The sequence below is a fragment of the Lepidochelys kempii genome, chromosome 1, assembly GCF_965140285.1.
Source record: "Lepidochelys kempii isolate rLepKem1 chromosome 1, rLepKem1.hap1, whole genome shotgun sequence".
Lineage (NCBI taxonomy): Eukaryota > Metazoa > Chordata > Testudines > Cheloniidae > Lepidochelys > Lepidochelys kempii.
This window is the reverse complement of record NC_136380.1, coordinates 178,399,093-179,552,525: the sequence shown is the minus strand read 5'-3', so window position 1 is coordinate 179,552,525 and position 1,153,433 is coordinate 178,399,093. Positions and strand designations below refer to the sequence as shown.

Here is a 1,153,433-nt window from a genome sequence, read left to right as displayed (position 1 = left end):
GAAACTCTGTCAGTGTGCCAGACCATCTAGGAGTCTCACTCTTTCTCAGGGTAAGCCACGTTGCTTCACCACCTCCTTAGACTGTAGCTCTGGGCCTTCAGCACTCCTGCTTTACACTGTGAGCTCCATTCAGGTCCAGCTGAGACAGATGCCCAAGGGAGACTTGTTTCAGAGGGATAGCCATGTTAGTCTGTATCAGTAAAAACAAGGAGGAGTCCTTGTGGTACCTTAGAGACTAACACATTTACTTGGGCAAAAGCTTTCGTGAGCTATAACCCATTTCATCAGATATTGTCCATGGAGTGGACAATACAGTAAGCAGGTATAAATATATAGCACATGAAAAAATGGGAGTTGCCTTACCAAGAAGGGGGTCAGTGCTAACGGGGCCAATTCAATTAGGGTGGATTTGGCCCATTCCCAACAGTTGACAAGAAGGGGTGAATATCAATGGAGGGAAAATTATTTTTTGTAGTGACCTAGCCACTCCCAGTCTTTATTCAGGCCTAATTTGATGTTGTCAAATTTGCAAATTAACTTGTATGCTCTTCAGGGATTAATGCACCTCACGAAGCATTTGCAGCAGCACTCTCACAGTGTTGTCAAAACAGAAGGGTTTATTCATTAACAGGAGCACAGCATAGGAAGTCCTTAGGGTAGTATAGAGAAGGCTGAAGGCTAAAGCATAGTCCATTCTGGTTATCCCACAACCCAGCCAAGTGTAGAGAACCTTGTGGTTCAAGCTCAGTCTCTCTCTATCTGATCACCTTTGCTAGACTCCAGGTGAGAGCCCTAACGCCTTCCAGCAGCCAACTCTTCTCCCCCCACCTCATAACTTCCTAGTCCTTTGTCTTCCATCTAGGGAATGTTGCTCAGCCTCCCTGCTGAGATTTAGGGACATCCAGATCCCTTTGGGTGTTGATTGCAAGATATCAATGTCTGGGCAATTAGATTTGCCATTGTCTTTTCAAATGGTCCATTGATATTGGGATGTAGCCTCGGACAGCTAGGTGAGATCCACAGGTATGTCTCTTAGCATGCTCTGAGAGCAAACAGGTTTCAGAGTAACAGCCGTGTTAGTCTCTATTCACAAAAAGGAAAGGAGTACTTGTGGCACCTTAGAGACTAACCAATTTATTTGAGCATAAGCTTTCGTGAGCTACAGCTCACGTCATCGGATGCATGCTGTGGAAAGTGTAGAAGATCTTTTTATACACACCAAGCATTTTTTCATGCAATCACCACTTATTCCCTGACACTTTCTTGCCTTCTGCAATTATGAGTAAGGAAATATTAAACAAGGAACCTGAAACTTACTATTACTCTGAAGAACCATGCCTAGCTGTTAACATCAGTTACGCCCTTACACAATCTTAGTTCACTCTGCTGTGCACAAGACTTTGTAGGATAAAGTCCTCTAGAAGTTCATCTCTTCTTTGGTCCCTTTAATGGATGCGTGAGACTGGAGAAGAGACAGTGGGCTTTACTGTAGATGATGCATTGGTGCCAGCTCTTGAGATTTGATTCAGTCTTGTAGTAGTTGCTGTTTTTCTTAAAGCCCCAGCTACTGGAATCATAGAATCATAGAATATCAGGGTTGGAAGGGACCTCAGGAGGTCATCTAGTCCAACCCCCTGCTCAAAGCAGGACCGACACCAACTAAATCATCCCAGCCAGGGCTTTCTCATGCAATCTCAGGCTTGACAATCTTTCAATAAAAGCTGATCAGCATTTTTTTTAAGAAAAGTAATCTTCTAGCATTTTTGTTTGTAGGTAAAAGCTTGAAAACACAAAGCAAGTGCATCCTAAAGGTTCAGAAACTAACAGGCAAATAAAAAGAACCAAGTGCAGTATTTTAAAACAAACAAACCCACAAGATTATTTTTCAGGCAACCTCATGATTTTTTGTAGCTTGACCCAAAAGTTTGAAAGCTTGAGGATGGCAATATTGGTGATGTTCAGTAGCATAATTTTTTTCTTACATTATTTGCACATATTTATAGAAATATGTTTGGTGGTGCAGGTCTATGAGCACTAGTACCCCAAAGACACTAGAGAAAACAGCAGGATTTTTGGTAGTAGCACATGCTTTAATATGTGAGTAAATTGCAAGAATCTTCAATTCCTGAGACAATGGTATCAATACGATTCTATTTTCTGATTTTACCTTTTTCATTCGGTAAGATATTCTTTTAGACTGAGCTTTGTTAGAGCAGTAGTAGCCCAAGGCAAGTTGGTTCAAGATGAGACATCATAAAATCTGGAACATATAAAGTGAAAAATGACTGAGGAATGATAAACGCTTGTTGTTAGTTTGTAGCTGAATTTGTTCATAGTAATATAGTTAGATGTAATATGTGAACAATGTGTCCAGACAGAACTTTCATACAAAAAGGCTGACTATTTTCTCTGTGCTTTGTGTTTAAACATAAATGAGTTCTCTGCTGTCAGGGTGGTTTGTGTTGTTGTGAAATTAAATCAGGGCTTGACATTCCCATCACGCATAGACACCATAGAATTTTCAAACAAACCGCTTCTATTTTGTCAGCATTTATTAGTTTACTAATCTGTAATGGTCTTAGTACAATTGAGAATATAGAATGAAAATAATTGGACATATGATCTGTAGCTCTCAAATGCTTTAATTTTTGAGCTGGTTTGAATGTCTTTAATATTAATCTGCCTTTTAAAGAACTACATATATATATATATATATATATATATACACATACATATACACTTTGGGATTTTCCAATGTTTTAACATTAATTTAAAATTCCCATGCTAATGCAATGCTGTGAAACAGATTCTAAACATCACAGAAATCAGGAACCACACAATAATGGAATGGTAACAGGTCCTGCAGTCCCTTCAATGGCACCTATAGGCCAAGCATGGACCTTGTCCTAGTCCTATTTCATCTTAGAATAAGGGAATTCTGGGAAGTGACATTTCCAGCGGAATCCTGGGAATTGTAGACTGTTGCAAGACACACTGGGAAGGATTGCCAGTGAGTAGAAGGAACAGCCTCTTGTCAGCACACAGAGAGATCAGATTAAGGTAAGAACTGGACGGGGCTCTACCATCAAGAGAGCTGGGGAAGTGACCTAAGTCAAGCTATGGATAAGGGGAAGGAATCCTAGGGATGGATTTTTTTAAGGCCTAATCCAAGAGATGGAATGCTGTAAAGCAGTATAGGAAGAGTGGACCTAAGGGAAGGCGGGATGACAACAAGAAGGGTTCTTCAAACATGTCAGACAAAAAATGAAAGATCAAAGACACTGTGGGTCGCTTTTTGATGCAAAAAAGTGAGCTGGTAAGAGAAGATGATAGGAAGGAGTTGCTGCTCAATGCCTACTTTGCTTCTGTTTTCTCACAAAAAATAACATGTGACTGGATGACTAGCAAAATTAACATAGACAATAAAGGGACAGGGATGCAGATTGGGATAAGTAAAGAACACACCAGAGATCTTCTGACCAATTTTGAATGAATTCAAACCAGCAAGGCCTAATGCTATTCACCCTGGGGTGCTAAAGGGATAAGCTGAAGAAATCTCAGAGCCACTGGCAATAATATTTGCAAACTCATGGATGATAAAAGAGGTCCTGGAGGAATGGAGAGGGGCTGGCATAGTACCCATCTTTTAAAGGGGGATCTGAGGAATTGTAGACCGGTCAGTCTTACTTTAGTGCTTGGGAAGCTACTGGAGCAATGCATATATTCAACATGTCAATACCTGGGGGATGAAGGGGTAATCACTTGCAGTCAGCATGGATTTGCTAGGAACAAATCATGCCAACCAGCTTGATTTCCATCTTTGATGATGTAACTGGTTTGGTGGATTGGGGGAATGTAGTGGACATAATAAACCTGGACTTCAGTACGCTTTTGACACAGTTGCACATGATATTCTGATAAGTAAGCTGAACAAATGTGGGCTCAGTGGAACTACCAGTAAGTGGATCTATAATTGAGTGGACAGCTGTGGACAAAGAGCAGCTGTTAAAGAAATGATGTCAGATTGGAGGGAGGCCTCAAGTGAGGTTCCACGTGGATCTGTTCTGGGTCTGGTATTGTTTGACATCTTTATTAATGACTTAGATGTAGGAATAGAGAGCATACTCATCAAATTTGCAGATAACACAAAACGGGGTGGGGGGCAAAGGGGTGTCATCATTTTGGATGATAGAGCTAAGATTCAGAGGAATCTCGATAAATAGGAGAACTGGGCTATAGACAACACAATGAAATTCCACAAAGACAAATACAAGGTGCTACACTTAGGGAGTAAAAACCAAATGCACAAATACAGAATAAGGTTAACTGGTTTGGCAGCAGCAATGCTGAGAAGGATCTGGGAAGTGTGGTTGATCAACCCCAATATGAGTCAGCAATGCAATGTTGTTGTGCCAAAAATAGCAATTTTAGGTTACATTTTAGGTTACATTAACAGAGGCACAGCATGCAAGCCATGGGAGGGGATAGTACCACTCTACTCAGCGCTGGTTAGGCCTCAGCTGGAGTACTGTGTCCAATTTTATAGAAAGGATGTGGAGAAACTGGAAATGATCCAAGTGACAAAGATGATGAAAGTGATGGAATGCAAGCCATACACGAAAAGGCTGAAGGAACTGGGTATGTTTAGTTTGGAAAAGAGTAGATTAAGGGGGTTATGGTAGCAGTCTTCAGATACTCGAAAGACTGCCATAAAAAAGATGGAGAAGAGTTGCTCTCTGTTGCCACAGAGGGCAGTATAAGAGGCAATGGGTTCAAACTACGGCATAGCAAATGTAGATTAAATGTCAGGAAAAGCTTCCTAACTGTGAGAACAATAGGATAATGGAACAGATTGTCTTGGGAGGTTGTGGAAGCTCCTTCACTAGAGGTTTTCAAAAGGAGGCTGGACAGCCATCTATCTTGGATCATTTAGACACAACAAATCCTGCATCTTGGCAGGGGGTTAGACTAGTTGACCTTTCTGGCCCCTTCTAAAACTATGATTCTATGATGTAGAAGGACTTTACCACTCAAGTTTGTTACCACTCAAAAAAGAGATCTTGGAGTTATTGTGTATAGTTCTCTGAAAACATCCATTCAATGTACAGTGGCAGTCAAAAAAAAAAAAAAAAAAAAAGCAAACAGAATATTGGGAATCATTAAGAAAGAGAGAGATAATAAAAATATCATATTGCTTCTATATAAATCCATGGTACACCCGCATCTTGAATACTCCATCCAGATGCAGTCCCCCCATCTCAAAAAAGATGTACTGGAATTGGAAAAGGTTCAGAAAAGGGCAACAAAAATTATTAGGGTTATGGAACAGCTTCCATATGAGGAGAAATTAATAAGACTGGGACTTTTCAGCTTGGAAAAGAGACAACCAAGGGTATATGATAGAGATCTATAAAATCATGACTCTGGAGAAAGTAAATGAAGTGTTATTTACTCCTCATAACACATGAACTAGGGGTCACCTAATAATAGGCAGCAGGTTTTTAAAAAAATAAAAGGAAGTATTTTTTCATGCAAGACACAGTCAACTTGTGGAACTCCTTGCTAGAGGATGTTGTGAAGACCAAGACTATAACAAGGTTCAAAAAAGAACTAGATAAATTCATGGAGGATAGGTCCATCAATGGAGCCAGGATGGGCAGGGATGGTGATCCTAGACTCTGTTTTCCAGAAGCTGGTAATGGGTGACAGGGGATGGATCACTTGATGATTACCTGTTCTGTTCATTCTCTCTGGGGTACCTGGCATTGGCCACTATTGGAAGACAGCAAATGGGCCAGATGGACCTTTGGTCTGACCCAGTATGGTTGTTCTTAAGATCTTATGTTCTTATGACTCTGGGGAGAAGCAAAGCAGGTAAAAGAAGAGGCCATGGGTAAAGATACCATCAAAGGCTTTGGATGGGGACTGAATACTAGCTTTCATTTTGGGGGTTCATGTCCAGGGGTTTCAGAGAGGGTGGGAGGAAGCACTCCATCAACAGCAGGAAGACCAAATCAGATCCTGCTGGGGAAAAGTTGACTGAACTCTGTGGCCTGGGGAAAAGCTGAAAGACTTCTAAGCAACCCTGCAACAGTACTGAAGGAATGTTACGTGTGGGGAAAGATGAAGAGTTGACTTGTGACATGAATATTTTGTACTTGTCCCAGAGAGGGAGGACGTTATGGTTTAGCTGGAAGGCTAAATCCTTCAATCAGAGGGTCACAAATTACCGTACAGCCAGAGTGAAACAGTCTGCAGGAGGTATCAGAGGAGAGAATAAAGCAGTGATGCTACAAAGGTAAAACCCAGTTACAGGTATCCAAAGTGTATCAGTTTAGCTTCCTTGAACATGGTGATAATATTGTATTGCGTGCTGGTTTTTTTGCCTTAATTGTTTATAGCATTTCAAATTTTTTTACAGTGTGTTCGTGAATTAAGGACCTGATCCTGCAAACAGAAATGTATGCATATGAGTAGTTTCACTGAAGCCATGTATTTAGGCCAGGCTACTAAATTCATACTAATCGTTAGGCTCCGTTTTTAAAAAAAAATCGTTGACCTGATTTCTGTTGGACTTAAGTAGCTAACCTATCTAGGTGCTTTTAAAAATCCCTGTAGGTGCCTATTTGCATCTTTAAATGCCTAAATACCTTTGAGAATCTAGCATATAGGGCCCAGTCCTACAACCTTTATTCAAGTGAGTGGGAGTAACTCATTAAAGTGTTCTCGTTGAAGCCAGTGGGACTACTCACGTTAGTAAAGGCATCTATATTGTGCTTGTAGTTCTGTATGTAATTTCATTGTCTGTCTGTTTTGGGCCATGTAAATGAGTGTGCAGGTTATTAGTATGTAAAGTGATTCATTTAAACATATACAGTGTTTTTTTAAACATATGTTTCACTGCAAGGAGCATGGCTAAACTGACTTCATTCTGCAGTTCTTGCACACTCTCTCCCTTGCATAAAAATATCCAGAGAATAAAGTATTTTGGCAAATGATATAAATCTCTACATATAAATATTTTTTCTGATGAATAATTTTTAAAAAGACAAGGCTATTATGCAAAAACATATTTTTTATTTCATCAGTGTAGTAAAATCAATTTGATAGGAAATTATTGCGGCAATTTTGTCAGTTATACATGTTGATGTTTTAAAAAAGTTGAAACTACTATTTTGTTACCTAACTTCAACGATGATCTTTCTAAGGTCAGAAACCAGAAATGCAAAGGCAAATGAAACTATTAATAATAGAATGTACCCAAATGTCTCAGAACAATAAGGAAGTTCCAGTTGTAATACTTGGTGATGACGTCTCAGAGGTGCAGTTCTGATATTTTCTGAACTTGACCTTTAACATATGCACAACTCTTCTGTAGCTTTCTGTTTTGGAATGCCCTTGAGAATTTAATGGTGAATTAGATCCATGGTACTGTATTCTGCTGGATGGTTTTAAAAAACCCAAATAAACTATAGAAAAGCTACCATATCATGTTGATTTTTTTCAGTATAATTTCTACAGGACACAGTTGGTTTCCCCTTTCTTAAATTCTATAGGACTTTTCCAAAATGGAAACCATATCTTCAGATAGATTGTATCTATTTCTGACAATTCTTTTCTTTTTAACACTGAACAACACTTGTATGACTTCATACAATAATGTAGATTTGTGGTCTTTGGAAAATAAAATGAAGTCATCCACTTTCATCATAGAAAAATACATATGAGCACACATTAAATCCCCACTTTATATTGATCACTTTATGCAGATTAGATCTGCTCCAGAAGTTCCTGGCAAGCTATGAATATGGCCATCAAGGGAGGAAAATGGCTGCCACTGCAGCTATATTGTGCTAGGAACTTGGGAGATATAAATCTGCATAGCTCCAGAGCAGTGAGGGCATTTTGACAAGCTGAACCTCTTGCCAATTATGAGAGGCCAAAATATCTAGTCCAATGTTCCATGAAGAGATTCATTGCCCTTTCTCGACGTGTTTTCTCATTTGGATGACTCTCCTCTGGTGGTTTGTGTTTTGTTTTGTTTTTTTTCTGAGAGGGCAGGAGGTGGTGATGTGATTTTTTTTTTTTTTTTTTTAGTGATTTTAAAAGCCCTCACCATCTTCATGGTAAAATCCCAATGGCTTGAAAAGAAGAAAGGAGTATAGTACCAAAATTATTGTAAAACAGAGAGGTCAGGGTAAAACCAGAAGGAAAATTAAGTTTTAAAACAGGAATGTTTTATCAAATCTGTGATGCCTAAGCATCGACTGCATTGCCATCTCCTCCCTTATTAAGGAGGGGAAAATATGTGATTTTGCTGTCAGGTTAGTGTCTGGTAAATGAAACTGGTAGCAGTATTCTCAGTGCTAGCATACACATTCTACGTCAGCACGCGGGCTCCATATTATTGGTCCACTTAACTCTCAGAGGTACTGCAGCTGTTCCCCAGCAGTGACATCTTGGCAAATCTGTGTTACAACATAAACGCTGAAGAATGTTCAAGCGAAAACAATTCATATACTTTTTTCTTATGTGCAGACTTTAAGATATATGACTGTGCTGTCACAGTAATGCAAAGTTGACATAATGAACAATGAAAAGTGTTGTCTGGTTTGCTTAAGTGCTCAGATACTTTAGTACTTTCAAGCAACCAAAACCCTTCAAACAAAACAGGTTTTCTGTTCTTTCTTTTTTACTATGCTAAAAAGAGTGACTTGACTTTCAGTGCTGTGTAATGAATGGGATGAAATCAGTGCCAGTGCCATTTTGATTAGAACCTTCAAAATATTTGAACAGAACAAAATCTTCTTCTACTAACCTCAATATAGAGGTATTTAAGGCCATAACCATACTGGAATCAGAACCATATTTGCTATGACCATTGTTAAACACGATGGTTAGTGGATGGGCTATAGCTTCTTTTCCTCTTGGACAAGCCTTTCAGAAATAAATGGGTGGGGTGGGAATCACACGATGTAAACAGTATTGTTGGTTTATTTTGAGAGTGATATGTTAAAGATGTGCACCAATGCTGTAGACTACTCAGGGAGGCAGGAAATGTATACCAAGGCTTGTCTGGAAGTCAACATGGGTCAGAGAAACCATGCTAGAATTACGTTAGAAACCACATATTTAAACATACTTGCATATAGTGTGGTTTGGACCCTTGTCTGAGTAGGGCACGCATGGTGCCAGGACCCTAATTTTCTTAATTTCCCTCACTATTAGTCTTGTCTACAGTGACTTGTTTCAGAAAATCTCTTGCTATTACTGTAGCACCCTACTAATGGGAGGGTTGCTGATGAAGACCATCTAATGTACTCACTTTTTTTAACCATCATGTTTATGGCTTCTTTGAGCAGGGTTACATGACGCAGTAGTGAAAACACCAGAGACCAGTTCTCTCTACACAGGAAACACCAGCAAATCCCCCCAGCCTTGCACCCCAGTAATGTACCATCATACACTGCTCAAGACCCTCTAGAACAATGCAAGATCATTAATTAGTTCACCACTTCGTCAAAAGAGTCTTTGTAATCTGAGCAGAGATTTAGACAAGCTCACTGGTAAAAATAAAACATTAAAATAAGTTTAACTACAGAAAGATAGATTTTTAAGTGATTTATAAGTGGTAGGCATAAAGGTCAGATACTGTTACCTAAGAAATAAAAAGTAAACACACATTCTAAATCCTATACTTTATCCTACTCATTAAGATTTGTCTCACCTCACTGGATGTCGCAGTAGGTTACAATTCTTAATACACAGACTGAATTCCCTACTCAGCTTTGGACCAATCTCCCCAGTTCAAACTCTTTGTCTTCTCAGCATTCTTGTTGCCTTCAGAGCAGGTGGAGGAGGAGAGAGGTAATCTCATGTCCCTTATTTTATGCTCTCAATTCATGTCCCTGGAAAAATACTGGCCCAGACATTTCTTGGGATTGATGGCAGCTGAGTGGGATTTTGATAATCTAAATTTTGGACTAAGTCCTGTAAATCCTACCACAAGTGCCTCATGTGATTAGTGTTGATTAAGAGTGCCTGGGAACATCCAAAAACTGAAATATTGTTGCAACTGAGGTTCTATTTTTCACCCACTTATGCTCAGTCTGGAGAATGACCTATGGGGAAAAGCAGCTTGAAAATGAGAAATGTGCTGGTTTCCAAACTGCTTAGCTGCTGTAATTTGAGAACTAGCTATTTCTTTCTGTTTGAGTAAACCAGTGGTTTATTGTATGCTCATATGCGTGTTTCTATAGTGTAGGGGTAGGCAAACTGCGGGCCACATTGTGCCCATCAGACCATTAAGTCGGGCCCTCAGCTCCCAACGAGAACCAGGGTTGGGGGTTTTCCCTGCTCCGGTGCTCAGCCAGGGAGTGGGGTCTGGGACTTGGAAACAGCCAGGATGACCCCCCTCCAGTTCCTATGTACTACATGGAGGCATGGCCAGGTGGCTCTGTGCTCTGCCCTGTCCCCAGGCACCACCCTCGCAGCTCCATTTGGCCATGGTTCCCGGCTAATGGAAGCTGCAGGGGTGGTGCACGCAGGCAGGGCAGCGCGCAGAGCCGCCTGGCCGTGCCTTGGAGCTGTAGGGGGGGGACATGCTTCCAGGATCTGCTTGCGGTAAGCGCCACCCAGAGCCGGCACCCCTGAACATGCCCTGCACCCCAATCTCTGCCACAGCCCAGATCCCCCTCCTGCCCTCCGAACCCCTCAATCCCAGCCCAGAGTCCCCTCTTGTACCCCAAGCCCTTCATCCCCAGCTCCACCCCAGAGGCTTCATCCCCCCCGGGCCCCAACAACCTGCCCCATCCCTGATCCTCCTCCTGCTCTCTGAACCCATTGATCCCAGCCCAGAACACCTCCCTGTACTCCAAACCCTTCATCCCCGGACCCACCCCAGAGCCCACACCCCCAGCCAGAGCCCTCATACCCCTTCCCTGTATCCCAGTCCCCTGCCCCAGCCCTGATCCCCCTCCTGCCCTCCGAACTCTTTGGTCCCAGCCTAGACACCCCTCCAGCAACCCAAACCCCTCATCCCCAGCCACACCCCAGAGGCGCCCCCCAACCACCACACACCAACCCGGAGCCCCCTCCTACACCCTGAACTTCTCATTTCTGGCCCTACCCCAGAGCCTGCACCCCCAGCCGGAGCCCTCACCCCCTGCCACACCACTACCCCCAATTTCGTGAGCATTCATGGCCCACCATACAATTTCCATACCCCAATGTGGCCCTCAGGCCAAAGAGTTTGCCCACCCCTGCTATAGTGAGACTGGTTTATTTAATGCTTTTTGCAGTTGATTATTGATATGCTACTCACTTTCCTATGAATTTGTACCATAATGACTGGTTAACTATGTGCTTTGAAGCAGTATGGACTTTTTCAGAGCTGATTTTGGTTTACAGGATGCTCTATATACATGATTTCAAAGCTGAAAATTTACAGAAGGCCCTTATATACAGTTTTCCATTGACAATGAGGGTGTTCACATGTTTTGTTTCAAATTTTATTTCCCTCAGTTATGGAAACTGGGCAACAACTATATTAGATCCAGTATGTTTCAAATGAATAACAAATATTTTAACTCACTATCTTTTCAGGAAACTTCATGTCTCGAAAAAAAGCTAAATCCAAATAAACTGTTAGCAATGAATAATCTGACCATTTCCAATTAGGATATATTGAAATCTATGGTAGGACAAAGTAACATCTCTAATCTGTACTGCACCTCTATTCTACTGCATATTATATACTTGTTCTGTGCATAGTAATTGCCATTCACATCAATGAGTGGGGAGTCTGCATGAAATATCTGCACTCTAGGTGAAAGATGTACGAGCACTCAACTAACTCATTACTCATGGAAGCACATTTTTCTTGAAACTGGGTAACTTAATCATCTTTGTTCCATTAAAAATAGGTTTATTTTGCCAACAGATGGCATCCATCGGGGATCCTGGTTTTATTTATTTATTTATGTTTGTTTGTTTGTTTTCCTCTAGCCAATGATCTCCATCAAGACATTGGATGAATATTTAATTTATTTGGATATATGGATATGTAGGTCTGAAATACACTTTATAGCAGGCTTCATTGAAACATCTTCAATAGTCAGCTCCCTGTCTTTAGTAACCAGTTGAAAGTGACCTCATGCGCTTTCCAGTACAACTTTGTTGGACATTTAATCAGACAGTCTTTTCTAGGCAACAGCTTTTTCCTTAGTTCCATGGGTAGTTGTTTAAAACTTTCACTGTACAACAGTGCATTGTCATTTGTAAGTGTACTTAAGATCTACAGTAGATTAAAAAGTGTCTCTCGTTTAGTAAGATTGTTTTAAAAATATTTTTGCTGATTTTGAGAGGAAATTTCTGAAGGAATGTTTCAAAACTTATTGTGTATTTCTATTGGTACCATGTTGTTTGAAGTAAGTTTGAAACATTGATACACAATTTAATGGAAAATCAACTCCAAATGTGATGTAAAAAATCAGATTGTTTACCAGAAACAGCTTTCCATACGTTTCCATGGTATGTATTCTGTGTGTGTGTGTGTGTGTGTGTGTGTCTACGTACGTGCAGGTGCCTATATGGTTAATACATAACTCTATCAACAGGGAAGGTCTTCTGAATAATATCTTTTTATCTTACCGCTTAAAGCTCTCTAAAATTGCATCCTGTCATGTTGACACTTGTACAGTATCATTTTTCTTCAGTGTTCTTGTACTGAATCATTTTCACATATTCAGCCGTCCTTGGTTTCGTATAAGTACAACATAAATCTATTGGAAATCTGTTTGTATAAGGAACAAATAAAAACACTCTTTCTCTGTCACGGAGACCATGTAAAACCCAGGAACAATACAAATCAACAATACTTGAGAGAACCTATTCTTTCAGCACACTTTATTAAGTTCAACGCATGGTAACAGTAGCATAGCATGACCTTTTCACCAGAATGTTGCAGATACAAAATCTCAAGCAGATACTAAAACATAACAAACAAATATCCGGTAGCTGCACATTTCAGTCATGAATTAGCTATTTCACTAGCCATGAAAAAGTGAATATAAATAGGGAAAATGTAGGTCAGGAACTTAAAATACCACAGAGACATGTCCACTTTTTAGCAGACTAGTGTATCAGTTTAAATAATGAGCCATAAATCTTTACCTCTATGTCCCTGTCACATGAGGGACATACTGCTTTGGGTCTTAGAATTCAGGGTAACTTCTTGAGCGCCCCTTCAAGTGATGTGGGTAATTCAGTGATCACTTCATGGGTGAGACTTCATGGATGAGAGTCCTTGCTGCTGCCACAGAACCCCCAGTCTGCCCTAGTGGGGGCAATAATGGCACTAAGGGTCATGCTATGCTACTGTTACCAAGAAGTTCTCCTTATACTAGGCTGTTTCATGCCTCCTGGTGCATATTTTAGATAATCCTAGGGCCTATATAAGGTGTAGTAGATTCCTGGGTTGCCTACTCCTGGCTCGGCCCCTATGCCAGGGCTTGTGAAGGGATCGAGGCTGTCTTCCTCAATTCCTGTCCCAGGAGAATCCTCTCCCAGCAGTAGCTGTGGCTTCTAGAGCTCTTTTATGCCATTCTCTCCCTTTTATGTGAGTAAAAAGGCTAGAATGGTGGAGTGGGGGTCAGAAGCTCTACCCCTAATTTAAATAAAATGTTGATTTAGTTCCTACACACACAGTATTTTTTTCCAGACTCACCATTTGTGCTCAGTGACAATACCCTCTAACTTGGGTTTAGACTAGAGAAAAGGATTGCTCTAAAGCAGTGGTTCACAAAGTGTGGCATGTGAGATGGAAGCAGGGGGTACCTAGGCTGGCTTCTCAGCACAAGAATCCATTATGACGACAATGATTATAATGGCAAAGGATGGCTGTACCAAGTACTTTAGTGTTGTAACTGGGGTGCATTAAGTATTATGAGAACCAGGGCTGTAGGCCCCGATTCAGCAAAATGCTTAGGTATGTGATTATCTCCAGTGGGACTTGACCACTTTGCTGAATAAGAACAGCTGTAAACATATGCTTAATATTTTGTTGAACTGGGATTCTAGAGAGCATTCTGTCAGCACATTAGTAATACATTTTATAAGTGTTTGTGAGACGTCTGTCACTGGTTGGCTCAGCGGTTTGTTGAAGGGTTGTAGGAGCTCTTATCTCCAAGTCACTGATTCTAATCCACCCCAGTTCATTAGTGACTAACAGGATTTACCATGTGACAGCTTTTCAAAGAAATAAATTGATAGTCTTAATCCAGTTGCTAATGGAGAAGAGTCCAGCGCACAATAACTACCACTACAATGACACTAAATACAATCTTTTTTTGACAGTCTCAGGAGAGACAGGTTATGGAATTAGAGCGTATTTGTAGTGAGGAATTGCTAGGAATGCAAACAAATTGGGAGGAATCCCTGGAGACGGAGGCTCTGCAAGGTATTCTAAGAATTATCTAGGGTCACCTGACAGGTAAAATCTGAGGGCCAGATTCTGATGTCCTTATTTACACTGAGGAACAACTTGTGCTAGAACTTCTTGTGGACTAAGGTGCTGTTCAATGTAAGGGTATCAGCATCTGGCCCTAAAGGTGTCATCAGACTTCACAAAATGACTCTTCCCCTCTGCTCCTCCCACCACTGCCAATCAAGAATGGGAGGTGGGAAACAACCTATCAGTAAAAAGAGGGTGAATATATTATTATCCACAGCTTCCATCTCATGTTGTCACTACAGCAAGGAGGCATTTGAATGTCACTGCAGCTATATAAACAATTCATCAAACTTCTGATGCATATATTCATATAAATATAATTATTTTCACTAGGCTGTTTTGGTAGTGCTTTCCCTGTTTTTTTGGGGTGTGAAAATTCAGAACATAAGCATATTTCCATCCATATGGAAAAAACTGATTGTGACTCAGATCAGATTAAATATCTCAAGTCTATGTTATGTCTCTTGGTCCATCAAAAAGCAGTGGCGCCGGAGAGGTCCTGCTGTGTGGATAGGTGAGACTGTAAGCGTCTTCAGACAGAGACTGTCTTTATTAAATATGTGTGTCTAGAACAGTAGGGCCCTGATCCCAGAGTATCACCTGCTGTGTTACACCAGTGGTTTTCAAACTTCTTAGGCTGCATATCCCTTTCCAAATAATATAGTCTACCTCGTACTCCCAACTGAGATAGGGCCATAATATACCTATGATTAGATTGCCAAGTCTTACTAAATAAAATGCATTGTCCACCATTACATGATTTTTCTTGCGTGCCCGTGGACAAGAGCTCATTTACCATAGGGGTATGTGTACTCCAGTTTGGAAACCACTGTGCTACAGTAATGTAATAATTAAGTCACAAACTGCAAAAGCTCTATGCATCAAGGGGGCTCTACGCATCAAGCCAGACTCTCTGTACAGCTCTACATTATATCAGCAGGGTGGGTGGGTGGGAGGAGTGGTCACTAGCATAAGGCCAGTGTGTCTGTAAATTATGTGGATCTGATTGCCAAAACCCAATATATACGGAGGTGTAATTGGACTCAGTTGCTACTATGAAGCAAAGTTGGATGGAAAGTAGCTGAATGACTGCTCTGCTCCTTGGCTCTGGGTTTGTGCAGTAGTATTCCCTCCCCATCCTATTGCACAGATTGTCTAAGTAAACTGTTGGCTTTGCTGTGGGTAAGGGGAGAGAATTAGGCCTTAAGTCTTGGATCAATTACTGTAGTGTTGAAGGAACTCAATGAGTGGATTTCAAAGCTAATAACTGTCTTTCCTGCCATGAATCATAGAATCATAGAATATCAGGGTTGGAAGGGACCCCTGAAGGTCATCTAGTCCAACCCCCTGGGAAGTTACTGTGTTTTGATTTCTTACAGCTGAAGAAGGGAGGCCCTGAGGGCAAAACTTTAGAATTCAGAAATATATAGCTTTTCACAGTTAGCACAGTATTTTTAATCTAGATCAGTCTGAACTAACTAAAAGCCTTTGGTTTCACAGAAAATAAATTATATGGTTCAACTAAATAATAGAGGCCCCATATTTTATTTAGTTCATACAGTCTGTTTACTTCATATATTTAAAAACTTATTCTAGCAAACCTTACCAAACACCAAAATTTTTGTAGATCTATTATTATGGGGCAATTTGTCCCTAAGCTCTGCAGAGAGGGCTAGAAGTCCAGGAGAATAGGGTTTGTTGAAATGTTTTTGACAGAAAATAGAGTTTCAGATTGAACAAAATGTTCTGTGGATAGTGTCTGCTTTCGTAGAAAATATAAATTTTCTTTAACACCCCACCACCACCACCACCACACACACACAGTTTTTGGCTGAAAATGCTTGGGATTTTTGTTTTTTCAATGAAAAGTTGACATTTTCCCTAGAAACATCAACATAACATTTGAATTTTGACTGTTGTGGGTAGGGAGGAGACAGTTTCAAATTGGCTTTACTTGTGAAGGTTTCTTGGAATTCTTCCATATAGGGTCACAGTAGTGGCTAGAAATCAGACCTGTAAAAACATAGATTGTGTGGGATCTGCATAGATGAGCTATCCATGTGGAAGTGCCTATGCTTCTGCATTGTCTCTTAATTCCTGATTGTTCCATCCTCAACACCAGCAGCCCTTATCTCCGCTGTGGTCCATATTGGGTAAATTAATGCTATCAATGCAAAATTTCCTCAGTGAACCCTTGTAGAACTCAGGTTAAGACAGCGCTGCAAAACCTGTTCCCCACTGGGATCCCAATACATTGGGAGAGTGAGAGAGATTACACATTCTGTGGCCTCTTAACCTGGTTTAGATTTGTGGAGTTTTGCCATTGTCTTCAATGGGAGTAGGCTCTGGTCCTAACTTTAGAGGTGATATGAAACTTTTTTTCTGACTGTATGAGCAATCTGCTGTCAAAGATGATCGTTTGTTACAATTCAGATTGTTTAAGCAGAAAACAGACTACGTTTTGTTTGGTCCTGGAAGTCAGACAACATGATAGTGAAGGAGTCATGTCATGTCAACCCTGTGAATAAAATATGTATCTTAATCAATTGAGTTTTAGTATACTACCCTTCTTAAAGGGTTACTGTAACTGAACTTGATACAGTATGTACTATGTATGTATGTACTCTTAATAATAAAAAAGATTAATCAGATAACTTTCCCTGCTTGAATTTATTCTTAACTGGTTGCTATGACAATATTTTTTCTGGCTTATCTCTTTTTTTATTCTATAGAAGGAGTTTGCCAACGTAAGAAGTTTCTTTTCTCTTATTTTTATTTCAAAGTTCTTTTTTTCTTCTTTTTTGAAAAAGATAAAACCAAAGAGTTAGATTTCCAGTGTCTCCATTCATATTTTTCCTTTTAAGTATTAACAATGAAATAAGAAGGATGCTGGTCTTTAGTAAAAATATATCACTTGTGTCTTTCATAAAGAAGAACTAAATGTTGTCATCCAAGAAATATATCATGAATATAAATAGGATTAATTTAATAACTTGCAGTAAGTGCACAAGGACTGTACCTGCAAAGCCTTCTCAGTCATATTATAAGGGTAGTCTAAAGTCGTCTGTTATTGGGGTGGGAGGGGGTTGTGCAGGTCTTCTCTCAGAGTTGGTTGGTGAAGTTTGTAGAGCAGATGTTGTCGTATCAATGACTTCAAGTTGCATTTCATATTGAGTTTTTCAAGCTGGACTTTTGGTTGAATTCAAAAGGAAACTCAGAGTTCTGCTCTCAACCTATGGGAATGCTTTGAAAATCAGTGAGCACAGCCAAAAAATCACTGTTCTTTGGTCCACCATCTAATTCCAGTTCCTTCAGAGCCACAAGGGAAGGACTTATGTGCATTGTCCTACATGCTCTTTTGCCCAGGGAAATGGTTACAATAGTCTTATCTAATCATGACTCACAGAGGGTGAGGATTGTAGTGCATGGAATGTGACTGAGCACAAAGATGATTTTCATTTAGAAATATATTAGATTTTTTTTAAAGTCAGCTGTGATAAGAACAGGCAGTTGTGCAAGCAAAATAACTCTATTTAAGAAAAGACATGTCAATGCTTTTCAGGGTAGCTATATTTTTTATCAGGAGAACCCCCAGAAGACATGATGATTATCTGGACAAAAAAGTTTTAACTGCCTTACTAGGATCTGCATGGTAGACTGACTGAATTATTAATTGATTATTTATATGTCCAGTCTCGGGAAGGGTAGCTCTCCTAGGCAGCAAGTGTTCCTAACAGTTTCTCATTCCTCATCATCATGTCCATTATGTTCACCTCAGAAATGTCTAAATTTATTCCATATATAATGGCAATGTTATGTAAAATGCAACATGACAGGAATATTTAGAATTGTGGAAAGCTGCACTGTAAAAACTAACTTGATTTGTCTTAGTCATCTAGCACAGGATTTGCATATTTTGGCTTTCCACATACATGTGGAAAAACTGCAAAGGGTTTAGACATTACAGATGAACTAATGTGGTCATATTTTAAACACATAACCAAACACAAAAAAGAAATAACCCATGAAGGAAGAACAATGACAAAGATTGTTTGGCATTGGCAAAGCATGGCAGTAGCTATCTATTTGTTAGAATGCCTACAGTAACTCTGGGATAATGCTCTCACAAGAGACAAATAATTAGCACAGGCGACTCTTAAATAAGAGAAATAAACTCTGAATGAAAGGTGTCAATTTAAGAGGTTTACACACTGTAAAGAAAAAATAAAACAATATTCTAAATCTGAATGGTACTTTACCTTTCTATTGTGGTAAATCGAAAAGAGCAGAAAAAGTTTTAGTTTGAAGATTAGAAAATTAGGGCTGTTCTGTGATACTGGCAGGAAACTAGGTGGAAGTATCATCCAAATCCCTTTCATAAAACAGTTAGATGTGATTGGCTTCTCTAAATAATGCAAAATTTACAAAAGGCTGGTAGCTTTAATATATTCCTATAATTTTTTTAAAAAATCATGGATAGAATTACATACATAGCTTAATGTTTCCTTCTTTGTGTCTAACAATGCTTCAAAATCAGAGTATGTATATGGGTGAGAGAGGAAGATATAGTACTCTTAGGTTTCTAATATGTACATAGTGGTGGATGTATGCCATACAATAAGTGAGCCCCCTGCAAATATTCAGGATAGTGCTTTCAAATAGTGGATACTACTCAGAGCTGGGTAGTTTTGTAATACAGATATTTAAGTGATTATACTCTACACTCTCCCACCGCCATAACTGCCTCTGGATACCCAGTAACATTCTCCTATCTGGTAAATTCACTGCACTGGAATTAATTCCTTTAGAAATATTTTGATAGCTATGGTATTATGTGCTACTATGTTGCTCTGTTTACAGATTCTGTCACTCCTACTCTTGCTGAAATATACCATATTGTTTGAGTAGTCCCTTTGGAAGGGGCAGCAAGTAGAGTAAAATACTATTCAAAATCTGTACAGGTTGCAAAATCTAGCCCATAGCGATTTTGGTGTCTCTTCATGATTATTCTCACCTAAAGGCAATGAGTTTACAACGTGGAAGGTCTGTTCATGACCTTTTAAATTTAGACATGTGTTGGTATAAAAATCTCATCTTGTAATACTTGTGGATGATTCTGAAATGTTTTTTACTGCAGGGAAAATCTGTTCTCTCTAAACATCTCTGCACATGGTTTGCATGTTTTGTGTATTATCTTGATATAGCTGAATGTAGTTTGATGTGGTGCCCTACATAAATCATGTCAACAATATTAAGATGCAGACCCTTGCAGCTGGTGGCAGCTGTCACTTTATAACAGCCATGTGACTAGCAGGTATTATACCTACATTTCCATTTTTCAGTAATGAGACAGAGTTACTATACACATTAGTTTTGCACCACAAGTGAGTAAATCATGCACATGCATATTAGGCCCGTTCAGAGCCAAACCAGGAAAACAAATCTGTAATTTAGCTCACAAGTGAAATTGCAGTGCTCAGTATAGTAGTGTTTGGTGCTAGATTAAAAAACAGGTTTTGATAGTTTGTTGCTAACATGTATCTTCTTTCCTCCCTATTAGGAACATAGCTTGGATACAGCAAAGCAATATATTCGCTAAAGACAAACCAATGGTACTTCTGTAGATCCCTGACTCCTCACATTGCTTTTGAGTATTTGTATCAGCTTTCTCCTGATGTAGATAAAATATAGTTAGGAGAATTCACAAACATTTGTGATAATCCCTAGGAAATAGAAAATAGTGTTTGTTTTTAAATTGAGTTTCTGTGGCAAGCACCTACTTATAACATACACGAATGCTGCATTTATCTTGATTTTTTTTAATGTCATTTGAAATAGTCTTACTTTATAATGCTTGAAGATGACCTGTATATTCAGGTTATTGGTATATATTACTAGCTACGCATCTTGGACATGGTTGTTACAGCTATCTCAGAGGGATCTGCCTACCGTATTTTGAATGGAAAGCTATTCATGTGCCTTTTACCAAAATCAATTATCTCCCTCCCCTTGGAGAAGGTAAGAAAGACATTCTCATCTACGTTTATGGATTGAATAACTCCTTAATTAGAGACACTGGAATATAGGCCATGAACCACCTATTACAACAGTTCTTAAATGTTCTGAACTCATATGAAGGATACGTTAAACTCCCAAACTGCAACATATTGAAGATGCTTTAAACATTTAATTTAAACAAACAATTAAAATCAAAACCAGTCTTAATGGCATACACAATTGTTTTACCATAACTATCTTACAATATTGTTATAGGCTTAAGCACTGCCATTCATTAAGATAACTGTAGGCTAGTTAAGCATAGGTTGCTGTCCAAAACAAAGGAAGTCAGCTTAGAAATTTAGGGTTTAGGTGAAGGGATTTTGCTTGATATTATTTTTGGCATATTGTGTGTGTGTGTGTGTGTATCTGTCTGTCTGTCTGAAGCAGCGCAGAGAGAGACAGACACAGCCTTGAAGTTTGTTGGGGCTCTGGGAGAAGCTTTGAGAGGGGTTTTGGGTAAGGTCTACTTTTTGAAGGAAGCTTGGACCTGTGAGCAAGAACAATGTCTCTGATTCTTTGACTCCTCTGATGTTCAGAGAAGCAGGACTTTGATACAATGTTGTTTACATACAAAGGAATACTTGGCTCCTTGTAGTGAAAACAACCCACAGAATCCCAAACTTAGACTAGCAACTCAAATCAAGAGAGATAATATTTTTACTTTTATATAGCATTTTATGATGTACAATGCTTTATTTAATGTATTTTACACTATGTAGTTTAGATTCCATCTTAAAGCATATATGTGATATTTCCCTTATATAGTTTAGAGTGTGTGCAGTGTTTTGACCATAAATCTCCTTGTGGATTCTAATCTGGTTGGATTTCTTTTCACTGTTGTTCTGAAGGATTTGAAGTGATAATTTAAAAAGGCTGATGGGATTTTTGGCATGTCCTATATGTTTAGTTAATAGAATTGCCATGAATCTGGCCAGGTGTAGCTAAACGACGTTTCAGGCAAAGAACTAATAGCGAAGCTTTTTACACAATAATTTCCTGGGTAAGGTTCAACAAAATGAAAACTCATCAGAAACCCTGCTGGGATTCCATCAGCAAGCACTTATTTGCAGTTGCTGGTACACCTGCTTACACAGTAATAATACACCAGTGAGTTAAGTCACAATGCCAATGCAAATTAGCTTTATTTTGAATCAAACACTGGATTTTAGCATATACAATAAGCTGAAAAATGTGCTGCGACTAGATGGATGCAGGCAACTGAAAAGCAACCCCCCCCCCTCCACATGCATATTGGCTATTTATTTCTATCACTGCTTTTTTTGTATGCAGATATATCCCGTAAGACTACCCAGTTCCTACTATTTATAGTATGTATCTGGGACATATGCTGTGCTCCAGGTATAAATGGATTTTCTTTAGCCTGAGCCTTACCATCTGCAATATGACTTTTTTTTAAAAAAATGATCCATATTTCAATCTGGGAAGCAATTTTTTTTTAAAGCTTCCCATACACCATATGGATTCTACTTTTTGTAGACTCAGTTCTCCTCCATGTACATGCTTTTGTTTTCTGTAAAGGAGCCTCATGCTGACTTTTAAAAGGAATCTAATGTGGCCTCTTCTGTGAATGTTTAAATCAGTGTGGTTCAAATGCAGAAGTCCTATCCTTATGCCAGATTTTCTGTGTTATTACGCAGACAAAACTTCCGTCGTAGGCTGGGATTTTCAAAGGGGCTGAAGGGTGTTAAGTGCCCAAATGCCTGTAGACTACAGTATTTTGAAAAACCCAGGTGTGGTCAGTCGGCACTCAGATATCATAGTGATGAGGTGTAGCATTTAGAATCTGAGTAGAATAGTAAGCATTTCTGTGTTTGGCACTCAATGTAATTTTTTATCCCTGTGCTTTGGTCCTTTGTATTGCATTGATATTTAAAACAGATTTCTCATAGGGTTTTCCTCTTTTGTTCCTAGAGAACCTTCTTATGCTCTTACTTTGTTCGCAATTAGTAAAGATTTTTTTTAAAACATTTGTAACCTATCAATGTGAATTTTCATGGCAATAGTTGTATTTCCATCAGCCCATGTACTCCCCTCCCATGCAAAAATATGTAGGTAGGCAAAAATAGTACACTTCACCGTTCTTTTGGAGCTACGCAGACTGTATATACTTTCCCTTAATCCACAGAACCTGTGGAGCTGGGGCATAGGCAGAAGATTGGATGTAAGGCATCAGAAGCAGGGGATTTGTGATGACAGCAGCTCTGTAGATCTGGGAAGGTGAATGCCTCTGCCCACAGCTGTTCATGTTCCTCTGTAGTACCCCTCTAGCTGTGACAATATGTCTTTATTCATTTTTTTTTAAAAGGAAAACAATTTAGGATGTCAAGAATATTTGTTTAGTTATATGCTGAACTTGCAGTTCTTTCACAAGGAAAGGACTTCAGTGTTCTTAGGCATATTTAAGAGTTGCTACATCAATAACTAAAAATTGCCTATGCTAAATAAATTAGAGTTTGCAGTTGGCAGTGAATATGTGTGTAGACTTAGGTGCTCCACTTGGCTGGCTGTTTCATCAGAAAATCAGCTTGACTTGTCACAATTGTGAGCAACATTGACAATATTATTTTAAACTAACTTCATTTTATGCAGCTCTGGGATTCAAAACATTGAAACTGGAGAACAACCCAAATAAATTAGCTCTTTAGTCTTGTCCCCACATGGATCTATATTATATATTCAGGGAATGACTTCTCTTCCTCTAGGGGCTCTTTGAGGAATTATTCAGCTTGCTTGTATTCTAGCTCGTGACTGGAAAATTGTCTTCAGGGCTGGGTTTGGCAAACAGAGTTCAAAATACCTAACCTCTTATTATAGAGAAGGTTTCAGTGTCAGTGATTTTTCTTCAGTATTTTGTCCCATTTGAGGTTCTTACTACTTTTTAATTGGTTCCTTATTTTAATAACATGCCTATTCAGTGAACTCAGCCTGGAAGAAACATATACCATATAGTGAAAATGCCTAAACAGCTGTGCATTTACAATAAAACTGATAGTGGTTCTCAAACCTTCACATGTTATGAACTACAGAGATCCTTCTAATGATCATCTTCCTTGCCAGTCTGACAATCCCATCTCATTAGTCCCATGTGACATCCTCATAAGCAAACTAGGGAATATGATCTAGATGAAATTACTATAAGGTGGGTTCATAATTGGTTGAAAGACCATACCCAAAGAGTAGTTATCAATGATTCACTGTCAGATTGGAAGGACGTATCTAGTGGAGTCCTGCAGAGGTCAGTCCTGGGTCTTGTACTAGTCAAGTAATTTATGAAAATATTGGTCAGTGGAGTGGAGTGTATGCTTTTAAAATTTGTGGATGACACCAAGCTGGGAAAGGTTGCAATTTGGAAGACATGATTAGAATTCAAAACAACCTTGACAAATTGGAGAAGTGGTCTGAAATCAACAAGAAAAAAAATCCATAAAAACAAGTGGAAAGTACTGCACTTAGAAAGGAAAATCAAATGCACAACTACAAAATGGGGAATAACTGGCTAGGTAGTAGTACTACTGATAGGGATCTAGGGATTGAAGTGGATCACAACTTGCATGTGAGCCAACAATGCATTGCTGTTGCAAAAAATACTAAAATCATTCTGGAGGTTAACAGCTGGAATGTCACATGTAATACATGGGAGGTAATTGTACCCCCTACTCTGCACTGGGGAGGCCTCAGCTGGAGTACTTCGTCCAGTTCTGGGCACCACACTTTAAGAAAGATGTGGACAAACTGGAGAGCATCCAGAAGAGAGCTACAAAAGTGATAAAAAGCTTAGAAAACCTGACCTATGAGGAAAGACTTAAAAGGTTTAATGTCTCCAGATATGTTAAGGGCTGTTATAAAGAGGACTCTGATCAATTCTCCATGACCACAGAAGGTAGGAGAAGGTAGTAGTTGGCTTAATCTGCAGCAAGGGATACTTAGGTTAGATATTAGGGAAAACTTTCTAACTATAAGGATAATTTATAGACCTAGAATAGGCTTCCAAGAAAGGCTGTGGAATCCCTATCACTGGAGGTTAGACAAACAGCTGTCAGGGATGGTCTATGTATATGTGGTCCTTCCTCAGCACAGGGAGCTGGACAAGATGACCTTTCCAGGTCCCTTCCAGCCCTACAATTCTATGATTTTTTTTTAATGTCTGCTCCATGGGGTGCTTGGGTACGTGACGGTGTCACCTGTTCCTCTGTAGTATATATTTGTCTGGGGTGACAACCGCATACGGTCAGGGGGCTGGCTACCTCTTGTGACATCTCTGTTGTCTGTGTCCAGGTTTCCCATTGTAGATATACACAGTGTCATTTTCATGAAGTGGTGGCAGCTCCTGGGACCCCAATATACATTCGAGTTCTCAGTGACTCTGAAATCCAGTTTCTTCCAGTGAAAACATTCTTGTTTTCAGTTTTCTGTTGAACAGAATGTCAGCAGGTGATGACACATGCTTCACTAGCGCATTGTATAACACAACAGTGGTAAATATGGATCAGAGTCTGAATCTGTAGCCCTTTTCAGTAGGTGCTTTGTTATTCTGACACCATTTTCCACCAATCCATTGGTTTGGAGATAATGGGGACTAGCAGTTTCACATATAAAACCATACTTCACTATAAACTCCTTAAACACACGCCCACTATACAGTAGCCCATTGTCAGACATTACTATGTAAGTTATAGTGATATCTAGCAAAAATAGATTTGAGATGCATAATCACCAGTTTAGCTGTAGTGTCCTCTAATAAGACTAACTCAGGAAAATGAGAAAAAATAGTCTAGAAAAAGTGCATTTTTTCCCCCAGGTAACATAAACAAATCTATGCTTACTTTGTTCCATAACCAGTATTTCCTGTACCGTGGGCTCTTTTGCTTGAGATCATTCACAAACTCTTCTATGGTTTCACCTTCTGCATTCTGTTTAAAAACATGTCTCTCATATTTAATTTTTATGTGAAGTGCAGTACTCCTTAAATCTCTTTAATACAGTTTCATAGCCTCCTCTGCCTGAATTAACTGAAAACTATCAAACCTATCAAGTGCGTCTGAACCAGTTATGGACAGAAATAAGGCTACCTGCTGACTGTCTTCCTTTTCGCTGGCAGACATAGAATGAAGCACTGTTTAAATCTTTCCCAGTTGTTTTCCAGAGATTTCCCAGTCTGGTGGGGCTCTTAACTGTCCCATTCTTCCACTTGGTATTTTCTTCATTCCTTTTTACTCCTAGTATTGTATGGTGTTCAGTGATTACTTAGTGATTAAGGTGCTTGTAAGAGCTCTGCTTTATTCTGTGTCTGGTTCCACTTGACTGTGGATGATGACAACAGTGTCACAGCACCCTGCCCAGGCTCTCTGTTTGAGAAATTCAGCCCTTAAAGGCATCACAACCCACTACCTTCAACAAGTACTTCTTGATTTGATTTGTGCTGGTAAATGTTCTGCTACTCGATGGTCTCTGAAGTAAACCCCAGTCTGAATCTAGCCTGCCTTCTATCCTTGTGTGTGAAGTGGAGGCTTTACTTTTCACATGGACAGGGACATCTTAAGGATTTACGGGGCCCTACACCGTATTATTAAACTGGTGCCTCTACACCCAACTTGCTCTTAGCAACACAAACATAAGCTTACAGTATTGGAAAACTTGCCTCATGCATTTTATTGAAACCAGTTTAAACAAATTAAGCACTCTATAATGCTGATGGATGATGTCCCCCCAGCCCATTGCTGACGTACCCCGAGCTTTGTATGGAGCTTTGTACTGTGGCAGCCTGGGCTCGCAGCCCGTGGCGGGGATGAGGCAGCAAAGGATACCGAGCTGCCCTGCTGCTGGGGGGGGGGATGGGGCAGGGGGAACTAGGTCTGCCCCAGCAGTGCTGGGTGGGGAGGGGATAATTCAGGGGGAACTGGGTCTCCAGTTGCTCTGTGGGGCCCAGGCCAAGGGGGCTTACCAGAAACAAGGAGCAACCACTGGTTGGGGTGTCCGTCCACTGGGTGCCGGTGCCGCCTCCTGCCCAGCATTGTCTGGGAACCCCATGCTCCCCGGCCTCCAAATTTGAATAATGGTGGGGCTGGGACGGGGAGCTGTATGCACAGCAGCCTCCCACCAGCGCTCTCCCAGGCCCACCAGTGGCCCGAGAGTGCAGGGAGGAGGTGGGGTCTGTGCCACGGGGGAGCCCAGCTGTCTGCGGCGCAGCAGCCAGAAACCCCCGGGCCTGCTCCCTGTTCCCTCTCCTCGCACCACCAAGTGGTGCGAGCCTCTGGGGGGGAGGTGGGGCTGGAGAGGAGCCACAGAGCCTGAGAGGAGCAAGTGGGCGGGGTGGGGGGGAGGCAGGGAGAAGGGAGCCCTGGACCCGCTGGCCGAGAGCAGCCGGTGGGAGGGGCTGGGCCGGAGAGGAACCAGCACCGTGGCCACTTGACTGCAGCACACATGGAGCATCAAGGCAGGCCAGCACATGGCGCTCTCTTTGGAGGGCCACTCTGGGCACTCATCCCAGCCGCCCACCCCATAAAGGCAGTCCCTGGTCCCTGTGGTGCCCCACGCGGCGGCATATGTTGTCTGCCTAAGAATGGCCCTATACATGGAACCTTCATAGTGCTCGGGGGAAATGTAACTCAGAGACTTCCAAAATAACCATGTACAATCATGAAGCAACAGAAGTTGGAGCCAAGAAGTTCCAAGGAGCCAGATTTTTTCAAATGATGCTTTAATATTTACAGTAAACCTGATCAAATCCAAAAACGATACGTGAAGTAATAGAACTAGAAGAAAACTTTTTTGGTGATTTAAATGCACACAAATGCTCCATGTACTGCACAGCTCTCTTATCACGGAGTGTGCAGAATTCACCTCAGCTTCAGAATCTTGCAACAGAATGTAAGCACCAGTTTCTTTTTAAACTTTCAGATATTAGCCAATTGGTTGCAAAGATAACCTTCCAAATGTGAACATAGTGTAAAACTGTGGGGGATATCTGCAGTAAGTAGCCTAGAAGTAGAGCTCTGAGAAAAACACACATCACTCCCATGCATTTCATTGGGGTGTAGACACTGAAATGCAACTACAGCTTAAATATCAGCATTGTTAACTCACTTCTTTCCGACTGTAATCAGATCTATTTCCTGGCAATTTCTCCCAATTAAATTATGTGCTGCCAATGCAAAATGTGAGGTAAAGAGTGAACTGCAAATTTGGGGGCAGCGTAAAAACAATGAATTAAATTTTGGACTGAACATTATACTGATTGCAACATTTACCCCCTCTTTCAGTAAAAAAAACCCTCTATCTGGAGCTGCTGCATAATTTCCCAGTTTTTGTAGAATTTAACAGCCAAGTGCTGTAGGAATCAAGGGATCTTGCTGAATTATTTATATCAAGCTTGTTACAGAGCTTGACTGTAATCTACTAAGCAGTGTGAATGAAACACCATTGTCTTCTGATTTTTAAAATTCACAATTTTCATAACAGAAAAAGGAGAATACATTTTTTATTGCTGAATCATTAGAGTGGTTGATTCCAATGAAGAGCTAATAATTTTGACATAGTTTGTGAGCAACACTTTTATATTTATTGATTTTTAATCCTTTAATATTTCTAATTTATCCTGGTTTTTAAGTCAACTGGATATTCATCACCATCACTTCCTTTTAATCACCTCTGTGTTGGAACACTTTAGCACAATCCATGTGGAGCGCTAATCATCCCTTATTTGACAGGATATGGTGTAAAGCTTTCCGTTGTACACAAAGTAAGAGCTCAATCTAGCTCCCATTGAAGTCAGACCAGGATCAGGCCCTAAATCTAGGTAAATTAACAGTTATACCTACAAAGCTATAAAGCCATTATTTGTAACTAGTGTGTCAAAAAGAAGCAGTTTACCTGGCTTCCACTTGGCCATTTTCCAAGTACATTACTCAGGCAATGGGGGTATGTTTAACCCCCAGAAGATATGTGGCACTTAAGAATTTTGGCAGGCAGGAGAAAGCTACTCTTCACAAATGTTCCTTGGCCATCTTGGTGGTCTCCCAATTAATCCTTTATAGGCTATTGTGTTACCCGTGGCATGGGTGAGAAACATATTTGTAGTGCACTCGGGTTTTTTTTTTTTTTTTTTGTATAAAGCTCTTCCCTGCTCCAGCAAAACACCTGTTCAGTAAAGCTGCTGAATAGTTTATTTTTTGTCCCTTTCCTCTCCTTAATGTACACATTTTGGATATTCACTAATACCCTTTCATCACGACTGATAAAGAGCTGTTCTTTCTGGACTGACTAAAATATTCATGTGCAAGTCAATTAAAAAACAAATTAGTTGTTTTTAAAAAGCTGTACATTCATATGCTTGTACTGTAGGTGGGACTTTGGGATTCAGGGCTTCCTATCCATTTATATGATGCCGTTCTATTAATAAATGTTCCCAAGGCTCAGAGGGCTTATGGGACAAGCAATTGGTTATGGGTCCTTTTGATCATAGTCATCAACAATTTTAAAACAGCCCAGGTTGGTAGTAAGCAAAAATTGGCATCTGATTGTTCAGTGGCCTGCTGTGAACTGAGCAACTCATCTCAGTATTATTCCTAAAGAATAGGTGTTCATATTACAAACATAACTCATTGTTGCAACTAGAGCTCTGGTTGGCAGTCTTGTCAGACAGGCCAAGGACTGAATGGACATGGAGTTTGAACAACTCTCCCCCCCGAGTCAAGGTGGAGGAAAATGGGCAGGTACGTGCGGAAAGCTTTCATCTCTGATTACTTTGTACCTGTGTTGTGGAGAAGTAGAGAACAGAGGGCCTAGTTCTCATTTACACTAAGGCCCCTTTACATATAAAAGGATTTTAATGTATGAGCAGATTACGTTTATGCTTGCTTTAAAGCCCCGTTCCATTGCCAGAGGCTATATCTCCACTGCAAAAAGAGTGAGAGAGACCTACCTCAATGTAAAATCCTGGTGGAGATAAGACAGTCTAGTTTTTACCTCACCTGTAGGTAGTCACGGTAAACCCAAAGGGAGGTTAATAAGGGTGACCTTGACTACCTATATTGAGGTGTAAAAGCTACCTGAACTTTGTCTATGCTAAGATTTTACATTGACATGGCTATCCCATGCATTTTTTTTCCAGTGAAGACGGAGCCAGGGCTGCATAAAGGGATCTTACTGTAGATGAGAATCAGGCCCTCTGTCCTATTTATAAGTCTTTGGGTGCCATTGAATTCAGTGGCACAACATCCATTGAGTTAAGTGATCTAAAATGAGGGCTCAGTTCTGTCAATCTAGCATTTATCATGAGAGCAAAATTCATGTTACAAACAAGAAAATAATTTATAGTCAGTGAACATGACTATAGTAGATGCTTTGCCTCAAATAGTCACCTTAATAAATAAACACAAGATGTATTGCGAATATTTGTATAAATTAATACATGACAAGTTCATCCTGTTAGGGGCTGAAGGCCCAGCCCTTCAACCTGTACCCATGTGGATAATCCCATTTGAATCAATGGGATTACTCTCATGAATAAGGATTACATGAGTGAATAAAGGTTGTAGGATCAGGCCCTAAGAGGCTCTACTTTGTAAGGCAGAGTGGAGATGTAACCAGAGGAGCACAAAATCAATTACCCTGATATTGCAGGCAACTGGAAGTGAGCTAATTGGGTCTAGAGACACACAGAGTCAGTATTTGCCTATTTATCAACTCTTTAAAGAGTGACTGTTTCTGTAGCCTTATTTTGCTATTAATATGTGATCAATGGTGTTAATCCTCTAGCCATCTCTAGCAAAATCATGTCTAATAAGAACAATAATTAATAACCATTAATGGTAGGTCTCAAACTGTAACAGCAGACCCAAACCTCCTAGAACTTTGGATCCAGATCCAAACTCGATAGTTTAGGTCCATAACTAAATATTAGTTAGCAGTTTCACAGTGCTTTTAATCTTCCAAGTTCTTCACAAACAATTGATCCAGCAACACCAATATCCGGTGGGTAAGCATTATCACAATTTAAAGGTGGAGAAAATGAGGCAAACAGGTTGTGATTTATCCAAAGCCATAGAAGGGGTCAGTGTCTAAGGCAACATTAGCATGGAAGCTGGTTGAAAAGGTAAATTATATTTCACTTCATTTTTTATGAAAGAAATGCACATTTTTTATTTTGTTCAAATAATTTTGTTCAATTTTTTATTTTGTTCCATGGAATTTGTCATTTTTCAATGACATTTTTCTTTCAGTGGAGAAAAGCATTTTATCTCACTTTTTAACTCCCCAGCTACTCCCTTGTTCCAGTAAAATTCAGTGGAAGTGTGTGTGTGTGTGTGTGGGGATTTTTCCAGCAAAATGATTTTATTTATTTAAAAAAAAAATCTTTTAGGTTTTTTTTTTTTTGGTTCAATTAACAAATTTTGAGTAACATTTTTTGGACCATCTCTAATTAGAATTCCAAGGCACTTTGGCTTGTGTTTGGACCACTAAAACACATTTAAATGAAACATTAGGCTTTGTCCTTACTCTTTCTATGTTGTATGTCCTATTCTAGTAATTGGATAGTGACCTCGTTAGAAGATGGCTTCATCTGGAATAATATTTAAAGTGTGATGTTAGTATGCAGTAGCTAACATTGCTAACATTTTAAAAATCTGAGGTAGACAAGCTTAACACATTTTAAAGGCAGTGTGCCTTGTCAACACTCAACTTTTAAAACATATTAGCTAGCACATGTTAGCTAAGGGTGGTGGTGGGGACTAACATCACACCTTTAAATCCTAGTGTAGAATCATAGAATATTAGGGTTGGAAGGGACTTCAGGAGGTCATCTAGTCCAATCCCCTGCTCAAAGCAGGACCAACACCAATGAAATCATCCCAGCCAAGGCTTTGTCAAGCCGGGCCTTAAAAATCTCTAAGGATGGAGATTCCACCACCTCCCTAGGTAACCACCTCCTAGTGAAATATGTTTCCTAATATCCAACCTAGACCTCCCCCACTGCAACTTGAGACCATTGCTTCTTGTTCTGTCATCTGCCACCATGGAGAACAGCCTAGCTCCATCCTCTTTGGAATCCCCCTTCAGGTAGTTGAAGGCTGCTATCAAATCCCCCCTTCAAGGGTAGGGATAGAGTCCAGAGTGACCTAGATAATTGGAGGATCCCCCCTTCACTCTTCTCTTCTGCAGACTAAATAACCCCAGTTCCCTCACCCTCTCCTCGTAAGTCATGTCCCCCAACCCCCCAATTCATCTAGGTCACTCTGGACTCTATCCCTACCTCTCCGCCCGGTTTAGTGTCATCTGAGAACTTGCTGAGGGTGCAATCCATCCCATCATCCAGATCATTAATGAAGATGTTGAACAAAACCGGCCCCAGGATTGACCCTTGGGGCACTCCGCTTGATACTGGCTGCCAAATAGACATCGAGCCATTGATCACCACCCATTGAGCCTGACAATCTAGCCAGCTTTCTATCCACCTTAGAGACCATTCATTCAATCCATACTTCTTTAACTTGCTGGCAAGAATACTGTGGGTTATCATATCAGAAGCTTTGCTAAAATCAAGATATATCACATCCACTACTTTCCCCATATCCACAGAGCCAGCTATCTCATTATAGAAGACAATCAGGTTGTTCAGGCATGACTTGCCATTGGTGAATCCATGTTGACTGTTCCTGATCACCTTCCTCTCCTTGAAGTGCTTCAGAATGGATTCCTTGAGGACTTGCTCCACGATTTTGCTGGGGACTGAAGTGAGGCATCATTGTGATCAGAAAAGAATATAAAAGTGAATGCCTTTGGACTGTACTGACAGGTTTCAGAGTAACAGCCGTGTTAGCCTGTATTCGCAAAAAGAAAAGGAGTACTTGTGGCACCTTAGAGACTAACCAATTTATTTGAGCATGAGCTTTCGTGAGCTACAGCTCCGATGAAGTGAGCTGTAGCTCACGAAAGCTCATGCTCAAATAAATTGGTTAGTCTCTAAGGTGCCACAAGTACTCCTTTTCTTTTTGGACTATACTGTACATATGCTGCTACTAAAATGCCTTTAGACTATACCACCATATTTATGTTGCTCTGTAAATGATTTAGCAGGAGTGTAGTTGCTTGTTACATTTAACCCTCTGAGAAAGTTTTCCATCTCCTCAAAAGATTTCTTTCCTTGCCTCATCTTAAAAGCCCTTTACTTAATTTTTATTTATAGAAATAAAAATAATTATATCTATAATATGTTGATATTGTATTGAGGTATTTTAACCAAGAAGGTAACCAAAAAGCAACAAAATGAACGAAAAATAAAGGTGATATAGAGTTTGGGGGAAAAGGAAAGTTAGATATTGCTGAGCTATACAAAACAGGAATATTGCAAGTATATTTTTAGAGACTACATTTAACAGTGCATTTAAAAGATGGATGATTTGGTTTTTATAAAAGACATAAATAGGTTTTGAGGATTAGCTGTAGAGCCAATACATCTTATTCCTCTGTTTCCCCTTATGGAATAACACTGTGGTCCTGAGGGATGACAAGAAAAAATAGTTTCATTTACTAGATCTTGAACTTTAGTGGCTTTAAATCTATAATTTTGTGACAGAGTAGCACAATACTATTTTTTCTCCAATTTATATCCAAGACCATGGGAAAATGTCTAACAGAATAGCTGATACTATAGAACTTTACATGACTCTGTTCTTTGTTCATTTATTTTTTCGTATTTCCTCTTTCAAGGGTTCGATTGTGCAACCTTCACAAATTGAGAGTCATGGCGATGTTTTCATGAGTAAAAGTTGCAGAATCAGGCTCCTATTTTTCAGTAATATTCTATGGGCCAGATTCTATATACTATTTGTATTGCGGTAGTTCTTAGAGGCGACAACCCTGTGGTGCAGGATGCTGTACAAATACACAACAAAAAGACAGACTCCGCCCCAAGGAGCTTATAATCTGTTTTATACTTAATGGTGTATATCTTTTTTCATGCAATCATGTCAATACTTTAGCAAATATAACCAGAGATGTTTATCTTTGTGCTCCTGTAAACATTCTACACTTCACTATATGCAGGCCACTATATTGTTTGCAGCTCTAATGCCATTAGTTTTTAGTGAAATATTATAACTAAAGAAAAAATACTTATCGTGCAGGAATCACTTGTTTTTGGTTTTATACATAAAGAATCCAACAGAACCTCAGAATAACCTCCACAAATAAAACAGTTATTGTTATGTTTCATCTCTGAGAAATGTTTATTGGTCCCAGAAGATTTCACTCAGATGTTTAAATAATTTGTGTAACCTTTTGGTCATGTAATTTATTTGATTTATCTGACAAGATTGTAGACAAGAAATTTCATCATCTCTTCCTGGCTTGCTAGCCATCCTTTGTCCTAGAAAGCATAGGAAATAAACTAGTTTAAGTTCAAGCCATGCTAGGCTTTTCAAAATTATTTGCACCTGCATGGCTACATGAACTGTGGGTTGTCTTCTACCCTTAGACATACTATGTGCATATCTTGGATATTTAATATGGCTTACTCAGAAAGGGCAGAATAAATAGTTGCCATCCTAGGCAAATGAGCCAACTCACCGAGCCATGGCACCTGAATGGATACACAAGGAGGCTGTGAAGATGCAAATCCATGAATTCCACAAATGTAGGCATAGATGAATTCTTTTGCTCTCCTGCATATGTGAACTGCTTCACCATCCTAAACATCTTGGTGTATAAAGCCTCGTGATCCCACTGCACTATTATTGTTTGTGCTACTGAATTTCCTGCAGGTTCAAACAAAGATCAGCATCCCATGGTGCTAAGCACTGTACAAAAACATGAATGTAGTCCTTGCTCCAAAGATTTTACAATCTAAATAGAAAAGACAAACAAATGGATGTTCACTACTTTACAGATGGAAAATTGAGGCATGGAGAAATTAAGCAACTTGCCTAAGATCACACAATATTTATTCTACAGCTGGGAACTGAACCCAGATCCCCTGCTTCCCAGCCCAATGTTTTAACACAAAACCATGCTTCCTCTTGCAGGAGCAAATGTCATCGGTCATGTATATTCTAGTGAATGACTTCATTGCTTTCTGAAAATATTCTCTATTTCCATAAATTCATTACTGAAGTATGAACGAATAATGATGAGTATTTGCAAACTCTACCTCTTAGTGTTATGTTTATCTAATAAGAGAACAGAAAAAGTCCCATCTGACTTACATTCATTCAAGACTAACAAATGTTTCTAAAATTTTGAGTACTGAATGCTTACAACTGGCTGTCTCAAACAATCTGTAGACTAAATATCTGAATAACTTTGGTGAATAATACAGAAGAGAAAATTAAATAACAAATAGTTAAAATTTATCTTCTTTTTTCCTAAGTTTCTTACTATCAGAATTGCCAGTTCTCATAGCTCTATTATGAGTCTTGCTATGTTGATATAGGGTTGGTTTGTTTGTGTTTTTCTCATGATCTGTTCTATCAGACTTGTTAATTTGCCCTTAGTCAGAATAGTGACCATCTCCCATTACTTGTGGAAGTCTAAATCTGTCCTCTGTCAAGATGGCCACTATTTTCTTGCTCCTTTGCCTGTGAAAGTGAGTCTGCCCCTTGCAAAGGTGATCACCGCCTCCTATTTTTTTCAACATGAGTGAAACCGACCACTCTCAGAAAAGAACTCTTGAACTCTGTTTGAGGAAACTGGACAGGAAACCTTGAGGAATTAGAAGGATGTGGGCAGGAACAGGGAGATTAAAGGGTGTACAGGGGAATATGAAGCACAGGGAGGAGATGTAGTGCTGGAGTAAGATTAAGGACAAGAAACATGAGAAGCAGCAGGGAGAATAAGGGGAGTTGCAGGGGACTGTTGGGAGATAAAGTAGGCTAAAGGGGGAACAAAGGAATGGTATGGTTTGCCAGAGGGAGACAGGACTATATGGGGATCAGGAGGAGGTATACTAGCGTAAAATGATGGCAAGGAAAGTTGGCATCAGAACATCAAATTCAGATTTGTTTATTTGCTTAACAACAAGAAGTTCATGGTTGTTTGCTCGTTACACTATGAAGCAAGATGGTTTTAGTGAATTTCTTTTTGAAAAGCAGGAGTTCTAATTTGTGATTTTTTTTCTTAGAAAAACCTGATATGCTAATTTTTTTGGAGGACACAGGCATGAAAGGGTTACTTCTGTCTATACTATTACTATATTAACATGTTAATATACCTGGACATAAGAAGTCAGTCTGGACTGTTTCAAAGATAGTGATAATTAACAAGGTGAAATACTCAAAGAAGCAATTCAGCTTAGTTATAGTAAATCATGGTATGGTTTATTTCCCTTTATTTCTTTTAAGATTATTCACTATGTGTGGGAGGAGAGCCTTAGACAGAATTGCTGTACATGGAATTTCCTTGTTTTGAGATAAACATTCCTCTTCTCTCCTCCCCCCATGACCCTAGTGTAGCCCAGCTGCTTTCTGCCACTCTCCCTGGCACCTCCAAAAAAGTCCAGCCCTAAATCAGGCTTAACTAGATCATTTCAGATTCCTCCTGCTTACAAGGTTTCATGGGTGACATAGAGCTGCTACAGTGATTGTAATATTGCTACTACCTCTATATTCTAATGCAGGGAAAGGAGGAAAAGGGTGCATAGCCATGGTATCCCTACATCCCAGTGATCCCAGTTGCCAAATGACCCCCTGGGGCCATAAGCAGCTGGCATAAAGGAGTGTCTTCAGGATACGCAAATTCAGATTGCTGACTGGCACACACAACAGCCCTAGGATATGAGGTTGCAAAGATAGCTTAGTCCTGTATCCTAAATTGCACTGAGCACAGCTCCCTGCAATGCAGGATCTGAGCCTCTTCCTGGTACCCTTCAATTAACCCTGGTGCACCATGACCGTTAGCTGGCTGTATGAATCTTTGAAGCTGTAATTTTTATATCTATAAGAGTCCATTCACGTGATATGGCTCCTGAGCTCCTTCATTGTTAGGCTAAACAGCCTCAGGACCTATTAACTGCAGTGGGAGCTGAAGATGCTTTATTGTCCTGAGGGATCAGTTCCTGTGTAAGCAGTCAGCTCTTAACAAGACATGCACCATCCTTCTAAACTTTGATTCTCACATGAAGTCTCTCCATTGGCACAATGAGTAAAAAGCCTAGGCAGTTCCTGAACACTTGACGCCCTGAAACTAGTGCAAAAGAGCTGACAATTTGTCATGATGCCAATGAATGACCACATTTTCTTTCATATGTGAAGAGTGCTTGAGACTGAAGTAATTACAGTTATCTCTTTGAAGCACCTGTCAAGGTTTGCAAAGTGTATTTATTCCCTGCCATGTCCTAGAAATGCTTGAAATTGCCATATTCCACCTGTTCTCCCAAGCACAACCCTCAACAATTTCTGTTGATGTGGTTCCAATCAAATGCCATCAGATTTGTAGCCTCCAGGAACAATCAAGGTGTCAAACAAAATTTGATTTTTACCTCTATATTCTTCTGAAGTATAGATGGCTCCTGCTCAGTAGTAGTATTAGTATTATTCCACAAGAAGCAAACCCTCATGTCTTCAAGTTACGATAAATGCTCCTCACTCAAGGGGGTAGGCAATACATCTAAACATAACACTAGTGAAGTAAGCCAGAAAAATAGCACTTTACAAGTATGATTTATATTTTTCCCCTTAGGTAAAATAACTAGTTCACCTATATAATAGGTACCAACTACATTCAGTATAAATAAATAAAATATAGGAAATTACTGAGCTCTCCTAATTGAGTTTATCCTTTTAAAGTTTGTATTGACATCTGTAAGTTTGCCTTTTTATTCCCCATATGAAGATCATTACCTCTTATAATATAAAGTCTGCTGAAAGCCTCGCCCCTCTGAAATCACTGGGAACTTTGCTCTTGACATCACTATGGCCAGGATTTCTCCCATAAAGTCAAATGAAGGAGGTTCTCATTGAAAACCAGGGAGAATTGCCTTTGTGAGGACATGAAACATGGCCTCCAACTCCTAATAATCAGGAGGGACTCCAAGGCAGAGTGCTAATTCATCATCCTCAAATGCTGCATAATTAGAGATGGTTGACATTTTTTGAATCTCAAGTTTCTGATTAATTGTTTAATCAAAGTCAATTTTTGATTATATAAAACTTTGTCAAAATATTTCAGATTTTTCGACCAGTTCCAGAGCTTGTCACAAAACTATGATAATCAAAAAATGCACTTTGGAATTTTGAAAAGCCAAAAAAATTTATTTGAGAAACTCCAGAAAGTGTTTTTTGTTCTTGGGGATGCCTTTTTAAGCCCCTTCTAACATGACGGTATATCCTCCAGTCTAACAATTGTCATTAATACCGCACATATGCCAAACCTCACTAATTATAACTTTTCCTTGACAGCAAATTCCTGGACGCTGAAATGTCATAGCTCAGTTTTATTTTCAGCATGCATTTAAAATAATCCTTTTGGTCTCTTTGTTTGGTGCTTATTACAGTGGTTCTGTGCCTCCTTTTGGTGAAATCAAAGGAGACTTAGTCTGAATAGTTTTCCTTCATGTCACTTTTATTTCTAATTTCCCGTTTTACTCACCTAGAAAGTTAGAAATGTCTTCAAATAAATCTGTTAAAACTAGCTTAATTAACAGTGTGAACATCAATCAACAGCCTCTGCCCCTTGTAATACCTGTGGCTGTGTATTATATTATGTCTTAAGTATTTTTCGGTCATATCAAGGAACTGAATCCCCTGCCCAGTTGCTCAATCTGGAGTGTTTAGAAGTTAATGAGGGAGCACTGTAGGGATCTTTCTTTCAGAAAACATGTCTGTAGAACAGTCTTGATCCATACAGTCTAATCTTTTTGGGTACAAATGGTCAGCAGGCCATCTATTTCAGCCCCCAGTGTTTCATTCTCTGAACATTTTAGTAGAGCTGGAAAAGGATAAACCCCCATGGAATCTTATCAAAATACTGCAGAGCACTCAAATGAATTATATTATTGGTATTAATAAAATGAAGAATTAGGCATTGCAAAGCACACTGTAAAATGTTTCATATCTCAGAGAGGCTTTCTTCAGGAGGTAACCAAAGGAAACTATGACAGCAGGGGAACAGATCTGAAGAGGTTTTTCAAGTTTGGAAATCAAAGCATTCTAGCTGAGTATGTAGAGTTTGGATTAAACCAAATTAGCAAATTTATTATAGATTGTACGTGTATACAAACCACACAAGGAAGGAAGTACTATTTTGACTCTAAATCACAGCTACCTTTAATCTAAAAGATGTTGTGGCAAAAAGCATGTTTTCATGTGAAAGTAGTCTGGTGAAGTGTGTTACAATAAATTAAAAGCCCAGAAATGTAGCAGGTAGTACAAAAGTATCCAGAGAGCAAGTGGATGGTTTTCTATTGTAAATGGAACTTTTTGCAAGTGTCAGATTGAAGCATCCTTCACTAGGAGGGGTCATAAAGCTGAAACATGCAAATTGTGAGGGGAAAATATATAGCTCTGGAACATCTTATTTGGGTTAGTATAGTGAGCTGAGGAAAAAGTGAAGTGTACTTAGTGATTTTTAAATTACTAATTTGCAGCTCTGGCATCAGCCATTCAGAAGGGGAAGAGGAGAGGGGAAAACCTTGACAAAAGTACCAAACTCAACTTCTCCTGGTTTATGGGTACATTATTAGTCTGCACCCTCAGCAGCACTCTGAAGTTTTCCCCATTTACACAGCCCATCTTCAGTCCCTGACGTTTACCTATCATGTTTTGTGTTGATGAGGACTAGATGGAATTACCTTGTGAATCCTTATCTGTACAGTGTTACAGTCACAACTGAAGGTTACAAGTAATTTCCTATCTTATCTGTACATGTGTCACAAATATAGCAATGCTGGTTTCTGCTCCTATGACTAACCTCGCTGTTTAGACAACCACCTCCATGAAAGGAATGTCAGGATATTTACGCAGTAACAAATGGAGGATTAATGATAATTTTACCTCATGGTCAGCAGCACATATATTGCTGTTATGATGCAATAATGGCATAAATAAAAGGTGCAGTCTGCACGTTACACAACAAGAAAAAAAGATAGCATGTTGCAACATGTGGCTTGCCCTGGCAAGGGTATGATCATGTATCACATCAGGGCTCTTAACCTGAGTCACTGTTTCTTAGCCCTGGTCTACACTAGGACTTTAGGTCGAATTTAGCAGCGTTAAATCGATGTAAACCTGCACCCGTCCACACAATGAAGCCTTTTATTTCGACTCAAAGGGCTCTTAAAATCGATTTCCGTACTCCACCCCTGACAAGTGGATTAGTGCTTAAATCGGCCTTGCCGGGTCGAATTTGGGGTACCGTGGACACAATTCGATGGTATTGGCCTCCGGGAGCTATCCCAGAGTGCTCCATTGTGACCGCTCTGGACAGCGCTCTCACCTCAGATGCACTGGCCAGGTAGACAGGAAAAGAACTGGGAACTTTTGAATCTCATTTCCTGTTTGGGCAAGCTGCAGGTGACCATGCAGAGCTCATCAGCAGAGGTGACCATGATGGAGTCCCAGAATCGCAAAAGAGCTCCAGCATGGACTGAACGGGAGGTACGGGATCTGATTGCTGTATGTTGGATCATATTAAAGAAGTTCTGTATTAAAATCACAAATGAGTTTGATTCCCCAGAGTTTAAATTCCAGGGTATTACTAATTAAGAGGTCTCTTGGTTTTTGGTACTGTTTCTCTCCCTCTATGTGTGAAACTTGCAAGCTGCTAATTGTGTTAGTACATTCTAAGACAGAGTCTGTTCTCAAAGCAATTCACAGAGAGAGAGACTCAAAGCAATACTCTAACAACAGAAACAGCACCCAGAGACTCCCCACCCTTTTGTTGTATTAACAATTGTGATTAAAATAGAGATAGAGGATGTATGTGGATGGATGCTTGGTGTAGATAATAACTGAATGATCAGGGAGGTGCCAGCCTAAGAATCCAGTGTCCATCGGCTGAAGAAGGCGTCAAGTGGAAATAACCAGACGACCCCCCCGGAGGGCAGACTGGAATCCACCCAACAGCCTCAAGAATGGGAGAACCAAAGAACAAGATAACATCTTGGAGCCGTCAGGAATGTGCTATCTGCTGATTGATTCAGCAACAGCATGATGAAGCAATTCCCATAGACTAGCATAGGAAGAAATTCCTATAAAAATAGACTCTAAAAAGTGAGAACTTTGGGGTCTGATTCTGCAAACCAACTTCCAGGAACATCAGATGAGCATCTGACAAGGCCCTGCTCCCTCCTCATGTCCAGGCCACCTGGCCAGTGGCTTGGCATGAGCAACTCTAAGGCTGGTAACTATGATAACAACCTTGCAGAACCTGTGTGTGTGGGTGTGTATGTGTGTGTGTGTGTGTGTGTTTGTATGAATGAATGTGTGAATAAATATGAGATTGAATGGAATGTTATAGCTATAACTAACTGCTTACTATGATTCTTTCTGTATTCACAATAAATGTGGTATTTTGCCTTTTTCCCTTTAATAAGATCCTGCTGGTTTTTATTTTATTGGTATAACATGTATGGGGAGAGGAATCCGTGCTATCAGAACTCCATTCCAGTTTTCGAAATGCCAAAACCTTCGTCAAAATCTCCCAGGGCATGAAGGACAGAGGCCATAACAGGGACCCGAAGCAGTGCCGCGTGAAACTTAAGGAGCTGACGAAGCCTACCAGAAAACCAGAGGGGCGAACGGCCGCTCTGGGTCAGAGCCCTAAACATGCCGCTTCTATGATGAGCTGCATGCCATTTTAGGGGGTTCAGCCACCACTACCCCAGCCGTGTTGTTTGACTCCTTCAATGGAGATGGAGGCAACACGGAAGCAGGTTTTGGGGACAAAGAAGATGATGATGATAGCTCACAGCAAGCAAGAGGAAAAACCGGTTTTCCTGACAGCCAGGAACTGTTTCTCGCCCTGGACCTGGAGCCAGTACCCCCCGAACCCACCCAAGGCTGCCTCCTGGACCCGGCAGGCAGAGAAGGGACCTCCGGTGAGTGTACATTTTAAAATACTATACATGGTTTAAAAGCAAGCATGTGAAAGGATTACTTTGCCCTGGCATTCGCGGCTCTCCTGGATGTACTCCCAAAGCCTTTGCAAAAGGTTTCTGGGGAGGGCAGCCTTATTGCATCCTTCGTGGTAGGACACTTTACCACTCCAGGCCAGTAACACGTACTCGGGAATGATTGTACAACAAATCATTGCAGTGTATGTTTGCTGGCGTTCAAACAACATCCATTCTTTCTCTCTCTGTGTTATCCTCAGGAGAGTGAGATATCATTCATGGTCTCCTGGTTGAAATAGGGTGCTTTTCTTCATGGGACATTCAGAGGAGCCCGTTCCTGCTGAGCTGTTTGCCTGCAGCTGAACAGAAATGTTTCCCGCTGTTAGTCATGGGGAGGGAGGAGGGTTGAGGGGGTAGCCACGCGGTGGGGGGAGGCAAAATGTGACCTTGTAATGAAAGCACATGTGCTATGTATGTAATGTTAACAGCAAGGTTTACCCTGAAAGAGTGTAGCCACTGTTTTATAAAATGTGTCTTTTTAAATACCGCTGTCCCTTTTTTTTTCTCCACCAGCTGCATGTGTTTCAATGATCACAGGATCTTCACCTTCCCAGAGGCTAGTGAAGATTAGAAAGAAAAAAAAACGCACTCATGATGGAATGTTCTCTGAGCTCATGCTGTCCTCCCACTCTGACAGAGCGCAGACGAATGCGTGGAGGCAAATAATGTCAGAGTGCAGGAAAGCACAAAATGACCGGGAGGAGAGGTGGAGGGCTGAAGAGGGTAAGTGGTGGGCTGAAGACAGGGCTGAACCTCAAATGTGGCAGCAGCGTGATGAGAGGAGGCAGGATTCAATGCAGAGGCTGCTGGAGGACCAAACCAGTATGCTCCAGTGTATGGTTGAGCTGCAGCAAAGGCAGCTGGAGCACAGACTGCCACTACAGCCCCTGTGTAACCAACTGCCCTCCTCCCCAAGTTCCATAGCCTCCACGCCCAGACGGCCAAGAACGCGGTGGGGGGGCCACCGGCCAACCAGCCACTCCGCCACAGAGGATTGCCCCAAAAAAAGAAGGCTGGCATTCAATAAATTTTAAAGTTGTAAACTTTTAAAATGCTGTGTGGCATTTTCCTTCCCTCCTCCACCACCCCTCCTGGGCTACCTTGGTAGTCGTTCCCCTATTTGTGTGATGAATGAATAAAGAATGCATGAATGTGAAGCAACAATGACTTTATTGCCTCTGCAAGCAATGATTAAACGGAGGAGGGGAGGGTCGTTAGCTTGCAGGGAAGTAGAGTGAACCAAGGGGCAGGGGGTTTCATCAAGGAGAAACAAAGAGAACTTTCACACTGTAGCCTGGCCAGTCATGAAACTGGTTTTCAAAGCTTCTCTGATGCGTACCGCACCCTCCTGTGCTCTTCTAACCACCCTGGTGTCTGGCTGCGCGTAACCAGCAGCCAGGCAATTTGCCTCAACCTCCCACCCCGCCATAAACATCTCCCCCTTACTCTCACAGATATTGTGGAGCATACAGCAAGCAGTAATAACAGTGGGAATATTGGTCTCGCTGAGGTCTAAGCGAGTCAGTAAACTGCGCCAGCGCGCCTTTAACATCCAAATGCACATTCTACCACCATTCTGCACTTGCTCAGCCTGTAGTTGAACAGCTCCTGACTACTGTCCAGGCTGCCTGTGTACGGCTTCATGAGCCATGGCATTAAGGGGTAGGCTGGGTCCCCAAGGATACATATAGGCATTTCAACGTCCCCAACAGTTATTTTCTGGTCTGGGAATAAAGTCCCTTCCTGCAGCTTTTGAAACAGACCAGAGTTCCTGAAGATGCGAGCGTCATGTACCTTTCCCGGCCATCCCATGTTGATGTTGGTAAAACGTCCCTTGTGATCCACCAGAGCTTGCAGCACTATTGAAAAGTACCCCTTGCAGTTTATGTACTTGCCGGATTGGTGCTCCGGTGCCAAGATAGAGATATGGGTTCCGTCTATGGCCCCACCACAGTTAGGGAATCCCATTGCAGCAAAGCCATCCACTATGACCTGCACATTTCCCAGGGTCACTACCCTTGATATCAGCAGATCTTTGATTGCGTGAGCTACTTGCATCACAGCAGCCCCAACAGTAGATTTGCCCACTCCAAATTGATTCCCAACTGACCGGTAGCTGTCTGGCGTTGGAAGCTTCCACAGGGCTATCGCCACTCGCTTCTCAACTGTGAGGGCTGCTCTCATCTTGGTATTCATGCGCTTCAGGGCAGGGGAAAGTAAGACACAAAGTTCCATGAAAGTGCCCTTACACATGCGAAAGTTTCGCAGCCACTGGGAATCGTCCCAGACCTGCAACACTATGCGGTCCCACCAGTCTGTGCTTGTTTCCCGAGCCCAGAATCGGCGTTCCACAGCATGAACCTGCCCCATTAGCACCATGATGCATGCATTGGCAGGGCCCATGCTTTCAGAGAAATCTGTGTCCATGTCCTGATCACTCACGTGACTGCGCTGACGTCGCCTCCTCGCCCGGTATCGCTCTGCCAGGTTCTGGTGCTGCATATACTGCTGGATAATGCGTGTGGTGTTTAATGTGCTCCTAATTGCCAAAGTGAGCTGAGCGGCCTCCATGCTTGCCTTGGTATGGTGTCTGCACAGAAAAAAGGCGCGGAATGATTGTCTGCCGTTGCTCTGACGGAGGGAGGGGCGACTGACGACATGGCTTACAGGGTTGGCTTCAGGGAGCTAAAATCAACAAAGGGGGTGGCTTTACATCAAGGAGTATTTCAGGCAGGATTTCACGGAGGGTTCCAATAAGAAATGGTGCACCTAAGTTATTGTTCTTATTGGAACAAGGAGGTTAGTCTGGCCTCTGATTGATACATGGCTAGATTTACCTCACTGCACCTTCTCTGTGAGTGACTGCAGTGTGACCTAGAGGAATGAGTCCCCTGGACGGGTGCGGGGGAAGCAAATGAGTACAAAACAAATCTGGTCTATTTCTTGTTTTGACCCACTCCATCTATGTTTTACATCTTTGGCTGGCAGCAGATGGTGCAGAAGGGCTACATGCCATCCACATCTCATGGCTGCTCGGCAGAAGATGGTGCAATACGACTGCTAGCCATCCTCATCTCTTGCCTGCCCGGCAGAAGATGGTACAGTACGACTGCTAGCAATCCATATCGCCTGCCTGCTCACCATAAGACAGTTCAATAGGACTGACTGCAGGACTAAAGAGAATGACCTGGTCAAGTCACTCCAAATTTAGTCTCTGCGCCCATGTCTGCCGAGGTGCTCCTGGCTGATGTGGCCAGGAGCACCTCGGACATGACGATGACGGCTACCAGTCGTATTGCACCATCTGCTGCCAGAAGGCAATGGGTTGCTGCTACTGTGTAGCAATGCAGTACCGCGTCTGCCAGCACCCAGGAGACATATGGTGATGGTTACCTGAGCGGGCTCCATGCTTGCCGTGGTATGGTGTCTGCACAGGTAACTCAGGAAAAAAGGCGCGAAACAATTGTCTGCCCTTGCTTTCACGGAGGAAGGGAGGGAGGGAACGGGGGCCTGACGATATGTACCCAGAACCACCCGCGACAATGTTTTAGCCCCATCAGGCATTGGGATCTCAACCCGGAATTCCAATGGGCAGCGGAGACTGCGGGAACTGTGGGATAGCTACCCACAGTGCAACACTCCGGAAGTCGATGCTTGCCTCGGTACTGTGGAAGCACTCCGCCGAGTTAATGCACTTAGGGCATTTTCTGTGGGGACACACACACTTGAATATATAAAACCAATTTCTAAAAAAAACACTTCTATAAATTCAACCTAATTCCGTAGTGTAGACATACCCTTAATGAGCAGGATGCTAAAGCAGAATGAATATTTTCTCACTGAGGAAATCTTCCCAGCAGCTGGACTTTACCCCATGTTTAGAATTTATCTCAGCAAGAAACCTTATATGTACATTAATAATGAGATATATGATATATCCTTCAGGATTTCTGCTGTATTTAATATCCATAACATACAAAAGTCACTCTGTAATGACTCTCAGTTTTGAAAAGCTGCTGCAAGGTCCACTAAAAATGAGCTCTCAATACCAATCTTTTATCAGGTCTATGTGTAGAAAGTTTTGCTGGTATAGTAATGTTAGGGGTATAATTTTTTTAATGACACTGTTATACTGGCAGAAACCCTATTGGACAGTTATAGTGGGGGAAAAGGATATTTATTAGTATAGCTTTTTTTGTTCAAGGAACTAGGATCAGCTATAATGTCAAAAGCTCATTTTTCTCCATAGAAGGTGTGACTATATCAGATGGTTTGTAGGTATAGCTATATCAGCATACCTTTTCTATGGCAGACTAGACTATAAACTAGGACACTTCACCAAAATGAACTCTTAATTTTTGCATCCTGTAAAATTTGAGGGAGATTTTCAAAATTACTTAAGAGATTAAGAGCACAAATCCCACTGATTTATTCTCCTAAATCCCTTGGGCACACTTGAAACTCTCCCCATCTTTCTATTTGTAAGGCGCTACCTTAAAAACTTGCTAACTTAAGTTGACAACAGTATTATCACTGGAGAATATCCAATCATCCTCACAACCGACATACAACAGAACAGTTTACTTTCCACACTGCGTTCTTTGATACAATGTGTGTCCTGCATTTTCCTTTATCGTCTTATATAATGAAGAATAAGAAAGCAGTGGAAATTATGCCAATGATGGGCCTTTTCAGAGCTGTAGAAGACTGATTGATCCAAAGGAAAAAAATGAAATAATTCTCTATTTCTTTCAATAGCAAACAAAACATATGAAGTTTATTTTTATTACTCAAGGTACTATTTTCTTGATGATTAAAAGACAATATAATTACAAGAAGGCACAATTATTGATATAAAAACAGTAGTAACAGCACTTAGTATTGGATGAAAATATTTGACAATTTAGAAATTGAGAAAATGAAGAAATTTGTGAACCTATAGATTCTTATACATTTTTCACTTCAGTGGTAGATCCCCAAAGCAAAGCTATGGAAAGGGATTGAAAAGTGCACTATTGCTCATTTTTGAGACTGTATGATGAGTAGACAGCCTCCCCAGAATAACTCTCTAATGAAGGCAACAGAATTACTACAGGTTTACATCAGTGTAATGGAGAACAGAATTTGGTTTCTCATTTGTGTCATTGATGAGTACTTTTACAACCTACTGGCAATTTTATGTACCACTTACTGGCCTGAGAGAGTAATTAGAGAACACTCTATAGAGTTAGGAAGTGTTTAATTTCTCTTTCTTCTTAGTGTCTTTATTTTTTTCTCCTATCTTCTATGAAGCGGTGACAAGATAATCCCAGCTATTCATATTTAGATAACTCATTTAATAAATACTTGCTGAATATTTTATGTTCAGATGGGAGAAAAGTGCTGTTTTGTTGAGATGGGTTACATCTGTAAAATTTAGTGACTATAAGTAGCAGATATTTTTACTCTAAACCATATGTAGTTAGCATGGCCAGCCAAGGTGAATACAAATTACTGGGGAAAAAAGGCTAAAGCAATATAATGAATGATTTCTATATGCACAAACATGATATTGTTATGCTGGATGGTGTTAATGGCTGTCATTAATCACAGATAAAGTTGGGGGTGTACCAAGCATCCTTCATTTCAGGCTAAGTGAAGAAGCAATTAAATGTCCCTTTATGTAGGGATAGCTGAAACAATAGAAGGCACCGGCCAGTATGGCAAATCCTGAGGAGACCCTAAGTCACGTGAGCCACAGGGGTTTCTGTGGGGACTGATTGCAAATATAGGGGCTGGGACACTGATTGGTTGCTGCTGTGTGTCAGTGTGTCAGAAGCAGAAAGCATCCAGAAACCTGAGAGAGAAACAGCAGACAATGAGAGACTAATTCATGGGGATGCTCCTGAAAGGGAGTAGAGATACAGCTCCTTGGACTCTCTGGAAAGGCAGACTTGGAAATTGTGAGCAGAGAAACTACCTACTGTTGTTTGTTTCTGCTAAGTTCAGGGAAAGAAGTTTTTTTTTTTTTAAATAAACATTGAAGCACCAAAGAAACACCTGACTTATATAATCAATTTTTCCCATCTACTGGAAACACCCTGGCAAGGCCCTGAATAATGGTTAACCACTGAGGCCAAGAGGCAACAATATTACCAGTGTGGGGTATCATTTTGTAACAGATATAACCAAACCTGAAAGATACAATCCAACATAAATTAGGTTGTATCAATAGGTATGAGGCTAAAGGGAATTTAAAGGATGGTTACGCTAATCTTTAGATCAGACCCTAAAGATATGTCTACATTGGAGCAAGAGGTGTAATTTCCAGTTTGAGAAGAAATACCCATTCTATGTTTGAACAAGCTAGTGAGCTAAAAATAGACGTGTAGCTGTGGGGCATGTACAGCAGGACAGTCCAGCTGCCCCAAGTACATGCCTTGGATTTTGGATGGGATTGTATTTGGGGCGGCTAACCCGTCTGGCTGTTTGCGCCACCACAGATACACTTCTATTTTATTTACTTTTTTTTTTAACCGCACAAGCTCAATCAGAAATTATACCTCCAGCTCCAATGTAGACATACCCTATATTATGCCTTCTCAAATGTTGTAATAGAACCCGGGGATAAAGAGGGTTGTGAGTGCTGATGTTATCTAAAAGTAATGCACCATGCACTTCATGTACAGTTGTATAGAACAAAATAATTTATTCAAGTCATAAGGCTGGGTAAAATAGCCTGTATTTTGATTTATTCACAGACATCTTCCAATCCTACCAGGAACAAGGAACCTATAGTATTAATAGAACACTACTCAGTGTTTTGTTTTGGGTTCTTTTAATATCCTGGAAAAGAATGTGAAAATATTTTGAGAAATGAACTTAAATGGTAAGTGTTTTTTCTGGCTCTGGACCAAGACAAACTGTGCATGGAGAGGGCAGTTACTCTAGGGCATTGAGAATGAGTGTCAGTCTATGGGAACTGAATATGCTTTGTTAGCTTCATAAATGAAAAGAAAGGAAATAGATTTCTTTCAGCTAGCTGTTGTGATAGAACATCAGGACCAAGGTGGGAAAACTGGGAAATGCAGAAAGTGATAGTCTTATTTTCCAGGGAATGTTTTCTCAAAGTAAATGTTAGGTTTACTCAATTTTTTTTTTTTGCAGTGTGTTGCAATGCAATTTGGTGTGATATGCAGTTGAGGTTCTGATTACCTCACCCTTACAAGGGATTGTGAAGAAGCTGTATGGACAAACATGAAGAAAATCTGGGGCTTGTGAGATGAAATAACTGGTGTTTTCAATACAAAACCACATTATTACAAATACTTATGTCTATTGTGTTGCTGAGCTAGGGTATTCATATTTTACAGCTGTTGGAATTCTGCAGATATAAATAGATTAGGAGGCTTTAAATCAAACTTGTATATACAAAGCTATATTTGGTGAATGTCTGATACCCCTAATTTGATGCTCCCAATTAGTTGGATGACTTTTCCATTTAATTGATAAACTCTCCACAATGAAATCTAGTGCCACAACTGTAATCGCTCTGTGTATTCTAATGCTGATATTATAGACCTAAGTCCTGATTCCAAGCTCATGCTGGTGTAAGTCAGGAGGAGTAACTGCATTGAATTCAGTGGACTGGAGTTACACCAGCATAAAAATGGGTAAAATCTGCACCCTAAGCTAATACATGGTTATTTCCTTTCAGTAAAATGTACATAACCACTCCTTCTTTTCATGTGTTATATTTTCACCTATGTAAAACATCCCTCTATTCTATACAGGGCCAGCTTTGAGGTGCTTTTGATCTAAATACCAGGAGGTGTATTCTCTTGATTTGCTGTAATGGAAGTGGCGCACTTGGATGAGAGGACAATAGATCATCCTGTGTCTGATTGAGATTACTTCTTTGGAGTTCTAGGAAGGTAATTTGTCTAAAAAAATGATGTTGCTTGAGGCTGCTTTGTTTGTTTCTTAACTGCAAAAAAACTAGAGCTGTCAACTGCCCAGAAATAACTGGAATCTTAGAAAAATACTTAGGTACATTGAAAGTTATTTCTCAGAAGCTTAGACAATGTGTTTTACAAGCGTCTGATATGTGGATAAGGAAGATCTTAACAACGGTAAAGTAAACCAGATACACACAGCTTCAGTCTTCTTTCAGTTGTTCATTTCCTATATCCTTTTAACATCTGGCAATGAAGTTAATTATCAGGATTGAAACACAAATATCCTGGCTTAATTCCTCAGAGTGAGTACAGTTTAAATGACATGGTATAAGTGCACTACAATGAATAGCAAACATAACGCAATAAACTGTTTTTTTTTTTCCCCAGGAAAAATCTGGTTACGAGGGGGTCTCATGATCTGCTGTAATAAAGTACCAAAGGAGAGAGCAATCTTTTTAACATGACAATTTATGTCCAGTTAGGAGAAATTCATGGTGCTTGAAAATGAGGCAGATATAGCCAAATAGTCACTTATGATTTATTAAATGTCCTGATTCACAGGACTTCATGTTATGGGTCAAATTGTGGCTGGCTGGAAGTGGGACTGTATATTTCAACAGGGCTGGGGAAAAGGGTCAAGCTATAAAAAAAGATGTCTTCTAATATTCTTTGAACAGTGTTTCCCAAACCCTTAGAAAAATGGTTCTCCAACCATAAGTTGTTACTGAGTACTGACTTGAAGAGAAAGAGAGTTTTGTTTATTACCAGCATTATGTAATAAGAGGAAGAGACATGCAACTGCCTCCCAAACAAATGGAGAGAGAGTGGAGTTATGCAGGTGCACCAAAGAACGGTCAGACAATTTGCCCAAACTCTGCTTTTACTATGGTAGAGAGCATAGAGTCTGAAGTGACTCTATGCTGATGGGTTTATTCCAGCTTTGCACCAATGTAAGCAAGATCAAAATTTGGCTATGGGGTGGCTTGACTTCTGCTGTGGTAAATAAGAGCAGAGACCAATCTGGAGTGTATAAAGATGTTCTGCAAAACAAAAAGGATGATCCATTTACTTCACCAGGATGTACTAAGTGCCTTAGAAGAAGTGTATTTAGCACACTAATTTATTAATACGTGTAAAGCACTTGGATATCCTTCAGAGGGAGGCACAAAGGATGTGGTGTATTATAAACAATTTTCTAATTGTTATCATTTGGTCCCACCCACCAGTTTTTCTGGGCTGTACAATTTTCAATATTTTTATTATTATTATTTTACAACCCACAGGGTACAGTTACCAGTATTCTCTGGATACTTCAATTCTAGCCCTTCCTCACCTGAATTACTCTATATAAACCCAACCAAACAAAAAACCGTGTTGGCCACTTCCTCTGAAATCCAGATATCAGGTTTATAAGAACAGCAGTGGGAGAACATGAGGTCTGCAGTTGTATAAATCATCTTGGTCGTGACAAGGGAAATATTTTTTCAAAGGGAAGTTCCTCAGAATGTGACTGTATCTTGAAAGGCTCAGTTCTTCCCATGATTCAGATGTTTCCAAATGAAGGAGAATTGCTCTGAGGACTACAAAATCTTCTAGTTCAATCCTATTTTTATATGCCAACATATATGTACCTCTGTGTGATCTGTAAGATTACCCATGGACTATGCATGTGTGTGTACCTAAGAACAGATCTCAGGTCTAAGATCATATTCTCAATATATAGGTAATCTGAAAAAATGTTTAGGCCTGCAGAATGGTAATGTTCAGTGTAGATGCCACTAGGAGTACATCCAAATCCTTTTTTAAAAGGTAGAATTGCTCAGTTAACTTGCTGGCTGGCTCTAAATCAAAGATTAAGTTATTCTATTTTGGACACCTGTTGCCATAGATTCAGATTTTAATTTTTGTTCCTTTCCATTTTATCTATTTACCAAAATGATATGTATAATTAGATATTTGATAAACTAAGCCAAAATACCTCCAAAGCAAGTAATTTTTTTGGCATGAAATGGTCACAGTTGTATTATAAACCTTCTTCCTTTCCCCACCCCTTCGTCCCCAATCCTCTGCTTATTGGTGAGCCTCCTTTGAGAGCAACAGTTAATTCTGATATTTCTGAGCTCTGGATTTAAACCCGTATCTCCAACATTACCATCCCAAATTTTCGACTTTCTCTCCAGCCTTAGTTATTTCCTGCTAAGCAGAGATAGCTCCGCTTACTTAAAAAAAATAGAAGTTACATTATGACATATTAAAATAAACTTTTCCTGTCAGAAGACTTTTTATTAATAACGTTTTACTTTGAATTGCATTTAAAACTAAGTGCTGCAGTAATTTTCTGTGCACTAACAAGAATTTACTACCTCTTTTTTTTTTTTTCATTCAGTAACATTTCATCATGTACTGTAAAAGTACAAATCTAGCCAATTAAAGTCTAGGCCATATTTTTTGCAACTTTATTATGGGTGCACTCTTTGCCTGGAGGAGACATAAAGGCTTTAGTTACTGTCATTGTTTACTAAAGAAACAGTAGCATGAGTCACTTAAAAAGAAAACCTCGTGTTATAGTTAAAGGACATAGGTCAGTGGATGGGCAAATGATGCTTCACATGCAAGTAGGGAACTTCAATGTAGCTATCAGTCTGTTTCGACAGCTGCTGAACTTTCACACCTGCCAAATGGCCCATGCTATCCTGGATTTTGTAACCAGGAAGAGATTCCTTCTCAAAAGAATCTATTCCTGATTTTACCCTGGCCCCAATGCATGCTGGAATGAGAGTTAGAAAGTGAGAGTACTTGTGCAGATGTACATGTGGTGGACGCTTTTTTCAATAAAACTTTGACACTGAGTCTTAGAATCAAATATAAGTCCCTGCTTCATGACGTTTGCAACAGAAAAGGACATAAAAGGAATCATAGAATCATAGAATATCAGGGTTGGAAGGGACCTCAGGAGGTCATCTAGTCCAACCCCTGCTCAAAGCAGGACCAATCCCCAACTAAATCATCCCAGCCAGGGCTTTGTCAAGCCTGATCTTAAAAGCTTCTAAGGAAGGAGATTCCACCACCTCCCTAGGTAACACATTCCAGTGCTTCACCACCCACCTAGTGAAAAAGTTTTTCTTAATATCCATCCTAAACCTCCCCCACTGCAACTTGAAACCATTACTCCTCGTTCTGAATCTGCTACCACTGAGAACAGTCTAGATCCATCCTTTTTCAGGTATTTGAAAGCAGCTATCAAATCCCCCCTCATTCTTCTTTTCCACAGACTAAACAATCCCAGTTCCCTCAGCCTCTCCTCATAAGTCATGTGTTCCAGTCCCCTAATCATTTTTGTTGCCCTCTGCTGGATGCTTTCCAATTTTTCCACATCCTTCTTGTAGTGTGGAGCCCAAAACTGGACACCGTACTCCAGATGAGGCCTCATCAATGTCGAATAGAGGGGAACAATCACATCCCTCGATCTTCTGGCAATGCCCCTACTTATACATCCCAAAATGCCATTGGCCTTCTTGGCAACAAGGGCACACTATTGACTCATATCTAGCTTCTCGTCCACTGTAACCCCTAAGTCCTTTTCTGCAGAACTGCTGCCTCACCATTCGGTCTCTAGTTTATAGTGGTGCATGGGATTCTTCCGTCCTAAGTGCAGGACTCTGCACTTGTCCTTGTTGAACCTCAGCAGATTTCTTTTGGCCCAATCCTCTAATTTGTCTAGGTCCCTCTGTATCCTTTCCCTACCCTCCAGCATATCTACCTCTCCTTCCAGTTTAGTGTCATCTGCAAACTTGCTGAGGGTGCAATCCACGCCATCCTCCAGATCATTAATAAAGATATTGTACAAAACCAGCCCCAGGACCGACCCTTGGGGCACTCCACTTGATACCGGCTGCCAACTAAACATGGAGCCATTGATCACTACCTGTTGAGCCCGACAATCTAGCCAGCTTTCTATCTATCCACCTTTATAGTCCATTCATCCAGCCCATACTATTTTAACTTGCTGGCAAAAATACTGTGGGAGACCATGTCAAAAGCTTTGCTAAAGTCAAGGAATAACATGTCCACTGCTTTCCCTTCATCCACAGAACCAGTTATCTCATCATAGAAGGCAATTAGATTAGTCAGCTATGACTTGCCCTTGGTGAATCCATGCTGACTGTTCCTGATCACTTTCCTCTCCTCTAAGTGCTTCAGAATTGATTCCTTGAGGACCTGCTCCATGATTTTTCCAGGGACTGAGGTGAGGCTGACTGGCCTGTAGTTCCCAGGATCCTCCTTCTTCCCTTTTTTAAAGATGGGCACTACATTAGCCTTTTTCCAGTCGCCTGGGACTTCCCCCGATCGCCATGAGTTTTCAAAGATAATGGCCAATGACTCTGCAATCACATCTGCCAACTCCTTTAGCACTCTCGGATGCAACTCATCCGGCCCCATGGACTTGTGCACGTCCAGCTTTTCTAAATAGTCCCAAACCACTTCTTTCTTCACAGAGGGCTGGTCACCTCCTCCCCATGCTGTGCTGCCCAGTGCAGTAGCCTGGGAGCTGACCTTGTTCGTGAAGACAGAGGCAAAAAAAGCATTGAGTACATTAGCTTTTTCCACATCCTCTGTCACTAGGTTGCCTCCCTCATTCAGTAAGGGGCCCACACTTTCCTTGACTTTCTTCTTGTTGCTAACATACCTGAAGAAACCCTTCTTGTTACTGTTAACATCTCTTGCTAGCTGCAACTCCAGGTGTGATTTGGCCTTCCTGATATCACTCCTGCATGCCCGAGCAATATTTTTATACTCATCCCTGGTCATTTGTCCAATCTTCCACTTCTTGTAAGCTTCTTTTTTGTATTTAAGATCAGCAAGGATTTCACTGTTAAACCGAGCTGGTTGCCTGCCATATTTACTATTCTTTCTACACATCGGGTTGGTTTGTCCCTGTAACCTCAATAAGGATTCTTTAAAATACAGCCAGCTCTCCTGGATTCCTTTCCCCCTCATGTTATTCTCCCAGGGGATCCTGCCCATCAGTTCCCTGAGGGAGTCAAAGTCTGCTTTTCTGAAGTCCAGGGTCCATATTCTGCTGCTCTCCTTTCTTCCTTGTGTCAGGATCCTGAACTCAACCATCTCGTGGTCACTGCCTCCTGGGTTCCCATCCACTTTTGCTTCCCCTACTAATTCTTCCCAGTTTGTGAGCAGCAGGTCAAGAAGAACTCTGCCCCTCGTTGGTTCCTCCAGCACTTGCACCAGGAAATTGTCCCCTACACTTTCCAAAAACTTCCTGGATTATCTGTGCACTGCTGTATTGCTCTCCCAGCAGATATCAGGGTGATTGAAGTCTCCCATGAGAACCAGGGCCTGTGATCTAGTAACTTCTGGTAGTTGCTGGAAGAAAGCCTTGTTCACCTCATCCCCCTGGTCCGATGGTCTATAGCAGACTCCCACCACGACATCACCCTTGTTGCTCACACTTCTTAACCTAATCCAGAGACTCTCAGGTGTTTCTGCAGTTTCATACCGGAGCTCTGAGCAGTCATACTGCTCTCTTACATACTGTGCAACTCCCCAACCTTTTCTGCCCTGTCTGTCCTTCCTGAACAGTTTGAAATGGAGAGGAAGAATAAAGTGTACGTGCTTCCTAGGAGGCATCATATGGGGGCAGACTAGGGAAAAGGCAGTTGGAAGGTATTCTGCAGAGAACAGCAGAACATATCCTGCACCCTTTGAGTGAATACTTAGGCATTGGCTTAAGTAACTTCTGCAGAATGGATCCACAGCTGCTCCACAAGTTGGGTGGGAAGATTCCTTTCTCCTCAGCTGTGCATCTACTCAGCACTCAGGCTGAACACTAGGAAAAGAATTTGGTTCTGAGTGCATTAATTCAAGTTGTGCCCCAGAAGCCTGGGACACTACTTTGTGCAGGATTTTGCTGTGCGAAAAGCAGATGAATCTGAGAGATGAGGAGGGTATTTTCTGTAAATTGTATCAAATAGTACATCTTCTGTTCATAAAAAAGCATAGCGCACATACTGGGCCCTTTTGCTCTAGCCTTAATTGAGAATCCAGAGCTATTTGGTATGGTCTAAGGATGGACCCAAACTGAAATGCTAGATCTGATCTTTCCATTTCTGAGACGTATCAATATATATCCAAACTTGTAGGCTTAGGTCTAACTCTGAGATAATCTAGCTATTACCACAGTGGGAAATAGCACACCAATTTGAAGGATTACATTATCAATGTGACCCTTCCAGAGGAATTAGGCACGCAGGTTCCACTAAAAATAAATGGAGTTGGGGATTTAATTTTCATACATTTATGATCAAAATGTTTCCTGAAGTCTCAATTTTCTCTAATAAAATTGAGACAAGTGAATGGTTTATGTAATTCAATTTTCATGTTATTCCTATTCAGATTTTTTTAAAAAATAGAATGAATTATGTTTTGAGGATTTCCATAAGAAAAAATAAAAGCCCCAAAATAGAGGGAAAGCTAATGATCATTTCCAGCAACCAAAGGATTGGTTTTGATTCCCTGTAACGTTCCCTCTTCACCATTAGACAGTTATTGCTGTAGTGATCATTTCTATGACATTCTAAGCTACTCAAATACTTCATGGGGAGGTGGCTCTACCCTTCGGCTGGTAGGATGGCAGGAAATACTGGAATAAAATTAAACCTTTGTTTTTTCTGTAATGCAAAATATTCACCTTCCATAAAATATGCTGTTTGAAACTTCCCATGGTGATGTGTCATGCCTCTTTATGGTAGCATGTTCTGTTTCTTAAAGATAATGAAATGTCTAGTGGAAGTTTTTCACATCTTCTCTGCATGTTTTATATAGAGTTCTTGATGAATGGTATAAGGCATTTTGTACCCTTGCAAAACTGTTTTAAATAGCAAGACTAAAAATGCTAACGTAATAGCCCACAAACATGTGAAAGGTGCTAAAACCGACAAACCAGATTCTCCAACCCATCATACTGGTATTGCACTGTTGTAATTCAGTTGACTTCAGTGCAGTTAATACTGATTTAGGACTAGATTGTTGCTAACTGTAATATACCTATGCATGGGGGGAGGGACAAAAGAATCCCCTTGTGCTGCCCATATAAGGGATAGCCAGAATTATGAATGTGCTCAGGGAATGATACAGATGAGCTTTCCTGCCAGGAGTAGCATCACACTAGAAAGGGATGGCAAGTTAGAAAAGCCATATCTCCAACTCCCCCATGGTCTGGCCAGTATTTGGCTGGCCATGTGGTGGGGTGGGGATGAGCCCAACCCTTTAAAGGAGTGTAGCAATTTATTTTCATGCACACAGTTAGGTTTCTCTGGGAGGCACAATGTCTTCTGGTACTGCGGAGGGATGGTATTCTAGGGGGAGGGGGACTCTACATATCTCCCTACTATGATCTGTACTTAAAATGCATATGCTAGCTCTTAATTTAAACTCAAATCAGACCTAAACATACTGCAAACATTTAACGGCTGTTTGTATAAGAAATAATGGTTCTTAAGATGGCTGACTGTTTCCTTTAACTTTTCATCCACGATGAGTAAAATCTAGCATCCCCTCCCCCAGTGTTTTCTCAGACTTCTTCCTCAAAAATATTTTAAGAAATACTTTTTTAAAATGTGGCCCGTTATCTGCAGAGGTGACAAAGTGGTGTCGTTCAGTGTCCGGATCCCCTCCTTTCTCTCCCTTCTGCGACTACCAGCAAAAGTGCCATTTGTCTTATTTGTGACGTGTACCTCTGAATACAGTGTGGGATAGCAAACACTGTCCATACAGGAAAAGGGGAAGAGTTAATGGAGACTACACCAAATATGAGCCCCAGGAGGATACAGGATGGGTTGTAGAGGATTACAAGAGAGAATAGGAACGGAAAGAACTTGCAGCCAGAGGGAACAGGGAATAGACTGGAGAATAGCACCGTCACCAGGAAAAGGCAGGTCGATGTGATCGGGGACTCTTTACTGAGAAGAATAGACAGGCCTGTAACCAGAGCTGATCCAGAGAACAGAATATGCTGTCTTGCAGGTGCTAAGATACGGGCTGTAGACCTGAGGTTGAAAAGGACAGGAAAGAATCCCCTAATTATCCTTCATGTGGGAACAAATGATACAGCTAGATTCTCGCTGGAAAGTATTAAGGGAGACTATGCTAGGCTGGGGAAGACGCTTAAGGAAATCGAGGCTCAGGTAATCTTTATTGGGATTCTGTCTGTTCCTAGAGAATGGCAACAAAGGTGTGACAAGATTATGACTATCAACAGATGGCTTAGGCAGTGGTGCTATAAGGAGGGCTTTGGGATGTATGGCCACTGGGAAGCATTCATGGACAGAGGACAGTTCTCTCGGGATGGACTTCATCTGAGTAGGGAAGGAAATAGACTTCTAGGATGGAGGCTGGCACAACTGATTAAGAGAGCTTTAAACTACGAATTTGGGGGAGATGGTTGGGAGATGTCCAGGTAACTTCCCACGCCTGATTTTAACATTGAGAGGCAAGAAAACAAAGTAAGAAAGGACACAGCCATGGGTAGGAGAATGTGTATAAAGAGGAAGGGCAGTGTGGATACCAGTCTAATAGGTTATACTGGCTGTAGAATGACCATGCCTAATAGGGTACAGAATGTGAGCGAGGTCAAAAGCAAAAATTAAGATGTTTGTACACCAATGTGAGGAGCCTAGGTAACAAAAAGGAGGAACTAGAGCTACTGGTGCAGGAAGTGAAATATTATAGGGACAACAGAAACATGGGGGAATAGTAGTCATGACTGGAGTACAGGTATTGAAGGGTATGTGCTGTTTAGGAAAGACCGAAATAAAGGTAAAGGTGGTGGAGTAGCATTGTACATCAATGAGGAGGTAGAATGTAAAGAAATAAGAAGCGATGGAATGGATAAGACAGAGTCTGTCTGGGAAAAATTACATTGGGGAAGAAAACTATTAGAGCCTCCCCTGGGATAGTGCTTGGGGTGTGCTATAGACTGCCGGGATCTAATTTGGATATGGATAGAGCCCTTTTTAATGTTTTTAATAAAGTAAATACTAATGGAAACTGAATGATCATGGGAGACTTTAACTTCCCAGATATAGACTGGAGGACAAGTGCTAGTAATAATAATAGGGCTCAGATTTTCCTAGATGCGATAGCTGATGGATTCCTTCATCAAGTAGTTGTTGAACCGACTAGAGGGGATGCCATTTTAGATTTGGTTTTGGTGAGTAGTGAGAACCTCATAGAAGAGTTGGTTGTAGGGGATAATCTTGATTCAAGTGATCATGAGCTAATTCAGTTCAAACTGAACGGAAGAATTAACAAAAATAAATCTGCAACTAGGGTTTTTGATTCAAAAGGGCTGACTTTCAAAAATTAAGGAAATGAGTTAGGGAAGTGGATTGGACTGAAAAACTTATGGATCTAAAGGTAGAGGAGGCCTGAGATTACTTTAAATCAAAGCTGCAGAAACTATTGGAAGCCTGCATCCCAAGAAAGGGGGGGAAAGTCATAGGCAGGAGTTGTAGACCAAGCTGGATGAGCAAGCATCTCAGAGAGGTGATTAAGAAAAAGCAGAAAGCATACATGGAGTGGAAGATGGGAGGAATCAGCAAGGAAAGCTACCTTATTGAGGTCAGAACATGTAGGGATAAAGGGAGACAGGCTAAAAGTCAAGTAGAGTTGGACCTTGCAAAGGGAATTAAAACCAATAGTAAAAGGTTCCATAGCCATATAAATAAGAAGAAAACAAAGAAAGAAGAAGTGGGACCGCTAAACACTGAGGATGGAGTGGAGGTCAAGGATAATCTAGGCATGGCCCAATATCTAAACAAATACTTTGCCTCAGTCTTTAATAAGGCTAAAGAGGTTCTTAGGGATAATGGTAGCATGACAAATGGAAATGAGGATATGGAGGTAGATATTACCATATCTGAGGTAGAAGCAAAACTCAAACAGCTTAATGGGACTAAATTGGGGGCCCCAGACAATCTTCATCCAAGAATATTAAAGGGATTGGCACATGAAATTGCAAGCCCATTAGCAAGAATTTTTAATGAATCTGTAAACTCAGGAGTTGTACCGTATGATTGGAGAATTGCTAACATAGTTCCTATTTTTAAGAAAGGGAAAAAAAGTGATCCGGGTAACTACAGGCCTGTTAGTTTGACATCTGTAGTATGCAAGGTCTTGGAAAACATTTTGAAGGAGAAAGTAGTTAAGGACATTGAAGTCAATGGTAAATGGGACAAAATACAACATGGTTTTACAAAAGGTAGATCTTGCCAAACCAACCTGATCTCCTTTTTTGAGAAAGTAACAGATTTTTTAGACAAAGGAAATACAGTGGATCTAATTTACCTAGATTTCAGTAAGGAGTTTGATACCATGCCACATGGAGAATTATTAGTTAAGTTGGAAAAGATGGGGATCAATATTAACATTGAAAGGTGGATAAGGAACTGGTTAAAGGGGAGACTACAACAGGTCCTACTGACGGTGAACTGTCAGACTGAAGGGAGTTTACCAGTGGAGTTCCTCAAGGATCGGTTTTGGGACCAATCTTATTTAATCTTTTTATTACTGACCTCGGCACAAAAAGTGGGAGTGTGCTAATAAAGTTTGCGGATGATACAAAGCTGGGAGGTATTGCCAATTTAGAGAAGGACCGGGATATCATACAGGAGGATCTGGATGACCTTGTAAACTGGAGTAATACTAACAGGGTGAAATTTAATTGGGAGAAGTGTAAGGTCATGGATTTAGGGATTAATAACAAGAATTTTAGTTATAAGCTGGGGACGCATCAATTAGAAGTAACAGAGGAGGAGAAGGACCTTGGAGTACTGCTTGACTACAGGATGAGTATGAGCCGCCAATGTGATATGGCTGTGAAAAAAGCTAATGCGGTCTTGGGATGCATCAGGAGAGATATTTCCAGTATAGATAAGAAGGTGTTAGTACCATTATACAAGGCACTGGTGAGACCTCACCTGGAATACTGTGTGCAGTTCTGGTCTCCCATGTTTAAGAAGGATGAATTCAAACTGGAACAGGTACAGAGAAGGTTCAATAAGGATAAGTGCAGGGTCCTGCACTTAGGACGGAAGAACCCAATGCACAGCTACAGACTAGGGACCGAATGGCTAGGCAGCATTTCTGCAGAAAAGGACCTAGGGGTGACAGTGGACGAGAAGCTGGATATGAGTCAGCAGTGTGCCCTTGTTGCCAAGAAGGCCAATGGCATTTTGGGATGTATAAGTAGGGGCATAGCGAGCAGATCGAGGGACGTGATCGTTCCCCTCTATTCGACATTGGTGAGGCCTCATCTGGAGTACTGTGTCCAGTTTTGGGCCCCACACTACAAGAAGGATGTGGATAAATTGGAGAGAGTCCAGCGAAGGGCAACAAAAATGATTAGGGGACTGGAACACATGAGTTATGAGGAGAGGCTGAGGGAGCTGGGATTGTTTAGCCTGCAGAAGAGAAGAATGAGAGGGGATTTGATAGCTGCTTTCAACTACCTGAAAGGGGGTTCCAAAGAGGATGGCTCTAGACTGTTCTCAATGGTAGCAGATGACAGAACGAGGAGTAATGGTCTCAAGTTGCAGTGGGGGAGGTTTAGATTGGATATTAGGAAAAACTTTTTCACTAAGAGGGTGGTGAAACACTGGAATGTGTTACCTAGGGAGGTGGTAGAATCTCCTTCCTTAGAGGTTTTTAAGGTCAGGCTTGACAAAGCCCTGGCTGGGATGATTTAACTGGGAATTGGTCCTGCTTTGAGCAGGGGGTTGGACTAGATGACCTTCTGGGGTCCCTTCCAACCCTGATATTCTATGATTCTATGATTCTATGAAGGGCTACTAGGATGATCCGAGGAATGGAAAACTTGTCTTATGAAAGGAGACTCAAGGAGCTTGGCTTGTTTAGCCTAACTAAAACAAGGTTGAGGGGAGATATGATTGCTCTCTATAAATATATCAGAGGCATAAATACCAGAGAGGGAGAGGACTTATTTAAGCTCAGTACCAATGTGGACACAAGAACAAATGGATATAAACTGGCCATCGGGAAGTTTAGACTTGAAATTAGACGAAGGTTTCTAACCATCTGAGGAGTGAAGTTTTGGAATAGCCTTCCAAGGGAAGCAGTGGGGGAAAAGATCTATCTGGCTTTAAGATTAAACTCGATAAGTTTATGGAGGAGATGGTATGAGGGGATAACATGATTTTGGCAATTAATTGATCTTTAAATATTCATGGTAAATAGGCCTAATGACCTGTGATGGGATGTTAGATGGGGTGGGATCTGAATTACCCAGGAAAGAATTTTCTGTAGTATCTGGCTGGTGAATCTTGCCCATATGCTCAGGGTTTAGCTGATCGCCATATTTGGGGTCGGGAAGGAATTTTCCTCCAGGGCAGATTGGAAGAGGCCCTGGAGGTTTTTCACCTTCCATTGTAGCGTGGGGCACGGGTCACTTGCTGGAGGATTCTCTGCTCCTTGAAGTCTTTAAACCACGATTTGAGGACTTCAATAGCTCCGACATAGGCAAGGTTCTTCGCAGGAGTGGGTGGGTGAGATTCTGTGGCCTGCATTGTGCAAGAGGTCAGACTAGATGATCATAATGGTCCCTTCTGACCTTAGTATCTATGAATCTATAAATCACCACTGGAGCCCCGCCGCCGCCGCTACCCCAAGGCTTCATCAGCAGGGCTGAGGCGGAGATTTAAAGGGCTTGGGGCTCCGGCAGCTGCAACCGCCTCGGCCCTTTAAATCCCTGCCAGAGCCCTGCTGCTGCTATCCCTGGGCTTTAAATTGCTGTCTGGGAAAGCCGGTCCCGGTACAGCGCACCGGCACGCCATACCGGGGCGTACTGGCTTACTTTCACCTCTGCCTGTAGGTTAGGTGCCCTTGTATGGACCTAGGGTCTTGAACAGAATTGTACTTGAGGTATCTAACCTGTTTTGCTGCCTATGCCCCATGGCTACACTGTTATTTTTAGCACACTAGCTCAACCAAAGCTAGTGTGTGTACGTCTTCCCAAGCTGGAAATTGCACCTCCAGCTGCAGCGTAGACATGTCCTTTGAAAATCTCATTCCCAGCAATTTAACACCTACACATGATAAAGTAAATTAACTTAACCAGTGACCCAAAGCAAGACCCAATTCCAATCCACTCTAAGACCCGTACCCTCAGCCCTGTCTCAAAGTTCTATATGTAGATAGTTGCTGCATTGTGTCCTGAAATTCAAAAGAAGCATGAAATTAGCTGATTTGTCCTTTTCTATTAGATACACATCATTTTGTCCTGGTTTTGAATGGAGATAAATTTAAATTAGCTATTTTTTGGTTTGGTTGTTTAACAACAATTTCAACTTTTATACAACAGGAGGTTTTAACACCCGAATTTTTGTTTATGATGCAGCGACACTGATTTGTCAATCAGCACAGCTTTGGGAATAATATTTTGGAGTCACATACTGCTTCAAAGCCAGCAGAGGGAGCACAAAACATTGTTTCTTTTTTGTCTTTTAATTTCTCAATGATGGTGTCTAAAATCAACAACCAACAAACAAACCTAGAGAATCCCAGACAAATTTAGAGTCCCAAAGAGTATCATCAAATTATAATTATTAATATAGTTGTCATTTCTGACCTATTTTGTGAATAGCACCACTAATCAAAAATACACACATAACTCTTTGATGCTGGTGGTTTTCTTCAGAAGCTCTCTCCAGTGAAATTCTGATCAGATTGAGTTTTGATTTCACTTCTCCATATCAGATTGCATATCTCTTGTTCATCGGCCACCTGTCTAGTTAAATTCTGCAATAATGAGGATTATATAAAATTGTTTAAATCAAAAAACAGGCTATGTGGGCTGCTGCAATTCTTGTGTAAATTAGCAACACAACCTTGTCAATTCAATTTTTATATGTGTGTGTGTGTATCACAGTGAAATTTCCTCTCCCAGCTTCACTGCCTTAGGCCATTAATCTGAAACACAGCTCAGACTCTTAAACTTGTCAAAGATAACATAAAGGTAAAATCACAAAAGAGCTCGTTTTTGAATGCCTTCCCATTTGATTCTGTTGCTGCTCCTTCTGCTTTCCTAAGATCTCCTAGGTTTCATTTCTGCTCCTGAGGGAAACTGTATGCAAAGCTTCCTATGAATGAATTGCTTTCACAAGGCTTCATAATAGTGAGACTAGCTGCACAAGTGAATGGAGCATGGCTGAGCTCCTGAACACTGTGGCACAGACTGACTCAAGCTTCCAAGGCTCTCTGTAAGAATTAACATTCTTGTCTCTCTATTATGTCCTCTATAGCTTTTCCCCCATCTCTCTGTAGCTGTTCTCCCAATATATTATAGAATTCACACAAAAAGCATTCTACAGTATAAGAATTAAACTGAGTCTTAACCTAACAAAGGGAAAGAACTTCACAGCCAAGGCTGCCACTTTAACCCTTGTACCTAGGTATTGTAGTTGAGTGAGAACAGTGAGTTATCTTACATACCAGACCAAAGCGGAAGCCTGCTTGCTTTACAAGTAACATCAGTGTGACTACTTGCATGACTAGGGTTTGGCTCTTGATGCATAGTATTCTGCTTTGCTAGTGAGGGCTGCAGAAAAGGATTACAGGTGTTTAGAATTCCACTTTGTTGAGCATCATTTTTGTACACTTTCAGGGCTAGTTGCCAGCACAGCATTTAAGGAGAAAGGTTCAAGTGTAAAACGTCTCAAGTGATGAATATGACAAAAGTGTGTCTAGCTGGAAGGGGGTCATCCAGTATGAGGAGGAAAGTAGCTGTGCCATGGTAAACAGGTAAATAGTAGCGAGGAAACCACAGGCCATATTCTGTGAAGTGCTGAGCACTCAGTTATCACCTGTAACTCCCATTGAAATCAAATGGAATTTCAGGTATTCAGTCAGGTGCTCAGCACCTCTCAGGGGAAATTTCTGCCTCTGCATTCCCTACCAAAGAAAAGTCTGCCTCTGTAACTGTCTCATTGTCTGCAGTGAGCATTTTAGGGGTTGCTGTTTTCCCCAAACCTTTTATGCCATTTGCTATAACCTGCCTTTTGTTACTGCAGCTTATGCAAAAGATTGTGGAGCATTTTGGGGAAAGTTCTCTTTCCAAAGAGGTGCAGCAGGGATGTTCAAGCAGACTTACTTTCCACTGGCTTCTATGATATTTCTATAGGATTGCCAGGGAACATGACCTGGGAAGCAGTTGTTCCATGGCTCCCTACACTGGTCTGACAAATATTTCCAAGACTGTTGTGCTACGAGCCAATGATATTGCTATAAAAATCACATGAAGGCTCTGCCTCTTCTTTGTGAGAGGTAGCATGGTCAGGTGGATGAATGGATGTTCTACTCACAGCTTTGCTATATGTGACCTTGTACAACCTCTGATATTTTCATTGCTCTATATGTAAAACTGGGAGAATTATACTTGTCTTCCACCTAGGATAGGGATATGGCCAGACTTAATTACAGATTTGAATTGCACAGAATTATTACACTAGTCAGAGGAAAAGATGAAACTAGGGTTTATGGCCTCCCGGCTTCCAGCTCAGGGCATCTTCATTTTGCCACAGAACGCTGTCATGGTGGGGAAAGGAGGAGCAAGGGGAGGATCAGTTCTGTCAGTGTCCTAGGTGGAGTTTTAACTATGTATGTGTTTAAGATGCAGAAGGCTGAATGGAGTCTAGAAGTTTGAGCCACCAGAGTTGGAACATTCAGAAAATGATCAAGTGTGTAACTGGTTCTACTACAGGTACACATTGTGATCATTTATATTTTATAACTCAGCCAAATCTGGATGAATTGTCAGTGGGATTGTGAAAGATATCTCTAATATTTTTTGGCCATCCTCTTGCCAAATTTTAACTTTCTACTCAAAACCAGGGAGGTGTTAGAGCAGAACAACAAAAACAGAAAGACTAGAAAAATGTTAACAGTGGCAAAAATACTTCTTTTTTTCCCACTCATTTTATTCATGGAAATACCTGTACCATTTTTGCTCAAAATTTCCAACAAAATCCATTCAGCTTGAGGCAGAGACCAAGCATGGAAAATGTAGGCCAGAATTGCTAAAATTTTTGAAAAGTATAAAGAATTAAAAACAATGGGTTATAATGGAAAGTGTTAGGTAACCTTCACTCTAAGCATCACTCCTGGTTCTGTGTATAACAAGTACATACAACCTTAGCATAGGAACTTTCAGGCCCTGATCTTCAGAGATATTTAGGCACCTGTGAGAGTGTGAGTAGCTTAAGGCTGACTCACCCCTCCTGCAATTTGTAAACATTCCCATGTAGGCCAAACTGAGGAGATACTTGATTAAGCAGCAGGTGACTAACCAATTACGAGGTGCTCCAGCTTGTCAGCTGAGGACAGTTAAAAGAGAGATGGGGAAGCTAGAGAGGCAAGCCAGCAAGTGAGTAAAGCTCAGGATCTCAAGGAGGAGACATCTCTCCTTCCTCTAATGGGTACCTGGGGAGAAAGTAAAGCTTTGTGCCTGGGGAACAAGCACTTGTATAGTATGCTGTAAATAAAGCACATGGTGTTCGACTTGCTATGGGAGTGTGTAATGATGGTTTGCTGCTAGGAGTGCAGGGTGAAGGAATCCCACCTTGTTACACTACCTAACTTTCATTGAGGTCAGTGGGAGTAAATAACTTTGCAAATATGACCTGAAAGTTACTAGACCAGTGATTCTGAACCCTTTTTCATTTGTGGACCCTTAAAAAAATTCAAATAGAGGTGTGGACCCCTTTGGAAATCTTAGGTTGAGAATCACTGGACTAGATGACAAGTCTTTAAAATGAAAGAAGGATTTCCCAAATTAAAAAGCCTTTTTTTTTTGTTTAAAGAAATTGTTTTCATAAATAAACCAAAAGAGAAACGAGAGATCAAAAACCACAATAAAGGTAACTTATAGAAATGGTAGCACTGACTATTTGAGGGTTACATATTGCTAGTGAACATTGATGCAGAAAATTCAAAGGATTAAGGGAGAGGAGAGACCTGAAACTGGTCAGAATATCCAAAAAATAGGTGAATGACTGAGGAATTGCCGAAGCAGAAGGCACTTCATCCCTCAGTTAATACTAAAAGATGAAATAAAAGAACTATTGGCAGATTTTTAACTCCCTGCTGGGAAGGTAATGGGAACAAGAGACCACGGAATGGAGAGAAGTTAAGGTGATAGTCATATTTAGCATGGGATCAAAGCTTAACTTCAGACCTCAGAGAGGTTCCAGACTAACCGAATAGGAACAAAATAGGAGAACACTTGAACAGCTACAGACTTAGGTAGCTCAAAGCTAGTTAAAGTAGAGGTCACGCTGAACAAATCTGATTAATTTCTTCAAGGAAATGACAATGACAGCTGACCAGAGTGAAGCAGTAGACATAATCTACTTGGATTTCAAGAAGCCGTTTGCTACAGCGCAGTATCAAAGACCAGTGTATAAGGTTAGTAAGGGTGATACTGCAAAATTTTCATTGGGATCAGCACTCGGGGTGGAGGCGGAATTGTTGGAGGCTAAAAGCAAATTCAGACTTGGTTCTGAACATCTTGGCAGTGACTCTTCTATTAATGGGTAAATAATATGCATTTAAAGCAGGCCTTACTCAGCTCTAAAAGCTTAAATACTGCAAGTGTTTATCCCAGCAAAGAAGGCTGACCTTGCAGTAAGAAAGATGATCTTGCCCTTAACTGATCTTTAGTAAAGAATAACAACATACATCAAGGCAAATAATGTGAAAGCTTAGTTAAATAGGTCAGGAATTTCATATTTAAGGCTCTGATCCTGTGAACACTAAAACATGTGGGTAACTTTACTCATATGTGTAGTGGTCAGGGCCTAAGGTTGTCCCAACATCAGTGTAACTAAGGCCTGGTTTACATTTAAAATTTTACCAGTTTAGCTATTTTGGGTAGTACGGTGATTTTGTTGTACTGATATAGTTGTACCAGTAAAAAGCTAGTGTGAGCACAGTTATTTTGTTATAAAAATGCTGTGCCAGTATAGTTATAGCTTTTTTTTCCCCTTAAAGGAAGAGGAATACCAGCATAAACTCATTTATACAACTGTAATTGTGTCCACACTGAATGGGGTTGTATTGCTTTAACTGTAATTATGTCGTTAAAGTGGTACAACTCTTATGTATAGACAAACTGTCACTCTACTATATTTTTTCCATTCAGGAATGAGTTAAGGATGGATTGTCAGCATTGACTAGCACTTCCTGGATTTTGTTGATTTCAACCAGTCTACCAATGTTATTTAAACTCTTTTTTTAATTGACTTTTACAGTGCTTTGTCTTGGGGTTGTCTGAGGCTGAAAACCAAGACCTTAGTGATAAAATACTGATACTCTTGTCAGAGTCAGTAAATAAATAGCATGAATCTGTCTTCATTACTGCCATGCATGGTGTAATACAAGAGTCCACCAGGTGGGAGGAGGTATAATATCTTTTGCCATTATCCAAGTGCTAAGTACCACGCTCCACCTTAAACTGACAAGTTGTCTTTGACCATCAAAGGAAGGTGACAGTCATTTTGGCTTAGAAATTACTTTCAGAGTTTGACATCTTTATATTTGGATGTAGGGAGCGTGGAGCTGGGTTGTCCTCACAAATTCTCAGTGCAAGTGAGGCACCTAACTGCCATTTGTGCCTTTGAAAACCTCCCCCTAGATGGTTTGCTAAAGAGGAATGTTTATCCCAATTGGAGTCACATCCTTTTCCAGCTCGGTGATGGTAAAAACACACTGTTGCAGTCAGTTCATAGTTCAGTTTTAGATTACTGAAATAATTGAGATTATATCACCTTCTTAAAGGCTATCTGCCTTTTTTTCTAAAAATGTGTTCTCCAAACAATCAGTGCTGAATATCTTGAACTCTGTTCTGTGTCACAAATACCAGAAGGCCCTGTTGGAGAATGCAGACCACATAGCCAGCATGTAGGATGAGGTAAGAGGCAGGTGTTTTATTTTAGCACAGTTTTGAAAAGTTTCTTTATGCCAACAGAACCCCTGTATAGACAGTGCTAAGTCAATGGAAGAATTCTCAGGGAGGTGGATTACCTCTACTGAAAGATGAATACCTGCCATCAGAGTAGGTAGTGTCTACATTGAAGCACTACAGTGGTGCAGTTGAGCTGCTGTAGTGTTTAAGTGTAGACATACCCCCAGTTTAGGAGGACACAGCTGTAGACCGCTCTAAGGATCTGTCAACACAGCAGTTGGGAGGGTGCTTCCCAGGGTAGGTGGACCAGACATGCACTATCTCTGCTTGATCTAGTGCACTAAAAATAGTAACTGGCCATGGCAGCACAGGCCAGCTATCGGAATACATACCCAGGAGATTGGGCAGGCTTGCACTCAGGTGCTTAGGTCAAGTGGCCCATCTGTGATACCACGGCCACACTGGTATTTTAACCATGCTAGTTTGAGCAGAGCCTGTGTGTCTGCCTGCCTGTGCTGGGGAGCACCGCCCAGTTGCTGTGTAGATGCACTATTTCTTGAGGTAGCAGAGATACCGACTGCAACCCTCTTTAGTGCTGCAGAAAGGAAGTCTGGTTAAAAAAGCGTTAATTGCCACAGCATGTTATCCACTGTTGCACGCTGTTAAAACTTGAAGACTCATTCCTTTTTCTAAACTTTTTGAGCATACTGCTGATTGGTTAGACAATTCAGGGGAATTTCAGAAAAATGGGTTAGATGGCAGAAGTTTTGTAACTGGGAAAGACATTTCAGATAGTCTTAACCTGTTTTTTCCAGGGTGACACCAAATAATTGGTTAATTCCAGATTCGATTCCTCAATATGGTTATCTCTGCAAATTCTTGTTTGTTTGTTTTCGCTACATTTACATTTAAAACATCCATTCACCTTCTGTGTCTAGGATTGGTAGACATGTGCCACGTGTCAATGCAACAAAAGTGAAATGCATTGATCCAAAAGTTTAGGTATTGTCATGAACCCCCCCAACCCTCTCAAACCTTCTGGTGGAGGTTGAGAATTCCAGGAGATGCTCATGTGTGCTGCAGTATTACACGGCTCATTGTACACCGGTTACAGAACCCAGCATCAACCCATTGGAAGTCTGAGTTTTTGAGGACCATTGAACACTGAACGTTCCCAGTATTTGCAATTACAGGAAGAATTCTGCTAAATAATTTTGCACTGATGACATGTGAACGTGCACATAGTATTCATCAGTTCTCAAAAGTCCCCATTGCTTGGTGTAGGGGAGTCTGACTACACATCGCGCTGCAGTGTGGAGTATTTTAGGGATGGGACATATTGCTTCAATAATGTCAAAAGAGACTGAGTTTGTCTACAACATACGGCTGTACTTTCATACCTTGTTGAATTGCTTCAGTTTTGCATTTGGCACTCTAAAAAGAAGGGCAGAATCTGGGACTGATTGGCTCAGTTCTCTGAAACCTTCAACCCCATAACACACAATATTATGGGCTGCTGTAATTCTGCTTTGCTAAACCAGTGTAAATCTGTAGGAAATACAGAGAACTGAATACACTTTATCTAGATACACACCAATGTAGATGAGAGCAGAATTTAGCATACTCTGCTCTTCCTTTTTTCAGAATGCTAAATATATGTATATTACAAATATGGAGCAATTCACAGCTCTAGCAGACTGTGTAGGCAATGTACATTTGTTTTATGAGATTAATGAAGCAGTGCTGTATGTCACTTCCTGAGCAACTAGAATGTGAATCCCTTACTCACACAGGTGACCAATTTATTTCCACCAGTGTTCCTACTTGAAATCCTGGAGTATCTGTTCACCATTGTGATTAAGGGGCTCAGTCTGCCTCTAAATGTCTTATACTGAAGCCCAGCGTCAGTCAGACTTCCCAGCTATGTGAAAAGAAAAACAGGAGAATAAAAGGAAATGGAGACTTTTACCCATAGGTGCTGCAGGTGCTGCCTCACCCCCTGGCTTGAAGTGGTTTCCATCATACACAGGTTTACAGTTTGGTTCTCAGCATCCCCACTGTACAAACTGTTCCAGCACCCTTGCTTTCACCTCTAGCACTGGCCCAAACTGGTCATTGCTTACAGTTAGTAGTATTTGATAACTATTATCTCACTAATCTGAGATGGATTGGTGGTGTCACTCTAGTTTCTAGATGGCACATGCATATATCCATCACAACCTGGCTATCATGGCTAGCATCTACAGTGAGGTAAAAAATGAGTAGGTATAGAAACTTGGTTATCACCCTTAAATATGACCCCTATAGGTTAGCGTTTGAAGTACTTTGATAAGATAGTGAAGGAAAGTTTCTGCTCCAAACGTTGTAGCTCTTCTGTGCACAGCCAGAGGATTTCTATATTCAGAACTGCAAATCTGTTATCTTTAGGGAACGCTAAACTACTTAACAACATTTAAAGAAGAGGGATGTGTTGTAGCTGACATTTAAATAATTGAGATCATCCAATAGCTGGAGAAAAGTACTTCTAAAATTCTATTTCAACACAAGTGAAAATGCAGAAAAGCTAGTGTAAACCACGCCTCCAAGGAAAAAATGAAACCGTATAAGATTTATTGTGATGAGGTAACAGAGTGAAAGGACAAATCTCTGTCTGCTTTACATGGGGTGTCTGGTACCTCAGATTTTGGAAGTCCATGAATGCTTGCAGGAATACTTACAACAGTTCTCTGTATAAACCATTCCACAGCCCCATCTCGACAACAAACTTGAGCCATTGTTATCCTAGGAGGATGGATTGGCAGAATGGGAAGCTTGACTAGTGAGGCAGAGGAAAAATGTAGTTCTTTATATGCCTGGGTTGAAGAGAAGCCATTTATATTCTGATCACAGAATAGAAATGAACATGATTAAAGTTAGAATGTCTAGAAATAAGGATTTGAAATTCCACTGGGAAAAGCCTGAGGAAATGTAAAATGGGAATCTGTCATTCTAATAAGAAATATTCCATTAGTAAAGAAATAAATATTACATTTTGATGTGTTCTATATTCTAATTATTAGAAGACCTGAAAATAGCATCTAATAAGGAAACATAGCATGTTGTTGTTGGGTACTTTTATTTTACTTTTCAACTCTGATGCCTCAGAAGCATCTGTCAATAAAATTGCTTTAAAACCTGCCAGGGATAGAAGAAGGGATCGAAAAGGAAGTTAAACATGACCATAATGTTGTCTGTTTTCACATGAATGTTAACATTCATTCATTCTTTCAGCTCTTAAGTGCATGCATCTGGAGGGAAAGTAAAGGAGTATTTTAAAATAATGGAAAATGTTTGTGAGGCTTCGGAGGTGAAGTAAGTGACAAACCTTAAATGATGATTTACTTGCCTTGGAAAGTTATTTCATATGATTGTTGTATGGATGTGAGAGGTTTATTATTAGATACACACTAAATTGAGAACAAATAAATTCAGGAGTGCCTGACACAGCTATATTGTACTTGTAATTTTGTACCATTTCAAAAAATTCAGGCAGGCTTCTGCTGGTCCTTTCTCTACAGTTCTCAGATATAACATAAGAGAGGTGGAGAGATGGATTCTCTTAGAAACATGAACATGTGAAAATTTTCTCTGGCAATAATGTATTCACCATATCTGTTTTGGTTCATCTGCAACTCATGCTGCTTTCAAATATTTTCTATTTAATTGTGTACATTGTGTAAACTTTATTTTGTCTTTCCAGAGTGCAAAGTGAAAAGTGGCCATGAGCCCCACCTTAGGGCAATCCTGAGCTTTCATTTGCCGTTGCTATTCATGGGGAGAAAATTTTGTCCCTTGTACAACTACAGTTGATTCTGCGTCCAGTTTTGTTGAAATAGTAAAATATTGCATTGGGCAATAGTGTCACTGCAGTTAAAGGTTTATCTTACTTACAATGTAAGTAGGCCACGTCTGAATGGTTTATAATGGTCTCCAGACTAACACTTGATATACATGGTCTGCTCTTAACTTGCCTGCTGGTGGGGAAGATGCTTACCTTTAGAAACACATGCATCACATGTTGAAATCCATGTCCACTTTTATGTTATTGGAAAAATAGCGATTGTATATTGAAAGCATAATGCTGTCAAACACATCCAGGATACTGAAATCAAAACCAAGGTATAATACTGGCTAAACACACACCCCTTATATATCAGCCTCACAGACAGTGGTGATCTAGAGGGATGAACTTAGAGACATGCATCAAAACACCATCACCAGCTCACAACGGGTACATCTACATTTTGAGCTGTGGATTTAATTCCCTGCTCAATAACGTGTACCTGTGCTAGCTCTGAGCAAGACCGCATGCCAAAACTTGAATGTATCCTCAGCAGTAGGAGGGGATAGCCACCCCGACTACCTAGTTGTCCAAGATGCTAGGCACATATCTGAGGTAACAAGCTCCTTCCACCGCTCTCGCTGCCGCAGCTACATTCTATTTTTAACATGCTAGCTCAATCAGTGCTAGCATGGGTATGGCTCCTTAACCTGGGAATCATACCCTGTGTGTCCAGTTAACCTGTCTGTGCCTCAGTTACCCTCTCTGTAAAATGGGGCTAATACCCATCTCTGTTAAGCACTTCGAAATCTGTAGACAAAGTGGCAAGTGTTTTTAATGTTTTAGTGTGAACACCGGATATTTTCACTTGTGTTCCTGGCATATCCAGATACCAAGGAGGACTTTTGGGATACATAGGCAATTTACCAATTTTAGATGCTCAGCTGAATTTGGATTTACAGATCAAGATGAGCAAAAGGAGGCCAAAGACACTCAGGGCTTGTCTACATGTGATATAAGTGCACTGCAAGCCAGGGTGTGACGTTGCATAGCAAGCCCACTGTAGTAACATCCCATGTAGATACTGCTACAAGCACAGTAAGTGCTGTGGAACTTCTAGTGCATGGTAGCAGAGTTCACAGAATTAGTTAATACACTATAGATTCACACCCCAACTTGCCATATATTAACTTGCCATGTAGAGCAGCCCTTAGAAAGTATGGACAAGTGTCTAGAGCACTGGACTGTGACTGAGCCCTGGGTTCAAATCTTCACACTAGCACAGACTGTGGGCAAGTCATTTTCCTCTGTGCACCAGTTTCCCCATCTTTTAAATGGGGATCATGATACTGACCTCCTTGTAAAAGCACTTTTGGCTAAAAAAAATGGTACATAAAAGCTAGGTATTTGTTATACAGAGTTCAGTCTGAAATTACACACTGTAAATCATTATTCCTACTTTGGAAATTGCGATAAAATTTAGACATAAATTACTACTTTAAAAAGTCCATCTTTCTGGAAGCACTGTACACAGTTCCCAAGAAAGCAGACACATTTGGTCTGATATTTAAATAGATACTGTACTCCATCTAGTACACCTAAATGTGGAGGTATAATTTTTAAGCTTAATGTATAAAATTCAGTGTATTGAGTAAAGTTGTGTGGTATAAAAATATTACAGAAAAAATGTTCTTTGCTGTGTACGGTATGCCTGACTCATATGAAAACAAATGTATAACTGCGGAGTTTTTTTAAGCTGCCACATTGGCAATGTAATTAGAAATCTTTATCAAAATTAGTGCCAAGGATTATATTGTGGCCAGAAATTAGCCCATTGCTGTGATTAACTGTGGCGCTTTCTAATTAAAAAAGTAAATTAGGCTGAAAATAGTAGTGCTATGAAGTGTATGCATGTGCTGTTTGATAACATTTTAATCTTAATAGAACTGAAAGAATAAAATGATGATCATTGACTGTTAAACACTGATCTTAGTATAAAAACTGTCAGAGGAAAAGAACTGTTGGCTGCCTGAGATAGGAACATAGATATCTAACTGAAAAGCAAGTTTTTAATATATTACAGAGCAAAATTACACCCAGGCTAAAATAAAGAGACATAAGCGTATAGCAACACAATGATAAACAAGTAAGCAAGCAAGCTAATATCCTTTTTGGACCAACTTCTATTACCTCACCCTTCTTGTTTCTCTAATATCCTGGGATCAACTCAGCCATAACACTGCATACAACATAAGCAAGTGGTAGTTCTACTCCTTTTTTTACGTACCACCAACCAGTGCATATACTAATAAGTAATATGTCTCTATTGTCTCCTATTTAAGCAGCCAAAAGCACTTAACAAATGTTAAGGAATGGGACTCAATCGAAACCCCATTAAAATGAATAGAAAGACCTTAATGATCATGCCCTTGATTAGCACAACATACCTGTGAGTTGTTAACTGTTTTTCCCATGTCCCCAAAGGCCACACAGCAAGTCAATGGTAGAGCAGTCTGGATTGTAGTGAGGTGGAGCTGCTGGTTTCCAGGATGGCACTTGTTTCTTTAGCTCACACTGTTCCATTTCTAAGGGCTTTTCTACATTTAAAATACTACAGTGGCACAGCTGTGTTGCTGTAGAGCTTCAGTGTAGATGCTACCCAGATGGGTTCTCCCGTCTGCATTGGTAATCTATCTCCCTGAGAGGCAGTAGCTAGGCTGATAGAAGAATTTGACCGAACTCCCTGTGTAGACAGCACTAGGTTATTGAAAGAATTCAATGATTTTTCACACCCCTGAGCTACCTAATTATGTCAAACTAACTTTCTAGCATAGACCAGGACTAAGGGTTCATGAGTAACTATCTTTCAACTTAATGGACACTGCATACCCATATAAGACAGCTTTCCTGTGGCCACACCCACTCCACACAAATCACATGCCAGATTGCAATCTTGGGGTGAAGCAATGGTGAAGATGTATGTAGAAAGTTGTGCTGGACATGGACTGTGCTGTCTCCTTGCTGTGTGTGCGCGCACCCTCTGTACCTGCTGCTCTGGGACTGGCTCCCAAGAATCTTTTATTAGCATGGTCAGAAAGAGATATCTAGGACTGCTTAACATTTTAATGGCTGATGTATTCCTCTTTCAGGAAGGTATGTACTCTCTAGGGAGAGGCGGTGGAAGGGAAAAGAAGAGAACAGCTCAGTTGAGGCTTCCTGGAAGCACAATGCCTTCATGGCTTCTGAATAAAATGGAGAGAAGCAATATTTGCTGCATCTGTAGCAAAGGTACAGAAAATGCCCCCATGTTGCTCTCATCCCAGCGCTGTCTGGTGCAAAGGGGAGTAGAACCGTGTTTATGACTCTTCCCTTTCTGGACGTGCCCTTTGGGCAGTCCTTAGCTGGCACCTATTCCCTTCGCTCTCCAGAGATACATACAGCCAAAATATCTTGTTGTGTGTGTGAAAGAGAGATGCTCCTTGCCCCTCTTCTTTTCCCCTGCCCCCATAATAGTGCAGAGGCATTCATAAGTTAGATCTGTATCGATAGTTCTATTTCATAGCTTTCTTCTGGCACAGAGACTGCAGCGTGTGGCACAGAGCTGGAAAGTGGAGTGAACAGAAAACTGAGTATTTGAAGATCTGGGTCTACTGTTGTTGTTAGTCACAGTTTTACCTTCATTCAATTTTTAGATATATGGAAATATATATATTTATATTTATTTATATATGGAGATGATTCCATAGAAAGAAATAGGGCCAGATCTTGTACTGGATGAAAGACGAGGGAGTGAGTATAGATGGTGTGGCAGTCCTTGTAATGGAATGCTAAACTTTATTATATTCACACACTAGGGGGTGCTGTGTGTAGCATGCCTTATTCAAACCAACCTCAGCCATACCTGGCAGAACATTAAAGTATCGTTTGATGACTACAGCTGGTGTGTACGTTGCTCAGAAGGAAGCTCTGTAGCCAGCTCATATCTCATAAAAAGGACATGACAATCCCTGGGTAGGTTGCCCCTGCTAAGATCCTTTTCCAGGACACCAACCCTAAGGATTCCAAGGAATCCTTTCAAGCCGCAGGCCCAAACCTCTACTCTTCTTTGGGGTAGGATCCCACAATTCAACCACTGTCTGACTGGATCTCTAGGTTACATTTCCCTGATTGCCAGTTGTATTTAACTGACCCAATAGGCGTGGCACCAGCACCTGGTACAACATATATGCACTGAGATAGAAACAGCCTCTTCAGAACAAAGCATGTTTTATTTTGTCAAAAAGCACACCGCATTTAAAGAAGTGGATTTAAAACAAGAAACCAGTTCACACTGTTACCTAAGCTCAACCTCTTTATCCACAGTTCAGACAGGCTTGGCTTTTTTCTCCATCTCTGAGTTGGGGCACACTGCTTGCAGCCTGAACCCTCTGTATCCCAGCAAGGCCTGATCTACATTTAAAATATAGGTTGACATAAAAAATCCACACCCCTGTGCATTGCAGCTATGATAATCTAAACCCTGGAACAGGTGCAGCTATGTCGACAGAAGAATGGTTTCATTTCCCTAGTGTGGGAAGGTGATGCTCCTATAATGATGAGAAAACCCCTTTTGCTACTGTAGGCTGAGTCTACTCCATGGGGTTATGTCATTGTAGCGTAGAGATGGCTCAGACCACCTTGTCTGTTGGCTTTTTTACTCACACCCCCAGGACCAGCTCTTCCACCTAACACAACCCTCTCCTGAAAAGTGTCTCTGAGATTTTGTCACCTTTGATCCCAGTCTTAGCCTTGAGAAGAGCAAAACGTCCTAGCCTGGAAGGAGACAGGTCATTTCTCCCTCGAACTGATAACCCAATGATTTATCTCCTTTGAAACTGGATACCTGAGATGCTTTCATTGAACCCTTTCCTGGATTCTTTAACAACCCCTTTACAGGCTCCTTTTGACTTAACACTATACATACAGGCAAACAACAATACAAAATTTGCCACAGATGGGACTCCATCTGATTTAGTGATGTGACCTCTGCTCTCTTGACACAGGCCACATAGGAAAAGAACTTGCTAGTTGGGTTCTGTATGAGTTAATAATTCGTATATTATATTTGCTTACTAGTGCTTTCTTTTTTTCCCTGCCCATCCTCTCCCCATTTCCTTTGCCCAGTGCCTGCCCTCAATAACCAGCCAGGTACAGTGCAGATGCTCACTGGGGTTGGGGAAGGACTATCCAGACCCTGCGTGCTGCCAGGTGGGAAGCTTGCACAGAGCTAACCTTCATGCCTTTCATGTGATATGCAAAACCAGATCCAGTTCTCACAGAGCAGGACTGAACTGATTCCACTCCCTGAGGAGCCTCCACAGCAATGGCGGAGAAGGCTGGATTTGCAACTCACTGTGGTGGGTTTAATTTTTGATAGTAGTTGTCTGTTAACCAAATATTTTAGTTACATATGGAGAGTTTGTTGTTTCTTCTCCTTGGAATGTTAGATGTATTTCAGGTCCATGAACTGGATCTAGATTTTGACTAATCAGATGCATCTGGGTCCAGGTTTTGGTATTGCCTGTTGTACTATAAAGAAATTCATTGTCCCCTTCTCCTTGAAGTTCTCTCATTAACCTACCTAGAGATCTCCCACATATGATTTAGAAAGGGCACTCCAATGTGAAAACAAACAGGAAAGAATACAGTGATTGGAATTCATTATGTAAGAATCATTTCAGTAAGTTTATAATTTACATATTCAGCTGACTTCCCAGTACAAAATAGCTTTCTGAGAACAGTTGTTTGTGAATCTGTTTGCTGCAGGAGAGTGGAAGTCAGACACACCATACCACGCAATGGGTTTTTGATAGCCAACGTACAAAAAGCTCTTATGGTTAAACCTTCCCTAATTAATGAAAATCCCCCTTCAGTGAACAAATACATATATGTATCTAATAGTTACTGCAACAGTTGAAAAATTGGGAAAATATGTTCACAGCTGGGATGATACCACCAGCTAGATTTGAACTAATTTGTAACATAGAATTTATTTAATTTTGCATCTTTTGTTTGTATGTAGTCCATGATCAGATCAAGATGCCTTTGTTATTCAAAGTAATCATTGGTCTGTAGACTATTTGTGATCAGAATATTCAACATACAAGCTGTATTGGTTAATTTTTGATTGATATACTATTTGTCTTCATATGTTTCTGTTCCTTTATTGGAGGAGTATATCTTAGGTCTAATCTAAACACATTTGTTATACCAGTGTAACTATGTTGGCTGGGGTTGTTATAATTTTTTTTAACACCAGTCTAGTGATACTGTTATAAGGCCTTAGGGTGTCTTGTACATGCATAACTTATTTTCCTTCATGTACAGGAATAACTATACTGGTATAACTGTGTCTGCTCTAGAGATTTGTACTGCTTAAACTATACTGGCATAGTCAAGGCGGTACAACTTTTCTGTGTAGACAAGGTCTTGGAATCAGGTCTCTGGTACGAATACTCAGGCTTGCTCTCTACTAGGAAAATAGGTCGGTATAACTACATCACTCAGGGGTGTGAAAAATCCACACCGATGAGCAACGCAGTTAAACTAACCTAGCCCTCGGTGTAGACGGTGCTAGGTTGACAGGAAAACATTTCCGTTGACTTAGCTATCTCCTTTCGGGAAGGTGGAGTACCTGCGCCTAAGGGAGAGGCCCTCCCATCGGTGTAGGTAGTGACTTTACAGTGGCACAGGTGGAGCTGTTGCACTGCAGCGTTTTAAGTGTAGACAAGCCCTCACATTTACAAATATAGGCCCTGATTCAAGAAAGATCACTATTCTGGATAGCAGGGAAGTATGCACTTTCCTGAACCGGGACCTGAAAAATCACTTTTCATAAATATTCACTTAAAATTTGCTGATGCTATGAATGGTCTTGCTGGCAAACTCATGCACTTGAATAATCACCAGAAGCAAGCACAAAGGGTATCAATAGAACCAGAAAAAATCTGTTTGCAAATTATATCCTGACTCTTTTTTTGCATTGTTTGCCCAGCTCTATTAAAGATGTCAAAATATTACTGAGGCTTTCAGAGAGGTGAAGGATTATTTTACTACTTTGTTCAGTAAATTGATGCATTTTACATCAAGCGAGGAATAAACAGTGACTTTACAGCATTATGCTAATAAATAATGAGAATAACCATTAACCAGGGAAACCAAATTAATCTATTTGTAAATGTAATTAAGGCTGTGACAGAGCCATTGAATGTGAGGTAAACCAATATTTTCTTTGGAAATTTCTTGGCTTTCTAAGACAGCTGTAATTTTCATGGAAGTGGAGAAATTAAAATTATTTGTCTTTATCCAAATGTCCATTGCTAAAGTACGTTTCCATTTTTTTAGACACATAGGGTAGAATTAGTCAGTATATAACTGACTTAAAAGATAGTTGATGTTGCTTATGGTAATTTGGACTCACCTGATTGTATATATAATTTAATTTTATATAATATAATATAATTGTATATATAATTTAAGAAGGCAATAGGGGAAATTATGTCATTGTCTGAAAAAAACAAATAACTAACAATGAGGACTTGTGTGTGTATGAGTTGCATGTGATTCCTGAAGGCCCATTAACCAATGTTGGCTGTGTAATATTTTAGGTAGTTATAAGAACTACAGCAGAAACCAAAAAAAGCCAAGTCAGTTCTTTGCTACAGTTCTACAATGGCTTTGCACTAAAAAGAAAGAGCCATATTATTCATATTGCGTAATCTAACTCTGCCGAAAGTTTATTGACTTCAGTATCATTAACCATGGATCAAGGTGCTACTCCGCCATAAGAGTGGCAGACTCTGTGTTCAAATTAAGCTTGCACATGCGCACACAAACTGTGGGCCAGATTTCTGTGCACAGCTCACAGTTGACTTCAGTGGAGAACTCTGCTTAAAAGCTGATGTTACCATATGGCCCTGTGCTATTTCTTATTGGCAGCACAATCTACAATATCTATAGAACCCTGTTTCTTTGTAAACATCAAGCCATCTGAAAAGATTAAAAGCCAATGTAGAAATATGTGCCTTATTCCTAATTTGTGCTAGTTTTTCATGAACTGCATATTAAAATGTAATGGATCCCTGAATTTATAAAATTACAAAGAAAGCCATTGGGTATCTAGCCTATCATAATTTAAAAACTAATTATATTACACACAGCAATGGAGGCTGAGCGAAATTTTGTAATGCACTGCATCATGAAATTCCCAACAGATATACAGCTAAGAATTACACCTACCTCCCACTAGACCTAGAAATTTAGAACCAGACCCTCAAAGGTATTTAGGCACCTAACTTCATTGAACTCAGGTGCCTAAATACCTTTGAGGATATGGACTATAGCATTCAGGAGAGAGGTGTATGGACCTGATTCAGAATCAAGTGAAGTCTTTGAGATTCTTTGTATTGACTTTAGTAGTCATTCCATCTGATCTCATACGGGAACTTAAATAGATCTGGTCAAAAATTTTCAAACAAACTGTTTTGTTTTTAAATAGAGCAAACAAAAAAAATTCAGGGAAAATGGATGATGTTTGTTAAAAAGTAATTTCTTGTGAAAATTTAATTAACAATTTGATTACAAGTGTTATCAAAATGGTCATCAAACTTTTTTACCAAAATCCAAGTTTTCAATAAATGAAAAGTTTCTATAATGATTTTGACAGAAAAATGTGAAGGGGGAGAAAGAAAAGAAAATGGGTCCATTTCCAATCCTACAAAATGGGGATAGATTTGCTATTTCAATTTTTTTCTTTTTCCAGCTGTAGACCCCAGCAAGCTCTTCAAGAAGTTTTGAGGTAAGTGCCATTAGGTAAGGGACTACAGCTGATCACAGATTGGACAAAGATAGTGGCTTGGAAAGTAATTATCAGTCATGTAACTTGTTAAATTGTGGAAAATGTGAATGTTTCAGAAAAATGCCTGAAATTTTTCAGCTGGAGAAAAACCAAAGCTCAACCAATCTTACTATGGGTAAGCAAAATGTTTAGTCCTATAGTTCTACAATGTGCACTGAGGGTCTACACAATGTAATCTGTTGTTTAGGGGTCCCCACTAGTTACTAGAATATTGTTAGGGGTCAAATGTGGAGGAGAGAAGTGGTGGTACTCATCCAAAACCTGCCCACAAAATAAGCTCCACCCAAAGGTATTGTCAACCTGAGATCCCATTCACTGTATGTTGTGAAAATGTTCAAAATATGATGGTGTATGCCACTTGGCTCCATTGGGATCCTTTATCTTGGAGGCTGAACATGCCCATAGACTCAGCTAGTCCCTTAGGGATGTATCTTTCTTGACTGGTGTGTGTTTCGCAGGGAGGGGGAAGTGCTGGTATCTCCCAAATAGCACCCACCTGTGGAACCAAAATGAGATGTAACTCACAGTAAAATTATACATGTTTATGGCCTTCCTTTTCTTTAACGTGAGACATGAGTGGTAATGTTGAGGTTTAAATGTTCATCACTGAGCATCAGAATTAACACTTCTGTGAGATGAATGGGGCTGTTCACACTTCTCTGCTCTATAGTTCCAGACTCTCTGCCGTTCATTTCTGGATCATGTATACCCTGCTCACATTTTTGAGGTTCTGTTCACAATTATCATTGTGAGAGAGACTTTAAAAACAAAAGAGAATGCTGAGATTCTGTAGAACAAGATGATAGCTTCAGAGAGTGCCAGAATGCTATAGGGTGCATACCAGTCATTTCAAAATCCTCAATACCATCCTAGCTCAACCCCAAAGCCTTTTGGAGAACACATTCAACATAGTCTGAAAAAATAAAAGTGGATCACCAATAATGTACACACCAAGAACCTGATTCTGCTACCCTTACTCATTTTGAATTTACCTTACAAAATGAGTAGTCTCATGGACTTCAATGGAATGTCATACATGAGGAATAAAGTGCTATTCAGTCTTAGTAAGGGCATGAGAATATACCTTCTAGTCTCTATGTTCTGACATTTCAGAATAGCGTCATAATATTTTTAGAAATTAGGACACCTTTGTCACTGCAAACACAATTTCCTCTTATGTAGGTAGGAAAGCCCCTCTCAGTTCTCTGACCTTAACATGTTTAAAATTTTTGTGAGGCTGAATCTTTCACACCTCAATGTATCAAGCATTTTGCCAAATTAACCCTTTTTATACAATTTCAAAATATAACTTGAAAAAAATAAGCTAAGTAAATGACATCATCTAGGATTCAGCCAATCTTTATCCTAATATCTCCACCAACAGAGTTGATATCTACATTTAAAATCCTTATCACTGCAAATCATCAAATTCACTGGATAAACACGATTTGAATTAACTGCTGCCTGCTTGCTCAAAAACAATTTGGATGTTCATTAATTACACAGGAAACAGTTTTAGTTCTCCACTTGAATTTACAAAACAAACAAACTCCTACGTCTTTAAAGATCCAAGAAAATCTCGTCTTGTGATGCTTATCATTTACTTTTTTTCAAGAAAGTGTAACTAAAAACAACAGCCCTCCTTCCCAAACTGTGAATTAGAGTTAACTATTACACTTTCAAACTAACAACACTGGTGCAGAGTTCACTGCCCCTTGGGTCAGAAGAACATTTTGTTCAGTCTGATTCCTTATGGATTGACACCATTGAGTTTCCAGGAAGTGAAAGTCAATTAGAACGATTGATTTTTTCCCCCCACCCTTTTCTGTGTTGAAAATATGCAAAAGCTAACAGTTTATGCATGATTTTATTCAAAACCATAAATCAACTCCTAGGTGAATTCAGACCTTGTTGATTGCTATTAGTAAATCCTTTGACCAATGTAGTCTGACTTTCAAGGTTGAAAAGAAACACAAAACCAACTAGTGGCATGCTTGTTTTAATTTGACATTAATTTGTATTTCATATAGAATAGAAAGACTGGTAAGAGCGTGTTAGAAAATGTATAAAAGAGATCTTTTCAAAACAGCCCCATTTCACTCTCCCTGATTGGAGCACCACTGACTTTATTCCTGTCCTGAGGTTTCAGTAAGTGTGGCAGGACCTGTTCTTAGAGAAAGGGGGACCAGACTCTATTGAGAGTAATTGAGGGTTGGAGGCATGTTTATTTCTATAGCATGCCTAGAAGAATTTACTGTAAACTAGGTTTTGCGGGATAAACCAGGAATAGCAAAGTAAAAGGCTAGAAGTAATTGTCAAGGTTCATTTCCTTAACACCCATACAGCTTTCCTATACTAGCAGAAAAGTTTTCTGATGGCTTTAATTGGGGAATTGGATCTAGAAGGAGTGAGGTACCAGCACTCCCAGATGAAGCAATTAAAAGCAGTGAACCAAACAAGGAGCTAGTTGTGGAAGATACTTAAACATTCTTGTGCACAGGTACAGGTGTGATCATTGTCACTGGTTACATCAGTCTGTGTATTTTAGTTGTTTCTTTCTACCACAACTGCAAAATATTACAGAGGCAGTGGAAGGTAAACAAAGAATCAGTAGCATCAGGGTCAGAGGACCAGTGTGTGCAACAGACCCGCCCCCTCCAAGCATCCCAAAAATAAATACATGTAAAGCATTTGTACACTGATAGAGCAATGCAATGCTTCTTTGTTTTGATTATAATAATAATGAAAAGCTACTTTGATGTGGTTGTAAAGATTCAAGAATTACACAATCTCCCATATATGCATCTCATTTTATTAACATCATCCAAGATGCATTGATTGCAATTTTCAGGACATGTTTCTGTTGATTTTTGTCACAGTTACTCTCAACGGTGGTTTCTTTTGGAATGTTCCTTGCACTCTGCCTGCATGTTAATGGAAGGTGTTAATTAGAAGAATGGTAATAGAACAGTTTATGCTTATAAACACATCTTGTGTAAGGAACTTGCAAAATGAGAAGAAACAGGCCAGATCATTGATATGAATAAGTTCTAATTGCTGTTTCTGAGGCTGCTAACATTGTTGCCAAGAACACAGCACAGAAATTTCAGAAAGTCAAATGAGTGACTTAAAGTAATCTATAAAATGAGCCAAATTCTGCCCTCAAATATGAGCTCCCAACTCCCACAAAAGTTAATGGAAGTTGTACATGTTTACCTGAAGGCAGAATTTAGCTGTACTTATATACTTATGCCTTTAAGCTTGTATAGGAATGTAGGCTCTGATTCGACATCCATTGAAGTCCATGGAAGTCTAGTTGTACTGAGCTCTTGCCTGTTTTCAAAGTGGGTGCAGAATATTAAGATCATAACTATAATGGTTTACAAGCCCTTTGCTCAAGTTTAATGACAACACAAGGTGCAATGGGAAAACCATACCCATAGTATAAAAATGCAGGGCCATATTCTATCTCAAAGTAATTTAATCGGAATTGATTGGGGATATATCAGGAAAATATCAGGGAGGAATTTAGTTTATGCTTAAGAAAGTTTATGTTGAAGTACCTTTGGTGCTGGGAGAATAGTTTATAAAACAAAAGATCAGAAGATAATGGAAGAAAACATTAGAACTCCCCCCTCTCCCAGGAAATAACCAGAATGATGGAAAAATGTAAAGAGGAAATGGTGGCAAGAGGAAATACTGCTAGCAAAGAATAAAGTGAGAAAGAAAACAAGAGGCACTTCTGTTTGTTGCATGTTGCTATTTATTTGTGCTTACAATGTGGTAGGATGAATGCACAGTTTATTGAAGAACGTACTTTGATTACTTCCCTCCTGGCTTCATTTATTATATTTGTGGAATACATTGTACTTCATGTATTACACACTGTTGGAGCAGAACAGTAAATATATATTTTTTGCTGTATAAGTACACATATTCATGACTTATAAGTAGTCATGGTAAACAGCAAACTGAATTTGTTATAGTTTGGGCTACCAAGAATGATACAGTGCAAATCTTTCTCCACAAGAGGGCTCAGCAGTTTATGCATCTGGAAGTACAATGAGTTCTGGGGGGCCAGGGATAAGTCAGGGGTTGGGGGGAGGGATAGCTCAGTTGTTCGAGGATTGGCCTGCTAAACCCAGGGTTGTGAGCTCAATCCCTGAGGGGGCCATTTAGGGATCTGGGATAAAAATTGGGGATTGGTCCTGCTTTGAGCAGGGGGTTGGACTAGATGGCCTCCTGAGGTCCCTTCCAACCCTAATATTCTATGATTCCTTTAGAATTATATTGTTAATGTGTATAATCATTGTAACTTTCTCTTATGGAGTTTGGCAGGGACAAATCTAGCTTTCTTTACTCATACATGTAGTCAGCCAGTGGGGCTACTCACATACATAACAGAAGTAGGGTTTGGCCTTTAAATTTTACTATGTCTTTATTTTAATTTTTAGTTGGTATAGTAGGCATCATTAAAGAGTCTGGATAAAACTGAAACACAAAACACTTGATGGTTAAAATGTGGATACAATGTATACATAACAGAGAACACAACACAATAGCACAAACTGGTATTTGTTGTTCTCATCCACAGCTATTCCCTGCTAAAACTTAAGAATGGGATTTTAAAAGTTCCCTGGCATTGGCCTAACTCTGTCAGCCCTGAAGTCAGTGATGAAATATCCATTGACTTCAGTGAGATCAGTGTTATGCCAACATTGAGTGCTCTTCAAAATCTTACCCGAAGGGCCCTGTTATCCCCTCCCACAAGGAAAATAGAGAAAGTAAAACTGGAAGGTTCTGTTTAGTTAATACTTTGGAGTTTCTGAAGTATCATTTCCTCCATGGGGATGAGCTGAAGCTGCATAGGGGCTAAAGTTGCCGTTTTTGTGCATACATCATATTGGGGATAGTAGTGTATAGCCTTTAGAATATCAGCATGCTGTCCCTAGCATGCTTTATCCTCCACAGTGGAATGCTACAGGGAGGACCCCAATGCCTGATGAGCATGAGATTAAGGAGATTGAGGGCAAGGGGTGGGGGTAAGAAGGAGGATCTGCAAAGTCAAGAGGAGTTGGCAAAGGCAGGGACATTTATGGCTCTGAAGCTGCATCTGATGGCATTCCCAGGTGCCAAGGGGGCATGATCTGCCAGTTGGGTACATAGTTAGCCTACAGATATCTCATCCATATCCTGCTATTGCCCACGGGTGCTCAAGGTTTTCAAACTGTGCTTTGTCATTGTCTTCAACCTTTCTGCTGTACCCACAGAATGATTCTGAAATTGTGGCTCAGTCATTGCTGCTCTTTGGCCCAGCCTAGCAAAGGGAGACAGAGTTTTGCCTTTTGTTTCTATCACACTACTATGGTAGCAAAAAGATTGGCAGCCAGACACTCAAATATAGCTGTTTCACCTGCATCACTTAAATAAGTCTCCTTGTTTTTCAAATGCTTCACTTTTAATCTTGCATTTCAGTCTCACCTTGCTATTTCCTATTATTGCTCTGAATTTTGCTGATTTGATATGCAAGTGTGAAATGCTGGGAACATTAAATAAGATACATTTCTGCCATAAACAAGTGTTCTTGTGAAATACAGAATAGAGAACATTTTGTTCTGGAGTGAGGTTTTTTTTTTTTTTTTTGAAGAGAGGATTTGGGGATAATTGCTATTATAGGCCTTTTGTTTGAGATCTCTCTCACTTGCCCTGTGTATAGAGAACATAATATAATTGTTTGTGTAAACACACACTTTCCCCCCTTCCTGCTTTAGATCATATTTTGGAGTGTGTGCTTCTATGTGTGATAAGTGGTAAATGTATACACTTCCCATTTGCTTTTAGGTAGGCTGTTTTTAATCTTCACAGCTATGTTGGTTGTTTCATTACATGGGTAATAGCGATGGTGGAGGCATACTAAGAATTCTATAAAAATACCTTGAAGTTCAAGCTATTACATCCTGGATAAACATCATAAGAAACAGAAGTAAGAGTCTTATTATTCATACAAAGTGGAGTAGAAGGAGTGGGGGCAAGGACAGAAGAAGGCATAAAACAGAGGTATCAGATGAGAGGAAAATGCATACAACAGGCTGTATTTGATTGTATTTCAAAAGCAACCAGAAACCACAAACCTTCCCCCCCGCCCCCGGCAATGTCCTCTATGTTCATCTAGGCTGGAGAATGGGAATGCATTCTAGAGAGCAGGTGAGAGAAGTAGCTGGATGGTATTAAATGCAACTTCTGGAAAATAACTATTAAATTGTGTGAATTGAAGGATGGAAGAGAAGAAGCTGGGAGGATAAAAAGAAGGGGTATGGAAAGAAAAGGTGGGAAAGAAGGGGAACATAGAGGAAATTCAATGCTGAAGGAAGTATCGGAAAATGGTGGCCTGTACCACATCCTAATATCTTTTTGCCCATCTGTCAACTCTGATTTCCATATTGAGTTATTTGGACTTTGTGTGAGGTTATTACTCCACTGCTGCACCATTACAACTATCTTCTATCTGCGTATTCAGGTAGCATCTTAGGGCAGGTCTACACTACAGACTTGCATAGGCGCAGCTGCGCCAGTGAAGACACTCTAAGCCCACGGAAGAGAGCTCTCCTGTAGACTTAATAACTCCACTTCTGTGAGAGATTGTAGCTTCTGTCGCTAACATAGCACTGTCTGCATGGGGGGTGAGAGTGATTGAGGTCAGTATAACTATGACGCTCAGCATGTGGGATTTTTCACAGCAACATACTTTGGTATAACTAAGTGTGTAGTGTAGCCCTGGCCTTAGTCTCATGTAGCTTTGTCAATAAAAGCGGGGGGAGATGGTCAGTTTAATATGCCTGTTTCCAAAGTCAGATCCTGTAATTTCTGTTTATATAAAACTCCCACTGACTTTGGGATGCTATAAGGAACTTCTAGATCAGCTTCCTCTGAAGTATAACCAAGTACCGTACTATAACTTTCCTATGCTATAGACTTCAACCAAGTAATCTGCTATCGAGTACATCCAAGTGCAAGGTCTATAGCAATGGTTCCCAGACTAGGGGCGCTGCTTGTTCAGGGAAAACCCCTGGCGGGCTGGGCCAGTTTGTTTACCTGCCGCGTCCGCAGGTTCGGCCGATCACGGCTTGCACTGGCCGAGGTTCACTGCTCCAGGCCAATTGGGGCTGCAGGAAGCAGTACGGACCAAGGGATGTGCTGGCCGCCCTTCCTGCAGCCCCTTTGACCTGAAGCGCTGAACTGCAGCCAGTGGGAGCTGCGATCGGCTGAACCTGTGGACGCGGCAGGTAAACAAACCGGCCCAACCCGCTAGGGGCTTTCCTTGAACAAGCGGCGCTCCAAGTTTGGGAACCACTGATCTATAGGCATGTTGGCTAGGTTTCTAGTTGTGACCGGTATTTCTTATAGCTACAGCCAGTTTGAATCAGAAGAAGAGAGAACTGTGAAGAAGAGGATGGAGTTTACAGTTTCTTCTCAGTGCTACAGTTTCTCTGAGTTGGCTTTGGGGTGGAGTTTTTGCCTCCTCACTCTACTCTATTGGATACTATTAAAATATAATTTGGGCATTTCTGGGGATATTAATTATTCAGCCCCCTAGTTAAAAAAGAGAGCAGCCTGTAAAGCCTCTTGACATAGGGAGAAAGTATCTATTAGCAGTGAACTCTGAGCACTGAGGCACTAGAAGAGAGCTGGGGCAGGCAATGATAGCCTGCCAGGAAATACAGATGCCACAGTGGTTCAATGAAAATCTCAGCATATAATTCGGCTACTCAGTGGGAAGGAACCCACACAATGCTAGATCGGGCAGAGCAAAACACTAGTGAAGTAATGTGAAGTAGCTGTGAGTGTCAGACCCACTTTGGTTGTTGATGTCCTGTGTGTTCCAAGCAATGCCTTGGATACCTGTTTCGAATAGCATTATTTCATATAAAACAAGAACGTTGCACTTTTTATTAGTGTTTGCTGGATGAACACCATAATGGTTCATCCCTTATGTTGAGACTCAAGTCTCTCCAGTTTTGCTGGCACTCTAGTGTGATTATCATAATGTATTTTTAGTGAACTCTGTCAGCAGAGCACAGTATGGCTAATCAAGCACTCATTGAGGATAAACGGTAGACTTAATATTCTTATCAGGCTGCTGGAGCTTAGAAGTTACTGACCCTTTTCCCACTTATATCAAAGCCACTCACAATGCTACCAGCTTGTAGAAAATTCATTTTCTTTTCATGTCTGGATGCACTTGATGATACGTAGAAACAGAAAAACCAGAAGTGGGAAGGACTGAGGGTCATTATTTTCTGAGGTACTAATGCACTTGCAGTATATTAATCAGGTTGGATACACCAACCTAATCCTCATAGTTTTATCTATATCTATAAAAAGAAGCTGTGTTTATAACAATCAATTATTTGAATCTCAATGATTCAAAAACACTCAGGTTCTCAAATAGGTTCTGATGTCTATTGATTAAAGTGAAGTCTATTAATCTCTATCTACCCTTGTACAATGTGTCAAATGATGTCTGGATAATATAAATTGTAGTGTAGATAATCCCTGCTAACCTGCTATCATCTACCCCCCCCCCAAAATTCTCCAGCAATGGTCTCCTGTTTCAGTTTAAATATCCATACCCCAGGAAAAAAGTGATACCCTTTTAGATTTTTATACATGGAAAGAAGATGCAAATGTGCATTTACTTTCTACGAAAAAGGAAAAGGAGTACTTGTGGCACCTTAGAGACTAACCAATTTATTTGAGCATAAGCTTTCGTGAGCTACAGCTCACTTCATCGGATGCATACTGTGGAAAGTACATTCTTACAAATACAGTACCCACCTGCGGAAGTGAAGAAACAGATTGATAGAGCCAGAAGAGTTCCCAGAAGTCACCTACTACAGGACAGGCCTAACAAAGAAAATAACAGAATGCCACTAGCCGTCACCTTCAGCCCCCAACTAAAACCCCTCCAACGCATCATTAAGGATCTACAACCTATCCTGAAGGATGACCCAACACTCTCACAAATCTTGGGAGACAGGCCAGGCCTTGCCTACAGACAGCCCCCCCAACCTGAAGGAAATACTCACCAGCAACCACATACCACACAACAGAACCACTAACCCAGGAACCTATCCTTGCAACAAAGCCCGTTGCCAACTGTGCCCACATATCTATTCAGGGGACACCATCACAGGGCCTAATAACATCAGCCACACTATCAGAGGCTCGTTCACCTGCACATCCACCAATGTGATATATGCCATCATGTGCCAGCAATGCCCCTCTGCCATGTACATTGGTCAAACTGGACAGTCTCTACGTAAAAGAATAAATGGACACAAATCAGATGTCAAGAACTATAACATTCATAAACCAGTCGGAGAACACTTCAATCTCTCTGGTCACGCAATTACAGACATGAAAGTTGCGATATTACAACAGAAAAACTTCAAAACCAGACTCCAGCGAGAAACTGCTGAATTGGAATTCATTTGCAAATTGGATACTATTAACTTAGGCTTGAATAGAGACTGGGAGTGGCTAAGTCATTATGCAAGGTAACCTATTTCCCCTTGTTTTTTCCTACCCTCCCACCACCCCAGACATTCTTGTTAAACCCTGGATTTGTGCTGGAGATGGCCCACCTTGATTATCAGACACATTGTAAGGAAAGTGATCACTTTAGATAAGTATTACCAGCAGGAGAGTGGGTGGGGGGAGAGAAAACCTTTTATAGTGGTAAACACCCATTTTTTCATGGTTTGTGTGCATAAAAAGATCTTCTGTACTTTCCATAGTATGTATCCGATGAAGTGAGCTGTAGCTCACGAAAGCTTATGCTCAAATAAATTGGTTAGTCTCTAAGGTGCCACAAGTACTCCTTTTCTTTTTGCGAATACAGACTAACACGGCTGTTACTCTGAAACCTGTCATTAGTTTCTACGAATCAACCACAAATCATTTGAAAATGTCCCACTGTGGGGATGTCTCTACTAGACTTTATCTTGAGTTAACTGAACACCAATTGACTTGGGGTAGTTAACTCATGTGTAATGGCTAGTGGACGCTTCATGCCTGTTTGATCCAGACTACAAATGTTTGTGCTTTACCCTTGGTAAAGCAGAGATAAAAAAGTGATACATTTTCAAATGGTATGGGATTTAGGCCTAATGTAGGTTTGAATATTTAGAGTCCAGTACAAATGTTTGTAGCCTGTTACACACCCGTGGGGAGTCCCCACACTAGCCTTTACAACTTGAGGTGTTAACCTCAAGCTAATTAGCAATCAGTTAACTTAAAATTAATATCTAGTGTAGTGTAGACAAAACCTTATTAGAGGAGACTTGAAGCTTGTTAGTTAAAAGACTCTTAGTCCTGGTCTACACTTAAAATTTAGATTGACCTAGTGACATCGCTCAGGACTGCCTGGCGTTAAGCTGACCAAACCCTGGTGTATAGGTGGCTCTGTTGAGGGAAGAATTCTTCTGTTTGCCTAGGTCTGGTCTACACTATAGACTTACACACCCGTGAGTGACACAGTCATATTAACCTAACCTCTGGTGTAGGAAGTGCTATGTCGATGGGAGAGCTTCTGACATCGACACAGCTACCGCCTCTTGTGGAGGTGGATTAACTCTTCTGGGAGAAGCAGCGTCTTCACTAAAGCACTACAGGGGCGCAGCCGTTGCACCTTTCTAAGTGTAGCCCTTCCCCCCCCCGCCCCCAGCTACTGCTGCTCATGGAGATTGATTATCTAGGACTTGTTTACACTTAACATGCTGTACACTTGTCTACACTTAAAAAGGACAGGTGTAGCACTTCCTGTTGGTGTAATTAATCCATCTCCCCATGAGGCAGTAGCTAGGTTCATCGACCTAGCATTGTCTATCCTGGGGGTTAGGTTAGCTTAACTACGCTGCTCCAGGGTGTGAATTTTTCACAGACCTGAGGGACGTAGTTAAGCTACTTTAATTTTCTAGTGTAGATTAGGCCTTACATAGACTGGAAAAAAATCCTTCTACAGGAAACATCTACATTGTGGTGCTGTACTGACATAGCTGCAGTGTTGCAGCTATGTTGCTGTTGTGCCCATAATGTAGACAGGCTCTTAAGGTGTGTCTTCACAGCACAGTTGGTTAGCTCAAGATATAACTTGAGTTTTAACCCTAACCTGACTCTTGTCCATGCACACCAATCTCTAGCTTGAACTATGTGGGGCTTTAAATTCTAACTAGATGGCCATTGGGGATATTTAGGTACCTAACTCCCAATGATTTCAATAGGAATTAGGTGCCTAAGTACCTTCGTGAATCTGGGCCTAACTGCTTTTCCTCAGACTTGCTCCCCGTTATAGTATTTATCTTACTGTAAGTCCTGGTCTACAACTAAAATTTAGGGTGACCTAGCTAAGTTGCTCAGTGATGTGAAAAATACACACGACTCAGAGATGTAGTTAAGTCGACCTAAGTCCTGGTGTACAAATTCTTCTGTTGACCTTGCTACTGCCTTTCAAGGAGGTAGATTTACGACAGTGATAGAAAACCCCCTCACGTTGCTGTTGCAAGTGTCTAAGCTACAGCAATGTAGTTGCAGCTGTGTAGATGTAGCTTCAGATAGGTATATCTCAGGTTGGTAGGTATATCCCAAATCATATTGTGCTTTGTAGGCTGAGGCCATGTCTATGCTACAAACTTTGACACAAGTTACATCAGCATAAAGCCACTGAAGTTGTTACATCACTTGTGCGTATGCATATTTTGCTGCTTGTGACTGCTCTGCTCATGATCACCAGGAGTTCTTGTGCTGATGCGAAGTGCGGTGCACCACAGGTTGGTATCCGACTGCACCACATGCCATTGTTTGGTGCAGTGATTTCTGGGAAGTTTTTTGCACTGTATTATGGGGTAGAAATGACATGCCCAGGGGCCTCTGCGAGCTAGGAGTCAAGTCCCTAGTATACAACTTTCTCCATTCCATGATGCAATCTATATCCCATCATTTTCACTTTTTTCTTTTAATCCCACAAATTGATGTGGGTTTCTTTGCGAACTGCCATCTCTGACAGAACCATGGAGCCTGCACAGCTCTGCAATATTATCATCAACGTTGCAAATATAGGATGAATGATCCTCTGGCATTAGCAGACCAGCTGAAACAACTGCAACAGTGGGTGACATGATAGATTCTTTGAGTACAGATTAAGAAGCATAGCACAAACAATTCAATGTGGTTGCTGGCATTCACGGAGCAGCTGCAGATGGTGGAGTGCCACTTCTGGGCCCCAAAAATGAGCACTGGCTGGTGGGATTACATCTGTGGGATGATGAGTGGTGACTGAAGAAATTTTCGATGAGAGGCCACATTCCTCGATCTGTGTCCCGAGCTCACTCTAGCTCAGTATTAGGGAACCAGAATAAGAGCAGCACTGACAGTTGAGAAGCAAGTGGCAATCATATGTTGGAAGCTTGCAATGCCAGTTTGCTACCGGTCAGTAGGAAAGTATATTGGAGTTGGAAAGACCACAATGGGAGCCATTGTCATGCAACTGTATGGGGACATTAATCACTGTGATGGAGTCCCAAGGTTGAAATCTGGACTGTTAGACCACTGAGCCCTCCAAACCCACCACCCGGGCTGCATTTCACAATATGATGCATATGTCAAGCTACAAGCCTCTGACAGTCACTGCACTTACACAGACATCCACAGGCAGGGACACACCCAACTGAGTTACAGGAATGATCACCCGGTTACTCCTGAACCATCAGTACAGAGGTTACAGCCAATTCCCCCATCTCCCCAGCACTGGTTCCCTCTAAGCTGTGCGTGTGTGCGCATGCACACAGATCCTAAACCCCACGCACATGGAGAAACACCGCACGCACAAAAATTTGCAAAGAAGCGCAAGCATTTGCACAGAAGAAATTTTTTGTGCATGTGGCCTGTCAAAAATTGGAGGGAACATTGCTCCCCAGTCTAGCATCCCAGAACTGTGCCATCTTGCACTGCTCAGAAGCGTGGCCAGTGTAAGCTCATTACTTAGTTTGCTGCTACTTCATAGGAAAGTAGACACTCACCAGCCTTTGTAATCTGAGTTGAGACTTCTCAAGCATTTCAGCCCAAAACACACTGTTTTGGGTAAAATATAAAACAGATTTATTAAGTACAGAAAGATAGACTTTTTAAAGTGATTATAAGTAGCAGACATAGACATCAAAGTTGGTTACTTAAGAAAAATATAAATATAAAAACTAAAAATAGGAACAGTCTAAATACTAACTTTAGCAGACTAAGCAAGATTTGAATCAAGCAGTGTGTCACCCTAACAGATGGTACAAGGAGGTATGGTTCCTCAATACACAAGCTGGGACTGCCTTCCAACCTGGGACCAAACTTTGTCTTTGTCTTCCAGACAAGTGATGATGTCACTGTCTCTCTTTTTATACCTTCTTCCGTCTGCTAGAAAGATCTTTGCTGTGATGTGGGGGTCAGTCGGTCCCCATGGGCCATGCAGACTCCATTTTGTACATGCCCTCTCTAAGAAGCCTCTGGGATAGTGGAGTTTTTTCTTGATGGGTCATCAATACCTGGGTGGCCAGTGATGGGTGCTCCTTTGTCCTCCCTGAAAACCTGGCTGTGAGCGTTTCCCAAACTCTCAACATATTTCAATAGCGCACATAGCAATATTTCACAACTTCACATACAATCCAACAGGATATTAATGTTCATCAAATGGAGACTTAAAATGATACCTCACAAGGTATACTTTGTACAAAACATAATTACATGACAGTAGCGAATATGGGGGTTCCATGGTGCTACTTAGAGGGACAGTGTCACAATCATGTTCTGCCATGCAGGACTGTAGCTCTTGGCAGCGTGCAGAACATAGTGGATAGGTTTTCAGCAGTGGGGTTTATGAACTTTGGTGGGGTGATAGATGGCTTGCACATCCCTATTTGGCACCAGCCCACCTTGCCAGAGTACATCAGCAGAAAGAGCTACTTTTCTATGGCTATGCAAGCAATGGCGGATCACCAATATGAGTGTTGGGTGGTGAAGGAATGTGCATGATGCCTACATTTTGATTAACACAAGACTGTTCAGAAAACTGCAAGCACGGACTTTCTTTCCCAACCAATGGATTGTCATTGATGATATTTAAATGACAATAGTGATCCCGAGGGCCTCAGAATACCCCGGCTTATGCTGCCATACACTGGCCACCTCAACAGCCCAAAGGAAAGTTTCAACTACCAGCTTAGCAGGTGCAGAATGACAACGGAATGTGCAGTTGGTAGATTGAAGGGTTTGGATCTCAGTGATATCCAGATGGTTATAGCTGCCTGTTGTGTGAGGCAAAGAGGGGAAAAGTTGCTGTCAGGTTAAAGGTGAAGGGACTGTTTGCTGACTTTCAACAGCCAAGCACAAGGGCCATTACAAGACCCAATGAGGATGGTGATAAGTTGTATGGTCAGTTGCTTGACCACATGTTGGTTTGTTACAAAACATTCAAGAGACAAAATAACCAATATCAGTCAGGTTTATTGTTAAAAGCTGATGATAATATAGCACAGAAGAAAGATTTCAATATATCACCAGTCTCCAGGAAGCCATCTTGTACAGCATTGCTACAGTCACCTAACATAGAAAGTATGCTCCCAAGTTACACATTTCAGCCAGGAGTATTTATGGGATGAATTCTAAGTTACAAAACTCTTTATATGTCACTAAAATCCAACCCATAAGGCCTTCCCAGTTGTTCTGTACCTTTCCTTACCTTTGTTTTGGATCCTAGCATTCCAGGTACTGATCTGTCAAGGTACTTCCGTAGCCTGTACTAAGACCCAGAACAAATGTTTTGATTTTGAAATGTTTCCTATCTGCTTATGCCAAAGGCTGAGTTGTACTATTACAGGGTATTTTGCGATGTCGCTTAGCACGAGTGAATGGAACTCAGTTATGAACCATGAACGGTTCAGTTATGAACGGCCAGGTCTGTTCTTGTGTCTGCCAGGCATTCATATAATGTGGTATATGCTTACCTAACATACATATGTGGTGGCTAACATGGAGCTATGCAGTTGCAGGCGGCTTTGAAAGAGTATTTTAATGGTCAGCCACATTAATGGACTGTGTATGACTGACTGCACTCTGGTCCTGAATATCATTGGCTGTTAGGAATTGTGTAGTGCCTGGTGTATATTTATGTATATTTATATATATATATATAATATTTATATATATATATATATATATATATATATATATATATATATATATATATATATATATATATATATATAACACTGCATGTTTTTTAATGAACCTATGAATTATGTTGTGCTTGCTATACATTTACACATGACTAGGTGTTTTCTTGAACCTATAGGTTCTGTGGTGCAGTACACTTACAAGTCCTGGGTGCTTTGAGTACTGCTATATATTCAGCAGCTGGAGGATTGTTACTGTTAATATAGGTAACAAAGTGTCTACACTTCCACTGCATCGATTTGTTCAGTCGACCATAACTCAATGTTTTCCGGGGGGTGGTTTTGCTGTATTCTTAATGGGGTGCTTACGTAGGTCAGAGACAAATGACAAATCTCCACTAGACACACACAAATAGGTCAATGCAAGGCAACATTTGTCAGCCTACCTTTGTAATATAGACCTGGCCTAAGACCAACATCTTGAATATCACCAAGAAACCCGGTAGGTAGCCAGTGAAGATCATGAGTCAACAGTTTACAGTACAGGCATTTCATTTTTATTTGTATGTTAATTGGTTTCCAATTTACTAAAGGTAGAATAAGTAGTGAGTTTTAATATGGGGAAAGAATTAACATTAAAAAGGGGGAATTATTCACCCTCTTATCTATTTTCCATCTCTTGAGTCTTGACTGGGATGTGTGAGAATTATAATATGTATTCACTGTATAGATTCAGAAAATGTTGCCTTGGAAAATTAAAAATATTGAATTCATCATGAGTAAATTTCCCCATATTCTCTTTTTAAAAGTGTTTGTTTATAGGTGTATGCTGGGTGTAGTTTTGCTTATCTACTTCATCAGTATTAAACTTTTGGCTGTCAGAATTTTTCACTCTAGCATTTTCTCCCACTAATTGTATGACATTAGGGGAAGAAAGATAATAATTTCTTACAATTGTATCATGCCTTTCATTCAAAAGATTCCCTAGTGTTTAAAAAACTATATGCTGTACAGTGGGACCAACATTTACAAAACTGGGTGCCTTAAGTTATGCACTAAAATTGATGTTTAGATACTCAAGCATCTTTAAAAATCTTACCCTTAAATATGTGGTTTAATTTTCACTTGTGCTGAACATCTGCCGCTCCAGTTGACCTAAAATGAAAACAATGGGTACTCAGCACCTTTGAAAGTCAGGGCATGCTTATTTACATGCTGAAATAGGCCTATAATCTCTTCACTCACCACTGAAATGTAGGGTAGAATATAGATGTAAAAGGGCTATATCTGAAGCTCATTGAAGTTAATTAAAAGACTCCCATTGGCTTCAGTGTGTTTTGTATAAGGTCCTAATAGCACACAGCACTGCTCCATGTGTGTCTGGGGCAGGACAACCTCAGATTCCACCTTGGGAGGAATGGAGAAAATGAGCATTTTTATCAGAAGTTACGATACCCAAAAAACTTTAACTGTACCCTGCAGTGACATCTGTCAATAACCATATGTTTGTTAATGCATTTTAGTGCATATGGCCCCAGATTAGATTAAACTGATTATTAAATACACATTATATTTCCCCTTGTTATTCTTCATAGCGGAAAGTCTTCAGCTCCTGCTGAAAAAGAAAAAATTCTATGGAGAATCCACTTTTAAAATCGTTGCCATCTCCCATTGTCCCTAATAGGACAGAAACTACAGGCTGACCTCAGTTGGTCATTTTGAGGGGACAAAAAAGGGCATCCATCTCTGCCATCTTCCCTGGCTTCGTTTTCATTGGGAATAATGGGAGGTGGTGGCCATTTTGAAAGAAGAAATTATTTGTTTCTCTGAAGGACAAGAGTTTGTACACCAACCTATGCTGAAGGATAACTTTAGTTATGACAAACAGTGGCTTAAATGGTCATTAATTCTAAATATTTTTTCCAAAGGTGACCTTTTGCACTACTCAACAGGAGGGAATGGGAAAATAGAGTGTGTGTCTGTGTGGATGTGCAGGCAGGAGAATGTAGAGGATGCAGGAAAGAGAGGGAATTTGGCATGGACCTGTTGCACACAGAAACAGAGATGGTGCAGGAGGAAGGCAAAACTGGGGTGTGTAGTGGAGGAGATGTGAGGAGAACTTGAGGGAGAGAGAATTTTGGGTGTAGATTCCAGTCACTTTATATTACTCTGGCAAAAAAGAACAACTGCTTTTTGTGGATCTTATTTAAAGGGCACCCTCCAAGAAATTCAGCGCCTTGTGTGAGACTTTTTTGGTTGAAATTTATCTCAGTAACAAAGATGCTTAGACTTCCTATATAACTTAAACCAGGGGCATGCAAACTTTTTGGCCTGAGGGCCGCATCAGGTTTCAGAAATTGTATGGAGGGCTGGTTAGGGGAAGGCTGTGCCTCCCCAAACAGCCAGGTATGGCCTGGCCCCCCTCCCATCTGACCCACCTGCTTCTCGCCCCCTGACAGCCCCCCCCCCCCCAGGACTCCTGCCCCATCCACCACCCCTTCTCCCTGCCCCCTGCTGCCCCATCGAACCCCTTTTATCCTTCCTGACTTCCCCCCGGGACCCCTGCCCCCATTCAACCCTGCTGTTCCCCCTCTCTGACCGCCTCAACCCCTATCCACACCCCTGGCTCCTGACCACCCGCCGAACTCCCCTGTTCTCCATCCAACCCCCCCACTCCCTGCTCCCCTTACCACGCTGCCTGGAGCACCCGTGGCTGCTGGTGCTACAGCTGCACCACCCGCCTGGAGCCAGCCGAGCACCGCACAGCACAGAACACCGGGTCAGGCCGGGCTCTGCAGCTGTGCTGCCCCAGGAGCTCGCAGCCTCGCCGCCCAGAGCATTGCGGTGAGGTAAAGCTGTGGGGGAGGAGGAACAGAGGCGGAGGGGCTGGGGACGAGCCTCCCAGGCCAGGGGCTCAGGGGCCGGCAGAACGGTCCCATGGGCCACATCCGGCCCGTGGGCCGTAGTTTGCTCACCTCTGACTTGAACTCACTGAAATCCTGTGTGCAGATTACACCCAAAACTTTTTTTGTAGGATTAATTCTTAAACTAATAAGAGATTTAGCTAAAAAATTAATTCTCTACTTAGTGAATAAGTGCTATAATTTTGGGGAGGAAACACTATATTTTTATGCATCATAAAAGGTTGATTACCAGTTTTAAGTGTAAAATTCAACCTAAATATGGAGCCAAAAACTGACATCTCCATAATGTTTCCCCAAAATTCTGTTTGACATACATAAGTGTAGCAATATTGTGTCTTTCAGATACCAACAACTAAGAAAAGTATTATTCATTGATACTTTTTAGAAATTTCTTAGCACTAGTTAAAATAAGTTTTTATTTTCTCTCTATCTGTGCTGGTACTCTTACATTTCAGCTATTTTAACACCCTGCTGTCTCCCTCACACTTATGCACTTCTTGGTTGGGAGAGTATTCAAAATGAAAATCTGCTTTGATAGCAAATGTTTGTTTTTTTGCAAATATTGTTATGGATATCCTGAAGATCTGTTAGCAGCAGATTTTATCCTTTTTTGTAGGAGGCCTAGGTATGGCTCATTCTTTGTATTCATAATATGTTAATTCTGGCTGCTGTTTGCCAGATTTTTCTGTTCTGCAAATGGAAAAATTTAAATTGTAACAAAGCGTCTTGGCAGAAAGTGAATAATAATAATGTATCCAACTGCAATTGAAAGAAAAATTAGGTTGAATGTAAGGGCACTGGGGTTAGCACCGGTACTCTTGCAAAAAGTGTCATGAGCTCTATGATGAATTACAGTGGTCTGGACCTCGGTTTTTATGCCTAATCAAGAAGACAAAACCTCTAGCAGTATAGTGCCCCCGCAGACACTAGGCTGAGGCATTTGTTCAGTATTGAGGCAATGGGAAGATTGCCACCTACTGAGTCACCACTGCCATTTCTTGCAGCACCTAAATATCTCCTGTCTAAGGGTAAGCTTGCTTCAGTGGTGAATCCTGATGAAAACACAGCCTGGTTTGGGAAAGCTGAAATATTAGCACTGCATTTGCAAAGATCTCGGACTACTTTTAGAGAGCACTGTTATGGACCTGTGTGTGTTTAATAAAATGGTTTAACTATCTGCATAAAGTAATCTATAATTTCATTTTAAAATAATGGTTCTGGGTGCACAATGTATGCATTGCATCCTGTGATCTGTCTTGCATACTCTGAGCATGCTGGCAGAATTAATATTTTTTTTACATGTCAAAGAATGTGTTTCTTGGTTCGTCAGACCCTCGGGCAAAAGCTACCTGGCAGACAGTAGAATTGTTCTTTTGAGAAGTGAAAGTTCAGCAGACACAGGGAAGGGCTTTCTCATGGTTTGAGCTGCTCACAATTCTTATTGTATGAATGCTTTTCCTTTTCATGTCACTAAAAAGAAAACATTCATAGATCATGTGTCTGTTAGGAGTGAAGTCAGGGGAGTGAGCTCTTCTCTAGCAATTGTACAATGGCAATGAAGTAATGTCCTGATACCATTGGTGTGTCAAAGTAACTTTAAATAAATTCACAATTCACTTCTGTTACTTCTGTTCATTTAACTAGGGTTAGTAAAGGAAGGATTTAGCTCAGGATGTATTTACATCTCTGAGAGGAAAACATGTCTGGTAATATTCATCATGCACAACCTGATTACACATACTTCCTCCTATGATGGGTAATTGGCTTTCCTGAAGTCACCAAGAATTAGCACATTTGATGATTAAATAAATATATTCCAGGAATTTCTTTTTAATAAATGTACTTCTTGTTACCTCATTATGATATCCAGACTACTCATAGTAACCTACAGATGAAGATAAATTGTGAAGATTACAAACTAGTATTAGGTTTATGAACACCTTAGCTCTGTGAAATTAATCAAGTCGCCACCACATCCACTGATTTGATGGAAGTTTATTTTAATCTTGTATTGTATTAATGTGAGCTTTTTTATGTAACTGAACAGCATAACTGTCAAAGAAAAGGCATGGGATAAGGCTTGGGAGACTGGGAGTGAAATTGGTCCATGAACGGACCTTTGTGTTCAGAGGTTAGTCACAACATAAAAAAGTTAAGAACCACTCTGTTAATTCAAATAAATGCCTCTTTTGCACCATGTAACTGAAGGAAATGACAATAAGTACAAAACTTGCAATGCAGCTAAAGTAGAATGCATCTCTAAAAATATAAAAAGCACAGGGCTGAAACTGGACAAAGGCTTCCATCAGTCTCACCTTTCAGTTTATTCCCAAGGAGATTGCTGTTTGAGGAACTGAAAGATGCTTTTCTATATTAAAAAGGACTTCTGTTACCAGTTCCTTAGTTTATTGTTGACTCATTCAAGTGGCACCCAATAGAGCAACAGCATTTTATTTGGAAAGACATTCTGGGGCTTAACTGTTTTGGCAGTATAACTTTCCTCTGGCTTTGGGAGTGCTCCCACCCTCCTCCCCATCTTTTTACCATGCAAATGTGCCCAGTGAGGGATTCAGTTGGAAATTACCATGAGAATGAATCCCTGAAAGCAAGAGCCTTAGGTATGCCCCAGCATACACATTCACACAGGCTGAAGTGAAAAGCTTTCTGGGAATTGCTAAGCATGCAAAGTGACTACTTTAATCTTACTTTTTGCATTAATGTTTTCAAGATGACCATGCATTCCGAAAAGTATCTACATATTTGAGATACTGCTTGTTGGAAGCCATCTCTGTGTTTTCCAGCTGATATAATCTTGTCTGATGCAAAGTTGGAACTTTCCCACACATGAATTTAATGAAATTTTACTCTAATATTCACTCCTTTTAGTTCCTAGTAGTTTTTATTTCTTGAATATGGGTACTATGAATGTAAAAAAAAAAAAAAAAGAGGCTCCCTCATGCAATATTTCTTCTCCCACTGTATTTCATTTTTTAGTCCAATTTTCTAAGGCTGTCTGACTAATCCAATCCCCTTTGAGCCAATGTAGTTTAATACTATTTGGTTTTGGTGTATTCAATTCTACCTGCTTTCTGGCATCCTGGTTATGTTTTCCTGCATATCATTAGTAAGGATAAGATTTTGTCATGGAGGTCATGTATTCTGTGACTTTCAGAGACCTCTGTGACATATTTTGCTTTGGTTTCAGATACGACATTTTCATTAGTCATGTGAGCAAGGGGTACCAAAATGAACAAAGACTTGATGGATCAGAACCATGGTGGCAGCAGTAAAGGAGCCCTGGAAAGAGGTCTGGTGAAAGTGCAGAATTGAATGATTGAGTTGTTTGGGTGGAGCAAAATTGATTAGAGGAGGCAAAACTAAACAACTTAGGGGCAGAATTGATTTTGTTTGGAAAGGAGTAGGGAAAATCATGGTTGATATGAGTGGCAGAATTGACTGGGGAGGGCAGATTGATATCATTGTGGAGACAGAATTGATGAATATATTTGGGGACCAGAATGGTTTGTTTGGGATAGTAGAATTTATTTTATTGTAGAGGAATATAATTGATGGATTTATTTAGTGGTACAGAATTGATAGGATGAGGGATGAAACTGACCGGGCAACCATTTATTTAAAAAAGTGGTGGAAACTATTTTCTGGAGAGGGAGAACTGATTCATTTGGTGGATAGGGAATGGAAGATGTTTCAACTGAAAGGAATGAATGTGAGCTTGGGAGCATAGCTTTATTGTGCCTGGCAGTGTAGGTTTTCTTCATGTGGACTAGTAAAGTTGAGTCTTTGGACAAGGAGTTGTCTGGTAAGTTTTTGAAGTCATGCCCTTCATCACACTTTATCCACACCATGTAGGTAGTAAAGGAGCAAGCTGTGTTTCATGACTAGTGAAGACACCTAAATTCTGCCTATCCACAGGCCCAAACTGTATATTTTGGAGGGAATATTGTGCATTACATCAAGTAGTCATAGCCTGTGTCCCAATGTTGGTGCATCGGCAGCGTCTCTCTCACATCATGGAAAGTGGATGAAGAAAACAGGGATGCATCTACACTGAGCATTTTAGGCAATTCTCTAATTGTTCTAGCACTCAGCTCCACTGGGAGAATGCTAATGCAAAAAACTCCTGTGGACGATCGACACTACACTGTTGCTAGAACAATGGTGAGAAAATGGGCTAAAATTCTTAGTGGATTACTTAACATTACAGGTATAACCTGTATCCCAAAGCATTCTGCAGTCGTATCCTGTGAAACAAGCTTGGAAATTTAGTCATCTCCTAAAGCAAGGACAAGAATTTAGAAAGGGTGATCCCTGCGGATAGTCATAAGCATGAGAATCAGATAGGTAGATAAAGCTGTGGTGGAGTGCGAATAGACCACCAGGTTACCAGATGAGAGAGAGAGTCTGAGGATTCTGATCGACTGTACAGTCAACCCTTCACTTACAGGATGATGCTCATTGCCTGTGTATTTATTATCTCTTTAATTTTCATTACTTTCTAGCTATCTCTATATTGCTCCTCGGACTTTTGTGACAGCTCAATGGATTTGATATTATAAACTGGGGGAGGCCAAAGAGTGTCCTGCCAGCTCCACTGGATCACTGTCCCTCCCTAGTGAGGCCAGCTACAATCTGCTTTTTATGTTAATTAGGTACAACCACAAGGTTGCCACTGAAGTTTTCAAAAGGCCAAAGTTTGGATGGTCTTGATCTAAGCCTTTCTTCTGCCTCTCTCATGTAAAATTCAGCACACTTTCAACCAGGCGTGTATATTTCCTTTGTTGCTGTTGCTAAAATCACTGGTGTAATGTTCAGTTTGAAACACTTTCCATTAAAAAGACTTAAGCAACTTGGTTCAACCTATTGGGACTGATTCTCAAAATTTGGATCCAGTTCTGGATTTCAGCCTTCTCCTATACTCCCAAAAGCATCCAGGCCTGATCCAAGGCTTTGGGTCAGTCTATTATAAAGAATGGGACCAGCCATAAAAGTCAGATCTGGATCTGGGTTCAGATTCTAAACGCTGCCAAAAATTTGGGCAAGTGTGGACCACGCTTCAGGCCCATCTTTAATTTTGATCATTACTGGATTAAATAGGGAACATTTAGTTGCTACTTGCCAGTGGCCATAAATTGTTTTGAGCACAGCCACAGATATATCACGCAGAATTTTTGTTTTAAAGTGGACCTATAAAACGTCATGCTTCAGGGCATAAGCCAACCACCAACTGAAAGGGATTAGGAAGTAACTTCCTCTAAAGCAGAATATTCACTTACAATGTTTCTTCCACTGTTCTCTGACATAGCTGGTGTGACAGGGAAATTTCCTGCAATATCTTGAAAGACCTTATTGTATTAAATTTATGTATTATTGTCAGCTGGGATTGCATGTAACCTCTCTAGGGGGGAGAAGCGACAGATGTAAGACCTGGGAGTTCAAAGACTATATTGAAAAGGTAGCAGACAACTATGGACTTTTGGGACAATAAGTGTTAAATGGATTTTCTGGGGAATCCCTAGGGAGAGGTTAATGCAAATTACCCACTTCATTATGCAAAAACCCAGCCTTTTGAAGCTATGCCCTGAGGAGAGGGTGATTGTCTGCTGATTACCTGATACAGAAGGCCAAGATCAAAGGCCTGAGCTGTATAAAGAAATGTTTGATCTGCCCAGTCTCTGTTCTGGTTCTGTATCTGAGTCAGTTATGAACTTGTAACCACAGGGAAAATCCAGCTGTGGGTTTTGAAGGATTGACATCTACCAGAGCCTGGGACTGGCATTGGCATTAGGTTGGTCTCTGGTAAGCTTATTAGCACATGTGCAGGCTCTTTAATTGTTTTTTAAATATGTTTTCTCTCTAATGCTTTCACCTTAAGAATAAATATGCTTGCTGAGAAAGAGCTGTGTGGCTACTTGTAATTGTAAACAATTCCACTGTTCATAGTCTTTGGAGAGAAAGCAAAGAGTAGGCACTGGCTTATTTAGGGAGTCTGGCTTGCTGGAAATATCACAGTGTAAATAAGGGTGCACTGCAACCGTAATACCCTGGGCAGAGATCAGCATTTCCCTCCTGACCAAGTGAGATAGCAACTGGGAGCTGGAAAGCTTTAAGTGGGGGCCCTTAATGGACCATACAGGGGGAATACAGGTGCAGTTACCCTGAACTAAGAAAAGGAGTACTTGTGGCACCTTAGAGACTAACCAATTTATCTGAGCATAAGCTTTCGTGAGCTACAGCTCACTTCATCGCATACTGTGGAAACTGCAGAAGAAATTATATACACAGAGACCATGAAACAATACCTCCTCCCACCCCACTCTCCTGCTGGTAATAGCTTATCTAAAGTGATCACTCTCCTTACAATGTGTATGATAATCAATTTGGGCCATTTCCAGCACAAATCCAGGTTTTCTCACCCTCCGCCCCCCTACACACAAACTCACTCTCCTGCTGGTATTAGCCCATCCAAAGTGACCACTCTCTTTACAATGTGTATGATAATCAAGGTGGGCCATTTCCAGCACAAATCCAGGTTTTCTCACCCCCCTCCCCCACCTTCCAAAAACCACACACACAAACTCACTCTCCTGCTGGTAATAGCTTATCCAAAGTGACCACTCTCCTTACAGTGTGTATGAAAATCAAGGTGGGCCATTTCCAGCACAAATCCAGGTTTTCTCACCCCGCCCCCCCCCCCCCCCCCAACACACACACTCACTCTCCATGATTTCAACAATTTCCATCCCACCATCAACCTCAGCCTGGTCCAGTCCACACAAGAGATCCACTTCCTGGACACTACAGTGCTAATAAACAATGGTCACATAAACACCACCCTATACCGGAAACCTACTGACTGCTATTCCTACCTACATGCCTCCAGCTTTCACCCTGACCACACCACACGATCCATCGTCTACAGCCAAGCTCTGCGATACAACCGCATTTGCTCCAACCCCTCAGACAGAGACAAACACCTACAAGATCTCTGTCAAGCATTCTTACAACTACAATACCCACCTGCGGAAGTGAAGAAACAGATTGATAGAGCCAGAAGAGTTCCCAAAAGTCACCTACTACAGGACAGGCCTAACAAAGAAAATAACAGAACACCACTAGCCGTCACCTTCAGCCCCCAACTAAAACCCCTCCAACACATTATTAAGGATCTACAACCTATCCTGAAGGATGACCCAACACTCTCACAAATCTTGGGAGACAGGCCAGGCCTTGCCTACAGACAGCCCTCCCAACCTGAAGCAAATACTCACCAGCAACCACATACCACACAATAGAACCACTAACCCAGGAACCTATCCTTGCAACAAAGCCTGTTGCCAACTGTGCCCACATATGTATTCAGGGGACACCATCACAGGGCCTAATAACATCAGCCACACTATCAGAGGCTCGTTCACCTGCACATCCACCAATGTGATATATGCCATCATGTGCCAGCAATGCCCCTCTGCCATGTACATTGGTCAAACTGGACAGTCTCTACGTAAAAGAATAAATGGACACAAATCAGATGTCAAGAACTATAACATTCATAAACCAGTCGGAGAACACTTCAATCTCTCTGGTCACGCAATTACGGATATGAAGGCCACTATCTTACAACAAAAAAACTTCAAATCCAGACTCCAGCAAGAAACTGTTGAATTGGAATTCATTTGCAAATTGGATACTATTAATTTAGGCTTGAATAGAGACTGGGAGTGGCTAAGTCATTATGCAAGGTAGCCTATTTCCCCTTGTTTTTTCCTCCCCCCCCCTCCCCCTGATGTTCTGGTTAAACTTGGATTTATGCTAGAAATGGCCCACCTTGATTATCATACACATTGTAAGGAGACCGGTCACTTTGGATGAGCTATTACCAGCAGGAGAGTGAGTTTGTGTGTGTGGTTTTTGGAGGGGGGGGGTGAGAAAACCTGGATTTGTGCTGGAAATGGCCCACATTGATTATCATACACATTGTAAAGAGAGTGGTCACTTTGGATGGGCTATTACCCGCAGGAGAGTGGGGTGGGAGTAGGTATTGTTTCATGGTCTCTGTGTATATAATGTCTTCTGCAGTTTCCACAGTATGCATCCGATGAAGTGAGCTGTAGCTCACAAAAGCTTATGCTCAAATAAATTGGTTAGTCTCTAAGGTGCCACAAGTACTCCTTTTCTTTTTGCGAATACAGACTAACACGGCTGTTACTCTGAAACCTGTCTTACCCTGAACTGTGACAGTTAGTCCTGGCCACTATCAGAGACAGGATTCTGGACTAGATGCACCACTGTATATCAGTTTTTGTTCTTTTGTGTATTAGCATTTTGGCTGCAGGGCATGGGGTGCCCTTATATTTTCTTATAATATTAAAAATGAAGAAATATGAGGTCTTTAATTGGAAAATTAACTTGTAATATTTGCTGTGAAGTCCCACAGCTAATAAATAAATACAAGAAACAAAACATCCTGATTAATGAAAAGCCATGCTGCAAAATGTCATTGGAATGATACTTCAGCAATGACATGTTCTGCAGTAATATATCTAAGGTCATATATTGTGTTCTCAGCACCCACATGTTATTAGGAAATGCTCATTTTCTCAGTGAAATCTGTCCTGTGGCTGCGGTCACTTCATTTTGATGTTTCTTAATAAAATATGTATCTTTAAAATGGGTCCTACTGCTGGTTTGCCCATTAGCAAAACGTCTGATTGACTTAAAGGGAAGCATTCATGGCTGAAAGGATATACAAGCAATGAATTATTTTTTGTTTGATAACAGCGCATGCTAGATTTTGCACATATACCCCAATATCACAAAATTATTTTACAAAATTGTATAGGGCCAAAGAAAATTCAACTGACAACAGATGTGAAAAAAGTACACTGGTGAATATTTGACGGTTGCTTTAAAGGACTTCCCATTTGTGTCACTGGAGTTTCTTTTAGGTAAATAGTTGTTTGAGGACAGGGGAAGCATGAGATTTGATTAACCTTATTATCTTAGCCTACGTACCCAAAAATGTTTATTAAAGGTCATCGAGCTGTGTTTTAAAAATCTAGCCCCGGTGCCTGTACTGGTGATCTCTTGTACCAATGAATCCCATAGGTTAATGATATGACCTGATTGCTGATCTTTCTTTGGGACACTAAGCTCCAAAACTGTAATGCCTTTACCCAGAAATGAGTAACCTGATGCTCTATAATGGCTGTCCAGCCTTCCCCTCCCAACAGCCCAACCCATGGGGATTAAAAAAAGTGGGACCTCTCTTTCCAGCTGTCAAATCATGCCCACAGCTGCACTTCCCTACCTCCATGCTCCCCAATCCTTAGAAGCTGAGTCAGACAATTCTGATACTTCTCTCCCAGATGCCTATCTCCTTTCCCTTCAGGAATGTTAGCTTGTCTGATTTCATCTTGCTCCATAGAGAGATGCTTTGTGTAATCACAATTTACTTTAAGCAGATCTTATTTTAGAAGAACAGCTCCAAAATGTTTCTCTCCACCACTGGGGAAAGATTAACTTTCATAACATTATGTGAATGCTCCAACAGAATAATGTGGTACTTTGGAAAAGATCATATTTTTGCTAATTAAAATTAAGCTTACAGTTCTTTTGTGCTCTGTAACAATAGGAAATAAGGCTAGAATCTAAGTAAATGCATAGTGATTTACTAGTTTATTAAACCATAAGGAGCAATGTAGTCCAGAGATAATTTTTTTAAATTATATTTTATATTGTAGTGTGAGTGGTTTTACTTGACACCACAGTTAAGGAAGCCTGAGTTAAGAACATGTTTAACTCTTAAAACACCAGCTAAAACACACAGTCCTAATGTGAAATCTGAATCTGAGAGTCTGACCACTTCCAGGCTATTATGGGATTGTCTATGTGGAAATGGGGTGAGAGGAGGGGAAAGAGGTCAGGCAGGCTGGGAGTGACAGACTATTTGTATATGTGAGGGTATTGGGTGGAAGGTGATTAGGGTTCACGTTCTAGAAAGGGGAGGGAGTTGGAAGAGGAAAGATGGTGGTATGGGAGAAGAAGAAAAAAAGAGATTTGGTTATGAATAACTTGCCTCAAATCCTTTTCCCCTTAAAATATAAAAGGAGAAATGTACCCTTTGTTAGTACATTAGGGGATGGGATAGAATGGCCAACATGTCTCAGTTACGGGTGACTCTGTTTTTCCCTTGACTTTTCTTTCCCATTATTATTATTATTTATTTATTTATCTATTATTGCATTACAGTAGCATCTAGAGGCTTCAAGGTTAGATTGGGCCCCCATTTTACTAATGGCCTTATAAACACTGTGACACAGTCAGGAAGAGCTTACAATTTAAAGCCTTCATCCTGCAATGTACAATGTTTGGGCAGATGGTGCAGGTGCAGTAGAGACCCATTGACTTTGATAGGGCTCTATGTGGGTGCAGCAGTTCTGTCATGCATTGTATTATTCCCCGGCTGAGGCTTAAATATCAAAGTGAACAAAGGGTGAGAGGGGAAATGGCAACACACAGGGGTGAAGCAACTTGTCTAAGGTCACACAGTAGGTCACTGGGAGAGCTGAGAATAGAACCCAGATCTCCTAAGATCTAATGAAATGCCCCACCCACCCTTTAAAAACATCTGGAAAACTAAATGTTAAAAGGTTGTTTTAATTCAACATTAAATGGTGAGAAACAAATACACAAGAATGGGAAATTCAAAACTTGAAGGATTTTGACTCAGCATCAACTCAACCACATGGTAATTTCCAGTGATATCTCTTAAAATAATAAGAAAAAGCCTTAATAATCTAGTGCTTTGTTACTGAATGTATACCACAAAATATAGAGCAGGTGCAAGGTTGCCAAGTTAGCATTGCTTTAGAAACCTTAAAGTTTAGGTCTGTGATGATAAATGACTACACAAATAGTATTTTAGGGTTCCATGTTTATTGTCTCAATGACCCCCAACTCAAATGTGTTCAGTTACCAACCCCCTTTCCTCCCCCGCCCCGGCAAAAAAAAAAAAAGAGAGAGAGAGAGAGAGTTTTTCTTATAGCTAATGCTGTAAATTAAACCTGGGTATGTGAGAGTCAATCTGGGTTCTCTCTGGTTCATGCATGTATCAGTAATAAAGAGTCTGCAGACAAATCTGCTTTACCCTCATGTTTACCTGTAACCCATTGTTGCCAGTAGAGTAGCATAAGTGTGAATAAAGGCAGACTTCTGAACATGGTGAACAATGGTGGTGTTGATGATGCATGACCAAGAAAAGATTCAAGCTTGACTTCCCAAACTGTTTTGACTATGTTTTGGTACCAGGAGTAAAGGAGTGGCTTTGGCTCCTTTTCCAGAATATTAAGCAGATATCATTATTAGTATGCACAGAAGGGGCATACCTAAAAAGTGAGAACAGGCTATTTTTACAGTCACTTTTCAGAGTACATCCACACTTCATCTGACAACTTTAAGAGTGTATTAATGTTATCTTTTGTGATTGTAAATAACTCTAGGGACATAATTTTGCATTGCATTGGAAGATGTCAGTTTTCTTAGTAAAATTTTTAGTAAAATGAAAATATGAAATAAATATAAATGTGAAGTGGCATTGTCTATTGCATAGGGCTCTACACTGGTAGTCAGGAGACATGAGTTCAGTTCTTAGCTTTGCCACTCCCTTACAGTGAGATCTTGAGCAAGTCTTTGTGCCTCTGTTCTCCATCCTACCTCATGTTTGTAAGACGGTAAGCTCTTCTGGGTGGGAACTCTCTCTCACTATGTTGCTGTATAAAACCTAGCACAATCTGATTGTGGTTGGAGCCTCTACAAGCTGCTGAAATACAAACAATTAATGATAATTCATGAGACAGACTTTCAGCAATTACGTGCTATCATCACATCTCTGAGTATAACTTTGTTTCATCTGACTGAAAATAGCCTTCAACAAAGGGTCAGATATCAAAACTGTACTGTGAGGTTGAACAGCATAAGGAAAATCGGACTGTAAACTAACACTACAGTGTTTGCTACATTGTGGCTTATTTCACCATGACACCTTTCTATATTTCTGTTGAAACTGAATGTCATTTAAAAAAGAAAAGGCAAAAAACCAGGAAGACACCTCAGATGAAAAATAAGTGGCACAATAAAAAAGTAGGTTGATGGGATAAAGCTTTCTTTAAATCAACAAAAAGCAAACGAGGTGGAGATGTGACGCACAGATTTTAAAGAAGGGACAAGGAGGTTATAAACAAACACTGTTTTAGGCCAGAACAAATTTGTCAGCAATCTGAACAGCTTTTTTTGGAATGCAGATTGTTTAAGTTGAGTACAATATGAGTGCATGACAAGTTATCTAACTCAGTGTTGTACATTGTCTTTAGGCAGTTATTTTCTCTGCTATTTGTCACAGGTAAGAAGTAAATTTTAGTCAGCTTTGAATGGTTATTTTGTTGTAATTATACTTCCCTTTTTAAAAGATATTGTGATTTATTATGAAAACTAGGTGCTTCAGGGGTTTTTGTGGCATTCATTATGTCAGAGGGAGAAATAATTAAAAACTAGGTACATTGGAGACAGGTAGATGCAAGATTGTGCAGTCCAGCCTAAAATAAATTTGAGCACTCAAAGATTTATATATGCACTTTAAGTACTTTATAATAACATTAAATCTATTTACTACCATCTGGGCACAACATACATCCATATGAAAATTTAATTTTGACCTGTGCTTACATGATAATGATAGCCCTGAAAATAAAGACAGCTGGCTGTATGTGTGGGAGGGGGGAAGGGTGCTTATTTAAACACTGTTAGGAAGCCTGATATCAAATTGGGCAATGTTAACTTTTTTTGACCCTATACTATGCTTCACACTACAACATGTGGTTCAAGGGGAACTATGATGTCAAAATTCTGCAATGTGAACAAATGTGGAGCAATAAGATATAGCTGAAAGACTGTAATCAGTTCTGGTTTTGGGGGGTAGGGGAGGATGTTTTCCATCCATTGTTTCATTGTATACGGTTTAGCTGCCCAACTTCCAGTAATGTCTCCCAGCTACAGTAAATCTCAGGGAAAACTTTGTAATTGTATGTGTCGTCAACACCCCACCAACTCTTATCTCCTACTTGGTCCTGTAGTTTCTCCTCTTGTGTTTGCTTGCTGCAGCTTGCTGGCAACAATCCGGACTGGGAGCAGACACCTGTGCCCTTTGACTGAGACTGAGGGAGTGTGTTTCAACAACTCTTTATCCTTCAGCACCTTGCCTTAAATGTTACAGGGTCCACTTCTCTTTGGAAACATCTGCATGAAATTACCCATACACAGTAATCTTAGCAAAACAAGATTTTAATTAAAAAAAACCCATAGAGAAAATGGAATTAACAGAAAATAAATGTTTTCTTAGCAAATCTACATTTACACTGCCCATAAGCTGGACAGGATAAGGAGTTTTAACTTCATTACAGATGTGTAAGCCCTGTGTCCTGAAGCCTTAGAGAATAAAGAGTTCTCTATTGTCCACCTGTTGGTGAAATGGGAGAAGAGAGGCCCAGAGCGGCTTAAGAACTGGTGAGGGAGCACTCTGACAGCATCTGTAGGAGAGCAACGAGAGCTGACTGAATGCATTTCAGTTTTATGTGCTGGCTTGAGGCATTTTGGTTAAGATATAGTTAAATTTGGCATTTGGGGACAATAAAATGCAACTGACTTTCTTAGGAAATACAAGGCAAAGATTTTCACATCACCTATGTCCCAGGTCACCCTGACCAAGACTGCTGGCAGACACAGTTGGGTTAAGGAGCCTCTCTGGAACTAAAGAACTAGACTGTTTTTTACTGGGAATGTCACTGTGGTGGTAAGGACTCGGTCAAGGGCCCTACGTACTACTGATCCTTCTGTAAGAGCTGAGTTGAGCCTGCTGAACAAGGGACAGTGCATGTGCGTGGATGGCAGCTTCAAGGGGACAGATGGTGCAAAGCAGCAGCAGAGCCAGGCATCTTAGGCTTAAGCCACAGAGAGAGATCAGCAGGCTACCTAAGGGACTCTGATTTGGATCTCCCTACCCAGCAAATACAGCTGAATCAAATAATGGAACCAGGAGCCCTGGTAGCACTGACCTAAAATCCTTGGACTTCTCTGCCTGAGGACAGTGAGCTGTGAGTGGCCAGCTGGGGAGGAGGGGAGTGGCCAAGAATACATCAGGAACTCTCAATGGCCAAAGGACGACTGAGATTGAGACTACCCTCCAACTAAGGTTATATCTACAACTAGCACTTTTGTTGGTAAAACTTTTGTCGGTCAGGGGTTTGAAGAAACATACCCCTAACTGACATAGGTTTCACCAGCAAAAGCACCAGTGGGGATGGCACTATGTAAGTGGCCAATGTCAGCTGACTTGCACTCGCTGGGTTCAGGCTGAGGGGCTGTAAAACTATCATGTTCCAGAGCCCATGGGGTCCCAGAGCCTGTATGTCTACGCCACAATTTTATAGTCCCAAAGCTCGAGCCTGAGTCAGCTGACAGGAGCCAGCCACCAGTTTTTAATTGCAGTGTGTTCAGCTTCAATTTTCTAGGAGTTCTTTCTAAAAAGACAAAACTAATGCCAGCTCAAGCCCCCACCCGGAAATCACTACGGCTGGATCAGGTAGTGGAACCCCTGAAGCAGCCCAGGCAGTAGTGACCCGCTAAATCGACATCTTCTGCATTGATTGCAAAAAGGAGCAGCAGCTGAAAGACTGGACTTTCAGAACTTGATCTGGCATCCATGAAAGGACTGCCCTTGACTTCAGTGGGCATTGGCTTGATCCCATAAAGATCAGTGCTTATTATTTTGTGGAAAAATCATACAAATTGTTATACAAGTAATTACCAGGGATTCCTTGTATGAGTAAGCGTTTGCACCTTCAGTTTTAACAGGTGGCTTTTGAAACCTTGATAAACCATGGAATTGAAGCTTGAATGATTTTCCAATGTAATTAGATTTTTAGCATAAAATTACAGGCATACAACTTGTGATGAGATATAAAATTACTGTCCACCAACTAAACTTCTATTGAAAAACTTAGCATCCAAATCTAACATTTTGCATGTGTGAATAAGGGTTTGTAAATGCCTGATCCAAAACCAACTTAAGTAAATGAAAAGACTCCCCCCTTGACCGACCTCTGTGGCTTTGGATCAGGCCCCAAGTCAGTACATTTTAAGGAAGTTGTAGAGTTGTGGAAAACGTAGTGTAGGCCTGGTTAGCCTGATGAAAATATTTGCACAGAAATTCACCAAAGACGGATTATTAAATAATTTAACCCTTTCATCTAATTGAAAACAAGCAAAACCCTCTCTGAGATTCTGGTTTCCTGGTCCAAAAAAAAGCCCCACACGCTTCACTAATGGCTGCTCTTCACTATTGGGGTGATTGACAGGTGTCGATTTCGCAGGTCTAGTGATGACCTGCCCAATTGACAGCAGAGCACTCTCCATTCAACTCCGGTACTCCAGCTCCCCGAGAAGATTAAGGTAAGTTGACCAGAGAGCATCTGCCGTCAATGCAGCACAGTGTAGACACCGCAGTAATTCGACCTAAGCTACATTGCCTCCAATTACATTATTCACAATGCTGGAGTGGCATAACTTAGGTTGACTTACCCCAGTAGTATAGACAAGGCCTAAGTGAGCTTCACAACATTCCCTGACTACTAAGGCCCAAAATCCTTAGTCACCTGGGGGAGTGTCATAGAATCATAGAATATCAGGGTTGGAAGGGACCTCAGGAGGTCATCTAGTCCAACCCCCTTTGTCATTTCAAAGGATGTTGTGCCCAGGTTGGAGCTGCATCCAGTGAACTTTGTTTCACTATGTATGTATTCTGCAAAACAACATTCCCTGACTTGAGGGATCATATCCACCATTTATAATACAGGTTCCAACACAGGGATCTTTTTGAACCGCAGGCTGCTGTTTGTGGGTAGGTGGCAGATACGGCCGAGAGCACTCTAATCTACTCACCTGGCAAGTTGAATGTGACCTTGGTACACTCATCTGTGCGTCTGCCTCCTCGAGGATAGGCAACTATTTTAATATGTTCTTCATAGTTCTACATCTTGAGACAGCTGGGAGCCGAAGTTGGTGCAGCTTGAAATTAATGAACTAATGTGATTTATTCAAAAAGCACGTGAAAACTTCAAATAAATGAGCTCCAGTCGTGTGTGTGGGAAACTTTAAGAAACATAGTACAGAATGATCCATAAAAATAAATCCAGTAACCTAATTTCCCTCATATTAGAAAAAATAACTAATCTGCTCTCTCTCGCTCTAGGAAAACAACCTCCGCTGCGAATTTCTTCACCAGCCGTCATTGTCCTTCTTGCCTCCTTCCTTAGTCTCGGAAAATAGATGGGCTGTGCCACACGTCCCAGAAGTCAACAGTTCCCAATTCCAGAGCTCCTCACCTATTTTTGAAACCAAGAGAACTTCAATTTCAGCAGCAGCGATGGTCACATTGCGGCAGTGTCACACGTGAGGGGGAGAGCCTGTCAAGCAGGAGGGTTCTGGCAGCCTCATGGTGGATATATAACACTAGTCATCCTTGAAATTCACAAGCCGCCTGCGAATTTCCAGATAGAATTCAGGGTTTTGTTTCTAACCTTTCCAAGTGATTTGGCACCTGGTTACCTGAGCGATCACCTCTCTCTCCATGTCCTACTGCCATGGTTGAGATCAGTGAAGAAAGTCTGCTGGTGTTAAATAAGGGGGACTGCTGACAGGACACACTCTGAAAGCTGCTAGGCTCTGGAACTCACATCCCCTCTTTTTACCCCAAAGCGAGGAGTATTAACTTTCCAGATGCATGTCTCGTTTCTTCCGTGTGTCTTTTGAGGAGGGTGTGGATTAAGAGTTGAAATGTCTCTTGTTGTGGTTTGTTGTTGTTTACAATGGACATTTTTATTATAATAGAATAGAGATTCCATTATGCCAATTTTAATATATGTTGTTGCAAACTTTAAATTATGCCAAAGTGCCCAGAACATGGGGTGAGTGCTTTGTGATTTTTTTTTAAAAAAGAAGTCTAAATAAATAAATAATACACAGTCAGTTAATTCTTCTATTTTCTTCAGAGAGAATCTATGACTGGTTAGAATATTGCACGCTGATGGGCAGTGGAAACTTTTGAAGTCACTGAAGTTAAGTAGATTGATTTAGTACTGGAATCTGGTGACCGGGCATGCTCCAAGGCTCAGCTGTTTACCCAAGATTTGAGGGAAAGTGGCCTTGATAAGGGCAAAAGTTGGAGGTTAGATGTGGTATTATGTTTTTTCCTCTCCGTTTATTTTGGCTCAGAGCCACAAAGGGACTTAGGCTTTGCAAAGCCTAACGTTTAGGCCCACAAAAATTCATAGGAATATCATTCTGATTCACAAAACCTGGGGAAAGTGCCTAGGCTCCTATTGGATGTATGTGGAGAGAGAATGCGATCCAGAAAGCCAGCACGCTAAAGTCCAGGCTGCAGGGAGGTGGCTACGTTGTGTGAAGGCCTGAAACAAAACAGGGAGGCGGACTAACTCCTTTATAATCTTTAGCCTAGTGTATGTGAGAGACCCTAGTTCAAGTTACCCCCTCCTCCACAGAGGGCAAAGGGATTTGAACAGGGATCTGCCACCTCTTAGGGGAGTATCCTAGCGACTGAGCTATGAGATATTCTGATGTGGGGTTCCCTCCATTTTTCCTAGTGAAGGTGTTCCGCTTTACTTGAATAATTAAGGTGGGCCAGTGAGTGATGGAATGACTCTGTAGTCTGGTGGTTAGGGTATTCACCAGATCAGGCCCCCACACATGACTTAGGGGGGAGAATGCCTATCTTCCCCTGGTTTTTGAATTGCTCAGGGGTGTAGGCAGGCTATAGGTGTGTGAACACTCAAAGGTAGGCCGCAGTGCACGTGCCCAGAGGCACAAACTTAAGCACCTTGGAAACTCTTACTTCAAAAATGTAGGCACCGAGCAAGTTACGGTGCCTAGAGGGTTAGGCACCAGCTGAGGAGGAAATCTGTGGATCTCAGTGAGGCCTAAAAATTGTACTGAGGCACCTAAGTACCTTTGTGGATTGCACCTTTTATGTTTTGGGACAGAGAAAATCTGCTGTTTTTAATTTGTTATGGGTGAAATTCACCTCTATGCAGAGGGCTAGCACAAGAGCTATTCATTAAGTTTAGGAAATTAAGGTCTATTTTGAGGGTTTACATAAGATGTATGTGGTTCACAGGCTTTGTGCAGCTGACTCCCTACCCAGTGGTGAATCGCACTTTTTATTTGTGTTCAGGGTGGCAAGAATCAGGGACAGGTGCTTTTTATTGGTATAACGTGAAAAGTTGTTCATATTCAAACTTTGGTTCATGGTCTGCAGAGACATTCCTGGCAATCTGCAGGAGAAACATATTAAGGACTGAGAAATGAGGTATTAGAGGCTCACTCTCTCTCACACACACACACACGCACACAAAATGTGGACCACAGAATGAAAAAATGAACAGTCTTCAGGTTAACATGTGGTAACACGAAATACTGTTCAGCATTTAAAAAATCATTCTTGATAAGCCTGTGGGAAAATGACCAAAGTATTGAGATAGTCACTTGCTGATGGTGTCTCATTCTGTCCTCTAGACTGTAGGTACAAAAAAAAAAAAAAAAAAGGTTTCCCTGTATATTGCCTCCCCAAGATATCACTGTACATTAGTCTTTTCTCTCATCTGCATGACCAGTGCTCTCATCTGCATATTTGGATAGGAGTCATTTTTCAAAGTGTTTGCCTCTAGTTTATCTCACTTTGCATAGTCTGTGTGGATGAATCTACACCAACAAACTTTTAACCCATAATTAATCACTGATGCAGCTCTACTTGTGATAGGAACAGTGGAAGCTGTATTATTAACAAACCTCAGGCATTTTTACCACCCTGTGTGTCCAAGAAATTGATTGATTTAAAAAAAAATATTTGTATTGTATTACAGAATTTAGTTTAAATTTTAATTTCAAGCCTTCCTGACTGCAAAGATGTCTTAAAGAAATATAACCTGATAACTAAGCTGGCAGGAAGATAGGACCAGGGGTTGGGAACAGCAGTATGAACAGAAACAACAGGAGAGAGGAGACCAAGGTGGGACAGAGAAAGGGGAAAAAATGGAAGCAAGAGGGAACAGAGTACAGCACTAAAACGGTCAATGTTGTGGACATACTGCAGAATATGGGCCTGATTCTTCATTGCCTTTTGCCTTCTGTAGACATTCAGGCATTAATCCTGCAACTGGCGCCACACAAAAGGATTACTAAAGCTGCAAATGCCCCATAAACCTTGAGGTGATTGAGGTAAATACAGATTTCTACCCACATGAAACTAGTTGCAGGATGGGGGTCTTTTACCAGTTCAAAGTGTGTATAAAATGCTGCCATGCTGAGTTGGTATCATTTCACACACACTTTGCTTACTCTTGTACAGGTGCAAGACTACAGAGAATTGGGCTCAATACTTTAGAAACTTTAGTTTCTGCTTTGGGTAGAGGGAAGGTTTTCAAATATACATTTTTTTTTAAATCAAAGAGCAATTAAACACAGAATAAGGGGTAATTGGTACTGATTTGTGATACCCTTGCATAGAAGAATTAAGGGTCAGGTTTTCAAATGTATTTAGCAACTAAAGATGTAGACAAGTGTCACGTGGGATTTTCAAATGTGTATTGGTACCTTTGAAAATTTCACATTTGCATCATTAGTTGCCAGAATATCTTTGAAAGTCTGGCCCTAAGAAACTATATCAGTCACCAGGAATGATCAGCAGTCACATAACAAATATTAAAGAGGAATAACATTTCCCCCATGCCCAGCTTTCACTTTTTGGTGAAGCTTATTAATGTTGCTGATCAGCTATTCTGGAGTTAATTGATGTCTATTGCTACAGGACAGAATATCTAATTTTTGGATTTTTCTTGCAATCTTGCTGACTCCAGAGTGGACTTTGTCAGTGTTACATGATTTAGGATAATTTTTCTTTCTCTTGAATGAACACCTTGTTTTCCTTTCTTGTGCATGTATATTGCATGGCTGCTTTGTTTGAGGGTCTCCCCATTTCCTGAGATCTTGCCCTGTGCAATGGATCGCATACATCAAACATCCATATGGGTATGAACACAAGCTCCTCACTTAGAAAACCTTTTTATGTGCTGCACATTCAATACCCTCAGCATGTATTTTAAGTAAACAAATGATAAAGAATTCCAGCAAGTGCACTCAGTGCCATTTTCTTTGGCAAGAGACTCTTCTCTTCTTTCATGTGCATAATTGAATTCTGAAATATATACCATTTTACAACATTAAACAAAGTTCACAGGAGAAGATTCCCTTGAGTTCCCTCTTACTAAAAATGCCTTTCAACAAAAGACTTATTAATCAAAGTTCACACAGTAGAAAAGTGTGGAAGCCGCTAGCAAGACAGAAGCTATTTTTAATTATTTCGAAAATAACTAACCTTTTATTTTGTTTGAGTAGAAGAGAATTCAGGCTAAAGATGATGAAAGCCTCATTGCAAAGGTGAGTGGATGCGCTCTCAAACTGTGTATGTGAGAGAGATTTTTATTGTATCTGACAAAAAATTAAAAGTCTGGAATATGTACCATTCACTGAAATAATACTTACTCTTTGTCAGTTTGACTCAACACCTTCACTTATTGTTTCAATCCTCCTACCAGCATTTGACCTCCATTTTCTCCCCTATCTGTACTGATTATGAGTTATTATTTAAGCTCTAAACACAAAAGTCTATTATGGTTTTTGACCTTGGTCATTCATGTATCATTTATACCAAGGTCTTGCACTCTTCTATCCTCTCATAAATTAAACTGGAGTTCATATTTATCAAATATTGATACATGTGATAATATAACTACAGTATATACAGCCAACTGGTTGTTGACTCATGGCGTGGCAGACATTAAATAATCTGTAATAGAATGGGTAGAATATTTGTGCAGGCACATGAAGGATGTTGTAAAATATTTTTGAAGTCCAAAAATCCTCCTTTCAATGTTACGTTGTGGATACTTTTATAAGAATTTACATTGTGAAGATGACATGGCCTGGTCAGTTACTTTACAAGTAACATTCTAATTGAAAATGTAAAATAACAGAACACACAAGTGTAATACTCATGATTCAGTTCAAGGGAAGTTTGGTATTACCAAAATTATTTCTGGGCACTGCAGCACATGACTAGGCAACAGCCATCCCAAACACTGGAATGATGTCCCTTGTGTTAAAATCTATAAATAGATCTATCGCTCTTAAAGTGGTACAAGCTCTTCTTGGACTTGTATGGGTATGCAAAGAGAGAAGATAGGGGAAGGAGTCTTTGCACATATGCCCTGTGAATGGACGTGCAAGGTGAATTGAGGTTCCTGAAGGGGTGGGGAAGCAGTGGAGCCACTGCCCTTCCCCCCTCACACCAACCCGTGAGTTCAGGCAACTTTTGCATTCTCCTACACTGAGTAGCAGTTGGTCCCAGAGCTCCTGCTGGTCTCCACACTGCCCCTACTCAGGGTTATAAATAATTACCATGATGTAGCCCCTTTTTTCAGTTATCATAGTTTAAAATAGCTGGAGGGCCAAATGTTGCTCTCTGCAATTCCAGTGTATAAAAATGGGAAACCTCTGGAGGATACCGGGCGGGATCGGTGTCCCAGCACGGTGTCAGAGCATCAGAGGCCATGACTATTTGTAGACCTGGACTGCTGTTCATAGATTACATTAAATCCTGAACTGGCCTTGACTTCCAGTTGGCTTAGATTTGTAGGTGAACTTCTTGCACAGCCCGAATCCAGATACCAGTTTTATGTCTTAATCAAATGATGGCACATCTGGCAGCAGTGAGGTCCCCCATCCTTGCACCCACCTAGCTTGGATCAGGTTAAGAGATCTGACAAGATCACAACACTTGAGGAAGTATAAGTTGCATAAACAATTTTAAACTGGCTTAAAATAAGACAGGTTTCTGGTAGTAAAAGAAAATATTGTAACCTAGCCCTGAGGCCAGGCTGCAGCTTTCTCCTTTTTCTCTGCAGGGTTATGGATCCTGGGTTCACCTAAAAGGGCACCTGATGCCTCCATCCAAGGGAAACCGCTACTAGAACAGAGAACACAGAAGGCTTGTTCCTTGGGAAAATATTTAACACACAATCTGTTACGGTGGAGTGTCAGTCAGACCACAAAAATAAAATAGCTATCCCAATTCCTGGAATAATACAATAATAACTGGGGCTTTATTGGATATGGGGAATTCAGGATAGGGAACAAGGGAAAAAAGAATCAGGATAATAAAGATGAAACAACAGTGCATTAACTCTACCCCTCCCAACTGTACAGTCAGTATAATCACTCTATGTTCCTGCCCAGCACCTGCCTAAGCACATAGTGAGTTTAGGCTCAGGCTTTGATGGATGGTGCTACACTGTCATCAGTGGGTGACTTAAAACAAAAAATTAAAATAAATTTACGGGGGTGTTCTTACAAAACATCCACAGGAAGAATGGTAAGATGGTTCTTGCAGCTGTCATGTCTAGATTCCAGTGTGCAGTTAGGCTGGCTCTTGGTAGCCTGACTGTGACTCTCTCTGCCTCTTGGGTTTCTTGCCTCTACTGCCTCAAAGTCCCAGGAATCCCCAAGGGACTCAGTCTTCCCTTGGGTAGGAATGTGGAGGGTAGAAAGGTCCCCTCTGGTTATGATACTTCTTTGCCTGCTACACTGCAACACAACCAAAACTGAAAGTAAAACCAAACCCTTTGTCTCTGAGTTCTGGCTTCTGACTAATTCTGGTAGTGTTGCTCACCAGTTCTAGCTCCACCCTAGACCCTAGGTAATCTAGGAAACAGAGATTTAACCCTTTGCCACCATTCTCGCTGTAATCCAGGGTGAGACCCTCTTAGGGCTGGCCTACACGGTAGGAGGTGTGTGTGTGTGGGGAATCTATCTAAGTTATGTAACTTCAGCTATGTGAATAACATAGCTGAAGTCGACATACTTAGATCTACTTACCAGGGTGTCTACAGCACAGTGTGTCGACGGGAGACGCTCTCCCATCGATTCCCCTTGCGCTTCTTATTGAGTTGGAGTACCAGAGTTGATGCTCGAGCGATTGGTGGTCGATTTATTGCTTCTATACTAACCACGATAAATCTACCCCCACTGAATCGATTGCTGCCTGTTGATCCAGCCAGCAGTGTAGACACTCAGTGTGGTATTTCAGGAGCACCATTTCCAGAGAGGTTACATATGATGCAGCAAAGGAACAAAATAAAGACAATAACTGCCCAAGAACATATTCTAAAAGTGTAATATTTCATCCCAGATTCTCTTGCCTGGCCTAATCAAATTAGTTTTGACCATTGAAATTTCTTTATTTTCAGTAAGTCTCAAAATATGTGGTTAAGATTGAGTGTAGCAGCCTGAGTGGTTTCGACATGTATGGCAACAGGTAGGGTTGCCAACTTTCTAATGGCATGAAACCGAACACTCCTGCCCTGCTCCCTTCCCTGCCGTTCCCTGAGGCTCCGTCCCTTCTCCCTGTTTCACTCACTCTCCCTGACCCTCACTCACTTTCACTGGCTGGGGCAGGGGTTGAAGTGCGGGGGGGGGAGGGATGGGCTCTGGACTGGGCGTGCGGGCTCCAGGTGGGGCCAGAAATGAGGGGTTCCGGGTGTGGGAGAAGGCTCCAGGCTGAGGCAGAGGGTTGCGGTTCGGGGGGGGGGGTGAAGACACTGTTGCGTATGCAGGCTCTGCCTCCGGGGCTGGGGCCAAGGGTTTTGGAGTGTGGGAGGGGGTGCGGACTCTGGCTGGGAGTGTGGGCTCTGGGGATGAGGCGTTTGCGGTGCAGGAGGGGGACTTCGGGCTGGGGCAAGCGGTTGTAGGAACAGGATTTTATAATTGTACTATAAGAATAGAGGTACTAATGTATGTCTTGATTTCATTTTACCAGCCACCCCATTTGAATAGCAGAAAGGAATGACCTTCTGGGACACTGGTAGAAATGCATCTGACAGACTCCCAGTGTCTGTACTTAATATCCCAGTGATATTAAGGCAGGGACAGACCAGAACAATCCTTATGACTGATTATGGTCACCCTTTTGTTTTAGGATAAGTTATAATGTCTACTGTGGTTTCCTATATGTAGTACAAATTAGGCACACTAGTTAAATATACATTTCTTTGTTTTAAGGTTTAGTAAGTAAAAGACAGGATCTTGAATTGTGTCTATGTTAAGGAGATTCAAAATAAACTGACTCTGTTTGTATTCTCAAAGGTCTCTGTAAAAAGAATGTTTGTGTGAAGGCCATTGTTAACCAGATGGTCAAGAAAAGAGGAGCGAAGACACTTATCGAGATTTGTTGATGCCGAAGAACCATCAACGCACATCCATGACTGAGGAAGGTCAGATTGACGACTCTGAGGTAGAAGCTGGCACCCCTAAAGACAATTGATTAAATCGAAAGCAGGACAGGATGACCCTCTCAGAGGTGTTTTTGGAATGTTAAGGACAAAAGATACACCACTTAAGCAGTAACCGGTCACAAACTGACACAGCAAAATCCATAGACTTCAACAGAGAAAAAAGTCTATAAGAACAGGGTGCTTGGCCATGGGACTTTGGGTTCATCTTGCCACATTCCAGGAGCATCAGACTGTGACCGACAGAGCCATGCTCCCCTCTGTGACCAATCTGGCTGGCCACTAGATTGATTCAGACTCTGGACTGGTAACTATAAACATCAACTGGCAGAACTCTGTGCATGGTGTGTGTGTGTGTGATTGAAAAGCATATGCTAACTGTTGTATTCTCAATAATTGTGGTGTGCTGCCTTCTTCCCTATAAAGATCCCGTGTGCTTTTTATAAATATAACATGGTTAGGATATAGGTCGGGGGGTGAGGGCTCCGGGATGGGGCCAGGGATGAGGAGTTTGGGATGCAGGAGGGGACTCCGGGCTGAGCAAGGGGTTGGAGTGCGGATTCTTGTCAGAGCTTACTGCGGCTCCCAGGAAGAGTCTGCCAGGTCCCTGCAGCCTGTAGGTGCATGGGTATCCAGGGAGGCTTGGCATGCTGCCGTCGCAGCTCCCATTGGTAACAGGTCACAGCCAATGGGAGTTGCGGAGTCTGCACTAGAGATGGGGGCAGCAAGCTACCCATACCCTGGCTAGGGGTCGCAAGAACCTGGCAGCTCCTTCCAGGAGCTGCGTGGAGCTAGGGCAGGCAGGGAGCCTGCCTAAGCCCCAGGCCCCTGCTGCGCCACTGACCAGACTTTTGACGGCCCATTGACAGTGGTGACTGGAGCCATTTTAAACCATTTACTGGGCATTCCAGTCGAAACCCAAATGTTTGGCAATCCTACAACAGAGTGAACATGTTGGCCTATGCAGACAAATTGGTCCTGATCACAGATAACCCTGAGAGTCTACAACAAATGGTCGATGTCACCAGCCAGGCTGCCAACTGAAAGGGACTCCACTTCAATGCTAGGAAGTGTGTATCCCTGCATACTGATGGCTGTAGAAGGGACTCTGTCCAGGTGACACCATTTCAGATCCAGCAGGAACCCATGATCTTTCTTGAAGATGGACAAGCGTACCAACATCTTGGCACACCATCAGGTTTTCATCTCCAGCAGACGCCCAAGGATACCATTGCTGAGATCCAATGGGATGCGGCCAAGATTGACTCCTTGCTGCTGGCCCCATGGCAGAAGATTGATTCCTTGAACACTTTCCTGTATTTCATTTGTCCTGAGGGGATCTGCCGTGGTGAAGTTACCTCTGAATAAGCGGACACCGTAAGGCTGGTGAAGAAGTGGCTGTTTCTTCCCCAGAGGGCCAATAATGAACTAGTGTACATTCCGCACAAGCAGGGTGGCACAAAGTGTCTTGAATAGGTGATCTGTGTGATATTGCAGCAATCACTTACGCATTTTGCCTTCTGATGTTCTTGGACACTACGGTGAGGAACATCACAGAGAGTGCTGTGCATGATGTTATCAGGCAGCAAATCACCATGACCCCTTCCAGAAATGATGTTGCCGTGTACTGGAGGGCAAATTTGGAAGAGACAGGGGAGACTTTGCTTCGCTTTGGACTCATGCCCACAGTGCTACCTGACTGCTGGAGAAGGGTATTGGCTGTCATTTGATGTGGTGTGAGGAAGTCCTGGTGCCACAGGTCAAGAACACGGAGCACACAATCATCACTCCTAGAGCTAGAATCATGTGGGAGAGGACCCTGAAGGATGCCATCCACTGGTAGTACATGGAAAGCCTGAGAGAGAAGATGGACCCATGCAAGGCCTTCGAGGCAATGTGAAAGTGGGAGAGCAGGAACCACTTTCTCTGTGGGGGCAGTTTAAACCAATTTGCCAACTGAATATTCATCCACAGGGCCTGGATCAATTGCATTACCCCATGTCATCCATAGCGGCAAGCCCCAATCCAGAGCCTGGCAGCTGCGCTACAATGCCATCCAAGATTGCCAGTCAAAGCCATCCTACCACCCATGGGGAAGGTTGCCGTCAACTCGTCTACCCCTGGAATGGACAGTCAACTGCCACCAGCCATCCTCATCGCTAATGAGGAGCAGAAGAGGATTCTCATGGTGGATGTCACAGTTCCTCTCAAGAATAGGACCCTGACATTCTGTGACGTCCGAGCTCAAAAGATGGAGAAATACACCCCTCTGGCTGATGCCTTGAGAGCTAGGGGTTATGAAGTTCAAACAAACATGCTGATTGTTGAAGACGTGGGATCTCAGTAACAAGCAAGTGTTGTGGAAATGCGGAACTGGTCACTGCTATGCACGACTGATGTGGCAACTCATGGTGTCAGACACCATCAGGTGGTCAAGGGACATCTACTTAGTACATATCACCAGACATCAGCAATACCAGGAGAAATGAGCTAGAGTGTCATTGAGAAGTGAAGTTGGGAAAGTAACTGAAATCTTCTCTGATGGCTTGTATTTACTGAGGGATAACCTATATTTGCTTTACACAAGCTACTTTTAGTATAACTTTTTAAGACTGTTGTGTCCAAATATTTGGATGCTAATATTTAAACTGTATTGTTAAATTTATTAGCCTTAATTTGTGATATTGCAAACTATATGTATTTTTATGACTTTTTTAAACCAAATTTTGTACTTTTGGGGTAATTTAAGCATAATACCCAGATGTACAGAAACTCTTTAACCTGTGTATTATATAATTTTAACATTAGCTTTAATGAAAAAAAATATATCTGTTTAACATCACATAGGGTAAGATTTTATAATCCTTACTTCAGCATTTGTTCAAGTGTCACTGATGTTAGTGGGACTCTTGTAAGTGTCATGGCTCACTGGCTTGAGTAAGAATTGCACAACCTAATCCATTTGCTTCCTAAATAGTATTTATGATTATTTACTATGGGCCAAATTCTGATATCTTTGTATCATATTGAATAGTATCTTCATCACAAAAGCTCCTATTGATGTCAGTGGCATTACTTGTAGGGTAACATGTTACTCAACATGAACAAAGGTTCAAAATCTGGCTCCTTCACCTGAACCTTATCCTTTCCTGGGCAGGAGATAACTGTTGATCAGAGAGGTCTCTTTCATATCTAACGTGTATGATTCTATTATCTACATACTGGATGTTCCAAGTTAGGTAGTGAATGAGGTACTGACTGGCCACAGAGTTCATTGACTTCAGTTAGAGTTGAGAATGCTCAGCATTTCTAAAAATCAAGGCCCTAAATCTATACTTTGGCACCTAAAGAGTACTGAACACTTCTGACTTTCATTTACTTCAGAGAGAGTTGCAGGTCCTGAGTATGCTGAAAATTGATGCTACCTGCTTAGGTGCCTAAATATGTATTTAAAGACTTAACTTAAGCACCTAAGTTCGGAAATTTTTGTCTATGGACTCCAGTTTTGTATTGAACTTGAATAAGTTCTCCCTTTTCTCTCTTTATATATATAAAAAACCTTTGTGTTGTCAACATTTTCTATCACTCCCTGCAGAAGACAGTAGGTAGATATTCTACAGTTACTTTCCACATGGAAAGGGAATCTATACAGAAAGGGTTATTGCTCACAAGTCAAACACTCTCCTGTTGATGTTCCCTAGAATAGGTTATCAGTGTTAGTAGAAATGATTGAAAACCATCCTCTGAGCATGCTATCCTGATTTCACATATTACATTATCTCTTCATAGCAATAAAATTATGTCTTCTGTCATCCTGGGTTTATGCATTTGCTTTAATAATCATGAGTGTGCTATTTTCCAGATAATTGCAAACATTGGCAATTCACATTAAAGTTTATGCGTAAGGATATTATAGGTACTGTAAATGTTAGGCTTTATAAAAATGCAGGATTAATTTGCTACACATCTTTTATGCACTTCCACTGACTGATGTACGAGGTACTAATAAATTTAGCCTGAAGAGTTTCATTACAATCTGATTGCCTTTCATTTGCATATCACCTCATTTTCTTGGTTTTGCTGTTGCTGTGACATTGACTTAATAGAGAGACAAAGAGACTGATATTGGGATTTGTGACAAAACAAAGGTGAGTGAGCACCCTTTACTAATGTATTCAAGGCTGAATCTTAGATGGAGTTGGTGTAGGGGACTCTATGAGCAATGTAGGGGACAAGCATACCCCCACATCCTCAGTACTAGACATAATGGGTGAGTAACCAAAGTATGACCAATAGGGAACCCATTACAGCCCTTACCCCACTCAGGGTGTGTCTACGCTGCAATTGGAGTGTGACTTCAGCATGCATAGGCACAGGTGAGCTTGCTTTAAGCTAACTAGCTTGGGTGCCAATAGCAAAGAAGTGTGGGGTTTGCCACCCAAATATGTACTCGTGCTCCATGGCAGACTTTTACTTGTGCAGTTAGCTTGACTACTATCAGTACCCCAGTTAGCTAGGTTCAAGTTAGCTGGGGTATGTCTGCATGAGCTGCAATCACGCTTCTGATGGCGGTGTAGACATACCTAGAGAGGCAAGCATGCTGCTTTGCAGCCATTACTGCTGCCCTCACTAGAGTATCTTACATTGTTCTTAAATCTCTATTTTGTGGAGAAGAAAAGCTGGTGTATCAACGTAGCAATGGCTTCACTAGTCTCAACTTTAATCCCACCTCCTGGCAATACTGCAAGCCCCTAAACCCTGTTGTGTATGGATGTACAGGAAGCCCCATTAGAGCTGGGCTCTGCAATATGTAGGGAAATTGGCTACTCAAACCTTGTCCTCATTGTTCAGTGCAACCACACCAGTTCTGCTTAGTCCTACACAGCTATGGATAAAGACAGCATTTTTCATAAATTAGCATTTCATATCTGGATATCTGAGCTAATCTGTGGGTCGGGTCATAAAGGAGAGTGGTTTGATGTTCTCAGCTGGTCCCTGATCACCAAAGAACATAAGGCTTGATCCAAAGTCTATTAAGTAAAAGGAAGAAAGCCCGTTGATTTTTAAATGGATTTGGAGCTGGTCCTTATCCTTTTTGAAGTCAATAGAATTTAAGGACATTCTTAACTTTTAAGCATGCGCTCACATGCTTTTCTGAATAGGATGCACTTAAGCACATGCTTAAACTTAAGCACAAAAATTTCCCACAAAAAATTAAGTGAAAATTTCCCAGGGATTTTTTTTTCAGTTAGCTCTCCTTATAATATAGGCATAGTAAAGCATAGTTACCTGTGGCAGCCATAGTGTAGCAGCTTTAAATGTAAGCAATATGAAATAAATATGCTATCATATTATAATGTTGCTGTTATATTGCAGGAATAACAAAATATCTGCACTTTGCCCCATCTTGGGCTCAGTTCAGCCTCAGTTTATACAACACAAGCACTAGTCAATTTATCTGAAGCACACAGGCACTGTTTAAGGAAGCACCATAGTTATATACAAGCAGTTTTGTTTTAAAAAAATGTATTTACAGCTTGGGAGATCAATATTAAAATCTGATAAATGATTATAGTCAGGAGGACATTTTGTAGTAGAATTGTCAGATATACAAAGATATGTATAGTTCATGGCCTAAGATGTCACCTTAATTAAGTTATAGTTATTTTACACGCTGTGAAAGAAATGAGAAGTATGGTTAACATCTCTTTTTATTACACCTCACAACTGGACTATGTTGTGAATACAAGCTCATAAAGAGAATGGATTGAACATTAAAGAGTGATTGTGGGCCACCTACCATATTCCATCCTAAGGGGCAAAAAAAGTCTGCTGCTAATAATTTCTGTAATGGAGACTTTACAATTAATAGGAAGAGAAATAAACAAGCTGCATTTTACTTTAGAATCATAGAAGATTAGGGTTGGAAGAGACCTCAGGAGGTCATCTAGTCCAATCCCCTGCTCAAAGCAGGATCAACACCAACTAAATTGTCCCAGCCAGGGCTTTGTCAAGCCTGGCCTTAAAAATCTTTGTGTGTATATACACACGCGCACACACACACACATTACTACATGCATGTCTTTGAGTATCTATGTGTCACAAATGTGGATGTGGTGGGATAGTCAGAATTGCCTTTGAGGACTGCTGGAAGTAAGCATATCTATCTCTGGTGATGCTCTGAGTTGTTTCTTGGGCCCAGATCACCACTTGACCATTACTGAATGATGGGGTTACAATTGCAGGCTAATTCCTGCTCTGCCAGGCTATAGTATACCTAGTATGGATGGAATCTTCAGGCAATTTAGATGCTAAAATCTAAGAAATCTCTACTGATTCATATATTGTAAATCCAGTGGGGATCGCTGAGATCATCTAGTCTGACTTTCTGTATGACACAGGCCATAGGATTTCCGTGAATTATTTCCTGTTTGAACTAGAGCATACTTGTTAGAAAAACATTGTGTTGATTTACAAATTTGCAGTGATGGAAAACCACCACAACCCTTTGTAAATTGTTCCAGTGCTTAATTACCATCACTGTTAAAAATGTATGGATGTCTTATTTCCAGTCTGAATTTGCTTAACTTCAACTTCTACACACTGGATCTTGTTATATGTAGAGTGAAGAGCCCTCTATTAGCAAATTTCTGTTCCCCATGTAGGTATTGATAGACTGATCAAATCACCCCTTAAACATCTTTGTTAAGCTAAACAGACTCATGGAGCTCAAAGGCATGTCCTCTAATCCTTTAATCAATCTCATGGCTCTTCTCTGAACCTTCTCTACCTTATCAGCAACCTTCTTGAATTGTGGACACCAGAACTGGACACAATATTCCCATAGCTGTTGGACTAGTAATAAAACCTCCCTTCTCCTACTTGCTATTTCTCTGTTTACACATCCAAAGGTCCCATTAAGTCTTTTGGCCACATTATTACACATGGAGCTCATGGTGAATTGTTTTTCCACAATGACTCCTAAATCCTTTTCATTGTCAATGCTTTCTAGGATAGAGCCCCCATCCTGTAAGTAACACCACCTAGCTCTGATATATGATTTTCTTCAGCTTAGCTCAAAACACTTTGTAAAGGAGGTCAGAGAGACACAGGGGTCAAGTAACTTTCACAAGGTCACCCATCAGGCTAGTGGCAGAATCTGGAATAGAATCCAAGTCTCCTGAGTCCCAGTCTAGTGCTCTGTCTACTAGACCACACTGTCTCCCTAGCTTTGGCTGTATTAAAATGTATACTCTTTGCTTGCATCCAGCTTACCAAGGAGTCCAGATCACTCAGTAACTTGTCCTTTTTGTTATTTACCACTCCTTCAATCTTGATATCCTCTGGAAACTTTATCCATAAATATTTTGTTTTCTTCCAGGTCATTGATGAAAATGTACTTGTAAACGGAATCATCATCAAGCAGGTGTGTGTCTAGTGAGGTCACATAGGGCTCTCTTCTTGTTCCTTTGCTATTTGAGACACATCAATTAAGCAGTAATGTTTGCCATGTTGACTTTGTAATCTAGTTTTTTTTAATTAAAATGTCATTCAATCCCAAACCAAATGTTTTACAGAAGTTGACATATATCAACCTAATTACCGTCATCAACTTTATTTTCAGAGCAGGAGTGAACTGCCATTATTGAAAGGCTTATCACTGAGCTAAATTTGGGTACTGTGCATGATGATGGCAAAAGGTACAACCCTGACACAAAGGCCAGTCCCAGGCAAATGTCAAGCCCCTGTTTCACAAAGGGGCATGCTAGAGCTTTTCAAAGAAAAATCACAGAATTTTTCACCTTGACTTCTTGGAAATTGTAGACCCATTTAGCTGTAATTTTCCAGAAACATTCAGCCTGAAACAAAGACCCCAAGACGGAAAATTTGAACCCAAACAATTGAAGTTTGACAGAGGGTATGTCTATGCTACAGACTATTGGCAGCAACATGTATTGCACATGTAGCTACACACTGCAATGAAAAACAGGGTGTGCTCCCCCTGTGGTATGTAGTTACACCTCAGTGAAAGACTCTGGCAGAGGGGAAGGGCTTTGGCAGCTCCCGGTTGCTAGAGCCTTTCCCTGTGATGAAGAAAAAATCTGGAAGGAGGGAGGCAAAGGGGGCAGCTGAAGCTCTTTAGCTCAGGTCTGCAGTGCATCTAGGAGAAGGAGAACTCCAAATACAAATCCTGCACCCATGTCAGCTGCTGTGCTTGTGGCCTCTGTTGCACAAGTGTGGCTTGGGCGAGGGTGTGTGAAAGGCTGTGCACAAACTGCTCTCCCTGAAATCCATTCAGAGTGCAGATTGTTCAGCCTCTCCTTTAACATTTAACCCAGAATCCTGTGGCGATGGGGAAGTGGTGACAGGGATAGGCAGAGCATGCTGCTGGCAGTCCTTAGTCACAACCTTGCACACAGGAGGCCTCAGGGTGATGATCTTTCTCCATAGGCCAGGGCAGATATGGAGCTTGTATCCTTTTGGGGTGACAGAGCAGGCCCTTTATGCATAGTGCTGCTCTCCCCAATCCAGGGAAACCTAAACAGAGTCTGACCTTTCCATATCTATCAGGCTATTGTTCCTGGCTGGTCGTCCAACTGAGCAGTTGAAATAAAACAAAAATTTGCAGACTGAAGTTTGGGTTATGGAATGTCAGAACTCTTCTTGACAATGACCAAAGACTGGAACAAAGAACAGCATTCATTGCCAAAACACTGAAGAGGTATAATGTCGACCTCTTTGGGTATGGTCTTTCACCCAGTTATGAACCCACCGTATACACCATATTTCTACACCACATCTACACCATATTTCCCTACTTTGCTTAGGAGAATTTCACATGGGACTAATGAGATGGGATTGTCAGACTGGCAATAGAAGGATCTCTGTGGTTCTTAATATGAAGGTTTGAGAACCACTGTCAGTTTTATTGTAAATGCACAGCTGTCTATGCATTTTCACTATATGTCATATATTTCTTCCAGGCTGAGTTCACTGAATGAGCATGTTATTAAAATAAGGACCCAATTAAAGAAGTAAGAACCTCAAATGGGACAAAACACTGAAGAAGACACAATGGAAACATGGACATTCCACCTTTTACTATGCAACTCACCCACCCCTCCCCATCATAGTCACCTCTACAAAACACTTCCTGGAACATATCTGTGTTGAGGATCAATATCATTAGACTCATCAGGATTATGTCCATTTATACTGCCAAGGCCATCGGCAGAGTCTGCTAGAGGAGGGAGAGCCATGGAGAAAATGTCATAGAACCCAGTGCTACACCTGCCATGGGATGGGTAAGGGGGTTCTATAGGGAGTCCTGTCCAGAAAAATTCATTGCAGGAAAATGCTAAGGGCATGGTTTGAAGAGCAAGCTCAAAATGAAGGAACTCAAATGTGAAATTGGAGAACTACTAACTGTGGTATGTAACCTATCAATTAAATTAGCTTCTGTATGAGATGACTGGAGGATGTAATGCAGATTTTTTTAAAAATAAAAGGTGATTCTGAAAATTACAGGCCAGTAAGGCTAACTTCAGTACCAGGCAAATTGGTGAAAGCTATAGTAAAAACAGATTTTCCAGACACATAGATGAACATATGTTGGGGAAGAGTCAACGCAGCTTTTGTGAAGAGAAATCATGCCTCACCAGTAAGCAGTCATGGGGGAAGAAGGAAGGTCCTCTCATGGATCAGTAACTGATTAAAAGACAGAAAACAACAGGTAGGACTAAATGGATAGCTTTCAGAATGGAGAAAGGTAAATAGCAGTGTTCCCCAGGGAGCTGTACTGGGATGAGTGTTGTTCAACAGGTTCATAAATGATCTAGAAAAAGGAATAAACAGTGAGGTGGCAAAGTTTGCAGATGGTACAAAATTACTCAAAGTCAGAGAATCAGAGAATTATCGGACTGGAAGGTACCTTGAGAGGTCATCTAGTATAGTCCCCTGCACTCATGGCAGGACTAAGTATTATCTAGACCATTCTTGACAGGTGTTCATCCAAAGCAGACTGTGAAGAGTTACAAAGAATTACTAAGAGTCACAAAACTGGGTGACTGGGCAACAAAATGGCAGATGAAATTCAATGTTGATATATGCAAAGTAATGCACATTGGAAAGCATAATCCCAACTATACATCCAAAATAATGGGGTCTAAATTAGTTGTTACCACTCAAGAAAAAGGTCTTGAAGTTACTGTGTACAGTTCTCTGATAACATCGGCTCAATGTGCAGCAGCAGTCAGAAAAGCTAACAATGTTAGGAACCACGCAAGCAAGGGAGCAGGTACCAGAAGCCACTCCTATTCCTTGGGATGCAGAGAAGGATGATGATCTACCTGGGTGTGGGTGATTGTGACGGCACCCCTGGGGTACATATCCTGGAACTGTGGGACTGCTGTGCCCCCTTAACACTCCAGCCTGGGCTGTTTCTCACAATGCTTTGCCAGTGACAAGCAGCAAACCACTCCAGGCTCTGCTATCACTCAGCCACCAACAGGCAGAAGCACACCCACCTAAGATGCATGAATACTCTGCAAGCCACTCATGAACTTTACACTGAGAAATACCAACAAATCTCTCAAGCCCTCCGCCTTGCACCCCAGAAATATACCATCGTACACTGCTCAAGACCTTCTGTTGAACAGTGCAAGCTTATTAATTAGTTTGCTACTTTGTCAAAAGAAAGTGGACATGCACCAGTCCTTGAGCAGATTTCCCAAGCACTTTCAATAAACTCACCCATAAGGATAAAACATTAAATAAGTTTACTAACTGCAGAAAGATAGATTTTAAGTGACAGGCATAAAGGTCAGAGATAGTTACCTTAAGAAAATAAAAAGTAAACACGCATTCTAAATCTTAAACTTTTAGACTAAGCAAGACTAAAAAAATGCTTTTCTCACTGGACATTGAGGTAGGTTACAGTTCTTAAGGCACAGGCTGAATTTCCTTCTCAACCTGGGATCAGACTCCTCAGTTCAAAGTCTTTGTCTTCCCAGCATTCTTGTTGTTTTCAGCATATTTGCCGGGAGGAGAGAAGTGCTCTCAGGATACCACCGTCCCTTATTTTATACTATCAATTCATGTCCATGGAAAGTCACATTGTTGAGCAATCCCTATTGTGTGGTGCTTGTGCAATTGTTGCCTTTGAATTGTAGATCTCTTGCTTATAATTCCCCTGGTAGTCAAGGTTTGTTTAATGCCCATCTGATGAGTTGCAGCAGACCGTGGCCGTTCATCTGGCATCTTACATGGCATTGTGTGTGCGAAATATCACTACTCTATATGAATGATGAATATGGGGGTACAAGGTGCTGCTTTGAGGTACAGTGTGTCACAGTGGTGTCCTTCCTTGTGCCCACGGTGAACAGGGCAGTCTGGAGGCAAGATTACAACTCTGGATCTAGGGCAGGCTTCAGTTTGCCAGCAAGAGATGGGGCATGAAATTTTAGGAAACAGACACACACCCTTGAGGGGCCTAGGAGTTTAGGTGCCTGGGAAGCAAAAGCAAAGAGTCAAAAAATGAAACACCTTTTATCCTCACTTTTGAGCTGGGGTATCTGAACGTGAGGTGGGAAAGTGCCCTGGCTAAGTTCACAGAGCCAGTTAGTAACAGCTGTGTCAAGGTTCCTTCCCCACTCTGAACTCTAGGGTACAGATGTGGGGGCCTGCATGAAAAACCCCCTAAGCTTATTTTTACCAGCTTAGGTTAAAACTTCCCCAAGGTACAAACTATTTTACCTTTGACCTTGGACTTTATTGCTGCCACCACCAAGCGTCTAACAAATATATAACAGGGAAAGAGCCTGCTTGGAAACATCTTTCCCCCCAAAATCCTCCCAAATCCTACACCCCCTTTCCTGGGGAAGGCTTGATAAAAATCCTCACCAATTTGCATAGGTGAACACAGACCCAAACCCTTGGATCTTAAGAACAAGGAAAAAGCAACCAGGGTCTTAAAAGAAGAATTTTAATGGAAGAAAAAGTAAAAGAATCATTTCTGTAAAATCAGGATGGTAAATACCTTACAGGGTAACCCGATTCAAAACATAGAGAATCCCTCTAGGCAAAACCTTAAGTTAGAAAAAGACACAAAAACAGGAATATACATTCCATTCAGCACAACTTATTTTATCAGCCATTTAAACAAAACAGAATCTAACGCCTATCTAACTCGATTGCTTATTAGCGCTTTACAGGAGTTCCGACCTGCATTCCTGCTCTGGTCCTGGCAAAAACAACACACAGACCTAGAGAACCTTTGTTTCTTCCCCGCTCCATCTTTGAAAGTGTCTTGTCTCCTCATTGGTCCTTTTGGTCAGGTGCCAGCGAGGTTATCCTGGCTTCTTAACCCTTTAGAGGTGAGAGGTTTTTTTTCCCCTGGCCAGGAGGGATTAAAAGGTGGGTAGCCTTCCCTTCATATTTATGACACGCTGTTATAGCGCATGTCCCCCTGCTCTCCCCACTGGATCTGCTGCTCATTCTGGATGACCCCCCCCCCTTTCCTTAAGCCATTTGTAACATTACCAGAGTAAAAACCGCCAGCCCAGGCTGCAGAGAGCGAATGTTCCTGCCCCCCTCCTCCACCAAGGGAAACAACCACATTTGGGAGGTAAGCAGGGAAAGGCAGGATCAGTGACTCCTAGGTCTGGGTCTGAGCAGTATCAAGGTTAGGAGAGTCATTTGGGAGATTTTTGGCACCTGGCATTGCTGAGAAGACACAACTGGGCACGATGTCCACGGGCAGCTGTTCAGTCAGCAGCTGAGACCCACAAGAAGCGTATGAGATTCAGGACCCTCTGTCCCACAGACACTTTCCTCAGAGTATGCTACACAGCACCCACCACGCTACCAGCAAAATCCTGCCCCGCACCCATCTGGACCCCCTTTCAAATTCTCTCCCAGTTCAGCCTCCCCTTCCCCACTGTGCCATCCTAACCCCCAGCTGCCTCTCCCATGCCCCCAGCTCTTCCATGGTTTTTCCACAATTCACAAAAGAATAGGGCTGCTTAGCTATTCCCTGCACTTATCATGTTTAGGTCCTTTCTCATTACTAGTTTCCAGAGGTGTTGAGTGCCTAAAGTGAAGTTTTGACTGCTGTGGCAGCTCTGAAATTCAGGAGCTTGATCATTTAGAGGCAGACTGGGGTTGTGTGGGAGGCTGTACAAACTCCAGTCATGATCCTGTGGTTCCTTGTCCTGCTGTGGGAAGCAGAGCAGAACAGCAGATAAGGGTAAAAAGACTGGGCTCTTTCCACCTCTCAAGGGGCTGGAGCCTCCTTCATGAAATGCTGTCAGGAGCCCAGGGCCTAGGATCTCTCAGGGGTTTCTCTTTCTGGAAATAAAACAAGGACAACATGCTTCAGTTAGATGATCTCAGTCCCAGAGCTGGTATCCAGGCATGGGGGAAGCTGCCAGCCAGCCTATGTGCCAGGGACTCAATCTCCATCTATAAAGCCTCAGATGATAAGGTGGTTGAATGACTGGTTTTTACCTCCAATTGGGGGGGAGGGCTGGGATGAGACACAACACTGCTTGGCTTGACAGGAGAAGATCACCTGTCCCCACTTTCTCCAGAGCAGGTCCGGCTGCTGATCATATGCACAGGAGAGGCTTAGACAGATCCCAGAAGCTGGAAGAAACAATGGGGAAGAAAGCTCCTGTCCATTTCATGAGCAGAGAACCCATAGAAGAAGGACCAAGATAGGAGGGGTGTGGAAGAGAGAATAAAGGGCAGGAGGTGAAGTTAGACCTTGTGGAGAGGGACCATGTTCAGCGCCCAACTCTCCCCCATGGAACCTGGGGCAGGGACGTCTCCATTTCTTACTCCCTAGCTGTCAAATGGGGTGGATCCATCCCTGCCCAAGATGCTGAGAGGGGAATTTCTTTCCAGTCTTGTGAGGGGCTCACATTTTATATAGATGGACTGAACCACAGGTTGGGGAACGGGACGGGTGTTGCAACTTCCCCACCTGCAAAGTTGAGACAGGGTGCCACATGTCTATGGGAGTGTCTGACAGACAAGCAAGCATGGAGGAGGGTTTCAAGGTAGGCTCGTTCTAACATGCTGTAACAGACTGTAGCCATTTTGAACAATAAACCATGTTCTGAAGGAAGTTCTCAGCTGTAATAAAACAAACCTGTTTGACTGGACTGGACCTACAGCTCCAACAGACTATTGTTTCCTAACCTGCCCTCTGGTTACTTGACAGTGCTGGTATCTTGTCTGGCGCTGGCCCTGGCTCCTCAGGGAAAGCAGGCAGTGAGAAAGGTGCATGGATGATGGAGCAAGGGTTCTTGCTCTGGCTCCTCAACCTTGGATGCCATCTTTGGCCCAAGGGAAGGTTTGAGGAGCGAGTTGGGGCCTTTGCTCTGGCTTCTGGGGAAAGAGAGTAATTGATTTTGTCTGTCAGACTGAAAAAGTGTTTGTGGAAGGGCCTGCCCTGCCTCCCTAGAAGCAGCCTAGCAGCAGAAAAGACTCAAGGGTCTTGGTGCAGTTCAGCTGCACACTATGTGCTGTGGAATATGACCCTTGGCTTTGCCCCCACACCTGGCCAGTGTTCTCCCTCTATGTGTGTTTATTAGGCTACCTATTAGAACAGCCTTGTTGTGCCCAGAATGTCTACCCTTTCAAGCAGGAAGAGTGTGACCACAGATGGGTTAGGAGGGAACCCTACCTTCTTCTGGAGCTGGTGCTTTATGATGCTGGTGGAGGGGGCCCTGGTCAGAAAGTGTCATAGATAGGGCTACTTAGTCATTTCTATCCGCTTCAGTGCAGCGCTTTACATGCTCCAGTGGGAGAGACAGGTTATGTTCTTGACATACAGGCCCTTTAGCACTAGAGAGCCCCACCAAGGAGCAGGGGGAAGGGGAGAGAAGATCAAACCAAGGAGAGGATGGAGGAGGCTCATGCCCCAACTGGAGGGGATTTCTGGGCAGAGAGAAAGCCCCCACCCCACAAAGAAGGCAGAGGGCTTCTGTCAGTGCCAGCAGCCTCCCCTCACTTTTACAGCAAAACACAGCAGGACCTGTAGCAAGGGGAGTGTGCTCCTGGACTTTGGGGCGGTAACCCTTTAAAAGCTTTATTTAAGGCAGAGTCACTGCAGTGCCTCAGGTACCTGGTTGAAGTAGTGGAGGGTGAAGAGCTTGCACATCACCTTGCTGTTCTCTGGCTCCAAGGGAACAAGCGTAAGAGCTTCTGTTGTCCCCAGTAATGTGAGGCACCTGGAACCAACACACTTTTCACCCAGCCCCATCCCAGGTTTCAAGGATGACGCTATTTCCTCTCTCATGAGCCCCTGCCCCCATTATAGGGTGTGCTCCCATTCTCCTTATTTTTCTAACAGCTAGTCTGCCTTCAAACCCCATTTGGGGAAGCAGTTCTCATCCACCCCGTCCCCCATCCTGCTCCGACCCAGAGAGGGCGCTCTAGCTGGGGCTGTTTTTGGCAACAGTGAAGTGAGATGAAAGGGGTTGGGACCTTTCCTGCTTGATCCACCACTGGTGATGCTGTGGCATGGCAGCCCTGCTAAATAGGGCAGATCAGCAGCCCTTTTTAGTACAGTCTGGGCAATAGGAGGGCAAGCCTCCCATGGGCCATGCGTCTCAGCACTGCTTGGTCAGACTTTACAGCCCAGTCATTCTTTGGCTTCTAATAGTGTTGGGGCAACTATAGCTGGTGGGGAGCTGGGCAGAGACCCTGGGGGCGGGGGTAAAAAAATGCCCACAGAGATGACTAGGCAAGTTCCCTGGCCTTAGCATGAGGAATGGTAGCTTGTACTGGTGCTGAAATGCTTATAATTAAATAGCCTTGCTCGAGACTGAACTGTTTTGCACTGCTCAGGAAACATGCTGGTTCCAATCTGTTCAAGTAGCGCAATTCACTGCCCTTCACAATGACACCTTCTCTGACTTGTATTCACCTCCAGGCGTATTGCTCCAGGTCATCGAATGGTAATGGGGGGTGTAGGCACTTTCCGTGGCCTAGAGATGACAGCCTCTGGGTCCCAACTCCAATCTACTGAGATTAGTTTAGCTGCTTATTTTGTCCAGCATCAACTGGTCAGCTTCCCCCATAATGAAATAATTTAAGAGCAGCCTAGCATAGCTGACCCACAGCAGCATCTCTTTTCTGCCTTTGCAAGGAGATCCTTCCAAAGACCTAAACCCAACAGAACATGAGCCTTTGGCAGATTGCCCAGAGCCAAGTGCCGAATCCTGGGCCTGGAACAGTATCGCCTTCTAGTGTCCCAAGAGAGCAAGAAGCCTACGTCACCAAGGCCACTAAGTCCCCTTGAGGGCCTTTTGAGTCCCCTTGCACAGGGAAGCCACCTTTTTATTAGGTCAAAGGCACTGAAGTGTCAAAAGCATGTAATGGCTCTTTCTCCGTCAGGACTCACTGCATTGCCCATGACGTGCTGGGAAACGTATGTGTGTGTGTATGCTCTGCAGTGTAGCACCCTGAGCCAATATGGGACCCTTCAGCAACCTCTCCTGGCACAGGCGCCATCCCAATCCACTCTGAGGTCCAAACCCCCAACTCTTCAGGCCCCGCCCACTCTGTCTCTTTTCACTCCCCACCCACCCCTCCTCCCTGGAGGCTCCACCCTTGCTTTGCCTTTTCCCTCCCCGGAGCACACCCTGCCTTTACTCCACCTCTTCCCACCTCTGCTCTGTCCCCCTCCGCCGAGTGCCTCCTGCTCACTGCGAACAGCTCATTGGCGGGTGGGTGCTCTAGCCCCAGCACACCCATGCAGTCAGTATGTCTAATGGAGTCTAATTGCTAGTGGCATGAGACTTTCGGAGCTGACAAAGCAAGGTTCTAGTCCTCTCCCTTTCGTGATTTCTCTAGTAACCTGGTCTGGAGTCTATAGCAGATGGATTTTTTCCACAGTGCAGCTAAACTACAGTAACAATGACAATGTGACTCAGGTCCCATTCCCCACCCCACTGACAGTCTCACAGCCTTTTGAGTGGTGCAGTAATGCAGCCCAGGATGGTGCGGGGGGGGGTGGAGTGGGGGGAAGGGGGTCTTCTTCCTGACTCATGACAGACCTGGGAATACCCCATATATTTTCTGTGCTTCTAGAGGCACAAGGAAATGATCAGGCAATTGCTGGGCAAGTCCTACCAGACTCACTGACCAGTGGCTTCCATTCCAGAGTCTCAGGTGTCAGTGAAGAAGAGTGACTAGAGCTGGATCCCTACATATACAATCCTTTATTAACTCACTAACCTGGTGGATTCACTTCATGCCATGTAGCAATGAATTCATTTAACACAAAGAAACTATGACCACGAGTGAAGCTCCAACCAAGGACCTTCAGTGCCAGCCTCTCCCATTGGACTGAAGGGGGAACCCTGAGCTGGAAATAATTAGCAGGCTCTTAGCTTGTATTCAAGATACAGCCACTGCAGGGAGATGCACACCCTGAGCAGGTGTAATGCACTAGCTGAGCGGCCTTACCTTCACCACTCCGGCTGCATTGCTCTATCCAAGGACCCTGCTGCCCATCCCAGCACCAGAGCTCTTTGGTGTTGAAGATGTTCAGGCTTGGGACAGAGACACATTTGTCTTTCTGGTTTTAGTGCCTGTTTCCTTCCATCCCCATTGGTGACTGCGCAGTATGTGGGGTACTCACTACATCCATGCCCCAACAGAATAACAGGTCTCCTGCCAGACAGTAGAGTATCTGGGAGGTGGGGGGTGGGCCCTTCGATCTAGCGCAGGAATCATGTGAGCCTTTTGGGCTCTGGGATGGGGGACCAAGAGGGACCATGGCCCCATCACTTTTTTACTGGCCACAAGAGTGAGCGACTGTGTCATAAATATAAAGGGAAGGGTAAACCCCTTTAAAATCCCTCCTGGCCAGAGAAAAAAATCCTCTCACCTGTAAAGGGTTAAGAAGCTAAAGGTAACCTCGCTGGCACCTGACCAAAATAACCAATGAGGAGACACGATACTTTCAAAAGCTGGGAGGAGGGAGAGAAACAAAGGGTCTTTGTGTCTGTCTATAGTCTGTCTTTACCGGGGATAGACCAGGAATGGAGTCTTAGAACTTTTAGTAAGTAATCTAGCTAGGTATGTGTTAGATTATGATTTCTTTAAATGGCTGAGAAAAGAACTCTGCTGAATAGAATAACTACTTCTGCCTGTGTATCTTTTTTGTAACTTAAGGTTTTGCCTAGAGGGGTTCTCTATGTTTTGAATCTAATTACCCTGTAAGTGTATCTACCTGTAAGGTATCTACCATCCTGATTTTACAGGGGGGATTTCTTTATTTCTATTTTTATTAAAAGTCTTCTTGTAAAAAACTGAATGCTTTTTCATTGTTCTCAGATCCAAGAGTTTGGGTCTGTGGTCACCTATGCAAATTTGTGAGGCTTTTTATCCAACATTTCCCAGGAAAGGGGGGGTGCAAGTATTGGGAGGATTGTTCGTTGCCCTTAAGATCCAAGGGTCTGGGTCTGTAGTCACCTAGGCAAATTGGTGAGGCTTTTTACCAAACCTTGTCCAGGAAGTGGGGTGCAAGGTTTTGGGAAGTATTTTGGGGGGAAAGACGCGTCCAAACAGCTCTTCCCCAGTAACCAGTATTAGTTTGGTGGTGGTAGCGGCCAATCCAAGGACAAAGGGTGGAATATTTTGTACCTTGGAGAAGCTTTGACCTAAGCTGGTAAAGATAAGCTTAGGAGGTTTTTCATGTACCCTAGAGTTCAGAGTGGGGGAGGAACCTTGACAGACAGGGAGAGGGATGAAGAGGAGTGAGGGGGGAGGCTTGGGGACAAGAGGTGGCAGAGGGGGTGGAGCCTCAGAGAATTGGTGTGGGGGTGGGGTCTCAGGGGAAGGAGCGGCGTGAAGGTGGGTCCTAGGGAGCTCCTGCTCTGGAATTAGTTTCCTGTTAATGATGGGCTCTAGTATGGAGTATCGTTCACTCCCACTGGGCACAGACTCTATGCCCACATAGACAACTGCTAGCTCTGGGCTGAGGTACCCAACACCTACAAGCAGCAAATACTTTATCTGTGGCCCACGCTACTGCCTCCTCCATGTTTCCCAGGAGCTCTTCTCCTTCCCTCATCAGCTGGCAGATTTGTGCATCCTCCTCCACCCCCATAGTGGGAGGACAGAGCTGGGTTCTGAAGTAAAAAAGTCAATGTAATTAGCACTTTCACACTCATCTGTTCCTAATTTGGAGGAGAGGGACTTTTCATCCATCTGGGTGGGGGGGCAATCTCAGAAGAAGAAGCTTGTTTTCACAAAAGTCTCATTGCCCAGCTGGGGTCAAGTGTCAGAGGAGAGGGTTTGTTTCTACAGGGGTCCCAATGCCTACCTGGGTTTCTTACCCCTCTGGTTCATCAGGAACTGGTAGATCCCTTCCCTGGCCTGATAGCTGATGTCCTCTGTGGGGTCAGTGATGTAGAGACACAGCTCTGCCATGACATTGCCATGCCATGACATTGTGTGGAAAGTCAGATGAGCGCTAGAAGAAACAAGAGGACAGGGAAATCCCCAGCATGCTACCTTCAGCCCCCAATTTCTTCTGGACCAGGAGGTTCCCTTTTCCCAGTCTCTCTGCAGGAGACAGTTGAGGAGAGGAGCTAGAGCTGGAGCCCTAATTCTCTCTGGCTGCATGGCAAAGGGAGCATCTCAGTGTCCACAGGAGAGAAGGGCTGATTCCCCCAGAAGCCTCCTGTATTTCAGGAGGGAATCAGTGTCTGTAGGAGGGAATCAGTGTCTCTTCTGAGGGCTAACTTCTGGGGCCTGAAGCTGTTGGCCTCCAACCTGTACCGGGGGTCAACAGAACCACACAGAGTGTTGGCTTAGAATGCCAGCACCTTCCCTCTGTCCCCTGAAGGAGGAAGGCCTCAACATTGCTTTCTACCAACTGCCCTGCACAAGTAGTCCAGAAGGGTCCAGCTAGGAGGATACAGTAGACATGTGGATCTTCCAGTCCCTTCTTCGCAGCCCTCCCCAACATGCTCCAAGATGCGCTGGAGTTTGTCTGTGGTGGGGGTTTCTGTAAGTAGGCTCTACTACATGATTTCCAGGTTCTCTTCCATGGCTTTCTGCAGAGTCTGAAAAGGGAGGGAGAGCTGTGGGTTTGTGTCATGGGACCTGAGGTTACACCTGTCACAGGATGGGTAGAAAGTTCTACAGGGAGCCTCGGTGAGACCACAAAACATACATTCCTCTCACTCCTATTCAAATCCCTCTGCTGAGAGCAAGAGTTCATGGCACTCTGATAGATGGCTCTTCAATCCATGTCTTTGGTGGTTCTCTGCAGAGGGCCTGGTAGACAGCAGGGTATAGAACAGCAAAGTTGCTACGGATGGTAGCTGGGCTCCTTGGTAGCATGTAGGCATCAAAACATGGAATGTGAGAGGAAAGCAAGAATTCCCCGTGGAGGCTTAATATAGTCTTTCTTGGAGTGAAGGGTCTCTCTCTGCCATTGTTTTAACAACTTGGCCTGTTCCCATCTGTGCCCATCCAACCCCTATCTTAGCAGCACCAGCTAACCAAGGGAGCAGGAAACAGAGATCACTCCTGCCGTGGGTGTGAGAAGGATAATGATCTACCAGGATACAGGTTTGCTGGGAATTTCCAACCCTGGATTCCAAACCCAAAGATGTATTATTGGCTTTGGATGATGGTCAGAAGGAAATCAGTATGGATTCTGGCCCCACACAGCAATCCTCCATTGTGCTTCTGAGCTCCTTGGGCTTTAACATCCCTTATCTGACCAATGCTGATTATTTGATGAAGTCTCATTCTTACCAGGAAGTAGAAAGTGTCTATTGTCATTGGACAGATGGGAGAACGGAAGCTCCAAGAAGGGAAGTGACCTACCCATGGTCACACAGCAAGGCAATGGCACAGCTAGGAAGAGAAGACAATAATCCTGACTCCTGATACAATGAATAAACAATTCTCCCTTAGAGGCAAGGATAGAACCCAGGAGTCCTGACTCTCAGCTTCCTGCTCTGATTCCCTTCACCAGTTGTGAAAAATCTTGTGTCTTCCCACCGGACCACCTTTTCTAGTCTGAGGAGAGTTCATTTTACTATAGCCTTTTCCACTTCTTAGAAGTAGGGCATGTTCCATTGGTTGCACAGACATCCTGGAATGGAGCCTAACAGCTCCCCGGGAGATAGGTAGTGGTGGATTGTTGTCCCCATTTTAAAGATGGAGAAACTAAGGCTGAGAAAGGTGAAGTGACTTGTTGAAGGTCACACAGCCAGTTAGTGGCAGAGTTGGGAATAGAAGATAGGCATCCTTATCTTCTGTTGACTACCCATAGACTCTTGGAGAAATTGAGTCAAAGAGACTAGCTGTAGGAGTCCTGACTTTTAAACTAACCAACACAGCTAATATTCCATACACTGAACGCTTGCAATGAAGTGCTCTGAAATAAGCTGTAGACCAAGAACTTGTCATAGAAATTAATCAGTAAGTATTCTGGAAGAATTAATACGTTCAAGGAAATCCTAAACTGCTCACACACAGTTAATGGAGCCAGATTAATCACATGATCTGTTATGGATGATTTGCTTCTTCTTAAAAGAGAATTACAAGGACCCAGATATCCTTCTTGTTAACTGAATAATAAGGCCATGCCTGGTCAATCAGTGTTGATAACCTCAGTGGCTAGAGGCCAAGCATTCCCATCTGATGGCTCAAAGGAGGCACTTATCACTGGAGGGGATCACTGTCAGAGCAGTAGATCCAGCTGCACCTCCTTGTGAGGGCCTCCCACAATGAGAGCTGAAGAGCAGCGTTGCCTAATGAAGGCAGAGAAGGAGGGAAAAGAAAAATGAAGAAGGGGAGGGAGAGAAAGGGAATCACAAAAGGACAAACTCCAAATGGCCCCAATAATTCCAAGGGGCGGAGTCCTAGACAATTTTTCTGTCATCTTAACCGAGTGTTTCCTATGCCTAAAGCTCAGCAGGCAATAGATGGATCAGACTGAACAGGTTCCAAACCTGAATAAGGCTCTTAACTGGTGTCCCTTGTGTATAAGCTATCAACCAAAATCAGCAGTAGGAAAGGAGAACACTCCAAAGAGGCCCCTTGCTCAGTCTCAGGTGCGTGAACACAAATGCTCCAAGGAGAGCCACAAGAGGGAGATTTGTTGCTGCAAAGCCACAGCTGTCTACAAGGTTACCCCTGCCTTATATGTCTGATGTAAGAGTCTCTTTGCCTCCCCACCATCTTTTCCCAGTAGGCTGACATCCTGCCAAATGGCCCTGTGAAGGGACTGCCAGATCCACCCCTCCCCTACAGGGCTCATGGCCGGCCCCAGCCAGCCCCTTTGGATTTTAAATTGCTCCCCTGTATCACCCCCCGACCCCACCCCTTGGCCACTGTTGATTCTTGGGATCAAACAGGCTACACAGTAAAATAGCAGAGTCTGTTCTCCATGCCACACTGAGTTTTTCTGAGATTCATAGAATGTAAGGCCAGAAGCACTATTAAATCATCTAGTCTGACTGCCTCTATATCATAGGTCATGTAATTTCACCCCGTTGCCCCTATTCTGAACCCTGTAACTTGTGTTTGCTTAAAGCATATCCTCCAGAAAGGCATCCAGTCTTGATCTGAAGACATCAAGATGTGGAAAATCCACCACTTCCCTTTGTAGTTTGTTCCAGTGTTTAATCATCCTCACTGTTAAAATCTGTGCCTTATTTCTAATTTGAATCTGTCTGGTTTCAGCTTCCAGCCATTGGCTTTTGTTATGGCTTTTCCCTCTAGATTAAAAAGAGCCCTAATATTTTCTCTCCACTTATATACCATAATCAAATAAACTTATAAAAAGATCACAAGGTGAACAGATTGAGTTTTTTAAATTTCTCACTGCATAGAATTTTTCTTCAGTTCCCAATTTATTTTTATGTGTCTTTTCTGCACCCTCTCTAATTTGTTCAATATGGGAACACCAGAACTGTAACAGTATTTCAGTATCGGTCTCACCAATGCAGTCTCACCTCCCACTCCTACACCCTGAAGACATGGCCTGCATTCTTTCTTCCTAGATGTATGACTTTATGTGGCTTTATTAAAATGCATGTTTGAATGAGCCCAGCTCTCCAAGTGATCAAAGTCACGGGGCATGACTGGTTTGTCCTCATTGTTATTTACCTCTCCACCAATCTGTGGGTCATCTGCAATCATCATCAGCAGGGATTTCATATTAGCTTCCAAACTGGTTAAAATGTTGAAAAAATGTTAGTTGTGGAGAGATTTTTTTCAGTCCCCAGGCACCACATACCTTCTTCCAAAATGGAACAGGAAAAGGCTTCCAGCCATGCTGTTGCATAGGGTCAAAATACAGGAAACACATTTTAAGAAGCTGTATCTGCCCTGTGGGGTGGAGAGGGCATGGAGGCACCTGCTTAGAAACTCAATACAAATCTGCAGTGTAGGCAGTAACAAAATCTGTGTCTCATTTTCCCCTGTAAAATGGAGATCTTCAAGGTTGGGCCTATTATCTCCATTTTACAGATGGGGAGACAAAGGCAAAGAGAGGTGAAGTGACTTGTTCATGGTCACAACATGGCTCAATGGCAAAACTAGGAATAGAAAAATGCAGGTGTTCTGATTGCCAGTCCTGTGCCGTATCTCTTGTATGCCTGGCCTCTCTGGTCCACTTGGGCTGTAACTGAAATTAAACTCCCCCCCCCCGCAACTTTTTCTCCTATTTCTCTGAACTCCACAACACCAGAGAGGAAGGGTTTCCTGTTAACCAGCTGGCTATAATGCATGTGGATGTCTTTCCAAAATGTGTGTTCCTGCTCACACAGAATTTATAGACTTGATGGAGGAACCACTTAGTGAAACCCTATAGCCTGTGTTATGCACTATGCAGGATGTCAGATGAAACTGTCATAGTTCTCCCTTCTGCCTTCAAAACGTGGTGTTTTTCCGCTGCTGTTGAGAGAAATCTGGACTTATTTTCCATCATTCACTTTCCTTTGGAATGACAAATACAGTAAAAAGAATTTACTTTTCCATTGTGTCCTGAGCATCTTTGATAGCAAACAATGAATGTTAGACCTAATGTTTCCAGTTTCAGACTGCCATGGGGTGAGCTGGCCCTTTTAGAAGTTGGGGGACATCTGCCCTTATGCCATGTTTTGCTGCCTTCCCAGGTGAAGGGAATGAGTGCAGAGTTCACATGACAAAGGGGAACATGTGACTAGGGGATATAAAGGCAGCCTGTAATTTGCTAGGAGATAATAGTCAATTAAAAGCCAAGAGCCAACATGGAAAAGGCTAGGCTGAGGACACAGGAAGAAGCCCTGGGAAGGAAAGAGAAGGCAGTATAGATTTTGGGGCAGGCAGTCCAAGCGGTTTAGGTACCAGGGCCAGAAACCAAGAGAAGAGGGTGGATGTGAGTGCTTATGTCTTCCTTCTCCACCAGAGGCTGCTCAAGCCAATCTGCCACCCTAGGCAAAACTTCAGTGTACCACCCCCTCTTATAACTTTGTGGCAGGGACCTGCTCCCTGTCTCCCCCCTGCCCCAGGGCAGAGAAGTAAGGGGAAATTGCTTGACTGCAAGGTCCCACAGTGAGTCCGTTTTGTAATGCATACTCATAGGGGGCTGAAGTAAAGCTGTACAGGCAACCTAATACTGCATTTCCTAACTTTTGAGAAGTTCACTTTTCAACCTTAAGAATGTTCTTTTAGACTGTGTGTGTATGTGTAATTTCCTAGGTTTTTAAAACTGAAAAATCAGTAATTCCATCATGTAACATATGGACACCCAGATGTTTGGTTCATCAGCAGGGTTGCAACATTTACATCCACGACATGGACCTCTGCCACTTGAGCTAACTGATTGCAGTAGTTAGTGGTCAGTCTCTATGTGGACCAGCACTAGAGGGAGATGAGACAGACATTTTGCCAGTGGATTTCACAGATAATTACCAACAGCAAAGGAATGGTGACACTTGGGAATCATGGGCTCCATTGCACAGACTCTAGAGGGGAGTGTGCTCCAGTAGGCACAGATTCTTCTGCCCATTTCCCTTAAGCTTGACACCTTCTGCTCCATCCCCTCTAACTCGTCCTGGTCCTGTCTCCTCCCAACCCCTGGCTCCTTGTCCCATCTCCATTCTCCTCGCCTACCTACTCTCCTTGCCTCAGGCTTCTCATTCCAATCTCCACCTCCCTTGCCCAGCCACTGTTAGTCTCCCCCTCCAGGCTTGCTGTCTGAGTCCCAATCTACCACCCCTGTCCATATTACAACTATTATAAATATACAGAAATAAAAGCATATATCATTTTATGTGACGGTATCCTCACCTCAGTGAAGCTGCTTTTGGGGTGGAAGGTGATAACTTTTAGACTCAGTTTTGCAGTGTTATTTCAAGATAGAGCGTGAATCCCATAACTAAGGCTTAGATTTTGTCACGGGTATTTTTAGTAAAAATCACAGACAGGTCATGGACAATAAACAAACGTTCACTGTGATCTGTTTATGATTTTTACTAAAAATATCACTGACAAAATGGGGAGGGTCCAGCACCTACAGCGGCTGGGCTGCTGCAGGGTCCAATCCCTGCCCTGGTGGCTGGGCAGCTGCGGGGGGCTCTGGCTGACCCCCTCAGCTAGACTACTTGGAGGGTTGGTACCCATCACCCACCATGGCTGGGCTGCTATGGGGAGGGTGTCCCCTTACCCTCCCCCACCGGCTGCAGTAGCTGAGCAGCTGCGGGGAGGCTCCTGCCACCCGTAGGGAGTGGGAGCGCTGGGGAACTCCAGGGAGCTCCTGGGTCCCCCTGCTGCCCAGCAGCTAAGAGCTGTTGGGGGCCTCCACCAGCAGCGGCTGAGAGCTGCGGGGCTGCCTTGTGACAGCAGTCCAGCTCCGGGACAGAAAATGTCATGGAGGTCTCTGGAAGTCACAGATTCCGTGGCTTGTGTGACCTCCGTGACATAATCATAGCCCTACCCATAGCCAATTTCAGACCAACTGTAAGTAGACTTGAATGTAATTACCTATTTTTAAATTGGCCATCGTAATAGAGTTAACCCACCTAAATTCTGAGAGAGAGAAAAAACCAAGTATTTTCAATACCCTCCTTGAAAGATGACATTGCAGCAGTACTGTCCCTAACTTTGATGCAGCATTGTTTCAGTACTAACTCAGAGCATCACTGAATCAAACTTCTTCCTGCAGCAGGTAGGGTCAGTTTTTCTGTTGTGGTGGTGGTTTTCTTGAGTTCTCCTATCCTAGTCATGTGTTGACAAGACCAAGCTCTGCTTTGTTTATGAAATATGATTTTAATTTCCAAATCCTTATCTATATCCTGTAGCACTTTTCCATTTAATAAGCACTATTTTGTTCTTCATCATTATTCTATAACTATATTTTAACTACATTTCTAATCTATTTAACCACATGCCATTTATATTGATCTGCAGTTCCATTTTTCTTCATTTGCTCTGTTTTCCAATACTGTAACGTGTGAAAACGTTCTCACATGTGATTAATCAGCACTATCTAAATAGTGTGTCTGTGTGTATATGTATTATTGGAAGACTTATCAAATCTGATTTTTCTTCTGCTGAATTAATAACTTTTCATTTGGTCTGCTTAAAATATTGTTGCTCCTTTTTGACCTGAATGCTAGTCAAATTTTGGGCCCCAAGGATATTCCAGTTGGAAGTAGAAATTGATGCAGTCTGGTATTTTCTTTGATGCAATCTTGTTTATTTACAAGGAATATACGTATTCCTGCTGCCTGAAAGCAGCAAGGTCCAAGAACAAAAGAAGAAGTTTCTTAGCTTATAGCCCCAAGCTTCTTTAGCCAACAGATCCAAAAACTCTCTCTCTAGCATATTCCAGGGGCTCATTAAGCCTATGCTTTCTTGCTTGGTTTTCTGGCTTTCTGCCTCTATCTCAGTTCTTGTCTGTCCCTGGTTTCTGTGCAAGAGAACACACCACAACTGGTGACAGTACTCCTCAGTGGAACTCCCTGTCCACAGGATGCTAGTTTCTGGGAAGATGCTATTATGTCTTGTTTAAGTGTAACTCCTTCGGGGTTTCTTTTAACTATTTTAAAAGAAGGGTGAATTCACACATCAACTTGAGCAGTTTTAATTCAACCCATAATAAAGTTTAACTTTTTTTCCCCAATCCAGTAGGAAAGGATTAACCACACTTTCTAAAGTTAAACTAAATAAAGGGGGAAAAACTTCCTGCAGCCCCCATTGGCCTGGAGCGATGAACCGCAGCCAGTGGGAGCCGCAATCGGCCAAACCTGCGGACATAGCAGGTAAACAAACCGGTGTGGCCCGCCAGGGGCTTTCCCTGAACAAGCGGCGGACCAGCTTTGAGAACCACTGATCTAAACCAATATCCTGTCTTCTGACAGTGACCAATGCCAGGTGCTTCAGAGGAAATTAATAGATCAGGTAATCATCAAGTGATCCATCCCCTGTTGCCCATTCCCTGCTTCTCGCAAACAGAAGCTAGGGATACCTTGTCAGCAAACAAGGGACCTTCCCAGCTAGCAGCATTCCAGTCCTTGGGTTAAGAGTTGACTAGTCTCCTTAGCTGCAGGTAAGAGAGGAAACCTCTAGCCTGTATTCAAATCAATACAGATATTGGAATCAGCATATAAAATATCAGGTCCCTGGATGTCTATAAGGCTCTCACTCTATACAGCACTATCTCTTCCCCAGAAGCCCAGCTAAGTGAGGTAAGATTTGAAGCCTTCATTTCACCAAGCTCCTGTTTATCTTTAATTGAGACAGAATTCCAGTTTTAAGCAGTTAATCAATAATTAAATGTTCCACAGGCTGCATAACCTCTATTGGTGACACAAATGTTTCCCTCCCAGCTCTTCTTCTAGATCAGGGCGGGCAAACTTTTTGGCCTGAGAGCTGCATCAAGTTTCAGAAATTGTATGGAGGGCTGTTTAGGGGAGGCTGTACCTCCCCAAACAGCCAGGCGTGGCCTGGCCCTCACCCCCTATCCCACCCCACTGCTTCTTTCCCCCTGACGGCCCCCTCCGGGACTCCTGCCCCATCCATCCCCCCCGCTCTCTGTCCCCTGACCACCCCCAGACCTCCCGTCCCTAACTGCTCCCTGCCACCCCATCCAACTCCTCCTCTCCTTCCTGACTTCCCCCCCGGAACCCCTGCCCCCATTCAACTCCCCTGTTCCCCACCCTCTGACTGCCCTGACCCCTATCCACACCCCTGGCCCCTGACCACCCCCTGAACTCCCCTGCCCTCTGTCCAATCTCCCTCCCTTGCTCCCTGCCCCTTTACTATGCTGCCTGGAGCACCAGTGGCTGGCAGTGCGGCTGCACCAGGACAGCCACACACCGCACAGCACAGAGCACCGGGTCAGGCTGGGCTCTGCAGCTGCGCTGCCTGGCAAGAGTTCGCAGCTCCGCCACCCAGAGCATTGTGTCGGCAGTGCAGTGACCTGAGGCTGCAGGGGAGGGGGAAAAGCAGGGTTGGGGCTGGGGCAAGCCCCCTGGGCCAGGAGCTCAGGGGCTGGGCAGAACAGTCCTGTGGGCCGCATGTGGCCCGTGGGCCTTAGTTTGCCACCTCTGTTCCAGATCCATAAAACATACCGCAGTGGACTAAACATTCTAGAAGAATCTCTAGCAAGTAAAGCTGGAATCGCACTCACCAGGGATAAGGACCCAGCCCTCACAGAAGACACATCCATTGATCTTACCTATATCAACTACTAAGTCCTAGGGCTTTTCTTTAACGACTATATTTATAACTCCCCCCAACACATACTCAGATTGGCTCAGCTCTCAGAGGATAAAGTCCTGCCAGGGTGCTTGGCCTTAATGAAAGTTTCCCATACAGCTTCAGAAACAGCTATTGAGCATCTCTAGCAACTGCCATAACCTTCTTCTGGATGCCCATCCAGCTGAGTTGTCCTGCTCTGCTCTCTGCACATGTGTGGAGACACAGTAATCAAGTGAAAATCCATGTGTCTTCCCCACTACTTTGCTCCCTTTCTTTGGGCTATAAAAATCTAATGCTGCAGTATAAAGCATGTGGGTTATATAAGCACAGAGAAAGTAAGTGACTCGCTAATGGTAAATTTGGGACTGGAACAAAGGCTTCAAAGGCTGAGCCTAGCAACCAAGATACTGAAACATTGCTGCTCCTATAAGTAAATTGCTAGTTTGAGTCCAGTTTCAAGTAAACAAGTGTCTCCCTCATCTTCACAGTTCATAATAATTAGTATTCTGGCTGGCAGCCTCAGAAGAATGGTCAAGGATGGAATGATCATGCAGACTGAACTATCCCCTCATCCCTAGAGTTGGCCCCTCTGATTCAGGGTTGAGGCATCAAAGGGGCAGCATAACGGGGAGAGTGCACTGTGGCAAAAGACCATCTGTGCTAAAGACTATCAGTCTGGCGTGTTACCCCCTCACTAAATTCACTTTGAAACAATTTGATTATGCAGTGGTCCTGTGGCTTGAATATTCTTCTATTAACCCTTTGATGGGCAGCTAAATAGATGCTGCGATGGTATGGATGCATTCATATTAATCCTGTCCTGGCCAGCACAGCGGCACTAGTGATCTATTAACCTAAGCATGTCTAGCTCCTACGGCACGGATGTTGCTCAATTAACCATCTTGCATCAACGTTAGTCAGTGACTGGATCCTATTGCAAGGAACACTGCCCTATTAACCACCTCATGTCTGCCCTGCCAGGGCTCCCTGCCCCCTTTCTCCTGGCAAGCTCCCCTGCACGGACACTCACCACAGATCCCCGTTCAGGGCTTGGATGATGGCAGCAAAGCTCCAGCTGGTCTGGTTCAGATACTTGTAGCAGGTCTTGAGGCTGTGACTGGAAAAGTCCTGTTAGCAGAAGGGACATGGGCTGCTGGAGGCTGAGCAGGCCCCCCAGGGGGGAACACTATTGCAGGAGCTGGCCCCAAGGCAGTAGCAAAGAGGAGAATTGCTAGCTGCCCCACTGCCCACTCAGGTTTTTCCTGGGTTTGAGGAGTGGCATTGTAACTGGGTGCATAGGGTATGTCTACACTATGAAATTAGGTCGAATTTATAGAAGGCGTTTTTTTAGAAATCGGTTTTATATATTCGAGTGTGTGTGTCCCCACAGAAAATGCTCTAAGTGCATTAAGTGCATTAACTCGGCGGAGTGCTTCCACAGTACCGAGGCTAGAGTCGACTTCCGGAGTGTTGCACTGTGGGTAGCTATCCCATAGTTCCCGCAGTCTCCACTGCCCATTCGAATTCTGGGTTGAGAGCCCAATGCCTGATGGGGCTAAAACATTGTTGTGGGTGGTTCTGGGTACATACCGTCAGGCCCCCATTCCCTCCCTCCCTCCGTGAAAGCAAGGGCAGCCCCCCGTCTAGGGGACTCATTCCTCTAGGTCACACTGCAGTCACACACAGAGAAGGTGCAGCGAGGTAAATCTAGCCATGTATCAATCAGAGGCCAGACCAACCTGCTTGTTCCAATAAGAACAATTACTTAGGTGCACCATTTCTTATTGGAACCCTCCGTGAAGTCCTGCCTGAAATACTCCTTGATGTAAAGCCACCCCCTTTGTTGATTTTAGCTCCCTGAAGCCAACCCTGTAAGCCGTGTCATCAGTCGCCCCTCCCTCCATCAGACCAACGGCAGACAATCGTTCCGCGCCTTTTTTCTGCGCGGATGCCATACCAAGGCAAGCATGGAGGCCGCTCAGCTCACTTTGGCAATTAGGAGCACATTAAACACCACACGCATTATCCAGCAGTATATGCAGCACCAGAACCTGGCAGAGCGATACCGGGCGAGGAGGCGACGTCAGCGCAGTCACGTGAGTGATCAGGACATGGACACAGATTTCTCTGAAAGCATGGGCCCTGCCAATGCATGCATCATGGTGCTAATGGGGCAGGTTCATGCTGTGGAATGCCGATTCTGGGCTCGGGAAACAAGCACAGACTGGTGGGACCGCATAGTGTTGCAGGTCTGGGACGATTCCCAGTGGCTGCGAAACTTTCGCATGAGTAAGGGCACTTTCATGGAATTTTGTGACTTGCTTTCCCCCGCCCAGAAGCGCATGAATATCAAGATGAGAGCAGCCCTCACAGTTGAGAAGCGAGTGGTGATAGCCCTGTGGAAGCTTCCAACGCCAGACAGATACCGGTCAGTTGGGAATCAATTTGGAGTGGGTAGATCTACTGTGGGGGCTGCTGTGATGCAAGTAGCCCACGCAATCAAAGATCTGCTGATATCAAGGGTAGTGACCCTGGGAAATGTGCAGGTCATAGTGGATGGCTTTGCTGCAATGGGATTTTCTAACTGTGGTGGGGCCATAGACGGAACCCATATCCCTATCTTGGCACCGGAGCACCAAGCCGCCGAGTACATAAACCGCAAGGGGTAATTTTCGATAGTGCTGCAAGCTCTGGTGGATCACAAGGGACATTTCACCAACATCAACGTGGGATGGCCGGGAAAGGTACATGATGCTCGCATCTTCAGGAACTCTGGTCTGTTTCAAAAGCTGCAGGAAGGGACTTTATTCCCAGACCAGAAAATAACTGTTGGGGACGCTGAAATGCCTGTATGTATCCTTGGGGACCCAGCCTACCCCTTAATGCCATGGCTCATGAAGCCGTACACAGGCAGCCTGGACAGTAGTCAGGAGCTGTTCAACTACAGGCTGAGCAAGTGCAGAATGGTGGTAGAATGTGCATTTGGATGTTTAAAGGTGCGCTGGTGCAGTTTACTGACTCGCTTAGACCTCAGCGAAACCAATATTCCCACTAACAGCCGTGTTAGTCTGTATTCGCAAAAAGAAAAGGAGTACTTGTGGCACCTTAGAGACTAACCAATTTATTTGAGCATAAGCTTTCGTGAGCTACGCTCACTTCATCAGATGCATACTGTGGAAAGTGTAGAAGATCTTTTTATATACACACAAAGCACGAAAAAATACCTCCTCCCACCCCACTCTCCTGCTGGTAATAGCTTATCTAAAGTGATCACTCTCCTTACAAAATGTAGCTCACGAAAGCTTATGCTCAAATAAATTGGTTAGTCTCTAAGGTGCCACAAGTACTCCTTTTCTTTTTGCGAATATTCCCACTGTTATTACTGCTTGCTGTGTGCTCCACAATATCTGTGAGAGTAAGGGGGAGACGTTTACGTAGGGGTGGGAGGTTGAGTCAAATCGCCTGGCTGCTGGTTACGCGCAGCCAGACACCAGGGCGGTTAGAAGAGCACAGGAGGGCGTGGTATGCATCAGAGAAGCTTTGAAAACCAGTTTCATGACTGGCCAGGCTACGGTGTGAAAGTTCTCTTTGTTTCTCCTTGATGAAACCCCCCGCCCCTTGGTTCACTCTCCTTCCCTGTAAGCTAACGACCCTCCCCTCCTCCCTTCGATCACCGCTTGCAGAGGCAATAAAGTCATTGTTGCTTTATATTCATGCATTCTTTATTCATTCATCACACAAATAGGGGGATGACTACCAAGGTAGCCCAGGAGGGGTGGTGGAGGAGGGAAGGAAAATGCCACACAGCACTTTAAAAGTTTACAACTTTAAAATTTATTGAATGACAGCCTTCTGTTTTTTGGGCAATCCTCTGTGGTGGAGTGGCTGGTTGGCCGGAGGCCCCCCCACCGTGTTCTTGAGTGTCTGGGTGTGGAGGCTATGGAAGTTGGGGAGGAGGGCAGTTGGTTACACAGGGGCTGTAGTGGCAGTCTGTACTCCAGCTGCCTTTGCTGCAGCTCAACCATACACTGGAGCATACTGGTTTGGTCCTCCAGCAGCCTCAGCATTGAATCCTGCCTCCTCTCATCACGCTGCCGCCACATTTGAGCTTCAGCCCTGTCTTCAGCCCGCCACTTACTCTCTTCAGCCCGCCACCTCTCCTCCTGGTCATTTTGTGCTTTCCTGCACTCTGACATTATTTGCCTCCACGCATTCGTCTGTGCTCTGTCAGTGTGGGAGGACTGCATGAGCTCACAGAACATTTCATCACAAGTGCGTTTTTTTTCTTTCTAATCTTCACTAGCCTCTGGGAAGGAGAAGATCCTGTGATCATTGAAACACAAGCAGCTGGTGGAGAAAAAAAAAGGGACAGCGGTATTTAAAAAGACACATTTTATAAAACAGTGGCTATACTCTTTCAGGGTAAACCTTGCTGTTAACATTACATACATAGCACATGTGCTTTTGTTACAAGGTCGCATTTTGCCTCCCCCCACCACATGGCTACCCCCTCAACCCTCCCCGTGGCTAACAGCGGGGAACATTTCTGTTCAGCCACAGGCAAACAGCCCAGCAGGAATGGGCACCTCTGAGTGTCCCCTGAAGAAAAGCCCTATTTCAACCAGGTGACCATGAATGATATCTCACTCGCCTGAGGATAACACAGAGAGATAAAGAACGGATGTTGTTTGAACGCCAGCAAACATACACTGCAATGCTTTGTTGTACAATGATTCCCGAGTACGTGTTACTGGCCTGGAGTGGTAAAGTGTCCTACCATGGAGGACGCAATAAGGCTGCCCTCCCCAGAAACCTTTTGCAAAGGCTTTGGGAGTACATCCAGGAGAGCCGCGAATGCCAGGGAAAATTAATCCTTTCACATGCTTGCTTTTAAACCATGTATAGTATTTTAAAAGGTACACTCACCGGGGGTCCCTTCTCTGCCTGCTGGGACCAGGAGGCAGCCTTGGGTGGGTTCGGGGGGTACTGGCTCCAGGTCCAGGGTGAGAAACAGTTCCTGGCTGTTGGGAAAACCAGTTTTTCCGCTTGCTTGCTGTGAGCTATCTACAACCTCCTCATCATCATCATCTTCTTCGTCCCAAAAACCTGCTTCCGTGTTGCCTCCATCTCCATTGAAGGAGTCAAACAACATGGCTGGAGTAGTGGTAGCTGAACCCCCTAAAATGGCATGCAGCTCATCATAGAAGCGACATGTTTGGGGCTCTGACCCGGAGCGGCCGTTCGCCTCTCTGGTTTTCTGGTAGGCTTGCCTCAGCTCCTTAAGTTTCACACTGCACTGCTTCGGGTCCCTGTTGTGGCCTCTGTCCTTCATGCCCTAGGAGATTTTCACAAAGGTTCTGGCATTTCGAAAACTGGAACGGAGTTCTGATAGCACGGATTCCTCTCCCCATACAGCGATCAGATCCTGTACCTCCCGTTCAGTCCATGCTGGAGCTCTTTTGCGATTCTGGGACTCCATCATGGTCACTCTGCTGATGAGCTCTGCATGGTCACCTGCAGCTTGCCATGCTGGCCAAACAGGAAATGAGATTCAAAAGTTCCAGCACCATTCAATGTTGCAATGCCTAACTTTTAGGTACTCTGTCACCCAGTGAAATCCACAGTCCCAACTTGGGTGATCAGGCTCCTTATACAGTGCATGGGGAGAGTTAGGTGCCTAAGAACATGTTTAACAAAAGCCAGCAAACTGAGCAGGGAGCTGGCTAAGTTAGCCAATAGTAAATGCTAAGGGGAGGAGTAGGACTGAAGCCCCACCCCTCAATTATATTTGGGTTCATAATTCCATGGGGGACTTACAGCTGTGAACCCTCTCCTAGGGTAAGGTGCCTAACCCAGATCAGCCCTTTCTCAGAAGGAAAACAGAGTGAGTACTTCCACCAGTAGCTAGAGCACACAGTTGGTATGTGGGAGACCTGTTTTCAAATCCTACTCTGCAGCAGGGACTTGAACTAAGGTTTCCAGTGTTTCAGTTGAATGCCTTGACCACCAGGCTGGTGGGTATTCCAGGATGAGGTGCTCTCAATTTCTCCTGATAAGGCAGTTCCACTTTATATAAATAATTATTCATCAACACAGGGACTTAAACTTAGGTCACCTACCTGCCAGGTGAGTGCCCTAACCACTGAACTACAGGGTCAATCTCTCTCTCTCTCTCTTTCTGGACCAATTAATTAAAAAATATATAGATTTATATAACCACTTCAACAGGAGAATTTGAGAGAAAGACCACCACAGACTGCTCAATAGCCTGGGGTTAGGGTAGTCAGCTGGAATATGGGAAACCTGAGTTTAGCCTTCAGCTCAAATTTGGGCAGCATGGGGTTGTGAACACATTCTAAATGAGTGCCCAATTCACTGGGCTATTGGATATTTTAATACATAGTCTCTCTCTGATTTCATCATGTTTCTCCCCCAGTCTGTCTCATGTGCCCATAGCATGCCTACCAGTTTTAGCTAGGTGACGGAACACCTAATTTGAGAAGTCCACCAGAACTGATGTATGACTGTATGAGCTAGGGTGCCAAGCAGCTTTGCAGAATCAGGCCTTAAGCAGTTTTGTGCATGTCCACCAACAGAAAGGTAGGTGCTTACAGGACTTTACTTGTGGAAATTTAGCAGCTAGGAAATTTAAGTCTCTTACATGTTTAGGCAGCAGACATAGTAGAGGTTTAGAGGATCTCAGTGGCATTTAAAGTGGCAGTTAGGATCTCTGTTCCTTTGTGGATCTAGCCGGGAGTGCCAAACCTTATTTAAAGGATAACAAATGTGCTTTTTCTTTCCATCTAACAAGAAGTAGACTTGGTTAGTTTTAAATGAATGAATCATTGTCACTGAAAGAAAGCCTGGGCATGGGGTTTTACAATTAGTTTCAAATGCAATATGGTGAGTGGTCGTTCTTGTCACAGATCTTTTCATATGATCTGGCATGTGATGCACAAATATTCAAAACTCTGCTTTCTCTCTGGAGATTATTTAATTGGAAAAAAAACATTTTAGCAATTCTTTTGTAAAGTGTGTTCCAAATCACCAAGAATCAGAAACACAGCAGTCCTGTAATATGATAAGAGCCTATATCCTATATCTTTAATAGTTGCTTTCAGGTGATTCTTTGAGCTTTCCCAGATATACTAAATACAACAGACTTGCCTGACATTTCTCATTACATTTTTAAAAAGTCTTTGCAAATGAGAGTTTACAGTGGTGGCACTGGCTTATTTCACACAGTGCCCATCACAACATGATTGTATTACCAAACTTTGGCAATGTTTTCAGCTGCAGTAACTCATGTTAATAAGGGGTTTCCAATTGCTAATGCTGAAAACCTGCTTCTAAACAGAAGCTAATTGAGTAATTTCACTCACTGACTTATTTTAGATGGGCCCAACAGTTGTCCAATTTGTATAGTTTATGAGAGGCTTAAATAGAGGATGGATAAACTGGTTTCGGTATTACAGAAACTAATCTGAATTTTTACCTCAAACTGCAACAAAACCCCAAACTAGAACTTTATTAAAGATTGAAAGTGAGTTAAATTAATTTTCATGCTCTACCATCTCTCTGAGCTCCTTACCTTACGATCTTTTATAATTTTTCAATCACATTTTCCTGCTTTTTTAAATGATCTTCTCTCCCCTTTTGTTATATAAAATGCTACACAAACATACTCCTGGGGGAATTCTGCGCGCGCACACACACACACACACAAATCTGTGCCAAAAATTAAAAATTCTACTCACAATATTTTAAAATTCTGCAAATTTTATTTGTCAAAATATCATATAATCACTCCAGTTTCAATTATTTTGGTAATTTAGTTCAAAATACCAGTAACAATACAGACACACACAAACATCCCCAGAAGGAGAGAGATAAAGAAAACCCTGTGACAAGCAACTCCCATTTCTCTGCACCGTCCCACCCAGAGCCCACCTGGGGGCCCTCCCTGGCCCACACACTCCAACCCCCTCCTCCCCAGAGCCCAGCCATGGCTTCCCCCAGCCCAGACACTCATACCTCCCCAGAGACCAGGTGCAGGTCCCCCTGGTCCCAGACACTCAAGCCACCTACCCTCCAACAGCCCAGAGATCCAGAGGAAGAAACTGCCTGATACTGGTTGAGGGCTTGCACAGAGTTTCTTGTACACCGCCACCGCCTCCTTCCTTCAGGGAGTGCTGGGAACTGCAGCTGCTGGGACACCTCCAGTTCCCTCCCCATCCCTGTGGACTTGTCTTCTATTTTCAAGTTGGGGTCTACCAGGTCCAGCGGCTCCTAGTGGTAGCCAACATTTCTGCAGCCCATTTTGGTGGGGAAAAAAAGGAAATTCTGCACTCCCAACATTAATTTATGCAAAATTCTGCATTGCGCAGTGGTGCAGAATTCCCCCAGGAGTAACATACAGCAAGGCAAAGTGACTAATTGATTATACAGGAGAAAAAAAGGGAAACAGTCTGTACTTGAAGTGCTATCATGAAGTAAAGCTGAAGGAATAGAACAAAATATCTTTCTCTAATCTTTTTTTTCTTTGCTGTAACCTTAAGTGTTACTTGTAATACTTGCAGCCATAGACATTTCACAGAAAACCCCAAACTTATGTTTTTACTTTCATGTGCCTTAGTACTTCCTGGATTTAACCAGAACATGATACATGAAAGAGAAACTACTCTTATGGTGTTTTTTACTGATCTGGAATGAGAAAGTACTAACTATCTGCATAAAAAGCTTGTTCTTGTAAGTTTCCAGGCTTCCAGAGAGGTTCATATAGGGTTGTGTAAACTTCTGAAGTTTTGGGCTAGATTGTTGGTGTTGGTCCTGCTTTGAGCAGGGGATTGTACTAGATGACCTCCTGAGGTCTCTTCCAACCCTAATATTCTATGATTCTATGAGATTCACAAAGAAACGAAAGGCTTCTCTACATTTAGAACACTATTGGCATAGGTAATCCACCTCCCTCAGAAGCAGTAGCTAGGTTGATGGAATAATGCTTTTGTAGATCTAATGCTGTCTACATGGGGACCTAGGTCAGCTTAACAATGATGCTCAGGAGTGTGGATTTTTCACACCCATGACCAATGTAGTTAATTGTCTACTGTAGACCAGGCCTTAGGTGCCTAGATAGTCACTGGAATTCACAAAGCCTGAGTTTGTCACCAAGGCTCCCTGTACAATGATTGGAGGGAGATAGGCACCTCAGAATGGGATTCACAAAAGCCAGCACACTGGGCAGCTCTCCATGTAAGCTAGAGAATGAGAGATAGCAAGTTGAGTCGTGTGTCTTAAGGCACACCCCCCCTCCCTCTGCCACTCCCAGGGAGTTTGGTGCTTGAGTCCAGGCTAGAGAGAGGTACCTCCCTCTGCTTGGGATTCTCAAAGCAAGCTCCTCTCTTGGGGTTAGGTGCCAATGTCTATGCCAGCAGCACTAGCACTGTCAGATAGTGACGGACTTCTTTAGCTTCTTGTGTCTTGGGGGGAGGGATAGCTCAGTGGTTTGAGCATTGGCCTGCTAAACCCAGGGTTGTGAGTTCAATCCTTGAGGGGGCCATTTAGGGATCTGGGGCAAAAATTGGGGATTGGTCCTGCTTTGAACAGGGAGTTGGACTAGATAACCTCCTAAGGTCCCTTCCAACCCTGATATTCTATGACAAAGGGAGGAGGCAATGTAGTCTAGTGGATAGGTCACTGGGCAGGGAGTCAGGAGACCTGGGACCTATATCCCGCTCTGCTATAGATCTGCTTTATGACCTTGGGGCAAGTCAATTCTACTCTGTCTCTGTTTCCCCACAAACCTTTTGTCTTTCTTGTCTACTCAGACTGCAAATTTTCAAGGCAGAAACTGTACTTTCCAATATGGATGTTCAGTACCTAGCACAATGAGGCTCTAAACTTGATGAAGGGCTGCAGGAGCACATGTATAAGGCTATGATTTGTCAAGGAGGTCATGGAAGTCATGGAATCTGTGACTTTCAAAGAACTCTGTGACTTCAGCCCAAGTCACTTCAGCTGCAGGGTCCTACCACCTCCCATAGTGGCAGGGAGTTGTGACGTATGCTGGCTGCCTGAGGCAGTGGGCCCCCAAGCTCCAAGCCACCATACGCAGCAAGTCAACCCTGGTGGGGCTCCTGGGGAAGCCAAAGGGCCCCGCACCCTAACTCCGCAGTCAGATGCCTTGGATTCCCCCTCTTCCAGTCCCAAAATGAAGACTGCCCAGCTTCCAGTGACCCAACCACCAACACACCCGTTGCTCCTCCTCCTGGCCTTTGTCTCATTTCTCGGGCAAAGAGTCACCTGACCGTATCCCCCTCCTGGGTCTCAGGTTATGAAGGGCATTAGCCATCGCCTACATGTAGAGGTAGGCAGCCTCACACGCCCAAGGGCCTCAGCGAAAGTCACACCCCCAATTTCCATCACCTAAGCATTGGTGCAATATGCAGGGAAACTGAGGTACATACACAAGACTCACATGCAACATAACAAGGTGAAGAAAACCACACTTCATCACATCTATAATTTTCATATTATGTAGGGCCTGATCCAAAGTCCTTTAAAGTTAGTGGAAAAACACCCATTAACTTCAATGGGCTTTGGCTCAGGCCTTTAGTCATTAAACTGCCCAAACTCCTATTGAACTGGACAGGAGTTTGACCAGAATATGGCCCTATAGGTGACATTCACCCAATGTAGGGACATAAACAGCACTTCATACATCACTCAGTTTCATACTGTGGCGCTTAACTGACGTGTAGAGTCTAGTGTGTTCTCCCAGCACAGGGGTGAATATTAGTTTATATCAATAAGGCTTTCTTCGGTTTTAATTTTTTTTACTCATTTTGTGCCTACAAGAGGGCCAAGGACCAGTGGATAGAGCATGGGACTGAGAGTAAGGGCTAATAATTTTCCTATCTATTGCATCTTGCATACCAGATTTTGAATTACTTTACAAAAAAGTAATTAATCAAATTTCACAATACCCTTCTAATAGTTAAGTATTGTTATCACCATTTTACAGATGGGGAAAATGGAACACAGAGAGGTTACGTGATTTTCCTGAGTGCATATTGGAAATCATTGACAAAGCAGGAGGGAGAACCAAGGATTATTAGACAAATGTGTCTATTGATTTAATATTAGAAATACAATGACAAAGTAGGGAAAAGGATGTATGGAGCAGAATGCATATTAATATTTATAAAAATAAAATGAAAGAAAGGTATATACTTACTTACAATAAATATACAATTAACTTGTAAATTGCAAAGTAAATTAATGTACACGTACATACTTTTGGGGCCTTATATTCAGAAAGTGAAATCTAAACTTTTGAGCTCAGTTCAGCATCCTTGACACTAAACCCCAAGAAAACCCCCAAATAGAAATGTTTAACACTACATAATGTTCTCAGGTGGAAAGTGTATTTTCAACTTTCAGCGCTATGCACAAAACACGTTTAAAATAAATGGTGTTAATAAAGTGTGAACATACAGAGGCCTGATTAACAGTACGGAAGTCTATTATTTATCCACTAAAGCATGGTACAAGTGAAGAGAATGCAGACTTCCTTACATTGCTATTAAAAATGTGCCTTAACTAGGAAGGACTATCATGGAGACAAAAGAGAGATTATTATGTCAAACCTTATGGTGGTTTGCATCATGCAGCATCTTGTCCACTAGGAACAGGAGTGACACTGCCAAACTCATTTCACTTTAGACCTCCAAACAGCCATAAATGGTAACATTGTTTGGTCACAACACTTTGAAGAATGTGATTTATACGTCTTTATGTTAAAGAGTCAAATATTCAGCCTTATTGCAAATAGGCTGCCATTTGTATGCTTGCAGTTTTGTGGGTGCAATTATTTTCAGCATATTTGAAGATATCTAAATAGCTATTTGTGTCTATAAATCAAGTACTTAGACAGCCAACTGACCATAATAGCTCCTTCAAACAACTGCAGGTGTAAAAACAGAGGCCAGGTATAAGATTATTGGCCCAAACACTAGAGTTGGTTGAAATTTTTTGTTTTGTTTTCAAAGGTTCATTGAAGTCAGTGGAAAGACTCCCATTGACTTTGAGCTTCTGGTAAGGGACTAAATATGCTTAAATATACAATTTAAAATATTTATTTTATAACTACCAGCTTTGCGAATTCAGCCTGTACTCTTGAGAGACAAACATCTGAAACTTTTCTTTCCGTTTTGCATGTCATCAGAAGAAATAAGATGCAATCCAAAGTAGGCCATCAGTGCCACCTGTGCAGCCCTATGCCTTCCGTGCATTGCACCATATCGTCTGAGATAATTAGGCCCTATTGTATTCTACAAATATGCACAGATATTTATTACTGCAAGCTTGGCAGAATACTTAATAAATGAAACGCAACACTTACAAACAGATCTAAAAATAACTGTCAAGGTGTTTGGGATTTGAACCCGCTCCCATTGAAGTCAATGTGAGTCTTTCAGCAGGCTTTGGATTGGACCCCTGGAGAAAAAGTGTTCAAAGCAAAACTAGTGACTCCTCCCTGATCTCTAGGACGTACACAGGCTAAAAGAGTTGGTATAAAAGTTAATACTTTTTTGAGACAAGAATCAATATAAACTTGGAATAGCATTGCAGTGAGAAAGTGATTTTAATTCAAAGGGGAATACAGAATGCATTCTTGATCATTCTAGATTTAGAAAAATGAATTAACAATGACATGAGTACAAGAGAGCCGACTCATTGCATGTGTTTCCTAAATCTGAGACATCAGACTAACAATCTTGCTTAGTATAATTGGAGAAAATTGAGAGATGCATTTGGAGATGTCATGATCACAATCAATATAATTGACCTGAATGGAGAAAACAGCTTTTTTACTCCATTATGGAGCCAGTTAAATGACACTATGTTAATGAGACAATACCAGAAGTTGAAACTAGAAATAGCAAAGAATGCAGTCAGTGGCCTACAGGAAATAAATTGGATCTCAGTCCTCATTGCAGTCCAGTGTTCCCATTGCAACTGGAACTCTTGTTGTGAGTTATAGCAGAAAGGACAAGTGATAAAAAAGGGAAACTTAACAGAGGGCTAGATATTAGGGGTGACATGAAAAATGGCAATAAGATCATCAGAGTAACAAGAGGGAAATCAGTGGGGAAATCTGCTAAACATCTTAGATGTCTATACACAAATGCAAGGAGTACGGGGAATATACAGGAAGAACTGGAAGTATTAGTCTATAAACTAAATTAGAACTTAACTGGCATTACAGAGACTTGATGGGCCAAGTCTCATGACTAGATTAATTTATAGAAGGGTGTAGCTTGTTCAGGAAGGAGGGCAGGATAAACAAGGAAGGTTACATTTTACATCAAGAATATATACACTTGTTCTGAGATCCAGCAGGAGGTCAGAAGCAGACTAGTTGAAAGCTCTGGGTAAAGATAAAGAGGGATGATGTCATGAAAGGGGTTTACTATAGACCACCAAATCAGGAAGAGGAGATGGATGAGGCATTTCTAGAACAAATAACAGAAATATCCAAAACACAAGGTCTGGTAGTAGTGGCAGGATTTAAACTACCCAGACATCTGTTGGAAAAGTAATACAGCAAAACACAACGTTTCCAGTTAGTTATTGGAATGTATTGGGGACAACATTTTGTTTCAGAAAATGAAGGAAGTAACCAGGGAGACAGCCATTTTAGACTTGGTTCTAACAGGGAGGAATTGGTAGTGAATCTGAAAGTATAAGGCAATTTGGGTAAAAGTGATGATGAAATTCTAGACTTCATGATTCTAAGGAAAGGAGTGCAAGCAGCAAAATAAGGACAATAGACTTCAAAAGCGGACTTTAACAAACTCAGATAATTGGTGGGTAAGGTCTCATGAGAAGAAAATCTAAGGGAAAAAGCAGTTCAGGGGGGCTGGCTGTTTCTCAAAGAGACAATATTAGAGGCACAATTGCAGACTATCCCAGTGCAAAGCAAAAATAGGAAGATTAAAGGGAGGCCATCAGGGCTCTATTAGGAGCTCTTTAATGATTTGAAAATCAAACAGGAATTTAGAAAAAGTGGAAAATGGATGAATTGTGAAGGAAGAGTACAAAAGAATGGCGCAAGCACAAAGGGACACAAAATGAGTTACACCTAGCAGGAGACATAAAGGGGAATAAGAAGATATTCTTTTCAATACATTAGACGCAAGATATTTGGAGAAGCTGGTCGAATAAAAGATATTATCTCACCTTCCTTGACTCTCTTATAAGCAAGAGAAAGACAAAGGAAAGTGTAGTTCCTCTACTTAGTGGGGAAGGAGACCTAATAACGGATGACATCAAGAAGTCTGAGTTGTTTAATACCTATTTTGCTTCAGTATTCACGTTAAGACAGTCTACACCCCATGCTGCTTTCAGCGGCATGTAGCATATGTACTGGGGTAGCTCCCCTAAAATGGATTTAAGTAGCAGTGTAGATGATGAGGCATAACTTAGGTGAGTAGAGTACAGATACACCTGAAAGGTGTGAGTGTGTACGCAAATACATAATCTACATGGCTCCCCACTCACTCAAGCTGTCTCTTTCCATCTACACTGTTATTTTTAGCTATGTAGTGTACTACTGCCTACTCTCTGGAGCCTTTCCCCAATCCCTGCCACAGGAAAAGACTCTGGCAGCAGGGGAGAGGCAGTGGGGAAAGGCTCCAGCAGCTCCCCACTCCTGGAGATCTTCACCCTCTGCAGACAACGACTCTGGCAGCAGAGAGAGTCTCTGGCAGGGAGGAGCTGCTGAAGCCTCTCTTCGCTGCCTCATCCTGCTAAGCCTTTTGCTGACATGTACAGCTATACATCACAGTGTGGACGCAGCTTGTTTTTCCACTGTGGATTGTAGCTACACCTATACTACATGTTTCCAGAAGTAGTGTGTAGTGTAGATGTAGGAACAAAAAGTTAATGGTGAATAGATAATCAAACAATTAATATTACTAACAAATGGGAAGGAATAGGAAAAGAATATTTAGCTAAGTTAAATATATTCATGTCAGCAGGGCCCAATGAAATTCATCATAGGGTATTTAATGAAGCTGTTGAAACAATCTCATAGCCATTAGCAAATAACTTTGAGAGCTCATTGAGGATGGATGAGGACTCAGAGGGTTGGAGAAGGGCAAACCTAGTAATTATCTTTAAAGAGCGAAACAAGGAGGACCTCAGGAGTTATAGGCCAGTCCACCCAACTTAGATATTTGGACAGATACTGGAACAAATTATTAAACAATCAGTTTGTAAGCACCTAGAAGATAATAGGTTTATAACGAATAGCTGGCATGGATTTGTCAAGAACAAATCATGCCAACCAACCTAATTTCCATCCTTATCAGGTTTACAGGCTTAGTGGATGGGGCTGAGGGGGAAGCAGTAGTAAGATTTTTGACATGACATTCTCATAAGCAAACTAGGGAAATGCAGTCTTGATGAATTTACTATAAAGGTTGAAAGACCGTACTAAAATAGCAGTTATCAATGGTTCATTGTCAAACTGGGAGGTGCCAGAACTTAGTAGGCTCACAAGGGTCATACCTAGGTCTGGTACTATTCAATATTTTCATTAATGACTTGGATAATGGAGTGGAGAGTATGCTTATTAAATTTGCAGATGACACTAAGCTGGGAGGGGTTGCAGGCTTTGGGAGAAAGGATTAGAATTCAAAATGACCTTGACAAATTGGAGAATTGGTTTGATATCAAAAATATGACATTCAATAAAGACAACTGCAAAGTACTTCACTTAGGGAGGAACAAATCAAATGCACAACTACAAAATAGGGAATAACTTGCTAGGTGGTAGTACTGCTGAAAAGGATATGGGGTTATAGTGGATCACAAACTGAGTTTGAGTCAACAATGTGATGGAGTTGCTAAATACACTAAAAGAAAAGGCGTAGTTGTGGCACCTTACAGACTAACAAATTTATTTGAGCATAAGCTTTCATGAGCTACAGCTCACTTCATAGGATGCATTCAGGAAAAGACTCTGGTAGCAGGGGAGAGGCAGTGGGGAAAGGTTCCAGCAGCTCCCCACTCCTGGAGATCAAGGACAAGGACTCCGGCAGCAGAGAGAGTCTCTGGCAGGGAGGAGCTGCTGAAGCCTTTCTTCACTGCCTCATCCTGCCAAGCCTTTTGCTGACATGTACAGCTATATATCACGGTGTGGATGCAGCTTGTTTGTCCACTGTGGCATGTAGCTACACCTACATTACATGTTTCCAGAAGAGAAAACTTATGCTCAAATACATTTATTAGTCTCTAAGGTGTCACAAGTACTTCTTTTCTTTTTGCAAATACAGACTAACACAGCTGTTACTCTAAACAGACTAAGATCATTCTGGGGTATGTTAACAGGAGTGTCATATGTAAGACTGTGAACCCTAGAACCATCATATTCACCACTGTCAGATAATTATATGTGTTGCATAAAGTATGCCCTGTGAGGTATCATTTTAAAAGTGTTAGTCTGCTGAATATTGATATCCTGTTGGATTGTATGTACTATTATTATTTGTGAGGTTATGAAGTATTGCTGTATACGTTACTAAAATATGTTGTAAGGTTGGGGACATCCACAACCAGCCTTTCAGGTACAGCAATGGAGTAGCTAGATGTGCTGATGGCTCATTAAAAGGAATCCACTTTCCCAATGGCCATCCCAGAAGATTTATCAGAGAGAGCACATATACAATGGAGGCTGCTTTACCAATGGGGGCAGACCTCAATGTCATAGATCTTTCCAGCAAGTGGGAAGAAACTATAAAAGAGGGGAAGTGACATTATCACCTGGCCTCACTCCCCCCACAACTCAACACCTGGAAGAAACGTCTGAAGGACAAAGACTTTGAACTAGGAGAGGGTGGTCCCAGGCTGGGAAAGAGTTCCAACCTGTGTATTGAGGATCTGTGACTTGCTTGTACCATCTGTCAGAGTGAGAAAGTGCTTGATTCAAATCCTGATTAGTTTGTAGAACTCAGACTGCAAATTTATTTTTATTTCTTAAGTAACCAACACTGATCTCTAGACTATGCCCACTACATATAATCACTTAAAATCTATCTTTACATAGTTAATAAATCTGTTTTATAGTTTACCTAAAACAGTGTGTTTTGGTTGAAGTGCTTGAGAAATCACAGCTCAGTTTACAAATGCTAGTGTGTGTCCTCTCCACATTGAGGGAGGGGCAGACTGGGTAATTAACTTATACTGGCCAGGCTTCTGACCGATGCAAGATGGTACAATTCTGGAGTGCGAGACTGAGGAGTGGGGAGAAATTAACTGGAGCCTCCCTATTTGTGGTTCATGAGTGTCTGGGAGAGATCATTCATGTAACTCATTTGGGTGTGTCCTTGACTGTGGATGTCTGTGTAAGTGTAGTGCCTGCCATAGTTTTATGGCTTGACACAGCACCACAGTGTGAGAGGGATACCCCAGGTTGTAGGGACAGAGAGCTCAGTGGTCCCACAGTCCAGGTTGTAGCCTGGGAACCCCATCAGAAAGGAGGCAATTTTCCCAGTCTACTTGGCAATGGTGAGGCCTCAGCTAGAGAACTGTGTCTCATTCTGGGCCACACTCTTTAGGAAAGATATGAGCAGACTGGAAAGCATCTATAGGAGAGCAACAAAAATGATAACAGTTTAGAAAACCTGACCTCTGAGGAAAGGTTAATAAAAATGGACATGTTAATTCCTGAGAAAAGAAAATGGAGCGGGGACCTGATAACAGTCTTTAAATATGTTAAAGGCTATTACAAAGAGGACAATGCCCAGTTGGTCTCCTTGTCCACTGAAGGCAGGACAAAATGTAAAGGGCTAAAACTGTAGCAAGGGAGATTTAGCTTAGATATTAGGAAAACTTTCTAACCACAAGGGTAGTTAATTTCTAGAATAGGCTTCCAAGAGAGGTTGTGGAATCCCCATCACTGGAGGTTTTAAAGAACAGGTTGGACAAACACATGTCAGGGAGGGTCTAGGTTTACTTGGTCCTGTCTCAGCACAGGAGGCTGGACTTGATGACTTCTTGAGGTCCCTTTCATCTCTACATTTCTATGATTCTGTAAGGACTCAGTCCTACGAGATGCTGACCAATCTCAACTTCCTTAAAGTTAATGGGGGTTGAGGGTGCCCAGACATAAGTTTCAAGTCCTAAATGGTGTTGACACACCACTATATTTTCATGGCATTTAGAAAACTGCTCACACAAGGTCTTATTCTGTTAAAGGAATGCACAGTTAGGAAACCCAGACAACCTTAACTCTGCCCACAATGCAATAACTTTTTAATTATAATTAAGGCATTTTAGTGTTTGTGGTCCCAAATTAGATAAAACTGCATTTGAAAGGCACATTTGATGCCCCCCCTCATTTTGTCACTATAGGGCAGAGCTAAGGGTGTTTGGGGTCCTTAATTGTGCTTTTCCTAACTTTCACATGTTTGGATTACTTTCAAGCTTAACCTTAACTCTGAATCTCCTGGATTTATAATTACAACAGCTCTATAATGTACTTGATTATAAAGTCTTGCAGGTTGTTTTCATTAGGAGGAGCAATTGATGATAAAGTCAGGTATTTCTTTGCTGCAATCCTGTTTTTTTTTTTACAAAGAATGTACATAGTCCTGTTCTGCTGAATATAGCAGAATCAAACACCAGGCAACAGTTTCCTTACTCAATATTCCAATCCACATTTTTTACAGCCAGTACTGTACTTAAAAATCTTTTACTGAGCTTTCTCTCAGGGTCGTACTACAAGTGCTTCTCTGGCTGTCCTTGCTTTCTGTTGCCTTCTTTGTCTACTTCTGTGGTATTTCTGCTCTCATACACAGAGCTCTAGCAAAACAATACTCAGCAAACTCCCTCTGCCCACTTAGCTCAGTTTCTGACTAGCCTTGCATGTGGACTGTGTTTTGGATGGCGGCTCCTACTGTTTCAGCTACCATATGCCAAAAAGAGTGTAAGTGCTTTTTACATTTAGCCTGATGAAGTGCAGCTGTCATACCCCTCAGCTCCAATGAGGTTTCACCCAATCCCCAACATAACGATATATACCAAAGGCAGGATATAAGAAAGTGAAATTCATGTTGGAAAAAATATGTCAGGGAAAAAACCACAAACATAGGTATTCAATGGGTAAGGAAGAAACTTGGAACACAGTCATGCTTTTCTAAGTAGTCTATCCCAAGGGAAGTAGTGGGAAATTCATCATTCAGGTCATTGATTTCAATGACTATTCTGTCTGTATGAGGAATATGAAATTGGGCATATACACCATCCTCCAAGGAAAACTATGTATTAATGAAAATAGGACAAAAATCACATGTCACAAAGCCTTTCAATAAACACACTAAACAGAAATGGGGACAGGATTGGACTTTTCTGTCTCCAGTTTCTGTGGACTAACTCTTGAATCTCCCTTGTCCAGGGAGAAGAACCTAAATGGCACCATTTACCTCTATTCCAGATCCTGTGCTGGGTACCCCACAGGTGCTGGGATCCATCTAGAAGCAAAGAATGGAGCTGGATGCAGAATAGGCAAGCTGAGTTGGAGAGCAGAGGATTGGGGGTATTCACACTGTCCCAGCAATCTGGCAAAGATCAGAATGGAAAGAGAATACATGCTTAGCCTCTATAATCGTTTGGCTCCAGTCCACCATGGTTGTGAACCCCACATTTGAGAGGAAGTTCCCAGGAGGCTCTAGAAAGCTGTGGAGCCTGTCAGTATAGCTGAATTGGAGATGGATATGAATTTGTTATCAGGCTGTAGATTCAAGAGCCAAAGTTCAGTGAACTCTGGCCACATGGCAAAGCTTATGTTTTCAATTTGTATGAGATTATTTTTTCACCAAAGCAAGCTGGCTTTATGCAGGTTAAGTATGTGTGTAGGGAGCGATGGGGTGGAAGCAACACTGTGTTGGGTCAGCCACGGTGTGGACTCAGTGGACGTTTGTTCTTTATAAGGCACCTTGATACTATAGTGATTGATGCTCTATAAATACTTTAGATAGATAGATACATGAATTAATATACAGGAGCTGCTTTAGTTGTGTTCCAAGACTGTGGTATACATTGGGTCCCATGCTTTTAAAGACCACAGTTCTCCATGCCCCTTCCCAGCTTATTGACAAGATCTCCACCAACCAGTAGGCTTCCATAACCTCTCTCCCACACTGAACGATTAACTGTGGGGATTCAATTTTGTTCCAAGTTGTTTAACCCTTTCCTGTGCTTTCTTCTGAATGATGGAAACCTTCTGATCTCCATGTCACTTAGAAATGAGGGGAAAGGGCTACCGTTTTTGTAAGACCCTTTTTACCGCGTTGAAGACAAATGCTCTTGATCTGTCCATCTGTCAAATCCTCCAACCCCAGGAACATGTGAGACTTTCTGGGGCCTTGCATAACTTACTTCACAACCCCCCCCCCTTAAAACCTAGGGATAACTTTAAATACGTAAATAAATAGGGCAAGATCCTACAGTAAATAAATGTTGTTTCACTAAAATTAGTGGAGCTTTCCTGTTTTACAATAGCTGAGGGTCTGGACCATGAAGCAAATTCAGACAGACTTGAAATGGTACAAGAGATTAATGTCTGAAATATGCTCAGCTGCTGAAACTTTTCAGAACATAATCTGGAGAGTAATTCAGCACATTCCCAATGTTCTTAACTATAGTGATGACATTTTAGTCTTTGGCAAAACTCAGGAAGTACAAAGTCAAACTCTTGTGGTTATATTTGACTGCCTGAGAGCTACTAATCTAACATTTAAGGAAGCCAAATGTGAATTAAATGAAGCAATGCTAGAATTCGATGGGCACATTTCCCCCCCAGAAACTGGAATACAGCCAGTCCTCAAAGAGTAAAAGCAAAGAAACACACAACCAAACCTAACATTTATATTGTAAGAGCTCATCAGAGATAGCCAGGCACATTGAGGCACAGGCTACTTTAACGTCACTCCTATCCTGAAGAGTTTAGGCACAACATCATCATTCTAGGCCAGTAAAAATCTGCAAGGGTGAGGTTTCCTTTCTTAAATCTACCTCCCTACTGATCTTACCCACAGCTGAACCTGCCAGGGGCTTTCATCTATGACCATTTATAAATTCTCTCAGATTTTCTTCACTGAATAAAGGACTATGAATCACTCTCTGACTTCTGAGTCTAAGTAAAATATCATGTATGAATAATGATGGTTAATGATGGCCAGATGTTTGGATTTGAAATTATGACATATTTCTTAAGTTAGTTTTAATTCTGCTGTTGATCCTGACTTCCTCTGTGGCCTTGGGCAAGTCAATTCTGACAGAAAGTGTGTGCTCATTTTGGGTGTCTCAATTTTTGGGTACTCATGAGACCTAGAATTTGATTTTCAAAGATGCTGAGCACCCACAGCTCCAAGAGAAGTCAAAGACATCACGTCCTCAACATGTCTGAAAAGCAGGCTCTAAATATTTTCAGTTGAGGATCCAAAATTGCAGGCTCCTAAAATAAGTGGGAAATTTTGGCCTAATTTTGTTGACCAAGAACACAAGGGGAATCCGTGTCAGAGTCTGTACTGAAGCACACAACTTCCTAGACATGCTCAAACCACTAGACCACATCTTCCAATATAAACTACACCATCCCATACTAATCACTATCCATAAGGGAAGAGAACTTGGCAGATGAATGTTTATAAGTGAGAGATTTCCTTACAATTCCCGTCGTATACTCTGCAAGGATGATGCAGCTGGATAGACACAGGACCCTATTTTCAGGCAGTGGGAACAAAACATTCCTGGGCTGTGGAGCTTCTGGCCAGAAGAGATCAGGCTGAGCCGAAGTTTGATGAATTTGAATCAAAGTTTAAAACGCTTCCCTTCAGAAGCATTGCCCAAGGAGGGGGAGAATGCTATACACATGCAAAATCACGGCCTTTTCCCAGGAAGAATGCAGGGGTTGGGCGGGAACACCTTTTCAGGGGGAGGGGTGCTTTTGTGCTCCATAGAAACCACGGTGCTGGCTCTATTCCAGTGATATAATCTGTTGGTGCTCACTATGCAAGTTTCAAGGTTACTTTGTGACATCAGTGCAGCATAAACAATCAGCATCCGAATCCAAGATCTCAGTCAAAGATTGTCATTTATATGATACAATTAAAAGGAATAAAATCTATCTATTTTTCACATTTTTGAATGGAGGGTTGATTTTAGAAACTGTAAACATAGCATAGAAAGTGGAATATATGACTGAAAACACAGAATCGTGCACTTCTTGCTTTGATTCCCAGAAAGAAATGGAGCTACCATGCACTCCATTTTGTTTAGTACAGAGTAACAAAATCTGTTCAAGTCACTGGAAATCACCTGGTGAGGACGTTAGTTGGAAATAGCAATTTGTCAGTTTTACAGAAATTTGCATACAAAAACTCTCTAATATTGCTTCCTTGTCTTGTTGCTTTTGTTTTTGTCATATAAAAGGGCTTTAGTGTCTTAAAAGCAGCAGTTCAACTTCATCTAATCATAGTGCCATAACATCTGCAATTCAGTTCCTATTTAATGGTTATATTGGATGCTATTTAATAACTGGTTTGAGGTTACTATTTTGGGGTAGAATTTTAAATTGATCCAGCTCAATGTGTGTTGTCAATATTATTTATAGTTACATTAAAAATCTTAATAGCAGAAACCCAGTGAGCATAGAAAAGCTTGTTGTTAATAGTTATACAGTCTTGCTAGAATGATAGCCTATTATGTAGGATCAGCATGCCATGGAAAAATACAATAATGTGGAAGCTTTATCACAGGGAATTAATTAACAAAGAAATATCAGACCTTTATCGAACACCTTTTTTAGAGTCATGTGTAACAGAGATGGGTCATTATTAATATAATTTAATTAAAAGTAAGTCACACACTGAAACTACCATTATATAATTTGAGACGACCCAGTAAATGTAACATTTTTTTCATGAAAATTAAAATTCTGCTAGGGATCGCTTGCATTTGGCCATTTCCCTAAAACTCTGACTTTCACCATGTGGGCATTATATATTTCTCTGAAACCAAGGTAAGCTACATTAAAAAGATGATAAATCAAAAAAGCAAGAACTTGAACTGTTGACAATGAAACAACCCAACTCCCAGTCACAGCAGCACTCAGAAGGCTAAGAAGGCAACCCATTGTATATCTGCAATGTGCTGACCACTCATATAAGGTGCTGAGCATCCTCTGCTGCCACTGAAGTCCGCAGAAGTTAAGGGCTCACAGTATCTTGCAGGCTTGCGCCTGTAGGTACTGCAGCTCTGATCCTTAGATGCCAATTTCCTTGCTTCCATTTCAGCCTCATCATTCCTTCAATGTAGTTTCTGCTGGATGAATTTCAGTGGGTTTAAAAAACCCCAATCTATTAACTTTTTGTTCAATCAAAAAAAAAAAAAGAGACAGAAACAAGGCTAATAAACATCACAAAAAAGGAAACAGACAGAGAGGTCACAATGTTTATAGAGACGCAACTGAAGGCAGATGTTCCCCTACAGCTCAAGGGGGTTTGAATACATGTTTTGGACCAAGTCAATGGGAATTTTTCCCTACTGCAAGCTATACCAGAGCTAAATGAAACGTTGATAATTTTGTTTAATTTCTTTTCTTGTGGGGGGAAGGGTGAAGAGAGGTAAACAATTGGTCAGAATCTTCTGGAGGATGTGAAGGTGAAACAAAGCCAGCTTTGTAGAAAAGGAGCAGACAACCCATAACCACTATTCACTAATTAACTGTTGCTGTTTAGGTTCTTACCCAGGAAAAACTCCCACTGGTGTTACTTTAGGTCAGTGAGAGTTTTGCCTGAGTAAAGGCTATACAATATAGATTGCTTTCATGGTTAGATTCCTGGCTTCTATCCTCTAGTTACCCACTGACTTGATTTGTGTCCTTGGGCTAGTCACTCATTAGTAAATAGAGGATAATACCCATCTCACAGAGGAATTAAGAGGCTATAATAAATTAATATTCTTTAAAGTGCTTTGAGATCCTGAGATGAAAAAATACCTTTACACATCAGGTGCATAGGCATCTTTGTTTGTTACTGTTTCTTGTGTAATGCTTGTTCACCATTCACCATGACAGAATGTGCAAATTAACATTACTGTACCAATAAAGTGGTGATTGCATATGAACTTAGAATAAAGATGTGATACATTTCTAAATGGTTACAAAGATGAGCATCAACAGATCAACAATCTCTGAATTGTAGGACTAAGATTTTTCATTATTTTGAAAGATCCTTCTTCTATCTCACACACTGTTGCTAGTTCCTGTCTTTTGAAAAATAATCAGTGTTGAACTATGAACATTGCACCCATGAAGGCAAGTAAAAGCTGCTATGTTGTTTATCCAGTGAAGATACTTGGTAAGCCACTACCCACTTTTAAGTCCCATCACGTTAGCTCTAGAGCTCTAAACTTGTCAAGTGAGTGCTCATTTTACTAGGACTTCTAAAAAAATCTTTCACAAAGCAGCAGTGACACGGGTGCCTGATCCACCTTTCAGTATGAAGTAATTCCCATTGAAACTTCTCATGCAGAAAACTTCTAGAAAGTGCTTCCTATCAATTATGCAACCATTGTCTGTTAATTACAAACAGACAGACTGATTTGTTGGTCTCTGGCGATTTAAACTGTGTTCTTTGAAATTATGTGCAAAGGCTGTGAATGACATATTCACCCCTTGGTAATTTGTCAGTGACAGATTATTCTTTAATTAAACTTTCAAGTTTCTAGATGGATTTTCTTGTACTCAACAGTACTTTTATCTGGTGCTTGAGGTAATGGTGCAGGTGTGTGTTAATAAATGCTTTCATTATGAATAGGGATCTACCAAATTCATCGCCGTGAAAAACACATCACGGACTGTAAAATTGGGTCTCTTGTGTACTTTTACCCTATATTATACCCAGAGGCGGATTAAGATTTTATGGGGTCCTGGGCCAGAGCAAGTGGGGGTCCCTCACCACCCCTTTCACCTGCAGTCCCCCCATCCCGCTTGCCCTGGCGCTCCTGCAGGGGAAATGGGGTCAGGGAATGGGGGGCATTGCCCTGCCCTGCACTGTTCTACCCACCCGGCGATCCTACTGGGCACCCTGAGCCCAGATCCTGCACCTTGTCAGGAGCATTGGTTTGGCAGGCAGATTGGGGTACAGTGGTGCACATTTTTCAGGAGCCCCCCAATTGGCCAGGGTATCGGGGCACAGGCCTCATTGGCCCAATGGCTACACAGATTTCACAGGGGAGACCAGTGTTTCTCAAACTGGGGGTCCTAACCCAAAAGGAGGTTGTGAGGGGGTCACAAGGTCATTGCATCTTTTTGAGTCAGGATCCCTACTGTTACAACACCATGATATTTGAGATTTAAATCTCTGAAATCATGGAATTTACAATATTTAAAATTCTATGACCCTGAAATTGACCAAAATGGACTGGGAATTTGGTAGAGCCCTAATTATGAACATGCATGTATAAAAATAAAGATGTGCAAAATGACTAGAAATAATGAGCATCTCTTCAGCTGCTATAAACCATCACAGATTTCAACAGACATGCTGATTTATACCAGCTGAGGATCTGGTCCTGCATATTCTAATATTATTTCCAAAGGCCCCAAGCCAATGGCACTCCTGTCAATAGCATGACTCCCATTGACTTCAGTGGACATTTGATCAGTCACAGAAACAACACAACATGTGGTCCAGATTCTGATATTCTTATTCATATGCAATAATAACTTAATGGCACTGATCACTCTTGTTGTTATGCAGCATAAACTGGAGTATCAGAATCTGACTCTCTGAATACATCACATCAGTACTCTGATATAACATTTTTATATAGGTTTCAGAGGAACAGCCGTGTTAGTCTGTATTCGCAAAAAGAAAAGGAGTACTTGTGGCACCTTAGAGACTAACCAATTTATTTGAGCATGAGCTTTCGTGAGCTACAGCTCACTTCATCAGATGAAGTGAGCTGTAGCTCGTCTCTAAGGTGCCACAAGTACTCCTTTTCATTTTTATATAATTACTCTGTAATGGATGGTTAACAAAACAGCAGAGATAACAGGCTGTCAAAAAATCTCTTTATTCCTACTCTGGTGTTAGGTTCAGTGATGAGCTGCCAAAATCTTAACAACTGGTTCCCTATAAAAAGTTCTGATTTAAGGGATGTGGCCCAGTATGTATTTTCTGTACCAACAGTGTTACCATACGTCCGTATTTTCCCAGGAGGAATTTTTAAAATTTAAAGTTTAAAAATTCCTCCCAGACGGCGATTTAAGAACCAAAAAGCCTGACCTGTCCAGGAAAAGATGGGCCTGAACTAGAAATGAGCTCCGTTTCATATGTGTGGGTCCCCGCCACTCCCTGGTGTACTTGGGTGACCAGATGTTCCAATTTTATATGGACAGTACTGATTTTGGAGTCTTTTTCTTATATAGTCTCCTATGACCCCCCACCCCCGCCCTGATTTTTCACACTTGCTGTCTGGTCACCCTACGGTGTGCACATGTGTGGGTCCCGGCTGCTCCCTGCCCCCTTCATTGAAACAGGTGTGCAGGGTTACTGCCCTGGGAATTGCAGGGCACCAGTGGACGTGGGGCCAGCTGCAGACAGGGTTGTGGGGCAGGGCTAGCTGGAGGCAGGGGGTGCAGGGCTGGCTGCGAGCAGGGCAGGGGGTGCGGAGCTGGCTGGAGACAGGAGGGTGCGGGATTGGCTGGAAGCAAGGGAGTGCGGGGCTGGCTGTGGGCAGGGCAGGGGGTGCGGCAGGGGCTGGTGCGGGCAGGGCAAGGGGTGCGGCAGGGGCTGGTGCGGGCAGGAGGTGCGGGGGTGGCTGGAGACAGGGGCTGGCTGTGGGCAGGGCAGGGGGTGCGTGGAGCAGGGGTTGGCTGTGGGCAGGGCAGGGGGTGCAGCAGAGGCTGGCTGCAGGTAGCGGGTGCAGGGCTGGCTGTGGGCAGGGGGTGTGGGGGTGGCTGGAGGCAGGGCAGGGGGTGTGGCAGGGGCTGGCTGCAGGCAGGGGGTGCGGGGGTGGCTGGAGATGGGCTGGCTGTAGGCAAGGAGTGCGGGGGTGGCTGGAGACAGGGGCTGGCTGCAGGCAGGGGGTTCGGTAGGGGCTGGATGCAGGCAGGGGGTGCGGGGGTGGCTGGAGGCAGGGCAGGGGGTGGCTGGAGGCAGGGGCTGGATGCGGGCAGGGCAGGGGGTGCGTGCAGCAGGAGTTGGCTAGATACAGGGCAGGGGGTGTGGCAGGGGCTGGCTGCAGGCAGGGGGTGCGGGGGTGGCTGGAGACAGGGCAGGGGCTGGCTGCGGGCAGGGTAGGGGGTGTGGCAGGGGCTGGCTGCAAGCAAGGGGTGCGGGGGTGGTTGGAGGCAGGGCGGGGGTGGCTGGAGGCAGGGGGCTGGCTGTGGGCAGGGCAGGGGGTGCAGCAGGGGCTGGCTGCAGGCAGGGTGGTGGGTGCTCACAGGGAGAACAGCAGGACGCAGCCCAGGCCCAGCAGAGCAGCTGGGGAGCCACCCGGCAGCAGCGGGAGCACCAGGGCCCGGGGAGCAGCAGCAGCAGCAGCAACAGGGCTCGTGGCCAGGGCCAGGCGGCAGCCCACATGGCTCCCGCAGCGCAGCGCCCCCGGCGGCCGGAGGAGGAATTACATCACATCCCGGCCGGAGCCCATCAAAGCCTCAGCGCCCCCTCCAGGGAAGCGGGTTAACAACCGGTTTTAAAACTGCTTCAAAATTTAACAACCGGTTCATGTGAACCGGTGCGAACCGGCTCCAGCTCACCACTGGTTAGGTTATGTGTAAAATGGAAGTGTTTACTTAAAGTTCTACAGCAGGTAGATTAAATTTGCCCCCCTCACCTGCTTAGTGTTCATGCCTATCCATTTTTGAATGATGTACTTATTTTTCCAGTGAATTAATTTCCGATCTGAAACAAGCATGTTTCCCCTTGGGCTCCTTATCTTGTCTGTTCTAAGGTGAAGAGTTGAAGTGAAATAGCTGATGTTTTTTCTTTGTGAATGTACATGATATAAGGGTGTTATTCATGTTTTCAGCATACAATGAATCACACACAAATTTGGAGTGCAAAGGCTGCACAAAATTTAAGGAGTTAAATCCTTAATAAATATTTACATTGCTTGCGTAAGACTTTAAATAAATAAGTCCAGAATACTGTAACTTTCCATAACAAAGGTAAATTAACCCCTACAAGACATGTCAGCTTTTAATACATCATGTAAATCCAACAAAAACATCCAGGAACAGCAGTACCCTTTTCAGAATTTATTAGAACTGCCTTCTCTTTCCTTCTCCTCTTCCTCCATTCTTCCTCCATAAATGTATTATGTGGCCAAATATTTTTCAGACTGTGTAGGTGTTTTAAAAAACTTTTCAAAATATATATAATGCTATGGTGATCCTACAAGAAAGAGCAGCAATTCACTGTAATTGCTGTAATTTTTGATAAATCTTAACAGTTTTGGTTGAGATTCTAATTCATGCCTTTTATATTTGCTGTCTACTAACACAATTCCCGGTCACATTAATAAGGATCCATTTATAAATGGCGTACAAGGGGATAATAAATGATACAAGCATGTTACAGATATCTAGCAATTAATACATAGTCATAAGCAACTTAAAGACATTTGGACTCTATGGGAATCTATAACTATTGATTATCAGTGTATTAAGATATACATTAAATATTCTTTAATCATTTATAAACTGTTTATAAATCAGGCCCTCATATAAATTGTGGTCAAACTTCCTCTTTTGAGGTCTTCTTAAATCTCTATTCTCTCTATATTTCGAGGGGATGGGGTGTCCCCATTCTATTTCAGACATGAGAACCACATCACTGCAATTCTCTATCATCTTTGCTTTGTGACTTCCTCCATCTCTAAATTACATTCAAAGTTGTACCTGTTTTACAAAAGTGCACCACCCTTTTCCCCCCCGACCTCATACCATGCATTTCTTCAATTGAAGGTTGTTGTTTAATTTGCAATGGCCATTTTACCTGGCATCATCTCTTCCTTCTGTCTGAGATGCAACTTCACCAATAAAGAAAAGGAGTACTTGTGGCACCTTAGAGACTAACCAATTTATTTGACCAATAAAATAACATATCTAAAAGTCTGTTTAAAAAAGTTGAAGGGTAGCTGCAGCAAAATCACCTTGTAACATGGTCTAGGGGGCAGATGACAAAGAAATAGCTTTTAAACATTATTTTCACACAGATTGTCCCATTGTCTTGCAATTATTATCTAGTTTTGCAGAAGCCATATATAAACCATGCTTAAAAGTTATCATTGGGCCAGTGAACAGCAGTGCTTGAGTTACTGCCTTTCGTCATGAAATATATTGTGGTGCTCTTGTAGAGCACACTTCTTTAGCAAACAGCATTACCATTATGACATAATTCAGAGAATTGTAAGTAGGAGAACAAAAAAAAATTCATGGATTGCGCAAAGCAACACCCTAGAACCTCCATATTCACCACGGTTATATAATTATGATATGTTTTGCACAAAGTATGCCTCGTGAGGTATCATTTTAAAAGGTCATGATCTGTTGAACATGAATATCTTATTGGATTGTATGTGCTATCATTGTATGTGAGTTCATGAAGTATTGCGGATGTAAGCAGAGTCAGGATGAGCTCTACCCTGATATCTGGTGGCGAGTCATGGTGGGTTGTGGAAAAGAACTTCAGGGGCTGATCTCATTTGCATAGGCACACCCACCCCACCTAGATGGTCACTTTGGCTGCTGTAGGAGCCCCAGTTTCTCTGTTATTGGGGCAGGAAGAATAAACTGTTATTATCCTGATTATGTGAATCAAAGACAGTAGAACTGTACTTGTCCTTTTGTTATGATGGGGGGACTCACCCTCACTTAAGCAGCACTTGCTAGGCAAGGTTCATTGGTTCCAACTCCTAGTGAATGGACAGAGGATAGAAACCTAGTGAATGGGGATAGATATTAATGTCTGATGGTATAGGCCCTTGGTGAGAGCCCTTCATGCTAATTGCATCTTTTCCTTTCTTCACTGTAGAATATCAGAGCTAGTTTTGATTCCACTAGGAGTCTAGTTACAGGCTGCTGAGCTGAATTCACTTTGGGCCCATGGTCCACCAGCCCTGAGGTTCCCCTACTATAAGTTGAAATCACTAAAGAGCTAAAATCACTGAGCGTTGTGTTAAGTAGGGGTGGGGGGGTGAAGATATATTGCAGAGCAGTTCGGGGAGTGGCTGGTGGAGTGGAGCAGTTTGTGGGACAGCTAGTGGAGTGGCTGGCAGAGCAGTGCGATTCGTGGGATGGCTGGTGGAGCAGAGCGGAGTGGAGCCCCCATGGAGAGGTGGGCCAGTTGGCTTTGAACCACATAAGGTGCCCCTTACCCTTCCCCCCCCCCATTTCCACCCAAGTTGGGAGGTAAAACTGTACAGATAAACTTTCAGACACTGGGGCTGCACTGACCAGGGACAGAGACTTTTGGGTTGTTGGACTTTTGGGTGACTTTGGGGTTGCTGGACTCAAGAGCCAAAGGGAAAGGACATGGCCCAATTTGTTTGGGGTGGGTTTTTGCTCATGGGTTGTGTTATGAATCCTGTTGGTGGTGTTTCCCCAACATAATGCCACATTGGTTATTAAAAGGCATTTGCTACACTCAGACTCTGTGCCTGCGAGAGGGGAAGTATTGCCTCTTAGAGGCACCCATTGGGGGTGGTATATATTTGTCCCAGGTCACTGGGTGGGGGCTCGAGCCAGTTTTGCATTGTGTTATTGGGATGGAACCCCTAGATACTGAACCCGGCCCTTGTTGCTGCCAACTCTGATGGACAGAAGGGTTACACGTATGTATTACTGAAATATGTTGGGCGTTTGGTAACACCAACAACCAGCCTTTCAGGTACAACAATAGAGGAGCCAGACACGCTGATGGACTATTAAAGGGAATCCACTCTCCCAGAAGCCATCCCAAAAGACTCCTCATAGCACGTAGACAATGGAGACTGCTTGTCCAGTGGGGGAAGACCCCATGTTACAAGCATAGATCTTTCCAGATCATAGATCTTTATTCATAGGAATAACCTATGAAAAAGAAGAAATGACATCATCACTTGACCTATCTCCTCACCCAACTCAGCATCTTGAAGAACTGTCTGTAGGACAAAGACTTTCAACTAGTGGGAGGGTGGTCCCAGACTGGGAAAGAGTTTCAGCCTGTGTATTGAGGATCTGTGACCTGTTTGTACCATCTATCAGGGTGAGACATTGCTGAATTCAATTCCTGCTTACTTTGTAGAACTCAGACTGCAAATTTATTTTTGTTTCTTAAATAATCAACTCTGATTTCTATGCCTGCTACTTAAAATCACTTAATATCTATCATTCTGTAGTTAATCTTTTTGATATTTTACCTAAAACAGTGTGTTTTGGTTGAAGTGCTTAGAAAGTTTCAGCTCAGTTTACAAAGGCTAGCATATGTCCTCTCCACATTGAGGGGGTGCAGACTGGGTAATAAACTTATACTGGCCAGGCTTCTGAGCAGTGCAAAATGGTGCAAGACTGGGGAGCTGGGGGAATTGGTTGAGCCTCCCTACTGATGGCTCATGAGTGTCTGGGAGAGATCATTTATATAACTCTAGTTGAATGTGTCCCTGCCTGTGGATGTCTGTGTAAGTGCCTGAACCTGCCAGAGGTTTATGGCTTGACATCAGCCTCACAGTCTGAGAAGGATACCCCAGATTAGAGGGTTGGGGGAGAGCTCAGCACTCCCACAGTCCAAGTTGCACCCTGGGAACCCCATTGCAGAGATATACAATGAGAAACAAAGGGTATGTCTAAATTTGAGCTGAGTATATGAGTCCCAGCTTGAAGAGAGAAACCTATGCTAGCTTTGATCAAGCCAGTGTGCTAAAAATAGAGTACAAACATTGGGGTGTGAGCAAAGAGAGGGGCTAGCAGTGCTAGTCCGTGATCCAGTCCAAGATGTGGCATGTACTCAGGGCACCTAGGCTGTTGCGTTGCTGCAGCTAAACCCTATTTTTAGCGTGCTAGCTTCACGAGGGCTAGCATGGGTACATTTGCTCAAACTGGAAATCACAGCTCCCTCCCCCCAGCTCAAAGGTTATACATATCCTTACATATCATGGCCTTGCCATTCCTCTCTATTAAATAAGCTGGGAGTTGGTCTGCAGAGATGATAGACTAGGGGTTGTTCTCACTTACACCACTGGCCTGTAGTCTCCCAAAGCCATTAACCAATGGAGGACTAGACTGAGAGCTTCTCCACATCTCCTCCCTTCTCCTGATGTGTCCCCATCCTTCCCTTGATGTGTATCCTATGGTAGTGGAGAGTTCCCCTCCACCAAGGGAATTCACTATTGCCCATCTGCAGCAAGAATCTGGCCCTTTCAAGCTGCCTGAGCAGTGCAAAGGAGCAAAATGCTAAGAGAGAATCTGGCCCATATATTTTAAGAAAAAACTGGTGAAAAGAAAATTAAGAAATTGATGATCAGGATGTAAAATGTTCATAAAACCAACTACATATGCACCTACTGTATTTTTCTCTAAAGTACATACACTCATATATGCACAAACGTATGTCTTCATGGTCTTTAAGAAGGCTTCACTCTGTGTATTATATATTCCCCTTAGGGCTTATGATAAACAAACCTAACCCCTCTCTTACATTTTGACTCCAAATCACAAAACTTGCATGTGCACAGGCTTCAGCCACCTCACTTTATAGTGTGTGTGAATGTTCTGCATTGTTCCAATGATTAACAATAATGACCTCCACAAAGTGCATTTCCAGAGGTATTACTGACTGGGGTTAATGGCCTGAAGCAAACCAGGCAGTCAGGAATCCCCAAGAAATGCCCTGTGCTTTGATCATTATTGCTTCATCATTACAACATAAAAGTAATCAGTAGCAATTAGTGTGTGTTTCGGCAGTTCATCTTTGAACATTAACCCCTTCTAGCTGAAAATTGCTGAAGTGTCTGGTGCTGGCACTGAGTTTTGCACAAGAATCCTTGCATCATGAAAATTAATGTAAATCTCCCTAAGTTGTTGGCAGTGGTGTAAGTGCAGAATTGAGCCTGAGAAAGTCAAGTAATCTAAACTGATTCTACGTTTCAGACCAACAAGGTCTCAGAGTGCTGTGGAGGCAGCATGATTGCTCCTAGGTGTAGCCAAGGCTAAAAAGATGTTAAGTATATTCAGGATATAGAGATGAAATATAAGTATAATTACTGTTGTAACACAGGGCCTATTGGCCTCAGGTGGTAAGATATTCAGTATAACCAAAGGAGGAATTGGGCCTGAAAAAGGTTGGCATGGCAAGTTAACCAAGAGGTACTCCTGTACCAGTAAAGAGTAAGATTAGAGTAAAAGACATCTTAAGTGCTGATGTTCTGGAAACTATGCAGCAACAAAGTAGAAAATATGTTACAATGTATCAGTTTATATAGTAGGATGAGCAGTAGTAACATCTTAGGAATTTTATCTTGACCACAAGTTACTATGGTAACTATGTGATGCAAATGTTAATGAAAATAAGGGGAACTCAGGGAATAGCCAATGAGAAATGGGATACCCCTAAATTAGTGGGGTGGAAGTAAGGATAAGGAAAAAGGGGTGTAGGCATAATTCAGGATAAAACGAGGTCCATGTGCTGGGGTGTGTGTGTGGTGGTGGGGGGAGGAATGCACAGGAGGATGCCAGGATGACAACCACAAGTGATTAGGATGAAAATGTGGATGAGGAAGATAATGACTGAGGCTCCAAAGTCCCCCAGCAGGAGACATGAGATGCGAGGGATGCCAGTCATAGGGCTAAACGCTTTGCACTCTCTATCTTGTCTGTTGTATTTCAGTGTGTGTGGGATTGTTAATAAAGGTCTTATGATAACTAGCATTTGTTTCTAGGGTGCTTTTCAGTTCTCTTATTCCAATGACACTAATAATATTGCTGATACTGTAGATCTCAGGAGACCAAACCTTTACTGACCACTGGTCTAATTGATTTATCAATAATCAATACTAATTAATAAATCAATCCATCAATAAGTCTACATGGGGAACAAAAAGCAGTTTCTGCTATTGACATATGCAACTGCCTGATTGAAAGGAGATAATGCCATTCATATGCCTGTATATTGCACCCTTACAAGCAGAGGGGTCCCTGTCTGCTTCAAGAGCTGCTGTGAGACAGATGCCTTTTGCTTTTTAGCTCCAGTGCATTAAGACACTGTGTTCTCTCTCTCTCTCATAGAGACTTCATAATTTGTTCTTTCCTTTCATTTGAAATAAAATAGATGGAGGAATGTGCTCTTGACGTGTGGGTATGCCATTCATTAATGGCCTCTCTCTGGCTAATGAAGGATGGTGTTAGTCTCTAGAGGATGGATGTAGCCAGCCCTTTTCCATCAAAGAAAAGCTATCCACAGTTTGAGTGACTGGAAGAATAAATGAGGGGAATGAGAGGGACAAGTCTGAGGCTTCAAGGGGGAAGTGAATTAACATTGTCTATTATCTAGTTAGGTTTGTTAAATATTCTGTTGATGATAAAAATAAATACATCAAAATATACTGGCCAAAATCGTCAACAGTGACTAGTGGTTTGGATGGCTCACTTGAGGCATTTCACTGGGGCCTGATTCTTTAGAAATGTTGAGCAGAAATCCCTTGAAAATCAAAGTCTTTTAAGGTGTCTCAAGCTCAGGCACCCAACATGACCAGGTCACATTTGAAAGTCTTGGCCACTGTATTGGGCAGATAAATGTCTTACTATGATAAACAGTAACATTGTAACACAAAGACACAATGTAACTAAGTAGTAAACCATGGTGAAAGAGAGCAACATCAGAAAATCCAAAGCACTAGACTCACAAATGGAGTTAGGTATCTAACCAAAGTCCAAAAGGTAGGCACCACTGGCATTCACAAACACCCTTGCTCAGCTGCTGGCTATCACTGGAGGCATCCGAAGTCCCTCAACACGTAGGTGGCTATGTTTCGGTCTCTGAACATGCACACTCCTGTCTCAGTCTAGGCACCTGGACAGATAAGCCTCAATGGGAACCTGAAACTAGGTGCAAGGCAATTCTTAAAGCACACTTAACTCCATACAAAAGGGCTGTGTGATAACCTGTCCCTTTAAATGTTCAGGGGACTCTATTCTCTCCCCATGCAAAGCCACTTTCCTGTTAATTTGTTTTTAAGTCATTGGAAGTATTGGGGAAAATATGTGGGACTCATTTGCACAGATGCGCAGCATCCTCACTTCCATTAACTTATTCTGGAGAGATGGTGCTCAACATCTGTGAAAATCAGCACCAAGGTTTATTGCTCTCATGTTCTCTGTCACCTAGATTCTCCCATGGCCCCACCCACTCTAACAGCGGTCTCAACTTGGGCAAGGGAAAATAGTGGCCCAAACTCAGTGACCATTTTTTAACATTGGTCTTCACTAGCAGTGCAGAACAAAGCAGTTTGAAGTCATGTCCAAAGTGTCTTATTCCACATTAGTTTCCAAGAAAGGACATACAAGCTATTTTCCCAGTGTTTAAAACCTTTCATTTAGAGGACCGTCCAGAATTTATATTTATAAATATGAAGGAGGTAGAATTTCAACTGCAAATTACTGTGGCTGTTAGAAAAATGAACAAAAATAAACCCACTTGACAATCTTTATTATATAGAGGATTAGCTAGGCTGATATGGAATGCCATTAAAATCATCATATACACAACAAAAATGCTTTATGCCTCTTGGAAAATCCTGTATTGGTGAGTTACTGGCATCCATACAATATTCTGTCATACTAATACATGGATACATACAGAGCACCAGAACAGTTTACTTGCTAGTCACTTGCATCCCATAGCTGAAGCTACAGAACACAGCTCTGGAGTAGGGCTACTGATCTGTGCTGTCTGCCATCAATCATTGCTGCCATTACTTACTTAGAGTTGAGTATCCAAAAAATGGCATAATTATTTGAAAAAAAAAATCACTGTTCCCTGTTAATTGAGGAAGTTGCTTACAAAGTTTTATTTTAGATTGGGTACCTAAAGGGATTTAGCAGAAGTTTGTTATTTCTGCTAATGCAAATATTAGTGCTACAGTGATCAGCAGTATTTAATCTTACACCCACAGGTTTTCTGAACTCTCAGACTACAGCAAACATTTGCAACCATCATCAGGAAAGCAGCAACTCCATTTAATCGCTCTACAAAATGCTGATGTGCCCATAGATGCCGTGTACAAACAACTCGCTTTGTGAAACAGCTGAAGCAAGCTGTGTCAAGACAGAATTTGAATTATTACATGCTACTGCGTCTATGAAAGCAGAAGAAGGGAGTACATGATTATGGCCTACAGCATGTAGTTAGGGAGGGAGTAATGGTAGCTTTTCAACGTTAGCTGTTGATGGAAAACATCTGCTTCCTTTCCTGTCCCCATGAAACAAGCAATTGGGAAATGTTCCCTAATGGTATCTTTCTGAACCAAGTCATTCCTATCTTTAGACTTCTTATGCAACGTTTTAATCTGAGAAATCATTTAAAAATTAGGCTTCATAATGGCTTTTGTGGAACACAGGAAATACCCAGATAAGTAGTTTGGAAAAACTTCATTTTTACATCTCTTCTGTAAAGCTGTAACTAGGACTAAGTTATAATAATTCCCAACTTGGTTCAAAGGGAAGAGTGCCACCTGTTGAATCAGCAACACCAATCCTAGATTTTTCTTTGGAGGTCACCTCTTCATGTATTTACCAGGTCAGACCCTGTTTTATCTTATCAGGTTCTAGCGCAAGTTGGTATTGTCAACCTTAAGTTATAGAACACTAAGGCATATCATTGATTCTGGGCATTCATTTTCTACTATTTAAAAAATGCACCTCTCTCTCTCTCACACACACACTTTAAAATAGAACCACCTTCATATATAATGTTTCCTGTGCTGCAGGCTCAAGTATATAAAGCATCACTGCATTCAACACTTTGGGGATGTAATGTGAATAAATCAGAGGATGGCCTGCTAAATCATCAAATATGTAAACTTCAGTATCAAACTATTTATACCATAACAGAGCAAGAGATCTAAATTTTAAAAATGATTTAAAAAGAATAGTGATATTAGAAGGGAGTTTATTTTTCATTTCAAACTCAACTTTAGCTTGTAGGATGTTTGAATGGATTTCAGATTGTCAAAAAGAATAGCTTGAGAGCAATGTAGGGCTTCCAATCCAGAATATCTGATTTCAGGAAGAATGAATACCAAGAAACTCCTGCAGACCATCTCTAAACTTTCAGAGTTCCCCCATTTTTTTTTCTTGAGTGGGGGGGAGGAGAATAGAATTGTTACAGATGAATGTGTAAAGATTCCAAATTTTCCTCTAGAAGGCATATGTTTTGTTGTATTACTTAATGATGTGCATATACAATCTTTCTAGTATATTATGTGATTCTGTTTGTAGCAGGTAAATGAAATTGAAATGACAAATTTATTTCAGAAATCTTATCTTTTTGTGTGTTGAATTTCTCTGTGATGACATACCAATATATAATTGAAATAGTCACACAATCACAGGAAGGTGGATACTTGCTTCCAAGTCTCACAGCAACATGGTTTAAACTTTACACTTTTGCAAACATGAGAAATCAGCAAAAAAAAAAAGAAGAAAAAAAAAAGTTAGGTCCTAAAGTTTTCTGGCAAACTGCTGGACAATGACACAATTTTTCCTCATGGGGGAATTCTGCTCAAAAAATTAAAAATTCACACAATATTTTAAAATTCTGCAAATTGTATTTGTCAAAATAGTTTTTTAATCTGTCATGGTGGTTTCAATTATTTTGATATTTTATTTCAAAATATCTGTCAACAAGTATTGTTACAGACAAACATTTCCTTAATTTTTTTTATTTGACAATTAGATTCCTTACTAGGAATGTTAATACGGAACTTTGAGTAATAGTTCATTTAAACTACAAAACAGACAGATATTTCCCACATCCCTCAGAAGCAGTGCACATGCTTGGGGAAGTCAGAAGTAATGGAGGAGCTGAGGAAGAGGGAAGTAATTGCTGGGAAGGGACCTGGGAGTGAACCTGGAGGGTTCCTGGGTGTGGGTGGGAGAAGTATAGAACATTTTGTGTGTGGGGTGGGGGGAGGAGAGGGAAGGATTTAAACCTGAAGCAAATACTCACCAGCAACTCTACCCCACACAACAAAAAACACTAACGCAGGAACTAAACCCTGCAGCAAAACCCTGTTGCCAACTCTGTCCACATATCTATTCAAGGGACACCATCATAGGAACTAACTACATCAGCCACACCATCAGGGGCTCGTTCAGCTGCACATCTACCAATGTGATATATGCCATCATGTGCCAGCAATGCCTCTCTGCCATATACATTGGCCAAAACGGACAGCAGTCTCTACGCAAAAGAGTAAATGGACACAAATCTGACATCAAGAATTATAACATTCAAAAACCAGTAGGAGAACACTTCAGTTTCCCTGGGCACTCAACAACAGACTTAAAAGTGGCAATTCCTCAACAAAAAAACTTCAAAAACAGACTCCAATGAGAAACTGCAGAAGTGGAATTAATTTGCAAACTGGACACCATCAAATTAGGCCTGAATAAAGACTGCGAGTGGATGGGTCACTACAAAAATTAACTTTTCCCCCTGCTGTTACTCACACCTTCTTGTCAACTGTTTGAAATGGACCACCTAGATTACACTGAACTCATTAACACTACAAAAGTGATTTTTCCTCCCTTCTCGTCAACTATTGAGAATAGCCTACTTCCACCTTAATTGAATTGGCTTGTTAGCACTGACCCCCAACCCCCACACACACTTGGTAAGGCAACTCCCATCTTTTCATATGCTGTGTATTTATACCTCTCTCCTGTATTTTCCACTCCATGCATCTGATGAAGTGGGTTTTAGCCCATGAAAGCTTATGCCCAAATAAATTTGTTAGTTTAAGGTGCCACAAGGACTCCTCGGTGTTTTTAAAAATGATTAGGGATATGGAACAGATTCCATATGAGGAGAAATTAAGAGTGGGGCTTTTCAGCTTGGAAAAGAGATGGCTAAGAGGGGATATGATAGATACCTATAAAATCTTGACTAGTGTGGAGAAAAAATGAATAAGTAAATGTTATTTACCCCTTCACTTAACACAAGAACCAGGGGTCACTCAATGAAATTAATAGGCAGCAAGTTTAAAACAAACAAAAGGAAGTACTTCTTCACACAATGCACAGTCACCTGTGGAACTTTTTGCCAGGGATGTTGTGAAGGCCAACATTATCACAGGGTTCAAAAAAGAACTAGATAAGTTCCTGGAGGATAGGTCCATCAATGGCTATTAGCCAGGATGGGCAGGGATGCATCACCATGCTTTAAGCGTCCCTAGTCTCTGTTCGCCAGAAGCTGAGAGTGGACGACTGGGGATGGATCACTCAATGATTCCCTGTTCTGTTCATTCCCTCTGAAGCACCTGGCATTGGCCGCTGTTGGAAGAGGTAGATGGACCATTGGTCTGACCCAATATGGCCAGTCTTACATAAAACAATTATAATAAAAAGTTTAGTATAGAAACTCCAAGATAATGACCTCTCAAGATAGCGTGTATGTGAGATAATGTTTGGAACATGTGCTAATAATACCATACAGAGGATTATTATAATTACACATACAGTGTTGCCACAAATTTTATCAGGACACTATTGACCAGAAAATGATGAGTTTGCAAACGATACCTTAGAAATCATATTTGTACAAAGATTACTACAATAGTGTGTAGGGTGTGGACATTCTGTCACAATTGCATATATGCTAGACTGAATTGCTCATGTTTATTTACAATATTTTTGGAGGAGCCTGGCATCTGACCAGAAGCAGTTCAAAAAACTAATGTCAGTGGAAAAAAATCCTTCATGTCATCCAGTGACAGAAGAAAGTTTATTATATGTCCAGTGATGAATTAAAATATTTCAATCAAGCATACACATAATACTTTAGAAGAGATTCTAGAATTTCAGTAAGACTATAGGGCAAGCTTATGGTTCTGTAAACAACATAATACAACAGAACTTGTTCTCCTAATTTATGTAGCCATTTCTGGAAATCCCATACTACACATTCAAATATATAGAGATAGATTTAAAAAATAGATGATTCCTTTGATTGATACTTAAGAAATTGGGAGTGTCAATATATAATTTCTCTCTACAGACAAGTGGGTGCATTTTGTAGATATAGAGGTAGACACATATACACCCATATACATATATACTCACAAGGAGGGCAATGGGGAAACAGATTCTGTCACAGTTTGATTCTTGGGCTGGTCTTGAGCCAGCACAACTGTTCTTTGCTCAAGGTTTGTGGTAAAGCCACAATTCAGCCCTAAGGGCCAGATTCTGATATTACTCATTATGAACTAGAGTAACACACCCAACAAGTAGCCCTACTGAAGTCAATGGGACTACTTGTGGATTAAGCTATTACTTAAGCATGGCAGAATCTAGTCCTAATGTTATATAGGACAAGTGGAAGGTATAAGCAGCTGGGATGAAATGGAATAAGGATGGACAAGAAATTACAAACAGTATATCATACCGTTAATCTCTTTAGACATATGTTTCTCATGATTATTCAATTAAACTTTAAAAAAATTATTGGCTCACTTTTTGCATACAAGCAGGAAGTTAATAAGGGATTTGAATGAGAAGAGGTAGCAGCTTGGCATCTCAGAACTGGGAGGTCATTTAATGCATAGAAGGTGGGGTGGTAAAAAAAGTCTGTGGGGAAAGATGTTGGGTCAAAAGCAGACAAATGGGGCATTGAGACTGGCATCATTAGTAAAGAGCAGTGGGAATGGGAAGATATAAGAAGAGTATGTTAGACCGAGCAGAGGTGGAGTTGTGCAGGGCCTTGAAACAATGGGAATTAAATTTGATGGTTTTATAGAGAGTTGGAGAAAGATCCCGAAACTTTGGTCCATGGCCACCACTCAGCTATAGAGCACATGGTAATGGCTCATCTTCTTGTATCCAGCTACTAAGTTACACTGAAGGAAAGCTAAAATAAATACTAAATAATACCTCTCTTTTTTTAATGTAAGCATTTTCTGTAACTGCCACAGAATGTTCTATGACTGCAAACGGAGGGGAGGAGTTTGTGCAATGGTGAATGGATAGGAGGTATCCACAAGATAACCTCTCTATTAAGATATGGTCCACACTGAAAAAAAAAAAGAAAAAAACTAAAACCCTCTGCTGTTGAAGAAATATCCCAAACTAGTCTATTTAACATTCTGAAAGTCCCGATGCTGACATTTCTGATATCCTAGACAATGCTGCTGATGCCACGACACACTACACAGCAAGGGCAATAGGACAACGGGCATTCACTGGCTTTTTGGACAGTAAGACAAGAAAAATCCATTTCTGTCCCCAGGAGACGCTACAGAGAGTCATTAAAAACCACCAGCTAGTTCAGTGCAGTGGAGTCCTGAAGGATAATCCAGATATGGTTTTGGAACAATATCCTGATGCTGGGGAAAAGAATCAAGCAAAATGGTGAAGAGGGGGGTTTTACCTTGTGAAATTATTTAGCTTCCCTACACATGAGAAAAAACAGCTTCCTGCCTAAAATACTCATGAATAAATCTTTAAATAATTTGGGTGTAAAAATATTCGATTTCTGCCATGTAAGTGCCAACAGGAGTTATCTTAATTTAAGCACCTAACATTTATCCCTGTTTTTCTTTTTGTTTATGCTCTACTCTCTTTCCGGATCACCCATTTATAGTACAGCATATTTGGGAATCTCTCTCATTTTACACTATTATGATACCAAGGGATAGGCGACTCCCTTTGACATGAAGAAAGCTCTTTGAGGTGGTGGCTGGAAATGAGGGGAGAAGGGTGCTAACCCCCAGCAGTTAAATCCCTCTCTCCTTTAAACAAACACAAAGTGTTTGTGGCAGTTGCCTTTCTTTGTCCCTTTCTCTCAAACAGTGCAAATGAAGAGAGCAGTGAGGGTTTCTGGCAGCATCTATCCCCTTCAGTGCAATATCAGAGTGCAGTCTGTAGACGGAAGGGCAAGTGGCCCCCAGCCCCTAAAATTGCTAATCTTTCCAGTGAAAGTAGAGAGCAGCACTGCAATCAAAAGCATTCTCAATAGTGAATTAGCACCATCATAGGCAACCTTTGTATTTATGCGAGTCCTGAAGAACTACTTTTTTCACCATATCCTCCCTACCCTGTCCACAAACTCCTGTTCACTATTGATCATAGGGCTATGCAACGTTCTAGTTTAAGGTTTTTTTAATGATACCCCCCCAAATAAAACTGTTACATACACTCACTTTTTGCATAAAATGAAAGTAAAATTTTGGGTGCCCTGTAGCCTCCAGTTGCAGAAGTGGAGCCCAGTTGATTGTCGCGTTTAACCCTAGTAGGAAGCTAACCACAGTTTATACTTTCAATCCTACCTTCACAAGGGGAAAGCACTTTTTCTGTGAAATGAAAATTGAGAATATTCTCTCGTTTCCTCATTGGCAGAATATTCAGCAGCAGACTTTGTGGTTCCCAAAGGCCCACTCTGTGTGCAGTGGCCATCTTCTGATGCTATTGTATAAATCAATGGTATGCCCTCACCTGGAATAATGTGTTCAGTAATGGCCACTATCTCATGGAGGATTTAGCAGAGACTGGGGGTGAGGTGTCCAGTGACAGGCAACATGAGTATAAAAAACTCCATATAAGGAGAGAGAATGGAAAGTTTCTGATTGTCTTCAATCTAAGATTAACAAAGAAGATGGGACATGATAAAAGTATATAATAATAAAAATAAATGGTATGTAGAAGGTAGACCAAGCTCCTCTATTCACCCTCTCAAAATACAAGAGTAAGGGACATTCAATAAAACTGAAAAGCAAAAAGTTTCAAACTAATGAAAGGAAATATTTTTCCACACATGGAATTAACTTGTGGAACTCACTGCCACAATATATCCATGACACCAAGAGCTTATCCAGATTTTAAAAAGAATTTGGCATTAAAGTGAGTAACAAGAATATCCACAATTATTATAGTAAGGATTTTTGTTAAGAACAGGTTTTTTTGAAGCTATATAAACCTTTGTGATTCAGGGCTTAAGTCAACCTCTAAATAATGGAGGCTAGGACTTTTCCTCTGGGCAGGCTATTGCACAACTTCCTGCAGACTCCTCTCAAACATCTGGTACTAGCCACTGTTTGACACAGGATGTAGGACTAACTGGACCACTGGTTTGATCACTATGGCAGTTCCTGTGCTCTGTTGAAACAAATACAAGCTTTGTGTTTATTATAGTACACTGAAAAGGTGACGTGCTCAGTTTTTGTGTGCAAGTTAATCAGACTTTTAAACTGTGCTGCTAGACACACCTCACCTTTGCCAGTCTATTCCTGAAAGCATATCCGAGTTCTATTACAATAACTCCGTCTCTAGGTTTGCCGAACATATTTAGTTCATTAAGAAGGTATTCTGCTAAAGTCACATTCAGCTCTTATCAAAGTTTCAATTCACGCTGTCAATGAATGCCTTCTTCTGTATATTGCCCAAAGGTTAATTGAAAAACAAAAAACAAAAATTCACTTCTGTGGGAACTGCAATTTATTTTACACATACAGGTACTACTAATATTATTTTACTTATTATTTTGATCACAAGGGGTTTTAAGCACAATAAAAAAGTTTTAAAAATATGGTGTCTTATGGTGTCTTACTTAAAAAATTAAACCCAGTGTAAAATAAGTCCTATGTAGGTAGGATGCTCCACTTAATAAACAGGTTGCTGGACTCTACAACAGCTTCAGTGTATGGATGATGCTAGGGCCCACAGCCCCATGCAGATCATATTGCAGTGGTTTAAAGTCCAAAGGCCCAGATCCACAAAGCACCTACTGGACTAGCCGGCAGCAGAGCATGGATTTTTGGATCACAGCAGTGCCTGATTCTGGGACTTAGGCACCTACATCTCTTTGTGGATCTGGGCCAGAGCGATATGAGATGGAGTGAAGTTTGTTTCTTAAAGAAAAGGTTGCAATCTCGTGGCAAAAAAAAAGAGACAGACTGAAACAAAATCATGTCCACCATTGCCATCTGATCACCTTAACAGCAGGTGAGCATCTAACTAGACACCCAGATTCTGAACTTGTTACAACTGGTGGGCATATACCTTCAATGAAAGCGTCCAATATAATCTCCTCCATCTCTTCCAGGTGCTTCCCTGCAACGTTCCTTCCATTTTATCTGTACTGAACCACAACCATTAGCTTTTGTCTATGCCCAATCATAGAACAACCAGTGTTTGCCTATTGTACCATTTGGTTTGGCAAAGATGGAATGAGAAACTTGGGTGTTGTCAGCATATTGAAGGCATCCTAATGTAGGTCTCCTAGCTAACTCTCCTAGCAGGTCCCTGTGTACATAGAACAAGAGCAGTGACAAGCATGTCAATGGACTCCAAAGCATGGCAATAAAAAAGAAGTACTAAACATCTAATCTGTGTCTAGACACCAGTGAGGGCTAGTTGTCTGAGTAACATAAAGAGGCATATGCAGCTTAATTAGTAATAAACTATTAAAGTGAATCTCAGTGAATTCATATGGTTTTCCCAACATATTTTCGCATAGATGGAGCCTAGCCAAGGCTCTTAGCTTATGAAACAGTGATTCATGGCTAATGAGGGCAAATGCCCTCGAGAGATGAATATATGCTACCCCGACATGCTGACCTTTTCTCAAAGACATAGCAGTTTAATTATCTACCATGAAAAGCACAATTATACTACAATTCAAACCCTGATTTTGATTCAGTTTCTGTATTTTCATGAAATAAATAAGTGGGGGGAGTGAAGAAATTGAGGGGAGACTTCCAATGAATGGATGAGACAGGTTTTCTAGCCTCCTCCACCAAATATTAAATAGATAACAAAATGCTTTTAGCACAGTCCTCCTATCTATACCGTAGTGTGACACTATTGTCTAGTTCTACCTTCCATCCACTAGACAACACTTGACGCTACGGTATATACAATTTTTGGAAAAGGCAATTTGTGTATCTGGCGGAGTGGATGTTATATGAGAGGGGAAGGATGTAAAGTAAGATGTAGAGGGTCAGGTAGCAAAGTATTATTTTGCCTTAACTGCAATCATATAAACAAATCTTACCTGGGTGAAATCTTTCATCCAAGACTTTCTTCTGGCAAATAATTCAGATTTGGCAACACTAGAATGCTCCATGAATTTGTGTCTGTTTCACCAAACTGTTCATGTTGAAAAAATTATGAAAAAAAGTATAAACATTTTGATATTAAGTATTTTATTTTAAAAATGTTGTGGTTTTGGGTTAAAAGGATTTTTAAATGTTATTAAAATACAAAAACCCCAACACTTTAAAAATGTTTAATTTGACCTAAAATCAATATTTTCCCTCCAGCTTTTTGATTTACCAATATTTTTTAAAAAAATCTTTCAGGTCAACAATTTTTTTTTAAAAAAAATACATTTTAGAACTGCTACTGAACCAAAAAATCTGTTATTCAAATAGCTTTACTTGTGACATCTCTGCTAGAACTAACAAAGTCCATTTTCTCTCGTCTCCCAGCCTCATCTTATGGTTAAGATCATGCCACTGTGTAAATGTGCTGATTAATTCAGTAGTTGTCCCTAGGTAATGCATCTACATACACATTTTTTAATTACAAAAGGAAAATATTTTGAATGCAGATTAGCTCAGACACTTTCATCATCTGTGACGCTTTAAAAGTGAGTTGAGCTCTGATCTGCCATATTCACTAGAGTTCTCTTGGGAATGCATTGCCTGTAAAGCATGTCTTAATTTGCTTGGGAGGTATGGCATTTCCAGCTATTTGATGTTTTCTCCCAAATATCATAAATCATATTGTGATCATTAAGTTAATTCCATTCATCCAGTCCCATTTGCTATACTTCTGCCTGCTACCACTTGTCCTATGGCTGTTGGTCAAGCACAGAGTCATCTCTTACTTTTGAAATTAAAAAAAAATTCTATGAATTTATATACATTGGTAAATATACATTTAATTTATTGCAACTACAGAACCTAAATTTTGGGGGCTTTAAAAATGCAGACTGCAAGGCCTAAATTTGTTCTTTTTAGGAGCAGAAGCGTCTTCTTTCCTTCATTAATGGCTTATGCCATTTATATTAACTCCCCCTCCCACCTCAGCTTTCATCCCTTGCCCTACACATGACAGAAAACTATGAGCCTCCCAAAGTATAAAAAAGTAATGTTGTTAAACTGCTTATTATACACCATTCTACGTTCCAGCAACATTTTCCATGGTAAGAGGTGATTTTATGGCCAGGCAAAAGATTTCAGCAGTACTCTGTTGGGAAGCTGGTTGCAATATTGTAACCAATTTACTGGCTCATTCTCACATCACAGTTCTCTGTCCAGTTAGCAGAGGGGTTCTTAATCTCTTCCAGTACAGGAAAAGGAAGTAATAATCTGAGGCCGGAGGGGATCAGGTTTAAGGGAGAGCCGAAGGCTGTCTGCATGCAGGAGGCACAGCCTGGAAGGGAGCTGCAAAGAAAAGGGTAGGCAGTAAGCAGCTTGACCTGGAAGGCTGAGAGTTGGGCTCATTTACCCTGTTGCCAGCAGGGGGACAGCAGTAGCCACAGGAAGATGCAAAACTGTTTTAATCTTTTGTTGCAACTTCAGTAGAACCTCAAAAGATACAAACACCAAAGTTACGGACTGAGCGGTCAACCGGACGCTATGAGGAACCGGAAGTAAGCTATCAGGCAGTAGTGGGTAGGGTGACCAGACAGCAAGGGTGAAAAAATCGGGACGGGGTAGGGGGTAATAGGCACCTATATAAGAAAAAGCCCCGAATATCGGGACTGTCCCTATAAAATTGGGACATCTGGTCACCCTAGCAGCGGAGACAAAAAAACCCCACCACAAACAAGCCAGCAAAGACAGTACTGTATTGCAACTTAAAGGTAGGCACATGTTGGCTGCCTGTCTGCACCCCCACCCTGTACTCACCACGGCCTGGGGAAGCCATTTTACAGGTAGGAGGTTGTGAACCCTGTTTTCCCCTCTCCCCCTGGCTGTGAGGAGGACAAGCTTGCAAGCTCAGAGGCTGGGAAAGAAATTTCCCAAGCTGCTACTGAAACCTGGTCTGGAGCATAAGTTGCTGGAGCCAGAGCCCGAGCTCCTGCCTGCACGCTAAACTCCGGAGGAGCAGCTCACGTTTAAAGGGCCACAGCCTGCACTGTGGTGCCCCAGGATGCCTCACCCATCACCCTTGCAGCCAGGGGCTAGAACCAGCTGCCTGTCCCCACCCCCACTCACCGGGCAGCCACTGCAGAGCTGTGCAGAGCAGAGCAGTCCGCCCTGAGGTGCATCCCATAATGGCTTGTTCAGAGTCACAAACATTTCAGAGTTATGGACAACGTCCATTCCCGAAGTGTCCATAACTCTGAGGTTCTACTCTACTAAACAAAACAGTGTCAGAGTGGTTGCCTCTTCTGTCAAGCCAAAGTAAAGTAGTTCTGTTATTTTCCTCACTGTGTCTCTGTGTTTATGGGAACCCAATAAGGACAAGAGCCTGTACAACTGAGCACTTTAAATACCTACTGCACCTGGCTTCTTGCTCATGGTGCGCACAGCATCAATAAGGAGTTAGTTGTGAGTGCTGTGGTACACAACACCCTGCTGTGGGATCAGCCACAATACTGAACAGAAAGGACTGATGCTATTAATAAGGGCTGATTGTTCTAGCCTTACAGTATTTAAAGAAATCAGCTTTACAATTCAGTCCTCAGGTTAAGGTTCCCCGATCAAGCACAGCACGTATACAAACCAGAGTAAAGATTGATGAAAATCAAGCATGTTTTAATAAAAGGTGGGTGTAAGGGCTGTTTGAACTATATTGTGAATGATACTGGATTTGTCACCAACTCTAAATCCTTTACGGCTTATAAACAAATTTTTGAAGGGATTTGGCAGATTTCTTCTTCTTGACCCTAAACCTTGTTAGCAGCCACAGGTAGACGAGGGTAAATTTTTCAAAGAAAAACTTTTTTTTTGGCAAAAAATGATGGTGATACTGAAAATGTCTTGCAAATTTGTGTTGCTTTCACCAAATAGATAGTTTTGGAAAAATCTGGAAAAAACTAAAAGCCTTTCATTTCAACATTTTCTAACAGAATATTTTGATTTTCAGTTCAAAATTACTTTTGAATTTTATAAAATTAAAGGAAAGTTCTAAAGTGTTAAAAATGCTAAAAATTGAACCACTATGTTTCTTTTCACATCAAACACAATATTTTGTTCAACCCAAAACAAAATTTTGACTTTTCGAAATTGCCAACAACCCAAAAATCCATTGTGCTCCCAGCTTTAGTCACCAGGGCCATATTTGTAAATTGGACCCCAATCCTTGAGGTACAACAACAGCTCATTTTAACTCGATAGTCAATTTCCATCGCCACTATTTTCAGAATGAAACTAGAGAAAATATTAAACTAAATTTCAGTAACAAATGAACATACGTCTTCAGTGTTTGGAGATTAGTAGTTACAAATAATCTGCTTTATAATTGCATGCAACAAAAGTCAGTCAGACCACACCTCAGCTAATTCTACCTAATTAATAATCTACAGTAGTCTACTTCAAATGAGACCTCTCTCACACACCCATATTAAACTTCCCCATTACACTCTCTTCTAAGTTTAAGGACAATTTTCTATTGCTATTTTCTCCTCTCTCTAAAGATGTCAAAGATAGTGTTTTCTTTATGAGATGCATATTTACAGAATATGAATCTTATACAATTGTTGTGTACACAACGCCAAAATTAGAAATAGGTAGCCATAAAACTGCTCTCAGAGCTTCCCTTTGTATTTGAAAATTGTTTAGAATTTCTCCCAAGATTAAAGCAGCACTGATGCTATTTATACTTTAGCCTCTGAATGTCACCAAGAAATTCCTCCCAATTTCACAATAGTTCCAGCATAGTCTGTACACTAAGTTATTATTGACTATGGGTGCTGCATATGGCATTCAGTGTAACTAGCAAATTAATAAAACAATTGCATCATATTGGTATACTGAGTTTCATACTCCAAATAAAATGGGTAAGAAGGTCTTTGGCATATTTCTAGTTTAAAGGCATCTCTTTCTTCCCCCAACCCCGCCAAGACCTGCTATTAATCACCAGCTTTTTGTTCATTGTGATCCCAATCCTTTAGGCAAATCTGTGGGGGTGGACCCTTCAGTCCACATGGAGTGCCATTGAACTTAATGTATCAAGGATCAGCTTACCAGATTGACTGATGCCAGGGCAGTTACCCGTAGATTTATGTGCATGTCAGAAGATCAAAATACCTGTGTTATAACTGGCTATGCAGATCTAAGAGAAGAATTCTGTTCCAAACATTTAAATAAATAACGCAAATACCAATGTTCTCCTTTCCTTGCTCTTAGGGCATATGGCGAAAAAGTAAAGTAAAATACATTTAACAAAATTTAATAGCCACATGCTCTCAATCCATTTCCTCACACATTTAACCTTATCCAAGCCCTGCATTCTTTTGAGAAAGTAAAGTCCAGGAAAAACAATGATTCATAAACCATGGCACTGTTAAACATTTCCATATGGTTGTAGACTAGCTTCTGTCTCAAGCTCAGTTTCATTGGTGACAATTCCTACAAGTTGCCTCTGTTACCCAATCCTTGTCTCTCAACATTTCCAAAAGCTTTTTTTTTTTTGACCAAAGAAAAATTTTAACCCCTCTTCATCTTGTATAGCTGATTCCTGCCTTTTTCCACTGGTTTTTCACCCCACTTTTTTGTGAGGGGAAGGGTTGGTATAAAAAGCAAATATACAGTAGATATCCCCAGCAGTTGTGAATACACAGGAAGACTGAATATAAGTGCAAAGTGATCAAAAGAAGAGACCCGTGGGAGCTGCAAGCAATGATGAGAGGTCTGGTACTAATCAAACCAGAAAGAGGAAATAAAAATAGAACCAATATAGAATGGGGGTAGGTAACCAAGCATCCGCAGCCATTCCAAATGCTGGTTTAATTAGGGAGTGGCTACACCATTTTTAAGATTGATGCTAGCTTCCCAACTTCTCCAGAAAGAAACCTCTCCCTCTGGAATTTCATAGGCCACGTGAACGTTATAAAAAATTAGAAATGAAGTTTTAAAAGTATGGGTCCAAATCCTTGACCCCCGTCAAGCTTCTCTGTCCCACTCCAGCTGCACAAGCCATCCTTACAGCTAGCATAAGCAGCCAGCTGGGGATTTCCTTGGCGTAGAGGTGTCCCTGGGTGGAGTAAAGGAAGCTTAGCTTGTTTTATGATGGTGTTTCTCAGTCTTTTCAGACTGACAATCCCTTATTCAAAGTGAATTTTTTTCACAACCCCCTAACATTTGTGATAAAGGAAAAACATATCAATGATAAGCCTCAAATACAACTACTAAATTTAACCTCAAACTTTGAAGATTTTTGTCACCCCAGAGTTATGCTGGAATTTCTTTTTCTTTGCTTTAGAAATGTAATAAATTTTTCAACAACTCCTTGTGAATCACAAAAAGGTAATTGGGGAGTTGAAGTCACAATCCACTAGTTGAAGGACACCTGTCTAGGGCTAGGCCATTCATGCCTAGCAAAGGCAGCTGTCGCTTTCACTGCTCTAACACACCTACGGTAAGTCTACACTGCAATTAAAAACGTGCAACTGGACCATTCCAGCTGTCTCAGGCTAGCAGAGCTGTTTAATTGTGGTATAGATGTTTGGGCTTGGGCTGGAGCCAAGGCTCTAGGACTCTGTGAGGAGGGAGGGCCCTAAAGCCCAGACTCCAGCCCGAGACCAAAGGTCCACACTGCAATTAAATATCCCTGCGAACTTGAGTCAGCTGGCCTGGGCATCTAATTGCAGTGGGTGTCTAACTGCAGTAGACATACCTCAAGTGCTCTCCTGGTAGCTGGTGAAAGGCTTCGCAGGGAGGCTTCTTAGCCACTGCACCTGTTTTAGCTTGGAGTGTGGGAGGGAGGTAGCAGAGAGCTCTACACACCACTTGGAAACTTCCCCTTATACATGTAATCATTTCAGCCAACTTTCTGGTTGTCTTGTGCTGCTCTGGTGGCATAAAGCCGCTCAGGCTATGGCTGCGGTCTGAGCCTCTAAGCTGGCTTTGAATTGTGTGTATTTAACCATCTCTTAAGTTTTGCTTAACAGTGCTGTGGGACATTGTTCTATATTTCAGTGTTCTATACTTTGCTTTAAACGGTAGTGGAGTCTCCATTGTAAGTTTTCTTTTAGCCTGTCCCAGGACTGTTTCACTATAGGGTCTAGTACTAATAAAGAGATGTAGGGACCAGAAGTAGCCTAGCTGTCTGTAATACTTTCATGATAATTCCGCCATCTCTCTTCTGTACATTTTTAAACTTTTTAAAAGCCCTTTTTCTTGCTCGCATGGGGGAAAAAAGAAAAACTGATGCAAAACCTCCACATCCATCCTGGGAATAAAGCACAATCAGTGAAAATTCCCTTCTTTAAATCTAGAAAGAGTGATGGGTTGTGCCAAACAAAACTTGTCTAACATCCGTTTAATTTATGAACTCACACACTCTATCCAATTTTTGCTTAAATATAATAGATTCTACTTGAGTGGAAAGATGTTTTAAATATTATAGTGACAAGCAGGGGAGAAAATGTAGATTGACACCATGACCTCTGTCCACATCCATTCCATATATTCACAACTCTCTTCTACTCATTATTATTATAAATTCCTCTTGCATATATTCCCTCTTAACTTCACCCTCATGGGTTACCTGATCAGATCTTTCTAACAACCTTGAATAGCTCAAGTTTAATTTTATATCTGCTGTTTTAATTAATCTTTAGGCAGTTGAAATGCTTCAGACATGTTCTCTCTTAACTGTTTTCTCCCAGGACTATCTAAGCCCAGTTTTCATAGCAGCAGCCGTGTTAGTCTGTATTCTCAAAAAGAAAAGGAGGACTTGTGGCACCTTAGAAACTAACAAATTTATTTGAGCATAAGCTTTCTTTCATGAGCTACAGCTCACTTCATCGGATGCATTCAGTGGAAAATACAGTGGGAAGATTTACATACATAGAGAACATGAAACAATGGGTGTTACCATACACACTGTAACCAGAGTGATCACTTAAGGTGAGCTATTACCAGCAGGAGAGTGGGGTGGAGGTGGACTTTTTGTAGTGATAATCAAGGTGGGCCATTTCCAGCAGTTGACAAGAACGTCTGAGGAACAGTGTGTGGGGGGGAATAAACATGGGGAAATAAATAGTTTTACTTTGTGTAATGACCCATCCGCTCCCAGTCTCTATTCAAGCCTAAGTTAATTGTGTCCAGTTTGCAAATTAATTCCAATTCAGCAGTCTCTTGTTGGAGTCTGTTTTTGAAGTTTTTTTGTTGAAGTATTGCAACTTTTAAGTCTGTAATCGAGAGACCAGAGAGATTGAAGTGTTCTCCAACTGGTTTTTGAATGTTATAATTCTTGACGTCTGATTTGTGTCCATTTATTCTTTTAAGTAGAGACTGTCCAGTTTGGCCAATGTACATGGCAGAGGGGCATTGCTGGCACATGATGGCATATATCACATTGGTGGACGTGCAGGTGAACAAGCCTCTGATAGTGTGGCTGATGTTATTAGGCCCTGTGATGGTGTCCCCTGAATAGATATGTGGGCACAGTTGGCAACGGGCTTTGTTGCAAGGATAGGTTCCTGGGTTAGTGGTTCTGTTGTGTGGTTGAAGCCCAGTTTTGTCAAGCTCTCTTCATAGATAACTCCCTGAGTTCCATTTACTAGGCCCGAGGCAACCCCACAGGTGCAAAAAGGTTCAGTCTGTATCACCATCCATCTGCTGGGGAAGCTGCAACAGAATGGAATTTCTCCCACTTACCCTTCCAGGAAAGGGCAAATTTTTCCATTTCGCTCATCAAATAGCCTCTTTATATTTCTTTCCATAAAAACCTATGCCACAGCTTCTGGCTTCTTTAATGAAGTGTAATTCATCCACAATAGTTTTAAAACTTATATATGTTTAGTTTTACATAACACTACACTGTCCCCCTGATCCAGTTCCAGCACCTCTTTGAACTGTATTCCCTTTTTGTATACACTAGCAATCCATTTTTCTTAATATGTTTCTGATTTATCAAACTGGGGCATTTACATTTTAATGTACCTGTATTTGTATCCAAAAACACCTCAATGATCACTGCACTTACCATATGAAACAAAATGCAGTCTAAAGTATTCTCAGTGAGCTGCCTTTAACATATATGGATACAAAAATGGATTCTTTACAAAATCCTAGTCCTTTTTATTACTGAATGATTAACTATCAGAGGCAAATTAAAAATCCCTAGATATCACTGCAGTCCCTAATTTAATGCTGTTAGCTAACTCAGAGTGCTCCACTACCATGAACTACATGGTGGTAAACAATTCAGTTCAGTCTGACTCCATGTTTCCACACACTTTTCTTTTTTAAAAATAATTCTTATCCACTGCTAAAAGTGTATTACTATCTTATTATTAACACCTATTCTGGCTCCCTTTCTAGCATTGAAAGTACCCTAACTTAATCACATCCATCACTACAGGTTCATTTAAGTCCAGTAAGAATTGATCCTTTGTTCAGCTGGAGTTCTGTAACATGGAAACAGTAACAAATCCTCAGTATTTAGTTTCTACTCATATGCCAATATATTTTTCATGAAGATTAGCAGAATCCTAAGAATCCCAGTCATGGAGCAGGACTCATTTGTGCCAGGTGCTGTACAAATCATATAGCGACCTTACTGTTTCAAACAGGACTATGTTAATGTGAACTAGGTACCTTTTAATTTGTTCTAGCAGCATCTGCAGGGGCAGTTACAGAGCAACACTTCATTGCACATTGCAACTCATAACTATGTAGTCCACACCATTTGTGGACAAGCCCTTTGTTACATAGCCATTGTGAAATAGTTAAGGGATAGAGAACAAGATTTACAACAGACACTTCCATTCCTTTACATGGTATAGGGAAGCCCTTTGGAACACATGAGTAGAGAAAAACTGCCCTCAATAATGCTCTCTCCATCTAAAATCAGGAGTTTGGGGAATGAATTTTGATCGTCTGTGGACATTTGTGCTACATCAGAGAAGAGATCTTCTACACAGTACTTGATGGTGTGTCAAGGACTAGCTGATACATGAAATTATTTGGACCTGCTTCTGGTTCCGCTGAACTGTTCATGAAGATCAGGATCTTCAAAGTACTCTGTTGCTTTCCTGAAGATCCTGCTCTGTCTAAAAGGAAATATTGCTATGTCAAAGATCCTGCTCTTCATTAAACTGTTCAGCTTGCTCAAGCTCATGAATCAGCTGAGAAGTGCTGGACAAAACTTTCTGAATTAGAACATTTCCCCCTCCCACATCCCCAAATGGCTCTTTTTTTAAAAAGAAAAAAAAAACACAACAACCACAATTTTGAAAAATATCTAACTGGGTTTGTGAAACTGTTCATTTTCAAAAAAAAAAAAAAAAAAGACTTTGGATGAAAAATACTTTTCAATCAAAAAATTTCCAGCAGCTTTACTGTTCAGCCAGTTCAGAAGCAGAACACTTGGGTCCTCTGGACAATTTAATGAAGAGCAGGATCTTTGACATAGTAATGGCTCCTTTCTCACAGGATATAGTCTTCATTAAAACACCATTCCCATGCCAATAGGGCTTTAACAAAGATCCTGTTCTTCATAAAGGAAATTTCTCCTCTCCCAAAGATCCTATCTAAAAAACACACAAACAAAACCAAACAATAAAGACAAAGAGAAAAACAAAACACGCACACACACACCCCTAGGAAAATTAATGCACAAAGCACTTTGTTGCATGTCAGTTAAGTTTGTTCTAGATCTACACAGAACCAAAAGAGCAAGGAAATGAAAAGTTGAGGCTACGAATAATACATACCTTCTACTTTCCCATCCAGAGGCCCACCACCAAACAGAGAGAATGCACCAGAACCTTAATGCTGCCCCAGTAGAGTTGCCAGCTTTCCAGCACTCCCTTCCCCTAGTTCTACCCAACCACCTCCATCACAAACAGACCAGACATCACTCCTGTATTTTGCTCTTCTGCCTGAGTTCTGTGAAACTTCATGCACTGTACCCTATGGGCAAAAATTGCTCCCTGCAAATACTAACCATCCCAAAGAGTCTCATATTTTGCACATACAGTAATTTCAGCAGATCAGGCTCAAGCCCTGACTAGCTATGAAACAGGAAGTCTATATTTGAAATTCATAGCTCCCCCACCAGTAGAATATTTCCCAGGCCCACTTGTGTGTCTGCCTATTACTGATATCTATTAATGGATAGATACCCACATGGATAGTCTGCAAACTGTTTATTTTATTCTGCCCAATTTCTTAAAAAGATCAACATGTGACCATCCCACACTCTGTGTGCTTATGCACAATTTGCTATATTAAAACATGTTGAAAATGCTGTAATAGTCCGTCTCCCTTTAATAACCAGCACACCAGCTAACATAAGACAAGTCTTCTTCCCTCAGCCCACCTTGTCCCCAAATACTAACAAAAAAGATGGCCTGAGGAAAAGGAATGAGGTTACCCTGCAAGGCTTACACAAGTCCCAAGCAATTCAAACTCATTTTTTCTCTTGTGTACAGAATGCAGTAATGCCAGAGATCAAGTTTAAAACTGATAAATGCACTCCCATTCTTGGCACCTCTTATTCTCTCCTCTTCCTCATTCGGTCTACCTCATTTCCTCTCCTTCCATCCTCCCCATTCAAGTCCTAATCTATCAAAACACTTAAGCACATACTTACCTTTAAGCATATGAGTAGTCTCATTAAAGTCCAACAAGTGGGACTGAGTGTTTTCCTGGATGGAGGGAGGAGCTGTCATGCAGTGGTCCCCTGTGATTTACTTCAGGCCTTAATCACAGACCACAACCACGCGACGTCTCCTCCTTCACCCTGTTTTATTGCATATGAATTTACAGTAAGTCACCAGCTTCCCCATTTGCTTCTGCGGAAGGGTGGTGGCATTTCTGAAGGAGAAGGACGAGCCAATTCTGCTTACTTCTGCCTTTCAACTCTTCTCCCTGATTGCTTAGATACACTTAACTGCTGGGGATACTTCCACTCAATTTGCCCCTCAGCTATATCCCCATTCAGTTAATTGGCTTTGCCAACTTCCTGTCTTTTAGTTACAGTTCAATTAGTATAAGTGGGCAGAGATTTGGAGGGACAGGATGCTGAGTTAGCTCGAGTCAGCATACCCTCTTACACAGCTTCATTTGGTACTCTGTGTTCATTACCATCTCTTCTCCACCATTCATTGTTTCCCTTTCACATACTCTTCCTTGCTATCCTTTTTAGTTTCCTTCTCTCACATGCTTCCTGCAGTACTGCCAGACCCAAGGGTTAAAAAACAAAAATGAATCTACCCCTCACCCCAAACAAAGCATAAGTGGCTTGACAGTCATTGTGACTAAAGAATCTCTTAATGCCAACTATCAAGGAGGTTACAGGAATCTCCGGAATCTGATATGTATGTTCTGGTTCTCAAATGAAAGCTGGTGCACTCTGGTCATCAATATAATTGTGAATCATAGCATATCAGGGTTGAAAGGGACCTCAGGAGGTCATCTAGTCCAACTCCCTGCTCAAAGCAGGACCAATCCCCAACTAAATCATCCCAGCCAGGGCTTTGTCAAGCCTGACCTTAAAAACTTCTAAGGAAGGAGATTCCACCACCTCCCTAGATAACCCATTCCAGGGCTTCACCACCCTCCTAGTGAAAAAGGTTTTCCTAATATCCAACCTAAACCTCCCCTACTGCAACTTGAGACCATTACTCCTTGTTCTGTCATCTGGTACCACTGAGAACAGCCTGGATCCATCCTCTTTGGAACCCCCTTTCAGGTAGTTGAAAGCAGCTATCAAATCTCCTCTCATTCTTCTCTTCTGCAGACTAAAACAATCCCAGTTCCCTCAGCCTCTCCTCATAAGTCATGTGCTCCAGCCCCCTAATCATTTTTGTTGCCCTCCGCTGGACGCTTTCCAATTTTTCCACATCCTTCTTGTAGTGTGGGGCCCAAAACTGGACACAGTACTCCAGATGAGTCCTCACCAATGCCAAATACAGGGGAATGATCACGTCCCTTGATCTGCTGGCAATGCTCCTACTTATACAGCCCAAAATGCTGTTAGCCTTCTTCTCAACAAGGGCACACTATTGACTCGTATCCAGCTTCTCATCCACTGTAACACCTATGTCCTTTTCTGCAGAACTTCAGCCTAGCCACTTGGTCTCTAGTCTGAAACACACGTATAGATACTATGTAAATATCTACTGAAAATATATTCTTAGTCTGTATCACCAGAAAAGGTGAAAAACAGGTTTTCTGTCAAACAAGAGATGTTTACATGTCCATCTGTCCATTTACAGGTAAATTAAATATTACCTCATTCACAGTTGGTCTATCACTAGTGTGATATTACCTCATTCACAGTTGGTCTATCACTAGTGTGAACTAAGTGCAAATGAGGAATTGTAAGGACATCAGAAAGAAAGAAAGAAACTAACAGGAAGAAAAAAGCAGCAGATGAAAATACCTTATCTGGAGGTGTACGACAAAGGTTTGCTTGAGGAGGACAGAGGAGTCTCCTGTGCCCTTCACTGAGGAAATAAAAGGAGAGTGCTTTTGCTTCATGAAAAAGGGGTCTCAACCAAGCTTGGTTAAAAAGGCTAGAGCAAATTTTGGTTAAGATAACTAATAAATTACCTTTTTGTCTAAAGGAGCTTACACTTCGTTTCTAACTGACCCCAGCCCTGCCCACTGGGGTGGGGACCAGGCTCATTGGCAGCTGTTCCTTCCACACCAAGGTCTGCCTCTCCTGTCCAGGGGCTTGTGAGCCATTTGTACACACTAGCGCAACCAGGGACAGTTGTCAGTGAGCCTGGTGCTCACCCCAGTGGGCAGGGCTGGGGGTGGTACAGCTACACCAGAGGAGCTGCCCATGTGGGGCGCTGGCCACTGGAAGCAGCAGCCTGACATGCTGCAGCTTTTGCCACTTGGGGCCCGGTAGAACCCTGCAGCTCCATGAATACCACGGATTTCTATGCATGGATATCTGCATTTGCGGATATAAATTTTGTGTCTGTGCAGGGCTCTAATTACTGTTGCCTTCTGCATCTCACACACTCTGAAGGAAAGAAGGGAAAAGAGGAAATTAGGTGCAAGAAGGAAATAGGACGACAGGCTAAGGGATAAAAGCTAGAAAGGGAAAAGAGGAGAGAGGAAAATGTAGGGCCTTGGGGGCCCCTCTCTCTTAGCTGGCTACACTGAAAGAAGACAGTGGATCCGCACAGAGAGGCTGCAGTATGTGCCAAGATTGTGGTCTTTAGTTTCTGCCCACTGCTGTTGGTTTGATTCTTTCCAAAGACAATGATAAACAGACATATTCATCTTATACTATATATCCAAATATAGATATATATGTACTCTTTATTCAGACATGGTATGTGTATATATGTATACACCATGTATAAATAAAGAGTACATACACACACATCCACCAGATATGTAATTCACTGCCCTGGCTGTCTAGCATGGAAAAATGCATCATCTGAAATTAATTAGGAAAAACTGTATTGATAAAATCATACAATTTAACATGTTTTCCCTTGCATCATTAAGCCATGCAAGGAACAGATGCTTTGTGCACATGTTGTAGGGATATTTTATTTCTGCTCTGCATTGTCCTGCCCCACCTGACTTAGGTCAACAACTCAGCAGATGAGGACTGAATTGTTTAGTAGTCTGCAGATGTGCTGAATTTAGCTTAGTTACAGCCAACACCCAGGCAGAGTATTCTGTTCCATTTTGCCACAGTCCAAGCCTTGTGTACAGGAGAGTTGCATGGATCAGAGATCATCAAACTGAAACATATTTTATTTCCAAATATGGCTTTTGGAAAAGTATCTCTTATCAGGAATTAAATAGGAGCTGCATAAAAGTGGGTTTGACCAAACAGTAGGATGCATTCAACATAGTGACATCAAAATTTTGAAAATACTGTAATCTGGCCATCGTAAACATTATCACAGAATACTATTTTAATTCAAGACCACATTGAAAATTTTCAAATAGCTTACTGCAAATGCAAACACCAATTCACTCTGATAGGCTATTTAAAAATCCTTCAAAGTAACCTTTATGGCAGATCTGATAGTACGATAACATTTTCAGAGTCTATAAATATTCCTAAAGGGTGTTCCTTAATATCAGGTCATGTACTAATATATGATGCCTTTAGGTTGGCCATCTTTAGCCCAGTTTCTTCAGCAGATGCATATATTTTTTATGCATGCTTTAATTTACTTATCAGAATAAGTGAGATTTTACTGGCTGGCACACACAGTGGCAGGTAGTTGATAAAGCACTCCATGGATCTCCATTCATCAATTTCTTGCGTGTGTACAGTTTTGTTTTTAAACAGTCTAATGTTGAGTCAGGTGGCCTGCATATAGGTGTAAAACTATCAATAAGCCACACTTTGTGCAGGTGATTCTTGATATTAGTATGGAGTTGAGGTGCTACTGCAATTTTCAGTTCAACATTGTTTTATTCTTTTCATCCCACTCATTTATAGGCGTATGGTTGCAACTGGAAAAAAGAGGGCTCTTTTCCTCACAATAATTATAAAGGGACAGAGCCTCTCCTATAATCTGGCTGCTTAGCACAGTGCTGGAAACCTACCTGACCTCTCTGCCTGGGAATTCACCTGGTGTGAGGGGACCCTAGTTGCCTTGCAACTCGTGTAGCACTGCCATATATATATATATATGACCTCCTACTGTAGTCACTGGTGTAGGGTACATATCAGGTATCAGAGGGCATGGCTACTGCACTCCAACTAATTTCAGCTCATTTTGTCAATGCTGGATCCATTACCAACCAGTAAAGCTTAGAGCAGCCCTGAAGATGTTCTGAAGTATGCTCAGGATAGTTTAGAACTACAACAGGGAAGATAGAAAAATAGATTCTCAGTAGAGATCCCTGCCCTCTTTCCTTTGTATGTATTTATCCTTCTGGAAAATTGATATTATACTTACACCAAAGAGGTGTTTTGAGGCTTAATGTTTGCAGGGAGATATGAAATGCTTTGCAGAAAGGTTCTATATAAATAATTATTGTTTTGGAAAAGAAGGAGCTCATGCAACCAATCAAAATCCATCCTGCTACTTGGGGAAATTATATTATGCACTTTACTATGTCTATTATCTCTGGTCTTCATGCTGTTTTCAGATACATAGCTGCAACTTCTCATGAAGTCCATGAGAATTGCATTATGGGATAGACTTGCAGAGCCTGATCTGCCACTGTTACTCCAGCACCATGCTGGTTTCTGTTTCATAGAAACTTAGGGACCTTGAGAGGTCAAGTCCAGCCCTCTGTGCTGAGGCAGGACCAAGTATGCCTCTAGACCATCCCTGACAGGTGTTTGTCCAGCCTTTTCTTAAAAGCCGCCAGTGATAGGGATTCCACAACCTCACATGGAAGCCTATTCCAGATCGTTACTGCTTTTACTGTAAGAAAGGGTTTCTTAATACCCAACCTCAATCTCCCTTCCTGCAGGTTAAGCCTATTTCTTCTTGTCCTACCTTCAGTGGACATGGAGAACAATTGACCACAGTACTCATTATAAAGAGCCCTTAATATATTTGAAGATTTTTGTCATATTGTCTTTACTTAATTTCATCTTGTTGATTTCAGACTAATTCTCTAATTTGTCAAGGTCTTTTTGACTTCTGATTCTTTTCTCTGAAGTGATTGCAACCCCTCCAGCTTGGTGTCTGTGCTCTTAAAATTTGCAGATCTTTCCACTCCATTATCCAAGTCATTAATGAAAATATCAGTTCGTACCACATATAGGACTGACCCACGTGGGACCCCACTCATAGAATATCAGGGTTGGAAGGGACCTCAGGAGGTCATCTAGTCCAACTCCCTGCTCGAAGCAGGACGAATCCCCAACTAAATCATCCTGGCCAGGGCTTTGTCAAGCCTGACCTTAAAAACTGTTAAGGAAGGAGATTCCACCACCTCCCTAGGTAACCCACTCCAGTGCTTCACCACCATCTTAGTGAAAAAGTTTTTTCCTAATATCCAACCTAAACCTCCCCCACTGCAACTTGAGACCATTACTCCTTGTTCTGTCATCTGGTACCACTGAGAAGAGCCTGGATCCATCTTCTTTGGAACCTCCCCCTTCAGGTAGTTGAAAGCAGCTATCAAATCCCCCCTCATTCTTCTCTCCTGCAGATTAGACAATCCCAGTTCCCTCACTAGATAGGTCCTCCTAGTTTGACAGCAAACTTTTGGTAACTACTTTGAGTATGGGCTTTCAACCAGTTGTGCACCCTCCTTATAGTAATTTTGTCTGGACCATATTTCCCTTGTTTGCTTATGAGAATGTCATGTGGGACTCTATAGAAAGCCTCTATTAACAAAAAACCCAAAACAACCACCACCACAACAGAAAAAAAAAAACCCACAGCCCCAAGATGTATCACATCTGCTGTTTCTTCCTCCATCCATTAAGCCAGTAACCTGTCAAAGAAGGAAATTCAGTTTGTTTGGCATGATTTGTTCTTGACAAATCCATGCTGGGTGTTCCCTACAACCCTCTTATCTAGGTGCTTAGAAATTGATTGTTTAATAATTTGTTCCAGTATCTCTCCAGGAATCAAATTTAGGCTGATTGGTCTATAATTTCCCAGGTCCTCTTTGTTCCCTTTTTTAATGGGAGATACTATGTTTGCCCTTCTCCACTCCTTTGGGACTTCATCTATCCTCCATGAGTTCTTGAAGGTAATTGCTAACAATGCCAAGATTGGTTTTGTTCATTCCTTAAGTACCCTAGGATGAATTTTATTAGGCCCTGCTGATTTGAATACATCTAACTTTAGTTAAATATTCTTTAACCTGTTCTTTCCCTAGTTCGACTTGAGATCCTTCACCATTGTTGTTAATAAGGTGTGGAGTGTCTAGTCACCATTAACCTTTTAAGTGAGTTCATTCAGAGTTTTAAATTTTGTGTCTACTGGAGAGCTGATTGTTTTCTGCATCGAAAAGAACAGAGCAGTCTGTGCATATTCTGATGCTGCAGAGACAATGAGCCGAGTTTACCTGGTTTTATACACCTCCATTGAATTTGGCCCAGAATATGTGCAGCTGTGGCTTGAATATAAAAATGTTTGATTAACAGATTAAGGTGTAGATAAGTGGACTCACTGCTGGCGCGTTCCCTTGTGATTGGGCTAGCATAGCAGGCTCTCCTTATCTTGTGCCCCCCACTGACAGCTGCTCTGGCTCTGTGGTGATCTGCCTCTTCTTGTGACTCTGCCCTATTGGCAGGTCACTTTCACGTCTCACCCTGTCTGGGGCAAGAGAGCGTGACAAACCAAAGACCAATAGCCTCACATGGAGTCTTTGATCCAAATTCAGACTCACTAGTCCTTCTGTGCTGGATCTCTGGCTCTTTGTACCATTTTCTCAGTGGGCCTGTAGGGAACCCAGGTCTTCCCTATCCTCTAGCTTCCAGCCCAGGGACCCTGCAGTGAGCTGGTAAGGTCTGTTTATCCAGCATATTGTCTGGCCCTGGGTTCTTCCTACCTCAGCCTGTCAGCAGGCCTTTCCCCCAGACCCTTCCTGGGCCCCCTGTGTATTTTTTTTTTTCCTTCCCAGGCTACATGACCTCTTGAACAGCCAAGGGCTCACAGCCTGTTTCTGTTCACCATTCTTTTCTGGCAGGGGGCTCACAGTCTTCCTTCTGAAGCCCCTCAACAAATCCCAAATGAAAATATAAACTCTAACCACTTCTGACATCCTTGGGCTTGATCTTTCATCCCTCTTTTGTTTCCCCTACACTCTGTTCCTCAGCTGAATGCCCAACCTTCCCCATGGAGCCTTGTCACTATTTTGAGGCAAACCACAGGAGCTAACTCCTGCCCTGTGGCTTTCCCCAGTTCTTCTTCTGGCTAACTTCTAGCACACACATAAGGAGGAACTCCCAAACTCCTAAGTCTCCTTCTTCCTAACTGAGCTCTCTTTTAGTAGACCTTCATGACCATTGTCCAGCTGTATCCAGTAATTGGAATTAAGCCACTCACTCAGGATCAGTTGTGAGGGATAAGTTGCTGCCATCACAGACAAAGCTGGGCCTGAATTCCCTTAAAGAGTCATCCAGCTTGTGACATAGGCCAGAAGGAATCATTATATCACCTAGTCTGACCTCCTAAAACACAGGCAATAGAGCTTCATGCAGTTACAGAGCTCAGTACAAAGTAACTTTGACTTGACTAATGCATACCTTCCAGAAACACACACATTCTTGAGCTGAAGAGGTTGAGAGAGAGAATCTAGCACCACACTTGGTAGTTTGTTCCAAGGGTTAATCACCCTCACAGCTAAAATGTGTGGCTTATTTTTAATTTGTCTGGCTTTCATTTCCAGCCATTAGCTCGTTATGCTTTTCTCCATTATAATTAAAGACCCTTTTAGTACCTAGTATTTTCTCCCAAGGCAGGTAACTTATACACCATAATTTAAACTAAGATTTTGTCATGGATATTTTCAGTAAAAATCATGGACAAGTCACAGGCCATGAATTTTTGTTTATAGCCTGTGACCTGTCCATGAACAAAAATTCATGGCCTGTGACCTGTCCATGACTTTTACTGAAAATACCCATTACTAAATCTCTGCTTCTGGGCCTTGCTGCTGTGGGGTCCCCTGCTCCAGCAGTTGGGGCTGACTGCTCCCAGCAGCCCACTGCTCTGAGGCCCCCAGGGACCATTTTCCCCAGTGGTCTCAGGGGCCACCCCCCAGGGTTGATACTCTGGCTGCCCTCAGGACCGATGTTGCTTGGACGGTCCCAGGACCACCCCTGGGACTGTTGCTGGGGCGCTCCCCAGGGCCGCTACTCCAGCTGCCCCTAGGACTGATGTTCGGGTGGTCCCTGGAGCCACTCCAGCAGTGACCGGTGTGGGTGCTCACTGGGATTAGCTGCTCAGGCAGTCCTGGGGTTAGCCACACTGGCTGCTGCAGCTGTGCAAGTCAGAGGTCATGGAATCTGTGACTTCCACAACCTCTGATAGAATTGCTGTCTTAACCATAATCAAATCACCTCTCAATTTCCTGTTTAGTTTATCTAACAGATGGAACCCTTTAAGTCTCTCACTGCAATGCATTTTTCCAACCCTCAAGTCATTTTTGTGGCTCTTCCCTCTTTGTAATTTCAACACCCTTTTTAAAAGGTGAACACCAGACCTGGGCATGATATTATAGAAGCAGTCACACCATTGTCATCCATTAGGAGAGGTAAAACCACCTCCCTGCTCATACACAGTTAAGGATCACAGTAGCCCTTTTTTGCCACAGCATGGCATGGGGAACTCAGATAGCATTCCTTGTGCACTCTTAAGACATATTTCTGCAAGTTTTGGATTTACAGCCATTGTATGAGTGTGACTGAGTGTCCAAGAAATTCCAGATGTAAATAAATGCTATTTAGTTTTGGGGTGATTGCTGGATTTCTTTATACAAATAGCCTAATTTACTACAATGCAGGCACTCAGTTAATACATTTAAATTGCTGTTGACCAAGCACAAGTGGTGAAAAATGTAAGAAAAATAGTGATTGGGAGCATTTTTAAAGGTTAACTGGGATTTATAGGTAGAGATAATGGTTGTGGATGCAAAGTAAAAGCTGAGTTAGCATTAAAAATGCTGTGAGATTTACAGCAAAATCTTGTGGTCACTCCATTTTAGTCAGTGGAAGTTTGGTCTAGTAACTGGTATTTGTTGTGTTTTTTACAATGATGGTAAAATTACAATACTGGTCTCCACCCTGCTATATCCAGTTTAGACCATAAATATGTAAATGATACTTTTGTTATGTTGATTTTTTCCACTGAAACAGCAGTTAAACCATAATAACATACTTTCTTAAAATTATGTAATTTGTGCTTTGAAAAAGCTGCATTTACTTTTCAGTGGAACACTGTACAATACTTCTATTGAATTCATTGCAGGATTGTGTATCTTATGTAAAATTTCTCACTGCAGACCCTACTGGAACCCTTTCAGAAATTGCTGCTGTCTTCAACAGAAGACAGCATACTGTGGTGTGACAAAGATTTTAGAGCCACATGTTATGGCTATGTAGTAGAGCCACAAGTGAGTTACAGGAGTCACTTCCTGAGGTGCCAGCAAAAGACAATGACTACAGCATTTGCCTGACATTTTTCCTCGGACATTTTGGAGACAGGAAACTATAGCCAGTGCATTTTTAAAGGCACTTATAATTTGTTTGAAAGTACACTGGGTCCTTAGCAGAAGATATTAGAAACTTGAAATGTGCACAAAGATAGATTTTTACTGGATTACTAAAAAAGTTATTTAAGTTAAAAAAATGCATGTGATCATGTAACTAGATTTCTAATGGCTTATGCAGAGCAGAGCAGACGTAAAGGCTCTGAGAACACATTACATTTGGAGTTTCTTTACTTCTGAGTACTTCATTTTGCAACTTTAATATTCTTAAACAGGTTTTCACTCAAATACTTTGTCTTCAATTATGTCTGCATAATTCAGAATGAAACAAAGTAAGGATCTCATTTTCTCCTGTACAATTTTCCTCCCAAATTAGAAATACGTGTGTCTTTTTTACACATGGATATATAAATACACATCCTGGCATACGCACCCTGGCATGTGATAATTTCAGACTTGTGATAACAGAGGATCCAGGTCATAAACTGCATTTATCTTGGACTTTTGGCACCTGGACTCAGCACCCTGACACATAGTGACATGGGGTAATATTTTCAAAACTGTATAAGTAACTTATGTTTGAAAATGGGACTTAGTAGCCGGACTTTGGAATTTAGTAGGTTAAACCCTTATTTCAGTAAGACTTTGCCTCCTAAGTGCTATGTTACTTTTGAAAATGGATCCTAAGAGCCTGTTACTTTCAGCACTTTTGAAAATTTTAACCACAAGAACTACTTTCATAATCTAGAGAGGACTTTCATGAACTGTGAAGGGATAAACAAGCTGTTTTCTTCTAGTATACTACAAAACCAGAAATGGGGTAAAAATGAATGAAAGGTGGCCCTATATGTTCATTCATGGATATAAAATATTTATCCAGTACAGCAAGATGCTTGCTTTATATGAATTAATTGTGTAATACAGGGATGTAACATTGCACACATTAAATATGTGAAATTCATTGTAATGATCCAGTAGGGAGAGCTAGAGGGCAATATTTCTGCCAGGCACTTATGGTAAAGGTTGCAGATATCATTAATTAAAGCAAGGCATTTCTACTATGATATACACTTCTGAAGCACCTCTCACCATAGTGCCAAAGCTTTCTTACCTAGATTTTGATTTGCATCAGTTACTTCAAGAGAAACTTTCTTCCCTTCAATTTTAATCTGCTTACTTGCATATTCAGTCTGTGTGGTTTCCTTCAGGGACATATCGCTGGGGACATTCTGCAGCTGTTAGCGGAATGCCTGCTGAAAAAAACCTAAATCTTGCATGATGGCCTGAAGGTTGCAAGGCTTGGATTCAGTATGATCTCCAGTGGTAGTGATTATCAATGGTAGGTAAAGTGGATGGGCAGCTCTGGGTGCTTAGTAACAGAACTATAAAATTCTGATTTTGGCACAACATCTGCATATCCATGGTTTGTATACAACTTAAATCACTCGAGACATCCCTGTGCTTTATAGTTCAGTCCAGTGTACTAGTTCCCTCCATTGATAACAGTTTAATCATAATTCTAAAAAACTTCCCCACACTATAAACAAATTTAATGTGTAAATTTTGTTTGGGAGTTCTCTTGTACAAATATCCTAATTCACTAAAAAACCCACTCTCTCCCATTTGGATGAAGTTTTCATCCTAGTTTTTAGGAAAGGTAAACAGCATAAGCAACTGATTCTTTGGGAGACATGACTGACTCAATCTGAAAATATACAGAAATGTACACTTAGAAATAAGGCTATATATTAGATAAAAATATGCTGAGAACTACGAAGTTAGGCAATATTGTCTACTGATTTAACATATTATGCAGAAGCTATGTTAAGACTTCATTCTTAACTCATTCAGCCCTCTTGTGCATATGCACAATGACAATCTTTAATTACATCCCTTTTTTCTACAGGACTCCTGCCTCATTCAGTGCACAGGATGGATGATGCTCCCTGAAGGAACAGCTATTCTATGTTTATTTTTATCCTCATAATTCAGTGTCCCAGGTCTTATTTACTGCTTACTGCCTCCTTCCCCCATGCTCTCATCTTCCCCATCACTAGTTCCTCCTCCTCTTTCCCTCTGCTCCTGCCCCTATACTCCATCCTGGCTCTTGTTTCTAGCCCTCCTTTAGGGTGACCAGACAGCAAGTGTAAAAAAAATTGGGACAGGGGATGGGAGGTAATAGGAGACTATATAAGAACAAGACCCAAAAAACAGGACTGTCCCTATAAAATCAGGACATCTGGTCATGCTACCCTTCTTCCACCCAGGCTCCTATCCTCCCTTATCCTCTCAGTTCCTGCCCCATCTCTTCTCCCTGCCCCCATTCTTCATCCCACTGTACTCCAATCAGGCAGCTTCCTCCTCATCCTCCTCCTGCTCCACACTGCCAGGGGGAGCATTCACAGCACAGGGCAGACTCTGCTCTCCATTCGAGCACTGGGTGCCACAGCTGTCCTCTGCAGCCAGGAAAAGAAACGGCAGGAATTCAGGCTTATCCCCTGCAGTCCCAAAAATGGAGCACGCTCAGTCACAATGTGGAGAATGGAGCATGCTCACTGCAGCCAATCTTCAGAGCCTACAGATTACAAATTCTAACAGGTCTCACACAAGCATGTACAAACATTTTGTTTCAGAGGCTCATAGTTTGGCAAGGAAAGGTTTATCCTTGACATCAGGCAGACCCCATGCCAAGTTTCAAGTCCCCATGCCAAAGCATCGAAGCACAAGAAATTCTCAGCTAAGGGTTGTAAGATTTAAAAAACAACAAAAACCATGGACAAAATATTTCCCCCCTAACCTTACTCTTAGAAGTGGGTGCACTCTTTTAACTGAAAAAAAAAAAAAAACAACCCCCACACTCCAGCCTGAGGCTGGCACCTAGCATAAATCCTTTGGACTCAAATCTTTTAAGTTTGGCAAAGTTATAAGCAACTGAAAACAGTATTATAATGGGAAGTGTTGGGCAACCTTAACAACAGGCAGTGACCTGTACTACCTATAGTAAATGTTCAGGAAAGGCTAATTCCTCATGACAGCTACCTTCTAAGTAGCTGGGCTCAGTCCGGGGGACCTTCCTGCCCAGGCCACAGAACAGCTCTGAAGCCACTTATCCCCTGTCATCCCCCCCCCCCCCCCCAACAATGGGACTATATGCAGTGACAGGTCATCTGGGCTCACCCCACATTTCCCTCCCTTTTCTCCTCCAGCTGCCTCTGCTAAACGTCTTTGACTTAGTGTAGCTTTGCATGGAGTGTGAACCCCTGCATGGCTCCCAAATCCTGTCCTCACTCCTCCATGTACAGTGGCACAACACACAAGTTCTCTTTCCACAGCCATAGATATGAGGACCAAATTTGCCCCATAATACATATGCCATCAGCTACATGGCATACTAGCATCTCTTACCTGCCACTTCCTCAACAGCTCCCTTCCTATTAGTAACATCCTGGGGTAAATGAAGGCAATAAACAGCTCTCTCTGAAGTTTGTATTAGCATCTTCCAGCCAAATTTTTTTTTTTTAAATTACCTTCCCTTGATGTTTTTTGAAATTATGCAGCTCCTAGAAATTACATAGGAAATCAGATTGACTTTAACCTGTAACGAGAACTGCTTAAATAATAAAAATGAGGAGCGGCATAAATTTTATTACAGACTCTGTATGAATATATTGATTTTGTGCCAACCTCTGTTCTTCTCAGAGTTTTTGGTCACACAAATGAGGTTCCGGAAATGCAATGCCTGTATTTTATGAAATAAAATGTCTTATGCCATTTCAAGATGACCTTTTCAATATTTGATATTTTGGTGGGTTATCTGTTTCATTGCTAGGGGCTCTATTTAGATCTTGGTTTTAGCTGTCAGAACACTTTAATTTACCCCAAAATGTGATACAAACAAAAGCTAGAGATATTATTGAATTACTCAATGGTCCTCGTAACTCTGGGAAGTTGGGTGTGTCCTGGGCTGCTCATCACATATGATGCATGCCTGCATAAAACCTCTATGTTGGCATAAAATTGTAATTGTAATTAAATTCAGCATTATAAGGTGTTCAGCAAATGCAGACCTCCAAGTGACCTTGGAGGGATTGGTTTGTTTCCATCAAACAAACAAATCAAAATGCTGTATTTGCACAGTTCTAGCAAACTTATCTACCCATCCAAACACATCTAAATTGTTGGTGCCTATCAGTTGGTGGTTGAATGAGCAACAGCAGCACCACTTAGCAGAGTCATTAGGTCATCATAATGTCACTAGAACATTTGCACTGGTTGAATATAGAGAGCCTGCCATATCTGGCAACTATCTTTGTTGAATCTGATCAACTGTTGACTAGTGCACCTGAGGGGATATTATTTCCCCCATTTTATAGATAGGAAATGGAGACACAGTGATTAAGGTAAAAAAAAACAACTAACTAACTTTGGGTACCCAATTTGAGATTACTAGAACCATATTTTGCAGAGTACTTGCATCAGAGCTGGCAAAAAAAAAAGAAAAAAAAAAAGAAAAGAAATAATTTGATTGCTGAAAAATGCAGTTTTGGTCAACTTGAAGCTATTCATGAATTTGACCCAATTAGTTTTGGCTGCAAAAAGGTTTTTCAAGGCAATCTTCACAAAAACGTGTGTGTCCATCCCCATTATAACCTTTAGGACAATGATTAGGGCACTTGCCCCTCTCCAGAGCAGTGACTTGAACTCAGATCTTTCCCCACCCCCAGCTATGTGAGTGTCATAGCCACCAGGCTAGTCCGGGGTGGGCACTCTCCATCTCTCCTGTTGAAGCCTTCCCACTTCATATAACTACTTAAATAGTAATTGGAACAGGGACTTGGACTCTGGTTTCCTTCCCACAAGGAGAGTACCCTAACTGCCTAACTCTTCTCAATTGCTCCTGTTGAAGCTGTTCCATTTTGTATTACTTAGTTATTCATTGGTCCAAAGAGAGAGAAAGTAAGCATGACTAACTTGGAAATTAAAGAGCTCACATAGGAGGTAGGAGATGTGGATTCAAATTCCTCCTCTGAATCAGGCAGTAACAAAACAAAATTCCATTATGTGACTTAATACTGATACCCACATGGCTCATCAGCAGGGTTGGAACCTTTAGATAACTCAGTCCTCTACTACTTGAGCTACTGGAATACCTATTGGGATCAGCTGAGAAGGGGGAAATGAGGTACAATTTACGGGCGGGGGGGGGTTCCCACAAATATTTACTGACCACAGAGGAGTGGGGAGAGACTGGAATCTTGGGTTCCCTTTCAGGTCTAGAGGGTAGTGTTCTAGTGAACAAACTCTTCTGTCTCCTTTCCCCCAACCTAGACCTCCTTCTGTCCCAACCCCTCCAATCTCTCTCTCTTTTCTGGTTCCTTGTCCTAGGATCATTTTCCTTGGGTACAGAGTCTCTAACTCCACACTTCAGAGTTCTCATCCCAGACTCAGTCTCATTACTCAGTTAGTCCCAAGTACCACCACCAAGCTCTCCATTTGAGAAGGCCATCATCCCCTGCCCTGAACACCCCTACTTATCTTCACCGATTTCCAGTCCCAGCTTCCCCACAGCTCCCAGTTCTAGTCTCCCCACAACTCCGACTCAGTTTATCTCACCAGATTCCTCTCCCCAAACTATCCCTTTCCCTCCATTCAGTCCAGTATATGTCCCCCTTTGCATTCAAATCAGGCAGCTTCCTCCTCCTTACTAGCTAGGCAGTCAGAGGGCACAGGGGAGACAGACTCCCTGCTCTCATTTACAGTGCCCTGACTTACCCTGGTTTGGAGCAGCAATTAAATCCAGATTTGCCTCTGTAGCCCCAGGCTACAGCATGCTCACTCTATGAGGGATACACAGGCACAGACTGGTCAGCGACAGGAGCTCTGAGGGTTGATGCATGCTCATTTGCTCTGTGGAGATGCAGCATGCGCAGTGTGTTCAGTACCAAGAGCTGAGTGGTACAAGTATTCTCACCAAGGACAGCATCTCACCGAGATTTTAGATGCTGAAATGCAACAAGACTCTACTGATCACATAGAAACTGGGATTTTTTTCCCCAAAAAAAGTTTATAACTTGCCCAAATGTAAGAAGATTTTTCACAGGGGTGGCAAAAGATGGATCACCGACACCAGTGCCAAATTTCTACTTCCTGCTCCAAAATATCAGGGCAGGGAAGGGAGAATTTTTTAAACATGGGCAAAACAACATAGTTTCCCCAAGGTTGGTTGCTGGAAATAGCAGAACCACTGTGGCTGAAATTTTCCAAAAACATTCAGCCAGAGGCAGAGACTTTGTATGAAAAATTTCACCCAAGTAGTTATAATTTGACATAGTTATAATTAACTAACACAGGGTCTTAAAATAGGATGTGTTGGGCAACTTTAACAAAAAGACAGAACTAGCAGCCACACCCTAACAGAAGCAACTACAGAAAAGGGAAAGGTTTGGTCCCAAAAATTTGGGGTTAGAATTTTTTTGACCAGCTTTTCTAAACATGGCATAAAATCTCCATGAGGGGGAAAAAAACAAAAAAACAAAAAAACACCAGAAAGGGTCTCTCTCTCTCTGTGAATCCTACATCTTAAATTCTATTAAATTACTGCCCCCTAGATAGGCTGACTTCTTACAAATAAAGGTGAAGTTTTTAGGAAACTGAACAACAGCTATTTATATCACATGCTTTTCCACGTACTAACAAGAGAAAATGTTACCTTTTTAATGCTTTCAGGATAATTCTCAAATCATAATGAGAAAGTAAAATAGTGAAACTACAGCTGTTCATAAGATAGTGTCAAGATAGTAATCATTTAGCCCTGATCAGATATAATCCTTTATTTGTATCCATACTGTACAATTATTTTCCATTGATTTATGAAATGAGAATTACCTTTCAAGTCTGTAATCAGACTTTCAACTTCAAAATGTCTCTTAATGCACAGAAAGCTAGAATGGGTGACTCCAGATGTTTTAGGGACACCATTCTAGTCAGAGATACCTAAAACAAAGAGGTCTCCACATAGTGTCTTTTAATAACTTTCATACTCACAAGTACACTAAGCTACTGGACCAGATCCTCAGCTAGTGTAAATCAGCATACCTTTGTAACAGAGTTACCACTCATTCCTAGTGCACCTTGCTATTAGTCAAGATGAGGTATTCAGCCCCAACCTCTGGGTGTCCCGAGCCTCTGAGGGCCAGAAGCTGGAAGTGAACAACAAGGGATGATTCCCTGTTCTGTTTATTCCCTCTGAAGCACCTGGAATTGGCCACTGTCAGATGACAGTCTAACTGGCTAGATGGAGCATTGATCTGAGTATGGCCATTCCTACCCCTCCTTTTGTCTAGATCTGGGAAAGCAATTCTCAGCATAGGATTCTCCTTCTGCTCTCTGCTAACTCTGCAATAGTCTCTCTTCTGGTAACATATCCCTCTGGCCAGGTCACCATTTAGTCATCTCTTCCAGGGGTATGAGATCCAACAAGACCCCTGTCCAAATACCATCTCTAAACAGTGAGTTTCAGGCTCTGTGCCACTATACCATGGCTAACAGGGGAGCCCAAGCCCACCTGCTATGCCAGGTTCCAGCCCAGGAACTCTACAACGTTCAGTCTAGGTGTTCTCAATCCCTGTTGCCATTTCCCTGGGTTCTCTCTCTTCTTGCCTGTTTCTGAGTTTATCACTGAAGCTTACTCTGCTGCCTCTGGCTAAAGTGAGCTGTAGCTCACAAGAGCTTATGCTCAAATAAATTGGTTAGTCTCTAAGGTGCCACTAGTACTCCTTTTCTTTTTGCAAATACAGACTAACATGGCTGCTACTCTGAAACCTGTCACCCCTCCTAGCCTCTTACCAGACTCCTTCAAGCAGGATCCCAGGTCTTACTCTCCCACTAGGCTTTCTCCCAGCAGCCTCTGTCTGCCTAGGAAGCAACCACACACTCCTTCCACTAATACTCCCTCTGCTTGGGGTCTCCTGGCTTCATATAGCTCTCCCAGCCCTTCCCCTGCTAGGCTTCACTTTCAATTAGCCCTGTCCCTCCTCTCTCACAGGTGATACCAGGTAACCCAATTGGCCTCTCAGGTTTTTGTTTACAGGGCTGGTATGGGATACACATCCCAAAACAAGCTCCCATTAGAGTTTTGGTCTCTCTCACACACAAAGATGTTGCATTCCTTAGTTATAGAATAGACCGATATCCCATTACCAGGAGTATTGCTTTTGAGAATGATTCTGTTGGGAAAGGAGACATTCACTACCATCAAAGTGAGTAGGGGTTTGGAGACCTGATTTATTCGCAGATCAAAAAGGTGCTAAGTCTAATGACAGCCATGTTACCTAAAAGTTCCCCTGCCTTGCATGGAATTTCTTGCTTTGCAGAATGAATTCTATTCATTACTATTGAGTCAGTGTGGAAAAAAAGGCACATTCTTCCTGCAGGCAGGCAGACTTTTATGTGACATGGACTTTAACCTCTGAGCATGTAGCTAGACTTCTGAGGAGCTAGTTACAACATTTCGAAAGTATCACCCTTAAAAAAAATTCAGAATACATGAACAAAAATGCAGGCATATAAGCAACTGTAAAACCCTTCCTGCAGGGAAACTACAGTGGAAGGAATCTAGATTAGCCTCTAGATCAAATGGTTTGAAAACATGTAATACCATTTTGGATTAATTTAGGGTTTACTTACAGGGGGTAAACAGACTCTTCTTTAAAAGCTGTTGCATGTCCTCAGCAATACCCTGGAGGGTTAGGAAAGGTCTAGACAAGTGATTTTCAACCATTTTTCATTTGCAGAGCCCTAAACAATTTTGAATGGAGTCACAGACCCCTTTGGAAACCTTAGATATAATCTGCAGACCCGCAGGGTCTGCAGACAAGAGTTTGAAAACCACTGTTCTATGGTAATGACAACCTTTCGTGGACTGCTTAGATATAGTCCATAGACTGAGAGAAGTTGAAAACCACGAGTCTAGACAGAGACAAAAAGGCAAAGACCTATTTAACAATGGAATGTTAAAGTGGAAGACAGCTTGGGTAAAAGTGATCATAAAATGATAGTTTGTGATTCTAAGGAATGGTGGGAGGGAAAACAGAACAATAAAGATAATGGATTTCAAGAAGGCAGACTTTAGCAAACTAAGGGATTTGGTAGGTAAGATCTGATTGGAAGCAAGTCTAAGAAGACAAACAGTTCAAGAGAGAGAGTTGGCAGTTTTTCAAAGAGACATTTTTAAGGGCACAAGAGCAAACGATCCCATAGTGTAGGAAAGATAGAAAGTATGGCAGGAGACCTCCCTGGCTTAACCAGTAGATCATCAATGATCTAAAACACAAAAATAGAGTCCTACAGAAAGTGGAAAGTAGGTCAAATTATGAAGGATGAATATCAAAAAACAACCCAAGCATGTAGGGACAATATTAGAAAGGCCAAAATGAGATTAAACTAGCTAAACACATAAAGAGTAACAAGAAAACATTCTACAGATGCATTAGAAGCAAAAGGAAGACCAAATAAAAGGTAGGTCCATTTCTCAGGGAGAGTGGAAAGACAATAACATAAAATGTGGAAATGGGAAATGTCTTTTTTGGTTCAGTTTTCTCTAAAAAGGTTAGTAGTGATCGGATGTTTAACATACTGACCGCCAGTGAAAATGAGGTAGGAACTGCGACTAAAATAAGGAAAGAAAAGTTAAAAATTACTAAGACCAGTTAGATATCTTCAGGTCAGCAGGGCCTGATGAAATACATCCTAGAATACTCAGAGAGCTGAATGAGGAAATATCTGAGTCAGTAGCAATTATTTTCAAAAATTCATGGAGGACAGGCGAGATTCCAGAGGACTGGAAGAGGGCAAACATAAAAAGGAAAATAAGGGCAACCAAGAGAACTACAGACCAGTCAACTTAATTTCAGTTCCTGGAAAGATAATAGAGCAAATAATCAAGCAATCAATTTGCAACCACCTAGAAGGTAATAAGGAGATAACAGTTAGCATGGATTTGCCAAGAACAAATCTTGTCAAACCAACCTAATAGCATTCTTTGACTCGGTAACAAGCCTCATGGATGGGGCGGGAAGGGAGTGATAGATGTGGTATATTTTGACTTTAGTAAGGATATTGATACTGTCTCACATGACCGCCTCATAAACAAACTAGGGAAATACAACCTAGGTTGAGTTTCTATAAGGTGGGTGAATAACTGTTTGGAGAACTGTTCCCAGAGAGTAGTTATCAGTGTTTCACAGTCAGACTGCAAGGGCACATCCAGTAGGGCCCAACAGGGATTGGTCCTGGGTCCAGTTCAGTTCAAAATTTTCATAAATGATTTAGCAAATGGCAGAGTGCACATATAAGATTTGCAGACAATATCAAGCTGGGAAGGGTTGCCACTGCTTTGGAGCATAGGATTAAAACTGATAATGGACAAACTGGAGAAATGGTCTGAAGTAGGCATGTTGAAATTCAATAAGGACTAATACAAAGTACTCCACTTAGGAAGGAACAATCTATTGAACACATACAACATGGGAAATGACCACATAGGAAGGAGTACTGTGGAAAGGGATGTGGGGGTTATAATGGATCACAAGCTAAATATGAATCAACAGTGTAACACTGCTGCAAAAAAAGTGAACATCATTCTGGGATATATCAGCAGCAGGGTTGTAAGCACAGGGCCATCCCTACCCATACGCAAAGTACACAGCTGCGTAGGGCACCAGGAAATTTGGTGCCCCAAATTTCCTGGTGCCCTATGCAGCCGTGTGCTGCTCCAGCCCCTGCTCTGCCTCTTCCCCCATGGCTCCAGCCTTGCCCTCACTCCCCTGAGGACTGCAGCAGGGTCAGGCATGCACTCACCGGTGGTGGGAAGTGCAGCAACCCAACCCAGCTGCACCACCGGGGAGTGCTGGGGGGCGGTTCCCCCCTGCCTCCCAACCTTTCCCCCCTCCCCCCGCGGGGGGACTGCGTAGGCCCCCAGAATGGCTAGGGACAGCCCTGTGTAAGTACAACATGAGAAGTAATTTTTCTACACTACTCTTTGCTGAAAAGGCCTCAACTGGAGTATTGTGTCATGTTCTAGGCACCACATTTAAGGAAGGATGTGGACAAATTGGAGAAAATCCAGAGAAGAGCAACAATGATTATTAAAGGTCTAGAAAACATGATCTGAAAGGAAATACTGAAAAAAAACCCTGTGTTTGTTTAGTCTGGAGACGAAAAGAATGGTAGTTTTCAAGTACATAAAAGGCTGTTACAAAGAGGGTGAAAAATTGTTCTCCTTAACCTCTGAGGATAGGACAAGAAGCAATTGGCCTAAATTGCAGCAAGGGAGATTTAGGTTGGAGTTTAGGACACACTTCCTGGCAGTGTGGTTAAGGTCTGCAACAAACTGGAATCGCCGTCATTTGAGATTTTTAAGAACAAGTTAAACAAACACATGTCAGGAATGATCTAGTTATTACATAGTCCTGCCTTGCATCCAGGGGACTGGACTAGTCCTACTACGGTCCCTTCCAGTCCTACTCTTCTACGAGTCTTTGTCACTTTTGTGAAATTCAGGGACACCTTAATGACTAGGAGGGGATGAATTTGCTGTATGACAACAGTGAAGAGTGACAACAAAGACTGCCAAATGGGTGGACAAGAAAGAAAGAAAGAAAGAAAGAAAGAAAGAAAGAAAGAAAGAAAGAAAGAAAGAAGGCTTTTAAGGAAGGGCAAGAGAGATACAGCTTGGCTCACAGAGTTTCACTTCCATCAGAGGTACCCTCATCTGGAGTAAATCATAGCTGGGGATTGTAGAGATGACGACAGCCACAAGTTCAGCTTATTGGACATCATACCAAAAAATAGATAGAAATTACCCAAAAATTATACAGAGTAATCTCACTGCATAAACTGATATGAATACTTATGCTGTCCCTTTAAGAAAAATATGGTAGGGGCTTGTAAGTAAAGAAATGAAAGATGTTAATGGAAAAAACAAAAGATATAAAATAGCCAAGATTCCTGAACCATGGTCTGTGGAGAATTGGCTGGTCACACTGTGCTGGATCTTCTCCTTGTGCCCAGCTGCCAAATCATATTAAAAGAAGCTAAGAATGCATTAAATACCTCCTAATGTGAATTTCCATGTAAGCAGTTACTGTTGAGGTTACACAAATACTACATGAATAGGGGGGTGGTTAATGTGATCCTGAAGTGCCCATGAAACAGTTTTGCTATTAAGTTGTAATACACACTCCAAAAAATATTTGAGAACCTTTCTATCATGTAATGGAAGGAGTGAAGGAAAAGCAATATCCCTGGGACATGTGATGACTGGCTTCTTTTTGCATTTAGGTAGCAACATGGAGGGGCTGGGAAGGGGAAGAATCCTTCCCCTCAGGTAGCTCCTGTAACCTGGATGGGTTAAATATGTTCAAATGCTTATATACACCACTTTCCTGCACCTCAACATAACTCTTTCTGAAAAATGGATGAACAACGCTAACTTTAGGTCATATGAACAGCTGCTAGTCACCTTCCAAGAGAGTATTCCACACTTTCTTAATGTGCAAACAATTACATTATTAGAAAGAAAGGGATAAAGGATGGCCCACTGGTTGGGTCACTCACCTGGGACTTTAGACACCCAAGTTCAGTTTCCTGCTCTGTCACACACACTTCCTGTTTGACTTTGGCAAGTCACTGAGGACATGTTTACAATGCTCCACAATTTACACTGTTTGGGGTGTGAACAACTGTCAACACCAAAGTGCTGCACTGTGACTCTCCCATGTGGATGCTGGGGGCATGAACCAAAAAGTGCCATGACTGTAGTCCTCTTTAAACAGGACTACATTAATGCGAAGTAGGAACCTTTTAGCTCATGCCTACAGTGTCGACACAGGGGGAGTCATAGCGCAGCACTTTTGGTGTTCACTGCTATTGACCCCCCTAGTAGTCCAAACTGCAGGGGAGCATGGTACTGTCCTCAGTCTCTCAGTGCCTCAGTTCCCCATCTGTCAGATAGGGATAAATAGCACTTCCCTACCTCACAAGAGTGGTGTGAGGAGACATACATCGATGTTTGTGAGGTGTCAAAAACTCCAGTAATGGGGGCCAGATGAGTATAATAGAAAGAAATAGAAACCCATGAAATATTCAGAACACTTTTTTTTAAGCGATGAGGTAGAAATTTTACCAAGGAATTCTCCCTCTGCAGACTTTCACAGCTGCAATTGCAATGAAACAGTTCAGCATAATATTCACACTACTTTACTTTAGCACACCCATATAATCACACTTTTCTCCTCTGATCTTCAGAGATTGTTTTTACACTTTTGGGTAACAACATTTTGGACTCTTCAGAACTGGCATGAAAACTGCAGAAACTCTGGTGAGTACAGCTCTATCTAGCAGATTTAGGCTTGATTTGGCCTCTTCAGTTCATGTGGTCAGATAGAAAATCTTGCCTGATGTAAAAATGTTACAGGTTTGAGACATCAGCATTCCTTGGACTCTCAGTAGCTCCATAACATATTGCTCTCCCAACCTGGGCTCTTATTGGCCAAGCCCTCAAGATAAGGATGTGTAAGACATGCAGAAGTGCTTGCCAATATTTATTTAGCTTTTGCATATTCGCCAAGCCAAGCAATAGCGTTGTCTGTGGTGAAGTGGAGCTCTCGGAGCCCACCGTTGAATTTGGTTAGCAAGCAGTCCTTGACAATGTGTCGTATTGTTTGATCTGCACCACAGCTGCAGGTTGCTTGCCAATAATGATGACATTCTATGCAGCTTCAAGAAAAAAACTACCACACCCTTCTTCTGGATTGAGTCTGGGCACTTCCAGCTGAGTCCACATACACTCACATTGCTCTTCTCCGTTTATTTGGGCTAATAAAACAAAATAAGATAAAATACTGCAGTAGAAAAGCTGTGAGTTACACTCTCTTGAGATTACGCCAGCCCAATGTCTGAGGTTGGATCTGGAGTCCTTAATATAAATCCTCCAGAGGCACAAGATGAGAGGAGTCTGCTCAGCAAATTGCCGGCCCCTTCCCCTAGCATGACCACGTCCTGTCCCTTGCTGACCTCTATACTCCTGTACACAGAGTCCCCCTATAGAACTGAGCTCAAATTTAAACAATCCACATCCTCGTTAAAAGTCTGCCTCCTCAAACCAACTCTAGTTAATCTAATTGTTGGTATTATCAAGAAACCAACTGTATGCCCTATCAATATTTGCTGTAACTGTCTGATGTGATGGGAGCAAAGTCAAAGAACTTTGCTGGAGATTTTCACAGACATAAATGGCAGTTATGTGCCCAACTGTCCTTGATGCACCCAACTTTCCCTCCTTTGTATTAATTGCAATTCTTTTAACTGTAAGTGGTATAGTACTCCAATGGATGATGGGGACAAATTCTAAGGTTCATGTCTTGGATATGGAATCTGATCTGGACCACAAATATCATGTTGAATGAAGCTAGGTAAAGACTAAAAAGAAAGACAAATTCTCAAATGCATGACATTGTTGAAAAGCTATCTAGACATACCTAGATGCAGACAAACTTTCATTGATCTTCGTGCTTTACCTATCAGTAGCCTACTAGTTTAAATTTTTGGACAAGTTTAGGTGCTTTTAATATCTATTGGTAGGGTGATCAGATACAAAGTGTGAAAGTCGGGACAGGGGGTGGGGGGTAATAGGTATCTATATGAGAAAAAAGCCCCAAATATCGGGACTGTCCCTATGAAGTCAGGACATCTGGTCACCCTATCTATTGGTATGAGCACAGAACTAGTAGCAAAGAATTCCTGAATTCTACTCCCAACTCTTGCTGACTGCCTTTCAGAAGGGGACTTACTTTTGTTCTTTCTATCAATTTTCCCATGTGTGGAATAGAGATAAGTCTACTTACTTATACTTGCCTACTTTACAGAGGACTCATGAAGACACCTTAGTCAAGCTTACTAAAACAATTAGCAGAAGTAAAGAATTAAGTAAAAGGAAAATACTTAACTGAAATTAGATTAATTTTACAGAAGCAGCATTAATGCCATTAAGCAGCATTAATAATATGGGTTTCTAATATGGATCTTATTATGACTGGATTCTATGTGCTATGCTAACATCAAAAAGTCATTTTTATTTTGTATTTTACATAGAATCAACATGAAAAAAAAAAGTAGTACTCCACCTCCAGTGCACCAGAAAGGAGACTGGCAGTATTATCAAACCCAAACATTCAAAAATCATGAATCAGACCCCCCAAAATTCTGACACAGTGATTTAAAAAATCACAAGTGTTGAGTTCTTTTTACTTGCCTTTTAGGTTTTGAGCTTAGACATTCTTGTTAAACCCTGGATTTCTGCTGGAAATGGCCCACCTTGATTATCGTACACATTTTAAGGAGGGTGATCACTTTACATAAGCTATTACCAGCAGGAGAGTGGGGTGGGGGGAGAGAAAACTTTTTGTAGTGATAAACACCCATTTTTTCATGATTTGTGTGTTTAAAAACAAACATCTTCTGTATTTTCCACAGTATGCATCCGATGAAGTGAGCTGTAGCTCACGAAAGCTTATGCTCAAATAAATTGGTTAGTCTCTAAGGTGCCACAAGTACTCCTATTCTTTTTGCGAATACGGACTAACACGGCTGTTACTCTGAAACCTTTAAGAGGTATGTTTACAAGTTTTTTTACCATAAGAATGAGGGCTAGAAAATTACTTTTTAAAACGTTGTTTTTTTTTTTCAGATAACAACATGACTCCAAGTGATAGGACTTCCAGAAAAAGACCAAATATCAGAAAATTCACAATAAAATTATGAGAGTTGGCAACACTGTGGTTCATGTACTCATGGAAGAAGAAAAACTAGTGGCATAGGACAATCCCTGAAGATGAAGCTGCAATTATTGGCTGTTATGCATGAAAATGGGGCCTGGAGAATGGTTAAAAAGATAACAATGGCATAAAACCAAAGCATCTCTTACTATGAAGTCTCCCAAAGCATAAATATTTCAAATGAAAATGACATAGTTTGAAACCGTTATCTATTTTGAGAGTAATTGTCCTGTAGGGATCAGTATTGCACTCTTCACTATAATAATAATTTAATTGGCTTTCATAAAAGTATATAAGTTGTAAAAGAAGTACATTGGATTTGTACACTCACATTGCTCTTCTCCGTTTATTTGGGCTAATAAAACAAAATAAGATAAAATACTGCAGTAGAAAAGCTGTGAGTTACACTCTCTTGAGATTACGCCAGCCCAATGTCTGAGGTTGGATCTGGAGTCCTTAATATAAATCCTCCAGAGGCACAAGATGAGAGGAGTCTGCTCAGCAAATTGCCGGCCCCTTCCCCTAGCATGACCACGTCCTGTCCCTTGCTGACCTCTATACTCCTGTACACAGAGTCCCCCTATAGAACTGAGCTCAAATTTAAACAATCCACATCCTCGTTAAAAGTCTGCCTCCTCAAACCAACTCTAGTTAATCTAATTGTTGGTATTATCAAGAAACCAACTGTATGCCCTATCAATATTTGCTGTAACTGTCTGATGTGATGGGAGCAAAGTCAAAGAACTTTGCTGGAGATTTTCACAGACATAAATGGCAGTTATGTGCCCAACTGTCCTTGATGCACCCAACTTTCCCTCCTTTGTATTAATTGCAATTCTTTTAACTGTAAGTGGTATAGTACTCCAATGGATGATGGGGACAAATTCTAAGGTTCATGTCTTGGATATGGAATCTGATCTGGACCACAAATATCATGTTGAATGAAGCTAGGTAAAGACTAAAAAGAAAGACAAATTCTCAAATGCATGACATTGTTGAAAAGCTATCTAGACATACCTAGATGCAGACAAACTTTCATTGATCTTCGTGCTTTACCTATCAGTAGCCTACTAGTTTAAATTTTTGGACAAGTTTAGGTGCTTTTAATATCTATTGGTAGGGTGATCAGATACAAAGTGTGAAAGTCGGGACAGGGGGTGGGGGGTAATAGGTATCTATATGAGAAAAAAGCCCCAAATATCGGGACTGTCCCTATGAAGTCAGGACATCTGGTCACCCTATCTATTGGTATGAGCACAGAACTAGTAGCAAAGAATTCCTGAATTCTACTCCCAACTCTTGCTGACTGCCTTTCAGAAGGGGACTTACTTTTGTTCTTTCTATCAATTTTCCCATGTGTGGAATAGAGATAAGTCTACTTACTTATACTTGCCTACTTTACAGAGGACTCATGAAGACACCTTAGTCAAGCTTACTAAAACAATTAGCAGAAGTAAAGAATTAAGTAAAAGGAAAATACTTAACTGAAATTAGATTAATTTTACAGAAGCAGCATTAATGCCATTAAGCAGCATTAATAATATGGGTTTCTAATATGGATCTTATTATGACTGGATTCTATGTGCTATGCTAACATCAAAAAGTCATTTTTATTTTGTATTTTACATAGAATCAACATGAAAAAAAAAAGTAGTACTCCACCTCCAGTGCACCAGAAAGGAGACTGGCAGTATTATCAAACCCAAACATTCAAAAATCATGAATCAGACCCCCCAAAATTCTGACACAGTGATTTAAAAAATCACAAGTGTTGAGTTCTTTTTACTTGCCTTTTAGGTTTTGAGCTTAGACGTTCTTGTTAAACCCTGGATTTCTGCTGGAAATGGCCCACCTTGATTATCGTACACATTTTAAGGAGGGTGATCACTTTACATAAGCTATTACCAGCAGGAGAGTGGGGTGGGGGGAGAGAAAACTTTTTGTAGTGATAAACACCCATTTTTTCATGATTTGTGTGTTTAAAAACAAACATCTTCTGTATTTTCCACAGTATGCATCCGATGAAGTGAGCTGTAGCTCACGAAAGCTTATGCTCAAATAAATTGGTTAGTCTCTAAGGTGCCACAAGTACTCCTATTCTTTTTGCGAATACGGACTAACACGGCTGTTACTCTGAAACCTTTAAGAGGTATGTTTACAAGTTTTTTTACCATAAGAATGAGGGCTAGAAAATTACTTTTTAAAACGTTGTTTTTTTTTTTCAGATAACAACATGACTCCAAGTGATAGGACTTCCAGAAAAAGACCAAATATCAGAAAATTCACAATAAAATTATGAGAGTTGGCAACACTGTGGTTCATGTACTCATGGAAGAAGAAAAACTAGTGGCATAGGACAATCCCTGAAGATGAAGCTGCAATTATTGGCTGTTATGCATGAAAATGGGGCCTGGAGAATGGTTAAAAAGATAACAATGGCATAAAACCAAAGCATCTCTTACTATGAAGTCTCCCAAAGCATAAATATTTCAAATGAAAATGACATAGTTTGAAACCGTTATCTATTTTGAGAGTAATTGTCCTGTAGGGATCAGTATTGCACTCTTCACTATAATAATAATTTAATTGGCTTTCATAAAAGTATATAAGTTGTAAAAGAAGTACATTGGATTTGTTAATAGTGCTCCTTTTCCAAAAGCATGCCAGATCAGTTCAGCAACAGAATGAGTTCAAGAACAACAGAAATGGAACAAAAAATAGACATAATTATTCAATTTTCAGTACAAATCTAAATTTGCAAGTTTCTGCAAAGAAATGAGTATTACAAACCAATACATTTAGAAGGAAAAAAATAAGGCAAGCTCCAACAAGCTGCCTAAATCTACAAATTCTCAATTATTGTGGAAAATAGAAAGGGACAAGACAGAGAAATTGAAATACTTATCTGTGACTTTGAAAGGAAGAACTATGATGGCAAGGGAGTTTCATAATAGTAACAGTGTCTTCCACCTTCAGGTATTTGTTTCAAATCCAGCCTAGAATGACAGTGACTTATAAGTTATAATGATCTGATGGCTATTCAATAGTGTATGTGAAATGGGTTTTGTAGACCGACATTCATGTCAACAGAAATGGTACTAATTAGCAGCCTTTGTAGTAGTCTGATATATTGGAGGACCATGTAGATGAAACTACCCTCTCACCCCCCAGGACAATGATGTGATGTACATGCAGGGTGATTTGAAGAAAAAACTTCCACTGCCCATGTACTTCCTTTTCTGTGGATGAATAGAGGACTACTGTGTTTGAGGAATAAGAGATTCTGAGTTGATAGTCTTGGAGACTGAATTCTTCAAGGGCCAGACTGTGAAAGCCTTACTCATGACGATGAGCACTTACTCATGTGAGTAGTCTCATTGGCTTCAGTGGCACTGCTCGCACGAGTTAGTGCTCAATGACATAAAAGGGCTGCATAATCTGAATGTTTTTTATTTCTGATTCATACAGACATTAAAACATTTCAGTTAAACAATCTGGTCACAGAAGAAGCATCTTACTGAGTCAAATTCTTCTGTGGTGCGAATGATCTGATGTCACTTAGGTTATATCTTTGCCCCATTATGTGTACAGGCATTTGAAATATGCCTTGAAGGCCAAACCCAGAGGTCCTTATTCAGTTTTTACAACAATTTTACCAGATCATATTTAAGCAATCTCTTCAGGAGGAGAATAATCAGTTGGCAGTCTCACCCTGCACCTAAGATAGTATACACACACACACACACACACACACACGTCAACCTAGCCCCCCCCCCATACCCCATTTTCTTGAGTTTTCTTTAGTCTTAACTTAAATAACAAACACAAATTTCATCCCAAGCTTGTTTGTTCATAGGTTTTCTGCCTGCCCCTTTGCTTCTCCCCTCATGTATATTACAGAGATAATCAAATCTATTCTATAAAATTGTCCTTTGATTCAGTGGTGCCACTAAAACTCTTGTTTGATAATTATCAAAGACATTATGCAAACATCTTTTCTTGTTTCACTAAATATTACAGTAAATCTTGTAAAAATGTGTTATTACACATGATTTCCATGACAAGTCTTTAACAAAACCAAGACATTTCCTCAGACTACAGGGTTTCGTTAGTCCTTTGTTTATTCATCTTAGACATGTCCAACTAATCAAGGAGAATTTTGAAACATAAATTGGGATATCCATTCTACTGTGGCTTTGTTAAAAGCAAAATATCTGCCATAAGAGCCAAACCTTTAAGTGCTTTTTGAAGGGCAAAGAATATTTTTCAAACTCCATTATTTGGAGAGACAGCATGGAGGATAAAAGGCTGGCCTGGGGTTATGAGGTACCGTTACTAAATTACGTCCTTATCCAGCAAGGTACTTAAGCAGGCACCTAACTTTAAGCATCCAAAGAGTCCTCACTGAAGTCAGGTTAGGTTTGATGTAAGGTTAGGCATACGTTCAATAAGTTTGATGAACAAGGAGCCTTAAGGATTTCTTAAGCTGCACTCAGTGGCAACTGGCATCAACATTAGTGTTGGGACTTGGAAGTAAAAGACTGCTCTCCACATGTCCCCACTATGGATTTTAAAATGAGAACCTGAGACATCAGTGAGGAGTATTATGAAGAAGTGATGCCCCATGCACAACAGTGGAAAGGGAATTTTGGCCTAGTTTCTTTCTTTCTTTTTTGGTGAAGTTAGTTGGACAGGATAAATTGTTGAGAAATTTGAGTTAGAATTAAGTTTATGATTTAGATTTAGGGTTATATTTCAGGTTTCACCATATAGCTAAGTTTGAGGTTTATGTTTCTGGCTTTAACGTATTCATGATACAAAGGCAAAAATCCTTTATGCTCTTAACCAGAACAGTGTGGATTTTATTAGATCTGAATAGGATCAAGAATTGGATTATAACAGCAAGTGAGAGTCAACACCTACAGAGCATTAGTTTATGCCTTCACCAGACATTCATATCAGTGGACTCTTCATTTGCATTACATTAAAGTCTAAAGGAAAGCGACATATGAAACTTGCATTCAGATCCAAGCAACAGTCAAGTCAGCCATAGATTTGTTAAATGCATATATATTGATTAAATGCATTTATAGTCTGAGAATAACAAACCTGCTTTTGCTACATTTACCTTATGATGAGCCCAAGCAAGAAAAGAATATTATGTAGAGATGAATAGTAACCTAAAATAGCTGTTTCTGAAAAAAAAAAAAAAGAACACTCTCTGTAACTCTGTCTCCCTCCATAGCTTCATAATTTACTCCCAGTCCATAAGGTCCTTATTTTCCGTGTTTGGGATGATGGATGGCTCTACTTCAGCTGCAGCCAGGGAAGATACAGTAATGTATCACTCCGCAGGAAATACAATAGAACAAATGAACCAGCGGGACAGGATGGTGGGCAAAGGAGCCTGGGGAATTCTCTTTTGGCGAAAAAAAAGAGACAACCATACCCTAGAGTTATGTAAAACACAACGTGGATCTATTGCTTTCACTGTGTGCATACATATGTGAAACCTGATAGTGAACGGGATCCAAACTACGGAAGAATGGTAAAAATCTTTTCCACTTGAATACTTGTATTTTCACAGGAACAGGGGGCACATTAGATGTGCCACAGCTTTATTTCTGATGAGGTGCCTGGTACATAACTATTAATATTTGAAAGAGAATAGGGTCACTTCATAGTTAATCTCTATGAGCTTTAGTTAACTCTGACGTTTGCTTGTGAACACTACACTAACCTTAAATCATTCTGTGACAATTACAACATTTCTGTTTTACAGTAAGTCAGTTTTCAATTTGAATCCAGTAAATCAACAATTGTACTGCCAAAAACTATCACAGCTCTTATAATAACACACAACAACAGATCTGGTAAAGAAAAAGCATGACAAACAACATATTACCTAGCACATTCAGTTCCATTTAAAATAAAGGCACAATTACTTGGTAAATAGTGGTGATTATACTAGGAACTCATACATTTATCTGAAGTTTTTGGCAACATGCCTGCCCATAACAAACAGGAGAGGGCCAACACATATTTATATATTAGAGTCTTTTTAAATTATTCCATTGCAATTTTGGTGGTCACTATAGTAAGCAAAATAAATATATCTATAATGAAATGCATTTATATACAGCTATACACCAAAGTTCAGGGGCATTTCATCCTTCCAGACCCATTTTTATACAAGTAGAAGCAAATTTTGAAGCTCTGCAGTTTTGACTTAAATGCTCTAATAGAAGTGGTTTTCTACTTTCATTGGGAAGTTGGGTAGACAGTCCGGGAGAATAATAACATGAAGCTTTATCTATTTATTATAGGCATGGCTGGTAATGTCATCTGTTATTAAAAATGCCCGCATTTCCCTTTCTAAGACCCTTTTCAATTGTTTCCAATTGCTTATAGCTGTGCCAGATTTTAACTGTTTGGGCTGATATTCTCCATGCCAGATGTCTGCATCAGGCTGGGTTTTTTTAGAAAAAATTCAGCCACGTTCCAGCCATTTCTGAGAATGAGTTTTGGGGAAAATGCATTGCTTTGCCCATGTTAAAAAATTCTAGCAAGTTTTTATTAGCTCAACTGCTCTGTACTTTGGAGCAGGAAGTTAAAATTTGGCCAGGGGATGGCCTTTGTGTCAGGTATGTACATTTTCCTGTCCCCATGAAAATCTGACTAAATTTGACCCAGTTATAAGCATTTGAAAAATCCCAGTTCATTCATGCTGATTAGAGACTTCAGAGATTTTAGATTCTTAAATCTAAGAAGATTCTGTTTTGACAGAACATGCTCCATCCCTTTATAAATGCTACCTGTAGCCAGACTGTATGCACTATCAACAGAGCAACTGAGCATACTCCAGTCTAGGACTACAGGGGTGAAGCCAGACTTCTGAGAACTGGGGGCAGATAAATCTGATAAGTAGTTGAAGTGCAACGGGAAAGCTGGGATTGTCCAGGCAAAGAGAATGGCATAAGGAGCCAAGGATGGTGGACAAAGAGGCAAGGAACCAGGAAGGGGTTATGGGAGGGAGACTGAAAATGGAGGAGGAAGGGAGACTAAACCTGTGATCAAGGGTCTTGAATGAGGCAGGGATCTCATGTAGAAAAAATAGTATGTGATCATGTAATTAAAGGCTATGTCATAATGCATATACATATGCACATGGGGGTCAAATTAAGGTTGCACAGGAAACCTTAATAACGGCATCTCTTAACTTTTGAATGGTTGACTTTGCAACCTTAATAATGTTCTGATAACATGGTTTTTCTCATGTGTAATCACAGATATAGTATATACCTAAGCATACATTAAATACATACTTACATACGTCCCAAACCTACAATTGGTTGCTTTTATACTCATGCAGAGTTCCAATGAATGCACAATTGGGGCCACGTTTATCACGCAAGTATTACTAATTCAAAGGAAAGAATGTAGATGTAGTATTGGGTTTTATAAAAAACCCTAGGGAAGTAAGGTTGACAGACAGACTGGCTGTTCTGTGTTGTGCTTTCATTGATCATTGGCAGAGGACCTAATATATAGGGAAGCTGGAGAAATGCCCTTACAAATACAAGTATAAGAACTTTATTTTTGTCCTTGTGTGTGTGTGTTTGTTTTTACAAATAATTGCTTAAATATCATGTTCAAAAGCTGGTGAGTGAGAAATCTGAGACTGGAATGTAACAGTTACATATACTGTTATATGATCCAAGGGCTACATTCATTTGAACAGTATAATCACCTACTAGAATATTCAAGACTGTATCTATTTTTGTTGCAATATCAATATTTGTTTCACTCATGGAACCATATGGGTTCCTTTAATTACATTTGCAAAAGGTTAGCTGCTAAATTCTTTGATCAGAGAATAGTCATTCTAAATGCAACATATCATGGAACTGGAAGGGGTAAAGTTGCCTCCAGTCTTTTGAGCATGTGTGTGTGTGTGAAATGTTTTTAATCAGATCAGTTATTTGGTATAATGTGATTCAAGATTCTTCTAAAGTATTTTCAAATGTAAGGTCCTATTTTCCTTCTCACATCTGTGGAAATCAGGAGGTGTTAAACTTGTGTAAATAAAGAACCAGATCCTAAAGCTCTAAATTACAGAAAGTGTGGTTCTTTTTTCTCCTCTCTCTAGTTTTCTACTTCTTCTAGGAATTTTAATTACACCAATATTAATTTAAGATATGAATTCCAATTGTTTTTTTTTCTAAGGGACTTCACATTAAAATCCATCTGACATTAACTTTAATTCCAAATTACTCTTAATGCATTCTAAGAGGAGGTTAAATGTTTTAAATTACCCTGGGAAAAAAAGTAAGAACTGAAAAAAAATCACAGTGAGATTTTCAGACTAACTAGAAGTAAAACATTTAGGACACTACAATAGTTTCCTACCTTCACTATCCCTATGAATGACATGGTAACAATAGAGATGTAAGCAAATTCCCAATTCAAATAGGAAAAGAGAATATATTTGTTATCTTGTTAAGAATAATGTTCCAAATACAACTGAGAGAAATTCAACAGCAGAAAAAAGAGGATTCATAGTTGCCTACATTAAATCTTTGAATTCTAAAATACCTCAGCAGCATCTCAGATCACCCCAGCCTCCATGCACACTCTAATAAATAAATATACATTCACAATTAACTACAGAACAGGATATACGTTTAATAATATGTGTCTTCATTTAACAGTCCTTTAGGAGAGGAAAATTCCTCGAGTATCTCCACCATCGATCTCCATAGACATGGAAAAAAAGGCAGAGATATTTTTTTTAAAGTATTATTCATGTTGAGCAAAGTGCAAGTCTTTCTCCATTTTAGAAGACTTATCGCCACACATATGGCAGAAACTCATCACAATACTGTCACGCTATGCATGACAGAAAGATAATGTACTGAAGGTCATGCTATTGTTTTTATATCATATGCCATTTTTAAAGCTGTGTAACAGCAATCCTCTGAATCTTCCTGCATGAGGAGATAGTTTCATAGACTAGGAGTTCTTGACAGGATAAGATGGTAGAAAACAGTGTACAATGAAGAGATCCATTCCAGAAACAGCAAAGAAAGTATGAGCATTACTGGTAGAAAGTAAATGGATAGTCCAGTCAAGAATCAAGAATTCAAGAAAACTGTGAAAGTCAAGGAGACAACAAAGCCAATCATCATGGTAGCTCAAAATGCACAATGTGGTGATGAAGGGAAAAGGAAATTATGAACATAGAAATATTTAGTTTGGAAAATGGAGCCAATTTCGATAATTATGGTGCTGACTGAATGGCCCTGTTTCATCAGTGAAGTTACTTTATTCCAAGAAAGCAATTTACGCTAAACCAATTAAGCCTAAGAGTCTTTTTCCCCAAAAGCAGAGGGTGAACTCCTAGTCTGATTAAAGTCAAGAGCAAATCTCCCACTGATTTCAATAGGGCCAAGATTTTCCCCTGAGTGTGCTCCTTTAACTATCCCTAGAAAATTCCCTCCCTGCTTCAAATTGCCAGTCGCTAGTTCAGGAAGAGATGAGATTTACATTTACACAAATGAACATTAACCTGAACCCACACTTATGGGGTAATGTTATACCCTATGAGCATATATGTTGCAATAACTCATGAACTAATCACCCTCCAACTATGCTGCTTTAGGACATAGTCATCTAGGCTCAGACAAAAATTCAGTGAATTTTTTTTTAATTTAGCATGAACAACATTTTTTCTTTATCAAAAAAGTAAGTGAGGTACAAATATACTTCAAGGAGGTTGGTCCTTTCAAATCCAGGCTTGTTAGGTATCCTCAGCACAGAATGGACTGATATTGGCTCTCTTTGTCTAACACTCTTCTATACTCTTTTCTATCTAGGCAGAGCTGTCTCCAGTGTTTTTGCTGCCCCAAACGGCAAAAAAAAACCCAAAACTAAAAACCTTGCTGCCGAACATGGAGGTGGAGTGATGGTGCAGCCATGGAATTGCCGCCGGTGACGGAAGAAGAGTCACCGAGCACGAAACACGCTGTTTTGGAGCGGCCCCTGAATTCCCGCCACCTCCGAGGATGTATTGCTGCCCCAGAGCCCGACATCCTGCCGTCACTTTACATTTGCTGCCTCAGCCACCTGCTTGGTTCTCTGGTGCCTGGAGCCGGCCCTGTATCTAGGTATTGTGCTCTGAACACTGCAGATTCAGGAGACTTGAGGGGGTCAAAATGGTGAACAGACAGGGATGGTATTTTTCTTCTGACCTTAAAATGATTTGCAACTCTGAAAGGTAGTGGTCGTGGGATGACAACTTATTAGATGATAGTGACTGTAACAGGTGGCTTGGAGGGCTGGGCAGCCTAGTGGTTAAAGCGTGTGGATCTCAGTCCCTTTTGGTTGAGGAGCCTCAGTCTTTAAGGCCAGGAGGGTAGGGGGACCTCTCCTCTGAGTCCCAGCCCAGCATCTGTGTACATCAACCCCTGAATGGATGGGGGCCTCCTTGCAAGGAATCAAAATCTGCTGCCCTGGGCTACCACTTGTCCAATTTGTTGGGCAGCTTGCTTCCCATATGGTCCACTCTTGGGTATTGGAGTGTGCCTTGCTATATATAAAGAGAAGAGAAGAATCCTTGATGCCTATCATCTCATCATGCCGATCAAAGCAACACTATCATCAAAAGCCAGCCACTCCAGGCTCATCTAGCAAACTCGGCAGCAGATGCTGCCAAATTTGCCCAGGGTCAGCTGACCAGAAGAATCACAAGCAATGTGGAAAATGCAGTGAATTTATATGCGCTGACCACTCCACATCAATGCTGATGTATAAAAATTTCATCTAGGCTCACACTGAATGAGACTCCTGCTAATTCTTTCATTTTGCTACTTAGGGTATGTCTACACTACGCACCAGATGGGTGGGCAAAAATTGATCCAGTGAGGGTCGATTTATTGCGTCTAGTCTAGATGCGATAAATCGACCCCCGAGCGCTCTCCCATTGACTCCTGTACTCCACCGCCACGAGAGGCACAGGCGGAGTCGACAGGGGAGAGGCAGCAGTCAACTCACCGTAGTGAAGACACCACGGTGAGTAGGTCTAAGTATGTCGACTTCAGCTGCGTTATTCACGTAGCTGAAGTTGTGTAACTTAGATCAATCCCCCCCACCCCGGTGTAGACCAGGCCTTAGATAAAGGGTTCTTGTTTTTTGCCTAAAACATTAAGGAATTGTTCTTGTTTTCTGAATACATTTGGGGTTCAAACTTCCTGCACGACACAGATACTGTAACTTTTTTCTCGACAAGGGATGAAGATTAATAGAGATTTAACTCACTAGAAAGGTAAATTGTTTTATACTATATTTCTTCCTTATGGATTGTATACATTTCTCAAGCACATGGCTAGGCAGGTAGCCAGCAGAGACTGTCAAGGTCATTTATGTCCCTTGTTTATTTATGTAATGAAAAACACACAAAAAAAACCCCACTTCATACCTGCAAATTTTGCACATCACCAGTTTGCATAACTACACTTTCTTGTTACTGTTACCATCATTCTCCCTCAAAAGAATTCCCAAGTCCAGGACAGATAGACATCTGCATCCCAACATTTACTAAGGTAAGTCCTGAGGCAATAGACAGCCTTGAAAGTCAACAAATTCATGCCACATTGCACCAACCATAGAAGAAAATTCTAGAGATACGAGCCTCTCCACTCAGAACTCCCAAGCCTCCAGCTTCCCCTAAGTGGTAATCATCAGAAATGCATACACATTTGTGTGCATGCATCCAAGTCTGGTGTGCAGACATTTTGGCACATATGCTTTTGAAAATCCAGGCCCTCGTTTTCAAATATTGGACTATTAGTAACAGTATCGTAGCTGATCACGACTGCACAGAAAGCCTGTCTTTGAGGTACCCAGGACCCAAACCCTATATGGCTTTTTATATTAAAATCAGAACCTTGAACTCCACCCAAGAACTAACTGGAACCCAGTGAAATTTATGGAATATGATTCCCACTTAAACTCCAATGCCCTAGTCCTGCAATGATCTTCTCATGAGTGTACTCCTCCACCCATACATGATCACTGCCTTCAGTAGACCTCCACCTGCAGGACTGGGAACTAACTGGGTCACTGCTGAGTTGTAAAACTTCAAATTATCAGACTTCATTGTGATCCTAGCAAAGGGGGATGGTGTTTACTCCTATGACCAATTTAATCTAAAAGCCTTATTTACTTTGGGCCAGATCTTGAGTGGTATAAGTCAGTGTAAGTGATTGCAGTGATGCTGTAGCAATATATACCAGTTGATGGTAGGGCTGCTTGTATTTTCACCATATTTTTGTTCTTTCCCCTGTCCAAATATTTTTTCTTCTATTCACTATACATGTTTTGGACGTTAGTTATTTGTGTGGATTTTTTGTGGATATCTGTTGTAAGTAAATACCTCTGTGCCTATTTGCACCCAAATGCCTTTAATCTGTATTTTCTTGACCACCATTGACTGAATGATCACAGGGATCACCCACCATGGAATAGTGCCATGTATTGGTGGTGGCTTTTTCTGGCTGTCTGATATTGTCATTCTCATATACTCTCATTTTTGAAAGAAAGAGAAATAAAAATGAAGGTTGTTTTCTTTTATTCATGTCTACAAAATAATTAAAATGCTCACCTCTTAAACCTACAAGACGGTGGTGAAGTCTGAGGCAGTATAAATTGCCTTCCTGATGAGCACATTAGCTGAAAGAGGTCTGTTCTCCTGCTATGCAGAATTAGTTTGTGCCTGTATGGTGGACTAAGCCATTGCAACATTAATCCTCGAGAGCAGTGGGTGGCATATTAATCGCAGTATTGTTGGTTTTGCTCTTGGTTGAGTAATGGCCAGGACTCAGAGTTGTCAGGTTGCAGGTTCCTTTAGTTAGAAATGAAGATTTTAGATTATCAGGATCCCAGGGTTCCTTCTGGCACTGTCGCCTCATTGTACATATTTTGCTATTAATTAAAAAAGATGCTTGGCAGGCAGTACATTAGTGGGATTCCTGTAATGTGCCAATTAACTCTCCTTCCTTCTCCCCCCCACCCCCAGTTTGGAATAAGAAAATAAGGGCCTTTCAGAAATGGGCTGGGATATATAAAATATTATTAAACATTCAATACCAAGTATCAGGATATTCAGACAGTGCTGTCCGCTGACTGAACCATATTATGACTGAATGTTTATCTCATCTCAAAAAGGAAAGTTTTGTAAGTACACATGTATTTCTTTGGGAAAAGTCCAAAGTAAAATAGGATGATAGATCTTATAAATATGATGTTAAAAATATGGAAAACATATGTGGCAGCTGAAAACACAGTAATTCTGTGCTATGTCTCATCACATTTGAGAAAAAGAAAATATTATTACCTGTTTTATTATAAATTGTGTAGTGAGACAGAAGACTTTTGTTTTATAGCCCTAGTAATCTTCTTCATTTCTACTTTCAGAAACACTGTTTTTAGTCTGATACATTTATGGAATTTAATTGCACATCTTCCAACACATCAATCTACTAACACAAAGATTTTTTCTTTTAGTGTCTTCCAACTTACTTGTTGGAAAACTTGGCACCATCTTTGTTGCATAAGTGCAAGTTACAGTGTAACAGTGTGCATTAAAAAAACCTTAAGTCTAACAAAATATACTTAAGTGTCTCAACTAAATTCTTCTTAGGGGAAAATACAACACAGATGGAAATTAAAAGTGAGAAGAACTCAGACTGGACAACAGGAATTCTATTTCTTTGTCTTTCAGCTGCTGACATTTTGTCTATTGCTCTGCAAAATATCCTTTTAAAATGCTATTCATGATTAACTGCTACAGTTATTACTTTAAACTAATTACAGACCAATTCATTCCTTTAATAGGTAATTAGTATCTGGTTATATCATGTGCATAAATATGGTGTATATAAATACGGTGATATCACATATAGACAAATGAATGTGTGTGTCTATTCACTATATATTCATTTCTATAAGAACAAATTGCCTCCAATTTCATTATGGATGTGCTTCAAAATGTGCAAGATAAATACAAAAACTCTGATTACACAAATAACTCAAACATTAACTTTTCATGTTGCCATTGTGTTATAACTGACTAAAAATAGTTCATCTCAAAGGCAAAGGGTTTTCCTATGACCAGGAGTGCCATTGTATATCCATTCAGGATGTTATTTATGATTTCACTTAATCAAGGCAACAATTATCAGGATTAGTGGCTAGAATAAGGGTCCTTGAAGATGATAGGTATTTAGCCATTGCACCAGCATTGCTTTAGGGCACACAGATGGACTCCCATGAGCCCTAAGAGACTGAGCCTTTTTCTACCTGCAGGCCCCAAAGCAGGTGTGTTCTGCTGATGATGCAGCTCCAAATGGAGCATACCACAGGTGTTGCTAATTAAGAAAGCTATGGGAATATAAAGGAGCTCACATTTTATTGCTGATGGTGGAGTGCCAAAGGTTAGTGAAAAGCTGGATTGTCTGCTGGCCCAGGGTAGATAAGCACACAAAAGGGGCACAGAAATGGATTTGAATGCAGCCACTTATCAGTATGCCTTTTAAACTTCATTATACTGCATATAATGGTGTGCTTTTAGCACTCAAATTGGGAGTCTTTTTATGAATCCACTAATTTATTAACATCAATTTGTGCCACCATTTTAGTGGTTCCTCTCATTTCTTTAGTCAAGAAGTAGAGCACCAAGTCTGCATTAGACCACTCCCAAGTGGCTCTGATTTTCTTGAAAAGGTTATTGTGGGCTGTTGGTATAAATCTGTATTTTGTCCTTATTAGCTATGATGGTTCTTCCCCACAATCAGAAGAAAGTTAACCTCATATAAAACAAAGATATGTATAGGTTGTAATAATTGTCATACAACCAGAACTAACTGCTATAAAAATAAGCTAATTATTCAGAGAAAATACATTTATATATAGTTAAATGTAGTTAAATAGTTGGTATTGATGGATATTATGATAAAATGGTGAATATGAACAAAAAGTAACACCAGATTTATTTGGGCATTGTTTATGATTGACTACTTTGTATCTTTTATACTGCTTAATGGAACATTAATAAGAATTGCTTGGATTTATGTTAAGTAATAAGACAAATTGACGAGAATAATAAATGTTTAAGGTGGTAAAAGTTTACTGTCATACGTATCTATGTATCTAACTAAGTGTACCTTCCAAAGCCTATGACTCCCTTCCTGTCCTGGCCATGAAGCTGAGAGAGATAAATATTTAGGAGATATAAAAGAAATGAAACATATGTTTATTGTAACCATGAAATCCTCAGTGGCATCTGATATAGGAAACTTTACAGGAAAGCATTGATAAGATTGAAGCTGTATTTACAGAGAAAGCAAGAGAATGCACCACAAAAATGTCAGCACGAAATCTAGAAACAAGTGATTTGGAATATACAAGTTCCAGTCAAGTAGCTGGAATAATAATAACTGTATTGAAAGAGAGACTAAGACCACCCAACATTCCATAGGACTGGCAGGTAGGGTTGCCCGTTTTGGCTGGATGTATTCCTAGAGGTTTCACCACATTACATAATCTTTCATTAAAGATTAATCTTTAATTCCTGGAGATTCCAGGACAATCCTGGAGGATTGGCAATGCTACTGGACAAATTGTGAAAGCTTGCAACTAGAGCTGGATGAAATTTTTCAATCAAAATTTATTTTGGTGGAAAATACAGAATCTGAGACACAAACATTTTGTGAATCAACGTGGCTTTTACTTAATTGTTTTGGTTGAAATAAAAGTTAAAAGAAATTCTGAAAAAGTTTCTTTTGACATTTTCTAGATGAAACAGTTTTGATTTTTCAATTCAAAATTACTTTTACTTTTAAATTGCCTTTAAAACCAAATAATTAAAACTTGTTTAAATGCTCAAAAATCAAAACAAAATGTTCCATTTAACCTGAAACAATTTTTTAATTGCCAACAAACAAAAAACTGTTTTTTTCCAGCTGTATTTATATTATAACCTTTGTACTGTCAAGTAGGTTCTGTTGAACCGCAAGGAAGGAGAACACGTTCTTGGAGAAATTGATCCAACATTTGTTTGCATATCACCATCTAGCAGAGCCTACGATTTTTGTGGACACTTCCAAACAGATGTATAGCTCTTCTGATGACACATGATGTCCTGCACCAGCAGAATATGATTTTAAAAGCAAGAAGATACAGAACTTCCAGAACAAGTCTATTCCTTTGGTTCCCAGTTATACGTTCCCCCTATTTATGAGAACACTCTTTTGAAATAAGGCTAAAGTTTGATTCTATTTTGTCCAGCAAGATGTGTCTAAATTTCAGGGTTTAAGGATTTATTTTTGTTTCTGTGAATAGGTATGAAATACTCAAATACAACATAAAGCAAGAAACTGATACTAACAAAAATGAAACTTAACACCAACAGATTTAATAAACTGATCAAAAAGCACACACCAGGACTCATATCCAAATACTGGCTTGCACTATTGAATAGTATTTTGGGATTATTTGATAATATCACCACACTCTACTGTCACATAAGAATAAAAGGGTAAGATGCACCAGCTTATTAAGACTGCTTTGTGCTACTCCTAAGGTACAAAGTAGCCTTAAAGCTGTCTTAATTGACTACCTGGGGATTTGATTCCTCCAGCGTTGAGGCTCCTCAGGTGGTATCAGGCCAGCATAGTCACTCTCTCCCTCCTTCAGCTCAAGGGGCATAGCTAGCAAAAGGGGTTGTGGACAGCAAGCTGTCATATCCATTTGGTCTCCTAAGGCTACTCTTGTACCATTGACCAGGGCTGGCACTTAGCAGACTCTGAATCATGTATCCACAAAACCTTAGGATAGGCACACAGTTCATACCATTTGATTAGCCAAAGGCTATGTCTTTTAAAGAATAATGTATTGCAATTTAAATATGGCAAAATACACTTTTTAAATAGATTTTGAAAATTCAGTTTACTTTTCATGTTTTCAGATTGCAGATGCATATCTGCAGACAATTTTGTATTCATAAATTTTGTGGGTGCAGTTTGTCATCTAAATATATTGCAAGTTTATAGGTGGGCACTGCGCACATTCAGATAGCTGGATATTTGGGTGATACCAGTTATACCACAAATTAGTGAGTATAAAAAACTTTTAAAATGTGTTTATCTTTTTGTGGAAGGTTGCTAAAAAGGTCTATTCCTGCAGAGTGATCTAGATTAGAATTATTTCCAAAAGTGATCTGCGCACATTTAAACAATGCCTAGTGTATACGTCACTCAGGCAATCACTTATCTGCACTACCATGTGCTGGCAGTGGTTAGTAAGCACACTCCCGCTTCCATTTTGCATTACTCACCAAATATGAATTACTCACAGGGGGTCAAATCCTACAGGCTTTATAGCTCTAGCACAGGCAGGAACTACCACTGAAGTCAGTGGACAAATCCTGGCTCAACCCATGCCCATGGCACTGAGGCCAAGATCCGGAAAGGTGTTTAGGCTACTAGCTCCCATTGACTTCAATGGAAGTTAGGAGCTTAAATACTTTTGGGGATATGGGTCTGAGTCCTCAACAGCTCTACACTATGGATAGGCTCTAATGCTATTTCCTTGAAGGATCATTAGCTCCCTCAGAGGTCACCATCTACCCTGGGGGCTTCACAGTTCCCCGAATCTGCACCTTATGCAGGGACGGAGTCCTTTACTTTTCTCTGCCAACCCTAATCAATGGTACTTGGGATACTGGAGGATGACATAAGAGTAGGAATATCTCCTTGCTTCCCAGACAGGCTGGGTGGCAGCGAGGGAGAATTTAGGAGCTTCACAGTTGACAAGAGTGAGTGCTTATTTTGAAGCCATTATTCAGGGAGGGGTCTGAGACCCTTCAGCTTGTTCCTCTCTCCTACCCATTAGATTAAAGGGTCAGAAATTCCCCTGCTTCTTTGGTTAAAGAATCTTTGAGACAAGCCTTTGATAAGTATAAAGTTTAAACTGTTTTGAAGCTCAAATAGTCAAATGCAGCCAGAAAGAATTCAAAATGGTGGCCACAAGCAAGCCTTTTTTAAAGTTCTAGTTTAGTTTAATCTGTCTCTCTTGAGGCATAAATCATGCACAAAGAGAAAATTTTAAAAATAGAGAAAAATATTTAATAGGACTGAAGGGGGCAGCAACAATGAGGATCTCCTGCAGATGATCCTATGGGAACAAGACACTGATGGCACTAGAGACTGTGGATGAGTGAAGGCAAATGAGAAATGCTTAAATTTCAAAACAAAGAGCAGGACAAGATTTTAAAATGTATATTTCTATTGGTAAATATTTGGTAGACGTGGGGGTGCTGAGTCTATGAACAAACAGCACATCATGGAGAATGCTGGTTGCAAAGCTCATTGGGCCAAGAAGGAATTGTTCATTTCACATCATTTGCTGTAGGAGTTCTCGAAAGTCAGCAGAGTTTTTTAAATCTAATGAGTATTGTTCCAGGATGAATTCCTGCTTTGATGACCACTACCCTTTATGTGTGTGTTCTGCATTTTTGTGAGCTGCACTTTATTCACTTGTGCCTCTGCAATCTTAGCTATTTTGATCAGGGCCTTTTATTTGTTCAGCACATTTTCACTTTTTATAATTATTTTATGCTATTTATACAGTCTTGTAAATACATGGTGCTTTACAGAGATTTAACAGAGCAGTCCAACCCCAAAGGACTTCCAGGCTAAATAAGACAAGTACCACCAGTGATAATGATAGACAGACAATGGAGCAAGAGTGTGGCGATGGTGAAGGGCTACAAAAATAATGATCATATGAGTTCTTTTTTAGAATTGTGTATATCTCTTGATCTGCATTGTATTTTAATTTGGTGCAATTCCTTTTTTTTAATTTGATATTTAAATATTTACAGCTCTAAAAGAACTATTAATGCATTTCTCTTTTATTATTCTATAACGACTTGGATGAGACAAAGTGTGTTTTAAAGAAGAAGACAGTTACTATGCCCAGATTATAATGGACAGTGATTTAGACTTCACAGTAAGGTATCTCAATGTGATGTATCGCCAAGCTAATGCTTCTTCAACAGTTACAGCGTCTTTGCTCTACTATATGCTATAGTGAAATCTCCTTTCATTTGGCTGCTGCCAAATGCTAATAGTTTGTAACAAATTTCAGAAAACCCAGGCGCGACATGTATTATATGTTTTGTCCATCTTTTATCTCTATAATAGTGCATTCATTAGGGGATAGAATGAGCAGCAAGCCCTTTTTCTTGCTCTGAAATAGCACTGTTTCTCAAACTGACAGTGAATGGGAAATTAGCAGTGAATGGCATAATGAATGCACTCATTGCAGTTGAGACTTAAGAGCTGACGCATCAACATAGACCCCAGGCTTGCCCCAGTCACTGTTTTATAGCAAAGACTGCAAATGTTCTTGGCTTCAACTGTCATATGAATGTGCAAAAGTCTGACAAATATTACTTAGCTCTTATTGTATTACTGAAAGCCATCTAATTACAAGTATTCTTATAAATTCTTTTCAGAAACTGCACAGGTTGATAGATCCAGGAGAAATGTCTTTTTCTTAGCTGTAGTGCAATTATTTTTTTTCCCAACTGAGTGTATCACCAGTAAAATCTATTTTATGTACCCAAATTCTCTGATGGAAATCATTCTTAGGTGCAGAGTAGAGTTGCCAGCTTTCTAATTGCGGAAAACTGAATACCCTTGCCCCAGCCCCTGCCCCATCTTTTCCCCCGAGGCCCTGCATCCTGCTCACTCCTCTCCCCCTCCCTCCATCACTTGCTATCCACTCCCCCCTTTCTCACTTCCCCGGAAATCACCTGCTGCCTGCAGAGCCAGTCTGGGAAGCATTCACATGGAGTCTGCCTGCCTGCCCAATCAGGGCCCAGAGAGACAGAGGGAGGGGTTGGTCCCCAGAACAAGAGGATGGGGGCTAAGTGCGAGAAGGGAGGGGCCGGTCCCTGGAGCAAGGGATCGGGGGGAAGGGGTCAGTCCCCATAGCAAGGGACCAGGGCTGGGGCAATGGGGGCTGGCAGGACAGAAGGGAGGGCGGACAGGAACCCCCCTTCCCCTGCCCCCAGGTAGCAGTACATACTTCTTGGAGCCTGGTCCGGAAGCCATCCACTGCTCTCTGTCAGGCATCAGCAGATAAGCAGAGAGCAGTTCCTCCGTATGGCTCCAGCCACAGCTGCTGCTCTTCCTGACCCGCAATGGTTACTGTGGCTGACCAGACGCTGCCAGATTCCCTTTTTGACTGGACATTCCACGAAAACCGGACAGCTGGCAACCCTAGTGCAGAGCTAATTCCTCCAGCTAATTCCTTCCATCCTACCACTGCAGGATGCCAAAATATTTTGCTTATATAGGGCATTAAATAATTTATCCTCACACTACTCATTAGAGATAACACTATTTCACAGACTGGAAAATAAAAACAGCAGTAAAGTGGAGTCACAAGGCCACACAGAATGTTAGTGTCAGCACGAGAACTCTTGAGCTCCTTGCTGCCAGCTTTGTCAGTACTTAACTTGACAATGCTGCTTCTCAAAAATCGATGCTGCTAATTAGCACTTTTGTAACCAAGAGCTCACTGCAAAGGCTCCATCACGTGCTCATCTTTATTTTAAAAATATTCCCTTTTAAGTTTAAAATAGCAAAACAAATTCCCCCATTAGATAGCGCAGCTAAGTATTCTGCTTCCTATTTTGCTATCAGATCTTCTTTTCAACAGATTCACACTGCAGAGATTCAAAGTCTTATGAACGATGTAGAGTTCATTTGGACTGCCACAACCGTTAAAGCTGGTATCACTGATGTCCAGGATACCCCAAAGAACTTCCCGTTTAAATAAAACAAGCACTGCCACTGATAACAATAGACAGACAATGGAGCAGGAGGGTAGTGACCTGAGACACAAGGTGGGTAATACCAATTTATTTGACCAACTTCGGACAATTTATGGGACACTATGAGAAACATTTAGGTAAAGTAATAAGCTCACTAACTATTTTGCATCTTACTTTATTGAAGGAATATCTATGGAAAGAGGTGTACTGTCAACATGCTCCAGAAGGCCTGATCCAAAGCCCACTGAAGCTAGTAGGGGCTAGGCCTAGATCTATAAAGGGAAGTGGGACTGGAATTCACAAAAGCCAGAAAGCCGAGCAGGAAGCCACCTAAGTGTCATAATGGCTAAATTTTAGGCACTTAGAAAATCATATGGAACTACACAGATTCAGAATTAGGCACCTAGGCATCCTAAACAGTGCCTGGGGAGAAGTACAATACAATCCACAAAAGCCAGCACTCTAGGTGGCTCCCTGCCTAAGCTAGCCAATGGAAGATACCATTGGGCGGGGTCTGTGCTAAGCCCCACCCCCTCACAGAGCTGGGCTCCTAAGGCCAGGTTTCAGGGAAGCACCTATTTCTGACAGCGATCCACAATTGGAAACTCCTCTCCTGGAGTAAGGTGGTTGAGGTACCTAAGGTAGTTTTGGTGAGAATGAGTTATGAAGGCACCTAACATCACAAAATGACCGGAGGAGGAAAGTGTTACCACCTTATAACTCTTAGCCTACTGTTTAGCATGCTTCTCCTGAGAGATAGGACTTGAATATAGGTCTCCCTTCTCCCACTCTGGCAGAAGTGGGAATTGAAGCTAGATCTCCCATATCCCACTGACTTATGGTATAATCTGATATGGGGGGTGGGGCTCCCCGAATCTCACCTTTTGAAGCTGTTCCACTGTAGCTAACTACAGAGGGTCACTGGGCCAGAGCTAGAGAGTCAGCAAGAGAGAGAATGACAAGAATCCAGTGGTTAGGGCACCAATCTGGGAGGCAGAATAGGTGGACTGGACCCCCTAATTATTTATGCAAAGTGGAACAGCTGCAACAGCAGAGACTGAGGGAACCCTAAATCAGAAATATGCCATATCTTGGTGGTTAAAGCACCCTCTGGAGTCCCCTGTTCAAATTAATTTTTCCTTCTCTAGCAAAGTAGGGGAATTGAACCTGGGTTTCCCACATCCCAGGTGAACGATTTAATCACTGAGCTAAAAGTTATAAGATGGGCACCTCCACCAGATAGATTTTGAATGGAGCACAATGCAGTAGGTGGCCTCTGAGGATGCCTAGTGGATCAGGTCCTGGGATAGTCAGGCAAAAGCCTATCTTTCCCGGATTTGTGAATTGCTTTGGGGGTGGGAGGGTAGGCAAGAAATAGGTATCCAGATGTCTAAAGAGAGGCAGCTGTGTACATACTCAGAAGAAGAAACGTAGGCTCCAAGGAAACTTTTACAGCAGAAATTTAGGTGCCAAGTGAGTTCAGACACCTACAATGTTTGGTGCACAGAGAAACAGACTCCCTGTATATACATTTATTCCTTTATCCTCAGCCTCTTCACCATGCTGTCTCGCAACACGATGCAATATCACTTCACCAAGTGACATCAGAAACCATGACAAACTACCACCAAAACTGGTAGGTCATCCTATTGTGACCTACTTTGTTCATTGTCCCCACAAACTCAGGTTCTCATTACATCCTAGTACTACTTCCTCTATAACACCTATAAGATCCATCCTTTTCTCTCCAGCCATATTGATCATATTCTTCTACATATTTGGGTGATCTCTCTGTGTGTAACTATTGTGATCTCCTCTTCTTTTCCAGCCTCTGTACATCTCTGTTCTCTCCTCTGTTCTCACAAAAATCCCATGTAATTCCCTGCTGACATTATTTCTCTCTCTAGGTGTTTCAACAATCTTAGCCCTTCTTCAAACCCCATCACTGATGGTCTCTCTCTTTTTTGTTTTTAACATTAAATTAATTATCTTTATCCTCAAATGTTGTGCTCAGCTCAACCCATGTCAATATCTGATTTTATTCCCTTTTATGCACCTCATAGCTCCCTACCAGTATCCACACTTCTTTTCTAACTGCTCCAGTAAGGGACTTAAATTGGATTGAAATCTTTCCAGTCAACTCAATAGACTCTGGATATATCCTCCTTCACCCTCTCTCCCTCCAAAACTTCTCATATTCTTTTAGGCTGTCTTATGTTTGAAACTGCTTCCCACATGCTATAACAAGTTCCCCCTTCTTTCCTTATTTAAATCTTTCCTCAACCTCCTACCGCCTACTTTTGTCAAGCCTCCCAAAAGGCTGTCTCCACAATGTTTTTCATTTGAAGTCTAATCCTGCATATAGTATTTGTGGTTCAACTGTAAAATCCTTATGATGCTGACACTGTTTTACACGTTTGCTAAGCTCCATGAGTCTCCAATTCATAAAAGGCCAAAATCACTGCTTTCAGTATCCATCATAAATTTGAGCCCATGCTTGTAAATATTCAGAAGCTTGTGTATTGTTTCAGTGGCCACTGAGTCCACAGAAGATGGTCTCCACATATTCTAATTTGATTAGGTACCAATCTTCTCTAATTACATTTACAAATAATCCCTATTTTCCAGCTGGAGAGAGAGATAAGATTTTTTCCCAAGATTGAGAAAGAAGGGTTAATTATTGCACATGGGATAAATTGGACAAAGAGAGGGAGTTACTTTTGAAGACTTTAAAGAGTTATTTGATCTAGCCAATAATCCCTATATGTTCATAAGGAATTATATTAATATACTGAAAAAAGAATCCAGAAGGACTAGAATGTACAAAAGGTATCTGTATGTGTCAGATTCAGTGAGAAACTTTACAATTTCAGGGATTGAGAAGATTTTAATTGATAAACCTGACAGGACAGCATTGGACAAGAAAGACAGTCAGATGAAAGTGCTGAATGTGAGACAAATTTGAAATAATGAAAAGACTAGGCTCTGAATTTACAGAAAATATATAGCAGGTACATGTTACAAAGGCATTCAGGACACAGCCCAGAATATTATGAAAATAGCAGTATGAAATCAATATGAAATTTTTACTATGTTTCCACATAATTTTGCAAACATATTACTTACACAAAGAAGTATTGAAATTATCATTGTATATGCTTAGATAATTACAGACTACATGGTTCCCAAAGCGGTAAATTAACTATGCATCAATAATAAAGTATCCATTCTAGAAGTGTGCTTAGAGTAACAAATACTAGTATATCATAAATTCTAACTGTAAACAAAAATAAGTCAAATAATGACTTTGCAGAGTCCTTAAGGAAGTTGAAGGAACATTGGCTATTAGGTCCTACAAAGAAAAGAAAAAAAATAAAAAGGCTAATGGCTAATAAGGAAGTCACCAACACATGTAATACAATATTGAATCTCAGACTCTTCCTTAGTCTATTAGGATTCCAATGAAATATTATTCTGGGAATTGAGAGGAAAAATTATAAATAAAGAAAATAAGTTTTTCTTCTGGCTTCACTGCACTTCGTGATGTAAACACGAATAGTTGCATGTTCACATACACACAGAAGTGAAACATGAAAAATGGATTGTGACCCACTAACTTTCTACCTTTGGTTAACAACCTTGTTGAAGCTCTCTTTTGGGGACCCTGGGCAAAAATTTGCCTATGAATCTATATGAACAACTATCCTTCCTCTCTCCCTCCACACCTTCCCTGATGGGAAAGACGCAGATGCACAGGATTTACCTGGGCGTTCAAAGATGAAGATGGTTCTCAGAAGGTGACAGCCCAGGACGAAAAGAAAATCATCTGGGGATCATGTACAAAAACAATGTTCTTGTTGCAAGGAGCTTACAATCTAGTTCCAATACAATATATAGCACAAAGAGAACAATCAGCCAGGATGAGGAGCACATGGCATCATAGATAATCAGGGGACATGCCATATGCTCCATGACCATCTCCAGATCTTCTATTCACATGGAATCATTCATTGTCCATGTATCTGCTTACTTCCTGGAGTAACTCCAAACAGGTTAGGCAACTGCAGGCAACAGGGCTATATTAAATGAGGGAGGATAAGATCCATACAAGCCAGGTTTATGGCAAAGGGGAAGTCATATGTATACCCGAGCAGCTCACAGATTTCAACCACAGAGTTGCAGTGGACTTGTCACATATTAATTTTCAGGATAAATCAGGTGGGCTCATGAGACCTTTGCTCCTGCAGAAGGGTTAGGATTTGGTTCCAAGTAAAAAATCACTAATTTTGGAATATTTAAGTTAAGTACAAAAGTTATTCATTCATATGCATGAAGATGCAAAAGTTAAAATTCATACAGCAAAAATATACACGTGTTTATACAGACACATTTTCCCTCCGGTCACAATTCCGCAATATATCCCTGTTCAGCAAAACACTTAAGGTCCAGCTTAACTTCAAGTGCATTCTTAAATCCTGTTGAAGTGACCAAGACTTAGGCTTGTGGCTAATGGTAAGTATGTATTTAAGTGCTTTGCTGAACTGGGTTGTTAATCAGTATGTAGTCACACACTGAACTGAATACCTATATAGACACTCTCTATTCAGGCTTCTGAACCTTGCAAGCTTTGGATTCAATCTATGTGCTAGATTCAGATAAATATTTCTGGGTTTTGCCAAGTTTGGCATATAATAAATATACTCTGTGTGAAATATAATATACAATGGGCCACATTCACTACTGGCATAAGGATCACAATCTGTTGACATCAGAAAAGTTATACCTAGTTACACCAGTAGCAAATTTGGCCAAATGTTTGGCTATATATTCTCCATATGGGTTAAAACTAGAAGCATTTATCTGAAACATCCCTGACTCATCCCTTAACTGCATTATGAGTACTCAGATAAATGGGTCTGGGATCCAAGCCAGCCCTGGGTTTTGTTTTACAACACCAAAACCCGGCATACTTTGGAAAACCAAAGTTACCATCCACGCAGACATATCCAAAATGTATTTATATATTATTCATATGCAGATATAGTTCTACATTTATCATATTTTATTTATCACATTTTGGTAGAATTAGGCATTTTGGAGATTCTGTTGCATTCGGTGGAGCAACCAAAAATCAATTAGTTCATCAGGACAGCCACTGAATAAAAATGGGAAATTATTCTTAACTTAAGAAAACTGTTTTTTTCCAAGCAGTTTGGGACACACTGGTTCAGCAAATACACTGTACCCAAAGCTTTTGATGATATTCTTAGGTCTTCTCATAGCATTGCAATATGACTTGAAATGGGCAGTTGGGCTAAGCAAAGGAGGAAATCAAAATCCATAATGTAGGAACTTTTGTAGCTTCCTCAATTTTAGAATTGCACATCCATAAAGAATCTTTTCAAATGAAACATTTTACTTCCAACAATCTAATGCAGAGAACCAGTGAACGTATCCATCCATCAGTCCATCCATCACAAAATTTTTGCCTTATTCCATAATACATTACATATTTTGGATAGGCACAGATGTGTGGGTATGTTTGTATGACATATTTCCCCCTCAGTACTAATGCCACAATCTTACAACTAAAGTAAAATCATCTTTCTAAATGGAATATTAATTTTAGCTAAGCTGCTTTTGAAGACTATGCTCTTTTAAAAACCAAAGCTCCATACAAAGGGTAAGGGGGAAGAAGAGGGAGACTGTAGTTGATGAAATGCAAATGAGGCTTTGCTCAGACAGCTGGCTGCTTCTGGATGACATGTGTGATGAATGGCCCTTAAAACATGAGCAGGCATCAGGCTCCAATTCAGTGTCAGACTGGCAAAAACAGCAGCCTTACTGGATGCTTCCTTTAATTAATGCACCACTTCTGCATTAGTCCAGACATTGCCGATAAATGGGAGAGAACTGATATCAGTGGTAATATCAGAAGTCTTTCAACCTTGAAGCTGGGATGCGTTAGCCAAAAGCCACAGTATCATAAAAGGTTTAATTGTATTTGTAATGTACCAGTGCACCATGACAAAAATGGGAGATAGTGTAAGCAGGACTGGGTAAGCCAGTGATAAATGATTGTGGGTGAGTGATTACAAAGCAAGAAGGAGTGTGAAAACAGACAATAGACAAGCAAAAGGAAGGGGGGTTATGATAGCAACAGCTACTCTAATGTGAAAAGTAGGTGCAGAGAGAAACCTGGTTATAGTTTCATATGGGAATATGAGCACAAAACAGCTTAACATAAATCTTTCCTCCTAAACAGATTTCATTGACAAAAGTGAGATTTACCACTGCAACACCTCACTGGTGAACTTCTTGGGGAAAGAGCTTTCCAGCCAGTCATCAGCTAGAAAGCATTACAACTAACTAGATCAAAATCACAGCTCATGGTTTTGTACTAATTACAGATCAAAACAACAGGCTCTTCAAATACACACATTATTAATCTATTTTGTGGTTTAAAAATAATTTTGATCAATTTAACACTAAACTATTGCATAATTTTGCATTTTCAATTTAAAACAGTCTCTTAAAGCCATTCAGCATCATTAGAAAACAGATGGTTGTTAGTCTATTTGAGATTTCTGGGTTTTTTTAAATCTCACATTCAAAGTATGAAAACATATTCAAGTTATTATATTTACAGATTACCAACTACTCTGGTTTCCTGTCTATCAACAAGCATTTCTAAAGTATCTGCCACCTTAGAATCTAGGCGGAGGCACATAATTAACTGCAAGTCCTGTTCAAAGTTCTTGATTATAGCTATACGTTACACTTCTGAGAAAGGTGAAAAATTCCCGTAATATTCTTAAAGAGATTTGCAATTATTTGATAATACCTTCATTCATGTGGTGACCTTCTGAATCCATTCAAATTATTCTCTCCCCTCTCTGACACACACACAATGTATAACTGCTTTTTTATAAACCTTGAAAGAATCAGCCACAATTTAAGGTGAATGCCACACATATATACCCCATCCATGTTAATACTCTCTCTTACTCTCTCTCAAAGTGATCCAAGAGTGAGTCCACACGCCAGACAGATGTGGGCGGGGCAGGGAGGGTTCTGATGGGGGGGTACAAGAGAGAAACCAACCTACTGCCCAACACCACAATCGCCTGCTCTAAATGTTCCACTCTGTGAACTACCGATGACTTCACTGAATATCAGGGTTAGAAGGGACCTCAGGAGGTCATCTAGTCCAACCCCTGCTCAAAGCAGGACCAATCCCCAACTAAATCATCCCAGCCACTTCGGGGACAACAGTGTGGGAATAACTGCCATAAATCATATTATTTAGGAATCACTTGTATTCTTTCCCCATTGGAGTTGTTCTATTTAATATAGTCTTGGAAATATGCATTACATAAAGCCCCACGATGCAGGAAAATATCCCTACTCAGGACGGCACTTAAACATGTGCTTACAGTTCAACACATGCTCAAGTGCTTTCCTAAACGGGGCCTAAAACAGTAAATCATTTTTTTTTATTTTTTAAACAGGGAAAATCTTTTTTAAAAGATATCCATATCACATACTGGGGATATACAAGACCTTCTTAATAAGAATATGTATTTTAGCCTTTTAGATACTACATTTCTACATATTTTCCTTCTAAATATTTATATATTTTTACACATCATATGGAAATAAACATCCCCCATACAAGTGGCAATGGCTGAATATAAGCTGTATAGTTGATCAGTGAAGTTTGAGGGCGTAATGGAGGGGGAGGGAGATTACTGGTGAGATTTTCTTCTTGTTTCATACACTGTTTTTGTTGTTAAACTGTTTACATCCTGTCCTAATGTTTCTACCCTTTCTTCTGTTTGTGTAAACCGTAAGTTTCATTGATGCAAAAAGCCTATATGTCTGAAAATGGTAAATTACAAAGCTTCATGTTGACTAGTAGAGCAAATTATAGGGGTCAAAGTGTTTGGGATCATAACCATTTATTACCATTGTAATAATATTCAGGCATGACCAAGTCTGACATACCAGATAAACATTACTGGCCAGGTTCTTAGGCAAAGCTAACTTGCACTTGGTGAAGAATCAAAGATGGTGGGGAAGGTTACTTAAGCTTGGTTTACCTATAGGCCCTTGGTTTACCTCTAGGTTCAGAGTAGTCAGGGACAGTCAGAACTCACATATGTTTTGGTAACATCCCGAACACTGAGGTTGTAGGAGTGGAGCTTGCTGTAAATCTTAATCCAAGGAGTCCCCTTATGAAAGGAGAATCCCCAGGTAAGCAGACCAGCTGGTATTCCAGCTGCCAGAAGAGGGGCTAGAATTGGTCTCTATGTGTTGGGGGAGAAAGGAAATCCATGAATACACAGAATGTCTTTTCAGAATGTAGACAATGGAGAGTGAGTGTGAAAAAATATGGATACAATCTTGGCCACTTTTTTTTTTTTAAAGAGTCAGCTGCATACTGTAGTTTTCCAGGTAGATAATACATTTCCGCTCCCTACTTCTTCCCCTTCCCCACCTGGAATTTCAGATACAAATCAATGCAGTCAATCCCACTGTATGAGAAGTGCCATCATAGCTGGAAGTTTCAAATCCAAATAGGGCCAGATAATGATTTGCTTTCTCAGGTAGAATAGCTCTTTACTCCATGAGTTGATTGCAACGGGACTGCTTGAGAAGTAAGGTGCTAATCATTATGAGTGATAATATCAGAATCTGGTCCAGAGTTTGGTCTGCTTCCAGTGTGAGTGATTATTCTGTACTGTTTATTAAAAATTCTCTCCATCTTTGAAAACCTCAGGAAACCAGAATGACAATGAAAAAGAAATATCAAATTCCTGCTTCCTAATTATGCTGGTATGGGCCCCGGGGGCAACCATAGTGTAATCACTTTCCACTATCTCAGCTCAGTCATGTCTGTAGTGTAGATGAGCCCTAAAGTTACCATATAGTGTTCCCCAATGGGATTTGACTCGGACAGTATTTTACGCTTCTGGATGCTAGCTATGAATAAATAGCTATAAATCACTTTGGCCAAGTTAACCCAAAGGCATGTGCCAAATTCCAGTGTCAGACTCTCCAGCACACATTCCATAATAAACAGAAAACTGTATTTAGCAGAAAACAACCAATCAACCACCAGGGTTAGCTTAAAATCATCCAACCACAAGGCTAGGAACAGATGGCTCAGACTTTCCTGTGGGAGTCCAGGATGCTGGTGCCCAGTCATGGTGGGCCAGCACTCAAGCACTGTCAACAGAAACACACCCCTGGCTATTCTGTTAAAAGGAAAACAAAAAGACCAAGATAGAGTACAAAACCGAACATTTATGAAGGAGAAAAAGGATGTTCTAAACATAGAATAAAAATCCACATATACAAAGTCTATGAAGAAAGCAAAAAATAATTAATCTCTTGTTAAAAATGCATTTTATATCATAATTGTTTTCTGAGGCAGTGTTTACTCATCCATAGTGCCCAGAGGCATCTTCAAAGATGTAATCATGACCTCTGTAACCCACTCAAGCATCTTGCAGGCTTCAGAACTGATCAGAGGCCAATTTACAGCCAAAGTTTCTAAACATTCTGAAATTGGTGTGTGTGCGTATGGAGGGAGGAAGAGTACTTTAAGAAAAGTCCAAGATTGTTGCAATAGAAGACTGAAAATATAGAATCTCTTATAAGTTTCAGAAGAATTGTTGACCAGAAACTTAGCTGGTGTAAAACACACCTTCCACTGAAGTCAGTGGAGCTACACCACTTTACATGAAATGATGCTCTGCTCCTTTAATTTTTACATAATTGACTCATAGTTTTTGAGCAGGGGGCTGGACTAGATGACCTCCTGAGGTCTCTTCCAACCCTAATCTTCTATGATTCATAGGTGTTGCGAGAAATGTGGAAGTTTTTAAATTCACAGTGGGATTCATAAAGTTTGTTTGTTTAAGATTGCAGGGGTTCAGACCACTGGAATTTTGGAAGCATACAAATGCAGCCTGAGTTCAGCTTTGTGATGGCACTTTAAGCCAGTCAAGCTTTGCTTGGTTGGGAGATTTATTATGAAAGTTTTTTACAGAATGATGAATATAGCAGAAACTTTTTCAGAAGGCGGAGGGGGTGGAGTTGAATATCTACAACAGCTCGAAGCATGAATCTAGTGATTGGTAGATCATTTTTGGCAGATGTTCTATCTGAATTCAGAGATATGGGTCCTGTGGGAGCAATTACTTCAGGAACATCAACCACCAAATCCCACTTGTTATGTGCTCCAAATTCAGCACTCTTTGGAATGCCCTAATTATTTTATTCTGGCTCTCTTCTTAAATGTAAATTTATTTTGTTTCAAAACTTTGTCTAAAAAGCATTGTACCAACCAACAGCTTAATTCTCCATGATCTATTGCTCATATCAGCCATTTTACATGTTCGAGTCGTATCATTAGATTGCATTTCCAAGAACAAGAGAAACGTGCAATGGGTCAAACAACACAGGCAACATCTTGATACTTTTCATCACTATCCAGCTGAAATCTACCAGTGCAGATTTCCAGTGAGATGTGCAGAGTGCGTTATGGAAAGCTGTGTGGTTTAGTTGATAGGGAACAGGGCATCAGGAGACCTGCTCTGTGACCTAGGTACGGAGAGGTGACTGGACTTGCACAATTTTGCTCCCTTGTCTATTTAGATGGTAAACTCTTTTGGGCAGGGACTGACTTATACTATGTGTTTGCATAGTGTAGCACAATGGGGACCCAATCTCAGCTGACATCTCTAAGTGATAATACAAATAAAATGTGTGTGAAACACATAACATTAGTGATGGTGTATCTATGAATCACCATCTTTACTATTCACCCATGGCATGAAAGGATACTGGATTAAGATTTAAACATGATTAGAAAGCCTCCCATATTCCTAGAGAACATCATCTACCAAAGAAACCAGAACCAACCAACCAACCAACAACCCACTCCTGAGCACAGGAACAAAAGAGAATTTCCTAAAAGAATTATGGAAATGGAGCTCCAAATATATGATTTATACATGTACCTTCGTCACTTCTGAACAAAAGATAGAGGTGAACTAGCAGGCAATGTAAAGGGGTAAAATATATTTTTATCCCTCCTCTTTTTCCTTTACTTTCTCTACCCCTTTTAATGAAAGGGGGTCTGATGAGCAGTTCTTACAAAAGAAACATTATAAATCATCTTTAACATGATGATTTCACACCTTGGTTGTCATAAAAAAAACCACTTTGTGCTATCATAATATTATACCATCCTTTTAAAGATTAATCCATCTGTATTGAACATCGCCACATTATATGCATCATCACACTGTAAGAATAAAGAGCAAAATGAAGGTATGAGGAGACCTAAACATCTTCATAACAATTTCAAGTTTGTAGACGTGTGAGAGGCAATTGTCAATTACAGCATATATTCAATTTTTAAAATGATGGACCACTGTGAGAAAGAGAACAAACATTGATTATGCCTGCTTTCCAATTCTTCTTTTGTGTTTGCCTCAGGCTCCGGATATCAACTTTAACTGGAAAATGGACTTTAAGGACAACTGTGAAAAAGTCAGCATTTCTATGCAAAATATTCTTCCTCCTTGATTTTGGTTCATATGGATTAGTACCCTGTGACTTTCATTCGGCACTTCAGGTTCAAGAGAATCCACATGAGAAAAAATCAGTTTCTAAAAAGGGAAGATCAACTAATCAATAATCAGTTCCGTTTCTTTGGATTTTTTAAATCAAAACCATGAAGACAACCAAGTTTCACATGATTACTAACCCAAAGCATAAGTCAGCCCAGAATATGTTGATATGAGGCCAAGGGTAGCTGAAAGATTTGCAAAGCTTTTAGCAAACGTGGGCTATATTTTGGGTCAATACTTAAAGTGTCAGTACAATAGGATTTGCATTTTAAGGGCTTTTTTACTGTTATGTTTTGATTTTTTAATGGGAAGAGTTCCATGCATTTTCAGTGTCAGAATGAAAATAACTTGGTCTGGTTTTACGCTAGTTAAATTGCTTCCCATCTACTCATGGGAAGGAAACGCTGAGACCTTACTGAAACAGGGACAATCACGGGAGGAGTATCAAAACTATTATTCTACTTTCTGTTATCGCTTTTGTGAATGAGAGGGAAGAACTCTATTAATGTTTTGGGAGAAACCTACCCTCTGGTTTTCTTTCTACAGACTAGATTCTGATGTAAGGCCCGACTTGAGCAAACGTGAGTACATAAGCAGCACAAACCCAGGAGGAGCCCTGGGTGGCATGGTTACTCAAAAAACATTTTCTCCTTGCTTTAGGGTGTGTATGCGTGTCCATTTTCTGCTGCCAAATACTCCCTGCAGCCCCAAGCACTGGTTTAGCTCTTCTGAGCAGAATGTGTGGAACCAAGACTCCATCAATTCACTGCCTGCCCCCACTCACCTGTTCCAGTGTGGGAGTAAGCAAATGAATAGTCTACATAGGTGTGTAAGGAGGTGGTCATATGTCTTTTTAGTACTCCTACGCATGGGTGAATAGTCTGAGTCAGACTCTAACTCTCTGGCTTCTTGGATAGTGAATCACCTAAACACAAGAACATAAATTCACATGAAGTGTTTAGGAAATATCAGAAAGGAGTATCAAATCTATTCATAGACTCTTTGAAGGACTAGATATCTATGAATATTATCAGAGACAGGAACTGCTTACGTCCACTAATAACACACAATCACATTAACTACTGTATGCTAAATATTAAGGTTCATGCTGCTAGATCAGATCCCAAACTAATTTTTATTCATGTTTTCGGCAGGACATCTGTTGGGCTGATTCTTTAAGGCTAAAAAATGGCTATTTAAAGAGTCATAACTAAAACTAACAACTTTAAGTGTTTTGCACACAGCAAGACAGTAATAAAATTATTCTGACAGCACATTAAAGCATGCAAAATTATATTGTTTTTAAAGTCTGAAATATCATGAGATCACTTTCTGCCAATCATATCCCAGAAATGTGGAAATTGTCCCCGCACTCTACACAAAAACATTAAAATACTCTGTCTTTCCATTCTTATGCACTCATTCACAAATTCTTTCAATATACTAGTGTCAGGTCCAAACAAGAACAGAGTAAGACTACATAGGATGGGATTGGCAGAGTGTTTCATTGTGGTATATAAGAAATAACATCTATAACACTGGGATATACCTGTAATAATAAATCAGATGACTTGTGGCTCCCATTTTTACAGTAATTAGGCCCTGAATCAGCAGTCCATTCCTGTTCAGCAAATACTTAAGTACATGCTTAACTTTACACATATGCTTAAATCATATTGGCTTCAATGGATTTAAGCAAGTGCTCAGGTTAAACATGTGCTAAGTGTTTTGCAGAATTGAGGCCTTAATTAGCAGGTATACGGCTTATTTTTCAAAGTGTGACAGGTCATTCAAAGAAAGGAGACAGATCAATCAACTCAATCTTTGGAAGTCTTCACTGAGTTCTTGTCAATTTCAGGCTCTAAGGCAAAATCTACTTCAAAGTTTTCAAAAAGAAAAGGAGTACATGTGACACCCTAGAGACTAACAAATTTATTAGAGCATAAGCTTTTGTGGGCTACAGCCCACTTCATCGGATGCATAGACTGGAACATATAGTAAGAAGATATATATATATATATATATATATATATACACACACACACACACACATACAGAGAAGGTGGAAGTTGCCATACAAACTGTGAGAGGCTAATTAGTTAAGATGAGCTATTATCAGCAGGAGAAAAAAAAACTTTGGTAGTGATAATCAAGATGGCCCATTTAGACAGTTGACAAGATGTGACGTTACTTAACTTAGTGAAATAGATTTAATATGTGTAAGGACCAGCCACTCCCAGTCTCTGTTCAAACCCAAGTTAATGGTATCTAGTTTGCATATTAATTCAAGCTCAGCAGTTTCTCCGTGGAGTCTGTTTTTGAAGCTTTTCTGCTGCAAAATTGCCACCCTTAAATCTTTTACTGAGTTGCCAGAGAGGCTGAAGAGTTCTCCTACCGGTTTTTTAATGTTGTGATTCCTGATGTCAGATTTGTGTCCATTTATTCTTTTGTATATTCTTGTGTCCGGCTTGGCCAATGTACATGGCAGAGGGGCATTGCTAGCACATGATGGCATATATCACATTAGTAGATGTGCAGGTGAACGAGCCCCTGATGGCGTGGCTAATGTGATTAGGTCCTATGATTAGGTCCTTGAATAAATATGTGGACAGAGTTGGCATCAGGCTTTGTTGCAAGGATAGGTTCCTGGGTAAATGTTTTTGTTGTGTGGTGTGTAGTTGCTGGAGAGTATTTGCTTCAGGTTGGGGGGCTGTCTATAAGCGAGGCCTGGCCTGTCTCCCAAGATCTGTGAGAGTGAGGGATCATTTTTCAGGATTGGTTGTAAATCTTTGATGATGCACTGGAGAGGTTTTAGTTGGGGGCTGAAGGTGACAGCTAGTAGCATTCTGTTATTTTCTTTGTTGGGCCTGTCCTGTAGTAGGTGACTTCTGGGTACTCTTCTTGCTCTGTCAATCTGTTTTTTCACTTCAGCAGGTGGGTATTGTAGTTGTAAGAATGCTTGAAAGAGATCTTGTAGGTGTTTGTCTCTGTCTGAGGGATTGGAGCAAATGCGGATGTATCTTAGAGCTTGGCTGTAGACAATGGATCATGTGGCGTGTCATGGATGGAAGCTGGAGGCATATAGGTTATAGTGGTCAGTAGGTTTCTGGTATAAGGTGGTGTTTATGTGACCATCACTTATTAGCACAGTAGTGTCCAGGAAATGGACCGCTTGTGTGTATTGAGGTTGATGGTGGGATGGAAATTGTTGAAATCATGTTGGAATTCCTCAAGGGCTTCTTTTCCATGGGTCCAGATGATGAAGATGTCATCAATGTAGCGCAAATAGAGTAGGGGCATTAGGGGATGAGAGCTGAGGAAGCGTTGTTCTAAATCAGCCATAAAAATGTTGGCATACTGTGGGGCCATGTGGGTACCCCTAGCAGTGCCACTGACTTGAAGGTAGATATTGTCCCTAAGTGTGAAATAGGTATGGGTGAGGACAAAGTCACAAAGGTCAGCCACTAGGTTTAAGGGTGGTGATTTTGCAACAGAAAAAGCTTCAGAAACTGACTCCAACAAGAAACTGCTGAGCGTGAATTAATATGCAAACTAGATACCATTAACTTGGGTTTGAATAGAGACTGGGAGTGGCTGGGTCATTACACATATTGAATCTATTTCCCTAACTTAAGTATTGTCACACCTTCTTGTCAACTGTCTAAATGGGCCATCTTGATTATCACTACCACAGTTTTTTTTCTCCTGCTGATAATAACTCGTCTTAACTAATTAGCCTCTCACAGTTTGTATGGCAACTTCCAACTTATCTGTGTGTGTGTGTATATATATATATATCTTCTTCCTATATGTTCCATTCTGTGCATCCGACGAAGTGGACTGTAGCCCATGGAAGCTTATGCTCTAATAAATTTGTTAGTCACAAATACTCCTGTTCTTTTTGTGGATACACACTAACAGGGCTGCTACTCTGAAACTGTTCAAAGTTTTCTGAGGATGATTGTTCCTTAACATGCACCTCCTGTTTGAGTTTTTGTATTCTTCATTATTATTAATTTATGATACAATTGTGCCCGGAGGTTATAATCAAGATCAAGGTCCCATTGTGCTAGATTCTGACAAATGCATAGGAAGACAGGGTGTCTGTACCCAGAAAGATCACAACCTATTTTAAAGAGGAGACATAACAGGTGGATTTAAGAAAGATAAGGCAGAGAGGAGGAAGGGAGGACAAGGATAATTGTGGTATGACCAGGCAATTGGCAATTAGCACACATCTTGATCAGTGTGATTCACTTGCACTGTTTTCCCCCTTCTTATTCAGCAGTTCATTCCCTTCACTCCTCACATACCAGAGGTATTTCTTCCTGACCCCTTCCTTGTCTCACAAGGGAAATAATAAGTAATGCCAGATACACTAATATGGCTAAATTGAAAGAGCTTAATGACTGCCTATTAGAGCTGGGAAAAATATTTCCCATTCAAACTTTTCGTATGACAAATGGCATTTTGACTCAATGGAAAAACTGAAAAAAGCTGGATTTATTTGGGTTTTCATCTGTCAGAAGATGAATTTTTTTCTCAGTTTTAAATTGAAGATCTTCACTTTGTTGACAAAAATCCCAGAATGAAAGAGTCAACTAAAATTAGGTTTCTTTGCTGAGGAATCCCCAAACAGCCCTACTGCCTAGTTCTTTTCTCATGGCATCTCTTCTCTCTGGCCCAAATGACTCCATACTTTCTTCATACAAATCAAGCAGCTTTGTTCAATTTGTGTATTCACACATTCTCCCCTAGACTGTGGCGTCTGCATTGCATTCCTCCATGTCCTACTGTATCAGAGTTTTCCTATATAATATAGTATAACCTTCCACTTTCAATGATAGTCCCTGATCCTGCATTTAGATCCACACACACAAGCTCCTGCACCTTTTGCAAAGCCCCACTGTGCACATCTTGTGAAACTGGGGCCACATAGGAAAAACTATAGTTCACATAACAATATCGTGGCAAAATTTCTTCACACTATTAAAATTCAAGGGACAAAAAATAAGTTAATATAGAATTAAAGTTGTTTGGTGGTGTGCCATGCCCTGGTAGAATGTTGAGTTGAGAAAGACTCAGACTTCTGAAAATCAGGAAATGAATATGTGCCCATTGCTCCAAGAGGGTTTACGAAGGTGGCATGGGCAACCTTTTTTCCCCTTTGTCCTGTAATAGTGTGCAATAGAATCCTGTGGGTGAGAATGAATGGGTTGTAAAAGGAGTTGAAGGGCTTGAATGTTTCAGCAACTGTGGAATTGGCAGAGTAAAGGTAGGTGTGCTAAAGGGGAGTATTGGGGCATTTCTGAAAAGAGCAGAGTTATGGTTACATGGACAACTCTAACTCTGCACTTCCGGGTTTTTAGAAGTTTGTTTTCCTCAACTCAACATTTTGCAAGAGGATGACGTACCTTTCACCTTAACTCTTACCATAGTGTTTTGCCATTGAATTTTAGTATTTTTTAACAGGAAAAGCTACATTGTTCCTAGAAGTTAGTCATTAAGGCAGTTGTACTTGTTATGTCCCACAATTAGCATACTGAGCCAGCCACCACCCTTTCAATACACACACCCTCTGCGCCCCACCAGCCCTGCTTTCACACATTTCCCCAACCATGCCCCTGACCCATTTAATGCATTCACCTGTCCAACCTGGTCTTTTCCCATGACTGTACCCAGCCCCCCCATTACCATGCAGGGAACATCTTCCTGAAGTCTTTACTCACTGGTATACAAGTGTTTCTATTGCTATTACTTGCCATCTTCTATAGACCAACTTTCACATGGTGTCTGGAGCACAGGACAACTACATTACAGTACAGTGTGTATCTGGTTGGGTTTCACAATGGTTGGAGGGTGGAGAGCACGGCAGAGCCAGCAACAGAAATCACAGACAGTTTCTGTTCCAAAATATTGAAATTTTATGTTTGAGAGAAAGTTCCTCTGACCCTTGTCCAATAGACATACCCCATCTCTAAAACACAGAGCTTGTAATGTTTCTCTGCCACACAGTATGCATTTGCCATGAACCCTCCAATTTCCCAATTAACGTTCTTCTTACACTTTATTAATAGCTTTCATGCAGTGTTGAGGTGCACAGGCAGAGCTGTGGGGTGCAGAAAGGCTTGGGTCCAATGGCAGAGCTGTGGGGTTGTGAACCAATGGCAGAGAAGGGGATGCCACGCCTCACTCACCTGAGCCCCCAGCATCTCTCACCTCTCCTACTATCTATGCCCTTCCCTACTCACTGCAGCCCCAACCCCCTTATTCTCACTCCTCAGCACCCTAAAAGCCCTCCCGTCCCAGGGAGCATTCACAGTTCTTTTTTTCCCCCAAAAAAAGCTTGGAATACTTCCTTCCAAAATAAAAATGCCATCTATGACTCTCAGATTGTAGCAGCCTCTCAGTCCAAACCTCTTTTTTTCTTAGATGGCAGCTTGTGATTAACTTCTCCTTAGATAATTCTATTGCTCCAATACAGGAAAAAAAGGCTAGAGAGTTTCTATTTGCATGTGCAGTGTAAAAATATACATTTTCTAAAATACCATTCTCAGTCTGGATCCCCAAAAGATTCAGTTACTGCCATACTCTACTGTGGGTAAAACTCAACCTATTGAAATCATTTTGACCTTCATTCTATCAATACTTTGATCTCTAGTACTGAAAAACAAAAACAGAAACAGACCTTTCCATAAACTTATTTTTTAAATATTTATTTTTCCACACTCCGTAAGCCCTGGGTCAAATGACTCCAAATTCGGGTCATTAAATGTACCACCCTGATGCATACCAGATTTCAAAGAACTTCAACTAAGCATGTTGATTTTAGAGGACTTAAAGTAATCCTTTAACTAGATGTCTTGATGCACCCTCAATTTTAATGATGCTGCTGTGCCACTATAATAAATATGTTTGTTGCCCAATGTACTGCACTGCTGTAGACTTGTGTAGGTATCACTTATTTCCAAAATAAGAAAGAAGTGATTCCTCTTCAGTATACATAGTCTAGCAAATTAATATTAAAAACAGAAAACATGATAACATTTGAAGAAGCTGAATTTGTATAAGGGCCAATGTAAGTAGTGTGTCATATGCAATACCTACCTGGTTCTGTCAATAGAACTGGACAAGGATTAAATACTTTCATATTGTTATTTTAAAGAATCAGTTAATAGCTGTAACAAGTAGTATTATGCCATTATTTTTTTTGCCAGCTGCATGGCAGACCAACAAACATCCAGTGTACGGCCATCATGCAGCTCTAGTGTTATATAATCTCCCTCTCCCAGGTGGTATTAATAATCATTAGTCCGTTGTATTGACTAACAAAAGAAAACCCATAAAGGATTAATCACAGGAATTAAGTTGGGAGTAGATTATCTAGTAAATTGTGGTCTATAGTGAATGTGTTTAATCCAAAGATAATTAGGCTGTTATTTCTTTAAAAAAAAAAAAGAGAGAGAGATGAAAAACTGAGTGGCCACATACAATAAGAATATTCTCTTTCCCCATCATCAAATGATTCTCTTTAGGTCTAGGATGAGGGGCTATATCATAGCAGCTCTCTGCAGCCTGTTTACATCTGCCTGCACAGTACATATAACACATAAAGGAGAGAGAAAACTCACCATATAACTACAGGCACATTGTAGCTTTACTGTGTGACAGTACTAAATGAGCAAGGTCTAGTACGGGAACCAAACTTATTGCTCTAGACAAACATATGTCCAAGCTTTTGAGCCCTAGGCAATTCATTTCCCCAGTTCATACAAAATGGGCATGCAGCTCGTTGTTTGCAGAGGCTACCACTGCAGTCAGAGACTCAGACCCATTGCAAGTAAAAGAATGAGATGTTTCCAAATTACTTTCAACTGGGTAAGCAGCACAGTCCTTCTGTCAGGTCAGCACATAAAAGAGAAATTGTTGGGAAATCTGTCATGACTTTTCACTACATCTGATCATAAATAATTTTTCCAAAGAATAAATAAAATGAGGAATACAGGCAGAGACATTAAGAAACATTTATTGAAACATTAAAAATTAAAGGTTTTGTCAATTTAAACTAGAGGCAAACAAAAAAAGATATTAAAAATCATTTTAAAAAATTAGGCTCTAATTCAGGAAAGGACTTAAATTCACTTAACTTTAAGGATCTTCTTAAGTCCATCCTTATTCAACAAGCACTTTAGTACATGATTAAATTTAAGGATGTTCTCAACTCTCATTAAAGTCAGTGGGAATGGTGAATATGGTTGGTCTTAAGCATCTGTTTAAATTCCTTTGCTGAATCAGGACCTATGTATTTTAATCCTGCAATTTGGACTGTGTGGGCAGACCTTTTTACCCACATGCAGTCTTGCTGCAGTGAATGGGGTTCTGCACAGGTACAGGGGCCCACATGAGTGGATAGCATCACAAGAGCAAGGCACAACTTGCTTAATAGACCACAGACTAATTTCATGCAATTTTAGAGCCGGGGGGGGGGGGGGGAATGGGGGAACAATAGTTGCATAAATAAAACTATATGCTTTATGCAATTAAATATTTTTTAAAAAAAGATTGTGGCATGTAAATGCAAACAATTTTACAACTGCTGCTAAAACTTTGGCTTTTAAGATGATCCACCAATAGAATTTAAGGAAAGTTAGGTGGTGAACTGCTAGCAGCTGCATCTTTACTGCACAGTCAGGATTTTATAATAAGCCTGTAGGTAATATATCTCTTCATACATATTTCTCTTCAATGTGAAGAAAGCCTTTGAGGGAAAACTTCAAAAATATGCACTAAACTTTCTTGGATTTTGTTCCCTCCAGCTAAAAAAAGAAAGTTAGAAATTGATTTTTACTCTGTACTCTGAAAAAGCTAATTCCAACTAAATGTTTCCAAGAAATCAAAATGCCACAATGTTTTAAAAGAATATAAGTTGTGAGTAGGCATACTAATGACATTGAAATTGTTATTCTGTATATGCAAGACCACTGTTTTAAATATCCCAACATCTGATAAAATGCCATGCATAGAGGAGACAGAATAGAAAACAATTGGACAAGTCTTTTCACTGAAAAATAATAATGACATTCATTATTCCAGATGCATTCTCAGCATCTCATATTGTGCAGTGTGAAAAGAAACATGGAGTACCTATTGGTAATTAAATTAGAAATTACATACATATTTTACAGTGCCATAAAATGTGGGGATTAGCTATGAAAACAGTTTTCCCTTAGAATAAATTACTACTGTGCAAGTAGGATGTAAAATAGAATCATAGAATCATAGAATATCAGGGTTGGAAGGGACCTCAGGAGGTCATCTAGTCCAACCCCCTGCTCAAAGCAGGACCAATCCCCAATTAAATCATCCCAGCCAGGGCTTTGTCAAGCCTGACCTTAAAAACTTCTAAGGAAGGAGATTCTACCACCTCCCTAGGTAACACATTCCAGTGTTTCACCACCCTCCTAGTGAAAAAAGTTTTTCCTAATATCCAACCTAAACCTCCCCCACTGCAACTTGAGACCATTACTCCTTGTCCTGTCCTCTTCTACCACTGAGAATAGTCTAGAACCATCCTCTCGGGAACCACCTCTCAGGTAGTTGAAAGCAGCTATCAAATCCCCCCTCATTCTTCTCTTCTGCAGACTAAACAATCCCAGTTCCCTCAGCCTCTCCTCATAAGTCATGTGTTCCAGACCCCTAATCATTTTTGTTGCCCTTCGCTGGACTCTCTCCAATTTATCCACATCCTTCTTGTAGTGTGGGGCCCAAAACTGGACACAGTACTCCAGATGAGGCCTCACCGATGTCGAATAGAGGGGGATGATCACGTCCCTCGATCTGCTTGCTATGCCCCTACTTATACATCCCAAAATGCCATTGGCCTTCTTGGCAACAAGGGTACACTGCTGACTCATATCCAGCTTCTCATCCACTGTCACCCCTAGGTCCTTTTCTGCAGAACTGCTGCCTAGCCATTCGGTCCCTAGTCTGTAGCTGTGCATTGGGTTCTTCCGTCCTAAGTGCAGGACCCTGCACTTATCCTTATTGAACCTCATCAGATTTCTTTTGGCCCAATCCTCCAATTTGTCTATGTCCCTCTGTATCCTATCCCTGCCCTCCAGCGTATCTACCACTCCTCCCAGTTTAGTATCATCCGCAAATTTGAATATGAAATAGAAGTGGAAGACGCCATTAAACTTCATGATGCATTTGGGGCATCAGAAAACAAATTAATCTAGAAAAGGTTGTCAGAGAAGAGTTGGGGGGCCATTGCACTCTAGGACACTCATGTTGTATGTTGTTGACAATGCTTACTTATCAATATTGAAATTTTTTTTTAAAACATCCAAAAAATCCTCTAGTTAGCAAATAAATTACCCCTTGCACAGATAATGAGGACTACTTCATTTTTAAGTTTGGTGTTAAATTCTTCAGAAGAGTAAAGTATTTAAAATAAGATAGCTAAACAAAAAAGTTCATTGCTAACGAGTAACAGGAACCCAGCATGATCCAAGATCCCACAACCAGAAAGTCCCAAAGAAAGCTACTGTGAAAGTGGACCCGAAAAGCAGCACTTCACCATTTTGACATATTTTTGATAAGGGTAGTGCCAATGTTCCCAACATCTCAGTAATCATAGAGTGTTAAATGTCCACTGGCCTGTTTGTGGTCTGTGTCCACCCCTCCAGCATTCTCCTGAACTGGACCCTGCAGTAGGACATTGAGAGCTCATGCCAGTCACATGTGAGTGGAATGTAAGGGCCACCTGTCTTGTCCCAGCTGTGGATAGAAGAGGCCCTAGCCTACTCAGTAACCTCCATCTAACAATACACACCTCCAGCACCCAGACCTCACCACTGACTTGAGCCACCACTGCTACTGACTCCTTTCTTCCTGATCCATTGGCTGAAGTCACCGAGCTTCTCACCTTGATGATATGGTGGTAAGAGCATGGAAACCCCAGGGGGCTTGGAGAGAGAAATTCCAAAGCACCCAGCCCTACTATTTTGTGAAGCCAACTAAGCCCTGCATGTGATCAGGAAGCGACCAGGAAGATGTTCAGAAATCTCTCCTTGGCTGGCTGGGGAAGGATTGTTACCGCTACACGCAAAATGAACTACAGTGAACTTGAGGAGGGAAGAACCCAGTTAGGATATGCTCAGATTTGAGTTTAAGTGGAAAAAATAGATCTGAAATATTTAATTTTTTTTCATTTTCCTCAAAAAATTTTATCAGTGCAGAAATAAAATGCCAAACTCCATCAGTTTTGTCTGGCTGTGTTTCATGACACCACATAACCTCAGTTAAACAAACGTAATTTACCTGATCCCCTCCAGGTAATCTAAACCATTGCATTGTCCTTCACAGTATTTCAATGCATTGTAACATTAATGATCACTCTCACTGGTCTTCACTAGGGATTGAATTTGTGACCTTATGCTAAAAGTATGACCCTCCATCCTAATGGAAGAAGCAATTTAAAGGATTGCTGTAGTGAGTATCTTTGGACCAGCCACTAGAAAGGGACACAATACACACTGAACAGTAGATAACAATAGCTGTCTTGATTTACCCAGTATCTGCCTATATATATATATATACACACACACACACACACTCCATATGTCCTTGGGAACATGTTTTCTTGCATTCTTCTATAGTTATATTTCTCAAACTGTTTAACGGCACGGTCCAGCTGCCATTCAGTCAGTGGAAGTTTTGCTATTGACTTCAATGAAAGCAGGATCAGATGTCAAATGCCTGAAAGAGTAAAACAAACATTTTATATTCTAGACTAGGATTATATTTGCATCTTTTCATTTGTCACTTCTGTGTCCTTGTCTCTGCAGTCAAATGTTACGTTGACAAAATATTTTCAGTCTGTGCCAATAAACCTGAGCTCCCCTCTCCTCCTTTTCCAGGTGGTTGCTTTGGTCCCGTGTGGAGTTATGTGATGCTGTTGTGTTTGCCTAACAGGGCAATTTCATATTCCTAATGCTTTCTGTATGGTATCCAGTTCCAGCATCCAGTTCTTTTTTTTGTTTTAAAAGAGAAAGACTGCCAGGAAAATGGAAATTTAAATAACTCACAGAAACTCTCAAATGTCGATGACACAAAAACCACTTACTAAAGTAAATCATATCCTGGCAACTTAATGTCTTGCAGTAATGAGAAAATTTGAAGTAATTCTAATGACAATAGATCACAACTCTACATCCTCACACAAAATACAAGATAAAATGGAAAAATGCAGTGCCTATTAATAGAGGAAACTGCTCTAAAAGCAAATATAGCAGAACATGCCTCAAATAAATTGCCTGGACCACCTAAGGAGATAATGCCAGGTCAGATTTGGCCCCCAGCTAAGGTTTCATTGACAACATTTAGTACTACCAGAAATGTTTCCATGAATAAAAAAATTCCAGTATAAACATAGTGGCTGTCTAAACAAGTAAGATGCCCAAATATGATTGACATTCTCTTATGCTGTTTGCAACCCTAATGTTACACCATTTTGCCAGTGTATGCCATGACAAAAGGGAAATTGAGGAAGCAATGACTAGATTCAAGACAAGGGAAATTTACTAGTTTACTGTATGTCTAACATGAGAGAAAAGTGTCAAAAGTAAAGAGGGTGAATTAAATTTTGAATACACTTTTCATTTGGAAAAACTCAGGTGTCATTAAGAACTCAAATAAGGACATTGCCTTAAATACAAGTGTGGGCGGTTCCACTGATTTCTTAATCTGCAAAATACAGTCAGTCAGCTTTCAATCAGCGGTGGTCCCTTCTTCTTAGCCCCACCTTTATGAGGACTTATAAACAGCCCCAAAAGAACAAAACGAGTAGTAGAAAAACAAAGACCACACCTACAACCAACAGCATCAACATAGACCTATATACAGAACTCAAACTCACCCCAGTCCCCCGCCCCCCAGGCAGGTCCTCTAATATTTCCTCTGCTCCCTCTAATAGGCAGGGATAATTCACAGCAGTTGTGTGCGTGTCCTCTCAGGTGTAATTCGTAACATTAGAGATGCTGAGAATCCGATTCTCCATTTTGGCTGAACTATACTCCTCATGGAAACATAGCTGGAGAGAAATGGTAAAGGTAATTTCAGGCCCAGGCCCATGCCAACCTGGTCCACAATGTCTGTTAAACCAGACTCAGGGCTGTTTTGACTTGCTTGCTGGCTCTTCCAGGGCTATTCCAGCAGCTAGGAATAGCTGGATGCAATACACTACGTTCACATCCCTTTTTCCTGGGTCAACTCTGCTCTAAAGCCCTTATGTTGCGACAGGGGTTATGCAGAGCTTTTATGCTGGTTTGATTCCACACAGGACTTGGAGGACTGAATCAGCTGGGTTTCTCAGCCCTTTGCTGTGCTGAAGTGTCACTATGAAAAACTGGGGCCAGATAATTCTGACACTTCTTAAAACCATGGAATTAGGTATATGACGAATGCATCATAGAATGGTCAGGCTGGCACTATGTCCATACCACATAATTTGATAATGTGTAACTTTTAGATCACTTTAAAAAAGAGCAAAGAGATACGAAAATAACCAGACAAAAAATTTTAAAATCCTGCAGTAAAAATTGTAACACCTTACAACTAAAAAAAGAACCATTTTGATGCAGCCAGAGAGTGTTGCACTAATTTCTGAATAAAAAGGTGAGAGAAACCTGTGTCCAACACAGGGTGATAAGTAGATCTGTATTTGGACCCTTGTCTTGCACTGGGTTATGCACAGCTGATTCGTGGGTTTCCTCAGGAGCATGCCTCTTACCACCACTCCAGTGAACAATCAGGCTACTGGAGCAGCACTGCTCACCAGGCTGTGCTGAGCTTACTCATGCTGGCCTCAGCCCCTACCTAATACATCTGTGCTGCAGGAACAAGGGACATGGAGTCCCAATCCAAAGCCTCTAAAGTCAACAGAAGACTTTCCATTCTCTTCCACGGGCTTTAAAGCAGGTCTGTGGTGCAAGGCACTGACATGCCTTGAGAAGAGATGCAAAGCCCTACCAAAGGCCATCTTCCCTTAGCCCCTAGGCTCTCACTCCTATGTCTACACTACAGACCTCACAGTGACACAGCTGTGCCACTGTAAGGTCTCCGATGTAGCAACTCTATGGCAAAGGGAGAGAGCTCTCTCCCGTTGGCGTAATTAAACCACCCCCAATGAACGATGGTAGCTCTGTCAGTGGGAGATCGTCCATATCGGCACTTTTGTCAGTGAAACTTATGTTGGTTAGGGTGGTGTTTCTTCACACCCCTGACCAACAAAAGTGCTAGTGTAGACATAGACCTTGGTTTCTCCAACCCCTCAAAATCTCCTTGACAAGCATTCACTCCCCACTCCCTGCGCTTGAGCTATCCTGCAATACCAGAAAGAAAGGATGCAACAGGAAATCCATCTGGCTCCAGGGTGGTGATGAGTTGAGCAACTATGACAATACCTCTAGGTGTAGGTACACAATTTATTAAAAACAAACAATTGATTGACTTCAATGGGACTTGTAGAAAGTCATTGTAAAATAAGGTATTATTCAATGTGAGTAGTGGTGTCAGAATCTGGCCCTAAATAACAAACAATAATTATTATTATCAACTTGTATTGTGGTAACATACAAAGGTCCCAGTCAAGATCAGGGACCAATGAGATACACCTTGTACAAACACATAGGAAAATTATAGTTAAGGGGTCTCTGTTGAAAATCAAGTTTTTTTAACTTACAGATCTGCTTCAATCCTATTTTGAGGCACCTAACTCAGGTATAACTCTGAAAATCTAGCACACTAAGTAAAGTTGAAAACAAAGTTTCCACAGCTAAACTGAACCCTTTTTTCATTGTGTGATATGAATGTCACTGTACAAGATTGCACTGCAGGAAGCTGCACATGTCAAATCCTTTCACAAGAAGACAAAATCCTTTCATGAAACAGGTTCTGTTAGCTGTCTATATAATCCATTATGATCTATTGTATTTACAGAGGAACTATTAACACAGCATCTCAGTGCCCTCCTTTAGTAAATCATTTATATAAATAGAAAGTTTATTTGATCAGTATTTTTCTGTATTTTCTTTACTTTTATGACATATTTGAGCTTTGTTCCTCAGAGTCTATTATCTCTCTTCTGCTGAGCTTACAGTACAATGAAGTTATAATCCTGTGTTTTGTGATACCGCACTGTTGCTATGAAAATGATTGTCCTGCTGGAAATGTGGCATCATTATGATTTCACTGAAGGAGATAACAGAAGCCTAAAATACATTAGGGGGAAGTCTTTCATCTAGAGATGGGCTCAAGCTACCTGATTCAGATCCGGATTTGTAACTGAAAGAGTTCTGAATATGGGGAAAGTGTTCTGATCCAATGTTCCACTTCGGGCCTGTTGCTATGTGAACCATAGGAAGCTTCAGGGTCAGATCAGATGGATGCAAAAGTGGGTGACCGACTGTTCTCGTACAGTAGCTATCAATGGCTCGCTGTCAGACGACGGGGTGCATCTAGTGGGGTCACGCAGGGGTCTGTCTTGGGTCCGGTACTATTCAATGTTTTCATTAATGACTTGGATAGTGGCATGGAGAGTATGTTTCTACAATTTGTGGAGGATACCAAGCTGGGAGGGATTGCTAGAAATTTGGAGGATGGGATACAAATTCCAAAAAACCTGAACAAATTTGAAAACTGGTCTGAAATCAACAAAATGAAATTCAGTAAAGACAAGTGCAAAATGCTTCATTTAGGAATGAAAAAACCCTAATGCACAACAAAATGGGGAATAACTGGATAGGCAGTAGCACAGCTGAAGAGGATCTTGGGGTTATAGTGGATCATAAATTAAATATGAGCCAACCATGTGATTCAGTTATGAAAAAGGCTAAAGTCATTCTAGGGTGTATTAAATAGGAATGTGATATGCAAGTGTAGTGGGGCAGGCTCTGGTTCTGCCTTCCAGCCCCAGGCTCAAAAAACAGGCTCAGACTCCACTGAGTGTGTATACACTGAGCCATTTATTTGAGTTTCCTCTACCAACACCGTCACAATCCCTTGCAACAATGCTATTTACAATATCCCCAGTGCATTTCACCCGCTCCTCGCAACCTTAGAGGAGCAGGGGGAGGGAGGGAGGTCTGGCTGTTTGGCTGTTACTGGGCTAGCCTTTTCCTCTTTCCCTAGCACTTCCTTCCTGTGCTTTTATATCAGCCTTGAGCTGAGAGGCCAGTTGGCTTGTTAACTCACCCAGCCTGCAGCCCTGATTAGCTAATTACCTTTAGTTACCTCAATTAGCTTTCTCCTGGGGAACGTAATGGGTGTCACAGTGATCAGAGTGCAGGATCACATCACACACCTCCCCCATATTGCCAACCAGCCAAGTTTCTCTTCTACCATGCCCTCCTTTCTGTGGGGGAGGCACTGGACTCCTTCTGCTTACCTTTGCCTCCAGGGTGGTTGCCCATTCTCCACTCGCAGAAGTCACAGTTCATAGGTAGTGATCACCTCCATAACTCCGTTCCTGTCCATAGGGCCTCACACCAAGGGCAGCCTGCATCTCCACTCTCCTTAATTAGTTTGGGGTGGGGCCTGTTGCTGTACCTCCTTTTCCTCCCTCTACTAGGGACTGTAGGTCCCCCATAAACTGGTCCTAAGATTCCTTCTCCCACTGTTCCAGCAGAGAGGTTCCTTGGGACTGCCTGACTTTCAAAAGCAAACTAGGGCTACTTTTTCCCCCTACATCTTATCGTGGGTTGCCTTTTTCCTTCCTGAGGGAGGTCCTATTTTCCTCTTGGCTTCTCTCCTTAGGTCTAGGATTTTCTGATTTTTCTATGTCAAACTCCTTTACCTGATTTCTTGTTAGCCCTGCTTCCTGCGTTAGGGGACTTCCGACTTCCATTTCTCTCTTATAAGGGAAGGGACTCTAGTCCGTTCTTATAATGACCGTATGAGGCAGTTCATCCATCACCCCTACCCACTTCCACTTAATCTCTGGGGGGGGAGGATCTCTCTGTCATTAGGCAGACTCTCCTTTCACTGTGGATGCACTCATGCTTTAAGTTCCTACCTAGCAGCATCCAACTGGGATTCACCAAATACCTTCAGACTGATGATCTTCCTGAAGCAGCATTCACTAGTCACCTCTAAAGCCTCTTCTCCCAACTTTTACAGGGATGATAGTCATGCTCCTTTTCCACCCATCTCTGGTAGTCACAGTCCACCCACAAAATTCTGTGAATCTACATTCCATAACTGGGCAGTCCTGCGTTATATGCCCTGGATGCCTACATTGTTAACAACCACACCCTGAAAGAATCCCCTTCATCTTTTCTCTCCCCCCCCCTTGGTGTGGCAAAATCACACCCCTTCTTCCCTGAGTCCAGGCCCTGAAATGTCTGGACTTCATTCTTGGGAAAGTCTGCATCCACAAATGCATCTGCAAACTTTACCACCTCCTCTGGGGTCGTTGCCTGGTGCCACCAAAATGAAACGTGTGCTTTCAGGGACGGTCTGGAGAAATTGCTCTTTTATTATCATATCTATTATTTCCTCCACACTTTGGGTGTTTGGCCTCAGCCAGCGAGTCAGTTAATACTTTTTGTGCAAACATCCTGAGCCATACCCCTCCAATACATCTGGCAGCCCAACATTTATGTTGGTATTTATTGACCAAGAGGTCTTCCCTGTCCAGAATGGCTGTCTTTACCCCATCATAGTCTCAGGCCTACTTTTCACTCAGGGCACTATAGGCCTGGGCTTTCCATGACAAGTAGGGTGCCACCTGGAGGGCCCACAATTCTTATCCCATTCAGTGCCCATTGCTATTTTCTATAAAGAGAATAAAGACAGATCAGGGTCACCCATTAGGCTCTCTGTGTCCTTCTGCTGTTCCCCATCACAGGATTCATAAGACCCTGGATCAGGTGCTGCTTCACCTGCACTTGCTCCTTCGTCAACTCTTATAGGCTCTTCTGCTGTTCAGCCTGCCACACAAGGAAGGACTGGCTTTCCATCTGGATTCCTGGAACAAAGGCATGGTTTTCCACATCTCTTTTTGCTGCTCCACTAACCACTGTAGAGTTGGATCCATTACCCTAATGCCAAATCCTCATACCATCTCTCCCCATCTGGTCCTCAGTCACCACAGATGGGGAAATCATGATCCCAGACAAGCCTCCGCATATAGCAGGGCAGGCTCTGCTCCTGCCTTCTAGACCCATGAAAAACCAGCTCAGACTCTACTGGCTGTGTATACTCTTTGCCATTTGAGTCCCCTCCACCAACATTTTCACAATCCTTTGCAACAGTACTATTTACAATATGTCTGTGCTTTCTCCTCTCCACGCAGGACTTGAGGGGAACAGAAGTCTCCCTCCCCTGAAGCCTCTGCGATACTAGCTCTGTTCCTCTCCCCCTCACCCTTCCTACTTGTGCCTCTTTAACTTGTGCCTCCTGGCCCTGGCTAAAGTGGCCATCTATAAAACCAAGGTGGGGAGGTTGGCCGATGGAGTCTCCTGCAACTGCGGGGCCTATTTCCGAGCCTCTGTCCATTCACGCCTCTGAGCAGAGTTCCTCTGGGCGGTGTCCACTGACTCCCTTGACGCCTTTGAGGAGTGGTGGGCACTGTCCGGGGTTCTCTGCTCGGTGTCCCCGTCCGGTTCCCTTCGTTTGACCCTTTGACCGCACTCCCATCCCTGTTCTTCATTGGTTTTCCCCTGTAATTATTTGGCTTCCCAGGTCCTGTGGATCCCCCCCCTTAGGCTGGAGGGGGATCCTTTAGAAGTGGGCGAGCTTCGCCCGCCCACTTCCTGGATCCCAATAAGACTACTTTGTTGTAAAGTGGAGGGACCTCCTGCCACCTCTAGAGGATGAGGAGCCCCGGTGGGCCAGCCTCTATTCCACCTTAGTCCCGAGGCCCGCTGGGGATATCAGTTGGTGGCTCCTTCACGGGGCCGTGAGCATGGGCGTGTACTTGGCGCGGTTCACTCCAATCCTGGACACCTGTCCCTTTTGTGGCGTGAGGGAAACCCTGGCGCACGTCTATCTGGAGTGCGCCAGGTTGCAGCCCCTATTCCGGCTCCTCACCAATGTTTTGTTAAGGTTTTGGTTGCACTTTTCTCCTCACCTCCTTATCTACGCACTCCCTGTCCATGGCCCCACTAAGTCCCGAGATCTCCTGGTCAACCTCCTCCTGGCCCTGGCTAAAGTGGCCATCTATAAAACCAGGGTGAGGAGGTTGGCCAATGGAGTCTCCTGCAACTGCGGGGGCCTATTTCCGGTCCTCTGTCCGTTCACGCCTCCAGGCAGAGTTCCTCTGGGCGGCGTCCACTGACTCCCTTGATGCCTTTGAGGAGCGGTCGGCAATGTCCGGGGTTCTCTGCTCGGTGTCCCCATCCGGTTCCCTTCATTTGACCCTTTGACCGCACTCCCGTCCCTGTTCTTCATTAGTTGTCCCCCGTAATTACTTGGTTTTCCAGGTCCCGTGGATCTCCCCCTTAGGCTGGGGGGGGGTCCTTTAGCAGTGGGCGAGCTTCGCCCGCCCACTTCCTGGATCCCAATAAGACTACTTTGTTGTACCCAACTGGCATGGGTCTATCACAGTACCTACCTATACTGACAGAAGAGCCCACCCCACTGGCATAGTAAATGTCTACACTGAAGCTCTACTGCAGGCTGCATATGTTACAGGCCGTGAGAAAGAGGAAGAGGATCAGTTATTTTCCCTGTCCACTGAAAGTAGGACAAGAAGTAGTGGGCTTAATCTGCAGCAAGGGAGATTTAGGTTAGATATTAGGAAAAATGTTCTAACCATAAAGCTAGTTACGCTCTGGAATCGGCTTGCAAAGGAGGCTGTGGATTTGCCATGACTGGAGGTTTTTAAGAACAGATTAAGCAAACATATGTTGGGATGGTCTAAGTGTATTTGATCCTTTCTCTGTGTAGGAGGTTTGACTAGATAGCCTCTCATGGTCCCTTCCAGCCCTGCATTTCTGTGTTTCTATAACATACAATATGTGCCCATGCAAGGTGTTCCCATATTGCCCTGCACAGGCTACCTCCATCATGGGTCACAGAGGAGGATGAAGAAGAACCTCTCCAATGTGCCAGCCAACGCAGATGAGCCAGTTTATAAGGGGAAGTCAGGTACCCCAGGTAAAGAGATAATGCAGTTTATTTACCCTCTGGAGCGGGGAGAGTCAGGGACAGAATTGCAGCACCCTGGTCTGCTACAGGGGCAGCGCATCCACAGACAGCCGCTTACACAGATCTTACAGTAACTTCACAATCCAGCCCTCAGTCTTCAGCAGAAATAGGGCCTAGTCTTGCAACTCTGATTCTTGCAAATAATGCTCACTCTCACAGTTAATCCCACTGAAATCAATGGATCTACTCACATGACTGAAGGTTTTAGGGTTGTGTTCACAGAAAGAAAATCTAAGAGAAAACATGCTAAGTGTACTTTGTGTGTCTGACCCTCCAGAAGGTCATGCAACCTTGCAAGATCAGGTGTTAAAACAATACTTATAAGGGAACCACCATCTGTGGCACATAGGACATAACCACTCTAAGAGTTATAAACCTTGAGGACATAAAAGAAAAATAAGTGTCTGCATGATTAGAAACATACAAAGACAATTGGTAGTACCTTGAACCTGTGTCCTTGCTAATCAAGTGCAGCCCAAATTATACAACTGGTTGGGCTTGAATGAGAAAAATGTAGATGGCTTCTGCCATGTTTTGTTGTTGTCAATCAGATTCTAAGAGAAACGTACTGCAGAAAGATTTAAGTGGTGCCAACCCTGCATATTGAGTATTGTCCTCTAGAAAAGATATTCTCTGAACACCCTATAGGATAAGAATGCATCTCACCATTATATAACCACATTGATTTCAGTGGTCCATTTATACTAGCTGAAAATCTGACATCTGTATGTAATATTGTTAATGCTGTATAAGCAGCACATAACTATTGAATCATATGAGAACACATTTTAGCTAACATGAACATAAACCCTTTCACATACTATAGTCTATGCACATGTAACATATATCACATGCAAAAAACTATGTTAAAAGAACATTAAGGTTACAAAGTCTAGCACTGAAATATCAAAAATGCCAGTGTTTTTGTTGTCTGTACAACCTTGATTTGGCCCCCTTGAGTGCACTCATTATGATACAGTGTTTAATTACATGATCACATGCTATTTTTTTGTCTGGAATGAGGACCCCTACCTCATTCACTACCCAGAATAGAGGGTGCTCACTTAATGAGCAGCTATTACATATTTTGTTATTTCTTCATTGTTCATTGTGTGGCCCCAGGTCTCATTTACTGCACACTATTCAAACTGTGATCAAACGATAGAAAAATCTGTGTGAAAATTAATAATTCAATGTGCTTATCTTTACAGTATCAAAGTTCTTCACAAACATAAAATAACTTTAACTTCACAACACCTCTGTGAGGTGAGGGGGAGTAGTATTATTCCCATTTTACAGATGAGGAACTAAGGAACAGAGAGAGTAAGGTAAAAAGTTTCCATTAATTTTGGTTGCCCAATTTGAAAGCTTGATTTGTCAGAGTACTGAGCCTTTTATACCACTTTATACGTTCAAAGCACAGCTGCCATTGACTTCAGTTGCAACTGTAATTGCTTAGTATTTCTGCAAATCAGATCTCGGTGTATTAAGGTGGGCACCCAGCAAATGAGGACTATATAATTAGAGACTGTCTATGAAGAGTGGTTTAAGTGACTTTCTTACATCACATCAGAACTCTGTGGTAGAGGTAGGGATAGAATCCGATTCTCCAAAGCAACTTTCAATTGGCTCAACCATGAGACTGTCTTTTCCCCTTCTGCAATTCCCTATCTTGTTCACTAAACACCTTTCAACTTCTGCCGTGAAGACAAAGTGGTCCTACAGTCAACAGTCTCCTTCAGTACACAACTCTGAATCATCGCCAGAGGAAGTCCTTCCTGTGTACCCAGTGAGTCAGGGTTCCAGTGGAAAAAATAGCATGTGATGGAGTAATTAAAGACTCTATCACAATGCATATACATAAGGAGCCAAAATTAAGGTAGCACAGCCAACCCCTTAATTCTAACATATTCTAACTTCTGAGTGCTTGATTTTGCAACCACGGTGATGCCTTTTTAATGCAGTTTTGTATGTATGTGATTTCTTTGGCTTTTAGAAGAGTAAGGTTGGGGAAAAAAATCCACCATGTGGCATCATATTGACATTCGTGTGTTTCATCCGAATGTTTGGAACTGTTAGATCCATTGCACCGATCTCAGCCACTGGAGCTAATTGAGTAATTGATAGCAATAGTAGATTGTTATCCTATATGTGAACCCCTAATAGAGGGGGATGAAATACATACTTTGCCAATGAGTTTTATAGGTTTTTGCTGACAGTTGAGGAATGGTGAGACTCAAGGATTATGGGCTCCATTCTGGGCTCCAGAAGGTGGTGTGCTACAGTGATCACATCTGCCTGCTACCATAAAGTCTGACCCCTTTTGCCCAACCCCTTGTGCCTGTCCCTGTCCTGTCTCTGCCCCATCACTAGCTCATTGTCCTAGTCCCATTCTCCTGGTCTATCCAGTCTCAGTCTCCACACCTAAGGCTTCTCATCCCAGTTTCAATCTCCTTGCCCAGTCAGCCCCAGTTCCCTCCTCCCAGCTCCTCATCTGATCTGTCCTTCCCTTCCCACTACTGGCTCCCAGTCCTAGTTTCCTTCCTTATATTCCTCATCCAATCTCCATCTCCCCTGTGCCCCCTCTCCTGCTCCTTTCCCCAGTTCCCCCTGCCCACACACCCCATTGGCTCCTTCTCCCATTCTCTTTGCCAAGTCACTCTCAGTTTTCCCCTCATTTCCCAACTCCCTGTAAGATCTGTCTTCCCCTTCCCCTACCTTGTGGCATCCCTACTCCTTTTCCTCCCACTTAATCTGGCTTTTGTCCTCTTGCATTTAAATCAGACCGCTTACTCCTCCAGTCTGCCTGGGTGCCAGCACAGGAGAAAAAGGCTCCCTGCTCTCACTTCTAGTGTCTGGCCCCATGCTACCCCAGAGCAGCCATTACAAGGAAAGCCTGGCTTGCCCCTTATAGCCCTGGACTACAGCATGCTCAGTCACTCTGTAGAGATGGCACGTGGACAGTCTGGTTAGCACTAGGAGCTATGAGAGGCTTGCACATACTCAGTAAGGATAGAATCTTCATAGATTTTATCTATTAAAACCTAAGGAAGTATCTACGGAGCACTGACAATTTTCAAATTCATATAATTTGGTTAAATGTGGTTGGATTTTCATAGGGGCAGCAACAGACGCATCACAGAACCATCAAAATGTAGGATTGGAAGGAACTGTAATAGGTCATCTATCTCTGTCCCTGCACTGAGGCAGGACTAAGTATTATCTAGACCATCACTGACAGGTGTTTTTAACTGGAGTTTTTTAAGGATAGTTAGAGATTTCACAACCTCCCTTGGCAATTTATTCCAGAGCTTAACCACCCTGACAGTTAGGAATTTTTTCTAAAGTCAAACCAAAATCTCTCGTTGCAATTTAAGCCCATTACTTGTCCTCTCCTCAGTGGATAAGGAGAACAATTTATCACGCACTTCTTTCTAACTTTTTATGAACTTTTAGACTATCATCATATTCCCTCCCCCCCCCAGTCTTCTCTTCTCCAGACCAAACAAACCCATTTTTTATTCAATCTTTCCTCGTAGGTCAAGTTTTCTAGAACTTTAATCATTTTTGTTGCTCCTCTCTGGACTTTCTACAATTTGTCCACATTTTTCCCCAAATTGTGGTGCCCAGAACTAGACACAATACTCCAACTGAGGTCTTATCAGTGCTGACTAGAGTGGAAGAAATACTTCTCATGTCTTGTTTACAAAACTCATGCTAATACATCCCATGATGATTGCTTTTTTTTTTTTTTGCAACAGTACTACATTGCTGACTCATATTCAGTTTGTGGTCCTCTATAACCCCAAATCCTTTTCAACAGTCATTTCCCATTTTATGTTTGTGCTGTTGACTATTCCTTCCTAAATGTAGTACTTTGCATTTGTCCTTACTGAACTTCATCCTATTCATTTCAGACCATTTCTCTACAGTATTTCATCAAGATCATTTTGAATTCTAATCCTGTCCTCCAGAGTGCTTGAAACCCCTCCTAGTGTGGCATTGTCCACAAATTTTATAAGTGTACTCTCTATACTATTATCCAAATAATTTAGGCAGCCGCTGAATTGAACCAGACTCAGGTCAGATCCCTGAGGGACCCCACACAATATGTGTTTCCAGCTTCACTGTGAATCATTGATAACTACTTTGAGTATGCTTTTCCAATCAGTTGTGCACCCACCTTATAGTAGGGTCATCTAGGCTATATTTTCCCTAGTTTGCTTCTGAGAAGATTTTGTGAGTCAGTATCAAAAGCCCTTCTAAAGTCAAGATATATCACATCTAATGCTTCCCCTCATCCATCAAGTTTGTTTCTCTGTTAAAGAAAGATATCCGATTGGTTTGACAAAATTTGTTCTTGACAAATCCATGTTGGCAGTTACTTATCACCTTTTTATCTTTTTGGTGCTTACAAATTGTTTGATTATTTGTTCCATTATCTTTCCAAGTACTAAAATTGAGATGACTGGTATGTAATTCCCTGGCTTGTCCTTATTATAGATAAGTACCATATTTGCCTGTTCGCAGTCCTCTGGTATCTCTCCTGTCCTCCATGAGTTTTCAAAGATAATCAGTAACGGCTAAGACAGCTCTTTAGCCAATTCTCAAGTATTCTAAAATGTATTTTTTTTCAGGCCCTTACCACCTGAAGACATCTAACTTATCTAAGTTACTCATATCTTACTGTAATTACATTGATGTTGACTATGTTAGTTGTCGATCACTGCTGTTCTTTTTGGTGAAAACTGGTCATTGCTGTGTTTTCTGATGTTGTCTTCCCCTCCTCATTGGTCCTTGGACTTCCTCTTCCTTCTAATGTATTTGAAGCATCCCTGAGACAAAGGCCACCCCTCTGCAAAATTTCAAGTTCTTCCCTTAAAGCATAGAATGCTAGCGCTATTCAAAGAAAAGGTCAGCAGAATTCTTTAACATGGGCAAAATCATATATTTTCCCCTAGCTCCCTTCTAGGAAAAGGCTGAATTGTTTTGGCTGAAATTTGCTACAGACATTTTAGCTGGGGCAGACACACACACCATGTGAGCCCAAACCATTAATTATAAGTAACTGAAAATAGATTCTTATAATGGGAAGTGTTGGATAGGTAGAGTTTCCAGCCCCACCTATAATGAATTTTACATTATTTTAATGTATTATTAATGTTTAGGTGTAAATGTTAGGGACATGTATGGTTGCTTGAACAACATTAATGGTTTGTGCCCCTGGTGCATCCATCCTCTGTGCTGAAAGAAGCAGGAGTCCATGGGGAAAAAAGCCCATATAGCCATGAAATTAATTACTATCATTATGCACAATAGGCAGAATTAAACGCTTGATTTTGCAACTTAAATCTTTTTTTTTTACTATAGTCTTTTGCATATAATTTCTTGGAGGTTTTTTTTATGGAAAAGGAGTAAAAACAAATTCTATTGTGTACAATTATCATATACCCTGATGCCCCCACATCTGCTACCAAGTATCATCACCATAGTTAGTACCTTGAATTTTCAACACCAGCTGTACCACTTGAGCTAAAATACTAACTAGATTAGCTGTAGAGGGCTATAACTGTATTAGCTGGTAGTAGGAAAGGAGGGGGCTATTAACCCATTGGGGAGGGGTGAGTCACTGAGGCCAGTTGCTGGGAACAGGTTTGGGGCAATGCGGAGGGTGGTATGGCTCTCTTTCTTCCCCACCTCAAGAAGGTGGGTGGTTTCTACACCATGTGTTGCCCCCAGGGTGGGTATGGGAAACTGCAGTCAGATGATCCCCTCCATCCCCACCTCCTACAGGTACTCTGGTAACTCCCAGGAGTTCCCAGGACACTCGGCGCTGGTGCTGCTTTGGTGGCAGTATAGGCCTGGCTCTTTAGACTGTTTGTGTTCAGTAATGTGGCAGGCTGCCAACATTTTCCAAACTATCACAAGCAAGAAGAAAAGAATTAAGATTTTTATCCATTGATATCTCAGCTAAATCTGAACAGAATTTCATCAGACAAAGACAAGGCACTTCTCTAGCCCAAGGACTTTCTTTCAGCTAAATGTTAAAGGCCTTCAATAGAAGTGTTAGAGCCTCTCTCTCTCTCTCTCTCTTTCAGAAAATCTTTTTTTTTAATAATGAGGTGTGGTAGTTAGCCAATATAGAGGGGTAACTACCCACTCCCTCAGTCATATAGAACATACTGTCTTTGTATGTTAAACGTGCATGTGCTTGCCAGAAAAGGAAAGGCATTTTTATTTTTTTTTTAATTTCTGCAGTAGACTCTATCAACTTAGAATAGCACAGCTATCACACTCTTTTGCCCAAAGAAATCAGCATCTATGACTGTTTGCAGCTGATAGCTACAGATCAGTGCTATTCAAGCATCATTTGATCGACTGAGATGGCACTAAGTGAATAGAGTTGGTGGTTACATGGAATTCTAGTTGTCGGCTCCAGTTGAATGCTAGCTGTTTCTTTGCTGGAGATAAGCTGAAACAACTAATCAAGAGTGAGATTTCATCTGAATAGTTAAACACTCTCTCTTCCTTTGAGCATGGCAAAATTCCAGTTTACCATCTATCACTTAAATGACAGCTTGTGCAATAGTAATTCAGCACTTTTCTTTTACCCTGTTTTGGACAGGAATCTAACATTTCTATCTGGAGTAGATATAAGTAGTGTGTTCACAGGGGCAGATATTGTAAAAATCACACACACGATGCCTACTTAACACCGCCAAAAGAATTAAATTCAAAATGTGACGTGTCATTCCATATTCGTTAGGAAAATATGCTTATGATATGAATGACATAACTGAGATATACTTTATGCAAGATGGCTCATGTGAGATATCATTGGAAAGGATATGATTTACTGAACTCAATTATCCCATTTGTATGCATGTATCATTTCTGTATCTGAAATTAGGAATATTGACTATGTATCACTAGTTCAACTATGTTAGTCTGCCCACTGCTAGCACTTCAGGTATAGAATCATAGAATATCAAGCTTGGAAGGGGATCATCTAGTCCAACCCCCTGCTCAAAGCAGGACCAATCTTTTGCCCCAGATCCCGAAGTGGCCCCCTAAAGGATTGAACTCATGACCCTGGGTTTAGCAGGCCAATGCTCAAACCACTGAACTATCCCTTCCCTAGGAAAGGCTGACACGCCGGATGGCGCATCAACAAGGACAATGGACTGTAAAAGAGCTTAGTCTTCCTGTGAACGTGTGGGTCAGCCTGTGAAGAATGGCTACAAGGGTCCTACAGAGGCACGTAAGCATGTCACCTGACACTGGAACCCATCTTGAATTCTGTACTTTTCCATGAGAAGGTGTGGGGGGGGGGTAAAATTAGGAAACAAAGGACTCCTGCCTTATGCAAATCCTATTTAAGGGTGGGGAATGAGGTAATCCTGGTCTTCAGTTCTCCCCTGCTACCCCACCCATGAAGACTGCTGTAAACAACTAAGACTGAATAAGGGGAAAGAACTGGGCCCAGGCTGGATGGGAATCTGGCCTGTGAAGAAGATTATTAGAACCACATTTAGGGTGAGAATTCACATGTAACCAGCTGCTTGTTCTGTCTGCTATCTCCTTAACTATTTAAAATACACCTCTTATCGTTAATAAATTTATTTCTGGTTTATATTTCTAACTGGGACAGCGGCAGAGGGGTGGGGGAGGGGAGAAATTGTGCATACCCTCTTCCACATTGAGGGAAGAGGTGAATATAATATATCTTTGGGTCTGTACTCCAAGGGAGGTGGACATCAGAGTGCTGGAGCAAGTCTGAGTCTTCCCAGAGCAGATCTGCAGCTGGGTGTGGCCCTGCCTGTGTGTGTGTGTGTTAGAGGAGGTTTTAAGAGTCTGGCTCAGCAAGACAGGTAAAAGGGGGCCCATGCTGGCAGAACAGGTAGACTCAGTGGTATCTCAGCACATCAGGTGACTTCCCAAGGGGTCCAACCCATCACACAAAATATAGAATAAAATGTCAAAAATAGAGTTGTGAATTTGTAATGGAGAAGAGTAATGTCTGTTTGAATCAAACATGGACAATAAGCAATACCTCATTATCTTCCCAAGGGTTCTCCTTTTAATTCAAATCACCAAAGGGATTTAACAACTCAACAAATTTTTTCCAGCATAACTGAAGGTGACCACAGAATTTTCCTTTAGAAAATTGCAAATGTCTGATAGTAAATGCAGCTTCACCATTTTGATGGGTTGCAGAAAGAGTTACAGCTGTTGTGTGTCCGAGTGCATAGAAGCACCCGTTGTAATACAAATGTTGTTTCTGTGGAAGACTAATTCACAGCAAATCCATAACCTATTTACATTCTGGCCCCTTTGTGTCACTCAGGCAGCCCAAAGGGCCCAGAAACTGGTTAGATCTCCTATGTGAGAACTACAGTTTGCGTGAGGGAGTTCTCAGTTTATCCAGAACCAGTGTAGCTAGCTCTGAACCCAACAGCCTAAAGGCACAGGTGTGGCCAGAGCACTCTTATACTCTGGCTATTCTCAGCTCATGGACAGTCACTTGGAGACTGCTAATGGCTGCCTTAGTTCAGAGCAGCCTCAAGTTTGTAATAAAAACTTAAGGGGAAGTCCAGAACTCTTAGTCCTTCCCAAATACCACTTACCTGAAACCCCACTCCCAGGTCCAACTATATTCAGTGGTAGTCAGGAGGTGTGAAGGGGCGGCTGCCGTCTGCTGGTCTGCTCAAATAGAGAGAGAAGAATTCCATCAGGTTCTGCTGTGATGTGCAAGTACCTGGCTCAGTGCTGTGATAACCTGCTCATCCTGAGCTGCTGGGTGTGGACACTGCAAAGTCAACTCACTTCTGCCACCACCTATGAAATGGGCCAGCCTCACTGTCAAGTCAACTTGCCATCACCGCCAGGCAGGTCCAATCCACTCCCACAAACTCATTTTACACAGGGCTGCAGAATTGCCAGCTGGGGAACACAAGGAGTGAAACCAGACTATTGCACCAAAACTTTGGTGCCAGGCAAGGACATTTAATGAAAGCCACTTGCTGAAGTGTTTAGGAACCTAATCCAAAGATCACTGAAGGCAGTGGAAGGACTCCATTCATTTCAATTGGATTTTGTGTGGAATGGGCTTGTCAACAGGGACATCCAGGGACCTTTATCTGAATTGAGTAAAGGCATGAGTGGATTAAACTGTATTAAACCCCTATGTGAATACCCTTATTCAGATTAAAGTGGCCTTAATTTTGTTTCTTTTAATTGCCTTCACAAATGAATTAAGTGGTGTAAATGGCCTTCAGGAGTATGCTGAACCCACTTGAAGGCCCTGTCCACTGCCAACACATGGGGGGGGGCTTAGTTTTGTAAATGATGATTTTTTTTTTTTTTGGTCAAAAATCAGAGGGACATCTGAGATTAAATTGAACTCCACTGGAATCTCTAGGATTCCTAGTGGTTGTAGCACATACATGTGATTCTTGTGTGCTCTAAATGTCATCATTTGCAATGTACCAACTTTGTTTTAACATGTGTGTCAAGGTTCCTTCCCCACTCTGAACTCTAGGGTAGAGATGTGGGGACCTGCATGAAAAACCCCCTAAGCTTATTTTACCAGCTTAGGTTAAAACTTCCCCAAGGTACAAACTATTTAACCTTTTGCCCCTGGACTTTATTGCTGCCACCAAGCGTCTAACAAATATATAACAGGGAAAGAGCCCACTTGGAAACGTCTTTCCCCCCAGAATCCTCCCAAACCCTACACCTCCTTTACTGGGGAAGGCTTGATAAAAATCCTCACCAATTTGCATAGGCGAACACAGACCCAAACCCTTGGATCTTAAGAACAAGGAAAAAGCAACCAGGTTCTTAAAAGAAGAATTTTAATTGAAGAAAAAGTAAAAGAATCACTTCTGTAAAATCAGGATGGTAAATACCTTACAGGGTAACCCGATTCAAAACATAGAGAATCCCTCTAGGCAAAACCTTAAGTTAGAAAAAGACACAAAAACTGGAATATACATTCCATTCAGCACAACTTATTTTATCGCTATTTAAACAAAACAGAATCTAACGCATATCTAACTAGATTGCTTATTAGCCCTTTACAGGAGTTCTGACCTGCATTCCTGCTCTGGTCGCGGCAAAAGCAACACAGACAGAGAGAACCCTTTGTTTCTCCCCCCCGCTTTGAGAGTATCTTGTCTCCTCATTGGTCGTTTTGGTCAGGTGCCAGTGAGGTTATCCTAGCTCCTTAACCCTTTACAGGTGAAAGGGTTTTTTCCTCTGGCCAGGAGGGTTTTAAAGGTGGTTAGCCTTCCCTTTATATTTATGACCACGTGTCATGCTGGGGGGGAGTAGGGGAGGGAGAGGGGTTGTTATGGTTTATATTATGTGAAAAAGTTTTCATAAAATTATCCTGAAAGTTTTCAAACTTTTGTCTTCTAATTCACTGTATGGCTGAAAACATCTTTCCAACCACCAAGCATTTGACCAGACTCAGGCTGAAATGCTCTAGGCTTCCCTCCAGTTGCTTATATAACAGCTCCATTGGTGGTCATCTTTTTTTCATCACCATCTGGAGGTCCATTCATTTACACTTTAGTTTCCTCTCATCCTGATTACAGTATCCCACTGATCCCATTCCACTGCCTGTGCTTTTTAACAGGATCTCCCTTCCTGGCTCTGACACTATAAAGCAGTTAATAATGCACAATTAGCTTTTGCATCAATACTTCAGCCTTTGAGGACTGAAATGGGTCTTCAGCTTCTTGGCCTGGGAAGACAAAGACTCATACTATGGAAGCAATGACTTGCCTTGAGTAATAACAGAACAGTGTAAGTAAGGAAACATTTGACCATCAGCATTAGATACTAAAGTAGAAGCATGAGAACCTTCTGTTACGTGTCTTCCATGACCTTATATAGTTTTGCTCTACTAGAACAAGAACAAGACAGTAGTGCTCATTTATGTACTTTATATGTTCTTGACTAGAAGGCTGAATTCCCTATTAAAACGTTTACACTTTCTAGTACAACTAGGCAGTTTGTATTGATGTATCAGAGTGCTTTATATACTTTATTGGTCATCTTTGTACATGCCACACACAGAAAAAAAATCAGTGGCCATATCCTAAAAAATCAAATAAATAATTTTTATGGAAACATTTTTTCCAAAAAGCGACCCATGATAAATCACAAGTTCCCTTGTATTTTCCCAGAATAAAATATGATATTAAGTTAAAAGCTCCTAGTGAACAGTATCCTGAATACTCCGATTTAAAAAAAAAATCTTTAACAAACATATTCCCACAGATGGATGATTATTCAGAATTGTCCAAACATCTGTTCCAAAGATACACCAGGAATTTTTGTTGCTTGTATCATAGAATATTTCTGGTTCCAGTGATTTGCAAAACTACAAAAACAAACCAAACACCACCACCAAAATCAAACAAAGCCACACATATGTAAGAAAAATAAACTTTTAAACTATGCTGTCACATTTCACTCCTCTCATTCCTGTAAGAAGCAGTTTTGTAAAGGAAATTTAGGAAAAAAAAAAGCTAGAGAGAAAGAGCAATTTCAGGCGTATGCATGCAGCAACCAAAACCCAGGCAAACCTTTGTACAATATCTGTATGTTTCTCTGTGAATCTAGTTGCTTAAATTGGTGTACTTCACAAAATACCATGTGCCCTGTTGAGATGTTCTTAATGCATCAGGAAGAAGCTCACACTCTCTGTGTTCTGATTGCTTACAAAGAGAAACTGCTGCCTCTTTGGTCTTTTCCCAGAGGAGATGGGCAGTTTGCCAGTGTTTCATTTTCTAGTGCCATTGTTCACCTAGGGCTTTAGCAAAAAGCTTTTGCTTATTTATTACTAATCCTAGCCTAAGTAATGATCATTTTTAATCCTTTCACATTTCATAACAAATTTTTCAGACAATGATACCAAACACACTGTCAGAAATAGCTCAGACGCTTATTTTTTCATTTAGTAGGTAATGCCGTATTTCACACATCCACTGAATTGCTTTATTAGGTCATGACGCCAGCCTTTATGAACGTTCTATGGACAAAACCTAAATCAGTTTTTGAGGATTCTTTTCAATATGGTTTCATTAGTTACAGTCTTGACAACACAGCAGTAGAACAGGTAGCAGTGTTGATTGCAGTACTTAATCCTTCTGAATGTGAATCTTTGCACCCCACTGAATATATTCATATATTCAGTATTTATATGCATTATAGGTTCAGAGTAAAATTGTTTTACTAAATAACACTTGACATTTTATTGAAATAGTAGCAACATAAGAGAAGCACAGCGTTTTTTAAACATGATTTCAGTGTGAGTTCATGCTCTGGTTTTAATGTAAATAAATTTTGGAGGCCCAGTTTAATCCCTGTTCTCTAAACCAAACAGCATAATTTGGTGTAATTGACTGTGTTCAGCTAGGAGAGGCTCAGAACTGAGCAAGCATGGATGCCAGATGTCATCTTACACATTATAAAAAATCTGATCCCTTCAGTTTGATGGCTAATGTGCTGTAATTGCTAAGGGATGCTGTGAATATCAGATGACTACTTCTCTAGCTAGGCTAGTTTAGCATATCGGCCTGCCAATCCCTAATCTACAGTACAAAATAATTCACCTAATTATTTAACTAGTTTAATGTCAACAAGAAAATGCCTGCCAAGCAATTTGCAATGAATTCATACCATGATTTTTTTTTTTGAGAATTGGCATAACATCTGATGTAAGCCATAAACCCATCCAACCTCAAATTTCACTCATGTAACTTAAAAACAATATTTCTATAGAAATATATACTTTAGCAGATTACTTGACTCCTTCATAGAACTCTCAAAGTTTTCCTTGTGACCCACCATTTGTGCTCCAGTGCCAGAAACACTCTAGAGATTGTTTGTGTGATTATGTAGTTTCCACCCCATGCAGAAACAGCAATCTTGCATGAGGAAATGGAAAATAGACATGTCATTTAAGCTGTGCACTGAGGTTACTATTGCATCTTTTGTACCAGGAATTATGTGTATCTGCCAACCTCCAGAAAACAAAATCCAGTAGGTGACATATTTGCATAAATTTACAAAGTTTACATGAATGTATATAAAGACAGATACTGAAGAAGGAGCGAGTGAAAGGGGGATTGAGCATATGAGATAAATAGAGAGAGCCCAGCATTTTGTTACTTTTTTCCTTCTCTAGCTGCTTTCTTTTTCAGCATTTCAGTATGTTTCTCCCTCTTCACCCTACAAGCTAAAATTTCATTCTCTTTTTCCACCCCTGACCCCCGACAGTTCATAGGATCCCTGCTCCAGTTATCTTTGAGAAGCCAGGGTTGTAGGAAAGGGAACAGGACTTTGAAGATCTTTTCCCCCTTCTAGGCCTGGAGACAGAGAAGGTGAGGAGTTGCAGAGCTGGCAGAAGCTGCTTCTCCTACAGCAGTGCTTCAACTTTTTAGCAGGGAGAGGGGAGAGAGTACTAGTTGCTGCATGTGCTGATGGATCAGACTGTCATGCAGCACAGGGAGAAGCCCTGATTGGCTGTCCTTCCCCAGGAAGATGGAATATAAGGAAGGGTATCCAATCCAATGAGAGACCCCTGCAGGTAGATCATTTGAGAGCCAGGTAAACCCATAAGATATGGAGTTTCTCCAACAACTTGACAGGTTGGGAGGTGGTAGGGCAGAGTACATTACATGTGTGAATAGCAGTTATAGTCCTGGCAGGGGCACAGCCTTGCTGACAGGCTGAACTGGGGAGGGGATGGGAAGTGGAGAAATTTTGGGGGTTAAAAATGGGGAGAAATCTTGGGGCAAGGGGAGAACAGTACGGGGAGATTGCTAGGGTAAGTTAGGGGCTGAAGGGCACAAGAAATCTCATGGCAGGAGAAGGTGTAAAGTTTAGCAAGAGTTTTGAATCTGGTTGTTTGGAAAGAAGGCGCAAACCTTATTAACTGCATCATCATTCAGATAGGTCTGAGTCTGCTCAGGCTTCTGCAATTATGTAGCTCACACTTGGCATGCTCAAAGGTTTGGTAAAGGAATTAGAATAGTCACAGCATCTCATTTGCATAGTCACCCATACTAGAAGCTCGGGTCCTTCAACTTCTATTGACTTAAACAGGCACCTTGCAGGATTCCACCACTATATCAGAAAACTATCTAAATATATATTTTTTAAAGCTCGATTTATTTCAAGATAGAATATTTGTGTTAGGCCAATTTTGACTTCATAAAGTTCAGTAGTCGGGATGTTGCCTTTGCTCTGTGCAAAACTTGCCTGTTTCTTTGTCTGCATGAATTACGGTCCCAAACATCACACATTTTAACTGCTACCCATTTTTGAGGGATAGGTAATCCCTCAAAAAATCTGTGCAATTGCTACTTGAGGTACATCAGGAGCAGAACTAATACCTAACAGCATTCACTTAAGCATTTTGGCATTGTATGTTATCATAAACTTGACTCATAATGTCACTGACAAAATCAGTACTATGTCCCTGTGATGGTCTTTGCTCATGGGGAGTGTTGCCTAGGGGTCAGAGGCTGAAGGCCCTTCAGCACGCAGGGGTAGGGGGGGAGAGAGTGGAGGAGAGAACAAGGATAAACTGGGGAGAAAAAGAGAAGGAAAATAGAGATAACGGAGGGAAAGATTGGAAGATGGGACAGGAACAGGGAATTTGAGGGAAAGTAAAAAGAAAAAGATTCAGAAAATGAAAAAGAGAGAGACAGGAATGTTATATGCTAGTAGAAGTAGTATAAGGTAAAATTAAGAAACAAGCATTTTATTGAGAGTAATTTAAATGTTTTATTATAGTCTGTAAATGAAATGATGCTTTCTGTTCAATGACTAAGTTTTATGTTTAGGTAGTTTTCCACCACATTTATTCATATGTTAGCAGATTAAGGTATTGGAAAATATGTTTAACACCAAATTCAGGCAATTTAAACCACAAATAGAATGTAGAGAAATACTATAATGTGCTCCAGTGGTTTTGTTGTTAGAGAGAGAGAGAGACAAAGAGATGCAGCCATTTGAAAAGAGAAGCAGGTGAGTCGGGAAAAAACAAAGGGAAATCTCAGACAAGGGGCCCACAGTGTTCAAGAGAAATCAGTCTTGAAATAAAAAGCTGACTAATTGTCAACCTATTGTCAGAATCAACAGTATATTTTCTGTTGATATTTACCATCTGTGAGAGCAACTCAGCCTTGGAATCCAAGGAGGACCAAATTCAGATACTAGTCATAATCACCACTGGAAGTCCACGTCATTCACAAGAAACTTTGAAGAACTGGCCATCCTATTATAAGGACACATCATATACTAAATTATGACGTCAGCTATTTTTCCTCATATCACTACTGACAGGTGAGTCTGATTTATACCACAGGCCCACCTTGCTCACACACATTTGAAGACCTAATACAGAAATTCAGTTGAAAGAAAACTCTGGTAAAAGTGATTGAAGTCAAATTTAAAATTTCAATAGATTTCTCTGGAAATTTTCCCACAAAGCATATTGCTTACATATCCACCTCCATCCAGTGGGTGGAAAATGTATCCCAATGCACCTGCTTTTAATATTATAAGCATGGTGTAGCCAAGATTCTCATAAAGCTCCTAAATGTTCTAGGCCAAGACAATTAATCAATGCCAGGTTGTATGATGATTTATGACTATAGCCGAACCAGAATGCTGGCTTGGTACTGTCTCTCCATAACTAGTTATTCTGAATTGAAACCATTCCAAATAGCTAGCTGGCAAAGCAGATGTAGCATTAGAGATAGAGAAGTTGTTTATTGAATTCCTGGGTAAAATCAGCAGCAATAACTTTCACAGTTGAAGGAAAATGTTGGAAAGGTAAATATTGGAGTAAACCTTTTAGCTATACAGCATGTAGCATGTCAGAGAAGGAAGCTAGACCTTTCTAGGAGATAAGGAATCCTCTAAAATGGAGGAAGAGTTATTGGGTCAGGATTTTTCATCAGACTCTGTCAGTGTACCAAAGCAATGAACAACTGAACAGATATCCAACACGTACTTGTGAAAAGAGTACAACCTAGCTTAGCAGACAGAAATGTGCATACATTTAGGCAGGCTATAAGTGAATCTGTTTGTATAATAGGGAACATGTTGGCTCTGAAGCTTCAAAATCCACTAGCTGCACAACTAAGAGACCATATATAATCTGGATCTTGGGACAAAAGAGCAAAATAATATCCTCCAACAAAGAAATGGAAGAAAAGAGCAATACATAAACAGTTAGCAAATGAGTTTTAGAGGAACTAAAGGCAAAAACACCTTTTTTCCAAAAAACATAAAAGGGGGAGGATCAAATTGGCCTGTACTGTATGAGTCTCTATGGCCCTGATGCTGCTCCACTTCCTTATACTGAGTAGCACCTTACTCCACAAGCAGACACTTTGAGTTCAATGGGGCTGTTGTGGAATATTGTGTTACTCATAATGAGTAAAGATATCAGAATCTGTCATTACACATCAGTGGGTGAATGTACCCCTCAGGGCTTGTGTACTCAGGAAGTTTACTGCACAGTGAGTTGATGTACACTCCCTGGTGTGCAGTATGTATGCTGGAGTAACAGAGTGCACACAGGACAGCTGTGCCCTGTTTCAATTTGCATAATTGCTTACACTTGACAGGGACTTGGTCCACAGTAAACATCTGGCATTCTGGGTGGGTATCCTCCCCGCCCCCCCATCTTTTGCTTTGCTGCAGAGTTGTGTGCATTCTGGGATTTTTCTTGCTGCACATTTTGGGATACAGTGGAATTCTGGGACTTGTGGGGAGAGGTGTCAAACCTCAGAAATCCCATGCTTCTCTCCCTCCAGCCCATGGTTCCTCTTCTTCAGGGCAGACTAGGACCATTTTGACAGAAAGTGTCATTTTCAAATTGCTCAAAGCCACAACAATGCTCCATGTCACAATACAGGTAACTTCAAATACAAAGCAGCTTTCGGGATCTTATTTGAGCTGTCGACACGGGGTATCTTCGGCACTGGCTTTGGACATTGATGATGTAGAGAATGCCCTGGTCGTTCTGGGACACAAGGTTTAGCTTACGCGTTCCTGACTAATGAAGCCATTTACAAGGTACTTGGTCAGAAGGAAGGAACTGTTTTAACTATGACCTTAGCAGTTGCAGAATGACAGTGGAGTGTGTGTTTGACAATTTGAAATAAGGTGGTGCGATCTTATGGCTAGTTTACAAACTGCAGAAGGATATTTACCTAGGATTATGGTTGCATGCTGTGTTTGACACAGTATTTGCGAGATTAAAGGAGAAAATCTTTAGGTGGGAGGCTGAGATGCAGAGACTGGCTTAATGGCATGAGCAGCCGGCAGAGTTTTCTCTTGCAAAGTGTAAACTGCCAGGACTCAGTGCTGTCAGGAATGCCTTTTGTTCTCATTTTAAGGCTGGCACCTGAAAATGTGCACTGAAGTTGATTTAGAAGTGGCATTTTATGGTGCATGAAAGCTTTTATACTTTGGTAAAAACCCATGACACAGCTGTTAAGTTTAAAATTGGTGTTTTTGTGGGATTTATTCGAAAAGGCATAGGACAGAGTAGCAAGATATTCCGTGATATTGGTCACCAAGATGGTCCTCCCCAAGAAGTGCTGAAGGGTGGGTAGGAAGTCGCTAGCTATGTTAGGGGCAATGATCATGCTGCCAGGCTTCTGAATGTCTATACTGAAACAGAGCAATTTCTTAGCCTTAGATTCTGCTTTATCTCTTCTGCAGACATGCAGAAAATACACTGAAAAATAGATCAGGTTGTCTGCTGATTGTTTAAAACCTTAAGGGCTCCCAGTCATTTTCTGTGAAATATGTAAGCCTGTGAAAAGCCATTATGCCACCTTTGTCTATTTGATTGCAATAATGATGCAAATGGTATTTGATATACCTCAGCGGAGAGACTTAAAAGCTGCATGGCTATGCAATCCCTAAGGTAATCTTCTATTCCTGTACAAAACCCTGTTTGCCATGCTGTACAGGTATATATTCCTCATCTGGGAACATTAACCTTAGTATCTGTACTTGCATGCAATGCCTTATGCTTATATATACCTCATGGAAACTGTGAAATCTAAAATAACCTTATTTTCTTTTGTAATGAATGTCTCAGTAAAAGTTTGAATCTGGCACAAAGGCAGGCTTCATTATTTGAATCCACCGTGTAAGGAGGAGGGCAGGGGAGGTTGTGGCTGTGCCATGCAGATGCCATTTTAAGCACACAGGTGGGTTTGTTATTGATGGGGATAGGCATCTGCTGGGCAGGACAGAGGGAGGAGTGGAAAGGAAATTACTAGGTGGGTATGTGCCCTTGATGACATAGGCTTCTCAACAGTCAATGGTCCATGCAGCAGCATGAATTACACTACCACTTCTGTCAGCAAAACTTCTGTCACTCAGGGATGTGAAAAGAACACTGGGTGACATAAGTTTCGCCTGCATAAGTGGTAGAATGCGCAGCGCTATGCTGGCAGGAGAGCATCTCCCGGTGACATAGCTACCACCGCTCACTGAGGTGGTTTTATGATGTCAATGGGAGTGCTCTCTCCCATCGGCACAGAGCAGCTACACTAGCGATCTTACAGCAGTACAGCTGCATCAGTACAGCTGTGCTGCTGTAAGCTTGCTAGTTTAGACATGGCCTTAGAAGCTGATTAACCATCCCAGCTGCCATTTTGAAAACATATTGCTGGAGGGTGGAAGGAAGGGGGACAACACTGGGTTAGGGAGGTGGGATCTGGTGACTTGGAAAGGTTCCTAGCTCACATCCACCCAAAATAACAGTGGCCCTCAGGCACCTGGGGCAGAAGTTACCAGAGCAGTATCATCTGGGAGAGGGATAGCTCAGTGGTTTGAGCATTGGCCTGCTAAACTTAGGGTTGTCAGTTCAATCCTTGAGGGGGCCACTTAGGGATCTGAGGCAAAAATTGGGGGTTGCTCCTGCTTTGAGAAGGGGGTTGGACTAGATGGCCCCCTGAGGTCCCTTCAAACCCTGATATTCTATTATCATCATAGATTGAAAATATGAATACTTATCTGCTGAGCTCGCCACAAGATGATCTTACTCTTGTGTCCCAGGCTGGGATGGGGGCTGGGAATAGGGATGGCTTCCTACACAGCCACTCTCAGGGTCCCAAGTTCTAAAGAGATCCTGGTGTGAGGAGAGCTCTTCATTGTCCTTTTGCGGTGACTCATGCTTGTTTTCAGGGGCTACAGTCTCCTCAGTGGTGTCATTGGGTCTGTATAGTGGTGGATTAGCCACTGGGTCAACTGGGCCCATGACCAGAGGCCCTGGCTAAGTGGGGGATCCAGAAAAATGGGCGCCATTGCACCCTAACACACTAGGGCTGCCTGCCGGAGAGCGGGCACAGGGGCTTCCCCCAATCCCCAGCAGGAGCGCCCGGCGGGCAGAGCGAGGCAAGCCCCCACACCCAGACCACACACCCTGGCAGGAGCACTGGACGGGCAGAGAAGAGGAAGCCCCTGAGCCCAAACCCCACTCCCTGGCAGGAGTTCCAGGCGGGGAAAGCCCCCATGCCCTGACTCTATTTCTACGGCAGGAGTGCAGGGGGCGAGTCGGGTGCGTGTGTGTACGGGGACTGCAGGTAAAAGGGGTGGGGAATGGTCCCTACTTGCTCTGGCCCAGGGCCTCACAAAAGTGTAATCCGCCTCTGTAATCTGCCAGTAGCATGCTGGCAAAAATCCTGTCCAGCTCCTCACAAAATGAACAGGTCCAATGAGCACCACCAAACTTGTTTCTAGTTTTCTTGTGAGTTTTCCTGAGCTTGTCACTCTTTACATTGCACTGGTCATGTCCTGGCTGTGACCCTTCTTGCCATCTGCTTAGTGATGTCCTTGAAACATTGCTTAATGCAGTGGTCGGTCACAAGAGTTTGGTATACCAGCGCTTCTCCCCATATGACAAGGAGATCAAGGATCTCTGCATGCTAGCGAGCAGGCTCATGAGGTGTGGTGTGATGGAGTATCTGTAAGGCTGACATATTTGATTCCAGGAGCAAATGGGATGACCTTGGCCCTGTGCCAGGATTTAAATGGGGGAAGGGACATCTGGGCAAAGCAGTGTAGGATAGCAGATGGAGGACTGCCCAAATAGTGTGCAGAAACATTATGTGGACACAAATAACAGTGTGTACTAACTCAATTTGCATTGACTCTACTCCTCTTTGAAAGTGTAGTACACTAAGCTGCAATCTGGGATTTTCATTGCACTGTAGCATGCCCACATGGGACATTACTGCTGGCAAGCTGATGTGCTGTAGATTCACATCCTGGCTTGCCACGTACTCACGCACCATGTAGACAAGCCATAAAAGAGCTACACAGACATTAGGGAAAATATACGGTTTCTGTTTTAAACAATATTTTCTAAGGGAACATCTTTTATACAGTGCTGTTATCCGAGCTTTATTAATAGTGCCATGCTGATAATGGACTGCCACCTTCTTTTTAATGTACCAGCTAGTGAGACGAAACTGAGCATAGACAGGAGAAAATAATAACACCCACAAGTGTTAGTGATTTTGATTCACTTTTACAGAATCCATGAGCAGGTCTAAGTCATATAATTTCACTTCAGTATTATAAAAGCAATTTTGAAGATTATAGTACTTTTATAGCAGGATAGCTTTATTATTCACTGCAGTATCTTTCAGCATGTCTTGACCATCTCTGACAAGTGTTTCTGAAGCTGCAAACTGTCAAACCCTCAAATTAAATCTGACAAACACAAAGCATTTTGTGTTAACTTGTCCTCCCTCAGCACTCACTTTTTACAGAATGACCTGCTCTGTTCAGTGTTCTACAAGACTATACATTCCTGTGGTGTGTGTTGACTGCAAGTTGATAGTTATCTTATCTGACATTCACCAGCTTTTATATGCTAGGAAATTAACATTAAAGGGAGCTGAGAAATAAAGACATTTACAGAATATGAGGGGCCCTTCCAGTGTCTGAAGGAAATGATATCTATGTGGTCCTAGCGGAAAATGAAGTCTGTAATCCCAAACTCTCTTAGCAACAACATATTCTCACTGTATGATCACTATTAGAAATGCAGGCAAAAGGCAGCAAGGATAATGTTGTCACATTCTGGGATGCAATCCAGACCAGCGAAGCGTTCTGTCACCTCTTACCCTGTAACTCCGAATGTCTTACAATGCCTTGCTACAGTAGCTCTCCTCCTGGGATGCCCACCATCAGCAGCAAACTTACACTCTATGTCTATGTAATGGATCTCAGAGCCTGCCAACAATACCACAGACTTCCACTGGTTTCAATCAACCTTGGGTAACAACTGATAAAATGATTCCACACTCTCCCCAACCTTTAATTTTCCCCAAAACCTGTGTTCTAACCCTGTCCTAGGGCAATCAGAAAAAAATTAAGGTTCGTTGCTCCTTTAAAGGAGTCAATATTCAACAGTTTGTTGTTTTAACTGGAGTTACAAAATAGTTCGGTTTAAACTCAGCACTGGATTGGTTTAGATTAAAAATAAAACAGGTTTGTTTAATTCCAAAGAGAAAGATTTTAAAGGAGTACAATTATAAGAATTAAAATCAGGAATGGTTACAAGATAAATAAAGATTTCTAGTAACTAAAATGTAACAAGGTAGACTTGATTCAAGACAAAATCCTCACATGTTTCCATCAAGATGGCTGAACAAATTCCTGGGTCACGATCTGTCACCCAAAGTTAAAGAGCTCATACCTTTGTCGCGCTAGGTGAAAGATAGATAACATGGGATTTCTTGGCCCTTCTCTTTTATAGTCCAATGAATCTTTGCAATTGATTCTTCAGAAAGATACCTCCAGATAAAAGTCTATTTCCAGCGATGAGGTAGTAAACATAGAGTCTGTCTTGAAGGAAGTTTCGTACCATGTGTTCCCCACTTTACTTGTTTCTGCTAAAATGATTTTTTTTTTTAGTTCCTGCCTCCTCCAGTATAACTGAATGAACATTAGCCATGGGATTGTCAATCTCCTCTCCTGCCATGATAGTGTGAGGCTTGACTCCACCCCTTGTTAGCTGGATGGGCCTGTTTATATGATATGTATATACATTCTAACTCTTTCAAAGTACTTTGGAAGTAACTCCCCAGGTGGTGAAACCACATTCCTTTCATAGGGTGGGGGTAATTCCTGTTTGGCTGACAACCACAGCATAATAATGATCATTTCAGTTGCTTGCACCTAGATTGCACATGAGCTTTTCATTGACACCTTTCATGACACTTATCAGCCACATTTCATGACATTAAAGACTTGGGGTACACTTGAACTGGTTAAGCCTGGTGCAATTCATTACCCGCTATCTAGGTGTCCCTTGCCCTCTGCCCTTTCCTTAACGTCACAGTCATTTACATTACATAAGGGTTTCAGTTTTCCCTAACGAAGACTTCATCATACAGTGAAAATTATTGGCTTGCTTCAGTCCTGTTGATAATTTCCTTCAAAAATCTTAAAAGGCGTCAATTTGGCAGCTGGGCTGATCTTATTAAGCACAGACATTTATGAAGTTTTGAAACTTTAACCACTGGCAGCCATGCTATAGTTGAAAAATCTTCCAGAATATCATTTCAGCAATAAACAATGGTCTGCCTAAAAAAAGATGTGCTGTCCTGACAGTCCTTTTTGAGCTATGTAGTAGGAATACAAAAGGAGAGGGGACACACTGTAGCATTATAACATTGCTTCCAAAAACAAATGCCCTGAAGCTATTAAAAGGTGCTTGAGAATAACCTAATGTCAGCATCCTTTTTAACAACATTCAACTTAATAAATAGATTTAGATTGTGAAGGGCACACGAAGCTTCAAAGCAGGCCTGAGACCATGATGACAACACTGACTGTTGTCAAGAGAAAAAGAACTATTCACCAGAACAAGATGGGAGCATTTTGTTTCTCATTGGTCTTGTTTCAGGGATTAATTTAGGGTCAATTTACACTGCAGCTGGGAGTGTGCTTCCCTGCACAGCAAATCAGACACGCCCTAGCTCTGCTTGAGCTAGCATGCTAAAAATAGCGGTGTAGCAGGGGGTAGCATGTTTTGGGCTAACTTCCTGCATCTATACTTAGGGAGCCTGGGAAGGGTTGTACTCAGGAAGCTAGTCTGAACTACCACCCGGGCTACCTCTGCTATTTTTAGCTCATGAGCTCGAGCACAGCTAGTGTGTGTTGGCCTACCAGAGCTGGGAAGTACACTCTCCACTACAGTGTAGACCATCGTTAGAGTGCTGTATTGTTGGTATTCTATGCGCTAGGAATATTCCACTATTTATCATCTGTTTACTAACAGAGGTGACAGGCAGAGTACTGAATTAAATGTAGCTATCCTCCTTTGCCAAATAACCTTGTTTTTTCTGTAATCTAATGTTCAAGATTGGCTTTACTAAGCCCACTACTCACTTTCACCCACGTCTAAAAGAAGTGTAAGAAGTGTTCTAAAATTGAAGAAATAATATTTTATTTGGTTTCTTTCCACCTGAACCTGAAAGGGGCCAATAAGCCTGATAGGAAAATGGAAATATTTTGTTTGTGTTTTTTGACATTTTTCTGATCAACTGCACTGCTGAGCACTTCCTGCCGGATGCTAGCTACCAAATGCCAATAAAATCAGTGGGAGTGCTCAGAACCTTACATCTCCTGCATTGAGTTTACAAGGTGAGTTACAGCAGAATTACAGAGGGAATGGGGAAATTGTCTTTTTTTTTCTATTAACAGTATTTTCTAAAAGAACAACATTTATACAGCACTGTCAGCCAGAAGTGTTTTATCAACCGACTACCTGACCAAGGTGGTATGCTGTCCTGGATGGGAGCATTGGACCAATCTTTTTCGAGGTCAAATTATTTTCATATGATGGGAGGTTTTAGAATCTGGATAATTTCACTCTAGATAATACAGAATGGCATAATACTTCATCATCATTCTGAAGTAATAGTTATCTGGTACTGATATTGAAAAAAATATTCCTAATAATATTAAAGTGATTGTCTCAGTACACAAAAAAGCTATCTATATGGCTCCATTACAGCAGTCTCTGAGCACTTCACAGTTTTTAACATATTTGTTCTCACAGCAGCCTTATGGGTAGGGAAGTGCTTTTATCCTTATTTTACAGATGGGGAACTGAATCAGCAAGAGACTAAGCACCTTGCTCTCGATCACACAGGAAATCTATGGCAGGGCATGGATTTGCAGCTAGGTCACCCAAATCCCAGACTACCTCTCTAAATTCTGGACCACCCTTCCTCTCTGAAATGAACCCTGCTGAAATCAACTGGCTAACGTATGGGTAACTAGAAACTGAGATAGCTACATGAAACTGAAATAGAAGCAATTTTGCCTCAATTTAATTTTTTACTGTAGCATTGTCCTCCATAGATTGTATAAAATAGACAGACAAGAGATATCAGAGAGATGTTTTTTGATTAAGAGAACACAGAACATTTATGGTTAGCAATGTCCAACTCCTCTATGGACTCTGACATCCCTCCAAGAAGATGCCCATATCCTAGATATATACACATATGGGCTATCCAGTTGACAGTTATGTTATTTGGTGATCTCCATGTGAATCCTCTTGTTCTTGAAGAGATGGACTCCTATCTTTAGGGTGCACGTGCTGCAGAGATTCAAGAACCGCCAGTCATTATCAGTTGGAATGCCTTCTCTTGCTGAACCCATGACTCCTTTTGAGCCAGTACAGTTGTTGCCAATTTGTGCATTGAAGTCATTTGTCATCAACTTGATGTCCTGGTTAGGCACGTCATCCAGTACTTGCTGCATCTGCTCATACCTGCTCACTGTTGCCTACTGCATTTGTTGGAGCATTTACTTGGATTATTGTACACTTGAAATGTCTTGTCTGCAGCCCAGCTGTTGTTATTCTGTCATTCACTGGCTCCCAAGACAGTTTGCTGTGGTGTTAAATTCCTACACTTCTTTTGTGCATTCCTCCTGCTGAGTATAAGATTGTAACACCATGAGAGCCCACCTTGCCATTCCCTGTCCATTTTGTTTTACTGATGCCAAGCATGTTCAGATGGCATTTTTTCATTTCTCATGTAACCTGTGCCAACTTTCCCATAATATACAAAGTACATACATTCCACATGCCTACTCTTGTTACAGATTTGTTCGTCAGAATTCAGTGTCTCAAGATCTCAGGTTTTTTTGCCTTTCACTGAGATCTGTCATACTTAGGTTTTGAGCTCCATCTGCACCCACTGTTCTCCATTTTTGGTTTAACTGAACAGTTTCTGTTCCAATAACATTTTACCTGAGTTGGTTGCAAACCCAACTGCAGACCCCTCATCTTTTATCTGGGCTTGGGCTTGGCACTGTTGCTGACTGATGGTGACTCTGATCATTTTCTGTTTGTAGCCACATTTTAACAAACTCAAAAGAGATCACAAACACTGTGTGTGTGTGGGGGGGAGAGTGTTAAACTAATAGACAAAGAAATGCAGTTCAGATTCCAGAGTGCACTTAGCCACCATTCCAGTACAAAGGGGAGACTTCAAGTAACTCTATAGACTAGTTAGCTGGGGGAGATATTACACATTTTATGGAAAGACAAAAAATAACACATGCAAGAGTAAGACTGTTGACAGAGCAGCACATGTTAGAAAATATCATCAAAGAAAGATGGCTCAAGTGGTTGGGCCATGTGCACCATAAGGAAGATGGGTGCCATGCTAAGCAAGCATTGAAGTGGGTACTCAAGGAAGAAAGGAGAAAGTGAGGAGGAACTTTCAGAAGACAGGTATAGTGCATATTGAATGTGCTGACATCACCTGGGAAAATGTACCATAACTAGTGAGTGACAATAATCACTGGAGGAAGTGGACTGCTATGTGTCAGCAGCAGCACAGGAAGAAATTAGGTCTAAGGTAATATAATGTCCAAATTTCTAGGAGAACACCTGGGACTTGGGCTAGTCCCTAAAGGTCAAAAGGTGCTACTGGACCAGTGAAGGAAGAGAATTCAAGAGTTCGGGGCTGTCTACTGAGAGTTCCCTGACACTTCCTTATGCATATACACAAATCTAGGGAATGGTAGAAAGAATGCCACAGCTAATGCCAGTGAGTTATGAGGGTACACAAAAGTACAGTGAGTTTTAAGGGTACACATGCCATCTAGTAGGCATGACATAAATCACATTTTATGCCTGCGGCTGTCATTTTTTAAAAAAAACACACACTTTTTCTGGATTTAAACAAGAGAATGGATCCTTCTTTACTACAAGCTGAGAAAAATAATGTCATCTCATACTAACTGGATGAGAGGCAGTACCTACAATTTCCTTTCTTCCCTCCATGAATATTGTTCATTACTTTGTGTGTTTCAACTTCCTTTACAGCCGGGGTGAAATCCTGGCCCCACTGAAATCAATGGGAGTTTTGTCAATTATTTGCCAGGCTGTCACCCCAGGTATTTTGCCATTGCTGGAGGCAGTGTACTGAACCAGATGTACCAAGTTCTATTCCTTTATGTAGCTCCTGAATTGCTATTGATTCACCCAGATTCATGATCAATGCTTCAAGGGCTCAAAGTATGGGTACAATAGACACTGCTACGCATGCCCTTAAATTTGTTTCTGTTGAAATTAAATTGAGCTCTTTCATTTTCTCCAATTTTCTCTCTAGAAGTGTGGTTGAAACACTCAACAACACTTACTTATGAAAAAAAATCCTGTAGCGGGGCTTGGAAACCTAAGAGAGAGACCATTCCCTAACTGGGTGATACTATTGATCTGTCCTTTAACTATGCTTATCATTGGACCCCCACTGTTTTTCAAAGACACCTGTTCCCCGCTTCTGCTCCTCCACCCTGCGGCCTCGCATAGCTAATCTTATTTTCCACACAGCACAAATGCACAACTGACATTTTGTAAATGGAAGCAAAACCTGAAATATCTTAGTAAAAAAGTTATACCGGTGTTGGGGGGCAAAACACGGAAAAATACCAATTCCTGCAGTATAGACCTAGTGGCAAAGAAGAAACGGTACAGGTGAATTGTTGGTGGGCTAATCTAGCAAAACTATTTTTAAGCCTCTGACACCAGATTTGTAGTACAGGATTTGTTTGACAGAACCCAGTATTTATGCTGGATGAGGCGAAAGCATTTGAGGGATTTATTTTCAATACAAAATTGAACAACTTGTCTTTTTAAGAGCAAAAATATCTCCATTCACTCAAGAATATAAGGTTTTCAAACGATTAATGACTAATTGTGCTTTTTCTAATTTGCATCTCTCTCTCTCTTTACTCTAAGATCTGTTTGGTAATTGTTTCTGTGTTTGTCAGCTTTGCCTTTGTGTCTTGAATGTAAGTAGGTAATTTCTATGCCAACAATAATTAAGGTCTGTTGGAAATAAAAGAAAACCCACTCTCTTTTTTGTTTTTGTTTTCTAGGGTTTTTTTTGTCACATTTTATGATGCAACCTTTTCTTTGTTTGGGTCCGTTTAATTCCTGGCATTCTCCCTCTTCAGGTTATAGCTTTATTTGTTTCTTTTCCTGTTGGCACTTGATCATTCTGTAAATTATTGTTGCATGCTTTAGTGCATATTGCTCTTAATTTCCCCCTAAAGAAATTCCTATTTGAAGGCTGGTAGTTGGTTGTGCTGTGCTTGAGTAGAAAGCAATTTTGACCTGTTTGTAAATTATTTTTCTTTTCTATTGCAGTTCATGTTTGTTTGTGCTGTACCCTCTCTTCTCCCCCTATTCCCACGCCCCTGCCCGGGGTGACTACCATCTTTACTGCTGTCATTAGCAAGGCCTAGCTAGTAAGTCAATTACACTTTGTTCCTGCTAAGAAAATCAGTAAAGTGCATTAACTGGCACTTGGACCAACTATTGTTTGATAATAAATGTGGCCCCCATGTGGGAATTGCTCATGCTCATTCCAGGGATGTGTAGTTAACAGCCCACCACTGACATACTTAGGCATGTATGGAATTTTACAATTCCCATCCTCATTTCCCTGTTTTCCACCATTATTTTGGCACCTCTGCATATTGGAGTCTTGTCCAACGTGTGGGAGAGGGGCTACCTATGTCACTAATTTACCTGTAGCAGGGAAGCTGCATTTTTTCTTCCTTGTTCACTCCTGGAAACTACAGCTTAGTACAACAATAAATTAATATCTAGGGATACTCATCAGCACTATGGACATTGATTTTTAAATCTCCCAGGGCAGAGCTCTCACTCACATTGTACTGCTGAAATACAGTGGAACTCAGTTATAAGGATAAATTGGGGCAAGCCTTTTTTTGGTTGTTAAATCCACATCATTACAGGCTGCTACATGAAACTATGCATCACACATATGCTTAGAGGCAATATCTCCACTCTGCAAGGACAGAGTGCATTTTACTGCCAAAGGAGGTCAATTAAGTTTAATTGGTTCTAATTAGCACTTGCTCAAGCTGTTATATTCTTTACCTGCATCCGAGTGGCTCTCAAATTGGTGAACATCGGTTTCCTGCTTTTCAACACAGCATAGAAATACTAATGGGATCCTTGAAGTCAAAAGCTGCATTGATCAGCATAAATGAGGGCGAACCCACATAAATGGCAACTGACTTTTTGGAAAAACTAAATGTAAGCCTTATTCTGCATTTCATCCGTAAAATAAATGCAAGTGTGCAATTTGTTGCTATTTTCAACATGGAAAGCAAAACCAAGCTAACCACTTGCTATAATTCTGCTGAACAGTGGTAATGTGTTTAGGCTCACAAGATACATCCTATGGGCTGATTAATTTTTACACATTAGAAAGAGATGAATAATATCAATGGAAGTTAGCAAAAAAGCATGTTAAACCATCATTTTTTAAGTGACAATTCTTTACCATGAGTCCAGTATCATGGATAGGAACATAATCAAGTAGGTTTAAGCTTTATTAAAAGAGGCTAAACAAAAGGAACTGGTAATGAGATGGAGTGGGAACTCTAGTGGGTGATTGCCACATTAGGCCTCATCTTAATATAGTCATGAATAGAAAAAAGTGTAGTTAGCATATGAATCAAACTCATAGAGGATACTAAACAGGGAGAAGCACTGATCACCACTGAACACAGCAAAGTTACACAAAGAAATATTGGAAACATAGGCAGAACGTTAGATCCATTCTGGAAAAAAATCAGATTAATAGAACTGGAGAAAGAATCAGAAAGAGACAGTTAATGGGAGGATGAAACCTGGAGAGCAGCGATGTTGCCATGTCCAGCTCCTCAAAAGTATGGAGGAACCTAATCCCCATTGATTTCAAAAGTCTAGTTTTGCACCTAAATGCAGCCATTAGCTGTGAATTTGTAATGAGAAATGGCAGCAAAAGCAACAAAACAAAAATGTCCCCGCCCAACACACACAGAGAAACCAAGGCATTTTTGTGCTGCAGCTGGCATACCATATGCCCCTCCATGGGTCTGATTGCTATTTCTGACCAAGATATGCTCAGCACAGGGACCAAGGCGTGGAGGATGAGGAGAGGACAAAGACCATGTTAATTCACATTTGTGTTTCCCAGTATTCTGGGTCAAGTGCTTGGCATAAATTAGAGCACACTTGCAGCCTCAAGGATGTGCTAATTTACACTAGTCTACAGTAGTCACCTACTACAGGACAGGCCCAACAAAGAAAATAACAGAACGCCACTAGCCGTCACCTTCAGCCCCCAACTAAAACCTCTCCAACGTATCATCAAGGATCTACAACCTATCCTGAAGGACGACCCATCACTCTCACAAATCTTGGGAAACAGGCCAGTCCCGGCTTACAGACAGCCCCCCAACCTGAAGCAAATACTCACCAACAACCACACACCACACAACAGAACCACTAACCCAGGAACCTATCCTTGCAACAAAGCCCGTTGCCAACTGTGTCCACATATCTATTCAGGGGACACAATCATAGGGCCTAATCACATCAGCCACACCATCAGAGGCTCGTTCACCTGCACATCTACCAATGTGATATATGCCATCATGTGCCAGCAATGCCCCTCTGCCATGTACATTGGCCAAACTGGACAGTCTTTATGTAAAAGAATAAATGGACACAAATCTGACGTCAAGAATTATAACATTCAAAAACCAGTCGAAAACACTTCAGTCTCTTTGGTCACTCGATTACAGACCTAAAAGTGGCAATTCTTCAACAAAAAAACTTCAGAAACAGACTCCAATGAGAGACTGCTGAATTGGAATTAATTTGTAAACTGGATACAATTAACTTAGGCTTGAATAGAGACTGGGAGTGGATGGGTCATTACACAAAGTAAAACTATTTCCCCATGTTTATTCCCCCTTCCTCAACCCCCCACTGTTCCTCAGACGTTCTTGTCAACTGCTGGAAATGGCCCACCTTGATTATCACTACAAAAGTCCCCCCCCCTCAGCGCTCCTGCTGGTAATAACTCACCTTAAGTGATCGCTCTGGTTACAGTGTGTATTGTAACACCCACTGTTTCATGTTATCTGTGTATATAAATCTCCCCACTGTGTTTTTCACTGACTGCATCCAATGAAGTGAGCTGTAGCTCACGAAAGCTTGTGCTCAAATAAATTTGTTTGTCTCTAAGGTGCCACAAGTATTCCTTTTCTTCTTGTGGATACAGACTAACATGGCTGCTACTCTGAAACCTGTCAAGGTATTCCCTGAGGGGCTCATTCAGCAGCCAAGAATAGACAAATCACAGATATGGTATTGCCTGGATTAGTTGGCTTTATGACCCCCTCCCCTCCTAAAACGGATGGAGCACTAGCCACAAAATAACTGAGATTTGGGTCCTCTGTGGCTTTGGATGATGCAGTACAACTGGCTGCCACCACTGGTCTTCCAGCAAGCAGACTATAGGCAGCAGTGGGAGGTGACCTAGAGCAGGGAGAATAGGCTATTGTGGGACTGTTGCACAGTAGCACCACAGAGGCAAAATATAGGTCATTGCAGTTGTTCCCTGCAGCCTCTATTAATGCTGCTCCAAGTCCAGCAATAAGTAGACTGAATGTAGGGTTAATCTGTACTAATATTATGAATATGTGACCTAGCTATTAAGATAGTCAATGCATAGCAATATTGGGATGTGTGAATGGATGGGTTCAGTTTGATAGAGAGCTGTTGGGAAGCAAGTAGGAACTGAAACAATGACTAGAGATTAGCTAGCTTGGTAGAAAATACTTAAAGGGTCCTTAAGAGATCAATGGGTAGGCTACTAATTGGGACATGCCTAGCTACCTGGTGCCGGCCAGGTAAACAGGCATATTTTGCCAAGGCTGGGAGCACTAAGCACAAAGGACACTAAACCATTAAAAACCCCTACCTGGAGATGTGGGGGGGGGGGGAGGTGTTGAGTGGATATCAACTGCTCAGGGAGAAACATTGTGGGCAAGACACAGAGAAATTGCAGCAGGGCAGTCTGTTCCCGCCAGCCCAGAAGTGTGATGTGCTTTGACTGAATGGCATATACCCAAATTTGCAAGGAAAAAGGAAGGTGTAAATCCCATGTGGATAGCCCTTTATTGTTTCAACCCTATTTGCTGCTTTTTATGTGCCTTTGGGTGAATAAGCTATTCATTTTCTTTTGGAGAAGCTATTTCAAGTTACTTTAATGAGCTGTAGGGCCCAAGTGCCCAGAAGGACGTGTCTTTCAGATGCCAAATATGTGTCATGTTAACATGATCAGAAACTGAGGAAGAGGTGAGGTGTCATTTCAGAAAAACTGAGGGGGCAGGAGGCAAAGTTGTTTCAGTATATAGGATGATATGTGCTTATATTATAGCCTGCAAAGTTAAGGGAAGGAAGAGGAAAAAGAAGTGGAAGCCATAGTGGAGCAAATCAATGTATAAAATGGCTGGGGGGAAGTTGTCCCCCTCCCCCCGCTTTGCCCCACAGCAAATGATACCCTTGAGCAGGTGCTCTGACCCAGAGAGTCAGGCGAAGAGTGGTTGATTCCTAGAGTTCCACCTCTGAGTGAAGGAAGTGAAGCCTGTTGCATGAAGGGTGCCCTTGAAAGGAACTGTAAATGTGGGTCTCAAACACAGCTCACTGTGCAACTTTGACAGGGGGGGTTCTGAGCAAAGCTGGGGTTCTGCCCAGAGGAGAAGTCTAAGACTGAGCATAGGTTTCTAAACCTGTATGGCTTTGAGTGTGTGTATGTGATGTGGAGAGAGAGTGTGCGTGTGAGGCAGCTTGCAGCTGCACTTGGTATTTTGGCACCAGCCTCACTGCACATCTGGAATATTGTCTGCAACTTCAGGCACCTCACTTCTATGAAGCTTTTGACAATAAAACAAAACAAAAACAAATCATAAAAAAGCAGCAAGAAAGCTTCAGGGCTAGAAGAACTGACATAGGAATAAAGAGCTAAAAACTATGACGTACATTGAACTATGTCCCAGTGTGAGTGCAGAAGGGGAGGGAAGGTCATGAGACACCTTGATCTGTATAGTCCACTGTCAAACATAAATAACTGTGCGAGGCTACAGATATGAGAAATGCTAAACACAGGTGGAGTCACAGCTCCTCAATACTCTCTGCACTAGACAACAGTGCCCTATGGGAAACATCATACTTTCCAGAGACCTTTCTGGGGCAGTGCGCTTCTTCCCTCACATCCATTGTTGAACATTGCCTTTTGGGGAGCAGCCCCTATAACAGCAAGGATAAAGGAAGGGTGTGGAGGTGTGATAGGAAAACACTTGAAAAGTCTTTGAAGGGTGTAAAAATCCAGGAAGGAGAGGAATTATTGATTGCAATGAAAGGATTTTCCTGATGAAACTATCTTTTCTGTTTTCATCACATTACTCAACATTTTAACTCTTTGTTGCACTCAGGAATCCCTCTCCTTCCTGGGATTTTTCAAGGATTTTTCCAGTGTTATCCTGTCATATCCCATTTTAGTGACTTTAGGATTAATTACCTGTATCAATAAATCTGATAGCTTTATATTTTTTATTTATTGCTTGCTACACTTTTTCCAATTTTTAATAGAAATCCTGAATGAATCCATGTCCACGTCCCATTTGGTTTTCAAAGATAACTTATTTTTAGCTAAAGGGTTCCAGGTGTGATGAATGAGTTAACAAAAAAAAAAAAATCAACTATTTTTTAAGACCATGAGAACTACCATGTCTAACTTTTGGACAACAGCATGCAAGTGAATTCAAAAGTCTATTACAGAACAGAATAGAGCTTAAAAAAACATTAAAGATGGAGTTCCCATCTTTTTTTGCCTTAGCTCCTCAGCTCAATCTCCACTAATTTGAAAAACAACAACAACAACAATGGACATGGCCTAAAATAAAGCAAAACTACTCTGTGAAGTTTTTAAAAAAGACTTTTTGTGCCCACCCCTTTTTGTGCCCACCCCTTTTCAACTGTCAGGACTCTTCCTCAACACTGCTGCTGAACTTTTCTATTGTCAGGCAACATACAGGTTGGAAGCAAACGCAAGCTAGAGTTATTTCGGACTGATTCATAATTTTCTGTCTAGCTCTCAGTATAATTTAAAAAATACATTAAAACAATCCATGCTTTTTAAAAGAATCCTCTTTTTTCCCCCTGGCATGTTTGTACCACAAAGAAGGTACAAAAAACTGTTTCTGTTATATTTAAGGATCGTAGAGAGATATTTGCAACCTGGGTCCTTCATTTCTTAAACACTTCAAAGCCCTATTGAAGTTAATGATGACTTGGGGGTGTATTAAAGATGTAGAGCAGGGCACTTTGGCCCTGGTTTAATAATTGATTCAATGGAAAGGCTCATTCAATAGAATGGGCTTTGGATCAGGATCTTAATGTTAACATTTAATAATATTCTATGTCAGGTTGCCATTTGTATTTCTGTATGTATCGTTGAAGTAGCTGCCCAAACAATATCTGAAGAACATGTACAGATTTTTTTTTATTATTTCAACCATTTTTTCCATATTATTTACGCTATGCAAACATCACGGGAAAGTGGTTTAGGGCCTATTTATACTGGGGATATTTGTACCAGTGCAAACCCCCAGGGAAGATGTGCTGCATCAATGTAAAACAGTTTCAACCCAGGGTAAGCCATACAGCTGCAAGCCTTGTATTACATTTATTCAGCACATCTACACTGCAGAGTGTGGCACCAACATTGCTAAATTGGTGAAGTTACATCTGTACAATTATCCTCAGTCTAGATGAGACCTTAGACGTATGTCCCCCATGATGAGCAATATTTACCATTAGCCGAAACAGGCACAGCAGAACTGATTTCAGTGATGTCATGCCATTGACACTGGTGTTAAATTTGTCCCAGAGTTCCTAAGAAAGTTAGAAGCTGTGTTCAGCAGTACTTGGTACCTATAAGTAGACAGTGAACATTATAGCTCAGTCTATGTTTATAATTCCTTGTTTGTTCCCAGTTTATAGATTTATAGATTCCAAGGCCAGAAGGACTGTTGTGATAATCTAATTTGACCTCTTGTATAACCCAGGGCATAGAACTTCCCCAAAATAATTCCTAGAACATATCTTTTAGAAAACCATCCAATTGTGATTTAAAATTGGTCAGAGATGGAGAATCCACCATAGCCCTTGGTAAATTATTCTCACCGTTAAAAATTTACATCTTATTTCCAGTCTGAATTTGTCTAGCTTCAACTTCTATCCATTGGATTGATTTATTTAGGGTTATTTTAGGTTATTTAAGTTTATTTGCCCTTTTCACATATTGACTCCTTACTCACATTATTTTCACATAAATTTGAAATGTGAATACATTTTATTTTTTTTCCCCAGTAAATCTACAATACACACTTCGACAGTACTATGAACCAACGTCTTATGCCAATTAAACTTTGCTGCACTAACAATACCAATGAAACACATGAAGAGGTCATACTTTTTCCTGAACAAGCTGTAGCCAGTAAACAAATTAAAAAAACAAATTGGAAAACTAAGTGCCACCACAACATCCCCTTTTTAAAAACACATTATTCACAATACATGGTTTTGGTTTAAAAAAAAACAAAAATAATACTTTTAAAAAAACAGTAAATTAAACTGCATTTTAAAAAAAAATATGTATTGTGGTTTGTTGGAAGTACACTGTATAGAAAAGAGGGAACAAAAGAAACATCACCTGTAAGATAATGGAGACACTTTGTGATACACACTGACGACTTGTTATGTAATTTTGTAAGCAAATTATTAATGAACAAAAACATACAGAAGCAGATGGACAAGTTAGTGAATGTCATGGTACTGCACAGCTTTAATACTGACACACATTTACTTTCCAGTGGAATAGATAAAACATATCTGAAAGTCAGTGGGATGGCTTTTGTCAACTTCTCATGATTCCAATTTTAACGTAATGAGAAAGGTGTTCCACCAAAGCTCAGCACAAGTGTTCAAATCAAATCCTCTGTAGTCATACTGAAATGTTTCCAGAGCAGCAAAATTTGAGAAGTGTGCTGAAGACTCTGTATCTTCACCTATCAGAGTCAGCAAAAATCTGATGCCCTTTTTACCTTTGTTGAATATTTCTCTACATTTATAAACAATGGCTTTAACTATATCCATTGAATCAGCAGGAAAATTACATATATTCACTGGTTACATATATAAATAAATTCATACATTTTGTTTGTTTTTGTCTTGTAATGGGCTAAGTAACAGATTTGACCTTAAAAGTTTAAATACCAGTTTTTGTTATTTGACAGTGCCGAATACAATTGAAAACTGTAGTGTTTTATTGTAGAATGGACCAGTTAAATAAAATGAAAAGAAACACATATATTTAGCAGTGTAATTTACTTGTCCTAGGACTTTGCCATCACTAGAAGTGTACTTCACTTAATACTGGTGAACTCCAAGGCGTTATACAAAACAACATAGACAGGATATACTTCAAGGGTGTTTAAATGCAAACTTGCATTCATGATTAGGTGATTAATAGAAAAAAAACTGTGGGATGTACTATTTAAATTAAGTATTGAATGAATGTGGTATACAATACACGTAGAGTATTCTAACAAATGTTTGAAAATTTACTCATTGGGATTTTGGAGGTGCAGAAAAACTAGAGAAAGTCATGAAAACTAATGATGAGACAGGATGCTGTTATTAATGTCCACTTACAGAGTTTGGTTTATTCAAAAAGTGTATAAACATGCGTTACTTTGTTATTATAGTAGGGTTTAAATTCACGCGTTAAAAGTAGATCAAAGTTTTTTTCTTTGTATCCAATTTCTGAGAACATATTGCATTGAAAGAAAAATATTTACTGCAAACCGAACATAATTTTACCATTGCTTTCTTTTTCAAACACTAAGAATTTTACTACAAATTCCGTGGATTCAACTTCAGTTATTGAGGACTTCAGTTAATAAAACACAAAAGTATCTAGACTGCATAAAAAACAAGTCATGTAATGAATTTCAGTGGTGCAGCTCTATCCTCTATTTTACTATACATGTATTGGAAAGATGAACTAAGATACTCCAACATATTTCATTTTTCAGAAGCATCTTAAATATGTCTCAATAATAAATTGCATCTTTAGCTAATTGCTAGGTAATCCCAGAGTTTATATTGTTTCTTTTTCCTGGGGGAATTTCTGCATTACATGCTGGCTTTGAGAGATTAATTATGGTAATTCTTTTTAAAATGTAACATAAAAACAGCTTTAGTGAAACACCTTAATTTCTTTTGTTTGTAGGAATTTTCCCCACTCCACACCTCCATTATTTAATTATATTGGGCAGGTAAAAACTGACCCTAAGAGTTGAGAAGCTTAGCGTTCTATTCAGAGGTCATAGTTCAACTCTGTAGACTCTTTTTTCATATTCACTCTTGAAACTCACAACTTTTGACAACCCCCCCTTTTTTTTTAAATAGTAAGAGCAACCATGTTGCTTGTTATTTAAAGATTTAATTCTGTCCCTGACATCTTTGCTAACATCAGTTTTGCCTGTCATCTTCCTATTGCGACACCCCAATGGAAAACCATTTACCATACTCCGTTACATCCAGCATTATCCAATATAGCTTACAGCACATAAAACGCTCTTCACACATTCAGTCTTCTTCTTCTTCTTCATGTCACGAGGAGTAGAGTTTTGTGCTTATCACCAAATAAAATTGCAGTGCAAACTTTAAACATAAAAGTTACACAATTAAAAGTTAATATATGGCACCACAGCCTATTAATTCACATATAGTACAACAGACCAATAAGAACAGACAATAATATGAACATAGCTAAAAAGAAAGTGAGCTTGCATAGCAATGCAACAAAAGAAATTATATACAGAGGGAAATCCTTTTCATCCTGGAGGGTGATTTTTTTTTCTTTCTTTTTTATATACTCCTGACAAGAAATAGTTTAAGGTGGATGGTGTATTAAAGAGACGAACACAAGTATCTGTGGGATATGTGTGGCTGTGTGTCTTTACATTGCATTTACAGTTCTTTTAATAGTACATAAATAAAGAAAATGTTCATTGCACTGTTTAGTGTCATCACTTCCATGAGTTCAGACCTGATGGTCCTTCAGAGCAGCTTGGGATGTCTCTTCTCAACTACTCTATAGAAAGAAAAAAGAGAAAAAAATGCACCAAATAAAACAAATCTTCTGGCCACATTACCACAGCACATCACATAAACTTATTGGATTTTTTAAAATTGCTTTTAAAATTGCAAGTGGCTGACTTTAAAAATTCTACACTGAAGACCAGTTGTAGTAAAGAGACCAAATACGTCTTCCTGTGTGCATGTAGGTTGTGAGACAACTGCAGTCTCTGCCTTAGCACTGTGTGGTAACTGCAAGTAAATACTGAGGGTCTGGTTCTCTGCTGTGCCTCATGGAGTGAAGTGCCTGTACTGAGAGTCCACTGGGATGTGTGTGTGTGTCTGTGGGGGGGGGGAGGGGGAATCCTTCCCTAACTGATTAATGGGACTAGTGTAAACGCTAACCCAGGGCTTGATCCAAAGCTCACTGAAGTCAGTGAAAGTCTATCAATTGACATACCAAGCTTTGGACCAGACACTAAGGACTTACTTCTTCAGGCAGATACACATAGGTAGACACAACGTCTGCAGAACTCCAATGACAAAGGGACTCCTTGTAGTGAACCTATGTACCTGCTCGGATATTACTGGACAAATCTAGTGTGGGTACAGTTAAACAGGATTAGGTATAGTTTTAGGGTTGATTGTATCTAAGAAACATTTGTTTGAATAGGTCCATAAAGAATATTCTGTTAGCACACTGCAAGTGCTGTCCAGGTAATATCTGTTATGCAATTACTGCAATAGTACCCTATTTATTGCTTTTACTAGAGAGAGAATCAGTGACCAGAAGTGAAAGAAATACAGAAGTGGGAAAGAGCAACAAACTTCATATTTTTAAATGACCTCTATATCTTTTTCAAATGGAAGATCTGTGCTGAAGTCAGACCTGGGTCTCAAATTGGATATCAAGTAAAACCTGGTTATTTTGTTACGTACTACAAGTGTTCTCCAGTTGTGTCACTTTTAAATTGCACTGCATGTGGAAATGATTAACATATTCTTTACCAGAGTGATATACCAATTTTATGGGCCAGATCCACAGCAGAAGTGTGTTTGGCAGAGCTCAGAAAGAGAGATGCAAAAGATGTCTTAAAGGCACCTTTGCACTCCTCTGATCCTGGGATTACTCTGTGATGGGTTGGACTCCTAGCTACCTATGGCATTGTCCTGGAAACTGGGGCCCATAGAATAGTAGCAAAGTCTAAGCCACATCCCTTTTCCTCTGGCCACATTCCCTGCATTGCTTGCATGATAGTTCACCCTAAGGCCTTGTCTACACTGGCAGCGGCATGTAGCATAGGTGTAACTACATGCCTCTGTGAAAAGCGGGCTGCATTCATACTACGGTGTGTAGCTACATACATCAGTGAAAGGCTCTGGCAAGGGGAAGGCCTTGGGGAAAGACTCCAGCAGCAGGGAGATTCCAGAGCCTTTCCCTACTGCCAAAGCTTTTCCCTGTGGTGGGGAAAGGCTCCTGCAGTGGGGAGGCAGAGGGACACTACACAGCTAAAAACAGGAATGTTGTTTGGGGGAAGCACTTCTTGGGCATGAATAAAGCCATATAGGATACATACCCTGAGGTTTGGGTGTGTCTTTATTCTACTCACCTAAGCAATGCCTTACTGTCTACGCTGTTATTTATACCTGTGCTGGAGGGGTACAATGTATGTACTCTACATGCCACCATACATGGAGGCCTAGCCTGAGATACCTTATGTATAGGAGAGCCTTCTGTACTGGAAAATCCAAAATCAGTTGCTTTGCACTGACAAACATCAGCAGGGGTCAGTTATCAGCCTTCTCTAAAGGAGCTGATGGTGTGGTGAGAAAGTTAGAGAACCTCCCCCAAGACTTCTGGCCCCAGGTGTGTACTCGCTGTGTTTCTCAGGCAGCCAGAACACCACAGTATTTGCTGTTCTTGTTACTAAAAGGTCAGCTTCTATGACCTAACAGTCTTTGAGGTCTCAGATGAATGTCATCTAGCTGATGTATACACAGAATGGTACCAGGTATGACACATACATAGTGGTAATAAATTTGGGAAGGAGTTCTGCTGGGCTGGGGAACTTGAGAAAAAGGGAGGCACACTTTCTTTGGGATGAGCAAAAGGGAGACTGAATCAGGGGGCAGAGAGGAGAGAGAAAGCTGAATGGGAAAGAGAGGGGGTAAAGAAGGGGAGTGATAAGTTTGCCTGCTGTAACCCGCCAAGAATAGAACAAAGGCCTCTTTTTAGCACACTTCGGTAACACCATCATCAATGCCACTTTCAGGTCAAGTAACTTGAATTTGACCAAAAAATTCTAAAGGATAGTGAGCTGTAGCTCACGAAAGCTTATGCTCAAATAAATTGGTTAGTCTCTAAGTTGCCACTAGTAATCCTTTTCTTAAAGGATAACGAGTAATTCTAACCAGCTGACCTGATGTGTTTCCCTTTACACTAGAATCACAGATTCAAGGATGTGTTAAATAGATGACCCTGGCATGAGTCACAGTACAAACACAGATTTCACCCTGCACCATGATTTTTAATCTAAAACAAATCTAAAGGCACAGAAAGATAAATTTCAATCATTCACCTTTTTCACAAGGAAGTGACCTCTCAGAGATGACAGAGATCTGGGTCAGAATCACATCTGACTGACAAACTGAGCTTCCCACTCTCTGGAGTTCAATCTTGCTTCATTGAAAATTATAATATAAATTTGTTCTTTCTTTTTTAACATTTGAATTGCCGCAAGAAAGACACTTACATAATTCACCAGTAAATTGTCCTGGATTATTTGATCCCATATATCCTACATCAAGAAGGTCACTGGCATTGCGTTGGTGACCTCCTCGCAAGGCTTCACCTTTTCTGGGTCCAGTCGATCCTTTAGAAGAAGCTGTTCCTGAAGAGCTGTGACCACCTGGGGATGGGAAACTGGGCTTACTATATGGCACCAGTGCCTCTTCTAGAAAACACAAAATCAAATCATGAACATATTATTAACAGCATTATCCAGATGTGGACATCAAACTCACCCAGTGCATATTACATTTAGAAAGGTTTTATTTTCTTTTATTTTGCCTTATGATATGGCAGTAAAACCAAAAAGCTCCCTGTGCATCCTAAACTGCTTCCACAGATAATGAAACCAATGTGTCTGCATGTAAACTTATAAACTAGTTTGAATTAATTATAAAATGATGTTCCTTGTGAACAAGTAGACGATAAATCACAGATTGCTTAATAGAAATAGCTGCACATACAATTTCCAGAATAATGTAATGATTAGATTTTTCTTTAAGCTTCTAGGAGTGTGTTTTTTCTCCTCTTCTTTAGTTTAACTTATGGCAACACTGCTTCAATCAATTTAGATAAAGAACTGTGGTATCAGCTAATTTAATTAGCTTCCTGCAGCTCAGTAATTTCCAACCATAGAAAGTACATTGGAAAAATCTTATTTTACAAATAATCCTATTACTTAAATATTTGTGGGGGAATAAATCTTTCTGTGACACTGTTTCAGGGTCACTACATGGTCGTCTTTGAACAAAGGTTTCCGTCCCACTCAGTTTATGCCTCCTCTTGCGCAGATGAAGGACTGTAAGAATAGGCGTCTTGGGACACAGAATGTCTTTGGGGAGATAGGGATTTATTCCCAGTGATCATAGGCTTGCACCTTTGTGTTTGTACAGCACTTAGCAAAACAGGGCCTCAAACCTGACTGGGTCCTCTGGGCATTTTGGTAATAACAGTAGCAGCAGCAAACAACAGAATTGGTTTGACTCCCAAATGAAGGAGTTTAGCTGTTCATTTTGTGGAACTATTTTTATTTTCTTGTTGTACACACAGCAATCTAGCTGTCTTGACTAAATCTTGAGGAAGAGACCGTGATAACTAGAGCACTGAATCAGCAATCAGCAATAAGCATATGCCTAATTTTAAATACAGGAGTAGCCCCCACTAAAGTCAATGGGACAACTCACATGCTTAAAGTTTGCACCTGCTTAAGAACTTTCCTGAATCAGGGTTAAGATTTTTTTCCCCTCTACCTATTGCTCAACCATTTAACTGGCTTTTTTAATAGCGGGCAGAGAAGGGAGGGAGAAGTAGAGAGGGAGTAGTGGAAAAGGAAGAGGGAGATAAGAGATTATATTTGACTCTCTTCCATAATCTTAGTGCCAATAGGTTTAGAATACTGGCACTGCAGGATATCTGCTTCATATGCTGTGATTGGGCTGTCCTTGTTGAAATGTAAGCAAACATTTAGAACACATAGCAAAATGGCATTTAGCTATCAAAGACTTTTAAATTTTATTAGCAGTTCTTTTCACAGCAAACCCTAACAATAAAATCAGAGGGAAACTCTTTCCAACAGCTGGGTGAAATATGCAGCAACCTGCAAAGGCAGCAACAAACACAAGTAGAGGAAATCAGTTTAGCAGAAAGCTGGATACATTTCTAGAGTATGGAATGAAAAGACACTAGTTTTGCAGAAGTTTAGGAGAATGAAATGTACTATGAACTGGTTTGTTTTCCCAGTTTTGGGATGAAGACTAAGGTTTTGATGAATAGTCCATTCTTTACCACTTTTAAGGGTGAAATGAAATATTTAGAAACAACCACCAGCAACCTCCCCATACCGTATCACATACTGTTACAATAATTTAATAGAATGCTTTTATGATGTGGCCTGAAAAATGTGTAATTCATAAAATAAACAATAACAATATAAAATAACAGTCAGATTTTTCAAACATTCTAGAACTTGGAAGACATTTGTCTAAATTCCACAGCTCTGAAGGACATTGCCCTACCCCCAAAACAGCATTTTAGGCTCTGATCCTGCAAAGAGTTCAGTGAGTATCTGCCCATGTGGTTTTCTTTGCAGAATCAAGGCCTTAATTTACATCTACAAAACTGGTGTTTGTTTGTCCACAGAGGTGTTTGTAGGACCCACCTGTGTTGGACAACTACAATGTTCTCCTTGTTCTCAGAACTACTCTAATTTGGTCTGCATAGTGTGCCTATTATTGGGGTAGCTGAGCATATCACATTTAGGTATGTTGCTGCTGTTGCTCCACTTAGTGATCCTGAGCATGCTCAAAAGTCATCCGTGAAAATATGGTTTCCAGTACTAGACTACTCATGCTCTTTTGAAAAATACATGTAATTAAGGGCTTAGTCCTGCACAATTGAAATCAATGGGGTCTATGCCCTTGATATCAATGACAGCTGTGTGTCTTAGGTGAGACCCTACAATAGAAAGAATAATAATCTCTTTGTACATAATTAGGGTTATTATTACAGCTAGTACAATACTTTAAAATATTTGTTAACAAATGTAACTATTATTCATTGAATAAATGATCTGACAAACACTGCAAAATTTTCATTGCATAGGTCAATTGATGTAAAAGTGAATAATGTATTCAGTACTCAGCCAAACTCCTTATTGTTTTATATATACAGCACCCAAAGTGGGCTTGGTGTTTCATAGGTAAAGTACATATGGCCTCTGCCCCAACGAATTTACAATTTCAAGCACTGATCCTGCAAACACTTCGGTGTGTTTACAACTTTACTCATGTGAGTACTCCCGCTTACTTCATTTCTGAACCAAATCAATGACACTACTCAGGAACACAGTTTGTCCCAGATGCAGGTGTGTGTAAGACCCAGGTCCAAGTGTAGACATGGTACACTGAGTGAAAGCAATGAAATGGGGAAGGTAGGATGAGGGAAGAATGGAAGGGAGGATGCAGTTACTGTGGTTTTTTATGCACATTTCTTGATTCTTCTGATCTATCTATCTAAAAGTCATGCTTTCAAAATATTAAGGCTGACAACCGATAACAGTAGACATTGTTTTGAATCATATCAAGGAAATTGAGCAAATAGTTTTTCAGAAAGACAACAATTAAAAATGCCTTCTTTTGGAAGTATTTGTTAAGTGTCTAACCCTGTTATCTGGTGAACGGATTCCCAGTGAACTTCATCATTAATTGGGGAAATAGTTCAGGACGGAGTTCAAGAAAAAAATACACTCATAATTAACGTTATAAAATGATGCATGAATATTCATCATTAAACCTAATAGAGAAGAGAATATGGAGACAGAAAGCTTCAATATAAGAAGTCGGAGTAGAAAAGAAACACACACAGTGAAAAATGCTGGCACGGCTTCAGTAAAGCAACTTGCATTCAACTACAGGCCATCACGGAAAGCATTTGAAGACAGGTTTCTGCATGTCTCGCACTGAAGGAGAGGGCACAGCAGGTCCCAATGCACCTTCTAAGGTATGCATGAGGGAAAACCAACTGCCTTGGATCTGGAAAGGTTCACAGGATAGGAACTCTGCAATCACTCTAAGCCTTGACGGACTTGATTCAACACTCACTAAAGCCAGTGGGAATCAGTCCTTTGTACTTAGTGGGTTTTGGCTCTGATTGAGCTGTGAGCCCTACAACTGTAGACTGCCTAAGTTACATAATAGTTAACATCCTCATCAGCCCTTCCTGCACACTTACTAGAAATGGAAATGGGGAGCCTTGTTACTGAGGAATTTAGAGTTTGGTAGCAGAGGAGCTCCCCTGAATATAGCTTCACATAACAGATATACATACAGTATATTAGCGGTGTATAGAAAAGGTTTGTATGTCTTGTGGGTCAGAGTTAAGGTTGTTATTGGACTATACCAGGTGAAATCTCACATATTAATATCATTTTTAAACAAACATCTGTACTGCAAAGGTGGTAGAACAGACATATAAATGACCTTTCACTTGTCCATTCTATTGAATTCTATTTTGGTTTGTTTTTTATGGCAATGTTCCTGTTATGTATTAAAATAGGGGTTATAATATTTACTGTAGCAATTGTAACTGGACAGTAACACTTTTTTTTGCTTTTGTCTAGAACTGAACAGACCAGTTATTTTTCTTCTGAGGCTGTCCGGAGAAGCAGATAAAGGAGGTAACATACAGGTATCAGAGAGGGACCATTCAGAAATCCTTGTTCCAGGATAGGTGCACCTACCTATGCCATTGTTTTTACAGATATGAGGTAAGCGTGTAGATTAGCTAGGCAAATTAGTATTTAAATACTTATTGCCAGTGTCATGGTGTAAGTTTAATACCTGCATAAGGGTCCAGCATGGCCCTAGAAAAAAGAACTGTATATGCCTTGTTTCTATGCTGTGTGTTCCTTGTGCAATTGTCCCCTTGCATCATTCTATTTTATCAGCACTGGGCTAAGATGTGAGAAGTAGGTTATGGAAAATAGTTAGGTGTCCCAAAACAGAAGCTGTTAGTGGCTGAACTGAAGGAATCTGTGAATACTGTAGAGTTGCATCTCCAGTCCAGTCTCACCTCCTGTACATGTCTTTACAGGTCTGAGATCCATTTAGAAGTCAAGCTCAGCACTCAGCAAAGACAAGTTCCCAGTTAAAGTCTATGCTCTCATCAATCGAAGCCGTACAGAGGAAGGTTATTTTGTCATATACTTGAGTAGAGAGGAAAGGATGCCATAAATATAGCTGTAAAAAACGTCTTAGGCTAAGGAGGGTCAGCCCTCTGTAGACATGCAAAACAGCTAGTGCCAGTTTAGTTGCTGGTTGAAGATACTGGTATATGAGGCCTTACCTGTACAATTAAATACATTTTATAAAGGGGAATAGTTAAACGGCTGTTCCTCTTTCCTTGCTCACCAAGAACAGATTTTGGGTTTTTTTGCTGCTACGTTTGACAGTATTATTAATTCCCTAAATAGTGTAATGAATGCACTAGCTTAGGGGGTGAATGTATTTATTCTTCTAATATAAGTCTTGGCAATCCTGGGGACGAGGATTCTAGTGTGTTATAAACCTCTAGTGGAAATGTTTCAAGAAGCTGTCTACACTTCTTTGACTTGTGCAGCACACACACCTGATCCAAATGCTTGTTTATGTTGGGCTTTCCTGAAATCTTCTTGACGTTCTGTGGAGCTTATCCATTCCTGGGTTTGTCGCTGCCACTCTAATGATGTTCTAGCTTGACGATCCAATGAGCTCTTTGTTTCATCTATGTTGGAAGTATGCTGCCTCTCAAGAGAGCTTCCTTTTCTCTCTGCCGAGCCTCTGCGTTGGCCGGGGCCTATTTGCTGCCTTAAACCCTGACCAGGGGGCGGATCTGGTGGTGGTGGAAGATCTAAAAAATGTGAATAAGATTTAGAACAAGCTAATATTTAATTGAAACACGTTTTGTTTGAAACTGCAGAGAAAAAAATGTCTCCTAATAAAAGGATCTGAGTCACTTATTATGATTTTTTTGAAAAAGGAAATTCATGTTAGTCAGAAATTCAGTGTATTTACTCTCACTACTAGCCTCTACCTCCAGCAATTGGGCTACTAACTTCTATGAAATCAACAGAATACAATTTGTGTTCCTCAACACATGATGTATACTACTGTACCTGCCTGATTCAGCAACAGTCAAGGAATTATGTCAAGCTGTGAAAAATTAATCCATTTTATTTGACTGGGTTTCTTCTGTTTCCGTCTGTTTGGGACATACCTCTCTGCCCCATCCTTGAGTTTCACTTTCAGTTTCGGTTCTGAATGAACTCAAAATCTCAAAGTAAAATTCAATCGAATCTCAAAAAATATCAAGTTATTTAAAAAAATATGTCATCACTGACAATATATTATTATAAATGTGCAAAATATATTTTAAAGAGAGCCATTTAATAAGATGAATATTTTTTGCAAAAAAACCTCACTTTTTCAGAAAAAAAGTTCAGTCAAAACTTGCTATTTTGAAAAAATTTCAGCCACTTCCTAAATTTAAAGAACATATCGTTTTACCCAAATCAAAACAAATTTTCAACTGAACGCTGAATGTCACATGATGTTCAGAAGAACTTGTACGCTATATTTCAAAGTTTATACCCTAAACCACTAAAGTGGTAGTACTGTTCAAAAACAGAGGTTTCAAAGCATGTCTGTGATGACAAAAGCATAAGAACATAAGAATGGCCATACTGGGTCAGACCAAAGGTCCATCTAGCCCAGTATCCTCCCTTCCAGCAGTGGCCAATGCCACGTGTCCCAGAGGGAATGAACAAAGCAGGTAATCACCAAGTGATCCATCCCTTGTCACCCATTCCCAGCTTCTGGCAAACAGAGGCTAGGGACACCATCCCTGCCCATCCTGGCGAATAGCCATTGATGGACCTATCTTCCATGGAGTTATCTAGCTCTTTTTTGAAGTAGATAAGCATACTTTTCTCACTATATAGAATCCTGAGACAGTGATCAAAATTGGAAAATTATAGCTCAAAAAAGTGAAATTTTGACTGAAGTTATACAATAGGAAAACAAGAGACCGTGGCTCTTTATGCCTCAAGATCAGATTGTGAGGAATTTTTTAAAATTTGAGGTGCCTCTCATTTTCCCCTGAGAAGCTGCCCCCATGCCGCCTATCTATAGTGTATGTAGAACAGCCTGTAGCTCATGATTATTATGTACTATATTATGGTTCTACTAATTGTATTGGGAAAATTTTACAGATATGTTGGGAGACATCCTTAGATGGTGTAGCTCAATTGACTCCAGTTGAGCTTTGCCAGTTTACACCAACTGAAGCTCTATCCTTTTGTTTTTTACCCTTCAGACATTACAGCATCTGAAAACATTTAATTGGAACTTGACCAGGAACAGTGGATGGTATGAAGGAGTATTCCTCTGTTTTTAGAACCTGCACTGGAGTCTCAGAGTTGTAGCTATGAAGGGACTGAAGCAATTTTTACATATTGATGAGGAGGTCTTGGTCAACAGATTTATTTTAAAAGGCTGGCAGTGTTTCAGTTTTATATGGGGTAAGATTCTTCATGTTCATATCCTTGATAGTAGAGGTGATACTTGCATTTCCTGTGTGTGGGGCAGCGTTGTCTCCAAAGTTGATGAGACAGCTTCCCAGTCAGCACTTTTGTTTTGCATAGTTAAATGAGAAAATGCTGGTTATTTGGGACAACAGGTCAATGTATGGGACAGGAGAGTTATATCTGGTAGCAGCACTGTACCTCTGCTCTTGAATGAGGTGCTAACCCCCAGATTGAGATCTCTCTCTTCTGGCTAGCACAATATTATAACAATCTGTCAGTGGGCTTGGTGTATACTTTATGTTCAGTGCTAATTTATTTGAGTTTTTTTAGTTATGAATATAAATGTGACCTTCCATGCCCCCGACTGCATTTGAGTTATTGTAGGTGGATGAGCGGAGGGGTATGGGAGCCTGCCAATGTAAAATTGCTTTATAGTGTTGGCTTCCAAAATGGCATTCCTTATAATTGATTTTACTGCAATCATAACCAGTTACCTTACAGAACCAAGACACTGGCATCTGCTTATGCAATTTGAAATTCAGATTATTGAAGTTGTAACTTACAACCTCTATTTGAACATCCATGCAATTCACTAAAGGCAGTCTGTAATATGGAAACTGATTCTCCAACATAGAACTATTACAATTTCACAATGAACAAAATAAAATAAAATAAAATAAAATAAAATAATAGGGAGCAACAAATGTGTAAGTTTTAAATCTGCAACAGATAGTAGCACAGAAACAGAACATCATTAAATTAAAAAATTGTTCCAGTATTAATACTTTACTGTATACAGTGCCTTTCATCTGACTATCCCAATGCACTTAGCAAACTTTCATCAATCAAACACTGGAGAGGAAGAAAGCCTTGTTGTTAAGGCACAGATTGGGAATCAGGAGATCTGGACACAACTCCTTGACCTGCAGCAGATTTCCTCTGTGACCTTGGGCAAATCACTCAACCTCTCCTTTCCTGCAATTCCATCTGCAAAATGGATATCATTGCCTGGGGCACAGCAGTGATGTGAATATTGATATTCGTAAAGGACTTTGAAATCCGTGGATGATATCAGCTATTTGAAGTTAAACAAGTTATTTTTGAAGGAAGTCTCACACATTTTTGGAAGTAGGGTACGTCTATCTTAGAGAATCCATCTAGGCTGGTCCCACCCTGAGCCCAGGGTTGTGGGGTCCATGTTGTACAAAGGCTGGCAGGGGAGGACTGTAAGGACTGATGGCCCTACTACCCAGTCATGGTCTGATTTAGTGTTGAGCTGTCTAATTGCTTGCTCTCTGTCTTAGGACTGGCTGGCAAAGCAACACCCTTTCCTCCCTTTTCTAAAAGAAGTTTTGCATTTAGTGGTAACTCTTTTGCCTCCCTTCTTTTCCTGTGTCTGTGGCATTAATTATCCCCTCACCCTACCTTTAGCCTTAGTTAAGCTCACCAGACACACTCTGCTGTTTCCCCTGAGCCTATATAAAGATCTCACTGCATCTGGAGCCATGATGAGCCCATTCCCATTTCACAGCAAGCTAATCTTTCCCACCCACACACTCTGCTCTGTGTGTAAATCAATGGTGGTTGCAGCACCCCACATCATATAAAATCACCTCATACTGATCAGTCAACAGGTTGGAATTTGGGCTACCAGCAAAGGATAAGAGAGACTAGATGGATTTACAATCTCACTTCCATATGGCCAGGCTGGTATGGTTAGATTCATCTCCGTAGTACACATGGAGGGGAGTCAACTTGTTTCCTATCGTCAATAGCTCCAAGAAAATTGTAAACCAAGAAATGAGGGGATTTCAGAGGAGAGACCCTAGTACATGATGGTATTGCCTAGTATCTTAATTGTTCCATCCCAACGGGATTCATCTTTCTGATGTCAGGTACTACATATTTAACTTGGATATCCAGCAATTGATTGGTTTGGTGGAATGCCAGCCAACCACCACTAGCAATATCTAATGGCTGGATCATAAATTTGCAAGCCAATTTATAATTGAAATTGGAGTTGGTGGGGTGAAGGCCTTGTCTTCTGATTGCCTAATTGAGGGACTGGGATTCAGATGCTTTAGCACAGCACAAACCCGAAGCAGAGATTAATGGAGGGTTGGCTTGGGCTTAGTCTATCCCTCCTTATGAGTGTAGAGTGATGGCTGCCTTGCATGGCGAAGTCAAACAGGCTCTTGGGCTGTCATCAACTGGACAAAGGCACAGCATATGGTTGGAAGGTAGGCTGCAGGCACCCCTTTCTGCAAGATCTAGCCATTCATTGTTTTCCCAGGAGTGATTATTATTGTTATAGTCAATAAAGCTGCACCCTATGAGCTGTTCTTTGCAATCAGAGTGTGAGTGTCCTCCTTACAGTAACATAGGCAAAGGTGAGCAGAAGCAAAGATTGGGCAAGTCAGTGGCAAAGATGAGGAAGGAACTGACGTGCTAACTCCAGGTCCACTGCTTTAGTCAATAGACATACTTCCTCTCTGATTCTTTTTCTATGGGTTTGTCAAGTATTATGTTCCACTAAAGTTGTAAATTTAAATTCAGTCAGGAGGGTATAGTTTGGTTAAAATATGCAGCTTGCAGCGCTCTGCAATTTATAAGTTTATTGAATAAATAAGTAATGGAAGAATGTACTAATGAATTTTGACTAGAGCTCTGAGAAATGGTCACAACAGAACCTGACACCACACACCACTTGACTTCTACATTTGCTGGAAGATTTGTCAAGGCTCACTAACCATTAGAAAGAACAAGAGACTAATTTCTGAGTGCAAATATGCAGACTCACAGGCATAAATCACACCCCAACATTGTTTGAGGGACCACAAAGTTCAGCTGATCCTATGGTACCAACTGAAGTAGGGAAAAATGCATCTCCAGGGGATGCCCTTCTTTCTATCTCTGATTTGCCTGTTTGGAAGAGAGGGCAACTGCAAAGCATCAGGGGGCACTGAAGCGTTGACCAGAACAATGAGGAGAGCACCTACATCCCCACCCTCATTACAGGAGTGGTGAAAATGGCTGATGGCTCTTTTAAAGCTGTTTGTTTGCCTGCAGCCCTCTCCAAATCCTTCAGCATTTACAGTAGCCAGCTATGAGAGCAGCACAAGTGGTAAGAGAGCCACACATAGGACTAGCAGATGGTGGTTGCTTCTTTTGCTAATCACAAGTGTTAGTGAGGTAGGAACAACAGGAGAGATGGTTGTTCAGGTGATTAGAAGGAACAGATCCATCAGGGATTTGTAGGTTGGAAGAGGGGATTAGAGAGAAACAGAGGTGTCAGAGAATTAAAGAGAAAGACAGAGCCACTAGGGAGTGGAGGTGAGTGGAATTCAGGAATGGAACAGCATTACCGAGCAGTGGGATAGGTGGGCAAGGACAGCAAGGCATGGGTTAATATGGACCTTTTGTATGGGTGGCACAAAGAGCATGAGCAAAGCGGAACACAGTATGGCACACTTTGAATTTGTTCTTGGGAAATCCATTTGAATATTGTTACCTCCATGCATTGGCTAAAGTCATGGTTTTGATGTGAAACCAGATGAAATTCAGTCATTTTAGATGTGACGTGCAATGAAATTTCTAGAAACCTGAGAGGAGTTAACCCATCCATAGACGAACCAAAGAAAGGTTTGCTTGAAGTCCTGCTCAGTGATGAATCAACCAAGTTTCACACAACTCTCATTTCAACATTATTCACTTGACGACTTAGAGATCTTACATCATGGAACAAATAGCTCACTGGAGCACACATGCTTTAAGGGAACGCTTTACATTTTTTCAGTCCTGCATGCATGCAACATATCAGTACTACTACGGAGCTCACTTCAAACCAAAGAACTTACCATCTGTCATTCCCTCCCTGCGGTGAGGCAATGGGAGTTGGTCCAATCTACCCCCCTTGTGTTTTTTAGTAGGCCTAGGCCTCTGGCTCTGATTCAGGGCTGCACTGGTGTTACTGTCAGTTGAAAATGGACTGCTTGGCCGAGGTCGCTGAGAGGAAGGGTATGCTTTGCCTAGCGGAAAAAAAAGGAAATAAAAATGGAAAACATTATTACAATGAAGTAGGCTGTGCTCTCATGTGTCTGATCTGAAGTATTGCGTATCTTCCCTTTCAGCACTCACGTGAAAACTGTCAGCCCTTTGGGGCAGGGACCATCTTTTTGTTCTGTATTTGTACAGCATCTAGCACAGTGGGGTCCTTATCTATGACTAGAGTTCCTAGGCTCTCTGGTAATACAAATAATATTAATGATGATGATGAAGATAAAGTAAGTGCCCTGCTGAAATATCCGCTGGTGACAATCATTTTAAAATACTCCACAATAAGCCAAGTGAGAAACTCAGCATTATATTTTCCTTTAAATTTTTAACTAAAACCATTCCAAAACCATTATGATAAAACTATTATATGTTGTGTAACTCATGCCTACTTTTTATACTAAACAGATGTGTTCAGAATAATTTCTTACACTTGCAGGGGGATAAAATAGTTTTGCAATTGTATAATGTTTATTCACCATATAACATCTTTCTCTGTGTATAGTATACATACACTGAGCCAGATTCTTATCTTCGTGACTCCAGTGTACTTTATATTTGGTGTAACTACAGTGACACTAATGTAGCTGATTTTACAAAATATATACTAACTTATGCCTGTAGATCTATGGACCCAAACAAACAAAGAGCAAGAACATTTATTTTTGTAAAGATTTCTCCATTATTTTATTTATTATTTTGTGAATATGCATGTGTATGTAAAAACTTATTCTGGACACGTTGGCTAACTGAACTGATTACTTAGAGTTCTCTTTATACTGAACCACCTTCTCTAAAAAACCCACTCCTTTTCTGCTTGACCCTATTCTAATGGGGGCATTCAAGAGTATCATAGCAGGGGTTGTTTGCTGACAATTCAGTTGCTTTATTCATTTCTTTTTTACATGTATGTATTAATTCAATCAAATTCTCCAAAGTCTTTTGAATACATTGGCTTATTGTCTATTAAGATTAGATGAGCCCTTTGGAATCTTTTCAGAATGTTTTATTCTTGTTTCACTTGTTTGACATCTGTAACAAGTACCTTAGGAATTTTAACATTGTACTTTGTTTTGAACTGGTGGTTATTCTGATTTTCTTTAATTTTATCCAGAATTCAATGTGTTAAGACAACCAAACTCCTTGTTTTTCTTGTAAACCGAGAAGGACCAAGTCTGGCCAAACTGCACAGGACTTGATAGGAGAGATAAGGTGGCTGTATGCCATCTTTGTGCTCCCCAGGCTCCTTGGGAGCGGTTTTGGTGTCTGGTGAAGAACTTAGAGAAGACGGTGGGCTGCTCTAACCTAAACTGGCTGTTAAAATCCCTCAAAGACCCAGTAGACTTGCAGGGGGTCACTGGAGTACGGAAGTGTTCTAAAAACACCCCCTTCTTTTAGCCGTGCCCTAGCACATACCCTACTCTGGTGGGGTCTCTTAGGGTTAGAGATAGCTATGTTGTCTTTCTGTCATCTGGGGTTTCCTCCGTGACAAGGGAATCTTTATCTGTCAATTGGTAGAGTATTACAGCCCTTTGCACTGCCAGAGTGGTGCAAAGCTGCTGTGAAAGGAATCAAGATCTGTCCCACAATCTCCCAAAGATTGATTTTTAGTAATTCGTACATGCAAGAATTGCTTTTTCAGCATTTGAGTTCTTATTTTCCTAGTCATAGATTCAACCAGAAACAAATACATGCCAAAATAGTGAGGATTTGATTTAAAAATTTTAAGGAAAAGAAATTCAGAGATGAGTCTGAAATCCCATCATTAACTCACTCCATATTGCAGCACAGATGTTTTGTAAAAATAAATCCTGACAGCACGTAGACACCATGGAGTGTAAAAACAACATCCTCCATGGCACTTTAATCTGCACCAAAGGAGATTAAAGTAAAAGTTTCCTCCTGTGCATTAATGTAGCACTGTTTGGAACGGGACTACATTAATGAGCACTTGGGAACTTTTAGTGCACACCAGTACAGTCCACACTGGTCAGTCAGTGCATGACATGCTAGTGAGGACTAAAATTTACACCCCTCTGGTGAAGACTAAAACACCTTGTAGACAAGCCCTGAATCTAGGATGAAATTTCTTCTGTACGTGAATTCTCTTGCTTTAATGGGTGTAAGTCTAACCCTTAAGTCAGCATGCAGGCTTTGGAAAAAAATATATGACATGTTTGTGATTGACTTAAGTACCTATGAAAGAGAGGAGCTAATGATAGTACTGACTTGAGTCATACATAGGGCAGGCAGGTGACATGCAAGTTTTCCCGCACAATTCTTTCAGTACACCTCATATCTGACCTGTAGCATCTCTGTTATTCTCGTCTCTTTAGTAAAATCTGCTCAGTCGTGCCAGATTGTCCGTATTGGTGATATAGTCGTCCCATTATAGGGTATTATAAAAATGAAAAAAAATATCCAAAATCATTGACCTATGTGACAATTAGCACAATGGCAACTGGAAACCTGAATGAGTGTGTCATGAAGGAGAAATACTTTGGTCCCAATTCGCCAGTGCCTTGTCCCCTGCATAGGCACCCATGAAAAGTGAGTGTAACATGCTATCAAACCAGAATGCTCCAATCACACCAGTGATGGTGTTTCACACCCACTTGGCTATAGGTGTTAATGACTACACAGGGTACTAGGTAGTGTAGAATAAGGCCTTGAGATACCATCCCTGAATGACAGTCAAAGAATATTGCCTCTTCTCAGCTAGAGAAATGTCCTGTGATGACTCATTATGGTGCATCAGGTAGGTAATATGCATTTTAAAAACCACATAAATATATTGTTTGATAGACCACGGCCCAGGAGGTATCACTGAAAGTATCATATTGTCATTAAACTACAACAAGTCCCAGGAAGTGTTTTTTGCTTGCTGCATTAGACCCATAGAGGAGAACAATAATCTTTTGCCATAATGGTCCTGTGATGACAACGGGATACTTTAGCATGTTCTAAACTGTAATGGTTCATCAAATAGATAATATGTTAGCATGCAATTTTAAAAATGCACATCAATCACTTGATAAACCATAACACCACCATCAAAACCTAACTGGGTGTTTTTCAAGCTGGAAACACCCAGTACTTGACCAGAAAGATGCACCTTTTGTGCACGGATATGCTACACAATAATATATTTTAAAGTTTGCGTGTGGGAGGGGGAAGAGGGCCTGTACCTCTTAATGGGCCTGATCCACACAACATTAAATCAACACTGACTTCAATGGACTTTGAATAAGCCCTAGTAAGAGTTCACAAAAACTAGAAAGGATGCAAAAGTTTTGATGCCCTCACACAAGGCTTTTCAAAGAGTCTCTTCAAGCAAAATAATCAGTGTTAAATGATATTTTGGCCAAATTCTCCCCAAATTCTGGCACGGCTAAAGGCAGACAGTCTATTTATTTCCCTATGAAAAGACAGACTGAACAAATCAATGTTTCACTACTGCAGGGAAGCAACTGGAGAGCTTTGTCTGTTTTTAAAAATGAAATAACTGTTTTAAAGATTGATTAATTTAACTAAAGAATCGGGGTGAAATCCCAGCTCCATTGAAGTCAATGGCAAAACTCCCATCAGTGCCAATGTAACCAGGATTTTTCACCCTCTGTCTTTGTGAGTGGCTTGGGTGAGTGCCAAAAACCTTTTCTCCATTTCTAAGGTATAGCATTTGCCATCTAGTTACTGAGGTAATTTTGCATGCATGAGGACTGCAGGATCAGCCTCTATGTTTATGGGCAACTTTCCTAAATGCAAATAATGTACTAAAGGGCAAACTTTATATGAGAATAGTACTAAAAGTTCCAAAGTTATGGGAACAGAGTGGTGCCTGCAGGCAGAAATGTGAAATGAGTGTGTAACAAATAAAAAAAAAAGTTCCCTAATTAATATTGTGCTATTAGTTTTTGTTGGTTTAATTAAACATCAAAGGTTGTTTTGCAGTTTTGATAAAACTCAGGATACACACATGAATTCTCACTGTGTCCAGAACATTTTTATTACATTTTACTTATCTCTTTTTTTGCTAGAAATGAACATGTGAAACATGACACATAAGAGGCTTGTGAATTATAAATTGCATAAAGTAAATTCTATTTACTCCTCCTTTGTTTCAGAAGGAAAAAGTGTGTTGTTTTCAAAAACAATAGTAATTTTGCCACTCTTACATTTAACTTGTAGATGCAGTTGATATATTTGAAATTAATGTCCTGAAATCCAAATATAAGAAGTTATTCCAATAAGTGCCATTAAAGCAATTGATTAATAAGGCTGTTAGTGATAAACTTACACCAGTTCATCCCATAGTTAGAGAGCCTTCCCAGAAAATACATTGTGCAAAAGAGATGCACTAGAACAGCAGTAATGGAGGTAATGACTACATGTGCTTTTCATTACTAGAAATATTATTGATTGTGAGACGATTTTGCAAAAAATAAATCATCAAAAATTGCATAGCAAAATTAGTAGTCTCTTTGCTGCAATATAAAAGGGAGCACATGTCAGTAAATCCATAGTGGAGTCAGAGTAAAGGGAAATAGCAGACTGAAGCTGGTGATTAAAAGCTTGTGCTATTCATTGTTCGGAGTACTAAAATTAAAACAGAGTGCAAGGTTTTGATTAAAGCTATGCAGAAAAAAACTGTCCAACCTCCTTATTCCATGCAGGTTAAATAAATTCTGAGTGAGACTTGAGTTGACTGAAAAGAAGAAGAGAAAGACAAGGAAGAGACCATGCAGAAAGCATCAACTTTGAGTCTACAAACCTGTTCTTGTCAGGCTGGTTCCATCCAGCCTAAACCCAGCTTTATCTGCTGCTGCAACCAGTGCTTGTGCAAAACTGCCGCTGGTAAAGATCGAGTCATCTGAGGAGCTACCTACACTAGATCTATGACTAGAAAAGTTACGGTCCTCATCAGACGCAGAACCCCATCCATTTACCATTGAACCTAAAAACAAATGTAGGGGTCTAGTGAGTTGTATACATTTAATATCTTATCTGTTTAGCTAAAGCTCAAAGGCCCATCAAGTTTATTCTCATCAAGAAAGCAAAAGTTTATCTGGGAGAGTCTGGCATCAAAGCAGTATCTGTGTACAAGGAATCTTTCAGAAGTAGATGGAATTACATTCATTGGTTGTCCCTTGCTCATTTGACCATGTGTACAAAATGGGCCAAATTCTGATGTCATCTATACTTATGAAAATTCTGTGTAAACTCCACCAAAGTCTATGCGTTTACTGCAAATTTACAGCAATGTAAAGGAAATCTATTGCCACATGATCTGACTCCATATGTTGTATAGTACATAGCCTGATATTTACAATGTAAGGCCTTAATTTAGGACACCATGAACATGCATAAGTCTCACTGAACCTCTTTAAATTGAACATTGAACGCATGCTTACATACTGTCCCGAACAGAGATGCAGTTAAGGAACTATGTAAATGCTTTCTTTAATTGAGACCTTAAAATCGTTATGCGATCTTTAAGTCAAAACTAGAGAACAACCAGTGCATACTGCAGTTCATTGTAATTCCTTGAGCAAATTCAAAGAGTTTTGGCCTTAAAGTTTGGTTGGGAATAAATTTGCAGGAATGTGACTACATTCTGAATTTAATATTGGGTCCCTTACACATTCAAATGCTGCCTTCCTGCCCTGCTCCTGGGTTACCACTATTGTAAGAAAAAAGTGTAACTAAAGTGACAAAAACGTATTCAGAAATACAACAGATCAAAACTTTTGAGAGAGAGAGGGAGGGAGAGAGAATGAACATAAGTAGAATACTTAATACTGATGGAAGAATACATTCTTTTGGCTCCCCAGTTATCTGTACTTTTTAGTATCTGAAGCATGGTTTTGAAACACAATGTACAGTATAGTATGTACTACATTTTCAAAAGTTATCACTGAGTTTGGGATTTTTAAAGTTGCTGAACACCCATAATACTCATTGACTTCAATTGGGGTTGTAGGTGATGTGTACTTTTGAAAATCAGTCCCAACGTGTCTCAAATTTCCAAAAACTGAGGTACTCAGAATTACACTGTGGCCTACATCACCACATACATTGCAAAATAAGCAAGTGAGCACATGTGCAGCAGTAGAAATACTGATTTTTCCAAGGTACGCAAGGATACATGTAGAGGGATAAATCATCCCTTAGATTTACTATACACACAGTGATGATGTTCAAATGTTGTAGTGTAATTTTAACACCTGACCTGCAAACCCTCTTTTTCATTACATGTACAAGGGAGTTATTTAAAGCCTAATGTCTAAAAGAAAACCTTTAAATTATGGATTGCTTATTACACCCAAGTTGATAGGATAGATATTTATGGTATTATAGATTATTAAAAGCTATCTGGCAAAAGTAAAGGAAAAATATAATTGAAATCAGGAATTCAATCAATAACATATACCAGTGCTTCTCAGTCAGGGGTATGCATACCCTTGGGGGTACACAGAGGTCTTCTGAGGGTACATCAACTCATTTAGATATTTGCCTAGTTTTATAATAGGCTACATAAAAAGCATTAGTGAAGTCAGTACAAACTAAAATTTCATACAGACAATGACTTGTTTATACTGCTCTCTATACTATACACTGAAATGTAAGTAAAATATTTATATTCCAATTGATTTATTTTACAACTATATGGTAAAAATGAGAAAGTCAGCAATTTCTCAGTAATAGCGTGCTGTGACACTTCTGTATTTTTAGGTCTGATTTTGTAAGCAAGTAGATTTTAACTAAGGTGTAACTTGGGGGTATGCAAGACAAATCAGATTCCTGAAAGGGGCACAGTAGTCTGGGAAGGTTAAGAGCCACAGACATACACTGTATTACAAAAAAAAGAGGAAGAGGGAGAAGTTTCTGTGCCACAAACTTTTTGAAAACAGTGGATTACTTTGCAGTGCTGCAGTGACCAAATCTTTTAACATCAGCAAAGTGGCAGGCTGTAATAACACAGGTTCATGCACTCCAAAGATACAAGAACAGAAACTGAAGAGGTCTATGGAGGTCTGACAGGCAGAAAGTGTGTTCAGCGCAACAGAAAGTGACAGAGTTTGATTCTGCTTGCCAAGAGCACACACAAAATTATTACTTTCCAAATAGACTCCACCTGACACAGACAGATGTAAGGAATCTAAGATAACAGCAAGGGAAGGCTGAAACCGAACCTCCTCCAAGAGGAAAATTTCTAAAACAGAACATCATACAGAAAGGAGAGCAGTAGCTTGGCAATAGGCATTGATATGAAATATGAAAAAAATGATATAAACAGATATAAAAACAACGAAAAGGACAAAAGAAAATGAGATGCTAGAGATGAAGACACTAAAAAAAAATGCTTCCTATGACCTTAAAGTTCAGCGTCTGCTTAGTTACCTTGCTGAATTGGGACCTATGATTTTAACAATGTAAATAAAACAAAAGGAATAAGTCTAAGTATGTGTTACGGAAGAAAATTAAAACATACTTTCCATTTACATGTAGCATTCCATCTACTTGCATACCAGTCACACAATTTTCTGAAGCAGTTGTTATACAATATATACTATACATGCATACACAAATTAAACATGCACACAGACCAGGTTTACTTAGCAATACCTAGACTTTTGTAATAATAATTTGACAATAATTAGAGTACCCATTTTTCACATGTATTCTTTTTTAAAGCGTTGGAAAGCCCTGGAGACTGAAGTCTCACTTTTAAGTACAGAACAAGTTGTGGCATGGTGAGCAGCAGTGTGCTCCTAAAAACACATGCGCTCACACACCTCTTTCCCTTAATCTGTCATACTTCAACTGTGTTGTGGAAGGACCATCTCTAGGAGTGAAAGGGAAGCTCAATCCTTTTTCTGATTTGATCTTTATTTGCTGAATCTGTCAACGTGGTTGCCAACTACTGATGATGTGTTTGGTATTATGGCTTCCTGTACTTTGATAGCTGAATTGAGATTCGCAGCTCACTTCACATAGATCAGCAAACTGCTATCAAATTGTAGTGAGTTTTTGGTTACCACTGACTTTGGATATAATTGAACTGGGAACTAGGGGTGAAAATTTCCAGACATTACTACCAATCTCCTGAGCTATTCTGGCCAACTGCTTAAACATTTTTTTTCACCACAATCTGTAAAAATAAAAATGTTCCTTTGTTTATCTTACAAACGTGTGGACATTCACAACTAAAGATTGAACCTTGCTTTGTTGTACAAACACCCCTAGGTCATAATTCAGCTGGGTTAATCTAACACACTTAAAGAAAAGGAGTACTTGTGGCACCTTAGAGACTAACCAATTTATTAGAGCATAAGCTTTCGTGAGCTACAGCTCACTTCATCAGATGCATATCGTGGAAACTGCAGCAGACTTTATATATACACAGAGAATATGAAACAATACCTCCTCCCACCCCACTGTCCTGCTGGTAATAGCTTATCTAAAGTGATCATCAGGTGGGCCATTTCCAGCACAAATCCAGGTTTTCCTGGGCGCCCCATCATCTCAGGCATTGGCACCCTGACAGCAGGATTGTCTGGCTATGTAGACTCCCTCCTCAGGCCCTACGCTACCAGCACTCCCAGCTACCTTCAAGACACCACTGACTTCCTGAGGAAACTTCAATCCATCGGTGATCTTCCTGATAACACCATCCTGGCCACTATGGATGTAGAAGCCCTCTACACCAACATTCCACACAAAGATGGACTACAAGCCGTCAAGAACACTATCCCCGATAATGTCACGGCTAACCTGGTGGCTGAACTTTGTGACTTTGTCCTTACCCATAACTATTTCACATTTGGGGACAATGTATACCTTCAGATCAGCGGCACTGCTATGGGTACCCGCATGGCCCCACAGTATGCCAACATTTTTATGGCTGATTTAGAACAACGCTTCCTCAGCTCTCGTCCCCTAAAGCCCCTACTCTACTTGCGCTATATTGATGACATCTTCATCATCTGGACCCATGGAAAAGAAGCCCTTGAGGAATTCCACCATGATTTCAACAATTTCCATCCCACCACCAACCTCAGCCTGGTCCAGTCCACACAAGAGATCCACTTCCTGGACACTACAGTGCTAATAAACAATGGTCACATAAACACCACCCTATACCGGAAACCTAGTGACCGCTATTCCTACCTGCATGCCTCCAGCTTTCACCCTGACCACACCACACGATCCATCGTCTACAGCCAAGCTCTGCGATACAACTGCATTTGCTCCAACCCCTCAGACAGAGACAAACACCTACAAGATCTCTGTCAAGATCTCCTAACAAACACCTACAAGACAAACACCTACAAGATCTCTGTCATTCCTACCTGCATGCCTCCAGCTTTCACCCTGACCACACCACACGATCCATCGTCTACAGCCAAGCTCTGCGATACAACCGCATTTGCTCCAACCCCTCAGACAGAGACAAACACCTACAAGATCTCTGTCAAGCTTTCTTACAACTACAATACCCACCTGCAGAAGTAAAGAAACAGATTGATAGAGCCAGAAGAGTTCCCAGAAGTTACCTACTACAGGACAGGCCTAACAAAGAAAATAACAGAACGCCACTAGCCGTCACCTTCAGCCCCCAACTAAAACCCCTCCAACGCATTATTAAGGATCTACAACCTATCCTAAAGGATGACCCAACACTCTCACAAATCTTGGGAGACAGGCCAGTCCTTGCCTACAGACAGCCCCGCAACCTGAAGCAAATACTCACCAACAACCACATACCACACAACAGAACCACTAACCCAGGAACTTATCCTTGCAACAAAGCCCGTTGCCAATTGTGCCCACATATCTATTCAGGGGACACCATCACAGGGCCTAATAACATCAGCCACACTATCAGAGGCTCGTTCACCTGCACATCCACCAATGTGCTATATGCCATCATGTGCCAGCAACGCCCCTCTGCCATGTACATTGGTCAAACTGGACAGTCTCTACGTAAAAGAATAAATGGACACAAATCAGATGTCAAGAATTATAACATTCATAAACCAGTTGGAGAACACTTCAATCTCTCTGGTCACGCAATCACAGACATGAAGGTCGCTATCTTAAAACAAAAAAACTTCAAATCCAGACTCCAGCGAGAAACTGCTGAATTGGAATTCATTTGCAAATTGGATACTATTAATTTAGGCTTAAATAGAGACTGGGAGTGGCTAAGTCATTATGCAAGGTAGCCTGTTTCCTCTTGTGTTTTCCTACCCCCCCCCCCCAGATGTTCTGGTTTAACTTGGATTTAAACTTGAAGAGTGGTCAGTTTGGATGAGCTATTACCAGCAGGAGAGTGAGTTTGTGTGTGTATGGGGGTGGGGGGGATGTGAGAAAACCTGGATTTGTGCAGGAAATAGCCCAACTTGATTGTCATGCACATTGTGTAAAGAGTTGTCACTTTGGATGGGCTATCACCAGCAGGAGAGTGAATTTGTGTGGGGGGGTGGAGGGTGAGAAAACCTGGATTTGTGCTGGAAATGGCCCACCTGATGATCACTTTAGATAAGCTATTACCAGCAGGACAGTGGGGTGGGAGGAGGTATTGTTTCATATTCTCTGTGTATATATAAAGTCTGCTGCAGTTTCCATGATATGCATCTGATGAAGTGAGCTGTAGCTCACGAAAGCTTATGCTCTAATAAATTGGTTAGTCTCTAAGGTGCCACAAGTACTCCTTTTCTTTTTGCGAATACAGACTAACACGGCTGTTACTCTGAAACCTAACACACTTAGTAAATGATGACTGCTTTTTAATGGTGCCCACTGGCACTGTTTTCCAAACCAGATAAACAATTGTTATCTGCATAAAGGTAGAATAAAAGGTACTGGTGTCCCTCTCAGATCAACTGTGTATTTTCCAAACAGGCTTTTAGTAGGTTTACCTCCTTTACATACAGCAACTTACTCTGTGTTGTCGAAGAGTACATTGGAGTTTTTACGTTTTCTGTCAACTGCAAATTTTACTCTTGCAGACACCAGCAGTAAATGCATTATGCAAAACAAAATCAACTATCTGAAAAGTTGAACTCTGTTTTCTTGCTCCATAAAACATATTTGGATGCTAAGGCACGCAGGAAGTTGTTTTGCTCCTACAGAAAGGTTAGGAGGATAGAATTGCTAGTAGATTGCTTGCTACTGATTTTATTATTTCCTGACATTTTACAGGCAATGAAAAAGCTACTTCTTTGTGCAAACTGAATCCTTCAGTACATCTCTTGTACTGTTTTTAAGTTTACCCTGCATGTGAAACACAACCAACCTCTCTTTTCAGAGAAAGCTGCCCGTTGGTCCAGATACCTTCGAAACAAGCTCTTAGCTATTGATTAGTACTAGTCCAGGTGTATTGATTTAAGGTTTGATCCTTCAAGGTGCTGAGTACTCTGGCCCCCACGTGGCAAAGCACTTAGATCTAGCTTTACAAAGGCATTTAGGTGTCTAAAGATGCAGATAGGTGCCTTTTGGGATTTTCCAAAGGGCCCAAGTGCCAAATTCCCAATGGCCCTTTTGAAAATTCGGCTAGGCACCTATTTACATATTTTAGTGCCTAAATACCTTTAAAAACTGGCCCTTATGCACTGATCTAGCAAAGAATCTCTATTCAGTAAAGCACTTATAAGCACACACTTAACGTTAAGAATTGAAGCCAACAAAACTTAAGTATGTGCTTAAGTGCTTCCCCAAATGAGCACCTTAAGCGCATGCTTATATTTAAACATGGGGATTAGCCCCATGATTCATGTTAAGCTCAGGCTTAAGTACTTTGCTTGATCAGGGCCAGAGCGACCAGTGCTTTTGCAGGATCCAATTCTCTGAGCCTGATTCTGCTTCCACTGAAGTGAATGGCAAAACTCTCATTGCCTACAGTGTGCAGGAACAGCCCTTTACACTCCTAGGAGCACATCCAGCCTTTTATATTTATTTATTAATACAAAACATGATCATCGACTTTAGTAGGGAATCATGTAACAGTGGGAGGCTATGGCTATGCTGGATAACAGAGAATCATGGGAAGTGCTGAATAGTGAATAAAAAAGTGCTACATCTATCTATAAATTTATCTATCTATAAACCCACTCTGAAAATAAGACCTTGACATATCCTGTATATTATACAACAGTGATCCCCCTCCCCCACCCAATATTGAAATTTATAAGTATGAAATGAAATCTGTAGGTTCTTAAAATTGTCTCTTCTGGCCAGGAATCTTTAACAAAAGAATAGAAGCCATTCATATAAGTTTGACATTTTATAGGTCCACACATAATCAAGGCGTCTATAAACATTTAATGAAAAATGAATTTATGCCACTTAGCCAAATTTATTTGTGTTTCTACTTTCAGTCTGTCTAGGTGTTTTGGTTTCCATATTGCTGAAAGGCCCAACATTTTTTCAAATTTATTGAAGCTGTTAGAGAAGAAATGCACATCGCACATTAAGTAGTTGCTCAAATGTTGCCCAGCAGTAAAATACTGTGATAAAGTGGCATCTTGCTGTGTCTCTACTACATCTTCAGCACTAAAATTAATTTATGATCAGTCATCAATTCATTTACATGTCATTTTATGCTAAATCCATCCTTGCTGATGAATGCCTATCCCCAGATCCATTAAGCTAGGATAAAGCCTGTGCTTTATAGTATGACCCTGCTAATTGTAGTATTACCATTTTTATGAGGTACAAAAACTAGCAGTTCCCTATTTTCTAAGCACATATTTAATCCATGAACCACATTCGTCCTATTAAATGCAATCTGCCTAACTGCCTGTAAAATAAAATCTTTTGCAATATGTATCCCTGAGTAAATCAATACCAATATTGACCTCTGCCTTGGTAAAATATTGGTTAAGTAACGGATGTTGTGTAATTTTCTAGAGTTATGACATTTGTGCTCAGACACATTGAATAAACAGCTTTTACCACATAGCTGACAAGCCGAGTAATTTTTTTTTAAAAAAAAAAGTAGGTTGAACATATGCAAAAGAAGATTGTTTTTTTTCTCCGTGCTTTGCTTCTTGTTGGCATATTTATTAGAATTTTAGATTATTTCATTTTTGTTACCCATGTGCAAGAATAACTGTGTACTGTTTTCAGTCATAAGAACATAAGAATGGCCCTACTGGGTCAGACCAATGGTCCATCTAGCCCAGTATCCTGTCTCTGACAGTGGCCAGTGCCAGATGCTTCAAAGGAAATGTAGAGAACAGGGCAGCCATCAAGCGATCCATTCCCCCGTCATCCAGTTCCAGATCTGGCAGTCAAAGGCTAAAGGACACCCAGAGCATGGGTCTTGGCTAATAGCCATTGATGGATGTATCCTGTTTCACTTGAGCAAACTATGGGTTTGATTAAACTCCTGTTGGACTTAACAGGGTTGCATCTACAGTAAACTCTCTTCTCCTCAGCTTCCACATAAGTACAGAGGCACTAGTGGGGGTAATGGCATGAACCATTATGTAGAAGGGTCACTGGAGCAGGTCTATCACAGATGACAAAGGCTGAAAGTTCTTAAAATGTCTGTACCTTATTTGTAACTAGAGTGCTCACTGTTTTTACACTGCTGGTGGCAAGGCTATGAAATTTTAAGGGGTGGGAGGGGAGGTGAAAGGGGGCTGGTCAAGGCCTAAGAGTTTTTCAGTTGACTTCAATGAAAAGTGGATCAAATCCCATACAGTAATATTCGACAATTAAGTCCCTATAACGAATAAAGCAGAACAAGAAGAATTCTGGTCAAAATTATGGCACAAAATTGCATCATGAATACAAACATTACATTTAATCTGTCCCCCAAATTTCCCATTACCAATATTTCAACAAACCTGTTAAAAGAAAAGGAGACATAAATGATCAATTAACTGAAAGATAAGAAAGCATGAGTTCTATATCAGCTCAATGTTTTTATGAGAACCAACAACTTAATTGTCTAATAAACTATGGATGATTTAGATGCTGGGAAAAACATCATAGTGTTAAAATAAGTCCTTCTTTCCATTTACTATTACTCAGAATTTTTCTGGAAACAAATTAATGCTTCAGCTTTTAGATTTATAAAATCATTACTCAAAAGTTTAAATAGAATTTTCCCAGCTTGAGTTTCCTTTATAGTACCTAGAGACCATTAGGATGTGTTTACTGTGAACTCCTCTTCCCCCCTCCCTTTTTTTTTAATACATGTCAACATTTGGCCTCTCACTCACAAACAGAAAAAGCTTAAAAGCATAGAGGAAAATCTCTGTCTGCATCCTCCATTAGCACTAACTAAATCAAGAGGGGCTGGGAAACAAAGACGTTTTGACAATGAGAGGACCCTACTATAATTTCTAAATCTAACATTTCCTAATTCAGTTGACATATGATCCTACTGACCCTAATAAAATAGCCTTTAGAAAAAAATCCTGATGGTGACTTTCCATTTGGGGCCCCAACCTCAAATTTTTGGAATTGTATTGGATTTTCCATCTATCAAATTTTATGGTTTGATCAAAGTAATTCATCCACTTTCAGATAAAAAGATCCACTTCCACTAATAGACCACTCAGAATGCACCAAAATCTGACAGCATCTCCATCAGCTCTGCTTAATCATGGTCTTAGATGTTATTCAGACTTTTCTAGCAACTTCTATTTTCTAACTGCCATAATGGGAGACTTCCTGGAGAAACACCGGCAATAAATTCCATCACTTAAACACGCCTTATGTCAGATGCATTTGGAAGTGTGAGTTCTGTTTCCACTGAACCAGTCTGCATAGCACCAAAATTTCCCCCTTAGTGGGTGCTGGATGTAAAACTTATTGGCAGCCTCAGCAGAAAGCACAAGGCTTGTCTCCGCTATGAAGACCAAACTATCCTCTCACTACTAGAGATGATATCTCCAGGTCAGTGCTGAGGAAGGCTGACCTCAGGGCACTGCTTCTATCTGCATTGTCTCTCTGTTCTGAGGCCTTCAGTATCTGGGGATGTGAGCCAATATTTTTCCATAAGTACTAACCTCACAGAAACACCTTTTTAAAAAAATAAATGTTGGCTTCTGAGTTCTTAGGGACCAGGTACTATATTTTTGCTCAATTTTCTAAAATATTCAATACCTTTAGAGAAATGAAACAACGTTATAAAAGCCTCAGGAAATTGCTGTTCTAACATATCTGAAGCCCTACACAAAGAATGAGCTTGTATTTTAATGTGGGAAGAGGGGTGAGACCACTCATTAGTTATTTTGTTTGCAGGATGTGGGGAGACCTCAGGAATGCCTAACATATCAAAGATAAGCAAATTAGGCAATTTGAGAAACCTTTGAAACAATGGGATCTACTTGTGTTTTACATACCCTGCTTATTGCTGAAATATCAAGCCTATGGGGTTAATAGGATCACAGAAATATCAAAATATTATCCTTTGAAACATTCCCCACAAATATAATATGCACTCCCTCATGTCAAAGTTATACTATTGCTAAGAAACTCAAATCCAAGAGAGAAAATGAAGGCTTTGATCGTACTTCCCCCATACAGTCATTGAAGAAGGCAGAAGACAATTTGTTATCTAGATGCCTGAGATTTTGTAGGTCATTTCTACTAAACATATGTATTATTTACAAGTTATGAGGTAAAGCACAACTTCTTCCTGCAACATACAGCTTCACAGACTGAGATTTTTAACACACTGATAATTAAGCAGTATTTCTATCTAGGAAAGCAGGTTTGATTTTTATTCATAAAAGCATCAATTGTAAGGAACCCAGAAGTATGTTAACTGCAGCAGAAATGCAGCTGTCTTTATTTCTTTCACATAAGGTAAAGTAGGATACTAATAACAGTTGAAAATGTACATGAGTGAAATGCTCATTTTCTGATATACAGATATACTAATATTGACATATTAATAAACACTGAAGGGACAATATATAGTAAGCTGATTTTTTTTATTTAGTCCTGTATTACCACTGTGAAACCTTTGCTGCATTCCTAATGGAAAGGCTTCAGAGCCATTAGTGAGATATGTAAAAATATGCAGAATTATAGCCTGAAGGAGATTATGCTAGAAATTCAGGCAAAGTAGCTTACCATATTCGTGCACTAATAAGTCAGCCTTCTGAATTAAAAGATTTAAACTATAACTCTACAGCTTTCAGTTGGATCTGGATTTCAAATCACAACACTAGAGCTACAGTTCTTAAATCGTAATTAGCTTGGCAAGCAGTCTGGCCCCAGGGAAAGGGAAAAACCAGAAAGTGGGATAGAAGAGTACACTGTTTAATTCAACAAGGGAAGAAGAGGAAAATGATAGGTACTGATGCTTCATCACTGTCACAGTACTGCCTCCATCACTGGGAACTGCAATGTGTTTTCAGAGCTGCAATGTTTAGATAAGGGAGTAAAATTCTTAGAACTTGTAAGGCACAGAGAGGTGAGATAAAATTAAGTGGTGCTACATTAATATGTCCCCAGTGAGCAAGTGTACTGTGCAGGTATAGCTAGAAATTAGTGTTTTCACATAAAGATCAATGACTGAAGAGACAAACAGTATTTTTTTTAACGAGCTATATAAGACCATGCACATTTGAGTCATCAATAGACTCAAATACATCAATGGATGTAGTACATTATGTACAGATCCAACTTCAGTTCAAAGGAGAGTTTATTGATGCCTCAGAAAGGGTTCATAATGTTCATGTTAAAACAGCTTCTTCTCAGAAAACTCCCTGTCTTTCTTTGACAGCAATTTTACTAATTCAGATTCGGTGGAATAGTTTAGCATGCATTTTCAGGCCCCTCTTTGTTGATTGCAGTTGTAACTTTTCTGCGCATCCAAGGAATAAGAAACAGTGAAGCAAAAGGTGACAGAATAATTAAATATCTTCACTGAAATGGAACACTTATTAAACACAGCAATATGAAGTGGGTATAAAATATATGTTTCACCTACATATACATTTTCTTCAGTCTACAAATAAATGTTGTGCTGATCTAGCCAAGCTTATTTTGAAAAGTCTTTTAACCTTCCTGTGTTCATCAGTGCATGCTTTTACACAGCCAAATATCTAGAAACATTTTAAGATAACATTAACTTTTTATGCTGCTCCCAATATACAAAATACAGTATATCGTTTCAAAGTTAAGGGCTTCCCCCCTCTTTTTATGTAACAGACTTGCTTCCCCAATGACTGAACTTTTCATGAAAGACAGGATATAATTGAGTTTTCTTTCATGTCTTTAAAGCTTTTTAAAATTCATGAATTTTCTTATCATTTTGCAGCAAAGCAAAAGTATTTTCAAATCCTTCTTTAACTTTAGTGTTTAATATTAACATATTTTAAATGTCACAGAAATAGAATGGAATAAATTTTTGCTTAAAAGGTATTTGATTTATGATGTATTTTAATATTACAAATAGGTTGGTTTCACTGTTAAATGTGTTCAGTTACCTGTCACAGAGCTGTCTAGATTGTCCATACTGGATCCTGGAGTATGCTCTAGACCTCTTAGTGGCCTAGTGATTTCTATAGCTTCCTCTTCAATGTCATCCTCATCATCATCTGGAATGTCTGTTTCCAAATCTGAAATAAGGGTTCCAGCTACATATCCAAGTGGTGGAACTGGGGCCAGAGGAGGTTGAGTATTGCTTTGGATGTGCCTATACAAACAGACAAACAGAAATGTTGTTGGGTTGAGTGGAAGACATTGGTGTGCTGGGCCAATGAGAAAAGAGACAAATCTTCCAGTATACCCTGAAGGTATTTGCAAAGCTGTTTGTAAGGGTATGTCTACACTACGGAATAAGTTCGAATTTATAGAAGTCGGTTTTTTAGAAATCGGTTTTATATATTCGAGTGTGTGTGTCCCCACAGAAAATGCTCTAAGTGCATTAAGTGCATTAACTCGGCGGAGCGCTTCCACAGTACCGAGGCTAGAGTCGACTTCTGGAGCGTTGCACTGTGGGTAGCTATCCCACAATTCCCGCAGTCTTCGCTGCCCATTGGAATTCTGGGTTGAGATCCCAATGCCTGATGGGGCTAAAACATTGTCGCGGGTGGTTCTGGGTACATATCGTCAGGCCCCCGTTCCCTCCCTCCCTCCGTGAAAGCAAGGGCAGACAATCGTTTCGCGTCTTTTTTCCTGAGTTACCTGTGCAGACGCCATACCACGGCAAGCATGGAGCCCGCTCAGATAACCGTCACCCTATGTCTCCTGGGTGCTGGCAGACGCGTTACGGCATTCCTACACAGTAGCAGCAACCCCTTGCTTTGTGGTAGCAGATGGTACAGTACGACTGGTAGCCGTCATCGTCATGTCCGAGGTGCTCCTGGCCACGTCGGCTGGGAGCGCCTGGGCAGACATGGGCGCAGGGACTAAATTTGGAGTGACTTGACCAGGTCATTCTCTTTAGTCCTGCAGTCAGTCCTATTGAACCGCCTTATGGTGAGAGGGCAGGCGATATGGACTGCTAGCAGTCGTACTGTACCATCTTCTGCAGAGCAGCCATGAGATGTGGATGGCATGCAGTCCTTCTGCACCGTCTGCTGCCAGCCAAAGATGTAAAAGATAGATGGATTGGATCAAAACAAGAAATAGACCAGATTTGTTTTGTACTCATTTGCTTCCCCCCATCCCCTGTCTAGGGGACTCATTCTTCTAGGTCACACTGCAGTCACTCACAGAGAAGGTGCAGCGAGGTAAATCTAGCCATGTATCAATCAGAGGCCAGGCTAACCTTCTTGTTCCAATAAGAACGATAACTTAGGTGCACCATTTCTTATTGGAACCCTCCGTGAAGTCCTGCCTGAAATACTCCTTGATGTAAAGACACCCCCTTTGTTGATTTTAGCTCCCTGAAGCCAACCCTGTAAGCCATGTCCTCAGTCGCCCCTCCCGGCATCAGAGCAACGGCAAACAATCGGGCATCTGAGAGTGCTGTCCAGAGCAGTCACAATGGAGCACTCTGACGGGGCTAAAACATTGTCACGGGTGGTTCTGGGTACGTATCGTCAGGCCCCCGTTCCCTCCCTCCCTCCGTGAAAGCAAGGGCAGACAATCATTTCGCGCCTTTTTTCCTGAGTTACCTGTGCAGACGCCATACCACGGCAAGCATGGAGCCCGCTCAGGTAACCATCACCCTATGTCTCCTGGGTGCTGGCAGATGTGGTACGGCTTTGCTGCACAGTAGCAGCAACCCATTGCCTTCTGGCAGCAGACAGTGCAATACGACTGGTAGTCCTCCTCGTCGTGTCCGAGGTGCTCCTGGCCACGTCGGCTGGGAGCGCCTGGGCAGACATGGGCGCAGGGACTAAATTTGGAGTGACTTGACCAGGTCATTCTCTTTAGTCCTGCAGTCAGTCCTATTGAACCGTCTTATGGTGAGCGGGCAGGCGATACGGACTGCTAGCAGTCGTACTGTACCATCTTCTGCCAGGCAGGCAAGAAATGAGGATTGCTAGTAGTCGTATTGTACCATCTTCTGCCAGGCAGGCAAGAGATGAGGATGGCTAGCAGTCGTACTGTACCATCTTCTGCCGAGCAGCCATGAGATGTGGATGGCATGCAGTCTTCTGCACCGTCTGCTGCCAGCCAAAGATGTAAAAGATAGATGGAGTGGGTCAAAACAAGAAATAGACCAGATTTGTTTTGTACTCATTTGCTTCCCCCCCTCCCCTGTCTAGGGGACTCATTCCTCTAGGTCACACTGCAGTCACTCACAGAGAAGGTGCAGCGAGGTAAATCTAGCCATGTATCAATCAGAGGCCAGGCTAACCTCCTTGTTCCAATAAGAACGATAACTTAGGTGCACCATTTCTTATTGGAACCCTCCGTGAAGTCCTGCCTGAAATACTCCTTGATGTAAAGACACCCCCTTTGTTGATTTTAGCTCCCTGAAGTCAACCCTGTAAGCCGTGTCGTCAGTTGCCCCTCCCTCCGTCAGAGCAACGGCAGACAATCGTTCCGCGACTTTTTTCTGTGCGGACGCCATACCAAGGCAAGCATGGAGGCCGCTCAGCTCACTTTGGCAATTAGGAGCACATTAAACACCACACGCATTATCCAGCAGTATATGCAGCACCAGAACCTGGCAAAGCGATACCGGGCGAGGAGGCGACGTCAGCGCGGTCACATGAGTGATCAGGATATGGACACAGATTTCTCTGAAAGCATGGGCCCTGCCAATGCATGCATCATGGTGCTAATGGGGCAGGTTCATGCTGTGGAACGCCGATTCTGGGCTCGGGAAACAAGCACAGACTGGTGGGACCGCATAGTGTTGCGGGTCTGGGACAATTCCCAGTGGCTGCGAAACTTTCGCATGCGTAAGGGCACTTCCATGGAACTTTGTGACTTGCTTTCCCCTACCCTGAGGCGCATGAATATCAAGATGAGAGCAGCCCTCACAGTTGAGAAGCGAGTGGCGATAGCCCTGTGGAAGCTTGCAATGCCAGACAGCTACCGGTCAGTTGGGAATCAATTTGGAGTGGGCAAATCTACTGTGGGGGCTGCTGTGATGCAAGTAGCCCACGCAATCAAAGATCTGCTGATATCAAAGGTAGTGACCCTGGGAAATGTGCAGGTCATAGTGGATGGCTTTGCTGCAATGGGATTCCCTAACTGTGGTGGGACTATAGACGGAACCCATATCCCTATCTTGGCACCGGAGCACCAAGCCGCCGAGTACATAAACCGCCAGGGGTACTTTTCGATAGTGCTGCAAGCTCTGGTGGATCACAAGGGACGTTTCACCAACATCAACGTGGGATGGCCAGGAAAGGTGCATGATGCTCGCATCTTCAGGAACTCTGGTCTGTTTCAAAAGCTGCAGGAAGGGACTTTATTCCCAGACCAGAAAATAACTGTTGGGGATGTTGAAATGCCTATATGTATCCTTGGGGACCCAGCCTACCCCTTAATGCCATGGCTCATGAAGCCGTACACAGGCAGCCTGGACAGTAGTCAGGAGCTGTTCAACTACAGGCTGAGCAAGTGCAGAATGGTGGTAGAATGTGCATTTGGACGTTTAAAGGTGCGCTGGCGCAGTTTACTGACTCGCTTAGACCTCAGCGAAACCAATATTCCCACTGTTATTACTGCTTGCTGTGTGCTCCACAATATCTGTGAGAGTAAGGGGGAGACGTTTATGGCGGGGTGGGAGGTTGAGGCAAATCGCCTGGCTGCTGGTTACGCGCAGCCAGACACCAGGGCGGTTAGAAGAGCACAGGAGGGCGCGGTACGCATCAGAGAAGCTTTGAAAACCAGTTTCATGACTTGCCAGGCTACGGTGTGAAAGTTCTGTTTGTTTCTCCTTGATGAAACCCCCCGCCCCTTGGTTCACTCTACTTCCCTGTAAGCTAACCACCCGCCCCTCCTCCCTTCAATCACCGATTGCAGAGGCAATAAAGTCATTGTTGCTTCACATTCACGCATTCTTTATTCATTCATCACACAAATAGGGGGATGACTACCAAGGTAGCCCAGGAGGGGTGGTGGAGGAGGGAAAGAAAATGCCACACAGCACTTTAAGCACAGCACTTTAAAAGTTTACAACTTTAAAATTTATTGAATGACAGCCTTCTTTTTTTTGGGCAATCCTCTGTGGTGGAGTGGCTGGTTGGTCGGAGGCCCCCCCACCGCGTTCTTGGGCGTCTGGGTGTGGAGGCTATGGAACTTGGGGAGGAGGGCGGTTGGTTACAGAGGGGCTGCAGTGGCAGTCTGTGCTCCAGCTGCCTTTGCTGCAGCTCAACCATACACTGGAGCATACTGGTTTGGTCCTGCAGCAGCCTCAGCATTGAATCCTGCCTCCTCTCATCACGCTGCCGCCACATTTGAGCTTCAGCCCTGTCTTCAGCCCGCCACTTACTCTCTTCAGCCCGCCACCTCTCCTCCCGGTCATTTTGTGCTTTCCTGCACTCTGACATTATTTGCCTCCACGCATTCGTCTGTGCTCTGTCAGTGTGGGAGGACAGCATGAGCTCGGAGAACATTGCATCGCGAGTGCGTTTTTTTTTCTTTCTAAGCTTCACTAGCCTCTGGGAAGGAGAAGATCCTGTGATCATTGAAACACATGCAGCTGGTGGAGAAAAAAAAAGGGACAGCGGTATTTAAAAAGACACATTTTATAAAACAGTGGCTACACTCTTTCAGGGTAAATCTTGCTGTTAACATTACATACATAGCACATGTGCTTTCGTTACAAGGTCGCATTTTGCCTCCTCCCACCGCGTGACTACCCCCTCAACCTTCCCCCCTCCCTGTGGCTAACAGCGGGGAACATTTCTGGTTAGCCACAGGCAAACAGCCCAGCAGGAATGGGCTCCTCTGAGTGTCCCCTGAAGAAAAGCACTCTATTTCAACCAGGTGACCATGAATTATATCTCACTCTCCTGAGGATAACACAGAGAGATAAAGAACGGATGTTGTTTGAATGCCAGCAAACATACACTGCAATGCTTTGTTCTACAATGGTTCCCGAGTACGTGTTACTGGCCTGGAGTGGTAAAGTGTCCTACCATGAAGGATGCAATAAGGCTGCCCTCCCCAGAAACCTTTTGCAAAGGCTTTAGGACTACATCTAGGAGAACCACAAATGCCAGGGCAAAGTAATCCTTTCACATGCTTGCTTTTAAACCATGTATAGTATTTTAAAAGGTACACTCACCAGAGGTCCCTTCTCCACCTGCTGGGTCCAGGAGGCAGCCTTGGGTGGGTTCGGGGGGTACTGGCTCCAGGTCTAGGGTGAGAAACAGTTCCTGGCTGTCGGGAAAACCGGTTTCTCCGCTTGCTTGCTGTGAGCTATCTACAACCTCCTCCTCATCATCATCTTCTTCGTCCCCAAAACCTGCTTCCGTATTGCCTCCATCTCCATTGAAGGAGTCAAACAACACGGCTGGGGTAGTGGTGGCTGAACCCCCTAAAATGGCATGCAGCTCATCATAGAAGCGGCATGTTTGGGGCTCTGACCCAGAGCGGCTGTTCGCCTCTCTGGTTTTCTGGTAGGCTTGCCTCAGCTCCTTCAGTTTCACGCGGCACTGCTTCGGGTCCCTGTTATGGCCTCTGTCCTTCATGCCCTGGGAGATTTTGACAAAGGTTTTGGCATTTCGAAAACTGGAACGGAGTTCTGATAGCACAGATTCCTCTCCCCAAATAGCGATCAGATCCCGTACCTCCCGTTCGGTCCGTGCTGGAGCTCTTTTGCGATTCTGGGACTCCATCATGGTCACCTCTGCTGATGAGCTCTGCATGGTCACCTGCAGCTTGCCACGCTGGCCAAACAGGAAATGAGATTCAAAAGTTCGTGGTTCTTTTCCTGTCTACCTGGCCAGTGCATGTGAGTTGAGAGTGCTGTCCAGAGCGGTCATAATGGAGCACTCTGGGATAGCTCCCGGAGGCCAATACCATCGAATTGTGTCCACAGTACCCCAAATTCAAGCCGGCAACCTCGATTAAAGCGCTAATCCACTTGTCAGGGGTGGAGTAAGGAAATCGATTTTAAGAGCCCTTTAAGTCGAAATAAAGGGCTTTATTGTGTAGATGGGTGCAGGTTTACATCGATTTAACGCTGCTAAATTCGACCTAAAGTCCTAGTGTAGACCAGGGCTAAGTTATTTACCCAAGAAGAATTGACTCAGATATCTATCTCAGGTACGTATATGGTACCTATTACCATAGTATCTGAGCGCTACCTTTTAATGTACTTCTCCTTACTACAACCTCAGTGATGTGGAGAATTGCTATTTGCCCCATATTACAGATGGGAAACTGAGGCACAGAGAGACTTAGTGAGTTGCCCAAAGTCACACAGGAAGTCTATGGCAGAGCAGGGTCTCCTGGGATCCGGGCTAGTGCCCAAACTTCTGAAATGTCCTTCCTCTCAATACAAGCCAAAAGTTTTTAAATTCAACTTGTACTGCAGGAAGAGGACATTTTCCCCACCCAAACTTGACTTTATTAAATGGAATTCAGCCTGAAGAGCAGGCAGTGTTCTCCAGGAGAAGAGTTTTCAGGTAACATGGATTGTACCTCATCTTCAGCAAGCATGTATTTAGTTTGCCCAACTAGAAGTAATTTAACTAGAACACAATGAGGTCATTACTGTGGCCCTTCACAACACTGATTTTGAAATCTGTGGATCCTAACTCTGCAGCAACTCTAATAAGGGGAACAGGACCCAGTCTCTTAGCTGTGAGCTGCTTTCTTGAGCAATCTGTTTGAGAGGGCACTGTGACAGGCCAGCATGGGGTACTCAAAAGTCAGTTATGACTTTGCTTGACAGTTTGCAATCTATAAAGTGGATCCTTATTCATGATTGGTCAGCATGGTAGAAAGCCCAGAATTGGTCTCCTTGTTGTCAAAGAAATAGAGTTCACAGTGAACTGGCTAGGGAGGCTTGGACTTGGAACATTTTACTTGCACCAGCAATAGGCCATGTTGGGTCATCTGACTGCAGTTGAACAGGCTATGTAAAGCAGGTGTGGTCACCGGGTAGCAACATTCCAAAATGGCCTCCCTGCCCCTTATTTGCAAGTTGTGAAGTACACTTACTGAGCAGGAAGGGAGATTTCAGCCTCACTGCTACAGTAAGCAATTTTGCCTGCCTGCTGGTATAAAAGGGCTTTAGGTGGCAAGAGAGAATTAACTTTTGGTTAGGGTATATGGATTATGGGCATTATGTCTATTTATACAGGAGTATTTTTATAAGCTAAAATCAGGTGGATAGCCCTCCCCAAAAAAGATGTCATAATGAGATTCACAGTGTCATCTGACACCAAAATGGCACCTACAGTTTGCAGGCCATTGAAAGCATAACACCTTCAAATTACAGCCTTCACAGGCAGGGCACACATTTGTATGCTGACTCAAATCAAGTACTGGAATGGGCCAGGATTAGCTGCTGCCTCTGATTTGCGCTAGTCCCCTGGGCAGGCTACGGCCTATATAGGCAATATGGTACTGCAGTGGGGCCTAATTACCCCATGGATTGAATACAGTTTGCAAATGAGCCTAGAGGCTTCCAAGAGAAAACAGCTGGCTTTGATTTGGCATGGTTTGTCTACGTGTCTGTTCTATTTATGATGGCAAACACTGTATGTGGTTGTGACCTTTGTTTGCCAATGAAGCATGTCCACTTCTTTGCTGGTGCAGTGCCATTCAGCAACTAGCTGTACTTTATCTTCTGAGATTCTCAGACTCTTTTTTTATTTTCTCTAGATGGAAAAGTTTTAGAAGGACAACTATTACTTAGGGGACATCCAGAAAGCAACTGGCCTTCAGTTCTTGTCCTATGCAGCTGCAAAGTTCTTTCTTAGTCCCTGAAGAGATCGCTTCTAATGTTTATTTTATAGTGAAAATGTTACAGTGATATTTGCTTGTTCTTCCTTTAAATAAGTGAAACACAGTCTAACAGACTAGATCCATTCTGTGTAATTTAACAACTTTCTTCCTGATGTTTCTATTATCTTCTTGTTGAAATTAGAGATGATATTTCAACATATTATCAAAACTCTTAGCTGTGTGGATACTTCATTCTCGTGTAAATGTGAATGAAGCTAATTCTCCAGAAAAATAATGGTACTGTAGATAATAGAGGTGACTGACCTGACGTTTGAACACTGATTTAGTGTCTTGTTATTTCCAAAGACCTGATAAATTCAATTTATTTGCTATCCTGAAATGTGTGGATAAAAGTTACCTGTTGATGGGGTTAATTAATCAGTATATACCAGCATTCCAGATGAATATAATCTTTACATGTATTTTTAACACAAATTTAATAAAATACCTATTTTTAGGCTCCATTTTTATACCATATACTCTTTTTAATATATTTTTTCAATTAACAGTTTCAGTTGTCATGTAGTGCTAAGGATTTTGGCACTGGATACTGTATTATTACAGTGTGTCTAACTCGAACATTTACCATGTTTGCTTTGCTATGTCAAACTGGTAGGCCCTGGTTAATTCATCAAGGTGGGCTTGAAGCATTGGCTGCATTTCCTCTCGTGGAGAAGGTGTGAGAGTGGCAGTGGACTGTTGCCCAAAGGAGATTGCTGGTGAGGAGGCCACCCCTCGGACAGGTGGTGTAGGAACTCTGTCATCATCTTCTTCAAGCTCATCCTCCAGGCCCTGGTGTAAGTACGTCTGAACCGGTAAAGGAGGACACCAACCATCACTGTCATACCTGAAATGAAGAACATGTAAATTTAGTATCAACCAAAAACTAGCCTCTTCTATATACTAGAGAGAAAGACAAGCATCTTTATTATTACTATTTAATATTCACATTACCATAGAGCCCTAGTTTTAGGCTAGATCCCATTGTGCTAGGTGCTGTACAAACTCAGAAAAGGCGCGTTTTGAGGAGGGATTTGAAGGTGGATAATGAGGTTGCTGTGTAGATGTTTATGGGACATGCCCACCCTGACATGCAGTTTGAGTCTGAATTATTATATTAAATATAAGTAAGGCAATAATTGCTGAAAATTGTCACATTGGTTTTGTTTCTGTGTTTAATTGGCTCATAATAGCTAAGCAATTTGAACAAAATTTGCTACAACAAACCACATGTTCATTATCATGTTTTTTAATATTAATTAAATGACTTTAGCTCACAATTACCAAAGGAAATGAACTAACTCACTTTCTGGACTATTAAGCTAAGAGAATGCATTAAAGATTTACCTGTATCTAGACATGAAAACCCAGGCTACTGATTCAAAGACAGTGAATGAACTCAAATATTTAGGTATAGCACTTCCTTACTCCCACCTTCCTTCTATCAAGCATATGTTAGATCTCTTCTTGGATCCCCAAAGCAGTGACCATGCCAAGAGGGGTTTGGAAGATTTGTTGTTACCATTATTCCACACATAACCCAGTCACTACTCCAACACAAAACTGGTAAATTAATTGTAACTGGAAAGGCAAGCAGCCTTTTCACATGCTGTTCTATAGCCTGCTCCACTCCACACTACCCTAATATAGCCTAGATGTAGGGGTGAGGGAGGGTGGCTGGCACAGGAGATGTCTAGTCTGGTGTGATATAAACAAAGATCTCTACCTTGAGGAAATTCTCAGCTGGACACTTAGTCTATGTCTACATTGGGTTTTAAAACCCATGGCAGCAAGTCTCAGTGCCTGAGTCTACAAACTCAGACTTATGCTACAGCATTAAAAACAGCAGTGTAGAGCTCAGGCTGGAGCTGCCATGGGTTTTAGAGTGCAGTGTGGACATACCCTTAGGGCCATATTTTAAAAAAAGGTATTTAGGCACCCAGTGGGATTTTCAGTAGTGCCTAGATGCCATTGGAGCTGGGTACTTAGGTGCTTCTGAAAATTCCACTAGGTGCCTATCTGCATCTTTAGGCACCTAAATACTTTAAAAAATTTTGCCCTTTTTCTGCATGCTCATTACAAAGGAGCCAGAAACAGGGGAGGGAATATGGCTCTAAATGTAAAATACTAGTTTTCATTAATACAATAGTACATCAATGCATTATATGTAGTGAATTCAAAAGTTATGGTTTTCACGAAGATTGTAAACTGTGTATATTGCCTTTGTGTATTTTATGAAACCTAAAAAAAGTATTAAATGCATACAACAGCAACACATCCAATTCACCCCAAGCACAAGGGGAGGTTAGATACACATGATAAATTACAGAGCTATCTGATAAACTGCATTTATCATGCACCTGGACTTCTCTGCCAGTACCTCACCAATTAATTAATCTCTATTGGGACTGCTTAGATGACATTCAACACTTCTAAACATCTTCAACACAGCTGCCACAAATTTAAAAAAAAATGCCCCAAAAATATGTCCTTCTTTCATTCTTCTCATATAAGGAATTCTCAGCTAGAATTACATTGGTCTGAGTGTAATACTCAGTCCTGGACCAAAGAAAAGTTGAGGGTCTAATATATTGTGACTGATCAAGGCTAGAAACTGAAGTTCTATCTTCCATTCCAATAAAGCTATTGTTTCTAGCCCTGACGTATCATGAGAGAGAGAACATCAAAGTTGCATTATGGACAGAAAAGCTATTTTACACAATATTTAGAGACTTCTAAAATGTATGAAAGTACAATTTCCCTCTCCCTGTGTAGAAGTCTGTACAGTTTAGATACATAATTGTTAAAGGAGCTTGACTTTACAGACAGAAGTTTGGTGGAAAGGATCATGTAATTAAAGACAATATCATAATGCATATGCACAGGCAAACTTAATTTGGGTATTTCCTAACTTTTGAATGATTGCTTTTGAAGCCTTAATGTTCTTTTAAAGTTTTTTATGTAATATAATATCTACAGAATACCTGATGGTGTGATATAGAATCAAGGCATTGCTGGCACTTATCTGTGATGACCTTCACAGCTAACTCACTTCATCTGATATACCTTGCTTAGTTTTTGGAGCTGATGACACTGTAGCACAGTAAATATTGTTAACATCCATGGTTTCTGAATAAAATACAATTTTACGCTTTCATAATAGCTATCTATAAAATATGAGTGCTTAATATCACCAGGGATTTCTGACAATGATTCCACAGTAATTCACTTAAAGTCCATGTCTGAAACATGTCCTGGAAAACCCAAAATCTGTACGTTCACATTACTGTTGCCACTTTATTCTCTTATGTTTTTTAACCTATTTATATTTGGTTGTTAACAAACTAATATATACTGCATTGACATGTTGCCCTCTCTTTACAATATGAATTAGATAAGATAAACAATGTGATACATTGGTCTTTACACCGCAGATTTGTTATAATACACAATCTTTCAAGCAAGGAAGGTCCCTTTCTTCAGGTGTTGGCCAAAAGGATGTATTTGAATTAAAAGAGTATCATATTATTACCTTCATTACTTTTTCCTCAAGAAGAAATATGATTAACAATTACATTGATATAATAACTAATTAATATTTCCTTTTTATTTCTAGTTAGGAATAATCAGTAGCAATAATTAAACCTGTCTTATAACTAGCTGTCTGCATGAAGGGTTTCATTACTGGGGTCGAGTGGAATGATGTATATTATTAGTGATAAAATTAAACACTGAAATAAAAATATTAAAAATGAACGGTAATAATAATTAAACAATCAATGTTCAATGCAGCCACTGTCCAGACTATTAACTAAAACAAGGAGAAAAATACAGTTTCTTCAGAAGGGGAATTGGGAGGGTGCTTGACTGATGATAGTTCAGGGAAAGGAGAGAAGGTACAAAGGGCATGTGGGGGAACTATGAGATGTTAGGGAAGACAGAAGGGAATGGACATGGTGTTAGCACAGCGGTGGGCAAACTATGGCCCAGGGGCCACATCCAACCCTTCAGATGTTTTAATCTGGCCCTCAAGCTCCCGCTGGGGAGCGAGGTCCAGGGCTTACCCTGCTCCATGTGTGCCGTGGCTCCACATGGCTCCTGGAAGCAGAGGCATGTCCCCGCTCCAGCTCCTATGTGTAGGGGCAGCCAGGGGGCTCTGCACGTTGCCCCCATCCCAAGTGCTGTTCCCTTTAGCCAGAAACTGTGGCCAATGGGAGCTGCAGGGGCAGCACCTGTGGACGGGGCAGCATGAAGAGCTGCCTGGCTGCGCCTCCGCATAGGAGCCAGAGGGAAGACATGCCGTTGCTTCCAGGAGCTGCTTGAGGTAAGCACCGCCCGCAGCCTGCACCCCAATCATCAGCACTGATCCCCCTGCCACCCTCTGAACCCCTCAGTCCCAGCACAGAGCACCCTCCTGAACCCCCAACCCCTCATTCCCAGCTCCACCCCAGAGCCCGCATGCAGCTAGAGCCCCCACACACCCCAACCTGCTGCCCCAGCCTGGAGCCCCCTCCTGCACCTTGAACTCCTCATTTCTGGCCCTACCTCAGGGCCCGCACCCCCAGCTGGAGCCCTTACCCCCTTCCATACCCCAATCCCCAATTTTGTGAACATTCATGGCCCACCATACAATTTCCATACCCAGATGTGGCCCTCAGGGGCAAAATTTTGCCCACTCCTGTGTTAGCAGAAGATCAGGAAAGAGAGCTGGAAATATCCATAACACTGACTTTCTGAATAACTTACCCAATAGCCCACACCATAGAAAAGTCTGCTTTGATTCGGACATGACGTCTGCTCCCTCAGTTGAGAGAATAGGACAGATTCTTTATCTCATCCAGCATAACTCAGGCAAAAGGAAAGGATGGGGGCAGCCACAGGTAGTCAGTTGAAGCTATTTTATAATCTTTAGCCACTCAACTCCAGTGCAAGTTGGAGCCACACAGGAGCAGCACTAAGTTAGGCCACTGGAGAATATGGTATCGTGGAATAGAATAGAATAGAATAGAATATCAGGGTTGGAAGGGACCTTAGGAGATCATCTAGTCCAACCCCCTGCTCAAAGCAGGAGCTCTGCTATGCCACATTGGTTCCTCACCCCACTCCTGGAGCACACCTCCTCTGTCCATTTGTGTTGCAGGTGCCTGGCACAGCAGGTGGCAACCATTTCCTTGAGCAGGGAGTTCCTGAATTCTCCACTGACGATCCTTGGCCATTTTAAAGCCACTTGTGCAAAGTGCCTTAGTGGCACAAAATGGCTTTAGTGAACTGGAGAATTTGGCCCAATATATCCATTTTATGTTACAAGGGTTTGGGGGAGCATGGGACTGATTTCAGACCCTTGTACATATCTGGAGAGCAGTAAAGAGCTAAGAGTTTGGCTAGGTGACCATGACCATTGTTCTTGGTTGTAGATGTCACAACAGTTAGTTCTGGCCTGCATTACTATAATGCACTTCATCTGATGCTACCCTTGAAAACAATCTGGAAACTTAATCTAGTGCACAAGGTTGCTGCCTGCTAATTTAATGATGAGGCTAATGTAGATTATAATAAACATGTGCTTCACAGGCCGCTACTGATAATGCTGCTCCAGGTGCAATTTAATGCATTAACTTTGAAGTATAAAATCCTTTGCAGTTGAGTTTAGTTAAGATGCTCATGGTAAGAGTCCATAAATGGGAACTCAGGGATTAGGAAGAGGAGAGGGTTGGAAATTGAGCATTCTCCAGGACACTGTCCTGCTGGTATACATTTGTTCATCTTCAGATCACATTGCAAGGCCTGCCTGAATGGATTCAGTTTTCCTGTGCAACATGGTTATTTTTAAATATGTGATTTTCAGATTTAAAATGTAATATTATAGTGGGTATGTATGTTAGAAATCAAACTAATTAAGATAAATAAAATTATAAAAAGAAAAATCTAAGCAACTGTTTTCCAATATGTCAATATTAAAGCTGATGTAGGAAATACAATCTTGATTTTGTACTTTCATTTGACTCTAGAGGTTGAAAGAAAAAAGAAGGCTAGATCCTCGGCTGGTATAAATCAGTGAAACTCTACTAATTTCAGTGGAGCTGTGTCTATTTATTCCAGCTGCGGATCTGATCTGTAAGTCTAATTTTATTTTATTTTTTTGGTCATTTTGATATTCTTTAGAAAGTCTGGTTGCCATTACTATCAATGTGACATTATAACTAACTAAAAAGTGTAATTTGAAAGATAAACATAGCAAAAACTGAGCCTGAATTGTGTGGAACTTGAAAGTGTGCTGTCAATATCCCTGATTACTCTACCTGAAATAACCAGTGTTGTCTTGGTGACTAATATAATTTCTTCCTTCTAGATATTTTATGCAACTAAGATGTTAAGCCCTGTGTCACAAAGGCTTTAACTAGATGGTACTTCAATTCACCTGTCTCATTTATCTATTTGTCATCTTTAAAGAAGATGGAAGTAGTTTGCCTATTATTGCAGAATTATTTTAGTGCAATATTAACACACATTAATTTAAAAAAATAACTTTAAAACCAAGCTGATCTAGAGAATTATTATTATTTATCAAGTCTTAAATTTTTATAATACTCTATTAAAGTAAACTGCATTTTTTGGAAAAAATCCTTAAATCTAGAGAGTACTCTGAAGTCCAAAATATATATAGGGAATGGAGCTGGATCAAATTTAGGGTGCAAAACTTTTTTTCCCTGAAAAATGCATTTTTGGGTTGACTGAAATGTTTAGAGAATTTCTGTTGAATTGATCAAATCTGTTTGGCTGGAAAATATATTTGAATAGCTCTAGGTATAGTAAGGAGCCTTACTGATTCTGGCATGCTTACTCAGGTTGAATGGAATCTTACTCTGGAAGTCATCCCATAAATTCATGGAGCTGGATACTATTCATTGTGAATAAGGGTAGCAGAACCTGGATTAAAGACAATATTTTAGATTTATTTGATCACCTATATTTTGGTATTTTGGAAGGAGGGTGGTTTAAAGGGACAGATAGATCCTTGTAAGCATGACAGAGATTAACGAACACTAAACTGTTTATGCTAGATTGAGGGCAGAAACATAAGAATGGATCTGAGCCTTTGCCCATTTTCTGAAAGGAACCTTATCGGAACCTTTGTGCCCATATCAAAATAGTGTAAATAAAATTTCTTTCCGTTTCAGTAACTAACAACCTTTTTCCTTTCCCATGACATTCTAATAGGCTCCAGTTCCTGCACAACATATTAATCTCCAGTAGCCTCCTTTTCCACCCACCTATCTGGAATTCACTGATCACACTGCCCCACCCTGCTCTTTGTAAAAGTATGGCGGGAGGCTTCACACACAGGGCTACCCCATTTAAATCCTTCCACTCGTCCTGGTTCCCAGGGGATAAGTCAGTGTCGCCACACTGTCCCCTTGTCCCTTGTGCAGCAGTTTTCCTCTCCACCCACCCCCAGCCATAAAGCACTGTTCCCTTCATTCAGCCAGCCAGACAAATCCCACCTCCCCCTCTTAAAGGTGCAGAGTCCATTTCTGGACTGAGGAGGCACAGCTCTCTGGCAGTCTCTCTAGCCTATTCCGAGTTACATAACCCAGAATATGGCAATTTGAATTCTTCTTTTGGGATGAGTGCCCTAGAGAGAAGCAGCCAGAACAGTTTTGCCACACAATAAGAGGTGGTATCAATAGTAAGTGTTGACTAAAGATGCTGGTGCTAGAGATGAGTGTGTGGGGGAAAAATGGGGAACTAGTAGGAAGAAAAATTAAGGAAATGTACTGGAGAGTCAGGGACAAGAAAAACTGTGAGGTTAGAAAGAAACATATGAACCAAGGGAATGGGTAATTAACTCCAGCTAGCAATTTCATAGGGATGAGAGGGAGGCAGCTGAGACCTATTGAGGAATTGCAGGAAAAGAAGTTGCTATGGCTGGTGACAAGGAGAATAGGGGACACTGAAGGTAACATGTTAATGGAGAAAGAAGTTTATGAAGGCCTCACAGAGGGTGGGGAAGTGTAGGCCTGTTGGGAAGGTAATGGGGAGGGATGGGGGAAAAGAAGGATAGATTGAAGGATACCACAGTGAGAAGGGGGAAGAGTGAGTTTTATAAAGTTTAGTATGTATTCTGGTAAGTATGCCAAACACTGGCAAATACACAAACAATATATGGTTTGCCAATTAAAATGTACTAACATAACTTAAATCAACCGTAGCTTTGGGAGATGATTCATTAAATATGTCATGACCTTACTCTAGGACAAGGGGAACAAGAGGATTAGCTTCTAACTTAAAAAAAGGAAGATGTAGGATACTATGATTATTTTTAATATTATTTCTCATGATCTGAAAATATTGGGTTATCAATACAGACAGATGGGCCAAATTTATCCCTGATGGCGCTCCACTGACTTCCACAGGCTCCACCAGAGATGAATTTGACATTTCCATCTGTTTTCCTACATTTGGTATAATTTCTCTTTTGTTATATTGTGACTGTTCTGAAAAATGTTAAATACATAAGTTAAGAAAACAAATAACAGGATTGTTTTTCTTTACATAAAATGTCCACTCCCATTTTAAAATGTTTGTTGCATGCTTTTCTGTCCCTGGAAATGAGTGTTAGCAATCCAAAGAGGTTTAAAGTGTCAAGATACATGTTGAAATTCCGGAAACTCACACATATAGCGTGTCTAGAACTTTAGCTCCTTTTTCAATTCTGCAAGTTGAGTATCATCAACTGGCAGGTCTTCTAAAATTATCCCATTTTGGTGTCTCTTTGGTGACCGATCTACTATTGCCAGACTTTAGAAAAGTCTAATAGCCAGATTCTGCCACCCTTATTCACCATGAGAAGCACCTTCCTCCTCAAGAAGCCCAACTGACTTCAGTGGAGCTACTTGCAGAGTAAGGTACTACTTCGCATGAGTAAGGGTAGCAGAATCAGCTCTAAATTATTATGAAGCAAAGTTGTCCTTAGTGCCCTTTTGGGACACTCTGAAGAGATCATGAAACCATTACTCATGGAAGCAGACACTCTGGACTTCATGAAGACAATTTACATGACAAAAGGTTGCAGGATAAAGCCCTTATTTCACAAAGATCGTATATTTTCTACCAAACAATAAGCAATATAATAACTGGGAATGCATTGCCATGGCTTGCAGGCAGTCTAAGATAAGGATGTTTTATTCACATGAAGACAAAATTGACTGTGATAAAGAACTACTGATTGTGTCAACAGAAGAAAAGGCCTCACCCTGCTTCTTGCTGGTCCTCTCCAAAGTGCTCCAGCTCTGTGCCTGGGAGCGGCTGCACCGGAGGAGGTGGTAGAGGAACACTGGCCCAGTTAGACCCATTATTCTTCTGGGGCTTGGAAGTATTTTTGTTTTTCTTCTTTTTTCCTCCTTTCCCACCTGCAAAATCAACAAAAATTTACAGAAATATAATGGAAATGAAATATGTTGGCTTTGTACTTTTCTTTGGAAGAATTCTGATTCCAGATGGCATGCCCCAAAAAAGAAGATGTATTTATATCTTAGCAACATCAGCATCAACATGTTAAGGTTGTTTCAAGGTTCTAAATAATAACAGGATGAAATGGGAAAATATTTCACGTAATTGCTGAAAATTGCTTCTTTTTAAAATATGAACTCCATAAAAATATAAAAATATATGTATTGATTTATTCATGTCTGCTTTAAGCCTCCATGCATTCATTGTTGGAAAAAATAATAGACCACAGCATATTCTTTCAAATGTCAGATTTCAGTGTATTTATAAGACTGTTTTGCATAATCTCTTTCTGTGGAAAACAGAGAGGTTAAGGACACAACCTAAAACTTTGCTATTAGAGTCAATTTCTTTCAGCCAGAATGACAAGCATGGTTGTCAAAACGTAAAGGTAAAAGTAATTGGGTTTCTGCTAAAACGGTATGAGCAAGTTCAATAAAAAAAAGTATCAATGAGCCTTTCAAAATGTTTTCGGAGAGTATGCTTCACATGGTTTACTTTGTAGAAAGCATGCAAATAGCTTGTGGACATAAGGGTGATTGGGCACTACAATTGGATGTGCAACTCAAAACTGGGAAGATGCAGGTGGAAATGAGGTGGGTAATATTCCTTGCTTTTCTCCCTCTTTTCCCCCCTTTTGTTCATTGCCTTGTACCCTCTTTTATCCACACTTTTCTTCACCCTTTTCCACCTTTTTGTGCTACTTCCACTTGAATCCCTTCTTGTTTGGTGGAAACAAATCAGTTTCCACATATCTGTTCTTTGCTCCCTCCTTCCTCTCTACCCTTTTTTCTTTTCTTTGTCCTCCCTTTATAGTACAACCTCAAAGATACGAACACCAGAGTTAGGGACTGACCAGTCAACCAGACACCATGAGGAACTGGAAATAAGCTATCCGGCAGCAGCGGAGACAAAACCAACAAACAACCAGCAAATACAGTACTGTACTGTACTGGTATTGTATCTTAAAGGGAGGCACCCCCACCCCCTATGCACCACAACGCGGAGCAGCCTCTTACAGGTCGGAGGTGGTGAATGTTGTTTTCCCCTCCCACTCCCTCCTGTCTGGGAGGGGGGCAAGTTTGCAAGCTCAGAGACCAGGAAAGAAACTTCCTGAGCTGCTACTGAAACCTGGCTTGCAGTGCAAGCTGCTGGACATGCTGGAGCTCCTACCTGCACACTGAGCTCTGGAGGACAGCTCAGTTTTAAAGGGCCACAGCCTGCACTGTCCACCCATTGACACTGCGGTGCCCCAGGGTGCCTCACTCATTTACCCTCTCAGCCGGGGGCTAGAACCAGCTGCCTATCCCCACCCCCACTCGCCGGACAGCCACTGCAGAGCTGTGAGCTCCCGCTCCGAGCAGTCCGCCCTGAGGCACATCCCATAACAGCTTGTTCAGAATCACGAACATCTCAGAGTTATGGACAACATCCATTCCTGAGGTGTCTGTAACGCTGAGGTTCTACTGTATTTTATTCTCTCTTTCCCTATGGCAAATGCAATTTTGGGAGGTAGGACATATACAAAAGAGATGGTTGTTCCAATCCCCCTGTCATTCTCTCCCCTCCCCCCCACCCCGCCTGCCCCATGCCACTCTGTTGTCTGATATTCCCTTTCCTATGAGATTACAAGAGGTAAATCAGCCATCACCCACTCCTTTTGTCTCCTGTACCTGCACTGGGTGAGACGCAACCAACAGCATGGCAAGATTTCCATGTACCTGGCACAGCCAAAAAAAAAACAAAAACAAAAAACCCTCTATGTTTTGATCATTCCTATTCAGAGTGAATTTTCTAGGATTGGTGTGCCAGCATCCTCTCTTGAAACATCAACTCTTACTTGTCAGCCCTAAACTGTGGTGTTTTGGGGGGCAATTCAGGGGCTATATAATGTGGGGGTGTCAGTCTATCAGTAGAGGTGAATAAAAGATTGTCATAATAGTCTACCAAACAACCCAAATGGAAGTTTATCAATGCATAGTCAGCAGCGTCCAGCCGAGAAGCCTGCAACACAGCTGAAGCCATCCGTGTTTCTAGGCCAATCATTAAAATATTTCCCACACATATCTGCCCCCATCCAAATCAACATAATTTAGGATAGCGCCTCTGAATCCCAGCCAAGAGGAGGGGTGGCACTGACCATGACTAAGACAAATATTTTCAAGATATATTTTGCTATTACAGCTCAAAGAGAAGATGCAAGCAAATCTTCAACCACTTGGAAAAACCTGTGGCTATCATGGAACCCATGAGATCCTGAGCAAAACCCAGAAGCATCAACCAGAACAGTAAGTCTATATGATTCCAGTACTGGATTCTTCAAGTAGTCAGTCATCTTGTGGAGGAATCCAGAGGAGTAATAATTCCCATGTTAGTTTCTTAATCCTACAGGAAAAAGTTAAGTGGACCAACCCACACAAGCTCATATCTGGGATGAAGCATCTTCTACAGCAAAGACTAGCTTCAGAAAGCACAGCCTAAACCAGCCTGCCCATCCTGCTCTCATGTTATGCTGATCTGAGTATGCAGCTAGGCAAATACCAGCCAAAATAGGGTCAAAGGTCACAACACCACAAGCAAGACAGGATTTCTAAGCCATAGCTGAACTGTAGGTGGTGGTGCCAACCATGCATCAAGCCCTGCTTGTCTCATCCCAGCAATATGAGCAGAGACCCAGCAAGGGGCATAATGATGGAGGCGGGGTGAGTGCAGCTCAGGTACACCAGAACTTTTCACTTGTGAGGGACAACAGCCCCTTTTGGCTAGCTAAGGAGCGGAGAGGCAGTAGAGACTGCCACCGCAATCAGGCTGTTGCTTTATAGTGAAGTGCTCAGTCACCTCATTCACCCTCTTGCAGGCTGCCACGCTGGGGTTCAGTTCGGCCCAGCTGGAGGGACGCTGCAGCTGAGACTCCCCATTTTAGCTAGCTCAGCTCTGTGCCTTCTCTGCCAGGGTTCCTCCTCTTCTGTCTGGGATGGTCTGAGAGCTGGTGAGAGGCAGGAGCTGGGAGGTGGAGCTGGGAGGGAGCTGAGCTGGTTAGAAGGTGTTCTAGCTATGAGACTGGCACAGCAGTCTCTTTTCTTCTTCCCCTCTTTGGAGATAGATATAGGAGGAACTTTCAAAGGAAAGGGAAAGTGTAGAAAAGGAAGACTTTGGATGGCAAAAGGAGAACCGTAGGGCAGGAAGGAAAATGGGGTAGCAGCTTAAGGAAAAAGGAACCTCCCAGGAATAGATTAAATGCATCCTTGGGAAGGGGAGGATAGAAATGAGGCTGGAGGGACATGGAACATTGCAAGGGCAGAAGATGGACATAAACTGGGGCACCTGAGGGAACTTAGAGAAAAGGGGAACTAGTAAAAGGGGAAACTTTGGGGACAGGTAAAAGGAAGAGCTTGGGGGAGGCAGATATAAGGGGAACAATAGGGAGGAAGGAACCTGTGGGAGACAAGAACAGGGAAGGAAGTTGGGGCAAGGAAAGGCAGGGGAGACCTTGAACATTGAGGATAGGTATTCGGTGTGTGAGACCCTAATACCATACCAATGCAAGAGGGCAAGGGGTTCACTGTTATCTGATAATGTCAGAACCTGTATCTAAAAGGTATCATGTAAGATATCAATAAAACACTAGTAGCATACTGTTCATTAATATTGTTTCATGGTGTATATATGGAGGACAAATTCAAAATTACAAACATATTGGATATTGTGTTATCAAAGTGTGTCTGCCAGGCAGGGCTAACATTACCCTACCCTAGACAAAGGAATAGGTTCTGCCACTTTGAAGGTGCTTTCAAGATACAATAAGAGACAATATGAAAGTAATTTACAGAGAAGGAGCTCAGGACCATCAAGCCAACAAGGGTAGCACTACTGAGCATCACAGCAGGGGGAGAAGATTGTAGTACACAGATCAATTTACATTTTAGCACACACTAGCAGGGCAAGAAACCAGCATGAAACTTCCTTCACCACCAGACTCCATGTTGCCTTAAATGAACTTTACCCTGGGGGGTAATCTTCAGAAGACTCCATTTCAAAGGTGCACTGGACTATAAAAGAGAGGGGCAAAGAACAACAAGGGATCTTTCACCAAAGAGGACAAAGGAACTGAGCACTTTGGACTTTGTGGGAGATCCTGACCAAGACGGTGCTTAGCCACCTTGCTGGAAGGTAGATTTGTAAGGAAACTACCTTGAACATTTTTTTAAATTTATTTTTTTATTTTATTGAAAGAACAAACAAATCTTAATCGCTCTCTGAGTGGAGCAGGAAAGGGCAGGACATTGCAGAGCACAGAGTTTTGAGAAAAATTGGGACTGGGGGCAGGGGTTGGGGTCATCTTGCCTGATGTAATCAAGGCTGGTGGAGGACAGAGTGGGGCAGTGGTGTAACAAGCAGGCTCCTGGAATCAGATTTGCTGACTCAGAGCTGCTTAATACACAGACACTCCCAGTGCAGGCTTGTATGCCTGCTGGCAGCCTCCAACCAAAGATGAAGCAGAGCATTTTGAGGCACTCAGGGTTACAGGGCAGGTAATGACACAACCCCTCATCTGTCTGGATTGCACCCCAGAATGTGACGGGGATTCTGGGAAAGTGGGGACCTTGGACACAAGTACAAGAAGAGGACCTTAGGCAAGGAGAGCTGGGGAGTGTGGGATGCTGCGACAGCTGGACCTTGGGGAGAAATGACAAGTACTGGGAGACCTTGAGGATACTGGGAAGGGGAAGCAGAAACTTGAGGGACTGTTTGAGAGGAGAAATTTGGGAAGACGAGGACAAAAGTCTAGGACAACACTTTGGGGGAGAAGGATCTGGGAGAAGAAAAGAGATTTGTGAGATAAAAGCCAGGGACTGGATAGCAAACTAAAGGGGCATATGTGCAGAGACGGAAGACTTGAATGATTTTGAGAAGGGACAGGGAACTTCAAGGAATGAATGGAGGACAGAATGGGAAATAAGGAGAGAAATACAAGGTTGGTGGAAAAAAGCGGGGGAGGGAGAGAAATAGTATGAGGCTTGAGGAGAATATGACTTCTATGGAAAAAGGGGGGATATTTGGGGAAAGGGAGGGAGAATGTGGGGTGGGAACTTGTATTACTGTGATCCTTGTGGATATGGGCCACGTGGTGCTTTGTGGAAAGGGATTTGTCCTCTACTCACTCTCTATAGGTAAAAGAACTCCAGTGCTTGATCAGAGGAACAGAGAGCTAGAATGCAATGTCTAGTTTATGTTTGAATATTGTTCCTTACAAGTCTTATTTTTCCATGCCAGTTAGGCCAGAAATTCAAAAGTGTTTTCACCTTGAATTTCAGTGATTCTACAATCAAATATTTGAATGAATCCAGCCCTTGAACAGAATCTGCCAGTTGGACTGATTGCAGTACAAACAACACATTTAAAAGCTTGATACTGTCCTCTGATACCTAGCACATACTAGGTATCAGACTCAAAATCTCGGAATAGAAATGTTAGCACTTGAAAGGAGGAGCTAATTTTCTAAGATACGTGTCAATGCACCTCAGATTAGAGAGCAAGTACAAACATGTAAAGTACCACAGTACATTAACTTACAGTCTCTTTTTGCCAACACAATAAGCCTATTTTCTCATCTAACTAGAATCAAGTTATTGTTTCCTGTAAAATGTGAGAATACTTTTGGCTACTTAAGTTACAGGCCAACATTTATAGCTGTATGATCTCAACATTTATTTTGAATCATCATTAAAACTGACCTACAGAAACCATTTCTATTGTTCTGGTTGCTTCAGTTTATAACAGAATTTCAAAGGTTGCAGAAAAAATATGTACCGTTAGTTAAAATCCCTAGAACTCTTTCCTAGTGTGCTTAAATGAAATGACATACTTTCACTTTAAACGCAATTTTTTTGGTTTTGGTTTTACTTTAAAAATGGCATAATTTTACAATAATATTATTTCAACAAGGTCAAAATTAAAGAGTATTTATAAAGAAACAGCATTCATTGTTGTTCAGTGAAAATGTGTTATGTTTCCAATATAGCATGCAGCACCCACATTCTATTTACATTATGTTTGTATGCAGACTTGAAACAATTTGTGAAATACTAACCATCTTGAGGATTTCTTTGGACCTGAGAATTTTGCTGTTTCTGGTGGTTTTGTTTATATAAAGTTTATAACCTGGCTCACAGGAGCTGGGATCCAATAATGATTCAACAAAAATATTAACCAGTTCATGAGGCTCAAAAGAGATAATCTGTACTGTAAAGTGAAGACTGATTTGGGAATAAATTCAACATTGTACTAGAAGGGTGAGAATGTTACAAAGTAAGATTTCCAATTACACTGAAAAGTAAAAGATACAAAGTCTAGAAAGATATTCCTATTACATCTTAATAGGTTTCTTGTGTAGCCTGGACAAATAAGATGTTGTTTTTTGTAAAAGCATGTTTTTATAGACTACAATGACATGTTCAGTGAACATGGACAGACACAATATTTGACTGTAAATTGTGACTGAAGTAATCTCTTTTTCATGGTTATAATCAGGACCACAGAGCAAGCTGCTTACAAACACAAATACTTCTCTTTACACACATTGTAATGAAACCAACCTGAGAGGCTGCCACTTCTTTCTGAGCTGTTGTGAGAGCTGGTGGTGCTGAAATCCTGTGACTGGTTGTGTGGCATTCTATTAGACAATCCCTCAGCCAATCGGTAGTCAGGGATGTAAAGTAAGGCTAAGGGTTAAAGGGCAAAGGTCATAGTGACATCATGTGATTAGTTTACAGCACAAGCACATGCAGAACATGCAGTTAGCAAGTCAGAAGCAGATGTGATGGGACTGTGGGAAATGTTTTACCTAGCCTGTCCTAATGGAAATACAGACGGCTGCAGATTACGGTGAGACAAAGAGGACTAAAGCACAGAACAATTTATTTTGAGATGGTGTAAAGAACAGTATGCGTGCAAGGTGCGTGTTATTAGTTAAGGTAAATATGAATAATAAATCATAAACTACAATTTTCTAATTCATGCACAGAAGATCCAGGAAAATAAACAGACTCAGGAAAATAAGAGCAGGAATCACCATTGTTGCCTTTGCTTTGGTCTGGCAGAGAGTAACCGAATCCCATGAGGTCAGTTTTTTGCTGAATTGAGCTTTTCCACTGCGGGTCAGGTAAGTCGACTGCCAACTCATGGATGCTGTTGGAATGCAGAATCTGTGTGGTGGCATATGGTGTAGCTTGTGTGATTTGGCTGGAACTGTTGTAACTAGTTTTGGTGGTGAAGTCAATGCTGCTGTAAATGGCTCCATCAGAAAGCATAGTGGCAGTTTTATCCCCTTGGCCTGGCACCGGTGGCAGCACATCTGTGGTGAGCATAGGGAAATGGAACAAATCAGTGATGCACAGGAAGCCTGAAACTATCAAGGTTTAAGATGAAAAATAAATGTGTCATTCTGCACGTTTGCATTTCAGCTGAGACAGGGTCCATGAGCCAACGAAGGGAAGATGATGTACAACCATTGCCAAGCTATCAGCATCTGTGACAGGCCTACCACTTGTCCTTCACATTTCACTGCCTAAAATCATCTTTTTTCTTCCATACCTTCAACTGTGAAAGTGAAGTTTGGAATATTTCACTACTGAAGAATATTTTCGATTGTTCATTTCATGTCAGAACCAATTAAACTATCTGGGCTTTAGGGAAATGATGAAAGAAGTTAATCTACAAATCACAGAGGAAACCACCTCCCTGAAATATCTAGCAAAACTACTGAATGAATGCCAAGGCTTCTCTAAGTAATTCTTTTCAGGGCACAAAGTGCATTTGTCTAAAGTTTTCGAAAGTTTTTTTCCATCAGTTTATCTGGTTTGATTTTAGAACCTAAACAAGACATTTCATCTCAACAATACAGGAAAACTGACATGAATAAGTCATTTCAGAATGTGACAAGATTTCAGCTACACTCAAGAGATTAAGGTGATCAATCAATTATAATGATACAGTACACTGCTGGAAACAGAGAACAACTCAGTTCAAAAACTGTACTATGTATAGATTGAAATTAAACCTTAGAAACAACATATCTGCTCACTTTTCCACAGGCTGAATCATTTTACATATTGCAGAATTATAATTTTAATCCTTTAGATCTAAATTCTCTCTCCTTTCGAAATTTCACAGTGACATTTACTGGCAGAATATTAGATTTAAAAGTGAACACCTCTGAAGTATGAAAAAGTGCCGGGAAGGTGACTGGTACAATGGCATAGGCAGGAACACTGCTCAGTTTATTATACGCTCCCAGAGCCAAGTATTTCAAACGTGGCTCTTTTTCTAATTTGTTTAAGATCAAAAAAGTAGTCGTCAGTGTAGAATCGAACTGTTGGAAAACATGCAAGCACCCTTCTGCTTTTTAACATGATTGCCAGCTGCTGGACATGGACTCTGACTGTAAAATTTGAATCATAATAATTATGAATACTCCTAAATTCAGAATGCTCAGATCTGGGGTTCAACCCATTGTAAAAATCAGGGTCATTTGTTGGCTTTTTGGGACTATTTCCTACTATGTGTATGTCTGTACAGCAACTAGCACAATGGGACCCTGTCTTTGGTTACAGCCTCTAGACACTAATATAACATAACTAAGAACAACTACTATTCTGGGTTCAAATGTCAAATATGGACAAATTCAGAAGATTTTGGAAATGAGGATTTGGTTTGGGCTCATCTGTATTTTTAACTTTTGCAGGCACCAGTGAAAGGATTTAGATATCCAATGATCTATTTGGTGAGGCACAATCAGGTATATAAAATGGTTAAATTCTACCATGACTACAGATTAATTACAGGCACAGAAGTGAGATATAATCAATGAAGAGCACAGCTTGCAAAACGAGAGTTAATTTTTTCAAAAGTCAGGCAGTTAACATCTACTTACATGGGTCTAATGTACTTTCAGTGTTCAATTTACAGCTATACAGATTTTTTTTTTCCCAACTACCAGCCCTACAAACTCAGCCTGAGATCTGAGAGTCAAGCTGGGTCCTATCTGGCTTGTGTACCATCACCAATAATAAAGAGTCTACCTTGCCTCAAATGGTTCCATGACGGTGCAATGGAGTAAACAATTTTGTTAATGATGTACAACAATAATAGAATCCAGTATAATCAGCCTGTGTTGGCTCTGCTGCAGGGATGTTAGGAATAAAAAACAGCAAAATATACTTGTCTCTGACGTAATCAGACATGACTCTAAATATATGCACAGAGCAGATCACTGGTGAATAAGGCAGTGTCATTTCTATATAGTCACTTTTCAAAGTAGAATTGCACTTCACTGCAAATTTTATAATATAACACCTCCCTGGTACTTGGAGATTTTCACTTTGTCTTATTACCAGCGAAGCATAAGTTTCCCATAAATATTAGGAATTTTCAATAGAACTATGTATTATAAATTGATTGTTTTAGTTCAATAAAATGCACATGCTGAGCACATGAACTATTAAATTGTCAACTCACAAAGTAATTATATAGTAAAAAATCATGTGATTATTATTTGGCATGTTTAAAACTCAGTCTTTTCTTTTTTTAACACCTTTTTGACTAAAACACTAAGCTCTCTTGGTTTACGAGTCAACACTCAAAGTAATGATGCCCGAGACCTTCCAAAAGGGCTTCCAATGAAAGCACAGAGGAAAAAAGACCCTAACAAATTCAAACAGCTCCCCCTCTCTATTCCTTTCCTCAACAACCCCGTCTCTCAAAAAATCTTTGAGGCCTTCTTTATATATTATGGCCCTGAGTGAGACCAGCCCTCCAATGAAGCTCTGCAGGGGTAGAGAGGTGAGCAACAAGATTCCTCCTCTGTAGAAATGCTCAAAAGCTGCTCACAACAGCCATTCCTTGCTCACTCCTGCCTCCCACATGACCCATTCCTCCAAAAGGAGTAGAGAAAGAGGTGAGGAAATTTCCTTGTCCCCTCTATACCATCCTATAGGGCTGATTGTTCATCCTCCTACAAGGCTTAAATAAGAGTATTTCCAAGAGCCCACCACATCCCCCCCATTCTCCGTGGGAGGTGTCAGGGCTTGGGGCTTCAGCCCCCATGGTGGGCCCGGGGGCTCAGGACTTCAGTCCTGTGGGAGGCACTGGGGTTTGTGGAGCAAGGGGCCTTGGGGCTTTAGCCCTGTGGGACTAAAATATTTACCAGAGCTCTGCTCTGGACAGCTCAAATTGAATTTAAGTCCTACCCTCATATGAAAGTAGCAGCACCTGGAGAGTACCGTGTGTGCTTCCTCTGAGGTGATGCTGCCTTCTGGGCTATAGCTTAAGTCACTATCTAGCCCTATATTTAAAGAAGCAGAAAGGGGCACAAACATAATTCTATTTTCTTTACAAGTCACCTTTAAAGCAGATGAACATTTCATTTTGAGTCAGCCATAGTACACAGGAAGAACTGTGCTTTTTACCACCCTGAAATAAAAATAATTTGTATATACTGCTTATCATAGAGCTTAACAAACATGAAATAACTAATTAATCCTCAACACTCTGGTGCGATAGGAATTGTTCTATTCCCACTTAGCGTTTTAATCTCTATGACTGAAGTGCCTAATTTGCGACAGTAAGAAGTAATACTGAAAGTTAAGTAATAACAACAATGATTTTACAGACTGGGGAAGTGAAAGAGGTGAAAGTCAATATTTTCAAGAGTAGTCTCTGATTCTGGATGCTAAATTGGCACCTTGGGCCTGAGTTTTAGAACTGCAGAGTACCCACAACTTCAGATGAAGCCAACGGAACCTGAGGCAGCTGAGCACTTCTAAAAATCAAGTGCATGTTGAGCACCCAAATATTGAGGTAGCCAAAATAAGAGACTAGTTCTGAAAGTTTTGGCAGTAAATGACTTGCTTCTGGCAACACAGTCAGTTGCAGATCTGGGGTGGGAGTCAGGAGCTCCCGACTCCAAGTGCTACACTCAGAATCATAGAATCATAGAATATCAGGGTTGGAAGGGACCCCAGAAGGTCATCTAGTCCAACCCCCTGCTCGAAGCAGGACCAATTCCCAGTTAAATCATCCCAGCCAGGGCTTTGTCAAGCCTGACCTTAAAAACCTCTAAGGAAGGAGATTCTACCACCTCCCTAGGTAACGCATTCCAGTGTTTCACCACCCTCTTAGTGAAAAAGTTTTTCCTAAAATCCAATCTAAACCTCCCCCACTGCAACTTGAGACCATTACTCCTCGTTCTGTCATCTGCTACCATTGAGAACAGTCTAGAGCCATCCTCTTTGGAACCCCCTTTCAGGTAGTTGAAAGCAGCTATTAAATCCCTCCTCATTCTTCTCTTCTGCAGGTTAAACAATCCCAGTTCCCTCAGCCTCTCCTCATAAGTCATGTGTTCCAGACCCCTAATCATTTTTGTTGCCCTTCGTTGGACTCTCTCCAATTTATCCACATCCTTCTTGTAGTGTGGGGCCCAAAACTGGACACAGTACTCCAGATGAGGCCTCACCAATGTCGAATAGAGGGGAACAATCACGTCCCTCGATCTGCTCGCTATGCCCCTACTTATACATCCCAAAATGCCATTGGCCTTCTTGGCAACAAGGGCACACTGCTGACTCATATCCAGCTTCTCGTCCACTGTCACCCCTAGGTCCTTTTCCGCAGAACTGCTGCCTAGCCATTCAGTCCCTAGTCTGTAGCTGTGCATTGGGTTCTTCCGTCCTAAGTGCAGAACCCTGAACTTATCCTTATTGAACCTCATCAGATTTCTTTTGGCCCAATCCTCCAATTTGTCTAGGTCCTTCTGTATCCTATCCCTCCCCTCCAGTGTATCTACCACTCCTCCCAGTTTAGTATCATCCGCAAATTTGCTGAGAGTGCAATCCACACCATCCTCCAGATCATTTATGAAGATATTGAACAAAACCGGCCCCAGGACCGACCCTTGGGGCACTCCACTTGATACCGGCTGCCAACTAGACATGGAGCCATTGATCACTACCCGTTGAGCCCGACAATCTAGCCAGCTTTCTACCCACCTTATAGTGCATTCATCCAGCCCATACTTCCTTAACTTGCTGACAAGAATACTGTGGGAGACCGTGTCAAAAGCTTTGCTAAAGTCAAGAAACAATACATCCACTCCTTTCCCTTCATCCACAGAACCAGTAATCTCATCATAAAAGGCGATTAGATTAGTCAGGCATGACCTTCCCTTGGTGAATCCATGCTGGCTGTTCCTGATCACTTTCCTCTCATGCAAGTGCTTCAGGATTGATTCTTTGAGGACCTGCTCCATGATTTTTCCAGGGACTGAGGTGAGGCTGACTGGCCTGTAGTTCCCAGGATCCTCCTTCCCTTTTTTAAAGATTGGCACTACAATAGCCTTTTTCCAGTCATCTGGGACTTCCCTGGTTCGCCACGAGTTTTCAAAGATAATGGCCAATGGCTCTGCAATCACAGCCGCCAATTCCTTCAGCACTCTCGGATGCAACTCGTCCGGCCCCATGGACTTGTGCACGTCCAGCTTTTCTAAATAGTCCCTAACCACCTCTATCTCCACAGAGGGCTGGCCATCTCTTCCGCATTTTGTGATGCCCAGCGCAGCAGTCTGGGAGCTGACCTTGTTAGTGAAAACAGAGGCAAAAAAAGCATTGAGTACATTAGCTTTTTCCACATCCTCTGTCACTAGGTTGCCTCCCTCATTCAGTAAGGGGCCCACACTTTCCTTGGCTTTCTTCTTGTTGCCAACATACCTGAAGAAACCCTTCTTGTTACTCTTAACATCTCTGGCTAGCTGCAGCTCCAGGTGTGATTTGGTCCTTCTGATATCATTCCTACATGCCCGAGCAGTATTTTTATACTCTTCCCTGGTCATATGTCCAACCTTACACTTCTTGTAAGCTTCTTTTTTATGTTTAAGATCCGCTAGGATTTCACCATTAAGCCAAGCTGGTCGCCTGCCATATTTACTATTCTTTCGACTCATCGGGATGGTTTGTCCCTGTAACCTCAACAGGGATTCCTTGAAATACAGCCAGCTCTCCTGGACTCCTTTCCCCTTCAAGTTAGTCCCCCAGGGGATCCTGGCCATCCGTTCCCTGAGGGAGTCGAAGTCTGCTTTTCTGAAGTCCAGGGTCCGTATCCTGCTGCTTACCTTTCTTCCCTGCGTCAGGATCCTGAACTCAACCAACTCATGGTCACTGCCTCCCAGATTCCCATCCACTTTTGCTTCCCCCACTAATTCTACCTGGTTTGTGAGCAGCAGGTCAAGAAAAGCGCCCCCCCTAGTTGGCTCCTCTAGCACTTGCGCCAGGAAATTGTCCCCTACGCTTTCCAAAAACTTCCTGGATTGTCTATGCACCGCTGTATTGCTCTCCCAGCAGATATCAGGAAAATTAAAGTCACCCATGAGAATCAGGGCATGCGATCTAGTAGCTTCCGTGAGCTGCCGGAAGAAAGCCTCATCTACCTCATCCCCCTGGTCCGGTGGTCTATAGCAGACTCCCACCACTACATCACTCTTGTTGCACACACTTCTAAACTTAATCCAGAGACACTCAGGTTTTTCTGCAGTTTCGTACCGGAGCTCTGAGTAGTCATACTGCTCCCTTACATACAGTGGTACTCCTCCACCTTTTCTGCCCTGCCTGTCCTTCCTGAACAGTTTATAACCATCCATGACAGTACTCCAGTCATGTGAGTTATCCCACCAAGTCTCTATTATTCCGATCACGTCATAGTTCCTTGACGTCACCAGGACCTCCAGTTCTCCCTGCTTGTTTCCAAGGCTTTGTCCAGACTGACAGACCAGACCACACCTCTCTCCCCTTCTCTACTATTGCTGTTTCGATGATAGATTTAACGATATGAGTAGGACGTATACGGACTGGAGATAGTGAGCTAAAATGCTGATAAAACCTAAACATTACTAATTAGCAGTGTTGTTGTGCTTTACTGTATTGAACCAGGCAGCAATTTTACAGCATTGCTAAGGCTCTTTGATGAATAACCCCCCCACCCCCACAATATATATACATGTGCACAAAACAGAACCCAATATGAAAAACAAACTAAAGTGAAAATAAAATGCATTATTCACTGTATGATGACATGATTCAGTAAAACCCACCTCCACGACCAAAATTCCCAAGATCGTTGGGTCCGCTAGTGCTGTTGTTTACTGGCAGACTGGTGGCAGGCCAAGAGTCTGCAAGCCAAGGATAACTGGGGTCACTTGCATTCAACAGACCTGGTCGACTGAAGCGGGATGAAAAAAAAAAAAGGAAATGAACATGAAAATATGTCTGTCAGACAACTCTGGACAAGATTGTGATTGAAGAGGCTGCATCATTTTCCTCCTGCCACAGGATGTAATAAACAGTTTAGGAGACTTCAATATATTTCAAATTAAAATTGTGTAGGCTTTCATGCTTTAAAGACCTTCAGCAGTTAATTAAGGCTATATAGAAAATAACGTTGGCAGTTGAAATGGAACTAGGCATCAGTCGTGATTCTGCCAGAATCCAAATGAACTCTGTTGTCTGTCTGAAACAGGGAGTAGGCTGGCCCACTGAAGGATTCTAAACAAGGGTTGAATGATAAATTGCCACTTCAAGGGAACAATCACTCAAAATAACTGGTCTGTATCAGCCATTTCCAGGACTTTGGGTTACTATTTCTTCACTCCTTGAATCCCAAATGTACGCCTGTCATCTATAGGCTGGTAGCTCTTTCTTTGCGTACTCTTGTATAGTTTAGAGGCAAATAAGTTTGAGTGGGATTAATGGAAAGTTCACAAGAGTATTTTTATCTGTGACTACAGCATGCTTTCATATTCTTGTAATATTAAACTTTGAAAGCTGTAGTCAGACTTGGATATCTCAAAAAGGGAAGGGAACTTTGGCCATAAGACACTCTGCACTCACTAAGCACAGGATAAAAAATGTAACCCTATCCTGAAATTCAGCCTGGCAAATGTGGCCAGTGCTTTGTGTTTAGCAAGGAAAATCAGTCTCTTAACATGAAAAGCACAGTTCTGAAGGTTTTCCGGATTATTAGCACACTTATGAGGAAGAAGCAACATTTGTAATCATTGTAGTTTTTTCTGATAGACCCCTTCTGGTACAATCCCTAAGAGAAACATGGGTTTCTATGGAAACAGCAATAAGAAGATCCAGCAGTTTTCTTGCCACATCCACTAGCTCTCATTAGGCCTAATCTCTTTTTGCTAAAATATTGATTAAATGGGAGATTGGAAGTTATTACCAGGGCCTAATTACAATCTCCATATTGGCAAAGAGAAAATAGATGAGGATATATGGGTTTGTTATCAGCTTTTATCAATTTCAATTGAGTAGCCAAAGTTGTGGAATCCAGTCCCATCAATCTACAACCTATTTATCATCCATGAATCATTTATTTTGTGATCGATTATGTGTAATTGTTCACTCACAGCAATTTAGAGGGAGCCAATAAGGAGTCTTAAACAACAGCAACTTCATTTGCTAATGTCTAATTAATGCAATAAACATCCTGGTAACAAATGAACACATTCCTTGTGATATTTACTACTAATTTCTTCTTGGGCATCTGGGAGATATGAAACATCTGGACTTGATTCCTCTAAAGTGCCCAACAGATAGATCATTAAACCTTGTGGTAAGCCATTTAATTCCTCCCAGACTTGTCAGTCTTATAAATGATCTTTTATTATAATAATCCTTTATCTATAGAAAAGTTCAAGTTCCTCATCAAAAAGAAAATAGGATGGAAATAGATCTTTTTTAACAACAAACCTACCTTCCATTGCTCATTAGTCCTCCATCTCCTCTTTGAAAAGTGACTGTTTGGGATTTTTAAAAAACAAAACAAAAACAAAAAAAATTAAAAACACAAGAGAGGGAAATAAAATCAGTTAGTAATAATTAGTAATAAAAAATTAGAGTTTTTATCACTCAAGACTAAAACCTCTGGGCATCATAACACAATATAACACAGCAGTTACAAGAAAGAAGAACATGCCACATTGAGAGCTTCCACTAGACAGATCTAAATCAATCTGCCCTGTAGCCTGTAAGCCAAAATTGCAGGATGGCTAAAGAACCCTGAATTTACTATGGGTCCTCTGACATGACTCTGTTGTGAGAGACTATGTCAGGTGGTGAAATTGTATTTTCCTGGCATGCTTCTGCTTCAGTGTACAATGACATTACACTGGTATGTTAATGACATCAGAGTCGTGATGCAGCAGCATAATGCCACCACACAAATATTTAGTTCCATAGGATAAATGCAAAGAGGTGGCAGCCCTGCTAGAATTCTAGTGGAGGAAAAACAAGTATAAATCCTACCTCACTTCCCTCACACATACAAGATAAAAACATCAAACACACAAACGCAAATACATCAACATTACATGGGGGGAAATCCCTTCAGTCTTGCCCTGAAGGATGCCAAGGATACACTTTGAAGTATATGAATCATATTAGAAATCCATAAATGGACCCTTGACAGAAATGTCCCTGCCCCCAACATATATTCACAGGGCATATTTCAGGATGGCCCCACAGTTGTAAACCCCATTTCTAAGGTGCTGCTTTCGAACGTAGGGCAATATAGGCAGTCCTATATTGTGGTCCTATGTTATTAATTCCTTTATATACTAATTTTAAACCAATCTTCGATGCACACTTGCTGAATAGCAAGTGCAATTAACGGACTGCAGAAATCACTAGGTATTGTGAAACAAGGCCAATGAGCAGACCTGGTCCTTCAGTGGCAATAATCTATTAATAATTTTCAGAGATAATTCCAATTAAAGTGTCCTACAGCAGACTATTTTAGTGGTCCAGCCTGGATCCGGAAGATCTTGGACAAAATCTACATCTACAAATGAAGATTGCAATTTCAGATGGAAAGAAGCTCCATGGTCAGCTCAGTTAAAAATAACCCCCAAATAGGGAATTCTGACCACCTTCCTGGGGTAGCCATCTTCATCAATAAATATACAGTAACCAAAGCATTTGCAAGGTTCTCCAGCTGTTACCCCCACCAACATAGAAATACCTTTGTTGTATCTAGGCTTACTTTAACCAACTCTGTCAGATACTGCACTCTGAGCCAGATAACAATACAGCACCAAGATGGAAATGCCATGATTAGCAAAGAAGTTGATGTAAATCTGAATATCAGCAGCATACTGGTGATACCTCATATTTTGCCAGTTTATCAGTTCTCCAAGGGGCTTCACAATACACATTTAACAAAATGTTATGGTGATAAAACTAACCCCTTTGGAATCTCATATGGAAGGGCTTTTGGGGTTGATGATTAATTATCCATTACCACAGAATGGACTACCGTTTCTACTGGAAAGCCACTATAGTTCTATTTCACATCAGACTATTTAATAGCTGTATTTTGAAAGAGTTAATCTGAAACAATTAGTGAAAAAAAAATCGAAAGCATGGGAAGTATTAAATAAAAACCTGCTTACGAAAACACCACATCCTAAAAACATTGCAGCTAATTAGCGCTCGATCTGACACTACTTTCCAGTTATGTTGCTTTTTAATGGACTATCAAGTGATTGTATCACTCTTTGCTAAAAGTGAATAAGCTAATGCTAAAGAGCTGTGGATATCATTTGCAAATATGCAAATAAATGGGTGCTGTCTGGCTATGTCTCAAAACATGTTGTTAAGAAATGTATTAGTAGAAACTAATTTAATGTTCTTTTTCTTCCCCATCTTCCATTTCATCCAGACGTTCTATCTCTGTCAAAGCAACAAAGATATAAACCCAGAAACAGACCACTAATATATTCAATAATGAACTTTATGAATTTGGTTTACTATTTCATAGGGGGCTTCCAGGATAACATAGTGTACAATGAAACTAATTTCACACCTGAGATTAATATGTTTGTTTAGGCTACAGACTGATATTAACATTTTAATTTTAAAAGAAATATTGTCACTCTCTGTGTGTGAGAGAGAGAAATATGACAAATGGGGAAAAATAATATTGTTGGTCACCTACATATTTATATCTGTAGGACTCTCTAGCACAGCTAGAGGGGGGAATACAGAGGGAGAACATATCAACAACTGTCCCCAGAGGCGTTCTACTTGCAGAGCCGTGGAGTATGCAAGATACTTCTGAGCATGCTGGGGAGCGCATCATGAGAAGACATGCCTCCTACACTCTTTGTATTAAGCTGTAGTTGATCTCCGCAGGCCTGCAGTAGTCTGCTGGCACAGAAGATGGGTGGATGCCACCACTCTGCCCCACCTTTGGGTTCACTAGCATCTAGTGGTAACCCTACCTTGTCCTTGTGCAAAACGTCACTTTCTAACCATCCAATAAAAGCCTTGTGCTTTAGGGGAGAGATACAGCTAGGTATTGGCTGAAAGAGAGAGACCCATCAGAGAGAAACAACTATGGCAGTGTTATTGGTTTTTTATGGGTCAGGTAGTGGCTGGGCGTGTGTAGGTGCATGTGGCTTGGAAAGAGGAGGCTCCTTATGCTTGCTTTCACCTTGCACACTGATGCAGGAATGGCTACAACCTTCCCATAATGTGGAACAAGAAAATACCCAGTCACTGTTCTTGTTCAACAGGCTCCTTCCGATCAAATAAACTCTCCAATCCAAGGCTGTAGATCTTTTTTTGAAAGCAGAGGACGTTACTGGCAGATCACAAAATCATTTTGTATTTCTGATCCCCTCGGAAAAAGGGCTACCTCAGATTTGCAGGAGCACATCCATTTCTCTTAGAGTCAATAAGAAGAAGAAAAAGGCAGCTAAAGGCACAAAAGATATGGTCAAGCTGCCAAAATAAGCACTTTGTTTATCACTCCTGTCATATGTTTTGTCAGCAATTTTGCCTGCAGTTTGATTTCTGAAATTACAAAACAGGTCTAAATGCTGAAAAGGAGCATATTTAATGCAATGCAGTCTTGTAGATGTCAATGTAAAATAAAATGCCCAGACAAGCTGGCTTTATTCAGGCTGTTTCCATTTCAAATCGATGCTGAACAGTCTCGAGGGGCAATGGAGGAGGAGGAAGAGGAGGGTCTCTCTATCACTAACCCAACCCATCTTCTCTTGTCTTTTATCACTGAGAAAGCATGAAAGGTCTTTCAGCATTATCTATATCTGATATATGTTCTTAGAATGGTCCTTAGTCCTGCATTAGGTGCCGGGAGGAGATTGGCTTTCAAAAGAAGATGGGGGAGGAGGGGGAAAGAATAGTGATTTCTAAGGGATTCTAGCCAGACTATATTGCAAGAGCTGCAAAAATGCAGAAGTGCATTTAAACTGAATACAATGTAAAGAAATTATACAGTATATATTTGTATGAAGAAGAGTATATGTTAAAAGAGCCTTTGTGTGGTTTTTTAAACATATAAAGAAGTACCGATGCTATTTATTAATATTATCTGACAAGGTTAAACCTAATCTTCATGCCTGCTAGAACTGGAAAAATATGAATATATGGTAAGTTGACATTTTGAGGCAAGAAGCTTCAGAAAGCTTTCTATGTGCCTATCTAGAATAGGCCACATTTTCCTGTCATAAATGAAAACTTTCATGTTGCCAGCCTAGTCTCATTCCTTTTCCTGATAAGCTGTTCCCCAAATATGAATGCAGATTAATCCTCTTTTAATAAGCATTAACTCAGAGCAGACAATCAGTGTATAAAAATTCCATCAACTCTTCTGCCTGCCTTTGGATGATTCTGTCAAATAATTTATACTCCTCTAACAATTTTACGAATTATGCAAGAAACATTTAGAACGCCATAATTTCCTGGTTTTAATTTGTTTATATTTATTAAGTTTCACAAAATCTTTAATCCCTTAGGGCACTAGTCACTAAATAAGCTTACCTACTTATAACTGAACATACACATTTACTTTCCTTGCATGGCTGATGGCCTGTGCATTCTTGAAAACACCTGGAATATTCAAGTGAGTGGTTCTTGGCACACCAATGAGTTGGAGAACACAAAAAAGATACACGGATATATTGAGAGGTTCCAGAGTAGCAGCCATGTTAGTCTGTATCCACAAAAAGAAAAGGAGTACTTGTGGCACCTTAGAGACTAACAAATTTATCTGAGCATAAGCGAGTCTCTCTTGTTTCCACAGGAGTATGTGCATTTACTGTACAGAAATCTGTGTAGAAATGTGATGACACATTTGTAACTTTCCCTGCTAAATGAATGAATTCAGTTCCAGAATTGTAATGGACGGGAGTGAAAGAACTTGCATATTGTACTAGAAGGGATATCTGTTTTGTGCCAGCTCCCCTTCGTGTCATGTCCAAACCTGTGGTGCATGTTTGTATCTGGGGAATGTGAGTAGAGGGTGAACATGAAAAACAGGAAATTAGTGTATAACTCAGTTTCAATGTGCATAGCAGCAATTTTGCTCTTCTACAGGGTGTCAAAGGTGCACAGAAATGTCAGGCCAAATTGTCCTCTACAATCTGCACTACCAGTTGCTAAATAAGGAATAAATCATGCATTTGTGGTGCTGACAGACCTCAGTGTCCAGCTTTTGCTTTGCTAATACACTGCCATCTTCCAAGAATATATATTTAACCCACTGGTTCCGGTTTTGTCACTACTGCTTCCCAGCTAGTGGAGTCACTTATTTCATTCACACGGTAGACGCACATGCCTTTAGCGCTTTAAGTCTCAGGTTCAATCCCCGCTGACAAATCATGCCGGGGATGTTACAAGCTGTGACCTGTGAACCAGAAGGCTACATACGTATTACAGCTGTTCCATTGTAAGTAAACAAAAACCATGTCTGAGGTCATATTATTCATTATTTGTGAATATGTGAAAATGTTCACCAATCCAGAAAGTTACCTAAGTTTTAGCTCAACAGATTAATCTTCCCCAGGCCAACTATGTACCAGCAGCATTTCATTTGCCATTTACTATTCTTCTGATTAAAATATTTCAGTGATTCAGTCATGCAGCAGAAACAATACCTTTATGGTGGCCAATCACACAACGTAAATAGCAAACAGTCAAAGTGAACAATTCACAAACGACCCATAGTCCGAAATTTATCAGTCCAAATATTTAGCAAATATTTTCAAATAATGAATACATACCATTTTAAAAAATCATGGTCAGTTTGTGAATAATTTGCAAATAGACTTGGAAAGCAAAAAAAGATCTTCACACAAAATAAACTGAAAAAATGTTCTTCCTTCTTTTGTTTGTTTTTTCAAAACTTTCCAACCAGTTCTGTTTATGAAGCAAAGCAAAAATCTAAATTTATCACAAATACACATAATGAACAGTTTGACCAGTTCTTTTACATATTCAGATATTCATGTTTATGTATTCATGAAGGAAGCAGATGTTTGGCAAAATGTGCTTCGTTCACAAACAAATATATTCGGATTAATTCACCTCCAATGTAACTTCACTGAAATTCACCTCTGATAAGGTGAATTTGGTCCTATGCCTGTCTAAAAATGTAGGCCTGAAATCTATTTTAGCATACATGGGTTACAACTGACTATGGAACAACCTATAGCCTTGAGTCTTCTCAGATCTGTACAAACAGGGAGGTGTCTGGCTCAGTGAAAATTTAAACATTTTGTGACTGTAGATCATGTAACCAACTCCAAGTTCATACGGTCAGGAATTTCATGTGGATTTGAGACTCTTCTTGGGGAACTCTGAGCCTAGACATAAATCAGTAGATTTTGTTAATCTCCAAATGCATTTTTGTGCTAATTGTGACAGTTTCTGAAGACCATGGGTCAGATTTTGTTCCTTTGTTCCTCCACTGTAAATGGACTTCATTGCAGTAACTCTGGATTTACTCATCATGAGGGAGATCAGCATCTAGCCCAATGTGTTCAGAACACACACGAGTTAAGATACTGATATACAGTAGTACGTGATTAGGGTTTAAAGCATTCACATTGTGCCTCCCAATGAAATGAGAAAAGCATTTCAGGCTGTAGACAAAACTGGAGAGAAGCAGCAAGAAGGGAACAGTGGAAGGTTCCAATGAGCAGCAGGGAGAGGAGCTAACTGTACAGGGAGTGTAGAGAATGAGCATACTGTGAGGAAAGGAGAAAGAGGGGGACCCATTAGCACAGAGGAAAAGGAGGAGGAATTACGGCAGGATAAGCAGAAGCACCATTTTAAAGGGTCTGTTTTCAAGTAAGCCAGGAGTCTGGGGGCTGCTGGAGGATTCTGGGTACATTTTGGTGAGTTTTAGGTTGCTCTCCTCTACTTTTTATTGCAACTTTCTGAGGAGAAAATAACCTAAAATTCACCAAGAGGCATGCACAGCCTACTAGTAGCTGGGAGTCCAGTGGCCCACAAGCCCCCAACTTATTTGAAAAAATGTCCCTTGTCAAAACTCTTGGCATGTGGCAGGTATGACTGGGAGGTGTACTACATGCCACAAAATGTGGCACACGTATACTGGAAAATACTGAAATACATTGGCCAGGTACACTGCAGTGCATGGAGATAACGTAAGAATTTTTGAGATTGTGACACTCATGCTTAGATATGAGAATTGAGGTCAATTATTCGTATTAATTATTACAATTAACTGGATACAGTGTATGTCTTGTCCATACATATGTTGGCAAAGCTGTTTGCAACCTGCTGTTTCAGCCACAGTTCGTTTATTCTTCACATAACTTTAATCACACTCATGATAATGGCCTACCGTATGTTATGCCTTGTAAAAAAATGATAACATGAAGCTGGTTGTGGATTGGACAGGCAGAACAAAGGCAAATGCTTCAATGAATAAAAAGCTTTAAAATGCCTTAAAGACCTACCTAGTGTATCAGTGTGTGTGTACGGGTTAATCACTGGCTTGGTTTGACGTAAGTGCAGATCTGAAAACCCCATGCAGAGGTAGATTCATGTAAAGTGAAGAGTGGAATCTGAGATGAGTTCTTCTTCTCTGACCAGGTGCAGAGGCCTTCAGAAATTTGCAAGTTAAATACACGAATCCTCAAGAGCAAAATTTGGCCCTTTGTGACTAAGGCCTGACTATCGTAGTTATGTTAGTTTAAGCATTGCCCTGAAAATTACCTTTCAAAATTGCATAATTTAGAAGGGTTGGATGAGTAAGAAGTATGCGGAATTATAATGAAAGAGAAGTTAATTGTGGTAGATTGTAGCCTTCTTCTGAAATCACTAGCAGAGTCAATACCACATTATTATAACAGATGGGGAATTGCAGTGTTTCTCCTTGCACTTGATTTTAATTCTGTGTACCTGCTATGATTATAAACACTTATGCTAATGATTGCAATGACATGTTGGTGAGGTAAGAGACAGACTAATGGACAGTACCTGCAGGGGTGAAGGTGAAGGACTGAACTGCAAAACAAGAAAGCAAACACATCGTGAGTTACAGACTCTGATAACAAGCACTAATTGCAGGGCACAAGGTTCCTTTGGAATTCACTCATCTATGGTTTAAAATCATATGCAGGTTATAACAATTGAGCTTTAAGCACTAGTCAGCCAGCAGCCAGTGAGAAATAAAGGTTGAAGAAAGGTAAATAGCGAATTTTGACAATTACATTTGATGGTAGTTAGTTCTGAGGTGGGCATGCTATCCTCCTTATCATAAATATTAGGATGAGTTCTGAAACATAATGTCGTACGAGCTTTCATTGTTAAGAGCATACAGCATTTCACAATTCTGATAATGGCCATCCTGTGTCATGATGAAATGTTCACATAACGTTTAGGTGCTGCAAATGTCATGAAAAAGAATGAGCTACATTAGACAACAGCCTGTGGTAGTCAATTTAAGTTGCATTTTTAAAGTATAGAAGACTGCTCACAAAAATGTGCCATGCCAACTCACATAGACATAAGCCAATAATTCCTCTTCTGGAAAAATTAGGCTTAGTATGTATTTAGTTAGTGCATTTGAAGTACATGAAAAGGTATGACACCTCCATAAGGAAATGAGACTGCTAAAATCCTGATGCGTTATCAGTTTAATGTAAGAAAATAATGAAATAATGTAACTATCTCCTACTGTTAATTATCCTCATTAGACAAACAGATAGATAGATATAGATATATCTATCTGCATGAATTAACAAAACCTCTCAGAGTAGAAACTGTCATCATGTATATACACATTATTAATTACAAGGGAAGAAAGAAAACACCATGTGCAAACACCACAGCCTACTAATAATGTAACTTCACCACTGTGGTCACTCAGGCTCACTCTATAGAATTAATAAGAAATCAACAAGATTTTGGAGTGAGTTTAGCTTGGCATGCTAATACTGCCAGCAGTAAACATGCGTGAATTGCCATCAATGCTTTACCTGGGCCAAGTCATGAAAGGTGTTTTCCTCCGTGAAATCAATAATGTGCTAAAATTAATTAGTATATTGGGCAAAAAAACTAACTGGAAAAAATATCTCAATATTTTAAGAGTTATTTTTCATGTAAAATTGGCCAAAAGTTGGAGGTTTTTTTTTCCTTGGGGGTTTTTTGAATAGATTTGTATGCAATTTTATTATAACTATCTGATTTCGCCACAACCCACAGGAAACTTGAGATATATCAGCTATAGGAGTGTTACCAGTCCTGACAAAACAGAATAAAGAGATCTGACAGGGAGAATAAGAGAATTTTTATTTTTATTTTTCCCTTCCAAATGTAATTCTCCTAGGCTAGATTGTGACTGAAGGCAGAGCCTTGAGCAAAATGTGTGTGTGAGAGCTGCTCCACAGTGCTGGGGTAGCTCCAGGAGGCATTGCGCTTCATAGACATGTCTGAGACACTACTTCTCACCTACTGCAAGTTAGTAATTTATTGCTTGCCTATACTAGCACTAAATTATTACTTCCCCAGTACAGGCTCAGCTATTCTCGCCAGTGAGTTGGGGTGGACGGAGCCAATGCTCCCATTCCCCTCTCCTTCCTTCCTGAGTCCCCAGCTCCAGATAAGGAGTGAGTGGATGATTAGCTCTGCTTACTTGTATGTGCCTAATAGGGTGACCAGATAGCAAGTGTGAAAAATGGGTCAGGTGATGGGGGGTAATAGGCACCTATATAAGAAAAAGCCCTGAATATTGGGACTGGCCCTATAAAATCAGGACATCTGGTCACCCTAATGCCTAAACCCAAAATCTGGGGCAAACATAGGAGTAAAGTGGTGAAGTTGGTGGGAGATTCATACTCCCTCTTACTGTCATGTGGTTATGTAGTCTGATTCACAATCTAGCTCATAATTAGAGTTCGGAACACTGAAAGACTGCCTTTTGCAACAAGGGTTGGGTGAGAGGTACAGTTAACCCTTTCTGTACTTTTGTTATGCTAGATGTGCTGGAGATGTAAAAGACTGTCTTACAGTAATGATGAAATGTGGTCCAGAGCAATGCATTTAAAGCTTCTCATACACTGGCACTTTTACAGAACACATTAAACAGGCATACAACATTCATCCATTCCACCTTTATTTGTAATACCACCATTGTTAGGGTTGGGTTCTTTAAAATTAGTTCTGTCCTGTTTGTGATAGAACCTGACAAGTTTGTAGTAAATAGTTACTGTTCTTACCAGCATAATTGCTCAGCCCCTTCCTCTTCTTTCTTCGCCAATACAGCCAGATGCTGAAACCCATCAGAATTACCCAGCACGCCCCACCAATGCCAGCTATAAAGGCAGGCTGCTTGACAACATCAGTGATTTGCTCAGTTATGCTGTTGTTATTTTCAGTGATGACAACTTCATTACGACCCCCTGAAAAAAGGAAAGTCAATATTACATGTTTATAATGTACTCTGTAATTCAACCAAGAACCAGAGACCTGAAATGGAAAAAAAAACCACAACAGTACTGTGCTTCAAAATAATTTTCCATGGTGGGGTACAGGTAATTAGGTGTGGATTTATAGGATGTTCAAATATAGATTTGAAGGCAATGTTTCCTGCAAGAAAACCTACAATCCATTTCAGTTATTCAAACATATGTTAAAAAAATACTACTGTCCCCGTAAGCTAACAGATGGCAGCTCACAGTCAATTTTTGTGAAATAGTCTTGATATGGGTGTAAGCAGAACACCACAAAGAGAGACAAAGAGAAAAAGTGACTGAAACACAGACCTTAAGCTCTCTTGATTGTATCTAATGATTTGGAATTTATTGACTTCCTGCATATGTGCCATTTTCTTTCTCCTGATTTTAAAACTGAACTGGTAGCTCAGTAGCTGGCTTGATAACAAGCCCCTAATCCAGTGGTTTCCAAACTTGTTCCACCACTTGTACAGGGAAAGCCCCTGCCGGGCCAGTTTGTTTACCCGCCGCGTCCACAGGTTCAGCTTATCGCGGCTCCCATTGGCCGCGGTTCGCTGCTCCAGGTCAATTGGAGCTGTTGGAAGTGGCGCAGGCCGAGGGACGTACTGGCCACCGCTTCCCGCAGCCCCCATTGGCTGGAGCAGCGAACCGCGGCCACTGGGAGCCGCGATCGGCCAAACCTGTGGTCGTGGCAGGTAAAAAAACTGGCCCAGCCCGGTCCGGCAGGGGCTTTCCCTGCACAAGTGGCAGAACGAGTTTGGGAACCACTGCCCTAATCTAAACTGTTATCTGTGGATGGATGTCACACAAATGCCAAAGTGTGGAGCTCCAGAACTGACAAACACTGTGATTGTTCAGTTATTAGAAACGTGCTTCAGAAATATCGCACCTCTCCAATCTGAGCCACAATCTCAAAAATTCAGCAGTTATAGAAATATGAAAATCAGAGAACATTTTCCTCAAAAAAAATGAATAGTAACCTTGTATATGTTTGGTATAAAACATCTTACTCAGTGTGGGTTTTTTTAAATGATGCCAAAATTATACAACCTTAATGTTCAGAGCATAGCCATATCTTGCCCTCATTTGTGAAACTACTTACAGTGTTTTTAAGATGTAGAGGAGAAGATTCAGTGCTGCATATGCCGTATTATAAAAAGCAAATATTTGGACTCTCAATTACAGGAACTAGCAAATTATGGGAGCTAGCAAATAAGGACCTATCACAAATGTAGGAAGTAGAGTATCTGTAGCAATAAAGTGGTTATTTCAAGCAAATTGTTATAAATATTGTAGCATTATGCCTTGCTGTGAACATTTATATATTCCTCTTCTATAATTCAGCAATGGTTAAATTCACTGTTCACTTCTTGGAACACAACTGCTGCTGAGTCAGCATACTGGCTGTAGTCTAAAGTAAACAAACAAGGTCATTTGCTAAAGTAGATGCAAGAAAGAAAAGACTAAGGACCTGAATCTTATTCCCACTAATGCTCCTTTACACAACTCCAGCAGCCTTGCAGTGGATGTAAATGTAATATCCCTTTTAATGCTCCCTTTCATTACCAAATCAGTGTAATGGGGCCTTAATATAAATGAGACTCAAGTCCAGAGAACATGAGAGCTCACTTTACTTCATTATGCTCTACTTGTCTAACCATACCCTATCTGTCAGAGCCTGCACCCCTTACTCAGTCATTGATGTCAATTGCAGCATTGCCTTAGTGACAAGCTCGGTTTAGACCTTATACTGCATTCAGAGGTGGTTGAAGTTACTTATTAATAAATGTGATGTAGTGTATTATGTTGCTGGAACTGCTGTTAATAATCCATGTGATTTTATTATGCTTTTTCCCTATCTGATTATTCATATCAATCCTTTGTAATTCTGACTGTCTGCCTTTGTGAACAAATAGTTCAAATGTTATGCTGGATGTTGGCTTGGTTTGAGTAGTTCTGTTGAAAAATCACTGAGAATTGTACTATAAAGAAAAAACGGAATTCTAGGAAACACTGGAGAGTAGAGTCAAGGGAGAAAAGACCTTGACTGATTATGGCGGCTTGTTTGGGAGAAGGCAGCATGCAGGCTCCCTTATATACATTTGGAAATGTCAAAGCACTGCATTGCATCGTGCCTGAAAATTAAACCACAGGCTACAAAACCTGCCACAGTGCTTTCCAAAACTTTTCATAGAATCATAGAATATCAGGGTTGGAAGGGACCTCAGTAGGTCATCTAGTCCAACCCCCTGCTCAAAGCAGAACCAATCCCCAACTAAATCATCCCAGCCAGGGCTTTGTCAAGCCTGACCTTAAAAATATCTAAGGAAGGAGATTTCACCACCTCCCTAGGTAACGCATTCCAGTGTTTCACCACCCTCCTAGTGAAAAAGTTTTTCCTAATATCCAACATAAACCTCCCCCACTACCATTACTCCTCGTTCTGTCATCTGCTACCACTGAGAACAGTCTATATCCATCCTCTTTGGAACCCCCTTTCAGGTAGTTGAAAGCAGCTATCAAATCCCCCCTCATTCTTCTCTTCTGCAGACTAAACAATCCCAGTTCCCTCACCCTCTCCTCATAAGTCATGTGTTCCAGTCCCCTAATAATTTTTGTTGCCCTCCGCTGGATGCTTTCCAATTTTTCCACATCCTTCTTGTAGTGTGGGGCCCAAAACTGGACACAGTACTCCAGATGAGGCCTCACCAATGTCTAATAGAGGGGAACGATCACGTCCCTCGATCTGCTGGCAATGCCCCTACTTATACAGCCCAAAATGCCATTGGCCTTCTTGGCAACAAGGGCACACTGTTGACTGATATCCAGCTTCTCGTCCACTGTAAATTTTAAATTTTATCCGGCCAATTATCAAAGCCCCAGTGTTTCCCACCCATTATATGGTAGGAAGGCCAAACACTCAGTGGAAACCAGTGGGTAAGGAAAAGATGAGAGGGAGCAGTGGCTCCATCAGATGTTTTCCTCTTCTTTGGTGCCCTTGTAACCCCTCACCATAAAGCGGAGACTCCCAGGGCCAGAAAGGAATGAAATCAGTGTGTTTTCCCCTTCCATGGAGCCTCTCTCCTCGTGGACCCCCGGGTTGGGGCTCAAAGGGCCGGAAGAGGATGTGGTGGGGTGGAACTAGGGAGCAGATGTACTCTGGCACATGTGCTTTTGAGGACACAGTACATTTTCTCGTAGAAATCTGGCTGGGAGCTAATGTTGTTCCAAGCACCATTAACTTTCTCTTAATTCCTGCTGAAGGCAGCCTCTTCCACCCCTTTGGATGCTTGTAGAGGAAGCAAGATGGTGAGGCAATGGAAGCGCTGCTCCTGAAGAAGCCATGAAAACGGAAGGCCAGGGGAACACTTTGGACATGCTAGCTTCTTGAATAGTTGTCCATGAATCCAAAGAAAGGTAAGGCACTGCACTGAATGAGCTCTTCCCTACCATCTACTGATGGGGGGGAAAGACCTCAGGAGCAGACCATATTTTTATAGTTATATCCACTCTGTCTAGGTGACTAGAAAGAATACCTACTCTGCCAAAGTAGATCAATTTTGGCTGTTTTGGGTTAAAATTAAGACTTGGATGGAGGGATAATAAAATATTATCCTTATTATATAACTAAAGGGCAACCCCCCCCCCCCCTGTATTTAATATCCCTTAACTATAACCTCACTTGCTAAGGGGAATAGTGATGCCAAATCCAAGTGAAAGTCAGAGTGTGTTGGGACAGGTGCTCCTATCTGGATGTGTAGGCTCTGTTAAAAGGTTCTTAGATACCATTTTACCCTTCTCCTCCAGTGTTTAAGGAAAGAGATGATTTTCTGTCCATGCAGAGTCTTTGATCTTAACAGTGATTGCTACAGCTAAAATCATTAATAATCTGGTCTAAATGGCTGAGCCTGAGACCTGGTGAGCGGACAGTGCTGCAGTGACAGACAACACAGAAGAGGCAGCAGCAGCAGGTGAGGTTCTCCGCAGCCTGGTGAAATCACTAGAGGGAGGACTGGGCTACTGCTGGAACACCAGAACGCAGCTAAAGGAGCCGGGTGAGGCAGGAGCTGTGGCGGTGATAGTGGTGGGTAGTCCGAGGCATCACTCAAACCCAACCTTTCCCCACCCCTCCGGGCAGGAGGTGGACTCCGCTAAGCTCAGACAACAAATCATGAGGGGGGAGTGCAGCGAAGGGAAAGGAGAGTGATGTGTTAAAGGGACATTCATCCATTGGACTTTTCACACCACAAAGGGCTACCACCGACAACACTGTGGGGAAAGTATTTTACTTACGGCTTGCCTGCTTTTGAATCATCACTGAGGTGTTTTCCCAAATTACTGCTGTGTTCCCTCTCCTTTTAATATACATTGTCTTTTGTTATACACAGACAGTGTGCATGCGAGCGGAGAAGTACGGCCTTGGAGAGGCACCCAGGCATGATGATTAGTTTTCCCAGATTTCTAGGTGGGGGCTTGAGCTAGTTGTGTTTTGTAATCTTAAGAGGAACCCTTAAATATGAACATATTTCATATTTATTTATTTAAATATTTCATATTTATTTCATATTTGCTTGTTGCTACCGGCACCTTGTTGCTACCGGCACCACCTGGTAGAAAGGTTACAGAAAGGAATCTTGTTTCCCTATAGAAACCTTAAGCCCTGGGCTGGACATTCTGCCTTCACAATGAGGTCAGAAACAGGTCCTCCATGAGTAGCGGATGCACAAGAAATTCCACAAGGAGAACCTCAGAGGAGCTTTCAGATTACTTTATCCCCTCCCAGACCCTCTTCTGGAGGAAGATGCAATCTGTCTCCAAATTAGGTCAATCTACCTTCTAAGTTAGCAGCCTGGATGTTTGTTCTACCCTTCAGTGCTCAGCAATTACATGAGCAAAAGTAATAATTCATTTTAATGTCAAAATAACATATGCTTTGTGATTTCAGGAGCTGAAAAGTAAACAAACACAGATGCATGTTTCCTATTGACGTAAAACAAAATTAATCTAGTTGTAAGGAGTTTGGGGAACAAATTACATTCATTTTGTATTTATTTATATGATATTTAATCAGAAGTAATATATATGTCATCCAAGGTATCAGTGTACTATTTCATATACTGCAGGTGTTTCTATAACAATGCTGTCAGTTCTACTAATTAGAACACATATGAGGGATGTGTGTGACCTGTAACGCTCCATTGTTCTTGCAGACAAAAATATAATTAAATATGTCTTCCTCCCATTGGAGAGTAATGAAGAACAAAACTAATTTGTTGGACCAAAAATTAATTAGATACATCAGATCTGATTGTACCTATTACTGTGAAAGTTTGCAGCTGTTCCTCATATTATTACACCAACTATAAAATGTAAGTATGAACATGCCAACTGATTACTGAAATAATAGCTATATTATTAATCAATATTATTTTAAAATTGATTTCTTCTTATAATCCAACTACATTTTCTTCTCCAGCATCCTCAACACTGGTGAGCAAAACTTTAGTTTTTTTCCTATAAATAACAAGTTTGACATATATTTCTTTACAGAAGCTTTGCAAGGCTTAAAGACAAGTGCAGTTCATGGAAAGAACACAATTCATAACTGTTTCTTTGTATTAGACCAAGCAATCAAAGTATAGTTTCAAGATAGTAATTACAAAGCACAGTAAGAAAGTATTTTAATGTAATTAGGGAAGAAAAATGTATTATAGATATCTGGATATGTCATTAGAATGGCAAGGTAAGATATCACTGTGGTATTGTTTATACTGCACTATAGCTGTGCAGATAATTTTTAAAAAATCACATTATGGTCCCTTCCCCATGTAATCAAAATTTATCCTGCAAACACACGTATGTGAGTAACTTTATTCACTTGAGTAATCCCAGGGGAATAAATTATAGAATCACCAAAATGCAGGGCTGGAAGGGACCTCAAGAGGTCATCTAGTCTCTGCACTGAGGCAGGACTAAGTAGACCGTCCCTGACAGGTGTTCGTCTAACCGGTTCTTAAAAACTTCTAATGATGGGGATTCCACAACTACCCTTGGAAGCCTATTCCAGTACTTAGCTATCCTTATAGTTAGAAAGGTCTTTTCTAATATTTAGCCTAAATCACATTTGCTGCAGATTAAGCTGATTCCTTTTTTGTCCTACCTTCAGTGGATATAGAGAATAATTGACCACCATCCTCTTTATAACATCCCTTGATATATTTGACAACTGTTATCAAGTCCCCCGGAAAGTCTATTTACATAACTAAAGTTACTTACATAAGTATTTGAGGATTGCACCCTATAATGATTCCCCGTTTACAATTACATTTTGAGACCTGTCAGTTAGCCAGTTTTTAATTCATGTAATGTGTGCTATATTGATTTTGCATTATTCTAGTTTCTCAATCAAAATATCATGTGGTACCATGCCATCTCTTAGGGAAATCTAACTATATTACATCAACACTATTACCTATTACCAACCAAATCTGTAATTTCATCAAGATAGTCTATAAACAGATGGGATTTAAAGAAAAGTGAGATGCAGACAATGTGACTGCAAGTAACTGTATCTTGCTTTGTGAATACAAAAGGGAAAATGTAAGTGAAAAAGGGAACCAAAATCAAAACAGAAAAGAATGTATTAGTCACTTTTCGTCTAAACGGTATTAAATATGCAGAAAGTGATACCAGACAAGATTGTTGAGGCAGATATTCTGGGATCATTAAAAAAAGAAAGAAATGACATCATGAGTATAACAATGAATAAATGAAAAGTCTCTAAATTCCAACTGGCTTTTTCCGATTTATGATGTACTTACATTCTCATGTCTCTTCCACCTTCATACCACAAACTCGGAAACATATCTTTCCATGTCCAGCTCTGGGGTATATTAATCAGTTTTGTAAGAATCAGGGAAGGACTGATGGCTCAGTTCTGCAAGGTGCTGAGCACTCTAGCCTCGGTCCAGCAAAGCACTTTCGCACACGTTTAACTTGAAGCAAATGAGTAATGGAACTACTCACATGTTTCAAGTAAAACATGTGCTTAAATGCTATGCTGGATTAGCACTATTTGTGTTCAGCACTTTACAGGATTGAACTCTTAAAGCAGTACGTCCAGAGATACTTCACACAAAAATCAGGTTTTCAAAAGTAATGAACTAAAAGTGAAAGGTCAGTCTCTCTCGGTAGAGATCATTTAAAGAGAGACCCCAAATTCATATCTAGTACCCTTTCCAAGGTTTTTGTAAGAGCTGAGTTCATTATTTTCAGTCTTGCAAGACTCTTTCACTTTTCTGTCATACATAATTCAATGAAGCTTCAATGAACAGACTCGCCCTAAAGATAGACCTATCTTAATCTCCCTTTTCGGACTTCCCCTCCAAAAAGAAAAAAAACCCTAAATCTAAACTTCTGCATTGCCCTACTTTTGAGAGGATACATTTGTAATGTGAATGTCATTAACCACTTAAAATGAAGCTTACGCAGGACTTATGTGGGAGCTAGGTCTTGTGCTGGCTTTTCTCTGAAGGGTGAATTTCACCCCAACTCAAATGAACATTCTGAGTCTGAGACATTGCTTTAGTTACGTTTTCCATTTTGTTCACTAGTCTCTGCCAAGAGTCCTAAAGGCACAGTATAAGAAATAGAAGAGCAGATTACAAAACCTTATCCCAGTACTCTTTTAGAAAGAACACATTTTTAAAGCAACACTAACAGTTGGCCTAAAGCCGTAGTTCAAATAGATCAAATTAATAAACAAATTCCTATACTCGAAGAACTTTAATGCAGCTCCACAACAAAAATGCTCAATTCAGTTCTGTTCAATTTCCTGCCCCACCCCCAATTTATGTTATAGAAGAATCTCAGAAGGATAAGATTCTAGGTTTCCCTCAGGTCATGAAATTAATTGAGCACGGAAACCACTAATAAGAAACAGTAATTTCAAAGGAAAAAGATGATAATACCAGCTTTCCTCTCTAGCTGGACTAGAGGCCACTTGTTCTTTGGCAGAAGAAAGCCCATGTGCTTGGGATAGCTGAGAAATGCTAAACTTCAAATGCTCAGGTTTCAGAGTAACAGCCGTGTTAGTCTGTATTCGCAAAAAGAAAAGGAGGACTTGTGGCACCTTAGAGACTAACCAATTTATTAGAGCATAAGCTTTCGTGAGCTACAGCTCACTTCCTCAGATGCATATCGTGGAAACTGCAGCAGGCCTGCTGCAGTTTCCACGATATGCATCTGAGGAAGTGAGCTGTAGCTCACGAAAGCTTATGCTCTAATAAATTGGTTAGTCTCTAAGGTGCCACAAGTCCTCCTTTTCTTTTTTCAAATGCTCAGAAAACCAACTTTAAACACTGCCTTGTGCAGCAGTAGCTCAAATAAGGCAATATTACAAGCATCTTAACAGGATAAGAGAGCTAGTTCTATAAATCTGTCAACCTGCAGGAGTGGTACATTCATAATAAAATATTAAATCAGCTGTGCAGGATAATCTATGTTTTTAATATGTTTCAGGAAAGGAAGAACTATTTCATCTTATTAGCTGTGAGAACTATACAGAAGAGGAAGAGGCAGTGTTGGCAGGCAGTGGTACATTTAAAGTTAACTAGATCGCTCAAATTGAATTGCACCTTGTTTTTTTGCTCCACTGGATTTTTATGCCTTCAGAAGTGATTTATGAAAGCTCTTCTGAAATACTAAACCGGTAAAATAAAATAGAGTAGACAATCACTTACCAATTATTATGGGTTGTGGTTCACTTTTTACTCCAACACCTGCACTGGTGCTTGCTGCCACTTCCACTCGATATTGAATACCAGGGTATAGGCCACCTATCACTACAGAGCGAATGGCTGCATCTACTGTTTTGTTGATGTGAAATCGAGTCTCATTACCTAGGCACCAGATCTTGGGTAGGGATTGGGGAAATAAAACAATATGAAAATAGTCATGCTTGCAAACAATGGTTCACAAATATGGTATATTAATATACTTCACTGGAAATACATATACTGATATCTTGAAATGCAACTGCTAAATTCCTTTAAACATTTAGGCCTGCTTCTGCAAAGACTTATGCATGTGCTTAACTTTACACATGGCTAAAATTCTCATTCTCTCAGCCCTGACATAGGGGAAATGCTAGGAACAGTACTGGGGGTAGAGAGGCATGCTGGAGGTGGAGCACATAGCATGGCAGACATTCTTCACGGTACTACTGTCCATAGGCAGCTGGGGATGGGATTCAGAAAGCCCCCAAGCAGCCCAGGATCAGTAGGATCCAAAGATGGCTTAAAATCACCTCCTTCCCCATGTCCCTGGGCGGTAAGTTCCATGCCGCAATTCTTAGAATCTCACCCACTGACTTTAATTACTTCCGTATGACTTGTCCCAGGCATGACATTAAGCATATGCATAAATCTTTGTTGGATCAGGCTCTTGTTTAGTTACTATGGCTATAATCTACGGTTTCCTAAAGTTATTTTTTCAGTCTCATTTTTTTCTATTGAATAGAAAACGGGCAACAATTACAAAAAGAAGCATGTTCAAACACTCCTAAGAATACTATACAGAATCTCCTTTTAAGTATTTTCAGCTTTCTACCCTGGTAGAAAAAGGGTGTGTGCAATTTCTAAAATGCTATGCTATGTTGTTGCTGTCATAACTGAAATTGTTCAGGAATCTAGATTTTGCGGTCTGACTTATTTTACCCTGTAATTCAACAGATACAAAAAATGTTCCTTAAGTATCCTGATATGTGCCATATTTCAAACCAGCACTTTGTGGCGCAAGTGGTATATTATTTCAAGGCAGTTTTGCTTCTCTCTCTTATATTTATTCATGAGCATTTCCTGAGACACTTTAGCATTAAAATGTTCAGAGACTCTTTTTTAGTTGAAGGGATCTGTGGAGACTATTACTATAATATTAAAGAATCCATTAACTACCACTCTAATTCCACTCAAGGGAAGCAATACATAAAAAAAAATCCCATATATGCATGTATGTAATTACTGTACCAAAGGAAGCTGGTTGAAAACAACATGCAGTTGCTGACAAAGGGCTGGATTATCACAGACCTTACTTGGCTCAGCAGAGGAGAAAGCAGGAGTAACATTCCCATTGCTCCTATGCTTGGCACCGCTCAGTTTTTGACTCTAGCTTCACAGTACCAGGGGTTACTCACCTGATACACTTCCTTGTAAGCAAGGAGTGGGGGATGGAAGAATCCCTGGCTCCCCTAGGCTCAAACGGAGCTTCTTTGCTGGCCAGAGTCCCTGGCCAGGTGCATGAGGGAGTGCGGAGGAGTCATCATGATTTGTTCTCTGATCTGGTCTTGGGATAGTACAGTATTACAGGGTGCTCCTAACTTAAGGCAGACTGTAAGGTTGCAAACCAGCACTTAGTTAATGAAGGCATTTCGGACTATTTTGACAAAGAAATTGTTGTAGGCATAAATGAAGGAAGAAACAAAATTTGCAGATGTGTGTGTATAGCTCAGATTGTAGGAAAATGCTGAAAATTATATTACTTAATGAGAGAAACATCACACAAGCAAGGAACTACAGATTAATCCAGTTTTTCAAAAATAGGTACATAAAGGTAGGCTCCTAAATTCACACTTATTTAGGCACCTAAATAAGGTACGTAGTTTTTAAAAGTGCTGATCATACAATGCTTGCCACTGAGGTAAATGGCAGCTGCTGGGTCACTTTTGAAAATCATGGCAATCAGGTACATAAATATGGAATTAAGAGCCCAAATTTAGGCTCCTAGTTTTTTTAAATCTTGGCCTATGTCTCAATGCATATGTATAAAAGTTCAGAGTTAGAGTTGTGTGGATAACCCTTACGCATTTTCTGACATTTTAATGCTTAGCTGTGAAGTCATAACATTCTCTTAACATATTTTTAATGGAATTTATATGAAACAAACCTTAACATATTGGAGTTGGTATGAAGTTGAATTGATGTGAAAATGAGGTTTCAATAGCATAGCTGGGTTAATAAATTGTGGTCTTGACCAAACAAAACAAAACAACAAACTAATACATTGCAAGTAAATACTGTGTGTCTTTAAAACACGCACTCAAGAGAGTGAAACATAAAAGAGCTTACACTGATTTTAAAAGTAAGTGCCTGCCTCCCTGCTCCATCTCTGAGTCAGATTCACCCACACTGGAGCAGGGGGCTATAAATTACACCTTCCTGTGTGAGATGACCAAACTACATCCACAAGGAGCAATGCCAACACTTCCACTCTTTTGGGACTTCTGTTGGGGTAGGGCAGCTTCCATATCCACCAGCGGCTCCATATGAGGCCCACTAGCTGAGGCTATTGAAGATACTCACTGAAATAGTGTATCGCCTACCCACAACCTTCTGGTATAGGGTTGACATCCCCGATAGGATTTGTCCCTGAAGAAGGGAAGTTGTGGCCACTTTCCCCAGATGAAACCTCTAGCAGATTTTTTGCCTCTGGAGCTTTGTTGCTGGGTTCCCAGTAGCTTCCACTGGCAGAAACCCATGGTGAATCTGCCCCAAGAGCATGGATTTTCAAGTTAATTCTCTGACCTCTAGCATGTATGCTGCCAAGCCCATCATTCCCCCTGGCATTTGGGTAGAGGATGTGATGAGGGCTGAAGGGGTTTCACTACTATTATACCTGCTGTGCAGGGCTTTTTCTGTTATTCTATGTGCTGCTGGGTATTTATTTACTGGAGTGGGATGAACAATCCATTGGATAGCATTCTGTGACATATCCATGTTGTAAATATGTAAATAAGTGGTCAGAGCCTGGGCTTGACCGTTGACTGATACAGCCTCTGAGGATGACACCTTGCAGACACCACATCAATGACAGAGGACAAAAGATAACTAAAGTGAGCTACTAGCCTACTGAGAAACACTGATACAGCAGGCATTGGCTATACTGATTTTCAACCTGTTGCCTGGGAAGGCTGCTTGTGCCCTGCAGGCCTCTAAATTATTGCCCTTAAAGGTGATCATGGAAGAAGATTTCCAGTTGATTACAAACTGAACTTGTGTTCTCAGGGTCACTCACTGTGATTTTTACAGTGAAGTGTTTGAGTCAGCATTGTTGCAGGCAAGGGAGGAAGGAGTAGCTCTGGCTTCCCTGTCAGGATAGGATAGGAGCTTGGCTGATTTCACCCTGAGCCTAGAGTGGTGCCTAGTACAGGATGGCTCCTCTCCCCCACACAGATCAGTTTTGTTTTTAACATAATGTTGATGCTGCTTAATGTGAGAAAAAAGGTGTAAGTGATCAGACCTCTCTGCTTGTTATTATACAGATGTGTAGTTCATTATGTCAAAATTTAAATCCACAAAAAAAATGTTGTATATTTCAACCCGACACAGTTTGGTTTAATTCACATCCCTCCCATTGTACATCAGTTTTACCTTATACTCCTGGATGATTCCATTTTGGTGATCTGGTGGGGGAGGGTCCCAGGAAATGCTGATGCTTGTGCTGTTGTGGTTTCCAACTGTCAGAACAGTAACAGACTGCGGAGGGGCACTTGGAGCTGTACCGGGTAGAAGGAACAAATAGAAGAATGACATTAGTCCAGTTGCTGGATCATTAATTTTGCTTAAACAGTGTAAGAGCAAGCAGAGAATCTATGAAGTTTGCACTCCCATGGGCTTGGAGATGCACACATTCTTGGGCAACGACAACTAGCACACATTCTTGGGCAAAGACAACTATGAAAAATGTCTTTCTGAAGAGAAGCACAGCACTGAGTGAAAATTCAGTAGTTGTGGCAACACAGAAGCAATGCAAATCACTCTTCTTTTATTTATTGAGTTTAGCATGTCTCAAGTTTACAACTAGAATTAGTCTCAGACTTATATTCATTTTCTTATACACACGGTTGTGACTGCATACATAAATTAAATCTGCTAACTCAGACCGCCCTAAGCATTGTTCTGATCCCCCTATCTCCACTGCCCCTCTATGATCTAATATTGCCTAGTGATGAATAGAAGGGAATATTTTTAAAGACACATATCCTTAAGGTATTTAAATGTAGGATATTCCAGTTTTTGCCTGGCCAAAGAGTTAAAACACATGGGGCTTTAATCTCACTCACACTGCCAGAGAAATGGTCATCTATATTGTTACTCCTTTTGATTTGAGGGATTAGCTGAAATGTTGGGGTCTTTTGGGTTGTCCCAGTTAGGGGATAAATTGATGATGGAGTCAGGTATTTTTCTGAAGCAATCCTGTCTATTTACAAAGAATATAATTGCTCAGACCTCTCCAGGACAGAGCAGGAATCAAACAATCAGACAAATGACAATTTCTTTGCTCACAGTTCCAAGCCTCTTTCACACAGCACTCAGCTCATAAAATCTCTCTATCTAGGCTGTTTTCTCAGGACCATGCTCCCAGTGCTCATTCAGGCTGTGCCCCCGTCTTTCTGCTCTTCCTCTGTGTAGCCTTTTATTTTGCTTAAAGTGAATTTAGTGTTATAATACACCACCAGGGGTTCACCTCTGGTTGCTACAGTTTGAAGCTCAACAGAGTGAAAATTGCCTCTGGTGCTTTTTTCAGATGTGGAGATTCTAGAAACACACAAAGTCCAAGGATAGGGACCACAGACACAATCACAAGTACAAAGTCCTATCCATACTACAAGTTTTATTAAAGCAATAAGTAAAGTTACAATTACCCATGAATATAGAAATTCTACAAAAACCCATGCAATAATTATAACTGCAGTCATACACATCCTAAAAAAATATTCCAGGGTCTGATGGACTTCTCAATAGATGATCATTGCTAGAGGGATGGTTCCTGCTGGTGGGATGAGATCATTCCTTGGGTTTTCCCACTTTTACCCAATCATGGAACCCTCTTTTATATTGTAATTCTCACTACACCTAACTCCTTATACATATGCATGAAGGTGCCCTCTTTTCCTTATCTGTTCTTCCACACACCTTGACTATTGGGGTGCCCCATTTTTCATAGGTTGTTCTTAGTTCCTCTTATTCTCATTAGCATCTATGCACAATGTGGCCTGCGGTCAAGACAGACATTCAGAGTTGTTACAATTAGGTGTCTAGTGGTTTTGGACAATACATTGCGGTCTATTATGATCTACTTTTCCGTAACATCACATTGGCACATCTTTACAGTAATCTTGTGACTTTACTGCACAGGGTTGTTCCCAGTTCACCCATTCCTGTCAAGTGTTCTTAAGCCTCCCATTCCTGTCAAGTGTTCTTAAGCCTAGGGCCTAGTATGGCTAAACTAACATCTTACAGGTGTCAGCCTGCAGGGCTTGCGTTCCAGCCATGCTTTACTTATTCACATAATACACAGTCATCTCTCCTAAATACTTATCAATCTTATACTTGTATAATCCTACAATTTATTTCTATTTAGCATATATTAATTATCTATGAAATAGCATCTGAACTGACCATAACATCACATAATACAATGATCAAGGGATGATAAAATGAACTAATTGGCTACATCTGTAACCTTTTGTGGTGTGCATCTCTCTCACATACATCCCCACTCAAAATAACAAAACTCCTCCAACCATACAGTTAAAATTTCTGAATGACCTCACGTGTGCCATTGTTGTAGGAGGTGACATGTGCCTGTGTTTTGTTTGAGGCCCCTATTGTTTCAGCTATGTGGTTCCATAAAGAAGTTTAATTGCATCTTAAAACTATTTTATATGAAAGGCGCCAGTTAGGTTCCCTCTGCTTCAATGATATTGAACCCAACCCATACAAATATCCACCTCTTCTTTTCCCTGGGGTGTTCCTGTTCTGCTCCATCATTTACTCTTGTCCTGCTGCTTTTTGCATATTTAATCACTTGAGGGTATTGAAAATGTATGACATCTCATTCTTTTGCAGTCTCTCTTCCCATGTCCATGCCCCAGATAAAGTGATTTGTGTTATTAAGACATTTCCCTGGGAAAGAACGTCAACACCTTCAGCATGACACCTTTATTCCTCAAGTGAGAATGTGTGACGTGCAGGGTCCCCCAGTTATTTTTTAAAGATGTTATGGTAGAGACTACAGTATCAATTTCACAGCATCATTGGCACTTTCATTAGAGTACCCACTGGCACTCCAGGCACCTCTCACTCTTGCTCTGATGCCAAGTTCTGAAAGCCTTAGCAACCTCTAGGTCCAGGGTTTTCTCTGGTACATTTCTGTCATGTTAAACAAAAAATTCGCGGAGGTCCAGGATTTCGAACTGAAGCCTTTCCCTCAGTTTTCTCCTCTAGCTCCTGTATTCCTGTCCATAAAGGACCTGGTTCATTTTGTTGCTCCATTAGTTCTGAGGGCACCAAAACTCTGGAAAAGTCCTTTTGTTATTGGGTTTTCCTTATTGTTTAAACATCCTTGGACCATGGTTCCCTGAAAAGTGGGCCCCAAAGTCACCAGCATCTCCCTACTCATCTTTTGGTCTTCCCTGGCTTTCAATGCCTGGGTTACCCAAAAGCCCCGGCAGCCTCAGGACAGATGGGATATCAGGATCACGCAAGTTTCCTGAGTCAATTCAGGATTCATTAGTTTTTCCTATGGCTTCTCCACTACACCTGATACTTTGCAGAATATGACCTACAAATTTGGATCCAGGAATTTAAACTCAACTCCTTTTAGTGACTGTAATGGGGGGATCTCACCGCTTGAGAGACTCCTAGTAGCTGGGTGTGGTACACAGTCTTTTTCTCATGCCTGGAACCACCTCTAGGCTGCCAGCTAACCTTGGTGGGGCTTCAGTGGCTTGGCCCTCCAGGCAAGTCAAAGTCCAAATGAAACCCTTCTGGGATAGTAAAGAGTTCAATAAATGAACAGTACTACTGACTTCACCAGGGTCTTCAGCCCCAGCTCTGGACCCTTTAAATTCAGCCCTGTGTTCAGGTTCTCAAATAAGCTATGTCCCCTTCTTCGTGTTTATGCCACTGTGGCTGGTAGAGGAACGTGGGATCTCTGACTACTTTGGGTTCCAACTCAGGGACCTTATACATAGCCGCCACACAGTCCTCAATTTCAGTTTGTTGTTGTTTCTTCCCTGGGTTACTTCCTACCAAGACCACCACCACCCCTTTTTTTTTTTTTTTTTTGCTTTACTCTTATCTCAGGGTCAAGGTTCTTAGTCCTCTCTCTCTCCCCCTGCAAACCCAGCTGTGCAAATGCAGCCAGCACCAAACTCTGGCTATCCCTTGAGCACCTGTGGTCAGAGAGGAGAACCCACACTTGCCTCTCTTGTCCCAGCCAGGAATTGACCTGCTAAGGCCCGGCAGTTCCTTTTATCTGTGCCTGCTGGGTTCTGATTGGCTACTTCTGTGAAAACTCTCAAAGCAGGCCTGGAGGACCCACCTACACTGTTTTTTCCCTCTGAGCTCACTGCTGGCCTGGGATATCTTTGTATCCCTATTCAGGATCTCTTGACCTTCCACAAGCTCTCTGAATGCATGAACCTGGAGGCCACCTCCCTCCATAACCATCCTCTGTCAGGGTCTCCATTCCAGAACCTATTCCCTTTCTGTCTTATCCACCTACTGGTATGGCCTCCCTTACTGGTACTGTCTTCTATACTTAATGCCATACCCTTGCACTAAGGTGGAAGAGTCCCCCACAAGTGTGAGACCACTTCGCTTTTGTAGGCCCTAGGGTTCTTCACACAAAACTCCTCTTATCTACTTTCCTAACTGCCACCTCTTATCCCCTAGCTGTAGGAATATCCTGCTTGACCTCTCCAAAGGGACTGCTCTGATCTGGGACTCTTCTCCATAGCCCTCAGGACTTTAACTTTCCCCATATGGTTCAAAAATCTTATGATAGAAAGCGTTCTGGAATTCTTGCCAAACTTCCTTGTTGTTGCTCTATCATGTTGTTCACTAGCAGCAGGTTGGCTGTGGGATCCTCTTCTCTTATGGTTGTCATCTTCTTCTGCTCTTGCGCTGCTGCCTGTTGTTGTTGCAGGACCCAAAGGAGTGCTACCATCTATCCCTTCGTTCAGGGTCTGGTCTGAAAATCCCACTTCTAGTACCAAATCATAATGGGGCCCTCACCTCTTGATTGCCTCCAAGCAGCTAAATGTGGTACCATAGTCCTTTACTTGCCCATGGCACTGTAGTGGTTTCTAAGGGACTGCAGTAGCTGATGTAACTTGAGCAGCACTTAAGTTGCTCTAGGTTACTCCAGGGGCAAATTGGCCCCTGGCCAACCCAAATCAGTACAGCAGAAAGATGGCCTAGAGCTACTTTCCTCAACCATGCTGAGTATAAAATTGGTGCAGTTGAAGACTAGGACCTAAGTTTTGTAGCACTTGAAACAGAACTAAGCCACATAATAAAAACAGTATCAATATAAAAAAAGCATTGTTCTTTAACAATAAAAAAGTAAATAAATGTATGCATACCTAATTCTAAAAGAAAATGAATAATAAATGCATGAACCTGGAGGCCATCTCTCTCTATAACCATCCTCTTTTGGGGGTCTCCATTCCTGAACCTATTCCCTTTCTCTCTTTCCAATACCACTTACTGATAGGGCTTCCCATACTGGTACTGTCTTCTATACTTAACACCACACCCTTACACCTTTATTATTATTATAATGGCAGAGATTAAAACTAAGCTGCTTATCCTCTTTGCATTAAAATATAAAGTACTGTTTTGCTGAAATACATTCACTTCCTTCTTTAACATGTATAACATTAATTTTTATACAAAAATACACGATGCATATAGAAAGATAATACATCACATATATATACTGTACAAACACATGTAGAGATAGAGAACTGGGCAAATACTGCAAGATATTTTTGAAAAATATTCATTTTTTTAAAAAAAATCCTTTAGTTCAACTGTATTCATTTCTTCTTTGAGTTTATATTTTATGAATATTATAGTGAATTCATTTACTGGAACTAATGTTAATGGAAATAGCAAATCTCAAGAGGATATAGAATAATATTAATGGAAAGTGAAATTAATAAATGAATTCAGAAGCCTTGAGTCAGACTAATCCAAACAGCAAGTCAGTTTGGATGAGCTATTACCAGCAGGAGAGTGAGTTTGTGTGTGTATGGGGGTGGGGGGTGTGTGAGAAAACCTGGATTTGTGCTGGAAATGGCCCACCTTGATTATCATGCACATTGTAGGGAGAGTGGTCACTTTGGATGAGCTATTACCAGCAGGATAGTGAGTTTGTGTGTGTGGTTTTTGGGAGGGGGGTGAGGGGGTGAGAGAACCTGGATTTGTGCAGGAAATGGCCCAACTTGATTATCATGCACATTGTGTAAAGAGTTGTCACTTTGGATGGGCTATCACCAGCAGGAGAGTGAATTTGTGTGGGGGGGGGGTGGAGGGTGAGAAAACCTGGATTTGTGCTGGAAATGGCCCAACCTGATGATCACTTTAGATAAGCTATTACCAGCAGGACAGTGGGGTGGGAGGAGGTATTGTTTCATATTCTCTGTGTGTATATAAAGTCTGCTGCAGTTTCCACGGTATGCATCCGATGAAGTGAGCTGTAGCTCACGAAAGCTCATGCTCAAATAAATTGGTTAGTCTCTAAGGTGCCACAAGTACTCCTTTTCTTTTTGCGAATACTGACTAACACGGCTGTTACTCTGAAACCTGTCACTATGAAAACAGTGTTCAATGACCACTAAATAAGAGAGCTCAAGTTTAGAATATCATACATTTGCAATGAACAGGTCACCAACAACATACAGACCAAGTATTTATTATTCCATGAGGAATTTCAAATAAGTGAATGAATTTGGAAAAAAAAAAATCATGTTCAGCTTTTAGGATTATTTGTGAACAAACAACCCGAAAATTATCAGATACATTATCCATTATTATTTGTCCAGTTCTCTCTTTTGTGTGTGTGTGTGTGTGTGTGTGTGTAGACAGTCCTGACTTCTCTCTTTATGATAATACTGCTCTGTAAGCTGGCACCATAAATTAAACCACTTGTCTGACAGTGCTGTCGTTATTAAATAGACCACATTGAAAAATAACATTTTTAAAATTGTTTTCTCATTTCCCTTGCTGCTGGCTTGTGGAGAACACCTTGCCTGATTCTTGACAGGTCAATTATTCCAGTGCTCAGCTTCTTGCTACAGATATGAAAGAACCCAAATCAGTGTTCATCTTTTCCAGACGCAACCAAACAGAATTCCATTTGTTACTTTCACAAGGCCAAAGAGGTAGGAGATGAATGGCTACTGATTTGTAACAAATGTCTGATCTAGAGGAAATGTCTAACTGTGGTGAAATTGATTTTTGGAGTTAGGCCTCAGAAGTAACATTCTGTGTAAAATTAAATCCAGTAAAAAATTGAAACTTCTTTTTGGTAGTACATTGCCTTTGCACAAACTATATATTTTGATGTTGCAAAAATATACAGTATTCAGAGCACTCTTTCAAATGCTTTCTCTAAAGATAGTATAACTGACTTTTTCAAAAGTCAGGTCTGAAAAGTCTGATTTTCAAAACAGAATCAGATGTCAATGCAATAAGTGTGATACCTTTAAAAATACTACTCCTTTTATGTATGAATGAGAAGTAAATCATGTTCACCAAACATTGATTTCGGACTATCTTTACAAAAGTATGAGCAGCAAGGTAATTGCAAAGATAACCTTAAGAATCAAAGGAAATGGCCATTGAAATACACTCACTAATTTTCTCATGGAAGCTTATCTTACCTATTGGTGCTTTGATAGAAAAAAAGTCTATCACACAAGCAGTTAAATACTGTGGGGGTTGGGGAATCTTTTCTAGTGGTTGACATTTGACAGGTGGCAACTATTTGTTTTTCTGAAGAAGACACTAGTCAAGAGAGTGGCTGAAGGTGAGACTAATATACACATGGACCGTGACTTTAACAGGCAAGGAAAGTTCTAAAAATCTTTACTGTGTAGAAAGTTATTCCACAAGAAAAAGTGGCCTTTAAAGTAGGAAATTACCTGACAGGTTCTGCTGGGAGATGACGGTTACAAATGAAAAGGTCACTCCTGAAGTACTTTACAGAAATAGACTACAGATACAAAGCCTTTTTTCTTTTTTAGTGGGTCTTAATTTAACTTTAGCAGGAGACACTTAGATGAACTAAATAAACAACAAAAATCAATTGAGAATGGACAAGGATAAAATCCTCTAGTGAGGGGGAGAAAAATCCTACAGTTAAATTCTAGCAAAGCAATTTTAACCTAGTAAGCTTTTTCAATTTTCTTGTTTGAAACTTTTAAAACAAGCTTTGTTCATACTACAGTGAAGCTAATCTTTACTGAACAATTTAGGATTTATGATCTAATCAAAGCAATGGGAGTCAGGCATTCCCAAATTCTGAACTTGGCTTTGCCAGTGACTCCCTCTATAATCTCAAGCAAATCATAGAACCCTCCGTTTCCCCATCTGCAAAACAGGGACAGCAACTATCTAATTCACAGCACTGATCCCAGGCATGGTTACTTAACTGTTGGCTAATTAAGTAACGATAACATGGTTTGACAGTGAAAAGTATAATAGTACTAAATAATAATAACAACAACAACTATGATATGTTCCATTCCAAGATCTCAAAGCATGCTGCAATCATTATTGAATTAACTTCCTCAACACCCTGTGAGTAATGGAAATCATATAGACCCATATTTGAATGATAAAAAAACCTTGGCACAGAAAGATTACAGTCAAGATTTAAAAAAATAGATGCCCATTTGGAAAGCCTTGGCCTACATTCCTTGCCTAAGGCTTCAAAAGAAGTCTGTGGCAGAGCCAGGAAGATAACCCAGATCTCTTGACTCCAGGCTTTTAGTTTGACTACAAGACCATCCAAGAGATGCCAATAGTGGTTCAGATACTATGGAAATAGGGATGATTAGATAAACAGACAGGCAGATTTAAAAAAAAAAAGCTGGGGTCAGGGGAATAGTTATGTCAAAGGCAGCTTAGTTTCTCCTCTTTTTACACTCCAGACAACTCTAAAAGCATCTCTTTCTAAGCAGAACAATACATCTATGTTGCATGATGTACAGAGGGTTGTTTCTTCATTTCAGTGTTATAATATGGTTGCTACTTCTGTATCATATGCATGTTCTGATCTGAGTTTTAAGGATATTTTCCTGACACTGAGAAACGGACAACTGGTTTCATTGTGTTTAGCACCATAGAGAGCTGCTTCAAGAATGGTGTGCTACTTGGATTAGTCTTAATTTGTACACTAATTAAAGGCAGTATTGGGAGTCCTTCACCCATCATCTTCTCCTAGCCATGTCATCCATCTATGTTATTTTCCACTTAGAAAAGAATGGCTATTATTACTCAGTCATCTGCAAAAGGTTTCTCTACTTGCAAACCATGGACCAGGGTCTGCTGCACCAGCAGCCTGGATACTTTAAAGGAAACGCTGTTGCAGAGTATGTGTCAGAAACCCAAAATTGCTTGCTGCCCACACTGAAAAGACAAAAGTTAACTCTTCTGGAGAAGAGAGGCATAGGACTGGCCAGTTCAGACCCCATAATATTATACCAAATATTATAGCCAAATAGATTGTTAGGTGAAATCCTAAAGCCAGCTTTTCATGCAACACAGAGAAATCTTCAGTGAATTATGTACAGACATTTTGGAAACTAATTAGAACAAAATTATTTGCACAGTCTTCACAGTGAACACAATGATTTCCCCTTTGAGACAAGATGGGGAAGCCAGTTGCTTCTTTCGACAATTATACTAACCTTCTTCAGTAGTACGGGCAGACTTTGATTCACTATCCATTCCTTGGAACTCATTGAAATAGGGTCGAACTTTAATTTCATAAGAAACCCCTTTTTTCAAGTTGACTAGGACAGCGCTGCGTTCAGTGGGGACTTTCACATCCAAATTCTGCCATGCCATTGGAGAAGACAGGCCTGATGTTTGGCGATACATTATTCGATAGCCCTGAATAAACTGGGATTGGCGGTCAACCTGGAAATGGTATTAATTGGCACATTACTACACGTTTTAAAGTACAGGATCCATAATCCAATAACGAAACCAAAAAGGCTACCTACTGTATTGATGTGTTTATGTCAAACAACAAAGCAGTCAGTTGCCTGTGTTACTGACTTCCTTTAAATCTAAAATTAAAACTTCTTGTGGATTACTGTCATTTCACTTAATTTTTTTAAAGTGGTGTAAATCTCTCTCTCATTGTTCCATTTACTTTTTCCCATTAGATATAATGATACAACCACCTATATCTTAAAGCATAACATAAATAACAAAAATCATAAATAGATAATTTTCTAGCAATTTGTCATGACGAGTATTGAATGTAAAGGAATTAAAGCTAACTTGGTTACTGATGTGCTGAAATATGAGAAAGAAAGGAAAAACAATTTATTTTCAGAAAAGTACAAAGCTTTGAAGATGTACTATATGCTTTTAGCTATTAATCCATTACTTGGCTTACGGACGGTCCTCTCATGAGATATTCAGGAAAGCAAAATAAACATAGACAGATGCAGAAAAAACAATGACCAAGAAAATGTGTTGTTTCCTGTGTTCCTAGACTAACCAGTCTATTTCCATCTGAAGTTACAAAGCACTCATGCCATCAGATGGGGATGGAATGTTGTTGTTGTTTGTATTTAATTTGTTGCCATGCAAACAGAATTCAAGTTCAGGGTTGTATACAGTAATATAACAAATCTACCCTGTCTTTCAAAACAATAAACATTACTTGTAATTGAAAGAAAGATAGTTCAAAATGTATTATCTTGATGTGGCCACAAGCATTTTTATGTGGAAAAAAGGTAACATATCGAATAACTTTGAGATATTATACTGTACTGAAACATTTGCACACATTTGTATTTTAATCTCTTTTAACAGTCAAAAATGTTGCATGCTAAAAGATTTTCACTTCTGCAGTTGTCAAGCAAATAGCCAAAGAAAATAATACAAGCAGCACATTCTGTGTGTCAGTTTGGACATATAGCTGACTGGGTTGTTAACTCTAGTCTCCTAGCTGAGTTTTGACAAGAACGATTTCCTTCACCCTCTTGACAGCTTGCTAACTCATCAAAGATTTTCCAGAATTAGAGCTATGCTTGTTTGGGCTATGTCAAAAATAAGTGGGTCCAATACTGAAGGCACAAACCAAGATCTTCTGACTTCCACTACCTTTACTATACCTTCACTTCCTAGTCATTAAGTTCTTCAGTTCTTAGAACATTAAAAAAAACAGAACAAGCAAGAAGAAATCTTAATTTACAAGAGCAAAGAAAAAATGTCTTTAATCAAAACTGTCACTGTTAAAAACCTTGCTACATATGTTACAACAACATTAAGCTTGCATTTTATAAACTTTTCTACATTCACTTTAAGTGAATTTATGCACTGAAAGAGAACCATAACTCACAATAATAGCTTGTTAATACTGAAAGAATCAAGCTGTGTTTTTAAGAAGAACATTAAGCAGCTGTTTCCAGATGAAGGGAGTCTGTAAATCAGGGTAAATTGTTTTTATCCATGTTTGACTTTCATTAATTAAATGTTTTACAGATGTAAAGACATTATGAACCTCACGTTTACTACAAAACACAGTATTAACTCCTTTGCATACTTTATAACACATCCTCTTCACCTAAACTGTAGTACATGGCTAAGCTGTTTAATAATCCAAAACTAATTTTAAATTAGATTTCTCTCTACACTTCAGAAAAATACAATGTAACTTTTAATTTGACTTTTTTTTTTTTATTTTGGCTGAATCTTTAAGAACTGATGGGTGCAAAGAGTTGTCAAAAAGGGAAAATTTTAAAAAAAATACTACGCTGGAAATCAGTAGGCTGTGTATAACCCACCCACACAGAGTACATCTAATAATGAACTGAAGGCTCCTAAAGCTGCATACAATGAAACTATAACTATTAATTTGGATCACCAGATTTTAGCCATTAAATATCTTCAATTCTGAAGTGTGAGGTAGTACAGGCATTCACTATACTACTAAATACTGAGAACAGAAGACCTTGCTAACCATTTTATAAAACGCTCAATAGTGCAACTAATAAAACACCATCTATAGTGTCATTATTTCACTTGTGGTATATGCTTATGCACTGCCACCTGAAACACCCTGACTTACTGTTAATGTCACGTATTTGGGTCAAACTGTGGGTGGCCCCACAATCATATGCAAGGAGGATAAGGGAGGACACAAGGAAACACTTCCCTTCTCTTGTCCTCCACAGGATCCAGCCACAGACTACTCCTAGCTAGTACAGATAGTAATGCTATCCACCCCCAAAGAGCTGGAGAGGGGGTGGATCTAAGGGCACCTTTCTTCCTTCAAACTAGAAGGTGCATATGCCTTCAAGGGGCTTATAACCTATTAGCAGACCTATTGGTGGGCTGCTGCTATACACTGCCCCTGATATCATGTGGTGCCTTAAAAGGCACAATTGATCTCTATGTCATGATGACTATTTAGTAGAGGAAATAACTGTAACACCAATCAGAGTTTTCTACACAGGGTAGGCAATCAACAGTAGATTTTGTACTGGACTAACATGTTTGTTTTACCTACTAATAGGACCAGCTAACATACACTAGTGACACTCTGTGCACTATTAGCACTAGTTACAGAAACATTTCTATGGAACAGAAAACTGCCTTTTCCAGATCTACGCACATTACCACCAAATGTTGTATGGATTCTAAACCCATTAGATTATACTATTAGGCTATTCAGGTGTTAAAAATATGGCACAGAAACTCATCACTTAGCCAACCCTGTAGTTATGGCTTCCTGGGGACGAGCCCACTAAGCCGCAGTCTAAAGACACTCTTTTGTATGTAAATTCTCCTCTCAGAATATCCTGAATAAGATACTACTTATAATTATGCCAATAGCAATTCTCCATCTGGGCGGAATAACTTGAGAGTTTGGTCACGGCTACTGTACATCTCAATCTGTGCCAAATTCAGCAGGAAGAACTCACCATAACCTTGGAAATTCACCAGGTTTCATACCTGGCCAGAATATCCATAAAGGCTGGATGCAGGATCCTAGTCTGCTCTGAAATCACTCATAAGACACTACTCCTGAAGTTTGCAGTGGGATTGCAGTGGGATGCACCTAATATTTAAAGGGATGCTCATAATTTCTTATCTCTGCCACTCCTTTGAAATCCGTGGGGTTTACTTGCATAACTATGGGATGGGCAGCCAGCTGGCTCCCTCTCTCAGTTCCTTGCTTCCCAGCTCCCATGCTGTGTGTGAGTCCGTGTCTTATGCTGTGCACAGTGTGTGACTGAAAGCAGAGGATTGAGGGGCAGTCAGATGAATTAGAATCAGTCAGCTGGTTCATCCACCTGTCTAGTATCATCAGAACCAACTTTCTAACACTCCACAGAAGGCACAGGGGTTGGAGAGAGCAGAAAAGACTTTATAGGGACCAGGTGAGCTCTTGGCAGAGAGGGAAAACAATATTGTGAAACAGAAGAGAAGACATGAAAAGAGTATGAATGCAGAGTGGACCAGGGCAGGGGAATTAAGCTGCATTCTTGAAGTGATATAACAGCAGGAGGGTGCCACATTAGAACTGATCTTTTTTTTTTTTTTTTTGGTCAAAACAGTTTTCTGTTGGAAAATGCCATCAAGACCAAACCAATTTTTTTTGTGAAACTATCATTTTTGAGAAAATTTCACGAGAAGGAGAGGGTAAAAAAGTCCCATTTTGCCATTTTTAGAACAGATTGTTTCAATTTTTTGTTTTGAAACAACTTTTTGTTTCATTTTAAATTTTAAAAATGTAAATTACAAATGGTCAAAATTGAAACAAAATGTTCTGAAGTCATCACAATGAAAGAATCTGATTGACCTGAAACAAAAAACAAAAATGCAGAAAATACGTTTTTTTTAAAAAAATAAAATCAATGTTTGGGCTTTTGGTCCCAATTTGAGATGAAAGTTTTTTTGGAATCTGTTTTTTTTTTTTCTGGGGTGGAAAGTCCATTTTTCGATAGATCAGCTGAGCTGTGATACCATTACAAAGAAAAATGAAGGGAAACATAAAAAGAATCAGCAAAATAGGTCCTACGCCAGTAAAATAGCAGAGATCTTGTTCAGAATTGTATAACGTTTCCATCATGTGTTTCACCTACATATACAAATTATTTCAGACAGCTGAGTTTACTCATCATTTCCTGACATTTAGAAATTTATCCTCTGTAATGGAATGCTCAAACTATATTATAATGTACAGCCACTAGGTGACACCACTTATAACATACCTCACTTGAGCTGGTAACGGCTATAGGCAGCAATGCATTCATGTATCTCATAGAGCAGTGGTTCTCAAACCAGGGGTGCCGCTTATTCAGGGAAAGCCCCTGGCGGGCCGGGACGGTTTTTTTACCTGCCGCATCCGCAGGTTCAGCCGATCGCAGCTCGCACTGGCCAGGGTTTGCCGCTCCAGGCTAATGGGGGCGGCGGGAAGTGGTGCAGGCCGAGGGATGTGCTGGCCACCATTTCCCGCAGCCCCCATTGGCCTGGAGCAGCGAACCGCAGCCAGTGGGAGCCATGATTGGCTGAACCTGCGGATGCGGCAGGTAAAAAAACCGGCCTGGCCCGCCAGGGGCTTTCCCTGAACAAGTGGCACCCCTAATTTGAGAACCACTGCCATAGAGAACACATCTCTTGTCTGTCTCTCAAAATGATGGAAGCTCTGTAGCCATGATGGAAGCCTGACATGATAGTAGCAGCCATGCAACCTGCCATGTACAAGGAGTACATGACATCTTCATTTGGGCATTTAATCAAACCCCAATAAAGAACATTTTTAAAAGAAAGTATCATAAACACCTTCAATGGTGACCAGATCTGAGCAAATAATTCATAATGAAAAATGTATTGGACTCATGAAGGCTCTTCTTCTTGTCACAGGCCACCCATGAGCAGACAACCATTTCTTAAATATATTTGTTATTCAAAATTATTCAATGTCTTGCCATTTTTAATCATGTGTTCTAATCATGTCCAGCTCACTGGACATAATTTATTTATGCTGTGTTGGCTAGTTATGATTAGTCAGACAAGTCACATACTATAGTTTCCATTCTCTTATTATATGACTGTGCAAGTGTAACCCACACACCTCCTGGGTGTGGTGCTCTGGCCCATCTAGTAGCACTGAGACTACTTAGAGAAAGATTAATGAGTATACTCTACAGCCTTAGCTAAGAGGCATATGGCTTTTAGTCATGCAGTAGAGGCTCATGCACTAAGCTTCATAGGTCCCATGTTTGATCCTGCGCACCCACAACCGGGGTCTGTCGGTGTTACACAAGCACAGCTGATGTGAATTCTCACACACATGGTGTCATGGATGCACAGGAACTGTGCTTCTTCCTAGATTTTAAACAGTCCTTTGGAGGAATCACTTCAGTGTTTCAAGGGGTCCCACTCTTCCTTAAGGGTAGGCCACACAGCCTCAGCACCTCCAAGACTGAGCCTCTGTGCTGCAGCACTCCTGTTTCTGCCCAGTAAGTCCAACTGAGACAGTCTCCGAACAGAAGCTTTTTTTTCCTCTTCAGGGATCAACACAACTCAGCAAGTATTTGCAGTGAAACCAGGAAACTTTTCCAAAACAGAGCAGGGTTTATTAGTCAACTGGAAAACAGCACTGGGAAGCCCCTAGGTTAGTATAGAGAAGCAAATGTGAAGACAGAGTTAAGATTGGCCAACGTCAGGGCTCTACCCAGTAAAGCTGTTGTGGAATCCATTTTGGCTGTCTGTCTCTCTGTCCCTTTCTCTCTTGTTCCAGACGCATGTGTTTTGTATCTCTTTGAGCTCAGCTCCTAACATAACCACCTGGTGCCCTTCCCCTTCGTTCTACCACTTGGGATCTTTGCTTAGCTTCCCTGCAGAGAGGCCAGTTTTTTAACACTTTTTACCAACATGGTAGTAATCCCTCATCCAGTAAGTCACTGCCAGGCTTATCATTCATAAGTGTATTGCAGAAAATCCAACTTTGTCACACACAGGAATGTGAAATTCAGTTTCCACAAATACTCGTGCCTGTGACTTTAAGATTTGCTTTATGCAAATATTTGTGCCAGTACAACTCTGTTACTTAAATGTGTACATGAAGAGACATAAATCTGACTCCTCACAGCCTCAGTTAGGGACATCATGTGCTACATTTCCTTAATATGCCCCGTTTTACTGTCAACTCTGCATAGACAGATCCCAGTGCCTGTATAGAACCCTACTGAAGACTTTAGAGGTGTAAGGGATGCATCTGCATAAAGCTCATAGTGGGATCAGGTCCAACATGTTTTCTTATAACAACCCTGACTCAAAATGTTAAAGATGTGTGTGTACATTCCCTATAATTTCACTTTCTTTTTGGCAACCAAAGGAAATAAACAGTTTGAAAAACAACAAAAGATAATGTTCCCTCTTCACCCATCTGTAATAATAAAACCTAGCAGAAAGCTCAAAAATACTTCCCAGGTACACTGATTCCTTTGTTTAAAAGTTTTCATTTCCAAATTTGCTCCAGTACAAGTTCTCCTTTAAGTCCCACAGATTCATAGAAATGTAGGGCTAGAAAGGACTTGGAGAAGTTATCTAGTCCATCTACCTGAGCTGAGGCAGGACCAAGTATACCTAGACCATTCCTGACAGGAGTTTGTCTAATCTGTTCTTAAAAACCTCCAAAGCTGGGGATTCCACAATCTCCCTTAGAAGCCTATTCCAGAATTTAACTGCCCTTGCTTTTGGATCCTTTATAGGTGGAGCTGGCAAGCTTTTGTCAAGGTTACCTATCCACTACAAGATCCTGTTTTCAGTTGCTTATAATATTGCCAAACTCTATGAATTTCTCCGTATCACAGGTCTGACTCAAATTGAAGTTTTTGGAAAGTTTCTGCTAAAATGGTTCACCTGTTTCCAAGGCCGAGATTAGGAAAAAAATCCATTGATTTGCTCATGTTAAAAAATTCATACAAATGCTTATTTGAGAACTTCCAATCCTTCCTTCACACAATGGACGTAAATCTGTGGAACTCGTTGCCAAGGGGATGTTGTGAGGGCCAAAACTATAATGGGGTTCAAACTAGAATTAGATACATCCATGGAACATAGGACCATCAATGGCTATTAGCCAAAATGGTCAGGGATACAATCCATATTCTGGATGTCCCTAATCTCTAATTGCCAGAAGCTGGGAGTGGACGATGGGGGATGGATCACTCAGTGATTGTCTGTTCTGGTCATTCTCTCTGGAGCACCTGGCTTTGGTGACTGTCAGAAGACAGGATAGTGAATCAGATGGACAATTGGTCTGACCCAGTATGGCCGTTCTTATGAAGCAGAGATTTGAACATTTGGCAGAGAGGTGAGTTTCCCCGATGTCAGGGACATGCCTTTCACTGTTCTCATAAAAAATAAAACAAAAAGAGCCACCCAAGTTTGGCCAATTTTTACGACTTCAAAAGAATCTCAATTTGTACATGGGCAGTAAATCTTGTTAGAGATTGGCAGCTAAGTTCTTTGACGATGCCAACTGCAGTCAGCATTGTACAACATTTCCAAGCTCCTGTGTGCTAACAAGACTGTGGGTGCCCACCATTACAGGGCAACTGAGTATACTATTACCCAGAATTACAGAGCTAAGTGGGACTTTCCCTGAAATTGGGCTTCCTGTCTGGCAGGGGTTGCAGTGGCACTAGCCACAGGAACCGGGAGCAGAGAGACTGTCTCTCTTTGGCTCTCAATGCTCTCTGTGTTGCAATCCAGCCTACATGGAAGAGATGGAGGAAGCCACCTGACTAGAAGGCAGAGGTGTATGGAGTGTTTGTGGGGGGGGGGGGAGGGGTTTGAAATGGATAGAGGAGGGTGCAGGAGACAGAGGGTGGTGAGGATAAAAGGAGGAGGGGGGCAAGAGCCATTGGGGGATATAGTAGTGGTTGACTGGAGCGAAGAGGAAGGAGAGGGATTGGAGGGTATATACAGAAGTAGAGGGGACGGGGGACTGTTGTAGTAGGAATGAAGGGTAGGGGTCAGGATGGTGGGATAAATAGGAGAAGAGGGAGAGGGAGGCAGGAACCAGGAGGGAGTGGATAGGAGCCAGAGTAGAGTGGGGCAGTAGCCAGGGCATGGAAGGTGGGCTAGATGCAGAGGAGAAAGAGGGCAGGAGCTGGGAGGAGGGAAGAGAGGCTAGATCTTTGTAAAGGGGGAGGGTGGAAGGAAGTGGTATCAGGGGGTTGATTGGAGAGGGAGTGGGGAACAGAAGTGAAGGGTTAGGGATTGCTAGATAGGCACAGAGAGGGGAGGGCAGAGCACAGGGAGCTGGGGTGGGGGAGCAGAGAGGAACAGAGATAGGCTGGAGGCACAAGGCAGAAGGGTCTATAATCGTTAGAACACACTCCCCTCCAGGCCCTGGAATTGAACCCAGGAGTCCTGAATCTCCGCATTCCTCTTCTGTTAGCAAATAGATGTGAAATTTACTGACCAAGTGTGTATCTCACTCCCCTCTAGCGGCTGATATCTACATAGGATAAGAGTCTTTTCTAATGCTACTAGTAATTCCCCTAGCTCAAACGGTAGATGTGTGGAGGTAAAGGTGATACCCTGTTGATGCCCTAAATTGAGGATCCATATGGTTCCACATTATAGATTTTTTTTTGCATTTGTTTTAAAATTAATTAATAATTACATCCAAAGTCAAGTACTGAACAGTTAGGAAAAGCCAGAAATAAGGTTGCCTCCTGGGCAAGCTTAATTTGGGCCTCTTTACAGTCTTTAATTACTTGATCATATACTATTTTTTTCACCTGACATCTGCCTCATTCAGTGCACAGGATGGACCTGCTCTGAGGATGATTCAGGGTTTTGTAGTGAAGGAAACTGTTGTCTATAGGACCCCTGCTTTATCTGATGCAGAAGGTGGAAGGTGTGTAATGAATGAGGCAAGGGATTGCAGGAAGATAAAGAAGGGTCTCATGGTTAAAGAAAGCTGAATGCTACCCTGGGGATTTGGATTCGGATTCTATCTGTGCCTCTGCCACAGAGCTCCTTTATGATGTTGGAGAGGTACCTTACAAGAATTTTCACGGTTGGCCACTCCTGGCAGGTTCCTCAATTTCTGGGTACCCAAACAACCACACATGGGACATGTATTAGTGCTGAGCCCTCACAACTAAAATTGAAGTCAACTGGAGCTGTGCTTTGAATGTATAAAAATGATATACACTCTGAAAAATCAGGTACAAAGGTGTTTCAAGTTAAGCCCACAAAATTAGTGGACACTTTTGATAATTTTGGCTTCAATATCTTGTGTGTCTCAATTCCCCATGTATATAATGGAGATAAAGATACCATCTAATCTCACAGGCATGTTGTGAAAATAAATTAATTAATGTTTGTGAAGCACTCAGATACTATGGTGAGAGCACTATAGCAGCACCCAGGAGGAAATTAATAATTTTGTATTCGGTACAGGGTTTGGATGGTGTGCATTAAATAAAGCCTGGGGGCATTCTTTGAATAAAGAAGATAAAAAGAAATATTGAACAACTACCCATTCACTGAATGAGGCAGGGGTCCTGTGGAAAAAATACTCTGTGACCATGTAATTAAAGCTTGTATCAGGGGGCAAAGTAAGTTGCCAGGGTGACTTTAATTCTACCATTTCCTAACTTTTGAGGGCTTAATTTTACAGTTTCAGACTTCTTTTGACATAGATATTTGAATGCAATATATATATATAAAGTTTGCAAATCACACAGTTGTTATTTCTGGAAAATATTTCTGGAATTTCAAGTCCTGATTTGGAACAGAAGAGACAATTTCAGAATAATTTTAAAAACCTGTAACAACAGAACTGAAAGAAGGGGAGTGACTGACGCCAGTTTGCCAGCAGTCAGAATGGTAGAAAGGTATCTAGGTGGTCTATCACCTAGCAAAGCATTTGAATTCCAAACAGGAATTTCGAAAAGGGAAAGAGTCATCATTCTTTTGGTATCTGTCTCCTTTTGGATGCTAGCTCTGCTGGATCTTTATGTTACATTAATAAAGTTGGCTTTACTCTCTGAATAGTGTGGTTACTATCCCGGAGACTGTGATTAATTAAATGGTTTTGTCTTGATTGCTAGAAACTTTCTAATTAGCAGCGCTAACTCCCCCCCCCCCCCACACACACACACGCTCCCCAATCTCTTCCTTCCTTAGGGCAATTCTGATGTATCACTGGTGGGCACTGTGTGCTTGTTAGATGGTGTAGGGTTACTGCTTTTCACGTCAAGGGATCTAGCAAAAAATCTGATACTATAAATCATAAAAAAATATATTTTTCTTATGAAAAACAGGGAAGGCACCAATGTGAGAGTTTGTTCACATTATTTCATTTCTTCCTGGTGGAAAGAATGAGTGTGTCTGGCTCAAACTGCACTCCATTTTGTATTCAGAAGCCCTATTTTACTAGAACCTCCATTTTGTATTTGATGAACACATCTAACCTTGCCCAAGGCAAGCCTGTTTAAATGCATTCCTGATAGCTATGCTGCCCAGGAAAGGCTCTTGACATTTCACTGAAGGACGATTACACAGAAGCCAAGGGTTTCAGAGTAGCAGCCATGTTAGTCTGTATTCACAAAAAGAAAAGGAGTACTTGTGGCACCTTAGAGACTAACCAATTTATTTGAGCATAAGCTTTCGTGAGCTACATCCGATGAAGTGAGCTGTAGCTCACGAAAGCTTATGCTCAAATAAATTGGTTAGTCTCTAAGGTGCCACAAGTACTCCTTTTCTTTTTTCTAGAAGCCAAGGGGACTACCAACTGGGGCTATCAACTTTGAATGATTAACTACTGACCCACCCCCATGGAACAAAGGGTTTTCTGCATAGGTGCCTTACTGAGAGAGGGGCTAGCTGAGCACGTGGCAAAAGGAGACAGAGATTTTATTTAAGAAGAGCTGCTGCTCTGAGTTGGAGGCCAGCCATCGCCACATGTAAGCAGGACTGGCTGAAGAGAGAGAGGGCAGGAGAGACTCCACCCAGCCTGAAATGCTAAGAGACTTCAGACTCACAGAAGAGGTGGGGCTCTTAAATGATGAGGATGTGTCTGAGGATATTTGTTGTTCTTCAGACTAAGGTCTGTAAATTTCTGGAGTAAAGGTGCATGGTTAAGAAATTTCTTTGCTTATATCGTGTTCCTTGCTTTACAGCCACGTTGTCCCTGAAGGGGTTAGACTAGAAACCCAGTGTGACCGCAACATTGGTGGCGCTCTGGGGAAGCAGTGTAACCACTTGGGGGTTTCACGAGGCAGAGCTCTGGGGAGTCCAGAGTGGCTGGACTGCAAAGTCCCACATCCCAAAGAAGAGTGTCAGAAAAAGTCTGAGCCTCGAAAAGCCCCTTACAGGGCCAGAGCTGAGAACAGTGACTAGACTCTGACCAGACCCAATTGTCTTTGAAGCACATCAGACACTTCAACTGGATCCACTTTCAACAGATTGGTGACCATACAACCTGGTCCAGTACCCCTCTGTAACACCTGGCTCTGTGGATCATATGCATGAGGGTACTAACTGCCCTGTTTAGGCATAAATTCTCCCCCTGTGCCAATCCAGACTAGCAGGGCTTGTTACAAAGGCATTATGTGAGGACTGGAGATAAATGGGTTCCCCCATTCCCAGCCTTTGAGATGCAGTGAAACATTTCCTATATTCCTCTGAAAAAGGAAGGTCAGTGAACTCCCCATTCTATTCCAAGCCTGTCTCTGTCCTCCCCCCACCCCAGACCCGTATGAACAGGGATGCGGCATGAGTAGGGCCCTACCAAATTCATGGTCCATTTTGGTCAATTTCATGGTCATAAGATTTGAAAAATCGTTAATTTCATGATTTCAGCTATTTAAATCCAAAATTCCACAGTGTTATAATTGTAGGGATCCTGATCCAAAAAGAATTTGTGTGTGTGTGTGGGAGGGGGGAGGTGTCAAAGGGTTATTGTAGGGGGGTTGCAGTACTGCTACGCTTACTTCTGCACTGCTGCTGGCGTCGGCGCTGTGTTCAGAGCTGACTCGCCAGAGATCGGTGGCTGCTGGCCGGGAGCCCAGCTCTGAAGGCAGAGCCGCTGCCAGCAGCAGCGCAGAAGTAAGGGTGGCATGGTACGGTATTGCCACCCTTACTTCTGTTCTGCTGCTGCCTTCAGAGCTAGGCCCTCGGTCAGTAGGTGCCACTCTTTGGCCGCCCAGCTCTAAAGGCAGCATTGCAGAAGTAAGGGTGGCATGGTATGGTATTGCTACCCTTACTTCTGCCCTGCTGCTGGTGGGGTGCTACCTTCAGAACTGGCAGCCGGACGATGGCCACCACCTTCCAGTTCTGATGGCAGGGCAGAAGTAAGGGTGGCAATTCTGTGACCTTACTAAAATAGCCTTGCCACCACGCCCAGCCCTCCTGCCCGCAACCCCTTTTTGAATCAGGACCCCCCATTTGAGAAACGCTGGTCTCCCCTGTGAAATCTCTATAGTCCAGGGTAAAAGCACTCAAAAGACCAGATTTCACAGGGGGAGACAATATTTCATGGTCCGTGATGCATTTTTCATGGCTGTGAATTTGGTAGGGCCCTAGATCTGAGTCCCCACCAAGCCAAGCTCCGCAGTGCAAAGGCAATAACCCTTACATCAGTGCTGCAAAATTCACCATGCACCGCCCCCCACCCCCCCGCCCTCCCCTCCACATACACACGTCTCATCTTCTGAGACACCTCTTCTCTTTTATAGTCATTAGCTGCTGGCTGTAGTGACACTGCATATGTAAACAAAAAATACTGTGACCACTGCCTGGATCCCTGCGGCAGAATATATAAAATAATAATTCAAGCCCTATGCGCTACTGTGGTGCTTAGTTCACTCTCCCCTCTCTGGTATTCCCCTCCACAGGGTAAATGCCTGAAGAATGAAGTACTCATTTGTGGTGTGTAGTGCCCTAGAAAATCTCTGCTTCTATGGTTACAAATCCCTTCCCTGAAGTGCCAGGAAAAGAAATGTAGCATTTTGAAAGCTACATACTATAAACTTAGTCCTTGGGAGCTCTAACCCAATAATCTGACTTCTTAAACAGAGATATTGTAGGTAATGTCAAAGAGATTCAGGCCTTCCATAATCCATCAGGTGAAGTTAGAGCTTGTGCTATAGAATGAAATACCATTACTTACTTACACCATGTATTATCAGCATGCACATCTGTCCACAAGTGCCTTGTAGGAAGATCATTATTGCAAGTAAAGCTTAACAGATAATGGGGTATTGTGGTGGGAGGTCCCCATGGATTGAAGCAGAGAGAGATTATGAAAACATCAATTTATCCTAATTCTGATACTTAATTTTGCTTATTACACTCAGTTTACACACTGAAGAATAGTGTAAGGATCAGTCACATTTTTGCATTATGGGTTGAGACACATTCTGCTAAAAAGATCCTCTCTGTCAGTCAGTTAACATGCTTTGTCCTACATGTGAAGCTTCTGAACCTGATTGACTTTAACAAAGACAGATAGACACAAAGAAAGAGCGGGGAAAAAAGAAATACTCCATTCCTTTAGCACGTTGTTCATTGTCTGTACAATGTTAGCTTATCTGGGCCCACTTGTCCTAAGGTCAGACTTGGGTTTTTCAGGGCTGAGAAAGAATTGCAGGGACAAGTAAACAAGATTAAAGCTGTCAATGAAAGGTAGCAATTAGAGAAGTCTTACTGTCCAGGTGACTTGAACTGTAGTGGGTGTCAGCACAACAGGATTATGTAGCCGTACAATGACGTCTCCTAGCTCTTTCTGGACTTGCCTGTGATCCACACCTTGTGCTGGTGGGCTGATATCTGCCAGGCCAACCACAGACACAAAATTATTATTTTAATAAGAAGCCTCACTTGTATCATTAATTCATTAGGAGGACTGGAAAATATAATGTACCGGGTTAAAATAGTCTTAGTTTGTATCACTTTCAAAAACAATGCAGCAGATAAGATTGAACTATGAACCCTGAAAAGCATTCACTGCCATAAACAAACACCACATGTTCTATTACTTAGGCAATTAGAAAACATTCCTATCTAGCCCAAATAGTCATTTAAAACATTATTTTCCCTAGCAGCTAGTGAGTGAATGGTGAGATGCCATATTCACATGCTTTGAAATATTCAGATGATAATAGTCTTCACGTGCCAGTGTTCCTGCAGGTCTAGAACACAGCTAGTTTGTATAATTTAAGCAAATGATATTGCAGAAGCTGAATATGTACATTGGCCTGTTTTTAAACTGTGTATGTTACACTCATTATGCTTCTTCAAATTTTCCCTCCTTTTCAATATGCATTTCAATTTCCTCTCCTTTTCAGTTTGACACCATGAGAGTTAGAAAGTGAGAGAAGCCAGGGAACCATACTAAAAATAGCAATTTCCTGTTATGTAAGCCTATTCTGCTACAGAAAATTTATACATTTTCCAGGTGTTCATATCTGAAAACGGGATAAAGTTGTGAGGTCAAATTGCCCCTTCTCACATAAAAAAGACATCGGAGAAAACTTCCACAAGGATTACCTTGCAGAGATTAGTCCAAATCATGCCTTCAGCAGGAGGGTGGGGAAGGAAAACATGGATTCCCCCACCTGAAACCAGGTAGGTTCCAAGTGGCTCTGTGTAAGGCCAGGGCATTCTGTGTGGAGGCTCCATCACATCACAGCAATCTGGCTCTGCTCCCTGCCAATAGTGGCCCTCAAGCATTTCCATGGCGCTATGTAGAAAAAGTTATGCAACCTGAAACTGTATTGTCTTTTCTGTGTGTGGCCTCAAAATGTGAATCCCTCTAGTCTTGCCTCTGGTCTACCCACCCATTCCCCATCCTATTCACATTTCCTCTGAGACTACTCATCTGCATCCCATCCCTAAGAACAGGCCCCTGACCATCTGGAGAAGGATCTGCTAGGTCAGTGCTGAAGAGATGACTGAATCACCCTTCTTCTCAGACAAGTGGCTTTCTGTGTGTGGATCCAGTGCGGGGTGAATTGGCTCCCTAGTATGCAGCACTGTGAGAAACACTTCTCTGTCTCAATGTTTTCAAAATTCCACATATTCAAATATTGGGCCTCATATTCCTCTCCACAACATAGCATGAAGGGGAGCAAGTCATCATAGATACCTCTCTAGGGCTATGAAAGGAGTAGTGCATCTTCACCACATTCTTCACAAACTCGCCCTTGGAAAGAATTGAGGATTCCTCCCAAGAGATGCACTAGTACTCTGGGGGGTTTGAGGTGTTATTCTGGGTTAAGAGTCAGAGAGGAGCCACTGAACATGGCACACGTCCATCTGTACACCACAGAATTCCCAGTGGAAATCCATGTAGGAGTTACTGCTACTGGAAACCATCACTATGGTGTCTGCTTTAGTCCATGAAGGGCAGGGAGTTGGGGCACAGGCAGGGTGCTCAGATTCAATTACTTCACAAAAGTTATGCTCCTAGAAGAGAAAGAGGGCCAAGAGGCCTGCTACAAAGTGGATGAGCATACATGAGTTCTACTCAGATTTCCCAGATGATCCGCTGGAGCCACTGGTTTAACTGACCACACCTACTTCCCCATATATGCTGCCTCAAACTCCTCCCCTCACAAAGGGAAGACTCAAACAATGTGGCATTTTTTCTGTTTGATGGGTTCATGTATGGGAGAGTAATATGTGGCCCTTTGTTCTCTTAATAGAAAAAACATTATTGTAAAGTAGAGATAATACTGCTCTTAAAAAAGAAAAACATTCAAAGCATGTCTCAGATACCTCAGTCCTCAGGATTTAGATCAAAATCTAGTTTTCATAGTCCAGATTTCAGCTTCATATTTCCAGCAATATTATGGGTTTTGATTCACCAAAGATACTCTATTTACACAGGCTTTCTATTGACTTTCAAATGTGTGAATATAATCCAAAGGGAATATAATCCATATATGGAAAAGTTAGCAATGGTACAGAAGTGGTGTGCTAAGCAAAATATGCCTATTCAAAGTGAGTGAAAAAGAAAAAGACAGGCAGATATTAAGATAAATCTGTAACAGAGCAACTCAGACTTGTTTATTGAAAGGTAACTTATACTAACTACAAAACACTTTTATACTTAGTATAAAACAATTCCCATAGCCACACATGATTACATCTTAGAACATATTATTCTCTATCTATGGTACAGAACCAACAGCGTCCTATGATTATATTCCCTTTGGGAGGGTAAAAATATACCATGTATACAGTGTGTATTTTTTTTAATATGGACAAATGTCCATAAACTCAAAAAAATGTACTAATTAGAGCTACAGAGGGATATCACCACTACATATGTGATATTGTACATTATACAGACAAACACAAGAACCTACATGTGGTAGTGTTATCCATGTGATTAATTGCATTTTGCATGCAACTTTAACTTCCATATCAGCATTCTGCCCACTTATCCATCTTCCCAAGGACTGCATTCTAAACATCCAGCAACTTCAGATAGCTGCATTTTTCAAAATCAACCTGAATGAGAAATATGTCCTTCTCTCCCAGAATTACATTCACCTGATGTGCAGGGCAGGAAATAGTAAATCCGAGACCAGTAACAACTTTAAGTCTCTCAATTATTTAAGGCTAGAGATGAGAGCTTTATGCTGCTGGGACAGGGAAAGTCCCCGTGGGAAAGTTCTAGCCCAGGAAGATCCCAGGATACTGTATCTTCAAATCATGCCATTGTTAGGTATAGAAAATGTTCTTTAGGTTTCTAAAATTACATTAGTTATTGTGTTCCTCTGTCACTGAACCCTATGTCGTTGGATTCATAGCACCAAGCATATGTGGCTTTACAGATGAGGGAAGTGAAATACAGTGTCAATAAATATTTCTCTCTGAAACATGTTAAAATATTTTTTTTCTGCAAAATACCTAGCCGTTGACAAATAAAATGCTTTCCAACTCATAAGTAAGGCAGCTTTTCCAAACTCATTCCAATATAATTTGTTTAACCAAACCACACCATAGGATGTTGGTATAATTTTTCTGGAGCAGTCTTTGTGCATGTGATTTTCATGTAAACTTGTTTAATCAATTTGTCTGTCCTATGCAGAGTAGTGCAGTGACCAACAAGATGCTACTCATTTGTATATAAAGCTGTAGAAGAATACTGTGTGATATTCTATTTATTTGTGAAATTAGGTGTGACTGTGTGATGAAAAAGTACCCTAGAGCCACAAAGGGGCAGAGTCATTGTTTGATTTCAAGTGATTAATTGTACATTTTTTATGCTTTCTTAATATATCTGTAAAAGGAATTCCCTAGGCTTTATGATGAAAAAAATAGAAAATAAAAATTTCATAATGTGCAACTATTAGCTAGATGTGATTGGACTGTTCCATGCCACGTGGCATGCCACGTGCCGGCGGGAGCTACTCTCCTGGAAATCTTAGGAGCTTCATAGTCCCTGTCATGCTAGCTGAGAGCCCCTGCCCCAGTGGAATTTATCCTAGAAGGAGACCTGATAACTAGTGCAGGTGGGAGGCTACACTTCTGTACTTCCTAGCAGGCTCACAGCTAGAGACACTTTTGGCTGGTTGGATGAGCTTGGGAAAGGGAGTTTGGGATAGAAGAGGGTGGCACAGGAGCCAGGGGAGCCACTGAAATTGAAACTTTGTTCAATATGCAAAACATATTTTATGTTTGAACAATATTTGTTCAATATGCAAAACAATGTTCATGACACTGAAAAACTTGGCACTGGCCATAGAGAAGTTAGACCAGAGCAGGGTAATCCAGGAAGGAGAGAACAAATCAGACCCAAGCCATCCTGAAAGGTATGGCAATTAGGGTTGCCCAGAAATAAGATATATCAGATAAAAGACCTCGTGACAGAAGCCAAACGACAATATGGTGTTTGAGAGCTCCTTGGAATGGGAGGGCTAGCCTCAAGTCATGTTTGCTAGACATCTTCTGGGTGACCAACACGCCAGAGAGAACCATATATTTATTTGGAAGTTACAAAGGACTTTATTTTAGCATGACCTCGACAACTAGTAGCTCCCAATGAATCTAGTATGTTTTGAAGTGTTTTATTTAGAGTGTATTATTTCAATATTATTCAAGAGTGTTCCTGCATATATGGTTTTTAAACATACAAAGTGATCAGTAGTGCTCTTAGTAGCCTGAGGAATTCTTGCTCAGTGTAAGGATTTGCAATTCAATGCTGTAAATTTGCCCAGTATACCCTGCATGCTATTTGCCATATTTTTATTTAATGAAGCCAAATTTTAAGATATAAAAGTTATCATGGATACCTGTTGCGAATTAATATAATGTATCATTGCTTTAATTGGCTTCTTTACTTTGCAATGGCTAGTATGAACAGGCTTTTTACTGTGTGTCAGCTTCCTTTGTGAGGCTGAGTTGAATCCAAGCATTATTAGAAATCACACAAGAACATTATGCTAATTCTCAATTGATTTTATGATTTAATTCCACTAAACGGTAAGGTATCAAAGAGCTATACATACTCTACATGTTGCAGCGTGTGTGGGCTGGTGAACAGCTTGTGGAAATGGAAACTACAACACGTCCTGAAGCTAATAAAAAGAACTGTTTTTGCTGAAATCAAATCTCTTGTCAGTATGTCAGATGTAAAGATGTGGAACGTGAGTGTTCTTAAGAGCTAGATTGTGCTATGAGCATGGAGTTTAGAGTCAGGGCTGATGCACAGCCGCACATCCCCAGGGGAACTGATGGGAAGCATGCTGCTTTGGGGAGCAGAATCCCACCTGGAGTCTCCTTGATGCAGTGGGGGTGGGGAGCAAAAATTTGGAACAAGACCTTTAAAAACCAAGCCTCTGCTCACTCCTCATCTGTTCTCACCCATCCCTGCCCCTTTGCAGAGAGGAGCCTAGGGTCTCCCACAACTGCTGTGGCTACTACTCTGGGTGACTCTGCAGGGGTAGAGAAGCTGTGTACACCCTTCTTGCCTCACTGCACAACCATACAAGGCAAGGAAAAGACCTTTCTGTAAATGAATCGTAGGAGATTACTCTGAATCATCTGTGAACAGGAATACATCTGATTAAACAATTGTTCATAACTGTTTTCCAATGTGGGATGCAGAATTTGGTCAATGCATTGACAAAGCTATGCCACACTCTGTGCTCCACAGAGAAGCTTGTCCATTTTCACCATATTCATTTAGACTGAGCATAGTGAGAGTAAATTGGGTATAAAACAACCATTCTGATTTGTCAGCATTTCACATCCTTTCTGTACAGGTGTAAGAGATGGGAGGCAATGGAGGATCAGGCCATCTTCATCTAATTGCACCAGCTGTCCTATAGTTGAGAAGTCCTATTTAGGCCATACTTTTTAGTTTAGTATTCGGTGGATGAATGTAGAGAACATAAAATATGTAAATGCACACACACACATGTGTCTCAGAATATCTTTTAAAATAATTCTCAGCATGAATTAGATTCACATTGATTCTCTGCAGAAATACTGGGCCAGATTGATTCATATACTCTGGCTGCTTTGAGCCACTCTGGTGATGAAAATTAGCTGTAAACTGGGCTTCCATCTTTGTATCATACTTATATGTCCCCCATTAACACAGTGTTTGAGTGCCTCGTGATCTTGAATATATTTATCCTCACAAAAACCCTCTGAGAAAGGGAAGTGCTACTATCCCCATTTTACAGATGGTGAACTGAGGCACAGAGAGACTAAGGGCCAGATTTGTTATGGTATTAAGGCACCAAAAGATGCAGACAGGAATCTAGTGGAACCCAATGTCAGTTGGGCATCTAGGTGCTTTTGAAAATTCTGCTAGACATCTATCTGCATCTTTAGGCACCTCAAAACCTTTACAAATCTGGCCTTAAGTGACTTGTCTAAGATTATACAAAATGTCTGTAGTGCAGCAGGGAATTAAACTGGGGTTTATCACCTCCCCACTGGTTGAGGTGGGTTTACAGTGTTTTGAGTTACCAGAGTGATTCAAAGCAGCTGAACTAAACTGGCCCAATTTTCAGAGATTTCCCACCCTTCTTTCTATTATCACGTCATTCAAGGAGAAGTCCTGTATACAGCTGAAGATCACATGAACAATTAATGATTGACATTACCTTGTGTGCGGACAGGATCTGACATAGGACTGGGGTCACTCAGACCTTGTGAGTTGATTGCTCTCACCATAAACAGGTAGATTGTATTGGGTCGCAATCCTCTTAAAGTGTAGAGTGTTGTCTTTACATGATTAGCAACTGTTTGCCAGCTATTGCTCACAGATTGACTGCAATGGAAACATGGTTGAAGACTACAGATTAAAGCAAGAAGAAATCATAGAAATATAGCATTGGAAGGGTCCCTGATAGTACAGTTCCTTGCACTGATGCAGGACTAAGTTTATCTAGACCATCTCTGACGGGTGTTTGTCTAACCTGCTCTTAAAAACTTCCACTGACAGAGATTCTACAATCTCCCTAGGTAATTTGGTCCAGTGCTTAATGATCCTTACAGTTAGAATCCTAATGTCTGAATCTCTATTGCTGCAATTTAGGCCCATTACTTCTTGTCCTTTCCTTAGTGGTTAAGAACAATTCATCACCTTCCTCTTTATAACAAACTTTTACATACTGGGGAGAGAAAGGATTTGTAAAATAAGTTGGGTTTCATTTCCTTGCCAAGGTTAACCACTGGAGAAAAAAATAGCAAGATCAATAAAAAAAAATAAAAATGAAGCTGTTCTGCTGGTTTTAGTTAATTCATGAAGAGAGTAGGCCACATTATGAAACAAAACAATAGTACCATAAAAATATTTCAGCCCAGCTGAAGTGAAAGCTTTTCCTAATACATTATAGCCCACTAAAATAAATACCTGCAAAAGGAACAGATATAGAAAAGTGGAAAAGTAAATTTGAATGATAAATGGGGCCCTCTTGAACAAATATTTGAAAATAATAAACCTGTTAAAAGAATAACTTTCTATACTACAGGGTAAATTATGCCAATAAATTGTCCTGCTAAAAGAATGTGTTCTCCTTGAATTAAATCCATATGTAAAATTACTATAGACCCTTTCAAAAACACATCTGTAAAAGAAGAAAAATGCATGAATACATTTTCCTGTGCTTAAGTTTTCAATTGGACTGTCCTATAAACAGAATATAGCACCTTGCATCTGTAAAAATCTCAAGTGTGATTGTTAAAAATAGCTCCCTATGAATATATGGTGATTTTTAGAGTCATCGGTGGGATGTCATTGCAGCTTATGTAAAGTCAAATGGGTACCTTTGCTAAGGATAAAGAGAGAATTTCATTTCATAGCTGTCGGTTGTATATTATTCATAAGAAAGTTTTTCTACCTTTTCCATTTGGGCTTATTAAAGGTAGTCACTATTTTCATATGAATCAAAAGACATACTGGAAGTTACCATTTTTACGGAAAACAATTATTTGCATATTTTAGAAATGGCACATAGATATTTATGTAGAAGGATGAGTAGTCATCATTGTGGCCTTTTAAGCTGTTACTGTACATATTTTATAGATTACCATGCTAACTAAAAGACAAAATATATTTACTCCTTTTCTTTCACTTTAAGACTCTGATTCAGGAACGTACTTAAACATGACCCTAATTTGAAGCACACAAGTAACCCATTGATTTAAGTAACCTACTGAATTGTGGCTTGCAAATACTGTGTGCATCTATGAGGTGCTCAGCACCTCAACTCTGATCAACTTCAGACTTGCAGGATCAAGCTCTAAATGATCAGATGTTTGTTTTTTTAAATGATATATTTTATTCCACATGGTATACACATACTGGAATTTCAAAAGGGGTGGTTTGTTTTTTCTTAGGTTCTCCTTTAAGAAGACCAAACATCCCAACATGTTCAAGGTTTAGTGAATACTATTATTAACTTTTTTTAAATCTGGTTTGCCCAACCCTAATTAAACTACCTCCTCTCAAGCAGTCCAATTTCAATGTCAACATTCTCATTTGAAACCCTCAGTGATGATCAGGATTAAGAAAAAAGTAACAGATGAGTGAATGCATAGTCAAGCTATACTTCTGCTGACCTGAAGAAATAGCCTAGTGCTTGTCTAAACTTTCTATTAAGAAATAGGTGGTTAATAATAAAGAGAAATTCTTGAAGATTAAGAATGAACTTCATGCCATCAAAGATAAGGCCTTTAGTGAGTTAATTGAATGTGTAGATATCCACACAGGTACCATCAGATCAGAAGCACAGTTAACACTGGGGTTAAAACAAAATTAGAAAGGAAAGAGATTAAAAGTGGAAATTTTCACATACCTAAAAGCTTCAATGATATATGCACTAGCTGGTAAGCTTCCAGGGGTGCCTGGCTGCCAGGACAAGGTGACACTGTTCTTAGTAACGTCAGTGACCTGGGGTTTGGATGGTGGCCCAGGAAGGTCATTCAAATCGTAATTTTTACTGATTGTTGCTCCACCAGACTCTGTAAGGGGTAAATAAAAAAAAATAGTTAACTTTTATCCTTGACTGCACAATTTGATTTCAAAAAAGGAGAGGAAAGATAAAAAAACTATAAAAAATAAATTACAGTAGTCAGCACAATGGCCCCAATTCTTACTGACCTAACTTAACAATAACAACAGAGAGTCAGGTTTACATTTAGAGGCTTATGTTACTGGATGATTGGCTGTAGGTCTTTAGATAAACGTTTGCTCATAAAACAAACCAGAGAAAGCAACAACAATAAAAGAAAAAGGAGGAGAAGAGGCAGGCAGCCTAGTCTATTTTATTTATTTTTTTTAATAACTGGAATAGATTCACCTAAAATGTCAACACATCAGTCAATGTAAGGCATGAGAAAGCCCCCAATCCTACAAAAGGATCTCCAGTTAGGTAGACTTTTTCACTTTTTCACCCCAGTGACTTCAGTGGGATTCTTCATGGTCATAAGGACCTTCCTGCATGGAAACAGTTAGTTTGTTTGTACTCCAGTTTAGACTAGATTTAGCTCTCTAACTTACCTTGATACTAATACAACTGGTTGTACGATCAATGGAGATTTAGAGCAAATAATACCAAAATCTAAGGCTGTGAAGACATCCAGCCTTTCTACCTAAATCTATATTAGTCTCAATCCCGGTTCCCTTTAAAACAGATCTGCTATAATACGGTGAACACAAGCCAAGAGAACAACAAGCCTCTGACATGACCTACCTGTCACCTCTAGCACAGCACTCCAAGATGTCTCCCCACTTGAACTTGTTGCCACACATGTGTAAGTGCCAGTGTCAGATATCTAGTCATACAAAAATGGTTAAGGGCATTTTTGACAAATCTTTAACATCAGGTGGCACAATCCTCTCAGTTTTTTTTCTGAATATTTCTTGATGTAAAATAAGAAGGACTTAGCCGACATTGTACATCACTAAAGGACACCAGACATTTCTCAAATAATCATTTAATGGTGGCTTACTTTTAGAGAACTATAATAAGATTACTTGCTCTTAATAGTTTCACTTGCTTCCCCCCCCCCCCACCCATTATTCTAATTCTCATATAGTTAATGTCAGTGGTACAGGGTATAGGTATTACAGAATGGTTAATTTAAAACATGTCACCAATTTTTTTTTAATATATGAAGGAAGATCCAGGTGAATTCCAGTAAAAATATAATATACTATAGATGTGACTGAAATTATAATTTAAAGTGTATCTAAATTATTGTGAAATGGGTACAGATTTCTACTTCTCAGAGGAGATTAAGCTTCAGTTTCATAATCCCTGTCTTGATTTACAGTTTCCAATCACAGCAGGGTTGTCTCACCTCCTTTTATTCCTCTGTTGTAGAGAAAGTATTACTATGCAGTTTATCATGTATGGGTCTTTTAGATGAGACTTTAAAACCAGTCCTGTCTAGTTAGTATGGATATTAAAGTCCTCATGCATAACATTTTCTAAAGGGTAAGGCTGGGTCAGTGGCCTAGGCCAAATTTCCCTCTTCCCTCTCCATTTTTATGCAGAGTGGAGTGAGCTTCTTGATGAGCTGGCAGCTGCCTTTCACACCAGAGGGGTTTCAGTGATGCTGTATGTGCATTTCAGTGGAGCTGTAGTCTGGAGTTTGAGAAGTATTTGGGGATGAAAAGCATTATAGTCACATAAATGATTCAGATATGCAGAGTTTATCTGGGGAAATTGTTTGTGGTCACATTGACACTATTAGAGTTATTTCCCCCCTCTTCTTTTTATTTATTTTTTTTCTGCCACATTAACTGATTTCCCCTGATGTTTTGTTATTTCTCACTTTGAAGGCTAAGGGATGCTGTGAATGAGACCTGATGTTTGGTCTGGGGAAATCTACAGAGATCAATGGAATACCGCAGTTGGCCAACAGTGTGGAGTCTACTGAGAAGCCCCAAACCTGGTGTGTGTAAAGCATGTTAGCCTAGAGATGGAAATGGAGTTGGGAGAGTGCTGACCCTGATGATATGAGAGAAGAATTATATTCACTGGGGGAAGACTGCATTGGAACATCTAAATGGATATAGGACTAAATTCAAAATGGTTTATTGGACTGTAAGGGAATAGCATGTGCGTGCTCTGTACTATAATAAATTGGAACTGAAATCAACGTGCTTGATTTTCCAGATGGCTGTTGAGGCAAATCAGCAAGATGCGCTTTACAATATCTGCTGATACATATTTTAATTGATTTTGAAGTTTATCGTGTTTGAATCATGTTGGCACTTTCTGCTTCTGACACATTATCGCTGCAGTATACTATTGTTATGGACAGGGCACAACAGGTAATTAGTGATGTAACTATTTAGTAGATTTGTATAAGCAAGGCCTGAATTTTAAGAAGATGCAGCTGCCTTCAGTCAGAAAGGCTCTCTGATAAAGGCTGAAATATTCAAAATGTGAACTGGTTGCTAGGGAAAGACAACAGCACTTGACTGGAGATAGCCTTATCAGCTGGAAGGGGAGTGGTAGAGCATTCTCTGCTGTACTGTTTTACAATGTGTTTTATGAGCTGTTGGTTGGGAATACCTCCTCATTATGTGGTAGTGGAAACTCTTTTTTAAGGCAAAGTTTCTTAACTGCATTTGTGCATCGCTGTTGCAAAGTGGAGTATGGCACTGGACACTGTGAGTATACTTAGAAGGCAAATACTATATATAAAGAATACTTGGGGTATTCCACTTCTTCCAGGCCATGAAATCAACTACCAGCTATGCAGACTATGAACAGATTATGTGTACCTAGTGAATTTCATATCAGCATGACAATATTGTTTGCCTTTTAATCTTTTTTGCTATTAAAACCAAAAATGGAGAGAAATCAGACAGTCAATGGCAATTCATTGTTTTTCAACATCCCATACCATCTCAGTAGTGTGGGGAAGGGGGCTTAATTGAATGGGAGATAGGTGTTCCATATGGGAGGACAGATCATGCCACTGGCAGAAAGACCAAAACCTAACCTCTACATAGCTTGTGGATTAGACACCCACTCCCAATGGCTGCGGCCAACTGGCTGCTTTTAAGGACATGAAGGGAGACATCTGAAAATCTGAATACATGGATGGATTATGATCATCATTAAGCACTTGCCCTCCTTTCCCTGGTTAACACTGGGTATCTGGGCATGCTATGAATAATAAGTAAGCGGCTTTTTTGGAGCAGAGAAGGAATTTTCCTGTCACCGTTGACCTGGATATGGAATTTTTTTTCACTTCCTCATAGCAACCGGGATATTTGGCACATAGGGGAATTGTGTTGATTCACATTCAAGGTTTGGCCTGGGGTCCAGTGTGGTTGCTACGGAGCATGGGCAAGGTGGTGTAGGGGCTCCAGAGTAAATGTCAGCATTGAGCTAAGAAGGACCATATCCATTAGATGAACTGCAATGAGCTACCTTGACATATACATTTAACCCTTGTATGCAATAAGGGCAGTGACAATTATTTTGGTAAGATGCTAAAATCCCTATTGGTTTGTTATGGTGAAGGGGAGCTAATTGTAGCCTGAGATTGGTCCTGTCTAAAGGACTTCAGTTTGGACCTCCACTGGACTCTTTGTTGCTGTGGTAGCCTTAATGGAAGACTTAAACTTTCCAGTTTACATTAATTCATAAAAGTTGCAGCTTCCCATTTAAACTAGGGCTGTCAAGCAATTAAAAATTAACTGTGATTAATCACACGATTAAAAAATAATCACAATTAATCGCGCTGTTAAACAATAATAGAATACCATTTATTTAAATATTTTGGATGTTTCCTACATTTTCAAATATATTGATTTCAACTACAACACAGAAGACAAAGTGTACTGTGCTCACTTTATATTTATTTTTGATTACAAATATTTGCACTGTAAAAAACCAAAAGAAATAGTATTTTTCAATACCCACATTACAAGTATTGTAGTGCAATCTCTTTATCATGAAAGTTGAACTTATAAATGTAGAATTATGTACCAAAAAAACTGCGCTCAAAAATAAAACAATATAAAACTTTAGAGCCTACACGTCCATTCAGTCCTACTTCTTATTCAGCTAATTGCTCAGACAAACAAGTTTGTTTACATTTGCAGGGGAAATGCTTTCAACTTTTTGTTTACAGTGTCACCTGAAAGTGAGAACAGGCATTCGCATGGCACTGTTGTAGCCAGCATCACAAGATATTTACGTGCCAAATGCCCTAAAGATTCATATGTCCCTTCATGCTTCAACCACCATTCCAGATGACATGCGTCCATGCTGATGATGGGTTCTGCTCGATAATGATCCAAAACAGTGTGGACCAGCACATGTTCATTTTCATCATCATGACTCAGATGCCACCAGCAGAAGATTGATTTTCTTTTTTGGTGCTTCAGGTTCTATAGTTTCCGTATTGGAGTGTTGCTCTTTTAAGACATCTGAAAGCATGGTCCACATGTCGTCCCTCTCAGATTTTGGAAGGCACTTCAGATTCTTAAACCTTGGGTCGAGTGCTGTATCTATTTTTAGAAATCGCACATTGGTACCTTCTTTGTGTTTTGTCAAATCTGAAGTGAAAGTGTTCATAAATCGAACATGTACTGGGTCATCATCCGAGATTACTATAATATGAAATATATGGCAGAATGGGGGTAAAACAGACCAGGAGACATACAATTCTCCCCCAAGGAGTTCAGTCACAAATTTAATTAACACATTATTTTTTAACGAGCATTATCAGCATGGAAACATGTCCTCTGGAATGGTGGCCGAAGCATGAAGGGGCATATGAATGTTTATCATAGTTGGCACGTAAATACCTTGCAACGCTGGCTACAAAAGTTCCAGGCAAACACCTGATCTCACTTTCAAGTGACATTGTAAATAAGAAGCGGGCAGTATTATTTCCCATAAATGTAAACAAACTTGTTTGCCTTAGTGGTTGGCTGAAGAAGAAGTAGGACTCAGTGGACTTATAGGCTCTAAAGTTTTACACTCTTGTTTTTGAGTGCAGTTATGTAACAAAAAAAATCTACATTTGTAAGTTGCACTTTCACAACAAAGAGATTGCACTACAGCACTTGTATGAGGTGAATTGAAAAATACTATTTATCATTTTTACAGTGCAAACATTTGTAAGAAAAAATAATATAAAGTGAGCACTGTATACTTTGTATTCCGTGCTGTAATTGAAGTCAATATATTTGAAAATGTAGAAAAACATCCAAAAATGTTTAATAAATTTCAATTAGGATTCTATTGTTCAACTGCGCGATTAAAACTGTGATTAATCACAATTAATTTTTTTAATCACAATAATTTTTTTTTAGTTAATCATGTGAGTTAACAGCAATTAATTGACAGCCCTAATATAAACCAATATATGGTGTTGAGTCTTTCTTCCTGGTGTTACTGCATTGAGAAGGGTTAAGGAGTATCTTTCTGAGCCTTAAAGGAAAATGGGTATTAAAGAATGAGCCACTCAAGGATCAATAAAAGCTCCATGTCTTTTAAAGTCACACTTAATGCCAGATTTTCCTTTCCCTTGCCAGTATTTCCTTTCTCCTTTACAGATCATGTACCTCTAACAAAGACATTAATGTGCTGGCACGATTCAACAAGTATTTTACTGTTTGCATAACCGCATGGAGGCAGGGATCCCATGAGCTTCTGCCTCATGGACACTCCACAGAAGCCCATCATCAATGCTCTGAAAGTTTGTTTGAAATCACCAAGCTCCCACCTCTAATTGCTGCTTTCTAACACTACTGGTGGATCTTGACTATTCAACCGCACTGTTTAATCCAGCTCTACAGTAAAAATGCATTAACCTTCATGGCCCAAACCCGCCTTTAGCCCAGAGAGGGAGGATAAATTGTTTACTCAAGGAAAGCTAGCATAATTTTTTTTAATAAATTCCATTTTGTTCCAAGGAAGTTAACAATTCATTTATGATCACTGATGAAATGTTGGCAGAAAACTAAACTGCTGCTCATTTCTTGTTCTTTATAGTTCTGCAGATTCTCTTTTTTTTTCCTGATAAAACTAAGTACAAGCATTAGTGCTGATGAAATTAAATATTTCCTGAAATTATTTTTAAACAATTAATGTATAATATAACTATTTTTACCTTTCTGCACCATATGTAATATATATTTGGATATTTTTATGAGTATCTCTATACTTCATATATTATACATAAATACATCCATCTACACAACGTTTGCCATTCGCAAGATAATATTTACCGACAAGGTACAGCACTGTGGCAGCTGAGATACTGCAGATTTTGTTTGTACTCTAAAGAAGACATACTAGTGTTATGTCAGATATCAATGTGATAAATTGTTGGTAAATTTTGTCTTTTGAGTGGCAACCACTCTGTGAGAGTATAAATATATTAAAGAATCAGTCCTCTATCCCTGATCTGCACCGCAGCATAAAGCAGCCAGAAAGCTACTTTAAATGAGCAACTGAGGATAACCCCATGCCACCTGGCTCCTGTCGCTTCCCACAGAGGTCATTCCCCGAGTGAGGAAGGGACGGGTTGGAGCACACAGTACCTGCTGGGACCAGCAGATTTTGAACACAGTCCTGCTTTACTTAAGCAAGGAGTGCCAATGACTTCAGTGTGACAATCAGCATGTGTAAGGGTCACAAGCATGGCTACAGGAATGGACTCAATTATATAAGAAAATGTCCTATAAATTTAATTCTAAATCCCTTTGAAAAAAAACATACTTCAAATATATGGTGTTTTTATTTTATTTTAGTTAAAAAGTCATTTAAAATGCTTGACCACAGGCGATTAAGGGACCAGAATTTCATTTCAGATCAAATTTCACATTGACAACTTTTCATTTTGTCTCTTCTCCCTATCTGAATTCCACCCTCCTGAAATTCAGGGCATCTGATTTTCAGATACCTCAAAACAACACTGGCCAGACAGTGTTCCATGCCTTATGCCAAAGAGGGATGCAATACTGCCCTAACCAAGCAGCTGGGGAAACACCAGCACACATAGGACAGAACCAGCATAGCCAGCTGCAGGGTACCTCCCTCTCCCAGGCCCTGGTGCAATGGATTTGGTAAGGGAGGTAGTGGCCAAAGCCTGGCTGCAGTCTCCTGGGAGACAATTATCAGCTGGAACAAATGAGGCTGCTCCAACTTGCAACTTTGAATGAATTGGCATCCAGCCTCAGGATCAAATGAGATGGAGATGGTGACCAGTCCCCCTTCCATCTCCTGCATGGAGTGAAGCTTGACCAGCCCCTACTGCTAGGTACTATGTTCTAATGCATTTTGTCTGAATCCTAATGTATTACCTGAACCCTCTACAGCAGTGGTTCCCAAACTTGCTCCACCGCTTGTGCAGGGAAAGCCCCTGCCGGGCTGGGCAGGTTTGTTTACCTGCCGCATCTGCAGGTTCGGCCAATCGTGGCTCCCAGTGGCTGCGGTTCGCTGCTCCAGGCCAATGGGAGCTGCTGGAAGCGGTGCAGGCTGAGGGACGGACTGGCCGCTGCACCACTTCCAGCAGCTCCCACTGGCCTGGAGCAGCGAACTGCGGCCACCGGGAGCCGCGATCAGCCGAATCTGCAGCTGCGGCAGACAAACAAACTGGCCCGGCCCGCCAGGGGCTTTCCCTGCACCAGCAGTGGAACAAGTTTGGGAACCACAAGGCTACAGCAATGTTAAATCATATCCCCCTTTTTTATTTCTCTGGCAGAGAATTTTGCTCAGTGAAGCTTGCTGGTGAAAGACATTATTCTAAATGGAGGGGCACATGTCAACTTTGAAGATAAGGATGTCTAACTGTTTGATGGGGGCTCCTCACCAGCTCAGTAACGATCCAGTCGGAACAAAGATTCATTTATATTAGTACTCACCCGTAGACTTTTAATCTGCAAAGTCCCCTGCTCCTGTATTGTTGTTCTAGGATCTCTGCCCAGGAAGGTGAATCCTTCCTTTAACCAGCTAATAACAGGAAGTGGGTCGCCAGTGGCCTTACACTTCAGCAAAGCTGTCCCATCTACTGCCAACGTCTGATTGGCTGGACCTTGGAGAATGATGGGTGGAGGTCTATCTGTCAAAACTAAATGACAACACAACAATTACTGAACCTCTCTACCTTTTAACAGTTAATATCTGTCATGTTTAACAGTTAGTATCTGGCATAACAGAATATAGATTTTAAGAAAATTGTATATGATATCCAGGGAGGTTGAAAACGCTAATTTCTGCAATGCCCATTATGCATTCATGCACCCACAACTGAGATGTTTTCTTGGCATATTTAAAAGGGTTGTGCTTAGTTACAGTGAAATGGTACCTAGATGTGAGTTTGCTATAAACAAACACAGAAAGGTTATCACACTTATTTGAGTAAGGATATGTCTACACTGAAATAAAACACCCCCAGCTGACGCAGATGTAAATTGCAGCATAGACATTCAGGCTCGAGCCTGAGTTCTGGGACACAGCGAGGGAGAAGGGTTCCAGAGCCCAAACATCTACACTGCTATTTTATAGCCCTGCAGCCTGAGTACTGCAAGCATGAGTCACTGGCCAGCCGTGGGTGTTTTTTTATTGAACTGTAGACATTACTTAAGGTTAGCTAAAAGTTAAGACCCTGGTTCAGGAAAGCACATGCATAGGTGCTGGAACTAGAGCTGCTGGGGGTGTGGCAGCCATAGGTGTCGACTGCATGGGTGCTCCGGGGCTGGAACACCCATGGAAAGAACTAGTGGGTGCTCAGCACTCACTGGCAACCTCCCCCTATCAGTTCCTCTCCCTCCCTCCCAGTGCCTCCCACCTGCCGCAATCATCTATTTGGCTGCGGGCAGGAGGCACTGGGGGGTTGGGCGCAGAGTGAGGGTGGGGGCGCTCGAGAGAGGGGTTGGAGTGAGGGCGGGCAGAGGTGGGGCAGGGCAGAGCAGAGGTGAGGCAGGGTGAGGGCAGGGCCTGGGGTGGAGCAGGGGGTCGAGCACACCCTGGCAACTCAGAAAGATGGCGCCTATGGTGGCAGCACCTCTTGGCTTAAAGTGGTTTCCATCGTAATACAGGGTTTACATTTTGATTCAATGGCTCTCAGCACCCCCACTACACAAATTGTTCCAGCAGCCTTGAGCACATGCTTAAGTTTAAACAGGTGTTTCAATCTCATGGGTGTCAAAGTTAAGCATATGGTTAAACACTTTCCTGAAAACAGATGGTCTCCTGAATCAGGGCCTTAGAAAGGCTGATGAAAGCTAAGACAGTTGTCAACCAACCATAACTGTTAGTTAAACATGTGCATTTGATCACGTTTCCCATTCATGTTCAATGTGCAAATGTTCATCATTAGGAAATAACATCGAACACCACAAAATCTTTCCCTAACTGATCTACCTGATTGCATCATGCTCTTCAGTGAGGAACAGTTCAGATTTAATCAAGCTACCAAATCAAGTCATCACCTTTTGAAACCATGAACTCTGTTATTATTCTCCTAATATTTTACATTTGCATGCTTGAAATAAGTCATAAAATGTTCTTAACAAGTGAGTGCCTAGCTGCACCTGAGCCTTATTCTGCTACCAGTGGGATATCGTGAAGATGAGGTAAATGATCATGTTAACTTTTCTTACAAGAAAATTTTTTCATAAATAATTCTGATGTTCAACCTATTCCCTGTGGCATCTGTGAAGGATAAAAACATAGCTTTGTTGTTTCTGTAAGACTTGTTTATCGAGAGAGAGAGTAAGATAAACAAGGGGCTGGATTCTTCATTAATGTCAATGGAGTTATACCATCATAACACCCATCTAACAGAATTGAGAAACAGTTCTCAGATGTTTAGCTTCCATACTGTTATAACTTTAAAACTCTGAGCAGTATGTTTGGCATCTGAATGAAAATATTCTGATAAACAGGATTAGCTCCTGAGCTAGTGTAGGTTTGCATAGCTCCACTGATGCCAATTGAGTTACATCAGTTTACTCCAGCTGAGGATCTGACCCAATGTACTTAGCATACCATACATGCCTCTGAATGAAACCACAATAAATTGAAGTGTGTCTTAAAGAAATGTGGGCTTGCATTGTGTTGAACTGTTCAAGACATGAGGTCACAGCATTGTCAAGGCTCCAAAGTACTTTCGGTATACTGTTTAATATATAGGAAAGAGGAGGGCTGATGTAAGCATTTGTTTTTTTATTCAAAATGTTTGTTTTTGGAACTGTAACATCGCAACAACCCTAAAACCTTCTCTTAATCTGGGAAATAAGGCTGATGACTCTACTTGCTGTAATAATACTTTGGGTTGTGATTTCAACAAATTTATTGTAACTGAACATTTAAAATGTGCATCGAAAGCTAATTTAGAACATTTGTCACAGGAAATGAAAACTGCCTTGGAAATTCTGAAATACCATACACTGAATTCAGCTATAACACAGGAACCAGTAGGACACAAGAAAGACACATGGGGATGTATTTTCACCTCAGAGCACATGTTTACATCTCTTTAGGGTTAAGCACAGTTACACACAACTGTTGAAGAGAGAGTATGCCCTGTCATTTTAAGAAATAAAAACTCAATCTCAATTTTATGCTGTAATTATAGAAACATGTGTATGGCCCATCTAAGTACTATACCTACAGCAAAAATATATTCAGGTGACAACTAGGCCACATAAGTTTTCATTTGCATTTAATGCAGAGCCATGAGTTTTCAGTTTTCTAGGTGAGTAGGTATAGATTGAAAGAATGAAAACATATAATTGCTTAGGTTGAGAACTATACATCTTTAGTTATTTGTAGCAACTCATTGCCTTGTTTTATGGGTAGCAATATAGGTATTTTAAAAGCCTATTGTTTTTTAGATATTGCTCTTTGGCATCTAATTAGTTTTTTTACTGCCCAAATGAGTAGCTCATAATCTTTTAAATGGGTTTGATCAATAAAGTAATTGAAAGTCTCCTGGCCAGAAGGAATCTTCATTTTCAAGGGTGTTATGGGTGAAAGACTACTACAGGTTTCCATGACACTAAGGCTAAAGGTTAAATGAACACTTAGGATTTCCAGTGATCTATGAACAACTGTATTGTCTTCACTTCTATGACTTGTAAATCTTCTGTAAAATGTTTTGAAATTATCCTGTTTTTGTCAGTTATTTAAATATATAAACAAGATTCCTATGATATAGGTTTTTCAGTGAATCAGGAACTGACACTTGAGCAGAGCTTTGGAGAGATGTTTGTATATGTGTGAGGGTCTATCTATCTCAAAGATGGATAAATACTGTAAAAAGTCAATGAATGGTTGCTCTAATTTTTAGGTGAATTTGTTTTGTCCAAGCACAAACCCTTTTGTGTTCATTTTCTACAAACATGTGCGATTGAGCTATACTGGAATGCATATTTACAGAAAGTGAACTTCAAAGTCATATGTGCACGCATTCATGGAAATGGAATTTAAAATTAGGATCTACAAACATTCACATACGCATGTAATCTAGTGATGGAAACAATATCATATGCCTTATCTGACCAGTCACAACTAAGCAATACAACTTGAATTTCAAGTAGAGAGAGCTGGATACTCACAGAGAACTATTTGTGACTAATCCATAGAGTTAAAAAACATGCACAGTGGCCAAAAAGATCAATCAATAAATATAAATAATTAATTGATTAGAGGAAATTGAGATTTACTTCTGAATATTCTGTGCACAAAAAAGAGACTAAATTTATGGAATAAATGACTAATTGTGAATTATTCTGTCTATGTCACACAGAGACACAGGTAAATGGAAGCTCTTTGTTTATTTGCATGACCTGCTGTTATAAGACTGTGAGCTGCATGCTTACCTTTGCTTTTGAAAGATTGCAGAGACTGTCTCATTTTTTTAAAAATGATGTTACTTTTCCAGATGTGAGTTAGACACTGGATTTATGTGACGATCTTTCAAGACAGTACAAGATTTGAATTTCAAATATATTGAAGGCTCTTAGCACAGTCCATAATCAGCAAAATTATCACTCAACTCAGCACATTTCATCACAGCAAGTAATCTTTTCTCATAGGAACACTTGAGTTAAAAATATTTCCAGTGAAGACGTCTAAGTGCAAAAATGTAACAATTGAAACACTGCTATATATGGTATAATTAAGCACTTGTTTTTCTGCACATGACATATGTTTTCATTCTGTATTGGAATTTCAATTGAATCCAAATTACTCTGGGATCAAACAAAAATGTGTTCAAAATGAAAATGATGCCTTGCCACTATTATTAAATCATTAACCAAACAGAAAAATTCTGGGCTATGAAGTAAAACTGAAATCACCAGCCAAAAACTGGAAAGCTAATGCTTTAATATATGGCTAATATTTGAAATGTTTATATTTTAATATATTTTTAAACCCCGAAATTAAATTTCTCTACTGATAAAAAACATTAACTTCTATAACCTATACTCAGCATGAGCTGAGAAAGAATATTTAGATATTTATGCTTAATTCCCTAATAAAAGGCAATGTCAAAAATTATCTATGATACAGTGGTACCTTTATTTATACAATCACAATTGCAAAATACTCTTTTTGTACATTCCTCATGACCTTCATCCACCCCTCAATACCATAATGAATTCATATTTCTATAAAATAATCTTGTAGTATATTACAGTGAGTGTCCTGACTTTCAGGTTCTGGGAGATATTTGAAGAATGCAGGTTTTTCATTCCTTTAGTCACACAGGCACCATTGAATGCTTTCTTAAGGAATGTAGAATGCTAAGTACCTTTGAATGTAATTAGTTCAACCTGAGTTTGCTTTTTGCCATGGACACCTTAATGAGCTTTTTCTGTTGACTGGCTGCATAAGCTGATGCAGATGCAGAAGAGGTCAGTTATGATTTCTTTTTTCATACAGAGAAATAAATAAAGATTAAGAAGGACCAAAGGCCTTGTCAGTCTAAAGGAAGAATTTCTCATCACTGATATCCTTGAACCTGACTTGCTCCTTTCGGCCCCTGTTGCAGTAAATCTCTGCAACAACAGCAGGTGCAACCATTAACAGCTCAATGTCCTATCAGCCAGTGTTTGTATGTTCTATTTATTCCAATCACAGCCATGGCATTGAATCAGACAGCGCCGTGGACGGATATTAAAAAATACTGCCTTTCCATTAATTTTAAATGACCTTTTAATCTACATGTAAATTTGAATTGTATGAAAATGCATCATTTTGTCATAGAGAGTAAGAGAAAGGGAAGACTTAAGGAGGTCACAGAGCAAAGGTTAGGCTTTAATCTCCTAGAAACTACTTTAAGGAAATGCAGTGCATGCTTGTAAAGATGTAAGGATAAGGAAGAAATTATCTTTCCTTGTCATAAAAATACAGACAGCTTTTGGAAAACAACAGGGAAAAAAAGGCATCAAATTCATGCTCAAATCTCTATAGCGTGTTTCTGAACCTCTCTACCTGTCACTTGCGATGAATATGCTTTTGTGAAAAGCCAGATTATTCAGAATTAGACATCTTTTCAAACTTTCATGATGTAGGCAGGTCTCTGAGGGAGCTGTAATAGTGGATCTGTGCATGTAACAACAGTTTTAAGGGCAAAAATTCGTCGAAGTCTGTCAGGAGATATTTAATGAGTCAGTTACAATAGGGAATAATAAGGCCTGGGAATGAGATGACCTGCTAGGCAAATAGGAATTTCAGCTCCATTTTCTTTAGTAATATAAAGGCACTATTCTGCCCTAGATCCATGAACAGAACTCATACTGATGTTAACAGGATTCATGGGTGCAAATGAAAGGAGATATACGTAGTAAAGAATGCATTTAAGGTATTTTCCTAAAAGAAAATGTTGAAATGACTAGTGACAAATCACACTGTGTTGTAGTATTTGTCAATCTGTCTGATTCCCATCATTGCCGTATCTGAGCGCATCAGAAACATTAATTATCCTTAAAACACTCCTGTGAGGGTAAGGAAGTATTACGGGCCCCGCTTTACAAATGGGGATTTGAGACACAGAGAGACTAAGGGCCAGGGTCCTCAGTTGATGTGCACAGACACAGCTCCATAGATTTAAATGGAGTTATTCCAGTTTTCATGAGATGACGACACGTCCCAAAGTGACTTCCCTAAGGTAACACAAGAAGTCTGCTGTGGAGCTGGGAATTGAACTGAGTTTTCCTGAGTTGCTATTCAGTGCTTTACCACAAAACCATCCATTGCGCATTCTGGATTAGAATACGGGCATCTTAGATTTCAGTTCCACTATATTGAACAGTGTCCTTTAAAACAAATTATATTCTGAGCTGGTGTAGCCCTCCCTTTTCACTGATTGTTTTAAAGAGGTACAAAATTTCATATAATATGCAAACTTGTATTCCATGTTTTTGTGTTCATGTAGAAGACTCTGCACCGAGGTCCTTTTTGCATTATTCATAATTAGTAGAAGCCTATATGTTTGCCGATATGAATTACATGATCTGACATGTCTATATTTACAAATTATATTTTAATTCTTCAGTGCTATTGGTTAAAACAAACAAACAAACAAAAAAAACCCCAACAGAAATCCTGATTTCTCACCATCAGTAACTTCCAGTTGAGCCTTTGCTAAAATGCTCCCAGCAACTGTCAGCGCCTGACAGATGTAGTAGCCTGCATCAGATCGTTGAATGTTGGTAATAGTGAGGTCGCCTGTTGGTGATACGGAATACCTACTGTTGGGTTGGAGAGGCTGGTTTGGAAAGAGTAGATTCTGTAGAGACAATTCAAGCCACATCAGCGCAAAATACAAGAACATTGCTTTTCCCTCAGTCGAGGGCACAGTAATTTTCTTTACAAGGATTATGTATAAACACAAATAAAAAAACACAACTATGTATATAGTATCATAGGTGTGCATAGAGCTTTACAGACACATAATAAGCCAGTGTTCCCTGCATGGAGAAGCTTGCAGTTTAAATTAGACACAGCACCACTGAGAAATGATGACAGACAATTGTGTTGCCGGTAGCGGTTGAGGTGTGGAGGAAGATTTCAGCAAATACATGCGGGTGATTTGTTTGTTTCATATGTATCTCATTAGTTCTGAATTTGTTTCACATGTACCTTGATAACTCTGAACTTTATTTTAACAACATACATAGCTGGGTGTTACATCAGGAGGAGCTAACACTAGAGTGCACATTAGAAAGCTAACTAAAAGGAATGAATTATGAATAGTGATCTGAAAGAGCAGAGTGAGATTGTTTGGCAATGAGTACTGTTCCTGGCAAAGGGGGAAGCATGAACAAGGCATTGAAGCAGAAGTGGCAGGAGGATACAAATGGATCATAAAGAAAGAGGGGTTGGCAGAGCATGGGAGGTGAAAGGAGGAGTAGAAGGAAATTAAAACTGAGACGTAGACAAGAAGCAGACAGTGTGGAACCTTGAAGGTGAGGACGAGTATAAATTTGATGTGAAAATTGGCAAGGAGATGATAGTTTTGAGGAGGGGTGGCACATTTAGATTGGGGGTGGGTTATTTTAGCTGATACCCTTTTAATGGACTGGAGGGGGAGAGATGAGAACTGGGGAAAATAGAATGGAGGAGATTCAGTAATCAGTGCAAAAAGATAATCAAGGCAGGAGCAAGGGCTTTAGCAGCTGGGGGCAAATTTTAGAGGGAAAAGTGATAACATTTGACAGTGGCTTTGATGCGAGGAAAGAAGGGTTGAGAAGAGTGAGAGACAGCACTCGGGGAAAGGCAAGTTAGTGGCAGGGAGGATGGAAAAGGGGAGTAAGGGAGAGGGTTTAGGAGTTATGATGAGATGTTGGTACTTAAAGGAGGAAAACTGCCTGAATTAACTAATTCCATAAGAGTTATGGAACCATGATTTATGGATTTATGAACCAGTTTAAATAAAACAAGCACTGAACCAATCCCTATAAAAATATTACAATTGTTAACACCAGTGACATACCAAACACTGCAAAGACACTACCGTAAGCTACTGATCATTACTCTAGGACAGGTTTCAGAGTAACAGCCGTGTTAGTCTGTATTCGCAAAAAGAAAAGGAGTACTTGTGGCACCTTAGAGACTAACCAATTTATTAGAGCATAAGCTTTCGTGAGCTACAGCTCACTTCATCAGATGCATATCGTGGAAACTGCAGCAGACTTTATATATACACAGAGAATATGAACCAATACCTCCTCCCACCCCACTGTCCGGCTGGTAATAGCTTATCTAAAGTGATCATCAGGTGGGCCATTTCCAGCACAAATCCAGGTTTTCTCACCCTCCACCCCCCCACACAAATTCACTCTCCTGCTGGTGATAGCCCATCCAAAGTGACAACTCTTTACACAATGTGCATGACAATCAAGTTGGGCTATTTCCTGCACAAATCCAGGTTTTCTCACATTCCCCCCACCCCCATACACACACAAACTCACTCTCCTGCTGGTAATAGCTCATCCAAACTGAGTGGTCAGTTTGGATGAGCTATTACCAGCAGGAGAGTGAGTTTGTGTGTGTATGGGGGTGGGGGGAATGTGAGAAAACCTGGATTTGTGCAGGAAATAGCCCAACTTGATTGTCATGCACATTGTGTAAAGAGTTGTCACTTTGGATGGGCTATCACCAGCAGGAGAGTGAATTTGTGTGGGGGGGTGGAGGGTGAGAAAACCTGGATTTGTGCTGGAAATGGCCCACCTGATGATCACTTTAGATAAGCTATTACCAGCCGGACAGTGGGGTGGGAGGAGGTATTGGTTCATATTCTCTGTGTATATATAAAGTCTGCTGCAGTTTCCACGATATGCATCTGATGAAGTGAGCTGTAGCTCACGAAAGCTTATGCTCTAATAAATTGGTTAGTCTCTAAGGTGCCACAAGTACTCCTTTTCTTTTTACTCTAGGACAGTGGGTCTCTACTTATATGATTGTGTGCCCCTTCTTTGTGTCTATAGTTGTTCATGTTCTCCCCCTGCCCCTCACAAGTATATATACTGCAGCCAGGCTCTGAAGGGAGAGCAGAAACCAGTGGCTGCTGGCTGGGCACTCAGCTGTATAGGTAGTGCTGTGCTGGCAGCAGCTCAGAAATGAGGGTGGCAATACGATTTTTCAATATCACTTCTCACAGAAGACTTAGCACCCCATTGCCACCCTTACTTCTGTGTTGCTGCTGCCACCCCGGCGCTGATAGCTGGAGTCCCACTGCTACCAGGTGAGGGATGTGCAGGGGGAAGGAGAGCCCAAGCCAGCCAATGCTCGTGGTCCAGCTGTCACCCCTGGGGCGGTGGGACTCCGGCTGTCCCCCGAATCCTATCTCCCCACCTCCTGGATGTGCATGACCCTTTTGCACAAGCCCCAGCCACCTGGGACTGATAGCCAGAGCTCGTACCTCCCCTTGACACATTCCATGCTTCCTTTGGTTGGCCTGCTCCATAGTTTGAGAAGTCTTATTTTAGGGTAAGATAGTTTTGTTTGGCTTTCTAATAATGGGAGTTTGAAAAAGTTCAGTTAAGATTTCAAAGTTTGCCTACTGGTACAAAGCAGAATGTCTAAATATGCAGGATGGGATTTTTAAAATCATTGAGTGTTGACTAAAACTGTTCCAAATGGAGCCAATGGGAGTTTTACCATTGACTTCCATAGGAGCAAAGTTAGGCTAATCCTGAGTAGTTTTGGAAAAAATTGCACCTCCTACCTGACATGGCTTTGCTGGCAGTGTAGATGCAACTGTGTCAACAGAAAAGTGCTTCTGTCGGCTTAGCTAATGTCATTCAGGGAGGTCGTGTAACAATGCCAGGAGAACACTTTCTGCCGCTTTATGCTGTGTCTACATTAGGGGCTGTAGTGGAAAAGCTATACTGGTCAAGGATCTGTAGTGTAGGCAAGCGCTGAATGAAGAATGAGCATAAAAGCCCACTTGTGTGAGAAAAGTGAGAATTTTGATGTGGTACAGTTTTGCAGCCACTCATCACCCACCTGCGGATTTGTAGATGGGAACACAAGGTAAAGGTAGTGCAGGATCAGGCCCCTAATCCCTACTAAGTACAAATTGGGGTTTATAATCATGTTCACTGTTGCATTCAAAACATTAATTTCTGATTATGTGGCCTTCTTTGATTCTTCAGCATGGGCCAGATCCTGAGGGGCCTCAGGCCCCAGTGAATTCTACACTTCAGTGGGAATTGATGAGGCTCAGCCCCCTTCAGGGTCAGACCCCATGGATTATAAATGGCCGTAAATTGACCAGAGAGTAAATTTAAAATAATTTAAAATAAAGTAAGTGGATTCAATTAAACTATTTGCTCAATCAGGCCTAATGGTGACATGCTGTGCCACAATCAGCCCTGGCATAACTCCACTGACTTCAATGGCTTTATGTCCATTGATTGTAATGGAGTTACACCAGGGATTAATTTTGCCCAAAGCGTTTAGGAACTAGTGACTAGTAAGAGTAAATTCATTGCCTTAAGCTGCTGCATTTCATTGGACTGCTGCTGCCAAGCGTTGGGGGGAAAGGCTACCAAGTACAAAGGACCAGCTGCTGATGCACAAGTTGGCACAAGGATAGTTCCAGAAGGAACTGTTCCCCGCCCTTCCAGCTGGCTGTGCTTAGTGAAACAGGATGGAGGAACAGGTCCAGGATAAAGAATTCCCTGGAATGGGCTAGCTTGACGAGCTCTACACAATATTACAATAAACACTAACAGCAGCATTGCAAGGAATATAGTTTCTTGAAGAAGGGTATATCTACACTGCAATTAAAACCCTGTGCCTGGCCCGTCTGTACCCAGCTGACTCAGGCCCAGGTTAAGAGGTCCTTTAATTGCAGCGTACACATCTTGGCTTGGGCTGGAGCCCAGGCTCTAGGAACCTGCAAGGTGGATGAATCCCAGATCTTGGGCTGCAGGCCAAACCTGAACGACTACACCACAATTAAACAGCTTCTTAGCCTGAGCCATGGGAGTCTGAGTCAGCTGGCATGGGTCAGATGCAGGATTTTAAATGCAGTGTAGACATTCCCTCGGAGGCAAAGAAAGCACTGCAAGGCCAAATGACAAGGAGTAAACACTCAGAGATACTGTGGTCCCATGCTCAGCATGTTAACCTTAGGTGTGGCCAAAGTATTGTACTCTTCATTTCGATGATAAAATACAGTAAGTGGAGACTCTGCTATTTAATGGAACAATGTCTTACTTAAGCCTGGAAAGTTTATATTAGGATGGTAATATTAATCTGGTTAACCTGTGTGGCTTCATTGTTGCTCAATTAAGAACAACATGTGGGTATAATGAATCACATTGAGCTATGTTTCAAGGTTTGATTATAAATATGAAGATATCAATTTTTATGTTGCCTTTATTTGCCAAAAAAGAACATTCTAACCCTGTGGGATCTGGTTCTCAATATTGTAATTAATTTTCCAGGTTTGTAATTAAACAGCTTCAACATGGTACAATCAGTAGGTAATAACATTCAATTAAAGACAGAAGACACATTTTCACCTTAAAATGTTTTTACCCTTGAAGTGATACCAATGGAAGAGGATAAAATAGAGTATTAACACTTTTCAATTACACTAAATGACTTTAATCCTGCAAATGATGCCCTACTTTAATTAGAAGCTCTTCTCTTTATTACAACATGATGGATGTCCACTTTATTAGATTCAAGCGTGACACTATAAGCCCACTTTACATAAACATTACCATGTTATTAAAACCCTCTACAAGAAGGGTTTTTGAAATGTTTGCTAGCACATCAGCACTTCCTTGTTTAATTTCAAAATGCTATTATATTTTCCTCCTGGAACAATTTGCTTCTTAGTGTGGCCCACAATACTGCACTTTGCAAGAATCAGAACCACATATTTGATGGTTGGATTGGAACCTCCTTACACACGTTGCATAATCAGATGAATAAAATGGAGTGAAGAATCAATGTAAACAACTTAACAATTGCACAAGCATGTACTCCTGTAGCTGCACAACCCAGAGAACACAGGATATTGACTCTGGTCTTGATCCTGTAATTGGACCGCTGTACTCCGTGCAGCGCTCCATTAATTTCCTTGTGGCTCCGTGTGGGTGCACCTTTGCACAGATCCGAGGCTCCACTCATGTAGATCTTCCGATTGCACGACTGGGGCCTCAAAGAATATGTGCAGTAATAAAGGTGTCTATGGATACCTTCACGCACAGCCACACCAGCCCACATTCTAACATAAGAAGATGAGCTTTTATACAGGATGCAGACTTTCTCCATTCTTAACTCGCATTCTTGTTATAAAGGCACAATTAGATGGTGCAGAGCAGACTCCTCAGCAGAGACCTGAGGTGGTGGCAGCTCACGGTGTGAGTAGACAAGCAGCTTCAACAGGCCCAGAAACAGATCTGCAGAGAACGCTGGGCTACTAATATTCAGTGACCCAAACCAAGAGTGAGTTTTGTTGTGGGGGGAGTGATATGATCAGAGAACTCTTGCCAAAGGCTACTGGGAATTCACTGAGACTGGTGGGAAGGATTTGGGTAGGCAGCAGGACAGTGTAGATAGGGGAGGCACTGCTTGGGTGTGAAGAGAACTGCGCAGGGTACATACCCTAGGGTTCTGGCCTGTCTTTACTTGCCTAAGCCATGCCTTGCCATCTACGCTGCTATTTATGCCTGTGCTAGGTGGGAGTGCAGTGTATGTACTGTACATGCTGCCATAAGTGTAGACATAACCTGAGTGCTTGGGGGTGGTGGTGGTGATGAAGTTCTGTCTGCTTAGGGCTACTGAAAGAGGATTTATTTATTTTCCCAAGAATTCAAGGTGGGGGCTAAAGTCAATTTTAATATTCTCCAAGACGACTCTCGACATACTGAATCTGACCCTTCTAACTGCCATTAACCACCTGTCAGAAGGGTTAAATATGAAAATATATCCAGTTGGCTCCGGGAGAAAAATTATATTAACATCCGGGGCTACAGTCTCTATTTAGATCTAGGCCATTTGTACAGTTCAGGTCCCACAAAGGACAAGCAACTATCCACAAATGGGCAGCAGAGAAATCCACCAGTCCAATGTATCTCACATGGATGTAACAATAATCAGCTCCCTGATGCTCTCATCTCCTGCCCTTAGCAGCGCGCATGTGCAGGAGAGAATCTGGGCCATGGTTTGCAACATCAAAACTTTATCCACCATAAGGAAAACCATCCAAACAGTGAGACAGCCTGTCTTCTGAAATAACTAGTCTTGGCAAAGCAACAACATTGAAAAATTACACAAAGATTTATCTGTGACAGCATCACATTCAAATCTAAAGCTAAGGAACTCAGTATTGGCCCAAGGTGTGTCAGAAACTCAGTCATTAAAATGACACTAAATACCCAGGGGAAATTTTTCCAAAATGAGCCTCAGAAATTGTGCATGCCAGTTTTATGGAGGCAAACAGCTGCATGCTCAAAACCTGCATTTGCATGCACTGTGGCACATGTCAGTGCAAATCAGGCAGTCAGATCTATAACTACCTGATTATGACAACACAGGTGCCCTGTTGTAATTACTGCCCCTGATTGGATAAGAATTGTGTACATCCTCTTATTTTTGTTACCCTGTCTCCTTCACTCCATACCATATTTATCCTATCCACCTGTTGTCTTGTGTTTCAGACTGAAAACTTTTTAGGGATACAGACTGGGATTTTCTGTATGTCTGTACAACACTTAGCACAATGGGACCCACCCTGGTTGGCCTCTAGGCGCTTCACAATATAAATGTGCAACAACAACAACATTATTAAAGGATATTTATGGAGTGTAATGAAGCAGACAAGATCTCTTTATAAGGCGCATAGAGCATGTGAAAGACAGTAAGTTAATTAAGTGACTTAAAAATATTGAATAATGTGCAATTTCAAAAAAGAGGTAAGCGTTCAGATGAAGGGTTTAGACTCACCTGGCTGCCTTCCTTTTGCCAGAAAACAGCAGGCTGGGGATTTCCTTTAGTTTCACAGGGAAAGGTCACTGTTCGACCCTGGGCTACAATCTGATCTCGTGGTCTTATCACAAACTGCGGGGGAGCTACAATGTAAGAAAAAACATGATGTAAAATTGAGGGAGATTTCTCAAAGAATGGATGAATAATATCAAAGGGAAAAGATAGCATTATGTAAATGCATTTTCATGCCAGAGGACATTCATTAATTAGTATATACACAATTAGTAAATACCAAAAAAAAAAAAAAAAGAGAGAGAGAGAGACAGAAAAGAAAGTATCTCCATGTATGACCTCCATCAGCTGTAAGAAGGAAAGGATTACAATCACACATATTTGTTTAAGCTCTGATGTCAATAAAACCTGAGGGGCAACAATCGGGCCCTTTATGGTGCAGGAGCTAGTTATGTTCCAACCTTGTCCTCAAGCCTCCCCTGGACCAATACTGATACTTCCATACCATCTGCACTTTAGAGAGCTCACTGTTGTGCCTTACATCTAGAGACAACTGTGCTTTGCTGTGGTGAGCACCAGGGTATAGCACTGGCATGTCCTCAACATCCTTTTCAGTCCATCTCATCACACTTTTAAAAATGAATGGGAAGGGAGGGGTGATAGAGGAAGTGACAGAGGCAGGAGAGGAAAAGTCCAATGCCTCCCCTATGGTCCTTTAGGGATGAGTGGGAGCAGAATGTGTGTGGGAAGGAGAAGTAGCTATGAAGGAGAGTGACAGAGTGAGATATTATCCAGGTTTCAATGAGTGCAAGGAGATGAAGGCAGCAGGAGCTAAAAGTTTGTCGATGGCAGTGATCTATGTTCAGAAGGAGCAGGCATCCCAGACAGAACAGAAAGAGGAGAGGGGAGATAAAATGGGGAAAGAAGGGACATGGAGAAGATTGTGATGCCAGAGAGTTGTCAGAGAGGGCTACAGTTGGTGGTAAGGGAGAAGATACATGGAAGACCAAGACCAGGGGAAATGTTGCCAGAGGTGAGCAATTGAAGGCAACGGAGAATGGAGCAACATAGTGTGAATTGACCAGGGGGAAGGGGAGCATAGGAAGAGGAGGAAGGGCTGGTGAGAGGAGTGGAGGGGAAATGAGTGAAAGAGAAATGATGATGTGGAGATGGGAGGTGATGAAGATAGAATGGAGGAGGAGGATGGAAACAAGGCAGCTGAATTTAGGAATGATAAGCATGGGTCAATAAAGGAAGTGACACACTTAAAACGCATGGCATGCAAAATCTCCCCACTTTGAAAATAACTGGTGTCCCTTAGGCGTTTTATGATTGGACTCACAGTATTTTACATTTCCAAAGGGTCTCTCCCAAAGGATCCTTTAGAACACACTTCAAATATTGCCAGCTGCTCTGTTTATGTGCAGGATGCAGAGCAGCACAAGGAGCCTCTTCATCCCTCTCATACTCCTGAGTGTGAATTTTCCAGCTTCCATTGAGGAGTGCAGTTCGTGCATCCTGCTAGTGCCCAGCACGTTGTGAGCTATCTGAAAGGGGTGGGGAGGGAGGGATTGAAGTTGTGCCTTGGAATTTCCCTCAACTTCCATCAGTCATCTCTGAGTGGCCTCTGTATTGACAATGATGGTACTGCTTTGATGTACAGCCCCTAGACTCTCAACTCAGCCTACAGCCTCCTCGAGCCTTTAGCTGCAGCATGATTTCCTCCCCACCATACTTCTCTCGACCCAATGCACATTCATGCAACTGTTTCCAGGGTCCAAGAGCAGCAACCTGATGAATAGCCATGGAAAGCATACCCTTGGCTCCTACAAAAAGTGCTATAATGTCTACACACAGCAGGTAGGTTTTTCCAGGTTCATCTGAAACACCCTCACACACAGCACACTATAGGTAAATCCATCTGCTATATTTAAAGGGAGAGGAGTGATAGACCTAGCTGGAATTTGGTTGCAGTGGATATTTCAAGGCCGATGATTAGCAGGGCTGAATTAAGGCAATCCAGGGCACAAGGAATGATATAACACAAAAATCACTCCATGACTCCACCTCTGCTCCCACCTCCCTCCACTTGGATCCCCCTCCTCTCTCACAGAGGCAGTGGCAACAACATTGTGGACTTTCATCTCCAGGAGCATCAGAAGAAGTCCCCCAACCCTTGAAAGAAGCAGAGGGCTTGTCTTCGTCAATGTGTGGCAGGGGTGCTCCCTGGGGGAGATGGGGATTAGTACTTACACCCCAGCTGCTGGGGTACCTGCTTGAGAGGGAGGACTGGGCCTTCTGTACTATTCTTCTTGAGCCATACACAGAGTCCTCTCTCAGAGTGGTGCTGAAAAGGCTCTCTACCGCAGCATATCATGCATTGAGATAAATAGGGCAGCTCACACCCTCACAGTAAGCATTTCAGGCTTTCTGCAAACTCAGGCAGACACTGTTGCACTGATTATGCTCATGTGTCCAAGCTTTTCTTTGCAGCTATGAGGGCTAGAAACATACTTTAAAAATATCAATAAATAAATGATGAGGTTTTGAGGTAATCACATGATTAATCAGGAGTAATCAGGAGTTGGCCTACAAGTATCTATGCCTTGATCTGGTACTCGTCACTAGAGTACAAAACCATCCCCTCCAGCCAACTTTCAGCTGATCTATGTTATACTATACTTTTAGGAAAAGCATAAGAAAAGCATCTAAAATGATTACACCCTACTTTTCCGATATTCCTGTACAGGATAACCTCTCTACAGGATGTACTGAAACTTTTTATAGGGAAATCAAAGAGTGCCCCAATTTGTGCCAATGCACTCCAGTATGGAAATGCAGCTCTGTCAATAGGGAACTTCTGATTGTAATGGTGTTCACAGGATGAAAATCATGATTTCACAATACTAGAATAGATTCACCTATCATAGCCAGGCTGCCCAACCATAACTGAGACTTGATCGTAACATTTAGCACTTACAACAGGAGGAATTCTGGTGGAATGTCACCTTCCGGGCACCAAAGTGGTAGCACTACAGAGTGTTTTTTTTACATTTTTACAGAGTGCTGGATGTGCCCTAAAGCAGGGACTGGTTCAACCTGGTCCTCTTTCAGATGACTCTAGGGCTTTTTTGTAGTTATTGGAATGGGGGTTCCTTGTCAACCACAGACATAGAAGCAGCTTCCAAAGATGGGTAGTCACCGTTATCCTCATTTTACAGATTAGACAACTGAGGCACACAACAGTCAACAGGTCAGTGGCAGAGCTGGGAACGGAAACTTGGTCTCTCAGCTTCCCCTTCAGTGCCCTGGCCATTGGACCATAAGTTATAAAGCCTTAAAACAAATGTTAATTAGATAAACTCATTTCAGCCCTCACAGGCACTGCTATAACACGTAGTTGCATTTGCCTAAAACCTCAGCACATTAGAAAAACCTGTCAAAAGAACCTGTTGTGATGTAATAAATCAAGTGTTTTGCCCATCAACCAAATACCCTTCATTATTTCAGCTGTAACATTAATGGGGTTGGAGTAAACAGAGTGGAGAAACTCTTGTTTAATTGACATTCGCAAGCCAAAGACAATGGCTCTAAAACAAAGCATATTGCCTGAATTCCAGATAACTAGACAAGAATATAAAGAAGAACAATTAAGATTAGAGGCCTAGGACAGTTTTCTTGAAACAGTGTTTTGAGAAATTTTAATATGGTACACAATAAATTAGATTTGATTTCTGGCAAATTATGCTTTGATACTGCATTCAGCAAGCACTGGCTTCAATCAATGTCATGCTAAAGCTCTGTTATGCTAATAGCAGCTTGTGAGGGCGAGTAGACTGATATGGAAATCAGACGGTTGAACATGAATAGAAAGCACAGGCCATGTACGAGTGGGCTTTGAGATGAGGGTCTGGGGGACCCTAAGGTTAATCACATCATGTTCTGAGTTGTTTTTACAGCACAGGATGGTATTCTATGGCATGAATTAAAATGAAGATAGCGAAGACGCAGTTGTGAGCATTGGTATGTTACTCAAGATGCTAATGGTGGCATTATGTTGCACCCTGTCTTTCTGGATCTTTTCATGCCTGAGTGAATGACTCCTTTATGCTATATTAATAAACGTATATAAAAGTAAGCCAGTGCTTTTGTGTTAAAGAGCCTTAATAAGCAGGGGGGGTGGGGTGGGGGGCAATCGATGTTGCAAAATATTTCAAAGGAATTCCTCAGCATTTATCATAGCCTAATAGCTAACAGAATGAGCCCATTGGGATAGATTGCAAGCCATTCATTTTTCCACCCAGGGGTGTTACTGAATTCTAAGGCTATGCTGAGTCACATGGGGCTTATAAAGTATCAGCTGTAGAAAATTTTGACTGAATTAGTTCATTCCTCCCAGCTGAATGCTAGTCACTTTATAAGAAATGTGGCAGAGTATGAATTGTAGAGGGCAGGAGCTGAGGCAACTTATCAAGGTAAAATGTACAATTTTATAGTAAAAAGTATAGTGACCCTATAGGAAGTAATATCACAATGGAATTATTGGCCTTCTCCCAAGAGGTGCTGTGTACTAGCAGTTCCCACCAGCAGTTCCCAATGATCCTAAGGGACTTGTATTGTCATGACCTCCTCACCAGCAACTTCTCCAAACTAGGTGCCCTTAGGTCTATATATTATATAGTTTGATTTTAATTAAAAGTAAATTCTGTAGTAAAATATACTGTATAATCACTATTAGAAACTAAAATTGAAATTAAATCAGTGCAAATAGTAATGGCATGGGAGTTATGTCCACAGTTGTCCACTAGGATTTATCATGCAAACCTAACTCATTGTACATAGTCCACCAAACAATGTGTCAAATGGTGACAACCTAATTAACTTTTAAATTATGCATACTTAGATAAGAACTTTTAAATATACCACAACATCTAGGCCCTGATTTCCATTTACTTTGATGGAATTTGGATCAGACCCCGGATAAAATTAACTTTCACAAGAGAAGCGTGACAGTAACCAAATTAAAAGGGCTTATTTATAATTAAAACATATTCACTTATTATTTGTAGAATACAATTTGAATTACTGATTTCATAACATCTAATTTCAGCTATTTTATATCCACAGTCAGTGACATACAGCATGGAAATTACTTTGGAAACCTTAAAGTTCTAAAAATAGGAGCTCATTTGAAACTTCAGTGATTTATTAACACGTTTACCTCAAAAGGAAATGGTGTATCAAATGAGATCTCTAATTCATGATGGAACATATGTGCCTTCAGGCTGTGAGATCAAAAACAAATTCATTCTGAAGGCCTTTTTCAAGTTGCACTTTATTAATTTATGGTCTACTGTCTGCAAGTGGCATGAAAGTTTAATTTCTAAAATCTTTTCACCATTAAGAAGCCTCATTTAAATAACCCATACAATATGGGTTGTGTGCTTAGCCTCTGTCCAACACTCAAAGTTCCATTAACTGCTGGGACGTACTACACCTACAAATATTAGACCTGCTCTTCTATTAGGTAATATTATTACTAATAGTCATCATCGTCTTTTTTTATTTGGAAGTAGGGATTGGATGACACTGAAGAATAAGATGACTCTTTGTACACTTGACAAGGATAAATTTCCCTGACACTCCTGTAACTGGGTGAAATAGAGATATATAACTGCAGCAGGTGAAAGGCTCATTCTGGGAAAAACAGGTTCTGCTAATTGACAGGGAAACTCTAAAGAAATGGTCTGTGACCACTCCCTCAGCTGAGATCATCTGGTTCACCGAGCTGTCAAAGTGATGCCATAGCCTCCAAGTACTGCTACTGAACTTCTAGATGTAGCAATTGGCAAATTTATTTTTTTCATGTCTACAGGATGACTGGTCAAAACATTGGAGTCTTTTCCATCAAATGATCACCAAAGTATAGTGCCTCATTCCTACCAGCACCTCCAGGACAATCCATTGAAATGTGCTGTATCAAAGACGACATATGAAGGATATTTCATATATCCTTCCTCCTCAAGGATATTTCTCATACAACATGTTGCAGCACAGGATGGTCTGGTGAGGACATATCATAACTGTGTTTTCCACTGGTTGTCTGTCTAGGTCTGGGTCCAATTCAAGGTCCTGGTCTTCACCTATACAGCCCCCAGTGGGTTTGGATCTGGCTCTAAGTGACCACTTTTTTCTCCAACTCCCAGGACACTAGTGGCATTCATTATGAATACTTCAGTGGATTTAGGTGCACATGTTGTTGGTGGGGAGATCATGATGTCATCAGTGGATGAGCTTTGGAGTTTGTTTCTGCCAGGAAATCAGGTTGAATCAGAGTCTTGCCATGTATAGGTCACATGGCAACCCTCACCTCTATATGGAGGTATTTTCCTGAAGGATGACAGGATTCTCTAGCTCAATTTAAGTACATAAGAACAGCCATACTGGGTCAGACCAAAGGTCCATCTAGCCAAGTATCCTGTCTTCCGATAGTGGCCAATGCCAGGTGCCCGGGGGAATGAACAGAACAGGTAATCATCAAGTGATCCATCCCTTGTTGCCCATTCCCAGCTTCTGGCAAATAGAGTCTAGGGACACCATCCCTGCCCATCCTGGCTAATAGACATGGATGGACCTATCCTCCATGAATTTATCTAGTTCCTTTTTGCACCGTTATAGTCTTGGCATTCACAATATTCTCTGGCAAGGAGTTCCACAGGTTGACTGTGCACTGTGTGAAAAAATACTTCCTTTTTTTTTTTGTTTGAAACCTCCTGCAAATTAATTTCCTTTGGTGGTCCCTAGTTCTTGTGTTATGAGAAGGAGTAAATAACACGTCCTTATTTACTTTCTCCACACCAGTCATGATTTTATCGACCTCTATCATACCCCCCCTTAGTTGTCTCTCTTTCAAGCTGAAAAGTCCCAGTCTTATTAATTTCTCCTCATATGGCAGCCGTTCCATACCCGTAATCATTTTTGTTGACCTTTTCTGAATCTTTTCCAGTTCTTATATATCTTTTTTGAAATGGGGCGACTAGATCTGCACGCAGTATTCAAGATATAGGCGTACCATGGATTTATATAGAGGCAATATGATATTTTCTGTATTATTATCTATCCCTTTCTTGTTGATGCCCAACATTCTGTTTGCTTTTTTGACTGCTGCTGCACATTGAGTGGATGTTTTCAGAGAACTATCTACAATTCCTCTAAGATGTCTTTCTTGAGAGGTAACAGCTAATTTAGACCCCAAAATTGTATATGTATAGTTGGGATTATGTTTTCCAATGTGCATTACTTTGCATTTATCAACATTGAATTTCATTTGCCATTTTGTTGCCCAGTCACCCAGTTTTAAGAGATCCTTTCGTAGCTCTTCGCAGTCTGCAAAGTCTGGAGTCAGGCAATGCAAGTAAGAGGCTAAATGTTTAGGAAATTGACCAGAGTCAATTCCTGTTGCATGGAGTCCATTACCTATTAAAACAAATATATGTAAGGACACTCAGATACTATGGTGATGGGTATTCCCAACTTCTTTTTCTATATACTTAGATTGAGGTTGAAATTGGGATTATGATATGGAAATTGGGGTGAGAACAAAGGAAATAGGGAGGATTCACGGATTAATACTAATTTTTTGTGATGGTTGCTTTCTTGGAGAGTTGTACTGTGATTAATCCTGCACCTCTGGTTTTGGTGATAATGGGATTGGGAAGGATGTTGACTGTCCCATTTCAGGGAGGTGAGAGCACTTTTGAGGGTGACATAGGAATTGTTTGAAGGAGGGAAAGAAACAGGATTCACACCATTGTGTGAGGATTGCAGCAACATTTTTGGAGGTGTCTGTCAAATATGTCTAAAAGGAGACTGAAATACCTATTTAAGCATATGGCTGTTGCACTTTTCCATTACAAGGCAGAGAGTGTCAAACAATGTTGCTATCAGCTGGGGATATGGCAATCCAGGAGACTAGTTGAGGGGGACTTGGTCCCTTTGAGCTCTATTGTTGTGAGTAGAGGAAATGGGCAGATACAGACTAACAACATATAAGCTAAGAGTGAAGTATTAAATACTGGATACATTGGCTGAGGCAGCTATATTTTCTCAGGAATACAGAGCTGGTTGACAGTGACTCGATTCACCACATCTTATGAAACATAATCACTGTCAACCATGATATGATCACAGATGAAGCTCTCACGTTGGAGACATAACAGAGAACTGAAGGGATGACACTGCAGATTTATTACTAACCCAAATATCTGTGACTGGTTACTCTGTTCCGCATGAATCAAGGGAGGGTAGAGGAGATGGTGAACCCATCTCATTAATGTTTAGCATTAAAATGAAGATGATTTCCTAATCTGATACAGGATTTGATACAGTCTCAGGATAGGGAACCAACTAGTATTGTTATGCAGATCCTCTTGCTGCGCCACAGTCAGTACTAATGGAATCGTTTGGAATATCCATACTTTCATTGTTCCATTGGGGTGGTGTGTTGGGTTAGCACAGGGAGCTATGCTTGCAGTCACAAGCGTGTGTCGGTACATCTTGACTTTGAAGCAATTCCATGGATTTTCTGGGCACAATCTGTTTCCTGAACAACGATCTACAACCTATCCTGAAGGACGACCCATCACTCTCACAGATCTTGGGAAACAGGCCAGTCCTTGCTTACAAACAGCCCCCCAACCTGAAGCAAATACTCACCAGCAACTACACACCACACAACAGAACCACTAACCCAGGAACCTAGCCTTGCAACAAAGCCCGTTGCCCACTGTGTCCACATATCTATTCAGGGGACACCATCATAGGGTCTAATCACATCAGCCACACTATCAGAGGCTCATTCACCTGCACATCTACCAATGTGATATATGCCATCATGTGCCAGCAACGCCCCTCTGCCATGTACATTGGCCAAACTGGACAGTCTCTACTTAAAAGAATAAATGGACACAAATCAGATGTCAAGAATTATAACATTCAAAAACCAGTTGGAGAACGCTTCATTCTCTCTGGTCACTCAATTACAGACCTAAAAGTGGCAATTCTTCAACAAAAAAACTTCAAAAGCAGACTGCAAGTAGAGACTGCTGAATTGGAATTAATTTGCAAACTGCATAACATTTAACTTAGGCTTGAATAAAGACTGGGAGTGGATGGGTCATTACACAAAGTAAAACTATTTCCCCATGTTTATTCCCCCCCTCAACCCCCCACTGTCCCTCAGACGTTCTTGTCAACTGCTGGAAATGGCCCACCTTGATTATCACTATAAAATGTTTCCCCCCTCCCACTCCCCTGCTCTCCTGCTGGTAATAGCTCATCTTAAGTGATCGCTCTCCTTACAGTGTGTATGGTAACACCCATTGTTTCATGTTCTCTATGTATATAAATCTCCCCACTGTATTTTCCACTGAATGCATCCGATGAAGTAAGCTGTAGCTCACGAAAGCTTATGCTCAAATAAATTTGTTAGTCTCTAAGGTGCCACAAGTACTCCTTTTATTTTTGCGAATACAGACTAACATGGCTGCTACTCTGAAACCTATGTATTATTTGTCTCCCAGTTTTTCTTCTTTGGATGGGGAGAGGGTAGCTGATGCATACTGTCTTACACTGGACTGGGGTCCTTACCTAGAAAAGGTAATAAAGCCCCAGGCATAGATGATGGAACTCAAACAGATATTTTGGATGGATTTTTCCACCATTAGGATTTTATAGGAAGAATAAAAGGAATTATTTGAAAAAGATCTGACTTCTATTATCACATCAGAAGCATCTTGATTCCAAGACTAATTGTTTTTATCTCCAATTTAACTTCAGAGTCTGAAGTTCATAAATAATAAAATATTTATTCTTATCTTGTTCTGTGATTTCATGTGGTACAAAAAGCAGACGGTCTCTGAAAAAAATTGGAGAAACACACACAAACCCCTCTCTCTTTGAAGAAACAGAGAGAAGATCAAATGAGAGCAGATCAAAGTGCATTAACAACTTGTCAATCCATATTGGCAGGGTCCATACAGACAGTTAGTCTTTGAAAGGCTAATGCATGGTAGAGTCATACCCCAGCTTGCTGTGAATTTCATGTTTGTGTGGACAAGCCCCAGTTTGTGTAGACTGACCCAGACCCCACTGAAGTCAGGGGAAAGACTCCAATTGATTTCAATGTCCACAATGGAGTTGGCTAAGTTCAAATAAGCTTCAGATAATAAGCATCCTGAATTGTGGATCCAAGCAGAAAGTATAAATCTTTGTGGGGTCCAACAATCATTAATGAAGCTCTCCATGAATACTTGTACTTGTAGCAATCTGGGACTCTGTAATGGTCCATCATGATTTTGGCACATATTTGGCAAACACTCTGTGGAAGCCTAAACAGAGAAAACAGATGAGTTTGGGAGATTTTGAGGTGGAGGGGTTTGTGGTCCAGCATTTTTCTGTTTTGTGATCAGCTTGTTGTTCCCACAACTGACAGTGCTAATCTTACCTGAGCCATTTGGGACTCTATGGCACTACTAGCCAATAAAGGTGCAGCAAAAATCCAGTTTGGACACATCATAAATGCTGTATTGCTACAAGGCCAAGTCCTCACTTAACACTCACTCAGGCAAAACTTCCCTGAAAGGCGATGAGAGTTTTGCCTCAGCACAAAACTGCATATGGATATGAAGGTTTGGCCAGTAGATCTAAAAAGGATAATAACTGCCTGGACAAACTGCCTCAGTGTTTTGTTTTCTTACTAAAACCCAAGGAAATGTGCATGTTGCCCTGTGATTAGGTTTACTCTATTTTCTGATTTCATCACTGTTCTGTCTAAAGTGTTCACCAGTTAATAAATAATGAAGAATCATTCTAGCTCACTCACTTTCCATTTAGGGAAGAGCTAGCTGCAAAATGTCTGTTGTTGCCTTGATTAACTGCCAAATCTCTACAGACAGCAGCAGCAGACATGTCGCCCTTTGATGTAGTTATCAGAATTTCTGCCACCGAGAGATGGCACAATTCTGCAAAGTGGGATCTCACCAATCAGCATTTCTGATAATGATGTATAATTCCTGAAAGTCCCATGTCAACTGTGATATTTCCATGACTGGCACTATGATATTTCCATGACACAGCATTCACAGTATATAGGGTTTGCTGCAGGGAGAGAAACATCTTCTTCACTTATCATCTAAACAAAGACATTTCAAACCACAAAGTGAACTTAGTTTAAAATACAGTTCTTTGCATTTCAGATATATTGTTCTGCAACATTTCAGATAGGCCAATAAAGTTGTGTAGGGTTGATTTACAATGTGACAACTTCCCAGAACAGAGTATAATGCATCAAAAAGTTACATTTCACTTAAATTTGAATAGATCATATCTAATTAGTATTACACATGGCAAATGGAAAGTAGGCAACTTATCTATATGTATCTGCCTACCCCATGTTAGAAGAACCCTCCATTTTTAGTTAATTGCAGTTAGATTGTTTTATACAAGTTGAAAATGAAATCCAACTTCTTGATGCATTCTTTTCTGGAAAGTCAAGTCATATCATAAATCAAGGCGACTTGACCTATTACAATGCAACTGAAATGCAAAGAACTGTACTTTCAACTGGATATAGGCAATTAATTTGAAAACTAAGTACTTTTTTTATCTGAAGTGACTTACTGAGTGATCAGAAAAAAAGCAGATAATCAGAAGCATCAGACACATAGTTGATTTTCTTCTTTTTGAACTTAATTTTATTTCTGGAAGTTTTCCATATCAGGCAAAACAGTTTAGCAGTTACTTATGAAGACTGGGCCAATGATACTTTTTTGTGGGATTGATGAATCTTTCTGGTTCCTCCCAACTTTGGTGGTGGCTTTTCATAGTTATTCTAATGTGTGAGTGCCATAAGAAAGACAGCAAAAATGAAAATGTGTGAAAATATTAACTTGTTCATCTGGAAAATGCATCTGATGAGTGAAAGTAAATGGCCTAAATAGGAATAAATATCCCGCTTCCTAAACCCATCTGTTGTAACTCCTATAGGAAATCTTTCAAAAGCTTATAAATAAAGAGAACATCTATTTGGGAGATTGGCAACACATTTATTTCAAGCAGCAAATCACAACATGATGAGTAATCTGGTAAAGAACTGTTAAAAATTCACAAGCTGCCATCTACCTCAGGCAGTACCATGCTTCATTTTTGCATACTATATGCTACTAGCTGCTTGAACAAAAGATGGTGAGCAACAAAAATAATTCAGCCCTGAATTTTTCTACTCCAGATGAAATTTAAAGAAAACTCTGAATAATAAATTCAATAAATATATATTTGAATCTATCATGGAAAAAACTGAACTGAAAATTAAAAGTACTTCAAACATTAAAATTCCTCCTCTTTTGCATTTCAAGGAACATTCCATGAAATAATATCCTGGTTTTGTTGTCCAGGTATTTTTTTTTTTTAAAGATGCTTTTCTCCTGAAGCATAAGCAGAAATAAAGAGTGCCAGAACCTCTTCCGGTACGTGAATGGGATGAAAGAACAAAATCCTTCAAATTCTACACTGCATGCAGCTGTTGTTCCGTGCATGCAAATATACCACAATTAAAAAATAGGCATAAGTTTCTAGGAGCGGACTAGATATTTTACCATTAAGCAATCAACAGTACCATTACCTTTTATCATAATCTATTTTATTACCAGTTGGTAGAGATTGGCTTGACCCAAATCCCTGATGTAAATTTACTAAACTTAGTGAAACAGAGATCTGAACCTTGTGAATCTGACCCACCTCAGCTAACTGATCAAGAACAGTAATTGCATATATTGCATTGTTGGGAAAGTATTTTGTTGTTGTTGTTGAGACTTCTTGTAAAGTTATTCAATTATACATGAATGATAAAAATCAAGCAATTCACAACCATTAGTCCAGAAAATTTGTGTGGTAGCTCTTTACATTTGATATGATTAGGGCTGATGTTTTTACATTATTCTCAACGAATTAAATAATTTGACAACTACTGTACTAAACAGTAATTATTTTAAAACAACCCACTCTATTTTATGGCCATCTCAGTAAGTCAAATAAGGGAGACATTTTCTTTGTACCAAATGACTACTTGTAACAAAATAAAACAATTTTAGTGTGGTAAATGTAAATCTGAACAGAGTGTACCCTTGTGAAGGAGTCATGTGCTCGGAAATAGAATAAATTAAGATCAGGAGATTCAGTACAAGCTTAGGAGCTGGAATTGTGACCTCAGGATCTAAAGAATTCAAAACCAGAGGATCAATGTGTTGAAATAAGAAGAAACGTCGACACAGCAAAAGTCTATTACTTTCCTTGTAGATATTTTTTTTAGTATAGTCTTTATAGAGCCCAAACAGCCTTGGCTTATGAATTTTTTCTTCCTTCTCTTTTAAGGATGAGAAAAAAGAAAGCTTTCCAAAACAAAATGTTTGTTTTCTTGTACTGGCTTTCCCACTGAACTAAAATGTGTTTATTAGTAGTACTTTTCTAACCTCCATCAACCTAGTGCAGTCTTCACAGGCGGGGGGGGAGGGGGAAGGGGGGGTAGATTGGCTTAACTATGTCGTTCAGAGTTGTGTATCACACACCTGAGCAACACAGCTGGGTAAACTTTTTTTTAGTGTAGACCATGCCTGAGTCACAGTCGTCTCCCAAACAAAGGGCCCAGTTCACAGCAACTTTACTCCATTTTCACAGTGGTGTAATTGCATTGATTTTAATTGAGGTCATTTGTGTAAATCAGGCTCAGAGTCAGCTTAAGAAATTCCAAATTGTGTATACAAACTTAATGTCAAACCCTACAAACCATACTCAGTTGCAACGCTAATGAGAATTTTGCCTGAGTAAAGGATTGTACCTTTCAGGAGTGTTTATTAACATAAACACTAATTTCTGATGCTAAAGGTTTATCTTCACAACAGCATTAGCTCAAGATATAACAAGTGTCGTTCCCTAACCGAAGCCCATACACACACAAAAATCTGTAGCTCAAGTCAAGTGGTGCTTTAACCTTAAACTCGCTGGCCCATCAAGGGGTGTTTGTGGAAGCTCGAGCGCTGCCGAGTGCAGTGGGAGCTCAGCTACTCTGAGCTGCTAATACAAACTGTTGCTGTCTGACCACTCTCACTTGAGCTACGCTTGAGTATAGATAACTCCAGCTGACACTGCAGTGAAGCCAATTCTTTACATAAAAGGCTAAAACAATTAAATTATTATTCTAAACAACAACATAGCTACCAACTATGACATTCACAATTGTAATTTATGTGGAAAAAAATGTCTAGCAAATCCCCCTGAGCATGGAGTGCACAGCCATTAATGAAAACAACAAAAGAAAATGTATTTCCTTGGAATATTTTTCAGTACAAGAATAAGTTTCAGTGAGTGACAAGCTTCTTTTTCATTTTGCTCAATCTTTAAAATTTAACCAAAGTTTTGAAAGAAATCACCAGGATCTGAATTTGCTGAAGGGATATTCAAAGTGCAAATGGTGATCCAGGGCCAGCCTTCCTATGCACATTGTATTAACATGCACACTATTTTCATTTGCGGCCATCTTGTGCACTCCAAAGGCAAAACAGAAGGATGAAGAACTCCCCCAACACGAAGGGGAATCCATTCCATCCTCTCTTCAATTCAAGACCGGGTTACAATCCACTATAATGTTTCAAACATTTTACACAGGTACAAAATACACAGGACGTGCAAAGCATGTGCTTCTTTCTTTACGTCATAAAAAAAAAAATGGGTTGCTCATTTAATGCCTGATCCAAAGCCATTTGAAGTCCATAGGAGTTTTTCATTGACTTCAATGGCCTTTGTGTCAAGTTCTTAACACACCTCCACAAACTGTTAAGAATTACCCTATTGTAATTTTGGCTTATTAACACCCCACCCCTCTGTGATATAATTGTTGATTTGTTAGTGATTTGTCAAATGCCATTACATATGATATTCTAGAAGTAATAAAAGATTCAGAGATAGCACTTCTTGCCCAGTCAAAATCAGTTGGCTAGCATTAGAAAGTTAGCACTATTAAACACTATTATTAATGATCAGTGCTTAAGTCAGTCCAATGCTGCTGCAAATGAAAGATGAAGCATTGCATGAAGCCATGCGAAAATGGATAGAAGGATGGTTACTTACCAACAGGGCGAGCTGTAGACATTACAATGGTGTGGTGAGAACATAAAAAAGAAATTAAAAAAAAGAAAAGAAAATCTGTCAGAATGCATGACATGTAATGTTACATTTAACTATGGACACTCCAGCGATCTCTAAACTCACCAATGTCAGTGTAAGTAAGAGGCCCGACTTTATTGTTTAATTGAGAGTTATTGTTATTACATTTTTTTTGAGACAGCAGTTACACAGCTTCTGAATAAGCTGGCTGGAACCAATCATCTGAGAAACATTTTTGATAGGTTCATATGTCGTCATCAAGTATCACTGTTAATGCTTGATTGAAGTAAAATAGCTTTGCATTAGCACAAACTTCTAGGCCCTGATGAATACATCCATTCAAGCCACAGACTGGCAAATGTCATGCCAATAAATGAAAGGCATCACTGTCTGATTTAAATACCAATTGAATTTTAAGCATGGCCAGTCAGTACTGCAGTAAGAGTTGGAGAAAAGCCCAAGACACCATTTTCCTATCCATGAAAGCTTACAGCACATCACTTTTTCTTCACTGACAGGGCTGATGAAAATATAACAAATAGGTTGGAATGGCCACAGAGATTTCAATTCAGAGCCGCCCAAATTACTGCTTAGATAAACTTCTACTTCCTAAAAAATTGCTGCTGAATGATTGACAGGTTAATTCTGCTTCAGACTTATATTGAGATTGAAAGCAGTTGCTGCAACAAGTGATTTCTTGATTATAGTAGGAGCTCTTCATTGCACTTGAGTTGGGGAGAGGGCTGTCAGGCTCGCTGTTATTAAAATACAGACATCCCTTTTAGAGGAGCTTAAAATCTGGACAGGAAATTCACTTGAGATTAAAATCTGGGAAGATGAAATTTACCTTTTTTTAGCAATAGAATGAGTGTTACCCACTGAGGAGCTACAAGATTGTATAAGCAACCAGTTTCATTTGCTCATTTAGGCTCAGAGACCAGGGTCAAATCTATGTTTTCAAGAGCCCCCATGTAAAGTACCGTTCAGGCCTATTCAGTTTTCACCCCTCCTATGACCTAAGCCCTGTCTGTCATAACAACCACTCCCTTTAACCATTTCCTATCTGCTACACACTTCAGCGCATGCCAACATCCATCCTCTCCTCTCTTTGTTAGGCTTCATGGGTTTCAGCAATATGAAATATCCTCCCATTTCGTGTACTGGAAAGACAAGAGGCAGAACAGAACTGCACCTTCCGAACCACAGGGCTGAGGGTACAGTCAGGGAATTCAAATTCTGCCATCACCTGTGGCTAATGAGGTCAAATGGAGCCATGGATGCGAGCTGGGTATTAAACTGTGGCAGGCAGGTTGCGTATGTGTGCGCGCATCCACATGTAACTTCAGCACTGGGTTTTCAATGGACACGTAGGTTACTCAGAATTAGGGCCACCCCACACAGTAAATTCTAAAGCATGTGAGCTGTTTCCCCCCTTTTCATGGGACAAAGTGAATATGATGAAAGTAAGGCAATTTCAAATAATAACTTGACATTAAATACAGTAATGACACAAGCTGACAAAAGTTTGGTAATTCAGGATTAAGACCTTCATTAATTAAAATAGGACCAATCCTGATCCCTTTGAAATGAAAGGAAGTTTTCTTAGGGGTTCCTTGTTTTCAAACAGCCTAGAGTGCCGAGCATTCAACACTGAATTTCTTAGCTTTTCTCATTTTCTGTCACATCCTGAATGTTTAATATGCTTGTAATATAGTGGCTTTTTTGTATTGAATAAACACTCTGCCTATGGCCTTTAGATTATAAAGCCAAGAAGAAAAGATAATGGGAAATCTTCTTGAGTGTAGGAAAATCGATTAAATTATATATTTCCTTTTTCCACCTTAATTTGGTCAAGTTCAAGCTCCAGTTCAGAGGATTTTTGCTTTGTTCTAGCCACTGCTCATATCACAAGGCTAGGTTAGTAAAAAGAAAGGCTTGACCCGATAATGTATACAGTGGACACAGTTCTAGGAGACTTTAAGGCCACTAAACTAATGGCCAGATTTATTGGGTATTGTGATTCCTTCTGTGACAAAGGAAATGCACACTTTTTGAGAGTTAATTCTTGTGCCTATTTCTATCAAATTACAAAATGGAAGAACAATCCTCATCACAAACAAATAACATGTAAAGCCATTTTCAGCTTACAACAAGAAAGCCACATTATCACTTATTATCTAAAATGACATTATGGCAATATTTTAGCAGATGGATTATCACAATACTCTCTTTTCTTTGTTATATACTAACATCTCCCCCCTTGCAAAGCCACTGGGTGACTTTTTTTCTTTGAATTCAGCAAATTAAACTGAACTGTGTCCATGAATTAAATGGATGGAAATGGAAGTCGGCCTCTTGGGTCAGTTGACCCCTGTTCTAATAAAGCAATCCATAGAGATTTTGAACATTTGATTTAATGGGGGGGGGTAAGAGAAGATGAAGCTAAAAATGTTTTTATTAACCTTTCACAGCTCTACTGAAACCCTTCATCATGCACCAATAAACTGTGAAATAGTGTCTGTGTGATACCGATTGTATCAAAATTGCGGCTTATCCTTTTTTGAATGAAACAAACAATATTTTAACTATTATATTTTATATACTCTTATGAAAATATGTTTTCATATTTTTTCCTCTCTCTCCATAATATTTAACATCTCCGTATGTACTGTCACAAAGTACTTTCTAAAAACTCATTAGGCTGCTGGGATTTTAAACCTCCTCACTATAGTATGTAGATATCCAACTACAGTATGTAAACATTAGGTGGGTACCAGTGTCCAAAGGCATTTTCAGAGGAAAATGTTATGCTTTAACTTATTATACTTAACCAAGTCTCTTATTTCTTGGGATGGTACTAGTCTGTCATGTGAAAATAAATGGCAGATGGCTCCATTATGAAATGTTCAAAATTTAAAAAATAAAATAAATATACAGGTTTCAGAGTAACAGCAGTGTTAGTTTGTATTCGCAAAAAGAAAAGGAGTACTTGTGGCACCTTAGAGACTAACCAATTTATTTGAGCATAAGCTTTTGTGAGCTACAGCTGTAGCTCACGAAAGCTTATGCTCAAATAAATTGGTTAGTCTCTAAGGTGCCACAAGTACTCCTTTTCTTTTTAATAAATATACATTGACTTAAGTTGTTCTAATTTTATTACAGAAAGGAACATAGACAAACAGTCTACACAGGGGAGAAAATACAATAAAACCTACAACTAGACTCATACATACATATGAATTCATGCTTTCAGTTACAAATACTGGGACAGATCCTCAGCTGGGATGAAATCTTTGTTCCATTATAGGAGTTTTGCCCTTAACTTCAATGGGACAAGGATTTCACTGTTGGTGAAAATCAGTATAGCTCCATTGGCTGTGATGGATCTAGGCCAACTTATTCCAGGTGAGGATCTGGCCCACTGTGTAGGAAAATGACACTGAAACATGACACTCTCTCATGTACTGTAGCACTCACCTCGAACTGTGAGGGTAGCAGAGGCCTCCACTTTTCCAACTCGATTCTCAGCAATGCATGTGTAGGTTCCCTCGTCTGTGCTCGTGGCCTTTTTAATGCGCAAGGTGTAATCATCTTTGATGTCATATCTGCATTATAGAAATAAGGAAAAGGAAAGACGTTATGTAGCTGACGATAGACGTGGCAAAATTTCTCACCTGGAGTTTACCAATCTGATTCTATCTTGGATATATCTCTGGAAGATAATTTATTATCTAGAGTTAGATAATTCCACCAGGCATTCATCTTCATGACATTTTTATTGCACTATGCATTAGTTAAAAACTTTACAGCCATAAAATTAGTATTGCTATGTTCACTCAGTATTAGGGCTTTATTAATAATATCACTCACTCTGCCCTTGATCTAGAGCAATATGATAAAATTAAGCTATCAGGCATCAGTTATCAATATATGACAGCTTAGGTTTATCATGGCTTTAACTGCATGAGCTGCATATTTTACTTACGCTGCTTTAAAAACAGTTTTCCCCTAACAGGTCCCTAGTAAAAATTGTCAGCCCCTGAAGGAGGGTGGGACAGGAAATTACATTGCACTCATTTATGCACAATGTACATTGTAAACACAGGCTTTGCAAAGTGACAGTTTGTATGCAAGACACATAAGTTTCCCAGAAGCATAATGTAATAATTTAACAGCATAGGGAGAGGAGCTTTACTTCTTTTTTTTTTTTAACAAAGAAGAAACAAACATTTTCCTTGCATTTTTCTCCTTTTGTTTTTTCTTTCTTGTTGTTACTTACTCTTATGCTAGCTCTAAAGCTATTCAGAATGTATCTGCACAGTATGCATACTTCAGTATGCAGTGACCATTCATTTGTAAAGCTTTCTTTTTTAACTGAAATTCTGAAAGATATTCAGATTTCAATTGCTGTCATCCTGAAAAACACTCACTTGATAAAATATTATGGATGTTTTAGGGCCTGATCTATTGACATCAATGAGAGTCTTTGTCTTTTACTGATTTCAATGGGCACTCTAAGTCCCACAATGATTTTTATGAGGTATATTTTACTCCTGAAATAGTCCCCTTGAATAAACATTCTGTTTGGAGATAACAACCCTACTAACAACCTGAAATTAACTGATTGTGACCATAACATTCAGTTGCAGATTTGTCAACCCTAAGGGGGAAGGATGCTCTTGAGACTAAACTACCAGACTGGACCTAGAGGGAGCTGAGTCTTATACCTAGATCTACACACCGTGTGACCCTGAGTAATGATTCAGTTGCACTCTGCCTCCATTTACTTATCTGTAGAATGGAGACTATGGTCCCAATTCAGCAAAGAAATTAAGCACTGACATAATTTAAATGGCATTTAAGCACATGTGTAAATGTTTTGCTGAATCAGGGCATAATTCAGCTACTTCCCTCTGGAGTATTGTGAGGTTGTGTAATGTGAGGGTGAAGTTATTAATACTTGTAAACCATTTCAGAACCCCAGATGTTAATTTTTGTGTACATGCTAATTATTATGTATTGTTATTAATTTTTTAGTTTGTACTTGTAATAGATGCAGTCAATATATAGTAAAGCTACTGGGATGTTAAACAGTATACTAACAAAATTACTGGAACATTAACCCATGAGTTCTACATGCTGAAATACTGTAAAAAGATCAGTTTTGCTAAGTAAAGCTCAAATTATCAATTAAAATGAATAGTTTCAGGGAGAATTAAAAATCAGAATCCCCTTATTTCATATTCTGCAGACCTTTTATTGTGATCTGAGATGGTGATCAGGATGGTGTATAAGTACTTGTCATTTATTTAGGAATCATATTTTGGTGTACTTTTATTCAGTATTTCAGATTTATCTGATGCATAAATGATATGCCAGAGGGAAAAGCGGGAGGGTGCTGCAGTGTATTCCAGAAACTTAGAGCCATATTTGCTGTTGGCATAATTCCACTGAGGTTAAAAATTATGACAGCGGAGAATCTGGCCCTCCGTTCCTTGAGCAGTACTAAGCTATTGTAAATATGCGTTTAAAAGCTATATGCAGTTATTATGGCACATTTCTTCTGGGATGTTGCACTGAATTATGTAATTTTGCACACTGTGCTGCACCAGTCAATGGCAAATTGAAATCACTGGTTTCATAGGGAGAGAAAGGCAAATGGAAACAATAACTTCCATAAAATCACAAGAATACAACACCTATTTCTTATACTGATGGAGAAGCTACTGTCTTTGGCAAACAAACTGCTACAGACAAGAGAGAATACTTATTTCCTTGACACAGGGCCAGCTCTAGAGGAGTAAGACACGTGGGGCCACATTCAGTTCCTGTAAAATATTCTGAAATTAAGACTTGCTACCACATAGAGATTAGGTGAGGGTAGGAAAAAAACCTACAGTGCGGGGCAGCAACTGGCCATTTATTTTGCTGAAATGTTTTTGTTTGTTTGTTTTTTAAGGCAAGATAACATCCAAGTGGCACTTTCACCACTGCTGGGCTAAAACCAGACAGGCAGCAGGACTGTGCCTAACTGACTATTTGAACTCTAATGCAGGCAGTCTGGGACACAACTCTGCAGTCTGCTGTGGGCTGCAGCTGACTTGCTCCTCTTCGTCTCATGGATGTGTTGGTCCTGGCATGCCAGCCAGCTGCCTTGTAAGCCTCAGCAGCCTTTATGCTTGCACCTGTCCATCATGCAGATTGTGCAAAGGCTACTAGGTGAAAAAGCCAGCAGCCTGGCATGCCAGAACGCAGGACTAGAGCACAACCTTAATCACACACTTGAGGGGTAGAGTAAACATGTCCCTATCAAGATCCAATCATCAATTACTTCAAACTGAGGTCCAGGCCTTCTTGCCTGCCCACCCGCCAGGGCCTCAGTGGGTTTCTGGACCATGCTGAAAGAGCATGCCATCTAGCAACTAGACTAGTGCATGGAGGCACTCGTGGGACATTACAACCATCTGGTGTCCTAAAACATTGATGCAATGCCCCTCAGTCATCTGTTCCATCCACACTGTCCGCACAAGTCACCACAGTTAAATGATAAACTTTGACAGATGAAGCAGGCGGTAAGGAGACTGAAGGAAAATTGGCTCTGAATCTGATTCACAGCAGCACAAATGACCCGGAGCAATAAGGGGTGGGGACATTGAATCTTTCTTCTCCTCCACCATGGTCTTTGTAAAGTCATATCCCACTGAACTGTTGTGGATGGTGAACAATCTAACCAATTCAAACTGCCTTCTCCCAGTATGAAAATTCAGCATCTTCTATTATAAAAAGCTTGCATCTAACTTTGCAGGCAAGATCCCCTGCAGCTGTATTAATGTCACTGACCCTCTGAAGCATCACACCTGACCAAATTATGGCCATGCTCAGACCTTAAGGTTCTGAAGGCTCTGGGATAGTCCATTCTAACACACGAGAACTGGACCCCTGTCCCTTACTATTGATGAATGGTATATTACAAACATTTAAAATGTCATATATGAACAATAACCTAGAGCCCCAAAGAGAATGTTACCATGTGATATCTTTAGTGAACTGAAGATACATAGCATCAATTTTAAACCGTGTGTGTGTGTGTGTGTGTAAACCTGGAGCAGTGCAAAGATGACAGCACAGACTGGGGAATTTGGTACTTCATTTGATAGCATGCAGTGACATCACGTTTAATAGGAACAACTAGCAGCCAAGTAATTTATCAGTGAAAACTCTTGACACATACACAGACTTCCTCATGTCACTGATCCATTTCTACCAACAAAATATTAGCACGCAATGATGATTGATTCCATCATGGCCCCAGTTAAGAATGGCCTGAGTCACTGACCCAACCCTATCTAATTAAATACAACAAGTAAATACAATAACTTAGCTTAATTACAATATCATTCTTCAAATGTAGCCCATACATAAGATTTTAAGGAGCTTTAACTTTATGAAAAGTTTGCAGGGTCTGGGTTACTCCATTATTAAGATCATTCAGGGCAGAAAACGGTCTGATAATGAAGGCTAAATTTCTTATAGCACCCATTTTAAAATCTCAAACTTATTAAGGGAAGAACTTTTAAAGTGTTAGAACATTCATTCTGTACTCAGAGAATAAGTAGGGTAAATTTGGGGATGATACATTGTCCTTGTGTATAGCAAAAAGGCTGAATGTCGGTGTTAAGGAAAAAAAATCAGCTCAATCTTAATTAACTACGGAGTCACAACCAATGCTTGCACAATATGCATAGTGTCAAGAAACACCTTTCAATATACTACCTGAATATTACTGGCTGTTACCCAAGCTGAAGCCAAAATTAACTATAATGTGTAGCCCCTAATGTGTAGTTATATGTATTTACTGTCATCTAATAGCTTTTAAATAGTTCTTTTGTTAAACAGTTTGAGGTACTTAACCTTTCACTCTAGCTTACTCTTCAGCCATCAGTACTGAGTTGAGAGAGGATTTTTAAATAAGCAGTCATTATATGTGTGGATACAAAACAGCCACTTTAAAACATCATATAAAATTATTCCTGTTCTACAAGTCACAGTTAGAATGGGTCTGGCTTTAATGAATGAGAAAAAAAGAGAAAGCAAGCAGATGAAAAAACATTGCTGGTGAGGAAATTCTAATAGAAATTGGGTGATTCTGATTGTGAAATTTGGCAGTCTCTGGCATATATGAATGCACTCATTGTTGCTGGTTTTGATTAATGACAGTTGTACAATAGTGTGCTGACAGTCCCTGCCATGCAGACATGTTTTTTTCTGATATGAAACACTGCTGAAAAATGCAACCCAATCAGATTTGGCCCCCGGACAACATGTGCTATCATCACTGTACCGTGAATTGAGATTGATTGGTAACCAGCTGTGACAAAGTGGGGAAATGAAAAGAAAAGAAAGAAAAAGAAAAGAAAACTGTGACAAAACCATTACCATCTGTTTCGCCAAATAATAAATAAAACAAAACAAATTAATCTACAATGCTTAAAAATAGTTAATATATTGAGGTTACTGTCATGCACTAGTTTGAATTTATAAAAAAATAAAAAATCTTGAGTTAAATTATTTTTCTTCTCCGCTGCTCATGGTTTTGCCCCATTTCTAAACTTTATTTGTGTTTTGTTCAGTACCCAATCATCTGTCTGCACTTAACAAATAAAAAGAGATAATGTACTGAAATGATAAAACTTTTGATAATTCAAATGCTGTGTAGGTGACTGTTAAACTGAAGGTTTTTGGATTTGCTATCTTCTGTTTCATTAGAGTGTAATAAATGTACACAGTGCTTTACAAAACACATTGAAGGCAAGATTTCCAACAATGTCCATGCATAGAAAATACACATGTGCTTACATGCCTACTTTGCATGCACAATTAGCACAATTGTGTCTGCAGCTGCAGTCATTACACTCATAGATGGCCTGGTAAATGTCTAACTGGTGATGTGAGCGTGCATTTCCTTTGACTGTGTATTCAATCACTGCAATTGTGAATTCAGATAAGACTCATCAATGGGCATGAATTTTAGCATTCACACAGTTCTCCAAATGTGGCCCATAGAAAGTCATGGCCTCTGCAGAAAGCAGTTTACAAGAGGAAGGACCAAATCTTTCACTGGTGCAAATTAGTGAAACTGACTTAAATGAAAAAAGAAAAGGAGGACTTGTGGCACCTTAGAGACTAACCAATTTGCCTTCAAAGCTTGGCAGCTAAATGGCACCAGCAGCAGCGCAGTAGTGAGGGTCACAGGATGGGGGGGGGGTCATCACTTTTGGGAGGGTAGAGCCTGGTCCCCCCGCACAGCCTGCCCAAGGCCCCTTTAGCCCCTGAGCACTGGAACAGCAACCAGGGAGGGGCAGGTCTGGGGACACCCTAGCAGGAGATTCCTGGGGCTGGGTAAGACCCACCTCTGGGAACCCCCCCTGGTTGCAGGCAGCTCTGCAGCTGCTGTCTGGGAGCTCAAATCTGAAGGCAGCACAGAAGTGAGTTATATATAAGATATATGTGTGGATACAAAACAGCCACTTTAAAACATCATATAAAATTTTTCCTGTTCTACAAGTCACAGTTAGAATGGGTCTGGCTTTAATAAACAAGAAAAAAGAGAAAGTGTGCAGATGAAAAAACATTGCTGGTGAGGAAATTCTAATAGAAATTGGGTGATTCTGACTGTGAAATTTAGCAGTCTCTGGCATATATGAATGCACTCATTGTTGCTGGTTTTGATAAATGACAGTTGTACAATAGTGTGCTGACAGTTTATATATGCTTTAACTTACCTTCATATGTGGGTGTATGTATATATAAACATAAAACACACACACACACACACACACACACACAGAGCTTTAAATAACCTTTATGTATCCTTGAGTCTGGGGATCCCAGGTGCTGGTGTGGTTTTGAGATGCATCTTAGAGTCAACTCAGGACCATTCTAAATTGAGCCAGCCGATAATAGCCCTCAATGCGTCCTGAGGGCAGGTGTACCATGGCAGTCTGCTGTACAAAGTGGCTAGCTGTACACTCCCTTGTCCCTGGGCATGCCTCCTACACCAGCGGCAGGGTAGATACGCAGTATAGGATCTGATATGCTTTTTCTGTATCACCCTGGAGTTCACCATGCCATGGAAATCCTCAGGTAGCTATTTAAAATGGCTTCCTGGTGGTTTTTCACTTGCAAACCATGTGAAGTGGCCACAGTAGGGCCCAAGATCTGGACCAGAGACAGAGCTAAGTAGCATAAGTTATTATTCACATCTGCTATTGGCACATTAAACACTTGGAAAGAATTTTTTGGCTTCATCTGAAAACATTTATGGTTTGCTATCAGCACATTTTTATAATTAAAGTACCATTTACAGTATTAATTGCAGCAATATAAAGTACAAAACCACATGCTCACTATGCCTTAAACCAACACATGCTTTTGGTTGATAGAGTGGCCTGAAATACGTTAAAATAATATTAAACTCTAACAGTTACATTCATTGTGCATAATTGCTTCAAGTTCTGAAGTAACACGTGATTTTTCTCTGAAAGCAATGGATTCTTTTGTTATTGATACTTATACAGAGCCATAAGTCATACACACATATATATGTATGTACACATCATGGAGAGCTCAAAATCTAAATAACACAAAATTCAAAAGTGATGGTTATAGATAAAAAGGGTAAAGAATGGAAAAGATAATTCATAGCAAAAGACAAATGAAGCGTGTTAAGTTTTCTTTCTTTAAAAGTGACAGTAACTGGAAAGAGACGTTGTCATGGTTCCTTCCCCACTCTGAACTCTGGGGTACAGATGTGGGGACCTGCATGAAAGACCCCCTAAGCTTATTCTTACCAGCTTAGGTTAAAACTTCTCCAAGGCACAGAATCCTTTCTTGCCTTGGGATAGCTGCCACCACCAAGTGATTTAACAAACAATCAGGGAAAGGACCACTTGGAGTCTTATTCCCACAAAATATTCCCCCCAAGCCTACACCCCCTTTCCTGGGGAAGGCTTGAGCATATATCCTCACCAACTGGTTACAAAGGGACTACAGACCCAAACTCCTGGGTCTTAGAACAATGGAAAAAATCAGTCAGGTTCTTAAAAACAAGGATTTTATTTAAAGAGATAAAGGTAAAAGAATCACCCCTGTAAACCTAAGCTGGTAGTTGACCTTACAGAGTAGCAGAAAATTCAAAGAGCACAGAGGAACCCGCTCTAGCCTTAGTTTCAAAGTTACAACAAAACAGGGATAAACTTCCTTCTAGCAAAGGGAAAATTCACAAGTTGAGAAAACAAAGATAAACTAATACGCCTTGCCTGCCTGTTACTTACAAGTTTGAAATATGAGAGACTTATTTAGAAAGATTTGGAGAATATAGATTGATGTCCGGTCCCTCTTAGTCCCAAGAGTGAACGACCACAGAAACAAAGAACCCAAAACAAAACCTCTCCCCCCCACCAGATTTGAAAGTATCTTTTTTCCCCATTGGTTCCTTTGGTCAGGTGCCAACCAGGTTACTTGAGCTTCTTAACCCCTTACAGGTAAGAAGGAATTTAGGCTACCCATATGGTTATGACAGACGTGATCAATGCTGGAAAGCTAGCCTTAAAGTTTAGGTGCTCAGAAGGGATGTGAGGAAGAAGAGAGTAAGGATGCCATTCTTGTACACAAAGAAGTTCTCTCACAGAGAATGAAGTAAATCTGTAACACCAAAATGTATACAAAGGACCAAATGTTTGTGTTTGACTAAATGGCTGAAGGTCTTATTAAAAGGATACGGAGTCATTCACCTCACCTCTACATTACCTTTTCAGTTACAGATAAGGTCAGTATTGACTGGAAATTGTTACCACCTGATGACTAAATGAAATACCTTTGTGGTCTCACTTCAGCTCCTGACAGACAGTTTTCCATGCCAGAAAAATCAGAACCAATTGTCATCCTTGTTAGCAGTCTGACATAAGAGGCCACATGGTCAGCAGCAATACAAATGTCCCCAGTGCCTGACAAATATACCTCAATGCTGATGTAAAGGACCATTGATAGAAAGAAGGGTAGGTCTCCATGCCAATTCATTATGGGTATGTGTACACTGCTGCTGGGAGCGAGCCAGACTTGTGGCATTGTGGCACCAGCAGCAGCTCAGCCTAGCTATCCATGCTCAGACCCAGGGGTGGTCCATGCTTCCCCTGGTGCTGCAACATCCACACAGTTATTTTTAGCGCATTAGCATGAGCCCCACTACCAGAAGTCTGTCTACCCAGGCTGGGAGGCTCGCTCTCAGCTGGAGCCTAGATATACCTATAATGAATTGGCATGGAGACCTATCCTTCTCGCTCTGAAATGGTTCTTTACATGAGAGTTGAAATGCATTTGTCAGGCACTGGGGACATTACTGCTGCCCATGTCATAATTCATCTGTCAACAGAGGACTCTCAAGTCTCAGGGTTGTCAATCTTGTACTTTTCACAGCCACAAAATTCACTTTAAAAAAGGGGGGAAATACTCTTCTATGTCAATTTCTGCTTATAAATTAAAAAAAAAAAAGAGGATACAGCAATGGCTGGAATCCAATAACCAAGCCTGAGCCAAGTTCAGCATCTTGAATTCACTAAACATGCTTCTATACAGTTAAAAGAAGCATTTTCTAGAAATCTGAACATGCTGCTTGTTAACGTTCTGACATGAACAGAATTTGTGTTGGCTAGTCTATGTTTCTTTGCCTTAAGTGTGATGATTAACTATAGTAGTCTTGTCAGTGAAATTAACTGAAATATTTTCTAATCTCTATTGTAAATCAAGAACAAAGCATAAAGTGGTCACTAAAGAGGAAATTATGTTAATGTTCTAATTCAAGCATTTTTGATGTTATAGTTGAACTCAAAATCATGTTATTAAAATCAGTTGTTTCGCAATTGCTGAACTGATCTCAGCACAAGACCTAACAACAGGACCTGGCACATGTCAGAGGTTTGTTGGTTCTTACAGTACAAAAATTCTTCTGCAGTGGTTTCATGGGCAAACTCTAATTTCTTCTAATGAGGTGCTCATCCTTCATATCCTTTACTGGGAGGGGACATACTTAAAATAAGAGAGGAAGTCTCCCTATGTCCCACCTTCCAACAGTACCAATGAGCTAGTGGTTACTGGTCCTAATTCCAGTTTGTGGAGAATCCATCTTATTTCTGGTTTCAGAGTAGCAGCCGTGTTAGTCTGTATTCGCAAAAAGAAAAGGAGTACTTGTGGCACCTTAGAGACTAACAAATTTATTTGAGCATAAGCTTTCGTGAGCTACAGCTCACTTCATTGGATGCATTCAGTGGAAAATACAGTGGGGAGATTTATATACACAGAGAACATGAAACAATGGGTGTTACTATACACATTGTAACAAGAGTGATCAGGTAAGGCGAGCTATTACCATCAGGAGAGCGGGGGAGGGGGTGGACTTTTGTAGTGATAATCAAGGTGGGCCATTTCCAGCAGTTGACAAGAACGTCTGAGGAACAGGGGGTGGGGTGGGGGAATAAACATGGGGAAATAGTTTTACTTTCACATTTGGGGACAATGTATACCTTCAAATCAGCGGCACTGCTATGGGTACCCGCATGGCCACACAGTATGCCAACATTTTTATGGCTGACTTAGAACAATGCTTCCTCAGCTCTCGTCCCCTAATGCCCCTACTCTACTTGCGCTACATTGATGACATCTTCATCATCTGGACCCATGGAAGAGAAGCCCTTGAGGAATTCCACCATGATTTCAACAATTTCCATCCCACAATCAACCTCAGCCTGGACCAGTCCACACAAGAGATCTACTTCCTGGACACTACGGTGCTAATAAGCGATGGTCACATAAACACCACCCTATACCGGAAACCTACTGACCACTGTTCCTACCTACATGCCTCCAGCTTTCATCCAGACCACACCACATGATCCATTGTCTACAGCCAAGCTCTACGATACAACCACATTTGCTCCAACCCTTCAGACAGAGACAAACACCTACAAGATCTCTATCAAGCATTCTTACAACTACAGTACTCACCTTCTGAAGTGAAAAAACAGATTGACAGAGCCAGAAGAGTACCCAGAAGTTACCTACTACAGGACAGGCCCAACAAAGGAAATAACAGAACGCCACTAGCCATCACCTTCAGCCCCCAACTAAAACCTCTCCAACGCATCATCAAGGATCTACAACCTATCCTGAAGGATGACCCATCACTTTCACAGATCTTGGGAGACAGACAGTCCTTGCTTACAGACAACCCCCCAACCTGAAGCAAATACTCACCAGCAACCACACACCACACAACAGAACCACTAACCCAGAAACCGATCCTTGCAACAAAGCCCGTTGCCAACTGTGTCCACATATCTATTCAGGGGACACCATCATAGGGCCTAATCACATCAGCCACACTATCAGAGGCTCGTTCACCTGCACATCTACCAATGTGATATATGCCATCATGTGCCAGCAATGCCCCTCTGCCATGTACATTGGTCAAACTGGACAGTCTCTGCGTAAAAGAATAAATGGACACAAATCAGACGTCAAGAATTATTCAAAAAACAGTTGGAGAACACTATTTCCCCATGTTTATTCCCCCCCCCCACCCTCCACTGTTCCTCAGACATTCTTGTCAACTGCTGGAAATGGCCCCCCGCTCTCCTGATGGTAATAGCTCGCTTTACCTGATCACTCTTGTTACAGAGTGTATCGTAACACTCATTGTTTCATGTTCTCTATGTATATAAATCTCCCCACTGTATTTTCCACTGAATGCATCCGATGAAGTGAGCTGTAGTTCACAAAAGCTTATGCTCAAATAAATTTGTTATTCTCTAAGGTGCCACAAGTACTCCTTTTCATCTTATTTCTCTTTCTCTTCTGAAAGAGTTTCCATGCAATTGTTTCCCCACACAAAATAAAAAATATATATATATATGGTCTTATTAGTCAACCCCAGCAGTGTAATTATTTATCAGAAACCCAAATTACTTCATGTCCTTGAAAGTGGGCAGTAAATGTCATAAAGGCAGGCTTCCTTAGCATGAACTCTGAGAACCTGCTCAACATTTCTGAATGTTAGAAGCAAATGTTACAAACAATCCAATTACCAAGCTTTTTAGTTTGGTATAGCCAAAATTTCCCAATATTACATAGGGTAATAGACTGGAACAGGTCATATTAAGAATTTTTAATTTGAATGCAATTCTACATCACTGTGTTTTCAACAGCATTTATTTAATATCCAATAAAAACCAGAACAATTATAAAGGAAGAATCAATGCTTGAAGGGAATAGCACTGGGCTGGAATGCTGTTCCAGAACATTATCAATTTCAACAGAATTTAAGAATTCATGATTTTTAAAAGGATTAAAAAGTGGAAAAACCAAAAACCATCTGTGACCAAGCAGCTTTCAGTGGGGAAGCAGGAAGTGCTCCACAGAACACCAGTTGTCCATGTGACAAAATTAAAGCATCTTTGGACTAAATTGACGGTTGACAGGATCACTTTAAGTCTGTAGCCACATGGTTGTAAATAAATTCTTTCAGACTTGAATCACATCAATGCAGGATTTTCTTCATGAATCTGCAAACAGACAGTTTGAAATAATACCACCTCTGAGAGGTATCAACTCCATTTCTCACCTCTCTGGAGGGTTTTTGACTCTTAAATACAAAGGAGAGGGGGAATCAATCCTCAGGTGAAGGGGAAGGGCCAACAGGAGAGAATCATGGTGAGTGGGGTACCACTTTGATACTTGTTAAGAATTATATATAAGACATCCCTTGCTCCCCCAGTTTTAAATGACTTGACTTGTTTTAGGATAGCAGCAAATAAACATGTTTGCACTGCAGGTCTGGGACCTCTCTACTTTTGATCTGTTAGGTTGTATGAAATACCCACAAGTTACATTATAGACCAACATATACCAACCATGTGCTGTATTTAACTCTGGACAACAACATCCTCTGGACACTGCCTCTAGTCTCTCCAGTTGCACATAAGTATACAAATAGCACATTACATTTCTTTCTTTTACTATCTCTCTTTGACAAGCTATTAAGAACATCCTGTTTTCTCCCCTATGCTTCTCATAAAGGGAGTCAGTCTCTCCCTGATGGTTAGTTTAGGAAGCAAAATGCTGAGAATGGAAAACACAATGGACGTAAGGTGATATAGTGTGAGTGCTACAGTTAATATGACAAACCTTTCCCCCCTGATTCCTTTATTTAGTACGGTTAATTGTTATTAATTGCAATAGAAATTTGCTGATGTAACCAAAGATTAGATCCATCACACCATTAAAACAGTCTTTCCCCTAATTAATTTTCAGTACACATTAGACTACATTTTGTTACAATCTGCACTAAGATTAACTCGACCAAAGCACTCAGCACTGTAGTGTTATTAACTCATATTTCATTGAAAGGTCATTTTCCCCTTGGTTGTATCTAGAGGAGGCTGCAGTTAAATACCTCAGTGTTCCATCCACAAAATATAAATGTTGTTATGTAGTGCTTCTTTTGTACAATAGAATTGACAATTACACAGTTTCTTACCTGCTTACTGAAACAGCTTTTAAAATCTGATCCTGAGAGATGTTAGAGTCAAAGGGAAAGATAAGTGCTTGGGATCAGGCCCTACCTAAATCCTTTTTAAAAATGAAAGTTTCTGACTTTTATTCATTTAAAAGAACTGATACAAGTCTTATCTGAAACTCTTTCTGAGTCCTACTATTGTGGACACTAAAGGGCTGATTTTTAAAATCTAATCTTGTACCTGCAGTTTTGTGCCCACAGAAATTACAGGTGCTAATCCTGGAAACTAGTTCTCTACCTGACACTGCATGCAAATCAGAAATCTAACTGGTGGAATTTGTGCCCACAGAATGTGTATGAAATTATGTGCAAGCACTAAAAAAGATATTAGATTTAAAAATGTGTCATGGATACCTCTGCTGCATGGGTTTTATAGTTGAGGCCAAAATGTAGCCAAATTCTTACCTGAACAAAAAGAGAACTTCTAATTAAGTCTAAATTATCACTTATGACTGAAGTTGGTGCTGATATTGCTCTCACTTCAACAATTGCTTCATCAATTTTAGTACCATTATACAAAGCACTGGTGAGACCTCACCTGGAATACTGTGTGCAGTTCTGGTCTCCCATGTTTAAGAAGGATGAATTCAAACTGGAACAGGTACAGAGAAGGGCTACTAGGATGATCCGAGGAATGGAAAATTTGTCTTGTGAAAGGAGACTCAGGGAGCTTGGCTTGTTTAGCCTAACCAAAAGAAGGTTGAGGGGAGATATGATTGCTCTCTATAAATATATCAGAAGGATAAATACCGGAGAGGGAGAGGAATTATTTAAGCTCAGTACCAATGTGGACACAAGAACAAATGGATATAAACTGGCCACCAGGAAGTTTAGACTTGAAATTAGATGAAGGTTTCTAACCATCAGAGGAGTAAAGTTTTGGAATAGCCTTCCAAGGGAAGCAGTGGGGGCAAAAGATCTATCTGGCTTTAAGATTAAACTCGATAAGTTTATGGAGGAGATGGTATGATGGGATAACATGGTTTTGGTAATTAAATATTCATGGTAAATAGGCCCAATGGCCTGTGATGGGATATTAGATGGGGTGGGATCTGAGTTACCCAGGAAAGAATTTTCTGTAGTATCTGGCTGATGAATCTTGCCCATGTGCTCAAGGGTTTAGCTGATCGCCATATTGGGGTCAGGAAGGAATTTTCCTCCAGGGCAGATTGGAAGAGGACCTGGAGGTTTTTCACCTTCCTCTGTAGCATGGGGCAAGGGTCACTTGCTGGAGGATTCTCTGTTCCTTGAAGTCTTTAAACCACGATTTGAGGACTTCAATAGCTCAGACATAGATGAGAGGTTTTTTGCAAGAGTGGGTGGGTGAAATTCTGTGGCCTGCGTTGTGCAAGAGGTCAGACTAGATGATCATAATGGTCCCTTCTGACCTTAGTATCTATGAATCCATGAATCAAATTAAATACAAAATCAGAGGTTTGAATAATGCCTTTTTTAACATAAAAGCACAAGAGATTATCCTTTAACAACAGAAAATGATGCATGTATTTTTCCAAAATAATTTCTAAAATGAACATTGTCAATTTTAAGTAAATAACAAACCATACCTCTGCTTTTCATGATTTTCTCTGCTGTTTCATATAATAACCCTCAATCTCATAACACTTAGCAATGCACTTTGTGTAAACTGCATACCACTTTAATTCTGAAGTATAATTTACGGTTTCCCTGTCTACCTTCTCTCATTGTGTGGATGGCATCTAAAATAAATAACTCTTTCTGCTGGTGCAGTTGCCACTTTTCATTCCTTAGTACAATGCTCATCTACTCAGACAGTGTCTGTAAATACAACTTACAAGTCCAGGTTGTAATTTTATTAAAGATGTCTTTACAGAGCTCAACCAGCTGTTCTGTGTTAGAATACAAGAAACAAACAAACAAACAAAAACCCATGTGATTGCTCCTTAAGACATTTTTTAAGGCAACTGTAAAATACATTCTCTGAGCAAGTCTCACCCTCATGAAGAGCTGGCACTGCTATCTTCTTCTGTGTGAAAGGTTTAAACAGTTATTACAGCGTGTCATAAATTTTAACTTGTAATTGAAAATCTCTTCACTTCCTCAGGAAAAAAAAATCCTGTATTACTTGCTACATAATTATAGGCTATGCAGCTGCTCTCTTAGACTTTACTTGGAAATGTGAAGACACGAAACACTGCACAAACTCTATTCAATTTTTTGTTAAATAGAAAGCCAAACAAATGTCACCCCTCCACCAAAGAATCTCAAACAATAACAATTTCCCCCTTCCTGTTCTAAGAATTAGAAGGAGCAGAGTCATGATTTGAGTAAGGCCATATTTGGTTAGAGATCTTAACTGTTATTCCCCATTTCTTTGGAGTATATTTGCCCTTCAGTAAGTCCTACTTACATCAAGCATGTACCAAGGAGACAACTGTCTCACTGAAAAACGGTGGTTTTATTTAAAAAAAAAATTCCAATATGTCCTGGTCCCTCTGCCTAACTTAGTTGCTTTTAAATAATCTTTTGCCTTCAGTTGCTTTGAAATCATCTTTGTCCTATCTACCTGTATCATTTATATGGCAAACCAACTTTATTCATGAAATAGTGAACCTAATATTTTAGCTAGGGGCATCAGGTTAGTGACTCCACAATTTCCTGTTCACCTTCAGTAGTTTGACATGAGTCATATTTGATTACCTATTCCCCTAGCCTCAGTGCAGTGTGGTAGCTATGGATTGATGTAGAATTTTTAGAGCAATTAAAATAAAATATACACCATGTGCCTCTATCCTTGACTCACAATGCATTTCAGTCTTGGGTCATTGATTCAAAATGGACAGCCTTTGGAATGAAGCTTTACACATCCCAGAGTTCACATTATTTTCCCTGTTGGTTTAGTACCAAAATTTGTAATATAGGGAATTGCTAATCTGTTGGGAGTAGTTTGTGGTCTACAAAAGAGTATAAATGCTGAATAATTCAGTTAATATATAATCAAAACAATGTAAGAGGAATGTGGCTGTAGGCAGCAATATTAGGGTGTATAAACTGTGTCCAAGGAGCCCTTCTTAGAGCTTTCTTAATTGATGGCCAGTTTCTTTGGAAACAAATATAGTGTTCTGTAACTATGTGGTTAATAAAGCTGCACCAGGCACCAAAACCTTTACATATTTTCCTTGTAGTACCTACTTCAAAGTTTAAAATAATAAACCGATCTAAAATACTTATATGTCCCCCTATTACAACAGTAGCTGACGATCTCACAGTCTTTGTCTTTACCCTCACAACTCCTCCACATGATATTATCTCTATTTTACAGATGAGGAGCTGAATTATAGAGAGACAGTAAGGGCCAATTTTAAAAAGATATTTATGCACCTAATGATGCAAGTTGGTGTCTAATGAGATTTTCAAAGGTATCTAAAGTGACTTGCCAGAGCTCACACAGGAAATCTGTGGTGGAACAGGGACTTGTGCCCAGGTCTCCGAAGTCCCAGGATAGTGCCCTGACCACGTACTTTGTTATCTTTCATTTCTCAGAACTTTTGGAAATCAGCCTATTACTTAGGCACCTACAAAAGGATTTAAGAGTAAGATTTTTTTAAAAAATACCTACTTAACTTAGAAGCACCAGTCATTGACATAATTGGGATTTATACTCCTAAACCACTCAGACACTACCATAGAAAACTTACTTTAGGCATGCAATTTTGAAAAATCTTGCTAAAAAACACCAATCCACACTTCATATTTCTACTTAAATTCAGTTTAAAAATAACATCATTCATTTATTTTTGTAAATAGGAATCTGAACAAAAACACTAGATTACAACTTTATTGTTAATATAACTTAAAAATACTCAAAGTTTCTTCTGAAGTTATGAGTTGCTTGCTTTTCTTAAATTAATCCAGCTGCAACTTGAGCTACACATAGCTTTAATTATAAAGATCCTTTTGTGAACAATAATAGTAAGGTTTCTGAGGAGCTGAAGGGCTTTTCAATTACTATGCAACACAAAGTTTGGTGTAGTAATAGCTATATAATTTGACTGTATTATCTCCTAAGTATGATACGTGATTATGCTCTCCTTACTCTTAGATTTCTCAATAAACAGAAATTTTAAAGAAGAATTTAGATTGATAGAGAGAGAGATATTTACATTCTTGTAGGCTAATATCCTGATCCTGCACATTACTTTGTACAACTGCTTCATATGAGGTGCTCATTGCAAAATCAGGGCCTAACACTCTGTATAACAAAATTCATGTTTTAGCATCACTGAACTAGAAACTTTTGAAAGCTGAAATCTCTAACGGAAACCTTAATAAACCTTTAACACTAGTCACCCTAGTGGGCACCTCTTATAATCCTGCCATTGTAATCCTGGGATGAAGCCAAGAGGAGAATATTATTTAAAAACAGAATATACACTAACATTAGGCAGCTGTACAAAGAATGTCATCAGCTGTGGAAATAGGAAATTGACACTCTAAGCTGTAATACAAATAGATGGGTGGAACATCTGCTCAGAGGAGGGTTTTATTTATGTAATAAGGGATGCAAAGGGAAAACTTTCTGAAGGTTTCATGCTGAAATGTAGAGGAAAAATGCTTATAATAGAGGTGCTCAGAAGATGCAAGTTAGCTTCATTTTCTCTTTAAAAAAATCTCCCATTCAATCAAAGAGAAAATATTCATTTCTCTTCACTTCAACGGACAGAGCTGTCATGCTGTCTCTTGCCCATATTTTAGATATTCATTTTGTCTATGGCTTGACAAATATCTTTGCTCACACTGAACAAATATATATAGTAAATGCTGTTCTTTCGGATTACTCCAAATTCAGCTGCCTAGATAAAACACAGTTCAAAATGGTTTGAGAGTCCCAAGTACTCTTTGTATGATGAAGACATCACTTTAAGCTTTTGTTTATATGAATGATAGATTTCTTTTCCCTTTACCTCATCCTTAAAGGAAGCTGAATAGTCTTAAAATGTACTAGAGTGAAAGAAGTAGAAACTAAAGTAATCTGCTTATTCAGTGAACATGTAAAGCACAGAAAGGAGTAGTAGAAATGCCACTCACCCACATAAACAGGGAACTGATGGGGTCAGCGATGAAGGGAGACAGTCCAAGCAGCCAGGGAGGGAGACACTTGCCAAGGGACAATACGTAGCACCTCCCCCTGGGAGTCTCTGGAACTTATTGGCCAGCTGGGGAGTGAAAGGTGCTGATTGGCCAGCATTCCCCAGCTTCAGGATTTAATCCAGCATGGGGGCCATATGGAGCCTCCTTCGGCTCTGTTCCAGCAGCCCACCCTACGCTCCCGAACAAGGAATGGGAATCTGGCCAGACAGATGCTGCAGATCTAGCTGATCACCTGCTTAGGGGATCAGGAAGGAATTTTTTCTCCTATAGGCCATTTGGCAGAAGACCAGGGAGTTTTTTGCCTTCCTCACAGCACGTACAAGACACAGTGAGTTAAGTAGGAAGGTGCTTAGTATGTAACTGAGGTACTGGGGTGGAGTTGTTTATTTGTTGTAACTTGTGGCCAATTGCCAGAGTGGCTAATGAATGGTTCCCAGATTTTGGTGAAGGGCCTTGGGTTTCTGTGATAGGGTCAGACCTTGTGGCCCTGCTACACCCTCTGTTCCCCCTGGGGCCAATGGAGGGTGCTAAGACTCAGAGAGAGCTGACTTCTGCAGGGTAGACTGAGGAGAGCCTACTCTGCTTTATGGGTTACTTGGTAAGGAGCCCTGTAACTCCTGCAGTGGAACCAATTAAATGCCTGGTATAGGAGAGTATGCATGGTAGGTGGGTAGCCTCCCCTGTGGTAAAGTTTAATAAAAGGTGTAATCTGCTGCTTAATTCCATACATGTGTCAGTCCTCATTTTCCTGCTCTGTCCACATCAAGCCTTCCCTGAACTGCCTCATCAATGTATCTCAGCCCTGACCTAAAGAACTGAGGCCAAATCCCCAGCAGGTATAAATCATCACAGATCTATTTACTTCAATGAAGCTATGTCATCATGGGGCGGAGGGGAGACAGGGAGGGTGGGGTTGCTCTAGTCCTCTCTCTAGAAAGAACAACTTTCACACCCTTCAAATCCTCAGCCTTCCTGATGAGACTGCTGACAAGTGTCTGCCTGTCAGCGTGACATTGATCCCAGAAAAAAAAAATAATGGAATGACTGATACTAGCTAACTAAACCAAAGGACTCAACTAAAAGAGTTAAGGAAAGATTGGCATTAATTATGTTACTGTAACATACACACCTGGGTGTGGTATTCTGTGCCATCTCGTGGTACTGAGACCACTTAGAGACAGAGATTAATGAGTCTGCTCTATAGCCTTAGCTAATGGCCATATGGCTTTTAGCTCATGCAATAGAGGCTCACGCACTAAGCTCCAGAGGCCCCAGATTCGATTCTGCCCACCGACGACAGGGAATCTGTTGGCGTTACAAGTGGGGGCTTGTCCAGGATTTCAACTGGGAAGCCTCCGAAGCTTGGGACGTGTTTCCTCAGCTACGGGAAGTATGTAACCCCCACGCCCCCCTAGGTGTGCTGTTCTATCCCCTCTGGTGGCATCGAGACGACTTAGAGACAGAGATTAATGAGTCTGCTCTTCAGCCTTAGCTAACAGCCATATGGCTTATAATACATGCAGTAGAGACTCATGCATTTAGCTCCAAAGGTCCCAGGTTCAATCCTGCCTGCCAATGACTGGGATCTGTCAGCGTTGCATTACCAACATGAGTTTATGGAAAATATATATTGCCGAAAAAACCTTAATATAATATACTCAGACGTCTAAAAAGCATTTGACTTGGTATCACAATTTTTGATAAAGAATATAGAATAATACAAAATCAACATGGCACATATTAAATAGACTAAAAACTGGTTTACTGATAGGTCTCAAAATGCAATTGTAAATGTGAGATCATCATCAAGTAGGTGTGTTTCTAATGGGGTCACAGAGAGATTGGTTCTTGACACTGTACTCTTTAATATCTTTATAAATGACCTGGAAGGACACACAAACTCATTACTGATAAAGTCTGCAGATGATGCAAAAATTGTGGAACTGGTAAATAATGAAGAAGAGAGGTCACTGTTACAGAGTAATCTGGATCGCTTGGTAAGAGGGGCACAAGCAAATAATATTTGTTTCAACAAGCTAAATGTAAGGTTATATATTTAAGAACGTAGGCCACATTTATAGGAGGAGGAAGAATCTATCCTGGGAAGTAGTAAGTCTGAAAAAGACTTGGGCATTATGTAGAAGGTCAGACTACATGATCACAAATGGCCCTTTGTGGTCTTAAAATGAATGAATCTCAGTATCATTGTAGCGGCTTGTGATGTTCTAAGGACTAAGATGAAGATTCTAACACTGTACCTTCCAATTATAATTGCAAAAACCTGTTAATGCAATGTTAAACTGCACTATAAAAACACAACATCTGGAGTATTCTCTGGTGGCTAAAGCTGGTTATGATCAGCATGTTAGCGTGCATCCCCCTTTCATTTACGTAAACAATGAAAACCATTTTTGTGTGTGTATATATATATAAGAAAGGCCTGTGGATGTTTTAAAATGAAACTTTTACTAAGAATAAATCATATTTGGATATGAAATTAAAGGTAATGCATCTTACAAATGTTAAAATATGAAAAGAAAGAGAAGAGCATATAGGCAGTAACAATGAACATGATCTAATGAAATATAAAACTTAATTGCAAACCACCATCAGTTCAGCATCTGGCATTTCTACTTACAAGACTGACATAATAGGAATAACAATGATTTTTAAAAAACACCTGAACACAATAGATGCCCTAAGCACGAAAGTATACACAGTGAAACAAAAATCAAAAACAAAAGGACATCTTGATCTGCCCACACATCAAAATCCCAAGTTTGATGTAAACATTCTAATAATAAGCTTCCCTGACAGTGGTTCTCACACTAAATATACACACATTTGTTACTGCATTTGGAAAAAAAGCTCTGTCAAAAATCTCCCCTTATTTTAAACGGGAAAGTAAAGATATATTTTAATAGCTATAAACATGCATCCTATTCAAATGGTAAGTTCAGCATGAGTAATGAATTTAGGGTTATTTGTCCTGTTCTGTTTTTTGTCATTTTATTAATTTTTTTGGGTGGTAGGAGGAATTAAAAACCCAATCTTGCAAATATTACTTAGAGTATTGTTGCCACCATGAATTGCTACAACTGACTTCAGTGGACCTGTGCACAACAGTAAATGCTACATTTGGCAACAGTGTTTGCAGGATCAGTTCCTAAAATATCAGTCTTATCACATTAGATGCAAATGTATTACAGTATACCCAAATTCAAGATGTATTATCATTACATTAGTTTTGATGTCACAATACATCACTAGTAGGAACATTACAGGAAGAAACAAATTCCAGTTAACACATTTTTAAAAGAACTCCTTAATTATTATTATTATTATTATTTGGTGAAAAAAGAAAATCCAAACATTAAATATTTAAAAATCCAGAAGATAGGAGTTCTTTGTTAGCCTGAAATCTTTATCAAACTTAGCAGTTAAAGCAACAAGATCAGCATTTTTCTACTGGTGGGGTATGAGTCAAAAGTAGATCATGAAGGAGCAATAGATTGGTCAGACCCTCCAAACCGAGAGCAGCAAAATCTTTGGATTAATATGTACGCATCCAGGAAGAAAGAGTGGTATGTTTGTAGTAGATCCTTTGCAGTATGGTTTTTTTGAGTACCCCATTTCAGACATCTTAATGGGGTCTGATTTTCAGATGGTGGTTGCTGAGCATTTTCTAAAAATCAGGACCCTTTAAGTTACCTTAAGTTAAGCGCCCAGAAATTGAAGCACAGGAAAACTGAGGCCTGCAAAGGCTACCCCCACTCTGTGAGCTAAGGTTGTGACTTCCCTGCTCACAGGCACATACACGCAGTAACTTGATGACCGCTAGTGCAAGCATAAGTGGCAATGTAGCTGCGGTAGCAAGGGCAGCAGAAGTGCAGGCACAGCTTAGCTGCGCGGAGTATTTCCCCATCCGTTTCAGCAGCGCTTCTACTCTGCACAGCTCAAGCGTGCCATGCTGCCATTGCCCGTGCTAGCACCACAGCTACACTTCTATTTCTACCCGCGCTAGCTCTCACTGAGCTCCCGCAAGGGTGTATACACGAGCAGGGAAACGAGACTCCTGGCTCATAGTGCAGGCACGGTCAGAGTCCCTGTTGACAGTCACTTTTGGTCAACAAAGGAAGGTGTTAAGAGGCCCTCAGTCTACCAAGGGGAAGTCAGGGTGGGGATAAGTAAAGTTTACCACATGTCAAACAACATGTTCTTTCACAACATCTTTTCAAAACGCAAGCTCATATGAGGCATAATGGAGCGAGCCGCAGAAAAAAAACCCAGACATTCATTTACTGATACTTCAGAAAAAAACAAACCGCTTAATACAATCAAATGTCCATTTTCAGGAGAGAGTATTATTCTATTGACTCGGCACTCAACAATGAAATACCAGCACATGTTTCTGTGCTATTTTTCATGTCACTTTACCTGTCTATATATAGAACATTTCTAGAAGTACAAGCAAAGACAATATAATGGGTATGACACAGTATATTGTTTATGTGGGAGATGAACAAGGGGCTAGATGATGAATGCAAACTCCCTTTAATGTTATTTCTGCTTGTATATCGACAACAACATGTCACGACCAAACATTTTACCATTGCTGGAAATATGAACACTGCTTTTGTTTGTGCTTGGTCAGGTAAGGAGAAAAGTTTGGTTGTTGAATACGACTGCTCCTGCTGATTCTCCTCCCAGTGAGACCAATGAGAGCTTTGCAATTAATTTCAATGGGAACAACCTTAATGTGTTCACAGCTGGAGTTTTCTCCTTCATCATTTGCTCAGTCCTCTACAGTTCTAGCACTTGAAATTATTGTACAAACATTCACCTCTCTATTAATAACTACCTTCTCAAGGTGTTGCCTTATTTTCCACTTTCACTGGGGAAATATGTTTTTCAAGTTAAACTAAGTCTGTTGTGTTAGTGGCTTCCTGCCTTTCTTCCTGCCAGGACATCTGTTACTAATGACTGAGCCCTCTTAACTTTCTTTTCTCTACTTCTGGCATTTTGTTTCTTTCTTTCCAAAATATTCCAGAAAAGACAGAATTACTTTCTAGCCTCAAACCATTGTGTAAGACTGGATAAGAGCCAGCAAACCCTTCCAGCCTACCTTATTTTTATGCCTTCCAACTACTGTTTCCAAGTGGTATGTAAGCACTCTGGTCTGTTTGCCCCCTATAGAGCATCTGTAAGTTATTTTCTGGAATATCAGCTTTCTAAAGTACTTATTATTGTTTCTGGGGGCTCATCAGATATGTTCTTCAAGTGGAGTGAATGCCCATGTTGACAAAATAACTCTCCACCACTCTTCTCCCCAAGACCCTCTTCCATGGGTGATCATACCCCAACTGGTTTTCCTTAGTTCACCAGATCAGGAGCATATTTGATAGGGTAATTTGACCAACAGGCAATAAACCTGATTACCTATTATATCTGCTTTCTAGGGTTTTACACTAGAGAACAAAGCAATCAGGGTTAACCAGAGAGGAGAGACTGACAATGAGAACAAGAATGGTTACTCTTACCTTCCTCTTGGCAAATCTACATCATCTTTCTTCCACCGGACTGTTGGCTGGGGATCCCCCTGGACCTGACATCGGAATTCTATTGCCTCTTCCTCCAGAACCACTTGGTTAATTGGTCTCCTGAGAAACGTGGGTCGTTCTTGAAAGAGATTTTAAAATGATATATAGTAAGTTGGGTTGACTACATTAAAATATTACAGGTATAGATATAAATGAATTGATGATGTTGTGATTAATGAGAATGGGCACAGATACACTCAACAGTTGAGAACAAGGAAGGAAAGTCAGTGGCTGCCACAACAGATTCCGCATGAAACATAAAAAACTGTATGCCACAGGAGCAGCAAAACTACATAATCAGCTGCCACAGAAAAAGTAGCTTAAGAAAGAGAACAAATATTTTAACTGCATCTACTCTAGTTCCAAATATGCAATATCAGGCTACGAAATACTAAATCTATGGCTACATTGTGAGCAGCCATGCAGGGTCAAAGGGGGCAAGCAAAAAACATCCCATTCTTGCTAATTTCACAATCGGCACACAAAGTTACAGTTGCATTCCCTGCACTCTGGGTAGCGTACAGACAGTTTGTGGGAAATGGGAATCGGAAAATGGGGCAGGGAAGTGGGGTCACTGCCCTCCCCCTCTGCACCATGCCACAGAGTAGGGCGAGTGCACCAGGATCAGTAATCTGCTAAGAGACGGAGTAGATTGCCAACCTACCATGTACAAGGAGCTGCCCAGACAAAGATTCACAGAATCAGAAAAATGTAGGGCTGAAAAGAAACTCAAGAAGTCATCAAGTCCAGTTCCCTGGGCTGAGGCAGGACCATGTCAACCTAGACCAGCCCTGACATGGTATAGAATCAACACTCATGAGGAAGGCACCAGAAATATTCTGTGTATGGGGCTAGAGAGGAAACTGTAGTCAGCCAGGGGGAGATATCACCCTGAGCAGGAAACAGTTGGAGCAGCTCCTGAATCTGCAATAGAAACTCCCATCCAGGAGATCACAATGCCCACCACTACAGGGAATGCATTGAACTCCCAGGGTAAGCCTAACAGAGTGAGTCTGATTCAGCTATCCAGGTAGAAGGACTCGTAGAAAACTGCTACTCAGACAGAAGGTACTGTTGAACTTTTCCACTTTGAGTTGGCTCTGGAAGAAGTTATTCCCAGGTGCACTATTTTCCTTTTGATCCCTTATCAGAAGAGCCATAAGAAGGCCCACAATGGGCAGGGGCCCCTTTGCAAGGATTAAGAAACTGAAACTGAATATAAGCCACCCAGTGTAGATAAGTTGGGATGGTCAGCGGCTCCCACCAACTGGGATAAAAACTTAACGGGGCTCTTTTACACCAGCCCCGGGGCACCCATGAAAAAAAAAGGTGGGTGCAGAACAGCCCCTGGCAGCTCCCCCAATCAGTGCCTCCTCCTCCTCCTCCCCCCAGCGCCTCCCATCTGCCATGGATCAGCTGTTCCGCAGCAGGCAGGAGGCGCTGGGGGGAGGAGAGAAGGTGTGGCATGGGGCGGGGCAGGGAGAGGCAAGGAAGAAGTGGGGGCAGACGCAGTGTGGGAGCAGGAAGAGGCAGGGTCGGGGTGAGGCCTTCGGGAAGGGGTAGAGTGGTGGCGGGGCCTGGGGAGGCACATTAGAAAGTCGGTGCCTATTGCAGCATCTCAGAATTGGATATTTTCCACAACTGTTAAGAACTTGCTGGAAAATAAATAACTGCGTAAGTGCAGAGCACAGTTATCAAGGACATTCAAATTACAATAGCTGTTATTTCCATTTTGCCATCATCTCTGCATTTTGCATAGTGCGAATGAGGGAAAAAAACAAGTTTTTTCTTTTGTTGTTTTCTGCATTTTGTATCACTCAGACAGGCCCCTGAGTATGTCCAATAGCTAATTATACAGCTATAGAGTGATCAGAGTGAATGCCATTGGCAATGCAAATAACATCCTTTATGTGAGTTTAACTGGATTTGAATCACCTGCATAACTTGCTTACAATATTAATCTCTCAGGAGACAGAACGGTGCTTGCCAGTGCATGATAAATGAAATATGTTTCTCACACAGGCAAGTCAAATCCAGTTTCAGATCAGAACTTTGGAAAATATGACTTTTTTTTAAAGCTTTGGGCATAAATAAAGTCTAGTGGTATAATTAAACGAAAGCTTATGCTCAAATAAATTGGTTAGTCTCTAAGGTGCCACAAGTACTCCTGTTCTTTTTTCGAATACAGACTAACACGGCTGCTACTCTGAAACCTGTCATTAAACATTGTAATTCTGTCAACAATATTCAGAACACAATATATCTGAGAAAATAGCAGGAAAGGGTGATAAATTAAAATCACAGCCACATATAAAATTTTTAATGTAGCCATTTTAAAAGCTTGAGCTGAGTAAATAAAGTGCCCATTGCCCAAGCTATGCTTTGCAGATGAATACTCTTTGAAGAGGACTATAAAGTAGGTCATGGTTATATGTCATGTCAGCTAGTTGTACTATTACTAGTGTGACCTTTATAACTTCAGAAAAAATTTTGCTTACAGTTATAAAAGTGACTTGTTAATGTAACCAGAAAACCAGGTAGACACCTACAATATGCTGCAGCACTTGAGGCAAAAGCCTACAGAACTGATCCTACCCAGATAAGAAGGAGAATCCTGTTCTTTCTTTGGAGGAGGAAGATCAATTATTAGGGCCCTACCAAATTCACGGATCATTTTGGCCAATGTCAAGGTCATAGGATTTTAAAAATTGTAAATGTCATTATTTCAGCCATTTAAATCTTAAATTTCATGGTGTTGTAATAGTAGGGGTCCTGACCCATAAAGAAGCTGGTCTCCCCTGTGAAATCTGCATAGTATTGGGTAATAGCAAACAAAAGATCAGATTTCACGGGGGAGACCAGCGTTTCTCAAACTGGGGGTCCTGACCCAAAAAGGGAGTTGCAGGGGTGTCACAATGTTATTTTGGGAAGGTCACAGTATTGCCACTCTTAATTCTGAGACCAGATTTCACAGTCTGTGACATGTTTTTCATGGCCATGAATTTGGTAGAGCCCTACCAACGATTCAGTACTCGACTGAATGCACCCTACATTCACATCCTAAACACGACTGTAATAATCTTTGTACAAATATGTCTTGTGAAGTATCATTTGAAAACTATTAACTTACTGAGCCAATAGTATCATGGTGAGATGTATGTAGCAACATTATATGTAAAGTTATGAACATAAACTGAAATTATGACTGAAATGGGATTAACAGACAAGTCTGGGGACTGGATAAACCTGTTTCTCAAAGCCAAAAGACAAACTGGCACCTCTAGTCAGGTGTCATCCAAGTTAATGGGCAATATCCTGTCAAGTGGCCATTCTTTGGCAAAGAAGAGAGGCAGTAACAGATCGATCTACATTTTAGCAAACAGCAACCTGGAACCTCTTTCACCATGAGAATCAGTGACTCCAACCTCACAGTGGGAATCAACATTATCTAGGGCTCACACTCAGGAAAATGCATTTCAGAGGTTGACTGGACTATAAAGGTGAGGAACAAAAACAGCCCATGTATCTCTCCCTCTTTCTTTGTCACCTAAGACAACAAAGGAAGCTACCATTTTACTTTGGGAGAGATCCTGACCTGAAATTTGGTCAGTCCTGTTGCTGGGAGTGTGCGGTGAGAATTTTATCTTGAACCGAGTCTAGTCTGTTAAGTTTTAGCTATTAGAAAGTGGTTTATCTTTATTTCTCTTGTAACCATTTCTGACTTTAGCACCTTGTACTTGTACTCATTTAAAAGTTATGTCTTTGTTGTTAAATAAATGTGTTTTATTCTTTAATCAAAACCAATCCAGTGTTGTGAATGGCTTGGTAACTCCAGTTAAAGTAGCAACACGTTGGATATTTTTGCCTTACAGAAGCAATGGACCTAAAATATCTGAACTCTCCAGGAGAGGGCTCGACAGTGCAGAACACATGTTTTGGGGTGCAAATTGGGAGTAGGAGTGTGATGGGGTCATCCTTCAAGTAGTAACCAAGTCTGTTGGAAGCCAGAGTGTGGCTGCTGTGCTGCCAACAGGCTGCTGGGTCAAAGTTGCTGGACCAGGGCTGTAGCCACACACAGACATTCATGGTGTGACCTGCTGGCTGGCAGGCTGATTGTGAGGAACCCAAGTTGAAAGCTACAACAACAAAGCATTGTGAGGCACTCAAGGTTGTAGGGCAGAGGGGACACACCCTTTCACTGGTCTGGATTGCACCCTGGAATGTGACACCCAGTACTTACTTTTCCTTTATTTAACTAATTACGTGTATACTGCAGTCCATTAGAGAGGCCCTGATGGCCCTCAGATATGTGTTACTGCCCTCTATATGCCCCTTAAAAAAGTTAGATGATCATGTATGGGAAGTCAAAATCTAATAAAAGCAGTCCTAAATGCTTTAATATCTTTTTCTGCCAAGACAATTGCTGGAGTAAGGGATGTAACGTGTCCTCTACTTAAATTTAAAACTGTTTTCTCTTTCTTTATTGGAAAGAAAATCATTTTTACGGTGTTTTCGTCTTCTAGTAAGAAGCATGACAAACCTGTTTAAGATGCTTTTTTAAAAAAAATATTGCAAGGGGGGGGGAATCTGCTTTTTCACCTAGAGATATTGATGCAAAGGAAGAACATTAGAGGCATTTTTTTCCCGATCTCAGCCAATGGAGTGAATATTTTGTTAATTGTAGCATGATTTGGATTACTTTCCACCCTAATAGCCTCAAAGCTCTCATTGCCAAAAATGAGGCCATAGGAGATGAAAGGATGAGTGTGGGTCATGCTATGTTTTAAAAGGTTCTTAGTGTATGCTGAGTGAGCAAGTGAAAATATGATGACAAAAGCTGGTGGTTCTGTATTTAGGACGTTCTTCCCAATTAATGAACACTTGATATATAGAGAATTGTCAGAATACTTTAGTAAAGTCCATCTTGTAGCCACAGAACATAGTGCTGACTCAAGGGCTATAAGAAGGAGAAAATTGGGATCTCATATCTTCAGTAAAGTTCCTTCTTCCAGGGGTATTTCTTTTCCAAATACAGTGTAATCCTTAATGGGCAACTCAAATTCTGTCCCTACGGCTGTTGACCAGGCAATGTCTTTCTAACAAAGACACTTCCTTACCTCATGCTGACTCAATAACAAACTTCATATAGCTTAAAATAAAAGGCTGAATTCAGAGATGCATCTGTCTTAGAGGAATCTAAGTGGCATAACTTACCTCCTTCTAGCACCCTCTCTAGTTGTGTTTCACCAACTTAAATTCCCTCTCAAAGTCTTTAATTACTTTGACTTTCTCAGAGCCTGAGAAAAAGCCTCCTGAAGTAAATGGAAAGACTGCCAATGAATGAGCTTCAGATGAGTCCCTTAGATTTAATGACAACTTATTCACACCACATACAGCATATGCATCCTTATGCATCATCAATTAATCGGACCCTTAGAGTCCAAGATAGTGGCAAGGAGCAACTCAGGCTGAGATCTTTGATGAGAGGAGTGTAGGAAGAGAAGCAATTGACAGAAGACAGTGAGAATAGTAGTTTCTATGATACTTAACGTATACCTTCTGGTTCTTCAGACTGTGAGAGGGTATAAGTGGCTGTATGCAAGCCTAACTGCTAACAGAGCACAACTGAGCGCACGATTGTCTGGCTACATTCTCCATCATGCTGAGCTCTGCTCAGCACAGGAATGGAGTGAGGGGGCAAAGGTGCCTTTTATGTCAATTTTGATCTGGCCTGTTCAGACCTGGGCACAATTTAAATCAAACTAATTTATACCACTTACACTTCTGAATTTGGTCTTTAGAATTTAGAGGCGGGGGGGGGGGGAAATGAATCCATAATAAAATTAAGTAGCATGCTGCCTTTTGTGATTGAAATTTGTTTAACTGGTCATCCACTGATCCTAGATTCTGTGACAGTATTCTTGCTCTCTTGTTGCTCTGCTGTGAGATAACACCTGGGAGCCTCAGAAGACTCAAGCAAGCAGTAACCCTTGAAAGAGAGGACTGCCAAAACCTAATGCTGTTCTGGTGTCACCACTCAAAGAACAGGACTAATTTTGGGATGTGCTGCTTACATAACTGGTTACATTTATCAAATGCTACTGTGAAAAGTTGGACAATTTCTGCTTGCAGAAGATTCAGGATTTGACTAGGGAGGACAAAATCCCTGTTTTTACCTCAAAAATTAAAAATGCTGTTGTGGAGTGATTTCATAAAGGCACACAAAAATATCAGTTTTATAAATAGACGGAAAAATGTAACGCTTGTTTTGAGAACAGTTCTAATGGGGATATTTCTGAATATTATTCAGTAATACTTGTGCATCTCCGTGGGAGGGTTCTGAATACTGCAACCTATCCACATCCCCTTCTTGCCATCTTTTCTCTTCTCCTCTCATTCTTTTACTATCCCTTTTATTGTGTTTTCATTTATTGCTTTATTTAAGGTGTTGGGTTTACGGGCTTTTGTTTTTAAAATCCCAGACATCCTTGATGTTCCCATCAAGCCACTGGTCACCACCATGTGGATTCAGTTTTTCCAGAGGCATTGTCTCAAGCTAAATTAACTGCACAGGGAACCTGAAAACTATCAGGAGTGACACACAAAAGGTATTATAGAAAAACTTTCAGAGCCCAAAATAAGCTACAACTGATTTCTGAAAATGTAGTACGGAACTATCCTATTTCCTAGTAGGGTAGCCACATGCACTAAAGCTTGCCATAGGGTTTTCTTTTTCTTTTTGTTTTGGATTGGGGCTTCTTTAAAAGGGGAGAAGGGTGGTTAATCATCTGATTAATGAACTTTTCCATACCATAATCAGTACTTGCTGTATATTTGCCAGTAACATTAATAAATCCTTTTAATTTCCCAGTAAAGGCAGATTCATTTCCTGTCCTGGATTTATTTTAAGTATCAAAGCCAACATTTTTAAACCAACTCAATCAGGCAATCCATATTTAGGCATCTAAACATGCCTAACTTTCAGCATCGAACTTTGAATATATTGGCCTGCTGGAAAAATATGGACAGCAAGGGACTTCTAAGAACAGATTTCCTTATATAGACTAATTCAATTATGTGGGATCAAAACTGCTAATGTCATTTACCATTGCCTTTATACAGTACTAGGAAGGCAGGCATAGAATGTACTTTACTGGTTGACTGCTATGCTTATATCCTGTAGCAAATTTTCAGACTATTGTAATTGACTACATAAAAGTTTGAATATTAAGGCAAACCTAATACTTGTCATGCCTTTGCAGTATAGGAATTTAAATGTATTTTTCACATAATTTTATCCCTAGTATTTAATTCCTTTAACGAGATACGGGAATTGTAGAGCTTTGTAGATTTGAACTTCAATCTGTTTAGTATCTACAGGGATCGTGACCACAAATTACTAGTACTCAAAGTAATGAAGAAGAGCAGTCCTCTCTCTCTCTCTCTCTCTCTCTCTCTCTCTCTCTCTCTCTCAATCTCTAATATTATATAATAATATAAAATAATGTTGATGTGCTAATTGTAATGGAAACTATAATCCAATATTGGTATTTCTTGCAAGGTGCAAAAGTAGCATTTAAAAAAGTTATGTGCTTTCATGCTTCGTCGATGCAGTAAGCAGAATGGTAGTTTACAGTCCTGTAATACTGCACCATGGCAAATCCACAGGTAGTCATGGAACTTCACTAAAGGGAACCCTTTTCATGCTCACACTTTGTCTGAAATGGAGAAACAAATCTTGATCTGTGTGTATGTGCGAAGACCAATAACATTGTATACCACATTAGATAAGACAAACAGGGCCACAAACCAAGTTTACAATTATCTTCAAGCAGAGTTTTCACGAACCCCGTCTAGAAATCTTCTGCTTGTAATGAAGGGTTTTACTGCCAAGACTGGGCGTGATAACATGGCCTGAGAGAACACCAGGGGAAAAGAAGAAATAGGATCAAGAAATGAGAGGTGATAATAGTGCAGAACTGAAGCAATCTAACAACTTGTTTATAAGAAACTTAGCATTTCAGCACAGGTAATTCCATAAAGAAACTCGGATTTCTAATGATGGTATTGCAGAAAACATGATCAACTTCATCTTAGTAAGACAATGCTGGAAAACAAGTGTATTAGGGTCTACAGAAGTCTGAATGCAAACTCAGACCATCAAGCGGTGATCAAACTTCATATTTCAAAATTTTCAAAAGTAGCCAAGACAGTTTATAATATCAAAGTTTTGAAAAAATACAGACACTAAGGTACCCTTTCAGAATATCATTGGTGGACATTTTGCCCTTCATTTAAACCTAGATGACACAACAATAGAACAAGTCTGGGCAGAGCAAAAAACCATCAATCATGCAACAAGTGAGGAGGTTTTAAAGATGAGGTTGTATCCAAAAAGGAAAAAGTGGGTCACAGGAGAGATCAAAAACCCATCAAAAAAGAAAAACATATCAAGAACATTGGAAAGCTGAAGATTTTACTGAGCAGAAAAACAAATAGATCAACAGGGAACTAAAATGAATCGTGAAAAAAAACTGAGAAAGAATGGCTTAAGAGAGAAGACAAAGAGCTTGAAAAACTGCAATGGCTTGAGAGAGAAGACATGGAGCTTGAAAAAACTATTACAGAAGTTAACACCTGCAACAAGTCAGCTACGTGATGAAAGATCAGCTCAAAAGATGGAAAGAACATTTTCATCAGCTACTCCACCTGAATAGTCAAGTTGACCCAGATGTCCTTGAGACCATCAGCTACAAAGGCAACAATGAAGAACACATAATGGAAGCAGAAATTAAAGGTGCAATGAGGCCCCTGTAAAACAACAAGGCCCCTGGTCCACAGAGCGTACTACCTGAAGTGTTAAAGCATGGTGGAGAGGCACGGTCATGCTCCATTACAAACTATTTAACATAATTTGGGCAAAGGGTGAAGTCCCTGAAATCTGACTATGCTCAATCATTGTACCAACTCTTTAAAGAAAGGTCATCTGATTGATTGCAATAACTACCAAGGAATAAGTCTTATGATTATTCCTAGCATGGTATCCTGTAGATTGATTCTCAGCTGAATGAAAAGAAGAGCAGAGGAAATCCTTTCTGAGTCACACACTGGCTCTAGACCTGAGCACTCCACAACAAATCAGACAGTTGTTTTTGGTAAAATCTTGACGAGACACACCAGGTTCAATGAACCTCTGTTTTGCACATTCCTTACCTTTAAGAAAGCATTTGACTCTGTCAACTGAAAGGCTTTGTGCAAAGTACTCAAGGGATACAATGCTAGCAGCAAGCTTACTCAAGTATTGCAGAGTATGTATAGCCTTGCTTGGTATGCAGTAAGGGTTAATGGAGAGCTGACAGAGTGGTTTGAAGTGAAAACTGGAGTCAAAACAGAGATTAATACTCAGTCCGATACTTTTTGCTCTAAACATAGAAAATATTTTGTCCAACTTTCTTAGTAACATTGATGGAGGCTGCAGGATATTGGGGCAAATTATCAATCACCTTGACCTTGCAGACAACATTGTAATGACAGTGTCTCAGGAGAAATGCAACCAATAAGCAACAATTAAGCTGTGCACAAGAGCCAGAGAATAAGGATTAAAAATGAATGAATAGAAGACAAGGCTACTGGTAACATCAAAAATCAAGAAACAGGCAAAGTTATTCATTAATGGTGTAGACATTGAAGAAGTAGACAGCTGCTGCTACTTGGATTAACACGTCAACATGAAGATGACATTGATAACCAGATAGCTGCTGCCAGTAGAACGTTCGCATGCCTGAATAAAAATATTTGGAACCTTAAATCAGTATCCATGACAGTTAAAACCAGATCATATCCAGCACTCATTGTGTACACATTATTTTTCAGTTCCAAAACATGGGTTCAGACAAAGCACCTGCAGCAAAAGCGGCAAATGTTTGAAACGAGGTGCCTGCACCATATCATAGGCATGACGAGACTAGATAGATTAAGAAATGACAACATCCACAGAAGTCTGAAAGTGCAGTGAGTCACTACAATCATCAAAGGGCACCAGATTGGCCATGTTGCTAGAATGACCCCATGCCAATTGCCTAAAATTATTCTCTATGGGAGAGAGTAGGGTGAGAGAGGCTGTGGCTGTTCAAGGAGAAGGTGGGATCACATGGTATATAAAATCACCCAGGCAACACCCCAACAGTCTCAAATGGTGGCTCTAAACAAATGTGTATGGAATCTGTTTATAACCTCAACTCAACCCAAACTTGGCATTGGAAAAAGGAAATGAGGATGATATTAGATAAGAGATATTTAAATTAGGAATGTATATTCCACAATACAAAACTCGAGCCATACCATCAGACAAAGATGCAGCTTGTAAATTGGTATTCTCTATGGGTGTTCTATTTTGGAAGACTGACTGAAGTGGTATGCCTTGGAGTCCCCATGTTATTTTAAGAGACTCTAACATGAGCAAATATTAGCGGGGTTTTTTTAATTTTGTCCGTCCAAGACCTCTTAAGTAGTATATACAGAAACACTGTTAATGGTAGACAGAAATATTACCACTGCAGTGTTTGCCCCAGCAGGATTTTACAACCTTGTTTCTTGTCCAGTTGTTAGTCAGATGGATACAACTGTAAATTCACTTCTGTATTCTCCCTCCATAATCTCCTGGTAGGGCAAAATGACCTGGTTGATTCCTTGCTCGAGTCATTACAGTTTGAAAACTCCATCATCCAATTACCTTATTAGCTTTTAATTAATTCAGCAGCATCAAGAACCGAATTGATGCTTGTGACTTAAAGGATGAAGGGTGGACATGGGGAATGGGGGTTGGTGCCATTTTAAAGTAAAATGTGATAAACTCATGAGATCAGCTTCTTAACTATATAGATATTTTTATCTAAAGACTTTGTACAGTTGATCCAGCTCCTGTGTGCTGTGCTTTGATCTCAGAACCCTCTGGGAATAAGAAATTATTTAAACCGTCTATGTTGGTCCAAGTCTCTGCTAAGCAGATACTGTATTAAAAGTGGCTCAATTAGACTCGGTAATTTTGTGGAGGAAAGCATTATCTACTGGATTAAGGTTTCTGAGTTTATGAATTTCATCAAGGACCTCCAATTAGATTTAAACTATGCACTCACAAAAATGACTGCTTCATCCCAGCTCCTAACTTATAACATGTAACCCTTGAAACTTGTGCTTCATGGAAAATTGTGAAATGTAGCCTGTAAATTAGCAGTTACTCTGTCTTTTGTTACCCTGACTTTGTCACCTGCTTTGGCTATTCAGCTAGATCAATTCAATGTTTTACATGTGTAGTAAAAACAAAACAAAAGCCGAGGAAGTAGTTTTACCAAAGACAGTCAGCTCTGCTGGATCGCTGTCTCGTTCGCCAACCATATTGGTACCAACACAAGTGTACATGCCAGCATCACTTTTCCTCGTGTTTGAGATCATTAGTTTCCCACCTCGTATCTGTTTGAAGCAAAGAAAAGACATTTTAATTTACATAAACAATCAAAAATAAAGGGAGGCTCTTAGATTGCAAAGATCTCAAATATGGTGGGGGTGGAGGGGTCTTTTGTTTTTTAAGCCTTGACTTTTGTTGTTTAAGGGTTATCAGCCCATCTATTTGGTATTGAACAATACCAATACTAATTTGCTAGTAGGCTCTTCTGAAGTATATTTGACCCTACTTCTGGTCTTGTCTCAATTTTTTGTTTTTGTATGATGCCCTTATATTTCAGAACAATTACATTTCTTGCTACCTTTCTTTGGTGATATATGCTGCATCTGGTACACTATTTATAGTATACAAATTTGTAAGCCTACCGTACTGTAGTGGCACTTTAAAAGGAAGCCAGTTTTACCTACAGCAAATTGATCTCAGAATCTGTAGTATTCCCTTGTACTCTCTGTACTTACAAGGCCAGATTTTCTCCTTATTTCTTACTGGTGCAAATGGGATGGAATCAACCTACAGATGCCCAACTGAGAATTCCTCTGACTTCTATATCAGCCTCATCTCAACTCCAGCACAGGGGACATATTAAGGAAGAGAATGATCAGGTTGATTAGAAGACAGGCCACAGCTCAGCGCTGCAAATTCCCAGAAAATGTATGTACTCTTTGGGACCATAGGTAGCTGTTATAAGTTAGAGTAGCCAATAGGTTGCTTCAACTTAAGTCAGGGCTGGAGCCACTATAACCTGAGATGCAGGGAAGTGTAGTAAGTGCCCTGTTACTCTTCCTTCCTCCCCCCAGTTTGAGCAGAACTTAGTGCAGAAAGTCTGGCCCACAACACCTTGAATAGTACATATATTCAGATCATTTAACTGAAAATCCTTACACATCAAACGCAATCAAGTTTCCAAAGGCCACCATTGTATCAATTATATCAATTATACCAGCACTGAACAAGTTCAAAATGTATTATGTATAAAATAACCATGTTAAAGGAATACTAAGGTTGCAAAGCCAATTATTCAAAATTTAGGAAAGGCCAGTATTAAGGTGGCCTGTGCAAGGGTTTTACAGATAACAGCCTTCTTCATGACACGACCCTGATTCATTCCCATCTCTGTCCCCCTCAGCTCTTTTACAACCTATTGTTCCTGTCCCTATCTATCGATGCCTCCTCCCTATTACCCCAACCAGTTCCTTCCTCTCCCCACTTTCCCCTACTTCTCACTCCTTTGCATTCAAGTCAGGCTGTCTCCTTGTTCTCCTCCACATCCTCTGGTCACTAACACACTGGAGCATGCCCAATAGAAGATGGAATGTTCAGAGAATTTTGCTGCCAAGCGATAACAAATTTCTCCTGAGCACGTGCAAACTAGTATTTTTCAGAAGCTTTTTGCTTGGACAAATTTGGATAGCTTTTCAGAGGGAAGGCAAAGATACATCCCTGACATCTGGGCAACTCCAAAGCATAGAAGAGTTATGAATAGAAATAGTTGTAACAATTCTTTTTAACATGGACAAAATGATGGATTTTTTCCTAACCTTGTTCTTAGCAACAGCTGATTCATTTATGATTAAACTTTTCAAAATATTCAGCCCATAGACAGATAGCATAAAATAATTGCTTCCTGATTAGTTAAAGTTCTGTGAAGTCAACAGCTTATTTTAGTAGAAGATATTAGACAATCTTAACTGTAGACTTTGTTACCAGGTCTTCCTATGACTAGAGATAGACCTGAGGTGCACATTTTTATCTTCTTGAAAGGTTAGTGCTGGAGGGTTTGGTTTGGCCCATTGTAGAAACAATCTGTGAAATTCTGCTCCAGTTCCAGAGTTCCAAGGTGTTCAGTTGTGGGGCTAGTGGGGGTGTGGTGCAGGCCCAATACGAATACTTACGTCCTCAGTCCTACAGTCAGAACTGCATATGGACACCCAATGTTTGCCTAGTGTCCCAGTAACTTCAGTGAAGTTTCATATAAGCACAAGAATTTCCCCTCATGGAGCCAATTGAATGACAGGGGTTTATATCTTTGTGGATACAGCTATGTAAATTATTCAGTGCTCATTCAAATTCAAGGAGAAATATATTTTTTAAAAACATTGGGAACTATTATCTATCAATGGCATTTTGGTAGGACTTACACTAATTCTCTCTTCCCTGTCGTCAATACGGATTTTATCTTTCTTCCAGTAGATTGTGGGCTCAGGATGTCCTCGAGGAGGCTGGCACTCCAGAATAGCAGGTTCTCCAGCTGCCACAACAACATCGGTAGGGTTTTGGCGAAAGTCATCCCGTAGCACTAATGGAACAAATGAGGAAAGGAAAAGAAAATGAGTTGTTAGGAATTGCAACATGGTAAAGGCAAACAAATTGTTTTTCCAGTAAAAGTAGCCTCCAAGTTAGTCAAATGACAGCTTTGTATACTGTGTGCACTGTAAAACTCCTTGCAAAATAAGTTATTTGGGGCTGAGGGAAGAGGAAAGATGACTCAACAGGTAGGCTGTCTTATCAAATGAATACAGACAAGATGTGCGTGTTTTTACTTTACATTTGCTAAAAGTAAATGCATTGCTCATCATTTAAAAGCAAAAGTACCAATATACACACACTGCTGCTTTTATCCTTCTATTGTAGATCCACCTGCCAAGTGACATCTGGCCAGCCTGATGCTCTGAGGAGAAATATTCCTTAAGGCAGTATTTCTGGTCTGACACGGAACTCTTTTCATTAAAGATAGCAGCATGCTGGACATTAATTGTAACCTTTTAAAAATATGGTGTGCCTGGCTCTTCAATTGGCACCTTTCTTGTCAGTGATTTCCCTCCCCCCCATTACTGGCTAGGTGAAAAGGTTCTAGATATGACACCACTGGTATCAAATTGTGGAGTTTTGCCTTTATTCAGGAAGGATTATTTTTTTATGATCAAATTGGTGCTAAATGATCAGCGTTTTCTTAAGCTGTCAAGAAATCGAGCTGATATACAGTATGCTAGCAGTGCTTCTTCTGTTCTTTTCATTTTCTTGCAGCCCTGACCAGTCTTGTCCACACTGCCTAAAAGAAAAAGCATATACATTGCTAAGAGGTTTGAAAACTAAATTAGGCAACACATGCTAGCTTCTTATGTAAATCATGCTGCTGTACAGCAGGATTAGATCCAGCTAGCTGGCTCCAGTGTGTGTTGAAATGATATCTACTTCATCGTTATTCCTCCACATGTGTCCTCATCTCTAGGTTAATTGACATTCTTATAAATATCAGAATGAAAATAGCTCTAGATAGAGCTACTGAAATTGAATTTAGGGCATTTCCCCTTCTTGAATATCAGCTCGTATGGGCTTCATTACTGCTTTAACGAGTTCCCACCCTTAATGAAACCAGGGCCCTCCGAGAAATCAGAAAACACTTTATCCTAGTGAAAGTGCAGTCAGGAAGAGTTTAATAGAAATTGGTCACACACAGTTTATAGGCAGAGTTAAGTTACTGCTTTCACTATTAATAAAATAAAAAATAACATTTTAAACTGCATATTTTCTGTTCTCTTCTGTACAGACAAGAAGAAATTAGCATTTATATGCACAAAGATTACTCTGAGTGTGCTGAGGTGAGAGTGCATATAATTGTGGAACTCAATATAGGTGTGGGGTTACAGTTATCATTCAGCATTTTGAGATACACAAGCAAATCCAATGGGGAGAGGAAAATAATTAAAAATGATTGTGTTATATATATATATATATATAACACAAAAGGAGGGGCTATTTCGGCCATTTCTAAAGGTACCAAATAAAAACGATAGGAAGTGGTGGGCAACAAACCGCATTTTGGCAAGGACCCAACCTTTTCCAAAGTAGCACATCTGGTAGGTTGAAGGGCATTGTTTAGTACTGCTTTCCCAACAAATGACTTGCCAAAAGCCTCAACCCAAAAGGTATTTTTGACTAAGGCAAATTGCTTGTCCAATGCCAATTTTTGATCCACAATAACTAAACTGAGAGAAAATAGGGTCTTTTGGCTTTTTGAGATAAAATGGAATATAAGGAAGGTAACCCACGATACAGAAATAACATGATGAAGATTATGGGCCCTAACAATTTGGCACTACAATATATGTTTATGGCAATCATATTAGAAAGACAGTATTTGCCAAATGGAACCAAGAAAGGCAACATCAGCAGCAATTTCAAGGGAGAGGCCAGAAAAGGAACATTCAAAACCACCCATTTCTGGAAGTCTCTCATATATCTGAGAGCTGAGAGAGAAAGAAATGTTTTTGAGTGGAGAAATAGCCCCTTGCACAATTGGTAAACTGCTGGCAAGCATAAACCATTTCTAAAACTCAAAAACCTGCCAAGTGGCAGACATTAATCCTTTTGAAGAGGCCTATGGACAACATCAAGTGGTTCCATCATCATTACATATGCTACTAAACTCATAATTGTTGTAAAAGTTAAACAGATACGTATGACCTGGTTCTTCATTATATTACCGTCCTTTAATGCAATTCCAAAGATACAAAAGGGTAATAAAATTAACAGGGTACACCAAAATGTTCCCCAAAGCATGATGGTTCCATACCACCCAATCACAGTTCCTGACACAGGGGTTGAGGATGAGAGTATAGCGGGGACACTGTGATTGTTTTCAGCAGCCAGAACAGTCTCTGAGGGCCACAGGAAAGCAAGAGTAAGTTACAGCAACATGGAAGCTGCTCTGACTTATGCCAGGAGCAGAGTAGTGCCCCAGCCAGCCAAGAATAAGGTTTGAAGTCCCTTTCCCCCTCTACCCTGTTTCTATATCAAGAGGGGCTTGGATGAACACAGAACTGAGATTTAGCGGGGAGAAAAACATTGAAATTTGACTCTTGTGGCTGTAATAGATGAATCTAACTATGTACCTCTGAAAGTGTCTTATGTTTTAGGAAATGCAGGAGAGAAAATTGGAAAACAGGAAGAGAAGAAAACAGATGGAGACAAAGGGGAAGAATAGCGGTGGGAGGTGAAATAAAGATGACCAAGAATACAGAAATCATGGAGCACGAAACAATGTGTTAGGTGAAATGGGGAAAAAGAGAAAGAGGGTAAAAGGAAGGGAAAGGAAGAAAAATAAGGAGGATGAAGAACAAGAGGATGGGGTAAAAGAAGGGGAGGAATAAGTATGAATAGAGATCACTTGATGCCATTTAGGAAGAATACATGACTCAGGGCTCCCTCATTACAACGTACATTGTCATAATAATGACAATGTACGTTGTAATGACAAAGCACAAACATCAATGAGATCAGCATGGCTCTCCCAAATATTTCCAAAAGTATCATCCCTGGGAAATAAAAAGAAATGGAGGTTTGTTAGGCCATGTGTAAACCACAAATTTTTTCTGCCACAAGTTATGTTGGCATAAAGCCACAGAAGTTATCCCTTGTGCATGTCCTGCTTGGCTCCTTGCATCAGTGCTGCATGTGCTTACCAAGAGCACTTGTGTCAATGCACAGAATGGTGCATCCTGGCCAGGTATCCAGCATGCAACCTGCTGCCATCCAGTGCACTGTCTTTTGGGAAGTTTTAGCAATGCATGGTGGGGAAAGAAACAATTTGCATGGAGTGACTGAGAGCAAGTGTTTCAACTTCCAGCATGCAAATGATTCCATCCCATAATGCTATCTACATCACATAATTTTTGTGCCTTGATAAAAAATCTCATGAACCCACTTGGCCCTTGTCACTGTCCCCTAACTCTGACAGACGCATGGAGCCTGCACAGCTCTGCACTATTGTCATAAGCATTGCAAGAACAGGACACACAATCTTCCAGTATTTGCAGAGCTGCAAGAACCACCGAATCACTGGCAAACATGACAATTTCTTGGAGGACGAATCAATTCAGGGTTGTTGGTGGCATTTATGGAGCAGCTGCAGATGGTGGAGTGGCACTTCTGGGCCTGAGAAAAACATTGACTGCTGGGATCGCATTGTAGTGCAGGCCTGGGGTGACTAGAAGTGGCTGCAGAACTTTCAGATGTGGAAGGCCATATTCTGGATCAGCAGAAAGAGCATTGCACTGACAGAGGAGAAGCGAGTGGCGATTGCACTGTGGAAACTTGCAACACCAGATTGCTACCAGTCAGTGGAAAATCATTTTGGAGTTGGAAAATCCACTGTGGGGGCCATTGTCATGCACGTTCACAGGGCCATTAATAGTATCCATTAATAGTATCCTGCTAGACAGGAGTATGACTCTCAACCATGTGAAAGACATAGTGGATGGATTTGCACCAGTGGAGTTCCTGAACTGTGGTTGGGTTATAGACGGCACATATATCCCTATTTTGGCACCAGAAACATCTTGCCACAGAGTACATTTGTTTTTATGCAAGGTTTGATGGATCACTGAGGAAGCTTCACCAATGCTAGTGTTGACTGGTAAGGGAAGGCACATGATGTACGCATCTGTAAGAACACTGAAAGCTACTAGCAGGGACTTTCTTTCCCAAACAGTAGTTTACCACTAGTGATGCTGAAATGCCAATAGTGACCCTGTGGGACACAACCTACCCCTTGCTCCCCTGGCTCATGAAGCCATACACCCACCACCTCAACAATAGTAAGGAAAGATTCAGCTCAGTGGGTACAGAATGACAGTTGAATGCACTTTTGGTAGACTGAAGGGACGCTGGCGGTATTTACTCACAAGATTGGATCTAAGTGAAAAAAAAATACCAATGGTTTTAGCTGTCTGCTACATAATATCTGTGAAGCAAAGGGGGAAAAGTTGCTTCTGGGATGGAGGTGAAGTGGCTGTTTGCTGAGTTTGAACAGCCAGACACACAGGCTATTAGAACTTGGAGCTATACAGCTCAGGGAGGCTTTGAAAGAACACTTCAACAGCAAGCCACAGTAATGTGCTCTACATGACTCTGCTGTTCGGGGCCTGTTGGGAACTGTGAGGTACTTGTTGTACATTTATGAATATAATAATGTCAATGCATCTATTAATTTTATGGTGCTTGCTGTACTTTTACGATTATTACCATGTTTGTCAATGATCCTATGAGTCATCTCACACTGTACAGTAACAATTAAGTGGGCACTTTCAGAACCGCTAGGCATGCTGCAGCATATGTTGTGAACTAATAAATATGAATTGTTTCCAAATAATAGAAGTGTACTGAGTAACAAAATCAGTACAAAGAAAAAGCTGTGCAATTTAAAAGCAAATACGCTAAAAACTTAATAAATTAATGGAGCAGAACTTAACAAGGGGAAAAAACATTCATGTCCATTTTAGCTACACATGCAGGAACTGTGGCTTTTACAGGTCAGTGCACATGAAGCTGTGGTTGTCCTTAATGGCCCCTGGTGTGGAGTGGTAGGGGTAGGGTTGCGACTCTTGATGCCACTTGGAGTGTTGTGGGAGGTAGGGATGTGCTGCAAAGGAGCTCTCCATGGATAACAAAGGGAAGTGAGCCTGGGATTGTTGAACCTATAGGTCCACAAGAGTCTGCAACATCTGTTTTTGCTACCAGAGAAGCCCCATTATGTCCTGGTGTCTGCATCTCTCTTTCCTTTTCCTGCTAGGACTCCTGAGCCTTTTTTCTGTCTGCTTTTCCTTCCAGGCTGTCTGCAATATTCACCCTTCAGGCACTTTATTCATGGTCTGATGCAGCCCTGCCTTGCAGGATCTCATTGAACATGTCATCCTGAGTCCTCCTCTCCCCCCATCATCTGGCTTAGGCATTCTGCAGGTGTGGAGGGGGACTCCTCAAGGCCACAATGGCAGCAACCACAGATAAAATACACAAAGGTACCATTGTCAGAATAGTCACAAGTGAAAGTGAAAGTGTAAATTAAGATTCAGAACTTGCTCCCCTAACATTTTACACAAGACATGATTATTGACACTTCTGTTTCAGAGTGCTTGTGCAAGCACCACTAACAGCATCAGTGATGGTGAAAATGGCCCACCGGGGTGAGGGAAATAAGGAGGGAATTGCTCAGTTGCATGACTCTGTGGGTATAGAGCAATGACACTGAATAACTGGCACCATTTTCCACAGGTGGTGGTGATTTTAACTGATATCTCACTCCTGAGGGTAGGCCACCAAAGTCGTCTGGACCCATACGCTGCTAGCCTATGTACTGCAATGGTGCCTGCTGAAGTTAGTGCTGACTGATGTGGGAAAGCATCCTACTGTGAAGGTAGAAATAAGGCTGCCATTCCTAGAAAGCTTCAGGAGATGATGCAGAGTACCTCCATGAAAGTTTTATCAAGATCTCTCAGGAGGATTTAAGGCCAGCCCTGTGTAAATAAACAAAATGCTCTCCCCGCGGTCCCCCCACCTCACTCTAGTGGGGAATGAAAACCTGATAGGAATACTACCTCTCTTTGTTGTACCACTATCTCTTCTAGTATGAGTAAATTAATGAAAAGTCAGTAGCTGTGTTCTGTTAAATTGGGGCTGCCAACAGTAGTCACTATAACGGGAAATACAACTGCACACTTACCCAAGGTTCCTTTCCCTGCATTGTGCTTAGCCATGCTTGACAACTGGGAGCAAAAGGACTGTGGTGGAGTCACAAACAGGTCCTGGCTTGTGACATAGTTGGATTCCCCAGTCCCCCATGTTCCTCCTCCTCAGTGTTCACACCAGGGGCCTGTGGCTTGGGTTCCTCTGAGGTAACTACAATGGTGTGCCAGGTGGTGGTCTCCACCAACTATGGCATATAGCTCTTTGTAGTTAGGCACCAGATCGACTACTGGCCTCCTTGGCCTTCTGATATGCCTGCTGCAACTGGTCTGCTTTCATGCAGCACTGCTGGTGATCCTTGTTGTACCTCTTATCCTATATCCAATCTGCTTACAGATGTCGATGTTGCTATAGCTGGTCCATAGCTGTACCTGCACAGCCTCTTCTTCCCACAGGCCTAAGGGATCCAGTATTTCTTGTGTATTCCAAGCCAGAGTACGTAGCCAGTATGGTCAGCTGGCAGTTGCACACAAGAAAGGAGAGCTCCTAGATGTGCTTGCCAAGCTGGACAATCAGGAAAAGGCATTTCAAACATTCACAAGGCTTTAAAGGGAAAAGGGCGGGGGAGCCTTCTCTTTGTGACCCCTGGGCAGTGGAGTTCACAATTGTGATCACACCGGTCAGTGTTGGGCATTGTGGGACAGCTGGTGGAGGACTGTCATGGTCGACATAAGTAACACAGTCTGCACTCACACTGTATCAACCGCAGTATATTGAGAATGGCTCAATGCCGCTGAGGGAGGTGGTGTTACTATGTCACTGTAACGGAGCACTTAAGTTGGTGGGAGACAAATTTAAGTGTGGACACATGCACAATTAGGTTGACACAAGACGGCTCATGTCAACTGAGCTTTGTGGAGTAGGCCAGGCCTTAGAGGCAGAGGTTTCAGAGTGGTAACTTGCCATTCAAATGTCCCAGCAGCAAGACACTAAGAAGCACAGGAATCAATGGAAGAAACTACCATTAGCTGAAAGTTGAGTTTACACATATTAATGTGGAAACGCACATGGAAAAGCTGCACCTCAGCTTAGTGCATTCCCCATATCCAACAGCTCAATGGTCTGTGAAATCAGAAAGACTGGGAACTGCAGAACATTTTTCGAGCAAATTATTCACAATTTCTTCATATTTTCAAGAGACCATTAGTGTATCTTAGCAGAACACCATCTCCCGACATTGATTGGAGCTTTTTTTTTTTTTCATACCAGAACCCAACACTTCTCAGAGTCTTTCTGGAAGTCTACTAATAATAGCTATCTAAAAATTCAAAGGTAAGTGGTGAAAGGCTACAGACAGATCCAACTTCTTCATCCAGTGTTCTTTTTTGCTCTGTTCTCACCCTCTGAGCATTAGCTGACCTCATCTTGGCACTTAACATGGGATGTACAGCCTCCTTTATGTTTGTCATTAGAGTCACTCTACATGTGACAAAGGATGCTGACAAGCAGTATGGCCAGCATCCAGCCCAGTGTGACTCCACATCATAACCTCCACAGTGCACCTGATATCCTCAGGGAGTAAGAATCTTCAGGTCACTTATAAATCCAGATGTCAATTATGGCAGCACAAAGAGTGCCATGCCATGCCATCCAGCTAGCTTGAGCTAGGCACATTCATTACATGTGAGGTTCAGAAACCTATGACTGGCATTTTGCTGCAGCACCACTAAGTAGAAACCTTACTAGATTCCTTAAGGATTTGATAGTTGAAAAGGATACACATATTGTACATATAGTTTGATGATGATGTTGGGAACAAAAAGTTAATTAAAGTTTGATCAGTCTCTTTGCAGCTCTAATGTATGGTTGTCTGTAACGCTGCTCAAACAAGATAGTTGTCTGTGAAGAATCATATCGTATTTGAAGTTCTGAAAGGCAATTTGGGAAGTATGCACAAGTATATTAACTGGCAGCAACTACATCCAGCAATAGAAGTATTGAGATAAACACTTGCCGGCAATGCACCTGCTATAATGAACAAAAAAGTCCTGCTACCAAGGCAACTGCTTACCAGCACCTGCCAGCTTAGGCCCAAATCCAGACCCCGGTCAAACTGATGCCCATAAACTAAGGGAATTATATAGAAACCGAATCAGGGCTCTAACAATATGTTTAAAAGAGCCAGATTAAAAACAATGTTTTATGAAGGAGGAGGTGCAGGGGTCAAAATTATTCTAGGCTAGATAGCTATCCCTTAATCCTACTTTCCACTACAGCAGCTTTCAAGCCCTTAGGAGAAAAAACAACAACATTTTTTTATAGGATTTACATTTACATGATGATTACAAATAACCATCTGTCTGCTTCTAGTTTTTCAATCTGGTCCATGTCCCACGAGCCCCAAGTCTATGGTCAAAGCAGCTAAGCTGGAAGGAAGAAGTACAGGCCTGTCAGAAGGCTTGGAATAATTGCATTCTTTTCCCACCAGCACTCAGCTTCTCTCCTTCCCCCCATCTAATGAATGTCGGAGATGATTTGTTAAAAAAAAAAAAAAGTGTCCATAATTTTTCCTCCTCATTGAATGATACTGCCTTAAAATACAGCTACATCTGTCAATCTGATTAGAGGGTATAAAAACATGCCCAGTAAATATTAATGTGCTGTTGCAGTTTGGGTCCTGATAGTTCGTCTTGTCCCTCCAATTCTGTTTAGTGCTTATCTGAAACTTTAAGCTTTTGTACCACAACAATGTTGGGAACACGACATGCAGATTGATCTCCTCCTGATCTGAGGCACTCTCCCACATGCATTTAACCAAATCAGGCAATTTCACTCTCTCAGCCCATGCCATTGCTGCTTTGGCATTTCTCTCATATGAGGGATGTTGATATGCATGATCAATATGAATTATAGTGCCAAATAACTGCTAGATGTCATGACTGATAAACTGAACAGCCTAAAGATTATTACACATTAGACTCAGTATGGTGCTGGGGGGTGTCTGAGAATGTTTTGTTTTATTTATTACACATTGACATGGCCAAGAACAATCTGAAATTGCCTGAAGAAACTGGGTGGGTGAGGAAAAGAAGCAGCAGTCATGGTCAACCTCTCTTGTGAAGGATATTGCACCTTCTTTGAGGCCATATATGTTCTACTTTTCTGCTTCAACTTCTGGCTCAGAGATGTGCTCCGTTGAGCCAACATAGCTTGGAGTTCACACCAGTAGTCTTAGGAGAGAGTACTTTTCATATCACTGTATGAGCCTGTATACATGGAGCACAGTTTCCCTAAACAGGTGCTGACACTTCCTGGAAAACTTTGAAAAACATGAAACAATTCTACCTATACTTCTTAATTTCTCTCTCTCCCTGGAATCTCCCTTCTCTGCCCTCCTCTGCCCCCAAACAGATATTTCTAAGGCATCTAATATTTAAACACAGGGAGCAAAACTTTCATAGTTGAGTGCTAAAATTAACACCAAAATCAGGGGCCTGATTTTCTGTGGTGTCGAGCACCACTGATGTTAAGAGCATCAGTGGAAATTACAGTGAGGGACAAAGCCGCAGAAGTACATTTGCCAAAAAAAACCCTTCAATCTTCATTTCTGACAAATTCACCTACTTCCCTGTTTTAAGTCACAACCTTAAGTAGAGAATTTCCTTTACCCCTTTTCTTGCTAAATATTCAGCTGAACTCTGTATTTAAGTTTCCTCCTTAATACTGCTATTTAAAGGTAGCATTCTCTTTATTTACATCTCTAAAGTAGGACGAATAGAATACTGAAAAATGCCCTGTTCTGATTCTAGCACTATAGATTGGATCAGTCCACATACAAAAGCTGTAGACTTTTGCACAATGTAGACGTCTTGCTGTCTATTAATGTCTAAACTTTAAAAGAAAAGATTCACTTCCAAATACAGAATATATTAAATTGTTTAATACAGAGGCTAAGTTCGATTCTGTTCTTGATAAAGAGTACGTTTGCGTAGACAATACAATTCTGGGGACCAAATCCTGAAGCACTTTCGAGACAAACTCCCACTGAAGACAGTTAGAGGTTCCTTACAAATTCATTAAGAAACTCAGGATTTGGGACTATCTTAGGGAAATCTTTACACATTTTCCATAGCTTTACTGGGCTCTTGCCATTAACTAGCTTATTTCACAAAGATGCCATCCTCTCCTGACCTTCCTTATTTATAGCATGAACTACAGCCATTAGTTACAACCCTGCAAGTCAGACTTTTAAATTTGTCATCAATAGTTAACCCTTTTGGAGGGACTTTCTAACATATTTTCTTTCACACACAATTATATAGGCATGGGAGCTTGTTTGCTATCACCTACTCTTGATTTTTCACATGACTCTATTGTACTTAATAAAATGCATCCGGTATAGCTTGGTTCCTGTATGAATGTGCTACTGAAAAATTGCGTAATGTCCTTCTGACTCACTGTGTTCAACTGAATGCAACCTGACATTTCCCTATTTTCTGTGAAAGATTTCATTTGACTGCTCGATGACATAAAGACTGGATGTTTTTCTAATAAAAAATGTAACGTATTTATGTTTAACCTTCCTGATTGAAAACAAAGTTATATCACCTATCTGCACTGAGCTGAAGTCCCAATAACCTTCTCTTTTCCTACCCCCTAATGAATTCTGAATGCTGCAGTTAACATTCAGCAATCTCATTACCCATCTACCATAAATCTTCAAAAGCATCAGTGTGTTTTGACAGCCAAGCAAGGGAAGGGGAAGCAATACGCATATCCAAGCATTTTTTATGAATGTAGATTTCCTAAAGACAAAATTTAAATGATTTCAGAAACCTAACACTGCATTTGTGACAGTGAGGGCCAGGGGAGGTGCTGGGAAATCTTTGCCCCACAATGGAAAGCACAATTATATTTTTCTGATGTTGTTGAGCACATTCTCTTTTGATGCATGCGCTCTGAAAATAGATTGTTAGTGCTAACAAGGAGTCTGCTACAGGAAAATTATATGTTCTTAGAACGAAAGCAACAACATTTATTTTATACTTAAAAGTTCACAGAGGCTTTACAATGAGTTGGCAACAAGGTTTCAGAAACATAACTTTGGCAAATGCGTGGGTACAGTACTTGGCTGTTGGAAGTCAGACATTTAACAGTTTACTAGAATAGTTATTTAATGATCCTTTAAACTGAAGTCTGACATTAGCTTTTACGTGCTCTTTAGACTTAATGGGCTACATATTGAGAAAACCATAGGCAAGTCATTTATTTTCCCCAACTAATGTATGTATTGTATGTGCCACTGTATGCAACTAAAAAAGTGCTGTATCTTCAAAGGATGTCACCTCCATGAAATGAATGTGAGAAATACAGTAGTTCCTGTTTTGCAGCAAAAATAAGGGACAAGAAGTTTCAGTACTGTCAAGTATTTAGTGCACCACCTATGAGAATCTTGAAAGCTTTGTGGAATGTCAATTTTAATTATATTTCCTTCCAAAGGTTAGTCATGATGATCAGCAGTGGAAGCCAGAGGCATATTTAAGAAGTTCATTTCTACCATCGCTTTCATTTTGTACTCCTGGTACTATTGAGATACTTTGTAAAGTAAAATAATTCAAGTATGAAATAAACAGGCCATTAATTTATTTCTATATCATCAAATTAAGAACTGTACAGGAAATCTCCAAATATGTTTGGAATGTTTAAGCATATGCTTCCAGCTTGCCTGACTTAAAATCTCTCTTACATATTCCAAACAATGAAATAGTACATATAAATAATAGCTACCATTTCTTAACATTGCTGGTGTGAGAAATCCTTCTCTCCAGCTCCTATTATTTGGACTAGTTTTCAAGTATTTCCGCATGTCATCAACTGTGTACCTCACTTCAATTTTACTTTAAGACATAGCTTCTGTTCCTTGCCTCTGTCTCTTAATTTCTCAACAAAACTTGAACTCTGGTCCAAATGGCAGAAGCTGCAGAGAAGTAGACTCACACACTAACAAGGTCAAGATTTCATTGGGAGACACAATGGGGAGGACAGTGTGAGGTGAAGAAGGAAGGAGAAAAGGAAAAATAGAGCCAATGGGTAAAATTTTCAAAAATGACTAAGTGACTCAGGCTCTCAAGTGCTATGTTCAAGAGTCTCATGGACTTTTAGGAGCCTAAATCTCATTGAGAGTCAATGAGACTTAGGTTCCAAATTCATTGCGGGGAGGGGAGGAGTTGAAAATGTTACCCAATGTCTCCAAGCAAGTCCAAGGAGCAAATTTAAAACAAGAAAGGCTTTTTTTAATTGGATCTTGAAGAGGGAACCAATTAATGTTTGTGTGAGAAGCAGAACCTGTTGAATACTAACTCTAGCTCAATATGCAGCAGACTGGATTCATCCCATGAGTTCTGCTGGAATGAGATGGCCCAGTATCCTCCATTTCTGCTTTTGGATATTAAGCAAAACATGGCCCTTTCACAAGTGAGGAAAAATGTTAGCTGGGATAAAAAAGAATAATTTTTCATCTTCTTAATGCCTTATCACTACTGACAATAGATGAAATTCGCCTGCCCATAATCCTCTGCCTACATTTACTATTGTGTGTAGGTTACAGATCTACACCATGCTGCCGGGGGTGGGGGTGGGGGTGGGGGGGAGAGAAATGCTGCAACACAGATCTAATATCCAGTTGTCTTGATGAGGGAATCATGTAAGTTATAATTTCATCACTGCAAACTAGGAAACGAAGCAAATATGTGATCCACTGAATAGCACTAGCTGAGACACTGTCTTTCACATGCTGTCTCAAAACTGAAAATATGCCCCTTTGTCATAAAAAAAATAGCATAACCTGCAAGAACTATTTGGCAAATTTTGAAAAGTAGGCATGAAACTTTCCAAAATAAATTTCCAAGCAAATGACTTAAGGAGAAGCAATGTGCATATCCAAGCATTGTTTATGAATGCAGATGTCCTAAAGACCAAATTTAAATGATTTCAGAAACCTAACATGGCATCTGTTACAGTAAGTGCCAGGGGAGGTGAGCATTTTCTCCTGTTTATTTTCAGAGGGGGAAAGAAGGAGAAGTAGGAATTCACATAGCCCTAATTACTATTCAGTACATAGAGCAATAGGGAAGAAAAACTAAAGCAGCAGGAGAAAAGGCCAACAATAATAGCCTAAAGCAACAATTTCTAAAGGGAGTCTCAGCATCCTGAGGGATGCCAGAATCTGGGTGTCCAGTTCCACCTTCCAGTAATACCACTCTGTGCATAAACATCAAAATGACTTTCAGTATTTGGTTCCATCAGATTCTTTAAAGGCTCACACAAATGTTGTGCCATAATATTTTGAATTGCCGTGAAACACCTCCCCCTCCTTGCCCCCATCTCCCTAGATATTCTAACTAAAGTTATAGTTCATATACAACAAATTTTGCACAATGGTATTAGAACAAAAGAGACCAGGGTCCCCACACCCTTCTGAATCCTCCAGCACCTCGCAGCAGTACAAAGCCAGTGTGATTACATGTGTGTGGATTCCCCTAATGTAGTGGTTCTCAACCTGTCTATCACTGTGGGCTGCATATGACCCCTAGTTCCCAGTGCCCCACCCCTCACTGCCCAGAGCCCCCCAACCCCAACCTGCCCAGAGACCCACTCTCCCGCCCCTAGTCCTCCTGCAGAACTTACCAGCCCCCTGCTGACAGGAGCTCTCCTGCAGGCTGCCTTATGCACTCTCCCCCTCTGCCAGACCCACCCTCTGCCAGCCCAGAGCACAAATTTTGTATTTTTTTACCACAGAGCTGGGCCGCAGCTGTGTGCTAATTGGGCCGCAGGTTGCCCAACCAGGCTGCCCTAATGTAAGGGAATCCCTCTGCTGGCAAAGAGACAGAATGGTCCGTGCTGTGGCACTGCTCTCCCATAGCCCAGGAGGCATTTTGAGGGTCTAGCCAGAACACTACTAGGCTCCCACAATCCCAGCTCCTGGAGAAGCCCTTTGGTGTTAAAACAGCAAAACACAATTTAAGTGCAGCCGTCTGACTGCTCTAAACTGTGGAGGGGCCAGAAAGGGCCCAGTCAGGCCAAGAATTAAGGGAGATAAATCTGTTACAGTTCTTCTCACCCCTCAACATATCCATGTGTGGCACTGGCATAGCTGAAGATCTGGAGCAACAGGTGAACATCTAATGAACTGCCCATGAGTATTTTAGTACAACGACCATAAAGCATATTAACAGTTCAACTGACACCCATGAAAGGGTGAATTTGTATACACCCAAGGAACTACTGTAACTTTTCAATTAGATTAGCCAGTGAGAGTTTTATTGACTAGATAAAATGTTCAGAAACCATGGCCATGAACACAGTATAATAACCAAATAGGCAGAGATTAGATTATTAGATTTGATGGAATTTGACACAATGTACATTCATCCCAGCACAGTATCTACCTGCACTTCAGAATGTGTTGTAGTCTCTATATTTAGAATGAGAAAATACAATGGTCCATGTAACTAACACAGAATATAATTGTGATGGGATTTCTCTGAGACCAGAGAGAACTGGAATTCTTCTTCTTTAGATTGATTGTATGGTTTCAAATAAGGTAAACTGAATTAAACTCTCCACAGGGGTGGACGTCAGTGATTCTACACCTTCCTCTCTGAGAAGATTCCAGATGTTGGGGTTGAGCACTTTTTCTTCCTCCTTGACAGTTTTCAAATACAGACTAGAGGGTTTGGTCTCGCTCCCTCTCCTGCTCAATTTGCACGTAAGGCTGTTGGGGGAGAATGGAAGGTTTTATGAATTGCAGTGGCACCAGTATGCAGGTGGCACTCAATTCTACATCAGGCTTTTATTAAAATCATTTTTTTCTGTTTTGTGCTCTCTCAGTGCCTAAGCACAGCATAAACTGGTTGGAACTGATCCAAAGGAGTGATGCTGTTGTCAGAACAAATGGGAAATTTGTTCCTATATGATTCATAGCCACTGTGGCCCATTAGAGCCTTCACTGGTTTTGCATATATGTAATATCAGAGGTGACCCAGTATTGCCTTTTTTTCATCGATAGCTAACCAAGAGACTGCCACCTTTCCTCCCAAATGCAGACTTTATTATCTATGCTCAACACACTCCCATTAACTATACATTCTGCGTTTCATTCACATTATTAGAAAAACTTTTGTAGCCCCTCAATGGTCTTGGCCTCTATTATTTAAGAGATGATCCTTCCTTTTCATCCTACCATGATAGTTGAGATCTGCGGGGTTATTTTAGCCTAGAACTCAGCAATAAGGAATTTTCATTTAAGGGCCCATGCCTTTTGAATTCATGCTTCATAGTCTGATAAGGCTTAAATCTGGCAAGTTGTAGATTACAACAGAGGGTTTTCCTTTATTCACAGTTAGGAACATTTTATTATTATTATTATTCCAGTTAGTTGGCTGTCTAAGGTCAATCTCATTTTTATGAAGGGCATGGCTGTTTGTGAGCTCGTTTTGACCTCTTTTGTTCAATGTCTAGCTGGCTTTTTGTTATAGTTACTGTACAAGACAGTAAATAACTAAAACAAATAAAACACACAAGGGTCTCATATTTCTCTTGACCCAACAGGCTGTGGTATCAACCAAGCATTTGTTTTATTGCTGGTCACAGCATTTACTACCAGTATGAGAAAGAATGCTCCACTCATTCAGAACAACAAATAATATTGTACTTCAGATATTGAAATATATTTCACGTTCTTTTTTAATTAACCATCTGAGCACTGCTATCCAGTCAAGATGGATCCCTCCATCATACCATTTTAAAACAGGCAGGTGTCTTTGTTAGCCTCTTTCATAATAAATATATTGCTATTTATAGTCTGTCTTCAGATCCCAGTAACAATGATAAATCCATTTAACTTCACTTTCATTGTTCCTGACGTTTCAAAAAAATCCTAGGTGGGATTACAACCTGATAACAGAGTCTGGTGTACATTGTACCTTATTTAGGAATGAACTGGAGAAGAATAAAGTTGACTGAGGGCTTCTAGTATCAAATAGTTTTATTAAAAAACTCAGAATAATAGCGAGTAAATCCATGTGTTCACATCAATATAATAATGACATTATACACCTATTAATAAATATAGATCTGCTGATGGGGTTTTGGCTGACAGGACATCATAAAATGAATGATATTCTTCTTAAACAATATAATTAACTCTTAATGAACCTTTTCCTTTCCCCGGTAAATTCAATTTTGTCTAATCCTTGGGTTTATGGTAATGTTGAGCTCATTAAAATGTTACTTAAAACTCATTAAAATGCACACTGAGAGGTAACAGCTTCATTACGGTAATATGTTATAAAAGAAAAAAGAATGCTTTATTATCATTTAATTGTTTCCAAAACTGAATACATTTGCATAGTGATAAGGTTCACGGGATATTTTCAGTGGTACTCAACAATTAAGAAGCTCAGTAATTAAAAATGCATTTTCTAAAAATAAGTTTATGTTATTGCCTATTCCCGGTTGTTTTTTCAATTAGAAAAAGTGGACACATATCAATATAGTTCATACAACTGGTGGAACGGATACAACAACATTTCAGCAACTGGTACTAAAAAGATTTTAGTACTTTTGGTCCTTGATAATTTTTTTTCCCAACATTTTCTATTGAAAAAATTGCATTCAATATGCCTTTTCTGTTGTTTAAAGATAAAATGTAGGCTTTATAATGAAGTTATAATACTCTCCAATCTTGTATTTATTCTTTCAAAACCAGGATATCAGATTTTAGGCACATCACTGGGCTTTCAACTTTGGAAGCCTGGTTTCCATGTCTAATTTAAAAGTTACAAATGGAAAGGAATTTTGTGGTCTCAGTCTTTATGTGGGGACAAAAATCACGATAATTTTGATACCATTTATAATCACCATATGTGCAGACTATACAACAGCCCCTTATCTTTACAGCATCCATACACTGAGGTTGGGGTCAGCTGGGGTCCAATTCAGGTTTCAGGGCAAATCAGGTTATCCATGAGACTGCTCTAAATTGTGTCTAGCCTGAACAGCCTTCAAGGGACTGGGTCAAACGCTAGGGCAGTTGCAGCACAACAGAATTCTAGCCATACCTCTTTACCTTGGAAAAAATCCATGAGGGTTACACCAATTCTATATCACACAGGATTTTTCCTACTCTAGAGATCTCCCCAGCTACGTAGCATGCCATCTTCCTGATTGCTTTTCGCGGCCAGAGTAGCAGAAAGTTCCCAGTGGCAGGAACAGGGATCTGGCCCAGTATACAGAAGTTTGAACAGAGTGCATCTGTATTACCGGGATGGTTTTTACCTCTAGGTGCATGATGTATAGGTTTAAATGAAAATATCAGCCTCATCAGACTTGTCTATATAATTCCAATCTGAATACATTGTTCTGTTGGTTTTAGGAATTAATCTGGATAGGTCACAGGTCCAGACCTTTCTCCGACATATTGTTTGGGAGCAGCAAATATCAAAAATATAATAACGATGAAGCCAATATTTGTGCGCTAAATATAATGCTACACAGCTCCTTACATAAGCTCCAGACTAAGCAAAATGTAACTCTCGTGCTCAGTGTTTGCCATGTGAGTATTGTCTGGAAGGTGATGTAATACTAATTGAGACTTAACACTTGCATTTACACACCTAAACAAGGTTTCCAGAAAAGATGCTGACACATACATGGCCTTCTAGGACATGTGGCCTGGACCCTGGACTGCAATTAAAAACCCACAGCAGGCCCATGCCAGCTGACTCTGGCTCAGACTGCAGCACTATTTAATTGCAGTGTAGACTTCCGGGCCCAGGCTGGAGGCTGGTCTATAGGACCCAGCTGAATGGGAAGGTCCCAGAGCTCAGGCTGCAGCCTGAGCCTGGAAGTTTACAGTGCAATTAAACCAGCCTCACAGCCTGAGCCCTGCAAGCCTGAGTCAGCTGGCATGGGCCAGCCACAGGTGTCTAACTGCAGCGTAGCCATATCCTGAGATGGGGAAAGAAAGAGACTGAGAGCTGAGAGTCAGACAAAGAGTTTTCTACCATAACAGCTGTTCAGGCTCCTTGTAATTTTAGTTTACTCCCGGACAAGTGATGTTTTCAGTAGTATTCAACTAAGGACATTCATTTCTGTATAAATCCTTTACATTGTGATTTTTTCTCTGAATTTCTGTAAACTATTTATATGTGTGTGTACACTACAGTACAACCCCAGAGTTTTGAACTGACCAGTCAACCACACACCTCATTTGGAACTGGAAGTACACAATCAGGCAGCAGCAGACAAAACAAACAAACAAAAAGCCCACCCAAAAGCAATACAGTACAGTACTGTGTTAAACATAAACTACTAAAAAGTAAAGTTTCAAAGCTGTATTAAGTCAATGTTCAGTGGTAAACTTTCGAAAGAACAGTCACAAATGTTTCAGAGTTATGAACATTTCAGAGTTACGAACAGCTATTCCCTGACCAGCTAACAGTCCCAGTCTCCTTGACCAACCACTCTAATCCTCCCAGCCCCAGCTTCCTTGCCAAGCCAGTTCCAGTTTCTGTGTCCCCCCCAACTCCCAGTCTCTTTGTCCAAGCAGTGTCCAATCTGCCCCCTAGTTTCCAGTCATAATTAGTCTCCCCCTACCTCCAGTCCCAATTTCAAAAGACACTTTGTCCCAATCTACTCTTTTCCCTTCCCCCCATCCAGCTTTGGTACCTTCTGAATTTGAATCAGGCAGTTTCTTCCTCTGCACTGCCTGGGTGCCAGCAGGGGGAATCACGGAGAGCATGGCAGACATTGGCTTTTTGTTATCAGTGCCCTGCCGAACCCTGGCCTGGAGCAGCTGGAAACAGCAATTACCGGGGAACTCGAGCTTTACTTCTGTAGTTCTGAGCTGAAGGAGCATACTCAGACACTCTGTGGACATGATCCATGCAGAGTCAGCGTTAAATGGTAGCAAGCAGGGCAACTGCCCAGGGCCCCATGCCTTGGGGGCCTGGCATGGCGGAGCTCAGGCTTCGCCTTTAGCCTCACACAGTGGGGCCTGGGCTTTTGCCCCAGATGGTGGGGCTCAGTCTTCAGCTTCAGAAACATTGCAGAAATCCAGTGTGTAAGCAGGTCAGGTGAAGCAGGGTGGGGGCCCACTCTTTAGTTTCTGCCCTGGGCCTCAGCCAGTCTAACGGCCCTGGGCACATGCACAGTCTAATTAGCTCTAGGAGCTATGAGAGGCTGAAGCAAGTTAAGTGGTGATGGACTCTTTGGAGAGATTAGCTGTGAAGATCTACCAAGTTTGCATCTGTGAACTGTGATTTTTCAAAGGCTTGTCACTTGGCCTAATTCAAACAGATTTTCATGGGACTGACAAAAGGAACCCTGAATCCAACCCTCCTCCACCCAGCCAAATTTCAAGTCATTTAGAGCATTTCAAACAAAGTGGACAGAATTTTTTTTAACATGGGTAAAAAAAAATGTGTTTTGGCTGAAATTGTATCTCTCTCCAATCTCAGCCTGAGGACACATCTGGCATGTAAAAGAATGGCTAAAATCTGGGAAAGTTATAAACAACTGCAAACAGGATCTTATAAGAAGACATGTTTGGCAATCTTAATAATTAGCAGTGCTACCCGATCCACTTTTAATTTCTCCTGTGAAATTGCTAATTGACACAGACACACTACATGCACAACTGCTGGCATGCTATGAGCCTAATAAGGTTTATCAATCTGCCGGAGGAGGTAGGGGTTGGAGTAAAAGGGGCTAGAATCAGGATGTGAGGGAGAGATGAATTGCGGGAGGAGGAATGTGAATGAAGGGCTGCATATACTGTGCAACCACACTAACAAAGTGGCCACCTAAGAACATAAGAATGGCCATACTGGGTCAGACGAATGGTCCATCTAGCCCAGTATCCTGTCTTCTGACAGTGGCCAATGCCAGGTTCTTCAGAGGAAAGGAACAGAACAGAGGAGTTATCAAATGATCCATCCCATGTTGTCCAGTCCTAGTTTCTGACAATTGGAAGTTTAGGGACACCTGGAGCATTCCTGACCATCTTGGCTAATAGTCACTGATGGACCTGTCCTCCATGAATTTATCTAATTCTTTTTTGAATCCAGTTATACATTTGGCTTTCACAACATCCCTTGGCAAGAAGTTCCACAGGCTGACTGTGTGAAGAAATACTTCCCTTTGTTTGTTTTAAACCTCCTGCCTATTCATTTCATTGGGTGACTCTGGGTGCTTGTGTTGTGTGAAAAGGGAAATAACACTTCCCAGCGTATAGTGTGTCTGTGTCAATTAGGAATTTCACAGGATAAGTTATAAGTAGGACTTGTAGCACTGCTAATTAAGGTTTGCAGACACATGTTGTTATAAACAACTGAAAACAGGATAATTTTTGCCAGATTTTAACCATACTTTTATATGCCAGATGACTGCCTCAGGCCAGTGCATTTTTTTTTAATTTCAGCTAACTCATACTGTTTTACCCATATTAAAAATTCACTTTCTCCACACCATTCATGATTTTATAGACCTCTATCATATCCCAGTATCCTCCTAATACCATGTATTGCAGTTTATGAGGGTGCTACTGCCTTTGCACTAACTGAGTTAGTCTGTCAGCATGAGCAATACAGACTCAGACCTTCAAGTCTGGGGATGCCAGGTTCAATTGCTGCAGAAGACCCTAATCAGCTTGGTGTAACGTATTGTCCTTCTTTAGTGGCTTGACAAACAGCCACACTGTGTTTGTATGGGTTACACACAATCCCCCTCGCCAGGGAAGATCTTCCTATTTATCAGAGTCCCATAGAAATTCAAAACACTGTAACTGTCTGAAGGGTTTGAACTCAAGCCCTCTGAATCTAAAAAGCATAATCCTGTACTGACTGAACTAAAGGACCAGACTGGTTAGATCAAAGACAGTAGCAGACAAACTTTTAAACAAAGTCCAGCCATTAGGGTGACAAAGACATAATGAGTTAATAGGGGTTCCATAGGAAAAATCATGTAAATAATGGGGTAAAAGCCAAACAAACAGAAATAGCAGAAAAAATGAAACTGATGGGGAAAAAATGGACTTTTCCTTATAAAAATAAAAGTGTATTTGTACTTTCTTATACAACAGATATATTTAATTTATAATCATAGGGCGAGATGCATTAGTGGTTAACAGCACTTGTTAGGTATCAAGTCTAAAAACACACCTAGAAGAAACAATATTCTTGTAATCTTAGTTAATTACAGTGTCTTATTTGCATCATATTCCATATTAACCATTTATTTTTACTAATTCTGGTTACTGCATACTGTATATTCAGCTTTTGTTTGCACTGTCCCGGAAACACATACATTTCAGACCATATCTTCAGCTGGTGTCAATCATCATTGCTCCATTGAAGTCTTCTCTAACATGCAGTATTTCAATGCCATTGGAAGCTTTTATAAATAAACAAAATACATTTTTATAAGTTCTAGTAAATTAGTATCAAAATTCTATTATGTCACAGAAATTTACAAAACCCCTCAAAAGGTCAATCCTGTGAGTACTGAGCACTTCCTACAAGACAGTGAGTGTCCTCAACTCCCTGAGATTTGAGGACCCTCAGCAAGTTGTAGGACTATGTCCTGAGAAATTACTGCCCAAGATTTCATTTCTGTTTCCCATGCTGGACATCTGACTGATTTGTGCAGCCTTTGCCTTTTATCTGGATGTTCCTTGTTGAGAAATATAGTTGTGTGGCTTCCTTCAGTTGCCTTGAGAAGTGGGAAATTGGTCAAAAATATTTAAAAATTAAGAGAGAAAGAGAATAAATGCCAAACAAAGGGGAGAAACAGTCTGCAGAGATACTTAAAGTCACCTGTTCCCAATCTCCCCGTCCTCCACCCCCTATCAAGTGTATTGGTAAAAGAAAGCAGTCCAGCCTCCCTGCCCCCCCACCCAAGTCTTTAATTGACTTCATAGGGAGTGTTATCAAGAGGTACTCAAGCAGTGCTAATGGTGCCTGCAGATTCCTCACACATCCCATGGCTGACATACATTGGACCTTAAAAGGGCTAATAGGATAGTGTATTCTCTACTCAGCGTGTCAGCAAGAACCAAAGGCTATCTGGAAAACAATGCGTAATTAGACAGTGCTAGTCTCAGACAGAAGGAAGGTGTGTAATGAGCACAAAATTGGTATCCAAATATATACTCTCCGGCTAACTACCCCATTATGACACGTAGGTTATAATACAGAGATATTCCAAAGAGTGTGGCATCAATTAATATAAGGAGTAAATTAGAGAATGTGAATTTTTTAAATTAAAGGTGTGAGGGTTTTTTGTTTGTTTGTTGTTGTTTAAGAGACTATGAATTTTTTAAATTAAAGATGTGAGGGTTTTTTGTTTGTTTCTTGGTGTTTAAGAGACTGTTACACAACAGGACAGATGTTACCTGATGGGGTTAGGAAAAGTGAGGGAAGAGCCAGGAGAAAGCCCCCAAGCCCCATGAATTTAGATAAAAATTACAATGGCATTCTTAAAAAGAACAGGAGTACTTGTGGCACCTTAGAAACTAACAAATTTATTAGCGCATAAGCTTTCATGGGCATTCTTGTGAAGAGTGCAGCAAAATTTGTAAGCCACAGACCTACTGTTTGTATCACTGATTAAGCAAACAAAAACACCAGCATGAGAGTGGCTGCTAACAAAATGAGTACTTGTGGCACCTTAGAGACTAACCAATTTATTAGAGCATAAGCTTTCGTGAGCTACAGCATCTGATGCATCTGATGAAGTGAGCTGTAGCTCATGAAAGCTTATGCTCTAATAAATTGGTTAGTCTCTAAGGTGCCACAAGTACTCCTTTTCTTTTTGCAAATACAGACTAACACGGCTGTTACTCTGAAACCTGCTAACAAAATGGCAACTTTTAACAACAGTTTAATAATAGTTACCACACTGAGGCGTCTGAGATGCCACAGTCAGCTGACCTGTAACATCAACTGGGGGGGAGCATAATTTAAAAGGTTTTGGGGGGGCGGATGTGACCACAGCCGGATTAATGCAGGGGCTGCAGCCCAAGACCTCAGGCTAAGGGCCCCCCCCCGCAAAAATAGATCCATAATTATACACAATTCAGTGGCCACCAACCCATCGATCGTGATCAACTGGTCGATTCAAGAGCCTCTGCCAGTTGATCATGCTCTCCGGGCCGCTAAAAGTCCACCTGCGCAGCAGGGCTCAGGCAGGCTTCCTGCATGCCATGGCCCAATGCTGGCACGAGTCTGCAGCCCCAGGGGGGCTAGGGAGGAGGTGACTCTGTGCACTATCCCCGCAGCTCCCATTGGCCGGGAACCTGGTGCCTTTCCCAGGCATGTCCCACTCTGCTGCGCTCAGCCCGATTCCCACGCTGGCAGAAATCTGGAGGGGCACATAACTCTATATACACCCTCCCCCAGCCATGTATCATCTCTGGCCACAATTATTTCCCTCTTAGATTTTTGGTAAATGCTAATATTTTAATAGTGATATGTGCATGCTGAATTTCTATAATCCTTTTATATTTACCGACTTCAAAGTATGTTACAAACATTGCCTAATGAAACCTTGCATACCCTTATGAAGTCAGTAAGGAAGGCATCACTTCACTCTTTACTGAAATGTAGCTCACTGTGAAGTGGCCCACCATATCTCTAACAATACAAAGCAATACTTCAGGACAGTCTGGAGCAAGAAATGAAGAGGAATATATCCAGTTGACATCGCAGAGGGAATTTCTATAGGCAGAAAGAAAATACATGAGTTGAAACTTAGCTTTGAAATTAGGTCTAACATAAGGGGGTTTCATGGGAATTTTAATAACCATAAGTGACCAGAAGCAAAGTTTTATGTCTCATCTGAAAGATAGCTCCTCTATCAGTAAAATACTCCCAGCACCATGCTCACATATTGATCCAGTGCTGACTTTGAGGGAAGAACGTTGCTGAATCACTAAAACCACTTCTTGCTGTATGTGTGTTTCTTAGAGCTTGCTCATTCAAATACTGACCCAGATTGACTATTTTTAATTTGTGATCTGTGACAAGATCACAGCACATTTAGTATGGCTGCAAGCAGTAGAGGATAACCTGTGGCTTGACACCTCTGAATGTCTACATTTTGTGGCTTTCTGCTAGGTATTTACTAGCACTTTATGAAAAGTATCAAAAGGGAACTGAGACAAGCAGAGGTGGTTGTTTAATTGATTTAGCTTGCCTGACTCTACTTGAGTTTTTACACACTCTTGTCTACTACACGGGCCAGACCTATAACTTCTTATTGACCCAAGTCAAAAACCTAACCTAACAAAAATGTCATCTCCCATTGGTCTACTTTAGTTGCCCTATGTTCTCAGCTACTGTAGTGCTAATTTCTACAATGTCCCAGTTAGCTCCTTAGCCAGCTTCTTCCATGCACTCCTTCCTTGTAACCACACAACGCAGCTCCTAGGTGATTAATAAGAATGTGTAAAATTAAAATGGAATTGAGAAGACAGAAAATGAGTGTCTTGGTTTTGCAGTCCAAGAAAATGTAAAGGGGACTTTCAGAGAGGATGGCATGATTGCTAAGAAGGGAAGTGCACTCTTTGCATTCACTTTTACTATAGAAGATAATGGGGATACATCTATCTTGTAAAAGGAAAAGGAGTCCTTGTGGCAGCTTAGAGACTAACAAATTTATTTGAGCATAAGCTTTCATGAGCTACAGCTCACTTCATTGGATGCATTCAGTAGAAAATACAGTGGGGAGATTTATATACATAGAGAACATGAAACAATGCGTGTTACCATACACACTGTAACAAGAGTGATCAGGTAAAGTGAGCTATTACCATCAGGAGAGCAGGGGGCCATTCCCAGCAGTTGACAAGAATGTCTGAGGAACAGTGGAGGGTGGAGGGGGGGAATAAACATGGGGAAATAGTTTTACTTTGTGTAATGACCCATCCACTCCCAGTCTCTATTCAAGCCTAAGTTAATTGTATCCAGTTTACAAATTAATTCCAATTCAGCAGTCTCTACTTGGAGTCTGTTTTTCAAGTTTTTTTGTTGAAGAATTGCCACTTTTAGGTCTGTAATCGAGTGACCAAAGAGACTGAAGTGCTCTCCGACTGGTTTTTGAATGTTATAATTCTTGATGTCTGATTTGTGTCCATTTATTCTTTTACATAGAATCATAGAATATCAGGGTTGGAAGGGACCCCAGAAGGTCATCTAGTCCAACCCCCTGCTCGAAGCAGGACCAATTCCCAGTTAAATCATCCCAGCCAGGGCTTTGTCAAGCCTGACCTTAAAAACCTCTAAGGAAGGAGATTCTACCACCTCCCTAGGTAACGCATTCCAGTGTTTCACCACCCTCTTAGTGAAAAAGTTTTTCCTAATATCCAATCTAAACCTCCCCCACTGCAACTTGAGACCATTACTCCTCGTTCTGTCATCTGCTACCATTGAGAACAGTCTAGAGCCATCCTCTTTGGAACCCCCTTTCAGGTAGTTGAAAGCAGCTATCAAATCCCCCCTCATTCTTCTCTTCTGCAGGCTAAACAATCCCAGCTCCCTCAGCCTCTCCTCATAACTCATGTGTTCCAGTCCCCTAATCATTTTTGTTGCCCTTCGCTGGACTCTCTCCAATTTATCCACATCCTTCTTGAAGTGTGGGGCCCAAAACTGGACACAGTACTCCAGATGAGGCCTCACCAATGTTGAGACTGTCCAGTTTGACCAATGTACATGGCAGAGGGGCATTGCTGGCACATGATGGCATATAGCACATTGGTAGATGTGCAGGTGAACGAGCCTCTGATAGTGTGACTGATGTGATTAGGCCCTATGATGGTGTCCCCTGAATAGATATGTGGAAACAGTGGGCAACGGGCTTTGTTGCAAGGATCGGTTTCTGGGTTAGTGGTTCTGTTGTGTGGTGTGTGGTTGCTGGTGAGTATTTGCTTCAGGTTCGGGGGCTGTCTGTAAGCAAGGACTGCCTGTCTCCCAAGATCTGTGAAAGTGATGGGTCATCCTTCAGGATAGGTTGTAGATCCTTGATGATGCGTTGGAGAGGTTTTAGTTGGGGGCTGAAGGTGATGGCTAGTGGTGTTCTGTTATTTCCTTTGTTGGGCCTGTCCTGTAGTAAGTAACTTCTGGGTACTCTTCTGGCTCTGTCAATCTGTTTCTTCACTTCAGCAAGTGGGTATTGTAGTTGTAAGAAAGCTTGATAGAGATCTTGTAGGTGTTTGTCTCTGTCTGAAGGGTTGGAGCAAATGTGGTTGTATCGTAGAGCTTGGCTGCAGACAATGGATCATGTGGTGTGGTCTGGATGAAAGCTAGAGGCATGTAGGTAGGCATAGCGGTCAGTAGGTTTCCGGTATAGGGTGGTGTTTATGTGACCATTGTTTATTAGCACAATAGTATCCAGGAAGTTGATCTCTTGTGTGGACTGGTCCAGGCTGAGGTTGATGGTGGGATGGAAATTGTTGAAATCATGGTGGATACAATTAACTTAGGCTTGAATAAAGACTGGGAGTGGATGGGTCATTACACAAAACTATTTCCCCATGTTTATTCCCCCGCACACACACACTGTTCCTCAGACGTTATTGTCAAATGCTGGAAATGGCCCACCTTAATTATCACTACAAAAGCTTTTCCCCCCCCACTCTCCTGATGGTAATAGCTCACTTTACCTGATCACTCTCATTACAGCGTGTATGGTAACACCCGTTTCATGTTCTCTGTGTATATAAATCTCCCCACTGTATTTTCCTCTGAATGCATCTGTCACAAATATAAAGGGAAGGCTAACCACCTTTAAATCCTTCCTGGCCAGAAGAAAAAACCCTTTCACCTGTAAAGGGTTAAGAAGCTAGGATAACCTCTATGGCACCTGACCAAAATGGCCAATGAGGAGACAAGATACTTTCAAAGCTGGAGGTGGGGGGAAACAAAGGGTTTGCTCTGTCTGTGTGTTGTTTTTGCCAGGACCAGAGCAGGAATGAAGGTCAGAACTCCTGTAAAGGGTTAATAAGCAATCTAGTTAGATATGTGTTAGATTCTGTTTTGTTTAAATGTCTGATAAAATAAGTTGTGCTGAATGGAATGTATATTCCGGTTTTGTGTCTTTTTGTAACTTAAGGTTTTGCCTAGAGGAATTCTCTATGTTTTGAATCTGATTACCCTGTAAGGTATTTACCATCCTGATTTTACAGAGGTGATTCGTTTACTTTTTCTTCAATTAAATTTTTTCTTTTAAGAACCTGATTGCTTTTTCTTTGTTCTTAAGATCCAAGGGTTTGGGTCTGTGTTCACCTATGCAAATTGGTGAGGATTTTTATCAAGCCTTCCCCAGGAAAGGGGGTGTAGGATTTGGGAGGATTTTGGGGGGAAAGATGTTTCCAAGCGAGCTCTTTCCCTGTTATATGTTTGTTAGACGCTTGGTGGTGGCAGCAATAAAGTCCAGGGGCAAAAGGTAAAATAGTTTGTACCTTGGGGAAGTTTTAACTTAAGCTGGTAAAAATAAGTTTAAGGGGTTTTTCATGCAGGTTCCCACATCTGTACCCTAGAGTTCAGAGTGGGGAAGGAACCTTGACATGGTGGCAGAGCGGTTGGATTAACTTGAAATCATTTTGAGATGAATTGGAGATTTTTTGAACCAGAAGGACAGATTTAATTTTTTTTTTCCCTTTGGGCTGCTGGAAATCAGGTTTTAACTGAAAGCAGTAAGCGGGTTTTTTTTCTCTGCTTGGGGGCCAGAGCAGAGACAAATTGGAATTGTCTTTTGTGAGCTGGAGTTTTCTCTACCTAAAGGCAGGGTAATTAACCTCCTGCAGGGAAATTCACAAGTCTTCACAGACCTGAAGTTGATTGTTTTTTTTTTACCTAAGAGCAACTAGAGGGGTTTTCTGTCTATTTGCCTGGAGACAAAGGTGTTAGTTTTTTTTTTAAAGGATTTTTCTGTAGGTTGACAATAACTATCAGAGAACATAGGAATCCGGTTACAGCACAACCTATATATTTGACAAGCCAAGTTTTTTGTTTGTTTGTTTGTTTGTTTTATTTCTAACTCTTGGGTGTAAAGTTAGTTAAAAACAGAGAGGCAAACATGACAGATACCAAGGCACAAGACAAATTGGAGTTAACCAGACTGGAGGCAGTGAAAGAGGCAGAAAAAGCCCTAGAGGCTGCCCACAGGAGAGCTATGGAGGCAAGGGGAAAAGAACTGGAGGAGAAGGAAAAAGAGAGGAAGCATGCACTGGAGATGGAGAAGGTAAGGGCTGAGCGGAATCTACTGGATAACCCTAACAATCCTTCCCCAACAATCCACAAATGGGAGCGACTATGTCCACAGTATAATGAATCCAGTGATATTGCTGAATATTTTCTCACCTTTGAGAGACTTTTCACTCTCCATAAAATTCCTGAAGCTCACAAGATGACCAGATTGGTCACAAAATTGACTGGAAGAGTTCTGGACATATTCGATAAGATGCCTATTGATGAGGCTTCTGACTATAATAAGCTCAAGGATTTGGTTTTAAACAATTTCAAATTACATCTGAAATGTACAGGGTAAAATTTCGAACCCTTAAGAGATGGCTTGGACTAAGTAATGTGGCTTATCTAAACCAAAGGATCTGTTAGATAAATGGGTCCTAGGAAGGAGTGTCACTAGCTTTAACAGAATGTGTGATTTTATAGCTCAGGAGCAATTCCTGAATATGTCTAAGGAGGAAATTAAACAGTGTTTATGGGATAAGAAATGTAATGGCACTTTGGGGGCCATGGTATGTAAATTCGTAAATGAGCACTCCAATGATTGGGACTTAGTGTTGCAGCAGTTGCTCTTTGCTTACAGAGCTGTACCACATCCCAGTTTAGGGTTTTCACCATTTGAACTTGTATATGGCCGTGCGGTTAAGGGGCCATTACAGTTGGTGAAGCAGCAATGGGAGGGGTTTACACCTTCTCCAGCAACTAACATTCTGGACTTTGTAACCAACCTACAAAACACCCTCTGAACCTCTTTAGCCCTTGCTAAAGAAAACCTAAAGGATGCTCAAAAAGAGCAAAAAGCCTGGTATGATAAAATGCCAGAGAGCGTTCCTTCAAAGTAGGGGACCAGGTCATGGTCTTAAAGGTGCTCCAGGCCCATAAAATGGAAGCTTCGTGGGAAGGGCCATTCACGGTCCAGGAGCGCCTGGGAGCTGTTAATTATCTCATAGCCTTCCCCACCTCCAACCGAAAGCCTAAGGTGTACCATATTAATTCTCTAAAGCCCTTTTATTCCATAGAATTAAAGGTTTGTCAGTTTACAGCCCAGGGAGGAGATGACGCTGAGTGGCCTGAAGGTGTCCACTACGAAGGGAAAAGTGCTGGTGGCATGGAAGAGGTGAACCTCTCCCTGACCCTTGGGCATATGCAGCGGCAGCAGATCAAGAAGCTGTGCACTAGCTGACCTTGTCAGCCACCCCAGGACTGACTGAATGGGCATACCACTCCTTTGACACAGGTAATGCTCACCCAATTAAAGTCCAACCTTACTGGGTGTCTCCTCAAGCTAAAACTGCTATAGAACGGGAGATCCAGGATATACAACAGATGGGTGTAATCTGCCCCTCTGGCAGTGCATGGGCATCTCCAGTGGGTCTAGTTCCCAAACCAGATGGGGAGATATGTTTTTGCATGGACTATCGTAAGCTAAATGCTGTAACTCGCTCAGACAACTATCCAATGCCACACACAGATGAACTATTAGAGAAACTGGGATGGGCTCAGTTCATCTCTACCTTGGACTTAACCAAGGTGTACTGGCAGGTACCGCTAGATGAATCCGCCAAGGAAAGGTCAGCCTTCACCACCCATGCCGGGCTGTATGAATTTAATGTTCTCCCTTTCAGGCTGCAGAATGCACCCTCCACCTTCCAAAGACTTGTAGAGGGTCTCCTAGCGGGATTAGGAGAATATGCAGTCGCCTACCTTGACGATGTGGCCATATTTTCGGATTCCTGGGCAGAACACCTGGAACATCTACAAAAAGTCTTCGAGCGCATAAGTGAGGCAGGACTAACTGTTAAGGCTAAGAAGTGTCAAATAGGCCTAAACAGAGTGACTTACCTTGGACACCAGGTGGGTCAAGGAACTGTCAACCCCCTACAGGCCAAAGTGGATGCTATCCAAAAGTGGCCTGTCCGAAAGTCAAAGAAACTGGTCCAATGCTTCTTAGGTTTGGCCGGATATTACAGGCGATTTGTACCGCAATACTGCCAAATCGCCACCCCACTGACAGACCTAACCAAAAAGAAACAGCCAAATGCCGTTCAGTGGACCGAAGAGTGTCAGAAGGCCTTTAACCAGCTTAAAGCGACACTCATGTCTGACCCTGTGCTAAGGGCCCCAGACTTTGACAAACCGTTCCTCGTAACCACAGATGCATCCGAGCGTGGTGTGGGAGCAGTTTTAATGGAGGAAGGACCGGATCAAGAATTCCACTCTGTAGTGTTTCTCAGCAAGAAGCTGTCTGAGAGGGAAAGCAACTGGTCAGTCAGTGAAAAAGAATGTTACGCTATTGTCTACGCTCTGGAAAAGCTACGCTCATACGTTTGGGGATGGCGTTCCACCGCAAACCGACCATGCTGCGCTACAGTGGCTTCATACCACCACGAGAAATAACAAAAAAAATTATTCAGTGGAGTTTAGCTCTCCAAGATTTTGATCCAACACATCTCAGGAGCTTCTAACAAAGTGGCTGATGCACTCTCCTGTGAAAGTTTCCCAGAATAAACTGGTTAAAATCGTCCTTGAGATGTGAAAAATATTGTTAGTCTTTATATACTTGGTAGTATATTTAGAGGTGCATGTGTCTTATTAACTCTGTTTTCTCCTAGAGCTCCAGGAAGAAATCACAGCCAGCATTTCACCCTATCTGTGATTTGGGGGGCATGTCATAAATATAAAGGGAAGGCTAACCGCCTTTAAATCCCTCCTGGCCAGAGGAAAAAAACACTTTCACCTGTAAAGGGTTAAGAAGCTAGGATAACCTCGCTGGCACCTGACCAAAATGACCAATGAAGAGACAAGATACTTTCAAAGCTGGAGTGGGGGGAAAAACAAAGGGTTCTCTCTGTCTGTGTGTTGTTTTTGCCGGGACCAGAGCAGGAATGAAGGTCAGAACTCCTGTAAAGGGCTAATAAGCAATCTAGTTAGATATGCGTTAGATTCTGTTTTGTTTAAATGGCTAATAAAATAAGTTGTGCTGAATGGAATGTATATTCCGGTTTTTGTGTCTTTTTCTAACTTAAGGTTTTGCCTAGAAGGATTCTCTATGTTTTGAATTGGATTACCCTGTAAGGTATTTACCATCCTGATTTTACAGAGGTGATTCGTTTACTTTTTCTTCAATTAAAATTCTTCTTTTAAGAACCTGATTGCTTTTTCCTTGTTCTTAAGATCCAAGGGTTTGGGTCTGTGTTCACCTATGCAAATTGGTGAGGATTTTTATCAAGCCTTCCCCAGGAAAGGGGGTATAGGGTTTGGGAGGATTTTGGGGGGAAAGACATTTCCAAGCGGGCTCTTTTCCTGTTATATATTGGTTAGACGCTTGGTGGTGGCAGCAATGAAGTCCAGGGGCAAAAGATAAAATAGTTTTTACCTTGGGGAAGTTTTAACTTAAGCTGGTAAAAATAAGCTTAGGGGATTTTTCATGCAGGTCCCCACATCTGTACCCTAGAGTTCAGAGTGGGAAGGAACCTTGGCAGCATCTGATGAAGTGAGCTTTAGCTCACGAAAGCTTATGCTCAAATAAATTTGTTAGTCTCCAAGGTGCCACAGGTACTCCTTTTCTTTTTGCGGATACAGACTAACATGGCTGCTTCTCTGAAATCTATCCTGTAGGCATTCTTATAAAAAAGCATGATGTCCCATTAGAAAAAAGTTGCTTACAGAAAAAATTAGGAGAAACTTGAGAATTGTAAGAGCAGTGAAATCACCAATGCCATGGAACGGAACTCAATCAAAGGTAGCTGAGGTATTGTTAAAGAGAATTATATATTCTGAACAAAGTCAACAATATGATGCTTACCTTTAAAAAAGAAGCAAAAGGTGACTCTTGGAACAATTCCCTGTGCCTCAGTTTGGTTCGAGAGAAGCTGACTGAGAAGATAATTCAGGACAGAATAGTACAGCACTTGAATAAGTATAAACTGGTAAGGTCAAACCTCCCTGAATGGTAAATCTTAACTCTTTTACTAGAATTCTTGGAAAGGGTTAATGACATACAGGATAAATGGGAGATCCGGTAGATATAATTTGCTTGGTTTCTCAAAACTTTTGACAAGATTCCTGACAAAAGACTATTAAGAAAATGAAATAGCCATAAGGTAAGAGATAAAATCCTGTTGTGGATTAAAGAGTAGCTAACTAGTAAAAAACAAAGAGTTATAATTAATGGCTGCTTCTCTGAGCGGGCAGAAATTAAGAGTGGAGTACCCCAGAGATCATATGCACTGCAAATAAAAAAATCTGAAAATGACACAAAACTCTGTATATCTGTAAAGGATAAAGAGGACTGAGAAATGCTATGAGGACTTACTCAAATTGGGAGATGGGGCATTGCAAGTGCAGATTCCCTTGTAGTATTCTAAATGAAAGATTAAGTACATTGGGAAGAACAGTATAAATTCCTTATATGTTCTAATTGGCTCAGAAATACTAAAATAACATAGGGTGGGGGGAGATATAAAAGTGTCAAATGTAATCAAGCACCAGAAATAAAACCATGCAACTTTGTCAATCAGTTTCTAAACTCTATACAAAATATTACCACCAGAAGCTGTCCAAACACTCCGCAAACTGCCAATTGTTAATTTCTGATATTTGTCCTGTATTTTAGACTAATGATATATCATTACAGAATAGGATTGTTTCACAAAACCTTTCAAATTTCACAGAATTTTATATTTATTCAATATGATTCAACTGATTTTGTCCATCACGTTGTCCAATACTTCAAAAATATTGAACGATTAGCTAGTTGTACAAAATGCTTTTAAAGTTAACTTCCCAAAGTAAGTACTTCTATTTCCCTCTTTGAATTGAAATATATTAGCTGCAATCTTACTTAGGTGCTTTTCTGATCGTCTTGTGCTATGGTCTAATCAAAAGGTCAGCTGCTCAAATTTCCAGTCCTGCCTCTCTCCTAGCTTGCGTATAGAGCACTTCAAATAGACATTAAAATGAACACCACAACAAAGGAGCTGCATGCATTCCTGTTGCCATGAAAGTCAAATTCATACATAAGACTGTAGGAATTGGCTATGTAAAAATTAGTGTTGACTCTTAATGAAGCAACTTCCTGGTGTAACTTCTGGAGGAACCAACCAGGGGCCGTTCTCCTCTTGACCTGCTGCTTACAAACAGGGAAGAATTGGTAGGGGAAGTAGAAGTGGGTGGCAACCTGGGCAGCAATGACCATGAGATGGTTGAGTTCAGGATCCTCACAAAAGGAAGAAAGGAGAGTAGCAAAATATGGACCTCGCACTTCAGAAAAGCAGACTATGACTCCCTTAGGGAACTGATGGGCAGGATCCCCTGGGAGGCTAATATGAGGGGGAAAGGAGTCCAGGAAAGCTGGCTGTATTTTAAAGAAGCCTCATTGAGGGCACAGGAACAAACCATCCCAATATGCAGAAAGAACAGCAAATATGGCAGGCGACCAGCTTGATTTAACAGTGAAATCTTTGGTGAGCTTAAACACAAAAAGGAAGCTTACAAGAAGTGGAAACTTGGTCAGATGACTAGGAAGGAGTATAAAAATATTGCTTGAGCATGCAGGGGTGTAATCAGGAAGGCCAAAACACAACTGGACTGGCAGCTAGCAAGGGATGTTAAGGGTAACAAGAAGGGTTTATATAGGTATGTTAGCAACAAGAAAAAGGTCAGGGATGGTGTGGGACCCTTATTGAATGGGGGAGGCAACCTATTGACAGATGATGTGCAAAAAGCTGAAGTAGTCAATGCTTTTTTTGCCTCGGTCTTCACAGACAAGGTCAGCTCCCACACTGCTGTCCTGGGCAACACAGTATGGGGAGGAGGTGAGCAGTCCTTAGTGGTGAAAGAACATGTTAAGGACTATTTAGAAAAGCTGGACATGCACAAGTCCATGGGTCCAGATCTAATGTATCCAAGGGTGCTGAGGGAATTGGCTGATGTGATTGCAGAGCCATTGGCCATTATCTTTGAAAACTTGTGGCAAACAGGGGAGGTTCCGGATGATTGGAAAAAGGCAAATATAGTGCCCATATTTAAAAAAGGGAAGAAGAAGAACCCGGGGAACTAAGACCGGTCAGCCTCACCTCAGTCTCTGGAAAAATCATGGACTAGGTTCTCAAGGAGACCATTTTGAAGCACTCGGAGGAGAGAAAGGTGATCAGAAACAGTCAACATGGATTCACCAAGGGCAAGTCATGCCTGACCAACCTGACTGTCTTCAATGATGAGATAACTGGCTCTGTAAATATGGGGAAAGCAGTGGATGTGATATATCTTGACTTTAGCTAAGCTTTTGATACGGTCTCCCACAGTATTCTTGCTAGCAAGTTAAAGTATGGATTGGATGAATGGACTATAAAGTGGATAGAAAACTGGCTAGATTGTCAGGCTCAACGACTAGTGATCAATGACTCAATGTCTAGTTGGCAGCCAGTATCAAGTGGAGTGCCCCAGGGGTCGATCTTGGGGCCGATTTTGTTCAACATCTTTATTAATGATCTAGGTGATGGGATAGATTGCATCCTCAGCAAGTTCGCAGATGACACTAAACTGTGGGCAGTGGTAGATATGCTGGAGGGTAGGGATAGGCTACAGAGGGACCCAAAACAAATTGGAGGATTGGGCCAAAAGAAATCTGATGAGGTTCAACAAGGACAAGTGCAGAGTCCTGCACTTAGGACGGAAGAATCCTAAGAAGGCTGGGGATTGACTGGCTAAGCAGCAGTTCTGAAGAAAACAACCTGGGGATTACAGGAGATGAGAAGCTGAAAATGAGTCGGCAGTGTGCCCTTGTTACCAAGAAGGCTAACGGCATATTGGGCTGCATTAATAGGAGCATTGCCAGCAGATCGAGGAAAGTGATTATTCCCCTCTATTCGGCACTGGTGAGGCCACATTTGGAGTCCTGCCTCCAGTTTTGGGCCCCCCACTGCAGAAAGGATGTGGACAAATTGGAGAGAGTCCAGCAGAGGGTAACAAAAATGATCAGGGGGCTGGTGCACATGACTTACAAGGAGAGGTTGAGGGAACTGGGAGTCTGCAGAAGAGAAGAATGAGCTGGGATTTGATACCAGCCTTCAACTATCTGAAGGGGGGTCCCAAAGAGGATGGAGCTAGGCTGTTCTCAGTGGTGGCAGACGACAGAACAAGAAGCAGTGATCTCAAGTTGCAGTGGGGGAGATCTAGGTTGGATATTAGGAAACAGTATTTCACTAGGAGGGTGGTGAAGCACTGGAATGGGTTACCTACGGAGGTGGTGGGATCTCCATCCTTAGAGGTTTTTAAGGCCCGGCTTGACAAAGCCTTGGCTGGGATGATTTAGTTGGTGTTGGTCCTGCTTTGAGAAGGGATTGGACTAGATGACCTCCTGAGGTCTCTTCCAACCCTAATCTTCTGTGATTGTATGATATAACACAACACAAAACATCCAGAGCATATTCAGCCAATGAGGTTTGTTAATTTGTTCACTTTTCAGTTATTACATAAAATCATCACCTTTTCCATAGAACCCCAAAACACTTCCCCTACAGAAACACACACATTTTAATTCTAAAATTTAATTATTTAAAAAAAAAATCTAAAATTAAAAATTAAAGATTAAGCCTGGAAAATGCTATCATGTTATTTAACAAAAAATAAAATAAAATAAAATAAAATAAAATAAAATAAAATAAATAAGACTTTCCCCAGACCTGTGTAGCCATGTTAGCAACCCCCACATTGCAGCTGCTCATCCACTACTCCCCTCAAACTGTTAGGTGGAAAGGATCAAAGAGGGGTTGGTGGCTGGACACAGCCTTAGTTCTGTTCCCCAATGCGGTGGCCAGCATAACGGAGCAAGCACAAGAGAGGAAGTAATCTGTATCCATAAAAGGCTGTATTAAATTACCAACATGAAAAAAGCCATTCCTAGGGCAGTGCAACTATCGCCTCCTCCATGTAACTTTATATAGAGCATTGAGCAAAGGTTCGTTCTAGACAATAACTAGAAAAATATTTAACATTCCTCCCATCCCTCCCCAGGGAAATCTCCTAATCCTATATATTTCAATGAAATCAAATGTCTCCCCTCAAAGGTCTTCTTTTACAGATTTCAAAAGTTAGCTGTGTGGGTTAAGAAACATACTAACAAATATATTGATTCCCTCCCTGCTCAATGGTAGTAACATATATCTATTATCTTAACTTAATGGGTTAATGTTTGAAAAATCAAACAAACAAACATTGATCCTGCAAACATTTCGGTTTGATGAAGCAACTACACTCATGTTTAAAGTTAAGCACGCACGTAAGTGTTTGCGAGAGCTTTACCATAGAGCGTTATCTGAGAGTTAAGTATCATTATTTATCTTTTTAATGGAATATTTTCAAGTAGCTAACCACAGCATCTTTCCTTTAACTATTTTAAATAAAACAGCTTTTACTACCATTTTTGTCCTTTTTTGCTCTTCTTCATTTTGCAAATGTAATTTCCCCTGTTTCCAGTGGAGCTTGAAACTAATTTAGTATTTATTTCTACTTCCTAGTTTGGGCAACACTACCAGAGAGTATGGCTCTGTGAATATTGTTTATTCATTGTATACTCCTGCAGGTGGCTTTCCAGAAGCAGAGAACCTAGGTCGTATATAAGCGATGAATATTTTGAAGAAAAAAAGAAATCTGAGTAACGGAGTAATGGATTTTTACAATTAAATATTCAGAAACCAGCACTCTGTCTCTGTCATGTATATCAGTATTAAAAGTAGGTAAATTGTGAGAGTGAATTTGACATTTTGGGCCTTATTCTTATTTACACTAAGGCTCCGGAGCAACGTTAAAAGAGCTTCAAAGTGGGTCTAAGGGTTATAGTGTGAGAGTCATGTTCTGTCTCTAATTACAATGTAAGCCTCCAAATTTCATATCATCCCCAGTACCCTTGAAGGAGATCTTATAAATAAGAATAACACTGAAAGAGTAAAATTGTGTGAGAGTGTGCCAGTGTGTTTGGGTGGGGAAGAGGATGGGGCTGTTCACCTGCGAAAGCACTGAAATAAAAATAATCTCTGCTGCACTTTACATCTGCAATTAGATCTGAAAACTACCTATTCTGACCTGTTTAATTAAACTCTCTTCTGGATATGAATAGTTTTTTCTATCATATAAAATCATTGTGAGCTTCATCATGAGATGCATTCAGTTTGAAAAAGAGGTTATTTTACGGATTCTGTTCCATTCCCCGCTCCAGACTCACTAATGTACTTCGGACAACTGGTTAAGCACTTCTGTTGCTGCTGCTTTTAATTTTAAAAAAGGATAATCAGAATCAGTGTTTCCTGCCAAAGGTGACGAAGATCTTGCCACCATTTGAATTATTTCACAAACAGGACCAGTTAAACAGGTAGTTTATATTAAGCAGGTGAATTAGCAATTTACATGCTCAGAAAATATGACAATACAAATGATTATTATATTTTTTCCTCCCAGGAAAATGCTTTCCTTTGAAGTCAGAGGCCAGATGATAGGACATCCGTTATCCTAGAAAGCATTTTTTAAAAAAAATCTAAGGTGTCTGTTATGCGCTTCTGACAAACATTTGTGTATTTAATGCATTGCTGCCAATGAAATGAAAATTGCTTAACTGACACTGTATGCATAGCACATCGCTTCAAGCAGGCAGAGCCATTTGGAATTATGAGTTGGCCATATTGGCTTTAACAACTTATTTATACGCTTTGCAATTGTGAACAATAATTTTTGGCTAAACTCCAGCTATATTAAAAACATATTCATGCGCATGTTGATTCCCATCATTCATAGATCTAGCACAAATCACAGAGATAGAAGTGCCATACCCTATCTATTAAAAGAAAACACGGTAGAGGAACCTGAGGATAATTTACTCATATAGGGCCTAATTTTCCTCACAGCAGTGTAAAAGAAGTAGTAACTCCACTGAAGTCAATGGAGTTATCCCAGTGTAAAAAATGGTGTAATAGAAAAAAATCTTGTCTAGGTTTTTTTTTAAGCTAGCATTTGTGAATCACTACTGAGAAAGACTATGTGTGAAATGAGTCTCTTGCTTATGTAAAGTTAAATGATCTTAAATTCTTGACTTTGCCTCCAGATGAAAAAAAGAGAATACAGTGCACTCCAAATGGGCAAAACAGGGACTAGAAACAAATGAAAAGAGTAAGAATGCTACTGAATAATTAAAATGTTGAAATGTCTATGGAAGAGTGTAGACACAGTTGTCACTATTGAAAATTAATCATTTATCTGCTGTTACCCTACTCTGGAATTTGAGATGTCAAAGTTTCCTTCTAGCCTCAAAATGACTGAAATCCCAGACACCACTGTACAGTAACTGTGGGCAGGGACATATCTTTGATAGCAAACTGCCAACTTTAGAAAATTGAGGAGGATATCTACAGTACTGGAGGGAGATATGGATTTTTCTACTCTTGCCTTTCTTTCTTTCCCCTCATAAGCTGTCTATTTCCATCATTCCCCCTCTGGTCCAGCTGGTGATGTGGGAAAGTTGCACACATGGAAACAGATAGCCCATTCCTCTCTGAAAGTCTAACCATTACCCTTCCTTGCTCTGTCTGAGACTGATGGCCGGAGGAGGGAACCAAGAACTAGTCAGTGCAGGGGACATTCCCTGAAGTGGAATTCAGTTGTCCATTCAGGCCATGTGTTTTAGAAGTCAGGAGAGCAGACTGGTGGAGAAACAGAATGATCTGAGCAGGTATCAAGGAAGGGAAGAACTGGCAGGACATTAGGAAATGTTGGTAGCATAACTTTCATACCACCCCACCCTAACAGATGGGAATCCTGGCATACCTGGTGGTGGTTTGTGAAATATTTGATGTGTGATCAAAGGCATATATTACACAGCAAAAACCACACAGATGAACAAGAGAACACTGGTAGGGTGAACAGTTGTTGCCTTTTTGTCCACAGAAACCATATTGCCTGTCACCAAAGACAGATGTCATCCCACCAACATTTATGATTGTGTCACAGGAAGATTTACACCACAACGCTTTGTTTTTTTTAAGCATTCTGTGCTGTTGCTGAGACTTTAGTTTATCCACAGGGTCTCAGGTGTGTTCTTGCTGTGTGCACATCACAAATATTATTGCACAGGAGACAAATGGCACTTACTCAATTCTGGTATTGCCAAACATCTCTCACTTCATTCCCAATTAATTGTTGATAACTCATTATGTGCATGAGCACGAGCTCACACATTAAGGGAAAGGATTGCAACATGAAGGACCTGGGCATATTCTAAGGCCATTCCAAGGCCACCTGTCTTTGTTCTAACATTAACCTACTTTATTTAGGTCTCACTGGAGTTCCTCATAGTCTTCACTAGTTTTGAATGATATAAATAATTTTGTGTCATATGTAATTCTTTCCACATCATCATTCACCCAGTTTTCGAGAGCATCAATAAAAATGCTTAACACTGCCAGTCCGAGCATGGAACTTCCAGACACTCTATTGTTAACCCTTCAACACCAGAAAAATTGACCATTTATTCCTATTTTTAGTTTTGTGTCTGTGACAATCTGCTGGGTTTCTCAAAATTGTGTATTACGGTGTTACCCCTCTCAGTTTCAGCAAGTGAGAGTTTTGCTACTACTAAGCTGTGCAATAACTCACTAACATCCCAGCTTGTCTGTCTTTCTAACAAACTCTTCAGAACTTGGAAGTTCTGGAAGTTGGGGTTCACAGTTTGTTTACCTTGCCTTGTGGGTAAACAGTGAACCCCAACTCCTGAATTCCCCAGAGACATCTCCCTTGCGATGTTCAGCCTTCTTACTGAACACTCACATTAGTTAAGTTCATTGCTCCTTTAAAGAGACAACCTGCAGCTCAATAATTTATCTGGGGTTTGACAGACACTCTTATTTCAATCATAGCACTATGTTGGTTTACATTGAAAATAAAACTAGTTTATTTAACAAAAGGATATATGATTAAGTGATATCAAACATAAGAAATAAAGATAGAAAAGGTTACAAACCAACAAAAGTACAAATATGATTCTAAGACTAAAACCTGATTTAAAAAATGAGTTTCTCTTGTTCAGAGAAGTCTCCTTTTCCAGCATGGCTGATGAAACTCCCTGGCCAGGATGCTTCATAGATCTCAAAGAGCTTGGTTTCTTTGTTTCTTTGGGTAAAGGATACCAAAATGGCTTTGTGTTTCTGCTTAAATCTCCCAAATTTCATTCATCCTGTTAAAGGAAAGAAGAAGGATTCCTGCTGTTTATCCCTTTCTGTTAACTTCCCATCCCTTTGCTGATTCAGATGTAAATGGAGCTTCCATTGCTTTGATTCCATAAGGCTTAATTTACAGTGGAGGCAGGTAGACAACTACCTTCCCTCCTGTCTAGGAGAAAACCTGTTTCTGTGTTTGGTCAGAGACCTTAAAGCTTAACATCAGTGAATATCCATAATTCTTCAGATAGTGTTAATGCCTACATTTCACAGTGATATTAATCACCAGTATGTCTCAGGCTTTCAAAAAAGACCTTACTCAATACAATCTTAATGTAGTAATATTGTATACAATCAGTCGACTCAATTGCTCACCATCTGAGGTTCAGATTCCCTGACTTTATAGCCCAGTTAACTTTTGAAATGTATTCTTCTAAAATGTATCCCCCAATATAGTTTCTCTCCCGCTGGGATGTAAATGCCACACTGTTTTCTCCTCTGCTTGTTAGCTTGATGGCTTTGTTTATCTTATATATAAAAGTACCTTAATTGTCACTGCCTGATGACCAGGCTGCTCAGACAAGCAAATACAAGTTGCTTTGTCTAAGGCAACTGGTTTTATGCATTGCCTGCCAAACACATTTTAAGAACATAATTCTAGCACATATTTATAAGTCTTTGTATACACTCTGTACATAAGCCACACAATGATTTTCAGGACCAGTGAGCTACCAGTTTGTATATTACACTGTACATGACACCTTTTAGATACAGATTCTGATAAGAGCGTGTGTCAGGCCTGACAAGAATTGCTGACACTCAGAGTAGTGTACCACCCATGGACTTCTGTGTCACAATGTCTCCCATGACAGAACTTTACCTCTCCACTAGGACTACTTTGTTTTCTTTCAAGCCTTTTGCAAGGAGCTTTGCAAAAGACTTATTGCAAATCCATTTAAATGTCAATTTCAGTATTTTGCTGGCATGAACAAAGAATTCTAGTAGATTAGGGGCAGGATTTTCCTTAAAAGGAGCCATGATGATTTTATCCCTGGACCCATGTTTTATTAAGTGGTACATAATCTTATATGTAGTTATCTTTTCAACTACTTTTCCTGGTACTGGAACAAGGTTTACTAGTCTATAATTCCCAGGATTGTCCCAAGCACATAGATTACAGATAGGTGCAATATCTACTACTCTTTAGTTCTCAAGTATAGTAACTCATTTTAAGGAGAGATTGCACAGTTTTGTTAGCACATATACTAGTCTCCCTCTCCAGGACACCTTTCCAGCCAGTGCTGGCCACTTTGTTAGTGCTGGAACTCAACTCCTGCTTTCCTCCATCCTAACATTATTACCAGTGGAGTTTCCACCTGGAGCCTATCTCTGGGATTAATCCATCAGAAGCTGGCACAAATACAGGCTGAATCATCCAAAAATTATAACAACAATTCAAAAGCAGTTAACTTCTCATAACCTTAACAAGTGTTAAGGTGTATTATTTTCTCTACATTACATTCAAGAAGATTGTACACCTATTGACTAGGATAACGGTTAATATATTCCTGAATCAGAAACCTTGCTGCCATGTCAGTAAAGCATAAGAGCATAAACTATTTTAGTTTCAGTTTTCATTGCAAAATAATAATGAAATAAAATAAAATAATAATAAAATAAATCGGCCTATGAAATAATAATAATAATTTCCAAGGAAGATAAGCACCTTAAAAGTAGACTATTCCCTTGAGTGTTGTCACATAAACTGTACCTTGCATATCTGCGAAATAAAATTAAATCTAGACCTGTAATGAGCAGATATTGGAATTCTGGCAAACAAGCCCCTCCAGGCTTTGTCTCACTCCCTCCTGCCGACAGAGTTTATCAGAAAGACTGTTGCTGCTATCATCACTGAGAATTCTTTTACAGTCTGGTACTAAAGCAGGAAGGCATGAACCTGACACAGCATCAGCCAGCTTAGCAAAACTATTGGGAAAGGCTGGGATTTTTATAAGAACGATTTCTCTGAGCTAAGGTTAAAAAACAACCACCCAGAATTGCAGTGTGATTCTGCATACAGAAAGAGAGAGGGCAAAGAAAGACTGAGACATTGATTATATGGACAACAGCATACAATTAAGGTAGCGAGGGACAGGAGACCAAAGGAAAAGAGTGTGTTTTCCAGATCTTTTACTTGTTATTTAAAGGCAAATTACAAAGATTTTTGTAAAAAATATCTATGTACACACATCCGCTATCAGATGACTGCAGGTTCAACCCAAAGCCCATTGAAATCAGCGGAAAGGTTCCTACTGACTGCATTGGTATGTGATCAGGCCCAGCATCCTTACCCTTCTTGGAAAACGATCTTGGTGACCTAATAAACTTTCTACATCCTTAACTATTAGAGGAAAGAAAGTCCATTTGTGCAAACTGGTGTAGCTCCGATAAAGTTAATAGAGCTCTGCCAATTTACAGCAGTTTAGGATGTGGCCTATGATTCTAAAATACAAACTGCCCCATCCCTGATTTAAATAATTTGATGCTTTCAAACCTGAGCTCATAATTCCATGTTTCCATTTAAACAGTTGGTATTATTACAAACAACTAAAATACAGCCGGGAGTATTTCTTATGTCCTCCAGCACTTCTTTAGGTGTTTGTGATGTTGAAAACTTGTAGGAAAAACATGGAATCTTGAACTCTACTCTTAGCAGTGTAGAACTTCTGTACACATCATGAATGCAGTGTTCTCATAGGTTATAAAAGGAGTAGAAAGAACTTTGTTGTATCAGTTCTTTATTTAGGCTGCTGCTGGATACAAACTAAGACCTAGCACTGTAATTCTTCATTAGTTGATTATAGCAGCTTTATCTCCCACACTAATGCAGATTGCAAGCTGGGTGAAAATTGTTTAAAAAAAGATTTTTCTTATTTAAATTTGATTTTTTTATTTTGTTATTGAAATTATAAATACATTTTTCTTTTTAAAAATAAACTTGTTTAAAATGAAATCTGATTTTAACACATAATATGTTAAGGCCTAAACTTCTGATAACTTCTTACAACATTTAAAAAAAACAACAAATATACTAAATCCAGGAGCTTCTATCAAAAACTTTGGTGCTAAAGGCTGCTTTCATATATAAAGAAAGAATCAGGAAAAAAAACCATCTAATTTTGGAAGTCAAGCTAGGTAAATATGGCACAGCAAATCATGCACTGTATTAAGGGCTTGAACCTGTGGGAGAATCAGGGGATACGCTACTGGGTGCAAGAGACTGGCAAGGTCAACACAGGCATTGGGACTTGGCCTATGACTCCAGGATACACCATCTCAGCTGGATCATCCACTAAGGCGCATCTGGGTGGTCTCATGCTTCAAATGTTATAGCTTCTTCTCCCTGAGTGCCGATTGGTTCAGTTCTCAAATTATGAATATTTCTGACTCCACCCATCATGGAAACTTACTCTCCAGCTCATGAAAAAACACTGGAGCTTATGTATCCAAAACATTTAAGGTTGTTTTGTTTAATAAAGATATTTTAGAAGTCATTTTGTGTGTTTAATTAAATTGTAGTTGCATACTAATACAACTTGAATAAATCATGAGCAAAATGTTAATTATCTAGTAAATAAGTAATATATCAGCCATTTTCTAATCTACTAAAAATGTACAGTTAATATGAATCTGAAAATATTAACCTATATAACTGCATAGATAAATGTATATAGCTATAGTGTACCCTCCTACGTAGCACAAAAGATGTACCAAATCTAGTGTAAAGGCTCTATTTAGTTGTAAATCAACAAATATTAATGGCTATATCAACCAATGAGAATGTACATTTCTTTAGAAAACAACTGAAGTACATATGGAAAAATTGATTAAATTCAGTTATTTAAATGGAGGGTTTCCAATTGGTGATACAATCACGATTTAAATCACCTTCATTTAAATCATCCTGCTGAGCACTGGCCTGAACAATCATGGAACAGACTACACTACAGCAGGTAGTAGTAGGAGGAATTGGTTTTAAAACCAGTATCCTGCGCTTAACTGGGAAATCTGCTTAAACGGGATGTCTCCCAGGGAACTAATTTAAACCCAATGATACTTAATAGCTATGACTGGTACTTAGTAAGTACGGTAATTACATTTAATGGCAATGCCTTAAGGCAATTGAGTGACACTTAGGTCTTTTGTGTGTCTCATTTTCAGGATACTTCTCTCCATTTTCTCCTCTAACAGCTTTCTGACTCTCCATAACTATTATAACTGTGGAAAATTTACACACCACCACCTGTTCCTGTTAGTTCACACCTTCTGTGCCAAGTGCAGGTCCACAATATCAAGTGTCTTGACACTACCCTGATCTTCTGATTGGGCTGGCAGCCTTCCCTGTCTCAGTAAAACGGTGCCTTCTCCCAACTCCATGTCTATTAATGTGGGGTTCGATCCTGCCACACACACAAAAAAAAATCTATTTGAGTTTTACCTCTGACTTCAGCTGATGCAGAATCACATCCATAGCAGGTTCAACAGCTTCCCAGACAGCAACGTTACCACTGAAGTGGGGATCAGTATTTCTTTTTAATGAAGGGCAGTAGGGAGGTTGAAAGACCATCCACTAGAGCCATTCATTGAAGAGGATTCATCTTTGTTTCTTTAAAATATATTTGTTTGTCATGTTTGAGTTTACATATATATTCTATTCGGGAAAATTTCATCAGTGCACAGAAGGCCACCAAAAAGCTCCTGGACTGGTTCACTACAAAAACGGTCTATAGTCGACTCTTGTACTAGCCTTCTGTACTGGGTTAACTTCATGCTTCTTGATTTGGAATCTGTCTTGCTCACGCGGTTTTTAAAAACAAACCTATGCCATTCACCATTAAAACTATTTCCAATACAGGACTTAAATAGTAAGTGGGAGAGGCAATCTTTAAATTAATCTCTCTTTAGGCTCTGAATCTCTTCTTGTTATGAATAAGAAGGGTGTGCTCACAAGGAAGATTGTCTCAATGTCTCAAAAGTCTTGAAAAATCCCTCTAATAATAAAAGGGTGGGTAGGCTACTTGGGCTCATTTTTCTCTTAGAGGTCTGAGCTTTACCAACTGCAGACATCTGTCTTTTTTCACATGGATAATTTTATTTAAATACACTGAAATGTTGCAAGCTAAGCACATGGATGCTATATGAAACACATGCAATGATAGGGCATAAGCAACTGAAATATAGTACATCAAAAGAACTAAAGCACTGTTGATGCCAAAATCCATTGCCCAGTGAATGAAGTGGTTTTAGGAGGATTTCCCAGTGAGCTGTGATGGAAACATGATTCAATTTTAATGAGCAATGTGGGCCCTTGATTCAACTATAGTAAAGATATTTAACATAATTTTTTACAGTTTTGAACATATTTCTTGTAGCCAAAACAAAGCCCAAAGCCCTTAGAAACAAAAACAAAAACAAAAAAACCTCACCACAATTATCTTTGAGTAAAAGTAATCCTACAGATCTGTTTAAATAAAGCACTCTGAATCTACTATGAGAAAAACAAGAACTTCCCAGTTGACAATGTTATTCTGTTCTCACTGTATATTTTCTTTAATACTTATGGCTTATGCCAACATATATTACTTACTGTAGTAGCCTCCTAAAACACTTGGCAAGATGTATATGTAATTATTACATTTATACTCAAAAGACAGGGTGAAAATGTAGGGATCTATCCTGCTAATTGCCTTCAATTCCCATTGGCTCTAGTACCTCCCAGCACTGGATCCTAAATTCTTCTAGCCCCTCTTCCAGTTTCCACATTCTCTTACTTCTGTGTGCTCTGCATCATGTTTCCCTTTGGCAAAGATCTTGGGCATCTCGTAGTCATTTAAGTACAGAAGTTGCATTCCTAAGAGTTTCAATCTTCCTGTTACCAAGACTCAGACTATTTCATTTTAATGGGATATTATATTGTAGCACATTAATCCCTCAGGTTTCTATCTCACCACTAGTCTGTTCACTGCATTCCCACTAAAATCAATGTGACTTTTATAAAACAAAACAAAACAAAACAAAAAACCCCATGGTAGGATAAGCGTTTTCTTATTGATCTTTACTTTCTTTTGGTTATAGCCACCCTTAAACAATTAATACTTCGAAATAGGCTGTACTTCCATCAGTAAGATGCATTATTTTGGGGTGGTGATTGGTGAGCGTGACTGAATCAGCTTCACTCAGACAACTCATAAAAATTAATAAATAATTATAAATAGTATTAATACACTAGCATGGATTTTTCCCCAATGATACAAAAATACTTAAAATATTATTTAAACTTTGTAAGAGCTAGGAGAGTTAGTTCACTATTAGTATACCTTTTTTGGATGGGGAAACTGAGCCACTGAAAGGTTAAATGCTTTTTGCAAGGTCACACAGCATGTCAGTGGCAGAGCTAGAAAGAAAATACAGATATTCTCACTCCAAGCTTTTAGCTCTGGCAGCTAGATGGCTCTCCCTCCATTATAATCCATACACACAAAATACAGGCCAGAATCTGCGACTCTTACTCATAATGAGTAGCTCCTTACTCACAAGTGATCCCACTGATTTCAGTGGGACTACATGCAGAGTAAGGTCTTAATTTAAGAGTGAGATCATCTGGCCTGAACTCAACTCAAATTTGAGGACACTTAGAAAAGTCATTTGAATTTAAGGAATTGCCACCACCATTTTCTTCCTTTAATGGTTCACATTTTATGTCCATACCTGTAGTCTATTAGTGTCATAAGACAGGTAATAGAAAATCCAAATGCAAATCAGAGGATTTTGGACAAATTTAGCTGATCATGAAACAATCTGGATTTCAAATACAAGACTTTTTCCTCATCTGTCATAGAAGAATGGTATCTGTCCTCATGCCTGTTAACAGTTTACACAGAATGTTTCTACAGAAACCAAAAGCAGCAGTCTCCAACAGATGATAGTGCTGAGAACCTGCTGAGATTGATGCAAAATAGAGGCAGAATTACCTTCCAAAACTATACTTATGGATTTTGCCTCTCCACATCCTCTGCTGTTAGTGCCATATTAACTCTCAATGGGAGATGGGATGAGGGCATGTTCTGGACCTTGACAGAGTAAGTCGTCCAAATGCCCACTTACTAAATAACATACTGTTGTAAAAGTATACTAAGTATTGAAAAATACTAAGTGGGGCATGGTTGAATTATTGTAAATATATTTGAAAGGACCATCATTAATATGTTTGCTGAAAACAAGATATTGGATATAATTTTCATATAAAGTTATCCCTATAGATAATTATAGAGAGTTTTATCCCCTTAACTCTGCCTAGGTTGATAATGCTTGTGCTAACCTGTAGACTAGGAGCCCAGTACAACTCCTGCTAAAGTCAGTGAGAGTCTTTTCATTGACTTATGTGGGAGTTTGATCAGATATCAAAGGCCCAATTCTGACTGGTGCTCCCAACTTCACTGTAAACTGCATTTGTTCAGTATATGTCAGGACTTGCTTGCTGATCATGTGATTTTTCTGAGCTACTGTGCAACACATTGTAGGGATAAACAAGTAAGTAGTGTTATCTCCTACCCATTTTAAATATATGCAGTTTCCTTCGCATCTTCCAATGTATACACAAATTTTCCCCAAGCTATGCACCATGTCCTTTAAGGTAAACAGGGAAGATGTGCTAGTTGCCATCAGTTTTTTTCTTTCAAATGAAAAGGGATGTACTGAGCACAAAAGTAGGTGGAAAGTACTGAAGATCTGGATATTTTCAACTGCTGCAAATCAATATAGTTTCATTTTGGCCCAACAATTTTACTTCTGTTCCTTTTTGCTGAATCCTGAATTTTGTCTAATGCATGTGTAGTTGTGGAAAGAACAGGGTGTTGTTAACATGTACACTGCCATTAACAAAACCAGTAACGGAAATCACTGCTAAGCATTCAAAATGGAAAACACGTGGTAGGCTGCTGAAGTATGTACAATAAACTGGTGGGAGGCCAAAAATTAGAGAAGGGAAGGAATTATAAATGTTTCTGAAAACGGTCATAAAGTTATTCCCACTAACAGTCTGATAACTGGCAACAATAGTAAAGGAAGTCACATACTTGTTTTATTTTAAGAAAAACTAGCTCCTTGGCACACTGTCTAATGTGACTTGTATGCACTTGAAAGCAACAGCTCTAAAACAGAAATGGTTTTAACAGCTCTGTCCTTCAGGGTGGAAATTCTACATAGTAAGTGCACAAAGGCTTACTTCAGTCAGCCTTGAAAAAATATCACAACAAATCGAGGAAAGTTAATGACATCTGATTGTCTTGTTTACACATTCTCATTCCCCAAAACCATTTTGCTCCATTTACCACACTTTGTCACTATGAGTATGTTTTGGGGATTTCAGATGGCCTCTTTTGGTTCTAACAGATGTCAAAGAAGAGGTACATTGGTTTTAATGCCTATTTTGGGGCATATGGGAATAGCTTTTCCAGTGTAAAAAGTCTGCTGCAATTACCCAGCAGGATCACTCTCTATTCTCCTCCATACTTCTAGCCCACTAAATTTACTCAAATTTATTAAGCAATTGTTTATTAGTGCACTGACATTGATGTGTGAAGTTGCTGATGCACACCATTATTATAACACCAGTCAAATTACAAGAGTGAATTCACCACACCTTCATAACACCGAGCAGGGAACTTGGTCGAGTCAATAAATACACTCTACACATTACAAATAAGACACAGACTAGAAACAATACTTGATTCCCTTCCTCCAAACATAGTTGAAGGAAATAGCTATTGGATTTTTCCATTAGATAAAAAGTTTAATAAAGCCCAACAACAACCAAAAAACAGGTCATTATTGGAACAAACAACAGTTTTAAAGTGGTTAATCAATTACATTATTTTGGTGGCATATTTTTCAAAACCATTTACATGCAATTGCCTAAGTAAATATTGCATGACGTTGTCGTGATCATGCATACAAGATACTGTTTCTATCTGACAGGTTTCAGAGTAACAGCCGTGTTAGTCTGTATTCGCAAAAAGAAAAGGAGTACTTGTGAAACCTTAGAGACTAAACAACTTATTTGAGCGTAAGCTTTTGTGAGCTACAGCTGCATCCGATGAAGTGAGCTGTAGCTCACGAAAGCTTATGCTCAAATAAATTGGTTAGTCTCTAAGGTGCCACAATTACTCCTTTTCTTTTTGTTTCTATCTGGACATTTTAATGCATAAAAATACATGCTTTGCATATACAATAATGGTAAGTGCACACATAAATTAGGTAGTCAAATTGTTGATGCATTTTTGCACACCAAAACAGGTACACATAAATGAAAAAAGCTGGCCCTTGGAATCTTTCCATTATTTTTGCTTCAAAAGTGAGACACTTGGTTAAACTACCAGTTCATGTGCCAATTTTTGCCTTCATATATAAGTCACATTAAATGAAATAAGTGTGTGCAGTGCATGTGAGGGATCTTTTGGCTCCAGTTACGGTTGTTAATGTCATCTAGAATAAATTGCTTCCCCCTCTCCTTGAGTCCTTGAATACAAAGAAAGCTTTAAGCCTTAGAACATCAAACATGCAAGCAGCCATGTCTGTGTCATCACATTTTCCTTTTTCTTTTTTGGCTTTGGCTCTCACTATTTTTGTCTTCTTAAGTGATTCCTGGGCAACTAAATGGTGCTGAAAAGTAGTTAGTGACCTAAAGTATGATACTATTAACATAAGTCAGAGAGACAAAAAGAATCAATACAAATTTTGCTCACAATTAGCTAATAATTCAATGATCTCTTTTTGGTCCTCCAGACAGGACGACTGTGGTATCTCTGAATTCAAGTGAAGTTCCTTTGGATCTATTTCAACAAAGAACTTATCTCACAAACTTGATGAGTAACGACATAGCTCTAAATGAGCCAACGTCTTTGGATAATTGAGTTACAGACCCAATTACTATGTGTCATAGTCAGTAATTATATAATCTGTACAGTATACATGGCCTACTCTTAATATGGGATTCTGTATGTTTTATTATCTAAACAATGTCCTGATTGTGCAGTTCTCTCTCTGTATTCCTTGGCAACATACTTCCAATTGTTAATAAAACAGTGGTGTTTACTGATCTCAGCACAGGAAGGAAAAGGAGAAGCTCCCTCTGTGGCTTTGAGAAGTCTCATCTCACTCAGTGTTCCCATCTGGGGCAGTGCTATTTACCTGTTTCACAGAGGTGCTGTGACCATTAGTCAGGGCTCCTAAAAGGCTTTCAAGAAGTAGGCTGGAATTTTCCAAACTGCTTAAGGGAGGTAGGCACCCAGTTGGCAGTAGGAGATGGGCACTAAGCTCCCTTCAGCTCCTTTGGAAATCCAAGCTGTAAAGGTCTAAGTACAATTATGAATAAAAAAAATGGATTGCAGATTATACTTTTTTTCTTTGTAATATTCTCAGAAATACTGGCATAACATTTTATTTTTCCTTTGGAAGCTACCATTTCATCTGTGGTGTTTGTTATGCCACTCATATTTGTACTGTACTCCTCTTTCCTTTTACATGAGATTATTCTGTGTCTTTTATGATCTTAAAGTAAGTCAAGGTTGAATCAAAGCCATTGCGACTGCCAAAGTGCATGTATAAAATTATAGCGGTAAGTGTTAACCCTGCTTTGTAGGTTCACTTATACTTTTCAATTAAAAGCTGTCTTTAGTATTGAAGCACAGTAGTTTATAGATTTTAGTCAAAAGTCACCTTTAGTATTTAGGTAAAGCCTATTTTATGATAATTCACATACACATTTTTTAAAATAGCCTTCTCTATAGCAATGGCTGTAATATAGGCAGGCAGTGTGCTTTATCAGGAATAGCACAAAAACATAGCAGAGCCAATACTGACTTGCCATTATTTAATTATGGTTTGCTTTCTTGTAATGGCAAAGGTAGGAGATGGTAAAGTAACTATGTCCTCTCTTTTCCAGGAGTGATAACAGTCAAATATTAGGAAACAGCTGTATGTCACGTAAAGGCTGGAAGTATCTCTTAATAATGTGGTAGGATTATCATAACAGAACTTGTCCAACACATGTTTGCTATGCTGTTTTTAAGTGTTGGAAATGGGCTGGGAAATGTCAGGATAGCATTTACAAGAGTAGGTTCCAATTTTTGTCAATTTCAATCAAATCACACGTGAGAATTCTGGATCCCACTGGTAAAATGTGAGCTGGATAAATGAATGGGAAATGTGTTTCACTGCATACTTCTATTTTGCCAATAGGACTTAAGGAAAGATGCTTTCTGGACTGCACTCATCAGTCCATACAAAGCAAGTGGGCCAAATCTTGACGTACCTAATCAGTCCATGCAAGATTTGAAGGCCCTGATCCCACAAAGACTTACGCACAAGCTTAACTTTACTCATTTTCAGTTGTCCCACTGAAGTCAATAGGATTATTCAGAGTGCATATAGTTAGGCCCTTGTGTAAGTCTTTGCAGGATGACGGCTCAACATTTCAATTTTAAGGAAATTTAGGCCTTAAGGTTTTAACTCAGTAGTCATTGTCCTTTTTCCATCTTTGGTTTTCACTGACTTCTTTAGAGAAATTAATTATTACAAGTATCAGTTCTATTCTGAGGGGAAAATGTTGCCCTGTTACATTAGGATTTTCAGTACAAATATGGGCCACTTTTTGCTTTTAATTCAGCATACACCAATGAAATGTTGGTTTGAATTAAATGAACATCCGGACTCATGATTTCTCTGTGAAACAGCTTCCTGACAAGCACCAATGGGCTGGAGCAACCTGCCCTGGATGACAGAGAACAGAAATTGTGAAAATGATCAGGCACAGAACCAAGACACTATGTGTCTAATACAATATGGGATTTTCATTTGCAGAGTTATATCAACAGTATTAAGACTAAATCGCCACAATGTCAGAATGTGCATAGGAATGATAAAAGATTATATGCTTTATATGTGACTGATGACACATTTGGAAAATATCTGGAAAGAAGACAACAATGTGATTTCTCATGCAACTTACGAAACTGCAACATTTACAACATGTCACCCTCAAATTAGACTATAACAGGAAAAATATGACCTCTTCAATATCAATGTCCCCAGCTCTTCTGTTACAATGGCCTTGACAAGAAACCTATTTATTTTCTTCAAAGAAATTGTTTTGAGGTGGTTGTTAGACAAAATGGAAAGTTGACTTTTTGGATCTGTGCTGGATTAGCCTGCCTTGATAAGCACTAAATTGCATGTTTGTCTCTCTAATGCTTAAGAAAAGTTGCACTTCTGCTCCATAGAGAAGGGCTTCTGTTTATTTTGCCTTGTAGAAATTTTGAATCCCAAGATTGTAGTAAGTTGAAAATGATTCCAAAAATTACAGCATTTTCTTAATGATGTATCCAAAGTATGTGATATTCAGAACAATAACCATTTGAAAATTACAACAAAACAAATATTGTAATACAATTGTAGATGATTATAATAATTCTTTGGTCACAAAAATACTTAATCATCAGTTGATAAAAAAAAAAACCTAATTCAAACATTTCGGCTACTTTTCTGTTCATAGAATCATAGAATATCAGGGTTGGAAGGTACCTCAGGAGGTCATCTAGTCCAACCCCCTGCTCAAAGCAGGTCCAATCCCCAATTAAATCATCCCAGCCAGGGCTTTGTCAAGCCTGACCTTACAAACTTCTAAGGAAGGAGATTCCACCACCTCCCTAGGTAACGCATTCCAGTGTTTCACCACCCTCCTAGTGAAAAAGTTTTTCCTAATATCCAGCTTCTCGTCTACTGTCACCCCTAGGTCCTTTTCCGCAGAACTGCTGCCGAGCCATTCGGTCCCTAGTCTGTAGCTGTGCAAGTTTTTCCTAGTAAATTTGAAACATGCACCAAAACAAATTCTAAAAAACTGAAAACATTGATGATCTAAACATATTTGCTATGCACATATGACTAATCTTATTGAATCCATCACTTTTACTCAGAGGCCAGTAGTTAACTAGAAAGAAGTCAGTATTTTCAGAGCTATCTTCATACATGGGTGGCATTATGTACAGTTCCAGATGCATGTTGCTGTCAATAGCTTAGAAAATGGGAGCCTAAAGTTAAGCTATGAACTCTATATTTAGGTATCTACATAAGTGGCTGGATTCCAGAATTGCTGAGCACACAGCAACTCCCCAAAAATTCAGTGGGTGCTGCTGTGTGTTCAGCATTTTTGAAACTCAGGCCACTCATAACCAAAATATGTTTTAGGAGACTAATTTTAGACACCTTGTATCAGCCATGAGATTCCGCACCCCCATAAAGATCTGGTAGGAATCGGGTAAACAGTGATTAGTGAAAATGAAGATTATATTGATGTTTGGGTTTATGCTAAATATTCTGCCTATTTATCAGAGATAAATCATGCTGTTAAAGAGAACAAAATTAAGAAACGTGCATGTAAGAGGAAGTTTTTGTTTTTATTTTTTCTGCAACATTTCCCCTATTTAAGCAATCCATAATTTTCTAATTCATAGACTCAGATTTTTCATTGCATGTGATTTTAAAAAGAGAATCCATGCCATATATACACAACTGATTTGTTTCATTTCCCCATATAAAATGCCATCTAAACCTTAGACATGTACTTTAGAAAAGGGCCACAAAGTGTACTCTCTGATAAACAGAGGACTGTTACTCTGAAGGCTAATAGTTACAATCCCTTACAATGTGGCTCTGTTGTGAAAACTGACAATGCAAAAAGGACACCATTTTACCCAACTAATAAGCTCCAGGTATGATGTACAGAGTGGTGTCTGCTTGCTGATTTAACCTTATAGACAAAAATACTTTTAACTAGTTTTACAGCAGAGCCAGCAAGCTGTATCCTATTCTGGCTCATGCATCCACAGGATTGTTAATTAAGTTTCAGCTGCCGGCTAAAAATTACATGCTCCAGCTTCAAACTTCTCATTGATTTCAATGGACTTTGGATCAGGCCCTAGCAGCTTGGTTCATGCCTGTTCCAAAATCAAAATGTTGTGACTGTGTTATCAGGTATGACATGGCAGAGGACTACACACAGTTTTAGAACCAATTTAACTATTTCATTTAGGGGTATGAGTTTTCTAGCAAAATAGTTACACTGGTACTACCCATAGTGTGGACACAGTTATATCAGTGTAAAGACACCTTTGTACCAGTATAATTTATTCCCATATGGGCAGGGGAATAAGCTATACTAGCATAAAGCACCTTTATATGATAGAACTACATTCTTGCTAAGGAAGATTGTTTTGCTTTCAATGTAGTGGTTTAGTTAAAATGGTACAAGTTTTTGTGGGTACATAAGCCCACGTTTGAGAGGCAAGGCAATAGTAGCTACAGAACTTCTCTTGCTAGCAAGTGAAAAGGCCAAATATTTGATCTCTTTCTGTATCTGAGCTTTACCTCACACTCCATAGCTCTTTATCATATTTATTGTCAAACACATTCAGCTACTTAGTGAATTAGATAAAGCTCGGTGACAGTTACTATGATAACATGAGCCTGGATACTTGGAATTCTAGAAATAGAGTTACTTGCTTGTTAATGATTTATAGGATTTTATTAATTTGCCTCTATTAAAGTAAATGGCTCTTGGTTGGTTGTAAATAAGGTGGCAGATACTTTTTAATCCATACAAACTCATAAAGCGACTAAGCTAACAATAGGTTTCAGAGTAACAGCAGTGTTAGTCTGTATTCGCAAAAAGAAAAGGAGTACTTGTGGCACCTTAGAGACTAACCAATTTATTTGAGCATAAGCTTTCGTGAGCTACAGCTCACTTCATGCAACCGATGAAGTGAGCTGTAGCTCACGAAAGCTTATGCTCAAATAAATTGGTTAGTCTCTAAGGTGCCACAAGTACTCCTTTTCTTTAAGCTAACAATAAGAGTTATAATTTAATGTCACTGAAATTGTGCGTTTCACTTTCTCCCAAAACACTTATAGTCAAATGTCTTTGCAAGAGTAACGCCATTCAAATAGATAGAATTTTGCCAACAGAAAAAATGAGTTTTTGTTTAAATTGTTAAGTTCTACATGGCTTATGTGACTATGGGGAGTTTGCTCGCAATTTTTAACACAAATGCAGCAGCAGGCTGCATTTTGAGTTTGACTGTCCCCACACCACCTAACCCCACTTCTTAAAATAAAAGAAAAATAAATAAAATGTCACCTACTATTTTAATGTTGTCTAGTCCAATATTCAAAAATGTTGAGCACCTGTCCCCCCCTCCTATTGAAATCAAGGATGATTTTGGGCACTCAGCAGCTTTGAAAATTGGGATATAAAAATTATTATGATTTACTATTTGTATTACCATAGTGCCTGCACATCTGCTTATCTTAAAGTAACAAGACAAAATTATACTAGAATAAAATGTTTGAATTTATTTGAGCAGCTGTTATACGTTGATTAAAGGCCTGATTCTGAAAGGAGGTAAGTTCTACTCTCAGTTCCCATTGACATTAGCCCCACTCATATATATGCTTAATGATAGGCACATACTTAACCATCTTACTGAATTGGTGCCATTAATGAGAGTTGAGGGTGCTCAGCACCCCATGGAAGCGTTCAACACATTGCAGGATCACACTCTAAATGGATATCAGAATAAGTCAGTTCTGTGCACTCATTAGGCCGAATTAGGCAAATAGCAATTGGGACTTTTATTTTGTAATTGGCTGTACTGCTTTGAGGTAGAGAGTTAGGGTGACTGTTTACTTTATGTAGCGAAAACTATATTTACTGTTTTAAAGAAAAGAAAGAAATGGTGTTTATAAAGGAAAAACCCAGAGTCATGCTATAGCTAGAACATTTACTGGCATTATTTTTGTTGTTCTGTAGACAAGTGCTTTGTATTATTGTGTTCAGTCCTGAAGGGTGCTGAGCAGTCTTTTGAAGTGATGAGTGCCCTCAACACCTAATGACGTTAGTGGTGGTTGACGGCAACCAGCACCTTGCAGGTTGAAACCAGTTGTGGATAATGTGGCTAGTGAATGCAACAAAATGAAAGCAAATATTACAAAATTAAAACAACTGTGATTTTGGTCACAATATTTTCAGATGACCACTTCCCAAGAGCTGTGGAGTGTTCAGAAAACTTAATGTGTTCAACTCAGTGAGTATAAAGCCAGAACCCAGGGAAATGGATTTTGAAATAATCATTTCAGACAATAAGTGTACCTCTAATGAATGCATTATTTGGGATACTTCCAACATGGTTAATAAGGTAATGTTCATAAAGGAGAAAAATGAAAGGATGTTTCTGACCTAGCTTAACAGGGAGAATATTGAACGTACAAATGGTACAGGATTAATCACACCAAAATTTTAAATTCACTTTTTATCCCAAAGGCAGATAGAATACATCAAGAAAAGACAGAGTATGCACTATGCTTGACTTTGCATAGCCAATGAACTTCAAGGTTGACTGACACCTCCTGTGGATATAGGTCATTTCAGCTTCTTCTTGCTGTGCTCCCCCTCCCCCCCGCCTCCACCCCCCATCCCAGTTTTTTATTAAAAACTTTTCCAGATTTTTAAGTCCAAAAGGATAGTGAAGAGCTGATTTGCCAGACATTTTCCAACAGGGATTCTGTTAAAAATACTAAATAAAAAACATTAATTAAGTTGACTATTCTATTAGTTCCATTTTTTTAAAGGAAGGGTTAATAATCATTTTAATGCTTTGTTATTCTGATCGGACATGAATTTTACACCAAATATGTGCTCATTAAACTGCTTTTTTAATAAACTAGATTGCCTTTGTTTGCTGTTGCCATCCTCACAGAAATATGTTTTCTTTAACATTCCCTTTGCATTGTCTCAAAAGATGACATCTGACCATCTTTAGAATGTCTTTGAGATTTAAGGCCTTTATGTGAATAATTCATACCAATTTTCATTCTTAAAAGCAGTTGTTCTAAATATCACTGTTGCATATCATCCCTAAAAAATATCTTACCCCAGAAGATAGAAAAGGAGGAATCAGAGGTACAAGTAAGGGTGTGATGAATATTTTCCTTTTTGCAAAACATACAACTTCTAGAAGCCCTGCATTGTAGAAGATATGCCCTAAAGAATATACATCCATAATTTGAGAAAATGTTCAATTACATCCCATTGGAGGAAGAGGCGCTGGCAATCTGGTGAATTGTCGATTTGTGATTATTCTGGAAGATCTATCTTGTACTTCTCAACCTTTCATCAACCCAGCATGAGACTCTTACCTATAAAATATGGTAAAACCTAAGGAAATTGCAGGATTGATATAAAAACATGGATTAGAAAGCCATAGAAGCAACTGTTTTGAATGACACTCATTCAACAGCTCTTACAGACAAGGCAGCAGTGTAGATTAAACATTAATTTTGGGGATTAATCCCTTAACTATAATTCTTGTGTAGTGCAGACATCCCTCTTTTACTAAAAGTGAAATTTCAAAAGCAGAATGAGGGAGGATTAGAAGGCATGAAAGCTGTAAGGGGTTGATCATATTATAGTAAAGAAAAGGCCTTGCTTATTTAAAATATAAAGCCCTTGGAAGTCCCAGCAGATGTCAAGGACACAAGAAATGTACTCTATTGCTGCATAATACACCACGGTACAAGTACACTTCAGTGCTGTTGTCAAATTAAACCAGCCTATGTCTACTTTAGTAATAAGCGTGGAAAGCTGAACTGTAATAGAACTAGGCTCTCAAAGGATGCACAGGCCAACAATTAGAACCACCAAAATAAGGTTCAGACGAGGGTGTCAAGGGAATAAGAACGTCTGAACATTTGAATTTTATAATTTTCTGATATGGTCAGCAAAAAACAAGATCTTTCACAAAAGCAAGTTTCAGATTTTACAATTACTTAGGGCTGCAAAGTGCTAAAGTATTGTACACAATTTCAGTTTTGCAACAGACTCCTGATAGTCAGCTGCTGCTCTTGAGTAGGCACAGATTCCTTCTGAACTCTTTTAGGTGTCGGGAATCCCAGATAAAGTGTATTATCCACAACTTACACAGTAAAACCTGTTACCACTGAATTCTTTTACAAATACCAATCAGGTCTACTTTATGATATGTTCATTTCACTGTCTCCAATAATCTTGGATGCCCTGTTCCTTTGTTGACCTTTGGGGACCCCGTTTCATACTGGTCTATACTGAATATCTGCATTGATCTGTAGACAAAGCACTGTCAGATAGAATCAATACATCATCCCTTTAGTAATGAGACTGGTTTTTGCTCAGTTTACTTACTTTAAAAAAAACAAACAAACAAAAAAATCCCCAGATCAATAGTGCTAAAGTGATGCATGTTAAATTGAGGTGCAATTAGTACCTGTCTTCAAGCTAGTTAACAAGGCACAATAATTTTATGTACAGATTTGTAGTTGACAAGAAGATTTCAGAATTTCCTCATATGTCATTTAGCTATTTAAAAAAAGTAGTTTTGGGGACTAGCTAAAAATCTCAATAAAAGGCCAAAGAACTCAATCAAAAACAGGGCCAAAGTAATTAAATTTAAAGGTAGACACCTTGCATCTATAATGACAAGACATCTACTGATTAAACTAAAACACTTAATCAAATCTGGTTAGCAAATCAGAATTCCATTGGTAAATCCATCATATCTCCCACTCACTAGCAATTTACGCCGAGTTGGTCATTTTTTGTAATCATTTAGTTTTTCAACTAAAATTCCATTGTGCCTAAGAATATACATGACTAAAAAGGGGCAACAACTGAGAAGCTTCTGAAGGAAACAGCATTACTGCAATTATTGCTATGATGTGTTTGACACCATCTGGTTCCAAATTTTAATTGCAATGTGCTAATTATAGCTCGATAAAAATAAAGAGATTAAGCCTATCTGCCGCTGCGGTCATCAATAGTTAAGCGGAACTGCCTAAAAATTATCAGTATCTCTGCATCTGAGAGAAACAAAAAAATCATTCAACAAAGACAGCATTTGTAATTTGTAAATTAATTCAGGATTCTTTTTTTTAAAAAATGCAATACAGATTGTTTTCTGCAATACAAGTCTTTCCAAAATAGTTTGTGTTTGAACTAAATTTTAATGAGAAAATCCAATATAAGGAGTTCCAAGTACTAGACTGAGGCTCAGCATTAATTGTACGCAACAGGGTAGAGTACGTGGGATGTGTGCAAGACTTGGAATCAGAATGGCATACTGTAGGCTAATAGGGGTTATCATTACTCCATTTTTGTCCAGTGCTTATTGAGACGAAATTCATACTGAGTTCAAGTCAGTAAGTCAAGCTCCTTGTTTTTGCTTTCAGCATGGTCTACAACTTAGCTTCCTTTTACTGCATCTCTGTCAAGCTGTCTGGAGTAGCTCACAACCATGAGTGTCAACTTCAGGACAGACTGTTAAGAAGCAGGGCACAAGCCCCAAATTAGTTGTGTGTTCTATAATTAGATTTCACCAACCAAGCATCAAGTGTTAACTCCTCAAGCACTATGCCAGCCTTAACATGGAGTTACAGACAGTCCCCTTGGGTATTCCGGTCTATCTTGCCAGCCAGGCAAACTTGGTTTTGTGATAGATGGTCCTTCACACCAAAAATCACAATATTCAGGTTACTCCCAGTCCCAGAGGACCAGTCACTTACCCCAGGTCAACTGTACCTTAAACACTAAAAAACAAAGCTTGTAGCCAAACCTATAATAAACTAATTAAAGATTTAATACCTAAGAAAAAGAAATGAGAGTTATTTGCAAGGTTAAAGCAAGTAAACATACACTCAAATGAGTTACAGTCTTAGGTTTCAAAAGGCAATAGAAACTGTATACAAGCTTTTTATGTCCTCTCGAGCTAACCCAAGCTAAGCAGCATGGGGATCCTTTGCTTATGTTTAGAAATACTGCCCTCTCCAAATTCCAAGTAGCATAGTAATAACGTTCTTTCTGGTCAGGGATTTTTCTTCTCTTCTTCCAGAGTTCCAAGTGATGGGACAGGTGAAAGCACCTGTCTCCTCTTCATCAGTGTGGAGGTTTGGGGAGGGGGGGGGGCAGGACAATCAACATAATCTTTGTCCTTTGATGTTTCACAATGGCTCATTTGGTTTCAGTGGGCCTTCTTGTGTGCATGACCAGCACTTTACAGTAATTAATGCTTCTTTCCTGTTTGGCGAGTCACATAGTTACAGAGGTTTACAACGCAAACACTCAACATAACTTTATACCATGGGATACACATTGTGGCAAATTGCCGGCACTACTCTGATGGGTCTCGCACTTTCTCTTCTTGGGGGGGTGGGGGTTTCAGGGCACCATTTCTTGCCCCTGAACTGGGGTATTAACTACCCCATTAGTGTCCTAGAGTAGGGGAGTGGAGAGAGAGGGACCCGGGTCCACCCTCTACTCCGGGTCCCAGCCGAGGGGCCTAGGAATAGTGGTAAACCACTAGAACTAGCGGTTCCTTCCCCTGGGCTACTTCCCTCTCCTGCCCTTCAGCTTGTGGGGCTTCCTGCCCTCCCTCTGCACAAACCAGGTGTCCTTTTACCTACGATCTTGGTCTTCTTAGCCCACTGCAGCACTTCTCCAAACTCTCCTCTGCTTCCCTCCAAACTGCTCTCTGTTCCAACACCAATCCACTCTGCTTTAACTCCTCCAAACTGCTCTGTGCTCCAATGCCAATCCACTCTGCTTCAACTCCTCCAAACTGCTCTCTGCTCCAACACCAATCCACTCTACTTCAACGCCTCCTCTTGTCTGATTGAAGCAGGGGTTTTTTATCATGTGACTGGCTTCAGGTGCTTTAATTGGCTTCAGGTGCTTTAATTAATTTATAGCAAACTTTCTTCCCTCTCCAGGGAAGAAGGCTCCCTTCTAGCCCTCTCCTGCTGCCGTCTGACCTGGGCTTTCCTTGCTTTTTGCCCCTGCTTTAGTTCCCCATTGCTGCGACCGGGCCAGATGCTTTTTCTTCGTTTTGTTCTTTTTGCTGTTTTTTTTTCTTTGCTGCCGTTCGAGTGCTGGTCGGCTGCCAGCTTGCCTGCCAACCCCCCCACGCCTGCCCTCGGACGCTGCTATTGCTTTAGCTGCAACCCCCGGAGAAGGGGGGGAGGACTGCCAACCCGCTCCCCGGAGGAGGGGAGTGGACGCCCCCAGACCCAACCGTTTTGCTGTTTGTTTGTGGACCCGCAATTAATCGTCTTCTTATCTTTGCTTGGCATTTTTGGAATGCTCCACAAAGACCGGGAGAGAAGACAGCTGACAGAGACATCGCCCGGGGAAGCTACAAATCATCGTGGAGGGGGCCATAAGACGGAGTAACTTTTGAACTGTACTCTCGTGTGGGGGGAGTTTGACTGTGTCTTACCTGCGTTTGTAGGGGCACAGGGGGTGTGGCACGAAGCTGCCCCCCGGTCCATCGGTGCCCTCCCCAACATTACCACAACTGTCACGCCCCCCCCACCATCTGTCCCTGCTGGCAACCTGCCATCTGCCTCTAGCCTCAGCTGCTTGCTTTGAATTCCATCCTCCAGACCAGACACAACAGCCGACCAAACGAGACTCTTTGGATAAACGCGCGTGGGTCCGCATTCCCCCACCCACCCCCCCGGACTGCCCACCCCACAGTTCACCCCTACTACCTGACCCCAACTCCTGTTTCCTTCCCCTGTCCAGTCCGACCCATTTGGCCACCCCCCTGCCTGCAGCCCAACAGGGAGAAGTGGTTAATCTGCTTCCCCCTCCCCCGTCCTCCTTCTGGTGTCTCCCCGTCTCTCCCTGCTCACGATGGCGGGGAATGAGAGGGGTGAGGCTCCCCTAATAACCTCAGTTGCCCCTACCCCCCTGCCCAACCCCCAAGCCCCCTCCCCACCACTGCTGCCAAAACACCTGCCACTGCCCCCGCTGGGGCATCAGCAGCCGGAGGCACCGGGGTGACTATTACCGCTGCTACGCCCCCCCCCGCCCCCCCCAGATTCTAGGAAAGCCCCCCCCAGTTAGCCGGAAAGGCCAGGGTGCGAAGAAGGGGAAGGGCCCCACCACAACCACCAAGCCCTCCATGGCAGAGGCTGCCCCCACCCCTGTGGCCTCGTCATCGACCATGGCGTCCCTCCCCGCTGTTCACTCCACCAGCTCTGCGAGCGTCCCTCTCCCAGCCCCTAGGGCGTATGCCTGGGCGGTGGCAGCCCCCCCCCCGCCTGCCGCCTCGTCATCTTACCCACCCACAGCCTCCGCTACCATCAATAGAGGCCGGGGCCCCTTTCCCACCATGACCAGGAAGCATGGTGTCTGTTTCCTCCTGGTGCCCGCCTCGCCCCACGTGGAGACATACGTGCAGGCGTTGGTGAGGGTGGTAGGACCCACGGCCATTGTGGCAGCCTCCAAAATGTACGGGAAGGTCGTCTTTTCCTTAGCATTGGAGGCTGCCGCCCAGGAGGCGGTGGAGAAGGGCCTGGCGGTGGGGGAGGTATTTGTCCCCCTGGAGCCGCTAGAAGACCTGGGCGTCCGCCTAGTCCTGACCTCCGTCCCTCCTTTTCTACCCAATGCTGCCCTGTTACCTGCTCTCTCCACCCTGGGGAAACCCGTTTCCGTCATCAGCCCTCTCCCGTTGGGCTGCAAGGACCCCACCCTCCGTCACGTCCTTTCGTTCCACCGGCAAGTGCAGCTTTTACCGCCGCCGCCGGCGCGTGAAGGAGAGGCGCTCGAGGGGTCCTTCATAGTCCCCTACCAGGGAGCCCGCTATCGGGTCTGCTATTCCACAGGAGAGGCCCGGTGCTACCTCTGCCAATCAGCAGGGCATGTCCGAAGAGACTGCCCGTTGGCCCAGCGGGGAGGGGCACCCGAGACCCCCGAGACCTGGCAGGACATCGGCTCCGTCGTTGCCGACGCCCCTGGCCGCCCGAGATCTGCAACCACCTCTCCTCCTGCTCGATCCACCGCTGCTCCTGCCCAGGCCCAAGAGACACTTCCCCTACAATGTCCAGACGAGCGAGGGAGCCCCGCCCTCGCTGTTAACAATCCAGCAGAGCCTATGGAGGAGGGTGCAGCAAAAATATTACCGGGCATAGGAGAGGGCCCGCCCTGAGGAGAACCGCCCCCCCGTCATGTTGCCTCACCATTACCCCCCCGAGCCCCTGAACCATCGCCTCTGCCCCCCGACACGACCCCTGCTAACCAGCCCCCAGACGATGCTATGGAGGGCTGGACCCTAGTCCAGGGAAAGCGAGGCAAGTGGAAGGCTCGAGCTCCGCTGCACCCATCCAATGCGGAGGTCCCCCGGAAAACCAGGAAGGGAGGCACTGACACTGAGCCTTCCGCTATGCCCACGAGCGAGATCCATCCGCCGGTGTCGTGAGGGGAAGACAAAACAGCACTGGAAGGTAGAATCTCCCCTCCACGGGAAACCCTCCCCTCTGAGACCCCTGAGGAAGCCCCTTCTTTCCGAATATCACCCGAACCCCCCGCGAACCCCGAAGCGACCGTTGTAGCGGGCGCCAGAGGGGAGCCCCTCGGGGTGGTAGAAGACGACCTCTCCTCCATGTATGAGGAGATCGAGGCCCTAGGTTTGACCCCGATCACCCAGGGAGAGAATGACCTACTGCCGGCTGGCCTCGATCTGGGCAACCTTACCCCAGTCCCCCTTTCCCCATGCTCCCTCCCCCTAACCGCCTTCCCGGGCGAGCACCCTGCAGAAGGTGGTCCACCACCTGAGGCCATGGCTGCCAAATCCACCACAGAGCCTGCGTCTAGCATCACTGGGAGCCCCCTCCTTACCCCTTTAACCCTCAAATCTGTTTGGGAGGTACCACCTCTCAGCTGCTTGCCTCCCGAAGCCCAGAGCCTCGCCTCTGCCCCCGCCCCCACTCCCACCCCTGTCCCTGCCCAATCCACCTCCTCCTGCAATGCTATTGCCGCCCCAGGGGTTATTTCCTTCCCGTTTTTTGCGGATCCCCCCCAAGGGAACAGCCTTTGCATTTTCCTGCCATGACCCATTAGGAGCTGCAATTTTCCCTTCGCCATCCTCTTCTACCCCAAGGCTTGAGACGGACCTAATAACTTTAGCCTGTCAGACGCCCCGTCGGTGGTCTGCACCCTGCCTGCCCGCCTCAGCGGACCTCGAGGCTGCACCAAGAGCCCCACCAGGGAATAACCCAGAAATTGCAACCCCACCCCCACCCATGAGCTGCGAAAAGCGTTGCGACAGTTTTTAGAAGACATCTGTGGCTCCCGCAACAGGGTACAGCTATGGGGGGACTTTGATCAAATCCTCCAGGCCACAAGGGCCCTTATAAAGGAGGGTAAAGGGAAAGGAAGGCATGGTGCTGCGGCCTACGGGCGGGCCCGCAGCTTCCGTGACGATTTACTCACTTATGGGATGGGTCACGGATTGTTGCGCGACCCTCCAGGGGCTGCGAACACCCCCGCCAACAAGGAACCCCCAGCCCCTAGCCCTCCGCTTGACGCCCCTCATTATTGCAACCTTGAACACCAGGGGCTGTAGGATGGCTCTTCGCAGGTCCCAGGTGCTCTCTTACCTTCGGGAAGGGGGGTACTCTGTGGTTTTCCTGCAGGAGACCCATACGGATCCGACTGCCGAGGACAGCTGGCGGCTGGAGTGGGGGGACGGGGTCTACTTCAGCCACTTCACGATCCGACAAGCTGGAGTGGCGACCCTGTTCTCCCCCAACCTACGGCCCAAGGTGCTAGGGGTCACTGAGGCCATGCCGGGCCACCTGCTGCATCTCCGAGTCCATATGGAAGGGCTCGTGGTCAACCTCGTTAACATCTATGCCCCGACAACGAGCCCAAAGCGGCCGCAATTCTATCAGCAGGTGTCCGACTTCCTCAGCACCCTAGATTCTCATGAGTGCTTAGTCCTGGGAGGGGACTTTAACACCACCCTCGAGGAACAGGACCGCTCAGGGGCCGAGCTGAGCCTGGCCACTGCGAACATTCTCCGAGAAATAGTTGAACATCACTCCCTAGTTGACGTCTGGCGTGACCACCACCCAGATGACACTTCCACATTCACCTTTGTCCGGGTGGAGGCCCATCGGTCACACCACTCTCGGTTGGACCGTATTTATTTATCCCGTTTCCATCTTTCACAGGCCCACTCCTCCAATATTCAGCCGGCCCTGTTTTCTGACCATCATCTAGCCACCATAACGGCCTCCCTCCGTGCAGAGAGGCCGGGGCTGGCCTATTGGCACTTTAACAACAGCCTGTTGGAGGATGAGGGCTTCGTGACGTCCTTCTGGGAGTTTTGGCTGGCCTGGCGAGAGCAGCGGCGTGCCTTTCCCTCGGCGTGGCGATGGTGGGATCTAGGGAAGGTGAGCGCCAAGCTCTTCTGCCGTGACTACACCCGGGGCACTAGCCAACGGAGAAATGCAGCAATAGAGCAGTTGGAACGGGAGGTCTTAGAGATGGAGCGGCATCTGGCCGCCAGCCCCGAGGACCTGTTCCTCTGCGGAGCATGCTGGGAGAAGCAGGAGGCGCTCCAGGCCCTCGAGGACCATCGGGCCCGAGCTGCCTTTGTTCGATCCCACATCCGCCTCCTTCGGGAGATGGATCATGGCTCCCGTTTCTTCTATGCCCTGGAGAAAACGAGGGGGGCCAAGAAACACGTCACCTGCCTTCTAGCAGAAGACTGAACCCCCCTCACGGATCTGGTGGAGATGTGTGGGAGGGCCCGTGACTTCTACACAAACCTTTTCTCCCCGGATCCGACCGATCCTGGCGCTTGCAGGGTGCTCTGGGAGGAACTCCCCACGGTCAGTGTGGGCGACCGAGACCGACTAGAGCTGCCTCTCACCCTGGCCGAGTTCTCGGAAGCCCTCCGTCGCATGCCCACCAATAAATCTCCGGGCATGGATGGGCTGACCGTGGAGTTCTACCGCATGTTCTGGGACATTCTTGGCCCAGACCTAGCCACTGTCTGGGCTGAGTCTTTGCAGGGCGGGGTCCTCCCTCTTTCGTGCAGGCGAGCGGTGCTCGCCTTGTTGCCGAAGAAGGGAGACCTCCGCGATTTACAAAATTGGCATCCCGTCTCACTCCTTAGCACGGATTACAAAATCGTAGCGAAAGCAATCTTACTGCGGCTAGGGTCCGTGATGGTGGACGTGATCCACCCAGACCAGACCTATACTGTCCCGGGTCGCAGCATTTTTGACAATCTATTTCTAGTCCGAGATCTTTTGGAACTTGGGCGTAGAGACGGTCTGTCGTTCGCCCTCCTGTCTCTTGATCAGGAGAAGGCGTTCGATAGAGTGGACCATGGGTACCTCCTGGGCACTTTGCAGGCATTTGGATTCGGACCTCAGTTTGTGAGTTTTCTCCAGGTGCTGTACGCTTCCGTGGAGTGTCTGGTTAGGCTCAACTGGACCCTGACTGAACCGGTCAGCTTCGGGCGGGGAGTACAACAGGGGTGCCCCTCTGGGGCTAGCTATACGCTCTGGCGATCGAGCCCTTCCTCTGTCTCCTCCGCAGGAGGTTGACGGGGTTGGTGCTGCGGGAGCCGGAGCTGCAGCTGGTCCTGTCGGCGTACGCTGATGACGTGCTCCTCGTGGTCCAGGACCCGGGGGACTTGGCGCGGGTGGAGACTTGCCAGGCCATCTATTCGGCAGCCTCCTCCGCCCAAGTCAACTGGGTCAAGAGCTCTGGCTTGGCGGTGGGGGACTGGCAGCTGGTGAGCTCCCTCCCACCCGTGCTTCAGACCATCCGGTGGAGCGCGGGCCCACCGCTCTACCTAGGCATTTACCTTTCTGCCACGCACCCTTCTCCGCCGGAGAACTGGCAAAATTTAGAAGGCGGGGTGATAGAGCGGCTCCGGAAATGGACGGGGCTACTCTGATGTCTCTCCCTCCGAGGGAGAGCAATGGTGCTTAACCAACTAGTCCTGTCCACGCTCTGGTACCGGCTCAACACCCTGGTCCCGGCCCCGGGTTTCCTGACCGACCTCCGGACATTGATTCTAGAGTTCTTTTGGTCAGGAATGCACTGGGCCCCTGTTGGGGTTCTTCATCTACCCCTGAAGGAAGGAGGGCGGGCCTGAAGTGTCTGCACACTCAGGTCCGTGTCTTCCGCCTCCAGGCCTTGCAGAGGCTCCTTTATAGTGCAGGTAGTTCGAAGTGGAGCATATTGGCGCACGCCTTCCTGCACCACTTCCAAGGGCTCCGATATGACCGGCAGCTCTTTTATCTTTGTCCGAGAGGTTTTCCACGAGACCTCTCTGGGCTGCCGGTCTTCTACCAGGACCTCCTCCGGACCTGGAAACTGTTTTCAACGGCCAGGTCCGTGGCAGCCACCGTGGGAGCAGATCTCCTCGCGGAGCCCCTGCTAGACAACCCCCAGCTCTGTGTGCAGGCGGCGGAGTCCTGCTCGGTGCGCCAGAGTTTGGTCCTGGTGGAAGTCACGAGAGTCGGAGACCTCCTGGACTGCGACTGGAGAGAGTGGCTGGATCCCGTGACGCTCGCTCGGCGCATGGGGCTCTCCAGACCTCGTACCCCCGGCGCGTACTTCAGGAGGTGAAGGCCACCTTGATGCCCGCTGCTCGGGCTTATCTCAAACGAGCCCTGCGCAGGGGCGCACCCCGCCCACCCTCTACCCCAGGCCCGCCGGACCTTTCAATTGGGCCCCTACCCCGTAGATCCCAACAAACCCCTCACCCTTTCAATGCGAGCCGGCTGCATGAACTGCAGCCGGTCAGCTTCCAAATCGCGCTACAGAAATATCTATACACACTCACGCTTCACACCCTTCACGCCCACACCCTGGTGTCCCGCCCCGATACAAAGTGGCGGGACCTCCTGCCACCTTTAGAGGGTGAGCAACCCCGGTGGGCCAGCCTGTATTCCACCTTGGTCCCGAGGCCTGTCGGGGACATTAGTTGGCGGCTCCTTCACGGAGCTGTAAGCATGGGCGTGTTTTTGAAACGGTTCACCCCCATCCCGGATACTTGCCCTTTTTGCAATGTGACGGAAACCCTGGCGCACGTATATTTGGAGTGTGCCAGGCTGCAGCCCCTTTTTCGGCTCCTTACAAATATTTTATTACGCTTTTGGCTACACTTTTCCCCTCACCTTTTTATCTACACACTCCCCATCTGTGACCCCACAAAATCGCGAGATCTCCTGGTTAACCTCCTCCTAGCCCTAGCTAAAACAGCCATTTATAAAACCAGAGAGAGCTAATGAAGCATCCTGCGATTGTGGGGCCGTTTTCCGATCTTCCGTACATTCACGTATCCGGGCGGAGTTCCTCTGGACGGAGTCCACCGACTCCCTTGACACCTTCGAGGAGCGGTGGGCGCTGTCCGAGGTTCTCTGCTCGGTGACCCAGTCCGGTTCCCTCCGTCTGACCCTTTGATTGAGGGGAAGAGCGAGAGACCGCAGCCCCAGCCATTGCCGCTGTGGATACCATCATTACTGTCACCTGGAAGGGGTCCTATCACACGTGGTGTACATCCCCCCAAACCGCCCACCCCGCAGCCGTGCCCATCTTGTTGGGCACTCTCAGGAGCGGAATAATCGGTGACACTGGGCGTGGCACTAGGTAACTCGAGGGGGTGGAAGACCACGAGTGTCGAGGAAGCCCCTCCGCTCTGGGCCCAGGCTAGCCTGAACACTTCTCCCTTCTGAAGGCTGCTGTTTTATACCTTGTGTTTGCTTTTGTTGCATAGTTTTGCTTTATCCTTTTTGGTGATTCTTGTAAGTGTTACTCAAATAAAATTCTTTTCTGCTTCAAAAAACAAACAAACAAACAAAACAATCTCCTGCTGCCCTCTGGCCAGGCTGTATCACAACATGTATCATGCAACATCCTACAAACATTTCATCAAGTCAAAACACTAAACACATTCTTATAAACTTTGCATCTATTTTAACAGCACTAACACACAGGTGACAGTGAGCCAGACTGGTTTCCAGCTACACATTTGTCAGTGTTCAATGAGGCCTAGGGGCCTTGGCATGAGCTGGCACCTGTTCTGAGCTGGCAAGCTTCCCTTCTTCACTCAGCCCAATCTACACATCTGACTGCTTCCTTTGTGTCCACCTCCCATGTCCACCATTGTCGCTTCCTTCATACAGCTTCTGAGGCCAGGAACCCATCCTCCTTCCTGACCTTTCCATCATTCCCCCACACTCTACTTTCTAAATGCCTTCAACAGAGGAGGCTTTTAAAATTTGACTTTGTCCTTTCCAACTACCCTGTTTGTGAACTTTTCTTTTTGTCCTCACCTTAATGTAGGCCCCAGTCCTGCAATATTTACTCAAGCTGAGCAGAACTGCATTAGGGCATAAGTACTATAGGCCCACATCAAGGGTCCCCCCGCCCCCAGAAGTCATGTGATTGTTCGACTACGCATTTTTTGGGGGGAGGGGGAAATAAAGTGTTTCTAGCTCTAACGGCTGAAAAGAAAAGCTGCAAAATGTCAACAAGCTTATCAAAGTAGCAACATCTGCGTCAGGCAACCTGAGCACAGGAGTGCAAAATCACTGGAAAAGGTGTGATGGGACAAATGTTGTGGGGAAGTGGCTACACATATGCTTCCTTTTTTCTCCCACAGTATCATGACTATGCAACCCATGGACTGAGTGGAAAAAATCAGCAGGGCTTGAGATGGTAGGAGGAGATGCACACACTAGGCAAGCTTCCCTCCTCCTCCAATTGAAGGGTTCACAAATGGGAATTGTTTACTCCTGAGGGAATTCTGCACCAAAAATTTTAAATTCTGCACCAAAAAAATAAAAATAATGAGCACAATATTTTAAAATTCTGCAAATTTTATTTGTCAATAAATAAATGTGGCTCCAGCATGGCAGTGGGGAGCACAGGCCACTGGCTGCTTTGAGACGGGAGATCACCCTGAAGCCCCCAGTTCCCCCAGTACAGGGACTCAGCAGTAAGGCTGCACATGACCCTGACACAGTGCAAGGGCTGGGCCTGCCCCAGAAACACACCGGGGCCCTGCCCCTCTGTGCCAGGTGTACCAGGTGTGGGTAGGTAGGCTCAGTCCAGCAGGATCCAAGTGTGGAGGGGCTTAGTGTGTGGGGAGCCAGGTGTGGGGTGAGAGGTTTCTGTGTGGGGCAATCTGGGTGCGGGCAGCTCAGTGGGAGATCTGGATGCACAGGGTCTCGTTGGGGGGTTCCGGGTGCAGGGGCAATGGGGCTCTGCAGGGGATCCAGGTGATGGTGGTTGGGCTCAGCAGGGGGGTGGGGGGGACAAAAGGGGGAAGAGGGTGTCTGGGTGTGGGGAGATGGGGCATGGCGGGGAGGTGTCCGGGTGTGGGGGCTCAGAGTGGGGGTCCGGGTGCATGGGACTTGATGGGATGGGGGTCTGGGTGTGGGGGGTCTCATCAGAGGAGTCCAGATTTAGGGGGATAGGGCTTGTAAGGGTGAGGGTTCGATGTGACTGCTTATCAAGGGAGCCACAGCTGCTGCTGAGGGGATGTCGCATGCCAGGCTCCTGCTTCCCCCCGTGATCCCCTTTCCTTCTCCACCCCCCCCTCACTCCCACATTTCCCTCTCCCCAGCCTATTCCACCCCCTTCCTTCCTCACTGCCTGTTTCCCCCCCTCGCCCCCACCCCTCATTCCCCCCACCCCCGCTTACCCAGCCTCACCACAAGCACTCCCTGTTGCACAGAAAACAGGAAGGCTCCCAGCACACAGAAGGGGAGCACAACTGGCACTAGGACCCAGGAGTCTTCATTCAGCTGCAGAGTCAGCGGAGCCGGAGACACAGCCTCTGAGTGGGCAGCTCTGCCTTTGCAGAAATGGGGGTGGAAGGCCAGGCACGTAACCCCGTGTGCCTTCCCCATGTCTTGCCTCTGTTTCGGGGGTAATCCCCACCAAAAACTGCCCACGTCGTCATCGCCATGTGCGGCTTCCCTTTGCTTCAGGCAGCATTAATTCCTTAGCACAATGTGGTCCAGATTCCAGTACTCTTACTCACATTGAGTAGTTCCCATTGACTTCAGTGGGACTCTTTGTGGTGTAAGGTATTACTCAATATGAGCAAGGATATGAGAATCTGTCCCTATCTGATTCTACCCTAAAGAGTCACAGACATCCAAAGGTTGGCAGGCAATGGCAGCATGGCTATTGGTACCACTGTGCTAATTCCCACAGAAGAGCACAACTGGATTGGAATAGTAGCTTGGTGTGAGGTGGGGGTGGCACTGCATAGCCTTGACACTCCAGAACCTTTTGGGGCCCTACTCCCTACTAACTCTTCCTGGTCCCATGAACTATGGGACAGAAGACTGCTTAAACTCCAAGACATCAATGGAGCTGCAAAATTTTGACATTGAATTGTTCCCCTCTACAAGACTCTGTGCAGGGAGAGAGCACACAAGCCTTAAGCTTTACTCAGGCAAAATTGCCAATGATTTCAAAGTGCTTTGCCTGAGTAAACTGCAGGGTTAGACCATAAAAGTAAGGCTCTGACAAAAACAAGATCAGCACAACTGATGAAGGGGAATATTTTAGTCCAAGTACTTCATTCAGAAACAATCTGAAAATTGTATATACCATGCTGATGCTGTGAGTCCCTCTGGCGCTCTTTTCTACATTTTTACACATTGCTACTCTTTAGAAAAATAATTAATTTTAAAAGCTTCCCTGCAGCATGATTAAAAACATGTGGGTTTTACAAATACTTATTTTTCACAGCATTAGCCAACAAGGTGACATTTTTCAAGCTGTTCTTCCTTCTCTTTTTTGGATGGAGATAGTCTGCATGCTACAACAATAGATCAAATATAGACAACCTGCTTTTTACCATTCAGTGTTATGCTTTGAAAGTTCCATGCATCACTGGAAATGACCTCATTGATTTTCTTTCTAATCTTCCAGTAGGAAAAAGAGATAAGACTCTAAAACTCTATGCATCTGTGCATGAAAACATATCCACTTGGACCTCAAAAGATAAATTGAAATTAATTTCTTCCATCTTTCCCTTGAAGTACTTCCCTCTTTCCCCGCTCTCTCATACCATGATATTGTGACCTACAAAATTTCCTTTTCATCTTTAGCGTCCACTTACATTTAACTGTTAAAAAACTGTCATCCATCACAGATTGCCAAAAGTTTATTTTTTTTTAAATTCCAATTCCAATTTGGAAATGACATACATGAAATTCAGTCTTTAAACATGCCACATGCAAGTATTCCCTTTGGTTTCATTAAATCCTACTCAGATTGCTGCTTTTCATACTGTCAGAAAACTCAAGAAGTCACATAACTAGACACTTTTGGAAGAAGCTCATTTTAAATTCTCCCCAGTGAAAATGGTGCGTGTATGTATGTATGATGTCTTGGATTTAAAGACAGACAGACAGCACAGCATGACAGTTCTCGCATTTCTTTTTAAATCTGGAAATTATGCTGCTCTAGCTGCGAATATAAGAATGTTTATTTCATATATTAGCCCACATCTCCTCCCCCTCTCACAGTGCCTAATCAACATTTAGCTTAATTTGCCAGCATCCAGAATTGTAACTGTAACAAGTTCCAAAGATGCTGGCCAGAGAGAAAGTCAGTCTGAATTGCAAATGCCAGTTTATTCATTACATATATAAACTTGTATAGCACACTTCTCCCATGAAGCATACCAAGTCGAATCCATTCAACAATGAAATATAATTTTTAGCAAAAATAAAAAGCAAAAGTTCCCTAGGCCCCACTTCCTTTTGAGACTAATCACACACACTGCCATCTGTATCATTGCTTTGTTTGCTTACTTAGGGATCAACTGTGCCTTAAGGAAGGGTCCCACATAGGGCAACGTATAGAGGAGCTCTGGGAGGAACACTGTCTGATGCCAGGACAACTCCAGCACACATGAAAGTGCTGCTTCTGCTGCTCAACCCCTTCATGCTGAGCAGAATGCTACCAGTAATGCACCCAGCCTGCTCTCCTGGCTGGTGTTTAGGGGAAGTGGTGCTGTGGCCCTGACTCCTCCCGGTCTCTTACTGGGCCCTTTGGAGTGTCTAGTGCACCAGGGGACGCATGGGGAAAGGAATCCATTCAATCCAGCTAATGTAAGGACTGCAGTTGTGGAATACAGTTACTTAAGAAAGCAAGGGGAACTCTTTGCCATCCCATCCAACGAGATTGCAGAGATGCATGGCCAATTTATTCCATAGATTGTAAAGTGTTTGAGGGAAGAACCTGCATCTTCTTTTTGTTCTCTACAGTCTTGTCAATATTGCCAATGCTTATCAATCATACAGTAAATAACAGCCATAATCACTTGCATGCACCACTCTGCCTGCAGTCTACTCACTCCAGTGGGGATACTTCCAACATTTGACATTTCTGACCAGGTTCAAACAGCTGCCATTTAAAAGAAATAAAAAGCAAAATAAAAAGTCTGCCACATAAATGTTTCCTTTAACTCAAATGTGGAATCTTTTCCATCCCCTTTCTATTCTCTGCCCTCCAGAGAAAATTGTGGGGATCCACCAAAGTTAGGTGAATGGACCATACATGATACATGATGTTACTTGTTGACAAACGTAAGGTAATGCACCCTGGAAGAAATAAGATGAATGAATGACTCAAATTATTTGGTAAGACATTAAAGGTAACCATCAGGACAAGACTTGGGAAACACTATGGACGTCTCCATAAAAAACCTCTTTTAAATGTTCCCCACAGGTCAAAAAATGCAAACAAAATGCTAGGATGCATATGGAAAGAAATGAAAAATGTTGAAAATAGGATAATACCATTATATAAATCAATGGTACTCTGTGACCTTGAATACTATGTTCAGTTCTGGTCACCTCATCTCAAAAAGAATATAGCAGAATAGAGGAAGTTCAGAGACAGGCAATGTGAATGATTAGAGGAATGGAAAGATTAAGAAAGTTAAAAGGATTGGGACTGTTTAATTCAGAGAATAGACAAATAAGAGTAGACATGATAAAGATATACAAAATAATGAACTAGGATAGGGAGGGTCCTTATTTAGGACACACTTTAAGGATGTTACCAATATGTCTTTCACATTAAGTGATAATGCACAAAATCTGGAAAAATAAAAAGATGCTGATTTAGGGAAACACTACACAGGACAATAGTGAAAGAAGTCAAATCCATCAACATGACACTCAGAAGCTTGACCACCACAAGACCAAAATAAACAGCAGAAACTGGTGGATGCCATATGCACCTAAGGGTGCAGGAAGAAAAGAAAAGACAAGACAAGACAAGACAAGACAAGACAAGACAAGAAAAGTTCTATTCATCTTATTTTATAATACAAGAAAGAAGGAAATATTTGATTAAACTGAAAAGAAGCAAATTTAAAGCTGACTAAAGGAAATGCTTTATCACAAAATGTACAATAGGCTGTGCAACTCATTGCCACAAGGTATCGTTGAAGTGAAGAGATTAGAGGACTCAAAACAAGTTTTGAACATTTAAATTCAGAACAAAAATATCTAGAATTATAATTCTAAGGATTAAATAGCTCAAACTCCCCCTGCCGTGACTCTTTCATAAAACAAGTTTTGGAACTGATATAAGCCCACATGCTATAGGATATAAAATCAAGCTCTCAATAATGGGAGTAAGCAGTAATTTTCCCTATTTTGCTGTTATCCCAAAATTGCCTATAGCAGGGTTTTTTCCTCACCTTCTTCTGAAACATGTGGGAGTAGACACTGTCTGATACTGTTTGAGATGGACTACAGATCTGATCCAATATGGCAATTCTTACATATCGCAACTTCACAATACAACTGTACTCACCCACCCACCCAACTGACAATAGAAAAGGCCCAGCTTTTAAATGGGATACACAGAACTTCCTTCTCACCATTGAGAGCTAGGAAATATTGGTCCTAGTCACCAGAATATTTTATATAGAAAAGATACTTCAAGTCATTTTTAGAAATGCTTTCATCATCTGAAAATTGTCCTCAGCAACTCATGGAGCAAAGGTACTTGTGGTATTAAAACTGGAAGGATACAAAAAAACCCAGTACTAATATAATTAATTAAATCACCAAAACTTTTGAAAATGGTAAAATGTGACACACAGAGTAGCTTATGGCGTGGCGTATTACAAAGGCTTTGACAACACTCGTTTGGGAAGACCTGCATAATTCACTTGCGTCTTTGCCAGTCATGAGTAAGGTGGCCAAACTTTTGGTATCAGTATGTCCTGAAATTTGTGATGAGATGTGAATATGTTCAGTTTGCCATGATGCAAATTCACTTAATCATGATACATAGATCACCACACTGTAGTGAAAAATCATCATATTTCAACCTAACCATCCAAACAGACAGCTCAGTGACATTGGAAATATTTCAGGATAATAATAGGATCCTACTTGCCTTCCTTATCAGGAGAAAATAACCCATAAAATCCCAACAAAACAAACAAAAAATCATTGCAACTGAAACAACCAAGAGTATTACCAAGAGATAATAAATAAATTAATAAAATAAAACAATAATAAAATAATAATAATAATTAATAAGAAAAATTAATAGGACTTTGATTATAATGCTCAAAGCTGACCAAAATGTCACTTAATATTATATATTACATTACAGTAAGGTAATTATGTCAGTGCTTTTAACATTTAGTCACCGGAAGAATTAGGTCACACGATTTCTGGAGACCTGAAAGAAAAGGAATTGCTTCTTTTAAGCCATGAGGAGATTCTTAAGAGGAACAAAAGGAGTCCTGTATTATTTTGGTTTGATTTCTGCAGTTAGTTTAACTGAAAGGTTTCAAGACCATTAATTTGTGCTAAGTTGTTTTGTTGGCTGCCCAGCAAACGTAGACTTTAAAGAAACAACCAAAAAATAGATAAAAACCAGGAATTCAGACTCCTAATGTCACTAAACTAGAAGAAAAGGGAACAGGATAGTTAATGGCTTTTCCTACCTATTACAGTCATTGATTTCTTACATTTCTATGCAGGACTTATTTTTTTATTATTATGAGTTAATTAGAACACCCTGCAAACAAAACTAAGCAGACCGGATGATTCAGGCGAAATGAGTCAGCAGAGTACCAGGTGCAGAAACTGCAAGCCTGACAGTTAGGAAGGTGATGTTTTATGGATCCAAAAACCTGCTGTGCTTTTTTGTCTGTTTTTCTTTTTGCTAGTGGGCACCAACAAGCACTTAGCTGCAGGCAACATCCACAGTTTCATCCTGGAACAGCCTCTTTTCCCTCCTATGCAGCCAACTGACAACAAGGAACATTTCCCTCCAGCTGGGAGGATTCTATATGCAACATCTTTCACAAGGGCTAGCAATGGGGTTTCATTAAACAGCCTATAGGAGGTACTGGAAAAGGTACAAGCAGAGCAGGGTGGAACAATTGCAGATGACTGAACTGAAGCTTTAGTATTATCCAAGTCCATTCTCCAAAGAGGCTCTGAATAGATTTAGGCTAATCTGAGCCCAATGCTTCAATGGGAATAAACTTTGCATTATTTCCAGATCCATACACCAAATACAGTTCCAACAGCTTTGAGCAGGTCCAAGTCTCACTTCTAATGGGATCTACCAGTGGTTTGGGGCCAATTCATAGTCCATGTTCTAAAAAGGTCCTGGTCACTCTAAAGTGACTTCAGCGCCCCATTCCAAGATCACTCCTGCCCCAATGCTTTGGTTCCATTTCTGCAAGGAATCATCTGAATTGATGCTAAAAATTGGTGCTTATGTAGGTGAGACATGGAAAAATCTTAGTCAAGAGCTTCCTGTAATGAGATTAAGAATGGTATTGTCTACCCCATCAAGTAACCTGTTTTCAGCACTTGTTCAGGGTGAAAATTGCTGCCAACAATAGGTGAACTTCTAGAATAGGTGGGGATCGAGCGTTGCAACATTACTCATATTTTTGTGGTAGCAATGAAGCTCATTCATTCCACTTATACTGTACTTGTTCATACAGAATCAACTCAGGGCCAAATCCTGGCCCAGCATTCAGGAGTGGTCTTGATTTATCTGGGCAACGCAACCATGAAAATGAACCTCTCTTCCACAGACAAACAGCTCCTGCCCTACCTTTCAACATGTTTCTACAATGGTTTTGTTAAAAGCCCCAGTTGCAAAACCTATCTCTAAAACTTAAGAAACCATTTAAGTGTCACATAACCAAGCTGTTCCAGGGTTCTCAGATAGTAAGCCCAAATTTTATACACATCAAATGGCAAATCTTCAGGTGGTGTAAATCAGGTTAGATTCACTGCAGTTTGCAAAACTACACAGTTTACACCAGGTGAAAATCTGACCCCTAATTCTATAAACCCTTAGGTTATTCTTAATTAACTGAGTTGACCAAAGCTAAAGTTTACTGTATAAGAGAAGACTAATCTTTAACATTTAAACTAAAGAGATTGTTTTATCAATGCAGTTATATTTTACTTTCTTACTCATGTGATATCAGTGTATTCTCAGTGACTCAAATTACTTTTTTTGAAGCAGCAGATTTCCAGTCTATCTGAAAAATCAACAGACATGTTTCCTCCATAGTGAACAATAGGATAAACGTGTGTGTGTCCGCACATGCATGGCTTTCTTTTTCACAGTAACACATGAATACATGATTTGTTTATTTCATACATTAGCAGAAATTGTGAGTGGCAGATATGGTAGGCAATTGCAAAGCCAACCTTAATTATTGAGAAAATAAACATATGATTCCCATATAAACAATAACAGGATATAGTCAGTTATGGCTCTTTTCTCTCTTTTGTTTCATGAGATATTAGTAGAAGCTCTATCATAATCACAGGTCAATTTATGACCCTAAATATTGAAGATATACCTTTTGTAGAATAAATAAACAGAAAAGGGATTTGCTTCAGACTCACAGTTAATCATTTTATTTAGTTTACTGGCAAGGCAGATGAGAAGGAAACAGTACAACTGGCTCTATACAGAGGAGAATGATCTCACAGTCCATATCTCTTTTCCTACCGACACAGTCAAATGCTTGCATATTAGATTATGCAACTGCAGCTTTTCAAGTTACTTACATACACACTCAGTGCCAGTCACTTTCGCCGTTCATGTGATACAAATATTCTGATTCAGTGTTTGAGAGCAGAGGGATTTGGGGAAATATTAGGGGAAAAACGTGAAAGTTTCCAGTTTCCCAGAGCTCACCAAAGATGACGATTATGATAGATGGGCTTGATCTCCAACATTCAGATCTAGATCTAAATTTCCCCCCAAAATTGATGGGTTTTTGAACCCAGTGTTTTGATTTGACTTGTCATAGACAAAGGGGTCAGCTATAAAGTTTGGATGTGAACAACTGCTTTTACACCTATATGATGCAGCTCCACTGTTGGACAGGATTCCTGGCACAAAGTTGTCTGATAGGGTTGGGAGGATAAATCAAGAAGAAGCTTCACACAGTAATTAGAGCACAGAGCTAGGGACCTGGGGATGTGGGATCTATTTCCAGCTCTGTCACTGACTTGATATATGACCTTGGGCAGGTCACTAGTTGCCTGAAGGTCAGACATTCTGAGCTTCCGTAGATCCTATTAACTACAGTGAGAGCTGTGGATGCGCCGCAGTTTTGAAAATCAGGGATTTGTTAATCCTTTTGTTCTTCAATTTTCTCACGTGTTGGGAAGAGATTACACTACTTACATTCCTCTCAGGACCATTCATTAATGTTTATAAAGTACTTTGAGTTCTTTGGATAGAAGATGCTAAAGAAGTGAAATATTCTTACTCTTATTATAAACTATGGCATATTTTCATGTTATAGAAATATATAGACTTGGGTTATAATATATCATTTGTTTAATATTCAATTGTCACTTTTATTTATAAGGTTCCACTGCTATTGATTGGTTTCTCAAAGCTGCAGTTTAAGACATTAGGAGTTTGCAACATACGAAGGAGTAGGGTGTCTTGAAACAGATTAGCCCTACTCTGTATAACGATTGCTAACAATGAATAATCCTCGTTTTCGCTTCCAGATGCTCATTTTTTTTTCTTTTTTTTGTGGGGGTGGGGGAAGAGGTTGTTTTGCTGAGAGATGGTAGCGAGAGAGAGGGGTGGAGCAGGGGGGATGTTCAACATTAAAGACAAGATGCAGCAAATTTCTGGCTAATTAAGAGATAGCTCCACAGTAACATTGGCTGTACGGGGGAATACTTCAATGCACAGAAGAGCTGGATACATTTATACCAAAATTAATATAATACTAATTATGCCCCAATCTAGCCTCATTACCAGAGATGCCCCCATTTACCTCTGTTCTATGTGAGTCTGTGTCCTCACTTGAAGAGAGTTTTTAAAATAAAAACATCTTGTGTTTGTGAAAAGTGCCAGATCTACCGCAATAGAGAATAAACCTCTCTATTTAGGCAAAAATCATACACAGCAGCAGTGCTAACAGTGCAAGTTCCACAAACAACCCACCCTGAGTTGGAGGGACCACCTCCAGGGAGGATAGGATAGCTGTTTCCCTACCTATTCAAACTGTGGATTCTGCTGACATTATCACAAGAGTGCTGGTCACGTTGGTGCTTTAAGAGGAAAAAAAGAAAAAAAATACTTTGTTCAAAGTTGTCTTCCAGTAACTAGACTGATCTCATTAACTTAAGTTTTCAGCTGCTAATGACTTTGGTCCTAAACTGGATTTAAACCGATGACCTAGAAGTGAAAGGCTCTGTATCCCATTATTAAATGTCTGAGTCAGCCACTCCCTGATCTTACTCATAGTACCTCATGCCATTTATATCAGATGTTGAATAATGAAGTTGAGTTTATGAACAACTTTGTTTATGATAAAAATGTGAATCCTACATCATTTAAAGTGTCCTGTACTAATATTTTTTCTCATGGCCACTGTTTTCAGTCTTCATTCCATACATATTTGACAACATTAGACACTCCCTTTTATCTCAAAGGTTCACAGAGCACTTTATATCTAAATATGTATGTATACATGCCTAAATACATCAGCACACACACATATATACCTACGCCCATGTATTTATTATTAGGTATTTATATTATGTTAACACTCATTGACACAAGCTTCTAAAATGCCTCTTGGCACCTAACATATCAATCTATAGCATCAACTACAAAGGTTTGATCCGACACCCCAGAGATTATATAATATGGGAAACAGATCTGTGCCAACACAACAACTCAGCAGTTGGCACCCTTAAAAATACAATATCTGGTGGGATTGCCTTGGAGTTCAGCTCTTTTGGAAACAAATTACTATGCAAAGCAGTCTTCTACTAGGCTCTCCTGTTCAAATTAATGTCTATTGCTATTCTTTGTGTACTGAGCACCAAAAAGAAAAGGGGATTTCCTTCTGAGCTGTCTACTGATCACTGTCAGACTTATTACTGCAATACCCTGAGAAAACGGATATTATAAAATGTAGGATATTCTAGCCATGGAAGAGCTTACAAACATGAAACATGATAAAAATAACCAATAACTGCTGAACAGTAAGTTCAAAATAATAAATAACTTCCACCCACACATGCACACGCTAATTTGCATGGCTAAATGAGTAACTGAGACAATTTACTCGGGCCAGTATTTTCAAACTTAAACATTATTTTTAGAAACCTAAATAAAGCACCAAGGTATGTATGTAGTCACCTTACTTTAGGGCAACACATTGGGCTGCTTACTTTCTCAGCAGTAACAGTGTATTGTTGCTAATTTTTTCAATGAACATATTATTATTATAATATCAATGTGTAAACATGAATCTCTACACCAATGCAGTTACCTCTGGGGATGGAACACATTAGCTGTTTAACACTTCATAACAATTTAGGATACGAAGTGAAGAATACTGCTTTATATTGAAATTGCAAGGGCAAATTAGGTAGGCAAGATGTTTGATCAGATTTGCATATGGCCAGGATTGCAAGTCTAAAACCCTTATTTCTATGAAAAGTATGATCTTGGATTCTGTACGATCAGTACCTCCATTTTATATTTAACTAAGACAGCACCTCCAAGACCTCGCTTTGCCAGCAGTGGTGGGACTGTAAAGTGCTAAAGTTGCTCATAGTCCTTTTCCTCAAATTTCTACTTGTACCATGACACACAATACATTTGTATCACAAGTTTTTTGCTCTGAGACAGTACTGTACCCTACAAATTAAATGTGCCTTCAGTCACAGTTGCTCAGCAGCAACACTCCACTACAACTTTTGGAGTAGCAATGGGAAGCAGTATGAATCAATGGAATTGTGTGAAGATTTTCTGACGCCACCTAAAAGTATTAATGGCATACAGTCATTTGCTGACGATATGTCGATTCCTTCTCCAATGAAAATTACTGGCCATGAATCAAGCAAACATTTACAGGAATCTGCAAATGAAACAGCTAAATCCAGGATGACAAGGAGCCTCATAAAAGCAGCCCATTTACTCTCTGAGCACTCATCCCCACCAGGGGGATCAATAGCAAACCTCATACAATGCACTTCTAAATGTCATGCTGCAAATCCTCTTTGCATTTATGCAGCGGGATGTGCCCCTCCCCCAGTTTTAGCAGCTGAAATCAAGTAAAAAGGCTATAAAATGAATAAAAACAATAAATCTGAAAGAGACCCTTTTATTCTCAAACCTGTGATTTTACTGCCTATTTTCCACAATGCAATGATTATGACACAGAGTGATAAAGAGATTTCAGTTGTTACACATGGGGAAATGAAATGGGTGGCCACAAATTTAAGACTACTTTTCTCTATCTACATACAGAGATTCAGAAACAGCAGCAGTCAAATTAGTAATATCAAAACGAACACAATGGTGGTCTTGGTTATTCCGCTTTCTAGAATTGATGTCAAAAAAACACTTTTCAAAGCAGATCATTCAAATAAAGTTGGAGCACTAACTACTCTTGTTAGATGTATATTTATATTTGCACTCTTCATAAAGTGGCAGCTATTCTTAGCAAAGAAGGATGTTGGCAAAATAGGTATTAATAAGAGAATAATCTGTTCTCACTAGAAGAGTGTTGCATATATTCAGCAAAGAAGGACAATATCTAAAATGGTGGGATTCAGGTTCAAAACCAAATCAGGCTACTGTTTTGTACAGGGTTGGAATTCAACTGCACTCAATTTTTGAGAGCTGTATTTTGGCGGTATCCAAATCTGGGCCAGAAAAGGAGTCCCTTTTGTTCTGGGTTCAACTTGGAACCAAAATTATAGAAGCCTCTTCTGATACAGGGATATGAATCTCAAAGTTTCTGTTCTTTCACAACTTAAAAAGATTGCAGCCCAGAATTTCTGGATTGGCAATCTATGTTCAAGTTACAAAAAGATGAGATAAATAAATATTACTACTTCATACTTTATTCCCACTCACTGGCTACTAATTGAAAAACTAAGTGGTTTTGTCAGATGTGTGATTCATGATCATTCAATTAGACTGAAAATATCTTTGGGATAAATGTTTATACTATTATTGGTTTTAAATAAAGGCACTAGGTTACCTATTAAAAGAAAGATACACCTTTCTGAATAGAGAAACTTAACGAGTAGCTGAAACCATTCCTTCTGTAATAAAATAACCTCTTCAGAACAACCAAAATACTCTGTGCTCAAATGAAGTACTTATCCTTAAGTAAAGAGATCAGTTGTAACACAGCAGGACTGTTTAATGCTTCATAAAGGCTAAAATGTTCCTGAAGAACAACAACTGTGCTGTTGTTCTATGGTAGCTCTTCCAAGGGCTATTATACATGTTTTAGTTTATATTACTTTGTGAGATCTCTATAAAGACTCTTGTCTTCCATGGGTGTACATCCCTCTCCTGCGTCACTAAATCTAAAACATTAGAATAATAAAAGCTTCACACAAGCTGTTGGGAACAAGGACATAGAACAAATTTAATCCCCTAATCCCTTCTCAATTACAGGGTATGTCCTCCTATAAAGTTTTATCAACTCCCCAAAACATAAATAAATAAAAAAACCCATGGTGCCATCCTTTCTACCTTTCCAGTAGGATATCATTCATTGTAGCACCTCTAAAGGATTAGGAACAGTGTCTGTAATAAACATATATATCAATATTTAAAATTTGCTCTAAGAATGGCAACATTTCACATTTCAAGCTGTGAAAATGGTTTGGTTTGGGGGATGGCCTGAGAGGCAATAGGCCAGCAGGATAGCACTGGGATTAGCCCTAATTACCTCATGTTTCACCTTAATTAACTACTGATACAGAAGGTAAACTCTGCAGGATGTATGCAGAGACCTTAGGCCAGTAGGCAAGATATCTAAACCTTCATTGTTTACACATGATAATCTCTCTTTTGAATTCACTTTAATTCCTCAAAAAGATTAGCTGAAGGCTACCCTCTGCACACTGATTAGCTATGCTAAATAGATATATCATTTTCATATTTGATTCATTCACCGTTAACACTCAAAGAGGCACACTGGTTATTTGCCAGTTGTCAAAGGAACATAAACTAACTTTGGTTATGAAAACATTGTCCACAATAAAAACTACCATGAACATAAATGGATACAGAAATACAGAATAAAGGATCTTCACTATGATCCAGTAAACACCAGTGTGCTACTGCATTGTCAGTTGCAATCTATTGTGTATGCATCTTTGATTGGAGAGCAGAAGGAAAGAGACAGAACCTAGCAAACGGAGAAAATATTGACCAAACAAAACAAACAAACAAAAAAGATATCAGTTTCCCTGTTTCTGAATTCTTTGTTTCACAGTTCTGCTTTATTTGCTGTTTTACCAGTTCTCATCTGTCTTCATAGGCCTTTGAGAACAACTGAACATTAGATTTAGCAGAATTTAAGCACAAAATTAATACTTTTTATAACAGTGCATAGTTAAACTGATAAATAGTTTTTCACTCTAGAATATTGCTCCTCCCCCCACTAATATCAACAGGATACTCATTAAAAAAATAAGTATTCATAATTACTCCTTATTACTAAAGATAAAATGAAACTCTCAAAAGTCCTCTTTATTCAAATGCACTGAAGAAAATAATGTGCTGTGTTTACATTGGAAGATAAAGCTGATTTAACATAAAACACAAAACAATCTAAAACACAAGATGGCTACAATTGTGGATCAGCCTAGGGACTGAGAGACTGTTTAGAAAAATGTCTAAATCAAAAAAGATGAACAGTCTCAAACCAATTGTATCAGTTAAAATTTTAAGTGTGCTCTCAAGCACAAGAATCAAGCTCTTATCTGTACAATGAAATACTGAAGATTATGAATGAATGTTTTTTTCTGTGAATAGGATTTACTGTAATCTTGGTGATTGGAATATACATCTTGAACATTCTGATGCTACTGAGCTGTTAGGTTGAGTTCAGTAGATTAGATTCAGATTTCTGTTATTCTTCCCAAGAGGCAACCTTCCAGAGCACTATTACTCCACAATATTCCTTCTTATATATGTGCTTCATATAGTAGCTTCAGTAAGAAAGATATTTACGCTGCCAATTTAAAAGACTCACAGATGTTTTCCTACTCACTGGAGGTGAAGGAACTGAGAACATTCCCTGGGATCTCACTTTCCTCACATGCATGACAAAATGCCATTCATTGAGGGACAGTGTAATTTCACTGGTGACTGGTGCCCATTCTGGATCACTGCTTCATTTCACTCGTGGTGTCATCCTGTGCTCTGGGCAAAAACTCACAATAGCTTACTGGGCTGATAAGGCTTCCAAAGATATTTAAATAAAAATTGAAGACATAGTGAGCTTTATCAGTGGCTTTTTGACAAAAAACAGCAACAACATTTACCCTGCATAAGAATAATATTGAAATAAAAGTGAAGGTATTGCTGTTGTTTTTTTTCCCAAGCATGTTTAAACTATTTTTACTCCCAGGGCAGGACTGAGTGCCCTTTAAGTTGTCTTGGCTAGAGAGACTCTAGACTCATTTCTAGAGAGACTTTGGGTTTGCAAGTCACAGTTAACAATGTGTAAAATGTGCCCAACAGAATAGCTTCAAATAGTATTATTTTTCTCACAACAGTAAGCAACTTTGGAAAGTCTTCCCTTACACCATAAGCAACCCGGGCCTTTAAAAATAATCAGTGACATGTTTAATTAATTTAAGCATGTTTATGTTATTGTTTTCATTGTAAATAAACAGAAAAGGAGATTTTCTTTTAAGGAAATAAATTACAGCCTCAAGAATTTTCAAACAAATCTATATTTTTAAAAGCCAACATATGTGATATTCATCCTTTGGAAAGTGTTTTGTTTTAAATTATTTTTAACATTTAAACATGCAAAGTGGGGCCTGCTTTGAACTTAGATATACTATTTTGTATAAATAGGGCTGCGGTTTTAAAATATGTTTATATTTTAGATGGCCTGGGTTATATTTATCTTAAACAAAATATTTGACCTGTAGTTATACTACATCAAGCTATGATCTTATCAGCTCTCACACGATAAGCAGAGTGGGGTAAGAAAATACTTCAGTGTGAGATCTCTCAAAGCTTTCAGAGGGTACTGAAGTTGAGGAAGCTGATGATTCACTAGCTGGCTCTTTTCATTCAGTGTCATTATTGAACCAATGCCCCAGTACGATGCCAATGTGCTGTTGCAAGGGGTCATCTTGACAATGAGCTATAAAACTGAGGATCTCCTCTGGTGATCTGGGTAAAGTACTAACCCTAGCCTCAAAATGGAATAGTAGTTGAACATTTTTCCGTGGTTTGGGGGGAGAGGGAGGAAATAAATAAATATTAGCTTAAATATTTCCTCCATTATTTTTAATTTGTGTTCTTCTCTTCTTGCCTGGAGGAAAAGCAGGAGTGGTGACAAAACTCAAAAGAGGCTGTTCTTACATTCAGGGTCAGTATAGAAAAAAAGTACGAAAATGAGATGAGAGACTTTCCTTGTAAACTTTTCTGACCAATTTTGCAGTCCTAAGATCTGAATAAAGATCTAAGTGTTTGTGTGAATACCAACAGTGAATCTGCCCATTACTAGTAAAAGTATTTTTTAGATTACATTTAGAAGGAAAGAAAATATTTTTAGCAAGATAACTGGTTGCTCACATGTACAAAAGCAATAAATAAATAAATAAATAAAGCTGCAGAAGTACAATTTTGGTCCTGGTGTCAGGCTATAGATTTATTATTTTTATTTATAACACATTTCTATTTTTCTTAGACCATTGCTGTTTTACGGGGAAATACTTTAAAAGAACAAAAACAAAAAAAACAAAATGTGGATTTCAAATGCTGTTCTACTGAAATCCGATAAGCTGACAGCTGAGGTCATTAGTCACCTGGAAACCAACAGAGCATTTCTAAAATATCTAGCAGTCTGCTTCATTGATCTCAATGGAGCATTTTTAATGAATCTAGGATCTTCATATAGAGCACTGACATTTAAAAAGGATCATCTCAGAATTAAACACAAAACAAGGATTTTTTTCTTCCCTTTGTGAATTTATTGAGGAAAACAATGATTTTCATCCACTAAAGGATAGCAGTTCACATTTAAGTATCAAACGTAGAGCATCTTTGACACAGTGGGCTTGGTTCTCCTCTCCCTGATGATATAGGTGTAAATTCACAGACTTCAGTAGACTTACACTTGATTTACAGCAGGGTAAGTGTGAAGAAACTCAATGAGACCTAGTGAGGGTGCATGAAACATTCCCAAACTGTACCACATTGTATAGTTATTCAGGATTTTTAACCGCTCTGCACGGTTCCCAGGAAGCACCTGCATGAGCAGGGGGCAGGGCCTCAGAGAATGGGAGAGGCACGACAAGGGTGTTCGGTTCTCTGCTATGAAAAAGTTGGCGATCCTACCACCACCGCCACCACCACAATGGGCTGATTTTCAAAGGTATTTAGGCCCCAGTATGTTTTTCTAAAGCACCTACGGGCCCAAAACTCACTGATTTACCATTAGGAACCTAAATACCTTAAAAAATATGGCCATATGACAATATTAGACAGATATTTTCTCTTTGTTCCTTTACTTTGTGTTTGAGGATCCTGTATGTGTGTCTTAACTAACACCTCAGCTTGAAAGGATGTATTATAATAAAACACGAACTTATTTCCTGGTTCTAAAAGCAAATTAACCCCTGTATGCACGGTTAAGCTTATTCCTCCACCAGACTCAGTTTATATGATGCACGTTTAGAAAATACATTTTCTCATTGCCACTGAGTGGCACAGGGTATCCAAGCATTGACTTTTCATCACCTCTTTTACTTTACAAAGGCATTCCCAGAGATATTTGTCTCTCAAGGCAATAGCTAGAGCATACATGTATCTGAGTCCAAGTAAATATGTCTGCTGTGAAATTATATATTAAGTAATATAACCAAACAATTTTTTTAGCCAGGTCTACCTGCTCTGAGTGGAATTAGGTATAAGAAAGTCAGATTCTAGATTTTCAGTTTTGTGACTAGGAAATGTAATATTTTTCAGGTATTTTAAGATTTGATAAACTACTACTGTATACGACTGTTAGTCTCTTTCTCTCACCCCCAGGTAGAAACTAAGAGGCACAAATTGCATTGCTGAGAATATCAGCAGTGTAATGCATGTGCACTAATAGATTTGTGGACACTGGACAGGTTTTGCAGCACACATCTAAGATTCAAATTTGGATTGTTATGTATACAGGTTAAGCAGCATGGTGATGTATCATTTTAAATTGGGCCCTGGAGTACAAATCCCCCAACATTAGTGACAGCACAGTGCACTAGCATTGTGCCTAAACAAGCAAACAAAGACAAAACATTGAAACAATGGACATTGGTTCAGATTTGAACCTTGGGAAGCAAAGAGTGCATTAAAGCTAAAACTATCCCTGGATTCCCAATAGAACTACAAACAGAATAAATAAGAACATACACTACCATTGTTTAAATGAAGAAAGATTTACTGACCAAGAATACAGTCAATTTTTTTGGTGGTGGTGGTGGTGAATTAATGTAGCAATCTTACTGTGGTCATAATGACTATACGTGTTGTTTAACATATAATTTTATTCTTAATATAAGCGTCATCACACAAGGATAGTTCCCATCCCAGACTAGCAAAGCATTCCTCAACAATTGCAAAAATTATCTATTGCATGGTAAAATGTTGATATTTGCCCTAACTTCTTTAATTATAAATCTAGAAGGAAGCCATGGAAACCGTTTACATTTGGAAAAGTTGGGAAGGCGATTGAGGACAGAAAAATCCTACATGATTAGAATCATGAGAAGGAAAAACTGAAAGTCAACTTGCAAAGCAAAATAGGAGAACTCAGGGAGAATAATTCAAAGCATACATGCAATAAGAGGGAGAAATCTAAGAAGTATTACTGAACAAAAATTAGATATGCATTTGCGGAGCAATATAGCTGCAGAAAAGTCCAATGTAATTTTGGCCGCATATGTAAACACATTGTAAACACAATATAGCTCTGGTGGGACAACACGTAGAAAATTTGTTCATTTCTGGCTAACATATTACCAGAAAGTTATTGATAAACTGGAAAGAATTCAGAGAACAACAGAGATTTTTAAAAAGTGTGCAGTAAAACTTGGCTAAGTGACTACAAGTATCTACAAATGATAGTCTTCAGATATCTGAAGGGTGTCAACAACAACGGCATAGAGTAACTATTCAGTGTAGAACACATTAGGATACTACGTGAAGATCTAAGAAGTAGTAATAGGATAAAATAAAGCAACAAAATAGTCTTAAGTATGAAGGGGGGAAATATCCAAGCTTCCTGACAGGAAGATGCACAAGGCTAATCTCTCAAGGGAAGTGATAGACTCTGCATCCCTGAAACTTTTAGAAGGACCCTGGACAAATTACTAGAAAATGTACTATAATGTACTATAGTACTATATGTAGTATAATGACGGGGGGGTGAAACCTTGTTAGGAGATTGAGGCTGATAGGTAGGACTGATGCTTACAGTTGTGTTAATTGACAGATGAGTTCACACCTAAAATAAAATCTGCACAAGAGCTTGGTTTGGGAAGGGGTATGTGTTCAAGGTGGCAGAGCAGAACAAAGACACTGAGAACAGATGAGAGAGCATGGGGGCCCATGCTGGAATAAACTTGCAGAAAGGATTTTGGGTCAGGAATGCCTGCTGAAAAAGAGTGCTCTTGAAGAAGTGAGCAGAAAAAGCTGTTTCCTGCTATTTGATTGTTTCTGCATTCGGAGATGCTAGACTTTGTATAGTCTTCGTAAATAAACAAAAAAACCCACCAAAATGATACCTGACTATCTAACCAATTTCTACTCCCAACTGGAACACTTACAGTGCTCAATCTTTGACTAGCCATTCAGGTAAGAAGGGGCAGCACTGGAGTCAATAGTAGGATCCTGTTCCCAAGGAGAGAAATTGTGAACTGATATTCCTGTTGAACCAAGATGGAGCAAATTTCTGGCAATGCTTACAGAAATCAAAGCTGGCCAAAAGGAATTGATACAAGACATAAAACAGGAAGTGCCTCAAAAGAATTTAAAACAAGACTGGGAGGCTTTTCAAAAGCACCTAGCACTGCATCTCGATGATCCCTAAAAAGGGGCTGAGGGATGACCTGCAGGCAGAGATCAAATCTCTGTTGGAGCAACAACTACAAAATGTCCAGACAGGCTGGGAAGCCCAGCTGCAGAGCTCCCAGGCTGGAACAGGACAAATCAAAGAGGTGACCAACAACCTGACTGCCATAGACCAGAAGTTTTGCCACAAAATATAGGAGACCAAGCAAGCTTTTGTCCACATGTAACTTGCTAACACAGGTGAGCGGCAGCAAGGACTTAAGGAGCTGAAAATCCAGCACCAGAAGGAAATCAAAGGCAGACAAATCACAGTAGAAAACAGTAACTTGGATGAGGAATTGAGCCAGTCACAGGACTTGGGTAAGACTTGATATTTGCAACAGTTTTTTACCACCTTTTTAAACATCACATGTCCAGAAGGGAAAGATCAGGCTGTCTCTACTCCAGTGATGCGAAACCCCCCACTATCTTTGAGGGAAAAAACACGCTAGGAGGCTTATTTGGCTCAATTAAACATTAAACATTATCGCTCAAATCAATGGCTGGGAAGATGGACAGAAAGAGGGGTTACTAGCAGCCAAATTGGATGGCCCATGTCTGAACTTATCCCCAGAAAAGACAGTTATCCAGAACTGGTACAAGCCCTTGACATGCAGTTTGGAGGTATCCTTCAACTCGAGGTTGCCATGGCAGAGACTAAGTTTAGGGAAGAGAGGGAAAGAAGAAATCCCACCTGAACTAGCAGAGGAGCTGCAGACACTTATATTCCTGGCATATCCAGATACCACCAAGCCTTACAGGAGAGATGGGTAATGGACCATTTATAGATGTTCCTAAAGAATTGGACGTACAGATCAAGATCAGCAAGAGAAGTTGAAAGACACTCAGAGAGGCTGAGGAATTTGCTACAGAATTTGAATCTGTTCTTGCAGCAGCACACCAGAAGATGAGGCAGATCTAGTGGGAAAAGTGAAAGTTGATCACCATGAACCCTATAAGTACAGCTCTGTATCCAAGATGTATGATGAAAGAGGTGATTCTGATCTGGGTCATGATCATATTGAACAGTTAGTATAAATGATACATTTGATTTACAAAATAAGGGAAATTGGCAATAATGCAAAAATTAAAGGAAACAGTTTAGTTAAATGCTGGAACTATGACTAAATTGGCCACAAAAAGGTTTATTATAAATTTAAGGCAGGCCAGAATTGATTGTTGCAAGTATCTAGACTCTCTTCCACTTCAGAAAACTGGGGACACCAAGTTGAAGGGGCAAAGCTTGGAAGTCCTAGGATCAGCTCCATAGTTTGTGTTTAGATCTGGACAGTTAGACATACCCTCATCATTTTGTTTTTCAACTTGTGGAAATTCCCTTTAAAGATATAGTTCAGGTCAGACAAATGGTTTGTATGCAATTAGTTTGCAGTGAACTAATTGTCCTGCCCCCGACAGGCAAAAACCATTATAACAGCTAGATGTGGTGGATATCACCGTTTTAGGCCCCATTGGGACAACAGGCAAAGCTACAATGGGGGAGGGATGTAAAGAACTGAATAAAACCTTGTAATGTCATTGAGGTTGATAGATGTGAACTCATCCATCAATTAAAGATAATTGTAAAAGCTTGAATCCCACGTAAGACAAAAGGAGTGTGGTGAATCCACCCAGGGTAGGGGTAGGATTTGCAGCAAGGCAGAGCACAAAGAAACAGAATAGACAAGAAACTGAAAGATACAGCTGAAAGCATGTTGGCTGACCCTGAAAGAAAGCTGGGGAGAGGTTTTTGGGTCAGGGTTGCAGGCTGAAAAAGAGTGCTCTTGGTGCTGTGAGCAAAAGATATTATTTGATTCCTTCTGCATTCAGAGACATAGGACTTTGTACACTCTTTATAAATAAATAAAACTGCAAAGAAATACCTGACTACCACCAATTTTTACCCCCACTGGGCCACTCACATGGCCCCAAACTTTTACTAAGTACTCGGGTCAAAAAGAGAATAGTACAATAGGGAACAATCCTTCACGGGTAAAGAGATGGGAGGGAAGATTTAATAGTTATTTTTTTTTCTTCTTCCACCTCTACCTTGGGACTGTTTTATCCCACTTAGTGCTTCCTCCAGAAATTTATCTAAACAGTCACTTTGTTAGGAATATTGAAAAAAAATCCCTTTTGTATAGAAGTGCTTAGCTTTTCAGGTGTAAGCAGGGTCTGTTTCAGTGGTAAAATTTGACTTCCCTGCCTTTGTACAGAGAGAGCATTTCTATCTTCTGTCCGTGATCTCTAAAGATCAATAAAGGTCAGGTGCCCATGTTGAACTGATGAGATCCATTAGTAGCTTTTGATGCAGATGGTCATAAAATGCTTCTGACACACCTGTGAGATCTGGCAGAGGTGGATTAGTTTTCAGAAGGTAGCTGATCATCCTTTCTAAGGGCTAGCTGATATGGAGGCTCAAGAAATTCCATTCTGCCACTGCTTTTGTGCAGTGTTTATATGAGGCAGCAATGATTGAGAGGTGTTTGGCCCAGCAACACCAACAGTAGAAGAATAATGCTCAGATCTAAATCTCCTTTTATCAGATCTCAAACAGCAGCATAAAGCCTTAGTGTGTATAAAACCTCTTAGCTAAATGCAGACATAAAGGGCTGTAAAAGATACCAAGCTAACTAAAGATCCCAAAGTAGTCTGGGGTCTAAAAGTACCCCAAGATGGCAAGGGCACACTTGGTTTTCTCATTGATTGGCTAAGAAAGGGACGTGAATAGGAATGACTTGTCTGAGACTCAGTCTAGAAAAGAGAGGTGGAATCGATTGGCAAGGGAAATCTGAGTTGCTGAAGGTTCTTACTGCTCTATTGATGGAATGGCCCCTTGCAATCCTGGGGTACTACTGGTGGATTCCTGAGTAATAGTTATGGCTCATAACGCTATTTCCATCTGCTCTTACGTGACAAGTTGTAGCATCTCCCCTACGATGTGGCCCACAAAGTAGTCTTTTTATTTTTTTTTTCATGTCAGGTCTCTTTTACTGCAATGAAATCTTTGTTGGGCTATCCTTAAAATTCACTCAAACTTCACTTAGTGAAACATGCAGTGGACAGACAATCTGATGGTGAAAGCTGGTGTGGACACATTACTGTGTGCTGTGAACTGAACTGCCTTTCCATCTGCTTCAGGAGCAATTGCAGGTATTGGTTCAAATCTTTGAACACTGCATGGTTTGGACTAGATAACTAGAGTCAATTTTATAAGCTCTGTGACCAAAGATATGCATGCTTGGTGACAAGAGTGAGTACTCTAGTTTGAGCATCCCTGGTTCAGGAAATTCATTTTTCAGTGGGCTACATGAAAGAGATTGCAGAAGGTAGTGCAAGACGAGTTTGTTTGTTCAAGTATTTGCTTGATTTTGGATATTTAGTGAGTTATTTATGGCTAGCTAGGGCAGTCCAGAAAGGCCTTATATTTCTCTGTTGAGGACAGTTTCATGTAACATCAGGTAGGATTTAATCTGTGTCATGCACCTAAATACAATGGCAAGGGTGTCTAATAAATAAATAAAACATGCATTTTCTCAAATTCTTCCAAATACTACTGATACAGCAGAATTAAACATAAAAGGGAAAAATATATAACTGATCACATTTATGTGAAAATGAATTAAACATTTACTTGTTTCTCACTTCCGCCTTTTTAAATCCTAAAGGTTGAGAATTGCCACCATTATGTTGAACTGATTGTTACCCACGGCACAGACAAGAAAACCTCATAGGTGTTCATCTCTTCGCTTCCCCAGTAATATGAAATGGCTTGACCAGGAAAGTGTTTCAATTTTCCTTGGTTGCCTAACAATGTAAAATGAAATTGGCAAGATTAAGACAAATGGCATGAGAGCCTTTTGCTGATTGGCTAAAGTATTTTGTATATGTTGGAAAATTCAGAACATCTATCCTAATTGTCAGTGGACAGAACACTTTAGCAACGGTGACTGTGCAAGACAGCAATCTATCCACAGCAGGGTCAAAGGGTGAGGTCAACAGGATAGGATGGTGATATTATCTGACATGAGTTATCTTCTATAAACTCTGTCTGTAAGACATATGACATTGTGGTGAACTCTGTGATAGATATTAAATTCAAGATCTCAACATGTTGAATGGGATGAACAGAGAACAGAGGATGGGTTTATAAGTTAATTTTGAAAAGCAGAAACAGTACTTGCATGGCAAAATAATTAACTGACATTACTACAGTTATAATACAGTAGATGGAAATCTGCAGCAACAATGAAATCAAGGTTCAATCAATCAGTGTTGCAGAGGGAAGACAACACAAGAAGGTAAACAAGGTCAAAAAGTTAATGGGACAAATAATTTTCTATGTAAATCTCTCATTAAAAATGCACTAAAACAGCTATAATGGTCAAAGGAAATTCAGCAGTCCAGCATCGTTTAGATGTTCTATCTAGATACGTCCAGAAAAACAAAATGTACTTCTTAAAGGTTTTGGATCAACATTTATCTAAATAAAACCGGTCATCAGATTGTAGTTAACCAACTGGAGCACTATTAACATACTTCCAAAGCCACCAGAAATGTAACAGTAACATCCAAGAATTTCCATGACCTAGAAGGGGAAACCAGTGCACCAGTTACGTTTTCTGTGCAATTTAATGTGCAGCTATCAGCAAGGTGTTTGTTGGATTTTCTGTTTCTGTTTTTTATTTTGGTGCACAGATCCTTACATTAATCAGAGCATTGTTAGAGGACATGATTGTCACAGATTGATAATATCCTGTAATATACTGAACAAACCTTGTGGAATTAAGATACATTTTACTCTTAAGTTAAATCTTATTGAACTACGGTTAACACCGTTGGAATTCATCATATTACAAATGGAAATGTTTATGTACTATTTTGAGATTCTACTGAAGAAGTTCCATACAAAGAAAAGTTACATTCAAATGTATTTTTGGAACAATACATGTAATCTGGATTTCCCTAGGAAATACGTTGAGGTGAGGGGAATAAAAATTCTCTTCCGTTAAAGCCAACCTTTTGAAGATATGACCTGGGGAGAGAAACCCTTTGTATGATAACTACCTGCTCTGGAAACTCCAGCTCAAAAGATCCCTGCACTGTATAAAAACGAAACTGAATATGTTATGAGTGTGCTTATTCTGAGCTAAAGCTCTATTGAACTTGTAACCACAAGGATGCTCCCAGGGTGGGGTATTGCCAGAGCTCACAAGCGAGCTGGGATGAACTCCCGTAAGCTTATAAGCAGGAGTGTAAGTTCTCTAATTGTTAATATGTTTTCTCTGTAATGCCTTTTACCTTAAGAACAAACCAGGCATGCTTAGAAATAAGTGTGTAGTAACTTATAACTGTAGCAATTACATTGTTATCCACCTCTGAAGAGAAATCAAGCAGGTGTCGTAGAGACCTGTCTTTGCTGGGAAATGCACAGTGAAGGCAAGGGAACTGTCCAGCCTCGGAATACCCCAGTCAGAAAGGAGAGAGACATGTCTCCACGCACGAGACAACAGCTGGGAGCTGAAAGCCAAGACTGGTGCCCTTGCTCAACCACGGAGGGGAAATACAGGTGCGGTTGCCTTGAACTGTGGCAGTGATAATAAGACATTCACTAAGAACGTTACTATTATCAAACATGACTTAGTTAGGGTTTGTCTATGCCTGAAAGACTTACAGCAGCACAACGGCACTGCTGCAGCCGCGCTGTTGTAGCACTTCAGTATAGACACCACCTACGCCACCAGTTCATCCACCTCTCCGAGAGCTGGAAGCTGGGTCAGTGGAAGAATTCTTTCATTGACCTAGTGATGTCTACACCAGGAGTTAGGTCAGCTTAACTGTATGGCTCCAGGGTGAAGGATGCCATTCGCAAACATATACTGGAGTAATCTGAAAATAACTGATTTCATCCATGGAAACATGATGTCTAGAACTTTTCTGCAACTGCTGCTATTGAAATGTTTATAGGTATGTTATTGTAATAATACACGGAACATGGAAGGGTGAGTCGGGAGGAACATACAGACAAAGAAAAATCATATTTGAGAAGCTGAACAGAACGTTATTGCAATAGAACTAAAACAGTCATTCGTGAAAAGAACAGGAGGACTTGTGGCACCTTAGAGACTAACACATTTATTTGAGCATAAGCTTTCGTGAGCTACAGCTCACTTCATCGGACGCATTCAGTGGAAAATACAGTGGGGAGATTTATATACACAGAGAACATGAAACAATGGGTGTTACCATACACACTGTAAGGAGAGTGATCAGGTAAGGAGAGCTATTACCAGCCAGAGAGCTGGGGCGGGGGAGGAACCTTTTGTAGTGATAAGCAAGGCGGGCCATTTCCAGCAGTTGACAAGAAGGTCTGAGGAACAGTGGGGGAGGGGGGAATAAACATGGGAAATAGTTTTACTTCGTGTAATGACCCATCCACTCCCAGTCTCTATTCAAGCCTAAGTTAATTGTATCCAGTTTACAAATTAATTCCAAGTCAGCAGTCTCTCATTGGAGTCTGTTTTTGAAGTTTTTTTGTTGAAGAATTGCAACTTTTAGGTCTGTAATCGAGTGACCAGAGAGATTGAAGCGTTCTCCAACTGGTTTTTGAATGTTGTAATTCTTGACGTCTGATTTGTGTCCATTTATTCTTTTATGCAGAGACTGTCCAGTTTGACCAATGTACATGGCAGAGGGGCATTGCTGGCACATGATGGCATATATCACATTGGTAGATGTGCAGGTGAACGAGCCTCTGATAGTGTGGCTGATGTGATTAGGCCCTATGATGGTGTCCCCTGAATAGATATGTGGACACAGTTGGCAACGGGCTTTGTTGCAAGGATAGGTTCCCGGGTTAGTGGTTCTGTTGTGTGGTGTGTGGTTGCTGGTGACTATTTGCTTCAGGTTGGGGGGCTGTCTGTAAGTAAGGACTGGCCTGTCTCCCAAGATCTGAGAGAGTGATGGGTCGTCCTTCAGGATAGGCTGTAGATCCTTGATGATGCGTTGGAGAGGTTTTAGTTGGGGGCTGAAGGTGATGGCTAGTGGCATTCTGTTATTTTCTTTGTTGGGCCTGTCTTGTAGTAGGTGACTTCTGGGTACTCTTCTGGCTCTGTCAATCTGTTTCTTCACTTCAGCAGGTGGGTACTGTAGTTGTAAGAATGCTTGATAGAGATCTTGTAGGTGTTTGTCTCTGTCTGAGGGGTTGGAACAAATGTGGTTGTATCGTAGAGCTTGGCTGTAGACAATGGATCATGTGGTGTGGGCTGGATGAAAGCTGGAGGCATGTAGGTAGGAATAGCAGGAAGTAGGTTTATCCCTCCCCCACCCCCCAGTGTTCCTCAGATGTTCTTGTCAACTGCTGGAAATGGCCTACCTTGATTATCACTACAAAAGGCCCCGCCCCACCCTCCGCTCTCCTGCTGGTAATAGCTCACCTTAAGTAATCACTCTCATTACAGTTCACTTCATCGGATGCATACTGTGGAAAGTTTAGAAGATCTTATTATATACACACAAAGCATGAAAAGCAACCACATATCACACAACAGAACCACTAACCCAGGAACCTATCCTTGCAACAAAGCCCGTTGCCAACTGTGCCCACAAATCTATTCAGGGGACACCCTTACAGGGCCTAATAACATCAGCCACACTATCAGAGGCTCATTCACCTGCACATCCACCAATGTGATATATGCCATCATGTGCCAGCAATGTCCCTCTGCCATGTACATTGGTCAAACTGGACAGTCTCTATGTAAAAGAGTAAATGGACACAAATCAGATGTCAAGAATTATAACATTCATAAACCAGTCTGAGAACACTTCAATCTCTCTGGTCACGCGATTACAGACATGAAAGTCACTATTTTACAAAAAAAAAACCTTCAAAACCAGACTCCAGCGAGAAAATGCTGAATAGGAATTCATTTGCAAATTGGATACAATTAACTTAGGCTTGAATAGAGACTGGGAGTGGCTTAGTCATTATGCAAGGTAGCCTATTTCCCCTTGTTTTTTCCTACCGCCCCCCCAGACGTTCTTGTTAAACCCTGGATTTGTGCTGGAAATGGCCCACCTGGATTATCATACACAATGTAAGGAGAGTGGTCACTTTGGATAAGCTATTACCAGCAAGAGAGTGAGTTTGTGTGTGTGTGTGGGGGGGGGGGTTAGAAAACCTGGATTTGTGTTGGAAATGGCTCACCTTGATTATCATACACACTGTAAGGAGAGTGGTCACTTTAGATAAGCTATTACCAGCAGGAGAGTGAGTTTGTGTGTGTGTGGTGCGGGGAGGGTGAGAAAACCTGGATTTGTGCTGGAAATGGCCCAACTTGATTATCATACACATTGTAAGGAGAGTGATCACTTTAGATAAGCTATTACCAGCAGGAGAGTGGGGTGGGAGGAGGTATTTTTTTCATGCTTTGTGTGTATATAATAAGATCTTCTAAACTTTCCAAAGTATGCATCCGATGAAGTGAGCTGTAGCTCACAAAAGCTTATGCTCAAATAAATTGGTTAGTCTCTGAGGTGCCACAAGTACTCCTTTTCTTTTTGCGAATACAGACTAACACGGCTGTTACTCTGAAACCTCTCATTACAGTGTGTATGGTAACACCCATTATTTCATGTTCCCTATGTATATAAATCTCCCCACTGTATTTTCCACTGAATGCATCCGATGAAGTGAGCTGTAGCTCACGAAAGCTTACGCTCAAATAAATTTGTTAGTCTCTAAGGTGCCACAAGTACTCCTTTTCTTTTTGTGAATACAGACTAACACGGCTGCAACTCTGAAACCAGTCATATGTGGTAATTTTTCCTGTTGCCTTCTTAACTTTCCTCGCCAGACTGCTCTTTTCTGTAGAGAACTCTCTTGAACCTTGATTCACCTTCCTGATCTGTTTGGACTGGGCTTCTCTAACTGCCCAACTGTTTTCCCAGGAAAGGGGAAAATTCCCACAGTCATGGTAAAAGGCCTAGTCATCTCCCACACTCTTACTAGCCCCTCTCTTCCTGGTTCCTTTTTCTGCTTCCCATTCTCATGCTTCCCAGTGTGGCACTGCTGGTCTGCTAGGCAGGAACTACAATGAACAGTTTCCCTAATAGTCTAGTTTGGAACTGTAACAACTACCCACGTTAACTTATGTGGGAACACAATGCTTAACATGATACAGCTTGCAATGTGTTCTTAAGATATTCATAACACTGTACTCGACTTATTTAAGCATCAATATAAACAATATTCTCATTTTTCTCTAACCTTGCATCACGTCCCTTCTTTATAGAAATCCCATCTTTGAAATATAAAAACACATTATTTTAACACCCTCTCACCCCCAAAAATATATAATTAACAAATAAATAAAAACATGTTTTAGGGAACAACTATAATATTTTAGACCGAGAATCCTAGCATGACACTTTCTTAGGATGCCCAGAATTGAAAATCACCTTGTTACTCCCCTGCCATCAATATGAGGGAGTTGATCTTGTGGTAGCTGGGTTTCACCTTTTTTTACAGCACTAGCCTTTCAACCACATGAACACTCTCCTCAGGACTCTCCCAGTCCTATTTTGCTTTGCAGGTTTTCTTCACTGCACCACAATACCCCAACCCCCTTTGAAGAGCATTCCCATGTAGCATCCAACCCCTGTCACTGGACATGCACAGAAATGACTAGGCAAGTTGTTTCTCAAAAACACAGCATACAACACACAGCTAAAAGGTTACAACTCAGGAATCACACTTTATGTCAACACAGGACACTGTACTCTATTCACAGTGAATACAAATATAAATGTATTAAGAATGAACAGAAATTCACTGATTTGAATGAGCATTGAGTAAGAATAATGGAAACAAAGGGTTACAAATGCAAAAGTATAACACTTTCTAGAGAATAAGACTTAAGTTAATAGACTACAATCCTTGTTTAAAGAAGGTTCTCACCCTTCAAGTCTTTCTCACATGCTTGCTGGATTTCAGCAAATCTAGGATCTATTCCGTAATGAATCACACACCCCACCTCCAAGGGTGTTCCTCAGTGAAATGGATAAGGAAGGGGTTATTTTTCTTTTCTTTTATAGTCCAATAAATCTTTGAAATGTATCTTTTTGGTGTGCAACCCCAGATGAGACTCTTCTCCCCCGTTGCTTGTTCTTCAGTGTGCTGGTGCCATGCTGAGTTCCCTCGTCAACCTGTTTTTCCCATGGACTCTACATGCAAATAGGGCTTCCTATGTGTTGGCTTTACCATCCTCAATTTACATTTGACAGACAGAACTACCTTCCTTCCTGTTTGGAAAAAAACATGCTTCTCCCTTTGTTTGGTTGCAGACTCCAGTAGATATATATAATTCCTCAAATAGCATTAATACACACATCTCACAATAAGAAAAGGAGTACTTGTGGCACCTTAGAGACTAACAAATGTATTTAGTCTCTAAGGTGCCACAAGTACTCCTTTTCTTTTTGTGAATACAGACTAACATGGCTGTTACTCTGAAACATCTCACAATGTTATTAGTGACCAATGTGCCAGCAGAGGATTTGATGCAGGCTAACTATCCTAGTGAAGTTTGCCAGGGACCCTGGGTATGTACTTAAGTTATTACCTGCACTAGCTAGAGTAAGGTAATGCTGCAATCCCACCTTCGTTTGCGGTACAGACACTTTCTAGGAATGTCCATTGTTTCTAGCCCTGCCGTCTCTCATGACTCATCATGGATAGTTGGTTCCCTGTGCGCTGGGGCAGCATCTGGCATTTGCTCTCTGGTGGCTGCTGTAATCAATTTTCAGAATAATCTCCTCAAGGCAGTGTCTGTATTCAGCTACAGATGTCTTCCTCTGGCATCCTGCTGGATATCTTAAGCCTGGAATCTTCTCTGCTTTGCCTCCATGGTCAAATTTTATCCCTTTGGGTTGGTATTTCAGCTACACTCTTATTTGGAAGACAGTCACATGCAATTAGAAGATTCTGGTGAAGTACTTCACTCACAACCATTCCTCTTTGGGTTTCACCTTTTATAGATTTTTCCTGTTCTCTCTTCGATAACATACATGATGCCCCCAAATATGATCGGAGAGTCCAATGTTCAAATAGCTTTCTAGGTGCAAAACTCTCCCAGTTTTACAGGTATAATAACCTTCCCCTCTTGTAAGTGATTTTCTACTGTTTGTCATAGGAATTTCATAACCTCTCTCCAACTGTCCTTTCCATTGATCTCCATATTTGATGTGACTATTAGTTCATTGTCCTGTATGAATTCATAGAGGTTAGCTATGAGTAATGTTAAAGACCACCCATATAGGAGAAAAATGTAGAATAATCAGGTGTTTCATGCTCAGTGTGGTTAAAAATAGGTAAATTTAGTTTTGATAGTCCTTCCAAGTTGACATTTGTTCCTGAATCAATGTTTGTAACACTAGTAACAGCATTCTGTTAAAACTTCCAGCTGGGTTTCCTTGTGGATAGTAGGCAGTGAAGTACTGGAGCTTTATATCTCCTTATATTCACAAAGGGCTAAATTTTTTGCTGCATCGCCTGAGAGGAAGAACACAGAAGCACAACATATCACCGGCAGTCGAGGAAAAGTACAGAGGAGTGGAGGCACGGTCATCTTTACATCACTTGTACATCGGCCAAATTTTAGGCTGATTCAGGGCTGAAATCAGAGCAGCCCTGGAGTCTATCCTTGTGACTGTCATATACAGTCCATATGCACGTAGTGTATAGAGGTTGGATCAGGAGTCAGAAACCTTCCCAAAGTCTGTAGAACAGTTAATTCTCAAATTCACTACTCTGGTTATAGTGAATTTTTACAGGAAATCCCAATGGAAGGATAAAGTCTTCAAATATTTAATCAGTAGCTTTCCCCTGTTGCTGAGCTTGTATATCGGGCAGTAGGGCTCCTACGGTATCCCCATATCACTCTTGTGTATGCTATTTTGTTGCCTATTCAGAGTTGTTCAGGAAAAGAAAATCTACATGGACATTGGTTTTCACGGACATAGATCATGATGAATTTGAAATCAGGTAATTCTGATTCCCTGTTATGTTTAGCATCACTGTGTTATGGAAAAAAATAAGGGGGTTATGGTCGATTCTCAACCCTTTTGATCATTAGACACAAAGTGTCTTAAACTGGGTACCCCAATTCCAAGACACAGAAAATTAGTGAATAGATCTGAAAATGTAGGCATTACTGTATATTGTGTCAAAATAATACAACTATAACCATGGAAAAGTATGAGATTTTTAATTTTGGCCAAGAAACATCATTGTGACCAATGAAATTAAATCATCTCATATGCCAGGAGGAAATGAAGTAACTATTATAAAAATGCATGGCTTATGAAATATTATTTATGCTCCAATTGTGGTTTCTCCACTGTCTGGCTGCCTTTTCTTTCATCTTCTCCACTGACAGCTGAAATATATACTACTCAGAAGCATTTGCAGTCCTACCTCCACCCTTTATTAATCCAATTTTCTTTGTTATAACAAAGAACTTGACTACAGTGGAAGCTATCAGATTTATGCAACTCTGAAAATCAGACACCAGCTGTCTTAACATTGGGAACCCAAAAACTGAGGCACAAAAAAATTAATGAATTTTTTTAATGTATTAATTTATTTCCTCTCATAGATTAGACATATTTGCATTACAATAAAGGGATTTCATTGTTAAAAACTATGATACATTTTGCCATAAATTTGCATGTGTGTATTACATGATAGTCATTCATAGCATTTTTGAAAATGATAGAACAGATTTTATCGGTTAAAAAAAGAGAAACTACTTCAAAAGTTATCCTAATGCCTAATACTCCTTTCATTGCAGCAAATAAGAAAGTACACCTATTGTAGAATTTTTTAAAAATAGGAGCTCCATCCGTCACCCTCCTTTTAACTGACATTTTTACCCCATTATTATCCATAATATATTCCACTGAGAATTGTCTCCTACTACAGAAAGGGAGAGGCTATCAGCCAAAGGCATCCCGCAACAACTACTGCCTTCTAAGCCTGCTCACTAATCATAAGTGGGTCAAATGGTCTTCACATGAAAGCATCTAACAAGGTCCCAAAGGAGGTTTCCCTTTAGTGGCAGCATGGAAAAATACTATGCCTCTTCAGAGAAGATGGATATTGTCTTCCATGGCACAACTGAGGTGCTGATACTTGCCCCTTTGAACCTGTTATATTCATGGATGCTTTCTGAAATGGTTATATCATTTTGGAAATTAAGTCCCCAAGACCAGGGAATCTGAGCAGTTGGAAAGGCTCTGTTCAGAGATTAGAAATTCTGAAGAGAATGGAACAAAGCTTAGAGGTCTGATACTGATTTCAAGAAATACACCTAGGATGGCATCAAATTAGCACCAAACCAATCATGTCTCATTTCTTGTTAATGCATATTTTTATCATGTTTGTTTTTAAATTTGATATGGCTTGCTGGAGGTTGTGTTTTTGTTTGTTTGTTTGGGTTTTTAAGGTTGGATTCAAACCATGCATCTCACAAAGGAGATTTTCTATTAATTCAGTATGAAAGACCCTCTGTGTTAACAACGAAGAAAATTAGATTGATAAAGAAAAATGGAGAATAGTCGAATCATTTGGCTACTGTAGGAGGGGTGGATGCCAAATTTTAGTAATTAGGGTCATAGGTACAGAACAAGGAGGATCAGATCAATTAAAAAGACAAACCATGTCAATTGCATCAAACCACTGATTTGCAGCTGAGACAGTGGCTTTAGTGAACAAGGTCCTTCACACAAAAGATAACATTTGATATTAATCGCAGGATAACCCATACACGCACACTATCATATTATTTACCACATTTTTCATTTTGTGGTATAATTAACATAGCCAGAATGGTTTACCAGTTGTATGACTTCTCAGATTCAATAGTGCAACCGTATGCACCACAAGTCTATTTTCATCAGCTATGTATAGAAATGCACATAAATTGAGTAGTCTTAAACAACAAATCATTTACTTTCGCAGATTCCAAACTACTCTGACTCCTTCTTGCAAAGTTCTGACTGATTTTCATCGGCATTCTTTCTTGTGACAAACAAAATTTAGCTTCCAAAATATATTTAGATTTGAGAAAGGGAAAAAGGAGGAAAAAGAAAAGACCCCTTCAGGAGAAACAAAAAGATACCCCACTGTCCCCCACTGACGCACATTTTAAATCCCATGAAATTAATGTTTAGCTCAAGGATTTGCTGTTCATCTCAGTGCCCTTCAAGCCTGAGGCGGGATTAGGCCAGACTCATGTTCGAACAACTGAAGGAAATCAATAGATTTCACCTTATTAATAATTAAAAGACTAATGCAGACTTTCAAGTGATTAAAATGGTGTATAAATTGTATGTATTATTATAATTGGAAATGCACACACACAAAAGGAGCTTTGAATCAGGCAACAGACCAGAGGGAAGGAGATTAATTTGTAGCATGTACCAGTGACGTACGACAGTAAATAGAAAGGAAAGAGGCCGCACAATACAGTACTAATAAGTTATCTACTTGCAGGTGGACAAATACTTTTAATTACTTTCTGGATATCCTATGTAATTTCTGGGTTATTTACAAATGCTGAGTCATCACAAGCTACATCAAGCCCCACCAGCAGCCATCATAAGAGACAGGACAAGGGACGGCACGATAGAGGAAATCACAATTAGGTGGACTAACAGAAATATGGTTCACAGAGCTATGGTCAGATAAGTCCTCAAAGTAATTCAGCTACCCTTAAAAAACTTCATAGGTTTAATGGAAGACAGTGATTTTACAATATACCCACTATACACATTCAAGCAACATTAGAACACACCCAGATCTGCTCTGCCATTTTTTAAGACTATGTTGGAAGTTAAAGGAAACAATTATTCCATGTTATTATTGAAATATCATGTGTCTTTTTTTGTCCCATTTATTAGGTCATTGAACTATGACTTGCTAAGCATGTTGCAAATTCCAGTGTCTTGACTTGACCTGAATTTTACTCTGTGTTTGTACTTGACTAATATATAGATTTAAATAGTCCTTTGGGAGGAAAAGAACAGATAGAAGAAAATGAACACTATGCGTTATATGCTACTTGCATTTTGACCATTGAGTCAATGAGGCAGCAGGGAAGTAACCAACATCATAATTTGCCTTTGGCATGATATGTTTAATACTGTATACCCCAAATCAAATCAAGTACTCTAATGAATTCAATAATGTCAATGTTTGGGCTAGATACTAAGCTCATGTAAAACACCATAGCTCTGTTGAAGTTATTGGATGAACCCCAGTGGCAAGCCACTGAATTAGGATAAAATTCTTTGTGCAGTGGACCTGGAAATCATGCACGAAAACATGATCTGTTTCACAGCTAGTTTGAATGGTGCCCTTATCTCATTAAATCAAGGTGTTTGAGCAATGCAGAATTTAGCCTTAATGAAATACAAATAAACTTTCATGTTTCTATGTACAGAACAGAATCTATACTTGCTGTACTGAGTCCAAACTTACCCCTTCCAGCCCAGTTCTACTTTTTCCAAAAAGCCACTCCCATCACCCTGCTTTGTGGGAGTTAACAAGCTAATTCTGTCATAATCAGCAGACATTAGTGAGCATCTCCATGGAGGGTTCCAACACTTACGAACAGGTTGGTTCTGCAGAAGAAATCTGTACCCTGTAACATTGTGGAATTTTTATTTTTATTCCAATTTAATTTTGTAAGTGCAAATGATAAGATCTAGGAAAACTGAAAAATTCAAGTGCCTCTACTCCACTTATTTTATGGAGAAGCCAATGTTTTCTCTTATGTTTTACAGATATATTAGCATATGTGAATTATTAGCTCATTTTATTTTGATACATTGTTTTTTAAATAATTCTTTTGAAGTGAAGGACTTCATGCATTTGACTCCACATTGTTTCTTTCCACTTGTCCCTGTTTTATATGCTCTGGATTAAGCAGGTCAAAGAAAAAATATTATACTCTATAGCTACCTGAGACAGGATGTATCTGGCCTCAGCAGCTACCTGCTGGAGGCCCCACAGCCCTGTTACACTCCAACCCAAAAAGCAGCAGGCTGAGAGGAAAAAAAGGCAACAAAGGTGAGTCCTCCAAGCTTGCTTAGAGGAAAGTCTCCACTTCGACTATTTTGGAAACCACAGAGACCCAGTCCTCCAAGGGCTAGAGGGGCTAGTAACAGTCAATCAGGGCCCTGTTGGCCAAGATTAAAGGAGCTGCCTGTCCTTAGCAGGTCAGTTCATGGCTGGGACCAGAGGGGCAAAGCAGGGTTGTCCTCTGGCAAAAGGAACTCAGGAGATAGCCAGAGTTTGTTTCTAGCTGCATTTGTCTAGCTGGGTTTGCAGGGAGAGAGAGGACTAAGAACCTTGACCCTGAGATAAGGGTGAAGCTAAAGGGACCAGTAATGAAGCAGCCCAGGTAAGAAGCAGCAGCAAATTGAATCAAGCAGTATGTGGCTGCTGTTCATAGGGTCCCTGGGTTGGAACCCAGAGTAGTTGGTGGACCCAGGTTCTGCTACTGGCCACAGGTAAAGTTGCCTAAAACCCAAAATGAGACAGAACTTATTTGGAAGCCTGAACAAAGAGATTAATTTAAAGGGCCAAGAGTTGGAACTGAACACCCTAGCAACACAAATAGACTGTTGATGTATTGGACTCTTTAATACCTGGAAGGAGTTCATTCAGACTTTGTGACTTGCCAGATGGCCAAGCCACTGAAGACCCTCCATGGTTAGCTGGCAGCCTGTAGGGGGTACTGGAGAATGAGAAAAGGACTGTGCTACCTCCCACTGCTGCTCTGAGACACTCAAGAGGTGAGTGTCCCTTTATGCAACCTCTTCAAATCTCCGCCACACTCAATTTTTCAAATCCCTTCTCCTTCTACCTATAGTGTATTTTCCACTGCGAAACCACATTCAGTCCACAATAATCAATTGTGGAGCTGGAAAGATTTCACCGAGGTATCCACATGAAATTAACTAGTACTTCATGGAGTTCATATAGAAGTTACATTTGAGATGTTGTAAAACTGCTCATTTTATAAAACGAAATTGGAAAATTCATCTGAATGAAATAAAACAGTGTCATTGAAAGAAATTAGGCAGTGAGAAAGCTGTGTAATTGATAAGGCTTGATGAGATCATCAGGAAAAGGACTTGAATCCTAGCAACACTTAGTTCTAATAGATAATTCTTCTGGATCACTCTAAAAAGTGTCAGTACCCAGAATTGAGCTGACACTGCATTCCACACTTTAAACACTGACTTAAAAATGTTAAATCCCTTTCCTATTTAGGTTACTTTTGGGGAACTTTGCTCTTTCAGGCAGATTTTTGCAGTTTCCATTGGCATATTAAGGTCTTTTCCTGATTTACAGTCAATTTACGGTGGCTGTAAAAGGCCACAAATTGAAGAGCTGTGATAAAGTACTTAAGAAACATCATTCCTTCCCAGCTCAAGCTGGAATTTGGCATTTATTCTCAGTACAGCGAGAAAGATCATCTATAAACATATATCTACCATAAATGTGAAACGAACCCTGCTTGTGTCCTACAGTTTTACAAAATAGCCCTATTTCATCCCTTATAAAAATATCAAATGCATAGAAAAACTGTGCTGGGTGCTATAGAGAGTGTTATGCTGTTACTGTTGAATTGGCTGATTTTATAGCTATCTTTGCCAGTAATCCACTGGCTATTGGGGAAGGGAGGGAGATAAAAGTAAGTAACAGTATAAATAGAGAGAGTTGAAGAATGATTTCTTGTTTGACCTTGACAAATCTTATAAATGTTTAAGTAGCAGGAGCTAATTCCCATACTGGAATAGTCTAGGTCAGTGTCTAAACATACAGAATGTTTCTACAGAAAGTAGAAACCTGATGTGAAATCCTAGCCTCACTGAAGTCATGGCAAAACTCCCACTGACTTCAGTAGGGCCAAGATTTCAATCCGGGTAAATGGATAACCTTGTTGATCCCTACAACAAGTAATGTTTAGAGGGTTCTGTTCATGTGTGAAGCCTGCACGTGGCTTAGCATGCAAAGAATGCAGACAGTCATTCTTATTTTATCAGCTCAATTTTCTATTGTATTTGCTTCTTGCTGTACTACAAGTTTATTGCTTTTTATCTCACTAAATGCCAGCTTCATTCTGATCACATGTGTAAATCAGGAGCTATTCTACTGCAAAATAGAATTTCATCCGTTTAAATCCAATGGAGATCAAAATCAGGCATATCTGGCAGAGCATTTAGGACAAGTGATGGGGGGTAGAACTCCATGGAGGATCTCACTCAAGTCCCTTAACCCAGTGGCTCCCAACCTTTCTAGACTACTGTACCCTTTTCAGGAGTCTTGCATACCCCCAAGATTCACCTTACTTGAAAACGATTTGCTTACAAAATCAGACATAAAAATACAAAAAAAAAAAAAAGTCACAGCACACTATTACTGAAAAGTTGCTGACTTTCTCATTTTTACCATATATTTATAAAATAAATCAGTTGCACTGTATATATTGTACTTACATTTCAGTGTATAGTACATAGAGTACTACAAACGAGTGACTGTATGAAATTTTAGTTTGTACTGACTTCACTAGTGCTTTTTATGGAGCCTGTTGTAAAATGAGGCAAATATCTAGATAAGTTGATGTACCCTCTGGAAGACCTCTGCGTACCCCCCCAGGGGTAGGCATATCCCTGGTTGAGAACCACTGTCTTAGCCTATCTGTGTCTCATAACGTTTGGGCCTTGCCTACACTTCCAGCTGCGTTGCCGCGGGGTGTGAAATCCCATAGCTATACCTAACCCCCAGCGTAGATTCACTAGTTGCACAAAAGAATGCTTCTGTTGACCTAGCTACCACTGTTGAGATCCGGGGAATTCCATGCAGCAACACAAAACCCCCTTCTGTCACTTTGGGAGGCATCTACACTATGGCACTACAGTGCCTTACCTGTGCTGCTGTAGTGCCTATAATGACCTTACCTTTCTCCCCAGGTTTCAAAGGCTTACCTAGGAATTAAGCCTCCAACCTAATAAAACCTGCAACTGTTACTCAGTAATACAGGTCCCGCAAGGGCCCATCACCATAGCCCTCCACTCTCTTCACAGGTGTTGAAAACTGGGTCACATTCAAGGGTTCAATCCTCATTTTCAAAAATCTCCATTGGTCTATCCCCAAGTTACTTGTCAATGTTAAGAGTCAGGCTCAGATGCACAGAAGACAAAAACTTTCTCAGAAACTGTCAGCTCATTTCACAAAGAGATTAGAATGACCTAGCCTAACTACATTAACATCCCCAAAATCCCATTTAAAGGGAGAGGGGTTGTGCTTCTACCAAGTGATGGTCATGGAATAAGAGTCTATATAGTTAGCAAAGCATTATGAGATACTTTGATGTAAGATGCCCTAGATGTACTAAGAACCCAATGTAAAAACATCCACAATACTGCGTGGGGGGGGGGGGGGGCAGCAGGGATGAGGTAAAGATCTTAATGTTCACCAGGTAGCTTTGTACTTGCTACTGCAAGTACTTTGATCTGATTGGCAAACGCACTGTCCAGCAGGTTAAGCAGTTTGAGATATTGGCAGCTCAAAAGGAGTTTTTAGAATATTATACTTTGCAAAATGTTGCTCTACCAATTTGAGGCCACCCACTCACTAAATGTTTACAAATATTAGCAGAAAGGTACAAATCAATTAGATTTAAACATTAATGTTCCTATCTCTATGGGTTGGGGGTGGGGAGAAAAAAATCTCCTTAATACTTGAGTAAACAGCACCACAACAAAATGGAACACAAGGTGAAAGAGAAACAGAATAAGGATGCCAATCCTGCACAGGGCTTAGCAAATTATGGGAGGATATCATTGGAGCTGACAGTTCTAAGCATTTCCTAGTAAGCATTTAGCACTTCTGTCCTCAAAGTGCACAAGAAGATATGTATAAAAAACAGTTCACAACTATGAAGAGAAACCATCAAATAGCATTAGTAGGTCCATGGGAAACAATAAAACCAAATATTATTATAAAATTAACTAGCCCCTAAACTTTTAGTTAATTCCTGGCCTAACTGAGCCTTGTCTATACTTCATATTGTACAGTCGTCTCCTTAGCTCTCTGCCAGACACCATAGTCCTGAACTGCAACATCTCAACTTTTCCAGCACCATTTCAGCTTGTGGCATACCTACATTGGAATTCAAGGTTAAGTGCAGTACAACCCTATCTCATATAAGCAACATAAACTCTGTTCGTGAAGCAAACAGAAATAATGCTCAGACTGTACTAGTACATAATGCAGTAACATACATACGTGCTATGTCACAATAGGTACAATGAGCAGCTTATTGTTGTAGTTCAGAACATTAGGAAAGAGTCAAATGGCACATCACAGACCAAGATTAAAAACAACCCTACAATAATGAAATTAAAATGCTGTGTGTGTCAAAAGAAATATATAGCACTATGAATAGGGTTTAATATATTTTCAGTGCCACCTTTTGAAATGAGATTGATTGTAATGTACTGACTGAATCATGCTGTGTCGCTATGCCAAATGACCCAACGATGGTCTGTGTCTCGTGTCCTCAGACCCAAATCCTGTCCCCCAGTGAAGTAAAATGGCAAAATACATATTTAAAATGACTGGGCATGCAGCCTTTCCTGTGATGCTTTTCCATTGGGCTGGAGGAGAACACTTTCTTAAACAATTTTTTTTTCTTCAGACAGACTTCTGCCTCTGAGTAGTCTCAGGTATCCAAACTGGTGATTATCTAACTGTGGGGATTGTGGATGGTGTGTATGCTGTAGCACTTGCCTCAAGGGAGCTACAAATGTCAGTAAGATGCAAAAATAGACACAGTGTGAAATCAAAGGAATATAGGAAGTTTAGAAGCCATCGTTTAAGAGCTCCTCGTGCAGAGTTGCTCAGCTGAAAACAGCAACGCAATATACCTCAGAAGATCTAAGTGAGGCACAAGAGACTGAAAATCTGATAATGGTTTTCTGCGCTGGCAGGGCATCCTGGAATACTTTAAATGTTCTATAGATTCCATGGAAACAAAGGAAATAGAAGGACAGAGTCTTAAGTATTCTAAATGTCTGATTTACAAAGAATTCAGGGGAAAACGCCAATGTCTTGTTAGAAAAAATGTACCCTGTGATCTCAAAGTCTGAGTTGAAGGGAAAAAAAGGGCATCAAAAGGCTAAGGTTTATCACACTTGCCATTTGGGACTGTGCTAATCAGCAGAGGGAAACAGAGCACATTCATCTTTGCACAGACTCGCCACTGAAATAATCTCTGTAACACCCACTGCTCTGATAAAAAGGACACTTTAGCCTAACACAGCTTTAAGGCCACGCAATACATGAAAACAAAGCACTGTTTTTTCTGTTAGTACTTTGATTCTGAAAAATCCCCATCTGCTGCTTTTTCTTTATCATCTTTTGCTTTCAACTCTTGTCTCCTTTGTTCTCCTTTATTTAAAATTCCTGGTTTTATATGTTACCAGGGCCATTTTGTCTTGTTTTTCTCTTCACTTCTCAGTCTCCCCTCAACAAAACAATGACTCTCCCACCTCATCTCTCTCAACTACTACATACATTTAGATCTGTATTTAATGGGAAAGATATTAAACAAACAATGCTATACTGTGCCCTCAATTTCACAGCAGATCCACCCATTGAAATCAAAAAGCAATGAAAAATTGAGGGCAATATATGGACTAGGTGTGATGAAGTGAGAGTTTTCTGAAATATTTTTATGAATCCTGTGTGTGCATCTGTTTTCCCTATATGTTGTATTGCTACCGGGGTGATGGGAAGAGGGAGAAGAACTAAGTCTGCTCACAGGGCAGGCTAAGAGAGATAGGTATGTGTGTCACCTAGCTTCTGAGTCTGAATGTGTCATTAAACAAAGGAGCAGTAATGGCTGAACCAATATCAGTATCCAAGAAGACAACAGAAAACCCAGTCACCAGGACATTGACCCCTAGCAACCAATGACCCAGAGGGAGATGTATTTCTCCACCTTTCATCAGAGAAGCAGGGCACAGACCCCCAGCTCAATAACAAAGGACTGGAAGTTGTGATGTGGGGGACTTCTGAAGGAAGCTGGGGGCTCTTTCACCTGGAGACCGACAAAGTGAGAATGAGGGAGACACAGAGCAAGAGCAGGGGTTCACTACAGCTTTTGGCTGTAGCTCCGGGCTAACCAGAAGAGACTTTTACCCTTCATCTCTCTGTGCTAACCCACGGACTTCCACATTCTGTTTGCCAGGTAACTAATAAAGGGTTACCTTGTTTTGAAAAGGTAGCCTGTGTGGCTGTAAGTGCTCACTGAGAGCATTGCCTCCTGGATGGGGAAGCCTCCCTCAGGACTCTGGTTTGGCTGGATTTGCTTCAGGCAGCCATGGGGACAGGGGATGCTGGTGCCAAAGGCTCAGTCTTTGAGACTATGAGGCCACAGGCCTATCACTGTGGAACTGTGTGGTACTTAGGGCCTGGCACACTGAACAGAAGGTGCACAATCTGCAGAATGTGCACAATCACAGACAGGGCCGCCTGGTGATCAGGCAGGGTTTTGGCAGAGTGTCTCCCCGTTGGAACACAGAGACTGTGTTGGAAGATGGGCCCTTGAATAGTCAAGGCCTTTTCCAGCTGGTCTCTCACCTAGGTGAAGACTCCTGGTGTGGTAATGTCCTTTCAGAGGGGGTAAGAGGTCCCAGGCCCACCCTCTCCGCTGGGTTCTGGACCAGGGCCCAGTGGTGGGCAGCTACAACCAACACCTTGGGGCGTTAAACTGCTGCCACCCCAGACCTATTCCTACCCCAGTCTCCTTTAGCTTCCAAGGGTACATCACTGCAATCAGGTTTCTGACCTGCACTCAGACATTTGCCTCTCCTTTGTGGGTTTGCACAGGCCTGTGTTGTCAGGTCCCAGATAATGAGCTCTTGGGCAATACTTTCTTCTCAGAGCAGCCACCTGCTCCCTTTCATTGCCTGCTTCTGAACTGCCCTGCTCCTCTTTTTAAAGCCCTGCCTCCAGCTTGCGCAGGCTTTGCCAGTGTGGCTGGGTGGGGCCATCTGGGCCCAGAGCTGTTCCTTGATCCCTTTCTCTCCAATGTGGGGTTTGTGTACCCCATCGCAGGGTCACTTCCGGGTGCTTGGGGCTCAGTCTTGGAGACTTGGAGGCCACAGGCCTATCACTGTGGAACTGTGTGGTACTTGGGGCCTGGCACACTGAACATGTCTGCAGAAGGTGCACAACCTGGGACCAGACCCTGTGACTCTGACACCAGGATTGGGAGCTTACTTTTGGGTTCTCTTGAAAATCAATACATATAGAAGAAGAGAAGATTCTTTGTTGGTGTAAACTTCCATAGTTCTATCAAAATCATAGGAGGTGTAACAATTGACACCAGCTAAGGATTTACCCTAGAGACTGACCTATGAGGAAAGACTGGTGGCCTGTGATACACAAGAGGTCAGACTTGATAATCTATTGGCCCCTTCTGGCCTTAGACTCTATGACAGAGAAATAAACAAAAAACATTTTCTGAGTTTTCTTAACAGACAAAAGGTAAGCTAATTGTACAAGCATGTGACAAAAATTAATGCAAACATTTTTTGTGTTCATACCATAGAAATATCTTCCATTCCATCCTGGCCAGACAACAAGGTCTAGTCCAGGCTCCAAATGATATTTCCAGGGGTGGTACCATAATTCATAATTCTCTGTCCACTTCTGCCCTTGCCTGACTCAGTCACTTTGTGAGTCTGTTCTTTCTTGGTCTGCAATACACCACCCAAAACTGCTAAAGTTGGTCATCATGGTACTTGCACACAATACTTCCATGTTTGGAATTTCAAGATAAAGGAAGACATTTGCCTTGAATTTGTGTGCCAACCAAAATGTGAAGGGTGCAAAAAACAAACAAACAGAAGTAAAAAACAAATTGACAAAAAATGCTGTGAGGAGTTTAATGAAAAAAGAACTCTCACCATTTTCGCCAACTGGTAGATATGCTTTTTAGCACCCTTCCCCTTCTTTCTGAATGATTACAAATAGAGTGTTTTTCAACTGCAAAGTATTATCACTTCCATCCTCAAGTATTTGGAATAAATTGAGAACTAGCCAGAACCTTCTGCGCAAAATTGAACTCCAAAAGAACTTTGTTTAGAATCTTAAAAATAAAAAGTGGGCCACCCTCTGCCATCCTCACCCAAGCTGCACTGTACCTTTCCCCCATGAGCAGCGCAACTCAGTGGGGTTGTGGAATAAGGTACTATTCAGCATAAGTAAGGATGACAGAAACTGACATGGTATGAATGTAACTATTTCCTCCCCATTAGTTTGTATTTTTGGGCACCTTTGCATTCACAAATTCCACTCAGGACTGGAATGGAAGTGCAGAAATATCTCATGTGAGGCACGACTCAAAGCTGACTACTGGAAATCCTGCAAGTCAACTTTCCAGTTTTCCAGACACAACGATCAAAACTTGGGAATTTTCTGAACTGATTCCTGAGGTTTATCCATGGAAACAGACTTTTTACATAGTTCTGCTAACCAGATCAAGTACCTTTTCAAAGAGAACCACAATTCTAGACCTGAAGATCCCCTAAACATTGGGAAACTTAAAAATCATTATATGAGTTTTACTGTTTGGGCACATCTCTTATTTATTTTAAACCATGTATGAAAATTAAGGTACCAAAACATACGCATCTATCTCTCCCATGCCCTCCCCTCAAAAAAGAATTAGTTGAGTTTCTAAAGATGAAAAGTAACAAGTCAAATAAAAAATAAATAAAAATAAGATCGGTTGAAGCAGATACATCAGTTGTGGATACAGGAGAGCTGAAAATAGCAGTCTTGGAGAACATTTCCCAATGAGTTGCACAAACAAATGCAAATGACTATACCTGAAGATTCAGTTACAAAACATTGAAGGCTAGATTATTGTTAACCCTGCATACATGCCCAGTGAGTGGGGCAGGGGTGGGCACCCCCATGGAACTCCAGCCCTACTTGCACATTTGTGTAAAGGACAGTCTATGCAGCTGGAGTTGTTAGCCTGATCTAGAGAGCATCTACACATACCAAATTTATTCCAAACTTCCTGCTTTCCTGGGTCTGGCTTTATCTGTAACTCAGACAATAACCTAAACATGAACCTTGGACTAAGTTTTTTTCCCAAACTTGGCTGTGTCTAGTGTTCCCTACGGAAACCTCTGTATCCTAAAACTCCTCTCTGCTTAAAGAAAAAAATTGCTCCCAATTCCCTTATTATATCCTGGGTGGAATTAACAAGCCACACCGGCCCCAGTGAATCTGCAGGAATCAATCAATGTCTCTGTGCAGAGTTTCAGCATCTTGATCAAAAGAAGAAGACTGTCACAATCAACCTTCATTCTCCGGCAAACCAGACTGTTTAGACAGTAATGGTCCAGGTTAGGCGTTGGGTACCTCAAAGGGAGCTGGCACAAATGAGAACACATATTGTACTCTCCACTGAAACACATGGTTCTGGCTGCTAGCAAACACAAAAAACTGGACTAAATAGACTGCTGCTCTGATCTATTATAATAACTGGTATTTTCCTAACATAGGGAATTAAAGGAACAGCACTGGGTCAAACTTGGCCCAAAATATACCTTTTGTAAAAACAAGCTTTTATAAAATCCAGAATCAAGAGAAATGATTCCATGAAATTAATTTAAAATAATCCCAGTGGAAATAGATAAAAGAAAGAAACAGAGTATCTTTCCCCTCCAACATTTTCTGCCCAGATACTGCAGGTTTTTACAGTAGAATAACAGAATCATAGAATATTAGGGTTAGAAGAGCCCTCAGGAGGTCACCTACTCCCCTGCTCAAAGTACAGTATCCAGTACAGGGATATAAAAATGTGACAATGGCAAGAAGTTAGTGATCAATTTTTATTGTCTACTCTGAGTGACATGACTGAACAGTAAACAAATCCCACAAGTAGCAATTAAAATATGATACAATTTAAAAAATTACATTTTTTTCAAGTTTAATACTCTGACAGGTTTATTTATGTATGTTAATATAATTTTTGGCCTGTCATTTAAAATCATGTAAGATAGAATTTCACTACTGTAGAATGGGATACCAACATCCTACAGCTTTCAAAAAGTATGCCATGTCCCTGATAATTTTTTTTTTGTTAATTTGTCTTACTCTGCTTAGGTTCGGTATTGGTCCAACAGCTTGTGCTCTTATCCCTCAGTATTAAGCAATTCAATAATAATTAATGGTAGTATTTTCTGTTGCCAAATTATATCCAACTGACAAAAGGCTAGCAAGAAATTCAAAATGTATTAATGTGAGATCTTTTTGTTCCTGCTATGAGCATGGGTATGTAAACAAAAATCAGATATCTTACTTCTGCTACAGTAACCTCTGCTTGTTTTAACAGGCACTTGGCATGCACAGAACTGACACTCTTGCCAAGAATCAGTGTGCAGCAACTCTTAGCTAGGCCTGTTGCAAACCCTCTGTTGCTACTTAAATTGTACACAGCAACCCATGAGGATCAGCTTTCCAGATACAAAACATTAACTGTGCATTCAGCATCATAACCAGTATTTTTTAAAAGTCTGTTTCTAGCTCTAGAACAATCATACTAACGCCATAAAGAATCTTTTGAAAATATCCTTAGGAGAACAGAAGATTCTTTCACCTATTGTATTTTACTAAGAACCATGACTAAGGTGCAAAACAAATGCAAGAACCCCTGCATGTTAAGGCAAATAACCCCCATCTCAATGCTGCATTGAAAGATTTAAAAAAAAGGAGGGGGAGGCTATTATGCTTTAGGGGGGGAAATGTCATTCATCTTTAATTCGGTGATCAGTGTTACCCTGTGTAGGTGGAGGGGAAACATGATTAAGAATCTAATCCCATTCATACAAAGCTGACATTTGAGTCGCTACATTGTCCGTATTTTTTTCTTGAATCCTAATCATGTAGCTCATGTCAAGACTTCCAGAGTCTGTTAATTCCAGCCTTTCATTACCCTCTGGATGAGGTGGGAAGACAGCTTCTCTGTGCTTAACTCAAATTTCCAAGAATGTCCACATTTTCCTAAAACAGATCCATACCAATGACTTTGAGATACCCTTCAGGTATTTATTCAATAGAAAAAATATATATAGTCTCATATTATCCAAAATATAGTGCAGGCTTAACGTTTTTATTTTGGCAGGATTGATACAACCCATCATATTCTGATCAATTTACTAATGCTTTTCTAGACTTTCTCCAGAATTTATGCATCTGCATAGAATTAAGTTCTTCAGAATTGGATTCAATACTCCATGTTGGTCTGAACATGACCTTCTGTAATTGTGGTATAATGACATCCTCTTGACTGGTCATCTTCAGGGATTGGGAATCTCTCCATCTGACAATATAATCATCTGCTATGTGAGCTAGAGGACCACATATATTAACACAGAGGCAGCAGCAGACTTCTTTTCTTATGTGGCCAGCCACCAGATCGGGACAAAGAAGGATCCACATTGGATTAATAGTTTTTAAATATAACAATTTCCATGGTCTTATTTATAGTGCTCCTATGATTTATATTAGGATTTTTTTTTGATTCCTTGAGATGAATAATTATTCAAATCCTCTAGTTGCTGCTTACTTTCATCTTCAAGTTTTTTAACGGTTGGTACCGTCCAGATCTTAATTTAATGATCAGTTGCTTTATGATTCTTATGCCAAAATAAATCACTTGATTATTTGTGGAAAATAAAAGCAGTGGTTGGTTTTTATCCCTTGAATCCAGGTAGGGCTAATAAGTGAGTAATTCCAAGAATTATATGTAACAACCCAGTAAGGTTCTTGGAATTACTCACTTATTAACCCTACCTAGATTTGAGGGATAGAAACAAAGATTGAAACATAAGTCAGTGGCAAAAGTAGTATTGTAGGATATCACCCAAAGAGTCTAATTAAAGCTTGACTCAATCAGCACTTGGATAATTATAACCCACTGCCTGGAAACCTACAAGAAAACTGAAAGGAAAACTCTCTAGTCTCTTTTATTTGAAAAAGTCAATACAATACAATACATATGAGCAAGTATTGTACTTCCCCCCATCAATATGTCAAATGCCTGTGATATTAGTAAATATTATTATTCTATAAGTAAAGCTATTCTTAAAATCATTAGTAAACAAAACTGACCAAGTCTGACCACTGAGGTATCCTACTAATAGGTATTACTCATTGTAATTCTGATGACATGCCACTATGCATTTAAAACAGATTCCACATAAATGCTGGCACTGTAAAGATCAAGCTTCTTTTTATCAGATGCAGTCTTCTCTTTGGTAGACTTACTCAACTCCTAAAACAAAGAGATTATTTATAAATAGATGTGATTATATAATGTATTGTAAAATCATGCTTGTCTGCAGTCATAAACCATATATCTTCAACCTAGTCCACTAGTCTATTATTTATGAGAGTACTATACATGTCTCTTGACTGAAGGTAGATGTATAGGAAGACCTAGAGTTTTCTGGTTCACACGATTTTCCCTTGTTAGAGATGGAGATCACACGAGTTAATCCCCAAACCTTTGTTACTGCAACTGATCCTGGGGAACAATTAAGAGATTAAAAATTATCTGTGTCCAACTTCCATGCATATGCACACATACAAGTGAAAAAGTACTATACTATATCAAATATGTACACATTTTCTTCACTACTTACTGTACAGGTAAGTCACTTTTCAGAGTATGTATTGCACAAGTTACACATGATGGAATGTGTAGGTGTTCTTAAATGCTGTCCATTTTATCTCCCTCTCTTAAGGGGCTATGACTGGTGTACAATGACCCCTTCTGGAAATGAAGCTTTGCTAACATTGTGAATGAGCACAACAGACCTCTGGGTGGGTCACATGACCTTTTTCTCCTCTCTTGCTTTTAATTTTCTCCCTGCAGTGAGATACTGCTAGCAGCTATAATTTCTGTAGTACACACACTCAAAATATACATTTCTCAGCTACCACCTTTCTCCGGGGGGTAGTTGCACTGGAAAGAAATAATTCAGTTTACATGATGTTCGCTATACTTGTCTGCAATTTAGCTCTTAATGCTGTTATCAAATAAAATACCTGGTATTGCTTAATACATCTGTAAATTGGTACTGGACTATGGAAATATTAACCCATTAAGATATGTCTCTTTTAAAGTATTTTATAACTAAAATAACCTTCTGCAATGATCTTTTTTAAAAAGTTAAAATAGCATTTCCACAATATAAGGATATAATCTGAAGGGTTTGAAATCAACCAATACATTGCAAATATATAAATAAATGATTCCCACACGACAGCTGTAGAAAAGTCTAATTAAAGTGAGTTTGCTGGGTTCAATACTTTGTTCCTATAATTAGCACTAACCAGTATGTTTTTTTTTTTCCTAAAGAGAAGTTCTGGGATTACTTCCTATTTTACTTTAATTATGTGCTCTCTTCAATAAAGTGTAATGTCTCCTACTCATGATTTAAATGCTGTACAGTATATATGTAGAAGCAATGTGGAGAAATCTCCTTTTCACCTAAACAAAGTTTCAGAAGATAATGTACAAAAGCCCTACTAACTCTAAATTCAGACAGTTTCTAAATGTAGGAAATATATGCCATTTATTAAGGATTTACAACCAAAATTTATGCTGTTGTTTCCCTTTTCTGTAAGTATCTCTCATCTTCCCAATGAGAAAGGACATGTCTTTGAGACCACCCAAATTAAGGACTACTTTACCCCCACACACCTCCCACCCCACAACACCTCCCTTTTCCTTTTGACTTCTGTACAGAATCCACACCTATCACTGCTGGAAGAGCAATGGAATACCATCTACTAAACAAGAGTCAATGATGCTCAATACATTGCTAAGTAGATTCCTCCCCCTCTAGTTTTGTGCTTCAGCTAGCTGACTTGACTTATTTCTTAAAAAAATGTTTCTCACTCCACCCCTCCTCAATAATGCTGTACTAAGTGTTACTGTGGATAATAAAATTAGATACCTACTTCTGAGGAGGTTACACTCTATCTTCCCCTCCCTACCCCTCGGAATACACGCAAATATTTGAATTTGGACGGTCCCTTGGTACAAAGGGAATCTTCAGAAGGGGATTTTCCTTCACTATAAATACAGGATTCACAGAACCGGATCAGCAAGGCTAAAGGAACAATATTCTGCTGCTACCTTCTACCATGAAGGCAAAACAGTGAATTTCAACAAATTAACTTTCTTTTTTGTTTTTTGAATATTTCATAGAAAATAGAGTTGAATGAATAGCACTCACACCACTCTGGTGATGACAGAAGGGATTGTACATACAGAATTCACTGCTCTTTTTCATTTTGTAGTACAGAATCATAGCAATGTAGGACTAGAAGTGACCTCAATAAATCATCTAGGCCAGTCCTCTGCACTCAGTGCAGGTCTACATAATAACTAGACCACTCCTGACATGTGTTTGTTTAACCTCTTCTTAAAAGCCTCCAAAGATGGAGATTCCACAACCTCCCTAGGCAATCTGTTCTAGTGCCTAACTATCCTGACAGGAAGTTATTTTTTTTCCTAATGTCTAACCTAAATCTCCCTTGCTGCATTTTAAGCCCATTGCTTCTTGTTCTATCCTTATGGATTAAGGGAAACAATGTTTCATCCTTCTCGTTGTAACAACCTTGTATGTACTTGAAAACTGTTACCATGTCCCCCCTCAGTCTTCTCTTCTCCAGACTAAACAAACCCAGTTTTTTCAATCTTTCCTATTCAATCATATTTTCTAGACCTTTAATCATTGTTCTCCTCTGGACTTTCTCCAATTTGTCCACGTCTTTCCTGAAATGTATTAAGCAGAGCTGGACACAATACTCCAGTTGAGCCCTTATGAGCATGTAGTAGAGTGGAAGCATTACTTCTAGTGTCTTGCTTACAACACTCCTGCTAATACATGCCAGAATGATGTTTGCTTTTTTTGCAAGAGTGTAACACTGTTCATTCATACTTAGCTTGTGATCCACTACAACCACCAGATCCCTTTCAGCAGTACTCCATCCTACCAGTCATTTCCAATTTTGCATCTGTGGGATTGTTCTTTCCTAAGTGGAATACTTTGAAATTGTCCTTACTGAATTTTATCCTATTTACTTCAGACCATTTCTCCAGTTTATCCAGATCATTTTGAATTTTAATCCTATCCTCCAAAGCAATTGCAACTCTTCCCAGCTTTTGGTATCATCCACAAACTTTATAAATGTACACTCTCTGCCATTATCTAAATCATTAATGGAGATATTGAACAGAACCAGACCCAGAACTGATCCATGTGGGACCAAGCTCAATATGCCTTTCCAGCTTAATTATGAACCACTGATAACTACTCTCTGGGAATGGTTTTCCAACCACATATGCATCCACCTTATATTAGCTCCATCTAGGTTATATTTCCCTAGTTTGTTTATGAGAAGGTCATGCGAGACAATATCAAAAGCCTTACTACAGTCAAAATATACTATGTCATCTGCTTCCCCACTATCCACAAGGCTTGTTATCCTGTCAAAGAAAAGCTACTAAGTTGGTTTGACATGATTTGTTCTTGACAAATCTATGCTGTTACTTATCACCTTTTTATCTTCTAGGTGTTCGCAAATTATTTGCTTGAATATTTACTCCATTATCCTTCTGGATACTGAAGTTAAGATGATGAGCCTATGAGCCGGGTTGTCTTTATTCCCCTTTTTATAGATTGGCACTATATTTGCCCTCTTCTAGTCCTCTGGAATCTCTCCAATCTTCCATGAGTTTTTGAAGATAATTGCTAATGGCTCAGAATCTCCTCAGTCAGCCTAGACTATTCTAGAATGTACTTCATCAGGCCCTGTTAGAAGACATCTAACTTTAAAAAAAAAGAATTGTTTTCTCGCTATTTGAGCCTCAGATCCTACCTCATTTTCACTGGCATTCACTATGTTAGACTTGTAATCGCTACTAACCTTTTTGGTGAAAAACTAATAAAAAATTCATTTAGCACTTCTGCCATTTTCCCACATTTTCTGTTATTGACTCTTCCCCCACACCCATTGAGTAATGGCCCTATCCTGTCCTTGGTTTTCCTTTTGCTTCTTGTATATTTGTAGACTGTTTTCTTGTTACCCTTTATGTCTCTAGCTAGTTTAATCTCGTTTTGTGCCTTGGACTTTCTAATTGTCTTCTTATGTGCTTATGTTGTTCTTTGGTATTTATTCTTTGAAATTTGACCTATTTTCACCTTTTTTAGCACTCTTTTTTGAGTTTCAGATCATTGATGATCTCCTCATTAAGCCAGAGTGGTCTCTTCCAATATGTCTTATCTTTCCTATGCAGTGGGATAGTTTGGTCTCGTGCCTTTAATAATGTCTCTTTGAAAAACTGCCAACTCTCTTGAACTGTCTTTCCCCTTAGACTTGATTCCCATGGGATCTTATTTACCAACTCTCTGAGTTAGCTAAAGTCTGCCTTCTTGAAATCTGTTCTCTTTAGTCTGCTGTTTTCCCCTCCTACCATTCCTTAGAATCATGAACTCTATAATTTCATGATCACTTTCACCCAAACTGACTTATACTTTCAAGTTCTCAACCAGTTCCTCCCTGTTTGTTAAAATCAAATCTAGTATAGCCTCCCCTGGTTGCTTTCTGCACCTTCTCAAATAATAATAAAAAATGTCTCCAATGCATTTCAAAAAATATGTTGGATAGTATGTGCCCTGCTGTATTATTTAAACAGATGCTGGGTAATTGAAGTTCCCCATCACCACCAACTCCTGTGTGCTAGCTGATTTTGGTTTAGTTGTTAAAAAAAAGCCTCATCCACCTCATCTTCCTGGTTAGGTTGTCTGCAGTAGATCCCTACTGTGACATCACCCTTGTTTTTTACCCCGTTTTCCATTACCCTCAGACTTTCTTGTAACAAATTCCCTTCTTCCCGCTTGTGTGTCCAGGGTTATGGACTAGACAACATACTATTTATTCTACACCTCTTAATTGCCAAGAACCTGATATTGCAAGGTGGCTTGGCAGCATGTTAGACCAGTTATACGATGCAGTGCTGGAAATTAAGTGAAGAAAAGGGACATATTCTCCACTGCCACTGCACTTTGCACTCACTTTCTGTGTGGGTAAATGACTACGCAAAGTGCATGTAAAACTGTCATGGTGATTTGTTAGCATTTTATACTACTTTGAACAAGTACAAAGGACAATGCAGGTACAAAGCAAGGGAAAATATGAAGGAGATTCCCAACCCCGAGCCATTCTTTTTAGGTGACAACTCTGAGGAACTGTCCCAGATTGAGGTGTCATTAGAGTTGGTATTGGAACAAATGGATAAACTAAACAGTAATAAGTCACCAGGTCCAGATGGGATTCACCCAGGAGTTCTGAAGGAACTCAAATGGGAAACTGCAGAACTACTAACTATAGTCTGTAACCTATCATTTAAATCAGCTTCTGTACCAAATGACTGGAGGATAGCTGAGAGCAGAGAGGCAGTTCACACTTCATCAGGGCAGGTATGGGATAAATCCAGCCCAGCCTCACAGGAACAAAAGATGCTCACATAGGCAGCAACAAAAGAATCTGTTAGACTCTCAAAGGAGTCACCCCCCTTCCTTTGGTCAGTTTGGAACTGTGATGAGGTAATGTTCACCTGACTCTGAAGGGGTGGGTGGGGGAACAAATCCAAGAGGGAAGAAAGGACATGATAAAAGGGAGAGACATTTCCCATACTCTCTCCCTCCTACATCTACAGACACCACACCAAGCGACTGAAGTGCTGATCAAAGGGGAGAGCCTGGCTGAAGAGCAACCAGCCAGCGATGAGAAGCATCTAAGTTTATACGGGCATTGAAAGTGTTAAGATCAGCGTAGAATGCATTTTGCTTTTATTTAATTTGATCAAATCTGACTTGTTATGCTTTGATTTATAAACACTTAAAATCTATCTTTATAGTTAATAAATTTGTTTATTCTACCTGAAGCAGAATGTTGGGAATCATTAAGAAAGGGATAGAAAATAAGACACACAATATCATAGTGCCTCTGTATAAATCCATGGTATGCTCACATCTTGAATACTGCATGCAGATGTGGTCGTTCCATGTCAAAAAAGATATATTGGAATTGGAAAAGGTTTAGAAAAAGGCAACAAAAATGACTTGGTTGTATGGAATGGCTTTCATCTACTGCTGCAGGTTCTCCACATAATTCACTTATAATACCCCAGAGAAAACAAATGCTAAGGACATTAATCAGAACAACTGACTGATTATTTGAAAAGGAGGAAGCAGTTCAGGAACTGGTAAGTCTGTGTATTTTGTTCTAAAGATCTGTTTTTATCTGTTCTTTTCCATATAGTCCGGTGTCAGTTCATAGACCCAAGTTCCTCATGGCTTATTCAAGTGAAAGGCCTTAAATGAAATACCCATAACACCTCAAGAATTAACTGAAACTGAAGTAAATGGAAATCTTTCCATGGAGTTGAATGAGACCTGGTTCAAGCTTTAAATAAGGCCACTGAAACTTGTATGTAATTTGCAATCTTTGGTGCACGAGAGGCAGCTATATTTCAGTAGTGCCCTCGGAATGTCTGAAGTGCTTTTGTGCCATTGGGGAAGAAAGATGTTACTCACATGTAAAATATTATTATAATAAGCCTATTTTAAAATGTATACTATTTTTAAACACTGTGGACTATTTCTAACTAAATTAACAAAGGAAAGGAGAAAACGACACAGAACATATGAGGAACAAAACAAAATGGAATGAAGGGGAGGACAAAGTGGTAGTTAGAAATAAATACATGATATTTGTTTCAAATTAAAACTACCTATTTTCATGTATCCAATGACTCAAGCATAGAAAGTGTCCTGAGCTAGGCATGAAGTAGGGAACATGCAAACTCATGCAAAGATCATGCCTCTTAAACATTACACTTTATGCATAATTCCATTTTGCAAGTCCTCTGCATGATCCCGACATCATCTATGTAGGATCCTTGCTCTTCTTCCAGTAGATGTTAAAATACAAGTAAATAATGTTGGAATACAAAGAAAAAAAGTCACAAAAGTCAAGTACAGATGCCTGACATATGTATGACCCTTGAATATATACGTGGATGAAGTATAACACTGCTCACCAGTGATTTAATGGCCTAACTCAGTGGTTCCCAAACTCGTTCCACCACTTGTGCAGGGAAAGCCCCTAGCGGGCCTGGCCGGTTTGTTTACCTGCTGCATCCGCAGGTTCGGCCAATCGCGGCTCCTACTGGCCACGGTTCACTGCTTCAAACCAATGGGAGCTGCTGGAAGCGGCAGCCAGTACATCCCTTGGCCTGCGCCGCTTCCAGCAGCTCCCATTGGCCTGGAACAGTGAACCGCGGCCAGTGGGATCCGCGATCGGCTGAACCTGTGGACGCAGCAGGTAAACAAACCAGCCTGGCCCACCAGGGGCTTTCCCTGCACAAGCGGCGGGAAGACTGGCTAACTAAATGTTAGAGAGAAAAATATGGTTTACATTTAAAACACACACACACACACACACACACACATGCTTTTCTGTGTTGCAACTTAACCATTTCAAATTATTGAATTCACAGACAAGAAACTCTCCTCCCTATGCATCCACTTCCCTGCCAAAACAACCCCACAATGATATATTATAGCCAACTGCCAAATACGGTGAGCCTTGGCACTCCAGTGGTTAACCTGAGTGCAGCATTCCTTTGAGAGAATAAACAGAATAAAGTTCTGGAAGCTAGAGGTAATATTTCAGTCTCAGATTTTATTACACACAGTTTCTTTGCTAAGCATAGTATCTCCCACAGAACTAGAGAAAATTACTATCTCTTGTTCTCAAAGGCTGGAATCCTTCATCACTCTGATAATCCCTCAGTAAGACACAGAAAATCACTTCCAACATCTCCATAATACCTTTAATTTTTCATGTTGAATGTCTTTTTTTATTGCTCATATAAGAAAGGTGCCAAGATCTCAGATATTACTTATTAGCCCATACCAATTTATTACTATGTTTAAATACTGTGCTCCAACTCTCCAACTATGTGCAATATACACAATTATATATCAACTAGCTCTTTTTTTTCTTTCCAAGAAGTGAGAGGAGAGAGCTGGAAGAGGTTTGTGCCAGATGATCTCATGCATCTAAATGTGGGCATTTGAACCTAACTAGCCTTGATAGAATCATATACAAGGTGACTTACAGCTCCTTCCCTCCAAAATTAGTGATATCAAGACATGTATTAGCATACTATTCTATTTTGGGTCACTTTATTTTCCCTTCCTGGAAAGCAAACAGGATTCGTGCCATAGCTAAGACAGAATATAGCTTCTTCCAAGACTGCATCACCACTCTACCTGGTCATAACATTATCACTCCACCTGAAGCATCATCTCTGCCAGGTCCGGTCCAGATTCTGATACCATTCTCATTCTTACTCCCCATTAAAAGAAATACTCAACAGGGTAAGGTATAAGGCAACATGATTAAGAGATCAGAATCTGAATCTCAGTTATTGACACCGCTGTTGTTCTACAATACAGATGTTCTAATGTTACATAACAGTCTAGCAAATAGCATCATGTGGTTCTAAAATACCTATATATGCACGTATATATGAGTATCAAAATCATATGGTACTGAAAATATGTTCAATATTTTATCCACAAACCAATGCACAGAAGCCCTCAACCATCTAGCACAACTGCTATAAAACATTTCCCCATTTTAAAATGAGCTCCTAAAGTACCTCAGACAGTGTCACTGTAAGGTTCTCTTCTAATTTGTAGAAATAAAACCCTCTAACCAGCTCCCCTTCCCACAGTATAACCTTTTACTGGGTACTTTGTCATCATGAAGTACAGAAAAATCACCCACAATTTGGCTGTCATGCCTTCCTATTGCTTCAAAAAGACACATTACAAATCAAGAATAGAAGCAGAAGTGTTCACTGCATTTGCTACAGTTTCGTGGCTAGGCAGCAGTCTGGCCTCGATCATTGCTCTCCCCTACGCCAAAGAACAGCCCTCATTTTCAGCTCAAATTGAATGCATCTCATCCCGTCACCACCCTCCTGATCATTTTAACGCTAAAGTGGCCTGAATTTCAGATATGCTGAACACCTGCAGCACCAGTGGACACTTTAGGTCCCTAAATATGGGTTTTTCTGCCTGTTGATAGACATTATGGCCAGAAAGGACCATCATGATCATCTAATCTGACCTCCTGCATGTTACCTGCCACAAAACCTCGCCCACCCATTCTTGTAACAGACCCAGAACCTCTCTTTGAGTTACTGAAGTCATCAAATCATGATTTAAAGACTGCAATGTATAGAGAATCTACCATTTACAGTAGTTTAAATCTGCAAGTGACCTGTGCCCCATGCTGCAAAGGCAAGCGAAAATACCCCAGGGTCTACGCTAATGTGCCCAGGGGAAATTTCCTTCCTGACCCCAAATATGGTGATTAGTTAGACCCTGAGCATGTGGGAAAGACCCACCAGTCAGAGCCCTGGGAAAGAATTATCTGTACTAAGAGCCCTCCCCACCCAGTGTCCCATCTCTAGCTGTTGGGAATATTTGCTACCGGCAGTCCCAGGTGGGACACATGCCGTTATAGGCAGTTCTGTCATACCATCCCCTCTATAAACTTATCAAGCTCAGTCTTGAAACCAGTTAGATTTTTGCTCCCACTGCTTTCCCTGAAACTTCACTCCTGTGATGGTTAGAAACCATCATGTAATTTCAAGCCTAAACTTGCTGATGGTTGGTTTATGACCATTTGTTCTTGTATCCACATTGGCACTTAATCTAAATAACTCCTCTCCCGCCCTGGTATTTATCCCCCCAATGTATTTACAGAGAACAATCTTATTTTCCCTCAGCCTTTGTTTGTTTAGGCTAAAGAAGTCAAGCTATTTGAGTATGTCTCATAAGGTAGGTTTCCCATTCCTCTGATCATCCTAATAGCCCTTCGCCGCACCTGTTCCAGTTTATATCCATCTCTCAAACATGGGAGACCAGAATTGCACACAGTATTCCAGATGAGGTCTCCACTGGTGCCTTGTATTATGGAATTTCCTAACACTTCCCTATCGCTACTGGAAATACCTTGCCTGATGCATTTTAGGATTGCATTCGCTTTTTACACAACCATATCACATTGGAGGGTCATAGTCATCATGTGATCAACCAGTACACCCAAGTCTTTCTCCTCCTCTGTGAATTCCAACTGATAAGTCGCCAGCTTATAGCAAAAAAAATTCTTGTTGTTACTTCCTAACATCCAAGTTTCAACATTTTGGCCATTGTCATTTTAAGAACTAGAACCTCTATCACTGTATACTTCCTATACTATTATTATTTTGTCTCTTTGTCCCCATTCTTGAATCTTGCCAGAGTGATTCACTGGTTTCTTAAAGGGCTGAAACTTCACCATTTAAAAAATAATAAGAATCTGAAAAGGAATTTGCTCAAATTTAAAACGATGCTGTTAACACGGGCCTTACTCTGCACTGCATTCCTCATTCAGCAACAGGTCTCTCAAATGCCAGTTGGTGTTTTGGTTACAGAAATAAAGTCTTGGCCATTTTCGAGCATCTGACTAAAACAACACAGTCACTTCCGTACTGTTGTTCTAATTATTTTACATTGTACAGCAGAACCTCAATACTCATTTGTTAATTAAATGTGTATTTTAAACTAAGAAATAAATGATCAGTTTCCAAAAATTGTTCATAAAGAAATCACCATCAGTAGGTGCAGCACACACTGCAATGGACATACTGGACTTCTCACACAGAGCTTACTATAGTTTGTATTCAAACAAATGCTTTCTGATGGATCTAGGTACAATGTCATCTATCTGAAATGATCTGCGTCCTTCGAATCTCAGTTGATCACTATATAATCACAATATAATACCTCTCAATACCAACATAAAAAATGTATTTTCCATTAGAGTTTACATCCCCATTTATTCAGATTTTTCCAGGTGAGTCGGCTTTTTCAGCAGAAAAAGAAATAGTTTCATCCTCAGAGTAGAATGAACCCCAGATTCTGTTTATTCGTTTTAAACGCTACAGTGCAATCTTTCACTGAACACTAGTTGCTCTCATGCAGATGCTCTCTTTTTTTCTTCCTGTTTGTGTGGGAGCCTTGATCATCACTTAATATATATAAAAAAAATCATCACTGCCTTTCTACAGCAATAATTTCAAGTGGAATCAGAAAAGCCAGCTTTCCAGATCATGATATTAACCAGATATTTAAACCTATGCTAAGAGCTTAGGCTCAAAAAAGGTCTTTGAGCATTAATTTATTTGCTTTCTGTAATATACACTGTTTGGAATAAATATAAAGTGAAGGAATTTGGAAAGGGGAAAAAACACAGTATCTGCAATTAAAATTCTCTATTGTGGGTTGACATAAGATAGCTCAACTGCTTTATGGTGATGACCTGCTGTTACTGATCCTGAGAACATAATGAAAAATATTAAGTGTTTATATATAGATATGAATAAAATACATGACAAATAACACCAGACAGTGGGAGTTTAGAGATGTCCGCTATAATGATGCAAATAGTAATAAGGAAGAAATGGAGGAGAATAAAGCATTATAAGATAGATCTATCTAAATTATTTATAAAGCCTCCCCATCACTAATTAAGACTAACAAACCTATGTCTGTACACACACCCCAGCTATCCCCACTGCTCCTACCCACGTCATCCTGTACTTGAGCAGATGGAGAGAGGCATTTCTTTCCATATGCAGAAAAATAAGAGACCATCTTATTCTGCACTAGGATTCCAATCCAAAGTCCACTGGACACAATGGGAGTTTTCCCATTGAATGCAATTGGCTTTTGATAAGGCCAAAGTAAACACACACAAACATGTGTGTGTGTGTGTACACTTAGGGGCTCATTGAAAGTCTATATCCATCCATCCATATGATATTACTATTATTATTCATCTAGCTTTCCACTGCTGGTCCAAATGGGTTACTCACATACACAGCAACTCCACCAACATGGTTTCTGAACTGAGGCTTTTCACTCACTCAAAGTAAGATATTCCATGGCCTTTTAGGAATCAAATGCTCAAAATTTGAAGGAGTGCACTACTATACCATCTCCACTAAATTTTCAAAGGGACTCCTTGGCTAAACTCTATGCAACTCTGAAAAAATTAGCATTTAAGAAAGGATTTTGAGACTATGACTTCATCCTTCTTACTCATAACTATTCTGGTACCTCATGTATGAATTATTTATTAAGGATACAACTATTCTGTGCAACAGTACATCTAAACTTTCATCTGAAAAAGAAATAAATGAAACAAAATTAAATGTGCAAAGGAGACAAAGGATGAGAGGGCTCGCTGCAAGTCAAAAATCACTAGTAGCTCTCTGGGCATTTCTATGCTGGATGACAAATTAGGATTTAGCATGCCTCTTCTAATGCATAAATTAATGTTTAAAGTAACATAAAAGACACCAGAGTAAACTAACTAGATGTGCATTAAAAAGAGGGAGTGCATTGTGGAAGTTTTAGCACATAAGAACACATTATGCAGTGCAACTTTAAACTACTATAAAGAATGTGAATCAGCAAAAAAAAATGGTTTCCTATCTGATGGTTAATGTCGCAGCAATCAAAAGTTTGTAGTTGTGTACAATGACCTCATGTGTTCTGCTTCACTTACAAAAGTGTTATTGGACTGAACTACTGTGCTGCGACAACAGACACCATGCACTGTAATGACAGTGATGGAAATTCTCATTCTGTTTGCATTCAGATTACAAGCGAAAGAAAATTTCATTTTTGTTGTATTTTGAATGGAAGGGAATGCTGGGAGGAACACGTAGGCTCAAACACCTTCTTGAAAAGCTGATCAGAACTTTAATGCAATAAAAAGACAAATACTCACAGTAATTTCCACTGTTGGCTCCTTAATTTCCATGGATAGACTTCTCCTTTCTCCACAGAGCATGATTTTCCCTAAAATTCTCTTAGACGATGTTTCTCCAGTTGTTCAACCAGAATCCCAATAAAGGGGAAAAGTCGCCTAGTGATGCTGAAGGGCCCAATCATCTAATCACACACTCACTAGCTCCTAAATCCCATTCCCTCTCTTTTTCTTCCATGGTAAACTTTCCTGCCCCTTCCCCTTCACACACACTTTATCTTTTCAGAGTCGTGTTTCTGTTCTGCTAATGGGAATCACAATGAACAGTTCCCCCCTTCCCTGTATATGGTCCAGTTTGGAAGCATCCATTGTTTTAAGCATGTTGTAAGAATATGAATCTCAACAAATATCAGTACTGAAATTAAAATTCTATTTTTCCACAGCCCTACATTGGCAATAAGATATATCCAGGAAGATCTCAGAAACAGAGGAGGAAGTATTTTATCATTCTTATTAACAGTTTCTCTATAATGATTAATTTGTTTATCCTGCTTGGCATTACACACAATTTTGGAAGATAGTTTGATGCACACTCTCTCTACAAAGTAAAAAAAAAAATAATCACCTTCATCTTAGTGAAGTCTCAAGCAAATTTTTTCTTGACATATTTTTCATAAAATATGTACTATACATTCCTAAATTGATAACTAGGGTAGCTGAATACCAGAAAAATATGCATTAAATATTTAAAAATATTTATCAAATTGATTCATACTATTCAGCCATCTGGTCAAACAGTGAAACAGATAGTTTACTTTATCAGCCAGCACAAAAAATATAAAGTTTTATTTTTAACCCTGCAGATATACCATATCCAGCATTCCCTCGACAAGAAAAAGATTTATTTTTTTACAAATTTCAGATTACACAAATAGCATATTGAAGGCTGCACACCACTCCCCACTCCACATTAAGGGTACTCTTCAAAGTATACCATAATGCAATATGCAAATGATTCAAGTGTTATTATATATAGAAGCAGTAGTTGAGATTTTCAGGTACATATGTGAACTGAGCATCCAAATCCATTAGGAAGCTTGGAAAATCTTAGCCAGTGTCTCTATATATACACAATTGCCTAGGTCATGAAATTATAGCACTCGCATGGTGAAGATTAGCAAGGTGACAAAGTAATATTTAACACTGGAAACATGCATTTTTGAAAGAAATTATGAAACCAATATTTTGTGGTGCACATTTTTTTTTATTTTATGCCCTCAAAGAAAGAAAGATGGGGGGCTAGATTATGTAAGAGAGCAAAGTTAAAGTAGTTTGGATCCCTTAAGTGTGATTTTTAATATTTCCAAAGGGTTGGGTTCCTTCCTAACTCTGAATTTCCTGAGTTTCTAACGTTTGTTGTGATTTGTTCTTTAAAATTTAATGTTCCTGAAAAGTAGAATATTACACAGTCAAATCACTGCTATATGAAAAACAAACATCAGATTGGGATAGTTGGCCTACTAGGGTTGTGATGGTAGGAGAGAAAAATGAGGAAAACGACTTTCTCCTGAAAATTTGCACTACCAGGGATCTCATCATTCAACCTTAGCTTTATGACATTTGCCTCCACCTCCCTCACAAATGTCAGTCTGTCTCCCTTCCATTCATTTCTGATGTTAGATGATTCTCAGAAGGCAGGGTGGCCTTTCACAATCACTAATTTTGGAAGGGACCCACATCAATTCACATAACTTAAAATGGTCCAGTAAAGGAAGCACAAAGTTATGGTAAGAGAGGAATCGTGTGTTTAAAGAGTTACAGCCTGAGTCACATTCCACAAGATATTACAATGTAAAATAAAAAGAAAAGGAGTACTTGTGGCACCTTGTGGCACCTACTACAGGACAGGCTTAACACAGAAAATAACAGAACGCCACTAGCCGTCACCTTCAGCCCCCAACTAAAACCTCTCCAACGCATTATTAAGGATCTACAACCTATCCTGAAGGATGACCCAACACTCTCACAAATCTTGGGAGACAGGCCAGGCCTTGCCTACAGACAGCTCCCCAGCCTGAAGCAAAATACTCACCAGCAACCACATACCACACAACAGAACCACTAACCCAGGAACCTATCCTTGCAACAAAGCCCGTTGCCAACTGTGCCCACATATCTATTCAGGGGACACCATCACAGGGTCTAATAACATCAGCCACACTATCAGAGGCTCGTTCACCTGCACACCAACCAATGTGATATATGCCATCATGTGCCAGCAATGCCCCTCTGCCATGTACATTGGTCAAAGTGGGCAGTCTCTATGTAAAAGAATAAATGGACACAAATCAGACATCAAGAATTATAACATTCATAAACCAGTCAGAGAACACTTCAATCTCTCTGGTCACGCGATTACAGACATGAAAGTTGCAATATTACAACAAAAAAACTTCAAATCCAGACTCCAGGGAGAGACTGTTGAATTGGAACTCATTTGCAAATTGGATACAATTAACTTAGGCTTGAATAGAGACTGGGAGTGGCTAAGTCATTATGCAAGGTAACCTATTTCCCCTTGTTTTTTCCTACCCCGCCCCCCCTCCTCAGATATTCTTGTTAAACCCTGGATTTGTGCTGGAAATGGCCCACCTTGATTATCATACACATTGTAAGGAGAGGTTTCAGAGTGACAGCCGTGTTAGTCTGTATTCGCAAAAAGAAAAGGAGGACTTGTGGCACCTTAGAGACTAACCAATTTATTAGAGCATAAGCTTTCGTGAGCTACAGCTCACTTCCTCAGATGCATATCGTGGAAACTGCAGCAGGCTTTATATATACACAGAGAATATGAAACAATACCTATTCCCACCCCACTGTCCTGCTGGTAATAAGCTATAGGTATTACTATATAGCTATAGGGAATAGGTATTGTTTCATATTCTCTGTGTATATATAAAGCCTGCTGCAGTTTCCACGATATGCATCTGAGGAAGTGAGCTGTAGCTCACGAAAGCTTATGCTCTAATAAATTGGTTAGTCTCTAAGGTGCCACAAGTCCTCCTTTTCTTATTGTAAGGAGAGTGAACACTTTAGATAAGCTATTACCAACAGGAGAGTGGGTTTGTGTGTGTGTGGGGGGGGGGGGTGAAAACCTGGATTTGTGCTGGAAATGGCCCACCTTGATTATCATACACATTGTAAGGAGAGTGATCACTTTAGATAAGCTATTACCAGCAGAAGAGTGGGGTGGGGGGAGAAAAAACCTTTTGTAGTGGTAAACACCCATTTTTTCATGCTTTGTGTGTATAAAAAGATCTTCTATACTTTCCACAGTATGCATCCGATGAAGTGAGCTGTAGCTCACGAAAGCTTATGCTCAAATAAATTGGTTAGTCTTGAAGGTGCCACAAGTACTCCTTTTCTTTTTGCGAATACAGACTAACACGGCTGTTACTCTGAAAAATGTAAAATAAGTTAACAAAAATGGGGTCCTAGCCCAGCTTCTGACCCCCTCAAAAAAAATAAAAAGAGAGTACAAGGAAATACCTTAGATGATATTTTTGAACCTCATCTAAGTAGAAGCATACTAGAAACTTAATGCATAAAAACTAAACCATAGAAGACAACCTGTTTTTGTTTTCTAAGTGATTTCAGACTGAGCTTTCAATCCAGGTGTTGGAGGAACAGGACTGACACATCCTACACTTTCAAGACTTTAATGATGCCCAGAGCTTTCATTTTCTTTTATACTCTGACAGTGGAAAACATGGCCTCCTTATGTACAACATAAAACCTAATAAAGTACCTAGCTGTTCTTTCCCTGGTGATTCCTGCTGCTCCAGTCTGTGGTACGGTAATGTCAGATTTTCATGAAATCGGCTGGAAAACGCTGCTGAATAACTGTACCACACCTGAACATGTATGGTATGCTTGCTTTTTCTCCCTGCCTGTCGATATATATCAAATACCCAGACAGAAGCTTTATTTCCCAGTGGTCTAAACCAGCAAAATAATACATCTACTTAACATCTAGCAGTTTTTACACTGCTCCTTGAGAGTTTTTCTGTCACAATATTCCATGGTATATCCTTTGTTTCCTAGCACCTTTTGTGCACTTCAGTTGCTAACAATGCAAGATGACAAATCAATGCTAGCTAGTGGGAAAAAAAGGCAAATAAACCACAAAATATTATGTAATGACTGCTCTGTTGATCTAGCATACCTTGACACAGTGTGCCAAATTCTGCTTTCTGCTACAGCAGCATATGGTCAGTCCTAGTGAGGTCATCTATACATTGGCATACCTTAGGCCAGCATCTGGACCAGCCACGATCTCAGTCTGTCCATTCCTGTGCTAATAAATCATCTAAAAAGTCCCAGGAACTGTTGCAGTATCTGCCACACAAATCATTGACTATGGTTGTTTCACTGCAACCCAATAAAAGACTGCCTAGAATCAGAGCTGCTGTAGTTTCTACGAAGTGTGCTTCACCCCATTGGAGCATCTGTCTAAAAGAGGTGGGAGGAGGAAGCAGGGAGCGGAGGTAAAGTGGCAGCCAGCTGTGTGTAAGAATATTGGCACCTATTAAAGGACTAGAGAAAATTACTGTCCCACCCATCACAGCCATGGAGCTGTGGGGAGCTGCTGCCTAAGTGATATGCAGTGTAAATTACTAGATACTGGAGCTGGTTGGGAAAGGGGGGGAAATATTGTGAAAATCTTCAGAAAAATCTCATTTCTGTTGAATTTTTTTATTTGAAGGGGGGTGGTAAAATTTTCTGATCTTCTTTGCTAAACCACAATGATTCAGGAACACTTCACACATAAGGAATTCCAGTTTGATGTCTATCTGGGGTAGAGTCACTATTTTACTACTCATGCCACTGTTTAACTACTGGGGAGAAACATCCCAGGACAATGTGATTTTGGGAAATGAGTTCTCAGTGTCAGGTAACTTGCTTTGTTGGCACTGACATTCTCAGGTCTACCCTTATCATTCTATCCAGGTATTTAACCGTACCTATCTTTCTGGTATCTAGGCACCTAGTGGCTTAGCATATTTGTTGATCAAAGGGAGTACACCATTGGTATCTCAAGAGGATATTGTAATGTAGTGGCCAGAGAACTACAAGTTGATTAGGGCTTCAGTGCCCCCCCCCCCCACACACACACATATGCATTACCTAATTGCCATTTCATTGACAGCATCATAAAGGGAAACATCCCCCCCCCACCCACCAATTAATATATTGAGCCCAATCTTTGGGTGCATCAACATAATCCAGAGGAGAATACTGGATTTCTGGAACAGCCATTGGAATGGGTCTCCATGTATGTTTTGAAAACTCAGCTTTCCCCCTGCTGTCTCTGCCAGACTCTGCAGAAGTTCCTCTGTGCAGGTCTGTCTATGGAAAGGTTGGTTTGGCAGCTTTTTTGTATTGAATTGAGGGGTTTTTCAATCAAGCCCTGAGAGGTACCATCCCTTTACCAGGACTTTCCAAACATCTGAAGCATCTGTCCTCCATGACTAAAGATTTTGGTATTAGACTTCTCTGCTAAGTCCTCGCTACACAGTATGGAACTGAAATAACAGTACTTTGACAGAAACAATACAAGGATCTTCATTCTTATTCTAATATACACCTCACAAACTTAAAATTAAAAATAAAGATGTCAATGTCAGATCTGCAGTAATTCTGAGATAATTTTGTTTACTTACCTATTGGAGTTATATGAAATCCCAGTCATTTGGACAAAGGACACCAATTCAGAAATCCACATCAATGACATGAAAGAAAAAGAAAGGAAACAGTTAGCTAAGTTTTTTTCCCTCTTCAAATAAAAAGGCATTAAAAATAAACCAGTGGATCCATGTTGACCAACCAGTATTCTATTCTGCCTCTAATATGGAGTACATTTGTTTAGGGAACTAACTTCTAGTGCTCTTTTATTTTTCCTTTTACCATTCATTATAGCAAGATGGCTGTGGAAATAGCCATCAAAAATGTGAGCTGCATTGTTATTACACCTAAAGAAAAATTGAACGATTCTGCTACTTTTGATAGTAGGCTACACTGGAACAGTTTCATAGCATTTTTGTAAATGACTCAAATGAAATCTTTAGTTGAATATCAACAAGAAGAGGTCCAATTTGGAAATTATGTAATGAAAAGGAAATTGAACAATTCAGATATGTTTATGGAAAACTCATAACTTGGGGCATCTCATTTGGCACCAAATAAAGCTGTTAATGATGTGCAGCACTAAAAAGGAAAGCTGCTATCCGGTATAGAATGTGGCCATGGCAGGGGAAGCTGAGGAAAATAGTTTTTGAATAAATGAAACAAAGGACAAAAATTCCATATACAAATGTATACACTGGGCCACATCCTAAACTGATGTACACTGATGTAGCTCCAGTGACCTCATACCAGATGAGAAACGGTTCTACTGTGTCTTTCTCCTCCAACCCCTTCTGTTAAATACAGCATAATCACCCAAACCAGTTATTCCTCATCAAGCCTCATACATACCGTGACAGGGTCAGGCCAGATGGCTACAGAAGAGTGATCCTATTGGGATCTGGGAAGTGGGTGGGATAAAGGATCCCGCCCCAGCCTAAGAGGGGGATCCACAGGACCTGGACACCAAATAAATACTGGTGACAACTAATGAAATAACAGGGACAGGAGTGTGGTCAAAGGGTCAAACAAAGGGAACTGGACGGGGACACTGAGCAGAGAACCCCGGATAGTGCCCACTGCTCCTCAAAGGCATCAAGGGAGTCAGTGAGAGAAGGCAGACATATTTTATACAGGAGAGTGACAGAAGGCAGATATATTAGCCCCAGGATAAGTAGGTCCCTTTTCCCTAGGTAAGGTAACTGGAAAGGTTCCAGAGCAATCAGGAACTTTCTGGAAACAATTAAGGCAGAGGGGCTGATTAGAACACCTGCAGCCAATCAAGAAGCTGCTAGAATCAATTAAGACAAGCAGGCTAATCAGGGCACCTGGGTTTTAAAAAAGAGCTCCCTTCAGTTTGTGGTGTGCATGCGAGGAGCTGGAAACAAGAGGCACAAAATGCTGAGAGAGAGAAGGCATACTACTGGAAGACTGAGAAGTACAAGCATTATCAGACATCAGGAGGAAGGTCCTGTGGTGAGAATAAAGAAGGTGTTGGGAGGAGGCCATGGGGAAGTAGCCCAGGGAGTTGTAGCTGTCGCACAGCTGTTACAGGAGCCACTGTAGACTGCTGCAATCCACAGGGCCCTGGGCTGGAACCCGGAGTAGAGGGTGGGCCCAGGTTTCCCCCATCCTTCCAACTCCCTACTTGATACCAGAGGAGTTGAACTGGACTGTGGGTTCCACCAGAGGGGAAGGTCTCTGGCCTGTTTCCCCGATCCACTAGGTGGATCAGCAGAGACTGCGGAGAATTGTTCTTCTTCCTTTTTCCCATGCTGGCCAGTGATGAGGCTAACTGAGTGAATGGCAGATTTGAGCGTGAACCTCTGAGGTGAGCAAATCGGCCAATAAGTGCAGGCCCCACCAAGGCAGAGGAGGAACTTTGTCACAATACATATGCATTTTAATTCTCCAAAGCATACTGAAAAAGGACACACATCTCTCTAACAGATTTGGAAATGACATGCCTTTCAGAAACTTCACACAGATGCAAGATCATTTTTAATGCCTCTGAAGTTATATTGACTGCAATCAGTTCCTGCATTTGGCAGATCTTTGATCTCTTCTAAAATGTGAACTGCACTGCAGAGTTGTCAGATCAGATTTCCTTTTAGACACAAACATGCTGAAAGGCTGTTGTTTAGAGTTGGGCTGGCATTAGAAAACTGAACAAGTCTGGCTGGGCACATGTATCAAATCTCTGACTTTTCCAGGGTCAGCCCAAGCATATGGAGGAAGAAGGACGCACCCTCCTCCAATAGGAAGTGATTCTAAAGAGATGATAGAATCAGCGTTGAATAGTTCTGGTGTTTTTATTCAGGGAATCACATACTATAATTTGTGATATTGGAAATTAAGATGAACAGCCTGTTTTTTAACTTGTTTTTTTCAGGTAAATGCAGGCCTTGAAACAGCACCTCCAGGTATGTCTGCACTGCCTCTGGGAGTGTGCTTGCTTCCCAGCATTGGTAGACAGATACATGCCAACTTTGCTTGAGCTAGGGCGCTAAAAATAGCGGTGAAGCTGGGGCAGTTCGGACTAGCCAACTTAGTATGTAACCAGGGAGTCTGGGTAGGTTTGTATTCTGGTAGCTAGCCTGACCCACCACCCATTCTACTGCAACTGCACTGTTGTTTTTAGCACACTAACTTTGGCAGAGGTAGCAAGGGTCTGTCTATCCATGCTGGGAAGCATACTCCCAATTACAATGCAGACATATCCTCTGATAAGCAGTAACTTGATTTCTCAACGGTAATAAGTACATGGCAATGTTTTAGTTCCTTTGCAGCCTGTCTGTTCCAAATGTCCAATCTACACAGAGCCTGCAAATCGAAGAGGAATTTCCTCAATTTTTTCAAACAAATATACTCCACTCCAATTCTACAGAGATCCATGGGAGACAGATATATTTTGCTCACAAGAGTAATTTTGCTTTCAGTCTGAACATTGCCCACATGTTCAATTTTGTATGAGTCGAGAGAGAGAGAGAGAGAAGGGACCCAAATATACTAAGTACTTCATTTCCTCCCCCACCTCCACACAGATGCACCTTCTCCCAATTAGGGGCATATCACTTGCTCTCTCTGGTATGCCCCCTTCTGTTTCATCAAAGCATTCATAAATCAAAACAAGAGTGCCGCTGGAGGGGAATGGTGGCTCAATGTATTGCTGTCTTTTTACTCTGCATCTGCAGTGCAGAAGCTTAGCTTGGTACAACTTCACAGGCAGACGGACGTAATGTTAGGATGAGATGAGGGAGGGAAGAGCAGGATGGCCTGAACTCTGGAAGACCTGTCTGAGCCCTGTCCCCTGGCAATTCTGTTCTGCCAGAAGCATGGCTTCTTGCAGGGGATGATGTGGCTGAACACAGGCCAGGCATCACAGATTTTCTGTAGCAAGTCCTCTGTACAAAATGGGAGCATCAAGACCTTAATTCTGAAGGGCCAGGGAAAGAGAATTTTTTTCACTAATCTCACAAATAAATTGTCAGGGGGTGGGGGAGGGGAGACAGGGCAGGAGACCTCTGACACCACTAAAAATTTTTTCTCAATATTCAAATCTGGATCTTAGTCTGTTCTATTCTACATAGGTTTTTATAGGCCCCAGTTCAGCAAAACATTTAACCACAGGGTTACATTCCATTTAATTCACTAAAGCTTAAGCACATGCTTAAAGTGCCTTGCAGAACTGAAGGCAGACTGTGCTTGTAACTTTGGTGTTTGCCTACAGTTTTAATGAATTGCTGCTAATTTGGGGAAACACACACAGCCTTTTAAAAAAATAATTGATACAATTTTATTTCTATTTCCTTTGATGCAGATCAGAAAATGATCTGATATTTAAGAGTACAAATGTACAACACCTACAGACTTATACGCAATACGATGGCCTAGCCCAGGGGTGGGCAAACATTTTGGCCCAAGGGCCACATCAGCGAATAAAAATTGTATGGTGGGCCATGAATGCTCACAAAATTGGGGTTAGGGCGCGGGAGGGGGTGTGCGCTTTGGGGTGGGGCTGGGGATGAGGAGTTTGGGGTGTAGGAGGGTGCTCTGGGCTGGGATCAAGGGGTTCGGAGGGCAGGGGGTTGGGGCATGGGGAGAGGCTCAGGGGATGCAGACTCCGAGAGGCGCTTTCTTCAAGCGGCTTCAGGAAGCAGTGGCATGTCCCTCCTCTGGCTCTTACGCAGCCAGGTGCAGCCAGGTGTCTCTGCACACTGCCCCATCCGCAGGCACCACCCCGCAGATCCCATTGGAGAGTATAGGAGCCAGAGCGGGGCCACGTGGTGCGGCTCGCAGGCTGACTTAAAACAGCACGTGGCCGGATCTGGACCATGAGTTGTAGTTTGCCCACCCCTGTGCTAACTACTTAAGATAAACAATCTGTTCCACCTTGCATTTCGCTGTGACGCTAGGAGTACCTTTCCCAGACCTGAAGAAGAGCTCTGTGTGGCTCGAAAGCTTGCTTCTCCCAGCAACAGAAGTTGCTCCAATAAAAGATATTGCCTCACCCAACTTGTCACTGCTAATGATTGTAATGGAAATATTTTTGAACATTATGTCCCAGATTTTTTTCTGAAAATTTACTTTTGCAAGAAATTGCCATATAACTGGCTGTTATATGTGCAAATGTCTGTGCAATTATTCTCCTACTAGTCTGATAATCTGTACCTATAACTAATTGAAGAAATAGCAGCAGGAGCCAATAGTGTATTTTATGCAAGTGTCTTAAAATCTATTACCCTCTCCCTCACACACAGACACACATGCATAGCACACTTTAAATAAATAACTTCTGAAATTTTCTATAGGCTTTAAGTGGGTCATTCAAAGGTTTCCATAGCCCTCCTCCCATCTCACATTGTAGTGACAGTTGCCCGAACTCTTTGACCTGAGAAGAAATTAACCCTCCATAGTTTAACACCTAACCCTGAACATTTTAGCAGCCTTAATAATGAGAGGTTATTAAAAAAAATCTTAAAAGTTCAGCAGAGCATTTCAAGGACAGCAGAATTAGGCTTCAGCCAATACCTACAGATTTACTGGATAAAGCAAACAATTTGATTTGTTGGGCTACACGCTCCAAGAGTAGTTCAGAATTTGCTGGCATGAAAACAGCCGTTTGACTAATTTAACTACTAGATGAGTAGTTCTGGACCCTTGTTCTGGACATGTGCAGCTATAAAGTATTAACTCCTCCCCCCCGCCCCTTTTGAAGGAACAATGGAGAGATTTCCTGGTGTAACTTTCTCAGTGTGAATCCAGAAACAGTGCAGAGGATGCAAGTTTATCATGTGGCCCAATGTAGGCTTACATCACTGTTATTTTTCATGAGAGTTGTACTGTCTATACACAGTAGTGGCATGGGGGGCAGTCCTTGCACTACTTCTCCAAACCCTGTGCCTCCTTCCACACTCCCTCACTGCAGGAGCTCTGCTTCTCCAATAACTTGAAATGCAACTGGTCTATAATGTGGATACATTTCCACTGCATTTACATATTACAACAATTTTATGAAATAAGGGGTTGCTTCTGAGCATTGTAAAGTCAATGATGGCTTCAATGGGGTAGGATTAGGCACCTGGTGACTAACTCAGGAGTTTAACTGCATATAATGAAATCCAGACTTCCCCTGGGAACAGACTGCGCACTTATCCAAAGTCAATGAAGGGTGCAAGCTTGGTGGTACCCAACAATGGGACTGTTCACTGGTGTAATCTGTTTCAGTAAACATAGTAGCAGCAGGTCTATTCAATGCCTCCTGCAGAGGAAAGCCAGCAGGGGAGAACTGCTGGGGAAAGCACTGTGGGCAGAATTCATGGAGCCAGCACATCCTGCATAGTCCTAATCATTTTGAGACCGTGGAAAGACAAATAGGAAGGTAGATCATGCCAAACTCACCTGATATTGTTCTTTGATAAGATAACTAATTTTTTAGACAAGGGAAATGTGGTAGATTTAATCTATCTGGACTTCAGTAAAACATCTGATACAGTATCACATGGGAAATTATTAATGGAGAAAATGGGAATTAGCACAATAATTGTAAGGCAGGTAAGAAACTTGCTGGAGACAAGAATGGGTTGTGCTGAAAAGAGAATTATCAGACCGGAGGGAGGTTACTCAAGGAGTTCTTCAAAGGTTTGTCTTGGGACCTCTTGGGACACCCTGGCACCCCAATATTCACCACTGTCTTGTAATTAGGATATGTTTTGCACAAAGTATGCCTTGTGAGGTATCATTCTAAAAGTCTTGGTCTTCTAGACAGTACATACAATCTGATGAGCTATTACTATCATGGTATGTGAAGTTATGAAGTTTGGCTATGTATGTGTTACTGAAACATGTTGTGAGGTTGAAAACACCCAGAAGCAGCCTTTCAAGTACAATAAAAAAAAGGCCAAACAATGTTGCACACAAAGCACAAGGATTACCCCAAGAACTGTGTACAATAGAAACCTCTCAGAGATAGCACTATGCAATGGGAACCGTTTGACCCAGGTCACAGCAAAAGAGCTTTCCAGCAAGTCGGAAGGAGATATAAAAGGGGGGAAAGACATCATGATGGTACCTCACTCTCCCTACTACAACACACCTGGAAACACCCAAGGAACAAAGACTGAAATGGGGGAAGTGATGGTCCCAAGCTAAAGGGATTTCTAGCCTGTGTATCTGCCAGCCTATTTATCACACAGCGTGAGAATTTGCTAATTCATATCCTACCTATCTAGTATGTTAAGCTCAGTTTGCGTTTTTGTTTATTTACTAGATAATCTGCTTTGATCTGTTTGCTATCACTTATAATCACTTAAAATCTATCCTTCTGTAGTTAATAAACTTATTTTATGTTTTAATCCAAACCAGTGTGTGTTTGACTAAGGTGTCTGGGGAAAATCTCAGCTTGGTTACCACAAGTGTGCATGGTTCTCTTCACATTGAAGCGGAGGCAGAATGGGTGTTAAACACATATACTGGCCAGATCTCACCAGGACAGAACAATACTGCTTTGGGGTCCTAGGCTGGTGGTTAGCGAACCTGCATGTAACTGCAGCTGGGTGTGTCTCTACCTGCGTGAATACTGGTGAGAGTGAAAACTTAAAGGGCTCTGCAACTTGTCACAACAGCACAGTATGAGAGGGAGCCCAAGCAGGTGGGTCAGAGGGCTAAGTGGTACCCCAATTCCAGGTGGCACCCCAGGGGCAACCCATCATACCTCTGTCATGTAATATTTTCACTAATAACCTTGACACAAAAAGTAGGAGTATGCTAATGAATTTGCTGATGACAATGGGGAGAAATGACAATGCAGAGGAGGACTGGAATATTATACAGGAAGAACTGAATGACAGAGGATGGATCAATAGAAATGGGATGAAATTTAATAATACACACATTTAGGGACTAATAATAAGAATTTCTGCTATAAACTGGAGACTTGTGATTTGAAAACAATAGAAGAGGAGAAATACCTCAATGTAGTAGCCGATGACAAGATAAGTAGGCACCCTCAATGCGATGCGGCCACAAAAAAGGCAAATGTGATCCTAGGATGTATCAGGCAAGGTATTACCAGTAGAGACAGGGAAGTATTAATGCCATTTTACAAGGCAACTTATCTGGAATTCAGTGGTACAGTTCTGGTCATCCATGTTCAAGAAAAAATAATTCAAACTGGAACAGTGCAGAGAAGAGCTACTAGGATGATCAGGGGAATTGAAGGCCCATTTTGTAAGAGAAGACTAAGGGTATGTGTACACTGCAAACGAAGCCCAAAGTGTGGGACGCGGCTAGGATGACCAGATGTCCCAATTTTACAGGGACAGTCCCAATTTGGGGGTCTTTTTCTTATATAGGTTCCTATTACCCCCCACCCCGATTTTTCACACTTGCTGTCTGGTCACCCTAGACCCAGACTGGTGGACTCAGTGTTTCCAAGTCTGTGATTGATCATCCACACTTCACTGTAAACCTTAGGAAGGTCCTAGGACCTGGGTCCTCAGTGCTTGCTGACTCAAATCAAAGTGATTTGTCTGTGGACAGAAGGGGGGCTTTGGCTCAAACCTGAGTCAGAGCCAGGGCTTAGTGTGGAATATAAACAGACCCTAAAATCCTTCTTTTATTTAGCCTAACAAAATGAAGTCTGAGGGGGAGATCTGGTGGCTCTCTATAAATACATCAGGGATGTAAACACCCGGGAGGGAGACCTATTTAAACTAAAGGATAATGTTAGCACAAGAACAAATGGGTATAAAACTGGCCATGAACATATTTAGGCGAGAAATTAGAAGAAGGTTTCTAACCATCAGAGGAGTGAGATTATGCAACTGTCTCCCAATAGTAGTCATAGGGGCAGACAACTGAATTTGTTTTGAGGTGAAGCTTGATACATTTATGAACAGGATTATATGACTGGGTTGCCTGTGATATCAGGATGACCCAGGAGGTCCCTTCCAGTCCTGTGTTCCTATGAGGGAAGAGGCAGCAAAACCAGGAAGCCAGAGGAGAGGCAGCAATAAGCAGTGCGGGGGAGGGAGTAAACGGGGGGGGGTATCAAAATCTGAGGCAAAGAGGGGGCCAGTGAATACCAGAGGCAGAAAAAAATTGTGACCCGAGGAAAAGAAAGGCTGAAAGAAAACTGAAGACCAAGGTCATAATTAGGCAGGAAGGTGAAGGAAAACAAGAAGGTGAAAGGATCAGGGCCTTACAGGAGAGAAAGTGGGACCATGAGGTGCAAGACTGGAAGGCAGCATCATTGTATTGGGGCCAGTGAGGGCTTCCTTCTATATCTTGTCCAGGTCTGGCAAACCATCACTATGACCTTGAATAGAAGCACAGCATTAAAATGTACCAGATTGCCCCAATATCAACCCTTTTAATTGGCAGTTATTAAAATAGTGCTAGTGCAATATCTCACCTTGATAAACAAACTCATTGCCACCTTAAAATTCTCAGAGACCTGGAACTCGAGCGACGCATTGCATTGAATTTAGGATCATAATTATTTTTATTTGTTGTCCTCTAGTTTCTTTGAAACTTCTACTAAGGCACATTAGACTCAGTTCCCCTTTAACCAAACAAATATCAGAGCAATCCTATAACTTCCTAGCTTAACATAAAGACCAAAAACAAATGCTTTTATCTTTCTTGCTTTCTTTGGCTTTTAATTTATTTATGTTCAGTCTAGGCCAGTGGTGGGCAACCTGCAGCCCATCAGGGTAATCCGCTGACAGGCCGCGAGACAGTTTGTTTACATTGATTGTCTGCAGACACGGCTGCCCACAGCTCCCAGTTCTATCTCAAAAATGTCAAACCTAATGAAAGAGAAACTCACAAAACAGAAGTTTGGCCAGTATATACATTCCTATGGGTCTCTACAACTGCAGCAGATTTTTCTGGTTCAGACACCACACCTGAGTTAGAGGGGCAAGCTACTGCCAGCTAATGCCAGTAGGGCGCCACCCATCAAAGAATGCCTCCTGAAGATCAGCAGAATGTCAGTAATAGCTGCCAACCAGTGAAAAATCTATCATAATACTGAACATTACCTAGGGTGTACTGTCCCTTCTTCAGCATACACCAGAGAACCTGTTAAATACCAACACCTATTGTAGAGCTGATTTTAAAAGCCCTTGTGTGAAGTTATTTCACATTATGATACGCTCCTGTTTAGTCCCAGCCAAAAAGTTCCCCTCCCTGGCTGTGGAAATGGATATAGAATCTAAGAGTGACAGAATTCATGCCACAAACCTGTTATGGAAAACAATTAAGTCAAGAGATCAATTTTCTCTGTCACCTGTCCATATTGCTACCCAATATGTGGTAGCTGTTACTGACGTGCAAGTAGGTACAAAATTCATTATCCGTGCTGCTGGATACTGAGTTGCAGTATGTGCCTGTATCTTGCCTGAGAGTAGATAAGGAGATCTAAATTCCCAAAAGAAAAAGTTATCACAAAAGACTATAGTTTCTCCCTGTTGCTCTCCTATTTATTTATTTTTGTACTTAGTTATTAGATTCATAGATATTTAGGTCAGAAGGGACCATTATGATCATCTAGTCTGACCTCCTGCACAACGCAGGCCACAGAATTTCACCCACCACTCCTGCAAAAAACCTCACACCTATATCTGTGCTATTGAAGTCCTCAAATCGTACTTTAAAGACTTCAAGGAGCAGAGAATCCTCCAGCAAGTGACCCGTGCCTCATGCTACAGAGGAAGATGAAAAACCTCGAGGGCCTCTTCCCGTCTGCGCTGGAGGAAAATTCCTTCCCGACCCCAAATATGGCGATCAGCTAAACCCTGGGCATATGGGCAAGATTCATCAGCCAGATACTACAGAAAATTCTTTCCTGGGTAACTCAGATCCCACCCCATCTGATATCCCATCACAGGCCATTGGGCGTATTAACCATGAATATTTAATTACCAAAACCATGTTATCCCATCATACCATCTCCTCCATAAACTTATCGAGTTTAATCTTAAAGCCAGATAGATCTTTTGCCCCCACTGCTTCCCTTGGAAGGCTTTTCCAAAACTTCACTCCTCTGATGGTTAGAAACCTTCATCTAATTTCTAGTCTAAATTTCCCGGTGGCCAGTTTATATCCTTTTGTTCTTGTGTCCACATTGGTACTGAGCTTAAATAATTCCTCTCCCTCTCTGGTATTTATCCCTCCGATATATTTATAGAGAGCAATCATGTCTCCCCTCAACCTTCTTTTAGTTAGGCTACACAAGCCACGCTCCTTGAGTCTCCTTTCATAAGACAAGTTTTCCATTCCTTGGATCATCTTAGTAACCATTCTCTGTACCTGTTCCAGTTTGAATTCATCCTTCTTAAACATGGGAGACCAGAACTGCACACAGTATTCCAGGTGAGGTCTCACCAGTGCCTTGTATAACGGTACTAAAACCTCCTTATCCCTACTGGAAATACCTCTCCTGATGCATCCCAAGACCGCATTAGCTTTTTTCACAGCCATATCACATTGGCGACTCATAGTCATTCTATGATCAACCAATACTCCAAGGTCCTTTTCCTCCTCTGTTACTTCTAATTGATGCGTCCCTAGCTTATAACTAAAATTCTTGTTATTAATCCCTAAATGCATGACCTTACACTTCTCACTATTAAATTTCATCCTATTACTATTACTCCAGTTTACAAGGTCATCCACATCCTCCTGTAGGATATCTTTGTCCTTCTCTAAATTGGCAATACCTCCCAGCTTTGTATCATCTGCAAACTTTATTAGCACACTCCCACTTTTTGTGCCGATGTCAGAATAAAAAGATTAAATAAGAGCTTTCTTCTCCTGGTTAAACACCCAACCCACATTTTTCAGGATCCAGAATAATCGAATTACCCAACTACAAAACAAGATACTAATGCCTTAACTACTCACTAACCAGGACAAGTGGACTATTTCAATATGTATTTGTAATCTTTACTATCAGGTAGATTTTTGGTCAATTAGCCATCTTTATTCAACAACTTCTGCATCCTCCTCATCTTAGCCTTCACATCACTGTGAAGGGAAAGGAAAAAGGAAGAAACTCTCTTGAGGCTACTGAAGATAAATAGGAGAGATTCAAATATGTATAATGCAGAAAAAAATCCCACCTTCTTTGTTCTGCATAACAGTCTGTTAATTTACTATCAATTTATTACTTGTGTATCTGAAAATAGTTTCCTAAGGTAAACCTTTTCATCTGATCCAAAGGAACAATTAAATTACCTCTTTCATTTGTCAGAATATGCCTGGTACTTGTTGGACATATAAACCATATACAGGAAAAATACCCCAGCTTTATTGTTCTTTATTCTACTAACAGAATGTGTCCTCAAAATGTCACCCACAATAAACTGTAAAAGGCTTCACATCAACTCATTAAAGACTCTCCCTAAGGCAACAAAACACAAACTGAAGTTGCCGACTACCTTAGATTTTATTTGCTCATTTAGGAATACCTAGGCATGACAACCTACCATCCTTTTATTTTATAGAAATGTTCATACATTAAGAGTATGTTTCATTACAGATGTGTTGAAAACAGGAGAGAAAATGTACAGTATTCTTAATAATACACTTTCATTTCTCCAGTAAGCATCCTTTAAATGCTTCTGGAAAGCTACTATGCCTGAAATCCTCAGGGCTGTTCACCTGTCAGTTTTGACAGTACAGTCTAATGTGACAGGACATATAGCCTCTGTGTGTGTGTGTGTGTGTGTGTGTGTGTGTGTGTGTGTGTGTGTGTGTGTGAGAGAGAGAGAGAGAGACAATGAATGACAGACTTAATTCTACCGAATACGAACTTGGTGATTTACCTTTTCTTTAAAAATAAATTGTTTTCATGTTTGCTACTATGTTAAGAAACAGCAATCGCTAACATGCACAGAGCCGGTTAAAATATGAGACCATTGCCTATTCACAGCTGTAATTAGAATAGAGAATGGAAGGAAAATATATAATTGTCTCTGCACAATAAGCCAAATTCTGCTCTCAGTTTACTCTGGTATAAACCAGCAAAATGTCCCATTAAAATGAATGGAGTTACACTGTTCCAAAAGAGCCGTGTTGGTGAGAGGACAATGGGTCTCAAGGTGCTGAGGAAAAAAGTGAAAATGAGAGAGAGAGTTATAATTGCTCTTTTTCAATAAAATCTTTATTTAAAAAGACCCATGATTATCTGAGGTGATTCATTTGTCATTGAAGTTAAAGAACAGAATTTGCTTATCTTGTAAACAGTAAATACTGCTATCGTCATCCCGCACCACAGACAAACTGACAACTGACACCAGAGTACTGTTCAAGGTTAAACCCGCTTGTGGCACTAAGACAGCAAATTAGAGTTTAAAGTATGGAAACATCATATTGCAATGTTATTTCCTAGCATAATCACACACATAAGTGCATATACTGGGAATGCTCTCTGCCCTCTGATCCATAGCAAGTGATGACCCTCATCTTGCTGCTTCACATACGTTCCCTCACAGTATCTATTTATTGTTGAGGAGCTTCCTCAGCTCTAGCTCTGGTGTTACATTAGGGTGCATTGCCTTGCTTTGTAATTGCGTTGTTACCTTTGTTACACTACTTTCTTATGTTTATTTCACTGAGGTCTATGGATACTGGACCCTAAATTAAGATCCTGGGCTTGGCAGTGGTGAGAATCATATATATGCCTATTAAATAGATTACCCTGGTGTGTTTATAGTCTTTGTTTCAATTTTGTGGCTTAGTCTTTTTTATCTACACGTTTTATAAATCTAGTACAGTTTGCCTTAAACACACACATACACGTGCGTGCAAAGAGAAACAAAAAAAACCCATAACTTTAAGTAGCCATATCCTATAAATTAGCACAGCTCTACTGAACTCAGTGGAGCTACACTGATTTACATCAGTGAAAGATGTAATGAAGCTCAAGAAGTCCACACTTTGAGTCCAGCACGAGTAAAGGAAGAATTTCTTTAAGTAGCTAGGGAGAGCCAGCTCTCCATTTTTTTTCTTTGAAAGATGAAAGCTTAATTTAAGATGTTTTAGAAAACTGTAAGCATTCTAGGGAAAAGCAGCTGTGATTGCCATTCAGGATATGTACAAATTGCCTAATATCTTTGTGACCCTGTGAGCCCGGGAATGCCAACCCTCAGAACACCCACTATACTGTAACTCACATCAGGCTTGACACACTCTTAGCCTCATCAACTCACTTTTGTCATAATATATATCCCAGAGGTGTCATACAATGTATCATATGTAAGCTGGTGACACACTCGTCCCAAACATCATTGCATGATGGTAACACAGAGACTCACAGTTCTGGGAGTTCTGACCAAGATGACACAAACTTTCTCTAAGAAGTTCTCCAGAAGGATTTAGAATCCTAATGTTCCAAAGGCTGAGACAACTTCTCGCTCAACCCATTGAAAAGGAGAATTCAACAAAGTTATTTGTAATATTTCAAAAAATCAAAGTAAATAATTTATCTAAATTAATTCAGTCCCTTTTAAACTTTGTGAATTATCTATGAATCTATCAGACTATTTATATACTCCCTAGCACTATCAGTGCACCTCATAATCTTTAAATATTTATCTTTACAACACCCCATCAGGTGGGGCAGTGCTAATATCTCCATTTTACAGATAGGAAAGTGAGGTGACTATAACTGGGTGGCACCCACCTCTTGCAAGCGCCCCCTCCCCCCAGCATCAGGTGTGCATCTGCTCCTCTCTCACTCTGTGGTGACCCATCAGTGGTTTCTCAGGTGGTTTTGGTGGCTCAGCCCTCCGGCCAAGTCATATAGTGTCTCTATGTGAAACAAAGCAGACCCCTTCCTGGGTATACAGTCCAACAGGGGCCTCTCCCAGTACCCCTCCATTGGCAAAGTTGCTGTAGCCCTCCCCAGGCTCATCCCTTCATCAGTCCCACAGCTCTTTCTGGGCTAGACTTCAAATAGTCGCTTGATCCTGGCATAGGGCCATGCCCCCAGGACTTTCTCCCTGGAGACTCTTCACCTTTTCTGGTCCCAGCTGTTCTTCTCTCTTCAGTCGCAACAGCCAGTCAGAAGCTCCTTCTTGTTCAGCCAGTTCCTATCACACTGAGCTGTCTGTGGTGCTACAGTGCTTCAGGTAGCCTTGAACACAGCACTCACTCCTTCAGCTCCAGGCAGCAACTAACTGTTTCTAGCTTTACAGCTCCTTTTATATGGCCCTGACTGACTACTCCCTGCAGTCTCTCTCATTGGCTGCTTTCCCTGCAGCCACTCTAGGCAGCCTGGAGGACTTCTCTATTGCACCTTTCTGGGACAGGGTGTGGTAGGACCCGAGTCCTCAAGCAGGCGACCTCTGGGTGCAATCCACCCCATCACGGTGACTTTTCTCAGGTTTATTATTGTTGTTATTATTTTTATTAACATAGAACCAAGGAACCTGTTAAGGATCAGGACCTCATTGTGGTAGGCACTGTCCAAATACAGAACAAAAAGATAGACCCTGCCCCAAAGAGTTCACAGCTTAAGGGAACAGAAAACAGATGAATACAGCCAAACAAAGAGTAAAAGGAAAAGGAGACAAAATTGGTCAGCATGACAGGCTGTGGTTTCAGCACTCCAGAAGCCTAACCACTGTCAAGTTTTTGTAGTCATTGTGGAAAAGGAGAGTTAAGGGTTTTGCAGGAGGAGAATCTGTTATTTGTGCAGATGTTTATGGGGAGCTTATCCCAAATATGAGAGGAAGAATAGAAGAAAGCATGATGGAGCATGTTTGACATTTTAATAAGTGGACAATGGATCCATTATTGTCCAATCAGAAACAGAAGTTGACTTTTTGATAATCAATCAGAGATAAAGGAGCAGGGTGGTGACAGACCATAAAGAATTTGAGAGAGAAGACAAATAGCTTATGTTTGATATGATAAAGAAGGGAGAGCCCATGGGAGGATGCAAAGAAAGGGGTGACCTAGTTAAAGCAAAGGACAGTTAAATTGGAGAGGATTGAGATTAATGTGAGAATTGAAAGGTGGATAAGGAACTGGTTAATTGGGAGACTACAATGAGTCATACTGCAAGATGAACTGTCAGGCTGTAGAGAGCATACTAATAGTTCATCAGGGATTGGTCTTGGGACCACTCTTTTATAACATTTTTATTAACGACCTTGTCACAAAAAGCAGGAGCATACTAATAAAATTTGCAAATAAGACAGAGTTGGGAGGAATTGCCAATATGGAGGAAGACCGAGTATCATACAAGAAAATCTGGACAACTTTGAAAACTGAAGTAATAGAAATGGGATGGAATTTAATAGTGCACAGTGCAAGGTCATGCACTTAGGGACTAACAAGAAGAATTATTTCTATAAGCTGGGAACTTATCACTTGGAAGTGACAGAGAAGGAGAAACACCTGGGTGTCTTGGCTGATCAGAGAATAACTATGAGCTGCTAATGTGATGCGACCATAAAAAAAACCTGATGTATTCCTAGGATGCATCAGGAAAGGTATTTCCAGTAGACACAGGGAAGTGTTAGTACCATTATACAAGGCACTGGTAAGACCTCATCTGGAATACTGTGTGCCATTCTGGTCTCCCATGTTTAAGAAAGATGAATTCAAACTGGAACAGGTGCAGCTACAAGGATGATCAGATGAATTGAAAACATACCTTATGGGAAGAGACTCAAGCTTGGCTTGTTTAGCCTAACCAAAGACTGAGAGGAGATATGATTGCTCTCTATAAATACACAAGAGCAGTGGTGGGCAACCTGGGACCCGCATGCGGTCCATCAAGGTAATCTGATTGCTGGCTGCAAAACATTTTGCTGATGTTGACCATCTTCAGGCACGACCCCCCACAGCTCCCAGTGGCCGTGGTTCGTCGTTCCCGGCCAATGGGAGCTGCAGGAAGTGGTGGCCAGCATGTCATCTTAGTCAAAGATGAAGCCCACATCAGAGGCTTGAGTGTCAGGCAGGAGAGTAGTGTTGTCCACAGTGATTAAGAAAGGAGGTGGGAGGGAGACTTGGAGATAAAGATTAAGAGCTCTGTTTTAGTTATGTTGCCTTTGAGCAGACAGCTAGGCATACACAAGTAGATGTCAGACAGACAGGCTGAGATTTTAGTTTGGACAGAAGACTGGACTAGAAAATAGAAGACTGGCGTTGTGAATTAGCAGCATAGAGATAACATTGAAATTTGCTTGTGGATGAGGTTACCCAGAGATAAGGTGTAGAGAAGCAGACCAAGGAGAGAAACCTATGGAACCCCACAGAAAGCTGGAAGGGAGATAAAGAACAATATACTGAATGCTTAGAGAGGTTGGGAAAGCACCAGGAGAGGAGAGTCAAAGAATCCAAGGGAGGACATGATTTCATGAAGAACAGAAAGGGTTGCCAGTGTCAAAAGAGGCTGACTGGTTCAGGAGGATGAGAACAAGTTCTGAAATTTGGATATTGACAAGAGCAACTTCAGAAGAGTGCAGGGGGAGGAAATCAGATTGGAGAGCATCTAAGATGGAACTGAAGGAGAGGAACTTCAAACTATGATTGTAGAAAGCATATTCAATGAGCTTAGAAATTCAAAGGTCAAGGGAGATGGGTTGGTAGTTGAAGAGGCAAAAAGAATCAAGGGTGGTGTTTATTGTATTTTATTTTATTTGGGGGGGTTGCTTTGGTTTTCAGATGGGAAAGATGAAAGTATGCTTGTACTGTGAGGGGAAGAGCCATAGAAGAGTGAGAGGTTAAGGAGAAAAATAAAGAAGGAGATATGAGTAGATGCAAAAAAGATCAGGAAATGGTATAGGGATTGGATCACTGGGACAAGTAGAGGGGTTAGATGAGAAGAACAGAAAAGAAACTTCTGCGTTCGTGACAGGGAAGGAGGAAGAGAGAGATGTAGAAAGGGAAAATGAGCCGAGGGGACAGAGAAGGTTATGTCATAATTTGTCAGTTTTCTCTTGGAACAAACCAACAAGATCCTGCATTGAGAAAGACATGGAGGCAAAAAGAGGGGAGGTTTGAGCAGTGCGACAAAGGCAATGACAAGACAGCTGCAAATGTGAGAGTGGGAGTGAATTAAGTTGGAGAAGTAGAGTTGTTAGCTAAGAAGATGGCAGAACTGAAGAAAGAAAGAATTAATTTGTAGTGGAGAACATCAGCCTGGTTGCAGGATTTCTGCTAAGGATGCTGCACAGCATGGGAGTAGGAGCAGAGGAAGCGAACGTTGATAGCAAGCCAAGGTTGGAGGCTGGCAGAGCAGATCTTGCAACGGGAGCGAGCAGCAAAAGAGTCAACAGTGGAGAAGAGTGCAGCATGGACAACCCTATCAGCAGAAGAAAGGGGAGAGGGCAGGGAGAAGAGGGCTGAGAGCAGAGGAGAAGTTATCAATCCTGATGGACTGTAAGACACAGAAAGGCCAAGTGATGGGGCGGGGAGGAGAAGAGATGTAGGAAGAAGGGAGGAGCGGATGGGCGATGCCAAAAAAGAGTCCAAGTGATGACTGCAGATAGGTAAATCAAGAAGAGAGACAGAGAGAGCAGAAGGAGAACAGTTAGCAATAGCGGAAATAGTGATCGCTGCCAACTCTGACAAAAGAAAGGATGTTGCTTCCATACCTTGTGCTACTGGTGACAAAGTCAGGTGACGAAATATAGAACAATGCACCAACTGAGACCCCCCCCCCCCAAATACTTATAATTACTGTAAGAAAACAAATATTTACAATTCATCTAGGAAACATATTATACTCTTCAAGTTAGATTTATTGTTTCCCTGTTTGCTGGAAACGAAAAGTCTCCTGTAAAACGGGGCATGGATTCTTCTGAAACTTTGTTTGCTTCACATATTCTAAAGTCCTGGAGACAAATCTTGGCCCCATTGAAGCCAACAACAAAGCAACCATTGATTTTAAAAGAGCCAGCATTTGACCCCTTCTTGGGAGTACAGAAGGGATCTTCCCAGGACATTTTAAGTGGAGACTTCCAGAATGACAAGGGAGTAACAAGATCACATATTCTGTTGCTTCCCTAAAACAGGGTAGGTAATAAATACAATGGGGACAAATCTAGCAGGGATGGGGAGTGGAGATTTTCCTTCTGTTCACCAATAAAAATAAAATAAAAAGGAAATGTATCGACCTGATGGTAGATAAAACAGTGCCTAACAGAGAAATTGTTCAAGAACTTTTTATGCAGCTAAAAACATGGTTTGTGTGATGCTGCCAAGGCCAGTAACATGCTGGCTGTTCTGCTAATGAACTGCTGCCATGCAAGTTAAACCTGCCCAAGGGCTCCAGCTACTTACTCACACAGTTAATAGATTTCAAAGAAATATGGAGAAAAAACATAACTGTTTCTTGACAGTTTGCGCTGGTTGGTGTTCCTCTTTCTCAGGTTTCTCTATTCCAATTTAGGATACAGGCAGCATACAGTATTGTCCTTGACTCATTTCCAGGGATGTACCCCAATATCCTAGAGGGAAATGAGAGCCCCATTATGCTGCTTTTTCATTTAAATTACATTAAAATGCTCAATAAATCCTAGTGATCAGAATGGGGTCCTAAAATTTACACAAATAATTGGATGCTCGTACAGGCAGGATTCCTGATTTCATGAACCAATAGGCTGATCTGGTAGGATAAACCCTTCTTCCTATATATAGCAACCGTGGGCTTTATCCACAATGTTTGAAACAATGTGATCATGCAAATTCATTTTCAAGAGACAGATGGAGGATATCCATTATTAATAGAGCCCCAACTGGATCCTTTCCCTAAACAATGTACAGCCTTTATCAAGATCTGTCAGACAAGAAACCTGATCCAAAACCAAACTATTATTTTATTTGTGATGATAGATGCATTTTGTAAATATGAGTAATAGCTACAGTCTATTCAGTAATAACAATCTGGTGAGTACTAAATATGTTCCTTGAATATGTCTGACTAGCTGGTTCCTCTTAATGAAGCCTACTTTCACATGTATTATGTAAAACATTCATGGGGGGGAGGGGAGATTCCAAACAAGTACTATACTCTAAACAGAAATTCTTTCAGCCAGAAGAAAATGTAATGAATCATGTCAAACAGAACAATTATATTTCTATTATGAACGAAATATGCCCTCCCTTTCCAAAGCCAGGATAATTGGGCTTTGGGCAGAGATCTCTTTGGGGCTGAAGGGAAATGGAATTTCTACAAACTGCCTATATAGGATAAGAAGATCCTTTGTGGTTTAGATCCTGTAACTCAGACAAATTAAGATGAGATTATCTCAAGAAAATGGTACAAATTGTAGCTGATCGATATTCCTGTTTTCAGACATCCCAGGGATATCTGTTCAGTGATGAACATTCTTCAGTGTAACAGATAAAGGAAGGAGGGGAAGAACATCAGTGGGATAGACAAGGTGATATTAGGTCCCACCCCTTCAATGTTTCTACTGGTACCACCAAATTCACCAAATTTAATACCAAGCATCATACATATAGAGTGAAATCCTTACCTTATTGAACAGCCAGACACTTTTGTGCCCAGGATTTCACCCATTATTTTGGGCAAGTTCATGGACATATTTCCAGTTGTTTTGAATAAAATTTTTAATGCTGCTTTTATTCCAGGCCTCCTATTAAGTAATATCATGAAATATGTTATCCAATGATAAAAGAATGAAAACTTGATGCATCTCTTAATATTCCCATTTTCTGGTCCTACCAGCTATGATCCATACAACTAAAAAGTAAACAGCTGCCAATATTTCAACATGGATGATGCCTCTTCTACATATAAGAAAAATATGAAAATCTCACATACCACGGTGTAGTAACTGATGACAAATGGTGACTTTTTAATGGTGACCACTGTTTGTCAAACTGGGGACAGTTGTGGATCACTTTTCACTGGTAAACCATTCACCCTTAAAAACTGTCATTTGCCCAACATAACTAAATAACATTACCTCAGTAGTTCTGTACTTCCCCATATTTACTATAGACAATACTGCAAATATTGGTAGGGTAAAATGGTAGCGGCAGATATCTTTAAAGCAAGACTTCTCCTTCCATATGTTTATATTGAGCATATTCCTAACTAAAAACACCCCCTCAAAGAGTAAGTGGGCAATGTAGACACTTAAGTTGATAAGATAATTTTACTTTCAATAAATAAAGTTAATACTTGCAGTATTCACTGTCCTTCCATTTACCATAGGAAATACTGCCAATAGTGAGGTAAACGCTGATTTTGCCTTTAATGAACAGGGATCTAAGGGTGTTCATGTACCTACTTTTTACTCTCTCTCTAGGGAGTATTTTGTTATTAGAGCTCAAGTTCCCCATATTTCTTGCAGAAAAACATATGGAAAGAGAGATCTTACTTTTAAGACAACAGCAGGATCACATAAGGCTTGATCCATGAAGTCTATGATATGATTCCCATTAATTTCAATAGATTGGGCCCATAATAAGTATTTTTTCTAGGGCTATCAAGCGATTCAAAAAATTAATCGCGATTATTCGTATGATTAAAAAAATTATGATTAATCATGCAATTAATCGTATTCTTAAACAATAATGGAATACCATTTATTTAAATACTTTGGGGTGTTTCCTACATTTTCAAATACGTTGATATCAATTACAACACACATAAAGTGTACACTGCTCACTTTATATTTATTGATTACAAATATTTGCACTGTAAAAAACAAAAGAAATAGTATTTTTCAATTCATCTCATACAAGTACTGTAGTGCAATCTCTTTATCATGAAAGTTGAACTTTAAAATGTAGAATTATGTACAAAAAATAACTGCATTGAAAAATAAAACGTCAAACTTTAGAGCAGGGATCGGCAACCTTTGGCCCGCAGCCCACCAGGTTAAGCCCCCTAGTGGGCCGGGCTGGTTTGTTTACCTGCCATGTCTGCAGGTTCGGCCGATCACAGCTCCCAATGGCTGTGGTTTGCCACTCCAGGCCAATGGGGGCTGCGGGAAGTGGCACGGGCCGAGGGACATGCTGGCTGCCGCTTCCCGCAGCCCCCATTGACCTGGACCGGCGAGCCGCGGACAGTGGGAGCTGCAATCAGCTGAACCTGCAGACACAGCACCTAAACAAACAGGCCCGGCATGCCAGGGGGACTTACCCTGGCAGGCTGCGGGCCAAAGGTTGCCCGTCCCTGCTTTAGAGCCTAGAAGTCCACTCAGTTCTACTTCAGCCAATTGCTCAGACAAACAAACTTGGTTACAATTTGCAGGAGATAACGCTGCCCGCTTCTTGTTTACGGTGTCACCTGAAAGTCACTTGAAAGGCATTTGCATGGCTGTGGTGTAGCCAGCATCGCAAGATATTTGCGTGCCAGATGCACTAAAGATTCATATGTCCCTTCATGCTTCAACCACCATTACAGAGGACACGTGTCCATGCTGATGATGGGTTCTGCTTGATTACGATCCAAAGCAGAGTGCACTGATGCATGTTCATTTTCATCCTCTGAGTCAGATGCCACCAGCAGAAGGTTGATTTTCCTGTTTGGTGGTTCGGGTTCTATAGTTTCCGCATCTGAGTGTTGCTCTTTTAAGACTTCTGAAAGCATGTTCCACACCTCGTCCCTCTCAGATTTTGGAAGGCACTTCTGATTCTTAAACCTTAGGTCGAGTGTTGTAGCTATTTTTAGAAATCTCACGTTGGTATCTTCTTTGCGTTTTGTCAAATCTGCTGTGAAAGTGTTCTTAAAACAATCATATGCTGGGTCATCATCCGAGACTGCTATAACATGAAATATATGGTAGAATGCAGGTAAAATAGAGCCGAAAACATACAGTTTTCCCCCAAGGAGTTCAGTCACAAATTTAATTAACACATTATTTTTTAACGAGCATCATCAGCATGGAAGCATGTCCTCTGGAATGGTGGCCGAAGCATGAAGGGGCATACAAAAGTTTAGCGTATCTGGCACATAAATACCTTGCAACACCGGCTACAAAAGTGCCATGCAAACGCCTTTTCTCGCTTTCAGGTGATATTGTAAATAAGAAGCAGGCAGCAGCATCTCCTGTAAATATAAACAAACCTGTTTGTCTTAGCGAATGGCTGAACAAGAAGTAACACTGAGTGGACTTGTAGGCACTAAAGTTTTACATAGTTTTGTTTTTGACAGCAGCTATGTAACAAAAGAAAATCTACATTTGTAAGTTGCACTTTCATGATAAAGAGATTGAACTACAGTACTAGTATGAGGTGAACTGAAAAATACTATTTCTTTTGTTTATCATTTCTACAGTGCAAATATTTGTAATAAAAATAATATAAAATGAGCACTGTATACTTTGTATTGTGTTGTAATAGAAATTAATATATTTTAAAATGTAGAAAAACATCCACAAATATTTAATAAATTGCAATTGGTATTCTATTGTTTAACAGTGCAATTAATTGCAATTATTTTTTTTAACTGTGATTAATTTTTGTAGTTAATCACGGGAGTTAACTGCGATTAATTGACAGCCCTATTTTTTTCCCCTTTATGTAAAACATCCCCTGGATTTCTCTCAACATTTATCTTGTCCTTTGATGCTGTTGTTTGTTACCCTCTTTACCAGCAGGGCCCCTTTGCCTACTCTAGGGTGTGTAAAAGACAAGGAAGGGGACTTGCCACTGTGCCAGCAACAGTAAGTTTGATGCATTTTACATCACAAATTGTGATGAGTCCCAAGGGGAACAAGCTGCTTAAATCAGCTCTTCCCTGACTTCACCCACTTTACTAGGCCGAGTATTGTGGTGGTTATGTGAGGTGGGCTATCGTGTACAGGTGCCTTTCCCTTTCACATGAATCATTTATTTTATATACTCTTCTGCATTTTTCCTCCTCTATGTGCACCGTAGAGCACAGAGGAACAGCCTAAATGATCATTACTGGGAATCAAGATACCACCAATAGATCAAAGAGTGAAACAGCTGCAGCAATACAAGTTGGATGTATTCTACTTTTAATACCCTATATCCTGACTGGAACCTATAGCATTCATGCACAAGAATACTTACATTAAAGCCCCAAAAGTTTTCTTCGCAGTAGTCAACTTGTGCAAACTAACTCCAGGTTCATTGTGTTGGGGATCAACAGCAAAATGTAACTGTGAATTTGTCCCACCACAGAAGCCAAGATAGGTTTTTATGATTTTGATGCGTACAGTATTTCACCTAGACATTTACAATCTCCCACATGCAAATTGTCCCAGCAGCCATCTCTCTACCAGACAGACTGGGAAGAAAGATAACACAATGTCTTAGCAAGTGCCAGTTAACCATGTGCCAAGTTACTTTTCAATTGCTTAGAAATTACTTGTTCCCAAACTCCACCCCAAAGCTAGCAAAACCTTTAACCTTGTTAAAAAGAATTTACATGCAAAGTTTCAGATTTCAACCATATATATTTTTGCTGTAGCCTGATGTAAAAAAAGAAGTGAATTTCATTTGTTTTTAAAGGGAAAAAGTTTTCATTTTTTTCTTATACCTGTAGAACTCCAAAAGCTGAATGTGGAGAAAAACTGACAAGGAGAGGTCTTCCTCTTTCCTCTTGTAATGATTATTGGGCAAACTGTGCCTGAGACCACTTTTACTGCCTATCTAGTGCACCCCTTAGGTGACAGGCATGGCCTCCTGCACCTCACTCTGGGTGGAATCATATGGTCTAACTACTCAGACTGGATCTCTGGGTTGCAGCCCCGCTGTTCTCTAACTAAGTTAATGACACAGGCCCAACTGTGTTTCGCACCTGTAAGCCCTTTCACTCCAGTGAGCTATGACCAGCTAGCTGATTAACGAAACTCCAAAATGGTGCCTTCAAAACAAAGCATTATTTATTCATTCTCCCAGAAGGTACAGAGCACATAGAGCAAAGAGTAAAAACAATAAAAGGCCTGTATGCATGGGTTGTATTTGCACCTTAGTCATGTCTTGCCAGCTTTTTAAAGTTTCTCTCAGCCCAGGTAACACCCTATCTCTGACTGAGAGAAACAGTCTCTTCCAACCTCTCCCAAACATGTTCTCTCTCTGTGTCCTCGCCAGGCTATCAGCTTCCGCTAACACTCCCTGGGCAGTCTCTGGACACTCACCAAACCCCACATCCTTTCCTAGGCCCCATTGACCTGTCACAATTTAGTGTCCCTTGATCTTTCTTCTCATCCTTGGCAAACCAGCTATGTCACTAGGGTTGGAGCTCAGGGGTCGCCTCTTCACAGCTATAATCCAGGCAATTATTTTTGAGTGTTAGGATGCTCCTTAAATAGGCCATTGTTTTATCTTTCCTGCTTGGTTCCTTTAACAACCCCTCCTTTTGATCTTACTCCATGGCAGGTAATCAATCAAACACACACACAAAGAAATGCAACATATTCATAAAAATAATCAGATATTCCCCAGTTTATCACACGTCCTCAAACATGGCATCTCCCTCCAAATTCATCCCCTAGTCTGAGATAATATTCGTTTCTTAGCCAGTGACAAGTTTAAGGTCTCATCTCTTAACTCATTAGGAGCCAGAAACAGCAGCTTTGTGTCACTGAAAAGGGAAAATTCCCATCTTTGTACTGAAATATATAGTTTGTGTTCTAGACCATGAGGATCCAGAGATATAAAAGCTTAGTAACAGACTAACAATCACAATCGATAAGTGTACAAAAACTACTTAAGCTGATTTTTTGAGGTTTTTAAAATGTTTTCATTTTAGTTTTATTCTATAAATTTAGACTCATGGTAAGTACAGCATTTCTAGTTTTACGTTCTAAGGACATGTTCAATAACATGTTTAAGTACCATCTAAAGCAATTGTTCCAAAATATGTAGCATATACAGAAGTTGTGATGGTATGGTATCTAGATTTTAACGGTGTTCACTTGGAATGACATAAATGTGGCTTCATGGCTTGTGAATAATGCAAGATCCGAAACTCAATGCTTGGCTCTGACATTTATGCCGTACCTATCACTACCATCAGCAGTAGCAGTGCAAATGCACCAGCACACAAAAGATGGAGATGAGGGGAAAAGAAGAGCAAAGAACACAACCAATAAATATAAACAGATCTCAGAAAATCAACTGATTAAAAATATTGAATCAAAATTGATTTAAAAATCATTCCAATATCAAGTTATGAATGGGGAAAAATATGGCCATTTCATTGTTTGTTAGACCCAAATTCTACTGATGCCAGGGTAATACTAGGAGTGAATTTGGCCCTTAGGATAAAGAGTAGAATAGCTCAAATGTCTAAGCACTTGTCCTATAGGAAAAAAAAAAAAAAGAGTATTTGTGGAACTGCCCATGAGCAGAATGTGTTCTGTAAATCTCAGCTGAAGAGACTCTGGTGAAACATATTGTCCCAGTTCAGCAGGGGTAACACCATGTACACATACAGGCACTGATACTCAACGGCCTTGGCCTTCCTGCACTCATGTTCATCTCTGAAAATGAATGAGAAATAGCATCCATTCTGATTTGATAGCATTTTATTCCTATTTTTCACAAGTGCAAATTATTGCATTATCACAATCTTTTCCCACACTCCTGGCTTCCTCTGCGGGTTGTCAACTTTGCTTGGTAGGTCTTCAATAGCTCAGCCCTCTGGCCAAGTCACACAATGAACCCCTTCCTGGGGTAGCAAAGAGTTTAACACACTGTTGTCCCTCACCAAGGTTTACAGCCCCATCTCTGGGCCCTTTAAGACTCTGGCTTCTCACCAAGCTTTGTCCTCTTTTCATGGCTTAGCCCACATTCCCAGTGGCCGGTGGGGAGACCCAGGCCCACCTACTACTCCAGGTCCCAAACCAGGGACCCAGTAAACAGAAGCCATGTACCACTGTGTCCAGTTCACTGCTGCTATTCCCTGGGCCTTTTCCCATGTAGCCCTGTTCCTTTCACCTATTACCTTCGGGTCACAATAGTCAGGTTCTCTCATTCCTAGGGCCAGTAATTCAGCCCATTAAGCTCCTCTGGCTGGAGTGGAGCCCAGTGCCTGACCCCTCTGGTCTCAGCCAGGAACTGCCCTGCTCAGACCCAGCAGCTCCTTTTATGTGATCCTGCTACACTCTGATTGGCTGCTTTCAGTGCAGCCACTCTAGGCAGGCCTGGAGAAACCACCTTCACTCTCCTGTCCTGGGATGGGGAGTGGTAAGACCACAGACTCTCCAGCAGGTGGCCTCAAAGAGCCAGGTACATTCAATCACACTAACCATAATAGTATATTGTTGAAAGTGAAGCAAATTCTAGTGCTTTCACCTTATTATCCTTGCCTTGAAGGTCACAACTCAAGTCATCATAGCTTCCATCAGGAACTTCATTGCTCTGATTTCTAACAAGGTGAAATGCATTTCATTACACAGTTAAGGGAAATGAAGAGGTAGGGTTCCAGGCCATTCGACTGCTGAAGCTTTCTGCAAAATTCAATAATTCAAATGGAGCCCAGTAAACAAAAATAAAAAGCGATCGGTGTGCATAACACACCACGGGGGAAATGCTGCAGGAATTAGCTTGTGTTGAGTTAGTTCATGTCCCCAAAGAGCTGTGTTTGAGCTGCTTGAAGCTGCTCACTCCAAGGGATTATCTCATTCAATCTGCTTTAATCACAACTAAATGCTTTCAATTGGTATATACACTGAGACAGAATTAGAGAATCACAAGCCTTCAAGATCCAAGAGACAGGCTTGAAGGCGGGTGGGGAGGAACCAAACAAACTACATGGCTGAAGTAAATATACCATAAAGCAACATTCACTTTTTGCATTCACCGAAGACCATCTTGTGCTTCACACTCCACAAATGAAGTTTAGAAATCTGGCACACACACACAATTAGCTTGATTCACTATGTTACTCTGCTGAAAATAATAATGGAGTCACACCAGCATAAAACTAAAGAAGCGCAGTGGTGAATTGAACCCAACCTGTGTTTCATTAGGACACTTTTGGGGTGATTACTAAGGCTTTGGGACTTGATATGCAGTGCCTGTCACAAGTATTTATACCGTGCCTCAGTTAGTTATGATACATCCTAATTCAACAGTCTCTGTTCCATGTTAAATAATCTGCAAAACTGCTAGTAAAGACACAAGTAATTACATTTACAAAGGTACAATATGCAGTGAAAACATTACTACCATCAAACAAGCCAAATAGAAGTTCACAGCAGATAGGACAAACTGCAATGCATTCCGGCACAGAAACGAGTTCATGGATCGGACAAAGACAATATTGAATATTTAGGTGATTAAAGGTACACAGTGATACAATCCAGAGTTGATGCCTGATACAGAACCGTGGATTAAGATTTAATGTTGAGTAACTGTTGTGTGTTTATGTGTGTGTCTCTACGTCGAGAGCACTATTCAATTGTCAGTTTTCTCATTATTGAATGGGTCAACAATCTGATTTCTGGTTTAAGGCCGGGCTGTCAATAGATTCATACTTTGCCTGTGATTTAAGGCTATCAAATAATTTTATGCTGACATAAGTTACCTCCCTGACAGCTTTAAAATATGAAACAACAAGCAGTCTGTGTCAGTACTCTTAAATCAAGCCCAAGGGCCCCCACGGCACCACACTATGGCAGCTTGTTACCGCTAAGCAAGTGTCAGTCTAGTCAATGTGCGGAGGAGGTTGTCAAGTCCCTGGTTGCATCTGCCCTAATAACTAGTCTGCTATAAGGTGAAATTTATAAAGCTTTCGTCATGTTGTCTGAATCCTAAGGTGAAAAGTCTATACTATGGCTTTTTGTGTTCAGGGAATGGTTACTAGCCTTGGTGACTCTGGACTCTGCAGTTCCACAGCAGAGAGGTTATTATTCTGTATGCTGCTATTGCTGAGAACTATATAAATTACACATAAACATATAGAAATAAATGAATAACTAACTAGCCACCAACCTCATTTCTTTTATTCACTGTTATCAGCATGCTATGTTTAACTGTGCAATTTAGCCAGGGGTGCAGCTAGCAATTTGATAAGTGTACACACACACTGGCCTCTCTGTTGGTCCCCTGCCCTCACTATACCCATAATCCCCCTAGGTAGACATACCATAATCTATAATATGATGACTACACAGTGGGTGCCACTAGACAGGGGGATCTATCAGTGTGTTCATAAAAGGCCTAGCGAAGAACAAAAACTCCCAAAATGTTGCCCCCATGAACTCAGAATTGTGTGCTGTGGCATCCGCAGCACATGCCTCCCCTAAACATATTTGGCGTACCCATTACAACACAGAATAACAGAAGATCCACCTCCACTAGAGAAGTGGCAGAAACCTGATTGCAAGCATATTTCATTGAAAAACATGATCAGAGATTGTCTTTCATATAGAAAACAAGCATATTTTAGGATCCTAATATTAAAAACAGTTCTTTTGCCCTTTAGTCTAAAAGTGTTATTTTTCCTAAAAAAATGTCTGCACAATACAGCTGATTCTTATTTTATATAGTGTCAGTAACAGCAGAGTTTTTAAAAATAAGATATTGAACAAGTTGCATGATTAGATGCAGCAAAAGAAAGAAAAATACAGAGGACATTAAATTCTCCATAATTTGCACAATCTTCTCCACTCATGAGTAGTTATAGTTACTTCATTCCTCCATGTTTTGATTGTATACCGTATTCAGTACAGTGAATTTAGAGTTAGCTAACAAGCAACATAACAATGCTTAAAAATATTTTGGTTGCATGGTTACAAACTCAATTAAATCAGTGTCCAGAGTTCCAGTCCATTACAGTAAATGGACAACGCAGTGCCAACATCCTTAAGGATCCTATAGCTTTATAAGCAACTGTATCCTCATTGCTTCTGTGAGCCTACAGCAGGGATCGGCAACCTTTGGCACGTGGCCCGTCAGGGAAATCCGCTGGCAGGCCAGCATGATTTGTTTACCTGCCATGTCCGCAGGTTCAGCCGATCGCAGCTCCCACTGGCCGCGGTTCGCTGTGCCAGGCCAATGGGGGCTGCGGGAAGCAGTACGGGCCGAGGGATGTGCTGGCCGCCGCTTCCCAAAGCCCCCATTGGCCTGGAATGGCAAATTAACAGTGACTATATGCCAATGGGAGCTGTGATCGGCTGAATCTGTGGATGCTGCAGGTGAACAAACCTTCCCAGCCCGCCAGCGGATTTCCCTGATGGGCTGTGTGCCAAAGGTTGCCAATCCCTGGCCTACAGTAAGGATTCAATCTGACTAGCAACCAACCACACACACACTGTAAATAGCTGGGCATGTAGTGAAGTCAAGGCAGGAATTATGCACTCAAATAATTGATTGGAAATTGAAAATATTAACAGTGACTGTATAAAGCAAGATTGTTGTATTTTCTACAGCTTGTAATATTACACTCATTTCCATATATCTTATTACATAACCTACATTGGAAGCAGAGAAGAGAATGCCATTTCATTCCATGGCCATGTATCTCTTCTATGAAGAATTCAACAAAAAATTATATAATTTCACAGACATCTTAATGATGTTGAACACCCTTATCTAATAGTGCCAGTCATCAACTCTGATAAAGGATACCCCCCCTTGGATATAAGGAAACTACAAAGTCTTAATTTCCCCTCTCCTTTATGCCCCCCCCCACTTCCGCCAAATAAAAAGCACTAAAAAGAGAGAGCACCAAGTCTGATGGAGCATTGACCCTGAACCACAGGGTTATTTCCATGTTTCTAAGGTTCTCCTAGAACAGGGGTGGGCAAACTTTTTGGCCCAAGGACTACATCTGGGTACGGAAATTGTATGGTGGGCCATGAATGCTCACAAAATTGGGGGTTGGGGTGTGTGTGTGTGGGGGGGGGTTACGGCTGGGGATGCGGGTTCTGGGATGGGGCTGGGGATGAGGGGTTGGGGGTGCAGGAGAGTGCTCTGGGTTGGGACTGAGGGGTTTGGAGGGCCGGAGGGAGTCAGAGCAATCAGGCCTGGGGCAGGGAGTTGGGGCTCAGGAGGGGGTCAAAGGTGCAGGCTCTGGCCAGGCGGCTCTGCGCACTGTCCTGTCTGCAGGCACCACCCCTGCAGCCCCCATTGGCCCTGGTTCCTGGACCAGGAGTGGTGCTTGGGGCCGGGGCAGTGTGCTGAGCCCCCTGGCTGCCCCTATGCATAGGAGCCAGAGGTGGAATATGCCGCTGCTTCTGGGAGCCACAGCACACGTGGAGTGGGGCAAGCCCCCAACCCCACTCCCCGGCGGGAGCTCGAGGGCTGGATTAAAACATCTGAAGGGCCGGATGCGGCTCCCTGGGCCGTAGTTTGCCCACCCCGCCCTAGAACCTACATCCATTCCCACATATACTGTAGATCATAATTAGAGCTAATCACATAAACTTCCATTAATGTATTCAATGGATTTCAGAATTCTGTGAAGAGATCCAGTTTGCATTCCCCCATCCTGTGCCAGCTTAGCTCTGCTAGCCAATCAAAGAGTGTTCAAACCATTGCATTAATATTGCAACTGACAGTGATAGCCTTGAAGAGCCTCTGTGTACGAAAAACACAAGGGACTGAGATTGTAGCTAATCCCTGAAAAGAGTGGAGAGGAGAGAGAAAGCTTTCTCTGCATCTCTGCAGGACTACATACAATCTAGGCCTAACTGTATTCTTTTTTAAGCCAAAGTATGGGAGAGCCAGCTACTGTTTTTGTTTGTTTGTTTGTTTGTTGAGAGAAATGTATATCTACAGATTAGGTTTAAAACACAGAGAACACAGATTTCTGATGACAAAAAAACAAATATGCTGTTTTAAGTCTGTTTGTATTTTACATTTTAAAGCACCTGGCTGACTTTTTCCATGTGTACATACAGAAACTATAACTGGGTGCCACTCTTGTACAATCATGAGTTTCCATGGTTATCATGGGATCTTGAGAAAATCTCCGAGACACCTAACACCACTAACTTAAAATGTTGATGTTTTAGCCTACTCGTCATGCTTTGAAATATGTTCATTTTCTTAAGACATAAATAGCTTAGAATTTAAACTCTCTTCTTTCTCATGCTGTCAAGTTCAAAGGGCATGCACCCTGTTGTCCCCCTCCCACTGTGCCCTGCCTCCCACTCCCAGACACAGCTGAAAAGGTCTCTTGGTTGAGTAGTCATTCTGGAAAGCAAAATACCAATTTTATGCATTTTAAATGTTGCACACTGTTGACACACCTTTCTCATTTATATTGTGCAAAAACAGAGGACATATTGATCAGCGGTGATGCCAAAATATTGTGCTAAGTATTCCTGACTCTTTAGAGTCAGAATTAAAAATACCACTTTTCTCCACCAGAGTGTCTACTTTCAAACCACAAACAACATTAGTAAAGCAGCTGAAAGATGCTTTTGCTGTGGTATAACAGGTACACTCCTATAAAGACACATCTTTGGGTTCTAATGCTCTCAATGCATTACTTTTCACAAGATGCAAATAATAAAAATAAATCCCATTTTAAAAAAGTAAAAAAGCAAACAACAATGGATTTATATTTGGCAAAGGAGAAACACAAGATCTTATTCTAACAAGTGCTCTGTGAAGCGCTGTATAAGTAACTACTGCAATTTGTGTCTCTCCAGGGTCAAATGCATGGGAATCTAACATCAGTATTGAAGAGTAAAAAAAGAGGAAGGAAAGCAAGAGAGAGACAGAGACAGAGTGAGAAGCCATGTCCCAGTTCAATTCTGTTCCCCTGCCATCTGTCACAATCGCTGTCATTCCCAAAAGACTAGGTTTAGAAAGGCCACTGCAACTAATGAGCAATGCAGAAAGGTAGAAATCCTGAATCAAGCTACACATAAACATCCAAAAGCCACATAAAGCTGGCAAAGCTGTTAATAAATCCTCAACTACAGCAGGACAAAAGTCCAACACTATTGGTCCCATTGGTGGTTTTTTTTGTGCTGGTATTAAACTCTTAAGAGATGTATGTCTAGTTAAGAGGAAGGCTTGTCATAGTGGGGTTTGTAAATATATACATACATACATATGTACATACATATATATATATCTGTAGTTCATAGTTATGATTTAATCAATTATTACAGTACTATGCAGTACTAAAGGAAAAGCACTTGTATTCCATAAAGTTGATAGTATTCAACTGTGGCATAGCACAGAAGTCAGTCACTCAGTCAGTCTTATGGATGCAATAATAAGCCATCTGACTGTATGCTGACAAGACCTGTCCAGAGTCTTCAGCACTCTTCAACTCAAAGAACAAAAGCAAATTTATTTTCTCTTTGCTTATGGAAAAATCAAGTGGTAGACCACTGAACCATTTCTCTGTTTTTTAAACCTATTAAGACAAAGGAAATACACGTTTAGGGTCATGATCAGAGTTGCATGAAATTTCACTTCATAACCCAACACAAGGTGAGGGGATTGCAGCCTGATATAAATTCATCAAAATTCAGTGTGAAAACTAAAGATTTAGCAGACTTGGGAGAGTCCCTCCTCTAAACTCACAGGACTGACAATTCTTGCCATGTTGTGAACATTTGATAAAGAAGCCTGATCCAAAGTCAATGGAAAGACCCAAAGTGTCTTCAGTAAAATTTGGATCAGGCCCCAGGTTAGCAAGTAGGGCATTGTTCTCCAAAATGCCTGGGGATCATCTTCAGGGTAGTGTGACTGCCAACTCCCACATCACAGCACAGGTCTGCTTCCACAACATGCACAACTAGAACACCAAATATAAACATTTCCAAACCAAACTCTGGGGAAATTTGGATCTTGACCCACACACTGCAGCTCAATTGTTTCCACTCACAACAATAACAACCCCTTTTCCCCCTAAACCCTGACCAACCAACAAACACCATCAACAAAATGTAAAACCAAGCAAACAAATCTACCCCAAGCACAATTTGGACCCCCAAAAAGGAGAAGTACTGGAGACACCATGAAGTCCACAAGGGACTTCACTATTGCTATCAATTCTACCTAAAAGGCACTCAGATACTATGGTGGTCGGCATCAGTATAAACATGATTATCTGAAAGACAGAGCTCTATCATGAAATTAGTAAAAATCCTTTAAACCTCACAGAAATAAAGTTCCAACTTGGATTCAAGTTTTGGGAGAAAGGTTAAATCAGTTCTTATTTTAAACGAACCAGTCTTGCCCTTCCCTGCTTTTAATTCCATCACCACTGTAAAGTGTCAAATGAAAGTGCATGCTGGTGTCTCCAGTTAAAAACACACTGTCCCTGAGCCACCTCCTTCCTCAAGTGGATCCTTCTTTACTGTGAGTCAGCAACCCACACGCTCAGCAGTGCCACTCCAACTGGCATTAATGTAAACACAGGGGTCAAAAAATAATTGTACTTGTAGTGGTCAGGGAAATCTTGCATGACTGCCAAAACCCAGGAGGCATCTGACAGCTGAGAATGTGAAAAACTTGACAGGCATAGAGTGTATGGACCTCAGCAATAGGGGTAGGAGTGGAGGGAGGGCTGTCTGTACATGACTTCATCAGCCTAAATGAGGAAGGCCTGGAAGGAAGAGATTATAATGATGAAATGCTACTTTTGGTAATTGTAGGTGTACAATAAATAACAGATCCATAAAGACTATACTTATTTACCAGTTTAATTTATAAATACCATGTATACTTATATAAAAAGCACATGTATATGCAGAAAATATTTGCAACTATGCTTGTAATTGCCTTTTAAGATAATGCAACTTTGCAGACTAGTTTGCCCCACTGCATTAAATGCTGACATAATTTTGAGTACCTTCTTAGTTCTGTTGTCTAGAAAATGATTTCACACTTGCTGGGTCATTGACAGATTTTCTTATTGTATTTTAAAAAGTCACTTCACTTTTTCCAGTTAAGCTGCAACTTCATGTGCTTTCACTATGTAAGAAAATGCATTTATTTAAGCCAATACTTTTTTTCATTGTTTGCATTTTTATGACAAATGATGCCACAGAGTCTTGGAGTCTTTATTCTAAAAGCAGGTATAACGCAGGCAGCAACAGAGCAAACCTTACAGTGCTCCACCGACATGTCTTGAATTTGGAGGGAGCCTCTCCAGGAGCGAAAGGGTGACTGAGTCTGCTGAGATGGCCAGTATGTGGCACCAATTCTGTTGGCGTATTTTGAGATATGGACACCTGACAGAAGACTTGAAGGACAAATCCAATTATTTTCAGCTAGGCCCCCAAATAGCTGTGGGATCATAACTTTTGGTGCTGCCAACCTATTATTTATTATTTGTATTGTGTCAACTATGTGCTAGAGTCTTTACAAACGTGCATAAAGAAAAGAACCCTCCCCAAAAGATATTACAATCTAAAAGTCAGGATTTAGCCAATGACCTTGAGATGAAATGTTCTGCATCCTGAGTCACAGAATCACATTTATGGGAATCCCCATAACAAACATCTATGAATTTCTCTAACTAAATTATATTCTGGTGTAATTACAAAAATACAGACACAGCGCAAGAGACAAAATAATGTGGCAACACTTGCACAAAAGAACAGACAAAATATATTTTAAAATATGTTGCCTATTAACACATTTTCAATGTACTATTTTGTTTCCAAAACAGACTACATTCAACAAGTATGAGAATATGTTCTGAGCTATAGTCTATCTAATGAAGTGCATGGTGGCAGAGGTCTAACGTGACATTTCTGTTTACTCCTAAGAAAACATTTGATAACTCATGAGTGAGAAGACTGTGGTGTAGTCACTCAAGGAAATTAATGTTGTAGAAGACCTAAGCCATCATGTACTTTCGACACACACTTTTTTGTTGTTTTCTTCATACACACATTACATCTTTCGACAGTCAAACAGCTCAGCTGGCTCTGTCACAGCCCCATATACACTAGAAAAAAGTGTGATGCTATCGCCCTATTTGGCAGGTCAACAGGTTTTGGTGGCAAAATCAAGGTATTGACGGGACAGCCAGTGGCTTAATACACAGTCAAAATGACCATTTAACATAACATATGTCTCATCAGAAAGTACCTCTTTGCAGAAGCATATTTTGAGAGGACAGAGAGGACTTATATTTTAACCATTTTTCTTCCTATATTTTTAACCATTTAGGTGCTCTTGGATGCTGCCAGACTGATAACAATGAAGAATAAAATTTTCTGTCTATAAAACAAGTCTGGTACGTGCAGTGGCAGTGACCATCCCAATGCTAGACAAACAAATCAATAATCTATTTATTATTATTATTATCATCATTATAAATAATGCACTATAAATAATATGTGTATAGCTAACACAATGTGCCTCAGCTCTAGACTACAGGAAGCATTTGAGACATTCAACCTCCTTAAACATTTAGAACAGCATTTGGAGTATTCCGTGGCTTGCCTGTGCTGAAGCTCCACATATAAAGATAATGGGGTTAGTGTAAAGGGAGAAGTATTAGCCATTGTATTTAAACAAATAACCATCATTGACAATTAACTAGCCATCCAGTTCAGAAATTATATTCCACTGTGAGTTGCTCTTTCAATTTACAACATTTTTCACTTTACACTTCATCTTCAGTCAAGATTATAATCCCAATGATGACTAGTTTTACAGGCAACAGTCGTGAAGTGTTGCCTGAGGAGAAATATTATCAAGACTGTCCAAAGTAATCTCTCAAGCACAACTGTCTATCTCAAGGGCAGTACTTTACATACCTACAGCTTAAGGAAGAATGTTTCCACATTGGCTGACTTAATCATATTAATAAATTAAACCCAATCCAGCAAAGACTTATACTTGTACATAAGATAAACACATTCATTCATCTTTATAGTCCTTGCCTTTGTCAGTAGCCCCCTGACCCCTGCATTCTTCTCTGCTATAGCAAAGTTAAATGGCCAATTAAGCCCAGTTCATGGGTACCCTGAGGTTATGCCAAAATGCTTAAACATGGGAAAAAGTAACTTCCCTTTGCCAGCCACCATGAATCCCGCACAATCTGCACAGGCAACTACTTGTTTCGATCATTTATTACGTTTCTTCCTGGCATAGGTACAAAGCCCTGATTACTCTGTATTTACTCTTTTTTTCCATATTGCACTTACCAGCTCTACATGATACACCACATATTTCATAACTACCAAATTTCGGTCAATGAGGTCTGGATAGGATTTCCTTTCAACCCCATCAGTACTTCTTTTTATTGACAGCATGTTGTCGAGCCAGGGACAGACACTTCATCATTCTAAAAAGCCAAGCATTTGTCTTCAACATTCCTATCCAACGGGCAGAGATTCCAAGCTGGCCACCCAAATAAAACCCATAAAATTTGCAAGTGCAACTTCTTAATTATTGACAAAATCTGATTTTTCATCTGCAAATGGGCACTTGTGCACATCAACCGGCTAACTGTGCACATAAATACCCACCTGCACATACAATGGCTGACTATACTCTTTTGGCAGGTGTTGTTTAGGTAGCCAAGTATTGCATTTTTATCTTTATTTTTATCTTCTTTTATCTCAATTAAGCCAGCTTCTCATCTACATTAGTATATCACTGCTTCATTCATGCCTGCTTTAAAACTTTTCTGTGGCACGTAACAGAAGGTCCAATCTTTTACCTGGCTATGCCACAAGTTTGATTTATTTTCATTATTAATTATTATTATTATTATTTTAACCATTTGTGAGCACAAACAGTACTTCGTGACGCATTTCCTGGGGCCCTTGATTCAACTGTATTGGTTAAATTTGATATTTTGTTGTCCTGCACAAGCTCAGAAACCCCCCCAACACATATGGATTTGCTGCTTTGCACCAAAGAATCATTTACAAAGCATAGTGCACTTCTTGTTATTTATTGATTTTAAATAAGATGTTTAAAATATTGTTAAAATATTTACAAACTGAGATATACTGGTACATCGCAGGCCCTCATATTTATTTAGCTGAGAAAAATACAGTGGTTACTTCAGTGCCTTGGCTGAAAACAGCTAATGAGGTAATTATGGGACATTATTAATGAAACTGGGCCAGGGTTGCCAGAAGATTTGCGGAAAGCCGAATGCTTACCCAAAGTAGGGCAATTTTTCTATTTGGATGGAAACTATGTGAATGTGGTGGTTTTAGCAGCAGTATTTTTTGAAACACAGAACCTGTTATTTGTTAGGTGTCCAAAATGTGCTCAGTTCTGTCCAAAGCACGCACACACACTCTCTCACAAAAAGACAATAGCTTCTCCAGGGATCTTACATTCTGAGTGACAGACGGAGAGAGAGAAGACAACAAAATGCACTGAGGAACCCAGAGGAGGGAGTTAACGTTGATGGATTTATTTTTGATACTTTCATCTCTAGTGCAGTGTTGACAGCTCCCATAAGTCTCTCATATTTGGTGTTTTTTCTTAAAGTCCCACCACCTGGAGTCAAGTGATTAGTGGAAGATCTTAGTTTTCATTTATTTATTAAGTTTCTAGCTCGTGATTGCGGAGGAAAGCTGAAAATGTGACCTGAGGGCACATGCTCAAAGTTCAAAAACCCAGGAGCAAATGAAAATAATCCCAAATTTATTATTTTTTAAAAAGCTCACACTTTTCAAGCTATTTTGTGATTTTGGAGGGCTTGTCTCATGATGACTTTTGAATGCTTGAGGTTGGCAAAACAGCTAATGCAATGATGGGATGGAGAGAACATCCAGTGTAGGCTTTTTAAAGCAGGTTGTAGAATTATGATGATGATGTATTAATTATTATGTATTGTTATGAAGGAATTGACGGAGAACATGGGCCAGTGAGAGTCTTTGGGGATTGTTCCATGCATAAAGAGAAATATGCAAGAAGATACAGACACAAGAGAAGGAGAAAAACTAATGGGTCACTGCGGCTGGCATTATCAGTGGAAGGAAGGGCAAAGGGAGGATGCAATAAGAGTCAAGGGTTAGTATTTTCAAAAGCATCTAATTGATTTAGGATCCCAAGTCCCATTTTCAAAAGTGACATAGCTGCTTAGGAGCCTAAGCCTGTTGATCTAAGGTCTGAGATGTGAGCCAGGGCAGAATTCTGTAGGGTTCTGAAGGCAAAAATGAGAATGTTAAAATTTAGCATTGGCCACAAGAAACCACTGGAGACAGAAAAAGGGAATTCTGAGGTCTGACTATGGGCACCATCATTTCTGACAGTCTAAAGGTGAAGTATAAGTATTAGGTAAACCAAACAGAAGGATGATGCAGCAATCAAGAAAGAAGATGGACAGTCTAGCCTCAACTGTCCACTCATTAATTTCATCCTCTTATTTCTAATTTATTTGCCACTTCCACTGTGCTAAATCATTATGCAGTCTCCTTTCTTGGTATTGACACACTTCAGGTAATTGTAGACTGTTATCATGTCCTTCTTACTTGTCACTTAGCTAAGCTACACATATTTATCTCAATCACTCCTCATCAATCATTCCCTCTGGCACCTTACTTTTTATTGCTGTTCCCTGAATTCTCTCCAATTTGTCAATATCTTTCTGGAACCTAACACATTTTTCCACAAACAGTTGCACTACAGCTGTATACAGTGAAAATATGACTTCCCTGTCCCATGATGAAATGCCTCCTGTGTAGCTATAGCCAAAAATATATTGGGCTTTTATACTGCCTTATTATGCCTAATTTGCAGTCCATTCTTATTATGCTCTGAAAACAGACTCAGCACAAAATGGCAATGAGGATTCTTCAATTCCCATATCAAATGTGCTCCACTTCAGTGCATCTCCCTACAGGTAACAGCCCTTTCAAACTCTACCTGGGATCTGAAAATTAAGCTATGTACTTTCCTTCTCGTGCATCGTCACCAATAATAAAAAAAGTTCTGCAGGACAAATTACACCCTCAGTTATATCTGTGTAACCCGCAATCTGTCCAATGGGATTGCACAAGTGTACTTTTTTGTCTTCAGTGGACCCTCCTACAGGAAGATATAATATGAACCTTCTACAGGAAGTAAGTTAACAATTTTATTGATGATAAATGAGCCTGAAAACATTCTTAGACATCTCCGTGTTCACTTCAGTGGGCAAGAAGCAGTGCAGTTTTACACAGTCACCTTTTTAGAGTAGAACTGCTCTTTCAGTTTTTTGAAGCAATACAGATACTAGGTTTTACTCATCTATCTGCCTTATTTTTCTCCAGATGGATAAGTTTATATTTTTCTATGCAGAATCTTTTGTTATTATATGTCCATGTTTCTACTGGTCAATCTGTATTATTTGCTTTCCTCACTGCTGTTTGAAACATATGTGAATTTACTTAAAACCTTGTTTATTCTGTCTTCTAGATCACCAAGGAAGGTATTAAGAAACTCTAGATCTAATAAAAATCCCTGTAGTGCCCTACTAGTCACAATTTGGAAGTGAGAGAGACCTTCTAATAATGGCAACTGATAAAGAGCAGCTCAGAGAACACTTGGAAAATTGGAACAACCAAATCAGTTATGCATAATTATTAGGAGTGGAATTCTTGCCCAGCTGAAGTTAGTGAGAATTTTGCCGTTTACTTCAGGGGTCAGGACTTTATCCTAGGTTTTGAAAATAATTTGTAGAGAAAATTATGCCATTAGTTAAAAAAAAAATAGACGTGGAAAATTGGGGATTGTGTACCAGATAAGAATATAAGAATGGCTATACTGGATCAGACCAAAGGTCCATCTAGCCCAGTATCCTGTCTTCCAACAGTGGCCAATGCCAGGTGCCCCGGAGGGAATTAACAGAACAGGTAATCATCAAGTGATCCATCCTCTGTCGCCCATTCCCAGCTTCTCGCAAATAGAAGCTAGGGACTCCATCCCTGCCCATCCTGGCTAATGGCCATTGATGGACATATCCTCCATGAATTTATCTCGTTCTTTTTGTAATAGTCCTGGCCTTTACAACATACTCTGGCAAAGAGTTCCACAGGTTGACTGTGCGTTGTGTGAAAAAATACTTCCTTTTTTTTAAACTTGCTGCCTATTAATTTCATTTGGTGACCCCTAGTTCTTGTGTTATGAGAAGGAGTAAATACCACTTCCTTATTTACTTTCTTCACACCAGTCATGATTTTATAGACCTCTATCATATCCCCTCTTAGTCATCTTTTTTCAAAGCTGAAAAGTCCCAGTCTTCTTAATCTCTCCTCATAGGGAAGACACTCCATGGCCCTAGTCATTTTTGTTGCCCTTTTCTGAACCTTTTCCAATTCCAATATATCTTTTTTGAGATGGGGCAACCACATTTGCATACAGTATTCAAGATGTGGGCATAGCATGGATTTATACAGAGGCAATATGATATTTTCTGTATTATTATCTGTCCCTTTCTTAATGATTCCCAACATTCTGTTAGCTTTTTTGACTGCCACTGCACATTGAATGGATGTTTTCAGAGAACTATCCACAATGACTCCAAGATCTCTTTTTTGGGTGGTAACAGCTAATTTAGACCCCATCATTTTTATATGTATAGTTGGGATTATGTTTTCCAATGTGCGTTTCTTTGCATTTATCATTTTGTTGCCCAGTCATCCAGTTTTGAGAGATCCTTTTGTAGCTCTTGGCAGTCTGCCTGGGACTTAACTATCTTGAGCAGTTTTGTAACATCTGCAAATTTTGCCACCTCACTGTTGAGCTCTTTTTTCCAGATCATTTATGAATATGTTGAATAGGACTGGCCCTAGTACAGATCCCTGGGGGACACCACTATTTACCTCTCTCCATTCTGAAACTGACCATTTATTCCTATCCTTTGTTTCCTATCTTTTAACCAGTTACCAATCCCTGAGAGAACCTTCCCTCTTATCCTATGACTGTATATTTTGCTTAAGAGCCTTTGGTGAGGGACCTCGTCAAAGGCTTTCTGAAAATCTAAATACACTATATCCACTGGATCTCCTTTGTCCACATGCTTGTTGACCCTCAAAGAATTCTAGTAGATTGGTGAGGCATGATTTCCTTTTATAAAAAACAAATTATGTTCATCTATGTGTCTGACAATTTTGTTCTTTATGATAGTTTCATCCAATTTGTCCGGTACTGAAGTGAGGCTTACTGGCCTGTAGTTGCCAGGGTCACCTCTGGAGCCCTTTTTTAAAAATTGGCATTGCATTAGCTATCCTCCAGTCATTTGGTACAGAAGCTGATTTAAATGATAGGTTACAGACTACAGTTAGTAGTCCTGAAATTTCACATTTGAGTTCCCTCAGAATACCATCTGGTCCTGGTGACTTATTACTGTTTGGTTTATCAATCTGTTCCAAAACCTCCTCTAATGACACCTCAATCTGGGCCAGTTCCTCAGATTTGTCATCTAAAATGAACGGCTGAGGTTTGGGAATCTCCCTCACATCCTCAACCGTGAAGACCAATGCAAAGAATTCATTTAGTTTCTCCGCAATGGCCTTATCGTCCTTGAGTGCTCAATCTCAATCGTCCAGTGGCCCCACTGGTTGTTTAGCAGGCTTCCTGCTTCTGATGTACTTAAAAAAAATTTGCTATTACTTTTTGAATCTTTGGCTAGCTGTTCTTCAAATTCTTTTTTGGCCTTCCTAATTATATTCTTAAACTTCATTTGCCAGAGTTTATGCTCTTTTTTATTTTCCTCACCAGGATTTAACTTCCAGTTTTTAAAGGATGCCTTTTTGCCTCTCAATGCTTCTTTTACTTTGTTGTTTAGCCCTGGTGGCACATGTTTGGTTCTCTTACTATGTTTTTTTTTAATGTGGGCTATACACTTAAGCTGAGCCTCTATTATGGTGTATTAAAAAAGTTTCCATGCAGCTTGCAGGGATTTTACTTTTGGTGCTATACCTTTTAACTTCTGTTTAACTAACCTCCTCATTTTCGTGTAGTTCCCCTTTCTGAAATTAAATGCAACAGTGTAGGGCTGCTGTGGTGTTTTCCATGCCACAGGGATGTTAAATGTAATTATGTTATGGTCACTGTTACCAAGTGGTCCAGTTATATTCAGCTCTTGGACCTGATCCTCTGCTCCGCTTAGGATTAAATCAAGATAGAACCATAGAGTCAGAAGGGACCGCAAGAGTAAAAAGATATTACCTTACCTACCTTCAGGAACTGTAGGTCTTGTTGTGTCTAAAAGCATGACAGGACAAAAGTAAATGTTGTACTGGATTTGAGAAAGGAAAGAAAATTGATCCTGGTGACTGCTGTCTTATAATTAACAGTTTTTTCAAGTAAAACCATAGATTTGGGGTATGGGGAAAGGAAGGTGGAGGGGCAGAGATTACCAGCTCATGAAGGATAAAAAATATCATCAGCAATAATTAGCATGAGTTTAGAAAATATAGGTCTTCCCTAATAAATCTTTTTTGTTTTGGTTTTTTGTTATGAGAGAGAGAGAGAGAGAGAGAGAGAATTTAAAAAACGGATGACTGGAATTAATGTATTTGGACTTTAGTAAAGCATTTGATACAATGCTAATATTAATATTTGATAGTAATCACAAAGATTTAAACAGAGACAGAAAGACTTATTTTTTTATAATTGTTTGCAGGAATCCCTTTGAAGCAAAATTACAGAGTACTGGAAGTAATTATTCTTCACATAAAAATCTATCCCTTGAAATACCTGGCAATAGAGTCCTCAAAATTCACAATTTATGAAAAACAAAACAAATGACTGTCTCATGATTATTATCCTTTATACTGCAGTTGTCCCCAAAAGTTCCACTCAGGCTCAGGACCTGATTGTGCTAGGTATAGTAGAAACACAGATCACAATGCCTGCCCAGGGAGTTTACAATCTAAACAGGCAGACCAGACAACATGCAAACCAAATTTTAAAAAATGTATTAAACTGCCCCAGCCCACTACATCTCGTCTTCTGTCCCACTGCCCAGTTATCCTGCTAAACTAGTGCTGCCCCACTGTGCCTTCCTTTCTACCATGTCAGCTTCAGGAAAAAAAACTAAGGCCAAAAAATAATGCCAGTCAGATGATACCTATTTTAGTGAAAGTGTCTGAAAACAGCAAGGGTCTTCCCTCACCCCCACCATGCCTCCCACCCCAGAAACACAATCCATGCTGGTGGCTTTTGCCACTTTCCCCCTGTGTGGAGTTGTGTCTGACAGGAGGCTAACACCAGAAGTGTTTTGAGGAGCACACAGAGGGGACCCTTATTGCCAATACCTACCCAAGTATCAGAAGGTGGCTCCTGCTGCTCTCTCCCATGGGTGTGGATGATTAGGGGAGTGGAGGTGCACTCCAGTTCTCTCTTCTGGGATAGGGACAGAGAGTACAATATGGTCTCTGGTGTAAAACTGTTCCTATCTAACAGGGTTTTGTGAGGCTTAGAGACCTATGAATTCAATGTATTGTAGAAATGTTAGAGAGAAATGTGATGTATATATCCACAAGCAATATAAAAATAAATATGATACAGCTAATTGAGCTAAGTGAGCTAATGTAAGTAGCTCACTTACAAGCCAATATGAACTTATTTAATAGGCCAGGTGTTTTTCTGTTCAGTTTGTTTGTTTGCCCAATGAACAATTCATGAAAGACCTCTTTGGCTTCCTGAGACTATTTTAGTTGTTTGTTACTAGATGGTTGCCCTTGAAACAACATGACAGAAGCTTAACAGTGCATTCTGAGAAATATATCCACTTAAAAAGAAACATTATTTTGCAAATAAAATTGTGCAGTCTAAACAATGCAGAAAGTACACCTGCTGTGAAATACGCTACCTTCACACTTCATCTGTATGCTGCACATACAGTTTCATATAGTCATATATATTTGGGGGAAGATACATCAAAAATATTTCATGAGAGGGACAATTGTCTAGTGGTTGGAGGAAAGGAATTAAGACTTTTGTGTTACATCACAAGCTCTGCCACAAACTTTCATGATGGTGGACAAATCAAGTACCCTCCCATCCCCATATCTCAGTTTCCCTATATGTAAAATTGGGATCATATTTTCCCACCTGACAGGGTTACTTTGACAATGTTTGTAAAGCACTTCGAGATACTCAGATGAAAAGTATCATATGAATGAAAAGTATCATTATTATTCAACAAATAATGTTCTATGTATACCAGCAAAATGGAGCAGGTAATTTTCATCCTTACAAGCAATTGTTTAAATAGGTTTTCCTATTTTTATATCACTTGAATTCCTACATCAATGGAGCAGGGTAAAATGGAGCACTTAGCTCATTCCTGTGGTCCTAATTTATTTGCATCTAGCTCTTTTTTGTTTTCATTTCAAGTTATAGCAATAATGAAGAATGTGGATTTTTCCTGTCAACCTTCACTGCATAAAATGTAAACCATTTGCTTCATAAAAAGCACACTTCCCTCTAAGGGCTTGGGATCTGTTCTTCCTAATATTTTACAAGTCAGTAGTATGTTGTATATAACTTTTGCAGGAAAATCAGGGGAGTGGGAAGAGTTATTGCTCCCACATCTTAAGTTACTTCCATGTGCCGTTTAGTGAACTTTCACATTTCAAAATAGCTTCCTTTGCAACTTGAGACTATTGCCCCTTGCAATATGAGAAACCCCAAATTCCCAACAGGAACTGAAGCCAAACAATATAAAGGTGCTGAATTTGGAATAATTCAGTGTTCAATTTCATACTGAGCTGCAGCTTTAAACATTTTCAGAATGTGTGTACCATATGTTTAATTTAATCTTGATAGTGTACATGCAAACCTGTGTGAATTCACAGCACTGAACTTAATGCTTCAGGGCTAAGAGATAAGAAAAAAAATCTGTATTATCTGAACACCATAAACTAAATCCTACTGTCCTTTACTTCCCACCTGAGGACTGCAACCAGCATGGTGGTGTCTCTGATTCCCGATAAACAGCAGAATCCAAGCGCAGCAGAAGATTTAGAGGTGTGCAGCCTTTGATTTTACCAGATTTACACACAAAGCAGGGAATGGGGGAAATCACTTATTTGAAAGAAGATGAGGAAAGAATGCTTCATTGGTAGGGAGGGAAAACAAACAATTAAAAATTCACTTTAAATATCTTCTCCATCACAGATTCCAGCTTTTCTTCTTATTTAACTGTGCAAAGGTTTCTAAGTGGTCAAAATGTGAAATAAGCAGGTATTGCATAGTACAATTTAGTGACATATTTGTGAGCCAGCAAGTAACTGGGTCTGGTACAAATCACCCAGCATTTCAAGTTTCAATCTGAATTCTAATTGGGAATCAAAATGTGACACCATAATAGAAGCTATCCTTATGAATGAAAGTAGTTCATGTCTTATTCTTAGTTCATGTCCCATCCTCTTATTTCTCTTGGGCAGGAACTGCCTTAAATGAACTTGTGGCTATGGAATTCAATTAAATATATTCCCCAACAGGGGTCTCTGTTAAGCAAGAAAAACTACCCAGAGGGGACAAAAGTGAAAAATAAAATTATGTTTTAAAGATCACATACAGTAAAACCTTTAAACAATTTACTTTAATAAATATTTAGTATAGTATGTCTAATTGATATATTTGAAGAACTGAAGTATTAAAACTACTTAACTGTGCATTGCTTATAGATACAGCCCCTTCCTACAACACATTACACACACACACACACAAATATGTTTAGCCTAAAAGAACAGTCTTCAACCCTCCAATACAAGACTTACATGCAATATTTATCACTGTTGTGAGCAGAGATCAAATTTTCTAATACAAATAAAGTGAAAATGGTTCTTCCAATTTGAAGTCCATAAAACACTTATTAAAGATAAAAGCAGGTTATTTAGCTATACGGGACTCTGCAAGACGCAGTCTGTGCAACAGAATGAAATAGAAATTTCTGTGATGGAAAATCATCCTCTTTACCTCTTGATAGTATAATAACCTTTTAAATCATGTTTGACATTTGTAAGTTGAGTGAGCTGGCAGCCCTGTAAAATCTATGTGGTAATATATGTGGTAAACCCTTTCTGGCACAGTAATCTCATTGCTTTTTCTAATGGCTCTCACTTCATGTGGCCTACATGTCCCCAAGAGACTTATTTGACTCTGCCTTTCCTGAGCCACTGGTTGCTAATGCTCCTTATTATGAAGAAAGCAGGAAAGTGCCTGGAGGCAATGGCTACTCGGCCAGTGGAACAACCACAAGTCAACCTTCTGCTGAGCTTTTTCTCCCAATTTCCTAAAGACCATAAAATATGCACATGCGTTATAAAGGGAGTTCTTTGTGCTCACCACCACCACCACCAATTTGACAGCACTATTTACTCTGTTCCAATTGCTAATCTGACAAGCTCCATCTGCTAAGCAGACCTTTTATCTTCTCATCACCCTAAATCTCTGAAGGAAAGTGGACACGAGTGGCATATGTCCATTGCTGGTCCTTATGCTTAATGAGGTACAGTATTTATAGGTCTAACTATAAGGACACCTTAGAGACATGTTACATCAAGTTAGGTCAGGAAGGAATGTGAGAAAATAATGACAGGCATTGTATGTTTCTCTTTTTCAGTTTCTGTTTCAGTTGACCTGGACATACAGCTAGACAACAAACTGTGCAGGACAGTACTGTAAATTCTATAACAATTCATGAATCTACACTTGAATTAAGTTATTGAATGAGATCCAGACAGATCTGTCTAAATGTTTCTTTGGCAGTGGTTCAGCAATCATCTAACTATGTATTAGAATATTTCATACAGTTACTAATCATTCTCCAACATGCTTTAAGGGGGGAAACTAAACGACCAGATTTGAAGACAGGTTTTGTGCCTACTTCTATAGCAAACTGCATCACAGGAATCTTGTGAAAATAAATTCATTAATATGTGTGAGGCATTCAGAGTTGATGGGCTATTGGGTCCATATCAGTATCTAGTAAAATAAAAACCTTCATTTTAATTGAAGTTACTATTTGGGAAACTCACATTTTATCCAGATATTACAGAAATATGGTCTAGCATGCCATATATAGTTTGCATATGTTGTTTATTTTGTATTTGATCTTCGCAAATATGGCCTGAACTGAGTCCATCATACCCCAAAACATAAATACATCAAAATTACAGACTATCAGTATTTCTTTGTATTGGATCCCACACAAGAATCAAACTCAATGGTGAAGTAAGGTTTTTTTAAATATTAAAAATTGTTTCAGAACTAGCAGAAAGTTTACTCCATTACAGGGCAGTCTTACTTACAGCCTTCACAGGCTCAGGCTTCAAAACATTTTATTTTTTTTAAATTTCCAAGTAAAGCTTTCTTAATCCCCAGATCTTAATCTACATATGGAGACTTCCTCAAGCTTCTGAAATTCCTTGATCTTAATTAGTTCCCCAGTGTGGGCCTGAAGGCCCCATGGTGACATTCCCCATGGCAGCCAGCTATCCAAAAGGGGGGTGATTAGAACACTCATCAAACAGAGGGATAAATTTCAATCATATCCAACTTTAAAATAAGTATTTTGAAACTGTCTGATGCTAAGACTGCCCAATATCTGATGGGAGATGAATTCAACACTTTCACTAGCAGACAGATGGATGCTCAGGTCATCAAGGAATTTGCAGGCCAGGACTTCTCCTTTGGTTCCATTGAACTGCATAGAACATAAAGTTCATGCATATTTCCCATTACAGTATAAATGTTGTTCCCACAGAGAACCTCTGGCCTGAGCCTTCAGAATTGACACTAATTTATCCTCATTTTTACCCAATCTATGTCACAGGCTCAGTACTCTCCACTACAATGAACTGAAGATGTTGTTCTTTAGACAGCATTGATGCTACTTAGTAATTGGTCAGGGAGGTGCAATCACATGAGCCACCTTATCTGTGTTTTCAAGGTCTCCTCATGGGATGCTCAGAGTTATGCAGTCACCACACTTTGTCATGAAATGGTTCTTGGTAGCAAAAAAGATAGTAGCATCAGCCAGCCAAGACATTTTGGCGCTTCAGCTGCTAAAACTCTAGCACAAGGTAGGTCCACAATACCCTCCAGCTGCCTACAATCACCACATACTTCCCAGTGCCCTCAGGTAGTGCCGGTCACCTGCTCCTTCCTATAGCCTTCCAAATGCCACTGTACCCTCCTCTCCTGGCAATCACATCCATCCTGTGGGAGGAAGAGAGCAGCAGCAGTTTCACCCTTGACAAATTCATCACATTTGCCTCTGCTGACCTTTTTCTGCTCAGATTCATCACACAAGAAAGCAACAGCCTACCTCCCAATCTCTGACATCTTTGTGCCTGCATTTTGTCTCCCACTTCTCTTCCTCTGCCTTCAGTTCATGACTTCCTCCTACTTCATTTTGTGCTATTCCACTACTTTGCCAACACTTCTGACTCCAAGCCAGTATCCTGCCCCCCTCCACTCCTCTGAACCCTCTCTGTCTTACTTGCACTCCCTCAGTCTTCTCCTGCGCCCTACAGTCCCTCTGCATCCACTTCACTCTTTCCTGCACCTTATCCTTATCTTCTCATTCCTCCTATATTCTCCCAGACCTGCTCATTTGGCCTCCTGTCTTCCACATCCCCCTCAGTCTTCTCCTGACCCTCTTCAGCTCTTTTCTGATTCTCACATTCCCATATGTCCTCATAGTGACCTCTACAGCTTCTTAACAAAGTGGCAGCCATTTTTCCTGAGGGCAGCCAGGCTTTACTCCCATGCAAAATAAAAGGTTTTGGGCAGGACTAAGGGCAGGTCAATATGAATGTAGGAAAATGGTGACCGTCTTGCATGGCTTCAGCTCCATTAAAAATCATGGGAGATGGTGACCATTCTGAATAAGAAAAAACTCGCATGACAGAAGGCAAGAATAGAGAGATCACATAAAAATACCTGAGAGAATACTGCCAGACTCATGATAAAATCGTGAAAGCTAGTAGCAGCGTTGGCACCATATAAAGACAGTGAAAAATAATTTCTGTCCTTAAGAGTTTCTAAGCTAAATAGACAAGTCAGAGAAAGGCCAGAAGAAAGGAAGTATCATTATCCACATTTTACATGGCCCCTAGTAATCCCTGCAGCCTCTCTTTATAGCACTAGTACAGCTAACTAACCCACAATTTCTTCCTCCTCCATAACAGTGTGTACACTTTCTTTTGGGACACTTAGCCTATTGCAGCATATTGTCCTCTAGCAGCAGCAACATGTTGTACTCCAGTAAGCTCCTCTTCCCTCTCCAGCAAGTGCCATTTCACAGGTCAAGCCTCATACTTGTCTTGCTCCTCATACTTCATTAATAATATTACCCCTTGCCAGAGCCCTGGCACCTAGGTAACTAATGAAAGAAGAGATGCAGAGGTAGGTGACTGTAATCTTGACAAACAGGGCACATAGAGATGAATACTGATGGTAGTGAATGTATGAGGAAAGCACGGCCTCATTAGCCAGTATAACAATAGGCCCTTTGTTCGGTTCCTGAACTGAATGAAAACCTTTCACCTTTCCAGAAATTAAAGGGGAAATTTGTTTGTTAGTTGTAATATATTCCATAGTGAACATTTTATCCCAGTCATAAAACTGCCAAACCATTTGTCATTACTGGAAGTCTGCACACTGCTTTGCTCAAAAAAGACCTAGCACATTAGAATGCCTCTGCATCTACAAATCAGCAATGAAATACACTGGTAAAGCTATCTGACAAAGCTTGTAAATTGTCTGCCTGTGTCATGACTGTCTCATGCCACGGTATCACCAGTTCCTGAATTACACAAACATCAGATTTACCCAAACATTTGGAGAAAAATAATTTCTAACAAAATTTATGACCAAGTCCAAAACACAGGCTCAAGCTTTAATCATGTTACACTTCACAGAAAACCTCACTAACCTATAACGTTCATTCATTCACCTAACATGTTCAATCATCCTCCACATCTGCCTGCCAGACTCCCAAATTACATAGACATTTCGATAGCGTAACAAAAATATTAAGCTAGAAGCTTATTTGATAGAATATCATTTCTACTAGAGGGAAGATTTCAGGTCACACCTTAGTCACAAATTCAGTACTTGCAAAGACTGGTTTTATGATTGGTAAGACCCCAAGCAAGAATGGGGTCCATGCAACCAGAAAAGGGAACATTAGATTTGAATGTCTTCTTCTGGTTGTGTTGCTGCAGGAAATATGGGATTCTGGAAACATACAGACCCATGCAGTCTGGGTGCTCGAGATGAAGCTTGGAGAATCCATCAACTGCAGACCTTGTATAGGATGCACAGCCCCAAACACCTGCTTGATTTGTTTACTTTAATGAATACTCAAGTTATAAACCCTTATGAAAAATATATGTGTATGTTATGTAGCATTGCTCCATCACTAGAATCATAGATTTCTAGACACATGAATACAGTGAGTTACATAATGATGTAAAAGTAATGGAGTCTTCTCTCAATCTTTCTGTACACTCTCTAATATCCATTCACAGGAGTTCTTGTAAAACACACTTTGTTAATGCCTTTGTTTAGAAGAAGATGTGATTACATTTGTGACTGGGTGCACTTAGTACAACATCGGCTGCACTTAGCATTTCCTAGGTTGATTGTTCACAGAGGGTGTCAGACCAGTGACTGTCACATGGTCAAACAAGAAAAACAGCACAACAGGCATGTTAATTAGTATAGCATAAGCACAGCAATAATGAACTCTAATTGTCTTGCAGTGGCAGTTACCATAAGGCACAAGCCCCATGCTAGCCCTCCACCTGCAGTTATGCCTAGAAGGTATAGCCTAAGCTAAACATAGGCTTCTGATAAATGCACACATTGAAGGTGCTGGTTTATCAGCCAAAAAGTGCATTTGCCACCCTGATGTTTTAATCCTATCACTACTTTCTGCACAATATATATATATATCAACAATATTTCTGATTCTTTGCCATTTGAACCAGCTCCCACAACTGTAAAAACAATTCATGACTGGCCAGTTTTGAAGTCAGGTATTTGATCTTAGTATTACCGAGAGAAAAAACAACAACAAAAATATATTAAAACAGGTTTCCGATACATTAAAATAGTGCCAAATCAATGGCTTGTCAGAAAACAATGACCAGGTATCAAAATACTTAACTTTAATGTAATTCTGGAAGACTCAATGTTGCAGTGACAGTACCTTAACTAAAAGCCCATTCTATATACAATAGTGCAAGTGAGCCTAAATGAAATAAACAGGCGGCACAGCATTACTTAACCAGTTCAGCTCACATTTATGTTAATTTAAGGCAGACTTTTCTCTGAACACTGACTATAAATTATGCTGAATTATGCCACAGTGTGAGGTAGTCTGGGGAAAAAATGGCTTACTATCTGCAAAGGATGAACTGAGACATCAAAGCTCTTAGTCATCACATCTCAACTGCGTGACACTCCAAAATACTGACAAGATAGCAAAATCCATGGAAGTCTCAATTGGAAAGACTCTCTCTGCAAATCCTTCTCTCCCAAGAGAAAAACAACATGCCTACCTTTGCTTCCTTACTTCCTTTCTTCTAACCTCCATATGCACATTTCCATCACAATAGGTTTTGTTTTTGTTTGGAAACCTCAGATTTCCTTAAACTCCATTAAAGGATGATTTCATTGGCTTTACCACTTTATATGCTAACAGCCTAGTTAATAGAAAAACTTTACTTGGAGACCGATTATTCCATACATTTCTCTACATCTCCGATATTTTTAAAAGGAGCCGATCACCTTAGCATCTACTTTGGTATACCCTGGAGAAGAACATTTAAACTTGCTAGTACCTACCAAGTACAAATGACAAATTTTACCTATTATCAGGAGGCTAAATTATTTGGTGACTTATATCCAGCAAATAAGCAGCTCCTCTCCTTTTTATACTGAGTGAGGGGAAAAGATCATTACTGCCTATTCTATCAACATGTGATCAAGAAATTATGTCCCTTATTCCAACATTAAATAGCAAATGGATTTTAATTGCTGCAAATGCTCTATCTTTAGATTACAAAAGCAACATTTCACTACAAATGAGCATTTTACCTAGTGTCTTTGACGCTAAGAGTAATTCATGCAAAAACAGCACAGAGAAATCACTTGCAGAGGCGCACTGCAAAACACCAGGTACAAAAATCTTGCAATAATTCTGTTTTGTAAGCATCTTTCTGTTGTATACCAGTCTCTCCAGGGAATGGATGCCTGTTAGCAGCAGCATCCTAAACGTATCCCATGATTGTCCCTAAAGAATTGTAAGCATTGTGTGACAATTTAATTCCATTAAGTTAAAATAAATAACACATTTTATTTTAGGGTTTTTTTGCAACCACTGAGATAAAACATATAAAGAAAAAACAAAAATGAAATCATTTCCACTAAATTCCTATCACTGTCTAATATTTGGAAGCATTTTAGGATATGCAACCTGCTCCTTCTTGGGCGATTCAAGCCAAAAACAGTACTGTTTAACCCCTCTGCAGTGAAGACTTTAAGCATAATAGACTAAATATTTACTACAGTTTCATACAATGAAAGTTTAATGAATCCACTTTGAAGGATACAGTGAAATAATATATTTTAAACCTTGGGAAACTTGAATCTGACACATTTCAGCTGTATTTTTGTTTCCTTTAAAGAAGCATGAAAGTGAATAAGCCTGAAGACTAAATTGCCCTGCTATCCTTGGAGGGGTCAATCCTTTTGCATTTGAATGAAAGTGCTCTGCCAATGTGGGGGTCTAGACAAGTGTGCGATTTGGTCTTAATATGGAAAGATGGATTTATGCTTACGTGTCCCATACTGAACATCAATAGTACAAAGACAAACATTATTGGGTTGTTTTTTTAAAAAAGTTATTCCATGCCCCTTTCTCCATTGTTTTCCTTTCAGTATTACCAACTTCAAATGTTCAAATATCATGCATAAGTCAGTCCCTTCCCCCAAAAAACAACTGAGACTTATTTTTAAACAATACATTTAGTGTTCTTTTAATTTGGCTTTTGTTCTGTGAGCCTTAGAGTGCACTTTGCTCATGTCTTCAAGCTTTTCTCCACAACCACGAGGCACAGAAACTTACTTTTCCTTTTAAATGAAAGCTGAGATTCTAATCACATGCCTCAAAGAGTTGGGACTTTAGGAAAAAAACAAAATAACATGAAACTAATGATCAAATCACAAGAGTTGGCAACACTCTCTTTTTGAGAGCTTGAAATTGCTTTTCTCCCTTTAAATTTAATTTTGACCTTTCTTAATTTAGAAAACATTACACTGTAACATTACAAAATAGATTTTCATTAAATTTGAAGACCATGTCAAGTTATTTTTTTTAGGACTTATACAACATAATAAGGTTAGAGTCTAAACACATTAACTGTGACTATTTAAACTGAAAGCCAAACCAATAAGGGTATTTTAGAAAATTTCTGATGAGTTAACGATGGACAAAACCGCTGACAAGCACAGCATTTACCCAAGATGGGAAGAGGATAGGAGTGGTATTTAATCATTAGAGGAGGGAGAATTGGAATCAGGATTCCAAAATGTTATTCCCCAGCTCTGCCACAGATTGTGTGTGTGACTTTGGGCAAGTCACTTAACCTTGTATGCCAACATCTACTCCCTTATACAAATAGAATAATACTTATGTCACAGGTGTGTTGGGAGGTTTAAATAATTACATTTTGTAAAAGTCACAGATACGTTCATGTAAGATGCTATATAAGGGCCTGATGCAAAGCCTGTTGAAGTCAATGGGAGTCTTTCCATTATCTACAGTGTGCTTTAGATCAAACATTAACTGCATAAGGGAAAGAACCCAGGGAGAACTGCAGGTGCTCTGTACCTCTCAAGACCATAACCTTCTTATGTAACTAAGAACGGGTGAAGTCAATTCCTTCACCGTGATCCTGCAAACAGATTATTGCAGCACCCCCTGTAATACACCAACTGAAGGCAATAAAGCTCCACCTGGGGCATGGGTCTGCTCATGCGGATATGATCACAGGATCTGATCCCTACTGTGTAAACACTGGATTAAAATACATTAAATTTGTAAAACAATGGGCTAATGCATTCCCTTCTAGTGACTTAAATTCTAGTCTAGATTAGATCACAAGGGGGAAAAATGTCTGGTGGTCTCCTCTGAATCCCTAACGAATATCTAGTCACAACACAAAGCCACCAACATATTCCAGCACAAGTGGCAGCAGCCTCTGCTCAAAATAGAATCAAAACTGGATCAAGAGTGTTGTAGGTCAGGACTAGATGAAGCTTTCACCACATCTGGCCACACTCTTCCTGGCTCTAGCCAGTGGGAGTAATCCCTCACTTGTATGAGCCCCCAGACACACAGATCCAAATTAAAAAACAACAGACATTCCATTCATGCCCCTGGTTATTAAACATGCATGAAAACATTAGGGGGTATATTTTCTTCATGATCTGCAATGTGTTTCATATGTAACTGCAATTACTGGGTATGGGAATTTTGTGTTTAAGTCTCCACTCTCAAAGACTATGTCTTTACATGTACGTGGGGTGGAAAAGAGCAATGTTATCTTTGCAAATTGTATGCTTTGATTGTCAGTGACTTAGAAAGCAGTTTATTTTTAAAACAAACATTCAGAAAATCTTTGATGGCATATTCATCAATCCATCTGCTTCAGTGTAAATTCTTTGAAGTGCAGGTGGCTTGTAACGTCATGTTACAGCAATTAATGAAGTTTTTGAATCTCTTTTGCTCTTTCATGCTCTGTTGAATAGTGAAAAGGGGTTATCATCTTTAATTCTCTATCCAACAGTATACACAATTAGATATTTTCATACATTTTCATTTCCCTTTCAATAAATGCATGCATTACATGTGTTTAATATAGTTACTGATTTTAATATAACTACATCCTAAAATGTCAGGATTATAGTTTGAAAAATAAAAGATTACAAATTCTAGATGCTGCTGTACTCTAAAAATAAAAGTTGAATAAAGAAATAGAAAAAAACAATATGACCCTGCCTGTGTTAACAAATAAGCTCAGAAATGTAATAATACTCTAAAATAGATCGTATGTTTCATACTGTAATTCTCTAATGACTAGCTAAATGGGTACATTTTCAACTGTCCCCTCTCTGCTGGCATCAGACCTGCTCAACTGGATGTTGTAGACCCTGTACTGCTAATACCTCATGGTGATTTCCCTATATAGCTCAGGTTCAGGTAGGTACTCCTTTAAAAAAGCAGGTTTCGAGTTCTATCCCTGCTACTGTGACGATCCAAATGGTCATGGTGCGCAGTACCCTGACAGTCATCAAGTGCTAGGTGATTGCAAGAAAGTTATATACATCCACACACAAATCGGATCAAATTATTTACACATGCCTATGACTCTCTTTATTTCATTCAAAATTGTATTATTAAAAAGGGCACTAGGATAACCAAAGGATTGTAAGGCTTCTTGCCTAATTGTGAACATGCTCTGTGCAGATTAGACATAATTATCTCAAATGAGTTGTCCACAGTACAATTACCCTTGCTTTGTGCAAAAGGGAAAAGAGAAATTACATGTCTGTATTTTTCAAACTGGCATTTCACATCAACTTGTATTTTAAAATAACACCAAGGAGACTGGAAAACCTTGGGTGGTCTGATAGGAAGACAAGGAAAAGAAGAAAACATTAACATGCTCTTTAGTGCAACAATTATACAGACCAACCCCTAGGCAGATGGACTTTTGTTTCCAAAGTTACAAAGAATAAGCTGATTGTATGCGGTTGCCTTGACCCTGGAGTATGCTGTAGATTTTAACCTCATTTTTAAAGTTTCTTTCCTTTCACTGTATTAGTGTGTTGACCCTTAGAAACCATGTACTCTGTTTTCCTTAACCCCTATTGCTCTCTCAGCTACACGGCAAGGTATACAAAAGGATTTTTGCATATGTGTAGTATACTGTCTATCTATTAAATTAAGACTAAGCATATACTTTATCCATAACAATATACATGAACTAAGTTACCTACTCACCAGTCAGTGCAATGTCAGCACTAGATGTACATGAAAGAAGTGAAGAGATTTTGGATCTGTGCTAGGGCTCTGTAGACCCTGCAGGATTCTATTACACACTGATGCTTAGGAAACCAACATTGCAGTTCATTTTGTCGGGGGAACATGCTGTGAACCAACCTGTGCATCTTCACTTGCAAGGGAACATGCCACTCTCATCTGCCCACTATGAGGCCCCTCTCCTAAGTCACACCCAACATTCACTTCAGGACACCTGTCTTAAGTGAGGGCCTGCCTGCACATTCATTGACCTTCGACCTGGTGGCCCTTTCTCTGGGCTTTCAAGAGCTGCTTGGTCACGCAGATTCCCTTCCATTTTTTCCTGTATTTGGGTTGAACAAGAACTTTTGCAAGACCATTGCCCCTGCCAAGTCTGAGGGTCTTCCTGTGGGGAATAGTGAGGAAACAACCTGACCTCTACCGGGCAATTGGAAAGGGACACTTTCCACTTGCCACTGCTATTGTGGTAAGCTGCAGATGCAGGTCGCACCACATAAATAACAGCACAGCAGATTTAGAGCCCTTTGAATGTCTCTATTTATCTTGCATTAGAAACTATAGGGTGTCAATTCCCTAGCATGGTGTTGCTAGGTTACACCTTACTATTCTCTTAACTACTAAACTAGGCCATATTAGACAAGACCTAGCCCTGCAGGTTGTAAAATCAATTACAGTAGAAAAGGGAGATTTCTTCCTCCCACTTTCCTTTACCAATTCTAAACCTCCACTCCAAAATAAGGCCGTAGCCAGACAAGCACCCTCAAACACTCAGTGTGGCCATTTAGCCACGAAAGTAGTAAGACTGGGAAGGACGATAAAGACAGTAATAGGAAGTAGAGGGTGCTTGGAAGATTTGGGATTTTCTAAATTTCTTTTGGCGTCTCCACTGTGATCTGTATGAAAAAGTCCTATATATTTGAATAGAGATTGATAACCTTCCTATATAGACTATAAAGATCAATCTCTGGAATTGTAAAGGACCACTCTCTATTAAATTCTACATGATTTTAAGTAGTTTGTAAGGAACCCTATTGGATCCATCCCTATTAAACTCTAAACAACTATTCCATAATGAAAAGCTTACATGTCCTACCAGGCTCAAAGGTCACGAGTAACTTTTTGAAGCAGGGGGCGGGAAGGAGATGGAATTTCACATTTTGGAAAAAAAAAATTTGTATTTAAATATTAAATTTGGAACCAAGAAACTGAAACCAAATATTAACTTCCTTGTGCAGTCTTACTTCACAGTGTCCTTCTCAAATCTAATCTATTCCTTTGATTTGCAATTGTGCAGGAATCAAGACTGATGTAAGACTGAATCACATTTCTTTGGTATCAGAGTTTCAGTTACTAGATTAAGAATGAGTCAGATAATATGATAACGGCTTGTCTTGATTTACAAGAAATATTTGTAAGGTTGCTGTGGACCAACTAGATGCACAGGCCATATGAAGCCACTTGAAACCAGGGGTTAGAAAAAAATGTAGTGTTTTGACGTTAGAGCTGGTTACACAAAATGACCTTGTAATTTATATGATAAGGTTTTAGAGTCTGGCACACTGGGAAAAAAAAAAAAAGGACACAAAAAGAAGAAAATAGTCATGCTGGTTTGACTCCAAATTTACAACAAAGCCTTGAATGACTGAAAAAAAGGAGGTGCTCCCAGGTCCACTACTAGAAAAAGAAAAAAAAACACAAATGTGTAATCTCTTGCACAAAAATCTCTTAAAGAGGAAGGTAGGGACAGAACGCGTAAAGGAGGCATGCATGGTACTGAAAAATCACTTTAGGAAATTGGAGATATTGTTAACAATAATAAGCACTCTTCTCTTTACTGAGAGTGAACCTTGTGCTATTTGATATTTTTTGAACCTTTAATTTGTTTTTGTTTGGGGGTGGGGGGACTGTTCAAATCCAGCTTGAGTTCATGAACAATTTCCCCTTTTATTTAAACTCTTTTTCACCTCACATCAATTTTTAAAGCATGTTTTTTTTCTAGCTAAAGGGAACCTTGTGCTTTGTGTGTCAGAGAAAAAAATGTGTTTGGCTGTGGGCTATATGTACTACACTTGTACAGGATATATTTCTTCCATTAGAACTTCTCTTCTTCCCCCCACCCCCATCTAATATCTTGGTATATTAACTTTTCTCTCTCTTTCCTTTTATTTGTTGGGTGAAATCCAAGGCACACTGAAAACAGTGGGATTTAGCCATTGACTCCAGTGGGATTCAGGATTACACCCTATGTCTTCATTTTTCTCCCTGCTCCTCCCCTTCTCCCAGTCTATTTTAAGAGCAAAAGCTAACCCAAAAGTAGTGTTCTTTTTTAATCCTTTTATGTTCAAGTGGGCTAAAAATTAGCCAAAATGAATGTGCCTCTCTCTTTTCCTCATAGTTAAATTTTAACAGTCCTTCTCCCTAGATGTAGCTACATATGATAATCCTTCCTAGTTAAGGGATGTATGCTACTCTCAATTGACACAACTAACTCTCATTGATATCAATGGACACTTCCTTCAGCTCAAGAACAGTATTCGACCCTACAACTATGCAGAGAACTACTGTATTGTGCAATCGACTACTGGAAAAACTGCACAGCAATAAATGGTTCTATTTTCGGAGTGGCATGCTTCCTGTCAGGTAGAAAATGTCTCCAGAGCAGCTACTTCAGACTTAGTAACCCCCGTGGCACCAATGCCACTCCCTTCCCCTCCCAAGCAAGGAAAATGGACACCAGATTTTGCATAGGCCTGGATCTACTGGGCCTCAAAACCACATTTATCATGCATGTTGGGGTAAAGAGAGCTACCTGAGGAATACAGCTCCATTACATGCAGGGAATGTGGACCCACTGACATCCTGCCTCTCCAGCACAGGGAATCACATGAGATCTGCTACTGTCAGAGCTTTCTGTGCCCAAAGACCATGGGACACGTTTATGCTCAACACTGTGTCTTGCTTCATCCCACTTCAAAAATATAACCCCCAAATTGCACAGACATGTACTCTGAAATCTTTCTGCCTAGACTAATCCTACTTTTAAATGTCAGGAAGTTTGATCTGATCTGCAGTAAGAACATCTGCCCAGTTTTCTCCATGTTCAGGCTTGCAATTATATTGTGTGTTGGATTAAAAAAAACAGTCCCATAGTCAAAGTCAATTATAACTGTGTGTTTGTCTTTCATTCTTTTTTTTAATTGCAGGGTTTATTGTTTCAAATAGCTGGTTCACCTATCCAAGTTTTTCTTCACTGAACGATTGGAAGAGATCTTTTGGCATGATATAAATAGCAAATGTATAAAAAAGTTACATCAGCCATCTGAAATAATAGTAATAAAAATCTGCAAAAAAGTGATTAAAAATTCCACATATGGCTCAATATTCTTTTAACTATTTTCATAGATTCATAGATATTTAGGTCAGAAGGGACCATTATGATCATCTAGTCTGACCTCCTGCACAATGCAGGCCACAGAATTTCACCCATCACTCCTAAAAAAGACCTCACACCTATATCAGTGCTATTGAAGTCCTCAAATTATAGTTTGAGGACCTCAAGGAGCAGAGAATCCTCCAGCAAGTGACCCGTGCCCCATGCTACAGAGGAAGGCGAAAAACCTCCAGGGCCTTCCAATCTGCCCTGGAGGAAAATTCCTTCCCGACCCCAAATATGGCGATCAGCTAAACCCTGAGCATATGGGCAAGATTCATCAGCCAGATACTACAGAAAATTCTTTCCCGGGTAACTTGGATCTTACCCCATCTAAAAACCCATCACAGGCCATTGGGCCTATTTACCATGAATATTTAATTACCAAAACCATGTTATCCCATCATACCATCTCCTCCATAAACTTATCGAGTTTAATCTTAAAGCAAGATAGATCTTTTGCCCCCACTACTTCCCTCGGAAGGCTATTCCAAAACTTCACTCCTCTGATGGTTAGAAACCTTCGTCTAATTTCTAATCTAAATTTCCTAGTGGCCAGTTTATATCCATTTGTTCTTGTGTCCACATTGGTACTGAGTTTAAATAATTCCTCTCCCTCTCTGGTATTTATCCCTCTGATATATTTATAGAGAGCAATCATATCTCCCCTCAACCTTCTTTTAGTTAGGCTAAACAAGCCAAGCTCCCTGAGTCTCCTTTCATAAGACAAGTTTTCCATTCCTCGGATCATCCTAGTAGCCCTTCTCTGTACCTGTTCCAGTTTGAATTCATCCTTCTTAAACATGGGAGACCAGAACTGCACACAGTATTCCAGGTGAGGTCTCACCAGTGCCTTATATAACGGTACTAAAACCTCCTTATCCCTACTGGAAATACCTCTCCTGATGCATCCCAAGACGACATTAGCTTTTTTCACAGCCATATCACATTGGCAGCTCATAGTCATCCTATGATCAACCAATACTCCAAGGTCCTTTTCCTCCTCCGTTACTTCTAGTTGATGCGTCCCTAGCTTATAACTAAAATTCTTGTTATTAATCCCTAAATGCATGACCTTACACTTCTCACTATTAAATTTCATCCTATTCCTATTACTCCAGTTTACAAGGTCATCCAGATCCTCCTGTAGGGTATCCCTGTCCTTCTCTAAATTAGCAATACCTCCCAGCTTTGTATCATCTGCAAACTTTATTAGCACACTCCCACTTTTTGTGCCCAGATCAGTAATAAAAAGATTAAATAAGATTGGTCCCAAAACTGATCCTTGAGGAACTCCACTGGTAACCTCCCTCCAACTTGACAGTTCACCTTTCAGTAGGACCCGTTGTAGTCTCCCCTTTAACCAATTCCCTATCCACCTTTCAATTTTCCTATTGATGCCCATCTTATCCAATTTAACTAATAATTCCCCATGTGGCACAGTATCAAACGCCTTACTAAAATCTAAGTAAATTAGATCCACTGCGTTTCCTTTATCTAAAAAATCTGTTACTCTCTCAAAGAAGGAGATCAGGTTGGTTTGGCACGATCTACCTTTTGTAAAACCATGTTGTATTTTGTCCCATTTACCATTGACTTCAATGTCCTTAACTACCTTCTCCTTCAAAATTTTTTCCAAGACCTTGCATACTACAGATGTCAAACTAACAGGCCTATAATTACTTGGATCACTTTTTTTCCCTTTCTTAAAAATAGGAACTATGTTAGCAATTCTCCAATCATATGGTACAACCCCTGAGTTTACAGATTCATTAAAAATTCTTGCTAATGGGCTTGCAATTTCTTGTGCCAATTCTTTTAATATTCTTGGATGAAGATTATCTGGGCCCCCCGATTTAGTCCCATTAAGCTGTTTGAGTTTCGCTTCTACCTCAGATATGGTGATGTCTACCTCCATATCCTCATTCCCATTTATCATGCTACCATTATCCCTAAGATCCTCTTTAGTCTTATTAAAGACTGAGGCAAAGTATTTGTTTAGATATTGGGCCATGCCTAGATTATCCTTGACCTCCACTCCATCCTCAGTTTTTAGCGGTCCCACTTCTTCTTTCTTTGTTTTCTTCCTATTTATATGACTATAGAACCTTTTACTATTGGTTTTAATTCCCTTTGCAAGGTCCAACTCTACTTGACTTTTAGCCTGTCTCACTTTATCCCTACATATTCTGACCTCAATAAGGTAGCTTTCCTTACTGATCCCTCCCTTCTTCCACTCCCTATATGCTTTCTGCTTTTTTTTAATTACCTCTCTAAGATGCTTGCTCATCCAGCTTGGTCTACAACTCCTGCCTATGGATTTTTTCCCCTTTCTTGGGATGCAGGCTTCCGATAGCTTCTGCAGCTTTAATTTAAAATAATCCCAGGCCTCCTCTACCTTTAAACCCATAAATTCTTCAGTCCAATCCACTTCCCTAACTAATTTCCTTAATTTTTGAAAGTCAGCCCTTTTGAAATCAAAAACCCTAGTTGCAGATTTATTTTTGTTAATCCTTCCATTCAATTTGAACTGAATTAGCTCATGATCACTTGAGCCAAGATTATCCCCTACAACCATTTCCTCTATGAGGTCCTCAATACTCACCAAGACCAAATCTAAAATGGCATCCCCTCTAGTCGGTTCAGCAACTACTTGATGAAGGAATCCATCAGCTATCGCATCTAGGAAAATCTGAGCCCTATTATTATTACTAGCACTCGTCCTCCAGTCTATATCTGGGAAGTTAAAGTCTCCCATGATCACACAGTTTCCATTAGTATTTACTTTATTAAAAACATTAAAAAGGGCTCTATCCATATCCAAATTAGATCCCGGCGGTCTATAGCACACCCCAAGCACTATCCCAGGGGAGGCTCTAATAGTTTTCTTCCCCAATTTAATTATTGCCCAGACAGACTCAGTCATATCCATTTCATCGCTTCTTATTTCTTTACATTCTATCTCATCATTGATATACAGTGCTACTCCACCACCTTTACCTTTATTTCGGTCTTTCCTAAACAGCACATACCCTTCAATACCTGTAGCCCAGTCATGACTACTATTCCACCAGGTCTCTGTTATACCTATAATATCTGGTTTCACTTCCTGCACCAGTAACTCTAGTTCCTCCATTTTGTTACCTAGGCTCCTTGCATTAGTGTACAAACATCTTAATTTTTGCTGTTTGGCCTCACTCACATTCTGTACCCTATTAGGCACGGTTATTTTACTACCAGTATAACCTATTAGACTTGTATCTACACTGCCCTTCCTCCTACCTACAGCTGTATCCACTCTTACTTCATTTTCTTTCCACTCTATGCTAAATTCTGGCGTGGAGATTACCTGGACATCTCCCAACCATCTCCCCCAAATTCCTAGTTTAAAGCTCTCTTAATCAGTTGTGCCAGCCTCCATCCTAGAAGTCTATTTCCTTCCCTACTCAGATGAAGTCCATCCCGAGAGAACTGTCCTCTATCCATGAATGCCTCCCAATGGCCATACATCCCAAAGCCCTCCTTATAGCACCACTGCCTAAGCCATCTATTGATGGTCATAATCTTGTCACACCTTTGTTGCCCTTCTCTAGGAACAGGCAGAATCCCACTAAAGATCACCTGAGCCTCAATTTCCTTAAGCATCCTCCCCAGCCTAGCATAGTCTCCCTTAATACTTTCCAGCGAGAATCTAGCCGTATCATTTGTTCCCACATGAAGGATAATTAGGGGATTCTTTCCCGCTCCCTTTAGAATCCTTTTCAACCTCAGGTCTACATCCCGTATCTTAGCACCTGGAAGACAGCACACCCTCCTATTTTCTGGATCAGCTCTGGTTACAGGCCTATCTATTCTTCTCAGTAAAGAGTCCCCAATCACATAGACCTGCCTTTTCCTAGTGATGGTGCTATTCTCCAGTCTATCCCCTGTTCCCTCTGGCTGCAAGTTTTTTCCATTCCCATTCTCCCTTGTAATCCTTTTTAACCCATCCTGTATCCTCCTGGGGCTCATATTTGGTGTAATCTCCATTAACTCTTCCCCTTTTCCTATAGGACTAACCGCTCTTCTCTTCTTCCTTGCCCTGTCACCTTCAGTGACTACCTGCTGAGCCCCTTCTTCATTTTCCAACTCTGCAAACCTATTCTGAAGCTCTATTTCTCCTTCACTAGCCCGTCTTTTCCTCTGCCTAGTTATTTTAGTCACATGCTTCCACTGACCACTTTCCTCACCCAGTCTCCCCTCAGAATTCCCTAGTCCTGCTTCCATCTGCAAGTCTGAGCTTTTCCCTTCAGATACCTCATGTCTTTGCTCCATAATCTGCTCAAACCCCTTCCTAAACTCTACCAGACTTTCCACCTGCATCTCCAAACCTCTGATCTTCTCCTCCATCAGCTCTATCAGACGGCATTTCATGCAGACAAAACTCTTACCAGGTGCCCCCTCCAGGATCATGTACATACCACAGCTTCCACATCCAGTCATCTTCATTGTGTCATCTGCTACATGGGTCACTCCCACTGCCACCTCTGAATCTGTCATAGCCTTCCCACCTAAATCCTGTTAATCTGGGAAACACAAACCACACCAAAACACCACCACCCACAGCAAAACCAAACCCCACACAAGCACCACAAGACAAACTCCGCTTTCAAACTCCCACTCAAACTCCCCTGTTTACAGCTCTGTTTGCTAGCTCCTGTGCCGCTGCAGCTGTCTGTGCTGCTGCCTGACTGGCTGCTACCTTTATAGGACCCCTAGTCAGTGAAGCCCCGCCCCCTAATCAGGGCTCAACTTCTCTCCCAGCACAAAGCCCCTACAAGCCTCTACACATACAGATACTACCAATACAAAACCAAACACACACAAATACCTTCTCCTCCAACAGAACTCCCACTCAAACTCCCCTGTTTACAGCTCTGTTTGCTAGCTCCTGTGCCGCTGCAGCTGTCTGTGCTGCTGCCTGACTGGCTGCTACCTTTATAGGACCCCTAGTCAGTGAAGCCCCGCCCCCTAATCAGGGCTCAACTTCTCTCCCAGCACAAAGCCCCTACAAGCCTCTACACATACAGATACTACCAATACAAAACCAAACACACACAAATACCTTCTCCTCCAACAGAACTCCCACTCAAACTCCCCTGTTTACAGCTCTGTTTGCTAGCTCCTGTGCCGCTGCAGCTGTCTGTGTATTTAATTTAAGGTAATTTCATACTCCTGAAATTTCAGAAAGATGGCTGGTTTGCATGTTAAAAACCAAAAAGAGAAGAATACAAATACCTGAGGCTTCTTTCCAGGATAGTGCTGCTATTAGCCCTCCCTGTTTCTCTTTGTCCAAATTCTCCACCTCAAAGCTGATGCAGTGGGCAATCACTCATACATGTACGCCTGTGATCTGATCTCTTGTCTACATACATATCTCCAGAAATGTCTGCAATATGTACTGCATTTTGGGTAAATCAGCCTCTCTGTTCTGCAGTAGTGTCAAGTGATGTTCACAGGCAGGACAGAGAGATAATTTCTCAAACTACTCTCACAAGTGGGAGAAGATAGACTTGACCAGGACCTTAGAGGGCACGAGTTCTAAACTTATCTTTTCCACAGAGTGCTACCTATATTTCTGTGCACTTCAAAACCTTCCTACTGAAGAAGACCTCAATACTCCTTCCTAGGAAGGAGGCAAATAGTCTCTTCATTTTACAAATAAATCAACTGAGGCTGCACAAGAACAATTTTTTAGAAAAAAATGGGAACAGACCCCAGCTTTTCATTACAATAAACCCAAGTCTCATCAATTCCACCACACTACTGTTCAGAATTAATGTGATTTGGCCTTTCTGAAAACTCTCAACCCCACCTTTTCAGGGGTAAGAGCAGAATCCAGGAATCCTGATCCTCAACAGTCTACTGCAGGAGTGGGCAAACTTTTTGGCCCGAGGGCCACATCAGGGTATGGAAATTGTATGGCGGGCCATGAATGCTCATGAAATTGGGAGTTGGGGTGCAGGAGGGGGTGAGGGCTCCAGCTGGGGGTGCAGGCTCTAGGGTGGGGCTGGGGATGAGGGGTTAGGAGTGCAGGAGGGTGCTCTGGGCTGGGACCGAGGGGTTCAGAGGGCTGGAGGGGGATCAGAGCACGGGAGTGGGTCAGGGATACAGGCTCCAGGTGGTGCTTACCTCAAGCGGCTCCCAGAAGCAGCAGCATGTCCTGCCTCCAGCTCCTACGTGGAGGCGTGGCCAGGCAGTTCTGTGTGTTGCCCCATCTGCAGGTACTGCCCCTGCAGATCCCATTATCCACAGTCCTGGCCAATGGGAGCTGCGGGGGAGGTGTTTGGGGTGGAGGCAGCATGCAGAAACCCCTGGCTGCCCCATGCATAGGAGCCGGATGGGACACATGCTGTTGCTTCCAGGAGCCGTGCGGAGCGGGTCAAGCCCCTGAACCCGCTCCCCAGCCAGATAGCCGGAGCGGGGCAAGCCCCGGACCCCACTCCCCAGCAGGAGCTCGAGGGCCAGATTAAAATATCTGGAGGGCCAGATGCGGCCCCCGGGCCGTAGTTTGACCAACCCTGGTCTACTACTAACCAGAAAACAGTTTTGTAAACTAGAGGCAAAGTGTGTAGATTGCTTACTCCCCTGTTGAATGATCTATATAAGACTTCTTTACCTCAAATGGTAAGAGATTTGTACTGGAAATCTAAAGGTCAAAGGCTCAAACTCTGGTACTAACCTATGCCAGTGGGGACTTGCATTTGATGTTTTTCCTTTCAGTTTTCTTGTTTAACAATAGGTTTGTTTAGCTCAAGCAGTGAAATGACATCCTTAAAAACAGGTCTGATAGTTAAAACAATTATAATATGTCAATTATGGCATGAAATGCAACAAAAACACAGGTGTTCTAGATTTTAGTCATTTGCTACATGTTGATTGCTTCTGTCACACACTGGCAGGTTTAATGGCTGAGAAGCATGTCTACATGTCTGTGTGCATGAGAGGAATTGTCTTATCTGCACAGTTCCCCAAATCAGCAAAGCAGAGTGCTTGCAATTTTGCTAGCTGTGCTTTAAGTAGGCTGCGTACATGGAATTTAGATCAGGTAGGCAGGACACAGAATTCATTCCTAGTCAAAAGCCAACACTAGCAGAATCAAAGCAACCAAAATGTTTTAGACAAGAAAGCATATGCCCTTTTGTAACTACACATGCAGTATCTTCAGGAGCAACAGTAACATAGATTTTCTAGCCTACTCTGATTTGCTCTCCTGATTCCCTCTATTGACAGCTAGGACCTAATTTTATTCTCCAGCCCCGTAATGCATACATAACTTCCCATTTCTTCTCCAAGGTTCTTTCTTTATAGACTGGGAAAGGCATTGCCTGATTCAACCTTTACTTACCCATGCCACCTCCATCTCAGTGCCTCCTGTCATAACTTGTCTGACATTTACCACTAGATTTGTCAACCCCAATAGCTATGTTCTACTTCCCCAGAAGTAATCAAGTGTGCTACATATTCTCATATTGTTACATGTTGCTTTGGCCAAAAAGGGAATAGTTAAATTGTGATTCCAATCCTTTTCACCACAGTTAGTATTTTACAAAAGCAAGATCTCTGATACTGCAAACCAACAAAGGTCAACATTACAGGTGCAAAGAGATGTTGGATATTTCCTATCTGGATATGAAGATTTTAAGGAAGGCCAAAATATAGTCTTAGGCTACAGTACTTGACATTGCCTTTTTAATCACAAAATTCAATCAGTTAAAGAAAGAAAGAAAGAAAGAAAGAAAGAAAGAAAGAAAGAAAGAAAGAAAGAAAGAAAGAAAGAAAGAAAGAAAGAAAGAAAGAAAGAAAGAAAGAAAGACTTGTTTAAATAAGTCTGCATCATTGATAAAATCAATATTGGTCATGTTATTCAAATGAAGTCCAACAGTTTGGCTCAGTTAGTGTAGTTTAGTCTGAGGATAGTTTAAAACTTTGTTTGTTTTTAATTGCTGTATTCTAGATATTTCCTGTATGCAAACGTTGTGACGTCTGTGGAAAAAAGGATATGGGTGTTTCAAAAACTGTTAAATTTGGGAGATTGTAGCGAGACGGTGTGGCTCCCCGCCGCCCCGGAGGGGGTCGAGCCCCTCCAGACACCAGGGTGGGTGGAGCCAGGAAACTCTGAGCCGGCCCTTCAGAGGGACAGGCGGCGACCTGGAAGTAGAAAGGCCGGCCCCCAGAGCTCGCTAGAGGATCAGCCGCCAGGGAGGCCGGATGTAGCCAGCCTAGCCCACGACTGGGAAAACCCCGTGGGCCCAGGTCCATGCCAGGACTGGCCGGACCTGCCCTACACCAGCTATCCAGAGGAGTTGCCAGGCCTGCCGCTTGTCTACTGCCCCGAGGAACCCATAGTGCTGGACCCAGGTACCGGAAGGAGGGGAGTTAGGAAGTAGCCCGGGGGCAGCCGACCCTAGTCTGACTGTAACTCTGCCAGAACCCATGTCAGTGTGTTGCGGTCAGGATCCCCACTGACCCAGCAGCGGATCATTTGCCGCTGCTCGGGCCCCAGGCTGGGACGCAGTGGGGTGGTTGGGCCTGCGTCCCCCCACCACCCAACTCCTGGGTGGCAGTCTCCCCCTCTTCCAGGTCCTTGGAGGCCTGGGCTAATTCACACATGCTGTGCTGCTCAGCCCCTGCCCGAGGGCCTGAGCTACTGACTATCTGGTGCCCCGCCCTGACCCAGAGCCTGGCCTGCTAACATTGTGCTATTTGCTCAGCCCCTTCCCGAGGGCCTGAGTTATTGACTGTTTGTTGCCCCACCCTGACCCAGGGCCTGGGCCTGTTAACACTGAACTATTTGCTCAGCCCCTGCCTGGGGGCCTGAGCTACTGATTGTGTGGTGCCCCGCCCTGACTCAGGGCCCAGCCCTACGGTGCTCGTTCTATTTGGAGACTCTGGTGCCGGACAAATTCCCCCAAAGTCAACTGTGTATAGTGAGCCAATGTGGCTCCCTGCCGCCCTGAAGAGGGTCGAGCCCCGGCCTAGCCCCTTTACAGAGATATATAAGCTTCAGAGGGGTAGCCGTGTTAGTCTGGATCTGTAAAAGTGGCAAAGAGTCCTGTATTCACCCACGAAAGCTCATGCTCCAATATGTCTGTTCGTCTATAAGGTGCCACAGGACTCTTTGCCACTTTTAGAGATATAGAAGTCTTCCTGCAAAAATAAAAATACTTTAACAGATGTAAAGTAACAAGTAGACTTTCAAGGAAGAGGTTAATCCTAATTTGAATCTTTACTGTATATGAAATTGCAGGTTTCTACCCTTCACCCAATATCCTTCCCAGAGATGCCAGCTATATAATCACATTGTTCCAAATGGAACAGGAGTCACAGAATGTATTTGGATAGAGGGGAAATTTTCATGTAGGTGACTTGCACTGTGGAACACGCTCTGGTTCCCATGAAAATGTTGCCATTTACCAACTGTTACCTCCGTGTTTCCCTGCTCTTAGGAGAGGAAATAACATTTCAGGTATCATTATGTGACATCAGGGGAAAATACTTGTTCATTATTTAATAGCAACCACTGTAATCTAACTTGACTGGAATAAGAACATATTTCAGAAAAGAGGGTTCTAATGCATGCAAATAAAAGTCAGGTAATTGTGTATTATTGAGATGTGACTCCACCAAAACCATCTGTTAACAATCACAGAAGTGTAGCACAAATGGCCTATGTGGTTATCAGAGCTGAAAGATGGGGATACAGAACTCTAATATTATACATTTCCAAAGTATTTTTTGTTTAAATTTTCTAGGATTTATGGGACTTCTAAATAATGCTCTCCATAGACTTATGTTCCCTCCTGCTCTCACTAGTGCTACCTTCCTTTACTCCTGTCCCAGAAAGTATTATCTGGAGTCTCTCCTATCCTCCATCCTTTGGCCCAATCTTGAAAAGGGAACCGCATGAGAAGCACCATTGACTTTTGTGCAGATCTCTTTGTTGGAAAGGGGCCTTTGATTGTCACTGCAGTGATTCTTGCTTCCTGGTTGATCACTGTCAGCTAGGCCACCATCCAGAATGACTTTCTCTACATGCTAGACCAGCTCCTTTCTTTACTCTCCTAATGTCTTTAGCCTCCTTCCTGGGCATTCAAAGATGATCTCGCCTCCCATAGGTGTTCAGCAGTCACTGATTAGTTTAACCCTTGAATCAATTTATTAATATCTAAGGTAAAATTCTTTCTGGCTTTCTTTTTTACTGATTTATCAATATTTGATTAGATACCATTAACCATAAACTCTCCTCCATTAACAGTCTGCCAGAAATAAACCTTTTTAAATGACATGGTGCATTAGTTAATTATGACCCTAATGTTTAGTATCAGCTGGATGTGAGCTAAAGGAGTGAATGGCACACATATACCTAACCCCAAAACCAGGATGAGCCGCTTATGAGCTAAAAATCAGTCTTCATACTGGACATCTCATTCTGGTGCCATGACTTGGCAGAGCTTAGTTTGTGGGTGGAGCTTGGCAAAGTAACCCCCTTTTTATTATTGTTATCCAATTGCCTATAACATCAAATAAAGGAATAGCAGTATTGTTCTCTACCAATCAAACTACTTGTGAATAACAGATCTTGCAACACAATACAACAGTGATTTAAAATCCTCTTTAAAAAAGAATGCTGCATACCCTTTTTTTTAAAAAAAAAAAAAGCATTAAAGACAGGACAGCCAGTTTAGCTAAAATAAAAAAAAAACATACTTCAAAGCCTACACTGAAATCATTAGAGGGGGTTTTGTTTGTTTTAATTTTTATATTGTCTATGTGTGCAGCTTCAAGTTTAATTTGGGACAGAAAGAAGGTAGATACGCCATGAAAAGAAGCTATTTGCACTATATTTGTGATCTAAATAAAATCAGGAAACCTCACAAGGACAACTGTCCTTTTAGGATTGCCAATGCAATCTCCAAAGTAAAGGGTCTTGGCTGTGTTCAACCAAGGAATCAAACTTTGGAGTAATTAACAAAGGGGCACTGGAATCACTGAACCTTTTGTGGTTAACTAAAAGAATTCTCTAAGGCCTGGTCTACCCTGAAAAGTCTGTATTGGCTACTTCGGTCATGGCTGTGAATCAAACACACCCCTGACAGATGTAGCTATGCCATTGTATCCCCAAGTTTAAATTAAGGTATCTTGATGGAAATGGGTTTCTGTCAATATAGCTAACTTTGTTTAGGAAGGTGATGCTCCTGCACCAGCAGGAAAAAAACCCCTTCTGTCGGTATAGGCTGCAGCATAGCTATGCCAGGTAGGCATATCCCAGGTGTGGAAAGCGAGCGTGAATTGGTGGAATGACCTAACCTGATTGCTTTGCCATGTATGAGCTTTGTAGCCTCCCTAACTTATGGAATAAAAATGTATAATCATTGGTAACACATAATCAGGAATATTCTCTTGTGGTTGCATCAAGGGTCTGGCTGATAGGCATCCTGGGCTCTATTCCCAACCCTGCATCTGTTGCCTTGTGAAACTTTGGGTAAGGTAAGTTCTCCGTGCCTCAGTTTACTCCTCTTACTCATGGGAATTTGTAGTAATACTAATACTGCACTTTATTGACTATTAGTGTGAGCATGTGTGTTTTAGAACAACCACCTGTGACATTCTTCCAACAGCTCAAAGCATAACTTTCATAGATTCCCCAAGGTTGCTTTTCAAGTCCAAAATCCAAAGAGGTCCTGTCTTCTAGAAGCCAAGCGCCAGCAGGCAAATGCAAATATTAGCAGGGGAATGTTTTCTTTCATCATTTTAGTGTGAGATTACATGTTACTTCCAACTATATATTTCAAATGGTTTTAGGGGTCATTTTTCTGTGGTCTTGAAAATCTAAAAAAATAATAAAAATAATTGCAGAGCTACCACTGAAATCTTTATTTTTGTTCTTTCCCTAAGCATATGGATACCAATCAAACAAAGACATTGAACACCACTTCCCAGGTTCTTCCTTCCCTACTCCTACACACTAGAAAGGATCATGCATCCACTCCTTTGTTGTTATAACATGTTATTCAATTGAAGGGTAGCCGTTAGTCTTCTGACAGAAATATATAAACAAATTTTTGATTATACGAATCAACAGGTTTCCCTCCTTTCCTTACTATGGCCTGAGAAATTATTTTTAAATATTTATTCACACACTCCCCCAGTCACTAGTTTAACTTGGAAATACAAGACAGTTTAGATAAATAGAACATTTTTTCTCACACAGTGTAAAATTATAGCCACCTGCTACCTGCCCTATATTTGTACTGCTGTTAACCAAAATAAAAGCTCAAATTTAAGTGCTTCCTTAGACTCTCTGCAGGGAAGTTTATTAGTTCACCAAATGAAAAAAACCTGCTACATTCAACATTGATCAAAGTGGGCTAAAATAATACTGCAACATGCTTTTGCTTTATAAACTTATTCAGAAGTCTTAAAACTCCTCAAAACACTCTGCCTAGCAGACTGCACAAAGAAATTCATTCCATGATGAAACAAGGAGAGAAATTGGACTCAGCAACCAAAGGGAAAAAACCACTTTTGCTCAGAATTGATCCTCCAGGCTTGTGCTTCCCTACTCAATATTGTGCTAGCTGTGAAATATAGAAATGAGTTCTCTACTCTGCTTTCCTATAGTGTTGACTTTCATTGCTTATTAAAAGTCATCACCATTTCATGCAACCATAGAAAGCAAAACCAGCACAAACACTATGGAGACAACAGTGGATTTCTCAAACAGCTCCCTAAGAATAGCACAGCGAGCAGTGATTTAATCATATTGTGTATCCTTGTTTGCTTTACACAACACTGGTGTTCCCTTAATCCTTCAGCTGCTGCTTATAAATACTCTTTGGGGCAATGCCTGACATGTTAATTTCTATCTAGGGATTGTGCACTGTTTTGAAACTGGTATCCAAGTGAATACACACAGGACCCCTATTATATACCTCACTCAAGAAAAATACATTGAGAGATGCTTTAATAATGTAGCAAGGCAAACTTTCCCACTTCTTTTAGACCTTGGCAACCATGACAGTACTGATTAATATAGCAATATGAGGTTTATATGCCTTAAATATCTTAACCAAGAAGGAGCATCATCACACAGCATTGAACAAGTTTGGGGATGTTCAAGTCTCAGTGAGCCACCCTGAATCAACTGAGATTCCTCTCATGCTGTAAACAAAAAGAACCACAGAGATGCTAATTTCTGTAGAAGTAAGCAAAAAATGGTAACTTTGGACTTAAAGAAGACTGATTATGTGCTCAGTCCTGCTTCCATGGGGGGGAGGAGCATATGCAGTTCTGTCCATCAGATTCTCTTCTTTTGCATGAAAGATGTAGCCAAAGTTAAAAGAAAAAAGATAGTTAGCCTAGGTGTTGTTAGATTCTCATAAGAACATAAAAATGGCCATACTAGCCCAGGTCATCTAGCCCAGTATCCTGTCTGCTGACAATTGTCAGTACCAGATGCTTCAGAGGGACTGAGCAGAACAGAGTAATTTATTGAGTGATCCATCCCCAGCTTCTGGCAGTCAGATATTTAGAGGGACCCAAAACATGAGGTTGCTTCCCTGCTCATCTTGGCTAATAGCCATTGATGGACATGTCCTCCATTAATTAATCTAATCCTTTTTGAACCCAGTTATACTTTTGATCTTCACAACATCCCCTGAAAATTAGTTCCACAGTGTGAAGAACTACAGTAACTCCTCACTTAAAGTCGTCCAGGTTCATGTTGTTTCGTTATGTTGTTGATCAATTTGCGAACATGCTCGTTTAAAGTTGTGCAATGCTCCCTTCTAACGTCGTTTGGCAGCCACCTGATTTGTGTACTGCATGCAGAAAGAGCAGCCCGTTGGAGCTACCCGGTGGGCCTCGGAACCAGGGTGGACCAGCAGCCCCCATCAGCTTCCCCACTACCCTAATTTCCGTGTGCAGCAGCTGCCCAGCAGGCTACTAATTGCCGGCAGTTCAGGGTCCCTCCCCACACTGCCATGTGCTGCTCCTGCCCTCTGCACTGGAGCTGCTCCCCGGAACCTCCTGCTTGCTGTGCAAGGAGTTGGGGGGGAAGGGGTGCTAATGTCAGGGTGTCCCTCTCCCCTCCCCTTTACCCCATCCACAAAGCCAGGGCTGGGGGGAACAACAGGGCTCAGGACAGAGAGAGCTTGCTGGCTGCAGCTGCTGTCTCAATTTCCTGATCTTTTTAAAGGCAATGTACTTAGAGTGGGGTCAGCATACTTAAAGGGGCAATGCATCTCTCTCTCTCTCTCCCACACACAGGGTGTGTGTCTCTGTCTCTGCCATGCTGTCTCCCCTCCCTCCATTCGTGCTGCCTTGTAGAGTGTGAGGCTCCATTAAGAACAATGTGTTAACCCTTGAGGGCTCAGCTGAATGCTAGTTCATCATTTAGCAGTAAGGCATTCCCTGGGAAATATCCCACCCTCTGACTTCACCAGCTCAACCAAGCTTCACAATCATCATTGCTGTGTACGGTATTAAATTGTTTGTTTAAAACATATACTCTGTGTGTGTGTGTTTGTATGTATATATATATATAATAGTTTTTTGTCTGGTGAAAATTTTTTTCCTGGAACCTAACCCCCCTATTTACATTAATTCTTATGGGGAAATTGGATTCGCTTAACATCGTTTTGCTTAAAGTCGCATTTTTCAGGAACATAACTACGAGGTTAAGGGAGGCGTTACTATACTTCCTTATGTTTGTTTTAAACATGCTACCTATTAATTGCATTCGGTAACCACTGGTTCTCGTGTTATGTGAAGGGGTAAATAACACTTCCCTATTCACTTTCTCCTTCTAGTCATGGTTTTATAGACCTCTATCATATCCCCCTTAGTCACCTCTTTTCCAAGATGAACAGTCCCAGTCTTTTCTCTCTCTCCTCATATGGAATGTGTTCCATACCCCCAATCACTTTTGTTGCTCTTCTCTGTGCTTTTTCTAATTCTAATGTATCTTTTTAAAAAAGGGACAGCCATCTTTTTTGGCTCCTTAACTGCTTGACATATGCCCGAATGACTTCATTTAATGGTGAACATATCAACACATGGAAAACAAAGGTCACAGCACTGGTAATTTGCTTAAATAAGTGAGGGAGATTTTGTTTGCAAAGAGAAGTCATGTTGCATCATGTTACAACAACACAATAGCATCCTTATCATCTGAGTAGCAAATTAAAGGAAACTGAGGTTTGTTTTTTCACAGCTTTTGCCACTGAACTGACGTACATACACAAAAAATCAAAAATCTTACTTTTGTAAGAAAGATCTCAAGTGTACTAAATTGTGGACCTGAAGTTTGGTGGGGAAAAAAAAATAATATAAAATATTATACAGTACTGCAGGTCAGAATGACAAACATCTTGATTTATTAAGTATTACTTAACTATTCTGCCTCTATAGAAAACAAATATTATGATTCAATAAATTAAGATGAAAGAAGTAGCATACTGAATTTTACTTGTCATATGTAGCTAGAGCCTTTGGTCACAGCAGAAACAAACTAAAACACCTAGGTTAGGGGAGGGCAAACTACAGCCCGCAGGCCGGATCCAGCCCATCAGGGCTTTCAATCTGGCCCGCGGGATTGCTAGCCCCGTGGCGCAGCAGGGCTAAGGCAGGCTCCCTGCCTACCCTGGCCCTGCGCCGCTCCGGGGAATGGCCAGCCCCACATCCCTGCGGCCCCTGGGGGAGGGGGATCAGAGGGTTCAATGCACTGCCCTCGCCTACAGACACCTTCCCCTGCAGCTCCCATTGGGCAGGAACGGGGAACCGAGGTCAATGGGAGCTTCTGGGGTGGTACCCACAGGTGAGGGCAGCATGTGGTGGAGCCGCCTGCCCCACGCCACCCCCAGGAGCTACTGCCAGACATACTGGTCACTCCCGGAAGTAACTCCCTTCATGACTCAGCTTGCCACAGGTGAAATCCTGGCCCTCTGAAAGTCAATGGGAAAATTCCATTAACTTCAGTGGGCCAGAATTTCACCTTACTTCTGTTGAGAGGGGGAAAAAAAAGAGAGAGAGAAAATTGAGGGAGAAAAGGCTTATTAATTCCATTTTGTTGCCCTATGCATCCAGAACTCTGTTCCTCCCATGTCATTGGCACACTCTTTCTTTGACAAACTATGATCTAGTCTACACTTGAAAGTTATAACAGTGTCAGTTAGGGGTGTGATTTTTACCAAAATAGTTATAATGCTACAAGACATAGTGTGGATGAAGTTATATGGATATAAAAGTGTCTTACAGAAGTGTAGTTTGTTCCCCTTCCTGTACAGGAATAGCTATATTTGGTATAAAGCATGTTTATACCAATATAACTGTATCCACACTAGGGGGATTGTACTGCTTTAACTACACTAGTTTAAGACGTACAACATTTTAGTATAGACAAGGCCTTAGACAGTGGTGAAAGTAAGTTGAGCGACTTAGCGGTATGCTGGGGCCAGCTCTGGCCCCCGGAAGGGGTGGGGCCTAGGATGGAAGGGGCGGGGCTGCATGGTCAGAGCCAGCCCACTCTATAAGGTAAGTGCCCCCACCCTCCTTCTCCTCCTCTCCCCCTCCCCCACTGGGGTAGCAGTAGCAGCAGCCCGGGGCTCCGGGGGCTATTCAAAGTGCCTGGGGCTCCCCTGCTTCTACTGCCCTGGTCCTTTAATTAGCCGCCGGAGCCCTGGGGAAGCGACGGGGCTCCAGCGGCTATTTAAAGGACCATGGCAGCAGAGGGCTCTGGGAGCTATTTAAAGGGCCTGTGGCTCCCCTGCTTCTACCGCCCCAGTCCATTAAATAGCCCCCGGAGCGCCGCAGCCATTACCCCAGGGCTCCAGCAGCGGGGCGCTGGAGGCAATTTAAATGGCCTGGGGCTCCAGCCACTTGTAGGAACCCCAGGCCATTTAAATTTCCCCCTGGAAATTGCCGGTACGCCGTACCGGGGCGTACCGGCTTACTTTCACCTCTGGCCTTAGAACACTATTTTGTCCATTCAATTTAGGCATGACTCAGTGTGCAAAGCATCTTGTAGTATCAGGAATGAAGGACACTCAATAAAATAAATTGTATCTGTGACTATACTGTATGTAAATACCTTAGCTTTGCTTAACAAATGATTTTGTCTGAAAAAAAATTAGAAGGCTGTCCACCAGGCAAACAGTATTTGTTTAGTCTCTATGTCAACCAAAGACATAAGCATTGGTCATGAAGAACATATTAGCCCTCTTGGTATACAAAAAGTAGTAACAGGCAAAATATATTAAATTTGAAATATAAAAAGTTCCACTGTTTTATATTTTGAAATATATACTGTTCCACTGGCGTTTAAGTATTCTACTTCAACGGTGTATGATACTTGCAATGCATTGTCAATTATAAAATATGTATTACTTGAATTCAAGAGTTCAAACTAAGTTTAGTGTCCAAACTCAGTGAATACCCTTCAGGGAACAGTATTTTTCAACAACTTGCTTTTTTATACTAGTAAGGCCATGTAATATTTATCATTTATTTCAATGAATGTGAAAACTTCATGCAAAATAATGTGCTCTCTTGTATGGAAAGGGTTAAGTTATGGCCTTTGTGAGCCATTAGCTGGAGATTTATTGGGGGAGTTAGTAAGTCTATAGTTCAATATGTGGTGATTGAACAAGGACCATAGGTGCAGAAACAGAGAGAGGAAGAGAACTCAGTCAAATGATGCCTCTGGGGCTTTGCAACATATGGCCCATCAGTCAAGGGTCAAGCCCCCTCACAAATTGCATGCACTTTACATAGCCATCTGCATCAATAAATTACTACTCTTCTGAAGCACAAGCACTAATGCATGAGCAAGAGGGATCACCCCACTTACAAATGAACTGCTTTATTTATTCTTGTTCGCTTCTCCCTTGCACAGTGACCTATCTTTCCCACATGGGGATTTTCTTGCAGGGCAGATGTACTAATCAGCACCTTAACTCTTTTACAGCACGCATCTCTTTTTTTCTAGTGTGAAGCTAATGTCTTAGATCAGACTGAGGATCAGATGGATCAAGTCAGGAAGCATGTGCTTTTATATTACCTTGTCTCATTTCTCTGGTCTGGATCCTCTTTGCTTCTCCATAGCTTCCTTATTCAGAATAATATTGCCAATGAGCTCTCCTCATGGAATTTTGGAACTGTTGCATTCAAAATGGTTGCCTTGCTCAAGAGTAAGACCACATGCACTCTGTAACCAATACCTTTCACATATATTGCAAATCAGCTATTCTATATGCTACCAAATAACACTCCTTAAGTCAGCAGCCTGTAGAGTGGTGTTTCTCAATGATTGCTCCGTGGACTGGCACCAGTCCCTGAGATCTCCCTAGCACAGTTTAGGAAGGTAGCAAGCAGGTCCCTGATATCAAAAAGGTTGCGAAACACTGCTTTAGAGCATGTTCAACTATATGTAGAATCTACTTTTAAAAAAAAATCAGTATTTCCTCTTCATTATAGTTACACCAGTTTCTCAACTATATAAGTTTATGCAGTTCAATGACTATACTATAATCCCTCGTGGTAGGAATGGTGTACAGTATACTGTACATTAGATTTGTGTTGGCTGGCATTGCCATTTTTTCCAGTTTTTCCAAATCATATTGGTTGAAACCATTTTATAGCATTAAATAATATTTTAACTCAGATCAGACCTTTTAAGTTGTGGATTGGGCTATGAGACATGGAGCAATTTGTGCTTAATATCTTCAGTTTCAGAATCTAGCCCAGGTTAATAATGACCACAGGTTATGGCAACTGGTATTTCATGCCTTAAGTGAAATGAGTTGCTGGTCTCAGTCAAATTCTCGGTGTAATGATCTCTACATCACAAAAAATTCCAGTAGAACAACTGTCATTTGCCAAATAGAAAGTTAAAGAGGAACAGACTCTAGAGGTAGACGTATGGAATCTCTGTAAACCCTGAAAGATGATCTCCCCCAGTCAGGTGTGAAACTACCTGTGATGTATCTGTATTGTGGACAGACATAGGACCTCAGTTTTCTAATATGATAAACTTGCATCATTTCTTGGGCACTAAATAAATAAATAAGCAAAGTGTTGATCTAGATGGTATCAGACAAACAAAAATAACCTGTACGAAGATACACAACTTACTTTACATCTACTCTGCATAGAGGCTTCAAATTGGCAAGCCACATTTTGCAAGCACTAAGAAAGTTGTTCTCTTTATTCTCATGTGTCACTCCTTCTATCACCAATAGGATTTGTATGCAGAGAACAAAGGAAAAGTACAGGTGTATCTCCTTAATATATTCAGTATTCAAAGAGTAAATGCTCTAATTTTGGGGAGATACACATAGAAAAGAAATTGAATTCCTGTTTTAAGTGCAAAACTAAGTTCAACTTTAAGTATGGAGCTGTGATCAGTGCCCACATAATAAAATAGAAATGTATAATTTGGTATTGAAAATAAAAATCAAAAATGGTCTCATTGTGTCCTGCCCAAAAACTAATTGGACATGAACTTCCTAAGTTACTGAGATCAGATAAATGAGATATACAGGAGTGACTTTTTTTCTTTCTTGAAGAAATATTCCGATTCTACTTCATCATACCACATATATGAATTAGAAAATACTAAAAATCCTTTTGAATTGGACAAGATTGCTTGCATTGTAATATTGGCATTATAATGAGTCACTGGCCCTTGGTCTAAATGGAAATATCATTACAAGTGTTTCATAGAAGGAATGGATCATATGTAATGATTCTATTAAAATCAGAGTGGGATTAAAGAGTGAAGAATGTCATTTATACTACTGAAAATGGGAGTGGTTTTGTTTATTATTTACATGGGTTTATTGCAAAAGGTGTATTTTTTTTATTTTCATGTTTAGATTAGCCTTTAAAAGAAAAAGTAAAGTAAATAAGGTTCAACATTAAAAGTATCTGAAGATTCTACAAATTCACAAAAACAAGTAAAATTTCCTAATTTTCCTCCCACTTTTGTGCACTAGTTCATATTCTGCATTGACTAACATGTTATGCAGGGACAGAAATCAATGGGCTTACATGGGTCTTGAGGGCTTGATCCTGCAAGATACTGTGCTTTCCCGTGAAGTGGTGAGGGACTACTAGTGGTTGAAAAAAATCAAAATTTAAGTGAAACATTTTGGTGTTTCAAAGGTGTTTTCATTTCGAAGAGGTTAAAATGGGCCCTTTCATGAGTGATTTCTTTTAGCTGTTTTTTTTAAAAAAAGGTTTTTAAACATCAAAAATATTTAGATGAGTTTTCAGTACACAAAAAATGTTTTATAACCATTTTGATGTTTTTGATAAATGCTCTAAAAATCTTTCATGATATGTTCAACAATTTTTCTCAAAACATTTCCTTTGAACAAGAGTTGTTTTTGAAATATGCTGACCTGCTCTCCATAGTACTCTTAATACCCATTGAGTTTAGTGGGAATTGAGCATGCTCAGCATCTCATTGCAGGATCAAGCCATAAGTCTGTATAGAATTTGGCACAATGCAATGCTTAAAGTGGTCTGAAACAAGTGTGTGGGTATGGGTGAGTTGGGGGAAGAAAGGTCCTTCCATAATCTGGGGAAAGCAGCACTAATAAGACAGTGCTTAAAGTGCACCCTTAGTGACCCAGCTCTATTTTTATTTTTTTCCCCTGATTCTGAGAGTCCCCCCCATATTCACACTTTAAGCACTGGCTTAACACAACAGCAGTGCAAAGGAGGGAAGAAAAGGTTGTAGGACACGATGTAGAATAGTAGCCATTGGCGGCAGAGCAGTCATGTGACGAGGTATAACCTTTTGTAATTCTGATCCATGTAATATCCTATTGGCCAGGAAACGAAGAGCAGTCTTTTATCAGTACTTCTTTGTGTTACCCTTTATTATATTATTATTATAATTATATTTATATATTATATTATATTAATCATTTTGCAGCCACTCGAATTTTGACTATAGACTTTGGCCTTTGTTTTTGTTGGTTTAAGTCTAATCCGTAACGTTCTCTTACCATACTGATTCCCCCACCTATATTGAATATCTCTCAATAATATGGTGTCCAACACTGGGTGCCTTTTTGATTCTTGAACACAGATTTTTCAGAAAGCAAAAGTGGTGGTGTACAACCTTGTCAAGGTTCCTCCCCCACTCTGAACTCTAGGGTACAGATGTGGGGACCTGCATGAAAACCTCCTAAGCTTACTTTTACCAGCTTAGGTTAAAACTTCCCCAGGGTACAAATTAATTTTATCCTTTGTCCTTGGAATAACCACTGCCACCACCAAACTCTAACTGGGTTTACTGGGAAACGTAGTTTGGACACGTCTTTCCCCCAAAAATCCTCCCAACCCTTGCACCCCACTTCCTGGGAAAGGTTTGGTAAAAATCCTCACCAATTTGCATAGGTGACTACAGACCCAAACCCTTGGATCTGAGAACAATGAAAAAGCATTCAGTTTTCTTACAAAAAGACTTTTAATAGAAATAGAAGTAAATAGGAGTAAAGGAATCACCCCTGTAAAATCATGATGGTAGGTACCTTACAGGGTAATTAGATTCAAAACATAGAGAATCCCTCTAGGCAAAACCTTAAGTTACAAAAAAGACACACAGACAGAAATAGTCATTCTATTCAGCACAATTCTTTTCTCAGCCATTTAAAGAAATCATAATCTAATGCATACCTAGCTAGATTACTTACTAAAAGTTCTAAGACTCCATTCCTGTTCTATCCCTGGCAAAGCAGCATACCAACAGACACAGACCCTTCGTTTCTCTCCCTCCTCCCAGCTTTTGAAAGTATCTTGTCTCCTCATTGGTCATTTTGGTCAGGTGCCAGCGAGGTTACCTTTAGCTTCTTAACCCTTTACAGGTGAGAGGATTTTTCCTCTGGCCAGGCGGGATTTTAAAGGGGTTTACCCTTCCCTTTACATTTATAACAAACCTTGTATTCTGTCACTCGGAGAAGTCAACATCCAGGTTGCCACTGTCATTTTTGTTGGATTCTCTTTGCCAACAAAAGGCTCGTTTCAGAGATGTAATACCAGTATTCATTGCAGAAGTTACTGACACATTTGTATGCAGCCATAATAGTTTTGCAAGATATTTATTTTCCAGCTAGCAACAGACTGTACAAAATTGAAGCAGTGAAAATTACTATGTGGGCCACCCCAAGCCATTATTTTCAGTAGGGCTGAGACTGTGCCAATCAATATGAGGACATTTCAGAGAAACCATAAACGGTCCCCACATCTCATTCATGGACAAGATGAAATCTGAAATGTGCTCGTTGGCATCAGAGCAACCTAGAGGAACTGCAACAGTTTATAGCTTTTCCTCCAGATGAGATAATATACACCTTTTTATTACCTCTTTCTAGTTGGCTGCCAAGATACAAATAGCAATATTTTCATTGTTTCTGGTTAAACTACCTTGCTGTAGAAACTCAGTCTCTAACACAAAGGGCTGATCTATAATAAAACCCAGCTCCCCTCCACTGAGTGTTTTAGTAAACAGCATTGTGCTGCTGGATTCCTTTGTTCCTCTCAAGGCTGTATTTGAAAAAGAAACATCCTTTGTATTCAGAAAAAATAACCCACTATCATCAGGACATCAGCACCTTTTTTTACACAACAGAATCCATTTTCCTTAGTGGCTGTGTGTTTGGAAAATGAAGTACTATGTTAATTTACAGAACTGGCACAGGAGAAGAACTAGGCTCTCCACAGTGCCCTGCCAACCATGACCCAGAAGGACTATATCAAAGGATGAGAGGGTAGTTCATTTTCACAGTCTTTAGCTGCTTTGCTCCGACTGCAGAGGGTGACAGCTGTGGTGGTTGCTCCTGTGGTCTGTCCACTATGGTCTGACCTTCCTCCCGTCATCACAATTCACAATAAAACACACAATAAAGTAACTTCTCTTTCTCTAGTAACTAACAAAATTTAGTTTTCCTTTTTGGGGGCTTCTCTGGGATTGCTTGTTTTCCCCTTCACAACCCCATCCTTCAGTGGTTTTACACTGAGATCATTATCTTTCTAGGCAAAGAAGCTCTTCAAGGCCATTCTTAGGGCTGGGTCACATTCAGCCTACCTTCACACGGAAGAAGGTTCATCATCACACAAAGCCAATGAGAGGGGTAAGATAAGAAGAATCAGAAGGTGGTAGGGGAAAAAAAAATCAGCTCTATCCAGTTACCAGGGAAGAAAATAGTATTTCTCCCCCTCTTTTATAATGTGAAATGAGAGGAGTGTCTTGGTTCAGTTCCTAGGGGTCAGCTGTTCACATCACAAAAAAAACACCAATACAGCTGCCACTAATTGGCACCCTTGGCAGTCACAGCAAACAAGCCTTGGGTTGAATGGCTTGTTGTGTTTGCAAAATGAACTGCCCTTTCTTTCACCCTTGGAAGTGATCTCTCCAGGTCAGGGTGGAAGCACATTGTGCTCAGCTACTCTCTCTGTTCTATGCATTAGCAATGGATATCATTGTAAAGCTTCCTTCCACTTTCTTGTAAAGTATAGCTGCTGCTATCCCCTTCCCTGAAACTGAACACACACTGTCTCAACAGCATTTCATGTTGCTGTTAATCTGGAAGTTTGGGATGTTCCATATTATAGTGCAAGGTGCACACTAGGGTCCTGATCCAGCAAACATGTCCTTAACTTTATATGATTTTACTTTACCATGTGACTTTGCAGTCTTTTCAATGGGTCTACTGACCTGAGTCAAGTTAAGCACGTGCATGTGCATCTGCAGAATCAGGGCCTAAGTAAAACACTTTTGTCTAATGTGTGGATTTTTATTACCGTTTGTAGCCACTTGATCCAGTCCTTCCAATTTCAAAAGTTTCTGAACAAACAACCAATTCAGAATCTACTGGAAGAAAACCGGAGAATCAAATTCTTATAGTTGTATGTCTGTACCACAATGAGTCCATTAAATATTGAATCTACACATTCTTGAGTGGCACAACAATACGAAATAGAATAGTCTATATTACACTTAGAGAATCCTGCATCAATAGTGCCTCTTTAGGATCAGACCCATTCTGCCACATATTGATGATCTGGTATTCTAACATGCTGGATGCTAAGGATGCCACTTCTACTATAATCCTAATATACACTGTGTATTTTATTTACTGTGTATCATAAAACCAATTTTAAAAATTAATCTGCAAAAATCTACAGAAAGTATAATGGAACCCAGAAGAGACTAAAATACTTGAATATGATTTTGAACAATCTTTGGGATTCAGACTGAGGATTTTATTCCTGACTTACAAAAGACCTATAGAGCAGAATATCTAAAGCATTTCATGTTTCTATAATATTAAAACATACCCCAGTAGTCTTCCTATATACGAGGACCACCTGTTTTATTTCTTTCAAATGGTGCTATAGAAACATAAAAGGAGTTAAACTCTCTCACTTAAGAGTGATTCAAAGGAAAATGGCATCAAAGATGACAAAGGAGCCCCAAAATGGTTTGACCTAGCAAACATCCCACAGGCTGTTCTACTGTCCAGCAAAGCCAGGGAGTGAAAACAACCAAGAGACAATAAAAGAAACCAGCCAGAGACCCAGATGGCACTACCGTAAAAATACATTCCAGAGCTTGGCATCTGGATTTTGCAGACGCCAGGTGCACCCCATGTGTGGTCATAAATATTGGTTCTGATGTTGGATCAGTTAGAGATTGAGCTCAAATGGAAGCACATTTGCCACCCCAAATAATGGAAGATGGTAGTGCCAAATTCAATTTAAAGTGACAATTTTTTCATGTGTGTTGTGATTTCATTGCTGTCAGAATTATTAACATCCGATATGTGCCTAGCTTAAAACTGGAAGATCTGTTTTTCAATCTGCATTGTCAGTATCCCCATTTCCAAGAGCAGGCTCCATTTAAATAGGGAAACTAGAGCCTAGATCTCACATGTGCTTTGGGAAAGCAGCTCTCACCATGTGGCTTTTTTTCAAAGCTGTGTAGTATTGATATGTGGTTTACTCTTTAGCAGCTGGAACCAAGTAGCCCAGCATTCCCTTCTGGACCAGTCACATGTGTGCTTCCAAGCCACTTGTCTGAGAAAAAAAACGAGATTATGGCAGCCATTTAGAAAGTCACATGTCTGTCTGGGCTAGGAGACCATGAGTAACTGGGTAACCATTTGTCAGACAGCAATGGCTTGATGGATAGGGATGAAGTGGAGTTAGGGGCAGGGTTTTTTTACCTGGTGGAAATGTTGTGACTGTAAAAGATGCACACGTGTGAAAACTAAGTACTTATATGCATATGTGCCTATTCTGCATACACCAATGGGTGCAGCTTCAAACATGGCAGGCATATTCATGCCGACCTTTTAAAAACTTCATCTGGAACATTCTTATTAAAGAAGAGGCAAAGTTTTGGCACTGTCAGCAATGACCAGTTAAATTATATTCAGTTTTTCATCAGCTCCATTTTTCCTCTTCATATACCAAGCATATTCCAAGACCTAATAATCCCACCACCTCACTCACCTTCAGCAAAGGAGAAGAGAGAGGAGGCAGCAGAAAATAGGAGAAATTTTATCACAAACAGTCTATTTAGAATTTCAAATATGTGTAATAGTTCTTATAAAGTAATGATTCAATCATTATAAAAATGTATTTGTGCTGTATGAATTTACATTTCATTGGGACTGTGGAAGCCGATGTCCTTCAGCCATTCAATTGAACTTTGGCTTGCCCTTTCATGAACTGGTTTGGTGGTTACAGTCTTTTCTCCAGCTCACCTGAAAACATCACAAGGCAGACAAGAAAAAACTCAGTAGTGGCCATTTTTTTTTCTCTCGGGAAAGTTCATGCTCCCAAAGTCTACTTCTGTCATTCTCCTCTCAATGGGGATTATAGTTGGAATTATGTCTGTGTATCAAGGGGATAATACACCCTACCTGTAATGAAAGACACTTAAAATCAAAAGTGAAGAAAAAAACAAGATGGTTGAGAATCTGCTGCTAATTGTGCCCAGCACCCAAACCGGAGACCACTTAATGTCAATGAATTGACTCCCATTAACATCCCTTGGTTCTGAATCAGGCTCCTGATGAATGGACTAATATTCTTAACCTTCTATAAACTTTCTATCTATCACTAGCACTAAAACAACATGCAGGGAATCTGACTGATGTTCTAATGGCTCCTATCTTTTAAACTGATAATCTTATGTCATTGGGGTCCTGGATAGTGATGGAAGAACCTCAACAATTTGAAAATTCAAGATAAACATTTAGGGGAAAACAAAACTCTTCAAATATTTCCTAACCCCAAGAAAGGTTCAGTTTGTGATAGGTTCTGAAATTGGTCAAGGATAACAACAGTCTGTGCAAAGGGTGTGTGTGAGAGAGAGTTTAGTTTATCTGAAGCAGATTACTCATATCTTGTTTTTTAGTCCCAGATGTTCTCAGGTTGGTAAAGACTTTAGGCACAGTAGTTGCTTATTTTATTAGCTGATTTTTAGTGTCCTCAAATCACTATTGCAAGAATACACAGCATTTTAAGTATATTAAGCATTTTTTGTCATTAAAATAACATCAAGCCAGAAGAAGGAAGTTTAAATTGTTTTAATCTGGAAATCACGATCACAATCACAGAAAATGACATCTTTAAAAAAAAAGGGTAAACATGTCTGGTTTCTCCCCTGGAATATAAAAATCAATTGCAATAATTACCTAGCAGAATTCCACCATAGGACAGTGATTTCATTTGGTGGATCAGATAAAACCTAGAACAAGAAGAGACCTGTGCTTAACTGGACACACACTCCCCCATCCTCCAGCTATTTATACAATGCTGGTTTAAGTGTATAATGCCTAGATTGCTACATCCATGACATTAGTACTGTTCCCATACCAAGGGGATTAGGGATTAAGTAGACAAGGCATGAAAAGAAATGGTGTCTCCAGATCAAGTAATTAATAAATATAAAGATATTATGAGAAGAAAAAAAGATATCTTACCCCTGATTTTTCCCCTGATTTTAATTCTTCTTTAACTACTAAAGTGAATGTAGTGCTCATGAAAGTTGCTAGCCAGATACTAGAGTAGTGGTGGGCAACCTGCGACCAACGGGCCACAGGCAGCCAGTCAGGGTAATCCACTGGTGGGCCACGAGACAGTTTGTTTACATTGACCATCTGCAGTCATGGCCACCTGCAGCTCCCAGTGGCCGTGGTTTGCCATTCCAAGCCAATGGGAGCTGCAGGAAGCAGCGCAGACTAGAGTATTCTACTCCACTGGACTAGAGTATTCTATCCTCACAAAAGAGAGACATAGCAGCAGCAACACAAATTCCCTCACACTTAAGAGCTGATGTAAAGAACTGCACAGAAGAAGTCATTTGCAGGGACAACAAATTTTATTGGTCCTACAAAAGCCAAGAATTGTGCTATTTATTCTTCAGCACCATCTACTGTATATTTATCTATTTACATGTATGTAGCCATTCTTCAAGCGATTGTTGTCAGCAACAATGAATGGGTTCAACAACTAAGGGTCTCTTAAAACTAACAACCACCACTAGCTCCAACTACCATCCAGAATTTCTGGTATCCCTGAAAACCTTCATTGGGTACCCTCAATAGGCAACACTTCCTCAGTCACACACTGAGTCTGTGTACAAAACAAGGAAAACTTTATTAGGGGAAAGAGGGAACATAGCATCAGCTTTGGAAAAGATAGGCTATATGAAGGCTAACTAAAACACTTCCTCCATCCCCCAATGGTAACATTTTAACTCATTTCCCCACTCACCAGAATGAATATCCAATAGCCACATCACTTCCACCTCCCCCACCTGCTAAACGCCACTCATGGTTTTGTGTCAGCTGGTAGTGTAGTCCCAGCTGTCCCCAGTCCCTTGGGAAGTGCTGCTTGGTCCTGTTCTAAAGCTGCACCATGTAACACAGCTATAGTGATTTCAGATTTTTTTTAGTGACTGTGTAGGAGGGGACCTAGCTAGAACTCACTCAGCTCCACTGATGCTTCATCAAAAAGCCCTCTCAGCATTGCACCCCATTGAGGAGCCATCTCTGAGTCACTTTCCATTGAAGAGTTAGTTCTTCCAACAGGAAAATGGAGGGGAACCATATAGAACCCTTGAGCAGAGTCCTGACATAAGGCAGAAACCTTCTTTCCTCACATTGCTCAGGCTACTACCCAATGAATTGTGTGTCTGGGTTCACAGTTATGGTGACTGCCAAAAAGCCAATGAAGGAATTCTGGGGTGAAAGCTTATGCAAATAAAACTGTCCTTCCTCCTGTTGACCAACAGATGGTGACAGACACCTCCTTTTCTTCTGGAACTTTAGTCCATGTGGTTGTCTGAGTAAATAGCTTGTGCAAATAAAGCAGCTCTGTGGCTATTTTTCCCCATGTTCACAAACAGAGGCAGGTAGAGCTTTAGGCCACAGACTTCCCTCTATACACAGACATCTCATTTCTACAGCACACCTGAAACAACACGCAAGCAAGCAACTTCTAACTTGGAAAGACAACCTGTAGGGGTGAGATGGTTGTTCAGTCTCCATGGTGCATTCAGCCCCATCTTCTCGGCTGCAAATGCTGACCAGGGTGTCATTTCACCAATCCAAACCCACTGTCTGCTTAGGTGTAATCACTTCCCCACCCTTTGGGGATTTGGCCTTAACCAGCTGTTGGCCATCTGAACAAAAAAAGAAAATTATCAGGTGGAACAACCGCTGTACACTTTGTCCCTCCAGGAACGTCATTTGCCCCTAGCCCACAATCCCAGTTCCAGCATGCTAGGGATTTCTGGCAATTTGCCCTGCTATTGTGAAAAGTATGAGTCGTTACAGAAGCGGGGCTGAGATAAACTGCTGATGAATTAATATCTGTGGTAAAAGTTTGAGTTTGGACTCAGTGTCGATTTCCAGGTGCCATCTGAATTATTCTTATTATAAGGAAAGCGAAAGGTACAGAAATAGTTCTATGAATGCTTTTTTAAAAAAAGCATGAGCCATGCAAACAAGACCTACTGTATGACATGGCTTGTCACTCACAACAGCAGCTGGTAATTAAAGGGAGAAAAGGCAGCACTCTTACAGATTGAAACTTACTTTCCTGTGAAGCAGCATGATAAGGTTCTCACAACTCTGCTGCACACATGAAACAATCATGCAGAGCCTTGAAACCCAGGCAAGTAAATGAACATGCAGTAGCTGCAAACAGACGTTTGTTGAAGGCAGCAAATTCTCTTTGTTTAAGTCAGCTTGGGTTTTCGACTAATATTTAAATGAAGGTTTCTGCTGTGCAGCTCTATTGTGTAATTGTGTTTCATCCTGTTTCAGAGGGGCTCATGTTCAAGTACCACAGATATTTTTGGGGGTGGGGGAATGGTGGGGGGGACTCTCCCACTATCCACTAATTCACTCTTGGGAGAGAAATAGAATTTGTCTTGTAAGCCTGAGAAGCACAGCCATCTGCTCGGGTCTTGAGTGACTAGCTAAGTGAGCTCAGGCAGCCATACAGTTATTCAGCTCTGCCTTGACCAGCAGCAGGGAGTCCAGTGTATTACAAAAGTTCAAAGGTAAGAGGAGGACTAACACCTGGACAGGGCCAGAAACACTTCAACTTGACAAGGGGAGGACAAGAGAGGGTTGGGAAATCTGATATGTCTAAAGGAGGAGATTACCTTTGAACAATCCATTCTCCCCCCCCCCCGCCCGCCCCACCCAGTAATACAGCAATTTTTCTTAGGCCTGCATTAGCTGCAGCGAGTGAGGTAGGTGTAAGGAGTAAGGCAAAATGGAGTACGGAAATAAAGTAGCAGCAGCTAAAATTAAGTTAAATGAATGCTTGCCATGGTTCCCCTGATTAGAGGAGCTGCTTGAAGGTCTGATCCACCTGACCTCCGCAGGATAGTTCAGCTGGCAGGTATGCATTAAAGTGATGAATGGATCCAGGAATGTACTTTCATGCTACATGAAATTTCCCAAAATGAACCTCTCTCAATAGGTCATAAACGTAATTCTCCCATCAATGAGATACTTCTCCCCCTCAACCCCAAACATATACATCCCAGAGCCAGGTGTTAACTATCACCTACTTTATAGAAAATTATTTGCTGAGTCACTGAAACATTTAAATAAATCAGTTAATAAGTAACTATTCGTGTTTCACTGAGTGAACGGTACACTCGCAAGAGCGTGTCTGGATAACAAACTACTAGAGCTGGCTGAAACACTTTTTCCTGTGAAAGTGTTCATGGGATTTATTTATTATCATTATTAACAATAGTATTAAAGCAAGATGAGCTGACCATATAAAACAGGTCAGAAAAACTGGGGAGGGAAGGAGTTGTGAAAAGACACATTGTCAAAATATTGTTAATTTTCAATGGATCCCCCCCCCCAGACTTTTCTGACTAGATCTTCAAACTGATATTCTGAGGGGCTCGTCTTCTGCACCTCCCATAGACGTCAATGATAAGATTACTGACATGTCTAAAGTTAACAATGGAATGCTTTGCTGATCAGGGCCAGAATGCTCAGCACCTTGTCCAATGAATCCCTAAGCCCTCTGTCCACTACACAGGAAGCATGTGCTGCTCTACCAATGTGCCTGTACTCTGACCTGAAAAGATCACTTCTTAATATGAGATGGTAGCTTATTTTCTATGTTCATTTAGTCCTTGGTCTTTCACCTGAGACTACCAAAAAACATGCCGGTCATTGACAGTTTGGGTGGTGGTCTGACAGCCTATAGAAAATTGATTTAAGGCTACCAGCTCATTTCAGAAACTCCAATGCAACCTTCAAATAAGATAACTTTCAGTCTATACTGAACTGAGCTCGAGTCAGACTTATTCCATAAGAATAGGAGAAGGGGCTCTGTATTCTCTGAACTATCCAATCCACTCAATTGTGCCTCTTCAAAGATCACTGTTCACATTTTCCTATACATGCAGGTTTTACTTTTCTAATTTTAAGCTGGTAAGAAATGTAGTCAACAAAATGAATACATTTCAATACTATTACAAATATTGAAAGAAAAAACAATTCTTTTATATCAATATCATGCTTTAAACCTCCCAGGCTGCCCCATAAACGCATCTCCAATTCATTTCTTCAAGGACACACCCAGTCCTCAAAGCTCTTAATTGGTAAGCAGAAGTTTTCATCCTTCTGAATCTAACTGGCTTATATTTTTTTGAAATTTCAAATTTTAGATGACATTTATTCATAAAATATCACCAACGTTTTTCAACCAGAGGTACCTCTGAGGAACCCTTAAATCCTGTATTAAACTTCAGGGTTCCCTCCAGTATTTCCTCTGATCACTCCTCTACTGGACAGAATGCAGAATGACCTCTTATACTGAACCTCAATCAAAAAGATCCTAGCCCCAAATAACCACTGAGCAGCAATTGTTTTTGCCTATTACTTTGAAGACTCAGTAATCTTCACATAGACTTGTAGAAATTTGAGATAAACAAGGCAATGTGTTGAGGGAAAACACACACACACTCACACGCACAAAATTTGCCTTCCCAAGTTTCTCACATAAAGAGCACATCTTCTATAGACACATGGCACTGTATCAAAATCTATATGACAATGGGCTCCACTGTAAAATGAACAGAATTATTTTGTTTAATTAAAAGCCTCTAATAAGTTTCAGAGCCAAATCCACCTGATAAATGTCACCAGGCAACATCATTACCAGACCATCATAACAAGGTATTTAAAGCAGATGGCACAGCAACGCATCTTCAGCATTACAGCCTGTTAATTTTAGCCATCTCCCCTAAAAAAAGTAAAATTGGTTCATGTCAGTCAAACATGACAGTACTTTGGATTCCCCTCTGCCCCATGATATCCTTTAGCCTTAGGCAGATATGACAGGTGCCTTATTAAATTCCAAAAATAAAATGTAGCACAAGAAGGCAGTGCATTCCCAATAAGACAACAGACTGGTTAAAATGCAACATGCATAAAATGTACTTTGTTTTAGTTCTGGCTATCAACAGTTTCACCATTTTTAAAAATCAAACACTGTATTTCCAAAGTGGCTATCAATATAATGTTTAAAACAGTCCTTCCATTTTATTTTGGAGAACTGCATAGTTCAAAAGCCTTTATAAATGTTTTATAGGTATTAAAGCAGGTGATTTTTTTATTTACTGTTCTCCTGTGCAAATGACTGTGCAGTGATTATTCCACGATACTGCCCGCATCTTGCAATGGGAGGCACGTAGGCACACTACTGCACCAATGCAGAGGCATGATGTAAATAAAAGGCAAAGTTAAGATTGTGTATAAAAACTTACTCTGCTTTTGAGAATCCCAGTCTTAAAGGAGTTAGGCAATCAGATCCCACTAAGTTAAAATATGAGTTGGGCACTCAACCGCTTTGAGTTCTTTTGAAAATCCCACTCATAGAATAAAATCCTAGCCCTGATAAAGCCAATAGGAATTTTCATAGATTTACAAAATCCAAGGCCAGAAGGGACCATTGTAATCATCTAATCTGATTTCTTGTATACCACAGGATATATAACTTCCCCCAAAATAATTTCTTCAGCAGATCTTTTAGAAAAACATCCAATCTTGATTTAGAAGTGGTCAGTGATGGAGAATCCACCACAAACCTTGGTAAATTGTCCCAATGGTTACTTACTTTCACTTTCAAATGTTATGCCTTATCTCTATTTGTCTAGCTTCAACTTCCAGCCATTGGATCATGCTTTACCTTTCTCTAGTAGGCTAAAGAGACATTAAATATTTTCCCCATTAACTACAATGGGGCTAGGATTTCACCCATAATCTTTAATGACATAACTTAATTGACTTTGAGAACGGAGTACACATAAAATGTCTAAGGCATGTGTTTGAATAATTTTGTCAGCAGTCTTTATCATCATTTTTTTTTAAACCAGCATCACCTTCCTTATGGATAATTATGGAGAATGGGCCAACTTTGCTGAGTGCACATGGCCAGCAGAGCCTTGCTTTGTGCAGTGTACAGGGAGAGCTAGTTAACTACAAAACTAAAGTAGGCCACAATCCTGAAAACTCATATATATGTGTAAAGTTATCCATGTGAGTAGTCCCAGATATATCAGTGGAGCTACTTACATGAGTAAATTTAATGGACTACTTGTGTCAGCAAAGTTGTGCATGTGCTGAATATTTGCAGGTTGGAGGCTTGTATTGTCAACTTAACCTCTCTCTCTCTCTCTCTCTCTCTGTGCCTGAAAGTTCTCATTATAACCTCTGTGCTAATTAAGTATGGTTTGATCTTTTATTTGGACCCATGTGGGTGGATTTTTATTCCTATGCAAATTCCTCTTGCAGTCACAGTAGGACTTGGTAAATCTGTCCATTGTGTGAGCACAGTGAAAACTTCTCCACACTTTTCAACAGATGAACCACATTCTTGACCTTCAACACCCCATTATCCCAGACCCAGGCATCTCTGAAGAAAAACTTGATAATTATGATCAGTTGTCTCTTTTTCTTCTTTTAAATTGTGGACTCATTATAGCTTCCATTTGCCCAATTTCATTTTTCAACTTTGTGACCCACTTGATCCCAGCTGCTCCCCCTCAAGGGTTTAAAATTAGTGCCCTTACCTACAGAGCCACCTGACTCCTTGAGTTTGTTTATATTTTATAATATACAGCTGTTCTTCAGATCTGACACACTGCATCTCCCTTCTCATATTGCTGGGTCAGACATTGCCTCCTACAGCTTTGCCTTCCTACAAGCCACCTTTAAAGTTAAAAAGGGAGGATTTAAAATTAGAAAGTTTTAATGTTGATAACACATTCTCGTAAACAAGATGCAGCTCTGCTGATGTGGTATTAACAGAGCAAGATGACTGGGGTTTGCACTGCTCAGAAGCTGCCCACAAAATGCCAGTGATCAGAACTCTGCCAACATATGCCATAAACAAAACAGAAATTGCTTCATTTTTAAGTGCAAATCTTTATTTCGGCTCCCTGTGTTTGTTTGAATTCTTTAATGTACCATCATGTAAATCCTATTTTAGGAACTGTAACCAAAGTGTTACATAACGCAGAGAAAGTAATATTTTCCTTTGCCAAGAGTTTGCACTAAAAGCAAATCAGCAGGGGGAAAAAAGCCCATTCTAACAGGGTGTGGATGCTGTTATCTTTATTTGTCAAACAAACACCATCTTGTTGCCACTTTAACTTGATTTTTAGTTTCTTGGATTATGTTACTCTTGTTTTTTCCTGCAGTAAATATAAAGTCATCCAAGTACTCCTTAAAATGTGCGAATGCTCAACACTCAGAGAGCTTGTGCCAACTGCAGCCCATAAGGCAATATATATTCCAGCGCTAATATGTGTTCTTTTGCACAGGAGGGGAGCGAGTGGAGGAGAATCAAAGAAAAAAGTTAAAAGAAAGAGCTTATGTTCTAAATGTTAGTAAAACAGCTCCACAAAGTAACTCCATGCTAATCAATGATCAAATGTATAGTCTCATCCTGACACTTATTTTGTTTGGCTATTATCATTTTATTAGGAACCTAGTTAACTAGAAAAAAATGTCCCAGAATTATTCTTCATTTCTACATACTGAGGCACTACTTGTATGATTGCTCCATTCTTCCACTGGGTTGGACAATAATTTGAGAGACTTAATCAGCCAATGAGCTTGAGGGCTCAGATGCTGAAGTATCTGGAGATCAGATAAGAGAAAAGTCTGTGTTGACAAGGAGTCTGTTTCTTTGTATCTAGTGCTAGGTTTCATGTACGCACTATAGCTGCTTCCTGTCACTTCCCAACTAACACATTGAGCATGCCAGTAGCAGAGTTGCATTGTCCCATCATTTGGGAGCAAGTCACAGTAATGTAGATTTAAAACACCACAACAGACAAAAAATACATTCCATTCTGTAGCATAACTCTTTTGAACTACCCGCAGAATAAGCTCTGAATGGTGCAACACTGCCCTAAGAACATTTTGTTTTCTAGTAACTTAAAAGGATTGTGTTTGTTTGTTTTTCATAATTAAAGTAACTGTCTTTAATTAGTTACACACATTACTATATTAGCTGTCACATCAGCATTGCTGTAGCAAGGCCATGGGCACTGAAAACATTACGTGTGGGCATTTTTTACATAGATAACGCTAAGTGGAAATTTTATTGATGGAGTGAAAGGAAAGGAGTGAGTGTGAGATATTGTCAAAGGAATTATTTGACTCTTTTTTTGTGTGTTAGGATGAGTTAGTACAGAGCACATTATAAAAGTAAGGCTCAATTATTACTATGGCATTTATGCTAGTGAAATGATGTAACATATGTGTGGAAGTGATTATATCAAAATCTATATTAAGCTTCTGAGCATGCTCAGATCCAGTTTCCAGAAACCTGAGTAAACACAATCTGAGCTGAGATCAAGTTAATAAAAGTGTTTTGCCATCTCTCTAGATCAGTGGTTCCCAAACTTGTTCCGCCGCTTGTGCAGGGAAAGCCCCTGGCGGGCCGGGCCGGTTTGTTTACTTGCCGTGTCCACAGGTTCGACCGATCGTGGCTCCCAGTGGCTGCAGTTCACTGCTTCAGGCCAATGGGAGCTGCTGGAAGCGGCAGCCAGTATGTCCCTCGGCCCGCACCACTTCCAGCAGCTCACATTGGCTTGGAACAGCAAACCACGGCCACTGGGAGCTGCAGTTGGCCGAACCTGTGGACGCGGCAGGTAAACAAACCGGCCCGGCTCGCCAGGGGCTTTCCCTGCACAAGCGGCGGAACAAGTTTGGGAACCACTGCTCTAGATGACTAAACATTTCAGTAAGCATGCAAGGCTAGTGGGTAGTGTCACTGGTTGTCTAAAGTATACTGCAATCACCATCTATAATTTTATTACAATAGACCCTACTGGCAACTTCTGAGATCCAACATTCATTGTGCTAGGCACTGTATATACACAACAAGATATAGTCCCTGCCCCAAAGAGCTGACAGTATAAATGGGCAAGACAGACAAAGGCAGCATTTAATACCCCCATTTTTAAGATGGGAAGCTGAGGCACAGAGAGATTACGTGACTTACTTAAAGTCATGCAGGAGGTCTGCGCCAAAGCCAAGAACTGAACTTGGTTCCCCTGAATAGAGCTGAGCAGCAAACATTTTCCGTATCCAACAAAACTTTTGAAGATTTCAGAAATTTTCTTGTATCATTTTGTTGTAAAATTCCCAGTGAGTTGTACTCCGGAATCCAACTCTAGTGCCTTAAACCTAAGACCCTCATCCCTCAGAAAATGAATTCTCCATCCATTAAAAATTCAATTGCTTAGTGGATTACCAGGTGACCAACAGGTCATGCTTATGGTGCACCAAAACTAATGGCAAACCTGATTGCAGACTTCAATCTGATAGCATCAGACAGATTCCAATCCAAACAAGATAGTGTATAATACTTTGTATTTGCTAGGAAGGAACTGGCAAGTTATGTCTGAATTTGATGTTCCTGCATTACTCATTTGCATCATATTAATGAATTAGAAACCTTAAATTAGCAACCTCAGTGTCCCAAAACATTCCGTAAGGTAGTGTGTGGGGGCTTTTTTTGGGTGGCTGTTTGTTTGTTTGGCTCAAGCTGGTTTGTTGCAGTGGTTCACCAAACAGTTGAACCATTGCAACAAACCAGCTTGAGCCAAACAAACGAACAGTTGTTACTTTGAAAAGATCGGCAAAAGAGATTTCAGTGAGAAAGATCAAGGTTATTGTGACTCACACAGATACCTTCAGCAGTTCCTGTGCACTTCTGGAAGCACCTCTTCTGACTTTTCAGGTACCCCCAGGCAATGATACTTTGAATGTGTGACAAAAATTTGTTGCCCATCTAAAGACTTTTCGGTCAGTTGAGTTTGGACTTCCCAGGCCAGTTTCTTATGAGCAAGTGGCCACATCACTAATAGCACTTATCATAGCTTACAGCAGATAGGCCAAAGATTGTGTGGAAATCACAGTTATAATAAGCTATCATTCCTAGACATAGTCTTTTGAGAACAGAGTTTAGGTACGTTGGCAGATTACTCTATGGCAGCCTGCATCATTGATGCCACACTATAATTGTCCTGTGGATAAACACTGGACTTTATTCTAAATAGCCACTGTTCCAGCACCTTTCATAATATTCAATTAATCATTTTACAAAAAGTTATGACACAAAAAGGTAAAAATTTCAATCAAGAAGGAGAAAAAAGTATATAATCTCATTTAGGACATTCAAATACTCAAATAGTCACCTCATGTCTAAACCTCTGCCCAAACTCTGAAAGGAGGAAATAAGGCTATGTGCTAGTGGTTCCTCTCAGAGCATTTTTTTCCTGAAGAAAGCAGAATAGTTTTGGAAGCACAGGGATGAGCAACCCCTGCTAAACTACCTTACCAGATGTAGCATGTGCTTCCACTTGCCCCAGGCTACATCCATTTGTTGGTTGGGAGACTGATGGGGCCATCACTCTGCACTTTACCCACCCACTGTTTGTGTTAGATTCCCCTCAGTCCTTATGCTGCAATAACACAAGGACTAAGTGTGTGCCAGGTACATGAATTAGAGTGCATGTGTTAAATGCAGAAAAGGATCTTTCTACTCTTGTGCACCTGCATTGGCTTATGTACAATCTAGCCCTTACTTTCTAATTCCCAGTACAGATTTAGATAGGCATTCTGCATGAAAATCCTACCCTTCCACTATTACCTCCTTCCTCAAGTCTTCATTAAGCATGTCTCCTAATGGGAGTGAGTATATTTACCAAAAACTCACAGGATAAAGCAGATAAAGGGCTGGATTTATTATTTATTTATATATTTAAGGAAATTATAGTCCCATCAAATTTCATATTTAAAATATTCCAGGCCTTTTAACATTTTTCTAATGAGTACCAAAGCTAATCTTAAATCATTGATGTGTATAGCATCTGCTTATTGCATACATTTATACCCATCTTCTCCAGCAGGGTTCTGTGCCATATAAATACACTTGGTTTGGAAGAGGCCTCATTACAAATTTCAAGCAAATATTGACATATCAATATTTGTTTTCTTTATTCTATAGATTTATTCCCATATCTTTTTTGTGAAATATGGAAACTTATACCAAATTGCCAATGTCAGCTTTATCAGCTGAGTACAGTCAATCAGTAGCATAATTCATTCTATGTTATAAATTGTGTCAGTATGAAAATGTGAAAGTTGAAAAAACACACTGAATGGATGCAGTGCCAATTTTAAATTCAAAACAAAAACTTTATAAAATCAATTTTATTTAATAGTGTGCACACAATTGAACTCTCATAAAATATAAGCTTTTCTCTCATAAGAAGTGTAACCCAGGACTTGAGTATGATACTGCAGCTAGAAATGCCATGGCTAAAATTGTTTCGGCTGATGCTAATATCACTCACCTAAGCATTTGATTAGACTGTTTAGTACACCCTCACTTCATAGCCTAGAGCAGTGGTTCTCAAACTAGGGTCTCTGCTTTTTCAGGGAAAGCCCCTGACGAGCTGGGCCAGTTTGTTTACCTGCCGCGTCTGCAGGTTCGGCTGATTGCGGCTCCCACTGGCTGTGGTTCACCACTCCAGGCCAATGGGGGTTGTGGGAAGCGGCGCAGGCCAAGGGATGTGCTGGCTGCTCTTGCTGCAGCCTCCATTGGCCTGGAGCCACAATCGGCCGAACCTGCGGACGCGGTAGGTAAACAAACCGCTCTGGCCCGCCTGCTTTCAGGCTTTCCCTGAACAAGCAGCAGCCCTAGTTTGAGAACCACTGGCCTAGAGGTTTACAAAATAAGCTCTCTGCAGATATGGATTGATTATATAATATACCAGTCTTTCACTGATTATCTATCCTTTGCAATAAGTTCATTACATCTAATCAGACACAGGAAGGATGCTACATGGGAAAAGATCTCAGGTAGGGCATACATAAAAATTTGAGAGAAAAACAAAGATAAAAGATCACAAAAATATAATTTAAAATGTATTAATAAAACACCCACCCCGTCTCCCTTACTCTGTGTCTTACGTAGTATCCCCACGCTCCTTTATTTAGGGAAATAAATACTGCTTTCATTGGTGAGATAACCTCTAAATATGTGCATCTTTCATTTCAAACAATGCTTATAAAATGTTTTTAGGTATTTAATCGTTGTTATTCACCTACTGTTATTCTTTAGTCAGTATATTAAGTCACCCAGGAGCAAGTGTTCAAGCAAAATGAATCTCATTGCCAACAAAACAATAAAGGAGGTTCCTGCCTAGATTATTCCATACAATATCAGACTGCCTTCTGGCAGGGCCCTAATTTCACTTCATTTTAACACCAACAACCCTAGGGGTTGTAGAGATGGCAATGCTGACAGAGTCCTTGGGGGGTGAAAAGGGAGTAGAGGGTCAGATTTCATTTCAGTCAACAACATTAGCTATTGCTCCTCAGTGTATGTTGACGTGGCACCCAAATGAGAGATGATGCTTTTCAAAGTAAGCACAGACAAAGCAATATTAAATATTTAATTTCCAGAGTCAAAGGGGTGAAGTCCCAAAGCTCCAACAAAGCCAATGATCCTCAGCTAGCTAGGCCAACATTAAAGAAGTAAATACCTATGCAAAATCTTTCATAAGCTTTGAGGTTTTATTTGGAAAACAAAAAAATAAGTATTGACCTAAATGATTGTTTCCACATGTAGAAATTTAAGATTATATGTAAGTAAACAAATAAACAATGTGCTTAATTATTCATTTACTTTTACCTCTTTGAGCCTTACCTCAGTTAAAAAAGGTGTACTAAAGACAGTGCTGATTTTGTCACAATGAGTTCAGTTCAGCATTCTTTGCAAAATTGTGCAGGTTCCATTAACTTCAACAGGAGCAGGAGCCATTTATCTACCTACATTGTACAAAATTTCACAAAACTAGAGACCGCCAGCTGGTTTTGTTCAATAGATTTCATACTCTAACACTGAGTGCATTTCAGTTAACTCTTGCCTTTTTTACCACTGTTGTTTGAATGTGTAAAGAATGTTTAAATTATAGGAAGTTTCTCTTTCCCCCTTCTATCCCCACCCATGCATGCAGAGAAAAGTATCTGTCATTATTATTCTGGTTTGTTATAAAATGAATAACCATAAAGATTAATGACTTTGGCTATTGCTGAGATAGTGATAGCAAATCCCTTAGGGATTTGATATTGAAGGAAATGTTGATGTAGTCCCATAATGCCTGCCACCTACCACCACTGCCTTTAGATCAGATTTTAGAACTACAGTATTTTAAAGTGTTTGACTGATTCTAGGGGCACAAAGAATTGACATGGAGGGTTAGTTATCATGTTTTGTATTTGGACTATAGCTGGTAGGGGGAAAAAGTTTTCTTACATTTGTCTGTGGAAAATTCTGACAAAAACAAAATTATATTCATAAAATTTTCCATGGAAAATTTCAAATTTTCAGGCAAAGATAAACAATTGCAAATTCAGCCAAACCTCAAAGGTATTTGGCTGAAAAGCAAAAAAAAAAAAAAAAAATCAGCTGAAAACACTTGATTAAGCTGTGCAAGTGTCTCATGAGAATTGTACTTCATGTGCACCTCATGTCCTCTGTGGGCTAAGCTCCCTAGCTGGACTATGCCCAGTGAATACTGGGTGCCGCTGAAAATGAAGCCCAGTGCCTTCAAATTAATCACGTATGATATCCTGAAAGTAAAGGCAGATGCTACTTTTACCCTGCACAGGATTCTCTGGGTAACCATTATTCATAATGTTTAAATATTTACACTTTGCCCAATAGTTATTGTTCTGTTATGACAGGAGCTAACTTATTTTCTGTATGGCCAGAAATGTGTCAGACCCTTGCTAATTATAGATAAAACCATATTAATGGTTACAGAGTAATGGCATCATCTGTGATGCTGAATGGCAGCCTCTAAACCATGACGTTTTCCATCTTACAACAGGGTGATGAATTAGCAGCTTCTGATAAACACTATTACCATATTGAAATATTGACATTGTTTAGAGATAATGAAAACAAGTACATTTTTGGTTTGCATCATCGATACTGTCTGTGTTACAATGGAAAACAAAGATATCCTGCCTGTTACAATGACAATTTACTCCTGGGGGGATTTTGCGCTACTGCACGTGTGCAGAATTCATGTCCCCTGCAGATTTCTTTGCTTCGCTGCAGAAAAATGACTTTATGATGGGGAAGCAAAGAGAAGCCACAAGAGCAGATACCTGGCCCCGCACCAGCAACATGGGTGTATCGTTTTGGGTGCCTGGAGCAGCCAGCAGAGGGGTAAATTACTGTCGGGAGTTAGGGAGATCTGGGGATGGTGACTCTTACCATGTGCTAGGCTCAGCTGCTAATCCTGTCTGGGCTTGGGGAGGGCAGGACTTCCCTCCCCTGCAAGGAGCAGTTGGGGCTGGGTCACATCCACCCCCAGAAATCTCCCCTAGCTGCAGGAAAATCCACACCCTCGCTCCTGCTTCCTGTCCCCATCGCTTCTCAGCCACTATATGGGGGAGGGTCACTGTGTGGGAGCTGCTCCCCATCCACCCAACCCTCATGCATCTGGACCCCCCATACCTAGACCCTCCCCACCACGCCTCACCCTCCCATGCACCTACCCCCCCAGAGCCCCTCACACCAAGAGCCCCACTGCATCTGGACCCCCTTGCCGAGCCCCACCCCCTGCATCTGGACTCCCACCCCTGCACACAGACTACCCTCCACTTGAACCCCCACCCCAATGAGCCCCAACTAGCTGCACCAAGGCTTCCACTCCACCTGGACCCCCTGCTGAGCCACCTGCACCCAGACTGTCCAACACAGAATCCTTTCACTTCACACCAGAATCCCCCCCACAAACACACACACACACACTAAGCCCCTCCAAACTTGGATCCTGCCAAGCTGAGCCTGACTGCCCACACCTGGTGTGCCTGGCCTGGAGCGGCAGGGCCCCGGAGTGTTTCTTGGGCAGTCCCAGCCCTTTTGCTATGTCAGGGTCAGGTGCACCCTCACCGCTGAGTCCTGGTGGGAGTAGAGGGGGCTGTAGGGTGATCTCCCACCTCTGTACAAACAGTGGCCTGTGCTCCCTACTCTCCACATTTATTTATTGAAAAATAGAATTTGAAGAATTTTTCAATATTTTAAAATATTGTGCACAGAAATTTTATTTTTTGGTGCATAATTTTCATTTTTCAGTGCTGAATTCCCTCAGGAGTGAATAACAGCTCATCCTCACCTGCAGCAGAGGGAGCAGTGCTGAAGCCTAAATAGTAAGAACACTGTGTAGATGTATTGCACAAAAAGGACATATGTGACCCATAGAAAGTGTTTCAGAGTAGCAGCCATGTAAAAGAATAAATGGACACAGATCAGACGTCAAGAATTATAACATTCAAAAACTAGTCTGAGAACACTTCACTCTCTTTGGTCACTCGATTACAGACCTAAAAGTGGCAATTCTTCAACAAAAAAACTTCAAAAACAGACTCCAAGGAGAGACTGCTGAATTGGAATTAATTTGTAAACTGGATACAATTAACTTAGGCTTGAATAAAGACCAGGAGTGGATGTGTCATTACACAAAGTAAAACTATTTTCCCTTGTTTATTTCCCCTCCTACTGTTCTTGTAAAGTGCCAGAAATGGCCCACCTTGATTATCACTACAAAAGGTCCCCCGCCCCCCACTGCTCCCCTGCTGGTAATAGCTTACCTTTCCTGATCACTCTTGTTACAGTCTGTATGGTAACACCCATTGTTTCATGTTCTCTGTGTATATAAAATCTCCCCACTATATTTTCCACTGTATGCGTTCGATGAAGTGAGCTGTAGCTCATGAAAGCTTATGCTCTAATTAATTTGTTAGTCTCTAAGGTGCCACAAGTACTCCTTTTCTTTTTCCATAGAAAGTGGTTGGTTTGAATCTCTTCATAAATGCTAAAGGTTGTTTCCACATCCTCTCCAGCAACATCCTCTTACTTCTATTTCCTTCTCCCCCAGACTCTGTACTATGATAATTCCACTTTCTGTCATAGACTAGAGAGGACTCTCTTTAATGCCCATTAATTATACTCCTAACCAGGCTAGAGGGCACACTGTTGAGCCAGACAAGACAGTCTCTTCCTGTAGGGACTCAGCATGCTGCTTGTTAAGCACTCTGAATTCCCTGCTGGCCTAGGCACTGATTATCAGTAACTATGGATCAAACCTGGTTCTTCTGCATGACATTCCAGACTGTGAAAACCATTATAATTTGCAAACTTTTTTTAATCAACATGAAATGAAAACCCAGTAGTGAAATGGAAGCTGATTTTACTGCCAACAGAAAGATACCGTTTTCTTGCTGAGAGGTGCTGTTGATTTGCCAGCAAACCTGAGACAAGAGATGAATCAGTGGAATTGGTCTTTGATGTATACCACACCAAAGTGTTTCCTGTGGTATCTGTGATTAGATTTGGTAAATTCTGCATTAAATTTCCTAGTAAGTTTATTTACCATATGCAGCAAATGTTAAGGATTTAATGACATCCACAGTATAGTCAGTCAGGCTAAAAGAATGTAGAAGTCTAGGCTGTGATTTTTCTTGTTCAGAACTCTATAAGGAGTGTTCTTTTCCAATTAATGGAAAGGGTTTGGGGCAAGGGAGACACCCAATAGCAGCCAATGCTTTTTCACAGTTAAATTGTTTTCCTGTTCATTTCTTTGAGCTTAAATGGTATGCCAAATTTTGAGGCAGTGACCCTTTTTAATCTTTGCCAATTAAATGAGAATTTATTTCACAGCATATCTTGCATTAGTAAGAGTTTCTCCTTGCTTTTTTCAGAGCATTTCTCCGAAGAAGTTTATAAAGGGGTGCCTTTAACGCTACTTGCTAATCATTTAAAATTATTTTTAAATAAATGATTCATAAACAGTGACATGAGCTTTGGATTTCTATCGCAGTTTTCATATACTAGGGACACCCAAATTATTAGTAACTCTGATTTTGTAACCAAGCACAACATCCATTATTCACCAATCAGTAGTTCACATATAAGCTTTGTCGGGACCCCTTAAATAGAAAAAAAGAAATTCTGTACCATTAAAATAGCCATTCCACTTAAAAAAAAAATCCACAAGCCCTTTAACTTCCATCTCGATATCCACCAGAAATGGGACCTGTAGTTTAATGTCCCATCTGAACATTGGGACCTGTTACAGTGTGTGGTATGCTGGAATACATGCAGTGGGCATGAGTCCTTGTCATGGGGTCTGATCTGAACTTATGGTTTCTAGCTATGTACTTACTCATAATTGTCACAGTTTCAGGGTAACTGCACCTGTATTCTACTTCCAGGGTCCCTCTAGGACACCTGCTGAAAGGTTTCTGGCGCCCAGCCATCACCTCACATCCCACACCTCAAGAGGCCAGTGCCTGTACTTCGCTTTTTCTCTGAAGGTCGTGAACATAAGAGCAGCCATACTGGGCCGGACCAAAGGTCCATCAAGCCCAGGATCCTGTCCTCTGACAGTGGCCAATGGCAGGTGCCCCAAAGGGAATGAACAGACAGGTTATCATCAAGTGATCCATGCTCTGTCACCCAATCCCAGCTTCTGGCAAACAGAGGCTAGGGACACCATTCCTGCCCATCCTGGCTAATAGCCATTGATGGACTTATCTTCCATGAATCTATCTAGCTCTGTCATAAATATAAAGGGAAGGGTAAACCCCTTTGAAATCCCTCCTGGCCAGGGGAAAGCTCCTCTCACCTGTAAAGGGTTAAGAAGCTAAAGGTAACCTCGCTGGCACCTGACCAAAATGACCAATGAGGAGACAAGATACTTTCAAAAGCTGGGAGGAGGGAGAGAAACAAAGGGTTTGTGTGTCTGTCTGTAGTCGTCTTGGCCAGGGACAGAACAGGAATGGAGCCTTAGAACTTTTAGTAAGTAATCTAGCTAGGTATGTGTTAGATTATGATTTCTTTAAATGGCTGAGAAAAGAATTGTGCTGAATAGAATAACTATTTCTGTCTGTGTATCTTTTTTGTAACTTAAGGTTTTGCCTAGAGGGGTTCTCTATGTTTTTGAATCTAATTACCCTGTAAGATATCTACCATCCTGATTTTACAGGGGGGATTTCTTTATTTCTATTTACTTCTATTTTTTATTAAAAGTCTTCTTGTAAAACACTGAATGCTTTTTCATTGTTCTCAGATCCAAGGGTTTGGGTCTGTGGTCACCTATGCAAATTGGTGAGGCTTTTTATCCAACATTTCCCAGGAAAGGGGGAGTGCAAGTGTTGGGAGGATTGTTCATTGGTCTTAAGATCCAAGGGTCTGGGTCTGTAGTCACCTAGGCGAATTGGTGAGGCTTTTTACCAAACCTTGTCCAGGAAGTAGGGTGCAAGGTTTTGGGAAGTATTTTGGGGGGAAGGACGCGTCCAAACAGCTCTTCCCCAGTAACCAGTATTAGTTTGGTGGTGGTAGCGGCCATTCCAAGGATAACGGGGGTAATATTTTGTACCTTGGGGAAGTTTTGACCTAAGCTGGTAAAGATAAGCTTAGGAGGTTTTTCATGCAGGTCCCCACATCTGTACCCTAGAGTTCAGAGTGGGGGAGGAACCTTGACATGGTGGCACAGTGGTGGGATTAACCTGAAATCATTTTGAGATCCAGTTGAGATTTTTTGAACTAGAAATACAGATTTTAAAAAGGAATTTTTAGGAAGTCCAGAAGGCAGCTTTGAAACTGAAAGCAGCTTGGTTTCTCTCTGCTTTGTGGCCAAGCAGAGACAAAAGGGGATTATCTTGTGAATTGCAGGTTTCATTTGCCTGGAGGCAGGGTACTTAACTCCTGCAGGGAAATTCACAGTCTTCCAACCCAGAGGTTTGGTTTTTTTTTCTTTTCTTCCTAAAAGTAAATAGGGGGTGTGTGCTCTACCCATTTGCCTGGAGACAAAAGTGGCAGGGTTTTTTTTAGGATTTTGATTTTTTTTTGTTTTACAAGGAGCACAGGTTTGAAAAGAAAATTTTTTTTTCTTCGTTGGGCTGGGTAAGCAGGTTTCCAAGTAGTTGGAGGTTTTTTGCTTTAATTTGGGCCCAGAGCAGAGACAAGGGAATTGTCTTTTTCTGTAGGCTGACAATCACTATCAGAGAATAGGTATTCTATTCCAGCACAGCAAAATTTTACAGCCAAGTTTTGTTTGTTTATTTCTAAACCTCAGGTGTAAAGTTAGTTAAAAACAGAGAGGTTAGAATGACCAAATCCTCAGCTCGACTACAGCTGGAATTAGCCAAATTTCAGGCTGAGGAAAAACAAAGGGAACATGAAAGACAGATAGAACTCATGCGGCTGAAGGAGGAGGTACAGGAGGCTGCCCACAAGAGGGAAATGGAGGCAAGGAAGCATGTGGAGGAGGTGGAGAGGATAAAGGCCCAGCAGAATATACCAACAAACCCTAGCAATCCTTCTCCAGGTACCACTTCCCATCCCAGAAAGTTCCCCACCTACAAGGCAGGTGATGATACTGAGGCCTTCTTAGAAAACTTCGAAAGGGCCTGCCTTGGGTACAACATCTCTACTGACCAATACATGGTAGAGCTGAGGCCGCAGCTCAGTGGACCCTTAGCTGAGGTGGCAGCTGAAATGCCTAAAGAACACATGAACAAGTATGAACTGTTTAAATCCAAGGCGAGAGTCAGAATGGGGATAACACCCGAGCAGTCTCATCGGAGGTTCCGAGCCCTAAGGTGGAAACCAGACATGTCATTTACCCAACATGCCTACCACATTGTGAAACATTGGGATGCCTGGATATCAGGAGCAAGTGTTGAATCTCCAGTAAATCTGCCCTTCCTAATGCAAATGGAACAATTCTTAGAGGGTGTTCCTGAGGAAATAGAAAGATACATCCTAGATGGGAAACCCAAAACTGTAATCGAGGCAGGAGAGATTGGAGCCAGATGGGTGGAGGTGGCAGAGAAGAAGAAAACTGGTCGCAGTTGGAGCGGAGACCAGAAGGGACCACCCCAGACCACACCCTATTACCGGGGGCCGCCCAAAGCCCCACCTACCTCCCAAAGAACCCTCCAGACCCCTTATCGTCCCACCACCCCGTTCTCCAGCAACCCTCCTCGTCCCAGTGACCCGTCAGCTGGACGATGTTTTAAGTGTAACGAGCTGGGGCATGTAAAGGCCAACTGCCCCAAGAACCCCAACAGATTACAGTTCATTGCACCGGAATCACACCAGAGGTCCACAGGCCCAGATACCTCCCAGATACCCTTGGAGCGGAGGGAAACTGTGAGTGTGGGCGGGAAGAAGGTCACCGCGTGGAGGGACACCGGAGCACAAGTGTCAGCTATCCATGCTTCCTTAGTGGACCCCAATTTAATCAACCCAGAGATCCAAGTGACGATTCAACCCTTCAAGTCCAACTCTTTCAATTTGCCTACAGCCAAGTTGCCTGTCCAGTACAAGGGCTGGTCAGGAATGTGGACTTTTGCAGTCTATGATGATTATCCCATCCCCATGCTGTTGGGGGAAGACTTGGCCAATCATGTGAAGCAGGCCAAGAGGGTGGGAATGGTCACCCGCAACCAGGCTAAACAAGCCGTGAGGCCTAGCTCTGTTCCGGAAACTTCTATCAGGACCCAGTCAGAGGTGATGGACCTGGACCCCAGGCCAATGTCTGCAACAGCAGTAGTGGATCCAGTCCCAGAGACCCAGACGGAACCAGTCCCAGAACCGGAACCAGCCGAACAACCAACACCAGACCCCGTGTCAGCACTGAATCCAGTACTTGCAACCTCAACACCAGAGGGCCCCACCGAACCTGAACTGGCAGCAGCCGATAACCCTACACAAGAGGCTCAGCCGGAGCCTGAATCCCAACATAGTGCACCAGCGGAGAGCGGTTCACAGTCAACAGAAACAGCTCCATCCCCTATATCGCTTCCAGAGGGACCAAGCCTAGGTCCACAATCCCATGAGGAACTGATGTCTCCAGCATCAAGGGAACAGTTCCAGACCGAACAGGAAGCAGATGAAAGCCTCCAGAGAGCTTGGACGGCGGCACGGAGCAACCCACCGCCTCTCAGCTCTTCTAATCGATCCAGGTTTGTTGTAGAAAGAGGACTTTTATACAAGGAAACTCTTTCTGGGGGACACCAGGAAGACTGGCATCCTCAGAGACAGTTGGTAGTTCCAACTAAATACCGGGCCAAGCTCTTGAGCTTAGCCCATGATCACCCTAGTGGCCATGCTGGGGTGAACAGGACCAAAGACCGTTTGGGGGGGTCATTCCACTGGGAGGGAATGGGCAAGGATGTTTCTACCTATGTCCAGTCTTGTGAGGTGTGCCAAAGAGTGGGAAAACCCCAAGACCAGGTCAAAGCTCCTCTCCAGCCACTCCCCATCATTGAAGTTCCATTTCAGCGAGTAGCTGTGGATATTCTGGGTCCTTTTCCAAAAAAGACACCCAGAGGAAAGCAGTACATACTGACTTTCATGGATTTTGCCACCCGATGGCCGGAAGCAGTAGCTCTAAGCAACACCAGGGCTAAAAGTGTGTGCCAGGCACTAGCAGACATTTTTGCCAGGGTAGGTTGGCCCTCCGACATCCTCACAGATGCAGGGACTAATTTCCTGGCAGGAACTATGAAAAACCTTTGGGAAGCTCATGGGGTAAATCACTTGGTTGCCACTCCTTACCATCATCAAACAAATGGCATGGTGGAGAAGTTTAATGGAACTTTGGGGGCCATGATACGTAAATTCGTAAATGAGCACTCCAATGATTGGGACCTAGTATTGCAGCAGTTGCTCTTTGCCTACAGAGCTGTACCACATCCCAGTTTAGGGTTTTCCCCATTTGAACTTGTATATGGCCGTGAGGTTAAGGGGCCATTGCAGTTGGTGAAGCAGCAATGGGAGGGATTTACACCTTCTCCAGGAACTAACATTCTGGACTTTGTAACCAACCTACAAAACACCCTCCGAACCTCTTTAGCCCTTGCTAGAGAAAACTTACAGGATGCTCAAAAAGAGCAAAAAGCCTGGTATGATAAAAATGCCAGAGAGCATTCCTTCAAAGTAGGAGACCAGGTCATGGTCTTAAAGGCGCTCCAGGCCCATAAAATGGAAGCATCGTGGGAAGGGCCATTCGTGGTCCAGGAGCGCCTGGGAGCTGTTAATTATCTCATAGCATTCCCCACCTCCAACCGAAAGCCTAAGGTGTACCATATTAATTCTCTAAAGCCCTTTTATTCCAGAGAATTAAAGGTTTGTCAGTTTACAGCCCAGGGAGGAGACGACGCTGAGTGGCCTGAAGGTGTTTACTACGAAGGGAAATGTGCTGGTGGTGTGGAAGAGGTGAACCTCTCCATGACCCTTGGGCGTATGCAGCGACAGCAGATCCAGGAGCTGTGCACTAGCTACGCGCCAACGTTCTCAGCCACCCCAGGACTGACTGAACGGGCATACCACTCCATTGACACAGGTAATGCTCACCCAATTAGGGTCCACCCTTACCGGGTGTCTCCTCAAGCTAAAACTGCTATAGAACGGGAGATCCAGGATATGTTACATATGGGTGTAATCCGCCCCTCTGAAAGTGCATGGGCATCTCCAGTGGTTCTAGTTCCCAAACCAGATGGGGAAATACGTTTTTGCGTGGACTACCGTAAGCTAAATGCTGTAACTCGCCCAGACAACTATCCCATGCCACGCACAGATGAACTATTAGAGAAACTGGGAAGGGCCCAGTTCATCTCTACCTTGGACTTAACCAAGGGGTACTGGCAGGTACCGCTAGATGAATCTGCCAAGGAAAGGTCAGCCTTCATCACACATCTCGGGCTGTATGAATTTAATGTACTCCCTTTCGGGCTGCGAAATGCACCCGCCACTTTCCAAAGACTTGTAGATGGTCTCCTAGCGGGATTAGGAGAATATGCAGTCGCCTACCTTGACGATGTGGCCATATTTTCGGATTCCTGGGCAGACCACCTGGAACATCTACAAAAAGTCCTTGAGCGCATAAGGGAGGCAGGACTAACTGTTAAGGCTAAGAAGTGTCAAATAGGCCTAAACAGAGTGACTTACCTTGGACACCAGGTGGGTCAAGGAACTATCAGCCCCCTACAGGCCAAAGTGGATGCTATCCAAAAGTGGCCTGTCCCAAAGTCAAAGAAACAGGTTCAATCCTTCTTAGGCTTGGCCGGTTATTACAGACGATTTGTACCGCACTACAGCCAAATCGCTGCCCCACTGACAGACCTAACCAAAAAGAAACAGCCAAATGCTGTTCAGTGGACCGGAAGGTGTCAGAAGGCCTTTAACAAGCTTAAAGCGACACTCATGTCTGACCCTGTACTAAGGGCCCCAGACTTTGACAAACCGTTCCTAGTAACCACAGATGCATCCGAGCGTGGTATGGGAGCAGTTTTAATGCAGAAAGGACCTGATCAAGAATTCCACCCTGTAGTGTTTCTCAGCAAAAAACTGTCTGAGAGGGAAAGCAACTGGTCAGTCACTGAAAAAGAATGTTATGCCATTGTCTACGCTCTGGAAAAGCTACGCCCATATGTTTGGGGACGGCGTTTCCACCTGCAAACCGACCATGCTGCACTAAAGTGGCTTCACACCGTCAAAGAAACTAACAGAAAACTTCTTCGGTGGAGTTTAGCTCTCCAAGATTTTGATTTCGACATCCAACACATCTCAGGAGCTTCTAACAAAGTGGCTGATGCACTCTCCCGTGAAAGTTTCCCAGAATCAACTGGTTAAAATCGTCCTTGAGATGTGGAAAATATTGTTAGTCTTTATGTACTTGGTAGTATATTTAGAGATGCATGTGTCTTATTAACTCTGTTTTCCTAGAGCTCCAGGAAGAAATCCCAGCCAGTGTTTCACCCTAGCTGAGATTTGGGGGGCGTGTCATAAATATAAAGGGAAGGGTAAACCCCTTTGAAATCCCTCCTGGCCAGGGGAAAGCTCCTCTCACCTGTAAAGGGTTAAGAAGCTAAAGGTAACCTCGCTGGCACCTGACCAAAATGACCAATGAGGAGACAAGATACTTTCAAAAGCTGGGAGGAGGGAGAGAAACAAAGGGTTTGTGTGTCTGTCTGTAGTCGTCTTGGCCAGGGACAGAACAGGAATGGAGCCTTAGAACTTTTAGTAAGTAATCTAGCTAGGTATGTGTTAGATTATGATTTCTTTAAATGGCTGAGAAAAGAATTGTGCTGAATAGAATAACTATTTCTGTCTGTGTATCTTTTTTGTAACTTAAGGTTTTGCCTAGAGGGGTTCTCTATGTTTTTGAATCTAATTACCCTGTAAGATATCTACCATCCTGATTTTACAGGGGGGATTTCTTTATTTCTATTTACTTCTATTTTTTATTAAAAGTCTTCTTGTAAAACACTGAATGCTTTTTCATTGTTCTCAGATCCAAGGGTTTGGGTCTGTGGTCACCTATGCAAATTGGTGAGGCTTTTTATCCAACATTTCCCAGGAAAGGGGGAGTGCAAGTGTTGGGAGGATTGTTCATTGTTCTTAAGATCCAAGGGTCTGGGTCTGTAGTCACCTAGGCGAATTGGTGAGGCTTTTTACCAAACCTTGTCCAGGAAGTAGGGTGCAAGGTTTTGGGAAGTATTTTGGGGGGAAGGACGCGTCCAAACAGCTCTTCCCCAGTAACCAGTATTAGTTTGGTGGTGGTAGCGGCCATTCCAAGGATAACGGGGGTAATATTTTGTACCTTGGGGAAGTTTTGACCTAAGCTGGTAAAGATAAGCTTAGGAGGTTTTTCATGCAGGTCCCCACATCTGTACCCTAGAGTTCAGAGTGGGGGAGGAACCTTGACAAGCTCCCTTTTGAACCCCGTTATAGTATTGGCCTTCACAACACCCTCTGGCAAGGAGTTCCAGAGGTTGACAGTGTGTTGCATGAAAAAATACTTTCTTGTGTTTGTTTTAAACCTGCTACCTATTAATTTCATTTGGTGGCCCCTTGTTCTTGTATTATGAGAAGGAGTAAATAACACTTCCTTATTTACTTTCTCTATACCACTCATGATTTTATAAACAGTGTATTGCCCACAGTTACAAGTTACCACACAGCTCCTTTTTAAGCAAGCATACTTATTATTAAGGTAAAAATATGATAAAACAAAAACAATAGTTCCTGTACACACATTCAAAGTTTACTAGAGGTCACGCATCAGTCTTTCCAATACTTATGGAAATATTGGTCCTCCCAAACAGAACGTCCTGTCCGTTTACTGGATCAGAAAGGCAGCCCTGAGCCTGTTTAAAGTCAGGCTATTATCCAAAAGTCCTTTCTTTGTCTGTGAGCCTCTGGAGAATCCAGTTTGAACTAGTTTATGCAATCCTCCCCAGGAGGTGGGGTCTCTCTCCAGGGAGGAATGGCAGGTTCAACCAAGCTGATTTGCCTTATTCATCACCCAGTGTTTTTAGTTCCTGGAGGAGCTGTGGTAGCCCTCCCCAATAGACTAGAACACAATCATACATGAACTATTAATTTAAAACCATAGACCCCATAGATGGGGAATTGCATGGGATTGCAAAATCTGTCACATCTCCCCCACTAGAGAGGTTAAATACATAAACTTAATACAATAAGGTATTTCAAGTATATTGCAAGAACATTACCGTGCCATAATAATCAGTAATAAAAATAATATTAAATATATATTTTTTCATAATTTGTAAGAAACTGAAGTCTTATAATTTCACACAAAACTAATCAAAACATTCTAATCTAAGCATTATTATGGCCCTCATCTCTACAGTACCCAAACATCTTTCCAGATCCATAAATTTCCAGAGTGATTACAATAAATATGGATTGTGATTGTACCACGCCTTGGTATCATGAAATTAAATAGGAATAAAACAGGATCCCTATACAAGTAGTCTATTTCAACTTTTTGGTAAACAAATATTAAAAATTTAAATTTAAAGAAAATATGTTGTTTAAAATGCTGGTGACTTAATGTGTCCCTTAACCATAAGAATTTACACAGCTGTCTGTGATTCCCAGCTACTGCACCTAAAATACTTCACCAGCATGTTTTCTCAAATTCTTTGTTTCCCTCTGTCACATGACTAATGCTTACTATTGCACCGACAGTTGTTCGGGTTTTTTTCACTCCCAGAAATCTGCTACCACAAATTTATATTTGACAGAAATCATATGGTAGCATTCAGCTTTCAAATAGACCACACGGAGTCTAATAGAAATGTAAACTAATATAAAATTCATACACCCAGTCTGCACCTATCACTTTTGTATAGTCCCACGAATCCAATTCTAGAACTAATATTCTTTTAATATCATTTCCCCCTTTGCCTTTGGCAGGCCTTATAGCATTCACCTTTGTCCTTAGAGAAATCTAGGTTAATATTACATTTGTGTAGCAGGTTCTACATTTTTTTTATTTTATTGGAAAAGCAGTCTAGCATGAAAGAAGGAAGGCACAACCTTAGAATTACCTGAACCACTGGAGAGATATACTTCCAATCACCAGGGGAAAAATCACTTAATACAGTTCAGTCCTCTTATGAGACCATCTATTTGCCAGACAAAGCAATTATTTCATCTGGATAGTCCCTGCATCACACCATGAACATTGACTATAAGCCTAACTGAGGTTAAGCACCTAAAAAAATGTTTTTGTACAAACGCCAACCTGTCAAAATCTGTCTTAACTTTTTTCATCCCCCCGCCCCCTCCACTCCCTATGCAGAATAAAAAAATATATATAAGGAGTGAAACTGTATATCAGCCAAATCTCTAAAATTACAAATTTTTGGAATACAATCTGTGAATAAAATCAGGGATTAAATAAACTGAGACTTGTATTTAACACAATTAAAATCTGGGCTTCAGCACCATGTCACAAAACCATGAAAAATCATCTTAGAAACTGAACATATTTTTCATTAATTAAGCCCTCAAATATTACATTCATCATAAGAATTTCATCATTACACATTTTTCCCCCTTAGAAAATATAGCAAAATTATTTGTCTGATGAGGAACTTGTATCATGAACAGTGGCTGATATCTGATGGACTCATACATTTTTTTTTAAAGTACATTACATACATTTCCACAGTGTCCACTCACTGCTTGGGCACTTCCCCCTGTCTGCTCTGGGGATTAGCTCCTTTCAGGTCCAATACCCCCTTCTGCCATGCATTGGCACTCCTTGCTGAACCTCTCTCAATCTGTGTGACTCAGAGTGCTCTCTCTTTGTCTTCCAGTTAGATCATTGTTTGTTTTCCCCTTCCAGTGTATCAAAGTCTCTCCATCCAAATTGTCTCAGTCAGTCTTCCCATTCACTGCCCATATTGGGCCACTTCCTCAGTCACTGGTAGGGGAACCCGGGCCTGTCCTCTACTTCAGGTTTCACCTCAGGGACCCTCTAATCAGCAGCTAAGGTCTGCACCCTCTCAAATCTTGTTGCCATTTCCCTGAGCTTTTTCCTACACCCTTTCTTCCGTAGGTTCTTATCCTCCTTCTCTAACGTCCCCAGAGTGCCTATAGGCTCCTTCACGACAGGCCTCTTCTGCTGCCAGCTTCCTGACTTTATAGTAGCACCGCCTATTCCTTCTCAGCTGGGCTTCTTCATCAATTTGGGGTTACTTAGACCACCTAATTCCCCTCAGGTGTGCCCTATCCACTTAACTGGCCCCTCCTCAACTTCATTAGCGTTTCCTAGGCTAGTGTGGTGTGAACACCATGCTTCCAGTTGGTTTATAAACATAACCTGATCATCTTATTCCTCAATGGATAATTTCAGAGAAGTAAAGGGGTAAGTTTCTTCAGGGAATGAGAAATAATTCAGTCTCTGGTAGGTCAAGCTTTAGCCCCTCTTTGGATGTTACAAAAAGACTTAGAATAATTCTTAGAGGTTTCTGCAAACATCCCACGTGTCAACCTGAATTACACAAACTATTTTAGAACAACAATTTTAGACAAACTCACAAGGCTGGAAGAACTGCTCGTGCACGTGAGGCAACACTCGTCTCAACAGCAAACGCAATAAACCATGTGCAAGGCACCTATTGTTTATTTTCCCCATTACACAAGGCTATAGTCTATTATTTGTTCCTTCTCATCTAATATTTTATAAACATAATCTGAGTTCTTGCTCTGTAGTTCGATGTTTACACAAGAAAGCACGCTCTCAAACAGATGTGCTTCAGACACAAAAAGCTCTTGCTTACAGATTTGTGTATTGAGGGTGTGTGTGTGTGAGAGAGAGAGAGAGAGAAATCAACTGTCTTCAGATATTTTAACTGAAATGTTTAAATTTTTTATGAAAAAAATGACCAAAATGATTTATTTTTCAAATAAAAATTTTCATTTCATTTAGGTTTACAGAAACTGAATGTAAAGAAAAACCTAAAACAGAAATGGAAAAAAAGAAAAAATCATTAAAAGAAAAATCATTAATCGAATTGAAATTGAACTGTTTTCACAAAATATGGGCCCTACCCCAATGGAGGATTACCATAGCAGGTTGAAGTTCCAGTACACCCACTCCAAGCCTCTGACATGCCCCAAATGCACCACCAGGTAGCCACTCTATGCTAGGGAAATTCTCTGCTAGCAGTCTATAACTAGAATTCAGCCTCTTTACTCTACCTGGATGACACAGAGAAGCCAGATCGCAGAAGAGAATGTGACCTGCTAATCTACTGCTACCTGGCCAAACCACATCACTACATCCACAGGCATTGAATATTAAAACAAGACTTTTCAATAATTTATTGACATATGTTAGGAAGATTATATATATTAAGTTTCAGCTCAAGATTAATTTTATTTTCACAGTCCAGCGGCCTCACTTTCCCACTGAAATTGTGGGTTTATAAACAAGTGCTGATCCAACTTCACCTTTCAGCATGGCAAACATCTTGTTATAATACTGAAATGAGTACAACATAAAGACTTATCTGGTTATTACAATTCTAGTTGTATATATTTAGCCTGCAATGAGGGACTGAATTTAAATGTTTATAGCTTTTCAAAGACTATTATGTGCTTGCAAATGTTAATTCCGTTTCAATGAAAGAGTCAATCTTTTTTTTAACAATATAGAATGCATTTTAATACACTATTACGCACAATAGGCCAAAAGTGAATGGGCTCATAATTGATTTAGAAGCACGTATTACTATCTCTCTACCTCCATCTCTTTGGTAAATCATTTTTTAATCGGGCTCGTCTAAGCTGACCCATACAGAGCTTTATTTAATTTATTATAGAATTTATATCTAAGGTTGACTGGTAATGCACGGCTGAAGCAGCATTAAAAAAATTGTACAGTGAATAACAAAGAGGAAAAATAGAACAAGAATTCAAATAGCCTATGCATATTGCTGAGGTTAAGACAGGTTCTAAATGAGCAATGTTATTCAAATGCTTTGGAAAGGAAAAGAGGGGAAAGGGCTCTGACACCATTAGAGCTTATGCAAAAAATGGCTCGGTTTGAAGCAATTAGTAAAAGGAGAATAAGAAAAAAAAATCTCACAAAATGCATTAGTTGGCTCTTATTCCTCCTAATGGGGAGGAGGGTGGGGAATTATATGCAGGGCTAAACAATAGTTCCAGAGTTCTTATATAAATCTCAAGAAAACACTAGCAAGTCTGAGAACCTGAACCTATGTCACCGAATGGTTTCAGAGTAACAGCCGTGTTAGTCTGTATTCGCAAAAAGGAGTACTTGTGGCACCTTAGAGACTAACCAATTTATTTGAGCATAAGCTTTCGTGAGCAACAGCTCACTTCATCGGATGCAAAGTTAATGGGAGCTTTTTCATTTATTCCAGTGGGTGAGGATCAGGCCCTTAGGCATGCTGTAGAACTAAGCTCCATGAGTTCAGGACTGTTCTTAGACACACAGGGACCCAGTACTGGATACCTTGTAAAAATTAGCACAGTGCAAGCACAAGAGAACTACTTGACAAAAAAGGAGTCCCCTGAGACAAGTAGATGGCTCCTGTGATCAGTAATGAGATGGAAAACCTTTCACCTCTAGGCCAGTGTTTCTCAACCTTCTTGATACCAGGGACCAGCTTGTTGCCTTCCTAAACTGTGCTAGAGAGATCTCAGGGACCGGCGCCAGTCCACGGACCCATCATTGAGAAATACTGGTTTAGGCAACTGGCTTGAAACCCCTCCATGTCATTATTATTCACAGCTAGTTTGGTGGATGACATGAAACTAGCTGGTACTCAGTCTAGTGTGCACATCATAAATTAGCAAACCTGATGGCAGTCTCAGCAGTGAGATCAAGGATTGAGTGGGCACAGAAACTCATCTTTAGAGGTGACCTCTCCAAGGTCAGGGTTCAGACATATTTGTTGAGGAAGCTTGCACTGCTGCCCCCCGCCCACCCCGCGCTGCACCACTTCTGCAGACAAATACAGAAATTAATCTTCAGATGCTGTCACCATCCAGAACCTTGCACAAGGATTAAATGCCTATTAAAAATATGTCCATCAGCAAGAGAGCAAGCCCATACTTTTTAAATCACATTTATCATTATAGCAATACGTTTCACTGTAAAGTTAAAAAGGATATAATAAGTACAGTCCGCCAGATGTTTATGGGTCAGGTTTAGAATAACTGACTGCAAGCAACATATACAATGCAAATTTTACAGACTTTATAATAGGGTTACTAGCATTTTATCAAGTAACAAGACTAGCAGTTCCACATGCACATCAAGGCCAGTAAACCTTTAGAAATGTTAAACCCCTGACTGGTATAAAACTGAAAAATCCCAAACAGAGCAAATTACTTAAAACAACATATGAGCTCTTGTGAGCCACTGTCACCTCTAACTTATCCACAAGAAAATCAGGAGCATGGCAAATGAGACATCATTCATTTCCTTTGACATAAATAGTAATTTCCACTGAAAGCTGTATGTTAACATGGCAGGTAAACCACTGGCTTGACTGCAAACTTGGTAAGCCTTTATGTTTGGAGTGCAATGCAATACAAATTCTGTGAAATGCCATCCCTAGATGTGGCTGCTTCTTACTAGCCCAGTAGCACAAAGCAACCACAAAACTAGCTTAGCTGGCTACCCCAAGATTACCCCGCTATGGTATAAAACCAGCATAGCTGACCCTATGACATCTTGTCACATCCTCCCAGCACCCCGTGGCATAGGGCATATGACCAAGGGAAATCAGGCATGGGTGAAGTGCTGCCTTGCTCTGGCGATCACCAGCTGCCAGGATGACCCTTGGGGGTTGCTGGAGCCCAATGCAACTTAGAACAGTACTGAGTTTGCTGTAACTGATGCCAAACCAGACCCAGCCAGTCCCAGGATGTGTGAGGGCACGAAAATGGTATATAGCCACTTTTGCCTCTCCTTTTTACCTTCTGGTCCTGCACTGAGTGCAGCTCAGCTGGACCTTAGATTCTATCTCAGTGTCTTCCAGACTGATCTTTCCTTCCACCTGCACTTTGAGCATGGTATTTTTCAGATACCACCAAAGCACTAAAGCTTTTGTCCAATTATATTATTTTATACCTAAGATCCAAGTAGGGGTGCATAACACAGGATTCATGTAATATCACTTCTGTGGCAAACTGAACGGAGGATACAAATACAATGTTAGATGTCTATTCTGACTTATGTAATATTTTAAAATCTTTCAATAAAGATTTAAACATAAGAACAATGCTACAGATCCAGTGCAGCATGTATTGTAAACAGATGTGCCTGGTCCTCCCTCTTCAATGTCTAGGAGGGCAGAAATGTATTATATTTGATGCTATTTTGACTAGGTGACGTGGATTACCTAAACAACAGTTCATGCATATTTAAACAGGAAGAAAAGAGCTCTTTGGGATCTGCAGCTTTAAGTGCCCGGAACACCAGATGTCTGCAATTTAATGGGCCCTCATATTTAGAAAAAGAAAATAAATTTAGGAATTGACCGTACTTTTGCATGGGATCAATGCCAACTCCCACAACTAACTCTAAGTTTTGACCACACTGCAGTCCTATCTCACAATATTTGTCTAAGCACAGAATGAAAGAGAATTCAAGTAGGAAGGGAGTGGCTGATCAATGAAAACAGCAAATCAACTCTCAACTATTAAGTGAAGCTACATGAAAGAAACATCTCACTGATAAAATGTTTAGTTTTTTCTTTAAACAAAAAATTAAAGGCTAATGTTCCTAACATTGTCCCCATGGTTGAAGGTACATAGAATGGGGAGTACAGGCTCTGTCTCATATACTTCCCCACTGAAACCCCAACTGAATGAAAGCCCCTTCATGGGCAGAGGCAGTGTTGGAGGGATGAAAGGAGGTCTAGCTGATTTCTAACCTCAAGCCTGCAATTCAGTGTGAGGCAGTCACTTCAGGGGAACCCACAGCAGCAAGTCTCCAGCAGAAGGCATACTATACAGAAGTCATCGGTAGCTAGGGAAGCTGCAGTCGAGAATCATGGGGACTCTATTTAGATGTACTTTGTCTCAGGCAAATGCCTTTAGGGTTTAAGAGATGAAACCCACATCCTCTTCTAGGGGTGGGTAAAACCATTTTCCCCCACAAAAGAGACAAAGGGAAACTCTGTGAAGTGTAACTTAGAGTTTTCACCCTTTGGCCCTATTCAGGAATAAAATTCGGATGGGTGAATTTGGCCTAAGTGCAACTCAAGACAATCATTAATTGCTATATGTTAAGATTGCTGAAGTTTTAAGGTTATTTATTCTTCATCTTGAATATACACCTTATGCACCTTAGCCATTTATAATAAAAATGCTGTTGCTTAAACAAGTATTCTCATAATACATGTAATAAAGCTCACAAGCATTATTGAAAGCTATGTAATAATTTGTCTTTTAGGAAAAGATAAATGGGTAACTTGGGTGCACAGGACTGAAAATTCATTAATGTCTTAATGGTGAAACAGATATTAATCTCTCTTCATTAGCTCAACAAAATTAGCCAAGCTAAGTTAGAAAATGTTCCCAGACATTATTTGATTTCAAATGAATATGCCTGAAGTATGAATCTTCCAAAGAGCTATTATAAAAAAAACAGTCCAGGGAAAAAATCATTTGAAAAATTACTTTGACATTGTCCTTTTAATCATAAACTGTATTAAAGCAAAACAGTTTGAATGCATCTCCTGTATGTGAACAAAAGGCTTCAATGTATAAACAGCATTAATTCAAAAACTGCACACATTTCACTCAAGCAACATATTGATACAATTCTTCCAGCATAGTTTACAAAATATTCATGAAGAGAAAAACAAGAGTCAGTATAAATGGAATTAAAATAATTTCAGGGCTTAATACATTATTTTTTCACTATATTACAATCAACCCTGGAAAACGCAGGACTGGATTTACCAGATCAAGCACAAAAATCTACTTCCTCACTTTCCACCACAATGATTGAAGGAAATAAAGGCAAGCAATTTTCACTATTCTAACAAAATTATTTGCTTGCCCTGGGGGAGAGGACAAGTAGAAACTTGGAAGGCTGTCATACAGCAAAAGAAGTCTTGTCCTTCACTGAACATCCAAAACAAATAGGCTGTGTTTCCCCCAACTTTTAAATAAAACTTCTTTTTGGCTTTACACTCATAGAATTTCTGACCACCTTTAAGTTAGGGCACTTAGGATTTTCTATCTGGTCACCAAATAACCGTCTATATTCGAAGTCATTATTGCATTTCATTGAACTGAATCAGAGTGATCAAAGTATTTGTGATTATGTTGACCTCTAGTGGCTGTAAATATATGTATCATATGATATAAACCCTTATCTTACTCAGGTAGCGAAGATTCTGTTTCAGTTCATCTGATAGAAGCTTTGGTTTTTGGAGCTGAAAATCATGTATTCTATTCCCCATGTGGCATGCATGTGATTCATTTGAAGCCCACGGTGTGTATCTGCATATGACACTGGATTGCTACAATCACTGCAGGCAAAATCACTGAACTACATCTGATGAGACAAATTACAAAACGAAAACTAGAGTCGGGAATTTTTTTCTTCTTCGCTTTCTACTGTACTGCTTCTTAGTTCTTAATATATATTTTTCATGCAAAACAGCTGCATCACAGTGTCTTTTCAACTATCAAGGATCAAATGATGGCTGTTATCCTTAAAGCTTAGAGAAAAAAGGATTCAAATTAATGAATCCAACCAAAAGAAGGATATGGCTTGTAGGTAATTTCTGAGCTAGGAATATTTCTGCCTTTGGATTCAAGACTTAGCACTGTTGATGCTCTAATTTTTTAAAAAGAAAAATATGATTTAGATCTACCAACATCAAAAAGGCAATACAGGAAGATAACAAGGTTGATCAAAAATAAGGGGGAATGTCACCAATCAAGATTATGACTATGAAGTTAAAGTGTGGTGAAATTCAGTGATAAGTGTACAGTACAATCAGGTGTGCAGTCTCAAAATAATATCAGTAACTCCCTCCGATCCCGGACATTTGTCATGTAAAAGAATCCCACTGATGATGGGGGTTGGGAGGCAATGTGGTCTCTCTTTAATGGAGAGGGGAGAGATGAAACAAAACAAACACAGAAATCTCATGACCCTCCTTTGCAACTACATCTGGAACTTTGTTATGGAACTAGCAACATTTTCATTGCACTGATAAGAAAATTGGATGGAGACAAACAAGATAGACTTTTTTTTTAAAACTAAAGCAACAATTTCAGGTAATTGAAAGCACTGACAGAGGGTGAGGCACAAACAGTAAAGTTTGGATCAAAACATGAGATTGATTACCCATTTAAACCTGCATTATAAGTAGCTTCTTCCTATTAATATTAATTAAATCAAGACTAATGGGCTCTCATGAGCAGAATGTTTAATAGGTCAGGAGCCAGTGGAAAGGTGGCAGATATTATACTGTACACTGTCCATTGTTAGAAGTTTGAAATTCTTCTATGCATATGGTAAACATGTGTCTTGTAACATTGTACCTGTGAGCATCATTACCAGCTTCTTGACTGCTAAGAGTTTGACTACTCACCGTAGAGTTGAAATACTGAAAATACTGCCACTGGCTACTAAAGAGCAGATAAATACAAAATGTTAATTAACATTCATAAATCAATTTGTAGTGTCTCTGAAAATGTCAGTTTGACAGCACTGGGAACTGAACCTCTCTGCTTACCCACAGAGCAGGGACAGCAACACTGCAAATTTCGATATAGAGACCAACCAGCATGCCAGTGTTTGCTCTACAAGCAGTTCCTCGTGATAAGAGGAACAGTCACTCTTCACATAGTCATTCATTGCTTGGCCTTTCATCTGCATCATAGGCAGATGCATTAATTGTGGTGGTCAATTTTGTAATGTGGACATGCATCCTACTAGGAACTGGACATTTTGCACATAGACCATCAAACAGTTGTTGGATAGTAACAGTTATTGGTTGATAGGAAGCTTTTGAAATGATTTCAAATTAAAATAAAAGAGTGATCATCCTAAATACAGTCACCTTATATTTACACCAGAAAGCACAATACATATACAAAATAGTTTCCAGTGCATTAAAAAAGTTAAAACAAAAATCCTTCCTACCTAGTGTTCTACTTTTATGAATAAACAGAAATCAAACCCAATATTTAATCTTTTTTTTTAAGACTATTGTATGTTCCCAATCACAGTAGTATCTGGAAGCACATGGTATATTCATTCATATTCTCCCTTTCATTTGTTCTGGTCATAAACAGACAGTGTGGACTCCTGTCACAGATTAAATGTATATTCTTATGCTATGGCAAAACTGGTTATGAAACTCTTCATCTTACTAGTGTTAAACTCACTCCTTTCAGAAAAGTCTCACACAAGGCCTATGCATCACTTAAATTCCACTTGAGCTCTCAAAACAGTATTCAAATGGGACTGAAGTGCTATGCAGTCCTAGTGCAGTCTCTGCAGAGGATGAATTTTACACAGTGGAAAGGACATCAGGACTACAGCATACATTGTGGCCAAAAGATTTTCAAAAGTGACTAGTGATTTGAAGTAGGCCTCCATTTTTGGTCCTAACTTAAGAAACTTTAAAAGGACCTGATTTTCAGAAAATGCTGACTATCCACCCTCTGAAAATCAATCCATTCAAGTCAAACAGCTAAAAATAGCAGCACCCAAAAACCACTGGTCACTTTTGAAAATCTTGGCCACAATGTATGCTGTAGTCCTGATGTCCTCTCCACTGTGTAAAATTCACCCTCTGCAGAGACTACACTAGGACTGCATAGCACTTCAGCACTTAGCCTGTATATATTGGTTTACAACTTGTAATTTATATTAAATGTACTCTATTTTTCTCTGGAGTTTTAAAATGAGATTGGCTTCAAAACAATTCTGATCCCTTGATGAGGCAGCTACTGAAGGAAACAATGGTGAACTCAATGGCAAAGAAGCAAAAGAATAGATCTTACATGGATGAATAACTAGCTTAGGCCAGGTCTATGCTACAAACTTATGTTGGTATGACTACATTGCTCGGCGTGTGTGAAAAAACAGTTATACTGACCTAACCCCCGGTGTAGACAGTACTATGTCAACAGGAAAGCTTCTGGTGCAGCTGCACTGCTGCAGCTTTTTAAGGGAAAACCTGCCCTTAGTGAATGCAATATTTGTGCTGTCACTGTTAAAATATATAGGACTAAATTCTCTGCTGCATGTCACATCTCACCTCCTGTGTCTCTGTCATGACCCCATACCAGGAAGGGGTCTTATGCTCAGGGCTTAGATCTAGCACAATTATTCTAGCAGTGAGTTCCCCTATAGATCATGGCCCATTTGAACCACCTGATTGGTGCCAAAGGGCCACCACTGATTTGAAAATCTCACCCACATTTGGGATAGAAACTAATTCATAAATTAATGATTCAGCTCTTTCCTTGCAAGATGGCTAGTCTTTTTATTTTATTTTGCCTCACTCCCCCAGCACCCGGACATCTCTGCTGAGACCCCCCACACCCACACCCCCTGCTGAACCGCAACCACCTTCAGCTGAAAGCTCCTGCAGAGACCCATTTCTCCTACACTGGAACCCCACCCCCAATAAGCCTCTGTGCAGCCAGATTCCCCCCACACCTAGATTTCCCCACTGAGCTGCCTGCACCCAGATTGTCCCACACAGAATTCTCTCAGCACACACCAGGATCCCTCCACACGGAGCCCCTTCACACTTGGATCCTGCCTGTTTGACCCTGCCTGCCCCACATCTGATGCACCTGGCACAGAGGGGCAGGGCCCCAGGGTATTTCTGGGGAAGGCCCAGCCCTTGTGCTGTGTCAGGGTCGGGTGCAGCATCACCGCTGACTCTGTGTCCCAGGGGAGGAGAGGGACTGCAGGGTGATCTCCCACCTTCATGCAGCCAGTGGCCTGTGCTCCGCAATGCCATGCTGGAGCCTCTGCATTTATTTATTGACAAATAAAACTTGTAAAATTTTAAAATATTGTGTGCAGAATTTTTAATTTTTCTGCACATAACTTTTAATTTTTTGGCACAGAATTCCCTCAAGAGTATAACCATGTATCCATGTACTGAATGTTATGATTTCTTATGTAAGGATTAATTTTTTCACAAGCAGTGCTTACCTACAGTAGGTATCTGAACATCTCAAAATGCAATGAAGAACATCTGCTATGACATGTTTGCTGACACAATAGAAAATTATTACATCCCGTCACATGTTGTGCTAGGAATAGCTTCACTACATTAGAAGCTTTTGTTCTTCTATTATAAACACACAGAAATAGAGTAAAACACAATGATTTTACATTACTTGTTTTACATAAATAGGCTTATTGAAAACTAAACAGTAATAACAGCATGCTGATGATATTGAGATGGAAAAGGCAATGATACTGTATTTTTTTATGTTTCAGTTTCATCAGTGGTAAGCTTGCAAGGAGCCTGAATAGCCACATTTTGAGGCAATCTGCAGCAAATGTAGCATGTCTTTTGCACAGCTAGAAGGAAATGTGCCATTTCCTCTAGTGTCACTGTCCATATCAGCATATTTCTCGGCCCACACCACACAGACAAAAAAAATGCTTCCTCTAACAGTGAAAATTATGAAGCTGGTTTAAGACCATATGAGGCTACATCTGCTGGCATGAGGTCCTGGCACATCCCCACCTTCATGCCCAGTGATCTGGCTAACTAGGCTACCAAGATATTAGAATTTCTCTTCTGGAAGGGCAGAACAGCTGGACACTATGGATGGTATGTCCTTGAGTCTTTACACCATTCACAGTTGCGGGATGGGGGAGACAGTTTAGCTCAAAGGGAGAACATATTGGTTGCGGTGCATATGCTCTGGCTATTGTGCCACAGGCCAAAGAAGGTGAAAGCTTGGAACATGCCTTGTTGTAAGAAAATCATATTTTCCTCATGTCAATATTTTTGGTATTTCTATTTGGGGGGGGGGAAGTCCTCGCTGCAAAGATATAGCTGATTCTGTAGTTTAAAATGTGACCCATTGGTTCCAGGGGATGTGCTAGTGCTGTACTGAGGAGGGAGAACATTTCCTCCTCCCTGCCCTCCCCCTCCCCCATCTCCAAGGCTGCCAATGTATAAATCAGCCCAAAGGACAGCTCAGAGCCTGAGGTCACTCTAAAGCGTGCCGTCTCATCAGCAAGGATTGCCAGAGTACATCACACACTCGTGAGGGCACCTCCACCCCAACCAAGGAGTGGAGAGGGGGTATCAGAGAGCCAGGTATGACATCTTTACAGTACTTGGACTGCATGCCAGGACAACTCCCTGCTGCCCGTTCAAAGCTAAATGTAAGTCCCTTTTGAATCACCAAACAACACAAAAGGGATTTAGCAGGGCTAAGGATCTAGCCCATTGATCATAGCAGAATAAGAGAGAAGCCTAAATGTTGTGCATGAAGTACTAGGTTATAACAGATTTGATTTATGAAAACCAAAATAAATAATAATATATGCAATTGACATACAAATTAAAAAAAAACTCTTCAAAGTGTAAAGTAAATATTCAAAATGGTGAGTACTTTAGTCATCAATCTTACATTGTTTCAAGTGCCATCATCTACACTGCTGCTGTTATGGGCCCCAGGACAGCAAATTACTTGGGCACATGACTAACTTTAAGCATACAAAATGTAGTCCCTAACCATCCCTAAAATAAAGCATGCGCTTAAAGGCCTTCCTGAACTGGAGCCATAACACAGTACTTCTCTCAGTTACATTATAAGTGTGCTGGTGGTAGATGAGAGAAATCATCATGCTAAAATTAGCTTCTAAATTTCCACTGTCACAAGGTCACAAAAGTTTCAGAAACCTTTTCTTTCATCATGTGTGTAACCAATCACACTTGGTGACATCCATTCCCAAAGCTCAAGCAAGGACCAAATGAATCTTCCAGGCCAAAAAATTATACCAGGGCTGAATTCTTTGAGCTTCTTAGTGTTTTTTGAGAGATGCAGAACACCTTCAACTCTCATCACTTATATGCTCATCACTTATATGTTCCTCCTCCCGCCATCTATGCTGCAAACTGAAGATGCCAACAGAGGAGACTGGCCCAGGTTTCAAGGGTGAAACCTGTTTAGTATGAACTGTAACATCTAGTGGGATGAGAAAACTGCTTGATGTAAATACTGCCTAGTGACTTATAGTTTTAAGATTTAGATTGTGTGCTTATTTTATTTTCTTTGGTAACTAACTGTGACTTTTTGCCTATCACTTAAAATCTATCTTTTGTCATCAATAATCTTGTTTTACTGTTTTTCATTACCAATGAGTTTGCCTGATGTGCTTGGTAAATCTGCTCAGGTTTACAAAGGCTCGTGTACATCCACTTTCCATTGATGAAGTGATGAATCAATTAATAAACTTGCATTTCTCAAGAAAGGGTTTTGAACAGTGCAAGACGGTATAGTCCTGAGATACAGTGCTGGCAGCTGGGCGGAATTTAGCTGATGCCTTTCTCTGTGTGATTCATAAGTGGCTCTGGGTGCATTCATGCAAGCTAGCTGGGTGTGGGACTCCACATGCTGTTGTGCTGAGTGATGATAGCTCCTGGAGGGGTTTGCTGCTTGTCACTAGCAAATCATTATGAAAGACAGCCCAGGCTGGAGAGTTTAGGGGGCACAGCATTCTCACTGTCCCAGGCTACACACCTGGGGATCCTGTCACACACACCACCTTAAATCCTAACAAGGGATACGCTCAAAACAGATGTTCTGTAATTGCTTACATTATTCAAAACACTATGAGGAGAGACACTTTACTTTTTTAGGATGAAAAATTTTCAGCTAACCTTTCTTGAGACTATTATACTTCTTCTAAAGAATGGTAAGGGCAGCCACACATTAGCAGATAATCGTATTTTTTTTTACTGCATTATCCCTCCCTGAAGTTCCACTAGAAAATTTGCTACAAACCATCTAATGTACCTCTGGTAAGATGGACATGTAATCAACGGCAGCAAATTGGTATAAAGTACTGTGAAGCAGAAGTGCTGTACGCTGCAGAAAAATGCGTTGATTCCAATTCACTATATGCAGTCAAAACTAGGGCAAAAATCCTGATGATCAGTAATTTCGCAGTTGGCTGACTTCTCTCCTCTTTGATATTACAATATTTGTAAAATCTTTCCTTGGCCTCTAAATGTGTGAGTGAAATAATGTTTCATTAATTTACTTGTGTATAGGAGAAATTAAAGAAGCTGACTTTACTAAAGATGCTAAATAGACAAGAAATACATATAATATCTGAATTAAATTACTGAGAAATCATAAGCATTTTTAAAAATACACACACAGGAATTTACAATGCTATATCATGATAAACTAGAAGTGAAAACTAAGAGAATGACTTAACCAAATTGTGTAGAATGAGAATACCCATTGTGTAGGACTGACAATATTTATGAACTATGCCCATGAATACAAAATCGAATAATGATTTTTCTTTCTAAATTGGGGAAACTTGTATATGGTTTATCTAAATAATTAATATGAAAACAATATGTATTTAATCAAAATACACTGGGATTTTGAAAAGAAATGTAGTTTAGAAATGTAAGGCAAATTCCTTCCTTTTGGAGTTACATTTGGGTAAGAATGACCCTTAAGTGGTGGATTAGAAAGACCCTGGAGAGTAAGGTTTCAATACAGAAAAGTACAGTTGCATGTGCTTAACTTTAAACATGTGTAGTCCTTCTGACTTCAAGTCATTGCATTGAACTGTGTCTTCCTGAGTATGATTCATAGATATAATCAATCTACACCATGAGTATTCTGCACAATTTGAAATCTATGCAATATGTACTGCAGCATCTTAGTTCGCAGGATTGGGGTTTCAGGGTGAGATATTCAAAAATGATTAGGTGTAGTAGGTAACTTTTAGTGGGAATTGGATTACTAACTCCCTTTGGGTCTTTGAAAATCCAACCCTACAGTTTTGTCTACACTTGGAGCTGGGGTGTGACTCGCAGCTTGAGCAGACATACTTTAGATCTTAGTGAGTTAGTGCACGGCAAGCAGAGACATGGGCTAGCTGCCCCCCGGTACATACTTGGGGAGGCTAGTCCATGCCACTGCGGCAACACTACTATTTTTAGCACACTAGCTCAATGAAAGTGTAACGATGCTGGTTCTGGCGGAACCCAACTGAGGGTGCCAATTAGGACAAATTGCTTAAAGCAGGGTAGTTACAGCCCAAGGCTGGGGTTTCTATGCACAGCAAGGCAAACCAAACCAGCCAAACAGAGAGGACTTTGGTTTTACCCCACTGGCTAACCACAAGTCACACAAGCAATTCCCTTAGACACTCCAGTTTCCCAGTATCACCACCAGTTGTACTAGTTATGGGGACAAATGGTTATGAAAACCAATACCCAGTAAAAGAAAAAAGGTTCTCTCAATCACAAAGGACCGAGCCCCAGACCCAGGCCAATATACAAGTTAGATCTTACCCATAAATCACGCTGTTGCCAATCCTTTAGAATCTAAAATCTAAAGGTTTATTCATAAAAGGAAAAAAGATATAGATGAGAGCTAGACTTGGTCAAATGGAATCAATTACATACAGTAATGGCAAAGTTCTTGGTTCAAGTTTGTAGCAATGATGGAATAAGCTGCAGGTTCAAATCAAGTCTCTGGAGTACATCCACAGCTGGGATGGGTCTTCAGTCCTTTGTGTAGAGCTTCCATTTGTAGCTAAGTCCCTCCAGAGGTAAGAAGCAGGATTGAAGACAAGATGGAGGAGCTGCAGCAGCTTTTTATATTCTCTTGCCATGTGGTCTCTGCCTTCTTTGTCCGAAAGACAAGCTGTCCATCACATGGCATGGAAAAACCTCAGAGTTCTGTCCATAGTCAGGTCCCTGCATGCGTTGCTGAGTCACAAGGTGTGTCTGCCTTCTCTCAATGGGTCAACTGTATAGCTGATGGTCCTTAATGGGCCATCAAGCAGGCTTGGCAGAGCTGACACCAACTTGTCTAGGGTGTCACCCAGACGCATAGCACAAGTTTGAAATACAGACAGTATAGAGCCAATACTTATATCTTTAAAAACAAAAATGATACATGCTGTTATAAATATAAAGGGAAGAGTAACCACCTTTCTGTATACAGTGCTATAAAATCCCTACTGGCCAGAGGCAAAACCCTTTAACCTGTAAAAGGTTAAGAAGCTAAGATAACCTCGCTGGCACTTGACCCAAAATGACCAATGATGGGACAAGATACTTTCAAACCTGGAGCGGAAGGAACAAAGGGTTCTGTCTGTCTGTGTGATGCTGTTGCCGGGAACAGATAAGAAATGCAAGCCTTCCAACTCCTGTTAAGTTAGTAAGTAATCTAGCTAGAAAATGCATTAGATTTTCTTTTGTTTAATGGCTGGTAAAATAAACTGTGCTGGAGGGAATGTATATTCCTGGTTTTATGTCTTTTTGTAATTTAAGGTTTTGCGTAGAGGGATTCTCTATGTTTTGAATCAGATTACCCTGTAAGGTATTTACTATCCTGATTTTACAGAGGTGATTCTTTTACCTTTTCTTTAATTAAAATTCTTCTTTTAAGAACCTGATTGATTTTTCATTGTTCTTACTATCCAGGGGTTTGGGTCTGTGTTCATCTGTACCAATTGGTGAGGATTATTATCAAGCCTTCCTCAGGAAAGGGGGTGTAGGGCTTGGGGGGGATATTTGGGGGGGAAGATGTCTCCAAGTGGTCTCTTTCCCGGTTCTTTGTTTAAAACGCTTGGTGGTAGCAGCATACTGTTCAAGGACAAGGCAAAGCTTGTATCTTGGGGAAGCTTTTAACCTAAGCTGGTAAGAATAAGCTTAGAGGGTCTTTCATGCAGGTCCCCACATCTGTACCCTAGAGTTCAGAGTGGGGAAGGAACCTTGACACATGTATACAGATAGCATAATCATAACCAGCAAACCACAACATTGTCTTAGACACCTTATTTGACCCCCTTTATACAAGATTTGGTGCCACTATAGGACCTTGGTTGCAATAATGATCTATACGGTCCCAATTAATGTCAATAATGTCACAGAAAGCTAATGTGAATATGTCTACTCGAGCTGCGAATCACAGCTTCAAGTGTACACATAGCCTTAGACTACAAGTTCTTTGGGGCAAGAAATTCAATAATTGTAAAGCTCTTTGGCACTCTTTTGAGAAATAATACACATAATAATTACTAACAACAACAACAAATTGAGCTTTGCTAAATTAAACTTATTCCTCTCTCCCCGAGCCCATCAACAGCTCTCTCTGGTTTTGGGGCAATCCAGTCATCCTCATGTTATTTTTGGGTCTTGCCCATCTCATCCATGAATGTATAAGTGCTGCCTAAATGGATATGGCACTCTTAGCAGTCCTGACTGAGAAAAGGAGGATCCATCCATGACAAAAACAATCTGCACGTTGAACGCATGATTTTTAAGGGGCCTGGATGGATCAAGGCTTAAAAAGCGCATCAGCCTCAGACACTGAAAATTCATCATCAGACGGCTGCATCAACCACCAATTCAAACTGCCTTGTTTCCTGAATGCAATCTCTCATTAGAAGAATCCCAAAGGAAGCAAGAATCTCAGAATGGGAGGGGTCTCTGCAGCAATATGAACTCTCTGAAAGCCCTCACACCAACAATAGAAAATTTCTTGAAAAAAGGATCTCTCCCAGCAATGTTAATTCCTCAAGGGGGAGCCTCCACTGACGTGAACTGTTAGAAAAGGGACATGCTCAGCAATGTGGAAAAAAAAAAACAGTGGAAAACCCACCCCTTTGCAACATTGGTAGGTTGCTGAAGACCAAGATAAGCCTGCATCTATAATTTCACTTTAGGCAGTGATTTACTCCAATCTTCACTCTTTACTTCCAACTGGACTTATTACATATAAATGAATCATAACCATCCAAAGGCAAACACTGTACAAAGGCATCAAGTTAAGCACTTCATTTGTCTTACTTGCACACAAAAGAAGTGAAGTCCTCAGATAAATACATAAATAGGTGGCTAAACAGAAAGACAGAGAGACAGGCAGATGAATTAGACAGGCAGACAAAGATTTTGCACAGGGAATTCTTTTCTCTTTGTAAGTGAATCATTTAGTACGATCTTGACTTGACAGGACATTTCCAAATTCACTGCGTTTTTTTATAGTGCAAAAGCATCCAGAAAAAACATAATCATAAAAAGACAGAAGAATCTCTTGTAACAGCATTTGACTTAATAATAGCTATAATCACATGACGTGCTTTCAAAGGGAACCATCACATTCCCATACAAAGCCAAGCAGTGCCTGAAGGGATCTGCCCACGTCTGGCGCTTTCCTATTAGTATCCCACAGCTATCCGAGTAAGCTGCCAGCAAAGGCTCTAACTATATTTGATTAGTTTCAGGCCTTCATTTTTAGCGAGTCATCACCCTCTTAACAGCAGATGATGCCCCCTAGTTGGAATCAATGCGAGTGGACCAGCTCACAATAGGCTGGATTAATGATGAAAAATGTGTAGTCAGCCTGGAGGCCTTTGGACATTTATCACCCAATGGGTCTGCCAATTGGTGGGCTGCCCCCTGACTCATCAGGACAATACCTACTCTGCCTTAAAGAGACAGCACACTCTCTAGGATTTTGACTTAATGAGACCTGGGTGAGAGAGGTAACATAACACAATATACTGGATTTGAATTATACATTTAAATAAGTTCTGAAATGTAATTCCCTCCCAGTCTCTTTTGCAATGCTAATGCAGTGCTGAGTGGATTTTAGTGAATGACACTTAAGCTAATTCAGTTATCTTTAAGATGAGGTAAGATTGCTAAGGGTGAATATTTTTCCTAAATTCTTCTGAACTGTAAAACATTCCTATGTAAATTGTTTGTTAAAAGATAGACTGTTTCTTACTGAACTGGAAAATCAAAGAACAAATGATGTGTGGTACTGTCTTGGAAAAATTCTCTTTGCCAATTCATCGAAGGGAAGTAACATTCTGACAGGTAAGTGAAATCTCATCAGGGTTTCATCATCACCACCACTACCAGAACAAGTGAGCAAGTAGATTTTGTGTTTGGGATCATAAATATTCAAGTTAATTTATATACCAAAGGTAGGATCTTATTACAATAATAGAATTCCCATCATATTTTAGAAATACCTATTCCTAAACTTTTGAAGATACTAAGAGATTCAGTGTTCTCCTTGGGGATTTAGTAACGACTCCCATTACCACAAAGTCACGTGAGTGAGTCCCACCATATAGCTGCCTCATAAGGTATTCTTTCAGTTATCAGTTGAAGTGAAGAGGATGTGAAGTGCAATGAGATTTATAAAACAGGTCAGTACAAACAATGCAGGTTCTAGCAAAACAAAAGTATGCTAGTCAGTAAGATAATATAACAGAGAAATGAAGCATTGTCAAAATATCTGCTTGTCTGAATTGGGGTGTCAAGCTGAAGTTATTCATACAGAGTATGTCTACATCACAAATGAAGGTGTAATTGTAGGGCAGGTACAATCTCACTAGCATGGGTAGCAATAGTAGACTTGGTAGCCTGGGCTTCAGCATTGGCTAGCTGCGGTAATAGAAGCTGCCATGGACTGTAGCTACATGTCCAGTTTGCTAGCCCAGGCCAAAATCTGTGCCACCATGTGTTCACTACCATTGCTACAAATTACTCCTTCATTTGCAGTGTAGTCATATCCTATGTGAGCAACTTGAGCTTGATACCCCAATTCAGACAAATAAGTACATGCTTAACTTTAAGCCTCTCTTTAAGACCCATTCCCTTCAATGAATCTTAAACACAGACTTGAAGTTAAGCATGTTTTTGTATGTAGAATAGAATGATTTAAGTGTATGCTTCAGTGTTTTGCTGAATTAAGGCATTAGATTAGCAGCCGTGTTAGTCTGTATCCGCAAAAAGAACAGGAGTACTTGTGGCACCTTAGAGACTAACAATTTTTTTAGAACATAAGCTTTCGTGGGCTACAGCCCACTTCCATCCGATGCATAGAATGAAACATATAGTAAGTGTATATACAGAGAAGGTGGAAGTTGCCATACCAACTGTAAGAGGCTAATTAATTAAGATGCGCTATTATCATCAGGAGAAAAAAACTTTTGGTAGTGATAATCAAGATGGCCCATTTAGACAGTTGACAAGAAGGTGTGAGGATACTTAACATGGGATACTTAACATACTTAATAACAGATTAAACATGTGTAATGACTGTGTAATGAGTGGCTATTTCCCTATGTTAAGTATCCTCACACCTTCTTGTCAACTGTCGAAATGGGACATCTTGATTATCACTACCAAAGTTTTTTTTTTTCTCCTGCTGATAATAGCTGATCTTAATTAATTAGCCTCTTACAATTTGTATGGCAACTTCCACCTTCTCTGTATGTATATATATACCTTCTTATTATATGTTCCATTCTATGCATCCGATGAAGTGGGCTGTAGCCCACGAAAGCTTATGCTCTAATAAATGTGTCAGTCTCTAAGGTGCCACAAGTACTCCTGTTCTTTTTGTGAATTAAGGCATGTTACCTCACTACCATTCTAAATTGAATTGTTCTCACAAACTTCAAAGCATTTTGCTGTCAAACAAACAAAACAAACTCATTAGTAAAATTAACAAACTTGCTCACGGCTCATCTTTATAATGAATTAAAGGTTCTGGCCTGCATTAGGAAAGTCCCTGCTTAATCATGAGGGATCTCTTCTAAACTCATAACTTTAAGCTAATGTGCAGCCACAGGAAAACAAACCAAGGTTTCTTTATAAAAAAGTACTATCCATTCAAACTGCCTTTTTGGGGAGTGGGTAGGAAGAGGAAAACAAATTATAATCTCAGTGGGTTTTTTAATGAAGAATGTATGTTTAAAATTATAGGAAATCCTGTACATTAAATATGAAATGTCTGTAATCTTGCCTTCCAGGGCCAGCAGATTTGATGAAGTACTTTGGTTTGGCAAATATCATAAAGACCCTGGAAACCATCTCATTAAATTTTGAAAATTTCAAGATCTCTTAATAATGAATCAGGTTATTTTCTCCGCTATCATAAGAGATACCACAAATACATAAATCATAAATTAAGTTTCAAATTGCTAATCATGCTTATTAAAAAGTGACTCAGAAGATTAGTAACATTATTATTTTACAAAACAGTTCAGTCAACTTAACAGCTTAAAAACTTAATAACTACTGTAAACCTTTTCCACAATTCACAGCTCTTGTTCACAAATCCATGACATGCATTTTAATACAAAAATGAGACATAACCCTTATTTAGGATTAAATTGGGGCTTTATCAGAAGCTGAGCAAAGAGCAGCACATGGTTGAGCTGCCACAGATTCAGACCAGAGACCCACCTCAACAGCTGTTCTTTGTATGCATAGCCCCAGAGTAGGGTGTAATTGGTGTGGAAGCAATTGTGTGGGCTTGCCACGCCATGGTATGATATTTTAGGCTTCTATCTCAAACTGGCATCTCTTTTGTCAGACTGCATTGTGTAAAAAAAAAAACATTCCCCATACGCTCATCAGTGCTACTATGCACGGGCCTTTTTTTGTTCAACTCTGTCGCTTGAATGAAGCATCATCCTGAACATGTTTTTCCTCAACTATCATAGTTAGTCTATAAATCAGTTCTTTATGATACATATTGCGTTAAAATGCTGATGGGCAAGTACTTTTATTAAAAAAGAAACTATAATCCGTTGGCTGAGAAAATCAAACAGGTCATTTGGTCTCTTCTGTCTTCTTCTGACCAATCTTTGCCATTAATTCACACTACACACATTTGTTGACCAACAAATCTTAAAGAGTACTTTGCTAAACTCTTTCATAATTTGGTCAAAAATTTCAACATGCAGTTTATTTTTTGCTTATTTTTGGAGATCCTTTAGCAAGCAGCTCTATTATCTCCTCCCCACCTCCAAGAAAGAAAGAAAGAAAGAGCTGTTCATTAATGACTATGCCATATATCACCAGGCCATTGCTTTACATTAAGGGGAAAATGTTAGTTATAACTTTCACTCTCTGTGTTAGCACATTTTCACAAGTCATCCTCATTGACATCCCAATGTGAAGAATTTGTAGGTCTGCAATAAAATTTATTGTAAGAAATAAGGATTCTCAAATAAACCAAGATGCATTTTCTGTCTTAAAAGCTCAGCAATGAAATTCCAGGGACTTGTTCATGCATAGTGTTTTCTTCCATACTAGAAGAGATATCAGTTGCTACTTGGGTCCCAGGAGACTTTTCTGAGAAAATGAAATGGTCTGAAATGTGGAAGAGTAGTAAGTTTCCCAATGTGTCCTTTAGTTAGAGGTTTTATTTAATTCTGATTATTTTTATTAAGCTTTTTTAAAAATTTTCTTTGTCTTACTGGTCAATAAAAAGAGAAACATCTCCATAAGAATAATTTCAATTGCCAGGTACAATTTACCCTAGATTTTAGGAAGGACAACAATCAGTAGGACTAGGTGGAACAGTGGTTTAGTGCATTAGTATTTTATCTCTGGAGATGAGGGTTCATATCTGTACTAGGTCACAAGTTAAAAGAGGTTGGTGATCTCAACTAAATCCATAGTGGATATTTAGCCACGTCATGAATCAACTACACAATCAGCATTTCTGTTCAAGTTGAGTCCCAGTACCGAAGCAGGGGATGGGTTGCAGGTCAGGATTAAGGCACACGAGCTGAGCTGTTTGGGAAAAGTTCACACCACTACCCATTACAGAAACAAAGTGGGTGAGATAATATCACCTTATCTCTCTAACATCCTGGAACCAACATGGCTATATCAACACTGCATATCACTCACTATCCATTGATATTTATCACCTACTTTCATGAGGAAACAAAAATATTAAATTTCCACACAGGAAGCCACTTCCCCTTAACCCTCGCCCCCCTCAAATAAAACCCAACTCATATCAAATTATACTTCTAGTGTGTTTTTTCCCTCTGAAAAGTGACCTGTACAAATTGCATCAATGGGCTCATGTTCATTATCTTTCAGTTACTTCTGTTTAGGTTCTATGTGTGAAATCCTGGCCCCAGAGTTTTACCACTGACTTCAATGGATCTAGGGTTTCACCCTGTATGAACAATATATAATCTATAAGGTATCTCATTCCAAATTTCCATCTCAAATTTGCTTTGTTTACCAGTAAAAGATGTTTTCCTTCCTCACTGCCAGCCCTGAAAACTTGGCTGTAGATCTGAACGTCAAGCTGTGCTCCCTGTGGCCTAACTAACCATAGCACTCTGACCAACCTAAGGCAGCTGAGATGTACACCTCACGGTAAAGATTCTGTAACTGGAAATTATAATGGTTGTCACTAAGACACCAACATTTCTCTATAGTTCCTAATCAGAGATCTAATATATTGCAATTATATCCAGGATAGGAAATATATATAACACAATAGGAAATAAATAAAACATCCGAGATATTTCCTAGTGGCAGCCATTGTCAACCTTTTTAATGACAATCACCACAGTTAACAGATTTTTGTGTTGATGTATGAGTCAAACAAGATTAATCTCTTATAGATACACTGGTTCTACAATCCAGAAGTAGTAACACTTATTTTTAACAATAAGACACAGTATATATGTAAAATACATAGAGAGCAAAATTTTGGTTAATAGTTTGCCATTTTTACATAGGTACATTCTTGACCCTTCCTTCCTCAAATTTAAACGTAGAGTTAAACAATGATTTAATTAAGCAAATTTGTAAATCGGGCTGGGAAAAACAGCTTAAAACAATCTAAAGTTCTTTGAACAATTCCTGTTCAAATCTGCCTGAAGAGAACCAGGACCACAGTCTTAACAGAAGGAGAAACCTAGTGCAGCCATAACTTGTGCTGACTTTTCTATTACATGCTATGTTTGTTTCCAATGTCTCATATATAGGTAGCTTCCCCTGACTCATCCCATATAATCATTTGTCTTTATAGATGTTCTGCATTTTTTCTGTTGTAAATTACAATGCCAACATGCCAAGTAGGAAGCTTTGGCCTTGGACTGAACTTTGGAGGCTGAATGTGTAGCAATCTGCTACCCTTCTTCCCTGTTCTGTGGCTTGTGGGTCACATGAGCATATATGGCTGGTGAGCAAGGAAGATCACTATAGACACACACATTTAGGAAGTAAGACCCAGCCATAAAATCAAGGTTTAAGTCCACATTTCTCAAATGTTTGCTGATATTCAGAGGGTGTTTTCATTTAGCACTATGACAGAGGATTTGCGATCTGTCAATAATTTGTTTTATGGTAAGAATTAACAGACTTTTTAAAAAAAATGTGACATCCAAGCTCTTTCTGTATTCAGCACTGATGAAGACTGAGTGTATTCAGCTGGAGAGCATGAATTATCTCCCATAGAGAAGTGCAATGGGGTATGGGTCAAAAATTGTCCATAACACTAAGGCCATGTCTACCCTACCACTTATGTCAGCAAAACTTATGTTGCTCGGGGGTATGAAAATAAACACCCTCCTGAACGACACAACTTTCGCCGGCATAAGTGGTAGTGTGCACAGCGCTATGTTGGTGGGAGAAGTTTTGTGGTTCAGTTGTCAGTGTAGACAAAGCCTAACATCTTGGGACCGACACGGCACAACACTACATTCAGCAAGAGATGTACAGACAGTCAGGAGGGGCATATCTGAACATACACACTGATTAAGGGACTTGAAAAGTAAGTCCTGGGCAAAGAAAAGTGGGAGGGAGGGGATAATATAAACAGCATAAGATGCTGACAGATCAGAAAAGCATTCAGAGAGAGAATATTCCTTTCAAGGGATATAAGATATCCGCTAATCTGCTTTCTGTATCTAAACAGATAATGCTTCATTTAACTTAGCATATCAGTAGTGTGACTCTAGATATATTACACACTTTTTTTAATTCCATTGCCTTTGTTTTAAATACATCCTGTTTGTATTATGTTTACTGCTTTATGAGTAACTCCATGCTGACATCCCCAAGGAGAAGAAAACCCTGACCCACTAAGGACAGGTGCTGAGGGATACATTTATATGACCATCCTCAGTGTTGGTCAAGGGGATGGACACAAGTGTCGTCTCCCAGTGAATTGTGTTACCAAAATGCAGTGGTACAAGCAGATTTGTTGTGACAATTTTATTCAGAGTTTCCCAGTGTTTAAAGGATAAAGGAGTCTGTGACCAGGATTTGGTCCCATCTCTATACACAATACAGATACATACATAATATCATATGATGTTTAAACAACATTTCTATAACTTCAAATTTAAAATGGGATCTTCATTCATGACTAAACATTATTCTCTACTTTTTGGAAGGGATTGAAGTTTCTCTAATTAACTTTAGCCTAGCACAGTAAAAGACCTGTCATTGTTCACAAGAAAACCCATCCTTCCAGGATTATTAATACAGTTTCTCTGAGAAGAGGAAGTATTGTTCTTTGCCAACAAGTATCATTCATCTCTAGCAAGGACCACCTTAAAGCTTTCAGGCATCATGCAAGAGGATTTCTGCTGCCTGAAAGAATAGCATGACAAAATTTTTGTCCTGTTGCCTGCTTTATAGTCTCCTACACTACTTCAGGATATCCTTCTTGTATATGTTCCCACATACCTCATCCACCCCTGCAGCACAAGGACTGCATAACAGCTTGATACATACGTGCCAATCACAGAGGAAAGGCAGCTACTGTTATTTCTGTTTCTCTTCTATTATTCTTTCTGATGGGTTTAAAAAGATCAAAGGAAAGAGGAAGTCTAGCAACAAGCCCTTCCCTACCCAGATTTTGCTCACTATGGAGTTTTGTGCACTACAATGAATTTCACTATGTGTATCAGCTGCTGGTCTAATAGGAATTATGACATTTGGTCTGAAAAGAAAATAGGATTCTTTCTTAAGAGTTGAATGAAGAGACAAAAGCTAAAAGGAGGCTAGTAGGTCAGGTTTTGTGTACTTTGCTCTCAGAGCTATTATCCTGGTCTTGAGAAATTTCTGGTTGAACAGACTAGAAATCACAGATTTTGCTTTAAGCTGAGCATTGTATGGTTGGGCACTCTAACTACTTAACATGTTACTTCACAGACATATCACAAGACAATCACAAGGCAGCCATCAGAGATGCAGGCTAAGACCGTTTTCCATATTATACGATTTTTCACTATATTTCACTCAAAACTGTAAAAAAACACAACTGCCAAATCAGTCTCCCAGCAGAGACAACCTTAGCATTCACTGTACAGCATTTGCTTAAATATGTTAGGAAATGCACCATCCTATCCATTTGCAAGCACAGAAGATTTACAAATACATGTCAATGCAGTTTCGTCATGGATACTTTGGTGTGTATGCTGTGATTTTAGTCATGACAATATTTGGGGAAAATCACAAGGCAGGATATAGGACATCTAGTTTTAGATGCTAAGTACATTGTTTTAGACCCACAATAATCTTATGTTTTAATACTGTAGTCACCATGCCAGAGCCAAATTTGAAAGACACATTCAAGTTTGTTTTTATTAATTAATTATAATTATTATTCCCTTTTGGGAGCGGTTTGGGAGAGAAAAAGGCATTATGACTCCAAAAACAATAAGCAGATTGCTCACAGGACCCTCTGTGAAATTTGTTCAACTATTTATCTTTATAGCAATTCACTCACTCTTACAAAAAACCCCAAATAACAATAAGATTTTTTTAAGTATAAATGCTTGACTCTAAAGCTTGTCATGAAAAATGTCCAGGCTTCCTATACACATGAAATAGTGCCACTGCTAAAAACTACGTAAATCAATAAATGGATACGGTCACCTTCTGAACAAGTGCGGTGGCATACAAGAATGCAGTGTTTCTTCTACAATTAATTAGCTCTCTGAAGTTATTTATCTACTATACATCCAGTAAGGTACACCACTGACAAGCCCTAAACCACTACAAGAGGAGAAGGAATTCAAAATCTGTGCAGACTCCTGTGGAGAAGATCAGTCACTGAGCATGGAATAACTTGCAGCACCAGCCGTGGAGGTACTTCGTTTTTCGCGGGGTCTTTATGACGTAACAGATACCTTCTGATTTTAACACAGGCTGTGAAATGGAGAAACTGTTCAATTCTACACTAGACTTCCAAAAAAGTACACAAAGTATAAAATAGGAGACACAAAGCTCCGAACAAAAATGTTTTACGCTCCATTCCTTAGAGCAGAGGAACATGTGCAGGATTTTTTTTTAAGTTAAAAACATTCATCCTGGGGAAAAAGTTTTTTTTTAAAAAGGTTAGCTTTAGACCTTAACCTGAACACTGCCTGGCTTGCATTCCACTGGATCACTTCTGGAAAGGAATTTTTCAGCAAGGAGTGTTCTGTTCTCAGTGGCTGATACTTGGAACCAAGGTCTATTTAGCTTCTTGGTTCCTATGGACTATAGCTGCCTGGGGATATCATGGATGTCAAGGCTGTCTCTGAGGCAGCTAGGACCTGGGACTTTGGACTCTCTTGTGAAGTGAATGGGAAGCCAATGGAGTTTGCAGAACAGTGGGTTGATGAAAGTGATTCTCATCAATGAGGAGAGCTCAGTAGCCACTAGTCGCAAGGGTATTTCTACACTGTGACAAAAAAACAATGGCACCTAGTCTCAGCTGACTTGGGTTGTAGGGCTGTACAATTGCAATGTAGACATTTGGGCTTGGGCTGGAGCCCTTCCAGGATTGCAGAGCCTGGGCTCCAGTCCGAATCCCAGCCCAAGCCCTAATATCTACACTGCATTTTACAGCCGCGTAGGATTGCCAACTTTCTGATTGCAGAAAACCAAACATGCTTGCCCCACCCCTTCCTTGAGGCCCTGCCCCCCATTCACTCCATCCCACCTACCTTCATCACTCTTTCCTCAACCCTTGCTCACTCACTCATTTTCACTGGACTGGTGCAGCAGTTTGGAGTTTAGGATGGCAGTATTGGCTCTGCGTGGGGGTTGGAAATGAGTAGTTTGGTGTGTAGGAGAGGCTCTGGGCTGGGACAGGGGGTTGCGGTGCTAGGATGGTGAGGACTCTGGCTGAGGTTGTGAGCTCTGGGGTGGGCCTGGGGATGAGGGGCTTGGGATGCAGAAGGGGGCTCTGGGCTGGATCCGAGGGGTTGAAGTGTGGAGGGGGCTCCGGGCTGGGGCAAAGTGTTGGGGTGAGGGGTGCAGGCTCAAAGCAGCACTGACCTCAGGTGGCAATTCCTGGCGAATGGGAGCTGCAGAGCCAGTGCTCGGGGTGGCATCTGTGGGCAGGGGCAGCACACGGAGCGACTCTGGCTGCCCCTCCACTTAGGAGTCGGACATCCTGGCCACTTCCTGGGAGCCTGCCAGCCCCACTGCATTGCCAACCAGACTTTAAATGGGTATTCCAGTGGAAAACCAAACATGTGGCAAACCTATAGCTTCACAATCTGAACCCTGCGAGCCTGAATCAGCTGATCCAGGCCAGCCACAGCTCTGCCATGTGTCTTTTATTGTAGTGTGGACATACCCTAAAGCTGAAATGCTGGGTGCATTAAAATCAATGGCAAAACTGCTATTGTCTTCAATGGGGCCTGGATAATACCATGTTAATATATATCTTAAGGCCAGAAGAGACCACTATGATCATCTAGTCAAGTTGCTTGCATAACGCACCAGGGTTGCAAGAACAATTTGTATAGTGGGGGTGCTGAGAGACACTGAACCAAACTGTAAACCCTGTATATGATGGAAACCACTTCAAGCCAGGGGCTGCTGCAGCACTCACAGAATGCCTAGTTCCAGCACCTATGTAGCACAGGCCACAGAATTTCACTCAGTGATTCCTACATCAAGTACATAACTTCTGGTTAAGCTAGTCCGTGCCCACACAAGAAAGTTGTATTAGTTTAATTACAAGCATGATTTTAAACAGATCTAGTTAAATCATTGCAAAAGGCTGTATTGACACTTACTTCAGTTTAAAGCACTTTATTTCAGTTTAGCTTAAATTGATTAGAAATCAGTTTAGACTATACCAGAATAAGCCACTCAGACTGAAATAAGAGAGTGTCCACACAGGGGTTTGGTTGCTATAACTAAAGTTAAATCAGTGCATCATATTTATATATGTAACCCCTTCTGCCCATCAGAGTTGGCAGCAACAAGGGCCGGGTTCAGTATCTAGGGGTTCCATTCCAATAACACAATGCAAAACCGGCTTGAGCCCCCACCCAGTGACCTGGGACAAATATATACCACCCCCGCTGGGCGCCTCCAAGAGGCAATACTTCCCCTCTCACAAGCACAGCATCTGAGTGTAGCAAAAAGCCTTTTAATAACAGAGAGAAACAATGTGGCATTATGTTGAGGAAACACCACCGACAAACAGGATTCATAACACAACTCATGAGCAAAAACCCACCCCAAGCAAATTGGGGCATGCCCCTTTCCCTTTGGTTCTTGAGTCCAGCAACTCCAAATCACCCAAAGTCCCAAAAGTCCAACAACCCAAAAGTCTCTGTCCCTGGTCAGGGCAGCCCCAGAGTTCGAAAGTTTATCTGTGGAGCTTTACCTCCCAACCTGGGTGGAGATGGGGGGGGGGTTAAGGGGCACCTTACGTGGTCCAAAGCTGATGGCCCCACCTCTCCATGGGGCTCCGCTCTGCCAGCCGCCCCCATGAGCTGCTCCAGGCATCTGACAAACTGCCCTGCTCCACCAGCCGCTCTGCTCCGCAGGCTCCCCCACTACTTAACACAACACTCAGTGATTTCAGCTCTTAGTAAGTTTAGCTCTTTTGTGATTTCAGCTTGTAGTAGGGGAGCCTCAGTGCTGGTGCACCATTAGCCTAAAGTGAATTCAGCCAAGCAGCCTGTAACTAGACTCCTAATGGAATCAAAATTAGCTCTGATATTCCACAGTGGAGAGAGGAGCAAGTGCAGTCAGCATGTAAGGGGGACACATGCCACCAAGTATTAATACTTGTCCCCAGCCTCTCTCCCTTCACTGGGTTTTGGAACCCATGACCCTTGCCTAGCAAATGCTGCTTAGTTGATGGTGAGTCCCTCCATCATAACAAAAGGCCAAGTACAGTTCTACTGTCCTTGATTCACATAATCAGGATAAAAGCAGTTTATTCCTGCCCCAGTAACAGAGAAACTGGGGTTCCTGCAGCAGACAAAGTGACCATCTAGGCAGGGTGGGTGTGCCTATGCAAATGAGATCAGCCCCTGAAGTTCTTTTCCACAACCCACCATGACTCACCATCAGATGTCAGGGTAGAGCTCATCCTGACTCTGCTTACATATAGACAACTGTTAGTATATTGGCAAGCTCGTCAAATGTGTGAGATGCTTCATTGAAGGGGGAAACATAATGACAGAAAATGTGGTAATGGCAGAGGTGCTTAATGACTCCTTTGTTTCGGTTTTCACCAATAAGGTTGGTGGTGATTGGACATCTAACATACTGAATATCAGTGAAAATGAGGTAGGATCAGAAGAGGCTAAAATAGGAAGAACAACTTAAAAATTACTTAGACAAATTAGATGTCTTCAATTCACCAGGGCCTGATGAAATGCATCCGGGAATACTCAAGGAGCTGACTGAGGAGATAACTGAGCCATTAGCGATTATCTTTGAGAAGTCATGGAAGACAGGATAGATTCCAGAAGACTGGAAAAAGGCAAATATAGTGTGTGATGGGTTCGGTCACAGAGACCCCCTCAATCACAGAGACCTGATGTGCAAGAATTACCTCTGAACCCATTTTCCCTCCCAGCTTGGGACTCCAAAACCCTGCCTTGTTGAGCCAAACACAATGGCCTCCTGCATCACAGACCCAGGTCTGGTCCATGCCCCCAAAGCTGCAGATTTAACTGAAAACAGCTTAAGAAGTGCTTCTGTCTCCAGCACCTAGACACCCAGTTCCCAATGGGATCCAAACCCCAAATGAATCTGTTTTACTCTGTATAAAGCTTATACAGGGTAAACTCATAAATTGTACACCCTCTATAACACTGATAGCTGTGCACATCCCTCTGTTTGCACCCCCAGGTATTAATCACTTACTCTGCGTTTACTAATAAACAAAAGTGATTTTATTAGGTATAAAAAGTAGGATTTAAGTGATTTCAAGTAATAACAGACAGAACAAAGTAAGTCACCAAGCAAAATAAAGCAAAAACTCACAAGTCTAAGCTTAATACATTAAGAAACTGATTACAAGTAGAAAAGGAGTACTTGTGGCACCTTAGAGACTAACCAATTTATTTGAGCATGAGCTTTCGTGAGCTACAGCTCACTTCATCGGAGAAGTGAGCTGTAGCTCACGAAAGCTCATGCTCAAATAAATTGGTTAGTCTCTAAGGTGCCACAAGTACTTCTTTTCTTTTTGCGAATACAGACTAACACGGCTGTTACTCTGAAACCTGATTACAAGTAAAATCTCACCCTCGGAAATGACCCAATAAGCTTCTTTCATAGACTAGTCTCCTTCCTAGTCTGGGCCCAATCCTTTTCCCTGGTACACTCCTTGTTAGTTCCAGTAGATATCTTAGGTGGAAAGCAGAGGTATTCTTATGACTGGCAGCCCCTTTGTTCTGTTCCACTGCCTTTTATAGCTTTGGCACAAGGCGGGAATCTTTTGTCTCTCTGGCTCCCTACCCCTCCTTCTAAATAGAAAAGTACTAGATTTAAAATGGATTCTAGTATCAGGTGACATGATCACATGTCCTGTAAGACCCCAGCTTCCATTCTTCCTGGGCTGGCCTACACATACACAGGAAGGTTTGTAAGTAAACAGAACCAATTTTCCTAGTCAATGGGAGCCATCAAGATTCTAAACCACCGTTAATAGCCCACACTTTGCACAATTACAATAGGACCTCAGAGTTATACTTTATATTTCTAGCTTCAGATACAAGAATGATACATGCATACAAATAGGATGGACACACTCAGTAGATTATAAGCTTTGCAATGATACCTTACAAGAGACCTTTTGCATAAAGCATATTCCAGTCACATTATATTCACATTCATAAGTATATTTTCACAAACCATGTGGAGTGCAATGTCACACAGTGCCCATCTATAAAAAGGGAAATAAGGACAACCTGGGTAATTACAGACCAGTCAGCTTAACTTCGGTACCCAGAAAGATAATAGAGCAAATAATTAAGCAATGAATTTGCAAACATCTAGACGATAATAAGGTGATAAGTAACAGTCAGGATGGATGTCAAAAACAAATAGTGTCAAACCAACCTGGTGACTTGTTACCCTGTCAAAGAAAGCTTTGTGGATAGGGGGAGGTGGTAGATGTGGTATATCTTGAATTTAGTAAAGGTTTTGATACTGTCCCGCGTGACCTTCTCATAAATAAACAAGGGAAATGAAAACTAGATGGAGCTACTATAAGGTGGATGCATAACTGGTTGGAAAATCATTCCCAGAGAGTAGTTATGAGTGGTTCACAGTCATGCTGGAAGGGCATAATGAGAGGGGTCCCGCAGAGATCGGTTCTGGGTCTGGTTCTGTTCAATATCTTCATCAATGATTTAGATACAGAGTACACTTATAAAGTCTGTGGATGATACCAAGCAGAGAGGGGTTGCAAGTGCTTTGGAGGATAGGATTAAAATTCAAAATGAACTGGACAAACTGGAGAAATGGTCTGAAATAAATAGATTTATTTTATAGGGGAACCTGCGTCATTGCAACAACCTTCCTCTTTTAAGTCAAACCAAGTAAGTGATGCAATAGCATGATCAGTAGCATGTTGCCTCACCTTTGCTTTGAGGCACGGGTGTGGAGGCAGGTGTCAGAATTCTCTTCATAATTTTGACAGGCCATTTTGCATATAAAAGGAAACTACCACCTAAATTAATGCTCTGGGGAAAATCAAAAGTGTGTTGACAAATATCATTGCTTTACCTTTAATCCTATTGGTGTAGTGGAGGGGAATCAGATAGAGTTTTGTTTTAAGGATTAGTGCTCTTCAGTTGGCTTTTGGCTTTCATAGTGAAGAATAACAATTCATAACTCAGTTCTGTTTTTAATCTGTTTCTCCTAGAAATAGCTGAGATGCATGGGAAGCTCTGATACTTTATTGGTGTGTCTGGTTGCATAGAGCACATTAATAAAAATACTCTTCAAAAATGCAAAGACAGTTAAACATATTCATAGAATCTATAAATCTATTTCATAAAAATGTATGCAGCATGCTCAATAACACTCCTGAAGCCTTCACCCCCCCCCCAACTATTAGCAGGCCTGGGGCGCCTGAAATAACAATGCTACACCAATTACATGAGCTTATGATTCGGCTCCATGGTTTGCAACACAATGGCAGAACATTAGGACTTGCCTACTTTGTGGCTATCCAAACTGCATTGAAAGAAGAAGTGATTCCACACCTTGACTGCCACTCTCAGATTCAATAGGAACTTTGGTAATATAGTCAGTTACGGTGAACATTTTTTCTACCCCTGCATATGAAGGTAGCTGCTGTTAAGTTGTCAGAAAATCTGCCCTTCCCATGGTATTTCTGAAAAAATTAGCTTCTTGGACACATTATTTCTAGAAATGAGATTCTATTGTTAAAAAAAAAAAAAAACCTGCTTCTATTAAACTGCAAAGAACTGGGCTCCTTGTGTCCTGTGTCAAATTCAAATAATATTCCACCAAATGCAAACTCTTCCATGTTACTTTTTGTTATTCTAGACAAACACTGTTGGCAAAAAATAAAAAATAAATGCCTGTATCTGTAGAAATGATTTTAGCTATCTGAAAATGAGACTTGCAAATTGATTATTACAATAGCACATGTGATACTGAACGTTAGGATCTTCAGAATAGTATGCAATGCATTTGAAGTACATCATAAACTAAACGGGCCATTATATTCATCTACTTATTAAAATAGGACCCTGGAGGGTCTAAGAGAAAGAACTCTTTGAATACATGTACAATAGTATGTTTCAAGCTTATTCCATGATTTAGTATTGTAACTGACAATATAAGTATCCCAGATTGATAGCATTTTTTATTTTCTTGTACATTAAGATTCACACAATAAATTTGTAATGGAAATGACGATTAAATGGGACTTTTTTGCTACTTAGGTGCAATGTTTCATTGATAATGTAATATAGAAGCACACTATTTGTTATTGACAAAATACTCCAAATATATTGCCTAACATCCATTATGCATACATAATACCAGGCAATATTCTCCAGTGTTTGTAGAGGACAAGAACAAAACTGAAGTTTCTATTAAATGTATTCTCCCTTTCTTCAATTAACTAACACTTGCCTTGTTTTGAAAAAGAAAGGCTTTTTTAGCCAACTACAAAAACAAAATAAAATCTAATCCAAACACAAATACACTCAGTTTTCTGTCCATAAATCATTGCTATAAAGCGAAAATGCTTTGCTGATTTTAGATTTTGCAAAGTAGGCTGATGTAAGCTGTGTAGGGAAAAAATATGCACTTTACAATTAATGTGATTGTCTCTGGAGATGCAGGTGTGCTGTCCAGTAATAAGAATGCCTCTAGAGTAATTATTCATTACACCAATCTTAATAAACAGGTTCCTAATTACCTATATGTATTTTGGGTATAAGGTTGTTTAGAAAGATTTAGTACAGTTCACTAACACAAGCTTCCAGAAAGTCGAACTGTACAGCAGATGTAACAACCTTTATTCCATGGGTAAACTCAGAATCACTCAGGACTGCAAACAAATTGAGAGAGTGCCAGGCTAGAAGCTGATATGGGGTGGCCATCTTTACAATACTTCAATGAAGACAGTGTTTATATGAATCAAATGTTTTAGCAACGTGCCTGTTCATCTACTTTACAAGGCCCTGCATTTGTTTTGGTAGTTTTATTAGCAGAGCTATGGATAATTTATTATTTGCGTAAGGCCTTGATCAAAAAATCCTCAATGTCCACTCAAACTTTTCCCACATTTGTGTTTTTCATCCTTTCTGCTGGGCCACTATCCACATAGAGTTGAAGAAATTGTCCCACAATGATGAAATTTGTGGAGTTTTGTTTTGTTCAGTTCATACCCCAAAGCCATACCACCTTCAGCTTTGATCTTTCAGATCGATCAGACTGAGCAGGATCATTCCTTGTCTGTTCCTGGCTGGGTGTCCTCCAGGGAAAAAAAACACAGGTGCTGTGGGAAACGGTTTGGTGATTCAGTAGCTGGCACTTTTCCCTCTAAGTGTCTGATCCAAAGCCTATTGAAGACAATGGCGGGTTTTCTATTAACTTCAATGGGAACTGGACCAGAGCCAATGTTAGTATTGAGCCAGGAATCCCAGAATAGTGTGATTGAGCTCTGTTTCTGGAAGCGCTACCTTTTGATGATATATACAACCGAAGTCCACTTGATATTAAATAGCTCATGACACTTAATCTCAATACCCAGGCAAAATTCCAGTTTATCTACATGATCTCCTGAACTTTCAATTTAATACTCTACACTTCATTTGCTGTCCAGGTGCTGTTAAAGAGTTGTTGTGTTACACCTTAAAGGTGTCTGTATGTTAATGGTGGGTGAAGTGCACTTATAGTCCGTAAAGCATTTTGTGATTTAAAAAGTGTGTATAAATGTAAAATATCACATTAAAATTGTACATTTATACCTTTGTTGCCTGATATATATCACGAATACCCAAAGATTAGTTATTGAAGAGACTTCCAGATGTACTGGCAGATGGTATTTAGTATGAAATTTATCCCATGATAACTATGTGTTTATTTAAATATAAATAGACTAGTAACTTAAAAATGAAAGTCAACTGAAGTCTTCTGGAGTCTGACAAATTTCCAGAATGCACTAGGGGAGAGAAATGTCCAACTACAAGACAAGACCACGGTGGCCTGACTGAGCAATACAATCAAGTATTAGCCACAACCAGTGGCATCTTGGTCTCAAAAGACACCCTGCTGCCACTGACCACATAAAACCACCATGGCTCACCACTGAACTGTGTCAGAAGCAGCATAAAAACTGCAAGACCAGAACACTGATGACACAAAACCTGCTCTGATCCTCTCTGACAACAACCTGGGGATTGTTTGCACAACTATGCAACAGCTGTTAAGGAATTTAAGACTGCCTTGTTCTTTGTCATAAACTCTGTCAAATCACAGCTGGTTGACCTATTGTTAATAGTCAATTAGCTGATAAACCCATGCTGCATCAGGCAAACCTTGGATCCAACTGTCACCTGCTGCAAAGAGCTCTAGAACTACTTCTTGGAAAAAGATTAACCAAACAGTTTGTTTGAGGGAGGAATGACAACAAGCTAGAAAAGGGAATCCTACTGAATTCCATCACAGTTTAAACCACTGAACACTCAGAGATTCATCATTCCACTACATGTAACTCACGTTGTTTCTGTTCTCTAATTACTGATGAAAACTGAAGAGTCTTTGACCAATTGAAATAATTATCACCTCTCCAAACAGGTGACAGTTCCCTCCTGGTCTTAATTGACACCAAACACACTGTATTTTGTGTAAATTAGGGCTGTCAGTTAATCACAGTTGACTCATGCAATTAATTTAAAAAAAATCACAATTAAAAATACGAGTTGAAATTCATTAAATATTTTGGATGTTTTTCTACATTTTCATATATATCTTGTATTCTGTGTTGTAATCGAAATCAAAGTGTATATTTTGCTGACAAATAATTGCACTGTAAAAATGATAAACAGAAGAAATCATATATTTAATTCACCTCATACAAGTACTGTAGTGCAATCTCTTTGTCCTGAAAGTGCAACTTACAAATGCAGATTTTTTTGGTTACATAACTGCACTCAAAAACAAGAGTGTAAAACTTCAGAGCCTACAAGTCCACTCAGTCCTACTTCTTATTCAGCCAATTGCTGACACAAACACATTTGTTTACATTTACAGGAGATAATGCTGTCCTCTTCTTATTTACAGAATCACCAGAAAGTGAGAACAGGCATTTGCATGGCAGTTTTGTAGCCAGCATTGCAAAGTATTTATGTGCCAGATATGCTAAACATTTGTATGCCCCCTTCATGCTTCAGCCACCATTCCAGAGGACAAGCTGCCATGCTGATGATGTTCATTAAAAAAATAATGCCTTAATTAAATTTGTGACTGAACTCCTTGGGGGAGAATTATGCATCCCCTTCTCTGTTTTACCTGTATTCTGTCATATATTTCACGTTATGGCAGTCTCAGATGATGACCCAGCACATGTTGTTCATTTTAAAAACACTTTCACTGCAGATTTGACAAAACACAAAGGTACCAATGTGAGATTTGTAAAGATAGCTACAGCACTCAACCCAAGACTTAAGAATGTGATGCCTTCCAAAATCTGAGAGGAACAAGGTGTGTAGCATGCTTTCAGAAGTTTTAAAAGAACAACACTCCAGTGTGGAAACTACAGAACCTGAACCACCAAAAAAGAAAATCAACTTCCTGTGATGTTATTGACATGAACTGTGACTGTATAGATCATTGTTGCAACCAAGATCCTACAATTGCACCAAATTTTGTACAAAGGAGGTCAATGGAAAGGTTGTAATTTGCTGGTTATGATTATGCTATCTGTATGTGTGTATCATTTTTGTATTTGAAGTTATGAATATTGACTATGCACTTGTATCTCATTGTGTTTGATTCTAAGTAGCATCAGTGAAGCATTTGGTCAGCTTCTTGAGAAAGGTCTATTCTGAGTAAGTGCCCAATTCAGAAACACTTAATTGTCAATGGACTTTGGGAGATGCCAATGCACATCTGAGCTTTCCTGGGAATGCTCAAACTAACATGTAAAAAATGGCATCGGCCTGCAAAAAGCTGAATCTTTCATGGACATGTGACTTCCCCAGGTGGCTACAAACACCATCTTGTTGCTGTGATTTTGTAAGGAAGAACAAAGGGGTTTCTGCCCACAAGAGAAAGAATATAAAAGGCCCTGGAAGCCCTCCATATTGTCTTCATCTGGCTCAAGAGATAGCCTCTCTATCTCAAAGAGATGCCTGAAAGAAACTGTAACAAAAGTCAGTAACTACAGGGGTGTGAGTGATTGCTGGACAAGACCATACACCACAACGTTGGTCTGAAAAGGATTGGGCCCACACTAGGAAGGAATCTAGTCTGTGAAAGAAGCTTATTGGAATATCTCTGAGGATATCTGCATTCAGTTTCCTACTGGATTAGGCTTAGACTTGTGTTTTGTTTTATTTTGCTTGGTAACTTATTTTGTTCTGTCTGTTATTACTTGGAACCACTTAAATCCTACTTTTTATACTTAATAAAATCACTTCTGCCTCTCAATTAACCCAGAATTAACCCAGTTAACCCTAAGTAATTAATATCTGGGGCAGCAAACAGCTGTGCATACCTCTCTATCAGTGTTATAGAGGGCGGACAATGTATGAGTTTACCCTGTATTCACTTTATACAGAGTAAAATGTATTCATTTGTAGTTTGGATCCCATTGGGAGCTGGGTGTTTGGGTACTGCAGACAGGAGCACTTCTTAAGGTGTTTTCAGTTAAGTCTGTAGCTTTGGGGGTATGGTTCAGACCTTGGGTCTGTGTTGCAGCAGACTAGCATGTCCTGCTCGACAAGACGGGGTTCTGAAGTCTCAGGCTGGCAGTGGAAAACTGGCTCAGAGGTAGTTCCAGCACGTCAGGTGAGAGTCCCAAGGGGGTCTCTGTGACCGAACCCATCGCACCTTCTATTGGTGGCATCTGACTCAGATGATGAAAATGAACATGCGTTGGTCTGCACTGCTTTGGATAGTTTTTGAGCAGAACCCGTCATCAGCATGGATGCATGCCCCCTGGAATGGTGGTTGAAGCATGAAGGGACTTATGAATCTTTAGCACATCTTGCATGTAAATATCTTGCGACACCGGCTACAACAGTGCCAGAAGAATGCCTTTTCACTTTCAGGTGACATTGTAAACAAGAAGCGGGCAACATTATCTCCTATAAATGTAAACAAACTTATTTGTCTGAGCGATTGGCTGAACAATCAATAGGACTGAGTGGACTTCTAGGCTCTAAAATTTTATATTGTTCTATTTTTGAATGCAGTTTTTGTACATAATTCTATATTTGTAAGTTCAATTTTCATGATAAAGAGATTGCACTACAGTACTTGTAATGGGGGAATTGCAAAATACTATTTCTTTTGTCTTTTTACAGTGCAAACAGTTAAGTCATAAAAATAAATATGAAGTGAGCACTATACACTGTGTATTCTGTGTTGTAATTGAAATCAATATATTTGAAAATGTAGAAATGCACCACACCCTCCACTGGCTCCAGTTTGAAGTCCTAATTTCACTTTTAAGTCTGTTGGTGGCGGGGGAAAAGGCCACCTTAGTGAATGCGTCACCACTTGAAATCAACCAGAGATGACAGAGTTATCTGGAAATCATCAGCGCTGAAGGCAAGAGATTCTCAGCCCTAATCCTAAAACTACGAAACACACTACTGGAGGAGAACATAATGACACCTAGACTGACAGATTTAAGAGGCTGGTGGTGTGAAGACTACTTTTTCTGCAGAAAAGGGAAGACCACAAAGGTACGCAGGAAATCTCTGAGAGTAAAACACTGAACCCTTGGATGGCCATGCAGACTCTGTTTTGTATAATCTCAATCTTTATGTTAATAATGCATTTGACGCCTAGATACTGTGGTGATTGGTACCCTATAAATACAAAATATAAATTAGATTAGTTAGACCAGCAAATAGACAAAGCAACCATGAGAGTCAGAAGATAGGCATGCAAGAATTTAACACTCCCCCTCAGCTAGGCTACATGGAAAAACATTTATCTGCCAATGGAACAGATAGAGATGTTATAGTTTAAACCCACATAGACTGAATGGCTTTTGAAATGTTCAGGATACCCCTCCTCTGTAGGTGAGGCATTCTTGTACATTTATCCCACTGCAAATGTATCAAATGTAGCTAATCTAATCATAGAGGATCTTAATGCAACACTCTTTCAACTGGTAAGTATTTTATCAAATGTTTTTTTCCAATCTCTGTCTACAGATTCTCTCTCTGACCAGCACACCATCATCTTCCACAGTGTTCATTCTCCCTCTCTATCCCATTACTTACTCTTTTCATAATTTCCAGTCTTTTAGTCTCTCCACTGGCTCTGCTTTTTCCACTCCTCTCATTCCTAAACTCCTGTCTACCTTCTTCTCATTTCTTCTATGTTCAATTCTACCTTCACTGATTTACTCCTCCTTACAGTCTACCCAGTCCACCCCTCTGTTCTCCAATTGTGGGTAATCTCTCATCATCACCAACTCTGTTTTTGTGTTGCTTCTCTTCTTCACACCCATATCTATATGCAATTACTGTCCTCCATCTTGTGTACTTATTTGTCTTTTCATATGTGGGCTGTAAACACTTAAGCATGTGCATATCTTTACACATGCATGTGCTTAAGGGTTTACAGTGTATATTGTAGATCACAATTTAGCTCCATGTAGATTTGAATTCAGACCCCTAGACTGTAAATTCACTGAAATGGGAAATTTTTCTAATGTTTGCAAAAATGTTTTTTTTTGCAAAAAAAATGTTTGCAAAAAGCTTGTAAAATTTATGGAACTACATGTTGAATTTATTATTATTATAGTAATCATGATATTTCATGGCTTTAATTAAAGGTATTTTTGTTTATCTGACTCCGTCTGTGACATCTGGTAAAAAATGCATGGAAGAAACAAAGCCAAAAACTGTAAAATTTTAATAATTTGTTACAATTTTAAAAACTTTTTTATTTAAAAAAAAGTATAATTATTTTTAGGATCTTCATCCAAAGCCTGTTAAAAAAAAACCAAAGAGTATCTTTCCATTGAATGCAGTGGGCATTTTGGATCAACCCTAATTAGTTTTAAATATTCATTTACGGTGCTGCTCAACACTGGAAACTGACATTTTTCATTCCCAGAACCAGCACTCCCATGCCATCCAACAGGATGACCATCTTTAGGAACAACTGTCTCCGTGTTAATTCAATGGAGGAATTAAGTCTCCATGACTTAAGCGTTTGACCTCTTCTGAAATTCTTAATAACAAGGATGCCAAATAGGACCCTTCAAGGTTTTTAGTTTTGTGTTTTATTTTTTTTAAATATAGATTCTCGTCCATTGACTATAGCAGTAAGGCCTCCAATCTCATTTTACATAGGATTCAAAACAGCAATTACAGAGTAAGAAGCATTTGGTCACTTACTCTACAGACTTTGTCTGGAAATGAACAAGCAGCCTAGAGGTTAGAAGTTTTATATCCCCTTACCAATCTCCTGAACTGACATTACCCCTTTATTTATTTTTGGATTGAAGCTATTTTATTGCATTTGTCCAGACCGTTTCAGGAAGAAGGAAGGCATCTGTCTTTGAGATACTTCAGCAGACTGGCTGCCTAGAAAAGAAAGGGTGTTGCAGGAGAGAGCCAGAGGGATATTACAAAGAAAAAACAAAACCAAAAGTACATACTTAAAAGCTAAAAATCCCAATACTTGTTTTGCCCCCTGTGGTTGGCATTGACTTTTATAGGCTTATAGCTGATTATTATTAGCCTGTATAGATAAATGCAGCAAATTGTAGATCACTGTTAATTTCTGTATCCTTTTGGTGCACTGTGCTCACAGTGCACTCCTTTGAGAGACACTCTGGATAACATTTTAAAAAAAATCTTTACATGCCTGAGAAGGACCTTGAAGAACTGATCACACTTGTAGGACAGAGACTAAGAGTCTGCTTTAGGATGCACTCCTGCAAATTGCTTGGCACGGGCAGACAACTGCACTTGTGCGCAACCCCACCAGTGAGGTTCTGCATTGGTGCAGGAGTCTACCCCTGCAGAGCAGCATGTAGGATTTGGATGTTAGTAGCCCCAGATGTATTTCGGGAAATGACTTCTAGTTTCCTTGTTTGTTTTTAATCAAAAGATAAGTAACAGATGTACTTAAGAATTCATTTTTCCCCATCAAAGAGTTAGAGCTTTGCCTTGGGCCATAGTTTTCCAAATGAATAGTCCAAATCTAGCTGCTTCTCTGAACCAGCCACAGCCAGTACTAAGCTTGCACGGATGTTGACCCATCAGAGTTTCCTTTCTGTGGTATTGTATCCTTATTACAAGTGGTTTGCTAGTAAACATAAGATTGAATGGAAGCTCTGGGTCTCATCAACACTAAACACAGGGCAGAAATGTCTGTGGCTCATTTCCAGGCTGCAAATTACAGAGTAATTGTCGGTGTTACTCCAAACAAGGCCTGATGCTTTTATTGACTGCATCACCATCTCCTGCACAGCCTAGTGTTCAGTCAATAGCTGTCACTGGGGGGAAGCCACTAACTCACTGCTCCTGTCAGTATTTCTTATCTAATTACAAATGGGCTCCGGCTAAAGAAACTCTATCTCCTTAACACAGTCCACCTCAGTGCCAAGTTTGAGCTCACAGATTAACCTATCCATATTATCTGTTTGCAGCTGCCAGGGATCGTCTCCTCAGAAAGTTCTCCCTTCTCGTTGACCAGTGCAACTCCTGTTACAGAATGTATATCGTAAAGCAAATATACCACCGCAAGTCACTCTGCATGCAGGCATGTCAAGGAAAAAACAGATAGCTTGCTAACTGTACAGGAGCTATTGCATTTTGACAGTTTATATTGCTTGTAAGCAGAGAGTGTTGGACATGACAGTGGCAAAACCTGGTGTGAATGAAATACCCAGTCAGCTTGGCTATTCAACTGCTAATACTAATATGTTCTGGGTAAAGCCAATAGCCTGAATTGCCAGGTACTTTAAAGAAAGGCCCAGATCCTCAGCTGGAATAAATTACTGTTGCCAACAGATCTGGCTTCCAAACAGAACATGTGTTTTACTATAATGTGCCAACCAGACCATCTGCATCTGACTTAGGCTAAGTTTCCTGGGGAAGAGACCATTTGTGAGGAGTCTGCTGAGCAGTGATGTGTCAGCAAAGAGGTAGATCGGCTGGGAAGGACTCTGTGGCTGCTCTTTTACTCCTGGGGAGTTGGACGAAATGTGGCCAGCTGGGGAGGGGCCTAGGGCAGTCAGAAAAGCAACTGGGAGGGTTGATTGTGGAGGAAGAGAATCTGGGGTGCTGGGAAAACCTTGTTGTTGAAGGCAGTTGGGGCATGCATATTGGGACCCACAGAGGGCTAGGGGCCATCAGAGTCTAAATGGCCAAATTCCCTACAGGGCTTCCATCAACCGTAGCGCTAACAGGTACTGTATCCAGAGAAGGGCTTGTGTAAAACAGTGCTAATGGACCTCAGGAGGGGTCAACATTTACATGTCTGCCTCTTAGCTATCTGGCTCTTAGTATGCTGGCAGTGCTCAAGAGATGAATACATTAAAATAGGTGTAACATAATATCAAAGCAATGCATTAGCCAGCTTGGGAGACAAATGTCATACAAAGGAACAAACATGCAATGCCTGCTTTCAACCATGATGTCTCTTTACACTTCAGCCAAGCATGCTGCCTGTGCCCCCTGCTATTGATATGAACCCATGAAAAACAAAACTATTTTAGAAAGAAAAAGATATGAAGATAATAATAAGGGCTGATATTTTTAAAGCAGTCTAAGGATCTTGACAGTTTTAATGGAAGATGTGTCTGTAAATCCCCTAAATCCCCAAAATAATATTATGGGCATGTTCTTTCAATGCGTACATCTAACTTCCATTAGTTACTAGGACTTATGTGAGCTCACTGATGGGAAAATATATTCTTAATGAATGGACTGTGAATCTTTTAAAGGATAGTAAGATTCTCTCTCTCACGCTCTTTCCATTCTCCTTGTGATAGATCCAATTATACCATGTAACTGGCAAATCAGAAAAAAAAACAATGAAAACTAGATAAAAAGTGAGCTAACATGGGAAAATTAACTACTGTCTCTGAGGTTTTCTACAATGTTTAAAACTTACTCACAGATTAGTCAATGACAAAGCAAAGCAAAATGACTGCTTAAAATGTTATTGCCCGAGTAGTCTAAAACTATGGAACTAATATCCCTGAAGCTTTCCTAGTAAAATCAGTGAACCTGGAAGTTGAATTTATTTTTGGTGAATTTTGGTATTAGAAAGTCAGGCCAAAGCTAGGTGGGGTTTTGTTGTTGTTGTTGTTTGTTTGTTTTTGTTTTTGTCCGAATGTAGGCAGAGAGGAAGTAAACTACTGAGATTCCAATTCAGAAAGTACAATGACTCTTCTGAAGTGGAAAGAATATGAAGAAAGATGAATGGGAATAAAGAAATGTAAAAAGTTTAACTGACAGGCAGCTCTCAGGGACTTTTACACAAGAGCAAAGTATAGAGCAAAGAAAGGAGCCAAGACAAGTCATATTCAGCTGAAATAAGTATCCAACAAAAGGTTTCAGAATAGCAGCCATGTTAGTCCGATGAAGTGAGCATCCACTGAATGCATCCGATGAAGTGAGCTGTAGCTCATGAAAGCTTATGCTCAAATAAATTTGTTAGTCTCTAAGGTGCCACAATGATGCCTTGTTGTTTTTACACACCTACAGTTAGGCTGCCCTGCTCCTGTAATTGCTCCACTCAACTGAGCTGATGAAGCTGTTATCAGGAGGCACTATGCTCACATGGCAAGATCAGACCTTTAGTTTGGTTTCTGCGTTTAGACACTGAACTGTTCATGTTAAAATTATACCTAATATTTAGCTCTTTAGTATACTTTTGTAAATAGTACAATTGCTTTATAACAAATTTTACCACTGTTTTCTACCCTAACAGCTAGAGTGTGAAGCAAGCTTCACACCCACACAGAGTATTAACAGAGAATAAGACCTCCTCCACATATTCCTTTGTAAGGGCTGCCTAGGCCTAATTTTACGGGTTGCTGCATGAATGCTCCCCACAAGCCTCTGACTCAGTAGGTGGGCAGAGAGGGGTAGGAAAGAGATGGGCCCCATTACTATAGTATCTGAGCACCTCATATTCCTTAATGTGTTTAACCTCACAACAGCCCTGTGAGGTAGAGAAGTGCGGTTTTTTTCCCATTTTGCATATGGGGAGCAAAGGCATAGACAGCTAAATTTTTAGACACTTAAAGCAACTAGTAGGATTTTCGAAAGCACCTGGGTGGCTAACTCCCATTGAAATCAATGCAAATCAGGTACTTTTGAAAATCCCACTCTGTGCCTATCTGCATCTTTAGGTGCATAAATATATCTTTACAAATGTGGCCCAGAGAGACTAAGTAACTTGCTCAAGGTCACATAGAAAGTCTGTGGCATTGTAGGGACCTGCACCCTGATCTTGCAAATTCTAGGCTACTTCCTTAACCAATGGATGAACCTTCATCCCCAGTGTGCCAGGCAGCACAGCTAAGCCAGAGCACCAAGGGTAGTAATTCCAGCAGTAAATCACCAATTCCCAGGAGCAAGAGGAACGTAGGGGGAAAACTTTGACTTCCCGAGCTGCTTCTGTTGTAGCACCACAAAACACCATCTCTTACTATGGGCAGTGTTCTTCCTACACATTCTTATTTCATTATCTAATGTATAAACTACTTTATTATTGTACAAATAAAAATAATTTCACATTTACTAACAAATCTCTCAATTGCAAAATATTTTAGACACTTTATCAAGGCAAGAACATGAGAGTTAGGAAAAGGTTTCTCAAATACTAACCTCTTAAATGTGCTAATAAAATGATCAATGCAAGATCAGTGTCAGTGCGAGATCAGCCAACCAAAAGCCATTTCTAGAATAGCTCAAGTATATGGCATGGTATCTATACCTGAATGTGTTTTGATATAGTGTTAGCCACAACGCATGGCTGCAATCCTAATTAGGAAGAAAAAAAATATGTCTGCAGAAGTTATAGAAGTATTTCAAAATAAAAAAAATTCTCTCATCCCAGCTAATTGTTTAAGCCTTTAAGAAGTAATTGGTGAAATTAAAAAAGCTACAACAAAAAGGCTATCTTTGATCAACTTAAAAACTGCAAATGCAGGATACATCAGTCTCCTCCCCATGTGAATTTCTTCTCCCAAGAGATGACATTGCTTATTCAACTTTCTTATGCAGACAAAAAAAAAAATAAAGTGTCAAGAATAAATTAGGCAAAAATAAGAGATAAAAAAGTGGCTAATCTACAGATTAGTCATTTTTCACAGAGACCACACAGAATAATTATGATATCTGACTGACAGTGGACTGCCCTTAACCACTTACTATACTGCTAATAAATAACAAGTAATCTGGTGTTAAAGATTAAACCCCAATATGAACTAAATAGGATAATGGATTCAGAAGACAAAACAATGCCAATGGTAAAATTAAAAAAAACATTACTTGGGAAAAAACATTGCTATTCTGCAAAAAGAAAAGGAGAATTAGTTGCACCTTAGAGACTAACAAATTTATTTGAGCATAAGTTTTTGTGAGCTACAGCTCACTTCATCGGATGCATTCAGTGGAAAATACAGTGGGGAAATTTATATACGCAGCGAACATGAAACAATGGGTGTTACCATACACACTGTAACAAGAGTGATCAGGTAAAGTGAGCTATTACCAGCAGGAGAGCGGGGGCAGGGGAGGGGGACCCTTTTGTAGTGATAAATCTCCCCACTGCATGCATCCGATGAAGTGAGCTGTAGCTCACGGAAGCTTATGCTCAAATAAATTAGTTAGTCTCTAAGGTGCCACAAGTACTCCTTTTCTTTTTGAGGATACAGACTCACACGGCTGCTACTCTGAAACCTGTCATATTGCTATTCTGTATATTCTTTTCAGAGTGTTCAGCTTGGTAGCAAACTAGACCTGCAGCTGCTGCAAGTCAGTATACCTCCATTGAAGTCAGTGGAGCTATTCCGATTTACACTAGCTGAAGATTTAAGATAAAAATTATTATACGGCCTAAATGATAGAGGTTCCTAACTCCCTGATTTTCAATCAGATTTAGGGTGGGATTCACAAAAGATACTTAGGCACCTAACTCTCATGAATATAAATGAGGGTGAAGCAATCCCAACCACAGGCTCCTAAGTCACTTAGGTACTTTTGCACATTTTACCGCAAATGTCATTGAATGTCAATGGGACTCAGGAGCCAAAGTGCCTGCATCACTTTCAAAAATGGGCTTTTAGGTGGTCTTGAAAAATGTACTCCATTATTAGTTAGCAACTCTTTAGCATGGAAAATGCCGAAACCTTGTTTATAACAACACAGTCTGAGGTATCGAAGGAATAAACAGCAGGATTGTAATGACTGAAGATGCCAAGTGCTAAAAAGCAACATAATGGAACTGGGATTCCTCTTTGTGCACAGACTATGCTGTAGTTTGAAACAGCACCAGGAAGTAAAGCACCATTTCCAAGACAAGAGAAAGTTATTTTTAAAATGAAAAATGGTGTGTGACTATTTGGGTCAGTCAGAAATATTTCTCACCATGAATCCAAATTTGCAAATAGTTTTTCCATCTGCCAGTTTACAATGCCACAATCCTGAAACATTTGTACTATCGTTTGCAGAGCCCCTTATCTACATATTTTGAACAAATATTAATAACCCCACATGCATAGCACATAGGAATTGTCAGACCAGTGATCCATGTAGTCCAGCATTCTGTCTCCAACAGTGCCAACATTAGCTGCTTCAGAGGATGAAGCTAGAGAACCTTCAGAAGGCACTCATGGGATGATCAATATTTTCTAATAATACTGTTTGATATTTATGACATGACTTTCAATTTAATAGAAGTTAAGTTTATGAGGAGACTGTTGGACCATTTCATGATCTCAGGTGTTTTGCAACCAAATTAAAGGTCTGTTTGCTAGAGTACTGAATATCAAACATAACATCAAATTAAGGTTACGAAAAATGTGTGTTTGCTGATAGATCTATTTCAACATAATCTAACTTCTCTGTCTTCATGAACAAGGTCAGCTCCCTGACCACTGCACTGGGCAGCACAGCATGGGGAGGAGGTGACCAGCCCTCTGTGGAGAAAGAAGTGGTTTGGAACTATTTAGAAAAGCTGGACAAGCACAAGTCCATGGGGCTAGATGCGCTGCATCCAAGAGTGCTAAAGGAGTTGGCGGATGTGATTGCAGAACCATTGGCCATTTTCTTTGAAAACTCATGGTGATCGGTGGAGGTCCTGGATGACTGGAAAAAGGCTAATGTAGTGCCCATCTTTAAAAAAGGGAAGGAAGAGGATCCGGGGAACTACAGGCCAGTCAGCCTCACTTCAGTCCCTGGAAAAATCATGGAGCAGGTCCTCAAGGAATCAATTCTGAAGCACTTAGAGGAGAGAAAAGTGATCAGGAACAGTCAGCATGGATTCATCAAGTGCAAGTCATGCCTGACTATCTAATTTCCTTCTATGACAAGAAAACTGGGTCTGTGGATGAGGGGAAAGCAGTGGACGTGTTATTCCTTGACTTTAGCAAAGCTTTTGACACGGTCTCCCACAGTATGTTAAAGTATGTGCTAGATAAATGGACTATAAGGTGGATAGAAAGCTGGCTAGATCGTCGGGCTCAACGGGTAGTGATCAAATGGCTCCATGACTAATTGGCAGCTGGTATCAAGTGGAATGCCCCAAGGGTCGGTCCTTGGGCCGGTTTTGTTCAATGTCTTCAATAATGATCTGGAGGATGGCGTGGATTGCACCCTCAGCAAGTTTGCAGATGACACTAAACTGGGAGGAGAGGTAGATATGCCGGAGGGTAGGGATAGGATTCAGAGGGACCTAGACAAATTAGAGGATTGGGCCAAAAGAAATCTGATGAGGTTCAACAAGGACAAGTGCAGAGTTCTACACTTAGGGCAGAAGAATCCCATGCACCGCTACAGACTAGGGACCGAATGGCTAGGCAGCAGTTCTGCAGAAAAGGACCTACAGGTTACAGTGGACGAGAAGCTAGATATTGGTCAACAGTGTGCCCTTGTTGCCAGAAGGCCAATGGCATTTTGGGCTGTATAAGTAGGGGCATTGCCAGCAGATCGAGGGATGTGATCATTCCCCTCTATTTGACATTGGTGAGGCTTCATCTGGAGTACTGTGTCCAGTTTTGGGCCCCACACTACAAGAACGATGTGAAAAAATTGGAAAGCATCTAGCAGAGGGCAACAAAAATGATTAGGGGACTGGAACACATGACTTATGAGGAGAGGCTGAGGGAACTGGGATTGTTTAGTCTGCAGAAGAGAAGAATGAGGGGGGATTTGATAGCTGCTTTCAACTACCTGAGAGGTGGTTCCAGAGAGGTGGTTCTAGACTATTCTCAGTGGTGGAAGAGGACAGGACAAGGAGCAATGGTCTCAAGTTGCAGTGGGGGAGGTTTAGATTGGATATTAGGAAAAACTTTTTCACTAGGAGGGTGGTGAAACACTGGAATGCGTTGCCTACGGAGGTGGTGGAATAAGGCTGGGATTTGATGGGCCACCATCAACTTAATCATATTTCTGGCTAAAAATGAACCATGCAGCACTAATGCACAAGTTAAACAAAAAGAGATTACAGGAAAATTTTTCTCTTTTCAGTTTACTTACATTTTGCATTTGACAGCACATTGTGTCAGGAAGTTACTTTCCCCAGGGTTTTTCATATAGATCAATGGAGTAGATTTTGTTTTTGTTTGTTTGGTTTTGTTTTGTTTTTAAAGACAAAAAGTGACTGTAAACCCACAACAACTGACAAGTGGACTCAGGGGCAGATGTACCTGAAAACGCTTAAGGTGTTTTTAACTAGATTTGAAGTTGCTGATGTCCCTTCAAGGGAAGTTAGTTGGTAACTTGGATTTTATGAATTGGAAAAGTATTTGTTTTGGGATTTTTCCATCCTGTTTTTCTGATGGCTAGAAAACCACTTCTATTTTCCTTTATGTTCACATAGGTTGGCCTCCTCTCTCCCCTACAGGTCCTTTTCTATTAAACTCCATATATTCCATTTCCAAAAGGACTGTGAAAAGAATCCATTTCCCCTTCTGAGGCATTCACCTGCAGCAGAACTTCCAGCTACAGTGAAATGATGCTTCTGAACACATAAGCCAGGACACAATGAAGACCTTTTAGAAAGGTACAATCTATCTTCTCAAGTTGCTGAAACAACCAGGGACAGGAATGTCATTTTAATAAAAATATAATCCTTATAAAGAGTCAAGTTATTTTCCAGACCAAATAATTCACACAGATTTCTCTTAGTTACAGGACTGTCAAGAAAAATAATTCTTGTCTCAAGCATGAGTGATTATGACAAGGTAGCCAGTATGGTCAAAGTCTCATTAGGCAGCACACATGCACAGTATACAAGTAATATACTAGTAATCAGTAATCCATTACTTCTAAATCTATTACTTTAGTGAAAAAGCAACTAGTGACATGTAATAGCTTACTCTTAAAATAAATTTAACAACAGTGCTTGCTTGAGGCGGTGGTAATGAGCTGCACATGTATTAATTTAAAATTAATGACTTAAAGGCTTCCATGAGTCAGGGAAAGTCTAGAGATGGAGACTATGGGGAATAGTAACACAGCTAATTTTATAACAGGGAAGGTTCATTTAAGAGCTATGCCTTCTAGGAAACCCACCTCCAGAGGTAGAAGCTCTACTTTGGGTAATAAGTGGAGATGAAAATGAGCAGTATTGAGTATTCACTATTCTGAAACCTTGCAACTATATCTGGATTTGTGTATTTGTAGCCCTCTATGAATTCACCAGCCTAAACGGAGGAGAGGGAAGGAATCAAAACCTGAAGTAGGTCCCTCTATATCAAACTGTGCCCTACCACAGTTGCAGTCTCAGTGGAATACCAAGGGTGACAGAGTTTGCACTGTGAAGACGCATATTAACAATAAGACATATGTAAAAGGCTAAAGGATGGCAGTTTTCCCTGTCAGCGAAACATTTAATAAAAACAGGAAAGGAAAGGATACCTATCCATACTTTTAAAAAGACTAGACAGCAGCACCCAGAGCTCCTTTTCAAATTAATAACTCATTCTGTTATCACAGAAATGAGCATGCAGCACAGCATCTACCCATGACTACACCTCTCGTGATGCACAATGGACCTCCTTGTTGAAGAGGGGAAATGGTACAAGATGAGAATCCCTGCCCATGGTGTATGTTAGGAAATGTAGGTTAGGCCGGGAGGCAAGACTCAAAGCTAAAGGTCAGAGCCAGGGTCAGATACTGAATGCCAGAGCCAAGGATCAAGGCAAAATCAGAATTCAGAGGCTGGGATCAGAGCCAGGATTGGAAACTGATGGCTGGAAGTGAGGCATAAGGGCAGGAACCAGAGGAGAAGCAAGGATCAAGCGTAGAGCAGGAGCATGGTGGAACAGGAGTGAAGGCGAGGGTGAGGCAGGACACAGGAGCAGCTCAAGAATCAGACACAGGAATGGGTGCAGGTACAAGCGGGGTCAAGGCAGCTATAACAGGAAATGACTTTGCTGCTCAGGCAGCTTCTTGTGCTGCCTTCTGGCTTAAATAGCATGGTTAGACTAATTAATGGAACCAGACAGTCCCCAAATCAGGGGTGTTGTGGGTGGTGCCCTGACTGAGGCTGTTTTTCTACTGGCATCTCAGCCCAACGGGTTTCAGTGGAGACAGGGCAGAAGCCAGGATGCAACAACTGTCTGGGAACTCGCAGGCCTGAGACATCACACAGGAAGTATTCCTAAGCCCAAATATGGTGGGGGCTTGTGGCTGAAATATTTGGTTTTATTAAACAAAAAAAAACTTTCATTAAAAATTTCATTTAGTCAAAAACCCAATTTTCCATTGAAAACCAGTTAACAGAAAATTTTCAACCAGCCCTACTTATACCACCTAAGAAAAGAAGGGAAAGAAAATTGCCTCTCATTTTGGATACTCATCTTCAGACACACCTTGGGCCTGATTTTTAGAACTCGAAACTCCGATTAATTGCTAAGCATCTACAGTGCAGTTGAAATTTTGAACATAAGGCTCAACATGTCTCGTGTTGAGCACCTGAAGTCAGAGATCACTTATTTAAAAAGTGGCCATTAATGCATGATTGGACTTCAATGGGTAAAACAGGGCAAAATTTGTCCTGCTCCTTTCATCAGGCACATTTTGCAAAAACCATTTATTTATGACATACAAATGACCTGGTTAATTAGTATGTTAAAAATAATATTAAAAAAAAAACTTTGCTAACAAGAAGTTTGAACTTTAACCTAAAAATTAATGTAGATCATTATGTTTGTACAAATGTATGCTGTACAAATGCCTTGAACAAATTGGTAATAATAGGTTATTATGTACAGCGTCTCTGGAAATGTGCATTTCTAGATCAGGTGTGTTTGTGTTAGGATAATAGTGCAGATTTAATTACAAGAAGGCAGATTGAAGAATATAATCACTTTGCAAACCAGTGTCTTTTCTGCTCTACAAATGTCTTTCGACTTTTTACTTATCCTTAAAAGTTCTTGAAAACAGAGTACAAATGATTTCTGAGCTGCTAGCAGCTATTTCCTCATGGCTAAATCCACTATGTCAGTTTACTCTGTCTCCTTACCTGACATCTTCACTCTATTCAGAGTTCATCAAACACAGACACTCTTCTGATTAATGGCTAATTTATTATTTGCCTTGCAAATGTTTATCTGCAGGGAGATGAGGTAAATATACTTCAGTTCTGACAACCACTCTTGGTCCTCTTCCCTGTCTGATGGAATGGTCAGTTGATGGCATCCCTGAGGAGTCATGCCCTGCCTTGGGTTGCTGAGACAGCCCTATGAAAGGCAACATATCTATTTTTAATGAGCACAGCACAAAATCAATTAGCTAGTGGCTTGGAAGAGGAAATTAATAATCACTTTTGTTTGGCATTTTCATGAGTCCTATCAAAAATAAACTTCAATATTAATTACGTATATTGGTATTCTTTGGCAACCTGAAGAACCAGTGCTTGAACATAAAAATATGAAATCAAAATCACAGGCTTTCACATCAGTCATTTAGCTGCAAAATGCTATAATATTAAAAAAAAGAAAAAAGAAAATATATTTTCAGAAAGAACAGAAAAAGAGAAGAGAATTGTCCAATGTGCTTCTCCTGCCACCATTCATGGGAGACAACCAACTTCATACGTCATATTATGTCCCCACTGCAGCAGGCAATTGTCCCCAAAGTGCTAAATGTTTAAAACTGTGTGTGTACCTGGAAACCAATAGCTCTGGAATAATGCCTCTTATTTGAGAAGAGTTTTCTGAGACTTCAGTGCACGGATTTTTTAATTTTAAAAAAGACACAAAATTTAGCAATTTAGAAAACAGGGAGACAAAAAGTTATGTATTTGACCTTAGAAAAACTGAGGAGAACCTGCAAAGTGACGTAAGTTTAATACAGGGGAACAGATGCAGTAAATCAGAAGACATAAAATGCATCCTCTTTTATGCCCAACAGAGCAACTGTCCCAGAGAAGTTGGTCACCTTTAAAGACAATATTGGTATCACTGCCACCATCCCTCTTGTATTCCATCTAGGATTTTAAACCTGCTGTTTCCTTCAGAACTCTACCGTACGCTGCCCATCAGCAGTATTGAATCAGGACTGCTTTGGGACAGCCATGTCCTGTTTGAGGGGCTGTGCTATCTATATCCAGGCCCCACATGGAAGTGAGCGCCATTCTCCACCACAGTGTCCCTCTTTCTGGTGGAGCTACTATAATCAAAGCCTGCAACTCAAGGAACGAATCGGGCCAAAAAGGATGAGCAAACTCATTTTGCCAAATTTTGGACCCAATTGAACACTGAGTGATGTGATTGTTATTGGGTTCAGTTGGCTGAAAAAAAGAGATCAGGAAGAAAGAAAAAATATTCCCTGATAAATACAAGGAAAAATAGAAAGGAGAGAGTGAGCCCAGTGGAAAAACAAATACAGAGGCTGAGTGGGACAATAGCAGAGGGCAAGAGGGAAAAAGCCTCATTCTAACTGTTAAGGATAGATTAGGTGACACCTGGTCCTTGTGTTATGTGAAGGGATACATAACACTTCCTTATTCACATTCTCCACACCATTCATGATTTTATAGACCTCTATCATATCCCCCCTTAGTAATTTCTTTTGACAAATGGAATGGGCCCAATATTTTTAATCTGTCCTCAAACAGAAGCTGTTCCATACCTCTAATCATTTTGGTTCTTCTCTGTATTTTTTCCAATTCTAATATATCGGGGTTTTTTTAGATAAGGCGACAAGAAATGAACACACTATTCAAGGTGTGGGTGTACCCTGTATTTATGAAGTGGCATTATAATATTTTCTGTTTTATCATCGATCCTTTTCCTAATGGTTCCTAGCATTGTTAGCTTTTTTGACTACTGCTGCACATTGAGCAAAATGCCTTCAGAGAACTATTCAAAATGACTCCAAGTTTATGTTCCTTTCTATTTTCCTCAGGAGGATTTGACTTCAATTATTAAAAGATGCCTCTTCGTCTCCAACCACCTCTTTTACACTGTTTAGCCATGGTGGCATTTGTATGGTCCTCTTACTGTTTTTTATTGTTAATTATTAATTATTATTATTATTAGGGCTATACATATAGTTTGAGCCTTTATTATGGTGTTTTAAAAATTTTTCCATGCAGCTTGCAGGCATCTCTACTGTTATGATTGTTCCTTTTAATTTCCATTTAACTAACCTCCTCATTTTTGTGTGGTTCCCCTTTTTAAAGTTAAATGCTACTGTGGTGGGTGGGTTTCTTTGGTATTTCCCCCCCACAAAAGGATGTTAAATTTAATTACAGTATGGTTGCTATCAAGTACAAATACACAGTTGAATTTTCAACCTGTGTGTAGGTTAGCCAGACAACACTGTGATAGGAATTGTATAGCTAAATTGGACAGCATGAAAAGAATCCATGTGGTCATGGATAGCAAAGGCACTCTATATGCCAAGCCGTTTTCCACTCAGTTTGTAAAGCAGACAGGAAATATTCTCATTGCCTTGGTGTATTCTTATATTCATCTTCTGAGACCTACAATTCTGTCAAATTGCTCAGTGCCCCTTTTTTTCTTATCCATTATTATTAGATACAGAGTCCACAGCACAGTGTGGGTAATAGCTCAAGCTCATTTTTAAATAGGCCTATGGTAATAGGAAATGATTATTCCTAAAATACTTATCCCCATTATCCTTAGTTGTTTTAGAGTCTAAGTGGTGTGTGAGTTGCTGAGTGCTCCGTTCTCTCCACAGCTTGCTGTGGGACCTGGTCTTTGGAACCACTCCTGAGTAAAGTCTTCATGTGAAGGAGTCGATAACATTCCCCCATTCATTTTTTCCACACCAGTCAAGATTGTATAGACCTCTATCATATCCCCCCCTTAGTTGTCTCTTTTCCAAGATGAAAAGTCCCAATCCTTTTATTCTCTCTTCAAATAGAAGCTGTTCCATACCCCAATCATTTGTGTTGCATTTCTCTGTACCTTTTCTAATTCTAGTCCATCTTTTTTTGAGATGGGGCAACCAAATCTGCATACAGTATGCAAGATGAAAGATGTGGGCATACCATGGATTTATATAGAGGTATTATGATATTTTCTATCTTATTAACTATCCCTTTCCTAATGATTCCCAACATTCTGTTTGCTTTTTTGACTGCTGTTGCACATTGAAAGGATGTTTTCAAAGAACTATCCACAATGATTCCACGATCTCTTTCTTGACACGCAACAGCTAATTTAGACCCTATCAGTTAGTATGTATAGTTGGGATTATAAAAAGAAAAGGAGTACTTGTGGCACCTTAGAGACTAACCAATTTATTTGAGCATAAGCTTTTGTGAGCTACAGCTCACAATGTGCATTACTTTGCATTTATTATTACTGAATGTTATCTGTCATTTTGTTGTCCAGCCACCCAGTTTTGTGAGACCCCTTTGTAACTCTTTGCAGTCTGCTTAGGACTTAACTCTCTTGAGAAATTGTGTCATCTGCAAATTTTGCCACCACACTGTTTACCCCTTTTTCCAGATAATTCATGAATATGTTGAATAGGACTGGTCCCAGTACAGACTGCTGGAGACACCACTATTTACCTCCCTCCATTCTGAAAACTGACCATTTATTTCTACCCTTTGTTTCCTATCTTTTAGCCAGTTACTGATCCATGAGAGGACCTTCCCTCTTATCCCATGACTTCTTACTTTGCTTAAGAGCCTTTGGTGAGGGACCTTGTCAAAGGCTTTCTGAAAGTCCAAGTACACTATTTTCACTGGTCACCCTTGTCCACATGTTTGTTGATCCCCTCAAAGAATTCTAATAGATTGGTGAGGCATGATTTCCCTTTACAAAAGTCATATTGACTCTTCCCCAACAAATTGTGTTCATCTATTTGTCTGATAAATCTGTTTTGTAGTGTCATGTCAACCAATTTTCCTGGCACTGAAGTTATAGAATAAACCATTTGCTTTTTGCACTGTAACTCTAGTGCCTTATGGCTGAATACAAGCAATTTCTGAATCTCCGTCTTGCAGGGGATGATTCTGCTCTCATAGCACCCAAGCTCAATGGAAAGTTGAGAGTACTCAGTATCTTGCAGGATTAGCCCCATAGGGCTTTTTCAATGGAAATTTTAAATCAATGGGAATGTTATCGATGACTTCCATAGGAGCAGGATAGAGCCCTTAGCACCCATTAAAAATATTTGACTTATTTCCATGAGCAGTTGTTTTCTAGTTTAGGATAGTGTACTCATCTCACTATTAGAGAAATATGTATATCTCTGGATCTTTGTTAGCGAAGGGGCCACAAAAATACAGCCTAGTGTGTGATTGTTCTACTGGTATGTTAAAAAAACATCAGCTAACAAGGTAAGCACTAGTAACAAACTTGTAGGGAACTCCTTCTTCTGTTAACTCACTTGTCACAATACATCAGCAAATGCTTTTTTTCTATGGCTTTCATAAGACATTACAATACAGGATTCCCTATAGTGAATTTGGTGTATCACTTTAGCAAGGTCCCTAACTTAAAACATTTCTAATACACACTTCCAATGTGTCAAATCCTGCACAAACTTTCACTTCACTTGATTTTTAAACAGCCACACAGGAAGCCAATTCCTTGAAATTGTATTCCCAATCAGGATCCTCACGATTACTGGTGAGAGAGCCAATAACTTTCCTAGGGCTAATTTTTTACACAGGATGAGGCATACACAGTACAGTTTGTGTCAGTGGCTGAGGCAGGACAGTCTGGCCTTGTTATTCAGACATCATATATGTAACTAGTCCTGACAACTGCTGATTATATCTTTTTTAAAGCACTGCTGCCTTTTTTTGTTTGCCACTTATCCTCTGGTGTATATGCCAGTGCAGACAATGTCCCGTCACTGTAATTGTCACTCAGCTGTCTGTCAGTGACGGGAAGAAAAGGGTGACAGCCTTGACATCCCACCAATCATCCCTCTGGAAAATTGATATCGTCCTCCACAGTAAACAACAGCTAGAGAATCGACCAGCCTTGCCAGCACATCCCTGAACAATCAGCTTCCATTAAGGGCAGAAGCCACACATTTATCCCACCATACTCCAATCAATAGTATGCTGACTTGTTCTACACTCAAGTACGCAACTGCTCAAGGTCTGCATTTAGCACTGGCTAACTTTCAAACACTTTCTGAGACTCTTTTACTTATAAAAAAAAGCTTTTTTTTTATTTACTTATATAAGTAAAGCATAGTTTAAAGCATTTTTCCTCCCTCTCCCATTGATTTGGCATATTTACTTCAGCCCTCAGGAAGTTTAGCAGATTTATTTGCTTAATTAAATTTTATATATGATTATTTAACCTCATTATTAAAGACAATAACAGAAACAGTGTCTTATTACTTATCCTTTGCAGTCTTGCATTTATGGTTGGATGTGCTGTGGAGAAAATAATGCATGTTCTTTCAAACTGGGCTTAGGTTAAGTGAGCTACACTATATTTTCACTCTGCAGCTGCTGTCTGAGTAAACAGTGCAATTTGTTAACCATGAAGCCCACATCTGTTTATACACCACCTTAGGAATCTAAAGCTATTTGAGCAATCAGCCTAGTAGTGCAGTAACAACACTACGTGCTGCCATGTGGGATGCCTGAGATGAGATCGGGAAGACAGGTTATTCACAACTCTCTGATGGGGAATTAGTACCGGTACTTCACGGACACAAAATGTTTCATCATTTCAGAAGATGCAGCTGACAGATCCGACTCCCCAGTTTTCAAAGCTGCACTGGTGTCAGTCTCAGCACACGATGTGATGCTGTATTTCCAGCCAGGGATAAAGTGCAAAGTCAGCAGTGTTGACATCTCCTTGCTCCAGTAGCCCCATAAGGTGCAAGAGTGTTGAGGCTATTGCTGGACCCAGGTCTCCTACATAGACTGCATAGTCTATCCTTATTGTTAAAACTAACCATTTGGAACAGTTTTAACATACAGACCACTTCTCAGGGATGACCTTTACCTCCAGTAAGAAAATATGAACACCCTTGTGGTCTTATCAGAAACATCCTTCGACTAATAAACCAGTATAATTTGGGCCTGTGGAGGGACAGCAGCAGTAGCACAAGCTATCATACACAATGGCTGACATGACAATTACTCTTCTGCAATGTGGAAATCAAATGTGATGGAAGGTACAACTAGCAGATTTTTAATTCCATGCTACAGAATAGCAAGTCTGACTCCAAAGCATCCCTTGGTCATTTTACAGTCTCATGTCTCTCTTTACAAAATGTTACTCTAAAGTCCGGTGAAGATCCTTGCTTACCGGTTGTATTTTCAGATGTATAATGGTAAAACCTGATGTACACATTCATATAAGCAACAACAAAAGCCTGTATACTTTAGCAGCAAGTATCCTTAAGAGTCTTTTTTTATCTTCCAAAGAACCACATCAGCATTAACACCTGTATTTTTACTTATGTTTATATTCAAGTATTTTAGGGGTTTAAGGAATATGATTAAGGCATTTCCTTTGTTTTGGGGGCTAGACACTAATGGTTTGATGTGGAAACCATTAGGGAGTTCATTGTCCCCTTCACTTTGCTAAATGGACACAATCAATACCTTAATGGGAATGTTTGGAAGCATCCTTATGAGGACAAAATTGGCATATTACAACACTTTTTCTGGCCTGTGCATCAAGTTCATTAACTTTTCTCATTTAAATTATAAATTTCATTTCTCTGATCAAGATGAAGACAAGCCTTTTGTTTACAAGCTCAGATTTTTGCTGTGATAATGTTTTACAGGGAAAGATAAAGTTAATGCGGCAAGAGACACATCATGTCACCCCTATTGGTAGACAATTATAGATGAGGTTCCAAATTCCAATAACCCTGACCAGAGGCACTCAGGAACTTCCACAGAAGAATGACAAAAATATTAAGTAAAGAGGCCAAAAGGCTAATCAATCTTATTAGGAAGATATTCACGCTTGTCACAACACAAGCAAAATCCACAAAACCAAAATGTGTTATTTCATTTCATTTCATTTCATTTGAGGAACACAACCACATTCTACTTAGCACTGAAAATTAAGTTGCTAATTAAAATCCTTTTTTAAATGTTTAAAGATACACTTCTCTGTTTTTACAGCAGTGTGTTTAGAAGCTTGATTGGGCTTTGGAATGTAACTACATCCTACAGAAACTTTCCCCTGCTCACATTAAAGCACCAGGCTTACTTTAAAAAAACAACACACAATACTTGTATAATGTATTTATTATGGACATATGTATATGTTATGCACTATATGCAAAACAAATCATATTAATAAATGCTTATAATAGCCCCTCCAAACTATGTTCAGTTTATTGGTGCAGACAGCCAAGAGTTTAGAAGTCTGGTGGTTGAGAGTCTGACACCCTCATTCTCACTTAAGTTCCTGATGCCACAAGGAGCCTGTAGAAGAGTCACTCATCAGCTGGTGTGCTCCCTTGTAGCAGTAGGATAGCCATCTGACTCTGGTGCCACCTGTTGACAGCCTGTGATGATTTGTCCCTTCTCAAAGCTCAGCTATCTGGGCAGGTCACTTACAGTTCCACCCATTCTGGGGTAATAATAAGTCCAATCAACCAAAAGTCCAATGACTTTGTGCCAGGTCTTCAACTGGGCTCAATAGTCCTTGCAACTTTTCCATCAGGAGGGCTTTACACCCCCTTCTTTGGTGGCAGGTAGGGGAACTCAGGCCCTCCCTCTTCTCTGGGTTCCAGCCCAAGGACCCTATACTAAGCACATAATATCTGCTCCTTCAGACTCCCTGCTACATCCTACTTTCATCTGCCTCAGGGCCCCTCTCAAAGAGCAGCTAGTTCCAATGTTTTGTCCTTGGAGGTTCCAACTCCTTGTGCCACTTCCTCCTTATTTTCAGAGTCCTCCTTAGGTTCCCTGGCAGCAGCCCCTCTCTGCCTGAGCTGCTGCCTTTCATCCCAACTGTTGCTGGTCAAATAATTAGCTACAGGTGGGGAAGTAGCTAGTCAGTCCATTAACCGTGTGGTGACTGTTACAGCATAAGGCTTAGAATCCCCTCGCCTCTACTCCCATAACATAGCCCAAATGAAGTCAATGAGGATACTTGTGAGGTACAGTGCTACACTCCACTTGACTACAGGTATTGAAATCTGGCCTTATGTTTGTTAATGAAACAGAAATTCCCAAGAATTCTGTAACTTAGACGGAATCCTACATTTCCAATTTACATTGAAAGATAAATTAAAAAAACTAATGAAAATCACAAGACTAAGGCTATGCTACTAGTCATAATGGGCTGTCCCTTTAAGACACGGACTCAAACAGGAATGATGTGCAGTCGCACCTGTCTCGGGGGAAGCTGGGACAATCCCTCCTTGAATTCTCGATTGTGTCCAGGGAACTTAAAATTTACACTGCCCTTTAGAACAGTGCCACTCACTCTTTTTTTTTTGGTCAAGCCCACCCCTTTGGCTATTGTCAAGTGGGAGGAACCCATGGCCCCAGCTCCTCCCTGTTCACACTGAGGCTGTCCCTGACTTCTCCTGAGCATAACCTCTATACTTATGTATAGTATAAGTCAGTTGCTTATGTTGAGCACAGAGAGGAGATAGGTTCCCTTGACACAAACTTTGTGCATATTCTTAAGGACCTATCACAACCTACCCCATTGTGAGTAAGTATTGAGTACTGTACTCAGTATGCTAAAGATGGTTAATTTGTTCAGAAAAATCATGCTTGACTGCTTGCTCGCTTTCATAATCAAGGGTACTAATTTTGAATTTAATTTCACTTTCAAAGAGATGAACAGCCCACTTTAAATTCAAAGCAAGAGGTATTTAAGAACACCACATCTTGTGATTAATAAACTTTGGCTGTTTTAACATTAATGTTGGAGGTGGTGGTGGGGAATTTGAAGGGAGAAGCAAACATCAGTGAAAATAAATGATAATAAATAGATTCTATATAATAAGATGGATTCCCAATCTCAAAATCAGAATTTTACTAGTGCTAAATTACTGTTTGTTGATTATAGATTTTTTTAAATATATGGCATTAAAACAGCTTAGGGCATTACACTGCAATATATGTCATTGTTATATTATAGTTTCTGTATCATGCAAGTTGGTGGCTTAATGACGAAAGAAAATCCACTGTCTTAGCTGTCAGCGGATCTTTATTATATTTTCTGACTAGTAGGAATGGTCAATTTTCATTCATATAATTTTCAAGGGTGTTTGATTTTTAATGGAGAGTTACATTTGCAGGCTCTTTGTGTCGGTTCTTAATTTCCGAAGAGTACATTAGAAGCCATTCAAAGTGCCTGGATGCATTACAAACAGTTTAAGATGATGCTAATAAAGATGACATGAAAACAGTGGAACTTGGAGGTCAAGAATATGAAAGAATGTTAAGTAAATGTTCCACTATCCATCAACCTATATTTCCGCCCACTGTTTATTAACCCTTTACGCATCTTGGTAAGTTTCATATGCATCATTCTCTTGCTCTTATGGATATGCATTTCACATCCCAGAATTATGTAAGTGGATGGGTTTCCCTTTGAAATGATAGAACACAGAGCATCCAATGTGTGCTGGCATGCAAAGTTTTAACTGGTAACATGCAGAAAGAAAATCTCCCTTTGTAAACCCTCCCTTGGCACTCTACCCATCCCCCCCACAAGAAAAATAAACACCACTAGCACAGTATTAAGACTACATTAATATTAATACCAATATGAATAACAATTGGTGCACCATATTAAGAAAGGTTAATTTGATCAGAAAATCATTCACTCATTCTCATAATAAGATGGATTCCCAATAGCAATTTGGGATTTACAGTAGGAACATCTACTTGGAAACAATCTAGCCATGGTTCAGGAAAGAAACAAACCTCTTTCCACTGTATGCATTTTGTAAGAGATTTATTTATGCTCTCAACTTGTTCTATCTGAATCCATTTGAGGCAAGGGAGCTAAGGCAGTATAATGAGTGCACTGTTGTGTGAACAGGGGTCCAAGAATGTATTGCAGAAGTAAGAGAATGTTTCAATTTCAGCCAAGCAATTGTGTGGGTTATTTTTTACCATATTGTGTCTTGCATAAGCAATGCATAGCTCTTTATAATAATTTAGAAAAAAATCTTGGTAGCTCCTTCTAATACCAGTTCTTTCAGTTTACTATCTGAGACATACATAAGAAAACGGCAAAATAACTCAGCGATAGGTCTCAGGATTTTTCTGTTGATTTCCAAAGTTGCCTGATCCATTTCTTTTGACGACCTTCTGCTAACCCAAAATGTATGTTTTTGACTACTAGGTTTTAAAAGTGATTTGCCAAATTAGAAGTATTGCTAAGGAAGTCAATGCCAACATTTGGTAAACAAAGGAATGAGGGACTACAAGATATTACCTCGTTGTATACCTGTGAGACATACAAACATACAATGGTAATATTTTGCACTTCTGTCATACCTTCTATCAAATCACTTTACCCAGGCAGCTAAGTATTTATCAACCCTATTTTACAGACAGGTAAAGTGAGTCACAAATAGATTAATGACTCGAAGTAGCATAGCATAAAGCCTGTGCACCACTTGAGCCTTCAAAACAGGATTCAATAGAAGTCAGTAGCAACTGTGGGCCCAGGTCTCCCCATTGCCAGTCTTTTGCTATCGCCATTAAACAATACTGTCTCCCGAAAGGCAAGGAAGAAAACACTTTCTTTGACTTTCACAATATTTCTAAATTGTCAAACACTGTTGATGTGTTAAGGAGTACATGGGCAGATGGACCATGAATACTCTTTAAAAAAAGGCTATTCATAAGCTTAACATATATACTAAATTAACTGTAATAATATTCCCTGTCAATTAGAGGCCTGTATTCGAGTAGTTTTGTGAAGCTCCATTAGCAAATGAGGCATCTGAAAATTATGCTGAAGCTGCATTTTAATGCAGGATAGAATTGTGTGATGTAGATGTAAAAATCCAATTCAAAATACATAAGTATTATTAGGGTGATACTGTGTTTTTCTCAAAACCTAAATAAACAACTCAAAGCCTCTGGGACATACGTGCCCTAGGCAGTCGTGCTCCATTGGCTCTGTCTTGCGTGAAGCACATGCAGTGAAGCTTTCTGAAGTACAGTTGTAATTACCTGCCTCTTCCAACCCACTGGAGTACTCTTTCCTTTACCTCCTTATGTAACCAGTTAACCATTCAATAATAAAAGATGCTTTAATATCACTTAATGTATTCATAATTTCACAGAAAACCAAGGAACCCATACATATGAATTACTGTTTTGGAGAGAAAGCACACACTAAAGCAGTTCAAGTGCACTGCAATTTCACATCTAAGTTATAGTTTCTACTGTGAAACAGCACAATCCCTATTTCACAGGGCCAATGTAAACAGGTAACTACGCTATAATTACATGGTAAGTGTCATGCAGAGTGCTGATTTAATATTTGTGCAGATTACTAGGTCTCTGTACTTGCAGGTACAGTACTAAATTTATTTGTTAGGGCGTATGCTATAGATGAGGTTTAAAAGACAGAACCAGAACATTTATCTTGAGATTGCTTAGTCTTACATAGTAAGTCTTGTGAACTTACAAAGTTGCAATACTGCATAGTTATCCAGGTTCTAAAGTAAAGCAATAGCAAACAGTATATATTGAGTACTATATTTTATTTAAATATACACTAACTTCTATTCAGAAAACTTATTTATCTGCACTGATTATTTTCACTTTCCTAGCATCCCCATCTTTAGCTTGTGGCACCTTAGAGACTAACCAATTTATTAGAGCATAAGCTTTCGTGAGCTACAGCTCACTTCCTCAGATGCATATCGTGGAAACTGCAGCAGGCTTTATATATACACAGAGAATATGAAACAATACCTCCTCCCACCCCACTGTCCTGCTGGTAATAGCTTATCTAAAGTGATCATCAGGTGGGCCATTTCCAGCACAAATCCAGGTTTTCTCACCCTCCACCCCCCCACACAAATTCACTCTCCTGCTGGTGATAGCCCATCCAAAGTGACAACTCTTTACACAATGTGCATGACAATCAAGTTGAGTTATTTCCTGCACAAATCCAGGTTTTCTCACATCCCCCCCCACCCCCATACACACACAAACTCACTCTCCTGCTGGTAATAGCTCATCCAAACTGACCACTCTTCAAGTTTAAATCCAAGTTAAACCAGAACATCTGGGGGGGGGGGTAGGAAAAAACAAGAGGAAACAGGTTACCTTGCATAATGACTTAGCCACTCCCAGTCTCTATTTAAGCCTAAATTAATAGTATCCAATTTGCAAATGAATTCCAATTCAGCAGTTTCTCGCTGGAGTCTGGATTTGAAGTTTTTTTGTTTTAAGATAGCGACCTTCATGTCTGTGATTGCGTGACCAGAGAGATTGAAGTGTTCTCCGACTGGTTTATGAATGTTATAATTCTTGACATCTGATTTGTGTCCATTTATTCTTTTACGTAGAGACTGTCCAGTTTGACCAATGTATATGGCAGAGGGGCATTGCTGGCACATGATGGCATATATCACATTGGTGGATGTGCAGGTGAACGAGCCTCTGATAGTGTGGCTGATGTTATTAGGCCCTGTGATGGTGTCCCCTGAATAGATATGTGGGCACAATTGGCAACGGGCTTTGTTGCAAGGATAAGTTCCTGGGTTAGTGGTTCTGTTGTGTGGTATGTGGTTGTTGGTGAGTATTTGCTTCAGGTTGCGGGGCTGTCTGTAGGCAAGGACTGGCCTGTCTCCCAAGATTTGTGAGAGTGTTGGGTCATCCTTTAGGATAGGTTGTAGATCCTTAATAATGCGTTGGAGGGGTTTTAGTTGGGGGCTGAAGGTGACGGCTAGTGGCATTCTGTTATTTTCTTTGTTAGGCCTGTCCTGTAGTAGGTAACTTCTGGGAACTCTTCTGGCTCTATCAATCTGTTTCTTTACTTCTGCAGGTGGGTATTGTAGTTGTAAGAAAGCTTGACAGAGATCTTATAGGTGTTTGTCTCTGTCTGAGGGGTTGGAGCAAATGCGGCTGTATCGCAGAGCTTGGCTGTAGACGATGGATCGTGTGGTGTGGTCAGGGTGAAAGCTGGAGGCATGCAGGTAGGAATAGCGGTCAGTAGGTTTCCGGTATAGGGTGGTGTTTATGTGACCATTGTTTATTAGCACTGTAGTGTCTAGGAAGTGGATCTCTTGTGTGGACTGGGCCAGGCTGAGGTTGGTGGTGGGATGGAAATTGTTGAAATCATGGTGGAATTCCTCAAGGGCTTCTTTTCCATGGGTCCAGATGATGAAGATGTCATCAATATAGCGCAAGTAGAGTAGGGGCTTTAGGGGACGAGAGCTGAGGAAGCGTTGTTCTAAATCAGCCATAAAAATGTTGGCATACTGTGGGGCCATGCGGGTACCCATAGCAGTGCCGCTGATCTGAAGGTATACATTGTCCCCAAATGTGAAGTAGTTATGGGTAAGGACAAAGTCACAAAGTTCAGCTACCAGGTTAGCCGTGACATTATCGGGGATAGTGTTCTTGACGGCTTGTAGTCCATCTTTGTGTGGAATGTTGGTGTAGAGGGCTTCTACATCCATAGTGGCCAGGATGGTGTTATCAGGAAGATCTGGTTTAACTTGGATTTAAACTTGAAGAGTGGTCAGTTTGGATGAGCTATTACCAGCAGGAGAGTGAGTTTGTGTGTGTATGGGGGTGGGGGGGATGTGAGAAAACCTGGATTTGTGCAGGAAATAGCCCAACTTGATTGTCATGCACATTGTGTAAAGAGTTGTCACTTTGGATGGGCTATCACCAGCAGGAGAGTGAATTTGTGTGGGGGGGTGGAGGGTGAGAAAACCTGGATTTGTGCTGGAAATGGCCCACCTGATGATCACTTTAGATAAGCTATTACCAGCAGGACAGTGGGGTGGGAGGAGGTATTGTTTCATATTCTCTGTGTATATATAAAGCCTGCTGCAGTTTCCACGATATGCATCTGAGGAAGTGAGCTGTAGCTCACGAAAGCTTATGCTCTAATAAATTGGTTAGTCTCTAAGGTGCCACAAGTACTCCTTTTCTTTTTGCGAATACAGACTAACACGGCTGTTACTCTGAAACCATCTTTAGCTTGTCAGTATTACATTTTTTTTATCATTACTAAAGAACTGCGTACTTCTAAAGAGTTGATGCTGTTAGCTCGATCCTGTTCCATTGAAATGGCAAAGATTCTTATTGACTTTAATGGAGCAGAATCAAGCCCACTGTATCCAAAGCATTTCTAAAAGGTCTATGGCAGTTTCCTAACCACAGTTACTACAGGTGTTTTGAAAACGACTGCACAATTGCTTTTAGCCCTCCAACAACTAATATTCAAATGAGCTGTTATGCACAGATGAATGAAAAGGTGTGACTTCTAAACAGTACAAATCAGAAATTCCTTACCCTGTTGGTTTTAAACATATATTTCCTCTACTAGAATTCCAGACTGGAACTTGTTTTCTTTGGGGGTATATAATACTCTTAAAAATTAGTTATTTCCAAACCTACCTTTGAAAACACTGATTTCTTTGGATTAGCTCTTTAAAATATTTGTGTTATTATTCATTATCAGTATTTTATTAATATCATCCTAGAGTGGCAAAGAGTCCTCCTGAACAATAATGCTTTTCACAGTAGCACATGTTTGCTGCCACAGAAGAAAGAAACAGTTCAGCTTTATTCTGGTTGTAAGATATGGGGGTGTTTCTATTTTGCCTCAGCAATTAATCAGCCTGAAGACAGGAACTGGAATAGAGTTATGAAGTTGTCAGGTGAGCACATCAGACTTCCTATGGAGCAACAAAGAAAATTAGTACAATTTACAGCTACAAAAATAATCCACTTCAGACCCTTTGTCATTATTTCAACTAATTTTGTAACGTGGGAATCTTTTGTGCTCCCATGAGTGCAAGAACTGTTCCCTGTTTGTATCCTTGGAAGCACCAGTCACCCCAAATGGGAGGCACAGGAAAGAGGTCGACTCATGCCTACCTTCCACTGTGCAGATCACCATTAATATAAGTGAGCTGGTCAAAATCTGCCACATTTTTAATGAAATTTTAATTATTTTAATTTTTTTACCAAAAAAGAGAAAGAAAGCCAGAGAGCTGGTTAATTTTTTTTTAAAATAATCAATATAGACACATGAGCAGGATCTACAAAGGGACTTAGGCATGGCAATACTAAGTGTTGAAAGTGCCTAATTTGTAGGTGCCTAGAAAATCACAGAAACAACGACTGCAATCTACAAAGCGTGAGTTTGGCACCTATTCTCCCTATAAATGAACAGAGGGAGCTAGGCACCTTAAAATGTGAAGCACAAAAGCCAGCATGCTAGGTGGCAGGTTTCAGAGTGGTAGCCGTGTTAGCCTGGATTAGCAAAAAAAAACAAAAAAAAAAAACTGAGGAGTACTTGTGGCACTTTAGAGACTAATAAATTTATTTGCGCATGCGATGAAGTGGGGTTTAGCCCACAAAAGCTTATGCCCAAATGAATTTGTTAGTCTCTAAGGTGCCACAAGTACTCCTCAGTTTTTTTCATGCTAAGTGGGTTGCTGCGTAAGATAGCCAAGGGGAGATGCCAACAGGGGTGTGTCCTACACCCTGTGCCTCTCTTGAAGAGAGATGCCTATGTCTGGGACACAGAAAGGCATCCATCTCTGTTAAAAAAAAAAAAAACAATGAGGAGTCTGGTGGCATCTTAAAGACTAACAGATTTATTTGGGCATAAGCTTTCGTGGGTAAAAAACCCACTTCTTCAGAGGCATCTCTGTTTAGCTATCCATGAATGGGAACCAGCCGCCTGTAGAATGAGTTAGCCACCTGCTCGAACCACAGAAGACAGCTGGATGAGGAGGTGGTGGTGCGGCTGCCCACCTTTAGCACAGGTTCAATTCCTCCCTGCCAGAGGGGGAGAAAGGATTTGAAATCCACAGAGCTACAGCATACTCTGACGTTGATACTCCTCAATTTCTCCTGTTGAACCTGTTCTTCTGTGGATAAATAATGACAGAGTGATTGAACCAGGGCAACTGGACCATGGGTCTTCCACAGGTGGCTGCCCTAACCACTGGACTACAAAATCATTCTCGCTCTCTCTGACCCAATGTGTATTTAGGTATTTTTCCACAGTGGAACAGTCACTAGACCATAGAGAGAAATGGGAGATGGGAGACCCAGGATCCAGATCTCCTGCTCCAGTCACTGATTCAAAATTTATCCATGGTAGAACAGCTTCAGCAGGAGAAAGTGCCCAATCGTTGGAGCACACCAACTAGATCAGGTAACATAGCCAAATGCCTACCCTCCTCCCCACTGCCACACCCCATTTGTGAATAGCTCAGAGGCTTAGGCAGGAGCCAGACAGCTGCCTATCAGGAGCAACAGTGCACATGCCCAGAGGCAGAAAATAGGCATCTAGGAAACTTTTACCCAGAAAAATTAGGCATTGAGTGAGTTCAGGCACCTACAAGGTTCCGCAGGAGTTTTGTGGACCACAGTGGAGCCTAAAAATTGGAACTTATACACCGAAACACAAGATTTCGATACTGAAGTATGGGGTTTAGGCACCGAAGTATCTTTCTGGATCCCACCCAATGTCTCCTTCAATTCCCACTAGGCTGCACCATCCTCAACATGTGCCTTAATAGAGTCAGACCATAATCTTAAAAGTCTAGGCCTTTCTGCTTTGTTTTTTTGTTTATTACCTCTGTATCTCTCTACTTCCTGTCATATCCTAGATAGATAATATATATCTAAAAGCTAAGTTAATCCTGTAAGAGTATTTTAAAGTTAAAGGGCAAAATCTACTCTCACTAAAGTAAATGGGAGTTGTTTGCCCATACCCAAGGTCAGAATTTGACTCTAACTATTGGCCAAATCTTCATCTGGTGTAAAATGGTAAAATTGCATTTGCTTCAATGGATCTACTCTGACTTGCGCCAGCTGGGAACCTGTCCCAGAATACACATTTTCCTTCAGCTTAAATGATGTACAGATTTTTCACCAGTCTGTATACAGACTTTCCCAGTGGTTATTGTGCTAATAGTATTTCAAACCATGCAGCTCTCAGACACGAGCCAATCCTGCCTGGCATGTAAGGAGATTAATTTTCTCCTCCTGGGACACTCTATTATTGCAGGGAGTTTTCCCCCCTCTTAAAAATACTATAATTTATTTTTTTTAAAAATCCCGAGCAAGATTTATATTGGTGGTTACCTTGTATGGTATGAGTGTAATATTGTTTATAACAGGCATATTAGAATTGCTCTTCTCTGTTCTCTCACTCATACTAGCTCATGAGATAACATTCTTATTCTATAAATTCCCTCCTGAAAACAGGCATTTAGTTTATAGACTAGCAAATACAAGATTGGGTGCATGTGCCCAGAAAGCTTTGTCCACACATGTTGAATGGATTAATAGTTGGTGGGAGTTTAATAAGACAGTACCTTCCTCAGTGCATGGCTGTAACTTATTTATTCCCATTCTGATACTGCATGCATGAACTGCCACTGTTTGATGAATCACTGAGGAAAATGGGATCTGACACACAGCTCTTCTTTCAGCAGCTGGCTACTGTGACAGCATCAATAGAAAAACACATCATTGGGTCTAAAATGCCACATTTTCACCATTTACGTTGAATAAGACATGCAACTCTTTAAGGAAAGCAGTACTATGTAATCATTAGGGTCTGTGGACACTGTGGAGGGTGTGATTTGCACTCGATTCTGTCATCACTCTTAATCTACAACTAATCTCATTCCACTCCAAAGAGAGGGAAAGGCTGTCCGCATGGTGACACTGGTGCCAGTGATAAAGTACTGCATCCCTTAAAAACTAATTTACAGATTGGTTTCATTACCATCCACAAGTGGCTTCCATCTGAGGGGGAACATTCCCACTCTCATTAGACTCATGATCTCTGCTTTAAAATTATTTTCATGCAAATAGAATGACATAGGGATGAATGGCATGGAAATTCTATTTTCCTATCATCTTTTTTTGCTGATTGGATCTTCTACTTCATTCTGAGAGGTAACATGTGTGCTATCTGTTGATTATTCCCAGAGTTTTTATAATGGAGTTTCACAGCGAAGAACCTAGGGAAGTTTTACGGTGTCCCTCAACCTGCATCATCTATTATGCAGCGTACCTGAGTCTCCTACAATGGGCTTTCTTCAATTGTGAAAATTAAGCACTACGAACATTTTATCATATGGTTTTGCCCAGTGATCTCTGTGAAATTAAATACATGATTTAGCATAAAAACAGCTATTGCCCAATTATACTTACTATAATGGTGTAATTAATGCAAACCCTCACTTAAGAGGTGTTTATAATTTGTCCATAAAAATGTTGCCTCACAACAAAACAGTATGATTCTACAATATAGATTAATCCTTTATGACAGAAAAAAAAACGAGGAGTCCTTGTGGCACCTTAGAGACTAACAAATTTATTTGGGCATAAGCTTTCGTGGGCTAGAACCCACTTCATCAGATGTATGAAGTAAAAGATACAGGAGCAGGTATAAATACATGAAAGGATGTGGGTTGCTTTACCTAGTGTGAGGTCAGTCTAACGAGATAAATCTATCAACAGCAGGATACCAAGGGAGGAGAAATAACTTTTGAAGTGTTAAGAGAGTGGCCCATTACAGACAGTTGACAAGAAGATGTGAGTAACAGTAGGGAGAAATTAGTATTGGGGAAATTAAGTTTAGATTTTGTAATGACCCAACCACTCCCAATCTTTATTCAGGCCTAATCTGATGGTATCTAGTTTGCAAATTAATTCCAGTTCTGCAGTTTCATGCTGGAGTCTGGTTTTGAAGTTTTTTTGTTGAAGAATTGCCACTTTGAGGTCTGCCATCAGGAATAGCATCCCTGATACCATCATGGCAAACCTGGTGGCTTAACTTTGTGACTTTGTCCTCAACCACAACTATTTCAGATTTGGGGACAATTTATATCTTCAAGTCAGTGGGACTGCTATGGGTACCCGTATGGCCCCTCAATACACCAACATTTTTATGGCTGACTTAGAACAAAGTTTCCTCAGCTCTCGTCCCCTTATTCCCCTACTCTACTTGTGCTACATTGATGACATCTTCATCATCTGGACCCATGGGAAGGAGGCCCTTGAGGAATTCCACCAACAATTTCCACCCTAACATCAACCTTAGCCTAGACCAGTCCACACAAGATGTCCACTTCCTAGACACTACAGTGCTAATAAGTGATGGTCACATAAACACCACCCTATACTGGAAACCTAGTGACCGCTATACTTACCTACATGCCTCCAGCTTTCATCCAGACCACACCACATGATCCATTGTCTACAGCCAAGCTCTACGATACAACCACATTCGCTCCAACCCCTCAGACAGAGACAAACACCTACAAGATCTCTATCAAGCATTCTTACAACTACAATACCCACCTACTGAAGTGAGGAAACAGATTGACAGAGCCAGAAGAGTACCCAGAAGTCACCTACTACAGGACAGGCCCAACAAAGAAAGTAACAGAACGCCACTAGCCATCACCTACAGCCCCCAACTAAAAACTCTCCAGCGCATCATCAAAGATCTAAAACCTATCCTGAAGGATGACTCCTCACTGTCACAGACCTTGGGAGACACGCCAGTCCTCGCTTACAGATAGCCTCCCAACCTGAAGCAAATACTCACCAGCAACTATACAACAAAAACACCAACCCAGGGACCAAACCCTGCCAACTCTGTCCACATATCTATTCAAGGGACACCATCCTAGGACCTAACCACATCAGCCACACCATCCGGGGCTTGTTCACCTGCATATCTACCAATGTGATATATCCCATCATGTGCCAGCAATGCCCCTCTGCCACATACATTGGCCAAACCGGACAGTCTCTACACAAAAGAATAAATGGACACAAATCTGACATCAGGAATCATAACATTCAAAAACCAGTAGGAGAACACTTCAATCTCTCTGGTCACTCAATAACAGACCTCAAAGTGGCAGTTCTTCAACAAAAAATCTTCAAACCCAGACACCAATGTGAAGCTGCAGAACTGGAATTAATTTGCAAACTAGATACCATCAGATTAGACCTGAATAAAGACTGGAAGTGGTTGGGTCATTACAAAACCTAAACTTAATTTCACCAATACTAATTTCTCCCTACTGTTACTCACATCTTCTTGTCAACTGTCTGTAAAGGGCCACTCTCTTACTGTCTGTAATGGGACACTTCAAAAGTTATTTCTCCTCCCTTGATATCCTGCTGTTAATAGATTTATCTCATTAGACTGACCTCACACTAGGTAAAGCAACCCACATCCTTTCATGTATTTATACCTGTTCCTGTATAGTTTTACTTCATACATCTGATGAAGTGGGTTCTAGCCCACGAAAGCTTTTGCCCAAATAAATTTGTTAGTCTCTAAGGTGCCACAAGGACTCCTCATTTTTTTTTTTGCTGATACAGACTAACATAGCTACCACTGAAACCTTTATGATAGGATATCTTCCAAGAGTATCTAAAATGGCTGAAACAATGGCATCTAAACCAAGGCATTCTGTGCAGAGACAACAATTTTGCCTGTGGATTTTTTCACATGTAGCATTCTGGATCCATAATTTGAAAATCTGTACAGTTATTAATATGCATTTATTGCAGTCAGAGTGCATGATGAAGGCATATTAACAACAACACACAAATTCAGCAAAATCTTAATAGGTTTATTAACTTAATGTGTGTTCAAATACAGAGGTCAAATAGTGGCCGACCCGACATATTAGCAGCAGTCTCTATGGGGAGTTAGGCACAACTGGGTGAGTTACAGATGGAGTTTCAATCTGAATTTTCTTCTCCAGTGAAGTTCAATCAGACCTTTTATCACAGCAAGAACACAGTTTTAGTGTATTTATTCCACTTTGTTATAGAAAAATTCTCAGAGATAATTTCACTTAGTCATAGTTGAGCATGCTGTAATATTTGATGATAGGAACAAGGCTTTATTAAGAATCATGATATTGTGTGAAGCACTTCTCCAGTTTGAAAAACCACATCTATACAGCAAGTAAATAAGAATCAGTAAGTGGGGGGAAGCATTATAAATTCATGTAAAAATACCATTAAGCTAAGGAATTCAACATCCTGCCATCTTACAGCAATCCAGAAGGTCTTTTACTAGTCATATTCTCCCAGAATCCTGCTTTTATGGCATGATTTGTGTCACATGCCATGTAAACGGGTCTCAAAGTATGACATGCCATGACAAATACCTTTTCATCAGTAGGATATATCGGGGTATAGATAAAAGACATTTAGAAAGGAGATGCTCCCAGTCTGGAGACCACATGACTGGAAATCGTTTCTGCTATCAGTGCTAGGCATGTTGTTATAATTATAGAATCAGTTTTCTAATTTTGCATTTATTAATGTGAATGCACATATGCACTCAAAAATATATACATAATTCTTTGTTAACTCAACCTGGGCACTAGCATTATTTTTAGACTGGATTATTCTAAACACATTTTATTATATATGGAAAACATATAGACTTACGTTGACTTTTTAAATATCACCCTTGACATTTATTTCATCCTCTCAAACAAAAGAAAGAATGGTATAATATTAAGAATTAAATATATGAAAAAATATCATTCCTTATTTTCCATAATCCATCCAACATTTTATAATTCAATCTTCTTTAAAGTAACCCTTCCTTCAGAATTTACAAACTGTAAAGATAATCAGTTGTGCTGTATATAATAGCGAACAGTTACAGTAAATAACTTTGTGACTGGGTATTACTGAATTTCCTGTCTTTCTTTAACATCTCTACTATAATTCAGCAATAGCAAATTTCTCCTCTGCAGTCCACCTTGTGGATCTCTGTTACACATGGAATTCTCAATGACAGCTCAGTGTGTGGAGACCAGTACAAAGCATTCAGCAGAGATCCACAGTGAGGCAAAGATATATATATATATTTTATCTTTAAGCTTTGTCTGCCCAAGATAGTTGCACTGGTTTAATGCAAGGTGAGATATTAAAATGAATTTCAACCAATATTGCTAAACCAGTTCAAAAGGCTATGTGGACACGCTTACTTTGCTTTATTCTAAGTCAGTGTGGAAGTGGTATAAGCTACATCAAATAGAAGCAAATAAACCAACTTAAGCAAAAACATAAGGGTTTACACCAGTTTAACTAAATTAGTTTAAAAACTGACTTAAGTTAAACCGATACAACTTTCTCATGTAGCAAGGCCACAGTGTTAGACACCAGTAGAAGAGTACTGAAGCACAGGGAAAAAAAATCTTTAAGTTAATGATGATAATAATAAATCCGTACTTATTGGGCTTATTAAACTTATTAAACTTCAAAGTATTCTACAAACATTATTTAACCTTTTCAATGTATCTTGAGGCAGGTAAATATTATCCCCAGTTTCCAGGTGAGTAAACCGAGGCCGTGCCAACATACAAATTTGTACTAGTTTAGTGACATCAATTTGGTATAAATTAAAATAGGTACATGAAATTCTGATCCCGCTGAACTCAATGGCAAAACTCCCATCGTCTTCAGTGACACCAGGATTTCACTCAATGTCCACACACCTTTTTGCACCAGCTCTACTAAATCCATTTTAAAAACACATCTTAAGTTGAACCAGGGGCAACTCTCCCCGTAGTAAAGCTACGGGCAGAGTTTGAGTGAGTTGGGCAAGTCACAGGGGCAGTCACTGTCAGCGCCATTACTCTCAGCCTTCCAGTTCTGTGATCAGTACACTGGAACATGCTTCTATCCAGCTTAAAACTGCTAATTTATTGGGAAGTTTACACAGAGCAACAGCCATCAAATAATATTACCTGAAGAACAATAAAATAAGCAGCAGTTTCCTTAGCAGTAGTTTTGTCATTAGTTGCTGCAGCCAGATGTAATTTCCTGTGAAAAAAACTACAACTTGCCAGCTTGCATTATGAAGTCATTCAACCTACAGAGTCTCGATTGATAAGTAAGTATTTGGCTCCACCTTAACCATTAATTTGGCCTCTGGATATGGTCATGTATTATACTGGAATCTTTTACAGCCTGGCTGGCAATATAGCAGCAAGTGAATTAAGAGTAAGAAAGTATATTATTTATGATGCACGGCTGTAAATAGAGAGTGGCAGCTCAGAGCAGGGCGTTGCTAAACATATGAAATATGGCATCTATGTCCCCACATTTGTTCTCTCAAAAATGCCAGTGTTAGTTCCATAAACCTTTCTGAAACCTTGGAATAAAGACTTATATAAATTCTATAACTAAACTATCAGAATTTTTTCCAGTCTAAAAGTATTAACACAAATTTTCCTGTTCTTTACCACTCAGCCTACAATCGGCAACACTGATTTCATGCGGGGTATTTCCCTTTTACTACATGTAACAAACTAACAATAACAGTAGCTTCCTCACACCATTAAAGTTGTCCGGGTATCAGCTGAAACCTGGTATACAAGATCTTAGTTGGTCAGTAACTTTCAAAACTTAATTTTCATTGGGTCATTTTGAAACTAGAGAAAAGGACAAACACACAAGGCGTGGGTGCTTATAGTAATTTTTCTGCATGCCTATTTGTATTTTTAATCTGAATTTTTGTGATAGTGCTTAAAAATGTGAGTTGTTTTATTTAGAAAACATTGTCCATGCTGCAAGTTCTCCCTCAACAAAAATTCATAAGAGTGAAACAGTGAGCTTTTCATAGGTGCACCGTAAGAAGATGCTCAGAGTTTGTAATGGAATTAGGCATTTAGAATGATCATTCCAAATTTTACTATTAGACTGAAGTCAATAAGAGTCCCATCTGAATCACAATGTGATATTATGATGAATTCTTGGGATATTCCAAAAAAGCCATTTCTCACTGTTTTGTCAATAATGTGCAATCTAATAGAATGACTCAATCAAAAAAAAAAAAAAAAGCTGAAGTCAACAAGATCTTTTCCTCAAGAGTTAATGTTTATAATAAGAAAAAAAACTTAACATGATCAGAAAGTAAACAGAAAAACTCCCCAGCTAGCAAGTCCTATGAGCCTTCAGTCCCTTTGTGTCCCCATGCAGCCACTCATACCTTTTCCCCTGGGCAATGTGCAGAGCTGAAAATGAGCTGGGGTTGATGCTTTTTTCATGGGATACCCAGTTACACAGGTTAAAAAACAAGATTGTTTAAAACAACAGTGAGATTGTGACACCGTAAGAAAAAGTGTAGGGACCTTGTATCTTAAATCCCATGCTCCAGTGACACATAGTACCGCATGTGCTGAAACACCTAGAAACAACAGGGCAGAATATCAGTCAGAGATTTACAGGCTAGATCTTAAACTGCAGAATGAATAAAGCTATGCTCATTTACAACACCTGAGGCTCTGGCCCTATCATTTATTTTTGTATTGCTTTGCTTTAGACAAAGATCTCTATAGCCACTTCTTAGGGTAGGAGGGTACACAGCACCACAGCAAGGGACTTGGGAAATATTCTGATTCAGGCTTATTGTCCCTGAGGCATGGAAGGAAAAAAAGGGGCCATAGACACCCCAGGTGTACCCTCTGAATGGAACAGTCTGTATCCGGGGGTGGGCCTATGGCTGTACACTTGCTGCTCCTCCACCACCCCCTTCGGGTGACTAGCATGGCTGTTAGTGCTAGCCTTACACAGTCCTTGTGCTCACTGCACACAAAGACTGGGAATGTGCTTAGCCTCTGCAAGGGGCACCAGGGATGCAAGACTTCTTTCATCCTTTCCCTTTTCCTTCCGTCCTCAGACCTGGCGCACCGGGGGCAGCACTATTCATCAACTAGTGCTTAACATTTAGAGCTGGGATTTTTAAAGGAGCCTAAGGGACTTAAGTGTCCAACTCCCACTGAACTTTAATAGGATTTAGATACTAAAGTCCTTTAAACCCCTTCTAAAATCCCTGCTCACAAGTGCAACATGGGTGTGTTAATGCAGCAGATGAAGTAAACATTTGTAGGCATAGGGTTATAAAATACAAGTCTCTTTCTAATTAAAGTAAAACAGACAACCTCATTCAGAGGTGGGCCCTTTGCAAATCATACAATCTTCAATCATTTATATGTCTTGTGCTTGCTGGTTCTGTGAACTATAAACAGATGGGTTCTAAATGATTTTTCACAGAAATGGAACTTCCATTTCCAGAGCTGAGTGCCTACAATATATCCTTTAGAATGCTGTAACTGAGAGCGAAAAAGAAAAAAAAGAAAAAAGAAAAGAAAGCTTGATATATTTCCCACTTCATGTCAGCCAACCATACTCTCTCTGCTTCTTCAAATCCTCTCTTAAAACCCACTTCTTTCATTAATCATTCCTATGTTGGTCTCTCCACCAATGATCTCTCCACCATCTTTCTTTTCTGCCACGATCCCTCTTACTTTTCTTGTCAGCATTAGATTAGACATTTTTAAGCAAGAGACTGTTTCATTTTTCTACATTTTGTAGAGTGTCATGTACATTTATGGTGCTATATAAATGCTTAAAAGTAACAGTAATGACAAAACTGATGAGCATGCTGGTGTTTGGAAGGGATGTTTATCATGAGACTCAACAGAATTGAGAAGCACAATAATATCGGTGATTAGGAACTATCTTTTCACTATGTGTTTGGACAATCAGTAGCACAAGGAAGCCCCAGTCCCTCACTGGGACCTCTAGGCATTACCAGAACATGAACAACAAAACCACAGGGCAGTGTTATTAGAGATCATCAACTTTATCACCTTGTGCAGAGTCTTACTGCTGCAACAACTACCCAAAAAAGACTCCAGGAAAGCCTTGGGCTAAGTATTTTACAGAAGGATACACTAATGTGTGTGTTACTATGTACATACCTTGAGAACAAGCTCATAGTGAGATTTTGGTGTTTGCTATTAATGCAGTTGCCTGTATGCGCCTCTATAAGCAAAAAGGTCCAGGAAAAGATTGCACTGAGGATGGAAACATTTAGGCTTCCTTAGGCCATAACCATTTTCTAGAATTGCATGGGAAAAGTAAATCAGAAAAGGAAAACAACTTAACCAAGGCCACAGTGTCAGTGTCAGACCTGGGATCTGCATCCCTTCTTCTTAGCGTCTCATTCACTAGACAACACTGTAAAGATGTCAAACAACGTGAGCCACGAACATGTATTAAACATGTGTAACAGTGTTCAGCTTCTGCTCGTCACCTGCTTCTGTAGGGCTCTTTCTTTTGTTCTTTCTCAAGATGTGCATAATGGAGGGACTAGCAAGTAAAAGGGGAGGAAAGAGTGAGTGAAGAGGTAAAGGGAGAATTATTAGGCTCTGATACTGCAAACCCATATGCTCTTAACTTCAAGTATGTGATGTTGAAGGGGCTACTCTCGTGCTTAAAGTTAAGCATGTGTGTAAGTGTTTACAGGATGGAGGCCTTAGATTGTAAACTTGGTACTTTAACCTCCATAGGACCCAGCTGTGTATTACAAAATGTTAGCTGGCACAATGGGGCCCTGCTCCTAACTGGGGTTGCTAAACACTAATGCAATATAATTTTTAATACAGTAATTAAAAGATCATGAAAGCAAGAGGAAAATGTGAGGAGGTGGGAGAGAAAAAAACAAAATGAAAGAGGAGCATGGGGGGGGATCAAAAGTATTTTAAAATCTTTTAAGAAAAAAATAGTCTCACTTTCCAAAGCCCCATGATAGTCAGCTACTTTCCATGTTCACATTTAAAAAGCCTAATTGGGAGTTCAGAATTCATGACGCTCACAGTTCTGACAAAAGTTAAGCAGAGAATAAGCAGCTTGTGGAAAATGATGAATCACTGCTGAACGTTGATTACATATTTAATTAATTAGCAACATATTTCAAAAACTCTTTCCTGCCCCCTCACCCTCACACCCTGTTCAGTTGCTCATTGTGACAAGGCATCACATTCGGGAAGGAAGAGGCAGAGATCTATCCTGGGCTGTTTGATGGCTTCATTGGGAGCCATTGAAGCCACATAAATTAGAGCACTCCTTGGAGCTGCTCTAGTTTATGCTGGGGCTGCTTCAGTTCCCTGCTGCTCTAGAATCCAGGAAATGCAGAAGTGGCACATTGCCGCCACCGCCACCGCCCCTCTCGGCTCTGGCTCTTGAGACATGCAGCTCAGAATCAGACTCATTTCCGGGCCGCCCAGGGGATTCGGGGGCCTGGGGTCTTCGGCAGCGGGGGTCCTTCCGCTCCGGGTCTTTGGGGCACTTCGCCGAAGACATGGAGCGGAAGGACCCTCGCAGCTGAAGTGCCGCCAAAAACTCTTGTGAGGGCCCTGAAAACTCTCGTGCCCCACTTGCCGCCTCCTCTGGGCAGCCCTGCTCATTTCTCACTCCTCATTTCTTTGTAAAGTACCTCTACGTTGCAACAAAATTAACAATACAAATAATCAGTGTTAATAACCATATTGATGACAGAATGTTGCTACAGTGATTTACTGGTCTGAAAAATCCTGGTGTTCTATCAGTTTAAATGGTATAGCACAGAATGAAGCAGGTCTGCAGATCAGACTTGATATCAAAGCAATCAAGAAATTGATTGAGATACTTAGCTTCCTATGAGGAAGAAGCTAAAGATCCGCAGATTAAATGCCCCCTCCAAAACACACTGACATGATAGAGCACCAGGGTTCTGAAGTACGTCAATACAATAATCCTCACACTAAAGACTCATACAGGTATCCAATGATAATACTTATATTGCATATGATGTCAATAATTTGCAGATTTTAAGATGTTCTTAAAATAGCCAGTGACATGACAGAACCTAATGGCTACAATGGTGTTTTGTGTCAATAATCTGCAGACTCCCTAAATATAGATTCATGGAATCATTACATCTACAGGTTTCAGGGGGGTAGGCGTGTTAGTCTGTATCAGCAAAAACAATGAGGAGTCTTTGTGGCACCTTAGAGACTAAAATTTATTTTGGGATAAGCTTTCGTGGGCTAAAACCCACTTCATCAGATGCATGGAGTGGAAAATACAGTAAAATCCATCTACAGTTATTTGATACACTGAAATAATTTATCTTAATGGAAGAATAACAACATGCCACTGAAATGTGGTATTGGGTCAATATGCTGCAACCTACACTAGGATGCATTCGCTGTACAGAAAGGAATGACTGCAAAGGAGAACACAATCTACTGGATCAATAATCGACAATTTAAAATATTTTAATAATATTTATAGCTAGTACTCCAAGTTTGAAAGGGTTCCTAAAACTGTAGTGATAGAATCTACTTTCTAAGAAGGATTTTTCTTGCCAGTTTTCTTCAAGGTCTAAGATATATATTGATTTTGTTAACATGGATATACAGATGGAGGAGAATTACTGGTGACATTCACAGGAACAAAACACAAGTTCTGTTTAAATGAGTTGGCATATTGGTTTCCTCTGAGGGTGGTACTAGATCATTAGTATAAGGACAAAATAAAGGATGGGGAATAGAAAGATGAATGTATTATTTCTAGGAAGCTGTAGTGGTTTAATTTATCTCTATATATGACACAGCAAAATCAATTTGACTCGTAACAAAAAGATGGTGGGGAAAACAGGGAAATTACAACAAAACATAAAGGCTCCTGATTCTACTCTCACTTAAACTGGTATAAATGAGGAGTAACTCCAGTGAAGTTGATGGTGTCCATAGCTCAGAATCTGGTCCAAAATGATGAATAATTTAAGAATCTGATTTCAGACTACAGAATTAAGGCTGCCATTCCGACCTTTTGCTGATTCCAACATCTCTTAGCGGTGTAATAATAAGCATCACACGGTGTCTTGTATGCCCATGCAGGCATGTGCACAAATGCTTTAAGACAGATCATTTGAAAATTAACTTTAGTTAACACAGATACACCTGTATTAATTGATCTGCCAACGGCACTCATCCATCAGACAGAAATTCCGTACCAACAATTTGGACAGATGCCAACTGTTCACAAATATCACTTATTACTACCACCAGCCCTCTTTTCCCCCCACCAGCCCTCTTTTTCCCCTCTCTGTAGATATGAATGATTGACACTTATGTCTACATTCCAGCCTATGTCAGCATAACTTATGTCGCTAAGGGGTATGGATAAACCACCTCCCTGAGCGACATAAGTTAAACCAACCTAAGCGCCGGTGGGGACAGCGCTATGTCAGCAGGAGAGCTTCTCCCGCCGATGTAGCTTCTACCGTTCGCGGAGGTGGTTTTATTATACTGACGGGAGACCCCTCCCCTGTCGGAATCCCCGGAATCCCCAGATGCGCTGCAGCGCTGTACATGTAGGCAGCCCCTAAATAGCAATACTTCAAAGACGTGTTTGCTTTTAAATCTACAGTACCAATATCTATATATATTGATAGATAGATAGATATCTCCCTATTGCAACGATTGTATCAGTGGCCATTTATAGGTCTATTACCATGGGCAATATTTGAATGCATTTAGTAAGAAAATCTATATCTCTTAGCAATAATATCAAAGATTTTTAAAAGGCTAAAATGGCCAACAGATACACATGCAAAACATGTAAAAATGATAAACATTTCTTTATTAAATGAGCGATCAGTTTTCCAAATTTCAGTGGAATTTTTAAGCTTTTAAGGCCTTATTTCTGCTTTCCACCCTTTTTAAGAACATAAATGCAATAGATCAACTCTTAAAATAACCTTGGAAATAAAATCCCCACCTTTGAGATCACTTACATTTTCCAAAAGAGAAAGTCTCCTTAAACTGACAAAATATTTGTTTGATTTTCAAGTGTTGTCTGCAGCTAATCCCAGTAAACATCCCCTGAGATCCTCCACAGTCAAAAGGATGGGCTCTAATATGTAACTGCACTGCCGAGCATATAAACATTTAGCACTGGGACACATCCTCATCTGGTGTAAATTGGCATAGCTCCATTGATATCAATGGAGCTATGCCAATTTAACCAGCTGACTGTCTGGCCAGGCGTTCCAAATTAAATGACTGAACATAAGCCACGATTGTTGATATTCCTACTTTCAGATCACTTCTAACATTTAAGAATTCTCACTTGCACTTTTAATTACTCATTAATTGACTATGAAGACTGACATATCTGGTTTGCTTAAAGAGTTTAGTAAATGATTTGGTCCCAATGAAAAGAAAAAGGCAAAATGATGATGCTGAATTCAAAGACACAGATTGACTACAAAATTACCAATTTGGGGTTCAATTAATGACCTTATACCAATAGAACAACTTAAGTACATCCCAGCAGATGCTCTAAGTTGTATCAAGGTCAGGACCAGCTCTTAGAATCAAGAAGTGATAACTAATTCTTGCATCCCATCTTCTTCTCTCCTAGAGCTCTGATAAAGGGGGCAGGAGGGAAACCCTCTCTCAAAGACTTTATACCAGCAAAGCTCTTGTCATAAAGAGAGACAGTATTGCCTAGTGGTTAGAGTGTGCTGAGACTCAGGAAATCTAGGTTTTATTCTTGACAGTACTGTTAATTGCCTGTGATCTTGGATAAGTCTCTGTTCCCCAGTTTCCCTATCTATAAAGTAGAGCTATAACCATAATTGCAATTGCTTTGAGATTTTATATATACAAGGTATTTAGTACAAATGTAAAGTCTGATTTAGACTTTATATCTTTTGCCATTTGAATTGTTTTAAGTAAGCAAATGAGCAAGCCCTCACTTCAAAAGTGGAGAACACCTCAGTAAGTGAAAGTCAGACATATCAAATTTTATGGGAATCTAACGTTCAATTAACAGTATAAGAGTGTATGACTTCAGAGAGAACTGTATTTTTAAAACTGGAGTCATATTCACTTCAAGACTTTCTGTCTTTCTTTTTTTATTGAGAAATCTACAGATAATGGATCAAAGCTCATTGAGCGTTAGGAACTGAAACCCCTTCCTTTGGTTTGAATGAAAGGATTGCTTTGGTCCCTGGGAAAGAGGAACAAGTAAAAACAAGGTTCATTTTATCAAATCTCTTTCTGCCATATGGGACTGGTGGAAGAATGAAATAAGGAGAAGTCTGATCAAAGTTTTAAACATGTATATATGAAGGATGAATAAGTGCTAATTCACTCAATGAATTATAATGCCACCTGTGTCTTCTTTATTACAATTCAAACATTTTATTTTCCTAACAAAAAAATAAGCTTAAATGGATTGTAAATGTGTCCCAAATAGCTTATGACACTATGAGATGATGGTCACCTGTGTATTGTTCCTTGTTTCTTGTCTTCAACAGACAACTTGATTAGTTTTATTATTGGTGGTAGTAAGATCAACACAGATATGCGGAAAACTTCACTTCAGAATTTACAAATATGCTAATTCGGCTTCTGCATCTTCTCACTCTGATACAATAATAAATCATTCCAGTCAAATTTACAATTCATCCTTCAATATCCTGAAATAGTTCCTTGCAAAATATTATGGACATCATATCTGATCTGAACCCACCAAGTTTAGTTCAGCTTCATTTCAAAAAATGTGGAATCCACATAGATTTCTTCCATTACTTTAATCAATACATCTTGGATAGTCAAATTTTAATGCTGTGTTCCTTTTATTTGTTCAAATGGAATGTAGGTGGAAGTCTTCCATATGGAATTTCAAAATGTGCAGTGCAAACCTCATTAAAACTGTCAGAGTTTCTTCCATTAAATTCAATGGACCTGTATCCTCCTTACACCTGACCTGAATTTGGCCTCATTTACTTACACAGAAGTAAGATCCATTAAATGAGATGGGTCAAAGGTCAATATCTGGGTTAGCAAGACCACATACTGATAGCTGTATATAAATGTATCTTTATGGCCTCATACTGTGAATGAAAATTATTAAAATAATCAGAAGCCTGATCCAGCTCTCATTCAGTCAATGAAAGACTCTCATTGACCTCAATGGGAATTGGATCAGGTCTCAAATGAAGTAAATATTGGAATTAGAAAAGGGCTCTAGAACACTCATGGTTTTCTCTTACCATGCTGCTACTAATGCTATTCGCCAAGAGCATTCCAATCCAATTGGAGAAAAGTAACATATCTTATTGAAAAAAGAGCTTGTAATTAGAATAAAGGGTATCAAAAACACAAGGATCTGTGACATTTTGTCTTACTTTATTGCTAAGTCAAATGGTTCCCTTGGTCCCCAGGTTCTGAATGGTTAACCATTCCTCAGAAACCCACATTAACTAAAATGACACCTACTGATAAAAGAAGTGCTGAACAAGAGACATTGCAGCATTTCTGTTGAATACTCTCCATTTGTCATCCATGACTTCAATAGATATTTCTGCTTGAGATGTACAGTTAGCCAATCATCACAGAAGATAACTATCCAGAGATAAGTGGAAATACTTGTTTAAAACAGGTATTACTGTGGAATCTGATGTATATATATTTCTAATACATATTATCTTAATAAGCATCTTACATATACATTTTTAAAGCAACGTATGAGAAACGCAAGCCTGAAGTTCCCCAATTTTTATGAGAATTTGCCTATGTCCCTTATATTGTTTACACTAGTGCACAAATCGAACTAGTACTACAAAAGCAACTCAATGGGACGATGAAGTTCTCTGTGAAGTAAGTAATATATATATAGAAAAATAGATTAGATGTCTGTCACTTAACATACCCAATTTGGAATCCAACCAGATGACAACTAAAACTGAGAAACTCACACTGGTCCTAATTCAGCCATGGTACACCTCTGACTTGCTCCCATCTATCAAAGGACTGCATTTATGCCTGTGTATGTTATTTTATACCAGTCATTAGTTTTGCTCTCCACTAGCTGCTGGCAATTACACAGCTGTCTCTGCAAATAATCACCTTGAGGCAACAATGTTGAGGACAGGGGTGGAGGGAGGGGGGAGGCAGAGAAATCTTCTGCAACGATCACAGCTATGGAAGGGATTTCTTTCCTTTTAAATCCATAAATCTGACACAAGCTGAGTGGGCCTTCTGAGATACGGAAAGGCCTCTATATAAAACTGCAAAATGTAAATTTAGAGGAAAAAAAACGTTTTACTCTAAGTCTAACTTTTCACACAAATTTTGTATAACAATGATGTTCAGAACTGAACTGCTGAGTATCAAAAATATAAAAGAGGAAGTTACAAGCATCTGTCTATAGAATAGAAACTGTTCCTCTGTGTGCAAGGTTATATCATAGAATCATAGGACTGAAAGGGACCTCGAGAGCTCATCTAGTCCTGCACTCATGGCAGGACTAAGTATTATCTAGATCATCCCTGACAGGTGTTTGTCTAACCTGGTCTTAAAAATCTCCAATGATGGAGATTCCACAACCTCCCTAGGCAGTTTATTCCAGTGCTTAACCACCCTGACAGTTAGGAAGTTTTTCCTGATGTCCAACCTAAATCTCCCTTGCTGAAATTTAAGCCCATTGCTTCTTGTCCTATCCTCAGAGGTTAAGAACAACAATTTTTCCTCCCTCCTCCTTGTAACATCCTTTTATGTACTTGAAAACTGTTATGTCCCCTCTCAGTCCTTTCTTTTCCAGATTAAACAAACCCAGTTTTTTCAATCTTCCCTCATAGGTCATGTTTTCTAGACCTTTAATTATTTCTGTTGCTCTTCTCTGGACTTTCTCCAATTCGTCCACATCTTTCCTGAAATGTGGCACCCAGAACTGAACAGAATACTCCAGTAGAGACCTAATTAGCCTAATATGTGCAATTAGGCTTTCTCTCAGATGTCCATACCCCCTTTTTAGTAGCTTTGACATGGGATTTTTGTTGGAAGGTTGAGATAATGTCTGTGGACTGATCTATGAAAGCAAAAGTCTCAAAATACCTAACAGACTGGCTGATTGACTGTTTGGTGGCGTGGGGGGGGGGGGGGGAGAAGAGAAAGAGAGGATCTGTGGACTTTCTGAGCCAAAAACTACTGGAATGGGGAGGTTCTTATGTACCTTTCCATAAAGGTGGTCCAGTCAAACTATATTGGTGATGCCAGTGACTTCAGAAGCTGAGTGCCCCTTCCTGATTCACAAAAGAAACTCCTGTTGAGTTCCCATGGAGGAAGAACCATCTTCAGGTGGAACCAGGCCACCATCTTCAAAAACTGAAGTTGATAAGACAACCAGCTAACCTTTCCAACCACCACCAGCATCCTGCAGGTAACCAGTAGAGCAGAGGTGGGCAAACTATGGCCTGTGGGCCACATCCAGCCCGTGGGACCATCCTGCCCTGCCCCTGAGCTCCTGGCCAGGGAGGCTACCCCCGGCCCCTCCCCCGCTGTCCTCCCTCTCCCACAGCGAAGCCGCCACATGGGCAGCGCTCTGGGCGGTGGGGCTGGGAGCTCCTGCAGGGCAGCGTGGCAGCATGTCTGGCTCCAGCCGGGTGGCGTGGCGGCCAAACATGCTGCTCTGAGTGGCATGGTAAGGGGGCCGGGGCATTGGATAAGGGGCAAGGAGTCCCGGGGGGGGACAGTCAGGGGACAGGGGGTGGTTGGCTGGGGTGGAGGTTCGGGGGGGGGCGGTCAGAGGAAAGCAGGGGGGTTAAATAGGGGGTAGAGTCCCAGGGGGCGGTTAGGGGCAGGGGTCCTGGGAGGCGGCGGTCAGGGGACAAGGAGCAGTGGGGGTTGGATGGGTCGGGGGTTCTGATGGGGGCAGTCAGGAGGTGGGAAGTGAGAGGGGGTGGATAGGGGGTGGGGGCCAGACTGTTTGGGGAGGCACAGCCTTCCCTATTCGGCCCTCCATACAGTTTTGCACCTCAATGTGGCCCTCGGGCCAGAAAGTTTGCCCATCCCTGCACTAGAGTCATGCCCCCATTCTTCATTAGTATCAACCTTTTTAGTTCAGCTCATTTTTCCAATTTTTATATAGGGATGTCTCTACCATCGTGTTTCTGCATTTTTTATTTTTTAAACTCCAAAAGGCTGTCAGTGAATCTGTGCATGTGCACAGCAGTGGGTGTGGATAGAAGCCACAGAATTTATCTGTGAATGATGCATACAAAATAGTTCTTTAAACACCTAAAACAACCCTGTGTCTAATAACCTTGTTCTCCAAGAGATCACACACCTAGGAGCTGTACATTGAATCCTGAGAAATCATGCTATTTCACCTAAATTTGGCATTTGAATTTAAAATGTACCAAGCTGTCATATTGAATTGTACTGGCATGTTTCAGATAACCTTATATTTGAGGAACAGGAGCTAGAGAGTGGCTATTATATAACCACCTATAATTGGGCAAGCTGCCTTAACTGGCATCAGATATGTAGTCTCAACATTGACTTCAACCTGGGAGTGATTTGTCCTTCCCCGTATGAGCCTTCACCTGGAATATAATTACTGCCACTAGCACGAAGACTGACAATATATTTTACTTATGGGGATGAAAACTAAACAATACTGCTTCCTTCCCACATTATTAAATACAACTTATAAGGAACTGTTGACTTAGTGTGGTTTAATCAACCTGATCATTAGATTAATTTGGTCATTTGAGATTAACCCACTTCATTCTAATTTGGTTTGCTTATATGTCATTTATTTTATGTTTTTGCTTTGTTATTTACTCCTGGTGGAATTCTGCACCAAAAAAAAAAAATTCTGCACATAATATTTTAAAATTCTGCAAAATTCTGCATATTTAATTTGTCAAAATAGCAATATAATCACACCAGTTTCAATAATTTTTGATCTTTTATTTCAAAATACCTGTCAGCAAGTATGTCTGGAACAATACAGACAACAGAAAGATTCAGGATATGTTTTTTGACAAATAGATTCCTTAGTAGGCATATTAATACAGAACTCTGAGAAATAATTCATTTAAACTACAATACAGAATCATATTTCCTGCATCCCTCAGAAGCAGTGCAAAAGCTTGGGGGAGCATGGGGGAATGGAGGAGCTGAGGGAGAGGGAAGTAAATTGCTGGGAAGGAGTCTAGGTGTGAACTTGGAGGGCTGTTGGGTATGTGTGGGAAAAGTATGGAACAGGTTTTTTTGGCGGGGTGAGGAAGGATTGTTAGGGAGCTTCCCCCATGCAGATCCTGGCTGACCCCAAGCCTCTCCCATTCAATCAGGCACATCTGTCCCTGTCCACATGTGTTCCTGCACCCCATATGTTCTTGCACCCCCTGTCCATATTTATTTCTCCATCCCACGCAGACACCTACTCCCCGCATCCCCATGTGGCCCTGCACCCCTTTCCCCTGTCCCTATGTGGTGCTATACCCTTTCCCCCATTCCCATGTGTGTCTGTGCCCCCACTCAGCCATTCCCTGTCCCTATGTAGCTCTGCAGCCCTCCCCCATCACCATGTGGCCCTGAACCTCCCTACCCCACGTGGCCCTGTGCCTCCTCTCTCATTCAGCCCCTTCCCCAGTCTGTCCTCCCCCGCTAGCCCTTATGACCCCCTGTTTGAATCCCCACCAGCACCCAACACTTTCTGTCTCCCCATAGCTCCTGACCTGACCTCACAGGCACTGCGAAGAAGGCAGGCTCTCTCTCTTCCCTAGCTGGCTGGGAGCTGCTGCTTTGTTCTATCACTATACCACCTTCTGATGGGCAAAAGGTAGAACTGCAGTAACATTTCAGCAGAAACTTTTTTCTGAGCAAAAAATTAAAACTATGCGTGGCTCATTAATTATGCACACACGCAGTAGCGCAGATTCCCCCACGAGTAGTTATTTAGTTTAGCTGATAAATTATATAAAATTGGAAATCTGTGTCATTTGAATGTTTCTTCTCTAGCAAGTCAGGGTTTAGACCTGACGAATCCAAAGGTAGAAACCAAAGACAGCTCTGTGACCCACCTAGTTTTGAACAAGAGAATTACCTCTGTAATCATCCCATAATTCGTGCCCAAATAGTGTTGGATTAGTAGTACCTATAAAGACACTGTTTAGCTATTTTCTAGCTATAGTACTTACATGACTCCCAACACCATAGTATCTGAGTGCCTAACAATTTATAACACATTTATCCTCACACACTGTTGTGAGGTACAGAAGTGCTATTATTCCCATTTTATAGATGGGGAACTGAGACACAGAGAGACTAAGTGACTTGTCAAAAGGTAACAGAGGAAGTCTATGCCAGATCTGGACTTTGAAGCCAGACCTCTGAAGTCCAAGGCTATCATCCCAACCATTCTGGGGGCAGTCGGAGAACAAGGACACTGTTAAATTTTGAAGGAGAGTTGAAGTATATATTAATCATTTATTTCAATAAGCAATGTGGGTTCCAGAACCTTTGAGGGCCAGGGGTTGATGTGAATGTGTTGACCTAAAGGCTGACCACTTCCTACAATAAGGCTAAATGCCTTGAAATTTTTTAGTTATACTAATGTGGTTTGACAGAGATGGTTTCTCTTGAAAAAAACTTGCAGAACTTCCGACTTCAAATTTTTTAATTACTATTTTCACAAGAGTCATGGAATAGAGATGAAACTACTGTAGAAAAACATAGCTCATATACATACTGGAGGTAATAAACCTGCAGTGTTATTAGCTACCCTTGTTTAAATGTTAATGGCTAGCTTGCAATCAATTTGCTGACACTCAATTTATTTTAGAGTAGTTCAGCATTTTCCAGTTTCTACTTCTTATATCCTATTTCCAGAGTACTTTATTCAGTATTTTGAATGAATATTGTATTTCATTTAAAATAAGCAGTAATCTGGCATATTGCACAAGGCTATATACTAATATATATTGAAACAAGATATAGATTTCTAGATTAGCTGTTAAAACACAGGCACAGGAGATTCATTTATACACATTCTTATGTGGAAAGGCAAGAGAAACTGTGAGTATATATACAATCCTTAGATACCATGCCAAATGTCTGACCAGTTTTACCTGACTTTTGAGATTAAAGTCCTACCTTCAAAAGAATTCCTCTGTAGCTTACTTTCTATGGCTGTGGTTCTGAGTATATCTTATTTTGTACTGAAATGGTATTAGTAAATATTTTAGTTCCTCCCACCCTAAGTAAAAACAAGTACAGTAAGTTTCATATGTGGCCTTGAATCTTATTGAGGTACATAGTAAGAGGTGCACCCTAATAACAAAATTATGATAATACAATTTGATTATAATGGGAAAATAAGCAGAATAATACTGAAAACTCAATTACTCTGGCAGCTCTAACTGGGAGCTATTGTGACTTGGTAACATCTGCTCCTAAAGCATATTAAAAATGACTTCCACGTAGTTAATTCACTTACTGACTGACTGCAGTTTCTGAAGTATTTTCTTTACAAATAATTTCCTTCTTATATATGTCTTCCTGTTTATGTTATTATTCTTATTATTTTAGCGCTGCACTGTTTCACAATGAACTGCAACCTTGGGTGATCCTTTAAACAAACCCAGCTCATATTATAATGTCTCTACATTTGCTTAACCTAAGAAAGCACTGAAGGAGCCAAATCCGTCTTCACAAAAGAAAATGCTCATGGAACGTATTCTGTTATGCCATGTTATTCAACATACAACACACTGCATTTTAGGTTTGTTTGCTTTTTTTAAATTCAGTGTAATAAAAACAACAAATATGGTTTTCATGACCATGTTCCCTTGGTTTTCTCTGTTCAAACAAGTTACATCTGTCCCGGTTTTTGAATTCTTCTATCAAAAAGAAAAGAAAAAGCTTCAGAATAGAAGATTTTTTGTCACTCCCAAAACCCTTTAAGATAAAGAGGACTTAAAAAAACAACAACAAAAAACAACCATCAAAAACTGTGTGTAAAACACTGACTTACTTCCCCCCCTTTTTCTATGTTTTAGTTTTAAGTATTTTCTTTTGTTCTCAATGCAAATGGTCACTGGTTCATCGTCTCTCACCCGGGACAGTTATGTCACATCACTTGACTAATACGCATGCATTTGCCACTAAAAGACATTTTAACTGAGAGCTGTCACATCCGTCATCTCCACTCGGGCTGGTTAAAATTTTTATCTGCCGTCTTGAATTAATTTCAGCTCGCCTGAGCCCAGCAGGGGACTTTAGAGTGGTTTAGTTAAATTCCTTATTTTAAAAAAAAAGCATTTAGATATTTTCTCCCTGCATCTAATTTTTGTTTCCCATTACTGAAACAATGATGTAATTATACATCCAGAGAAGAGGAAAAATAAAAGAGAGAGAGAGAAACCAACCAATTTTGACATTTTTATAAGGAAGCATTTTCTCTTGCTTTCCTGCTTTCTATATGGTTCACTGTTATTTTGTGAATTAACTATGTCCCTAGTTAAAAGGGATTAAACTAAGAAGTAAATGTGCAGAATGCAAAGCAAAAAGGAGAAAGACAACATTAACTGACAGTTGACACGCAAGAGTTGGAGGGGAGGGAGAGAGATAAACCAGAAATGAAAGATCCCGTCACCAAAATATTTTATACAGATCACGTCTGTGACAAGGCTGAATGTAACCAAGCCAATAATCTATCCTTCTTAAAGCAATCCTTCAACAGTTTGCTTTTTAGGCAGCAAACACATATATTGGTAGGTGAGGAAGTTCAAGCTGTGAATTGGATGAGAGAGATGTTTGAGGCTGAGTAATGCTAGCAAAAGGATCTAAATCTCTTGAAAAGATGTATAAGCCAGCACTGACCTGTGGGAATTTACCCCCCCCCCCCCCCCCCGTGACCAGTATTGGACTCTTGATAAATTTATTTTCTTACAGGTTGGAGGCCAGGAAAGCATCTGTGTGTATTCTCAGCATGTGGAAACACACACTAGAAAAGCTCAGCAAGTGTAGGGAAACTAATCCCCAAAGGCACAGTAGCTAATCTACACTAAATACTACTGTCTGCACAAAAATGTTTGGAAGATCTGTAAAATACATCGGGGTTCCAAACATTTAAGACCTGTTTAGGTTCTGTTTAGTCTGCAGAAGAGAAGAATGAGAGGGGATTTGATAGCTGCTTTCAACTACCTGAGAGGTGGTTCCAGAGAGGATGGTTCTAGACTATTCTCAGTGGTAGAAGACGACAGGAGAAGGAGTAATGGTCTCAAGTCGCAGTGGGGGAGGTTTAGGTTGGATATTAGGAAAAAATTCTTCACTAGGAGGGTGGTGAAACACTGGAATGCGTTACCTAGGGAGGTAGTAGAATCTCCTTCCTTAGAAGTTTTTAAGGTCAGGCTTGACAAAGCCCTGGCTGGGATGATTTAATTGGGGATTGGTCCTGCTTTGAGCAGGGGGTTGAACTAGATGACCTCCTGAGGTCCCTTCCAACCCTGATATTCTATGATTCTATGATTTGATTTATGTGCTTGATTACTGTCTAAGTACTTAAATGAACTGTACTATGGTCCTATGAGTGAAACCTATAAGAAAAAGAGGTTTTAATAAGAGTACTGAAAAAGGCAAAGCTTAGCTAGAATTTCAATGTCAAGAACACAGGGGCTAGGATAAGTGCATCTTTGCTTATGTTATTTACAGAGAACTTGAAATAGTCAAAAATACTGTAAAACAAAAGGGAAAATCAGAGTCCACCCGACAAATTTCAAAACAATCTTCTTACTTTGACAGTTTATCCAAATTTTACCTTGATATACATGCATTGTCTTCGCTGGCACGCTTCCTGAGCTGAGGATGCTGCAAGGGTGACACAGAGCTGGCTGTACAAACTAGGTCTGTTAGGGACTCCCCCGTGTCAGGGGAATTCCCCCAAGGGTGACTACTGTGGCTTTGTAGTGAATGTTTCCACTTTAAAGGGGCCATAATGCAAGATGAATTTCACACGTTGACTTGCTGACCCATTGACAGGTTTCTTATTGCTGTTCCAGTCTTACAATATGCAAACAAGCTACCTATCTGTTTTGAAATGGCTATCATGTGCTTCTGCTGGAAGACAACTGAATCAAATGCAGCAAGTGAAGGATTTAAGTCGCTGTTGTGGAGGAGTGGGGGAGGGAAGCAAAATATTTTAAGCATATGCACTTTAAAATTTATCAATTTAGCCATCTGGCAAATTTACAGCTATTATTATAAATTCTTATTTACATGGTAATAAAATCAGTTGCTGACACAAAATTAGTCATGCAAGGACCCGCAGTGCCTTCTGCCCAGGCACTGCAACTCTGTGTACAAAGTTCAAGATTGTTCATTTGTTCAAAGTGCATGGGACAGAGAAATAGCGACAACTTTAAGTGTTTTATCGGCCGGGGGGGGATGGTGGGGTGGTCCTTCACCTGAATTCATAGATGCTAAACTTCAAATACTTTTCTTCTTACTACAAGGATAGATCACGTTTTCCCAGCATAGCAGAATGCGTGGGATAGACCACAGGAATTTGTCCTGTCCCTTCTTTATTTCCCTTTTGTCAGATAACAGCTGTATGAGACAAAGGGCAGGAGGGAAAACACACTGGAATACGCTCATTGCAAGCACTAGCTCAGCTACATTCCATAATACATATTGGAGCTTTTTATGAAGGAATAACAAATTATATAAAACACATCAATTTTACGCTGCTAAAATTCTTTCTGAAATTACATTTAACAGCACAAAAATATTACCTCCAGAAGGTAATACTTAGAACACCCATATGGATTCAGTATTATTAATAGGAGTTGATTTTTAAAAATATCACATTTCATATACTAAAGAAATAAACACTATTTTAAACCTCTTTGTACCATTTTATGATTATATGAAATTTGCACTGGTGCACACATAGTTATAAAGACTGCATCACAAAAAATGAATAGCATAATAGCTCTGCAATTAAATATATGGCTGGGCACAACATTCAAGTAGACAGCATACATAGGCTGCATATTAACACCTAACATTTCGATCTTCCTTTTGGACTTCTGAATACGGGTAAAATTCTCCAAAGCACCGATATGACTTAGGATCTTAAGTCCCGTTTTAAAAGTAACTTAAGCCCCAACGAGCCTAAGTCCCACTGACTTTGGTTACTTAGGCTCCTAAATGCCTTTTGAAAACAGGACTTATGATCCTAAGCTATTTAGGTGCATATGAAATGTTTTCCATATATGCTTCAGTTTATTCACCATACGAGCCTATGCTATATACTAGCCACTATTTTGCATGAACTATTTAAGAGTCTGATCCTGCAGGATTTACTCATGTGGCTCTGGGCCCAGTTCTGCTATTCTTACATAAAGTAGCACCTTAGTGAGCATCACCTGCACAGTATTTCAAGTCAATGGGGAAGCTTTTTGCTCATTCCTCTGCCACTGCACAGACACATGGGGGTTCCTTTCAGTGCAGGATTTTGTACAAGACACATAGCTAACAAAATTAACCAGAAGATGTATTCACTAGATAGGGCCAGATACTGATTTTACTCACGCTGGTGTAAATCAGAAGGAACCTCACCAATATCTTCTGTAAGTGATCCACAATCAGGCTTGTAGACTGTACAGATGAGTAGGTAACAGATTAGATTCTTCCATCCTAGCTCACACTGAGTAGTGATTTACTCAGCACTTACCTGACATTACCTGTAGGATACCCAAGATGAGTAAGGGTGGTGGAATCTGCTCCAAAATTATTTGATCTATTACAATAAGAGAAAGAGGCTGCAAATGAAAGTAACCAGAAAAATATTATCTTCTCTCTCAAACTTACAGTTAATTTATTAACTAATGCACTATGATTAACTGCCCACATCTATTCCCATTTTACAGTACACTTGTGGACTCCCCCAGAGCTTCCCTTGTCTCCTCTCTGCCTTTGCTCCTCTGTGCATGGTAATGAAAAGCTTCTGACAGTGACTTCTCCCCCCACCCTTCTTCCCCCAGCAGCTATTTGGATTCAAACATGCACAGCTCATGCATAAGCAAACAGGTGCAAAGGACAGGGGTCTGCCAAACCCCAAGCAAGCATGAGGTACATATGTATCTTGCTGACTGTGGCACACTACTGATAGAAGACAACAAGGCCAGACAATAGGAAGGGTCAGTAGGTGGCTCTTTGATTTTTCTGGTTCCTGACACAACAACATGGGAGTTTGCCTGTTGGGGAAAAAAATCTATCCATAAATCCACCCCATAACATTGAAGGATTGAGGTAAGCAACTCAACATGCATCGAAGATGCAGATTCTGCATTTCTATTAGTTACTTTCCATGGAAAGGCAAATGCAATCACCATGTGTTTACCTCCACTCCCCCAAGCACTCATTCTTTTGAAAGTGGAGAGATCATTAACAGTGAAAACTTCATAATAAAATAAATGGCTCTGTGCACATTGCATGTTTTCCGTTTGAACGCCTTCCTTGCAGAATAAGGAGATTCTATAGTACAGTAATACAATAAAGAGTAGTATGCAACCTCCCTCTCTCCCCATGAAAAAGGGACTACACGTAGTCCGACCATTGCTGGTTTACATTCACTTCAAGCTTTTTTTTTTTTCCTCTTTTCCTCTGAGACACTTTTTTTTTAAGTTGTGAAATTTAAAAAAAAACCCAAACTTCTCAACCCTTTGCAATAAAAACTCAAGTTTACAATAGCTGTTTTACAAAACTGTTGGTGATGCCTATATGCTACTCGTATGTGAGTCAACATTGCCTTCATTTCAACGTGTATGTTCACTCAAGCTTAGTCATGCAAACAAAGTATATTTGTATCCAGATTCAAGGAGAAAAATACAATACCAGTACTTAAATGTAACTGAAAATCTAGGGCCAGATTCACAACTGGTGCAAATTGGTGCAACTTTATTATCTTCAACAGCACCACACTAATTTACATCAGCAAGGGATTTGGCCCTTAAAATTGGGTGTGTTTTTCTTTAATCGTATATGTTATTTTCTTTTACTTACCTATTCAGGGAATATCAGCGAATCTTAGTTAAGAGTTATTAGACAGCTTTCACTAATTGTTCTATATGCACTCCCACAACAAATTCAGTGGTTCTCACACAGAAGTCAACATTTACCAAAAGTTGTCATACAGTGATATCAGGGTTAATGCAGCTTAGAACAGGAAATACAATAGGATCACAGAAATCAAGCTTTCATAACACTTGGCAAATGCAGATTTTTTTTAAGAGCTCTTACGGCTAAATTATGCATCTAGAAGACTGAGCTTTGCCGGTTATAAGGAAGGATGTGCACTCTTTGGGTAGAGGTACCAGGAGAAAATGTAAAGTAATGCACACTTGAAAAAATAACCCCAACTATACATACAATACAATGGGGGCAAATTTAGCTACAACTAATCAGGAGAAGGATCTTGGAGTAATCGTGGATAGTTCTCTAAAGACGTCCACGCAGTGTGCAGCAGCAATCAAAAAAGCAAACAGGACGTTAGGAATCATTAAAAAAGGGATAGAGAATAAGATGGAGAATATCTTATTGCCTTTATATAAATCCATGGTATGCCCAGATCTTGAATACTGCTACAGATGTGGTCTCCTCATCTCAAAAAAGATATACTGGCATTAGAAAAGGTTCAGAAAAGGGCAATTAAAATGATTAGGGGTTTGGAACAGGTCCCATATGAGGAGAGATTAAAGAAGCTAGGACTTTTCAGCTTGGAAAAGAGGAGACTAAAGGGGAGTATGATAGAGGTATAGAAAATCATGAGTGGTGTGGAGGAAGTGAATAAGGAAACATTATTTACTTGTTCCCATAATATAAGAACTAGGGGCCACCATATAAAATTAATGGGCAGCAGGTTTAAAACAAATAAAAGGAAGTTCTTCTTCACTCAGCGCACAGTCAACCTGCAGAACTCCTTGCCTGAGGAGGTTGTGAAGGCTAGGACTATAACAGGGTTTAAAAGAGAACTGGACAAATTCATGCAGGTTAAGTCCATTAATGGCTATTAGCCAGGATGGGTAAGAAATGGTGTCCCTAGCCTCTATTTGTCAGAGGGTGGAGATGGATGGCAGGAGAGAGATCACTAGATCATTACCTGCTAGGTTCACTCCCTCTGGGGCACCTGGCATTGGCCACCGTTGGTAGACAGGATACTGGGCTGAATGGATACTGGGCTGACCCAGTATGGCCATTCTTATGTTCTTATGAAAAAGTTCTCCCATATCTCCACACATTCAATTCAATTGGTATTGCATATGCTCCAACTTTCCAAAAAACAGGCCCTTTATATTAAAAATTCCCAAACTTAGAACACACTAAGCACCTAAATTCATATTGAGCCACATAACTGTTCTCATCTTCAAAGCTGCTGAGCACCCAGGAGTTGCCACTGAATTCAGTGGGAGCTCAGTACCTCTGATAATCAGGCTGCTTAGTTAGATGCCTAATTTTAGGCACCCCCATTTGAATGTTTTGGTTTCTGCTTCTATAAGGCATAAACCTCCTGGGTACTCCAAGGTCATCTCACTGCACCTTTGAAAACACGAACCTTGCATCCTCCACTCCCAAATAGTGACAACTTCCCCTTCACCACCCATCCCCACCAAGGCACGTATCTTCTGGGTCTGGCTAGTACTGCCCACAGAACTCTCAGGTATGACACTGACTGCACCGCACCTGAAGTAGGGGGAACATTTTCTGGGCTTGCCAAAGGAAGGCAGCAGGGTTTTAGGGCAGAGGGAAAGGGGGAAAGGGAGAGAAGGAGATCAGAAACTGATGCAAAAGGTGAGTGGTGGTCAGCTTTATGTCGCTGACCCACCTCTGGGGAATGTGAGGTCAGAAACTTTAAAGGTGCAAGCCCTGAGCATTGGAAGCCCTTTCTCCTTCTCCTCGAAGTGTCAAATATCAGGTTGGGTTAGGATCTGCTGTGGGCATTGTGCTAGTCTCTTGTTTTTAGGGGGGCTGGGAAGGTACTTTTCCCTGATTGGCTTTGGTAGAGTGAGGTTTTTTCACCTTCCCCACAGCAGGTGTCAGGGAGGATCTTTTCTGGTAAGAAGAAAAGGGGGTGGCTATATGTCACAACTTATTTTGTAAGTGTGGGGCAGATGTTCAGTGCAGGTACTCCATAGGGGAGGCATCCAGGGACCAGATAAATGGCCTGGTAAAGGACTTAAAAAGAGGTGCTGGATAAAGGAACAGAGTGGGGGAGAGGGGGTTGGGGACTCCTATGATTGGTATGGCAGGGAGCCAAATTCCCCCCCCCCCTTCTTATAGCCCACCTTAACCTTCTTACGAAGGGGGTGGGGTGGATGGTAAGATCCAAGCCACAAGTTGGCTAGGGGACTTGGATGGAAAATGAAGGGGGGCTGATGGAAGCCCCGAGTAATAGTTTCAATAAACATGGATTTGCCTGCACTGTACACTTTATCTGCTGGGTAGACCCAGACATCTATATAATAAAGTTGCAGCTGGATTAAAATCCATATCAAATGTCTCCTGTCCTACTTTTAGTATAGCCAGACAAACACACAATCCCCTTTTCCCCCTTCTTCCTGCTTCCCAGTGTAGCCAGTCAAACTATGGTGCCTCAGGGACAGGTGCAGTGGGTGGGTAGGGGGATTGGGGACAGGAGTCACTGTTCACCCACTCTGCTCTAGCAAACCCATGCTAGATTAACTGAGATCTGGCTTTAATTTTAAAATCTTTCCTGTAGATTTTAGGCTCTGTAACTATTAAAGCAAATAAATATTTCCTGTTCATTTTCCATTTGCATTTAAGTACCTTCATTATGCAGATTATTAATATTTAAAAGCAAATGGCAAATGATGAATGTGCTATAACCTCTGACAGCTTCTTCCCATGACCCATTTTTTAAATGTTTCAAGACAGATTAAAATAAGACAAAACAAACGATCAGAGAGGTAGCCACTGCTCATTTTTATCATCATGCTCCATTGAGCTAGGGCATTAATAAATAATTGTCTCCCAGTCTAACTAGTATTACTAACATTGGGAACCTGATTTAAAGCCCAAAGCATCCATGTCTACTGTAAGCCTGTGACTTCCAAATTCAGAAATCAGTTCTTTCTTCCAAAAGGGTTAACTTTCAAACTTAAAGAAATGTAAATCTGTGTTTACAACTTTAGTAACCTCCAGCCGAACCACACACAGCTACCCAGCACCACATTTATATTCATAACTTCTTTTTCCTCTTCACTTATATTTTTATCTTGAAAGCTAAAGCAACGTTCATTTGAATTCTTCACTCTATAATAAGGAAGCAGAAAAGAGATCGCTTAAAAGGATTAAAAAACTAGGTTATTCATAGAGAGGCTTACTGTAATGACAAAGATCTTTCCCTCACTTTGATCTTCTCAGATTTTCTACAGCACAGATAGCACTTCTGGCACCACTGAGGAAAGGCTTCGAATTCTAATATTTTTTGTCACCTCGTAATAACTGGCAGTGAGAACAGCTGGAAAATGTACAGAATTTAAAATCAAGATACTGTAGTAGGTAAACACTTCTGTAATGGTACTGATATTTGGCTTAGCTATTTTTTCCATCCTGCTATCCTAACCTCACTTCCCATCAAGTGCAACTACAGAAAGTGGGGGTGGGGGAAGACAATATATTTTATAGGAAAAAGTTATTGAACAAAAACACCTATTGACATTAACAGGGCTAGGATTTCACCTAGAGATCTAAAGAGTTTTCTAGAAATGTAGTGAGAAATTGATGATTCAACTTACAGTGTCTATGTTTTTTCTAACTTGTGAGCTCATCCCTTTTTATTTGACTTTCACCTCAGATATAAATTGGCAATTACTGTTATTTAGGTTTTCTGTATACTGAGAGGAAATTGTCTCCTTCTCCCAGCTCCTTCCCCTGTTATCTTAGGCCTCCAATCGTTTCTATCCAGCAGAGTACGGAACACACTGTAAATCGTGCAGTCAGCTTCACAATTTCCTTGTTTAGTTTCCAAAAAGAATCAACAGAGATGGATGGCTGACTAGTTAGAGAGAGGATTAATGCTTCAACTTGGGATCCACTGGATGAAGCTGCTTACTTGTTTACAGTTGTATAAATGACAGCAAAAAGCTCTTATTGGCAATTGCTTAATGTGGAGGGTAAATACATGAATGCCCTAGTGCACTAAGGGGCTGTATCACTAAAATGTATGTGCTGCTAATTCAGTATGTGATTCTCATACTTTGTGAAACTATATTAGCTATTTAATTTTCCAGCATCTGAAATTAGTAAACAAGCAATGTGGTGTAGAGGCCAAATATGGCACTGTTGGCACTATTCATGCAATAGATTTTACCCAAGGATGTAGCAGAAATAAACAATCATTCAGCAAGCCTGCTTGGCCTGCCTCTAATTTATCATGGCTTACATCTCTTGCCTGCCAGTGGAGCCGAATTCATATGTTATTGTCCCAAACCTGTCACTTTCTGGACTGCTTTTTAATCTTCCTCCCAGAATTACATTCAGAAAGGTCACTGCTATCTAATTAGAACCTTATCAAAGATGCACATGCAGGCTGGATTCATGCTTATCAAGAAAGGGTCATAAATCCAGAAATTGCACATCACAAAGTACCATTACCATAATGAATAACTGAAAGGAAAAAAGAGAAAAGTGACAAAAATACCTGTGTATTTGCCAGGCAAGTCTTTTACTCTATTTCTGTGGACACCACGACAGGTGAATGATTGAAATGGTTCTTTAGGAAAATGGGGTGGATAGAAATGGAAGATAACCAGATCCATTTAACCAGATCCATTTGCATAGAGAAAGTTTGAAAATGTACACTGCTCCAAAGAGAGGTTTTGCCTATTTTTTAACAAAGCTGATTTACACCATGGAGCACATAGTCAAGAAGGTTTGGGGATGGTAGTCTTCATCACAAAATTATCAACAAAGTCAATGGGTGTCCTTTGGCTTCAACCCTTTAAAACCTTACGGAGGTGCATGCATACCAATGTGTTTTCAGCAAATGAAATGAATAAAGACTCTGAGTTTCAGAAAGTCAGGTCAATGTTCTATTTTTATCCAGACAGCCAATTTTAGGACAGGTATCTAGTTAAAATTAAAGTTACAATTTCCCCTCATTAGAGGTGCACCAATGAGAGAAATGCAGCGTGTCATGTGGGGAAGAGACAGCTTTACGATACTGGCTGTCGCTTTCGGCCAAACTGCTCTCTATATGAGAGGCCCTGGAACAATCTGTACAGTGGGGATTCTGAGAGTCACTGAACCAAACAGTATCCCCTGTATATGATGGGAACCACGTCAAGCCAGGGGATGCAGCAGCACTCCCTGCACCCTTAGTCCCTACCCTGTTTTGACTGACAACTTGTCAAGTAGTGTTGTATATGCTCAACAAGTTGTTACGTTTCATTCCAGAAGTGATTACATTTCAGTGGTGTGTAATGATTTGGAAAATACCATCTAGGACCCTTAGGTGAAAAGTGTTGCGGCAAATACATTATTTACTTCTCCTATATTTCCAAGTTCTCATTTAGTCCTTCATTCAAAGGGGTTTTATTGTCATTTGTTCCAAAGTCACACTTGGTTCAGAACAGGCCTTTGTTTGCGCCCCCATCTGTGAAACTCCCTCCCAAAATGTATGCTGTGCTTTGGAGTCCCTCAGTAGTTCTATTCACAGCCTGGTGGATCCTTTTAATGGGCTAAATTGAGCCTTTCTACTCATTCCTAAGTAAGTAAAGGGGACAGGGCTGTGGTACCTTAGGATGAGCACAAAAAGGAACTGACTCAGAGTCAGAATTTCCACTACTGCCCTGAAATGGGTGCAGGCTTACTTCCCTCTTTATGCCCAGCCAGCTTTGTTGGACAGTGCATTGAAAAGAAGGCGGGTGAGGGAAGGAGGAGACAGTGTTAATTCTCTGTCTTTGCTCCAGCCACTTGTTTGAGAACCCAGAGCCAGAATACAAAACAGCCTTATTGTGGATGTGGAGGGCACCACCTCATGCACTGCACAGTTACATTAGGGCTACTCAAAATCTAGCCCTTTGTGAATAATTTACTCTATGATAATTTAGGCCTCCCTTTTTCATCAGCTTGTCCCTATTTTTTCCCCCCTCGCTCATTTTATTTGGGTGGTCTTTTGTGAACCACTGTGGTCGATATTAGCTGGTTTTCTTTTTTTTTTTAAGGGAATTCCATGTGTTCATAAGTGAAACTTTAATAACTAAGCAAGTAAATAAATAAATCTACTGACACTTCAATGCATTTTTCTGACGGAAATCGTTTCCGGGTGTTGCACTGGGGACTTATTGCATTACTATATATGGCACTTGGCAGGCTGAACCTTGTAGTTTTTAAAGAAATACTTATAAGATAACAAGAAAACACATCTCCTTTTTACATTAACCTTTCGCAACTTAAAATCTTACCTTTCAAAATCAAACATTACATATATAGCCTAGGACAGAGGCTGTCTCTTGCTACTGTGTTTGTACAGTACCCAGCACAATGGTGCCCCAAAACTGACTGGAACCTCCAGGCTCTGCTATAATACAAACAATTAATATTGATACACAATCAATTTTTTGCTAATACAGGATTATTTTTAGACTCTTTGACTAAAACCTTAAACATAACTCTGTGAAAATGTTAATATTTTATATTTATCTGAAAAAAAAAATCCTAGCCTCTGATTTGGGGAAATGATTTGATAAAACCAATACTTCAAGTGAAGGCCTTGACAAGTGCATGTTTTAACTAGAGCATTCGTATTCTCTTTGAATACTCTCAGCATACGTTTAACAAGCAGAATGTAATTGTCCATTAATAGAGCTTAAAATGAGAAATATTCCCCAGCACCATACATCCATGGCTGACAAAGGGGCCCCCTTCGCTTCCTCCTTTTTGTTTTTGGCAGGGCTTTGGAGCTGTGCTCTGGCTCCGCTCCAGCTCCAGGCAAAAACCTGCAGCTCCACTGCTCCAGAGTGGCTCTGAGGTCCAGCTCCGGGCTCTGCTCCAAGGCCCTGGTTTTTGGTTTGGCTTTGACTTTCAGCTGGTCACAGGGAAGTAAAGATATATCTTATGGTTTTGTTTTTTGGGGTTTTTTTTTTATGTTGACAAGCATGTCATCTGTTGCTCACTAGCTGACATATGAAGCTGTCAGGATCTTGCTTGATGGGAAAGTGATTGACCTTTATTCATAATTATCAAAACAAGGGAAGAAAAGTGACTTGAGAGAAGCAGCTTCTGCTGTTGTCCAACTTCATGGGAAAGAGGGCCTAGTGCAATGGTTTTCAAAGCCTTCACTCAAATAAGAATGCCCACACAAAGCTGGAGATTTACAGCTAGAGATTCCTAATATTCTGTTGCAGGGCAGTTCTGCAGTTATTAATTTATTATAACAGTATTGCTAAGTCAGACTTCAACACAGATGTAGATTTAAAGGCCATACAGTGAACCATATGATCACAGGCCAGTTTGGAGTGGACACATGTCCATATCACATGACCTAGGCTGTAAATTAGCAGGGGGTAGGGATTCTCTCTTTGTTATGGCTGTACCATGCCAAGCACAATGGAGCCCTGGCCTACAAGCATTACTGTAGTACAAGATAATTACTATTACTAATAAAAATTAACCTCACAGATGGTAGCAAGTGGTACCATTTTTGGCACTCATAACAGACTCAGTCCAGAATTTATAGAGCATGGAGCCAGAACTATGCTAATACACGTAGAGATGCCCCCTCTAGGTCAAGGTTACAGTACACTGTGAAGGGAAGCCTATATTTCTTTTGCCACTAATGACTAGTGACCCTGATGAATACAGGGTTTTAGGCACCAGGTCAGTCTTGTACCTTTCTTCAGTAATATATTCTCTTTAAGAAAAACCAGAACCCTGTCAGTAAATAAAATGATTTGCAGTAATGAGAACTCTTGCACCGCTGTTCTTAAACATATAGTCAGTTTCTTGTATAATAGCCAACATTTATGGAGTACTTTACCAACATTTATTTATTTAATAAATTATATACCAAATTGTTTCTAATAAAAATTGTAATGATCCAGTAAGTACCTCAAAAATCATCCAATGCCCACCCAAGCTCCTATTCTCAACTTAGAGTATCAAATGAGTTAATGGAAATGTGTCAGGAAAAGTGTCAGTCTGAAAAGATCTTGTCGGTTTCGACTGACTTGTACTTGTCTTCCATTCCTTAAATTCTTTTGTGGTCAAATTTGTTGAATATGTGACTTATTTCCATAGCAATATTTTCTACACTAGACTGAAGACTATGAGTGTTTCCACTCGGAACTCATCATTCAAAGGCTTGTGACCCAACCCTAATATTTCGCTTGGGCTATAAGTTAGCATATAAATTCTCAACCTAGGTTCAAAGTAGATTTTGAAAACAAACAAACAAATTCAAACATGGTTGGGTCTACCGTGTTTTCGTGACTTACACCGTCGTCATTCAGTGTTTGTGTGTGACCAACTATTGAAATACAAGCAACTATTTCAAAAATCAAATTAGGGCAGAGATTCAGGTTTCTTCCCCCCTTTGATTGTGTCTGTACCTTCCTTGCTTCCACTCTTGGGCATGTCTAGCTAAGAGAAAATCAATGTTTTGGGTCATGTCCTGCCACTGATGATTTTATGATACTCTTTTCCTCCTAATGGAAATTCTAGTGGAAAAAATGTCAACTTGTGTGTACTAATTCCAGTTGGCAACTAGGTTTTGGGAGGAAAAATGGGATCTAGTGGTCTACTATTTCCAGGGTCCTCCAATAACAAACAAGTTATGCCCCACCACACGAGATACCAGTAGTAACTTACAGAGACCAATTGAACGATCATAAGATCAGAATTTCCACTAGGATAACAGGAATCCCACAAAGAATACTGACCTTTGGTTTGGCCTAGTGACTAACATTTTGTTTACAAAGGAGGAAAAATACCTTTTAAATTCCCTCTTTAACTTCATACTTACCTCTGGCATTTCTAATGCATTCAACCCTGCAGGATCAAATGTTGTTAACAATTAATCATTACAGATCTTTAAGTAAACAAACATGGAACTTTAACATTTAGCTGATGTTGAGCCAGTCAACAACAAATATATGTATTTGCAGGGGTGAAAGTAACTTAAAGGACATACCAGTACTCTGGAGTCCTGAGCAGGGGGTGTGGCCTCAACCGGAAGAGGCATGACCTCAACCGGAAGAGCTGGGGCAGGCCCTTTAAATCAAGATTTAAAGGCCCCAGAGCTCTGGCTGCGGCTGGGAGCCCTGGGGCCTTTAAATCACACCCAGAGCTACCAGCTGCAGAGGTAGCTGGGAGCCCCAGGGCTCAGGGGCGATTTAAAGGGCCCAGGGCTCTGGCTGCGGCTACTACAGTGGAGCTCCGGGCCCTTTAAATCACCGCCGGAGCCCTGCCGCCGCTACCCCAGGGGCCCTTTAAAGCGCCCCCGAGCCCCGCTGCCGGAGCCCCTGGGATAGCAGCAACAAGGCTCCGGCAGCACTTTAAAGAGCCCAGGGCTCCGGCCACTGTGTGGAGCCTCGGGCCCTTTAAAGTGACAGCCTGGGGAAGCTGGTCCGGTCTGGCACGGCGTACTGGCTCTTGCCGGTACGCTGTACTGGACCATACGGGCTTACTTTCACTTCTGCATATTTGGCAGTACAGAAAATAATGGTACCAGGCAAGGTGCAAGTTAATACTCGCTTGTATTGAACTAGTATCTGTATTATCAGTGGCAGGTATCCTGGATGGACAATTGTTTTTGCTGATGGAGTTTTACATTCACCTTCTCTACCTCATTCTCTCTAAGTCCTCTGCAGCCTCCGAGTATGTCTACATTGCAATAATGTAAGCCCAGGGTTCAAACTCAGACTCAAGCCTACCCCCGCTTTCATCTACACACAAATCACACTAACTCAAGGGTTGGACTGAGGGTCCTAGGACCTCACAGGGGTGGAGGGTCTGAGCCTGAATCAAACCAGGACCCAGGGTTCAAGCTCTATTACTTTGCAGTGTTGATGCAGCCCCACCGGACTTGTGCTCTGGGAATCTGTCAAAAATATCCCACAATCCCATGAGGAACTTTCTTTATCCTCTGGACAGTCATCTCTGGTGAACAATCAAGATTTCCCACTCTGCACCATGACCTAAAGTCTAGAGCGGCCACATTTTGAGATGTCTCCAGAAAATCTGGGATATGGGGTGGTTGGACTCTAGCCTGCATACTGCAGTGCAGATGCTGAAGCTCCAGGTTGGGACCCAGGGTTCCACAATTCCTAACCTGGGTTACAAATGAGTGTAGCAGCTCAAGCACTAGGTTAACAAAGCCAGGGTCTGTAACTCTAGTTCTTCTAACCCAAGGCTTACACTGCAGTGTAGACATACCCTCAGCAAGCCAGACCCCCAGATCCAGCTGAACTGCACTCGGCACAGAACAGGGTTCCCCTGATAGTGTGGTTGTTCAAGGTACCATCTAGCCACTAGCATGATTTAGAGCAGTCTGCTTAGCCGGTTAAAATGACAAAAATCAACAGGAATGCCCTGTTTGCCTGGGGAGGTGGTGAAGAGCTGTCTATGCAGATTTTAGGCACATGGGGTTGAGTTGGTGGCAATAATCTGGTATTTTTTTACTTTTTCATTTTATTTTCAAACTGCCATTACCAATACAATATCAGCAAGTTCTATTAAATAAGGAATACATCATTACTACACCATTGCTGCGCAGTCTTGGCACTGAGAAAGGAAGCAGTTTGAAGGGTACACACTTTTTCATGCAGGGAAAATAATCTAGGATACTTGCCATCAGCCCCAGCTAATAAAATGTCAGTATTCCAGTTTCTCTCCAACATGTCCTGCCAGTAATGGGGTTTTAAGGAGATTTCAAACACTCTCAGTAGTGCAATCAAGTGTTGGCATATTGTAGAAGACACTCTTGCTTTGCCCACTGGAACATGAGCAGCACATGTTCAAAAGCAGCCAGCAGAAACAGTGTTCTGGGCCAAGATAGGACTACTCTGCCAAGAGGATTTTTAATACCGAAGCCAGAAGGTCCAATAATCAAAAATGAAAGTTTTAAGTCTCTTGTTCAAACTGAGTAAGTTTCAAGAGATGCTGAAAACTTGATAACTGTCAAGAGATACATTTCAAAATATGTAATCAACATGGTTTCATAGAAAATAGGTCTTACTAAACAAATTAGATATTATTTGATGAAATTGGTTGATAAAGGAAACAGCCATAGTGGAATATTCAGGAAGGCATCTGACCACACGACATTCCGATTAGAAAATTAGCACTATTCAAAATCAATACAGTATATAGTAAATTGATTTAAAACTGCCTCCAAGACAGATCTCAAAATAGAATCTTCAGTAGGGAATTATCAATGAGAGGATGTGTTTCTAATGGAGTCCTGCAGGGATCAGTTATCTCCCCAATACTATTCAATATTTTTATTGGTAATCTGGAAGAAAATATAAAATCAGTGCTGATCAAGTTTTCAGATGACACAAACTGGCAAATAAACATAAAATACATGATTTATACAAAGTGATCTGAATTGTTAGTTAAGTTGGGCACAATCCAACACCATACATTTTAATGCAGCCAGTACAACGTCATATTTCTAGAGACATAGGTTGTTAGTTACAGTTACGGGGTGAGAGACTGCATCCTGGAAAGCAGTGACTCTGAAAAAGAATTAGCATTAAATAAATGTTCATGATGAATAACCAACTGAACACGAGCGTCCAGTGTGATGCTATAGAGCTATAAGAATGATTCCAGAGTCTGGAAAATACACCTTACAAAGAGAGATGTAAAGAGCTCAACATACTTAACACATCAAAGAGAGGGTTTAGAGTTAACGTGATTATAGTTCATAAGTATGTATGCTAGGAGATGACATCTTATTTTTAAAAATGCTTTATTCAAGAAAAGGCATAACAAGAGCCAACAGCTGGAAGCTGAAGCCAGAAAAATTCAAACTAAAAATAGGCTGCAAAATTTTAAATATCCATTAGAACAACTTACCACAGGATGTGGTCAACACTTCACCCCATGCAATCTTTGAGTAACTACAGTACTAGTGGAATAAGCTCCTAATCAAGATGAGTAAAAGACCAGAATCTGGCCTTCACTCAGAATTGGATATCTTTCCACAGATATGTTCTCATCCAACCACAAATTACTGGGTTCAGTAGAGGAATTACTGTGTGAAGTTCTATGGCAGCATTATGCAGGAGATTGGACTTGATGATCATAGAATCATAGAATATCAGGGTTGGAAGGGACCTCAGAGGTCATCTAGTCCAACCCCCTGCTCAAAGCAGGACCAATCCCCAATTTTTGCCCCATCCCTAAATGGCCCCCTCAAGGATTGAACTCTCAACCCTGGGTTTAGCAGGCCAATGCTCAAACCACTGAGCTATCCCTCCCCCCACTAGATCCTAATGATCTAGTGAATTTTGACTTTGCTTATTCAGATAACTTCTATATCATATAATCCAAACATTGCCAAGGTCAAAGACTCTGAAGATTTTCAGAAAGGGAAAATCACTTTTAGTTTCCTTTAGTCATCTACAAGGCACTTAAGCACTTTTGAAAATCAAGACACTTCCCTAAGTGCCCAAATATGGGTTTAGGAGCCTAACTTCAGACAACTGTGTTTGAAAATGTTGACAGTGATATATACTTTAGTTATCTTTTATATCAGTTTTGCAGCTGAAAATAAGTAGGAAAAGCCAAAACCATGGACTCACTAGTTTCCCCTGGACTGATTTATGGTCCTCTGCAACAGGTGATACATTGGAATGGGTTAATATTACCATCATACAGGGAGCTATGGAGGGGGGAAAACAATTAACTGTTTTCTTTTGCTTTTACACTAGTCCAAAATTATAATAATATGATTTTTTAAAAAAAGGCAAATTTCAAAAATCATCTTGAATTACATTGCAAATTTGCCCTACTTATATCCTCAAAAGTCCAGCTGGACAAACAAAGAAGCCAATTAAAGATTCTACTGCCAATATAGCTAAGGGGAAAGTAGAAAGAGAACACAACACAAAAGTAACCTTGTCAAGAACTATTTGCATGGGTAACCTCAGATGGAAGACCAAGTCAAAATGTTTTTTTTTCTAAAACATTGCAGCTTGCCAACTCTCTCTCCCTCTCCTCTCCCATCTGCCCTCACTTTGGCTAACCTCTAAATTATGGCCTCCATGCTACCATCGCCAACTACAACTTTCTCAACTAATTGTAATTACAAATTTCTGCCCCATAGTTTCCTGCATTTAAAGGTTGTCAGAACTGTGTAATTGCTGTGAGAGACCCTCACAACTGGCCTGTAGAACCATTCAATTCCACAGCTGTCAGAGTGCTGACACCCACTACAGATAATGACACGGTGTCATCTCTCCAGCTCCTTTACCTGCCGACCCTGCAAACAAATGGACACTGGCAGGGCAGAAAGGGAAGTGAGCAGCAGATACCAGATTTATCATAATCACTATGATCCATGGTGGAGAAAAATCAATTTCTCTTAATCGAGTAGAGTGACTTATTAAGGGTTATGAGTCCTGGCTGGATAGCTGTACTGATTTGATTATGGTGAGAGAGAAATTAGCAGCAAGCCTCCTACAATGTCTTTCCCTTTGTCTTCTGGCTCAGGGCTGTTATTAAATTATTATCTTATGAGAGTCTTAGTAAGCAGGTCATGATTTGATCAGGAGGAGCACGAGGAAACAGGGTGCTGAAGGTTTCAAAAGTGTTGACAGGTAGAGACGTGAACATTCACAATATGCCCACTGCAGCATTTTTTGTTTATAATTGAAAGAGCACAGGAATAACACATGGCTGCTCCAAACACTCAAACCCTCCCAGAGAGGTGTCAGTCAGGTGCTGAATCAACTCTCTTTCCATTTCTAGGTTTGAGCTGGGAATCCTCCACCAAAGAAAGGTTACATTTAATCACTCAGAGCATTATATAATGTGGCTGCAAATTAAAGCTGAACCAATCCAGCTGTGAGAAATATTTTATTTAAGATAAAATCCATTGTATTTTTGTGAATTTAGTGTAGCCAGAGTCAATGGTAGAAAAAAGAGCATTCCAAAATTCAATTTTGGGGGCCTGTAGAACTTGACAAAGACAAAATGACAACATTCAATTTTTGTGACAATTGCATTGCAGGGCTCGTGAATGTAGTCACTAAGGCCCTCCTTTTTTCTATCGATCCACCTCTCTAATATTTTAGAGATGGGGAAAAGCACGTAAAAGGTACACTGTCAAAGCAGAGCCCTCAAATAGGTTTCCCTCACCAAAAAAAATACCACTGGCATCTGAAAATTAGATTCTGGAAGATACAGACAAAAAGCTCAACAGGGAATCTGAATTTTTAATGTTCAAGGAAGAATTTTGTGTTTGAAATATTCTTTGTTTAATCCTGCAAGATGCTGAACTCCTCCTGCAGGGTGCCCAGCACCTTCAATTACAATTAAAATGAATGGAAGTTGACAGTACTCCACCACTTCCAGTATTAGATGTGGACCTTAGGGCTGTATGTGTCTTCTAAAAACACGGAGCCAGATCTTCAGTGTTGTACATGGACATAACTCTGTGACAAAAGCCCATTACTTTGTGTAGCAGCTCTTGTCAGGCCTGACACACTCATTACATCTAACATACTGTTGTCATGATATATACACAAAAGGTAGCATGTAATATGTCATTGGAAAACTAATAACTCACTGATCATTAACATTCTTGTGTGATGTATGTACGATCAACCCACAAAGGATTATACAGATGTGATGTAATTATGACTAAAAGGTGTTTAAACCAGGCATGCGAGCAGGAGTTGATAAACAGTTTTTTTTTTCCCCAGACAAAGGATTGCGATTCCACCTGCTTGAATGTGTCTCTCATGTAAATTAACCAAGGTATGACTAAAGAAAAAAAAAGCACATTTGCATGCCAGCCAAACAATAATCAGGAGTGCAAGTAAAGAAAACGTGATCGCTTGACAGTCTCAGTGAGGAATAGAGACTGCACCCCCAGAAAGCCTTCCTGCCTCTTGAAGCCTGGCCAATCAACTTTGACAGTAATACTGTCAAAGGTGTCCTGGACTGTAAAGAGAGGGACAAGGAACCCTAAACTCTTCAACCTCAGGAGACAAGGAAAATCAGAGCCTTGGAATCTTTGGGGATCACAGCCATTGCTCGAAAAGGAAGATGGGGAGGAAACTACCTTGAACAACGATTATAGCTTGTTATGTTATATCTTAGCCATTAGAAGGCATAATTTTCCTTTTGTTTGTTTGTTTGTAACACATTCTATCTTAATTCCTTATACTTGGTATCACTTAATTCTATGTCTTTTTGTTAAATAAACTTGTTTTACTTTTATTATAAACCAGTTCAGGTGCTGTGATGGAAACCTGCCAGTTTGTCAAACCCCTGCTAAATTAAGGAGCTGCAGTGTAATTGTCTCTTTAAATGGCAATGAACAACTTCTGTAAGCATTCCAGGAAAGGGTGGACGCTGCAGGTGGGTGTCTTTGGGGAACTCGGGAGTTGCGGTTCACTGTCAGTTACCGCCAGGCAAGGTTTGGGCTGGTAGAGTCCTCAAGAGTTTGCTGGCAAGGCAGACAAGTTGGGGTTAAAGGGAGATGTCACATAGTTTAGCAGTAGGAAACTTCTCACTAGCTGAGGCTGAGAAGAGTAGCAGAGTTATCAGTAACTGAGTTATCTGGGAACCTCCGCTGATTGTCACATTGGCAGATAGTTTGGGGGAAAATTGGGACTCGGGCATTGTTGGGTCACTCTGCAAAAAGTAACTGGGTGGTGGAAACAAGGTTGTAACCTTGTGTATGCTGGCTGTTGGTGTCAGGGCTGTTAAGGTACCTGGAATTGCACGGCAGGTCTAGGTTGACCACCAAAGTGTCACAAATGCCACTGAAGTTAATGGTACTGTGCCAATTTACACCAGCTGATGATACTGGACCACTAATTTTAAGACTATTACAACAACCCCAAGATGAACATTTTCAGGCACATTATCTTTGGGCCCTGCCCATGTTGATTTAAAAGAGGTTATGTGTTTATTCCATGACTCCTATCTCTCTCTTTCACTTTACAATGGACAAATCATTCAAAGTCTATTTTCACCATTTTAGTGCTCAACACATGGTACCCACAATTCTATATTATAAATATGTATTAATATCTGTCCAAGCTTGTGGTGAACAGTAAATGGTTTACAAGTGCTTAGGATCTAAATATTTTATAGGTACGATTAGTGCTTCTGGTGACTGGTAACTCAGTTCTAATGCCTCCACACATACATACATCACAAGGGCATCCTTTTAAAAATTCCAAACCATTCTGAATGATTTTACCAATTATAAATAGAACTGTCCAATCCTCTACATGGACCAGCACTAAAGCAGGATGTGACAGTTTCAGTGGTGAGAATGGTGAGACTCAGAAATTTGGAATTCTATTTCAGGCTCTGGAAGGAATATGCCTACAGACTCTTCTGCCTATTCCTCCCAAACTTGATCCCTTCAGCCTTGTCCCAGTCCTGCCTCTTCTCACCATGGCCTCTTATCCCAGTCCCATTCTCCTCACCTAATCAGTCCCACTCACCATTCTTTTGGGTTCCTCATCCCATTCCAAGTCCCCTTGCCCAGCAAGTTATAGTCTCATCCCTCCAGTCTTCTTGTCACAACCCCAGTGTCTTCACCTAGTCCCAGTCTCCTGTCCCCACAATTTCCAGTTCTCCACCACACAGATCCTTGTCCCCAGTTTCATTGGCCAGCCAAGTCACAGTTCTTTCTCTCCTGACTCCTCATCCAATCTGCCCCTTGCCCCTCCCACCCTGGACCCCAGTCACCCACATTCCCCAACCTCCCACTGGCTCCCAGTCCCAATCTCCCTCCTCAGGAATTTAAAAGATATGTGTGTGCGTGTGTGTGTGTTTCTTCCTGCCTAGCACTGCAGCAGTAGTCATTCTTTACCAAATGTTTCAAATTGCCAAAGAAAGCTTTATACTCTGGAGGATAAACACCGCAGAATTTAAAAGTCAAGGGTCAAAAGAGATTTTGCAGCAAGCACTTTATAAATACTGGAATCCACTAACACCCTATTAGGCAGATTCCTAAATTAACCCTTCAGTGCCTTCAGATGAACATGTGTCTTTTACCCTGTAGCATCAATGAAGTATTGTTTAAATCAATGGCAGTAAACAAAGTGTACCATTTCATAACGTTTTAGTCCTCAGAATGATTTAATTCTGAATGAAACAGTACCTCTGTCAAATAGGTCTCCTCTGACACCTACTTTGATGATACATTTGAATCTGATACAAATTGACACATGACAGGAAAAGGCCTGTATTAATTAGAAAGGGTTACAGCATCATTTACCACTGAGACTTAACTTGGATCATTTTTTTGCTTATCAGCCAATACTCACCCAGAAGCATTCAGGTACATTGTCTCCAGGTGCACAGAAATTAGAACTACAGTGACATATGGTATTACAATGTTATTAGAATATAATGTTACTATGTGTCTTCTGTGAAATGAGTCAAAAAAGACAACAAAATAACAATTCTAATTTACAATATAACTTGGAGCAGGGACACAATTAAAATATATCTGAATCTTTATGAAAACACATTCATTTTTAATCACACGCATATTTCTTGAATGGGAGGGGACAGGGTGCTAATCTAATAAATTCATTCCACCTCCAACATTCATTATTCTATTATACAGAATAACAGTATTACTAAAGTTTCACATCTAAAATGTCAGTTATTTATTCTATATATCTAAATCTTAACAATACTATATTTTTCAAAGATACATCTATAAAACAGCACCTCTGTTATTTTCAGTTTTTGTGTGTTCATCAAGTTCAACAAAAATGCCAATATTATAATCCTCTATTAATTCCATTACCAAATATATTATTTCTAAGATAAGAAACAATATGTAAAATGAATGGAAAGCAGACAGCATAGAAGCATTGTTGGTTTGGATTGGGGTGATGGTGTTTGTTTTGTATTTTTTAGGAAATGTCTTCTAAATTAACCTGCAAACCTGAAAAATGAATAAAAAGTAAACAGCCAAAGAGAGAGTTCCAGTTATTTTTAGTGTTTTGCTTGTGAAAACCTCTAGTAGGCAGCTGCAAAACTTGTGTGTCACATATTTTCCTTTAAATCATCTTCCAATTGCATTTCAGAGAATGGACTGTGACAATGGTTTGAAGCTTTATTCCCCTCTGTAGCTACAAGTCATCACAATGCTGACTCTAATCAGGTTACTCTGCATCTGTCTGTCACAAATAACCTAGTAACAACTAAATGGATTGCCATAAATCTTTCAATTAGAATACATAACTTTATTAGCACAATATTTTTGAACTGATTGCATTATTTTAAAAAAGAGCTTTCATTTACTCTGTCATTTGGGGGTCAAATGTGTTCAATGGCTGGGAGCTGCATATATATGAACCTTTGCTTCAGCATGACAGTGGTCTCCAGAATTTCTTCTCTTAACACACCATAGCCATACTTGTAAGCCACAGAGACATCCTTCAAAAGATGCTTTGCTCAATCTTATAAAGCTGATTGATAATGTGGTGTGTATTTCTGTAGGTTAACTAAACACGACCAAGTTTCTTCATGACACAGGAAGGTCATAGGACATATTACCACTTCCGCGGCAGTGTCATCTCTCATATACCCTCACTGTGCTTTATAAAAATAACTTGTCATCGGATAGGTTTTCTAGGAAATTTTATGCCTAATTTTTGTTCGGGGGTTGTTGCAGTCTAAATATAGCAAAACTGCACGCAATTTGAAATCCATGCCAGGACCACATCTCAGCAAAAGCCATCCTATCAAGCTGTATTCAACTGGCACAGTCATTGTAGCTTTAGGGTGATCTGTATCTTGTTTCATGAACTGGGAGAAGAAGAAAATAGCATTAACTCAATGAAAATTAGAACAGATTGTTTTATTCCATTACTTTCAGAACGACTCTCTATTCCATTCGCTAACTGTACTGATGTTGGTGTTTTTCATAGCTCAAACATACAGTTAAATATTGTACTATGGAAAATGAGATGAACTGACCAGCTGGATTTACATGATGATGGTACTTAAACATTTTAATAAATATACATCATCATTTATACATACATATAAGCATATACTATGGGTAGAGCCGGTATCAGTATTCTATAGCTAAGGTTGCACAAGCATTTTCATTTAAGGGACCATTTTTGGACTTCAGCATTTTATCCATTCTGGTTGAAATTTGAAAGAGGTTTATTTTATTTTTTTCCTCCTTCTTCAGTCCAGGAACAAATATTTGTTAGAAATCTTAGGGATTTGGCGATTTTCAAGAATGAAAAAGTGAGGGGTAAAAACACTTCAATTATATTTTTTTTAAGTAGTTGCAACATTATTTTGAGCAGCTCATCCATGGTAATGGCAGAAAGGTAGAAAGGTGAAATTGGAGATGGTCCCTACATCACAGATTGCCTGTCAGTGTTCTAGTGAAAATTAATAGTAATTTCTCAAAGTTTTAAAATGGACCTTAGGTATGTACACTGGATTCTCTAATGCAATCTCTTAACAGCCTACCAACATTCTTCTGGCACTCTGCATGTAAATGCAAACAACAAAAACAACAATAGGTCTTTTAGAGCAACTTTCATCTAGTGTTGTAGGCAGCGTTGGGACCGTGTTTTCTCTATGATAGTAAGAAAGGAAGCAGAGCTCCTTTCATATAATAAGTGAAGGTGCACGTACAAGGGGGCAGTGGTCTGAAGAAGTCCTGCTTTTATTAATTTTTTTATACCCACATATACACAGGCTATAGAGAGGTGTATGCAGTACGGGAGCGGACGGCGGGAGGGGGGTGGGGGGGTCTACTGCTGTCTAGCAAATAGCTGAACATGATGGAATTTGTGTCATGTTGATTTTTTTTTAATAGAAAGAAAGAAAGAAAGAAAGAAAGAAAGAAAGAAAGAAAGAAAGAAAGAAAGAAAGAAAGAAAGAAAGAAAGAAAGAACTATATTAAAAAGCAGCACTATGAAGTCAGGAAATAACAAAATTAAGGTTACCTGTGCTATTTTAACACTTCATTCTTATGTGTATGCAATACAATACAGTCTTTTATTACATGGCCACATACTACCTTTTCTACAGGCTCCCTGCTCATTCAGAGCCTGAATCAAAGCTCGTTGACTTAAGTGTGCTCTGGATCAGGCCCTTGGTTTTCCATGTTGGAGAGAATGAGGCTGGACTATGGAGAGAGTCAGTCTGGAATCCAAAGCAACTCTGCCCCATTCGGTGTATGGTATGTGCCAAATGACACAGGTACTTCTAACACCCATTCCTTATTTTATGTAGAAGTTGTACATTGTTTGAGGAGTCAGGTAAGACTGGAAGAGGAAGAATACTCTTGAGTTAAGACAATAGACTACGAACCAAGGGAATTAAATTCCTTTTCTGCCTCTTTCACTGACTCTCTGGGGCCAAACATTGATAGATCGGGATACAAAAATGTTATTGAACAGCAGCCTGGTTGACTGGGCACTATCTATCTTGTTCAGTGACTGAAATAGGAGTCCTGCAGAAAATACAGTATGTGACCATGTAATTAGAGACTATATCATAACACACACATTGAGGCAGAGTTAAGGTTTCACAGGCAATCTCATCTTTGTTAATTTCCTGACTGCTTCACTTTACAATTACAACCTTAATGTTCTTTTAATGTATTTTTTCTAATAGTGTGTGTGTATGTATACACACTCACGTACAAAACAGATAAATTCACTAATGCATAATATTGTATAACATACACGTATATATAAAAATATTATGAAGAAACATGCACAATCAGCAGACAAACTGATCCCTGGTGTAACACCATTCAAAAATCAATAGAACTACAATATTACACCAGAGATGAATATGCCCCATTTTACCTTCTGTCAATCCATTTCACAAGCTGTACACTGAAAACACAGGCTACTTGTTAAAGCCCATCCTGCACTAGTGTTACAATAAACCAAAGATCACTTGACTTAGTCTGCTTTATCTTTCCATACACATCTTTTTTACAGCAATAATCTAGGAAACAGTTTTAAACAGATTGTATAGCCTAAGATTAATCAACCTTATTTGATTCAATAATAAAGCTGTGCAGCAGCAAAATAGTTATGAAGGTTATATTAAGGTTTCTGTTCCATACACTGCTTATCATCTTTCCCCACTAGAACCTCGTAATAGATCTAAAATCAATATTCGTGTCATGTCTTAAATTTACCATTTTTTCTCCTTAAAAGCAGCTCCACAGGGGCTCATAAAGAATCAAGTGGTTAAATTTCTTTTAAAACTAGTCAATTATAAAGATAGGCCAATTTATTCATTACCAAACTGCTCAGAGTTTAGGTTCTTGATACAGCACTTGATTCTCTGCTGCTGATTCCCCTCCAATCAGCTTTAATAATAAAGTAGCACAGTTCTGAGCAAGCAATTTCCTCTGGCTACTGAAGTAGACCACCACAAGCAGTTTCCATATTTGTCTGTGAAGCAGACAGCTTGCAAAAAATGAAAGCTTGTATTAGCCATGGGGGCAGGAAGGTGGGAGGGGTGTTAAGAAAAAGAAAATACATGACATCTGCGTTCACTTTTAAATCTATCAGACATGGTTTGTGACATTATGTCACTGGACTGTTGTGCTGTCAAGATGAAAGAACACAAGACAAAATTGTTTTAATACTTGAATGCTTGCAATATTATCAAAATGCAGTGCATTATATATAGCAGAACAAAGCCTTGGGTTAGTATGGTACAACAGTTTTTCATACTGCCAGCATAAATGTTAGTTTCAATTCTGTAAAATAAAATCCTTCTAAGTAGCAAATTCATTATGCTTCCCACTAAATGGTACAAACTCCTCTGAAGTCAATGGTACTGTGCCAATTTACACCAACTGTGGATCCTGGACCACTAATTTTAAGACTATTGCAATGACCCCAAGATAAACATTTTTAGGCATATTATCTTTGAGGCCTGCCCATGTTGATTGAAAAGAGTCTATGTGTTTATTCCATGACCCCTATCTTTCTCCTTCACTGAGATTTTTACAATGGACAAACAGCAAATGTTACGAGACAACTTTATAGTATATGCATTTCTTTTCTTGGTATTTAGGCAGGAAAATATAGCGACAACTCTAGATATTGAGGAGACAAGAGTCATTCATATAGAATAAAGATTACAACCAGATTCTCATTTTATCCTCATTTTTCTCCATCTCTTCTGTTGGAACTTCAACAAAACTAAACCAATCCATCTAGAGTTTTGCATAGCACATCTCTCTGCAGGGTATGGATTTTTTGGGGGAGTTATTAAAGAAAATACACAAAACATTTATTTAACACAGTTTTTCTTTAATTCTCCTTTTAATTAAAGCTACAACTTTTTATCATGTGATTGTCTGCTTTAAAAAGCTTTTTTTTTTTACTCAAGACCACAGAGCTGTGAATATGTGAAGTACTTAGTGTACCTAAACACCTCATTAGATTGAGCTGTATTATGCTTATCTACTGAGATGGAAAACTAAGAATATTAATATGGCAGGTTTGACATCACAACAATTGATGCAAATTCTAGGGTCTAACTTGATAATTTCTGAATGCTTCCCCCAGTGAAAGAGCAGAACTATTGTCATACTGTAAGTGTATGTGTATTAGCCTCACCTCATATTTGTAGCAAGGAACTGTGACAAAGAGCTGGAATCCATTTGCTAAACTAAAGCTTACCTGTCAATAATAAGTTAATTTAAAAAAAAATCACAAGAGATAATGATTACAAGTTAGAGATTTCAAAGGGACACGTCAACTCAAAAAGCTAGTCAATATCAAAACTGCATTAAAAGTAGGTTTCAGGTACACATGCTCCTGAATTCCTCCAGATTCTTTTTGTCCTTTTAGAATAGTATTTTCCCAGTTTTTTTGCCTCTCAATACATTAAAGACAACCACTAAATAAAATAATATAAAATAAAATTAAAAAAAAAACCAGGGGAAACTAACAGCCTGCTCCTGCAAATACTTATGGTTGTAAGTAACTTTATGTACATGAGTATTCCTTCTGAGTTAAATGGATGTGCCCAAATGTTGGTCAGATCATAATTAATGGCTTGATTCCACTACATTTATACCAATGGGAACAGGATTAATTTTATCTAAGTTATTTATATGATACCTACTACCATAGTATCAGAGCACCTTATTAACTCCAATGTATTAACTCACAGTACTCTTCTGAGGTAAGGTATTATCTTCTCCATTTCACAGATTGGGAACTAAAGCATAGAGAGCCGATGGTTGCACAGGAAGGCTGTGAAAGAGCAAGAAATTGAACCTAAATGCCTAGCTAGAGCCCTAACCACTGGATCAGTCTTCCTTGTGAAGGAGTAGGCCCTGGCCTAAATTGTTAGTTAAATACAAATTAAAACAAAGTGTGATTTTTAAGTTGATGGCAATTCCTTTAAAAACTTAAAATCTTGCAAAATATCCATTGGCCGCAGATAGCAGAATCAAAGTACATGTGGGTGCTAGCTTTTATTTTAGTGATAGCAATGAAAATTTTAGTTAAGTCCTCTGGAAAATCAATCATTTCACCTCCTTCTAAAACCTCATTCCCCTTTGGCTGTAGGTGACATTAAAGGTTGCAAATGCCATACTAGTTGATGTCTCAAAATTAAATGATATCTTGTATGGAAGTGCTACATTAAATGCATCTCCAATGTTGATTATGGCTATTTAAAAAACAAAACAAAACAGTATTTCTTAGACAATGGAAATGTGTGTCAGGATTGTCTATGAGAGAACGGAATGTAGATTTGACAGAAACAGATGCATATAAAAAAAATTTTTAAAAAATGTTCACTACTTCACTGAAATACAACCACATTAGCCCCAATAGATGCTAGAAAGTTGCCATTGCCCCATCTACTAAGGAATAGTCAGAACACTACCGGCATGTAGAATTAGATAAATATGGACATGAAGAAAGTTCTTAGTGAATTATAGTTCAGTATTGCAGTCCCCAGTCCTGAGAATGATTTGTAGAAGTATTGTGGGAGGGTGCTGTTGGTGGAATAGATGTTGGGAGGAAATGGGAAGAGGGACTAATAGCTGGGAACATATAGCCTTCATACTGGAGACCAGATACTATAAAGTGCTGATCACCTCACAAAAGTTTGTGAGTGCCCCTAACTCTCTCTGGTGTCAGTGGGAGTTGAGGGAATTTAGGCCCTGTAAAATGGCAAGCAAAACTACAAGCGGCAGAGCTTTAATTTCTTTCCTGAGGGATTTCTTTTATTGAGTCCAAACAAAAACAAGCCACTCAGAAGAGTGGGTCCCAACTGCCAGAGACCTTGGCAGCTTTTTTTTTTTTTTGACACAGTCTTTTCCCTACATAGCCATGACTACAACACTTTCCCTTTTCCTGTATAATCCCACCTCCGATCACCCATGTGAGGTCAGCCCCTCCTGCACTGGAGCTTGCATAGCAGCACCATTCTATCTTGTCACAAACCCCAGTTGAGGAGACCATGCCTTTGTGGAACAGTATTTAAGAACACACTCAAGCGCTGTCCTGTATTGAGGGCCTCAGTCCTTGGCAAAAGGTACTAATCACCTTTCAGGATGAGGCTCTGGAACCTTAGCTCAGGCAATTGCCAGGACACTGGATGGAACATAAATAGACTGGGTTCTGGTGTCAGCCGATGGTGACATCGGGGATTATAGAGAAACAGGTGACTTAATGCTTATACAAATAAAGTATCTTAATTCAAATATATTAGTTTACCATTTTGACAGTGTAACAGAAAAGACAACACAGAAAAATACCAATTATATACTTCCTTACTTAAATGTCCCATTAATCAATGTTTGTGTTAGTATGGAAGACAAACCTGCTTTAATTCTAAAATTCCCATTTAGTTTCTCTTGACATGCTAGAGAAACATTTAAAATATTGGTGAACTACAACTGAATCTCTGTACGGACTCCAGTGCACTATTTACTAGTCAACTCTAATGGGTGCTTTTGCAACCACAGAAAAAAATGATAGTGTTCTAGTTTCTGTGACATCTGTCCTATTAATTCTGAACAAAATGTTTCCAATATCCAGATCCATGATCACACAGGTAGCTGAGCATGTTATTGTCCAGGCAAATGTGTTATGAATTCTCAGATGATGGACTACACTAAGGCCAGATGTCAGAGGTGCTGAAACTAATAATCCATCAGTAATTTTCTATCTGCCACAATAGCTCTGACCCATTGAACTAAATAAATTTGTTTAATCACCAACTGGTCAACTTATCAAAAAGTGCCACAGGGTAACAGTAGGTTTTGACAAACAGAGGACAGACACTGCCTGAACCATTGCCACAAGCAGGAAAGTAAAAGTATGCCTTATCTCAGCATCTTATGTTTAGAAACAGACTCAGGGTGAAATCATATTAAGGAAAACAAATTTCATATTAGAAAATAAGCCAGTAGGCTCGAGCTCCTATCTGAAATGCCATGATTCTTTTCTATGGTATGTCTTACATTCTGGATTGGTTTTCATGTAAGCAAATGAGATTATCTTTTTTATATTAGAAAGTCCAATTATTTTCTGAAGAGATCAAAGTTTAAGTAAAAGCTGAGGGCTCGATTGCTTAGTGGTGCTGTTGGCCTCTGCACCTTTTTGGATGGAGCCTTAAATGATGTATTACCCATCCCTAGACTACATGTCCCACCAGCTGTGTGACAAAAAAGGAATGGCAGGCAAAGCCTCACAGATATCACACAAGTCTTATATAAACTCTTCCTGAAGTTGGAAAAACAATCACCACGTAGAAAGTGGTAATTTCTCTAGGTGCATCTATGGTTAAGTGACCTAGCTCCCCCGCATCGGGTTATTAGTCTCTCACTTTGCTGCTGTCCAGTGTTGGCAGTCATGACAGAAAGCTCTTGAACTTGTTTATTCACACTTGTTTAATCCTGTTTCCACACACTGCCTTACAGTCTGTGGGGCTAAGAAGATGGATGAGGAGAGTCAGAGCCATGAGGGGTCAGGGTCATGATGTCGCTGGATCTCATTAACTACATCACTCACCACACAAGTCACTCCAGAGGTCACCTCAACTGAGGACTCTGTGATAGGTGATGGAAAAATGGCTGGCAGAAATGTATACATTTTTCCGGCAGCTGATGAGACATATGGAAATAAGTATAGATGCTGATACTGTTCTTAAGCTCCAAAAGATGCTGGGCTATTGGGTGACAGAAATATTTATATAAACATTTTCTCACAGATACCACAGCAAAAGCCAGAGAAGGCCAATAAATCAGAAAAATCATGATCAGGACGTACAATTAATTTTGTAAGTCCGAACTTGTGGGGGAAATCTATGTTATGTTTCTTTTATTAGCTTTTGCATATTTATGAGACTAATTGGAAGGAGAAAATAGAGCAAATATACTATAGATGATATTATATAGTGGATTTTACCAAATTAAATAAAATAGGCTGGAAATCTACCCATCTTATATTGAAATTAAATTGAGCTCACTGTGTTCTTAACAAGGGAGCTTTGTCATAATTTAGAAGCTTAAAGATGACATGAGCATTCCTTTCAGGCTCCCGAGCATGAGAACTTTTAAGGATATTAATCGCTATTTATACAGAATGTATATATTGTAAAGTGTGCTGTAAAATAATACTGTCCATGTTTCATTACAACTTGAGGATATATTTTTCTCATAACATTGGCAATAAGGATATTTTAATTATAAATGATATTTTCAGATGTATCGTGTAGCTTATTTGTGTAGCAATTCTGTTTCACAGTTTAAACTTCACTTCAAATAAAACTGTCCTCTTCATGTACCTGTTTGCTGTGACTCTGTTTAGATCTATGCCCTATGATGAGTCATTCTGCAAAGGCCAAATCAGTTGCAAGAGATGGGTGAAAAGGCTACATTTGAACACCACTGCAGTGCTGGAATGAAAAACAACAGTACAAGGGCTTGATAACATGGGTGTTCTGATCCCATCTGATCCCATCCCACTGGTTCACTATACAGGTATATAATAAGGATATATGATGCAAATCCAGCTTGAAAAATTAGAACTGATTCTGATCTCATTTTCCCCATTTTTACACCAGCGGAGAGACTCCCAGTTTACACAAATGTAAGAGAGAGCAGAGTCAGGTCCATTATCAATAGATTCTATGCATGAGAGTGCAAACTCTGGGACTCTACATTATTAATTCCTCAAGGTGCATATGGGCATTTAGACTGCATTCATAAGGGAAACCATTGTCCATGATTTTTATGATTTCTTTCCCCAGAGATAATGTATCTATAAACTATGGTTTATATTGAAAATCCCACTGAAAAAGGAAAAAAAGTCTCATAACCTTGCCACAAGGTGACTGTGAACAGAATTTACACAATTAGTTAATTCCTTATAAAAGAAAACTTAAGGGAAGCCTCTATTTTACCGTTGTCTTGACATTTATATGTTGCCAGAAAACGTGTATGGACAGAGTGAAAGAAGAAGTGAAAAGAGATTTTGGTTTTTTGTTATGTTTTTAATGACTGGTAGAGAGTGGGAAGAACAAAAAGACAGGTGGTCCTGTAGTTGAAACCTGCCTTCAATTCCTGGCTCTGCAACAACTTCCTGTGTGACTTTGGGCAAGTCACAGTCTCTCTGAGTATCATCTGTAAAATGGGGAAGATAGTACTTTCCTATCCTTACAACACCCTTTGAACTAATCTCACTAAACGTTTCTGAGATGCTAAAATACTATGATGGGATCCACATAAGTACCCAGAGAGAAATAAGAGTCACTTCAATTTGGGGCAGGTTACCTACTGATGGCAACTGAAAAGAGTGTAATGTGAAAGGGTTGTTTTTTCTTTCCAATTTCAGCTCATGTCTATCAGCTCCACCCATTGAAACAGGGGCAGAAGGAACTTCTTTCCTAGGAGGCCCTTCCATTTCTGATTTAATTCACCAACTTCTAATTTGTATACTGATTTGTACTGCACAAATATTATTTCACATTACCAGTTTGTTCATATTTTTAATCTGAGAAAACAAGGATTCAACATGTTCTCTATAGAAGAAAAAAATAAAATGTTCTGAACTCTGCATGACACAGAGACTCCCCCCCCACCCCCCCGAAGAAAACGTCTCTGGTAAAGATGGGGAAAATATTCCAGGGATAATTAAGAGTGACCTAATCTTTCACCCGAACCCAATGCTTTTAACCATAATTTTCACAATCTCTGTACTTTTCTGATTCCAGCCAGGAAGAGACATGTAAGTGCTAAAATACACTAATAGCCTTTTCTTGTGTATTTCCACCCTCTTCAATGAACTATATAATAGTGGTAGTGGAAATCTCACCAGAAAGCTTTTTCCTGCAAGATTTCAAACCCAGTTTTAGAGGTCGGATGAGTTAGAATAGTTTGAATAAGGTCTAAACTGATAGCCAATCAACTGAGTGCTCATCTAACCAGGAGTAAATCTCATTTAAGGTTAACCAACTACTACATTAAAAATAAGCAGCATCAGGAAACTACCTATTCTGAAGTAAAACACATTCTGAATTTTCATTCAAATTGCAAACCAAATGTTTTTGAATATTTGAAAAAGGCATTCACTTCCTTTGTCCCCATCTCCATTTTGATGTGTCGGTACACCCTGATTTCTGTTACAATTGGGGCAAGCTCAAACAACCCAAAGTCTTTTCTGGTATGACTCCAGCCCATTTTTTTTATCAAAACGAACACATTTACAGATGGTTCAAAATCACTTAGCCACACCAAAGCTTTGCAGTTTCATTCATCAGCATAAAAAAAAACCCTGTCTATTTAAGTATGCACTTTAAAACTGCCAAGAGTTTATATTTCTTGGCAGAAGAAATCTGAAGGCTGCCTCAAGGATGCCACTATTGTATTCCTTTGATATAAACTGAAAGGCTGGGAGAATTTACACATTCACACCAGGTGGAAGGTGTGGTTCTAGTGGACAAAACACAGGAACTCCTACATTTTAATCTCGTCTCATTGTGACTTCTTCTATGGCCTTAAGAAATGTAATTAATTTCTCTGTCCCTGCCTGCCAAGCTATAAAAAGGTGTGCTATATATACATTTCTGGTTATGGGAAGTAAGCTTTATCAAAAAAGTTGGTCTTGTAATGTGATCTAAAAAGTAGTCAGATTCGGGATTATTCTAAATTCCTCTGGAAGAACATTTAACATCTAGCACCTCTCACTCCAAAACACTTGGTCTTTGCTTCTCAAACCTTTCATCCTGGGTCTTGCAAGCTGCATTGCCCCAGAAAGTGCAACTTTCTTTCTGGATCATAGCTAGAGGTGTGGTTACTAATACAGTTTGATCCTGAGCTGTCAAAGTCTTTGAAAAGCAGGACCAAGGCTTTGAACTGGTAATGGAGGCAGAATGAGAGTCACAGGAGTAATGGTCTCATGATGGCTCAAGCCCATTGAGAGGACAAGCCATCATATTCTCTACAAGCTGAAACGTCTATATTACTTCAGCATTTACCACGTCACTGAGTGAATTTAAAAAAACAATAACAGATCCTATTACAAATAGAATAGGGCAAATTTTCCCAGAAAGCTGAAGGTGGAAGAAGTCATTGCCAATCCTGAATGACACTGCCACTATCTCTACCTAGGCATGCAGGATCAGGGAAGAGCCCAGCAGGACCACAAGAATTCACGCCCTTTGGTACAACATTGCAGGTATCTGTGATGGAAGAAAATGACAGTCTAACTTGCATATAGGGCTGAAAAGAAAAGAATGTTAGAATTTTGCTGAGGAGTGAGTTGATGCCACATGCTTAAGTGAAGATTACTCCCCCCAGACAGGAAAGAGTAACGCCAGAAGCACACCCAGAAGTCCACGTGTGCTCACTGAAAGATGTGAAACAGATACCTGTCTACTGGGAACTGGTCCCTCTCCCTCCTCCCACTGGAAGAGCCATCAGATATTATCAGATGGTCCAATCAAAAACACCTATGGAAACATCTTGAAATGGCTTATCATCAAAAGCCATGGTCAAGTTTTAATGCCTGGAGACTAGAAAAATAAAACACAGAATTTTGTGAATGAAGATAGAAACGATGAGTGTTAAAAATGAAAAGGAGGAATGATAAGATTCTAGTTTCCATGAACAAATAAAGTGATTATCTGAATGCCAACCCATTAATGTATAACATCCACCAACTTTGCCCGTATGATTTCTGTTAATTAGCGGTGTAATGCACTTTGTTAGTATTTAGATCATGTATTTTTTGCAAATGAAAGGTCTGGAGTGTGCTTCAAATGATTTTTTTTTAATCTGATTTGACATCACAAAGTAGTACAACATGTCTGAGGCATATGCCAACAATAGCCAGTATTTCAATTAATATTCAAATGGCACTCATAGTTTTCTCAGCAAAGGGAGCAGAGGTGTGGAAATGCAAATGTGTTAAATAATTTGATGTTACAGCGTTATCGAGATCTGCTGTGTTATTTCCTGGACTGACTAAAATTAGAAAAATGTCGAGCACAGAATGAGTATATGACACAGACTAATAGAAGATCAACCCACACACACTGGGAGGTATTTTAAAGATAATAATACATGACTCATTGGCAGTTGCTTAGCTTTCAACCTTTTATCAAGTAGACTGTTCAGAAATTATATAAATAGCAGGCTTGATAAAAATCAAAGGCGAGGGAAAGAAGGAAGCCTCAAAATCAAATGAAGTGATGTGCAAGAGATTATTAAAAAGCAGAATCAGATCAACACCTTTGCAAAATAGCTTCCAAAATTAAATGTCAGGTTTTTCTTTGTGCAAGAGAAAGTAGTGGGCACTGAGCAGATAATTTCAGAGGAGAAACTGGATATCCTAAAGAAATTTGCTTTGCCCTTAACATTTTCAAGGGGGTGGAGGGAGGTGAGAAACCAATATTCTATCCAAGGTGTGGATAGCTGTGGAGAAGATCAGCCCATTATGACAGGTCCCGGGGAATGGAAGAGTGGAGAGGAAACAGGGGGAAAAGATCAAGGAGACCAAAAATGACTGACTTTTTTTTTCATTTATGTGTTCTTGAAACTTTCATAGATCCAGGTCCCATTTAGACATATTCCAGCCAGGAGTGGCAGGATAGTCGCTAACATTTTAGGTCCTGAATCTACAACTGAGCCTGGGTGCCCATCACTCACTGCTGGTTGTATGGTTCTCTAGCTTCATATTTTCACTGTAGAAATAAATGTGTGCGTATCATCTAGGGCAGATTGGAAGAGGCCCTGGAGGTTTTTCGCCTTCCTCTGTAGCATGGGGCACGGGTCACTTGCTGGAGGATTCTCTGCTCCTTGAAGTCTTTAAACCACGATTTGAGGACTTCAATAGCTCAGACATAGGTGAGAGGTTTTTTGCAGGAGTGGGTGGGTGAGATTCTGTGGCCTGCGTTGTGCAGGAGGTCGGACTGGATGATCATAGTGGTCCCTTCTGACCTTGGTATCTCTGAATCTACTCACATGCTCTATCATATTGTAACTTCCCACAGTGGATTATACCAGATAACCAATTTACTGCTACAGAAGTATACTGTAGAGAGATTTTTCTCTTCTGAAGCCATTGCCCTTTTTCGCACTGATACTATACCGGTTTGCCGAGTTCATGCACCCACTAATATACACCTCTCATCACTATTGATGGAAGTTGTGCATGTGTATTAAAGACTAACAGACTTTTTGATTAGGAATTCCACACTGGGGAGACTTTGAGGGCAAAGAAAGAGTACAATTATATCTCAACATAAGCTACATTTTTGACAGAGAACGGTGCTCATAAGCAGCCAGATAAGATGATACTACATCTGTCTATTTTTTCATCCCACTTTAAGGAAAAAAAATGCCTGAATTTCATACTTGAAGCATTTCAACTATTCTTTCTTTAAATGTCTGGTCCTTATTTATCACATCTGTCACAATTTTCCCCTTTAAAAGGAATGTTGAACTCATGAAATGTGTTCTGTTGACAACCCAGGAATACCAAATTTATCCCCAGAAAAATGGAAGTATGGGAAGGACAGTACCAGCTTCACTCCAATGTCCTGCTCTTCTGCACCAGCCGAGTTCTTAAAGGACCACTGGCCACTGCATTCCACTTTCTATAGTCATTTATACACCTGCTAAGAGAACATAGATGACTACCAGTTCGGACAGGTAGTGTTACCCAGTCACTTGGCAAAGGTGTGAATGACTAAAAAGGGTGCACGACAGTGGAGTATTCAGACACCACACATCAGAGAGCAAATCAGCTCTTTGACCACTGAGCCCTTGGTCTCCTTGCTGACACTGCACTTAGTGCCAACTGTGAAATTATGTTTTGAAATGGGAATATCTGTGCAGTAGAAACCAGACCAAGGTCATCAACACACTTTATTGTGCCAATGTGGCTATGTTATGTTACTTTGCAGGTGCTTCGGATTTCAAGTATCTTTGATAAATGTAATTAATTTCATTTTCATCAACACACAGTTGCCCTCTACGAGATCTTCATAGAATATCTGAAGGGATTGTTTTTATGATATACGGATGATTGTTTAGTCAATATTTTATGCCTCTCATCTTTTAATCTCCACATTTTACAAATAAAACAGACATGTTGTAATATTAGATTTCTTGTGTAAAAGATTTGGCTCACTTTGGAGAACACCTGTGACTCCTCTTGCTAATCTCGGTCAACTGCTGTAACCTCTCTTACTCGTACAGATAAAGCATCAATTTAGTTTTGGATTTAATGCAAACAGGACCATTGTGTTTTGAGAATGTTCCAAAGCTTGCTATTGCAGCAATCTGTGACCTATAAATAATGCAAGACCTTTTCTTTCTCCTAATGACTTCAGTTCAAGCACAAACCCTGAAAGATGGAGGCCAAAATTTATATTGCAGTCGTGGAATTCAATCTATTTCTGGTTCTACAATTGAATTATGAATCAGAGTTTGTTCACTCTTTTGTATCAGCCCCAACCTCCACACTTCTTCCCTTCGAGTGAAAAATACCCCTGCTTTTGAACAATTATCCTTTTTTCATTTTGATATCAAAGGCAAAATAAAGCCTGGCTAATCTGAGAAGCCCTTGTGTTTTGTTTTAGAAGAAAGCAAAGGGTGGGGGAGGAAGATGATCTTTTTATTTGTGACCCCTAACCTTTGAACCACAACCTCTTTGCCACTAAAGCATTCAACACCTCATTTAATCTCTCCTCACTGCATTGGCACAACACTGAAAAAGGAAAAAAATAATCTGGGGACTTCATCAATTTTTCATGAATTTTCATTTAGGCCAGAGCCCCCTCTTACACTGGTCGATAGATCAAGCTGCTGTCATATATTTAACACCTGGGGCTACAGCTGTTATCTCTGGGGACTACCACTGACTCAGGCTAGATCAGAGACAGCCTGAGTCAGTGTGAGGACCCCTTATGCTCTTTCTGTTCCTTACAAGTGGCGCCCTAGTGCTTGAAACTGAAATCCTACCTACAGTAGTTACTGCCAATGTGTCTCCCAATATTCCCACTGGAAAACTCCACACCATAGTTTCAGGCATGTCAATGTTTTGCTTTGTGAAAAAAAGTGCTTTTATTTTCAAAGCATTTAAAAAGTACGGAAGGCATTTCACAAAAGACAGATTACTTCAACCCTACCATTTATACCAGATTATTTAAAATGCTCCCAAGCACATTTTGGGCAGTACACTTATGATGCTTCTAATACCAACTCTATATTGCATACAAATTCTATTTGTGGTATTTAAAACATACAACCTCAAGATAAACACATTTTTCTCTTTTGAATAAAACAACTATTTGCTGTTGGTTTAAGAGCACAGTGCCTACTATTAATGGTTTAACTATTAAAAAAAACACACACACATAATTCCCACACAGATGTCAGATCAATGATGTTGGAATTAGTTTTCTGGTTAGTAGGAAATTCTTACTAAAATACTAACCCAAGCATCAGTCAGCATGATTGAAATGCATCACATCAATGATGAATTACGCTTTCAAATGAAAATCTTTATGAGTAAGACTTTTTTTTTTTTAGTTTTCTTTAGGAAAACTAAGACAGAAACCAAAGGCCCCAATACAGCAATGGATTTAAGCACATGCTTAACTTTAAATGTGTTTTTAAGTTCTTTCCTAAAGAGGGATACTTCCTTGAATCATGGCCCCTTGTAGTTCTAATGATTTCCACTAAACAAAGGAATATGAATAAGTTCAAGGATCATGGTGTTTTTGTGGTAGGTGCCCATACAAAACAGTAGGAAAAGGAGACACGAATGAACCAGTTAGCATGAGCAGTTTACCTAACAGTAATTTGAGACACTAATAAAAACAAATATTTATTTACAAAGTGCCCCTTCTGAAAGGGATTGTTCAGCTTCACATTTTTAAAGCAATTTAATTTACAATTTAATACAGATATTTAAATAATTCACTATTGATTAATTACCAAAATAGAAGAGAGATTCAAGTATTTTTAGATCTGTAAAAAGCAGCAGTTTCCCTTTTGCTACAATTAGGATCCACCTACCCTTGAAAAATGATCCATTTCAATGATTGTCACAAAAGGACCCCACTAGCTCCTCTTTATCTGGTGTTGAAAAAGGTTTAACTGGTAGTGTAGAGACGACAGTTTTCAACGCCATTACAGATAGCATGAGTGAGAGCTGGCAGAATGTGGCCTATCATGCTTTCTTTTAACAGTGCTGTAGTGTCCCAGCTACACGAGCAGATAAACTGTTTTTAATTCAGCAACTGGAGCAGTGCGGGGGCACCCACTGATGACAACAGTTATCAGCAACAGGCCATTTCTATAATGGAGATCGACTTTTAGAAAGTCTCCAACAACCTATAAACAGTTATGATGCACAAAGCTTGATGTAAAGCCTTAAAGGGGCTGTTGCCTACAAATCATTTGGAAATTTATTCTATATCCATGAGAATAAAAAAAATAGACATTTGAATGAGAAAATACATGAACTGTCACAGTAAACTGGGAAGAGTTGAGTAGTTTTGCAGTCTCCAGTAAGAGCTGCATCCCAGTCAGGTGCATCAAGTGACAATCTTTTTACACAGGTGTCCAACATAACGATGTTGTTTTGAAGCAATGCTACCTAAACTATAAAAGATGTCTAGGTCACAATGTTAATAAGGATGTATTTTACTGAGTCTATAGTCCAGTGAAATCAATAGATCCTATTCACAAAGTGAGTAAGTGTGGCAGAATCTTGCCCTTAAATCATGAACAAACATGTTTAAAAATTTTCTACCATCCATTATGAAGTCCCTCATACCATCATGTTTCAGTTCAAGCAAAGACAAAGCATCATTTAATTTAAATGGCCCAGGAATGTTCCCTTTAATCCCCAAAGAGTTTAATTGGAGAATTCAGTCAGTTAAACTTCAAAGGTACAAAAACAGTAAGATAATCTGGTGTCAGTTGCACGATGCCTTTACAGAAAGTTTGGCTATGGTTTCAGCTCTCAGATTTCATGTTCTGTGATCCTTCCCTAAAACACCATCTACAATGAAACCTGGTCTTATTATTTTTGCAGTCTTCTGTTATCTGACTTTTAGTTCATGCATGACCTGCCACCAGCTGCAGTGGTTAAAATCGTAACTCAGGAGACCAAACAGTTTGTAACTAGAGACTCTCAGCAGTCATTATAGTAGAGATCAGTAAGATTTGATGCAATAAAAGCATACTTTTATTTTGAAGCAACCAATCATTTTGATGACTCAAGGTGCAACTGCACCAGTTTTTCTACTCTATATCCAGACAGTAGATGTTTTAATCTTAACATCATGTACCAGGCAAATCTGCAAGTTAAGAAGCCAAAAATTTCAATCATGTTTATACCTGTAAGAAAGACAACATAACCTCTCTCAGAGATCTTAACAATCATGCATGTGAATAAAGTGCTCAGAAGAGTAATAATCTAATAGTGTTGGCTGGACACACACACACAATTTAGGTTTCTTCAAACAGCTTTGCAACCTTTCTCATGCTCTCCTTCTCTGCAGCCCAAAAATGCCTATAATCCTAAACTGTGCAAAACTGTGTGATGCTTTTGTGATGGGGACAAGTCTTCACTGAGGACTTGAATGAAAACTATAAACTACCTTTCACGTATGATTTGAAAAAGCTTTGAAAGAAGGTTCTATGAAATGAAAGGTAATGCATTGGCCTACCCTGCACTACTGTTGAGCTCCCATACCATCTGATCATTAGTTCAAGGGAATGTCCTTTCTGTAATGTATGAAGATAATGAAAAACTGTCAAGATTAACTAACATATAGCATTGTATACGCAAAAGTCAGTTGAAGCAGGAGAAATTCTTTTAAGGAAACTGAACCAGCAGTTCTTCCAATATCCTTCAATTACTTCTGGTGGTTTCAGATATGAACGCCTTCCCTTATTCAAAGACTATAACTGACATCAGCCATGGAGAAGGTAGCTCTTACCCTCATACAAGGGTGGCTGTATGACAATGGAGGGAGTTGGAAATTGGAAGATTAAAAATGTTAGCCACCTAGAAAAAAAGAAGCAGGCAAAACACTTGGGTCGCAGGTCAGCAAGGCATTTAAGTACATGCTTAAGTCCATCCCTCTTCACCCTAAGTGCTTAAGTATGTGCTTACCACAGAAGTCAATGGGGCTTAAGTTAAACACATGTTTAACGACTTTGCTGAATCAGGGCCTTGCAGCCTCCCTGTAGTGAAAAAGAAGTCTAAGAAAAGAATTGTGTTTTTTGCTTTTTAACTATTTTTTAAAAATGCATAGCCAGCATTAGCTGATTTAATTTTGCATGCTGAAATTTACTTTTCTTTCCCTGTTTCCTTTTAACCCAGATAATTAATTAGGGGCAGTTAACACATAGCAACTTAACATTTTGTGAAAGACAAGCTTCTTTAACATGCAAATAAAATGACCTTGTTTCAGCTTGTTTACTTGGAAGCAGAGCATTCATGCATGAACTCTCAGTAATTTCAAATTCTCTAAAAGATCTGTGATGACTTCACTGTTACATAAAGCCGATCAATAGGAATAAGACTGTTCTAGATGTATTGAGAAATGGTTAACAATTATCACATGCCAGTCACATAATGAATGAGACCTGCACTGAGTTTTTGGCAGAAGGGATCTCTGAAAGGATTGAGGCTTTCAACAGTACAGTACATGAGTTACCAGACTGGAAACTGACTACTTCTGGAGAAGTAACAGATGACCTAATAAGGAGAAAGAGACAGTGCACCCTTATATTAAATGATATTTTTCATGTTATGGTTCAGTATAACCAACTTTACCCATAATTTCAAAATTAGACTACTCATTAAAGGGAGAATAGGCTTCCTCCATGCTACTGTCAATTATGATTATACACAGACAAGAATAGTACCTCGATGTAAATCATATATTTTGCATGGTCATTGCGACTGAATAGATGTGTGTGGAAACAGCTTGGCTAAGAGTAATAGTGAAAGGTAAAATGACATGCTTATCCACATTTATCATCTGCTAACTTGGTACTACATGAGAGGGATATATGTTAACATCAAAACAACCACAAAGTTTTACATGAATTTTAGAAGGTGGTGATCATATTTTGGACTACTTACATGCTACTTCCAGAGATGCATTGCGACTCACAGCTTCACCAAGATAGTTCCTCGCAACACAAACATAACTTCCTTCATCAGGTTTGCTCCTGCGTCCATGTACAATGCGTAAGAAAAATAAAGATCCGCTGGGCAGCAGCATACGGTGGGAACGGGGGTCATCTTTGTCAGTCTCCACTCGCTCTCCATCCTTGTACCATTCAATAGTGGGAGTTGGCCTTCCCTCAGCCTTACAGTTCAGAGTTGTTGGTTCTCCCTTAGAGACTATCACATCTGAAGGATGCTCAACAATCCGCGGTGGAAAGTCCTCCTGGCGAAGACGGGATCCTGGAGACAAAGGACAGGGAGAAAAAAGGTTTATTTTTTTTTAATTTTTCATCTTAATAGGTGGGTTCTCACTGCTAGGCTCTCTTAATGCAGCAGAGGGGTTTCCAAGCATTTGAGCATGTGTGATGGCAGCCATCTTGGCTGACACACTAAACATTGAACTAGGGACCTCCAGAGCTAAAACTCATGAGCTGCTTCAGCTGAAGCCAAGGCTTTGTAGAGATTTTAGACAAGGCTTTGAGATTGTAACACAATCATATATTCTGCAAATGGGGCACAGAGGGGGACCTGTAACACACACTCGCCCGTGCGTCCAGTAATCTTTCTGAACAACACATACCTCTGGATACCAATGCCCTCCCAGACTGCACTCACAGCTGTTGCTCTCTTGCTCTTTCACCTGCCTGAATCAAGAGATGTGCACATCCAAAATCACTGCATTTTGTGCCTGGGCCTCAAGACCTATTGGTTAATATGTCTCTACAGATGTGTGACTATGTTTTGTACCCCTATCACACAAACAACTAGAGTGTGGAAAGAACAAAGGCTGAAATATGACAGCTGTCCCTTCCTTTGCTCATTTTTATTGCCATAGTTGGGAGGATTTGAGGTTTCAAAAAGTACTGACTCATACATGCTCCTTATTTACATTACAAAAAAAAAACAAACCCTCAGCTATGAGCTTTAGAAATTCCCAATTAATCTATAAGAATAAAAAAGAAACAGCTTAAAAAGACATTTCTGACACTGTTCTCTATGACGGGAGATTCCACATCCCTTTCCATTGTTTTTTTTTCTACTACCTTCTTAATTTACAACTCTTCTGCTTTTTTTCCTCCTTGACCTCCTCCCTGCTCGCAAGCTCTTTCCCAGGATAGTTTGTGAATTTACCATAGGAATGCTGTATGACAGTGATATACCTTTAGACACTTCAGTGGCTCATTCTACCCTTTTTATTTCCCCCTGAAATCTCTACCAAGGGGTTGCTGCGGTGCAAAAATAAAAGCCATCCCTGAAATCTATACGCTACAAAAACACTTCCATCTGTCAGTTGTGCATTGTATTTGTATAACTCCTTTTTAGTTCATACATCAGTTGGCTGAGACTCTCATCACACCTATTAGTAAGTGAGATGTGTACCAGGTTACAGACGAGAATACTCAACAAAATAATTGGCAGAGACGTTTCTAGAACCCAGGACTTCTAGTATCCTGCTCTAACTATTAGGTACATACTTCCTTCCTACAGTTTCAGTTAGAATCTACAGTAAATTGGCAAACAAGTCCTCTTCTGAAAAAGGGCCCTAATTTTTCTCCAAATCCCCTCTCATAAAAAGGAAACCAATCTTCCTAATTACCAGCACAAATTACCTTTAGCTAGTACAAAATGCTAAAAATGCTTGCAATGGAGCTGTCAATCTAATGTCATTGCACAGAACTTCTTAGACTCAAGTAATGTCACCTTCAGCAGATCCATGAAACTTACATGCTTCAACTTTCAGACTGAGGATTCTACAGTGCATTAGTAGTTAGGAAAAAGATTTAACATCACTATGTTTCAGAGAGTATACATTTGAAAATATCTTCTATGCCTCATTTGCCCCCAAGGTTCTGAGAAATAAGGTTACATTTCACATATCACAAAGTTTGTCCACCTTTGGAATTCTGTTTTACTGTCATCTGGATCATTAAACTGAGGCTTGCCCTAGAAATAATGACAGATTTCAGAGTAGCAGCCGTGTTAGTCTGTATCCGCAAAAAGAAAAGGAGGACTTTTGGCACGTTAGAGACTAACCAATTTATTTGAGCATAAGCTTTCGTGAGCTACAGCTCACTTCATCAGATGCATAGCAATAATGTGTTATACCAATGCTGCAAATCTGAGCTCTTTTAGTAGCTACAGCACCTTTTTTAACCAATACAGTAAAATTATCTGGTTATCTGTTCATCATTGCAAAGCCCAAAAAGAGATTGTGAATGATATGGCCAGAGTATGTTAAGAAAAGATATGTTCCTTATTTCATTTAAAATTTAGCTGGAGAATTTGTAATGAGAAAGCATCATTATTCTCTGCCAAGACAGGAATGCAAAGCATTAGCAATATTCACTAAAATAAAAAGCATGAATTTCATATATATCAGTATGCCAGACTGACAAATAGAAGAAGAACATTGGCAAAAGGCCGGTATAATACACACCATACAACTTTTTAACATATTTCTTAAATATCCCTGAACAATTCTTGTTTTTCCAGTACTAATTCTGTGTTCGCTGGGGACTTCCAATATTGCCATTACAACTAGTCAATATTTTGGGTATTTCTGAATTTTTGATGAATTTTTTTTCAACCAACTCAGGTGAAAATATTTTAAAAGCTCAAATTGTTGACAATATTTTTAATGAAAATTAAAAAAAAAATTGACCAGCTCTACGTACCAAAATACACGGTGGTTTTGATACACAAATGCTTGCAAAGGATTACAAAATTGGGGGAAAAGTGGAGCAAAGGATTAAAGGCCTGATTCGACCCCTCTTGGAGTCTTCCTTTGGTTTCAGCGGGGTTTGCATTTGTTCCCACCTTTCACCTCATGAGGCTGACTTCAAATCCTTCCTTAGGGTCATAATAAGACATATGCACGATACTTCAGTACTCTTCTACACTGATGCAAAATTAACATACTGTTTATCTCATTCTGGCCTGATAAAGTAGCCTCTGGTGAAGAAAGATCCAGGAATTCGGCAACACAAGTATTGTCAGTCACGGCTGTGGGGTGCATAGGCAGACTGGTGTGGGGAAGCTTGTACAGTTCTTCCTGGACCATAATGTTACCTGGATCTGTCCAGTGCTGAGAGTCATTTCACTTTCAGGAAAAAGAGCACCATACTCATTGTCACTCATTTATTATTTTAAAGTGGCATAAATTGTGATCTGAACAGGAGCAGCTATTCTGAATATTACTGATTTTATAAAAAAATGACTATTGTCTGCTTTCTCTGGCAAATATTAAAATGATGAATGTTAAAAGGTCTGTCAATGGCCTTCACTAGTACTTTAATGCATACAGAGTCACTTGGGGTACTTTTTTGAGGGGGGAACAGAAGAGAGAGAGATGATGGATTTTATTTCTGCCCCATATCTATGTAAGAGCACAAGTTGTTTCACTGAGGAAGGCAGTTTACTTTGTGAACTGCACTACCCATGCAGCACCATTTTCATTAGTTTTTTCCTCAAAGGATTTCCACCACATGGACTTTGCATGCATGCGTGCAAAGCTGAATTACCCCTGGATTTAACAGTCCCTAAATACGCATTGCCATGAGGGACTGCAACGATTCCAATTTAGCTGTTACACTCTACTGAGTCAAAACACACCTTTGCAGAAAGCCACGACAATATGAATGGTTTCAGAGGAACAGCCGTGTTAGTCTGTATTCGCAAAAAGAAAAGGAGTACTTGTGGCACCTTAGAGACTAACCAATTTATTTGAGCATGAGCTTTCGTGAGCTACAGCTCATAGCTCACGAAAGCTCATGCTCAAATAAATTGGTTAGTCTCTAAGGTGCCACAAGTACTCCTTTTCTTTTTGACAATATGAATGTATACAATGGACCATGATGGCTACTCCAAAGAAGCCTGTAAGTTTTAGCTGGGAAAAAGTGGGCAGGTAAAAAGCCTCTAAATATATATTTAAACAGTATATTGTAATGGCTCTACTGTGCCTACAGTAATCTGATCTGTTGTGCATTAGCATATTATCATTTATTAGGGGGCTTCAGAATTACAGTTTCATATATACCCAGAAGGGTAACCAACATGGCAGATAACTTTTCAGCGTCACCTCTTCATTTCCTAGCTTTAAAGGGGCTAGTACTATTTTAAAAAGACTCCTAAGGCTGTCACAGTATCTTCCATTATTATTATTTTCATTGCAGTGGCAGACAAAATACGTTGGGGACTACTGAAATCTAGAGGAAGTCATGGCCCTCGTCCTGAACAGCATACAATCTAAAAAGATCATTACTGATATACAATATTTTGCTCCTGAAAAATCGTATTAGGAATGACAAAAATTATAAAGAGAAATCATGTCACACTCCACTGAAGTGAAGCCACAGGATCAGTCTGGCGGATAGGAAAATTTCCCAGAAGACTCGAGGAACTTAGAATCAGTCAAGACCCTTGCAAGAAGTGACAAATTAAGGATAAATTCTGATTGATTTGCAGATCTGACTCCTCACTGACAGGAGGGCCAGGACCCAGCAGAGCTTTGCTCTAGGGAGCAGGCTGATACAAAAGAGAGGGGCCCAGAGACATAAGAACTCGGGATTCCGTTTGGGATGGGTACAGACACCAGCTGCTTCTTGTGTTTGAGTATGTAGGCATGTGACCATGGTATATATTATGATCTTAGAAACCTGTAATACACAGCATAGGATCATACTATTAAGTGAACAGGACAAACCAAGCACTCAGGAGCTGTACCCATCAGAGAATCACAACACGAAATTGCAGAAAAAGCACTTCCAAATCCATTAACTGAAAGGAGAAAAACAACATGAGCGCTGCCCTTGGCCCTAGGCTAATCCTTTGCTACCTTAGGCTAATGCTTTGTTGTTACCCCTGGGGTGGGATGTGTAACAAGTTGTTTACTGAACATAATTCAGAAGTTATTAACATCACATAAAAACTCTGAAGAAAGTACACAACAACAATGTTGAATTAAGGAACAATGATGCCTTGGACCATAAGCATCATGACATAATAATAGATACCTGATGCAACACTTTACTAAATGAACATAACTACCACCATGCAGAGTTTTTGTTTAACGTTGCATCAGGATCAACCTATACATCAAAAAACTGTGAAAGTATGAAAACAAGAAGTTGAGAGAAAAGACTCCACTGTTTCTTGCCACCTTCACATCACCTACAACACTGTTGATAACATAGTCTAAAATTCCACTAGGCAGTTGCTTGCAGCTCCAACATGTAACAAACAACAACACATGCCCCAAATTCATCTAACTCACAGTCTCACACAAAACCTTCATAATGACCTTATTCGTCCTCATATCTAGAGATCAGCACATCACACCATCCATTTGGAAAGTTATTCTGCCTTAATGTTGTTGAGGGCACCATCATTTTTGCACAAGGGCACATAGAAGCCAATAGAGCTACAACAATTTATATTAGAGTACCATGGGGCAGTGTTGCCTTTCAAATAACTTCTATACTGTGTTGGGGCAGGCACTGGGGGCAATAAGTGCAGGAGAGCTACCAGTGACATCAAAAGTAAGCTACCAGGGACAATTCAGGTTCTTTCACAAAATACGTATTTGGGGCAGATCCTAAATTGCGATAGCTTAATTGAAATCAATGGAGGTTTTGCAATTTACACCAGTGAGGATCTGTCCCTCACTTTTCACTATTGATTTAAATGAGTTTTCAAGGCTGTCACTCCTCCCTGAACAACTATCACTACTGTCAACTAGCATTCTTCTAACAAAGGAATCACTGTTGAAAATAAGGTGGCCTGCAAGGGGCCACTAATAAAATAGTATTAATTCACTTCACTTATACCACATAGTAACATGCCACTTTAAATTAATAAATTAAGAAGATCTGTACTTTGTTGTCCCCAGTTGAATGTCCCCAGTTGAAATAAGTGCAAAATATTAAGTTTGCTAAGCTTTTTTAAAGCACACACTTTCAATTTAAGAGACAGCATTGAGTTAAAGGAAACAGATAATAGGAGAAACTCCTAACATAAGGAAAGAATATTTACCATCTTTCTAATATCTAACTGGCTATGGACCACATTTATGAGGGATTTACTTTACATTTCAGATTTTTAAAAATGCCACTCAGAGCAAGGCAACCGGTGCACTGAGGTAAACTCATAATCTAGCTTTAAACTTACGAACTCAAAAAGTAACCACTTGGTAATGACATTTAAACACTGGTAACAAACAAAGATAGGTTTGAGATACAATGCAAAAATATGTAAAGTCATGTTAATGGAGACTATAGGGACAGAAATCAAAACTGAAGAAGAGAACTGGAGAAAGTGGGCAATTTTACATATCTTGGAAGTACCATCAGCCAAGTCGGTACTAGTTCCAAGGAAATAAAATGATGAATCAGGAAGGAAAACGCTGCATTTGGAAGACTCAAAAACATCTCCCTCAAGACAAAACTGAATGCGTACAAAGCAATTGTTATTGCCATCTCAACATATAGCAGAGAGACATGGCAATTTACCAAGAAATATATGCAAAAGCTGGATGCATTTCATCACAAATGTCTGAGACAAATATTGGGAATAACATATAGACTCATAGACTATCAGAGTTGGAAGGGATCTCAGGAGATCATCTAGTCCAACCCCCTGCTCAAAGCAGGCACAATCCCCAATTTTTTTTGCCCCAGATCCCTAAATGGCCCCCTAAAGGATTGAACTCACAACCTGGGTTTAGCAGGCCAATGCTCAACCCACTAACCTATCCCTCCCGCCCTTCCTAGAGATAGGAAGAAAAATGAAGAAGTCAGAAAAATTACTGGACAAGGTACACTTCCACAAATAATCTACAAAAGAAGACATCAGTGGCTGGGACACGTGCTGAGAATGGAAAAAAATGCTTACCAAATACTGCCCTTGAATGGAAGCCAGAAAATGCAAGAAGAAAGAGAGGAAGACTGTGAATAACATGGAAATGAACGGTTCTGAACTACATCAAGTACCTCAACATGAAATGGGAAGATTTAGAGAAAAGGGCAGTTGACAGGCAAGGATGGCAAATGTGGGTAGCCCAATGTGCAGCAAAGCATGGGATGGATTAAGGTCTAAGGTCTGACCTAGACCTAGAATGCAGAGCTCCACCCAGCACACCCCTTCTTGGGATGGAGCAGACAAACCTTCTTAACTTCTCTGCTGGCTCCTGATTGGTTAGTATCTTTTCCTGGCCTTTCTAGGCCCCTAGAGGATGAAGTCTTTTTGGTACCCAAAACTGAATGGACTTTTCCTCGGCAAGGGGGGTGTCAGAGTACTGATGCGTGTTGTTGGGGGGAGGAGGGGGCAAGGAGACACAGAGAGGGCCAGATAGATCCCTCACACTCACATATCTACTTGTGAATATAGTGGTCTTCGTTTAAAAAAAAAAAGTCAACATTCGTCAAGTAATCATCTTGTGATATCTGAGATAGTGTACCACTAGGCTTCTCTATACAGATTCCATAGTCTGCTAACTATCACTAAATGTTGACTTGTTAAAAGATGACTAATGGTAAACACTGTCGTTCTTGCAATAATAATTGGTGGATTTATGATAAGCTGTCACTTAACTGCATGAGTAATCAATTCACATCCATTTGTATCTACCTTTGTGTTAATAACTTCTTCTATGGTTACTAATAACTTCAGTTGAACTCCAGGGTAGGAATAAATGGCAAAGTTTCAGAATGGAGAGGGGTAACTAGTGGTGTTCCCCAAGGGTCAGTCCTAGGACCAATCCTACTCAACTTATTCATAAATGATCTGGAGAAAGGGGTAAACAGCGAGAAGGCAAAGTTTGCAAATGATACTAAATTGCTCAAGATAGTTAAGATCAAAGCAGACTGTGAAGAACTTCAAAAAGATCTCACAAAACTAAGTGATTGGGCAACAAAATGACAAATGAAATTTAATGTGGATAAATGTAAAGTAATGCACATTGGGGGAAAAAACCCAATTACACATATAATATGATGGGGGATAATTTAGCTACAACTAATCAGGAGAAAGATCTTGGAGTAATCGTGGATAGTTCTCTGAAGATGCCCATGCAGTGTGCAGCGGCAGTCAAAAAAGCAAATGGGATGTTAGAAATCATTAAAAAAGGGATAGAAAATAAGATGGAGAATATCTTATTGCCTTTATATAAATCCATGGTATGCCCACATCTTGAATATTGCGTACAGATGTAGTCCCCTCATCTCCAAAAAGATATACTGGCATTAGAAAAGGTTCAGAAAATGATAAGCGGTTTGGAATGGGTCCCATATGAGGAGAGATTAAAGAGGCTAGGACTTTTCAGCTTGGAAAAGAGGAGACTAAGGGGAGATATGATAGAGGTATATAAAATCATGAGTGGTATGGAGAAAGTGAACAAGGAAAAGTAATTTACTTGTTCCCATAATATAAGAAATAGGGGCTACCAAATGAAATTAATGGGCAGCAGATTTAAAACAAATAAAAGGAAGTTCTTCTTCACTCAGCGCACAGTCAACCTGTGGAACTCCTTGCCTGAGGAGGTTGTGAAGGCTAGGACTAGAACAGGGTTTAAAAGAGAACTGGATAAATTCATGGAGGTTAAGTCCATAAATGGCTATTAGCCAGGATGGGTAAGGAATGGTGTCCCTAGCCTCTGTTTGTCAGAGGGTAGAGATAGATGGCAGAAGAGAGATCACTTGATCATTACCTGTTAGGTTCACTCCCCGTGGGGCACCTGGCATTGGCCACTGTTGGTAGACAGGATACTGGGCTGATGGACCTTTGGTCTGAGCCAGTATGGCCATTCTTATGTTCTTAAGGACTACAATAGGCCCTCAATCAGGCACAGCCCTGTGCTGGAGGTGATGTCAAGCTGCCACAGGACAGTCTCTATCTCAAAGAGGCAAAATGCTGTCCTTAGCTGCCAGATGTACAGAGGCAGCACTCCCACAACTACATGTCTGCAAATGGTGGCTCTTACTTTTATACCTAGATACAAATGGGAGTGGATGTAATAAATTTCCTAAACTAAAAAAGGTAAAGAGAAATAATAAATCAAACAAATAGAGTCAAAGTAGTAGTATACATTTATTTGTAATCTCTTTCCTATTGTTTTCTCATTACTATTATAGGACCTTTTTTCCATAATGTAAGGACACATTACCTAAATCCCCATAAAACTGGATTTTTAGAAGTTAAAAAACATTTAAATGTAAAATCAATAAGCCATACTCCCATAGCAGTAAGTCACTCCAGAATATGCATTAGTAGACTATTGGTGCACTTTTCAAGTGGCTGAAGGCACTCATCCTTCAACCTGTACCCACAGAATAGCCTACGATGTAGCCCGTAGGCTTGCCTTTATTGTATTCATTGTGTTGCCTTCATTATATTCATCTGTTACACAAGAAACCTACAGTATCCTGTAAGACATTAGCTGAAGCATAAGTTAGCATAAGTGTCATAACCCTTGACATAGATCAACGGTTACCTTTAAATCTTAGGAATTAAGAAGAGCTTGCTCAATGGTAGGAGATAGAATATTTCAGTAAGTGCTACCACAAGGCACATGAAAGTAATAACCACAAATCCGCTTAAGCAAGGGGTGACAGATATGATCATGAGCTGAAATGGTAGTTACACATATCAATATAGTATCCTATAGAAGAAGGACACCTCAACATTAGTAGGGTAAGGAAAAACAAGTAAGAAAAAGGGGAAAACCCGTACTGAATATGCATTAGATATAAGGGTGTCAGCGTAACATATTATAAAAGTTGCATCCCAGCTTGTGAGGGTAGAAGAGAAAGAGATGTAGCCTTTGGAAGGGGCCCAAATGATGGCCACTGGTGATGATAAGGAAGATGATGGTAATGAGGAATATAATGGCTAACATTTCAGGTTGTTGTGCAAGGGATGGTGTAAGTATATGGATGTGCAGATGTACATTCTGTAATCTATCTACCTTACTTGGAGTATTGACTACTCTTAATATTTGAAAAGTGACACAATATTCATTTAAATTTGAAAATTATCTTTTCACTAACCCTTGGATGAATCAAAGCAAATGTGTTTTGTATGAGCTTTGTTGTAGAGGTGCAGTGATATCCATACGTGTCTCCTAGAAAACATTTCTATCTAATCTACTACATTGCCCCAGAATTAGCATATGAACCGAGTAAAATGTGTTGCTTTCTACCTATTATTGTTTTGCAAGACTTTCAATTAAACCAAAATAATTTGCTTGCATGTATAAAAGCAACATATTTCCCATAAAAAACACAAAAAGAAGTAAAATAAATAAAACCCCCTCATTTATGAATCATTCCTGTACAATTAAGTGTAAGATGCTTTCATAGAATCATAGAATCATAGAATATCAGGGTTGGAAGGGACCTCAGGAGGTCATCTAGTCCAACCCCCTGCTCAAAGCAGGGCCAATCCCCAATTAAATCATCCCAGCCAGGGCTTTGTCAAGCCTGACCTTAAAAACTTCTAAGGAAGGAGATTCTACCACCTCGCTAGGTAACGTATTCCAGTGTTTCACCACCCTCCTAGTGAAAAAGTTTTTCCTAATATCCAACCTAAACCTCCCCCACTGCAACTTGAGACCATTACTCCTTCTCCTGTCCTCTTCTACCACTGAGAATAGTCTCACTGAACTTTATAAACAAACTAAGTAGCCACGCTATCTCACACTAAACAACAAATGTATATAGCCCAGAGGCAGACTTATGAATTTGCCTTATATCTCACACTACCACTATTCTGAGTCGGAGGGGAAAAAATCATCAGAAATAAACTGCTCCCCCCCACACTATCCTCCCCCACACACTTCATGCTCCTCCAGTCTTGATTTTATTACTTTCAGACAAAAGTTGATTTGATTCATTAAACCTGCTACTTGATGGTAGGCACTTCCCAAAACCAGCAGGTTGTCATACGTGAACAGCAGTAATATAAGCAGGCTAAGTTCATAGCAAATTTTTATTTCTCAAATCACCAGACCATTCACGGTTATTGGAATAATGGCAATTCTTAAGGAGGCACAGATTATACACCAGGGAGGATGCTGATTTCACTATAAGCACTGAGCAGTTTAAAAGAAAAACAGAAAAAATACATTAATTTAACTATCAACAAAATATACAGAAAATACTTCATAATACAGTTTTCAGTCTTGCCTTCAAGGCCGTCTTTAGCTCTGCTACTCTTTTTCCTACCTGACTTTGTCAACTTTTTGTACACTAGCCACCTATTTCTGATCAGTGTTAGTGTGAAAAAAGAAACACACATTTGTAGATACAAATGTATAATAAAGGCCTCCTTACATAAGTTTATTGGAAGATAGTCACACAGTTACTGCCCACTATCCTACTTTCAAATGCCTATGCTGATTATTCCACTTAGAAAGTACTTATGAGCCACACTTATTATCCACATCTCCTAGATATAATGAATAAATATGTTGTTTTCACGACCTTCTTAACTAGAGAATTGGCTAAAAGATAGCAGAGATCCCATATAGAGATCCAGTCAGTCACATGCTAGTTGGAACAAAAGATAGTGTGAAAATTCAAGCTAATGAAAAAATGCAACTGGAGCGTGAGCTGATACAGTGGTATCAGGCTACCTGATTCTCATAGATGCATTCCTCTAGACGAAGTGTCACAGTGAAGATTACATTTGTAAGCTTTATAGTTTGCAATTTTTTTGCAAATCTTGGCAAAAGTGAAAGGACTCTGATATGTTTCCATGGAAGGCACTGAGAGTGAGCTGTGTCAAAGTCTGTGACAGCTTTTCCTACTGCAAAATTAACCCATTGAACAGCACACCCTACTTTCCTCAGAAAACTGTTTCTACAAGACATGCCACCTTTCCTGCACTGGAAGTTTCCTTAGGACTGAGGGAAAAAGTTAAAACAGTCCTTCAAAAATCTCCAGGAGAGAAAAATCTATATCTGCTATTAAAATATTTACCAAATGTTATGGAAAGAGTGATTTTATTAAGATTCTGTTATACAAAATTTTGACTTATTAGTGCGATAAACCAATTTTAATAGGAAAAATACTTAGTAAACGCACAGACCTGCTCCTCATTGTAAGTGTGGGAAGAATAATTTGTCAGTTGTAATATAAGCAGCCAGCCTGTTGTACTAAGAGTCTTTTCTAAAACACTTTTGCAGAGTACACTTAGTCCACATATCTATTCAGGGGACACCATCACAGGGCCTAATCACATCAGCCACACTATCGTTCACCTGCACATCTACCAATGTGATATATGCCATCATGTGCCAGCAATGCCCCTCTGCCATGTACATTGGTCAAACTGGACAGTCTCTACGTAAAAGAATAAATGGACACAAATCAGATGTCAAGAATTATAACATTCAAAAACCAGTCAGAGAACACATCAGTCTCTCTGGTCACTCGATTACAGACCTAAAGGTCGCAATATTACAACAAAAAAACTTCAAAAACATACTCCAATGAGAGACTGCTGAATTGGAATTAATTTGCAAACTGAATACAATTAACTTAGGCTTGAATAGAGACTGGGAGTGGATGTGTCGTTACACAAAGTAAAACTATTTCCCCATATTTATTCCCCCCCGAACCACGGCTCCTCAGACATTCCTGTTATCTGCTGGCAATGGCCCACCTTGACTATCACTACAAAAGGTTTTCTTCCCTCCCCCGCCCCCACTCTGCTGCTGGTAATTGCTCATCTTAAATGATCACTCTCCTTACAACGTGTATGATAACACCCATTTTTTTCATGTTCTGTGTGTATATAAATCTCCTCACTGTATTTTCCACTGTATGCATCCGATGAAGTGAGCTGTAGCTCACAAAAGCTTATGCTCAAATAAATTGGTTAGTCTCTAAGGTGCCACTAGTACTCCTTTTCTTTTAGTCTTTAAAATTTGCTGTTTCCACCACAGCGGCTGCATGTTGTTCACACATCCACTTCTCACACATGCCAATGCTAATCAGGAGTCAGTGCAAATTTCACTACCTCTGCAAAGTGGTATAAATAGCCCAAAGCATATGATTATCTATAAATCATTCATATCCTTGGAGATGAAAAATATTATTATTAATACACGTCAGTACTGCACAGAAAAATTGAATCAATTTTGTTTGGTTGAACAGAATTTCACCCAGATTAATTCAAACAGGATTTCTTTTGTTTCCTCATTTCTTACCCTCAAGTTACCTCAGATCTCTGTTTTCTCTTGACAACTAATTGTTATGTTATCATTGTAGGGTAGTCTGGTTTGGGGAATGGTGTAGAAATTAATCATACACTATACACTTGGTTCATCAAAAGAAGATCACAGACACTTATCTTTATTCACCTAATTCCATAACTCACATTTATTTAGTTGGTAAAACTTTCCTACCGATAGACTTTTGCTTTTGAGCTTAAAATAATAGAGACTCATTTCAAGGTTTGCAAAAAGAAAAGGAGTACTTGTGGCACCTTAGAGACTAACCAATTTATTTGAGCATAAGCTTTCGTGAGCTACAGCGCACTTCATCGGATGCATACTGTGGAAAGTATAGAAGATCTTTTTATACACACAAAGCATGAAAAAATGGGTGTTTATCACTACAAAAGGTTTTCTCTCCCCCCACCCCACTCTCCTGCTGGTAATAGTTTATCTAAAGTGATCACTCTCCTTACAATGTGTATGATAATCAAGTTGGGCCATTTCCAGCACAAATCCAGGTTTTCTCCCCCCCACACCCACAAACCCACTTTCCTGTTGGTAATAGATTATCTAAAGTGATCACTCTCCTTACAACGTATATGATAATCAAGGTGGGCCATTTTCAGCACAAATCCAGGGTTTAACAAGAACGTCTGGGGGGGGGGTAGGAAAAAACAAGGGGAAATAAGTTATCTTGCATAATGGCTTAGCCACTCCCAGTCTCTATTCAAGCCTAAGTTAATTGTATCCAATTTGCAAATGAATTCCAATTCAACAGTCTCTCGCAGGAGTCCGGTTTTGAAGTTTTTTTGTTGTAATATCGCAACTTTCATGTCTGTAATCGCGTGACCACAGAGATTGAAGTGTTCTCCGACTGGTTTATGAATGTTATAATTCTTGACATCTGATTTGTGTCCATTTATTCTTTTACGTAGAGACTGTCCAGTTTGACCAATGTACATGGCAGAGGGGCATTGCTGGCACATGATGTGTGGGAGGGGGTGGGGGGGAGAAAACCTGGATTTGTGCTGGAAATGGCCCAACTTGATTATCATACACATTGTAAGGAGAGTGATCACTTTAGATAAGCTATTACCAGCAGGAGATTGGGGTGGGGGGAGAGAAAACCTTTTGTAGTGGTAAACACCCATTTTTTTATGCTTTGTGTGTATAAAAAGATCTTCTATACTTTCCACAGTATGCATCCGATGAAGTGAGCTGTAGCTCACGAAAGCTTATGCTCAAATAAATTGGTTAGTCTCTAAGGTGCCACAAGTACTCCTTTTCTTTTTGCGAATACAGACTAACACGGCTGTTACTCTGAAACATTTCTAGGTTTGAGTTCCATGAGTGTTCCACTGTGTTCCCCACAATATGACATGATAAATTCACTTCAGGCAAGAAAATATAGTGGGAAAAACATTTTGAGCTATGAAAGGCAGTATGAATTGGGGGAGGTGGGGAGGGGGAGAAAGGGCTTTGTATCTGAAAAAAATGCAGGTAACAAGAGTACCACAAAGACAATGGGTATTTGCTCACTCTTTTCATCCAGCACAACTAAAGCAAAGCAGCTCATCCGGAGAGATTCTCTCAAAGCCATTTCTGGAATTTAGCAAAGTTAAGTATATTCCTGACTCCTCTCAGCATGCTTCCTTTCTGATCTTTTTCCGATCAAGGATGAGTGGAAAACAGACATCTTATCAAGATTTCCCAGTCCATCCTTTGCTACAGAACTAACATATCATTGCAGCATTGGGATGATAACAATGGCTTCTTATCAGACAGTAAAAGGACTTCCTTCACATCTCCTTGCAGATCACTGTGAGAACCAAAGGCTAATTAGGGAGAGCTGGTCAGGCTTTTAGAATAACTTGCTGATACCCACCCAGGTCCTGGACCCACACCATTTATTGAAAGAAATATGACTCAGTATCAGTTTTATACATTTTATTAAAACTATTAAACAAAAATAAAATCAAGTATCATATTACCAAAGCTAATCTACTGTTAACAGTATTAAACTAAGAGTATAGAACACCTGTCAAATCAATAAATCGACAAGTTGTTATCAATATTGGATTGGAATTAAATAACCAAATTAGTTAAATAATTAGATTCATACAACAAATTCATTCTTATAAATTCCAAGAAAGGATCTAAGGAGGTGGTTATCTGGTTGTAAACTCCAACTAGATTCATTATAAACCCCAGCTGGTTAAGTATTTTAATACCAAAAACAAATCACCATCTAAAATCTGGACCACAACCTCAGAGCCAATTACAAAGCCTCCTTCTCCAATCTGAATTCTTGAGTGGTAGTTAACCCTTTTCTCCCCCTCCTCCCTAACAGAGATGTTATAATATAGACTTTTACAGAATATTTTGACAAGCAGAAGTTTGACAACTCTTATGTACAAAATTTTGCACATGACAATTGAATTTTAGGACTTTTCAACACATAACATGTTTTAATGAGCATCTTTACAAGACTGTGTTTAGGGCTGCTTAAACCTGGAAAACTTCCTTTCAGGTACTTTCCCTTTGTGGACTTTATGGGTGCTCGAACAAACATGCATCCCCATGATCATACTTTCACATCCTAAAATGATAGGATGAAAAGACAGGGACAAAACACAGAAACAGAAACCAGGAAAAATAAAACACTTAACATAACGGGGTTCACAAACTCTTTAGCTTCCATAGTCTACTGGACTCTAACAGCTTAGTAGTTAGGAATTGCACTCAAGAAGCCAAATAGTAATGTTAGTTGCACAGCACTTCTTACTAGCAAGCTTCCCTCTGATGCAGCTCAAAGGTTGGCTTGTCTGGTCCGGATAGCCTGTTTTTTGATGTCTTGACTTTCTCTCCGCAAGCTGGGCGGACTTATGGTTCCAGGAACATCAGTCTTCCTCCAGGTGGCTTTTTGACCTGAAGGTGAGGCTTCTCATTCTTGTCCTTGATTTTTATGGTTTATGGTCTTTGCTTACTTCACCTTTCAGTGCCTCCCTTTAAAGACTTCCGTCAAATCAGGTGCGAGGCCTACCTTGAACCCAGGCAACTTGGTCAGCTTTAGTTAATGTCAACATGGAAAAGTCCTGATTAAGCCAATAATTTTTTAAAAAAACAATGTTTTGTATAACAAACACAGTAAGACTATGCACAGTAAGACTATGACCTCCCCCTTCCCTCCCCCAAATTCCAAAAATACCTAAAATGAAACTACTTTTGAGGAAATTTTCATGGCCTTGTCTGGGTGAAAAGGTCTTAAGATAATATGTCACCAGTTTATGGAAAGTTTGAGCCAAAAAAAACCTATAAAAATAACTAACTGAAAAGACTGTTGCAACAGCCATCCAGCCGATGTTCATCCATCATAAAAATAAACTTGAACATCTTATGTGTGCATGTCATCATTCTTCTTACAAACAAGACAACTTATAGAAGTCTTTATTATTAGGAACTTGGCTGTAAGTCAAACAGCTTACTTTGAAAGTTTCACATTGAGAGAGGAGAGTTACTTTAAAACTTCTCAAGATGAAACCCAGCAAGAAAATTAAAAATCATCAAGTTTATATAAAAGGTCTGGATTCCCATAGTATGCTGTTTCTCTCACATCACATACAAAGTCTTCACCCTCATTTTCAAGGTTTTGCATAGCTCTGCTCCTGCTTCGATCACATCTCTCATTGCGTGCACATTTTGCTCTATGCCTTCTTAATGCATTAGTCTTCATGCTCCCTTTAAAAGTCAGATTGTGTCTGGCCTCTGGATAGCTCTGCAGGAGAAGGGCACAAGTTGCTTCCTTCCCCTCACTGCACTTGCACAAGAGTCAGTACAAATGCAAGCAGACAGCAGTGTGTATCCCCTCCCAGGACAGGACTTTATCTCAAAGGAATCATGGTGTTATTCTCTCTCCCGCTTCACGCCATCGTGGAAGGGATGGCATATTCCGAATCTTCCCCAAGGGTGGCAAAACCATTCTGCCAGCATTCACTTCCTGACATCTGTACATCCCTGTTATTTACACTGATTATATTCAGTTATTAAGGCCATGAATTCTAAATGTGAGGCAGTGTTAGTATCTTTGGATATCTGTAAATGTTCCTTTTGAGTTTGTTCTTTGTAGCAACCCATTCAGTTGCTCTTAAACCAATGTAAAATTTCATATCAAGAAAGAACAGTCACCTACTATGTGTTATGTTTGTTGAACCCATTATATACATACCCTGGGGTCACCACAAGGACTTACACTAATATTCTCTTATGAATCTCAACCAGCATTTGTTACTACTCACATTGAGGATGGTTTTTTAAAAAATCATTTGCCAAAAAGGGCATCCTTTATACAATGGTTTGACCTGCCATTAAAAGGATATTTCAGTGGTTACCACAGTGACATCTGAGGTAATAATTATTCCCTCTTCTAAATACAGGAGACTATGGTGATAACAAAAGCACTGAGCACTTTAGAATCTGGGTAACAAACACAAGATTTAAGACAGATTCATTTGTGCCCAGAGAACTTGTTCTCCAATTTCCCCCATATCTAACTGCTCCTGGTGCACCTAGAGTACAGATTAGCTCACTTGAGGGTATGGCTACACTTCATGCTGGAAGGTCTAAAATCCAGCTCGTGGAGACATACCTGCACTAGCTACCCTTAAGTACATGCCTAGTGACTTGGATGGGTAGGTACTTGGAGCGGCTAGTCCCTCCTACTGCTAAAGCTGCCAAGGCTACACTATTTTTAGAACACTAGCTCAATCACAGTTACTAGCATGGATACGTCTGATTGTAAATTCAAGCTCAACTTCCAGCTGAAAGTGAAGATGTGTTTGAGATTTTCTCTTTCACATACTCTCTCTGCTTATGGAACCCCACTCTGAAGTAGGATACTGAAAAAACACAAGGCACTTCTGAAGATTTTCCCCACCCTACAGAATCCTTTTATGCACATCATTTCAACTTGTTTCACAAACAGCTCACATAGTTTAATTAACAAAATTGGTCAATCTTGCCACAACTACAAAATAGTGACTATGTCTCTGGCTAAGATGATGATGATTTCTTTATCCCATCCAAAACAAAGACAACCTCTCTCTCACTTCCATTTACCAGGTGAATCTTCCCTCCCCTCCCCAGTAGTAATCCAGTTATATGTCCTCTTAAACTGTAAATTGGAATTCTCCAACTCCATCTTGTACAGCCAGAATTAAATGGAATGCCCTTGGGCCTGATGATAGAGCACCCACACACTCTGAGTCATTGTGCCAACTCTTGGCACTTGTTTCGACAATACTTACTGAGATTTTTGCTCAACTCTCCTGCTTCGTTTATTTATAGTCAAGGCTGACAGACATCAGAGATGTCACTTTTAATACTTCAGCTTGAAGGCACCAGTCCAGTGCTTCTCTTGAGCTTCTATGAATGTACTGGACCAAATTCTGTTCTCCATTACCTGCATGTAAAGCCACTGCAGTCAATGAAATGGAATATGTGTAGCTGAGAAGAATTCTGCCTTTCAGAGGACAGGCATGATACAGTATCTTGTCCCAGCATTATTTTAGCTTTGATGCATTAACAAAATTTACTGTTCTAAGAAGTGTACTTTTATTGTACAGTCTAGGTCAATGTTTCTGTCTAAATACCTTTATTGGCTAAGATGTCTGTTCATTCCATTAATGCATCATGACACGCCCAGTAAACTACCACAAGCAAGAGTCATAGAATGGTTGAGTGTATAGCTATGACAATGCTTACTTTAAATGCTTTACTGCTTCCAGATATGTGATTTATCTAATCTATTTTTCCACTGTAAGCAGCACGCACAAGGGCACAAGAATAAAAGAGGCTAGTATCCAAGGAGGTCTCTCACTCTCTTTCCCACACACATACAGACAGTTCTCTCATTGCTTACTGCCATAGCCATATATTTGTGAATGAGATGTAAAAGCAGTAGGACAAGAAGTGAAAGGAATATTACAGAGGAAGCAGATGGTACCATCTCTGGTCATAAACATTAATTGACTTATTATCATTATTGTCAATAAGCATAATGCATGCTGTCTGGGCTGTAATAAAGAAAAAAATATTTCAACCTTCCAACACTTACATATGTTTCATGCAACTGGACCTAAAGGAGGGTGGGTCACAATACTGCTCCTAAATATTGGGTGTTTTTGTCTAGAGCTAAAAATGACAGCAGGTGTTCAGGAAATGGAGGTTATTTTATATGGTTCCTTTTTTATCTGTCAATACTGTACAATTGTAAATGATAGTGTGAGGGTTTTATAAAAATATAAACACACACACATATGGAACTATACACACCTGTACACATGCCTGGATCACTTATGTTCATACAAAACTAACTCAAATGAAATACAATAGTCTTCTCTTCTACAAAACTATTTTGTAATTAAGAAAATACCTCAGAGCTTCAACTATTGTCTTCAACGACAAAACAGAAGGTTATTTAATACATTAATCTGTTTGATGTGTTTGTAAAGATCTGTGGCCTTACTTGCTTCTGTCAGTAAAGCACAAGACATTTTCAAATCTATTTATGATTCATTTTCTAAGGAAATTCAGATGAAAGAAAGGTCATTTAGAATTATAGTTACAGTTTCTTCTGGTCCATTTACATGCTTAATCTTTTCTCGGCTCTAGGACAACAAGTCAAATATTTATTTAGGTTTTTTTTAAAGGACAGACATGTTAAAGGGTTCATACCACTCTCACAGTGACATGCAGCCCTTGTGTGGCAGCATCTAAATTATATGCAAATGGCTTGGCACCACCTTACTGCATCACACTTGTATGCAGTGGGGAAAAAAAAGACTGATTTTGTGCCTTTACTAAGAATGCTCTTCTTTTCATCACCTTGTATTCAGTACTGGAAGACCGTGGCTAGAAAATAATTATAATCACGTCAAAGTGTGGTGTGGATTTCTCATTTTAAAATAGTATTTTTCAGGCTTTTTTTCCATCTAACAAACACAAAGTTATCTTTCTGTGCTGTTTCTCAGGTCCAAAGCAAGCATTCTTCCTCTAGAACATTGTCAAAATGAAAGAACTATTTAAAAGTCAACAGGGCTGTTGTCAGCCAGTCTCTCCAGATTTTAGGACAAACCAGTCCAACATCAGACATTTCAGGTGCAATAAATATAACTCTCTCCAACAGAGTGCTCATGCACCACACACAAATCTGTCTTGTTTTCCCCCCTCAAGGAAGAATCTGCCTCTCATCATTAATGTCACAGCTACATCGTGGCCATAAAACACAATGTTACTCAACTACATACAGTACAGTATATACAGTACCTTATTAAAACTGTGAAAAGGGGGCTTATTACTAGTACCTTGGGATTGATGCGCTTTAGGGGATCAAGACAGGACTTCAAATAACTATGCAGCTGGATTTATGAAGGCAAATTTATTACAAAACAAAGCCCAATAAATTTCACGTATGCCAAAAGCAGCAGCATGCTTGAGGAAAATTACACAGGTCTAACGTAACAGTCAACTGTAGCTAGCTCAGCTAAAGAGAGATTTCCATTTCTTGGCACAATAACAGATCCTCAAGCAGAGAGGGGCTAAGGGTGAGATTTTTTCCTCTGTAAGTAACTTAATGAATGAAGTACTAATTAACATTATGGCATTGATAAATGGAGAGAGAGATTAGGGATATACTCGATATTCAGGCCTTCCCAGATGGACTGTCAAAGCCACATTAATTCCTATCTCATTGGAGCATCTGCTTCTCCCATAATCCACTGCCCCTTGGTACGAACAACACAAACTGTTGTGACTCAATTCGATTTATATCAATCTAATTTCTTTTAATCCAATTTGTATTCCAATCTACTACCTTCTAATCACTTAAATCTTCAGCCTCCATCTGGTAAATTTTCTCTCAAAATTAACCAAGCAGATGCCTCTGCAATTGTCTTCTACAGTCAGGCTAATCATGCCCTAGCAGTGGCCTACAGAACTCTCTGAATAGTACGTGACTTACAGTGTTGCCCTTCTTATTTCAAACATGGTGATGCAGGAAGGCCATTTTGTCTGTCATTAATTGGTTAATTTGCATAACACTGCCAGGGAAGATGCCTAGAAAACAAAGGCCAAGAGTGGAAAGCTCCATGAAGACAGAGCATCATGCTCGTCATTTGTCACATGGGCATTACATCCTGAATCACCTATTGTTTGGGATAACAAATATGGAACTGGATTACAGCTAAATACATACCAAAAGTCTAATCTATGTGCAGTATTGGATTGCAGGGTGTTTCATGTCATTGCCACTGAATCTGCAGCATGACATAGCTCTAGATTTCTTTGGAAAAAAATATCTCCAAGCTACATTTCAAAACAAATACATACAAGAAGATAATATTTCCATCACTGCATATTCTTCTCCGCAACACAAGTGATAAATTAAGTAGACTCTGGCTAGTATGCAGTTCACTAGTTTCACTCCTGTGGGGAGCTCATTCATCACATGTAATGGATTCAGTAATTTAAGCTTTCACCTTATATATAAATTGGACAGTGATCTTAGCTGACAACAGCAGGGACAGCATTTACTAAATAATAATAATACCTAAATGTATATTGTCCTTTTCATCCGTCATTTGAACAAAAAACATTTTACAGAGGAGGTCAGTGTAATTATTCCTATTTTATAGATGTGGAAACTGAGGCACAAAGAAACAAACTGACTTGTTGAAGATCACTCCGCAGAGCCATGAACAAGAAAACCTAGGTCTCCCAAGACTCAGTTCAGTTCTGTATCCACTAACCCACACCGCTAAAAACAAACAATAAAAGAAAAAGCAAAGATAGGAATGTTATCAAGTATTAGCTAGGTTTCATGTATAGTTTAAATTTAATATATAGAGCTCAGTCCCCAGCTGTGTTGGAGCGGAATTCAGTACACCTATGGGAATGCAAAAGTGGTTTTTAAAACCTTTCTGCTTCCTCCAGTACTCACTAGTAGGTTTAGCCTTCCCCATACTAGGTAGTTGGTGAATTTTTCAATGACCTGAGGATAAGGAATACTGTAGATACAGCGGCATATTAACGCCTAGGCTGCCAAGGCCTAGGCCTAGGGCGGCAAATTTATAATAGCAGCCAGAGGCTGCTTCCCCTGGTGACGGTTCACACGCTCTGCCCCTGGCCCCGCCCCAACTCCACCCCTTCCCCTCCCTCATTCCCCACCCCCTCCCTGTCCCTATTGGTTCCCTTCCCCAAATCCCCGACCCAGCCCTGCCTCCTCTCCTGAGTGCGCTACGTTCCCCCCCCTTCCCCCCTCCTTCGCAAAGCTGTTTCATAGAATCATAGAATATCAGGGTTGGAAGGGACCTCAGGAGGTCATCTAGTCCAACCCCCTGCTCAAAGCAGGGCCAATCCCCAATTAAATCATCTCAGCCAGGGCTTTGTCATGCCTGACCTTAAAAACTTCTAAGGAAGGAGATTCCACCACCTCCCTAGGTAACGCATTCCAGTGTTTCACCACCCTCCTAGTGAAAAGGTTTTTCCTAATATCCAACCTAAACCTCCCCCACTGCAACTTGAGACCATTACTCCTTGTCCTGTCATCCGCTACCACTGAGAATAGTCTAGATCCATCCTCTTTGGAACCATCTTTCAGGTAGTTGAAAGCAGCTATCAAATCCCCCCTCATTCTTCTCTTCCACAGACTAAACAATCCCAGTTCCCTCAGCCTCTCCTCATAAGTCATGTGTTCCAGTCTCCTAATCATTTTTGTTGCCCTCCGCTGGACTCTCTCCAATTTTTCCACATCCTTCTTGTAGTGTGGGGCCCAAAACTGGATACAGTACTCCAGATGAGGCCTCACCAATGTCGAATATAGGGGAACTATCACGTCCCTCGATCTGCTGGCAATGCCTCTACTTATACAGCCCAAAATGCCATTGGCCTTCTTGGCAACAAGGGCACACTGTTGACCAATATCCAGCTTCTCATCCACTGTAACCCCTAGGTCCTTTTCTGCAGAACTGCTGCCGAGCCATTCGGTCCCTAGTCTGTAGCGGTGCATGGGATTCTTCTGTCCTAAGTGCAGGATTCTGCACTTGTCCTTGTTGAACCTCATCAGATTTCTTTTGGCCCAATCCTCCAATGTGTCTAAGTCCCTCTGTATCCTATCCCTACCCTCCAGCATATCTACCACTCCTCCCAGTTTAGTGTTGTCCGCAAACTTGCTGAGGGTGCAATCCACACCATCCTCCAGATCATTTATGAGGATATTGAACAAAACCGGCCCCGGGACCGACCCTTGGGGCACTCCACTTGATACTGGCTGCCAACTAGACATGGAGCCAATAATCACTACCCGTTGAGCCTGACAATCTAGCCAACTTTCTACCCACCTTATAGTGCATTCATCCAGCCCATACTTCTTTAACTTGCTGACAAGAATACTGTGGGAGACAGTGTCAAAAGTCTTGACTTTGCTAAAGTCAAGGAACAACATGTCCACTGCTTTTCCTTCATCCACAGAACCAGTTATCTCGTCATAGAAGGCAATTTTCGCACAAAAGCACCGGCAGGGAGCGGGGAGAAGCAGGACCCGGCGGCACGCTCAGGGGAGGAGGCAGAGGTGGAGCGGAGGTGAGCTTGGGGGCGGCAGTTATTTCTGGATATTATTCCTGGAGTTGACCCTCTGTATCTACAGTATACTCCATCCTCAAGTTGTTGGAAAATTCACCAGCTACCTTTGATCAGCCACAGAATGTTGGGGAGGGAGAGGAATGCTATGCTTGCTTAAGGAGAGAGAGGAGTAGGCAATCTTTCCCCCCTCCAGCAACCTGTCAAGACTTGCTGTGCTTGTTCCCCTCCCTCATACCTACTAAAGCCTCCCTCCATGTGCCTGTCACGACAGGGGTACAGATTTTCACCGAGAAACTCTGGTAACACTAACACCTCCCCATTTAGTGTCATCTTAATTAACATGCAGTTTACCCCCTCCTCCAGGTTACTAACCAAGATGTTAGCAAGAGACAGACAAAAAAAAAAAAAAAGATCCCTGCGGCAAACCAACCAATACTTTCCTCCAAACCAGTACACTGTTGTCTATCATTGCCACATATTTGCAGTCATCCAGCCAGTTGTTAGTCCATGTGAGGACATTGATATCCAAGCCAATTTGCATTAATTTTTGAACTAATATTGTGTGCCACACTGTACCAAATGAAGGTATATTACTAGGTGCCTAACTCCACTGAGCTCCTTTGCAAATCCCAGCCTACATCCACTGCATTGCTTTTAGCCACTGAGTTTTTGTCATCCTAGACTATCTAATCTCTTCTTGTTGCTCCTGTTCCACCTGCCACTTCCCCAACAGTAAAGTCAGCCTCACTGCTAAATGCAAGTCAGGAAACATCCACATCATCATCTGTGAGCACTTGTGGTGACACAATCCAGAAGCAGACAGTCAAACTCTAGCAGGGGGTAGCAGAGTCATTAGAAGAAGCAAGATGGCGATAGATTTCATGTGTTTAACAGTTTTCTAAATTGGCCCTGAAATGAGGAATTAGCAATAAAGGGAACCGGGTAAGGCGGTTTTGGAAGAAAATGCTATTTTTATTCATTAAAATTGATGGAGAAGAAGAGTGAAGCTCTGAGTCAGGTAGTTTTGATGATGTCATCACAATTTTATTCAGCAGAGAAATAGGAATACTGAGGAACAATGTGCCTCCTCATTGCCATTACTATGTATCAAGGTTACAATTTTATTTGTATCTTCAAGCGTTAAGGTAACAGGGAGTTCATATAAGGATTCATTCCTGAAGAAAAGACCCTTTTGTAGAAAACATCATATCAGGAGAAAAGGTAAATAATGCCATCCAGCAATGCTTCAGCACTATTATCCACAAGATAAGAGGATTGACAGAGAAGACAATACAGAACATAGGATTCCATATATACCCTACTATGGTTTATATATATATGACTACAAACCTAACATCTAAGTCCGGCATAAAGGATGGGGAGCAATCCATTGTTGTTACTTATTGTTTTTTGCATTGTGATAGCACCTAGGAGACCCAGTAGTGGACCAGGACCCCGGTGTGCTAGGTGCTGTACAAACACAGAACAAAGAACATATTTATATACACACACACACACACACACACACACACTTGGGGGTGGGGGAGAATTGGAACTGGACTCAAACACTGAATCTCTAAACCCCTAACCTGGGCCTCGTTTTCTCTAGGTAGTGGATCTACTACGCTTACTGACTAAGAATATTCATTGACTGGCAAATGTTTTTATTTGTACCAAAACCAGATGCAAATCTCATGATTTAAACTTGCCTCTAAAATATATAGACTCATGCTATATATATATTTTTTTTTTTCCCCATGAGCTTATCTATGAGGTCACTGCTTTCTCCTCCTTCAAACTCCTTCTCAACACCTACCTTTTAAAGGATGGTTCCCCTACAACTGTGAGGTCTTTGGGACAGAGACTTTCTTTTTCTTCCACATTTGTACAGTGCCCAGCACAATGGCATCCTGGTCCATGGGCTCCTAGGTGCTATCACAACAAAACAACAATGGATTGTTCCCCTTCCCTTGCCTAGGTGCCACAATTTGTTCAACTTTTCGCTAAAGTGGCAATGACCTAAATCATGGAGATCTAACTTTTTTTTTAATGCTGAAAAGAAATAGAAACTCAGATGTCTATGGAATAGAGGTGTAAAAATCTCCACACAAGTACCATTTAATGAGCAGGCATAAAATCCAGGCATCCTGGTCTGCTTGAATCTCTTAGTGGTTTTCAGACTGATGCTATGCATTCCAACAATGGTAAACCTTTACATCCAGGATATCACCAGCATAACGAATGTACATAGATATAGATATCAAACAACATATTAATACAAACCCTGAGGAAGACCAGGAAAACCAAGAAGCTTTGTAGGAATACCAAAAGAAATACTGACCAAAGGAAATCAGAAGCTATTTGCCACACTATATGTGGCATATGCCTAATGAGATCGTCAGCACAGTCTCATTTAAATCTGTATTTAAAAAGCATGCTATATTCCTGATATACATGCTTATGTAATAGTGACAGTTATGTCAGATTCTCTGTTCTCAAAGGTTTATAATAGAACTCATCTGGAAACTCTAGGCTGAATCATGGCAATAGGAATTTTTTCCACCCTAATGTACATTTAGCCTCCAGTTCAGGAAAGGACCTAAGCAGATGCCTAAGTCCCTCTAATTTATGAAAGCATGGAAGAACATGGTTAACTTTGGCTCCATGGTCTCCATTGGCTCCATGTCAAAGCTACAGGACTTAGCCTTGTGGTTAAAGTTAAGCAAGTTCATAAGTACTCTCCTAAATAGGGGTATTTCCTGAATATAAGCCTTAAATACAGACATTTTATAGTTAGAGAGGTCTGAGAAAAAATTAATATGGCATAGTTTGAGGGGCTTTTGACACGCATTCCTCAATCTGCAGTTCTTTTTGTTGAAATATTTGTTACTACTTTTAGACTAGGAATAGATTGTGAAAGGCATGTAGGTGCCTAACTCCCATTTCTGCCTTTGAAAATTGACTCCTAGGTTATTAATTATTATTATGGGTTTATTTGTTTTGTGATTAAAATGTGCATGTGGGCAGCCAAATTGCTGATCAAATTATTCAGAACTGAATTCCAAGTTCAGGAACTGAGTTTGCTACACCTCTCCTGGCCTGGAAAGGGTTGTGAACATTGTAGAGATCTCATTCATTCCAGAACATGGACATCACCATCAACCACTCTTCTGGTAACTCAGGAGCTATGCTGACTTGTTCTAGAGGGAGTAACACACAGGCCTTCTATGCTGGAGGTAGAGCTGGTGTTATACGGGATTAAGAACTGGGGTGAATGAAGGGGGAAACTGTATATGAAGATGAGGGCTCTGATGCAGGGCAAAGGAAAAAAGGTATTATCTGAAACACATGCATTGCATGTATGCCATGACTGTTTATTCCTTTTTTTATAATAGGTATATCTGTATCAATCTAATATCTCTATTCTATAGATATATTCTATAGATAGATATGAAGAACTGTGTCAAAGGCTTTGAGCTGTGGGACTAGAGCTAGTTTCTTTTATGGATAGAGGACGTACAAACAGATTGATTCAAAGTAGGTCACATTTTATTTAAATGAATTGGTTTTATCAGCCTTTCATTACATGATAAAGGAAACATTTGTCACCTGACCAGCAGTACTGATAAATATGCTTATGTACAGATTTCCATTGTCTGAAATGCAAATAACTTGGCACAAAACAAAGTAAAAACAAAATTCCAATTTTAAATCAATATGCCTATCAATGTACCAAGTGGCAAATTGAAATTTATTGTCTCATTAACTATTCTGCAATTTTAATACTTACACAAAGCAGAAACAGGAGACAGAGTGACTGTCTCATTTGGGAATAGCCTTAATTTGTAGATGCTTATAGACACATTTTCAAACATGGACATCTATTGTGCACCTCAAGAAATGCCAAACAGGTACTTACATGTACAAATCAGGTTAGGTCACCTTCCCACACAGACAGACGCACAGCCTGATTCTAATGTGTACACCACTTTACAATGATTTAACTCTATTGTCTTCAGTGGGGCTACTTCTGATTTAAATCAGTGTAAATTAGATCAGGATCAGGCTGTATGTTTGCAAAAGTGGCAATTTTGGGGAGTACAGCTTAGGCACAAACATTTGAAAATTGGTTGTGTTAAAGTAGAAACATTCTCCTCTTTGTCTAGTTCAGTTTTTAGTCTCCTTGCAGATTGTAAACCAGTGGATGAAACCTCATGCCCAATTCCGTACATCAGTGCAATCCAACAATTCTTTTTTTTTAATGTGATGTAAAACACTGAAAAAAAAAAAAAAGAAGCGCAATCCAAATGGGCTCAAACCCGACACAATAAGGTCATCCTAAGTGTTAAGGTCAAGCTGTATATTCCCAAGAAAACAGCCCGAAATAAACGAAGTACAAGTTAACAGTGACACTGGAGAGGAAGTTACTTAATATTCATGTTGACAGAAAAGAAGAAAGGATTAATCATGTGGAATTAGCATTTTCATTCAGGACTCAGTTGAGTCCTGTGTTCTAGTTTGAGGGGAAGACGGCTGCTTCACGGTAGCATTTTACATCTCTCATTTATCGAAACATTGCAGCTTGCTCCTAACTGTCATTAACTGATGAATAATGAAAGATTTCCTTCCTTTTACTTCAGATTAATCATGCTGTTCCCTTGGTCTTTCCATTCCTGAATGTGTTGTTCTGAACCTTTTTTCTGCTTTTAGAATAAAGGAATCTGTTTTAATTAAATTTCAATTCTATTGGGGGAAAAAAGGGTCTATAATAAAAGGGCATCACCTAGCATTTTCACCTCATAGTTCTGGTGTTGCAGTGCCATACAATTATCCTTCTGAAAGTAGCATCACTTTTATGTTAATGTTACCCTGTTCTTTTTATGTGCACACACATACACACCCCAAGTATCTGTCAAAAATAATGGATAACAGTTACCTGGTGTATGAAACATGAAGTAAAATTGTTAATAAAACATGTATACTTATAGCGACTATGGAAAATTACAAATTGTTTGCCAAAAGCAATGTATTAACCCCTTTTAGTTCATACAGCTAACTTACTTTAGGTCATTTTTTAAACCTACCTTTGTTATAATGTCTTTGCATGCCCCCCACTCTCCTTAACAAGTGTTTGCATTCAAATCACAACATTTTGTATAGAATATATGTTGTTTTTCCCACAATGAGCAACATATTAAATAGCCAAATATGCCAAGCTAATCAATGGAGTCTAATTACTCTAGAAAAATCTAGAGGAATAAAGGAATGTGGATCAGATCACACTTCCATCTAGTTTGGCATCATGCTGGGGGGTGGGTGGGGAGAGGGCAGGAGGGAGAGAGAGAGACAGAGAATGTATAGCAGTTGTACAATGCTGTACAAGGGACAAAATTTCTCATAATCACCTCCAGGTGATCAGATTACATCCTGAAACATGAGCTTTGATTAACCTTTCCACATTTTAACTTATGTAGCAACAGATGTTATTTATGGTTAGAAAATCATCCAACCCCATTTAAAAAAAAAAACCAGCCAATATTCAGCAACCCAGTCCAGTTTTTCTTTCCTAAAAGCAACAGCTCTAAAGACAATCTATTCCAATCTCCATTTACTTTAGGGTCCAGAAATCTGACAATCATTGTGATTACTGTGCAATGTTATTCTCAACTAGGATATAATACTATCTAAAATATTCTTCCCAAAATAACCTTCCAGGGTATATTGAGTTTGACTGGCTATAAGAATTGGATTAATTTCAGTGGATTACAGAAATTAGAGATTTTTTTAAAAATGCCTATTTTATCTTTTCATCCATCAATCTGAAAATACGGGATCATACGGCTTTATCCAGTCTACTTTTGAATGCCTCAAGCAATGACAAACCCCTTCCCTAGGGAGATTATTCCACAGTTTAATAGACCTCACTGAATTCCAGACTAAATTTTCATTTGCTTAATTTCACCTCATTATACCCAATTGTGCCATCTTAAACAGCACCTCTTCTGCTACAATATCTGTACCCTTGAAATACCGGTAGAAACTTACAGCTTACTTACATTTGCATTTTAAATGTGCATTTCCATGCACTAACAGGTTTCAACTTCATTTAATTTTAAGCCAGTTCTGAACTTCCTAAGGGCTTGCCTTCACTACTGGAAGATCAACGCTGCTGCAATTGATGCAGTGGATGTTGATTTAGCGGGTCTAGTAAAGACCCACTAAATCAATGGCAGAACACTATCAGGTCGGCTCCAGTATCCACCTCTCCAAGAAAAGTAAGGAAAGTCTACCGGAGAGTGTGTCCTGTCAATGCAGCACAGTGTAGACTCCGCAGTAAGTTGACCTAAGCTACGTTGACTCCAGCTATGTTATTCACATAGCTGGAGTAGCGTACTTAGGTCAACTTACCCCAATAATGAAGGCAAGCCCTAAGTTTGCAATCATTTTTTTTTTCCAAACAAAATTGTTGCAGTGTTACTGTAAAGTATTTTCCCTAAAATTGTTGACATGTACTATCAACCTTAACCCCATCTGAACAAATTTTTTTGTTGGGAATATTAAGGAAGCAGCCTAAATTCTTGAGATAAGTACCCATCTAATAGCGACAACTCTATCAGCTTTACCATTTCATTTACACACTAGTCTATAACACATTCACCTTTGCTCACAAACCTTACAAATCCTCATTCCTTTCTTGTTGTCTTCTCTGATTTCTCTCTAGCTTGTGAGCTTTTTTCTGACGCTAGAAATGCCCTTGTATTACAAGACTAAATTCACCCTGTTGCAGAATGCATAAAGACTGCACAATTCAAGTCTCAAATTAGTTTTTCAAGGGGATGGAATTGTTATGGATTATTTCCCCCCAGTTGCCTTAGTTTGCATTTTGGATTTGTTATGTAGGATCAGACCATTGGTTCATTGGGTCTGATATCCTGCCTCTTGCAGTGTTAATGTTACAGAAGTCAAACACTAACATACCTAACTAATTTTTGTGTATGCTCTACATGTGTGGGTATGAAGCTGACTTCCTGAAGCATAGGATTTGATTCTGATATTGTGGGTTGGATCCCATTTTAGTTCCTAGAAATATTGTAAACTACTCTAGATCCCTTTGTATTATTAGCTGCATAACTATCCTCACTTGAGTTCTGAAAGCTAGCATCATTATGGTCTCTGCTCTTTTAGTGCAGAATTATTAGTTTTGGATGATCTTTAAAATGAACATTTTCATGTAGTCTAAATTTACACATTTACTAACAGTATCTTCTGCTTCTCCCTGATACTGCTATCTCTAGGAAGTGATATTATCACAGCCAACAGAGTGTGTTCTTTCAGAGCAAAACTGATAACACTGATTTTCAAAGGCTTTTAATGTAACAGAAAAGGGTAAAATGGTCCCCTATACTTGAACATATGATTTTTCTCCCTATCTAACAAGAAATGCAATTACTGGGGAACGTAGAATGGATCTTGGTATTTTGTTGGAGTTACCGTAGGTATAACCTTATTGATATTTTATATTCTTTACAAGATTCCATCTTGCAATATGTTCACATTAAAAGTGTTATTAGATATTGTTTTCATCAATCTTTCTGAGTTTGTTTTTTTAAGTTTAATTAAGATCTATTTTAACAGTACAGAGCCAAATACTTGGGTTATACACTTAAGATACTACACAGTGAGGGCAGCACACACGCTCGCAGTTGCTATCAGATGCATGCAAGGAATGAGAAATCCTGTCATTTCTAGCCAGGACATCATGTATGAGGACAGCTGAATGCACTACAAGCTATAGGCACTATTCACTGATGTTGGAGCAACATCTTTCTTGCTCTTCCTGTTGATGGCAACATGTGCTCTTGCTGGATTTTGGGTCAATCAAACTCCTTTGCCTTCACACCAGGTTCCTGTTGCCAGGGTACATTAGCAATGTGCTTCTGCATGCACTGACATTTGTAACAAATTTTGGGCTGTTTACATGCTTTTCCTCCTCATACACCCACACAGATATGAACAGATTTAGCAGGATTTAGCCCTAAATTTTTAATCTGCTACCTCTGTTCTTCTCTGCACCAAAATAGCTGAGATGCCCTTTACATCTCTTCCCCGTGATTTAGGTATCTAGTGCTATTTCAAAAGGAGTAACATATCTAAAAGGAGCTTTCACAATTTTAACAACTGCTTCTAAAATATGTAACATGTAAATGCGCAGATCACTTCCTTGTCTTATTAATTATACCTGAATTAAGTCACACTCTTTTGATGTTCAAGATCCATATCCAAATTGTTAAACTTGGGCCCATCTTTAGTGGGACTGGAAAGCACAAAAGACATTTTCTTTTTATTTCAGCATTCCATACACTCTCTTCTAACCATTTGTTTCCAGTTGCCCTTTTTATTCCTCTTTCCCGCTCAATATTCAGTCATCATTTTCATGGATGTTTGTCTGGTTGGAATTGCTTCACTTGATGGGCCAGTATTCCTAATACTTCCTGTGAGATCAAAGGCAGAACTGCTTATCAGAATGGTGTAATCATATTATTGCCAGTTGGGCGATGATACTATTATATATAAACAAACATGGAGCCAGTTCTCAGTTAGGGTAAGTCAGCATAGCACCATTGGTTTCAATGGAGCTATGTGGATTTGCACCACCTGAGGATCTGGCTCATTAGGTTCAGAGGTTCAACATTGTGCCCCTCATTTTGTTTATGGAGAATGTGGCAGATTATGTTACTTGGGATGCTCAAGAAGTTGATGATATCACATCAATTATTTTAGTTGGTGACAAAGCTGTTCTGGAAATGTTGATCCTACTTCTGCACCTATTTAAGTAAATTGGAGTTTGGCAACTGACTTAAATGGTGGTAAGCTCAAGGCCTTTGTCACCAAATAGAATGACTGGTACTCTACCCTACATTGTAAGTGGGTAAGAGGTCAATTGATGCCCCTATGATGCCTTCATACACTACCGAAGGGGGCACCACTATGGAAGCAACCTTTGCCATGTTGCAATATGAGCCACTGTACTGTATTTGCAATATTTCTTGTTCCATATATAGAAAATACGACAAATATCACAGTGTAGTGAATGTTGATTTCTTTATAATACTAGTTTTTGTTTGTTTGTTTTTACTTGTAAAAACGTACATAGTTCCTCTATCTTGTTCTCCAGGGTTAAATGTTGCTCTGCTGTCACCACTCTATTCCTCAAACAAACAAAAATAGCCATCTAATTAAATCTGAAGCACTCTTGACATTAAAGAAGTTGATTAAAAAAAGACAAAGAATCTACTGTCAGCAAACATAGCCCTTTAAGATAAATAAAACCCAGCAAATGTTATTCACTGAAAAAGACTACTCACAATCAGTGCTTCTCCCCAATCCCTCCTGTATAACAAATAGTAAGCCTAAGGACAAAGTCTCCCCTACACCGAGTCAGTGCATCCCCAGAGATTATAATAACTCATACATTTTTGCCTATATTTTAGTCTATCCATTTTTTTTATCTTCCACATTGTTTTACAATGTGCTGAGACAGCACTAAGAATGAGGTATTGCTCACATGAGGAATCTCTTCTTGACAGACCAAACAATGATAGTACCAGCAAGAAAGAACGAAACTTTATTTTTAAGTGAGTTTTTAGTAAGATCTTGCCTCTCATTGAATGTGCACTATCAGATCTTTAGCTAACTATTAAACAGAAGCTACTAAACTTAGACACTTTTAGATCAGCAGGTCCAGATAATATGCATTCAAGAGTTCTAAAAGAACTGGGTGAGAAGTTCACGGAATCGTTAATGTTCATTTTCAGTAAGTCTCAGAGCACTGGAGAAGTTCCAATACACTCGAAGAAATATGATTATGACAGATTTTTAAAAAGGGTAAACAGGACAATCCAGGGAATTATAGGAGTGCCAGTCTGACATCAGTCCCAGGAAAGATTATGAAGTGGCTGATACAGGACTCAATAAATAATTAAAGGAAGGTTATACAATTAATGTAAATCAACATGTGTTTATGGAAAATAGAACCTGTCAAACTAACTTGATTTTTTTTATGAGTTTACAATTTTGGTTGATAAAAGTAAAAGTGCTGACATAATATACTTTGACTTGGTACCGCACAACATTTTGATTAAAAAACTAGAATAAAAAATTAACACAGAACACATTAAATGGATTAAAAACTGGCAAATTGATAGGTCTCAAAAGGTAACTGTAAATGGGGAATCATCATCAAGTGGGTGTGTTTCCAGTGGGATCCCACAGAGATCAGTTCTTGGCCCTATGCTATTTAACACTTTTATCAATGACCTGAAAGAAAACAAAATAGTTACTGATAAAGTTTCCAAATGACACAAAAATTGGGGGAGTGGTAAATAATGAAGAGGACAGGTCAATGATTCACACTGATCTGAATTGTCTGGTAAACTGGGCACAAGCAAACAATATATGCTTTAATATGGCTAACTGTAAATGTATACATCTAGAACTAAAAAACATAGGCCTTACTCACAGGATGGGGGACTCTACCCTGGGAAGCAATTACTCTGAAAAAGATTTGGGGGTTGAGGTAGATAATCAGCTGAACATGAGCTCCCAAACTGATGCTAAAACCAAAAGAGCTAATGCAATCCTGGGATGCATAAACGGGAGACTCTCTAGTAGAAGTAGAGGAGTTATTTTATCTCTGAATTCGGCACTGGTGCAATTGGTGTTGGAATACTGTGTCCAGTTCTAATGCCCACAATTCAAGAAGGATGTTGATAAATTGCAGAGGGCTCAGAGAAGAGAGACAAGAACGATTAAAGGATTAAAAAGCATTCCTTGTCATGATAGACTCTAGGATCTCAATTTATTTAGCTTAACAAAGAGATGTTTAAGGGTGAGGTCATTACATATGAGGGGGAAAGGAGTCCAGGAGAGCTGGCTGTATTTTAAAGAAGCCTTATTGAGGGTCCAGGAACAAACCATCCCGATGTGCAGAAAGAATAGCAAATATGACAGGCAACAAGGTTTGCTTAACAGTGAAATCTTTGGTGAGCTTACACTCAAAAAGAAAGCTTACAAGAAGTGGAAATTTGGACAGATGACTAGGGAGGAGTATAAAAATATTGCTTGAGCGTGCAGGGGTGTAATCAGGAAAGCCAAGGCACAATTGGAGTTGCAGCTAGCAAGAGATGTTAAGAGTAACAAGAAGGGTTTCTACAGGTATGTTAGCAACAAGAAGAAGGTCAGGGAAAGTGTGGGATGCTTAATGAATGGGGGAGGCAATACAGTGACGGAGGATGTGGAAAAAGCTGAAGTACTCAATGCTTTTTTTGCCTCGGTCTTCACAGACAAGGTCAGCTCCCACACTGCTGCCCTAGGCAACACAGTATGGGGAGGAGGTGAGCAGCCCTCAGTGGTGAAAGAACAGGTTAAGGACTATTTAGAAAAGCTGGACATGCACAAGTCAGTGGGTCCAGATCTAATGCATCCAAGGGTGCTGAGGGAATTGGATGATGTGATTGCAGAGCCATTGGCCATTATCTTTGAAAATTCGTGGCAATCGGGGGAGGTCCCAGACAACTGGAAAAAGGAAAATATAGGGACCATATTTAAAAAGGGGAAGAAAGAGAACCCGGGGAACTACAGACCGGTCAGCCTCACTTCAGTCCCTGGTAAAATCATGGAGCAGGTCCTCAAGGAATCCATTTTGAAGCACTTGGAGGAGAGGAAGATGATCAGGAAGAGTCAACATGGATTCACCACGGGCAAATCATGCCTGACCAACCTGATTGCCTTCTATGATGAGATAACTGGCTCTGTGGATATGGGGAAAGCAGTGGACGTGATATATCTTGACTTTAGTAAAGCTTTTGATACGGTCTCCCACAGTATTGTTGTCAGCAAGTTAAAGTAGTATGGATTGGATGAATGGACTATAAAGTGATTAGAAAGCTGGCTAGATTGTCAGACTCAATGGGTAGTGAGTAACAGTTCAATGTCTAGTTGGTAGCCGGTATCAAGCGGACTGCCCCAGGGGTCGATCCTGGGGCCAGTTTTGTAAAATGTCTTTATTAATTATCTGGATGATGGGAAGAATTGCACCCTCAGCAAGTTTCCAGATGAAACTAAGCTGGAGGGAGAGGTAGATAAGCTGGAGGGCAGGGATAGGGTCCAGAGTGACCTAGACAAATTGGAGGATTGGGCTAAAAGAAATCTGATGAGGTTCAACAAGGACAAGAGCAGAGTCCTACACTTAGAAAGGAAGAATCCTATGTACCACTACAGGCTGGAGACAAATTCAGAAGCTACACAAATTTCAGACTGAAAATAAGGCATATTTTTTTCGAAGTGAGAGTAGTTAACCATTGGAACAATTTACCACGGGTTGTGATGTGGTATGTTTGTAGTGGACATATGGTATTACTAAGATGTTCTTTCAACAAGTTAGAATATTAGAAGACCATTAACAAGCAATTTACATGAGGCCTGGCTGCATTTTGTTTTGTAATTTAGACTCCATGCACCTGATCCTTACCCAGACAAAGGTACAACTAAAGTCAGTAAAAGTTTTGCTTGATCAAATAGTGCAGGATCAAGCCCAAAAGTGAGAATCTAAACCTATAGTTAGTTTCTCTATATAACTTTAATTTGCAAACTTGAAATAAATAAATGACATTGCATTCCATTCCAGATATTGCAGACTATGGACACAATTTTCAAAAGTGCCTAGCTGCCACAGAGCCTGAAGTCCCATTGAAAGTCAGCGGTGGGGAAGAAAGAAACATTTTATTCATCCAAATGAGGGGAATTATACTCATAAATTTATTTTAGATATCTCGTGGACAGCCAAGAATGGGATCCACTATTGAGAGCATGATAAGGCAGCAAGATATTCTGTTGCCCTTGGCCATCACCAGCGTCATGATCCCCAAATATTCTCACCTCATTAATTAATCTCTCATATTTTAATATGACTTGAGACAACTGAAACCTAGGGGGAAAGCAGCAGAGCACCAGCCGCAATCAGCTAGAGAAGAGACAATTAATTATGGCATAGAGAGGGATTTTGTTCTAAAGAAATTTTCTTCATATCCAGGAAGCGCATAAAAGTGGAACTGATTCAGTTGGGAACAGTTTAGTGAATCTATGTTGTCACTATCTGCCTTAGAAGCTGAATTAAATATGTCTGACTGTGTGGAGTTTGCTTTTTTCATGAGTAAAAAATAGCAAGAATTGAACCAAATTGGCTGCATCAATGGTCACAGATCTATAACTGTTGGGAACGTATGTCACTTCAGTACTAGTTTCAACCAGTTTCACTCACTAATGGCTTAAAGTAACTGCAACTGCTACTGTACCTGTGAGTTCAATATTTGCCCCTAATTGCTAGTAAAATGAAACAGGGAGGTTTAGAGTCTGCTATTATTAATCCCTCTCTGAGGGAAGCCAGTGGGCCAACTCCTCTCAAGGAAAAGGTTATCATCAAAAGTAAGATATTCAACATCAAGAAATGGCTCTTCTTCAGAATAATTGTCTCCATGTCTCTTCCCTTTCTGGACAAACTTATGGAGGGGCTGTCAAGAAAGCTCTAGAATCACTTGGGTTCTTTAAGTTCCCTTGATACCCTGTCCGATCGGTTTCAGGCTTGATTATGGTATGAAGATTGAAATTATCTTGCTTCATCTGAATGACAGAGATCAGATATCAATGGACAGAGCCAATACCACTGACCAAGAGTATTGATCATCTCCACCATAGACCTGTGAAGAGGGTGGCTTGAACGGTTCTGTTACTTCCTGTCAGAGAATTCCCAGAACACAACTACATAAAGAGTAAGCCAGTCACTTTTGAAACTAATCAGTTGTACTAATGGGTTATCCTTGTAAACAAACTTATTTCAGCTCTAGAAAATAATTGCACCTGTTTGCCTGTTCATTACCTAGATGGAGATCATTAATATTTTGTGACTCTAATCACAGGTGAAATCCAGTACATTACTGGAAGCTAGGGGAAAGTAGTTTTGACCAACAAATGACATGACGTTCAATTCCTTTCAGGTGAGGTATTTAGAAAGACCACATTATAGTTAGAGCAATAGTTTACCCATAAGTTGTTTAAACATACTTAACTGTCTGTCTGATTTTATATGGGATCCAATCCATTTTATAAGGGATCCTGCTTGAAGTGACACCTTTATATTTCCATAAAAGACAAAATAATATTTATGAATTATCACACCTCAGTGATATCATTAATTACAATGTATATATATGAAGGCAGTGAGCATTGATTTCTACTACACAGCAATACCGTTCATTTTAGAGAGCATAAAGCAGTTGCTTCAATCTTTATCAATGGGCCCAATCACAGCGTGCTCTGTGTGTGATAATAAAGCCCAAAGTAGCTTAAAAAGCTGTGTGTTCACTGCAGAGGACTAAAGCAGTCAAAACCCTAAGCAGAGAGGTCTTACTGCCAAGTTCTGTATGCTGAGTCACTGTAGCTGACTCCAGAGGGACAGTTGGGAGGTAATCAGGAGGGAAAGGTTCCATGCGCAACATAGATCTTCTAGGCCAAAGCTAACTTAGGAGAGCAGCAAGCCATGTCTACCTACTTCCCCCACTTAACAGTAGTAGCAGCCCCCGCTCCCGCCATCCCAGCTTCACTGAAAGAGGTTGGTTGGGGTTGGGTAATATGTACCTTAGCCCCATAACATTTCAGTATGGAGCAAGGCCCTTTTACGTGGGTTTGGCTTAGTTTTCTAACATTTCAGAAACTGTTTGACACCCAGATGATAGGGTAATTGGTGTCTTATAAACACCTAGAAAGAAACGTGGAGAGAGAAAAAAGCATAGCCCAAAGTGAGTAAAACATTTAAGAATGTATATTTTTATTTGCTTCACAACTACACTAACACAGTTCTTCCATTTCTAATTTCCCAAGTCTATGGCCATCTGAATTTATTTAGCTTTTGCAAAGCCCAGTTAATAATTCAACTCCCTCGACCAGCACTTTCAAAGGGCCTATCTGAAGAGGAAAGGTGGCAGAATCTAACCCTCATTAAATAAAATCCATTGGTAAAACAACAATGCAAGAGATTGCCATTATATAGTTTGCCTCTCGTGTCTATCTGCCCAGTGAGCATAGGTTTTTGACTGCCAGGTGCTGGAAAGCAGCCAATCAACAACTATAGCATGAGATAAAAATATCGGAAGTACCTCAACTAAAATTATAAATCAAGTGACTTAAAATAAAATAAAAATTATTAGGACAAATGTGCAAAATGATTTTCTGAGCAACAACCAATGCTCCTTTTCTTTTCTTTTTTAATGTTTCAATGTGATGTCTTCATTAGCAAATCCTTTGTGTAAAGTTAATCCCTTTTAGCTACTTAGGGCTTACAACAGCTCCCATTCCTGCCAATATGTTCTGCAGATGATACAGTAACAGCCTGTACAAGATATATATTTTATGAAATCTGCTCACCTATAAATAGTAACCACAAAATCATATCAAGTCACCAGTGCTAGAAATTAGAAAACTAGACAGTTTACTTCATGTGAATCATATAGGAAGCCAGTTCATTATCACATGTGATGTTTCTTTTAAACTGAATTCCCAAACTCAAGTTGAACGTTGTCAAATACACAATGGCATTTGACCCAGTGCCTATGGTAAATATTTAATTTACTCAGATTTAAGCTAAACATGCTGAATTGCTTGTTTTGCTGCCTCACTATCATTAGAAGTACAGACAGGTTCCTTCGATTTTCTAAGCATATGACAACGCAACATAAAAGGATTTTGTCCTATGTAAACATGAACATTGTATGCAGGTAAAACAGTCTCTCTCTCGTCTCTTTGTAGTTTCTTATGTTTACCTTATCATTTATATACATGTAACAAACATATGTTATGTAGTACTGATTTAAAGTTTTCCATGAAAACATTTTTCAATGAAAATGACTTTTCAACCAAAAATAGACATTTTCACAAAAACATGAAAAACAGTTTTCATCAAAACAATATGTTTTCATCAAAAACAGAAACCCCCAAACAAAAAACAATTATTCTTTTTTTTATTGGGGAATGGTGGGGAGGTCTGATTGGGCAACCTGCCTTCAACAAAAACACAAGCAATTTTGATGGAAACTCAAAAATGTTCATTGTCTTTGGAATTTTTTTAGAAGATTTTTTTTCCTGATTATCTCAAACATAATATACATAAAATCCAATTGTATTTAGATAGTTTCCTTCTTAACCTGGTCTTTGTAAACTGCTTCTGTTGGGGAGACTAAAAAAGAGAACTAAAAAGATGTGTGTGTATTATAATCCCTGACGGTTTTCCTGTTTGTTGTGTTCTGTGTCCTCAGCCTCTTTCTGATCCTTGTCTTTTTAGGATAACAACTCTTTGGGGCAGGAGCCGTCTTTGATTTGTAGTTAAACAGCACCTAGTACAATTGGGGCACAATCGGATCGAGTGCTCTGGGTACTACTATAATACAAATAAAGAAGATTGTGCCTGGTCATAATGCAGCTATACTGGAAAGAGACTCCTTTCCACTCCATGCACAGCCTTGGGTCAAATTGAAGGATGGGGAAAAGTAGGGAAGTAAGTATGTGTGCTTGTCCCCAGGAAGTTGACAAGGAATGCGCTGAGCCATGGCTCAATGCCCTCAACCCATCAGCCAGCAGGAACAAGTCTGATAGGAGAAGAAATCTCCACTCGATGGAGATGTGACACAGATTACTTTCCTCTGGGACCAAGAGAAGAGCAGGGAAGGAATAGGGCTCCTCCTGAGATTTCTAGGGCTCCTCCTCAGACAGCACAGTTACATGATGCCCCATATTCCAGCTTAATCTCACACTTAAAAACATAAGAATGGCCATACTGGCTCAGACCAAAGGTCTATCCAGCCCAGTATCCTGTCTACCGACAGTGGCCAATGTCAGGTGCCTAACAGGTAATGATCAAGTGATCTCTTTCCTGCCATCCATCTCCACCCTCTGACAAACAGAGGCTAGTGACACAATTCCTTACCCATCCTGACTAATAGCCATTAATGGACTTAACCTCCATGAATTTATCTAGTTCTCTTTTAAACCCTGTTATAGTCCTAGCCTTCACAACCTCCTTAGACAAGGAGTTCCACAGGTTGACTGTGCGCTGTGTGAAGAAGAACTTCCTTTTATTTGTTTTAAACCTGCTACCTATTAATTTCATTTGGTGGCCCCTAGTTCTTATATTATGGGAATAAGTAAATAACTTTTCCTTATTCACTTTCTCCACATCACTCATGATTTTATATACCTCTATCATAAATATTAATATAAATTGTACTATTCTACATTTCTCTCCATGTCTTTGTCTTCTCATAAAGGTCTGAAGACCATCATGAAGTGCTAAGGTAACTGTCACTAAGCCATGATAAATTACTTTGTTTCTCTCTTTAATGTCTGTGAAAATTTGAACTCTTTGTAGTTTATGAGGCACTATGTAGGTCCCTGGGGTCAGATTCATTTTTATTTATTTTTTGTTATAAAAATGTTGAATTAAGAAGACTACCTATCACTTGCTTAAAGGACCTTCAACAACATTTGAAATACAGACAGTACTGGATTCTCTTCATAGACCTGACAATGACTTTAACCCTGACCTGGAGAGACCATCTTTCTAAGCAGTAAAAAATAGTTCATTTTCAATGCCAACTCAGTCCTATGAGAATGCCAAGTTTGCAAAGACAGATGTATGGTGATTTTGTAATATAGACTACTTTACACTAGGGACAAAACTAAAACCATTCATCTCAATTTACTTAGGACCTAAGGCTTAATTTGAACTGTGGCCTCAAAGGTGAAAGGCCATCACTTTATCCAATAATCTACTGATATGTGTTATTTGCAATAAATATAAACCATCCAGATTTACATGTGAAAAACTTGTTTTATACAGACAGCTTCTTTTTTCTTATCACTTGAATTATAGATTTCCATGTAATACAATAGTCCCACATGTATAAAAAAGTTTATTAGTGCTCTTATAGCAATGGTTAAATTTGCCAAACATTCTAAATAACATGTAATAAAGATGGGCAACTGGTGAAACAAGGATACCTAATCCATAGTATGTATGCATGATGACAACTGATTAAAATTCCCCAATTTAGGCATCCACTTCTGTTTACAAATAGTCTAATAATAACCAGTGACACCAGATTTAAAAAAGCAGTTCAGATGTTTACTGAATTTGAGGGCATTTTTGAAATACACCAACCAAAGTTGCATTGTCCCACATTTAGGGATAAGGATTCCTGAACAAAAGAAAAAAGTAAGATTCATTTTGGATTAAATGATCAAAAATAAGCTTGAGGCTAACTGATTTAAAACTAAGTCACTTTAAGGCCCACCAAAGCACAAAAATACTAGTGCCACTTCACACCTGGCTTTGTGCAAATGTAATCCACACCCCAAGCGGCACTATGTCCATTAGGAGGCACAGGGCAAGGTTTGCCGCACAGTTCTGTCAATTTACAGCCATCCTGGCCCACAACATGCTATGCATTCAAGCCTTCAGCCTTTTTCATTGAAAAATTGAGAACTTCATGAAATCCTATAGTGATCTTGCCATATATGCAAATAATAAATATACTAGACTAGAAAACAAGGGCCAGAGCCTGGCCCACACTCTGGTGGCACAAAGGTAGTATAAACCTGCTTTAACGTGGAAGTTGAAGATTCTACGTCTGGCATAATCCTCAAATGAGGTAGAGCTGACACAGTGCATTCTAGGTCACTCCCTCCAAACCCCTCCACAGTGCAAAGCAGGAGTGGACATAGCTCACTCTGACAATCCCTGGGCAACGTAACAAGCACTTGGGAGCCATTATAAACCAGTGCAAGTTAGAGAAGCTCTGCTAATGCTCCAACTTGTACCAGAGACCAAGTCACCCCTTGCAGCCCAATAACTGGAAACAAACAGCGAGTCCTGTGCTCAGTGTAGTTCATCCAGACTGAAGGATCAATCCCTTACTTTTTATTTGTGACCTAGGATTAATTTTAAACCCAGCTGTTGAGGCATAACTTGAATCCACTTCCTCCCTTAGTGTTCTCTTTTAATTTTACATTTTATGTTTGCTATACATCAGTATATAGACGGCAGTCATATCTACATGGTCATGATTCCAGTTGTAGTTCTAATTTGAAAATGTACCTCTTTCAGTTCATAATTACACAAGATAATCTTTTTTGTGTGTCAGAGACAAGATAGGTGTTTTCAATGTTCATTTGTTTCAGAAAAACTGTTTTTTATCATCTCTCTCTAGGCTTATGATGGCATTATAAACTAAAGTTTTATCCTTAGGGTAATTCTCAGATATTAATGATATCTTAGCAGTTGTAAGTTTGAGCAGTCCAGAAGTGAAAAATTAAACAGAAGTTTAAAAAATCTTTCAGGAGAGTCTTGTGCTTGGGCAATGACAAAGCATTTGTATTTGTTAATTGTTAAGAATAGTAATATATGGAGTCCAGAGATTTTTCAACCAACGTTGCAGGGCAGAGTGAGTTATGATGCAAGTAATCAGCTTTATACTTGGTTTTCCAGAAGTACCTAAAATTTATAATTGGTTTGAGATTGCTTTTTTTCTTTACCCGTATTTGTGATTTTGAACTACTACCTGTAATTGCAAAGGTATATGTTAGGCCATAAAGTCTTGGTTCCTGAAAAGAGAAAGGAAAAAAAAAACCCTTTACTTGCTGAATCTCCTTTACTTACATGGAGAGTTAGAAGTCTAAAAGTTTCAAGCCATCATTCTGAGATGTATTAGTAGGAGTGTTGTAAGCAAGACACACAAAGTAATTCTTCTGCTCTACGCCATGCTGATTAGGCTTCAACTGGAGTATTGTGTCCAATTCTGGGTGCCACATTTCAGGAAGGACGTGGACAAATTGGAAAAAGTCCAGAGAAGAACAACAAAAATGATTAAAAGTCTAGAAAATATGACCTATGAGGGAAGATTGAAAAAAATTGGGTTTGTGTAGTCTGGAAAAGAGAAGACTGAGAGGGGACACGATGACAGTTTTCAAACACATAAAAGGTTGTTAGAAGGAGGAGGGAGGAAAATTGTTCTTCTTAACCTCGGAGGATAGGACAAGAAGCAGTGGGCTTAATTGCAGCAAGGAAGGTTTAGGCTGGACATTAGGAAAAACCTCCTAACTGTCAGGATGGTTAAACACTCGAATCAATTGCCAAGGGAGGTTGTGGAATCTCCATCATTGGAGATTTTTAAGAGCAGATAAGTCAAACACCTGTCAGGGATGATCTAGATAATACTTAGTCCTGCCATGAGTGTAGGGGACTGGAGTAGATGACTTCTTGAGATCCCTTCCAGTTCTATGATTCCTGCCGTCTGGCATGCTCTGTTCACTTTTCCTGTAACTCTGTGAGATCTTCAGAGGTAGACAGGAAATTCTTCTTATGAAGCTGGACATGATACAATCAGGAATACTGTCAACATGGTAAAGTAAGTCATACTTTTAACGAGCCGATAACTAACAGGATGTTCGTGTTTTTTTTCCTTTATGGTAACATTTTTACTGATTCCAAGTATTGTTGAGGTTAAATATTTGGCTAGCTCAAATAAATGACTTATCTGTTCACATCTAATCTGTTCATTTTAATCCTTTTCATATGGTCTAAACAAAGTAGATTTGGACAAACCCTGTGATACTGGCTGCAGAATAATGGCAAATTAGATTATTGGGAAGGATTAAAGAGGAATTGTTCCTGAGCCATACACAGACCCATGTATGTCTACATACTGCAGCTGTGAGCATACTTCCCAGCACAGGGACAGACACACTAACTCTGCTCCAGCTAGCACACTAAAAAATAGCAGGACAGTGTGGGCAGCAGCTCAAGCTAGACACCTGAGTTCAAACCTGCCCAAACCAAGGGGTACATCCTTGGTGGCTAGCCCAAGCCACCGCCTGTCCTACCTCCAGCTATACTACTAGTTTTAGCATGCTAGCTTGAGCAGAGATAGGACAAGCCTGTCTATTCACACTGGGAAGCAGAAGTGTAGACATACTCAGAGTTAAGCATTCAGTTCTTTTTATCTAATCCTCACTATTTTCCCTATCAGTGGTTGAAGCCTACCAGATCCTAACAAAGCAAAATTCCTTCTTTCCCTGGAAAAGATAAATGATAGAGCCAGTCCAACTTTTAATGAGAATGTTATTAAAACCATAGCTGCATTAGAACATCTTTGGAAGGGAGGAGAATAAAGTAATGATATGTCTGAGGGATGGTTATTTATTTTTCAACTCAGTGATTTTTGCCCTTTAAAGCTTGTTCAGGCTGATCTTTGCTTACTGAAACTGCTATTCCAACATTTTATAACTTCCTCAGCTCTAGCTTTTCCCACAAAAAGATAACTCCTTGAATTATACCCTAATGTATTTGGAAAATGCTTATAAAACACTTTCTATAATCTCTCCCTTGAAGGCAAGATAATATTGTTTAGTCATTTGCACTGACAACTCAGCTACTGTTCCCAGCCTTTAAACACGGCTCACAAATATTTTAACAAGGTTCGGGTTTTTATTTTTTTGCGCTTAACATTTTCTAACCTCTAAATACCATGTGGATTATTTTAAGGGTTGTGAGTGATGGGTTTGCTTGCATCTTAAAGGAGGAAAAAAGAAAGAAAAAGAAACATACAGAATTTTTGCAGTTTTCAAGGGCAACCGTTGGGGCCATATGTATCAAAGTTGCAGGCTGATTTGTATCTCTGGTTTTAAAAAAATCTAGTTAAATCATATTATCATGAAAGTCCAACAAATTCCTATCAAGTTATACTATAAAATAGGGTCACCATATCTGAACATTCTAAAAAGAGGAAACTCCACCAGGGGCAGGGTGGCGGCGGGGGATTTGCTCATGCCCCCTGCCCTGGCCCCACCCCAACTCCACCTCCTCCCCTTCGCCGCCCCCATTCCAGTCCCTTCCCCAAAGTCCCCACCCCAACTCCGCCCCCTTGGATTCCTTCCCCAAATCTCCGGCCTTCTGCCTCCTCCCCTGAGTGTGCCACATTCCCCCTCCTCCCCCTCCCTCCCAGCCACACGAAACAGCTGTTTCTCAGCGCAAGCGCTCAGAGCTGGGAAAAAGGCAGGCACTCTCTCGACTGATCAACATTCACTTTCTTTCTCGAATGATCAACTCTTCTTTGGGGAAAAATAATAATGGTAAAATCCTGGACTTTTTTAGATTTTTAAAAATTCCTCCTTGATGGTGATTTAAGAACTAAAACGCCGGACATGTCCGGGAAAATACGGATGTATGGTAACCCTATATAAAAGGCACACACTCACTGCAAAACACAAACCTCAACATTCATATTAACCCTCTTTTAATGGGTGTTATCAGTGCACACATTATAGTTCTTAAAGTAAGCTATCAATGATCCTAGATTTTAACCCTCTTCTTACTTTAGACTTGTATGTGGCTTTTAGTACCTAAAGGCCAAAGATCAAATCTCTGGCCAGTGGCTCACCGCACTCTAAGAGATGCTTGTATAAAGGAGATTAAGTTGTATCCTCAAGTACTCAACATACAGGTAGAACAGTTTTGTTTTAGCATTCCAGTATTTTCACTTCTTGTGTCGCTACTGAACTCTAACTTGCTTTCAAAGAGCTTCCAAAGCTAACTCTAAAAAATCCCTAACTAAGCCAATTCAACTTTTAAATGTTCTTTCCAGGCCTGGAAGACACTCACATAAACATACCATTATGATCCTATAACATCTCACAATCTAAGGACAGGTTTCAGAGTAACAGCCGTGTTAGTCTGTATTAGCAAAAAGAAAAGGAGTACTTGTGGCACCTTAGAGACTAACAAATTTATTACAGCTCACGAAAGCTTATGCTCAAATAAATTGGTTAGTCTCTAAGGTGCCACAAGTACTCCTTTTCTTTTTACAATCTAAGGAGACAGAGACAGTCATACTTGGATAGAAGACCATGGAGGAACACCCAAGACGCTGCAGGATGTGGTATTAATGATTCAATAGGTAGCAATCTTCCCACTGGATCAATACTAAAATCAACCTCCCAGCTTCACCACACACACTCAAGACCAGAGTGCTGTTTCTTTGAAATGTTAAACCACGGTCTGGACCACTTGCAATTAAACATAGAATGACATTAAAAAAAACATAGGGGCCCTGAGATCCCTGTCTCAGCCAAATTCCAACTCTGGGAACTACATTTTATTTACCAAGATTGCCCTTGCAATCATATATAGATATGGTATTCTACATAGCCTATTCTGAACGAATACATCGGTTTTCTGAGCACACCTGAACATTTGCTGTTCTCTACCCCAGAGGTGGCTGCATTTTATTGGCAAGTGAAGTAAGCCTCATGTATAGTTTTATATAAGAGTTAATAAGAAGTGGATAGTACCTTTCTGCACTTCAGTTTCCCTAATTGTAAAATGGAGGTAACAATAATATTACAGAATCCACCTGACAGGAATGTGTCGGTAATTAATTTCTTAGGGCTATATCATCTCTAGTTCTTAGGTGGACACACAAGAGAATAGTAAGGAATAATAATTTCCTCACCTGCCTGCAGGGCCACATATGGCCTACTTAGATCACAGTTCTAGGTGTTTAGGGAAGCACAGGGGCTACACACCTAGTGCGCCCCCCAGGGAACAACTGAGTGAGGTATGAGATCAGACTGACCCATGGCTCCACACCCTTCCCTCTCATGTACCAACCAATGGAGCAGCTGCACATGAGAGGTGGAGTGTGATGTATCTATATAGCACTATTGCAAATTATTCCTCCATCCTGCTCCAAAGGGAGGCCCAGAAGGCATTGTCTCTCTCTCAGGCACGTCTTCAAGGGCTCCCCTCAGGACAATAACTATGCACCATCCACTATTCTTGGAAGCATGAAAACAACCCAATATAGCCCTTAAAGGCTGTGAAGCACTAAGAGACCCTTGGACAGAAGATGCCATGTATGGCCTAAGTGGCAGCATAAGTATATCGGTACCCAATCCTGCAAACCCTTACTTCAAGGCACAGTGCTTTCTTTCATCCTTTCTGCTTCCGCATTTTATTCCATGCGTATTTGTTTACATATAGTTGAATATTTCCCTAATACTGGAAGCCCTACTTATCAGCGCAGGCATAATGCTGAAAGTGTTCTTTGTAAAAAGACAGTCAGCCTTTATTTTAAAGAGAATAATTTAATCTTCATGCTGTTATAGGCACAGCACTGATCTGTTCACAGGTTGATGGCTATGCTGCCTACTGTTGGATATAGCTTTAACTACATTGCTATTTGAGCTAATTGCCAACTGTCTTTATTTAAATGGACACAGTCCAGGTGAATCTTCTTTTACTTAATAGTCTTGTGATTACAGCTGTACACTTAATTTTAAGTCAGTCTCTTAAACTCTGTGTAATTAAAAAACATCATACTCGATTTTCAGCTTTACCTTCCCACACAGAAGAAACATTGTGCACTCACAGGCTGAAATCCTGATTCCACTGAAATCAATGATAAATTCCCACGGACTTCCATGGGCTTGGGATTTCACCCAGAGACTACAAGCAATACCTACAATGTATTGACATCAATACTAATTCATCAGCATTGGAAATATCAATATTAAATTCAAGTTCCTATAGCTATAAACATTTGCCCCCAAACATATTAAAGGTACACATTTTTGAGAGACTTCATAGGCCAAAGTCATCCTAGGTGTAATGCCATTGACTTCAATAGAGTTACACCAGAGATTATCTATAGCTCTCCCAGAGGACATATTCAATCTTGACCTGAACAGGCACAAATCCCATAGAATTATGCCAGGACTGAATCTGGTACCTACAGGCAATCTGGTACCCCCAGAAATAAGGATAAATTGTACCCATTCTGCTCAATCAAGGGCAAATTGGTAGGAGTTACACTACTCTTTCCATTTACACCACCACTTATTTCACCACCGAAACTGGCCTTACATTTCTTTATGATCTGCAAGTCACGAGAATGAATAGCCAAGACATTCCAAATTAGTAATAAGATCCTTAGCCACAATATGGTTCTGCATTTGAATTACTAGTTTTCCTGTAAAAAATTATACATAGGGCTGTTCTGATCCCAGTCACTCATCAGTTCTGCAGTACAAATCCCAATTGTTTGTAATCACGTGGTCTCATCTTCATAGGATAGCACATGAGAAACCTCAGGCTCCATCTTCATAGCTTTTTCTTAGGGAACTTCACAAAAATCGTGGGATAACTGTAATGAGACTTTAATTATGCAAATGAAGCACACTATTTAAAGTGGGAATGTCCTGAATTATGACTATTAAATCAGTTTTTTCTTATTCATAGGCATCTCACTATCTAGCCATACAATGAAATTAATCATCTTTATGCACGAGATTTTAGGGGAATCCAAAAATGTTTGGGTAACTTATGTTTCAGATCATTTGGGGGAGGTACTGGTTAAGTGATTTACACCAGGGTATAGGATTGAGACTGATAAATAAGAGTTTTGAATTAAAGGGCTTTAAATAAATAGGGTTGTACTGTAGCATGTTGTTAATAATTTTGTCCTGTTAGTGTTAACTAAATTGGATATGCCACTGTTTGAAACCTTAAAACATGCCTCAGGAGAGCTATATACTTTACGGTTTGAGAAAATTCTTTGCAAACAGTTCCATAGAACGTGGTCAGAATCTTGGCTGAAAACTGGCAGAACCAGTAGGAAGACCTTTCTGAGTGCCTTTTACCCCCAGCAAAAACAGAAGGTATTAATCACTCAACTTTAAAGGCAGCTGACTGAAGCTATTCATTGAGTTGTGCACTGTCACTAATGTGGCCCCATGAATAACTCTCAACCCCGTTTTTTGTTTCTCTGAGTGGTCTCTCAGCAGCACAATTTTCCCGCTCTCTGAAAGGCTTATAGAAGATGGTTGAATAGAAACAGTATTGGTAAAAACAAAAGTTTTTGAAGAAAAAGTGGGAACAAAGTGGACATATTAGAGACAACTCATGATTCATGGCCAATACCGTGCTTTGCGCCTTACTCTACCTCAATACACCCTTTGGTTTTACTGCTGGGTAAGAGGCAGCCAGACCACTGAACTTCTCCTAGCAACCAATATCACTTAGGGGAAAAGGCATGTTGTCTGCTCAAAGGGGGAAGAGAAGAATTCGGGGTCATACAAAGCCAGACACATGTTCTATTCCATTTGATCCTAAATTGATTGATTGTCAAAAAGGATTCAGTAATCACTAAACAATTCTGTTTCATGTGAATCTTAACAATCCATATTAACTAAATATCTATTTATCTACTTGTCAGGTATTTCATTTTCTTTTAATTCAGTGCTCCAGAAATCCCCATTATTATGTTTACAGTTTTTTTGCCCATAACTGCACATATTCCCTTGTGTTTCTGGAGATGTTTTCTTTCACACAGCCATGCACATACATACATAAAGCACATTTTCAAAGGCACAGTTTTAAAGATCATAGGATTGTACGCTGTTTTTTTAAAAAATCCCCATATTCCAAAAGCTTGGATTTTATCCTATGTGGAGCTGAATTTTAAAAAATAAACTGTCTGGTCTTATTAGGTGCATGCCACATTGTGCTGCTTACAAAGATGAAATCAGTTCAAGTAGAAGAAAAGTGTAGAACAAATTTGTAGTTCAGACATTCGCATGAGTGGACACATCATATTGACTGGCTTGAAATTTCTTAAACTCCAGTGTGGAAATGTTACAAATGCAATAGTTTGAGGTAAAAGTCCAGTGACAACCTATAAGTTATCTTTCTCCAAGATTTGTGTCTTTAGAGAATGTTCCCTACTTGATGACTATCCCAGTTGTCAAAAGGCAAGTTAAAGCACTGAAATTCATTTGTATTATATAACCATATACTTGCAAAAATGAACCAGAACATTTATCTGAATGGAGTTATACCAGCAGAGAATTTGGTCCATAGTGTCTACAGAGTGTGCAGTTTAGGATCTCCCACTCCCACTTTCCAAAACAATAAATCTCAGGCTGAAGCAATTATAAATCAATGTATGCCATGAAAACAGGCATCCACACTTTCTGCACCAGTACAGATCTAACATACAGTGCTATAGGTTAAAACTCCTCTTTCCCTTTGGCCAATGAAGAAGCAATACTGGCCATGGAAGCGTAAGCACCTTGAAAAACTATATGGAATTATAGCTTTTAGATCCATGATTACAAGTCTGATGTACCATTAAAATACTTCTCATAACTACTACTTAACTCTTGACATTTTCACAGCAGTAAAAAGGTACCTCTGATACTCCCAAATGAAGGGTTCCTCTAGTCCACTTTGCAGGAGAAAGATGCTGGCTGATATAAGTTACCTGACATTTTGGTTTTAAAAAGGTTACATTTTTTCCACTCAGTTTCTCCTGAAATCAATGGCTAGTGATTAACAGAAGTGAACTACAGAGCTTACGGTGCTTTACAACTTGCTGCTGGCCATTTATTCTTTGCATTATTTGCCTGATGTACATTTATGACAAGCACATTACTGATAAAGCCTACTCGTGTTGGCACACTGCACTGCAGTTGCATAGGCAATGCACAAATACATATTCAAAGACTGTGTACCACATCGGAAATAGTGGCTTAATCATCTAGGTAGTTGCTTCATTCTGTAAGAAAAGAGATAGTACTTTGAATCTTGGCACTTCAGGCTAACAGTGTATTTCCCATATCTCAGGCCAAGAAAACTGTTGCTCCATTTAAACCCATCTGAGAAAATTAAGATGGGGAATGTTGACAATGACCCTGTGACTGAGTAGGAAGAATGCTTTGCCAGATCAATGGCTAGAGTATAGAGCACTGGACTAGGACTCGGAAGACCTGGGCTTAAATCCTGGCTCTTCCACTGGCCTTCTCTTGACCTTGGGCAAGTCACTTCAGCTATCTTTGCCTCTTTGCCAACTGTAAAATGGGGATAGTGCTATTCTTTGTATAGCAGTTTGAGATCTACTGCTGAAAAGTTCTATATAAGAGCTGGGTGTTGTTATTATTGTTACCTAGCAGAAGTCTGTTGGAACTGAAGGGGTACAATGAAGTCTCATTAATAGAGAGGGAGATACTATGAGTGTCACACATCATAAAGTTTGCTCCAAACTAAACTCAGAATGGTGAGTAATAATACAAAGTGCCCCTGTCAATGTTGAGGAACAAGCAGTTTTAATGTGCAATTAAAGTTGCGGTAGCATTTCCACGAGTCCAAGAGAGCTGTGCACAACATACATCGTGAAAACTCAAAGCATACAATCTCCCTTGGTTTTAGGCTTTGTGTCAAAACTCACACTGCATTCACCCAAAGGTCTGCCAATGTTCATGAACTTCAGTTACCAGCAAACCTAGGCCAATTTATGGTTTCCTGTGCAACTATGGTAACTTTGTGGTAACTATGGAAAATGCATGGTTTTGAGACAATTCTGTGGCTTCAACTGAGATAACCATAATAAGATTTGGGCTTTGTTTGAACTGAACATCAACCTTTGCTTGGGGGAGGATGTTTGCAAATCCACTCAGGAGCAAAGCCAAAAAGAATGTTAACTTAATACCTGGTGAAGCAAAACCTCTACCTTGTGAAGAGCTGTAGATAACAGCTATTATTAAATAAGTTTACAAAGAAACCATTTAGCCAAATAAACAAACAGCTGGTTTATTAAAGGATTAAAATCGAACACAGATGCAGAAGTTTAGTAATTTTTGCCAGAACATTTTTAAATTACCATAGTCATATCACAACGGTCCATGGATTCTAAATAAGGACTTTCCTGCTAAAGCATAATGGCTCCACACAGGCACTGTCAGCTTATTATGTATGTGTGCTTGGTGCATATTTGTGTGTTATTGTTCACACACTTATTTTGTATGAGGAATTCTTTTTACAGAATTAAAATCCAGGCTGTGACTGGCTGCATGACAGCACAGCACAGGGCGTGGAGCAGAGAATCCATAAAATAGTCCTCCCCTACTTTAATCTCTCTCCCCCATGGCAGGCATCAAGAACTTGAGTGCCTATGCAGCCTAAGTACAAGGAAGAAAGACAGTTGGTGAAGCCTGAGGTGCTCCACACCTGTAAAAAGGGTGTGGTTGGATCATGGCTACCCTATTTCCAAGACTGCTAATGTTTGGAGGCTACAACTAGCACTATGTGAAGCTCATGCTGCACTTGTTAAAAGGGTGCAGTCATTGCAGCTCCTCAGCACGCTTCCCAAAAAACACATTGTGCCCCCAGTAGCTCCCACCAGAGCAGGCACACCTAGTTCAATGGTGGCTGCAAAAGCCCCTATCTAGTCCTGAATAGCATATGCAATAAAGTCCGCTTCAAAAGAGGAACTCAAGGCAAAACACCTGTCATTTCTGCCTTGTGTTTTCTCTCAATGGTGTGAATTATGGTCAGAGTATCAAACCTTGACTTTGAATGCCTTGGCTTTAATCAAGCTGGCGTCAAATCTACAACATCATAAAGACCCTGTTGTCCTAAAGTACTCTGTATAACCTTTTAAATCTCAGCCTGGACTCTTTGCCTCCAGTAGGCCAGTGAAAAATAATTCAACAAACTAAGTCTGTGGACCATAAATTAAAAATAAAACAAAGACCTTTTTCTGAATAGTTGCTAATGTAGAGGGGAGAAAAGAGAATTAGTTACAATGTTTGCAGTGCATGTTCACATTCTTGTTTCAAGTCTTACAGGTCATAATTCTATTCACTTGGGGACCCTAAATTTACTCTATTCTGAGAGCCCAATGAAAAGGGAACACATACCTGATAATACGTCTGCCAGGGATACGGAGACATAGTAACAGGTAAATCACATTGACAAATATCACATTCTGAACTAAAACCAGTGCTTTATTTACAGTGATTCAATATACCACCTCCTTTCCAAGGTCCTGCTCCAGGTCAATGCAAAATTCTCATCAGGAATCAGGTCTTAAATGAACAGAACTTGTTTGTTTGTTTAATTTATACATTAATGATAAGTATAAACAACAAAAGGGGAATAATTAGTTTGTTGAGGAAAGGACTGGAGGGAAGGACAGAAATTTACAGTTTGCTCTTGTTTTTGGACAAGAGCAGATATCCATGGTGTATGCTAAGTAACAGAAGAGGGGACTGAGACCAAAGATGACAAAATAAGGCCTCACTTTGCACATCCAAATTCATGTACATAGTGCTATTCAAGTCAAACAAATCACTTTACATGGGTAAAAGTTTACAGAACTGGGCCTCTTTAAGGACCTTCCTCCTTCCCCAATGTATCTCTGAGATCAGATTTACGGTCAGATTTCTGCATTCTGTGCACACCCAAAATTCCCACGGACTTCCATGGGCTTGGGATTTCACCCAGAGACTACAAGCAATACCTACAGGATTTTGTACAGTGCTTTCCACAAGAACAAATGTTCTGTATTTTCGCCAACACTCACTCACATACAAGGAATAACATTTCTGCTTGAGCAAATAAAGCATTTATTTATTTGGCAAGTGTGAATACTTCCTTTCTTCTGCAACACAAAATGGAGAGATTCCCATAGAAATGAAGAAACAAGCACTAGTAAGCTAGCCTGCTGGCAAGAGAGAAGTAACATCAATATGATTTCTAAGCAATGGGGCAACTATGGCAATGTTGGGATGGAACTGGGGGGGGATTGGGATGGAAGGTGGGGAACCAGATGGTAGCCAAAGAAAGAGCAACCAGGCCAGTTGAGATCACAGAAAAAACCTGACAGTGTTAGGCTGGATAAAATAGAAAGTGCTGAACCTGTTAACAATGTATTTAGCAGAGATCAACATTTGTATAGTAACTCCAGGGTAATAAATTGATAAAATGCATCAAGCTACATTTAGTAATTTAAACTAAAGATTTCAGCAGTGGACAAAGCACATTCTGAGCCATGCTGTGACCCTTCGTATCAATTCTTTGCCATCCTGAATGCTGAGTCCTAGAAGTGCACTTGCTGGATGGCCTATTCAGAAGGCATACAAACAAGCCTGCACTTTCTCTTCTCCCCTGAATTTCCCTCCATGCCTCTCTCACTTTTTAAATAGATTTTTGAAGCCTGCCAAGTTGTTTGGTTACAGCCCATTAATCCATTAATCTGTTGTATTGCTAAAATGACACTTCCAGAAGCAACACTGCCTGCTCCCTACACAGAAGGCTACTTTTGGAAGGACTGATCTAATGGCACATGCAATCCACTGAGCTGTTGCAGAAGAGGTAGGATAGAGATTTAAAACAATAACTGCTTGTATCATATCCTTTTATTGTGCACCAAGATGAGTTTACCTAAAAAGGAAAGAAACAAATTCACTATGTAAAGACATTGCCTTTTACACACACACTCATTCTTGGAAATGCTACTGCAACATGATAATTTTCTCATTTCCTATCTTTGCACAGGAACGTATGCTGCTGTAATATCTAATTACTGTACGGAAAGTAGAGAAAGCAAATATTAAGTTCCCAGTTTAGCAAAGCATCCAAGCACATAAGCTCATCTCTAGTCAGCTAAACCCTTAAACATTTGATTAACTTTAAGCACATGCTTAAGTCCCCATAACTTCAATAGGAATTTGTATCAATGGGGCTCAAGCATATGCATAAGTGCTTTGCTGAATCAGGGCCTAAGGAAGGAAGTCCAGAGTAAAGGAAAGAGGCAAACTATATATCTAAACAGCACTTTACTCTTAATGCATTAAAATGCATACATTCCACAGAATCAAAGGTTATCCATCAACAGCAAAAACCACATGAGAGATCAAGACCCTGTCAGCACAAATACCCATTGGAAGAATATATTCTAGCTTTATATGTAATCTGTGTCCTCTGATGGGCAGCTGTGATCTGGATGAGGCCACAGATGTTAACCCTACTGTTGAAAAAGGGGAGTTATGCAAAGAGGAGGCAGAAGGCTTGAACCTCCATTGTAGATATTTTTCATTATGAAAATAAATACCTCAAAAATTTACCTCCAGAATTTTAAGGGAACATAAAATTGTACTTCGTAAAGCGTTATTTGTACATGTGTTTATTTAACACCATCAATCAGATGGAAATGTTGCATTTGCAGTTTGCAGCGGGACAATGGATTAAACTGAGTCTTGGTATAAAAAGTTACAACTTCCACTGAGGCAATGAGTTGAACCAAGGCTCAATTTGGCCCAATAAGAATACTGGGCAGGGCTTAATATCCATGTGTAATTATAGCTATTCACAAACTAGAATGTTTAAGAACTTTCCTGTTAGTCTTTGCAGCTTTTTTGCAAATCATTAGTAAAGCTTGAAAGAAAAACCAATGAAAGAAAATTATATGGAATCAGCAGTGTTAACCCTGACTTTAACTGGTTTATTTTTGGGTGTGCACTGTGTTAAAAAAGAAATTTCATTTTTTTTCAGAATTGGACCCAACATTGATCACCAACGGGAAAAAGGGGGGATTATAGTTATTCCCTGAGCAGACTGCAAAAGGATATGAGCAGAGCTGCAGGAAAATCATAAGAACAATAAAAAAAAAGGCACAGATTTTCTGTCATACTCCTGGAGCACTGCAATTTTCTGGTCCAACAAAAGCATAAAGAAAATGTATCACGTAAATCTGCACCACCATCATAGAACTGTGTAGTGCTACTTGTAAGTCACTGAACAAAACTAATGTCACAGCAAGGGAAAGAATAGCCAATCTCTCTCAACCCCTACTGGAGGTTTCTCTCCACTTGAAATTCAGGCCAAGAAAGTATGTTAAGAGTGAGCCTTTAAGGAGGAAGAAAAAAAAAAAACACCACAGTTATACAGCAACTGAGTGGCTGCTGACTTAAGTTTTGTTTTATTTCTCTCAACGTTTGAGGATTTTTTCTAAGCAACAATTCAATTATTCCCAAATGTGGGTGTGGTTCATTATAATGGTCTTTAATTTTATTTGTAATATTTTTTTTCAAATCAACTGTTGGCACCATGTTACCCTAGGGTGCTACGATCAGAGCTATGCATCTGTGGGGGCAAAAGTGACAACATGCCAAGGTTGAATGTCAGTGTTTCTTCAAAGTCACTTGTTAGCCATTTTGATAGTAAGAGCTTATCTGCAGTTTGTCATGATGTGCTGCTATCCACAAGGCATTACACAACTGTATTTTTAAAACCCTGTTAATGTAGTCAATGTTGATGCTACCCTGGCAGTATCTTCCAATGAAAGGAGAGAGAGACACATCTATTTTTGGCAATTTCCTCTCATTATTTGTAGTCCAGTGCTGACTTAGTTATCCGCTTCACCTGCTCGCTCCCTTTTCCTATAATGCTAAATCAGAACAAAGGTTCTAGTTGTGTTCCCCATGACAAAAACAGAATAAATTATGTCTTGCTTCTGTAGTTCCAGCAAGCTAGTTAATTGCATTTGTTTCATATACTTCCAAACAGCCTGGTATGTTAATTTCATTCTGTAACACCAAGCTCCTCTGGTTCCCTCTGTCACTTCCACTGAGCACTTTAATTATATTCCTTCTAGATACACACAATTTTTAAACACATACTAATATTTACATGTCTGTAGTATGATGTTTACAGTTTTTATATTACATACACACACTCTGCATTGGTTGCCTTAGATTTGTGAATTGTGATTGGTTTCATAGGAAAAAATCCCATACCTGTAACAAATGACGCTAGAGGTAAGTGTTTTATCAAAATCCTTTTATTGTGAGATGTTGCATACTGATTAGGATGAACATACCATACGCAGAAACTTATTTTCTTATCAACAGGCCAAACTGAAGTGTCAATTGCAAGGCACATTATACAACTCATGTGAAGTAATACTTTCATGTATCCTGCTCTTAGCTTTACATTTGTGTGTTTTGCCTACTGCTGTGCTGTTGGGCAGAGATATTCAAGTTGCCCATGATGGCAAACAATTTCTACAGTAGGTAAGATGATATCACTGCATGTTCATAGAGAGGCCTCACTTTGATTCTGATATATTAAATGTTTTTAAGCAGCAGCTTCCTGCAACAAAGTTTGCTCCCACAGACAGGCAAAAATGGCCAGTGTCCCAGACAGTGAATTAATCTAGTGTCCAAAAGCTTATTTAAAGTTAATATCTAAATGATCCAAAATAGGCAGATAGCCAAACATTTGGTACCACTACATACCACACACATAAGACTTCTAATACATGCATATGTTCTCCAATTGTGTGCAAACAAATACTGTAACATACTATGTATTTCTGCACTGTTCAGCACAGCAGCAAACCATGCTTTTTTAAATGCTTCAATCCTATCCTTTTACCAATGTCTCTGGACTATTAAATTACAGTCTGCTTGCCATATAATGCTGATTTAATCTTTTTTACCCCTCAGCTTCCTTCACTTGTCCACCACAACAAACACTGTAACACAATCCCAAAAGAAACCCTCTCCAACATGCTGCTGAGTTTAATCACACAAAAAAATCCTGGGATAATTGGTAAATATACAGAAACTGATCAAAAGGGGCGGGGGGAAGGGAAAACCTAAGCAAGAGTATTTGAGACACTTACAGCACCTGGACAGAATCCTTTGAATCTTTGAACACTCACATCAGAGGTTTTTCCCCCTGTAAAAAGCCTGGCTTCCATACAGTACTTTTCTCTAGTAACAAAACCCACTTACACACTAGTTTTTAAGGTGCCACAAGTACTCCTTTTCTTTTTGCGGATACAGACTAACACGGCTGCTACTCTAAAACCTACTTTTTATAGTTTCCTCCCAACACCACATCTTACAAGTCAGATTTCACACCCTTTAATACATTCCCCTGCCTGCAACAGACACAAGCGGATCGTTTAGGAGCTCATAACTGCAATTTTCTAATTCACCTCACTTGAATCCAAAGAACAGTTACCCTGTTTTAAATCAGTCGATTCTCTGCCTAAAAGTTCAGAAAGAGGACCAGGCAAAATAACAGAAGCTGAAACACAGTGTTTCCTCCAAGAGATTTACGACTGTGGGTTCTTCTCTTTCCTTTCTAGCTTAGACTGATATTCTTCCATTCATGACCTATTTTCCATTAAATTGGCAAATAGGAAGGATTGCTTATTGGAAACATATATGCTCCCGCCCCTTCTTTTTAATTAAATGTTATTTCTTTACCAGAAACAAACTTGATTTAAATCCTATAACATTAATGCTAACTACTATCATCCGTGTGCTGCCCCCAATCAAATTCAGATGAAGAGAAATGCTGCAAAAAGAGATGACAGATTTTTTTCTGGAACTTACCATAAACTTGAAAATATACAAATCCAAAGAGCAGGAGTGGCATCAGCAGACCCATTTTGACATATTAAAAGCAATCCAGATGGCTTGAGACACCAATCCCAGAGTGACACAAAAAAGTACCCAAAAATAAGACGAGGTAGGTCCAAAAGTTTAGACTTTCCTAGCAGCTAATTAAAGTGAAGGGGGAAATCTTAAAAGCAAAAGCTGCAGATGGCAAGGTCTTGACGATGACACTTTTAGATCCATCCAGATTAGCAAAGAGAGCTCCAAAGGCTTCTGCTTTGCACACACAGCCTCCTAAATTCCCACCAGTCCAGCTCAAGCAGAGGAATTATTCAAGTGTGTCTAAGACTCTCCTTAGGATCCATGGCAATCCAAAGCCAAGTTCTTTCTCCGGAAGACAGGGGGAAAATACTTTGAAAATGGACCTGATTCCTAGAAAGTGTTCCATAAACTTCTCAGCACTTTGCAGGAAAAACATTGGTTGAGTTTGGCTATTCTGCCTCTCTCTCTCTCTCTAATCAGTTCAATCTGCAGAGTTCCTCTCCTAACTTCCTTCAGGGATGGCTAGGCAACATTCTGCAGCAGGGATTTCTTCCCTCAGCACCCCCAAAATACCCCCCACCCCAACGAGAAATAAAGAGCGAACTGCTTGAGCCGAGTGACTCCAACGTGCTGCTCCCGCTGCTGCTGCTGCTGCTGCAGGAGGGTGTGAGCGGCAGGACAGGCGCTGCCGCGCTGTTGTGAATGGGAAAGGCTGAGGGGAAAGAGCGGAGCTGGGCGGCGAGTGTGTGTCAGGCACAGCGGGCGTTTGTGTGTGAGCGCAGCACCCTCCCGCTGCCGCTCGCCCAGGCGGCCTCGGCAGCCAGACGTCCCCGTCCCCGTCCTCCTCCTCCTCTCTGCGGCGGCGGCCCCGCCGACTTGCACAGAAGGGGAGGAGAATGAGCGCGGCTCCCCGTCTGCCTGGGGAAGGGAGGAGGTGGGGTGTGGACTAAACCGCTGCACTCCACACCCACTCCTCGGAGAGACTGGGGGGGGTGGCAATACCGTTAGGCAGCTCTCGGTCCCTTTCTTTTCCACTAAGCTGCCCCCCACCCCCAAACACACACTTGGGCACAGGGGGAATTTACATGATTGCTCCTCGCCGCGCCCCATTTAATGGGCAGGTAATTTTCTCGGTGAGTGATTTCCTGGAAGCAGTCCCCCTCTCTAATCATAGAATATCAGGGTTGGAAGGGACCTCAGGAGGTCATCTAGTCCAACCCCCTGCTCAAAAGCAGGGCCAATCCCCAATTTTTGCCCCAGATCCCTAAATGGCCCCCTCAAGGATTGAACGCACAACCCTGGGTGTAGCAGGCCAATGCTCAAACCACTGAGCTATCCCTCTCATGCACACAACACCTTGGAGTGAACCCCTTGGTGTCCCCTCCTCCCCACCCTCCACCCCCAGATTTGTCTTCTGACCCCACCCCCTGGGGAAAGGGCTTCGGCCCGGCTCCAGAAAGGAACCTGGCCTGACCCGCCAATGTGCACTGCTGGAGCATTTGTTCATTTCACAAAACACGACTACCGCGGTCCCAAGGTCTGGCCAAGGCCTCGCTGGTGCTCTTCCGCCCCCGGGTGCCTCGGGGAGAGGGGGAAAGTTTAGCTGATCCTACCTGTGATCCCCTGGGGGTTAACGGAGGGGAAAATATGAAACCCAACATGGTTCGGCCAGGAAAGCTTAGGGGACGATAAGAGAATCTCAGTCAAAAAGGGCGGGGGCGGGAGGGAGGCTACAGAAAAGAGCGTTCAGTAGAACCGGGGGTTGGGAAAGATATAAAGAGCAAATTAAAGTAGGAACAGAACCCCTGACAGAAACCTACATTAGGAAATCTACCAGCGCAGAACAAAAGGTGATCAGGTAAAGACACAGTTAGATCAAAGGGGGTTGATTATTTCCAGTGTCTTTAGTGTAAACAGTGTGGTTGAGACCACGTGTGATCACAGACTAGCTGGTAGTTATTTGATGTTTGCACTGTGGGTTACAGGAACACACACAGGTCCCTGAGCCAAAAGGAAACTTGGACGATGAATCTTTAGTTCCCCCTACTGGAACCTAACAGAAAACAGCCTCTCTTTGCTTCTTGAATATCCTCTCTTTTGTTTCTGTTTAGGCTTTTTGTGCTACCAGGTAATCTCGGATCGTGCTCTTTTGTACACACACTCACCTCTGTATAGCTACAGAGAGAGATTATTTACAGACGTGTATGTATATATCATATCTGACTAGAGGATATTTCTGTACACTAACATCAATGTCCTATTTACAGCACAGTGTGCACACACCCCATAGAAATACTAGTGCTGAAGAACTAGAATAGAAAACTGTAGTAAATTGTCATGGTACTCTGAAAGCCTTTTTACATGTTTTGCAAAAGCTTGAAACTAATGTATTACTTTCCATTCATTTTTCAGTGAACACTGTACTACAGCAATGAACACATTCCTCTTGAATTTAGATAGGTGTTATGTTTCTAACAGGGATATTGAGGCTCAAGGTTCTTTTAAAGAGCTACAATAGAAACCTGTTAAATGGGGGAGGGGGAAGAATTAATCTTGCTTCACCAAGATTAACAATGCTGTCTTGTCAAAAGGACTTTCTTACGTTCTTATGTATGATTTGCCTTGGCACATGGTGAATTTGTTCTCTGAATACATCGTATTTATCATGTCAGTTTACTGTGGCATTTTCCTTTTTAAATGTACTAGAAGTTTATTGTTTTAGTAAGTTCCTTCCTCATTTCAGGAGCTACACTACATTTATGTAAACAATACACTAGAGCTTATTTCAGTGAATACTTGTGAAATATGTATCTTTTACTGAGCGGTCCAAGTCTATCTGGAATTAGCTTTAAAAGGGCACAGATAGAATACAAACAACAAAAGTGGCAGTGTAAATGTATTTACAATATAAAATTTTGAAAAGTGTATTGGGTGCCATCTGTAAACAAGCTATAGCTGTTGGATACAAAACTGTATGACAGTTCCAACCTATTTATGTAAACCAGGGGACTACATTATCCTATAATATGCCCTGCAGATAAATATATATTTTAATACATCTAAAGACTATTTTGAATAGGAGGCTATAATTAAAGCTAATTAGGGTAAGGTGATGAAAATGGTCTTCTTTGTCAATGTATTTCTGAACTGGCAATCCTGAAAAACCATCTATCACTTGTCTTACAGCAATATGTAGAACAAGACATGCAATATTAATCGATATTTCCCTTTGCAATGGACATTTCAAGGATTTTATCAGTTAAAGTTACTGACTTGTTTATTACAGAGAATTTAAAATCAGAAATAGGCTTCACCGAAAGATCCTTTTTGTGCTTTTCTGATAAAGTCAAGATATTTATTTGAAATATACCAAATCACTTTATAGTTGTTGGTACAATCTTACAAACCCTTAGCCACACTGCTTATAATTTATTCACTTGAGCATTCCCACTGAAGTCAATAGACTGTTTAATACAGGGAAGGTTGGTACTACTGCTTTTTAAGGTTGCCAAACATGTCCCATTATAAGACCCTATTTCCAGGTGCTTATAACTTTGCCAAAGTTTAAACTTTTTTGCTGAAATTTTCAAAGCTGGAGGTCTGTCTCAGTCTGAATTGTTTTAGAAAATTTCAACCAAAAGAGTTCAGCAATTTATAAGAATAGAGCTAAGGAAAAACACATTTTGCCTATGTTAAAAAATCCTGGCAACCAGCTGAGAAGCTCTGATACCACCATGGTTTGGAGAAGTGACTTGGAATTTGGCAGGGAGTAGTCTTTGTGGCAGGGACATTCCTTTTGCCTTCCCTGTGAATATCCACCTAAATTTGGCCAAGTTATAAGTCCTTGAAAAAAATGCAGTTTGCCTGTCCTGTTTCAGCATGGGAAATGGTCTAGACCAGTGCTTCTCAAGCTCTCTGATGTGGGGGACCAGCATTTTTTTTTTCCAATGTACGCGCAGACCGGCAGCCGATGGCTCACAGACCAGCACCAGTTCACGGACCACAACTTTGAGTAGCACTGGTCTAGATAACCTCCTGAGGAACCTTTCAGCCCTACATGTCTATGAATCTGTGCTCAGCAGAGACATGCTAAGGTTTAGCAGGTTAATTCCCCAAACAATCCATCTGTACTGGGCATGCTTCAGCACGGATTAGAGATTGCTGAGCAGGATTTCCCCTGCAATGGCAGTTCCCGGCTGGCTCAGGATGTGCCAGGTCTAGGTCCAGGCACTAGAAGTGAGATCAGGGCACATGTCTCTCCTGTGTTCTCAATGGCCCCCTGCTGGGTACAGGCAGTGAGAAAAAGGAAACTGGCAGAACTGAACAGAGTTAGTTCAAGTAACAAGTGTGGGCAGTAGATCTAGTGGTTCTAACTTTACTGATGACTAATGTGGATGACATTATGATACCACCTCATGAAATTTCTGTGTTGTCAGTTTTCTTTTTTAAAAACCTAGGAAATTACACAGAGAGAAAATATGTTCAAAGAACATTATTAAGGTTTCCAGCTGAAGCACTCAAAAAAGTTAGGAAATGACAGAATTAAGATTACCATGCTACATCCCCAAAGCAGGTCCTCCTATACACTGAATACGCAGGAGTCATGTTGAAAAAATTATATGTGATCATGTAATTAAAGGCGGTCTCAAGGGGCCTGGATTAAGATTATACATGCAACCTTAATTCTGGCTTTTCCTAACTTTTGAGCGTTCAACTTCACATAATAATGCTCTTTGAATCTATTTTTTTTGGGTGTAATATCAGTAAAGATTTGCAGACTCCAATTCTATATTTAAAAGGTTCTCTTCACCCACACTGAATTGCAGCCCCCTTTTCGATGTCAGGCTAGTTAATAGCACAGCTCAGTATATCACACAACAGTTTAGGACAGCACACATGACCTTAGGCAAGCACTCACTCAGTTTTCCTTATGCAAAAATCTCCCTATCTCAAAAAAAGATAACTACTTTAGAATCATAGGGACCTTGAGAGGTCATCTAGTCCAGTCCCCTGCACTCACGGCAGGACTAAGTATTATCTAGACCAACCCGAATAGGTGTTTGTCTAACCTGCTCTTAAAAATCTCCAGTGATGGAGATTCCACAACTTCTCTAGGCAATTTATTCCAGTGCTTAACCATCCTGACAGTTAGGAAGTTTTTCCTAATGTCCAAACTAAACCTGCCTTGCTGCAATTTAACTCCATTGCTTGTTGTCCTATCCTCAGAGGTTAAGAACAAGAATTTTTCTTCCTCCTCCTTGTAACAACCTTTTACATACTTGAAAACTGTTATGTCCCCCCTAGTCTTCTCTTTTCCAGACTAAACAAACCCAATGTTCTTTCATAGGTCATCTTTTCTAGACCTTTAATCATTTTGTTGTTCTTCTCTGGACTCCCTCCAATTTGTCCATGTTTTTCCTGAAATTTGGCGTCCAGCGCTGGACACAATACTCCAGTTGAGGCCGAATCAGTGCAGAGTAGGGTGGAAGAATTACTTTTCGTGTCATGCTTACAACACTTCTGCTAGTATATCCCAGAATGATGTTCGGGTTTTTGCAACAGCTACATCGTTGACTCATATTTAGCTTGTGGTCCACTATGACCTACCAGATCCCTTTCTGCAGTACTCCTTCCTTGACAGTCATTTCCCATTTTGTATGTGTGCAACTGATTGTTCCTTACTAAGTGGAGTACTTTGCATTTGTCCTTATTGAATTTCATCCTCTTTACCTCAGACCATTTCTCAAGTTTGTCCAGGTCATTTTGAATTATAATCCTATCCCCCAAAGCACTTGCAAGCCCTCCCAGCTTGGTATTGTCCACAAACTTTATAAGTGTACTCTCTATGCCATTATCTAAATCACTGACGAAAATATTGAACAGAAACAGATCCAGAACTGATTCCTGCGGGACCCCACTCATTATGCCTTTTCAGCATGGCTGTGAACCACTGATAACTACTTTCTGGGAACAATTTTCCAACCTGTTATGCACCCACCTTATAGTAGCTCCATCTAGCTTGCATTTCCCTAGTTTGTTTATGAGAATGCCATGTGAGACAGTATCAAAAGCTTTACTAAAGTCAACATATACCCTGTCTACCGCTTCCCCACCTATCTACACAGTTTGCTACCCCTGTCAAAGAAAGCTATCAGGTTGGTTTGACAAGGTTTGTTCTTGACAATTCCATGCTGTTACTTATCTCCTAGATGTATTGCTTAATTATTTGCTCCATTATCTTTCCAGGTACAGAAGCTAGATATCCAGCAGAAACCACAGGGGAGAATTGAGGTAGGTAGCTCCCCAAAGTGGAATTTGGCCAAGACTGCCCACACTGTTATTGAAAATGGCATGAGATCTTCAATGTCCACAAGTGTCCAGGACATTATGTAACCCACACACCCTCTGGGTGTGGTGCTCAGTCTCATCTAGTGGCACTGAGATCACGTAGAGAGAGATTAATGAGGCTTGTATGGCTTTTAGCTCATGCAGTAAGCTCCAGAGATCCCAGGTTCAATCCAACGACCGGGGTCTGTCGGTGTTACAATAACTCTTTAAATTTCATCTGAAAAATGGCTCACTGAACTGCATGTTGCCCTCCTGTGACTGTTCTCAGTATTGGTTCGTTATTGACTCAGCCATAGGCTTCACTCTGTATGGTATGGAAAAGAGGTGCAAGGCATACAATGTGTGAAGGTTAGTCAGAGGGCCATATTGAGGGGAAAGTTCCATGAGTAGTACGCTCCGTCTCTGCATGTGTTCCTCTCCTCTTTGCAATCAGTGAAGTGATGCTCCTCTCCATGCAGCTGAGGGCATCAAGTAAGTTAAGGGGTGTCAGGGACTATATTTTGCATATTCCCCCTATAGGTAGTCAGGTTTTATAATTTATTTTACCATCATGAATTACTGCTACTCAAATGAGCAACAATTTCTCCTGGTGTAGCTTTTCCACAGTGAGTGGGAAGATGGGTAAGGGAGAGGGGATATCATTCTGTGTATAGACACCCAGTGCAGAAAGAAGCTATATTACTGGATGCAGGCTTTATATAGAGGTACATCCCTCCGGTGGAAGTTCAGTGGATTTTCCATTCAATCCCAGTCTCCACAGTTTTGGCAAACCATGCAGTTCCCCAGACCCACTTCAGAAATGGCTCCACCTTCAATAGAGGAAAACATGACTGAGTAATGGAAGCTTAAGAGCTGTGGATCTTTCTTTCCCTTTCCAGGGTGTTTCCCTTGTTTGGTAGGGAGCCACCTGTCATCAACACCACCATGTCCTGAATCATGGGAGTTATCCTCAAATGTTATCATTCAAGTACTGAACAAGCCCAACCCTGCTTAGTTTATGAGGTCTCATATAGCATAAGCCCAGGTTGGTATGGCTGTAGATGAGTTAAAATATGCATTGGCTATTCATTTTGGTAGAGTGCAGTAATGTTTAGCCAGCATTTACTATATAGAGCAGTGGTAAGACAAGAAAACATCTGAATTAATCTAACAAGATTTTTGACACACATTGTACGGTACCTCTAATTTCTGAAGCCACTGTTCATTAATTGTGTAAAAGCCTTTAAAAGATCTATTATACACTTCTGTCACAATTTTTGACTATTTTACCTACAAAATCATGGGATTTGCTTACTTTTTAAATGAAATTTTAACAGGCATATAGGCACAAATGTTTATATAGTAATTGAAATGATAACACATAATGGACAATTATGGATTGTTGAGGGTCTTAAACACCATTCATAACTCTCTGAGAAAATAATTGTATTTCTTACAAAAGAAAATATGCTGCAGTCAAGACAGTAAAAGAATTTGGCCCCAGAGCCACCTCTTGTAGGTTGTAGTGGACAACAGACTGTCCACAGAGATAAAAAAACAGTATGCTCCCCTGGCAACAGGGGATGAGGAATTTCATCCAGAGGTGGAAAAGGAGAAGCAGTGTGCCGCCAAGGCTGGGAGGTTCTCAGAGGAGTGGGCCACTACTCCCAAGAGGAAATGAAGGGGTCAGTGACTCCTTTCTAAGGGGGACTGAGGCACCCATCTGCAGGCCTGACCTGGCATTCCAGGAGGTGTGCTGCCTTCCAGGGACCCATATCTGAGACATTATGAAGGGATTGTCAAGGATCATCCAGCCACAATCATCCTTGTGGGCACTAATAACTCTGCAAAGTATGATCCTGAGCAGATTAGAAGTGACTACATGGCTCTGGGAGTGAGGGTGAAGGCGTTGGTGGCAGAGGTGGTTTTCTCATAGATCCTTCTGGTCAAGGATAGAGGTCTGTAGGTAAATACGTGGCTGTGTGGATGTTGTCGTCAGGAGGGCTTTGGCTTCCTCAACCATGGGATCTTGTTCCAAGGAGGACTGCTGAGCAGAGATGGGTTTCACTTGTGAAGGAAGGGGAAGAGCACTTTAGGATACAGACTAGCAAACCTAGTGAAGAAAGCTTTAAACTAGGTTCAATGAGGGCAAGGGACAAAAACCCACAGGTAAGTCCAAGACATGGAGATCTGCGTGAAGGGTTGGAACAGAAGGGTATATCACAGAAACTTGGCCTGTTCAGGAAGAACAGGTAAAAAAGGGAGGCGGTGTTGCATTTATATCAAAGGTGTATACACTTCCACTGATGTTGAGGTAGAAGTGAAGGCAGACCTGTTGAAAGTCTCTGGGTAAGGATAAAAGGTTAAAACAAAAAACCCCACAAGGGTGATGTCATGGCAGGGACCTACTTTAGACCAGCTAACCAGGAAGAAAAGGAGGGTGAGACTATTTAAACAACTAACAAAATCATCAAAATACAGGACTTGGTGATGATGGGGGCTTCAACTACCCAAACACCTGTTAGGAAAATAATACAGCAAGGCACAGGTTGGAATGCACTGGAGACTACTTTTGATTATAGAAGGCATAGAAAGTGACTAGAGGAGATGCTACTCTGAATTTGATTCTGATAAACAGGGAGGAACTAGTTGAGAATCTGAAGGTGGAAAGCAGCTTGGGTGCAAATGAATAAGAAATTACAAGAGTTCATGATTTTAAGGAATGATAAGAGGGAAAGCAGCAGAATAGAGACAACAGACTTCAGCAAATTCAGAGAATTGGTCAGTGAGATCCCATGGGAAGCAAGTCTAAGGGAAAAAAGAGTTCAGGGGAGTTGGTAGTGTTTAAAGGGACATTATTAATGGCACAAGAGCAAACTATACCAATGCATAGGAAAGACAGGACGTATGGTAAGAGGACACCCTGGCTTAACCAAGGGATCTTCAGTGACCTGAAACTCAAGAGTCATCAAGAAAGGGAAACTTGGTCAAATTATAAAGGATGAATATAAAAAGAAACATAGGCATGGAGGGACAAAATTAGAAAGGCTAAGACACAAAACAAGATTAAACTAGTTAGGGACATAAAGGGTAAAAAGAAATATATGGGAAGAAAGAGGAAGACCAGAGACATGGTAGGCCCATTACTAAATGAGGAGGGAAAGACAATAAGAGAAAATGCAGCAATGACCAAAGTGTTAAATGCCTTTTTTGTTTCAGTTTTCACCAAAATAGTTAGCAATGATTGGACGATTAACATTGTGAATATCAGCGTATATGGGGCAGGAGCTGAGGCTAAAATAGGAAAGGAACAAGTTAGACAACCTAGAGGTCTTCAAGTCATCAGGGCCTGAAGAAATCGTTAAGTATTCTAGGATGTAACTGGATGAAGAGATCTCTGAGCCATTAGCAATTATCTTTGAGAACTTGTGGAGGAGGGGAGAGATACCTGAGGACTGGAATAGGACACATATAGTACCTATCTATGAAAAGGAGAATAAGGACAACCCCAAGGACTTAAAGATCAGTCAGCTTAACTTTGGCACCTGGAAAGATAATGGAGCAAATAATCAATCCATTTGTAAGCACATAAAAGAAAATAAGGTAATAAGTAACAGTCAATACGGATTTATCAAGAACAAATAATGTCAAATCAATCCTTCTTTGACAGGGTAACAAGCCCTGTGGATGGGGGGAAGCAGTAGATGTCATATACGTCTACTTTAGTAAGGCTTTTGATACTGTCTCATGACGTTCTCATAAACAAACTTGAGAAATATAGCCTGGATGAACCTACTATAAGGTGGGTGTACAACTGGCTGGAAAACCATACTCAGAGTAGTTATCAATGCTTCACAACAATCAAGCTGGAAGGGCACATTAAGTGGGGTCCCACAGGGACCTGTCCTGGATCTGGTTCTATTCAATATCTTCATAAATAATTTGGATAATGGCAGAGAGTGCACACATAAATTTTGCAGATGATACCAAGCTGGGAGGGGTTCAAGCATTTTGGAGGTTAGGATTAAAATTCAAAATGATCTTGACAAACAAGAGACAAAAACTGAATTAAATAAGATGAAATTCAATAAGGAAAAGTGCAATGTACTACACTTAGGAAGGAATAATCAATTGCACAAGTATAAAATTGGAAATGACTGCCTAGGAAGGAGTACTGCATAAAAGGATCTCAGGGTCATAGTGAGTCACAAACAAAATATGGATCAATGGTGTAACACTGTTGCAAAAAATGAACATTATTCTGGGATATCTCAGCAGAAGTGTTGTAAGCAAAAACACAAGTAGTAATTCTTCCACTCCACTCAGCACTGATAAGACCTCAACTGGAGTATTGTGTGCAGTGCTGGGCATCACACTTCAGGAAAGATGTGGACAAATTGGAGAAAGTCCAGAAGAGCGCAACAAAAATTCTTAAAGGTCTAGAAAACATGATCTCTGAGGAAAGATTGAAAAAATTGGGCTTGTTTCATTTGGAGAAGAGAAGACTGAAGGGGGACGGGATAACAGTCTTCAAGTAAAATGTGTTATAAAGAGGAAGATGATAAATTGTTCTCCTTAGCCACTGTGGACAGGGCTTAAATTGCAGCAAGGGAGATTTAGGTTAGACCTCAGAAAAAACTTCTTAACTGCAAGGGTAGTTAAGCACTGGAGCAAATTACCTAGGGAGGTTGTGGAATCTCCATCACATGGAGGTTTTTAATAACAGGTTAGACAAATACCTGTCAGGGATCATCTAGTTAATACTTAGTAATGCCTCAGTGCAGGGGACCGGACTAGATGACCTATAGAGGTCTCTTCCAGTCCTACATTTCTATGATTCTATGATTTTACAGGTTGGACAGAATCCCAGGAATCACAAGTACATCTTAGTAAAAGAATGTTTTATATGTAAAAACAGGGGATGTTTTTTTAGGGGAGTGAGAGAGGGAGAGTTGTCAGGGGAGGGGTGGTGTGTTCATACAAGAATTATTTACCTCTCTAATGACTGCAAGACCATATTTCCCTATTTAGAAAAAGGAGGCAGTATATTGTCCTGAGAGATATGCTGAGATGGAGTTGAGGAGAGCAGTAGCATTTTTATAACAACAGAATACAAATATCATTCATTAGAACTCTGTGATTATAACCTACAACAGTATTAGGTAAAATTGATAGTCTTCAGTAGGAAAGGTACAATACCTGTCATCATAGTAAATACAAAAACTATGTTTCAAGCATGTTGAATTCGTATTGACTGTAAACTGCTGAAGGCAAAGCCATGTATAGATATCTCTGAGCACAGAAGGCCACATTTTCCATACGTTAGCTGTTTAAACATACTTCATAAGAATGCAGAAATCAGGACTTGTGTAACTGCACACAAATAAGGCTGGTATCAATAGAAAAATTGCTTGATTTTTCTCAAACTTAATCAACAAATGACATTCTTTGCAATTTAAAGGGGCTTTGTTGGTTGATGACTCCTATTGAGAGCTAGATAATCAAAGGTAAAGGAAAAGAGAGCATTCTCTAATAGTCTCCTAATGCCAACCTTCTCCTAAATATCTAGATGTAAAAATTCCTGCAGATAAGAAAATCCCAGGTCTCCTCCTTCACCATTTTTTCTTTAAGCAAGAGGATTTATATAGACGGTACAGTCTAAACTGCACTCTTTACCAGTGTATGGTATGCTCACAACACTAGAAAACAAAATAGAAGGTATTTCTAAACTAGCCATTCTGGAAAGCTGCAAAGAGAATTTAAACCTAGAGAACTGCACACGTCATTACTTCTGTAGACTGAGCTCACTGCACACACCAGGGGCTCCTTTCATTCTTCCCCACAAGCTCCATGTGTGCCACCTTCCCATCCCCCACTATTTCAGAGGCTACCTGCATCCCCTTTCTCCCCTCACTCAAGCCAGGAGCTCTGTCTTCCCCTTTCCCTCCATGCCAGAGGCTCTATGTATCACCCATTCTCCCCTCCAGTCCCCTGTTACCCTGGTCCCTCATTCTCCCCTTCCCCTCATTCCAGGGTCCCTCACTCCTCCTAACATTATTATTTATTTTCTGTCTGGGAGACAGACATTTAGGATTTCAACATTTTAAGATCTATTGGGTCAGTGGGCAGAGTGTGTTTGGGGTGGTTGTTATGCTGGAAAGTCTTAGTGACTGCAGTCAACCAGTTCTTTGATCAGCTGTAGGCAATTTCCGACCTGATTGAAGCTGATGTCTATGCTAACCAGATGCCAGGGGCTCCATGTGTCTCCCAATTTCCCTTTGTGGTTTTCCAGTTTACCCCAAAAATCAATATAGAGTTCTGGCCTTTGAACACTCCCTGGAATTTTGGTATTGATTGAATTCAGGGGTCAGAGATTATCTATTGTGTTACATCCTAACAGACAGACTGACAAACAGAGAAATGCCATCAAGTTGAGTTGTAGGATTTGCTTGACCAAATAAATATTCTGAATGAAAAAAAAACACACGCATATACTGAACATTTCTGTGCAAACAACCACAAACAAACTTGTCAATGGGAAACATGATTAATGACACAGGATGATATTTTAGATCCCGAAATGTTCAAGTTCTAGGATACCATATTGACAAAAGAGATATAGTACTGATTTTCTTTCTTGTGTAGATGAACCAGTGTTTAATAGTTTGAAAGTTAATATGCAAGAAGAACCGATTTACATACGAAAGAGTTTGAGGATACCACAGAAAAATGAAAGTAAAGAGTAAAGTTGGGAAGACAGTCAAAGCCAATCTCTCTGATATATACCCATGCCAATTACGGAAACTGAACCTGGCAAGCAGCAAAATAAATCATGGACATTCACTTTGTGGGACAAACTCTTAATTTTCCTGGATTTTAGTCCTACCGCAGTCTAGGTGGGAAACTTTGGCCCCCATCAAAAAAAAGGGCTCTGAAAAAAAGGTAGAAGATTCTCTATTTCTTTCCCATCAAATTGAAAATTATGCACGGGTGGAAAGGCTAGGTCTTCTTTTGATAGGCTGCAGAAAATCATGTACCACAGAAGACCATAAGTCAAATATTTTGTTTTGTTTTAAAGCCTCAGAAAAGGAAGAGTCAGAAATGTATGATTGGCCAGCGGTACCTTGGGAAACTTGTGTTGCAGCCAGAAACCCTTAACTCTGAGGCAATAGACTTCTCTATGAGACCTCAGTACTGCTTATACAAATGGTTTCAAATCTCTGCCATTACTGAAATTAGCTCACTTGAAAATTGTACTAATAATGCTTTCCCACCTTTGTAAAGTATTCTCCAAAAGAAAAAATATGAAGTATAAATCATCACTATTGCACACATTTTCTGAGAGAGTAAGAAAGGCCCGGGGGTGTCACTGGAGAGAGTTGTGGAGTTGCAAAGGTGCCTAAGAGAGTTAGGTGTCCATCCACTATTCATTTAATTTGCTAAAGTGTTCTTAGTATATTTTATTGATGTTTTACGTGAAGGAAAGCTGGGCTGTGCATACATGCCTGACTAAGTTAGCTACATAGAACCAGATTCTAACAGATCTTTATTCGTATTCCTAATTTTAAAAAAATAGATCACTTGTGTAGTAAGATGTTCCTCCACACGAATAAGGACATCAGAATCGGGACAACAGTGAAGGTGCATACCTGAGCATTATTGTGTTGGCCAGTCGTGTTCCTTAATTCTTTTAATTTAATCAATTCTGGTGACCTGTCCATCCCATTTTTTAAAAGTTAAACAAAATTATCCTGTCTGTATTTACTTACAAAATAGAAATAAAATGAAAATTGTAAAAAACAAAAATCCTACACACTTACGAAACTCCAACAAGAACAAAACCATAATTTCAGTAAAAAAGCATTAAGGTCGCTAAGTGACGATAGGCTGACCAGATAGCAAGTGTCAAAAATCTGGCCAGGAGGTGGAGGGTAATAGGTGCCCATATGAGAAAAAGACCCAAAAATTGGGACTGTCCCTATAAAATCGGGACATCTGGTCACCCTAAGTGACCACAATATAATCATTACATCATCCATTAAACCCAAACATCTAAAATCAAGGAAATGGAGGAGGGCATTACATTTTACATTGCCTAAATGAGAGAGATAAACATATCATGCTTACAAGGTAAGAATGCAAATTTCATCACAGCCACACCACCGCCATAATGTTGACCAAAAATAAATGCTATTCTATCAGTAAATGCCAAACACCATAAAACCTAATGAATGGCAAATATATGCACACACTGACACACTAATAAGTCTCAAAGTGAAGCCCATACACTTACATAAATCAATAATGTTAATGTTATACACTTTCTTATTAAACTACACATGCAACATTCTCAGTAGCAATTGTGTGAACTTGAAAATATAATTTTTGGTTAATTGCTAATCATCTTACATTATATTTACCATTTAATTATCTCTCAAAATAAAAATATATTGTTTATGTATGTGTACATGTATCTATACTTCATAGGTCAGAGGTTTCTGTGATGTGAAATGTGTGTTTATTCCTTCTTGACAGTATAATATGTTTATGTTAATCATTGGCAATGCAAGATTTATTATGTCATTAACTATCCAGTTCCTTCCTGTTAAAAGACAATACTGTACTTACCTATCATGATATTTCCAGTACACATGCTGTTATGTCTGAAAATGGTTTTTGAAATGATGTTCTTTGGAGTAAGATACTTGTTGTGTAGTAGCCTCTCACCCTCAAATCCTTTTTTCATCACTGGCTCTGAAGTGTCTTCAACTTTGTCACATTACTGCATACTAGGATATCTTCTAGGTTATCTTCTAGGATGTCTTCAATTGTAATAATTTATTGGCTAGACCACGAATCTGGTGTGACTGCAGCTCCTGGTTTATGAAGACGTCAACCCCTGTGAATTTGGTCCATCAGCATGCTGGCAGCCCTAACAACATTAGGGGCTCTTGCCTGGTTCTAGTGGTGGGCTGTAATTCTTGCGTCAGGCAAGAATTCTTTTTTGCAAGATAATGCTGTCAACACTTTTATCATTAGTTACACATATCGGTGGATTAACAACAATATTATTTGTCAGATTCCTATATTAGTTTTGTCCCAGACCAGTCTTGCCTCACTTCAGCAACAGAATTACATTTTGCATTGTCTCCAGAAATTCTTTTAAATTAGAATTGATGTTTCAGTCATATGATTTTTTTTTCCCACTGCTGATGTAATTTAGTTTTCTATCTAAATTTTTCATATAGCTATAGGACTTATTTTTAAAAACACGATTCTGCTAAACAAAAATGAAGCACTCCTGTACCATGGTGTGGGGAAAAATGTGCCTCCTGTATATGATAAACTAAACAAGTGCTCTGGACTATAACCATTTTCTAAAGGAAACTTTCTCCAAGAGAGGAACGATCTGAAAGTTTAACCCAAACATTATGGATTAATGTGGATTAAACTATTTTATTCATTCATATGTTTAAGTAAATGACCAAAAAGTTAATAAATAAAATCCAAGTACCAGGAAGCTTACATACTAACTCTTTTAGTGGTAGTATTTTATATATCCTGCAACTAAAGACTATAGAGATTGTGCATAAAATGTTTGGCAATCAAAAGTCACTGAGCTTTTTCCAGGGAAACAGAAATAGAGGGACTCAGTGTAGTACAGAGATTATTAGGCACAAAATTATTCCTAAAGCTACAGATAGGTGGTGGAGATGGAAAGTTTTGGGGTTTGATGTTATATTTTCCCACATACATTTTCTTTTCCACATTATGGGAAATGGGGTTGCGGGGGCCTAAGTTTTCATTACAAAGAACACACTGGGCAGGGCAAGTTTTCTTTTCCTTCTGAGCTTCACTTAGTACAGGAACTGAATTTGGGAAAGAAAAGGCAAGACAAAACGTAAGGAGGCAATTTTGTTCCCCCTTTGTACTTCCCCATATTATAGGGCCAAATGGAGACCTGCCTATCCCTGGCATAATTTAGAGCAGCCTCAAGGATCTTTAATTTACAATTCAAGTTTTTATGAAAAATGTAAGCAAAACAAAATAAGGAGCTAAGCCACTAAGTAGTTTTAAAAGCAGAGAAGGAGGGTACGCAATGCATATAAAACTGTGAAGTGTAAAGACAACAGTTGTGTAGGGACTCTAAATGGTCTGAATGTGTGCTGGATGTATCCTTTTACAGGCACTTAAAAATAAGAATTAATAGTGCATGCTAAAAATAGCATTGAATGGGTTTCTTCTCTAAATGCACAGGAATTTGTGTGCAACTCCCATGAGTGCTAATGGGGTCTTACGCACGTAAATCCCCACACATCATGAGGATACTTTAAGGCTTTTTCATTAGCATCAGACCATCCTGTGGAAGAAAACCTCATTGAAATAATGCAGTTGGCCACCCTGCAGATTTTCCCTGTGGGAGTGGTAAAGATTCTTTGGAATGTTTTATATTTCAAAGCAAATTAACTTCATTTCTGAAATATTTTGCCCCCATCCACCACACAGTCCTATAATGGGTTTGCAGGGACATAACATAATGTTGATTATTTAATCATAACTGTCCTAGTATGGAACTCTGTATATTCTTTCACACTGACTTTGCTTTTATCCTTTGCAATAAATTTAAATTTAATGCCATATGATCTGGAAGTCTGACAGTGATTCAAAATGTACTAAGTTAAATCAAGTTTGGATGTGTGCTATGACATATTAGTCTTCAAGCCATCATCAAACACAATGTAACACAAATTAAAAGATTCAGACTTGTACGAATGGACTTTGTGAAAGGAATGGATCTGATTTATTGTCTGTCGACAGTCCACAGTGTTTATCCTCCAATGACTTTATATTAAAGTATCCCAAACAATCGCATTTCTGAAAGTTTACATAGTTTTACAACTGTTCAACAATAGTCCATAAACTTGTATGGAGACGCACTTTGGCTGTACACAAATTTTCCTTCCTATTAGGAAACCTTATTAAAATGGCTTTTATTAATATTTTTTGCAAATATAATTCTTCCACTGAGTGAGGGTAGGATGGTTGGGGGTGGGAGGTCTGGCTCCTGGATCCTCAGGGCTGGATGCAGCCCCAACATCACTTAAAGCTATCATCACGCCACTGACACGGTGACTTAGCAGAGCTCTGACACACCCCTCCCCACCATCAACCTATCTGGGGGCAGAGAAAAGAGACGCTAAGTCTTGCTATGATACATACGCATTAGCAGAGATCTCCCCCATGGCAGGGATAGGATTACAGATTACAAGTGGCACAAAGGAGCTATGAGTGAGCTAGGGAAACTGTTTTAGAACAAATATAGGTGCATTAATCTCTGGATAAATTTGGATTTAGATCTACTCATTCTTTAAAGCAGAGACTGTATCTATAAACCATTATGTTTCAAAATCTATGTACCCAAATAGTATAGACAACAGTAATAAGAACATTTTGTGTGGAGATGGGGTTTCATATTATATTTTAAAACGTCAGCTGTATGTTCTTGTTTCTCATTAACTTTTTAGATATACTTTGTTTTTAAAGCAAATCAGAACATTTTAAATCAATCTGTTTAATATTCTGTACTGACACGCTCATTAAGCTGAGCAGTAGAAACTCTGTCATATGCACTTCAGGCACTTACAGTAGGAAATTTTCTATTTTTAAATTCCAAATAAATGTTTTAATGGAAATCTCTGTGGCTAAAACTGTAATTAGGTTTTTTTTGTTTCATTGAGCTGCACTACTGTATGTCTGACATCTGAACTGTGCTGATTTCATAGGTCTCTACAACATTCTGAAAAATTAAAGCTAAAGAGAGATTTTTGAGAGTTACTATATTTGTTACTATAGTATGCTACTGCATACGAGTTGCCTGTTTTTCCAATCCATTTATAATCTGTGTGAATCTACTTCCATCAAATACAGTTAATCACCCACTGTTACTGTATGTGTTCAGACTGGCAACATTACCTAGTAATTTCTGTTTGGTCTATGCTGTTTTTCATGCCTGCAATGTCAATCTGTATCTGCAAAACTGTCTGTTTCCTGTTAAGTACATCACCTTATCAAATAAACTTTAACCGTTATTTTATTCCGCAAGTTACCACAAACCATATACATTAATGTATGTAATAATGTTGTTTTAAATTATACCCGAAGCTGAATTAAGATGGTTTGCTGTACCTATGTTGTATGAGATCTTATTTGGTCTTGAAACTTAGTCTATGATGATTTTCTTGTTCCCTTGGGGCTAGATTTACAAAAGGTGTTTAGAGGCGCCTAAAGAGGTAGAAAGACGTCTAATGGGATTTACAAAAATACGTAAGCAAGTCAATGGGAGTTACATACCTAACTCAGTTAGGCACTTTTGAAAAATCCCATTTGGTGCCTATCTGGGTTTTTAGTGGCTGTTATGCTAAAAGGCATTAATAGCTGCCAACAAAGGGATTCTAGATCTCTCATCTCAACCTGTTTAAGTTGATGTTTAAGTTTAAGCACAAGTCTTCCAGTCTAAATGGAAGTAGCAGTTAAGGTCCTTTGTGCATGAGATAGGTGGAAACAATAAAAGCCATTATCCAAGGCAACAGACCACGTGGCAAGGCCTAATCAGATGCTAAACTATGTGGGCTGAGTGGTTCCCTGACTGCAAATGAAAGGACTAGATGGTCATTTGTGTGTGTGTGGTAGATCACCAAAAGCCAGGAGAGGATCAGCAGACAAGGGAAAACAGCTATGAGCAGGTGTGGCTTCAAGAGGCTGCAGAGACAAAGCTCCTTGGACTCAATGTTCTAGAAAGGTGGGTTTAGGGAATTCTGAGCAAAGAACCTGCCAGCTATTTGTTTTCATTGTCTTCAGACACACGGATTTTGTGTACGTTCTTGGAGATAGCAGGATTGCACCAAAGAATATACCTGAGTTGTATCATCAATTTCTCCTCCTAACTGAAACAAACTTGCAAGGCCTGAATATTGGCTAATCACTCTGGCCCTTGGTGCAAACAACATACAGATTTCAGTAGCATGCACCCAGCTTCTGGAAATTGCTGTCCCATCTGAAATCCCCAATATCAAGTCCACTGAGGTCTTTAAATCAAAAATTAAATTTGACTTTGATTTTTTCATAAAGAGCAAAGCAAGAAGAGGCCATTTTAGTTTTCCAGTCTTATGCCCTGCATTTTGAAGATGCACGCAGTAGCTCATTCTAAACACCATTTAATTTGTTAATGAATGGCAGTAATTAAAGTGCCTCTGATGTTTTAACCTTATTTGAATGATGTGAAAATGCACCAGCATTCGCTGGTTTTGTTTGCCTCACCTTCCCAGAGGCTGAGTTGAAGTTTGGAATTCACCTGAAACACTGAATGATGTTAATTGTGCTTCTTTCTCTCTCCAGGCTCCTTGGGATGGAGTTAAGACTGAGAACCATTAAGGTACTACAATATAGAACACTCTACTACAGATCAAGGCCTCATCTGATTCTGGCACATCAGACGTGTAATACTTGATTGCATGTATCAATGTCCATAATGTTGCTTTACAAATTTCCTTGTATGGTCTAAGATTTCTATGCCCATGATGCACAGTTGCTCTTAGAGAATAGGCTTTGATTTTGAATGGTAGAGAAGAGCATTTTTTTGAGTCAAATCCCTCCTATTACGACTGAGTGCCTCTACCGTCTCTCAATGTGTAACTGCTGGATAAAAACAAAAAGGGGTAATGCACTTCTGCGTCCTTTGTTTTTTTTCACTGTCTATATTGAAAGCTCTAGCAATGTCTAGTTTGTGCCAGAACTTCTCCTTCAGCTAAATTTGGCTTACTTTACAGAGAGTTTACAGTACTTGAATTAATTACTGCATAATTCAGTGTATTGTCTAAAAAAGTCAAAGTATGAGATAATAACCAGCTTTATAAGTTCACCATGGCAGCCAGAAATGTTTCAAACTGTCCAATTTGAATGATTTTTTAAGTTGTAACATTTTTGTTAACAAAACCTTACAGGGCATAAAGATATCCATGTTATATAAATATATGGAGAGCCGATTCCAGGGGCACACCACCTGGCACATTTTGGGAGAAAGGCTCTCTCATACTCAGATCGCCACCATGCACTGGGTTGTTCCCAAAAAACAGCTGAGAGAGCAACCTTACGAGTGCATCTGCTGATATGGCCCCCAAGGGACAGAGGTGCTAGAATAATTTGTATAGTGGGGATGCTGAGAGACATTGAACCAAAATGTAAACCCTGTATATATTATGGAAACCACTTCAAGCCAGGGGGTGTGACAACACCTCCAGCAAGCTTAGCTCCAGCACCTATGCGAAGGGACCATCCTCGTGATTGGGGGCTGCTTGAGTACAGCAGAGCTCTGGCCATGATCCTTTTCTTCCAGCTATGCTCGTGACATGCTCTCTGCACTGGGGTCAGTTGGAAGTTATCAAAGATAGGAGAATCCCTAGCTGTCCGATTCAGACAGATTTCTGCTGGCTTTGCATGACAGAGTGAAGGAAGATATACAGAATGGTGGATAGATCTAGCCCTTCAGTTTGTTTCTTTTTTTAATTCAAAATGTCTGGCTAGCTAAGTACTTAAAACCTATTAATATGAGATCTGAGCTTGGGAAAATGAAAGATGGATGTGATGACATGAGTTGTGTAAGTTTAATTGTGTCTGGTAAATGAGGAAGTAGACAAGACTCACTTATCACATGTGTGTCATATGAGTAAGTCAAAAAGCAAGTGAGAAGGACAAGATATTAATTTGTTTCCACCCTCTCATCCAATTCATTAATACCTCAAGTTTTAACTGTGTTAGTCCTTTTACCTACATGCCAATGATTAGAAATTTAGATTGGACTCTTAAAGCATCAAAAAGCTATGTAATAGTCACACACAATATTCTCTTGTACATTTCAACCAGGCAGGAGTTATTTATGCTATTTGAACTGAAAGCTATTGAAATTGCTCAAATATTTTCTGCAATTGTAAGCACTTTATCTGGAAGACTTGTAGCAGATAACAACAACCTATTTATGGTTTTTAAATAGTTCTTTTGATCCTGACATTCGTTAAATGTTCTCTTATTTTAGAGGGGGAGGACTTGGGATGGGAAGGAGAAGCAATGGTAAAAAAAACCTTTTGATAATACCAATACTAGTTTTCCATCTACTTATTTGGGTCCTTCCCTTAATTTCCGATGACTTTAAAGTCATTTATTCTGAAAGTTCAGAAGTGAAGTCATGGACACAAATCTGATAAGTTATCTTGTTGGTAGCTGCTGAAGTAGATACAATTACCATATCACAACATAGCATACAATTACCAAGAGTCATCTCTTGTTTCCTTATAAATTCCTTTTATTCTTTACTTCAACGTCTTCAATCTTTAGCTTCCCAATAGCAGGCAGGAAAGGAGAATGAAGGAGGAGCACCTAGATAGTAGAGGTTCAAATCCCATTTCTCGCTCCATACCTTGATCAAGGTGCATATCACTGCTTGTGGGAGAAGGTGTACATCAGCTCCATCAGGGGACAATAAATTTATAAGACTTACAGCTTTAACAGATGTAAGCTGTATAGGCCACAGGGAATGACTCAACCAGTCCCTCCACAAAGTCAACAACTTAACTCCCACCAGATAGATAGTGCTGCTGAGCAAAATTAATATTGTTTTGTTTAACTATATAGGAGAAGATGTACAGTGAGTGCAATAATCACTCATAGCAGCAGATCTTCAGCTGGTCCATTGGTCCAACAGGCTAGCTCCTGTTCATAAAAAGAAGATATACCAGTGTTGGGACCGGATTCATCCCCCATTAAAGTAGAAAGACTTCTACTGACATGAATGGGAGTTAGATCATTCCTTTAGTGGCAATAAATGTTGAATTTTCAAAATAAATCTTTTTTTCCTTCAAGAATGTGATTGTAATTAAAGTATGCTTAGACATTCTTTTGGGGACAGAACTCAAAACTTTCTTCACTGTATTATCATCTGACTTTGAATTTGAGACTTGGGGCTGAAGAATAAAATTTGCATAGTGTGGCTTTGATTCATGGATGGAAAAAAGTTTAATATTGCATGATCCTTCAGTGACCTTTGAAAAGAGGTTCCAAGGAGACTATGAATGAAAATGGAGCATTCTGTTAATATATCATTCATAGACAAGGAAAAGATGTAATCTCTAATAGAGTGTTAGCTTTCTATGTGTGCATCTCATAAATCCCAGACAAATACACAAAAGGCATTTCATTACAAATTAGTTATAGACAGAGGGAGAGAAAAAGAGAGAAGAGTGACACTACCTGTACCAAACATCTAAATAATATTAATCATGTTTAAGGAAAAAAGAAAGAATTGGCTTTAGTAAAACATTAACTAAGTCTTGTAACTTGATTTTGGCCTTCCTAGTTAATTGATTTTAAAAAATATTTCCCTAGAGCTTTCATGGTGAGCTGAATTTAAAAAAAAAATTGGCTAGTTTTCCATTGCAGTTATGAATCTCACCCATTTTGATCATAGATACCTAGAGCCAAATTTTCAAAGGTATTTAGGTGCCTAAAGATACAGAGAGGCACCTATGGGGATTTTTAAAAATACTTCGGCACCTAGCTCCCATGGGAATGTAGGTACTTTTGTAAATGCCACTAGATTGCTATCTGCATCTTTAGGCACCTAAATATCTTAAAATCTGACCCCTTAGTGCTTACTGAAGTAAAATATTGAGCTGCTGGTAAGGAGGATAGATTAAGCTACATTTATATGGAAGTTGTTCTTAGGAAACCTAACACATCATAAAGTGATGTTGATTGAATTCATTAGATATTTGTGTAATTGTATTTTCTATTGTTTTCTTTATTCTGTACTTTTTCTGCAAGATTAAAAAAAACAAGGAAGTTGTGACATAACAATAGTATAATAATTTGTTTAAAAGAGAGAACATTTTGGCTTGGTATTACACATAATTTAGTGGCATTTTACCCTTACTCTCTCCTGGATCTCTTCTTTTTCGGACTCTCACTGCATGCTTTTTGCTTGTTAGGTGATTAGGTCCCAATTTGGGAAGGTATTTAAGCATGCACATCTTTAAGCATGTCAGTAGTCCCATTCCCATCAGTGGGATTTAGTGGCCATACCTGAAATATATTCAATGACAAGAGTTCATAGTAAGGGGTCACTGACACCCAGTAGAGTGTTATGAATACAACTGCTTTGTGATTCTCAGCACCTTCCCTTATGTAACACAGGTAAAGTGACCAAGACACCTGGAAATATTCCAGTTTTTCCATATCAACAATTAAAACTTGGTTTTTTTTATATAACTACAACATGCTTCATCAAAGCATATTGCTGTATCCAGGGGAGTTTTCTTTGTGTTTACCAGCAACAACCTGCCCAGTGGTACATATATTCAGTGTGATGTGTTCAGTGTATGGAATGATTAAGAAGTCGTTTCTGTGCTCAAAGTGAATGCTAATGACACTTTTTCCGTGCTCCATGATAAACTCATTAAAAAGACTGTTACTGGGGGAAAATGCACTCCAACAACAATAGTGCAGCTGTTGACTTGTTGAGTAGAAGCTGGTAGTTGTGACGTAAGTACACAATTAAAAACAAAAGAACAAAACAAAACAGTTGTCCTTTTCGGATTGATTTCACGTGCCTAAAAACCTCTCCACAAACATGTCCTGGTTCTATTTTGAAAATAAGGTGCACTGCACATTTGCTGAATGTATAATAGGTGGCACTGAGCACATACCTGAAAGCATATTAATATACAACATAGTGACTAAATACCCTAAACTATGCACCTCTGGATTTAAATGGAAGCACTCATGTTGTCCGCCTACCTATTTCACTTTGAGTGGTAGCTTCCACAATTCCAGTTAAGTGAAATACTGTAATTACCAAAGATCAATGAGTTTTTTTCCTCCCCCATCATTCCCTACTATTATACATTAGGTAGAATATAGAAGCAGTTTCTTGATTTCCTGAGTATATAATTTTCAGTATAGGATAGAAAGCCTTTTATACCTACAGCTGACCGGTGCCAATACAGACAAGGTTAGTTGTGACCAAATCATTGCATTCTGATATGAATGTTAAAGGAGTTGGTGGTTTAGTCACATACCTAAAGGACAGGCATCCTCAACATCACATCTGGCAGATTTTTTGGCAGTCACAGGAGAGAGAACAAGAATGAAAGCACTGAGCCTAAATTACACCTCTTTGTCTAGAACTGGTTTCTAGAGATAGTTGGAAAATGGAAAAATAATTTAGCAATAATATCAACATTTCAATGTCAATTCAATTTTTCAGGTTTCCAACTGGAACAATTTTTCAATTAAAAAAAATAGGAAACATATTTTTAAATTTAGTTTCACCTGTTTCTCTTGTTTTGCCATTAAGAGTAATAAAATATATGATGTCCAGTTTCTCACTTTCTCCCTTTTGGTACCCTGTGACTTTTCAAAACTTCTTCAAATTTGGAAAAGTTAGAGTGGCAGAATTAAGAGTTTCATTTTTCCTTTTGCCACTCTAGAAAAATTACAGATTTGCAAAAAGAATTTAAAAAAATAAGTGGAAGAAAAAAAACTTCTCGAATTATTCATTCAGTTATATTCAGTGGGGGAAAAGAGGGGGAAAGGTGGGAAATAAAATAAATATCCTAGTAATTTGAAAATTTTGACAGAAATGAAAAATATTTTAAAAAAGGGTGTTTATGGAAATTTTCCGTTTCAATGAATGGTCATTATTTCAGTGGAAAAAAAAGTTATGAAAAAATAAATTTTGACCCAGCTTGTGTGTCTGTCTAGGATAGAGCTGAGGTGAATTAGCAAAGTGTGTTAGAAAGCTTTAACTGCTGCTACCTATGTTGTATTTATTCTATGTTCAGACTTTCATATGCACTAGAAGAAAAGGAGGACTTGTGGCACCTTAGAGACTAACCAATTTATCTGAGCGTAAGCTTTCATGAGCTACAGCTCACTTCACGAAAGCCTATGCTCAAATAAATTTGTTCGTCTCTAAGGTGGCACAAGTACTCCTTTTCTTTTTGTGGATACAGTCTAACACGGCTGCTACTCTGAAACCTGCCAATATGCACTAAAGAGACTTTTAGCACTTTAGCCTCTGCTCTCCTTGCTTCTGCATTTAGTTCTTACCTGGGGTTTTCTCTCAACGTCAGCTTTTTCAATACAATGACATTGGGCTTAAGAGTAGTGTGCTTGAGGCATGATGAGTCTTGTTTCAGTCCTTGCAGTTTATTAAAGGAACTAGCCTCAAGCTCTGCAATGAGCTTCTGAGTGAAATATTCATTAGCTAATCAACTATGATACCTTTTTTAAAAAAACAGTTTAAATTACGTTGCGCCAGACTCTTCCCTAACCTCTCACTGTTGCTTGCCTCTACTGGAATATAGCTGAAATTTGTCTGCCTGGCATGGAAAGCTCTCTCAAAAGAATGAAATGCATTGGATACATTAGGCTTCAGCATAGGAGTCATTTCCCAGATAAAATAGTTGCATAAGACACCACCGTGGAGGTCTAAGTGCCACCTGATGGTCTGGCATAACAAATGGGGGAAAAAAAGCAATAGCTTTAATATTTCCATTGATTCCAGGGGCAGACACCGTATGATCGAAACACCAAATCAAAATCATCACTTTATTTTAACTACTTCAATGCATGTTTTCTCTCCAACCCCAACTTCCACAGTGTCTTCTAGCTTCTGTAAAAGCACTTTTAAACTTCATGACTGGTGGACCAGAGTTTTGCAATCAGTTCTCCACACTGAATAAGAAAGCCGTCCCTTTTACAGCACAAGTCACAGAAAAAGAAATTAAGGAAATCTGAGATTATATCTTTTAAGGGTTGGACTCTGTACCAATTAAACAAAAGTATCAATCCTTTATTGAGATGCATGCAGACTAAGAATGAGCCTGTATCAAACTAATGTGGTAATTTGTATTCAGCAGTTGTTGACTGTCAGTGCACCCTAGTACGTGAGATAAGAAATTTGTTGAACGAATGAAAAATGATCTAGGGTAAAAATAAAAAAATGCTGGTCAACAGTATTTAGCCAGAGCCTGAGCCCTACTTAGATTGCTTTGAAGGGGACTCTTCAGGCAGGAAAGAGCTGCCATAATGCCTCTAATACCATCTCATTGCTGGTCCACCAGATCTCAGGGAAAAAGGAGCAGGGCTAGTGCATCCCTGCATGTTATCCATCCTTGTCCAATCGAACAGACCCTCGGAGACACTGAAGACCAGCTATGATGTTCTCATTTATTCCAAGGACCAGCCTGGCATATGACAAAGGATCAAGGAGTGCAAGGGCAATTTCAAGAATCAGTCCTATCTAGTCTTGAGCTGAGCACAGTGGGGGCTCTGGGACATTGTATATTTAATATTAGACTTGGTCAATGTTTTCTAAATTGGAATTTGACAAAATTTTTCATCACAAATTTGAATTTTGACAAAAACAGGATGAATTTTTGCCTGCATGTTTGTGAATAATTGATTCACTTTTTTTTACCAGCTCTATTAAATATAAAGCAGCAGGGGAATTAATGTCTGCTTTATGAGGGGAATTTTACTAAAAAAAGTACAGGCAAGGAACCATTCATAAAATTCTGTGCATATATTCTGATATGGAGCATGCATACAACTAAGACAGTGCTTCTAAGAAACAGAAATAATATTCCTTCCTCTATGCTTACGGACAGTGTTGAAAAGGGTGGGGGCGGGGCGGGAGCAGCTATGCATAAAGAGACAAGATGGCCTTTCCAAAGCTTCTAGTTTACCAGAGAACTCTTGTTTCATTTGCCCACCACTTCAAAACTCACTAACACACTCCCCACCTAAACGGGTTTGAGGCTTTGAGCAGCCATATCACATATGTTTAACACCAGACAGTGGCTATGTGAGACTGGGAGCTGGAAGTGGTTTTCTAAAAATAGAGGCATGAGAGGAAGTTGGGGGAGCTGCATGCTCAGTAGCTTTTTGAGTGGACATCACTCAGGAATATGGTAATGCCATTATAGTTTGTTATGTCATACTATGTCAAAGACTCATGCAATGACTATCATTATTACAATCTATCAGGTGTAAAATACTTTAAAAAAGAAGAGCTTATCCCTAGGATTTGGTAATCTCCAAGTGCACCACTCAAGCCTATCTGATAAATATTTCACGTTATATTTCTAAACAATATTTTAAAAAGTATTTAATGCTTGTGAAAGTAGTGGATTGCCGCTATTGCAGGAATGTATGGTTTGTGTGCTCTTTGGTCTCTGATTAACTTGCCAACAGTGGAGCTACTGGCTGTCATTTATGATGGGAACTGTAATGATAAGGACACCTGGCTACTGCAGATTCATTTCACACTGGCCAAGCAACCATCAGATAAATAAGTTTTGGTCATTATTGGTCTGAGTCACAACCAGACAGTATTCCCAATATTACTATCTGTCTTTATCCATCAAAATCTAACAGCTCTAACAACCTTACCTGTCAGATAGCTATAGTAGGCTCTATAAATTACATGTGCATTTATATAACAGACTGCAGCCACTTTGATATAGTCATTACAATCCTGTAAATATGAACTGGAAACATTTGTATGATACTTCAGCAGTTAGTATGATTTACTGGGTCAACTCTCATAGTTAAAAAGACTCTTAAGTTTGCAAAGTGAAGGACTGCAAAGATAGAAAATGACAAAGCTAAGCTTGCCCCATGTGGTGTATGAATTACACTTCAGTTTTTAATTACAAACCATAATGGATGATGCACTATTGGTATGAATAGGAAGCTGGTACTACCTTTGTGTACACCACTGGTGGACCATTACTGGAACAGTATGTCCATTTTTGAAAATCTTGGCCTATGTTCCTCTCACTGAGGCTCTATGGATTTTGAAAAACAGATCACACGTGAAAAAAAAATGCATTTTCTACATTTTCTATGCTTGAAATCAGGTGACCTGTTTTCTAACTTCTTGACTAATAGTAAACATAGCAAATTTCTGCCCCAAAAGTATAATATTTCATGTAAATGGAAATACTGGGGCAACCTCAATTACGGGCATCTTCAAACACTGATCTATAAACTATATAAATGCACACCAACACTGCACATATGCATGCACAATAGGAACATCACAATTCTTAGTACACTCCATTATTTACTAACACCTCCTGGGATGTTTAGGTATGACAGAGTTCCAAATCTTATGCAACAGATTCCAATTCCCTTATTTACAGTGAGTAATACCATTTAGCATGAGTAAGATTACCAGAAACTGGCCCTGTGTGAGTAGGTAACATATATATATTACAAGCCCTAGGCACAATTGGATCATGTGAGGATGGCATTTAAGCCTTATCTCAGTTTGTCTTACGTTATAAACATTTTTATAATTTTCATATAGGTTTTTAAATATCCTGGGAATGCCATTTTCTGTGTTTTACGTTGTGACATATTTAACTATGTGGCACACTTTACAAGTACAGTAAAGGAGTGGGCAATATATATTATTCACACCTGTAGCTATAATTAAAGCTTTATAGTTATAAGTATAGCTACAGTATTGGGGGTTTAGATTTGTGAACACATTATATGGTAAAATGCTCATCGACACAACAATCTCTGTTTACAGTATTTGAATGAATCATCAAAATTAAATTAAAACCCATTAATGATAGAGACTGAGGAAACCCAAAACTTTCTAGGCTTTGGAGTGTTGAGAAATCCTCCCTGAAGATTTTCCAAGAGTAGGCGATACATTGTACCTCATTTGAACATGTCTGACAGGATATACTGTTTTTTTTTAATTGAAGATCAGGTTTCCACTGTGGTTTGAAACATTTCCATTGTAATAATCAGAGAACTATTTTTAGTATTTGTGGAATGATGCTACAGAGTCCATTGTAAATTCAGAGCATATGTTCAGTGACAAGAAACAGCAGAATCCCCTCCATTTTATGAACTGTTAATGAGTCTATAAACTGATTGTTTTGTAGCCAGAACTCTGTTACTACTGTCGTCGTCCAACATTCCAGTCTGGTTTTCTGCTGGCAAAAGTGATTGTTTCCAAAGTTAGAACTCTGTTCTTGCCTTACTTTTACCCACATAGAAGATTTTTTGCTTTTGTTCTTTTTTTAAAAAATAAAGAAATGAGACAATTCAAATACAAGTGCACTGCTGTGCTGCTTTACCACTCAGATGAGATGAAGTCAGTGTTCTCCCTTTCAGTATCTGAGAGTACCTCTGAAGAATTATAAGGATCCAAGTGGAAGCTGGAGAGTACATTTGCTAAATGAGTTTTTGCCCTCCAGTTTCCATTGATTTTAATGGGACCAGCATAGCTAAAACAGCACTGAATGCTTTGACAACAGATATGTACAATAGTTGTCCAAAACATGGTGAAAAAAGCAGAAGTGAGCCAACAAAAATTAATATGCTGCATAGATTCCTTCTTCTATATAGGGATTTTTTGTTACGCCAGTTGTATCCAAAGGAATGGGATAAGACCACACTATATAAAAATGCAACCAACTTTAATTCAGTGAGAAACCTCACACAGCAGTACCTGTCTCCCCAAGAGCTGGCAACAGATGGCACCATGCACCACCGGAACGCATACACTTTCAGTTTCCCATTCCCCTAATCTCGCTCTAAAATCACACCTCCAGCCACTGGAGGAGAGGAAGTCAATTACAATGTTTCTTAAAGGCATACCTAATGTGTTCTGTTATGTTTGTATGTGGCATCCATCTAAGTCACCCACCTATCTTGCTACAAGATACTTGATGATAAACAGTTGAATCTCTCATTCCGTGAAGTTGCTTGACCAAACCAACTGATTTTTTTAAACGGTCATTTAAACAGCTCACTCTCAAAAAGATATTTGTGAGACAATCCTAATTGATTGGGTCATGAACTTTCATAAGGTCCCTGTGCACTAAAGCAATACATGCTAAGCAGTACATTCTTGATCATCCAGTTAGGCCACTAAGTCTTAAGCAGACATATTCTTTTAGGTCATTTATTGCAAAGGAGATGACAGATCATAACTTAACTGGACTGTGATAACACCTATAATGTGCTGTGCACCGTACAGACACACAGGAAGAGAGAGTCCTGCCCTGAAAAGCTTGCAATCTAAAAGACAACTGCTAACAGAAGGGTGGGGGTAAGGGAAAACATAGAAGCAAAGTGCTCAGGGTAGTGGTTAGTACGTGTCTTATTTCCATGTTGTTCCATTAATTTTTATTATAGGGGCACAGTTGGGATGAAAGGGAATGGCAGAAGGAAGGTGTGAATAAATAAGAAAAAGGAAGAAGATAACATTTCGGGAGAAAAGGAAGGAAAGGCAGAGGTGGAAAACAATGTGGAGAAGTATGGAGGGCAGGGAAAGTCAGGCAGACAGTTGGGTAGTAGAAAGTTGGGAAAACAATCCATCAGCAGACAGAGCAGAATGTTTAGCATACAAATTGTGAAATATAATCTTCTTCTGACATCACCAGCATCACCAATGGTGGTGATGAAACCAAGAGATCAAGCTGAGCCTCTGCCTGCTCATCTGCTACTGCTGCCCTGGTTCCTGCTGGTGGACAACTCCTGTATGCCTGGTGGATATATTCACCCTTGGGAGTTTCTGCTCTGCCTCCCTAGCCCATGTGACTAGAGGAATGGGGGTTGCTTGCAATGGAGTTCTCATTGAGATGGGGAAGGGGACATCCTCTCCCTTGCCACTGTCTCAGCTTCTATCTGGTAATACCAGCTTCACCAAATTGCCTGATTTTTTCTGCTCAGCCAAAAAGATCTGTGTGTCTGCCCTTTACTATGAAACCGATAATGTAAAACTAAGGATATCTTGCTCACCCATCTTTAAATGTTACTCGCCCTGAGCATGTGGGCAAGAAAACTATTTCAAGAATACAGCCATTTACTAGACAGACAGTTTTGCCACATCATTTTACTGCGGAGTAGCACAGTGTTCAAAGATGTGGATATCAATATAGCCAGTAGTTAAGACTGATTGACAGTGAGCCTCTACCCAAGTGCTGATAGGACACAGTCTATCCATGGCCTTTCAACAAAAAAGCCAAAGCTGTTGAAACAACCACTGGAGATTGAACCAGTAGTACATCATACAGATAGGATACCAGTAGCTGTTTAAGTGGGCAGCAAGTAGTGTCCCACCACCCTCTCCCAACACTGATGAATGAGGCAGAAGCATCTTGGAATGCCATAGTTCCTTAAGGGCTGAGACAGTCAGGACTACAAGTGTCATGGCTACCCGCAAAGATATAGTTAGCAAGCTGCAGTCTGTCCACAAAACTGACTGACAAAGTCACAACTCATGGGGGGGGGGGGAAAGTCAGGATAATCCAGCTCAAACATGGCAACTGTCTCTCCTTTATCTGTTAACATCAAGTGAAGTTTACCCCGATACTGAGTGCTATCAAAAAGTTTACAAACCACTTAAGTCCTACATAAGCCCTGAAATCAGAGGAATCCCCTATACCAATAGTGTGATTTATGTTCTTAGTAGTTGCCACAGCTGTATCTGCCCAAGAAAATGTGCTGTTTCTTCATATGGTCAGAAAAGGGTATCTCTATGTTATTTCAGGAAAAGTATACTATTGATTTCCCTTGAAGCAAATGCAGGGCAATGTTCTGCACGTTCATTTTTTAAGAGTACTTTGCTGGGCATACCTCTATGCCAGTATGCCTAAGATCCACACCCCATAAGATGATAAAAGACATGATTGTGTTGAAATAAGTTAAATGCATTTCTGTTTAATTTAGGAGACAGTATTGTGTCTCATTAAGACAATCACCTGCAATTTATTACATTTTAAACATTAAACTTTTCCAATCACTATTCACTAAAGATTGTAATGAACTCACTCATATATGGTTAAGTAATAGCCTGATGGAAATATTTGTCACATGCAGATGCAGAAGTTTTAATATCCCTTGTTCTAAAGTGATATTCATATCAAGGTGCAAGAAATTAAGCATCAACCACGATTTAACCCACATCCACATCATAATGTTGTATCCACAAGTAAGTATGTTGTGATGGAAGGCCACTAGTTTGAATTAACTATGCTGTTTTAGGGCATTGTCACCTAGGCACATGTACACAAATGAGTGAAATTCTTTAATTTATCATGAAAAACATTTTTTCCAAAAACTGTGTGGGATACAAATGTACCCCAAATGTGTCACGCTTATCCTATATTTTTAGTATTTATATGTACATATGTTTGCTTCTAGTGAGAGTATCTTATATTGTAATAGTGGTAAGCTAGGTTGTCTTTTTTTTTTAAACACACAAATGTAATTTGCATATACTAACTGATAACACATTTGTGGGATAATGTATCCCATGAGGATATATGATGCAATAACTCATGAACTAGTGACCATCCAATTATGTTGTTTTAGGACATTGCATATGTTAACTGATAATGCATTGCTGTGACAGTGGTTGAAGGAGTCACCCTAACATAGAAGGTACTCCAGGGATGTGTGAAAATTGCATATAGGTTCACACAGAATGAGACATCTGCTAGTTCTTTCAATTTGCTAGAAATATTTTTCACCCAAAATATTTAAAAAAAAATAGTTTCTGAATGAATTTGGGGGACAAAATCCCCCACAACTTAAGTTAATGTAGTTTTTTCATAACTGGATTTTAAATATTTTTTGTCCTAAAACATTAAAGAATTGTTCTTCATTTCTGAATGCATTTGGGGTACGAATTTCCCCCAAGATACAGTTAAATTAACTTTTCTCTTGATGCTGGATGAAGGTTAATGCTTATTGGGTATTACATCTGTAAATCCCTACACATTAGGGTGAGACTACATCTAAATTTGCACATCATAACAGCACAGAGTGTTTGTTCATAAGTCTAATACTATATTACTATTCATATTACTAACTCTGTATAACTTCAGATTAAGTGGTTCACAGGCTTGTGTGGGGTTTGCTGCACAGGGTAAATTTTGCCCTTAGACTAGGAATCATATGGGCATCTCACTGTGAAACCTGTTTTACATAAACATTCAGAGACTAAAAAAAAGCCCTCAAAAGGAAGTTGTATTCTAACAATGGCGAAGTGGAAGACGGGAGGCTGACCGACCGCACTGTGGTCTCTAGTACACATTTCATTGTCCAGCACTGGGCAGAGGGAGGCAGTGCTATGCTGGAAAGTAGACAATGAGTAATACCTAATGTGGTGCTTTGCTTTGAAGATGCTGAAAAGATTAAAATGTTTATCCTGAAGGACTAAAATTAGTATCCATGACAGCAAACACTGGGTGAAACCCTGACCCCACTGAAGTCACTGGAAGTTTCGCCATGGATTTCAGTGGGGCCAGAATTTCACTTTAGGAGTCCTGCAAAGTTTCTTTTACCTATATTGTCATGGGAAGAGGATATGTCCTACCAAGTACATGGGGCAATTATTTCAATGGTAAGAGATTTGTTTCATATTTACCTTTTTCATGAAGTTCTTAATTCATTGAAAAAGGTGTGAGCAAACCCCTCACTCTGCTGAATTTAAAATAAACATGAATGGCTCTAATAGGAAAGCAATTTATTTTTCAGATTTCTATTGCAACGATAGTTCCAGCTAAAATTCCACAAATACCATTTTATGTGCATTATCTGGCTGTCTCTTTAACATACAAATGAAAAGATTATGTAAGAGTCTCTGTTTAATCTCCTCCAATGTCTGTTAAACATTGCTGAAAAAGAAGCGATTTTTTCTTGAAACAAGGAGGTTATTGACCTAGATGGCGTAAACCTCACATCTACAATGTCAACAGAAAAAAAAATCACTGCTGAAAGCTTGAAAGTACTATTTGCCCTCGTAAATTCAAAGGCATGGCCCCTTTTTATCTATATATTTTTCATGCTCACTACAATGTGAATGTCCGATTAAAAGCTTTTGCAAATAATCTGAGTGTGTAATTAGGGGCACACAGCTCCCAGACTGGGGTCAATACCCTCACAAACATGCAGATCTAGCTGGAACCAATTCGGTTTCACTGTCTTTTTCCTTGTATTTAAAATCTTCCTGTGTTTTGAACAATGATAAACCAAAAATGGACGTATCAACTTTTAAAGCATCAGTAGTTGCCGAGATACACGTTACGCATACAAATAGGTTAACATTGCATATGTTAATATGTTGTCCTGTTCATTTTTACCTCAATATAAAGATCAATAATATTTCACCCAAGAGTTATTTTTATCTCCTTAGCTTGTCATTACTGCACTGAAAAGTCCCATGAATAAAGTAATATCAGGCATTACTAAGCCATGATTTATAAAACATTTATAAGGTATGCTTTCGTAAAACTCTAAGTGGGTGATATAAAGAAATCAACAGGATTCCATTTTAATTGGTCCTGTTGGGTTCCGAGGAGGTGGGCAGGCGCAAGCCGGCCCATGGCTAAAGGACCCTCCCCCAGCCTGTGGGGAGGATCCACTGAGCCTGGGAACTTAATTACAGGGCACAACTGAAAATATAAGGTCAAAAGATCAAAAAAAGGGAACCTGAATGGGTTAATTGGTGCTGGTGGCCATGCATTCCACAGAAGTTGTATAATAGATAAATATATTGCAGAGAATTACATTGATAGTACAAAATATTTGTACTTTAATTGATGCAAGTGAGTAATAACCTGAAATGGCTTGCATAAATTGCAGATTTTTTTTTTACCATAGGAAGCAAGAGCATCTGATTTTCAAGAGATCTTCTTTTGATGGGTTAATATCATTGGGTTACCTGATGATCATGTCATTGTGTGTGTGTCATTGCTGTGAGAGGAAGTTATTGGTTTTGAACCATAATGCTTTGATTTCATGAAACTGGACATCCCAGGAATCACTGTGCAAGTATAAATTCTGTCCCTCAATTAAAGACAGTCTGAGTCCCTCTACTTAACTCTATAAGTGTGTGTATATGTATATGTATGTTCTCACACACCATCTTCTGAGTTGATGCATTGGGTATAGGATGTCCTGCAGATATAACTTGATCTTGCAAAGTGGTGAGCACTCTGTCCCCAGTCCAGCAGAGCACTTAAGCATTTAACTTTAAGCTTGGGCCTGGGAGTAATGTTAAGCATGTGCTTGAGTGCTTTGCTGAATTGGAGCCAGAGTGCTCAGCACCTTACAGGATTCAACATGTAGCATTAGTGATGCAAGGACAGGATTTTGCCAAATGTGAACTACAATATAACATATTGGTACTGGGGATAATTAATTCCTTTTTTAACCATATCAAGACTGAAGTCTGCATTCTAGAAAGGAATTATAGTTTTGTTTTAGTTCTGCAAAACAGAGGAAGGAATGCACCATCAGAAAAATATTAATTCAACAAATGGCCACATTAAAAAAATTCTGAGATGTTAAGGCGTAGTAAAAGAAATACATAGGTATCCTTGATAGCCATATTTGTTCTCATAATGTGTAGGGATTTAAACCATTCCTTGAGAGGGTAGCCATGAATACTCATTTTATAAATCCAGACAATGATTCCAGGGTTAAAAAAATTATTCAGCCAATGACCTGCTTTGAACTATGAAAGATGGAACATTGGCTACAGCTCATTCAACTGCCATCTATATTTTTCTGAATTTCCTTTTCCATCGGTACTGATTACCACAATATTTGTATCTGAATAGAATTTTTTGCCAGTCTAATTTAGCCTGCTCATCTCTCTTGATTCTTTCAGAGCTTAGGACATCAGTATCTTTAGAAGACAGAGAACTTTGGTACATGCAAAAAGTAGATTGTAACATGAAGCTAGGAAAGAAGTAATAGTAAAAGGTAAATCGGTAGATTAAGGTCCCCAACTGTGCATGCAATACTGATTTCAAGATGACAGTTATTCTAGATGTAAGTCTCAGAGGTAGAAGGTTAAAAGGGAAAAGAAATTCTCAGTTCCCCCATAGGAAAAAGGAAAAATGCTAGCTCTGGCAAGCTTAATTTACATATTATAATTTCTCTGCAGTGCAGGTCTGTACAAGTTTATGTTCTATTCTATGGAGTTTGTGTTCTGCTTTTGAAAATTATATCAATTGTGCATGTAAGTTCATTTGTGAAAGCTGGGAGAAATTATGACAGGTTATAGCCTGGGAAAAGCAGGCTGAACTGACAGGTAGTGGACTCTGGGTACTGAACTCAAATTCAGCAAGAAGAGATCAGGGACTTTGTTGCTTTGCTTTGGATTTCCTTTCCTCAGATCCTGAAGGCTGTGTGAAGCTGACTTGATAGGACTGACCTGGTAGAAGTGGAGCTGACTTTGTGGGGCTAGACCTACTAGCTGGTAGAGCTGAGTTTGCTGAACTGTACTGGGCAGCAGATGAGCTGGGACAGTTGAATTTGCTGAACCCAACCTGGCCTGCTGCAGCTGACATTGTGGAATCCAAACTGACATTCACAGATTGGAGTGTGGCCTGGTGGCGTCGACATCACTGCACCACAGTAGTCAGGCTGAAGAATCCTCCCTGCACTTACTTGACCCCCATAGAGTCTGACTGGATTTGTGAATGAGGTTTAGATAGGAGGGGATTGTATTTTATCAAAAGTTCTGGGGCTCCCAACAAGTGACCAGTGAACACTATGGGGTTGGCCAGACCACTCACACTGAGTTTTGCCAATTTCATCTTACTCTGTAAATAGATGTTTCTCATTTTCAAAAAAAAAAAAAAAAAGGAATTTGTGGTTTCATAGTCCCAAGAACTTCAGAGTTCTTGAAGCAGGGAAGAACTCTGCATAAGCGACCGGGGAGCTAAATATTAAGTTTCTGAAATGTCAGACTGGATAACATTTTAGATGGGACCTCAAGCCAATTATTTTAAACAGGTTTCAGAGTAGCAGCTATGTTAGTCTGTATTAGCAAAAAGAAAAGGAGTAATTCTGGCATCTTAGAGACTAACCAATTTATTTGAGCATAAGCTTTTGTGAGCTACAGCTATTTAACGCAATCTCAATAACTGGCTTGCCTGATTGTGCAGTAATAAAACTACTAGCCACAGCATAAAACCAAAGCTACCTAGTAGTTATTGTTTCAGAACTTCACAAGTGGGATGGACAGATATCTCCCTAACACTACAGATATATATAAACGATAGGCAACTTATTTGAAGCAAAGGATCTGATACTTCCAATTAACCAATTTTGGTCTCTTGTTATTCTGCCATAATTGGTAGACAAGTGGTTTGATTTCGACCTCTCCATCTAGACAGAAGATCAGACACTGTGCAAGTAAGTGACAGTAAAACTAATTAAAATACTTGGGTTCAGTTGCATGAAATCTCAGAAGGGGGAAGAATGGGATGCTGCTCACCGACCATGGTGACCTTTTTCTCCTATAGCCATTGCTGTATTAAGTCATAAGAGGTGCGGGGGAGTGGAGAAAGGGGGACATTCATTTAATATTTATATTTATACTAAATACAAAACTCCAAAGAAATTTTTGATCTTGAAATAATTTCAGATACAAAGTGATAAGACACAACTCCACTGAAGTCAAAGTAGGTCTGAATTTGGCCCAAATATCCTGCACCCATCACTGATTATCAGAAGTTTTGCCTGAGGAAGGATTCAGAGCTAGGCCTTAAGAAAAGAATCCCCTTTAAACAGATTCACAGTAAGGAGCAGCAGCATTGAAATTATTCTACATCTAACATTCCACCTGCTTTCTCCCATTCCTATCATTAAATTAACTGGAAGAAACACTGAGAAGCTGATTTAAGCACTCTTTCTAACTGCTTGTTGTTCAGGAAGTGCCCTAGATATTTTCTAGCATAAAGCTGGTGCAAAGAGAACACCACTAATACAGAGCTGGTGGAAAAATGAAGACATTTTAAGAATCTATATCCCAGTGGTTCTCAAACTAGGGGCGCTGCTTGTTCAGGGAAAGCCCCTGGTGTGCCGGGCCAGTTTGATTACCTGCCACATCCGCAGGTTCGGCCAATTGCAGCTCCCACTGGCCGCAGTTCACCACTCCAGGTCAATGGGGGCTGCGGCAAGGGTGACCAGCACATCCCTCGGTCCGCGTCGCTTTCTGCAGTCCCCATTGACCTGGAGTGGCGAACCGCGGCCAGTGGGAGCCGCGATCGGCCAAACCTGCGGACGCGGCAGGTAAACAAACCGGCCCGGCCCACCAGGAGCTTTCCCTGAACAAGCAGCGCCCCTAATTTGAGAACCACTGCCCTACCCTGATACACGAGGCCTCTGCTGAAGCTGCAGCTTCAAATTCATAGCCTTCATAACCCCTTGCAGGAATATTGGTGGAGGGGACGGGGGAAAGAGTGGCAGGATAAAGCACATTCCCTCTTCTTACCTGTTCCCCAGCTGCCACCAGACTCATCAGGGTCTTTACAAGGCAGGATACCAATTAGAGCAGACTTCAAGGCTTCTCCCAATCTGCCATAATCAGCCCCAATGCCCACGATTAAGGAGTGTGGGTTTAAACTGCTGCTTCCCTGTCCTGCACTGGCACAGAATATCCCTACTAAGATAACAGGAGGATAGGTGGAATTGATTGTACAGTGGTAAACGGTCAATTGGAAAGTACTGGCTTATGCAGTTAATGCAGAAATTGCTGTGCCACTACATGCCAAAAACAGAACAATAGATGACTCTGGACAACAGAAAAAACCTGCTTAAAGGCAAAAACACCAACCCTAAGCAATGATTAAGAGTTTCATCAAGGAGGAAAGGCAAACAGTTGGAAAAAATATCTTCTTTTCTTTCCCTTGGCCTTTAATGTTGCTTGGTGTACAGGAGAGATGTTTAACAAAACGAATAGCACAAATAATGTTGTGAACACATGTTCTTTGTAAGTGGTCAAGATCTCTAGAGGACAGTGTATTAAATTGCAGATTTTATCTATCTAAACCAAAAATCATCAGAGCATGAAATTAGTAATTGACTCAATTTACCTCATTTATTAGTGGCATAGACCTCTGTTTGAATTAATATTGCCCAATGGAATTTCAAGTGGTAGTGACATGGCGTATCATGACACGAATTAGCGCCTGTTTCTATTACTGTACTTCAAGCCACCCATATCCCCCCAATTAGGTTGGGTCTAATCTAATATGCATGCTTTCAGAATTTCTATTGACAATAAAATGTGACTGCTTTTTCTCCCCCGTAATGTCATGTTCATTTTACATAACGGTTAATTTCCTCAGCATTATGTTGGCACTGTATACGGGGTAACTGGTTATATTCTACCACAAACAGTTATACACTATTACTGTGAGCCATACTGCATGTTGCATTCAGTCACAATTAAGTTAATTAAAAGATAAACATTTACTTTATACATAAGACATACAAGTAGCTTGAACAGAATTTTGCTGCAGTGAGCTGGCCATCATGTAACAACAACAATTTCTCAGCTGAGCATAACTGCCTTTTATTATGGTGTGAATAAAAAGCAGGATGTTTAAGTCTGTAGAATGATAGCTCAGTTGTTTTAAAGGGGATTAGATAATTTGCTAACAAAGATTTGTATCGGACTACCTCCGACTATCAGAAAGGACTAATGATTTCTGCAATAAGACTACTAATTAGTCCTTGTTATAATGTTTTCTATGTTCAATGGTCTATAGAAATATTAACTGATTTGTCCAAAAAATATTCCTGTGATGGCCCCTATTTTACAGATGGGGAAACTAAGGAACAGACAAATTAATTGGCTTCTGAAGTCACAGATTAAATAATGACTCAGTCACAGAGCTCAGATTAGAACTCATGATGACCCCCCATTTTTCCTCTGGATCACATTGCCTCACTTCAACCAGCCATAAACCAAATGGCATAGTGCTATCAAAAGAAAATGGCAGATATGTAAGGATTCTAAAATAACCTAACTAACCTAAAAATATAAATACACATGCCTCAGAGTGCATAAGTGTCCAGCCCTACCCTTTTCCCTTCACTACAGCCTCTATTTCGGTTCCATGGATTGTTACAGAACTTTTTCAAGGGCTAAAATCTAGCATTTCTTATGAGCATTTAAAGATTCACTTAAAAGAAAAACAATGTGACTGGGGCAGCTATTTCAATTTCTTATTTTGAAAAATAATTTTCTTGAAACCTTTCCCTTAGCATTTTCAGTTTTTGTTCACCATGATAGGCCTGTGACCTGTTTTGAAGTCTGGGCTCTCGTGGAACGGGCCCTCACCCCAAGGGGTAGAGGCAATCCCAACAACTCATAGCATAGCATAATGGTCCCCGAAATCTACTTGGATATTCTCTGTGTGGATTTCCTAATCAGCCTTATCCTCTGTAAGTAGAAGGCCAGGGCCTGGTGGATGCTGAGGGAGTGAAGTTGTTCCCCTTTTGAGGCATGAGGCTTCAGGAAGAAAGCAGGTAAGTGGATGTGTTGGTGGAGGTGAAACTGGGATATGACCTTTGGCAGAAACTTGGGATGTAGGTGCAGGGAGACTTTATCCTTATGTAAAGTGGTGAATGGCCCCAAGTTGTGATAGTCGGAAGGAAGGTGATTTTCATGGAAAGGAAGGGCATAGAACACAAAGCCAGTGTTTAACTAGTGCCAGTATAACCAAGTTGATATCCCACTGGGAAGCAACAGGTTGTACGGGTGGGAAGATTCTGATGAGACCTTTCCAAAACCTAGCAGTCAACAGGCGTGTAAATATGGAGTGCCTTTCCATGTGGGGATGGAAAGTGCAAATTGCTGCCTTGAGAGAGTTGAGAACAAGGCCAGACAATTTCAAGGAGAGGAGGTATTCCAAAAGAAGGGGAATTTCCCCCTCTTCTAGGGAAAGCCCTTTCTGTTGGGCACAGGAGGCAAAATACTTCCACTTTGCCTGGTAAGGGTGCCTGATATTCTCTTGAGCAGCAAGAAAGAATGTCCATTTTGCACTTCTGGTGAATGCACCCATTCTAGAGAAGATGCCCATCCAAATACCACGCTCTGAGGTGAAGCACCGGCAGATCAGGATGTCTGATCTTGCCATTGTGTTGCATTAGAAGCTCAGGGAAGATGGGGATGAGAAGCGGGGGATGGACTGACCTATGGAGAAGGTTAGGAAACCAGAACTGTCTGGAACCGAAAGGGGTGATCAGAATGACTGTTGCGCTCTAAAGCCTGATTTTGTGGAATACTCATTGCAGGGGTGGCAGAGAAGAAAAGGCATAGTTGATCTGGTCAGACTAGTGGAGTATGACCGCATCACCCTGAGAGTGGAGACCAATACTCCTTCTGGAGCAGTACGTGCTGCATTTGTTGTTGGCAGAGGAGATGAAGAGATCCTTGTTCGGAGTTACCCATTGGTTGAAGATATTGCTCACTACGGTGTTTGAAGTTCCTACTTGTGATTGGTGATGAATCTTCTGCTGAGGGACTCCTCAATCACATGATGAGTCCCTGGAAGATAGTCTGCAGAAAACATGATCTTCTGGGCAATACACCAATTCCATAGATTGACTGCATCCACACACACAGTGGTTGACTTCATGCCTCCTTGGAAAAACTTGAGGAGTGGAGCCACGACTCCCTCCTGATGACGATGCCCATGGCCATTGAGCATGATGCAATATCTGCCGCATCTACTGCTGATTGGAGCGAGGTCCTTGCTACTAGTTCCCCTAGTTCCCAATAACTGCTGGGAAGTGGGCCCAGTCTCGCCATGCTAGGTTGTTGGCAATGTCCTCCTATTTGCTGTAATTCAGGAAATCATATTTGGCAAGCAATACTTGGTAATTTGAAATCCTAAATTGAAAACTGGGGGAGGAGAAGTCCTTGCAGCCTAAAAGGTTCAGCCACTTGCCCTCCCTGTCATATGGGATGTAGCATGGATGATGTTCTCTAGCTTGTTCTGTGGCTGCCTGTACCACAAGTGACTTTGGAGGGGGTGTAGGAACAGAAACTCAGATCCCTCGGGTGGTGCATAGTATCTTTTTTTGCCCCTTTTGGGGTAGGCGTACATGTGGCTGGCATATCACAAACTGTTCTAGTTGGCTCAAGAATGGCATAATTGATTGGTAGAGCAACTCTGCTTGGCACTGATGAGTGAAGTATATCCAGCAGTTTATACTGAGCATCTTGGATCTCTTCCAGGGGAATGTGAAGTTCTCTTGCAACTCTACATAGGAGATCCTGAAATTGGTGATAGTTATCAGGCGATAGGGGGGGGAAGTCGAAGCCATTTCCACATCTGGTGAGGATGATGGGAATCTTCTGTTCTGGTGGTACCATTGAAGCCAGGCTGTGCAGCTCATCTTCCATTACTGGTTCCAAGCGTCTACTTGAAGGCAGTGAAATAGGAGATGACTCTGACAGAACGGATGGGTTCCAAAGCTGGGTATTGGGGCCAGGATCCCCAAAAAGGCAGCATGACTGATCCGAAAGGTATGTGGAGGGACCCACCATGCCAGGAACCAGAGACTCCATGTTGGCTGGAGTGGAGGATACTGCCACCATGTAGAAGGCTGCAATTGGTATTCATAGTGGTGGGAAGAGATGGATCATCTCTGATTCCCACCCAATTCCTTCGAAGACAAAAACTCTGAGACCGGTTCCCTCGGTGTTACCGTGAGGAAGCGGAAGAGCGTATCCCACCAGAGCAGCAGAAGAGGAGTGTCTCAGATGCAGCATTTCTGATGCTGGAGATAATGTTTACCTTGAAGTAAACATCCCCAGAAGGTATGGGCCCTTGGTTCTCCCAGGGCAAACACTTCCTAGGGCTCAGCACTTTTCCCAACTTCGCTAAAGTCAAGCACACTTTTTCAGTCCCCAGGCTGATACGGAAACAATAGTCTTCCCTGGAGCGAATGGCTCTTTAGCTCTGAAGGGCACCAATCTTGACTGTGGGTGTAGGCCCGTGCTTGGTATCAGTGGATCTGTCACTTTATGTGGCTTCTTCTCATGTTTGTGCGCTTTAGAGTGTGTTCTATCCCTATGACGAACTCATGGAGGGAGACTTTTCCTTCTTAGGTCTAGAGGAAGACTTTCTGCCATGCTTATGTTCATGCTTCTTTACTTCTGAACTAGGCCTCAGTGTGGGATCCATAATGATGGTACTGCTGGAACTGGCCTCAGACTTCTTAGCTGGAGGCACACTCCTGGCAGCTTCAGGCCTGCATCCGGGGAAGAGGGGTTGCTCAGCCAGGATCTGAATGAGGTCTCAGGGAGACTTCCATGAGGTGCTCCTGGAGGTGGAGAACCTGGCCTTCTTGGGTACTGCTTGGGAAGGACTGGCAGACACTGCACCTGGATGAAACATGGGCTTCTCCCAAGCAGCAGAGGCTGTGATGATGTTCATTGCTGACTGAGAAGGAACGCGGGCAGGAGGTGCAGATTTTAAAGGCAGGATTTTTTGGCATAGTGCAGTATCCACATGTTGGTGTAAGAGGCAGGAGGAAGGTTCACGCGGAACCAAACTCCTAAAAAAGGATGCCCAATCTTATTCCTAAAACTAGCAAACTACTAATAATTATTATATAAACACTAAAAATGATAAAAACTGTAAATTAGCTATGTACAATTTTTTTTTTAAAAGTGCAACACTCAAGAGGACACAAGAAGCATGTGTGGACCAATGGACACTGCTACTTTCTAAATCTCTGGGCACATGGTGTACATGCATAAATCCTCAGTGGAATACAATACGGACCATCACTCGACGAACAACTCTCAATATCTTTACTATAACTTTAAATTTCAGAGAAAAGAAAAAATGGGGGAGCTCACTTTGGTGGGAAAAGCAGCCCACTGCTTATAACTCTACCACATGGGTTCTCAAACTGGGTGTCAGGACCCCTCAGGGGGTTGCAAGGTTATGACATGGGGGGTTGCGGGCTGTCAACCTCCACCCCAACCTCACTGTGTCTCCAGCATTTTTAATGGTGTTAAATATATAAAAAAGTGTTTTTAACTTATAAGGGGGAGAGGGGGTCGCTCTCAGAGGCTTGCTATGTGAAAGGGGTCACCAGTACAAAAGTTTGAGAACCTTAATGTGCTCTACCTTAATGTGAATGTTTGCAGTTTCTATTAAAAAAATCCTTAACCCTGACAGTGTATTAGAAATTGAAACAGCATTTCTTATCACAGACTGTACTGGGCACCAAGAACCTGATCCATAGAAGTGAATGGGAGACTTTCCACTGACTTCGGCTCAGACTACAGTTCCCTAGTGCTATTGAACTAATGCTATTGAACTCATTTTTCTTACAGCATTTTGAAAGTGTAATACTGTAAAGGATAAAATAAGGTAAAACTTTTTTAAAAATAAAGTTGTAATAGCAATAATGACCTTGGCATAGGGCAATTCCTGGGGAATTAATGACTGGCTAGGATAATGGCCCTTGGCTTTGCCTCAGGCCATCAGCTCTCCCCGCTGGTCATTAATCCCAGGAAATGCCCTATACCTCAATTATTAATATTTAACTTGTGCCATAGCCATAATCAACAATGTTTTTTCTTGGGGATATAAACATGGCTGCAGAATCTTGTAAAATACTTCATTATACGGAATACTACATATGATATTACTCTATTAATACACATTATAATGCATTAGCTATTGTTGACTCCATTGACTTCAATGGGCTTTGGATCAGGCCTACCTCCTTTATTATCTGTATGCAATGATTTATTATATAGTAATTTATTGTCTGCAGAGTTCATAAGAGCAGGGCAGATTGTCAGTTCATATACACATATTTCTTCACTACAGTTCTTTATATTTTCCAATACTGAAGGAATATTTTTAAATTCAGAGAAAACCCATCCTCACTGTTTCTTTTTTGTCTTAGTTAGCTATCTCAGTTTTGTGAATGTTCAAGTAGGTTTACTAAAGAAATGGAGGGCTGAATGTAATTTGTCTACACTGAATTGGGTTCAAATTTTGATACAAGCAGAAAAAAAATCTTTGACAGAGCACAGTTTATTGATTAAAATGCATTTCATTAATGTAAAGGCCTATGAGCAATGGAGAAAAAGTAGTAAGAAGCACAGAAAAGGTGTATTTTTATGTCAGCCAATAACCCTCCTACCTCCTCTGGCTCCATAACAAATTGATTTATGCCTGCAATGGCTTATTCATTTAGTTTAATGTAAAATTAAAGAAGCTACTGTGGTAAATAATCAAGATTTTACTTAGCATTTCTAATCTAACAGCAGCAATTTTAAATGTGTGTGCATCTTCAGATATTTTTCCTCAATTGTGGTGTAAAAGGAGGCATTTTGTGGATTGTGTACCTCCAAGTTTTAATATTATATATGATCATTTGATGTAAGCCAGTTTTTAAAATAGGATATAAATAGCTTTTATGAGTTTTTATTTTTTTAAAGCAAACTAAGGTACTAAAATGGTGCCATGGTACTCCATTTCCCCCCTACAAAATATTTATTGTATGTGTTTTATAATTAATCAATAAGATGAAAGAGGGAGTGTTTGTGTGTGATTATAACACACTCCTGGTGGTGTTTTAAGGGACAAGGTCATATCTAGAATTACTTTAATCACCAAAGTATAATAATTGCCTGGAAATACACTCCCTGCAGAGTCTTATTGCTAATAGAATTATAGCTGGATCACACAGCAACACTGATAGTTCAGGCTGCCTAAGTAGCTCCAATATGAAGCCATTTTTTCTGTTGCTTGTAACTTTTAGATTTTCACCTGATATTTCAGCTGAATATTGTTTTGAAAGTGTAAGCAAAAACTCACTGTTTTTGAGAGCAACAGTGAGTATGGGATTTATTCCATTTGAGTCTTGAGCATAGATAAGGAATGGAACCTTTAAGACCTGGTCTATGCCTGGAGCGTGGGGTGGGATTCCCAGCTCTCATAGAGACCCGTGAGCAAGCGGTTGTTGAGTTAGCACTCTAAAAGTAAGTGGTAGAAGGGGTAGCATGGGAAGTGGTGAATGGCAGAACAGGTTAGCTGTGCTGAGCACAAACCTGCCCGGGCCCCAAGGGTACATACTGGGAATGGCTACCTCCCCTACACTACTATTTTTAGTGTGCTAGTACTATGAGCACTAATGTGAGCATGTCTATGTGAGCTGGGAAATCATATCCCTCATTCCAAATGCAGACAGAGTGAAATTCATCCCTATGTGGAGACCCAGCAGAAGGCCTATGTGCCTTCAGGCCTATTTTGAGGGTTTAAATGAGAGGTGGGCAAACTTTTTGGCCTGAGGGCCGCATCAAGTTTCGGAAATTGTATGGAGGGCCGGTTAGGGGAGGCTGTGCCTCCCCAAACAGCCGGGCGTGGCCAGCGCCCAGTCCTGGATCCCTACCCCCGCTTCTTGCCTCCTGATGTCTCCCCCAGACCCCTGCCCCATCCAACCCTCCCCTTCCCTGACAGACCCCTGCCCCATCCACCCGCCCCCCCCCACTCCCTGTCCCCTGACTACTCCCAAAACTCCCACCCCGACTGCCCCCCGCCACCCCCTCCAACCCCTCCTCTCGTTGCTGATTGCCCCCCCCCCCCCAGGACTGCAGCCCCATCTAACCACCCCTTCTCCCTGACCGCCCCCGGAACCCCTGCCCCTGACTGCCCCCCACCACCCCATCCAACCCCCCCTCCTTCCTGACTGCTCCCCAGGACCCCGGCCCCCATTCAACCCCCCCTTCTCCCTGTCCCCTAACTGCCCCCAGAACCCCGTGACTGCCACCTGATGCCCCATCCAACCCCCTCTCCTTCCTGACTGCTCCCCCCTCAGACCCCCTAACCACATCCAACTACCCCGTTCCCTGCCCTCTGACAGCCCTGACCCCGTCCATGCAACCCCCGAACTCCCCTGCCCTCTATCCAACCTCCCCCTCCCCCCCGCTCTCTGACCCCTTACCGCGCTGCCTGGAGCACCGGTGGCTGGAGCCCAGCTGGAGCCAGCCATGCACCGCACAGCACAGAGCACCGGGTGAGACGGACTCTGCAGCTGTGCTGCCCCAGGAGCTCACCAGCCCAAGCATTGCACCGGTGGTGCAGTGAGGCTGTGTGCGTGTGTGGTGGGGGGGGATGACAGCAGGGCAGGGGCCGGGGACTAGCCTCCCAGGCCAGGAGCTGAGGGGCCGGGCAGGAGGGTCCCGCAGGCCGGCTGTGGCCCGAGGGCTGTAGATTGCCCACCTCTGGTTTAAATGGTGCATGTATTTTGTGCTACCCCCATCCACTGAGGTGAATTTCAATCAAAGTGGAAGGGCTTTTTTGGCAACTTGCCCTAGACTTTAAAGATAAATACAATACTATAAAAAAAGAAGTGCAGTAATGAGACGTGTTCTTGAAATATGTGAAGACTTTTGGCTTACAAATGTAAAAAGCTATAAATAGTTGAAAATTGTGTATTGGCTGTATATATAAGTTTGCTTTTTCAATAATTTGATTACCAAATAAAATTATAAATTTCTTCAGGTTGTGTTAGAGTTCAGGATTCTATGAGTGTGCTTGTGTAAAATACTCTCTTTGAAACTTTTTGAAGTAGAATTGCATATTCCAGACCTAGTGAGGATGTTTAACAACTGACAACTGGCCTGAGAGTCTGAATTAAATTATGTTGTTAAACTTTGATAGAACCTATTTCATGAGCATCCAAGCACTGTGATACAAAATACGTAACTAACTAACTAAATAAAAATATTATGCTACTCTTGGTAAGTAGCACAAAAACAATTCAATACACAATATATCCAAACTGCAAGGACCAAAAAGATAAAATAGCAAACCAGAAAAAAACAATTAGTTTTATTTTGGACTTTGAAGTCCCCCACAGTCCTAACTCAATAGAATTCCCTCTGTCTCACATGGTAAATTCCATTGACTGTCACTGAATTCCTGTAAAAATACATTCCCTTACTGAGAACAGGGTAACTTTTAGGAAGGTGGGTTTCTCTATTTAAGCTCATTTAACAAAAATCAAAAAGGCAGAAGTGATGTTACAGAGAGAGCTCTGCTAATAAACCTAGAGAATTCAACTTCAGGGACTGACATCAAGAGCATCCCAACTGAGTATAACTTTTGTTTATAGGTTATTTTAATGTGAGAGGCAATCTCTCAGGAACTACATAATTCAAGGCTTTAAAGAGATTGTCACCGATATCTTGAATTATGCTTGTAAGTCAAATGGAAGTTAGTACCGAGCTCTGAGGTATTGTGTGTAAGAGCACAGAAGGCTAGCAAGCAGTTTGTGCACTAGTTGAAGCTCCTGGATGGCTTTAAATGGCATTGCTACTTAGAGTGAATTACAGTAGTCTAAACAAAGAGAAAAAGGAGAGGATGACCATTACAACACTTCTCAGTTGAAGTAGAAAATTGCAACCCTTATCTGGCCATAAGTGGGGAAAAAAATGCACCATGGGCCACCATTCCTGCCTCGGAATCCTGAAGCAGTAATGGAATTAATATGATCCAGGCACTCTGAGCTATCTTTCCAGTCTGCTTGAATATATGGCATGTAGACTGCCTTTACTAATTCTTCTTAATGCTTACTTCTGCTCTAGTTTTATTTTGGTCAAGTTGCGCCAATTCACTGTCATACAGATCTCTATCTCCAGCAGAGTAAGGAGACCATAGGACAGTATGGCAATTCATACGCAGAGCTATGAATGTTAGCATATAGAACTGCAAGATTTTACAAAAAAAGTTTGCTTTTAAAAATTCACTACAAGATAAAAATTAGAAGACATGCAATGAATACTGAACCATAGGCTCAATGCAGCAAAAACAAAACCAGAAAAACTATATTCTCTAGAGCTGTGCAATCTGAAAAACTGGGTACAGAAACTGCTGACAGAATGGACAGCTATGTGGTGGAAACTAACTGCCTCTTCCTTTCCTTCAAAACACACAAAACCAGCTGTGAGGTAATGTCCTCATGGGTCCCTGTGTGGAACAGATAGACTTTAAGATTGGCCTCTGGATGGGGAATGTTTCATTTCCTTTAGAGAGAAACGATAGCAAAAAATATGTGTTACTGATGGATTACGTGTAAAGTTTAAAATTCACACAGTACAGGAAACAGGCCCAGAACCTCATCTGTTGTAAATTGGTGTAATTCCATTGAAATCCATGGGGCTGTGTTGATTTACACTAGCTGAGGTTCTGGTACTCATTGTCGAGGCTCTCACAGCACAAATCCCCTTTCACACAAGTATTATCACCTTTCACATACTGTAACACTGAGTAATGAGACATACCATGTGGGTATATTAGGCCAAATTCCCAGGTGGCATAAACAGATTTGTTGAAATTAATAGAATTGCATGAGTTTAGGTAAGCAAGACATACAACCACATGCTTGCACTTCCCATAGAATTAACAGGGGCTTTTTAAAAAAGTATTGTTATGTAAACAATGAAGCAGCTTCTAGGAACACCTTGGGAATCTCACAATCACAAGCCATGTGAGAATCTCTATCAAGGGGGGAAAAGCTTGCTTTCTCTTCTGTGAGGTTACAGATATAATCATTTTGGTTCAACTCACATGGTCAGCACTGTCCCAAAATGCTCAGGCCACCCTCAATATTTGTATGGGATACAAACTGCCAATTAAAAACAGAAGGTCATAAGCCAAACTGATGTTTAGCCCAGGAAGGAACTAAATACAAACATCCAAACCTATTTAAGCAATGGAATATTATTTTGCTTGCAGCCATTACATAAAGAGGTTTCTTTTTTCATTCCCCATCCAGAAAGCTAATCATATTATGAACTCTTCATTAAGTAGTTAGATGCCAGCCAGTTAGATGTAGCCATTAAGTAGTTAGATGCCAGTGAGGATGCCAGCCTCACTTACCTCTACTTCTCTGGCAAATGGGTTTGCATTTTCTCCTGTGCCACACCTTTTAAGTAGAAAAAACTTCCAGTCTAAATTTGTTAAGGCACTTTCAAGCCCCTACAAGAAACTGCTGTCTGATAATGGATAGGCAGGTGGCAATTTGTGATTAATTCTCCATATTGGTGAAGAATTATGCACATATTATTTTTGCCATCCTATCTTCCCCACTCCCACCTCAACACACTTATTTATCTCCTCCACCTGTTATGTCAAGAACAAATATCCTTTTTTATGGCCAGAGGGAGAAAATATCTCCTTGCTCCAGTAAGTGCTGAATTAGATAGTTGGTAGCAATCCTATTCTCAGAGACAGATTCAAAGATTTGAATGGTTGCTGATATTTTTTTCCCTATTAGTTACAGGGTAGAACATAATCTTTCGCTATCACATATTTCTATGCTAAATGCTCTCGCTTAACAAAATATTTTTGAACAAACAAAATCTTAATTTTAAATTAACCTGCAAATTATGCCATCAGATTATTTTTAATTGATTTTGCTGCATATGATCTAAATATATTTTATCCTAAAAGTCCAGAATTGCTTCACGTTTTTAAGTTTATTGAAAAAGTTTAATAAATGACAAACCAAGAAACATCGTCTGTTATGAATCCAAAATTTAGTATTTTGGAATAAAAAAATCCATTCTTTCTAAAATTGTTATTCTACAGTGCTCATTTATTAGTTTATTATTTTTTTAAATAGATGCTTCGGGAGAACAACTACTCCTTTAGATTTCAATGTATTTTTGGTTCCTAACACAACTTTCATCTTTGCCCCAGCCTAGGATTTAACACACCATAGCTTGTTCCCAGCTTGTATACCTAAAAGCTTTCCACTGAATTCCTTCCAATAAAATCTATTTACCTCAACACTGGATTTGCTGTCCTACAATATAGTTATAAATATAGTTATAAATAACATCCATGAGGATGTCAGTTTAATGGCTGTGGAACTGACATGCCTGAAGTTGGCAGCTACACTGCAGGCATTGCTACACTATTCTGCCTCTTAAACTGTGTTCAAGGCAGGCAGAACCCCTGTAGCAGAATCAAAGTGTGTTATTTTCCATGCTAATTTAGTTCAGTCTTTCTGAGGGAACCACTGCCAAATCCAGCTAAGTAATACATACAGCAAGTGTCACCTGAATTTCAGAAATCTGAACTGCGGTCCTCAGACACATGCCATTTTGTTCTCTTTGTAGACAGTGTTTAATTACAAGTTGATTGGATGCAGAGAAACAGAAGCAGAGAAAATGCAATTAGGCATACTTTTATTTTACAAACCTAGGATTTTCAAAAACGACTAGTGATTTCTTGTGCCTAAACTAGTGCTTGAAAATCCTTAAAGGGGCCTGATTTTTCAGAGGGCCTGTATTCAATGCTTTCTGAAAAGCGAGTGCCTTTAAAGCATCAAGTTGAGCACCCAACATTGTGGCACCCATAATTACCAGCCATTTCTGAAAATTTGGCCATTAAGTATTTCTTATAAAAAGACATGATACTTTTTAGTGACACTTAACTTTCACCAAGTGACCAGCTCATTTGCAGACATTAAAAAGAGTCAGGTTTGTAAAAGATTGCCCGCTGCACAATTAATATTAATGTCGTCCTTTTCTAGATACCCCAGAGAAAATAGATGGAAAGTCAAGTGGAGTTACAGCAGATTGAAAGTACCTACTACTGAATGTCTGTGAAGTCTACTGAAATGCTACGTTTCAGAGTAGCAGCCGTGTTAGTCTGTATTCGCAAAAAGAAAAGGAGTACTTGTGGCACCTTAGAGACTAACCAATTTATTTGAGCATAAGCTTTTGTGAGCTACAGTTCACTTCACTGGATGCATTCAGTGGAAAATACAGTGGGGAGATTTATATACACAGAGAACATGAAACAATGGTTGTTTCCATACACACTGTAAAGAGAGTGATCACTTCAGATGAGCTAATACCAGCAGGAGAGCGGGGGCGGGAGGGGGTGGGGGGGAAAGGAAACCTTTTGTAGTGATAATCATGCTGTGCCATTTCCAGCAATTGACAAGAACATCTGAGGAACAGTGGGGTGGGGGGTGGTGGAGAATAAACATGGGGAAATAGTTTCCCCTCAGACAGAGACAAACACCTACAAGATCTCTATCAAGCATTCTTACAACTATAATACCCACCTGCTGAAGTGAAAACACAGATTGACAGAGCCAGAAAAGTACCTAGAAGTCACCTACTACAGGACAGGCCTAACAAAGAAAATAACAGAACACCACTAGCCATCACCTTCAGCCCCCAACTAAAACCTCTCCAATGCATCAGCAAGGATCTACAACCTATCCTGAAGGACGACCCATCACTCTCACAGATCTTGGGAGACAGGTCAGTCCTTGCTTACAGACAGCCCCCGAACCTGAAGCAAATACTCACCAGCAACCACACACCACACAACAGAACCACTAACCCGGGAACCTAGCCTTGCAACAAAGCCCGTTGCTAACTGTGTCCACATACCTATTCAGGGGACACCATCATAGGGCCTAATCACATCAGCTACACTATCAGAGGCTCGTTCACCTGCACGTCCACCAATGTGATATATGCCATCATGTGCCAGCAATGCCCCTCTGCCATGTACATTGGTCAAACTGGACAGTCTCTATGTAAAAGAATAAATGGACACAAATCAGACGTCAAGAATTATAACATTCAAAAACCAGTCGGAGAACACTTCAATCTCTCTGGTCACTCGATTAGAGACCTAAAAGTGACAATACTTCAACAAAAAAAACTTCAAAAACAGACTCCAATGAGAGACTGCTGACTTGGAATTAATTTGCAAACTGGATACAATTAACTTAGGCTTGAATAGAGACTGGGAGTGGATGGGTCATTACACAAAGTAAAACTATTTCTGCACTTTTATTCCCACCCCCCACTGTTCCTCAGATGTTCTTGTCAACTGCTGGAAATGGCCCACCTTGATTATCGCTACAAACGGTTCTCCCCTCCCTGACCCACTCTCCTGCTGGTATTAGCTTGTCTTAAGTGATCACTCTCCTTACAGTGTGTATGGTAACACCCATTGTTTCATGTTCTCTGTGTATATAAATCTCCCCACTGTATTTTCCACTGAATGCATCCGATGAAGTGATCTGTAGCTCATGAAAGCTTATGCTCAAATAAATTTGTTAGTCTCTAAGATGCCACAAGTACTCCTTTTCTTTTTATTGAAACGCTGCCATTTGAAACCAATTAACAACCTCATCTAACATCTCTTTTTGTATTGATTTCCATCAACTCTCATATACTTCCCTGTCATGTAAGCTATTTAAGTAAATGGTTTCTTCCAAGATGTACTTTGGTATGCTCAAAAGTGTTAAAAGAAAGCAGCATGTCTATTAAACAAAAACATCCTATCTATAATAAGGATCTTACATGGAGCAGCATAGAATGTATGTTTTCCTGTGATTCTATGAATATTATTTCTTTGGAGTGTAAATGATCAGCTCTCCATTATACACATGGGAAATAACATGCAATATATGCTGTAATTACCCATAAGATGGAAACATTCAAAGATGAGCATGCCTACATATTCAAATACAACAGTGCAAAGAACTACTCCTACTCCCTATTACTGATGCATTTATGAAAAGGATGAAACAGTAGTGGGGAAAAAAAACTTATTTTTAAAGCAGGAAATTATACCAAACGACCAGATTTTCTAAAGTAATTAAGTTTCTAAAATAAAATTTGCTGGACTTTTGTCCTATAAAACCTATTTTGACAGGGTTGGGCCAGATAGCTAGAGGAGAGTGATTCTATTGGGATCTGGAAAGTGGGCAGGCTTCCACAGCTAAAGGAGCCCCACCCCCCTCCCCAGCCTAAGAGGGGGATCCACAGGGCCTGGAAACCAAATGAGTACGGGGGACAACTAATGAAATAACAGGGACTGGAGTGTGATCAAAGGGTCAAACGAAGGGAACTGGACGGGGACACCAAACAGAGAACCCGGGACAGTGCCCACTGCTCCTCAAAGGCATCAAGGGAGTCAGTGATCGAAGGCAGATATATTACATACAGAAGAGTGATAGAAGGCAGATATATTAGCCCCAGGTTAAGTAGGTAACAGGGAAGGTAACAGGGTAAGGTAAGGTAAGGTAACAGGGAAGGTTCCAGAACAATGAGGAACTTTCTGGAAACAATTAAGGCAGACGGGCTGATTAGAATACCTGCAGCCAATCAAGAAGCTGCCAGAATCAAACTGAGGGCTGCCTTGAACCTCTGAGGCGAGAAAATCCTCCAATAAGCGCAGGACCCACCAAGGCAGAGAAGGAACTTTGTCATACCATCTAGAAGGCGTCCAGCCACCAGCTGTATTTCCCTGTCTGCATATAGCCACATATGTCTGTAATCCTTCAAATTACCCACAGACAAATTTGAAGATGGTTCTAAATCCCTTAACCTATCTAATTATGTCCTCAGCACAGTAGTTTCAATTGTTATTAAATGTAAGATTTTAAAGGGATTATTGTTACTCCTGATTAATAGTATTTGTGTAGCAGTGTAAGTGTTCATGTTGCTGAAGCAAAGGGAAGAGAAGCTAAACAAGTGACCTATTGCTTACCTTGAATGGCTGATAATTCTGAGGCCTGAGCCAGGAACAGGACGATACAAAAATATGATGATAGGTGGGAAATATAAATGGAATTAGTTATTGAACAGATGGGTTGTAAAGGTCATCTGCAAAAGGGAACAATTTACATTTTAAAAGGAGACTTGATTTTTTTCAAAAGCCTGTTTTCTCTTTGTTTCTTATTTTACTAATAAAAAAAATCTTGTCTACTCTATTTCCTAGAGGATGCTACATATGCTATACATATAATTGGAAACAATGATATTATAACAATGAGACTATAAAATCAAAGAGAGATTGAAACCTGAGCAATTAAGAGAGAAAAGAAATTTTATCCAGTCTGTTTTGTTATTATTTTGTTTTTGGTGGACACAGGGGCCTAGTCTACACTACGAGGTTAGGTCGAATTTAGCTGTGTTAGGTCAATTTTCTAATGAATGCGTCTACACAACCAACCCCATTCCGCCAACCTAAAGGGCTCTTAAATTGACTGCTGTACTCCTCCCTGATGAGGTGAGTAGCACTTTCTAGCTAGATTACTTATTAACTTTACAGGAGTTGGAGGGTTTGCATCCTTGATCTGTTCCCGGCAAAGGTATCATATAGACAGACAAAAGCCTTCCCCACCCTCCAGATCTGAAAGTATCTTGTCCCCTTGTTGGTCATTTTGGGTCAGGTGCCAGCCAGGTTACCTGAGCTTCTTAATTCTTTACAGGTAAAAGGACTTTGCCTCTGGCCAGGAGGGATTTTATAGCACGGTATGGTTACTCTTCCCTTTATATTTATGACAGACTCTCTGATGCGCAGCACGCCTAGATGTGCTGTTCTAATTGCCCTGGTGTCTGGCTGTTCAAAATTGGCCACCAGGCGATTTGCCTCAACCTCCCACCCCACCATAAATGTCTCCCTCTTACTCTCAGATATTATGGAGCACACAGCAAGCAGCAACAACAATGGGAATATTGCTTTCGTGGAGGTCTAACCTACTTCGCAAACAGTGCCAGTGCACCTTTAAACATTCAGAGGCACATTCTACCACCATTCTGCACTTGCTCAGCCTATAGTTGAACTGCTCCTTCCTGCTGTCCAGGCTGCCTGTGTACGGCTTCATGAGCCATGGGACCAAGGGGTAGGCTGGGTCCACAAGGATAACTATTGGCATTTCAACATCCCCAATGGTAATTTTCTGGTCTGGGAGGAAAGTCCCTTCTTGCAGCTTTCCGAACAGCCCAGAGTTCCGAAAGATGGGCGCATCATGCACTATTCCCAACTATCCCAGGTTGATGATGGTGAAATGGCCCTTGTGATCCATCAGTGCTTGCAACACCATTGAGAAGTACCCCTCGTGGTTTATGTACTGTTTGGCAAGGTGGTCCAGTGCAAAGATAGGGATATGCATTCCGTCTATCACCTCACCACAGTTAACGAACCCCCATTGCAGCAAAGCCATCCACTATGACCTGCACATTTCCCAGGGTCACTACCTTTCTTAGCAGAATGGTATTGATTGCCCTGGCTACTTGGATCAAAGCAGCCCCCACAGTAGATTTATCCACTCTGAATTGATTCCCAACTGACCGGGAGCAGCCAGGCATTGCAAGCTTCCAAAGGGCTATTGCCACTCGCTTCTCAACTGTCAGGGCAGGTCTCATCTTGGTATTCCTGCGCTTCAGAGCGGGGGGAAGCAACTCACAAAGTTCCATGAAAGTGGCCTTATGCATGTGAAAGTTTCGCAGCCACTGGGAATCATCCCATACCTGCAAAACTGTGCAGTCCCACCAGTCTGTGCTTGTTTGTCAGGCCCAGAATCAATGTTGCCATGATATCCCAATTGCCACATCCCGTGCTTTCAGGAATTTCTGTGTCCATGTCCTCTTCACAATCTTCCTCGTGCTGGTGGCTCATAGCCAGGCTCTGCACATACTACAGGATAATGCACAAGATGTTTACAATGCTCACAAAAGCAGTGCACAGCTGAGCAGGCTTCATGCTTGCTGTGCTATGGCATCTGCACAGATAACCCAGGAAAAAAGGCGCAAAATGATTGTTTGCTGTTGCTTTCAAGGAGGGAGGGAGGGGAGACTGAAGACATGTACCCAAAACCACCCGCAACAATGTTTTTGCCCCATCAGGCATTTGGAGCTTAACTCAGAATTCCAATGGGCAGCAGGGACCATGGGATAGCTACCCACAGCGCACCACTCTGTGAGTCGATGCTAGCCACAGTATTGAGAACGCACTCCACCGACCTAATGCGCTTAGTGGGGACATGCATGATCGACTGTATAAAATCACTTACTAAAGATTGACTTCTATAAAATTGACCTAATGTCATAAAGTAGACGTGCCCAGAGAGTGATCAGTGATAAACATAGTACTGACAAATGGATCAAAATGTAACTTTCCAAATGGACTAAAGATGTAAAAATCAGCCAAAATTTTGTTTTCAAGATTTTTCTTATACCTCAGCAGATTAACTGGGTTATAGAAATGACAGATTTCTCTTCCTTTATATGGAATATTTTATGCTCAATGTGTCATCCTCTGGAGTGGTAAATAATATAAAAATGTGAGGTGAATAGCTACCTGTCAGCTTCCCTAAATTGCTGTTTATAATCACTGAATATGTATGTATCAAACAAAGTATGTATCAAACAAAGCTGCAACTGTTTAAGTAACTTTGCAAATGATATCTACACATTGGCTCATTAATTTCCAGTAGGGTTCAGAATGCAACTGATTTCAGGAGTGAAAATGCACATTTGTCTTGTATACATTTTGTGACAGGATCAGGCCAGATGGCTACAGGAGAGTGAGAGCAGGTAGATATATTAGCTCCAGATTAAGGAGGTCCCTTTTCCCTGAGTAAAATAATGGGCTGTTCCAGAACAATCAGGAAGTTGCTGGAACCAATTAAGGCAGGCAGGCTAATTAGGACACCTGGAGCCAATTAAGAAGCCACTAGAATCAATTAGGACCGGCAGGCTAATCAGGGCACCTGGTTTTAAAAAGGACCTCACTTCAGGTAGTGAGGCACGTTCAAGGAGCTGGGAGCAAGAGGTGCGCAAAGAGCTGAGAGTGAGAAGGCGTACGGCTGGAGGACTGAGGAGTACAAGTGTCATCAGGAGGAAGACAGTGAGGACAAATAAAGTGTTGGGAGGAGGCCATGGGGAAGTAGCCCAGGGAGTTGTAGCTGTCATGCAGCTGTTACAGGAAACACTGTAGACAGCAGTGATCCACAGGGCCCTGGGCTGGAACTCAAAGTAGAGGGTGGGCCTGCATTCTCCACATCCTGCCAACTTCCTATTTTGTTACAAGAGGAGTTGACATGGACTGTGGGTCCCACCAGAGGGGAAGATCCCTGGCCTATCCCCCGACCCACTAGGTGGATCAGCAGAGACTGTGGGGATAGTTCTCCTTTCTTTTCCCCATGCTGGCCAGTGATGAGGTTAGCTGTGTGAATGGCAGGTTTGAGCCACTGGCAAAAGTGGCCAAACTGAGGGCTACCATGAATCTCTGAGGTGAGCTAATCTGCCAATAAGCGCAGGACCCACCAAGGCAGAGATGAACTTTGTCACAATTTATATATATATGCTTTTCATTATATAGCACAGGGGTCAGCAACCTTTCAGAGGTGGTGTGCCAAGTCTTCATTTATTCACTTTAATTTAAGGTTTCACGTGCCAATACTACATTTTAACGTTTTTAGAAGGTCGCTCTCTAAGTCTATATATTATATAACTCAACTATTGTCGTATGTAAACAAGGTTTTCAAAATGTTTAAGAAGCTTCATTTAAAATTAAATTAAAATGTTTATCTTACACCACCGGCCCCGCTAAGCCCATTGCTGGCTTGGGGTTCCGTTCACCTAGGCCAGCAGCAGGCTGAGCGGGACCTGCGTCCGGGACCCCGGCTGGCAAGGGGCTGGTAGCCAAAACCCCAGACCGACAGCGGGCTGAGCGGGGCGGGCAGCCGGGACCCCAGACCAGCAGTGGGCTGAGCGGGGCCAGCAGTTGGGACCCCAGACCAGCAGTGGGCTTAGCGGCTCAGCCCGCATGCCAGTCTGGGGTTCCGTCCGCTGGCTCCTGCCAACCAGGGTCCCGGCTGCCAGCCCCGCTCACCCCACTGCTGGTCTGGGGTCCCGACCCTGTCCACTTAGAGTAGGTACCTACTTTCTCCCTGGTTCTGGCCCATTCTCTTCCTCTCTCTCTCTCTGCACTGAGCTGAAGGTGGGAGTGTACTGAGCACAGGCTTGGGGGTGAAGAAGCAGGCTGGGGGTTGGGGTGTAGGATCTGGCCAGGAGCTAGAATGAGGGAGGGGGCTCAGGGTTGGGGCAGGAGGTTTGGGTGTGGAGCGCTTACCTGGGCAGCTCCCATTTGGTGCGAGGGGTGCAGGTGGGAATGTGGGTATGTGTGTGCAGGAGCTCCCGTTTGGTGCTCAGGCTGGGGGTGGGGATGTGGATGTGGGGGGTGCAAGGAGTCAGGGCTAGGATTGTGGGGGAGCGCAGGGGTCAGGGCAGAGGGCTGGGTGTGTGTGAGGGAGGTGCAGGGGTCAGGGCAGAGGGCTGGGAGGTGTGCAGGGTCAGGGCAGAGGGCTGGGGGGGCTGGGGTCATGGGAGCTCTCCCAGCCCCCTGTCATGGCAGGGGGCTGGAGGGGCTATAATGATTCCACCTCTTCCCCAATGTCCCCAGAGCAGAGAGCACGCTGCAGCTCAGCTTTTCCCTCTCCCGCTCCATAGCAAGGGCCGTCAGCTGATCAGCAGCAGGGAGGGAAAGGAGGAGGGGCAGGAAGCCTGCACGCTGGAGGACGAGGCGGGGGAGGGGGAAGCTTGCCTGCCCTGCAAGGAGAGAGCGGTGGGCGAGGAAGAGTGGGCCGGGCCGGGCAGGATTTTTAATTGCACGCTCTTATCCCCAGCAGGCAGCAGCGTGCCATTAAAAATTGGCTCGTGTGCCGTGTTTGGCAGGCGTACCATAGGTTGCCCGCCCCTGATATAGCATATCACATCTACAACCGCATATTAATTTTCTGAGGTGTGCCCAATATGTGACTAAACTCAGGGCTAGGTTAGTTTATGAAGGTGTTAAGTAGATCAGTTTATGTGGCCTAAGATATTTTTTGTTTTGCTTTGAAAATTCTGACTGGAACTGCTGATATTGTTTTCTAGAATGCACACTTTTAAACATATAATTTTTGTCTTTCATTCTAGGAAAATATCAGTCTCTGTTGCCTTTCCTCTGTGTGCTTGTATGTGTGGAAGGGCAGGTGGAAGGGAAGGAGACAGATATAAAACCCTTAAGAAATTAACTGTGGACTCCAAAACACCACAGGATGCACACACAAAAAAGACTGATTTTAGAAAGTGAGTAAAAAAAATCCTAATGGTCTCTATTTAAATGAAATTTTCACATTTTGCTAATGAATATGCTCAAAAGTGCATATAAAACACGTGAAGTGAGAATATTAAATTTTATAGATTATAAACAAGAAGCTACGACAAGAGGATTTCCTAAAATGGAAAGCTCTACTTCCATAAGTCTCTGCTTCTTATACCAGTACACAGCTTTAATCTTTTTATGCTGAAAAAAGAAGTACCCCAAAAATACTAAAGACAACTTATGGCAATTTTCTCCCTTTTATCTGAGGTGAAAAATCCCTACTTCTATGAAATTTAAAAGAAAAAAGCTTAAAAATAAATACAGTGTTCTTCCTTAAACAGAGATATTCAAGCACCACATTTATTGCATTAGCTACACATCAGCTGCACAAGCCTGTCTTGCTTCCTGGAAGGAATAGTCACTGTCAGTTTGCATTTAGCGGTTATCTTGATCCTATGCATTTAAGCTAGTTAAAATGGTAGTAGATAGAAAAGCGGACATTTAGGCATCCCACACAGCCTAACCCCTCCTGTATTCCGTGAAGAATAGGAGAGAGCTGATCACAGCTGAAGTTCTTCTGATAATATTTACCCTCTATGGCTTTGCCATTTAACAGTATCAGTCCTCTACAGTGCATTAAATAGTTACTTGTCTTTTCTCCATTGACAATCCCACCTCTCCTCTCACCCCCAGTTTCTGTGATTAATGGCAAACCACCACATGTAGACAGAGAAAGCAATGATTTATACCAGTGAAGCTTACCTTTGCTTGAAACTAGATTGAGTACAAATCATGGGTTTTCTTGTTTGCTATGTCAATTGTTAGCTACTGATTGCTGAAATCAGGGCAAATATGAAATGTACACAAGGCCAGACTTGTGATAAAATAACCCCCTGAAAACTTTGTAACAACTAGAATTTATTTTTACATGCTACATCTCCACACAGCAATAGGCTGTTCAAAATAAACAAAATCCAAACTTCTTTGCCAAAATGGAGTGCTGCAAAGGCAGCACACCCAGCACTGAAATGGTGAGGCTTTAGAGCATCTCATCTTACTCTTAAACAACCACTTCCAACAGCCTAGGAAGTTGTATTAAAGGCTCTTGGAGACTCCATGGGCAGCCTTCTTCAGTAATAAGGGGTGAGACACCAATTTTCGCACACGCACACACACACACACACACACAATGAAGACCAGAAGCTGCATCCCATTCTCCTCACAAAATTTTACTCTCCGATTTTTAAGAATTACATGGTACTTTAGCCATGTGGTCTCCTTTGACTTTCATGGGAGTCACTGATAACTCCATGTAGGTGTGGATTCTTCCCATTACCCATCTGAATCTGAAGAATCAAGGTTTTCACTGAAAAAATATATATTTCTAGCCATCATACCATCTGAATGTAATACCTGCTGTGCTGCTGGAATCTGCACACTGTCGTAAAATAAATCTAAACTCCCCTATTCATCTCAATGGGGCCTTAAATCTCAAGACTAATTCTGAAGAACAATTTAACTGTCCACATTATTAACTATTTATTTCATAGAAAGGGGCTGGGGTTCATGTGACACACACACACTCTCTCTCTCTCTCTCTCTCTCATTCTCTTCAAATTCCAGTTTGACATATTCAGAGTCCTACAGCATCTGAGTAAGTGCCCTTCTAATGCAAACCTAACTCATTTAAGAGATGCTTAGGATAGGTTGCATCCAATTTTACAACTAGGCCAATTGACAAACCTGACCAATTGACACAAGAACACAGATCTGGCAAAGGATTTCCTGGTGGGCATTAATGGAAGATTTGTTGTTATTTTCAGTCAGCTTATCCAATCAGTCTTAATAAGGTTGATAAGACTAGACAGCTCCTGTATAGCATCTATACTTGCTGTGGAATACTGTGAAGCCCCATTTTGTGGTCAGAGACTGACCACTCAGAATGATAGAACCCTGCACAAGATTCTTCTGGGCATTTATTAACAGAGACGAGTTTTGGAGAACCATAGAACATTTACCTCACCGAGCTTGCTAGGTAGGAAAAAGGAGATATCTCTCATGAGACACATCAACAATTGGAAGACTGGGAGATGAAAGAACTGACAAAGCAATAAAGGAATGATTCTTTTCTTAGATTACTTGCACATCCTCACAGAGAGGATTTCCTCTACTTTACTGAATTGATTATAGAAATGGAAGAGGCATAGGAAAGAAGATATCGACTGAGCTGTGAATTCTATCCGTGGATCTCAGTGGGCTTGTGTGTTAGGGCTTCGAAGGAATAAATGTAATTAATGGATTGAGCTCAAGCACTCATTCGCAACTGCACTGTGTATCTGCTGTACGCTCTCAGGGTGGCAATCAGCAAATCAAGCATGTCTCTTACCATTCACAGTTGTTGGAATACATTTGCAAAAACATCATCAATCAATAAGCCATCCAAAAGGGTAATCTGAGCCCATGTGTTCAACCATCTTTCATAAAGCTGCAGCTAGGTAGTATACTGTTCCCCCCCACCACCACTGTAAAATTGTGGATGTGCCATTGTACCACCATTTACTGGTTACATTAAAATCTTGAAGAATGGAGGTTGTATAAGTGTTTAATTTTCACCCGTCTCTAGTTTACAAGTAAAATATTTGTGAATATAGCTGTAAACCCTAATATCAACTCCCACGTGATAGGATGCAGCATTGGCTGCAAAATATAAAGCAAAAACCATGCACCTTTACAGCAGCATTTCTCCCAGTTTTGAGGGACTACATATTTCAGTATAGATCCTATCTTCTTTTGATTGGTTAAGTTCTGTGTACCTTTGTGTGCCATCTGCATACTTTCACAGGGAAATTAAGCCTCGCAGAAATATTCTTCAGCTCCAGGTAGGCTGTTTTTCCTTTAAAAGAGCATTTGAAATGCCCCAGGAAAAACTATTCCTACAGAAGCTCTTGATGCTTCTGAGCATTAAATTAGCATCTTCTGATCTCTTTAAAAAAGTTTTAAAATTAACAAACAGTGTTGTTAATAATGGACCTTCAACATGCTCTGATAATTTTAGACAGAGCAATTGTTTGCTATTTATTAAATGGGCCATTTACCAGCTATGAGGTTTTCATGGCACTGTTAGTGGTAGCCTGGATAACATTTCTTCAGGAAACCCTTGTTAATCCTTTTATGCTCAATAATTTACAGTATATTCTGTGCGACTAAAGAGTGCAAGATAAAGAAAGCCGTTATCAGAGACTAAAATATTCTTTGGATATCAGAACTGAGCTATGAAGTGAAGATTGAAAAGGGCAGAAATGAAGAGAATGAGAAAGAACCAGCATGTGGCCAACAGCGGATATGAAATTGCTGTTGAGTATTCTTCAGATTTTTTAAAAATTCTTTTCAGTTCAATTTATGAACCATCAAGAAATCCTCCTTCTAACAGCTTTTTTTCCCCCTGTGTTAAGCTGGTACTTCTGCATTAAAAGCCAGAATGGACACTGCAGCCTTGCATTCTCTGAAGCTAATCAAATTAGGTTATTGGCACAATTCATTCAAATGTGAGTCTCCTGTGAGAGCACTCTGACTTCTTGATATTCTTCATGTGCATAATTTCTGCTTTATATATACTGTAATGAGAATCACTGCTACTTGTACAAATGTGGATTAATATTTCTGGGGTGAAATGCTGCCCCTCCCCCATTCTTTTAGGAAACGGGAACTTAGTCATTGGATTTCAATGGGGCCAGAATTTTACACCTGGAGCATCGATAATATTGATGCAGGAAGCTGCTGAGCTCCGCCTAAAAAGGGGTCGCCTCTGACTGTCCTCAACTCCCATTGGTTAGCTGTGGGAGTTGAGGGCTCAGCACTTCATAGGATCAGACCCTATTCAATTTTTATTAGGGATTTCTTTTCAGGCAGAAAACATCTTTTTCTGGAAGTTTGGGCAAGATGAAAGGATTAATTTTGAAGCTTAAAGAGTTAGTGAATGTTGTTATAAGTCCACTTTGATTCCAATTCTGAATTCCTTCTACACCACAAAATGTCAGTGTGAGTTGAAGATACATGAGGTATTCAAGTAAAGGAGTACTCGTGGCACCTTAGAGACTAACAAATTTATTTGAGCATAAGCTTTCGTGAGCTACAGCTCACTTCATCGGATGCATTCAGTGGAAAATACAGTGATGAGATTTATATATATATAGAGAGAGAACATGAAACAATGGGTGTTACCATACACACTGTAACCAAAGCAATCACTTAAGGTGAGCTATTATCAGCAGGAGAGCTGTGGGGGGGGGACCATTTGTAGTGATAATCAAGGTGGGCTATTTCCAGCAGTTGACAAGAATGTCTGAGGAATAGTGGTGGGTGGGAATAAACGTGTGGAAATACTTTTACTTTGTGTAATGACCCATCCACTCCCAGTCTCTTTTCAAGCCTAAGTTAATTGTATCCAGTTTGCAAATTAATTCCAATTCAGCAGTCTCTCATTGGAGTCTGTTTTTGAAGTTTTTTTGTTGAAGTATTGTCACTTTTAGGTTTCTAATCAAGTGACCAGAGAGATTGAAATGTTCTCCGACTGGTTTTTGAATGTTATAATTCTTGACGTCTGATTTGTGTCCATTTATTCTTTTACGTAGAGACTGTCCAGTTTGACCAATGTACATGGCAGAGGGGCATTGCTGGCACATGATGGCATATATCACATTGGTGGACGTGCAGGTGAACGAGCCTCTGATAGTGTGGCTGATGTGATTAGGCCCTATGATGGTGTCCCCTGAACAGATATGTGGACACAATTGGCAACGAGCTTTGTTGCAAGGCTAGGTTCCTGGGTTAGTGGTTCTGTTGTGAGGTGTGTGGTTGCTGGTGAGTATTTGCTTCAGGTTCAGGGGCTATCTGTAAGCAAGGACTGACCTGTCTCCCAAGATCTGTGAGAGTGATGGGTCGTCCTTCAGGATAGGCTGTAGATCCTTGATGATGCGTTGGAGAGGTTTTAGTTGGGGGCTGAAGGTGATGGCTAGTGGCATTCTGTTATTTTCTTTGTTGGGCCTGTCCTGTTGTAGGTGACTTCTGGGTACTCTTCTGGCTCTGTCAATCTGTTTCTTCACTTCAGCAGTTAGGTATTGTAGTTGTAAGAATGCTTGATAGCAATCTTGTAGGTGTTTGTCTCTGTATGAGGGGCTGGAGTAAATGCAGTTGTATCGTAGAGCTTAGCTGTAGACAATGGATCGTGTGGTGTGGTCTGGATGAAAGCTGAAGGCATGCAGGTAGGAATAGCGGTCAGTAGGTTTCTGGTATAGGGTGGTGTTTATGTGACCATCGCTAATTAGCACCGTAGTGTCCAGGAAATGGACCACTTGTGTGGACTGGTCCAGACTGAGGTTGATGGTGGGATGGAAATTGTTGAAATCATGGTGGAATTCCTCAAGGGCTTCTTTTCCATGGGTCCAGATGATGATGTCATCAATGTAGCACAAGTAGAGTAGGGGCATTAGGGGACAAGAACTGAGGAAGCGTTGTTCTAAGTCAGCCATAAAAATGTTGGCATACTGTGGGGCCATGCAGGTACCCATAGCAGTGCCACTGATTTGAAGGTATACATTGTCCCCAAATGTGAAATAGTTATGGGTGAGGACAAAGTCACAAAGTTCAGCCACCAAGTTTGCTGTGACATTATTCCTGATGGCTTGTAGTCCATCTTTGTGTGGAATGTTGGTGTAGAGGGCTTCTACATCCATAGTGGCCAGGATGGTGTTTTCAGGAAGATCACCAATGGATTGTAGTTTCCTCAGGAAGTCAGTGGTGTCTCGAAGATAGCTGGGAGTGCTGGTAGCATAGGGCCTGAGGAGGGAGTCTACATAGCCAGAGAATCCTGCTGTCAGGGTGCCAATGCCTGAGATGATGGGGCGTCCAGTATTTCCAGGTTTATGGATCTTGGGTAGCAGATAGAATACCCCAGGTCGGGGTTCCACGGGTATGTCTGTGCGGATTTGTTCTTGTGCTTTTTCAGGGAGTTTCTTGAGCAAATGCTGTAGTTTCTTTTGGTAACCCTCAGTGGGATCAGAGGGTAATGGCTTATAGAAAGTGATGTTGGAGAGCTGCCTAGCAGCCTCTTGTTCATATTCCGACCTATTCATGATGACGACAGCGCCTCCTTTGTCAGTCTTTTTGATTATGATGTCAGAGTTGTTTCTGAGGCTGTGGATGGCATTGTGTTCTGCACGGCTGAGGTTATGGGGCAAGTGATGCTGCTTTTCCACAATTTCAGCCCGTGCACGTCGGCAGAAGCACTCTATGTAGAAGTCCAGTCTGTTGTTTCGACCTTCGGGAGGAGTCCACCCAGAATCCTCCTTTTTGTAGTCTTGGTAGGAAGCTCTCCGTGGATTAGTATGTTGTTCAGAGGTGTGTTGGAAATATTTCTTGAGTCAGAGGTATTCAAGGTTAGACATGGATTCACCAAGGGCAAGTCATGCCTGACTAACCTTCTATGATGAGATAACTGGCTCTATGGGTATGGGGAAAGTGGTGGACATGATATATCTTGACTTTAGCAAAGCTTTTGATACGGTCTCCCACAGCGTTCTTGCCAGCAAGTTAAAGAAGTACGGATTGGATGAATGGACTATAAGGTGGATAGAAAGCTGGCTAGGTCATCGGGCTCAATGATGATCAGTGGCTCGATGGCTAGCTGGCAGCTGGTGTCAAGTGGAGTATCCCAGGAGTCGGTCCTGTGGCCAGTTTGTTCAACATCTTCATTAACGATCTGGATTATGGGATAGATTGCACCCTTAGGAAGTTCATGGATGACACTAAACTGGGGGAATAGGTAGATACACTGGAGTGTAGTGATACGGTCCATAGTGACCTAGATAAATTGGAGGATTGGGCTAAAAGAAATCTGATGAGGTTCAACAAGGACAAGTGCAGAGTCCTGCACTTAGGACAGAAGAATCTTATGCACTGCTACAGCCTGGGCACCGACTGGCTAAGCAGCAGTTCTACAGAAAAGGACCTGGGGATTACAGTGGATGAGAAGCTGGATATGAGTCAACAGTGTGCCCTTGAAGCCAAGAAGGCTACTGGCATATTGGGCTACATTATTGTGAGTGTTGCCAGCAGATAGAGGGAAGTGATTAATCCCCTTTATTTGGCACTGGTGAGGCCACATCTGGAGCATTGTGTCCAGTTTTGGGTTGCCCCACTACAGAAAGGATGTGGAGAAACTGGAGAGGGTCCAGCGGAGGACAACGAAAATGATGTCAAGGGCTGGGGCACATAATTTATGAGGAGAGGCTAAGGGAACTGGGCTTACTTAGTCTGCAGAAGAGAAGAGTGAGGGGGGATTTGATAGCAGCCTTCAACATCCTGAAGCAGGGTTCCAAAGAGGATGGAGCTTGGCTGTTGTCAGTGGTGGCAGATGACAGAACAAGGAGCAAGGGTCTCAAGTTGCAGTGGGGGAGATCTAGGTTGGATATTAGGAAAAACTATTTCACTTGGAGGGTGGTGAAGCACTGGAATGGGTTACCTAGAGAGGTGATGGAATCTCCATCATTAGAAGTTTTTATGGCCCTGCTTGACAAAGCCCTGGCTGGGATGATTTAGTTGGGATTAGTCCTGCTTTGAGCAGGGGGTTGGACTAGATGACCTCCTGAAGTCTCTTCCACCCCTAATCTTCTATGATTCTATAGTAATTAGGGCCTGAAAGTTCAATAGGAACCATGCAACCATTCTCCTGCACCTGTGCTATGTCCCATTGAGTACACTGTGGGCTTGTCTTCACTGTGGGGGTAAGTCAACCTAAGTTATGCTAGTCCAGCTACATTATTCACGTACCTGGAGTCAACGTAGCTTAGGTTGAATTATCCTGGTGTCTTCACAGCGCTGAGTCGATGGGAGATGCTTTCCAGTCGACCTCTCTTACTCAGAGAGCTAGAGTACAGGGGTTGAGTACAGGGTGCTGAGAGCATGTTGCCATCGATTTACTGGGCCTTCACTAGACTTGCTAAAATCAATCCCTACTGCATTGATTGCAACAGCGTCTATATCCCCAGTAGAGACCAGCCCTCTGGCTCTGCATGGACACTGACTTGACTCTAGCTCTTTCACCTTATTTTTCTTGTAACCAGGAACAGTTTCATTGCTACTTAGTTATTGACATTGATCCATTTCTGAGATTTATTTTCATACTGATCCATTCATTTATATCTTTAAAAGATCAGACTTACCAGTTGGTTCAGCAACCACTAATAAAACATGTTGTGCTGATTTAGCAAAGGTGATTATTCACTTCGCAGAAACGGTCACCACTCAGATCAAACATGCCATAATGTGGAGCATACATTGTTAACCTTATTGTATTCCAATTTAGTAAGTCATACTTTATGAGGAAGGCTGTCTAGCTGGTAGGATGTAGTCTTACAAGATGATCTTAATCAGGTAAGCAAAGCTGTCTATTACATTTCATATTAAAACAAAACTTATACTTTAGATACTGAAGATGTAAAATGATTATGCTTTCAAGTAGTGAGCAGGCTAAATGTGATTCCGCTAATTTAAGGGTTTCCAGTAAAGAGTATTAAACAATTTCCTAGAAGGTTGTTTGCAAATTTACGTTTTAAGGTATCTGGAATATCACTCAGTAGCTTCAATCACTACACATGGAGTTTTAGATGAATGATGACTGGAGAACAAGGAGGCGGGGGGAGACAAACTATGTGATTAAGGGAGAAGCTAAAAGGAAATAGGAAACCACCCATAGTGGTGCATTTGGCATGTGTTGCACTGCCAAGCATAATACAAGAATCATAACACGCTCAGCAGGGTGCAAAGTAATGTGTGCTGGTCTCTCTGGGAAGGATATTATCCACATTATAGATTATTATGCATTCTCTGCTGGTCGGCACTGGCTACCGTACAAAACCAGAGAAAGAGCATCTGGCTGGGAACTGGGAAACAAAACAAAGAGAATATAGCACCAAATATATATGTTATAAAAAGTTGGCAGTCAGACTGGGGGGGGGGGGGAGAGAATAAAAGTGACTGAGTTAGTTTGTAGTAAACCTCAGCTACTTTGATTTAATCAGATTTGCTCTTCTCCTTACTACTTCTACATTGTGCTTTTAACAGCCTAACCTTACTTTCAAACCCAACAATTTTTAAATTTGGGAGTCTAAATATTTTTTTTCTTTTATGAAGTTGGTGCTTGATCCAGTATTCTTCATACATCCCCAAACTCAGAGTTTGGGTTGCACAAAAGACACAATACTTGACCATGGAATCTAGCCTGAATGTGCACCCCATTAGGCTAAGGAGATAGTTAAAGGCAAAGAGAAAGTCTTGGCAAATGAGAAGTAAGCTAAAATCATAAAGAAGTTGGACAAATTGAACTTGTTTCTCACATGGCTATGGAATATGGCTAAAGTGTATGTGTGATTTATAATCCATCTGTTTGCTCATGCCAAATAGCACTGTGGTGAAACCTGAAGTACGGGGAGTTTCTAGAATTGGTAACCCAATCTGGATAGGCATCAGCAGAAGACAGCTGATGATATACATTTAATATACTGTGGGTCATATTATTCCCTGGTCTTAGGCACTGTACAACAAGACTATTCAAGTGGCATAAAACGTTCCACCTTATGGAACACGATTAAACTTTCAGACATAATTACATTAACTATTATTTTAGAAGGAGAGACTTATGACATATTCAAGGAGATTAACTGGCAATTTGCATATAAGAATAAGATAAGAACTTTTAGATAGAGAAAAAAGCAGGTTAGCCCATCATACTTATGTCTATTACTGTAAAATTAAGTGCTCTATATTCTATAAAAGTTATAATTACTGTCAGCATGGGAATCCAGAAGTCGTCAATGGAGTGAATTTCTGCAGAGTTTGTAAGTATGTATTGAGTAACACACTGAAACCAGACCTGTAGAATAGCAGAATCCTTCTCTCGGCCCCTTGGATGGAATGATAATTTTCTTTAGCCTCTTCTCATTATAGGAGACATAATGCACATTAATTGAAATATGTAAAGGTCAGTTCTCTCTAGTGGCCAAGTGCTGAATTATACACATTTTCATGGCAACACAAGTCAATTTTAGGATTATCCGATTCCTAGTCCCTGTCCATTTCTTGCTTTCAGAAGCTACATCTTTCTGATTTTCTGATTGAGTTTTGTTTGATTGCATGTAGATCAAAACCAAGAAAAGGTTCACATAAAAACTATGGGCAATTACAGGCCAGAAAGCCTAACTTCAGTACTGAGCAAACTGGTTGAAACTATAGTAGAGAACAGAATTATCAGACACAGATGAACATGATTTGTTGGGGGAAGAGTCAACATAGTTTTTGTAAAGTGAAGTCATGCCTCACCAATCTACTAGAATTCTTTGAGGAGGTCAACAAGCATGTGAACAAGGGTGATACAGTGGATTTAGGTTTTCAGAAAGCATTTGACAAGGTCCCTCATCAAAGGCTCTTAAGCAAAGTAAGCAGTCATGGGATAAGAGAGAAAGTCCTCTCATGGATCAGTAACTGGTTAAAAGATGTATAGATGTATAAAAGATGTATGAAAGACCTCTCTCCATTCTGAAAACTGACCATTTATTCCTCTATTTCCTAATAGAGGAATAAATGGTCAGTTTTCAGAATGGAGAGAGGTAAATATGGTGTCCCCCAGGGGTCTGTACTGGGACCAGTACTGTTCAACATATTCATAAATGATCTGGAAAAAGGAGTAAACAATGAGATGGCAACATTTGCAGATGATACAAAACTACTCAAGAGAGTTAAGTCCAAAGCAGACTGCAAAGAGTTACAAAGGGATCTCACAAAACTGACTGACTGGGCAACAAAATGGCAGATGAAATTCAACATTGATAAATAAAAAGTAAGAGACATTGGAAAATGTAATCCCACCTACACATATAAAATGATGGACTTATAAAATTGGACTTAGCACTCAAGAAAGATCTTGAGTCATCGTGGATAGTTCCTGTAAAATTTCTGCTCAATGTGCAGCGGTCATCAAAAAATCCAACTGAATATTAGGAATCCTGAAGAAAGGGGTAGATAAGCATAGAAAATATCATATTGACTTTATATAAATCCATGGTAGGCCCACATCTTGAATACTTTGGGAGGATGTGGTCGCCCCATTTCAAAAAATATGTATTGGAATTGGAAAAGGTTCAGAAAAGGGCAACAAAAATTATTAGGGGTATGGAACGGCTGCCGTAAGAGGAGAGATTATTAAGACTGGGACTTTTCAGCATGGAAAAGAGATGACTAAGGGGGGATATGATAGAGGTCTATAAAATCATGACTGGTATAAAGAAAGTAAATAGGAAAGTGTTATTTACTCCATTTCCTAACACAAGAACCAGGGGTCACCAAATGAAATTAACAAAAGGAAGTATTTCTGAACACAACACACAGTCAACCAGTGGAACTCTTTGCCAGAGGTTTGTGAAGGCCAAGAGCATAACAGGGTTCAAAAATTCATGGAGGATCCGTCCATCAATGGCTATTAGCCAGGATGGGCAGAGATGGTGTCCCTAGCCTCAGTTTTGCAAGAAGCTGGGAATGGGCTACTAGGGATGGATCATTTGATGATTACCTGTTCTGTTCATTCCCTCTGAAGCACCTAGCATTGGCCACTGTTGGAAGGGAGGATACTGGGCTAGAGGGACCTTTGGTCTGACCCAGTATGGTAGTTCTTATGTCCTAAAATCTTGTGAAGTAAACATGTGTTGCTGCTTTTATTATCAACCAGATTCAATACCTGAAGTTCCATGTTCTCACTAGGGGTAAAGATATGAAGTGGGATGGGAAGGAAGAGTGGAAATAGAATAGATGGAATTCTTTGTGACTCTTAAAATCTTATGTTGCATTAAATGTAGTTATTACTCCAGGGGTTCACTAGCAGACATCATGGATAGACTTGTTCCACAGGTATGATTAAAAAGGTAAAGAAACAAGTAACAACTTCCATATTATGTTGTCTTTCTTCTGAGGTCATGCTAGTAAGTTTCACCAAAAACAGAGTCCCTGCTCCATTTTAGTCCAATGTGTATAGTGATTGCAAAAGATTAAAGAACTCAATACCTCACTGGCACTACACAAGAAAGCCTGAACATATCCTGAATGAGGTTTCTAGCCAAGTGCCACATCAGACTCCTTGAGTGTCATTGTTATTTTCTTTATTCTAGTAGTGCTTAGAAATAGACTTATTAAACTTCTTGTGGACTCAAATTGGACAGCTCTGTATGCTTCCTAGAGGTGACTTGTAAAAGTGTCACCGTCTAGTGGCCGGAGGCCTGCAGATAAGAAATTAGTACTAAATCACTACCAAGAGATAATGGAGTCTCTCTAACTTAAGTGGTAGAACTACTGGTTTTGGATACAATCATGTTTTGTTCAAATCCAAACAAAGATGAATCCATTTCAGACTGAAAAGCCACTTGTTTGGCTCAAAGGGCAGACTAATATTGGGAAATGAACCACCCTTTCCAGAGCATAGTGGCACATTGCTTAGGGCTTCAAAGGAACTATTAGAAAGACTGCATGGCATTTCACCAACCCACTGTGCACTGGAGATTTCTAGATGTGTAATGCCAAAGAATGGTAGATTCATTAACATATACTGGTTTGAAACAGACTTATTTAACACTACTCAAACAGATTTCAAAAGGGGCTGATTATTTGCTGTTCTTCTAGTTCTATTTCAGGTTAAGTCTTTCTTTCTATGGCTGTAGGAACTCAACCTAGCCCTGCAACTGTGCTTGCTACTGAAGGAAGTATACAGCTTAGGTAAGGGAAGACAGACATTGTTTTAAATGATTCTTAGTTATCTTGCTTCCAGGGTTCTGATTAATGGAGTTTATGTGAAAGCATTTCTAGAATGGGGTAGCACCAAAACAGTAGCCAGAATCTCACAGTTTAGTCCTGTAGGAAGATGACCCAAAGGGGGTGGGGGAATACCAGTCTTCAAATATGCTAAGGGCTGTTATAAAGAGGATGGTGATCAATTATTCTCCATGTCCACTGAAGACAGTAGTAGTAGTAGTAAGGAGTTTTATCTGCAGCAAGGGAGATTTAGGTTAGGGATTAGGAAAAGCTTTCTAACTATAAGAGTAGTTAAGTTCTGGAATAGGCTTCCAAGTGAGGATGTGGAATCCCAATCATTGGAGATTACTAAGAACAGGCTGGATAAATACCTGTCAGTGATGATCTGCGTTACTTGGTCCTGCCTGAGAGCAGCACACTGGACTTGACTTTGAGGTCCCTTCTAGCCCTACATTTCTATGATTCAATGATTTGGGGAGTTGGTAGACAGGTTAAAAATAAAAACTACAAGATGACAGAACAATGTAGAATTACCATAATTGTCATATAGAGGGGAAAATAAACTGAACAAGTTAAAAATACTCCTATTTTAATTCAATCACAAAGTTATTAAAATGAAAATTATGAGAGAAAGATCAATTTCAAAGACAATGAAAAGTAAATAGAAAAATCTGAAGTTATATCCCCATGTAATGCATGACTCCAATTATAACACATGTCCTCAGCAGTACCCCCATTAGCACATCCAGTTCTCCTTAAACTACAATCTTCTACTATTTTCATTGTTTATGTTTTCAATATTGGCATCCAGCATGCTTGCACCTAATATAGAGTGTCTGAGACTTCAGTACTCAACTTTCTTGAATTTAATCTGATCAAATATATTGTTTAAGTATTGTCCCTTTTATAGAGATTTTATGTGTTGTTCTTTTCTAAAAATACTTCATGTATATATCACTTTTTAAACTTATGTTTTTATTACAGATTTTGAGTGACCCAAATTAACTCTGAGTCCTGCAAAACCTTTATGGATTTTTTTAACCATATCACTCTTCAATGCAGTGTAGGTCCAGGAATAAAGCGAGCTAATATTTCAGAAGTCTGCTCATTCCTTCTTTCAATATCAGGTCTGTAGTAATGGAAGCATTCACAATGGATCTGAATGCAGCTCTATTTCATATTCAAAAAGGATGACAAAAACAACTATGTAATTTCATTTTTTAATTTAATTAATTCCCTGGAGGAAAGGCTGGTTTCAGTGACCAGTATAGTCTAAGAAATGGAGATGAGAAAAACAGTATTTTATTGATTTACTTACACAAAAAGTATAGATCCAATTGTGAACAAGTTCTTCTTCCATTGACTGGTTCAATAATACAAATAAATTTACTGTTTTAGGCTCCAGTTTTCACTCTCAAAATTAACTCAAATTATACATGTCCTCCCTCCTTGAAAATGCAGATTTTGTTCATGTATTCATCCCTGTATAAATTGTTTTCTATATGACTTTACTTTTACTTGAAAGGGAGAGCATATGAAAAGAAGCCTGAAAACAATGTCAACAACAGTTGCAGGAGAAATATTCAAGTCCTGGCATCTACATTAAAGATCTTATTTTGCACTATTGTCTCCCTAGAGGCTATAATGAATATAAACAGAACCAAAATGATCAGGAATATTCTGGGACCCTTCAGTGGGTTTACATTAATATAGTTCTATTGAGGTGAATAGAGCTATGAAAATTTATATCAGCTGACCTTTATTTTCCAGTTATGCCAGGAGATCTTAGACCCCCTGCTGGTCTAAAAAAGGAAAAATTGCCACATTGGAAGCTGTAAGAAGTGACATTCTGAACTTTCACAGAACAGCATAAATCTGACTCGTCATAACAATGTAAAGACTGAAAATAAGCAGAGTTCTTATTCTCTGCTGCTGAAGGCAGAACAATGGCAAATTTCATACCTAGGCCCAATTCTCTTTTCAGCTACATTAATGAAACCACGTTGACATCAATGGATTACACTAGGGTACGAGAGAAAAATTGTGTCACAGGTGTAAGCTGGTGCAATTCAGAAGGCTCTGGATCAAATTCTACATGGATATAAGTTACACCTTGAATATAAGGCAATCAGAAACACCTGTTCAAGGCACTTGTAACACATACAATTGCCATTCAATATGTGTAAACTATGTCTTGCATACCAAAGGGGAGCAAGGGGAGGTAGAGGACAGTGTATAGTAAAACAGGCTTTCCAATGGCATCTTACACCTTCATGTTATTTGCTTTTTAGGCTGTAGTTTACATGAAAGTTGCTGTTCAAAAGTGTAGGAGTACAGGTCAAGCTTACAGTAAATTAGTAAGCTTGTAATAAAACTCTTAGTTATTACTTATTTGGGTCAGATATGAACCAGTAACTGATACAAGAAACTCAAAGAAAAAAAGATACTTAGTCATTGAGAGCATCTGCCAAGACCCCGGTCCACCCACTACCCATCATTCATATAATCAATACTTTTCCTTTTCTTCGCTACGTGCATATACAAAAAAACCTGTGTGAAACTTACCAAGACCCAAGCAAAGCAAAAAAACATATGTCTGGTTTAGAGTTTTCTTATAAATCTCAAACTCAGTCCAGGTTTATGAATCTTTTTGGTGAATCTGGGCCAAGTTTTGGATGGATAAGGAGAGAGAATGAATGAATATAAATGGTTTTGGCATTCTTAGTTTTGGGTGAATTATAACAAGCCTCAAAGCAAAATTCAAGGCCTGTATAACAAAAATACAGCGTGCACAGGAATGCCTTACAAAGCTCTAGTACATAATGTGAAGTTTTCAGGTACTCTGTATGATGGTTCAGGAAGGAGTTACTAGTTTCAGAGTAACAGCCGTGTTAGTCTGTATTCACAAAAAGAAAAGGATTACTTGTGGCACCTTAGAGACTAACCAATTTATTTGAACATAAGCTTTCGTGAGCTACAGCTCACTTCATCAGATGCTCAAATAAATTGGTTAGTCTCTAAGGTGCCACAAGTACTCCTTTTCTTTTTAAGGAGTTACTAGACATTCAACTGACTTGGGGTAATGAAGCCAAAAAACTCAAGCCCTCCATTTGACTGACCCTTAGAAGTAGGCAAACAGCCAGAATATTATACATAGTTAAGAAAGCTTGTTCAGCTGTAAAGTGTTTTCATATATGTAAAGGGAAATAAGATATTAACATTTTGGGTGAAATCTTGGTCTCATTGAATGTTTCTGTTCCAGAAACACTTGTAATTAAGTAGGGAACAGACACCACCACATTAAAAAATAAAAACAAACAAGACAAAAAACAAACAAACAAAAAAAAAACAGAATAGATACCATTTGATCTTACCCATTTTAGGGGTGCAGGGGATCAACATGCAACTATTATGAGAGTCATAATTCTGAGCTAGAAAATGGGTGTTTGTATAATGCTGTGAAACTAATCTTGGAAATTAACTGTAGTTTTTTTTTCTCCCTTAGTATAAATGGTGGAGAATAAGGCCCCTGAAGTATTAGAAGTATCTGTGTCATTAGCCTTTGTAAAGAATGACATTCTTGGAGGCAGATGGACATGACGGCTAGAACTCAAATGAAATATGAATTTGGCTTTAACAGTATTTTAAATAGAAGTGTTTGAGGGGAGCAGGGAATAGAAAATAATGCAGAAAATAGTTTTGTTTGACACCTTGCTCCATCAACAGAATCCATGAAAAAGCTTTCTGTGGTAAGAGGGATAGATTAAGGCAATGGATATGGTGTAATTAACAAATATTATGCAGCTAAGTGTAAATCCCAAGTGCAACTCTTACTACAAATAAATATCTTGCTAACCTAAACTGTTCAAGAAAGGTCTCCCTCTAGTTGCAAAGTCCAAAGTAAGTTAGGATGACTTCTTGTAACTAAAAAACTGACACACATGTTCTTGTCTGTCAGATAAAGCTTCTGGAGTGTATACCAAGAGCTGTGTATGTAGATAAGGAAAATAAGAACCTTAAATCATTGCTGTTTTGAGTTTACTTTGGTCATCTCTCTCTCAATAGAGCCATTCCTTGCTATAGTATTTGCACTTAACTAATGTAAGGAGATACAAAACAAGTGTATGTGTGCATGTGCTTGAATATCTTGTTTGTTTTCACATCTATGCAGCTCACACCAACAGTCTGACTGTTGGTACTCAATGAATCAGCCACTCAATTTGTCCTCTAGAATGGGCCTGGATCAATAACTAATTTTGAAAACTGATTAGTTTGCATCAGGGAAGTAGACACAGTCCCGAATCTTGCCGGGGGATATAATCAGCCAGTAAACAGGCATATTAGTGCACTAGGTAATAGGCTGCTAATAGCGGAGGAAGGGAATATGGCCCAGTTCTCTTACAAAGCCCCTCTTCACAAAGGATGATTCAAATCCTTTTTTAAAGGAACATAAATTGTAAATTGAACTTTCTTTTTGATGTTGAAATAAAGCTTAGTTTTATCACATTCTACACTTGGTTAATAAGAAATGTCTGTAAATGCAGCCTAATAAAGCTCGCAAGCGCAGCCTTGGGTGATTATTAAAAAACCACAGACATTTTTACACATCTTTGCTGGTTGTGAATTCCAGATGTTTCCAACATGAAAAATGTTATGTTCCAACAGTTAATGTTGTATCATCAGCCATTCAGAAGACATATCTTCCTATTAGAGCTGGAATGCTGCTATGGCGATAATTGTAAAATTCTAACCTAGAAGGGAGAAAACAAATGTGTATAGTACAAAGAGGGTAAAGGTATCTATTAAGCCAATAAATGGGAAGACAATGAAAGGTAATAGGAAATTAAGGAAGGATGCATAAATCTATACTGGATGCTTTGTGATATACTGTAATTAACAATTTTTATTTTTACATGCAACATGCACAGACTAACTTCTGGATAGATATGCATCCTTTTTGCATGTAGGGAGATGTGTGCTGTGTCTGAGACTAGAGCGCTCTTCCTGAATTACAGCCCCCTACTCAGGAAAGCACTTACTGGTAAATCAATCTGTATTCAGGACAATGTTTAAGCATGTGCTTAACTTTAAGTATGCATTAGGATTTATAGCACATGCTTAAGCATTTTCCTGAATAGGACTGCTTTTCCTAAGCCATGGCCCAAATGCACTAATGATGAAAGTCAGTGCTGTGAAAAAGACTAGCCAAAAGGCTACACACCACTAAAAGTCTCATTTAAACCCCATGCAAACCCAAAACAGAGTTTAACTTGTGCACCTGCTGTGTACTGGTCCTCTGTGCAAGGGCAATTTTCACCTTACGTCTAGGTATTGAAGAATGTATGTGCATTATTGACTCAACCACACAATGAGCATCAATCAAGCTTGAACTAAAACTCCTATCAGAGCAAGCCCTGAATCTTGTGTAAAACTGAAGATGTTTTATTTGGAGATTAGTTTCTTTGTGGACTGCTCCGAAGTCCTGATGCAATTAGAGTGGATCTTCCTAGGGTATTGCAGAAGAATATAAGAGCAGCTCTGTGTACGCTCATCTCTCTCACCAACAGAACATGGTCCAATAAAAGATATTGCCTCATCCACCTTGTCTCCCTGGGAGTAACATGGCTACACCACTACTGCTTACACAAGGTAATATCACATTCAGAATGAAACCACTATATCATTCATCTCATCATTCTGATCAAGAACTTTCTAGTTTTTATTTATTTACTTAGATGCACATTAGCCCAGGTATGAGCATCGGGAAAAATGAAAGCTGGGGAGGAGAGCAAAGGGAGAGTCATGGCACTGATTTTTAAACTTTTGGGCATTCCCCACCCCTTTTAATCACCACAAAAATGGAAGGAAATAGAAAGTAGATGTCATTCTTTTTCTTCTTCTTTTTTTTTTTTACAATAGTGCCTAAAGTATTTAATTTTTTTAAGTGACATTTTTGAACACTGAGTGTGATAAACCATTGGAACAAACTACTAAGAGATTCTACATCACCTGATGTCTTGCAGTCAAGACGCAATACCTTCCTGGTTGATAGGTTACTGAGCTCAGTGCAGGAGTGACTGGATGTAATCCTATAACCTCTGTAACGTTAAAGTTTATGAAGAGGTTCTAACCAAAGTTAGGGTCCCATTGAGCTATGTGAAGTATGCACAACTTGTGAGTGACTAAATTCTTTAGGGCACAGACTATTTAAACAGACAAGACAGAGTAAATGATGGATTCTCCATAACTTGAAGTCTTTCCATCAAGATTTGAGGACTTTGCTCACTTAGAGGTTATGGGCCTATTGCATGACTGAGTGGGAGGTGAAGGTCTGTGGATTGTGATGTGCATGAGGTCAGACTAGATGATCATGATGGTCCCTTATGGCCTATGAGTCTATCACACTTAGCTTCAAATATTAGCCTACGCCTTGACAGCATTTCACAATCATGAAAAGCTATGTTTTGAAGCCATGTTAGTGTTGTGTTTTAGCCAGTTCCATTCCCCCCACCCCCCTGGCTAAAACACAGCCAGATAACACATCTTGAACCATGTTAGATGGCATCTTTCTGGGGATTTCCAATTAACATGACTGAAATGCATACCCTCACCCACTCTGCCCCCATCAGCAAAGGTAGAGGCTGGGAGAGGGAACAGAGGCACACAGAGCTGACAGGACTCACGTCAGGTTACACAGCAGGTCAGTTGCAGAAGTAGCAATGCAACTTATGTCTCTAGAATTCCATCAGCAGAATACACTGCTTCCACTTGTTTAGACTGAACCTAGAGAAAGCTGTGAAATCCTTTATTTTTATTTTATTGTTCTTAAGGTTTAAAAAAAGCTATATTTCACATGGACGTTCAACAGCATGATGCTATGGAGGACATTATAGTCAAGGCAAACCCCGTTATCAATGACACCACTTTGTTAGCCTTGAAGTACCATAGCATCTCTCTCAGCTGGTCCAGAACGTTAATTCCCAAGGTAGAGTCCTCATTGAACAGATTTGAATAAGCATTAAACTGATGGTTCCAGAGAAGGAAGTAAACTATGCAACAAAAGTGTTCAAAAAAGGAAAAGGCTGAACAAAAGTCTCAGAAGACTTAAGTTGCATAAGATAAAAAGAGTGATGTTATTTCTTTTCTCAGCAAGTGGTAGTGACTGGCATGAAAGTACAGCTATATAAGGTATAGTGAATCGTCAGGGTAATGGTGTTGACAAACCATTGTGGAAAGATCACTTGAATTTGACAGCAAAACCTGAGTCATTTAATGAACGTACATTTTTCACTTTTCAAACGGAAAATTATAGAAAATGCAGACTCTGCTGGAAACAGGAGCTAAGAGTAATAGTCTTTGCATTTTTTTCATATCAATAAGAAAGGACTGTCCAAGCACATCGTGCCGTGAATATATCTGGCCAAAAATACAATAAGTTATGGAAAATTGGAGCTTGGGATATTCAAGTAGCTTCTGCTATAGAAGCAATAAATACCCTAGGTATATACGGAAGGATCCTGCCTGTTGTAGGTCTGGCATTCAAATTTCTCTCCTCATTTCCCCATTTCAATGAGATCAAGAGAATACATATACTTTTGCTTATATTGAAAATCTCTCTCCATGTGTTTCTAATTACCTCTTCATTGTTTCTTTTGGTAAATACTGTACATTTTGCACATACACACATATAGGTAACTATACATACTTTGTGCACACACACATATATTGGTATTTTGATGGTATGGGGGCTGCTTTGCTTGCAATTCATTCACTGGATTATCTATCCCAAACACTTCACAGTCTCCCCTTCTCGTCACTGTTTTATGAATGGCATCTATGCCCCTTTAAGAACTTCACCTGGGGGAAAAAAAGTGTGTGTCAAATTATTTGATAAATTCATGTCAGATTTACGAACAGTTTGAGGTCAAGCAAAACTTTGCATCTTCCAATGAATGAACTATTTGTCTGAATTTTTTTTCCTCAGTCTTTTTAGGAGACCTCAACCCCCCTCACCAGCTTTAGAACCCACCTACCACATTGTACCGGCCTACACGATTCAAATTAGTTTAATGAGGCCTGATTTCTGTACACTGATTTGTCTTCCCAATTTCCTCCTTCCTTCATCCCATCTCAGCATACACTTGTATTCTAAAAGAGAGCACTGTCTCTTACCCAAGAAAGGGGATAAACTAGCATGCAGACATTGTAATCCAGCCCTGGGTAGTCCTATTAAATGTTGAGTCACTGATTTGCTTTTCAGTTCTTGGCAAGTGCACAATTATTATTCAGTTTTTGTAAGGGAAACTGAAGAAAGCAAGCTCTTTTTGAAGAGAAGCAGAATTGTGGGGACAGCCAATGAGGCAAATGACCTCTTCCTATCTTTCAAGCTTTCACACATTTCTAGTATGATTTGACTCCAACAGACCTAGAATCAGTAAAGCAACAGGAGGTGTAAGTAGTTGAGAATAAGAATGGTGAACCCACACATCCACTAGGGATGAATGTGCTACAAAGCATATATGCAGCAAGTAGTGAAAATGTACTTAAATATATAGAATAGTCAGCTAAAATGTCAGATAAAAGTGGTTTGTAATACTGAGATGGTGAGACAAAAGAGGCAAAATAAAAACAACAAAGAAAAGGATAACAAATGCATTAAGACATAGCAAACAGAACAAAATGAGTAGTAAACGAGAACGGTCAGACACACAACATACCTAGATGAAAAACGGAAGGCTGGGAAAGCCCAGCCACACAGTTTGTTTCCTTTTAATTTAGTGTATTACTGTTAGTAATTCCATAGTCCCCTTTTATTTAGTACTTTGCAAACAAACAATCAATCCAGTCTCACAACAAGCCTGTGAAGTATTGTTATATCTCGTTTACAGATGGGTAAGCAGACACAGTGGGTTTGTTTGGCTTGTCCAAGGTCACATATGAATCATTAGTGAGCTGGGAATAACCCAGGAGTCTTGATTCCCAGTCTTTTGCCTTTACAGCCAGAAGTTCTGCTTCTCTAGTTTAAATAAAAGACATTAACTCCAATTTCTGCTCCAGCATACTGAATTGCCGTCGCAGGACACGGACTGCCGCCCCATTCTAAATGCTGCCCCAAGCACCTGCTTGGAAAGCTGGTGTCTGGAGCCGGCCCTGCTTTTAGTGTGCGAGTTGGACAGGGAATTACAAGCAAAGCAGCCAATGTAACTTCAAAGTCTCAATAAATATGTGGATTAGCCCAACCTAAAGGTTTACCCCCTCCCTCTTTGTTTTTTATCAGTGTCAATTAAATGAATTGTCAGATGAGCATAACATGGCAAATTTGCACATGTTCTAGGTTTTGCTTACAGTCAGTCAGAACCTGCTGTTGTACGGGCTTAATAGGAATTACAGTTTTTATTAAACATCAGTGGGCAGAAGTGAATTGCACCAATTTTTGTCAAGCAATAATGAATTCTTAGTTTTGTATTCTGAAAAACCTGGTACAGCAGCCAAGTCTGTACTTGCTGACAGAGGAACCTTTCGTACATAGAAGGTATAGGGAGATGTGTTCTCCTAGCCCTGGGGAGGAGGGGGCAATCTTTGCAACTGCAACCACTGCAGGAGGCCAAATGTGTTATCCATTAAAATAGGCTTTTATAGGTCACATTACACCCTTTATCCAAAAAGGCACTGAATACTTTAAAGAGGCAATGTCAAATTTCACCCTCCAGCCCTAAAATGTCAATACATAACTCCTAATCACAGAAGAACTTACATCCTAGCTAAAGGAGCTGGGTGACCCAAACCTAAAGGAATAAAGTTATTGGACTGATTAGGAATGTAGACACAGACTTTCAACTTCCTTTGTGAGCTGGCAAGAGATCTCTGAAGCCACAAGGCCAGATTCTCTGGAGTGTTAAGCCTGATTTGTTTTAAGGCCAGATTAACTGACCAGTGGAGAACTCTTCTGCCCCCCAACCCCAGTTGTAAATGAATCGTATGGTATTGTCAGGCTGCCATAGTGACTTTTCCTGCCATTTTAAACAACTTTCTGCCTGTCTGACCTTGAGAAAGTCACTTAACATCTCTGTGCCTTGGTAAAACGCAGAGACCTCCAGCTGCCAAGGTGTTGTGAGGCTAAATCCATCAATTATTGTAAAGCATGCATACATTGTACGGCAGGAGACCATAAAAATACCAGATAAATAAAATATACATTGTATCCAAGAACCAAATGTGATGTAATTGCGTTCTCTCTCCTACCCACCAGAAAACACAAAAACAGCCTGGAAAGTCCACTACTATATTCTGCCAGAATCTTCTGAAGTGGAAGCTGACTTAAACGACAATGACATACTAGCAGGACAGGAAGTATGTCTTGCTTGATTTCAACTGCTGTCAAGTGCTTTAGACTGCCCTCCTCCCAGCTTTTATTCAGAGTGTATTATTTCTTGGTACAGCTGGGATGGTTGCTACTCACTGACATGCAAGTCTAATACTGAGACTACAGAGTGGAATGATTGACGTTCTTAAACGGTAAACAGAGACTTTTTCAACCAGCAAGTGCTGCTGCTAGAGATGCAGATAAAGCTTCTGGCACAGATAGTGATGTGTAGTGTCAGCTCCAGATAAGGAGGTTACAACATTGTGAAAAGGAATCCCCTGAACATGAATCCCATGGCACCGAGCAGCATTTAACACTGCAGACCCTCCTGACTTCCAGGGAGATGACTGACTAAACAGCTGGGAATGGCATCCATAACTTATTGCCAGTACGACAGAGGGAAAAACTCCAAAGATGTACTTACTATTTAGGTTTAGTTTCTTACTATTCATTCAGAGATCTTTTGGTGCAATTCTACAATGAAAATTGACTACATAAAGTCACTTCTTACTCAGTTCCCTCTGTATGCAGAGTTTTATATGCCAAATAAGCCTTCTTCCAATTGATTATGCTATGGCATAGTTTATTAAAGTACTGCTATTGCTAACCAATAGTGTGCCCTAGTTTGTTAAGGGTTAGGCCAGTCTAACATGCTCCTTGTAGACTGACTTTTTAGATAGTGTCATTTGCTTAAAAAGATAGGCAGACTTTCAGCGAAGGAACAATTTCACCTTCACTTCCAACGAATAGAAGTGGAATTTTCATTCTAATGAATGATTTTGACAACATAACTTAATATCCTGTAGATTCTCAAACAATTTTAAATCGAGGAAACTTTTCTGCCAGGTTTAACTTTGAGTATGTTTGCACTGCTGAGTTGGAAATCTCTGAAAGTAGGTATTTTTAATGGAAGTATTCACACATCTCTAGATAGAGCAGCACAAATGGAAGTGCTGTAATACAATATTTTTGTGAACATGGCTTGTACTTTTCCATAACGTTAACACTTAATGATATCTGATGTCTGGAAGGTATTCGAGTGTGGTTGTAATAATCACTATAATTGTAACAGTTCATGCTAGCTAGACTGCACATCTATTCTTCATCTGTCCTTAAACTAATTTGTTCAACATATGAATATATCATCCTCATCAATTTCAAATGCCTCCTTTGGCTATGAAGGCCATTAAGGAATATACATTATGTATGAGTCAAACAGCAAACTTACAAAAATGCTTTTTGGTAGAGTGTAAAAGAGCTGCTTTAGCTGATTTTTGCAAGTTATTCTAATCAAAATCCCAAGTCACAGCTGACCAGCAATCAATTACTCCTCTGTATATGGTGTGCCTTGCACAATTATAGTTATATACTGTAGTTCTACTCTAAGTTCTGAATATAGTAATGAATCTGATTATTTTCAGCTTTAAATACAATTAATCAACAGTCTTTTCACCCTCACTGAAATAAAGCTTTATGGATGAAAATCAGATCATAGCATTTTAAGCCTTCTCCAATCATGTTCAGACAATTAAGGATTACTTTTCAAAGCAATACCTTTTGGTCATTGGTACATAAAACATGGCACACTGCATCTCTGGACTCTACAAATTAATTCTGTCCTTCAGGGGGAATTCCCCCTACAGAATGGGGCCCTGATCCAATTTGGGGCTAAATTCTAGTGCAATAGGAATATTCCACAAATAATATCAATAAGACAGTCACTTCATCCAGGAACGGAGGAATTCTATAGAGCTAGGGATGTACGGTGACAATGTATGACTTTGCACAGAAAACCTGAGAAATATGAAGAAGACTGAATGGCTCAATGGATGTTAGAGGGAGCATTCTTCTTTGTGGTTGCTAGTTGTAACCTGGACCAGGATGGCAGAGATGAAAAGTTGCTACCATCTGATCGCTATCTGATAGTCAATATCACACTACTTGTTTGCCTCAGTCTTGTTCCTAATACATAGAGGTCCCATAACGAATGTACCACCGTGTCACCCTTGTGGGACCAAATGAGAATTAAACATGAACCAATCCACCCTTTAACCTTTAGAGCTGATCACCTCAAAGTTAAGGGACCTTGGCAAAATTTGCACTACTGCTTCCTGTACTGTATTTGCTCAGGGCTAGATTGTTACTAAGCTAAAATGGGCCTGCAGGGGTAAGGCACATCTCATTCCCTCACACTGCCTATGCAAATCAGAGGACCAGCACTCTTCTCCTCTCAAGCAAGTTAGTAGGAAGGTGCAGGAGTGTACAGGAGTCACCAGTTAGCAGAGATGGCTAGGCTCAAGAGTGCCGAGGAAGTAAGATGTGTCCTAGAGAGGGGTAAAGTAGGTAACTTCTGCCAGCACAGCAGGAATACATCTTGGGAACAGCACCACTTGAACTGATGTGATTGCATGTTACCTCTTACCCACAGCTAGATGCAAAGTGAACTCAGTGAACAAAACAAACGTCTTCCTTCCTCAAGGCCGGTAGCTTGTTATCCGTCACACACATTGAATTTAATAAAAGAAGGTGATCAAATTAGAAAAAGGGAAAAAGCTGTGTGGTAGATGAGCTGCTCTCCTAAAAAACACACACAACATTTTGTATTATTTTACACAAGCCAATAGCGTCTTTCTTAATTTCCAATATATAATCTTAAAATTATAGTAGGCAAACACTTTGAGAAAGCCATTAATAATTTTTTTTACTGCTATTATTGAAAAATTTAGGGCTTTGTCATTGTTTTATTGGTCATTACTACAAAATCCTTTTAAAAAGTGATGTGAATACAAGTTACCGAATTATATATAGCATGTATTTTCTCAGCCGTGACATGGTTTGCCATTGCAAATACCTTCTGGGTATTTAGTAGCAGTTGGTAGGGATACTAACCTAATGCTTGTAGATTTAATTGTACAAATACTGTATATATTTAAATATATAGTGTGGGAATTTTTTCTTTCTTCAGCAGCACATATTTTCCTCACATTAATGCAGTTACTTTGGATTCTGACTTTTCCAGAGTTATCTTAACAAAATACATTGAGTTAACTAAAAATACTGCTTCCAGATCATTTATCCTGTAATAATCATCACAGATAATCTCAGAATCAGTAATTCGGTGGGACTACCCAAATGCATAAAATTACTGAATACATGTTGAATAATTTACTGAACTAATAGGTACTTGCAGGGGTGGGGCGCCGACAGTGTCTCTGTTAGAAAAACATGTTATAGATGCAGGACTACCCCTACAGTGGAAGAAACACCCAAGAAGTTTGTCTTCTCACCAAGAATGAGTTATTTGACAAGGAAGAAGAGGTCATTTTCTTCTTAGAGAACTTACTAAATGGAAGGGGCCAGATACTCAGGGCATTCTATACTACAAGAGAAGACCTGCGGCAGTGAGTCTCAGAGCTAGCATCAGCTGACTCTGATTTACACTATAGGGCTAAAACTAGCACTAAAAACGTTCAGGTTTGGTTGGAGCCCAGGTTCTGAAACCCAGCCATGGGTGAGGTTCTTAGAGACTCCACCCCAAGCTCAAATGTCTACACTGACATTTTTAGCTTAGTTGACCCAGGCTCAGGCTTGCTGATACAGGTTTGGGGTTTTTTTTTAAATGAGGTGCAGACAAACCCTCAAGCTGATATAAAATGGCACAAGTCCATTGAGAGAAACTTCTCCAATTTACACCAACTAAGGATCTCGGCCAAATATTTTTAGAATGAAGGGCAAAGCGTTGTCTCCTTTGAAAACATGTTTTGTAGGAAACTGAAGAAAGATTTAGATATCACAGACTCCCTACTGTTCCTGAGCAGATGCCTGAAGTACTTGTGAAGTCATCGCTAAAAAATTCAGTTTAGAGTTGGCTCAGATTTGTCTTTCTTCATTTTGCTTTTACAGAAGTGTCCCCATTTTATATCATCTTACATGTAATTTTTTAATCTTGTTTCTGAGCATGATATGTATAATCTAACTATTTTCACTGTGTAACTCCTCTCTTCCACGCTTTCCTAAATTCAGCTCCAGCACTTCCCCCCACCTCATGTTGCAGTGCCAAGTCTAGAAGTAGAGACTGTGTGTCCTAGGATGGGGGGGGGGGGTGGAGTATTGAATGGTCCACAGCGAATAGTGGAATGTCTGTTCATTGTGTGGTTATAGACTATGATGTTGTGCTGATTTCTAAATTAGAGACAAAAGCGGTCATGAATGAATTGTAATTAAAAAAGAGAAAGGAGAAAAAAAAGTAGAATGAGATTCATTGTTTGAAAGGCAGGAGAGTATGTGCACATGCTCAGTAGTAGATATTTTCAGATATGTAATGACGTATGCTGCATATCTGAGATTAAATTAGAATCTAGACTTCTCTATTTCTACCTGGATGATAAAATCTGGTTTAGCTGTTGTATGAATCCTGTTTTTTCCTGAGTATGTAAAAGTCAAAATGTACTTAGCATGATTTCCATTTTTTCACACTCAGTTTAATTAGGAAAGTGATACACAATGGCATTAGTTTGGAGTGGAAGATGGTCAAATTAGCCATTCCCTTTAGCACTTAATTATTCTGATAATTAACAATGATTAGCTTCATTACTTTAAGTCATGTGGCATTCATGGTAGTGTTTTGAATTTACTGAATTATTTAATGTCACAGCTATATTTACATTTTTATCCAAATGTAAATGAGGTCAGAATTTAAGCCATGTCCAGATGTGATACTTTACTCCATCCTGATTTAAAGATTTCAATCATGGCTGCCTGGCCTGTGCACAGACTAAGCACACATTAACCCTCTTCAATAGAATGGAGGGTTATGGTTTGATTTCGATGGCCATGTTGAGATGTATTTGGCTTTCAAAGTCGTCCCTGATGTTAACATCAGGAGGCTTAAATCTGACGTGGGACTGCTAATTTGCCATAAAAATAACCTAACGGTTGAAATCAATTATCCTACATTGCAACAAGACAATAAAAATGTCCTTGTAGTATCTTATCTTTATTTTAGGGCCCTATAAAGCAAATGGAAAAAGCAAACACAAACCCTTGGTATTTTAGCTCACTTAGTAGCTATTTGGCTTGTGGGCATAAAACAGCCAGCATATTGATATGTTTTACTAGACTGAAAAGGAAACATATGTTGCCGTAAACCCAATGATTTTGACCTGGTTCAAGACTAGCCAACCTGTCTCACAACACATATATCATAAGCATAACAAGCATAACGGTGCACCATCCCGAGTGCTACCATGGACTGCAGTAGACTTAGAGGGAGAGGGGAAAAAAGACAGTTGTGTGCAATGTCTCTGTGATTCTGTCCACATATTTCATTCACAGACTTTTCCCTGACAAACTACCCTATGTGCTAGCTTAAGTCTCCAGCACTGGCCTAACGGGACAACCACTGGAAATTTGAAAATACAATAGTCCTAATATTAATTCACAGGAAATAACCCTCAAAGTGTGTTAGAAAGAGGGGACAGGAAAAACTGTATTTACCACCTCTTCACAGAAACTTATTTGCAAACTATCATCTGACATCAGAATTGAAAATTAACAGTCATTTAATGTACACTAAATTCCCCTTGCATCTTCCTTCCCACTACATAGTCCACTCCCTCCAACACTGTAACCCCTGACTCAGTTTCTGTGCCTTTGCACATGCCCTCCCAATAGCCAACTCATTTTCTCAGCACAAGGGAACATTTTACTGCCAGTGCCAGAGAGTAACAAAAAAGTTCTGACGATTCCAAAGGTTTACCGTTACATATTCACATGACTCTCCACGTGGTGATTCCTTTGGAAAAGTACACCGACTACTAAGGGGAGTGTAGCTAGACCGAGCAAGATTACATTTTTCATCTCCCTTAATGTTTTAGTAATGTTTCCAATCCAAATCACTATTACAAAAGTATGAAAAGAGTTTCAAAGAAATTATAGCTGTGCACTCTATAGATCACTTCATGACACTTTTTTTTGGAAACTTCTGTGACATTAGGATTTCATTTGTAGAATTTTACCAGTGCCCGTTGTCCTTTTTGTAGTATGACACTGCAGTCACAGTGGCTGTCACCAGCCTTTGCTTCCTATCCAAGTAGTTACCTATTCCTTTCTCCATGTATTTTAAGAGGTCAGAATACTTTCCTCTCTCTTTTAGGTCACCAGTCCGTAACAACTCCAAATTAGCATCCAGATCAGATTAGTTGATTTGGAGTCAATATCTGATGAGATAGACAGACAGGCACACTCAGACCGTCCAGGAATTATATATAATCTATAATTTTGAAGTGTCCCCTCTACTCTTAGCAGTGATTAGCTACACCCATTACTCAGGTAGGTTCTTACATTATCACAAGAGGTGGGAGTAACTACAGAAACACCCTGTGGGGCAGAAAAGGCTGCCTGAGAAGAAAAGGCTGCTGCTACAGAGAGCAGCAGCCATGACAAATTCAGAGGGTGAGTATTTATGCACTCGTCCGAGTATTTGAGAGAGTTTCCAGGGAGCTGCTGAGCCCATCCCCTATTCCCAAACATTAAGAGCAAGTGCTCTGTACCTCAGGCTAAAAACCACCTGTGGGAGCCTCTCCCTCCACATGATAAGAGAGCTGATGTGGCGGGGTTTGTTTCAAAACAAGAGTGTAGTGGGGAGATCAGGAGGAGAGGAATGGGAGGTCAGCAGGACAGATATTATAAATAAGGCTAAGATTTTGTCATGGATATTTTTAGCAAAAGTCATGGACAGGTCATGGGAAAAAAAGAAAATTTCACAGAGGCTGTGACCTGTCCGTGACTTACTAAAAATATCCATTGTAAAATGGGGATTTGTGGGTCCCCACACTGCCTGAAGAGGGGCAGCTGCGCAAGGGCTAGGAGCCGCCTGCAGCTCCATGGGTGCCCCCCATCAGCTGCGGGGGCCAGGAGCTCTGGGGGCCACCAGAGGTTGTGGGGGTACCCCGCAGCTCCCAAACGCCACAGGATGAAGTCACGGAGATCACTGGAAGTCACGGACTCGGACTTCCAGAACCTCCGTGACTAAATCATAGCCTTAATTGTAAAGGTACCCATGAGCACAAAGCCGTCCAGTCCTTCTCACAGCTACTTGGAGACAGATATGATCTATACCCTCCTCTCACAAGAGATTTAGTGTGAAATTGGTTGAGGGGGGAAAGGTAATAAGTGAGCAGAAAAGAACAGGGGGAGATGTAAATAAGACTAAGTGGGACTTTCTGAATCTATTTTTAATCAGAATTTTGAAATATTTGCTACATGGTACATTCACCACTTTACCTCAGATTTTTTGAATGAAACCTCAAAAAAAGTATTCAAAAGGGGACTTCATTTTCTGAAACTTAAAAGTTTGGTCAGTTTTCAATAGTCTCTTTAAATTGCTCACCCATTGCTACAGTGTAAAATGGAAACATGGAAAAGTAATTGCTCTTTGCATCTGAAGGACTCCTATTTCTTTGGCTCCTACAAGATTATTTATAGAAAGAATATTTCATAACAGTAACACTATATGTTATAATGTGAACCAACTGCAAGCACTTGCAGACTTCTTTGTAGGTGCCACGCTGGTCTTTTAAACAATTAAACCATCATTTATAGAAAAAGCTGTCAGATACACAGGTCCTAACTGGCATTTGAGCACATGGATTATTGCTTGCTTGCTTGAGAGCATATCAATCAATTTATTAAGAATTAATCTGCAGCCTTGAGTTCTCTTAAAATTGCCTAATGTTTTGGCAAACGACTTGAAAGGGTTCAGTAAGAATGTATAAGTGTAGCTTGGAAACGTCTTTTCTGGCCCAACAAAGAGGATTCTGTTTCAACTCTGAACATATCTGTTATAGTTTAACACAGTAATGGATAGGTTTGCCAAAAATCACAATTTTAAAATGGCCTTTGGCAAAACTGGAGATTTGTCTTTGCCTTCTTACTGTGTACTGCATTTCTGCTGTGAAAACTTCTCTTAGTGTGCTTGGAAGTGTCAAATGTTTCTGGCCTTGAAAACACAATTTGTGCATTGACTAGAAAGTATAAACTTGTCTCAAACACATTGCCTCTTCTGTACAGAAGAGTAAATGGCACTGAAGCTGAAACATCTAATTAATTTCTGGTGATTTTCAGCCCCTGCCATAAAAATGTTAGGAGGCCTGGGTAAATTCTAAAACGTGGAAGTCATATGAACTCCATGAAATGTGCTGAAATTACAGGAATGATGTCAGTCTGAACAAGACTTCCAAGCAACAGATATTTTGAAAACATTTTAGTGGTTGGTCTTGGCCTTAAATACATAGCACTGTGCATGGCTGCATATATAAAATCAGCTACGAGCATGTTCAAGCTATTAATATACAGTACATGTGTGTAACTACAAAAGGCAATAAGTGGTATCATGCATGTTATTCAAAAGTTGTTACAACTTTGAGGTTTCTGGTTTTTAAACATTGCACTTTAACAAAAGCAATGAAACAAAGTGGTACTGATGAGCCCTTCAGTTTTTTCCCCCAACATATATACTTAATGAAAACTATAGTAATGTCACATAGGAAGGAGCTAAAAGTCATGAGAAAAATCTACACAGGGAACAGCATTCTTAGGCATCATAGGCAAACCAATTCCAAGCTGCAAAACTGTGGCTACAGATATGAATGTGTATACACATAGAATCATAGAAGATTAGGGTTGGTTGGAAGAGACCTCAGGAGGTCATCTAGTCCAACCCCCTGCTCAAAGCAGGACCAATCCCAGCTAAATCATCCCAGCCAGGGCTTTGTCAAGCCGGGCCTTAAAAACCTCTAAAGATGGAGATTCCACCACCTCCCTAGGTAACCATTCCAGTGCTTCAGCACCTTCCTAGTGAAATAGTTTTTCCTAATATCCAACCTAGACCTCACCCTCTGCAACTTGAGACCCTTGCTCCTTGTTCTGTCATCTGCCACCACTGAGAACAGCTGAGGTCCATCCTCTTTGGAACCCCCCTTCAGGTAGTTGAAGGTTGCTATCAAATCACCCCCCGCCCCCACACACACTCTTCTTTTCTTCAGATGAAATGAGCCCAGTTCCCACAGCCTCGCCTCATAAGTCATATGTCCCAGCCCCCTGATCATTTTCATAGCCCTCCGCTGGACTCTCTCCAATTTGTCCGCATCCTTTCTGTAGTGGGGGCCCAAAACTGGACACAGTGCTCCAGATGTGGCCTCACCAGTGCCGAATAGAGGGGAATAATCACTTCCCTCGATCTGCTGGAAACGCTCCAGTACAGCTCAATATGCTGTTAGCCTTTTTGGCTTCAAGAGCACACTGTTGACTCATACCCAGATTCTCATCCACTGTAATCCCCAGGTCCCTTTCTGAAGAACTACTGCTTAGCCAGTTGGTCCCCAGGCTGTAGCAGTGCATGAGATTCTTCTGTCCTAAGTGCAGGACTCTGCACTTGTCCTTGTTGAACCTCATCAGATTTCTTTTAGCCCAATCCTCCAATTTGTCTAGGTCACTCTGGACCCTATCCCTACAGTCCAGCATATCTACCACTCCCCCCAGCTTAGTGTCATCCACAAACTTGCTGAGGGCGCAATCCATCCCAACATCCAAATCATTCCTGGAGATGTTTGAACAAACTGTCCCCAGGACCGACCCCGGGGCACTTCGCTTGATACCGGCTGCCAACTAGACATTGAGCCGTTGATCACTACTCGTTGAGCCTGACCATATAGCCAGCTTTCTATCCACCTTATAGTCCATTCATCCCTTCCAAACTTCTTTAACTTGCTGGCAAGAATACTGTGGGAGACCATATCAAAAGCTTTGCTAAAGTCAAGATATATTACGTCCACCATTTTCCCCATATCCACAGAGCCAGTTATCTCATCATAGAAGGCAATTAGGTTGGTCAGGAATGACTTGCTGTTGGTGAATCCATGCTGACTGTTCCTGGTCACCTTCCTCTCCTCCACATACATACACACAAACAGTGAAGTAGGCCAAGTCTTCCTTCACTTTAATGAGACGTTTCATTTATATATCAAGTGAAATATTTTCTGCTAATAAAACTGATCCTTTGCTAAATGTATTATTGAATTGGATGCTATTTCCCGCGAATGCACTTGTCTCACTTGCAGGCCCCTATTCCATAGTGATGAATACACTGAAGAGAACAGAAAAGCATGCAATTTTGAGGGGAGGGGAAATGAAGATATTTCTATACCTCAGGTTAAATCCTGACCATCTGGAAGTCAAAGGGAGAGAGTTTTGACATTGACTTCAGGAGAACCAGGATTTTACCTCTCAAGATGAAAATATGGGTTCTCTTTTTTCTTGTACATTTTTCACTACAGTTCAAACCTGCAGCCCTCATGCACATGAGCACATTTAGTCTTTAAAGGGGCTAGTTGCATGAGTATGGACTAAATAGCTGGAGTACAAATTTCAGGGTCATACTAAAATTTCCAAGGTACCATATTCCTTTAAGTCAATAACTGACAAATATTTGAGGTACATTTAACAAATTAAAACACTGGAGCTATTATTTCACTGAAGTTATTATACACACTATCATATCATGCTGAATCTCTAATACTACTGATACTAAAAGAAAAAAATATTTTTAAGTTACATAGAATTAGATAAGATTTGACCCACTGTACATCAAGTCTGCCATTGTCTCACTGTAAAATATACAGGACAGCAACAATTGAAATCTGAGCAAACCACATAAAACAGTATTGCAATCTTCTGCAGTGTGTTTCAAGCTGCCAGTTTTGTGAAACAGCTCTTACAAATTCTTCTAAAAGGGGGACTATATATTCTGAAGGTGAAAAGGGAATAACAGACAGAACTGTCCATCTTCTTTTGCCCTTTCCTCCCACCTTATTAATTCAGAACTTTGCATGAAAGAAATGGCAGTAATTAGCCTTGACATGGACCAGTGCCAGAGACTTTTCTATCGGGTTTCTTTCCTGTTTATGTTTGAGTTACTCAGAGGCTGCCTCTGTGTGCCCTTTGGACTCAACAAATGTGGTTCCCACTGCTCCCATGGTACAAAGAACGTAATCTTAGCTGTCTGGGTTCTGTTGTATATCATCATGTTTCCTTATTTCAACCGTGGATTCTTAAAGCAGTGAAGAAAGATTACTGCTTTAAGAATCAAAGTTTCAGTAGTAAAAAGTTTTCATTTAGGTTAGGAGTGTTGCATTGATTGAAGGCTTGTTTGTGCTCGGATTCTAAAGTTTGGTCTAGCAAATCTATTAGGAGAGTGATAGGAGTTGGATTCTGATCTGGACAGTTTTAATTGATAGTGTAGTTTTCCAATTACCAACTCCTTCTGTCTCCAGTTTTGACATTACGAATTGCCATACTGGATCAGGTCCAAGTTCCATCTAGTTCAGTATCCTGTCTCAGAGAATGGCCAGAATCAAATGTTTCAGAAGAAGGTTCAAGGGATACTGCAATGGGGATAACCAGCTCTGAGAATGCCTTTTCTTCATCTCCATTAATTAGACATTGACTTACACTCTGAAGAATGACTGTTTATATTTCTCCCAAAACTCTTGTGTATTTTAACCTTTTCTGTTGTAACTCTGGATGATATTCTTTAGTTTACAAAGCACAGACAGCCAGAAAACAGCAGACTATACTTGGAACTTTAGACATTTTGAAACACGTCTACACTATGAAATTAGGTCGAATTTATAGAAGTCGATTTTTTAGAAATCGTTTTTATAGTCTATTGTGTGTGTCCCCACACAAAATGCTGTAAGTGCATTAAGTGCATTAACTCAGAGTGCTTCCACAGTACCGAGGCTAGCGTCGACTTCCAGAGTGTTGCACTGTGGGTAGCTATCCCACAGCTCCCGCAGTCTCCGCCGCCCATTGGAATTCTGGGTTGAGATCCCAATGCCTGATGGGGCAAAAAACATTGTTGCGGGTGGTTCTGGGTACATATCTTCAGGCCTTCCCTCCCTCCCTCTCTCTGTGAAAGCAATAGCAGACAATTGTTTCACACCTTTTCTCCTGAGTTACCTGTGCAGACGCCATACCACGGCGAGCATGGAGCCCGCTCAGCTCATTGTCACCGTATGTCTCCTTGGGTGCTGGCAGACACGGTACTGCATTGCTACACAGCAGCAGCAACCCATTGCCTTGTGGCAGCAGACTGTGAAATAGGCCTGAAAACCATCCCCATTATGTCCGAGGTGCTCCTGGCTGCCTCAGTAAGGTCGGTCAGGAGTGCCTGGGAAGACATGAGCGCAGGGACTAAATTAGGAGTGACTCGACCAGGTCATTCTCTTTAGTCCTGCGGGCAGTCCTATTGAACCATCTTATGGTGAGCAGGCAGGAGATGAGGATGGCTAGCAGTCCTACTGCACCATCTGCTGCCAGCCAAATTTGTAAAAGATAGATGGAGTGGATCAAAACAAGAAATAGACCTGATTTGATTTGCTCCCCCCTCCCTCCCTCCATGAAATAAAAGGCTGGCAATTCTTTTGGTGAGGTCTGTCAGGGGCACCTTGAAAAGTTTAATGGAGATTCAGTCCTTCCTGAAATACCAGGGGGAGGGATAGCTCAGTGGGTTGAGCATTGGCCTGCTAAACCCAGGGTTTTGAGTTCAATCCTTGAGGGGGCCATTCTGTGTGACAGTTGTTTTTGTTTCTTCTTGATGTAAAGCCACCCTCTTTTGTTGATTTTAATTCCCTATAAACCAACCCTGTAAGCCACGTTGGCAGTCGCCCCTCCCTCCGTCAGAGCAACGGCAGACAATCGCTCCACTCCTGTGCAGACGCCATACCATGGCAAGCATGGAGCCCGCTCAGATCACTTTGGCAATTAGGAGCACATTAAACACCAAGCAAATGATCCAGCAGTATATGCAGCACCAGAACCTGGCAAAGCGAAACTGGGCAAGTAGGTGCCATCACCGCGGTGACGAGAGTGATGAGGACATGGACACAGACTTCTCTCAAAGCACGGGTCCTTGCAATGCAGGCATCATGGTGCTAATGGGGCAGGTTCATGTGGTGGAACGCCGATTCTGGGCTCGGGAAACAAGCACAGACTGGTGGGACCACATAGTGTTGCAGGTCTGGGATGATTCCCAGTGGCTGCGAAACTTTCGCATGTGTAAGGACACTTTCATGGAACTTTGTGACTTGCTTTCCCCTGCCCTGAGGTGCAAGAATACCAAGATTAGAGCAGCCCTCACAGTTGAGAAGCGAGTGGCAATAGCCCTGGGGAAGCTTGCAACACCAGACAGCTACCGGTCAGTCAGGAATCAATTTGGAGTGGGCAAATCTACTGTGGGGGCTGCTGTGATGCAAGTAGCCAATGCAATCAAAGATCTGCTGATATCAAGGGTAGTGACCCTGGGAAATGTGCAGGTCATAGTGAATGGCTTTGCTGCAATGGGATTCCCTAACTGCGGTGGGGCCATAGACGGAACCCATATCTCTATCTTGGCACTGGAGCACCAAGCCGGCGAGTACATAAACTGCAAGGGGTACTTTTCAATAGTGCTGCAAGCACTGATGGATCACAAGGAATATTTTCACCAACATCAACGTGGGATGGCCGGAAAGGTACATGACGCTCGCATCTTCAGGAACTCTGGTCTGTTTCAAAAGCTGCAAGAAGGGACTTTATTCCCAGACCAAAAAATAACCACTGGGGATGTTGAAATGCCTACAGTTATCCTTGGGGATCCAGCCTACCCCTTAATGCCATGGCTTATGAAGCCGTACACAGGCAGCCTGGACAGTAGTCAGGAGCTGTTCAACTACAGGCTGAGCAAGTGCAGAATGGTGGTAGAATGTGCATTTGGACGTTTAAAGGCGCGCTGGCGCAGTTTACTGACTCGCTTAGACCTCAGCGAAACCAATATTCCCACTGTTATTACTGCTTGCTGTGCGCTCCACAATATCTGTGAGAGTAAGGGGGAGACATTTATGGCGGGGTGGAAGGTTGAGGCAAATCGTCTGGCTGCTGGTTAAACGCAGCCAGACACCAGGGCGGTTAGAAGAGCACAGGACGGTGCACATCAGAAAAGCTTTACCCCCCCCCCCCCCCCCGCTTTGGTTCACTCTACTTCCCTGTAAGCTAACCACCCTCCCCTCCTCCCTTTGATCACCACTTGCAGAGGCAATAAAATCATTGTTGCTTCACATTCATGCATTCTTTATTAATTCATCACACAAATAGGGGGATAACTACCAAGGTAGCCTAGGAGCGGTGGTGGAGGAGGGAAGGACAAGGCCACACAGCACTTTAAAAGTTTAAAATTTATTGAATGCCAGCCTTCTGTTGCTTGGGCAATCCTCTGGGGTGGAGTGGCTGGGTGGCCGGAGGCCCACCCCACCGTGTTCTTGGGCATCTGGGTGAGGAGGCTATGGAACTTGGGGAGGAGGGCGGTTGGTTACACAGGGGCTGTAGCGGTGGTCTGTGCTCCTGCTGCCTTTCCTTCAGCTCAACCATACGCTGGAGCATATTAGTTTGATCCTCCAGCAACCTCAGCATTGACTCCTGCCTCCTCTCATCATGCTGCCGCCACCTTTCAGCTTCAGCCCTCTCTTCAGCCGCCACCTCTCCTCCCAGTCATTTTGTGCTTTCCTGCACTCTGACATTGTCTGCCTCCACACATTCGTCTGTGCTCTGTCAGTGTGGGAGGACAGCATGAGCTCAGAGAGCATTTCATCACGAGTGTGTTTTTTTCTCCTTCTAATCTTCACTAGCCCCTGGGAAGGAGAAGATCCTGTGATCCTTGAAATACATGCAGCTAGTTGCGAAAAAAAAGGGATAGTGGGATTTAAAAAGACATTTTATAGAACAATGGGTACATTCTTTCATGGTAAACCTTGCTGTTAACATTACATATATAGCACATGTGCTTTCGTTCCAAGGTCACATTTTGCCTCCCCCCACCATGTGGCTAGCCTCTCCCCCCTTCCTCCTCCCTGTGGCTAATAGTGGGGAACATTTCTGTTCAGCCATAGGCAAACAGTCCAGCAGGAATGGCCACCTCAGAATGTTCCCTTAAGAAAAGCACCCTATTTCAACCAGGTGACCATGAATGATATCACTCTCTTGAGGATAACACAGAGAGATAAAGAACGGATGTTGTTTGAACTCCAGCAAACATACACTGCAATGCTTTGTTGTACAATGATTCCCGAGTACGTGCTACTGGCCTGGAGCGGTAAAGTGTCCTACCATGGTGGATGGAATAAGGCTGCCCTCCCCAGAAACCTTTTGCAAAGGCTTTGGGAGTACATCCAGGAGAGCCGCGAATGCCAGGGCAAATTAATCATTAAACATGCTTGCTTTTAAACCATGTATACTATTTTAAAAGGTACACTCACCAGAGGTCCCTTCTCTGCCTGACGGGTCCAGGAGGCAGCCTTGGGAGGGTTCGGGGGGTACTGGCTCCAGGTCCAGGGTAAGAAACAGTTCCTGGCTGTCGGGAAAACCGGTTTCTCCACTTACTTGCTGTGAGCAATCTACAACATCATCATCATCATCATCTTCCTTGTCCCCAAAACCTGTTTCCATGTTGCCGCTATCTCCGTTGAAGGAGTCAAACAACACAGCTGGGGTAGTGGTGGCTGAACCCTCTAAAATGGCATGCAGCTCATCATTGAAGCGGCATGTTTGTGGCTCTGACCCGGAGCGGCCGTTTGCCTCTCTGGTTTTCTGGTAGGCTTGCCTCAGCTCCTTAGGTTTCACGCGGCACTACTTCGGGTCCCTGTTATAGCCTCTGTCCTTCATGCCCTGGGAGATTTTGACAAATGTTCTGGCATTTTGAAAACTGAACAGAGTTCCAATAGCACAGATTCCTCTCCCCATACAGTGATCAGATCCTGTACCTCCTGTTCGGTCCATGCAGGAGCTCTTTTGCAATTCTGGGACTCCATCATGGTCACCTCTGTTGATGAGCTCTGCACTCACCTGCAGCTTGCCACGCTGGCCAAACAGGAAATGAAACTCAAAAGTTTGCGGGCCTTTTCCTGTATACCTGGCCAGTGCATCTGAGTTGAGAGTGCTGTCCAAGGCGGTCACAATGGAGCACTCTAGTATAGCTCCCGGAGGCCAATACTGTCTAATTGCGTCCACAGTACCCCAAATTCGACCCGGCAAGGCTGATTTCAGCCCTAATCCCCTTGTTGGGGGTGGAATAAGGAAATCTATTTTAAGAGCCCTTTAAGTTGAAAAAAAGGGCTTTGTCTTGTGGACAGGTGCAGGGTTAAATCGATTTAACGCTGCTAAATTCGACCTCAGCTCCTCGTGTAGACCAGGAGTAAGTATTAGAGTTCATCAAAAAGTTGATGTTAGGTGAACAAATTCAGAACACTTTTGACCAGCTTCATTAATTATCTATCTACAATCCTGATTTTTAGAGTTAGTGTACATTTTCTGAGCAACTTTGAAATTGCTAGGTATCCAGTTGGCCAATGTTCATCAAGTGCTGCTACAATGACTAGAGGAACACCACTTGTCCAATGAAAATTTTGGATAGCAGTTTAAAGCACAACCCTTTGAAGGATGCTCTATAGAGATCCACCAGTGATCAGGTTTGCTGATGTTTTTCTTCTTTCCTGTTCTTCTTGAATGAACTTGGGGCTCGTGAAAGTGAGTGACAAGTTAGCCTTCACTCAAATCATGGGAAATGCAAGCCAGGTTGTTGCATTGGTTTCTTCAAGCATCACAGTGCACTTATATACGGATGACAACAGCCTGCTTCCCTAGTTCTTTGCTTCTCTTGAGCAGGGGTTGCAAATCTGGCCAAATTTTACTCTGGTTTTAGAATGTTGTTTATTTGGAAACAAGATGATTAACTCATTTCCACTTATTTTTAAACAGGGACTCTAAACAGTACATTAAAATCAAACAGCTCTCCACTCCATCCTTTCTATGGTGGGTATTTGGCTCTGATAGAGTCCTTTGCCCTCCAATAAACCTTAATCTAGTGGATTATCTGATTATATAGGTACAGGAGAATAGAATAACTCAGGTTTTTTTCAGAAAATGGAATGAAAATAAAATGCTATACAAGATTTTAAAAACAGTTTTCTTCTGCATAAGGATTCATGGAAGTCTCTGGGGATTTGGTATCAGATAAGGTCCTTTTTCATCCTGATGTCATTAGTTTGAATCTAACTTTAGACAGTGGTGACTCAGAGTCTGACCTTTGACAGTTGTTTAGTATCCTGTGTGAAAGGAATCATGGCCTGATTTTCAGAGGGGTTGACTTCAATGCCTGCTTATCAGCTGTAACAATCAGACCGTATTTGTCAATCCAGATCCATGTGCTCACCAGGAAAAAAAAAAATCAGACACACACACACACACACAGAGCCATCAGAGTTGGAACAAACTGACATCCAACTTTACAGCCTCAGAAAAGGGTCCAAGTACTGAATGGACATGAAGACTGACAGGGCATGGCCACCTCTAAAAGGTCGTTCCTCTTGCCAAAAAGAAGGACTACTTGTGGTACAAAGTGGAGAACTTTGCATTGGCACTGCCTGTGGCAAAGATGGAGGACCAGACTGTCCACGGCTGCAAGTCTGGCATCTTTCACCAGTAGAAGGTGTACTTAGAAAGAGAGAAAGCTATAAGTATGGAAATGTGTGTAAGAGACAGTGTGTAGGGGAGGGGGAGTTGATCCATGGAAAATAATTCATTTCAATGCTTACAAATACAAATTATTGCTATTTGTCCCAGTAACGTGACATCTACATGTATGTACATTTATAGTTGAAGGGATAATTATGATATAAACATATCAGATGCCACAACAAAGTTAGATCATCTTTGTTTAGTTCATAGTCTAGTAATCAAAGGATAAACGAGGGATAACAGGAAGAGAGATCCTGAAACTCGGCCACTAAATATGTTCCTAGATACGTTTTGATTGGATGACCTAATTGGAGACTGAACTAAGGGTCCCGAGGCTACTGTCTCAGTACCACACTAGGTAACTTAATGGTTCAACAGCATGGTTTGAATTCTCTATTCCCCCTTGCAGAGTCAATTTTTTTCTCTCTAATTTCTGTAGCCTCAAGCTATTTACATAGGATTCTATAGATTTTGTGGGGGGGAGGGAGAGGGACTCTAAAGCTATCCCCAGCTATAATTCTATTTGCAAGGTTCACTGATCTCAGAGCTATTCAATATGAAGGCAATTCTGGAGAACATTATGTCTATATGCTTATACACCCTGCCCCTCCCTTACTACATAGATGTTCACATATTTCCTCAAACCATATGGGAAACTATGTTGCATTTCTGAGAACTCCTTGTGGATAACTGAATTTTAATTGCAAATCATCGACTGAAAGGTGTTAAAGTGTTAAATTAAAGACTTTTTTTTTTACATTGAAACAACACAAAGAGGTTGAGCATTCCTATTACTAGGATACCATTGTCAAATTCCATAATGGAATTCACTTGATAATTACACATTAGTTATTACTATTATTCTCTTTTGTTATTTTATGCATTATATTGTATTGTGGTAATAATGGATGATAATGTGCCTTGGGAATGGAACATATCTGAATATCATTAGGAGTTCAATATATAGAAGGAGAGAAGTGAAAGATAAAATTGCTTTTTCTGCCTGATAGTATAAATGAAATGTTATATGATAGGAATGAAATAATGAGATGCTAACATTTATTATGTATGTGAATTTCTCTGCCACCCTATCAAGGAAAACACACAGTATTAAGGAGTTAGGGATCTTGGCATAAATCCAATCAGAAGTCTGAATTAAGATGAGTTTGATGGTTTCTGTTTAGTTCCTAATTGACAGTCATTCACACTACAGAAACACAAGAATTCGTTACAAATGTGCACAGCTTGGGAGGGAGTAAGGGGATGTAGCTAATATGGATTCTAGGAAACATCTTTATTTTAGGCAGGGTGGACCTTTCCAGGGTAGGCAAGAAAAGGTCATCAAAGAGCAACAGAGATTTAAAAAAATAAAATAAAATAAAATAAAATAAAATAAAAGAATGCCTTATGCAAATAACAGTCACCTTTTAAAAACCAACATTTAGTACAAAGTGGCACTGGCGATACCACTTATGTCTTACTTTACCTACAGAAAAAAATCTATGGTTTCTTAAAACCCATGGTGGTTCCTGTAGGAAAATGATTATTTTTAAATGGAAACCACTGTACACATATCCACAAACACATAGCATCTTGCTCCCAGCAGAGGGGCCAAGAGTCAGCAACTATAGAGGGGCCAATCCTTGTAAGGTCAGCCAGAAGAATAAATGTGACCTGCAAAGTATTTTAAATAGGAAAAGACACTAACAATTCAATTTTACCTTTTTTGTTTCTTTTTAAAATTTAAAGCAAAGCTGAATATACCCCTCCTCCCCCTTAGAAATATCAAGAATGTCAAGACGAGTCTTCTTGGTTTTTTTTATAGAACTTTTGGTAGTCTTGCATTTCTATTGACCTGGACACAAGATAGCAATTGCCCAGGTCTTTGCAGCAGTACCCTTCTGCTTCAGAACCTCAGCTGAAGCACAGCAGGATATAGAATAAAAGTCCCTGAGGCACAAATGACACTCCCAGTGACAATCCCAGGATGCCACAGTTGATTGAAAAACACATGAAGCCACTTAATTAGGAGCAGATAAAGTCAAGGAAAGACAGGAAGGTATAAATAGAATTTATGGAATCATGGATGCAGGTTTCCCACTTGGTCATAGTATTAGATACCTCTGGAGCTCAGGAGCAGCCCAGAATAATCATAATTAATCTCAGTGTCCCCTTATTTAAAGCATGATGGATAATGGTAGCTGGCCCAAACTGTGCTGGCATGGCTATGAGGAGAGGCGGTCTTTGTGGTTAGGTGCTGGACTGAGACTCAGGAGGCCTAAGTTTAATTTCTAGACTTCCTGTGTTACTTTGGACAAATCACTTAATTTCCTTCTGCCTCGGTAATAAGTCTGTAAAATGGAGATTATATGTTTTCACACCCTTTGTCCGTTTGGTCTATTCATATTATAAATGCTTTGGACGACAGGCAGTCTTAGTGTATGTTTGTACAGCACATAGCCCAATGTGGTCCCCACATTGCTTGGAGCCTCTGGATCCTTTTGTATTACAAATGATAAAGAAACTAGTCCAAGATTTTAGGTGCCTAATTTCAGACACCAGATAGGAGCCTATTTTCAAAAAAATGCCACAGACTCACCCTCAGAAAATTAGGTTATTTTAAGTTGTATCAAATCAAAAAACCCAAAATTACAAGTAACTTTTGAAAGTCCTAGGGCTGCATGGCTGATCAGGAACACAACCAAATCTTCAGTAAAGGAATACGTAATGTGTCCAAAATTTCCACCCTAAAACTATCAAAGAATTTAATTACCATCATCTAGTCCCTCAATTAGACTGATGCCCTTCGATCTTGGGAAATCCTGGCCTCATGGAAGCTAATGGCAAAGCTCCCATAGACAGTCAGGATTTCAATTCCAGCTAAAGCTGGTTGAAAGTTATGTCAAACCTGGTTTTCAATTATTAGACTATTATTTTCATGAAAATCATCTGCTAGAAATATCAATTTTTCATAAAAATACTTTGGTCCATAACTGAACTATTTAAGATAAAAATGGAAGATTTAGTGCCTCATCGGAGTTATAGGTTGCTCCTCACGTCCCTCTTCTCCTCTTTGGGCCAGGATCCCCAACTGGACTACATCTCTCACAATGCTACTATTAAAGATTTTCTTCTTCTCATTGAAAATATCTGTCAGAAAGAAAAACCCTCTCTGACAGGGTAGAAAAACCTCATGCCTGACAGGAAGGGGATAAAAAGGCACCCTGGGCTCAATTAGCCCCACCCTGATACTCCTGTGTCAGCGTTGGAGTTAAGAGGAGAAAAGTTTAACAGTTGGGGGTGGTCTGGGAAGGTAAGCAGATAGATGTGCTCCTGTACAGCATTTTTTCCCCACACCCAGACCTTTTTGAGGGCCAAGAGTTTGGTGGGTTTTGGAATTGAGTAAACTGTGGTTATCTTTTATCCTTCAATATTCCGGTTTCCTGCTGGAAGAAATGGGTACAGTGTCAGATTCCTTTGATCACAGTGCATTTCTCTGGAAAAACAGAGACTGCAGCCTGCTTGAGAAAGGAAGAAAGACCTGGTCTGGGTGATTGATTAGAGAACAGCCATGGAGCCAGTTGCTAAGTAGGAATTCAGAACCTTGTATCTGGGGCCTGGCCTACTAGAAAGGGAGGTGAAGGTTGAGCACAGCTGGCCTGAGGATTGTTTAACTACAATGAACAAAAGTAAGTAACTGTTACTCTGTTTGGGCAAGGTACATGGCAGAGGGGCATTGCTGGCACATGATGGCATATATCACATTGGTAGATGTGCAGGTGAACGAGCCCCTGATGGTGTGGCTGATGTGATTAGGTCCTATGATGGTGTAATAAATATGAATAAATACGTGGACAGAGTTGGCATCGGCCTTTGTTGCAAGGATAGGTTCCTGGGTTAGTGTTTTTGTTGTGTGGTGTGTGGTTGTTGGAGAGTATTTGCTTCAGGTTGGGGGGTTGTCTGTTAACGAGGACTTGTCTGCCTCCCAAGATCTGTGAGAGTGAGGGATCATCTTTAAGGATAGGTTGTAGATCTTTGATGATGCGCTGGAGAGGTTTTAGTTGTGGGCTGAAGATGATGGCTAGTGGCATTCTGTGATTTTCTTTGTTGGGCCTGTTCTGTAATAGGTGACTTCTGGGTACTCTCTGGCTCTATCTGTTTTTTTCACTTCAGCAGGTGGGTATTGTAGTTTTAAGAATGCTTGATAGCAATCTTGTAGGTGTTTGTCTCTTTCTGAGGGGTTGGAGCAAATGCAGTTGTATCTTAGAGCTTGGCTGTAGACAATGGATCCTGTGGTGTGTCCTGGATGGAAGCTGGAGGCATGTTGATAAGTATAGCGGTCAGCAGTTTTTCGGTATAGGGTGGTGTTTATGTGATCATCGCTTATGTGACACTATCATAGAACCTAATCAGTTTAGCCACACCATCAGGGACTCGTTCACCTGCACATCTACCAATGTGATATATGCCACCATGTGCCAGCAATGCCCCTCTGCCATGTACATTGGCCAAACCGGATAGTCTCTGTGCAAAAGAATAAATGGACACAAATCTGACATCAGGAAACGTAACATTCAAAAACCAATTGGAGAACACTTCAACCTCTCTGGTCACTCAACAACAGACTTAAAGGTAGCAGTTTTGCAACAGAAGAGCTTCAAAAAGAGACTCCAATGAGAAACTGCTGAACTGGAATTAATTTGCAAACTAAATACCATTAACTTGGGCTTGAATAGAGACTGGAGTGGCTGGGTCATTACACAAATTGAATCTGTTTCCCCATGTTAAGTATCCCCACATCTTCTTGTCAACTGTCTGAAATGGACCATCTTGATTATCACTACAAAAGTTTTTTTTTCTCCTGGTGATAATAGCTCATCTTAATTAATTAGCCTCTTAGAGTTGGTATGGCAACTTCCACCTTTTCATGTTCTCTGTATGTATGTATATAATCTTCTTACTATATGTTCCATTCTATGCATCTGATGAAGTGGTCTGTAGCCCATGAAAGCTTATGCTCAAATTAATTTGTTCATCTCTAAGGTGCCACAAGTACTCCTGTTCTTTTAGTAGGTAATTGTTGTTTCTAGGGCCAACTAATAGAGACCCAAGACCAGTGCATTACACAAGATTTTTTCACTCACCTCTACTTCATGGCTTTAGCCATATTATTTAACTTAAGTACAAGAATGCAGCACTATGAAAAAACAAAAACCCAACACTTATTTTTTTTCCTGAGTTATCCAATTCTCATGAGAGTCTCTTGTTGCAAAATTCCCTTTTCAATTTTCCAACTTAGAGGTCTGAATAAACTCTGCTAAATAGCTGAACTTTGGGGCACAAATCTGAATTGAACTGCTAAACCTATTGAGATATGTGGATTTCTGCCCTAATATATCTGCCTTTTTGTTTGTTTGTTTTAGTTTTAAATTACTGACAACTTTGAACAAAGGAGAACTGTTGCCCATCTAGACAGTGTTTGATCTTGTCTCATTTTCACTAGACCCAAATGATGTAGTTTCTTTGCTTTTCTTTTTCCCATATCTGGGAAAGATTAAGGCTTGGGCAAGGGGAAAGATGGTGGTTTTGTGGTCAGAAAAGTAGACCAGAATCAGAAGATTTAAATTCAACTCCCAAATTTGATACAGACTGTGCACCAGTCTCAGTTACTGTCTATAAACTGGTTTCAGAGTAGCAGCCGTGTTAATCTGTATTCGCAAAAAGAAAAGGAGTACTTGTGGCACGTTAGAGACTAACCAATTTATTTGAGCATAAGCTTTCGTGAGCTACAGCTCACTTCATGCAACCGATGAAGTGAGCTGTAGCTCACGAAAGCTTATGCTCAAATAAATTGGTTAGTCTCTAAGGTGCCACAAGTACTCCTTTTCTTTTTGTCTATAAACTAACTCTCTTCCACACAGGGATGCTGGGAGTAAATTAATTTGTAAATTACTTGGCTATTACAATGATGAGCACTATGGAAAACCCTATAACTACAATTTTAAAATAACCTGACTGAATTTTAATCCAAATATGACTGATAAGTACAGAAGTTGGTGGAGAGCGGGGTAAATGTTCTGATTGAGAGCTTTTGATCAGTAAATTTATACCTGATTTATCACTTTGTATCATGCTTTTGAAATTCTTTCTGGTCATCCATGTCTTTGTGATCTAAGGCCAGATTTTAAAAGGTATATTGGTGTCAAAAGATGCAGATAGATATCTAGTGGGATTTTCTGAAGTGCCCAGGCACCTAACTCCCATTTGAACAGTTACAGACTCTTCAGTCCAATCTCTCTCTCTCTCTCTCTCTCTCTCTCTCTCTCTATCTCACACACACACACCCCACCTCATTTTCTACATGCAAAGCTTCAAATAACGTTTAACATTTAAAACTAAACTTTCTCAAAGTTTTCATTTCAATAAATGCATCAGTTTTAGAGGTCTAGGTATCAAAGCTAAAAAACCTTCTTTTCTTTAGTCCCAGTACTACTCGAACATGTCTGGGGTGGGGCGGGGGAACTAAGGATTTTTTCCTTTTGAGGAAAGGAAGATCATTTGCAGCATACACACTACATCTGGCAGTCGTGCATTGATGAACATATGTAGCAGCAGGAACCTACTTATCCCTCTTGCCCTTATTAGCATTACCATGAGTTGTGCTCTTCCAGACAGAGGAAACGCCATATGGAGGCAAAAGATTTTTTTTCTAAAATTTCCACAGTTCTAGGAATGAATCACAAATTATGAGCAACAAATTCTGAATATTTGTTAGATATTTTTGTACCTTATGTGGTACACTACTCTATAATTATGTAATGCACACAAATGCATTATATACACTAAATGTTCTAGCTTGATGCAGCAAAAAATGTGCATATGCAAAATGAACAGAATTCTTAGTATTTTATTGGAACTTTTAATTTACAACAGAAGAAGCTCATTCTGTATTGTATACAATATCTTCCTCATACTATCTGCTGTTAGTTTCTAGGGCCTTTTCCCTTCAAAACTTCCCAGACCATCATGAGAGCAATGGTATGTGCTTTTTGGGTGAAAAAGAAGTTGCAAGATTGATCCCTAAATATGTGCCAGTATTGTATAAAGTTGTAACATTTTGGTTAAATTTTATCACTGGATTAAATCTAAGTCACACTTACTGTTCATACATTTTGCCTGAACTGTTTTTGAGCAGGACTTCTCCCATTTAAAATTATATTCTAAATTTTAAACTGCTTGTCAAAAAAACCCACCATATAAAGGCCTCAAACATGCTTAAATTTACAAGCTATAATTTAAAAAATAAAAAGTGTTCCACACATTCAAATTCTCAAGCTCCATTTTGTAGGAAGCTGCTCTTTGTTTTGACTACAGATCTCTGATAACACCACCGTAGATTTATGGAGAAAAAGTATTCTATGATCATCATAGAAAGAAATCCTCGTGATAAAAAACAGCTGTATTCCTTTAGAAAATTTAGACGTGCATACATATTGTGAGTTATTTGCTCAGTTGACATGATGTACAAAATATAAGATCCTAGGTAAGGCTGCTCTCAGTTACTTGTATAAATCTGAAACATATATGCACTGATTTCAGTGGAGTTGCTGCAGAGTTATCCCAATGTAAAATGAGAGCAGAGACTTTATCTAGGTTACTGTATAGTAGTCATCACTGTGATACCTGAGCATCTAAATAACTAGTAGGTTTAGGCATACATTTTGGTGGGAAGCAATCAGCAAATCTCCATTTCCTATAGCCTAGGGGCATGTAATAGTTTACAATCATACAATGGTTCATATCACTTGGTGCCATTTTAAAGTCTGGCATACAATGGAAGTGATCTCAATTCATCAGAATCCCCAAACACTATATTAATACAACAATAACACTAGTCCTGTTGGAAATTAGTATCATGCTCTACGAAGGGAGGCAGGCATTATTTGCATTTGAAAGATGGTAGAACTGAGGTGTACAGTAAGTATACATTTTGCCTAAGATCATCCAACAGACTCAGTGGAAAAAACAGGGAATAGATCACAAAACTCCTGGCTCCCAATTCCAGATGTATGTGGGTAACAAACATCCACAGTTACATGAGAAAGGAAAAGAATATAAACATCCATGCTATGCTGTAGGACTTAAGTCAATCACTAACTTCCTGGGGATAAGAAGAAACTTGAATGTCAGTGGGGTTGGAGCACCTAGTTCCCCTTTATGCCCCACTTGCTGATCTGGTATGGCAATTCCTATGTTCCGACACAGGCCTATGCTGACGCCTATGGAGTGGTAAGTCCATAGTTCAAACCCTAGGACCGTCCCCAAACATGAACCTTTATGGGGTGGTGCACAGCTGCCACACTTCTATTACCATGGCAACGTTTCCAGTAGAGGGGAAATGCTGTTACTTCAGTTATTGCAGTACTGGCTTTAGCCCTAGTTTCAATATCCTCTTTGCCCCTTTTTTATAAGGACTTAATTGAGAGATCATCTCTCTTCGCCTGATGCAGGAAAAGTGATTAGGCAAACCAATTTGCATACAGGAGTTGCTGCTACTCATCATCCTAATGCTTTACAGAGTGCAAGACTACCTACAGAAAGCATGAAATTGCAAGTGAAAGGCAATAGCTATTCTGCACCAGCAGCACTAAACTTTGGGCTTTCTACAGAGAGAAACAACCTTTAAATGGCATTAAGAGAGGAAATCAGGTATAAAGAATGGAAATATTTGACTCAGAATTGACTGCGGGGGGGGGGAAGGGGCAAGTGGGGCAATTTGCCCCAGGCCCCATAGACAGGGCGGGGGCAATTTTGGCGGGAATTCAGCGGCGGGTCCTCCTGTCCTCTTCTTTCTTCAGTGGCAAGCCTTGAGATCTTCTCCTTCACCACTTGGGGTGGCAAAACTAACTTTTTTTTATGGAAGGGGTCCCCAAAATTGCTTTCCCCCAGGCCCCCTCAATCCTCAGGGCAGCACTGCCAGAAGCCTGGAGGTAATAAATTTTTTACTTGGCAACAACTGCAATGAGGATTTTTAATTGCCAGAGGTTTTACAAGGTTTCACATCTCATCTGGATGCTCATCTCCCCAATTTAAATACTACAAGGCTGGCTGTATATTGACTCATAGGTAGGGTTGGAAGTATTAGATTTATCAGTAAGTGTCAGTAAACATAGTTTCTATGTTACAGTGAAATCAATCGAAAAAATATTTCCATCGAGAATCAAAATTTACAGACAGGCTAAATAAGAAAAATGCTGCTTAAGGACTTCAATAAAACTCTAAGGATATTTGTTGTGTATATTTTTACCTGTGATGTTGATAATTTGTTTTAACGGTTTAACTTTTTGAATCTCATCATCCACTGTCATTAAATAATTGTCTGACCCTGTTATCTACCCCCCTTCATAATTGCCCCCAACTGTGAAAATATAAATGGATAAGAACAAACAAGCCAGCTTAAAAAACAAACATCAATTTCTCTTGAAATTATACATAAACAAACATCAAGTATTGCCAGTCCTACTTTTAGAAATAATGCTCCTCTGTTTTAACTTCATTAACTTAAATGAAGGCACTACAGTCTTAACAGAGTTTGTTCCTGCTGGTTTTACTTGGCATTCTCTCAGGCAAGAGCTAATTAGACCCAGTACATCTTACTTTCTGAGACCACAGTCCAAGGCGGTAGGTCTTCAAGGCCAATATGCAGATGGGAGAAAAGTAGTTGTCATTTTTCAGTAACTGATGATTTAATAGAAAATATTCAATCTAGCACACTCCTGATGCTTTCCCTTTCTTTCCTCCAAGAAACAAAATTTGAGGACAGAAAAGGCTGGGACATAGAGGGAATTAGATTAATACTACAGGCAAGCTGAAAGATTATAGGATTTTGGTCACTAATTAGCACATATTTGTAGGTAATATTTTTTGTATGAAGATGCTAAGCATGAAAAGGAGGAATGATGCCATTTACAGAGGTAAGGTAAAGAACTATGCAAGTTATAACAAGTAGTATCCTTAGATCTGTAGAAATTCTCCACCTCTAACTTACCCAGGCTGGTTTAAACATAACTTTCTAGACAGATAAATTGTTAAACTAATCCCAAATCTAGATAGACCAACTGCAGTCAAGCCATGTTGTAATGAAGCTCATAACAGGGTCATGGTCTTGAAATCATTAGAGAAATCACAGTCACAGAAATATCGGTAGATCATGATGCACAAAGTTTTAGAGTACTTTCAGTGCATCATTTATATAACAAAATCATGCAAGAATGTAAAATGTACACTAGATTTACAGTGCAAGGTTGTAAATTGTTTTAACAAGGATGACATTTTTCTGGTTAAAGCTATAAAGGTCTCACTTTGGGGCTTTTATTTTTTGAAGGTTGGGAGAAATTGAAGGGTAAAAAGAATGAACAAGAAGGGTTCTGCAATCAGAGATGGCAAGATTTTAAGCATGCAACATGTGTGAATGTTTACACTTGGCAATTATCTAATAAATCACCATCCTCTATTTTTGGCTCCACGTTTTAATCAGTGCCATGTTTCTTCCAGCAACATGAGATAAAGGCATTTTCTAGAGAGGGTGTGGGGTCCAGACAGTGATTTACGCACTGTGAAGATTGTTGTCATTTTGAAAACTCTGCCATGGCCTAGAAAATCACACAGTTATGTTTTGGGACTATAAGCATTAGCCTATATACTAGTTCAATTCAGCATGTGATTTTAAATGTCTATATTAATACAATTAATCAATCTCATTTGCATATATTCCCAACTCTCTAGCATCCCCTTACATTTGTTTTATATCTAATTATGTCATACAAAAACAGAGTATGACTGATGAAGCACATGAAGAACCAAAGATTTGGGGGAAGGAATTTGCCTGGTGCGAGACAAACGAGAATTATTCTGTGACTGCAGAGGAGTTAATTGCCCACTTCATTTTAAGTGGTTTCTTGCAACATGTTAATCCTTCATGCTGAACAGTTTCTCCCACCTTGTATTTAGCTGTGACACACTGGTTACCTTTTCTGACTTGAAGACGACCAACAGAAGTTGGTCCAATAATAGACAATTACCTCTCCCACCTTATCTCTCTTTTATCCTAGGGCCAACACAACAACGGCAACACTGTAAAATTCTGATCATGGCAGATGGCCAAGTAAATGTATTTATACAAAATGCCCATGACTTCACAGAGGAATCTAATTACCATGTGTCAGTCATTCATTTCTCACACTTCCACATCTGGCAAGCTTCCATGGATGGAAGTTCCATTGGCACATGCAGTAGAATGAAAGTTGTCTCAACTTCAGAGATTAAACCAAATGGGAAATGCATACAATAAAGGGAAAACTAGTAGCCAGCATCAGTGCATTTCTTGATAAGCTTTCCTTAGAAATACTATACATTAAAGACACAGAATACATATTACCTTAATACTGATGGCTATCAACCACAAAGGCAGAATGCTTGGGAAGAAAGCATTGGAAAAGATGGAGGACGAAGAGCAGCAGGATTTCTATATTTTGTGGTACCTTTTTAGAAAAGTGTTTCTAAACTATCAATTCTTTACTTATAAAGAGGAAAAATTGGAGCATAGCGACTATAACACACATGCTTACATTTCAGCATATAGGGATGTTAATATGTAACCTAATGACCAGGCCAAACATTGTAGATAGTGTATCTAAATGTTTATTTTAGTGTTCCTTCCCTTCCCTGCCATCCGCTTCCCATCCTCAGACTACAGTGTTAATGTAGCCTACTCAGCATAAAACTTACCTGTTATTTAAAAGGAGACCCAATGAAGAGCTCTGTGTAAGCTCGAAAGCTCGTCTCTCTCACCAACAGAAGTTGGACCAATAAAAGATATTTCCTCACCCACCTTGTCCTCAGACTGGTAATTAATAGTCTTAAGGCCTATATCTTCAAAAGAGACTAGTGGTTTTGGATGCTAAACTTGAAACATCTCAGAGGCCTGATTTTCAGCATGTGTGGTTGCTCAGCACTTTGGGGGGTGGGGGTGTCAGGCTCTCAGGTGTTTCAGGTTAGGTGCACAAAAATCAATAGTGGCTTTTCCAAATTTGAGAGGTCCCTTTTGGGGGATGAGAAAGGAGGAAGGGGAAAAATAACAAACCCAAAAGACAATGAACAGTGAAGACACTTTCCATACTCATGAGCATGATAGTTCAGCTAAAGTGACAATAAATCAAGAGTATTCATTGCATCTGAGATTTGACTTTATCATAGCATTACCTATGCTCATACTAGTATTAATTATAAACTGTATCAGCATTGCTGAAAGTGTGAAAAACACCATCCGGTAGGGGCAAGAAGAATTAGCCAGGACAGGAGACAGGGAAAATATACATTAAGATGGACAGGCCTTTAACAACACAGGGTTGCACAGGGGGATGCAGGAGGAAGCATGATTACGGTCATTTTCCTGAGGTGGTCTCTCATCTTTCAGGAGTTTGTGAAGCATTGGTTTTATATCATCTAATTCTTAGATTGGGAACTCGCACAAATATCAGATTCAAATACCACAAGTGCTGAGATTTTAATGGCAACCACTGAATTCTGATTCACAGAATGACAACTAGCTTTCCTACACATCAGAATCTTTACTGACATATACAGCCAGTGAAACCCTGAACCTACTGGAGTCCAGCAGGACCAGGATTTCATTCAATGTGTGCAAAGTACAGGGGTTGGATGTAGCCACCTGATTCAATGGGTATACTATACTAAACTGCCAAGGGGGCAACAACCACTAGCAGCAGCACCCACCACCCTGGCATTGAAATCCCAGCCCAGTCTAGAGGAGAGGCCCTGGGGGTTCAGGAGGGGGCTGGAGAAAGAGGCCATCCTGCATTCACCCTGCAGCAACTGCTTCATTCCATGGGGCTGGGCCCAGCTCCGAGTCTTATGACCTGGAGCAGGGGGTCCTGCTAAAAGGCTCTCAGTCACTAAGCCTTGGCTCAGCCACTCCTATGACAGAGTTGGGGCCTCCCAGCTGCACAATGCTGGGAGAAGTGTATTTTATCTGTTTTTGCACCACTGGTTTCATTTTTTCCTGTGAGTGCAACTGAACCTACAAACCCCCTGCTAAACTGCCACTGGCAAAATGAGGTAAAATAGATTATGCATCTTTCTATAAACCTTCCAGCAACAAAAAATGCTAAATTGAAGTGAGTGAAAATTCTGCCAAGTCAGTATTGCATCCCTGATGCGACCTTAGTTCCTGAGAATGTTGGTGGTACATAATTTTCTTCTCATTTAGATAGGTTGCTGGGATCTGGAAGGTAAGCAGCTTTCTTTAATCATAGCTATGATTTATGCTTTGAATCAATCTCCCAATTTACTGTAATATTTACATATTTTAACAATGTATTGTTGAATGGAAATAATTTCATTAGTCTTTTATGTATTTATTTCACTAAGGTGCCACAAGTACTCCTTTTCTTTTTGTGAATACAGACTAACACGGCTGTTACTCCGAAACCTGTCGTTAAATGAACAGTGTCTTATGTCTCTAGTGTGTCTTACAACCAATCAAGTTGTAGGCTGACTGCTATTTCCTGATAACAAATCACAGCACTGTAGCTTTCTAAAGAACATCAGTCCCCACCTCCATCGGAGGAACTAACAATCTCTAGGTTACACAGCCATTCAGAACTTCTTTAAGCAAGAGCCAAACCAAATAGAAATACAGAAAGAAGGATCAACTTACATGCAAAGAAAGTGAAGACTAATGCTATTCAAATGTGTATATCTATATTTTTATTATCTCAAAGTCCTCTTCCCAATCTCACTCCTAACTCAGGGAGTATAAACTGTATGTTTACCATTGTTCTGCCAAGTTGCTGGCACTAGTTACTTTTACATTGATCGCTTGGTTGATAACAATATGGATAGAATTAAATTTTATAGCTAGATAATTGTCTCCTGCTCTGAAAAATAATGGTGTCTGCTTTGCCTTGATGTTTATATTATACAAATACCTTGTTTTCTCATGAGAATTTAATAGCAGGAGCTGGGAGACTTTTTTTAGTCTTTCACGTAATGTTCAGTTGTAGTCATGATGTAGCTGAAGCATATACACCATTGCATTGATGTTTTTATGCTTCAGAGGGGACCAAATACACAGAAGTGCAAGCTTTAATAAAGTATTTCACAAAGTATTGTTCACAGGCACCACGCACATATTACAGTCTCCCTCCCATTCTGTTAAGTATCCTGATTGTGGCCTAATTTAACCCCAGATTCCAATAGGATTAAACTTTAATAATGAAATTAGGAGTATTGCTTCATCTATTCCTCTTCACTAGATATTTTAAATTAATATTTGGACTATTTATTATTTGATGGGCCCAAGATGAATTCCAAACCACACCTAACTCCTCCCTCCCTCAAAACGAACCAAACAAAAAACCCCAAACTTTGGGATTGTTGAAAATCCAAATCCAGATTTCGCTGTTTGGACCCATTTCTACCAGACATTCTAACACTATGTTGAATGTTATTGGATATGTGGGTTCACTATATAATGAAAGTGAATGGGACTTGTGCTTTTAAGTCACCGAGGGCTGGTCTACACTAACGCTGCAAGTCTAAATTAGGCTACTTCAGTGACGTAAATTATGTAACTGAAGTCGACGTAACTTAGGTCAACTTACAGCAGTGTCTAAACCACGCTATATCAATGGGAAACACTCTCCTGCTGACTTTACTCCACCTCCCTGAAAGGTGGAGGTGAGACATTCAAGGGAGAGTGCTCTGCCATCGATTTAGCTGGTCTTCACCAGACCTGCTAAAAATCGACACTGCTGCATCAATTGCAGCAGTGCTGATTTAGCTAGAAGTGTAGACATGACCTTAGAGTATGTCTACACTGCAATAAAGCACCTGGACGGGTCCGTGTCAACAGATGCAGGCTCAGAGGATTCTGGCTTCAGGGCTATAGAATTACAGTATAGGTGTCCCAGGCTCCAGCCGGAATGTCTGGACTGAAATTTTATAGTCCTGCAGTCCGAGCTTCATGTTCCCAAGTCCGCTGACATGGGGCAGCTGTGGATGATTTATTGCAGTGTAGACACTTAGACACGTTAGAAAGATCCATTCCTAGATATTTTTGTGGGCATAAAAAAATTGTGTCTTTTCCAGTTTTCTAGCTTTGCATGATACTTGTCGAAACTTGCCTTACACCTTCCTTTTGTCCTCCCAATAGTTAAACAGGTACTTCCTAAAATTCTATTTTACTGTAGATGGAGTTTCTACATTACATGTTTAATCAGTTCTGAAAATGATAGAATAGGAAGAAAGAAAAGAAAGAAAAAATATCGATGGCTCTGTTGATGGAGAGGAAAGAAGCAGTGGAGAAGAGATTTTTTTTAGAGAAAAAAAACAAAGTTGCAGATGAAGGGAAGCTATTAAGAGATACAGGGCTGGCATTATGGTTAGCCTCCTATGACACCTCATTGTTAAGTGTAATTTCCTCCTGGCCACTTTGGGAGGTGTATGTCCCTTTAAGAGCATCTCCACCCACTAACAGGTAGATAGCAGTGATGCCTAGGGCTAGGAACCACCATGCCAGTTGCCTCTCTGTACCTCTCACCAGCCAGGACACCAATGGGGTGTGTGTGAAGGTGGTCTGTCTTGAAGTGCTCCTCCTGTTCCCCTTATATTACCTGGGCAGCTTGGAACTGCTGCACTAAAGGTCCATCCAGGACAGCTAGTGTTTGCCCCTTAAAGGGTGACCTGGCCCTTCAACTTTCTGGTAGCATCACTTTAGGCCTGAGGAAGAGGCAGTGACACCATTAAGCAAATGGCACAAAGGGCTAAAGAAGAAGAAAAAAAGAGGAGGGGGATGGGGGAAAATGACAAATATTTACCAAAAATTTATAAAAAAATGGTGCATTATTACCATACATCGTGAACATTTCACACAAACTAGAATTTTGCCTTGTGCTTGCAAGTGGTACCCCCTCAAGGAAAGGTGTGGAAGGTGGGAAAGTTCACAGGGGCAAGGTTTCTACACTAGTCGGCTTCTTCTTTTTCCCAAAGGAAATTTTAAACAGACTTCTTAACCAAATTTGAAGAAAACAAAAGTTGGTATTCCTTTAAAATTCATTTATCTGTTTCTCTTCAGCTACCCCATTATTGTTTCTGCTTCTCCTACATGCAGTCTCTTTTCAAATAGCATGCCTAAATCTCCTGTTCTACTTGTCCCTTCAATTTATTATTGCTCCTGATGACAAAATAAAAGTGAAAGGTTACATTTTGGCTCCATTGAAGTTAATGGGAGTTTTGTCATTGATTTCAGAGGAGGCACTAAAAAAATTGGAGTGAAAGTATCAAACTCATGAGGACAAATCGTGATGTCTTCCAGGTCATGTCCCCGAGGGGAAATACTACATGCAGACCCTCCCTGCTGAATATTTTCAGTCTCTTTCATTATCATCAGTCCTATGACTGCGCAAAGCACAGCCTGCATAGACTGTGCTCACAATGCTTTTGCTGGAAATTAAATGAGAAATTATTCTGATATAGAGTGGAGTATACCTCCTATGCCCAAAGTGGTTTTGCTCCCACTGTGCCACAGGTACACACACCCTGTTATCGGACTTGAGACTTTTCTGTTTTTAATAGATCAAAAGCCTGAACACAGAAGTACAGGTGGAATGCACATTGATTGTGGATACTTTTGTTTGCTCTGCACTGAAAGGATCAAAACTTCACACACACCCCACGACATACCATAATACTAAAAGTCATAATCCAGATTTAAGTATCCACAACACTCTACTTTACAGCCCTCTGTCTTCGACTAAATCTCTACAGTACTCTGTTCTCCTATCCTCCTCCATCATAAAAATACTGTGTGCATAAGTGTTTACATGCACAAAATCAAATAACTTTCACAGTCTCTTCCACCAACCTTTCTCCTCACAAAAAGGAAAGTTTCAGAGATGGGAGTCATCCAGTGCCCACTTGAACTGTTGAAAACATGAAACGTCATGCTAAAGTGACTTTTGACATTCTGAGAACAGTATCCATGATCTTGAAACTACAAAAGCAGTTTCAAGGGGTCAAAAAACAAAAACAAAAAAACCCCACCCCAATGAAGGGTGGAGATATTGTTGCAAGATGTTTCACAAAATGACTTTGTTTTAAATAATCCCTACTTCCACAAGGCTCTGCCTATAGCTAAAGTGTGGCGAGAGTAAGCAGTTTTCCCCTTATAAGTAATGGCAAATCTCATATTGTACAAAATGTATTTCATTTATACCACAAATTAAACCTTTGATATTTTCCATTTCTTAAAAAATCTGTCACTGAGTTTTTAATAAATGTTGGTACTGTGCTGGAAACACCAATGATATTTCCAGTAGGTGGAAATAATATGTATTCAATCACTTTGATGCCCTCAAGGTGGCATAAATACAGAAATTATAGTGAGTATGAGTGAGGGGAAGAGAAAATTACAGTGGAATATTTGATTAAACACAGTTAAATAATTTTGCATCAGTAAGCATCTTGTTTTTTAAAAGATATTTTAAGAATATCAGCAGCTTGTGCTATTCAGAATTTATAGGAAATATTTGAGTGTAGTGTGATAGCTCAGTAAAATAGAACAATTCATATAAGCTGTGCCTATTTCCTTCTGGAACTGCTTATATTGTCAAAACCTGCTGCTGCTGCTGCTGCTGCTTTCAGGCTTAATTCAAACTATTTAGGAGGGAGGGTGCTAATCATGTTTTGTCATACTTAAACTCTAATTTATGGTGTACCTCTTCGATACCAACAGAATGCCAGGTTTACACAGCACAGAGAGAGATAAAGTAGTACTTGGCGTAATTTAAAAGGGGTTGACCTTTAAAAGCTGTTAATCTACATGTGCATTATAATTAACCAATTAAAAGATTCAATCTAGCACAACATAATTAGATGCTCGTTCATTGCTGGCTACATCATAACCCTACACAGATTAATACAGAATTCATCGCTTTCTTGCATTTTGAAGTGTCTCAGTCTGTATTTTCTGCAAGACATTGGGTATCTCCCAAAATGGGATCTATATAGGTATGGACAGCATGAACAGTAGATGGATTCCTTAGCTAAACTGCATTCCATGTATGGCTCGCAGGGATGATGTTCAGAAACTGCTTCTAGGCACAGCCTAGAGACTGTTTATATACCTGCCTTCAGGGAGGAGGAGATGATAGTTATGGTACAGGACACTGTGGTTAATAGTAGAAAATTATTGCCAATGACTATTTTCTGAGGTCTGAGAAGCCATCTAAAAAGATCAAAAAGCTACGGCAGTGTATTGTATTTAACCATCACAGCTAATGGTCCTTGACCTAAACCCAGTAGGAATATACTGTGATTAGAAACACCTGCAGATTAATAATTAGAGGCAACAAAGCACAGAGACAATTAATATAGGAAGTCTCCCAGGGGAGGGAGAAGGGCAGAACATAGTTTCAAAAATGTGAATGCTTCAAATTTCTTTCAGTATCCTTACTTCCTAGAGACACCAATATTATTGTAGTCATTCAGACAAAGCTTCCATTGATGTCAGTGGGAGTTTTGCTCCAGTAAGAACAGCAAGACTACAGATACATGAGTGATTTGGACCCATCAGAGCAGTGAGAAATCTAAAACTACTAGATGGTGATTGCGCGGAAGAACAAAAAGCAGCCATTCCCTTGGCCCACAAATGTAATGGCTGCACTTTGTGGGGATTATCAGAGAAACACAGAAAAGGTCACCTGAGTAATGTATTTTCCAACCTAAACACTTATTCTATGAACTTGAAAAGAAAGGCATATCTACCTGTGCATAAATATACCAATTTCACATTCAAACCTAAAAGAAAACGGTTTATTACACTAATTTTATATGAACATTTTTAGCAAGTTTATTTATATAATATATGTATATATAATATAAATAAAAGCTTCAAGAAACTGATTTCACTTATCACTCATTTATAGTTTCCCCTCAAACTACGTAATATGCAATTAGTGCTTCACTGTTCATTTTCTCTTCAAAGCCCACTGTTAAAGTAGCAAAGGCTAATATATTCTTCAGCAAAATGGAAAAATGAAAAAGTGAAAAAGATACAGAAATGGACTGTTCTGGCCATGTGACCCAGTGATTAAAAAAAACACTTTCAGGATAAGAAACCTCAAACATTACAGGAATACAAGTTCATAAATTATTTATAGCCATAAGGGCCCCCGGAAAACATGCAAAATTCAGCCCCTAAATCATTTAGTTTCAGAACTACTCCAGTTATTTTTCTTTGTCTTTTAATGAATAAATAATTTGATTCAATATTTCAGTGTATTCAGGTCCCACAGCAGAATTTCCCCCCATCAAAAAAAAATAGACATCAAGGCGAGCTGGTACTCCTCAGTTCCCCTCTCTCCATCCCCCAGCCACTCAGCAGAAGGTTTTTAGTAGTTTACGAGATACCTAGGAGCTGATGTGGAAGCATATCCTATCCATTGATTCAGTTCAGGCGTAAAAGGTTTGAACAATACACAGTGCTAAGCAGTAGCAATATTTTTGTCTCTTTTTGTAAGTGCACCAGGGTGGGAAGAGTTGCAGGGAGCTTGCTTTGTCCTCCCAAAAGCATCTGCACATTAATAAAGCCATATATGGACCTTCTGAGTGACAGTCAACTAGTTTTCCAATGTACCTTGCAATGCTTTGCAGTTCCAACATGGCAAGATCAGTTGATTTAGGGGAATGGCCAAGTCCCAGGTCCAGCTGAGTGGAGCATATTCTGCTGCTGGCAGCCTGTCCCATTTTGGAGCAGAAGCAAGAAGCATTGCAAACCATGTCTCACTGAACCATCCCGCCCTGCATAGTCTGGTTAACTTGTACCTTACAGAAACTATGACACCACCCTGTACTCCTACTTTGTCCTCTCCCTTTAGACTTAGGATGTGTTGTCGACACGAAACGTTTAGAATATATTAGCTAAAACCTTCAAATATCTGACAATCCAGTCAAAATATGGCCAACAAGATCTCCATGGCAAGAAAAAGATGGATTCATATTACTCAGTTCTTTAAATTTTAATCCAAATGGACCACTCTGAATTTAGCAGAGGACCTGCTATTACCTCATTTTGCTTCAAATTCTTCAGAGAAATACTTAATAGGATTTTTTAATTGAGTAAAATGACATCCTCATCCACAATTTATCTGCAGATCTATTTTAGAATTGTAATTGCTAGTTCTGAAGATGTCAATTTCCAAATGTCTTTATTTATTAAAAGCCAGCACATCACAGAATTTATAAATGAAGCCTTGATACCCAATACCAAATATTCTCCTATCACCCAGTTGTGAAGATGTAGAAGTATAGTATAGTATAACAGAAGAGGAGATTGAGAGGGAACAGCAGAATTCATTAGCTGTGCAAAAAATTAGTGTTAAAAATTTGTCACGATCTTGCCCCAAATTTCATATGACAAAAATCAAACTGGCTCTACTAACAACCAACAGGAACATGATTTGTTAACATGCAAAAAGGTGAATAGTGATTATAATATATTATGTTTAAGAATTAACTGAGTGAAAGAAATTCTAAAATTAAATTAGTCTAATCATGACCCTTCGATTCTCCATGTTTAAAGGAGCTGTTTTACAAACAGTTTTGTTAAACAAATAAGTTAATGGACAACACTGAACAAAACAAATAAATAATCCTGTTGACATATATAAACCCATCTGGACAACAAAGGACTGTAGGGCTCAACATAGCCAGAATAAAATTATAACAAAGCAAGTCTCAGCAATAACACAACAGAACTTGAGCAACTTGAAAGGAAATGGAAACCACATTCAATTATTTCAAAATAAATATATTTAGACTTACTTCCTACCACATGGTTTGTTTAATACTATTATGTAGGCATAGTGCCACCCACTGTTATATTTAGACATTATTTAAAACAAAAGCAAAATTATGAACCTATACATTCTTCTAATATTTAGAACAAAGTTTAAAAAGGTTTTAGGGGTATGGCACACAAAGCATAAGAGACTGGTCTTTGCCCCCTGGACCCAGTCACCTGACCTGCATCAGATTTACAAAAAGTCATATTCCTGTCATATGACCAGGGGCAACATGCATAGAGTCCAGTGGCTTTAGTGATTACGGCTGTCCTATTTTCCTGTGTGCGCTAGCTGTGAGTGTGTTAGGGATAGGAGAATCATGTGGTGAAGTAAAGTGAAAAAGATACAGCTCAGTACAAAGATATTCATATTTCCAAAATGCAAATGAATCCACTTGTGAGGGGCAGTGTGGCTTTGTGGGTAGGGTACCGGACTAGACTGAGCATCAGAAAACTTGGTTCTAGTCTTTGCTTTGTTACTGCTGGGTGATCTGGGGCAAGTCACTTCACCCCTCTGTGCCTCAATTTACCCTTCTGTAAAATGGGGATAATGAAACTGACCTCCTTTATATCATGCTTTGAGATGTACTCTTGAAAAGTGCCATATAAGAGCTGGATATTGTTATGATTATTATTGTGACTCCTAATCCCTTTGCAAGGTCAATCTGTGGTTACAGAGATGCTAGGAAGAGTCTGTAACAGAGTCTCTCGTACCCATTTAATCTCTAAAGCTGCCAGGACCTTTGAGACTGATCCTGCAAGTGATTCACATGGAACTCCCATGTGAAATACAAAAGGCTAAATGAGACCCAAAGGTCATTAGAGATGCTTCCTCCATCCTTAGCTGCACACAGGACAAAGCCATCAGCGATCACATCTGAACCCAGGGAACATGCAGTCAGAGCTGACACACAGGCTATGTCTACACAATAGCTGGGAGGTGTGATTTCCAACTCAAGCAGACCTACACACTCTAGTTCTGCTCAAGCTACTATGCTAAAAATAGGAGCGTGGCTGTGACGGCATGGACTGTGACTTGGCCTAGTTGCTTGAGTACGTTCCTAGGGCCCTGGATGGTGCTGTACTCTTATGTTCTGCCACTGACACACAGAGCTAGTATGCAAGAGAGACTTCTACCCACTTTGTTAAAAAACCTCTAGCAGAGCCACTTCGGAGTAATTTAACCCAGAATTGAACAAACATCTTGTAGCCTCAGTCCTTTGCTTGTTTACATTTTGCCAGTGTAACACTGTTAATTACAGTACATACCATAAGAATTCTATTAATGCCTTGGGAGGTAATATATATCATATGTGATTTATACTGTGACCTAGGTGATTTAAAGTCAAAGATGACTATGGTTTCTCAGGGAATCTTACTGTCACTATCACAAATATTTATTGTATTGCACACCCATTTACCATATCACTTACGTGGAATTTCCAAAAATTCTTGCTTCTGTTTTCCCTCCCCCACCCCATACTTAAAAGAGAACATTGTCGTTCTGAACCAAAGCTCTAATACCATGCTGGATAATTATGTCTGAATATGAAAGACCATGATGAAAAAAATGGGCAAAGTCCTGCCCATATATCCTAACCAAGGTGGAAAGAATCCCATTGTGTGGTGCTTTGACTGACCAGAGATGTCTGACTACCTGCAGGACCCCTATAACAAGAATACATTGTCCAGTCTCTGCTCCTGCATCACTGTACTGACATAGGCAGATTATCCCACTATGTTGTAAGAGGTATTGTAGCTCGTCTAACTATGAACACAAGGCAAAATAACAATTTCTGAGTTTGACCGTTCATTGTTGGCTCTACAACAGTGGTACAACAGCAGCAGTATGCGTCCTTTTCTAGGGATACATAGGTCTGTAAAGTAGTTTTATGTTATACACTGGATCTCTTATACTCCTATTCAGGTTTAAGTACTTGCACAAAACAATGGAACCCATGATTCTTTTAGCCAATGCAAGTTTCTAGGGTACCATGAGAAAGGTTTTTGGAAAACAACATCCTGTTTGGATAACCCAAGCATATGCTGTTCCATAAACCCTTATTGCATTGCTCAAGGAAAATCATCCAACCTATTTTAACTCTAAAACAAACTTTTCTCCTCAAACTTAAAATCTGTCAGGTGCCATAGTAAAGTAAAATATTTGTTGTTTTTGGAGCCTTCCTATACCTTATTGAATCCAAGCCTGAACTTTTGAAGCTTTGCACACTATTCACTGTAGCATAAATCAATTTTTAGAGATTAAAATATTTATGAAGTTTTCTTGCCCTGTTGCACATGAACTTTACCTCAGCAGAGGTTTAAATATTGACTGTTCCATTGCCAAATGACATTAATTAACCTTTGTGATGTTTAATGTGCATTCCAAGTAATCTTGCTCTATTACTGCTCTCCTGTATTCATTTCCTGGGTTTTGGGAATGCCATGAAGGGTTAATATCAACCCTTAATTACAGCAGAATGACAAGAGCTCACTAATAGTACAATGTGAATCTACTCTGATTATGCACATCAAATGTTAAGGGGAACCTTAACCTGCCAAGACTCAGAAGTAGTAACATGGCTTTAGTAAAGCACAATCTCAAGAAAATAGGAAGAGAATGTTTGAAAGAACAAGATTAATTTTTTTTAGCAAATATAATTCCTAAAACTTCATTTTCATGATTCCACATTTTAATGTCATTCAATTCTGGTAATAGCTAAGCACACACCAAATGCACATGGCAAAAGCAAATCTGGGCATCAAAATGAATGGTGAAAGTTGTAACAACAGTCCATCAAGAGATTAGTTACATATTGTCTAAGGTACTTTACAGACACATAGGCAGGTCCCTGACCTAAACTGCTTACAAGCTAAATAGACAACACACACAGAGGACAGGGAGAAAGGAATGCAACTCAGATGGGCACAAAGATTTGATATGGTAGCATGGATACCCCAGGCATCAGACATCTTAGTGCAATATATTCTCTGTACAGTGAAAGATTGTGGCTACTTTGGTCTGATTATGAAAGCAACTGATATAGGAAATGCAAGGACAACCTGCATGGTTTTGAACATGTGAGGCTGGGGAAAGGGAAGAGGGTGTTGGGAGTTTATTACTTCCAACCTCAGAGTGAAAGATCTTCTTATTCCATCCTCACTGGCTGGCTCCCCAGGGGATGTTCTAATTAACGAGTAAAGGCATGCGCAACCCCTCAGCCTACTGGTTTGTAGCTATTTTGAAAAGGACTCCTGTTCCACCAGCATCAGAATGTCAGCAGCATATCCCTGCCCTGAGCCATAAAACAAATCAAACAAACCAAAAACAAAGCAACCTCAACTCCACACTAATTCATTTAACTTCTGACACCAAGTTGGGGGTAAAGAGGTATTCACTGTAGTTAAAGGAATGCTTCAGACTGACACAGGAAAAAAGAAACCATTGTCCTATATCTGCCCTTTAAAGATAACCCGACAACCTTAAATGAGAGTTATGCATGTGCCCATTCAAAGATCATATTGAGTTCTTCCAAGTTTGCAAGAGACATTACGGACAATTGCAAAAACTCTTGATCTAACATGGCCTGCTGATTACAGCATAAATGCCAGTTTTTAGATTATTCTTTTGACAAGGAAGAGACACAATCTGGGTAGTATATAGGAAAATCACAAAGCTTCCTAGGCATCTCTATTACTGCAATTAATTTTTCAACAACATTGTGATGAAAAGAAAAAGAAAAGAAACAAAAACAAAAACAGGTGGTATTTTTTGCCTTCTCCACTGAAAGACTAGAGCCTCAGCTCTTAAGAAAAAAAAGAATGGTGACAAATTGCTGGGCTGCAGACCTGTCATTTCCATCATCACTGGATTTTCTGTAGCTCTCTGCAGTGATAACATATCTGGCCAGTCCTGTTTCGATGTAACCCAAAGGTTGGTGTCACAGGGTTCTCTACTCACCAATAGAATGCCTCCTTGTGGCTCTGTCTGGGGATTTCAGGTCGACACCCCTCTTCTCACACCACATTCTCCCTCACTTAACCTGCTCTGTCTTGTACCTTACAGAAACTGTCTTGTGTGGGGTGAACACCCCATCACAGTTGGTCTTGAATGGACTTTTCACATGCACTGTTGTCTTTGTTAGAAATCACACTTGCTTCACATTAAATATGACCAGATGTACAGACCACTAAGCTGTAGATAATAGATACACACTGAGAGGCAATGTTCTCATCTTCCAATCGCCTCACTTTATACCAGTGCAATTTTTGTCTTTTCCTGAAGTGCCTTACTGAGTGAATTTCATGCCAACTCAATAGTGACAAATACCCAAACAACAAAAAAAGCCAAGCCAGAGGAAAGCTCTGCCCTATGATACGTTCCCACTATTCAATTCTAAAAGGAATGTGGCACTTCTGACTATGGTTACACAGCCACTAATGGGGTGTTTAATACAGTAAGCTGATCTACTAGAGATGTGAAAGTTGTAAAACTCTTTCCACTTCTCCCCACAGATCCAAGCAATCAACAAATCCTACAACAGTTGCAGGGTGATCTCCTTTCTTTTCATTTCTTTCAAGTAGAGCCTAGAGATCACCAAATAATTAAAAGAAATCCAAAAGAGCATGACTGAAATTTTAAAAGGTATCAGCCTTGTATGCCCTCTGCTCCCATGGAGAGTCCCACGAAGAATCAAGGGCATGCAGCACTTCCTAGGAGTGTTCAGCTCCCTGTGGGATCAAGCCCTAGATGGGTTAGTTTTGGCTGTGCTTCTGCTGTCCTGGATGATGATTTCTATGAATATTTGTACAATTGAGTTTTACTGTCTCCTGTATTAGTGGAAAGTGAATTACAAAAGGTCAAATATGCCACTATTCACAGAAGCCAGTTTAATTTTGCACTTGAGTATTTGCAGTTGAAGAGATTATGCGCTAATCCATGGAGGGAATAGAAATAATGACATACAATTTATCTGACTAATCACAACTCACACACACTGAACATCCACAGTGAACTCTGCATGATCAATCCAGAGGGGTTTTTTTAAACCAACTTTGAGGGGAAAAAATCAATCAAATCACAGTAAACTCACAGATTCCCATGTTGTAAATTAATTCCACAAATATCTGTTGCAAAGTTACAGAGCTCTATTAAAAACCTTGTCCAAATCTCTGCCATGTCTCAGCTTGGCTACTGCAAATTCCTCATTTTTGTCCTCCCAAATTTCTGTGCGCCCCATCTTCCAGTCCAGCCCAGTATTTGGCTGATAAAATATTTTCCCTCACTTGGAGCTTTGGCCAGGTCATTCCCTCTTTTTAATTCCTTTGCTGGCTGAACAGGACATGGAAGGTAATGGGTAAACTTCTGGTCCTCAGCTCCAAGGATCTGCATGCCTTAACTTTTGTCTCTAGCACCCATCAACATGGTATCTGGGGGCCTGATTGGAAGCTCGTTCAAGCCAGTGGAAAGACACCTTTTGAATGCAGTTGTCTTGATCAGGCCATAAAGAATACATTTGCTTTAATTTAATGGGAGACTGATGAGATGATTAACTTTCTCACTTGTTTTTTGAAATCCAGTATTATCTTCTGTTCTTCACATTTCTTTTAACCTTAGAGTTGTTTTGTTTATGGTCACTTCAGTAAGTAGAGGGGACCATTGCTGTAATGAGACAAATGCTGGAGCTGTTGAGCAGCAATAACCACCATCATGTCTTGGTCACTTTCAGGAAAGCAGTTTTAAAAATTACCCTTATGTGGATTTTAAGTTTATTTGAGTGGGTAAACAGTATACAGTTCAGTTCAATGGTATTTTTAAAGGATATTATGTAGGGCTGTCTAGTGATTAAAAATTAATTGTGCTATTAAACAATAATAGAATACCATGTATTTAAATATTTTTGGATGTTTTCAAATAGATTGATTTCAGTGCCTAGGCATTGTAAAACTTTTGCATAAGTACCTGATCTTATATTGAATATGCGTCATGACCTAGGTAGATAAAGTAATTAGGAGAAGGAGGGGTGAAACTGACCTATAAAACCTGAAGCTTCGGTTTTCAGCTGAATGTTTGAAAAGTAGATTTCATCTGTGTGTGTGTGTGTGGTCAATCAACATTGTAATTTGTGGAAAATTTGAAGGGTTCATGTCTTGCTTTGGGTTGGGAATTTAGTAATGTCTTCACTAAAAGGATTTTTTTTCAGGTAGATTCTTAATCAGTAACTAGGTGTCAATAAGATGGTTCATTAGTTACATAAGTTGAAGTCGTTGATTCCACACTGTAAAACCAGTAGGAATGGCTGAATGATTAACAGAATTCATTAGACAATTGAACCAGATCAGACACTTGAGAAATTCTTGAAGAACTGGAGAGTGGCAGTCGAGATGTGCAGGTGCTGGTACTTAAAATTTCTAAAGATTATGAAAATTATCCTCTTCCAGCAGTCATTCATTCATTCAATCTGATTATACATGTTTAAGTCTGTTGCTTTTCTCATTCATTCCTGATTTTCCAAATTGTGTTATCAGGGTTAAGCCACAAACTTGGCCAAAGTATTCATCAAAAGGGAGTGGGTTAAATACATAAAGAAAATACAATATACGCTTCAAAATTGCTCTTCCATAGAAACCCTGAGCAAACACTCAATATCCAGCTGTATACAGCCATTTCAGGTAGGTATTAGTGAAAGCATATTGATGTGTGCACTTCATGTAACAAGATATCTTCAAGTTCCCTGATCACAATCTACCAGACACACATTTCCCTACAAGTTATTTATCAATTTTGGAAGCTAGGTAGTTTGAGCAGATAAAAAATACAGCATCATATAGCAACTATGAGAAGGTCAACTGAGTGTACTCCAACATGTGGCACGGTGGGCAATTTAGAGACATAAAATCAGTATTAGATCATCCAGTTCATCTTCCTGCCAAAGCAGAGTTGTTCCCTGCAGTTTATTTTCTCATATTTCATCCAGTGTTGTTTTAAAAGATCATTTCCCTGGGAAGGATATTATTGAGCCCAACACATCTCACCTTCAAGAAGTCGCTCATGCCATCTCTGATGTTCAGAGTAAGTTTTCATCTTTCTTAACTTTCTCTCACTGGATGAACTTATTGCATTATGGAGTGATGCATTATGTGAAAGTTCATCTTAAAGCATCTAGAAGTATTATTGACCTAACTTTCCCTCTGAGTATGACACTTTGAATATGCTGAAGCCTGTTTACCAAAGAATTGTTCACCTATGTAATCCAGCCTTTGTTCGGATACTATATGCATTGCATTTGACTTTAGTCAAATAACTAAAAGCACCTTCTAGACAGCATGCTTTAGCTAAACAACTCCTAGTATCACTAAAAACATTTTCTGTACATGTAAAATGCCAGAACTATACTCATTCCAGTAGTTTTACACAGATTGGTAGAGCTATTCTCAACATTAATTCCTTAAGACCTGTATCGAAATTGGGGGGGGTGGGGGTAATCCCATCTACTTTCATGACAATACAATAGAGATTTCCATCACAGTGTCCATCAGATTTCCATCACAGAGTTGTACTGACTATATCGAAAACCACAACAACAACAAAGAGCAAAGAATCAGTATCCCAAAGTAACAGACCTATAACCAGGCTGTGAGCATGCTAAATACTATTATATACACACTGACTAACTACAACACAATTTTATCATGAAAAAAATGTTTATGACTGTATAATGCTGTAAATAAAGCCAATCTGCTTCACTCTATTTTAGCACAACCCCTTTTAAGCATTGAACAGAATTTTAACAGGGAAACTGCTATGACAAATTTATAACTTCTATTGTGGAAAATAATTTATTATTAAGTGGAGTGGAGTGCAAATGAGTAATGGGATTCAAACTAGATCTGCACTGCTGGTTCTGGGTCGTTAAAATCAAAAGAACACTTTTCACAACTTGGAGTCTGGAGGCACTTTGAAAACCCTAGACTTTTCTCCCTTTGATCCAATGAAATGGAGTGAAACATATAGCCTCTAGGCAGTTTTTAGGTACTGAAAGATCAAATAGAAGCTATTACAGTGCAATTTATTTGAAGCCTAAAAGAAAGGATCTGTTGAGAGACTTGTGTATTTGTCTACTGCATGGGGAAAAATAAGTAAAAACTCTGGATCAGGACCTAAATTCAGCAAATAGGAGAAAGGTCCAGATTGGGTCCAATCATTCAGATAGGCATATCAGAGTCATGTGAAGTTTGACCTATACTTAAAAAAAAAAAAAAAAAAAAAAAAGTGGAGCAGGTCACATTAACAATTGTAAATTAATTATCTGATTATATGAGTCCTTGTTTCTATTCACAATCCCAGCTTCGGTGAAAGTATTCATTATTCATAAGTATCCTAATAACTTATGTCAACATATTTTAGCCTCTAGGCTGTTTGTGCACTTTTTTTTTTTTTTTTTAAGTTCTGTTGGGTCACCTAAGTCACATTATTGTTCTGCTCTCACCTTGGTGGACAAACTTGGAGAATTATGAGTTGTGAACAGCAAATAAGGCAATTCTATTATGAGCTTTTGAATGACGAATAATTTAAAATTAACTTTTTGAATTTGTAAGAATTTTCATAATAAAATGTAGAACTTCACATAATCAAAGAGCAGCATCACCCTGCAAACTTATTCCTACAAAAATATTCCCCTCCATTACATTTTCTATTCTTTGCAATGCTTCAACAGATAGTGGTCAAAGCTTTCCAACAGAGGTGGTCAGCCTGATCTTCAGGATCAGTTATCATGAAGATCAGCTCCCCAATATTTCTCACTTAAGAATTTGAAATTCCAAATTCTGCATTTCACACTATTCTCTGAAGTTTAGCCATCTTTGAAAATTAGCTTTTCATGCTATAGGGTTTTTACTGCCTCCCCTGTGCAGTGTCTTTTAGAAAAAGACCACCACTCTGCCTCTGAATACTACAATCCTGACAAATGCAATATGATGGGCATATGATAGTACCAGAAAAGTCTCTCATATTTAATTAGCTCCTGCCTTCTTGGTCTATGCCCATGTCAGTGCTCAGCTCATCCAGAGTCTGTATCAGGACACTCTCTAGGGTTGATACTATATCCCTCTTTGAAACTAGCAGCTCAACAATTCATTCCTGCTCCACGACTCCCCATTGCCTTCTTTTGGAACCAGAGACAAACTCTGAAGATGGCCTAGACAGATTTAGTATGACCAGAGTCTTATTTGCAGATCCATAAGAGAAAATATATAGTCAAGAAAATGAACCAGATGAGATGTAAGAGAGATTAATTTAGTACAATTTTCATAAACACATGATATTGCTCCCTAAAGCTTAATACAGGGTAGTTGAACTGAATCAAATTTTGATTAACAATCTTGAGCGTAGAACTGATCAACAATTTCCATCCCACAGAAAATTCCAATATTTTGGCATTTGTTCAATGATGCTGCATCAGCCAGAGCTGGAGACCACAGTGCACCATTGGAATTGTAGTCTGGCCCGGGAGCAGGGCTTCTAAGACAGCTGGAACTGCAGCTCCACTAAGGCATTATAGTGACTCAGGAGGAGACAACCTGGCAAAATATTTAATTTTAAATAGTGAAAAATTCCATCCAAGTGTTTCTCCTTTCCTCTGGAAAATGTTGATTGATGAAACACAATTTTCTGATAGGAAGAGATTTCATTTGACAGGTTGCAGCCAGCCCTATTTCAGTATAGCAAAGCAGCTCAAGTTCAAGGTTTTTTTTTCCTGAGCCTTGCTTAGACAACTCTGAAATGCTGTCCACTGCCATGCTAGAAGCAGTTGTCTTTTCATCTACCTCAGATGCTTTGGAAAATCTTTTCTGTGGAGAACACTACCTTCTCCTCTCAAGCAATTTAAGTGTTGATCATCCTTTAGAGTCTTGAAATCTCTCAGTTGCTCACATTAAGTATCCCTAGCTGCTTACACTGTCCCACTACTACAGGCCCTGGGAATTACTATGTTTTCAGTGTCATAAGAAATGTATCATGACATTTCTTATGACACAATGTATCACTTGGTATCTTCCCCTATAGACCTTATAACTTGTCAAGCACACTGTAATAAATATAAAGGGAAGGGTAAACACCTTTAAATCCTTCCTGGACAGAGGAAAAACCCTTTCATCTGTAAAGGGTTAAGAAGCTAGGATAACCTCGCTTGCACCTGACCAAAATGACCAATGAGGAGACAAGATACTTTCAGAGCTGGGGGGGCGGGAACAAAGGGTCCTCTCTGTCTGTGTGATGCTTTTGCCAGGACCAGAGCAGGAATGCAGGTCAGAACTCCTGGAAAGAGTTAGTAAGAAATTTAGTTAGATATGCGTTAGATTCTGTTTTGTTTAAATGAATGATAAAATTAGTTGTGTTGAATTAAATGTACATTCCTGTTTTTGTGTCTTTTTGTAACTTAAGGTTTTGCCTAGAGGGATTCTCTATGTTTTGAATCTGATTACCCTGTAAGGTATTTACCATCCTGATTTTACAGAGGTGATTCTTTTCCTTTTTCTTTAATTATTATTTTTTTAAGAACCTGATTGCTTTTTCCTTGTTCTTAAGTCCGAAGGGTTTGGGTCTGTGTTCACTTATGCAAATTGGTGAAGATTTTTAACAAGCCTTCCCCAGGCTTGGGGGAATTTTGAGGGGAAAGACGTTTCCAAGTGGGCTCTGTCTCTGTTCTTTGTGTAACACTTTGGTGGTGGCAGCTTTTAACCTAAGCTGGTAAGAATAAACTTAGGGGGTCTTTCATGCAGGTCCCCACATCTGTACCCTGGAGTTCAGAGTGGGGAAGGAATCTTGACACACACATTAGCAGCAATTAGTTTCCAGTGATCCTGTGGTATTCCAGTTCTGCATATGCAAGGATTTTTCCCACTTCAGACATAAGCAAAGTTCAACATTTTGCATTAATTCATAAACACACTGCTCCCAAGCATAACATTAAAAATCCTAATCAATGACAAGAAAAATTTAAAAAACTAGGTAGGTCGATCAATGGTCACAATCACATTGCGTAAACCATAATTAGGCATGCAGCATAGTCACCTGAATAGATCCACACTACTCTATTGTGCATACACTTCCTATTTTAGCATAGTCTTAACATCTCATCTTGTTGCATGAAAAGAAGTGCCCTTGATTTTACATTTCTGTCTCCAGGAGAATATTTTTAAGAGTCTTTAAGTGACTCAGCAGCCTAAAACCTGTTTTTAAAAGTCACTCAGGGATTTAGAAGATTAAGTCTCATTGAAAGTCAATTAGAGAGACTCCTAAGTCCCTGGGTGTGTGTTCAAAAAGTGTATTGCTGGTCTTTTATCATTGGTGGTGGTGAAGTGTCCTGCAGTTCAACTTCCATGCAGAAATATTACAGACTGAAGAGATAGGATATTACAAAATGTTGGGGGACAAGTGTTTTTAAATTCCATGAATCTAGAGAGGAATCCAAAATTTGGAGGATCTTTTTAGAACTATTTTATACACCATAACCTCTGAAGTTTTTACCAACTATACACTTGGACTATCTATTTTTTAAACTAAAAAAAAAAGATTTTGCTAGTATGGTTAAATAAAATCATTCTAAAGCTATGAAGCAGCTGAATGCTCATGAATGCATGTTTTAAATCTAAAATAAGCAGATTTTTGCAACGTGTAATCCTTAGGGGGCTATGATGCCTTACCTCTCTGTATAAGGGCCTAAATTCTCAGACAGCAAACAAAAGATTACTTAAGAAAAAATTAGTTCTGAAATATCACTTGTTTTATGAAACTTGTATTTCTTAGTGACTAGAGCACAGGTGTGTCAAGGAATCTGGGAACCTATTGCCAGCTTTGCTACTGATGTGCTGTATATTACTGGGCAAATCACAAACCCTCTGTGCTGACCTTTGATACATGACTGGAGTGCCAGGTGTTACCTCAATAGAAATTAATAACATACTAAAAAAAAAAAAAAGACATGAGTAAGCACTTCATTGGCAGCTGGTGACCTGGCCATTGGGGTAGGCTAGCCCCCAGCCCCTCCCGTGGTGCCCAAGGCTGCGTCCTTTCCTTTCTGTTCCCCCTTTCCTGCATGAGTCCAGAGCCCCAGCGCTGGGCAGCAAGGTCCCAGCTATGGTGCTCGGGGCCAGATGCAGCACCCATGGTGCTCCGGGCAGCACGACCGCAGCGCCAGCCACCCTGAGTCCCTGCAGGAGTGGGAGCCAGGCCAGCCTGCCCGGGCTGAGGGCTGGGAACCGCAGGAGGGGCCTGGCCTGAGGGCGGAGCCCTGCTAGGCTGTTTGGGGAGGCACAGACTCCCCGAACCTATAATATCCGCCGCCCATGAAGCTCTTTATGTTCATCAGTAAAGCACATCCCATGGCCAAAGCCACAATGTTTTCTCTGTTTCAATGTCTCTCTCAGAGGAAATAATCTCTGTAACTACTTACAAACTTTGTCTTTCATAAGTGTGTGTTTAGGCATTTATTTGGCTCTTATCTGTTCAGTGTACTAGCAGTTCACATTGTCACAGGAAATTTTAAATCACCGCTTAAATAAAATAAAATAAAATAAAATAAAAACTTAAGAGTTCTTGCTGCCTGCCTTCATAGTGATTATTGACCTCAGTGAAAAGAAAAGAAATAACGCTGTGATTTCCAAAGAATCCTAAAGGAGTTAGATGCTAAAATCTCAGTGAATTCCACTTACATTTAGGTACCTGGGTCCTGTTGTATTAATTTAGATGAAATACAGGTCAGTTGTTACCATAACCCATTCACTGTCCCACATTCAACAGTTTTAAACAAGGCTCAGTATATAGAGAACCCAGCCTGCTTAGTGAAATGTCAAACACCTTGAAAAATCCTTTTTTAACCCATTCCTAAAGAAACTGAAAATAAGGGGGAAAACAGTTATAAAGCATTTGAAATATTATATAAGGCAGTGGTTCTCAAACTAGGGCCGCCACTTGTTCAAGAAAAGCCCCAGGTGGGCCGGACCGGTTTGTTTACCTGCCGCATCTGCAGGCTAGGCCGATTGCGGCTCCCACTGGCTGCGGTTCGCTGCTCCAGGCCAATGGGGGCTGCGGGAAGAGTGGCCAGCAGATCCCTCGGCCCGCGCTGTTTCCCTCAGTGGGAGTCGTGATCAGCCAAACCTGTGGATGTGGCAGGTAAACAAGCTGGCCCAGCCCGCCAGGGACTTTCCTTGAACAAGCAGCAGCCCTAGTTTGAGAACCACTCATATAAGGCTTCATTTTGACATCTCTTGTTCCCTTTCACTGAAGAGAGTTCTTAAAGGGAAAAATCCCTTGCTTCACAGGCTCTTAGATGGCATCAGATATACCTGTATTTTTTGAGGACAGTAGTAGTTAGTTGAAGTGAGCTGGAGCTGCTGTTATTAAAGTCCAATCCAGATTCCCTGAGGACAGCAGAAGACAAATACACACACAAGACAAGAGAAAAGAACAGCAGAGAGAGAAAATGAAGCTTCTGTTTCTGGTGTTGACTCTCTTGCAACCTCACAGTTGAAAAACAAAAGGTATGGTTTTATTGCCGCTATAAGACCTGGCAAACTTGTACCAGTGCATTGGACTATTTAGGACAGGGGCAATGTTCCCTCTAATTTTTGACAGACCATGCGCAAAAAATTTCTTCTGTACACATTTCTGACAAGACGTGTTTACAAAAAATGTCTTCTGTGCAAATTGTTGCGCTTCTGTGCAAATTTGTGTGTGCACGGTGTTTCGCCACGGGGTTTAGGATCTGTGTGCGCGTGCACATGCGCACAGCTTAGAGGGAACAGTGGACAGGGGTAGTTACTTTTGTGTCAAGGTCCAAATTTCTTGGTCAAGATATACTCAAGGAGCAGACTCCCTCAAGGTGCATTGCTTGTAACTTATATTTCAAATTAGTAGTTTGATGTGACCAATTATATTAACTTTGCCAGTAGTCCAAAACAGAGGTACCAATTAGAATACATTATGAAACAAGAAGCAAGTCTAAGTTTGTTCTCCTGCTACAATCAAAAAAATATATATCAAAGTACTGCAATCAGACATTTCTAATATGAATATTCATTGGCAACTGTTCAGGACAGATTTATGAATGCTTTCACCTGCTGCTGGAAAGAAAAAGAAAAACATTAACTTGCAAAATAAAGCTATTAACGTAAGCAAAAAGAAAAAAAGAAGACACACAGATGGATGATGATCTTGGAATTATGCAATCTTGTGAGAAAAGAATGGTTTCATTTTTCATATTATGAAAACATTTGTTTTATATATGCAGATTGTCCAGGTCTTTGCATTTAACTCACTATCTCCACACAACACTAATAGTATTCCTGGTTTATGTGAAACAATGCACACAACTACCTGATTACCTTGTGGCAGAACCACATGCAAGAGTAATTTTTTAAGGACTGACTGCTATACTGATTCTACAATCTTAAATTGTTTGAACCCAAGAGGAAGTTTCCATTTACAGAACAGCCTTTTGTTGCTTGAGATGAAAGGTTTTGATTATAATACTTTAATAATGAAAAAAAAATACTTAACACTTCTAGAGTGACTTTAGTCTGAGAATCTGAAATTGCTTTTAATAAATTAAGTCTCAACCTCCCAATGAAACAATGAAGCAGGAGTCCCATTTTATAGATAGGCTAATCAATTATCCTCTAGGTACATCACTTCCCCAAATTTAAAAAGCAGGTCAGAAGCAGAGCTACGAATTCTGTGCTTTACATATCAGAGGAATCATGGCCTATTGGTAAAGTACAGTTTTAACGGACTGACACTAAAGAATCCTCATGGCCCCAAATTTGCAAAGATTTGTGCAGGTGCTTGACTATCTTCACCAGGAACAGTTCCATTGACTCCAATGGGAGAATTCACAGTGCATACATTGAATTAATATGATTAAGTGTTTGTAAGACTGGAGCCAAAGTTTTCATGGCAATGGTTATTATAAAGATTGGTGAAATGCAAAATATTCTCCAGATTCTATTAATAGCCTTAGTGCAAAATTAGTCCCTAATCTTACAAATTTATCCCTTTCATCCAAATGCCACCCTACTAAAATCAATGGGGCTGTGTGCACTCATAAGGGTCAGGTTGAAGGAGTAGCTTGCAGGACTTGGGGCATAGACTGGAAATAGTTTCCAAGAGAGGGTGTATTGTATATATGCCAATACTTCTTGCTTCCAATAAAGCCAGCTTTCTCCAGCAAATACTAGAGGTATGTAAAAAATAAATTAACTTTTTCAAAACATCTGAAAACTGGTGTCTTATTGTGGACTGAGGACTGACTGGAGATTGTTTTGACTGAAATAAATATTGCTTGTCCTGAACAGGATTTTCAATCTTACTGCCAAATCATTCAGATACCTCAAAAGGAAAACAAACAATTGAATTGAGAGAGTAAGAATGGGAAATTATTAACCTGATAGTTCTGTTTCATTGCGCTCTCAATGTTTTATTCCACTGCAATGCCTGCTGAAAGAGTTTAAAGCTTGCACTGATTTATACACTGCCTATATTCTCCATGAATTACTTCCTGCAGGCACTATATAAACTGGTTTTTAATAACAAGTTACAGAAACAAAAGCAGTTGTTTCTCCTGTAATTAGGAATGAAACCATAATACACTATACCAAGATTTCAGAGTAACAGCCGTGTTAGTCTGTATTCGCAAAAAGAAAAGGAGTACTTGTGGCACCTTAGAGACTAACCAATTTATTAGAGCATAAACTTTCGTGAGCTACAGCTCACTTCCTCAGATGCATATCGTGGAAACTGCAGCAGGCTTTATATATATACACAGAGAATATGAAACAATACCTATTGTTTATTGTATAATTTATACAATAATTTATATTATTATATTATACAATTTATATGTATATTGTTTATTGTATAATATTGTTTATTGTTTATTGTATAATACCCACCTGATGATCACTTTAGATAAGCTATTACCAGCAGGACAGTGGGGTGGGAATAGGTATTGTTTCATATTCTCTGTGTATATATAAAGCCTGCTGCAGTTTCCACGATATGCATCTGAGGAAGTGAGCTGTAGCTCACGAAAGCTTATGCTCTAATAAATTGGTTAGTCTCTAAGGTGCCACAAGTACTCCTTTTCTTTATACCAAGATTAAAGAAACACCCTATGCATGTGCACATATGTGGAGTGGGATACTTAAATTTATTCAACATGTATGAAGCACTTCCTCACTACACTTAAAAATTCTAACTAACTATCTGTATTATACCTTTCTCACAGACTACACTGGGCATTTTCTGTAATTTACTGCTTTATGAATTTTTTTGCCATATTCTTTGCTTCTCAGATTAAGATTGGTCCCCTTCACTGATTAATCCCTTGTGAAGCCTGTTTTCCATTTTATTGGATTCAGTTTTACAGTATTCTCCAACCTACTGGATAATTTAACACATGCTGTCAGTTTTTAGCAACAGAAGGTAGCTGTAGCAAAGGGTTCTTAGCAGAAAATACTTCCCTTTCCTTTCTCTTCTCACATTAGATTAGAGGAAGAAACAGGATGATATTTAGTCTGGCAAGTGTGATCTCAAGTTTTGCCCTTGTGAGTTATGCTCCAGAAACCTATTGTTGTGTGTTTACATGGCAACTTCTTAACTAAAAGTTTCTTTTGTAATGGCATATGTAGGGAAGATGCATAGATGCAAGATGGGTTCCTTTATTACTCTGTGTGAATTCATGAGACCAGTTTATAAAATCTGAGGAATGAATGAAATAAAAATTACCCCTCTTTACTTTACCGTTATTGATAAAAGTTGAATACAAGGGTTGGTACTGCACTGCTGTCATGATTTTGCAATCTCAGTTTATCTCAGGTACTTTTATAGCCCCCATTAATGTAGTATCTGAGTACCTCACAATCTTTTTATGCATTTATTCTTAAAGCATTTCCCTACTTCCCAGGGATGTTATTTCCTCACATTTTACAGATGGGAACAGAATGGGAATGGGCAGGAAACTGTTTTCCAATCTTGTGAGATTTTCCTCAGTTTTGAAAAGATTTCTGTTCTGCAGCAGGATGACTATTCATGGGAGCAGAGACTTGAACCCCAGGCTCCCAGATGCCAGGGGAGTGTCCCAACAGCTGGGCTATAGAGTCAGGTTAGTTCAGACCCAATAAAGATTAATTTTTTACCAAGAGGAATAGCTCCTACTGGGTCCTAATGGAGAGACCAATAGATTTCAACATCCCAAAATAGCCAATAGCACAGTGGTTAGGGCACTCCCCTCAGATGTAGGAGACCTGGATTGAAGTCTATGCTCTAAATCAGGCAGAACAGAGACTTGAAACTCATCCTCCCATGTTTCCTATATCCCAGATGAATGCTGTAACTACCAAGTTTTGGTGGGTGTGGGTTGGTGTCTCTCTCGCTCGGTCTCCAGCGAGAATCTCATCTTGGACTTGAGAAACATTTTAGATGGAAGTTTAATTGAAACTGCCCCTTTTGCAGAAAAAAAAAGTTGGTGAATTGTCATTTTTTTCCAATGGAAAACCATTTCGGCAAAACATTCCCAAGTAGCTCTAGAGCTCAGAAACAGAGAAGCTAAGGGGGAAATCTGGCCCCATTAAAGTCAAAAGAAAAAATTCCCATTGACTTTGGAATTTTACTCTAATTTATTTGTCCAAGATCATACTGGAAGCCTGTGGTAGAGCAGGGAATTGGAGCTTGGTCTCAGGTCCCAGCCTAACTAATGGAAGCATTAAGTCATCTAAACAAAATTAAATAAATGTACAGTGATTTAACATTAAAACGGAAGCATTCATTTCCCATGAGAATATATTTTAGCAATAGGAAAATATCCCAATTTGCCATGACAGTCAATATCATCAGTCATTTAAATGCTTATTCTTTATTGCACTGTTTGTCCATTTGCCATGAGACAGTAATATTTTAAGATTTACATGCTTAAAAAACTAATTCCAAGAATCCCCTTCTAAAATCTTTTCCAAAAGTGTGCCAAAAACCCTGTGTCAGATTTATAAAAAACTGAACATTGGATTTTTATTTCACTATCATACACTGTCACACATAGATACAACTAATGAAATACTGTAATAGAAGAATGATATGCAATGGCACGCTTACCATATGTGCTCATTGTCTAAGCAAACTATGCAAAATCAGCTCTCAACTATAGGATTTTTCAGCCACTTTTTGAAAGAATGGAGGAAATGTGCCAACTCCTACCTTAAGTTTTGTGCCTGCTTGAATCAGGAACTATATTATTGTTTCATACAACTTCATCTCTTCCTTTTCATTTGTGAAGGGTGAGGAAAACAATCCTTATTGAAAAGGGCCAGACTTGGTCCTGAGCCTATACCCAAGTAGGAGCATAGGTTGAAATAAGGATCCCCACATTCCCTTAGCAGTGTTCAGTACAACTAGCACACCAGGAACACAAGGGCTACACCAGTAATCCCCACCAACACCAACAAGCAACTGGGTGGGGAGTGGAGTAGTACATGGCGCTGTTTCCTCCTTACTCAATCTGATGAGAGACTACCTTACTTTGAATTGCTAGGCTGTCTGTGAGGTAGTCAGGCATGTGACAAAAGACTACAACCTGGGGCCTCAGGAACAGCCATCAGTGCAGTTGTCGTGCTGTTGAGGACACTGCATTCCTACAGAATGGCTGCTTCTCTCGTGCTAGTCTATCAGGAGGATTTTCCTAACTCCATACTCTGACCCTGGAGCTTCTTAATAGCGAAACATCACACACATTTTAGCCAAGCCCTTTTGACTTAAGAAAAACCCAAAACCAAAACCAAAAACTTCTACATCTGCTCATCTTCCTGCCTTGTGCTTTGAACCCTCTCTCATCTTTATACTACCACTTATGCATTTGCTATCAACAAACCAACAATTGTTTCATCTATAAACTATCACCCAACAGACCTGTTTGGCTACACGCATAGGGGGAAGGGAAGCATTCTGCACCCCATAAGTGGTGAGCAAAAAGAGGAGAGTAAATAATTGGAAAAAAATAGGAAACTACAGATATTGCCAGTGAAATTCAGAATTTGAAGCTGCTTTTAAGAACTTTTTTTTTTAATTACTAGATTTGTTGACTATCATCCCTTTAAATTCTTTGCAAATTCACCAAAAATACTTGAAAATCCTATATTTTCCTTTACAGTAAAAGGGGACATTTGCTTCCTATAGTGGAGCTGTCCCTTGTTTTGGTTAAGTGTATAGCACGCATTGCCAGTACGGTTGACTTTTCCAATCCCTGTCATTTTCTACAAAAGATGATTCACACGCTATGAAAACTAGTCTACATGATAACTCACACTTCACAACAATATGCATTTAAGGAAGGATTGTACAAGTAGCAGGTCAACAGGGCAGGGAGCAGTACTGGAGAAATCTAACTAAACAGGCCAATAGACATGAATAGGGATGGGAATTTACTTTTGTAAAGGAAAATGAATATTGACATTCCCAGTTTAAAAGACCATATAAAATAAATGAGTTGGTTGTTGTTGCTGGCCCTCTGCACAGGGGTAAATTTTAACTCAGTAGTGTCCTTTTTATTTCTGTTGCAGGAAAGAAGGTAAAAATGAAAAGAGGCCTGAAGCAATAGTTGAAGTACCTCAATGTTTTCTCCCTCCCATTAAATGTAAACATCTATTTTTGAACTGTATTAGTTCTTAGAAAGAAAACTCATACCTACGAAACATAGAAAATACTGGCACTTTAGAGTGAGATTGAACAAGAGCTTTTAAAGTAAATCTAGTTCTGTTGTCAGTCCAGGCAACTAACAGCCTCTATCCACAGGACAGATGCTGCATGGACAATAGTCCTCATGCTGCCTGCTCTGTCACTACGCCTCAAGTCTGACCTGGAGGGAACATTCCGAGATGGAAGAGTGACATTTCTATTTGAACTTGTTTTTGTGCCTCTATCTGGGCATAAACATTGAATGTTCTAGAGACCATGTTACTTCCAGAAACAAGACCAGTGTGCAATATTCTTTTGAGAACCCTACAGTCAGCTAGCAAGGCATCACTGCTGAGAAATGCAAGGCTCTCACTCTCCCTCCCTTATGGTATAATCCAACAAGACAGGAAAATATGAGTAAGACAATGAAAGCCAGTTAAGATAACAAATCAAATTTTCATCCGTTACTATACCAGAACTATTAAAATGCCAAGACAATCAAATTTATTTTCACAAGGATTCATGATTTCCAAGAATATCTGCTAACAAACAATACCTTAATGCTTATTTTTCCTCTGTCAGTCTTTAATCAATACATTACTATTAAACATTATTTTGGATACTCAACTCCTATATTTAATTATGGATTTGTATAGATAACAAGAATGATCATTGTTATTTAAATAGCATGTGTTCTTAATTCTACGTATTTCAGATATGACAGAGGGATTGTTTTTATCATTTACTGCACTGTAGGTGTTCAGAGTGTTGGTTTATAATTGTCAATCTTTTCAATAATTGAATGACAAATAAGATTTATCTGACCATAGTCTGCATTGTTAGTCTGATGCCTGAACATTGATGGGTATGGTACAAGAACTTGAACAGAACAGAAACTGCACACAGCTGTGGTCAGAAAAAAGGAAGACATTCTGATGAATGCTTCACAGAGGTCCACTTTTGTATTCAAATATTACAATGATAGTTGGAGAGGAAAAAAAAATAAAAGCTAGATTTTGCAGCTGTGGCACACTCAGAACAAAATTAGTGATTTTGGGTGGCCAACCTGAAACACATTAATAAGTCCTGATTTTCAGAGGGTGGGTAATCCACACTTCCTGAAAATCGGGATCCTTTAAGATGTCTCAGGCTGAGGCATTCATGTAAAAATCAATCACCAGTCATTTTTTGAAATGTAGGCCTATACTCAAAGAAATAGGGACAGATTTCTAAAATTCACCTGTTTTGAAAGGGGAAACCTAACAGCACTTCATAATTGAACAAACTTTCAGGGAGAAAGTAGAGCTGTCTAAAGCAGTGGTTCTCAAACTAGGGCCGCCGCTTGTTCAGGGAAAGTCCCTGGTGGGCTGGGCTGGTTTGTTTACTTGCCACGTCTGCAAGTTCAGCTGATCACGGCTCCTGCTGTCCGCAGTTCACCGCTCCAGGCCAATGGGTGCTGTGGGAAGCGGCGCGGGCCAAGGGATATGATGGCCGCCTTCCCACAGCCCCCATTGGCCTGGAGCGGCGAACTGCGGTCAGTGGGAGCCACGATCGGCCAAACCCGCGGACATGGCATGTAAGCAAACTGGCCTGGCCTGCCAGGGGCTCTCTCTGAACAAGCGGCAGCCCCAGTTTGAGAACCACTGATCTAAAGGATTAAAAAGAAATATGCATTTACAGATCACGACCACATCTTCACTGAGTGCCTTTGTCGCTCTGTGTAGAAATCCTTATGTAGGCCTGGACACCACTACTACAAAAGTAGCAAGTATCTTATTACAGATGTGTGAGAGAATCTGTGCTGGTCATATCCACTTCAAATATATTTTTAAATGGCCAGAGAGTGATGGGGACATTTGAAATTACCAAGTACAAATGTCCAAGAATAATGTTCCTTGAGTAGCCTTCAGATATGTTCAACACCCTGTTCTCCACCACACAGACATGTAAATTCTTATTTTAATTTCCTGCCTTCTGTCCTTCTCTCTATCTACAGAACATCAAGAGCAGCCTGTCTGTTGTGCCACAGATATTGCCTTGATATGTCTTGTCTTTGATACGCAGCTAAGCCACCTATTTTCAATTCTCATGCAGAGGATACAACTATTCTACTCATATCATTGATTGCATCTGCTAGTTTTTCTTGCAGATTTAGAACAGTTGTTTTCACCTTAGTTGATCCTTTGCTCTTAATACAACATGTATTACTATTCTTCAATTATATCTAAGAGTAAACATGAAGCATCTTGAGGACATTAAAGGATGTAGATTGGGTTCTCAAATTAAAATGTCAGTTTCTACATATCTGGCAAGCCTTCTTGTTTAAAATGCTCAATTTCCTCCCCCACCCCAGCAAGATGAGGACACCTACATCATTGAAAATTTATGAAAACTGGTCAAATCATCATATTCCTGGAAATATTCCTGGTTATATAACTAAAAAGCAACATTTTCTCATTATGTTATATAAAGTAATAACCTACCCCAATTCACAAAGTAAACCGAATCGGTGTAAGAATTTTCAGATTATGAAATCGTAGCACACCAACATTTGGGAAAGTGACTAATCTTGAACTTTTTTCTAAACAAACTCAGGGCATGATATAGCTACTCAAAAGTCTGCAGCACGGTTAAAGAAAATTTTTTAAAAAAGAGCATTCATCTAAGCATATTAAATTGACATATATATATATAATCCATCCAGCTGTAAAAGCTGATAAGTCTTCAATAAATTACCCAAGCTGAATGAATTTTAAGTACCTATAGATGTTCCTAAAACCCCCCAGACCTCTTTGTACCTGGTTTGTTTGTGTAAAGAAGCATATCCTAGCTCCTGCATGGAGCACTAACAGAAATAATTGAATCTGATTGCTACTTTCAAGATAAATGCAGAACTCCCAAAATTCTCCCCTTTATGCAAACTGAAGCCTGTCTATTTTCTCAGGGTTTCCTGGGAGAGATTTTGGAGATATGATTGGGCCTTTTGTTTGCTTTTAAGACAAGTGGTATGTTTCTAGTCCATCATCATTTTAATTTTTCTTCTTTTATTAAAAAAAGACTTGTGATTAGTGCATTTTAAAATTAATCAAATATTAATAAAATTATCCATGTTATTTACAATCTTGACCATTTAAGACTTTTCCCTATCCTGCAGAAAAGCAGCATTTTTTTTTAAATTAAAAGGAGTTCATGTTATTCAGTGGATTTCAATCTGAACTGCACTAAATCTCGTGCAAGATGGAGCAACCTTGATGGGCCAGGACTGTAAAAGCAGTATAGTGAGTTATGGACTGTTTATGGGATGGAGGGAAGAGAAATCAAGCAAAAACAGTATATTTGAGTCGGATTATAATAAATGCACTACTGCATACAAAGACATCTTGGTCATTAAGGAAATTATGCACACATACAGCCTAGACAGGGTTGCAGGGAATTTATGGCTCCAAGGAAAACACCTCTATATATTATATCTTATTTGGGGAGGGAGGAGTCAAGGACAACAAAAGAAGAAATGCTTGAGCAGACTGGACATTCCATCCAGTAAAAGGCAATGTTATACTCCCAAGGGCAGTGGAATTTCAGAGCAATATTACACTCCTCCGCACTCCCAAATTGGTAGAAATGTGCAGGATGCCTAATCTTACATAATGGAGTTGAATAACCCAGTTATAAAAACCACATGTGCTTTACGTTTCTGCATTACAACATATGGTCAGTTTTAGTCACTTGTGCATATACACCCTCTGTGCACGTGCAGTTACAAATCTGTCTAAAAAGTCTAAACTTGATTCCCAATTATTTTTGAACACTGCTCATAACTTTTCATTTTCATATCACACTTTAGACATTTGTTTAAACATCTCCGAGTCAGAAATTTAGAAAATGGTTACCACAAAATGCAAAATCCATTAACAATCTTTCAGCAAAACACATCTTTTACTGCCATTGGTAGTCAGACAAAATAATATGCATACTGATAATATCTCATCTGCTAAGCAAGCGACTTTTTGGTATTATTTCTAGGAAAACAAAAAAAGAGTTGCTATACTTACAGTAAACCATAACACTCACTCTTGAGAGGCGATATTAAAGCTTACAGTCTCAGTAAATTGAAGCCAGTTGAGGATGAGATAGCACCTACAATCCAGTATTTCTAAGTACCATCAACAAAGAAAGCAACAACAAATATGCTGCTGTGGAAGGAGGAGGATCTTGTCATTAAAGCACAGGACTGGGAATCCAGAAGTCTAGGTTTTGCTACTGTTTTGCCACAAGGTCAGTGTATCTCTGCTCTCCCATCAGTACAAATCAAGATATACTTCCCTACCTCACAAAGATGTTCTGAGTATAAATTCATTGGGGTATTTCCTGAGCCAGTGTAAATTGGCATAGCCTCATTGACTTCAATAAAGCTATGACAACTTATGCCAGCTGAGGATCTGCCCAATTATTTGTGAGACTATCAATGCTACACTGAGAAATACTATAAACCCATCTCTAAATGAAGTTAGTAGGTAAGAAACAATCAGACATATCAATTTAACATATTGTCTATACCTATTATCCAATGAGACCTGGATTATCGGAGGACCTTCAGAAGATCAACGATGCACACAAAACTGCCATGATCAATGACTAGCTGAAACGACAATGTGGATATTGCATCCCTCCAAGAAACATGGCTAGCATCAAGCGGATCTCTCAAAGAAAAAAAGACTAGAGATTTTTCTGAGAAGGGAAAAATGCAGAAGAAACACGAGAACACAGAGTGGGATTCACCATCAAGAACTCACTTCTGGGGATGCTTGAGCCACCTACAAATGGATAAGAGAATGTTGGCACTACACTTGTTCATATCTGAGGGTCCAGTCAACCTTGTAAGTGCACATGCCCCAACATTCTTCTTGTCTTCAGACATCAAGGCCCAGTTCTAAGACCTGTTGAACACCAACCATCAGCAAGATTCTGAAACATGAATATGTTTTCCTGCTAGGGGACTTAAATGCAAGGATGGGAGCTGATAGTTAAGCATGGACCAACTGTCTTGGTCAACATGGAACTGGTAAGATGAATGAAAATGGTCAAACTGCTAGAATTCTGTTCATATTACGACCTCCATGTAACAAACTCATTCTTCCAGAGAAAGGCACAACACAAAGAATCTTGGAAACATCCCAGATCTGGCCACTGGCACCAACTGGATCTTATCATGAGGCATACCAATCTTAACATAAGCTTCATTACTCGCAGTTATCAAAGTGCTGATTGTATACCAGAGAGTGGTCTGTGTCACAGCAAGGTCAGACTACAAACACACACACACACACACACACACACACACACACAGATCTAAAGCAAAAGGATAAAAGGATGTCCTTGTATTAACGTTAGTGCCATAGCGGACCAAGAAGTCACAGCATTACAAGAACATACTACAAGCAGCTCTTGACACCAGTGATTGTGCCACAAGCACCCAGCTGAAGTGGTTGCAACTGAAGAACACAATCTACGATGCAGATCTGTCAGTATTTGGGAAGAAGGAAAAAAAAAAAAAGACCGACTGGTTTGATGCATATTCCAGTGTGTTGATACCAGTCAGACAGACAAAATGCACAGCCCAAACAAACTACAAGAGAGACCCAAATGTAAAAAGCCTACAAGCATTGAGAGTGTTAGGAACCAAGGTGCTCAATACTGCACCAATGACTACTGGCTGCACTTATGTGAAAGCATCCATGTAGCAGCTGATGCAGGCAACATCAGAAACATGTATGATGGGATCAAGAAAGCCTTGGGTCCAACTTCAAAGACAACATCCCCATTGAAATCAACAACAGGGGAAACACTCAACTGCACCAAGCAGATGGCTCACTGGGTAGAACGCTATTTTAAGCTTTATTTTTGTGAAAATATTATTACAGATGAAACCATCAAAAGCCTGCCTGTTATGAACCAACTCCATGATGAAACAACCATTGAAGAGCTAAGCCTTGCCAGAGATGGCCCCCCCAGTGGAAAGCCTCCCAGAAAAGATTGTTACTGTCCAAGGTCATAAAACACAGAAATCCTATTCTATTGCAACATCTTCATGAGTTGCCTTAACCTAATTCCCCCCCAAGGAGTTCAGTCACAAATTTAATTAAAACACATTTTTTTAAATGAGCATCATCAGCACATAAGCATGTCCTCTGGAAGGGTGGCCAAAGCATGAAAAGGTGCTTTAGTGCATCTGGCATGTAAATATCTTGGGACACCAGCTACAACAGTGCCATGTGAATGCCTGTTCTCACTTTCAGGTGACACTGCAAATAAATATCTCCTATAAATGTAAACAAACTTGTTTCTCTTCATGGTTGGCTGCACAAGAAGTAGGACTGAGTGGACCTGTAGGCTTTAAAGTTTTACATGGTTATGTTTTTGAATGCAGTTATGTAACTGTGATAGATGAAGTGGGTGTAGCTCCCTTTTTTGGGCACCCAGCCAGCCAGCAGCTATAAAATCCCTCTAATTGCTCTACCTGTAAAGGGTTAAAAAGTCTCACTGCTATACATAGGTAAAAGGAAGTGAGCGGGTACCTGGCCAAAAGAGCCAATGGGAAGGCTAGAACTTTTTAAAATTGAAACAAAGACTTCCCTTTCGTCTGTCTGTTGTTGTTCTTCTGGGGAGCATTAAAGAGGACAGCAGCTATGCTGTAAGACAGGGATCGGCAACCTTTGGCACCTGACCGCCAGGGCAAGCCCCCTGGCAGGCCCGGCCAAGCCCCCTGGCGGGCCGGGCCAGGCCAGTTTGTTTACCTGCCGCATCAGCAGATTTGGCCAATCGCAGCTCCCACTGGCCGTGGTTCACCGCTCCAGGCCAATGGGGGCTGCGGGAAGCAGCGGCCATCACATCCCTCGGCCCATGTCGCTTCCCGCGGTGCAGGGAAGCAGTGCGGGAATCATACCTAGAAACTACTTATTTAAAACCCCAGATATGTAAGTAGATCAAGAAATGCCTAGGAAGACATGATTAGGTTTATTCCTTTTATTTCGTTATGGCTTGTGGATTCCTCTGTTAATCCCAGGTGCTTTTGTCTTGCTTTTAACCTTTAAGATGGACCTCAAGAAAGCTATTCTTAGTGCTTAATTCTTGTAGTTGCTCTTTTAAAATCTAGCAATAGCCTGAGTTCCCAGAGGTACTGTCTCTCTTTTTTTAAAAATTAATCAAATTTACTCTTTTTAAAAACAGGATTGGATTTGTGTGTCTTAAGTGGTTTGTGCACATGTTGTTTAATTAGTTGGTGCCAACAGCTCTCCCCCCTCCTTTTCTTTCTCAGCTCTTCTCCGGAGCTGTGGGGAAGGGTGAAAGGGCTTGAGGGTACCCTACAGGAAGGAATACCCAAATGTGCTTTCCTGGGCTCTCAAAGGGGTTTTGCACTTGCGTGGTGGCAGCATCTACCAATCCAAGGTCAGAAAAAAAGCTGTAACCGTGGGAGTTTAAATACAAGCCTGGAGTGGCCAGTATTATTTTTCAGAATGCTTGCGGGCCCCCATCTTCTGCACTCAAAGTGCCAAAGTGGGGAATTAACCTTAACAACAACAACAAAAATCTACGTTTGTAAGTTACACTTTCATGATAAAGAGATCACACCACAGTACTTGCATGAGGTGAATTGAAAAATAATATTTCTTTTATCACTTTTATGCAAATATTTGTTATAAAAATATAAAGTAAGCACTTTGTATTCTGTGTTGTAATTGAAATAGGTATATTTGAAAATGTAGAAAAAATCCACAAAGATTTAATAAATTTCAATTGGTATTCTATTGTTTAACAATGCGATTAAAACTGATTTTTTTAATCAAAATTCATTTTTGAATTAATCCCATGAGTTAACTGTGATTAATCAACAACCCTAATTTTAATATGTCACAGGTCAGCCAGAAGATGTATTCCAAAATTGGACTAAGAATGTCTTTTTTGCCGTTTATTGCCTCGTAAGTACTAAAATGTAAGTTTCTAGTAAGCAGCCTATTGGTCTGAAATATCTTTTAATGTTATATATTTCATATTGCATTAAGACCTATGCATTATTTGCGTATCCATTTTAACTTCGATACAAACAAAATTGCATCTACAACCACCACTGCTACCATTCTTCCCTCCCAGAGATCCGATTATACTGATAGAAAGGTACAGCAAAGGGTCATATCCAGAATAACAGAATTGGCTCAGCTATCCACCCTAAAAGGTAAATATTTCATGGATTGTATGAATACTGTAATGTTTATAGAAAGGATGCAGCTAGTCACAGGTCATACAAACAAGCTCTCCTGAACGCTGCTAATCCTAATGTGTCAGGGTTTTCTCATCCCTAACCACAGCATTAATTTTCAGGAATCAAGAGCTTAGACATTTGCAGAAGCAGGATTTTTATCTCCAGTCCAAGCATAATGTAATACTTCCTGTATAATTAGGCTCTCTCCTGTGGAGAATATCTTGTCTTTTACTGGAAGGGTGAGACCTCATACTTCATTTCTCAGCCAAGAGCCATGTTAGTGTGTCAGGCTAGCCATGGCATATTAAGTATATTAGTTATAGAGTTGCATTACTTCACACAGGTGGCTATGTTCCAACACTACTATAGGTATGGACTCTAGGTCTCTCCATTCAATTTAGGCCATCCTGCTAAACCAAAGGGGAGGATATATTGACTGGGAAGATGTCACACAACTCGTTACACATGCACATTGAGTTCCCAAAGTTTGTCCACTGATCCTGATCTTGCAACACTTACAGTAATTATCCTTGAAGGCGATAGGACATTTACATGAGTAATTATGCAAGATTGGGCCCCTAGTAGCAATGAGGAACAATTATCTCTACTAGTAGGATGTGGAAGGAGGGGAGTGCAATTAAGACAAAGGCATAGAAGGTTAGATCTAGCCTTGTGCAGCAGTACCTTTCATTTGCCCTGAGAAGCAGTCATGGAGTTCCTGAAGCTGCAGTTTGTGGAAACTGGCAGCAGCAGTGCCAATTACAAATAGATGTTTCTCTTTGCACCATTCATTTAGTGCTTAAAAGGTGGCTTATACCGATCATCTTTCAATGGAAAAGAAAAAATAGTACAGCTGTAGAGAAATGATACGCCAATTACATATCCTACAAAATAGAGGACAAATAAACCAGCACACCTGTCCAATTTTTTCCACTTAACACTTCATAGACATGCCTAGTTTCTTAAGTATAATCACTAGAAATGGCTTGCCAGAGGTGTTGTAATGGTGCTCACGCCAACATGGGGAAACCCTGTTAAAGACACATCTGATGTCTCTAAACAAAGCTCACTGTTGCAATGATCATTGTTTTGCTTCTGATAGTTTATAGAATCAAAGCTTTATAGACCTGTTAGTATTTTCTAAATAAATAAGTAGTAAAGGTACCTTTTCAGAGGTGCATCTTGTGGCATAAACAAAAAAAAAAGCGGTCTGCGAGAAAAGTGCTCTGGAAAAGAGACATGTTTGCATATATGTAAATAGCTAATATTAAGTATGCCAGTAGATGGCACTCAAGAATATGCGGAATTCTGCACAGGTTTTTTAGACCCAATAAGAGGATGAGTTGTGCACAGCAAATGGTCTCCAGTGTGCAGTTCTTTAAATGAATCCTAGAATTAAAAGGATAGAGAAGGGAAGTCTGAAGTTTCTAACCCCAATAACTGCAAACAAAGTGACATACTTATTGCATGTATTGTGGTTTTCAATCCTTTAAGCCAGAGTTAGAACTTACACTTTTACGACCCCACTAAAAATATCAGGCTAAATCCTCAGGCCCTAGGTAAGGAAAATGTGACTTAAAGCTACCTTAAGGCAGCAGCTGAAGTTTCTCCTGTTGTAGGAGACATTCTAAGGTGGGGAATATGTAGGGATAGGGGGATACCGAGGCAGTGTTAATGATCTTGGATGGCTATATGGCTCCCTGAAAGATGCTATGTGCTGATGAGTTACAGCATCCCAAAAATCTAGTTGTTAAAACAACCTATTCTCCCCACTCCTAGGTGTGTCAAACACAGCTCTGATGTGTCTGAGGTCCATCGTTCAAAAATGCAACAGTTGTAGAACAACTGACTGTGGGGGGCAGAAGGGGAAGAGGGGCATCATGCTCTTCAGCAGAGAATCAGAAATCATCAGAATTTAATACAGAAGCTAATACTTCTACCAATATAAATCATAATAAAGAAACTGTTTTAGAAAGCTCTGGGATGTAGGATGTCGGACATTTTCAGTGAGTAAATTTAGCCATATAACTCCCACTGAGCTCAATGGGAGTCACGTGGACAAATGTCCATACATCTCATTGAAAATGAACTTCTGCTTGGCTGGCAAAGAGTTATGATTTTGAATTTCAAATGGTAGAAAGAGGGAGGGAAAAATGCCATTTTCAACGGCAACTATCACACCAGAATGTCAACTGGAATCTTGCAAATCTTAGGCAGCATTTGTTGACAAATTTGCTTTTAGCATTTGTACCCTTCAAGTGGTATGCCAAAATAATGAGCGTTTGTGAGGTACAAATAATTACAGAGGAATCACAGCTTTTTGAAAGAATTTTAAAACTAATTTTCCATGAAAATAAATATATTTATTACATGATAGGTTACATATTGTAAAGATTATCAGGATGTTCCCTTTCAATTGAAATCGACAGCAAATTCACTGCTGATTTAATTGCTAGTTGTATGGAATGTACAGCAATTAGCTGTTCATGCTTCTATTTGTGTTTTGTTTTGTGACATCCCTTTTATGTGATACTTCTCTTTCATTTAGAGAGGATGTCTGTGTCCTGTTCTGTTCAGCTACAGCTGAGACTCAAATGTCTGACATTTGTTTTCCTGCAACATCTGTAGGAGCAGTTTTTGACACTGCAGTTTTTATTTGTGTTCACAACAAATATACCGATAAGTTTGAAATCTAAATATGAATTTTGCACACTTACTCAGATGGTTAAAGCTATTTTTCCAGCATGAAAATGAAGCACTTAAGTTGTACAACTGTATGTTCTTTGAAGTGCATGTGTCTAATGCACATTGTATTATTTTAACACAAATATACTATTAATGAAAAAATCATATCTAGTAATAGATTTAAGAAATACTAAAAACACATTAAGATGGTCAGCCATGCAGTTGACTAGACTGTCTTCACATTCATAACACTATCATTTTGAATATAATGGTCAAGCTACATATAGTAAAAACTAAATAGTGTCAGATTGTTCAGCATCATTATAATTCGTCAATTTTATTTAAATTTTGTAGTAGGGGAGAAATTATAAAAGTGTTTTAAAAGCTAACTTTGCTATTTCACATACAAGTACAGGAGACTGAGCTTGATATCCCACAAAGCAGCTTTAATAATTTTAAATATCTAATGTATAAGGCATGACAAAAATAGTTTCTTGATACATGATAGCATCTTTTTTCAAGTTCAAGGCAATCAAAAAAAGAGACAACACTTGACTGGTAACAGAAGCAATGCATAAAAATTGCAGTAGCTGCCATTAAAACGTTAGGATTTAGCCACAGTGGCAGAGATAACAGGCATTGCATCTTTTGGATACAGGGAAATAGTGCAGTAACTCAGATCCCACTATGTGCTAACTGTTGGGAAGTGCTGCCCATGATAGATGAATACACTGAGTTCATCCCTTCTGAAAATGTATGTTGTTGCAATTCAGAAACAGTAATAGGAGCATTGAGTTAAATCCTACCCTCTAAGCCCCCAAAGTTGAGGTCAAAATTTGAACCATTTATATTTTTATGTTGTTCCTTCAGTTCTCCATTAAAATAGATGTTCTGAACATCAAGTCTCATTCTCCACCTCCTTGCATTTTGTGCAGTCTTTTACCCCATAGAAAGTGAGTGAAAAAGAGAGTATGTTAAATACCACCAACGCAGAATTCTCCAATCACGGTGATGGCAATTTACACCCACTTTTTGCAAGTACAAAGGGCTACACAAGATGCAATGCAGTGAAGAGTCAGGCCCCACAGGTTTTTAAACTAATTACACCACACAGTCTGCAACCTTTTCACTGTTTACAGCAAAGGAAGGCAGATTCTGAAAGGAGACTCCAAAGAAAGAGAACCAGAAAAAAAGTCATTTATAAATACTATCCACTTCAATATTTCCTATTTAATAAAAATACAGAGAAAGAAGAAAAAGATTAAAACCACCATCCTGAGTTATTATTTAAGGTTTCAGTGTGAGAAAACAGAAAAAAAAAGTTAAGTAAAGATACAAGTTGGAAAAACAGATTTAGCTATAGCAAGGTAGACAATTGTCTAAAGAGCAAATCAGTTATTGGCTGTATGAACTTCTGGACAGAGCAACATGCACACAGTTCTACTAAACTGCTGACAACCTGCATGTTCAAAGAAAATGGTTATTTCAGAGTGAACTATGAAGCACACAAGTACTTTCACTTAAATTTGAATAGAATTCCAGATATATTCTTAGAACATGATCATACCACATATTCAGTGGCATGCAACTTTAGATCAAAGCCATGCTTTCATTTCTAATCAGAAGCTTTATTATAACAAGTCATTTCATTTCCCCCCACCAAGTCTTACAGCAAAAATACCAGTCCAGAGAAGTGAAATGTTATCTTAAGAAGTGACTGATAATATGGAAGTATACAGTAGAGCAGACTTGAAATTCTCTTCTGTGAAAAAGAATTTGAGTGAAGCAAATTAATTTATTGTAATTTTAGTGGCGGCACCATGAACATGAATGAAATAAATTATCTTCACTTTACACTGCATTTCAGGTGCCATACAGTTTTTGAATATCAGAACAGCAAAAGTGGAGGGTGAATTCTAAAATTTTAAAGGCCAGTTGGGATCATTTTGATCATGTAGGTTGGCCTCCCTCATAAACATGTCTTAGAATTTCTCACAGAAAGGCACATCACCTACAGTGAAACATTGTTACTGGATTTTCAAAGAAAAAAGCCCCCCAAAACTGTGCCATCTCAAAGGAGATATATTTTAAAAGGAAGAGACAAATAAGTATATATAGGATGAGTTCCTATGTTGTGGAGCATCTCCCTTAGATGGGCATGTTGCGTTTCTTCTGCTTTTTTTATTCTTCTTTCCTGCTGGGCCTAAAGTAATTCTTTTATATCACAATTGTAGAATATTTTGATTTTCTGACCAATAGCTCCACATACATTACTTGTATTTCAGTTTGAGCTGATTTCAAAACACTGATCTACTACCCCCATGAGACCAGCTAACTTCATTTATTACTATATGTTTAGAAGCTATATTCTTGCAGAAGACATAATAGAATGAAGTTTGACTTGAAATTAAATATTCCTTATCAGTTATTCCAGTGGATTTTCCTGTTTGAGAGTTGATGAAGGAAGTGGGTTGTATTTAACAAGGAAGTGCCTGAACAACTTATAGACCAGATCATATAGGGCAATTGGAAATTATTATTTTTCTCTTTTATGCTTTTTGGCTTCAGAGAAGTAGTCAGTGACAATTCAGTTATTGACTTCATATAGCTATAGACATCATATATGAAAGATGGAGAGGGGAGAAATGTTTCTCTGTCTAAAAAACTCAAGGCAAACCAGATTCCTAAAGACTGCTACACAGCAAGGGTCCAGCCCCTAGATACCATATAATCTTACCATTATAAAATTTGGCTGTCAGTTATCAAAGTTTCCATTTTAAGCCTGCTAAGCAGCCCTTATTTGAGGCTTCCATAAATCCATTTTAATTGTGAGATAAGTCTCCATTTGTAATGCCATTACTTCACCCACCTCCCAACCACTTTAAGACAGAGGAGTGCTGTGTATTCTCCATAGTACATGAGCAGATACTGATGGTGTGTAATCCCTATTAATGAATCCTGGACACTTAATTCCCCACAGAAGACATTGAAAACATGCCCTACTGTATCTGTCATCTAAGGATGCACCCACATACCCTATTGGCACATGCCATGTATCCTCATGCTTTGTTTTTCTACCACTGAAATAACATGTCTGACTGCAAGAGAACCTAAGATTTTTCTAACCAGTGCACTTTTATAGATCTGAGAAGGCCTAGTGTATCCTTCTATAATGAAAAATAAACTAAAACTTTAGAAATAATATAAGTAGTCTAGGCTTGACTCATAAGCTGTATACTGAAGACTAACTAAAGCTAAAAGCATAGATTTTTTTTTTAAAAGAGCTTTCTAGATACCGTGCAAAACAAACAAACACACACCACATTTCCTCCACCACCTCCCATCCACTGCACACATTTTTCTGGATCCTTAAGTCCATCTCAGAATAAGCCCAAAGGCATTTGGCCAATTTATTCATAGAAGATACGCTGAAATTGAATGGATTCTATCAGATTCACTTCTGCTCCAAGAAACCAGGTAAGCAAAAAGGATTTCAGGATTCTGAGGCAGAAAACATTTTAAGGAATTGGTGATATGCCAGATTAAATAGGCTTGTGTAGGTCATTTTCTAAGTATATAAGCTCATCAATGAACATTGACTTTTTGTCTAATTCTCATCACTACTGAGTTTATATAGGCTGTATCTCAAAAATAATAGTACTCAAAATTAGTTCTCATTAAAGTTGAGACTATTCTTAAATTAGTAGTAGCTTGCTTCAATTTTGTGCCTGAACTGACTCAAAGCTTTTTCTGAACTATTTTGCTCACTGGGTAACTGAACTTTTTCAGGCTAAGGTCAATGGCAGTTAAGTTCCAATCTTTGTGCTCATAGGTCAGGATTTGGCAAGTCACATGATATTTCTCTATTATGCCTGGACTGGTTGAGCCAATCCCCATATAATCAGAAGAGTCTGCCAAAATCAGCACAAGCTATTTTCAATTGATTTTACAGACAGAAAATGGATTTCATTTGAGAAATCTGATCCAGTTGGATACATTAAGGGAAAAATAATTTTCTCCAATTTATAGCCCATATTTGACACTGGCAAAAAGTGACTTATTACATTTCTCTTCTGTAACTAGTTTGGGAATCATCTTATTCTTTATCTGACCTGATGTAAGTGACTCTGAGTTTTACAAGAGGAAATGTATTTATTTCAGCAGGAATGAGAGTTCTCAAGTTGCAGCACAGAGTATTTTTCCTGGATAAAGTCCTACACTAAGAGGTAGTAAAAGTCTTTCTGGAATCCCCTCATTTACTGCCTGGGAAAATGATGTATATATGGTAATAGCCTCTTTGCATATTGTAACCTATTATATTAAGATTTAAATTTAAAATTACCACACAGATACATGGTTAACAAACATTCCATAGTATATGAACGTCCTTAAACTTGAACTTTAAGAACTTTGAGTCATGGCTATCAGTCTCACTTTTAACTCTCAGGTACTTTCAGCTTTCAAGTGTAACAGTAAGTTTATGGAATTCCATCTTAAGCTGTTTTATACTGAACTAAAATTATGTTTTACACAGATATAATTAAACTGTTTGGTTGACAGTTTTAACAAATCCAGGCTGAGGATCTTGGAAAAGAAATTCCTAGGATGAAATCCAAGGCTTACTGAAGTCAAAGGCAAAACTTCCCTTTACTTCAGTGGAGCCAGGATTCTCCCCTTCCCCATCATGGAATTAAATCAGTACACAGACCACGTTGTTCCAGTTACCAGCATCTTAAAAAAATTCTGTTTTCTTTAAAGATCCAAGCTATCTGTTTCTAGAATCCTTTCAATGTGTACATATGGGGTGTGTGTGTGGGGGGGCGGGGAGTGACATCTCTTCATAAAACCTTATAGATTATGACAAATTTAATAAGTTACTCAGAACCCATTGACCTCCAGAGAGGTACCAGGAAGACCACCCTCATCATTGATCATATTTCCAGCGGCCATGGAACATTTTGCACACACTCAATCTATCAGAAAATATGGTATTTGTGAATAAATGCAAGTCTAGAAAACCAAGTTGTGCAATGAGAGGAGATTTTAAATGAGAATGATGGACCTCCTCATCCCTATGCTTTGTATTAGGAATGTAAAGAGAAGTCACAGGCTTTTGGTGCCAATTGTAGCAAAATCTTAAATACTAGTACTTGACATAAGTGTTCAAATATATTTACTATGAAAAACACAGAGCTAGTTTCTCATCTTGTGTGAATTAGCAAAAAGATCAACGTAGCTATGCCAGTTTATACCAGTTCAGAATCTGGTTCTGATTCTGTTGGACAAAAACACCTGATAAAATATAGTAGGGCATATTACCTCCCATTTGCAACAATTAAAGGATTAGGCACATAGTGTGCCTATAAGGAAAAGACTTATATATGAGAATATGGACATGATATCACTAACCTGGATGGCTAGAATCATATGGGTAAAAGTGATCATATTCCCATATATTACATTCTTTAAATAAACCAAAAAACAAACAAACAAACCACACTTGCAATAGAAACATGTGCCAAGCTTTTAGAAGAATAACAATTAGATATAATCTCAACTTCCTCTAGGCAACACTGATCTCAATTCTTATAAAAATGAGGAGTGGGGGGAAACTTCTCTATTTTTTCCTAGCCTGTTAATTAAAGGGGAGAAAGTGATGATGCAAGTATATTGCACAATGTTGATAAGATGCCAATATTTACTTATATACAATTTAAACATTTCACCCCCCCTCTGAAAATAGAGGGATTCACTAGACCAGTTCCAGACTGACAAGGCGATAAATTCTAGAAGCACTAAAGGCATAATTTTATGACTATACGCTAAACTTATTAAAATGAATATGGAAGACAACTGTAATTACACAAATAAATGGGAAGAGGATTTAGGAAAGGAAATTCTCTTAGAGCTTTTAGTGTCTTGTTTAGCAGAGGGTGGCGGATTCTTGTGTGTGTGCAACAATTTAAAAAATTAAGTTACTATTTTGATGGTACTCGCACCCTCTCCTTTAAAGAAAGGCTACAAAGATGTGTTCAGTGAAGGTAGGGGAGCATGGAATAAAAGGTATCCATATTTGATGGGAACATCCCAGAGGACAGGACTGTAAGGATTTTAAAGGGGGAGAGAGTAAGTAAAACCCTACCTTATCCTAGGTTATCATAACTATGTACACTGTTGTGATCAATAAAACAAATATTACAATAAGTAAATGTTTCCTTTAACCGCAGCACCATCTAGTGAGAGCCACACATTTGAATCAATCTTCTGAAGCTATCACTGACTTTTTTACAGGATTAAGCCATACTCATCAGGAATAGCGTCAGACCCATTAGCACCTTCCACAACAGCCATTCCACTCAAATACATAAGGAAGAGCTTTAACATGGAGTGGCTATAACCAGTTGTAGCGAAGCAGGGGCCACATCATTTGTTTAGCACTGGCTACCTGCCTACTAGGAATATCTACCTGCAAACCACACAGTTGCTGCCTGAGAACTTATCTTTAAGTTTATAAAACCTAACAGAGCCCAAAGAATAGGGACCATGGATGACCAGATAGGGAAGCATGTGTCAAAGTCAGAGAGGCTAGGGAGCAGGTCCAGCCATTTATAGAGAAGAACTTGAAGTGGTTGAGGGTGGTGAAATGGTGGCTACTCAAGAAGTTGATTGGAAAGATGAGCATCAAGTGGAATATAGAGGATTGCCCTCCTTCTACTCAAGTCCTAGTAGTTAGGAGGAGAAAGACTAACACTGTGTGATGAAGTGAGAATGTTCATAATGTTTTCTCTGAATACTGTGTGCATTTCAGTTTTCCCCTATGTATTTCTCACATATCTAGGTGTTGAATTAAGGGCTTGTGATTGTTGCAGAAACCCCTAGAGGGCAGCTGGGACTGCGGCCTGGATGCCTGAGCACAGAGAATGACTGACACATTGTATCCTGGCCCTCTCCTCTGCAAAGAGCAAGCCGAAGGTTTTGAAGAACAAAGAGAGCAGGTGACCTGTGTGACATTGCACTCCATATGTTTTATGAAAATATGCTTATAAATGTGAATATAATTAACTGGAATATGCTTTATATAAAAGGTCTCTGATAAGATATCATTAAAAAGCTTATAATCTCCTGAGTGTGTTCATCCTATTTGTATGAACGTATCATTCTTGGATCTGAAGCTAGGAGCATGAAGTATTACTCTGAAGTCCTATTGTAATTATGCAAAGTGTGGGACATTAATGGTGGCTTAGGATCTTGATGGCTCCCATTAACTAGAACAATTGGTTGTAAATGGCTCTGTTGACTTGTAAGCCTTCCTGTGTTCCTGAGTCAGTCCAGAAAGATTTCAGAGTAACAGCCGTGTTAGTCTGTATTCACAAAAAGAAAAGGAGTACTTGTGGCACCTAAGAGACTAACCAATTTATTAGAGCATAAGCTTTCGTGAGCTACAGCTCACTTAATGGAGGCTTGGGGTCTCACAGGACATGTGACCATGTCACCTGGTACTGGAGTCCATCTTAAACCTGGTGTTTTTCCATTTAGAAGGAGAGGTGGGGACCCAGAGAGACAAGATTCCCACCTTGTGCCAAATTTATGAGAGGGGGTGGAACAGAACAAAGAGGGCTGCCAGTCATGGGAAATCCCCTAGTTACCACCTCAGCAGAAACAAGAACTGTACCAAGGGAACGGATTGGACCCAGACTAGAAAGGAGTCTACTCTGTGAAAGAAGCTTATTGGAACATCTGAAAGGGTGACATTTACCTGTATTCAGTTTCTTAATGCATTAGGCTTAGACTTGCGTGTTTTATTTTATTTTGCTTGGTACCTTACTTTGGTCTGTATGTTACTTGAAACCACTTAAATCCTACTTTTTATACTTAATAAAAGTGATTTTATTAATTTACCCAGAGTAAGTGATTAGTACCTAGAGGAGCAAACAGCTGTGATCTCTCTCTATCAGTGTTATACAGGGCGGTCAATTTATGAGTTTACCCTGTATAAGCTTTATACAGAGTAAAACTGATTTATTTGGGGGTTGGATCCCATTGGAAACTGGGTGTCTGGGTGCTGGAGACAGGTGACTTGCTGAGCAGTTTTTGGTTAAAGCCTGCAGCTTCGGGGGCATGGACCAGACCTGGGTCTGTGTTGCAGCAGACTAGCATGTCTGGCTCAACAAGGAAGGGTTCTGGAGTCCCAAGCTGGCAGTGGAAAACAGACTTAGAGGTAATATCAGCACCTCCGGTGACCGAACCCGTCACAACCTGTTTACCCAGGAAAGACACAAATCCTGGAGGCAGGGCATCTGGGTATGACTGAGGCTGGTGGGAACCGGTTAGTCTCCTGCTTCGGGACTCAGGGGTAGAGCCCAGGACTCTGTATCTCCCCAAGATGGAATTTGCTGTAACTTCCTGCTTTCTGTACTAACAAGATCTGGTCTAGTGCTGTGTTCCCATCGACTAATAAACCCTTCTGTTTTACAGTGCTGGCTCAGAGTCACTGCTGACTGCGAAGGCCCTTTGGGGGAGTGCAAGGCTTCCTCAGCTGTCCCATCCAAGCAGACTCACTGCAGGAAGCTCACTGTGAACTGGGGTGCTGAACACTCTGAGGTCAGATTCAGGAAGTGCTGAAGCCCTGGTGACACACACTGCACTGGAGTCCTGACTGATTTCACTGGGAGTGGTTTCAGACACAGGCGCTGACTTTTCAAAGCACCTGGGGATGCTCCACCCCTGGATCTATCCCAGGCCCTGCCCCACTCATCCTTTCCCCTAAGGCCCCACCCCACCTCTTTCCATCCAGTTCCACCCCCTCCACCAAGTGTGCCTTGCTCCTCCCCCCAGCTTCCTGCACCCCTCAGAACAGCTGTTCACAGGTGGCAGGAGGCACAGGGAGGGAAGGGGAGGCGCTGATCCGCGGGGCCTGCCAGTGGATGAGAGGCACTGGGGGTTGGGGAGGAGCTGATGGAGGGCTACTGGTTGCTGCTCAGTACCCACCATTTCCCCCCCCTGCACCATTTTACCCCCAGAGTCAGCACCTATGGTTTCAGAGCATTGAGACTGACTTAGAATCATAGAATATCAGGGTTGGAAGGGACCCCTGAAGGTCATCTAGTCCAACCCCCTGCTCAAAGCAGGACCAATTCCCAGTTAAATCATCCCAGCCAGGGCTTTGTCAAGCCTGACCTTAAAAACCTCTAAGGAAGGAGATTCTACCACCTCCCTAGGTAACGCATTCCAGTGTTTCACCACCCTCTTAGTGAAAAAGTTTTTCCTAATATCCAATCTAAACCTCCCCCACTGCAACTTGAGACCATTACTCCTCGTTCTGTCATCTGCTACCATTGAGAACAGTCTAGAGCCATCCTCTTTGGAACCCCCTTTCAGGTAGTTGAAAGCAGCTATCAAATCCCCCCTCATTCTTCTTCAGTGTCTTTGAGTGAGGACCTTCCACTTTAATGTTATTTCCCACACCGGAGCACACTCAAAGTACCCAGGCTGCTGGAAATATTGGGAATGGCAGGGGAGAAGCCAGGGAATTGATCTGAGTGTGGCTGTTTGAAGTTAATTTTTTTCAGTCTCCCCTTAATACAACTGGCTTAATGTCCTCAACTGAGGTGACAGAGCACAGCCAAATCCGCCTCCCCTCTCTCCCAGCCCCTCATCTCAGTAGCACCACAATTGAATTATTTGTTTGGCCAAGGCAAAAAAGTGTTTGCCACGGCGGTATGAGGGATCCTTATGAGTGAAGTACTGTTTGTAGCATAAATCCAAGCAACAGTGGGGATCATTTAATTTGTGAAAATGGGGAACACACCTCCACTAATTACTTTGCATCATTAGCAGTGAACACTCCTATTTTCTTGTGAGGAATTTGTGGTTGGTTCAATAATTCAATCTGGATTCCAATACCATATGTCAAGGTTCCTTCCCCACTCTGAACTTTAGGGTACAGATGTGGAGACCTGCATGAAAACCTCCTAAGCTTATCTTTACCAGCTTAGGTTAAAACTTCCCCAGGGTACAAACTATTTTACTTTTGCCCTTGGACTTTCGCTGCCACCACCAAATGTCTAACCGGTATTATTTTATTAGGAAAGAGTCCGTTTGGAAAGGTCTTTCCCCCAAAAAAATCCTCCCGAACATTACCCCCCCTTTCCTGGGGAAGGTTTGATAAATATCCTCACCAATTTGCATAGGTGAACACAGACCCACACCCTTGGATCTTAAGAACAATGAAAAAGCATTCAGTTTCTTAAAAGAAGAATTTTAATAGAAGAAAAAATAAAAATCACCTCTGTAAAATCAGGATGGTAAATAGCTTAAAGGGTAATTAGATCCAAAACAGAGAATCCCTCTGGGCAAAACCTTAAATTACAAAAAGACACAAAAACAGGAATATCCACTCCATTCAGCACAGCTTATTTTCTCAGCCATTTAAACAAACAGAATCTAACGCATATCTAGCTAGATTACTTACTAAGTTCTAAGACTCCATTCCTCCTGTGTTCCCGGCAAAAGCGTCACACAGACAGAGAGAGAGGCTTTGTTTCTCCCTCCCCCCAGCTTTTGAAAGTACCTTGTCTCCTCATTGGTCATTGTGGTCAGGTGCCAGTGAGGTTATCCTAGCTTCTTAACCCTTTACAGGTGAAAGGGTATTTCCTCTGGCCAGGAGGGATTTTAAAGGTGTTTACCCTTCCCTTTATATTTATGACACCATACTTGACCCCTAACTCTACAAGGGGATAAAACAAAATCGTGGACCCACCAAATGCCTCCTCATTTTAGTAGGTTCTAAATCTGGATCCAGATGCATATTTGCAGCAGACGCCCAACTTCAGTGCAGAAAGCTCTACCTCAGCCCTTACTGTAAGAGTCTTGAAGATGGTGCATTTGCAATAGACAAAGTTACCAGGAAAGAGCCTTCACTACCCTAATACAAAAAAGAGTCAGCTGGATGTCACTTGTTCTGTAACATGAGGGATGAATACTTCCTCATTCACCGTTGAACTTCTACTTGAAATGTGTCACTAATTTGGGAGAAGGAAAAAGGAAATAAAATGAAGCAGCAGCTTATGTTTCAGGCAAATGCTGAAGCAACATCTCCTTTTATGGGCTCATTAAGAGCTGTGTGTGTAAAGAAAGTATCTTCTGTGGGTCACCATAAAACTGCCCCCTTTTGTGTCAATGAAATGGACTCTGAAGACGCAAGGCTCCAGTTCAAAATAATTCATGTTGGTCTCATTTTAATTTAAATTTATATATGAACTGGGGGGTGAGGGGGAAAATCACAGAAGTGAAATAATTCATAGACAGCCAAGAGAAATAATGTTTTGATTTTAATTCATCCTCCTTATTCCTAGCATGCCAATCCACTGCACTGTTTGCAATGAGAGCTGTTCCCTGAAACCATGATCAAACAAAAGTCAACTTGCTGAGAACAGAACTGGGACTGAAAAACTGCAGCTCAGCTCAGATAAAGTAGAATCAAGAAGGCTACACACAGTCTTGCATAAAGCTGGAAATAACCAAAAACAAACAGATTCCTGACGAAGTTATGTTAAACAAAGTCTGGGGTAAGAAAGATTCCAAGACACTGCCAGTATAAACAACCACTGACTGAACCCAGGATACCTAGAATGAAAACTCATTAAGTACAAATTTGCAACATGTGGCTCAGAGGAGGAATGCAACTTTGCTTTATAATACTGTACATAGCTGAAACCACTTAGCTAGTGCTAAACTTTGGGATGTTGCTTAGTTTGCGCTAGGGTTGGTGTTCAAAGAGCAGTCTTTAGAACTATTCTGATTATGGAATACTTACTCATATTGGTGAGCCCTTACTCATGTCTATAGCTCCATGAACTCCATGAGACTCCGTGTAAGGGTAAGTGCTCACGCTGGTGAGCAAAGTTCCACATTTGGGTCCTAATTCTCAGTTCTACAGTCACTTTTCCAAACATCTTCATAATATAAAAGCTAAAGAAATAGTCTAACATAAGGGTTCTCAAACTTCTTAGCACTGCATTCCTCTTCTAACCACAAAAATTACTACACAACCCCAGGAGGGGGACCAAAGCCTGAGTTTGCCTTAGCCATGCTGGCCTGGGCATCCAGGGAAGGAGGGGGGCAAAGCCAAAACCTGCACCCCACTGCCCCAGGCAGGGAGACCAAAGCTGAAGCCCAAAGGGCTTCAGCCCCAGGCAGCAGACCTGTAATCTGAGCTTTGCCACCCTCAGCTGAAGCCATTGGGCTTTGGCCCCAGGCAGTGGGGCTTGGGCTTCACTCCCAGAACCCAGCAAATCTAACACCAGCCCTGGCGATCCCATTGAAAAGGAGTTGCCGCCCACTTTGAGGTCCCAACCCAGAGTTTGATAACTGCTGGTCTAACTCCATCAAGAAGTGTAAAGCCTAACAGGTACTTTACTTTCCAAGAATGGAAACTCAAGTTTGAGTGAGATTCAAAGGGGAGAGGGAGACAGGAAGGACACCTTTAATATAAATTCTCATTCTGTTTTTTTTCCCCCAATGCAAAAGATTAAGAAAAATAAGTGCTCCCCAAAGAATCAGTATTTATCATCCATCTGTAAGGACATGTGAAGCATTTGTGATCAACCCATGATAATTATTTCAACAGATTTTTCCCATTTATGCCAATAAGCTTGCATGCTATTTGCAGTTTAAACAAACAATCCTACTCTAAAATCTTATCATGCAATTGATTGTCAAACAGTTTACTTAATTTCTGTGAAAACATTTATGAAGTTCAGTACAGGGAAAAGTTGCATTCCATTTGCAGACATCAAATAGCACCTCCTTCTTCACCAAAACAATATTTTAAAGATGTTGTCCATTAGGGGTCTGATTTTCACATTATCATGTACATGTAATAATTCAGGAGCTTCTTTTTAAACTATTCCACAATTCTCATTTAAACTAAGGTCACTTCTGGGTCTTGTATTTGCTTCCCATACACCTGGACTATGAACAAAGAGGGATGTATACAGTCCAAAAGTGATATAAATGAGTTTGGACTTAAGCAAGTCAAGGAATTTTGGTGACTTCCCTCACAAAACTCAACTGATACAAGAACAAGAGGACATTCAATGCAATTAAAGGTGATAAATTCAAAACTGAAAAGAATTTTTTTTCATACAACAACATGTCAGACTGTGTAATCAATTGATGAAGGACATCATTGAGGTGAAGAACTTAACGAAATTCAAAAAAGGGATTGGACATTTAAAGATTGCAACATCCAGAGTTATCATAATTAGTGCTAACAAAAATTTGGAAGGAATATTAAACCCTTGTGATTCAGTGCTTAAAGCAGTCTCTATTAGAGACATGGGAGGAGATTTCCCCGCCCCCCAAATCTGCAACTGTGGAGTTCTTAAACCTTCCTCCAACGCATCTGGTATTGGCCACTGACGGACCCAAGATATTGTACTAGATAGACCACAGGCTTTGATCTAGTATGGCAACTGCTGTATTAATATATTGTTTGTGCTAATTAAGCTAATCATGGTTTACTATGCAACACAAAGTTCTACAGTTGTCTGCACACAATCTCACAAATCTCTCATGCATCTCTGATTAGTTTTGGACTTGTTCCAAACATTAAATGAGAGGCTACCATACATGACTGCAGTCTAGGATTCCTGAGTTCGCTCCCTGGCTTTTCCACTGACTGGTATTTTTAGACTGGAGCTCAGGGAATAGCTAGAAACAGTATTTGTGAAGCTGTTGGTAAATCTGAATTGCCATTCAAAAAATCAGACCACGTTTATACCTCTTTTTTCCTAACTTTTCTGTTAATGTTGGTGTGATCAGTTTCTCTCTCACACAAGGCTGGAGCTTATATTTTATGAATATGCGTGCTTATGTGCAAACCAGCACATTTGTACCAGAGTGCTTACCTTACATTGAACATTCAGAAAACAAAAATTATACTATTAAAAAAAATCACTAAGCTCTCACTGTTATTATGAATACTGAACACTTAAGATAGTACCTAGCTTCAAATAGTTAAACTTCTCATTGGGCCATTACGGTCATGAAATCAATTCACTGCAAAAGTAGTAAAAAAATCTGCTGGACCTAGAATTTCTGGAGTGACTAGCAATTTTGGACAGCTCAATCTTTAAATGCCCAACTTGCTACAACATAAAGGGGCCAGATTTTCAAAAAATGGATTTAATACCCATCTCCTGAATATGTTCCCAAGTTGGGCAGTCACAGACTAAGGCAGTGAAAAACCACTTGTCTCTTTTGAAATTTTTGGTCATGATCTATTCATGGACAACCTGAGAAAATTACATCAGAACAACAAATTGACTATAGAAAATACTGAATTATTTAAGCCACAATTTTTAAATTTGGAAGCCAAAGTCCGTATAAATATTTTCCATATCTCACTTATATTTACATGTCTACATTTAGACTCTCAAGTTGAAAAATTTTTAGCCTGAACTTCTCTCCTCTCAAGTTTACAAATTCTGTAAAAAAGAGGTGATCGTCAATTGTTTTGCTCACAAGAGGTTTATAAGGCCTGATTAATTTTTGAAAGGCTGTCTGAGATAAGGTAAAAGCTTAACAGAAATACAAAGTATTTTACTAGAAATATTTCTGCACCCAATATTATTAAAGAAGAAAACTTTTATATTATAAATAATGTTTCACCTACAGGGCTTCTTCTTGCTTACTTCAATGCTTTATCTGATATTTCACAAGAGTATTCCATTTGGATGCAAGCCAGAGTTAGTCTTTTAATTATAGTTATTTTCCTGTCCAGTATCATTTTGATAATGTCAGGGAGAAACAAGGAATTCCACACAGAGTAACACTCGTTTTGAAAAATAAAATAAAGAATTTTGTTCTTTAGCAGCATCATGAATATTGTGACTCAAGAGAAATCAATAATTAATCAACAGCTAAAGTGGCACATAGACAAAAGGGCTTTTGTACATAAGTGAAAATGTGTGTGTTGGTGAAGAAAGCCTGAAAAGTAAAAGGTTAGATTGTAGATACCATTTTATAAACAGGAATGATAATTTCTTTCCTAGTAGTCAACTTACATTTCTTTTTGCACATAATTTTACACTCCACTGTACTTAACTATGCTCACCACCCACAAATAAAGTAAGCCCATAAAACCAGGAGGGAGGCATAGATTCTTTACAAAGTGATCTGCATAAATTTGATCTTGAGAGTGGCGTGTGAAAAGTTACAAAACTAAAAAAAAGTTTTCCTTTACATTAATTTGTTTAAAAATTAAACTTCACACTGAACAGAAGAATTATTTTTGTAATGCACAGAATAGGTACAACTCTAGATGAATTCACACCCACAGAAATTCAAGGAGGTATTTCACAATGATCCATATGTTCTTTGTGATAAAGTCACTTCACAAGCCAGCTTGTAGATTTATTATGATTATTAAAATGTGTTACTAAGCTCCAAAAATAGAAGAGGAAGAAAGATAGGTTTCTGAACTAAAAACAAAACGAAGGAGGCATACTCTCCACTCCATCCCACACTTTAGACTAAGCCAGTTTCATTATGTCAGAATTTAAGCAAGCAAAAGATGCAATTAATCTGAAAAGCAGGCTTGTTCCATATGGGTAGGACTTTGTTGTGGTCCCTTACAATAAGGAAATAGGTTGTAAGTGTTCATTAAACTGAGAAGTAACAGGAATACGAGGTTAAATCAAAATAAGCAGAAATGTTAAAAATAGAAAAAAATAGAGCACTTTCAACAGGGAATGAAACAGAGGTTGTGGTATGGACATTCTAGTGATTTAAAACATCAGGAGGGAAATCACACTGGTCACAATGCTTCAAAGACAGTAGTTCCATTCTTACTATCAGATGAATTCTCTCTTATGGATAAGACAGACAAAATGTGCACGTGTGCCATTTAGTAATTAATATAGCATTCTGCAAGGTTCAAGGTGAATTGATGAATACCTACTCTTTCAGTAGCTGTTCCAAGTTAAAATATAAATATAGTTATATGGACTTTAAGTGCTTTTGTTAATTTCCAATTATAAAGTTCAATGAAATTATGTAGCATATTCAATTACTAACTAGTGTGCTGAAGTGTTTGATATGGCAACAAAGCATGTGGAATATGGAGAAGAGCATACCTTTTTCTTCTAATAATCTAGTGCTTTTTAAATTGAATCTAGAAATGGTTTTGATATTGGAGTGAATCCTCAGCATCATGTAAGGGATGTTAGCTGGCAAATAGCATGAAAGGGATGCACGTTATATTGCCGTCAATCATGATAAGTATTTTTACCTTAAATTGGGGGCTTTGGAATATTTTAAAAAAACAAAATGTATTGAACCATATTTAGTGTGACTTTTTTTAGGATGCAAATATCAGATAATTCTGAGATCTGTCATATTTTAAGTAAGTAGGAATTGAAACAGTACATGAACAGTGTAGGTGGGTGGGAACAGAGGTGTTAATAGGAGGGTGTTGAGACCTAAAGCACATATATTATGGAAGGTAGAGGACAGGGTGACAACAAAACAAAAGCTCTGGTTGGGAAGGATTCTTGAGATGTACATGCCTTTAGCCAGCTCATTATCATTTCCAGTGGCTTAGCTGCCCAGAAGTGTCTTCAGGTGGCCAGAGAGTTAACACGCATTTAAGAAAACTGGGACAAAGAAATTAATTTGGTAGATCCAACAGGGACACTGTAAATACTTATTCATCCTGGCTAGTAGATGTCATTACTTTGAATTGCCATGGCTCTTTGGTCACTGCTGTAATACAGCACCATACAATAGGAATATGAGCAGTAATTGTAGGCTACGAATATTAGAAAGAGAGCCCCAGGAGGAAAAGAGGGTGTAATTAAAAACATGATCCAACATGAAAAACCTCTAGGCCATTTTATTATCTTTATAAAAAGAGTTTTACGAGTAATTTATGAAACAAATAGAACATCCATCCCACACACTAAAAAAAAAACCAACAGAAAAGGAGTCAGATCTGAATATTCAACATCAGTGCAATTAAAAATGAGCAAACAAATGTGGGGTGGGGGGAGGCAGCATTTAATATAAATTTGAATTTTATGTTCAAATGGTATACAGATTTTTAGTGAACGAAACCAAAGGGCTTTGACAAAATGAACAATGTAACGAATACATAGGACCATGGGAAGAGGGCTAAGGGAGAGTGGCAGTGGCAATCTAGCTAGCCCTTGCTCTGAGCACTTAAGTGCATCCAGGGTACATCCCCATAAATGCCACTGAGAATCTGGGACATGCTTTAAAACAGACAAGACAACAAAGTGTACTGAGTGCCCTCAGTTGCTACCAATATCAAAGGAAGGAGAGAAGATGCTGGGAGCTTAGAGATCTTAAATCTCATGAATAAGCAATGTATTGCCTTGCACAAACACAATGTTCTGAAAGCAGTGATGCCAAAGCTACTGAAAAAGTAAAGCTTAGATTTTCATGTAATCCACTGATCAGTGGATGTCCTGTCTCCCTATATACCTTATCTATAAAAGATGTGATTCTCCAACACATCTGTTGAGAGCCTGGCTTTTTGATTCAAGATGTTGACACCCATGGTTTTAGCTCTGGATGTCCCCAGTTCAGTCCCTCATTGTCTGCCTAGATGGCAGTCATCACATCTGCAAGACTGAAACCCAGTACACTAAGAAGAAAGCGAGTCAGATGTACTATGATTGAGAGTTAGCATCTACCATTTGGTAGCACAGGCCTCTCAAGTACGTTTGAACATGCAAGCTCCTGACAATATATCTCGAGGCTCTTGAATTGGTTCCAGGCATTCCATTTACAGCAAGCTCCATTATTATGATGTCAACATACAACAACATAGATTTGCAAGGAAAAAAAACTGCCCCATCATACTTAAAGATTATTTGAAGATATCAACAAATTGAATACACAAATTGAATACACCGCCTAAGGCTTGCAGTTGTGTTGCATGAGTATCTAAGATATGCTCATGGACGCTTCACTATGGCCAACTGGAAAGGCCCCTTTACAAAGTGGTTGCAGAGATGCACCAAGATTTTGGTGCAGCAGTTGCCTTCATTCTGGTTATGTACCCCTTGGTAACCATTGCCTCATGGACACACGCAGGGAATGGCCAATGGTTCTGTAATTGCAGAGCCACTGATCCTTCCTCAATACATGTAACTTCCTCTTCATAATGGGATGCACAGAGCCCATATGAGCTCTATGGTCCATGGCATGCAGAGTGCAAGGACCCCTTTGCAAGTGCCATGTATCCTCCCTTGCTCCAAACAAAGCCAAATCACATTGATTCTGCTCCTTGTCAGGGCCCTTTGACCCAAAGTGGTATGGGCAGGACTCAGATAGGTAGAATTATACAGCATAGTATTCAGAGATATCTCTGAGTAAGTTAAATGAAGAGGCAGAAGTAAACTTTTTTTAAAAAAGTTGAGATATTTATTTTGTGTAGATAAGCTGAGGCTTAAAAATAACAAAAACCAAAAAAAACCTGAATTCCAGACATTTAATTATATTAAATCTACAGCTCAGAACTGCTTCTGAACTTTACATTCTTCCCACAATAAACTATTGCTAACGCATGGCTTCAGATCAAAGTTACCAACATACGGCCATACAAAGATCATTGTTATTTGGAGATTTACTTTGTTACAGAAGTTTTGATACTTAGAACTCATTTAAATTAATGTATGTTTGTAAAATTCTGAAGACAGCTTTTTTTGGCTAAATCCCAAATCAGTATAAATGTTTTAAGTTTGATACAGAAGGACCTCCTCATAAATATCCTTTGCAGCAATCAGCATAGCATTTTCATACAACTTCATGCCTAGTGGACAAAAAAAATCCTATTTAGTATCTCACAAATTCTGACTCCGTTATAGGACAATTAACAAATCCAAGAGATAAAAGAGAAGAAGCAGCCATATATACAAACTAAGGCCCTGAACCTGCAAAGAGTTACACATGTGTTAACTTTATTTGACTTCAGTGGGACACATGAACAATTCTTTGCAAGATTGGGGGCCTTGCAATGGTAACTGAAGAGAGCCCTTAAGTGAAGGGTACGAATGTACTATATGAAGACATTTTGGGTAAATACGATATCAATGAATCTAAGAGTTAATTTCTGATGTTTGTTAACAAAAGCATATTGAAAAAGCAGACTCACACTAGTATGCTATATCGGAAATACATCTTATGCAATACAGTTCAAGTTAGCACAGTCAAGTTAATTGCACTCAAGCTAACCTAGCTCTAGCTTTGAAGCGTGGACACTCTCACAAGACTCTGTTACACACAGTGATTGGATTAGCTATGGATGAGTTGTAACTTCAGCTGGTGTTGCATCCCCATTGCATTACTAGCTTATGTTTCAGCCCAAACCTATAGTGACGAGCCATCAGAGGCGATGGCTTCACTAGAGAGTGTACAGGGGTGCCACTGTGAGTTCTGTGGAGGTGCTCTAAGCTGACAGGAGAGAGCTCTCCCAGCTACTTAATTACTCCAGGCCCCCGCCCCGCCCCCCGAGCGGTGGTAGCTGTGTTGGCAAGAGACGCCCTCCCACTGACAGTGCGGTCCACACGGGTACTTAAATTGGCATAAGTTATGTCACTCAGGAGGGTGGCTAATTCAAACCAGAGTGACATAACTTATAACCCAACTTGAACTGTATCATAGCCATAGCTTCAGCTTAAATTTAAAGCACCACTTAACTTGAATGTGACATTTTTGCACGTGGATGGGAAGAGAGTTAGTTATAACTCAAGCTAACTGTGCTGTGAAGATATAGCGTGTGTGCGCGCACCCGCTCTCTAACCCGTGTTTCTGTAATGACAGGCATTTTTAACTTTGAGTGTACGTGCTGACTTTTTTGTTTTATTATTACAGCTACTAACACCAGATATCAAACTAAAAATAGTAATTTAGCATTTGTGAGGAATAAATAATCTTTGGCTGAAATGCTAATCTTAACCATTTCTAATGAACTTCACGCTGTAGTTTCCTATGTTCCCCGTTCAGCAACATGCCTATCTTAACAGGTGAGTATTGCCATTGAAGTAAACAGGGACTACTTACATACTTGAAGCTAGGCATGTATTTAAGTACCTTGCTGAATTGAAGCATAGGCGCACAACATGGAAATGAGGCATCACATTTTCTTCCCATGGTGGCAAAAACTATCCATCCCTACCTTGATCTCACAGCTATTCCACATAAGCCTGCACAGAAAGGTGGATCTTGGATAGACTCTTAAAAGTGACAAGATTAAATTCTTTTGAAACTTTGAAGTTACTCATAGCTTAACAGTAAACTAAAACATGGCCATTACAAATAGGAACATAACTGGTATCTCATTGAAGCGTATCTTATGTTGGCTTTTCAACTGTGGTAATCTTAGAAGACAATGGGAGAGGCCTTTTACTTAATTGAAATGCAGACTAACAATTATACAGTTATATAAAAATAATTGATTCCCCACATCACTTCTGAAAAGGTAGAACTGAAGAATGTTCCTCTATTGAATGAAATGGTATTTGTATAGTACTTATTAGATGAAGAGTATTGACCAGGAAATAGCTGTCATGTATATAAAGAAGTTGTGTACTGTAGATGGATGCAACCCATTCATTATGGATATAAAATCCTCCATGAAAAGTCATTAGTCTAAAAGAGGTCTCTGAGCGCGGTATTTTTCACTTAACTTAGCGCACTAACTTAAAAAACCAAAACAAAAAGGTACTGTAAAAAATAAAACCATGGCCCATTTTCATTATCTTTAAAAACAGCTCCATTATTAAACTGAATTAAGGACTTGACACAGCAGCCTCTCTTCACATAAAAGTAGCCATGGCTATGTGACGAGTCCCAAAATCACTAGTTCTATTAGGTATATAATGACTACGTAGGTGAGCAAGAGTTGCAGGATCAGGCTCTTTTCTGGAAATAGATCTTCCACAGAAAAAGAGGTCAGGGTTCAGGCTGGCCCTAGCCTTTCAGACTCTACAGCTTGTATTCAAGAACACTTAGCTCACGGCAAGCTGGATGTGAATGTACAATGCACTTGCCATCTGCACACTGTCCGTGTGGGCCCTGCTGATGTGCACTGCAAGTTGTGTGGTTCACTTTAAAGCAGGGCGGAGCAAACGCGAATAGGTGAAGAGTGCGCTATAGAACTTGTAGTGCGTGCCAGCAGAGTCCACAGAGACAGTTCGTGCATGGCAGGTTAGGGCAGCAGATTCACACCCTGGCTTGCCATGAACTAAGTGTTCATGTGGACAAACCCTAAGTGTATTCTATTTTTGATGCCATGCATGTACAGATTCGAGATCAGAACCAATCTCTTAGGGCCTGTCCGCATGGCAATTTAGCGAGCAGCAAGCCAGAGTGTGAATGTATAGCACACTAGCCTGCCACATACTAAATGGCCATGTGGACCTTGCTACTGTGCACTAAAAAGTTCCATAGTGTGCTTTGATGTACTACAGTATGAAAACGGTAGTTCATCACAGTGAGAGACTTGAAATGGCTACTTCAGATGCTGAAACATACTGAAGAAAAAACAAAAACAAACCTGAAGTCACTGATTTCATGTGCCCAAAGGGATTTTTCAGTTTTCCAATTTTATTGTTATTTTTTTTGCTTCTTAGAGCTCATAATGATCGCTTCTTTTTCTCCAATAATTCATAAGAATATTAATGAAAGAACAGGACTGCATAGCAGAAGCACTTGGAAAGAGTAGAAGAAATAATTTATCTTAAATAATTTGAGGAACACACGTTTCTGAAAGACAGCACATTTGCATGTGGTTATTTATAGTTGTACAAGTTATATTCAGAAGGCGCCAGATGGTTCCAACAGCACATATGCTACCTTCAAGAGAGAACTTCTGAAGCAAACTGGAGACACTCACTCCTACAACAGAATTCCTGCCACTGGGAACGAACCCCACCTCCACCCCATTGCCCAATTCCACCAATTTTGTGGGCCGCACTATGTGATCAGGTCTAACCATCCTGGTGAAGCACAGATATCAGGAAGTGTGCACCAGTGAACCCCAGACTGACTTTCTGCTGCTGGAGGCTCTAAACCTGTGTTCTGCTACAACACACAACAGAACCTTGCTGTTCTATTCACTAATACGTGGCAAAGCTTGCCGATTTCCATCTGAATTTTAAACACCCAGCAGGTCCTTGGATAATTATTTGGATCTCTATTTTTTTTATTAACTCAAACTTGCCAGAAACAAAGTGATTAAAATGTAAGCATCAGAAGACTTCACACTGTCCAGCTGTCACTTAAACTTGCCAATTTTACCTCAAAATAAAATTATTGCAGTATCAGCCTATTTCTCTTTACTTCCCTATACTGAATTCTGCAAACACTAAGATAAATATAGAATCAAATATCAATAAGATACTTTACTGAAATTAGACAATTTTCTAAGTAGTAATCATTCTGAATTCCAGTATATTTCTTTAGCACTACTAATTTTTAGGGCTGTCGATTGATCACAGTTAACGCATGCGATTAATTTAAAAAAATCATGATTTTAAAAAAATCGATTAATTGCACTGTTAAACAGAAATACCAATTGAAGTGTATTAAATATTTTTGGATGGTTTTCTACATTTTAATATATATTGCATTCTATTGTAATTGAAGTCAAAGTGTATATTATTTTTTATTATAAATATTTGCATTGTAAAAATTATAAACAAAAGAAACAGTATTTTTCAATTCACCGCATACAAGTACTGCCCTGCATTCTCTTTGTCCTGAAAGTGTAACTTACAAATGTGGATTTTGTTTGTTACATAACTATGCGCCCAAACAAAACCATGTAAGCCTTCAGAGTCTATAAGTCCACTAAGTCCTATTTCTTGCCTATAAGTCCTATTCAGCCAATCGCTCAGACAAACAAGTTTGTTTACATTTATAGGAGATAGTGCGGCCCTCTTATTTAAAACGTCACCAGAAAGTGAGAACAGGTATTTGCATGGCACTTTCATAGCTGGCATTGCGAGGTATTTATGTGCCAGATACACTAGACATTCTGGTGCCTCTTTGGCCACCATTCCAGAGGACATGCTTCCATACGGATGACGCTCGTTAAAAAGATTGTGTGTTAAGACAGACTGAATGGACTTGCAGGCTCTAAAATTTTACATTGTTTATTTTTGAATGCAGGTTTTTTGTACAGAATTTGTAAGTTCAACTTTCATGACAAAAAAATTGAACTACAGTACTTTATGAGGAGAAATAGTATTTTTCAATTTTTGATTTTTACAGTGCAAATCCTTGTAATCAAAAATATGAAGTGAGCACTCTACACTTTGTATTATATGTGGTAACTGAAAATGTAGAAAACATCCAAAATATTTAAATAAATGGTATTCTATTACTGTTTAATTGTGTGATTAATCTTTTTAATTGCTTGACAGCCCTACTAATGTTTATTTATATTGTTTCCCAAAATTTACAGCTAGCTTTTAGAAAACCCATCATGAACAATTGGTAGGAAGGGCTTGTATGTTATCTTAAACTAGACATTAGCTTCTCTTTTGAAGAATTTTCCTTAATTTCATTAGGGTACCTAATTTCATAAAAGGCTAACAAACATCCCAACTAAAATAGCAGCAAGGTTTTGGGGGGTGAGAGTGAATCTGACCTCTTTGAAATGCTAATTCAACTCCTTATCAACAAGCCCAATGTTTGTATTGTAGAGGTCAATGAAAAAAATCCATCAACTTGATGAAATGATAAAGTGAGTTTAACCAAATCATTGAAATTAAACAATGACTTCTAATGTATTTCAACCCACATGACAGAACCAAAAACACCTAGAGGTCATTCAGCTTTTACCAAGTCATCAGCACCACCTCACAGCAGGACAACATGTGATCAGACAGGGAGAAACATCTCCCCAGCCTGTTGTTAACACAAAACCAGACTCAAGTAACAATCCATTGTACAACCCAGAGAAAGAGAAGGATGGGCCATTCAAGTTAATAGAAAGACATTGAGACAACTGGGGATTTCCCCACTTTGAATCTCTATAGTGACTGAAGAAAAAAAATCCTGCAAACCCTTTTACAATGGGTGGTACTTGAAGTGAAAGTCATCTAGAAACTGAGGGTATATCTACACTCACAGTGCAATGAGACATCCACAGCTGGCCCTGCCAGCTGACTCTGTTTAGTTAGTGTGGACATTTGGGCTCAGGCTGGAGACCAATCTCTGGGACCCTGCAAGATGGAAAAGTCCAAGAGCTCAGGTTCCAGCCCAATCATCTACACCACAATTAAACAGCCCCTAAGCCTGAGCCCCGTGAACCACAAGTCAGCTGGCATGGACCAACCATGGATGTCTAATTGCAGTGTAGACATACCCTGGGGGACAGCTTCTAGGTGGGAAGCTGTCTGAAATGCTGGATGTTTACTATAGTTTGGAGTATGCTGAGAAGCTGTTCAAAAAGCAATATGTAACTTAGACGAGGAAATTTTGTGTAATGTGCAAGCATAAAGCCTGAGGTTGCATCTTTATATTTCCTGTGCAACTTATAGGTTTGCTCTGTCTTACTATTTTATCTTTGAATCTGTGTTTTTTCTATTAAATAAACCCTGCTTTTATCCCAAGGAGGGTTACACAAACTAGCTGGAGTATGGGGGCCAAAGTAAGCTGGTATCTGGGAAGTGGGAGTGGTTTCACACCTTTGGGGATGACATACCAAAGGCGAAAATTCAGAGAGTGTCTCATAGTTAAGAGCTCAGGAAGGACAAATTTGGGAGTCTCAGGACAGGACGCTCTGCTGGTATCACTTTGCAAAGAGTAACTAGGTGGAAATCAGGGTAAAACCTTGTGATTGTGGGCAGGTTATTGGTGTCAAGGACATTGGTATCATTAAAGCACCCCATAGTTACAGGACAGGCAGTAACAAAGCCCCTTACTGGTCTGGGTGATCATTAAAATGTCAGAATTCAATAAATATATTTTTACTGTGTAGTCAAATTGAATACTATCTACAGAATAAGGTATTAGATTAAGTAAGGCTGTCAGAATCTGGGCCTTTGGCTTGTGTTTCCTGTTGGGCTGATCATATTAAAATGTCATCTGGCCCAAGTGAGTCATGAAGAATCACATCTTATTTCTGTGATGGAAAGGAAATGGACACGTATAATCCGCACATTTGCATTTTTAAAAGGAAACCACTGGCTTATTCTCCTTCTGATGGTTAAGTGTTTGTGGTTTCCGATACCTAACTCAAATCGTATTTTCCTCCTTATATGGGAGAGCCCTACACAGGGGACAGGAAAAACACTAACAGATATTGTTACCCCATGCAGTGTTTTGGGGACAATTATATTAAAAATTGAGGAAAAGGTTTGTGCATGACTGTGTTCTACCCCAAGCAGCGCCATCCCTAGGTGGGTGTGGGGCCTGGAGCAGCAGTGACAAATTTGTCACTTCCAGGACTGATTACGCCAGGCAGTGGAAACTGTGCCTCCCCAAACAGCCAGGCGCAGCCCCTCCTCACCACCCCACTTCAGCGGTGCTGCTGGGCTCCAGGGGGCTGGGGCCATGCCGCCTGCCTTCCCGGGGCTGGGGAGGTTGCAGCGGTGCTGCTGCGCACTCTCCCTCCTGGCGCGCTCTCCCTGGGGTGCAAGGGGCAGGGCTGGGGGCTAGCCTCCCCCCAGCCAGCGGTTCATTCACCTCCCATGCTCCCCCCGAAAGTGCAGGGGCTGGAACAGTCGTCCCGATTTGCCATACCGTAGGGATGGTTCTGACAGCTGCGGGAGGATTACCACAGCTTCTCCAGGAACTGAAAACTGGTGTGTGTGTGTGTGGGGGGGGGAATAAAGCAAGTTGCTGAAACTATAAAAACCACGCCAGAGAAATACACCCCCTTGGGTGGTTTGCATATACTAATTCTGGGTTTCCAGAGATCAGACCAAGAAAGGGGTTTTGGTATAAAAGGCTGAATTTAAACCACATCACTTACAATCTCCTTTTTGATTCAAGAACTTGGCAGATTCCTTGGGTCACCGGAGAACCAACTTTTGCTGAAAGGCTGAAACCTACCAGAGCCTGAACATTACAGTTAAGGGTGACCTCAGGTAAGCTTTCAGTAGGCATATAGGAACTTTTATTGTTTGTTTCTATCATAGAATATCAGGGTTGGAAGGGACCTCAGGAGGTCATCTAGTCCAACCCCCTGCTCAAAGCTTTCCTCTATAAAGTTTTGCCTTAAAAATAAATGTATTCTGCTCAGAAAGTGCTGCATGGTAACTTGTAACTGCTGAGAATACACTGTTCATGGCCTTTGGAGAGAAAGCAACACACAAGCGCTGGCTGTTAGACTCGTTTGTTGGGGATATCACAGTGTATGGCAGGAGGCTGTGCAGCCTCAACATGACCAGTAAGAAAGGAGTGCCACAAGGGTCCTTCCCTGCCCAGAGACAAGTGATAGCTGGAAACCTGGCTGGGCACTCCTGAAATGGATCAGGGAGGGAGGATATTCAGGTGTAGTTACCCTGAAACAGTGACAAAACGCTACAAGAAGGAGAGGCCTCCTTGAGCCGTGTACCTTCATCTACACACAACCAACTTGACTGCTTCCCACCTCTGCTGATGGGAACCATGCTATTATTGACTGTCTCCCACTTCAGCTTCACGGTAATAACCAGGGAGACAATCTGAATGTATTAATCTTGCTTGATGCAAAATTTAACACTTGAGTGGATGTCTCACAACTTCGTTTTATAATTTAGAAGTGTAAGCGGATTCAAATCAAGTTTGGGAACATACACATTGGCCCTGCTTGACATCTCTTACAGCAAGTCTTTGCTCAGAGTGGGATTTTTTTTTAAATAACCAAAATTATAACTGTGTGGATGAATCTTATTAAAATGTAAATGTAAGTATTTCTGTCAATTAAAATATATCAAATGGGATATACAAACCAGAAAAAAATACCAATTCTTATTTTTCATAAGAACACTGATGATACTTTCAGACTATTTCCCAAAAGCCACAGAGTAGTACATGGAACAGTTGCAATGGAACAGGAGAAACATTTAAATTATTTTTATCTGTGCAAAACACAAACATACATCAGCAAAGGAAGCTTGGTCTCTAAAAATATTAAGATTGAATGACGAATTTCCTACGTCTTAAAAACCCAAAGGCACCATTGTAAATTCACATATTGCAGGGCAATAAGTCCAGCAACACATAATTTATTGTATTTTTTAGCATGAAGCAACTGTTGCCTAGCAACATTAACTATGTAAGCATAGAGCAGGGGAAGATCAGAAGTCACACTAAAAGAAAAGGAGTACTTGTGGCACCTTAGAGACTAATCAATTTGAGCATAAGCTTTCGTGAGCTACAGATAAATTTCCGAGCAGTCTAGTCACACTCTTACTTCAAGTGTTTTCTGCAGTATCAAAATAGTATTTTGATAACATTTCTGTATTTGAGTACTTCATTGAATATGAGGAAGCACTGTATAAAAAATAAAATCAATTCAAAAGTACTAGAACTTAAGATAAACTGGATATAAATATAGAATAACTAAGTTGTGTGAAATGTTCCCAACAAAACTCAAATCCATTTCAAACTCACCATGTGTTTCAGGTTCATTACAAATTTCAACAGATCATGTTTCTTGGACGACTAAAGGGATCATTGTTCTGATTTAGAATGAACCTTGGCAGAGATGCAACTCTGCATCCAAACCATAATTCCAACACAAAATCTGGTGAACTTCCGTGGATGTATGTGCTTTTTTTCTTTAGAGACCCAAATCTCTAAGTGAAACTTGGGGGCTACAAATCCACATAGTCCAAAAACCACAGAAATTGTTAGCATAAAACCGTTCAAAGAGAAACCAGCAAGTTTCATAAAAGCATAACCCCACTTGATTTCAGGTCCAGACCAAATGAAACTGAGGGGTATGCAATATTTCAGATTATGCATAATTTTAAAGAGATGGGTTACTGTTGTAAGCCCTGAGTTAGAAGTTTTATGGGAACAAGAGAGATTTTCAGTTCTCTCACTTAGCCTCTAGAAAGTGCTATAGAGGAGTTCCTACCGGTTGCTGACATAGAATCACAGGGTCACAAGGAACCAGAAGCATCATCTAGCCTAACTTTCCAAGAGGCAGGATTTGTTGTGTTTAAACCATCCAAGACAGATGGCTATACAGAGTCCTTTTGAGGGCCTCCAACGAAGGAGCTTCCACAACCTCCCTAGGCAGTCTGTTTCATTTAGACTGCTATCATGTCCCCCTCTTAACCTTTTTATTTTTTTTTCCAAACTGGGATTTGCATATGTTGTTCTTTGACTCCCTCTGTGGACAAGTGGAGACAAGTGTACTGCTGATAGGGAGAATTTGAATATTCTAGTTCCACGAAGTGCCCCAAACTAAACAATCTGTGCTTTTCCATACTGTGATATACGAGAAGCCTATAATGTGTCCTCCATTAAACTAGTTATGCACTTTTAAGGGAAATGTCAAGAGGTAATGAAATATAAGACAACAACATGTGGAACTTACCCTAGATAAAATTTTGCAACCATTTTATTCATAAAAATATATACATCTTTCACCAAAGAAGGTACATGTTTGAATTAAAGCTGATACTGAGCCATTTTAACTGGCTTGCAGCAAAGAGTCAAATACTGGAAACTACTTCAACAAGACCCTAATCTCATTATCTTGCTAATAACGAAATAAGAGTGAAATACCTTGTTAATATGAAATGTATAGGGCTCTCCCCCCGACACAGAAAACAGGTACTGAGAAAGGACTTCAGGGCTAACCCACAAGGATTGATATATTCTAGTAATTGCACAGTTCTAACAGAACTGTAAGTAGACTATGACCAATGAAGTTACTTCAAGTCTTCCCTTGAATAAGCCTACTAGAAGCTAACATGCATTATACATTAATTTACTGTGCTTTCATCAATGTAGTGCTAAGATCATACTTGCGATTTTATACCAGCTACAGTCTTACTTTTATAAACTGAATATATTGAAGGAATATGAAAATCTGTGCACTTGGGTCCTGACCCAAAGCCCTCTTGAGTCAATGGAATGACTTTCAAGGACTTCAGTGTGCTTTGGAGAAGACCCATGATAAGAGTATGGTTTAATTAATCAGCAAATTGAAATCCTGGCCCAAACAGAGCCGGGGCAAACTTCTACCAACTACAGTGAGTGAGAATTGCACCTTATATTTCTTACTTTAAATTAGTATTGATGCTCAGGCAGATGAGGTAACATCCAGAAGGAGTTGGTAGACAACTGGAATTGGAAACATGACTGGATGAACTAAGGCAAAGGAAAGAGGATATTATTACAGTGTGAAAAGAAAAGGAGTACTAGTGGCACCTCAGAGACTAATCAATTTATTTGAGCATAAGCTTTCGTGAGCTACAACTCACTTCATCAGATGCATTCAGTGGAAAATGCAGTGAGGAGATTTATATACACACAGAACATGAAAAAATGGGTGTTATCACACACTGTAAGGAGAGTGATCACTTAAGATGAGCTATTACCAGCAGGAGAGCAGGGGGGAGAAAACCTTTTGTAGTGATAATCAAGGTGGGCCATTTCCAGCAGTTGACAAGAACGTCTGAGGAACAGTGGAGGGTGGAGTGGGGGGAAATAAACATGGGGAAATAGTTTTACTTTGTGTAATGACCCATCCACTCCCAGTCTCTATTCAAGCCTAAAGTTAATTGTATCCAGTTTGCAAATTGATTCCAATTCAGCAGTCTCTCGTTGGAGTCTGTTTTTGAAGTCTTTTTGTTGTAATATTGCGATGGGAAGTTTAGATTTAGTATCTTAGATTTCAAGGGAAGAAGGGACCACATGATCATCTTATCTGAGCTCCTATATAACAGGCCAAAGAACTTCACCTAATAATTTTCTATATCAAGCCTCTACATTTGCCTTTACTGGGCTCATTTTATCCATATTAAAAACAGTTGGACTCAAAAGGTATGTCTACAGTGCAATTAGACATCCGTGGCTGCCCCAGGCCAGCTGACTTGGGCTCCCTGGACTGGGGCTAAGGGGCTGTTTTAATTGCAGAGCAGACATTTGGGCTCGCCCTGCAGCTGGAGCTCTTGGACCCTCCCACCTCACAGGGTCCTAGACCTCAGGCTCCAGCCCAAGCCTCAACATCTGCATCACAATTAAAATGCCCGGAAGCCCAAGACTTGCAAGCCTGAGTTAGCTGACACGGGCCACTGTGGGCTTTTAATTTCATTATAGTTATACCCTAAGATTGATGGATTTGTTCTCTCATTATATTAGTTCCTGGGCCAGGATTAGAAAGCAGGATCTCACTGGCTGCCATTTTGAACACTCATCGTTCATACCAACGGCCCCATTGTGGCATTCTTCAATTCTTTCAAAGAAAGCAAGAATTAACCTTTATCGAACACTTTATGATCTGACAACAATTCACTGCAAATAATTTAAAAATGATTTCATTAAAACATTTATTTTAACAAAACAAAGCTCAATGCAAAGTGCAATTCTCCCTAGAAAACCTTCAACAAAATTCACCACATGAAAGCAAAGTTTTAAAAAGCAACTGTTTTAAAATATGAGGGATATAATCACAACTTGATGCAAACTACTTTCCATGCATCTCCTACTGGTATTGATGAGAATTGTTCAAATTTGATCTATACAGTCCACATGTTTGGCTATTTAGGGAAGTAATAAAGACTATTAAGCCAAAATAAATACTACTACTAACAACTGTTCTGCTAAAATGCAGCATGTCCATTTCTAAAGGCACAGAAATGCAATAAATCTTTGCTCCTTACAATTTAAATATAGCTTAACTACTTGTTTCGTTAAATTACACTTCCAGATGTAACACCTCCTGCTGTTTACGGAGGAAACAGCATCCGTGTATGTATGCGGATAGCTGATTATTTTTTTGTTTGTTCGTTCTGTAGGATGTTTTGGCATGTCCTGCGTTAACCCCTAAACATGCAAGTTTTACCTTGTGAAAGAAAATGTGTTGGGCAGAAAGAATGTTTAAAAGGCACTGTACCTTTAAAGATGGCTTTTGAGCTTAGGGGAAAAATTATTTTCTGGGGAAAAAAAGTAAATGAATGCATTATATATATATATTCACCCCAACATAATTAGGCATTTTAGCAATATGTACCAAGACAAGGCACCAGACCTGCTGATCTTCCACTGTCAGGCCTAGATCCTGCATTCTGATCCATTCATCTGGACTGCTGCACCTACATTAATCTGCAATCAAATCAACAGGACTGCACACAGGCCCAGCAGAGCACCCATACAAATCAATGCAGAATTGTCCCCTCCCCCCCAAAAAAAACCCCTTACACACTTCATCTGATGCAACCAAAGTAGTTGCCAAGTTATTTTTTGTTTGTAAGTTACATATTTTGCTTATTCAACTAAATGTCTAGTGAAGGCAGAGAATCTACTGTTTATCTTGGATCTCAGCCTTTCAGTTCATAGTCTAATCCAGGTGTAGCCACAAGACTTATTTATTTAAGCTATATGTGGGAGGAATAGTTTTAATTTTGACCTCAGATCCATGGCCCATTTGGGAAACAGTAAGTGGCAATTTTGTTTCGTGCATTAGAAACAGAAAGAGAAAAGAGAAAAGAGAAGAGGAAGCATATACCTTGTCTGAGAAACAAACTGAATTTTTTGTAGCCTTAGTCACTCAGGGAATAAATTAATTTATTTCATTTAAATGACAAATAATGGGATAGATTTTTATATGGGTCATTACCTATACAGTTAATGATTATAAAAAGAGACATATGAAGCCTGTGGTAGTATTTACCCTTTGAGGTATTGACTTCCTTTGCACTTCCTAATACAAAATGAAAAAAGCAGACAGATTGCTGTTCTGCAATCTGTTAGAACAGAACACAGTTAAAGTACTACTTACAGATCCTTTCCCAGACAGCTCTGTAACAGGAATATTTCATACAAATGTTTTCCAGGAGTTCTTGTCCACTGAGTCTTTTTAGCCCCTTTGGTTTTGCTGAATTAATTGTAAAATTCTTCCACAAGAAGATCACTAGGTTGTTTCTGACAGCCAAGGACGTAGAGTGTTGGTTAAATAAGAGGGAACAAAAGAAGCTGCTGCCGATACTGGCACCCCTGTGGCCCCCTAAAACGTGAGACATTATTTTCAGTCTGAACCCTTATCAGAGCTGACTATAACGATCTTCCAGAGTCCCTGTACATTTTCCTATGCATTCACATCACAAGGCACATGGAAGAAAAATTTAAAAGTGTATGCGGTGAACCAAAGTTTTTAGAACAAAACTACCCCACACACTTCCAACATTTTATTCTTACAAATTTAAACAGATCGTAACAGATGTGAACAAACATTCCTCAAAATCGAGTGTCCTTTGGCTGGGTCAAGAGAGTGGCACATTGGACTCTCAAGGGCTGTATAAGCATAAAAACACTCTCTCTCTGCGTCACCTGTTAGACTATTTGCAGGAGTAACTAAGAGCTCCCAACAAGTTCTTGTGCTGTCACTCAGAAACCATGCCTGCTAAGGAACAGTACACTTTTGGAACAGCTTTCCCCCTGTGACACTGCCCCCCGTATTCTTCACAGTGATATCATGATGGCATAATTATGATGTATTTAGTACAAGATGGGTCACGTGGGGTGTCATTTGAAAAGTTATGATTTGCTTAATAGGATTATACTATTTGTATGTATCATTTTTGTATCTGAAGTTGTCATAAATATAAAGGGAAGGGTAAACCCCTTTGAAATCCCTCCTGGCCAGGGGAAAGCTCCTCTCACCTGTAAAGGGTTAAGAAGCTAAAGTAACCTTGCTGGCACCTGACCAAAATGACCAATGAGGAGACAAGATACTTTCAAAAGCTGGGAGGAGGGAGAGAAACAAAGGGTCTGTGTGTCTGTCTATATGCTGGTTTCTGCCCGGGATAGACCAGGAATGGAGTCTTAGAACTTTTAGTAAGTAATCTAGCTAGGTATGTGTTAGATTATGATTTCTTTAAATGGCTGAGAAAAGGATTGTGCTGAATAGAATAACTATTTCTGTCTGTGTATTTTTTTTTGTAACTTAAGGTTTTGCCTAGAGGGGTTCCCTATGTTTTTGAATCTAATTACCCTGTAAGATATCTACCATCCTGATTTTACAGGGGGGATTTCTTCATTTCTATTTACTTCTATTTTTATTAAAAGTCTTCTTGTAAGAAACTGAATGCTTTTTCATTGTTCTCAGATCCAAGGGTCTGGGTCTGTAGTCACCTAGGCAAATTGGTGAGGCTTTTTACCAAACCTTGTCCAGGAAGTGGGGTGCAGGGTTTTGGGAAGTATTTTGGGGGGAAGGACGCGTCCAAACAGCTCTTCCCCAGTAACCAGTATTAGTTTGGTGGTGGTAGCGGCCAGTCCAAGGACAACGGGTGGAATATTTTGTACCTTGGGGAAGTTTTGACCTAAGCTGGTAAAGATAAGCTTAGGAGGTTTTTCATGCAAGTCCCCACATCTGTACCCTAGAGTTCAGAGTGGGGGAGGAACCTTGACAGAAGTTATGAGTATTGACTATGTATCTGTATTTCAAACCTGGGCAACACCCAGTAGGCAAAATGCTTCCAGTCTAGATAGCTGGCTGTGAAGAGCCTATTCAAGGTAATAGGCCATTAGGAAAAACAATAGGCCTTCAGAGAAGCTTATTCCACACCTGGTGAGCCTTTCTGAGAATGCTGCAGACAGCCTGTAAGTAACGGCTGCTATGAGTCAGCAAGGTATGCAAGGGCATGTGATCAGGCCACATGATTCTGGATGTCTGTATTTTTCCACAAACTGGTCTGGGAACCAAGTTTAAAAGAGAGTTTTTTTCCCCCATATGCTAAAGCTGTATAAGGCAGGGAGTCACATCATCGGTTGTTCTTCACTTCTCACACAGAAAGACTCCTGAAATACCTGAGGAACAGAGACTGAACTGGGGGAAGTGCTGGACCCAGACTAAAGGGATTTTTAGCCTGTATATGAAAACCTGAGGATCCCAAGCTGCAAAGGAAGTGCACCTTGGTCCTTGAGAATCTGTAAGCCTGCTTGTATCATCAGCCAGGGTGAAAATTTGCTAATTGATATCCTATCTTTCTAATATTTTAGGCTTAGTTTGCGTTTATTTACCAAGGAATCTGCTTTGATCTGTTTGTGATCACTTACAATCACTTAAACTTATTTCATGTTTTAATCTAATCCAGTAAATTTGGAGTAAAGTGCTTGGAAATCTTAACTCAAGGGGGAGGGGTGTTGCATTTCCTCTTCACATTGAGGGTGAGGCGAACTTCATAATAAATTCATACTGGTTGGGGTTTTGACCAGCGCAGGACAGTACAGTTTTGGGTCCTAGCACTGGGAAGCTGTGGTTATTTTGGCTGTAGCCTCTTTTAGTGGGGTGGATTGGCCACCCACAGACCTGGAGCGGGAGGAGCCCCTCATTGAACCCTGGTGGGAGGAGCGACGCCCCTCAACCCTCCAGCTGGAAGTCAATGGGCGGGATCGGAAGTACAAAAGTGTGAGAGGGAGGTAAGGCTGGTGAGTCAGAGGGCTCAGTGGCACTCAGTTCCAGGTGGCACCCTGGGGAAAACCTGTCACACCCTGTATTGCATCTGATGACTGCTACAATAGAGCAAGTATCTTTATGGCCCTACTACTGTACTGGACCAAGATGGAATGCTGCTACTTGATCCCCCGGAATGTTCTAAGGGACTAGTGCGGTCTTATACAATTCCTAGCAAGTAGCTCTCCCTCTCTATCCTCCAAGT

General features: G+C 40.5%; 2 protein-coding genes across 12 annotated transcripts; both read right to left on the bottom strand.

Annotated features, from left to right (window-relative positions):
• Positions 1-323,011: 323,011 nt before the first annotated feature.
• Positions 323,012-966,848, bottom strand: ROBO2 (roundabout guidance receptor 2). 11 transcript variants are annotated; one of them, XM_073303863.2, is made up of 29 exons: positions 965,953-966,848; positions 906,672-906,998; positions 521,727-521,884; positions 519,476-519,596; positions 508,068-508,206; positions 484,248-484,375; positions 480,735-480,746; positions 465,561-465,685; positions 458,208-458,379; positions 451,502-451,707; positions 444,351-444,432; positions 443,454-443,619; positions 441,258-441,424; positions 434,837-434,958; positions 420,822-421,053; positions 411,484-411,608; positions 407,800-407,971; positions 398,822-399,004; positions 389,023-389,065; positions 387,353-387,480; positions 380,288-380,569; positions 379,812-379,937; positions 372,962-373,118; positions 364,295-364,555; positions 355,824-356,032; positions 338,166-338,336; positions 332,373-332,633; positions 327,214-327,414; positions 323,012-324,476 (listed from the first exon to the last, which is right to left on the bottom strand). In XM_073303863.2, coding segments are annotated over exons 1-29 (4,533 nt in total). In that variant the 5' UTR covers positions 966,008-966,848; the 3' UTR covers positions 323,012-324,474. The 11 variants fall into 11 exon arrangements, with proteins under 11 accessions (XP_073159964.1, XP_073159973.1, XP_073159998.1 ...); XM_073303872.2 differs by having other exon boundaries at positions 327,214-327,369; XM_073303897.2 differs by lacking the exon at positions 332,373-332,633.
• Positions 359,911-361,679, bottom strand: LOC140894958 (uncharacterized). The gene is made up of 2 exons (XM_073303956.2): positions 361,037-361,679; positions 359,911-360,448 (listed from the first exon to the last, which is right to left on the bottom strand). The coding sequence occupies exons 1-2, from the start codon at positions 361,617-361,619 to the stop codon at positions 359,928-359,930; spliced, it is 1,104 nt and encodes a 367-aa protein (XP_073160057.1). The 5' UTR covers positions 361,620-361,679; the 3' UTR covers positions 359,911-359,927.
• Positions 966,849-1,153,433: the final 186,585 nt, after the last annotated feature.

Excerpts from the sequence above, each read along its gene's own strand:
- LOC140894958 (XM_073303956.2), bottom strand. The coding sequence starts at position 361,619 with ATGCAGAGCTCATCAGCAGAGGTGACCATGATGGAGTCCCAGAATCGC. Across the intron at positions 360,449-361,036 it reads AGGTGGAGAAGGGACCTCTG|CTGCATGTGTTTCAATGATC; the intron begins GTGAGTGTACCT and ends TTTCTCCACCAG.
- ROBO2 (XM_073303863.2), bottom strand. The coding sequence starts at position 966,007 with ATGGGTCTGCTGATGCCACTCCTGCTCTTTGGATTTGTATATTTTCAA. Across the intron at positions 356,033-364,294 it reads GACATAGCAAAGCAAACATG|GCACATCCAAAGCAATACTC; the intron begins GTAAATGTTCGA and ends CTGTTTGTATAG. Across the intron at positions 332,634-338,165 it reads CAGGGAGGGAATGACAGATG|ATCTTCCACCACCACCAGAT; the intron begins GTAAGTTCTTTG and ends CACATTTTTTAG.